At 43.0% G+C, this 1,129,222-nt stretch overlaps 3 protein-coding genes and 1 pseudogene across 9 annotated transcripts; 2 read left to right on the forward strand and 2 right to left on the reverse strand.

Moving 5' to 3' along the window:
• Window positions 1-82,609: 82,609 nt before the first annotated feature.
• IGLON5 (IgLON family member 5) lies at window positions 82,610-720,276 on the forward strand. Of its 7 annotated transcripts, none has more exons than XM_033964038.1 (10): window positions 82,610-82,843; window positions 155,593-155,649; window positions 361,660-361,738; window positions 449,760-449,825; window positions 532,873-533,105; window positions 585,441-585,560; window positions 589,837-589,968; window positions 592,324-592,444; window positions 604,914-605,077; window positions 719,182-720,272. In XM_033964038.1, the coding sequence occupies exons 1-10, from the start codon at window positions 82,768-82,770 to the stop codon at window positions 719,388-719,390; spliced, it is 1,257 nt and encodes a 418-aa protein (XP_033819929.1). In that variant the 5' UTR covers window positions 82,610-82,767; the 3' UTR covers window positions 719,391-720,272. The 7 variants fall into 7 exon arrangements, with proteins under 7 accessions (XP_033819929.1, XP_033819930.1, XP_033819933.1 ...); XM_033964039.1 differs by having other exon boundaries at window positions 604,917-605,077; window positions 719,182-720,270; XM_033964042.1 differs by lacking the exon at window positions 719,182-720,272 and adding an exon at window positions 683,306-687,170.
• A 134,454-nt stretch (window positions 720,277-854,730) lies between these two features.
• On the reverse strand, window positions 854,731-925,361 carry LOC117369109 (V-set and immunoglobulin domain-containing protein 10-like). Its single transcript, XM_033963124.1, has 13 exons — window positions 925,325-925,361; window positions 920,869-921,010; window positions 920,699-920,763; window positions 899,907-900,233; window positions 891,645-891,899; window positions 890,972-891,250; window positions 890,645-890,875; window positions 887,568-887,840; window positions 883,861-884,148; window positions 876,241-876,354; window positions 873,058-873,116; window positions 861,493-861,618; window positions 854,731-857,926 (listed from the first exon to the last, which is right to left on the reverse strand). Exons 2-13 carry the CDS (start codon window positions 920,880-920,882, stop codon window positions 857,837-857,839), a joined length of 2,121 nt encoding a protein of 706 aa, XP_033819015.1. The 5' UTR covers window positions 920,883-921,010; window positions 925,325-925,361; the 3' UTR covers window positions 854,731-857,836.
• Window positions 925,362-952,935: 27,574 nt separating this feature from the next.
• ETFB (electron transfer flavoprotein subunit beta) lies at window positions 952,936-1,038,724 on the reverse strand. The gene is made up of 7 exons (XM_033914527.1): window positions 1,038,567-1,038,724; window positions 1,032,766-1,032,924; window positions 1,014,960-1,015,118; window positions 993,038-993,100; window positions 982,190-982,348; window positions 979,374-979,553; window positions 952,936-953,188 (listed from the first exon to the last, which is right to left on the reverse strand). The coding sequence occupies exons 1-6, from the start codon at window positions 1,038,618-1,038,620 to the stop codon at window positions 979,383-979,385; spliced, it is 765 nt and encodes a 254-aa protein (XP_033770418.1). The 5' UTR covers window positions 1,038,621-1,038,724; the 3' UTR covers window positions 952,936-953,188; window positions 979,374-979,382.
• Window positions 1,038,725-1,039,843: 1,119 nt separating this feature from the next.
• On the forward strand, window positions 1,039,844-1,040,678 carry LOC117368852 (annotated as a pseudogene).
• Window positions 1,040,679-1,129,222: the final 88,544 nt, after the last annotated feature.

The raw sequence follows: 1,129,222 nt of genomic DNA on the forward strand, positions 1-1,129,222 counted from the left end.
CAAAATGATGCATTTTAACTATTATGCAGCTTAGTATAAAAAACAAAACTTTCTCCGATTAAACTCCCACATTTAATTTGGCTCTGTTTGTTTTGGTTCAGCTATCTATGGTATAAATGATCTGAACATTGTAGCCATTTTCAGATTCCTACAGTACTGCAATGGCATCTTTAAGGGCCAAAGGGAGAATTCTGCATTGTAAGGCATCTGTGTGCAACATCTGTGTCTAAATTCTGACATGTCGACTCAGCTGTTCATCTGTCCAAGGAGATAAAGCATGGATCATTTTGTAACTGGCTAATATTAGTTTATTGTGCTTATAGAACAAAGATACTGTTTTAATGCAGTAATACTATAGTACAATATAATTGGATGCTGTCTTTTCAGAACAGTGGGAAATACAAAGGGTGTTGGCAGAATCATTTGGAACAAACACATCTGAAATAAACCAGCACCGCAATTCCTAGACAGAAAAACAATTTAGAAGTGTATATCTACTTTTTGTCCTCTTAGAGCAATGCTTCCTCTCTTAACCATGTCCCTCGGATGTTTCCTACATTGCATTTAATAGATTTACCTGGGTCACCTCTGATTGGAAAATAAATTCAGCACTATGGACAGAGACAGATCGGCTGGATTAGCCGAGCCGTGCCCTTGAACAGAAGATGGATTCAGCATCGTGGACAGCCTCTTCTCCCACGCATGACAAAATCGACTAAGGGAGGGTCACTGATTAGCATTTTAATTACATGAATAGTGCTCCCTGTTAATGAACTCTGCTAGGGTGACTACCCCGAAAGAATGGACTTTGTCTCCAATCCTAGTTCTTATTAGTGTAGTTTAGTGGACGAGATAAAACCCCATTACAACAGCAATCGCTGGTCAGAATAGGTTATTTTAATGGAAACATCTCTTCAGACTTTAGCTTGATTCTTTGGTCTTCCCCAAAACGTTAGTCACATTGTTTCCTAAAATAATTATATAATTAGAGGGAAGTGATATGTATGTGTGTGTAATATATTCATGATAAAATGGGCATACAGGACTACTAACATAAGAAAAGGACATTTATTACCCACCCTTGCTTTCAATGTCCTAGACACCCCAGGACTTGATTCTGTAAATGGCACCCTAAGTTGGGTGTCTTACTGCTGCCTAATTTAATCATTTTAATTGGTTTTAATCAGCACAGTAATTGACTATGCTGTTAAAAAAATAATTAAAAACTCTTTAAAATGTAGGCATCATAATCATGTCTACACAAAACTGCCTAATGGTCCCTAAGGTCAAAGTAGGCATGGTTAGGGGCAGAAATGACCTTAGGTGCCATTAGACATGATTTTCAAAAGAACTTAGGTATCTGCAATGTAGACTAGTAAAATCTTGTCCTATACAGCAGTTTGTCAGAGTTTTGGAAGTCCCTGACCTCAGGGCCACATCTGCGCATGCACGTGATGTCATTGCACTGATGTCCGTGCATGCACAGACGTTGTCCTGAGCTCGGGGAGGTTTTGTGTGGGTGGGGCAGGGGCAGGGGCAGAACGGGATGGAACTGGAGGCAGAATGGGACGGGACCAGGTATCCTCTTTTTTTTTTATAGAGGAAATCTGGCAACTCTAACCAAGACCTGGTGATTACTAGCTCTTTTGAGCAGGGGCTGTCTCTTCTATACTGTATTTTCATGTACAGTACTGCATATACCTAGCAGTGCTATAGAAATGATTGGTACAGCCCATGCTACAATGGTCTCCAAGTAAGTGATATGATTGGTAAAAACTTGAGCATTTTCATTCTGCTCTCCAAGATGATGTCCTGTTACTGTCTTTATTTCCTCTTTTCCCATTAACTTGTTTATCGGCTCTCCCTTCTGATAGCTGTTCCAGTAATAACAACAACTTTACCACTTTGTCTGAACTTCGTACAAATTTATTGTGCTCTGCTTCCACTCCCCCGGCTCTCCCCCTTCCATTTTTAATGGTATTTGTGCTTGATAATTAATTTTGTGAGTACCTTGGGGTGCTTACTCAGCAGCCGCTTTGGAAAAGAGAAGTTGAATGAGCTGATAATTTAGTTGTAAATTTAGTGTTCTGTGTTTTTACAATCATCTTCATTTCCTGGGTTTTTATCCACTAGTCAGGCAGCCTCTAAAAACAAAGCACACAGTTGGCATGCATAATGTTGAGGAACCTTTGGATGCGTTGTGCTATTGCACAGTGCTACAATTCATAGAAATACACATCACTTTTTCATTGACTTCAGGATCTCTAGATGGATTTGTTTTGGTGCATACCATGATATAAATTAATCTCATTCATAAACAGACTGTGGTGGATATGCTCTCAATACCTCAAATATACTACTAGTGTCCTTTTTACTGTTTACAGTCCAACATTATGCTGGAAAGACATTTTGGGCTCCTTTTACGAAGGCGCGTTACGGCCTTAACGAGCGGAATAGTGCGCACTAGTCGCTACCGCCTCCTCTTGAGCAGGCGGTAGTGTTTCGGCTAATCCGGTGCATGCGCTAAAAACACTAGCGCACCTTCGTAAAAGGAGCCCTTTATGTAAAGAGTGAAGAATGACTGTCTTGGGGCAAAATATCTCTCCAAAAGTTTAAAAGAATGGGACCGCATGTGTTGTGTGGAAAAACAGAAGAAAAGATAAATTGGAAGTAACTCTACAAACTCTGTGTCTATAAATAGAATCCCAGAGAGTACCGACTGAATTTTGGTTTCAGTTTTGGATTTGTCACCAAAACCGACCCAAAATCCAGGGTCAAATTTCAGTTGGAAATGCCAGTGCATTTTCAACTGAAACCAAAACTTTCTGCCCCCCCCCCACCAGCCCCCCTGGCAGTATCACTGCCCCCTGAGCATCAGTAGGCCTTCCCCAGACCTACCTTAACAAACCCTGGTGGTCTAGTAGCCTCTTTAGGGGCAGTAATGAACCCCACTCTTCCTGCCTGCTGTTCTGCCCATTGTTGCCCCTTTAAAATGGCTGCCAAGACTGCTGCAGGAGGTCCTAGCAGCCATATTGAGATTGAAACCAGCAAAAGCAAGAGCAATCTCCAATTGATCTTGCTTAGGCTGGTGCCAATCTCAAGGGCTTACCCTAGGAAAGCATATTTAAGAGCACTACATGCAAATCATGATCTTTTATTGTTAGATAGACCCAAAGAAAGTTCCACAAGCTAAGTGTGCGTGCTCTCTCATTTAACACAATCCTATCTCACATGATTGCTAAGAGTATTCATACCCATTGACATGTGCTTCAACTTTATCAAACGTTTGCAGAAAGACCATGCATTGCATATATAAAGGGGGGGGGGGGTACAGTATCTTCACATTTATAGCCTAAAGTCCTTGATTTTTTTTAAGGGAAAGATACCACTCTCAATGCGGACATATGTGATACTTCCCTATCAGGAACTCAATGGATCCATCCTTTGATGGGTTCTTTTTATAAATTGAGGGCTGTTACGTCATGTTCATCCACTTTTGTGGTATATGTCATTTCATGTCCTTGTGGCCTAATTTATGTGGGGTGTACTACCCGTTCCATCAGAACCAGACTTATCAAACATCGAAGTTGTCTGAAAACTAAGAAACACACAGCCCCCATGGTTTCTCATAACATCCAGCACAACCATAATTTTGCTCAGCTTAGGTGGTGTGTGATTGAACAAATTTCTGCTACGTTTACTGGATATAAAACAGCACACTTATTGTTGCGAGAGAATTACTGGATATGCCATCTAAAAGCTTCACCTCTTTTAGTCTGAATGAAAATATTGATAGATGTATATCTGGATAAATGCCATCTGTAAGGTTTTTTATTTAAAGACTTTTTTGCTGCCGATTCTAATTGAGAATGGATATTGTGTTGCCATTTTTTTTTTTATTTTTACTCTTACAGGTTATTTTGTTTTTAATAGAGCTCGCTTTCAATTTTCTAATTAAACTTGGTTACTATGTTATCAGTTTTGATGTTTTGTTAACAAACAGGATTGGAATCGAAAGTTTTTGTGTCTAAGGGAGCTCGTTTTCTGATCTACTGCTATTAGTGTGTGGCGCAGTGGGAGGAGTGTGTGGCGCAGTGGTTGGATCTACAGCCTCAGCACCCTGGGGTTGTGGGTTCAAACCCCACGCTGCTCCTTGTGACCCCGGGCAAGTCACTTAATCCTCCATAGCCCCAGGTACGTTAGATAGATTGTGAGCCCACCGGGACAGATGGGGAAAATGCTTGAGTACCTGATTGTAAAAACCGCTTAGATCTTGATAGGCGGTATATAAAATCCTAATAAAACTTGAAAAACTTGAAAATTAATTATTCCTATAGCACTACCAGACACACGCAGCGCTGCACAGAGTCACAAGGAAGAAAACAGTCCCTGCTCGAAAGAATCTAAAGAATTTATTGATTAGAACCTTTTTTCTTTTTAACATAGGCATTTTGCTTCATGAAGAGATCTTTTTTTTGGCCTATGGTATCGGCAAACCATCTGGATAACATATTTGTTTGGAAACATCAATATGTTTGATGGCAACCATCCCACAAATCAACTGCAGAATGATGTCATTACGTTCTCAGGGAAGGTGGTCTGAATCTTTAGACAACCTAAAACTAGTTACCCCAGCAGCATATGATATAATCAGGAAAATAGTATATAATACTGCTCATACTGGACAATACATATCTGTATTAGAGGCCCAACATACTTGAAGGGCTCTGGCCTCAGAATCGGAGCCTACGCACAGCAGTGAATCACAAACTGAGAAGATCCGCGTAGTTAATACAGCTCCTGCTCCAATCATTGGCCAGTAATTTAATCATTTTTTAAAAAAAAATTTTTATAAAGCAATATAATGAAGCTAAAACCCTTTCAACTTTAAAGGGGTATTATACATATGTAGTAGCCAGGATTTGAAAAAATGTGAGACCAAAAAGACTTATCTCAGAACTTGACTTGTCTTTATACCATGTTCAGTCACCAGTGTCTAATTTGCCGACGCGGCCACGTTTCGCGGGAATTTTTAACATCCGCTGCGTCAGGGCCACCAGGACATTCAAAATCACAGGCTCACTAGAAGATCAGAAAATATTGTCCAGTATGAGCAGTATTATATACTATTTTTCTGAATCTTTAGACGCCATTTTTTGTTTTTAGTATAAATTATAGCTTCCGGGGAGCGCATGAATCCCTGGAATCATGTCATTTAAGGAAGCTAACATCGAGAACGGGCGCAGTAACTGATTTAAACAACAGCAGTCCTTCAAGGATATCAAAAGGATACTGTGTACTGTTTCTATCCCTGATGAAGACAACGAAACGGAGCTCTGTCGGGCAGCAAATGCAATCCTTTTTGGACTCAGACAAGTTTCAACTTTTTGATTTTGTGCATATTCCCTTGTTTGGAATCACTGCAATCACTGTGGTTATCATTTTGTAATACTTTTTATATTTATAAGTCACAAGGGTAGTCTGCGGATCAGAAGCCAATTCCCCACTTCACAGAGAAGAGCGCTTGTTGAGATTTTAAGCATTTTCACTATTTAAATTGAAAATTGCAGAGACATTATGATGTACGGGGCAGACTCATTCAGGCATTAGCCTAATGATTGCCATTTCATGAGCTGTCAGCCCGGGGTAATACTGTTCAGCCATTCTTCTCAGTTCCCCAGTGCTGATGTCTCTTGCATTTCTCTTGACAAACATAGGTGCTCCCCTCGTGCGCTGGGTCTAGGGGTTAAATCCTCCACAAAAATTGTTCTCAATTATTTTGTAATTGGATATTTTGACTTATTGGCATGCTTTAGGTTTATTTTTTGGTACTATAAACTCCCACAGCAGACTCAGCAGAACATTTGGCATTGGCAATAGGCAGAGCAGCGGGCAGGAAAGAGTAGGTTTTTTCTCTGCCCATGAAGAGGCCACACTAGACCACTTAAGGTAGGCCTGTTGAGGGCCTACTAATGCTCAGGGGGCGCAGTGGTAGCCTACAGGGATTTGTTCTGTGTTGGAGGCACGGGAAGGGGGGGGAGGGGCAAAGCACAATTACGGTTTTGGCTTCAGTTCCAACCAAAACCAAGCTGTGGATTTGGTTTGAGCCTGAACAAAAAAAATCACTGGTTTCAGTTGGCCTCTAGTATAAAGAGACATGGGTTCCTACTTTCTTTTATAGAATACAAGCATAATAAGAAAAATATTTGTCTGTAATTTAGGCACAACCTCTTACGCCTGACATACAGCTAATGTAAATGGCTGCACATAAATGCTGGCCATATATATGTATCTTATAGTATTCTATAAGTTATATGTATTAAATGTGCTGTCCGCCAGACTTCACCTTTGTGTATGCCTCCTTATACAATACAAGCTATATATGATATGTGCATATTTAAATAATAATGATTGGGCAGAATTTCAGTATTCACATGTGTTTATGCCATTATTCTAATTAATTGCATGCATAATCAGTATGTAACTGTTAGTGCATACTTACAGAATTGCCCTGAGCTTGCTTGTGCACTTTTCCCTTAATGATTACATAGCCCTGTTTTGTCAGCCTGGGTTGAAAATCTTCAGACAGGACAGGTTGTTCACCCTCTCCAAGGTAGGGCGAACGAGAGGGCACTCTCTAAAGTTGAAAGGGGATAGATTCCGTACAAACATAAGGAAATTCTTCTTCACCCAGAGAGTGGTAGAAAGCTGGAACGCTCTTCCAGAGGCTGTTATAGGGGAAAACACCCTCCAAGGATTCAAGACAAAGTTAGACAAGTTTTTGCTGAACAAGAACGTGCGCTGTTAGGGCTAGTCTCGGTTAGGGTGCTGGTCTTAGACCAGAGGGCCGCCGCGTGAGCGGACTGCTGGGCATGATGGACCACTGGTCTGACTCAGCAGTGGCAATTCTTATGTTCTTATGTTCTTTATGTTCAACACATATGAGTGCTATTCAGACCCAGTGGTGATCCATTTTTGTAAAACACTGTCTGAATAATTTAAAAAAAATACCTGTATTCAGCACTATGAGCAGGACAAATGGATGACAAAGCCAAAACCAATCAAATATGGTGTTCCACAGGGGGCTCTGCTATCCCTCCTACCATTCAATCTCTATGTTAGACCTGTCTCAGACATAGCCCACAAATATCAAATACAGATTCACTCCTTTGCAGATGACATCCAACTATACCTACCACTAGGAGAAGTCCGTGACACCCAGATTGCAAAACTCCTAAACTGCCTCTCGGAAATCAAAAACTGGATGTCCGTCAACCAATTACAACTAAATGCCTCCAAGACGGAACTCCTTTGGATCCAAAAAGAATGCTGCGACTGTGCCTGTCCTTTGCTGTGCTGGGACTCAACTACTATAACTGCGAAAGACCAAGTGTGCAGGCTATGAATATACCTTGACGGCAACCTGTCGCTTTCCGACCATATCTCCCAGGTGGTATCTTCCTCGTATTACTACCTACAACAATGAAAAATAAGGAACTACTTTTCAGAGTCCGACTTTGCCCACTACTCTGTGCCTTAGTACTCTCCCACATGGATTACTGCAATGCGCTATTCAACGGTCTCAAGGCAAAGAACATACATCGTATTCAGTGTGTTCAAAATGCGGCAATCAAGCTTCTAAAAAACCTCCGTGCCTGTCTCCCAGGTTCTAGCGTCGACTCACTGGCTGATTCTAGCGTTCAAATCTTTGCACAACATGGCTTTGCATCATATGATGGTTAAGCTTCCTCGGTACATACGAAACCAGTCTCTCCACTCCCAGGCTGAAATACACCTCAATATGCCCGCAAGTTTTTCGCTGCTCGTGCCAAAGTTTAAAAGGTACGAGGAAGAGGCACAGGTGTGCGGGCGTGGCAGGGAGGCGGGAAAGAGAGGGGCGCCAGTCACCCTTGCTACTGGTTGGGTTCTTCCACACAGGCACAGCTAAGCAACTGACAGCATGACTGCTCCTTTGCCCTGCAACTTAATTAATATGAGAAACACCTGTGTTGCATTCTGTCTTCAACACAGGTTTCAGTTCAGCATTTCCACAACCCCAAACACTTCCCTATTCTTGCTGAAGTATAATGCCTGAACTGACCTGGCTATTTTCCCATAAACATCCCAAAGGGTTCTGCTTACTCTTCCTTACAGCAGGTTTCAGTTCAGCTTCTCTAAACACCTCCCCCCCAAGTAACTATCACATTCCTGCTGAGGTATAGTGTCTGAACTGACCTGGCTGTACTCCAGTATGCTTCCCAAAGGGTTCTGTGTTCTCCCTCCCAGAATCAGAAAAGAGGGACTTTGTTCCCTGACTCAACCTCAGCTTCAGACAAACTCCCAGTGTGTGACACTGGATTTTAACCAGTTCAGGAATGCCACCTCTTTCAGGAAGGTTGCTGCCCTCTAGTGATGTGAGAGTCAAACATTCTCTAACCCAGTGTCCAGCAAACGTTTTGGCCGGAAGCCACACTAAACCCAGTGCCACGGCCAGAAGGCACCCGGAAGTGCGCAGACGTTGATGCAATGATGTCACATGCATGTGTGACATTATCACATTGACATCCATGCATGCACGGATGCCCATTTGGCTATGACCCTGAACCTATCACTTTGGTAAGGGATTCTGGAGGAGGCGAGATGCAGGGAGAGAAGGAGAGACACCAGTGAGAAAAAGAGTCATCAGTGCCGGCTGACTGCCTACAAGACGTGCTTCTCACTTCCTATAAGCAGTCAGCCCACACCCGTGCCTCTCCTCCTTTCTGGCGTCTCCTCGGAGCACACCTGGAATCTGCTATGGTATACAGTTTGCAATACACTGCTCTAACCCTTAAGCAACTCCTTGTTGATCCAGCAAGCCCTTGTTCACCAATAGTAAAACCAAATACTGAAGTATTCTTTGAGTTGCCCTTTCTCCTCTTTCTGGGTCCTATCCTGTCTAGATGAGGGGATTTTTCCCTCAAAGTGGGGGTAATACAGAAGGAATCCTGCTTTTCCAATGTAACTCTGTAAACCACTTAAGAAACCTGTAGTAGTTCCTCTCAAGTGGTGGGCAGCTCCTGGCTTTCCCATCACAACGTATGTGTGTTAATATATATGGCACACATAGTGGGAAGCAAAAGTTTGTGAACACCAAGTCAGAAGTTTTTGGTTTTTTAAAAATCTTTGTTTTCATTTTATGCGTTTGACATAATTATTAGTCAAAACAAAGAAATAATACAATACCAGTTTCAACATTGGAATAACAATAATCTATAATGGAAAATTTACATAAGAGAAAAGAAAAAACTTCTTTTTCCCATCACTTTAAAGGTAAAGAATTAAACCCCAAAATAAAGTATACTGGATTGTAAAATTAGACCTTAATTAAAGGGGAAGAAAGCTATGCATTCGCTGAATTTTCTAATCAAACAGTACAAGGAAAATAAAAAGATGGTAGCTGAGTGGGAACAAGAACCTTAATAAACTGAGCTGACTTGTAACAGAAATTCTCTCAAGAATACTAAGTTTGCTATTTAGCAGAAATAAACTTTATCAGCTGCTGAGGTTCAAAAAAAACATATCTATTCCCTTGATAGATCATCACACATTTACAGGGGTATCTGAGAACGAACGTTGCACCCAACTGCAAGACCCTTGGTCTCAAAATAAGAAATTGTTTTCTTCTCTTTTGGGTTGTTCGTGACACGAATGGATACATTCTCACTAATTTAGTCATAAATGGTATATCCTTAAACTTAAAGAACAACTTAAGCATCCATTCTCTGTCAGAGTCAATAGCAAATTGTACAAGTAGTGTAGCAGTTGCCGGTATCTCATTATCAGACCTCTCAAGGAAATTTGTCAAATCCAAACTATCAGCAGATAAATTCTGCTGGTTTGGTTTCTGAATAGACGGTCTAGTTAGTAGATAGTACATTTTAGTGAGAGGCGGATAAGAGGTTTCAGGATCTTTCAAAACTTCTTTCAAATATTTCTTAAATATATCTTGCGCTGGAGTAAGTGGTAGTTTTGGAAAATTTGTAATCCGAAGATTACATCTTCTGGACATGTTTTCCAGCATTTCCACCTTAAGATTAAGGTTTCCACTATCCCTTACCAAAACCGAGGCCTGGGACTCCACAGTTTTTATTCTGGTCTCATGTCCATCCACTTTGATTTCCATGCTAGATAGTCTATTTTTCAATTCCAAATTTTCAGACACAACAGTAGTATAACATGTTGTAAGTTGCTGCATTTGGGTCCCCAAAGAGAATTGCAAACTAGATATTGCTTTGCAGAGTGTCTCCATATTGAAAACCTTGGGCCTCTGCATAGGTGTTAGTTCAAAACCCAGACCCTCTGATGTACCTGGGACCTCAGCTGAAGATGGATTCAATGTAAGGAAATCCTGAGGTAATTGCTGTTTCAACTCCTCTGGGTGCTCTGATGACTGAATTCGCTTCAGAACTCCTCCTGCTAAATCGACTCCCGCACTCAGCTGGTCAGGAGAGGGAACACCCCGGGACGTTCTTTCCTCCATCTGCTGCTCTAACGCCCCAGGGCGACTCGGAGAACTCCGCTCCTCTGGAGATAGCGATGTTGCCTCAAGGGAAAGACCAACACTTCAGCGTGCGGGTATCTCCCAGCCAAGGAAAACTCCAGCTCTCTCGTTCGTGTCCCACGCTGGAGAAAGGCATCCATCGGGTCTGCAGTTGTTGTCGAAGATTCATTCGGGAAAACCCAAAGTTTATATTTACGTTTGACCATTATAGAGGTAAAAGGCAACCCTGGAGCCTCCATGGCGACTTAGCTCCAGCTACCAGCGGCCATCTTCAATAAGCCACTCCCCCACCCAATCAGAAGTTATAGATCTCGCAAGTGTGCTAAGGAAACTAAGGCTATAATGGGCTATTTTATTTCCCAGTGTTCTTCAGTAAATGTTTGTTTACTTGAAAGCATGTTTCTGTGTTTTTTGAAGAAATTCAGACTAAACTCATCAGAAACAGGTGATAAGCTGGAATCTGGATGATGCCTAGAAACACAACCATGATGGGACCAGTTTACCTGCAGGTTCTGAAAGACAAGTTACCAGTATTCATGTCCATACAAGGTACCAATCATTTTCAGCATGATGAAGCACCATGCCATTCAACCAAAGCAGTTAAAGCATGGATAGCGTCATCTGGATATCATTTACTGGCTCCATGGCCTGGAAACTCTCCTGATCTCAATCCAAATCGAGAATGCTTGGGTGATAATGAAGAGAGCTGTGGCTGACATGCATCCAACATCACTAGAAGATCTGGAGAACAAAATAAAACAGGTGTGGACAACTCAGATCACACCAGAATACTGCCAGCAGCTATGCCATTCGATGCCTGCCCGAATCCAAGCTGTACTCGACAACAAAGGAGAACACTCAAAATACTGAAAAAAGGCTTTAACAGCCACAAACTTTGCTTATTTGTATTAATTTTAGACTAGTCAACAACTACAGTATTTTTATGCATATACTTCATTTAAAAAAAAAAAAATTATTGGATTGTTTGTATCTCTGAGTGTTTCTTGCACTGAAATTTGCACAGAATAGTGGTGTTCACAAACTTTTGCTCCTCGCTGTATATACAAAGAATGCACATACCAAACAATGATAAATAAGTATATAAAAGATAAGAAAAACAAGGGAAGACATGAAATATAATTTGTATGATAGATAAATAATTGCCTAAAAGAACAAAATGATATTATAAACAAACAAAATAACAACTGAGAGAGAAACAGAGTGCAATAACAGAGGTAAACATGTTATCTAGATCTGAAGTGCCAGTTCATATCTCTAGCAGTGCTTGTATCGCAAGCAATAAAAATCCAATAAAGGAACTATGAATAGAAAAGTATAAAAGTAAGCCAAACTCATGAAGAACATCATAATGAAGGTGATAAGTGCCATAATCACAAACATCAAACAAAAAAAAAAACTGCAGACCATGTGCAAGATGTAGGCACTGTTTATTAAAATATTAATGCAGTATGGTAAATATACCAACTTATTACCAATCAGTGGACCCAACATGGTCCGTGTTTCGGACAACACCTTCCTCAGGGGTCCGTGGTGGATAAGGTATATACAAACCGCATTGACCAAATCAAACAAATGCCATTCGGTTCCAAAGTACAGTGCAGCACTGCGTTGCTATCGCACAAAAAAAATGATCTCTATAGTCAAAACAAATCTTTATGTGATATTATGGGTCTACAGGCTGTGTGAGTATAAAAAAAAAGTGTTTGGGAACAATTTGTGCAATGGTGTACTGCTATGAAACAACAGTGAATTATACTTCAGAAGGGATTTCCTAATAAGGAGACCCGAGATGTAGAAAGCCTGCTGTCACAAGTGATAAAACGCTAAAGCCAAATCAGTCTCTGAAAGTTTGTAACAGTTTGTTAAAAGCCACAACACCCTCAGAAACAGTCCATGAAAAGTATAAATTGGACAATGACAAAAAGCATGCATATGTCCCAGCAAATATTATTAAAAAAAAGTAAAAAAGTGAACTTGCCGCACAAATAAAACCAAAATATCAACCACAAAGAGGTTATCTGCTAGTGGTGAACAAAACAAATGGAGCGTGTCACACAGCCATCTTTTTATACTGACAAAACTAGGAAATAACATTGACGTATGTGAAGTGAAGTCAAATGTGAGCAGTGACGCTGAATATGCAAATATATCCAGTCCAAATCAAACCAAAACTGTCAAATGTGAACAACGCAATGTCTTACTAATGTGAGCAATAGCATGATATAAAGAGAGAGGGGGAAAAATGTGTATGCGTGGTGTGACTGAACCAGTGAGGCATAAATCAAAAAGGAATTATGAAGCAAGAAAATGGGATTGAAAATTAAAAGAAAGTTATTACCATCTATAAATGTATTATAGATCACTATGAGAAAATAGTAATAGATACATTAATAAAATAATAAATTAATAAAGAGTAAAATTGCTACTAATAAAAAAAGGAAAGACAGCCATTTCTGAGGAAAGATATGCATGTTGAATGAGGATAATTATAAACATAAAACAAAGCAAGGAGAACTGCAGTAACATGTACAATGATACAAGCAAAGTTTATTAAAATAATTGCGGTTAAAAACAACACCTTAAAATTAAACCACGGGACCCAACACGGTCCGTGTTTCGGTACACGCCTTCTTCAGGGGTCCTAGGTTGGAAAGGAGTCATATTGAACCTCAAAAACGAATGTCGAAGAGCAGCTTATACATGGGCTGATAGATTTCAAAATCTATCAGCCCACGTACAAGCTCTTCTTCGATGTTCGTCTTCACACAGGCTTCAGCATGCTTTTTGCGGTTCAATTTGACTCCTTTCCAACCTAGGACCCCTGAGGAAGGCGTGTACCGAAACACGGACCATGTTGGGTCCCGTGGTTTAATTTTAAGGTGTTGTTTTTAACCACAATTATTTTAATAAACTTTGCCTGTATCATTGTACATGTTACTGCAGTTCTCCTTGCTTTGTTTTGTCTTCGACCCTTTTACTGCAGATTTTGTTGGTTCTTCCTTTTTATGTTTGTGATAATTATAAACACGCCTAGATATAAAAAGAACACCAAAATGAATAAATCCTCAAGGGACTTGAGCAAATTTGCACATGCAACTTTAGTCGCCATATATAGAATCTGGGAGTTAAAGGGCACTTCTATAATGGGGTACCTTATAGGAGCTTCTTCTGTTAAGGACTATGAGTGCCTAAGTTCCTTTATAAAAAAAAAGTACTATCACACAGTCACATAAAGCTAATGTGTTAGCCTCTAAGTGTGACAGGAACACACATAATTTACAGTATTCTATAAGATATTCCATGGATTCTATAAAGGTCATCCAGGTTTGGACACAGATCCCTTATTGGCACCCAAAACGCTTAGGGCTCCTTTTACTAAGGTGCGCTAGGGCTTTAATGCGTGAAATAGTGCACGCTACATTGCCATGCACGCTAGACCTTGCTTGTGTTAGTTCTAGAAGCGTAGCGTGTGGTAATTTCCTGCATGTGCTAAAAACGCTAGTGCACCTTAGTAAAAGGAGCCCTTAGTTAATGGGCTCCAATAATTTAGTGGAGCTAGCAAGTACTTAATTAGCATTATTATGATTTGGGTGCTGATCTAGCTACATGCTATTCTGTAACAATGGGCACCTAAATTGGATTGCACACAGCTCAAAATGGGGCGAGGCCATGTGAGGAGCCTGGGTGGAACAAGGATGTTCAAAAAAGATGTGCACAGTGTTAGAGAATAGCAGGGTACCACACCCAATTTGCATGCCAGGATATACACCAGGTTCCAGTAGGCCTAAGTCATTTTGATTCTACTTTGTTACCACTCAACACCTACACAGACCTTTGCTACATCAATTACCCACAGGATATTTATTATATAAGAATTTGGATTTTAACTGTTATACTTATTGGACCATATTTTGGAATGAGTTTTTATCAATAATTTTTTATTTTACTATTAGACTCCATTGGTTCATCCAGACCATTGACTCCACCCAAAGTTGAGCACCGAATTCAGTGCTCAACACTATTCTACAAAGAGTGCTTATCTCCAAGCGCCCTTTATACAATAGTGTTGACCTTTTCTCTTGATGCAGCTCCTGTGAAACAAGGCCTTTTGGCCAAAGTCTCTTGTTGAGAATTGAGAAGAGAAGTCTGTAATGTTTGCGTGTTTGTTGTAGTTAGTAACTGAGACCCTGATTTTAATTGTAAATCGCTTTGAATTTATGATATTGCGATATATCAAAATTTTGATAAAACTTGAAAATTTACCCACTTGGATTACAATTATCGTTTGATGGAACAGTATAATTCAGTTAAGTGGCGATTGGATTAAATTCTCTTCAATGTTTGTTAGGTCTTTATTTCTTCACTTTCTTTAAATTTGGGGACCAGTGGATTGTATGCTGTTTTGATAGAGTGCGTTTTTTCTCCTTATTGTGAGTTTTATTTTTCTTTTCTGTTCTTTTATCCGCAGTGGGGACAATGAGAATAATAAGGACTCATTAATATTTGAGAGTGTGGACATACAACCACTGTACACAAAATTGAACTGGACACAGATCTTCGCTTAGATCAAATTATCAATACCATTTATAGAATCTGACCTTGTGTGTATCAGTTTGCAGCCTGGCTGTGCCCCTTCGCATATACATTCTCTGCAAGTTACAAAATGGGTAGCCTGTTAGCTTGTAAGTATGTACCTATGCATATATATGCTAGTATTTTAAACATTTATAAATGTAAATTGTAGAAGTGCCCCTATAGTCAGAAGCATAGTAAGGGGGGGCAGAGAGGGTGGGTCACCATGGGTACCAGTACCTCTTCACCCCCCTCCCCCGCCAATCTCCCACTCCCTTACCTCTTTAAATCTTTGTCAGTGCGAGCAACTTCTCTGGTCTGTTGCTTGCGCCAGCCTGGCTCCCTGCTGAAATCACTTCTGGGTCGTGGGGCCAGCAAGTGACATCAGAGAGAAAGTCAATGCTGGTGTGAGCAGCAGGCCAGAAAAACTATTCTCGCTGTTGAAGAGTCTGAGGTATGGGGGAAGGGAGGACATGAGTGTGGCATGGGTGTGAGGAAGGAATGGGGGGGGGGGGGGCAGAGAGGAGAGCGCAGATGGCACCACCACCCCGGGTGCCTCCTACCCTCCCTATACCACTTCCTATAGTGCAGCTAAAACTCAACAAATAGGGGACTTGTTTGTTGCTAAAATGGCAAGCCCCTTTGGCCCATATTCTATAAATGGCGCCTTAAGTTAGGTGTCTAACTTAATTGATAAAAAGCCCTTTAAAAGTGTTTTAAACATCATTTTAAAAAATTTCTAGGGGTCTACTGGTGCCTAGAAAATCAGTGCCTTCATCACATCTACGAAGGCACATCAAAATGCCTAAGGATGAAGTAGGAGTAGTTAATGCCAGAAATGACCTTAAGCAGTGGTCTCAAACTCGCTGCCTGGGGGGGGCCACATGCGGCCCACCAGGTACTATTATGAAGCCCTCGGTATGTTACCATTCTCCTGGAACGTTGCCCGCCTCACTGCTGTAACCTCACGCAAGCACTTTCATGCGTCTGTACGCGATTGTGAGGTGGAGTGGAGAGGACAATCGCGTACAGACGCAGGAAAATGCTAGCGTGAGGTTCTAGCAGTGAGGCGGCAATGTTCCAGAACGTAAGGTAACCATTGGAGGCAGTGCAGCTTGTGCATGTGTATGTAATTTCGTGAACTCTCGCGAAATTCAGCACCTCTCCTGGCAGTGACTGCTTGATGTAAGATGGGGGTTGTGTCTGGAGGAGGTGAGAGCTGAAGGCGGTTGCAGATGCGACCACCGGACACTTAAGGCACAAGTTTTCCAGGCCCAAGTCGGATATTGATTCTCCCCTAGAGGACTACACCAAAATCTTGTCTCTTGCAGTTGATACTTTAGAATCTAAATCACAATTTTGCGTGAGGTAAAACTCTTTACAGTTTATAAATATTTTCTTAATTGCTTCTGATAATTTCAGCTATACACAGCTGAAAGCAGTGCAACATGCAGAAAGTGAAAAACTATCTAAACTTAACTTTCTGCATGTTGCACTGCTTTCAGCTGTGTATAGCTGAAATTATCATTTCTTTAATAAGACATTAACTAAGAACATAAGTGTCGCTGCTGGGTCAGACCAGTGATCCATCATGCCCAGCAGTCCGCTCATGCGGCGGCCCTTTTGGTCAAAGACCGGCACCCTAACTGAGACTAACCCTACCAGCGTACGTCCTTGTTCAGTAGGAATTTGTCTATTTTTGTCTTGAATCCCTGGAGGGTGTTTTCCCCTATGACAGCCTCCGGGAGAGCGTTCCAGTTTTCCACCACTCTCTGGGTGAAGAACTTCCTTATGTTTGTACAGAATCTATCCCCTTTCAACTTTAAAGAGTGCCCTCTCGTTCTCCCTACCTTGGAGAGGGTGAACAACCTGTCCTCATCTACTAGGTCTATTCCCTTCAGTACCTTGAATGTTTCGATCATGTCCTCTCTCAGTCTCCTCTTTTCAGGGGAGAAGAAGCCCAGTTTCTCTAATCTTTCGCTGTATGGCAACTCCTCCAACTCCTTAACCATCTTAGTCGCTCTTCTCTGTACCCTCTCGAGTAGTACTGTGTCCTTCTTCATGTACGGCAACCAGTGCTGTACGCAGTACGCAGTACTATTTTTTCTGCGGCCCTCCAAGTATCTACAAATCCAAAATGTGGACCTGCAAAGGGTCTGAGTTTGAGACCGCTGACCTTTAGCAATTCTCATCAAAGGTAGGCACTGGAAATGTAGGCCTTTAAAATCCTGGCCTACATTTCTGGCACCAACCTTTGACGAAAGCTGCAATTCTGTAAACGGTACTGTTGTGTACTTGACACGTGATAAGTGGCAGTTTTTTAGGCTGCCACCGATAACAGCACCATTTACAGAATCCTGCCCTTTGAGATCAGGCTGTAATTTTAATATCATGAGCCTCTAGTGAAAATCACAGGGTATCTTCGGCTGATGAGATTAATGGACTCACCATACAGTGCCTGGCTCTCTCCTGGAGTGCTTGCTTTATTTTTGAAATAGTCAAAGCACAGATCAAAAATAAACCATTTCTATTTCTGCGTTAACAGTATTATTTTAATTGGCCGAAAATTACTGTCCCCAGATAGTGAAACAAAAGGAAAAATAGCTGGTCCAATTCCATTCAAGTGCAGAAAACATATAACAGCATTAAACTGGAACATTGATGGTTGGTGCCAGTCTCCAAACCCCAGGAATATCAAGCCCACAGTCTAATAACTACTTTCCAGCAGTTTTCAATCCACTCAGTTATCTAACAGTGTTTTCACAGCTCTGCCAGCCCTGCAGCATTACAGGGTTTAGTTTTCATCTTCATTCCACATAAACACTGTTGTATGACAGCCTCAGTCTTATCCCATTCTTTTCTGAGCCCATAAATGGTGGTGGTCTGGCTGGTAAAAAAAGAAAAGAAAACAGATTGCAAGATTGATTCTTCTGGGGAGATAATTATCAAATGCTAGTTTATTCAAGGATAGGGAAACAGTTTTTCTTTGCCATCTAAATGGTTACAGCAAGATCCTGGGCAGTGCTGAACATGTGCACAGGAAGTTTGTTAGGGCAAAAATTGGACTAGCCTTAAATAGGGATCTGCTCCATTCAAGGCCGCTGTTGTAAATGCTGAGCCATAGGTGGGCTCAGACAGCCTTTCCTAAGAGCCTGGAATTTTATAATGAACCTACCCTTATGTCACCATATGAATTCTCAGGATTTTAAAGTACACTTCTACAATAAAGAGACCCCCCAACAGATTGGAATACAATTTTAAACATAAAAATACATATTTCAACCCACATGATGGAGAAAACAAAAAATTAGACACCTATATAGAAAGTTTCAGACATAGGTTATATAGAATTTTCTTTTGTTTCCTGGAAAGTTGTGATTTCACCCTTTTTCCACTAGAACGAACTGCCATAAAGAGCTTACAAAATAATCAAAACATTGTCATCAAACCAGCAGACAAAGGGGCTTTATTGTGATCATGATTACACAAAAATACATTTAAGAAAGAAAAAGGCAGTTCTCAGACAACACATACTATAAGAAACTGATTGAAGAACCCACAGAAAATCATACTAGACAGTTGAAAAAGTTTATCAAAACACTTCCAAAGCAAGTACAGAATTATTTAAAGAAACTGATATCTAACCATCCTTCTGTGGGCACGTTCTACATGCTACCCAAAATCCACAAATCTAAAAACTCTACTAGACTGATCATATTTGGTATTGGCACTCTCACAGAGGAAATATCTGGACTTATAAAGGAATTTTTAAAACCCCTAGTGCACAAGACAAAGACCTTCATACAAGACACCACAGATTTCCTGAACAAATTCAAACAATATCAAGCAGCTACCACCTAATGCGCTACTAGTCACAATGGATGTAGAATCACTATACGGCAGAAAAATCCAAAACAACATGGGTGGAGCAATTGTCTCTGGATGTTACAGGAAAAGTTTATTAAAAATAAAGTGTCCAAATATAAAAGCATATAGTAAAAGTTAAAGGCATAATTGTGTGTTGGATAAGGTAATGCTTATACCACAGACAACTAATTGCTCACAAAGATGGTGGCATACTTGGGACCTCAACCATCTTTGTGAGCAATTAATTGTCTATGGTATATCTGTAGTATATGCAACAAAAAAGAAATATTAAAGTATAAAATGTCAAGATATATCAAATATATAACGCGCTTCCGGAGGTTGTGATAGGCCAGAGCATGCTACAGGGATTCAAGGAAGGTTTAGATAGGTTCCTAAAGGATAAGGGGATTGAGGGGTACAGATAGAAGTAGAGGTAGGTTATAGGAATAGTCAGGGATCACTTCACAGGTCATAGGCCTGATGGGCCGCCGCGGGAGCGGAACGCTGGGCGCGATGAACCTCTGGTCTGACCCAGTGGAGGCAACTTCTTATGTTCTTATGTTCTTAGTGCTCAGTATACAAAAAAAACTCAATACCGGAAAAGGTATGTAATGAGTAGCATACCACACATCATTGTACCCACCTTGCCTTCAATAACTTAATTTGATTGAAACTCTTATAACTTGTTAGAAGAAATTTTTGATTATTTATCTTTAGGTAGTACTCAGCTTAGGTGGTAGGGTAGGTTAATTTCATGTTGTCAGGGAACTCAGTATTGGTCAGTATTGCAAACAAACCCCAATCCAAAAAATATACATGTCTAAAGAAAAAACTTGTATCCAAATAAACATCCAATGTTCAAATAAAAATCCAGTGTCCAAAATAAAAATCCAATGTCCATACAAACAAAAATGTCCCAAACCACTTGTGAAAAATAGTGACTTAATAACCAAGGAACTCAAAACTAACGATCCATTCCTCTTCTTCAACACCAATCGTGTTTCGCACCCTCTATCTAGTGCGCTTACCAGGGGTACTGATGAATCAGCGCCTGTGTGCTCCATACAGGGTGCACTGCCCTTCTTCCTGGTCTCCTTCTGGTTCCTTGCCAGCTCTGGAAGACGGCCTCGTCCCAGCTCCTCCTGGCCTGCTCTCAGCAATCTATGCAGCAGCCTCACTCTGGAATTTGGAACCGTTGACCTTTCTCAGCACTGTGGTCTTGAGCAATTTCCACTCAGATATACTGTAATCCAGGTTCCAATGAATCAGCAAATGTGCTTTATTCCAATACAGGTAAGATGAAAAAGTAATTCAATAAAGCAGTACAAAAATGAAACAAACAAAAAAAATGTTTCCACCTTTGTGCTCACAATCTTTACCTGAGGTACCAGATCCGCACTTCTGACACCAAACATGTCACAAACACTCTTCAGGACAGAGTTGAAAAGTGACAAAAACCCTGATCTGATGTGTCCCCTACTACCAGGGGTAACTCCAGGTCTTCAATTTGAACCTAGGTAGCTACCTAGGCCTGGGAGCAAAGGTAAGAACTGCTTCAACCATTCAAATCAGGCAGAATAAAAACAAAGCATATGCTTCTGGCAAACAGTACAGAGAATACTATAAGCTTCACATCCAGCTCTAGTCCAGCACTACAATAGTGATTCATCAGCATTCAAACTCCTTGCATGAAGGCATAGTCCTCAGTTCTGATTGCAGGGAGTTATAACCAAACATAGTTTGAAAGAAAAACCCCCACATACATTTATCTTGCCTGAGACCATCCACTCTGGCTCAGCCTTCAGATTACACTTGCTTGTCAGAAAACAAAACTTCTTTTCGGTGGCAGTTTATTTATAGGCAGGAACAAGGTAATCACAAACTGCATATCAGAAGATTATAATCCCCAGCAGCAGGCAGTTTGTAATTCTCTCAGGCACCAAACAGTAAGTAAGCTTTTCTTAAGGCTCTCTAGACACTGTAGCACACGTTAGTAGGCAGCACAACTGAACGAGATTCTGTGATTGCTTCTCCTCCATGGCAAACACAGTGATATTTCAGCATACAAAAACATTCACTCTGTCTCAGTGTCTTTTTGCCCAAACTAAACATACAGTCAGCGGATAGTAAAAATCTAAGTAAGTACCTACTTCTTAGCCAGCAATAATGTCCAACTCAAAACTCAAGGAAACCAAAGCACCAAGCATACTTTGAAAGAAAAAACCAAACCAAAACACCAGCTGCCTCATAGCTACTCACAACTTCAGTTAATTTCCATGAGCTCTGCTGGGTTCTCTGAGGTAGGGCAGGCTTCCTGGATTTCTATTTCCATAAAATCCTCTGGAACCTGAAAGTTGGAAGAAGGGCAACTTTCTTCTACCTCCTGCATGGGCCAATCTATGACCTCAGAGTCTGTCTGCTTTCTCCAAGGCTCCTACCTTCCTGCATCCTGCTGGAGTGCTTTTGCCACATTACTCTCCACTCCCCTTCCTGCTTCATTCAGCTTGCCTTTAATCTGACCAAAGCCACTCCCCTTCAGCCTGTAGAGGGGGATGGGCTTTGGTTCCCCTGTCTGCTTTGCCTTATTCTTACAGGCACAGCCACTTTGGCTTTAGCTGCCCTAGTTGCTGAACTAACAGGGTGCAAATGCTGTGCTTCTGCCTGCTTATAACCAACCTGATACAAACTACCACTGTTCTTACAACATGGACAAGGGAGGTCAGACTCAAGTTGCTTTCTAGAGCTGATCTGGTCAGCTCTTCTGTACAGGATCTTCTTGGCAGCTCTAGGTGCAAAACCAATACAGGAGCTTGGTTTGACACACTGCCTAAACTTGCCTAAGGCTGGCGTGGGTGTGCCTTAGCCCAGAAGTAGCCTTAGGCAGGCCTAGAGGGCCCTAAGCACCTCCCTAAGCTAGCAGTAGATGTCTACAATGTAGGCCGCAGAGCTTATTGAGGCAAGAGATTGCCCGACCCCACCAAACATTGCTGGCAGGAGAGATACCCAGTCCTTCCTGCTGGAACCCTCCACCCCACGAACATCGCTGGCAAGTGCTGGACCCCCCCTGAAGATTGCTGGCAGGAGGGATGTCCAGTCCCTCTTGCCGGAACCCCCCCCCCATCGCTCGTAAGAGGGATGCCTAGTCCCTCCTGCCAGAACCCCTCTTCCCCCGAACATCGCTGGCAGCTGCTGGAACTCCCCCCCCCCTAAAGATCGCTGGCAGGAGAGATGCCCAGTCCCTCCTGCTGGAACCCCCCAAACATCACAGACATCTCCCCGCCAGACCCTCCCTCTACCCCCGGACCCCATCAGACCCCCTAGCCCCCCGAAACCCCCCAACCTTAAAATGTTGGCCTCGAGCTGGCTGGCCTGCCTTCTCACGAATGGTGGATCTACCCCTTCCTGGTGCATTGTGGGAGGGGCCTCAGGCCCTGATTGGCCTAGATGCTTAAGGCCCCTCCTGTAGGAGGGGCCTTAAGCACCTGGGCCAACCGGAATCTTAGGCCCCATTCACAGTGCATTCTGGGATGAACTGGGAGTGGCCTAAGGTTCTGATTGGCCAGATCCCTTAGGTCACCTTAGACTGGGCGTCCAATACAGAATATGGCCCTTTATTTTTAATAAAAATTTTTATTAGCAAACTTTTCCTGTGACATCCAGAGATGATTATTCCACCTGTTTGCTTTGGATTTTCCCGTTTGAGTTTTGGAATACAGGTCTTTTTTATCTTTTCCTTGCTGAATCACTATACAGCAACAATTCCCATGCAGATGGCATATCTGCATGTGAAAAATTCCTCAAAACATCCACCCTGGACCATCAATACTCACCTGAAGTTATTACAACATTAATCAAATTAATTCTAACTCAAAACTATTTCTGCTTCAACAATATTTATCTGCAAATTATGGGTACCTGGATCGTACCACAATATGCAAACCTCTTCATGGCAGAACTGGAAAAAACATTTCTGGATACATCTTAAACGAAACCTCCTATAATACTACCAATACATTGATGACATTTTCATGATTTGGCTGAGGGAAAAGAGTCTCAAACAATTTTATAAATTTTTTCAACACACACCATACTACAATAAAATTCAAAATTGACTACTTCTCAGGAAAAGTCAACTTTCTTGACACCACAGTTTCTATGAACAATGGCTACAAACTTCTATGTATAGGAAACCTACAGACAGATGCAGCTAACTTTACAACTCTAGCTTCTACCCCTCACATTAAAAAAAAATCCATTATACAGAGCCAAGCTACATGATACCACTGTATCTGTTCTGATCCAAGAGACCTCAAAACCCTGACTGAATCTTTTAAACAAAAAGTATACAACTCCAAAATCATCTCCAAAAATATTGCCTCCTTAAATACCCAGGTAAAAAAAACCTACTGTAATACCAAGACAAAAAAAATCCCAAAACAAAACAGAGAAAGAATCCCTCTGGTGGTAATATACAACCCAGAGCTGGAAAAACTAAGTAAAATTATAAAAGACCTACAGGAAGAAGAATTACTGAAATAAATATTCCCAGTTCCACCCATGCTGGCCTTTCGACAACCACCTAATCTAAAACAAAAACAGGGGTAAAACACATTCCCAACACAAACTCACAAAAAAGAGAATGGCACATATCACTGCAATATACCAAACTGAAAACTCTGCCAACATATTTCACTGGACCCCATAATCTCTCACATGGGAAAAATATTCGGCATAAGGTAATCCTTCACATGCTCATCTTCCAATGTGGTATATATCTTTCAAAGCAAAATGAAATATAGAAACATGATGGCAGATAAAGGCCAAATGGCCCATTCAGTCTGCCCATCCGCAGCATCCATTATCTCCTCCTTAGAGGATGCTACATTGGAGAAACAAGTCAGATATTAAAATCTAGAATTAAATTACACAGATACCATATTAAAAACTGTAAAGCCAACCAGGATATCACCTCTGTGGGATGACATTTCAACAAAGCAAAACATTATATCAATGATTTCATGGTGAGAATACTAAAAGGAAATGTTATAACTACCCAGGGACGTAAGACTTTTGAAATCAAAATGATAATCTATTTTGAAACTCACAAAACAGGACTCAATAAGGACCCTTTTCTATCACATTGCAGGCCCCATGTTTCTCTCTCACCTACCCTACCTCTTTTATCTTAGGCACAGGGGTCAGGTCAGTGTCGGAGTTGCACCATGGGGGGAGGGGTAGGCAGGAAGAAGGGCCAGATGGCAGGGGAGGGACAGATGGATGGATGATAGGAGGGACGGATGGAGGGAGGGAAGAAGCCACAAGACATAGTGTATTAAAGGTCATGAAAACTGAGATAGCGTCATCTTTAGAATCTATTATTTCTTGCTCCTTAAATACAGAGCAAGTTCCAGATAGGTTAAAACAGAATGTAATTTGCCCCCTTCTCAAAGACTCTTTGGATGTTTCAAAAGTGGAGCATTTTCACCCTATTTCTAATTTGTTTATGTCCAAAGTATTGAAGAAGGTGGTTTTGCAAGAGCTAGAAGAGTTTGTGATTTCTCAAGGTTGTTTGGATGATTTCCAATTTGGATTTTGTCAGCAATGCTATTTAACTTCTTTATGGCGCCAATTGGTAAATTATTTGTGGAGTTGGGAATTCAATGTAGTTTATATGTGGATGATTTACAATTCTTTTTGAAATGCCTGTTGATTGTCTCCAGGGTTTTTGGTTGTTGTCATCCTATTTGGATTCAATTGTGGTTTGGATGACAAAGAGTGGGCTCCGATTGAATGTTTCTAAAACCAAAATATTGTGGCTCTCATCAGTTGGTTTTCAGGATGCTCTTTTGCACTTTGTGTATTTTGGGGTTTTGATCCCAATACAACAGAACATCATGAGTTTAGGGATGTTAGATTCTTCTTTAACTTTTTGAGATCATATTACTTCAGTAGTTAGAGCGATGGTTTTAAGATCCGTCTGGTATTGAAATTGCAAAAACTACTTTCCTCGCACAATTTTAGGCAAGTTATGCAATGTTTTGTGTTACCACATTTGGATTATTGTAATGTTATTTTCTGCAGACTCCCCAAAATAGGGCTGAGGGCATTGGAAGTAGCTCAGAATGTGGTGGCGAGAGTGATTGGAGGTCTCTTTCTTAGTGAACATGTAACACCTTTATTGGCCAAGTTGCACTGGTTACCAGTAGCTTGGAGAATTCAATTCAAGATACTGTTGCTAGTGTTTAGGTCCATGCAGCAGGTGTTACCAAAAACTGTGACTAATTTAATTGTACCGCTTGTATCTTTTCGCTCATTGAGGTCTGGATCTCAGCATTTATTGGGTGCCATTGTTGCAACATATTGTGAAGGCTGCAACCCATGCATGAGTTTTTAGTGTTGCAGGCCCATGGTTGTGAAATGCACTCCCTGAGTAGATTTGTCAGATCCCTTTATTTTTATCTTTTCATAAGTGTTTGAAGGCTTTTTATTTTCAGGAGACCTTTGGTAATGTGTAGGGGATGAAACTGTGGTATCTGCATTTAATATTTTTAATGAGGCGATTTATAAGAGAATGTTATTAAAATGTTTTTATTTGTGACAGTGTGTATTTGTTAGGTTGTATGTTTATCTATGCCTATGTATGTTTGTTGTAACCCGCATAGATTTTTGGGATATGTAGGATACAAATGTTTTAAATAAACAGACCACTAGAGACATTATCAAAAACTCCATTGGCTGCCCCTCGAAGCAAGAGTTTTGTTTAAATTTTCTTGTCTCTGCTTCAAATCAATCTTTGGTTTGGCCCCTATGTACCTGGTTTCCCACTTTAATCTGGGCTATACTACCAGCCCATGCGCAGAATCCACATATTTACCCATCCAACAATAAAGGCCTGCTGTTACAAAAGATTCTAGGACAGAACTCTAGCTTTCCAGGCAGGCAAACTGAACGATTGGCTGGGAAACATTATCACCCACTCCTCATCCTATTTTAGTTTTAGAAAATTAGTAAAAACGAAACTGTTCAACCGATGTGTTACCTAAGAATTTTGTCCGTTCATTACCCCTCTCCTATTCCGTTCATCATCTCTCCTATTCTGTACACTAATATTCATTGCTTCTACATTGTACCCTTGTCACTGATTATCCAGCTCTTCTTACTGTAAACCGCCTAGAACCTCCATGGCTTTGGCGGTATATAAGAAATAAATTATTATTATTATTATTATTAAAAAGTAGGCTTGGGGAGGATTCTCTGGGTCCTCATTGTCAAGATATTACAGTGGCAGCAGTTCCCGTTCCCACAGCACTACCATAGAACAGTCCACCTCTACCGCGGTAATACCGAGCAAAATTGGCAATTCTTTCCCGTTACCTTGGGAATTACCATGGTAACCAATTCCGTATCTCTCTAATTGGGAGCCAGTGCAAGGAAAGCAGTAGCAGAAATACCTCTCAAGTCTACTTTTACTCTGGATAACCCTAGCTGCCATTATTTTGAATTACAGTAGCTGTAAGTGGAACAGCTGTTTCTTCACAATATCCATACACAGGACGTCACATTAATCCAATTTTGAAAGAATGAAAGCATGAACAATTTTTTTTGTTAGTCATCAATAGAAAAAAAAGAGCATATCTGACAAATGAAGCACAATTTAATAAGGGAAGAGGGAAAGGAGAAACAGCAGCAGTCTTGAGTCTAACCGAAGCTTTTTTTTTCTGGAACATGGATAATAGCTCTAAAAGCTGCTCTTGATAGATCTTATTGATATCAAAATGTGAACTGATTTCCATATCATATATTTCTCATTTTTCTGTTATGGACATACCCAGTGCTACTACCATTAACTGGATTATCAAAACAAATGCTTTCACTTGGTGTTTCATATACTTATGTAGTGGATATGTGATATGTTGCAGAAAAAATAGCAGATAATGCTAGCCTCTCTTTTAATAAATAATTGTAAATGAAGGAACTACATTCCAGAAAAAGTCTAAGCTATCTCTGAAGAAAAGCAAATTAAAGTGTGACAGAGAAAAGAAACAATGAAAGAGAGATTATTATAAGTGTCTCTACACAATGCCATAATAATTTATAATTCAAAATAGCTGATCATAACCTCAAAAGATTTTTATAGCATGTAAGATTTAAACTGATAAGAAAGCTAAATTAGTACTTCCAAAGAGTAGCGATTCTCAGTATCCTGTCTTGTTTCACATCAGCTATTTTTTCATGGAGTAGACTAGTAGTTACAGCAGTAGGTTGGAACCTAGAGAAATCAGGAATTGAATCTCACTGGCACTGCTTTTGGCCAAGTCACATTAGGGGTTTAAGTCCCGTTATTTTTCCCTTTAAAATGAAACTTAAAGGGCCCTAATGCAACTGGATCTAATTGATATAGATTTTTAAAAAATGAAGGCACATGTGGCAAATTCTGTAAAGGATGCCTAAAATTAGGCAAGTGGACATGTCTGATGCACAATCTTAATGCTGGAAGCAAGACTTCTCAATGTGTAAATCAAATAGTTAGACTTAAATAAGGATATCAGGAGCTAGGATTATACTGTTTTCACATACACTCAGATTTGTGTAATCCGACCAAGAGCCGTGGCTCCTATAGCCGAACCCACCGTCCCATCACTGTGTATGACTTTGGTGCGAAAATAATAATAAATAAAGGCAAAGTGCTCTTAAAATACTAAATTTGTTCTTAATGGCAATAAGAGGAAAAAAACACTCCACAATCTTGACATTAATGTAACATTATCAATATGCACCTAATGTCACTAAAAAATGTCACTAAAAAATAATAGGAACCCCTTACTAAAAAGAAGCATCTGTGGCTCACTGGTTAAAGGCATTCCTTCTATCTTCCATAGGTCATGGGTTCAAATCCACACTGTCCCCCAGTACCTTAACAGCTTCTTTTTGATCTCATAAGAGAGCATGGGTTGTGGACTTTGCCATTTACATTTGCACTCTGCCCTTTCCAGGTTCCAGAGAGAAATTTATTTTTACCCTGAGATGGCTACAATCTCCTAAGGTATCATCTCACATGGCAGGAAAACATGCCTAAAAGGAAGCACCTGTGGCTCAGTGGTTAATGACACTTCATCTTCCACAGCTCATGGGTTCAAATTCTTAGTATGGTAACATAGTAACATAGTAGATGACGGCAGATAAAGACCCGAATGGTCCATCCAGTCTGCCCAACCTGATTCAATTTAAATTTTTTCTTCTTAGCTATTTCTGGGCAAGGATCCAAAGCTTTACCCGGTACTGTGCTTGAGTTCCAACTGCCAAAATCTCTGTTAAGACTTACTCCAGCCCATCCTCCTCCAAACGGCCATGCACAGACACAGACCGTACAAGTCTGCCCAGTAACTGGCCTAGTTCAATCTTTAATATTATTTTCTGATTCTAAATCTTCTGTGTTCATCCCACGCTTCTTTGAACTCAGTCACAGTTTTACTCTCCACCACCTCTCTCGGGAGCGCATTCCAGGCATCCACCACCCTCTCCGTAAAGTAGAATTTCCTAACATTGCCCCTGAATCTACCACCCCTCAACCTCAAATTATGTCCTCTGGTTTTACCATTTTCCTTTCTCTGGAAAAGATTTTGTTCTACGTTAATACCCTTTAAGTATTTGAACGTCTGAATCATATCTCCCCTGTCTCTCCTTTCCTCTAGGGTATACATATTCAGGGCTTCCAGTCTCTCCTCATACGTCTTCTGGCGCAAGCCTCCTATCATTTTCGTCGCCCTCCTCTGGACCGCCTCAAGTCTTCTTACGTCTTTCGCCAGATACGGTCTCCAAAACTGAACACAATACTCCAAGTGGAGCCTCACCAATGACCTGTACAGGGGCATCAACACCTTCTTCCTTCTACTGACTACGCCTCTCTTTATACAGCCCAGAATCCTTCTGGCAGCAGCCACTGCCTTGTCACACTGTTTTTTCGCCTTTAGATCTTCGGACACTATCACCCCAAGGTCCCTCTCCCCGTCCGTGCATATCAGCTTCTCTCCTCCCAGCATATACTGTTCCTTCCTATTATTCATCCCCAAATGAATTACTCTGCATTTCTTTGCATTGAATTTTAGTTGCCAGGCATTAGACCATTCCTCTAACTTTTGCAGATCCTTTTTCATATTTTCCACTCCCTCTTCGGTGTCTACTCTGTTACAAATCTTGGTATCATCTGCAAAAAGGCACACTTTTCCTTCTAGCCCTTCAGCAATGTCACTTACATACATATTGAACAGGATTGGCCCCAGCACCGAACCCTGAGGGACTCCACTAGTCACCTTTCCTTCCTTCGAGCGACTTCCATTAACCACCACCCTCTGGCGTCTGTCCGATAGCCAGTTTCTGACCCAGTTCACCACTTTGGGTCCTAACTTCAGCCCTTCAAGTTTGTTCAACAGCCTCCTATGAGGAACTGTATCAAAGGCTTTGCTGAAATCCAAGTAAATTACATCTAGCATATGTCCTTGATCCAGCTCTCTGGTCACCCAATCAAAAAATTCAATCAGGTTCGTTTGGCACGATTTACCTTTTGTAAAGCCATGTTGCCTCGGATCCTGTAACCCATTAGATTTAAGGAAATACACTATCCTTTCTTTCAGCAACACTTCCATTATTTTTCCAACAACTGAAGTGAGGCTCACCGGCCTGTAGTTTCCTGCTTCATCCCTGTGACCACTTTTATGAATAGGGACCACATCCGCTCTCCTCCAATCCCCAGGAATCACTCCCGTCTCCAGAGATTTGTTGAACAAGTCTTTAATAGGTCTCGCCAGAACCTCTCTGAGTTCCCTTAGTATCCTGGGATGGATCCCGTCTGGTCCCATCGCTTTGTCCACCTTCAGTTTTTCAAGTTGCTCATAAACACCCTCCTCCGTGAACGGCGCAGAATCTACTCCATTTTCTCGTGTAACTTTGCCGGACAATCTCGGTCCTTCTCCAGGATTTTCTTCTGTGAACACAGAAGAGAAGTATTTGTTTAGCACATTTGCTTTCTCCTCATCACTCTCCACATATTTGTTCCCAGCATCTTTTAGCCTAGCAATTCCATTTTTTATCTTCCTCCTTTCACTAATATATCTGAAAAAATTTTTATCTCCCTTTTTTACATTTTTAGCCATTTGTTCTTCCGCCTGTGCCTTCGCCAAACGTATCTCTCTCTTGGCTTCTTTCAGTTTCACCCTGTAGTCCTTTCTGCTCTCCTCTTCTTGGGTTTTTTTATATTTCATGAACGCCAACTCTTTCGCCTTTATTTTCTCAGCCACTAGGTTGGAGAACCATATCGGCTTCCTTTTTCTCTTGTTTTTATTGATTTTCTTCACATAAAGGTCCGTAGCCATTTTTATCGCTCCTTTCAGCTTAGACCACTGTCTTTCCACTTCTCTTATGTCCTCCCATCCTAACAGCTCTTTCTTCAGGTACTTTCCCATTGCATTAAAGTCCGTACGTTTGAAATCTAGGACTTTAAGTATCGTGCGGCCGCTCTCCACTTTAGCCGTTATATCAAACCAAACCGTTTGATGATCGCTACTACCCAGGTGAGCACCCACTCGAACATTAGAGATACTCTCTCCATTTGTGAGGACCAGATCCAATATCGCTTTTTCCCTTGTGGGTTCCGTCACCATTTGTCTGAGCAGAGCCTCTTGAAAGGCATCCACAATCTCCCTACTTCTTTCCGATTCCGCAGACGGAACATTCCAGTCCGCATCCGGCAGGTTGAAATCTCCCAACAGCAGAACCTCCTCTTTCCTTCCAAACTTTTGGATATCCACAATCAGATCCTTATCAATTTGCTGCGATTGAGTCAGAGGTCTGTAGACTACACCCACGTAGATAGAAGTTCCATCTTCTCTTTTCAGAGCAATCCATATCGCTTCTTCCTCTCCCCGGGTCCCTTGCATTTCGGTCGCTTGGATATTGATCTTTACATAGAGAGCTACTCCTCCACCTTTATGACCATCTCTGTCCTTCCTAAAAAGATTATATCCCGGCAGTGGCGTACCTAGGGTATGTGGCACCCGGGGCCCATCATTTTTTGACACCCCCCCCCATCTATATGAAAAATATGATTTTTAGTACCAATCTACATATCGCACCACAAGAGTGTACCTAGGAAAAGGCTGCATCTTAAACACTGCAGTGAGCACTAGAACACCAACACATACATTGTAAAACTAAACAAGCCAGATCCCGCACAGTCAATTGGTCCTGTAGTCAATGCCAACTGAAAACTATGTCTTTTTCAGAACACACAGAACAGAGATACACCCTCGCCCAAAATGGAATAATCACAAACTAAAAATAGAAATATGTAGACAAAAGTTAAACTGATCCGCCAAGAAACCAGACCCTGGATACAATGCAACACCACAAAAAACAGTAACACATGTCCTCTAATACAGTGCAAAATATAAAGACAGTAGATGTAAATTTGAAAAACCTGATACATAACAATCACCACTTTATAAATTAACAAATAAAAATAAAACAAATAATGAGAAATAAAAAAATACCATTTTATTGGACTAATCCCCGTAAGCTCGGTCCCCATCCCCGCAAACCACCTGATTCCATCCACACAAGCCTTGAATTGTTTATATTAAAGTATAAAAAGAAACAATATTCTGTACAATTGTCAATTTATAAATCAGCGTCTTCTCCCCACTCTCTTCCCCATTTCCCTTCAGCATCCTCAGCCCACTCTCTCTCCACTTTCCTTCAGCGCACGCACATAAAAACAAGCAAGTAATTTTATATCATTTTCATTCTATTCATTCATAGAAATTAAAGTCTAGATAATGCCAGTCACATAACAAAACATGATTTTACAAAAATAATTCCCTGCAGTCAAGCCTGCAAGGATTACTAGATGTCTTTCAGCAGTTCCCCTCCCTCCCTCCCCCTTACCTTTGTGGCCAAGTCAAAATGATCTACCAACAATAAAATTTTAAAAACACAAAGCACGCTGTACGCAGAGAAAATGTTAATTATCATTTATATTCCGCGGGTTTTCAAAGAGGTCAAGGCAGATGACTTTATGCAATGTCACCTCAGTAACAACTATACAAAAATAGACAAATATTCCCCCTCCCTTTTTACTAAACTGCGATAGCGGTTTTTAGCATAGGGAGCTGCGCTGAATGCCCCACGCTGCTCTCGACGCTCATAGGCTCCCTGCGCTAAAAAACTCTATTGCGGTTTAGTAAAAGGGGGCCATAGTGCAAAATATAGACAGCAGATATAAATTTTCAAAACGGACACATTTTGATCACTAAGTTGAAAATAAAATCATTTTTCCTACTTTTTTGTCTGGTGATTTCATGAGTCTCTGGTCCTTCTTCTGGTCCTTCTTCTTTCTCTCTCCCCCTGGCTCCCCTCTTTATTTCTGCCTTTCTTTCTCTCTCCTCCTGGCCCCCCTCTTTATTTCTGCCTTTCTTTCTCTCCCCTTGGTCCCCCTCTTTCTTTCTGCCTTTCTTTCTCTCTCCCCCTGGCCCTCCTCTTTCTTTCTGCCTTTCTTTCTCTCCCCCTTGACCCCCTCTTTATTTCTGCCTTTCTTTCTCTCCCCTTGGTCCCCCTCTTTCTTTCTGCCTTTCTTTCTCTCTCCCTCTGCCCCCCCCCTCTTTATTTTTTCCTTTCTTTCTCTCTCCCCCTAGCCCGCACAAAGCCATCGTGCCGATTTCTCCACTTCCACGATTCTTTCCCTACCCTCACCCCCAAGCCAGCAGCCGATTTCTCCCTGCTCCTTCCCCGATGTCCTGATGTCCTGAACTTCATCGGGCAGCAGCAGCATTCACAATTCACTGCTGTTGCCCGCTTCAGGCCTTCCTCTCTGTCGGGTCCTGTCTTCATGAAAACTGGAAGTAGGCAGGACCAGGCAGAGAACAAGGCCTGAAGCCGGCAACAGCAGCGAATTGTAAACGCTGCTGCTGCCCGAAGAAGGTAATGGAGCACCGAGGCAGTCCGCTTCTCCCCCCTCCCAGCCGAACCCCCGCTGACCCTCCTATCTCCCCCCCCCCCGTGAACCTTTCCGACCTTCCCAGCGAGAGCAGCAAACCTCCTTCGCGGCTTTCTCCTCCCTCTGCCGCGTTACTGATGACGTCATCAGTGATGCGGCAGAGGGAGGATAAAGCCGACGCTACTGGAGGGAGGTTTGCTGCTTTCGCTGGGAGGGTCGGAAAGGTTCACTTGGGGGAGGAGAGATAGGATGGTCAGCGGGGTTTCGGCTGGGAGGGGGGAGAAGCGGTCTGCCTTGGTGCTCCAAGGCCTGGCGCCATTACCTTTTTCGATAATGGCGCCGATGCTGCTTTCGCTGGGAGGGTAGGAGCGCGATAGGGACCGGGACAGCTGTGCACCCCCCCCCCTAAGGCGGCACCCAGGATGGACCTCCCCCTCGCCTCCCTTGGTACGCTACTGCCCTGGGGAAACAGCCTGCAACAAGATCGCGCGATGCCAGAGATCTTTGCCTGCTTCTGCTGTTTCCTCCGCCGCGGTCCCGCCCCTCCTCTGACATCAGAGGAGGGGCAGGACCGTGGCGGAGGAAACAGTCGAAGCAGGCAAAGATCTCTGGCATCGCGATCTTGCTGCAGGCTGTTTCCAGACGCGACACCCGGCGCAGGGGGGGGAACTGGACCGGACCGGGAGCACCCCCTCAGGGCTTGGTACCCGGGGCGGACCGCCCCTCCCGCCCCCCCCCTTGGTACGCCACTGTATCCCGGTATGTTTGCATCCCATCCATGTGATTCACTGAACCATGTCTCTGTGATAGCAACAATATCTAGATCTGCCTCTAATATCAGGGCTTGCAGATCATGAACTTTGTTGCTTAGACTGCGAGCATTTGTGGTCATCGCTTTCCAGCTATTTTTCAGCGATAATCTCCTTTTTCGTATGGATTTTTGTGTCGTTTCACTTTCCGTTGCAATACTAAGAAATGAGTTGCTGATATTGCTTATGTTGCAGCCTTTACTACTATCACATCTTTTCTTTTGCCGGGGGTGGTCTCTATAATTGTCTTTCGTACATACACCACCCCCACCTTCTAGTTTAAATGCCTAGAAAAATATTGTCTAAATTTCTCTGCAAGGTTTCTTTTTCCTGCTGTAGTAATATGTAGCCCATCAGTGCAATATAGCTTCTTGTCCTTCCATGTATTTCCCCATCCTCCTATGTACCTGAAGCCTTCTTGATGACACCAGGCTCTGAGCCATCTATTAAAGTCCTCTGTGTTTTTCATTCTTTGCTCTCCTTTTCCATATGCAGGCAGTATTTCAGAAAAAGCTAAAGTCTTTACAAAAGGTTTCACGCCCTCACCAAGCTCCCGAAAAGCTTTCTGTGCTGCAAGTGTGGAGTTGTTGGCCAGGTCATTTGTTCCCAGATGGATAACAACATCAGTGTTAAAATTCTTAGTTTCTTCCTTAATTATAGTCAGTATTTGCCTGGAACTCTTGGTAGCTGAGGATCCTGGAAGACATTTCACTATTTTGGACTCCTCGCCCTGTGTTCCAAGGTTAATGCCTCTGATGATGGAATCCCCCAACAGTAATAGTTTTCTGTTTTTGGCTTTTTTATTTGTACTTAGGGTGCTCTTGTTCTCTTGAGTTTCCTTCATTGGTTCCAGTCCCACCTCCCTTCTGTTTTCCTGAGTATCGCAGTGCACTAGTGGAGCGAAGGAATTCTGTAGAGGTAATATTAGTGAAGGTGGATGTTTCTGTGTTACATGTCGCAGTCTTCCTGAGCCTACTGTGACCCATTTATTCCTGGGTTGTTTTATTCTTTGAGGTAGAGGTGGTAAGTTGGTATGATTTTGTGGAGTGATGGAAGCTGCTTTAATTGTATTCAATTCCTGTTTAAGTTTACAGAGCTCCTCCTTAATACTGGCAAGTTGAAGACAGATGGGGCAAGCCTTAAGCCTCCAAATAGTATGTCTTGGAATTAAAGCACCACAGTGATTGCATAGAATAAAGGTCATCTTGATTGGTTGTGAAGTCCTGATTATATGGGTCTCTATATATGAATAGTGGTCCCTGGGGTTGGTGGGACTATAAGTAAGACTACTAGTAAGGCAGAAATATAGGCTCTATACACCTAAAACACAGTATTTTAAACAAAAATGCAGGTTTTATCAGTGCTACCCTAAAACACAGGATTTATAAAAGGATTTTCCCTACTTTAGTCACCCTGAGCCACAGGCACCAGAAATATAGGCTCTAGGGGGGGGGCGCTAGTGAGCCCGATGTGATAGGAAGCCACGAGCGCGAGCTCCGTCGGTGTGACCCGATCTTCGCCCGAAAAAAGGCAATTTAAAAAAAAATTTTTCCCGTGTAACTCCGTACGGATTCACCCCCAATATGGCAACGGGTAAGCCGTCTAAAAGAAAAAGCGCCGAACCGCCGTCGCCAACGAAAACTCCCGTGAACAAGATCGAGGACGCGACATCAGCGGCCATATTAGAGGAACTCAGATCGATCCGTGACTTGTTGCTAGACACGAAACAGGACATAAAAGATATGAAAGCTGACATCACCTCGTTGAAAGAGGACTTTAGTGTGGCTCAAACTAAGTCCGATCTTATGGAATCCAGGTTAGTAGCAGCAGAATCTTCAATCAAGCACCTGACCAAACAGACCTCAAAAATCGCCATTTTAGAACGTGCTCTGGAAGCTGCTGACAATCATGCCAGAAAGAACAGCTTCAGAATCTTAGGTCTGCCGGATGGGAGGGAAGCTTGTGGTATGGTTGACTTCTTAGCAGCTCTCTTGCCTCAGCTGCTGAAAATGCAGGATGATTTTAAAATTGAATTTGAGAGTGCTTTTAGACTTCCTCAGCCTGTTTCTCCTCACAAGAAATTTCCTAGACCCATTCTGGTCTCTCTCCTAAAACATCAGCAAGTTCTTCAAATTATGCAGCATGCTAAGCTTCACTCTCCTATAATATTTGAGGGCAATAAAATCATCTTTTTACCAGATCTTGCCAAAGAAACAGCTAAGAAGAGGAAACTTCTGCTTTCATATCGTCCTCAACTTAAAACCATGGGAGCTAAATTCGGAATGTTTTATCCAGCACGTTTCAGAGTGACTTATAACAATGTCACTAAGGATTTCCTGCAGCCGGATGAACTTGCGGATTTTATTGAAACAGCAAGACCTACTGCAATAGATAAAACATGATGTATGTGTCTTTTACTCTGAGCTTTGTGCCTTCAATCCTATATGCTGTTTCTACTTATTACACTGTTCTCTGTTCACATATGCATCACTGATATATACATAGCTGTTATCATACCTTAATAACTGTTTTGAAGCCTTTCAGTTTCATTTCCTCACCGATTGACAGAGTGCTCATGGGGTTTTTCCTTTCACCTCAGCTCTCTGAACCCATAGTATTGTTAACTGGTTAATGAGAGTTTTCTGCCTTCTTACAGAGTGTTTTGTTAGTTCATACTGCAGGTGTTTGCATTTGTTTCTTTATGCATATATATTGATGCTTGATGATTTACTTTGGTACCTATATTTCCTTACCAATATGATGATAACACAGGTCTCATATCTACTCTATTCTTATCAATGTCATTAATATGCTTCTCTCTAAATGTAAAAGGATTTCATAACCCTGTTAAAAGACTCAAAATACTCAGATATACTGAACAACACCGACCCGACATTGTATTCTACCAAGAGACTCATCTCACCTCTGCGGAATCTTTGAAGATAGCGCCTTCCTGGGCCTATGCTCCTCTCTTTTCTCCTTCCTGTGGCAGGAAAAATGGTGTCATTACTCTGATACGGAAACGGCCGGACATCACAATTGTCTCTTCAGCTAATGATTTGGAAGGTCGTTGGCTTAAAACGATATTACAGGTGGGCACTATTCAACTCAGTCTATATAATATTTACGCCCCAAATCAGGACAGTCCTCCTTTTTTTGAGGCTTTAGCAACTGAAATTGGTTCTTCTTCTTCTCCAAACTACATATTAGGAGGGGATTTTAATTTAATATTGTCACCAGAAAAAGATAGAAAGTCAAGAGTCGCCTTTAAAAAACCCAAAGCATGGTTCTGTCTCCATGATCTGATTTTCCAACTAAAGCTAGTTGATCCATGGAGACTAATGCACCCAGATGACTTGTTATTTACTTTCTTTTCTCCACCTCATATATCATACTCTCGTATTGATTTTTTTTTAATTAGCTATTCTCTGGTGAATAAACTGATCTCATCGGATATACAACCCATTTCAATATCTGACCACTCTTCTATTACACTAGAACTGAAGAACATCGCCTCTCCTCAACCGAAAGGATCTTGGAGATTTAATGCCTCTCTACTGTCCGATACTCAATTTATTTCTCATGTGAAGGATCATATTCGTGAATTTTTTGAGTTTAATCTAGTAGAAGATACCTCTTGGCAGACAAACTGGGACGCATTCAAATCGTATATAAGAGGAGTGATCATAGCTTATTCTGCTAGAAAACGGAAATTGGAACGTGCATACCTGCAAAATCTTGAGGTGGAAATCACTAAATTAGAGTCCGCACATCACAATAACCTATCTAATAAGTCATTACAAACCCAATTGAATAAGCTGCGATTTTTATATAATGACAAACTTAGTTCTACGGCTTCCTCAGAAATATTTTTGCAATCAGCGAACTATTACGCTTCTAATAACAAAGCAGGTCACCTGTTGGCCAATTATTTGAAGATAAAATCTGAAAGAACGAACATCCCAGCTATAAAATCGGATTTGAATGATATACTAGTGGATAGCAACGCAATATGTATACACTTCCAAAATTATTACAAAGATCTATATACCACAGAGTGCCCGAGCATGGACTCTATAAATGAGTTTTTGTCATCCTTAAATGGCCCTAAATTAGATGATAAAGATAATACTTTTCTTCTACAACCTCTATCAACGGATCAACTTACAGACACTTTACGGACTATGGCAAAGCGAAAAACACCGGGACCAGATGGTCTTTCAGTGGAATTTTACCTTGCGTTCCAATCAGAACTACTTCCGAGATTGGTTTCCTACTTTAATCACCTAATCAGCCGGGGTATGGCATCTGGTACAATAACGGAAGCTACAATCATTGTCTTGTTAAAGCCTGACAAAGACCCTATGATGGCTCAAAATTATCGCCCATTATCGCTGATAAATGTTGATGCGAAACTGTACGCTAAGTTGCTGGCCTCTAGATTACAAGTTGTACTTCCCAAATTAATTAATTTAGATCAGAACGGATTCATGCAATGCAGATTGGCTAGTGACAACACCAGGCTTTTCTCCCATATCATATCACTAGCTTCGTCTTTTATGCCTGATGGGGTCACAATGGCATTGGATGCGGAAAAAGCCTTTGACCGCGTGGAATGGGGATTTATGTTTCAAACCTTGAATTGGTTTGGATTTCATTCTGATTTCATACGTATGATTCAAGTCCTGTACTCTAATCCATCAACGAGGCTTCGTATCAATGATGTCTTCTCTTCAGCTTTTACTCCATCTAGAGGAACGCGTCAAGGTTGCCCGTTGTCGCCTCTACTGTTTAACTTGGCATTGGAACCTCTCCTCATTTCCATCAGAATGAATCAATCTATTATTGGTTTTCAGGTTAAGGACCTGACGATAAAACTATCAGCCTATGCAGACGATGTCCAAGTCTACACCACTCTAGATTCCCTACCACATGTCATTCAAACAATACGGACTTATTCATCGGTGTCTGGATATAAATTGAACAACATGAAAACTGAGGTAATGCCCCTTGCTGGTAACCCTTGTAGTGACATTGTAAGAGAACTAAATCTGAAATATAATCCTACCAAATTGAAATATCTTGGAGTTTATTTTGGTGAATCGTTACAAGAAACTTTATTATTTAATGCGGATTATATCTCTCAAATTATTCAGTCTACTGCATCGAGATGGTCACCTTTGAAGCTAACGTGGTGGGGCCGCCTAGATTCAATAAAGATGGTACTTGTACCAAAAATAACATATATATTATCAATGATTCCAGCTCTGTTTCCATTGGGGGAATACAAGAAATTTGAGTCTATGCTAACAAAATTCTTATGGAATAACAAGGTTCCCCGCATTGCTTTAAAAAAATTGAAATGCACAAAAGAAAATGGGGGAGTAAATTTTCCTAGCCTCCACGAATATCATCTGGCTTTCCTTTGCAGACAAGGCTCCAAATGGCTCACAGATCCTCCCTCTTCATCTGTCCCAGCCTGGCTACAACTGGAACATCGCATCTTTGACAGTCAATATCTAAAATTCCTACCTTTTACTCAACTAGATAACAACATTTGCTTGAACCCTATAATACTATCCACCAAAAGTGCATTATCCACGGTCGACATTCTGGCTGATGTACCATGGAATAGTACCTACAGTTCCTCTTTGTGGCGGAACCCACATCTGAAAATCCAAGGGAGTTACATGGAGTGGAAATCGTGGAGGAAAAAGGGATTATGGTCGATATTTCAAATCAAACCAAACGACTCTTTTATACCTTATCCGAAACTAGTGGACACTTATGACCTTGAACCTAAGCATTATTACCAATGGTTGCAACTGAAACATTGTGTGTCCGCGTTTCTGAAAACGCATACCCTCTCTTATGATATCCCAACTATTTTGACATGGTCTTCTAAAATTGGATCTAGTAAGGGTCAAGCTTCATTATGGTACAAACTTATCCATAAAAGAAAGTTTCTTCCTCCTCAAGTACTATATGATATATGGTTACAAGACACTGAGGCAAAGAACTTAGATATAATATGGTCCCAACATTGGCTTTCTTCCTTTAAAGCGTTGAGATCATCTGCTATTTTACATATGGTACTTTTTCTCTTTCACAGAGCTTACTGGACACCGCTCAAGCTTTCCAAATTGGACTCCTCAGTCTCTAACAAGTGTTGGTCTTGTTTACTAACCATTGGCACCTTTGAACATATGGTGTTCGGTTGTTCACAATTACAAGTTTTCTGGCAAAATGTTTGGAGCATGATATGCAAAATTTTGTCTCTTACTGAAACATTCACATACTCAATATTGATATTTGGAGAGCAAGCGTTGAAATCTCCTCTAGATAAATATGAAGCCAGACTATTGCAATGTTTGTTATTATTAGCATTTAAGTCAATTCTCTCCTGTTGGAAAGATTTTTCTTCGCTTAACCATGTTATGTGGTGGAACACTGTCTGTTTATTCTCTAAGTATGAGAAAATTGCTGCTGAAAAACATAATGCCCTGTTGACGTATAAAAAGGTATGGTCACCTGTTGTTCACTTCTGTAATACTTGAATATTTGATTCTATATGTATTGCTGAATTGGTCATTTTGTGTTTAATATTTAATTAACACTATAGGAATCGGTACCAGATTATTATTCTTCCTTATTTTTCCTTATTCTTCCTTTCCCTTTTTGTGACACTGTTATTACCTGCATATAACACTGAGTTTTTCGTGATGCCCTCTGTATGAAGTGCGTTTATACTGATGTTCTATGTTTTTGTTCTTGCGTTATTTTGCATAAAACAATAAAAAAATTGATTGAACTTAAAAAAAAGAAATATAGGCTCTATACCACCTAAAACACAGTATTTTAAACAAAAATGCAGGTTTTATCAGTGCTACCCTAAAACACAGGATTTATAACAGGATTTTCCCTACTTTAGTCACCCTGAGCCACAGGCACCAGAAATATAGGCTCTATACCACCTAAAACACAGTATTTTAAACAAAACTGCAGGAAGAGGAAATAAGATTTAACAGAGGAAAGAGAAGGATTTTTTTGTGCTTTTTTTATATTTTTTTTAGTAAGAAACAGGGAGGAGAAGAGAAATTAAGCAGATATAATGCTGAAAACCAGTGAAAAGCTGAAATATGAAATGCTGAAATATTAAAATCTGAGTAACTTAGCTTTTAGAAGTTCACAGGGCAACCTTGTTTCAGCAATGGTCAGGTACTCCAGCACATATTCCTATTGTGAGTAGGGTTTCTCTTCTTCTTTTCTTAACCTTTTGGAAATTAGGTTTAGTATTTATTTATTTTTCAATACCATTCTCCCAAGGGAGCTCAGAACGGTTTACATGAATTCATTCAGGTACTCAAGCATTTTTCCCTGTCTGTGCCAGCAGGCTCACAATCTATCTAACCCCGCGCTACGCGGCTAGAACACCAGCTCAATGGTGGTGTTAGCGTCTAGCGCATGGGGCAATGTAGCGCGCACTAAGCGTGCACTAAAACCACTATCGCAGCTTAGTAAAAGGAGCCCTTAGTGTCCCCTGAAGAAGGCGTTGTTTTGAACGCCGAAACAGGGATCCTTATTGGGACTTCTTAAAACATTTGTACATTTTAATAAAGACTTTTTTGGGTTGATTTAGCCATCTACCTTGTCTTTTTTTTGTTGTTGCATCTTTATCCCAAGACAAGGGAGTTCTTCTTTTTCACTTAGAAATTACCATAAGACATCCAAAATGTCTCCTGTTACTCCATATTGACGAGGGTGATTAAGGTTTATTTGTTTGAAGGGCCCCTGAGTTCAGTGTAAAAATTACCTGTTATATGTAAATTCATTATGTTAGGTGCTATTGACTTGTGTTTGAGCCCTAGCAACTTGGGCATCTAGTACCACATGCCTAAATTGGACTTAGACATATGTCTTGATTATGCCTCTCCATGTGGTTTACATTCAGGTGCTCAAGTATTTTTCCCTATCTGTCCTGGTGGGCTCACACTTTATCTAATGTACCTGGGGCAATGGGGGATTAAATGACTTGCCCAGGGTCACAAGAAGTGTGGGCTTTGAGCCCACAATCTCAGGGTGCTAAGGCTGTAGCTCTAACCATTGCACCACATACCAGTACTCCCACAGGTTGTCTATATTTCAGCTACCAACTTTGAAACCAACACTCTCCTCTTACAAATTTGCTTTTCTGAAGATGGATTCACCGTAAAGGTTGAACATGTAAGGTGACAAGATGCATCCTTGCCTGATGCTGCATTTTCTTGGAAACCAATCAGTGTTGCCATATTCATTTCTCACTGCAGCGTCTTGATTTTCATAGAGGCTCTTTATCAGCTGAGTAAAGTGTTTAGATATTCCCATTTGTACTAGAGTTCTCCATAGTTTATCATGATCCACACAGTCAAAAGCTTTGCTATAGTCAATGAAGCAAAAGTATAGGGGCTTTTGGTCTTCTTTGCTCTTCTCCAATATCCATCTAACATTGGCAATAAAGTCTCTTGTTCCTTGGCCTTTTGTTGTATTATTTTCAGCAATATTTTGCTGGCATGTAGAATTAATGCAATCATAGTTGTTACAGTCCTTGGCATCATGTTTCTATGATCTTCAATTGGCTGGCCATGGTTTCAATTGGCTGGCCATGGTTTCTATGATCTTCAATTGGTTGGCCATGGTTTTTCATTCCAAATCTGTTGACACTGTCGAGTGAGGGTCATGATAGCACTTTCTGAGCCTGGAATACTGTCGATACCAGGTGACTTGTTTCTTGATAAAGCTTTAATTGATGCTATGAGTTCTTCTTTTAAAATATCTGCTTCGTCTTATGTGTCAGTTTCCAGTTCAATTTCCCCAATATTATCCTCATTGCCTTTTTTGTATAACTTTTCCATATATTATTTCCTTTTCTATTTAATGCTTTCTGGATCATTCAATATCATTCCATTGGTGTCTTTAAGCATCCCCAATCAAGGCTGGAATTTCTGCCACAATCTTTTAACAGTCTGTTAAGCTAATTTGTTTTTTTTCTGTTTACATGTTCCATTTCAATTTTCTGACAAATATCCTTTAGATATTTTTCTTTGTTTTGCCGAACTTGATGTTGAAACACTTGGTTAATTTGTGATACTTTTTTTCTATCACCGGAAAGTTTTACTTGTTCTGCTACTTTTCTGTTTTTTTCTGAGATCCAAGGCGATTTCTTGGCTTTCTTTATCTTCATCACTAATTACAGTTTTGATGTCATTCTATAACTCTTTGGGCTCTTTAACTCCTGTATCAAGACAGGCAAATCCGTTGTCTAGTTTTATCCAACAGTCTGAATATTTTCAATGTCATATTTTGGGAGGTCTCTAATGATTTTCTTCTTGCAAAGTTTTACTTTGATCGTGAATGTCAAAAGTTCATGGTCACTTCCTCAGCTCCTGGTTTAGTCCTTGCAGTCAAAACTGCAGATTTCCTTCTCTATCCTATGCAGATGTAGTCAATTTGATTTTGATGCATGCCATTTGGAGAGGCCCATATGTACTGGTGACATTTGTAGTGATGAAAATGCGTATTATTGATTGACAGTTCATTTTGGAAAACTGTACTAAGTTATCACCAGCTTCATTTCTTTCTCCTATGCTGTGCTTTCCAACCACTTGATATATCTGGCTTGTATTTCCACAAGGCAATATCACTAATTTGTCCAAGGTGAAGTTGTTAGTTCACCCTTTCAACCTTGTGTCTAAAGAACAGTGTAACATAAATTTTTCAAACCCTCAGAGACGCCACCAGAAGATCACATCATCATGTCCCCTGGCTTTACGCACCTGATCCTCATCGGGTCTATATATAGTATGTGTGCAAATTTTTTTTCCTATTTTTGACTTTTTTAATTTTAATTTATTCTAAAACAATAAATAGTTTTAAAGAGTATTATTGTGTACTTAGCTTCACTGGTGGTTGTTGGTTATAGTTTGCCTATAAGCCAGTTCCTGAGGGCTAGAAGGGTGTGTTCCAATCTAAATGAATTTCAGAGGGTGGCAAAAGATATTAGTCAGAGGTTCCGCAACCGAGGGTACCCGGAGAAGTGCATTCATCAGGCATACGTGAGAGCTCGTTTCTCTCACCGTGATCTTTTGTTAGAATATTCTGATAAGGAAATTCAACAAGTCAGGGGGGAGGTCAACTTGGTATGTGTATTACCTTATTCGGATGTAGTAATGACCATGGTTAGAATTATCAAACAACATTGGCCTATATTGAAGGAACTTAGGGGTTTGGTTGACCTGCCCCTTTTCACATACACAAAAGGCACCACCATAGGTCAGTTACTGAAACGTAGTACACCTATCCAAAAACCTCAGGGTACCCATGCACCCTGTCATCAATGCCAATGGTGTGATAAAGCCATAGTGGGTAGTGATTGGTGCGACCCACGCACGGGGCAAGTGATCCAAGCTAGAACGCAGACATCGTGTAAAAGTACTTGGGTTATATATATTATTGTCTGCCCTTGCCCTCTGGTGTACGTGGGCCGCACCAAACGGGCGATTCATTTGAGACTTAACGAACATAAATCCAGAATCGTCACGGGGAATTTGACAGCCCCCCTGGTCCATCACTGGCAGTTTAAGAAACATGAGGTCACCCACATTAGGTGGAGGGTGCTGGAAACTTTGAACACCCAAGGAATGGAGGGAGATTGGGAGGCTAAATTAAACTATTTGGAGCAAAGGTGGATATATCGCCTAGACACTGTGGTTCCCCATGGGTTAAATCTTGAATTAGAATGGTCATCCCTCCTGTGATTCTCACTGGGAGCTTCAAGATATCCCCCCCCACAAATGTTACTGGGAGAATTAAAGATTGATCATTAGTTGAAAAGTATCCCTTAGGTCTAGGGGTGATGAAAGGGATCGGGCGATTAGCCCCTCCCCTGTACACCTCACTTCCGGGTTTAGGGAGATATAAGAGAGTTCTATACCACGCCGCGGCCATGTTAAAAGACTTAAATTGGGTGGTCATATCGTGGAATAACAATTGGTACTTAAAAGGTAGGCATGTATGGCTATTTATTATAGTGTGCATGATGTTGAAGTATATTACTTGGTGTTTCTCCGATTAAAGTGAGGATTTCTTATTGCAGGGATGATAGCCCTGATGAAACCCCCTCCACGGGTGAAACATGTTGGCTCTTTAATCCCTTGCTAACCAACAACCACCAGTGAAGCTAAGTACACAATAATACTCTTTAAAACTATTTATTGTTTTAGAATAAATTAAAATTAAAAAAGTCAAAAATAGGAAAAAAAATTTGCACACATACTATATATAGACCCGATGAGGATCAGGTGCGTAAAGCCAGGGGACATGATGATGTGATCTTCTGGTGGCGTCTCTGAGGGTTTGAAAAATTTATGTTACACTGTTCTTTAGACACAAGGTTGAAAGGGTGAACTAACAACTTCACCTTGGACAAATTAGTGCTTTCCAACCACTGCATCTTCAGGTGTACTTCCTACTTTTGTATTAAAATCTCCCATAATGATCAATAGATCATTAATGAATATATTGAACAGGAGCGGTCCCAGCACCGACCCCTGCGGAACTCCGCTCGTGACCCATTGCCAGTCTGAGTAATGGCCCTTTACTCCAACCCTCTGTTTCCTGTCTGCCAGCCAGTTTTTGATCCATCGGTGGACCTCCCCTTGCACCCCGTGGTTCCATAGCTTCTTAAGCAGTCTTTCGTGTGGTACCTTGTCGAAGGCTTTTTGGAAGTCAAGGTAAATGATGTCTATGGATTCCCCTTTACCCACCTGGCTGTTTACCCCCTCAAAGAAATACAATAAGTTTGTGAGGCATGACCTATCCTTGCAGAAGCCATGCTGACTCGACTTTAGCTGTCCATTGTTTTCGATGTGTTCACAGATGCTGTCCTTAATCAGCGCTTCCATCATCTTTCCCGGGACTGAGGTCAAGCTCACCGGGGGAGGGTTCTGGGGATGTGGGCCCAGAAATGTTGGGGGGATGTGAGGGGGCTGAGATGTCAGGGAATGTCGGGGGAGGTACGGGATATCAGGGCAATGTTGGGATGTTGGGAGAATGTGGGGGATAGGGGGGAGGGATGTATAACTTTGCTGCTCAGCTGATCCTGGCAGGAGGAATCCTCATCATCTGAGCTGCCAGGAATCCCTGAAACCAGCTCAGCTGATGGGGATTCCTTCTGCCGCGATCAGACAAGGTAGTTGATGGGTATGTCTACAAAACTTGCTTTTGTATGTTTTTTGCGTGGACGTTTTTCTTTTTGAAAATGGGCAAAAAAGGTAAACGTCCTAAGGACCAAAACTTATACCTAGCTCATTATCAGAAATAAAAGATAGACGTTTGGCAGCTTTGAAAATGGATATTTTTCATGCTGGGTTTGTGGACGCCTTGTACAAAACGTCCAACCTCAGACGTAGGCACATTTTTTATTATGCCACTCCACTTGTATTAATAACTGTATTGATCTACCTGTACTAGCAACTCTATTGAATGTCCGTGGCAAACTATCCATTGTAACTTCCTGGGTAACTGACTCTACTTCTTGTAATATAATCTGACTTTGAACTGAAAAGGCGGAATAGAAAAGCTGATTAACATAGCATAACATAATATTTAAGAATAGACACATATGCATATATTATGTTTTATTTTGTCCATATAAACCCCAGGACAATTTTATAAGAGTATATGAAAAACTGTTCTACACTCATAACTCCATTATAAAATTATCTTCTAAATGTACGGTACATTCTTCGAAATTGGCAGTTTTTCTATTCACCATTTATTGATTGCCTTCTAGCAGGATATGCTGTTTCATCTTTTATTGAAGCAAGTACTGAATAAACATCTGTAATTATTTACGGGAAATTTGCTTTTACAAGAAATAATTTTGACCCTGCTGGTCCTTATTCACAGTGGTAGCTCATGGTTCAAAATGATGACCCCCATGGTGGCCACAGGTGGCTTACAAATATGTTGAGGACAAGCCCTACATGCAGTGATCTGTGTGTGTCGATTACCTTACCGCACAGTGCTTGCAGTGCACATACATCTGGTTGTATGTACAGGAGGTATTCCCAACTGAAATCAGAAAATAATATGTGAGGAGTGGGATTCCCATATTCACTGAGTCAAAGTGCAATGAGGAGGGGGGGATTCCTGTGTTCAATGAATCTTTCAAAGTGCACAAATTCAGCAAACAGGTCTCTGCTGTCATAGCAACAGGGAAACTGTCTGTACATTATATAGACTCCTCCCACTGCCAAGAGCAGAGAGCTATTATTGGGTGTTTTGAAAGATTAGGGGAAGGGAGCAGTCTGGCGTAGGGAGAAGCAGCTTGTTTCTCTCTGGTTAATAGTTTTGTAGGAGCTGGCAAATAATTTCTCTAAACAGCTGACTGAAGAATGTTAGGTGCTATCGATTTGTGTTCGAGTCCAAGCGATTTGATGAAAATCATCAAGTTTTTGTGGCAGAATACAGAAGTAGATTGCCAGGATTTTCTTTTGCGCAGTATAAATTTAATGTTGTTGCCATTGTCACATCAACCGCGAACCTCCGCATCCAAAACTGCCCATCTGCTGCTGCCCAGAAAAAAAGTAGTAAAACAAAAAAACACACCTACTTAGTCTCCCATTTTACAAAACCGCATTAGCGGTTGTTAGCGCAGGCTGGCGCACTGAATGTTCTGCTCTGCTGCTGACACTCATAGAATTCCTATGAGTGTCAGAGCAGCGTAGAGCATTCAGAATGCCAGCCTGCACTAAAAACCACTATCACGGTTTTGCAAAAGGTGTGTGTGTGTGGGGGGGGGGGGGGTGTTTCATCGTTAGTCTGACATCTCCACTGAAACTTGGCCACCTTGGGAGGCCCTGCTGGTAGTGAAACTACCAATGACATAGCTTTCAGCTTCACAGATATACCCAGGCCCCAGTGGCACAACAAGTCCATGTGCCATTAAGGCTACTTCTATGCATATAGCTCTGGGGATCAGTGTTGTAGAACCCTGAATGTACTGGTAAAGGGGAAATGTCTATTTGTCCTATTTACCTAATAGTGTTCTGGCCTGTCTCCTGTGCACATAACCAGCCATAGGATACCATAGGATGCCAGGAGTTACAAACACACGATAGCTTCTACTTCCAAGTTTATAAAATGTGCCTCTTCAAAAAGCTGCAAAAGTCCACAAGTGCTCTCTTCAGCACAGCAAATTTCAAAGGGAATCTTTGGACAGTATGAAAATTTATTCCTTTTGGCACAATTTTTAACCCCCCATTCCACTTTACAAAACTGTTGTGTGATTATTAGCGCCGGCCATGGCGGTAACAGCTCCGACGTTCATAGAATTCCTATGAGCGTCGGAGCTTTTACCGCCGAAGGCAGCGCTAAAAACTGCACTATGGTTTTATAAAACAGAAAAAAAGGGGGAGGGAGTTTGAATGTAAAACTATTTTCAAAGGGAACCCAAGTGATATTTTCTTTTGAAAATTCAGTCAGTACAATATGCTCATGTACATTTGTAGCCCATAAACATTTTCTATCTCTTGATCTCCCTTTGGTATATTTTTATGCTATTTTGGATTAATTTAAATTATTTTTTAGGAGTAATCCTTTTGCTCATTTTAGCTTACCTGCCCCCTCCCCTTTTACAAAACCGTGATAGTGGTTTTTAGTGCAGGCTGGCGCTCTGAATGCTCTACACTACTCTGACACTCATAGGAATTCTATGAGTGTCAGCAGCAGAGCAGAATATTCAGCGCGCCAGCCTGCGCTAAAAACCACTATTGCGGTTTTGTAAAAGGGGGGAAGGACTAAGTGTGTATTTTTGTTTTACTACTTTTTTTCTGCAGTTATTTTTATGGATTTATGAGGTGTTTTATATGTATCCTTTGTTTTTTGACTATAAACTAATTTGATGCTTCTGGACTAGGCAGAAAAGCTAATAAACTAAATTAAAGTAAATGTTGAAAATTCCCTTCTTTGAGGGAGATTTTATAATGAGGCAGATAAGTATATGGTCTCATTGGTAGCATTAGTCATTTACATGTGGATGTGGCTACATAACAACCTCTTATAAAATTCCAACTGTGTAAAAGTGCATACCATGACCCGATGCTTCTTTATTGGTGGGTGTGCACAGGGGTGGAGTTTGTGTAAGGCAGACAACTATGCACATAGATTATAATATGTGCTTGACAAATATTAGCACGGCTATTTACACTAGCTGGAGTGATGCCAGTAATGCCAGTATTTATTTTAAAAAGACAAATATGTGCCTACTTGTCTTAATAAAACAGCCTTTACATAGGTGCCTTAAAGCAGTGTTTCTCAAGTCGATCTTGAAGTACCCCCTTGCCAATCAGGTTTTCAGGAGATTGATTTGCATACACCACCTCCATTGTACGCAAATCTCTTTCATGTATATTCATTGAGGATGTCCTGAAAACCTGACTGGCAAGGGGATACTCCAGGATCGACTTGAGGAACACTGCCTTAAAAGAAAACAGGGGGGGGGGAGGGAGAGGTGTGTTTTGGCAGAAAGAGAAGGAGCTCGGTGGTATGGAGAGTTAGATCTGGGAATCATCAGAATACAGGTGATACTGAAAAACATGGGAGGAGATCAGTGCACCAAGAGAGTGGATATATGGATAAAAGAAGAGATTCAAAGACAAAGCCTTGAGGTACACAGATTGTCAGTGGGATAGTGGTGGAGGAGGATCCACCATTGCATACACTAGAAATATGATGGGAGAGATAGGAAGAAAACCAGAAGAGAACAGAACCCTGGAATCCCTGCAAGGATAGTGTATCGAGGAGTAGGTGGTAATCAACAGTATCAAAATCAGCAGATAGATCGAGAAGGATGAGGATAGAGTAGAGACGTTTGGAACTAGCCAGGAACAGATCATTAGAGACTTTAGCAAGGGTAGTTTCCATGGAATACAGTGGGCGAAAGCCTGATTGAAGTGAGTCAAGAATAGCTTAAGATCAAAGGAAGTCCAGGCAATGGTGGTGAAGAGCACATTCAAGTAGCTTGAATAAGCAGGGGAGGAGGATATGAGGTCTAATGATGTTTTTTTGAGGAGAGTTGTAACTACAGCATGTTTGAAGACATTGGGAACAGTTGCAGTGGAGAGTACTAGGTTGAGGATATAACAGATAGGAGGGATGACAGTGGGAGAGATAGCATTGAGTAGGTGGGTGGGAATCGGATCAGAGGAGCAGGTAGTAGGTTTGGTGAAGGAGAGATGATGTGCAGTTTCCTCTTCAGTGATTTCAGTAAAGGAGGAAAAGATGGCAGGGATTGAAGGGAGGCTGGAAGAATGATCAACTGAAAGGGAGTGTGTTTGTGTGGGGGGGAAGGAGGGATGGGGGGAAGTGACCTGGTTGAGAACACAAGGTGAACCTTGTTGTAGAATACTCTGCCATTGTCTGAGGGGAAAGTGAAAGGGGAAATTGGTAGTGAGGGTACCTTGAGTGGAAAGTTGAGTGTGGTAAAAAGATGGTGAGGGTTAGAGCTAATAAAGTTAAGTGGGCATAGTATTCTGAAAAGTGAGAGGGCATTCGGGAAGGATGTCAGCAGGAATCTGAAGTGTATGAAGTCAGCATGTGTGCAGGATTTAAACCAAAGACTTTCAGCAGATCGGGCACAGGAGCATAGGTAGTGGATGGTGGAGGTCAGCCAGGGCTGAGGTTTGGCATGCCTTATAGGATGTAAAATGGGAGGAGAGAGGATATCTAGAGCAGAGGAGAGAATGGTGTTTTAGGAGAAGACAGCTTCATTGACAGACTTGTTTGACATAGTAGTTGAAGGTAGGAATAAGACAGTTGTGGAGAAGGTGTCAGGGCCAAAAGCCTGAAGGTTCCTAAATGTTTAGGTAGTGATTGGTTGGGTCTGGGGAGGAGAAGGATGAATTGTGAACATTACAAGATGAATCCTCTCTCCTCCCATTTCACATCCTGTAAGGCACGCCAAACCCCAGCCCTGGCTGATCAGATTCCTGCTGACATCCTTCCAGAATGCCCTCTCACTTGCCAGAATACTATGGAAACATTTTGAAGACCCCTTATATATAAGAAAGTTCATTTCTGTGCATAAAACATCACATTAAGCACAGAAAAAGTTTTTGGAAATTACATTTCACATGCTTTGGAGCCACATTTTTCACAGAAGTTGGGCATGCTCTGTTCTGGTGACACATCAGAAAAGGATCTGCTGACCAAAGGGCTTTTTCTAAGGAGCCTTTTTATTATAACATGTTAAAGTCTGGGCTTAAAACATTTTTACATGGGAGTTTCCTGCATGCTAAACCCAGATTTAACATGGCAGTATTTAGGACTTTTAAAACATGTTTTTGCAGGTCCCATGCTAATTTTTCATTAGCACATGGAATATGCAAAAAATGCGGGACAGCCTACTGCTTCCTATTTAGAAGATGCTAAGTGCTCTCACGCCGACTGTGTTATCCAGTTAGAGCATGCTAATGCAAACATGTTAGTTAGGTAACGTATTCTCACCCATTTCTTACTCATGACACATGCCTTTCCGAAAATATTTAGTTAAAAAAATAATGTGTGATTAGTGCATGCAAACTGGCAAAGTACAGCACAATGCTTTAACACTTTTTTGTGGTAAGCCTTTTTTTCACAAGTTAAATGTACATTAGAGCTTAGTGCCTCTTACAAGGGCCCCTAAAATACTTGCAGGCGTGTGCATGTATTTGTCAGCACATGCAGCAGGAGCAACCGTTTTTCAAATATGGCACCCTGGCAAAATAGTCCACAACAAAAGAGCCCTGATGAAATAGCTCAACAGAATGGCCTTGACTCATGGTACACATCTTAAAATACATTTGGGTGTCTTCATGATCTTGGTAACTTTCAGTTAAATTATATTCCTGAATGCTCATCCACAAACATTAGCCTACAGTAGCTGAAAGAGGCATCTGAAACTTGAGGTGATGGGAAGGTAAAATGGTGCTGAGGTTGGAGGAAAAGAAAGATGACGGCTGATGTTAATGTGGCCAGTGCAAGGGTAATAGGTGCCTTACTTCTACAGAATATACAAGCCTGGATTCTATATAGTTTGGCCCAGGTTGTGCACACAGATATACGCACAGAACTTAATTATTTAACAAGCTAATCAGCACCAACAATTGGCAATTAACACTTAATAATTGATGTTAATTGATACTCATTACAACTTATACAAGTGGTGCATGTAAATTCTAGTGCATGAATCTCAAAGGGGAGCACAGGGGGGGAGGGATCATGGGCATTCCTAAAAGTTAGGCACACTGTTATAAAATAAGCCCTGATCTGCACACAACTTAGGTTCAATTATTTAGCCCTGGCTTTCACTGGCCTTAATGGGTGCACTTAAATGTTAGTCATGTGTATGCCTTTTATAGAACCACACTAAGTGCTGATCTAGATGGCATCAATTTTTTAGGCACCATATCAAGAATTTGGAGGATAGTGGTCAAAATTGTGCACTCTGCCAAGTTATTAAACATTCTACTGTTGAAGTAGATTCAACTACCTAGGGTCGACCTAATGAAATTGTCCATCTTGGTACTGAAAACTCACTGAAAGAAACATGCCTTAAAAGGTAATGTATGATTCCAATAGACCAAATGCATTTTTCAAGACTAAGCTGGACAAGTTCCTGCTAAACTGGGATGTACGCAGGTGAGGCTAGACTCGTTTTGGAGCACTGGTCTTTGATCTGGGGGCTACCGCGTGAGCAGACTGCTGGACGTGATGGACCACTGGTCTGACCCAGCAGCGGCAATTCTTATGTTCTTATATGATCCATCCCTTTCTAGAGCTCTTAGTTATTTGGGATTCATTCAAGGCTCATTTTGGAAGAATCTCCATGTGACTGTAATCATGTCCCTCCCTCCCATTGTCGTTATCCTCCCTTTCCATGTTCATTGCCATGCATTAGGGCTGTTTTGTCAAGGCCTGTAGTAGAGTCTAGTGTCACTCAGACTGACTTGCTAGAATGTCCATTTGAGTAATGGGAAGGTGATGTTTTAGTGTGATAATATGACAATCTTCAATACAATCAACCACCAGTCTACTAAATGTTCTTAGTATATGAACTGCTGAGGGAGTCGGTGCTGAGCTATCTGTCACTCAGTGTCACAGCACCCACAAGAAATGTTTGAAATTGCTGCCTGTCTTGTAAATGATCTGTGTTCAGGAAGCTGGCATTAGGAGAAGATGTAAAGAGAATGCTGGTCTCCAATCACCTCTGGGACATTGAAGTTTGGCAGCATGGGATTTGCTATGTACATATATTTCCCTGGCTGCTTGAAAGGCATATATCCAGGAATATGAACAGGTGGCAAATTTATGCATGAGGTCCAATTCCTATCAATACTTTTCAACCTGGGACACATCCAGCCAGTCAGGTTTTCAGGAAATTCACAATGAATATGCATGCACTGTCTCCTCAGCATGTAAATTTATCTAATGCATATTCATTGTAGGTATCCTGAAAACTCAACTGACTGAATGTTTCCCAAGGACTAGGTTGAGGCACTTATATACAGTATATCCGGAGGCATGATACATTCCCACCTGGCTAGACTGACTTTCTTCTTCAAGGATCTGTAATATACCAAGCGCTTGTTGACTTTTGCACTAAAGGTCATAGTGAGTGGGGAATAAAAAGAGGTCTCAGCCTTGAGGCATGGGTATCCGTCACCCAAAATCATTAAATGTCCTTGCTGAAACACTGTGCCATCACATTCTCCACTCCTATTATAGATATTATAAATTGCTTAGAAGTTCCACAAAGGGTGACATATCAAAATTGAATTAAACGTGGAATCTTTAAGGTTTGTCCACTAAGGGGTAGAGTGCAGGCTGCTGCGGTTCCATGGAAGTACGCCGAGATTGGAACCAGACCGCTTGTCTTCCCTATTTCCCTTGAGGAGTCCTGGTGGTCGTTATCTGTGGTGACAGGGAAGGTGAGGCGGTCAGAAGACTTGAAAAATCAAGTTTATTCAGCTCCTGAGGTACTGATCTCCTTGCTTATACTGTATATTGCAGGCTGCCTTTAATTTCTAATGCAACACATCTCTGTGGTGTCTGTGAGTCACAGAGTTTGGCTATTTTGGGGGGTGATGAAATCAGGGTTTTGGGTAGTTCCCCTGCATGCCCTGATCCTCCCCACCTGTAAAGTCATAAAATTGCCATTTTTCCAGGTTCTCTGTGTTTTTCCTGGGCTCTTTTAGGGAAAAACGGGCACCCACAGTGGCCATCTTGGATTTTATTTAAAGTTTTGAAAAGTACATTTTTTGGACTTAGAAGCTTTGGTTTTGTTTCAAACTTCATATATGGCCTCCTCAGGACAGGATGGCATGGATTCACAGCCGTGGATGGCTGGTGGATTCAAAGCCGTGCACCGCGGCCCGTAAGGGGTGTGAACCATGCATGGATTCCACACTACTCTCCTCCGGAGAGGCTCTACTTTCCTCCGATTCCGCCGGAGACGCGATTCCAGCATCCGGGACACCTAATTTGGGCGAGGAGGGCAATTCCATGAAATGTAAGCTCAGTTCCAAGGAAAAGTCTCATAAATCTTCTAAACATTCCAAATCGGAGTCCCGCAGAACGGCTCTTGCCGCTGGTGACTATTTTCCGCCGGAATTTGTGTATATGGTATACCAGGCTTTCATGAGAAAAAAGGCTATGCTAGATCGGAGGGCGGCTTTCAGCCTTCCTTCCGGAATGGCAAAAGGTAACCTCAGACCAGTGGGTCCTCGAGGTGCTCAGGGAGGGCCTTCGACTACAGTTTTTTTGGCCTCTGCTGGACTTCTTCCTGTCCTCTCCCTTGGGAAATCCAGACAGAACCAGCAAGGTGCGAGCTACAGTGTGCAGGTTGCTGGATCTGGCGGCTATAGAGCAGGTCCCAAAGGGAGACTTTGACTCCGGGAGATATTTGATTTACTTAATTGTGCCAAAGAAAGATTCTGAGGATTGCAGACCTATTCTGGACCTGAAGGCAGTGAACGCCTTCCTGTGGGTTCCGCATTTCCGAATGGAAACGGTGCGTTTTGTCATGGTGGCAGTGGTGCCGGGGAGTTTTTGGCTTCCTTGGATCTCATAGAAGTGTACCTCCACATCCCGATATTTATGGATCATCAGAGTTTCCTGAGGTTTCATGTTCTCAGGAGACACTTCGACATCATGGCACTGCCCTTCAGGTTGTTGTCGGTGCCCAGATCATTCACCAAAGTCATGGTGGTGGTGGCTGCCCATCTGCGCTCGCTGGGTGTGCTCATACATCCGTACCTTAATGATCAGAGCTCCCTCACTGGAGGAAGGCTGCTTGGTGGTTCGCCAGATGGTGATTTTGCTGGAGAGTTTCAGCTGGGTGATCAATCTCAAGAAGAGTCACCTTGAGCCAACGCAGGACTTAGAGTACCTGGGAGTCTGATTCCACATGGGCAGGAACCAGGTGTTCCTGATGGAATCCCGGAAAGCTTAGTACAGCTGCATACATAGAAAAGTACCATAGGAAAGCTTAGTACAGCTGCATACATAGAAATATGATAGCAGATAAATGCCAAATGGCCCATCTAGTCTGCCCATCTGCAGTAACCATCATCTCTTTCTCTCTCTGAGAGATCCCACATGCCTATCCCAGGCCCTCTTGAATTCAGACACAGTCTCTGTCTCTACCACTTCTTCCGGGAGATTGTTTCATGCATCTACCACCCTTTCTGTAAAAAAAGGTTTTCGTTAGATTACTCCGGAGCCTATCATCTGTAGCCTGGGGGGTGGGCAAGTGAACTACAGAGAGAAGGATCCATGCCAATAAGCCACTCTAACAACTACATTTATAGTGGAAAACGTGAGACCACCAAACCCCCTCTCCCAAAAAACAACAACCCTACTCTACTGCCATATAGGTGCCATCTGCAGCCATAAGGGATATTGGGGTTGAAGACAAGTGGGTATAGAGGGTTTTGGGGTGTTTGGAGGGGCTAATCATAACATATAAGGGAGTTCTGGTGAGATGTTTATCTGGCACCCTTTTGGTGAAGTTCACATCAGAGCCCTGTAAGGTGCCCCACTGCTCTGTTGCCATGTCTGGATGGCTAGTCCATCACAAAGCTGGCCCCTCCCATGTCCAAATGGTCTTGTTCTGGACATTTGGGATTTGGACAAAATTTTGGTCAAAATGTGGTATACAGATATATGTACTGGTGGTCTGGACGATCAACCACCTGGACGTCTAGATAGACAATTTTTGGAAAATAATATATTTTGAACGTATATTTGCCTTCAAGAGTGGACATTTTCCCAGTGCCGACATTAGGCATTTAGTGCCATACGTCTGAATCGGACTCAGATGTATATTTTTCGTATGCCCCTCCGCGTCTTACTATTCTTACAGACTGCCTTGGCACTATTTTGATACTACATGGGCAGTACATGGGCAGAGCTGGAAGTTATCTAGGAAGCAGCAATATTGAGACTGGTATCTGGATGACTATCTGGATAAAGATAGTTATCCAGATCCATTCTCAATATTGCCATTATGTAGAAAGCAGTGACACTTGTCTCTATCCGGATATTCAGCACTGGCTACAATCTGGATTCCGGCACTAAATATCCAGATTTTACTTGACAGCCAGAGCTGGGGAGAATTCTATATACGGCACCTAAAGTTAGACACCAAAAAACTGGGTACTAATACAAGGGGTGGGGGTTGCCAAAAAGTTCTCAGCCCAACCAACTTCCTAAATTCTAAGCGTTATTTTGCCACTATAGCTGAAGAGTGTTATTTTATTTCGCAACGTGCCAATTTGCAGAATCGTAATGCTATGTTTTGACATTGTATCAGATCATTGATTGAACCATGTCTGCGAAAAGTGTGGAATTTTCAAGTGTGCAATTATATTGTAAATAGGTGCCCAGAGAGTGTCTAGTAGAGCCTATTCTACAGTGCTGAGGCTGTGGCTCTAACCACTATGCCACACTCTCCTCTTATACTCTGTTAACCACTAAGCAGCTTACAGTAGAATATACAGAATTTAATAAAAACAAAACAGTTCTACATGAAAATGTGACTCTTGCCCTTTCTCCAGTTAGACTCCACCTAGGTGTATGCCCACCTGTAAAATATACACTCTATAAGATATGCAAGTATTTACAGAATAGCACTTAGGAGCAATTTGGGTATTTATGTACATACAAGCACAGCCAAGTATATCTAGGACATGGTTTAAGTGAGCAAAAATGCCTTTAATAGTATGGTTAAAACAGAAAACATTTACATAAGAACATAAGAATACCCTTACTGGGTCAGACCAATGATCCATCTAGCCCAGTATCCCGTCTTCACAGAGTCCAATCCAAATCACAAGTATCTGGCAAAAATCCAAATAGTAGCAGCATTCCATGCCACCGATCCAGGGCAATCAGTGGCATCCCCCATGTCTGTCTCAACAGCAGACTATGGACTTTTCCTCCAGGAACTTGTCCAAACCATTTTTTTAAACTAGCTACATTAACCACTCTTACCACATCCTCTGGCAACGCATTCCAGATCTTAACTATTCTCTGAATGAAAAAAATATTTCCTCCTATTGGTTTTAAATGTATTAGTCTGTAACTTCATCAAATGTCCCCTAATCTTTGCAAATCTTGATGCAGTAAAAAATTGATCCGCTTGTACCAGTTCTACACTACTCAGGATTTTGTAGACTTCAATCATATCTCCCCTCAGCTGTCTCTTTTCCAAGCCAAAGAGCCATAACATTTTTAGTCTTGCCTCATATGAGAGGAGTTCCATCCCCTTTATCATCTTGGTCGTTCTTTGAATCTTTTCTAGTGCCGCTATATCTTTTTTGAGATGAGGAGATCAGAACTGTTTGTAATATTCCAGTTGAGGTTGCACCATTGAGCTATACAGAAGCATTATAACATTCTTAGTCTTGTTACTTGTTTATCATCCCTTTTCTAATAATTCCTAACATCTTGTTTGCTTTCTTGGTCACTACCACACATTGAGTGGAAGGTTTCAGCATTTGTCCATAATGACACCCAGATCTTTTTCTTGAGCACTGACCCCCAAGGTGGGCCCTAGCATCCGGTAACTACGATTTCGATTATTCTTCCCAATGTGCGTTACATAAGAGCTAGCTCCCCTCAGAAGCTACTAGCTTAATATTGCACCAGAAACAATCCCCACCCCCCACCCCCATATCCAGGCTGCTTAGATAAACAGGTGCTGGCATTGAATAGTACTGGCACCTGTATAACCCTTGGATCCTTCCCAATGCCATCCTTTATTTTCCCACTTTTTGTTTGGGCACTCTAGGGGGTACTGCTGTGAACATCACATTAAAAATTCCCAGGCGCTATAACCTGCTTATATTTATGGGTGGGTTTTGGAGGGTTCACCATACAATATAAGCAAATTATAGTGACACTAGTTTTTTAGCCCATTACATTAACGGGTGCTAGAATAGATGTGTATACTTAGGCATTTCTTTCTTTCTTTCTTTATGTCCGTCTCTCTCCCTGTCCCCTGCCTGTCTGTCTGTCTTTCTTTCTGTCTCTCTCCCTGGCCCCCTGTCTGTCTTTCTATCTGTCTTTCTTCCTGATCGCTGTGTGTGTCTTTCTTTCTGTCTCTTCCCCTTGTCCAGAAGCACCCCTTCCCTGCTCCAACTGTCCAGTAGTACCCCTTCTCCCTTTCCTGCTCCCAGTCCAGCATCCGCTAGGCTGGGCAGCCTCAGGGCTTTTGCTAGGCCAGCTCACCTCGCATTATTGAAGTAGGCCAGCCTAGCAAATGCCCCGCGGCTTCTTGATGAAACTGCGGCTGCTTCTGCTTCTGGTCCGGGGGGGATGAAAAGAAGAGGCGTCCCAGCTGCGGCAGTGTAGTCAGAAGACAGAAAGTCAGCCGGTGTCGGAGATTGGGGCAGGAACGTTGCTAGGGAAACCACCGCACACGTCACAAACCTCTGCAGGCTCCTACTGCGCATGCGGTGGCTCGGAAGCATGAATCACGGATCAAGAAGCACGGATGCGCGGAGATTGAAGTGTGCATGCGTGATAAGGGTTTTATTATAGCAGATATGTATCTGGTACTTTTTATGTTACGTTCACTGCAGTACCCCTTAAGAGTGTCCCTCTGCTCTGGGTGGCCATCTAAAGCTGTAATACAGGCTGGAACCTAATGTTTTTCTCATACCTTTGGGTGGTAGGAAGAGGTCAGTGACTACCAGGGGAGTAAGGAGGGGTCGTGCCTTAATCTCTTCAGTGGACATATGGTTAGTTTAGGCACCTTTTTGACCCTTATTCATTTTTAGAACAGGTCTAGCCCCAAATGTCTAAATGGTGCCTTGGACGGTTTGTTAAAAAGTTTGATTATCCCTGCAGAATGTCCAAGTCCTAAGCCTGCCCTAAACCCATCAAAAACATGCCCTCTTAAGATATATATGCACTAGAGATAAAACGATCAGAAAGATGTCTAGAAAGTCGATTTAAAAAAATGGCAACTTGGATGTTTTGACTAGTAAGATGTTCAAGTGCCAGTTTATTCTGTCTTTTGGACGTCTTTCTTTTTTGAACATGAGACCCATAGTGAACTTGCCTATCTGCTTATTACTTGATCAGGTATCCCATACTGACAGATGCAGGTGACTCCACTAGTGACAAAGGACTTCCCACAAAATATGATTCCAGACAGCCAGCATGAGAGGAACACTATACCAGTTCTAAGAATGCCAATTAACTGGCAGCCAGACAAAGTATTATTGTTTTTGCTGTTAAGATGGATAACTAAATTTATCCAGACAGAGTGGCCTAAACATCAGACTTCACTTAAAGGAATGAGATGGTCCCAGTACAAGCCTTTCATGCCAATCCATTGTACTCTCGTGCTCATAGCTGCCAAGCCCAACGTGTGTGCCAAGTCTGTCATATCCACCCAAAAGATGAATGGATTTCTAGTAATTCACAATGTCTGCTGTCACTGGTCAGAACATGCTGGGAAATATAAGTAAAACATTTAATTGAAGAGTGTTACTGGCTGAAGTGCTGTCTGCCCATCTGACACAGGATGGTCAAACCACTGATTGCCACCTGCCTATATGCAGTATTTGCACCACACTGTGAATACATTATACAGTATAAGCTCGTAATACATTAGCCCCTAGATTCTATACATAGCACCTAGAATTGCATGCCCAAATTTCTGCATGTGCCCAAAATTAACTGAATAATAAGCCAATTGACATTGATAATTGGGTGCTAGCAACCAATTTATTTATGTTAATTGCATTCATTAAAATATGTGCATGCATCTGGCTGCAGGCTAACCTATAAAGCATGGCACCTAACTCTACTATCGTGTTACTCAAAAGGGGGTATAGCCATGGATTTGTCATGGGCATTCCAAAAAGTTGCACAAATTAAATACTGCCTCAGTGCACCTAACTTGGACACCAGCATCTACACCAAGTTTGAGCAGGCATAAGCCTAGCGCCTACAGTTAGATATGGGAATCAGAGCTAAATGCAATTCTAAAAAGGGTGGGTGCCTTTTATAAAATGAAAGATTAGGTTTCTTACCTGTTAATCTTCCTTCTTGTAAATCTCCTCTGGAGGCTGAACTCGAGGGATCTTGTATCCTCTTTAGCTCTGGTTGCAGGGCACACAAACCAAACTTGTCCCCTCCCCTTCAGGATATCTCCCTGTGTACTTCCCATGATGCTCAGTAAGTAGCAAAGCCAGGTACATCTTGCACAAATAGGAAACAAAAGAAAGGAGAGAGAGGGACGTGAGAACTCCCGCTATAAGTCAATTCTGCTCATGACCATAGCAATACATAACAAATTAATGCCAATAAGGCCAACTTCAATCGAACAATAAATTTGAACTTTTATAAACTTGAAAGCTGAGTAATTTTACACGAAAGGAGACACAGCCTGAGGATCAGATGGGGCCTCAACCAGGACCCCCTCCAACCCTTTAACCTTACAGAAAGGGACACTCAAGCAATTCTTAGTGAGGCTGGTCAAAGACATAATCCAGCTTACCAGTTACTGAAGAGGAGACCTGCGAATCGGACAAAACAGGTGGGCGGGAGTTCAGTCTCCAGAGGAGATTTACAAGAAAGAAGATTAGCAGAGGTAAGAAACCTAATCTTTCATTCTTGTACAATCCCTCTGGAGGCTGAACTCGAGGGATGTATCAAAGCAATCCCAATTCTCAGGGGGGACCCGATGAGCCTGCCGCCAGAATGAAAGTGCCAAAGGACGGTGCCAAAGGGTCCACCTGAACCCCACACACCAAGCCTGAAAGCACCTCCATGCTTTCGCGTAGGCCGAAACAGTTGATTTCCGCTTGCTCTGAAGGAGTGTGGCAATGACCGCAGAAGAGTAACCTCTGGCCATCAAGGCCATGCGTTCAAGCACCAGGCCATAAGACCAAAGCGGTCTAGATCTTGAAGTGCAATCGGGCCCTGCATGAGCAAACTCCACTGGTAAGGAAGACACAGACCCCTCTCTGCGCTCAACTGCACTAGATCAGCGTATCAGGGTCTTCTGGGCCAGTCCGAGACCACAAGGACTACCGAACCCCTATGAGAGGACACCCGGCGTAGAATGTGCCCTATCATGGGCCACAGGGGAAAGATGCTGATGGTCAGGTGCTGATGGTCAGGAGACAGGTATGTACGTTTTTATTCTGATCTTTGTGGGGATGTGTGTGTGTGTGTGGGGGGGGGGTGGTGGTCAATGATCACTGGGGGAGTGTGTGTGTGTCTTTACATTGTCTCTGCAATGGTTATGTGGTCACTTTGGATACCTTTTTGGCACTTATACCTGTTTTCACATTGTCTAACTCACAATGTATAAGTTTTGCTCAGGAAGTCTTATAAAACATTTGATTATCCCTGCAGGATGACTAAACATAGGTTGGGAGTCTTAATGTATGAAGATTAATGTGATAATCCTATGTTACCTAACTGGATTCTTGTCTCACCTGGAGAACCGTGACTTTAAGAGATAAGTTTTTTTGCCTTACTACTAGTCCTTTTGATTCTCACTAATAGTCGTTTTACTAGTAGTATGTAGTGGAGTTTTTCTGACCAGGGATGTTTTCTCCTATGCTGCTTTAAGTTGTGTACGGCAGACATAGAGACCTCTTGATGAGGAAACTGAGGTCTTTTCTCCATATAACTACATCTCCTTATCTCTAGACTGCACTTCTCCATAGCAGTGAGCATTTACTGGAATACTTTTTGGTGGTGTGTCCTAAACATAGGTTGACCCACATCCTGCCAAATACTACCCTAACCACGCCTCCAAATAGGCCCCTTTCAGCTCTGGGCACACAGCGACATTCAGAAGCCTAAAATGTCTCTTCATATGCCCAGAAATTCAATTTGATTGGTACTTGGACGACCTGTCTTTTAGGTTGAGGGGGGGGTCTTCTGTTGTTTTGCTCCATTTTTAAAGTAATGCCCCCTCACGTGGATTGCAATTTAAAATCCCTGGTCTGTTTGGATCAAAGAAGTATATATGGCAGAAAGTGAAGGAGAGAAAAACAGCAAATGGATAAGGTGGCCCTGGATACACAGTTAAGAGCACAAACAGAAGGAAGTGCAGCCAGAGATTGGGAAAGATGGTTTGAAAACCAAAATCACCAGGCAACAAAGGTAGGGGAAATGATTTTATTTTCAATTTAGTGATTGAATTTTGCCAATTTTGGGAATTTACATCTGCTGTCTATATTTTGCACTGTTAAGGAATAAATGCATTTGTTTCTATTTCTCAGGGGGTGTACTGCATGTAGAGTTTTGAATCTTAGGGTTTCATTTATATATATTAGTACTTTTAGTTTGTGATCCTGTATTTGCATAGGGGTTATCTGTGTTCTGGTAGAAATGAATGTTGAGAAGCCTACGTACAGTGTGCTTTGTGTAGTTTAATTTTGTGGTTAACCATTATGTATTGTTAATAAGACTATATCGTGTGTACTGGTACATATGAAAAATGAATGGGGCCCCCCCCCAAACAAAAAAGTGTTCTGCTGCCATGGGTCCTAGGAACATGTTGATGGTGTTGAACATCCTCTTCCTCCATTCTCCTTGGGAGGACAGAAACAGCATTTTAAAGCACTGTGTAGTCCTTCAGTTAAGGAAGCTGCATGAGACCAGAATGCTGGCTACTAGTTGAATGGAGTTTTCTCCGAAGATGGACTTGTGGATCAAACAGGCTAACTTATAGTGGATTCTTTTTTTCGCAGGCAACCAGTGTAATTTGAGTAGCAATGAGCTAACCCTCTCAAAGCATTGTGATTGAAAGATCAGCCTTGTCGCTGTGTTCTGGAGCATCTGCAGGCGTTTTAGTTCTTTCTCTGTGGTTTTGTAGTATAGGGAGTTGCAATAGACTAGGTGGGGCAGCAAGATGGCTTGTGTCACCTTCCTAAAGCTGCTTTGAGACAGGGTCGGTCTGATTGTTTTCAGTTGTCTCAGTCTGAAGAAAAATTTCTTTGCTAGAGGCGATCTGACTATTGAATGATAGAGAAGAGTCTACTGTGACTCCTAGTACCTTTGTGGAGTCAGGTAGCACTAGCTCCTTGCATGGTAGCTGATTACACTTCTCCCTCGATATTCACGGGGGTTAGGTGCAGAGCCAAACCGTGAAGTGTGAAAAATCGCGAATAACTTCTTGGCCGGCTCTGACCCACCCCGCCTCCCTCCTGCATCTCCGGAACCTTACCTAGTGGTCTAGCGGTGAAGCAGGGCAGGAGCGATCTTCCTATGCTCCTGGCCCATGCAGAGCCGTCATCAGAATGGTTGCCATGTTATAGTTTTGAGACTACAACAGGAACTCACGGCAGCCATTCTGATAACGGCTCTGCACGGTGCAAGAGTGTAGGAAGATCGCTCCTGCCTCACTTCACCACTACACCACCAGGTAAGGTTCTGGGGAGGCTTAAAAATAGTCAAAAAATGAAAATAGTTTTTTTGCAAAAAAAAAATTGCGAATAACCAAATTTGCGGATACTGAAACTGCGGATTTGGAGGGAGAAGTGTATAGTCACCGAACCAGAGTACCCTAGTTTTTTGTTTGTTGATTTTAAGGAAGTTGTTGTGGGCTCAGGTACTCAGACTTTCAATCGCAACTTTAATGAGGTTCAAAGTGTCTTACAAGGAGTCTTTGGCAGCACTGAGTATGAAGATGTTGTCCGCATAGGAGAAGATATGTGACTGAAGGAAGGGGAGACTGTTGCCCACTGCACTTAGGTAGATGTTGAATAGGGAGGGTGAGAGCGGGGAACCTTGTGGGACCCCCCCAACTCTGGGATCTTTGGTCATTCTTCCATATTTCGTAAGACCTGTTCTTCAAGAAATGTGAGAACTAGCCGATGATAGTTCCTTGTATACTCAGTTTGTCCAGTCTCAGGAGCAAGAGTGAGTGGTCTACAGTGTCAAAGGTGGCTGATATGTCAAATTGCATCATGACCAACTGTTTATCCTTACTGTTTAGAGTAGTACTCTTTCTTCTTTGGCATCGGAAGTGCTTTATATTCTAGGGTTTTCTGGTGCCACTTAGTCTTGTGTTCTGGAGAGGGGTATTTATTTCAGTAGTACTCAGCTTGTCAGCAAGCTGAGTCAAACCACTTCTCTGATGATCTTTGGATTCTTTTGCTGCATTTGAGTGGAGCTGATTTGTTCACTGATCATTTTTCAGTGGTCCAGGAAGTCTTGGTCAGGGGGCTAGGACGATTCATTGTGGCTGATTATCATGGCATTGTGGCATGATTATTATTTCAGCCCAGCCAGCCATTTCATCGCAGCCGTTTCATCACTGAATCGACCACGATGATTCGTCAAGGCAGCATCTGACCTCTTGTGGAGGGCTATGCCCCTTACACATCCACAAAGTAAGAGGGCCCTCAACCCCATATACATTTTGAAAAGTTCATCAGTGTAAGCATCTTGCACCTCCTGCTTGTACTGGCCTCAATTCCCCGCTCACATCACATCCTGGTCCCATGACTAGGAAGTGACGTCAGAAGGTAGACAAGGCTGGCTGAACAGGAAGTAGAAAATGCTTCTTGTGCTGGCAAACCTTTCAAAAGGTACTGTATGTGGGGGAAGGAGGCTGAGAGGAGGAGAGGCGCCAATGGGGGGGAGGGAGAAGGAAATGTATGATTCATCACAGTTGATTGTGGCTGTCGTGGAGAGGATGATTTATAGCGGACATTTCATTGCAGCCGTGATGAAACATCCCACGATCAAAAACGGCCACGATAAATCATCCCATTCCAAGGGGAAGGATAATAATGAGTTATCAATTTCATTTCCGTATGGTTCAGGGGCACTTTGTTTTTTTAGTAACTGGCGGGTCGGTTTAAAATCTCTTTCCAGAATATGGTGAATTCTAGAAGTAAGTGGTCTGACCAAGGTGCTTTAGATAGGGAATTAAATTCTAGGTAGCTTGTGATTTTTGCTGAAATAGAGGTGAGCAGATCTGACTGATGGCACTTTTCGTGTGTAGGTTGTTGATACAAGGTTTTGAGGTCTAGGTTAAGAGGTTGAGGAATTTCATGGTTTGAGAGTATGAGGTTGAGACTAGGTGGAGGTTGAAGTTTCCTATGATGAAAGTGGAATCATATTGTACCATGGTTCTTGAGATGATGTTTGAGAACTGTGGTTCTGCTTCTAGCCATTTTCCAGGAGGGATGTAGAATAGTATGCAGCAGATGGGGCATTGGGAAGAGTTGCTGTTTATTTTTACCTTTAGTATTTCTAATGAAGTGAGAGTTATGGATTCCACGATTTTGATGTAAAAAGATGATTTGTGCAGTATCACCAGACCATCACCACTGCAACCAGTTTTCGATAGGCGGGTGATTTTGTAATCTGTTGGGCAAAGTAGGTATAATCTGGGGTCATCTTGCATTGGCATCCATGTTTTGGTTAGGAATAGAAAGCTGGGTTGTAATTCATCGAGCAGGTCTTTTATAATTTCAGTCCTGATTGCCATTGATCTTACATTAATATATTCATATGGGATTGAGGTGAATGCGTCTTCATTAGTGTAAGTGATTGGGATTCTTATTAGGTTGTCGGGGTTGGTTTAGTGTTTTGTTCAGTGATAGCGATTGCTGATGTGATTTTCAGTGTTTGAGTGGTTCAACCAGTGTTGGGATTACCCATTGTATGTAGGCACAGTTTAGCATAGGGTGACTCTACGATGAGACTTTATGTTCTGAAGGGTTATCTGATCTACTGTTGGAAGGGGTGGAGTAGGCTTTGATACATCTGGTGCTGATCAGTAGGCAGAGAATTGTTATGAGATACCAACTCATTTTGGTTAGTTCATTGTTGAAGATAGATTGGGTGGGTGTTATAGTGCTCTATAGCAGGTAAGTTTGGTGAGGTGCAGTAATTATTTCTAAGTTGGCTCACGCTCAGAGGATGGTTTCCTATAGCTTGTAGGTGTGATTGATTGCTATAATTGCCCCAATGTCCTCCCTGCTTCCTGGTGCCCTAGAGGATGGTTCATGGGCATGTGAGTGACGTTAACAGGGGGGTAAGCAATTCTCTTCACTCCACTAATGCTTTATGTGGGCCTCTAAGAAGCACACCTTTGGCTTGCACCTTAGGCTCTTAGCATGAGTGTTTGGGGGGGAGGGGAGGCACTCTCCTCCACCACTCCAACTCACTTTCCTCTTCTGACGATACTGGTGGCAATGAAGCTGCTCTGTATTTAGGATTGGTACCTTCAGAGTCTTGTTAATGACAGTATATAGCAGGAACATCAGGGGTGGAGCGATTCTCCACACCGACCCAGCTCCTCTCCTCTGCCAATGCTGGACTCCAGTGGGTCAATTCCTGGTGGCAATGGAGCTGCCCTGTGTTTAGATTTGGTGCCTTTGGGCTCCCATTAATGGTGGCACATAGCAGGAGCTTAGGGGACATAGCAACTCTCCCACGTCGGCTCAACTTACTCCCCTCCTCTGCCGATGCTGGATCCCGGTGGGGTAGCTTCTGGTGATAATGGAACTGTCCTGAATTTAAGTTTGGTGCTTTCGAACTCCCATTAATTCCTGCACGGAGCAACTCCCCCCCCCCCCCCCGCCAGTTGGATTAATGATTACTTTGTAGGTTTTAATCAGCTTCTGAATATGAAATTGCCATAGTCCTTTTTGTCTCCAGATGGGATAGTTTTGTGCACACCTTGACAATAATGAATCTTACTCCTAAGATAAGTATGTGATCCCAGTACTAACCATGCTACTTACAGGATGCCAAAGAAAGCTTCCTTCTGGAGTTCATTAATTGTAACTTGTATAGGTAATCTATCTAGGTGTGCTCAGAAATTACATTTAATCAAGCTTATGGCACACAGTACAATAGGGTATATTTTTGTAACTTTCTGCCACATTTCTTTGTCTCTGACTGCATTTCTTGATATTTAATGTACATCACCCTCTCTGTCTGATTTTTATGAAACTGACACCTCTAACATTGCTGTTCTTTTTAAAATTTTTGTAAGCTCAGGGGACAAATAACGGTCTTTTGTGTGTATTTATATGGTGCTTTGACCATCAAGGAGCTCTACAGAAATAAGCAGTGATTTGCTTTTGGATTCAGTTGTCTGTTCTCTGCATTATCATTTCTTTTATTCTCTATTGCATTTCCAGTACAGCAGAAGTGGCATTCCATACCTTTTGTGGAAGTGTTCTTTTCCAAAAGACTTACTGAAGCTTTATGTGGGCCTCTAAGAAGTAAACAGTGAATTCAGCGTTTACATTCCAGGAGGGAACATAACCCATCATTTGGGACTGTATAAATAGATTCCAAAGACACATCTGGGGGCCTACTCTTCTCTGTATTAAGGGTATTCTCTCCACCTGGAGTGTGCATGCAGCCCTGCCATAAGTTGATCTAGGGCTTGCTCCCTGACACTGTCATCATTAAGAGAATTTGTGAGGAGAAGGAGAAACAGGCATGAGCCCTGCCAAAATGAAACAGTTATTTAGCTTTATAATACGCAAATGTTTTATGTAACATGACACTCTGTAATTGAAAATGTAACTAACACAGTGACATCGAGCACAATTTGTACTGTCAATTGAATGAAAAAAGTAAACCAGTTCAGCTTCCAGAACTACAGACAACCTTTGTGCAGCGGCAGGGACTTGTCTCAACTTCAGAGAATAAAACTCCAATATGTCACGCTTCATCCAGCTTGCATTCAGGATTTGGAACGACGCAATTGAAATGTTCAAAATAAATTTACTGAAATGCCGCAAATAAATTCAGCAAACGTCCTAAATACATTTACTAAAGACACCAAATTAATAGCTTTCTGCTAATTTTCAAGGTTTCAGGCACAGAAGCGTAGCCAATAAAATCAGAGCACTGAGAGGAAGCATGGGGCATAAGAGAGTGCCTCTATTAATGAGCTCTGTTTATTAACTGAGGGCCCTGGTTGTGGCAATAACTAAATGGGGACAATTAAAGTGCTCTAATTAGCATCCATCACATTTATTCAATTACAACTGATGGGGCTTAATAACAATATTCAGTAATGGGGAAGTTCAATTACAATGCATGTGATGAGTTTGTCATGCTCATCTCCTTGAGTCACAGTTTTGGATATGGATGTACACAGGGAGAAAATTGCAGTTTATTTTCATTTTTGGCCTTTTCTTTCCTATTTTTAAATTTTTTTCAGTTCATTTCCCACATTTTTGTCAATAAACATTTTTAATGTGCATTAGAACTTTTTGCAAATACAATTTGGTTTTACATTTGTTTTAATCTTGAACACTCTACCCCCTGCACCCCACAAAAAATGTAGGCTGCAGCTACCATAGGCTTTTTATCACTAGATATTCAGCAGCAGATCTGGATAAGTTGGCCAGCGTTATTTATATGGTAACTGGTGATATTCAGACTGCTGTGGAGATAGGTAACCGGATAGTCTGTTATTGAGAAAGACATGGGGGAAGCCACTGCTTGCCCTGTATTGGTAGCATGGAATATTGCTACACTTTGGGTTTTGGTCTTCTCCCCACTCTGTCTTCCCCAATCCCTATTTCCCTTCAGCGTCTTCTCCCCACTCTGTCTTCCCCAATCCCCATTTCCCTTTAGCGTCTTCTGGCCACTCTGCCTTCCTCATTTTTTCCCTTCAGCATCTTCTCCCCACTCTGCCTTCCCAATTTTTTCCCTTCAGCATCTTCTCCCCACTCTGTGTTCCCCAGTCCCCATTTCCCTTCAGCGTCTTCTCCCTACTCTGTCTTCCCCATTTCCCTTCAGCATCTTCTGCCCACTCTGCCTTCCTCATTTTTTCCTTTCAGCGTCTTCTCCCCACTCTGTCTTCCCCATTTTTCCCTTCAGCATTTTCTCCCCACTCTGTCTTCCCTATTCCCCATTTCCCTTTAGCGTCTTCTCCCCACTCTGTCTTCCCCATTTCCCTTCAGATTCTTCTGCCCACTCTGCCTTTCTCATTTTTTTCCTTCAGTGTCTTCTCCCCACTCTGCCTTCCTCATTTTTTCCCTTCAGCATCTTCAGCAGCTCAGAAAACCCATGCATCAGACAGAGGTCTAAGAAGGCTTCCCCTAAGGCTTTCCCTGCATTAAGCCTCACCCTTCTTTGTCACGGGTTCTACTCTGCAAAGGTTTCTTGTGTTCTCTCAGCAACAGCAGCCACCACTGCAGGAACCACAAGTTCTGTCCCTCCCACTCACAGCAGGGCCCTGTCATCCTAAGGTCTGGTCCATCTCTAGAGAGAGACTTGAGGCTGGGACCTTTTTCTTCTCTCCCCTCCTTCCAGGGAATTCCCTTTTAGCCACTCCTCTCCCTGAAGTCTCCATAGCAAAGGCTAACAGAGCAGCCCTCCTTGATTTGCAAAGGCAACAGATGAGCCGGCACGAGAGCCGAATCCTCTCCTAAACCCACCTGGTTGTTTCCCTCCTTGTCGAGTGAATTACAGCTGCCTGGTATGCTACAGGATGCATTAAACACACTAAAGCTGCATCAGATGAACAGGGAAGGACCCTATGCCTTGTAAGCAGGGTTTATTATACCCCCCACCCATAATGCCCTGCTCCCCTCTCACTGTCCAGTGAGTTTAAACTTGCTGGCGGGAAGCTGAGTTTCCATACAGCTTCCCATCCACCTGTGCCTGAAAATAACCCCTCTTTCTCACCTCATGCTGATCCACTACTCCTTAACCTATCCTCTCCCTCCTGCAAGACCTTTATAAAAAGGTCTTGATGGGCAACCAATTCAGGCCATCCAGCCCATTGTTAAAGATGCCCATCGAGACCAGCTCTCGGGCTTTGTATTTCTGCAGCCTGTTGCATCAAAAGGCAGGAACGCATAGGGGAAAACCTAATTAAATGATAAGTCTGTCCAGTTTGTCTGTCTTGATTAGACTGTAAGCTCTTTTGAGCAGGGACTATCTCTTATATATTTTGATATACAGTGCTGCGTATGTCTAGTAATGCTAAAGAAATGATTAATAGTAGTAGTAGTAATGAAATAATTTTCTACAGGCCCCCTAAAATTAGTTGCTAGGATGGTGTGCATTGAGCATGAATTCTATATTGGTAATTACACATGTAATTGCTTTTATAATAATAATAATAACTTTATTCTTTTATACTGCAGTTTACAACAAAAGGAGCTGGACAGTCAGCGAAGTACAATCATATCATAAAAATACGAATAGTAAAATAGAATATAAAACACAGTCAGTAAGGAGAACCCCAGTGTTAAGTAATAAATATGTCAGGGTGGTCTTAACTAATTTACGGAAAGAACAGTAATTCGATGCTTGATGGATACATTCACCTAACCACGATTGTAATTTATCAGCCTGAAATGCAAATAAGAATACTCATGTAAATAAGTACTATCCAAATAAGAATACTCATGTAAATCTGCAGTTACATGCCTAACTTTAGGTTTAAACACTTGAGCTAGCTCAATGGCAGATGCTAAATGCTTGTACCTAACCGCTGGGAGTTAGATGCAAAACTGATAGTTTTCTATAATCTGCATACATAAGTGCTAGACACACCCCTAACCTGTCCATATCCCTTCTAGTCCCTTGATGTTGCATGCTATGGATTGTGCATGCTCAGTTTATTTATGTAAAAATAGAAACATGATGGCAAATAAAGGCCAAATGGCCCATCTAGTCTGCCCATCCACAGTAACCATTATCTCTTTCTCTCTCTGAGAAATCCTACATGCCTATCCCAGGCCCTTTTGAATTCAGATACAGTCTCTATCTCCACCACCTCAAACAAATATTCAACTTACAATTAAAACATACTAAAATGTACTTTTTTGTATTTACTATATATATAGAAATTATTATTATTTTTTTTTAACCTGGCCAGCCTGCCAAAAAGTTAAGAAAAAATCAATTCATGTATATTCTCTCTCAAATAATATAATTTTTATGTGTTTTCTAAATTGCATCATATCTGAAAACTGCTTAATTTCAATTGGTAGCAAATTTCACAGTACTGCTCCTAGTATTGACAGCATGGATTGACAAATTCTTGTAGATCTTACCACATTCAATGACAGAATCTCAAGTTTCATCTGATTCTCAGAGTGCAAAGTTCTCTCTGACTGGTAAAGACGAGACAGTAAATTCAAGCCATTGGGGGGGGGACCAGAAAGGGGAGGCAGTGCTGTACATCAAAAGATAAAAGAGACAGTCCCTTCTCAAAAGAGAAACATAGATACGATGGAAGAAAAAGGCCAAATGACCTATCCAGTCTGCCCATCCACAGTAAAAAATGCTAGCACCACTACTATATTTTATTTATTTATTTATTTACCACTTATATCTTATGTGGTATTTAAATTTGGCTCCTTTATCATATTTCCTAGGGTCACAAGGAGCATAAGAACTACCATCTCCAGATCAGACCTTCGGTCCATCAAGTCTGGTGATCCGCACACGGGGAGGCCCAGCCAGGTGTACACTTGGCGTAATTTTAGTCACCCATATCCGTCTATGCCTCTCGTAAGGAGATGTGCATCTGGTTTGCTTTTAAATCCTAGAACGGTGGATTCTGCAATAACCTCCTCTGGGACAGCATTCCAGGTGTCCACCACTCATTGCGTGAAGCAGAACTTCCTGATATTTGTCCTGGACTCGTCCCCCCTTTAGCTTCAGTCCATGTCTTCTTGTCCGTGTCACATTGGACATTGTAAATAATTTTTTTTCCTGCTCTATTTTGTCGATTCCTTTCAGTATTTTGAAAGTCTCGATCATATCCCCTCCCAGTCTCCTTTTCTCAAGGGAGAACAATCCCAGTCTCTTAAGTCGTTCCTCGTATTCCAAGTTCTCCATACCTTTTATTAGCTTTGTTGCTCGTCTCTGCACCCAATCCAGCAGTTTTATATCCTTCTTTAGGTTGGGAGACCAATGTTGGACACAGTATTCCAAGTATGGTCTGACCATTGCTCTATAAAGCGGCATTATAACTTTCTCCGATCTACTCGTGATTCCTTTCTTTATCATGCCTAACATTCTATTTGCTATCTTTGCCACTGCTGCACATTGTGCCGACGGTTTCAGGGTCCTATCTATCAGTACACCCAGGTCCTTTTCTTGTTCGCTCTTACCCAGAGTTGCACCTGACATTCTATACTCGTGATCCTTGTTCTTTCTGCACTTTTCCACATTAAACTTCATCTGCCATTTCTCCGCCCATTTCTCTGACACAAGTCACTCTGGAGTTCCTCGCTATCCTTCTGCGATCTGATTGCCCGGCATAGCTTTGTGTCGTCTGCAAACTTGATGATCTTACTGGATGTTCCTTCTTCTAGGTTATTGATGAAAATATTAAATAAGATGGGCCCAAGTACCGAGCCCTGGGGCACACCACTAGTCACTTTCTCCCAGTCTGAGCCAACATCAGGGTGCTAAGGTTGTAGCTCTAACCACTGCACCACACACTCAGATTACACCACACAATCTAATCAAGCTTTGGATTCTTACCCAGAAATAGCTAAGAAGAAGAAGAAGAAAAAAACCAACAAATTTTTAGATTGAATCAAGTTGGGCAGACTAGATGGACCATTCTGGTCTTTATCTGCCATCATCTACTATGTAACTATGACAAACTGGACAGGCTTATAATTTAATTAGGTTTTCCCTTATGCGTTCCTGCCTTTTGAAGCAACAGGCTGCAGAATACTTTATTTATTTTGATTTCTATCCTGTCCTCCCAGAAGCTCAGAACGGGTTACAAAGAAAACATTCACAGTAAAATTAAACAATCACAGAAAATCAGGGACATGAGTGGGCAAAGACATGGAGTACATAGGAGGGATGATACAAAGAGGGATCTGTCTGCTGGTGTCTGTTTAGTTGAAGAGGAGTGAGTTCTGTGATCTTATCTGTTCAGGCAGCTGGTTCCAAAGCCGATGGATAAAGTGGCTGTAGGAGCGTTTACATGCTGTTTCCATCTGGAGATATCTTCCCATGGGGATGCTTAGTCGGCTCTCTGCTTCAGAGTGGAAGGGCAGTTGGGAGTATACTGATGTATTTTGGATGTAATGTGGGTAGGGATTATGTTGTGGAACCTTTTGTGAGCTATTACCAGGGCCTTGAATATGCAGCGTTTTCTGTCAGGTAGCCAATGTTCCACTTGGAGAGCCAATGAGGTAGGGTCACAGTAGTTCAGTTCATATAGAAGGTGGATCACTGAGTGTTGGACCCACTGGAGGCATTTGAATTCCTTTGTGGTGATGCCATTAAATAGGGAGTTGCAGTAGTCCATTCTACAGAGTATGTAGTTGAGCTAGGTCAGGATTAGAGAGGTATGGTTTGATCCTTCGTAGTTGGTGCAGGTAGTAAAAGGAAGTGGAGATCACCTACGAGATGTTGGCAGCCATCCAGGTGGCCATCCAGAGTCACTCCGAGGCTGCGCACTTGGTATTTTGCTGTTAGGGAGGTGGATTCCCAGGTTAGCATCGGGTGGGTGAAACTGGTGTTTTTCTTTCGAACCCAGAAAGACTTGTGGCGTACAGCTGGAGTTTGTTGGCCGTCATCCAGTTCTTCATGTCAGAGAAGCAGTGTTGGAGATTGGTGAGTTGAGCAGATCGGTTTATACCTAGCAGGAGCAGGAGCTGAGGAATAAGGATGAGGTTTAAGAGGTTCCTGATTTGGTGGCTCTTGTATTGAGAGAATAAGTCACCATATTTGCCACATCCTGTGATGACTGGAATGGCGAAGTATATTGTAGTGAGCAGCATTGGGGTTGCAGGGTTGTAGTAGTAGTTGTCTTGTGGTTGCCACTGTGTGTTGCTGATCCAAGCTGAGGAGGCAAGGGGAGGTGGGAGAATGTATGGCGTGAGCTATAGAGGGGTCTGGGGAGCTGTAGAAGGAGGATGAAGCTTGGCTGGCTGAGATGTGTGCAGCCATGCTGTCAAAGATGAAGGTAGAGTGTTAGGTAGCAGTTTTGCTAGGGCAGGGTGGTGGTGTGGTCTGTGGCTGGTATAGTCTCTTGGCTTTTCCCTCTTGGTCCCCTTGGTCCACACGAAGGGCCACACAAAGGGCCCTTTGGCGTGGCCCTTCAGCATGGCCCACCAGCTGGAGAGACTCACCGGCTCGGCAGCATTTTAAAAGGCCGGCAGAGCAGGAGAAGTCATCAATGCTGGGGGCAGGGTTTCCAACCAAAGAAAGCAGCAAGGTCGGTCGGTGCAGCGAGGTGGAATGCTGGAGCGGGACTTCCTTCCCCCATGCTGTGTTGGGTAGTTATGCGTGTAACCGCAAATTAGTACCAATGAGCACCAATTAATGTCAATTGTTGGTTGTTAACACTAATTAGCAGCTAATTTACCAATTAAGCTACATGGGTAACTGGTACTATTCTATAACTTGAGAATACAACTTTGCGCACTAAGCATTAAATTGTGTATGCAAGTTTATAGAATTAGGGGGTTAATGAGTAACTCCTGGCTTTGCTCCCGGACCGCCCAGAACTACCCCAATATTCAGCAGCACTAAGCAGATAATACCGCTGAAAATCTGGCTATGGATCTGGTCATGGGATTTGTTCAGTTAGGAGCTGTCCGTATTTAGATAAGTCCCACAAGCAAGCTAGTGAACTAAACAAATGCTCATCCCTAGTTATGGAAAGAGTTTATAAGCAGGTGCAACTCTCACTCTCCCCCAAATATTCAGCATTATGTAACCAGCCAGTTTAATAGCTAACCATTAATTTTCAGCAGGAAATAGCCAGTTATCTCCACTGAATATTCATGATTAGTGGCTAGCCACTAGCTGGCAATGTTGCAAATATTCAGGCACTGGTCAGCTAAGTTTAATGGGCACATTGGACTGCATAAATAGCAGCCCTAATTTGCCCGCTATTAACTCAACCAGCTAGTGCTGAATATTCACTTAGCCAGTTACATTACCGCTGCCCAAAAAAACTCCAGATATTCAATGTTGGTTGCTAGAAATGGCCAAGCATTGAATATCCAGGTTAATCAGACAGGTTCAGATTCTGTAAACGGTGCCGTGGTCGGTGGCCACCATAAAAGCGCCGCTAATCACATGCCAATCATGTGATGGTGCAGAGTACAGAATTGCGTCTCTGGCAAAGGTAGGCACTGGAAATGTAGGCCAAGGTTTTCCTGGCCTACATTTCCGGTACCTACCAATGATGTGAATCGCACCTACGGAGGTGTTGTAAGCCGCCTAACAACACTTCCGGGAGTTAGCCACGCTCACAGTGGCGTTCAGCAGCCAAATGCGCCTCTCTAGGTGCGATTCTAGTGCTGATATTTTTAGGTGCCAGAAGATGCCTTAAAACTCAGTTAAAAACCTTGTTTGAACGGCATTTTTAACTGAGTTTGAGCACCTACTGGTGCCTAAAAAAACTAGCACTGGTTCGAGAATCCAGGCCACAGTGCACTGCCCAGTGCCAGATGAATATTGGGCCCTCTATCTTTGTAGTTTTCAGGGGTTTTCATTTTTATTAGGGATGCACATTTGCTATGTGCAGAAACTGCACACACCAAATCAAATTTATGTGTATAAATTCACAGCAGTACATGTAAAGTTTATTCAAGGAAACAAAGTGGCAGGAGATCTGCAAGAACCAAGATTGGCAACAAAGGAGCAGATCAATGGTAATAAAAGTCTAAATTTATTTACCACATAAGAGCATAAAACACACAAATACTTGAAAGCACGACACGACCAAGTTTCACTACACAAAGGAAAGCTTTTAACCCTTAGGTGGCACATTGAGACTACACCTTTTGCTTTTCTTTGCCTGTCATCATTTATTATGTTACTACTTTATGTTAACGTAGTAACATAGTAAATGACGGCAAACCTAGACCTGAATGGTCCATCCAGCCTGTCCAACAATTACACTCATTATAAATTCATGCTTATATTGAATTGTCTTTGATATTCCTGGGAGCTGCTAGACCATAGATATCCACCTGGAACTACTGGAGTTACTGTCAAAGCTTGATACCTTAAGTTTCAACTACTGGAGATGCCATTTAAGCTCACTTCAGCCTATCCAAACCATCACATCATTTGCAGGATACAGACTGTAAAAGTCCACCCAGTACCTTCCTCATGTTCTAAATCACTTGAGTTCCCATCAAAGCCCTCCTCAGCCCATCCTAAACCTAATTGCCATATGTGGGACACAGACTGCATGTTCATGTTTATTGTTCATTTGATATCACGCCAATGCAAAAGGTCTAAGCAGCTTACAATTCAAAAACAAAGAACAGGGGAAAGGAACGTCATAAAATTATAGTGAAGTCTACTTTCATTCAGGTGACCAATCGTACATAAATACAAGTAGTCAGTCATACATAAAAACCAGTTGTGTTATCTTATCCAGATCAGTTTTCCTGAAGGGAAAACAATCCGTTTTTTAAAAAGTCTTACATTTTGGAAAAGATTGTTCCACCCTAATCGGGGTGGCAAGTTATTCCATAGAAAAGGTGAGATTAAAAAATAAGCTGATTTTGAAACATTTAAAATTGGCAACAAGAATGCAGACAACTACACACAATTAGTAGAGAATATGCTCTTTCATTTCAACAGGCTTGGCTGTAACATGAGTGTTAAAGTCCATTATCTGCACAGTCACTTAGACTGCCTTCCAGATAACCTATGGTGACTTAAGTAAAGATAATTTAATAGTATAGAACCTAAACTGTTATCACCCATAGTGTTTAAATTAATATCTTTTAAGCATGAAGGAAACATTTACCCCCTCTTCTATAAAGCCGTGCTAGTGGCTGTCGTGCGGCAACAGCCCCCAAGCCCTTTAAAATCTCCCCCCTGAACTTATTTCTCATAAAAATGTTCAAACATTTTAAATATTAAAAGAAAAGTGTACAACTTGAAAATCTACTTCTTTCATACCAAAAGCAGAAGTTTGATACACAAGAAGCTCCTTTTGTAAGACTTCCAAGAGTGGGATCTGCCAGGTAATCCCTCATAAGATTCCAACAATAGTCTGCCATCATGTGTGCATCCTATCTTCCCTGATATCTGACTTCCATTGTTTTTATGTCTTGATGAAATCTTTCACCTTGCTCTTTACTTAAGTCTACTAACACAAATAACATATACCACTTAATGTAGGAGATGCATCCAGCATATAACTCACTAATATTCAGGAAAAGGCCTCAGAATCGTAGCCTACGCGTTGTCCTATCATGGACTGAACAGTCAGCGTAGTGTTACAGCTCCCTGCTCCAGTCATAGGCCAAAGACCCGAATCCTATATACTAGTTTAACTTAATTTTTTGTTTTTCAAACTTTTTTTTAAGATTTTTATCCAGTGCAGCTTAAATATTTAAAATCTTATTTCTAACATTCGAAATGTATAGCTCCTTTGGTTAGAAAAGCAATTGACAGCTGATTACTTATCTTTAAAACATTTTCCGTTGTTATTTGAACATTCATTTAGCTTGTATGCTGCCTGTGTAGTGCTCAAATAACAACAGGCAGCATACCTCCCTTAAGTCCCCATGATACGGGAAGACAAACCCCTCCCTGAAACTCGCTTCCAAGATACCTCCTTAGCCAAGGACGCATGGCACTCACACGGACTGGTGTGGGGACCTGAGATTCCTGGGTCTTACTTACTATTTGGCTGAGATCCACCAGTCTCAGATTTTGGGGCATTTAACAGCTACATGATTTTGCCCACATTGAGAGCAGGCGTGTCTAAACTTGCAATCAGGAAAAGGACCCGCTGCTCTTCTATACCTCCAGCATACATCCTGTCTCAGACCCTCACCTGGGACTCCCACTCCCATTGGGGGATGAAAGGAATGCTCATCAGAGGGTGTTGAAGCACTCAGCTTACTACTCGCAACTGCTGAGGCACTGGCTTGCTTGGATGCTATATGTGTAAGCCACATGTTAATATCCTGCATTCCCCAGGACATGTGGAAATTCTCTTCCATCTTGTCCCTGAAGGCCTCATTGTAGTTGAGCCAGGCCCAACCACTGAAACAGTGATAAGCATCCAAAACCAAGTCTGCATTAGCCAGCAGAAGCCCATATTGCTTAGGATGCACAGAACCCCATACACTGGCTAACCTCAGAAAGGAATGCGTCCAATTGGCCACGTTCCGAGACACCACCATATGCTTCCCAGCATGCTTTCCTTTTTGACCTTCTTGTGTTTTTTGTTGACCCTACCCTCCAGCAACCAAAATATATCAATATATATCCACTTCCTAATCTTCTTACTCAAAAGTTTAAGCACCTATTCCCATAACTCAGATAGTGCCACCAATGCAGGGGTATCTCATACATGATTCCCTTCCTCCTTCATCCCCTCCCAAGGAGAAAGAGGCCCGTTAGGAAGGATGACTCAGAAGAAGAAGAGGAAGAAGAAGAACTAGAGGAGGAACATGAAGAAGATGAAACTTGCCTACTCTTCCTATCTCTTCCTCACTTCTTCTTCCTGGATCTCCTAGTCACTGATCTATTCCCCCCCCCCACCCCCAGCCCCCCCGCCTAGATTACCTGTCACTGTAGTACTGCTTGGACTTGGATCCTCCAAGTCAGCTGAGTAAGTAGCATTGTCCAAAGCTGCCACTGTAACTGCACCTGCATTATGAGCTGCTTGTAGTGCATCAGTTGGTCATGAGAATCCAAATACACCATTGTTCTCTGTCGCTCACCTACCCTGAGATGGAAGCTCTGGGACCTGCAAGGAAACAGCAAAAGGACGAGCAGAAGAGGGCACTTCAACATCAAGTGATGAACCCACTGGCATGCACAAACTGAAATTGCTCCCACCCCAATGCCCTCCTGGTTGACCAAACTGTTGTCATATGGATTAAGGAGCTGGACCACACAGGCTCAAACTGCCCCAGCTACCAAAAGCTCAAAGAATTTTGAAAATAAGTTGCTTGAATGGGAGCCGCAGAGCTGGGAAACCCCACGTGTCAGGACTGTCATTCACTGGTAAGGCCCGCAGCCTGCTCCTCCTCAAGCTCTGCCTCCCCCATCCTCCCCAGCCAATCGCTTATCAATCACTGCTGACATCACCTGGGGAGCCACCACAATGGCCACAAAAACCTGCTCCTGCTCAGCTGCCTTGTTAACTACCTCTGATTCCTCCAGTTCCTCCTGCTCCACCCCTACCACTATACTAACCTCCTCCTGCCATGATCCCAAATGGGAGGGAGCAGAATGCAGGGCCAGTCCATTCCTCTTTCCACCCCTGGCAGAGAAACCCTTCCAGGGATGTCTTTCAGCCAGGTCTTGATCCTCCAACACCAAGGTTGACAAGGCCACGGCTTTAGATTTGCAAAGCGGCTGCAGTAAGGAGGGCCCAACTGCCCAGTGCCCACGAACCAGCAATGACCCTCCAGAATCCACCTGCTTCTTGCCAGTGTCCTCATTGAAGGAATTGATGGCCAACAAGGAAACCTCCTCTGTCACCTTATCAGTTGAAGCACCAATGGGTGAGTCCCCGGACGCCTAGACCCTTCCCTCTACACTCTTTTCTAGCCCTCCCTACTATCTCCCAAGCCTCAACCTTCCATGGGGCCCCTCCCAATGCCTAAAGGTCTTGGTGGATGACCAACGAGGGCCATACATCCCTCTATTAATGTCACTCAGCGAGACTAGCTCTTGGGCTCTAAAGTTTGAGGATGAATATGGCAAAAGTGTGGAGCTAATGAATATGCCCGAGTAAGTACATCAAGCTCCATCTCTGGAAGTATTAAAATGTAGGCTAAAAGCCCAATTTTTTGAGGCTGCTTTTAAAGCTTAACTCCCACTCAGTTGTAAAGTACCCATTGTTTTATCATTCTCTCTGTGAAAAATTCCCTAACCTCTATTTGTCCAGTTTGACTAATTAAATTAGATTCTAAGCTCTTTTGAGCAGAGACCATCTCTTCTGTGTTTTGATATACAGTGTTGCGTACATCTAGCAGCGCTATAGAAATGATAAGTAGTAGCAGTAGAGTAAAAAATTTAAATATGATTCTGTGAAAGTCTGGAAGCCAATGTTCATCATTTAGCAGAGGTAGAACAGGTCCAGTTTTCTCACTCCTTTTGTCAATTTTTACCGCTATATTCCGAATAATCAGATGTCAGTCATTAACTGGATCCCTTTCAGCAGAGTTACAAGTAGTCCACATTTTCAGGACTGCAGAATGCAGCGCTTTCTCGGGGAATAGAGCATTAGAGAATGACACGGTGACAAAATTCATCACCGTTCCCGTCCCCGCGGATAACCGCGGGAAATAATCCCATGTCATTTTCTAATATCTATTTCAACCTCAGTCCTTCTACACCAGCATTCTTCAAAGCAAAGCTTGCAGGTCAGTGGTTGTGCACAATTATACTCTGATTCTTCCCTCTCTCCTTAAAGAATGACATGAAGATGGTTTCCCGCGGTTATCCACGGGGACGGGAACAGTGATGAATTTTGTCACCGTCATTCTCTATAGAGCATCACTAAACAGATCAAGTGAAGCTAATTTTTTTTTAAATGCATTAAGGGGCTCCTTTTCAAAGCACTTAGTACCAAAGTACCATAGATATCCATGGTACTTTGTGTATCTAAGTCAAGGGTGGACAACTCTGGTCCTCGAGGGCCACAATCCAGTCGGGTTTTCAGGGTTTCCCCAAAAAATATGCATGAGATCTATCTGCATGCACTGCTTTCAATGCATATTCATGGGGAAATCCTGAAAACTCAACTGGATTCTGGCCCTCGAGGACCAGAGTTGCCCACCCCTGGTCTAAGTGCTTTGAAAAGGAGCCCCTAAATATGTGTAACTATGTTTAAACATTTTTTACACACAGTAGTCAAATTTTATGCACAGTTTCTGAATTTTTTTTTAAATTCACCAAATGAAGTGAAATGAAGCAGCATATTTTTTTTGTGCACACTCCTAGTTCTTAATGCTTACTCCTAAAATTGGAAAACTAAACATTTCAGCAGTGAGAGGGGAGTAGGAAGGTAACGGAGGGGCACATGTTCTCACTGAGGCTACCAGAGACAAATAGATGTTCCGCGTGATGATGCCAGCTAATTTAGGGCTCCTTTTACAAAGCCGCGCTAGCAGGTTTAGTGTGCACGACTTTTAATCATGCGCTAACCCCCGTGCTGGCCGAAAAACTACCGCCTGCTCAAGAGGAGGCGGTAGCGGCTAGTGCGGCCGGCGGTTTAGCGCACACTATTACGCGCGTTAAACCGCTACTGCGGCATTTTTGTAAAAAGAGCCCTTAATTTTACCCTGCTGTGTTTGAAACTGTGAAAAACTTTGGGGGGGGGGGAGGGGCACGTTCAGCGGGCAATGCGCCTTAATCGTGCCCCGCAGTAATCTGAGCTTTATTTTGCCACTCTAGCTGAAAAGAGTGTTATCTTATTTCGTTAAGGGCCAATTTGCAGAAACGAAACCATAGCCACGTCACTCTCTTGGTCGGGCTGAGAACTTTTCAGCACCCTCTCGTGCTGAGATTGCAGAACACAGTTCTGCCCATGTGCACCTCAGTCCTCTCCCTCCAGTCTAGCACTAAACCTCCAAAACGATATAAGTTGAAAACATAATGCATAAGCTGCGTGAGGAAGGGACCTGGAGCTACCTAGATACCACAGAAGCATTATGGAGTGGTGCTTCGAGCCAGGCAGCTCTGCAAGTTCCAGCTAGTTACGAGGTCAGAGAACTGAGAACAGCTCTGGGATCACAAGCAAAACCGATGTGAATATATTTATGTCTCAATACTTTTAGCGGATATAGAGCTGTATGAAAGACTCAATTCAAGAGCGGTGAACAGTAGGGGGCTTGAATAGGACCTGCGATGGTGTCAGAGACGGAGGGCAACTGCCAAGAGGTCTTGATCTGCAGAGAATTAATCTATCACAATTCAGTCTAAAAAACAGTTTTGATGCAAGACATTCCGTTGGTTGTAGAGAGCTCACTGTCCCTTCCGGATGATGTACACATGAAACACTTTGGTCCCTCATTTCCACAGGATTGAGCCAGAGCAGGTGTAAGAAGCAAACCCCCCCCCCCCCCCAGCCTCAGCCATGCTGCAGTAACAAAGACCATCTCATAAATCAGCCAGAATCAAATAGCAGCACTCCCAGCCCCGCCTTCCGCTCTTCCCTCTTTCTCCCTTGGTCCTCAGACCGACTTGAAATTTGCATGCTAGGCCCCGCCTAGCTGCAGCTCAGCCTTTGACTGGTCCACCCCAGCTGTCATTCTGCTTCTCCGGCTGTCTGTCAAAGCATCCCCAGGTTTTGCAGCAAGAGAGTGCACTGAATACATGATTCTTTCGCTGGCCCCAGCTTTGCTGCCAGTGTGTCTCTCTCTCCCTCTCTGAACTCCAACCCCAGTCCAGAAAGCAGATTGCAGGATTGTGGCCCCCGTCTTCCTTCCATAAACAAGGGAATGTTGCTTTTAAAGATGATCAGTCTTCTCCTTGGGAGCATGTTGCTGAGGCTCCAGATGGGTCTGCTTCTGCAAGGTACTGCATTCCAAATTCTCTCCTCATCCGCCTCTGTCAGAGAGCTGTACCTGTGTAGTGAGCGCTTCTCTGCAGTTTAGCAAGGGGGAAAGGATGCAGGGGGGATCGGAATCAATCGCTTTGCGTCCTTTTAATCCAAAACGAGACAAAAAAAAATTCTGTTCCTCCACCACTACCGTGCAATTTACTGCTGTGCGTTCTGTGTTTTAATATTTGGTGGGAAAATGGGAAAAATGTCTAGAGACAGGAATTAAACGGCAGCATTAAAGGATCAACTCAAAAAACAAAAAATCATTGGTACTTTCTGCAAATGTTAAGTAGAGAGGTGCGTGTGCTGTGTGAGCTTTGGGATACAGGGATGCACAGAGCTATTTCGTAGCATAGAATAAAGCTCAGTGTTCAAGTGAGGTCTGTTTGTGTGGAGAGTAGCTGAAATCTGCAAAGGAAAAAGGACCGTTTAGGAAAACGTATTAAAGAGAAAACAGCTCTTCCATCTGTTGAATGGCATACCTTTAGAAGTGAAAAGCCCTTGCACGCATTTTACTGAATGAACATAATCTCCCGAGGGTGTCTTTTCCTGAGAGATTACCATAATAGAGGAAGGGGGGGGGGGTGGAGAAAGAAGATTTTCTGAATAAAAAGATACGTTTAGGAAGGTACCGTCAATGCAAAGCATTAGGGTTTTATCTGTATATGGAGCTAGGCTGATTTTGGTTCATTGGCTTTAGTCCCAAATTGCTTCTGTCTGTGCTGTGTGCAAGGGATGAAGAAATGTTAGCCACTCTATTGGGATGAATGGGGGTGAGAGCCTGAGATGGTGGTGAGACCTCCTCCCGCTCCCCCCCCCCCCTACACCTGGTTCATTTCTTGGAACCTTTCTGCAGAAACTGATGCCTTCTTAATACTAGCTTTTAAAACAACTATTTTTTTAAAAAAAGAGTTTGTGTTCTGGTATATACTGTTATTTGGTTTTCTTTGAAGTATTATATGTGTTTGGTAATGTATATTTAACTTTATGGGTTTTTAAAAAAAAAAAAATTCTGTGTTTTATTTCCTTGTATTTTATATTCTAGATTTTATTGTTACCCTACCTTGGGCACTGATTTGAAAAGGCAGTTTATACAATCTAAGAACTTAAGGAAAGCGCACATTTGTGAAAATCTTTTTCTCTCACTTTTTCCTGGGATGATAGTTGAGACCTGGGTTTAACTTTTTTTGCATGTATCTAGATTTCAAACTATGTCACTGGACACATTCACAGCGGGAGGAATGCACTTTATTTGTTTTCTTTATAGAGGATACTGAATTTTATTTGGAGGCCCCTGGCACTTATATTTTTCCCTTGTGCACACCTGTGTCTTTTTCCAGACGGGACCAGCAGAAAGTTGAAGTGCCTCAGCCACTCCAGTGGAAGCTGGAATGCATTATGCAAAGCAACCAAAATTGTCCTGGTACTCCAAGCCCCTTCCTCTGACAAAAATAGCTTCTCGTTTAAATGCTATTTTCTCCATCTATAGTGCTGTATGCACCCTGGGTAGCATTTCAACTCAGATGAAGAAAATGTGCAGTGATGGATAGCCCACTTGTAACTTTTCTCTCAGATGGTGTTAAAAGCTTGTGTTTGAAATAGATGGATGCCTTTGAAACTCAAATGCATTGTCTCTCCATCTTATCACGGTGCAGAGTAGTGAGCAATTTGGGTCAAATCCAAGGGTCCCATAAAGCAATGACTCCTGGTCTTTTAAATCAGCTAGATGTGGTCCTTCTTTTAGGATGTTCCTTTCCTATTCTGAAGCATCAGTTTTAAAAATCAGATGAAGGTCAGAGCATGGTACTCAGAGTGGCTCTGGTGTTGTGTTGTCTTAAATGTTCCTTCTACCTCAGGAAAACCCAGGAGCAATACCAGTAGTGGATCTTCTCAGATCTGATTGTGGCATGTAAAGGGGCTGAATTTAAGGGGCATAAAATGGGACAGTGGCATAGGGTTGGAGACTGCCCCTTGGGCAGTGCCTCACGTTTTTAAGAAATGGGAGGTGCAGTGACAGTGAGAATTAGCAACATAAAGAGACATAACACATTGCATATATTTTATGTAGCCCGTGGAGGGGCATTTTTGAAAGGATGCTCAAGTTCATACATTTGGGTTTCCTGTTTGAAAATACAAGAGAATGTCCAAAATGAAGAATAGTTTTGCAGATTGAGCTGTCCAAATTACAAGGGGTTGCTGAAAAGTTCTCAGCCCAACTAAGAAGAGAATGTCGTGGATATGGTTCAATCAATGATCTGGAACAATGTCAAAACATAGAATTTCGTCTCTGCAAATTGCCACTTTACAAAAATAAGATAACGCTCTTCAGCTACAGTGGCAAAATAATGCTCAGAAGTGAGGAAGTTGGTTGGTTGGGCTAAGAACTTTTCAGCACCCCCTTGTATTAATGCCAAAAAACCAGGGTTAATAAGGACATTTGTCTGGCAGCATTTTTTTCAAAAATGGCCACACTATCTTCCTTGCAGAGCAGAGATGCAGCCTATTGGTCAGTGCAGCAGAGTATAAACCAGGACATCTAGGTTCATATCCCCCTAAAGCTCTTTTATTTTAAATGCCAAGTCCTCTAGGCACAGGGAAATACCTTCTGTATAGTACCTCAAAAGCCTTCAGGCTTGCAGGTATCTAAAATATTTAGATACAGTAGGTATATTTCTATTTGTAGAGGGCTCACAATTTAAAGGGGAAAAAAAAACCCTGAAACAGGAATTGAACCTGGGTCCCCTGGTCTACAATCTACAATACTGACCACTAGGTTACTCATCAGACTTGCTTGCTGCTTTGTTCAGAATGCCCATTGTACCTGGTGCTATCATGAAGCCTGGTATTCCTTTCATGAGGAGAGGGAGGGGGACAGCAATCACTGGGAAATTCACGAGGGTCATTCATTAATTGAGCAGTGGTCAGCTGCTCAATCAGAGCACCTTTTTGTATTCTGGGCATAACTGAAACAGATCTAAATAAAAACATCCTTCTTTTTTAGATTTGGACCTCTTCTCAATGCTTTTGGCCATCCTTATTTTGGGCCCTGCCTTGCAGTGGTGTGGAGAGGGTGAGAGGCGCCCGGGGTGATGGCATCCCTTTCTCCACCCTCTTCTCCACCCCCTCACCTCCACATGCTCCTTCCCCATCCCCTCCTGCCACACATGTGCTGCTTCCCCTTCCCCGTTCACTTCCTAGGCACAGGTCCAGGAAGTGATGTCATAGGAAGAGACGATTCTGGTGCAACAGCTGCTTAGGAGTTGCTGCTTGTGCCAGGAATGTTACAAAGGTACGGGGGAAGGGAAGCGGCGTGCATGTACAACATTAGGGGGCAGGGAAGCAGCAGGGGGAGGAGAGGAGAACCGGTGCCTGAGCCCTCACCAAGATGATGCCTGGGGTGGACCGCCCCGCCCCCCCTAGTCTCACCCAAAACACACTCACAATACACTCTGTTATTATTGGGATGAACTACAGTATAGGACGTTCAAATTCATAAAAACATAAGCAGTGCCTCTGCTGGGTCAGACCAGAGGTCCATCGTGCCCAGCAGTCCGCTCACGCGGCGGCCCATCAGGTCCAGACCAGTACATAACCCTCTATCTATACCCTTCTATCCCCTTTTCCTTCAGAAAGTTGTCCAATCCCTTCTTGAAATCCAATACCGTACTCTGTCCTGTTGCATCCTCTGGAAGCGCATTCCAGATGTCCACCACCCGTTGGGTGAAGAAGAGCTTCCTAGCATTCTGAATCTATCCCCTTTTTAATTTTTCCGAATGCCCTCTCGTTCTTGTAGTTTTCGAACGTTTGAAGAATCTGTCCCTCTCCACTTTCTCTATGCCCTTCATGATCTTATAAGTCTCAATCACATCCCCTCTAAGTCTCCGCTTCTCCAGGGAAAACAGCCCCAGTTTCTCCAGTCTTTCAGTGTATAAAAGGTTTTCCATATCTTTAATCTTTTCTGAACCCTCTCGAGTATCGCCATATCCTTCTTTAGGTACGGCGACCAATATTGGACGCAGTACTCCAGATGGGGGTACACCATCGCCCGATACAACAGCAGGATAACTTCTTTCGTTCTGGCTGTAATACCCTTCTGCTGTTGCAAAATCACAATTTGGAATTTTTTTGACAGATGGACTTTTTTTGGCCATTTTAAAATGTCTGTCTGCTTTGAAAATGAGCCCCTTAAAGTGGGGCATTTTCAAAAGGACATCCAAGTCAGAATGTCCTAAACCAGGGGTGTCCAACCTTTTGGCTTCCCAGGGCCACATTGGCCCAAAAAAATGTTTCTGGGGCCATACAAATGCGCAAACACTGCAGCAAGTCAGAGGAGGGAACCGGCAAGATGGTAAACATCCGGGGGCAGCAGAGGAAACACTGCTTCGCCCTTGACCTGGGCCGCACAAAATACTTCACGGGGCCGCAGGTTGGACACCCCTGTCCTAAACAGACATCCATCTCACATGCTTGAAAATATGTGGGATGGATGTCTATGCACTGGAAATATTTTGCATGAGCATCCATTTTACAAACTGAAATATCCACATTTTAAAGGGGGAGGGGGAACGGGAAATGGATGTCTGTATAGTAGCATTCTTAGAAAATGGCCACATAGCTGTTCTTTCAGAGCAGAGTGGTTAGAGTAGTGAACTGTATACCAAGGGACCCAGGTTCAAGTTCCACTTTAATTATTTGCTTTTATAATTGTGAGCCCTCCAGAAACAAAAAAAAACCCAAACAAACCTAGTTGTACATGGTTGTACACCACTTCAACAGCCTTCAAGTTTGCAGGTGTCTTATATATTTAGGTATAGCAGGTATTTTTCTGTTTCTGGAGGGCTCACAATTTAAAAAAAAAAAAAAAGACAGTGGAATTTGAACGCAGGCCCTTTGGTTTACTGGCTACTGCACTAACCATTATACTGTTCCTCAGGCCTACTTCTTGTTCTCTTAAGAATACCCATAATACCTGAAGCTATCATACAGCCTAGTGTCCCTTTCTGGAAACAGTTTTAGGGGAGAAGGAGGGACACTGGGGAATTAAGGAGGTGTAACCTGGACATTCCAGAAACAGGTCTAAATAAGGATATCTTTCTTTTTAGACATGGACTTCAAACCTTTCCCCCACCCATAGACTCCCTTGGCTTATTTTATAATCTCTAGTGCTGTTAAAATGGCTGCCATAACTGTGGCATTACTCCTGCTCTGACTATATCACTAAACCACCAGAGTTAGTTAGGTATTCTGGATGGGGGGGGGAGGTTACCCTTGTCAATCACTGTTGGACATTCAGATTTTAGGCCTGCCCAGAACATGCCCCCTTGCTATTTGAATGTGCAGAAGTATTGGATGTCCTTATTCTAATATGCACATAAATAACACGAATACTCCCCAGTAGAGACTGAATAGTACATGTCATCCACACATTGAGGATGTCCTTATCTGCCTTTGCAAAATTGAGATTTGGACTTTTCAAGCACGTGGACATCTATTTTTGGCACTTTGAGACATCTATAATGCTTAAAAATGAGTGCCTTACATATTTTCTTTTCTTGATGCATGATTGTAAACTACTTTGTTTTACCCCTAACAAAAAATGTAAAATGGTATAATAAGTCTTAAAATGAACTAAGCTAAACTAAACCTGGAGACATTTTTCTATGAATGAAGAAAGAATGGAATACAAAGAATGGAGATATACCTTTTATACAAGGACAGAAACAGCACACACTGGAGTGCAAATGTTTCATACAACAGTGGATCCTCAATGAATAACAAGTAGGTTCTGCAGTGATGTAGAAGACAGGGGCCATAGGGCACCTGAGGTGGGCCATAAGAGGTCCTGATGTGCCAGCGGTTGCTGTTGTGCCATTAAACAACTGGTAATAAAGGAAATGCTTGTGTAAGGATGGGTTTTGGGATAATCCCCCTACCTCTCCCTGCCCTGCTTTTATAGTGTTCTTTCAAGAGAGAAAAGGTTTGCCCTTTTGAAAAGATCTGCAGGAGCCTATGTTGCATTCTCCACATAATGCAGCCTCACCTTTTCAACAGCGAGTCAATATCTGTTAGAATAAAGTTTTCACATTTTTCTGTCCTTTTCTTTAATAACCTGAATGTATTCATTATGTTGACCCAGGTTAGCAACTGGCTCTGGCATGGCCCAGCCCAGTGATGCTTCTGGTCTCTTAGTTCTTACTCTTCCTGATATTCTTCGGCAACTCATTTTTAACAGATTCTTGTTTCATTCGTGGAATGTTGATAGCATTAGGAATTATAGATCCCAATGCCATATTAACTGAGATACAGATGTGAGCCATGCTAGCCACTACCTGATTGTTCTAGACCAGGGGTGTCAAAGTTCCTCCTCGAGGGCCGCAATCCAGTCGGGTTTTCAGGATTTCCCCAATGAATATGCATGAGATCTATTAGCATACAGTGAAAGCAGTGCATGCAAATAGATCTCATGCATATTCATTGGGGAAATCCTGAAAACCCGACTGGATTGCGGCCCTCGAGGAGGGACCTTGACATCCCTGTTCTAGACAGAATGAGACGGCTACTTCATTTACTGTTCACCCCAACTGTAGAGGACTAGTAACCTCTCAGGCCCACAGATTCTAGGGACTTGTGTGGTGCAATATTTCCCAAGCTGATCGTGGAATACCCCCTAGCTAGTCAGATTTTCAGGATATCCACAATGAATATGCATGAAATTGATTTGCATATACTGCCTCCATTGTATGCAGATCTCTTTAGGAAACACTGTGTAGTAGATTGGCTGGGAATTGTGAGATTTTTCTGAAGCATTTACCTGGATAAAGTGGCCTGACTGAAAACCGCACTTCTCAAGGAAGGATAAAAGCAGCGTTTTTTCTGCACTAGTACAATGTACGGGTACTTTTTTACTTGCTCACCTCCCCCCCTCCAGTGGATGCTCTTCCATCCTCAACCTCCTTCCCTGAGTCTAACCTTCCTTTTGTTTTTTCAGAAATCAGCAGCTTCAGCGATCCCCAAATGTTGCCCTACTGCCAGCCCAGTCTCTTCTCTCTATCGTGACCCACCTCTGAAAGAAATAGGAAACAGAAAATATGTCAGAGAGGCAGGCCACAGTAGAAAAAAGAGATCAAGGCCAGTGGCAGTGGCAGTGCAGCCTTTAGGAACTGCTACTGACAACAACATTTGGAAAGCCAAAAGGAAGATGAGCGAGGATGGAAGGGGGGGAGGCAAGCTACCATAGCTGGAGGGGGGGGAGTGAGTGAGAAGAATAGGAGGCAGAAGGGAGAGATGTTAGATGGGGAGCTAGAAAGAAGGGTGGGAGGAAGGGGTGTCTATGAGGATGGGGTAATGGAAGAAGGGGAGTAGGAAATGTCAGATTAGGGGACGGCAGAGAGTGTAATGGACTCAGAAGTGGATAGCTACTGTAGGGGCAGAGCCACAGATAGTGACCCCCCATCCCTAAGGTTGCCCTGCATGAATACTGGTACCATTTTTCCTTCAATAAAAGCACTGAATAAAAGCATATGCAAATTGTATCACATGCACATTTTTGAATGGATGACAAAGATGCATTTCCGTGGGCATGTTTAGATTTGGGGAGGGGGTAGCACATCATGCACAGGTGATTTTCAGCTGTACACACGCTGACATGCCCAGTTTGGATACCTGTCCAGGGGTGGGTAACCTTGGTCCTCAAGGGCCGCAATCCAGTTGGGTCTTCAGAATCTCCCCAATGAATATGCATGAGATCTATTTGCATGCACTGCCTCCATTGTATGCAAATAGATCTCATGCATATTTATTGGGGAAATCCTGAAAACCTAACTGGACTGTGGCCCTCATTGCCTACTTCCGCAGTAGGAAGAACTCGGGCCAAGCATATGGACCCTTTTGGTATGCATACTTTGGAAAGCTAATTTTCAAAGGGGAGTAAGATGGTTTCCCTTTGAAAATCTGCATGTTAAGAGCACGAGCATCTACATCTTTGAGGCCTGTCTGAAAACTGCTCTGTGTAACCAGGTTTTAGTGTTCAAGACTTTGGATCCCTTTAACTAAGTCATGGTAAAATTTGCAGTTACTGGAACTTAATGCAGGACTTAACTGTAGAGTAGCTGCATATTTAACATGACAAATATTGAGAATGTTTCTAGCATTTGTTGTTACAGATGCTGCATTATATTTACAGGTACTGCACAGTATTTTGTTTGGAGTTAATGCAGAAGCACTTAGCACATTCTGTTTAGGAGGTGGCAAAGGATCCTATACTGTCCTAAATAAGGGCTGATTAGTGCAAGGTATTTGCAGCACTCTAAAGACAAAATGCCTTCCATGCCCATTCTCTATCCAAGGCATGCCCCTGACACGAAAAACACTTAACACACAGTTTAACTTGCAGTAACTGCAGTGAGAACAGAATATGGTAACACTGATTGGTTTCCAATAAAACACGATGTCAGGCAAGGATGAATTTTGTCACGTTACCAGTTCAAGCTTTACTGTGAAGCCATCTTCAGAAAAGCAAATTTGGAAGAAGAGAGTGTTGGTTTCAAAGTTGGTGGCTGAAATAAACAGCCTGCACTATGCAGATGATACAATAAAAAGTCAAAGCTGAAAGTCATAACATAGAACTGAACATAAACAAGATGAAGATCATGAACACAGAAAATAATGAAGATTTTGAGCTTGAAGGCAACAGAATAGAAGATGTGAAGGATTTCAATCTCCTGGGCTCTTTCATAAACAAAAAAACAAATAGCAAGGAAGAAATACTCTGCAGAATATAGCACTTGATCGCTCTTCAATGAAGGCTCTCGACAAAGTATTCAAAGACAAGGAAATAATACTCCAGATGAAGATCAGACATGTCCATGCACTCATTTTCTTAGTGGTCAATTACGGATGCAAAAGCTGGACACTACAGAAACAAGACAGAAAGAAGATTGATTCATTTGAGCTTTGGTGCTGAAGAAGGATTTTATGTGTACCGCGAACCTCCAGAAGAACTAATAAATTGATTCTATAAGCGATTAAACTGTCTATGTCACTCAAAGCCCAAATGTCTTATTTTGGTCACACTGTCAGAAGAGAAAGATCATTGGAGAAGGACATCATGTTTGAGAAGATCGAAGAAACCAGGCAAAGAGGGTAAACTACAATCAGATGGTTGGACATGTTGAAAACAATCATCGAGATGACGCTGGAGGATCTGACCAGACTAGCACAAAACAGATTTCTTTTTAGATCTGTAATTCATCAGGTTGCTAGGACTTGAACATGAGTCGATGGCACCTAACTAAGGGCTAGATTCACTAGCCTACCCGATCGCATCCGATCCATGTGCGATCCTTGGCAGGCCGACCAATTCACTACGGGTTCATTTTCAAATGGGGGTGATCGGAGGAATACCCCCACTGATGACACGGATCGCTGGATAGCAATCCTGACACATCTTCTTTGCCTGTCGATGGTCTGCGTAATGCTCTCTCCATGCAAGGAAGACACTTATGAACTGGAATCAACTACAGCAGGGAACGTATTTGCAAGTGGTGAGGGGAATTTAAAAAAAAAACAAAAAGTGGATGACCGGCGACTGATTTATAAGAAATCACTCTGCACTTGGCCGCGTTTATTGCATTCCCCTCCCCCTTGTCTGCAAAAAATATCCATAAGTATATAAAAAGCCAGACGTTACTCCGAGCAACGTGCATGAAGCGAGAGCTGGTCTGGGAACTGCAGTACTTTGCACAAAGGACTCTCCTGCCAGACTGTGGACTTTCAAGGGGTTCAACCTCTGCATTCATCATCATGGTGTTTTGCAGGAAGGAGGGGGAGGGGGGGCAATCAGAAAATAAGCCTCAGCCAGAACATGCGAATCCTAGGTCTTTTTAACCTGCTCTGACTCTCCTGCTCTCTGCCACCTTCCCTGCAGTGTGAGCCTGTGGGTTTAAAGCCGTAGTGCAGCCCCGCTTTAAACCCGTGGGCTCGCACTGCAGGGAAGGGCGGCAGAGATCCAGAATTGGGGCAGTCGCTTATTTTTGGATTGGCTACTTTTGGTGAATCGCTGCCTTCCTACTTTGGGATGCCTTTCCCCTCATTTGCATGCACGTATCGGAATCAGATCAGGAGGAAGGTTAGTGAATCGGGTCCTTGTCGCAAGTGGTCAGCCCTAACTGCAAAAATACTGCAAATCTTCTTAACACAGTCATACACTAGCAGTTCTTGTGTGGATAAGTGGTGCCTTAAGGGCTATATTCAGTAAATGACACTTGAAATTAAACACCAAGGGTGCTCTGAGCTGAACACCCTTTATAGAATAGCACTCAGTGCTGATTCCTGTGCCCAACTTTGGGCACGAGGATTCCTGAAACCTGGTGAAAATCCTGGCGTGGAAGTTGGGTGCTCAACCCTAGTATACTATAAAGCTGCGCCTCAATTTCTGAAGCACCTCTGACCCTCCCATGCCCATGTTTCCTTTCGAGTTCCATGCAAGACACTTTGCACTTGTAAATCCAACTTAGTTCCAATTAACATGAATAATTGATCGTTAATGATGTGTTAAGTAATTAGTTTTCATACATCTGTCCTGAGTACACAAATTTGGATGACCCGTATAGAATTCAGGGGTAGGTGTTTAATGCGGTTAGTAAAAGGGCCCCTTGGTTTACTCACCAGAAGTTTGGGGGGGGGGTCACTTGTCATACTCAAGGGCTTCTCATTGTAGAGGTCTGCACGGGAATGGGGATTGCGGGAATCCCGCGCCTCCCGCGGGAATCCCCCCCTAACCCACGGGACTCCCACGGGGATGGAAGGCTTTGGAAGCAGGGTTCGTCCATATAATATAATGGACACATCAGCCTTAGTAAAAGAGGGGGTTTATAAGTTAATTGCCTGAACAGAAAACAAAAAAAGGGTTCCACCAAACAGATTCCACAAGGAAAACAGCAAAAGAAACTGTGGAATTGATGATCCTGTCAGAAGTAACTGCTGCTTTTTATGGGGACGGGCGGGGATGGAGGTAATTCCTTGCGGGGATGGGTGGGGACGGAGAAGATCCTGACGGGGACGGGTGGGGACAGAGAGGATCCTGACGGGGACGGGTGGGGACGGAGAGGATCCTGGCAGGGATGGGCGGGGATGGGTAGGATTTCTGTCCCCGCACAACTCTCTATCTCATTGCTCCCTACTCTAAGGCTGCAGAGCCAGACAAATCTTTACAGCTGCCAATAGTGTTACCCTGAGTTTGGAGCCGTACTAGAGCATCTCACCCCATGAAGCTCTTCCTACTGTCCTTTGCTTGTTCTGTACCCTAACAGCTCTCATGAAAGAAAATTATGAGTTACTCTGTTGCACTTCACCATTTTGCCCACCAAAATCCCTAGCCCTTGTCAAAGGGAACCCATCATTTCCAGTGAAACCATTCCCTGCTGCCTTGCGGCTGTCACATACCCTTAAGCGTTTTTACTGGGCGCTGGTCGTCTCCTGGAGCTACCTACTCATTGCTATCAATTATCCGTCAATTAATTCCCCTTCAGGCTGCAGAGTTTTCGGCTGTCATATTTAATGAGTTAAAGCAGCAGGAATGTATAGGAGCAAGGTACATTTTTTTTTTCTTTTTATGCCCCTGGCTTAGAAAGGTTAATCAACTCCCTTTGAAGTTAGTCCATCATCTTTTTAATGCGTTTTGGATTCAGGGTGGGGAATAAGAAAGGGAACTGAATGGTGATAATAGATGGCTGGTGAAAAAGTGAAATTTGTAGGGTTTTTTTTAACACAGTATTGACCCCAGCAACATTTGTTTGGCAGCATTTGTTCTTGTTGTCAAATGATAAGGACTATATTATTTTTATTTTCTATTATTTGGGAGTTAGATCCCTTATTTTCTAACTCCTGTTATGCCTCGTAACTGCTCCACTTACAGACTATGCTGCCTATTAAGATGTCTTAATGTGTATTGAGTTGACACTGTAAGTAGCATATAATAGCATAATGTGTACTGTTATTTGAATATTTTTCTTGTTGATGTCTATGTCCAGGCTGTTGTTGCTGTACACTTTCTTGTGTGAATTTCTTCGAAAGGGTGGCAAATAAATCCTAATTAATAAATAGATGAATATAAAATAAAATAATTGCACATATGGTTAAAAAGCCCATGGAAGACATTGTGCAGATGTTGCAGGAACCATTTTCAAAGTGACATTTTGCACATGCAGCCGCTTTGAAAACAACCTTACATTTACACCTAGGGCCCTTTTAACAAGCTGCGGGAAATACTAACACGGGCTTACTGTAACTTAAAATGGCATGTTGTGAGCCATGCTGGGGTGCCTCAGAACGGGGGTGACCACAAGGACCATGGTCCTCCCCCAAATTGGCAGTCAATCAGAATAGATGGCTCTCCTACTTCCCCCACCCACCTCCTCCCTGGTGCTCTCATTTTAAATCTTCAGGCGGCAGCAACACATGAGGCTGCTGCTGTCGGCGTGCCCTGGAAGTCTTCATTCAGCAGCGTCCATTTGCTGCAGAATGAAGACTTCCAGGGCAAGCTGATGGTAAAAGGCTCACTCGTCGATGCTGCCCGAAGATTTAAAATGAGAGCGGCTGGGGATGAGGTAGATGGGGGAGGCGGGAACTGGAGAGAGAGGTCTAGGACAGAGCTTTTGGGGCCCCCCCCAAAAAAAATGTTCCGCTGCTTATGGCCTGCAGTACTTGTGACGTGCATATGCTACCGGAACACTAAAAAAGAAAATGTATTTTTCTCCCACGAGGAGGGGGGGGCATGTCTGAGGGGTAGAGAGTGGGCGTATCTACACTAATAAGCACAGCCACATTACCACATGCTAACTGATTAGTGTGCGCTTAGCTCATGAGCCCTTTCCGCCTACAGAATTGATGGCGGTAAGGGCCCACATGATTATTGCCTAAACGCTAAGGACAACATTAGCATGTGGCTATTAATACAAAAAAATTGAAAATTGGCCATTTTCCAGCTGCAGCACAAAATGACCTTAGCGAGTGGAAAAGACCTGCATAAGGGCACGATGCAGCCACTTTTTGCTGCAGCTGGGTAAAGGAGCCTCGTGGTCTTTGGATGCACAGTTTTCCCTCATTAATTAAGGCCCAAATGCTTCAATTTTCATTAGTATGCACATGTGTGAAAACGTTGCCCTTGAGAATGCCTCTGTTCACTGCAGGTAAACGTTTGCACATTGAGATGATACACAGACGTTTACCCATAGATTAGCTGGGCAATTTTGTAAAAACCCATTTCTACTGTTGTGCCAGTGGGAATAGTTTTCAAAATTGCGCTCCCTATGAAGATAAGATGAGCAGTTTTTGGACATTGCTAATTAGCAGTTTAACTCAAGATGCCGGTTGTAATTGAGAAATTCTAGTGTCAGGGTGAATTTTTCAAGCTCAGTAGCAGAGGATAAAAATGAGAAAGAGAGCATCCACTGATGCATCATTTTAGAAGAATTTCTCCTCAATCCCATACCCTCAACAAACACAGGCTGAAAACAGAATCTAATCTGCAAAACACTTTCAGCTGTGCTTGCTCTGCAGAAGCTGTCCAGTGCTAACTGCACTCCTATTACATTGCAGATCCTTAGCTAAGGTGCCTTGTAATAGTCTGCATACACTTTCTACTTTGCATATTTTGTTGTCTAAAAAATACAGTTCAACATGCATTAAACTATTTTTTTCACCTGTCCGCACAATATACTCAAAAACTAATAATTGGGAAAACAGTTCTCAAATGTGGGTAAATCCAAAAAGCCAAAGTAGGTCAATTTACTAAAAAGATATGATAATTTTGATGATTTAAACAAAGAAGTAAGAAGTGCTCAGAACCACAACCGGGGACATGGCACTAAATATGCCGCCCATGGCCAATCATATTATAATAGGTATTTTGAACATGTATTTCTAATACTTTCTTGTTTTGTAGTAGTTTTGTAGTAGTTTTGAGCAGGTTCTCTGAGGAAGCCGGTCTGGCGAAACGTGTCAGAACCCGTGACGTTTATTCAACCTATCTTAAGCTAAGTGTAGAATCTATTCAAAATATATTATTAATTTATAAGAAGATAAAATTTGAAAGAGTGATGCATTTACAGAAGGCTAGCAGTGCAATGATTGACCAAGGGAGGCACATTTAGGGCACATTTAGGGGCACGTACCCAGTTGTGGTTTCTCTACCGTAATGGTTCTGAGCACTTCTTACTTCTTTGTTTAAATCATCAAAATTATCATATTGGGTGATCTTTTTTTGTAAACTGACCCACAATATACTCTACATTTTCAAAACTGAAAAAAACTAAGGAAATACGAGGTGTGGAGCATATTGTGTAGTTCTGTGAAACAAGCTCCCGCATTAATGCATTTTGAAATGTATTATTTAGATAGCAGAATGTGAAAAATATACAGGAGTGTGAAGATTTATGCAAGGCATGGTTCACTGTACGTACTCTGCCTTTACTGTTCAGCGCTAAACTACATTGTACTCATACTGCAGATGCCTTATCTATGCAGTGCCGATATTATAGAATTTGCACCGTGCAGATTTCTACACCTAAAGTTAGGTGCGAGCATCTATGCCAACCACAAGCTAGTGTAAAGACGTGTGCCTAAGTCCTGGTAGTTATGCAAAAAAAAAGCAAAAATTCTATAACATTGCCCTCTAATTATCAGCTATGCCCTCCCATAGCCACACCCACTTTGGAGTTGTAGGCCATAGAATTTGGAATACCTCATAAGAAACTTCAATGTGTAGGTATTAATTGGCTTTAATTAATGCTTGTTAAGGCCAAGTAATAAATCTGTAGTACCAATTGACCAATTAAATAACACTTAGGGCTCCTTTTACATAGCCGCGCTAGCGGGTTTAACGCGTACGACTTTTCATCACACGCTAACCCCTGTGCTGGCTGAAAAACTACTGCCTGCTCAAGAGGAGGCGGTAGTGGCAGTGGCGTACCAAGGGAGGGGGCGATCCGCCCCTGGTGAACGGCCCAAGGGGGTGCACAGCTGGCCACTCACCAGGGAATAGGCTGCTGCCGGGGAAAGGCTGCCACTGCTGTCATCAGGAACAAGCCGGCGCCAAGTTCTCCCTCCCTGCTTCTCTTCTCCGCGAGCCGGCCAACTCTAGCCGTCCGACGTCAATTCTGATGTCGGAGAGGACGTTCTGGGCCAGCCAATTGCCGCCTGGCTGGCCCGGAACGTCCTCTCCGATGTTAGAATTAACGTCGGGCAGCAAGAGTTGGTCGGCTTGCGGGGAAGAGAAGCAGGGAGGGAGAACTCAACGCCGGCCTGTTTCCGATGGCCAGTGATAGCCTTTCCTCGGTGGCGGTGGCAGCAGAATGTTTCCCAATGGCGGTGGCATGGGGGAGGGCAGGGAGAAAGAAAAAAAGAAAGGGGGGGGGAGACAGAGAGCCAGAAAGAAAGAAAGGTGGGGGGACAGGGATCCAGAAAGAAAGAAAGGGGGCAGGGTGAAAGAAAGAAAAAAAAATGGGGCATGGGGAGAAAGAGAGAAAGACAGACATAGAGAAAGAAAGGGGGCATGGAGAGAGAAAGAAAGAAGGGGGCAGGGTGAAAGAAATAAAGAAATGGGGCACTGAGAGAGAGAGAGAGAAAGACAAACAGAAAGAAAGGGGGCATGGGGAGAGAGAAAAAGAAGGGGGTAGGGTGAAAGAAATAAATGGGGCACGGAGAGAGAGAGAAAGGCAGACAGAGAAAGAAAGGGGGCATGGAGAGAGAAAGAAGGGGGCAGGGTGAAAGAAAGAAAGAAATGGGGCACGGAGAGACAGAGACAGACATAGAAAAAGAAAGGGGACATGGAGAGAGAAAGAAAGAAGGGGGCAGGATGAAAGAAAGAAATGGGGCACGGAGAGAGAGAGAGAGAGAGAAAGACAAACATAGAGAAAGAAAGAAGGGGGCAGGGTGAAAGAAAGAAATGGGGCACGGAGAGAGAGAGAGAAAGACAGACATACAGAAAGAAAGGGGGCATGGAGAGAGAAAGAAAGAAGGGGACAGGATGAAACAAAGAAAAAGTTAGGGGAGGGAATGAGGTCTGGAGGAGAGGAAGCATACAGGAGGCTGAAAGAAGGGAAGAAACATTGGATGCACAGTCAGAAGAAGAAAGTGCAACCAGAGACTGATGAAATTACCAAACAAAGGTAGGAAAAATGATTTTATTTTCAATTTAGTGATCAAAATGTGTCCGTTTTGAGAATTTATATATGCTGTCTATATTTTGCACTATGGCCCCCTTTTACTAAACCGCAATAGCAGTTTTTAGCGCAGGGAGCCTATGAACGTCGAGAGCAGCGTGGGGCATTCAGCGCAGCTTCCTGTGCTAAAAAACGCTATCGCGGTTTAGTAAAAAGGGAGGCGGTATATTTGTCTATTTTTGTATAGTTGTTACTGAGGTGACATTGCATAAAGTCATCTGCCTTGATCTCTTTGAAAACCCGCGGAATATAAATGATAATTAACATTTTCTCTGCGTACAGTGTGCTTTGTGTTTTTAAAATTTTATTGTTGGTAGATCATTTTGACTTGGCCACGAAGGTAAGGGGGAGGGAAGGGAGCTGCTGAAAGACATCTAGTAATCCTTGCAGGCTTGACTGTGCAGGGAATTATTTTTGTAAAATCATGTTTTGTTATGTGACTGGCATTATTTAGACTTTAATTTCTATGAATGAATAGAATGAAAATGATATAAAATTACTTGCTTGTTTTTATGTGCGTGCGCTGAAGGAAAGTGGAGAGAGAGTGGGCTGAGGACGCTGAAGGGAAATAGGGAAGAGAGAGTGGGGAGAAGACGCTGATTTATAAATTGACAATTGTACAGAATATTGTTTCTTTTTATACTTTAATATAATAAGTTCAATATAAAACAATTCAAGGCTTGTGTGGATGGAATCAGGTGATTTGTGGGGATGAGGACCAATAAAATAGTATTTTCTTATTTTTCATTATTTGTTTTATTTTTATTTGTTAATTTGTAAAGTGGTGATTGTTATGTATCAGTTTTTTCAAATTTACATCTACTGTCTTTATATTTTGCACAGTATTAGAGGACATGCATTACTGTTTTTGTGGTGTTGTAGTATTGCACTGTATGCAGAGTCTGGTTTTTTGGCGGTTCAGTTTAACTTTTGTCTACATATATCTATTTTTAGTTTGTGATTATTCCATATTGGGCGAGGGTGTATCTGTCTGTGTGTATGAAAGGGACATGGCTTTCTGATAGCATCGACTGTACAGGATCAATTGACTGTGCAGGATCTGGCTTGTTTAGTTTTACAATGTATGTGTTGGTATTCTAGTGCTCACTGCAGTGTTTAAGATGCTGCCTTTTCCTAGGTACACTCTTGTGCGATATGTAGATTGTTACTAAAAATCATATTTTTCATATAGATAGGGGAGGTGTCACATATGCTAGGTACGCCACTGGGTAGCTAGTATGCGTGTTAAACTGCTGTCACGGCTTTGTAAAAGTAGCCCTTAATTTTAGGTGCCTTATATTGAATCTGGAGAATACTGTCCAGTGCTTAAATTCATTTGGCTCATTATTCAGCATTATTGAGCCAACCAGGAATGGCTCCCAGCCAACTATCTGCCAATATTTGGCGGATATCCCTGTGACCAGCTATGTCACGTGATATAGCTGGTGGTCACTGCCAATATTCATCAGCTGGCTAGCTAAGTTCAGTGGCCAGATACATCTGCCTTAAAAAAAAAGGTCTATCTTTGTCCACTATGACGTAGCCAGTCAGCTGATGAATATAGGTTTAGCTGGCTATGGGCTCCTTTTACTAAGCTGCGTTAGGGCATTAACGCGCAGAGTAGCGCATGCTAAAATGCAGCACACACTAGACACTAACGCCAGCATTGAGCTGGCGTTAGTTCTAGCCGCATTGCGTGGGTTTAGCATGCGCTAAAAACGCTATTGCCGCTTAGTAAAAGGCGCCCTATGTTTCAGCTGGCCAAAATAACCATGGAAATACTATTCCGGTCATTGGATATGGCACTGGCATTGAATTTCCGAGTTTTGCTGCAGACCTCTGGAGACAGTCAGCTATCTCCCATGGTCTGAATATTTGATAAACTGTATTTATTGTCCAGTAAATAACTACTGTCATTCCCCTGCAGTTATACTGTCCAGCGCTTACCATACTGCATGTATTGTCCAATGCACAACTTTTTAAAACTCACCTTTTCATGTAGGCTTTTATTATTAATTGAAGGAGATTTTATTAGATTCAAGATGAACTTGATGAGCTCTCTTAGTAATTACGATATGAAGATTTGAAGATCATACTCTTTGGGATTGTATTGTTCAAACATCATATTTTCTTTGTAATTTATTTGTGAAATGATAAGTTGTAGGAGATTTATAAATGTATAAAAAAATAATAAATATTTGGTCTCTAAGGAAAAAGATGTAAGAGATTAACCTGAACCAGAAATGGTTTTCAAGGGTAATGATGCGGAGGAACTGAAAGAAATCTCGGTAAATCTGGAAGATGTACTAAGCCAAATTGACAAGTTAAAAAGTTATAAATTGCCTGGACCAGATGTTATACATTTAAGGGTACTAAAAGGACTCAAACATGAAATTACTGACCTGCTGTTAGTGATTTGTAACCTGAACTTGTCTGCTTTATTTTTTATTTTGTATAGACTTTTAATATTTTATGTATGTAACTCCTTGTAAACCATTTTGGAAAAAAACGGTATAGAAATTTTTTAAATAAATAAATAAATACCTGAAGATTGGAGGGGAGATTTAGGAAATTACAGACCGGTAAGCCTGACTTCAGTGCTGGGCAAAATGGTGGAGACAATTATAAAAAATAAAATTGTGGAACACATAGACAGAGTCAGCATAGGTTCAGCCAAGGGAGATCTTGCATCACCAATTTGCTTGACTTCTTTGAAGGTGTGAATAAACATGTGGATAAAGGTGAGCCGGTTAACATAGTGTATCTAGATTTTCAGCAAGCTTTTGATAGAGTTCCTCAGGAGAGGCTTCTGAGAAACTTAAAGAGTCATGGGATAGGTGGCAAAGTTCAGTTGTGGATTAGGAATTGGTTATCGGATAGAAAACAGAAGGTAGGGTTAAATGGTTATTTTTCTCAATGGAGGAGAGTAAACAGTGGAGTGACACAGGGATCTGTATTGAGACCGGTGCTATTTAACTTATTTATAAATGATCTGGAAATTGGAACGATGAGTAAGATGATTAAATTTGCAGATGATACTAAACTGTTCAAAGTTGTTAAAACTCATGCGGATTGTGAAAAATTGTAGGCAGACCTTAGGAAATTGGAAGACTGGTCGTCCAAATGGCAGATGAAATTTAATGTGGACAAATGCAAAGTGATGCACATTGGGATAGAATAACCTGTATCACAGATACCGGATGCTAGGATCCACTTTGGGGGTTAGTGCCTTTGAAAAGGATCTGGGTGTCATCGTAGACAATACCTTCCGCTCATCGTAGACAATACCTTCCGCTCAATGTGTGACGGTGGCCAAAAAATTAAATAAGATGCTAGGAATTATTAAAAAAGGATGGTTAACAAGTCTAAGAATATTATAATGCCCCTGTATCGCTCCATGGTGCGACCTCATCAGGAGTATTGTGTTCAATTCTGGTCTCCTTATCTCATGAAAGATATAGCGGCGCAGTTCAAAGAAGAGCAACCAAGATGATAAAGGGGATAGAACTCCTCTTATATGAGGAAAGACTAAAAAGGTTGGAAAAGAGACAGCTGAGGGGAGATATGATTGAAGTTTACAAAATACTGAGTAGAGTGCAACGGGTACAAGTGGATCGTTTTTTCACTCTGTCAAAAATTACAAAGATTAGGGGACAGTCGATGTAGTTACAGGGAAATACTTTTAAAACCAATAGGAGGACATTTTTTTTCACTCAGAGAATGGTTAAGCTCTGGAACGCTGGTTTTAAGAAAGATTTGGACAATTTCCTGGAGGAAAAGTCCATAGTCTGTTATTGAGAAAGACATGGGGGAACCACTGCTTGCCCTGGATCGGTAGCATAGAATGTTGCTACTCCTTGGGTATTGGCCAGGTACTAGGGACCTGGATTGGCCACTGTAAGAATGGGCTACTGGGCTTGATGATCTGATCCAGTAAGACTATTCTTATGCATAATGTAGATATACTGTCCAGGCTTAACTGCAGAGCACATATTGTCAAATACACTGTTCCTTATAAGCTAAGCAATGTTGCCAGTGGGAGGTGGCACTTCAGTACTGTGTTTTCAATCACCAGAGTCCTGCACAGCTTGCCTGTCCCTAACTATTGAAAATGTGGTAGTGAAACAGCATCCCCCACTGGTAGGACTGTACGTGGAGGACTCCCACTTGGCTTATTGGGAACAGTGTCCAGTAAACAACTATACTGTAATTATCCTGCAGATATTTGTGCTATACCTATATACTGCTCTGTGAGGAAATGACAGTAGAAACATTGAGTAGCATAAAATCCTAGTGCGTTTTGGGCAACATGTTCAGTTTGTGTAGTATGCATCTTCTTGTCATGTATGCTTTGCTAATACTGCATAGGCCTTCCAGACAGACATTTTTCTAAAAGAGAAAGAATCACTGGGGTGTGACAAATGCCTGACCTGTCACCAGTTGCCATGAACCAATTTACCAAATTCAACTAGCCTTGTTTCTTTTGTTCCTTGCCACGTACAATGTAACTTTAAATGCTGTGCAGCCTCTCCAGAGCATGTTTTTCCTGAATATTCATTGCCAGGCTGTGTCTGGGCAATGGCATTGAATGTCCAAATTTATGCGGTTGGCTGTTTCTTATGCAGTTAATATTCAGCACTGAAGCACCTAAGCGACACCACATAAAAATAGGACTACATATGTTTTATGTGGTTGATTTAACTGCAAAACCTATGCAGTTAAGTGTTGAATATTAGGACTCAAACGCAATTATAAATTTTGACCCCCCACTGGGACAGACAGGAAATAATGCTTGAGTACCTGAATAAATTAATGTAAACCATTCTGAGCTCCCTTGAGAGAAAAGTATAGAAAATGGAATAAATAAATAAGTACCGACTCCACTTCCAGACCACCGAGAAAATAGCTGGCTTTGAGTTTAGAAGTCTATGATGATATCCTGTGGCACTAATCGGTTTAGTGCCACATATCAGCAGATAGACCCAAACTAGTGATTTAACAGGCCAGGAGCTGTTTTAGGCAAGCTAGATTGCTTTGCACATCAACCTCAGTAATAATAACTAAGATGTACTTGGCAAACTTTGTCACAGTAAAGGGGCTATGCTTTGAGAGTGGTCAGGGTTTGTAGTAAAGGGGCTGGATTTGGGAATCTCTGACAGTTCAGGGGTAAGGAATTAAGGGGTCCTTTTACTAAATTGCATAATCTGTGCCTATTGCGACATAAAATGGCCTAATCCAGGATGTGCTAAAGCAGTGGTCATAGAGAGAGGAAGCGATAATGGTTACTGCAGATGGGCAGACTGGCTGGGCCATTTGGCCTTTATCTGCCATCATGTTTCTCTGTTTCTAACCTTTTTTCATATAAAGGGCCGCAGTATAAATACGAGAAAGCTCTGAGGGCCACAAAAAGATTTCAGGCTTACTAATTTTGTAAACCGCCTTGACCTGCTTGTATTAACCATTAAAAATTAATAGTAATATTGATTCTACAACACTCCAAGGATATCTTTTAAAAATTCATTTTATTTTGGATTGTCAACTTTAACAAATTGCGTAAATGAGATACCTGAGTAATACACTTAAGAGATTGTTTGCAGTTACTACATCAAGTGGACAAGATTGAAATTAATGCATTTACAGGATTTGAAGAGCATTTTAGCTAGCTTTTGGAGGGCTGCAATGGAGGACTTTGGGGGCCACATGCGGCCCTGGAGCCACACATTGGAGACCACTGTACTAAAGCATCATGATAGTTTTTGCATTGTTTTGCACTAATCATGCAGTAAATATTTATTTGGAACTATTTTTTTGAGGGAGTGTGTCGGGGCAGAGAGCGGGTGGTTCCTGCAATAGCCACTTAGTATAACTGCATCACTGTGCTCTAACTGGTGAGGGTATAGATAACACGGGAGCCCTTATCGCCTACAAAACAGGTAGCAGTAAATGCTGCTGTAGTAATTTTTAAATATGGCCTTGTGCCAGTGGCAACATTAGCCCACAGCCATTAATGGAAAAAATAGAAAATCAGGGTTTATATGGCTACGGTACAAATGGCCTTAGTGCATGGGAAAGACCTACGTAAGGATGCGCTAAAGCATTTTTATAGCAGCTTTGTAAAAGGGCCCCTAAGGGACTGAGGGTGAATTGTAGTGGCCACTGGTGTGCCAATACATGTGTTGCCTCTTGGGGCTATGCACCTCCACTCCTCAGATTTATATATTTATTTTTAAATAAAAAGTCATTTCACTTACCGCCTGCAGCTGACGGAGCCAACTCTGAAATCTTGGTGAAAGAACGCTGACTCTCATATGTCACTGTCACTTCCCCGCTCTGCTGTTTCTCTAGTGCTTGCTCTGCTGCTATCCTGCCTTCCAGTCCCTGTGCATTAATGCTTTCCATCGTCTTTCTACTTCCCTCCAAGACTCAATGTTCCAACTTATCTGTAGCCACAGGGGCACATTGCAGGTTTGGTGAGGGACTCTCAGCTAAAGAGAGCGAGTCCCATCAATCACAACCAATTGGTCACAGATGGGACTGCTGTATTACTGTACTAAGAAAAGAAAGAAGATGCCTACTGTCTCCCAGGTCAACAGGGATAAGCAGAGCTAGGCCTGGTTTTACCTCTACGAGACATGGAGTTTTCCTGGTTTTCTTAGAGATTAAGCCTAGAAGCCGACCAAATTTCAGTTTTGGTTATGGCAGCAAAACCAACCCACAGTCTTTTTCATCCCAATTTTGGTTTCGGTCAAAAGATTATTTTAATTTTTGGGCCAGGTTTTCAGTTTCAATCAAAAAATGACCATGTTTTTTCAGTGGAAGCCAAAAAGTTATGCATTGTCTCATTTGTCTTCCTCCTTCCCCATGTACAGGAAATACCCTTCCTCCCATACCCTCCCTGAGTGCCTCCCCTCACCCTTAGCCTTCCACCTTGGCCTATTTTACAATCTCTTGTGGTGTACAATCAACTGTGGTGCAGTCAGTCACTATAAAAGCACTATGACTTATAGGGCTCCTTTTATTAAAGTGCGCTAGCGTTTTTAGCGCACGCTAAAGATTAGCGCGTGCAAACTACGCGCTAAATGAAAAATATGCAAGCTCTATGGAGGCGTTAGCGTTTAGCGTGTGCTAAAACCGCTAGCACACCTTAGTAAAAGGAGCCCATAATTTCAGTTTTCAGTGGAGGTTTTTTGCTTGGAGGTAAAATATGGTTTTTCATTATTTAAATTATATTCTGTCTTGGATACTGTAGGATTAGCAAAATTATGCAGGCTGAAAGCTGTGATAATCCTCAGCAACCCTCACTGGTTCACATTCGTACAACCAAACTTGAGTTTTCAGTTTTGGTTTCTACTGAAAGCTTTCAGACTGTGTAGGTGGCAGTTTCAGCTTTGGTGAAAACTGAAAAAAAACTATTGGAGTTGGCTTCTAATTGAGCCCAAATTAAATGATATATTGCGGAATCTTCTTCAAGTGAGCTCTTTTTCTGAAACACTGTCTATGCATCAGATCCCAAGAATATGTCCCCCACAGATTGAAGACTACATACAGCTTGTGGGCAGCTATATGGAGTTTCAGAGGACAGCCTTGAAATGAACAGGATGCATCCCATTAGCGGGATCCTTTAAAATAACCCATATCCTTATCACACATCTGCCCTTCTTGCCAAACCATATCAATGTAAACTGTATGTTGTGTAATGATATCATTGTACACAACCCCCCCTCCCTGCTTCTAACAAGGTACTGTTTTTCCTGCAGTTTACTTTTGATTTCAGCTGCCATTTGTTTTTTTTACATAGCTTTTTTATTTTTTTGCACAATAATATAATTTTTCTCACCATCAACATTGGCTAGTACTTTTGTGACCACTGAAGAAGGTGGCTTTCTGCTGGGTCCATGCTGGGTCTTTTCAGCAGTTGGTGCCTTTTGAATAGAAGAGTTTTTATACACACTTTGGCTGGAATTTCACTGGTCCTTTCCTACTTTTATTTTCACCATGTGTCTACCACATAGGGGCTCCTTCCTTCCTCGATTTGGTTTGGTATTCTGTAAATATGCACATATATTAAATAGCATGTATTTTACAGATATGTGTACACATAAGTGATGTCTGGTCAAGATCTCCTATTTAAGTATGTAACTTACACACATAAATCTGGAAAAAACAGACTCATGTGTATAAGTTACATGTGGTTTCTGAATACTGTGCAATTATTTAAACATTTGGTATGACCTTTAAAAATATATTAGTATAATTTTTTTTATTCTTAGTTAATTCATTTGTGTTGAAAGTGCTCACCTTCAACTTTGACACATTCACAAAGTCTTCAATGTCGGCTTGATGAATTCTGGGGTTTCATTAATTAAGAGCTCAACTGTTTTCCAGGCTGAACGTGCTTGCTGAAAAATAAAGTACTCAGAAAAGTCTCGAATTTCAGGCAGACATTTCTGCTGCAGTAGAATGTTTTTTTTGGAAAAATGTTGGGGGGGGTCCCATTTTTTCCAGACAATATGTAGAATAGTATAAAGATTCACATGTATGTCTAGTGTGTGGGTACACCAGGCCTGGGTAGTCGGAGTTGGAAACAATTATGGGTGGTGTTGGTAAAAATGTACTGACTCTGACAACAGCTTCAGAATAAAAACTTAAAACATCAGCATCTATGAGACAAACATGGTTATTTTTGTTACATAGAATTTTCTGGACCCCAGTTAGATTACATAAAATAGATAGTTCTAAGTCTAATAGATGCTGGCATTGTCATATTGACATAGGGACTCTAGATCATCTATTGTATTTTTGTCCATTTATATTAATATTTTGGAAATCCATATGGGGACAAATTAATCTAGTTTTAGATTCAAATATTCCATTAACATATGAGGTTATAATTTGTGGAACAATTTTACATGTTAAACCCACTTTAGATAAGTATAAAAGTCATCTATTTTTAATTCTTACAGGTATAGCCATTCAATTGATTACAAGTAATTGGAAGAATCATGATAGAATAAATTATACTTTCTGGTGGGTGAATGTGTGTACTATATACAAATATGAACGAATTAATGCAGAGTGTTGGGGACTTAGTGGAATATTCAACAAAATTTGGTGAATGAGAGTTGGAGCATTTTCCTTGCCGGCCTGCGGTAAGAAGCTCTTCCACAGTTAAGTAAAAGGAGCCCTTTGTGTTTTTCCCCCTACCCAAAAATTCTCAATGCTATTGTATCTGTGCCTTTTTTTTTACTTCTTGTGTTCCAGTCACGTCTTCTCCTGGTCATTATTTTGTCAAACTTTTTATTACTTTGATTCCCCACCCTGTTTACTTTTTATTGCAAACCACTTAGATATTAACTATGTTTTATATTTGTGTTATATCAAAATAAACTGAACTGAACTTCTGGTAAATATAAATTCTATCCTGAAATTCTTTGAGATTTTATCCTTGTGCTTTGCCATTGACCAAAGTTGTTCTCTGCTCTGGGAATAATTAAACTTGAGGGCATTCATGGAGGAGATTCTGACAGTGGTAATTCTTTTTCTAAGGACAACTTCTTCACAGATTTATTTAAAACATGAAGTGCGTAACAGTGTATTTGCACATTTTCATTTAACGGCTTTTGTTTTGTGGTCTATTAGTCTGAATTTTCTACTAAAAGAATAGCCTATGTTTCTGTAATTAATCAAATTTCTCTTAGATTTACTGTACATAGTGGGAGTCAGAGTCGGGGTTGAACACTAGAAAATTAGAAAAGTTAGAGTTGGAATCTCTACAGTGTACTATCTCTACAGCCCTGATTTACAGCAGTGCTATGGCTGGCATAAGCAGCTGTGCCTATCCACATACACGCATGAATACCTGATTCTGCTGTTACTCTGTAAAGTAAGGTAGGTGCCCATATTCTTTTACAGAGCAGGTTCCTAATAGATGTTTAAATCTAAGTGCCGGTACCAGGACGATTTTAAATTATGGGCTGATTGTTGAAGTGTTTAGGATAAGATGGTGGCCAGAGCCCTTGAAATGGCAGAATGTGAAACAGGGCCGCTGTTGGGTGTGTTAGAAGTACCTTTTCTTGTGAAAATTTTGCTGTTTGAAAATCAGCGTTGGAGTATAAATGTGTACCAGTGAATGGTTGTATGACTCTCCCTTTTGCAACTGTGAAGATAAGTACCTTACTATACGGTGACACTAAAAGGTTTTTGAGAAAATTGTTTACATTGAAGAACTGAGATAGTCAGTGAAGCTTTTGCTGATTTTTTTTTTGTGGAGATTTTTTTTAGAGACTAATGCCTGTGCCTTGCCCCTATGCAGGACATATGTTGTACTGAAGATAAGGAGTGAATAATTTCTTAGATCTCTTTTTCTCCACAATTTTTATGTATCATTGTGTGCAGAGGTCTTTCGTCATAGTTGTTCTTTACTACTATATTAATATTTGGTTTGCTTGTTATATTTATACTAGTAGTTCAAATAATATATTGTTGTTAAATCTAGATGCCTCAAGCTAGAGAAAGGAGGGGCATTTTTGATGACATCTAAATCTGAGTTCCAGTGTTTTGCAGAAAACGTCCAAAATTCCAATAGTAAAAATGACAATTTTCACAGGAAAACGTCTACGTAAAAAAAAATTGGCCATTTCATAGTTGTGTTTGTGCGTAATGCCCCTGATATTCAGCCAGTGGCAGTCAGCGTCTTTTTAAATGTTGATCTTTGCCAGCTAAATTATGCCCCAATATTCAGTGTTAGGCCATGACTGGGTACCAACACTGAATATTATGCAGTCCCGCCTGAAATTCAACTGGGGCCACATATTGGACTGGGTCCTGCATAAGTATTTTTTTTAAAGAAACCCACGTTTTACCCTGCCCCTTCAATGATCCTCCTCCCTCCTCACCCCTGCTCACGGCAAAGATCCCCTTCCTTGTCCACCCCTTCCAATGTGTAGTTAGCCCCCCCAGCCTACCTACATTCCTGGTGGCCCAGTGGGGATCTTCAGGGGCAGGAGCATAATCTCCTCAATCCTGTCCTCTCACAGCAGCCCTTCAAAATATCGGGCCCAGTGAGTCTGTCTTATTGAGTCATTAAAAAAACTCCAAATATATCCAATGGAAAAACACATTAAACAAGCCATTGGGATGTAGGAGGGGCCAGATATTTTAGTAGATTGGCCACACAGACATCCCAGCAGAGCAGTAGGGCACCCTACTGGGCACTGCAGTGAACTTCACATAAAAAATTCCAGGTACACATCTCACCATAACCCCCTTATATTGTATGGTAAGTCCTCCAAAATCTGTTGTACCCAACTGTACACCAGAATAGCCTTTAAGCCTGCAGGTGTCACCTATATGTAGGTACAATAGGTTTTGAAGGGCTCTCATGTTCCACCACAACTGTACCAGTTAGTGTAGGATATGGACCTGGGACCCCATCTCTATGGTTCACTGCACTGACCATTAGGCTACTCCAGGAATGTGCTTGTTGCTCTAATAAGACTGGTCATAATATCTGAAGCTATCATAGAGGCTTATATATACTGTTTCATTCACATCTTTTTTTGGGTGGGGAGGTGAGAAGGGGTCATGCCTTAATCCCTTCAGTGGTCATCTGGTCAGTTTGGGCCCCTTTTGGCACTTATTCATTATTGAAATGGGTCTAGCCTTAAATGTCCAAATTTTGCCCTGGATTCCCAATATAACAACTGGGTGAAATTCAAACAAAGAAAGTTCCCAAAGGACTGTAAACTAACAAAAAAGAAAAAGGAAACAAAAAACAAAATGAAAATGCCTTTAAACCTCAAAGGTGCTCAGAACCAATATATGGTAAGAAAGTGACCAAACCGGGGCAACAACCCCTGTAAGGTCTTTCAAAGAGTCTATCATTGCACCATCCTCAAATGGTAGAAAGGTATTTAAATTTTGATGAATATCTTTTTTTACTTTTTTCTATTAAATGTCCATTTAAAATGTCCAATGCTTAAGTGAAAACTATGATCCTCAAAGTAGGCAAAACTTAATTGTGAATATTTAGGAAGCCAACTTGCTACAGCAGGTACAGGTGGGTCCTAACGCGTTTCGCCGACAGGCTTCTTCAGAGAACCCCCATGCTGGATGGAGCATCAAGTTCAACAACTTCCTGAATCTGCAATCAGTCTAGAGGTGAAGATTCAGGAAGTTGTTGAACTTGATGCTCCATCCAGCATGGGGTTCTCTGAAGAAGCCTGTCGGCGAAACGCATTAGGACCCACCTGTACCTGCTGTAGCAAGTTGGCTTCATAAATACTCACAGTTAAGTTTTGCCTACTTTGAGGATCATAGTTTTCACTTAAGCATTGGACATTTTAAATGGACATTTAATAGAAAAAAACAAGAAAAAAAGATATTCATCAAAATTTAAATACCTTTCTACCGTTTGAGGATGGTGCAATGATAGACTCTTTGAAAGACCTTACAGGGGTTGTTGCCCCGGTTTGGTCACTTTCTTACCATATATTGGTTCTGAGCACCTTCGAGATTTAAAGGCATTTTCATTTTGTTTTTTGTTTCCTTTTTCGTTTTTGTACGTCAAATTTTGCCCTGGACATTTTCTACAATGTTCTATTATTGCAAAAAATAAAATAAAAAAAATTCCCATCCTAGTCCCATCCAGACCATGACCCCAACACACCCTCTTGAGATTTAGATGCAATGTAGACAAACAGCATAGAAAAAACATCTACAAAATGGGTTTCAAAAATAGTGATGTGGGTGTTTTAGTGAGAAAACATCCGTCTTCCCTGTTATGCCACTGTTTGGACATTTTTCTGTTTTGAAAATGAGCCCCATAGTTTCCAGCTCAGCAAACTTGCAGTGTAAAAACATCCTCTAATATATTTACAAATGTATTTACAGACAGAAAATCTGACATTTGTGGGTTGTTTGCAGTTCATTTCTAGATGACTTGTGCAGGTCTTGCAGGAAGAGCATTCACATTTCTTGCCATTTGTAGTCTGCCAGTGACTTTATATGTACATACATTTGGAATACTTACCGTTGGGAGGCCAGAGACCCTCCCTGAGGAGCAGCAGAGCTTTTGCATGGCTGAGCATTCTTATTGTGGAGGATTAGGCATTCTAGGGCTGTTTTCCCTGTGGTTATCAACACAATCAGACTTAATATAGAATTTCTGTGAACGTATTGATTCTAGTAGCTCAACAAGGATAATGTCCAGGGCCAGAGCTGCCCACTCATAGCAAACTGGATCCATAAATATCCATAAATGTCTATTTCAGGTCTCTGTAAGGCATTTATTTCTGATGTGAACAGGCTCTTGGATTTGTGTTTGGGGAGTTGGTGTAGTTATTGCATGGAAATCTGAAAATTTATTTAGGAAAAAGTATCTTATAGTAATACTTAATTCAAAAAGTAATGCTGTGGATGTGATACATTCTAATGCAACATTCCTATGGTAGACAGGGACAGATTCTTCAGACTGTGGGGAACTAAAAGTACAAGGGAGCACTCGGAGAAATTGAAAGTGGACAGGTTTAGAACAAACGCTAGGAAGTTCTGTTTTACACAGAGGGTGGTGGACACATGGAACGCGCTTCTGGAGGTTGTGATAAGCCAGAGCACACTACAGGGGTTCAAGGAAGGTTTAGATAGGTTCCTAAAGGATAGGGGGATTGAGGGGTACAGATAGAAATAGAGCATAGCAATAGTCAGGGATCACTTCACAGGCCATAGGCCTGATGGGCCGCCGCGGGAGCGGACCGCTGGGCACGATGGACCTCTGGTCTGACCCAGTGGAGGCAACTTCTTATGTTCTTATGGTAGACAGAGACCTTGTAATGAGGCATCCCTGGGAAATGGCACTTTGGAGTGTGGTATTCCTCTAGTGACCAAATTGTGCACATAATTGTGCAGTATTCCTACTAGCAACCCAGTTCTTGTGCCAGGTCAGGAGTACATTCTTTGGCTTTAATCTGAATATTATGTGACCACATTTTTGAGGGGATGGTATGATACAAATTTACATGCTTGTGTAACACAAAACAGTAGTTTCATTTTAAAACTTTTCAGTAACCTTTGTCAGTGATATTTTTTTCTTTTTCTAGTTTTGTCTTTTTCTTGTTTTCTCTCATTTCCCTTTCTTTTCACCCCAATTGCTAGTTTCTCCCCTTATCAGTGTGACTCTTTCCTATTAACTGCCTCTAGTCTTCAGCTCATTCCTTTCTAACCTTCTTCTTTGCCTGTCATTTCCCTCTAACTTAAGTCCTCATTTGAGCATCTTCTACCTCCTGTTCAATTGTATAACCCTCCCTCCACTCATTCCACAATTGCTGTCCTCTCAAATGATACCCTACTTCCCTCTGCATCCTTTTCTATAACCTTTTTTCTTGCCCATTTCTTTGCCTCTCCTTTTTTGCCCTCCCTTCCCCTCTCTCAACCTTTTTCCTTTTTATCCCTTCCCTCCCTCCTCACATTCATCTCCCTCTTGTCTACTCTCGGTCTCCCTTCTAAAGCTTGGTCCCTGTAAGAAAGGAAAAGCTATTGTTAAGAACAGAATTACAGAACACATGGATAAACATGGTTCAGTGGGAAAAAGCAGCATAAATTTAGCACGGGGTAGTCTTGCCTCACTGATGATCTATTATAATTCCTTGAAGGTATAAATAAGGGCAAGCCAGGCGATGCAATATAATTTGATAAAATCCCTCATGAGAGACTGGCCAGGAAATTAAAAACTATGGGATAGGAGGCAGCGTCCTATTATGGACTAGCAGTGGGTTATGGGGTAAGAAACAGTAGGCTGAAAGTGAAGAGGGTGGTGCTTCCTGGAATCAGCGGGATAACTATTCAGCCAGCAGTGGTCAGTATTATTTTGGCTGCTGCCACTCTTATGCCCCAATATTCAATGCTGGGCCATGTACAGGGCACCAGCACTGAATATCCAGGTATATGCAGCCAGCTATCATTTTATCTGGTTAAGTGCAATGTTCAGCTGGTTAACCACTTCAGCAAAACTGGATAAAGATGAGACTATGCTTTATGTGGTCCTATTTCTCTAGATAATTTGTGTGGTTAAGTGCTAAATATCGGCACATAAGTGGCAACTCTGCCTATGGACTGCCCAAAAAAACACCAGCTTTGAGTTTTGCAGTTAGTGCTGATGTTCCATAGTACTGTCTAGTAAAGTGCTGCTAGATACCAACGAATAAACTCACACAAGTGATTTAATTGGGCAGGAGTCTCTCCTGCCTGGATAAATCACTTTGAATATCAACTCCAGTGTTTGTTTTTTTTACTTTGTCTATTAACACTGGCCAGCACTCATTTTGGTGCCTCAAATGTTAGACCTGTTTTTGGGTATATTTGACCTGCTGAGTCCAAAAATGGCACCAGTTTCCTCCTAACAGCTCTAGTTTTTGAGATACAGAACATGTGCCATATACTTCTCTTCACTCTGCTCGCCCATTAAAAAATCAGGATATTTTAATGTATAGTATAAATTAATATCTTTTAAGCATGAAGGAAACATATTAAAAATTAAAAGAAATGTGTACAACATGAAAATCTACTTATTTCATACATAAGAACATAAGAATTGCCGCTGCTGGGTCAGACCAATGGTCCATCGTGCCCAGCAGTCCACTCCCGCGTCAAAGACCAGCGCCGTAACCGAGAACAGCCCTACCTGCGTACGTTCCAGTTCTGCAGGAACTCATCTAACTTTGGCTTGAATCATCCCTAGAGGGTGTTTTCCCCTACGACAGCCTCCGGAAGAGTGTTCCAGTTTTCCACCACTCTCCTGTACGGAATTTATCCCCTTTTAACTTTAGAGAGTGCCATCTCATTCTCCCTACCTTGGAGAGGTCTTTATCTACTAAGTCTATTCCCTTCATTATCTTGAAGTTTTCAATCATGTCCCCTCTCAGTTTCCTCTTTTCAAGGGAAAAGAAGCCCAGTTTCTCTAATCTCTCACTGTACGACAACTCCTCCAGCCCCTTAACCATTTTAGTCGCTCTTCTCTAGACCCTTTCGAGTATGGCGACCAGTGCTTGTCAAACGCCTTCTGAAAATCCAGATATACAATGTCGACTGGGTCACCTTTGTCTATCTGCCTGTTAACTCCCTCGAAAAAGTGCAGCAAGTTCGTCAAACAAGATCTTCCTTTGCTGAAGCCGTATTGGCTGGTTCTCATCAGATTGTGTCCGTCAAGGTGGTCAACAATGTGATCCTTTATTAGTGCCTCTACCATCTTTCCCAGTATCGAGGTCAGACTCACCGGCCTGTAGTTTCCTGGATTTCCCCTCGAACCTTTCTTGAAGATCGGCATAACATTTCCAGTCTTCCGGATTCCTTCCTGATTTGATCAACAGATTGATTATTAGTTGACACAGTTCAGTTATAACCCCTTTCAGTTCCTTGATTACCCTCGGATGGATGCCATCCGGTCCCGGGGATTTGTTGTTTTTAAGCCTGTCAATCTGCCTGCATACCTCTTCTAGACTGATCGTCAACCCAGTCAGTTTCCCGTCTTCGTTTCCTAGGTATGGCCTGTCAGCCTCCGGTATGTTGCGTATATCCTCTTCTGTAAATTCAGATGCAAAAATGTGTTCAGTTTGTCGGCTATGGCTTTGTTCTCCTTTAGCATTCCCTTTATTCCATGGTCATCCAACAACCCCACCGCTTCCTTCACAGGTCGTTTCCCCTTAATATATCGAAAGAATGACTTGAAGTTTTTCGCCTCCTTGGCAATTTTTTCCTCATAGTCCCTTTTGGCCCCTCTTATCACCTTATGGCACCTGCGTTGATGTTGCTTGTGTTTTTTCCAGTTTTCATCCGTTTTTGACCTTTTCCATACTTTAAAAGAAATCTTCTTGTCTCTGATTGCTTCTTTCACTGCTACAGTGAGCCACGACAGTTCCTTGTTCTTTTTCCTCTTGGATCCCTTGTCGATATGCGGTATATATAGATTTTGTGCCTCGGTGACTGTGTCCTTGAAAAGGGACCATGCTTGCTCTAGCATTTTTACAGCACCTATCCTTTTCTTAATCTTCTTCCCCACCATGAGTCTCATCCCTTCATAATTCCCATTTCAGAAGTTCAGCACCGTGGCCATCGTTTTGGATTGTTGTTTCGCCCACGTGTCCAGGTTGAAGTAACTTATACTCTTTTGTACCGGTTTACTGATGTAATTTTATTCTTTTCAGCTCTCTCTGTCCCCGACCCTGAAGAAAATTTTGAAACGCGTCGGTGGGGAATGAGGCAGACCCGGTTTAAAGCTAAGTTATTTACTATGCACTAAATAGAACTATAGAGACCATTATGCTTTATAAATAATGCACTGACACTTTATAAATTTTTATAACAAGAAGTTGCACATTAGTTCAATATTCACAAAAAAATGTTCCAGTGAGGACGGCTACCACACTACTTTATTGTGTGGCATTCTGAGGAACTATTGTGATTTGAACATATATATAGTGGAGGTCTGACTCGGGTTGAAGTAAATCATATTATGATCACTGCTTCCCAGCGTCCCTTCTACTTCTACATCTTGTGCCGGTCCTTGTAGTCCATTTAGAAGTAAGTCCAGAATTGCATTTCCTCTCGTGTTTTCCTTGACAAGTTGTTCCAGGAAGCAATTGCTCACTGCATCCAGGAACTTGGCTTCTCTACTGCAGCCGTAGGTGCCTAGGTTCCAGTCTATCCCCGGGTAATTGAAGCCACCCATGATAACTGCATTTCCTCCCTTGCAGTTGTGTTTAATTTCAGTCGTCATTTCTTCATCAATTTTTTCAGAGTGCCCTGGGGGTCGGTAGTAGATGCCAATCTTCATTTCCGTTCCATTTGTTCCCGGAATTTTGACCCATAGAGATTCTAACTTATTCTTTGTTTCTGGCGTGTTCTCTCCGGCAGACTCTATTCCCTCTTTGATGTACAGGGCAATACCCCCAACTTTTTGACCCACTCTGTCTCTGCGGTATAGCTTGTATCCCGGTAGCATAGTGTCCCAGATGTTTTCCTCATTCCACCATGTTTCTGTGATGCCGACATACAAAAAGCTCCTTTTTTAAGACTTCCAAGAGTGGGATCTGCCAGGACAATCCCGCATAAAACAGCTTTTCTTTCCATTTGTCCACTGGTACAAATGCTCCGTACAGGTTTTAAATACAATATGAGGAGCCCATGGCTTTCTTGATCTCCAAGCTTGACATCAAAATAATCTACATATGCTATTTTTACAAACTTAGAAATAGGTTTCCTAATTGCTTTCAGTGTGTACACCCCACAAATGTAGCAAAATATGTCTGGATGATTCAAGCAGCTCCGTCTCGAAGTAGCCATAACCTCCATGGTGTTCGATCTGCAAAAATGAAATGATATGAGTGGGAATATACACACACCTCCTATATTATCATAACTATTATACAGTTAAGTTACTTACATTTTACAATCCAATGTTTTGGATGTAAAACTACAGTTGGAAATGTCTGCTAACTTGTACGCAAAAACACAAGCCAGGTAACTCCTTGCTAAGGAAGTCCCTGATTAGCTCAGGTGCCTCAAGCCCCTCCCAAGGGAGGAGCCCGAGGCACCTGAGCCAATCAGGGCCTTAGGCCCCTCCCTATGCATCACATGATACACCGGGATGGAGGTCTAAGGCCCAGTGGCATCATAGCCGGGCGGAGGAGCAGGTGTTCCTCCTGCTTCCAACTACAAGGTAGGAGAGGAGGGAAGGGGAGTGGACATCCCTCCTACCATTTTGGCACGGGGTGGGGTGTTTGGCACAGGGGGGAGGTGTACTGTATGGGGGGGTTCAGCTGGCGGGCAGACAGGACCAATAGTACCAATGGCAGGAGGGAGTGGGCATCCCTCCTGCCATTTTTTGAGGTTCGGGGGGAAGGGAGGGAGCACTTTGTTGGGGGTGGTGGCTTTATTTATTGCCATATATTTTGCATGTGTAATACAAGCAAAATATCTGGCCCATTTAAAAAAAAAAAAAAAAAGCCGGCAGAAGCCCTGACAGCAGTGACAGGCTGCTTCTCCTGTCAGGGCTCTGCACTAGTTGGAGAGTTTGCAAACAAATGATTTGCATGCAAACTAGATAGTGAATCAATCACTGTTTAAAAATTGACCAGAGAATCATCCAACAGCGATTGAGTTGCTATCTTTAGTGAATCTGGGCCAAAGTTTGAGTTCTGCTCCTAACTTTAATATTTTAGACTGTTACTTGTAAGTTTCTACTTCTGATAAAACATTTCATATTTAAAACTATGGGAACAGGATTCTATACTATAATATTAACTAGTTCTAAAGTTTGTCTTTTTTTTTTAGTGCAGACTAAGCCAGACCCTGCCTGCCAGATACTATCTCTAGCAGAAAGTTCAATGTTAAAAAAACTATAGTAGGCTTTTCCTTTATGGAAACTTGCTAACTAAAGCTTGTTCTTTTAAGATCTAAAACTATCTTTATAAAGGAACCTACAGTTTAGCTTTTATCCCTCAAATTAGCAAAGCTCAGAGCAAAATAATGTATACTTACCCACAGAAATATCCTGTTTCCTCTCCTCTCTGAAAGAAATGTCCTCTTCTTTCCTCTCAGAGAAAAATTTGGCCTCTGCTTCTCTCCTCTCCCTTTTCAGTGCAGAGTCTATGGGATCCATCCAATGGGAAGGCTACTGTAGTCACTGGAAGGAGTTCTATCTGTTGTGCAGTATAGGTTACTTTCTCCATCCTTGTCTTGTTGGGATTGTACCTGTTGCACAGTGCAGGCTACTTTCCCCATGCTTCTGTTGTTGGATTTGTACCTATTATGCAGTTCAGGTTAGTATCCCCATCTTTGTGCAGGTTACTTTCCCTATCTTTGTATTGTTGGAGTTGTATCTGCCACACAGTGCAGGTTATTTTTTTCCATTAATTTCATAATAGTGCAAAAGTCATTACATAGCTGAAGTGCTCAATTTGAATATCAATCTCTTGGCTTTTTATCACATTTTATGGTGCTTAAGAATAGAAGTGGATGTTTGTAATAGGGTATTTATTAATACTTATGAATATAGAAGGGAGAATTACTCTGCATATGACTGTGGTATTTTAAAGAATATTTTTATGTTGATATATTAAATTGTACATTAAATCGAGCATGGAGAGGATGTGATTAATAAATGGGAGCAAATAAATAAATGAACCAGTGTAAAGTGATACACAATGGGACAAATAACCAAATTAGATCTACATGATGCTAAGTTACCCAGGAAAAAGATCTAGATGTCGTTATGGATGGGACATTGAAAACATTTGCTTAGAGTGTAGCCAAAAAAGCAAACAAAATGTTAAGAATTATTAAGAAAGAAATAGAGAATAAAACAAGAAAATATCATAATGCCTCTAAATCACTCCCTGATAAGACCATGCCTTGAGAATTATGTGCATGTCTGGTCATCTCATCAAATAAAGCAGAAGTGGAAAGATACAGGGAAGGGCAACCAAAATGATTAAAAGGGTGACATGGCTTCTGTATGAGGAAAGGCTCAAGAGGTTAGGGTTCTTCATTCTGGAGAACAGATAGCCAAATGGAGATATTATAGAGGTCTATGCAGAGCCACTCTGACCTGTAGGCAAATTAGATATCTGCCTAGGCTAACACATCTTGGTGGGAGTTGGGGGGTGACACTGAGGCAGCCATCAGCTTGTTCAAATTTGACTCCTTGTAACTGCAGTGAGGCCTTGAGCATCTTTTCCCGTACCTCTTTAACGTTCCGGGTGTGAGCAACAATATCAACCTGCTGATCGCACCAGCATTGGCTTGTCCTCTGACGTCACTTCCTAGACGAGGGTCCAGGAAGTGACATCAGAGGAAGAGCCGATGCTGGCATGAGCAGCAGGTTGGGATTGCTGCTCACGCCTGGTGAGTAAAAGAGGCACACAGTGTAGGGGGGGGGGCGTGGGGAAGAAACTGGAACAGAGAGGAGGATGGGTGCCGACACCCCCACCAAGACGGCACCCAGGGTGGACTGTTCCACTGGGCCTGCCATATCTCCCCCCCAACCCCAAAGTTCATGTTCAAGCTCATTTTGTATTTGACATATCACCAATCAGCTACAGCCATCTGAGTCTTATGCAGGTCCCAGCTGAATATCAGCCTGACTACATCTGGTCAGATGCCAATATTCAATGCTGTTGTCTGGACATAGTCTGACATTGAATATTGGGACCTAATTCTGCCCATGGTGGTCAGGATTTATTGTTGCTACTATTAATTATTTCTATAGAGCTACCAGATGTATGCAGCGCTGTACAGTGTCACGAAGAAGATAGTCCATGCTTGAAGGAGCATACAATCTAAACAGACAAGATAGACAAACAGGATATCATGGATACAGTTAAGGAGAACGGTTAATCTGTTAGCTAGGTTGGTGGGCAGTGGGGAATAGGGCCATGGATTGAAGGCTATATAAAAATGGTGGGTTTTCAGTCTGCTTTTAAACAAGGTAAGGGTAAGGGCTTGGTGGTCAAACTCAGGTAATTTATTCCAGGCATATGGGGCAGCTAGATGAAAGGAATGATTTTAAAAATCTCTGACTGCAGCTGGTTGAATATTTATCAGAAGATAGATTCTGACCTAGGAAAGGCATAAAAATATAGAGGGTCCCTACTAAAAATTAATCAGACAGCAGTATTTGATGGTAATATGCTCTATGTAACACAAATTACCTCTATCACATCAAACAGCCTTTCCAGCCAAGGATGCACAGCTTATACAGAGTATCTGCATGTGTATATGAAGAAATGATAATGATTAAATAAATAATATATTAAAATTACACATTCAATATAAGAATATCACAAGACTCCCCTCCCCCTTCCATGGTGCTCTATCTTATCATTCTTACTAAAACTGAACTACAAACTAGCTTTAAAAACATGACATCAATGGAAATTCATGCCATATTACTCATTCTGAAGTCAGCGCAACTAATCAGCTGTTTATCAACAGGGTTATTTAATTGAATGCTCTCTTAACTCATCCTGCCATATAAACTATAATTAAGGCAGGAAAGGAATAGAAAACCAAAGGTAACTAGATGAAAACACACTTCATGCATCCTTGTCATACTCTATAGCAGTGGTTCCCAACCCTGTCCTGGAGGACCACCAGGCCAATCGGGTTTTCAGGCTAGCCCTAATGAAAATGCATGAGAGAGATTTGCATATAATAGAAATGAAAGGCATGCAAATCTGCTCCATGCATATTCATTAGGGCTAGCCTGAAAACCCAATTGGCCTGGTGGTCCTCCAGGACAGGGTTGGGAACCACTGCTCTATAGCCCCTTGATATTAGGTGTTGCTATGTGTCTTTACCTCCAGATGGCAGTAGAGAGTGATTTTCTATAGATCTTCTAAAGTTAGATGCCAGGATGATGTGTTATAAGCGTGAATTCTATATTACCAATTGCAAATACAATTACCATTATAGAATACTAGCATAATAATAATAAAAATAATTTATTTTCTTATATACCGCCCCACCAGCAGTTCTGGGCGGTTCACAACAGTACGACTGAACATTTTAGTTAGTAATACAATTTTGAAAAAACAACTATCATAACTACTACATAGTTAAATACATAATCAGATAAAAATACATTTAAAATATAAAACATAATAAAAAGTACATTTGAAATGCGGAACCTAAAAAGAACACATCTTAAAGTCTCAACAATCTTGTTTACCGAATAGATATGTTTTCAATACTTTCCTAAATATAGGATAAGAATTGGCTTGAACAGTCAACGGAATCATCCAGGAGTTCATCTTCCCCGCCTGATGTATATAAGTATGGGTGGGTAGAGGAGTAGCCTGATGGTTAGTGCAGCAGATTGTAATCCTTTGGAACTGGGCTCAATTCCCACTGCAGCTCACTGTGACCCTGGACAAGGCACCCAACCCTACTCCCCCCCCCCCATTGGCCCAGGCACAAAAATTTAGATTGTGATCCCACTAGGGATAGAGAAAATATCTGTATATACCTAATGTGTACAGGACTGCCTACATCCAGTATCACTATGTATAAGTCTGCAGTTGTATGCCTAATTATAGGTCTAAAGCCCTAAAGTCAGATCTCTTTCTGGAGAACAAATCTATTAACCTTTATTAGCCAGACATATGGGGGCACTATCTCATGCTTTGGGGAGTGAACAGCAGGGAAGGGGATGCTCCCTTTAAGATCTTCCATGTACTTCCAGATGATCTGAATTCACCGCTCTTTGAAGGTATGGATAAAGGTGAGGCAATTGATGCAGTATATTAACATTTATATATAAGAATGGGGTTTATGATAGGTTTTCTGGAATTTTAAGAGTATAATTGATTAGGGGGGAGGGGGGATAAAGTCTGATATAATGTTTAACAGAATATTAAGTGTTGTATTTGAATTTGTAAGTTTTTTTAAAAATGAATAAAGAATTGGAAAACCCCCCCAAACATTTTCAGGATGCTTTTGACAAAGTTCCTTATGAGAGACTCCTGAGAAAATTAAAGTCATGGGATAGGAGGCAATGTTCTGTTCTGGATTAGGAATTGATTATTAGACAGAAAACAGAGGCTCGGTTAAATGGCCATTTTTCTCAAAGGAGGCAGATGAATAGTGGATTGACATAAGGAATCTGTAATGGGACTGTTGCTATTTAAGGCCCTCTTTTACTAAGCCACAGTAGAAATTTGTACCACCGTCCGGGGTGCTAAATGCTCTGACGCTGTTCCGACACTCATAGGAATTCTCTGAGCATCGGAGCATTTAACACTCTGGGCCATGGTAGAAACCTCTACAGCGGCTTAGTAAAAGGGGTGGAATGATCTGGAAATTGGAATGACATGCAAAATGATTAAATTTACAGATAACACTACACAATTCAAAATTGTTAAAACTCATGCGGATTGTGAAAAATTGCAAGAAGACCTTAGGAAATTGGAAGACTGGGCCTCCAAATGGCAGATGAAATTTAATGTGGGCAAATGCTAAGTACATAAGAAACACCTTCACCGAATCAGACCATTGGTCCATCCGCACACGCGGAGGCCAAGCCAGGTGCTCCCCGATGAAGACCTGTTTACCCGTATCCATCAATGTGATTTGCAAGAAGGTGTGCATCCAACTTGCCCTTGAAACCCAGAATGGTGGTCTCCGTCACAACCTCCTCCGGGAGAGCATTCCTAGCGTCCACCACTCGCTGTGTGAAACAGAACTTCCTGATATTTGTCCTGGGCCTGTCGCCTCTCAACTTCAGTCCATGACCTCTTGTCCGAGTCACATTTGACAATGTGAATAACAATGCTTCTCGCTCTATTTTGTCGAATCCTTTTATTATTTTATAAGTCTCTATCATATCCCCTCGCAGTCTTCTCTTCTCAAGGGTGAATAAGCCCAGTTTTCTGAGGCGTTCTTTGTAGCTCAAATTTTCCATGCCTTCTACTAGCTTCGTAGCTTGCCTCTGCACCCTCTCCAGCAGGGTCACATCCTTCTTTAGGTAGGGAGACCAGTGCTGGACACAGTACTCCAGGTGTGGCCTGACCATTGCTCTGTAAAGCGGTATTATAACATCCGCCGATCTACTCGTGATTCCCTTCTTAATCATGCCCAACATGTACATTGGAAAGAATAATTCAAATCATAGTTACCAAATGCTAGGGTCCGCCTTAGGGGTCAGCACCCAAGAAAAAGATCTAGGTGTTATCGAAGACAATATGCTGAAACCTTCCTTCCTATGTGTTGTAGCAGTGGCAGCAGCCAATAAAACAAACAGGATGCTAGGAATTATTAGGAAAGGGATGGTAAATAAGACCAAGAATATTATAATGCCACGGTGTAATCTTACCTTGAGTATTGCATTCAATTCTCGTCGCCATATCTCAAAAAAGATATAACAGAATTAGAAAAAGAATAGTGAACAAAATGATAAAGGAAATGGAACTCCTGTTGTATGAGGAAAGGCTAAAGAGGTTAGGACTCTTCAGCTTGGAAAAGAGATGGCTGAGGGGAGATATCCTGAGTAGCATAGAATAGGTAAAAGTGAATTGATTTTTTTTCTCTTTCAAAAATTATGAAGACAAGGGGACACAATGAAGTTCCATGGAAATACTTTTAAAACAAATAGAAGAAAATAATTTTTCACTCAAAGAATAGTTAAGTTCTGGAACTCGTTGCCAGAGGATGTGGTAATAGCAGTCAGTGTAGCTGGGTTTAAAAAAGGTTAGGACAAGTTCCTGGAGGAAAAGACATACATGGGGGAAGCCACTGCTTGCCCTGGGATTGGTGGCAAGGAATCTTGCTACTGTTTGGGTTTCTGCTATATACTTGTGACCTGGATTGGCCACTGTTGGAAGCAGGATATTGGGCTATCACTGGGCTGACCCAGTGATATGGGTCATTGTTATGTTCTTAAGGAGAAAGGATGCCATGCTCGCTGGATCATTAGTATGATGTTGTTCCCTCATTCCCCTCCCCCCCTTCTGCACTTTCACACTCCTTTCCTGTCACCTCATAATATACTTTTCCAATAGGAATGCTCTGCATGCGGCCCATTTTAGTCTGATATGCGTATGGATATGCTCTGAATTTGGACTATTAATATAGCAACAATGCATTTTCAAAAATGCTATTTATATAGTTTTATATATTGTTGTACTACTTTTTGATCCAGAAGTGCTGCAAGGCGGTTTACAACACTAGTGAGTTCATTTTCAGCAAGCAGGTAGAATGAGGCCAAAGCCCACCTAGAACAGCTGAGAGGAAGCAGGGAACGCTACCTATTTTCCTTGCAAAATAGCACCACAAAAAGAAACAACCCAATTGGGATCTAAGAGGTGGCAGAAACATCTTTAGCTTCTTTTTTTGAGAGAGGGGAGGAGGCTGTAATTTCTTTCTTGATAGGCATTAGGAAGCAGCAGCCTGGGTCACAGAAAGAAGTTGCAGTAAAGATGGGGAAAGCAAGAGGATAGTAGAGGAAAGTGAGAGGGCTTCCAAGGGAGAGGGTTGGGATCATAGGCCTGCTGGATGTGGCATTCTGGCAGACTGAAGGAGAGGAGCGCACTGAACTTGGATGGGGTAGAGAGTAGAGCAGAAAGATGAGAAGGCTGCATCAGGGTGAGGAGGTGAGCAGGATAGCAGATAGGGGTAGGAAGTAAGATCATAGAGAGATATATGTGGGCAGTGCAGCTACACATGGTACAAGGGAGGTGGTAATGCCAACATTTCTTCTGTTTCATTGCCTCCCCTACCTGACTGCAGTGAAGCAGGCAAGGTCATATTGCACAGTGTGTGTTTCTAGTTTGGACACTCCTGGTAGGAAAGGAACACCATGCCACTACAGCCACTGTCATTGTCTGTCTCTATTTCTGTCTTTGCAGTAGCAGAACTGAAATTTCCTGCAAATCTGCTCCTTGGTGGTTTCATTTTCCAAAGGAGGTGGCTTCATCAAATCCTCACCTCTCTGTGAACCATAGATCATGCCCAGGGCAGGATTAATTCATCGAGGGACCTTAGGCACACAAGTCCCACAATCCAGCATGTGCCCTTTTTTCTTTCTCCTCCCCACTTCTTTCCAGCGTCTGCTTCCCTCTTTCACCTCCTTCCATTCAATGTCTGTCCCCCCTCTCCCTCACACTTCCATTCAGCGTCTACCCCTCCTTACCCCCAAACTTCCATTCAGCATCTCTCCTCCTAAATCTAAAGCTCCACTGAACATCTTCCTCTTATTGGGCCATCTCCTTTCCTTCCCATCACCTTCAGGGATGCTTTCTAAAACCAAAGTTCTCTCACTCAGACGGATCCTGACGGGTTAGCCGTTCTCACAAGTTGCAAGCACGTGGCTCCCCCAAAGCTTGTTCTCTGATACAACTTCTGGTTTCTGCCGGATCGCGTCAGAAGAGAAGCTTTGTGGCAGCCACATGTCGCATGTGCAAATAGTGAGAATGGCTGCCACATCAGGACCTCTCTGAGAGAGAGAGCTGGTTTGTAAAAGCGTCATGAAGGTGAGGGGATGGGGAAGAGATGCCTGGACATGGGGGCCCTAGGCAGCTGCTCTGTTTGCCTTCCCCTAACGCCGGTGGGCCCCCTGATTTTTTCAGGCCCAAGGCACGTGCCTACTGGGCCTAACCTTTAATCTGGCCCTGACCATATCATCAAAGGAGGCCATTCTCCACCCCATCCTACCTCCCAGCCAAATATGACTTCCCCTTCCAAAAACTGAGTATGCTAGTTAATTTATCCACTGCAATCAGGGCCATAGTGAGCTATGTGTGGGTAATGTGAGTGCAAGGAGACTCCCGGAAGGCAGTGGCTCGAAAATTGAGTCCTGTCCATTGCTTTCCCTGCTTTGTAGTGACTCAATGGGCGAGATAGAAGCTCAAGGGGGTGTGTCATACAGGGCACGTTTCCGGCTCAGAATAGACCTGAAATCAATGTCCTGAATGGGTACACTTCTTCACACTCTCTTATTTGTCTCTGTCCTGCAAACAGATCATTGGGCAGTGGTGGGAATAGGAGTACATGCAAGTTCACTTCATCCTTGGAAGAAAGTCAAGGAGGAATTTTCAGATCCCTGGTAATAGGAGTCCTATTGTTGTACTAGAGGACAAATGGTGAATTTTCCTCTCTGTATGAGAGTACTCCTTTCCCCCAGGGTCATTCTGGATCCTTCCTGCCTTATAAGAAGGGCTCCATGCCAGTGTTCAAATAGGGCTCCAGTTTCCTGATCTGTCTGTTTTCTCTCCCGCAAGACCATCTCTAACCTTGGTTTCCGCAGATTCATTATAACCATCACCTTTCCTTCACTTTTCTCACTGGCTAGATTCATAGCTGGTTCACCTCACAAGTAATATGTGTTTTATTTTTTTGTACATTCCCAGTCTCTATTTTCCTGCATCACAAAGGTACTGAGAAAATGATTTTGGTGTCACCTCTGCAAAGACCAAGTACTTGAAATAGTAGGAGTTCTGGAATAGCAGATGATGTTGAGGAATGAGATGCATTGACAGAGCTGTTGGGTAGGTGAGAGTGGGAGTCTTGATCCTGGAATTTCAGGGGATGCTGCAGGGCAGGAGTGAGGTGCACTGAGAAAACTTTTGGGTGGAGGATGGGGTCTTGGTCCCGGAATAGCACAGGTTGCTGCAGGCCAGGTTTGAGGTGCCTTGACAGCACTGGATATGCAGGGAAGGGAAGGGTCCTTGGCTCTCCGGTTTCTGGAACCAGTACTTTCTATATTTGCATAATATAAATGAAGACTGACACAGAGAAGGACCTTAAAAATTAACTGGGCTGCCACATTTCTTGCCAGCTCTTTACAAATAAGACTTCATTGTGCTTATCCCAGATTTTAGAATTCTGCTATTATTTTTGCATTTGCCATTCAATAAAGTATCCAATTATACAGTATGTCGTGCTACCCTGGGATAAATGAGACTTGTTGTCTGTGTCTCACGGCAATGACAGATTCTCTCCAGCTAATTCCTCCCCCCCTAATATACTGTGTCTAAAAAATTTCCATTGCGTTGCTAGCTGATTATCTATTTCCCATGTCATCCCAGGAGACAAGGGAGCATTTGATGCCCAGCGGGAACAGTAGGTCCTGGAAACCCAAAGGAATCATTGAACTGAAGCTTCCATTGTTGAGGACAGTGCTGATATACAAACTCCACCTAAAAGATGATGCTTTCCCCCTGGGGTGGAGCCTAAAAGACACAGGGGAGAACAGAAAATTACAGGGGTATAACTGGCTTCAATTTTTTCAGTCATTGCCAGTATTTGAAAAAAATATTTTCTAAATTTGATATCAAGAATGTATCTTTTAAGTTCCGTCCTTTTCCTTCCCCTCCCTCCCTCCCCCCCACTCATACTTTTCTATAAGATGTAATTATTTCATAGGGTAACAAGAAACCTTTGTTTGTAGTCTCTTATCATGAAACATAATTGTTCTGTCTGCTAGAAAAAAATGTGACTAATATAGGAAAAGATGACTAATATAGTGGATCCAAAGTGTTAAGAATGATTTTCCATATTGTGGGTTCATAAGCAGACTGAAAAAGTTACATATTTGATCTTCTGTAACTTTAGCTTTTTTTCACATAAAGGATGGGGTTTGGACTATTGCATTACAAGCTGCTTGCTCTGACAGGATTTTGTATTTTGACAAAATTTTAAATAAAATGTCATGGTAAAAAAAAACTTCAATTTTTGTTTCTGGTGACTTTAATCACCTGTGAAACAAGTTCTGTGACTTTCAGTCTACATACCTTGCTAGTGAAAAACATTCAAAATTCTTTTTATAAAGTTTTATACAGTAGCAGGAAAATAGTGTTTTGAGAAGTTTGGAAGTGTTGTGTGTTAAGAATGCATTCCCAGACAATTTGCTGCCACCATTAGATGACATTTTGAGATGATAATTAGCCACATTGCCTGAGGGCCTCTATACAAGAGGGAACACATTCAGACCCATTTGCTCAAACATTTTCTATGCAAGTAAGAGTGGTTAAAACCAATCTTACTTGCACGGAAGCTCCACTACTGATGCTTAGAAAGGTTTTCCAGGGTTTTTATCGATAGTGGTAGCAGCCACTGAGAACCCTATGCAAATGAATTACAAGAAGCTCATTAGTATTTAAATGATCACTCCTTGTAATGCTCAAAAGGGAAGAGAAGGGAATTTTTTATGGCAAGTCTGAAGCTGCCAGTAGCTGTTGTGTGTGTGTTGTATGAGTGTATGTTCTGCGCCTAACATAGGCACAGTACACACACACAACACATGCACAACAGCAGAAAAGATTGAGAAAAATAATTTGTAGTGTGTTCGAGTGGGAGTAATGACAACAGCAGCTTAAAAAAAAAAATCCGCAGCTGAGCTAGTAGCCCTGCTCTCACCATGCCGGCTCACCTGATTGAGGTTCTGGAGCTCCAATCAGATGAGCCAGAAGGGGAGAACAGTGGTGGCAGAAGGAATTAGCCTGTGACAGGAGGGATGGGGGGAGGAGATCTGTCTATTGCTTTGCTCTTCTGAGCAGGCACCAGGCACAGTTCCTCCCCTTTTTTACCAGGCAACTCTTAACAATTAGCCTGCATATGATTTGCATGCTATTGTGCTGACCTAACTGTATTAATAACTGTACTGATCTACCTGTACTAGCAACTCTATTGCATGTCCGTGTCAAACTGGCCATAGTAACTTCCTGGGTAATTGACCCAACCTCTTGTAATGTAATCTGACCTTGAACTCAATAGGTAAAGGCAGAATAGAAAACCTGATAAACATAACATGTACGTTATATACGTTATTTGTTATACAAATGTTAATTCCTTCTTTATATGTAGAATTACTAGTATTACTACTATTGATTATTTCTATAGTGCTACCAGATGTACGCAGCACTGTACAGTCACAAAAAAGAAGAAAACAGTCCCTGCTTGAAAGTGCTTACAATCTAAACAAACAGGATGTCATGGATACAGATAAGGGGAACGGTTAATCAGCTGGCTGGGTTGGAGGACAGGTAGGGTTAAGGAGTAGGGTTAAGGATTGAAGGCTATATCAAAAAGGTGGGTTTTCAGTCTGCTTTTAAACAAGGGAAGGGAAGGGGCTTGATGGACAAACTTGGGTAATTTATTCCAGGCATAGGGGCAGCTAGATGAAAGGAACAAAGTCTGGAATTGGCAGTGGAGGAGAAGGGTACAGCTAAGAGCAACTGATTTGAGGAACAGAGTTCTCTGGGAGGTATAGAAGGAGAGAGAAGAGAGATGGAGGGGCAGTAGAATAAATACATTTGTAGCTCATCAATAGGAGCTTGAACTGTATGCGAAGACAGATAGGGAGCCAATGAAGTGATTTAAGGAGAGGGATGACATGAGCGTAGCGAGGTTGGTCGTGCAGCAGAGTTTTGCACAGATTGCAAGGGGGAGAGGCAACACTTCGGGAGACCAGTTAGAAGTAGATTGCAGTAATCTAAGCGTGAGGTCATTCGGCTAAAGATTACCTACAGTTAGGCAACAGGATGATGCACGCTAAATGCAAATTCTATAATGGCAGTTTATGTGCACAACTGTCACTCTAGAATACTGAGCCATCTTCCCTTAATTAGTTCACGTTCTGGTCAGTGTAACACAGTAACAATTTTCAGTAGCATTGCAGGCAAAATCATGCTAGTACCTATGGGATTTCAGACCACCCCCCGAGTATCATAACTCGCTGGGGTTCAATTCCTCATTCTTCCCTACGTGGCAAAAGCTTACTTATATTTTCATTTAGTTTTCTTTATTTCATAATTTATATGATTTAAATAGTTTATAAGTAATTTTGAATAAATAACTTAGCTTTTCAGCATTTCAGCAAAATTCTCCCCTCTACCAATGCGTTTCGCTTTATCTTTATCAAGGCCGGGGAAACTGAAAAGCAAAGAAATAAAACTTACAATTAGTTTACCTAACAATTAAACCTCCACTGAACCTAAAATCTTACAGCAGAGGATACTTCTTACCTGAGTATAACTTTATCTCATTTACTATGCTGCAGGCATTCAAAGATGGTCGCGGCATTCAAACAACGTACTGAAATAAGGAATCCCTCCTGACATCTCATCCAGCCAAAACCGGGAATTTAAAATTTATGAATTTTTATTTTTTAAAGTTTAAAAAGCCTGCAACGTTACTGAAAACTGTTACTGTGTTAATCTACAGAATACTAGCATAAGTCCACAATTACACAGCTAACTGCAGACATGAGCATATACATTGTTTTAAATGCTCACACTTAACTGTACATGTGATATGAGTTCACTCACAAATATACATCTTTTCATGAAAACTATATCAACTTATAAGGAAATCAGTGCTCAGAGACACCGAGGTGAAACAAGGGGCGAAACCCTAAACTATCACCTCACCACCCAATTGTTGCTTATTCAATATATTTAGTTGATATTTGGCTGATGTATTATCTCAATACTGCTGTCCACCAGCAGATTATCACTTTCTCATATGATGATTAGCAAATGATTCCAAAAATTATTCAAAAATATATTCAGAAGGCACACTTATCTTTAATGCCAGGTTCCAACTAAATATCAACTAAATATATTGAATAAGCAATGATTGGGTGGTGAGGTGATAGTTTAGGGGTTCGCCACTTGTTTCACCTCCGTGTCTCTGAGCACTGATTTCTTTATAAGTTGATATAGTTTTCATGAAAAGATGTTGTATATTTGTGAGTGAACTCACATCACGTTTGCCATAGTTATTTTAATCACTCACACCACATTGAATATTGAATTTGTGGTCCCCTGATCTACTTATTGACTGAGTCCACCCTTAAATGTAGGCAGCTTAACACATTCTGTTAGCATTCTGTAACCCATGTGTGAAAGTCAAGGCATGCCCTTGACTTGCCCACGCCTTTCCCCATTCCAGGTTTACCCCCCTCTCTCTTGCACCTAAGTGCTTTGGATTTTGTGCATACTGTTTATACAGTAGCAGTGGCTCGCTACTGTTCTTTTCTTGTGACACAGCTGACATTTGAAGTTCCTGTGTGTGACACACTGAACACTAAAATTCACAGCTGAAGAAAAAAATTCCCCCCAAACCAAAATGAAACAAACTTAAATATTTAAAAATGACGCAAGGGGAACGCTAAACAGAATTTGTTTTTATAAATTACTGCTAAGGTTATCAATTTTCAATGTTCTCAAAGAAGTTTTAATTTTCACTTACTATATCAATGAGAAATCTAACACAGTTTTGTGATATGGAGATGGAAAAGTAGGCACATTCAAACTAAACTTACTGTTGACGTCATCAAACATTTATCCATTCTAGGCATCTACACAGAGCACAGGGCAAAGACGTAACCTCTTATAGCCTGTCGTACAGAACAAATATGCATTCAGATTCTGGTGTCACCTCATTAGCAACAACATGAAATTCGTCAACTGCCAATATTGTGAAATAACACAAAACCCTGCAAATATGATACTCAGTAACTAAGCAGCAAACAGAACCTATGAATATCAAATCTGCCACATTTTCGGTTGGGGTTGGTGGCATCAGTTATCATTAGGAGTACAGTAGTGGGAAGGGACCTGTTATGTGAATTTTAAGTATACTGTAATACCTGATTCTTGATCTGTTCTCCCCAGCTTTCAGGCACAGATGGTTGTTAAGGGAAGCACATGCTTGCTGTCTGTGCCAAATTTTTGGTGATATACCTTCCACATCTTGGTGACAAACTGGTTGAGAATCAAATGTTTATAGAATACTGACACAGGGCCAATTAGCATCAATATTTATTTGTTAATGCCAATTGGCAATTCATTAATCAATCAAGTTACACATGCAACTGACAGTATTCCATAACCTGTATGCTAAGCCTAAATTGCTTGCAGCTTCATCGAATCAGGGATATAATGATGCAGTGCTGATATAGCCCAAAAGAAGGCATATAAACCTCATGCCTGGACTCTGCAAAGGCTAATCAGACAAGATACTATATATGAAGACAGCACCAGACACAAGACAGCATCCCCATCCAGAGCACAGGACTAGCCTAATGGTTAGAGCAATAGGCTGTGACTCAAAGAACCCAGGTTCAAATCTAACTTCATGTGTTTGACATTTTTTTAAATTTATTTTTTCAATTGTGAGCCCTCCAGGAACAGAGAAATACTGTACCTGAATGTGCACCACTTCATCACTCTTCAGGGTTACATGTGTCTTATTTATTTAGGCACAGTAGTTACTTTTCTGTATGTGAAGGGCTAACAATTTAAAAAAAAAAAGAGATAAAGGGATCAAATAGGATTTGAACTTGGGCTCCTTGGTTATCAATCTACTGCACTAACCACTAGGCTACTCCGTGAACTTTCTGTAGGCTGGACATGACATGTACCAGGTCTAAATAACAACATCCATCTTTTTACATATGGAAGTCCCATTCCCTTCTATGATTGGAGCTGGATGTCCATATTTTGGCCTTCTCTGGTTTCACCCAAAATCACCCTGATACCATGACTCACATGTAGACATACTGACGTTTTAGACATCCATATCTTGGATTTATATAATTGGGATTTAGATATCCATGCAATATGGGCATTTGAATGGAGTTTTCAGACACCCAGAGCAAGAATAGAGTTTCTAAAATAACCACCATTGTGCCGACCACAAGATTCATAGCCAAAAAGACTGTGAGCCATAGTTAAGTCTCTGTGTAAGTTTTCCCTCCCTCTCCAAAAAAAAAATAAAAAAAAATCACTAAACCAAAGAAGTAAACTTCCCCAGGTCAAGTTGCAGGGACAGGACTAATATGATGTCTTTTTGTGCCTTGGGCTCTAATTTCCTGCAATCTCTGGGGAAAATCTGTGTCAGTAGAAATAGCCAAGTTTTAGCCCTCAGCAGTTAAAATAAAAAAATTGGGGAGCAGTTTCACAGGGCAATTTCCATAGGATTTTGAGGAGTATTTTTTTCTGCCTTTCCTTTTTTTACCTTTTCCTGAACTTGCAGAAAATTGATGCCTCAGGCAGAAGTTACACAATGTCAAATTTGTGAGAGTAAAGTGAGCCACAGGTGGTTTCTGAATGATAACACATTATCTTGGGCTAACTGTATTTCTTAAGGAAAGACAGCTGGACAAAGGAAGAAATGGACAGAAGAAAGCAATGGTGGTTTGCTAAAGGTAGAGAAGAGGAGGAGAAAAACTGGAGATCAGGGACAGGCAGAGATGTACAGAAGAGATGGTAAACTGCACATCTCCATGCAGAGATTTATTTTAGTATTTATTTGACACGGTTCCTCATAGGAGACTCTTGAACAAACTTAAAGGGTTGAAGTTAGGACCCAAAGTGGTGAATTGGGTTAGAAACTGCTCTGGAGCCAACCAGCCAGCCAGCACCCCTCAACCCCCACCCCCATGAGTACAGAAATAGTGGCAGGCAACATCCCCCTCCACAGGTCAGCATCCCCTTGTGCCTACCACCTGAATGAACCAGCCAGACCACACCGAAAAATCTTCAGAGGTCTTCCTGCAATTTTTCAGTCCTTGTGTGTTTTAACAACTTTGAATAATTTTGTGGGATCTGCACATTTAATTACCTCACTTGTTGCAATTTCCAGATCAATTATAAATATGTTAAATAGTACTGGTCCCAGTACAGATCCCTGCGGCACTCCACTATTTACCCTCCTTTATCTGTGCTGTGCTAAAAATTATCTGGAATAAGGTGATGAAATCTGTTACAACCTGATAGCGCCTACTCTACCCCACAAGGTCCTCTTCACATACCCCCTCCCTTTTACAAAGCCATGGTAGCAGCTGCCACTGCTCCAATGCCCATTAAATCCCTATGGGCGTTGGAACAATTACCAAGCAGCAGCTGCAACTGCAGCTTTGTAAAAGGACCCCATAATGTTATACTTTCATCCAAAAGGAAACCATTACTGTTACCAAACATCTGATATTCTCTCACTGATGCCTCCCTAATGGCGATCTGTGGTAATGCACAAGAAAGCCTAATTTGAATCACATTTTTTCCCCAGTAGATCATCCAGACTTTGAGATTTCGTCCAGCATTCTCATAACCCTCTAATTCCTGCTGCCTGCACTGCTGTTTCATTAGGATATGATAAAATTTGTTATCACTTTGCCTTAATAATATCAGCCCTAAGACTGAATGAGGGGGAAGGGTTGGAAGAAGGGGTAAGGAACAATATCCATAGGTCTGATCTGTGCAACAGTCCTCTGGCTTCTGGAATGCGAGGAGAGCTGAAAAGCTGAACACGCGGGTAAGTTAATATTTAAAAGCAGTTTGTCTCTGAGGTGTTAGCTTAATGCAGTAACTAAAAGGTTATATTGTGTTCTGGTACATACACACACACAACACAGAGCTTCACAAACATGCACACACCCTCATTACAAAGACACACACATGCACAATCACTGCTCAGTGAACTGTTCCTGCCTTGCACAAAAGTCTTGTGCAGCTCTGTTTCTATTGCCAGGAATGCCAGCGTTACCCCAGGGGGTCTGAGCAGTCATGTGTAAAATTAGTGCTATTGCAAGGAGCTTGTCTCATATCAAGCAGCCAGCAAACCATGCGCCAAATCTCTCCTGGTCACAGCAACTTCATTCAGCTGGCAGAGGCAGGAACAGTGCATTCAACTCCATTACCTCCAGATAAAGGAGCAGCGAAAGAGGGGACATTGTGGAGGTAATCTACCTCAGTAGTCCTCAGAGCAGGATCTCAGCCCTTTCACACCTCAATTTCATTTCATTTTATTAATTGTTAGACCACATAAAGTAGCACATGTAAGCAGTGTACATCAAGAACACTCATAATAGCAGAATAAAAAGAGTTTGAAGTTAAATCGTTCAGACGCTTTGGAACTGATAAAAAAGGACTGTGCTTTATAAGTCATTATGAGGGTAATTCTATAACAGGGCACCTAGAATAAGAGTGTAAGCGGGTGCCTATTTCAAGCCAAATCTATAAAAGAAAAGTCAGTTTCTGCTTTGCATAAGAACAGCCATACTGGGTCAGATCAATGGTCCATCTATCCCAGTTTTCTGTTTCCACATGGCCAATCCAGGTCACAAGTACCTGGCAGAAACCCAAATAGCAGCAACATTCAATGCTACCAATCTCAGGGCAAGCAGTGGCTTCCCGCATGTCTGTCTCTATAGCAGACTGTGGACTTTTTCTCCACGAACTTGTCCAGACCTTTTTTTAAACCCTACTATGCTAACCACTATTACTATTTCCTCTAGCAATGAGTTACAGAGCTTAAATACTCTTTGAGTGAAAAATCATTTCCTCCTATTTGTTTTAAAGATATTTCCATGTAACTTCATTGAGTGCTCCCTAGTCTTTGCCATTTTTGAAAGAGTAAAAAATTGATCACTTTTACCCATTCTACACCACTCAGGATTTTGTAGACCTCATATCATATCTGCCCTCAGCCATCTTTTTGCCAAGCTAAAGAGTCCTAACCTCTTTAGCCTTTTCCTCATACAAGCGGAGTTCCAACCCCTTTATCATTTTGGTCGCTCTTCTTTGAACTTTTTCTAATTCCACTATATATTTCTTTTAGATATGGTGGCCAGAATTGAATGCAATACTTAAGATGAGGTTGAACTATGGAATGATACAGAGGCATTATAATGGTCTTATTTACCATCCCTTTCCTAATAATTCCTGTTTGCTTCTTTGGCCACCACCTCACATTGGATGGAAGGTTTCAGTGTATTGTCTATGATGATACCAAGATCATTTTCATGGGTGCTGACTCCTAAGGTGTACCCCAGCATCTGGTAACTATGATTTTAATTATTCTTCCCCATGTGCACCACTTTGCATTTGTCAACATTAACCCCCTCTTCAATTAAACTGCAGTAGCAGTTTTTAGCGCAGAGAGCCATGCTGAATGGCCTGCGCTGCTCCCGATGCTCATAGTAACTCTATGAGTGTCGGGAGCAGCGTGGGCCATTCAGCACGGCTCCCCGCGCTAGAAACTACTATCGCAGTTTTGTAAAAGGAGGCCTAAATTTCATCTGCCATTTGAATGCCCAGTCTTCCAATTATCTTAGTCATCCTGCAATTTTTCACAGTCTGCATGTGTTTTGAGGACTTTAAATAGTTTTATGTCATTGACAAATTTAATTACCTCAATTGTCATTCTAATTTCCAGATCATTTATAAATATTCACTGGTCCCAGTACAGATCCCTGTGATACTCCATTATTCATCCTCCTCCATTGAGAAAAATGGACATTTAACCCTACCCTCTGTTTCTGTCCAATAACCAATTCTTAAACCACAGCAGAACATTGCCTCCTATCCCATGATTCCTTAATTTTCTCTGAAGTCTCTCATGAGGAACTTTGTCAAAAGTTTCTGAAAATCTAGATATACTATTAGGGGCATTTTCAAAAAAAACACAAAAACATCCAAAAATTAGCACATGGACATTTTTTCTCTGCAAAACGTCCAAGTATTGATAATTGAAACAAAGAACTTAAGATGTTTTGTGAGATGTTCATCCTCCAAAACATCCAACTCAGAAAGGGGCATGTTAGACGCATTTTTTGTGGGGGATTTGAATGGGCTGTTGGTCGGGTTAGACTTGGACAGTTTGTGGTGATAACTGAATCTTATTTAGAACGTCCTAGACATAACTTAGATGTTTCAAGCTAGACCTGTTTTAGAAGCATCTAAATGCCAAAAAAGTACCCATGTTGACCAGATGACCATTGGATACATTAAGGTATGATCCCCCCCCCCCCAATACTACCTCTGCTCACTAGTGCTGCCCGATTTCCGATTCAAATCGATTCACTGATTCGAATTAGGTGAATCGATTCAAATCGATTTACTTAAAAAAAAAAAAAATCTGCCTCCTGATTTGGTGACCAACCCTCCTCCCTGTGCCTTCCTAAAGCAGGAGTGGCAGCGCTGCCTCTTGCTGGCTGTCCACTGACGCTGCCACTTTAAGGAGCGAGAGGAGAGGATCAGTCAGGAAGGCCTCCTCCGAAGGCCTGCATCCCCCTCCGCCTCTGAAGGCCTGCATGTTCGTCCAGCTTCCCTGGTCTTACCTTAACATAATACGGCAGCCTGCAGGATCGCCGGTGCTGTAGCGATCCTTGCAGCTGCCATCGTCATCAGTGGCATGTTCCCTCTGTCGCGGTCCCGTCCCTCCTCTGATGTCATGGGCAGGATTGCGGCAGAGGGAACATGCCGGTGATGACAACTGCAGCTGTAAAGATCATTACAGCACCGGCGATCCTGCAGGCTGCCGTATTATGTTAAGGTAAGACCGGGGAAGCTGGCCGAACATGCAGGCCTTCAGAGGGGGAGGGCAGGCATTCGGAGGAGGGGCAGGTCAGGCCTTCAGGGGAAGCTGGGGGAATGGGCAGTCCTTCAGGGGAAGCATGCAGGCTTTTGGGGGGGAGGCAAACCAGCCTTCAGGAGAAGCTGGGGGAACATGCAAGCCTTCGGGGGGGCAGGCCTTCAGGGGAATCTGGGGGAATATGCAGGCCTTTGGGGGGGAAAGGCCTTCTGGGGAGGGTGGTCCTGGTATAGAAGTACACGGAGGGAGGGAAGAGGAGGTTTAAAGAGACATGCATATAATGGGGGGGGATAAATAATGGGTCTGAAAACAGAGGAGAGGCAGAGATATGGTGGACAATGGGATTTAGGGAAGGAAGGAACAGAAAGGGAGAGAAGTTAGACACAAGGGATGGTGTGGAGGTGGGGTTGGAGATAGAGATACTGGATAGGAGGGTACTTGGGAAGAGAAACGGAGAGCTGGTGGACTGTGGGATGGTGGGGAAGGAGGGAGAGATGCTGGATGAAGGGTAGTTGAGAAAAAGAGAGATGGTGGATCTGGGGATGCAGCTGCAGGTGGATGGAGATGAAAAAAAGGAAAGATGCCAGACCTCCGGGGGAGGGAAGGGAAATGGAAGGGGAGGACAGAGATGGAAGATGGATAGTTAGCACAGGAGAAAGAAGGAGACTCTGATCAGAAGACAACTAGAGCCTGGGACCAAGATTATTTGAATAATGACCAGACAAAAGGTAGAAAAACGAATTTTATTTTCTGTTTTGTGATTACAATATGTCAGATTTGAAATGTATATCCTGCCAGAGCTGGTGTTATATTGCAAACGTGAGCTAGGATTTAACAGAGAGAGGAAAAGTCTTTTTTGTTTTCTTATTTTGTTTACACCACAGTGCCAGTGTGGGTAGGAGAGGGCAAAGGGGGTGAAGAGGCTATAAAATAAACCCATCAGGATGTTTGAAAAACAAAAAACACCCAATTGGGCAGGAAAATTGAATAGAATCTATCGAAATTTTTTTTCCTGAATCGGGCAGCACTACTGCTCACTAACCTTCTCCCAGTCCCCAAAAAATCTAAATGAAAGAGTACATACCTGTTTCTACAGCAGCAGCACTTGGTATGGGAAAGTCAAGTAGAGCAGATTTCTTAAGTAACATAGTGGATGGGCTAGTGCAGGTGTAAGCAATTCTGGTTCTCAAGAGCCACAGGCAGGTCAGGTTTTCAGTATATCCACAATGAAATATGCATGAGATAGATTTGTACCTCAAGGAGGCAGTGCATGCAAATCCATCTCATATATATTCATTGTAGATATCCTGAAAACCTGATCTGCCTGTGGCACTCAAGGACCAGAATTGCCTACCTATGGGATAGTGAGTCATAGAGAGGAGGACCCAGGCCCATAATGCACTCTAACCACAACATCTATGGTGTTAAGTATGAGCCCATCAAAACCCACCAAAATTTTACTATACTGCCATATAGGTGCCAACTATAGCCATAAGGACTATTGGGGTGGTAGACAAGTAGATACAGTAAGTTTTAGAGGAGTTGTGGAGGACTCACCATAAATTATATGGGGTATATGGTGAGATGTATATCTGGCACCCTTTATGTGAAGTTCATAGCAGTGCCCACTAAGGTGCTCCACTGCTCTGTTGGCATGTTTATGAGGTTATTCCATTAGAATGCCAACCCCTCTCATGTCTAAATGGTGCTGATGTGGGCGTTTCTAACTTGGATGTTTTTCTGGTCGAAAATGGTGAATAAAGTTAGACGTCCTGGCTGTCTGGATGTTTTGGCGGCCAAAATGTCCAAGTAGGAGATTAAAAAAAAAAAAAAAAATTGGAGGAGGGGGGGGGGGGAACGGTCTAGCAGTTTGGCTTTTGAAAATGGGTGTTTTTTGCTTCCAACTTTGGATGCTTAGTGGGAAATGTGTGTGGCGCAGTGGTTGGAGCTACAGCCTTCACACCCTAGGGTTGTGGATTCAAACCCCGTGCTGCTCCTTGTGACCCTGGGCAACTCACTCAGTCCTCTATAGTCCCAGTTATGTTAGATAGATTGTGAGCCCACCAGGACAGATAAGGGAAAATGTTTGAGTACCTGATTGTAAAAACCGCTTAGATAAGAACATAAGAACATAAGCAGTGCCTCCGCCGGGTCAGACCATAGGTCCATCCTGCCCAGCAGTCCGCTCCCGCGGCGGCCCAAACAGTTCACGACCTGTCTAAATCACCAGAAGGGGCCCCCATGCCTCCTTGGTTTCCTAATTGAGTCCTAACTTCCTATCAAAGTCCTAGCCCTCCGGTCTTGCCTGCACGACCAGGTTGGGTTTCTGCATATATTTTCTGGTTAGCTTTCTCAGTATCCCACGATCCCCTTATCCCTCAGGAATCCATCCAGTCTCTGTTTGAATCCCTGTACCGTACTCTGCTTGATCACTTCTTCCGGTAGCGCATTCCAAGTGTCCACGACCCTCTGGGTGAAAAAAAACTTCCTTGCATTCGTTTTGAACCTATCTCCCTTCAGTTTCTCCGAATGCCCCCTCGTACCTGTTTTCCCCTTCAGCCTGAAGAATCTGTCCCTATCCACCCTCTCTATGCCCCTCATGATTTTGAAGGTCTCTATCATATCACCCCTGAGCCGCCTTTTTTCCAGAGAGAAGAGCCCCAGCCTATCCAACCTCTCAGCATATGGGTAGTGTTCCAGCCCTCTTACCAGTTTTGTTGCTCTCCTTTGGACTCTCTCAAGTACCTCCATGTCTTTCTTGAGGTACGGCGACCAATATTGAACGCAGTATTCCAGATGCGGACGCACCATCGCTCGATACAGTGGCATGATGACTTCCCGCGTCCTTGTAGTTATGCCCCTCTTTATGATGCCCAGCATCCTGTTGGCTTTTTTTGAGGCCGCTGCGCACTGTGCAGATGGCTTCAGTGATGCATCCACCAGCACACCCAAGTCTCTCTCAAGATTGCTTTCTCCCAACAATGCCCCCCCCCAATTTGTAGTTGAACAACGGGTTCTTTTTCCCTATATGCATAACCTTGCATTTTTCCACATTAAAGCGCATTTGCCATTTGTTTGCCCAGTCTTCCAGCTTGTCTATGTCCCTTTGCAGGTCCTCCCACTCCTCCCTGGAGCTAACTTTGCCGCACAGTTTGGTATCGTCTGCAAATTTTATAACCTCGCACTTTGCCTCCTTTTCCAGGTCATTGATAAATATGTTGAAGAGTAACGGCCCCAGCACCGATCCTTGTGGCACACCGCTCGTGACTCCCCGCCAGTCAGAATATTGGCCCTTTACTCCAACCCTCTGCAGTCTACCCGACAACCAGTGCTCGATCCATCTGTGCACATCCCCTCCCACCCCGTGGTTCCACAGTTTCCTAAGCAGCCTTTCATGTGGTACCTTATCAAAAGCCTTTTGAAAATCGAGGTAAATGATGTCGATGGGTTCTCCATTGTCCACCTGACTGCTTATTCCCTCAAAGAAGTACAGAAGGTTCGTTAGGCACGACCTTCCCTTACAGAATCCGTGCTGGCTTGTTCTCAGTAGGCCATTTCTCTCAATGTGCTCGCAGATACTTCATCTATCCCCCCTAGAAACTCTCTACTCCTACGCTGACGACATCCTCATCCTCCTTGAGACCGACTCGAACCTCTCTAACCTCACTGAAAACATATCCTCATGTATCACGAACCTCCAATCCTGGGCCCAATCTGTACAAATGAAACTAAATGAGTCCAAAACAAAACTACTTTGGCTCGGCCCTATTTCAGACCATTTACCCTCCTCCATTCCACTACCTTCCGGCCCCACTCTCCAGCTCGAGTTTTCAAGCAAAGTCCTAGGCTTCATCCTAGACTCCTCCCTCTCCTTCAGTGATCACCTCAACTCCCTGGTAAAAAAATGCTTCTTTAGCCTCCATATGTTGAGGAAAGTAAGATCCTACTTTCACCATTCTCATTTCGCCATCCTCGTTCAATCCACCATCCTCTCCAGACTGGACTACTGCAACTCCCTCTATATATGCCTAACTAAGAAAAACCTCCACAGACTTCAACTAATTCAGAACGCCGCGGCCAAGCTTATTTTCACAAAGGGCAAGTTTGATCACGTCTCCCCTCTCCTCTCCAAGCTTCACTGGCTCCCAGTATACTCCAGAGTCCTCTACAAATGTGCCTGCTTATCCTTCAAGATTCTACATGGCATCCTACCCCCCGTTATCCCACTCCTTTGGAATTCCTCTAACCCACTCTCCTCTAGATCCTCCCAAAAACTGAAACTATCTTTCCCATCTACAAAAGGTATATCCCGCGCGGGAAAACTTGGAACATCCCTCCCTTTTAGAACCACAGAACTCTGGAACAACCTCCCATCCCCGCTCAGAAATGTTAGCTCCTTCCAATCCTTCCGTAAACATCTGAAAACTTGGCTCTTTTCAAAAATATAATCACCCCTCGTTCTCTAGTACCCTGTTCCCTCCCTATCTTCTTATTCCCTCTCCCATATCCATCTTTGTAGTTTCCTTTTCCTCCTAACCTCTGTAAACCGTGCCGAGCTCTGCGCTTGCGGAGATGATGCGGTATACAAACCTAAGGTTTAGTTTAGTTTAGTTTAGTTTAGTCCTTTATCATAGCTTCCACCATCTTCCCTATAATTGAAGTCAGGCTCACCGGCCTGTAGTTCCCGGGGTCACCCCTCGATCCCTTCTTGAAGATAGGTGTGACATTCGCCAATTTCCAGTCCTCTGGTACCTCTCCAGTTTTCAAGGATAGGTTACAAACATGTTGGATAATCTTGATAGGCGGTTTATAAAAACCTAATAAACTTGAAACTTGAAAACTTGAAATGTCCAAATAAGAATTAGATTTTGTTTTTCTATAATGGCCCTCTATGTCAACTGGCTTACCTGTATCCAAATTTTTCTCACACCTTCAAAGATATGAAGCAAGTTGGTGAAGCAAGACCTCCATTAAGGGAATCCATGTTGGGCTGAACCCATTAAACCATATTTGTCTACATGTTCTGCAATTGTATACTTTATAATAGTTTCCACTATCTTGCCTGGAACTGAAGTCAGGCTTCCCAGTCTGTAAATTCCCAGATCACCTCTGGAACCCTTTTAAAAAATCAACGTTACATTGGCCACCCTCCAATCTTTATATACTATGGATGATTTTAACGACAGGTTGCATATTACTAACAGAAAAACAGCAATTTCATGTTTGAGTTCTTTCAGTACCCTGGAGTGTATACCATCCGGACCATGTGATTTATCATTCTAACTTGTCAATTTGGTTCAGTACATCGTCCAGGGACTTTTTAAAAAGAACATTAGTGGAAGTGGCAGAAAAAAGTGATTGCATCTTAAATGTAAGCCTAACACCAGCCTTATAGCTGGAGTAAAATACAATGTCTAGCTATTAGACAGAATATGAATAAAATATAGCATTCTATTATTTACATGCATATTCCACCTAATGCCCATCAGCCATGTATATGCCATCAAATCACAGTACATACTGTTCTGCTAGTTATTGTATAAAAGGTCATTTGTGAGCATAAGTAATGTAATGTAATGTAATTTATTTCTTATATACCGCTAATTCCGTGTCCACCTATGTGTGTAAATGATTAGAATACCACCATTTACATGCTTCCCTGCCGCTTAAAAAAAGGTGGTCTTATATATAATTACCCCCTTAGAGCTATCAACTGCTACTGCCTATTGCCTTCTGATTCCCCACCACCCTTTCTCCACTTCCCTGCCCTCTCCAACCCTATCTTTCTCAACCTACCCTTCAGATTATCATTGGAATGCTGTTTCTGGATCCATTTATATTTTCAGATCATCTTTTCCTCATTCTCTTGAGCTGAGGATATGAGTGTTAGATTTCCAAAGCTAGTCTAAAATGTTTTAAGATAGTTCAATATCATTTTTAGTTTTTTTCTAGAGACAGGGAAGTGGTAGAACTAGAGGACATGAACGAGGTTACAAGAAGGTAGACTTAGGAATAACTTTAAGAAATACTTTTTATAGAGAGGGTAGTGGATGCCTGGAATACACTCTTATTGGAGGGAGTAGGGACAAAAACAATGATAGAATTCAAAAATATGTGGGACAAATACAAAAGATTCCTGTATAGAAAGAGGATGGAATCAAAACAAAACTTAAATGACTTTCACACTTAAACATGGCATAGAGAGGTGTAACCTGTATGGAGTGACTGGTACAACCCTAAATTAAGGCATAGAGGGGTGTAAGATGCATAGTGACAGGTACAACTCTAAATTAAGGCACAGACAATGTGTAACCTGCATGAAGTTATAAGTACAACCCTAAGGGCATAGAGGATATAACCTGCACAGGACAGCAGGTATAACACAGAGGGGTGTAACCTGCATAAACTAAACTAAACTAAACTAAACCTTGGGTTTATATAATGACAATTACAACCCTAAATTAAGGCATAGAGGGGTGTAACCTGCATGGAAGGTACAAGGCTAAACTAAGACATAGAAGGTATACCCTGCATGGAGCCGGAGTGACAGGTACACCCCTAAATAAGTCATAGAGAGGTGTAACTACATGGAGCTGGAGTTACAGGTACAATGCTAAACTAAGACATAGAGGGGTGTAACCTGTACAGAGGGCTGGTACAACCCTAAACTAAGGCACTGAAGGGTGTAAGCTGCATGGAACGACAGGTACAACCCTAAATGAAGGCATAGAGGGGTATAATCTGCATGGAGTGACAGATAAAACCCTAAATTGTAACCTGAACAGGATGATAGATAAAACTTTAAACTAAGCCTTAGAGGGGTATAACCTGGATAGAGCTGTAGTGACAGGTACACTCCTGAACTAAGGCATAAAGGGGTGTACTTTCATGGAGAGGCAGGTAGAACTCTAACTACCTAACTGGGCAGACTAGATGGACTATACAGATCTTTTTCTGTCATCATTACTATGTTACAATGAAAAGGTATCACCTTATTTTTTTGTTTGTCTTTGTTAACTCTTTCCCCCTAAGATGATCAGATGTCCTCAGAAACAGGCTGATTTGCTTCTGAAGTTGACCTCTGTGCATTTGTAGGCATGTTTCTGCTGTAATGGGACCAAACCTATCCCAAATGACCTGGAGTTTACTTGCCTCCATCCCCTCAATCCTCTCATCTTATATTTTCTTTCATTCCCAGGCGAATGTATTTAGAAGGTGGTTTTTTGGTTTGGTTTTTTCCACTATCTGAAATGTACGTATATTTACAAGATAAATTGTTGGAAGAAGGCAGAATGAATGGGCTTTTATGAGTGCTTCAAGAAAGGTTGTTTTGCTGTTGCCATTTCTGTAACCAGGACATGAGAAGAACATTGGGGTAGAGGGCAGCTGGCATTCCTCCAGACATACAACACACTAGAATTTCTGTTTTAGGTCCAATGGTTTTCCCCAAAAGATTGTAAGTGGGGGCACCGAAGGGTGAAGCTCATTTATGTTCCTGAATAGAGCAAGCTGGCAGTGTGCACTGCTGAAGTTCAGTGGCCTGGCAGCTTCCAGCCCTATTGTCCCACTGCCAGCTCCAGCCGCCAGCCCTGAACTATCAATCTGCTTAATAAAAGCGTCACTTTGAAATCAAGTGGAGCAGGACCAATGCTGACCTCAGTAGACTGAGCACTCAGAAGGGAGAGAGAGGGGCCTTATGTGAAACCCCCATCTCTCCCTCCCCCCTTCCCCTTAGCCTATCTAATGCTTTTGAAGAGACCCTGGTGAATCTTATAAACTGGAATTTGCAAACCCTGGAGACATGACTGGCAGGGAAGGACCTTCATATGCAGTAGGTAATTTGCCTTTAGTTCTAGTTTGGAAAGTGAATAATCAAATCCTAGTCCTTTCTTAAAGTTTTGATTTAGTGGAATGATGCTCACTTTGTTTTATACTTCTTTTCTCAGCCACTAAGGGGCATTTTTTTTGTGTGTGTGGATTAGCATTTTATGAAATTGCTAAATAATTTGTAAGGAAGCTTATCCAGGAGAGTGCAGCTCTGCAGTCCAGATCTCAGGGCACAGGGCAGTTGTCCAGGGCTCATGGCACACAATAAATCCACAATAAATAAACATGAGATAGATTTGCATACCAAGCAGGCAGTGCATCTCTCATACATATTCTCTCTCTCTCACTCACACACACTGCCCCCCCCAAACTTTCATTTGCTGAAGGTGGTAAAAAAAACAACAAAAAACGGATCCTCCAGATCTCCTTATTACCACCTTAAATCTACTGATTGCTCTTGTTAGGCTACCACAAACCCTCACTCCAATATGCTCTCCTATTTCCTGCTGGACCTGGACCCCTTATTTACCTTTTAAGGTCACTGGCAAAGGCGACAGTTCATATAGGCGGCTCTGCCACCAGCCTTGGAGTCTTCTCTGTACTGTGACCCACCCTCTCTGATGTAACTTCCTGTTTCCTCTACGGCAAATTGCAGTACAGAGAAGACTCAGAGTCCGGCAGCAAAAATTAAAAATAGTATCCCCCCATCACATTCCACAGGAGGTAGAAATGGTGGGGACACTGGGAAGTAGCACAGGAGCAGGAAGAAGTAGCAAGAAACCATTGGTGGTGTTGGGGGTGGAGGAGAAGCAGTGGTGTAGCCACGGATGGACCCAGGTTAGGGTTACCAAACATCTTGGAAAAGCCGGACATAAATCAAAAACAAAACCAGTACAAATCATTCTTCAAAATAATATCAACATGTATGAAAGCAAGATCTACATATTCTTCAATAACGTTTTTTTTTTTTGTTTGTTTTTTTAATGTTACAAAAATGCCCAAACAACATTTTTTAGTGCACAGAGAGTTGCGGTAAATGGCCCGCGCTGCTCCCGACGTTCATTGAGTTCCTATGAGCGTCGGGAGCAGCGCGGGCCATTCAGTGCAGCTCCCCGCGCTAGAAACTGCTAGTGCAGTTTTGTAGAAGAGGGGGTTAATGGTGCAGTTGGATGATTGCTTCCCTACTGTGCTTACCAACTAAGTTCAAATCCCATTCTAGCAGGGCATTTTCATTATATAGCCAGCTTCTGGCCAACTCAGACATCCATCCACATTTGGCCAGTACATAAGTACCCAGTTGAAGGGTAAAGATGATTGGGGAAGGAAATGGTAATCCCCCCACTGATAGTCTGCCAAGAAACCATCATGCAAGTGCCAGCTGCCATAGGTTTGTAATGTGGCACTTTTTATAGAAAGGATTACCTTTCCTTTTTAGTTCAAGCCAGTGAACTGAGAAATCACTGATCCCTAGCACAGGAGACTTGCAGCTCCTCCCCCAGACTCAAATTGGGAATCCCTGAACTCTGGTAAAGAAATGAGGAATCTAGTGCAGCAGACTCAGGACCTGACAATTCTTGAGCAGCAAGAGTAGTGAAGCAGAGGGACTGGTGGTGGGTCCAGCCACAAACCTGGGCAGGCAGACACACTGAGATGCCTCATAAAATACTGTTCTAGTTCCAAAATGAAAGGGCTCTCACAGATGGCAGGATGTATACAAAGAAGTTTCAGCAAAGGCGTACACTAGAATGTATTAAATGTTGGAAGCAATTAGAATAATAGGGAATTGATTCACAAGAAAATGCTTCCTTGCAGCAGTCTTGGTGAGTCTTCTCTTTGCAATGTGTTTTAGTTTTCATACTACCGTGTTTCCCCGAAAATAAGACCTACCTCCAAAAATAAGCCCTAGTTGCCGGCGGCAGCAGCAGCAGCAGTACTTCTTCCTACCTCCGATGGTGGCGGTGCTGCTGCTGCTGGTCGCGCTGCTTCTGTTGCTCCTGGCACTGTGCGCGAGCGACGACTGGACTGAACTTCTGGAGGCGTCGGAGCTGCCGGATCTGGACCCCACCTGTCAACAGCGGCTCGAAGAGGTGGCAAACAGCAGTGCGGTGCTGAGCCAGTGTCTGGTGCACTTCACTCGGCTTCTCCATTTCTGTAGGGGCTGTCGGACCCAGTTCCAGGAGCTGAACCGCCTGCTCAACAACATCTTGTTGGTGCCGCAGGTGACAGAGCTGGGCCGGGCGGTGCTGGCTGGCTCTCCTAGCTTCCATTGCCCCCCCCACCCCAATAGCAGCACTCCCTCCCTCTCCCACTCTTCATCCTATAGGGCTGCTCTCCCTCGGCTCCCACACTCCTCAAAGTGCTGCTCCCCTTCCTCTCACCTCCCCCTCCCCTTATCTGGCAACACTGCTCCCAACCCCTCTCCCCTTGATCCCACCACCCCCTCATCTGGCAGTGCTGTCTTCCTGCCCTCCTTTCTCCCACACTCTTCAAAGTGCTGCTCCCTTTTCTCGCAGCTCCCCAACCCTCATCCTCCAACACTCCTCCCCCCCTCTCATCTGGTAGGGGGGGAATAGGAGGGATAAAAAGATGCTGCACAAGGGATGGGAAGGAGGGAGGGCTAGAAGCTGCAAGGGATCTGTTGCACATGGGGGGTGGGGAGGAGGGGAGGGAGGGAGAATGTGTACAGGGGGAAGGGAGGGAGGGATAAAAAGATACTGCACAAGGGGGACGGGTATGAGGGGAGGAAAGATGCTCCACATGTGGGGGGGGGGGAGAAAGGAAATAGAAAGAATTGGGGTGAAGGAGAGGAAGGGAAAGATGATTATTGTACATGAAAAAAATAAGACCTCCCCGAAAATAAGAACATAAGAACTGCCATCTCCGGATCAGACCTTCGGTCCATCAAGTCCGGCAATCCGCACACATGGAGGCCCAGCCAGGAGTACACCTGGCGTAATTTTAGTCACCCATATCCCTCTATGCCTCTCATAAGAAAATGTGCATCTAGTTTGCTTTTAAATCTTAGAACGGTGGATTCCGCAATAACCTCCTCTGGGAGAGCATTCCAGGTGTCTTATATTAATTTTGGGCCCCAAAAAGGCACTAGGTCTTATTTTGGGGGAAACGTGGTAGGAGGCAATCTGTGGTGGTCCCCTTTCCCTTAGATTGCATAAACAGGTTCACACAAACACAAAAAAGGACTGTCCGTGTGCACCATCCACTCTAGGGACATCTCTGCATGAAACTTCACCTTTAAAAGTGATAATGTATTGTAGAATTGTTTATCTCTGTTCTGTTCTGTTCTGTCTGCTTATCATTCCTATTCTATCTGGCTTTCATCTCCGCCCACCTTCCAGACCCTTTCACGCTCTAATTGCCGCCGCAAAGCGGCGGTCCGCTGTACTCCGCCCACCTTCCAGGTCTGCCCATGCTCCTTAAAACTCGGATATTTGCGGTGCGCGCAACTGAGGGCATCACCATTTCTTCTCCAAAATTCAATAGAAACGTTTTATCTGTTAAACAAATTATATATAAAGCCGTTAATTTGAAATTTTTTATCTCTATAAGCTTGGTACTTTCTCTAACAATGACTCTTAAGTCTGACTTACTCTCTTCACAAATTAAAATACCTGTCCACTGGGGCACAAGGCCCGAAAATTTAAAACCCCAGATTTATCGTCATTCAGTATTAACTGAAATTTCATTTTCAGCTCCCCCCAACACTAAAACTTCAAATTAATTTTTACAGACTTCTTACTCAAAAGGCTCTTTACCTTTTCAGGGGCAATTAAACTTAGGACAAATCAATGTAAGATCCATTAAAGGAAAATACCATCTAATAAAAGATACTATCATATCCCATCATTTTCATGTTTTATGCCTTACGGAAACATGGTTAAAAGAGGGCGAAGAAGCCTTTCTTTCCTTCTGTTGTCCTACGAATTATTCTTATATCTTTAATCATCGACACAACCGAAAAGGGGGCGGCCTAGCCATCATTTATTGCAACAACATAGTGAAAACTATTGACCATTCCTTAGGACAAGTAGCAATTGAATTTCTTCAAATTAAAATAAACATAGACCCAAAGATAGATATTCTACTATTATACATGCCCCCTCCCATCAATTCCACCAACTTATCCCTACTACAAAACCTTATATTTGACTTCTGTTCATCATCAGAGTCCCCATTCATCATTGCGGATTTTAACATCCACTTTGATGAACCTACAAATTCTTTCACTAAAGAAATTACATCTTTTACAAAATCTTTAAACCTTAAACCCATTATTCAGGATCCAACGCATTCTGCAAGACACACGTTAGATATGATTTTAGTCCCATCATCAATTATTTCTTCTCATTTTGATATCTCAAACATTTCAATTCCATGGTCAGATCATCACCTCATTCATATGAGATTGAAGTTACAAAAATCATCAATAACAGTTATACAACCAAAAAACATTTCCTACCGTGACTACTCTAAAATAGAACTATCAAATATTTCAACATACATTAATCCTGAGATTATCAATTTACAAACTGACTCTCTTGAGGAACAACTTACATCCTGGAACTCAGCGATTCAAAACTTAACAGACAATGAAGCCCCTATTATAAACAAAATCATTTCATCACGTAAAATTCAAAATCCTTGGTTTACCCAAGAGTTACATTTATATAAAATGCAACTAAGATCACTCGAAAGAAAATGGCACAAAAACAAAACAGCAGAAAATTTAAAGTTTTATAAAGATCATGTATCATTATACAAAATTAAAATAAATCAGATTAAAGGACAATTTTACTCCAATAAAATATCAAAGGCTAAAAATCCATCTATTCTTTATTCCATCCTAAAATCTATTGTTCCTACTGTCCAGAAGGACAATAACAATAATAAAAACCCATCAGCCCAAGCTCTAGCCGATCATTTTTAAAAAAAAATTAGAGATATTCGCCAAAATTTTGATCAGTTAGTGTTAGTCGATTTCACCGACAGTTCTCACAAAACCTATTTTCCCACTGCTAAATGTTCTACTTTTAATCTACCTTCTCTTGAACATATCGAAAATCTTTTCCAAAAAAATAACATTAAAGGCTCACGTTCAGAAATCATTCCTCCGATTATTCTAAAAAAAATTTTTTCTTACTTAGGCCCCTTTATTCACTCCTTCATTTTAAAAAGTCTTAGTACAGGTTCAATGCCAGCATCTTGGAAAAAAGCAATAATTTCACCTATATTGAAGGATCGGACAATTAGTTCTGAGGAAGTTTCAAATTACCGTCCCATCGCTAATATCCCATTTCTGGCCAAACTAACTGAAAGAGTAGTCTTTGAACAACTGTCTGACTTTGCTGAATCCACCAACGTTTTACATCCGAATCAAACAGGTTTTAGAAAAAACCATAGCACAGAATATTCTTTGATCGGGCTTACAACTAATATAAATTATCACCTAGATCACCACAATTCCGTCATACTTTTTTCTTTGGACTTATCGGCCGCATTTGACACTATAGACCATGCATTACTTTTAGATAGATTAAAATCTATCGGTGTTCATGATCAGGTGTTACAATGGTTTGTCTCTTTTTTAGCAAATAGACAATACACAGTCCATTTTAACAATACTAGTTCAAAACCTTACTCGCTTAGTTATGGAATCCCTCAAGGATCCATACTATCACCTCTACTCTTTAACATTTTTCTTTCACCTCTACTTAGTTTATGCCAATCCATTGGCTTTTCTTCATACACTTATGCAGACGACATTCAGTTGTTCCATCCTTTAAATCCCGAATGCAGTGAAGAAATTGCCCAGATCAATAAAAAATTAGACACCATCAAAAATTGGCTAGCCGAAAATAGATTAGCATTAAATATCCCTAAAACAAAAGCAATACTGTTTTCATGGAAACAAGGATTAAAGCTAGCAGCCCCTTTTATCATCAACAATATTCATATAGATTTAGTTTCTTCAACAAAAATACTTGGGGTTGTGATAGACGAACATTTCTCCTACCATGAACATATCAGTAACGTTGTTAAATCCTGCTTCTATAAACTTCGAATGATCCGTTCAATTTCCAAATTTCTTGACTCTAAATCCTTAAATATCCTAATACATTTATTGATAATTACAAAACTTGATTATTGTAATGCATTATTAATCAACATTACACAAAAAGAAAAAAAAAACGGTTACAAATAATTCAAAACACTGCAGTTAAACTTTTATACAATGGCAAAAAATTTGACCATGCAACCCCCTTTATGATCGAGTCGCATTGGCTCCCTATCTCTCACCGCATAACATTTAAAATCTTATTGCTGGTATTTAAAACTTTATCTACAAACGAACCCTTATTTATAAATCGGATGCTTATTCCACACAATTTATCACGTTCTCTTCGTTCTTTGACTCAGGGGTTATTGGCAGTCCCTTCCCTGAAAGTGGTGGGTACCAGACGTCATGATATGTTTTCAATTGTAGCCCCCCAAACTTGGAACTCTCTGCCACAATATATAAAAAATGAAAAGGAACTTAGTCTGTTTAAAAATAAATTAAAAACCTTTCTTTTTAAAGATGCTTTTAATCTTTAATTAAAATACTTATTATTGCAGTTAAGTCATCCCTCCTAGTGTTTTTCCCTTGAATGTTCCTTTCTTGAAATACCTATTATGTAACTTTTTCCCTTTTATCATTATATGTCTTTGTATTTGTCTGTTTATGGGTTTGTCTTTATTCAGCACTTAATTTTATTAACATGTATATCAAAATGCTTATAATCGTCTTATAATGTTAAAGTGTTTGTCAGTTTAGGAATTTGTTTTTTTTAATCAAGTATTTGTTATTATTAACATGTTTTAAATTGTTCATGTATTTTATTGTAAATCGCTTAGTAAACTACGGATAAGCGATCCATCAAATGAAAAATAAACATAAACATAACTGACCCTCAGTTATTTCTTTCTGTCTGGTGCTCATCAGGGAACCATCATGTCTTTTCTCACCTCTTTTAATCCAGCTGTCATCAGCTAAGAGGGCTTTCTGGCTTGAGGTCATCAATTAGCTGCTGCTCAGTCTGGATAGATGCTGGCTGCAGTCACAGTCAGGACACATTGCTGCTGTCCCCATTTTAGACACAGCAAAAGAAATTAGTCTTTATTTGCCACAGCTGAGATTCAGAGAAATTCAATTGAAAAGTGTTAAGTGGAATAAATTACAGCCTAGGCTTGCATTTTCCAACCCGTTTCTTCTTGCCCAGAGTAACAGAAGTTAATGTAGAACATGGCCAAGATCGTCACTTTAGTTTTGGTACTCTGGCCAGAAGATTTTGCAAGGAAGGTGAAGCTGCAAAAGGAGACAGCCTGTTCTGGTAATTAGGGTTTGGTAGATTAAGTCAGCAGTGGCCTAACAGATCAGATCTTTTATATGCTATGGAGATCGGGATGGCATGAGTAAATCTCAAAAGGGGGACTTTTCTTGAAACAGCCTGAGGGCGAAACATGTCGAATGACAGGTCCCTTCCCGATGTTAACAACAGAAAAGATTTAAGCTAAGTTATTAAGTTATTGCAAGTTTTAAGCTAAGAAGTGATTTATAAACTTTGCACAGAGCACTTTATATATATAAAAATACAAATTGAAAACATAAAAAAAGTTAAATAGGGTTGGTGAAGAAACCATTGCCAAAAGTTGATTGGTGACCCCAGAAATATGTGGCGCCAAATGGCAAATCTGAAGCCCTAAATAGGATTTACATATTCCATATAAAGAATTTATGGGACATTGAAATATTATGGAGGAGAATAAAATACCCAGCACAGAAGGTGTTTTTAGCAGAGTTTTTAGCACCCAGAGCAACAAATACAATAGGACAGTGACAAGATGTGTTTATAAATGGAATAACCATACTGAATTACTTGTGCAGGCACAGACACGTCAGTATGGGAAATGTATTTATGTATAGGAAATGTTCCCAGAATGAGGAATTACTTCCAGAGGAAGGGGCGTGCTGGGGCTATGACCTGATGTTTTCATTTGAGGAGTGTTAGAAAGTTAATTAATTTTTTCTCATCATATGCTCTGTCTTTAGGTTAATGAGCTTCTGATTACTGATGTCTCATGTTCTAGATTGGGTGCTATGACAGTTCTCCATGAGTTGGACTGCTGAAAGTAGAAACATGACTTTTCTTACATTCCTGTCAAAAATGGAGAAATGGCACTAATGAGTTTGTAAAACAGACATATTTTACAATTTGAATGTATGTATATGTCTATATGCAGAATTGTTATATATCTGAGTTTTGTCACTAATTGCATACTATGAAAACGCACCCACTCACCCATGCCCAAAACACACCCACACCTATATAGGTGTGGGTGTGTTTTGGGCATGGGTGAGTGGGTGCGTTTTCATAGTATGCAATTAGTGACAAAACTCAGATATATAACAATTCTGCATGGGTGAGTGGGTGTGTTTTCATAGTATGCAATATATATATATATTAGGGCTGCAGGAAGATTAAAAATTTTAATTGTGATTAATTGCATTTTGCAGTGTAGATTATACATGATTAATCACAATTAATATGTAATATTTTAAAAGAAAATATGACACCTCTCACCCTTCTCTCTAGCCCCTCCCCTCACCTGCTCACCATAGATCTGGCACCTCTCTCTCCTTCAGCTAAGAGGGAGGAGATGGTGCATATGGATGGAGGGAAGGAGAAGGAAAGAGAGAAAAAGTGCACATGGATGGAGGGGATGGGAAGAGGAGATGTGCACATGGATGGAGGGGAGGGGAAGGAAAAAGAGAGGGATGATAGGTGCACTTGGATAGAGGGGAGGAGGAGAGGTCCACATGGATTGAGGGGGAGGGAGGAGAAGAGAGGGAGAAGAGGTGCACATGGATGGAGGGGAAAGGAAGGGAGGAGAGGTGCACATGGTTCCTTATATGTTACATGGGATATGTTTACTGCCTTATATGGAATATGTTTTCATAATGTACAAATAGTGATATCTACCTGTCTGTCTACATACACATATAAATGAATGGCAAAAGGGGAAATCTAAGCATTTTACCTCATAATCTTCCCTTTTACAAAACTGCAATTGCAGTCTTTAGCGCAGGCCAGAACGCTGAATGCTCTGCGCTGCTCCTATGAGCGTTGGGAGCAGTGCAGAGCAGTCAGCGCACTGGCCTGTGCTAAAAAACACTATCGTGGTTTTGTAAAATTGGGGGGGAGGGGCGGGGAGGGGGGGAGTGTGAACATGAGTTTCCGTGCAACCTATCTGAATCAAATTTGTAATAAACTTTAGAAATGTATTGAAAACTAGGTAATAACAATATAAGTTACTATACCCTAATGTTGTTATCACATACAGTATCTTGTAAAAAAACAAGACTCAAAGTTTTGGTAAATGTACGCTGGATAACTATTATGTTTTGTTCAAACACTTAAGTGACCTTTCATTAGGAACAAATACTGAGCTCTTCCTGCAAACTAAGGGCCCCTTTTACAGAGCTGAAGTAGGGAGTCTCAGCACAGCAAATGCGACACAGCCCATGGAAAACTGAATGGGTTGTATTCCATTTGTCATCCAAGAATCACTACAATGGCTTTGTAAAAGGAACCCTAAATGATATGGTTAATTTCAGTCACAAAAGTGACAAACAAGCTCAAAGACATGTGCACCACTGTCTTATTGCAGCGACGATCGTGTGTTGATCAAATTCTTCCCTTGCTGTCACTGCTCTTCTGATGTTCTGTTGTACCAATTTGATCAATCTTTTTCAGAAACGGATTTATGCCCTCCCCACTCCCGCTGTCCAATTCTTTGTTGGAAATTTGGCAGTAAGTCATTTCACATCATAATGTTTAATTTCTTCCAAAATTTTGATATCAACTGTCTTCTTCGATAACTACCATTTTAACAGTTACGAGGGGCCACTGAAAAGTTCTCATCCCAACCAACAAAGTTGGGGGCTGTCTCCATCGAGTGCTATACACTTAGCCCAGCAATTTTCTACTTTTTTCATTCTGTCAGAAAACTATGGAACAAAAAAGTGGAAAATTGATGGACTAAGACAGGGGTAGGGAACTCCGGTCCCTGAGAGCCGTATTCCAGACAGGTTTTCAGGATTTCCCCAATGAATATGCATTGAGAGCAGTGCATGCAAATAGATCTCATGCATATTCATTGAGGAAATCCTGAAAACCTGACTGGAATACGGCTGTCGAGGAACGGAGTTCCCTACCCCTGGACTAAAAGAATAGCACTCGACGGAGACTGCCTCAACTTTGTTGGTTGGGATGAGAACTTTTCAGCAGCCCCTCTTACAATAGTGTAAACAATGACATCACACTTATGTCACTTTGCAGAGTAGAAAAAGTAAGGAAGCAACAAGGGCTGGCAGTCAATTATGCAAAATGTTACTTGATGTTATTGGTACAAATTACACTGTTAAACAACACAATTAGATGACAAAATCTAGGAGTATCATTTTTCCAGTCACTCAGTCACTCCTCAGTCACTTTATCTGTCTATCTATCTATTAAAAAGGAAGAGTAACCTAGTGGTTAAAGCAGCTGCCTCAGCACTCTGAGGGTGTGAATTCAATGCCCACTCCCACTCCTTGTGACTCTGGGCAAGTCACATAACACTTCATTGCCTCAAGTACAAAATAAGTATCTGTTAAAAATATATGTAAACCATTTTTGATTCTGGTTTACACAGAAATGCATTATATTAAGGATACTGTTGAATCAGAACATTTAGGGAGTCCCAATAGAGAGGTTTCAAAAATGGTGAAAGAAAGCCAAGAGTGCTTAGGAGGGAAGCAAAGATGTCAAGTTATCCCTGTCATTTTCTCAGCAGCCTGTAGATACAAGGAAAAAACACAATTTGAAGTGTCTATATACAAATGATAGAAGTCTAAAAAATAAAGTTAGAGAGGTAGAGGGGCATAATAAAAAAAACTCTAAGTCCACTTTTGGTCTAAGTCACTAGGGCCCGGATTCTGGCATCCTATACAGAACTGGTCCTACACCCGCCCAAAGTTAACCTGATTCTGTAACTGACGTCCATGTTGCAGACGCCGGTTACAAAATCGGGTTTAAAATTATTAGAAAAGGAATGGTTAACAAGACTAAGAATGTTATATTGCCTCTCAATTGCTCAATGGTGCAACCTCACCTTGAGTATTGTATTCAGTTCTGGTCTCCTTATCTCAAAAAAGATATAGTGGCACTAGAAAAAATTCAAAGAAGAGCAACCAAGATGATAAAGGGGATGGAACTCCTCTCGTATGAGGAAATACTAAAATGTTTAGGACTCTTCAACTTGGAAAAGAGACATCTAAGAGGAAATATGATTGAAGTCTGCAAAATCCTGAGTGGTGTAGAATGGGTACAAGTGGATCAATTTTTTTTTACCTGCATCAAGATTTACAAAGACTAGGGGACACCCAATGAAGTTCAGAGTAATACTTTAAAAGCTAATAGGAGGAAATATTTTTTTACTCAGAGAATAGTTAAAGTCTGGAATACGTTGCCAGAGAATGTGGTAAGAGCAGTTAACGTAGCTGGTTTTAAAAAAGGTTTGGACAAGTTCCTGGAGGAAAAGTCCATAGTCTGCTGTTGAGACAAACATGGAATGGTAGCGAGGGATGCTGCTACTTTTTGGGGTTTTGCCATGTACTTGTGACTTGAATTGGCCTCTGCGAAGACGGGATACTGGGATAGATGGGCCATTTGTCTGAACCAGTAAGGCTATTCTTATGTTCTTAAGTCCTCTTCCTCCACTTATAGAGATTGGGACTTAGTTTTCCTGATCATTGATTTGAGTGATGTGTGAAATGTAGTATATATTAATACAAACTTCAAGAACGTTTTACTTTTTCTCCTATAATGACAGCTCCATGGTCTGCATTGGAAAGGATTTTCACTCTATCTTATACCTTCAAAAACAACTTTTAAAAGCTGATTTCAACTCATGGCCTTCTCAATCATCAATGAAACTGTGGAATTTTTCCCCATGATATTTAAGATTTGATTCAGGCCTTTTCTAGATGGAGAATAAGAGAGAAGCCTTTGGAAATCAGGCACTTTCTGTTTAGTACATGTGAATGCTCTAAATCAACAATGACAAATAAAAAAAAGATCCCCTTTCAGATTGACAGCTGGAGCAACTGTAAATCTCTGCAAATGTTCTGAAAAGTGCTTCTTTCTGCTGTGCTGCTTTTTATCCATATCTTCCAGGACATCCAGAGCTCTAAAGCCAGGGGCTCTCAGCAGGGGCTACACACCACCTGACTTTCAAACTCTGCCATCAATATTTATCAGCTGTGTTTGCATAGGGTGTCAAAGTCGGTCCTCGAGGGCCGCAATCCAGTCGGGTTTTCAGGATTTCCCCAATGAATATGCATGAGATCTATTTGCATGCACTGCTTTCAATACATATTCATTGGGGAAATCCTGAAAACCTGACTGGATTGCGGCCCTCGAGGACTGACTTTGACACCTACATGAGAGGGTCATTGTCAAACACTATGTTCCTAAGTTACACTAGTTTAGGGATTTGTAGTTAGGGACCAAAAACTGGGTGGGAAGCTGGTATTTTATAACAGCAGAGTTATACACCATATCTGTTACAGAGTACTAGCACCATGTTGAATTTATATTGACAAAGTGTAACTGCAGCCACAGAGTAAGGATGGATGAAGACTTCCAAGTAAACCCAGGAGAAATTTCAGGTGAAAAGTTCAGACTTTATTGTGAAAAAGAGGGCCTGACATGGTCCATGTTTCAGTGGAAATAGCGCCTGTCATAGAGGTCAGTCTCTGAGCGAACTAACTCAGATATTAGTCTAGCTCTGCATACGAGGTTTGTTCAAAAAGTTCCAGGACTGATTTTATAAAATTGTATTAAACAATCTTACAACTTATTCCATTGGGTCCTCTTCAAAGTACTCCCCTTCCCTACGTAAACACTTTTCCCAATGTCATTTCCAAGTCTGAAAACAGTCCTTAAATGCATCTTCAGGAATCACCAAAAGTTGCTGCGTCAAATTTTGCTATATGTCTTCAAGAATGTTAAATTGCTTTCCTTTCAGTGTGGATTTATGTTTAGGAAACAAGAAGTTAACAGGAGCCAAGTCAGGAGAGTAAGGTGGCTGGGGAAGAACTGTCATTGCATTTTTTGTGCAAAATTCATGAATTTTGATGGCGGTGTGAGTGTGTACATTGTCATGATGCAGGAATCATGACTGCTCCCTCCAAAGTTCGGGCCGCTTCCTCCTAATTCTCTCACAGAGTCGTTTCAACACTTTTAGATAGTAATTTTGATTGATAGTTTGTCCTTGTGGCAGAAATTCATAGTGAACAATGTTGCGACTGTCAAAAAAACCTGTTAACATCACTTTGATGTTCGATTGAACTTGCCAAGCTTTTTTTGATCTTGACGATGTTTTGGTTTTCCATTCAGATGATTGAGCTTTGGTTTCCATGTCATAACTGTAGACCCATGTCTCATCACCAGTTATCACTTTATCAAGAAAAGTTTCCTCTTCATTTGTCTGCTTAAGAAGAATCTGACAGATCATGATGCAGTTGTTCTTCTGGATATTGGTCATCAACCATGGAACAAACTTTGCTGCCATGCCTAACTTCTCTGTTAGAATGTTGTGGCATGAACTAATGGAGAACGAATACAGTTTAAATTCCTCTTGCTGACTTACAAGTGCATTCTCTCTGAAGCCCCCGATACCTCTCCTTACTCACCTCCCCCTATGCTCCCTCCCGTGATCTCTGCTCATCGGGCAAGCCCCTCTTATCTGTACCCTTCTCTTCCACTGCCAACTCCAGACTCTATCCCTTCTTTCTTGCGGCACCGAATCAATACGTCGTGCTCCGTCCCTGGCAGTGTTCAAATCCAAGCTAAAGGCCCACTTTTTTGAAACTGCTTTCAACTCTGAACTCCCGTTCACTGCTGTCAGATACCTATACCCACTATAATCGCCCCAACCCTGAAATGTCCTGTCTAAAATAGATTGTAAGCTCTTCTGAGCAGGGACTGTCTATTGCATGCTAAAATGTACAGCGCTGCGTATGCCTTTCAGTGCTATAGAAATAATAAATAGTAGTAGTAGTAGTAGAGATGTTGCATTCCTCTGCCAATTCTCTAACAATTAATCACTGATTAGCATGCACAAGAACCCTCACTTGATCAACATGATCATCATCAGTTGATGTTAATAGTCTTCCAGTTCATGAATCATCTTCCACTGATTCACAACCACTTTTGAAGCATGAATATCATTCAAAACACTTTCCATGACTCATGACATATTCTCCATAAGCCACTTTCAACATTTCATAAGTTTCTGTGGTGGCCTTTACCCAATTTAAAACAGAACTTCATGCTGTAGAACTGCTCATTGAGGTTGCACATGATGAAAAATAGCCAACCATGAAAACACACTTTCACAAAAACTGCTGTAGCTCGAAGACAAAAACAGATACCAGTGATTTAATTGGCAGCAATTATAACTTGAGCACCAATCCGGCTATGTGCAATTCTGTAACAGTGGGAGCCTAAATTGGATTGCATACAACTCAAAAGCAAATATGGTGATAGGATGGGCATAGGTGGATCAGGAGCATTTGCAAAAGATGTGTGTGATGCATCCAATTTTTGCACAGTCCTTGCATCCAGAGTTGTGCGCCAAATTTTGTGCGCAACTCTATTTTATAAAGAGCACTCATTCTGGAGCACCCTTTTATAGAATGCACTGAATGTCAAATTTTATTGGCACTGAATTTTCAGTGCCATTTGTAGAATCTGGACTCTTGTGACAAGCACACCAGTTTCATAGAATAGTGCTAGCACATACTTGTGTAACTGCTCATTTCTGACATCATTCATGTAGGTGAGTATGCCTATTCTATAAATCAATGCATGAAATTGATATCTATATTTAGGGGCTCTTTATAAAATTGCTCTTATTATTTTATGCACATATCTAATTGGAAATTTTAGAAGTCTCTTTCTGCTGCTAGGGTACTGCTTTGCCTTCAGAAATGTATTTGAAAAATACCCTCCTGGGTGAGGGGGGAGGGGTTTAGAAGAGGGCATCTATGTCCAAGTAGCAAAAAATGCCCATTTTAGCCTATTTTATATACCACATGTATCTTTGTAATAAAAGCCACTCAGAACCAGCCCCAGGAGCATAGAAATGAACATGCACAAGTATAGAACTGCTCTGAAGAGAATGTAAAGATGAGAAAGTCTTCTATATGTATACCTATATATGTTATCAAATGCATATATGTATCTCAGGTCTACCTTGCTCCATGCAAACTGTGTCCCTGAGAGCACCTAGGCACAGATCAGAAAAAATAAGTGCACTCATTTAATGTGCTGGTGGCATAGCCAGAAAACTGATTTTGGGTGCTTCTATCTGGATGAGAACAAACTGTCACCTTCATTCCATTTCCTCACACTCTCTGCTCCCTCCCCACCTCCCTGGTATCTCCCCTCCAACTCAACTTAAAATATAAATAAGGGATCCAAAGCCCTGCCGATTGAAGACCTCTTCTGAAAGTACCCAGAGCTCTCTTCTACCAAGCTCAGCAATTAGCAGCAGAATTCCTGAGCCACCAGTGCCAGCACCCAGCATATGATCAGTTCTCGTACATGAACTGAACATCCTTTAAAACTGATCATGCACAAGGTGCTGGTGTTGGTGACTCAGGTACACTTACACCAACTGCTGAGTTGACAAAAGGGAGCTCTGGGTGCCTTCTGAGGAGTTCCTCTGCTGCTGGGGCATGGAGATCCCATCTAGCTTCAATAGCAGTACTACTGGTGGAGCTGAGCCCAAAGTGGGTGGGCCCATGCCCATATGGTCCCTCATGTGGCTATACCATTGACATGCACTTGATTTTAATAGTTGCATGTGACCACCCAATTTATAAAAATCAATTTCTCCATCCAAACAGGCTTTATATATATATAAAAGCTTTCTAAAACTATCCCTACATAGGCCAAGAACAAGGCTAATTTGCATAGCTTGATTTGCTTGAAATTCCAAGCCTCTTTGCATTCCTTGAGGAACAGGATTATGAATCACTTATATAGACTCTTTGGGTATGGATTTTAATCCAAATTGTGTTTTCTCATTATGCGCCTATAGCATTCCATCCTCACCAAAATTTTAAGTCTCATATGAGGAGCATATCAGATACAGTGATACTGCTCCATTTTCAGCACCATGGTTAGCTCCAAGTTCATGAAATGCTTGGCATTAGTGATGACCCAAAATCAAAGGTGGGAGTCTTCAATTTGATTGAATGATCTTCACTTTCTACAGAGTCTTACTACCATGTGTAGCTGGTACTGTTTTACTTATAAAAGATTTTTTAAAATACTTCAGTCTACATAGGCGGGAGGTACATTTTTCCACAGCAGAAATTTCAGATTTTATACATCTATAAAAGCACAAATTTATCACTTAATCTGTATAAGTTAATACCATGTTTCCCCCATTATAGGACCTCCTCCTTTAGTAAGACACCCCCCTTTTTTTCCCCACCTGGGAAATATAAGGCCCCCCCGAAAATAAGGCACTATTTGGCAAGCACCCCCACAGCCTCCCGACCACCCCCATCATGTAGAAGCTCCTACCGGTGTCCTGCTGCTTCCTCTTGGCGGTCCCGACACGATCGGGGCAAGAGGGAGCTCAAGCCCTCTTGCCCCAGCCAACCGCGGCACCCCCGACACGATCGGGGCAAGAGGGAGCCCAAGCCCTCTTGCCCCCCTGACTCCCCGACACTATCGGGGCAAAAGGGAGCCCAAGCCCTCTTGCCCCGCCGACTCCCCAACTCCACGACAATTTCGGGCCAGGAGGGAGCCCAAGTCCTCCTGGCCCTGGCGACCCACTACCCCCATCACGCACTACATTACGGGCAGGAGGGATCCCAGGCCCTCCTGCCCTCGACGCAAACCCACCTCCCTCCAACGACTGCCCCCCCCAAGAACCTCCGACCGCCTCCCCAGCCGACCCGCGACCCCCCTGGCCGACCCCCATGACACCCCCACCCCCCTTCCCCGTACCTTTCTGTAGTTGGCCGGACAGACGGGAACCAAACCCGCCTGTCCGGCAGGCAGCCAACGACGGAATGAGGCCGGATTGGCCCATCAGTCCCAAAGCTCCGCCTACTGGTGGGGCCTAAGGCGCCTGGGCCACCTGGGGGCGGGGCCTGAGGCACATGGGCCCAACCCGAACATGTGCCCAAGGCCCCACCCCCAGGAGGGACCTAAGGCTCCCGGGCCTATTCTGATTGGCCCAGGCGCCTTAGGCCCCACCAGTAGGCGAGCTTTGGGATGGATTGGCCAATCCGGCCTCATTCCGTCGTTGGCTGCCTGCCGGACAGGCGGGTTTGGCTCCCGTCTATCCGGCCAACTACAGAAAGGTACGGGGAAGGGGGGTGGGGGTGTCGTGGGGGTCGGCCAGGGGGGGTCGCGGGTCGGCTGGGGGGGCGGTCGGAGGTTCTTGGGGGGAGCGGTCATTGGGGGGAGGGGGGTTTGCGTCGAGGGCAGGAGGGCCTGGGATCCCTCCTGCCCGTAATGTAGTGCGGGGTGGGGGTAGGGGGTCGCCGTGGCCAGGAGGGTTTGGGCTCCCTCCTGGCCCGAACAACTAGCGGGGGGGGGGGTCGCCAGGGCCAGGAGGACTTGGGCTCCCTCCTGGCCCGATATTGTCGGGGAGTTGGGGAGTCGGCGGGGCAAGAGGGCTTGAGCTCCCTCTTGCCCCGATCGTGTCGGGGAGTCGGGACCGCCAAGAGGTAGCAGCAGGACACCGGTATAAGCTTGAACATGATGGGGGGGGGGTCGGGAAGCTGTGGGGGTGCAAGCGGTCCTTCAGGGTGGGGGTGCGGGTGCGGGTGGGAGTGCGTGCGAGCGGTCCTTCGGGGTGGGGGTGCGAGCGGTCCTGCGGGGGGGGGTGAGTCAGGGGGGGGGCATCAGGCTTTCAGGGTGGGGACAGGACGTGTGTGTGTGTGTGTGTGTCAGCTCTGCTGGTCCTCTACCCTGGAACAGGAAATTGATATGAGAGAATTTGGGGCCAGTGGAACAATGATGGCACACGTGGACTGCGTACCCACACCTGCTCCATGCACACACCCTGCCTATACCCAGAACAGACTACCCCTCTGCTCCTTCCTTGGTATGCTAGAGCAATTACCTACCAAATTAACAGAGAATGGAAATATGGAGATGTGATGACCTGTACCATATACAGGTAATAAATGTCTTTTTTTCAGCAATAAATGTGTACTGTATTCTTCTTCATGGAAAAATAAGACATCCCCCTGAAAATAAGACCTTGTGCATATTTTGGAGTTTTTAAAAATATAAGACAGTGTCATATATTCGGGGAAACAGGGTACATCTTTCAGGGAGTATCTTTTATCATATTAAGAATGCCACTTCTTGTGCTGGCTGTTTTTGTCCACATTTCCCACTTCCCAAGGCTGTGCAATCTCATTAAAACATAAGGTTCAATAATCTGAATATTCTAATAGCACAAATCATTCCTACTTAAAATGGCCTGCTATTGGTTATTACCCAGGCTGCAGCCTCCTTACTCAGTCTGCTTAATTTGAATGAAAAGTGTGCAATATGTAAATACGGGTGCATCAAGCAGATAAGGCAGTCCCAAAGATGCACATCAGGTCATGTAGAGCAAACTGAGGGCAAGTATATAAATGATTGAACATCATGTAAATTAATCACTGCCAGGCCATGAGAGAAGGAAGGAGGAGGTGGTGGTGGAAAGGAGGGCAGGCAGACTAGCTAGAGATAAAGAGATTACAGTAGAGAATTGATGGTATCTTAAAGATGGACTGAGAAGGGCTAAACCATGGTTGACCGTGGTTCTATGACTGTGGTTGAGAATAGCTGAATGTTGTGAGGCAAGACGGGGATTGTAGTTGGTGCTTAAGGTAGTTCATCTGATTCTCATGTACTATTCTCTCTGCTCATCCCTTCCTGGGCGTCATTTGTTTATTTCCTAGGTTACACTTTTTGTTGTAAAGTATTTATAAATATTTGGTCTTCCTTCTGTCTGAGTTATCCTGTGACTCTGTCAGGATACATTTCCTTGGAGAAATTTCATATTATAAACCATCAAATTATACTGCATTGTCACCCTCTGATCACCTATTCATCTCTTCCTATTTCTTCCCCCCCCCCCCACCTTTACTTTTCCCTGTGAGACTGTCATTTGAATGCTTTTGCTTCCTTTCTATATTCTGATATTTGCCATTTGCTCATTTTTGATCTAAAGAAGAAGGTATTGCTTTTGAAAATTAGTCAAAAATGTATTGTTAGTCCAACAAAAAGGTATCATCTTTTTTTCTTTTTGTTTTATTTCTATGTATCACCAAACCGCTTTACAACTCAGAGATTTCTCTCTGCCCTGCCACCACACAACGCCTGCCTCTTCTCTTTTCCTCAGATTTTGTGCCTGGCTTATTGTTCGCTCTTATTATGAGTTCTTGGGGGGAGTGAACACGCTTGCCTATTATTGCACCCCCATTAATCAGTCATTGTAGCTTTACATTGCTTTATCTGTGTTTACCTAGTGCTATAGTGCACACAGTTAGTCTTATACAATAATAACGATGGATGTAATGAATCTGTCACATCAGAAGAGTGGTCCCTTGCCAATCACTGTGTTCTGCTTGGGTTGTGTTTTATCAGCACCGTGGCATAAAAGATAACCTTCAGGGGATTGGAAAGGTTCACAGTGAGCATCAGCAGCTGGAAGGGATCCAGCCCAGCTCTTTTTTTTCTTCTACTTCTTTCTTTTGCTGCTGCCTTGTTGCAGCTGGGTTGATGAACAACTCTCATCTGCAGGGAAGCAGTATTGGAATAAGCAGGAGTGACTGTAATGGAGAATCTTCTGCAAGGCACATCCCAAGAACAGCAAACACAGTCAGAAAACAAAGGGAAATCATTTCAACTCCCCCCCCTTCCTTTACCAAAAAATAATGGTACTTTCTAAACAAACAAAACATCCCTGCCTCCCTCTTTCTTGTATCCCTTTCCCCTTTCCCATAATTCCCCCTTCCCTTTACTCCACCACCTCCCATCACTCATCTCACCCACTTCCCCTTTCACCTCTTCTTGTTACCACACTTCCCTGTCTTCCATGTTCAACCTCATTCTCTTTTCTCCCTTTCTGACCTTTTATGTTTCCATGATTTTCCCCTTAACATTACCACAAGGGCAGATAATTTACTTTACTCAGCCTTGACTTGTCTACCTCTGCTACATTTGTGGCCTTCTGTCTTTTCATGATTTTCATTGTGAGTGTGGCTCATGCTGTCGATTGAGCTCTCTAATGGCAGTGAAAGGCAGCCACATGTTTTTAGCCCCTGAATTTTCACCACCGGGTGGCACTGTCTTTGGGTTTCCAAACTGCGGCTTGTTGCTCTGATGTAGCTGAACTTCTGCCTACTCATGTGTAGGTTCCCTCTCTGCCACTGTCCAATTTTGACCTGCTCCCTTCTGCCTTGTGGGGACAAGCACAGCTCAAATGTTAGAGTCCGAAAGCTCCCCTACCACAAGTGTTGTCCTGTGTCTCCAGGATTCCACACTGCCTGCAATGCTAATCTTAGTGGGAGCTTGCACTGCTGCTACCACAGCTGAATATGATCATGGGGACAACACTATAACCTGTACAATGCCACAAGAATGAGATGTCCTAGAATGTGAACTGCCTAGATTGTTCTTTACAATGAGCGTGATAGTAAATCCCCAATAAACTTGAAACTTGACTTCATGCAAGGGCACTTCAGTGATTTGTGTGATGGAGACTCACTGAGTTGAATGCTGCATGTCTGTCCACATTTCCCTGTATGCTGTATTGTCTGTATAGGAATTATAACAGGCTGCAGCGCTAGCAATGGCCACAAAGTTTCAGTATAATCCATTATAATAATAGGATGTTGCCACCTTATGGCCACCACTAGAATAAACTTTCACAGATGAAAGCCATGATTTCACAGGCACATTATATACTAGTTGTTTCCTACTGATGATTTAACAGAGAACCTTAACATTCTCTCTTCCCCCTCCCCCCCACACACACTTAGCACTGTTTATATTTTTTCTCCTTCACAAGCTGAATTCCAACTAACAGACTCAAGTTAGGAGGCCAGAAAACCTAAAGTATAGAAACAGATTGTGGAGACAAACTCTCTCTACAGCATGTGGAGGCTAAGATGGAATCAACTTTTTTCATAGAGCTGAAGAAAAAGGCGAGCTCCAGCACAAATTGCTGCCAATATCTCTGGGAGCTGCTAAGCTCTCTGAGAGCATCTTAGAATAAACAATCTATATATGTGTTTTATACAAGAAACTACACACATGAAATGGGGGTCAGAACACTCCCCGTCTGGTATCAGAACACTCCCCGTCTGGTATCAGTAGATACCACTAATACTTTTTAAAGTTAATAATACCACACAGTCCTATCAAAGTCCTTAAGTCACGGAAGTAACTTCAGAACACAATTGCTTAATTGGGGCATATGTGCATATCTCACAGTTTCTACCAGATAGGTTTTCCATCTGATATTCAGTGCTACTTAGCTGGCTGGGAATGGTACTTGGTCGAATAAATAATGCTAAGCCAACTAACTGCTGATTGGCAGAGTCTAGTGCCAGATAGACCTGCCTAAATAGCATGTTCATCTATTAATTTCTTGCCCTTCATGCCTAAGTGTATTAGATATAGAAATAGTAATATGTGAAGAATAGGTATTGTGAGCAATATTTTTTATTGTGTATAACACTAGTGATTTCTTTAAAGGGATATAACAAAAGGTAATAGCCATTGTTACTAATGTTTCTTACAGTATCTAAATTTTATTCTCAGTCATTGGAAAGAGACATTGGAAACAATACAGTTAACCTCTGTTATAACATAAGAGAAATCCCCAGTGATGATATTTAGTAGAGGTTTGTAGTGCTGCTGGTGATGTCTGTCTCTTAGCTTAGATTCATAATGGGGTTTGTGGCATGTGGGAGAAGTGAAAGCTTTAGATATGAGACTTAGTTTCCTTTCTAAATCCATGCTCAAGGTGTGTTTCAGGTCAGGTGCTGTAGTCATATCCCTGCCTCAGAGGGCCTTGTGTACTAACTGGGACTTCAGGAAGAGTTAAAAATATAATTACGATTAATCATATTATGTATGTGATAGTGATTCATTGCAAATAATTCCTGAAATCAAGCATAAACCACTTGTTTATTTATAGCTTCAAACATTAACTATGGTGTCCAGCTTCCCCCCTATGGTCCCCACTGGTGTCCGGCTTCCCCCCTGGCCTCCCCGCACCGTTTACCTTTGAGGAGCAGCCTGCAGACAAGATCGTGGTGCTAACGATCTTTGCACTGTTTCGGAGCTGTTTCCTCTGCCATGGTCCCGCCCCTCCTCTGACGTCAAAGGTAAACAGTGTGGGGAGGCCAGGGGGGATGCGGGAGGCCAGGGGGGAAAGCCGACAGTAGTACTTCCCAACTGACCCTCCCCCTCGCCCTCTAAAGCAGGTGCGGCAGCGGCCGGCCAGCGCTGCTGCTCCTGCTTTAGGGGGCGAGTGGGGAGGGTCAGCCGAATCTGGAAGCTGATTTTTTTTTTTGCTTTGAATCGATTCACCCGAAGTGAATCGGTGAACTGATTTGAATCGTGAATCGGGCAGCCCTAATCCAGAGACACCACTTTTTACAGCTTTTCTCCAAGTATTTATGTATATTTTTAACGTCATATCCCGCATTATAAAAATGTCAATGCAGCTTACAATGCAAAAGCAATCATTAACTCAGGACAGAAAGGAACACCATATAAATATAGGAAAAGACTACAGATACATTTGAAGGTGCAAGCATTCGACAAATCTAAAATTACTAAAAAAAGAAATAACAAAATGTAATTACTATTTCTCATGTGACAGCATGAATGCAAGAAATGGGATTTGAATCCTGGCTCTCACCCTTTCCCTATAACCAATAAGAATTAAACAAAACAGGGACTGTGAAATGCTGATCTAGTGATTGCATCAGGGTTTGGCTTTTAGCTGAATTATCCCAGACCATTTTTTAGCTGTGCTGCTGCTTTAGGACTTTGACATGCCATAGGGATGGGATTAGAAACTGAAGCCAGCGTAGGGTTTCTTCCTAACCACTCACAAACACAACATCCTCTATGGATGAACCTTCTCACACACAGCAGTTGGTGAAGATTTAAGATCAGGATTCTCATTAGAATTACTTCTAAAACATCTGTGTAAAAAAAAAAAAAAAAGAATCTTGAATGTTAATTTAACAGGGAGGGAAAAAAAGGAAATATTCCAATAGGAATCAGTGTTATTTTCTCTCGTTAAAACAGCATTAAAGATGCGTTAGCAGATGTCTTCCAATGGGGCACAGAGTTACTCACAAAAGTTTTACTACCTGCGGTTCCCAGAATTAAAATCCTCCTTCATTTGACTCGAGTAGATATAAAATATGTTACATTTTCACATTTCACACATAAAAGTGACAGTAATAGTACAAGGAAATTATAATTAAAAAATAATCATTAAAATCTTCTCTTTTCCCTGTCCCTTTATAATTCATACTAACCCAACAGAAGTTGGAAATAGACAGGGACAAAAGTGTTTGAGGCTTGTGCAGATGAGGACAGAGTTTGCAGGGATGGGGCAGGGACAGGAATGGAACTTATGGAGATGGGACAGGGATGGAGATAGATCCCACGGGGATGGGAACAAATTTGTCTCTGTGTCATTCTCTAGTTGGAAAGAATTACCGTATTTTCTCGCATATAACGCGCGCGTTATACGTGGTTTTTACAAACCGCGCATACCCTTGCGCGCTATACGCGTGAGCGCGTTGTACAAAATTTTTTTTACATAGTTCCCCCCCCAACACCCGATTCATCACCCGGAAGGAACGCTCGCACTCCCACCCCGAAGGACCGCTCGCACCCCCACCCGAAGAACCGCTCGCACCCCCACAGCCTTCCCCCCTCCCCCATGGAGAAGCTGTCTACCTTGTTTCCGGATGCCAGCCCAGCTGCTTCCTCTGCCGGCGGTCCTGCCCCTTCTCAGAGCCCTGTGCTGCGCTGCTTCCTCTTCTGGCGATCCCGCCCTTTCTCTGATGTCAGAGAAAGGGCGGGACCGCCGGAAGAAAAAGCAGCACAGCAGGGCTCAGAGAAGGGGCGGGACCGCCGGCAGAGGAAACAGCTGGGCTCACTGGCATCCGGAAACAATGTAGACAGCTTCTCCATGGGGGAGGGGGGTGAGGCTGTGGGGGTGCGAGCGGTTCTTCGGGTGGGGGTGCGAGCGGTCCTTCGGGGTGGGAGTGCGAACGCTCCTTCGGGGTGGGGGTGCGAGCGGTCCTTCGGGGTGGGGGTGCGAGCGGTCCTGCGGGGGGGTGAATTGGACGTCGGGGGGGGGCATCAGGCTTTCAGGGTAGGGACAGGACTTCAAGGAGGAAAGGAGAGTCGGGGCGGGCGAAAACAGAGTCAGGGTCTCTAGAGGAGAGTCGGGGCGGGCGAAAGGAGAGTCGGGCAGCATGCGCGGTATACGGGTGTGCGTGGTATATAAAAATTTATGTACATAAATATGTGTTTTTTGCGCGCTATACCCGTGTGCGCGTTTTACACGGGTGCGCGTTATCTATGTGAAAATACGGTAAACAAGAGGTGAAGAATATATGTATGTGAGCTAAACAACTCTGAAAAATTAATGGAATGGGATGATATATAGTATGTCTGATAAAAGAGCTATAAAAAACACATTGCTGCCGATATTCGGTCAGCGGAGGGTCAGCATTTTTAAAAAATGTGTATCGTCGCCAGCTGATTTAAACCACAATATTCACTTGCAGGTCATATCCGTGCATCAGCACTGAATATTGGGGGCTAAGTCTGGGTGGGCAGGCTGCCGGAGTTTAAACGGGTCCAGATGATATTCAGCCGGGCCCACACAAGCAAGTTGTGAGGGCCCCAGCTAAATATCGGGCCAGAACCCACATAAGTAGTTTTCTTTTTTAAATTAAAAACCAAAACAGAGCCTGTGATCCCCCTCCCACCCACCCCACCCGCACCCCTAAGAATTCCCTCTCCCCTCCCCACCAGTGGTGGTCCAGTTGGGGATTGTTGACGGTAAGATCATGGTCCCCTCACTCCTGCTGCAGTCTCCAAAATGGTTACCAATGCCTCTCATGGCAGATCATGACCACCCACTGGACCACCATGTATTTAGGTGGGACGGGGGGGGGGGGGGGAGAGAGGACAGCCTGGTGAGGAAAGGATTAGGATGGAGATTGGGGGCTCCAGGTTTTTAAAAAGTTATTATTATTTAATAAAAGAAAAATACTTATGCGAATCCCAGCTCAATATTCGGCGGGGACCATATAAGTGCACAAATTTAAGATAGCTGTCCTAAACTCACCCGCTTATCATATGCGGGCCCTGGCTGAATATCACCTGCAGTTGCATAAGCCCACGATCCTACCTAGCAATGCCCCTTAACCCACTTCTGACCAGCCCACTTTTTGGGGGCCATTCAGAGCCGATATTCAGTGGCACTGCCTAGCTTAGTGATGCTGAATATTGGCAATTGGCCGTCGATAGGTGATTTACCCGGGCCAGAGCCTGTCTGGCCTGCTTAAATCACTCTGAATATTGGCCCCATTGAGTTAAAAAATAGACCAAATCAGACTGGGGGTTCCAGAGAAATAAGCCCCACTCCCCTCCCAAATATGTTCCAGTTTTTTTCCCTTGGGAAAAGGAGTTTCAGCTTCTGTAGTATAGCAATTTAAAAAATGAAATATAGCAAGCAGTTACAGAACAGGTTAAAGCAGTTTCAAAGGTGAAGTCCTCTATGCTTCCAAACCACCAAGATGCCCCACCCCTCAAAAATACCCCTTTGTAACTGTCCTACCCAAATTGCCCCACAGCCCCCAAACTACCCCACATCTGCCACACCTCCTTACTTACTACTCCTTCCCCCAAATTACCACCTGCATCTGTCCCACCATGTTGCAAATTGCCCTATCCTAAATAACTCTCCTCATAACTGCAATATTATCCTATTCTATGTACAAACTGTCCCATTTCCAAAAACTACCTCCCCTTTAACAGCTGCCCTACTAACCTATAAGCTACCCCATCCCAAAGTCTACACCTCCTTGCAACTGCCCCATTATCCTAAAAGCTACAACACCTCACAAACTGCCCCCCTCAACTCCAAACATTGCAATTGTCTCTCTACCCTACAAATTGCCCCACCAACAGGTTTTGAAATCTTCAAGCTTCGATCCTTCCACATTCGCAACCACTGTTTCACCTCTTCTTGCCTTCACTATTTCATCCAAGTCTGTCCACGAGGCTGTCTCGTCGTACAACTCTATTCTCTGCTCTGGACACCCTAGCTTCTCGGTTCCCCGCTCTGTCAGACATACCAAATCTCAACCTTGGCTCACTCCCAGTATCCGCTACTTACGTTCCTGTACCCTCTGTGCTGAGTTCCTTTGGCTCAAATCTTGCACACATGCTGACTTCCTTCACTTTAAATTTATGCTGACCTCCTTTCTGGTCAAGCAAGACTACTACATCCAATGAACTCCCTTTCTTCCAACCCCTGCCAACTCATTACCATGCTGAACTCCCTCCTCAAAGTGCACCCCCTCCGTTCCTCTCTCCCCAGACGATGGCTGAATACTTCCATGACAAGGTTCACAAGATTGCCCTTGAATTTACTGCAAAGTCACATGCTGCTCCCCTTTCCACCATCCATTCTCCTGACCTTCAAGCATTTTTATTTTATTTCTTTGGGCTGGAAGGAAAGTGGCTACACAAGAGCTGCAACACAGCAAGGTGAAGCAGCAGGTACCGGGATGGGGGAGCCAAGTCTAGGACATGGGTGGGAGTTGAGGACTCATATCCAGAATAAGGAGTGGGAGGGGCAAGTCCACAACCAGAAGGAGGGGGTATAAACCTATATTTGGGACATGGCGGGTAAGGGCAGGGATGGAGCACCTATTTGGAACAGCGAGGTGGGTTTGGTGTGAGAGGTATGAATCCCACTTCAGGACAGCAGCTGTGGCCTCTTCTCGTGTGGCTCCTGGTAAATGTGCATAAATTTCGGCTTTGCTTTATGGAATATTCTTTGAGATCAGACAGGTTTGATCTGCCTCCAACAAAAGCATAAAAGCATGGTACCCCCTTCTTCCCCCCCTGAGTATAGTTCAAAAGCTGAGGTCCTTCCTGACACTCTGCATTCTGTGACCTCCTTCTCTTGTGCCTCACATGCTCAGATTCATCTCTATTGCAGCTGGTTTCCATTAAATCCCAGGAAAGCAGATTGGAATCAAGATGATTAGACAAAATGTTTTCATTTCTTCTCTGCATCTAAAATAATCCATTAATGCTTGGGAGGCTTTAGACTGAAGGGAGAGGAGCTGAAAGATTAATTGTGTCTATTAAAAAAAGTTAATTTCTCCCTGGGGTAAACACTATGTGTGTGTGTGGGGGGGGGGGGGGGGAGCTTGGAGGGATGGAAAGATGGGAAATTGTAGGGTGGGATGGGTGGTTTGGAATTGTTTTATGTAGAAATGTATAATAAATAAAATGGCATAGGAACCAGTTATGATCCATGCATCGGCAGTCCATTATTTCTTTATAAGCATTTGCTAAAACCTCCTTGTTTGCTATTGTTTTGGGTGATTCAATATGGCTGCAAACTCTGCCTACTGGCTTCGGGCCAGATAATGGACCAAGCACACTCCTGTCATCTCCTATTAACATAACATAATATAAACATTTATTTATATATCGCAATACCTTTCAGTTCGATGCGATTTACAAAAGATAAAAGCTGAATATTATCAGCGAAATTCACATATAAAATACATACAAGTATAAATTTATATTAATCTACAAAAATCTAGAATACAAATAAGTTTTTAATAATTTTCTAAAATGCATATAAGATGAGAAATTCAAAACCAAAGGATGGTGCTCAGAAAGAATCTCAATGAGCTGCTTGATAAAAAATTAAACCTCCTTGTTACAGAGACTGTGGCACTGGGGAAGGCAATAGGTGGAGCACTGGAAGGCAGCCACAGTCACAGAAACTTTAGATAAGATCCAGCCAATGGGAAAGCAGTGGGGGCAGAGCACTGGATTGTAGCTCTGGTCACAGAAAGGGAGTGGTGAATCCTGGGTTAAAAATTAAAGTTTCTGCAGTTGAAGAAGATGGAAGAGAAACAAAGGCGGATTAGGGAAAAACAATTCTATCCACTGCAACATATAAACATTGATTAACAGTAGTATAACAATTTTGGAACTGCAACTTTCAAACAGTTCTCATTTTCTCTAGAAATTCCAAAAGGGAGCCTAGCTCCACTCTGTGACCCAGTTCATCCCCAGTGTTAGTCAAGAAAGCACCTTATTTACACCAGTGATGGATAAGAACTGTTCTTGTGATCTCTTCTCACAACTCTTCTTTTAACCTAGCTCAGGGGTAGGCAATTCCGGTCCTCGAGAGCTACAACCCAGTCAGGTTTCCAAGATTCCCACAATGAATATGCACAAGATTGATTTGCATACAATGGAAGCAGTCCATGCAAATTAATCTCGTGCATATTCATTGTGGAAATCTTGAAAACCCGACTGGGTTGTGGCTCTCGAGGACCGGAATTGCCAACCCCTGACCTAGCTTCTTATTAGTTGCTTTGTCTTAGGATGTAGACAACACTGTAAATATTAAACTAGGCCCTAGAGCACCATTCGAAAACTAGAAAAATCTGGACTGCTATTAGGGTTGGTAAATGGCTCCAGATTTACCCAAGGTTGATCCAGTCCAGGATTGGTAGTCCTGATTTCCAAACTGGATTCCCTATGAAAAGCAAGACTAGAAGCCCTGCTTGCAATGTGGTACGCCCCGGCCCCAGAATTAAATATCCAGGTTTACCACCAATCATGGGAGGTAGCCGGGCTGCCTTCTGCATGTTTGAGCTGGACGTACCAAAACTAGATACAACTGTCTATAGCGGGTGTAAACGTGTGTGCCTAAATGGGAGATAAAAGCAAAACTTAAAAAAAAGAACAAAATTCTCTGCAAAATGGCAAGACAAAACAACAAAGTCAGTATGCTCAGTAGGTGTTCACAACAGGTAGCTTTATAGATGCAAGACAACTCTGTATACCAAGTGTTGTCATGCCTCAATAAAGCTACCTGTTGTTGTGAACACCTACTGAGCATACTGACCTTAAATGGGTGATGATAGCACCTGCTCTGGCCTTTTTGTTTATTTTGACTTAATTTGATTTGTTTTGATTGATTTGATATGATCTTATTAATTTAGCTTTAGGCTTGGGGTTTACCCCTAATTTAGGGGGTCTTTTTCATAGCTGCAGTAGTGATGCTTTGGTAAATGCACCGAAGACCATAGGAATTGAAAGAGCTTCAGTGCATTTACCGTGGCAGCTTCGCTACCACGGCTTTGTAAAAGGTACCTTTAGTCGTTACATAACTTTTGGTTGTTCTTCCTTCCTCTCTAATTCTACAACTATTCCTTTCCTATATTACAATGAGGATTGAGAATTAATATCCTACACTGCTTAGAAAGTTTTTCTCATAGGCAGTATATCAAGCTTTTACTAAACTAGAAGTTAAAAACTAAGGCCTGGATTCTGTACATGGTGCTGTTGTCGACGGCCACCTTATAAGTGGCCGCCAATTGCATGTCAGTCACGCAATAACGCCGCTTGGAGAATTGCGCCTCCAGCACAGGTAGGTGCCATAAATGTAGGCCAGGGTTTTCAAGGCCTACATTTCCGGTGCTTACCTTTGACATGAATTGCCCGTACTGGCACTTAACGCCACTTCCGGCATTAGCCACGCCTGCAATGGCATTAGGCACCCTTTGTTTAGGCACTGGTAGAAGCCTTGACATTTTTATTTATGTAGCGTTTCAAACAGCGTTTCCCTCCTAACTTAGGCGCCAGCAGGGCATCTACCAGCATCTAAGTTAAGGCGCCATTTAAAAAATTTTCCCCTAAATGCTGGCACTTATGTGTGCCATTTACACTATACAAGCGTAACTACTATGGACACATATTTTGGCATGTAACTTGGCATATAACTTCTGTTTTAGCACCTAATGTTTGGTGCACTATATAGAATTAAGGAGGGGAAAGGTGATGGGATTACAATCAAAGTGGTTTACATTTTATATACAGGTAATTAAATTGTATCTGGGGCAAGAGAGGGTTAAGTGTTTGCTTAGAGTTACAGTGAGCTGCAGTAGGATTTGAACCCAATCCCCCCTGGTTTTCAGACTGCTGCACTAACCACTAAGCTACTACTCCATTCTATAAGGGGTATACATGCAGCACTGCTGAAAATGTGTCTCATCTATGCATGTACTCCAGGCAAATCAATGGACGCCACAAGACGTGCTGTGTGAAAATGGACCTATAAATTTTTAAGGTGTGCTATTTAATGCATATCCCTCTCATGTACTCATACAATACTCTGAATCATTCTTAAGTTGTTATAAAGAAAAGTACTGCAGCTTTCCAAAGACAGGATCGTTTCCAAATTGCTCAGCACGCTGGCTTCGTCCCACAAGATGCTTAACGTTGTGGTTTTCATCCAAAATCATTTTCAAAATGTTTTAAAGTCACTCCAGGGACCACAATACAATAAAAGTCAGGGAGACGGATAGGAAAAGAAGGGGAGGTGTGGTGGAGCTGAGTGAGAGCTCGAGAGCCCAGACTGTGCAAAGATTTCGATTAGGGTAATGGAGAGGAACCGAAGGCAGGCGAGAACAAGATGAATTTTCAACTGGGATTTGAAATCAGAGAGGGAGTCAATCATTCAAAAGAACAGGGGGTGGGTTGAAGCATGATTTCAGAAGAGAGGGGGAAAGCTCTTCTAGCAACAGTGAGCAGTTCGGGTGGGGGGGGGAGAGAAGGGATGATGATATAAGGAGGCAGGAGTTTGAAGGGCGTAGAGGATGAGAGAGTGATGTTTGTTAGAATGTGTGCAGTATATAGGCAGGGCCAAACCAATCCAGAAAGGGAAGCAGTGCAGTAGCCAAGACAAAAGGCCATGAAAGAGCTGGTGATCATATCTAATTACATACATGTTATGTTTATTTAAAAACTCTTAATATACCACTTAGGCTACAAATGAGATCAAAGCGGTTTACAATATAAACATAAATAATGAAAAGAATTCCATTAAAATAGGAAAGAAAAGAAAAAGAGAGAAAACCACAAGATAAAAATATATTTACGTACTCAATATAAATACTTTACAATGCAAATTATGACAAAGGATTTCAGATAGCTGAAGAAGAGAAAGCTTGTTGAAAGTAATGGGCCTTTAGATGTCTTTTAATGTTTATTAAGGATTTTTCTTTCCTCAACTCTTATGGTAAACTGTTCCATAAAACTGGAACCAAATAAAAAGATGCTCCATTCCAAGTTGATGCCAAATAAGCCTTAGGCAAAAAACGCAAGCAGTGTCTCACTTCCGGTTCACCACACAATTGCTTCCCACGTATTCATCCTTATAGGACCCCCAGGGACCCCTGAAGAAAACTTTTTGTCAAAACGTGGACCGTGTTGGGTCCTGTTTCCCTAGTGGACTAGGTCCTTTAAGGCTTTTATGTGGCTAACCTATTTTTATGTGGATGAATTCATTTTTATGTGGATGATTTTGGTGTATCTTTGGAACTTTGACACTTTCAAAAAAAGTCCATTTAGAAAAATCGTCACTCCACAGAGTTTTTTTTGTTTTCGCCATATAAGCCTTAGAAATATGGGGTAAAGCTACTCTATTATCTTCCAATGATCTTAATAATCGACGGGGAGCATATAATGATACCAAAGTCGAAAGATATGGAGGTTGCAGCTCAAATAAAGCTTTATGAGCTAGCTTTATGAGCCTTAAACTTAGGGCTTTTACTAAGGTGCGATAGCGTTTTTAGCACGCGCTGCCCCTGCGCTATGCGTAAAAACTAATGCCAGTTCAATGGTGGCATTAGTGTCTAGTGCATGCGGAAATGCAGCGCACGCTAAGCGTGCATTAAAACCCCTAGCAGCTTAGTAAAAGGAGCCCTTAATCCTATATTCTATCAGCAACCAATAAAATTTTAAGTATAAAGGAGTTACATGATCCCTAATATGTAAATTACCTAGTAACTGAATAGCCGTATTCTGTAAAGTTTGGAAGCGTTTTAATTGACCTGTTGTTATTTATCTTTTTTTTTTTATTTAAGTATTTATATATCACTTATGGCCTAAGTGGTTTACATTCAGGTACGCAAGCATTTTCCCCTATCTGTCATGGTGGGCTCACACTTTCGAATGTACCTGGGGCAAAGGGGGATTAAGTGACTTGCCCAGAGTTATCCCTGACTAATAATATGTGTGAAAGGAACCAGTAACCATGGGTAATTGTACACGTATGAAAGGAACCAGTAACTGTAACTAGTTACACATGCATGTCAGGAGCTGGTAACTATAACTAATAACATGCATGAGAGGAGCCAGTTTCTTATTATACATGTCTGGCAAGTGCTGGTAATTATAACTAGCTATACAACTCTGAGAGAGACCAGTATCCATTCTATTTATATTCATGTGACAGGAGCTCATAACTATAACTGTGTCTTATTACACATGTGAGGCAGGACCTAGTAACATACAAGTGTAAGAGAGGCCAGATAACTATAACTACAGTAGTTGCACATGTGAGATGGGGCCAATATCCATTCCTAGTTACATTGTAAATGAATCTAATTACACACATATGACTAGTATCATGTGTGAGAGGACTAGTAACTGTATCTAATTACACACGTATGGTAGAAGTTGGTAACTGTAACCAGTAACATGTATGAGGGGGAAATAACAGTATTTAATTACACATGTGTGGCATGAACTAGTTAATATCCTCGAAATAGGCAATCATACAAGCTTATAAATACCGTTGTGTAAAGCAGCTGTCAGTCCATTTCCAGCGTATGGCTTGAAGCAAGTGTTGTGCTGGTATCAGTGTTCACTCTGAGGAAGCTCCTTTGTAAACAGTGGGAGCGAAACGGAGATCTTCCGTCAAATATAAGAAGAAAATAAACTAAACACTGACAGAAATAACAAAACGGAAACTGAACAAAGCTAAGTAATTCCGTATATTTTAAAGGGAATGGAGAATAAATAATTTATTAGAAAATAACAAAAAAATTAAAAAGAAAGAAAGAATGAAAAAATAATAATATTTGAATAAAATATGGGTACAGTTATGGAGTAAATAACCGGATCGATGATAGCTCACTGTGTAAGTCATCTGACTCAAATATAAGTTTGGGGCTTTTGATAGTGAGCGCTTGAGATTCCCGATTCGACTCCAGTATCTGTACAACGGTATTTATAAGCTTGTATGATTGCCTATTTCGAGGATATTAGTGAGTTCCACAATTTTGAAAGAGTGAAATTGGTGGCATGAACTAGTAACAGTAACTAGTTATTCATGTGTGAAATGGGCCAGTACCGGTGTTGGATTACATGTATGTGGCATGAGCTGGTAACTGTAGTTACATGTGCAGTTCTTCTTACAGACGTGAACTGTCTGGAGATAACATATGAAAGATTTCTGAAGTACTTTCCACATTTTATAAAAACTTGCTAGAAAAATAGACGAATTTGAGAAAGAGGCATTAGAGACAAATTCTTCATTTCAAGTAATTAAAACATCATAGATCAGTCACTTAACGTATTAAATAGATAAGTAAAGTGCATTTGCTAAGAATAGACTAGAAAAGAAGCACTAATGTGTCTAATTATGATTACTAAATTTCTGTCATTCCATAAAATCATTCTTCTTTGCTGCGCTCACTTCATTTGCCTTTTCCTTTTTTTCTGTAAGAGCAGACATTCTGCTGAACTCTGGGGGGGGGGGGGGGGTGCAGTGAAGCAGGAGGGAGCTGTATTAGCAGAGTTCTTAGTACTGGAGTAGCAGAAGGCAGGTGCTGTTGGGTGAAGTGAGGTACTTTTATGGTAAGCTAACTCTGAATATGTTTTGTCTGAACATGTTACCTTTTAAATATTAACCTTGTTAGTCACCTGGAAATTTTGAATTATGACTTTAGCAAGAATCATATTCACCAATATTCAGCAAGTAGTTTCATTGCTGAGTGCCACCAACTAATTTAGACCTACATAATCAGTATTGAGCCCTATCTATACACCAGCACTGAATATCCATGTCTGGCAGCACCCAGTAGCATGGGCAGAATCAGGATCCAAGCCGGGGGAGGGGGGGTGCAAATTATCTTAGACTGAAAGAACTAAACTGGGATTGGACTCCAGCTTTAATACATGGGTGAACAATAATAGAATAGTCACTCTGTATGCCTTAACAACAAACAATGTTGACAAATCTTCTTTTACTGTTATTGAAACTTATGCTCAGAGACATGAAGGCGAATATACTGCCTCACCACCCAATACAGTGTCAAGATGATGATGTTGATCACTATTGGATTTATAAAAGCCAAACTGGCTATAACTTTATCATCTTATATACGTAGCTTAAAGAGATAAAACTTAGCTTCGGAATTCACTGGTTCCGACGTGCCACGTTTCGGTACTGCTTCAGGGAACCGATGTAACTCTACTGCTCCCCTCAAAATTTGGGTAATCAAGTCTCTGAAATAAAAATTTTGAAAATTAAAATTACTTTATTTAAACATGAATTAAAACCATAAATGTAACTAACCTATAACACCATCCTAACTTCAAAAGAAAAGTGACTCACCATGTAACTTCAAAAAGTCGCATACTGACCGCAAAGTTTTACTCCCTCTTGAAAATCCAACGGCTAGAAAGACACCGACAGACTAATCTGTTTTTAAAATGTAGCGTACCAATGCAAACGATCACATAGAGGCGTCATGTTTTTGAAGAGGGAGTAAAACTTTGCGGTCAGTATGCGACTTTTTGAAGTTACATGGTGAGTCACTTTTCTTTTGAAGCTAGGATGGTGTTATAGGTTAGTTACATTTATGGTTTTAATTCATGTTTAAATAAAGTAATTTTAATTTTCAAAATTTTTATTTCAGAGACTTGATTACCCAAATTTTCAGGGGTGCAGTAGAGTTACATCGGTTCCCTGAAGCAGTACCGAAACGTGGCACGTTGGAACCAGTGAATTCCGAAGCTATGTTTTATCTCTTTAAGCTACGTATATAAGATGATAAAGTTATAGTCAGTTTGGCTTTTATAAATCCAATAGTGATCAACATCATCATCATCTTGACACTGTATTGAACAATGCGATGATTGGGTGGTGAGGCGGTATATTCGCCTTCATGTTTATAGTTTATAGTTTATTCAGTTTTTGATTAAATGCTTTTTCGAATCTACAAAGCGTTGTACAAAGTAAAAACATTAACATTAAAACAAAAATAACAATTAAACATACTTTCCAATAAAAATTACATAAGCTTCAATAACAGTAAAAGAAGATTTGTCGACATTGTTTGTTGTTAATGCATACAGAGTGACTATTCTATTATTGTTGACATATTCTCTTTAGTCACTCAACTTTCCAATTAGGTTGAGTTATTTACCTCCTTTCTATTTTTGACCGAGTCAATACATGGGTGGGCTAAGTAACACAGTAACATAGTAAATGATGACAGATAAAGACCCAGTCTCTCTTTGTATGTCTTTTGGCTCAAACCCCTTACTGTTCTCATCGTCTTTCTCTGGACTGCTTCAAGTCTTTTTATATTCTTCGCCATATATAGACTCCAGAATTGAACACAGTACTCCAAGTGGGGCTCACCAACAACCTGTACAGGGGCATTAACACATCCTTTCTTTTGCTGGTTATGCCTCTCTCTATACAGCCTAGCATCCTTCTGGCTATAGCCACCACCTTGTCACACTCTTTCATCGCTTTCAGATCCTCAGATACTAACACCCCTAGGTTCCTCTCCTCATTCATGCATATCAGCCTCTCACGTTCCAGTATATATGGCTCCCTCGGATTTCTACTCCCAAATGCATCATTCTATATTTCTTTGCATTGAATTTTAGTTGCCAGACATCAGACCATTCTAACCTTTGCAGTTCCTTTTTCATGTTATCCACTTCCTCTGGACTGTCCACTCTGTTACAAATCTTGGTATCATCCGTAAAGAGGCAAACCTTACCTTTTAAACCTTCAGCAATGTTGCCCACAAACATATTGAACAGAATCAGCCCCAGCACCGATCCTTGAGGCACTCCACTACCTTTCCTTCCTCTGAGCAAATTCCATTAACCACCACCCTCTGGCATCTGTCTGTCAACTGATTTCTAATCCAATTCACCACTTCATCCTGTCAAGTTTATTTAAGAGCCTCCTATGAGGAACTGTGTCAAAGGCTTTGCATGTGAGAATTACATCTAGTGTACTACCTTGATCCAATTTTTTGGTCTCCCAGTCAAAGATTTATTTGGCACAATTTACCTTTAATAAAGCCATGTTGCCTTGGATCTCATAATCTATTTGATTATAAGAAATTCACTATCCTTTCCTTCAGCAACATTTCCATTATTTTTCCAATAACCAATGTGAGGCGTGCCGTCCTGCTTCATCTCTGCGACCATTTTTGTGAAGAGGGGCCACATCCACTTTTCTCCAATCTCACGTAATCTCTCTTGTTTCTAAGGATTTATTGAACAAATCTTAAGAGGAATCACCAGAACCTTTCTAAGCTCCCTCAAAATCCTATGATGGATCCTGTCTGGTTCCATGGCTTTGTCCACCTTCAATTTTTCAAATTGCTCATAGACACTTTCTTCCCTGAATGGCGTGTTATCTACTCCATTCTCACATGTAACGTGCCAGCCAATCATGGACCTTCTGTAGAATTTTCTTCCTTGAACACAGAACAGAAGTATTTGTTTAGCACATTTGCTTTTTCCTCATTACTCTCTACATAGCAGTTCATAGCTACTTTCAGTCTCACAATTCCAATTTTTGACTTCCTCCTTTCACTAATATACCTGAAAAAGAAATTTGTCCCTCTTTGTTACATTCCAAGCCTTTTGTTCTTTTGCTTGTGCTTTTGCCAGATGTTTCTCTCTCTTAGCTTCTTTCAGTTTTATCCAGTATTCCTTTCTGCACACCTCTTCTTGAATGTTTTTGTATTTCTCAAATACCTACTCTTTTGCCTTTATTTTCTCCACCACTAGTTTGCTGAACCATATCGGTTTCTCTTTTCTCTTACTTTTATTTTTATTTATTTTCCTCATATAAAGTTTGATAGCCATTTTTATTACTCCTTTCAGCGTGGATCACTGGTTTTCCACTTCTGTCTCTCATCCTATCAGCTCTTTCTTCAGGTACTCCCCCATTTTACTGATGTCCGTATGTTTGAAATCCAGGAGTTTGAGTTTTGTGTGGCTGCCCTCCACTTTTTCCGTTATATCAAACCAAACCATTTGGTAATCGCTACTTCCCTGGTGGGCACCCACTTGGACATTCAAGATGCTCTCCCCAGTTGTTAACACCAGATCCAGTATCGCTTTTTCCTTTGTGAGTTCCATCACCATTTATCTGAGCAGAACCCCTTGAAAGGCATCCCTGATCTCTCTATTTCTTTCTGAATCTGCAGACTGAAATTTCCAGTCCACATCTGGCAAGTTGAAATTACCCAACATCAACACCTTCCCTTTCTTTCCCAACTTTTGGATATCTGCAATCAGATCTTTATCAATTAGCTGTGACTGAGTCAGAAGTCTGTAGATAACACCCACATAGATAAAAGTTCCATCTTCTCTTTTTAGAGCAATGTATTATCACTTCTTCCTGTCCCCAGGTCCCCTGCATTTCAGTCGCTTGGATACTGGTTTTTATATAGAGAGCTACTCCTCATACTTTTTGACCATCTCTGTCCTTCCTAAAAAGATTATAGCCCGGTATGTTTGTGTCCCATCCATGGGAATCAGTAAATCATGTCTCTGTGATAGCAACAATATCCAAGTCTGCTTCTAGCATCAGGGTTTGCAGATCATGAACTTTGTTGCTTAGACTGTGAGCATTTGTGGTCTTTGCTTTCCAGTTATCTTTCTGGAGCTATCTCACTTTTTGTATAGTTTTTTTGTTTAGTTTCTCTTCCTGTTGCATTGATAAGAATTGAATTGCAAAGATTGTTTTTTTATATTGCTATTTGCTTTGCTATCTTTATCTCCATCACATATTGTCTTTTGCTGGGGGTGGGCACCATAATTGTCCTGCTTGCATATGCTCCCCCCTCCCCCAACCTTCTAGTTTAAACTCCTAGAAATATATTGGATGAATTTCTCAGCAAGGATTCTTTTTCCTGCTATAGTAAGACAGAGCCCATCATTACAATATAGTTTCTTGTCTTTCCATGTATTACCCCATCCTTTCCATATATTACCCCTTCTTGATGACATCATGCTTTAAGCAAGCAGATTTTGTTCAAGGTTGAAGGTTGGGGGTCATGATGAAATAGACCATTGAAAATTTTAAACGTAGCCTTCAACTTACACTAAAACAATGTTTCTTCTATCTGCACTAAACCTTTTCAGAACTTCTATTTCTATCCTTCTTTCCCCAACCAGCTTTCGATGCACACTCAACATACACAGCCCATTCAAATGATCCTCTGTCATTGTTGAGCACAGCCAAGTTTTCCCTCTGCGCAAGGTACTAAATGAGTGCTCAATAGTACTCGTAGTACATGGTTAGAACAAAGAAATGAGAAGAGCATGTTTCTTTTGTGGAATAAAGATCATTGCTTCTTTCACCATTTTTTTCCATTATCAACAATAACAAGAACAATTTATTATCTCTATCAGACACATGCAGCACTGTACATTAACCATGCAAGAGACAGTCCCTGCACAATAGAGCTTACAATCTAATTATGACAGACACACAGGACAAAAGGGTGAATCTATATATGCTGATCAGGTAAGGAATTAGAAGGGGAATGATGAGGCGGATAGGGTGGGGACTATGGAGGGAATGACCAGCAGAAATGGGTGCTTTACAGGTTGGTCGGATTAGGACAGGGGTAGGCACTGCCTCCTTGAGATGCAAATCTATCTCATGCATATTTATTGTGGCTAACCTGAAAACCTGACCTGGCTCCGGCTCTCGAGGACCAGAATTGCTTACCTCTTTGAAATCTAAATGTTACCCCAAAGCAGATACACATTCATACACACCTTTCATCTCCACCTGTGTGCAGAGCCAGCCCAACCATTAAGCATGCCTATGGCAGCAGTTTCTGAGGGGGGCTCAGCAAAACAGCACCTGCTGTCAAAGCAAATCCATGGTCCTGACAGCCAGACAAACTCGAGAACCATTAGTCTGTACTTTTATGCACAGGGAAAATTGGAATTTCAAATGTGAGCAAATCCTTTTTCACAGAGAGGGTGGTGTATGCCTGGAATGCCCTCCCAAGGGAAGTGGTAGAGAGGAAAATGGTGATGGAATTCAAAAAGGTGTGGGATAAATACAGAGGATCTATAATTAAAGAACTAAGGCTGGTATTTTCACGGTCTGTGTCCCATATATGTGATTCAGTGTAGGATAGGCTGGGGAGAGCATCAAAGAGAACTCCAGTAACTTGGAACATGAGGATGCTACTGGCAGACTATACAGTAGGTATATTGTAAATAACGGGATGGTTAATGCTGGAGTGAGTTTGGATGGCAACTCCAGCAATTGGAACCTAGGACAGTACCAGGTAGACTTTATGGTCTATGGTAGGGCTGCCCAAGTCGAGTACTCAAGATCTACTGGCAGGCCAGGTTTTCAGGATATCCACAATGAATATGCATGAAAGAAATTTGCCTGCACTGCTCTCTTGGTATGCAAATCTCTCTCTCATGCATATTCATTGTGGATATCATGAAAACCTGGCCTGCCAGTAGATCTCGAGGACTGGACTTTGGCAGCCCTGGTCTATGGCCCAGAAATGTCAAAGAAAAAAGACATGTTAATTTAATCATGAATTTATAATGTGTAGATTGGATGGACCATTCGGGTCTTTATCTGCTGTCATTTATTATCTTACTATGATCATGTCTACTGAGTTTCTCAAAATCCAGATATGCCAAGTTACCCAGTTCCAGGCTGGAGATTTGAGGCGAGTCCTGGATTTCTGACCACCTCATTCTGGTACATTATGGGATTTGCAGCACTAATTTCAATGGTCAGGATTAGGCACTACATATTACACACTGCTTTGAGATGTGTTCAAAACCAGTGCTGTCCCAAAATCTCTAGCCTGGTCCTGGGTACCTTAGCATCTTTGAAAATCTCAGATGGGTGCCTAGGGCACTGAAATTAATTAAGAAGAACGTAAGGCTGTGGATTCACCTAAGGTGCTTAATACCCCAGACATATTCTTTTCTAATATAACATTAAAAAGTCTCATTTAAGAAAGTAGTTTCTGTCTCACAGACCTGTAAAAGTATGGTGGTGGCACTCAGACTCAAGGATATTCCTTCCTAAATGTCAGAGGTGCTCCTGAGTATGCTTGAAGCACAAAGAGCTTATTACTCTCACATAAAGAAGGCTGGTATTATTTTATCTGAACTGTCTTCCTCCAAGTCTAGATTGTGTATGCACTATTAAGTGAGTTTTGTCCTTGCCTCAGACTGGAACCAGTGTTCTGTTACATAAACACAGGAGTTTCTATGGTGGGTGATCAATCTGTGCTCACAGACTGCTTGCAGAAGGATGTCAATCATATTTTTCAGCTCAGGGACCATTCCCCTGGAAGCCAGCTTGCCTGCTAATTTATCAGAGGCTTGAGCACTGGCCCCTGTGAGGCCCCTGTATGAATCCATTTGGGCATCAGGGAGCTGGCCGCATTTTTAATATTCCCCCATCATGCTGTGAGGATCCACGAGGGTAGAGTCTTCAGTCTGGGTTTATCCGACTGACAGCCTGAAGATTTCTAGTTGCGGACTGTTCCCTGCAAGAATTTGGGGCAGAAAGTCCTCCCCATTCAGTTAGGCTGCAGCAAAGCTGATACAGGCAGGCACAAACAAAGCAAAGTGAGTACAGCCCAATATTCCTTATGGGGAAAATTAGGCAGGGGGTCTGAAAAGTTGATTTTAAGAGTTTCTGTGACCAGAGATAGGATCCCCCACCTCCAAAACCCCATTTTGAATTTTAAATGATCTTTTTTTCTAAACCCTCCATCTGCCTAAAAAACCCTCAATTTGGTCCAAAATTGACTGAGACGGACTCCTCAGGTTGTTCTGCCCCATATCATACCAGTTTTGTGCTGGATGGTCAGCTGAGGAGACTACTACTGGAACTCACGGCAGCCATTTTGATGATGGCTCTACATGGGGCAGGAGCATAGGAAGATTGGTCCTGCCTCACGTCACTGCTAGACCACCAGGTAAGGTTCGGGGAGGTTTGGGCAGCCTGCAAATAGAAGAAAAATAGAAGAAAAAAATCGCAAATACTGAGGGAGAGCTGTATTTCTTAACTGTATTGGGAATTTTGGTTCTGTTCTCTCTGCTGATTTTAAGCCATATTCCTCTTGGCTTCCTTTTGTTAGGAAAAAGTATTAGAAAACTGTGCGACTGTTTTTAAATCCAGTGTATACTGTGCTAGGACGAGGAAGGCTTCAAGTTTTAAAAATCCTGTTTTTTTTCTGCACTGTTGTAAGAGAGCTTATCCTTTTCATAGGAAAAAGGATGCCATAGTTCCACCCACCAAACCAACGCCCCACCCTTCCACCGCAGTGTTTTCTACGGTTCATAGTCAGTGGTGCACAAGACACCAGTGTGCCGACAATCCAGCACTGACAATTCAGCGCAAGAAAAAAAGCGTGCCGCCAAAAGCCACCAAAAAACTTATTTTTAAAGAACTCTGATGGGGGGTGTGGGGGTGTGTGGGGGGGAACCCTCCCACTTTAATGCATAGTGTTTATGCTGCCATTGTGGGGGGATGTGAGGGGTGCAACCCCCCACATTGTAGAGAAAATGGCATATCCCCTCACATCACCCCACATTCCCCCCAACGGCAGCGTGAACACTATGCATTAAAGTGGGAGGGTTCCCCCCTACACCCCCCGTCGTAGCTCTTTAAAAATAAGTTTTTTGGCGGCTTTCGGCGGCACGCTTTTTTTCTTGCGCTGAATTGTCAGTGCGCTGGTGTCTGGCGCGCGATTATCCCGTCACCATTTTCTACTCCTATATAGACAAATAAAACTACTCAGTCACCTCCCATTCCAACCAATCAGGATGACTTTTATTCAGTGCAATCATTGTGGTGCTTTAGTTCCAAGTCACACTATCTGAAGACTTAGGGATTGTGCCATCTGTCTTCAGTTTGTTAGTATTAAAGAGGAGCTCTGTAAACTTAAGCAAGAATTGATGCAATTAAAGGAGCTTCTATCACTCCACAAAATCATACCAATTTACCACCACTGCTTCAAAGAATAAAATGACCCAGGAATAAATGGGGCACAGTGGACTTAGGTAGACAGAAACATCCACTTTCACAATTATTATCCCTACAGAATCCTTTGCTCCATTAGAGCACTGTGATGCTCAAGAATTGAGAACGGAGGTGAAACTAGAACCAGTCTTCCCCTCAGTCTGAAATCAATGTGTTTAATAAAGGAGGACTGCCTTTAACCTCAGGAGAATCTGTGTATGTAGTACTAGTGAGGAATTGGCTGTACAACTGACTATTTCAACATGTGACTACCTGATACAAACTACTTCACAGAGTTACCACACTTTTGTTGAAATTTTAATCTGAAATATTTCAGTGGATTTGGGTAGGGATGGTTAAGGATGACAGACATAGAAAATACTATACTGCTAGCTTGTGTTAATCTGGATCCTTTTCAGATTTCTGCTTCTAGGGAGCAATCCTTCACAGGGATCTGACCATCTGCTCCAGCCCCAGGTCAGTGGGGCAGATTCTGGAAATAGATGAAAACACGAATAGAAAGTAGCATAATCTACTTCTAGTTTGTAGTTCTTTCAAAGAAAGCAATCCTTTTGTCTCACACTGCTTTCATGTCTCTATTCCTTCCCACTTCCTCCCATTCTTATGAGGGAACTGTCATGCCAGGCTTTCATCAGGTAGCTATTTCCACACAGCCACCCTCTTCACTCCTTTTCATAGAATTAGGCATCCCACAAGGTTGCCACATGGTTCCAGATTTACCTGACAGGTTGATCTAGTCCTTGCAGTGCAGTGTGTGTGTGACTTGTAGTTTTGCTTTTCTTTGGGTAGAGGCTCTCAATGCAATCCTTGGAGATGTGGGCATTTACTTGAGCTAAATATTGGGCAGTAGATTGAACAACCACCGCACCACCTTTATCCGCAGGCTTTATGTCAAGGTTAGAATCATTCTTGAGGGTCTCCAGAGCTAGATGTTGAGCCCTAGTGATATTAGAATACTGATGTTTCAGGTGAGAACCCTGGAGCCAGTCAATGTCACGCAGCACCAAGTCACGAAACACTCTAATATGGGCATCATGTCTCTATCCTGCTGGTAACATCCTCGCACTCATCAAACTTACCATCTAAGGGGTCATACTACGTGCGAGTCTGCATAGGTCATATATGTCATCATAAGCCTTGTGGCCTGATCTATGTGGGTCGCACCAGCAGGAGTATTAGAACCCGACTTCGGGAATATAAGAGTAGGATTCACACTGCCACCCGGTCGGCTCCCCTGGTGCCTCGTTGTTTGGAGGTTGGACACCAATTTACCGATTTTTCATGGTTTATCCTGGAACAACTACCCAGTGATTTTCGGGGTGATAAACAGGCTCATTTGAACCTTAGAGAACAGTTCTGGATTTTCCATCTTCAAGCTGTTCATCCCAATGGGCTGAATGACAGTGTCGAATGGCATACTATTATTTAGTGGCCTTTTGTTTTACTCTGCTGTATGATTGGTGGATGTGTGGATGACGCTGCTTGCTGTCTGCTCTTTAGCGCGTTTGCGCTCTGCTCTGGTTGCTCTGCCCGCCCTCCAGCTGATTCGAACTCCCACTGTGTGATCATGGGTTCCTGAAGAAGGGTTTGGTCCCGAAACCAGGCTGGTTGAACCTGGTATCCTGTGAGTTTTTGTTCTTTGAGCCCCAGGAATGTTTCTATCCTTCAGTTAAGTCTGCTTTTCATTGCTGTTAGGGAGTTGGCTGGGGGGTTCAGCGAGTGGTCGCTCAGTGGTTTTTCACTTGATATACACTGTAATTGATTTCATTACATACTGAGTTGTGGTTTAGCACTTTTGATTTATTGCACACTTCGGGTACCCTATGATGGTGTGCGGGTGTAAGTATATTACCCTCACCTGACTCTGTTAAGCATTGGAGCCTTGTCTCCCCTCGCTGCCTCTTCACACTGAGGACACCCTATACCTCATCTCTATTGAATTTATGTACGTTATGTGTACAGGTATTTTACCTTGAGCGACCACTCTCTGAACCTTTGACTATTACTGAGGTGACACCAGAATTTGAATATATATTTGTTTTGTACGACAAGTGATAAATCTGGGTCTGGTATGTTGCATTTAATTTTTTTAATATGGGATTGAATGGCAGGCAAATCCATACTAAACTTACTGTCAACAGTGAAATATTTAGGAGGTTTTATTGTTCAGCTGTGATTTTTAGTGTTCAGTGTGTCATTCACATGAACATTGTCTGTCAGGTGTGTCACAACAGAAAAAGGTTGAGGACCACTGGTCTAGGGTCAGGACCACAAAAATAGTTCCCTAACTTGAATATTGCTAGTACCCAGATAAGCGCTGGCAGTTGCTCAATCACTGAATATTCAGCACTAACATTTGGGAGTGGCTCAGTGCTGAATATATGCATATAAAAAATGCTGACCACTATGGGGTGAATATTGCTCGGTTTGATTATAACCCCATGCAGTCCTACAAACAGGCATTTCATTGCAGGTGAAATTTGAAGCAAGCAAGCTGGGATTCCCCTGTAATACTTTCCCTGCATTGTGCCCAGGCCTTTGGCAGAGTGACCCAAATGCCTCTTTCAGAAAGATCGAGAAGCAGCTGAAGATAAACAGATCTGAAGATCCTGCAAGACAGACAGACAGACATACTGTAGAGAGGTAGATGGCGAAGTACAGTGTGTGTGCGCACAAAGCCATGCATGAAAAAAGCCTTAAGGAATTTAGAAATGTATCATGCACTGAAATACAGCTTAATGAGATGCAAAACAGCATGCATATAAATTATATGTGTATCAACTTGACACAGCCACAGTGTCTGCTGTACAACCTGGTGAGTGGTGCGCTGCCTGCAGAGGAAGGACGCCTCCACTTTCTGCTTTGACTCTTCCAGTACAGCAGTGCTAAGTCCCTATGGCATTCACACAGACAGGAGACCAGCTTTCATAAATCACATCTTCTAATCCTTCCCTCACCTCAGTCCTCCCAATTAAGGGATCACTCAACCCCTTCCCCTGCCCTTCCAGGAGACTTTGTCTAAACAATGAGTGTGTTCTTGCACCATTTCGGTTAAGAAACAGTAGCTGAAAGAATGACATTTCAATTCGGAGACTTTCTTGCCCTAGCTTAGGAGAGGGAAAGGGTGGAAGAGGATGTGGAGGCCAGTGGCTAACTGAATAAATCTATACTTTTCCCGTTCCACCTCAAGGCTATGAATGCAAAGAGCAATACAGGAATACAGTAAGAGGAGCCAGAAAGGGCAAAACAGGGCAAATAGCGTAACCAGTGTCACAAACATTCCCACATTTTATAGTCTGCTTTTCTCTGCCTCCAAACCCCATCCCTATTTTCCCCTCACCTTGGTGGTCAGATCAATGGCAGTGATTACATGCCAGTTGTATGAAGATACAATAAGGATATGCTTCTCTTCTCCTACCTCTTCTTTTCCCTGGTTTTCTTTTCCCTTTCCAGAGGAAGGCAGAGACAGGGAGCAAACTCTCCCCATGTCCTGAACCTGCTAGTCTGTCATGACTCAGACAGTAGTACTATGCCCTCATGCAACTGAGAGCACCCTGCAAGGGGGGTGAATGGGAGGGAAGAGATTCTTGAGGTCATTGGGTAATGGGAAAGAGGAAAATATAACATAAAAGAAGTGCAGCTCAGGAGAAGAGAAAGATGTATAAAGATAACCAGAAGGTAAGAACAGAGAGGTATCCAAGGCTAGGGGAGATGAAGAGGATTCTGGCAGTAGAAGAGGTGATGGAAAGGAACCTAAGCAGGGAGATGGAATGAATTTAGGGAGACTGAGAGAGATACAGAAGAAATAAAAATGGGAGAGTGTAGTGGGAAGCAAGACCAGTGTTAGACGTGTAGGGACCCATGGCAGAAATGAAGGAGGAAACCCCTCTTCTCCCTGTCCATCCCCTAGTTTTCCCACCCACCATTATTACCACATATAAAACAAAACTGAACTGGGAACCTCAAAAAGTTAAACTTGGCAAGTACTTCATTTTGTACTAAACATAATCAATATTATAACCATGACAGGAGACTGAGTCCTCTATTTGAGCTTAGGCCTTCTTGCTGTAGTTGGTGGGATCCCCAAGCTTCACCAGTTGATGACCACCTCCTCAGGTCTAGTGACCGGAATTCCCCAAGTTCTGCAGCTGGCAACAATATTTCAGAGCTGCTGCCCCCCCCTGCTGCCACCTCCCTGCCTGCTTGGCTTTTACGCATACATGAAAACCAAACATGCGTGGTAGTGGTGGGGAGGGGGTGCAGCAGTGGAAGCTCAGGAATACTGCCATTAGCTGCAAAGCATGGAGATTTTTGCTTCTCAGAACGGAAAAGGAGGTCTTCAGTTCGTAGGGTATTTGCATTCAGTTGGGGAGAAAATTTGGTGCCCATCCACCCATTTTAGGCCCCAGCCCCTGCCCCCCTAATCAGTTGTCAGTTTATACCACTGAATACAATGCAAAAACACTTGTGATGCACATATCCCAAAGCTAATATATTCCAGTTAATAAATTCAAGTTAAAACATAGCTTTCTACCTTGTTTTCTGGACATTTTGGTGTTCTATCATCTTGGTTCCAGCTTCTCTTTCTGCTTTTTGTCTTTCTTCTACTAATTCTTTTCTGTCTGCTGTCCATTTTTTTCCTCTTCTTCATTGTTCCATCCTCTCACTATGCCTGTCTCTAACATACTGATTTTTTACCTTTCGGCTCTTTCCTCCCCTTTTTCTTTTCTGCCTTTGTCCACTCAAATCTCACCCTTCTCTTTCTTTTTAAATTTTCAGCTACCTATCAATTTTCCATCCTCTCTAAGTCCCTTGGTTTCCCATTTCCCTCCCTCCTATTTCCTTCTACTTCCTATTACCACATTTCTATTTCTGCACCACTGTTCTCTCATTCATCTTCTTGTCTTCCCCCTTTTGACACTTCCACTTGGCTCCACCATATCCAGAACCTCCCTCATTCTCTCCACTCTTGTCAGGTAATGAGAGTGTGGTAGGCTATATCTCCCTACCCCTTTCTCTCCACCCTCTAGCATCTTCTTATCCTATCTCTTTTCCTTCCCCTCTCCCATGGGTCCATATTTCCTCCCCCACCCCTCATGGTCCAACATTTCTCCCTCTATTTTCTGTTGCTCATCCCTCCCCCTTTGATGCTGAATAATGGGATGGAGGGAAAAAAGAGATGCTGCATCTCTCTCTCCTTTGCTACTTCTATTTATAAAATGCTATCAGATGCACACAATGCTGTATAACAAACACGCAAGAGACAGTATCTGCTTGAAAGAGCATACCCCCAGACATAACATTTCTCCCTCCCTCCCTCCCTTCCATCCTCAGGTCCAACCTCTCTCTTGCTTCCAGATTTCCCTCCTATACAGCATAACTCCCTCCTTCTCCACCACCCCCAGATCCACTATCTCTCCTTTTCTATTCGCAATTGTCCTCCCATCCCATATCTCTCACTCTATCCTTTCCTACCAACTAACCACTTAGGTCCACCTTCTCTCCCTTTCTCTTAACAACTCCCCTCCCCTTGCATCCCATATCTCTCTCCCTTCCTCCCTCCTTCTACGCCACCTCCAGGTGCACCACTCTCCTTTTCACTTCCCAACTGTCCTTCTTCATGTATTGCTTTCTCCCTCCCTTCACACCACCTGATGTCCAACATCTCTCCCTTACTCTTCCCTCCCTATAAACCACTGCTCACCATTTCTCTATCCCTCTCCTCTGTTTTCAGGCCCACAATTTCTTCTCCTCCCCCCCCCAGTCTGGCATTTTCCCCTTTCTTTGAACTTTGTCCCCCTTCTCGAGGTTGCTTCCTTGGGCCAACATGTTTTCTCCCTTCTCTTTGTGTCTGTCTGACGTTGCCCTTATCGTCCTGGTCTTCCTGACAAAATTCATTTTTGTTTCCAGGGGACTGCCAGCTGCGGCAGTGATTCTGATGAGCTGCCTGCGGCCCCCTTCATGCTTTCCTTCTACCGCGGTCCACCCAAACAGAAACAGGAAATTCCGTCATTGGGAGTAGACTGCGGCAGAAGGAAAGCATGGAAAGGGCTGCAGGCAGTGCATCTTAATTGATGCCACAGCTGGCGGTCCCCTGGAAAAAAAAGTGGATTTTGTCAGGAAGATCGGAAAGGTGAGGGGGTGACTTTGGACAGGAGCTGAGCCAGCCCACAGGGGGACCTCAGAGCTGTTGGACCCAGAGTAGCTGCTCTGTTTGCCCTCTCCTGAAACCCTAATGCTGGCCCTGGTGGGAAGGAATATGTAGGGAAGAAAGTATAAAATAACTTTGAATAAAAAAGGAAGAAAGTGAAAAATAGCAGAAGATAGAAGAATGAGTAGAAGAGTAGGGGTAGGGAATATTGATGAACCATACCAACAGCATCTCCCATGCCAGGGCCGCCATCAGGGCAGTACTACCAGTCCTGCATTCAGGGGCCCGGAGCTGACAGGGGGCCTGGGCTCCCCCAGGGTCCTAGGCAGTGTTCTAAGGCAGGGGCGCCAGTAGCTCGCCAAGGCAAAGTGAGTCGGGGAGAGGAAGACTGATCGGCCGGAGAGCATGTGTCGGCGTCGGCTTTGGGGCCTGTTATCCATTGGTGGGTCCTGTTCCCCGATGGCAGCGGCAGCGGCAGTGGCAGTGGCTTGGGGAATGGCAGGGAGAAAGAAAGAAAGGGGGCAGGCAGGGAAACAGAAGGAAAGAAGAGAAACAGAAAAAAAGAAAGAAAGGTCAGAGAGAGAGGAAGAAAAAGTTGGGGGAGGGAATGAGGTGTGGAGGAGAGAAAGCATACAGGCTAATAGAAGGGAAGAAAGATTGGATGCACAGTCAGAAGAAGAAAGTGCAACCAGAAATCACCAGACAAGGTAGGAAAAATGATTTTATTTTAAATTTAGCAAAGTGGAGGCAGTATTACCACAGTTTTGAAAGGAATTTGCCCAAATAACTTAATAGTTAACTGGGTAAATTCCCAGAGATGAAAACTTCCCTTCACTTACTATGCACAGTTCCGAATTTATATCTGCTGTCTATATTTTACAATATGGTCCCCTTTTACTAAACCGCAATAGTGGTTTTTAGCGCAGGGAGCCTATGAGCGTCAAGAGCAGCGCTGGGCATTCAGCGCAGCTCCCTGCGCTAAAAACTGCTATTGTGGTTTAATAAAAAGGATGGAGGGTATATTTGTCTATTTTTGTATGGTTGTTACTGAGGTGACAGTGCATAGAGACATCTGCCTTGACCTCTTTGAAAAAACTCTGGAATAGGAATGATAATTAACATTTTCTTAGCGTATAGTGTGCTTTGTGTTTTTTAATTTTATTGCTGGTAGATCATTTTGACTTGATCATTTTAAAGTAGCTCACAAGCTCAAAAAGTTTGGGCACCTCTGAGCTAGAGCGTTGAAACTGTGTATTTCTATTTTATCCCCCCTTTTACAAAATTGTGGAGCGTTTTTTAGCGCCAGCCGTGGTGGTAGCAGCTCTGATGCTCAGAATTCTATGAGCGTCAGGGCTGTTACCACTGTGGCTAAAATCCACACTACAGTTTTGTAAAAGAGTGAGGGGTTAGTTTTTAATGACATATTCCATACTAGGCGAAGGTGTTTTCTGTGTTCTGTGTGTTCGAAAGACATGGTTTTCTGTTAGGATTGACGGTGTAGGATTGATCTGTGCTGGTCTGGCTTGTTTAGTTTTACAATATGTAAGATGCGGCCTTTTCCTAGGTACTCATGTGTGACATGTGGTTTGTTACTAAAAATCATGTTTTTCTTACAGATGGGGGGGGGGGGTGCCAAAAAATGATGGGCCCCGGGTGTTACATATGCTACGTACGCCACTGTATGCAAAGATACCAGAAAGCTGGCTTAGCAAAAACTTTAAGTAAATTGTTATTCTTCTAAGTTTTGAGTATTTAACCCTCCCACAATCTCACGGGCACTCGTTTCAAGTTTCAAGTTTATTGAGATTTTGATTTAAACGCAATATCAAATATTTTCAATGCGTATAACAAAAATAAATTTGGGGAAATAAATAAAACCATTTGAACAATAAACATACAAACATATCCATAGATGATTAAAATTACATAAGGAGTACAAGGATAAACTACATTTGTTTAAAAATGCGTTCTCCGCGCCTGCTCATAAATTTGTTGACTGGAAGGATCCTAGAATGTGGCCAGATGCCATTCAGGACAAAGACAGAGAAAGAATTGTGCAATTTGGATTAATGATGGAAGATGATTTAAAGCAAATGGCACAGTCTATGAGTAAAGATCTTGACGGAAGTTCTTTTTATGAATATCTCCTCTATGCCAAATCACCCAATGGACGTGAGAAGATTTTACGGGACTGGCTTAGGTGGAGCATTAGCAGAAAAGTATGTGTGTATTCGGCCCATGGAAGAAGGGGGAGGGGGAGTCGGGGGGGGGGGAAGGGGTGCGTGGGGGGCCCAATAGGATTGCTCAGTAAGGGGCCCAGAAATTTCTGATGGCGGCCCTGTCCCATGCTATGATTTTCAATAAATGGAATGGAGGAAAGAATTGTTTAGAAGGTGAGGCCCCACTTGGAGTATTGTGTTCAGTTTTGGAGACCATACCTGGCGAAGGACGTAAGAAGACTTGAAGCAGTCCAGAAGAGGGCAACAAAAATGATAAGAGGCTTGCGCCAGAAGATGTATGAGGAGAGACTGGAAGCCCTGAATATGTATACCCTAGAGGAAAGGAGGGACAGGGGAGATATGATTCAGATGTTCAAATACTTAAAGGGTATTAACTTAGAACAAAATCTTTTCCAGAGAAAGGAAAATGGTAAAACCAGAGGACATAATTTGAGGTTGAGGGGTGGTAGATTCAAGAGCAATGTTAGGAAATTCTACTTTACGGAGAGGATGGTGGATGCCTGGAATGTGCTCCTGAGAGAGGTGGTAGAGAGGAAAACGGTGACTGAGTTCAAAGAAGCGTGGGATGAACACAGAGGATCTAGAATCAGAAAATAATATTAAATATTGAACCTAAGGCCAGTACTGAGCAGACTTGCACGGTCTGTGTCTGTATATGGCCGTTTGGGGGAGGATGGGCTGGAGAGGGCTTCAATGGCTGGGAGGGTGTAGATAAGGCTGGAGTAGGTTTTGATAGAGATTTCGGCAGTTGGAATCCAAGCACAGTACCGGGTAGAGCTTTGGATTCTGCCCAGAAATAGCTAAGAAAAAAAAAATTTTAATTGAATCAGGTTGGGCAGACTGGATGGACCATTCGGGTCTTTATCTGCCATCATCTACTATGTTATTATGTTACTATGGATTAATGTCCATCTATCACTCATCCATGTGTTACATTTCTGGGCACAATGACTCTCTAAAAAGGAATGAAAATTAACCAAACGTGGCCTGCAGGGAGAAAAATATGAACATTCCAGATGAGTTCAAAAACATGAAAAATCAGATTGTATTTTGAAAGGCCTCCAAAAACAATCTCTAAGCTGGATCAAACTATGGATCCATTGAGCCTGGTATCCTGTCAGTGACTAAGAAATACCAATTAAATCCAAAATCAGGAAACCATTTCATGTTGCTCATTCCCAGAAGTGGGAGGTGAAGACACCTAAATTTATTGGCAAAAAAAAAATGGTTAATAAGCTGTAATCTAGAAATATTTCCAAACCTTTTTCAAACTCCATTTAATTGTCAGCTTTGACATTCTCTGGCAGTGAACTCCACAATATTACAACACATTGACTGAAAAAATTATTTCTAAAATTTGTTTTAAATCTCCTACTAGTTAATTTCATGGACTGTTCCATACTTCTAGAAACACAGCACTACATTATTAAGGACTCCTTTTAGAAAGCTGTGGTAGAAATGTTGAGATAAATGCATTTACCTCACCGGTCCATGGTAGAAACCTCTACCACGGCTTTGTAAAAGCCAGCATAAATTATTAGTCTATTAATCTGTCATATCATTCATGATTTTTGTATAAACATTTATTTTGTCTCTTCTCTAAGCTGAAGAGCCCTAACCTGTCCAGCTTTTGTGATATGATTTATTATACTGATATGCCACCTGTCACTAGACATTAAGAGATTTACAATCATAAATAACATTCATTGCATTGCCATACTAACCCTCTTCAGAGCTGGACAGATTGCAGTGTGCTAAAATACAATTAATAAAACACTGAAATAATCATAAAACACCTTCAAAGTTAGTCTCTTCATAGCTGACAGTAAAGAACTGACACTCTTGCCAGTGCAATTATAGACCAATAATTCTGAACAAAAACTCAAAATTAAGGGCTTTCCAGAGCTGCAGGAAAAGCCACATTGCTCACATTTAACAGGTGTTTTCTGCAGATATTAGGATTGATAAAGCATTCACATGGGTGGTGCCTTCCGATGGCACTGGGATAGAACTGCTCTCCCAGAACTCAGTCCATTAGGGCAAAGCTCCGAGCATGCACAGCCCATCCAAGTCTTAACATAGTTGTACAACTATCAGGGAGGTAGGGAGGAACTGTGTTCCTTATCAATCCTGCTGTCTATGAAAAACACCTGTTATAGGTGAGCAACATTGCTTTTCCTGTCAATCAGCAGAAATGAGCCAGGCATACAAGAGCACATTGCAGGTATGCAGTGGCATGGGTGATTGGAGGTATCTCTCATAATAAACATGTTTCCCCTATGTGGGCTGAGCTACTTTGACTTCCAGTGGTTTAGAGGATCCAACTTTTAAACTCGGTATTAGTATATATAAGGCCTTGCATCAAAATTTGCCAAAAGTAGTGGCTACTTTACTTTTTCATATATGACATCTTGTTCATTGCACTCTCAATCCAATCAATTGTTGGCTGTGCTTCTATACGATCTGTAGTTAAGCCAACTATTCGCTCCCATGTTTTTGGTGTGGTTGGTCCTTAATTATGGAATGCCCTTCCTGACAATATCCATCAGATTTCTTTATCACTTTTCCATAAGTGATTGAAGGCTTACTTTTTTCAGAAGGCTTTTCAAAATCAGTGATAAGGCATTATTTAGTTGTTTATATTTAAAGAGTGTTAGTATGTTTTGAAGACTTTACTTATTAATTAGGATTTTATTTGGAGAAAGTTTAATTGAGAAAGTTAAAATGTGATGTGTTGTATTGGAATGGTAAAGTGTTTTTGTTCAATGATGCTTATGTATGTTATTTTGTAACTCACATAGATTCATGGATATACGGGACATAAATGTTTTAAATAAATAAAATATTATCTTAGGACTGACTTCTGTGTGTTGATCATATATACTGAGCATGGGCAATAAGCATTTGGATTCGGTCCTCTGGGAAAAACGCCCTGGCCTGTGCAGTGTCCAAGTCAATTTCTATGAAATAAATTATGTTGGCTGGACAAAATGTTGACTTCTGGGAGATGTTTAGGAAACCCAGAGACTGAATAAACTAGATTGTTTTCTGCAGAAGTGCTAATATTTGTGACTGGGCCAATAGAAGTCAGTCTTCCAGGTACAGAAAAACTAGATAGCTTTGTTTGTGAAGACTGGCAGCTGCCATGAAACACTTTGAAAACATTCTGGGTGCCAAAGGAGGACTTTGTACTAGAAATGATTGTATAAAGTGAAATCCTGAGGTATTTCTTGCAAGAAGGATGGATCAGAATAGTAATTTACTGTAGTTTTCTTTGAGATCCAGGGTTGTTGAGTAGAGGAGGGACTGACGGAATGGTGATAATTCTCAATTTTTCTTTAAAGAGGTAATGGTTGAGATCCCTGAGACTGAGGATAGAGTGTAACATATGAACATAAGAACATAAGATTTGCCGCTGCTGGGTCAGATCAGTGGTCCATCGTGCCCAGCAGTCTGCTCACGCAGCGGCCCTTAGGTCAAAGACCAGTGCCCTGTTTGAGTCTAGCCTTACCTGTGTACATTCTGGTTCAGCAGGAACTTGTCTAACCTTTTCTTGAATCCCTGGAGGGTGATTTCCCCTATAACAGCCTCTGGAAGAGTGTTCCAGATTTCTACCAGACTTTGAGCTCCACATGATCTTTCTGGGTGATACCCCATTGTACTGATCTAGTCTTCCAAACATATATGTAATCCTGCCAGACAGATCCAACTACTTTCTTAGATGGTTATAGTTCTAGTATTATTGTAACAACAGAAAGACCCATCTGCCAGTTATTTCTTCCTTTTATGTCTTCATGTTTTTCTACTAAGGTCCTGATGCTCAAAAGCTTTCCACGGTAGTAAGACTCGTTAAAACAGTCTTACTGGCAAAGAAAGCTCTCATCCTGATACACAAAAGGATTCTCCATGGCTGCTACCGAAAGTCATAGCAGCCACTGAGACCGCTATGCAAATGCATTACAAGGAATCTTATTAATAGTCTAATGAGCTTCCTTATGATGCACAAACATAAATCCCCTCACCCCCCTCCCCAGCATCAAATAATCAATGGAGCTGCCGGTATCTGCTGTGCTTGTGTTGTGCACTCACACAACATATGCACAACAGCTGCACCCCCCAAAAGAAAGTCTGTAGCTCAGCAGGGACCCCATCCCCCTACCACTGACCCCCCCCCACACACACACAGCTCAAAGACCCCCCCCCCCCCCCATTTGTCTTTTTTGGAAGGGGAAAGTATCTTGATTAGCACTCTTGATTCCTCTCCTGAAGCAAGAAATATTCTATGCCATTGGCCTGGGGCAGTAAGCAGATCTTTTCCTGCAACATAGATAGGGAGCTTTGAAGTTTTGTCCCTGGTAGAGGTTGATATGTGAGATGGCTAATCTATTTGAGGTGATAGCTATCCTCAATAATAGAAAGGACCCATGCGTCCACTATAATTCTATGCAAAGCTGGTAGAAAAACTGTACCCTGCCTCCCACAGGTAGGGTTGGATGAATTTTTGAAGAGACTGTATGTGATGTGTATAGTCAAAAAGGTTGTTGCTTGGTTGGGTAGGTGTTCTCTACTTATGCTGAGCCTTCTCCCTTTATTTAGGTTTAGAGGCAGCTTTGTGTTGAGTCTATTGTGGTTGATTTTGGTCATAAACCGGGATGACTTCTTTGACTTGGCCTTAAAGCTCCGGAGTTGTGTTCAAGCTGTTATTCTTCAGAACACTTCTCTGCATTTGTGCTGAATAATGAATGAGTCTTATTACCATTAGTTTAAATATATTACGTTCTCAAGGCTTTTGCACAAATCCCCTTTCTGTATCATGCACCTACAAAATAGTAGGCTGGAGCTGCGCTAACCCTTCACAAAGCCTGAGTGCACTTTATTTCATCAGCCCCAAGTGATAGGAAACAAAACTGCCATCAAACAGTCATCTAGGTTAGAAATAGCCATATAAACAATGATCTGAATGTCATCTGTATAAAGATTAAATAGCATTGAAGGAAGAACCCATGAAGAGCTCCTCACTTCAATCAGCAAATTTTTCCTGATTTGTAGCTGTTCTTTTTTTCCCCAGTTTGTTTCACACATTAGTTCTAATAAAATGATTTTCACTTGTAACAAGTTCTGTGGGGACACAGGAAAGAAGGCTGAACAGACAGGAAAACTTGATACAGATTAATAACCCTCAGGAAAAGGGAGAAAATATGAGTACAAACACTTACCTTATTCAGAAACCTCTCTGTTAGGCTCCTAGATAATGTTTTTGCAGCACTGGCACAGCCCTGGGCAGGAAGAAGTAAGTTCCAGTAGACTAACATAAATTTTAGCTTTTAAAAACATGGAAAATTTCACTGGGTTGAAAACTGGAGCATGCCGGTTCAGAAATATAAACGTTTATTTTCATGATACTGTTATAGTGCATGCAAATCTCTCTCATGGATAGTCATTATGGGTGTCCTGAAAACCTGATTGGCTGTGGTGCCTCCAGGACCAGGTGTGGGAATCATTGCTGTATTCTATAATGGAATCTGGGTGTCTGGATACCGTTATAGTACAAAGATTTGGGGTATTTAATTCTTGCACCTTTTTAAAGAGGCTAATTCTATAAACCATTTTTGCACGTAAAATATTGTTTTATGCACATCAAAATTATGTCAAAGGAAGTGGAGCTTAAGCAAGGGCGTCCTTTTACAGTAAGCATGTTCAGGGAAAGAGTTAGATGGAGTGAGATGGATTTGCAGTTTACGTATGTATTTTTTAAGATTGTATCCTTACAAGCATAAATTGCATACAGATGTGTACAGCTGCTCTGGAGTAGGTGTGCTGTCCATAGCCTCACTGCTGGATTTATGCTAGTATTTTATTAAGTCACTTAGGTACCCAGGTGTCTCTATAAAAGAATGCCAAAACAGGTGTCATTCTGCTCACATATCGAGGCAACCTGTTATAAAATTAAACCAAAAGAAGCAGTGGGGAAGGGACACAATCAATCAATCAACTATGGGACTAAACAATTTATTAAAAATGTAACACAAATGGCATATACAAAAAATATAACACAAATAGCATATACAAAAAACATAACACATATAGCATATACTATATATATATATATATATAGCAAGGCCTAAAAAAGTCTTTAAATCCTCTGTTTCCTGGTCCCCAACATGGTCCATGTTTCGGCTGAAACAGCCTTCCTCAGGGGTATGTTAAATAAGCCCAGTAGATGGTGCCAATGTAAAAGCAATTGAATCAAAGGCTAAAAAGTTGTAAAACCAAAAGCTCCGAAACAGTTTGTCAAGACCTGCCTTTCACACTTGAAACCAAACAAAGATTCGCTGCAAAGAAACACATGGTGTTGATAGTCCCTGCGATTAATTAGCCATAAATTGTTCCTGGCCAATTAAATTGCCTGTTTGGGTTAACCGGTTATTTTCTGCAGCACTTAACCATTAGCACTGCTGAAAATAACGAGGTAACGCTAAACTGTAAGCTGGCTATTTTAGGGGCTTTCTGGGGGTGGAGTTGGCACTTGGCTGCTTAAGTGCCAATATTCAGCATTTAACCAGTCAGGTTAACCACATAAAGAGGACCACATAAAAGTCAGTCTATCTTTATGCAGTAACCCATAGCCGGTTTAGGGATGAATATTGCAGTTAACTGGCTTTGCAAACCCAGAAATTCAGTGCTGGTGCCTGGACATGAGCCAGCATTGCATTTTCAAGTTTATCATCAGAGGTGATGAGCAAAAGCTGATTGCCACTAGCTGAATATCGGGCTCTTTGGGTCCGATATTCTGATTGTGGGTGGCAACCCGGCTATCTCCCCTGGTCTGGGGCAAACCCAAAAATTCAATGCTGGCCCTATCCAGGTTTTTTGGCCACTAGACACATAGCCAATTAAGCCAATATTCATCGGCTGACCAGCTAATTTATAGCCAAAGATGGATCTGCTATTTATGCATGGACGATTCATCACAGCTGGAATAATTGTGGCTGAGATGAAACAGCCACAATGAATCGGCTCTTTGCAGGGAGGCTAGACTTCTGAGACGAGCATCTGAAAGTTCCAGCCAGGCCTCCCTACCAGCCACAACTGTTGTGAAGATCAGTTCTGGCAGCAGCTTCTCCCCCAGGACACTATCTGCAATTCAGCTGAAGAGCAGCTTCGGTCCTGGGCACAGGCTCTCTAACAGCCACCACCACCCCTGCCAGCCACCGCCGCAAGCACACTTCTTGGCCTCACCCTGTGGCCTGCTGCTCCAAGGCCTGCTGCTAATTCTGGGGGTGGGTGTAATTTCAATGGGGGGTGGGTGGAGTGGGAGGCATCGCCCCCCTACACGCTGAATTGGATTCATTGTGGCCAGTTCATCGCGCTGAAACAGCTGCACTGAAACAGCCGTGATGAACTGGCCGTGATGAAGCAGCCACGATGAATTGTCCTAGACCCATTTATGCAGGTCTATCTGGCCATTAAACTTAGCCAGTCAGCCAATGAATTTTGGCACTATTTGGCTATGTTGTACATTAAGCAATAATATTTAGCTGCCATTTCATGCTGAATATCAGTTCTCACCAGCTAAGTGCTGTTTAATTGGCCAGGAGTTGTTCCGGTGTCTACGATGCTATTGCACTACTGGCTGTCCTGAATGAAATTACCGTACTATGTATTACAGAAACTAGCTTAAACTGCTAAGCATTTAATAATACTTTCTCCTGCTGTCTGTCCCAAAGCTGAGTTCCATTTCTCCATTTTTAGATCCCACTGATCCACATCAGACATCAGGAATTCAGATTTGGCACACAGCTTTTTCTCACTTAGATTCATTACCACGTTTTATCTTTTAAACTCTGTGAGGTTAACATCCAAACAGGAGGTGGATGAATAATTTGAAATGCCGAATTTAGACATTTTCAAATCATACTTTCATACTGTACTTTCAGTTTGTGTGGGCCATTTAGACATCTAACATATACAAATAGGGGGCAATTATAAGAACATAATAATTGCCATACTGGGACAGACCTAAGGTCCATCAAGCCTAGTATCCTGTTTCCAACAGTGGCCAATCCAGGTCCCAAGTACCTAGCAAGATCCCAAGTAGTAAAACAGATTTTATGCTGCTTATCCTAGGAATAAGCTGTGGATTTCCCCCAGGCCATCTCAGTAATGACCTATGGACTTCTCTTTTAGGAAATAACCCAAGCCTGTGCTCATTCTATAACAGCATCTGGGTATACGGATTCCACTGTTGAATACCAGCGTAATCTGGCAAATGAGACACCCATAATTAATTAGTTAATTTTAATTTATGGTGAAACTCAGACTGTTTGATTTACCATTATGAGAAACATAATGGCTGTTAAGCAAAGAAGTTTCGAGTTGAAAAGCCCTAACCTTTTTAGTCTTTCCTCATACGAGAGGTGTTCATCCCCTTTATCATCTTGGATGCTCTTTGAACATTTTCTAATTCCGCTATATCTTTCTTGAGATAAGGTGACCAAAATTGAATGCAATTCTCAAGGTGAAGTTGCACCATGGAGCAGTACAGTGGCATGATAACATTCTTAGTCTTGTTAACCATCCCTTTTTAATCATTTCTTGCATCTTGTTTGCTTTTTTGGCTGCTACCACACATTGGGTGGAAGGTTTCATCGTATTGTCTACAATGAACCCAGATCTTTTTCTTGGGCGTTAACCCCCAAGGTGGAACCTAGCATCTGGTAACTATGATTTGGGTTATTCTGGCCAATGTGCATTACTTTGCATTTGTCCACATTAAATTTCATCTGCCATTTGGACACCCAGTCTTCCAGTTTCCTAAGGTCTGCCTGCAAATTTTCACAATCAGCATGCGTTTTAACAACTTTGAATAGTTTAGTGTCATCTGCAAATTTAATCACCTCACTCGTCGTTCCAATTTCCAGATCATTTATAAATAAACTAAATAGCACTGATTCCAGTACAGATCTCTGCAGCACTCTATTATTTATCCTCCTTCATTGAGAAAAATGGCCATTTAACTCTACCCTCTGTTTCTATCCAATAATCAATTCCTAAACCGCATATGAACATTGCCTCCTATCCCATGACTCTTTAATTTTCTCAAGAACGTCTTATGAGGAACATTTTCTAAAACTTTCTGAAAATCTAGATACATTATATCAACTGGCTCACCTTTATCCACATATTTATTCACACCTTCAAAGAAGTCAAGCAAATTTATGAGGCAAAATCTCCAATCGCTGAACCCATGCTGACTCTATCCCATTAAATCATGTTTGTCTAAATGTTCCACAATTTTATTTTTTTAATAAATGTTTCCACTCAGTATTACATCTTCATATATTAAGGCCAATCCTATTAGAGCTGCAAGTAGCTCCTCAGAGTAGTGTAGGGGGTTGGTGCAGTGAACTATAGAGATGGGGACCCAGGCCCATATCTCATTCTAACCATTATACTTGTGGTGGAAAGTATGAGTCCTCTAAAAGCTACATAAAACCTACTGTGCCAACATACAGATGACACCTGCAGACATAAGAGCTATTGGGGTGGTATACAGTTGGGTACAGCAGGTTTTGAGTGAATTCTGTAGGGCTCATTGTACAATGTAACGGGGTTATGGTGAGATGTTTACCTGGGACCTTTTATGTGAAGCCCTAGGGGACTCCACTGCTCTACTGTGCTGTCTATGTGTCCAATCTGCTAAGAATATTAGCCCCTCCTGTCGCAACGGCTGCTTTTTGTGCATTTTTCATTTGGACTTTTTTTTTTTTTTTTAATGGTTCAAAAAGATAGATACACTGAGGACAAGCACATCTAGGAAATGGCCATTTTTAAAACAAAATAATTAGTCCAAGGCAGATCTCACTTTATAGTCCATCATAGTTCAAGATATCATTATATATTGGCAGTGCATAGCAGAAATCAAAGCATTTCACAGTACACAGCACTTCAGTCCAAAACTTCTGCTTATACCTGTGCCTTTCAGAGACTCTCGGTCCCCAGGCTCCTTGTCTTGCTAGCTGGGCTAGGTAGCAGTCCCTGTCAGTTGTGTTCACACCCCCCTCCAGGGAATTAGGAAAAAATTTTCCACTCCAAAACTTTACTTTTGGTAAATTTTCTTTCCCCCCTCCCCCTTCTCCTATTATGACATTCGCAGCACTGCCCTAAGCCATAGCTAGGAACAGCCTTTGTGGAAACATGCCACCTATGAAATCAGTTGACCCTGATACCCACCCGTTTGTTTCCCTGTGTCATTTACTTTCAGAGACTAGAAAGGCAGCTCTTAGGACTTCTCTTCCCCTGACCATCAAGACATATCTCTGGCTTCCTAGAGAAATGTTACACATTCATGTCATTGCCCTTCCCCCCTCAAGCAACAAGTTTGCCTTCCCAGCACTGCTTCCACACACCCTTTCGTCTTCCAAACCTTAACTCAGGATCAAAACTTTAAACATAAATTCTAGCATTTTGTAACTTGCTTTATCTCACTCTTCCACACATTCCTCCTGCATAAAGTACCCTTGTACGCTGCACATGGCTGACCTGCATGTCTTTCCTCTGACATCAGCTCTTGGCCCTGCAAAGAACAAGTGCAGCTGAAGGCAGGAAAGAGCTGCCTTCATGGTAACTGGGATCGTCGGTTGACCCGGCAGGCTTCTCTCCGATGTCAGCTCTGACTTTGGAGGGAAGCCTTCTTGGTCGGCTTTGGTGGAAAGGGGGGGGGGGGCATGCAGCTGAAGTGCAATCTATCCCCCACTCTGGAGTACAATCCATTCCCCACTCGGTGTCACTGTTTCCATAAAATCTGCTTCTTCACTCTCAGGTTCCCCACCTGTGGGTGAATGGGTTTCTTGGGGCTTGCTTCTAATTCCCCTTCAGAGAAATATTATTCTTCCTCATAAGGTTTAACTTTGAGAGCTAAATACCTGTCTTTCTAGTAGTTCTCTGCCTGCCCTTTTCTGCCAGGAACTGTAAATAAAGCCTTGTTTTGTGAGGAGGCCATTTGCCTTCAAGGAGAAGCTGCATGGCTTGGACTAGAGAATGACATGGTGAACAAACAAAGTGGTTTGCCTCTGGCTTTGGAGATGCCAAAGCCTGACTCGCCACAGAAAGGGAAACGGAAACAAAACTTTTCACTGCCTGCGAGAATGGTGAAATGCTTTGTCCCTGCAGTTAGAAGCACCTTCCTGCCACATTACTGCCACATTACTGCCATTAACAGCTTGTGTGGAGTATGCAGCACCGCTTGGGTCTCCCGCACCCTTCCTCCCCAATGTGTAGTCACTTATTCTCTGCTGCTGTTGGGGCTCCCATTTGTAAACAGGCCTCCTTTCAGCCCTCTAGCTGCATGCTTTCCCCGCCCCCCCCCCCCACTGAAGCCGACCAAGAAGGCTTCCCTCCAATGTCAGAGCTGACATCGGAGGGAAGCCTGCCGGATCAACCGAGGATCCCAGTTACCTCAACAGTCCTCCTTCCAGGAAGGCAGCTCTTTCCTGCCTTCAGCCGCACTTGTTCTTTGCAGGGACGAGAGCTGACATCAGAGGAAAGACTTGCAGGTCGGCCATGTGCAGCGTGCAAGAGCTACTGCCCGCATCCCTGCAAATAAGTGTGACTAAAGGCAGGAAGGAGAAGCCCAGCTGGATGACCCTGAAGGAAACAAGTGCAGCCCTGGAGCGAGCAAGTAAGGGAGCAAGGGGATATCAATGTGGGACAAAGGGAGAAAGGGGGGTAAGGGGTGCATTAGGACATGGGAGGGGGCACGAATTTGGAACAAAGGCTGGAAGGAGGGATGGGGCACAAACTCAGGACACAGAAGGAAGGGAGGGGGCATGAACTTGCAAATGAGAGGGAGGGAGGGAATAGAAAGGGAGAATTGTTGGGCATGAGTGTGTGAGTGTGAGGGAAATATATGGTGCACATGGGCAAAGGCAAAGGAAAATTGTTGGGCATAGAGAGAGAGAGAGAGAGAGATAAGTGAGGTAGAGATACATGGGGAAGAGAAAGATGATATGGAGAAAGGTTGGATATGTTGGTGGTGAGGGAACAGAGGGACAGATTGAAGGGGATGCAAGGTGGAGGAATGTTGAACATAGTGATGAAGGGAGAGGTGTGGTATGGTGCTGCAGAGGAGTGACAGAAGGAGAAATGTTGGGCATGGGGTTAGTAGGCAGTGGTGAAAAATGCTGCACATGATCTGAGGGATGAGAGAGAGGAGAAATTTTGGATATGGCAGTAGAGGGAGTAGGAGAGATGTACCCTGGATCTCTCTCTCTCTCTCTTTCCCCATTCCCTGTACACAGGGGGAGGGGATCATAGAATAATGAGATGATGAAGGCAGGGGGAAATACTAGAAAAGGATGTATAGGAGTCATAGAGAAGGGAGATGTTGAACATGGGGAACAATACTTACACAGAGATAGAAGATGGATGGTGAGCATGGAGAAAGAAGAAATGTCAAATGGTCAGGAGACCCTGGTAAGTGAGTTAAGAGAGGATAAAAGAAAACAGAGACCAGCACCTAAGACTAACGTGATTTGAAGAATAAAATGACGAGACAACAAAAGGTAGAAAAAAATAATTTTATTTTCTATTTTGTGATTAGAATATATCAGATTTGAAATATGTATCCTGCTAGAGCTGGTGTTAGACATAACTGGGGATCGCAAAGCCCAGGCTGTGCTTTGTTAGCTTCCAGCTGGCTTATGGCTCTCTCATACTGGGGGTAGTTGCCCTAGTTGCATTCCCCTAACACTATTTCTGCCATGTGTGACTGCGGTATTCTGTTACCATGATTTTTTCTCTGTAGCATTCTGTAATAATTTGGCTTATTCAGTTTTCTCGATAGTGGAGGGGATATTTGTGAAGGGGAGGGAAGACAGGGGTTTGGTTGATCCTTGCTCTGTATTATTTGTGTTTATAAAATGACAATTGTATAGAATATTATTTCTTTTTATACTTTAATAAAATAAGCTAAATATAAAATGATAACTATTTGAGGCTTGTGTGGATAGGATCAGACGGTTTGTAGGGATTGGGCGGGGACAGGGACCAAACTCTAGGGGATGAGGTGGAAACAGGGACCGAGCTCACGGGGTCGGGATTGAGACAGAGTTCATAGGAATGGGGTGGGGACGGGGACCAAGCTTGCAGAGATAGGGACAAATTTTTTCCCTGTGTCATTCTCTAGTTTGGAGTTTTGTGCCGTGGCTGCTCCAACATTCCCTGCACAGCTGAAGAGTATTTATTTACCTGCAGGGGTGGTTCTTTCCCTCTAGGTGCCTGAAGCTTCTCGGAACTGCTAGTAACACCCCCCCTCCCCCCCCCCCTTTTCATTGTTCTTCTGTTTGTCTGGAGCTCTCCTTACCTTAATTCTATGTTTCTGTGTCTTCAGGGCTACTTCATCTTTCTTCATCTGCTTTAAAGTCCTGTCTCCCTTCTTAGGCATAGGCTTGCTTTCAACCTACTCTGGTTTCAGGGATGGATTTATAGACATGGCAAGTGCCTGCTTGCCACAGTATCCATACATTCAGTGATTTGGTTTTAAAAATACAATCTGTTCTCATTATTCACAGTAATATGGTTCTTGGGAAAGTCCATGAACAAATAACAAAACACTGCATGTATGGGAAAATAGGTTAGGTTTCAGCAGTACATTTTGCACCTCGAAATACATAAATAATGGATCCTATAGGAAAAATAGGGTTAGAGTCCTGCATAGAATAGCATTTGACAAAAACCATAATAGAACATTTAGAACAGGGCTGCCCAAGTTCGATCCTCGAGATCTACTGTCAAGCCAGGTTTTCAGGATATCCACAGAAAACATGCCTGAGAAAGATTTGCATACAAGAAGGCAATGCAGGAAAATCTCTCTCATGCATATTCATTGTGGATATCCTGAAAACCTGGCCTGACAGTAGATCTCGAGGACCGGACTTGGGCAGCCCTGATTTAGAATGTTGCAAACATAGTTTTTATTTGCAGTATTGCTTATAGAAGTAACATTCTTAAACAAAAAAAGCAATTACAGTGGTCTGCTCATTAACCAATGTAATGAATAAGCTGTGTTGAGATTTGCTATTGGGCTTTCTAAAAGGGGCCCTTAGTGTGTTCACCATTAGAACAAGATGGTTCAGAGGTACTGTAGGATACTAAAGCGCAGACTGGGAAATGGACGTATATAAAGAGATGATAAACTACCATTATGAAAACATTGCTTGACAAAAACCAGCTTTACACAAATACAGGTTTACAGTACTATACTGTACTGTATCACTCAAGGTGAAGTTCTGTCAAATCAACCACTGGAGAGGGAAAGGCTTGCAGCTCCAGAATGGCACTAGAAAGTGAGGACATTGATGTTGGTAGATCGACCTCAGCCTGGTCAACCTCTGGTGCATGAGTCAAGGCTAGCAAGTTGACTTCTGTCACATCAACTTCTGGAGAGGGACAGGTGTGCAGCTCAAGAATGACAGTATCTGAAGAAGATGGAGATGTTGGCACTTCAACCTGATCAACCCCTGGTGCATGGGTCGAGGCTGGAAAGTTGACTTCTGACATATCAACCTCTGGCGTGTGAGTCTTCCAACGTGACTGAAAAAGCTGCCAGCCTTGTCTTCTTGGCTTTCCTTCTCAAGTCCTTAAGTGTCTCAGCGTAAGGGGAAAAAGCAGAGTTTGTCAAACGCTTAAATTTTAGACTGTGCTTCATCATGGGATCTCATTCCTCCATGTCACTGAACAGTTTTTCCAATGTTGATGCCCATACTGGCATGCAGTTCAGGTCTTTCCTTTAAGTGTGTGAGGATTTTGGGCTCTGTAGATCATAAGAGGCTTGCATTTGAAATCACCCTTGGCATTGGCATACAGTAGCAGGGTAGTGTGATCTTTAAATGCCTTGAATCCTGGGGCTTTTGCTGCCATTTTCATTATATATGTCCGTTTCTCAGTCTGCTTGTAACACAAGCCAGTGTCATCCACATTGAAGACTTGCTCTGGCACATACCGCAACCTCACACACAGAACAAGGAAAGCTCAAAGCCTATTCACATACCCCCCTTTCAATGGTACCAGACGAAAGAAACTCTACGATAACCTTCTAGTGACACAGGCAGCGGAAATTGACCCAACAGTCTCCAAACTGCTGACCAAAACATCAGACATCAAAGTTCTCCGAAAAGAAATCAAAACGCTTCTATTTAAAAAACACCTACCATCACTCTAACCTCCTGCCTACACATACACAATTACTCCTTCATATTTATCATTCCTACAACATCCCTCAACGCCATGTAAGCAACCTCTATATGTAACCAATATTTCTTCCTCAGCGCTATGTAATAATCTCCTTAACTTGAATGTACTGCTATCCTTACCTGTGATTTAAACCTGATATGTAAACATATTATATTCCTGATATGTAAACTTGTTATATTCCTGATATGTAAACTTCCTGGAAATGTCCAGTTCTCTTCCAATTTTGTAATCCGCTTAGAACCGAAAGGCACAGGCGGAATAAAAATCTCTAATGTAATGTAATGTAATGTAACATAACCCTTTTCTTTGATTATATTTTAGCAGATACATTTTAAATTCCTCAGCAGCTTCGATGTCAGCTGAGCCTGCCTCCCAGGAAAGGCTTACATTTTTTTTTTAGCGCATATCATTTTTTAAAAACTTGCTAGCCAATCTGAACTTGTAGGAAAGGGTTTCATGTTTTCCTGCCCCTGGATAATGTGTTTGTAAACGTCTTTGACTTTCATCCTGACAACAATGCAGTCCACTGTGCTTTTTTTTTCTCATTCACCATTTGCATTATCCACAAATTTAGTCGCTTCTCCATCTTTTCCTTTGACTGATCACGAACCACAGATGTTGTTTTGGAAGTTTCTGGAGCAGCTTTGTGAACAGACTGACAAATATCTTCCTCTTTTTGCTGGGTGGATTGGATTGTGGATTCATTCACACTGAACTCACAGCTAACAACAGAAACAGACTTGCCAGAACAAAGCCTGTCTAAAACAAGTATTTTGTCACTCAGACAGATGATGTTTCTTACTTATTGGAGATGCACTTGCAGATGCTTGTAACACACTCTTATGCTTGTAGCACACTCTCTTATGCTTCTAACTCAATCTCATGATGCTTGGCAGCCGTTTCTGGAAGCAAAGCCAAAACTGGAAGTGAACATGAAAGGAAACAAAGCTTATTTTCTAAGGTCAGAGGTCCATGAATATGCAAACACATGATATAATGGCAAATAATGGCACATAATGGTCACAATGCATTCAATTGCAGATAAGCAAAATTGCAAATCGGGACTGTAGCTTGCTTCCATCATTTTGTCAGACTCAGTGGTCTGTTGGTTCCTGAATCACCCCCTAAAGCCCTTGGTGTTTTAGTGATAGATTCCAAATTACTACTAGCAGGTCTGCAATTCATATATGAATTCTTTCAAAACTCTGGTATGTATAGCATCTGGTCCTGGTGATTTGCTGTTATTAAACATGTTAAATTGCTCTAATCCAAGGGTTCCAAACTTTTTCACATGAGAGGCCAGGTGATTTTTTTAAATCACAGAGAGGATCAGTAGGTCTCTCTTCAAGTTTGCTGAGTGGTATGGATGGGGGGGGAGGGCATGGAGTGTCTTAATTGGTGTCTTCTTATTTTAGTGTTTTCAAATGCTAGAGAAGAGGGCAGGCAAGGAGTATGGCTCACAAATGTATGGGAAGTTGGCAAATCTGCTATACCTTTAGAAAAGTAGCAACTTTACATGTTAAGTGCAGGCACTTACACTTAACATATTTCAGAATTAACAATTTGGAGAGGGAAAGGAGCAATGGAAAATTAAAGAGGATACCTCTTGTAAAGGGCCAGCTGAAGCACACACTTAAAAAAAAAAACATATATGTGCCAGAAAACATCTGTAACTCCCACCGTTGATATATTGGGACATAAAAGTGTATTCTCTTTCTGAAATGGGGTATACATGTATAGATTTTGGCTCCGGACAAATCCTACTCAATTCCTGCCCCCTTGAAGTCTATGCATAGTACAGCTTTACATAAGAACATAAGAATAGCGTTACTGGGTCAGACCAATGGTTCATCTTCACGGTGGCCAATCCAGGTCACTAGTACCTGGCAAAAACCAAAATAGTAGCAGTATTCCATGCTACCAATCCAGGGCAAGCAGTGGTTTCCCCCATATCTGTCTCAAGAACATACTATTGTGTTTTCCTCCAGGAAATTGTCCAAATCTTTCTAAAAACCAGCTATACGTATTAATTGCTCTTACCACAGCCTCTGGCAACACATTCCAGAGCTTAACTGTGCCCTGAGTGAAAAAAATATTTCCTCCTATTGGTTTTAAAAGTGTTTCCCTGTAACTTCATCAAGTGTTCGCTAGACTTTGTAATTTCTTTTAGTTCAAATATTTTATTAGTTTTATAATACTAAAAAAAACCAAGTATACAAATATTAACGGAGTAAAAAATCGATCCACTTGAACCCATTCTACACACTCAGGATTTTGTAGACTTCAATTATATCTCCCCTCAGCCATCTCTTTTTCCAAGCTGAAGAGCCCTAACCTTTTTAGTCTTTCCTCATCCAAGAGGAGTTCAATCCTCTTTATCATCTTGGTCACTCTTCTTTGAACCTTTTCAAGTTCCACTATATGTTTCATGAGATAGAGTGACTAGAATTGAACGCAATACTTATGGTGAAATCTCACCGTGGAGCAATGCAGAAGCATTATAACATTCTTAGGGCTCCTTTTACTAAGCCGCGCTAGCGGTTTAACGCGTGTAACAGTGCGCACTAAACCGCCAGCCACGCAAGCCGCTACCGCCTCCTCTTGAGGAGGCGGTAGTTTTTGGCCAGCACCGGGGTTAGCGCGTGATGAAAAGTCATGCGCGTTGACCCCACTAGCGCGGCTTAGTAAAAGGAGCCCTTAGTCTTGTTAACCCTTTATTTGGCATTGTTGCTCAGAAGCAACATGTGTTTCCATGGCTATTATGGGAGATCTGCATTTCCAAATGCTTGTTACTTGGCACTGTTGCTCTAGTTCAGCATTAAGTTACATAAAGCAGCATTTTCACTATCTGCCAATTAAAGGGTTAACCATCCCTTTTTTTTTTTTATATATAGAATTTTTAATTTATTTGCTTTTATATTTTCATCAAGCATAGCAATCTTGACAAAGGATCAGAATATTCACAAATAAGAAATAATTTTTTTTTTACATATACATACACATAAGTGTATGTTAGAAATACAATCAGTTATTTAATCCACAAATAATGGATTCAAGAAAAGAAAAGAAAAATACATTCCAATATAATAAGAAAATTATTCTAATTTAGAGTAACGACAATGGTTATCCACCCTACAGCCGATAGTCAGGTCATTCATCAATGGACTAAACCAACCCTTCTTTTGATCCTAAAAAAATCTGTTAACTGTTTAGGCTCAAAAAAAAAAGAACATTTTTATTTTGATAAGAAATAAAACATTTTGCTGGAAACTTTAACAAAAAAGTAGCTCCAAGGGCTAGGGTTCTAGGTCGCAATGCCAAGAACTCCTTTCTACGCCTCTGGGTTTTTTGTGCTAAGTCTGGAAAAATTCTAGCATTTGAGCCCAAAAATTTGTCATTTAAATGACAGAAATATAAACGTAAAACATATTCCCCATCGCTTTCCAAGGCTAAAGTCAGCAAAAGAGTGGTTCTATCTGTAACCACCTCAAGAGAACTCTCCAAAAATAAAGACAAATCAACATTGTCCACCAAACTTTCTGGCTGGGGAGGAGTTGACCTTTGCTCTGGACTCAGAATCGTCCAGGCTACTCCAGCGTCGAGGTCTCCCGACAACTCCGGGCTCACCTCCGATGTAGAGTGTGTCTCCACAGCTGAACGGGCAAAGGCAGCCAAAATCGTCTGCTGACTTGTCACCTGCGGGGCACCAAACGCCGGAGGGTTAGGGCGAACTGTACCCTTTCTTTTCCCATTACGGGTCAAAATCTGCTGCGGTAAATAACCATCCCTTTTTTAATAATTCCTAGCATCTTGTTTGCTTTTTTGGCTGCCGCTGCACATTGAACGGAAAGTTTATTCTTCCTATCTACAATGACACCTAGACTTTTTTCTTGGGCCTTCTAAAATTGGGTTTTACGTGTGTATGTGATATTTACGTTTAATGCTGGTATTTATAATGTAAATCACAAATAGGTCTTCTAAAATAAGTATCCAAATGTATGCAGCACTATACAGACACACATAATGGTGCTTATTGTCTGGTGAAGACAAATGGGCACGTAACGAAAACTAATGATTAAGGTTTAATGGAGGTGAATTTAAACTGAGGAGGGCTAAAAGAATATCAGATGTCCATTTTGGGGGTCTGGAAATGTTTTAAGATCTCTGGTTATACAAGTTGTTGACTATCAACCTTTTCTAGTACTGAATGCAGTAGTCTGGAATGTCAGCCTCAGTTTTGTAGGGAATATTGTATAACGCACAAGAAAAAATAAGAAGCTTTGGATTAAAACGGTGATGCATAAGCGGGAAATACTAAGCCATATCTGGGAAGAACTAAAGTGATAGTTGAAACAAAGCCTAAGTGATATTGACTGAGGAAGGGTAAAATTTAATAGAATAAAAATGCAAGGAATGAGGCTTCTCTAAATCTATATACAAAAATAAAAAAAGAGAAATGCAGGTGAATGTAGTCCTGTATTCGGAATAATCAATTGAGCATTGTTATCTGCAACGCCAGACTCATGAAGGTATATTTGAAATTGCAAAGAAGGATAAATTAATGAGTTTTCTCTGAGGTAGGGAGTTTTTAGTTGATCATTCTGCAGGAACTTTATTGCCCCCTTAACAATCTACATAGAATAATCTGAACACCAGGGGGGAGAGGAGGAGGAAATGTAGTCCAGCTGCATGGTGGCATTTCCTAGTCGGCTAAAGGCATTGAGAGACCTCAGACACCTTCCGATAACACTTAAACCCACCACACTATTGGACTCTTTTACCAAAATTCCAGTTGGGACAATATTTAAACTCTGAGGATCAGCATTATTTTTTAACCATAAGCTACAGCATTAAAGATATCCCTGGACATTCAGCACCAACTGATATCTGGATATTTACTATATGCTGTACATCTGGATAATGGCAATATTTAATATCCTCATTTAGATAACTTAAGGTTGCTTTGTTCCTGTGCTAAGTTTCCATATACCAGTGCCGAATATTGCGGTCTCTAGATAAATCTCAGCTCCATCCAGGCTCTGATCCTGAATTACTCTAGCATTTTATCCAGATTCAATAAATGGCGCTTGAAGTTAGGCACCTAAATTGGTGTGCCTAGCTGATCTAGGTGCCTAACTTAATTCTTTTAATTGGTGTTGTTAATTTAAAGTGCCATTAAAATCAATTTTAAAAACATTTAAATAATTAATTATCTGGTAGGCCCCCTAATCCAAGGTGCCTACAAGCAAGTAGGCGTGGTGAGGGGCGGATTCAGGGTGGATTTTGGACGTGATCTGACTTAGGCCAAGAAAACTCTAGCCTAAATGGCAGTGCAGCTAAGGTTTCAACGCCTACTGGCACCTAAGACCATTTATAGAATCAAAGCCTATGTGGATATTGCCTGCATGGTGTACAATGATGTATTTATTTTATTACTGGGCTTTATTAACTGCCTTTCTGAAGAGATTCACCCAAGGCGGTGTTCAGCAGCTACAGATTAATATAAAATTTACAATTTTTTTCAACATAACAATTGTAAAATGACCAAATATAAACATGAATACAGTAAATGAGATAAACTGAAAACAGCAAATTGAAACCTAAAAATCAAAATTACATTATCAGATAAAAGAGAGGATAAGGCAGTCCAGTCCTAGGGCACACCTAATCAGTTGGGCAGGGCCAGCCTTAGCAACTGAGGGGCCCTGTGCAGACCAATTTGGTGCCCTCTCCCCCCACCCAAGACTTAAGATTCCAAATGAGGTGTTCTGGTCCCCACTTTCTCCTGCGCAATGGAATCCATCCTTGGCTATGAAGTTTTCTGATCCATAGTAATTTTCACAGTGACTCAAGGTTCCTATTGGATTCACCACATACATTAACTTCCAATATTCTTCATGTCAAATGTTTGGTTCCAATTTGTCACTTCAGTTTTGTATTTCTAGCTTTGCAGTTCCATCCTGTAGCTCCACCAGGGGGAGGCTTTATTAGTGCTTCCTGACTCCAATTCCTAAACTGCAGGAGATGCTTGTTTCTTGGCCCTATGCCAACCCTGTAGTCTGTTTTCTGAATCCACTTTTAGGCCTTCAATTCCAGTGCACATCCAATACTTGTTCCAGCTTTGTAAGGGTAAGGGGTAAAGATTTGATATACCACCTTTCTCTGGGTACAGTCAAAGCAGTTCACATACTGTACTGTATACTATATGTAAGCACTTTTTCTATCCCTAATGGGCTCACAATCTAGATTATGTACCTGGGGCAACGGAGCGTTAAGTGACTTGCCCAGGATTACAAGGAGCTGCAGTGGTAATCAAACCCAGTTCCCCAGGTTCTCACCCACTGTTCGAACCATTAAGCTACTCCTCCACTAACTCATTTCCACACTTCAGCTCCACAGCTCTGATTTACTCTGGGACAAACCAAAGGTCAGTCAAGTCCAATATCCTGTTTCCAGCAGTGGTCAATCCAGGCAGTAAGGGGTGGGGGTGGGACGGCGGACCATTCAGGGCACATTATTGGCAGGGGCATTGGTGCCTCTCCTCCTCTGCGCCCCACCGCATACTTCTTGAGATGTTCTCCCTTGCGAGCAGCATCTTCCACCTCCTGCTCTTGCCGGCCTCTGCTCCCTTCTGATATCACTTCCCTTCTGTGAACTCCTGTTGACCCTCCTATCCCCATGGAAACTGCAGATAGGAAAGCCAACAGTCACACCTTCAAACAATAGCAGGCAACTCTAATGCCGAGAGACTGCAACCATTTATTGCGGAAACCTACAGCAGTGAAGATTTTAAAACTCCATATCTTTCCTAGTAGTTATGTAAAATATATGCACCAACTCTCCATACCCTTAGTTCATAATATTTTCTATCCTGCTACATTATAATTTTATTTATGTATTTAAAACATTTCTAATTTGCTTAATAAATTAAGGATTCCTTTTATGAAGGTGCACTAGCGGTTTTAGCACGCGCTACAATGCCACATGCGCTAGACGCTAACACCTTCATAGAGTTGGCATTAGTATTTTCCATGTAGCGCGGGGTTAGTGCGCACTGCATTGTAGTGTGAGCTAAAAATGCTAGCGCACCTTCGTAAAAGGAGCCCTAAGTGACTCACAATATCACATCAATAATAATAAAACCCTAAGCGCGCATGCGCACTTAGGGTTTCGTGATCCCTGCCACCGTGTTTTCTGTTCCCTGGCCGAATTCTATTATAGAACACGGCGGAAAAGGGGATAGAGGGGTATAGATAGAGGATTACTGCACAGGTCCTGGACCTGTTGGGCCGCCGCGTGAGCCGACTGCTGGGCATGATGGACCTCAGGTCTGACCCAGCGGAGGCATTGCTTATGTTCTTATGTTCTCTGGAGCTTCCACTCACCAACCGCTGCCGACGCCTTCAAAGAAGCCTGGTGAGGATCACAGCCGGCTGTAGCAAACTTCGCAGGCCGCACAGCACCTCGGTAGCACGTTTCCTCTGACGTATGCGATCGCGTGCTATCGAGATGCAGAGTGGCCTGCGAGGTTCGCAAAAGCCAGCCGTGATCCTCACCAGGCTGCAAACGACCATGCTGGACTGGGGGAGCAGGGAAGAGGTGCTACTGGACTGGGAGGAGCAAGGAAGAGGGACAGGGGGAGCAGGACCCAGTGGAGCAGGTAAGGAGTGTTGCTGGACCGGGGGAGCAGGTAAGAGGGACAGGGGGAGCAGGGAAGAGGTGCTACTGGACCGGGGGAGAAGGGAAGAGGTGCTGCTGGACTGGGGGAGCAAGGAAGAGGGACGGGGAGCAGAACCTGGAGGGGAGCAGGTAAGGGGTGCTGCTGGACTGGGGGAGCAGGGATGAGGGACAGGGGGAGCAGGGAAGAGATGCTGCTGGTCCGGAGGAGCAAGGTAGAGGCACAGGGGGAGCAGGGAAGAGGTGCGGCTGGACCAGGGGAGCAGGGAAGTGGGACCGGGTGAGCAGGGAAGAGGTGCTGCTGGACCGGGGGAGCAAGGAAGAGGTGCTGCTGGACCAGGAGAGCAAGGAAGAGGGACGGGGGCGCAGGGAATAGGTGCTGCTGGACAAGGGGAGCAGGGAAGAGGGACAGGGGAACACGGAAGAGGTGCTGTTACTCAGGGGAGTGGGGTGGGGGAGGGAAATGCTACTGCTGCTGCACAGGGAAATGGAGGAGGAGGGTATGCTGCTGCTGCTACTGCACAGGGAAGTGGGGTGGGGAGGGAAATGCTGCTGGTGAGAAAAGGGGGCTGGGGCTGAAAGGGACAATATGGGAGAAGGGGGCTGGGAGGGGGGGCAAAAATGGGTTTGGAGCTGGAGCTGGAGCTGGAGCTGGGGCTGAAAATAGGGGACATGTGAGGGAAGGATTTAACGGGCTTAAACACTAGTTCATAATATTATTACACAAAACTCCATTCATCAGACTTTACAAAGCCACACTTAAAATTCTAGCCCTGCTACCAAGAAATCAGAATTCTACACTAACGGGGGCGCTGCTGAGCCCGCACGAGATGGCAGCTTAGGATCTCAGCTCCCGCGATCTTCTGATTGAATAAGCAAACGGCGAAATTAACCGAGCAACTTATTGCAAAAGAAAGAGTGCATTCGATTCCCCTAGTGTGGGGTACAGTTTCCCTTCACCTTATCAATTTCAGCTGGCCGCGATGTCCGATAAAAAGGTGGGTAAAAGACACAAGCCCGACCCTGTCTCCCCGTCCAAGACGCCGCTTCCCACCGCGGCAGAAAACACAAATCACGAGATTTTAAATGAGCTTCGGGAGCTCAAGGAACTCGTAGCTGACACTAAAACGAGCACAGATGAAATCAATGAAAAAATATCTGCGTTAACTGCAGATTTCACACTAATTCAAACACGTGTCTCCTCGTTAGAATCCAAGATGGAGGCGTCCTCCCTGCAACTCACTGAACTCCAGAGACAAACAAACCGCATCAACTTGCTAGAACAGGAGCTGGAAGATAGCAATAACCGCTCCAGACGCTGCAACCTACGTATATTAGGTGTCTCTGAAAATATACGCGACTGTGATCTCATAAAACATCTTGAAGCTCTTCTGCCTAAACTACTTGACCTTACTTTCCAGCGCGACTTCGAAATAGAACGTGTCCATCGGGTCCCCTCCTCTCGCATGCCTGCTGATAGACGACCCAGACCGATTATCCTCAAGCTGCTGAGATACCAACAAGTGCTAGATATCCTTCAGCGGGCAAAGATAAAAGCACCGGTACAGCACGAGGGAGCAACCATATTGTTCTTCCCAGATTTGAGCAAGACCACGGCCGCCAAGCGGAAGCAACTCCTCTCTTACAGGCCGCAACTTAAAGCTTTGAATGCAAGATTTGGCATGATGTATCCAGCACGTCTGAGAGTAACATTGAACAATCAAACTAAAGATTTTACTGCTCCGGAAGAGTTGGCTACATATATTGAACTCCACTCACCAACGCCGATTAACCAGGTTTGATAATGGCCATAGACACACCTGGGAGGGTCTCAATGTCATAGGGAACTTCTGATACTGTATATTTACTATTACATTGCCTGTTTTTGATCCTATTTTCACCAAACGCTTTTGGTATCTGCTCATATCCAATATATATATTGCTCATGTGTAGATTTAGATATTAATATGTTTGCTTGTTAAAACTCCTGAAATGCTTGGGAGTTGAGGCTTCTTTCTCTGCCTCTCTGTTACTTAGCTGCACTCACGCTGTATTGTAGAGGTGCATATTATTGTACCATAGTTAACTGGATGTACATATCACAGATAATAATGATAAGTTTTTACCTTGAACTGCTCAAGACATGCTCAACTGTAAGGGTTGACATTAGATTCATGATATTTCTCATGATACTGATATGCATATTTGTCTGCATGTATGTGTTTGATATTGTACTTCATCACCATTATGTCTTTTAATGTTATTTCACTGAACACAAAAGGTCTCAATAACAAAGTGAAATTGAAAAAAATCCAGACATATATTGAGAGTTTTAACCCTGATATAGTTATGCTTCAGGAAACGCATCTTAATAAGGAATTCTCCTCCAAAGTCTATTTTTCATGGTCCCTTTCTCCATATTACTCTCCTGCATGCGACCGCAAAGGAGGAGTAATTACTTTAATACGTAATAGGTCAGATGTCACTATACTCTCTTCAACTTCAGATTTAAACGGAAGATGGGTCAAGGTTAAACTCAACATAGCAGGAGAGACATACTGCTTACTGAATATATACGGTCCGAATGTGGACAAACCTGACTTTTTCCATGAACTTAAAGAAACAATTCTGGAGGATATTGACTCACAATTGATAATGGCAGGAGATTTCAACATGATATTGAACCCGACAAAGGATAGAAAATCCAATTGTGCTTACAAAAAAACCAAATCATGATATGCACTACAAGATTTAATCACTGACTCCTCACTTCTTGATATTTGGAGACATATGCACATCAATGACAACTCCTTTACTTTTTTCTCACCCCCTCACTCATCCTATTCCCGTATTGATATGTTTTTGATTAGTGATTCCCTCACATCTTCTGTTGTGAAAACTGATATCTCGCCTATCTGTGTCTCTGATCATGCTGCCATCACCATCACGTTTAAATGCTGTTTGCCCTCTTCTATACCCAAACAGTGGCGTTTCAATAACTCGTTGCTACAAGACTCGCAGTTCTGCACCATGATGAAGACCCAGATAGAAGAATATTTTCACCATAATAAACCTGAACATACTACATGGATATGTTGGTGGGATGCCTTTAAGGCATATGTTAGAGGTATCACCATCACTTATACAGCACATAAACACAAACAAATGAAAGAGAAGATGAATATCCTTGAACATGAGATTTCCACTCTTGAGAGCCGACATCAGAACTCGCCAACAGATGTTTCAGTATTAATCCAACTTAACAAAGCGAGATTTCGCTATAATTCTATGTTGAGCCATAGTGCGTCGCAGGAAATGTTACAGCAATCGGCCTCATACTTTGCTGGGAATAACAAATGTGGTCACCTACTGGCTAAGTATCTTAAACGACGAAAGGAAAAATCATCTATTGCAACTATCAAATCAAATCTGGGGGCCGACATTACTGAATCATCAGACATAGCCCAAGCATTTATGGGATTCTACCGAACTCTTTACACGTCAGAAGTTCGAAGCCCGCATGGAATCATGGATTTTTTGGAACCCATTCCACGCAACTGTCTTTCTTTGGATGATAATAACCTTCTAGATAAACCAATAACTATCGATGAAATTTATTCAATAATCAAGTCCATGGCTCTCAAAAAAACTCCAGGTCCTGACGGGCTAACTGTGGAATACTACCGGGAATTCCAGGATGTCCTGGCTCCGTATTATTTACAATTCATTGAACACCTTACCTCTACAGGCGAAGCCTCCGGATCCTTTACAGAAGCGACAATTATTGTCATTCCGAAACTGGACAAGGATAACAGAATCATAACCAATTATAGACCTCTGTCATTAATTAATGTTGATGCGAAGATCTACGCCAAGTTACTCTCCATACGCCTGCAATCTGTCATCACCAAGATCATATCATCGGATCAAACTGGCTTCATCAATGGGCGACAATCCTGTGAAAATACGCGCATCTTCTCCCATGTTCTTACACAAGCACATGCCCAGCACCAGGATATCATTGCTGTGGGATTAGATGCTGAGAAGGCATTTGATCGTATTGAGTGGCCTTTTCTTTTCCAAACACTGCGCTGGTATGGCTTTTCTGAGAACTACATCACTAAACTGAAGGTCTTATACTCCAAGCCTTCCACCAGAACGTATGTTAACGGTCACCTCTCAGCGCCATTTCATCCAACTAGAGGAACTAGACAGGGATGCCCACTATCACCACTCTTGTTTAATCTGGCGCTTGAACCTTTATTACAACATATCCGTCACAATCCTAATATTACTGGCCTTAAGATTTACCAATATGAACTCAAACTGTCTGCCTATGCGGATGATGTCCTATTATACATCAATCCTGCTTCATTCCCTCACGTACTGGATACCATCAAGGAATACGCTGCAGTTTCAGGATACAAATTAAATGCAGGCAAGACAGAGGTGATGTCTATTACATATCCGGCTGCTGAATTCGATATAACTTCCTACGGAGTTAAATGGTCATCTTCCTCCATGAAATATCTAGGAGTTCTTTTTGGACCTACCATACCAGATTCTATACAACTTAATTGTGAATATATCCTTGATACCATTAAAAGGATTGTTAACAGATGGTCACCCTTAACCTTGACCTGGTGGGGCAGACTTGAATCAATTAAGATGATGTTGTCTCCTAAAATTAACTACATACTGTATATGCTACCATTTCAGCTGCCCTCTACATTCTACAAGCAAGTTGACGCTCTTCTCACGAAGTTCCTATGGAATTCTAAGCAACCCCGCATTGCGTTAACTAAACTGAAAGCTCCACGTATGTCCGGTGGAGTTAATTTCCCATCCTTTTCTCACTACCATAATGCATTCATCATGAGACAGTGGGCTCTAGGGCATTACCTATAATGATCAGGGATCCTAATCCTCCAGTTTGGATATTGGTTGAACGAGCATTGTATGGTAAACTACGGCTTCAGCTCTTGGCGGGCGTGCTTTTGCCTAAGAAGGTCATTACTGACTCTATCCTACTGGCTTATAAGTCGACCATTAACAACCTTGACTTGACATTCACAGATAAATGGGAGACATCGACTTTGATTCCTATTTGGAGAAATGATCGCTTTAAAATTCAAAATTTAACCATATCCTGGAAAGAATGGCAAGCATGCGATATTTGGACTGTGCAGGATCTTATGACTTCAAATGATTGGACACCCTTTCAAATGCTTTCAGAAGTTAAAGGACTTCCTGCTTCCCAACATTACAGATGGCTGCAACTTGTGCATTGTATTCGCAGTTCCCTGCCTATGGTTCTTAATTGCAGTGCTGACTCTGGCCTGCGTAGTTTTTTGCATAGGTCTGTTGGGCAAGTACCCTCTGCGTCAGTATGGTATAAACTTATGCAGATAACAGCTTTTTCAGGAATAACTGGAAATGGAAATGAAATGGAACTACAAACTTAGCCTCCCTTCTGATGCCATTGACTGGGAGTACCGTATTTTCGCGGATATAACGCGCGCGTTATACGTGATTTTACGTACCGCGCATACCCCTCGCGCGTTATATGCCTGAGCGCGGTATACAAAAGTTTTAAAACATAGTTCCCACCCCGCCCGACGCCCGATTCACCCCCCCAGCAGGACCGCTCGCACCCCCACCCCGAACGACCGCTCGCACGCGCTCCCACCCGCAACCGCATCCACGATCGGAGCAAGAGGGAGCCCAAGCCCTCTTGCCCGGCCGACTCCCCGACGTCCGATACATCCCCCCCCCGGCAGGACCACTCGCACCCTCACCCCGAAGGACCGCCGACTCCCCAACAATATCGGGCCAGGAGGGAGCCCAAACCCTCCTGGCCACGGCGACCCCCTAACCCCACCCCGCACTACATTACGGGCAGGAGGGATCCCAGGCCCTCCTGCCCTCGACGCAAACCCCCCTCCCCCCCAGCCGACCCGCGACCCCCCTGGCCGACCCCCCCACCCCCCTTCCCCGTACCTTTGGAAGTTGACCGGACAGACGGGAGCCAAACCCGCCTGTCCGGCAGGCAGCCAACGAAGGAATGAGGCCGGATTGGCCCATCCGTCCTAAAGCTCCGCCTACTGGTGGGGCCTAAGGCGTGTGGGCCAATCAGAATAGGCCCTGGAGCCTTAGGTCCCACCTGGGGGCGCGGCCTGAGGCACATGGGCCAAACCCGACCATGTGTCTCAGGCCGCGCCCCCAGGTGGGACCTAAGGCTCCAGGGCCTATTCTGATTGGCCCACGCGCCTTAGGCCCCACCAGTAGGCGGAGCTTTAGGACGGATGGGCCAATCCGGCCTCATTCCTTCGTTGGCTGCCTGCCGGACAGGCGGGTTTGGCTCCCATCTGTCCGGCCAACTTCCAAAGGTACGGGGAAGGGGGTGGGGGGGTCGTGGGGGTCGGCCAGGGGGGTCGCGGGTCGGCTGGGGGGGAGGGGGGTTTGCGTCGAGGGCAGGAGGGCCTGGGATCCCTCCTGCCCGTAATGTAGTGCGGGGTGGGGTTAGGGGGTCGCCGTGGCCAGGAGGGTTTGGGCTCCCTCCTGGCCCGATATTGTTGGGGAGTCGGCGGTCCTTCGGGGTGAGGGTGCGAGTGGTCCTGCCGGGGGGGGGGGGGATGTATCGGACGTCGGGGGGGCATCAGGCTTTCAGGATGGGGACAGACCTTCAAGGGGGGACAGGACTTCAAGGGAGGACAGTGCACGGAAGTCAGGGGGGGTGAACGGAGAGTCGGGACAGCGCACGGAAAGTCAGGGCGGGCAAAAGGAGAGTCGGGCAGCATGCGCGTTATATGCCTGAGCGCGGTATAGAAAAGTTTTTGTACATATCATCGTGATTTCTGCGCGCTATACCCCTGTGCGCGTTTTACAATGGTGCGCGTTATATCCGCGAAAATACGGTAGTTATGGAGGATTTTCTTCAAATCCATACGCTCTGCTTCGCTTTTACAATCTATATTCTTTGTGCTACACAGAGCTGTGTGGACACCACAACTATCCCACAAAATTGACTCGAAATCAACTTCTCTTTGCTGGTCCTGCAATTCACTTGAGGGCTCATTGGAACATTTACTTTTCTCCTGTTCACATGTACAGTCCTTTTGGGACAGGGTTTGGAAGACCATATGTGAAGTCCTACAAATCCATGAAACTCTGTCACTTGCTACCCTTATTGGTATGTGTCAAGTCTTATCGACTCCTTTACCCAGAGCTTCAGAAAGACTATTTACCATAATGATGGCACTAGCCATACAAACGGTACTGTATTGCTGGAAAGATCTCACTAAAGTGAACTTTCAAATGTGGTGGAATGCTCTTTGTCTTACTAGTAAATATGAGAGAATTTATGCTGAAAAGTCTCATCTAATGTCTAGATATCATGATATTTGGAAACCCTTACTAGATCATTGCTCTGTTTAACTTTTTGTGCTTGTTCTATGCATATCTAATAAGATACACATATTTCAAGATCTGTTATATGTAAGATATCTATTACATCCAAAATTCTGCGAATATGCATGTCTGAGTTGTTGTTCGAGAGATAGCAGTGACCACATGTACATCTTTTCTATTTGGTATTGTATTTTCTATTATAATCAATAAAAATATTTGAACTAAAATAAAAAGAATTCTACACTAACTTTTCTTCTAGATCAGGTTCCACCATCTCACTTCTAGGCATAGATTACTAATACCAATTAAAAGCCTGGACAAAAGTATGTTTTAAGCAATTTCCTAAACTGCAAAACATTTTCACAGCATCGCATTGCTCCAGGTATCTCATTCCATAAAACTGGACCTACAACTGAAAAACAGGATTTTCTAGTATTGGCATATTTAGGGTTACCAGACGTTTGGATTTACCCGGACATGTCCTCTTTTTAGAGGGCATGTCCAGGCATCTGTACGGCTTTTTAAAATCTGGCACTTTGGCTGGGTTTTGAAAATCAGATCGTATTGGGAGGGGCAGACTGAGAGGGTGGGGCTAGGGTTGAGGCTGGGGCGTGGTTTTGGTGGAATGGGGCAGGGATAGATGGAATGGGGCGGGCCTGGGGATGGGTCTATGGGTCCGGATTATACATATGTAAAATCTGGTAACCCAAGGCATATCATCCCTTTTTCTACATCTAATAACATAATTTTCGTATTTTAACACTCTACTCAGTCTATATATTATCAAACATTTTCTCAAATAGTCAGGTCTAGTTTGTAAATCCCTTATTGAATTCTTTTCAAAATTTTAAATTGTATTCGAAATATAATTGGGATCCAATGCAGTTTCGTTAAAACATAATATAACATCGTTCTTATAAACTGCATAACCGTAAGTTCAATGCGGTGAACAAAAGATTAAAAATAACATAACCTAAGGATGATTTAAATTAGTTCATGAAATATTTTGAAAAAAGATGAGTTTTCAATTGAGTTCTAAAGTGCTTGTAAGAGCAAGCACTATGCAACAGTGGCCTAAATTCTCTGTCATAAAAAGCAGCCTGAAATGCTAGGGTATGTTACAAGGATTTCTTGCTCTTACCACCTTGAGTAGACGGAAAATTCAACAATGCATGTGATTCTCTCCTATGTTTATGGAATGTTATGAGAAATCTATCGGTCATATAGTTTGGAGCAATACCATACGCAACTTTGTAACAAAGACAACCCAGCTTAAACAAAACAAGCGCCTCCACTGGAAGTCAATGCAACTCACGGTAGAAAGGAGTCACATGATTGTATTTCTTTAGACCATAAATTAGTTTGACCCCTGTATTTTGAATCAGTTAAAAGCCTAGCCATCTCTTTCTTGGTACATGTCAAATAGACACTGTTACAATAGTCGAGAAGACTTAGGGCTTCTTTTACTAAGCCGCGTTAGGGCTTTAACACGCGGAATAGCGCGTGCTACATTGCCACATGCGCTAGACCTTAATGCCAGCATTGAGCTGGTGTTAGTTCTAGAAGCATAGTGCGCTGTAATTTCCTGCGTGTGCTAAAAACGCTAGCGTACTTTAGTAAAAGGAGCCCTTAGAAGCAACGGCTGAACTAAAAGTTTAAAGCCCGGAAACTCAAAATATGATTTTATGGTACGCAGCTTCCACAATGTGTAATAACCTTTTTGCACCACAGCATCTACTTGTTTTTTCATGGTCAAGTGTTGATCTATAACAACTCCCAATATTTTAATCGTTGGATTGATCTTATAGAGTGTTCAGTCTATAGTAATTGATGGTTCATGTAAAATTCTAGGTGGAGACGCAACAAAGAATTTGGTCATCATGATTTAATTTGAATTTAAATTCTTGCATCCATGATTCCATCAGTTTCAGTATAGACTCAATTATTTGGGTAATATGAAATATATCTGTATTACAAGGAATGATGATCGTAATGTCATCAGCATAACTAAACAGTTTGTTCAAATGAAACCCCAGAGAAGATAGATACACATTAAATAATGTGTGTCTGTGTGTGTGTGTGGGGGAGGGGAAGGTAGGGAACCCTGAGGTACCCCGCAAGGATTTTTCCAAACTCCGGAAAGCTGATTGTGTGATCTAGCAAGTCAAAGGCGCTACTCAGATCAAACTGAAGAACCAATGCACTACTACCCTTGCTCAACAGACCATTTAGATGATCTAACATTGTAGCTATCACTGTTTCTGTACTATAATAAAATCTGAAGCCAGATTGAGAATCATGGAGCAAGGAATGTTGCACAAGATACTTCATCAACTGAATTTGGACCAAACCCTCCATAACCATAAGGAGATCGATGCCACAGGTCTATAGTACTGACTTTTGCTAAGTAGTAGGCTTTTCGTTTCTCCCTTAATAGTTTCTTATAATTTCTAACTTCCTCCCTCCAAAACTGGAGTAACGTGCTCAAAGCAGGATTTTCCCATCAGAACTCGAGCTGCTGAGTTCTGCACCATCTGCAGTGCCTTCAGTCGGATAGAAGGAAGCCCTAGATAGATTCCATTACAAAAGTCAAACTTTGAAAGCACCATGGATTGTAACACTTGTCTAAAATCCTAGCCTGACAAAAAAATTATTCAATTGCACTCCCTCCATATCCGCGGTTTCCGTATCTGCGGATTCATAATTTTTTGGCTGCTGACTCCGCCCCCTAATTTTCATCACTGAACTCAGCATTTCACATTGGAAATCGCTGCTCCCCTGTGGAATTGAATGGCTGACTAGGGTAGGAGCTGACCCGGACTCCACGCTGGCTTAGAGAAATTTAGAGGGCTGCCCCACTAAATGCTAACTTTTCAATTATCAGCCCTACTTGAGCAAAACAGGATACTTTCTGTGGCATTTTTGCCATGAGTGTACCGGCTGCAGTAGAGAGTGTCCCCCCTCCGATGGAATCTGGCGAGTCCTGCCGGGGCTGAGAGGAGAAAGGGAGCAGAGGCGGGGCTTGAGCATTGGGAACGTCGCTCTGCCGCGAGTGCACAGACTGTGGAGGAGGCTATTGTCTCTATCAGAGAGAGACAGGATCCCTTTTATCGGTGCCGTTCCTGCTGCATGTGTGCAGCCTGCAGGGTAATTTCCTTGCAATAAAGTTTGGCGGGCCCTGAAAGGGGTTGAGAAGAGTGCAGGAGCGGAGACGTGATTTGAGCATTAGGAGTTCACTATAGAAAGATAGAGCCTAGTACGGGCATTCGGCCCTCCTGGAGTAAATTGCAGGTTGGGTTATTCACGGTTTATTATCTTTTTCAGGGCTATTTTACCAAAACACCACGAATAACATGCATTAAGTTATTCGCGGTTTTTCGGAATTCACGGCTATGTTTTGCCCACATCCCCCGCGAATACGGAGAGAGAAGTGTAGTAGCTTTCTCATTGCAAAATATGCATTGTAATGTGGATTCTTCTTCCTACTTGCATCACTTTGCACTTGCTCACACTAAATGTCATCTGCCATTCAGATTTGCTTCTAGTCCAGCTCACAGCCTTGTGATTTGCAAACTCCCAATTCCAAATCTTCTGCAGCTTTTGCTACTTGTAAATCCAGAATCAAGCCTATGTTTATCCAGTGCTAGCTACTGCTGTACCAATGATCTACAGGATATAGCCTATACCAAGTTCTCTTCATCACCCATCACTGTAATAACTGCCTTATTGCAATCTCAGCCTAGCTCGCTTCCCATAAATTAAAGTTAAACCCAAGAGTCTGAAGCCATTTGCTTTAGTAGAAAGAAATCATCTTCGGCACCAGCCCCCTCTGTTAAGGGAACATCTATCCTGCTGAGAAGCACCCTGGACTCTAATTTGGACCTCAGAGGACACATATAATCTATTTATTTATGCAGTTTTCAAATACAAATCAAGCAATACATTTGTACTGCAATAGAGCCCCCAGAAAGCAATTAAAACATAGAAATGTCACCAACATAAGAAAATCAACATTGGAACTCTGTCCAGGTCAGAACAGTGGATCTCAATAATTTACAAAAGGGGGGTCAATGTGAGAAATCAAACAAAAAGAAAACAAAACAAAACGCTTACATGTTTTGTTCAAGCCACATTTAGGGGAGCTTAATCCGCAATGTTAACCACTGTTACTTTAGAAAACCCAGCAGGTAAACTCTCAGTGGCCAAGAAAGCTGACAATTTGGAAGGCAAAAAAATATTTATTTTAGTATTTATACACTGCTTATATGCTAAGCAATTTATATTCAGGTACTCGGGGATTTCTTCTTATCTGTTCCAGTGGGCTCACAATCTGACTAATGTATCTGTGGCAAAGGAGTATTAAGTGATTTGCCTAAGGTGAAAAGGGGCGACCCAGCTGGGTCCCAGAATGGCAGATGCTGAAGGGACAAGTAAGGCCTAGCAAGTACCGGTATATACAGGATTCTTTGTACATTTGCTTTTACTTAATGATCCCTTGATACCCAAATGTTATAAATATTTCCAAGTTTAATGTTATATAGCATGAAAAATGCATAAATCTTGCTGTATAACCTGAATATATAATCTGAAGACTAATCCCCTCTTTTATTAAACTGCGATAGCAGTTTCTAGCGTGGGGAGCCACGCTAAATGGCCCGCGCTGCTCCCGATGCTCATAGGAACTCATTGAACATCGGGAGCAGCGCAGGCCATTCAGCGCAGCTCCCTGCGCTAGAAACTGCTATCGCAGTTTCGTAAAAGGAGGCCTAGGTTTACTGGATTTGGGAAGGATGCCATACCATTCCCACCAAAAAAGGTATTCTGTCCACATGGCAGGGTAGCCTCACCATATTTCTGAGAATTAAATTAAAGGGGAGAGAGTTGCATAGTGGTTAAAGCACCCTGAGGTTGTGGGTTCAAACCCACACTACTCCTTGTGATCCTGGGCAAGCCAATTAATCCCCCGCCCTTCCCTAAGTATATTAGATAGATTGTCAGCCCACCAGGATAGGGGAAAATGCTTGAGTACCTGAATAAATTCATGTAGACCATTTTGAGCTTCCCTGGGAGAACAGTACAGAAATTTGAATAAATAAATCTTACTACACATCTAGGATGGAATTTAGGGCTCCTTTTACAAAGGAGCATTTTTTTTTTTTTTTTTAGCGCACGTGCTATAGCTTGCACTAGCCCAAAAATTACCGCCTGTGTAAAAGGAGGCGGTAGCGGCTAGCGTGCGCGCTAAAACCGCTAGTGCACCTTTGTAAAAGGAGCCCTTAATAGATGGCATCCAAAGTTAGGCACCAGGAAGATCTGCACTAAGATAGCATTCTGCAAAAGACCCTGTGCACAGAGCACCTTATGCAGAATACTAGCTTAGTGCAGATCTTGCACCTAATTTTCGACTTGACGAAAATGTATATAAACCAAAAACAAATCTAGATACTCAGAAAAGGTTTATAGCAGGGGTGTCCAACCTTTTGGCTTCCCTGGGCCACATTGGCCAAAAAAAAATGTTTCAGGGGCCGCACAAATGCGCAAACGCTGCAGCAAGAAAGAGGAGGGAGCCGGCAAGACGGTAAACACCCAGGGGCAGCAGAGGAAAACACTGCATCGCCCTCGACCGGGACCGCACAAAATATTTTAGGGGGCCGCAGGTTGGACACCCCTGGTTTATAGTATGACTAGTAGTATTAAACGAAGGAAAAAGGATCTCATAAATCCAAACCAAAGATCATTACAATCTCAATTGGCTTAAACGTGGATGGTGGTTTTCTGTCATCGATCCTTAAAAAACCTTTGATTATGGGATTATTTAAAAGTATTTATAGTAAAACAAACAAAAAAAAAAAGATTGTAAGTTTGTGCACACAATCAAGTTAATTTGAAGGTTTTTTAAGGATCGATGAAAGAAAACCTCCATCCACGTTTAAGCCAATTGAGATTGTAATGATCTTTGGTGTGGATTTCTGAGATCCTTTTACCTAACCTTGGACACTACACTTACACCTGTTGAAACTAATGGCAGTTGAATGTGTAAATGATTATTTTCTATAACATTGCACATAATTTCTGGGAGTGCCCCTGACCCACCCATCCCATGGAGCCATGCTCCCTTTTGAATTGCACACCCTAAACTTTCAGCACACATTTTCTGGAATAGTGCACTGGGTAGATTCCCTGTAAATCCAGATGAATCCCAATTAGCATCAATTATTGATGGTTAACGGCTTATTACGGTAACTGCAGATCTGGGATCTGTGCCCAAATTTGCATGCTCAACTTTGGGCAACTTATATAGAATGCAGTGCATAAGGGGCAGTTCTAGAAAGGTTACCCAAATTTGGTTCCCAAAATGCAGGACATTGAGCATAATTTCTATAACAGCATTCGGGCACCCAGATTCCATTACAGAATAGAACATAATCTGCGTTTATGCACCAAAATTTATATTTTCACATTTGGGGCTCCCCAAGCTGCCAGGATCATGCCTCTGATAAGAGATTTATGGACCTCTACCATGAGCCTGACTAAACCGAAAGGGATGGAGGGTAAGTTGATCTGGAATGATTCTACAAACAGTAGTGAGATGTGAAGGGGGGTGGCGGGGAATTGAGGACCAGGTGGCTGCTTTACAGATGTCTTCAATAGGAATGGAATATAGATGAGCTACTGAAGTCGCTGTTGCTCAAACCTTATGTGCAGTTACATGGCCTTCAAGCATCAGTCCAGCCTGAACAGAGGCAAAGGAAATACAATCTGCCATCCATTGTGGAGATGGTCCTCTTGGTGACAGGAGCTCCAAGCCTATTAGGACTGAATGACAGAAACAGTTGAGTGGTAGTTCTATGAGGTGTGGTCCGATCCAAGTAGTAAGCCAGAGCACGTGTACAGGCCAATGTGTGGAGTTCTTCTTCACCAGGGTGAGAATGTGGCCTTGGAAACAAAACAGGTAGAACTATGAATTGGTTTAGATGAAATTCCAAGATGATCTTCGGGAAGAACTTTGGATGTGTATGAAGAAATACCCTGTGGTAGTAAAAAATTGTATGGGGTGGATCTGAGAAAAGCACTTGAAGTTCGCTGACGCAGCATGCAGATGTAATAGCTACTAGGAAGACTACTTTCCAAGTGAGATGTTTGAGAGATGAAGATGTGAGTAGTTCAAATGGAGGCTTTATCAGAGTGGAAAGTATTATGTTAAGGTCCCAAACAACTGCTGGAAGCTTGAGAGGGGTTTAGTATGGTAAAGACCTTTCATGAATCTGTACACCAAGGTTTATATAGATAATGGATTTTTGTTCTGTTATATGAAAAGTACTAATAGCACTGAGGTGAACTCTGACTGAAGTAGTTTTGATACCAGAGTTGGAAAGGTGGAATAGATAGTTTAGGACATGATATTGAGTCAAGTTTCAAGTTTATTTAAAATTTGTTATCTCACTTATCAAACTTCTAAGCAGTATGCAAAGGTAAAATTAATAAAATATGGGTAATACATACATATAAAAAACAAAAAGCAATGCTCTTCTGCTAACGAAGAGAGACAAGCAGCCCAGCATAATTTCAGTGGAGAAAAAGACTTCAAAGCAAGCAGGACAAAATACAAACGGCACATAGCTGTGTATACCCACTGTCATCACAGATCAAGGAAAAACTCCACTTATTCCAGGCATGCCAGCTCACTTTCAGGCAGGTAATTGTATTATGCTGATAATACTCCCAAGCTTCAAGTTGACAAACAAACAGAGCTTAACTCCCCAGCAAAGGCCCACATAGCCAACTAATAAATGGCTTAGTCTCAATGTTCATTAATTTATCATTCCAGACAATGCAGCATAGTATCAAACAATCACTTTTCTCAGTTGTCACACTTGTTGCTGGCTGACAACTGATGTTACCAATGGGAGACCCTGTTTCACAGGAGCGTCTTCAGGGGAAAATCCACACTCACAGCATATCCAGCTGGCTACTGACAGAAGACGCGGCTCACTTCAAAAAGAGGAAATTCAGCGTTTGAAGTGAGCCGCGTCTTCTGTCACTAGTAGCCAGCTGCGAAACAGGGTCTCCCATTGGGAACATCAGTTGTCAGCCAGTGACAAGTGTGACAATTGAGAAAAGTGACTGTTTGATACTCCTCCAGTCCCTTAACCATTTTTGTCACTCTTCTCTGGACCCTTTCAAGTAGTACTATGTTCTTTTTCATGTACGGAAACCAGTGTTGGACACAGTATTCCAGGTGGGGGTGCACCATGGCCCAGTACAGCGGCATGATAACCTTCTCTGATCTGTTTGTGATCCCCTTCTTAATCATTCCTAGTATCATATTCGCCCTTTACAACGACGATGATGCACATTGAGCGGATGGCTTCATCGACCTGTCGACCAGCACTCCAAGTCTCTTTCCTGGGGGTCTCTCCAAGTAACATCCCAGACATCCTGTATTAGTGTATCAGATTTTTGTTACCGACATGCATCACCTTGCACTTATCCATGTTGAACCTCATTTGCCATTTTGCAGTCCATTCCTCGAGTGCATTTATATTTCGTTGTAGGTCTTCGCAATCCTTCTGTGTCCTAGATATCTTTCAGATGGATTAATCCATATGCTATCAATAAATGTGTATGATTTTCACAATCTAATCTCTTGTTCCTACCTCAGTTAGAGCTCCCTTTGAGTGATCTTGCCGACTTGTCTTTAGCTATCAAGCCCCTCTGTTATGGAATTTCTTGCCATTTAAGCTTTCAATCAAAAATGGGCCAAATTTAAATCTGATCTAAGAATATGAGGGTCAATTTTCAGTGGCGCTGATCAATGCATTTTAAAACATCTATATAGTCAGTGTTGTCATCCTCCTTAATTTATAACAGGGCACTTAATTTTAAATGCCTCTTGTGCACATTTACCCGTGTAAATGGCAGAAGCACCAAAGCATGATTCTATAATAACATGTTAAAATGCCATGGTGCATCATTGTTAGTTGGGTGCAGTGGCATAGTAAGAGAGGGCAGACCACCCAGGGCGCAGTCCTGGAGGGGCACTGGCACCTCTCCGCCCCCCCCCCCCAGACACACACATAGACCCTTCCTTCCCCCCTGTACCTTTTTAAAATCTTTGCCAGTGCAAGCAACTAGCCTGCTGCTCGTGCCGGCTTTGCTCCCTTTTAAGTTACTTCCAGGTCACGGGGCCAGGAAGTGATGTCAGAGGGAAAGACAATGCCAGCACGAGCAACAGGTCGAGGGCATGAGTGTGGTGTGGGAGCGTGGAAGGAGCGGAGGGAGGTTGGCATGGAATTCCCTTGCTTTTTTTCAATATAACTTCAAGAAGCTCTTTGCTTCGCTGAGGAGGCCAGCAATCTGCCTGCTTGTTCCCCGTGGTATAGCTGATATTTATACAACTTTATTGCCTGCCGCAACGGAATTAGCTGCGACACTTATAGGAATTCTATGAGCATCGGAGCTAATACCACCAAGGGCAGCGATGAAAAAAACCTAACATGATTTTGTTAAAGGAGGGTGGGGGGGATAAATGTTTTAGTTTTGTTGTTCTGGATATTGTCTCCACTCTTATTATTTGTGAACTTGTTAAAGTTATTTGTGGTATATAAACAATGACTGTAATGTATTAAACCACTGTTCATAAAATATCAATGCAGTTTACATAAAATTTCAAATGTTATAGTAAGAAAGCAAACCATAAAGTGGGACCAGTTATTGAGAAAATGCTACTACAGATACAGTCATAAGTGATCTGTCTAGTGGTTGCGATGATTAGCAGATTTTGTTGAAGTGATTGAAATGTCCATCAGGGTAGGTAGGGGGTCAGAAGGTGATCAAAGCGCTTTTGTTTGGTGCATTTTAAAAACTAAAAATAAGAACATAGAACATAACATAAGAATTTCCGCTGCTGGGTCAGACCAGTGGTCCATCATGCCCAGCAGTCCGCTTACACAGCGCAAATTCTTGTTCAGCAGGAACTTGTCTAACTTTGTCTTGAATCCCTGGAGGGTGTTTTCCCCTATGACAGATTCCGGAAGAGCGTTCCAGTTTTCTACCACTCTCTGGGTGAAGAAGAATTTCCTTACGTTGTACGGAATCTATCCCCTTTTAACTTTAGAGAGTACCCTCTCGTTCTCCCTACCTTGGAGAGGGTGAACAACTTGTCCTTATCTACTAAGTCTATTCCCTTCAGTACCTTGAATGTTTCAATCATGTCCCCTCTCAATCTCCTCTGTTTGAGGGAGAAGAAGCCCAGTTTCTCTAATCTTTTGCTGTACGGCAGCTCCTCCAACCCCTTAATCATCTTAGTCGCTCTTCTCTGGACCCTTTCGAGTAGTACCGTGTCCTTCTTCATGTACGGCGACCAGTGCTGTACGCAGTACTCCAGGTGAGGACGCACCATGGCCCGGTACAGCAGCATAATAACCTTCTCCGATCTGTTCGTGATCCCCTTCTTTATCATTCCAAGCATTCTGTTTGCCCTTTTCGCCACTGCCGCACATTGCGTGGACGGCTTCATCGATTTCTTGATCAGAACTCCCAAGTCCCTTTCCAGGGAGGTCTCTCCAAGTACCGCCCCGGACATCCTGTATTCGTGCAGGAGATTTTTGTTACCGACATGCATCATTTTACACTTATCCACGTTGAACCTCATCTGCCATGTCGATGCCCATTCCTTGAGCCTGATTATGTCACATTGCAGATCCCCCTGCGTCTTCACTACTCTGAATAACTTTGTATCGTCCGCAAATTTAATCACCTCGCTCGTCGTACCTATGTCCAGATCGTTTATAAAGATGTTGAAGAGCACGGGTCCAAGCACCGAGCCCTGTGGCACCCCACTGGTGACGCTCTTTCAGTCCGAGTATTGTCCATTTACCCCCACTCTATGTTTCCTATGCTCCAGCCAGTTTTCAATTCACATATTTCACCCTTGATTCCATGGCTCACAATTTTCCGAAGTAGTCATTCATGCGGAACCTTGTCGAACGCCTTCTGAAAGTCCAGATATACAATGTTGACCGGGTCGCCCTTGTCTATCTGCCTGTTTACTCCCTCGAAGAAGTGCAGCAAGTTTGTCAAACAAGGTCTGCCTTTGCTGAAACCGTGCTGGCTGGTCCTCATCAGCTTGTGTCCATCAAGGTGATCAATGATGAGGACCTCTGTCAGCGCCTCGACCATCTTTCCCGGTACCGAGGTCAGACTCACCGGTATGGGAAGCCAGTGTGCTGATTTTAACAGTGTGGTAACGCAATCACATTTTTTCCTTACAGTGATTAGTTTGATAGCAGTATTTTGTATCATTTGAAAACGTTGAATGTCTTATACTTGAATGCTTTGGTAAAGGGAGTTGCAATTGTTCTCAATTGGTGCTAAATGACACTAATTAGAAATTATGCATAGTTGAGATTCTACAAATTGTGGAAACAAAATCCACTGTGCACAACTGTAAGAGGGGTGGGAACATGCGAGTGGCATGGGTGTGTAAGGGGCATATCTAGTACTTACATGTACATGTTATACAATACTAGCAGTTACACACCTGTCAACAATTAGGCACGAATGTTTACATCAGCCATTTGGTTAGCATAAGTACTTGAACCTAAAATTAGCTGCAGACTTATGCTAGTATTCTATAATGGCAATTACACATGTAGTTGCTGTTACAGAATCTGAATTTAGGGCCTGCAAAATGGGCATTTACCGCTTGGCAATTACCGGTAGGCACCTCATCCAGAAATGCTTCTATTTTTTGGACAGACGCCTTAAATGTAGGCCAGCATTTTTATAGGTCTACATTTAAGGCATCTGACTCATGCCTATGGAAGCGTCTAAGCACGTCTGCGAACGCCTAAGACCACTTCCGGTATAAGCCATGCCTTTGCTGACCTTAGGTGTCTAGATGCCTCCATAGGTGTGATTCAGATACCTACATTGTAGGCGTCCTTCGCCGCATCAATTTTTTTTTTTTTTAAATGTGGTCCTACAATTGGAACACTGTTTCCAGAATCAGGCCTCTTAGTGTACATCATCCCAGCGCCTATTTTTAGGTAATCTATTATAAATTACTTTCATCCTCCATATTCTCTATATGGTACCCCAAATTAGGTATTGATATTTGGGCACCAACTAAATTGGCTAATGAGATAATTAGTGTGTGTAATTGAGTGCTAATTGTCACCAATTTGAATTTGTGCACACATCTTACTATGAGCTATTCTGTAACAATGCATGCCCAAATTCCATAGGGGCCATGGTCTTGGGAGGTGCATGTGCAGCTCAGGGATATTCCTAAAATTTGCATACAGTGTAATAGAATACCAGGGACATGCACCCAAATTGGGTGCTGGAAAGTATACCTGGTGTCAGTAAGCGTTAAGCCCTGGTGCCCAAATTTGGGTGTTGAAATTGGCCCATAGTTCTATTCTATAATAGGTGCTCATCTTTGAGGGATGTTAGATGGACTCTACAACCTGCCGTTAACCAACAGAATAGGCAGGTTTACCTATCCTATATGCATGTAAAAAGCTGCAGGATCTCGTAGACAAGAGAGAAACTCATGCTATAAAGTTGTATAAATATCAGCTATACCACTGGGGGAACAAGGCAGGCAGACTGCTGGCCTCCTCAGCAAAGCAAAGAGCTTCTTGAAGTTATATTGAAAAAAAGCAAGGGGATTACAGGATATGATGAAGGTTACAGAACAGGAAATTTTAGATGAATTTAGACAATTCTATCCTATCCTATATTCCAGTGGTTCCCAACCCTGTCCTGGAGGAACACCAGGCCAATTGGGTTTTCAGGCTAGCCCTAATGAATATGCATGAAGCAAATTTGCATGCCTATCACTTCCATCATATGCAAATCTCTCTCATGCATATTCATTAGGGCTAGCCTGAAAACCCGATTGGCCTGGTGTTCCTCCAGGACAGGGTTGGGAATCACTGCTATATTCTACTACTACTAATCATATCCATAGTGCTACTAGACATTTGCAGTGCTATACATCAAAACAGAGAAGAGAGAGTCCCTACTCAGAAGAACTTAACAATCTAGTCAGGACAGACAAACTGGACAAGAAGGTGCATTGCAAAGTATCACGTAATGAGGCAGTGAGGAATGACTTTTTTTCGTAACGTTCATCTTCCTCAGCCAACTCCTGATCATCAGTAAAGTGACAAAGAAGGTCAAAGTGCACTACATAAAATAAAAACCAAAAAAGTACCAAGGGCCATCAAGTATGGGGCAATCAAAGAAAGACAGGAAATTCAGCAAACTGTCAGCAGGATGCACCAGGAAGGGGAAGGCCTGCCATTTTGAAGAGGCAGGCCTGCTGGCCAAGAGTAGGCATCATTCTGGTCAGCCATCATAAGTAAGGTAAAGGGGAGGGGGTGGGGTTGACAGTGGCATGGGGTTAGCGTGGCTGTGGGAGGGAGTGGGCCTGAGGCTCTCATTGGCCCAGATACCTAAGGCACAGAGGTTGTCAGAGGGTCACTATGTCAGCGGTGGGAGGGAGGGAGCATCTCTCCTGCTGCCGGGGGTGGGGGGTGGGGTTGGGTGTTGCTTGGCGGCGGGAGGGAGTGGGCATCTCTCCTGCCAATCTTCATTTTAAAAAAAATTCTTATCATTTGCATTGGGGGTAGCAGTGACAGGTTATTATGTTAAGAGGTAGGAGAGAGTGGGCATCTCTCCTGCCGATCTTCATTTTGGTTAAAAATTATTATTATTTTAATTTGCATGGGGGGGTGTCTGAACTGTCAAACCTTACTTTCCTATCAGTGCCTGAGGCAATCAGCACTCAGGCACTGATCAGAAAATAAGGCAACAATAGCTCAGACCTGTCAGCAAATTTTGGTTGCAAATGTGGCACAACGAGGTTAGAGAATCACTGAAGGATTATAGAGAATTACTCGGAGTGATTATTTAAATATTAATGACCTTGTTGCGCTACATTTGCATGGCAGTATAGGCAATTGCTAGAAAACTCAGAAAAGATCTTGGTAAGCTGTTTTAATAATCTGCCCCTAAAATACATGCACGCTAAACCAGCTGGAACCAGTTTAGCGAGCATGTTAGATTTTAGTTTTGAGAATCTGCCTTTAAGTGTATAGCCCTCGATGGAGACTGCCCCAACTTTGCTGGTTGGGCGGGCTGTGAACTTTTCAGCAGCCCCTCACTATCTGTGAAGCTTTCATGTATAAGAAACACAAAGCCTCCAAATGGTATAAATTCTTTAAATCTGTCAAATTTGAATGTGCTTTCAGTTTATAGGATGTTTGGCAATATGACACTGACTTTGTATTTGATGAGCAAAATAGCAAGATGCTTGGCTGTCTATCTACGTCTTTACATGCAACAATACTCATACAGCACAATGAGCTTATTTCCTTCTTCACAAAGCTTACTGGACTCCACATAAATTATCCAAATTCACACCTGATGCATCAAATCAATGCTGGTCATGTTTGAAGAATATGTTCCCTACTGCGCAATTTTTGGGATCATGTATGGAAAACTATAAAGGCTATTTTACATATTAATGACTCATTGTCATTTGATATTGTTATATTTGGTGATTTAGGCCTGGCTTCTATGATCAACATCACGCAATGTGTACACTCTTAAAAGGATTATTATTGATTGCTATTAAACTCATTATTGCTAACTGGAAGAATTATGTCTTAGATTATAAATCTTGGTGGAATATAATATGTCTATATGCCAAATATGAGAGAGTAGCGGCAGAAATAAATAGTTCATTGTCATCTTATGAAAAAATATGGATGACAAATACCTTTTACTCAACTTAAACACTGCTGTTTAGTATACTTAATTGAATAGTATACCTCTGCTCAGAGTACAGTGCCCTTACAGCTGTCAGGAACGGATTCCCAAAACCCATGTACTCAAGTGTAGTAAACAAAAAAGCCCAGCCCACCCGATCAAAGGCTTTCTCAGCGTCCAGACTGACAGGTATTTGATGATGTTTGCAATACGCCATGGATAACAGTAATTTGCGATCATGGACTACCGCCTGATGCCCACAGACAAATCCAGTCTGATCTGAACTGATTTAACCTAGGTAACACAACCGCCAGCCTGGACGCCAAGATGCCCGACAACAACTTAAGATCTACATTGATAAGTGAGATCGAGCAGTATGAGGTAACCTTCTCAGGGGCCAGTCCAGGCTTAGGGATTATACTAATCTGCGCTATATTCTCATGTGGCGGCAAAGAGCCACCCTCTAAGATGTCTTGAAAATAATTAGCCAAGGGGCGAACCACATCAAACTGCAAGAGTTTATAAAACTCTCCAGAAAACCTGTCAGGCCCCAGAACCGAACGAAGTTTAAGAGCAACTATGGCTTTCTGCAATTCTTTCCCAGTGATGCGGGCCCCAAAGACCTGTTGGTCTTCCAAGGTCAGCATTCCACATTGTGCCAGATAATCCTGTTTAACAGGAATAGGAGGAAACTCCTCCGCTGAATACAACATTTGAAAATAATCCATAAACAAGCAGCCCATCTCTGCCAGATGGGAAGTATGAGAGCCGCTAGGTCCTGCAAGGCTGCCACAAAACGGGTGCCACCACTAGTCCAAACCACACGGGCCAATAAGGAGCCAGCTTTATTACCAAATTTATAATAATGACCTTTGCGATAGAAAAGTGCCTTCTGGGTCTTTTCATGAATCAAAGAATTCAGACTTAACTGAGTAGCATATAGCAAATCTTTAGCCACCTTGGACAGATGCTGTATAAATGCTTTTTTTGCAACCCCTAGCTGCTTTTTCAGGTTCAGAATACCAGCAGCCAACCATTTGTTCCTAGCACAAACATAAGCTATCAGCTCACCTCTCATACCGGCCTTAGCCGTCCCCCAGTATAACGAAGGTTGAACAACATGTGGGGCATTATGATACACAAAGTCTTGCCATTTATTACTCAGAAATTCCCAAAACTCAATATTCTTAAACAAATAAGACGGGAATCACCAATTACGTGACCCAGGAGAACTAGGCCTAAGGTCAAGCTCAATCCATGTCATACAATGATCTGAGATCTCCTCCAGCCCAATCTGTGTCGAAGAAATCAAATCAAAAGCTGAGGAACTGATAAAGATGTAATCTATACGGGAATAAGTACCATGCGCCTGCGAGAGGTGTGTGTAATCCCGCTCAGTCGGATGTAAGGCAGATAAAATGTAAGGAGAGGTCCCCTACCCAAACGCCTGATGATCTATCCATCCAGGGATCCATTATTAGATTCATATCCCCTACCACAATCAAAGCAGTGTCTCTATATGGAGTAAGCAATGACAATAGTTTCCAATAAAAGGAGGCATCTATCTGATTAGGACCATAAACTAGTACCATCAGAAGAAAGTCTTGTCCCTGATATGTTAACTTTAAGACCAAGTAGCGGCCATTAGTATCAGACAGCAAAAGCTCAGTCTTACAAGGAGCAGACTTATGCATCTGGCCAGAAGTCTTTCAATTTGAGGTGCCAACGCTACTGCTATGGTGGAGATAAGCTGTCACAGTTGGCCCTCCGTAAACTCCCCAGTTGGAGGCAAGTCAGATTCAGCCATCTTGTCATCGGCAGACTGCGGTTTGCCCTTGTCTTTTTTGTTGCTTCACACGGATATACCCCCGCCAGTTTTCAATAAAAAGTGGTCCATACAACAATCAGCCACCAATAGCCAATATTGCAAAGACTCAGCAATCCCGTAATAATGTTAATTAAGAGCGGTGTGAGCAGGGGCCCAGGAGCAGCAGAATTGCACGTCTGCTCTCCTCACTGCATCACATGCATCTCTCGCAGACTTTATTTATAAGTAGATGTAATTTGTCCTTGCACTAATTGTCTGGTTATTTGGATTGTAATTTCTGTCTGTATAAATTTGAGATACCAATAAGATATTTGAACTAAAAATAGATATTGGCATAAATATTAGCGCAACAATTTGGGCAATTCTGTAATGTCTCTGCCAATATTTTGAAAGTATTAAGAATGCTTCAGGATGGCCACTTTGCCAGACTGCTCCAGATGATGCTACTATACTGAGCCCAGATGCAGAGAAAACCTGTTCATATTGTTCTGGGTGTTGCAAACCTTTGGAATAACAGGGCACTTTTTTCCTTGGGTATAAACAATTGTTAAAGCACAATTGTTAGTTAATGATTCTCTCACAGACCCGAAACAGGGCAAGATTCTCAAAACTTTAACACCGTCGCAAAACTGTTTTCCAGCATATTAGCGGCGAATTATCAAAACGTATTATCTCTGTCTTTAGCAAGGTTTCTAGCAGTCTCCGACAGTGGCATGCAAATGTGCTCTTTAACATTGAAATGAGCCTTCCAGTGGATTTTTAAAAATTGCCGAGGCATTTTCAAAGAGCGGCATTGGCTTTTGGTGACAAAAAGCAGTGACTGGTCCAGGGGTGTCGTTACAGTGCCAGCACTTGTGTTTTGACTGTGGCTAATGAAAAAAAAAATCTGAAAACTTGTATCTATATATTTTTAGTGGAGGGTAGTAAAATCACGCTTTTTTCAGTTTTGGGGCGAGACAAGCATGTTTCATGCGCGCTTTTTAAAAGCCAACATTTCTTCTTGAACGCGTGTATGATGCCCTTGTTTCTAGCTGTGGGTCTTGATTAAATTTTACATTAAAAACAAATTACAAGATTTATCTGAATTATAATAGTTTTTGGAAAGAAAGGCATGTTTTATGCACGATTGAAAAAAGTCGACTTTGCTTCTCCCCTCTCCCTTCCAATAGTGCAATAGGAGAGTGGAGGGTCTTTTACGGCATTTAGGAAATCTTCGCTGCTGTCCGCCGATCTTATTTGCATGCATAATTTTTTTAAGAATGTCTGGGGCTTTTAGATTCAGTATCAAAACGGCTGCGGTAGCAGAAAGTTGCTTTTTAATACGGGTTTTTGAAAATCCTGGCCTTAGAATGAGAGGCATGTCAACGTTGTCCATTGTCTCCGTTGCTTTTTGTATTGTTTCTGGAGCCACTGGTAGCTAAAATAAGGCAGGATGGGGATAGAGAGGATATTTGTGTTTGGTAACAGGAATGTTGTATTAATCTGTTGAATGATGATATGATGATATGTATGCTGCTTTATATTAATAAGGCTAGCTTACATTTGAAATGGGATTTGCAAATCATTTAGGATTTTAGCTCTTTTGCGGGATTTAATATTGGAAAGTCAGAGGCTCTCTGTTTCTCAATGGCATAGGCATGTACTGAGATAAGGTAACTTAGTGTGACTTGGACAAGAGGTCATGGACTGAAGATGAGGGGGGACAAGCCCAGGAAAAATGCCAGGAAGTTCTGCTTCACACAGTGAGTGGTGGACACCTGGAACGATCTCCCGGCGGAGATTACTTCGGAACCCACCGTTCTAGGATTTAAGGGCAAGTTAGATGCATATCTCCTCGCAAGGCGCATAGAGGGATACGGGTGATTAAATTTTCGCCAGATTACACCTGGCCGGGCCTTTGCAGGAGCGGATCACCGGACTTGATGGACCCAGGGTCTGATCCGGAGATGGCAGATCTTATGTTCTTATGTTCTTTTCAATGAGTGTACTGTAGACACAGAACATCACTGAGAAACTAGAATTGGTATGGCAATTTTGTTCCAGATGAAGGGATTTTCCAGTCTCCTTGCTTGGAAGGGTCACCTTAGTCAAGATGGTACTACCTCTGAAGCTTCTATGCCCACTTATGGGTTAAGAGGCAGATGAGAGGAAGTATCATAGGATCATACATCCTTCATATGTCAACATAACCCTTTCCAAATTAATTTTGCAAAACTGGTTTGGGATAAATGACAGGGAGGGCTTAGGCTCCCAAACTTACCCCTCTTTAATGTAGTGGCTCTGTTGCAGTTTTCAATCTTTCTTTTATTGGGGGACCGGGGTTGGGATTGAGGTCCCCAGCAGAGAGCAAGAGAAGGAGTAAGAGAATACAGATGAGTTTGGGAGAGGCATGGGGAGGCCACACCGCAGTCAAGATGCACACAGGAAACCCCATAGCTGGTATCCTTATGACAAAGCACCTAGACCCAAATTCCCTCTGTAAATGTTAATAATGTTAAATTAGGATGAACAAAATGTATTATATTATAACTGTCAGGCACCAGTTGACTAATGTATTATGTAACTGTAAACAGTGTTACCTGTGAATGTTAACTGAGAATGTGAAGGTTAATTTAGAATCTGTGAATGTTAATTAAGGAAGTACAATTGTATTATATAAATGCCACTGTAACCCTATTGACTAATTATTACTAAGTAACTCATTTTGTCAAAGTATTATGTACATTATCTTGTAACCCATTCTGAGCTCCCTGGGGAGGATGGCATATAAAACAAATTCAATAAATAAATAAGACTAGACTGAATGAGAGGGAGAAAATATTGAAGCTTTAGGGCTGAGAAGGTGGAGGACAAAAGGGAGGGTGTGGTGGTGAATCCAAAAGTGGTGGTGGTGAGGTTCAATGGTCTGGCGTGAAGAGAGAGATTGGGAAAAGTCAGTATTAAGAGGAGGTAGTGCACAGAAGTCTTGGGGTGGAGGAGGAGGGGGGGGGAAGGAGTGGGCACCAGACACCTTCTCAGTGGACAATGAGATTTATTCTGGATATGGGAAAATTTCCTAGGCCTAGATTGGTAAGATTAGTCAGACTTGTGGGGCTTTGTGAGACAGTGGTGGCATGGTCAAAATTGCCTGGGAGCAAGTGTCATAGGATGAGGGTGAGAAGTGATTATGTGAGCACTGAGGGTAAGAAGGTAGGGTTAAGAATAGGTAAAAATAGATCTCCACAAAAAAATGGAGGAATCAGGGTTTCCAGGAGGGGTCACAAGTTTGTGTTGAAGCAAACTTCTAGAAGGCAGGGCAGTGTGCTGTACAATTAGGAGATCAGTGCCAATCTGTTCCCTGAGCATTTTCAGCGACATCCTATTTCTTTCATTGTTTATTCTAAGCACCCTCAAAGACTCTCAGTTTCAGTGCCTGTACTGCCAGTCTATGAGCGTGCTCAGAGACTATTTCAGTACATCTTTGAGTAACAATACATCTGGACTCTTGTATATCACAAATTATCTTTTGATTCTTAGCTTCCCTGACGGTAATCTGTGTTTGACTGGCTGCAAAATCTGAGAGATAATAACTTATTCTGCAAAGGTACATTTGTGTATGATCTGAACATCTTCTCCGACAGCAGACTGCTTCCGCTGAGTGGAGCTGATGTGTTTTTGATGGCCCGGACAACTTGCGCTGGCCATTACCCAAAGGTTGTTTATGAATGCAACAGTAAATCCATTTGCAATATGTCTTAAGATATTGAGTTGCTTATGAGGTGTGTGCATGTATGTGCAAAGAATTTATCAGGAAGGAGGTATGATCTTGGGTTTAAGAACATGAATTTTATTTTGTGAGAGTTCCAATCCCAGCTCTATCACTGACCAGGTGTGACCTTGAGTCACTTTATGTCCTTGTGACTCTATTCTATTTCCAGTTCTTCTGTTCTCTGGTGTGACCTTGTACATAGATTGAGTCTTTCTGCTCTGTGATGCCTTTTAAAAGATCAACATAAAAAGATGTTGCAGTATGTGAGCTTTTGAAATCAGATGCAACACTGGCAGTCACTTTATCTCCCTCTGCCTGAATTCAAATGCCAAATCTGGAATAAGTATGTTTACAGGTAAAAGAATACTGCCTTTTCTTTAGTCTGGGTCTAATATTTACCAAACAGTGGTTAAATAGCCCGTGAATGTACCATTTTACCACAAGAAAACAGGACTCACTAATCTCTGGCAGCTTACAAGGTGGGATGGGGATGGGAATGGGGGTAGGATTAGTCAGCACTATTTTGTAAAATAATATTAGTGAGGTAGGAGCAAATGAGTATTGTTCTTCTTTCCATTAGAGACCAGGTATTTGCAAGTAAGCCTGAGGGTGAGATCTGGTGGTAAGGAGCAGGGAAGGTACTGGTTTATGAGTTAAGGGGAAGGGGCAATTTTTGAAAATGGTGGGCTACAGAACTTACATTTGTTTTTATGAGCTTGGGTAAAGCTGTTGGGAGACGGAGAGGTGGCACATTTGGACCGCTGGTGACCTTTCCTGAAATTGGAGGGGAAGGGGAAGGGAATCTTGTTTTCCACATTGACATGGGGTTACCAGACATCCAGGAAAACCCAGACATGTCCTCTTTATAGAGGACTGTCTGGGTATCCTGAGGGATTTCCAAAACCTGGCAGTTTGTCCAGGTTTTGGAAGTCCCCGAGCTCGGGGCTGCATCTGAAAACCCTCTGTGCGTGCATGGACATCAATGTGATGATATCATACGCACACGTGCATGCACGTGACATCATCATGTTGACATCTGTGCATGCACAGAGACCCTCCAGACACAACTTCGAGCTCGGGAAGGAGACTGGAAGTTTGGGGGGGAGCGGGGCTGGAACATAATGGGACGGAGCCAGGTGTCTTCTTTTTTTTAAAAGAGTAAATCTGACAACCCTATGTTGGCCCCTTTAACAACTATTCTGAGAGCATCTGCTAGCACATTTATGTGCCAGTGCTCCTGGTGGAATATCAGCTCTGTCTCTTGAGGTATTAGTAACTTTATGGAAATAACTTTCTACCTGATATTCAAAATGATTTAAATAGCCTAGAGAGAGTCTTGGTGGTTTAAATCACTTGTCCATGGCTAACTGCACATATACAGTGGCATTTAACCAGTTAGTGCCACTGAATATCAGGGATATCTTGAAAACCCGACTGGCTGGGGGTCCTCTAGGATAGGGTTGAGAACCACTGGTTTACACAATCAAAGCAGTTTACATGGGGCAATGAAGTGTTAAGTGACTTGCCTGGAGTCACAAGGAGCTGCAATGGGAATCAAACTGAACCTTAGGGTGTTGAGGCATCTACTTTAATCACTAGACCACTCCAAATAGTTCAGCTTATGTTCTTAAGGTTGAATATTGCACTTAACCACTTAAGAAGGGAAAATAGAACACTGGATAAATTTGGACAGAGGATGTTTTAAATATCCATGCTAGCAAACAGAATTTTAAACTACAATTTTTACATTACTTTCTATTTAAAACATAGAAACATAGAAGATGACGGCAGAAAAGGGCCATAGCCCATCAAGTCTGCCCACTCTAACAACCCCACCTTGAATTTACCCCCCTAGAGATACCACATGTGTATCCCATCTACATTTTTACCCCCCTAGAGATCCCACATGTGTATCCCATTTCCTTTTAAAATCCGGCACGCTGCTGGCCTGAATCACCTGAAGTGGAAGTTCATTCCAACGATCGACGATGAGAAAAGTCTCTCATCCAAACACTGTCTTTCTATGATCAGTACATTCCATCTCAACATCTTTCTCATGCCTCTGCTGTCTCAATAGTGATGCCCAGACAGGCCTGGATTGAACCTTAGATCCAGATGCCAATGTTCAGGACCATATCTCTAACATAGCTTGTTTAGGAGATGATTTATTTGGAGATCGTATAGAGGAGGCCTCACAAAAAATCAAGAGACACACAGATTGCATGACTACTTTGTCTTCTTCAAAATCTCACCAGTCTCAACCGTCAAGAAGATATTCTAGCTTCTCTAGGTGGCTTAACTACTACTCATGACAGAAGTAATGTCAGTCTTCCAAAGGTGCCCAAGATAACAGAGGCAGCAGAAAACATCTGTACCATCTCAGCCTAAGCAGCAGTAGTCCTTTTGACTTAATTCTGGAGAGCATGGCTAGTATATCTCATCCTTTACCCCAAACTATACCTATAGGTATAGGAGGTCATCTTCTCAATTACTATTACTGTTGGACTCTGATAATATCAGACCATTGTGTCCTACAGGTCATTAAACAGGGATATGCCCTTTGTTTACAAAAGAAACCTCCAAACCATCCTGCAAAAGAGTCTCTTTTCAATTCCCAGCAGATGATCCTCCTTCACCAAGAGCTGAATCAGCCTTCCTCCAGCTCAATGTGATAGAACGAGTTCCTCTGCAGGAAAGAGGCAGAGAGTTCTACTTCACATACTTCCTGACACCAAAATAGACTGGAGGTCTGTCCAATTCAGGACCTCCATGCTGTCCAAAAATACTTAGTGAAGGAGAAGTTTTGCATGGTCTTGCTGGGAACCCTGTTATGCCTATTGGAGAAAAACTACTGGCTCTCCTCTCTGGATCTCAAAGAAGCATATACATTTCCCCCTCCGAATCCATGGTTTCAGCATCCGCGGATTCGGTTATTCACAATTTTTTTTGGGGGGGATGGTGGAAAAAAAGCTTAATTTCGGACCTTCCCCACCTCCCTTCCGCCTTCCCCCCGGCATCCCAGCCTTACCTGGTGGTCTAGCAAGCTTTTGGGATAGGAGTGATCTTCCTACGCTCCTGCCCCGTGCAGATCACCAATAGGAAATGGCTGCCATGAGCTCCTGTCGTAGTCTCGAGAGACTATGGAAGCTCACGGCAGCCATTTCCTATTGGTGATCTGTACGGGGCAGAAGCGTAGGAAGATCGCTCATGCCCCAAAAGCCCGCTAGACCACCAGGTAAGGCTGGCATAGCTGCCCAGCCCAGAAAGTCTCTAGAATCTTAACCATATCCCATTTAAAATTACTGATTCTTTGTGGGATGAATGGATAAAGTGGCTCTATAGTATTAGTTTTAGTGCAAGCTAAAATATGGACCACCTCACAATTTGCTAGTCCATATCACTGTGCATTCCCTTCCGTCTTTTAGCATCTCACTGTCTGTGATTTAACTTACATCCCTGTCACTTTCCTTACTCTCTCTATCAAATGTTCATTGTACTATTTTTGCTGATTCAGAGTGTTTGCAAGCTGAAGGGTCAGCAGCCAGAAGCCTATGAGTCTGTAAAAGTAAGCAAGTGCTCAATTAAGAAATAATTGCAGGGAATAAAGCTGCTGTGACTGAGCTTCTCTCTCAAGAAGCTTCCTAATGCTGTGTATGGTACACAGATTCTAGATCATGATTGTCTAACCTGCAGCCCAAGGACTACAACCTGGCCTGCCAACTTCATTTTTTTTGCCCCATGAACCTTTCTGACTTTACCCTTGCTTCCCCGCAGCAACTGGCCTGTGTGCTTGAGTCGCACAGTGCCGGATGTTGAGGCTGTTCCCGTGGTTTTAAGTCTCATGAGACTTGATACCGCGAGACCAACCTCAACGTTTGGTGCAGCACAGCTCAGCCTCGTGGTTAAGACCAGTCGTGGCAACAAAGCAGGGATCTCATTAGATTTCACGGAGCTTTAGCAGCAGGAAAGCATCCTGATAGAAGACGTTTTGCAGCAGAAAAAGTCCTTTGCAGACTTTTGCAGTCTACTTTTGCAGCAGGAAAGCAGGGATCCCGGTAGAGGACTTTTTGCATCAGGGAAGCATAGATCTCATCAAAGCAGATGAAGCCAGGTGAGGAGCAGCAGACAAGGGGAAGGGGGAAGGGCGGGCAAGGGGCACATATATGAGATTTTTTTCTTTTTGCTTCTTGCTTTTTGATGAAAATAAGAACATAAGAGATGCTGCTGCTGGGTCATACCAGTGGTCCATCGCGCCCAGCAGTCCGCTCACAAGGCGGCCCTTTTGGTCAAAGACCAGTGCCCTAACTGAGACTAGCCTTACCAGCGTACGTCCTTGTTCAGTAGGAACTTGTCTAACTTTGTCTTGAATCCCTGGAGGGTGTTTTCCCCTATGATAGCTTCTGGGAGAGCATTCCAGTTTTCCACCACTCTCTGAGTGAAGAAGAACTTCCTTACGTTTGTACGGAATCTATCCCCTTTCAACTTTAAAGAGTGCCCTCTCGTTCTCCCTACCTGTCCTTATCTACTAAGTCTATTCCTTCAGTATCTTCAATGTTTCGATCATGTCCCCTCTCAATCTCCTCTGTTCGAGGGAGAAGAGGCCCAGTTTCTCTAATCTGTCACTGTACCGCAGCTCCTCCAACCCCTTAACCATGTTAGTTGCTCTTCTCTGGACCCTTTTGAGGAGTAGCCCTTCTTCATGTACGGTAACCAGTGCTGTATGCAGTACTCCATGTGAGAGCGCACCATGGCCCGGTACAGCCGCATGATAACCTTTTCCCTTCTTTATCATTCCTAGCATTCTGTTCTCCCTTTTCGCCGCCGCTGCATATTGTATGGACAGCTTCATCGACTTGTCGATCAGAACCCCCAAGTCCCTTTCCTGGGAGGTCTCTTCAAGTACCGCCCTGGACATCCTGTACTCTTGCCTGAGGTTTTTCTTACTGACATGCATTACTTTACATGTATAAATACTAAAGAATTCAATATTCATAACCTATTCACATTGAATCTCATCTACCATGTCGATGCCCATTCCTCGAGCCTGGTTATATCACGTTGTAGATCTTCGCAATCCCCCTATGTCTTCACTACTCTGAATAACTTTGTGTCGTCTGCAAATTTAATCACCTCGCTCGTCATACCTATGTCCAGATCATTTATAAATATGTTGAAGAGTACGAGTCCAAGCACCGAGCCCTGCGGCACCCCATTGGTGACACTCTTCCAGTCTGAGTATTGCTCATTTACCCCCACTCTCTGTTTCCTATGCTCCAGCCAGTTTTTAATCCACGTGAGTATTTCTCCCTCAATTCCATGGCTCACAATTTTCCGAAGTAGTCGTTCATGCGGAACCTTATCGAACGCCTTCTGAAAGTCCAGATATACAATGTCGACCGGGTCGCCCTTATCTATCTGCCTGTTTACTCCCTCGAAGAAGTGCAGCAAGTTTGTCAAACAAGATCTGCCTTTGCTGAAACCGTGCTGGCTGGTCCTCATCAGACTGTGTCCGTCAAGGTGATCAATGATTAGGTCCTTTATCAGTGCCTCTACCATCTTTCCCCGTACCGAGGTCAGACTCATCGGTCTGTAGTTTCCCGGATCTCCCCTCGAACCTTTTTTGAAGATCGGCGTAACATTCGCCACCTTCCAGTCCTCCGGAATCTTTTCTGTTTTGATCGACAGATTGGCTATTAGTTGAAGCAGTTCATCTATGGTCCCTTTCAGTTCCTTGATGACCCTCGGATGGATGCCATCTGGTCCCGGGGATTTATCACTCTTAAGCTTATCAATCTGCCTGCATACCTCTTCTAGACTGACCGTCAACCCTGTCGGTTTCCTATTTTCGCTTCCAGCATATAGCCTGTGTATATCATCTTTGGTAAATACAGACGCAAAAAATGTGTTCAGTCTATCGGTGATTTCTTTGTCCTCCTTTAGCGCTCCCTTTATTCTTTGGTCATCCAAAGGTCCCACCGCTTCCTTCGCAGGTCGTTTTCCTTTAATATATCGAAAGAATGGCTTGAAGTTTTTTGCCTCCTTGGCTATTTTTTCCTCGTAGTCTCTTTTTGCCACTTTTACCACCTTATGGCACCGGCGTTGGTGTTGTTTGTGCTTATTCCAGTTTTCATCTTTTCCATTCCTTAAACAAGGTTTTTTTTTTTGTCTTTGATCACTTCCTGAACCTCTACATTGAGCCACGCTGGTTCTTTATTCTTTTTCCTCTTTGATCCCTTGTTGATACGTGGTATATATAGATTTTGCGCCTCGATGACCGTATCCTTAAAAAGAGACCAAGCTTGCTCCAGCATTCTTATAGTGTTTATCCTCTTCCCCACTAACTGCCTGCATGCTAGACTGGGGGGGGGGGGGGGAGTTGGAGAGTAAGAGAGAGACAGGCAATGCTGAATGGGTTGGAACAATGTCATAATCATGGGTGGTACACATTGTTAGTGTAGCTGGCAGAGAAACCCAGGCCCTGCCAGCTGAAGAGTCCTCTTTGGAGTCTGCCAAGCAGTCTCGTCCCTGCAGTAGTCAGCAGAGGGGTTCCAGCTTCTTTTTATGACATCCCCCCCTTCCCGCATGCTCAGTCCATTTAGCAACCCTGCACGTGTGCATAGGGGTTGAACTGAGCAAGCTTGGGGGTGGGAAGGTGTTGCAGCGTTGGTACTGGTGGCTGGAAGCGCGCTGTTGACTTCTGCAGGAATGAGACTGCTCATGAGGGGGACTCCAGAGAGGACTCCTCAGCTGACAGAGTCCAAGAATACTCACCAACCAAGGCATTCTTTTTTACTGCTTGGGAAGGGGGGTAGCAGGCAGTAAAGAAATGAGTGGATCAAGCCTACCCAGTCTGCCACCAGGCCCACCCAAAAATTGAGCTCTGGCTATGCTACTGGGCTGGAGAGACAGGAATGAGGGAAAACACAGCATAGGAGGAGGGTGATATAGAGAGGTACTGCTGGATAGGGAAAGTGAGATAGGCAGGGGGAATGCTGATTGATGCAGAGGGGAGGGAACAGAAAGACAGGCAATGCTGGATGATGGGGGCAAAGAAGGAGACAGAGGAGATAATGGATGTGGAGAGAAAGAGAGGAAATACTGGATGACAGGGAAAGAGAAAGGCAGGGGGAGTGAGCGAGATAGGGATAATGCTGGATGTGATGGGAGTGAGAGAGAAAGAGAGGGAGTAATGATAAATGGTGACTGGTGCAGGGGAGAGGAGGGAAAGAGAGAGGGAGACAGAAGCAATGCTGCATGCCAGGGGCAGACAATTTAAAAAAATTAAATGGCCAGACAGCAACAGTAGAGAAAATATTTTAATTTTTAATTTAGGATGAAGTAATGTGGTAGCTGTGTTAATCAACTTTAAAAGTTTAATATAAATAAAAGAAAAAATGGAAAACAAAGTGACACCTGTTATTGCACTAAATACATTTTTTGACTAGCTTTCGAAGGTCAAAACTTCCTCCTTCAGGTCTGGACAGTATAGTGTTGTTATAGTATGCTTGTCCTGATTTAAGGAAGGAAGTTTTGGCATCCGAAAATAAATTTAAAATGTAATAAGTTAGTCCAATAAAAAGGTATCACCTTATTTCTGTGTGTTCTGAGAGACTGCGCAAGTGTGTGATCCCCAGAATGAGAGTGTGAGTGTATGTGCACATGTGCGTTATGGCTCTCCAAAGTTACAAATTAAAATGTGGCTCCTGATAGAAAAAGGTTGGACGAGCTTGTTCTAGAGGGTGGCTGAGGTCCTACTACGACCATATGGATGAAAAGGAGTATAGAAGAGGGGTAGCCAGATGTTGATTTGGGAGGGGGCCTGAGGGTAGATGAAGGAGTCAGGCATTTCCTCTCGGTTCTAGCCCCCTGCTTCTGCCATTGCTGTTGCTGTGCCCCTCCCCCACTGCCACCACTACTATTGCTGCTGCCCCTGCTGCCACTACCACAGTTATTGCCATAGCTTAATCTTCCCCTCCCCCCTCCCACCCCAATTATATCTTTGCTGGGAGAGTTGCTCAAGCCCCGATAGCCAGAGTTTCTCTACTGGAGCCCAGCCTGCATTGACTTGAGCAGCGAAAGTCAGTAGGCTACTCCAGCCTTTGACACCCAGGATTTCCGAGCATGCTCAGTTCATATGTGAATTGAGCATGCGCAGAAGTGCCGCATCAGTCACTAGACCACCCTGCCAACTTCCTGCTGCTCAAGTAGTGTGGGCTGGGCTCTGGCAGGGAAACAATTCGGCTGGCAGGGCTTAAGCACTCCCACTAGCCATGTACTGGCTGTAATGGTGTTGGCGGGGGCATGCTCCCAAGGCCTCCAAGTGGCTACAACACTGGTACAGCAAAGAATCTTTTGAAGTTATCATGCAGGCCACCATTATGTCATTTCTTGTGGTAGCAAGTAGGAGTCAGTTCTTCGTTTGATTAGGATGTATTATACTGGGTTAAGTAACATTTGATTAGAATTATCATCCTCATCAGAAAAAGGTTAAATTATAGATGTATATAGAGAAAGCATCAGGAAATGAAGAAAAGATAGCTCCCTTCCCCCTTTTACTAAGCAGCGTAGAGGTTTCTACCATGGCCCGGAGGGCTAAATGCTCCGACGCTGCTCTGACACTCATATAATTCCTATGATCATCAGAGTAGTGTCAGAGTATTTAGAGACCTGGGCCGTGGTAGAAACCTCTACCATGGCTTAGTATAAAGGGAAGGGGAAGTGAAAAGGAAAGAAACAATAAGTGAAAGAAAGAAAAAAAAAGAGCAAGGAACGAGTTTTTGTATTTTTTTTTCCTCTAAGAGAAATAGAAATGAGGAAAGAAAGGATAAGAAAAATAGAAACTGAGACCAAAACAATGATATTTTAATATGTTGCAATAAATTGTGGCATTAAATAAAATACTATTCTTCTTCCCTCCCTTCCACCTTTTATGTTAAACAGCCACTTTAATGGGACTGGTTTTTTTTCATGTTATATTTTACCAGGATTTACTATGCATGTAAACTTGTAACCCGTTCTGAGCTCTCCTGGGAGGACAGGATATATAAATAAATAAAATGTGGACCACTTAACAAATCGATCTTTGCATCTGCTGGTAGAGAGCTTTCTTAGCCTTGGCTTATTCCCTCTCTCCCAATCCCAACCGTCATCAAATGCTGCCTTCATGCCTCTTTCCCCATTTCTTGCCTCCTTTCTCTCACTTCTGAATTCCTCTTTCACTTGAAAGAGAAATCCCTCTTTGTTCTTTGGTGCCTGACTGCCAGGTCCTTCATTCTCTCTAATCTTCGCTAATTAGCTGTTGAGTTCCTCTAATTACTCAATTTGCTCAGAACCCCCTTAGAAAGTCTTTTCTAGGCATCAGTCACTCCTGTCTCTCTTGTTGATAATTTACTTACTTGCAGTTACACCATCATCTCTTTGCTTTGGAAGAGGGTATCAGAGCAGGGTGAGGTAAATGACTACTGCATGCTTCAGATGCTTGAATCCAGTCCTAGCTAATGGCTAATTCAGATTTTTGCAAGTCAGATTCAGGAGCTATGAATTTGTGTATGCACTTGAAATAAAACCAGACTTGAACTAGGCAACCCTGGAAACATGAAGGCATCTAGCGGCCCTAAGAATGGAGATGGTCAACTCTGCTCCATGTGGGCTACAAACAGGATAGTCATAGTTAATATTCATAACACCTCATACTTGTGTACATATGGTCTGTTTAGGTTAATTTGCATCTATTGATCATCCTAAAAATTATACCTATGTGTCGTCCTCAAGGAGTGGAGTTGGTCATGTCTATTCCTAAAACATGCAGGTTTGCTGTACGACTTCAGTGCCCAGACAATGAAGAAAACATCTCTTTTTCATGTTTTTGACTGAGCAAAAGGAGAATGGTGATCTGGGCCAGGAGGCCACCAGACATTTCTATAAGCAGGTGCCTCTGTTTAAATACCCCAATGTTGAATGATGAAAGCCTATTCAATCTGGGCCCCTGAATTCTATTATAGAATCCTTAGGTACACCGATGCTAGGTAATGCTAACATATACGCACCCACAGTTACAGCAGCTACAGACCTGGCAAAACTGTGGCTAAAGTTACATGTAACTTACAGTGTTCTGAAAGTCGAGCATGTATGTGGGAGCCTCTTCCATTGCCTGTCCCCATTATATTTATGTGCTGTACAACTTACCTCCTTACAGAAGGGAACTTAGGCATCCTGCTAGTACTTACTTGCAAAAAAGCTAGAATTATGTTGTTTTATGCATACAAGTAGCCTGAAAATGTAGGCATCTCTTGTAGAATTGCCCTGTATATGATTTCCTGTTGTGCAACAGTGCTAGTCCTTGCTTCCATTTACCTCATATCTTCATTTTTTCCTCCTTAAAAGCACCTCTTCAATATACAAAAAAAAACAACAAATACTTATTAAGAACATAAAACATATTGGAGTAAATATTCAGCCAGACGTGAGCAGCATATTTTTAGCCGCCAGCGACTTTGTGCCCCAATATTCAATGCGGGTCCATGTCCAGACACCATTATTGAATATCCAGGTTTATGTGACTGACTATCTCTTATCAGATTAAGCACTTAACCGCCTAAGCAAAACCAGGTAAAAATGGGCTGAGACCAGTGGTGTAGTGAGGGTGGGAGGCACTTGGGTTTGTGGTGCCCCCTGCCCTCTTCTCTGCTCCCCTTCCCTTCCCCCATACCTTTTAAACTTCCCCGGTGCAAGCATCATCTCCAACTTGCTGCTCGCGCTGGCCTCAGCTCTCCCTCTGATATCACTTCCTGGTCCCGCGACCAGGAAGTGACATCAGAGGGAGAGCCGAGGCCAGTGCAAGCTGTAGGTTGGACCTGCTGCTCGTGCCAGCGAGGAGATAGAGGTACCCCTGTGATGTGAAGGCGTGTGTTTGGCAGGAAGAGGTGAGAAGTAACCAGGGCAGCGAGGAGGCAAGGAGCCTGTGCCTCCAATATGACGGCACCTGGGGTGGTCCATCCCCTGCCCGCCCCCTTACTATGCCACTGGCTGAGACTGAGTTTTATGCAGTCCAATTTGTTTGCATAACTTTGAAGGTTAAGTGCTAACTCTGCCCCTGAACCACCCACTCAGTTACTGGTTTTCAGTTTAGCAATTAGGGCTGATATTCAGTAGCACTAACTGTTTAATTGTTGCTGAACATCAGCAGATAACTCTTCATAAGTGACTTAACCAGTCAGGAGCCTATCTTGTCCACTTAAATCACTTTGAATATTGACCCAATTGGTTTGTTTTTACAGTATCCAGAATGTTTCAAGTGTATTGGTGGAAGAAGTTTGAGTTTCACAAACATTTATTTATTGGGATTTATTAACTGCCTTTTCAAGAACACAAAGCAGTTTACAATTCATTGAATAGTAATCAGGTACTCTTGTATTTTCCCTATCTGTCCCGGCAAGCTCATAATCTAACTGTACCTAGGACAATGGAGCATTCAGTAACTTGCCCAGAGTTACAGGGAGCAGGCTGAGATTGAATTCACAAGCTCAGAGTGCAGAGGCAGAAGCTCTAACCACTAGGTGTAATGATGGCCATATATTAATGAGGCTCCCAAAAATATTATTTATAAAATTGTTGAAAACAACCATGGGGATGATGCTTGAGGACCTTACCAGATTAGCACAAAATGGATTTCTTTTTAGATCTGTAATTCATCAAGTTGCTAGGACTCAAACATGAGTCGATGGCACCTAACTAACTAACTAGGGGTAACCTAACATATCTATATTCTCTCAAATGATGCCGTATTAGTTTAGTGCTCTTTGTACTCACAGTCTCAGACTGTAAGTTGTGACTCCCATCTAGGGTCGTAAAAGGGTTACAGTAATTCTACAGAGTAGGCGCTAACATTGCCACGCCAGTTATGAGCAGATGTGTTTAGAATACTAGCACACATACTATGGGCCAGATTCTATAAACAACACCTAAGCATGCCTACATTGTAGACACCGCTCGGCACAGCAGCCACTTATAGAATCCCGCCTAATGGTGCCTAGACATGCTTAGGCATTGCTAGGTGCTCCAGGGGTAGGTGCCTGTATATTAGGCCAGGTTTTAGGTGGCCTAATTTACAGGCACCTAACTCAGATGCTAGTGATGCCTAAGTCAACCATGCCTATTCTTTGCCCCTAACCACTCCTACTTTTCATGTAGACATCATTAAGCATCTGAAGCTGTACTCCTAAAAGTTTGATGACGAACCCTTCATTGGTTGTTTTCTTTTTTTTTTTTTTTGATTGGCTGAAAACTGGTGTGGTCAATTACCACACCAATTAAAGCAATATAAAAAAAAAGTTACGCACAATTTCCAATTTTAGGGTGTTAGTGGTGCCTAATGTAGGTCTGGCCCTATGTGTCTAAATTCTGTTCTACGGGTAGGTGCACATTTCTTATAGTGTATAGTTTGCAAATGGGAGGACATAAGGGCAGTGGCATATCAAGGTGTGGGGGGGTGGTCCACACCGGGTACAGCCCATAAGAGGGGGTTCCGAGGGCCAGCATATTCTCTTTGCGGAAGCGCAGCCACAGCATTCACAATTCACTGTTCTGCCAGCATCGGGCCTTCCTCTCTACCGGGTCCTGCCTTTGCAGAGCCAGGAAGTAGCAGAGGGAAAGCCCAACACTGGTAAGAGCAGTGAGTTCTGAACACTGCGCTGCCAACTGGTGGGGGGGACGGGTGTGACAAAGAGAGAGAGAAAAAAGGAGGGGGAGAAATGCTTCACCCCATTCAGGAGAGGGAGGGAGAGAAAAGGAAGACCAGGGAAGAGAGAGGAGAATAAAGAGATGTCATACCATGGGGGAGCAAGGGAGGGAAAGGAAGGAAGGAAATGAGATGCCAGACCAGGGAGAAAGGAGGGAGGGAAAGGAAAGAGAGGAGAATCAGAGCATGGAGGGAAAGGGAGAGATGAAAGGGAAGAAGAGGAGAGAGATGCCAGGGCATGGGGGAAGGGAAGGAAACTGAGATGCCAGCCCATTGGAAAGGAAAGAGGATGCCAGAGTATGGAGGGAGAATGAGATGGAAGGAGAAGAGAGGAGAGAGATCCCAGGGCATGGGGGAGGGAAGAGGAGAGAGATCCCAGAGCATGGGGAAGGGACAGAGAAAGAGGGCAGACCTTGATGGAATAGAGAGTGAAGAGAAGATGAGGAAAAAAGAAAACAGAGATGACAAAAGGTAGAAAAAAGATTTTTTTTGTGTGTTGCTTTAAAATAAAGTAATATTGTAGCTGTATTGATAAACAGTTGTAAATAGAACATGGAAATAAAGTTATCTCTTTATTGGACTAAGTCTAATACATTTTTTACTAACTTTTGGAGACCACAATTCCCTTCCTCAGGCAGTGGCGTACCAAGGGAAGGGGGGGGGGGGTACACCCTGGGTGCAACTCCTAGAAGATGCTCCTCCAATCCCTTTTTATATAGGGGAGGATGTTAAAAAATGATCGGCCCCTGGTGCCACATACCCGAGGTACGCCACTGCACAAGGGTGGAATCTGGACTGAATATGGGCAGGACAAAACGTTACACATTTAGGCCCAAATTCTATATACCTAAAAATTGGTGCCAATTAGTGCTGCACTAAGTGCACTTCTATAAAAGTTATGCGCACTGCGTAAAATCGTGCCAAATGCTGCTGAGCGCTGCTAGGCATTCCAACATGTAGGTGTACACTATTTATGCCAGCGTTTTCTTGGCCTAAATGCCTGCACCTAATTTGTATGCACAGCGTTGCCTAATTCAAAACCACATCCATGATCTGCCCCTAACCACACCCACTTTTAACTTCAAACCCACTTTTTATAGAATTGCACTTACAAGTTGTGCGCCTAGCTTTCAGTTAACTCCAGTCAATGTCAGTTAACAGGTATTAATTACCAATGATCGGCACCAAATAATCCTATTTAATTAAGCAATCAACTAATGCATGCTGATGTATTTGCATAACTTTAGGTGCCATATACAGTGGTGCCTCACACAACGAACTTAATTCGTTCCAGGAGCAAGTTTGTTATGCGAAAAGTTCGTTGTGTGAAACGCGTTTTCCCATAAGAATACATGTAAAACAAAATAATTCGTTCTGCAGCCCTACATTTCCCTCCCTCCACCTCACCTTATATGCAGAGTTTGCCAGCTTTCTTTTTCACCCAGCTGCACGCTTTCAAAAAGCTGTGCACGCGCAGCTGCTGGAGTTGATCAATGTTCTCCTCTCCTGCAACTTCCGGTTTCCGGTTGCGTCAGAGGAGAAGATTGAACAACAGAGCATGCGCGCATGTGCTGCTCTTTGAAAGTGTGTGGCTGGCCGAAAAAGAAAGCCGGAAAACTCGGCATCTAAGGTAAGGTGGAGGGAGATGATGGAACACTGCATTCAGACAGGAGGGTGCTGCTGTTCCCGGCTCACATTAGGAAGCGGCGAGAGTAGTTCCGCCCCCCCCCCGGGCCCCTCGGGCGACTTCGTTGTGTGAAACGAAGTTCGTTATAGGGAGCAAGACAAAAAGTTCGTTATGCGCAGCGTTCGCTGTGCGAGGCGTCCGTTATGCGAGGCACCACTGTATAGAATTTGGGGGTTACCCTCTAATTCGGTGTATTGCAAACTGTGTGCCGTGGCGAGATTCCGGGTGTGCCGCAAGACACTGCCGAGGAGGAGAGGCGCTAGCTGACTGCCTACAGGACGTGCCGCTCGTGGTTAGAGACACATGCTGTAGGAAGTTAGCCGGCACCTGCGCCTCTTCTCGTCGGCGCCTCTCCTCTTCTCGGTGCCTCTCCTGCTCCAGCACCCCCCACCACCACTGGTGCCCCAGGGCCCCATCTGGAGGGCCTTCGCGCACGCGCAGATGTCAGCGTAATGACATCACGCATGCACGCAACATCATCACATCAATGTCCGCACATTTCCAGATGCCCTTCAGCTGCAGCCAGGAATTTATTGTGCTGCCAAGTAGAAATTATGAGTGGAGAGTGGCTTAGGCCTCGCTAAGCGTGATTCTTTAAAGGACTTAGGCCCCCCATAGTGTAGGCCTGTAAAACCCTGGCCTACATTGCAGGCGTCGCTAAACACGATTGACATGTGCACCTATTGGCATAAGAGTTAGTATTCTATGATATAAGCATGCAAATAGCATTTAAATTTAAGCACCAAGTTACAGAATGAGAAGGAATGACCTGGAGCAAAGGTATAGGAAGAAAAGGTAAAGCTCAGGTCACATAATATTTTTTACCAGCTGAAATGGGTCGCAGCTGCAAAAACTTTGGAAAGCCCTAATACAAATAGCCTTCTTTTCAAGCCATCTAGTCAGGCTGGTTATCACAATATCCTCCATGAATAAGCATGAGGAAAATCTCTCTCTCATATTCATGGTGGACATCATGAAAATGATATTGGCTGGATTGTTTGCGAGAATCAGACTGACATCGTCCAACAACTGAGAGCCAAAGCCTGTAAACCGGCACCCAAACAAGGTGGCCATGGCAATGGAAAGAGCCCCATAAAAAAAACAAAGTGAAGGAAACGGAAAATGAAGTGAGAGCAAGGGGACATTTCCCATAATGACACAATACCCTGGTCTGATCAGGTGTGACAGGCCATCTCAATAACCAGGGCCACACAGGGGTGGGCTGGAAGCTGCAGGGACATTTCTAATCCATTTCTGGTTAGCTTCATATTAGTGAGTGTCTTAGTCCATCGAACCAAGGAAAGATGAGGGATGCTGGCAGGGGGAGGGAGGGGGAGTTTGCCTTACTTGTGGTGTTTGTGAAGGGTGCGATGAAATGCAGAGATAGGTAAGTGTGCTGCGACAGAAAGCATCACATACAAGAGAGACAAAAAGAGTTAGCTGGACACAGGCTGTGGCATGAACAGAGAGAAGATAAATGGCAGGGAAAGGTGAGAAAATAAATGGACTTAACTCTTGAAATGAGCCACAGAGATGGACAAGAGACAGGCAACAGAATCACAGGGGCTACCTGGAAAAACCTGGACATGCAGATGTCAGGGAGACATGAGAAGCAAGCCATAGAACATGCTAGAATCCATGTATTCAGAGACCTTACCTTCACATCACATCATCATGGAAAAATCTGAAAACAGGAATGTAACAGACAGAAAGAAGGAGAACACGTGAGAATATAAAAAAAAAGTAGGAGAGGAAAGAAGGAGGGAGTCAAACAAGAATAAAACGATGGAGAAGCAGCATAAGGAGTGTGTGTGTGTGTGTGTCGGGGGGGGGGGGGGGGGGTTAAAGACATCAGGTATGCTTCTAATTACTAGGATTTATCTTTCTGTTGGGGAGACATGAGGCTGCTCTCATTACAAGCAGGCATCCATGGCACCATTACCAGCTGCACCGCTCCAGCAAAATTAATGGCCAGAGACTGGAGAAATCAAAAAAATGTCTAATTAAGAGGAATTTGTCCTAAAATTAACAGGTGTGACAGCTCAGTGATCCAAGACAGGAAAGTGAGGGAGAGGAGAAAGCCGTTTCCTGCAGTCCCAGGCTGGGAACTGCATGCTGAAACAGGAAGAGACAAAAAGAAACCAGGGAAGAAGAGAAAGAGAGACAGAGAGAGAAAGGAGAGAAATGGCAGGAGATCCAGTGCTTCCCAGAGACTGCCAAACATATGCATCTCTGCTCTGGAGGAACATCCCATTAGTAGGATAATTCTAGGAAGAGAGCACTAACAGGAGTATGTGTAAATGCCCAAATTCTGGTTATGCTATAACTTGGTGCATAAATGTGATAATGTGTAGTTTGAAGGTTGATGTATAACACAGACAGGGTATAGCTGTTATGTTATTGTTATGTTATTTGTGGTCTTATATCTCACCAAATCCTTTGAGATGGAGTTCAAGGCAGATAACAACAAGAATCAATATTATATGTTACATTACAATGGAAATTGTTTCAGTACAGTCAATGATACGTGGAGGACCATTTTCAAAAAGGACATCTACAGGTAAGTCCAATTTGGACATTTTCCAAACCCAGACCATTTGGATGTGAGAGGGGCCAGCACCATAATGAACCAGACACATAGACATACCAGCAGAGCAGTGGGACACCTCAGAGGGCATTGCTGTGAACATCAAGTGTAGTTACTTACCTGTAACGTAGGTTCTCCGTGGACAGCAGGATAGTCAGCCACATATGGGTGTTATCCCAACACCTCCCAATTTGCGGATAAGCTCTCCAATAGCTCAGAGAGATTTTTTTTTTTCTCTCTCTGAGCACGTGCAGTGCCCGGGCCCCACTGGGCATGCCCGAGCCCTACCCATTTCCCCCTGCTTCCCCCTAATCCCCAGGATGTTCCTAGCTGTGGCCGGGTCAGCCGTATGGGGAGGCGGGTGGGTTGTGTGGCTGACTATCCTGCTGTCCACGGAGAACCTATGTTACAGGTAAGTAACTACACTTTCTCCTAGGACAAGCAGGATGAGTCAGCCACATAAGGGTGACTCCCTAGCCGAGGGATGTACCGACTGGACCTGCGCCTTAGCGCTTTGTGCATCCCTCGCCTGGCTGTGGAGGCCGAGCCGGGCAGGGTAATCAGGCAAAGCAGGTAAAGTTGTGGAAACAAGGTTTTAGATAAAGTGCTGTGTTAAATGAGCAATAATAATTACAGAACAATGAACCGGTCAATGACAATCAATGAACAGTGAGAAACCAACTGGTCAACAGTGACCATTTGTACTTGCATGTGAGAATTCATACTTGCCTATTCCACATTCAGTCTAGACAGGAGTGCTGGAAGACCTACTTAACTCACAGAACAGCGAAAACTGGTCAATGACAATCAATGAACAGTGAGAAAACCAACTGGTCAATGGTGACAATTCATAACTGGTCAATAGTGACAATTCGTACTTGCATATGAGAATTCATACTTGCCTATTCCACATTCAGATTAGACAGGATTGCTGGAAGACCTACTTAACTCACAGAACAGTGAAATTGGTCAATGACAATCAATGAACAGTGAGAAACCAACTGGTCAACAGTGACAAATCGTACTTGCATGTGAGAATTCATACTTGCCTATTCCACATTCAGTCTAGGAAGGAGTGCTGGAAGACCTACTTAATCAATATCTATAACACCCTACTTGATCAGTGTTTGTCAAGGCTGTGCTAGTGGTTGCTGTCCCTCCCGGGAGGGAAGAGCCACTTCCAAGACTGCTCGGCCGATTGCATTTGGAGCGTGGAATGCTATGTTGAGGCAGTAGTGCTTGGTGAAGGTGTGCATGGAGGACCAAGTGGCTGCATCGCAGATGTCCCCTATTGGTGTGTGGTGCAGATGTGTCGTTGTGTTGGCTATGGTTCTGCGCTGGTGGGCGTTGGCTCCCACATGCGGTTGATGCTGCGCTTTTCTATAGGTGAAGGGGATGCACTCTTATATCCAGCGCGAGCGCCTGCGTTTGGTGGCCGGAAGTCCTGGTCTGTTTTGGTCGTAGGAGATGAACAATTGAGGCTTGTCTAATCTGCTGCATAGTCAGGGCCCGCACACAGTCCAGGAGGTGTTGCTGAGGTGGCAGTGTGCCTCCCTGTGGGGAGATGCAGAGTGCCGGGAGGCATGCTGAAGCCACCTTCGGCAAGAATCGGGGGTGGGTTCTGGGTACCACCCTGTTCTCATGAGGGAGAATATGGGATCTGCCTCCCCCAAAGGTTTGAAGGGGTCGAGGTGAGAAGATGCGGCACCAAGTTGAGGTCCCATTAAGGCGGTGGTGGTCTGACCGGTGGGTGCAGATTGGACAGTCCCTTCATGAAATTTTGTGATTAATGGATGCCTCGACACTGGTTTGCTGTCTAGGCCAGCGTGGTATGCCGTGATTGCACTTAGGTGGACCTTGATGGAAGTGAGTTTTAGGTCCCCCTGAGATAAGCTCAGTATGTACTGCAGGATGTCCGGTATGGGGCAGTTGTAGGGGTCTCGCTGCGTGTCTGTGTACTGGTAGCGGAACCTTCTCCCTTTCAACCCATAGCGTTTTCTGGTTGAAGGTCTTCTGGCTGCCATAAGAGTGTGCTCCACGTCTTGTGGTAGGTTCATCCTCTCATCATCCATGCGGTCAGGGCTAAGGAACGCAGGTCGTGGTGGAGGGTAAGGTTTCCGCGTTGTGTAATGAGAACTGCACTGATCGGGAGCGGGGAGAGATGGGTGAACCGCTATCCCTTGCCGGAACGGGAACCATGGTTGCAGGAGCCCGAACAGGGCAATCATGATCACCGTTGCTCTGTCCTGAAGAATCTTCTGCAGGACTTAGGGTGTTCCAACTCACAGACAGACCGTCGGGGCTGAGACGGCGATGGGTTGATCTCTTTGCGCAGAAGGTCGAGTATTTTGAGTTCGGTTCGGTGCTCGGTGTGCCCCAGGTGCTGAAGATCTTCTTCATCGCCGCTGGGTTGAGACACCACTCATCGGGATCCAGCTGGTGGTTGAGTCTTTCTGCCAGGTCGTACTGCTCCCACAGGAGGTAAGTTGCCTGGATGGGGCATTGAATGGAGTTGGAGAACTCCCACATGTGGCAAGCTTCCTTGCATAGCGAGGTTGACCCTGTCCCTCCCTGTTTGTTGATATAGTGCAAGGCCACCTGGTTTTCTGTTTGGGTGAGGACTGCCCTGCCTGTTTGAAGGTTTCGAGGGCATTCCCTAAGGCCCTGAGCTCCAGTAGGTGGGTGGTCAGAGGTTGGGTACACTGGTCCCAGTGACGTCTGAGGTGCCCTTTCAGGGATCACATGAGTAGTCTGGTGTGCTGCACAACAAAGACCGGAGCGTGCTGACGATGAGCTGCTGGCAGGGATGCACTGGGCCAGGGATGTCATGGCGTCGATCTGGTAGTCCCGTAGGACGGCCTTGGTCTGCGTGGTGTCGATGACTGCCCAGATGAACGATATCCCCTGGGTGGGTAACAGGTGGGTTTTCATGTAGTTGATGAGGCACCCCAGTTCTTGGAGGAGGGTTATGGTGGTTGACGGAGCTGCCAGCTGTCGAGATAAGATAGGACGCGCACCCCTTGAAGGCGAGGATGTGCCACAGCCACACACTTTGTGAACGCTCTTGGAGCCATTGAGAGTCCAAGGGGCAGGACCTTGTACTGGAGGCGTCTGTCTTGGCTTTAGAAGCGACGATGCCTCCTGTGGGCTGGGTGCATGGGATACTAGCCAATACTCGGGCTGTAACAGGGCCAAGACTGTACCCAGAGAGTGCATCTGGACCTTGTGTATGCATCTGTTGAGCTTACAGAGATCCAGGAACGAGCATTGTCCTTGTCCATGGTGACGCGAGGGTTCCTGGAGTAGAAACCCCTTGGTGATCTCCTCTGTTCGTCACCACCTCTATTGATTCTGCCGAAGCAGGTCCTCTCCTTGCTGCAGGCAAGTTGGGTCGTCAGATGGAGGGTGCCCCGCCCACTCCGGGGGGGGGCGGGAGTGGAGACGAATTCGGAATCCCTGCTTGATGATGCTGAGGGCCCACTGGTCGATGGTGATCCTGGGCCAAGCCTTCGCAGACAATCTGATCCTGCTGGGCCGGAGGGTGGTCAAGGTTCTGTTTTTGTCTTGGGGAGAGGGCTGCCCTTGGATGCCCCTGCCCCTCGGGCAGTGCTTGTTTGCGTAGCAGTTATGTTACTGTTGTGAGCGCTGGGGCACAGACTGCTGCCAGTGTGGACTGGCTCAGTTGTAAGCTGGAGTCTCTATTTTATTTTATTTATTTATTTCCTCTCACTGGCCTCCTGATAAAGCCGCATCTGGAACTGGAGCGCAGCAATTCGTGCGCTCAGCATTGCGCCCTCGAAGGTCTTTTTCCCCGTGGAAACCAGGGTTTTTCAGGTCCTTCCCTGACGGGGGTTGGAGGAGGGGGGTCGTGCTGCCCTGTTTCTCTTAAGCTACCGCAATGTCCATGTATGGCTGCTGCGGGTTTTCGAATCCCTGGGCTGGAAAGATCTGGTACTTCAATCCCAGTCTCCTTGATGTTGGTTGCCCTGAGGATGGAGTAAGCCAAATCTTGTCTCTGCAGTCCAGGAGGTTCTTGTGGACTGGAATCGCCACTGCCTGCGTGAAGTACTGGTACTGGTAGTTCAGGCCTTGTAGTACTCTGTCTTTGGTACTTGTTGTCCACCCACGTGGATCTTGAGAAAGGCTGTGAGTTTCTGGAGGGACTTGGGGTGAGTCCTCGTTCTTGGGTTTTTGTTTTTGTTTTTTTTTAGTAAATATTTATTTATTTTTGTGGGTGGTGACTCGGGGCGTGGCTGGAGGCTGGTGTGTAGCTTGTTCCTCCGTTGCTTGGGTGCATGGCATGCCGCTGAACTGCGCCATGTTGTTGTGCGTGGCTCCCTCTAAAGGGGGGCATTGTGGGGATTGTAGCCCGCTGAGAGAGGAGTGGGTCAGCAGGAGGATTAACTGTGGCTGCTGGTCCCACCCCTGGTGGTTTGCAGGTTCATGTGCTGCTCCACTTGACTGGTTGGGTGGCTCCATGTACCCCACCGCCCTTCTCTGTCTTTCTTGAGAGGGAGGGAGAGCCTGAAGAGAAGGGGCAGGATGCACCCCTTCATCTGTGCCAGTGCTCCTGGCTGCGTTTCCCACTGTGCCTGGAGGCAGAGAAAGAGGAGTGATAATGCCTCCTGAGTGGGCTTCTGCTGCTGTACTGCCTATTGTATATTAAACTGTACAGCGCTGCATATGCCTTTCAGTGCTATAGAAATCATGAATAGTACAGAGTCCCTCATGCTAGCTGGAAAAGCACTCTGCCTAGGTTTTATGAAGAGCAAACAGCTTTTTAGACTGAGGAGTTTCAAACCCCCACCTTTGAAGAGGAATGGTCTGACATGCCGCATCTCTGATGATATCAGCACCCTGCTGAGAAAGGCAGACTCCTGGTTCCCAACATGAGAGGGGGATGGGGGGAGGGGTGGGAAAGGTGTGAAATGCAGACTCTGCAGGACCCCAAGAGGGAAAGAAACATAGAGTTGGGTTTTTTTTTTTTTTTTTTTTTCAGCATGTCCTTTATAAGCTGAACTCTGGGGCAGCATGTCTCCTACTGGGGGGAGAGTTCTGCAGGTCCCCTCCAAGGGAAAGAAGCATGGGAGATTCTTTCTCCTTAAATTCAGATTAGGAGGAGGGTGGGGCAGAGCCCTCGGGGCTGAAACAGATTATCAGAGGTTTTCCCAAAAACAAGCAGATAGGACTTACCTTTGAACCCCAATCGGCTCCCTGCAGAGGCTGGCTGTAAGCGGCAGCATGCCGTCTGGAGGGTGAAAGCCCCGATCTGTTGCTTGCAGAGGCTGTGGATTTACGCAGCAGCATGCAAGACTCCTATCGGCTGCCCTGCAGAGGATGGCTGGACATGGCAACATGTAGGAATTCCTGGAGAGATCTCTCGGTCTGGCGGGACTTCTATCGGCTGCCCTGCAGAGGCTGGTTCTAAGCGGCAACATGCAGGGACTCCGGGAGATATTTCTCTACCGGGCCAAGTGCAGGTGGGGGGATTAGCTGAGCCAGGGCATCCTGGAGGCTCCTTGCCACTGTAGCTTGTGGATCCCCCGCTGCTGAATTCTGATGAGGATGGCTGCTGGAGGAAGATTCTCGGGCCTCACTTCTCTTCATGCCCTGCAGAGGCTGGCTGTAAGCAGCAACATGCAGGAACTCCTGGAGAGATCTCTCAGTCTGGTGAGACTCCTATCGGCTTCCTGCAGGGGCTGGCGGCTAGCGACAGCATGCAGGACCTCCAGGAGAGATTTCTCGACCGGGCAAGTTGCAGTCGGGGGGGTTGACTGAGCCAGGATGTCCTGGAGGCTCCTCACCGGATTCGTCTGTGGATCCCCCGCTGCTACGCTCCGATGAGGATGGCTGCTGGTGGAAGATTCTCGGGCCTCACTTCTCTTCATGAAGTCTCTCAGTGCCCTCTTTCTTAGCTTGTGTGCACGTGGTGACATGTGCGCACAATGCAAGCCACACGGAAACCTCGAGCGCCGGATCCAATCAGTGGGCGCACAATTCATGAGGATCCAGTGTGTTCATCCTCCTCCTGCATCCCAGTTGTTTCTTTAGATGATTCAGGCATCTTCAAGTTGATGAGTAGAAAAGTTGTAATGGAGAGCTGTAGAAAAATCCGACCGATGGGAATGGGTGGAAACTAAAGACTGGGGATTAGGGGGAAGCAGGGGGAAATGGGTAGGGCTTGGGCATGCCCAGTGGGACCCGGGCACTGCACGTGCTCAGAGAAAAAAAAAAAAAAAAATCTCTCTGAGCTATTGGAGAGCTTATCCGCAAATTGGGAGGTGTTGGGACAACACCCATATGTGGCTGACTCATCCTGCTTGTCCTAGGAGAACTTGGAGTATTGTGTTCAATTTTGGAGACCGTATCTGGCGAAGGACGTAAGAAGACTTGAGGCGGTCCAGAGGAGGGTGACGAAAATGATAGGAGGCTTGCGCCAGAAGACGTATGAGGAGAGACTGGAAGCCCTGAATATGTATACCCTAGAGGAAAGGAGAGACAGGGGAGATATGATTCAGACGTTCAAATACTTGAAGGGTATTAATGTAGAACAAAATCTTTTTCAGAGAAAGGAAAATGGTAAAACCAGAGGACATAATTTGAGGTTGAGGGGTGGTAGATTCAAAGGCAATGTTAGGAAATTCTACTTTATGGAGAGGGTGGTGGATGCTTGGAATGCGGTCCCGAGAGAGGTGGTGGAGAGTAAAACTGTGACTGAGTTCAAAGAAGCATTGGATGAACACAAAGGATTGGAAAATAAGATTAAATATTGAACTAAGGCCAGTACTGGGCAGACTTGCACGGTCTGTGTCTGTATATGGCTGTTTGGTGGAGGATGGGCTGGGGAGGGCTTCAATGGCTGGGAGGGTGTAGATGGGCTGGAGTAAGTCTTAACAGAGATTTCGGTAGTTGGAACCCAAGCACAGTACAGGTAAAGCTTTGGATTCTTGCCCAGAAATAGCTAAGAAGAAAAAATTAAAAATTTAATCAGGTTGGGTAGACTGGATGGACCATTCGGGTCTTTATCTGCAGTCATCTACTATGTTACTATGTTACCACATGAAGGGTGCCAGATGTATATCTCACCTTAACCCCTTTATAATTTATGTTGAGTCCCCAAAACCTACTATACCCACCTGTCTATTACCGCAGTAGTCTTTAAGGCTACAAGTGGCACCTATATGGCAGTAGAGTAGAGTTTTGGTGGGCTCACACTTTCCACCATAAATACAATGGCTTATGGGCCTGGGTCCTCCACTCTATGGGTCACTAGCCCATCCACTAGTTTACTTAAGACACCTGTGGGATGTTCTACTAGGTTTTCCCATACCAAGTGCTGCTCTTCTAGAGACAGGTATGTACTGTTTCATTAAGATCTTTGTGGAAAGGGAGGGGTTAGTGACCACTGGAGGAGTGTGTGAGGGAGTCAATACTTAATCCCTCCAGTAGTCATCTGGTAAGTTTGGATAACATTTTGGTACTTAGATGCTTCTAAAAGAGGTGTAATCTAAAACATCTAAGTTCCATCTAGGAAATCCTGGGAAAGGTTCAATTATATAACCACAAGGTGTCCATGTCTAGCCCACCCAAAGCCTATCCATAAAATACCTCCAAGCATGCCTCCTGGAACTCTGGATGCACAGCGGACTAAACACCTCACAAGACATCCAAGTTGGCTTCAAAAATCAATACTTGGACATCCTAGATAGGGTTACTAGATGTCTGGATTTTTAGAGGACTATCCAGGCATCGAGACAAATTTTCAAAACCCGGCACTTTGACCCTGCGTTGGGTCTGAGAGAAAGAGAGCTCGAACTTAAACCAAGTCCCCCGATTTTGGCCCATTTTTTGGGGTTCATAAACCTAGGTTTATATTCAAGTATATACAGTATATCATGAACCTTGAATAACTATTTCACAGTTGGGGTCAGGCTAGGCTTCTGGCCAGGATTCTTTGAAGAGCCATGTTTTCAGGTTTTTATGAACCAGAGTGTACACAGTGGCAGTGTAAATCTCTGTGGGAAGTGAGTTCCATGATTCGTAGTTTGAATGAGTTGCTATGTAACACATATACAGTGTACACTACAGAATACTATCATTTACATGCGTTTTGTTAACAAATCTAGGTGTGAACATTACAGCGCAACTGCGCTAGTAAGCACCTACTTTACTTTGTTTATTTTAGGTTTTTATTTATTTGAATTTTGCTCACACCTTTTTTCAGGTACATTAGATGTTTCCCTGTCCCTGGAGGGTCCACAATCTTGACATATCTTTCTGTGGTACAGTCAAAGCAGTTCACATATTACATACAAGTGCTTTCACTGCCCCAGGTACATTAGATAGATTGTGAGCCTATCGGGACAGATAGGGAAAATGCTTGAAGTACATGTATGTAAACCATTTTGAGTATACAAGTCCCAACCCCTTTCCCTTTCTCTATGTTTTTGTAACTGGAGCAATGGAAGGTTAAGCGACTACATAGGTACCTTCTAGGTTTCTAAATGTAGGTGCCTGTGTACAGAAGTGCCCTCTGCGTTTCTGACTGCACACACATCCTAACCTTATTAGCAGAGGAAGAGGATGGGAGGTGGCAGCAGAGAGAGCCCATGGGCGAGTGCTGCATGCTCTATCGATTCTGTCTGAGGTAGTTCTCCTCTTTACTAATCAAGGTTGAGGGGTAGCGCGTGTCAGAGAGAACCACAGCACATTTCTGCTGTAGAGAAACTTCTCGGGATGGATCTCCCTCCCTCCCTCCAGCTCCCAGTTTACACTTAAGTTAGAGATACCAGAAAAGGACCCCATCCCCAAGTCATATCCAGGTATCCTGATCAATTTTAAGTCAGCTGGGGAATCTTGTTTTTGTTTTGTTTTTTTAAGATGGTGAATCTTGCATGCTAATATGTAATAATTATTAAAGCAAGATTAATTGTTACATACCTATGCTGTCACAGGCTAGAAGCACCAAGTGCCCTAATGTTTCAGGAGAAGAGATTCCAATCTAGGGATAAAGGCCAGAACTCTCTGAAACAATGGGAAGGGAGGTCTGTCAGTGAATCCACATTCACTGTAAGAAATGGGCAGGTTTTAGGTACTATGGGCTCCTATTACAAAGCCGCGCTAGGGCCTTAACACGCGGAATAGGACGCACGAAATTGCCCCGCGTGCTAGCCGCTACCGCCTCCTTTTGAGCAGGTGGTAGATTTTCGGCTAGCGCTCTAATTCAGTGCGTGCGCTATAACGCTTAGCGCACCTTCATAAAAGGAGCCCTATGTCTCTGTAGCCAAGAAAACGCCTCACAGCCAAGACCAGGGAGACAGATGAGACAGAAGTAGAGAGGGTTATTCACAGGAGCATAAAAACACGGAGGGCCCGATATTTGGCTGGTAGTGATCATCATTTTGCTGACCACCACCAATGTTAAACCTAGAAAATCAGTACTAGGCCATGTCCAGGCTCTGGCATTGAATTTCTGGATTTGCAGAGCTAGCTAATGCATAACTGGTTAAGTGTAATATTCAGCACTTAACCTGCTATGGAGTACCGTATAAAGATAGGACTGATACTTATGCAGAAGTTAAACACAGGTGAACAGTAGCATCAGCGATCCCTTGGTCTGTTTGTGTCTACTTGTGCGACTGCATATTCTTCTGTCTGAGATGAGTTACCTTCCAGTCTTTTCTGAATGCCACAGTTTCCAGCCATAAAGTTCTCTGGACTGCAACAAGCTTCAGTCACCAGCTCCTCTAGACTTGTCTGGTGCCCTGTACCACACTTCTATAAATATCTCCACCAATGCATTTGTGCTCTGAAGCTCCATCTCATCCGGGAAAGGGATCCAGGGGATATGAGATGGCATCGCTTGGCACACTGCAGTGCCACATCTGGACACTGTCACTTCTCTCCGCAGTCCCCTCTCCCTGCATTACCAAACACTGAAATGAGTTATCTCTGTGTTTCTTGTCAGTGCAAAGAAGCTTTTGCTTAAAATCAATACATTCAATTATAAATCATTACTTGAGCCTCGGGCTGCAGCGCCGCTCCGTTACACACGTTCTCTGCACTCAAAGCCATTAGAGACTGGCGACAGCAGAAGAGCAATATTCTGTGCCAGCATCTTGAAAAACAAGCACACTCAGCTCCTTCCACTCCCGGACAACTTTACTGGAGCTGGAGTTTTACTGTATTAGGAGAAAACACTTTCTGCACCAACCTGTGTCAGAAATGTAACACAACATTTTGGAGGATTACTTTGAGATACCTCATATAAACATCATTCCCAGATGTTCCATCCCTGCTGCCTCACAATACTTATTTATTTAATTTGTTTTCTATCTCATTGTCCCCAAAGAGCTCTGAACAGGTTATAATATACAGTTAATAGATTACAAATTGCCATAGTTACAGTCCAAGTTTTTTTTATACAAGTTATTATCCTAATTTGACACATGTTATTGTTAGGTGCCATCAACTTGTGCTCAAGTCCTAGCGACTTGATGAATTGTGTTTCTAAAAAGAAATTGGTTTTGCGCTAGTCTGGAAAGGCCTTCAGCATCATCCCATGGTTGTTTTCCGCGTGTCCAGCCATCTGATTGCAGGTCGCCCTCTTTGCCTGGTTCCTTCGATCTTCCCAAACACGATGCCCTTCTCCAGTGATCTCTCTCTTCTGATGGTGGGACCAAAATAAGACAGTCATAACTTCATCATTTGGGCTTCGAGTGACACAGCCGGTTTGATCTCTTCCAGAATCAATTTGTTAGTTCTTCTGGTAGTCCATGGCATGCATAAAATCCTTCTCCAGCACCAAAGCGCAAATGAGTCAGTCTTCTTTCTGTCTTGTTTCCGTAGTGTCCAGCTTTCGCATCTGTAACTGACCACTGAGAAAATGAGTGCATGGACAAGTCTGATCTTCGTTTGGAGTGTTACCTTCTTGCCTTTGAAAACTTTGTTGAGAGTCTTCATTGAAGAGCAACCAAGTGCTATTCTGTGGAGTATTTCCTCCCTGTTAGTTGAATCTTTGTTTACAAAAGAGTCCTGGAGATTGAAATCCTTTACAACTTCTATTCTATTGCCTTCAGATTCAAAATCTTGATCATATTCCGTGTTCATGATCTTCATCTTGTTTCTCTTTAGTTCTAATCCCAGCTTTGACTTTTCTCAGTAGATACAGCATATCTTCTTTATTGCTAGTGATGAGCGTTGTATCATCTGCATTGCGTAGGTTGTTTATATTTTGGCCACCATCTTTGAAACCAACACTCTCTTCTTCGGTATTTGCTTTTCTGAAGATGGTTAAATAGATAAGATGACCAGATGCATATTGGAGAAGAGCAAAAAATACCAAAAACCCCTATACCTTTGCTTCATTGACTACAGCAAAGCTTTTGACTGTGTGGATCACAATAAACTATGGAGAACTTTAGTGCAAATGGGAATACCCAAACACATAACTCAGCTGATAGAGAGCATATATGAAAATCAAGAAGCTGCAGTGAGAACTAAATTTGACACATACTAGAGGATCTAATACCAATATACATAGAAGGGCATAATAAAAAAATGTGGCTAAGTCTGAGGTTGGGCGTTTTGTGCAAAACGTCCACAAACCCTGCAGGAAAAATGTCCATTTTCAAAGCTGCCAAACGTCTATCTTTTATTTTTGAAAATGAGCAAAGTATAAGTTTTGGTCCTAAGACATCTATCTTTTTTGCCAATGCAAAAATGTACAAAAGCAAGTTTTGTAGATGTACCCACCAACTACCTTGTCTGATTGCGGCAGCTGAGCTGAGCTGAGCTGGTTTTGGGGGATTCCTGGTGGCTCAGCTGATGGGGATTCCCCCTTGCCAGGATCAGCTGAGCCATGGAGCCCTACACCCCTCCCCTGACATCCCTGACATCCCCCTGAAATCCCCTACATCCCCCTCACATCCTGACATTCCCTACATCCCCATCACATCCCAACATCCCCCATCACATCCTGACATTTCCCTGATATCCTGTACCTCCCCCTTCACATCCTGACATCCTCCAAATCCCTCCTCGCACCCTGACATCCCCTTGATTTCCCGTATCTCTCCCAACATATCTGCCACTCCCCCACACACACATCCTTCCAACATTCCTGGGCCCTCCTCCCACATCTCTGGAACCCCCTGTACTTTTGGAACAGTAAATGGCAGGAGGGAAGCTCCAATGACAGGGCTTCCATTCCCAATGCATCTTGGGATGCATTGAGAGGGGCCGAAGGCCCTGATTGGTTCAAAATGGTGATTTTTAGCCAAATCAGGGCTTTGGTCCCTCCCACTGTACTTGTTTTATCTCTTCTTGTATTGTACCATCTCTCAAACTATTTGGTAATGTATCTCCTGGAGCTTCCTTTGTAATGTACTAAATTGTATCTCTTCATATTATACTATAATTCACCTTGAACCTATTTAGGCATAGTATGACTCTTAAATCCCAGATTAGATTAGATTAGACATTTGATTCTTAACCAGCTATGAGGAACTACATAAAGGTAGAACTATATTAAGTTGCACTTAACTGGCCAATTCCATGCTGATTCAGTCCCAAGAACACCCACAAAATAACCAGTTTCAGTTTGGGTACTTCCAAGGGGAGGGGCCTTAAGTATATAAGCCAATTAGGGCCTTAGACTCTTCCCTCTGTATCCCGGGATACAGATCCCTGTCCCTGGTGCCGGTTCATTAAGGGGACATTGGGGAGGGCCGTCATCAGCTGGGGGGGGGGGATTTTTTCTTTTAAAAAAAATATGGCAAATATTGTGCTGTGTGTAACACACATGCAGCATCTGTGCCCATTAAAAAAAAAAAAAAAAAGGTTTGGCATGTTAGAAATATTTTTGATTTCAAATATTTTTATTGATTTTCCAATAACAAATAGGAAAACAAATAATGTATCAAAATCATTTTTGTATCAGTGGGACAGGTAAGTGATTGGTCTTGACCAATTGCTTTTTCAGATCGCTAAAAGTGATCACTTTTTTTTGTACATTGGGAAGACATGTTAGAGCATCAATCACTCCACTAGTTTACATGGCATTTCAATATTAATGAGCTTATTTACATGGCCAGATCAGGGAATGAGCAATCCTGCAGAAAACTACATGATGAGCCGTTTTCTGCATCGGGTCAGCAAATCTGATCATCATCAAACTAGTCAAAACTGGTTTAGCAATGACCATTTGAGGACCACTGAATTTAGTGTATCTGGGCCATAATCTGGTCCCCATGATCTCCCATCCCCATTCAATTTTGATCAATCCTCTCCTATCCCTGCATTAGTAGTGACTTTTTGCCCCATTCCTGCAAATTTCCAAGGATTTCCACAGGTTTCCTGCTGTCCCCATCTCCATGTACACCTCTAGTAGGGTGACCTTGAACCTGTAATCTGAGCCAAGGAACCAAACTTTTATATCCTATCATCCAGCATGCCCTAACAAACTAGGTAACTATGATCAGAGAAGAGCGACTAAGATGGTTAAGGGGCTGGAGGAGCTGCCATACAGCGAAAGATTAGAGAAACTGGGCCTCTTCTCTCTTGAACAGAGGAGATTGAGAGGGGACATGATCGAAACATTCAAGGTACTGAAGGGGATAGACTTAGTAGATAAGGACAGGTTGTTCACCCTCTCCAAGGTAGGGAGAACAAGAGAGCACTCTCTAAAGTTGAAAGGGGATAGATTCCGTACAAACGTAAGGAAGTTCTTCTTCACCCAGAGAGTGGTAGAGAGCTGGAACGCTCTTCCAGAGGCTGTTATAGGGGAAAACACCCTCCAAGGATTCAAGACAAAGTTAGACAAGTTTCTGCTGAACAAGAACGTGCGCTGGTAGGGCTAGTCTCAGTTAGGGTGCTGATCTTAGACCAGAGGGTTGCGCATGAGCGTACTGCTGGGCATGATGGACCACTGGTCTGACTCAGCAGTGGCAATTCTTATGTTCTTAAGCTGGACTCCATGCACACTAGTACTTCAAATACCCAACTCAAAACCAGTGTCCACCGTGCCACATCTGGGCACCATCATTGAAATAGCTCCTTCCAAGCTATTGGGTTTGTAATTCAGTTAAGGGGCTTATCCTTTCCTTACTCTGCCATATAATTTATGTTTTTCCTGGCTTGAGTTCACTGTTTACAAATAAAGAATAATAATAATACATTTATTTATATACCACAATACTTCACAGTTCAGTACGGTTTACAATAAGAGGTAAGAACTATAAAAACACAGCAAATTTACACTACAAAACACAGGCTGTACCAAATCACAATCTGGAGGGCAAAGTTAAATATTTCAACATCAACAAGGAATTTAATGTGAACTGATTACAAATATGAGTACTGAGTCTGGATGGTTAGATCAGTATTTATATACCTCATACCACCCAGAAAGGGAAGTCATTGTGCCAGTTTAGAAATTTAAATTCCTCCCTGTGCTTCCTATCACTTCCCTGGCACCTCCCTAACAAAACATTATAATAGTACATTCCTACCCCAGCTGTGCATCAGCAGATCATGCCCTACAAGGAATGAAAAGAATGACGCCAGAAAACCACCAGAACCAAGTCTGCCGCCATGTATCGTGCTGCCGTCTTACTCTGTGGCTCAGTCACTGTATAAAGTCCAACCCCAGCTGTTTCTTTCACTGATGTCCAATTGCAACACATTGTGCAGGAAATACAGACCATCTTAATGTGTTCTATCCCTTCTATCACAGGATGCAGGAAATAAAGACCATCCCCAGGCATTTCTATCCCTTCTATCTCACTGTATCATACTCTGCAGGGAATATGGCCTGTCCCCATACATTTCTATATCACTGTATAATACTGTGCAGGGAATAAAGGCCCCCCCCCCCAAGACATTTCTATCCCTTCTATCTCACTATATTACACACTGCAATGAATTAAGGCCATCTCCAGGCATTTCTATTCCTTCTATCTCATTATATCACTCTGTGCAAGGAATAAAGACTATCTCCAGACACTTCTATCTTTTCTATCTCACTGTATAATACTGTGCAGAGAATAAAGGCCATCTCCAGGCATTTCTGTTTCTTTAATCTCACTGTATCATGCTAATCCAAGCTCCCTATTGTGGTATCTTTCTTTTTCTGCTGACATTTATCATATTTCTGTTAGTTGATTGTTTTACGGTCCTGTTAAATGTTTATATTTCTGACACTGTATCATCTTAGTCATTTTACTAGGATTCATTTTGCCATCTCCAAGTTTACCTCATTGATTATGTTTATATTTGATCATTTTACTCTTTTTGTGTTATCAACAAAATTATAATATTTGAATGTCAAGCTATACCTGCTGTGCACTGCCTTGGGTGCATTCTTCATAAAGGTGGTTAGTAAATCACAGCTTACTTCTTGATATGCTGTCCTTGTTTGGATTTTGTCCTCTCCTGGTTTGCCTCCTACCTTTCCCAATGCACCTTTAGTGTATGTGTTGGTGGAACCTCTTCTGCTGCTACCCCGCTAGCGGTTGATGTACCCCAGGGTTCTGTCTTAGGACCTCTTCTCTTTTCTCTCTACACTTCTTCCCTCGGTGCCCTGATCTCCTCCTATGGCTTCCAGTATCACCTTTATTCTAATGACTCCCAGATCTACCTCTCTACACCTGAAATTTCACCTAAAGTCCAAGAAAAAGCCTCTGCTTGTTTGGCTGACATTACTGCCTGGCTGCCCTGCCGTCATCTAAAACTACTGTAAATATGTCCAAGACTGAGCTATTCCTCTTTCCTCCTAAACCCTCTGCTCCTCCTCCTTTCTCCATCTCTGCAAATAATACTGTCATTGTTCCAGTCTCCTCTGCTCGCAACCTTGGATAGAAACATAGAAACATGACAACAGATAAAGGCCAAATGGACCATCCAGTCTGCCTTTCCACACCATCCACCATCTCCTCTTCTCCCTAAGAGATCCCACAGGTCTATCCCACGCTATCTTGAATTCAGATACAGTCTTCATCTCCACCACCTCCACTGGGAGACTATTCTACGCATCCACTACCCTTTCTGTAAAGAAGTATCTAATATAATAAAAACCTAAGCTGCGCATGCGCACTCCCACCTGCGTACGTCCGTTTTCCGTGAGATGTAGGGCACTGCAGGTAGGATTGCGCATGCGCGCGAATCGCTCTCTCTCTGGCCGGCAGAGAATCTGTACGCAGGACTCCCTGCTCTTCAGCTCCTCAAGGCAATGGCAGACCAAACAGGACCCGATCGCAGAACCCAAGGTAATATTCTGAACGAAGTTAGTTTTAAGTTGTAAGCCGCGGCGGCGGCTCCTCTCACGAGCCGCACCTGCGTCGGAGAAGGCTTCCGACGCAGGCAGGGATCATGAGAGAAGCCGCTGCCGTGGCTTACAACTTAAAACTAACTTCGGTCATAACTAAAGGTCGGCGTCGGCGTCTTCGCGCCTCTCCCCGGAACCCCGGAACCCCCGTTCAGCCTCCCATCCGACCCTACCTTCGGCTCCCTTAGTCCCTTGCCACCGCTCCTCTTCTCTTCCTGCGGTCCTGACAAACGTTCTGACTCCAGCAGGGGCCGCAGCACTCTAAACAAACTGCTTCGCGGCCTGCTACTGCCCTGATTTGTTCTGCCCGGCATTTGATACCCAGGGCTGATCATTTTTAACACCCCCTTCTCTATATAAAAAAAATTATTTTTAGAAATAATCCACAAGTCACACAACAAGAGTGCACCTAGGAAAAGGCAGCATCTTATACACTGCAGTGAGCACTAGAACATCAATACACCCATTGTACAACTAAACAAGCCAGATTAATATAAATCGATCTTGCACAGTCAATGCTAACAAAAAACCATGTCCTTTTCATGCATACAAGACACAGAACACAGATACACCCTCTCCCAATATGGAATAAGTAATTATAAGCTAAAAATAGAAATATATAGACAAAGGTTAAACTGAATTGCCAAGAAGCTAGAATCTGCATAAAATGCAACACCACAGAAACAGTGGTGCAAAATATAAAAATAGCAGATGTAAATTTGAAAGAAATGACAAATAATCACCACTTTACAAATTAATAAATAGTAATAAAACAAAAAATGGAAAAGAAGAAAATACCATTTTATTGGACTAATCAATTTTTCAATTAGCTTTCTAAGGCCAAAACATCCTTCTTCAGGTCAATACAGTATACTGCTGTTACAGTATCCTGTCCTGACCTGAGGAAGAGGGTTTTGTCTCCAAATGTTAGTAGAAAATGTATTAAAATTAGTCCAATAAATAGATGACCTTATATCCATTTTCTATTTTTAAATGTTTATCAATACAGCTACAATACTACTTTATTCTAAAGCAACAACAACAAAAAATCTTTTTTCTACTTTTTGTCATTTCTGCTTTAACTATCTTCTCTTCACTCTCTTCTTTTCATCCAGCGTCTGCCTCTCTCTCACCTCCATGCAGCATCTGCCATCTTTCTCTGCCCTTTCCATCCACTGTCCTCCCTCTCTCTCTTTCATCCAATGTCTACCCTCCCCCTTCCTTATGGCAGTTTCCCTCTTTCTATGTCCCTTCCATAAACTGCCTATCCTGTGTCCCTTCTCTCCTTTGTACTTGATTCATTTCAGCTTCACCCCCTCTCCATTTTCTGTGTCTCCACCCCCTCCCTTGTGCTCTGGCATCTCTCTCTTCTTCTTTCCTTCCTACCCTATTCTGGCATCTCTGTCTCCTTCCTTTCCATCTCCTCTATGCCCTGGTATCTCTCTCCTCTCCTTTTCTTCCATCTCTCCCATCTTCTCCCCCTCCATGCTCTGGCATCTCTTCTCCTTCCTTTCCCTCCCTCCCTCCTTTACCCCTGGTCTGGCATCTATCTCCATCCCTCCCCTCCCCATGTCCTGGCATCTCTCTCCTCTCCTTCCTTTCCATCCTTCCATTCCCCTCCATGCTCTGACATCTCCTCTCTTTCATTTCCCTCCCTCCTTCCGTCCCCCCTAATCTGGCATCTCTGTCTCCTTTCCTTTTTTCCCCCATACCCTGGTATCTCTCCCTCTCCCTCACTTCCCTATGGTCTGGCATTTCTCTTTCCTCTCCTCTCCCTTTCCTGGTCTTCCTTCTCCCCAACTGGCTGCAGAATTTCTCCCCTCTGTCCCTATCTCCAATTGTGCGGCATTTCTCTCCACTTCCCTCCCTCCCTCTCTTTGTCACTCCCCTATTGGCAGTGCTGTTTTCACAACTCACTGCTCTTGCTAGCATCAGGACTTCCTCTCTGCTGGGTCCTGCCTAATTTCTGTTTCTGCAAAGACAGGTCCTGGCAAAGAAGAAGGCCTGATACCAGCGGTGAGTTGTGAAATCCGGCCCTCAGAGCACTCCTTATGATCTGCACCCATGGTAGACAGCCCACTCCCCTTGATATGCCACTGACTTTATCAAATGTGTTTTAAAAATCTAGATACAGTACATGATATCAGCCGGCTCACCTTTATCTACATGTTTATTCACCCCTTCAAAGAAATGTAGTAGATTAGTGAAGCAATCCATGTTGGCTTTTCTCATTAATTCATGCTTATGTATATGCTCTGTACTTTTGTTCTTTATAATAGTTTCTACCATTTTGCCTAGCACCGATGTCAGATTCACCGGCCTATAATTTCCTAGATTACCTCTTGCATCCTTTTAAATAATTGGATTGGTGTTACATTGGCCTCCTTCCAGTACCACGCTGGATTTTAAAGATAATTACTAACAATAGTTCTGTAAGTTCATATTTTCAGCTCTATCAGTACTCTGGAATGTATACCAGCCGATTCAGGCAATTTGCTACTCTTCAATTTGTCAAGTTGCTCCATTACATCTTACAGTTTCTCCAATGGCAGTTTTTTGAAATCTATCAAACCAGAAAATGTTTGAGATCTGAAAATGGTATGAAGTTGAATTTGGAGGGTAAGATGTTAGTAGTCTCTGATGTTAAGATTGGGGCAAAAATGCTGTCTATAGCAGGTGCCAAGCTTTGGAATGCACTTGCCTGGTATTCTGTGATTTTGTGATGGGAGACTGAATTTTAAGAAAATGTTAAAAACACAATTATTTGTTAATGCCTTCTTCAAGTGCTAATGCTATTTGCTGCTGAAGCCTTACCGTCCTGTAAATATTTTTATGGGATTTTGACTTTCCATCTTGGATGAATTTGAAAAAAGGTTTTAATAATGATTCTGTTGTTTGTTCTGTTGAAACATGCTTTAGTATTTTTAATATGTAGGCATGTAATTTTGTATGCAGTTTTTATGCGGTATATAAATTATTAAATAAATAAATACAGTGTTCCAGAGTTTTGATTCAGTTTCTCTGACTCATCAGCATTGAATACTATTCTGGCACTGGTATCTCCCCCACATTTTCTTGGTGAAATCGAAGCAAAGAATCCATTTAATCTCTCCGCTACAGCCTTATCTTCCCTGATAGGCCCGCGGACCGAATCCGGCCCACTTGGCCATTTTATGTGGCCCGCAGTCCGATGCCCCCGGTGTTATCTTGTGGCCAGCTCCCTTCTCTTCACAGCCGTGTGCACGAAGTGCACAGTGTGCACGAAGCCGATCCATGCCTCATCTAGAAGCATTCCCTCTGACTTTGTGACATCAGAGAGAAGGCTTCTAATTCAGGTGCAGAACGTGCGAGGAGCCGCTGCACACGGCTGTGAGGAGGAGGGAGCCGGCCAGAAGATAATACCGGGGGCATTGGACTGCGGCTGCAAAAAAAGGCTAGAAGGTATGACACCTGCCAGAGGGAGGCATAGCAAGGAGGAAGGGAGACGACAAAGGTAAAGGGAATGATTTAATTTTCAATTTAGTGTTTGAATTGTGTCAATTTTGAGAATTTACATCTGCTGTCTATATTTTGCACTGCTCAGGAAGAAATACATTTGTTTCTTTTTCTCTGGGGTTGTACTGCATGCAGAGTCTTGAATCTTAGGGTTTTGTTTGTATATATTAGTACTTTTAGTTTTTGATCCCGTATTTGCATAGGGGTTATCTATGTTCTGGTAGGAATGAATGTTGAGAAGCATACAGTGTGCTTTGTGTAATTTAATTTTGTGGTTAACCATTATGTGTTAATAAGATTATATTGTGTGTGTGTGTGTGTGTATATATGAAAAATGAATGGAAAAAATAGTGTTATAATTAGTACATAGACATCCTGGGACTGTCGGCCAAGTCTCTTCCCTGAAGAAGCCCTTTTTCTGGAAACGTCATCGCTCCTCCTAAACTTACTTGCTCCACTTCATCACTGACGCTGAAACCGTGGATTGAAGACAAAGTTTTATTTTATTTTTCTTTCCAGCTTATGATTTATCTTTAATCTTATCTATTGTTTTGCATTTTGTCTTTGTTTTGTTCTATTTCTATCATTTAAATTTCTCCAGAATTCTACTGTTCAACGTCTCCCCCTTCTGCTTCTATTCCTTTCTCTCCTCTCTTCTACCTCCCAAAGTATTTAGATCAATGCTGTCTTGTTAAAATGTTTATTTTATTTTTATTTTTCCTCTAACTCTACTTTTCACTTCTCTATTACCCTCCAGGTACTTTAGTTAGATTGTGAGCCTTCGGGACAGTAAGGGAATTTTTCAAGTACCTTTCCTATTTCTAATCTTAATGTATATTTTCTGTAAACCGCTTAGAACCTAACGGATGTAGCGGTATATAAGAAATAAATTACATTACATAAATTACATTACATTACTATTATGGGCTGTGTTCCCGCTAAGCTGCGCTGGGGTGCGCTGGCGCACAAAATATTACCTCGCAGCGCACAAGTTTCTCGTCACAGCGCACACAGTGTAGAGCACAGTTCTTCAACCGCCGGTCCGCAAACAAAATCTTGCCGGTCCGCGAAGGATTCGGTCCCCGCCGCAACGAAAGGCCGGCGTCAGCTGACTTGCAACTTCCTGTTGCAGTCGCTGTGCCGGGACTCCTGCCTTCGCCGGGACTCCTGCCTTCCACCGCGTTTGCCTCCTGCCTTGTCTCCGCACCTCCAGACCAGCAGCGGCAGCTGTGTATGCTTTTAACTTCGGCACAGAGCTGCCCCTAATCAATAGTTTAGCGCGGTTTCATAAGGCAGCCTCGGGGCCTTTGCTAGGCCGGCCCACATCGCATCATCGAAGCGGGCCGGCTATCAAAGGCCCCGAGGCTGCCTCATGAAACCGCGCTAAACTATTGATTAGGGGCAGCTCTGTGCCGAAGTTAAAAGCATACAGAGCTGCCGCTGCTGGTCTGAACTCTTGGGCCGCTGAAGGAGGGCAAAAAGCAGCTGTCCTGGAGGTTTCCCTTCCTCTCGCCTTTACAGGTTCCTTTTTTCCACCTTTTTTTTTTTTCCTTCAAACGGCAACGGGCCCCAGCATCGACATCAATCAAGTAAGTTCCACTGTCAATCAAGCGGTTCTGCTCGGCCAAAGCTTCCCCTGTGACATGAGCCACCCTCAGGGGAAAGAAAGTGACCCACAAAGGTGAGGGGAAGGGGGCAGATGATGGAAGTTGGGGGGGGGGGGGAGAGAGAGAGAGAGAGAGAAGGGGCAGATGATGGAATGGAGGAGATGAGAGAGAGAGAGAAGGGGACAGATGATGGAAGTGAGAAGAAGGGAGAGAGAGCAGAAGGCAGATGGATGTCAGTTGAGAAGGGAGAGCAGATGCTGAATGGAAGTGGGGAAAGAACACATACTGGATGGAAGGAGGAGATAAATAAAGGGGGAAGAAAATAGTAAGATAATGGAGGGGTGAGGGAAAGGGGTGACAAGCTGTGTGTAGACACAGTGAAAAGAGGGAAACGGGACTAAATAGTAAGAAAGAATTTAATTTAGATGGAGGCAGAAAATAGAGAAGGAAGACCAGAGAAGAAAAGGGAAGAGAGAGCAGAGAATGATCAGATCTGAGTGGAGGAAATGAGAAGAGAGATATGCTAAAAACCACAGGGGGGAGGGAAGGATAGAGATGCCAGACCATGAGGGGAACAGAAGGAAGATGCTGGATGCTAGACCAAATTGGGGGGTGGGGGGGGGCAGGAGGAGAGATGGCAGGGAAAGACAGACAGTGAATGGAAGGGGCAGATGCTGGACTGAAGAGACAGAGAAGGTTATCATGCTGCTGTACCGGGCCATGGTACGCCCTCACCTGGAGTACTGCGTCCAGCACTGGTACTTTAAGAAGGACACGGTACTACTCGAAAGGATCCAGAGAAGAGCAACTAAAATGGTTAAGGGGCTGGAGGAGTTGCCGTACAGCGAAAGATTAGAGAAACTGGGCCTCTTCTCCCTTGAGCAGAGGAGATTGAGAGGGGACATGATAGAAACATTCAAGGTACTGAAGGGAATAGACTTAGTAGCTAAGGCAGGGAGAACGAGAGGGCACTCTCTAAAGTTGAAAGGGGATAGATTCCATACAAACGTAAGGAAGTTCTGTGGTAGAAAGCAACATATTTATTTGGCTCATAACTTGCTGGCGCCCGATATTTTTAGCTCACAGTGAAAAAAGTTTGCTCACAACACCCGCCCGCTTAGAGGGAACACTGATTATGGGGCGGGGTCTGGGGTGGAGATCGGGTGGAGTCTGGCCCGCAACTTAGCCTGTATTTTGGATTTCGGCCCCTTAATGTGATTGAGTTTCACACCCCTGATCTAGCGGTCCAATTGATTCTGTTCCCGGCTTCTTGCTTCTAATATATCAAAAAAAGTTTTTACTATGTGTTTTTGCCTCTAATGCAATCTTCTTTACAAGGCCTTGCATTTGACTTGCCACTCCTTATGCTGTGTTATATTATTTTTATTTGGATCCCTCTTCTACCTTCTGAAGGATTTTCTTTTAGTTCTAATAACTTCCTTCACCTCACTTATTCATCATGTTGGCTGTCATTTGGTCTTCCTTCCTCCTTTTTTAATACATGGAATATATCTAGTCTTGGTTTCAAGGATGGTAATTTTGAATAATATCCATGCCTCATGTATATTTTTGACCTTTGCAGTTGCTCCTTTCATTTTCTTTTTTATCATTCTTCTCATGCTATCATAGTCTCCTTTTTTAAAGTTAAATGCTATTGTTTTGTATTTCCTATGTGTACTTACTCCAGAGATTATATGTAAAATCTGATCATGTTATGATCTATGTTATCAGGGGGCCTCAGCACCATTACCTCCTGCACCAAATCATGTTACCTCCCTAGCATGCCATGATCTTACATTTAACCATTCAATATTGGGGCAGTTGAAATCAATAAAGCACAAAATACTCTACTCTCATCCAAAGACATCAAAATCACTGCCAGAAAAAAAATTTCCAAACAATGTAGAGAAAAAGGCCTCAGTGAACACAGCACTCCGCTCAATGCAAGTGGGAGTTGTGTGCGGGAGCAGCTTTGGCTGCTGTATAAGAAGGGATTCGGTAGAACAAGCGGACCGTGGTGGAGCATGTTCTAAAAATCGGACACTGTGACAAGGAAGAACCTGTTGGAAATTCTTCAGTGATTGGGGATCTTGTGAAGAAAATTGAAGACACTTGTGAGCTAAGTATTTTGGATTATTTGGTGAACTGTTTGGGATATTGTGTGTTTGCAAGATTCCTAGGACTATGATAACTGAACTGTCCTATTATGATCAACAGTTGAATTAAGCATTGCTTATGCATTTATGTCTGCTCATAAAAAAGGAGTACAGTACAGTGGAACCTTGGTTTACGAGCATAATTCATTCCAGAAGCATGCTCGTAAACCGAATTGCTCATATATCAAAGCAAGTTTCCTCATAGGAATGAATGGAAACTCGCTTGATACGTTCCCCCCCTCGAGGCCACTGGCGCTGCTCCACACCCCCTCGAGAACCAGCATTGCCCCCCCCACCAGCAAATGCCCCCCGAGAACCGGCATTGCCCCCCTGAACTGGCATTGCCCCCCCCCTGTTCGTGTCACGTCCCCCCCCCCCGCGATCCAGCATCCCCAGCTGAGCGTCCAAACACCATCCTTTACCCCGATTTGGCACCGGCACCAGCACCAACGCACAGGACATGCCGGTGCCCGAAGATCCTCCCTCTTAGCTGGGCTGGGCCGTGAGCATCTGTGCATGCTCAAGGCCTTCTGGTTCTCGCTCTCTCTGAGATTCTGTTTGAATGGTGTTTGGGTGCTCGGCGGGGGATGCTGGATCACGGGGAGGGGGGGATACCAGATCGCAGGGGGGAGGGAGGGGGTGGGCACTAGCAAATCGAGTCATCGCTCGGTTTGTGAGGCATGATTTGCGGGAATGTTTTGCTCGTCTTGCAAAACACTCGCAAACCGTGTTACTCGCAAACCAAGGTTTGACTGTATATGTTTTGCTCATAAAGAAGGAGAATAGTTCCTGCTCAGAAAGAACAGTCTATCTGGAGCGTTTTAACTGAGTTATATAAATAATGGCCTCTTTTACAAAGGCACACTAGCGGTTGCGCTGCGCTGCGCTAACGGCCCCAAATCCCATAGAGATTTAAAGGGCTTCTGGGCTGTTGCCATGCGGCTTTGTAAAAGAGGCCGTGTCTATGCTTGTTTTGCATATTTAATTCTAACCGCACTTCGTGGATTTTTTGAGAGACTTATGAATCTTTATACACTTTTCCCAATATTCATTAAAATCACTGTATATATTACTTTCGAGTGGAGATTTTTGACCTATGATTAGTGTGTGCTCGCTCGCCTACTTGGCAATTGCTTGAATTGAGCGGAGTGCTGTGTTCACTGAGGTCTTTTTCTCCATTTTTTATGAAGATTTTTCTGGCAGTGATTTTGACATCTTTGGATGAGAGTAGAGTATTTTGTGCTTTATTGATTCTGATCCTACTCTAGCCCTTGATAAAATTGTTTTCTGTGGTAGTTGAAATCACCCATTATTATTGTGTTACCCTGTTTGTTAGCCTCCCTAATTGCTGATAACATTTCAGCATCTGTCTGTTCGTCCTGGCCAAATGGACAGTAATACATTCCTTTCACTATCTTTTTCCCTTTTACACATGGGATTTCTACCCATAGGGATTCCAAGGTGTGTTTTATTTCTGTAGAATTTCTAGTTTATATGTTTCAAGGTCCTCTTTAACACCCTGTCACTGCGATATATGTAATTTGTACCTCGATCATAGTGTCCCATTGGTTACCTTCCTTCCAAAAGGTCTCAGAGATGCCTATTATATTTTTCTTTTCATTTAGTGCAATATATTCTAACTCTCCCATCTTGTTTCTTAGGCTTTGGCATTTGCATACAGACATTTCAAACAATGTTTGTCATTCCTATTTACAACTTGCTCAGCAGTTGACATGAATAATTTGTGATCTTTAAAATCAGTCTGCTCTTTATTTAAGGACACCTGGTCTACAGTGGTTCCTATTTCTTCTTTGTACTGGAATGCCTTATCTTCCCTATTATGTTGATATCTTTTAAAGATACCTTCTTCTAAGCCATGCTCCTTTGAGCAACTTTCGGCCTTCCCTCAGTTTCTAGTTTAAAGCTGCTCTATCTCCTTTTTAAATGTTGATGCCAGCAGCCCAGTTTCACATTCTCCAGAATGACACCCAATTCCTAACATATCTAAAACTCTCTTCTCTGCACTATTACCTCATTCACACATTGAAACTCTGGAGCTCTGCCTGTCTTTTGGGTTCTGCGTATTGCGGCCAGGCACCAGACCTGCCAGCTGGGCAAGGCCCCACCCGGGTCATAAGCCTAAAAGCTCTTGTTTTGGACGTTTGAGGCTTAGGCTTATTTTTAGGTTGATTATAGGGTATAAGTTTAGACGTAGTGGTGGTCTGGTCTGAAGGTAGAGGCAGCCCATTATCAAAAAAACCCTCCTTTTGGACGTTTTTTTGATTATGGACATTTTCCCTGCTTCTACTTTCAACGTTTAAGGCCTTAGGCCAAAAGGGGACTTAGACGTTTTTTTTGATGATGCCCCTCTATGTATTTTGCTTTCTTCCAATGGTCTATATTTCTTATAGAATATGTTAAAAGATTTATTCTATAGCAGGCACCAAGCAACTACTACTTATAATTTCTATAGTGCTACTAGACATACGCAGCACTGTACATTAAACATGTATGAGACAACCCCTGCTCCACTTGTAATCTAATTAAAACAGACAAACAACACAAATAAAGGTTAGGGAATTTCTCACAGAGGGAATGATAAAACAGACATGGGTCAAAATAAGCCAGGTGCCCTCAGACAGCTACTCAGAAACACATTTATTTATTTAATTTGTTTTCTAGCCCGTTGTTGGGTTATCATGCCGCGGTACCGGGCCATGGTGCGCCTTCACCTGGAGTACTGCGTCCAGCACTGGTCGCCGTATATGAAGAAGGACACGGTACTACTTGAAAGGGTCCAGAGAAGAGCGACTAAGATGGTTAAGGGGCTGGAGGAGCTGCCGTACAGCGAAAGATTAGAGAAACTGGGCCTCTTCTCCCTCGAACAGAGGAGATTGAGAGAGGACATGATCAAAACATTCAACGTAGAGAATGACACGGGGAAAAATTCTGTCCCCATCGCTGCCCCGTCCTCGGACCACCATCCTCTTCACCGCCCAGTCCCCGCCGTCCCCTTCACCGTCCTGTCCCCGTCTCTGCCGTCCCCTTCACCATCCCGTCACCGTCCCCGCTCTCCCTTTCACCGCCCCGTCCCCGTCTTCAGCGTCTTCTCCTCTCCATCCCCCCACCCCCAGCACTCTTCACATGGTCCAGCAGCTCCCTCCCGCTGGCCAGCCGTGCATTTCTCTCCCTCCCTCCCTCTTACCTTCTCTTGTGGCGAAACTGGCAATTTCTATAAGCTGTATTACAGCCGGAGCCTTGAAGTCGCATCGGGTTGCCTGCTAGAAAAGTCTCCTCCGATGCAACCGGAAACAGGAAGTTGCATCAGAGGAGATTTTCCCAGCAGGCAACGCAACGCAACTTCAAGGCTCCGGCTGTAATACAGCTCATAGCTTTATAGAAATCGCCAGTTTCTACAGGAAAAGGAGGGAGGGAGGGAGATGCATGGCCGGCGGGAGAGAGGGAGCTGCTAGATCGAACGCTCGTTCACCGCACGTGCTAACCATTCACCGCTCCACGGGGCGGTGAATGGCCTTGTCCCCGATCTCACGGTGACCTTTTTTTGGGGGCACTGTTTTGGCGGGTTACCCGCGGGTAGCCGCGGGTAACAACCACCGTGTCATTCTCTAATTCAAGGTACTGAAGGGAATAGACTTAGTAGATAAGGACAGGCTATTCACCTTCTCCAAGGTAGGGAGAACGAGAGGGCACTTTCTAAAGTTGAAAGGGGATAGATTCCGTACAAACATAAGGAAGTTCTTCTTCACCCAGAGAGTGGTAGAAAACTGGAACGCTCTAAATGGCAGATGAAATTCAATGTAGGGAAATGCAAGGTCATGCATATAGGGAGAAAGAACCCGATGTTCAGCTACCAAATGGGGGGATTAGTATTAGAGGGAAGTAACCTTGAAAGAGATTTGGGTGTACTGGTGGATACAACAATGAAGTCAATGGCGCAATGCGCAGCAGCCGCGAAGAAGGCAAACAGAATGTTGGGTATTATTAAAAATGGTATTACGACCAGAACAAAAGAAGTCATCCTGCTGTTGTATCGGGCAATGGTGCGCCCGCACCTGGAGTACTGTGTTCAGTATTGGTCACCGTACCTTAAGAAGGCAATACTTGAGAGGGTCCAGAGGAGAGCGACACGAATGATTAAGGGCATGGAAAACCTTTCATACACTGAAAGATTGGAGAAGCTGGAGCTCTTCTCCCTGGAAAAGCGGAGACTCAGAGGAGACATGATAGAGACCTACAAGATCATGAAGGGCATAGAGAAAGTAGAGAAAGATGGATTCTTCAAATTTTCAAAACATATAAGAACAAGAGGGCATTCAGAAAAATTGGAAGGGGATAGATTCAAAACAAATGCTAGGAAGTTTTTCTTTACACAGCGGGTGGTGGACACCTGGAATGCGCTTCCAGAGGACGTAATAGGGCAGAGTACGGTACTGGGGTTTAAGAAAGGATTGGACAATTTCCTGTTGGAAAAGGGGATAGAGGGGTATAGATAGAGGATTACTGCACAGGTCCTGGACCTGTTGGGCCGCCACGTGAGCGGACTGATGGGCACGATGGACCTCAGGTCTGACCCAGCAGAGGCATTGCTTATGTTCTTATGTTCTTCTGGAATCTGTCATAGGGGAAATCGCCCTCCAGGGATTCAAGACAAAGTTATACATGTTCCTGCTGAATCAGAACGTAAGCAGGTAGGGCTAGTCTCAGTTAGGGCGCTGGTCTCTGACCAGAGGGCTGCCATGTGAGTGGACTTCTGGGAGCGATGGGCCACTGGTCTGACCCAGCAGCGGCAATTCTTATGTTCTTAAGAGCTCAAAACGGGTTACAGGTTTAACATACATAATTTCTGTACAAGTTTACAAGTTTTTATCCTAACTTGATACATGCTAGGGGCTAATGATGATATACAGTTTACTGGTTACAATTTGCTATAGTTGTCCTTCTGATGCAAGGTTTCCTGTATAAGTTATATCTAAATTGACACACAAAGTTACAGTGACATGAATTTACAGTACTTCAGGAAGTGTCATCCTGGGTGCAGTGGAAACAGTCTTGTCATACAGTACTGAGACCCTCATGCACGGCTCTGCCAATGTACCTCACCTCTGCCCTGCAACACCAAGAAGAGGCTCATTAAGAGCCGTCCCCCTTGCTCTCACTTAGGAGTGAAATTTCAATGGCCTAAACCGGAAAAAGGACATGCACAGAGACAGAGCTTGTCACCTCTAGGACTGGATATTCTGTTTTTAAAAGCTGATTTCATGAATTAGTGCTTTATGCTTATCATCCGCAACAAACATTAACAAAAAAAGGGGGAAAACCCCACATTTCACATTCCCTAACCCACCCAATTTCACTATGAAGTAAAAGATGATTCTTAACCAATAAAACAAAACTGAGATTTCAGATGGAAATCAGAATAGTTACATGCTCAGGCACAATGCAAAGAAATTATTCTTATAACATAAGACACATACGATACCTCCTCCTTTGTCCAACTAAATCTCCCCAATGCATTTCAGACTATGAATATCTGATATTTGCTTAAAGATTACTTTTTTAAAATGTTAAGTAAATATGTACTATAGATTTCCACTTTTTCATCCTAACAGCTTCCTCCTATTCCTTTGGGCTTCTACTCAGTGGCCATGGCAGTAATTTAGCACAGCGACTTACTCTTGATTTTCTTACACTATTATACTCCCAATTCAGGAAGGAGGATTAATAGCCATTGCTCTAAAGAGTAGTATAGCGGGCATGCAAAGCAGGGAAATCACTGCTTACAAAATTGTTCCTTGTAGAAAAAGCCACACTAAGATTGAGGAAAGTTTTTTTTTTCTTTTTTTAACTGTTTTTGTAGTGCTGAATCTTTAAGTCAGCTTAGGCTGGAGAAAAGATGCAGTACAAGAGCTAAGTTAAGTGTGGCACCTCAGATAACTCATGATACCTGATAGCCCTTGTTCCTCAATCTCCCACCCCAAAGTTTTTCTTGTGGCTCCAGTTCTACCCTACCCTGAAGATTCTATTGGTTCAAGTGGAGAGCAGCTTAATAACTAGAGCAGTGGCTTGAGGAACTGGGTTCAAGTCCCCCTGCAGCTCCTTGGACAAGCCACCTAACCCTCCATTGTCCCAGGAACAACATAAGTACTTGTATAAAATATGTAAACTATTTTGATTATAAACACAGAGAGGCAGTATATCAAATGCTACCTCCAACCCCTCAACACTACAAAATATCCTAGGAGCCCAAGTGCTCCCTCCCAATACCAACCCCAAGCCCCTCTGGACCTTGAAGGCAGGAGTGATACTTGATTCTGTCTCAATGTCACCATCTTGGTAAATGGCAGCACTTGACTCCTGAAGTTTGCCAGCAGGGCCGGCTCAAGAAGCTGTGGTGCCCCAGATTTACCCAGACATGATCTTTTTTTAAAGGACTGTCCGGATATATAGTTAGCTTTCTCCCCTATCTGGGGAAAAAGTCATAACCTGTCTGCCCTGTCCCCCACATATTTCCGGCTCTGCTGAAATTGAATCTTCAGGCTGGCCGGAAGTAGCAGTGAGGTGAGCCTACTGCTGTCGGCCTGCCTAGAAAGCCACCTCTCTGGAGTGACCTGTCTACTTAGGAACAGGAAGTTACTCCAGAGAGGGGGCTTCCTAGGAAGGCCGATGGCAGCAGGCTTAACTCACTGCTGTTGCCGGCTGGCCCGAAGATTCAATTTCATTGAGCAGATAGATGTGGGACAGGGATGAGAGAGAAACACCATTCCATGGGGGAAGGGGGGAGTTGAAGGGGAGAGAGAAAGAGAGAGAAAGAGGAACATAAGAATAGCCTTACTGGGTAAGACCAATGGTCCATCAAGCCCAGTAGCTCGTTCTCACGCTGGACAATCCAGGTCACTAGTACCTAGCCAAAACCCAAGGAGTAGCAATATGCCATGCTACCGATACAGGGCAAGCAGTGGCTTCCCCCATGTCTTCTCAATAACAGACTATGGACTTTTCCTCCAGGAACTTGTCCAAACCTTTCTTAAAACCAGCTACACTATCCGCTCTTACCACATCCTCTGGCAACATGTTCCAGAGCTTAACTATTCTCTGAGTGAAAAAAATGTCCTCCAATTGGTTTTAAAAGTATTTCCCTGTAACTTCATTGAGTGCCCCCTAGTCTTTGTAATTTTTGACGGAGTGAAAAATCGATTCACTTGTACCCGTTCTACTCCACTCAGGATTTTGTAGACTTCAATCATATTTCCCCTCAGCTGTCTCTTTTCCAAGCTGAAGAGCCCTAACCATTTTAGTCTTTCCTCATATGAGAGGAGCTCCATCCCCTTTACCATCTTGGTCGCTCTTCTTTGAACCTTTTCTAGCACCACTATATCTTTCTTGAGATAAAGAGACCACAATTGCAGGCAATACTCCAGATGAGGTCACACCATGGAGCGATACAGGGGCATTATAACATTCTTAGTCTTGTTAACCATCCCTTTTTTAATAATTCCTAGCATCCTATTTGCTTTTTTGGCTGCCACCACACATTGGGTGGAAGATTTCATCGTATTGTCTACAATGACACCCAGATCCTTTTCTTGGGCGCTAATCCCCAAGGTGGACCCTAGCATCTGGTAATTGTGATTCAGGTTATTCTTCCCAATGTGCATCACTTTGCATTTGTCCACATTAAATTTCATCTGCCATTTGGACGCCCAGTCTTCCAATTTCCTAAGGTCTGCCTGTAATTTTCACAATCCGTATGCGTTTTAACAACTTTGAACAGTTTAGTGTCATCTGCAAATTTAATCACCTCACTCGTCGTTCCAATTTCCAGATCATTTATAAATAAGTTAAATAGCACCAGTCCCAGTACAGACCCCTGCGGCAGTCTACTATTTACTCTCCTCAATTGAAAAAATGACCATTTAAACCTACCCTCTGATAACCAATTCCTAATCCACAACTGAACTTTGACACTTTAATTTTCTCAAGAGCCTCTCGTTAGGAACTTTATCAAAAGCATTCTGAAAATCAAGATACACTATATCAAGCGGCTCACCTTTATCCACATGTTTATTCACACCTTCAAAGAAGTCAAGACAGGGAGAGAGAAAAGCACCCATGGGGGAGGGAAGAAGAAACACCCATGGAGGTTCAGAGGAAGAGAGAGAGAAGCATCCACATGGGGATTTGGAGGAAGGGAAAGAGAGAATCACTAAAAGGGGAACTAAGGAAATGGATGAAAGATGGGCAGGGCAAGAGTGAGACTGGTAAAAGGTGGGGGGTGGGATAGGGCAGGGATTAGACTAGTGGGAAACTGGCCAGGAGTAGGGCTTGGGCAGGGTCAGGGTCATGTGTCCTCTTTTTTGACTTCACAAATATGGTAACCCTACTTGTAGCCTAGCATCTCTCCTTCTTCTGCAATCTGACGTATCCCTCTCTCCCTAACCCTCAAAGTCTGACATATCCTCCTATCACCCCTAGCCACTCTCTCGACCTCTCATGGTCTAACATTCTCCCTCCCTGTTCACTCATCTCTGCTGCCCCCTCTCTTACACACGAGACTGACCTCGGTACTGGGAAAGATGGTAGAGGCGCTGATAAAGGACCGCATCATTGATCACCTTGACGGACAGTCTGATGAGGACCAGCCAGCAAGGTTTCAGGAAAGGCAGATCTTGTTTGATGAACTTGCTGCACATCGAGGGAGTAAACATGCAGGGTGACCAGGTCAACATTGTATATCTGGATTTTCAGAAGGCGTATGACAAGGTTCCACATGAACAATACTTCGGAAAAATGCGAGCCATGGAATCAAGGGTGAAATACTCACGTAGATTAAAAACTGGCTGGAGCATAGGAAACAGAGAATGGGGGTAAATGGACAATACTCGGACTAGAAAAGCGTCACTAGTGGAGTGCTGAAGGGCTCGGTGCTTGGACCCATCTTTATAAATGATCTGGACATTGGTACGACGAGTGAGGTGATTAAATTTGTGTATGATATGAAGTTATTCAGAGTAGTGAAGACACAGGGGGATTGCAGAGATCTGCAACGTGACATAATCAAGCTCGAGAAATGGGCATCAACATGGCAAATAAGGTTCAACGTGGATATGTGTAAAGTGATGCATGTCGGTAACAAAAATATCATGCACAAATACATGAAAGAGACTTGGGAGTTCTGATCGACAAGTCGATGAAGCCATCCATGCAATGCGGCGAAAAGGGCGAACAGAATGCTAGATAAAGAAGGGGATCACGAACAGATCGGAGAAGGTTATCATGACGCCCTCACCTGGAGTACTGCGTCCAGCACTGGTCGCCATACATGAAGAAGGACATGGTACTACTCAAAAGGGTCCAGAGAAGAGCGACTAAAATGGTTAAGGGGCTGGAGGAGTTGCCGTACAGTGAGAGATTGGAGAAACTGGGCCTCTTTTCCATTGAAAAGAGGAGACTGAGAGGGGATATAATTGAAACATTCAAAATACTGAAGGAAATAGACTTAGCAGATAAAGGCAGATTGTTCACCTTCTCCAAGATAAGGAGAACAAGAGGGCACTCTTTAAAGTTGAAAGGGGATAGATTCCTTGTAAGGAATGTAAGGAAGTTCTTCTTCACTCAGAGAGTGGTAGAAAACTGGAACGCTCTTCTGGAGTCTGTTACAGGGGAAAATACCTTCCAGGGATTTAAGACAAAGTTGGACAAGTTCCTGCTAAACTGGAACGTACGCAGGTCAGGCTGGACTCATTTAAAGCACTGGTCTTTGACTTGGGGGCCGCTACGTGAGCGGACTGCTAGGCACAATGGGCCACTGGTCTGACCCAGCAGCAGCAATTCTTATGTTCTTATGTTATGGTCTTATGTCTAGCACTTCTTCCCTCCCCCCCACCCCCCATCCTGTGAGTCCAGCACCTCTTCCTCAGCTTTCCTCATCATGCCCGATCCAGCAAATCTTTCTTTGCCAGTGCCTCTTCCTCAGCCATCAGCACCTCTGAGCAAACCTGTTCTTCATTGGCGGCAGCTTGAGTCGAGCCAACTCCTTCCCTCTGCAACGTCCCACTTGCATGTAAACAGGAAGTTATATCAGAGGGGCGGCATGCTGCATAGGGAAGGAGCCGGCTCGACTCAAGCAGTATGTTACCACTGCTGTTGCCAGCGAAGAACAGGTTTGCTGGTCCAGCAGCACTGAGGACGATTGAGAAAGAGGCGCTGGACTTGAGGCAAGAGAAGGGGGAAGAGGTTTTGGATCCATGACAGGAGGGGAGAAGAAAGAACAGCTGGCTTAACCTATAAGGCCAGTGATATCATTGGTTCAGGCATTTTAGCACCCTTCTTCACTGGTGCCCTGGACCAGAACCTCACCTGGTCCAGAGGTTAAGCCAGCCCTGTGTGCCAGGATATCTTGTGCAGGGGTCAATCTGTCACATAAGGACATCCTGACACACTGAGTTTATTCCAGTATTTGGCAGTTTGACCCCCATATGGTGCATATACCACACAGCGTCAGCTGGTGCTGTTTTCCCAATATGTTTCTGCTTCTCAAATCTGGAGGTACACTTGGGAGGATATCAGGAGATCCAGGGGGTTTACATCCTGAAGTTGGGAGAGGAGGAGAAGGAAATGTAAAATGCAAGGAGGTCATCTGGGCTGTCAAGGACAGTTATAGGGGCCTAGTGGTTCACTCAAGGACCCCTGGCCAAAGCTGAGAGCAGGCTCCATGGATGTGGTCAGTGCAGGGGTGAAGCAGAAAGAGACATTTTTGACATTACCATTTGAGCACTGAAAAGTCCAGTGGCCAAGCATCTGGTGCCCTAACTGTGTTGCCTAGAGGGCTTACAAGCTAAGCTAGGATCTGAGGCAGTAGATTCTAGAGGGTGAAGTGATTTGCTCAAGCATCAGTGAACGTAGAAGGATTCTCTGGCTTACCTAGTTCTCAGTCCTAGGCCACTCCTGCAGACTAATTATTAATATTTTCCTGTGTTGGTAGGTTTGCAAGTTCTATCAAATGAACAAAAGGAAAAGAAACAAACCACAGGAAAAAAAAAGCAAAAAATGATTCCTTATAAATTTAGCAACACAGTGGGAGAAAGAAATATGGTTCTTAAGCACAGCACAAAGGAACGTATGGAGAGGTTAAGGCGAATGGAGGCCTCCAGCGGTGTGAAAATTGTACAGAAGTGTTGAGACGCAGCAGAGAGGTAGCTGAGGTTTATGTGAGTGAAAAACATTATCGTGTGGGGGAGCTGGAGGAAGACATCTGCCCTGCTCCCCTGCTCTGCTCTCCTCTGGCCATACTCTTTGAACAGTCTGTGTAGAACTGCTTTTGCAAAAGTCAGGCAGACAACCTCACACCGCTTTTAATTAACTGTGCAGAAGAGGTTAAGAGTTCAAGTCCTATTAAAAAGTTCCAGTCTTGACTGCATTCCTCAGTCACAAAAAGTACAGTGATTTGTGAGTTCAAACCCCACCACTGACTTCTGCATATGGACAAGTCACTTTGAGCTCCTTTTACAAATCTGCGGTAGATGTTTCTTCCGCGGGCCAACAAGGTAAATGTTCCGATGCTCATAGGAATTCTATGAGTATCGGAGCATTTACCTTGCCAATCCGCAGTAGAAACCTCTACCACAGCTTTGTAAAAGCCAACGTTTATGTCCTATAAGGACAATTTTATAACTGGATGCCTTTTTTTTATGAGGTAAATCAAGCTAATGTACAATATCTAAACCATACAACACAATCTGAAAAGAACTCCATTGGGTATAGGACAGAATTACAATCAAAATAGAAACCCTCACATTTACCAAAACCATGACAGCAAGCTTGTTCATAAGATAGGTATTTTATACACCAAACTGTAACATTACTGTATAGAGGGTCTTAAATAAGTACAGGCAGTCCCCTGATTAAAAACGAGTTACGCTTTTTAAAGCAGTTCTTAAGTTGGATTTCTTGCTGCTTGCTTCTGCTCCCAGCTGACAAAAGAGCCAACTCTCCCTACCAGTGTTCCCTCTAAAACAGTGGTCTCAAACTCTAACCCTTTGTGGGGCCACATTTTGGATTTGTAGTTACTTGGAGGGCCGCAGAAAAAATAGTTAATGTCTTATTAAAGAAATGACTATTTTGCATGAGGTAAAACTCTTTATAGTTTATAAAACTTTCTTTTAACAGTTAAAAGGAAAGATATATAAACTATAAAGAGTTTTACCTTATGCAAAATTGTCATTTCTTTAATAAGACATTAACTATTTTTTCTGCAGCCCTCACATTTAAAGTTTAATATCTTTTCTTTCTCAAAACTGATACATTTCAATCACTATATTGAAAATAAAATCATTTTCCCTACCTTTGTTGGCTGGTGACTTTATTTTTCTGTGCTTTTAACTATGTTTCCAGGGCCTTCTTGTCCTTTGACTGTTTTTCTCTCCGTCTTCACTTTCTGCCTTGCATCCATCTTTGGCATTAACTTAATATTCAATTTTTCTGCTTTCTTTTCAAAATGTACATTTCCATGTCTTCCCTTCCCTTCCTATCTCTCTCTTCTTCCGTCTTTTTTCCATGGTCTGACATCTCTTTCCTTCCTTTCTCTCCCTCCCTCCTTCCTTTCTTTCCCCTGGTCTGGCATCTGTCAACTTCCCTCCCCCCATGCCCTGGCATCTCTCCCTCCCCATCCATGGTCTTGTATCTCCTTTCCTTCCCTCCCTCCCATGAACTTGACATCTCTTGTTCCTCTCCTCTCCCTTGTCTTCGTTCTCCTTCCTTCCCTCTCTTTCCCCAAATGGGTGCAGCAGCAACAGAAGCAGCATTTCCCTTCTCCCTTTCCTGTGCAGCAGAGGCATTTCTCTACCCCTTTCCCTCCCTCTCCCTTTCCATGTGCAGCAGCAGCAGCAGCATTTTCCTAGGGTCCCCCTTTCCTATGCAGCAGAAGCATTTCTCTTTCCCCTCCCCTTCCGTTCCCTTCCTTGTGGAGCAGCAGCGTGTCTGGCCGACTTCCTTGCTCAGTCGATCGTTCCATTCAAAGCCGCGGGTGGCGGCTTCTCATGAGATCCACACCTGCGTCAGAAGCCTCTCTGATGTCACAACATCAGAGAGGCTTCTGACGCAGGTGTGAATCTCGTGAGAAGTCGCCACCCGCGGCTTTGAATGGAACGATCGACTGAGCAAGGAAGCCGGCCAGACATGCTGCTTCTCCACAAGGAAAGGAAGGGGGAAGAGAAATGCTGGTGTGGATGGCATGAGGAGCCGCTGCCGGCCGCAGCTTTGACTGGAACAATCAACTGCAGCAAGGGAGCAGTCGATCATCACATCCAGACCGCAGGCCACAAAATAGCACCTGGAGGGCCGCATGCAGCCCGTGGGCCGCGGGTTTGAGCATGCAGGAGAAGTGTAGGAGTCTAGAACACTGGAAATGCTGCTCAGTGAAATCAAATGAAACCAGAATCGCAATCTTAAGTATGAATTGTTTTTAAATCAGGTGTCTGTAACTCAGGGACTGCCTGTAGTTCTTTTCATTTCATAATACCCCTCCATCCCAAGACTCCATGGTCTCAATGGGTTTTCAGGCCAATCTTAACTTTTTTTTGGTGACAGTTCAATAAGATCTCTTTTAAACACCAGTTTCATTTTCATCTCTATGCGATTTTTCGCTGTACTCGCCGCCAGCCACTACTTCGGTGTTTAAAAGAGATCTTGTAAAATTTGGACATATGGATTCATACACCTATGGTTTTATCAATTAACATCAAGACTCCTGAGGCAGGCCTTTTGGGGCCGAAACACAATTGCGTCGAGTCTGGTTTATTAATAAACGACTGAGCATGATCTGGTCTCTGTTTTTGTTTTTGTGTAGCTCCATTTATATAAATATCACCCCACGTCACAGTAGTTTTGGAGAGAATTCTGGTGCCTGCCGGAGGGTCTGGCCTAAGTCACCATTTCAAATCCAAAACCTGTTCGCAGGGCCCAAAAATTCTTCCTATGCAAATTTCATTCATTAGCCACTGTAAAGGGAGTTCATCGTCTTAGTTCATTTCCCTATTTAAAAAAAAGCCCGCCTCCAAAGTATGGTACTGACTAGCACCACTATTTTCAGTTTCAGCAGAGGCCATAGACTGCACAGCCATAGAAAGTGGTCCCTTCTGGGCAGAGGGTGAGAGACGCTTGCACTGCTGCCTTTTATGCTATACCTATTCTGTACAGGGGCAGGGGGTATAAGGGAAGCTTGCAAACTTATAAAAAGCAATCAGTATAGCACAGGCAGCTGTAGTGCAAGCTTCTCTCTCTCTCTCTCTCACACACACACAACACACACTCTCTCTCTCTGACCCTTTCCTGGGTTTTCTTATGTCTAGGTTTCTAATCAAATTTTCTTAACTGGTTTGTCCCCATTTCCTGAGCCTGGTTTCCTCTCTGTCTATTTCACAGCATGGGGAAAAGAAATTTAAGAAACTGACCTCGCTGAATTCTATAGAGGTGAATAATTAATTCCCTTAAAACAAAGTCTGTCACATCTGTAATGAGAAGATGGGTGCGAGTTTTCTGCAAGTTGCAGAGAATGGGTGCATAGCAGTTGAGTCTGTCTGTAGTACATAGAAGCAGTAGAAGGGATTGCTCTCCAGTCTGGTATTAGAGTCACTGCTGCGTGTCATGGCTGTACAGCAGAACGGTTAAATGATGTGCAAGGCACTCTGAGGCTCTCATTTCTCCATTGCGCTGTGCCGCAGTCCTCTGCAATATTCAGAGAGGGCACTGCAGGTACTGGTGGAAATGAAAAGGGCTACAGCTGAAACACAGGAGCTAGCTGCAAGGAAATGATGCAAAAGACGGGCTTTCTTTTCTTTAAATTATACAAAGACCTGACTTCTGCTCACTCTCTGTCTAAAGGAGATCTGCTTGCTATTCCAACTGTAATCATGTGTGCTGAATACAAGACAGCACCCTGTCTAATGTCTGAGTACAAAGTCGCATGATTTTTTTTCTCATAAGGTGAAAATGGCAGAGGGTTACTTAGGCAATGGAGAACTAGTGCCAACACTGTGATTGTGTTTCTCTGATAACAAGCAGGTTGAATCATCCAAAGTCATTCAACAACACTGCAATGGAGAGTGCTCACAGAGAATGCAGAAAAAGACAGAACACTATAAAAACTGCCATACTGGATCAGACCAAAGGTCCTCCTAGCCCGGCATCCTTTTTTTAAAAACAAAAACAATGGTCAATCTACAGTAGGTCACAAGTTCCTGGCAGAATCGCACAGTGTTGCAAAGTTCCACTCTACTTAACTCCAGAGATAAGCAGTGCAGTGGCATAGCCATGGGGAGGGGAGGGGGGGGGGTGAACCTGGACCCCCTCTGCTTTCATGACCATGGGAATGCCAAGCCCTGTTAGCTGAATATGTGTCCCTGAGTCACTCCTGTGATGAATGAGCAGCACTTAATTCAGCAGGTGTGCTTTGGCACACCAGTTGAAAAATGCTGCTCTAAATAATCACCTTTAAATACTATTTTTGGCACAGGCAGGCTCCCTTACAACCTCCTCAGTAAAGATTGAAGTTAAGAATTCATTCAGTCTCCTCTATGGCCTTGTACCCCCTGAGTTCCCATTTTCCTATTTGATGGTTCAACTGACTTCATCACGGGCTTCTGTTTCTAATGAGTTTTTGCCTGTACAGCAAGCTTCTTTTTTTAAATTCTCTTTTAGCCTTCTCTATAAGTGCCTTGCATCTAGTTTGCCAATGTGTATGCTGCTTCTCTTTTTCTTCATTCAGAACCTTTTTCCATTTTCCATAAATGCTATTTTGGCTCTAATATCTTCTTTCACCTCACCTTTTAACTATGAGGCCACTGTTTGGTCTTCCTTCTACATTTTTTAATATGTAGATTATATCTGATCTGGTCTAGGTAATGGTCCATGCCTTACTTGAACTGTTTTGCTCCTTACTCAAACTCTCCTGCTCCTTATATTCCTTACTCCTTAAACTCAACTGCTTCTTTTTTTTTTACCTTTTTCCTCATTTTATCATAGTTACCCTTTCAAAAGTTAAATTTTCTTAGTGTCTTCGTTCCAGTTATCGTCTCAAATTTGATCACATTATGATCACTATTGACAAGTGGCCCCAACACCATTACAAATAAAAATGGGGAGACCCAATGATCCACTGTGAAAACAATCCACCGATGAAAACAAAAACAAAAATTGTGGATACACTGACATATAAAACCATGAAAATTCAATTAAAAAAGTACAATGATAAAAAATACTGTGATAAAAATCCAACCGAACCCTACACAGTCCGTGTTTCGGCAAACACATCTTCCTCAGGGGTCCAGTGGTTTGCAACCTCACGTATAAAGAATTGGACTGAAAACAGTCTATTGGTCTTTAAACATGTGAGCAAAGAAAAACGCAAACAAGCTGAAGCTCCCCCCTCTTTTTAGTTCCTGAACCAGTTTCCCCATGAAGCAGTCATTGTTTTCATCTAGGAACTTTACCTCCATAGCATTTCCTCATGTGACATTTATCCAGTTACTGGGATATCTCAAATCCTTGCACCTCTCTTTGATGTACACATCCCCTATACCTCACCACAAATTCTGTTTGTCTAGTGAGAATTCGACCCAGTGGGTATGACAGTTTGTAATTCTATTTATACCTGTCGCCGAGTCTCTGAGGTCTTTTTCCTCCTATAAAATAAGAAATTATGTTTTGGCATATTTTGTATTTCCTTACTTCTCTGAATTTTCAAATTCACTCATCAACTTATGCGGGCCCCAAATGAATATCGCCGGAACCTGCGTAAGCCTCTAGATCTGCCCTGGCCTGCCTCTGACTAGTCTACCTTTTTTTGGTTCAGTGGCACTGCTCAGCTTAGTGCTGCTGAATATCGGTGTTTATATGCCGATTGACGATTTAAGGGGGCCAGAGACTGTCAGTTCCCTCTTTATCATGTGTATAGCACCACCCCTCTCCAATTACATCCACCCTATCATTGCAATATCATTTTTAGCTTGGTATCATAGATGCCAATATTGAGACCACAGGCCGGAAGTCAGATAACTCTTGTGAATGGCATTGAGCCCAGAAATTCAATGATGGGACTTTTCTGGTGACCGTCATTCAATATACGGTCTATTTTTGACCAGACAAACTTAGCCAGCTAAGTTGATTTTAAGCACTGGCTGGCTAAGTTATAGCAGCCACAATTGGACCAGCTATTTGCACAGCCTGATTTGACCACTAAACTTGGCCAGTCAGCGCTTAAAATCAGCGGCTATTGCTCAATATAGATGGTCAAGTTTTAGCTGCTAACCGCTAATCAGAGGCATAGCTAGGTGGGGTGCAAGGGGAATAGCTGCTTCCCCAAACTGATTTAGAATAAAATGGCACCTATGTGATTTGGGTTTGCAGCCTCACTCTGGCACTTATTTTATAAAAAAAAGTTTGCTCCCCTAGACATCAAAACCTAGCTATGCCTCAGCCACTAATATTCAGTGGAGATAGCCAGCTATCTCTTGCTAAATATTTGTAGTTAGTCAGCCAAACACTATTTAATCAGCCAAGAGCCATTCCTGGCTGATTAAATAGCACTGAATGTAATCTTCCCATCAGGTCTCTGAAATGCCTATAACATCTACCTCTTCGTTTACTGCTATACTGTATACTTTAACTCTCCTATCTTATTTTTTAGGCTGCTAGCATTTGTTTACAGACATTTCAAAGTATTTTTTGGTTTCTTGTCTACAATCTGCTTAGTAACTTAGGGATAATGTGCAATCTGTAATCTCTGAACTTTTGCCTTTATTTTTATTTATTTAAATATTTGAATTTTTTAGCCTGTCCTTCCAAAGGAGATCAGAACAGGTTACAAATCAGGTACTTGAGCATTTTCCCTATCTGTCCTGGTGAGCTCTCAGGCTGTCTAATGTATCTGGGGTAGTGGAGGATTAAGTGACTTGCTCAGGGTCACAAGGAGCAACATGGAGTTTGAATCCACAACCTTAGGGTTCTAACCACTACGTCACACCCTCCCCTATCATGATGCCCTCTTTTGATAGCATCTTACTCTAATCTAAGTGACTCAACTTTTCCTCAGATTCTAGTTGAAAAGCTAAGCTACTCTATCTCCTTTTTAAACATTTGTACCAGCAACCTGGTTCCATCCTTTTTGAAGTGGAATCCATCTTTTCAGAATAGGCTCTTCCTTCCAAAGAATGTTACCCAGTTTCTCACACATCTTTAAATCTTCACCAGTGCGAGCAGCTTCTCTAGCCTGCTGCTCGCAACAGGCTTTCCCTCTGATGTCACTTACTGGCCCCATGACCCAGAATTGATTTCAGAGAGAGCCAGGCTGGCACAAATAGAAGGGCAGAGTAGGTGCTCATGTTGGTGAAGATTTAAAGAGGTATGGGGAACGAGCGCGGTATGAGGGGGTGGAGAGGTGCCAGTGCCACCACCAAGATGGTACCCAGGAAAGTCCACTCCTGCTCCCTCTTACTACACTACTGATGGGGAGCATTTTTGCAAATGCTACCCTGGAAATTCTAGATTTCAACTGTCTATCTGAGACTAAATTGGGCCTCCAGAACCTCTCTCCACAGTTTTCTTTGTGATTGGTACTCAGATGTAGCAAGACAGCTGACTCTTATCCAGAAATGTCTAAAATCTTGTTGAGGTGATGAGTGAAGTCTGCTGCATCAGGCAGGCAAGTGATCTTTGTATCCACCAGCCACCCAGCTATCTATATGCCTAATGACAAAATCTCCAGCTAAAACTTCTGTCCCAACTTTCATCCAACTTAAAGGCAGGTCCAGGCTACAGGATCTCTTCCTACCTCACTAAAGGGGAGTGTGATTTAGTGGTTAGAGCTGCTATCCCAGTACTCTGAGGTTGTGAGTTCAGTCCCAGCTTGTTTCTTGTGACTCTGGGCAAGTCACTTAACTTTCCATTACTCTAATCTCCAGAATTTGTTCTTTGAGAGCCAGGAGCCCTTTGCACAGAGTGTACACATACAACCTCTCACTAAATGGGAGATAATAATACATGAGGCACTTGGTAAAAAAAAAAAAAAAAAAAAAAAAGGCTAGATAGCATCCATCTTGTTATTGCCTATATCTTGGTATTGGTGAATTGTTTAGTTATTTAAAGTTGCTAAGGGAGTAGGAATATCTAAACTAAAATAAAGAACCTTAAGATTATTTTGTATATTTTATTTTTTATTTTATGTTTGTGTCATAAAGAACTGCAAATAATTTGCTATTTTTGCAGTGGAGACACACGCACACTATACTGTATTTAAACATTTTTCAGAGCATGCACAAATTTGTGTGTTAGCACTGGCGCACTGTTGGAGTTGTTTCTAGAAGTCTATTTTTGAAAGACACATTGGAGAGGAAGAGAAAGGATTTTAGATTTCATTCATATCTAGGTAAAGAGAGACAAAGATTATTTTTTGTGAAAGTGCTAATTATTCTGTCAAAAAACCATCTGTGCTCTGTATCCAGCAAGCCTTTTGTAAAACACCCTTTAAATTTTTAATGTCCCAACTGGGACATCCTTTATTTGACCTGGACATCCTATGCAAAATGAGGCTTCAAATTTGGCAGTCTTACAAGCTCTTTGTGCTATAAACAGCATAACTCAAAGACAGCATTTGTGTTACAGAAGCCAACAATGAACCCTTGAAGATCTGGTCGAAAAATAAACTCTGCCCAAAGACTCAAATTATACATCTAAATATGTTCCCCATAACTTTCCCATTCCTATGCAGCTCTCAATGCTACATTTTTAAATAGCTTTATAAAATTGTTGTACACACTTACAGGAAGCTACAAGGAGCCACTGAAAAGTCCTCAGCCCAACTAACAAAGTTGGGGCAGTCTCCACTGAGGGCTATATAAATAGACCAGTAGTTTTTCACATTTTTCATTCTGTATTTTCTCGACGGAATGGAACAAGTGGAAAATTACTGCACTAGGTGTATAGCCTTTAATGGAGACTGCCCCAACTTTGTTGGTTGGGCTGAGAACTTTCCAGTGGCTCCTCATAATCATTTTGAATTTTGAGTAAATGATCTGGCTGCCCCTTTAATGATGCCAATGAAGTCTAAAATACATTGAGGAACTGAGACCACTAATACGAATACCAAAATGGTGCTTGTTTATCACTTTATCCCACCTCAAGGTCCAAAGCGGTATATAGAGATAAAATCACAATATCTAGACTACAATAACATGTATAGACAAAATAAAACAATAAATCTGGTGGAAATCATTTAACCTACCCCAAATTTACCAAATAAAAAAGTTTACAATTTTTAATGAAATGACAGATATTTTGAATCTGTTCTAACAGATAAGTGCAAAGAATTCTAGAATGAGGTTGCACAGTCGCACAGCTTGAGAAAGAAGCATTAAATATTCTTAAAACAATGAACCCCTTTAGAAGTAGGAGGATGAAGCAGCAATTGCTCCTGTAGACAGGAAGAACATCTAAATAACAGAAAAGTCAATAATTTAAGGCTCCTTTTACAAAGCCAGGGTAAAGGTTTCTACCGTGGGCCAGTGAGGTAAATGCTCCGACGTTCATACAATTCCTATGAGCATTGGAGTATTTACCTTGCCAGCCTGTGGTAGAAACCTCTACCGCAGCTTTGTAAACGCCAGCATTAATTACAGTTCAGAAGTATGACTATAGACAGACTGTCTGAAAAATATTTGGGCTTGTATGGATATTTATTTATTGGGATTTATTTACTACCTTTCCATGAAGTGATTACCCAAAGCAGTTTACAATACATTGAATAGTAATTAGGTACTCTTAGATATGTTCCCTATCTGTCTCGGCAGGCTCGCAATCTAACTGTTGTACCTGAGGCAATGGTGAATTAAGAGTTTTACCCAGAGTCACAAAGAGCATGCTGGGATTGAACTCACAGCCTCAGGATGCTACGGCAGCAGCTCTAACCACTAGGCCACTAAAAAAGGTGAAACGCTGTCAGACTTCCTTATCCTGAAAATCAAGGGGAGAGAAGTATTTGGAATAAGCTGAAGTTTGTTCCTAGTAGACAACCCCTGATAAAGGTTATTGCAATAGTCCAGTTGTGATATTATCAACATATGAATCAGCAAAGCAAGATGTGTTTTATCAAATAAGATCTAATAAGGCAAAGCTGACTCATTTTGAAAAACGTTTTTTTGCCACATATGATTGATCTGAGGCTCAAATAACAATAAGAAATCTACTCACGGCACAAACCAAACTTTGTTTGCACTTCTGATAAGTCAGAAGCTTAGCTTTATCCATGATCTGACCTATGGTCCGTATATTTTTCTATTCCCTAACATACCTTACTGTAAATCTTAAAAATGGCACAATGCTACATTAGTAACAATTCACACTGTCAACATGGAGTACCAATACACACTTCCAATATTTTCAGGGCCCTTTAAAAAGCTACAAACAGCATGTGAGTTTGCAGTTTACATGGTGGACTTGGGTCAGGTATTAGATGATCTGGAAAAGAGAAAAACCTGTTTTTTGTTTAAATTCAGCTATCTCAGAATATTATCTGTTTCATGAGATTGAAACCAGTTCCACCTTTGCGCAACAGATAAACTTTTATGATACTAATTCCAAAATCTTGGAAGTCCACACCACTTTTATCTTCATCTGATTTCAACTATATAGTATACATATTGAGATTTTTAAGTCTGCCCCCATACGCTTTATGAGGAAAACCACAGACCATTTTAATAGCCTTCCACTGAACCGTCTCCATTCCATTTATATCTTTTTGAAGGTGGGTCTCCAGAATTGTACACAATATTCTAAATAAGGTCTCACCCGAGTCTTATACAGGGGCATCAATACCTCCTTTGTGCTACTGGCCGTACCTCTCCCTATGCACCCTAGCATTTTTCTAGCTTTTGCCTTCGCTTTTCAACCTTGGCCATCTTAAGATCATCACATAGTATAACACCCAAGTCCCGCTCCTATTTCATGCACAAAAGTTTTTCACCCTAAACTGTACCATTACCTTGGGTTTTTGCAGCCCAAATAGATGACCTTGCATTTCTTAGCATTAAATCTAGCATTGAACTTTTTAAATAATTAATTTAGGCATTTAGATCAGCTAGACACGCTGATCTCCTGTAGGTGCCTAACTTTAGGCATCTTTTATGGAATCTGGGCCTTAGTGCTGAATGGCAAATGCATCCAATTGGCTTTGCATTTTGAAATGTTAAAGAAGGTCTCCAGAACTTGCAGCAACTTCAGAATGAGTTCTGTCCCACAGCATACTGATCTGTTATCAGTGTGCTTAGAGCAAGGGTCTCAAACTCCCTCCTTAAGAGCCGCAATCCAATCGGGTTTTCAGGATTTCCCCAATGAATATGCATGAGATCTATGTGCATGAACTGCTTTCAATGCATATTCATTGGAGAAATCCTGAAAACCCGACTGGATTGCGGCCCTCAAGGAGGCACTTTGAGATCCCTGGCTTAGAGTATATAGATTTAAAAGAGATCCTTCTATTTTCTATATCGTATTGGATGAAAATGGATCGAGGTTCCTCTGCCATATTAAATAAAAGTGCAGATAAGAGACAACCTTGACATGTGATCTACCTAAGCCAAAATAACCAGAAAGTAAGGCTCCCTAAGCTAACAAAAAGTTTAGCTTAGGGGGCCTTAGAAATACTTATCTTGACTATGTCAACAAATGTTGCATCAAATCCAAACCTTTTCAACACACACAAAATAAATATTCCTAGTCCATTTGACCAAAGATTTCCTCTGCAACTGTGTTCACATCAGGCTCCTACAATTCAGATTAAATAATAGACTAGTTTATTTACTGCTCCAAGTTTTAAACACTTCTGCTCATTCTATGTTGAGACACTTGTCCCGAGTTTTATTTTCAGTTGTCTTTCCTTTACTTATGGCCTCTTTTACAAAGCCGCGCTAGTGGCTTTGCGGCGCTAATAGCCCCGAAGCCCAAAGAGATTTAAAGGGCTTCAGGGCTGTTGCTGCGTGGCTTTGTAAAAGATGCAGTTAGTTAATTTTTGTTTTGTTTCAATAAAATCAAGTTTTTGCCTTACTGCACTTTTCTTTTTTTTTTTTTTCTTTATTTATTTATAATTTCTATACAACCCAAAATGGTACAAGAAATACTGAAATACATATGGTTAGTCAACACTACTAAAGACTACTAAAGAAAAATGTACAAAGCAATGTACAGCTTATATAGTCCTCAATTCAAGGAGGTAGGCAAGACATAAACAGAAAACCCCCTGGGGAGAAGGGTTATAAGTACAATTAAAACATAAAGCAAAAGAGCTGTACTTAGATCAGGGGTGTCCAATGTCGGTCCTCGAGGGCCGCAGTCCAGTCGGATTTTCAGGATTTCCCCAATGAATATACATGAGGTCTATTTGCATGCACTGCTTTCATTGTATGCTAATAGATCTCATGCATATTCATTGGGGAAATCCTGAAAACCCGACTGGATTGCGGCCCTCGAGGACCGACATTGGACACCCCTGACTTAGATATTAACCTACTATTAAACTAAATTCCACACTAAGCACTTGATTCATTCTGGCTGCGTTAGAATCCCTTTACTCTCCAAGAAAAAGCCCAATTGGGCAGGCTCAGAAAATATATATTTATTCCCTTGATAGGAAACAAAACATTTGCAAAGAAATCCCAACTGAAAAAGTTGCCCCTATAGAAATCACTTTAGGACGAAATTGCAAGAATTCTTTCCTCCAGGATTGTGTCCATTTCGAGACATCTGGAAATATGTATACCCTTTCACCTAAAAAGGTGATTTGTTTTAAATTAAAGTACAATTTCAACAGCATTTCTTTATTCTGTAAAAATTCAAGAGATACTAACAATGTCGCCCGACCCACTGTTTCAATTTCAGAAGATTTCAATGTAGCTGATACATCCAATTGCGTAGTTTCAGCTTCTAAAACTTTTTCTTTTTGTGCATTCTTTAAATAATAAATTCTCTGCGTCAGGGGAAGATTCGATTCCGGGACTTCTAAGACTGTCAACATAAAGTTCTTAAAAAGTTCCTGAGAAGACATAAATTTAGCTATTGGCAAATTAAGAATCCTTAAATTCAAATTTTTCTGTTGATTTTCCAGGTTTTCTATCTTCCTTAGAAACATCATTCAGTCAGTCATTTGTTTAGTCACCAAATTTTTATTCTCAGTTGTTAATTTTTCTAGTTTAGAAAGTTCAACCTTCTGCTGCTGAACTGAAGTCTCCAAAAGAGTTATCCTGGAAGAGGAGTTTAAGGTAATAGATATAAAATTTGTACAAACCGAGTGCAGGTTTTCAATCGCTGACCAAATGGAATCAAGAGTCACTGCCTGTGGTTTCTCCAGCGGCTTGAGGGGGGAGATAACTGCCAGATTTCCTTGGGCTAGATCCCCAGAGAGCAAACTCCGGGCTCCCTCACCCTCCCTACCGCTGGTCTTCTCAGGTTCCATGCTCCCAAGGTGCAACGACTCCTGTCCTAGAGACGGCATCGCTGGAATCACTTCCGGGTCAATCTCGGGTGCAGTACGCGCCATGCTTGATGTATTCGGCATGCCCTCTAGCAGCGTCTGCTCTCCCGATGTTTCGCCGGGCTTTGGGGGCGTGTACAGTCTTCGTAGGCTCAGCGAAGGTTCGCCGTCCAAGCTGTGCTCTGCCCCAATCATAGCAGCAGATGCGCCCAATGAGTAGGGTTGGACTGTAAATTCTGTTATTACAGTCTGACGCGGAGTTGAAAAGCCAGAGGTAGGTGGAGGAAAACCTCTCTGTTTTCCCCTTCTTTTAGCCATCGAAGAAGCTGTATTAAACTAAAATTTCAAAAACAAAGTTGCTGTGTGAACGGGAGCTCTCAACCCTGCCTCTGCTCAGCGCCTTACTGCACTTTTCAAGCAAGCACTCTTTCTCGTTGCTATGATCTGAGCTGGTACCATAGCACAAATAGCCTCCAATGATCTGCATCAATTGGATCATCAAAGGATATCAGGATCAGAAACTGCAAAAAGATGGAAAAGCCATAACTGCAATTCTGTGAGTTGAAGTTCATATCTTTAACTTTTATTATTTCTACTTTTCTGATACTTCTGCTGAATCTTCCTCTGCAGTAAAACTTCCAAATAATTTCACAGTAGTGAAATTACAGTCATCTGATTTATGGCTCTAGCGAACTACTGCTACTACAATCCATTCAGTCGTGTCTGACCTTTTGATACTCTGTAGGCCAGTCCTCGCCATGCTTCTTTCAATTGCTTGATGTTCATTCCCGTGTCATTCTTGATAGTATCCAGCAAACATAAGTGCCTTATTAGATATTAGATACTGGATTTTAAAAACTATTTTACCTTGTTTCAAGATTTAAAAGCACAAGTTATAGATGGAATAAGCTGTTTACAAGCTGCCACCTGTCTGACTTCATATTTCAAAAGAATCTGCTTCCTAGATTCTTCAAAGAGACCCAGACTCATCAAGCACTGTTTCTGGGTAATTAACACTCCACTGCTAATTGCTACCAAAGACAAACTGGGCCTAGTAAATGCCAGATAGCCAATAAAAAATTTCCTATGATTCATGATGTCATCAGTGAATACCACTTAGACATCTTAGGTTGGATGAAAGCAGAGGATCACCATTGCCTGGACAGCTGCTCGCTGGCGGCTCTGCTCTCTGTGGCATTCTCCCCCAATTTCTCTAAGATACTGGCGATTGAAAGTTCTCATGAACTCCTGAGGAAGGGTAAACATACCTGAAACTGAGCTTGGTAGAGCCTTCTCTGTAATTAAATCAGGAATGCAGGTTTCAACTAGAAGAAAACGCCCAGACATGTGAAATCGTGGAGTAACAGCTGAGGAGAAAACTGAGATAAGTACCGCTAACTGCACCAGTTGACAGCATTAATCTTGCTAAGTTGGCTATATTACATTAGATGAATTGGACACCATAACACACATTCACGGTTTTTGTGTTTTGCACTTTAATTTAAGAACACGGTGTACGCCTATGATGGTGTGAAGCAAAGATAGTACAAGAAGCAAGCAGAGGCCTCACTGAAGGGGAAGCAAACTCGCTTGTGGAAGGGCAGCTGCCAGGAGAATGACACTGGGACAAATTTGTACACCCCCTCTGAAAAAGAGAACCCTTGATGAGGACAAGCTCAAAATCTACTGACTAATCTGCAACATTCCTTTCTTTGTAAAACTTATAGAACAGACAGTCTGTATTCAACTCAGTGACTTGGCTAGATCCATATCAATCTGGCTTCAGATCTGGGTATGGAACAGAGATAGTTCTTATGTCCCTTCTTGATGATCTGCATAGAAACCTTGACAGGAGATCTGCCTCGATATTAATGTTACTGGATTTTTCAGCAGCCTTCAACACTGTGGATCATAATATCATGCTTACAAGACTGGCAGAAACAGGTATCTGTGGGCACAGTAATTACATGGTGCAAATCCTACTTGTCAGACAGACAACAATTAGTTCTGTTCAAATACCTTGGGCATTGAACTGTGAGGTGCCACAGGGGTACATACTGTCTCCCATCCATCTTAAGCCTCTGGTTGAACTGCTTCGATCAATGGACACAAAATTCTATATCTATGCTGATGATGTCCATCTACTCATACCTATTGAACCAGACCTACCCACAGCTTTGAGTAAACTGTCTGCCTGTCTAACTGCAACTCAGGAATGGACACACAGCAGCAAACTCTACCTGAACCCAAGCAAAATAGAAATTATTTGGGTCCCTAACACAAGAGGAGAAATACTTAACTTCAAAATATCTTTTGGGACGTATAAACTCTGCCTAAAATCACAGATCAGGAAACTCAGGATACTGCTAGACTCATCATTCACTCTGATCCCGCAAATTGAAGCAACCTTTAAAAATTGGCTTTTATCATCTATGGCAGCTAAGAAATCTGTCTCCATACATTGAAAAGACAAGCCTGACCACAGTGATCCCTGCCATGATAACATCACAACTAGACTATTGTAATGCTCTGTACACTGGTCCAACAAAAAAAAAAAGAGTTTGTAGAAGGCTGCAAGTGGTGGTACCACATTACACCCTTCCTGCAAAAACTACACTGGCTACCAGTACCTTACAGGGCTAAATTTAAAATTCTTTGATTTTCAAGGTCCTCAGACAAAATGGGCCAGAATACTTAAAGAATATGATAACCCTTTATACACCGTCAAGACTTCTGAGGTCCTCTCAAGGAGCATCATTATCTGTACCCTTATCAAAAGAAATTGTAGGATGTGATACCCTCCAGCAAGCCTTCTCAGGAGCAGCCACCACGCTCTGGAACTTACTCCCAGAGGGGCTATGTTAAACTCCAGACTACCTCTGTTTCAGGAAGCAGGTGAAAACCTGGCTCTTCACCCAAGCCTTTAATATATAGCGTGATTGATTATACACTCATTCTGCACCAGGACTAGCTTGCCACACACACTAACTACATCAGTTCCTTATACCTTGTTTAATTGTATAATCAGCTTGCCTGAGTTTAGCCTCCCATCTGTTTATCCCAACGACCCCTGTGCCACCCATCTTGTCCCCATCTAATAACTGCACTTGGCCCCTCAGCTATAGAATAACCTATATCAGGGGTGCCCAACGCGTCGATCGCAATCGACCGGTAGCTCAGGAAGGCAACGTGAGTCGATCGCAGAGCCCATCCCGGGCTCTGTGATAGACTCGTGTTGCCGTCCCGATCTACCGGGCCTATCAGCCTTCCTCTCCCCGACGTCAAAGACGCCGACGCCGGGCATTAGGCTGTTTTTGTCATTTTGGGGGGGGGAGGCGTGGTAGCGTGGCGGCGGCAGCAGCAACAGCCTGAAAAAGAAATCATTCTGGCCCGGGTGGTGTCATACTCCGGAACTTCTACCTCTTCCAGCAGCCCTCTCCCTTCTACCTGCTTCCGGCCACACCCCCTGCTCCGCGGCTCTCTTCGGCAACTCAGCAGCAGCGATCGACACAAGCTTCTGACGTCGGGGCCTACCCTCTGCGAGTCCCGCTTGTTTCAACTTCCTTTTTCCATAAAGACGGGACTCGTAGAGGGAAGGCCTCGATGTCGGCAGCTTGTCTTGATCACCGCTGCTGACGAGTTGCTTAAGAGAGCTGCGGAGCAGGGGGGTTTTGCCAGGTGCAGGTAGAAGGGAGAGGGCCAGATGCAGGACTCGTGGGTGAGGGAGCAGAAGAGAGAGAGAAAGAGAAAGGGGAGGAAAACAAAAGGAAATATTTCATACAGGGCTGGGCCGGAGTGGAGGGAGGGTGGAAAGATTCTGGCTACAGGGTGCATTAACAAAGGGAAAGGGGGGAAAGCTGAAAATGGAGATAGTGACACAAAGAAGAGAAAGAGTAAGCAGGACCTACTGAATAAGGATAGAGATACAGAGGGGACATGAAGAGGAGGTGAAATAGAGACATAGAAGTAATGCTGAAAAAGTGGGGGGGGGGGAGATAAAGACATTGAAAGGGCAAATGGTGAACATGGGGTAAAGACAAGGACAGAGACAAATGAAGATTCTGAAAAAGTGGTGAGATAGGGATATAGGTGAGATGGACACAAAGAAGGGTGATGCTGGAAAATAGGTGGAATGGTAATTCTGACAGACACAGAAGAGAAATGCTAGATCAAGGAGAGATGGGGCTCAGGCTGGATGGAATGAGGAGAAATGCCTTGTTGGCCCGGAACTTCCTCTCCTACGTCAGAATTGACGTCAGGGAGCGGAATGCTGGTCAGCGTGATACTTCTGCAGGGAAAGCTTGGGACGGCGGTGGCTTGGGGGCTATTCCCCGATGGCAGTGGCAGCAAACCGAGTGGCTTGGGGGAGGGCACAGAGAAAGAAAGAAAGGGGGCAGACAGGGAGACAGAAAGAAGGGGGAACAGGGAGACAGAAAGAAAAAGTTGGGGGAGAGAATGAGGTCTGGAGGAGAGAAAACATACAGGAGGCTGAAAGAAAGGAAGAAAGATTGGATGCACAGTCAGAAGAAGAAAGTGCAACCAGAGACTCATGAAATCACCAAACAGCAAAGGTAGGAAAAATGATTTTATTTTCAATTTAGTGATCAAAATGTGTCGGTTTTGAGAATTTATATCTGCTGTCTATATTTTGCACTATGGCTCCCTTTTACTAAACCGCAATAGCGTTTTTTAGCGCAGGGAGCCTATGAGCATTGAGAGCAGTGCGAGGCATTCAGCGTAACTCCCTGTGCTAAAACCTACTATTGTGGTTTAGTAAAAAGGGAGGGGGTATATTTGTCTATTTTTGTATTTTGTTACTGAGGTGACATTGCATAGAGTCATCTGTCGTGACCTCTTTGAAAAAACCCGGAATATGAATAATTAACATTTTCTCTGCCTTTCAGTGTGCTTTGTGTTTTTTTTAAATTTTATTGTTGGTAGATCATTTTGACTTAGTCATTATAAAAGTAGCTCGCAAGCCCATAAAGTGTGGGCACCCTGACCTATATTGTAGGCAAGCATTAGCATCTTATCTACAGTATATTATTTTGAATGCTCTCGTGTGCACTTATTAGTCGTTTCATAAGTATTATGCTGACGTTGTATTATACTGTATCTCTCTTATTTTGAATTTCAGTGCTGTTATAAGGATATTTGTGAAACTGTTTCATGGTAGTCCTAATATTAAATTTCAATTTGCAGATTTTGAGTTGACCTCACCCATTGTGTCTATTATATTTGGTCTTTTTACTACTGTCATGCTGCCACAAAGTTGTTTTATGTTGAATAGCACTTGCTTTACACTCGGGTAAATCTCTTCATAAAGTTAGCTAATAAATCCAACTAAATAAATAAATAAATTCATTCATAGCTTTGATATTCAAGTGTTTATGTACGCAGACAATATTCAGCTATTGCTCCTACTGATGGGGAATAAAGATTCTGCTGCATTGAAAGCTTTGGATTCTTGCCCAGAAATAGCTAAGAAGAAAAAATAAAAAATTTAAATTGGGCAGACTGGATGGACCATTCAGGTCTTTATCTGCCGTCATCTACTATGTTACTATGTTTTGCTGAGCTGGATGGTAGCAAATGTTAGCAAAACTATTGGAGATCTCTCTCCTGATCTGAGTATACAGTAAAACCTTGGATTGCAAGTAACTTGGTTTGCAAACTTTTTGCAAGACAAGCAAAACATTTTATTACATTTTAACTTGATATACAAGCAATGTCTTGCGATACAAGTGGATACAGTATACACATATCACAACCGAGCCAATGGTTCTTCTCTCTCTGACGCTGTAAGAGTGTAGTGACTGTTCTAAATGAGCGAGGTCTTGCAATAGGAGTACGTACAAAATACACGCATCACATCATCACAACTGAGCCGATGGTTCTTCTCTCTCTGACGCTGCAGGAGTGTTGTGACTGTTCTAAATGAGTGAGGTCTTGCAATACAAGTACTTATAGTATTTGGTATTAAAGTTTTTGGGTTTTTGGGATCGAATTGTCTGAGTTTCCATTATTTCCTATGGGGAAATTAACTTTGATATACGAGTGTTTTGGATTACAAGCATGCTTCTGAAACAAATTATGCTCGCAAACCAAGTTTTTACTGTATTTTCTATGCTCAGCTAAAGAAATTAGAGTGGCAGCAGTCTGTACGGGTTCCGGTGGTGATGTTGGGACAAGATGGTATTGGCAAAGGTCAAGATCTCTTTTGTTATTCCGACTGTTATATACTTTTAAATACTAATAAAGATGATTGAACTAAAAAAAAAAGCTTTTTTTTAAATTAAAAATGATTAGGCAATTGAAACTTTTTTTTAAAAAAGAGAAGATAGCACTAATAATTGTTACACATTTATGTTAAGTATTTTGTTTTGCTGTAATGTTTTATATATGGGTTAGCATATGATTCTGCTTAGGAAATTATAAATCCTGCAGAATACAACTGCAAGTGTTAAACAGCACTGCGAGAGGGCAAATTCTCTATTGGCTCAATTACATTGGCCCCCTATTAAGAGAAAGGACCCAGTTTAAAACCTTGACCATGATTTTTGAGGTTTTATAATTTCAGAAACCAAGATATTTGAAAGATTAACTTCTTTCTTCTAAGCTAAATTGTGCTTTACGTTCAGGCCAGGGCAATTTACTTCAAGTTCCTGTATCAGCATTATAAGGAAGGTAGGGTGGCAATCGAAGGCTTTTACTGCCTCTTTTACAAAGCCACATGGCAACAGCCCCGAAGCCCTTTAAATCTCTATGGGCTTCGGGGCCGTTAGCGCAGGGCAGCTACTAGCGCGGCTTTGTAAAAGAGGCCGTTAGAGTTGTAGGTCTAGAGTTGTGGAATAAACTCCTTTTAGATTTGAAGTTAGAAACAAGCTTCATGGTACTTAGAAGAAAGTTAAAACCTTATTTTATTTCTGGGTTAGCCTGATTATTTGAATCTTATGTCTAGATATATTTTTGTAGGAAGGATTATTGGTGTTTAAAATGTTTTGTTTTCTTTCATTCACTCTCTTTTATTGTTTTATGTGATTTTGTAAACCATTTTGAATAATGTTTTAGTCAGGAAATGGTATATAAATGTGAGTGAGTAAATATATAAATAGGACTGCATCAAAGTCTGTCCAATCTTTATGCAGAAACCCATAGCCAGTTAAGTGCTGAATATTGCACTTAACAAGCTATGTGTTAGCTAGCTCCAGAATCCCAGAAATTCAACACTGGTGCCCAGACATGGACTGGCATTGAATTTCTCGATTTATTGCTTGCAGAAGTCAGCAAAATGCTGATTACAACTGGCTAAATATCAGGCCTGAGGTCTCTTTATCTGCCTCCTTTTTTGCTGTATCTTTGTGCCATGGAACAAACATTGGTATGAACAACAAAAGATTTCATGACAGCAGCAGGGCATCAGGAGCAGTGGCATGTATTGTAACATTTGTCCTTTAAAAAGACATCATTACCTCCAAAGGCTAGGGTTACCAGATATCCTCTTTGAAAAAAAAGGTCACCTGGTCCTGCCCCATTTTGCCCCCAGCTTCACCCCCACATGAACCTCGTGTTTCCTTCCCTGAGCTCGGGGCCATGTTTGGAGTGCCTCTGCGCACACGTGGACATCAACGCAATGATGTCAGGCACATGTACGCACGCATGTGATGTCATCACATTGACGTCCGCGCATGTGCAGAGGCCCTCTAGATGCGGCCCCAAGCTTGGGGCCTTCCACAACTCAGATAAATGCCAGGTTTTGGGAATCCTTCCGGGCACCCGGACATCTGAAAAGAAGATATTCCAGGTTTTCCCAGACATCTGGTAACCTTACCACAGGCTCTGCTCTTATAGATTCTAGAATAGGTAAAGGTTTCTCGGTGTTGACAGTTTAACATGAATTTGCCTAGCATTCAACTCATATCTCAAAACTGCATGCAACAGAACAGTCCCAGATTTATCACTGACAAAGTGAAGATTAAAACTTCTTGGAGAAAAAAATAGACACATGATGGCAGATAAAGGCCAAATGGCCCATCTAGACTGCCCATCTGCAGTAACCATTATCTTGTCCTCTTTCTAAGGGATCCCACATGCCTATCTTATGCTTTCTTGAATTTAGACACACCTCTTCCGGGAGACTGTTCCACGCATCTACCACCCTTTCTTTAAAAAATTATTTTCTTAGATTTCTCCTGAGCCTATTACCTCTTAACTTCATCCCATTCCCTCACATTCCAGAGCTTCCTTTCAAATGAAAGAGACTCTATCATATCTCCACACTCCCACCTTTCCTCCAAAGTATACAGATTGAGATCTTTAAGTCTGTCCCCATATGCCTTATTACAAAGACCATGCACCATTTTAGTAGTCTTCCTCTGGACCAACTCCATCCTTTGTATATCTTTTTGAAGGTATGGTCTCCAGAAGTGCACACAATATTCTAAATGAGGTCTCACTAGAGACTTATACAGGGGCATCAATACCTCCTTTTTCCTACTGGTCATACCTCATCCTAGGCACCCTAGCATTATTTTAATTTTAACAATTTATAAAAGAATTAGTCAATTATGTTTTAAGAATATTATACTGTATATATCCTTTGCATCATTTTTAATAATGAAATATATAGGATTACCGGCATTTATTTTGTTCAACTGTGAATTTTAGTATCCAGTGTGTCACACACATGAACATTGTCTCTTAGGTGTGTCACAATGGAATAAAGGTTGAGAAGCACTTCCTTAGTGTACTATGGATGTTCATAGAGTTTATCAGATCTGAGTCTAGGAGTGAAAGCCTTATGAAACATCTAGTGAATGAGAGATGGTGAGGTGAACTTTGCCTGCTTAGGATGAACAAGAGGAAACTGGAAGGGGCCTGTAGATTTCCTGTTGTAGTTTCAGTGCAGAATTTACAGGGAAATGGGTGGGTTAGGAGAGATTTGGAACATGTATTCTACCTTCTTGATATAATGCAGAGGTCTGAGCCCTTGCTGAGACTGAGATAGCTTGATTTATGAGAGACAAATTCAGTCACTAAGACAGTGAGAGTTAATAAAAAGACTCAGGCACTGAGAGAGCTTGAGATCTTAACACATTACATATCTTGTTTACATATCAGTGCTTCATCATCTTATAGATAGATGGCAGGGATGGTATTCAGTGGCGTTATACCTGCTTAATGGTATACAAGTAACTTATCTGGTTATCTATAAGTGAATATTCAGCTGAGTTAAAGCAGCCCTAAAGTTAAGCAGATAAATATCTAATCAAAGTTTCTATGGTACTTTGTATGTCTATGTGCTTTGAAAATGAGCCTCATAGTTAAATGTTGGTACTATCCAGTTAACTTTAAGCCCCCTGCTCCTTCCAGCCTTAATAAGTTATCTGGTTAAACTATAATGACTTTGACAGCAAAGAATAGCTTTGTAGTTAACTCCTATAAATCACGTGGCTCTTTGGATTATCAATCTTTTGTGTCTGCCATCGCTCTCCAAAAAAACTCATCTAGAAACTAACAGATAGCTCCAAGTCAACACCATTATTTGCGTTAAATTTATAATTCTGATTTCCCTAACACCAGCAGAGAATATAAGCTCAAGGCCTGCAGTGGAGCAAAACCAGGAATGGATTAGCTGGTCAAGCTGATTTGATGTTTTTGATAACCCTGTGTTCTCCCTAACCTGCCCTATGCTTAACCTTGTGAGCTCTTTGAATCAAGTCATTACTTACCCCAATATATCCTTCAAACTCTAGCCCTCCCTTTCCATTAACTTAAAAATTATTTCAATACAGGCAGTCCCTGAGTTAAGAACGAGTTACGATTCTAAAACTGTTCTTAAGTTGGATTTGTAAGTAACTCAGAACTTGTAGATTTTAAGGTTTTTGCTGCTTACCTCTGTTCCCACCCAGCTGACAAAAAGAACAACTGTCCCTACCAGTGTTCTCTTTAAGGTACAGCATGCACAACCATACACTATTCTTAATGTGGCCATGCATCATTCCTGAATCTTCTGCAGGAGAAGTAGAGGGCACATTCACAGGAAATACTGCTCAGTGAAATCAAATGAAGCCACGACCACGTTCTTAAGTATGAGTCATACTTAAGTCGGGTATCTGTAACTCAGGGACTGCCTGCATTATCTACAGAGACAAACTTTGATTGACACCTTGTGTCCTACCTGGTTGTTCAGCATGAAGCTTTGTTATATAGTGTCACTGATAGGGTTACCAGATTTTCCCGAAGGAAAATCCGGACCCATGGCTACGCCCCCAGGCCTGCCCACTTCCTCTCCATCCAGAAGTCTGGTAATCCTAGTTACTGTGTCATGGCTTGCACTTGTTGCATTTATTAGGTGAGATTTACTCTGCAAATGGACTACAACATAGGTAGGTAAAGTAGGAGACTCAAGGTGCATTTCTATTTTTGACTGTTCTTCAAAGAAGGCAGCTAATTTTATGCAGCTGCTTTGAAATAGAACTTTTGTTGTTGTTATGTCAATATGTATTTATTCTTCAATGCTCCTTTTATGATTTTCTCACCACCGACTTGTTTTCTCAGGCTGTACATAGGAGAGGGATAGATCGTGTTTTGGTTCAGCTTTCTGCCTAGCTAAATCTCCGCCCCCATGTCACACAGCGGCTGCCACTGTCCCTTTGCTTATTCTCATGTTGCTAATTGGGAAACCCAGAGAGATGAAGCTCAGTTGGAGCCATCTGGTTGGAACATGAACCTAACAGAAGGGGAGAGCAGAAGGAAAACTTTCCCTTCCTTTGTCTTGCATAACCTGAAATTAGCATCTCTCAAATTACTGACAAACAAATGCAGAGGTGTGGAATGGAATTTGGCAGGATATAGCCATCAATAACAGAGCATAACATCACATTATGTGGATGGTTATACAGGGTGAGTCTGCTTTAAGGGCATATACAGTATATATGTGAGCGCTCCCAGCAGGGTCTATTCACAGCTGAACCACCTATTCTGGGAATGCCCTTTAACAATAGAACCAGGGCTAAATTAGTATACATTTGTGGAACTATACTATGGATCTTCATTTACTTCTTTTTTCAACCTCTCTCCCTAAGGAATCACATTCACTCTATCTGTGTTCCTCCCACTCAGTTCATCTCTGCAGAAGTAGCACAGGAGAGATTGCAGGGCCTAGTTCTGGTGTATGGCAACAACAGGTTGTGAGTGAACAGGGGACTGTACCAGAAGGAAGATTAAAGGTCAAATAGTGAGATTTACAGCTGATGTGTCCAGTTGGGAAAGGGTTCTACAGGATGAGGTCTTGGGCATGTAAGGGGAATGAGCCGGGGGTGGGTGGGGGAGAGATCTTGATTGGGAGCAGAGTCAAGATTGCTTTGGATGTTATCTATTTTTGTTTGGAAGAAGCTGGAGAAAGTTTCACTGTCCAGGTTGGAGGGGGCATTATGATTGCATCCGTGGGCAGTGGAAAAGAGTTGGTTAGTCAAGGTGAACAGGTATCTGGAACGGTTAGGAACTTTCTGCAAGAGGTGTGTGTAGTGAGCTTTCTTTGCTTCCAGAATGGCAGCTTTGTAGGTGTTTGATCATTTTCTCCAGTGTGATTTGTAGTCCTCTTTTTGGTGCTTGACCCATTTTCTCTCTGCTTGTCTCAGAGCTCTCTTTTGGGATCGGAGGTCGTCATTAAACTAGGCAGCAGGGTTTTTGTTTGTAACTAAGCACGTAGTTTTGGTTTATGCCAGGTTATCATAGAGAGCCTGAATCCCTGTGTGCCAGGTGGAAGCGGCCAGGTCAATGGAGTGGAGATTTTGGTTGCAAGTTTTACTGAGGTCCCGGATTCCAGTGGACATGGCTAGAGGATCAACCGTGTTTGGATTCCGAGTTTGCTTAGTTAGGGTGGAGCCCTGTGGTTTGAAGGAGGTGACCATGGGCAGAATGCAGAGTTGGATGAGAAGATGGTCTGACCATGGGACCAGTGTGGTAGTGTAGGTCAGCTCAGGAGGCACTGTGGTCTGGTCCCTATGAGTGAAGACTAAGTCCAGGGTGTTGCCGGCTGTGTGGGTCAAAGCAGTGATTGCTTGGTGGAATCCTAAATCAATTAAGGCTGACAGGAAGTTAGCGCTTGTTCCAGAGGTATTGGGATAGTCTGGGAAATTGAAGTCTCCTAAGGTGGTTACGCTTTTGTAGGAGATGAACAGATTGGTGATGAAGTCAAGGAGGACTTCAAGGGTATCAGAAGGGTAGTGAGGCGCCCTGTATAGCAGAATGAAAATAACTTCACTATTGGGGCCCATGGTGAATGCGAGGCATTCTAGTGTGGGGAGGGTGAAGGAATCTATCAGTTTAGGAGAGGCACTTGTTTTGATAATTGCAGCTACGCCATCTCCCTTCTTTACAGTGCGGGAGCAGGCCAAGCCTTGGTAACCAGGGAGGCAAAGATCACCTAGTGCAACCCCATCATTGTCTTGGAGCCAGATCTCTGTAATCATAAGGGCATCCCATCCATTGTCGTTGAGGAGATCGTGGAGAATGATGGATTTGTTGGCAGATCTTGCATTGATGAGAGATACTGAGAGAGGGTTGTTGGCTGTAGTCAGTGGGGAGGGGGGGGCTAGATGGGTTTGAGGTTTAGGGGGTTCCTGGTTCGGTGGCTCTTATATTGTGAACTTAGGTCACCATATCTGCCTTGTCTGTGATGATGAACTATAGTGTGGCAAGCAGTGTCAGAGCTGAGGGAGTGTTGAAGCAGTAATAAGGTGCCTGTTGCTGTGTGGTATTGATCCAGGCAGGGGAAGTATGGGGGGGGGGGTGAGGTGGTGGAGTATAGGAGACACGGTGGTCAGAGGGCAGCTTCTGGGTACTGGAAATACTGTTGCTGGAAGGGAGGGAAGGTTTTGATGCCAGAGGGGGTGGCTTGGGAGAATTGCTGCTGGAGGGGGCAGTACTGCTGCTGGAGGGGGGTGAGGGTATTGCTGCTAAAAGGAGGGGGTGGCAGGGGTGAGGTCAGAGGGGAGAGGTGGATTGTTCCCTGGTGGGTTTACCAGGGTAGTATGGGTAATGGGTATGGCTCCTGGCTTGGTCTTTCCGGTCCACACAAAACTGGTGGGTGGAGCTTGGCAGACTCGGCATCGGGGAAGGAGGGAGCAAGATGAAGGACTCCTTGTTCTTTCCCCTGCCTGGAGCACGGTCAGTCATCTGCTGGTCAATGGCCCTGGAGGAGAACCGGAGCTGGTGGGCGGAGCTTAGCAGGTCTCGGCGTCGCTGCGATGATCGGGGGGTAAGGAGGGAGCAAGATGGAGGACTCCTTGTTCATAGTCAGTCGTCCACTGGTCGATGGCCCTTCAGATTGGATTGGTTCTGTGCCCTGATGCTCTTGAGGATTCTCTATCAGCATTTGAGGAGACCAAACTCATAGGAGCCAGGGTGCAACTTTGAAGACCTATGCACTCAGATCTTGTTTGTTGTCTGCCTGACTTTGAGAGTCTAGAATCAAGTCTGAAGATTTATTTTGCTTTTTTGGGTCAACATATGGAGGCATAACATCATCCAATTGATGTAGCCAGGTGCAAATTGAAGATGAGGGGGATTTAAAGCTACTAGGCCCAGGACTATAGTGGGAACCCAAAATTATGTCTTCACTCCTTGCCGTCCTTCATGTAGCCTCTTATTATTGTTTAATTAATTATTGCTTATGTATTTTGTGATGATTTGTTGTAATCTACTTTATGTCTTGACAATAGGGTGCCTGCAGAATATAAATCTCTAGTTAAATTAAATTAATCCTGAGAGACTTGGAATGTGTGTTTACTGTATCTTCGCATTGACAGCATGCATCAATGCAGTTGCCAGGGAGGAAGAGATGAAAGAAAGCAGCTCTTTAAACATGCTAATGTTTTAAATTGGTTTTACTGAGAGATGTCCTGTATTCCAGAGACAGATCAATGGATAGCTACCCTAGTGGCTTATATCACATTAGTCATATTGAGCAGTGGCTCACCTCTAACCAGCTGTCTGTAATCTGGATCACTGAGGTCACAGGAGTCAACATTTCAAAATGTTGGGGGGTGCTAAGCCCAATGGGGGTGCTAAACCCAATCTTTTGGACAAAGTCAATGAGTTTGCTCAATTATTGTGGTGCTCAAGGCACCCACAACACTTACAGAGCTGGCTCCTAAGACTGAGGTAGTGTGTCTTCAAGAGAGCTGTTCTCCACATCAGAAAGGCATTGTGACAGTTCTGCAAAACCTAGAATGGAATTCACAGGTAGACAACTAGCAGGCCAGTTATTGAGTGGTATTCTTCATACTCTGCACAGGCTCATGAGTAATGCAAGTCCTTTTTCTCCACTCATGAACAACCAGGAGAAAGTCTTAATCTCTTTGCATGATGAGCAATCACTCATTGCATCTCGTGGAGTTTTATATCGAGTTCTAAATCCATGTGGTTTGATCATACCTTATGGAGGTTTTCCGGACCTCCATAGAGAATGTTCTGTGTTGTGCTAAAGCACACACATCGCTGAATTCTTGGCCTTGATGTCAGAAGCAGGAGGGGGAAGAGTAGATGTTCATGCTGTGTAATTGCTCTGGGGGGATTTTATTCTCATTTTTCCTACATAATCAGATAAGAATGGCTCCAGCTGGAAGCCAGGAGAGTTGCTGGAGAGCTGCCCACCTACTGAGCCTTAAAAGATAATGACCATCTGGAACAAAAATGGAGCCAGGGGGCACAGTTAAAGCTCTGACCAATCCCCCTCCCCAAAAATGTCTTCTCTATCTCTCTTTGCAGTGCCTCTGCTTTATCCTCCAGCTGTGCATATCTGCACTCTACAATCATGTAGGGCATATATGCAAATCTTTGTCTTTATGGATTCTCTCTATCTCTCTTTCACACACGCACACACTAACACATACATACAGTGATGTGAAAAGGTTCCCCACCCCATCCCCTGTCTATTATTGCATACAGTATATGTCACACCTAACAGTTTCTGATCTTTAAATAAAATATTAGACAAAAGAAACCTGAGTAAACACATAGCATATGGCCCCTTTTATCAAGCTGCACTAGAGGTTTTAGGCATGGGCTGGCATGGTAAATGCTCTGACACTCATAGAATTCCTATGAGCGTCAGATCACTTACCTTGCCAGCCCACACAAAAAAAATCTCTAATACAGCTTGGGGGGATAGTTTTTAAATTTAATTATAACATAGTTTTGAATTCATTTATTTAAGAAAAAAGTTATCAAACTCCCATATCACTCATATGAAAAAAAGCTACCTCCTAAAATTAATAACACCTTTAGCAACAATAATTGCAATCAAATGCTTCCTATAATTTGATATGTATTTTTTAATTTTATTTTTTGTTTCAATTCAATTTACAATTGTATGTCCAAACAGAGATTCACAAAAAAACAGAAAATAAAAGAATCTCAAGAACAGGGAAATAGTTCAAAATGTTGATCACAATTAATGGGAAACCAATTACATAACAAATATAGGAAGCATATTAATAATTTAAGTAGCTGGGCCCTACACTGTAAATTTCAAAAGAATCGGAGGAGTAATTTCCCTTAACCTCAAACACTCACAGAATAACCCTTTAAAATGATTAAGCAAGAAGATTTTAACAAAAAGCTAGCACCAAGGGTTAAGGCCTGTGGCTTAAAAGTCAAAGTCCTGCCTCCTGTTTTGCATAGCACTCGATAAACAAGGAAAAATACAAATCTTTAGATCCTACAAATAGATCATTCAAATATCTAAAGTTTAAAGGCAAAATCAAGTTCTGGTAAGGCTCTAATGCAAAAGTTACCAAAAGTGTAGTTCCCTGGGTGACCACTTCCAAAGATGATCCCAAAAGAGCTATTAAGTCCAGGGATTTAGGATCTTCCTCAAGAAGAACTGATTTATCAGTCCCAGTTTTCTTCGGAAGTACTAGTTATTGTGAGCAGGTATAGAGTTTCAGATATTATACCCAACACTTCTACTAAATATTTATGTAGCATGTCAATAGCAGCGATCAAAGGTGATCTTAAAAAATTCAGGACTCTCAAATATTACATCTCAACTCTTTGGCTAGGAAGACATAAGAGAAGTAGAAAAGTGGAAAAACAGTGGTCCAAGTTGAAAGGTGCAATAAAAAGAGCTAATGACGCTGTATCATGTGAGGAAAATAAATAAAACCAAGATAAAAAGATAATGGATATGGTTCTCCAAACTAGTGGCAGAAAAAATAAAGGCAAAAAAATTGGCATTCAAGAAATATTAAAAAACTCACAAAGAGGAGTACAGAAAGGAATATCGGATGAAACTGAAAGAAGTCAAGAGAGAGATATGTCTGGCGGAAGAGCAAATGGCTAGAAATATAAAAAAGGGAGACAAAAATTTTTCAGGTTTATTAGAGAAAGGAGAAAGACAAAAAAATGGAATTATGATACTGAAAGAAGGTATGAACTGCTATGTGGAGAATGATAAGGACAAAGCAAATGTGCTAAACAAATACTTATGTTCAGTATTCACAGAAGAAAAGCATGGAGTGGATACTGCATATTCACAGAAGAAAGTGTTTATGAACAACTTGAAAAACTGAAGGTAGACAAAGCTATGAGACCAGATGGGATCCATCCCAGGATATTGAGGGAGCTCCGAGAGGTTATGATGGGTTCTCTTAATGATTTGTTCAATAAATCTTTAGAGACAGGAGTAGTTCCACGGGACTGGAGAAGAGCGGATGTGGTCCCTTTTCTCAAAAGCGGTTGCAGAGATGAAGCGGGAAATTACAGACCAGTAAGCCTCACTTCAGTTATTGGAAAATAATGGAAATGTTGCTGAAGGAAAGGATAGTGAAATTCTTAGAATCTAATGGATTACAAGATCCGAAGCAATATGGCTTTACTAAAGGTAAATCGTGCCAAACTAATCTGATTCTTTGACTGGGTGACCAGAGAACTGGATCAAGGACGTGCGCTAGATGTAATTTAATTAGATTTCAGCAAAGCCTTTGACATGGTTCCTCATAGGAGGCTCTTAAACAAAATCCATAGACTGAAGTTGGGGCCCAAAGTGGTGAACTGGATTAGAAGCTAGTTGACAGACAGACGCTAGAGGGTGGTGGTTAATGGAATTCACTCGAAGGGAAAGGTGAGTAGTGGAGTGCCTCAGGGATCGGTGCTGGGACTGATTCTGTTCAATATGTTTGTGAGCGACATTGCTGAAGGGTTAAAAGGTAAGGTCAGCCTATTTGTGGATGATACCAAGATTTGTAACAGAGTGGACACCCCAAGAGTGGAAAACATGAAAAAGGATCAGCAAAAGTTAGAAGAATGGTCTAATGTCTGGCAACTAAAATCAAATGCAAAGAAGTACAGAGTGATGTATTTGGGGGGTAGAAATCCAAGGGAACCATATGTGGTGGGAGGCGAGAGGCTGATAAACACTGACGCAGAGAGGGACCTTGAGGTAACTGTGTCTGAGGATCTAAAGGCATCTAAACAGTGTGATAAGGTGGTGGCTATAGCCAGAAAGATGCTAGGTTGTATAAAAAGAGGAATAACTAGCAGAAGGGAGGTGTTGATGCCTCTACATAGGTCATTGGTGAGGCCACACTTGAAGTATTGTGTTCTGTTTTGGAGGCCGTATCTGGTGAAGGATATAAAAAGACTTGAAGCGGTCCAGAGGAAAATGACAAAAATGGTAAGGGGTTTGAACCAAAAGAAGTATGAGAGGAGACTGAAAGACCTAAATATGTATACTCTTGAGGAGAGGAGAGACAGGGGAGATATGACACGGATGTTTAAATACTTGAAAAGTATTAATACGAACCAAATCTATTAGTGAAGAGAAAATGGTAAAACTAGAGGGCATAATTTGAAGTTGCAGGGAGGAAGTCTTAGGAGCAATATTAGGAAATTATTTTTCACGGAGAGGGTGATAGATGCCTGGAATGCCCTCTCGAGGGAAGTGGTGGAGAGGAAAATGGTCACGTGGGATAAACATAGAAGATCTCTAATTCGAAAATGAAGGATGTTAATTGGAACTCCAGTAACTTGGAACATTAGGATGTTACTGGCCAAACTTTATGGTAGATATTCTGCAAACAAGGTGGTTGGATATGCTGGAGTGAGCTTGTACGGCAACTTCAGCATTTGGAACCTAAGACAATACCAGGTGGACTTTACAGTCTATGACCCTGAAATATCAAAAAAGACACAAGTTAATTTAATCATGTATTTGTAATAGGTATAACTAATGGACAGATTGGATGGACCATTCAGGTCTTTATCTGCCATCATTTCATTTACTATGTTACTATGTGTGACAGATCTAGGTAGTCCAGGTCCTCTTAGTCTCCCATGCACACTCACACACAAACACCAAGGCAGACACGGTTGGAAGGCACAATAAATACTCTTTAATTGTTTTAAGACCTGAGCCTGTTGCTTCATGGGCCCAGGGAAGGTAAGAACAGTTTCTTAATTCTTAGAACATTAATTCCGTTTCACACTTCAGTCTTCATTTATCACTGCACTTTATCCCAACACTGAGTTCCATAATATATTCAATATATGAAGTTTGCTTACCAAAGCCCAGCAGAGACCACTCATCTCCTTGATATTCTCATATTCCAGCCTACAACTAGGAAAGGTAGAAGTCTCTCTCTTAGGGACCTCCTTGAATGATTCCAGTCTAGGGCACAAGTACTCTTCCCTGCCTGAGTCTCGCCCCTCTGACTCAGCAGGGCTGTATTCCTTCTCTAATAGATCCCAGCACTGAGCTGAAAAACTCAGGGCATTCTGGGACATGTAGTTTTCCCTGATATGTCTGGCACCTCCTGCTGCCTAATGGCATAACTGCAATCTTAGTGAGGGAAAACCCCTCAATCACTCATTACATGGTAAAATGTGCTTATCTCTCATCAGGATCACATTCCCTTCCTGTAATGGCTGCAGCCTGGTATCCACAGCTTCAATCTTACTAGTATCTTCACCTATCTTTGGAGCCTGTTCCCATTAAACTTGAGAAATTCCAACAATATTATCCACAAGCTTAGTAACCACAGAAATGAACTCACCCCTTGTATGGCATTCCAGTGACTCCACAGTCACAGTGGCTAGGCTTTGCATTCCCCACAGCCCTCACAGCAGATCTCCTTGTTTCAATCTTCTTCTACTGGCAATCTCATCAAGCAGGTGTCCAGGCATTCTCATATACTCCTGTTCAGGGGAGAGGAGATGGAGCTGTCAGACGCAGCACAAAGTTTTTGTTTTGGCTGAAAACACACTGTAATTTTTGGCCAAAAGCAAAACAAGACTAAATATGGATATCAGGTTGGTATAGATGTGTGGGCCCCGGACAAGCACATCTGTGCATAGACAACACACGCAAGTTCTTTTGCTCTTATTATCTTTTATTCCAGGGTTAGTCGGTGAATAATATTAAAATTAACATAATATGGAACACAATTTTATTTAATGCATTTGAAATCTTATCAACACCCTATTTTTGTTTTTTTTTCAGATTCCCATTGGAAAATGAGTCCAACTGGCGCATTTCCGCACAATTCTTCCGCGGGCCAGATAAAATCATATCGCGGGCCGGATGAGGCCCACGGGCCATACTTTGGAGACCCCTGCTCTAAGATAAAGGGTCATGCCTAGGAGCTCAGTGAAATGTTTCTAATTACTGTCTGGTAATTACTGCACCACCATCTATGATGCTACGTACTTCTGTTTCTATAATTAAAGATTTAGGGAGAACAATGTGAGAGGCTGACATGTCAGGGAGAAGCCCTGAAAATCGGCATATCAGGACAAATACAGGATAAATAACCAAAGTCATCTCATTCTGTACTTAGCAATTAAGGTATGATCTAATTAATTTCGTTTGAGGTAATTGGCTAAGGGTTGGCACTTGCTTGCTGGCTTTTTGCAGAATATGCTACCGCTGAAATTGCCCAGTTGATGAGTAGGAGGCTGATTGCTGACTGAAGCGGAATGACTCAAGCAGGAGAGCAACGCCGACAATATTAATCCATACTCAGTCCCTCAGACATGTTCTCTGTATCTGCATTACCCAGTCTCACACATAATCAGTGGCACATTGGATGTCTCCTGAATCACAGCCCAAGGCACTATCAAATTCCTGGAAATAAATAAATAAATGAGCACAGACTCAAAATACCGCTTCCCTTTGGGAAAATCAGAACAGGAGATGTATGGTGTTAACAGAGTAAAACCAGGGCTGAGTCTGTCAGTCTTGCCAAAATACAACTAACTTGTTCTCCTCATTCTGAACACATGCAACTGGGCCTCTCTTAGTCCGTAATTAGCTCTGTGTGCTGGTCATTCTGTGTATCGTGCTCTATAAATTACCGTATTTTCGCGGATATAACGCGCACCATTGTAAAACGCGCACAGGGGTATAGCGCGCAGAAATCACGATGATATGTACAAAAACTTTTCTATACCGCGCTCAGGCATATAACGCGCATGCTGCCCGACTCTCCTCTGGCCACCCCGACTCTCCTTTCGCTCTCCCCGACTCTCCTCTGGCCACCCCGACTCTCCTTTCGCCCTCCCCGACTCTCATCTGGTTGCCCCGACTCACCCTGACTTTCGGTGCACTGCCCCGACTCTCCTCTGGTTGCCCCGACTCACCGTTCACCCGCCCTGACTTTCGGTGCACTGCCCCGCCTCTCCGTGCCTGTCCCCCTTGAAGTCCTGTCCCCCCTTGAAGGTCTGCCTGTCCCCCCTTGAAGGTCTGCCTGTCCCCCCTTGAAGTCCTGTCCCCATCCTGAAAGCCTGATGCCCCCCCTCGACGTCCGGTTCTTCTCCCCCCTCGGCAGGACCACTCGCACCCCCACCCCGAAGGACCGCCGACTCCCCGACAATATTGGGCCAGGAGGGAGCCCAAATCCTCCTGGCCACGGCGACCCCCTAACCCCACCCCGCACTACATTACGGGCAGGAGGGATCCCAGGCCCTCCTGCCCTCGACGCAAACCCCCTCCCCCCAACGACCGCCCCCCCCAAGAACCTCCGCCCGTCCCCCAGCCGACCCGCGACCCCCCTGGCCGACCCCCACGACACCCCCACCCGCCTTCCCCGTACTTTGTGTAGTTGGGCCAGAAGGGAGCCCAAACCCTCCTGGCCACGGCGACCCCCTAACCCCACCCCGCACTACATTACGGGCAGGAGGGATCCCAGGCCCTCCTGCCCTCGACGCAAACCCCCCTCCCTCCAACGACCGCCCCCCCCCCCAAGAACCTCCGACCGACCCGCGACCCCCCTGGCCGACCCCCCCACCCCCCTTCCCCGTACCTTTGGAAGTTGGCCGGACAGACGGGAGCCAAACCCGCCTGTCCGGCAGGCAGCCAACGAAGGAATGAGGCCGGATTGGCCCATCCGTCCTAAAGCTCCGCCTACTGGTGGGGCCTAAGGCGCGTGGGCCAATCAGAATAGGCCCTGGAGCCTTAGGTCCCACCTGGGGGCGCGGCCTGAGACACATGGTCGGGTTTGGCCCATGTGCCTCAGGCCGCGCCCCCAGGTGGGACCTAAGGCTCCAGGGCCTATTCTGATTGGCCCACGCGCCTTAGGCCCCACCAGTAGGCGGAGCTTTAGGACGGATGGGCCAATCCGGCCTCATTCCTTCGTTGGCTGCCTGCCGGACAGGCGGGTTTGGCTCCCGTCTGTCCGGCCAACTTCCAAAGGTACGGGGAAGGGGGGTGGGGGGGTCGGCCAGGGGGGTCGCGGGTCGGTCGGAGGGTCTTGGGGGGGGGGCGGTCGTTGGAGGGAGGGGGGTTTGCGTCGAGGGCAGGAGGGCCTGGGATCCCTCCTGCCCGTAATGTAGTGCGGGGTGGGGTTAGGGGGTCGCCGTGGCCAGGAGGGTTTGGGCTCCCTTCTGGCCCAACTACACAAAGTACGGGGAAGGCGGGTGGGGGTGTCGTGGGGGTCGGCCAGGGGGGTCGCGGGTCGGCTGGGGGACGGGCGGAGGTTCTTGGGGGGGGGGGCGGTCGTTGGGGGGAGGGGGTTTGCGTCGAGGGCAGGAGGGCCTGGGATCCCTCCTGCCCGTAATGTAGTGCGGGGTGGGGTTAGGGGGTCGCCGTGGCCAGGAGGGTTTGGGCTCCCTCCTGGCCCGATATTGTTGGGGAGTCGGCGGTCCTTCGGGGTGAGGGTGCGAGTGGTCCTGCCGGGGGGGGGATGTATCGGACGTCGGGGAGTCGGCCGGGCAAGAGGGCTTGGGCTCCCTCTTGCTCCGATCGTGGATGCGGGTGCGGGTGGGAGCGCGTGCGAGCGGTCGTTCGGGGTGGGGGTGCGAGCGGTCCTGCTGGGGGGGTGAATCGGGCGTCGGGCGGGGTGGGAACTATGTTTAAAAACTTTTGTATACCGCGCTCAGGCATATAACGCGCGAGGGGTATGCGCGGTACGTAAAATCACGTATAACGCGCGCGTTATATCCGCGAAAATACGGTACATCACTGTGCCAACTACATGTAATGGAAACAGCTAGAATATAAACCTGGAAAACATCAATGACAAAAATTTGATAACATGCACATTAGGGTGGTCCATGGTAGTATGCAAAAAAGTCAACCTGGTTAAATCTTGTCTCCACAAAGCTTATTTTTGTCCACTTGGTATGTCTTACTCATGTATCAAATTTCATCTTAATTAGACAATATTTAGAGGTCACCCCAGCAAGCACTGTTTACTTTTGTGTCGTGTATGTAGGTGATTCTGCATAATTCATTTGTATGGCATTATCTAATTTGTGATCTTCACCCGTAAACTGGCTCCTTGGGAAGTCAGTCTGTCAGCTATCAACTGCTAGACTGCCATGTGGACTGAATATTCTTTGACTGATCAATTTTCATCACTATGACAAAGGAAAGCTATAAGTTGGCGTGTGAGTCAGCGATGGCAGTATGGGATCATGGCAGGATACTGACAAAATGCATAGACACTTGCGTTAGAAAGTTGAAGAAACAACATGAATAAAACTATTGCAAACCAGGCACTCATTGCCATTTCCAGACATCTATGGTTTCTGTTGAGCAGTTGACTTTTTTTGATGACAGAATCGCACAAGAAACTAAGCTACAAATGGTGCAAAACTTACAATGTCCACCGTTGCCAAACACTTCACTACATCATATGCATACAGATGAAATGGAACCTATGACCTTTGAAAATCTTGTAACACAGAGAACACAGTCATTTTTTTGATCTCATGATTGAAGGAGGATCAACAAAAGTGAAAATATTCCTGAAGAAACATCCCACAGAGTGGACTGACAGTCCAGTTTTCAAGGAACTTTGGAATCGAGCATCCACTGACTCTTGATAATAATACAGTAGAATGAGGGATAAGCCTCATTGATAAATACAACGATACTGTGACAAAAGATGAAGAACAGAAGTAATTTGTTCTTCAACTAGTGGCCAGCCACTGAAAGAAGTTTCCTTCTTCATCAAAGGCAGCTCTTATGTCATAGACCGTTGATTATTTGTCAAGTGCACAAGAATGACAATATACTGTTAGGCTTACTGGTAGTTAAGAGATGGGGCATAAAATGCCGTGTCATTTTGAAAACCTACCTGTGCGACTGCTGCTAATTAGAAGAGTAAATTCTATATATGTCGCCTAAACAATTAGTACCGATAAAATCAGCACTTAGTGCTATTCTATAAACTGTGGTTTATAGAATCACGTATAGTACACATCTGCATGACTAACATTTAAGTGCAGGCATATAAGCTTATGAAAACCAGGCCTAAATGCCTGTGCCTAAGTTGTACGCGGATCAGAGCACTGAGCGTCCAGAGCACTGAGGACAGAGAAATGTCAGTTACTTGACATGGGCAGAATGAATGCAGTGCTTTATGAGCAGACAAAGAAATAATGTTTTTCTTTTGCTGGGCCCATTCTCTGCATATTGAGATTTTGGGGCAACCAGTTCCATTTTCGAAAACTCATTTTTTTGCTCATGCATTTTTATACTAATTGTTCCCTACATTAAGCAGAATATGTGATTTTGTTGAGACAGTGTATGATAAAATGTCTAGTAACTTACCTCTTTTACTGATTTTACTCTTGTTTGCTGGAAGAACTATGAGGCTTGTGTGTTTTAAAGATTATTTTTATTTATTTTTAAAATTTCTATACCATTTAAAACTAAACGGTTTACATAATTTACATACATAATTTTAAAACCAAAACATGATAAAATAAACATACAAGCAATCCTCAGAAATCATGTCTACAAAATAATACCATAGCTTGCATAGTAAATTCATCAACTCTGCCAGAGAGGAAAATTATTGGCTAGAGAAAGGCATCTACAAATAACTGTGTCTTAAATATGTTGAATTGTGGGCTGCTTTGACTAAAAGTGGAATATAAATGTTTTAAATAAATAATTCAGATGCATTCTATAATGGTGCACCTAACTTTTAGAAATACCCATGAGCCACCCATACTCTTCCCTTTCCCACACCCCTTTTTGAGACCTGTGCGCTAGAAGTTATGTGCACCACTTTATAGAATATGCTTAGAAAGTTGTACGCATAAATTCTACTTAGTGCTAATAAAGTGCTTATTAATTGGCAATTATTGGTGCTGATTGGCATGTTAACCAATTAAGTCATGCATGCAAATCTGAAATGTGTGTGCAACTTTGGGTGCAGGATATTGAATCGAAGAGGAGGGGGAGAGAGGCTGCAATCATTTTGTTTAAATTTGATGGGGAAATAAATAATGGGGGATTAAGAAGGCCATTTCCCTCTATTCCTCCTGTAATGGGCTGGCTGAATTGAGCATTATTGCAATATTTTTCCATGCAAAGGAGCAGGTGTAAATCCCAACATGAGAATTTTCCCACACAGATGTGAAATAGGAACCATCTACAAGACAGAAAACAGAGAGTAGGTTTAAATCTCAATAGAGAAAAGTAAACAGTAGAATTCCCCAGGGGTCTGTGCTGGGACCACTGCTTTTAACATGATCTACAGATGGGAATAATTAGTGAGATAATTAAATTTGCTGATGACACAAAGTTGTTTAAAGCTCAAGAGGATTGTGAAAAATTGCAAGAGGACCTTGTGAGACTGGAAGACTGTGCATCAAAATGGCAGATGACGCTCAATGTGAGCAAGTACAAAGTGATGCATGTGGGAAAGTGGAATCTGAACTATAGCTACATGATACAGGGTTCCATGTTACATTACATTACATTAGAGATTTCTATTCCACCATTACCTTGCGGTTCAAGGCGGATTACAAAAGAGTTATAGAAGGTGGGTTAAAAAACAAGATCACTGGTCATTTCTAGTGGAGATAAAGAGTAGGCGTCACTGTCCAGGAAAAGGATCTAGATGCCATCATTGAGGATACGTTGAAATAGAATGTTAGCAATTATCAGGAAAGGAATGTAAAACAAAGATGAATATGTTATAATGCCCTTGTATGGTATGGCTGCATCTCGAATGATGTGTGCAGTTCTGGTCACCGTATCTCAAAAAAGATATATTTGCGAGTAACCCAGTTTGCGAGTGTTTTGCAAGACGAGCAAATCATTCTCGCAAAACTTGTCTCACAAACCGAGTGTTGACTCGATTTGCGAGCACCCCCACCCCAAGAACCGGCATCGCTCCCCCTGCTCACAAAGGACCCTCCGCTTGAACCGGCACCCCCCGCCCAAACAACTTGAAACTTACCCCTCATCTGGCACCGGAACGCAGCACACAGGACGTGCCGGTGCTGCTTGAAGAACTTCCTGCCTCTGCCGGGCCTTGAGCATGCATCTGCGCATGCTCAAGGCCTTCTAATTAGAAGGGTTTGGGGGGGGGGGGGAACGTATCAAACGAGTTTCCATTATTTCCTATGGGGAAACTCGCTTTGATATACGAGTATTTTGATTTACAAGCATGCTTCTGGAACGAATTATGCTTGTAAACCAAGGTTCCATTGTAGCAGAATTAGAAAAGGTACTGAGAAGGGCGACGGAAATGATAAAAGGGATGAGACGACTTCCCTAAGAGAAAAGGCTAAAGCGTGTAGGGCTGTTCAACTTGGAGAAGAGACAGCTTAGGGCTGATATGATAGAGGTCTATAAAATACTGAGTGGAGTGGAAAGGGTAGATGTGTGAATCGCTTGTTCACTTTTTCCCAAAATACTAGGACTAGGGGGCATGCGATCCGTGCTGTGGGTGAAGGGCGTGCCATCGATCGTCTCCATTTGAATGCAGGCCTTTAGTGAATTTGTCGGCCTGCATGCAAACGGAAACGGATCACACACGGATCGGAGGGTTAGTGAATCTAGCCCTAACTGTCTTCAATTCTATATAGCACCCCCTACTTCTAGGTCCCTCCTCTTTCTTCTTCATGCCCCCTTTCCCCACTACTTTCCCCTTCCTCTTTGATTTATCGCCTTGAGCCTGTATAGGTATGCCCGACTCACAAATGGAAGATTAGATTACATTGCATTGTGCATTACAGTGTTGCAATTAGCACAGATACACTTATCGCCTCCTATTTAGGAGGCGCTAAAGGGGGGAAATTCTGTATAGGTTGACCAAAAGTTAGGCAACTGAAGATCCACACCGAGCTGGTATTCTATCATAGGGCTAGATTCACTAACCTGATCCGGGCCCGATCCGGGCAGATCTGACAAAATCACAAAACTGCAACATGCAGATGAGGGCGATCGGAGGAACGCCCCATCTGCCGGCATGGATCGCTCTATAGCGATCCCCGCGTACGCACAAACCATCTGGACCTCCGGCCCGGCACATTTTTTTCTTTTCTTTTTTTAAACTTTTTTTAAAGCCCATGGTTTTAACCCACTTTAAAGCCTGCGGGTTAAAACCACAGGCTTACACTGCGGGGAAGGGTGGGAGAGATGGGGTAGGCAGGGGTTGAGGGAAGTTCGGGGAAGGCAGGCAGCTCGGGGCAGGCAGGCGATCAGGGCAGCATCGGGGCAGGCAGGCAGATCAGGGTAGGCAGATGATCAGGGCAGCTACAGTCGGGGCAGGCAGGCAGATCGGGGAAGCAGGAGATCGGGGCTGACAGGATTGAGAGCAGGGCGGCAGAAGGCAGTCGGAAAGAGCTTCAGCGACTGGTCCTTAGTTGCTTTTTGGGTTGATCGGCCAGCACAGTCGAATCGGCAAATTTGTTTAGTGAATCGTGTCCCTGCCTACTTTGCATGCAGTTCCCCTCATTTGCATGCGCGGATCAGAATCAGATCGCAAAACAGGTTAGTGAATACTGCAGGAGGGAAATCGGGTTGCAAAGGGCTCGCAAACTGATCGGTACACGATCGGTTTGCTTAGTGAATCTAGCCCATAGTAATTTTTGTGTCTAACTCTGGGCATATATAACTTGATATAAACAAACTGTCAAGCAGCTAATAAATGTGTTTACCAAGACCTCAAAAACCCGAGACACTACTTGAACTGATTTCGTGTCTTTACTGGGGTGACGTATTCATCATCGGTCTTGTTTAATTTTTTAATGCAGATTATGATACTGTATTGTATCTATATGGTGCAGTACATAATAATGAATAATTTAGAAGAGCACTTAGCTTGTGGCCCGATGGCTACCTAGTCGTTTCAATGGTGTGTTTCCTCAGGGGCAAAAGCTCTTCTTATCAGTGTTATTTTATACACTTGTTATAAGTACCTTTACTGCACCTCTGCTAATTCAGTGTTCTCCGTGCCCATTCCCCACCCATGTACTACCTAGTTACCACCCGGAACATAAAATATGCACAATTCAGAATGTGCTAATTATAAAAATAATGCAAAAGTAGTTAGCACGTTTGTTTGTTAGCAGGTAACACCTGCTGATTTGCGCAGTATTCCTCTCATTCTAGTGTCCAGTTTTATGTTCAGTGTGCAATATTGTGCATGCAGATTCTAAAATTTTGACATCCATGCATGTATTTATTCATTTATTGAGATTTATTAATCATCTTTATGAAAAAATTCACCCAAGGCACTGTACAGCAGGTGTAATTCAACATAAAACTTACAATTATGTTAACAGCATAACAGTAGTAAAAAGACCAAATATAAACATAAATACAGTGGTACCTTGGATTACGAGCATAATCCATTCCAGGAGCATGCTCGTAATCCAAAATGCTTGTTTATCAAAGTGAGTTTCCTCATAGGAAATAATGGAAATTCGCTTTGATACGTTCCCACCCCCATCCCCCCCCAACGAGAACCGGCATTGCTCCCCCCGAAGGCCCCCCCTGCGATCCGGCACCCTCCTCCCCGTGATTCGCCACCCCCTCCTCCGCCACGATTGGGCACCCCCCCCCCCCCCCCCCGCCGCTTCTTACTGTCATCTGGGTACCGGCACCGGCATGTCCTGTGCGTTGGTGACGGTGCCCAGATGACGGTAAGAAGTGGCGGGGAGGTGTCCAATCGTGGGGGGAGGGTGCCGGATCGCGGCAGGAGGGTGCTGGATCGCAGGGGACGCCGCTCGCAAATCGAGGCACGCTCGGTTTCCGAGGTGCCGATTTTGCGAATGTTTTGCTTGTCTTGCAAAACACTCGCAAACCGGTGCACTCATAAACCGAGGTACCACTGTACAGTGAATTAGGTAGAGTTAAATTCAGTAAATTGAAATGTAGTAATAAGACTACCATGAAACGGTTTCAAAAATATACCTAACAACATTGACTTTCAAATAAGGGAGAGAGAGTACATACAAAAAGTGAGACATAATACTTATAAAGCATTTAAACGCACAAATCAGAACATTCAAATAACATAGATATGGCGCTAATGTTTTTTTTACAATACAGCTTATCCTATAGCTGAGGGGTCAATTGCAGATATTAGATGAGGACAAGATGGGTGGTAAAGAGTACATTGGGATTAACAGATAGGAGGCTAAATTCAAGGCAAGTTGTTTATGCTGTTAAACAAGGTATAAGGAACTGATTTAATTAGTATGTGTCGTGAGCTAGTCCTGGTACACAATGAGGCCCGGATTCTATAAAGGGCGACTAACACTGAGCGGGACTTAGGCATCCAAACTAAGTGGTTAATGAGCCATTTAAAGGTCTTAACGAGCAATAATTGGCACATGGACGTCCACAGGATGTACACGTCACTTTGTAGACGCCTTCACAATTTCATGGACACCCATTGGGAAAATTCATGCCTAACGGAATAGTCATAGGCGTGGAATGGGCGAGGCTTCAATATGGGCGTCTTTCGATTCATTTGCATAATGTGAATGACCTAGGGCATCCATCACATGCCTACATTGTAGGCAAATGAAAAACAGGTCAGCTTTCAGCATAGTTTGGGCTTCAGATAGACCTGAGTTCTATAGATGGAACTTAGGTACAGTTTGGATGTCCTTAATGCGATCTGCTAAATAGTTCTCTGAGTTTTTATTTTTTGCTTTATTAAGCTCAAAATATGTTTAATAAGGCACCACATAAACAGGGCATATCAAAACATATATATTGCATGCAAAACCTTCTATTTTTGTGGACAAACAGCAATGCTATTTGCTAATTAGAGGAAAAGATCCATTAACTGAAACACAGCACATGAAAAACACAACTTTATGTTTCTTGCTAATAAGCTACCCTTTTTCCTGACTAAACAGTGCTCCAATCAGCTCATTCTTGAAAGCAAAGAAAGCACATGAAAAAATGTATTGATTGCATACATAACTTCATTTGCAAAAGCATAAAAACCAAAATAACAGATTCAGACCTTAGCATGGCTTCTACTTCATTGCAAATGGAGGAGTGCAGCTGAACAATGCTGACCTCATTGTGAGATCATTAAAGTGCACCTGCAAGGTAGAATGCCACAATTAAAATATGTGTGGGGTTTGAATCTATGACCTCTGGAAGATGGGAACAAGGTTTTTACCCACTGAGCCACAGCAGCTTCCACTAATGTCATTCTTCCTCACATCTGATATGATTGCTTAGGGATCTGCTAAGCTATGATCTTATCAGGTATTTTCACCTGCACATGACTAGGATCACTAAGCTCTCATGGTAGGAACCCCCATGACTGAAAAGAAGCAGCTGTGGCTCACTGGGTATAAGCCCTGTGCTCATCTTCCAGAGGACATGGGTTCAAATTCCAGCACATATGTCGCAAACATTTTAAAGCCGCAGCTCACTAAGCCCAAGGCCGTGGCTGGAGGGCCTCCAGACATACGTGGACGTCAATGTGATGACATCACATGCATTTGTGTTGTCATCACGTCAACATCCTTGCATGTGCAGGAGCCCTTAGCTTGCTACTACTACTACTACTACTACTATTAATTATTTCTATAGCGCTACCAGATGCACATAGTGCTGTACAGAGTCACAAAGAAGAAGAAAACAGTCCCTGCTCGAAAGAGCTTACAATCTAAACAGCCAAGACAGATAAACAGGATTTCATGGATACAGTTAAGGATACAGCTGGCTGGGTTGGAGAGCAGAGGGGTAGGGGGGATAAAGATTGAAGGCTATATCAAAAAGGTGGGTTTTCAGCCTGCTTTTAAACAAGGGTAGAGAAGGGGCTTGACAGACAAACTCGGGTAATTTATTCCAGGCATAGGGGGCAGCTAGATTAAAGGAACAAAGTTTGTAATTGGCAGTGGAGGAGAAGGGTAAAGCTAAGAATGGCTTATCTGAGGAATGGGGTTCTCTGGGAGGTGTAAAAGGAGAGAGAAGTGAAGAGAGATATAAAGGGGCAACAGAATGAACACACTTGTAGGTCAGCAATAAGATCTTGAACTGTATGCGATGGCAGATAGGGAATCAGTGAAGTAACTTAAGGAGAGAGGTGAGATGAGCGTAGCGAGATTGGTAGAAGATGAGTTGTACATCAAAGTTTTCCACACATTGCAAGGAAGAAAGGCGACACTGAGGGATACCAGTTAGAAGTAGATTGCAGTAATCTAAGTGTGAGGTTACGAGAGCTTGGACAAGGATCCGGGCAGTGTGCTCAGAGAGGAAGGGGTGAATTTTGGTGATATTGAAGAGATAGAAGCGACAGGTCTTAGCAGCTTGTTGGATGTACATAGAAATTGAGAGGTTGGAATCGAAGACCACTCCAAGGTTGCGAGCAGAAGAGACAGGAACAATGACTGTATTATTTACAAAGATGGAGAAAGGAGGAGGAGGAGCAGGGTGTTTAGGAGGAAAGGGCAGCAGCTCAGTCTTGGACATATTTAGTTTCAGATGATGGCAGGACATCCAGGCAACAATGTCAGCCCAACAAGCAGAGACTTTTTCTTGGACTTTAGGTGAAATTTCAGGTGTAGAGAGGCAGATCTGGGAGTCATCAGCAAATAGGTGATACTGGAAGCCATGGGAAGAGATCAGGGCACTGAGAGAAGAAGTGTACAGTAGAGAGAAAAGAGAATAGGTCCTAAGGCAGAACCCTGGGGTACACCGACCACTAGTAGGGTAGCAGCAGAAAAGGACCCACCAACATATACATTAAAAGTGCGATGGGAAAGGTAGGAGGCAAACCAGGATAGGTACCCTGGGAATAGAGGTGCATAGAGGAGGAGAGGCACCGGCGAGGAGGAGAGGTGCTGGCGCAGTCTGACTGCCTACCGGACATGACTCTTACTGTGAGAGGCACGTTCTGTAGGTAGTCAGCTGGTGCGAGGGCTTCTCCTTCTCACTGGCATCTTGCGACACACAGTTTGCAATACATTGAGTTAGATGTAAACATTTACATCAGCCATTGAGCTACCGTATTTGCACATGGCACATATCTTGGAGCCTAATGTTAGGTGATCTATAGAGAATTACCCCTCTGTGCCTAATGCTCTTTAGTAAAAGGGCCCCTAACCTTTTGAAGGTGCACTAATGAATCATATGCATACTAACCACATCCAAGTTTAAGTTTCAAGTTTATTTAAAATTTGATATCCCGCTTAATTAATGTCTAATTGGTGTACAATGAAAAATAAAAGTTTAAAAATTGGGGATATCACATACTAATTCACAGACTAGTATTATACATATGGTAAGGGGATGGGGAAATATAATAATTAATTGGATAGATTTACGCAAAGGGAAAGTACATTAGGAGGGGGATGTGTTCTTCATGTGAAATTGTAGATGATAGAAAAAGACTATGATTCTGAAAGTTATAAGTTGTATGCATCTTTAAACAACAAAGTTTTTAGATTGGATTTAAATTTGAAGAAGATTCTTCTCGAAGGACTGATGGTAACGAGTTCCTTAGAGTGGGCGTTGTTACAGGGTTGAGGACTACTGCAGTAGACTGACGCTATGACCAGTTGCCAAGTGAGTTAGGACTAGGTTGTGAAATCAAATCTATGTGAAAGCCTGAATCCTGAAGACTGATACCAGTATAAATTCCCAGTGCTTTATAAAAGGAGTGTAAAGAGCCATTGATTTTGCTGCTTTCTCTATCTATTCTTCCAGCACTCAGTTAGCAAAACACTGCTAAGTGTTTTATATCTATGCTGGTGGCTTTTTTGACTTCTCCTGGGTCAATTTCTAAACAGGATGAGGGAGACTCCTAAAGAGAAGGATAACAAGGGAAGTGTCAGAAATTAAATATAGAGGAATATTACCTTTTATATTTTTAAGCTGGAATATAGAGAAAGTATCATACATAGCAGTTGCATAACCTAGAGATAAACAGTTTTCTATCTTCCCAGACACCCAAATGAGTGAACTGCACTTTAACAATAAAGAATAGTTAAGAGTGGGATGCATGCTACAATGTCTCTGTATTTTCTGAGGTTATATTTCATGTTGAGTTTTTAAATTTTGTTTAATTTTCTATAAAGTGTGAACTAAGAACATAAGAGTAGCCAAACTGGGAAAGACTGTTGGTCCATGAAACCTAGTATCCTGCTTCCAAATGTGTTCAATCTAGGTCACAAGCAGAGGTATAGTTACGGGGGATGGTGCAATGGGAGCAGCTGCTTCCCAAAATGGATTTGGAAGGAAGTGATGCCTATGTCGATTGGGCTGCAGCCATGCACTTCTGCCTATTTTATAAAAGGTCTGCTCCCCCTGATGTCAAAACCTAGCTATGCTTCTGGTTACAAGTACTTAGCAGAATCCCAACGAATAGTGAGATGCTATACTGTGGACCCTAGGAATAAGTAGTAGCTTTCCCCATGTCTACATTAATAGCAAATTACTACTACTATTAATTTCTGTAGTGCTATTAAATGTACACAGTGCTGTACACATTATATCTCTGTCTCTATTGGGCTCACAGTCTAAGTTTTGGGGCAATGGAGGATTGAGAACTGTTTGAAAGACAGAAAACAGAGAGTGGGTTTAATTGATCAATATTCTCAATGGAGAAGGGTAAATAGTGGAGTTCCATCAATACCTCCCTAGGATACTCTAAGAGTGTCCTAGAGAGGTATAAGTGGAATATTTTTTTCTCTCTTATTCCTATGTTTATTTTTTTGTAAATAGTGGGGTTCCTCAGGGGTCTGTGCTGAGACCACTGCTTTTTGACATATTTATCAATGATCTAGAGATAGGAATAATTAGTAAGATAATTAAATTTGCTGATGACACAAAGTTGTTCAAAGTTGTTAAATTGCAAGAGGATTGTGAAAAATTGCAAGACCTTGGCAGACTGGGCATCAAAATGGCAGATGACGTTTAATGTGAGCAAGTGCAAAGTGATGCATGTGGGAAAGAGGAACCTGAACTAAAGCTATGTGATGCTGGGTTCAGTGTTAGGAGTCACTGCCCAGGAAAAGCATCTAGATGTCATCATTGAGGATACGTTGAAAATACTAGGACTATGGGACATGTGATGAAGTTAATACCGTATTTTTTGCTCCATAAGAAGCACTTTTTCCACACCCAAGAAGGAGGTAGAAGAGTGGGCATGTCTTATGGAGTGAATACACCTCCCCCACCGCCCCTGGTACCTTTTTTTTTAACAAGCGGTGGTCCAGTGCGGACTCCTGCTGGACAGCAGCCTTTCTTGCTGCAGAGCAGCGCATAAGGCAGGAGCGCGACCTTTACGCTTCCTGCCTGGTCCTGTGAGTCCTAGCAACTTGATGAATTGCAGATCTAAAAAGAAATTGGTTTTGTGCTAGTCTGGAATGATCCTCCAGCATCATCTCCATGGTTGTTTTCAACATGTCCAGGCATCTGATTGCAGGTCACCCTCTTCACCTGGTTCCTTTGATCTTCCAAAGCATGATGTCCTTCTCTCCAGTGATCTCATCTCTCTCTTCTGATGGCGTGATTAAAATAAGACCATCATAATTTCATTATCTGGGCTTTAAGTGACATTTCCAGTTTGATCTCTTCCAGAATTGATTTGCTAGTTCTGGCAGTCCATGGCATGCCTAAAATCCTTCTCCAGCACAAATGCTCAAATGAGCCAATCTTCTTTCTGTCTTGTTTCCATAATGTCCAGCTTTCACATCTGTAACTGACCACTTAGAAAATGAGTGTGTGGACAAGTCTGATCTTGCCTCAGCTCAATATGCAGCGACAGCTAAGAAAGAAAATAGAATACTAGGAATTATCAGGAAAGGAATGGAAAAGGTCATAATATTATTGTATTGCTGTATGGTATGGCTGCACCTCGAATACTGCGTGCAGTTCTGGTCACCATATCTCAAAAAAGATATAGTGGAATTAGGAAAGGTATAAAGGATGACAAGTGATAAAAGGGATGGGAACGAGGTCCCTATGAGGAAAGGCTAAAGCAGCTAGAGCTCTTCAGCTTGGAGAAGAGACAGCTCAGGGGTAATATGATAGAGATCTTTAAAATAATGAGTGGAGTTGAAAGGGTAGATGTTAATCGATTGTACTGGGGGGCTGCAGGCTTCGAGCTTCCCAGCACCAGACGCACCTAAGTGTAGAGTAGGGAAAAACAAGAAAAAAAAATTCTGAACCAATTTTTTTTTTCTTATTTTTTCCTCCTCTACACATAGGTGCATCTTATGGTCAGGTGCATCTTATAGACCGAAAAATATGGTAAGTAGCAGATTTTAAACAAACCAGAGAATATATTTCTTCACACAATGTGGAATTTGTTGCCGGAGAATGTTGTGAAATCAATTAGCTTAGTGGAGTTTAAAAAAGGTTTGAATAATTTCCTAAAAGAGAAGTACATAGGCCATTATTGAGAAGCCTTAGGGAAATCCACTGCTTATTCCTAGGATAAGCAGTATGAAATCTGTTTTAGTACTTGGGATCTGGCTAAGTACTTGGGACCTAGGGTGGCCACTGTCCCAGTATGGCAATTCTTATGTTCTTAAGTGACTTAATCAGAAGGAGCTGCAGTGGGAATTCTCCAGGATCACAGTCCAGTGCACTAATCATTAGGCTACTCTTCCAAATTATGGAGAGTTCCATCAGGAACTTGAAATGGTGCCAGCTGTCCCAAGGCTGGTGCCATTTAGAAATATGAGGCTGGCAGGGCAGGAAGAACTGGGGATTGTTCTAGCTGTTTTGGATCGAGTAAGTTGAGGATGGGAGCAACCAGCGGAGAGGGAAATGTTTTTTTAAAAAATTAGGGGGGATGGGTAAATTGACGGGAGGGGGTCTGAACTGTGTATGCTTTGTTTAACTGAATACTGTTTGCAAATGGTGAAGACTAAAATGAAACAACCCCATAGTTGGATGTTATTACTCCTTTTCCAAAGCCAAGCTCTAGGTCACAGTTCTTCAACCGCCGGTCCGTGGACCGGTGCCAGTTCGCAGAAAATTCCTGCTGGTCTGCGCAGGACGGGCGAGATCAACATCTTCAATTTCTTGCCGGTCCGCGCAGGACCGGCAAGATCGAGGAGCTGTAGTTGCGCAGGACCGGAGAGATAATGGGGAGCCTCAGACTGTGCTTTCTTCCCTCCCAGCGGCTCTCCTTACAAGCGCAGCGATTCAGGAAGGAAGCCTTGGAGCTTTTGCTGAGTTGGGCCGCCTCTGATGATGTAACTTCCGCTTTCCTCAGAGGCGGTGCGACCCAACAAAGGACCCGAGGCTGCCTTACTGAATCGCAGCACTGGCAAGTAAGGAGAGTTGCTGGGAGGGGAGAAAGCTGCTGGGCATAGTGAAAAAAAAAGGGACAGCTGCTACTGGACCTGGAGAGGGAGACGGAGAAGGAGAGATGCTGCTGGGAGGGGAGGAGGGAAAGGAAAAGGAAGAGAGTTACTGCTGGACAGGGGGAGGAGGGAAGGGAGAAGAAAAAAGGAAGGAAACGGCTTGCAGGGAGATTAGAGGAGGGGAAGGGGAGAGATAAGAATGAGATGGGAAGGGGGATCAGCAGAGAAATTGAGAGGGACAAAGATGCTAGATCTGGTGTAGGAGAGATAAAAATGAAGAGAGCAGTGAAGCTGGAATGAATCGTGTAAAAAAGAGAGAGGGGTATAGGCTGGATGGAAAGGGGAGTGGGGCATAGAAAGAAGACAAATACCATATGGAAGGGGGAGAGGTCAGACAGTAGATGGAAGGGGCAGATGCTGGATTGAAGAGACAGAGAGGGCAGACGCTGTAAGGAAGAGAGTGAAAAGAAGATGAAAGCAGAAACCAGAGACAACAAAAGGTAGAAACAAATAATTTTATTTCTATTTTGTGATTAGAATATATCAGATTTGAAATATATAACCTGCTAGAGCTGGTGTTAGACATAACTGGGGACTGCAAAGTCCAGGCAGTGGCTTAGGGCTCTCTCTGACCAGGGGAGCAGTTGCCCTAGTTGCACTCCCCTAACCCTATTCCTGCTATGTGTGACTGCAGTATTCTGTTAGCATGATATTTCTGTGTAGCATTCTGTAATAATTTGGCTTATTCAGTTTTCTTGATAGTAGAGGGGATATATGTGAAGGGGAGGGAAGACAGGGGTTTTGTTGATCCTTGCTCTGTATTATTTGTATTTATAAAATGATAATTGTACAGAATATTGTTTCTTTTTATACTTTAATAAAATGCATTCAGTATAAAATCATAACTGAGGCTTGTGCGGATGGGATCAGATGGTTTGCGAGGACCGAGCTCGCGGAAACGGGGTTTTTAAATTTCAGTCCTAGTAGTTTGCCGGTCCACAAAATAATTTTTTTTCCCCCGCCGGTCCATAGGTGTAAAAAGGTTGAAGAACACTGCTCTAGGTGAGTTATATTCAGTTTCCACAGTTACCGGCATTACTTGTCCCCAGAGGACAATATAACGGCTCTGTTTAGTAACTCACAATAAAAGAGTTCTGCCTGGGATTCACTAACCTACACTATCTCAGTGCTGCAGGTTAGTGAATCCTGTGGTAATTTTTTTTTTTTTCAAGTTTCAAAACAATCTTTATTTGATATGTTTATTTATATCCCGCCTTTATCCAAAGTGGGTTACAACCAAACACACATAATATAAAAATACTATAAAAATGAAGGACACAATCAAGAAACAAACACATAAATACTGTAATCATTTCAGAACAGTTCAAGGAGCTTGGCTTAGCAAATACTGCAATAACCTAGCACATATCAAAGTGGTTTATGATTACCCTCCCCCCTCCCCCACACACACACATACTTTTTACAAAGCCATGGAAACAGTTTTTAGTGCAGGCAGGCTCGCTGAATGCTCTGTGCTGCTCCCGACACTCATAGAGTTCCTATGAGTGTTGGGAGCAGCGCATTCAGCGTCCAAGCCTGCGCTAAAAACTGCTTTGTAAAAAGTTTTGTAAAAGGCTTCCACAGTTTTGTAAAAGGGAGGGGGAGATGTAATAGAAACAAGAAAGAGGAAGAATAAAACATAAGGAAGCCTAGGTTACAAATTATTCATTAAACTAAACCTACAAACAAAGATGGGTAAGAAATACACAAAGATATCTGACACAAACAAGGTAACCACTGATCTAAAATAGCTGTGATAAGATCAGCCCTGAAACACCTGCCCAAAATAAAAAGTTGTCAGACCTTTTCATTGACAAATATCTAGAGCAGATATGTCAAACTCTGGCTCGTGGGACAAATCTGGCCCGTGGTGAGTTAAAAATTGGCCAGCCAGACATTTTCAACTTTATACTCAATTTGGCCCGCCGGCATGAACCACTGCCACTACTGCTGCTGCTGCTGCTGCTGCTCTTCACTCGTGTCTGCCTTCGTCTGATCTCCTCTTCAAAGCAGTCTGCAACGTATTTAAATGGGGGCCGGTGAACGAAGCGATCAGAGACAAGTAGACTTTGTTTAAGGAATGGAAAAGGTCAAAAACGGATGCAAACTGGATAAAGCACAAACAGCATCAACGCAAGTGCCATAAAGCAGTAAAAGGGGCCAAAAGAGACTACGAGGAAAAAATAGCCAAGGAGGTGAAAAACTTCAAGCCTTTCTTTCGATACATTAAGGGGAAGCGACCCGCAAAGGTAGCGGTGGGACCATTGGATGAAAATGGAATAAGGGGAGTGCTAAAGGAGGACAAAGCCATCGCTGATAAACTGAGCACATTTTTTGCGTCTGTATTTACCAAAGAGGACATACACAACATACCGGAATCCAAAAGGCTATACGCTGGAGGCGAAGACAGGAAACTGACAAGGTTGACGGTCAGTCTAGAAGAAGTATGCAGGCAGATTGATAGGCTTATGAGCAACAAATCCCCAGGACCGGATGGCATCCATCTGAGGGTCATTAAGGAACTGAAAGGGACTATAGCTGAACTGCTTCAACTAATAGCCAATCTGTCGATTAGATCGGGAAGGATTCCGGAAGATTGGAAGGTGGCAAATGTTATGCCAATCTTCAAAAAAGGTTCGAGAGGAGATCTGGGAAACTACAGACCAGTGAGTCTGACTTCAGTACCGGTAAAGATGGTAGAGGTGCTGATAAAAGACCACATCATAGATCACCTTGTCAGACACAAACTGATGAGGACCAGTCAGCATGGCTTCAGCAAAGGGCGATCTTGCTTGACGAACTTGCTGCACTTCTTCGAGGGAGCAAACAGGCAGATAGACAAGGGTGATTCAGTTGACATTGTATATCTGGATTTTCAGAAGGTGTTCGACAAGGTTCCGCACGAACGACTACTTCGAAAAATTGAGAGCCATGGAATAGAGGGTGAAATACTCACGTGGATTAAAAATTGGCTAGCAGATAGGAAACAGAGAGTGGGGGTAAATGGACAATACTCAGACTGGAAGAACATCACCAGTGGGGTGCCACAGGGCTTGGTACTTGGACCTGTGCTCTTCAACATATTCATAAACGATCTGGAAATGGGTATGACGAGTGAGGTGATTAAATATGCAGACGATACGAAGTTATACAGAGTAGTGAAGACGCAGGGGGATTGTGAAGATCTGCAACGTGACATAACCACGCTCGAGAAATGGGCAGCGACATGGCAAATGAGGTTCAACGTGAATAAGTGTAAGGTAATGCATGTTGGTATCAAAAATCCCACACATGAATACAAGATGTCCGGGGTAGTACTAGGAGAGACCCCCCAGGAAAGAGATCTAGGAGTACTGGTCGACAAGTCAATGAAACCGTCTGCACAATGCGCAGCGGCAGCAAAAAGGGCAAACAGAATGCTAGGAATGATTAAGAAGGGGATCATGAACAGATCGGAGAGGGTTCTCATGCCGCTGTAACAGGCTATGATATGCCCTCACCTGGAATACTGCGTCCAGCACTGGTCGCCATACATGAAGAAGGACATGGTACTACTCGAAAGGGTCCAGAGAAGAGCGACTAAAATGGTTAAGGGTTGGAGGAGTTGCCGTACAGTGAGAGATTAGAGAAGCTGGGCCTGTTCTCCCTTGAAAAGAGGAGACTGAGAGGAGACATGATCGAAACATTCAAGATAATGAAGGGAATAGACTTAGTGGATAAAAACAGGTTATTCACCCTCTCCAAGGTAGAGAGAACGAGAGGGCACTCTCTGAAGTTATAAGGGGATAGATTCCGTACCAACGTAAGGAAATTCTTCATCACCCAGAGAGTGATGGAGAACTGGAATGCTCTCCTGGAATCTGTTATAAGAGAAAACACGCTCCAGGGATTCAAGGCAAGGTTGGACAAGTTCCTGCTGAACCGGAACGAACGCAGGTAGGGCTGGTCTCGGTTAGGGCACAGGTCTTCGACCTGGGGGCCGCCACGTGAGCGAACTGCTGGGCGCGATGGACCACTGGTCTGACCCAGCAGCGGCAATTCTTATGTTCTTGTTAATTCAACTTAATTGTTTTTATTTAATTTACTGTTTATTTTTATATATATCCAGGATGGGGTGGGTGGGGGGATATCACAGAAGTGTCACAGAGGTTTTGGTGGGTGATGCGTTGGCATCCAGTGACCACAACATGGTATGGTTTCACCTCAGAAAGGGTTTCACTAAGTCAAACACATCCACAAAGGTCCTTAATTTTAAGGGCACTAACTTCAAGAGCTTGGGAGATTTTGTCTATGAGGCACTGCAAAAACAGGACACAACAGATAGTGTGGAGGTACTGTGGTTAGCTCTGAAATCTACCCTACAAGAAGCAACCAACCTCTATATTAAGACAGTGAGCAAACGACGGAAAAATAATAAACCCCAATGGTTCTCCGAAGAGATCTCGGAACTCGTAAAACAGAAGAAGAGAGCATTTGTAGCCTACAAACAATCACAACAATCACAAAGCCTATCTGGTGAAATCCAGAAATGTTACAACAGCAGTTAGAGATGCCAACTCCGGATGGAAGAAAATCTAGCTAAGAATATTAAAAAAGGGGACAAATCCTTTTTCAGGTATGTTAGTGACAGAAAAAGGAACACAGACGGGATAGTGCTCCTAAGGAAACCCGACGTTAACTTTGTAGAATTGGACTCTGATAAAGCCGAACTACTCAATAAATACTTCTGCTCAGCCTTTACCTGTGAGGTATTGAGATTCGGTTCACAGCTGCAGACAAGGGAGAGCTCAGAAGACCCATTCCTGAACTTTGAATTTACCGCCAGCAGCGTCTACCAAGAACTATCAAAGCTCAAAGTGAACAAAGCCATGGGACCGGATAAGCTGCATCCCAGAGTGCTTAGGGAATTAAGAGATGTCCTGGCGGAGCCGTTAGCTGCGCTCTTCAATCTTTCCCTAAGCACGAGAAGAGTCCCATTGGACTGGAAAACAGCTAACATCATTCCGCTCCACAAAAACGGATGCAAGTCGGAGACTGCAAATTACAGACCGGTAAGTCTCACATCAATAGTATGTAAACTTATGGAAACGTTGATTAATCACAAATTAGATACGATCCTGAGCAACGAGAGGCTGAGGGATCCCCTCCAGCATGGATTTACAAAGGGAAGGTCCTGCCAATCCAATCTAATCAGCTTCTTTGACTGGGTAACAAAAAAGCTAGATGTCGTGTATTTGGACTTCAGTAAGGCTTTTGATAGTGTCCCACACCGCAGGTTATTGAACAAGATGAGTTCATTGGGACTAGGAGAAACATTGACTGCGTGGGTTAACGACTGGCTCAGTGGTAGACTGCAGAGGGTGGTGGTCAATGGTACTCACTCTGAATCATCGGAAGTGATCAGTGGAGTGCCCCAGGGCTCAGTCTTGGGTCCAATCCTATTTAACATCTTTGTACGGGACCTGCCTCAGGGACTTCGAGGTAAAATTGCATTATTTGCCGATGACGCTAAACTGTGCAACATAGTGGGCAAAAGTATCGTGCCAGACACTATGACGCAGGATCTCACTTACTAGAACAATGGACCGCAACTTGGCAACTGAGTTTTAATGCCAAAAAGTGTAAGGTTATTCACCTTGGCAGCGGAAATCCACGCAGAACTTACACCCTGAATGGTGAGACCTTAGCAAGAACTGTTGCAGAACGGGACCTAGGAGTAATTATCAGTGAAGATATGAAGACTGCCAATCAAGTAGAGAAAGCATCATGCAAGGCTAGACAAATGCTGGGTTGCATCCGTAGAAGTTTTGTCAGCCAGAAGCCCGAAGTTATAATGCCATTGTACAGGTCCATGGTAAGACCTCATCTGGAATATTGTGTTCATTTTTGGAGGCCACATTATCAAAAGGATGTGCTGAGAATGGAGTCAGTTCAGCGAATGGCCATTAGGATGGTCTCAGGCCTCAAGAATCTCCCATATGAAGAACGTCTGAGTAAGTTGCAGCTATACTCTCTCGAGGAACGCAGAGAGGGGAGACATGATAGAGACGTTCAAATATGTTACTGGCCGTATTGAGGTAGAAGAAGACATCTTTTTCCTTACAGTACCTACGGCAACAAGAGGGCATTCGTTAAAAATCAAGGGTGGGAGATTTCATGGTGACACTAGGAAGTATTTCTTTACCGAAAGGGTGGTTGATCGTTGGAATAATCATCCACTTCAGGTAAATGAGGCAAGCAATGTGCTCGATTTTAAGAAAAAAGCATGTGGGTTCACTTCGAGGAAGTGCTTAGGAGGGAAGGTTCTTAGAGTGGGCAGACTTGTTGGGCCGATGGCCCTTTTCTGCCATCATATTCTATGTTTCTATCTTTTTGGTTTATTCCTTGATTGAATTGTTGGAAGAAAGGGGAGGGATATTTTTCTTCTGTAATGTTATTTATGGATTTTAAGTGCTTATGTTGATTATTGATGTTTGTATATACTTCATGGTACTTTGTATTAGTCTTGAAAATTAATAAAGATTTTAAAAAAAAGATTCAAGAGTAGAGAGGTGTAATTTTTAAATGCCCTGTCCCCCTTTTGTTGTCTATGTGGAATTTTAGCAGGCCACTGGGGGAAGGAGGAGTTAATAGCATTCTAAAGATTTTATTAACTTTCCATGAGTATTGCAGCTTTTGCGGTTTAACCCCCCCAAACATCCTACCTTAAGCTGTATTATTGGCAAATAATGCATGTTGTTGCCAAGTAACATGTTAATTGTCATAACACAGCTTAGTAAATAGCCCTTATGTTTGCAGTGTGCAATGACATAGCCAAGGTCATGAGGAGAATCTGTAGGAGAAGCAACATTTGAAAGAGAGCAGGATTAAAGCCCCACCCCAAGGCTCACCCAGTGATGATTGCTATTTCTCAGGTGTTTTTTTTTTGTCAAATTTATATCTGCTATCTTTATATTTTACACAATATTGTTGTTGTTACGTGCCATCGACTCATGCTCGAGTCCTAAGGCAACTGGGCCAATTCCGGTTGGCCCAGGCGCCTAAGGCCTCTTCTATGGACGGGGCCTTGGGCACATGCGCCAATCAGGCCCTAGACCTGCCATTCTGAGGATGGCAGGCCTGCCAGTCGGCCAGACTTGAGACCTGTCTGGCCGGCCAACATTCAGATAAGTTAGGTAAGTTAGGAGGGGCGTTCGTGGGTTTGGGAGGGCCATTCGGGGGGTGTTCAGGGGTGCGCCGTGGGCAGGAGGGCCTGGGATCCCTCCTGCCCGTATTTGAGGGGGGTTCGGGGTTCATCTTCAGCAGGAGGGCTTGGGGTCCCTCCTGCTGGTATTCACAGGTGGTGTTGGGGGGGGGGGGTGGATTGCCTTCCGGCAGGAGGGCTTAGGATCTCTCCTACCGGTTCGGGGTTCTGGGGGTGGGGGGTGCTGGCAAGAGGGCAGTCTTGCCTAATAGTTAGGGCAGCCCTTGCCCCACCCCTATTTTGGATGCTCGGGTGGGGATGGGGTGCCAGCTCATCCCTTGCCTCAGGCAGCAGATTGCCTTGAGCTGCCCCTGCCTCCCCATCTTACTGTAGGCCAGTCATTGCAGCAACCATAACAGTGTTTGTGACGTGATTGCAAAGCATTTGCAAACCATTTGCCAAATGGAGTGGAACTCACCTGTTCTGAATATCCATGTAGCAATTCTCCCATTAGCTTCCACTGCATATAGTTTAGCACTTATGCTAATTTTGGTGATTATAATACTGTCTGAAAAGAAAAACTTTTATGTTTAGAATGTGGGAAGAACCATACACTATATGATGAGATTATTCATCTTTTCTTTTTTTTCTGCATTGAAAGGGTTGGACAGATGCTGGACAGATGTTCAGTTCATGTACAATTATGCGACATACCAATGAACAATCTTCATTAAAATTCCATACAGACATCACAATGATACAGTTAAAGCATGAATACTGCACAGACAGCTGAAGAACAGACCTTCACAAGAGTCACAGTGATACAAGTAAAGCATGAATACAGCACAGACAGCTGAAATGTAGACCTTCAGCACAACTTCATTCAAGGATTGCATTGACTTATCTAAAGCAGTGTTCTTCAATGCAAAGCCCAGGGGCCAATGGCAACCCCTAGAGACCTCTTTGGCGGCCCTCATTGTCTTTGTGGGTTGTTGTTGGTTTTTTTACTGCTTCTCTGCCTCTCTACCCAAGCTCAGGACAGAAAGGGAAATTTAGATGGAGAGGAGAACATGCTTGAAGGATAAGGCATATCTCAATATACAAAAAGAGAATGCATTTGGAAAAGCTCCCAACCGTTGAGGGTACACCCTAATGAAGTTTGAAGGTGGGCTGTGGGAATGGATGTCATTGAGACACACTAGTCAGCAGTGTAGTGGCTCCACATAGGAAGATATTTGGCAGATCTCCGTCTGCTCATTAGAATCCAAGGTGGGCCCAGCTTAAAAATGAATGAAGACCAATGATCTAAAGGGTAAATACAGCACAAAGACTGGAGTAGGCCTTCAGCAGAATTCTGATACATGCAAAACATGAGTACAGTATGGACAGATGAAGATCGGATCTTCATTACTATCTTATTTAGGCATTTACAAACACTTGCAAAGCACAAATGCATCATGGAGAGCTGAATAAGTGTTCAGGAAAACAGAATCTGAAAAACATAAAGTGCAATCCTTATAATAGGTGCTCCCCTTCCCTGTCCCAACAAAATGTGTGAAAATAAAACACTTTTGAACACAAAATCTGGGAATAAGACAAAAAATAGAAAAAGCAAGCTGTTCTTCTGAGCAGTCTAGAGTTGTCCATCGTTGTGCATTGCAGTCTCATCCAGTGCCGGGTAACAGAGCACTAGAAAACCCACTTACAGCTGCGATAAATATCATTCCAGTCTCATTCCCCTCCTGGGCAGCCCTAGCCCTGCATGAGTAATTATGCACATTAATGCAGAAAGTTTGAGGCCATGGAAGGGAGAAACTTTAAAGCCCATTATGCCTTAATTAGGTTTCTTGTTTAATGCATCTCTCACACGGCAGTGTTCTTAACAGCTCCCCTCCAAACGCTTTTCCATATCATGGTAAAAGATTGTGCCTGCTGTAGAGAAGCTATACTTCTGAGTAAGGTTTTACATCTGGATTCTTATTTGAAAGCTTATTGTAAAGAAGTCTGGTGAGCGCAAGGTATTTTGAACCTTGATGGCATTGCAGAGGGCAAGTAAAAAAGAAGCAGATTATATATGAGGGTGGTTTGAAAAGTTTGGTTAAAAAGCAAGTTAAACAATGTAGTTTCCATCAAGAGCTATACCCTTAGGGCTCCTTTTACTAAGCTACGCTAGCGTTTTTAGCGCACGCAGGATTTTAGCGCACATTAAACCCACGCTACACTTCTAGAACTAACGCCAACTTAACACTGGCATTAAGGTATAGCGCGTGCGGCAATTCAGTGCGCGCTATTCCACACGTTAAAGCCCTAATGCACCTTTGTAAAAGGAGCCCTTAGTCCAGCGAGTTTCCAGGGTTTTGGGGGTTTTTTTGGAAGCTATTTTCCTATGATACGAAAAAACTGGAAACTCGTTGGACTAAATGTATAGCTCTCGATGGAGACTACATTGTTTAACTTTGCTGCTTTTTTTTCTTTTTTACCAAACTTTTCAAATCAGCCTTGTCAAAACAGAGCCACTTCGGGCATTTGTTGTATCCTGGGAATACATTGATGGTCTGCTTCTTTTCTATTTGCCACCTTGGAGCTAGTAGACTGGCTGTCTTCTTGTTTTCTTACCAGAGAGCTGAGAAGAGAAGAGAAGGTCCAGCTCAGCAAAGAGATGCTGCGGAGAGAAATACTTAGGGCAGGAGAGAAGAAGTCTCAGTCATCATGTGACAGTGCAACCTGGCAAACAGTTCTATAAATGGCACTAAGGCGCCAAAAGTTCTGGGTGCTAAGCTAGTATTCTATAACTAGTCTTTAAGCCCGTTACATTAACGGGTGCTAGAAAGCAGCCCCTTTTCCCTCTCCCCCTCCAGTTCCTCCCTGATTCTCTCTCCATTAACGGATGCTAGAGTAGATGTCTGTATGTCTGGGGTTTTTTTAAATTATTTGTCTCTTTCTCCTTGGACGCTCTCTGTCTGTCTGTCATTCTTTCTGTCTGTCTGTCCCTGGCCCCCTGTCTGTCTATCTTTATTTCTAACTCTATGCTCTTCCCTCAATCCTGCATGTGACCTTTTTTCTTTCTCCTCTCCACTTCCTTCCAACGTCTGCTTCCCGTGTCCCCCACACTTCCATTCAGTGTCTGTCTCCCTCTCTCTAACCATTCCATCTACTATTCACCCTCTGTCTTGCCCCTTCCATTCACTGCCCTCTCTTCTCTTTCCATCCATTGTCTGTTCTCTCTCTATCTGTTCCATATGGCATCTCCTCCTTCCTTTCCCCCTTCCTTTTCCCTTGGTCTGGCATACCTTCCTCCTTCCCTCCATGCCCTGCCATCTCTTCTTCCCTCCAAGCCATTCTCTCCCCCTCTGCTCCCTTTCCTCTTGGCAGCAGCAGCAGCAGCAGCATTCACAATTCATTGCTGTTGCCGGCTTCAGGTCTTCCTCTCTGGCGGGTCCTGCCTACTTCCTGTTTTCATGAAGACAGAACCCGCCAGAGAAGAAGGCCTGAAGCCGGTAATAGCAGCAAATTGTAAACGCTGCTGCTGGCTGAATCACCCGAGGCAGATCACTTCTCTCCCCTCCCAGCCCTCGGTAACTCTCTTATGTCTCCCTCCCAGCAAGAGGACCTTAAGAAACCTCCAACAGTGGACAAACTGCTGGCGCCGACATTGTGAAACCACCACCGCAACCGCCACTCTCCTGCCGGTCCTCTAAGCGCAAGTAATAGGGGGTCCGACAAACAGCCAAATACAGCCGCCCTGAACCTACCCAGAGACTCCCTGCGCGGGGGGAACCGCCACCGGCGTCGCCGCTATCACCACCCCCCTGAGCCGCCACTACTGCTGCATCCGTTGCTGCCCCGCTCCCCACGCTGCGGACCCAGGACGGGGAGGAGGCGGTGGCAGCAACGGCAACAACAGTGGATTCCGGGAGCAGCGGCTGCCTTCCCCGACTGCCGAGATTGAGGAGCCGCCACCGCGAAAAACTTTGTGCGGCCGTTGTAACGCTGGTAACAGGAGAGCAGGATGTCCAGCCTGGGGTCCGCGCATGCGCATTCCTGCGGCCACGGAACTACTGATCATGGAAGCACGTGGATAGGAATGCGCATGCGCGAGTTAGCCTTTTATTATATAGGATGGCAGAGCTGTTCACTATATCTGTTAAAGAATACTCATGGAGGTCCGCAGTTATGCACCAAGCTTTAGGCTGATGTAAATGGTGACACCTAAAAGCAAGAGTTGCATGCATAAAAGCACCTATTCTATAAACTCCTAGATTTTATATATGGTGCCCAAAAGATGTGCACCCCAATCCAAGATGTGTGCCCCACTAAATTAGCTAATGAGCCAATCAGTGCCAATGTGGCCATGAGAGATGCATGGGCGGATCAGAGCTTTCCTTAAATTTATACACAGTGTTATAGAATATACGGGACGTGCGCTCAGATTGGAATTGAACTTGGTTTCAGTAGGCATAAGTCCTGGCACTGAAATCAGCACCCTTGCAATGAATACCAGTTTTCAGGTGCTATTTACTGAATCCCAAAGTACACACAAGCTTAGCTGGACCATCCCTGATGCACTTATTCCCCTACCACATTAATATCCCCTTTGCAGTGCTTGTTACTATTGATCATTGGTACTTATCTCCAATTAAGTGTCAATTTTGTGCCAATTTGATAATTATGCTACCTGCATAACTGACTCTATTGTATAAATATAACTGGTTATGCAACTGTGTTCCTAATTTTAGGTGTCATTTATAGATTTAGGGGGATATTGGTTGGCTAGGCGAAAGGAAGGGGGGGCAATAACAATCTTTGAGGGCCACAACCAGTAGTATAGTAAGGGAGTGGGGGTGGGGGTGGACTGCCCTGGGCATCATCTTCACAGGGGTGCTGGTGCCTCTACTCCTGTCCACACCCCCCCATGGACTGCCCTGGGCATCATCTTCACAGGGGTGCTGGTGCCTCTCCTCCTGTCCACCCCCCCGTGTACATCTTTAAATGTTCACCAGTACAAGCAGCATCTTCCATTTGCTGCTCGCGCTGATGTCAGCTCCCTTCTGACATCACTTCCTGGTTGTGGGACCAGGATGTGACATCAGAAGGGAGCCAACGCTGGCGCGAGCAGCAGGTGGACGATGCTTCTTGTGCTAGTGAACATTTCAAGAGGTACACGAGGGGCACTGAAGTGGTGTGGAGAGTGATGGGGGGGCGCTCAGCGATGCTGGGCGCCACCGCCCCAGGCACTAACCTCCCTTACTACACCACTGACCACAATCCATTGTATGTACCACTGGTCTGACCCAGCAGCGGCAATTCTTATGTTCTTATGTATGCAAATCAATCTCACACACATTCATTGTGGAAATCTTGAAAATCCGACTGGGTTGTGGCTCTCGAGGACCCTGATTGCTTAACCTTGAAAGAGTGCATTCCTGCTGAGACGCAGTCATTGGAACTCTGGGTTACATGTGGTTGGGGGGGGGGGGGAGAGTAAGAGGGACAAACTCTTCTCAGGCAGTTGGGAATGAAGGCTGATGACACCATAGCTCCGGATGGAATAGGCTTTGATTTATCTAGAAAACAAGTAGAAAACCACATAGAAGCAATCTAGAGATCCCAGTTTAATCAAGTGGTTTTTAATTCCTAAGGACCCCTTGCAGTATTGAATTGTACTTAAGATCTATTGCAATTTCCTTTCCCCTCCTGAGGGGGATCTTTGATACTGATTCTAGTCTCCTGAATGATCCTCATCTTTTGCTCTCTCTCTCTTTCTCTGTTTCCACCAGGAATCCTTGTACAGGGCACTGAGTTCAACCTAGCTGCAGATAATTATACTGTGTGCCAAGGAGATAACGTCACACTCAGGTGAGTTAATATCCCATCTGCTTTCCCAGTTTCATCCTTGTTTCCCACCACTGAACCTAGAATCTACCCAAACAAGCTGATCTAGCCCTGCTTTTTGCCTACCTCAGCCTTACTGTAGATCAGGGATTTTCAGCCGAGTTCTTGGGACACATTCTGCCAGTCAGGGTTTCAGGATACCTATAATGATTATTCATGAGATAGATTTACATGCAGTGGAGGCAATGACTATAAATTTATCTCTTGCATATTCATTATGGCAATCTTGAAAACCTGACTGGCTAGGTATGTTTTGAGGACTGGGTTAAAACCACCAGCTGTAGACAAACCAGAGCTCTAAACCCATGTATTCCCTACTCCCCCACCAGTGTCATCATAGAATATTAATCTAGGCCTTATTTTAATGAGGCTTAACTTAATAATAGCATATATATGCTGATTTGACCTCATTTGAAGTTCAAGGTATTTTACAATATGTATATCAATATCTGAAAGCAGTATAACTTACTAAAACAAAATACAGCAGAACAAAATTCAAAAGTGAATAATTTATACATTAACTATAAACACAAAACATGGAATCAACATAATAATGTCTCAGTACTGACTCCCATCCCAATGTATTCTGTTGACTTATCATAACTCTATATCTTGTAAGATTTAAGATTAAACCTGGTTTTCTATATCTCCTCCCAATTCTGTACAAATCTTTAAGTTTCAAGTTTATTTTAGAATTTCTTATACCGCCTAATCAAACCTTCAAGGCACAGGTGGAATAGAAATCCCTAATGTAATGTAATGTAATGTATACAAAGATCTGGATAAATATCTCCTGTTAGCAGGGAGGTAGACTAGAGATTCTGATTCTGGGAAATTTACTACATATCCCATCCCTCAACCTCCAAAAAATCAAAATAATAGAGCTACAAGCCCCAGGAAGCAGCTGGGAAAACCATCACTGGATCAGCAAAAGACTATTACTGCACTCTCTTTCTGTTTAGAGTGACTATTTGACCTATTCTGTTTTTACCCCTAGTGCTTCTTTGCACTTGGAGCTTTTCTGTCTTTTTCGGGTTCTAGGGCTGCGTATTCATTAGCACATATTCAGTTTGTTAGTGTGCTTTACAAAATACAAAGTACAATACCTGAATTAACATGCATAAAAATTAAAAGTGTGCCTTAAAAAGTTTTAATGCACATTAAAATGTATATGAATTATGTGTGAAATAAACCAAAATATGTCCAAAAATCTGGAAAACAGAACAAGCACAATGAATAAATGAAAACAAACGAAAAACATTTGCCTTGTACACATTCCTATGGGTTTGTTGAGGTTGTTTGGGGTTTTGTTTTATTTTTGGTAGAGAACCTGCAACTCTAAATCTACGAGGGGCCACTGAAAAGTTCTCAGCCCAACCAACAAAGTTGGGGCAGTCTCCATCGAGGGTAATACACTTATTTAATTTTAAATATTTTTTTCCTCTTAAAAAGTGTCTTGCTCCAGGATTCTTGCTGAGGTGAAATGTGAATGAGAAGGGGTTTGAAAGGTTAATGGGTGTACAGAGCAGAGAGCATTCACCCTCCTTGCTTGGATAAGGTTTTGTTCAAATCAAAGACTGCTGTCCCTGTCTTCCTGACAGGAGTATTACCTCTCTCAAATGGACCTACTTTTCCCAGTGGCACTGGCTTATTCTAGTGTCTGCAGAAGACAGCCCTGGGAGACCTCAAAGGGCTGTTGATGGAGCATGAGGTCATGTGGCCCAGACAGTGAGCAAGGTAGATCCCAGCATCATTCTCTGTGTATCTTCCAATTGCAGACAGAAAAATAGAGAATAACATCAATTTGCAGTAGCACAGGCTCTCTCAGTCCCCAGCAGTGTTGCCAGTTGGGCGGTTTTCCCGTCCAATTGGGCTACTTTTTATGCCCCTCGGCGAGAAATAAAGGGCTTGGGTGGATGGCGGATTTTTAGGCTAATTTTTTTCAATAATGGGCATTTTTTTTTCATTGGTTCTGCTGCAGCACAACAGGCCAATCACAAATGATCTTAGGAACTCTGAGGTCATTTGTGATTGGTCCATTGTGCCCCAGCTGAACCAATGAAAATTCATAAGAACATAAGAACATAAGCAATGCCTCTGCTGTGTCAGACCTGAGGTCCATCATGCCCAGCAGTCCGCTCACGCGGCGGCCCAACAGGTCCAGGACCTGTGCAGTAATCCTCTATTTATACCCCTCTATCCCCTTTTCCAGCAGGAAATTGTCCAATCCTTTCTTAAACCCCTGTACTGTACCCTGCCCTATTACTCCCTCTGGAAGCGCATTCCAGGTATCCACCACTCGTTGGGTAAAGACCGGACTGGTGTGGCGGCAGGAACAGCATGGCTGCTGATTGGTCATCGGAAGATCACATGCAGTCTAGAGCAGAAGACTGAGTGTGTAATGTATTTAGCTGCAACGTGGGCTGGAGGGAAACCTGCAGAGCCGGTAGCAGTTTACCAGTGAAATCAGCATCACTTCACGGAGAAATGGTAGGAGAAGCTGGCTGGGGAGTGATGGGATGATAAATTCTGGCTCAGGAGGGATAGGAAAGAGTGTAAGAAATGTTGGCTGGAAGGAGACAGGAATGAGAGAGATGCTGTCTGGGGGTGGGGAGTACAGGGATGACATGCTGTCAGGAGGGTATGCAGCTGGCTGGGGGGGGGGTACAGGGATGAGATGCTGACTGAGGGGTTGTACAGTTTGCTGGGGTGTACAAGGATGAGAGAGAGGCTGGCTGGCTGGGGGGTGGAGGATACAATGATGAGATACTAGGGTGTGCAGGGATGAGAGAGATGCTGTGGGGGTATACAGCTGGCTGGGGGGATCCAGGGATGTCAGAGATGCTGACCGGGAGGGGGTACAGGCATGAGAAAGAGGGATGAGTGAGAGATGCAGATGATGAGGTAAAGGAGAGATGCTGGCTCCAACACATCAAGAAGAACATAACATAGAGAAGAGATTCTAGACGGGGACTGAGTGTAAATAGAGGGACACTGAAGTAATGCTGGGCACAGAGAGGGACAAACATGGAGAAGATTGCTTGATGGGGAGAGAGAATTGAGGCAGGGGCATAAAAGGACAGCTAGACACAGGGATATTCTTGAAAAGGGGTGATTCTGACAGAGGGATGATAGAAACAGGGGAATAGAAGGAACACAGAGGAGAGAAGCTCAGGCTAGAGATGGGAGGGGGAGGGGACAGATTCTGGACAAAATGTAAAATAGGTGATCCTGGGAAGACAGTTATAAAAAAGAAAACAAAAGCAGAAAAGGGAATCTAGGACCTAAGTGAATGGACTGGGCATCTTTCCTGCCAGGAAATGTCTGGGAGGTGGGGGTGGGGGGTGGGATTCCAGCAGGAGTGACTAGGCATCCCTCCTGCTGGAGGTTGTCTCAGGAGGGGGGAACTGGTGGCAAGAGGAATAGGACACTCCTGCCACAGACATTTGGGGTTGGGGGTTCCGGCAGGAGGGATCGGGCTTCCCTCCTGCTAGTTGTCTTCATGGGGGGGATGGGTTCCCTGCTGCGGCCACTAAACTGATTATGTTCTTACCTGTTAATTTTCTTTCCTTTAGAAGCAGCAGATGAATCCAGAGCCCCACCCTTTCTCCAGATGATCTGTCCGTTTCTTTGTTGCGCGGTTCGGTTTTGTTATTGTTGGTAGTTGTATTCTGTATTTTACCCATTGCAATTGGTTGCTGGAAAGAAGTTATTTTAGAAGCTCAATATTTCCTAGTTACGGATGCTTGGGCAAGGAGCGATACTGGATATACAGGAGGAATGCCAACCTATAGGACCACTTGTTAATCAGTTACTCTATCTCCACCTGCTGGTCGATATGTGCTATCCCACTGGTCTCTGGATTCATCTGCTGCTTCTAAAGGAAAGAAAATTAACAGGTAACATAATTTTTCCATATACGGTATTTGAGTATATACAGTAATTAACAAGCCAATTAACATCGATAATTTTGTGCTACTGCTAACAATTATTGATGTTAATTGGCATTCATTAAAATTTGCATGCACATATGGCTGCCTGCTATTCTATAAGGCTTGAAGGCTAACTCTACTAACGTGTAACTGTAAAGGGGGCATGGCCATGAGCATGTCATCCCACGCAGAATTGTAGAATGCAGCCTCAACGTGCCTAACACGGGTGGCAGCATTTACCTCAGGTTTCAGTACACGTAAGTCTGGTGCCTAAAGTTATGTGTGGGAATTGGCATGCTTAAAGGGAAAAGTTAAAAAGGTAGAATAAAATGCAGGGTGACCCATCCAGGAGATAAGCGAGAGGAGATATGATAGTTTGAATACCTACATGGCTTAAATACACATGAGACAAGTCTCTTACAATTGAGAGAAAGCTCTTGAATGAGAAGACATAGGATGAAGGTTAGAAGTAACATAGGTTAGAAGTAACCTCAGAAAATACTTTTCATGGAAATAGTGATGAATGCTTGGAACGGCCTCCCGGTAGAGGTGATGGAGATAAAGAGTGTATCTGAATTCAAGAAAGTTTGGGACAAGTATGTTGGATCTCTAAGGGAGAGAAGGGGATAGTGGATAGCATGGTTGGGCAGATTTGATAGGCCATATGGTCTTTTATCTGCCTTCATTTTTCTATATTTCTACGTATTTCTCTATTGCGCTCAAAGTCTCAAGGGCAATGGAGGGTTAAGTGAGTTGTCCAGAGTCACAAGGAACTGCAGTGAGAATTAAACCCAGTTTTCCAGGTTCTTAACCCATTGCACTAACCATTAGACAACTAAATGTTAGCACCTGCTTTATGTCCCCTGCCCCCCCCCCCAACCTTCAGTTGCAGTGTACCACTGCATACAATGAACTTAAAAAGGTAGGGTTACTAGATGTCCGGATTTCCCTGGATATGTCCTCCTTTCGGCGGTCTATCGGGCGTCTGGGTGGCTTTTTTATTTGCCCTCATTTGTCCGGGTTTCAGCATTTAAGGGGCGCTGTGGAAGCAATGGAGGGCAGTGGTGGCAGCGATGAAGGGCGGCTGTCTGTGGTGGGGCATGACCCACCGATTGATCCCCCCTCTCTCATTTTTTGGGCCTCCTAAAAGCAGTGGTGAACAGGCTGCTCCAAGCCTGCTCGCTGGGGCCTTCCCTCTGCCACGTCACTGATGACATTACTGATGACATGCAGAGGGAAGCCCTGGCGGGCAGGCTGGGAGCAGCCTGATCTTACCGTGTAGTGGTATCAGCAGCATTTCTCACACTCTGCCTGCCGCTGACCAGGAAGTCTCTTCTTAGTGGAGGGGAGACTTCTGGGTTAGCAGCAAGCAGCATGTGAGAGTCACTGCCAATACCATGACACAAAGAAGCAAACTTTGGAGTACAGGGGAGGAGAGAAAGGAAAGTTGAGATTGTAGACAGTGAGATATGGCAGTGGATGGGAAGGTATAGAGATGAAAGCTGAATGGTGAGCATGGGGAAAAAAGAAAATGTCAGATGGGCAGGAGACTCTGGTGAGCGAAATAACAGAAGACAAACAGAAACCAGATCCTGGGATCAACCTGATTTGAATAATAAGATGACCAGATAACAAAAGGTAGAAAAAATAATTTTATTTTCTATTTTGTGATTACAATATGTCAGATTTGAAATGTGTATCCTGCTTGAGCTGGTGTTAGCTAGCATGAACTAGGACCTAACAGAGAGAGGAAAAGTATTTTTTGTTTTGTTTACACCACAGCACCGGCATGGGGTTCGAGAGGGCAAAGGGGGGTAGGTGAAGAGGCTACAAAAGTAAACCCGCCAGGCCATTTTTAAAAAATTGCCCAATTGGGCAAAAAAGCGAATTGAAAAATCAATTCAATAGGCCAAATCAAATCGATTTGAAAACTTTTTCTCTGAATCAGCCAGCAGTAGCCTGGAGTGGGAGCCACGGAGGAGAGGACAGCAGGTAGGAGCAGTCCATGCTAAATTGCTAATACAATATTAACATTCATGCTTTCTGGTTGCTGAGTTACTCTAAAAGTAATTTTGATTTGTCTCCTTTCCCTTCTCTCCCCCTCACTTCAGGGTCCAACATCCATCCAACTCCCCTCCCCTACTCTTTACCCTGCTGGACTTGCTAGACCCTCACCCCACATACACTTCTGGTGCACCTCCCTTTTGCATGCGGATCTGGCCTCCTGGAACCCCTCACTTACCCAAAGCAGCAGTGGCAGCCGGTCAGGAGAGGCAGCGCTGTAAACAGGCTGCTTGCAGCCATCTCCAGCAGGGCCTCTCCTCTGCCCTGTCGGAAGTGATGCAGCAGAAGAAAGGCCCTGCAAAGACTGGCCGTGAGCAGCCTGTTTACAGCGCTGCCTCTGCTGACTGGCTGCTGCTTCAGGGGCTGTATGGAGGGACAGAGGGGGGTTGTCTGGTCAGGACTGCTGCTGTTGCTGCTTTGGGGGCTATATGGAGGGACAAGGGGGGTTTGTAGATGCAGAATCCAAAGTGAGAGGAGTTAGGAGTTGAAAGCTCTTCGAAGAGGTGAGATTTTAACTTGGACTTGAACACTGCCAGTGACGGAGCATACCTTAGGGATTCAGGCAGTTTGTTCCAGGCTAGGGATACCAGACGTTAGGATTTCCCTGGTCATGTCCTCCTTTTCAAGGACATGTTTGGGGGTTTGGATGGCTTTTCAAACCCCGGCACTTTGTCCAGATTTTGAAAAGCTTCCTGCTAGCAGTGACGTCAGGACAGCATGCACGTGACATCATCCCGTCACACCAGCGCATGCACAAATGCCTTTCTTACAAGCTAACAGGTTGGGGGAGGGGGGGTTGGAGGCAGGGTCTTGAGTCCGGATTTTCGCTATGGAAAATCTGGTAACCCTAGTCCAGGCATACGATGCAGGAAGATAGAAGGGCTGGAGTCTGGAGTTGGCAGAGTTGGAGAAGGACATAGATAGGAGGGACTTATCAGCTGAGCGGAGCTCATAGGGGACGTGCATAGGGGGAGATAAGTGAAGAAAGATAGTGAGGGGCAGCTGATTGAATACATTTGTAAGTCAGTAAGAGTAGTTTGAAACTGGTGGGAAGCCATTGAAGTGACTTTAGGAGAGAAGTAATGTGAGTATAGCGGCTCTCACGGAATATGAGTCAGGCAACTGAATTCTGGACAGATTGAAGAGGAGAAAGATGGCAGAGCAGAAGACCTGAGAGTAACGAGTAGCAGTAATCTAAGCATGAGGTGATGAGGACATGGGGAGAGAGAAAGAAGGACATGCTGGATGAAAGGGGATAGAGGGTAGAGTTCGTGAAAGACTGGGGAATAAGAGGAAGGTAAATGAGAAGTGTGGTGTGAGAGACAAGACATAGAAAGCTGTAGGAAGACAGTAAAAAGAGGGAAATTGAAGATTATAGAGTAAGAATGAATGAAGAGAGGCATAAAAATAAACTAAAGAACACCGAGAGGAAAAATTCAATGTTAGAGATGGGTGTAGTAGAGGAGATGAAGCAGACAAGAGGAGAGAGAAAATGACAAATGAATACAAAATCCTGGTACAAGAGTTAAGAGAATACAGAGGAAAGCAGAGACTGAGACCAACATGATTAGAAAGATAGAAAAATTGATTGTATTTTTAATTTTGAATAAAGTACAAAACTCACAACTGAAAGTCTGATATATCTTAGGGAAGAGGGTGGGGACGGTGCAAGAAAGGATGGGGTGCAATTTAGCTTGCTATGGCCCTGACTGCACACAGCAGGCAACCGCCTAGGGGAGAGACGAAGCTAAGAGTGGACTGGGGCGGAACTGTTGGCATGGTCAGGGGTAGGGCTGAGGTGTGGCCACGTGCCCTCTTTTTTGTCTTCACAAATATGGTAACCCTATAAAAAGGCCCCAGGTATGAAGAATCTGGGTACCAAATCCAAGTCATGGTTTGAATGAGCTAGAAGCCCTAAGGACAAGAAGGAAAGAGAAAAGATGAATGTTTTGTTGATTTCCTGGATGCTTATTAGTCTAGCAAAAATGAATCCTTGATTGCTTATGCCACTAGGCCCGCCTTGAAGCCTATTGTCTGGGAAGTGACCTACACACACTGTCACATGAAGTGAATCCCACAGAGTGCCTCTCATCAGCAATAAAGGAGCAGGCAGTACTGACACACATCTCAGCTTTTCAGCCTTATCAACAGTAGCAGCACCTCAGCTCTAGGAATGAAGGATGCTGGGGGTTATTGATCTGTTGGTTTTTTTCCTGCCACTTCCCCATATTAAAATGTAAATAAAACACTTGGCACAATACCATAAAAGAAAATTTGGTTTGCAAGCTTGAAGTTTATTCAATACACTGCTGCAAAGAGCAAAGTGTGCAGATAGCAGATAAGTAGGGAAACAAGCATATCTTCAAAGTGTCTCTACATGATGAGCTGGTTACTAGACTAACAGGGAGACTAGTTACAAGTGCAGTGGCTCACACATACAAGATGTGAACCTGCTCATTCAACTAGGTAAGCAGGAAGAGATTCTAAGCTACCCCTAACTACCCCCCCCCCACCCTTCCAGACTCACCCACCGATAACCCAGTACTGCTTTGATAAATAAATAAATTCAGGATGTCCAGGCTTCTCTGATCACTGCTGGGAATGCATGCACTGAACAGAAAATAATAAAGTGCATAAGCTCCTGTGCCAGTCCCTGCACTTTTCCATCTCTCCCCTTGACATCTTTCTCAGTAGATTTTTAGCGCATCTTGTTGGTCCTAGAGTACAAGGGATTCTTTGCAGGCTGCGATGCCTTTTATTGAAAATATAATTATCCAGCAGTGATGCTGTGCATGTTATGAGCATGTCAGACCACATATTGATCCCTTTTTCAAATGTGACCTTCTGATGAGACCTATCTGGTCTGGAAACTTCTGCATTATCTTGTTTAGTAGTCCTGTAAGTTGTGGATATCCAGTATTGATTTCATAATTCATTTTCTTTTAGGGCTAGTATCCAAATTTTGTGTGTAAATATCTGTTGACAGCAGTTAGGGGTCTAAACCATTATGTTAGGGTCTAAACCATTATGTAGTATTCCCAGTTCTGTACTTAGGTATCCCTGATGTTAATTTTAGGAGACAACAGAACTGAGTAGTTCAGTTGTATGTTTTTACTCTATACGCCATGATCTGTTATTTGGGTTTTTTTTAAGAAGGAGAATTCAAACCCAAATATAGAAGCTTATGGTACTTTATTTTAAAAAAGTACCTATTTGGTGCTTAATTTTTAAAATACAATGATAAAATTGGGAAGGGCTTGCCTTGGGAATCATTAATGAGTATAACATTTAATATTTAAATAATTAAATAGTGAAGGAGCACCCTTAGTGTGAGTAGGTGAGCTCTGAAGACCTGCTCCAAGGAGCTGTTCTAATGCTTTTGATACCATAGAGCCGGCACCACTACAGGGGCCAGTCGCACACTATCATAGGGCAGCTCACCATGTGTAAATAGTGTTATAAATTAATACAGTGAAAAACTTTAACGTCAAAAATTGTGACAAAAAGTATAGCTCCCACAAAGAATACAAGACCCCACTTGAGCCACACCTGCAGACCCGACGGCAGTAAAGCTGAAAATCAGTTCAATCACTTAGCTGAATTTGCAGGTTGTAGATGCCAAGTCCATTCCAATGTTCATAAATGATTAGCACATGGAATTCCTGTGTTCAGCCATGGTCCAACCTAGCTGAGCAAACAGCCCCTTCATAAGGGATCAAAACAAGAAAGGCAAAGATGCCGTGGAGTCAGGGAGTCAATGGGCCGGCAAGGCAAAAGAGGGGCCTAATTTATAAAGACATGTGGAGGGGCATTTATGAAAGAGCGTTCAAGTCATCATAGGGACGTCCAAGTCAAAATGTCCAAATAGATGTCCATCTCGTTTGTATTTTTGAACAGGAAATACATCAAGATTTCCTGTTCAAAAATACTTGAGATTGATATCTATATGCTAGAAATGTCTAGCATGAACATCCATTTTACAAACAAGAAAAACAAGGAATATGGATATCTGTATAGCAACATTGTTTGAAAATGAACAGAAGCCCATCCAATGTAGAGGACCAGCCTAGTGGTCCATGCAGTGGACTATGCACCAAAGAACTCTGGTTCAAATCCCATTTTAACTTTTATTTTGTATTTGTGAGCCCTCCAGAAACAGCAACATGTCTACTGTATCTGAATAGTATCTAGGTTTACAGATGGCTTGTATGGTTAGGAGCAACCTGCTTTCACTCCAGCCCGTGCAGAGCCGCTAGCTAATTGGCTGCTGGGAGTCCCAAAAGAACTCGCCAGCAGACATTTAGCTAGGGGTTCTGCATGGGCAGGAGCGAAGGAAGAACGTTCCTGCCGCGATTTACCATTGGCCCACCAGAGAAACTAAAGGACATAGGCAGAGCAGCTATCAGCAGCCAATTAGCTAGTGGTTCTGCACTGGCAGGAGCGAAGGAACATCACTCCTGTCGTGATTCACCTGCTGGACCACTAGGGAAACTAAAGGTATGCGGGGGAGGCTGGAGGGCGATGACAATAGTTAGAATCGGCCGCGACAGGAGGCAGGATGGATCCTTCCTGTCCCAGCCACCGCTGGACCACCAGGACTCATGGCAAGCCCGGTAGAGGTCTGCAAGGCATCGGGAGGAAGAAGGAAAGGGTACAAAACCTAACAGAGAGGGAGGGGGCTGGGTACAGAGACTGGCAGGGGAGGGAGTGAGTGAAGGGGTTGGATGCAGAGCAGCAAGGAAAAGGGAACAGGGTGTAGTGCTGGGCAAGGCAAGGTACTGCACTTGAATATTACCCCCCCCCCCAGCTTATATCCAAGTCAACCTTTTTTCCTCCTTTTTGGGGGGGAAAAGGTTACCTTGGTTTATATTTAGGTTGGTTTATATTCGAGTATATATGGTAATTTTCCCATAGTCGATATGACTGTATATCATAAGTCCTCAATAAATGCATGTATCCCTCGCCATAGGATGCAAAATTCTCTATGCATCTAAGAAGCCCAGTTCCTGAGACAAAACTTGTTCAACCCTCCCTCCCCCCACTACCACAACCACCACCACCACCACACACACCCTATTTTCTCTAGTTTTACTAAACTGTCCTTATCAATACCTAGGGTTACAATATGGCTCCAGAAAAAAAGAGGACAGATTGAGATATCTGGGTTTTACTTCCATTAAAAAGCAATGGAAGTAAGGAAGATAGATAGAGACATCTGGGTTTTATTTCCATTGAAAGAAATGAAAGTAAAACCCGGATGTCTCAATCTGTCCTCCTTTTTCTGGATAACATCTTCTACAAAAAAGAAAATCTAATGTTTTAATAAAATATATTAATAGTATAAATATTCAATGATAGTGCTCAGTGAAAGCCATTTAGAACTTCAAGGCATGAATATTATATAGATTTTTATCTCATGGATTGGTTGGATTGTGACTTTTTTGTATTTTTTGGTTTTGGTTTTTTCATGTGGGGATTTTTGAATGGTTGGGAACACTGAGCACTTGATTGGACTTGAAGCAGAAGCCGGGGCTCCTTAACAACAAAGTATATCAGCTGAGATAAGTACTCCTCTACTTATACACTTATATAAATTTACAGCTTCAGCTTTAGCTTTTTGAAATCTTTAAAAGTTATAGTGGTAGGAAGGGAGGAATGCCATGATGGATTTAACTGTCCCAAAATATGCACAAAAACTGAAAACTGATAGATTTAAGCCAGAAATGGTAGAGTCCTGTGCTCTTCATGCCTTGAAGTTCTAAATGGCTTTCACTGAGCACTATCATTGAATATTTATACTCTTAATATATTTTATCAAAACATTAGATTTTCTTTTTTGTAGAAGGTGTTAACTAGAACAGAAAATTTATATTTATATATTTATAATTCTCAAGAATATTGAGTGCGTTGATACACTCCTTTTTCTGGAGCCATATGGTAGCCCTAGCAATACCTGGATCAGCTACTAAGATCATCTGTTCCCCAAAACACAAGTCTTGCACAGTTGCACACCTACCATCATTATCTCATCATTACCATGAGCCAATTTTATGCTATGTACACTTCTCCCTCTGTATTCCCTATTATAGGGGATTAACAGAACCGCAAATACAGAAAAACCGCGAATAACTTTTTCATATGTTATTCGCTGTTTTCTATTAAAAACCATCGTGAATATGGTGAAACCGTGAATAACAGGGTGGGAGACCTGGCCTGTTCCTGAAGGAGAGGCAAAACATGGTGAAACAAGTGCTGGGAACAGGCGATTTTCTCTGTAAATGATTGGAATCGACGATTTCTCTATGCAAGCTGACATCATTTGGGGGGAAGAGCCAGCAAGCTAAAAACCTCAAATAATTGAAACCGCGATTGCTGAAACCGCGAATACAGAGGGAGAAGTGTAATTACTAGGCAGGCAGAAATAATATTTCCTTACTAACTCCATCACCAATTTCTCATGTTCTGCCTCAGTTAGGTGGATATCCTGAAGCATAGCAATGCCCATTTCCAGACCCTAAATTTATGTTAGGATTTTTTCCATTGTATTGGGGACCCCAACTCCCCTACACACGCACATTCCATGTAATTATCTTATCCAGCCTCATCACATCTACTATAGGAATAAAATGCTGATAAGTGTATTTCCCCATCCAGAAATCACAACCATCCCAACCCAAACCACCATCATTAATACCTTATTACAATTCCAAACCTCTTACTTTCCTCCCTCTCTCATACTCACTCCCCCAGTATCACCCCGCCCCCCCCCCCCATGTTACACATCAATAACTTTACTAGTCCCCTCCTAGGCTATAAAACTCTTATTAATACATCTATATACATCCTGCAGCATCCCCATTTTCAATCAATAATCTCTCTTTCAATCTTTGCTGGATTTAAACACTGAGATTTACAACTCTAAATATTAATCCTCCATGACAGTAAACTCAAACCGCAGGCAGGCAAGTATACGTAACAATCTCTGAAGAAGAATCTCCTCTTTGAGCTGATCAGACTAGTAACCTAATAGCAAAACCAAATCTGTTCAGTCTTCAACAGTCTTTTAGGTGAGTCTCTTGCATGTGAAGGGCACGCACTCCCAGCATGTCCCATGCACTCATGAAGAGTTACTAACAGATGATGTTGCAGTTGTTGTCACTTCCATTCCCCCTTTGACTAGCAAAATCCACATGTTGCTCACCTAATCTGGTCTCCACTTCTTCCACTTTCTGTCCCACGTCAGCAAGATCGGTGTGTACATCTTTTAACATATCTCTGAGTGCAAACAACACTTGTAGGTTGGCTTTAGTGAATCCAGCTTTTCCTACGCATCTCTCTGATTTCTCATTTACCTCACCTCACCTCGACTCCATCTTCCAGCCTTGATGTCTGTCCATCTGCCATATTGGCTGTGTGTGTGGCTTGTGCTTACCATCTTTCCCAGGTGCTGAAAATGAAGTCTATATCAGCCAGGGCTGGCATGAGCTATGTGCGGGCAGTGTGGCTGTCCAGGGTGCAAGGGAGGCAGGGGCTCCAAAATTGAGTCTTGTCCATTGCTTTCCCTGCTTGGCTGTGACTCGGTAGGCAGGATAGGAGATCAAAGGGAGGGGGGGGGTGTCACATGGGGCGCATTTCTGGCTCAGGACAATGCTGATGCCAGCTGATTTCTCCCCTGACATCAATCCAATGAAGCTGGAGGGTTTCAGGTATAATGCTGAGGGACAAATAGTGCCCAGAGAAGGGGCAGATAAGCAATTATAAACAGTTAAAGCAGCTTTCTGTAATCAAGCAGCTATCTGCTTCTATTGTCACACTAGAAATTCCTAGAACGAGCTTTAAAGATACAATTTTTCAGAATCACTTTTAGAGGGTTATGGGGGGCCCAGATGGGTGGTTCGGTCTCCTGCATGACACTGTTGGTCCTTTTGGAAGTCTCACTATTGGAAAGAGTGATTGGGATCTCTTGTTTCTAATTTTGAATATGTAACTAATGTGTGTTTGTCTTCTTTTCTATTATCATTACTGCATTATTTTCCTTTCTTTAAATATTAATTATCTAAACTATTGCAGCAAGACTGAAATAAATGATAAATATCCCCAGTGTGAGACTCTCACATCGAGCAGCATTTTATTTGTAAAAATGTCCCAGTGCATATACATGAGACGATATCACTGGAAAAAAGATAGCTACTTTTAAGTGGTATTTGAATTTTGATCTTAGCTCATCAAGACTATACTGCTGGAATTCCTATGTACTTGCACATCATTCTTAGGGCTAGATTCACTAAGGACACGGATCGGATCGGATCCATGAGGGATCTGATCTGGTCCGTGTTCAGGGGCGTTGATTCACAAACCGCCCTCATGCAAATGAGGGCAATCGGAATCATGGCCCCAACTGCCTGCCCGGATCACTCTATAGCGATCCCAATGCATGCATAGACCATCTGTAGATGCATGCGCTGGCCCGGCAGAGCTAAATTTTACTTTTTTAAAACTGGTTTTAACTTTTTCACGAGCCCGTGGTTTTAACCCACTTTATGCCCAAGGGTTAAAACCACGGGCTTGCACTGCGGGGAAGGGCAGGAGAGTCGGGGAAGCGGGAGAGATTCAGGGTGAGAGCAGGGCGGCGAGTTGGGGCGGCAGGAGAGATTCGAGGCTAGAGCAGGAGATCGGGGCTGAGAGCAGGAGATTGGTACAGACAGGAGATCGGGGCTGAGATCAAAGAAGCAGAGCAGGGCGGTAGGGCAGTTGGAAAGGACCTCAGCGACTGGTCCTCAGCAGTTGCTTATTTTTGGATCGGCCAACCCAGTTGGTGTTGCTTTTTTATTTTAGTGAATTGCTTCCTGCTTACATTTGAATGCCGTTCCCCCTCATTTGCATGCACGGATCGGAGGATGATTGGGACAGAGGTTAGTAAATTGGGCCAGAGGGAAATCGGGTCGCTAAGTGGTCGGAAGTTGATTGGTGGACTTAGTGAATCTAGCCCTTAGTCCTAATCAGCCTATGCATCTTTACAATCATCTCAGGACAATCTATTGACACTCCCCAGTCAAATTCTATTATTCAAATCCCTTTTTTGGGTGGGGAAAATATGAACATGTGTCAGATTATTATGCTAAACTTTATTGGCTTAACATGGAACACAGGGTGCAATATAAACTGTTACTACTAATTTATCTGAATATCCATCAGCAAGCACCAAAATATTTGATTGATAGAATTTACCCTACGCACCGCTTCAAAAGTTACTTTCTGTGGGACAATGTGATTTATATATTCCAACAAGGAAAGAAATAAGATTACAAACAACTAGAGTGAGTGCTTTTTCGTGTACTGGTTCCGCAGAATAGAACAAGCTCCTAACCTATATAAAGAAGCAAGGAGATGTGAATACTTTTAAAAGACTATTAATAGAGTACTTATTCTGTAAAATGAAGTATAGTTGCTGAAAAATTGTTTTATTTTTGTAGTGGAATACTGGACAGTGTGGTTAAGAGAAGACACATTTCTTGTTGTTTTTATATAGGTGTTTGTTGTGTATATTATGTATGTAATGTAATGTAATTTATTTCTTATATACCGCTACATCCGTTAGGTTCTAAGCGGTTTACAGAAAATATATATTAAGATTAGAAATAAGAAAGGTACTTGAAAAATTCCCTTACTGTCCCGAAGGCTCACAATCTAACTAAAGTACCTGGAGGGTAATAGAGAAGTGAAAAGTAGAGTTAGAGGAAAAATAAAAATAAAATAAACATTTTAACAAGACAGCATTGATCTAAATACTTTGGAAGGTAGAAGAGAGGTAGTATGTGATTTTGTGATCCGCTTTGGAAAAAGTGGGCTGTAAATAAACCATAAGCAACTACGATTTAAAGAATTCCATCGAACTGTCTTCAGTTTTGTGACTCCATCATTATGAAACACCTTTCGTTTAGAACGCCAACTGGAAACTTCTCCTGTGAGATTAAAAATAGTTCTGAAACTGTGGCTGTTCAGGCAAGCTTTCAGATTGATCTAATTTTTTCTTCTTTGCATTGTAGTGGCAGATGCAGCTCAGGAGTTGCCCCTTCAACTTTATCCCCCAAATTCTGTAAATAGCACCTAAAGTTAGGTATATAATTGCTCACCCAGTTATAAAATAGGGTCAGTTATGCGCATAATATAATTAGCTAATTATTGTTAAATTGGCACTTAATTGGAGATAAGTACCAATAATTGGCCTCAAGAAGTACTAATTGACACTAATTAGCAGTTGCGCATGTAACTGACTTATGTCCTTATTCTGTAAACTGAGCACCTAGGGGCAAATTCTATAAGAAGCGCCCAAAAGTTAGGCATCTATGTAGGCACCGTTCAGCGCAATTCAAGTACAGTTGGCTGTTGTTTAGTGAATCACGCTGACTGGCACCTATTTGGGCCAGCTCTAGGCACAACTAAAAGTTAGGCGCCCATGCGAGCGCTTAAGCATGGCTTAAGAGCAGCGATTCTGTAACGAGGCGCCTAACACAAAGCCACGCCCATGTGTAACATGCATAGCACCTACTTTTTTGAAGGCCGCCTAAATTTTTAGAAGCGCCTTGTTACAGAATCGCCTAAGTTTCAATTATTGCTGATTAAAAAGCTTAATTGGGCTTGTTATTCAATTTACATAGGCGCCTGTCTAGTTGGACGCCTCCAAAATAGGTGACTAACAGGCGCCAACTACAGAATTTGGTTCCTAATATTTTTCTTGTGCAACTTCAAAAGGGGCATTAACATGAGAGAGGAACACTGTTCTCTCTAAGCTGAGCAAGTCTTTCAACTGCATTGCTACCAGTGTGGGGTGGTGTTTTAATAATGTGCTTTCAACTGCTAGGGACAAACAGGTTCCCTGAACTCCTGCACAGCTGGTCTGTCCCTCACTATTGAAAATGTGATAGTGAAACAGCACCCCCTGTTGGCAGGACTGTAACTGGAGGATTCCTACTCAGCTTAGAGAACAATGGAGGAGAATGGGTGTCAGGGGAGTCCTGCCTAATCTTGTGCACACATTATGGAATAGTTGCATTCATATGCCCAGTTGCCGCATTTAGATGCAACCATTTACTTCAGTCATAGGCATGGCATTTTATGAGTAACTGCAGACTTACAGTAATACTCTATAACAGGGGTCTCAAAGTCCCTCCTTGAGGGCCGCAATCCAGTCGGGTTTTCAGGATTTCCCCAACGAATATGCATGAGATCTATGTGCATGCACTGCTTTCAATGCATATTCATTGGGGAAATCCTGAAAACCCGACTGGATTGCGGCCCTCAAGGAGGGACTTTGAGATCCCTGCTCTATAATATGTTTGATACGCAATTCTGCTGTTATAGAATACTAGTTTAGCTCCCAATTTTTTGGCACCAACTTTTAGTGACCCGTATAGAATTTATCCCTGTGTGTGCTGGTTTGTTTAACAATGAAATTAGAGCAGTGGTTCCCAACCCTGTCCTGGAGGACCACCAGGTTTTCAGGATAGCCCTAATGAATATGCATGGAGCAGACTTGCATGCCTGGCACCTCCATTATATGCAGATCTCTCTCATGTATATTCATTAGGGCTATCCTGAAAACCTGACTGGCTGGTGGTCCTCCAGGACAGGGTTGGGAACCACTGAATTAGAGGATGTGTGTTTGTTCTACTTCCTTTGCTTCCTTTTGCTTCCATTATGTGTAGTCCTGTTTGTATTTTCCTGTTTATTTAATATATGCCATATTACAATTCTGTTTTGAACACCACTTTGATATCATTTGTTCAAAGACAGGATATCTAATGCAGCACAAAAAAGGAAAGAAAGAAACATGCTGATAAGCATGCAGGAGAGTGGGCGGTGCAGAGCCAGCACTGATACTTATTACCTTATAAACCCCCCTCTTTTACAAATGCATAGTGCGGGTTTTAGTGCCGGCAGCAGCAGTAACTGCTCCAACGCTCATAGCATTCCTTTGAGCGTTGGAGCAGTTACCGCTGCTGCTGGTGCTAAAACCTGCGCTATGCATTTGTAAAAGAGGGGGGGGTGGGGAAATGCACATTTGAGCGCCAGTTTTTACTGGCACATACTTATGCACAGTAACTTCTGCTTCAGGGCAGGGGTAACGTTGAGCTGGTTATTTTGTGGGGTGAAAGAGCAGCAGGCTGAGAACCAGGGAAGACAGGGTTAAAATCCCAGTGATGTTCCTCATAGCAAGCCATTAACCCTTCGATGCCTCATGTGTAAATATGGATTGTACACTCTGGGCCAGGAAAATACCAACTGTATCTGAATGTAACTTGCCTTGAGCTACCCATGAAAAGATGTGAACTAAATACAAATTAATAACCATCTTATAAAGGTGCATATGTTACTTTTATATAATAGCATTCTCCACAGATTAGTTCTCAGCGTCTTTAAGTCTCACAATTTCAGTTCTAGCCTTCCTCCTTTTCCATCTTCCCTCCCTACCTAACTGCCTTGTTATAGAATTAGCCTCAGCATGCCTTCTTTTTCAATTCAGAAGCTACTTAGTTTATATGTTTGCATTTTCATTACTTCATTCAAACCTTGGTTGTGTGGGTGTACTGTAAGAACAGATGAAGAACCTTTTTGCTCCAAATTAGAACCCTTTTCAATGGGTGTCTCATCATGGCCTTTATGGTTATCTCTCAATCTATACGATTTTCTTCTCTGCTTTGTTATTTTATTAATGCTAGTGTATTTCTCCATCAAAGGTTACCGTATATACTCAAATATAAACCAACCTGAATATAAACTGAGGTAAACTTTTTCCCCCAAAAAAAGGAGGAAAAAAGGTTGACTCGAATATAAACTGGGGGGGAAGGGGGGTTTAATATTCAAGTGCAGTGCCTTGCTCTCTGTTCCCCCTCCCTCTCTTGTCTGCCAGACTCTGCATCCAGCCCCCTCACTCCCTCTCTCCCCTGCCCTGCCAGTCTCTGCACCCAGCCTACCACCCTCTCTGCCAGGTTGTGTACCCTTTCCCTCCCTCCCTCCAGATGCCTTGCAGGCCTCCACCAGGCCTGCCATGAGACCTGATGGTTCATTAGTGGCTGGGACAGGAGGGAACCCTCCCCCTCCTGTTCCAGCCTGATTCTATTTATTTTTATCTCCCTCCCACCTCCCCCGTATATTTTTAAATATCCATGGTGGTCCAGCGGTGGCCAGGGCAGGAGGGAGCCCTCCCACCTCTTGTCTCAGCCCGATTCTATTTATTTTATCTCCCTCCCACCTCCCATACGTACCTTAAGTATCCCTGGTGGTCCAGTGGTGAATCGTGGCAGGAGCAATCTACCTTCACATTTGCGGGACCATGAGAACTCACGGTAGCCAATCAGTTAGCAGCTGTACACGGGCAGGAGTGAAGGAAGGTCACTCCTGACCATGCAGAACCTCTAGCTGATTGGCTGCCACGAGTGGTCCCGCGAGAACTCATGGCAGCCAATTAGCTAGCAGTTCTGCATGGACAGGAGCAAAGGAAGGTCACTGCTGCCGCGATTCACCGCTGGACCACAAGGGATACATAAAGTACATGGGGGAGGCGGGAGATAAAAATTCCTCCTGTCCCGGCCACCGCTGGACCACCAGGTCTCATGGCAGGCCCAGCAGAGGCCTGTAAATAGGTTCAGGAGGGGGCAGGTCAATGATGACCTGACTATAAACCGAGACTCCCATTTTTGGGCCATTTTATGGCCCAAAAATCCCAGTTTATATTCGAGGATATACGGTAGATTCAATTTCAGAGATATAGCTGTTTGGATCCGCCCTGTTATCTGAGCTCAGTAGTTGAACTCGGTTTCCCAGTGGGTTGAATGATTTTCTTCATATGAGGTTATGATTTCCTCTTTAATTCCCCATCTGAGCAGTGTATCGATGCACCTTTTTTTGTCCAGTTTTTCTGTCATAACTAGATAGTAAGCTCCTTCGAACATGGACTGTATCTTCCATGTTTGTTGTACAGTGCTGCATATGCCTGGTAATCACTAGCTTCTAACTTTGTTAATTCTACTCATTTTGTAGCATCTTGTAATCATTGTAAACTGCACAGAACTTCACGGTCCTGCGTTGTATAAACTGTTATTATTATTATCACTATAGAAATGATAAGTAGTAGTAGTAGTGGTAGTATGATTGGTTTGGAAATCTGCCTGCCATTTCTAAATTGTACTACTAAGGCAGTGTGTTGCAGACATTTTAAGGTGTGGCACACTAATCTCGGGGCTGTGGCTGGAGGGTACCATGAAATGCGCAGACATCGATGTGATGACATCACGCACATGCATGACATCATCACGTCAACGTCCGTGCGTGCGCAGATGTCCTTCAGATGCAGCCCTGAGCCTCCTAGGTGGGGGGGGGGGGGATTGCTGCAGAAGGAGAGGTGAAGAGAAGGATCAAAGGTGTTGGCAAGGAGGAGAGGCACAGGCGCCCGTTGACTGGCTACAGGATGTGTCTTTCATTGTGAAAGGCACATCCTGTAAGTAGTCAGTTTACGCAGGCGCCTCTCCTCCTCACATCTCACGTCACACCTGGAATCTGCCAGGACACACTATAGTGCCGTGGCACACAGTTTGTGATCCACTGTATTAGGGTTTGGAGTTATGGGGTTGACATATTTCACTTAATAGGCTGTATCAAAGAATCCCCTGAAAAAAAAAGCATTATATTCAAATGTCAGAAAACTCACATATCTGTTAAATATTCTTCAAGGCTCTTAACTTAAAGCATACCTTAACTTTCTGACCTTGCCATCCAGACTAATACCCCTCTACCTTCAAAGATGGCTGTGGCTTTTTTTTCTCTGCTTTTTAAAGAATCACTTCCTGTCACCTGACTACTACAACAAGAAAAGAGAAGGGGGATATCGGAATCAACCAAAGCAAGTCTTTATCTATCTATATATATAAAATCGTAGGTATGTGTGTGTGTATGTGCCGCGATCACGCAAAAACGGCTTGACCGATTTGAACGAAACTTGGTATGCAGATCCCTCACTACCTGGGGTGATATGTTCTGGAGGTCTCGCGGCCCACCTGCACACGTGGGCGGAGCTACAAACAGAAAATCAGATTTCACCCATTCATGTCAATGGAAAAAATGTCAAAAGCTGCCAACGCAAAAACGGCTTGCCCGATTTGAACGCAACTTGGTATGCAGATCCCTCACTACCTGGGGTGATATGTTCTGGGGGTCTCGCGGCCCACCTGCACACGTGGGCGGAGCTACAAACAGAAAATCAGATTTCACCCATTCATGTCAATGGAAAAAATGTCAAAAGCTGCCAACGCAAAAACGGCTTGCCCGATTTGAACGCAACTTGGTATGCAGATCCCTCACTACCTGGGGTGATATGTTCTGGGGGTCTCACGGCCCACCTGCACACGTGGGCGGAGCTACAAACTGAAAATCAGATTTCACCCATTCATGTCAATGGCAAAAATGTCAAAAGCTGCCAACGCAAAAACGGCTTGCCCGATTTGAACGCAACTTGGTATGCAGATCCCTCACTACCTGGGGTGATATGTTCTGGGGGTCTCGCGGCCCACCTGCACACGTGGGCGGAGCTACAAACTGAAAATCAGATTTCACCCATTCATGTCAATGGCAAAAATGTAAAAAGCTGCCAACGCAAAAACGGCTTGCCCGATTTGAACGAAACTTGGTATGCAGATCCCTCACTACCTGGGGTGATATGTTCTGGGGGTCTCGCAACCCTCCTGCACATGTGGGCGGAGCTACAAACAGAAAATCAGATTTCACCCATTCATGTCAATGGCAAAAATGTAAAAAGCTGCCAACGCAAAAACGGCTTGCCCGATTTGAACTAAACTTGGTATGCAGATCCCTCACTACCTGGGGTGATATTTTCTGGGGGTCTCGCGGCCCACCTACACATGTGGGCGGAGCTACAAACAGAAAATCAGATTTCACCCATTCATGTCCATGGAAAAATTGTAAAAAGCTGCCAACGCAAAAACGGCTTGCCTGATTTGAACGAAACTTGCAACACATCTTCCTTTTCAGTTTAAGAGCTTGCAAATTCCAGTGAGACTTGCATTCTCTATCACAATCAACAAATCACAGGGACAGACTATTACATACTGTGGAGTGGATTTAAGATCCCCCTGTTTTTCCCATGGTCAACTCTATGTTGCTTGCTCAAGGGTGGGTTCACCCAAGAATTTATATGTTCTTGCTCCTGGAGGTGAAACTAAAAATGTTGTTTATAATCAAGTTTTGTGTTAGTTGTATTGTATTCATTTTGTCAAATATTTCACATTATAATTTGAATATTGTACTTTTTATAAAGCTGCAAAAAAATAATTTCATTCACCACTATAAAGTATCTTTATTTGAATCCATTTACAGTGTTATTGCTATAATTAAATACCCGTGCAACGCCGGGGCATCAGCTAGTAAAGTATAAAATGTACCACAAAAAATGAATGGTTCACTGCATGTTTCTTTCCTTGTGTTTAGCATATCATTTTTATTTATTATCTTATCTTTTTATCATTTTTATTTTATTTTATTTTATTATTATTTTTTTATTTTGTATTGCGTTTCTTCAATATATATCATTTATCTTATTTTTGTCACATCATCACACTTTCTTTAGGCATGGCATGACAACACCATTCTTTTATTTCACAAAGTTTTTTGAGTTTTTTAATATTGTTAATATTGTCCAAATCATTTCAGTATTGCATTTTATTAGGACCTCTGACGAAGGCGTGTTGTCCGAAACATGGACCGTGTTGGGTCTCTTGGTTAGGAAATAGGTTTCTATATTACTGCATTTTAACTTTGGAAAAATAAATTCTTGCCTGCATCGTGTACATTGTCTGCAGTTTTTGTTTGGGTTTTCTGTTTCAGTGGTTTTCCTGCAGATTTGGTTGGATTTCTTTTTGTTGCAACTTTAGGTATGATCACTTATGCCATGTGTATGACTGGGGAAATGGTAGTGCCTAAGTGTGGCATTTGAGCATGTAAAATGCAGGAATTGTCTGAAGCGCATGTAAGAATACTGGAAACACCTCTGCCCTTCCAATACATATAATAATACTTAGGCATAGTTATAGAATGGCACCTAAGTGAACTTTCACGCCTAACTACATATAGAGAGTCATTTTCGATAGTGCATCCAAATCGGACTTTGGATGTTTCCCGCAAGACATCTAAACATCAGGGCAGAGAAATGTTCATTTTCAAAACCTCTGGATGTTCAATTTTTTTACTTTTGAAAATTGCCTACTTAGACGTCTTGGCTGGCAGGATGTCCAACCTTAGGATGCCTAATGTTTTTGGCCATTTTTGACCACAAAAATTTCCAAGTTCAAAATGTCCTAATCCAGATCATTTGGACATAGGTAGGGCCAGTACTGTAATGGACTCGTCACACAGACATGCCAACTGAGCGGTGGGGCACCTTACTGTGAAATTTCATATAAAGGGTGCCACATGTACATCTCATCATAACCCCCTTATAATTTATGGTGATGCCTCCAAAACCTACTATACCTACTTGTCTACCACCCAAATAGCCCTTATGGCTTTGGGTGACACCTATATGGCAGTATAGTAGGGTTTGGGTGGGCTCACACTTTCCACCATAAATGTAATGGTTAGAGTAGCTTTTGGGCCTGGGTCCTCCTCTCTATGGTTCACTAACCCACCCATCAAGTTTCAAGTTTATTAGCTTTTAATATACTGACCATCAACAAATATCTGGCCGGTTAACAATAAAATTTTAAAAGGGTAAGAAGGAATTGAGAGATAAAATAATAGGCATTTAAAAATAAATAGAGTGAACATTGATAACATTAACTAGACAAACTTGAAAGTGAGGGTAGGAGGGAAGGGAGGGGAAAAGTTACATATTTGAGAAGAAAAGGAGAAAGTGGGAATGGGATAAAACGTATAGGGTAGGGTCGCTTTGTTAAAGCGGTTGGTGCTTAAAAGAGAAAAGGAAATAATAAAAATTTTAAGAAAAGGAAAACAGAAGGTAAGTCTAAACTCTACTTAAGATACCTGTATGATGCTCTTCTAGGCTTTCCCATACCAGGTGCTACTGTTCTATGTACTGATTCATTTAAATGTTTGTTGGGTGGGAGGGGGTCAGTGACCACTTGGGAAGTGTGGAGGGGAGTCATACCTTCATGTATCCAGTGGTCATCTGGTCAGTTTTGGTACCTGTTTGGCACTTAGATGCTTTTAAACCTGGTCTAGCTCAAAAAGATTAAGAATCAGGGCAGCATAATGGAAAGCCCTGTGAGCTTAAGAAAGAGTGTAGCTGCTTTAGCATTTCCAGCCTTTCCTGGGCCTTTCTGGTGTACAACCCCCTAGTAGTGATGTGATGCAATTACATTACAATTTAATTATTACAATTAAATGTATAAAATGTTATAATCAGGGTCAGATGTTTCACTAGGTTTCCCCTTCAATTCACACCAACACAGAGGTTAAACATTTAAATATTTGTATTTGTTGCAACTAAAAATAAGCAATAAGAATTGAGGGTGAAAGAAAACTAAATAAGTATGTCCAACAATTGTTATTATTAAATGTGGTTTAAAAAAGATAAATTAAATAGAATTTAAATATAAATAAAAAAATCAGGATCACTACGTAACTTTCTTAATATTTGGGCCCCCCTGCTTGATTATGTTTAGGTTTATTTAAGATTTGATATACCGCTGCTGCATTTTACTGACCTAAGTGGTTTACAATGTATCAAACTAAAATGAAATTAGGTACTTGAGAAAAACGACCCTATTTGTCCCGAAGGCTCACAATCTAGCTAAAGTACCTGATTAAAATAAAAATATTTAATACATTTCCAAGATCAAAAATCAAAGTAATAGAAAATAGAAAGAAGAAAAAAAAAATTTAAAATAAAATAAAACATATTTAAGAGATAGAAAAGTCTCTGAGACAGCTTGATAGTAAGTTCAGCCTGCAGAACCAGGTCAACCGGCCACCACCAAAGAAGGAGGACCAGGAATCACGCCAATGAAGACCACCATGACACCAGTCACCAGACAGGCAAGGCCAGGCGCCACCGGCAGCAGACTCCTGAAATGAAGTTTAGTTTCCCTTTGATGTGTCCAACAACGCAGCTGCAGGATGATTAATATGCCAAATGCTAGTATTGGTCTGTTTATTATCTTGGAAATAAATCCTTAATCTCTGCTGCCCTCTTCTTCTTTTTCTTGATCTCAGTTTTATTACAGATGTTTGTATTCCTCTAGCCTTGATCCATTTTGACATTCATACACATAGGGCTCCTTTTACTAAGTTGCGATAGCGTTTTTAGCGCACGCTGAAGATTAGCGCATGCAAACCTCGTGCTAAATGAAAAATACTAATGCAAGCTCTATGGAGGCGTTAGCGTCTAGTGTGCGCGGCATTGTAGCACGCACTAAGCATGCGCTAAATCCTCTAGCGCACCTTAGTAAAAGGAGCCCATAGTTTACTGTATATACTTGCATACGTTACCTAATTGCTGTGCTGGTGTTCTATTTTATTTTGTTTTTATACCATTTCAAGTTTCAAGTTTATTTAAATTTTGTTATCCCGCCTTTTCAAAGTTTCAAAGCGGCTAACAGTCATAATACATTTGAGTAGGGTAAAGACAAATGTATTATGACTGTTAGCCGCTTTGAAACTTTGAAAAGGCGGGATAACAAAATGACAGAATAACAGAATAACAACATGACATCAAATATTAAAATAACATCAAAGTTTTAAAAAACAAAAACAGCAACAACAACAAACCTTAAAACAGACGAATATACTGGCTCAAAAAGGAGGGGCAAGAACTACAATATTTTTGAAAGGAAAGAACAAAAATGGGAAAAAACAAAAGGTAGGGTAGACAATATGATAAGTATCAGATATGCTCCTGGATTGTGATAACGTTTGTATTTTGCAGATATGGATTTCTGTTCTATCTTTACTGTTCCTTGATATTCTATTGTTTTATTTGTATTGATATTGTGACAGGGAAGCTCCTGTCACTGGCTTAAAACCTGCTTTAAACCCTGCCACTCAAACAAATGTGCCTATTCCTAAGCCCAGGAAGCTGCCCATTAACTCTGTTCCCAGTACTAAGAGCAGACAGGCAGGGCAGAACAGAGATGGAATGGCAGAGGAGAATAGAATACCTGTTCCAAGTCACTATAATCCCTTTTATAAGTCATCTGTTAATTCTGCAGCTAAACCTCTGGTCAGGAAATCTAACCCAGTAAGGATTAAGGAAAGGGGTGGAGCTGACAGGCAGAAGTGGCTAGAGCAGGAGTGAAGGTTACTCCAGAGAATAAAGCACGGCCAGCTGAGCACATCAGGAGGCAATCAGGAACTTGGAGGGAAGGGCCTGCCTTACAGAGCAGGGAACGAAAAGCTAGCAGCTCAGTCTTACAGTCCTCTGCTAGGAAACTCCCTAACCCACAGCACTGGCAGACTAGCAAAACTTTGCTTCCCAAGCAGAGGCTAAGGGGAAAAGAAAAGCTCCAGGAGCAGGGCTTGCCAAAGGCTGCCTCAGAGGAGAATCTGTACCCAGCTTCAGAGAGCAGGGAATCCCTGATGGAGATAGAGGGAGAGATCTCTGAGGGAAATGTCTTCTGTGGTCCCGCTACCAGCGCTTCAGCCGTGAACACAGAACAGAAATATTTGTTAAGCAATTCGGCCTTTTCTTTAAAAGTTTCTACATATTCCTCCCCTTCACCTTTGAGTCTTACAATGCCACTTTTGCACTTCTTCCTATCACTAATATATTTAAAAAATGTCTTGTTTCCCCATTTTACCTTGTCAGATATTTTTTCTTCTATTTGCATCTTTGCTTTTCTGACCACACGACCAGCCTCTCTTAACTTTTCCAGATTTTTTTGGCCAGTCTTCCTCTTTCTGCAATCTTTTGTATTTTATGAAAGCTAATCTCTTATTCCTTACCTTCTCAGCAACTACTTTTGAGAACCAAAGCGGCCTTCTTTTTTCTCTTACTTTTACTTACTTGCCTCAATAGTAATTCTATTCTATCTACTTTAGTTTAACTGTTGTGGAGGGGCATAATCAGAACCAACGTCTAAGTCCCCTTTTGCCTAAGGCCCTAGGTGCACAAAGTAGGCAGCAAGCAAATGTGTTTTTTCGAGAATAGCTACCTATAAGTTCAGCAGTTTAATCGCCCAGAACGCCACTACGTGTTTGTTTAGAACACATTCCTAACCAAAAAATCGCCTAAGTCCCAAACGCCCAAAACAAGGCCTTTTATGCGAAGGATGGGCCAGTCCTTCACCTAAAAGCATGATTCTCTAACTAGCATCTGTCATAAACAACGCTGGTTAAAGAATTGTGGAAGCAATGATTGTAGCAGGAGAGATGCTCAATCTCTCCTGTTTCTACCCGCCATGACCCCTCCTGACACATCGCGGATGCCCAATCTCTCCTGCTGCCACCGCCCCTCAAAGCGGAGCATCTTCACCAGCAGGAGGAATTACCAAACTCTCCTACCGGACACCCCGCCCCAAAGTGGCGCGATCTTTGTGATACCTCCCACCCCCTTGTCGGACCGCCCAGCCTACCTCACAGACCCCCCCCCCCAAGAAACTTAGGTTGGCCCATGTGCCTAAGGCCCCTCCCTTGTGTATTCAACAATTCACCGGGAAGGGTAGGCCTGCCATTCAGAAGAAGGCAGGCCTGCCGGACAGACAGAGAGAGGATCCGGCCGACCGGTCATCAAGAGAAGATTAGAGGTGGGCCTGGGAGGGGGGGTTGGGGGTTCAGATGGGGTTAGGGGGGCTTAAGGTAGAGTTAGGGGGGTCCAGGTGGGGGTGGAGGGGGTCTGCGTGGTAGGCTGGGCGGTACAGCAAGGGGGGTGTCACAAAGATCACACCGCTTCAGGGGGTGTCCAGCCGGAGGGCCTGGAAATCCCTCCTGCCTTCGAAAATGCGCCACTTCGGGAGAGGTGCCGGCAGGAGGGACTGGGCATCCCTCTTGCTGGTGAAGATTGCGCCACTTCGGGGGGAGGGGGGGTGGCGGCAGGAAAGATTGGGCATCTCTCCTGCCACAATCGTTACGAGTGCAGGGGGAAGGGTTGCCTGGGCTGCTGACCTGATCACGGCAGCAGCGATCAGCTCAGTGGCCCGATCTGGAACTTATGCTTATTTTGACTTCGTCTAAGTCAAAATGTATAAGTTCAGTCTGGCAACCTGTCAAAGTTTTTTTGTTATGGTTGCCAGACGACTAAGTCTAGGTCAGCCCACATCCTGCCCTACCCACTCTTCCAAAAATGCCCCTTTATGCTCTGGGTATACAGAGGCAGTGAAAAGGCCTAAGCTGATTTTAGATAAGTCTAAAACCAGTTTTGATTATTGGTACTTGGATGACCTGTCTTTTTGATCGTCCAAGTACCGACTTAGGCCGGTTTTTGGACTTTTTTTTTTTATTATTATGAGCCCCATAGCCTTTAAATAAATATCTCTCAATTTTAATTTTTTGTTGGTTTTACAATTTTATAAATTTCAATTATATTGTGCCATGAAAATATTTGTTCCATTTAGTGTGCCGCGGAAAATATTTGTTCCGTTTGTGCCGGAGCTATAAATGTTTGAGAGATACTGCAGTAGACTCTCAGTTAACTGGCACCCATTGGGATAGATGCTGGTTAAATGTAATTTCTGATTGCTTGATCTACTATTAAAATAGGCCTAACTAATACTATACCCTATACTGTGCCATACCATAACCTGTTCCAGACAAACTACCAGACATGTGGTAAGCAAAGTGTGGGCATACTCAGGTGTGGTGTGCCAAGTTTACACTTACATTTCCACCACAAATTGATTTTATTTTCATTTTTATTTACAGTATTACAGTATTTCCTAGATTTTTTTTCTGGTTGCTTAAAAGTTCTGGTTAACTGAGTTCCAGTTAACAGAAAGTCTACTGTACATGATTATATCCCTGTTGCTGGATTTAGTCAGTCTAAGCCGCATAACCTCTACCACCCTGCAAGATAGGCTGTGCTTGAATTTATGCTTTTGGGTGGGTTTTATTTTATTTCATAGAGTTTTAATGTATGCACCAATAAGTTTAGATTGCTTGTCCTGCTTTGCAATGTGGAGAAGTTGGAGCTAAATCATCCAACAGGGTTTTAAACCTTCTTGAAACAACATTCAGTTGTTTATATGTAGCTTCAAGCTGTGACTGACTTACTGGACAACTTAAGGATTGTTTCTGATTGTTGAGGTTGTCATGTTGAGCAGGAACTATATATCTTTTTTGCTGGTAATTTTTAGTGTGAACTATACATATATAATGAAATCCCTGTTGCTGGCTTTCAGTCATTGTCCTTGTGAAACAACATCTTTTTATTTCATACTCTGTATTTGAGTTTTAAATAGCTACTAGCAGGCATACCCAGCTTTTTACTTTCACTTTCCTGCTGAAGTAGCACAGAACTTTGAGATTGTTTTCTGTGTTCCTGAGTTAGCCCAATTTACCCTATAAGATTATTCATTCTTTGAATTTTGAAGACCACTTTGTGTCAATTATTATCATGGTTTAAGTTGTGTAAGCCTTGCAAGGTACACTGTGTTTGAATCTTTGCTTTATAATGTGAAAATGTTTGAGCTGTACCACCAGAAAAACAATTTTTGCTGTTGCACCAACAATGTGGCATGCCCTCCCTGTTAAACTCAGGCAAGAAAGCTGTCTCTCTAAGTTTAAATGTGGCCTTAAAGCTTTCCTTTTCAAAGATGCACTTGGAACCTAAACTAGTACTCCTTCTTCTGATCCTCCCCAAGTGGGAAATCCTCTTTTTATTCCTCCTCTAGATCTTTTGACTCCCTCTTTCTCTCTCTCTTTATTCTTTTTCTTTTTTGCTTCTCTCTCTTTTCTCTCATCTCCGTCTCTACTCCTCTGCCCCATTTCCATTTGGTTTGTCCCTCCCCATTTCTTTTTATTTCATGATGTATCCTCTTACCGTTTTTCCCTTTTGTGTCGTATATGTCAGTCCCTTGTGTTTTATAATAATTACTTTGTACGTTTCCCCTATTTTTTATATATAATTGTATGCAATTTGTATGGAAACCACTTTGGCTTTTTAAGCGGTATATCAAATAAAATAAAACTTGAAAATCAGTTTTACACTTTCTTGAAACATGTTGCTTCAAGCTGTGTTGTATGCCAAAACATGGCTCGTGTTGGGTCAATAAAGACAAGTCCCTGTTCATTGAGGCCCTCTGTACTTAATTTAACCTCTTTCAGAGGAGCTATCTCATCTAAGGATCCTTGTAAAGTCTTGTGCCATTCATTCACAGCTCAGGTACATCATGGTCTTCAAGTAATTGTCCCAGACAAGGAAACTACTTATTTCCTAATGTCGGTATTTCAAAGTTTGGTCGAACAGTTACTACACGATCTACACTTCCACACTGTGGTATTGTCTTATCTATTTTCATAATAAACTTTACTAACATACTGTATGATCTGACCAATTTAATGATTGAACTATTGGAGATTGACATACATTGTTTTTGATCTCCATAGGTGAAAAATACAAATCTAATACATGACCTGCATAATGGGTCTCCTTTCTTACTATCTGATGAAAGAAACATGATCCCACACTCCCAGTTTATCTTGCCCTGGATTTAAGGGGATATTAAAATCTCCCCCCACACATACAATGAACTTATTTCAATTGGAAGGTCTAAGTTAAACAAAATCAAGTAATCAGCATCTAATTTATCAGGTAGACAATATACAACAGAAAAGGAAATATCTCAATTGCTAAATACTCAATCGATGTAGAAAGTTCTTCAGATATATATGTTTAAAACCTAACAATTAAAAAACCCCAAAAACTCAACCCTCTACCCCTTTTTCTTCTCTTCACACCCATTCCTATGAAAAATCAGGACAGCATTGATGCACTAAAACTAAATCTGATTATAAAAGCCAGAATTCCATAATGCATAGCACATCTAAGTTCTCTGTTTCCAATAACTCATAAATCAGCAATACTTTATTCTGAATACATAGATCTTATATTTATCATTCCCACCTGTAAAAATTTCCCCTTTACAATAACATCATTATTTAGGGCTCCTTTTACGAAGCCGCGGTAGTGGCTTTAACACGCGCAACTTTTAATCACGCGCTAACCCCTGTGCTAGCCGAAAAACTACCACCTGCTCAAGAGGAGGCGGTAGCGGCTACTGCGGCCGGCAGTTTAGCGTGCGCTATTACGTGCGTTAAACCGCTACCGTGGCTTCATAAAAGGAGCTCTTAATGTTATTCCTTTCTATGCACTAGGTCTCCCAGCATTCTCACGATTAAAAGCTGTAACTCCAGCTAAATTCCCACATATGTCCCTCCCTATCATAAGTGGTATATACTCCATTAAAAAAGAAAAGAAGCAGCAAAGAAAATGAACAACCCATTCAGGGACCACTCAAGGACCCACAAAGGGCCTCATATGCCTCTTAAGAGTACCCCTTTGTTGGCGTGCCTGAGGCAGCATGCCTCAGGACAGATGCCCTTTTCAAGCATGGATCCTGCTGGTGACATCAGTGGGCAGGGCAAACCACAACACCACAGAGATGGTAACAGAGTCTCACAGCAGGAACAAAAATCAGCTTACTGACAACTATTCCAGTAGACACTCAGTCCAAAAACGTCTCAGGGTGGATGAATACTTGCTGTCAGGACAGACACCCTTTTCAAGTGTGGCTGCTGCTGCTGATATCAGTGGGTAGGACAAACTGCACCATTGCGGATATGGTAACAAAGTCTTACAGCATGAACAAAAATCAGCTTACTGACAACTATTCCACCAGATATTCAGTCCAACAGTGTCCAACAGATGCTCTTTTCAAGTGTGGCTCCCACTGATGATGTCAGTGGGCAGGGCAAACCGCACTGCCGTGGAAATGGTAACAAAGTCTCACAACAAGTATCAGCTTACTGACAGCTCTCTTTGGGATCTCTTTGGGATCTTGCCAGGTACTTGTGACTTGGGTTGGTCACTGTTGGAAATAGAATACTGGGAACATAAGAATTGCCGCTGCTGGGTCAGACCAGTGGTCCATCGCGCCCAACAGTCTGCTCACGCGGCGGCCCCCAGTGCACTAACCGAGACCAGCCTTACCTGTGTACATTCCGGTTCAGCAGAAACTTGTCTAGCCTTGTCTTGAATCCCTGGAGGGTGTTTTCTCCTAAAACAGACTCGAGAAGAGCATTCCAGTTCTCCACCACTCTCTGGGTGAAGAAGAACTTCCTTACATTTGTACATTTGTACATTTTAACTTTAGAGAGTGCCCCCTTGTTCTTTCCACCTTGGAGAGGGTGAACAACCTGTCCTTATCTACTAAGTCTATTCCCTTCATTATCTTGAATGTTTCAATCATGTCCCCTCTCAGTGTCCTCTTTTCAAGGGAGAAGAGGCCCAGTTTCTCTAATCTCTCATTGGGCTTGATTGATCTATAGTCTGTCCCATTATGGCAGCTCTTATGTTCTTATGATCTAAAACATTAAATGCTAGAGCAAGGACCAATGAAACAGCAAGTGCCACCCGGTTCCATAAAGAAGTTGATTTCATCTAGGAACTCTACCTCCCTAGCTTGCCCTGATATTACAGCTATCAAAATCAATAGCCTCTAACATCAGGGTTTGTAGATCATGCACTTTGTTGCTTAGACTATGTACATTTGTGTTCACTGCTTTCCATCTATATTTTATTGACTGTCTCGTCATTTGCATGTTTTTTATCTTGCTCTCCTATTTTGTTGCTGATAAATTTTTTGCTAAGATGGTTTATTTTATTTTTCTCATGATTGTCGTTCTCATGCTTTGGCTAGGGGTGACTTCCTGAACTCACCTACTTCTATTTGCCACCCTCTCTTTCTAGTTTAATTGCCTAGAAACTTACTTGTCAATATTCAGTCTATAGTAGTCAGCATTTTTTAAACGCTGATTGCTGCAGTCAGAATTAGCCCTGGGTATTCAGTGCCAAGACATGTATGGGCAGAGGCCCTGATTATTCAGGGGTAATGCAACATGTGCTGGCAACCAGAGCTTATATAGGTCCCATCTTAAACTAAGCAGAGACCCGCATAAGTTGAAGCACGTTTTCCAATTCCACCCTCCCCTGGTCCTAATCCCTTTCTTCCTCCCTCATAGGCAAATTAAAGCTGGACCCACCTTCACAGACTCTCCCCCCTCCCCGGCCCATCTCAAAACTCCCTGATAGTTTTAGGGGGTTATTCAGGCTTGAGTGATGTTCATTTGTTCCTGCCTGCTGCAAGTTCAGCAGTGATCTTTGTTTCCTCATCAGTTAAGAACATAAGAAGTTGCCTCTGCTGAGACAGACCAGAGGTCCATCTCGCCCAGCGGTCCGCTCCCGCGGCGGCCCATCAGGCCCATTGCCTGAGCAGTGGTCCCTGACTATTTCTATAACCTACCTCTACTCCTATCCCTGTAACCCACGTCTATTCTTATCTGTACCCCTCAATCCCTTTGTCCTCTAGGAACCTATCCAAACCTTCTTTGAAGCCCTGAATTATTGAGTATCATAATGCCCCAATACTTGAAAATAATTTTGAATTGGTAACAACTGGGTGTCTCTTTGTTACATATCGTAATCTACCCCTACTGTAGAGTAGATTATCTGTGGCAGTGGGAGTAAACTGGTTGGATTCTGTGTAGTCTTCTTAGATGCTTTAATTGCAGCCAGTTTCTGTTTTGAATTTGGTCAACTCCTCTCAATTGATGAATTACTAAATGTAATACTAACCATGTGTATTGGGAGGTATATGTAAGATATACAAACTATGGGGAAGGTGGGTGAAGGATAGGAAATTAAAGTCAGTAAAGAAAGAAACTAATAGTATATCAGTTTTAGGATCAAATAGCTCAGCTGGGTAGAGGAAAGTCTTTTTTCTGTAAAAGATAGATTATGACAAAGTCAAATTAAGGCAAGGTCAGCCAGATTTCTAAGAAAGCAGAAAGAAAGTGAAATACAGATAAGAGATCATTTTAGGATCCATAAATCAAACAAAACACACAATTTGGAAATATATCAATTCAGAAGGCTTTGCTGTCATGCTTGCAGTGCTTCAAATAACACGAGTACTCTTCAGGAATTCCAGCTACCCAGGAAGCAGCCCCTCTCTTAAGGATATTCAGCCCATGATGGTAAGTAGCATCTGAGCCGCTCACAACATGGGCTTACTGGGTCAGACTAATGGTTCATCTAGCCCAGTATCCTGTGTTCACGGAGGCCAACCCAAGTCACAAGTACCTGGCAAAAACCCAAATAGTAGCAGCATTCCATACTATCATCCCATGTCTGTCTCAATAGCAGACGATGGACTTTTCCTCCAGGAATTTGTCTAAACCTTTTTTAAAACCATCCTCTGGCAACGTGTTCCAGAGCTTAACTATTCTCTGAGTGAATAAATATTTCCTCGTATTGGTTTTAAAAGTATTACTCTAACTTCATCAAGTGTCCCCCTAGTCTTTGTAAATCTTGATGCAGTAAAAAATTGACTCACTTGTACTCGTTCTAAACCACTCCATCATATCTCCCTTCAGCCATCTCTTTCCCAAACTGAAAAGCCGTAACCTCTCTAGTCTTTCCTCAAATGAGAGGAGTTCCATCCCCTTTATCATCTTGGTCACTTTTCTTTGACCTTTTTCTAGTGCCGGTATATCTTTTTTGAGATAAGGAGACCAGAACTGAACACAGTACTCAAGGTGAGGTTGCACCTGCACGTTAACTTGATGCCGGCCGATATTGAGATCAGCACCCAGCTAACTTCACCACGTAATGTTAGGGCAGCTGTTTTGCTGTACAAATTTTATGCAGTTACTTAGCTAGTTAGCAGGTTGAGAATCGTTGCTCCCCTCTCTTTCCCACCCCGTCCCTGTTGCATGCACGCCTTCACTTCCCCCTCCATACCTCGAGTTCTTTGCCGGCATGAGTAGCAGCTCCAACCTGCTGCTTGTGCTGTCCTTGGCGCTCCCTCTGATGTCTTTTCCTGGTCCCATGACCAGGAAGTGACATCATAGGAAGAGCCAAGGCCATCATGGGCAGCAAGTTGGAGATGCTGTTTGCACCTGGAAAGTTAAAGAGATACGGGGGAAGGAAAGGAGCATGTGGCGGGGAAGGAGCAGGGTGGTGGAGAAGAGGGCACCTTGTACACTTGATACGCCACTGCTAACCAGCTAAGTTCAGCCATGCCTCACCCCTACCCTGCCCCTTACCTAGCTGGTTAGAGGATGGCAAGTTTGCAGGGATATTCAGCGCCATTAATTTGTTAAGGGCCACTTATATTCCCCGGATAGCCTGAAGCAAATCATTTAAATGGCCAGAAGCCTTTAATGCATACCAGATAAAATGGAAACCGATTACTATTCAGTAGCAGTGCTTTAGTTTAAAATCTGTTGTAAAATCTTCCATACTGCTGTGCTGGCTTGAAGAAAACAAGTGATGTTTGATCTTAAAACTGCTCCAAGATGGGCCATGACCAGGGGTGTCAAAGTCCCTCCTCAAGGACTGCAATCCAGTCGGGTTTTCAGGATTTCCCCAATGATTATGCATGAGCTCTATTAGCATACAATGAAAGCAGTGCGTGCAAATAGATCTCATGCATATTCATTGGGGAAATCCTGAAAACCCGACTGGATTGCGGCCCTCGAGGAGGGACTTTGACACCCCTGGCCTATACCTTTTGAGTCTTGAGCAGCAGTTACATCCCGAGGTAGGGCAAAAAGAGAAGGAAGCATGAACTAAATAGCTTTAATTTTCACATCACATGTGAAAGCAAGCCTGAAAGGAAGGTAGAGAAATATTTGAGGTGTGGTAGACCATCCAAGTTCTATACCAAAGAAATTCAAGTTTTAGGAAGAGCTATTTGCAGTAAACATAAGAATTGCTGCTGCTGGGTAAGACCAGTGGTCCATCATGCCCAGCAGTCCGTTCACGCAGCAGCCCTCAGGTCAAAGACCAGTGCTCTAAATGAGTCCAGCCTCATCTGCGTACATTCCAGTTTATCAGGAACTTGTCCAACCTTGTCTTGAATCCCTGGAGGGTGTTTTTCTCTATAACAGACTCCGGAAGAGCGTTCCAGTTTTCTACCACTCTCTGGCTGAAGAAGAACTTCCTTACGTTTGTACAGAATCTGTCCCCTTTCAACTTTAGAGGGTGAGCAGAATGCTAGGAATGATTAAGAAAGGGATCACAAACAGATTGGAGATGGTTATCATGCCGTTGTACCGGGCCATGGTAAAATAGCTCTGTTGCTCTGTTTTAACACTTTGCCCATATGCTTTAAATGACTAAACCCATAAACTCCTAATGTTAGGATATGGATGTTTTCACTAATATCCTTCCAGAGGCTGTCTTTCCTTTGTAGATTTTGAAGTTCTGAGGGAAAACCACAGGGAAGCCACTGATTACAGCAAGAAAGCATAATTTCTGGAGAAAGGTACCTGGAATCCCAGGAAAGGATCTTCAGCTCCTTCAGAAACCTGCCTGTGTCCACACGTCCCCTAGATATAATCCAGTTTAATGGCTTAAATTTTGTACTATTCATACTTAATTCCAATAAAGAAGAGGAAACTATAAAATGAACAGACCAAATGTTGGCTCAGCTTTCAGGTCTCTAAATCCATTAAAAAATAATTGTTTGGATAGAAGAAATACTGTTAAATAGGGTTTTTAGCTGAGCTGAAAATGAATTATGCAGCTCCAGATCAAGAGCAGCCAGAACTGGAAAAAAAACCCCACTTGCCTAGCATGGGATGAGCAAGGTCATATGCAAATTACATAAAAATAAAGTTTAAAAGAATCTCCAGGAAGCAGACTATCTGGCATATAAATCACCAGCTTGACTATCAGCAATAACCATTCCATATCCAGATAAACTATACATTTAGCAGTGGCACTGAGCACACGACACTTACAGTAAAAACTCATTAACACGTGGGGAACATATCTTCGTGACTGTGCGTTAAGCAGACCACACAATAATGAAGATCTTCTAAGCAAGTTTTTGACTTCACACATCGCATATGCTCGCCCTCACCTTGTCTTACCACAATGACAACAGAGACTGAAAAAGGAAATACAGGATGAAGTTGTGTCTGACTGCTTCTTGTCAGAAGTTAGTAAGTGAGAAGGCTGGGGATTCTTTATTTGTTTTTACTATTTATAGCTCTATAGTTTTACATACCACAAAAAAAGGTGATAACAGGAGATTATGAAAATTATTAGAAGGAAATAAAATCTATTTAAAGTAACAATATTCATCTAAAATTAACAGGAAATACAGGATCCGAGAATAACTATGGTTCAAAAGCAAAACTAACAAAAAGCATGTCATCCAGACACAATTTATACAGCCAGCCCACTACAGCATTAGGGACTAGTTTAGAACAATTACAACTTCTGTTGCCTTTAAGAAACCGATCAATTGTTTTTGGGTCATAAAATTGATGCATTTTACAAGTCCTTCAAAGGAAATTAAACATATACAAGGAAATCTTAACAAAAAGGAAGGACCCAGAGCTATAACCCTGGGTTTCAACCTTAAAAATTCTTGGTGACAGTTTTGAGAAGCCCTAGATAAATAAGGAAAATCTTTTCTTTACATTACATTACATTACGGATTTCTATTCCGCCTGTGCCTTGCGGTTCTAGGCGGATTACAATATAGAAATTATCTGGGCAGTTCCAGTAGAATTACATTTCAGGATAAGGGTAAGTTACAGGAACAGTAAAGGATTATGATACTTCAATTTCACAGAAGATAATACATATCACAGAAGATAATACATATAACAGAATATAATACGTGTCAACTGAATCAAGTTAAATCGGGTGTAGTGTAAAAGAGTTACAGTACATTCTGGATCACAGACAAAGAGATACTATAGGTGGGTGTTTCAAAGGCGTTGATTGGGGACTCATTGGGTGGTAGTTAGAGTGATGGGAGATATTTTTTGAACAGTAGTGTTTTTATTTCTTTACGGAACTCTTTTATGTCTGTTGTTTTGGTCAGAAGTTTTGAGATGTCAGAGTCGATTTTAGCTGCCTGTGTCCCCAGAAGGTTGTCGTAAAGTTTCTTAAGACGAGTACCGTTGGGAGGTGGGTAGGTGAAAAGGTTATTTTTGACCTCAAAAACATCTTACTCATATAGCAGACATAGGTAGAAGAACGCTTTTTTGTTTGGGGGACCCCACAAGCTCTGCCCCCAGACCACGCCCAATCTCCGCCCCAGACCCTGCCCCATAATAGTACTAATTGTAATACCATTTTTCCCCATTCATTTTTCATATATACACACACAATATAATCTTATTAACGATACATAATGGTTAACCACAAAATTAAACTACGCAAAGCACACTGTATGTTTCTCAACATTCATTCCTTCCAGGACACCTGGCATTGGTCACATAGGCAGAACACAGATAACCCTTATGCAAATACAGAACCACAAACTAAAAGTACTAATATATACAAGCAAAACCCTAAGATGCAGTACAACCCCCAGAGAAATAGAAACAAATGCATTTATTCCTGAACAGTGCAAAACATAGACAGCAGATGACTGCACTGGATGACTGCACACAAACTACAGCTCAACACATCAAAAACCGAACTTCTCTGGATACACAAGGATTCCTGCACATACCCCCGCCCATCTTTCTCCTGGGGAAATGAAACCCTTACAGCCAAAGACAACGTCCGCAGCTTAGGAGTGATTCTTGACTCTAACCTATCGCTCTCCAAAATTAGTGTCTGTATTACCTACGACAGCTAAAGTCCATCCGTGCTTACTTCTCAGAGAACAGTTTTGCCCAGCTACTATATGTGTTTGTGTTATCCCGCTTAGACTGTTGCAACACACTACTAGTAGGCTTACCCGCAAAAACTCTCTCCCGTTTCCAAGGCGTGCAAAACGCTGCAATCCGACTCCTGAAAACCTGGGCTTCCACGACCACGTCACCCCTGCACTAAGATCCATGTGTTGGCTGTCTATCCGAAAACGATGTGTCTTTAAAGCCCTGGTTCTAGCTTTCAAGACATTCCACAAGATGACATCAAGCTACATAGCATCAAAGCTACAAATTTATGTTCCGAATCGATCATTGAGATCCCAAGCAGAAAAATAGCTAACCATTCCACCCGGTCGCTCACTCACATCTGAAACAGCCTGGAAATGCTCTCATACCCAGATTATGGCACACTATCCCCTCATCTGTCAGATATTTAAACAGTCTATGGAACTTCAGGAAGGCCGTGAAAACCTTCCTCTTTACAAATCTAGCTCTTTAGCTTACATCTGCATCCCTGACTGACCTTTACGTCAGACCACCGGATCAAAAATCCACCATACTTCAATGATGCACAAACCTACAAAGCTATCTTACCTATGTTATGCTATGTCCATATGGGAAATGATGTAATTTAAACCACCATAGACTATGGGGTTCATAATTAAAAAAAAAAAAAAAAATCTAAAAAGTGTCTTAAATGGCTACTTGGACGATCAAAAAGCCTGATCGTCCAAGTACACATAACCAAAGCTGGTTTTTAGACGTATCTAAAACCAGCTTAGGCCTTTCCCCTGCCTCTAGACGCACAGAGAGAAAAGAGGCATGTTTAGAGGAGGGGAAAGGGCGGGCGGTGGGCGGGAGGTAGGCCGACCTACACCTAGGTGTACAACACATATAACCAAAAAGATTGACAGGTTACCTAGTCGGCACTTAGACCTTTTTGACTTAGACGAAGTCAAACCAGGTCTAAGTGCTGAAAAAGGGGCCGCTGAGCTGATGGCCGCTGGCGCGATCAGTTCAGCAGCCCGGCAACCTACCCACCGCAGCCATCGCGGCAGGAGAGATGCCTCATCTCCCCTACCGCGATGCGATCACCCCTCTGCTCGAACTGCTGCAACCCCGGCAGGAGAGATTGGGCATCTCTCCTGCCGCAGATTGTGGCAGAACGGGTACAGGAGTAATCGCATCGAGGCAGGGGAGATGGCCAATCTCTCTTGCCACGATACATCACCCCCCCCCCGATGATATTGGGGCAAGAGGGAGCTCAAGCCTTCTTGCCCCGTCGAACCACGATCCCCCCCCCCGATGACATCGGGGCAAGAGTGAGCTCAAGCCCTCTTGCCCCATGGCAGCCGTGGCACCCCCGACGATATCGGGGCAAGAGGGAGCCCAAGCCCTCTTGCCCCGGCGATCATGCCCCCCCCCCGACTCGATATGGCCAGGAGGGAGCTCAAGCCTTCTTGCCCCGTCGAACCACGATCCCCCCCCCGATGACATCGGGGCAAGAGTGAGCTCAAGCCCTCTTGCCCCATGGCAGCCGTGGCACCCCCGACGATATCGGGGCAAGAGGGAGCCCAAGCCCTCTTGCCCCGGCGATCATGCCCCCCCCCCGACTCGATATGGCCAGGAGGGAGCCCAAGCCTTCCTGGCCACGGCAACCCCCCTTCCGACACGAATGGGCCAGGAGAGAGCCCAAGCTTTCCTGGCCCCGGCAACCCCCTCCGATTGGATTGGGCCAGGAGGGAGCCCAAGCCCTCCTGGCCCCGACGACCCCCCTACCCCCCACCCCCCACTACAATACTGGCAGGAGGGATCCCAGGCCCTCCTGCCCTCGACACAACCCCCCTCCCCCCAACGACCACCCCCCCTGAATCCCCGATCGGACCCCCCCACTGACCCACGACCCCCCCCAGCCAACCCCACAACCCCCCACCCCCACCCCTTCCCCGTACCTTTAATGTTGGCCAGACGGACGGGTGCCAAGCCCGCCCGTCCGGCAGGCCAGCCCGGTCCAGAATGGGGCCGAATTGGCCCAGGCGGCAGAAACCCCGCCCACAGGTGGGGCCTGAGATGCCTGGGCCAATCAGAATAGGCCCGGGAGCCTTAGGCCCCTCCTGTGCTCTCCTAGACCACCAGGGATCAAATTTTGGGGGAGGCCACGGCCCCTGTGCCCCCCCCCCCCTGTTCTGGCACCTATGATAGCAGAAATACAAACAAAAACAGTATTTCTTTCAGGTTCCAACACAAAAGTAGTGATCAGGATGTGTCTCTGGGTGATAAGTTCCAAAGAAGATTCCAGAAATTCTGTTAGATTTAGTGCTGCACTCTTTCCTTGCTGTTGAAATTGAAAATCTGATTGATTCGCTAACTTAACTAGAAAATTGGCTTCAATTATGAATTTTAACAAGCTCATAATTGAAAAAAAAAAAAATTAATTAATTGGGCAATAGGTACCTATCTTCTTAAACGTGATTCTATAAAAGATAGATACAGATTTGAACTTACTGCAGGATGCCTCAGCGCATCCCACAGTAAGCCCTTTTAAGCTATGGTAAATGTGTCCTAGCACTTACCACAGCTTAAAAAAGGGGCCCTAGCTGCATAAACACAAGGTGGCATTCAACATGGAATAGCATGGGCAGAGCATAGGTAGGACTGACATTTATAAGTACAAACACTGTAAATTTGCCCCTAGGTGCACTAGTTCCTTGATTCTGGTACCTAAGTGATGGCACCCAGTTATAGAATTGCTGCATAAACAGATGAATTTCTCTTTTGTCTAGTCGAACTCATCAGCTAAACATAAGAACATAAGAATTGCCACTGCTGGGTTAGACCAGTGGTCCATCGTGCCCAGCAGTCCACTCACGCGGCGGCCTTTAAGTCAAAGACCAGTGCCCTGAGACTAGCCTTACCTACGTATATTCTGGTTCAGCAGGAACTTGTCTAACTTTGTCTTGAATCCCTGGAGAACAGCCTCCGGAAGAGCGATCCAGTTTTCTATCACTCTCTTGTTGAAGAAGAACTTCCTTACGTTTGTACGGAATCTATCCCCTTTTATCTTTAGAGAGTCCCCTCTCATTCTCTCTACCTTTGAGAGGGTGAACAACCTGTCTTTATCTACTAAGTTTATTCCCTTCATTATCTTGAATGTTTCGATCATGTCCACTCTCAGTCTCCTCTTTTCAAGCAAAATTTAGCCAGTGAGTGACAAAGAGGCGGGTACATATTCAAATCTGTAATGTTGCCCAGCTAATACCAAACATGAGCCAGATAAACCCTTTCAATATCAAACTCCACAAATAAGTAAATAAATTATGTAGTAGAGAGTAAAACTGTAATGAACGTATGAATAAATGATAATAAACAAGGCACCAAAGCAGTGTGACAAGATGGTGGCTGTAGCCATGAGGATGCTGGGCTGTATAGAGCAGTGTATCACAAACTGTATACCAGGGTACACTATTGTGCCTCCTGAGATTACAGGTGTGCCGCGACACTGGGGAGGAGGAGAGGTGCCAGATGACTGCCTACGGGACATGCCTCTCATGGCTGGTCCAGCCCTCTTCCCTGCTGGCACACTCAGGACCCATCTGGAGGGCCTTTGCGCATGCGCAGATGTCGACGTGATGATGCTACACATGCACGTGATGTCATCACAGCGACGACCACGCACTTCTGGATGCCTTGAGCTGTGGCCACTACATTCAGTGTGTCGCGGCTCGAGAAAGTTTGTGGGACATTGGTATAGAGAGAGGCATAACCAGCAGAAGAAAGGAGGTGTTGATGCTCCTGTACAGGTCATTGGTGAGCTCCACTTGGAGTATTGTGTTCAGTTTTGCAGGCTGTATCTGGCGGTCCAGAGGAAAGCAACAAAAATGTTAGGGGGTTTGCACCAAAATAAGTATGAGGAAAGGGGTGGTATAATACAGACATTTAAATATTTGAAAGGTATTAATATAACACCGAATCTTTTCCAGAGAAAAGAAATTGGTAAAATTAGAGGACATAAATTGAGGCTGAGAGGTGGTAGATTTAAGAGTAATGTTAGGGAATTCTTTTTTACAGAGAGGATGGTGGATGCCTGGAAAGCCCACCTGAGGGGAGGTGGTGGAGAGGAAAACTGTGATGGAATTCAAAAAAGCGTGGAATGAACCCAGAGGATCTCTAATTAGAATATGAATGGCAAACTTTCACAGCCTGAATTCTGCAAAGGAGATGATTTGGATAGGCTGGAGTGAGCTTCAATGGCAACTCCAGTAGTTGGAACCTAAGGATAGTACCAGATAGACTTTTAAGGTCCATGGTCCAGAAATAACAAAGAAAAAGACATTTTAATTTTAATCATGAAATTGTAATGCATGTAATTGCAGGGCAGACTGGATGGACTATTCAGGTCTTTTATCTGCTGTCATTTACTATGTTACTACCGTGTTTCCCTGAAAATAAGCCAGTGTCTTATATTAATTTTGGGTCCAAAAAAGGCATTAGGGCTTATTTTTAGGGGATGTCTTTAGGAGGCCTTGGAGTGGAGGTATGGCAGGTCTCACTGGGGTGGGGGTTGCTGAATCGACGAGTGATTTTTTTTCAGCGAATTGGGCAGGGATGGAATCAGGGAGTGTTGGGGACATTCGGGTGGGGGGAGGGAGAGGCTTCGGGGGTTGATCTTAACTAGGGCTCATTTTTGGGGTAGGGCTTATATTAGGAGAATCTTTAAAAATCACGCTAGGGCTTATTGTCGGGATAGGTCTTATTTTCATGGAAACAGGGTATGTATGCAAACTCACCAACTGAAATGGCCAGACAGAAATTAAGACTGAACTTACTCAAGATAAGTACATAAAAAGTACAACCACCTTACTCTGTCACAGCTGTTATGATGGCAGCCAGAAAACAGAGCAGAAGCAAGCCCTGCACTTTCCTGCTCAGTGGAAACTAAGGACCAAATGCTTTGAAGAATGAGGCAAGTGTTCACCTACCTTGTTTTTTTGTTAGGTGCTGTTGACTCGTGTTCCTATGGATAGGAAAAAGGTCTTTAACTAACTGCAGCTCCCTAGGGAGTTCATTACAGATCACAGGACCAACTCTGGAGAAACTCTGCTGCCATTGTCAGCCAATTTGTGTGAACTGATGTCTATAAGACTGGACAGGTAGCAAATTACATATAAAACATTAATAAGGTAAGCCATGAAACAATATGAGAAGCTTGCCACAGAGAGAAAACTAATAGTAAAAACAAGGAAGTCACGTGGGTCACTAGCAGGGTAATTCTATAAAGTGGCACATGTATAAAATGCCACAGTTCTACCTTTATGCTAGTCTGTAAATATCTGCATATCTTACATATAGGACATACACATGGGTGAATCTGGATCATGGTTGGGACTTATATGCATAACTTTATACAATACTAAGAGCGTGAATCATAAAGTAAAGGCAAAATGCATTTATTGGCTTTAATAGAAGTAACTGTGAGCAATTGAACATATCACTTTTCCACATAGTCCCCTTGCAAGATGACACATTTATTGTATTGTTCAACTAGCTTCTGCATTCCTGCAGAGAAGAAGTTTTTCGGCTGCTCCCAAATTCAGGTGAGTGCCGCTTCCTTTACTTCATCATCAGAGGTGAATCTGCGACCTCGCAGTGTCTCCTTCAGTAGACCGAGGATGTGATAATTGCTAGGTACCAGATCCAGGCTGTAAGGAGGATGTGGAAGACGGTCATACCCAAGCTGTTGCACTGTCTCTTTTGTCTCTGTTGCATTGTCATGGTGCAGCAAGACTGTTTTGAACAACAGTCCTCTTCTTATGCTGCAGATTGCAGGTTTAAGTTCATTTCACAGCAATGCACAGTCATTTTCACTATTCACTGCCCGTGCTATGTCCATATTGAGTCAGTATCCGACGGTGAATTGCCACAGGTTTCAAAGAGCAGCGCGGGACCGAGCAGGGAGCATGAATAGCTCAGTTCTGTGGGGTGCGCCGTGAAATTGGAGGCAGCGGCTTGGAACAGGGCAGGAACGTGGGAACATCACTCCTGCCCCACACACCGCTTGACCACTAGGGATTAAAACCTGCAAAAAAGGTATGCATGGGTGGGCAGACAGGCGGGGGGGGGGGGGGTAGGGGGGAGTTTAAAAAATGGTTAGGTGGCCGGGACTGGAGACGAGAAGGATCCCTCCTGTCCCGGCCTACCAGAAGCCTGCATGAAGTCCAGGAGGTGGTCGGGTGATGACCTGAATATAGAACGAGACCCCCATTTTTGGGCCATTTTTTTGGCCCAAAAATCTCATCCTATATTCGAGTATATACGATATATCCCAGTTCAGTGCAGATAACATCCAAGAGCCAGATATAACCAAGAGCATACAATAGACACAATCAAAAATAGTCAAAACAAAATACAGACAAGTTGCACTAATAGAAGTGATTAGATGAATACATGTATGTTAAAATCAATATAAAATTTTGAACTGAAAAAAAAATAGTCAAAACAGATCAGATAACATTTTGCAAAATATATTTATGAAGTGAATATGTTTTTACACTCACCTAAAATCCCCATAAGATGTAGAAAGCAAACAAAATGTCAAAGAGTTTGTCCCACATTTGCACTGCCCGGAATGAAAACAATCAATCCACTTAATGTAGCCTAGTCCTACCTCTTAGGCTAAGTGTTTTTTTTTTTTAATTGTATACCGCTAAATACTTATGTCAATAGCGATAAATCAAATAATAAATCAAATCCAATCCAATGGTTATATGGATGGACATGACTTAGTAGGGGAGAGTCAATGTGGATTTAGTAATGAGAAACCATAAAACCTTACTTCAACCTGTGCAAGTACATATGCCTGTCTGTACCTCATATAACCTATACTGTATATGTAGAATTGTAACCTGTTCTGGGCTCTTTTGGGAGGATGGGCTAGAAAATTGATTAAATAAATAAATTAAGTCATGCCTCACTAATCTTTAAAGTTTAAGGGGTCCTTTTACTAAGGGGCTGTGGTAATATGAACAAGGAGCATGGATAGAGGAGAGCCACATAGTGGGTTAAGATGATCAGAATATAATATTTTATTAAAAGGTACCAGGATCGGAGAGGGCGGAGCTTACCTAAGATGGCGGGTTTAAGCAAAGCAGAGATGCTGTCGGCAGGAGAAGCGCGTTTCCTAATTTACCCGATGGTAAAAAGAAAATCAAAACGCCGGGTTTTCCCGGGAGAATCACCATTGCCAGCCTTTGTGGAGCATAGTGCCTGAACTCAAATACCGGAAGAATTCCTGGCAGGAGGAAGCACGCTGACTGAGGTGTGTGGCCACTCCATTCAGGACACCACTCTATCCCCGTAGGAGCGGAGCCCACCAGCACGTCCTGAGTAGACGGAGGCGCAGTTGGAGGTAGGGCTGGGCCGAGATGCTCCCCTGATGCACCACCAGAGCGGGGAATCCGAATCTGAGCGGTTCCAGGAGAAAAATCCAACATTGTCGGTGGGGGAAGTGGATACAACACACGGTGAGGAGACTATAAAGATTTCAATGGTAGCTGCTGCTCAAGTAACTGTGATTGCAGGGGAGCCCAGGATAGAAATTGCTTCTCTGCAGAGACCTAAAGTCTTCACAATAGAAACGATATGGGAGGCTATATCTAATCTTCAGTCTTCTTTGGGCAGTCAAATGCAGCAATTATCCAACCAGTGTACTTCAGTGCTATGTGAACATTTGGAATTGAAGAACAAAATCTCAAGCCTGGAAAGCAAGTCGATGGACTGTGATACCAGGCTGAAATCTTTGGAGGCACAATCCCTAGTCTGGATAAAGACAGTGGAAATTTGCACTTCAAGTATGAAATGCTAGAAAATGCAGTTAGAAGGTATAATCTTAGGGTTATAAACTTCCCCAAAGTAGTGTCTATTTCTGCATTGGATATGTTTAAAAGGTATTTAAAAGAAATTTTGAAAGTACCTGAGACATCATATCCGCCTATATCCAAAATTTATTACCTGCCTAATAAGGTAAAATCTCAGAGTCCTAATCAGCAGAATGTTTCTGCTGATAGTTTGGACTTGACTAATTTCCTGGAGAGGTCGGAAATGGATGTCCACGTACCAGCAACATTACTTGTTTCTCTTGCTATTGATTCGGACAGGGAATGGTTGCTAAAACTATTTTTTACGATATAGAGAGGTTTCCTTTATGACTTATAAAGTGAGAATGTACCCAGATGTATCTAGGCCTATCCAGAAAAGGAGAAAACAGTTTTTGCTTTTAAGACTGCAGGCCTTGCAATTAGGAGCGACTTTCGTTCTCCGCTACCCTTGCAAATGTGTATTAGTATATCAGCAGAATAGATATGTTTTCTACGAGCCGCAGCAATTATCTAAGTTTATTGTTACTAAAGGTCAGATAACATCATCACCGTGAGGATTAGATCCAATAGTTCTGCTCAATGATAAATGGTTCTGGGACTATCAAGCCGAGTCTTTATTTTCCTTTCTCTTTTTAGTTCCTTATGATGTTTCTCAGTCATTTTTCTAGCTCCGTTCTCTGTAATTGTGGACTAACCATACTTTGATAAGTTGTTATTACCTTAAAAGTAGGGATCCATGTGTTTTTGACCCTTTACGATGAAAACTGATTTCAGTTCATTGTATTTTTTTCTTTATGACTGATATTGTTGTCAAATGTTTGAAAATTATAAATAAAGGAAAAAAAAAAAAGGTACCAGATAGGGGGGTCCAGTTCAGTTCACAAGTAGGGAAAGAAATAATATTAAGCTAGTCTCTAGATATAAGAATGTCTTCTTGTGACCTGGTCCTGCAGATCCACGACATGCAATATCTTTCAGCAAGGCAGCATACTCCTCTTGACTCTGGTCTGGGTCTCCAGAGATACCAGTAAAGTTTTTAACAAATAACCTATGCCAGCCAGCCTCCATGCAGTTCAAGAATAGAGTTTTACAAAGTTCCAAGTTAAACTTGGTCTATCTGGGCGTCAAAGTTGCAGTTCATACATATGTAGTAGAGGCATACGCAGTGGTGTTTCACGGCTTCCCTCTGGGCCACCTCAACCAAGCTGGTGGTTCTGCCATTATGACAGAATGTCATTATGGAGCTTTGTAGCCTCCTATAGACTTCCTCAAAAGGTGTTAAGCCCTTAATGCACAATTAACATGCCCCAACAGGCTACTGCAAAACATATTAAATTATTTTGCATTAATTTATCTGTTAGTGCGTAGTAACCTGCGCATTACGTATTTTAAAAAATATTTTTGGGAGGTGATATGTTATGGGTAGAGAGTGGTTGCAGAAGCATTAACTAACTAGCATGTTCGAAGTAGCTCACACTAACAGGTTAATGCAGGGTTAATATGGGAGTACTTTATGTCTCCTAAATAAGAGTCAGTAAGGCCCATATTTTATAAACAGTGCCTTAACTTAGGCACTTAAGTTAAGCCAAAATGACATTTAAAAGCGTTCCAATGAAAATTCAAGGTGCCTATCAGTAGCTAAAAAAATGTCACCGGAATTGTGCCTCTGGAGGTGCTATACTAGGGTTACCAGATGTCCGGAATTCTTCAGACATGTCCTCCTTTTCGAGGACATGTCCGGGGGTCTGGATGGCTTTTCAAAACCCGATACTTTGTGCGAGTTTTGAAAAGCTTCCCTCTAAATCACATCGGGCAGGAGAAAATCATTAAATGGTGCCATGATATGATTGACATGCGATCAGTGGCAGCTTATAAAGCATCCACCGCAAATGGTGCCGTTTAAAGAATCTGGGCCTCAGTACACCTGCATTTAAGTTCTTGCGGGCATTGCACAGTAATGGCAACATAGCACATGGCCTGTAAAAAATAAAAAAATTAAAATGTTTTTAAAAAGTGCCATATTAAATCTAGGCTTAGCTTTCAGGAAAATCCCGCTTTAGAATATGCTAAACCCAAATTTTAATGCACTTTAGGGAAGAGGATGGTGATGTTATTTGATGTACTGCCTTTCATGCAGTTATAATCAAAGCAGTTTACATAATAAGTACAGGTACTTTAGTAAAAGGACCCCTAAATAAATAAATCTATTTGAAAAAATAATAGACCACATTTTAAAAAACCTATGAAAAACAAAAGTTATAATGAAATGAAAACACTTTGCTTACACACTGTCAATTGCTGGGTGGTTTCAGCACTTGGATAGCTGTGTTTGCTGGAAATTACAGCAGAGTAGGCTCTGCACAATATTGGGCTCATAATTGAAATTTAAATATGTCTAAAAACCTAAAAGATAGGTTGTCCAATTGCCGATAATTATAACAGATTTTTAGACGTATCCAGGGACATCTTAGGCCTCTGAATCCCACTGTGCACCCAGAGCTGAAAGGGGTGTTTTTTGGAGGAGTGGTTAGGGTGGTATGTGGGCTGACCTAGACTTAACTGTCCTGCAGGGATAATCAAATGTTTGACAAGACTGCCTAGATGAAACTTATACATTGTGAGTTAGATCAGTGGTCCCCAACCCTGTCCTGGAGGACTACCAGGCCTGTCAGGTTTTTGGGATAGCCCCAATGAATATGGATGAGAGAGATTTCCATATAATGGAGGTGACAGGCATGCAAATCTGTGCCATGCATATTCATTAGGGCTATCCCAAAAACCTGACTAGTCTGATGGTCCTTCAGAACAAGGTTGAGGACCACTGTGTTAGATGATGTAAAGACAGGTATGAGTACCCAAAAGGTATCCAAAGTGACCAGAGAACCACTGCAGAGCTTTAGTAAAGACCCCCCCCCCCCCAGTGTTCACTGACCCCATTGCACCCCCACAAAGTTCAGAATAAAAACTTGCATACCTGCCTCCGGAACATCAGTACCTGGCATAGGAAAGCCTAGTAGAGCTGCACAAAGGTGGCTTAAGTAGTCTGGGGAGTGGGCTACTGAACCATACAGAAGAGGTCCCAAGCCCATAAGCCACTCTAACTACTATATTCATGGTGGAAAATGTGAGCACACCAACCCCCCAAACCCTACTGTACTGCCATATAAGTGCCACCTGCAGGCATAAGAGCTATTGGGGTTGTAGACAGGTGGGTATAGTAAGTTTTGGGGACTTTTGGGGGGGGGGCTCACAATGACCTAAAAGGGAGTTCTGTTGAGATGTTAATGTGGCACCCTTTTTGTGAAGTTCACAGCAGTGCCCTATAAGGTGCCCCACTGCTCTGTTGCCATGTCTGGGTGGCCAGTACATCACAATGTTGGCCCCTTCCATGTCCAAAAGGTGTTGTTCTGGGCATTTAGAACTTGGACAAATTTTTGGTTAAGAATGTGGTAATCAAATGCCTGGACATACAGATAGACAATTTTTGAAAAAAAATATTTTGGATGTACTTTTTGAGAATGGACATTTTGCAGCTGCCAACTTTGGTTGACTAGCACCCTATTTCCAAATCAGACTTTGATGTTTCTTTTGATTATGCCCCTCCACGCCGTTAGTATGTGTCAAGAGATTCCCTCAAGGTTTTAGAGTTAAGAGCAAACATTTCAGATCTGCAGAAAGGATCTGAAAAGTGAGTACCTTTGCATGTTAGCTCTTGGTACCCTCAGAGAGGTTTTCAGCTCTCTAGCTGGTTCCTTGTCTGGCAACTGCTTAGCTCCTAGGAGGTAGGTGTTACACAATGCTTAAGAATTCCATCTTTCCAAAAGTAATTCCTATCATCTTACATTTGGTGACTGTGAGTAATTAACCTCCTCAAGGAGAAATTGTCATCCTTTCTGGGATTTTATCTGTTATGTACTACCAGTCAGCTCCTGGAAGCAGGGACTGTGAAACAGCTGTAGTGGTCTTTGAAGTGCCTGTGAGTCTATGACTTAAACTGTTTTTAGATTATCTGCAAAGAAAACCCAAAAAGGATGGCAATGTGTTGGGCAGCCCGAGCTCAAGAATTAATTGTACAAACCTACACCTGCTCCTCCAATCCAATTCCCACTCACCTCCTCAGTGCTATCTTGCCCGCTGTCATCCCTCCTATCTGTCATATCCTCAACCTATCACTTTCCACTGCAGTTGTCCCTGATGCCTTCAAACATGCCATTGTCATACCCCTCCTCAAAAAACTCTCACTGGACTTCACATGCCCCCCAACTATCACCCCATCTTCTTCCTCCCCTTCTTATCCGCCGTTGTCTGGACTTCTTCTCCTCCCAAGCTATTCTAGATCCATTTTAGTCTGGCTTTTTACCCGCAGCACTCCATAAAAACTACCCTTACTAAAGTTTCCAATGACCTGTTCCTGGTTAGATTTTAAGACCTCTATCTATCCTCATCCCTCTTGATCTATCTTGATCACTACCTACTCCTTGATACGTTGTCCTCACTGGGATTCCAGGGTTCTGCTCTCTCCTGGTTTTCTTCCTGTCTCACCCATCACACCTTCAGTGTCTGCAATGATGGTTCCTCCTCCACAGCTATCGATTGCTATACCTCAATGCTCTGTCCTGGCACTGCTTCTTTTCTCAATCTACACTTGCTCACTTGGAGCGCTGATCTCTTCCCATGGCTTCCAGTATCACCTCTATGCTGACAACTCCCAAGATCTACCTGTCCGCACCAGATATCTCTACTGAAACCCAGACCAGAGTCTCAGTTTACCTGTCCAACATTGCCACCTGGATGTCTCACCGCCATCTAAAACTAAATATGGCTAAAATGGAGCTGATCATCTTCCCACCTAAACCCACCTCCCAGCTTCACCCATTCTCTGTCTCTGTGGACAACACTCTCATCCTCCCTGTCTTGTCTGCTCACAATCTTGGGGGTCATCTTTGACTTCTCTCTCTCCTTCCCCTCCCAGATGCAACATATCACTAAAACCTGCCACTTCTTCCTCTATAACAGTGGTCTCAAACTCTTGGCCCGGGGGTCATATGTGGCATGCTAGGTACTATTTTGAGGCCCTTGGTATGTTTATCATAATCACAAAAGTAAAATGAAACTGTTTCTTGATCATATGTCTCTTTAGCTATAAATTACAATATTATTATTAAGACTTAGCCAAAAGGAAAGATTTATAAACTATAAAGAGTTTTACTTCATGCAAAATTGTCATTTCTTTAATATGACATTAACTATTTTTTACTGAGGCCCTCCAAGTACCTAAAAATCCAAAATGTGGCCCTGCAAAGGGTTTGAGTTTGAGACCACTACTCTATAACAATACTAAAATCTGACACTTCCTCTCTGAGCACACTACCAAAACCGTTATCCACATCCTCATCACCTCACGCTTAGACTACTGCAACTCGCTACTCTCAGGACTTCCGCTTAATCATCTCACTCCCCTCCAATCTGTCCAGAATTCAGCTTCACGACTCATATTCTGTGAGAGCTGGTATACTCATGTTACCCCCCTCATAAAGTCACTTCGTTGGCTTCCCATCCGTTTCCGAATACCATTCAAACTCCTCTTACTAACCTACAAATGCATTCACTCGGCTGCCCCTCACTATCTCTCTTTACTTAACTCCCCCTATGTTCCTCCCGCGAGCTCTGCTCAGCTGCTAAGTACCTCCTATTTGTGCGCTTCTCTTCCTCTACCAACTCCAGACTCTGTCCCTTCTATCTTGCTGCGCCATATGCTTGGAACAAGCTGCCCGAATCCCTACATAAGAACATAAGAATTGCCGCTTCTGGGTCAGACCAGTGGTCCATTGTGCCCAGCAGTCCGCTCATGCAGCTGCCCTCTGGTCAAAGACCAGTGCCCTAACTGAGACTAGCCCTATAAGCGTACGTTCCGGTTCAGCAGGAGCTTGTCTAACTGTGTCTTGAATCCCTGGAGGGTGTTTTTCCCTATGACAGATTCCGGAAGAGCTTTCCAGTTTTCTACCACTCTCTGGGTGAAGAAGAACTTCCTTATGTTCGTACGGAATCTATCCCCTTTCAATTTTAGAGAGTGTCCTCTCGCTCTCCCTACCTTGGAGAGGGTGAACAACTTGTCCTTATCTACTAAGTCTATTCCCTTCAGTACCTTGAATGTTTCGATCATGTCCCCTCTCAATCTCCTCTGTTCAAGGGAGAAGAGGCACAGTTTCTCTAATCTTTTGCTGTACGGCAACTCTTCCAGCCCCTTAACCATCTTAGTTGCTCTTCTCTGGACCCTTTCAAGTAGTACCGTGCCCTACTTCATGTATGGCGACCAGTGCTGGATGCAGTACTCAAGGTGAGGGTACACCATGGCCCGATGCAGCGACATGATAACCTTCTCAGATCTGTTCGTGATCCCTTTCTTTATCATTCCTAGCCTCTGGCAGTGTTCGAGGCCCAGTTAAAAGTCCACCTCTTCAGGACTATTTTCAATTTCTAACTCCTCTCACCTTGGGTTCTGCATACTTAACCCTATGTGTCATGGCTGTCTGTCCATGTTAGATTGTACAGTGCTGTGTATCCCACCCAGGGTTGCAAAAGCAACAATCATTTATCCTTTCACGAGGAAACACTTTGAAAGTAACTAGTGGTATGTTTTAAATAAAATTTAACTAATATTTGTTCAGCCAATGCACAGTTAAGCTGGAGGTTGTGGTCAAGGTTAATAGCACAGCTGGGTTTAACAAACAGTTTAAATGAATTCCTAGAGGACAGCTTTATTACCAGCTATTATCCAGACTGCCCTGGGGAATGTTCTCTCTTATTTTTAGGAGTAAGCAACAAAGAATGAACTTCTCCATTAGAATCTGCTGGATACTTCTAAGTGATAGATTGACCACTGTTGGAGATAGGTTTATGTTTTTTATTTATATCCCGTTTTATACAAAGCAGATTCAAAAAATATATACGAGTAAATAATAAAATACACAGATACACACATTAAAAATACAGAACCATACAAATATAATACCATCTTAATAACCTAGACACAAATAAAATAAACATCAAAAATCAAATCATCGCATCATCTTATAGAATACTAACTCCATTACATTTTTCCCCACCACAACCTCTTTATATCATTTTTCTCGGCTTCCAAATTTCATGTGGCAAAACAAATGGGGGCTCATAATCAAAACTTAAACACATCTAAAAACCCACCCAAGTCATCACTTGGACAACCTAAAAGACAGATCGTCCAAGTGCCAATAATCAAACTGATTTTCTGGCACTCTTTCTTGAATGTATTTTTAGGTGTGTTGATGCTCTAGGGCAGGGGATGTCAAAGTCCCTCCTCGAGGGCCGCAATCCAGTTGGGTTTTCAGGATTTCCTCAATGAATATGCATGAGATCTATTTGCATGCACTGCTTTTCATTGTATGCTAATAGATTTCATGCATATTAGGGGAAATCCCGAAAACCCGACTGGATTGCGGCCCTCAAGGAGGGACTTTGACATCTCTGCTCTAGGGCTTACTGCAGTATTTGTAGTGCTGCCTTTTACCAGTTAGGTCCTTGTTGATGCTGGTATGGAATGTTAGATACGTCCCAAGTGACTTTTATAGAGCTTTGTATTACTTCACAATATGCCTAAAATTGAGGCATATTACTGTTTAATTTATTTGTGAGACACATTGCTGAAGGGCTAGAAGGAAAAGTTTGCCTTTTTGTGGATGAACATAAGAAGGTTGCCAACAGGGTGGATACCCTGGAGGGAGTAGAATCCATGAGAAAAGATCTCCAAAAATTAGAAGAATGATCAAAAGTCTGACTTAAAATTTAATGTGAAGCAGTATAGAATGATGCACTTGGAATGTAGAAAGCAGATGTACAAGATAGGAGGCGAGAGATTAACGAGCTCAAGAGAGGGATTTTGGGGTAATCACTTCTGAGGATCTCAAGGTGATGAAACAATGTGACAAGGTAATAGCCACAGCAAGAAGGATGCTAGGCTACATAAAAAAGGTATAACCAGCTGAAGAAAGGAGGTGTTGATTTCACTCTATAAGTCATTGGTGAGGCCCCACTTGGAGTGCTGTGTTCTGTTTGGAGGTCATATCTTATTAAGATATAAAAAGACTAGAAGTGGTTCTGAGAAAAGCAATGAAAATGGTATAGAGTTTGTACCAGAAGATATATGAGGAGACACTTGATGACCTGAAGATGTATACGCTGGAGAAAAGGAGAGATAGGAGTACTGTGATAGACATTCAAATATTTGAAAGGTATTATTCGACATACAAACCTTTTCCAGAGACAGGAGGCAGTAGAACTAGAGGTCATGAATTTAGGTTGCGGGGGAGCCGACTCAGGAATAATGTCAGTAGTTATGTAAAATACAGAGTAGCTATAAGCATATAGTTAAATTATAGGTGAATAATTAGGGAAAGCATACAGAGCATGACTCATCAAATTCTTTCCAGCTTCCCTGTGAGTATTTATGTATGTGTGTGTGCATGTCTGTGTTTATATCTGTAAGAAATGCTTATAGAGTAATATAATACAAAATTTTTGCTCAGGAAGAAAGATTTTTGGTCATATCAACTCAGTCTTTAGAGAGAGAGCACTCTATGCATCAGAGCTTACATTAGAGGATGCAAGAAAGGGAACTGCCCTGGAACCTACAGCTCCAGGGGCCTGCTGTGGTCCTTCACTTCTTCCCTTTCTCCTCCCCTGGTCCAAAATCCTCCCTCCACCCTCCTAGTCTAACTTCCAATGCATTTTCTTTACAGGATTCACTGGCATTGTAGCGATTCTGATGTGCTCTCTGTGCCAGCCACGGAACTTTCCCTCTGCCATACTTCATTCAGACCAAAACAGGAAGTTGTATCAGAGGAGGGGCAGAATGTAGTAGAGGGAAAGTTATAAGGCCAGTGCAGACCATGCTGGAGGCATAGAGGAACTCAGGGAAGTGGATGAGAGAGGCATGGGAAGACAATGCTGGAAAGGAGTGTGAAAATAAGAGAGGGACACTGCTACTTGACCAGCTTTAAATATCCAAAAGTAAGTTGGACCTTGGGGAGTAGGGAGACAGGCAACTAAAGAAATTAAGTTAAAATTAATTTTTGAAAGTCTCCTGGGCTAGATGGTTTATCCTCAAAATTTTATAATATAACATAACAGATTTCTAGACTGCATAGCCATAAGTTCAATGCGGTTAACAAAAGATTATGGTAGGAAAATACATGTTATAATACGAAGTATGTAAGGTCTAATTAGTCAGAAATTTTGAGAACAGAAACATTTTTAACAACATTTTTTCACTCACCTGTTGCACATTCTTACCAATATATTTAATTTGGTGCTACAAGGGGCGCTGTTCCTGCCCTCTATGATGAAACAAGAAGTCACATTGCTATCTAAATATGATAAGGACCCTACATCTTGCACTTCCTTCAGGCCAATCTCTTTGCTTAATCTTGATGTTAAATTATTAGTTAAAGTGCTGGTGAACAGAATGAATAATGCCATAGTAGATTTAGTCAAAGAAGACCAGTCTGGTTTCATCCTAGGAAGAACCACTGGAGATAATGGTAGGCAAACTCTGAATTTAATATATCATGTCCAGAAGCACAGAACACCCATAACATTCTTGGCGATAGATGCTGAAAATTTTTTTGATAGCGTGAACAGAATGTTCATGCATCACCCTTTATATAAGGGGATTTGGGCCTAACCTTTGCTTGGATTTCAGCTCTCTATTACATTACATTACAGATTTCTATTCCGCCATTACCTTTCGGTTCAAAGCGAATTACAAAAGAGTTATGGGAGAAGGGTTGCAAAGTTAGATCAGAGATCGTTTCCAAGAGAGGGATAAGTAGCATCAGGGGTAAGGGAGGGATGGTAAGAAAGGGGTATTTGTGGTATTAAGCTTGTAGTCTGGGGTTGTTATCAATAGGTTGGAGATTTGGTTATCTATTTTTGCTGCTTGAGTGGCTAGTAGGCCGTCGTATAGTCTATTCCAACTCTACTGCCTGCATCTGGATTAAAGGGGGATACTCAGAAAAATTTCCAATTGAAAAGAGGTACCAGACAAGGATGTTCCCTATCCCCTATAACAGTGTATCGCAAACTGTGTGCCGCGGCACACTAGTGTGCCTCCTGAGATTTCAGGTGTGCCACGGCATACTGGGGAGGAAGAGAGGCGCCGGCTGACTGCCTACATGGTGAGAGACACGTTATGTGGGCTATCAGCGGGTGCCAGCGCCTCTCCTCTCCGGCCCTCTTCTCTGCTAGCTCCCCCTTCAGGGCCCATCTGGAGAGCCTCCACGCACTTCCGGGTGCCTCAAGCCGTGGCCAATACCTTTAGTGTGCCGCTGCTCGAGAAAGGTTGCGGGCCATACCCCTGTACTATTTGCCCTGGTTGTTGAACTCCTGACAGCTAAAATTAGGGCTATCAAAGCTATTTTTGATTGGTATAATCCCACTCCAAAAGCATGGGTTTGTACTGAGAGACAGTCATCGGTTTAATAGTCATCGGTTTAATTGGCAACAGCTGGATCTTCTTTACATTTACCTCATCTTTGCAGTTCTTACTCAGAATAAGGTGTAAGCCCAAAAACAGTTGCTATAGGGTAAATCTCTTTCTAGAATGGCTCCTATAATTTCCCTTCATTCCTTCGCTGTTTCCTGGGACATTGGCCACTTAGAAAGCATAAGAAAGAGGTTGTATTATAATTTATATTTTTGTCTGCAACATAGTCAAACCACAGTTCATGTTACTGAGCAACAATGCATACCATTAAACAACAGAGCACATTATTTTACAATAGTGTTTATTATCAAGCAGTCGTGTGTACTACTGATAGAAAGAAAAAAAAAAAAACCCCTGATATTTTGAGGATTGCAGGTATCGAAAAAAATCCTGAAATTTTGAGGCTTGTAGGTATCTTATATATTTAAGTACAGTAGATATTTTTCTGTTTCTGGAGAATTCACAATTTAAAAGAAAAAGAGTTGAAGTAGGATTTGAACCTTGGTCCCTTGGTTAATACCAGATTTGTAATAAAAGGACCCATGGCCCCACCCACATTCCACCTCCAGCCCCATCCTGTTCCTCCCCCAACCCTGCTCCCACACAAACCTCATCTCTTCTTCCCCAAGTCTGGGCCATGGCTGGAGGGCCTCCGAGCATGATTATGTCACACATGTGTGCATGCAAGTGGCATCATCGCATTGCATCTGCGCATGCTCAGTGCTTTCCAGCCGTGGCCCCAAGCTTGGGATCTTCCAAAACCAGACAAACTGCCAGGTCCAAGTTAGCCTCATATCCCCTTATGGTTTCATTTTCAGGAGAGAAGGGAGAGGGCTAGCAACCACTGGGGGGGGGGGGGGGGGCAACTGATCAATTAGAGCACCTTTCTGTAATTGGACATTGTTAAATTGATCTAAGTAAAGATCTCCTTCTTTCTAAACATGAACATTTCTTCCCCTTTGGTAATTGCTCTTGCAAATCCAGATTTTAGGGCCTTCCTAGTTCTGCCCAAAACATGCCCAGAACACACCCTCTAGCTACTTGGACATACTGCAGTGTTAGAAATCCCAATTCTGCCTTTGCAAAAATGAGATTTGGACATTTCAAACACATGGATGTTCATTTTGGTCTTTTGAGAAAATGCAGATCAGTGTATTTAGAGCGTTCATATCAAACTAATCTGTATGAATTGATTTCAACGTTGTACCACTGCAGCTGATCTGCCTCCAATCTTGAGCTATTTCTGCTTTAATCAGATAAGTAATGAAAGTAAATTTACTCAATGGTACACTTTAGTATATTTATTGTTTCCTGGATGGCAGTAAGTGGGACTTTATATTGCAATGATGGTCCCTCATTACAACCAGCATTGGTACATTTGATGGAACTACTGCACTTTTTGGTTGGTGACTGAGCACTTTATGATATCACTTTAGCACTTTGAAAGCACTCCGTTTACTTTATTTAGGACATTTTATAGTTGTATTTATTTTTTTCACTTAAGTATAAATACAAACTATTTGTTGTCAGACTGGTGTAGGGTGTAGAGCAGGGGTGCCCACACTTTTTGGGCTTGCGAGCTACTTGAAATGACCATGTCAAAATGATCTACCAACAATAAAATTTTAAAAAACACAAAGCACACTGTATGCAGAGAAAATGTTAATTATCATTTATATTCCGCGGGTTTTCAAAGAAGTCAAGGCAGATAACTTTATGCAATGTCACCTCAGGAACAACTATACAAAATAGACATATATACCCCCTCCCTTTTCACTAAATCACGATAGCAGTTTTTAGCGCAGGGAGTTGCGCTGAATGCCCTGCGCTGCTCTCGATGCTCATAGGCTCCCTGCACTAAAAACTGCTATTGCGGTTTAATAAAAGGGGGCCATAGTGCAAAATATAGACAAAACATAAGAACATAAGCAGTACCTCTGCTGGGTCAGGCCAGAGGTCCATCATGCCCAGCAGTCCGCTCACGCGGCGGCCCATCAGGTCCAGGACCTGTATTGTAATCCTCTATCCATACCCTTCTATCCCCTTTTCCTTCAGGATATTGTCTAATCCCTTCTTGAACACCAATACTGTACTCTGTCCAATCACACCCTCTGGGAGTGCATTCCAGGTGCCCACCACCTTTGGGTGAAGAAGAACTTCCTAGCACTGGTTCTGAATCTGTCCCCTCTTAATTTTTCCGAATGGCCTCTCGTTCTTGAAGTTTTCAAAAGTTTGAAGAATCTGTCCCTCTCTACTTTCTCCAGGCCCTTCATGATCTTCATGTCCCCTCTAAGTCTCCGCTTCTCCAGGGAAAAGAACCCCAGTTTCTCCAATCTTTCAGCGTATGACAGGTTTTCCATACCTTTTATCAAACGTGTTGCTCTCTTCTGAGCCCTCTCAAGTATCGCCATATCCTTCTTAAGGTACGGCGACCAATATTGGACGCAGTATTCCAGGTGCGGGCACACCATCGCTCGATACAATGGCAGGATAACTTCTTTCGTTCTGGTTGTAATACCTTTCTTGATAATACCTAGCATTCTATTCGCCTTCTTAGCGGCCACTGCGTACTTTGCTGACAGCTTCGTTGTTTTGTCTACAACTACCCTCAAGTCCCTTTCTTGGGTACTCTCACCCAATAACAGCCCTCCCATCATATAGTTGTACTTCGGGTTTCTGTTTCCTACATGCAAGATTTAACATTTCTCTACATTGAACTTCATCTGCCATCTCGTCGCCCACTCTCCTAGTTTGTTCAGGTCCCTTTGTAGATCTTCGCAGTCCTCTTTAGTCCTAGCCCCACTAAATAGTTTGATCACTAAATTGAAAATAAAATCATTTTTCCTACCTTTGTTGTCTGGTGATTTCATGAGTCTCTGGTTGCACTTTATTCTTCTGACTGTGCATCCAATATTTCTTCCCTTCTTTCAGCCTGCTGTATGCTTCCAGACCTCATTCCCTCCACCAACTTTTTCTTCCTCTCTCCCTGCCCCCTCCCCTTTCTTTCTTTCTTTCTTTCTCCCTGCCCCTCTTTCTTTCTGTCTTTTTCTCTCCATGCCCCCTTTCTTTCTGTCTTCCTGTCCCCCCTTTCTTTCTTTTTCCCTTCTTTCTTTCTGTCTCCCTGCTCCCCCTTCTTTCTGTCTCCCTGCCTGCTCCCAAGCCACTGCCGCTGCCATTGGGGAACAGGCCTCCAAACCACCGCCGCCATCAGGGAACAGGCCTCCATGCCACCGCCATCTCAAGCTCTCCCTGCTTCCCCACACAGAAGCGTTGGGCTGACCAGATTTCCTCTCCCCAACGTCATTTCTGAAGTTGGAGAGGAAGTTCCAGACCAGCCAGGCAGCGATTGGCTGGCCCGGAACTTCCTCTCCAATGTCAGAATTGACATCAGGTGGGGAAAGTTGGTTGGCTCGGCGCTTCTGAGTCGGGAAGCAAGTAGAACACGAAGGCAATGCGATCGACCTTTTGGGCACCCCTGGTGTAGAATGTAGAGTGTAATGTGCCCTGGGTTAGAACACTACTGAAATACTGAAAAAAAAAAAAGTGAGAGAATCAAGAATGTGATTAGTAGTATCATGGCAGACTAGTTCTTAGATAAGCACACATCAGAGCTGCCTACAACTTTAAATCTGTATAAGCTATGTGTTATTCTATTCCTTTCTCTCCTCTCTTCTACCTTCCAAAGTATTTAGATCAATGCTGTCTTGTTAAAATGTTTATTTTATTTTTATTTTTCCTCTAACTCTACTTTTCACTTCTCTATTACCCTCCAGGTACTTTAGTTAGATTGTGAGCCTTCGGGACAGTAAGGGAATTTTTCAAGTACCTTTCTTATTTCTAATCTTAATGTATATTTTCTGTAAACCGCTTAGAACCTAACGGATGTAGCGGTATATAAGAAATAAATTACATTACATTACATATGAGGGACTAGGAAGCTGCAGCCGCATGGAAGACATAACTGATCACTTGTAGTAGCGTTACCATCTTACCCTCTGTTTTGCAATGCTTCTGCTGTGAATTATGTCCTTTTGGCATCTGTAATTAGAGACAGGAACAGATGGTGATGCTTTTTTCAAGTTTCAAGCAAAGTGGTCATAAACTAGCTTCTCTGCTAACTCCAGGGAAGAGGATGTGTCCTGGGACAATGATGAGGCAACCCTGTATTACATTGTCAAGGATGCAGCAAGAAGAGGGAAAGATGGGGGATAGGCAAAGGCATAAAAAAGAATGAAGTAAAGTTTCTATTGCAGGAAACTTTTAGCAGCATTGTGGGAGGGTGGTTTTGAGATGACTTATGCAAGTAAATTGGTGTTTATCCACATATGTTGCCTGGAAAAGTGTTCTTTTGATGTGCAAGTTGCTGTAGGGGAGGTCATACCCTGGGCTGAAGAAAGATTAAGAATTCTGGGCACAGCAGACACCTGCAGAAGAGAGGCAAGAATTTCCCTCTCTACTTCTGTTAAAACTGTTCTGGGATGAAAAGTATCCAAATACATTTCATAACTATTTGTTGTGGAAATGCATAGTATGAAACCTATTTAAAGTAAACAGACACCTTTGTTTGCTGCCTCTGAGCCAGGGAGATACAAACTGAAGCCCCCACCATCCACCCACTTTGCCAGGTTCCTCGTATTCTTCCAACTTTCCCAGGTTTCGCTTTTCCTTCCATTTCTCACTATCTTTGACTCCTTCTCCTCCCCCCCCCCTCCCCCCCAATACTCCTCTGGCCCTTTATCTTACTCTCCCTATCTCCTATCATTCAATTTCATTTATGAAAAAATTATAGACCACCTTATAACAAAGCGGTGTACATAAATGGTAAAACAAACAACAATCAAAATAATTGTCTTTATCTATTGTAATGTTCAAATCTCACTCCATACACATTGATGTATTAGAGTCTCAAAGAAAATTGTTTGATATATTACTTATTCTTGCTCAGAAATTGATTCTAACCCACTGGAAATCTACAAATTTACTTCACATTCAACATTGGTGGAACTTAGTTTTACAATACCATAAATATGAACTAGCGTTTTACAAAAGTAAAGGACAAATACATTCTGCTAATTCTTGTTGGTCCCCATTATTACAATATCTGCAAACATCTAATGTATGATTGTATTTATTCTATATTTCTTTGTAACGTTATTATTATTTGTACTGCCTTTTGCCTCTGTTACTTTGGTTTTATATAAATTCAATAAAAATTTTCATGGAAAAAAAAAAAAAATAAATAAAGCACTGGAGAGTTCAGATCATAAGTCCCTTACCAAATTCCTCCCCCATGCAGTGGTATTGTAAGGGGGGCTAGGAGGCAAACTTTACCAGGCATCCAAGCCTCTCCTCCTCTCTGTCCCCGTCCACCCCAAAACATACCTCTTTAAATGTTCGCTGGTGCAAGCAGCATTTTCCATTTGTTGCTCACGCCAGCCTCAACTCCCTTCTGATGTCCACTTCCTAGTTACTGGACCAGGACATGTCGGCAGAAGGAATTCGAGGCCGGCGCGCTGATGAACATTTCAAGAGGTATGCAGGGGGAGGGACGCCCATATGGCAGGCAAGAGTGGGGGCATGGGCACCACTGCCCCGGGTGCCAACCTCTCTCGTTACGCCACTGCCCCCATGTTCCTCTTCTGCATCCTCTCTCCCTCCCAATCTATCTAACCATGGCAAAAATGGAGCTGGGAGGCTGGCAGTGTGGAGACAGAGCAAGATTGAATGTTATTGGTGCTCCTGACCAGAGCTGCCAACTTACCCAGTTCCAGGGAGATTTTAAGGCAGACTTGGATTTCTAATAGTCCTATCCTGGTGCCTCGTGGGCTTGCAGCTCCAATTTCAATAGACAGAATCAAAGACTACTGCTTTAAAAACCAAATCTCCATCCTGCAACTCAGTATGAGTAGGGTTACCAGACATCTAGATTTCCCCGGACAGCTTTTCAAAACCCAGCACTTTGTCTGGTTTTTGACAAGCTTCCTCTAAATTGGGTCGGGCAGGAGAAAATCTGCAAATTTCCTCCTGCCCAATGAGAGCAGGCAGTGGGGGTGGAGGTGGGGTGGCTAGGCTGGGAATGGGGGCAGGACCGGGGCATAATAGGGCAGGGATGGAAAGAACTGGGCAGGCCTGGGGTCCGGATTTTATTATAGTAAAATCTGGCAACCCTAAGTATGAGGGAGTGCTGAAAAGTTCTCAGCCCAACCAAGAAGAAAATGATGTCAATATGGTTCAATCAATGATCTGAAACGATGTCAAAACATAGAATTTTGTTTCAGCAAACTGGCACTTAACAAAATGTGATAACATTCTTTTCAGAAAGTGGCAAAATAACGCTCAGAATTAGGAAGTTGGTTGGTTGGGCTGAGAGTTTTTCATCACCCCCTCGTAAATTGGCAGCTCTATCTTTACTCTTTCCATGTGCACTTCCTTTCTAGAAAGGAAGTGTGTGGGAGAGGAGGAGAAGCAGCTGCAGGGCACCCTTATAACTTATCCCCCACTGCTTGTCTTCTAGTTCCTTTGGGGATCAGCTGGGGTGAAACAGGTCCAAGTTAGCTGTTGTGGCTAAAGCCAAAATAGAGCCCAGAGCTGCTGGTACAGATTACTGAACCTCCACACTCTGAGCTTGGGCATGAACACAGAAAAGTTTTGGGCTCATGCAAGTGGACTCTCTGGAACTTTCTAGCCCTAATTATCATTCAGTGTTGGTGCTGCATGCAGTTCAGGGGAAATCGTTATACAGTGTTCATGCAGCATACATTGCAGGGGAAGCCAGCGTTCGGTGTTAATGGGGTAGACTCTGTCTTCTGCATTTTGCTTCACTCTGAACCATTTTTCACTAACCTTTGCTTTAAAAAAGATTGTTTCTTTTTCAGTTCTTTGCCCCTTTTTACTTTATTTAGCTATAATTTTAAAAATTCTTGCCACTGTTGACTGCGGAAAATATTGCGCTGTCTTGGATCAGGAGTATTTTCAATGCTTTCCATGTTTACGGATTGGAATGAAACTGCAATGTTTGAAAAGCCAATTAGCTTCTTTCTGTGATCCATCAATTAGCTAGACCAGGACAGCTAATAATCTTCATTCCTACCAAATTACATTCCACTGGTACAGACTTCAGATCCAGGCTATGAATTTAAGAATAGCATGCATTCTCACTGGAGAATAGCGCATACTGTATGAGGCATTATAATAAAATAATTAATTATTCTACTGTACATCAAAGGAGGTGTGACAGAATCATTATTCTAATTTACACCACAGAAGCTGGGAAATGTTGCTGGGTGTGATAGAATAATCCACTGTTCTAATCTGCACTACAGAAACTGTAGACTGTGATTGAATAATCCACACTGTTCTAATCTAAACCACAGAATCTGTGCTGATAGGCTGTGATAGAATAATCCACTATTCTAATCTGTGGGAAATTCAGCCTGAAACTGTTATTTTAAAAGCATAATAATAAAAAGAAGATTTTAGTGTATTATTTTATGTTTTCCCCTTGTAGTTCTTTTTTTCTCATTAGTTTTTTTTTTCTCAGCTCACTTTGAATTAGTGCTTAGATTCTGGCACCATGGTATTTCTTAGACATGCACCTAAGAAGACTCAGTCATGCTGATTCTAGTCTGATCATCTATCTAACAGTGGTCCTGAGCCTGGAAGTTGTACACCAGTGCTCCTTCCTGAACCCTGCGTCATGGGTTTGAAATCCAGCCACTTTTCATCACCCATTGCCTGCCTTGTCCCCTTTTTTTTTCTAACACTGATTACTCCATCTTATCTGTTGATGGGGCTCATTTTCAAAAAGGATAGATGTCCAAAAGACAGCATAAACCGGCACTTGAACATCTTACTAATCAAAATGTCCAAATGGGCATTTTCAAAACTGCCTTTCTAGATGTCTTTTTGGTTGTTTTGTCTCCAGTGTGTTTAAATCTTAAGGGGGGCATGCTAGAGGTGTGGACTTAGGGCAGGCTAAGGACTTGGACATTCTGTAGGGCTAATCAAACTTTTAATAAACTATCCAGGGCACCATTTAGACATTTGGGGCTAGACCTGTTTTAAAAACATATAAGGGTCAAAAAGGTGCCCAAATAGACCAGATGACCACTGGAGAGATTAAGGCATGACCCTCCCCCCTGTACGCTTCCAGTAGTCATTGACCCGTTCCCACCACCCAAAGATGTAAAAGAAACAGTACATTCCAGCCTGTATTACAGCTTCAGATGGCCACACAAACAGCTAAGCACAGCATAGCAGAGAAGAAGGGCACGCTAAGGTGTACTGCAGTGAACGTACCATTAAAAAGTCCCAGTTACATGTCACTATAACCTGCTTATATTGTATGATGAGTCCTCTAAAACCCAAAGCTACTGTATCTACATAAAGATGACACCTGCAGACATAAGGGCTACTGTTGTGGTCTAAAGGTGGGTACGGTAAGTTTTGGGTGGATTTTGGAGGGCTCACCGTACAGTATAAGCAGGTTATAGTGACGTGTGTACCTGGAATTTTTTAATGTGACATTCACTACAGTACCCCCTGGAGCAGTGTTTCATACTTGTTTTTAGCACTGGCACACCGAACAGAGCAAATGTTTTTTGTGGCACATGTTTTTCATGGCGCATTCTAATTGAAATGATAAAATTACAAAACCAACAACAATTTAACCCCCCTCCCCTTTTATAAAGCCACGTTAGGCTTTTTTATCACCAGCCATGGCGATAAAAGCTCTGACACTCAAAGAAATTCTATGAGCATTGGAGCTTTTACCACAGCGGCATAACGCGACTTTGTAAAAGGTGAGTAAATTTGAGTGATATTTATTTAAAGTTCTTTAAACTATGCATTGGTAATTGTAACGATGGTGAAACTAAAGTAGATAGGATAGAATTGCTAATCAATGTGATGGAAGTGCTTATTTTTGAGTGCAAATTAACTTAAAATGCAGTTCAATAGTTGACAAGCAAACACACATTTTATCATCCACCATCTGCAGTCATTTACTTTTTTTATTTAATTTCTGTCAGAGCTGAAAATCCAAGTCCACAAAAATAAAAAGATCCAAATGGTAACAAAGCCTTGATTGCTTTGTTGCTGAGGTTAGGATAACTCTTCAAGTTCGCCTGCATCTGTTACAAGACAGTATTTGGTCTCTCACCAAAATACCTCTCCCCACATTTCAATATGTATTGCACCAACAAGAAATCCCGCAGAATCCAGTTGTTTACCTTCCCCTCCATAAAATCATGCCAGCTAAAAAGATTCATCAACAAAACCTTCGCCTTCCAGGCGGCCAAGCTGAACCCTTGGCTAGCCCAAATGATGCTAGAGGCCCCGACCTACCTAGACTTCAGAAAACTTCTCAAAACACACCTCTTCCGCGAACAAGACCCTTAGTCCTTACTCCCCGCATACACTCCAACCCCCCCCCCACCCCCACCTTCCTCTCCCCCCCCTCTCCTGGTTTCCCACTCCCTCCTTTTTATCTCCTAACCCAACTATGATAAACCTGTGCTAAAACTACTTTGCCTCCTTCCGCGCTACCTGCAATTCCGACAAAATTTTTGTAAATCCGTGTTCAGACCGGATCCTAATGTAACGGATGTGAACCGCCTAGAACTCTTTGGGTATGGCGGGATATAAGAACCTAATAATAATAATAATAACTACTGCATAAAAAGTAAAACTTACTTACTGTAAAAATTACTTACTGTTAGTTTTCAAGGACCAATCAAACGAAAGAATGATGCTTGTCTGGGTGGTTGTGTCCTTACACACACAGATGTTCGTAACATTGACAGATTCTATTCTAGTGTATACTTAGGAAGGGAATTTTTAAAAATAAAGTAAAACTCTGGAATCTCTTCAGGGCACACCACTGTGCCATGGCACACAGTTTGAGAGACATTGCCCTAGAGTGCCCCTCTTCTCTTCTTTGCTCAGCTGTCTGTGAGTCAGTGTGCTAAGAATGCTGGCTGCTTGGACATCCCAATGGCTTGTTTTTGTATGTTTTTCATTTGGATGTCTATGTATTCAAAAATGCCCAAAAAAGATAGATGCACTAAGAACCAAAATGTCTAGATAGGTCATTAAAAAAAAAAGATAGACATTTTGCGGTTTTGAAAATGGACATTTTCTCTACTGGATTTCTGGACATCGTTCTCAAAATGTCTAAACATAGATGTCCTATTGAAAATGCCCTTCCACAATTTCCATCTTATGTATCTATACAAATATTTTATTGTATACTAGTCTTTAAGCCCGTTACATTAACGGGTGCTAGAACATATGTCTGTCTCTCTTTCTGTCTGTCTCTCTCCCTGCCCTTGTGTCTTTCTTCTTTTCTTTGTGTCTCCCTCCCTCCCACTGTCTGTCTTTCTTTATATCTGTCTCTCTCACTGCCCCCTATGCAGCAGCAATATTTCCCTCCCCCCACTTCCCTGTGCAGCAGCCACAGCAGCATTCCCTCCTCCTCCATTTCCCTGTGCAGCAGCATTTCCCCCCACCCCACTTCCCTGTGCAGCAGCAGCATTTCCTTCCCCCCACTTCCCTGTGCAGCAACTGCAGCAGCATTCTCTCCCCCTCCATTTCCCTGTGCAGCAGCAGTATTTCCCTCCCCCCCCCCACTTCTCTGTGCAGCAGCCGCAGCATTTCCCTCCACCACCCCACTTCCCTGTGCAGCAGAAACAGCATTTCCCTCCCCCCCACTTCCCTGTACAGCAGCCACAGCAGCATTCCCTCCCTGTCCATTTCCCTCCCCCACACCACTTCCCTGTGCAGCAACAGCAGCAGTAGTTCTCTCCCCCTGCACTACTCTGTGCAGAAGCAGCAGCGGAGGTATTTTCCTTCCCTTTCACATCCCTGTGCAGCAGCAGCAGCATTTTCCCCTACCCCCCTTCCCTTTCCGCGGTCCCGACAAAACTCCCGATTCCAGCAGTGGCCATAGCACTCTAAACACGGCTGCTTCAGTGGCCTTCTACTGCCCTGATTTACTCTGGCACATCCCTGATGACATCATCAGAGATGTGGCAGAGAAAATCAGGGCAGTAGAAGGCCGCGAAGCAGCGTGTTTAGAGTGCTGCGGCCGCTGCTGGAGTCGGGAGGTTTGCTTGGACCGCGGAAAGGGGAAGGGGCGGCAAGGAACTAAGGGAGCCGGCAAGACTGCGGGAAGGGAGGGTCGGATGGGAGGGTCAACAGGGGTTCGGGTGCGCCAGGGAGTGGTGCTCGGGGGGGGGGGGAGGACGACGATGAAGACGCAGGTGGGGATCGTGAGAGGAGCCGCCGCCACGTCTTTGAACTTAAAAATACAATCCGAAAAGACATTAATGGAGCAAGGAGCACAAAGAACTTTGGAGAAGATGTTCCTGAGCAAGTTCTTTATGGAAACATCACCTTTTGGTCCGCAAATGTTCTTACAGGGAAACAGAATCCTAAGTGCACATGCGCACTGTTACCTGCCGGGGACTTACAGATCACAGAAAACGTAACACGCAGGTAACAGTGCGCATGCACGTCTAGGGTTTTATTATAGTAGATTGTGTTGACAATTTAAATAGCATACTATGCTATACTGTGTATTTAATATTTGAATATTTTTACTGCTGTATTTGTTTGTTGCTTATATTCAACTTATTCTTGGTGTACATCACTTTCGATAATTTTTATTCAAAAAGATGGTATATAAATCCTAATCAATCAATCAATCCTCCATGTGTCACTGAGTTTCCACAGTGTCAACGATGACAGGGAGAAGAAATCTTGTCCAGAAATGAAACCTAGATGTCATGTCAGCATACTGTATTCTGCTTTATACTGGCCTAGTTCAGGTTATTTCACTCTCCCTTTCTCGGGTCAAAATTCAAGTGCATGTTGACATTTCATAAATTCGTTACAGGGTTTGGGTAACAGAAGTAGCAAGAAAAAAACATCAAAATGCAAACTGTGGAAGACACCAACTTTATCAGCTCAATTGAAATCTGAAATGCTGACAAAATCAGCCTGTGGGAGAAAACTGCATTATTCTGGTGTCTCTATCTCCTCTCCTTCTAATTTTGTTAAAGATATTTTTCTTTATTTTTAAATCAATTTCACATGATAACAGTGCACCAGTGCTGATAGTGTAACAACCTTCTGCTCTGCAAATGTGATTCCACTTGAAAAATAGTGCTTTTTATTTTCATTTTTCACTTGGGTACAATTTGCAGCATTTGGCATGGATCCATGAAAGAGTGAATTCTTCAGTGCAGGCTTCCCAGTATGTAAAAAAATAATTTAAAAAAAAGTGTTAGCCATATTAGCCAATTTTAAAGATTATAAATAGAAATAAAACAAAACAAAGAAAGAAAATAAGATGATGCTTTGTTATTGGACTAATAATATACGTTTTGACTAGTTTTTGAAGACAGGGGCATTTTCAAAAAAGAAAGATGTGCAAAAAAGTGTCATAAAGCGGTACTTGGACGTCCTAGCCACTAGGACGTCCAAGTGCAGATAATCAAAACTGTCTCTGGACATCTCGTGAGGTGTCCCACCTACTTTGCGTCTAAGATTCCAGGGGATGTGTTGGGAGGTGTGTTATAGGTGGGTTTAGGGCAGGCTTAAACCTGGACATACATAGTAACATAGTAACATAGTAGATGACGGCAGATAAAGACCCGAATGGTCCATCCAGTCTGCCCAACCTGATTCAATTTAAAAAATTTTTTTTATTATTTTTTTTCTTCTTAGCTAATTCTGGGCAAGAATCCAAAGCTTTACCCGGTACTATGCTTGGGTTCCACCTGCCAAAATCTCTGTTAAGACTTACTCCAGCCCATCTACACCCTCCCAGCCATTGAAGCCCTCCCCTGCCCATCCTCTACCAAACGGCCAGACACAGACCGTGCAAGTCTGCCCAGTAACTGGCCTTAGTTCAATATTTAATATTATTTTCTGATTCTAAATCTTCTGTGTTCATCCCACACTTCTTTGAACTCAGTCACAGTTTTACTCTCCACCACCTCTCTCGGGAGCGCATTCCAGGCATCCACTACCCTCTCCGTAAAGTAGAATTTCCTAACATTGCCCCTGAATCTACCACCCCTCAACCTCAAATTATGTCCTCTGGTTTTACCATTTTCCTTTCTCTGGAAAAGATTTTGTTCTATGTTAATACCCTTTAAGTATTTGAACGTCTGAATCATATCTCCCCTGTCTCTCCGTTCCTCTAGGGTATACATATTCAGGGCTTCCAGTCTCTCCTCATACGTCTTCTGGCGCAAGCCTCCTATCATTTTCGTCGCCCTCTTCTGGACCGCCTCAAGTCTTCTTACGTCTTTCACCAGATACGGTCTCCAAAACTGAACACAATACTCCAAGTGGGGCCTCACCAATGACCTGTACAGGGGCATCAACACCTTCTTCCTTCTACTGACTACGCCTCTCTTTATATAGCCCAGAATCCTTCTGGCAGCAGCCACTGCCTTGTCACACTGTTTTTTCGCCTTTAGATCTTCGGACACTATTACCCCAAGGTCCCTCTCCCCGTCCGTGCATATCAGCTTCTCTCCTCCCAGCATATACGGTTCCTTCCTATTATTAATCCCCAAATGCATTACTCTGCATTTCTTTGCATTGAATTTTAGTTGCCAGGCATTGGACCATTCCTCTAACTTTTGCAGATCCTTTTTCATATTCTCCACTCCCTCTTCAGTGTCTACTCTGTTACAAATCTTGGTATCATCTGCAAAAAGGCACACTTTTCCTTCTAACCCTTCAGCAATGCCACTTACATACATATTGAACAGGATTGGCCCCAGCACCGAACCCTGAGGGACTCCACTAGTCACCTTTCCTTCCTTCGAGCGACTTCCATTAACCACCACCCTCTGGCGTCTGTCCGACAGCCAGTTTCTGACCCAGTTCACCACTTTGGGTCCTAACTTCAGCCCTTCAAGTTTGTTCAACAGCCTCCTATGAGGAACTGTATCAAAGGCTTTGCTGAAATCCAAGTAAATTACATCTAGCATATGTCCTCGATCCAGCTCTCTGGTTACCCAATCAAAAAATTCAATCAGGTTCGTTTGGCACGATTTACCTTTTGTAAAGCCATGTTGCCTCGGATCCTGTAACCCATTAGATTCAAGGAAATACACTATCCTTTCTTTCAGCAACACTTCCATTATTTTTCCAACAACTGAAGTGAGGCTCACCGGCCTGTAGTTTCCTGCTTCATCCCTGTGACCACTTTTATGAATAGGGACCACATCCGCTCTCCTCCAATCCCCAGGAATCACTCCCGTCTCCAGAGATTTGTTGAACAAGTCTTTAATAGGACTCGCCAGAACCTCTCTGAGCTCCCTTAGTATCCTGGGATGGATCCCGTCTGGTCCCATCGCTTTGTCCACCTTCAGTTTTTCAAGTTGCTCATAAACACCCTCCTCCATGAACGGCGCAGAATCTACTCCATTTTCTCGTGTAACTTTGCCAGACAATCTTGGTCCTTCTCCAGGATTTTCTTCTGTGAACACAGAACAGAAGTATTTGTTTAGCACATTTGCTTTCTCCTCATCACTCTCCACATATTTGTTCCCAGCATCTTTTAGCCTAGCAATTCCATTTTTTATCTTCCTCCTTTCACTAATATATCAGAAAAAAATTTTATCTCCCTTTTTTACATTTTTAGCCATTTGTTCTTCCGCCTGTGCCTTCGCCAAACGTATCTCTTTCTTGGCTTCTTTCAGTTTCACCCTGTAGTCCTTTCTGCTCTCCTTTTCTTGGGTTTTTTTATATTTCATGAACGCCAACTCTTTTGCCTTTATTTTCTCAGCCACTAGGTTGGAGAACCATATCGGCTTCCTTTTTCTCTTGTTTTTATTGATTTTCTTCACATAAAGGTCCGTAGCCATTTTTATCGCTCCTTTCAGCTTAGACCACTGTCTTTCCACTTCTCTTATGTCCTCCCATCCTAACAGCTCTTTCTTCACGTACTTTCCCATTGCATTAAAGTCCGTACGTTTGAAATCTAGGACTTTAAGTATCGTGCGGCCGCTCTCCACTTTAGCCGTTATATCAAACCAAACCGTTTGATGATCGCTACTACCCAGGTGAGCACCCACTCGAACATTAGAGATACTCTCTCCATTTGTGAGGACCAGATCCAATATCGCTTTTTCCCTTGTGGGTTCCATCACCATTTGTCTGAGCAGAGCCTCTTGAAAGGCATCCACAATCTCCCTACTTCTTTCCGATTCAGCAGACGGAACATTCCAGTCCGCATCCGGCAGGTTGAAATCTCCCAACAGCAGAACCTCCTCTTTCCTTCCAAACTTTTGGATATCCACAATCAGATCCTTATCAGTTTGCTGCGATTGAGTCGGAGGTCTGTAGACTACACCCACGTAAATAGAAGTTCCATCTTCTCTTTTCAGAGCAATCCATATCGCTTCTTCCTCTCCCCAGGTCCCTTGCATTTCGGTCGCTTGGATATTGATCTTTACATAGAGAGCTACTCCTCCACCTTTATGACCATCTCTGTCCTTCCTAAAAAGATTATATCCCGGTATGTTTGCATCCCATCCATGTGATTCACTGAACCATGTCTCTGTGATAGCAACAATATCTAGATCTGCCTCTAATATCAGGGCTTGCAGATCATGAACTTTGTTGCTTAGACTGCGAGCATTTGTGGTCATCGCTTTCCAGCTATTTTTCAGCGATAATCTCCTTTTTCGTATGGATTTTTGTGTCGTTTCACTTTCCGTTGCAATACTAAGAAATGAGTTGCTGATATTGCTTATGTTGCAGCCTTTACTACTATCACATCTTTTCTTTTGCCGGGGGTGGTCTCTATAATTGTCCTTCGTACATACACCACCCCCACCTTCTATTTTGAATGCCTAGAAAAATATTGTCTAAATTTCTCTGCAAGGTTTCTTTTTCCTGCTGTAGTAATATGTAGCCCATCAGTGCAATATAGCTTCTTGTCCTTCCATGTATTTCCCCATCCTCCTATGTACCTGAAGCCTTCTTGATGACACCAGGCTCTGAGCCATCTATTAAAGTCCTCTGTGCTTTTCACTCTTTGCTCTCCTTTTCCATATGCAGGCATTATCTCAGAAAAAGCTAAAGTCTTTACAAAAGGTTTCACGCCCTCACCAAGCTCCCGAAAAGCTTTCTGTGCTGCAAGTGTGGAGTTGTTGGCCAGGTCATTTGTTCCCAGATGGATAACAACATCAGTGTTAAAACCCTTAGTTTCTTCCTTAATTATAGTCAGTATTTGCCTGGAACTCCTGGTAGCTGAGGATCCTGGAAGACATTTCACTATTTTGGTCTCCTCGCCCTGTGTTCTAAGGTTAATGCCTCTGATGATGGAATCCCCCAACAGTAATAGTTTTCTGTTTTTGGCTTTTTTATTTGTACTTAGGGTGCGCTTGTTCTCTTGAGTTACCTTCATTGGTTCCAGTCCCACCTCCCTTCTGTTTTCCTGAGTATCGCAGTGCACTAGTGGAGCAAAGGAATTCTGTAGAGGTAATATTAGTGAAGGTGGATGTTTCTGTGTTACATATCGCAGTCTTCCTGAGCCTACTGTGACCCATTTATTCCTGGGCTGTTTTATTCTTTGAGGTAGAGGTGGTAAGTTGGTATGATTTTGTGGAGTGATGGAAGCTGCTTTAATTGTATTCAATTCCTGTTTAAGTTTGCAGAGCTCCTCCTTAATACTGGCAAGTTGAAGACAGATGGGGCAAGCCTTAAGCCTCCAAATAGTATGTCTTGGAATTAAAGCACCACAGTGATTGCATAGAATAAAGGTCATCTTGATTGGTTGTGAAGTGACTTGATTTGAGTAGTCCTGATTATATGGGTCTCTATATATGAATAGTGGTCCCTGGGGTTGGTGGGACTATAAGTAAGACTACTAGTAAGGCAGAAATATAGGCTCTATACCACCTAAAACACAGTATTTTAAACAAAACTGCAGGTTCTATCAGTGCTACCCTAAAACACAGGATTTATAACAGATTTTCCCTACTTTAGTCACCCTGAGCCACAGGCACCAGAAATATAGGCTCTATACCACCTAAAACACAGTATTTTAAACAAAAATGCAGGAAGAGGAAATAAGATTTAACAGAGGAAAGAGAAGGATTTTTTTGTGCTTTTTTATATTTTTTTTAGTAAGAAACAGGGAGGAGAAGAGAAATTAAGCAGATATAATGCTGAAAACCAGTCAAAAGAGCAGAATATGAAATGCTGAGTAACTTAGCTTTTAGATGTTTACAGGGCAGCCTTGCACAGCAATGACATCTTGCAGTGACAGAGTTCAAACAAGCGTGAGATGAACACAGAGGATCTCTAATCATAAAATAATGGGTATACAGTGGAACCTTGGTTTACGAGCATAATTCGTTCCAGAAGCATGCTCGTAAATCAAGTTATTCGTATATCAAAGCGAGTTTCTCCCTAGGAATGAATGGAAGCTCTCTTTGATTCATTCTACCTCCTCCTCCCCCCCCCTCCCCCGAGGCTACCGGCACTGCTCCATCACCCACTCCCCCCCGCTCTAACCGGCATCGCACCCCCCGAACCGGCATCGACCCCCCCCCCCCACGAATGCTCTCGGAGAGAACGAGAGCCAGAAGGCCTTGAGCATGTGCAGATGCTCAAGGCCCAGCCCAGGCAAGAGGCGGGAGATTTCTTTCAGTCGCACAACCGGCAGATGAGGTAAGGAGCATGTTTAGGAGGAAGGGCGGGCGGATACTGCTTTCAGCACAGGGGTGCGATGCGGTTCTTGCGGGGGGGCGTTCGCAGGGGGGGGCGTGCGATGCCGGTTTGGGGGGTGCGATGCCAGTTAGAGCGGGGGGAGGTGCTCGTGTAGCAGAACATGCTCGGTTTGCGAGACAAAAGTTTGCTAAGTGTTTTGCTCGTCTTGTAAAACACTCGCAAACTGAGGTTCCACTGTATATTGAAGGAACTAAGGCCAGTACTGGGCAGACTTGCACAGTATGTGTCCCGTATATGGACATTCAGTTGAGGACAGGCTGGAGAGGGTTTTGATGGCTATGATGGTTTAAATGGGCTGGAGTGAGCTTTGACGGAGACTCCAGAACCTAAGCACACTACTGGGCAGAAATATCTAAGAAAAACACTAATTAAATGATTAATTTATAGAGCAGACTGGATGGATCATTAGGGTCTTTATCTGCCGTCATTTACTATGTTTACTTGATTTTTCACAGTTGCAACATAAATATGGTCTTAATAAATCACAAAGTTTTAGATGGTTGCAACTGAAGCAGGATATTCAGGAGGGGTTCCCTGAATGGAAAAATCTCAATAATCAGTATAGTCTGGAGTTCTTATGCTTTCAGGCAGATTTCGTGGGACATCAAGCCACACAGTGGTATAAATTGATATCTGGATTTATGAATAAAAAACCAAGGACTGGACTAAGAGACATTTGGAGCATTGAGATTAAGCATCAAATTTCTGCGTCTCAATGGCCACGAATTTGGTCTTGGAGGATGAGATGCACATTGTCCGCATCTATGAGACAAACTTGGTTCTTTTTGTTACATAGAGCACTTTGGACCCCAGTTCGATTACAAAAGTTAGATAGCTCTAAGTCTATGCTGGCATTGTAATCTCGAAGCAGGGACCCTAGATCATTTGATATTTTATTGTCCCTGAATCATGGACTTTTGGAAATCAATTTGGTCTCAAATAAATTCTTTATTAGAAAACCATGTAGCATTATCATATGATACAATTCTGTTTGGTATGTCAATGAGAACAAAAAGTCAAATTTCATCAAGCAATAATAAACTTCTATTGATTATGGCAGGAGTCACCATGCAACATATCACCAGTAACTGGAAAAATTACAATAATCTTAGCTATACATTCTGGTGGAATTCGTTGTGCCACATTTACAAAATGGAAAGAACAATTGCTAAACAGAAAGGGAATTATAATAATTTTAAAAAGATTTGGGGGCCATTGACAAATTATTGTAATGATTAGACATCATTTTCCATTGACAATATATTTATACATGGGGGGAGGGAGGATGGTATAAAGTTCTATTGAAGGTTTAATCAATAGATAAGAATTCAATATTTATATGATATTTTTGATTGAAATTTTTGTAGGAAGGGTGGGTGGGAAGGGACTAAATTTATATATTTACGATGACAATTGAAAGAAATTCAAGTGATGTGTAAAAGTTTTAAGTGATGTAATATTGTGTACTTGTTGTAAGATGAAAAATGAATAAAGAATTTGAAAAAATATATATATATATTCTATCTATATATATATATATATTCTGACATTTATCACTATTTGCTCATTTCTGTTCCGGAGAAGACATTTGAAAGTTAGTATTTCAAAGTTAGCCTTTGAAAGTTAGTCAAAAAAATATATTGTTATGCTAGGTTTTACAAAACCGCAGAAGAGCTCCTTACCGCAGGCTGATTGAGTTAAATGCTTCAACGCTCATAGGAAGTGAATGAGCACTGGAGCATTTACCTGTAGTATGAAACTCTTCCACAGTTTAATAAAAGGAGCCCTAAGTCTAATAAAATGGTAACAGCATGTTAACAAAGGTAGAGCTCAAATTTGGATTTTATAGTTTCACTGCTTTAGAGATTCATCCTCCCCAGGTCTGTCTTCAGAGTAAGGGGCTCACAACTAGCATCTGGGGCTGAGGTCTCAGTCATTTCATCAAATCTCCATGTTTATTCTTAGTTGAGGGGTGTGGATTTGGGCGATGGATTAAGGGTAGAGATTGTGTCAATAAACACTTGAAACTCTAGGGTGAGCATTCTAAAATACTTTTTTGTTAAAATGCTTCTGCAATTTGGAAAATCTGATGCTGTTCAAATTTCTGTTTTGTAATCTCCCCTGATGTAATCTGATAGTGAATTAATAAACCTGCATTCCCTTGTTCCTTCCCTTGGGATTTTGTCTGTGCCTTGCTGCCTTCATGGCTTTCCCAGAGCAGAATAGCAAATTCCTTCCTATCTGATAGGGATTTCAAGTTTCAAGTTTATTAGGTTTTAATATACCGACCATCAAATAAATATCTGGCCGGTTTACATTACAATAAAAAAAATATAGGTAAGAAAGAAAAAAAATTAATATAATAAATATTTAAAAGTACATATAGTGTATATTAAAACATAAACAAGACAAACTTGATAGTGAGGAGAGAGGTTTATGGGAGGGTAAAGTTACATTGTAGAGAGAAAAGGGAGAAAGAGGGAATGGTAATAAACATTTGGGTGGGGAAAAGTCTTTTTAAATATAATTTTTGAAGGTAAATGATTGAAAATATCAGGAAAAGGAGAGACTAAACTGAAGTGAATGCGTCGCGAAATAGAAAAGTCTTTAGGCCTATCTTAAATTTATCCAATTGTTGCTCGTCGCGAAGAGGTTGTGGTAAAGAGTTCCACAATGTTGGAGCAGAGACAGAAAAATTTATTTTCCGTGTGTAGTAAAAGTGTTTTATAGAGGGGATCAAAAGGAGATTTTGATTTGTAGATCTTAAAGTACGAGATGAACATTGGGGAATAAAGAGTTTATGTAGAAATGAAGGTAGATGGGAGGATTTTATTTTAAAGGTCAAAAGGATAATTTTGTATGTGATTCGGTGTGCCACAGGAAGCCAGTGAGCATCTTTCAGAATTGGAGTAACGTGATCATATTTACCCAGTTTATAAATGAGTTTTATAGCAGTATTTTGAATCAGTTGGAGACGTCGGATTTCTTTTTGGGGAAGACCGTTAAGAAGTGAATTACAATAGTCAAGGTGAGAAATGATCAGAGAGTGAACCAGAATTTTGATAGATTCAATCTGCAGGATTGAAGTTAATGAACGAATGATGCGGAGTTTATAGAAACATGTTTTTATTATAGAACTGATGTGATCATGAAATGATAAATCTTTATCAATAATGACCCCTAAGAGTTTTATTTTTGTTTCCATTTGAATTGGAACTGATTTAATAGTAATTTTTTCCTGTAAAGATTCAGTGTTCTTGGTTGAGAATAAGAGGCCACGGGATTTGTCAATATTGAGGGAAAGTTTGTTAGAGTAGAGCCAGTCGTTTATGGAGTCCAGTTTATTGTTTATATCTTTTATGTCAGAGTTATTGGAGGAGTTGATTGGATGAAGGAGTTGAATGTCATCTGCATAGGCGAAGATCGTAAATCCGATAGATTGAGCTAGAGTTAGAAGAGGAGAAAGAAAAATATTAAATAGTAAAGGGGATAGGATAGAACCTTGTGGAACACCATAGATTTGAGGTAAAGAAATCGAGGTTTCATTCATTGCATGGACTTTAAAGCTGCGATCTTTGAAGTAGGAGGTGAACCAAGAAAGTGCAGATCCTGTGATACCATATTCTTTGAGTCTATTTAGAAGGAGAGAATGGTCGATGGTATCAAAGGCTGCTGAGAGGTCGAGGGAAATAAGAAGGACGGATTTTTGGTGTTCTTGATAATAGTGTATAGTTGAGATGAGGCCTAGCAGTGATAATTCCGTTGAATGTGATGAGCGAAAACCAGTTTGACAGGGATGTAAGACGTGAGTTTTTTCGATAAATTCAGATAGTTGAGTGTGGACGATTTTTTCAGTTAGTTTCGATAATAGTGGAAGATTAGCAATTGGACGATAACTTGCTGGAAGCGAGGGATCAGAATTGTATTGTTTTATTTTTGGAAAGACAAGGGCAGTTTTCCAAGCCGAAGGAACGGTGCAGTCAGATAGAGATTTAGATATCATTTCCCAGATAAAAGGGCCAAAGTGGGTGAAAAATTTTTTAAGGAAGGAAGGAGGAATGCTCTCCAAAGGAGTGTTGGAGGTATTTAAAGATTGCAGGATGGGAGGTAGATTTGCTAATGATGGCATTTTAAAGGTTGAGCAAGAGCTGAATGAGAGAGGAGAGGAATCATTTTGTATATAAAGATAATGAACAGAAGGGGTGGGTCTGAGATGAGTTCTAATATCTTTAATTTTTTTATCGAAGAAAAGAATTAGTTCATTAGCTGGAGGAGTGGTGATTACGGGTAGTTTTTTTTTTTTAATATTTTTAGAGAGATTGAGCGAGGTTAAAGAGAGTGGAAGAGTTACGAGTGGTTGATATAAGTTTAGTGTAATAATCTTTTTTTGCTTGTTGAATAGTATTTTTGTAATGAGAGGCTTTTTCTTTGTACAGGGTGAGAAGGTTATAAGAGGGAGTTTTTCGCCATTTATGTTCTGTAGAGCGAAGTTGTTTACGAAGAAGGGTGAGATTTTCATTATACCATGGTTGTTGTTTGTTTTTGGGGGTCAGGTTTGAAGTGAATTTCTTTTTTTCCTGTTGGGGTGCCAGAGAGTTTAAAAGGGATGTTGTGGAGGTATTCCAGAGAGAAGTTTGTTCATCTAAAGAAAGGGAAGAAAAATCTGTAAGGTTTAAGTTGAAAAGATTCTGAATATCTGTGAGAGTAATTTTGTTAGTATTGCGAGTAGAGTGTGTATCGTTTATGTTTTGTTTTTGAAGGTTATATTGTTTAGAGGGGGATTCAATGTGCCAACTGATTAGGAAATGATCAGACCAAGGTAAAGGATGAAATTGAAAGTTTTTGAAAAGATGGGTGGCAGAAATAGGGCAAAAGATCATGTCTAGGGTGTTGCCGGCTTCATGGGTAGGCGAGGAGATGAGAGGGGTTAATGAAAGGTCAGAAATCAGCGTTAAAAGTTCGGAGGTGTTGTGATGGTTAGGGGAATTGAAATGAATATTGAAGTCACCGAGGATAATAGAATCTGGATAAGTGATATTGAATTCAGATATAATGGAGATTAAAGTAGAAAGTGAAGTTTTCGTTACGGGTGGTGGAAGGTAGATAAGAAGAAACTTAAGGTTAAAGGATGGAGAGAATCTGATGAAAAATTGAAGGGTTTCGACAGAGGCAGTGGGGGGTGAATTTGAAGTGTTAGATTGACAAGGGATAGAAGTATGAAAAATAACAGCTATACCTCCTCCTCTTTTACCTAGACGTGGGTGGATGATAGCTTGAAAGTTAGGAGGGCAGGCTTGGGTTAAATAGGCTTCTTCCCCTTGGGATAGCCAAATTTCTGTAAGACATAAAATTTGAAGTTTATGTTGAGTAATAGTATCGTGTATAAGATGATGTTTATTTTTTATTGATCGTACGTTTAGTAAGCAATATTGAGTTTTAAGGGAGAGTGAATTGAAGCGGAGTAAAAAGTGGAAGAAGGAAGGATTGGGATGGTAGTATAGAATCTAGCCTGAGGTTCATTAGTGAAAAGAAGAGGATTTTTCTTGGGAGGTCGGCAGCCCCAAATGGTAGAGATTGAAGACATTGTTTTAAGGTTGGGGGATTGGGGTATTGGATGATTAAGGAAGGTAAGAGAAGTTAAGAAGATGAATATAGGGAATAACACTATAAGTAGAAAGATAAGTAAAAGAAGCTGAGTTATGTTAGGGGAGGAAACTTGGTTTAATAAGTGAAGCAGCTGCATGAAGGAGCGCATAAAGGAGCAGGATCTGCTCCTTAGGTGCGCTCCTTTGGCGTGCGCCGCAAAGCAGGGGAATTTAAAGGAAACGCTACCGGTGGTGGAAAGTGGGTGGAATTGTCGGCGCCGCCGCAAAGCGGCGGCGTTCTCTTTGGGATACAACAGAGCCTGTTAAAATTAAAGAAGACAAACATTAGAAAAGTTTAGGCTATTAACTATAAAAGAAGAAAAAGGAGATTAAAGGAAAAAAAAAACAAAAAAAAACACAAACACCAAAGAAGAGAACCCAAGCAGGGATAGGAAAAGATAGATAAAACGTACGTACAGAAAAGACGGCAAAACTAATGAACGAGACAGCAAATGTAATAAGTGATACAGCACATGTAATAAATGAAATAGCAAAAGTAATAAGTGTAAAATGAAGATAATAATACTAACTGTATAGGAAACCAGGTACAAATAAAATTTAAACTTGAATTAATAACTAAAAGCACAGATTAAAAACAAGAGAAAAAAAAAACAAGGTTTAACAGAGTTAAATGATGATACAATAAAACAAGTTAAATCTAAAGAAGGAAATGCGGTATTAGCTTGTGATAAGTAGCGTCAGCAGGCACAGTAAGGTGAGAGCACAGGGATGTTCATTCATTTTGGAACATCATTCAGTCACAAAGATGCTAATGACATTTCCTGTGCTCTTTCGTGTCATTCACATTTCCATGCCATTCAGGGCTGGTTTTCAATGGAAGTAAAACCTGGATGTCTCAGTCTGAGACTTCCTCCATACTTCCATTGCTTTCAAAGGAAGTAAAACCTGGATGTCTGAATCCATCCTCCTTTTTCTGGAGTCATATGGTAATCCTATTCTGAGGCCCAGGCAAAAATTTGGGAGGGGACGTCAAAGCCAATTCAGTCAGCTATATTTTCTACCCCTGAACCATAGAAGCCCAGAGCAATTGCCCTGTTTGTACCTTCCTCCCTTGATGCTAAAACTGATGTCATTATAAATAAATGCACATCTTGAAACAAAAAAATTCCAAAATTTGGGTGGGGGTTGGGATGTCATCAGTAGTGTGCTCTAGAGAATGACACGGGGACAAATATTTCCCCATCCCCGCAGGAACTCAATTTTCCTGTCCCATCACCATGAATTTTGTTGCCATCCCTGTCTCGTTCCTGTAAGCTCAGCCTTAACTGCACAAGCCTCAAACACATATGATTTTAAAGTGTTTGAAGCTTGTGCAGATGAGGACGGAGCTTGCAGGAATGGGGCAGGGACAGGGAAAGAACTCGCAGGGACAGGATGGGAAAATGAGTTCCCGCAGGTTACGGGAAAAATTTGTCCCCGTGTGCACTATTGACAAAATTGCCCTACATTAACAACAACAAAAATTTATAAAACATAAATAAAATACAAAATCCTATAAACTAAATAGGAAACTAAACAAAATGAAAACTTTGATTTGGACACCCATTTTATCCACTGTTTGATCTCTACTGGTCTTGCCTCTCCTTCTTTCCTTATTATTGGTACCATATTGGCATTTCTCTGTCTCTGTTAGATGTAGAGTTGCCAAATGGCCAGTTTTCAGCCATTTTGGCCAGTTTTTCAATGGCCGACTGACTGCTGGAAGACCCTTTAAATCTGTAACAGAAAAGCTGCTTATTTTGTGACCTCAAGCTCCCTGCTCCACACTGTCCAGCAGCTCTCGCTCTCCCATCCCTTCTCTCCCTCTTCATCTCCCTCCTCCCCTAGGCTTCTGTGAATCTGGTGGCATCTCTCCCTCTTTCTCTCCCCTCTCATCTCCCCTCATTTCTCCATAAGCAGTGAATCACCAGTATTGATGAAGAGATGCTGCTTTCCACAACCATGGGACCTCCTCTCTGCTGCATCCCAACTCCTGTGGTACACCTTCCTGTGAGATGTTTGCAGCAAAGAGAAGGTTCCATGGCCACTGGATGCACTGTGTTGCTGGCACTTTGTTTAGAGGACTGCTGGAGGAGGGAAGAGAGAGGTGCCAGACCCACAAAGGGAGAGAGGAGAGGAAGAAGTGATTGACTCAAGAGCTGAGAAAGATGCCAGATCTGCATGGTCAAGCTGGTTGTCAGCTGATCCTTACAACTGGCAACAGAAACCTTTTGTTTCTGCGGCTTCAGGCTCCCTGTTCCTTGTCGCCACAGTCTGTCACCTCTCCCTCTCTCTCTCCCTTCCCTTCCCTTCTCTCCACACCCCCACTCCAGCTCGCTCATGTCCAGCGGCTTCTTTCCCTCCCCCTCCACCGTCCATTTTTAAGTTATAAAGATTGACTTTTTTAAATTCTTTGCAACCACTTTTTGCTTTTGGCTTTGGTCTCACTTTTTCAGATTTATATTTTCAAACTTGTTTTCACACATTTTGGACATTTTGCAAATATATCATATTTTGTGTGATGACTATGATAAAGAGTGTGATATTCTGACACCGTCTCAATGATAATGAGCATAATAATAATAAAGTTTATTTTGAAATCAAGTTAAATGTATTTTTTTTAAAAAATTTTATCATAAATATTTTGGGAAGCTTTTTTTTGTTAATATGATATCTTTTTCCTCCCAGTAGATTGATTTATGCCTTTTTGTGGTTATGCCTGGTCAACGACAGACATAAATGTTCATGACTGAATATGGCACCATGTGGCACACCACTGACAATGTTCTATAAAGTGCATGTGGAATGGTCAGAATGCTTATGCCTCTCCCATGTGAACACCCCCTTGCAGTTACGTGCAAATGCACTTACACGCGTGCATGTCAATCCACCACCATTTTGGCACATAACTCCCGTCGTACAATGAACTTTGCATGCCGAATTGGTGTCTAATTTTTGGCGCCCCGTATTTGGTATCTGTGTTCTTTCCCCCAATCCAAAATCAGAATCGGGATGCACATTCATTTGAAATGTCAACAGCCTTTCCGTGTCATTTCAAGTTGTTGGCAAATGAAAATGAGCAGAACCCTCCCCCCACCACACACACACACACTTTTTTTACTTTATGCCATCAATAGTGTGCATTTTTTCATTGAGGCCAATCTAATAAAATGTGCATATGGGGATTTTAGCACATTTTCTCACAGTGTCTCTATAGCCAATGTAATATTTCACAGGTGCACTGCTTTTCTTGGTTGTTTAGGAACATTTTGAATTTGTTCTGGAGAATTACAATCTTTTGGCCTGATATTCAAATGCAATTATCTGGATAAAGGTTACTGTTATCTGTTATAATTATCCTAGACAGTGCTATCCATTGATTTCCATCAGCAGTATCCAAATAGGGGTAGATTCAAGAATGACCGCCAGAATTCAGGCATCGAGATGTTGTGTGCTAAGCGCAAATTCTGTCACAGCAGTTCATCATGGAATTGCCATATAGAATACTAGGATATGTCTGCAGTTGTGTGCGTAACTTTAGGTGCACTCGCTTAATGCCACATCAAAGACTGGTGTAGCTGCTTGTGCCCAACTGTTGGCAGTTGGGTGCCCAACCCACAGTGTTCTATAATCTGCATGCATAATTCCTAGGCATGCTCTGACCTACACATGCCCCTCCCATGTCCAAGCCCCCTGGAAATTGTTAGCGATAGAATTTGTGCGTGCAACTTTTGTGACTAAGGGCTAAATTCACTAAATGTTCCAATCCTGTATTGCCGATCGCAAGACCAGTTTTACAGATTTACTAAACTGCTGTACGATCAATCTCCTCTCCAATCCGATCCACCCATGCAAATTAGTAAAATCCCATGTAAAATAGCCAAGCAATTGATTCATTAACAATTGCTTGGCTATTTTGCATCGGGTTTTGCTGTTGTAAAACCCGACTGATGCAGACGTGTCGGTAACTTGGTTACCAACAGGTCAGCCTGGAGTTTTTTTTCATTTTTTAAAAAAATGGCACTGATATTTTGCATGTATGACACACGTAAAATATCTGGCCAATTTTTTAAAAATGAAAAAAAAGCCCCCCCTCGACAAACGTGGCCCCATATCCCCTCCCCAAACCTCCCGAATAAAAAGGCAGGAGGGATGCCTACTCCCTCCTGCCATCAGCCCGGCTCCCTGACAAACCCCCTCCAAAAAAAAAAATGACAGGAGGGATGCCTACTCCTTCCTGCCACCGACCCCAGACCCCTACTCCCCAACCCCTTCCCTCTTCCCTTACCTCAAAAAGTTGGGAGTAGGAGGGGCACTCAGTCCCTCCTGCTCCGTAGGCCTCCTGGATGCGACTGGGGTCTTAGGCCCTGCCCCAGTGTATCATGTGATGCACGCGGAGGAGCCTAAGGCCCTGATTGGCTCAGGTGCCTCGGGCTCCTCCCTTGGGAGGGACCTAAGGCGCCTGAGCCAATCAGGGACTTCCTTAGGATTGAGCCTAAAAAAGTCCCTGATTGGCCATGCAAATCATTTGCATGTAAGAAAGACAGTGAATCAATCGCTGTTTCAAAATCAGCCAATGATTGGCCAACAGCAATTGAATCGCTACCTTTAGTGAATCTGGGCCTAAGGTCAGTTGTATGTGCAACTGCTAATTAGTGACAATTAGTGCTAATTTACACCAATTTAAGCTAATCATTATCTGTTAACTCCAATTAAGTAGCATATGCAACTGACCTTATTCTAAAAATGCCAGCTTCAGGGCTTAGATATTGACCCACGTGTCGTTTTCAAGATTCTCCTTTAGGGGACATGATATACAGTAGGTCTCTAGCAGGTTTAGGTCCTTATTGTAGACATTCTGAGGTATGAAATAAAATGGAGCATAGGAGGATTCATTTATTTATTTTTAGCATTTATATATCACTTACAGTCTAAGTGGTTTACATTCAGACACTCAAGCATTTTTCCCTATCTGTCCGGTAGGATTATGCTCTATTTGGTACACCTGAGGCAATGGTTGATTAAGTGACTTGCCCAGGGTCACAAGCAGCAGTGTGGGATTTGAACCCACAACCACAGGATACGGAGGCTGTAGTTCTAACCACTGCACCACACACTCCCCTATAGGCCTAGGCCTGGTTCCTAGCAATGACTCTGGTCACAGCATAAAGGAGACTAGCTCTCTGTTTCCTTGTCTGTCTAGTGTTCTTCTTCCAGACATGGGTAAGCAGTGATCAGGAGGGGAGGGCTGAGACTGCCACTCTGCACCTCTCACAGTGCTTTGGGTTCTTCTTACCAATGTTGATGCTGCCCTTTTCTGATATTTTGGGCTCTTCTTGCCAATGTTTTTGCTTTGTGCATTACTCTTATTGCTTTGGGGGGTCTTCCTACCACTTTGCTCCGCTCTTGGTGCCTTGGGGTTTTTCTGCTAATGTTGGCACAGTGTTGCTCCCCCTCTTTGTGCTTTAAGGGTCTTCATGCCACTTTTTGCCTCTCTGACTATGGCTGGGGAATTTTAGCACCATGGGCTCTTTTTGGTACTTGAAGTCCTGGAGTGTTGTTGGCTCTTTGGCAGATGTCTTCCAAGCAAGTTTTAAGTGAACTTGATTAAAAATGTATGGAAACCCCACTGTTACCATGCACAATTGCTTTACTCATTGATTTTAATGCACCTGAATGGAGTTTTAAGATGAACCTAATGGGTAATTGAACCATAGATAAACCAAATTGAAAATTAACCTGAAGTGTTGTCATCTGTCGGGCAACATTGTTATTTAAAACCTGCCATGGGAATTGGCCTTCCTTGCAGAATGACATTTCTGAACCAATTACCTATAATCTTTATACCACACATCTTTTTGCCTTGCTCTGCACTCACATCCTGTTCATAAGAGTGATTGTAAAATTCTTCACTATGGTGGATATAGTATGTAATTTTGAGATCATTGATTATACTGCTCTTCCTGCTGCCTCTGCACTCATATTTTTTCGGTTTTTGATAATGCCAATCTTCGTACTAGCCCTATTGGTGCTGGTTTACTCCTTTTCTGGTGCCTTTGGATCTTCCTGCCCCTGTTGGTGCTGGTTTGTCCATTTCTGGTGCTTTTAAGTCTTTCAGTCACTTCTGCTTTGTCTTTCTAATGGAGCCTCAGGGTGCTCTTGCCTCTGATTGGGGATGACAGAGTTAAAATTTATAAAGAGAATAAAGTGGCAGCCAGGAAGCTTTATTTCTCTTATAAAATTAAGAAAGGAGGTAATCTGTGTTTTGCTTTTAAGCTATTATATGGAAATTGTCCATATTACGTGTCAACTTTCCTAAAAGTTTGATCATGTCAGGTATCTAATTGTCAAGTGGATGTAAGCAAATTTGAACTTCTTTCATCTTCTTCTATTCGATTAGTTTCATCATTTAAGAAGCTTTTTAGAGCTGCTACTCTTTTAAAATGGAATTCTTTAACACTATCTATTAGATGTGAGATTGATTATTTGAGATTTAGAAAGAAGCTAAAAGCTTGGTTGTTTACCAAGTATTTAAGTTAATTTTATATTTTATATACTATTTTTTGGATTGCTTATTTGCTGTTTTAGAACTTTTATGCTTATGTAAATCTCTTGCTCTTTATTGTAAACCGTTCTAGAGCCAAATCTGGTTTATGATTATTATTATTTATTTGCTTCTCTCTGAGTGTCCTAAGCTGTTCTTACCATTGTTCTAATGCATTTCCCCCCTCTTTTGGTGCTTTGGGGTGTTAATGCCAATCTTGGTGTTTTGCCTCTGCTGCCAATGCCTCCCTGCAAGTTTCAAGTATATTTCATAAAAATTGGATGGAAAACACCAAATTTAGAGTTTAAACACTGCTAATCTAATTGACTTTAATGGATCTAAATGAACCCAGTGAGATTAAAAAAAAAATGAACCAAATAAAAATTTTAAGTAATCTGAATCCAGACAAAGCCAAACATTTTTTTCTGCTATCCTTAGGGGTGTCAGTTGAACTGGACACTCTTGCACTACTGACACACCTCCTGTATATGTTTATCTTCTAAGCCACATTCACCTCTGGTAACAGATTTGTCTGCTCTGGGATTCCTCTGGCTCCACATCAGGGTGAAGAACATCAGAGGTAGCTGGCTGAGGGTTCAGCTTGGGACTTGGGACCACCCAAGCATTGCTGCAGGAGGCTCTAGCTTTTCAATATCTTCTTTCTCTGGAATGAAGTCTACAGTCTGCTTTCCACATTGGCTGCCTGTATATACTTGAGCTATAGACTGCATTTCCTCAGTGAATACCCACAGACAGATCACTCTTCCATTGTCTTCCAGCTGCTCTTTTGAGGATGCTTTGGAAGAAGAAATGAAGTACTCAGCTACATTGGACAACTCCTCCTGGTGAGTATCATGAGTTATTCCTTCTTCAGCCCTGCCCCCTCCATGGTTTTTAGGGCATCTTAGCTCCATAGAAAAACCTTGAAGATTTCTTTCAAATTTTCATAAAGCCTTTGAGAAAAAGAATAGGCGGGCACACCCTCCAAACTGTCCTTGAATGCTCCAACATGCTCCAGGTTGCTGTTCACCATGTTTATATAGTTTCTTCTGAGCAGGTTCTCAGGGTGCTGATGTAGGTAAGGAAGTAGTCCTCCATTTCTTTTACCTCAGATGAAGAGAAATATCAAAGCCCTGCGTTCAGCAGACTTGTTTCTCTGTGTGCACCCAGTCTTCTTTCACTCCACACAGCAACTCTGGGTGGCTTAATGGATTGTGTGATTGTATAATTTTTTTTGTTGTATGAATTTTTATAGGTCATATTTTATAGAAACAGAGAAAATAACAACAGATTTTTTTGTGTGAATTGCTTAGTTCCACAAGTTGGATGAGGTGGTATAGTAAATCTAAATAAACTATAAACTGTAACTATCTATCCTATCCAGTCTACCCATTCATATCAGCTACTCAGCCCTACAATCTCTTCCTCTCACTTAGAGGTTCTCTTTGCTTGTCCTATGCTTTCTTGAATTCAGATACATTCCTTATTTCTACCAGGTCTGCTGTGACACTGTTCCATGCATTCGTCAATCTTTCGATAAAGAAATATTTCCTTAGCTTATTCCTGAGTCTGTCTACTCTCATCTTCATCCTATGATCTCCTCATTCCAGAGCTTCCTTTCAAATAAGAGGCTCACCTCCTGTGTATTTGTGCTATTGAGATATTAACTGTCTCTACCATGTCTCTCCTCTCCTATCTTTCTTCCAAAGTATGCATCTTGAAATCAGTGTTGAAGCTACAGTAGGATTAAATGGGCCATGGATGGAAAAAATTAAGATGGGCCCCCTGTAACACCATAGTAGTGAAGGCCAGAGTGGGTTCCATTAAGAGGTCCAGTTCGAAAATGGGAAGAGGTGGAAATTGTGTGCAAATTGAGGTGGGTATGTAGAATAGGGTCTGTGTGGGTGGACATTGGGAATAGGAGTGTGGATGAGTCCAGGGTTATGGTATACAGCAGCGGTCTCAAACTCAAACCCTTTGCAGGGCCACATTTTGGATTTGTAGGTACTTGGAGGGCCGCAGAAAAAATGGTTAATGTCTTATTAAAGAAATGACAACTCTGTATGAGGTAAAACTTGTTAAAGTTTATAAATCTTTCCTTAATTGCTTCTGATAATTTCAGCTATACACAGCTGAAAGCAGTGCAACATTCAGAAAGTGAAGTTTAAATAGTTTTTCACTTTCTGCATGTTGCACTGCTTTCAGTGGTGTATAGCTGAAATTATCAGAAGCAATTAAGGAAAGATTTATAAACTAAGAGTTTATGCAAAATTTTGAATTAGATTCTAATCTAAAGTATCAATTGCAAGAGACAAGATTTTGGTGTAGTCCTCTAGGCTTTTTTGTAGAGGGGAGAATCAATACCCGACTTGTGCTTTAAGTGTCTGGTGGTCATGTCCGCAACCACCTTCAGCTCTCACCTCCTCCAGCACCGGACACAACTGCCATCTTACATCAATGTGGAAGACAACATTTTCCTTCTAAAAGGACCCTCGTCCACAAGGGGACATCTGTTGAAAATCAGGGGGGGGAAATTTCATGGGGATACCAGGAAGTACTTCTTCACTGAAAGAGTGGTGGACCATTGGAACGAGCTCCCGGAGCAGGTGATCATGGCCAGCAGCATACAAGATTTTAAGAATAAATGGGATGCCCACGTCGGATCCCTACGAGGGTAGCATAGAGGAGGGCAGCTTGGGGACGAGTGATAGAGTGTAGATTAGGGGAGGGTTGTTGGAGTGGGCAGACTTGATGGGCTATGGCCCTTTTCTGCCGTCATTTTCTATGTTTCTATGTTTAAGCAGTCACCGCCAGTAGAGGTGCTGAATTCGCGAGAGTTCGCGAGATTATGTACACACACACAAGCTGCACTGCCTCCAATGGTTACCTTATGTTCTGGAACATTGCCTGCCTCACTGCTGTAACCTCATGCAAGCGCTTTCCTGCATCTGTACGCGATTGTCCTCTCCACTCCACCTCACAATCATGTACAGACGCAGGAAAGCGCTTGTGTGAGGTTACAACAGTGAGGTGGGCAACGTTTCAGAACAATGGTAACATACCGAGGGCTTCAAAATAGTACCTGGCGGGCTGCATGTGGCCCCCCTGGGCCACGAGTTTGAGACCACTGGTATACAGGTAAGGAGTGGAAGGTACCTAGGGCATTGTAGTAGATGCCTGCTGTGGGTGAGATGTCTGTGGTGTGGGAATAGTATTTTTGTTGCAAGACTTTGGACTCACAGCAGCAAGAAATAAGGTTCTTTAAGTACTTTCTTTGCTGCTGGATTGCATGGGGGAGAGAGTTTGATGACGGTATTTAGGATGCAGTTTAGAAGCACAGCTAGAAGTAAATGAAGTGTATAGTGTATTCCCTTCCTCCCAGTACCACCATCGCTACCTCATCTTTTTTTCACATAGGCAAGCTAGCTCCTACCAGATGACTCCTGGCATTACATTACGCTCTTTCTATGGTAGCCGTTCCCTTGATTGAGATATTTGTGTCTGTACCCATAAGCTTTATGACAAAAACCACACTGACCATTTTAGTGATCACCTTCTGGACTCCTCTCTATAGATCCTTACTTGTCCCCCCCCCCAGACGACTTAAGCCGCCTCTGTCCTGGATGACTAGGCTTTCTTATGCCAGGCGGCCAGGTGATGATGATCTGGAGGCTGAATGTTAAAGGTGTGATTAATATTTTTATGGGGGGGTTGGTGATCACGGGGGTAGTGTGTGGGGGGGTCTGTTTTATGTGTTTGCAGTGCTTATCTGGTGACTTTAGGTGGGTTTTTGTGACTTAGACCATGTTTTACATGGTCTAAGTCACGATGTCCAAGTTCCGTCGATCGTGGGCTGTATAACTTTCGGTTATACATGCTGTACGACTAAGTCTAAGCCGGCCCACGTCCCGCCCAACTCCCGCCCTCGACACTCCTCCCAAAATGCCCTGTTTAGCTTTGGTCGTTTAGCGGCACTATGAAGGCCTTGGTCGTTTAGAAATATGTCCAAAACCCGTTTTTATTATCGGCACTTGGACGTATTTGGGAAATGTTCATCCAAGTGCCAACTTAGGCCAGTTTTTGGACGTTTTTCTCTTTCGATTATGAACCCTATAGTGTCTAGCACCAGGATCCAAGCCTAACATTTAGGCATGAGGATTTACACCAACTAAAACCTGGTATAAATCCCCACACCTAAATTAGGTTTCAGGTTTATTTTAAAATTTGATATACCGCCTTATCAAAATTCAAAGCGGTTTTACATAATATGAGAACAAAAAATAAAAAGGACAAGTTAAAAACAAATTAATATTAATATTACCAACAATCAAAACGCACTGACAGACATTAACATACCGATACAAGATGAAAAAGGGTAGAAATACATTTTAAATAAAGACAAAGAGAGGGAGAAGGATCAAAACAAAAGGGAGGGGAAAAATTAGGTGCAAATTTGTTATATTTTGTTACACTGTGCGTAAATCCTGGGTTTGCCCATGACCCGCCTATGCACCTTCTATGGACATACCTCGCTTTGGATCCATGCACAAGAATTTACGCTCGCATTTTTACAGAATAGCAAGATGTGAATGTAAATTCTAATTATTGAAAATTTACATCAATCATTTATTATTAATGCCAATCAGCACTAATTGGTTGGTCATTCAAATTGTGAGCACAAATTAGGCACTCGCCCAGATTTGCATACACAGTTTTGTGTACCACATATAGAGTCCATGGGTATATGACTTTGCTCCCATGCCAAATGAAAAGATCAAAATGAACATTCCTGGAAACAATACAAAGAAATAAAACAAAAAAACAAAGGAACTAAGGTGATACCTTTTTTATTGGACTACCTCAATGCAATTTATGATGAGCTTTCAAAAGTAACCCTTCTTCAGATCAGAAATAAGCAAATGTTGACAAATATCTGTATATATAAGGAAAACATGAAAGCATTTCAGGGATAGGAAGAGGGAGAGGTGGATGGGAGGCCGGGCAGGAGACAGAGAGGTGACAGAGCAGATTTAAATGTCTTTGTAGTGGGAAAGGAAGCCCAGATCTCTGTTAAGTCCTGTATGGTAAGTGTCAAAATATATTATTTTGATTTCAAAGGTTTTACATTCTTGGATTGTCTTGGGTCTTATTCTTACCATAAAATCATTGATGCTATGTTCAGCTTTTCCAAAGTGTTGTCTGACAGAGGTGTGATCAACAAACCACTGTTGTTCAGTCTGACAAGTCATATACTGGTTTGTCTAATACAACTAACTTAAAAGACAAGCTAGTGTTAAATGCATTTACCCTTAGAGGTGCATCTATTATATGTATGGATCTTCAGACAGCAATCGGGTATATACCACCAGTTGCTTAATGCTTCGTCGGTCCAACCTGTATTAATTCAATGAATCACTCTCCTATTTATCTAAGTGCCATTTTTTTAGTAATGTATTTTTTATATATATAAAACCTATCATTTTTTCAATAACAGACCATCACTTAGCTTATAGTGAGCCTGTGCTGTCTTCACCTCTCCTCTGTCTGACAGAGGTGACATCCTGGTTAGTATTGCAGGTTGATTCTGATCTTTAGCATTTGGCTTGTTTCACCAAAGAACATAAGATTTGCCGCTGCTGGGTCAGATCAGTGGTCCATCGTGCCTAGCAGTCCGCTCACACGGCGGCCCTTAGGTCAAAGACCGGTACCCTATTTGAGTCTAGCTTTACCTGCGTATGTTCTGTTCCAGTAGGAACTTATCCAACCTTGTCTTGTATCCCTGAAGGGTGCTTTCCCCTATTACAGCCTCCAGAAGAGTGTTCCAGATTTCTACCATTTCTTTACGTTTGTACAGAATTTTTTCCCTTCTAACTTTAGCGAGTGCCCTCTCGTTCTCTTCACCTTGGAGAGGGTGAACAATCTCTCTTTCTCTACTCTCTACTAAGTCAATTCCCTTCAATATCTTGAATGTTTAGATCATGTCCCCTCTCAGTCTTCTCTTTTCAAGGGAGAAGAGGCCTAGTTTCTCTAGCCTCTCATTGTATAGCAACTCCCCCAGTCCCTTAACCATTTTTGTTGCTCTTCTCTGGACCCTTTCGAGTAGTACTATGTCCTTTTTCATGTACGGCAACCAGTGTTGGATTCAGTATTCCAGATGGGGACATACCATGGCCCGGTATAACGGCATGATAACCTTTTCAGATCTGTTTGTGATCCCCTTCTTAATCATTCCTAGCATTCTGTTTGCACTTTTTGCTACCGCCGCTCATTGCGCAGATGGTTTCATTGACTTATCTACAAGTATTCCCAAGTCTCTTTCCTGGGGGCTTTCTCCAAGTATAGCACCGGACATCCTTTATTCGTGTATATGATTTTTGTTACCGACATGCATCACCTTGCACTTATCCACGTTGAACCTCATTTGCCATTTCGCGGCCCATTTCTCAAGCGTATTTATGTCTCTTTGTAGGTCTTCACAATCCTTCTGTGTCCTCACTTCTCTGAATAACTTTATATCATCCGCATATTTAATCACCTCGCTCGTCGTAGCAATTTCCAGGTCATTTATAAATATGTTGAAGAGCACGGGCCTGAGCACCGAACCCTGCGGCACTCCACTTATGACACTTTTCCAGTCTTGAGTATTGTCCATTTACCCCCACTCTCTGTTTCCTATCCACCAACCAGTTTTTAATCCACGTGAGTATATCACCCTCGATTCCACGCCTTGCACCCTTGTCTATTTGCCTGTTTACTCCCTCGAAGAAGTGCAGTAAGTCTGCCAAGCAAGAACTTCCTTTGGTGAAGCCATGCTGGCTGGTCCTCATCAGATTGTGGCCGTCAAGGTGATCAATGATGCGGACCTTTATCAGTGCCTCTACCATCTTTCCCAGTACCGAAGTCAGACTCACTGGTCTGTAGTTTCCCGTATCTCCCTTCGAACCTTTCTTGCAGATCAGCGTAACATTCGCCACTTTCCAGTCTTCCAGAATCTTTCCTGATTTGATCAACAGATTGGCTATTAGTTGGAGTTGTCAACATTTGCTTATTTCTGATCTGAAGGAGAAGGGTTACCTTCAAAAGGTCATCATGCAATGCATTGAGTTAGTCCAATAAAAAGGGTATCACCTTATTTCCTTTGGGGGGGGGGTTTGTTTGTTTTATTTCATTAGTTTACCTTGGAAAGTGGACTAACATGGCCACCACTCCATTTCACTCAAGATGGAAACAATACAAAACAAAATATTTCAAGCTGCCCTTCCCTGTTAATTACTAATGAAAGGGTGAACTGAATAAAAAAATAATAATAAAGGTGTACAGGAGAACCTGGATAAGATGAGGACAAGGTAGTCTTTTGGTCCCAAAATTGTGATGTCTGTGTCCAGCCTTGGGACCCATAATACTAGGACAGTGTGACTGGAGTGCATGATGTGTAATGGGAGAGGCTTAGGGCTCCTTTTACAAAGGTGCGTTAGGGTTTTAACGCGCGGAATAGTGCACGCAGAATTGCCCCACGCACTAGACCTTAATGCCAGCATTGAGCTGGCGTTAGTTCTAGAAGCGTAGTGCTAAAATCCTGTGTGCGCTAAAAACGCTAGCGCACCTTAGTAAACGGAGCCCTTAGTTCCCTGGATGTTGGAGCTTCTCATGTTTGAAGTCACATGAAGTCTGATCCGGCTTCTCTTCAGCCCACTGCGGGCCGCCGAAAGTTTCTGTTCCGCCTCAGCGACTCCAAGGCAGAGGAAGGAGGAAGTTTCCTCCATCTTGTTCCTCCTTCCTCCGCCCGACGCCACTCGAGCAGGAGGGATCTGCCCTGCCCTGCTTAACTGCGAGCCTGCTCTCCTCCAGCCCATCCGAGGGCTGCTACAGGCTAGCGTGATCCGGCTTCTCTTCAGCCCACTGCGGGCCGCCGAAAGTTTCTGTTCCGCCTCAGCGACTCCAAGGCAGAGGAAGGAGGAAGTTTCCTCCATCTTGTTCCTCTTCCTCCGCCCGACGCCACTCGAGCAGGAGGGATCTGCCCTGCCCTGCTTAACTGCGAGCCTGCTCTCCTCCAGCCCATCCGAGGGCTGCTACAGGCTAGCGTGATCCGGCTTCTCTTCAGCCCACTGCGGGCCGCCGAAAGTTTCTGTTCCGCCTCAGCGACTCCAAGGCAGAGGAAGGAGGAAGTTTCCTCCATCTTGTTCCTCCTTCCTCCGCCCGACGCCACTCGAGCAGGAGGGATCTGCCCTGCCCTGCTTAACTGCGAGCCTGCTCTCCTCCAGCCCATCCGAGGGCTGCTACAGGCTAGCGTGATCCGGCTTCTCTTCAGCCCACTGCGGGCCGCCGAAAGTTTCTGTTCCGCCTCAGCGACTCCAAGGCAGAGGAAGGAGGAAGTTTCCTCCATCTTGTTCCTTCCTTCCTCCGCCCGACGCCACTCGAGCAGGACTGAACGGCCCTGCCCCTGCCTCACACTTGAACTCTGCCTCCACAGCCCACCCAAGAGCTGCCGAAGTCCCTGCTAGACAGTACTAGCACTTCTGGGCTCCTTTCTGCCTCACCTCACCGTCCCCCCCCCCTCCTTAGCTCATCAAGGTCCACTGAGGACCTCCAGACTCTCAGCTCCCCTTGCCCAACCCGGACTCTGCTCGTTGCCAAAGTTTACCATTGTTCATATTCCTGTCTCTGTACCATATTTTATTATTGTCTATGCTTTTCATTTAGATGCCAAATTCCACCTTGTCTTTGCCTAGCTCAGCACCAAACTGTATCTCTGCCATACGGAAAGCGCTTAGCCGCTAACCGCTTCTCACCGATATAGCTCCCCCTTTGATCCACCCCTAAAAAAAAAAAAAAAAAAAAAATTAATTAAAAAACTCTCATCCCTTCTCTTGGCCCTGCACTCAGCCAGCTTAATCCAAGTTCTCCTGCTACTCCCTCCTCTACCTCTCTCCCCCCCCCCTGCTGCAGACTCTCACACATCAACCTCCCAGTCCTAATTCCCCGCCATGAACCCTTCCTTCTGGATCCTTCTCCTCCTACTCTGCTCACCTCTCTATACCTCCCTCTGTCTGAAACCTCCCTCTCCCAACCTACTCGACCCCGCTCACCCCAACAACATCTGCCCTGGACTCAAAATCCCCACACTGATTCGCACCAGAATTCCCCCTCTCAAGAAAAACCCTCGAAAAGTCAACCAAGATTCTCTAAAACCCCTGCCCACTACCAATCTTCCCAACACTGCCTCAGACTCTCTCACCCCAGTCCCGACACTTTATTGCAATGCCAGATCCGTGTGCAATAAGACCCAAATCTTGAAAGACCTTCTAGACGAGCACGACCCTGGATTCCTATGCATCACTGAATCATGGATCGCCAAAGACGATCTATTCACACAAAACGAACTCCTCCCCCACGGTTACCAAGGCCTCTTCTCCCCCAGACCCAATCGAAAAGGAGGTGGTCTAGCACTCCTCTACAAATCTTTCTTTGACGTCCAGCTCCTCGAGACGGGCACTCACGCTTCCCTAGAATATTTGCTTGCCTCAGTCAATGACGAACTCCGCACCCACCCATTGGGCATCCTGTTACTATACCGCCCACCCACCCCTTGGACCAAATCCTCCAATCTCGTCTTTGAGACCATAACAAATGCCTTCCTTAAATTTCAAAGACTTCTGATCGTTGGTGATATTAACCTCCACCTTGATGACACCAACAGCAAGGACACGACTGAATTCAACAACTTCCTTAACTCTCTAGGCTTCCCCTCACCCACCCCTTCTCCAACCCACGAAAAAGGGCACACTCTAGACCTCACCACTTTCCTTGATCTCACCGACTACAAAACTTCAACCGACGACACTCGCTGGGAACAAGTCCCTTGGTCCGATCACTTCTTAGGGACTACCTGCCTCCCCATTTTCATGTCCCATCTTGACTCCCCACCCCACCCCTCTCATTCCATAACCTTTCGCAAAAAAACCTCGAGCAATCTATTCTGGTCCAAATTCCTCAACCAACTCTCCTCCAACCCTAGACCTACAGACCCCGAATCCCATTGGCGCAACTGGACTGCCCTCTCCGAGTCCACCTACCACTCCCTTGCTCCAATATCCACTAAAACCATCTCCTACCCCCGAAAGGCCCCCTGGTACTTACCTCTTCACAGAGAACTGAAACAGAAATGTCGCGCTCTAGAGCGAAAATGGAAAAAATCCAAATCCCCCTCTGATAGACAGACCTGGAGGATCAATATTAAACTTTACAATTCTACACTAAAAAAAGCCAGGAAAAACTTCTTCGGAGACAAGATCTCTAGATCCAACAACCAGATCAGTGCGCTGTTCAACATCTGGCGCTCCCTAACTACAAAAAAGGACCCATCTGTGCTCCCACCGTCTCTATCAGCCGATGCCCTCGCAAATTTCTTTAATGAAAAGGTTACCACCCTAAGATCCTCCTTCCCACCCACAGTCTCCTACAATTCCCTGACCTCTACTGACCTCAACCCTACCTTACCTATATCCACCCCCATTCCCGCCAACAGATCTTGGACCGCCTTCGAGCCTGTTTCCGAATCGCAAGTCTCCAAACTCTGCCTCAAACTAAAAACCTGCAAGTGCACTCTGGATCCTTTCCCCTCCTATCTATTCGAGAATATCCCTACACAGGCCATCGCTTCCCTCACCGAACTCATAAACTCTGCCCTAACATCGGGCCTTTTCTCCCCCAACATGGGACACATTTCATTGACTCCTCTACTGAAAAAGGCCGAACTTGACCCCTCCATGCCATCAAACTACCGCCCCATAGCAAATATCCCTCTCCTAACCAAGTTATTAGAATCCATCATATCCACTCAACTCTCATTCTACCTAGAAAGATTCTCTATTCTCCTACCCCACCAATTCGGCTTCAGACCCAACTTTAGCACCGAATCCCTCTTGGCCTCACTAATCTCTAAGGTGCAACATCTCCATTCTCGCAACAAATTTGCTGTTCTCCTACAATTTGACCTCTCCGCAGCCTTTGATGTCGTCCACCACGACATCCTAATCTTCCAACTCTCCGAAATAGGCATAAGCTCCACAGTCCTAGATTGGTTCTCGAAATTCTTACGCTTCCGCTCCTACACCGTTAACACAAACGGTACCTCTTCCCCCACCTGGAAGCCAAAATGTGGAGTCCCGCAAGGCTCACCCCTCTCCCCTATCCTTTTCAACATCTACATGTCCTCTTTGAAACTCCTCCATCTATCCCCCCTAGAAACTCTCTACTCCTACGCTGATGACATCCTCATCCTCCTCGAGACCGACTCAAACCTCTCAAACCTTGCTGATAACATATCCACATGTATAACAAATCTCCAATCCTGGGCCCAATCTGTACAAATGAAACTGAATGAGTCCAAAACAAAACTACTTTGGCTCGGCCCAATTTTAGATCATTTACCCACCTCCATCCCACTACCATCCGGCCCCACTCTTCAGCTTGAATTTTCAAGCAAAGTCCTAGGCATCGTCATAGACTCCTCTCTCTCCTTCAATGATCACCTCAACTCCTTGGTAAAAAAATGCTTCTTTAGCCTTCATATGCTGTGGAGAGTGAGATCCTGCTTTCATCATTCTCACTTCACCGTTCTCGTTCAATCTACCATCCTCTCTAGACTGGATTACTGTAATTCCATCTACATAAGCCTAACTAAGAAAAACCTCCATAGACTTCAGCTAATTCAGAACGCCGCGGCCAAGCTTATTTTCGCAAAAGGCAAGTTCGATCACGTCTCCCCACTCCTCTCCAAGCTTCACTGGCTCCCAGTATACTCCAGAGTCCTCTATAAATGTGCCTGCTTAGTCTTCAAGATCCTACATGGCGTCCTCCCTCCCGTTATCCCACTCCTTTGGAACTCCTCAAACCCACACCCCACTAGACCCTCACAAAAACTGAAACTGTCTTTCCCCTCTATAAAAGGTATATCCCGCGCAGGAAAACTTGGAACATCCCTCCTCTTTAGAACCACAGAACTCTGGAACAACCTCACACCCCCTCTCAGAAATTCAAGCTCCTTCCAATCCTTCCGCAAACACTTGAAAACTTGGCTCTTCTCAAAAATCTAATTACTTCCCGTTCTCTAGCAACCGGTCCCTCTCTATCTTCTTAGTCCCTCTCCTTTATCCCTTCATTGTAGTTCCTTTCCTCTTAACTTCTGTAAACCGTGCCGAGCTCTGCGCTTGCGGAGATGGCGCGGTATACAAACCTAAGATTTAGTTTAGTTTAGTTTAGTGTATGCTGAGACCTGAATCTTTTACAGTGTCCTTAAGCTCATCTTACATCTTTCATATGGGCCAGGGCTTCTGATTCTTCATACCACAGACTTTGTTATCAGAACTTTTTATTGGCTTAAGTTATTTTTAACTGTATAACTGTCAAGTACATTTATTGTTTATGATGTTCTAAAATTCAAGTAGGGGAAATTGACAGAGATGTTTTTCTCTAACAGGGTTTTCCCAGCTATGCATAGAAAGCCAGGCCTGTATGTTATGTCAATTGAATGTATTTTATATCAAGCCAATTAAAGATATTTTTGATATGCTAATTAAAGTACCAGTTCAAATGTCCAGCATCATCAGGCAGCACTCCCAATAAAGACTGCTCAAACTGTGTCTATCTCTTAGTTAGAAAAAAGCCCATTCAAAAATACCCTTAAGCAGGGTACCACCATGCCGGCGATCTAAGTACATAGGGTCCTTACAATCTCTAGGGGGGTTTATGTCACCAGATATAAGCAAACACCTCCCTCTGAAGTTTAAGCAGAAAAGTCTTGGGCATTGGCAAAGGCAAACAGGTGAATAAATATAGAAATTGAGACAAATTAGTCATTTTTGGCTGCAGTGATCCTACCTACCCAAGATACCCGCAAATCTTCTAGATCATCAAACATCTTATGCAATAAAGGAGGGTAATTAAATTCATAGAGTCTTGACAGAACAGCAGATATCTGCATTCCCAAATACCTAATACTATGAGTTGCCCTTTAACTCAGCTAATTGTGCCCCAGATACTGTTGAAAGCATTGACTCAGATGTAGTAACATTTAGGGCTCCTTTTACGAAGGTGCGCTAGCGTTTTTAGTGCGCTACAATGCCGCACGCGCTAACCCCGCGCTACATGGAAAATACTAATGCCAGCTCTATGGAGGCGTTAGCTTGTAGCGTGCGCGCTAAAACCGCTAGCGTACTTTCGTAAAAGGAGCCCTTAGTTGAAAACCTGATAACCACCCATACAGGGTCATATGGTCTAAAATAGCCTATAGAGAGTGCATAGGGTCCACAAGAGTGAAGAGAATTTAATCCACATACAGTAAAATTTTGTGGTCTGTCCTGTCACCCATATACCTTGGACCTCGGGACTGACCCTTATTACTTGCATTAGAGGCTCAATAACTAATGCAAAAATTAAGGGTAACAAGGGGCATCCCTGCCGCATGCTTCCATAGAGGGGGCAAAAAATTGGTATAGGTGCCATTAATGGCATCATTAGGCATCAGTAGGCCTCAACGTAGGAATCAGTAGGCAGCGTGCTGAATTTTGCATCAGCAATAATGAATGTTTTATAAAATGTTTTTAAAATTGTTTTTTAAAGGCGTGGTAAATTACCACGTTAATTAAACAAATAAAAAAAATTAAAGTTGTGCATGGAATTCATTTACCACCACCACCACCCCCTTCCTTTTTACAAAACCATAGAGCGGTTTTTAGTGCCGGCCACCTCTGACACTCATAGAATTCCTATGAGCATCGGAGCTGTTATCACCGTGGCCGGTGCTAAAAACCATGCTATGGTTTTGTAAAAAAGGGGGGGGGGGCTTAGGCATCATTAGATGTTGCCAATAAGGTCGCCTAGCGGTCATAACCTAGGCACCATTTATGGAATTCCCCCCTAAGTGTTAAAATAGAAACCTGAAAATGATTGTGTGTGAGTACCCAGTCTTTTAATTTAACTGCACTGAACTCGTTGAGGCTAGTATGGGATATAAATGTTCAGTGTAAAATAATGCAATGTAATGTAATACCTTGTGTATAAATGTGGCAACCTCCCACCCCTATCTGGTGTTGAAGCTAGAGAATCCAGCATGCCCTACTCATTCTCTCATGTTTCCCATGCTCTACAGCATTAAGATGCATTTCCTGAAAGAACACTCTGTCGGCTTCTTTTCTCAAATAGGCCAAGATTTTTGTTCACTCAATAGGAGAGTTGACCTTGGAGATGCTGTGAGATCATATGGAATATGATATTTCATTGGCACATGGTAAGCTTGGATGACCTCTCAGCAGAGCCATCCAAGCCTTCCTAAATACCACCCTACCCACTGTATCAGTCAACAGCTTGCCCTCCCTCTTCTATGAGTCATAATGCTACTAAGATTTATCCCTGAGATAAATATAATTCCTAACACGCAAGTATACTCACACTCACTCTCATACCCCCAAGCCCCCTTCCGAATATTGAGATCTCCCTCCCCAGGCACATGGTGCTTTGCAGCTCCACAGCAAACCCTTCACCTAGCTTCCCTCCCCTAGTCCCTCAACCTACTAAATAAGCCTGTGGGTTCTATTATGACATAACCCTAAAAGATCCGGTACACATGTCTCTCAGTAATTAGAAGGAGTCCTGAAGCTGAATCTTGCTTTACTTTGTTTCCCCAGGTTAGACCACACGGTTGAGGATTGTAATGTTGCTCCTGCACCATCTTTCTACGTCTGTCGGCTCAGTACATATGCAGAGGCAATGCCATACACCACACACCTGCTTATAGATGTAATGGTCCTGTTGTCAGAGTTGTCACCACAATTGTTAAATTTTTGCAGTGTTGCAGCTTTTCCCCACTATCCTAGGGTGGCAAGGAGAAAATCAGACATGGACACCATGGAATATCGTCCAAATCAAGTTCCACATTTGTGTAAACTGTAACCTCAACAGTCAGGTAGATCGATTCAACTTCGGACCTTGCAGAATTATATACTTGAACAGGCCGGATGCCAACTGGTGAATGTTATTTGCTAGAAACAGGACTGGTATCTCTGGTTACTCAGGCCAGCATCAAGAAGAGTGTGCTGTCTTGCTGAGAGACAGTAGTGCACACCATGACCCTACAAGAGCAGACCATAAGAGAAGATTCCTACATCTGACTAGCTTTTTATATTTATTTTTTCCCCTACTTGTGAACGAAACAGGAAACCCTTCCTGGCACCTTTGATATATATTATTTTTGTTCACCTCACTTTGCCACATGGCTCTGCATTATTCTGGCTTCAAGCCCGCCGTCATTCACATTACCACAAGCACACTGATTGGTCATTGGCCCTTCCTTTGATCTCCATAATCTGATCTCAGGAAATATGGAAAATTAACTATGTCAGTGGACATGGCTGAGGAGCAAACAGAAAAAGAGAAAATGCTTGTGGCCAACAACCCTGCGTCTCATGACTAAGCCAAACTACTGATCTACAACCAATATGCTTGGAAATTCAGGGTAACAGCATGAGGCCATAGGAAAATAAGATTTGCAGTGATCCATGTTCTTCACGTCTAACCAGGGAAGCAGCATCTGGTGGGTGGGAAGGAAGGCTAGGGCAGCCTCCATGCCAGATACCGATTTAGTAACACTTCAGTGGTACTCTGAATGTGCAGCCTGCCCTCTGCCAATAGAAGAGGATTAGAGAGAAACTGTGTAAAGAGATACACACAGGTTTTGGAAAAGAAACATCCCCTGCTGATTCTTATTTCTGTGGGGTGTAGAAAGGAGAACAAAGAGTACAGTTCTTCCTTCAGGACTATTGAGCACCCACAGATTGGCATACTTGATCATTGCTAAATAGTGGGGAAGGGGAGAGGGAGGGATAATCCACTCCACCACATGCACACACACATTTCTCCTCCTGTGCTCTGCCTTCAACGAGTCCAGAGTCCCTGGGATCCACAAGGAGCTACAGCCTGTAGTTTCTTTTCCCTTTCTGTTTTTCACTACATGCTGCCTCTGGGCAGGGATGCAGGAAGGGAGAAGGTGAGGCTGGAGCTGACACAGCCTAGCAGAGCAGAAAACAATTGCTCCCTTCCTCTTCCTTGCTGCCTGAAGGAGAGGGGCTAAAGCAAGGGGCTCCAGCTTGGAAAACAGACGGCTAAGGGGAGATATGATTGAAGTCTACAAAATCCAGATGGAGTAGAATGGGTACAAGTGGATTGATTTTTCACTTCATCAAAAATTACAAAGACTAGGGGACACTCGATGAAGTTACAGGGAAATGCTTTTAAAATCAACAGGAGGAAATTTTTTTTCACTCAGAGAATAGTTATGCTCTGGAACGCATTGCCAGAAGTTGTGGTAAGAGTGGATAGCATAGCCGATTTTAAGAAAGGTTTGGACAATTTCCCGGAGGAAACGTCCATAGTCTGTTATTGAGAAAGCCTCTGCTTGCCCTGGATCGGTAGCATGGAATGTTGCTACTCCTTGGGTTTTGGCCAGGTACTAGGGACCTGGATTGGCCATGGTGAGAACAGGCTACTGGGCTTGATGGACCATTGGACTGACCCAGTAAGGCTATTCTTATGTTCTTATGGCCTGGGGGTAGCTCTACTTATGGAGAGATTGCAGGTGTTTCTCTGGAGACATGGTAATAACATGCAGATTTACAGAGTATTCATTTGAAATTCTAAACTCTCAGGTATATGCCAGACATTTCAAGTTACATGCACTAGGTGACATTATTTATATATTATTCATTAATTTTTATTTATAATTTAAAGACATCTGTCCAAAAGAGGCTTCAAGCAATGTCCAATCTAATTAAAAACAATACATAACGGAATAAAAAGAAGCTTGCAATATAAAATGAGCAAAACAATGTCAAACCAGTAAAATAAAGATTTGTTAGAAGTCACAAAGTTGCACCAGTAAAAAAGAGTCAAATCAGTAAAATGCTTCAACAAAAAGCCAAGGCCAATAGCCACTTCAGAAAGACCAACAATCAAAGCAAAAACCAGCATCTTTCAGAACTGAATTCCAGTGGGACAGGATAATGCTTGAAAACATTTTCTTCTACCTATCAACATACTTAGAAGGCCATTTACTAAAAGAGTGCGCTAATGCTATTTTATTCATCTGTATATAGAAAGAATGCTCAATATCTATATGAAGAGCAACAATATTATAACAAAAAAGTACATGTACTGTACATTTTTGTCTTATAAAATCGCTGCTTGTTTCTGCAAGCAGTAGCAAAATCATAACATATAATATCTGTGTTTCCTCTGGAATAGACTTGTAAATATACTCATATACATCTACATATATGTTTTTTCACTTTGTGAAAGTATACATGTAAAACTGAATCTCCACACATGTGCATTGCTTTCCACACCCAATTTAAATACGTATTAAAGTATATTCAGCACTGCTTCCTGCTTCTACTTTGCATATATTGCAGTGAATATTTATTTATTGACAGTATTTTAAATATTTATAACTCTCACATCCCACAGCTCAAGACAGGGAACAAAAAGAAACATACATAATAATTACAATATAAAAGACAGCACAATACAAAATATATATGATAATTAAAATAAAGATATAAAACAATAAAAAAACAATATGGGGCTCATAATCGAAATGGAAATACGTCTGAAATCCCGCATAAATTGGCACTTGGATGATCAAAAAGACATGTCATCCATGTGCTGATAATCGAAACAGATTTTAGACATATCTAAAAACAGCTTAGGCCTTTTCAGTGCCAGAGCTGAAAGGGGCATTTTAGGAGGAGTGGTGAGGGCGGGACATGGGCTGATCTAGTATAACTGAAAGTTTAACGAGACTGCCTAGACTTATACGTAGTGATTTAGGCAATCTAAAAACAGGTCTAAATGCCTAGAAGGTATTCAAAGTGACCAGATAACCACTGCAGACACAAAGTACAGGCCTCATACACTCCCCTAGTGATCATTGACCCCCCCCTCTCCGAACTGCCATAAATATCAGAATAAAAACGTACATACTTGCCTCCAGAACATCAACACCTGGCATAGGAAAGCCTAGTATACAGAGGTAGCTTAAGTAGTCGGTGGGGGGGAGGGAGGGGGAGGGGGGCTAGTGAAGTATAGAGAGAAGGACCCAGGCCCATAAGCCACTCTAACCACTGCATTCATGGTGAAACATTGCCACCCCCCAAAACCCTATTGTACTGCCATATAGGTGGCACCTGCAGTCATAAGGCAACTAACCTGCACAATTGCATTCCACAATAACCGATCCCTAAAGCTGTTAATCCCTAGCTTTTAACTTTGTTAAATCCACTCAATCTGTAACATCTTTTAATTATTGTAAACTGCATAGAACTTCACGGTCCTGCGGTATATAAACTGTTATATTATTATTATATTATTATAAGGGCTATTGGAGTAGTAGACAGGTGGGTCTAGTAGGTTTGGGAGATGTTTTGGAGGGCTCACCATGACCAGCAAGGTGTTGTGGTGAGATTTTTATGTGGCATCCTTTTTGTGAAGTTCACAGCAGTGCCCTGTAAGGTGCCCCATTTCTCTATTGCAATGTCTGGGTGGCCAGTCCATCACTTTACTGGCCTCTCCTGCATCCCAAAGGTCTTGTTCTAGATGTTTTTGACTTAGACAAATTTTTGGAAGAGAATGGGGTATAAAGATAGACAACTTAGCAGTCTGGACAATCAAACGGCTGGACGTACAAGTAGACGATTCTCGAAAAAAAAATTTTGGACATATTTTTCGAGAATGGACTTTGGACAAGTCCGACTTTGGGCGACTAGCAACTTAAGCCCAAAACTTATTTAGACGTATTTTTGGATTATGTCCCTCTATGGTTATACTATAAGATGCAAACTACAGTAAAACCTTGGTTTGCGAGCATAATTCATTCCAGAAGCATGCTTGTAATCCAAAGCACTCATATATCAAAGCAAATTTCCCCGTAGAAAATAATGGAAACTCAGACGATTCGTTCCACAACCCCAAAAATTTAATACAAAATACTATACGTACTTGTATTGCAACACTTTGCTCATTTAGAACAGTCACTACACTCTTGTAGTGTCAGAAAGAGAAGAATCATCAGCTCGGTTGTGATGTATGCTGTGTATACTGTATGTACTTGTATTCCAAGATATTGCTTGTATATCAAGTTAAAATTTAATCAAATGTTTTGCTTGGATTGCAAAACACTTGCAAACCAAGTTACTTGCAATCCAAGGTTTTACTGTGTTTATGAATTATCTAACCTGCCTACATTGCTACATAACACCAGGAAAATGGAACATAGCAGAATCAGAATTTGAAGAATTTATACTCAGAAACTCCCTCACATCAACATACAACCTAATCTTAGGCGATCTTAACCTATACCTGGAAGATGAATTTTCCAATCAAACAGAAAACTTCCTCTCATTCCTCAAAACTCTATCCTACAGAATCTTAGACCCACAAACCACACACGAGAAGCCTTCATGTCCTAACAACCCACCACACCAGAAATTCACACCACAAACAGAACATGGTCATGCACCCTCTGGTCAGACAACTACATGTACACCTTCAAAATCAACTGGACACAGGGCAAGACCAAACAAAATAACCAAAGCTTAACATACAAAGCACACAAAAAAGATCTACCCACCTAAATTCTGGAACAAAGTAGACATAAGAACATAAGAATAGCCTTACTGGGTCATTCCAATGGTTCATCAAGCCCAGTAGCCCATTCTCACGGTGGTCAATCCAAGTCACTAGTACCTGGCTAAAACCCAAGGTGTAGCAATATTCCATGCTACCGATACAGGGCAAGCAGTAACTTCCCCCCGTGTCTTTCTCAATAACAGACTATGGACTTTTCCTCCAGGAACTTGTCCAAACCTTTCTTAAAACCAGCTACACTATCTGCTCTTACCACATCCTCTGGTAACGTGTTCCAGAGCTTAACTATTTTCTGAGTGAAAAAAAATTTCCTCCAATTGGTTTTAAAAGTATTTCCCTGTAATTTCATCGAGTATCCCCCTTTTTTGTAATTTTTGACAGAGTGAAAAATTGATCCACTTGTATCCATTCTATTCCACTCAGGATTTTGTAGAGTTCAATCATATCTCCCCTCAGCCTTCTCTTTTGCAAGCTGAAGAGCCCTAATCGTTTTAGGGCTCCTTTTACGAAGGTGCGCTAGGGTTTTTAGCGCACGCACAAAATTACTGTGCGCTACAGTACACGGTAGCTGAAAATCTACCGCCTGCTGAAAAGGAGGCGGTAGCATCTAGCACGCTTGGGAATTTAACGCACCCTATTGTGCGCGTTAAGGCCCTAGCGCACCTTCATAAAAGGAGCCCTTAGTCTTTCCTCATATGAGAGGAGTTCCATCCCCTTTACCATCTTGGTCGCTTTTCTTTGAACCTTTTCTAGCACCACTATATCTTTCTTGAGATAAGGAGACCAGAATTAAACACAGTACTACAGATGAGGTCACACCATGGAACGATACAGGGGCATTATAACATTCTTTGTCTTGTTAACCATCCCTTTTTTAATAATTCCTAGAATCCTATTTGCTTTTTTGGCTGCTGCCGCACCTTGGGCGAAAGATTTCACCGTATTGTCTACGATGACACCCAGATCCTTTTCTTGGGTGCTAATCCCCAAGGCAGACCCTAGCATCCAGTAACTGTGATTCAGGTTATTCTTCCCAATGTGCATCACTTTGCATTTGCCATTTGGACATTTGCCATTTGGACACCCAGTCTTCCAATTCCTAAGGGCCGCCTGCAATTTTTCACAATCCGCATGCATTTTAACAACTTTGAACAGTTTAGTGTCATCTGCAACTTTAATCACCTCACTCATCGTTCCAATTTCCAGATCATTTGAAAATAAGTTAAATAGCACCAGTCCCAGTACAAACCTCTGCGGCACTCCACTGTTTACTCTCTTCCATTGAGTAAAATGACCATTTAACCATACCCTCTGTTTTCTAGACACCATGATACAAGATGGAAACCCCAAGGACTTCATTAACCACTGGTGTACCCTAAGCACATCCATCCTGAAAGACATGACACAACCACAGAAAAAGACCAGAATCTGCAGATGCTCAGATAAATGGTTTGACAACGAACTACTACAACTCAAACAACAATGCAGACGTCTTGAAAGAGAATGGAGAAAAAACAAACGAGAATGCACAAAAACAAACTGGAGAACACTAAATAAACAATATAAACAAAAGCTAAAAGAAAAAAGAAAGTCATACTACACCAATCAGATAGGTAAGGGAAGAGTGCGCGCTTGGCAGGAGGGGGGCCTGGGAATGAGTGGGGTATAAGGAATAGGGCGTGGTAGGTGCTACCTCCTCAATCACCTCATACCCTCTCTATGCCAGTGTAAAGAATCATGACTGCAGAGGCACCTAAAAATGCCTAAGGGTACTTCCGGCATTAACCAGTAGGCGCCTCCATAGTCGCAGTTCCGGTGTCATTTGTGGAGGGTGCCATCTGTTATTTTTAATGATGTTTTATTTGCTTTTAAATGATACAATCAATTGTCACGTTGATTAAAGGGCAATTAAGAATCGGGCTACCACTGGTCTTGGGCAGGATGCTGTTCATATGTTTGTATTGGAGGAGTGTGTGGCGCAGTGGTTGGATCTACAGCCTCAGCACCCTGGGGTTATGGGTTCAAACCCCGCACTGCTCCTTGTGACCTTGAGCAAGTCACTTAATCCTCCATAGCCCCAGGTACGTTAGATAGATTGTGAGCCCACCGGGACAGATAGGGAAAAATGCTTGAGTACCTGATTGTAAAACCGCTTAGAAAACTTTGATAGGCGGAATATAAAATCCTAATAAACTTAATAACTTAACTTAACCTTATTGCTGCGTTACCTGTTTCCCTTTGTTTCCTTAATAAAAATGATGACGGAAAAAAAAGGCAATTAAACCAATTAAGTTATGTGGCAGTAGGGTGGCTACTGCCACCTATCTTTTGGCAGCTGTTGTAGAATCCGGCCCCAGAGAAGGTATTCTTACAGTAGGGATCAGAAAAAATGGAGGGTTGGGTGGTGCACTAGACACAATGAAAGGTTTTTGGTTTTTTTTTTATATTGGGAAGAGGAAGGGTATTCAGATCAGGCTGGATGCAGAAAACTATCAGGATGGGGGGGAGAAGTCAGGTAAGGGTATGCTATGGTGAGATTGGCAAAAATATTCTTGTGTTGTGCAGGCGTTAGAAGCTCCTGTTTTTTTCTGTGAATTGCAATAGAGTGCTTAATAGCCTCATTAGCATCCATTTCAATGCACTGTATGGTCACATCTTCCCATCAAGGTAATATCCACACTCAGCCCTTCTCTACTTTGGTTAGGCATGCAGGAGCTTTCTGCATCGGCTCTGTGAGCAGAATGAAAAATTCATTTTTCAATGCAGCTGTTATTTTGCACATTGTTTAATAATGGGATAGTTTTATAACTGCAGATTTGCCTAAAAGCTATCTCCTTCATTCTATAACTTGGCTCCAAGTGCGCATATATGACAATTATTAATCCCCTGCATAAGAGCTATGCACTATTATATAAAATACACATCAGAGTCACTTAGGCACAGATTTTCTAACCAACACCAGTTTTTAGGCACCGATAGGCGCCAAGTTCAATAAAAAATGCCATTTAAATGATGTTTTAACTGAGTTTCAAGATGCCTACCAGCGTCTAAAAGATTGGTGTCGGAATTGCGCTTCTGTAGGCACTTTAGGCCACCTAATGCCACTGTATGCTTGGCTAATGCTGGAAGAACAGGCCAAATAACTCCAAATAGTATGTCAAGAGACCCAGTGTTTCAATAAATATTATTAGTATATATGGTCTCTAAAGGTATATCTTCATGGATACTTTCTAAAGTTTATAAACCTCATTAGTGTCGGCTGCATGAAAACAAACTTTCTTCCATACAGACGAGTGACACGCTGAGATTGCTAGTGCAATTTTCTTTATTAACTCATGTAGTATAAATAGTCATACTCATCTCAGTCTACGCGGGTGGGGACAGCACTCCGACATAGAAACTATGTTTCACCCTAATCGGGCTTTCTCAAGGAAAGTCCTCCTTATGCCATACAGCTCATGCTCCCCGCGCTAAATTGTTCAGTCAGCTGACTATTTATACTACATGAGTTAATAAAGAAAATTGCACTATCAATCTCAGCGTGTCACTCGTCTGTATGGAAGAAAGTTTGTTTTCATGCAGCCGACACTAATGAGGTTTATAAACTTTAGAAAGTATCCATGAAGATATACCTTTAGAGACCATATATACTAATAATATTTAATGCTGGAAGAGGCATTAGGCAACCTAAAGCACCTATGTAGGCGCTATTCATGACAAAAATAGGCATCAGAAATGTAGGCATGGAAAACCCTAGCCTACATATATGGCACCTATCTTTCCCGGAGGCACAATTCTCTATATGGTGGCATCACATGATTGTCATGTGATCACGCCATACAGAGAATCCGGGCATTAGGGCATGATTCTATATATGCAGTAAGGAACCAAAAAAATTAGCGACAACTAAAACAGAGGCCAATACAGAAAGCTGCTGCATGCCTAACCATGTAATTCTTGTCAAAGATTTAGTAAAGGTTTTTGGGGTTCTATTTAGACAGTTCTCTCTTTTCAGAAACAAATTTCAACCATTAGTTGACATATTTCTTTACTTTAAGACAGATTTGTTCTATTCATTCCATGATAAAGACTTCCTCTCATAGAATCCTGTTTTTACAAAATTGAGCTACTGTAATTCTTTATATCACAGTTTACCACTTACTCAAATGCAGAGATTCCATCTTGTTCAGAATACTGCCATCAAATTACTTTTAGATAAAAAGAGATACTGTATGATCTAGTAACAGCTTTGCTTATTTCAGAACACTAGCTTCTGGTTTCCTATAGGATCCCCTTTAAATATCAGTGAGATATTTAATCTGATCTTCCATTATTCTTATCAAATCTTCTCATACCTTATGACCCACAATGTACATTATGTTCTTCTCATAGACAATTACCAACAGTTCCTTCTTTTCATCATATTTGACTTGAATCTCTTTGTAATAATACCTCCTTTAGTGTCATTGGGGCCTTCTTTGGAATGTTCTTCCCCTTTCTATTAAGACAGAGCCACCTATAAAAAAAAATAACCTCAAGGCTCAAATGTTCATGCCTTTCAACAAAAATTATTCTTGGGGGGGGTCTTATATTTACTAATTCAGTACATTCCCTCACTTTTTGTTCCTAATATCTTAAGACATTGAATATATTTACCTTTTGGCTTTTCCTTGTGTCTTCTCTCTACCTTTCTTTAACTTTATTTTTATCTTATCTTGTTGTTTTTATACGTATTACACATTTTAAATGATAGAACATAGAACATAGAACATAGAAGATGACGGCAGAAAAGGGCTACAGCCCATCAAGTCTGCCCATTCTGCTTACCCACCCCCTGTCTATGCCCTAATGACCCAATTTCCTTATCTTGACCCTCGTAGGGATCCCACATGGGTATCCCATTTATTCTTAAAGTCTGGCACACTGTCTGCCTCGATCACCTGCACTGGAAGCTTGTTCCAATGATCAACCACTCTCTCTGTGAAGAAATACTATCTGGTGTCGCCATGAAATTTTCCGCCCCTGAGTTTGAGCGGGTGCCCTCTTGTGGCCGAGGGTCCCTTGAGAAAGAAAATATCATCTTCCACTTCGACACGTCCCGTGAGGTACTTAAATGTTTCGATCATGTCTCCCCTCTTCCTACGTTCCTCAAGAGTGTAGAGCTGCAATTTGTTCAGTCTCTCTTCGTACGAGAGACCCTTGAGCCCCGAGATCATCCTGGTGGCCTTCCGTTGAACCGATTCAATTCTGCGCACATCTTTACTGTAATGTGGCCTCCAGAATTGCACACAGTACTCCAGATGAGGTCTCACCATGGCCCTGTACAACGGCATTATGACTTCAGGCTTTCGGCTGACGAAACTTCTATTGATACAACCCAATATCTGCCTTGCCTTAGATGAAGCCTTCTCCACTTGATTGTGAAGCCTTCTCCACTTGATTGTGAACCCTTAGAGAATTTATAAATGACTGTAGTATAGCAAATAAAATTGAACTTGAATACTATCAGTTGCAAATATTGCATAGTACGCTTAGTAACATAATCTAGTAACATAATTGATGACGGCAGATAAAGATCCGAATGGTCCATCCAGTCTGCCCAACCTGATTCAATTTTTAAAAAAAATTTATTCTTAGCTATTTCTGGGTAAGAATCCAAATCTCTGCCCAGTGCTGTACTTAGGTTCCGACTACTGAAGTGGCTTGATGTTAACAGATTAGCTCTTAATGTTAATAAATCAAATGTCATGTTCTTTCCCTGGAAAGATAGTTTTAAACTTATTTTTCCAATTTCTATTAAGGGTACCACTTTACAGTTGATAAGTAGCATTAAGATCTTAAGGGTTATCTGCGATGATAAACTAACCTATCATGATCACTTTAGTAGCATTGTTAAATCAACTTTCTACAGACTTCGTCAAATCCGTTCAGTTTCAAAATTTCTATGTCCAAAGTCTCTTAACATATTAATTCACTCCTTTATTATCTCAAAAATCGATTATTGCAATGCCCTATTCAAGGGAAAAGCCCAAAATGAAATCAGACGTTTACAGATCATCCAAAATGCATCAACCAAACTTATAATGAAAGCTAAGAAATTTGATCACTTGACTCCCCTTCTTAAGAAAGCACAATGGCTCCCAGTCACGCACCGTATAATGTGTAAATTAAGTCTGCTTACCTTCAAATCTTTGCTATACAAAACTCCGGCTTTTATTTACAAATCATTGATTCCCTATACTTCAACCAGACTACTGAGGTCCAATGATCAACATTTACTAGTTATTCCCTCACTTAAAATTATTAACACACGGCGGCATCTCATCTTTTATGTTACAGCTCCTCAAACATGGAATTCCCTCCCTATTTACTTAAGGGAAGAAAACAATTTGGATAAATTTAAGAGCAAACTAAAAAGCTTTCTTTTTAAAGATGCATTTAATAATTAGAAAGCCTGACTAGGAGTTTCATTCCAATCCCATAACTTCTCTGAGGTTCATTGTTCTTTCCCTTCCTATTGTTTTTTTTTACCATAATTGTCTTCTCTTCTATCAATCAATTTGTATTTCTTTTCCTATCCTTTCCTCGTGTTTTATTATGTTTGTAAAGTTAGTCTTCAATATGTTTTGTAAGGTTTAGTTCTCTGTTTGTTTTGTTGCCCCCTTAATTTTATAATTTTACTGTTATGTTCATCGCTTAGAATTTTGAATAAGCGATCAATCAAATTTATAATAAACTTGAAACTTGAAGTCTCCATCAAAGCTCACTCCAGTCCATCTACACCATCCCAGCCATTGAAGCCCTCCCCAGCCCATCCTCAACCAAGTGGCCATATACAGACACAGACCGTGCAATTCTGCCCAGTACTGGCCTTAGTTCTTCAATATTTACTATTATTTTCTGATTCTAGATCCTCTGTGTTCATCCCATGCTTTTTTGAACTCCGTCACCATTTTCCTCTTCATCACCTCTCTCAGGAGCACATTCCAGGTAACCACCAACCTCTGCATAAAGAAGAATTTCCTTACATTGCTCTTGAGTCTACCACCCTCAGCCTCAAATTATGCCCTCTGGTTTTACCATTTTCCTTTTTCTGGTAAAAATTTTGTTCTACATTAATACTTTTTAAGTACTTGAACACCTGAATCATATCTCCCCTGTCCCTCCTTTCCTCTAGGGTATACATATTCAGGGTTTCCAGTCTCTCCTCATACAACTTTTGGTGCAAATCTCCTATCATTTTCGTTGCCCTCCTCTGGACTGCTTCAAGTCTTCATATGTCCTTCACCAGATATTTTCTCCAAAATTGAACATAATACTCCAAGTAGGGCCTCACCAATGACCTGTACAGGGGCATCAACACCTTCTTTCTTCCACTGGTTATGCCTCTCTTTATACAGCCCAGCATCCTTCTGGCAACAGTCACTGCTTTGCCACACTGGTTTTTTTGCCTTTAGATCTTCAGACTAGAGAGTTGCGCGGGGACAGAAATCCCACCCATCCCCACCCGACCCCGCCAAAGTCCCACCCGTCCCCACCCGTCCCCGTGAGGACTCCCACCCGTCCCCACCCATCCCCGCAAGGAATCCCTCCGTCCCCACCCGTCCCCGCGAGGAATCCCTACATCCCCGCCCGTCCCTATAAACTTCAGAAATAGTTATTTCAGTTAATTATGCTACTGAATTAAAGGCTCTGGTAGAAACCCATTTAAAAATAAGCAAAAAGATTTTATTAATTTGGAAATATTAATTGGGAAGAATACATACTTTGTAAACGGGTTTCTACCAGAGCCTCTAATGTTTATAAATTTTTATCAACACAACTAATATACTACTTTATCCTGAAGCAAAAAAAAAAAGAAATAATTTTTTTCCTACCTTTGTTGCCTGGCTTCTGCTTTCCTCATGTTCTCGTTCAATTCCTTCCATCCACAGTCTCTCTTCTCTCTGCGTCTTCCATTTGCTCTGTTACTGTGCCTCTCCCTTTCTCCCCCCTTCCAAATTGGTCTGGCACCCATCTTCTTCCCTCCACTCCCCCCATAGTCTGGCATCTCTGTCTTCTTCCCTGCCAGTGTCTTATCCTTACTCTCTCTTCCCCATTTCCTTTCAGCGTCCTTCTCCCCCCATCTTTCCCATGTCCTGTCAGCATCCTTCTCCCCCCTCTGTCTTCCACATGTGCTTTCAGCGTCCTTCTCCCCCCTCTGTCTTCCCCATGTCCTTTCAGCGTCCTTCTCCCCCTCTGTCTTCCCCATGTGCTTTCAGCGTCCTTCTCCCCCCTCCCATCTTCCCCATGTCTTTTCAGTATCCTTCTCCACCCCTTTGTCTTCCCCATGTGCTTTCAGCGTCCTTCTCCCCCTTTGTCTTCCCCATGTCCTTTCAGCGTCCTTCTCCCCCCTCTGTCTTCACCATGTCCTTTCAGCGTCCTTCTCCCCCCTCTGTCTTCACCATGTCCTTTCAGCGTCCTTCTCCCCCCCTGTCTTCCCCATATCCTTTCAGTGTCCTTCTCCCCCCTCTGTCTTCCCCATGTCCTTTCAGCATCCTTCTCCCCCCTCTGTCTTCCCCATGTCCTTTCAGCGTCCTTCTCCCCCATCTTCCCATGTCCTTTCAGCGTCCTTATCCACCCCTTTGTCTTCCCCATGTGCTTTCAGCGTCCTTCTCCACCCCTTTGTCTTCCCCAGTGCTTTCAGCGTTCTTTTCCCCCCTCAGTTTTACCCATTTCCCTTAAGCGTCTTTTCTTCTCCACTCCACTTTTCCTCCCTTTCTCCCTCCCTGCCCCTTACCTTTGTGGCGCTTCCCCACCCGACCGACAACAGAACAGGCCCGGTCAGACAAACCTCCCTGCCCTGTAGCCGCGGATCAAAATTACCTTCTTACAGAAGCTGGAGTATTGAAGCTGCTGTAAGAAGGTAATTTAGATTCGTGGCTACAGGGCAGGGAGGTTTGTCGGCCGGGCCTGTTGTCGGTCGATCGGGGGAAGCGCCACAAAGGTAAGGGGACCTGACCGGCTGTGTACACTCCCCCCCCCCATGGCTGCACCTGGGGCGGACCTCCCCCCCGCTTTGGTACGCCACCGCCTTCTCCCTACCTGCCCTGCCGCACACAGCCGACTGGAAGTCTTCCCGATGTCAGCGCTGACGTCGGAGGAAGGGAGGGTTTTGCTTAGGCCCTCAGGTAGGAAAGGCATTGAACCCCGCGGGATCCCCGAGAGCACGAGGGGTGTCCCCATGGGATCCCAGCGACCCGAGGGGCGTCCCCACGGATCCCCGTGACCCGAAGGAGGAACCTGCGGGATCCCCGTGGGATTCCTGTCGTCCACGTTCCCGTGCAGCTCTCTACTTCAGACACTATCACCCCAAGGTCCCTCTCCCCATTCATGCACATCAGCCTCTCACCTCCCAGCACAAACAGTTCCTTCCGATTATTAATCCGCAAATGCATTACTCTGCGTTTCTTCATTTCTTTGCATTAAATTTTAATTACCAGATATTAATTAGACCGTTCCTCTAACTTTTGTAAATCCTTTTTCATGTTTTCCACTCTCTCCTCAGTGTCTACTCTGTTTCAAATCTTGGTATCATCCGCAAAAAGGCAAACCTTTCCTTCTAATCCTTCAGCAATGTCACTCACAAACATATTGAACAGGATCAGCCCCAGCACCGAACCCTGAGGCACTCTACTACTCATCTTTCCTTCATCTGAGTGACTTCCATTAACCACCACCCTCTGTCCGACAACCACCCATCTGTCCACCACCCATCTGTCCGACAACCAGTTTTTAATCCAGTTCACCATTTTGGGTCCTAACTTCAGCCCTTTAAGTTTGTTCAATAGCATCCTATGAGGAACCGTATCAAAGGCTTTGCTGAAATCTAAGTAAATGACATCTAGCATATGTCTTCGATCCAGTTCTCTGGTCACCCAATCAAAAAATTCAATCAGGTTCGTTTGGTACGATTTACCTTTAGTAAAGTCATGTTGCCTCAGATCCTATAACCCATTAGATTCTAGGAAGTTCACTATTCTTTCTTTCAGCAACATTTCTATTATTTTTCCAACATCTGAAGTGAGGCTTACCAGTCATTAGTTTCCCGCTTCATTTCTGTGACCACTTTTGTGAATAGGGACCACATCCGCTCTTTCCAATCTCCAGGAACCTCTCCTGTCTCCAGAGATTTGATGAACAAGTATGTAATAGGACCCGTCAGAACCTTTCTGAGCTCCTTCAGTATCCTGGGATGGATCTGGTCCAGTCCCATCGCTTTATCCACCTTCAGTTTTTCAAGTTGTTCATAAATACTTTCCTCCGTGAACGGCGCAGAATCTACTCCATTTTCTTGTGTAACTTTGCAAGACAACTTCAGTCCTTCTCCAGGATTTTCTTCCGTGAACACAGAGCAGAAGTATTTGTTTAGCACATTTGCTTTTTCCTCATCACTCTCCACATATCGGTTCCTAGCATCTTTTAGTTTAGCAATTCCATTTTTCATCTCCCTCCTTTCACTAATATATCTGAAAAAAAATTTGTCTCCCTTTTTTACATTTTTAGCCATTTGCTCTTCCACCTGCACTTTTGTCAGACATATCGCTCTCTTAGATTCTTTCCGTTTCACTTGGTAATCCTTTCTGTACTCCTCTTCTTGGGTTTTTTTATATTTCAGGAATGCCAACTCTTTTGCCTTTATTTTCTCCACCACTAGTTTGGAGAACCATAACGGTTTCCTTTTTCTCTTGTTTTTATTTAATTTCTTCACATAAAGGTCCAAAGCCATTTTTATTGCTCCTTTCAGCTTAGACCACTATTTTTCCACTTCTCTTATGTCCTCCCAACCTAACAGTTCTTTCTTCAGGTACTCTCCCATTTTATTAAAGTCCATACGTTTGAAATCTGGGCCTTTAAGTATTGTGCGGCTGCTTTCCACTTTAGCTGTTATTACATTACATTACATTAGTGACTTCTATTCCGCCTATATCTTGCAGTTCAAGGCAGATTACAAAAGATCTGACTGGACATTTCCAATGAAGTTAAAATAGGTGAGGTTTTTTTGGATAGTAAGATGATTGTGCATTTCTAGGTAATATAACAAATAGGTTGCAGTTAGATTACAAATAAGATTTTGATGATTGCTACTTCCCAGGTGCGCACCCACTCAAACATTAGAGATACTCTCCCCATTTGTGAGGACCAGATCCAATATTGCTTTTTCCCTCATGGGTTTCATTACCATTTGACTGAGGAGAGCCTCTTGAAAGGCATCCACAATCTCCGTACTTCTTTCCATTTCCGCAGATGAAATTTTCCAGTCCACATCCGGCAGGTTGAAATCTCCCAACAGCAGCACCTCCTCTTTCTTTCCAAACTTTTGGATATCCACAATCAGATCTTTATCAATTTGCTGCACCAACATTTTTGCCTGTCATTATAGAATTGGAACTAAGTATGCTCCTTACTGTGACATGTACATTTTAGTGCCAAGTTTATTTATTTATTTGGGTTTATTAAACATGATGGTAGATAAAGGCTAAATGGCCCATCCAGTCTGCCTATAGAGAGCCTCCACTTTATCCTCCTCTCCCTAAGAGATCCCAAATGATTGTCCCATGCTTTCTTGAATTCAGATACAGTCTTTGTCTCTACCACGTCTACTGGGAAACTATTCTACACATCTACCACCCTTTCTGTAAAAAAGTATTTCCTTAGATTACTCCTGAGCCTATTACATCTTAACTTCATCCTATGTATTCTCATTCTGAAGCTTCCTTTCAAATGAAAGAGATTTTCTACATTTATGCCATGTAGGTATTTAAATGTCTCTATCATATCTTCTCTCTGCTGTCTTTCCTCCAAAGTATGCATATTGAGATCTTTAAGTCTGTTCATATATGCCTTATGCCCTATTGTAGTAGCCTTCTTCGGGACCAACTCCATCCTGTTTATATCTTATTGAAGGTGCAATCTCCAGAATTGTACACAATATTCTAAATGAGGTCTCACCAGAGTACAGTATTATACAGGAGAATCAATGCCTCCTTTTTCCTACTGGACATATCTCTCCCTGTGCACCCTAGCATCCTTCTTTTCCGTCACCTTGTCAACCTGTTTGGTCATCCTTAGATCATCACATACTATCACCCCCAAGTACTGATCCTCGTTCTTTCACAAAAGTTCTTCACCTCCTACAGTGGCATAGTAGGGTGAGGGATGCCCAGGGCATTGGAGCCCCTCCCACACCAAGTGCACACCTCCTTCCCTTCCCCTGTACCTTTTTGGTGCATTTTCTGACATCACTTCCTAGGTGCAAGTCCCGGAAGTGAGGTCAGAAAGAGCACCAAAAAGGTACAGAAGGTAAGGAATGTGAGCGGGGAACAGGTGGACAAGCAATTGGGTTGGCGTGTGGGGGGTGGGGTGGAGAGGAGGGGGTGCCACTGTGTCCTTAGGAAGACCGTACCCCCTTACCACGCCACTAACCCCCTAAACTATACCATTCCCTCAGATTTTGCAGCCCAAATGCACGACTTTGCATTTTTTAGCAATAAATCTTAGCTGCCAAATTTCAGACCATTCTTCAAGGTTCGCTAGGTCCTTCCTTATGTCATTCACACCATCAGAGATGTCTATTCTATTGCAGATTTTGGTATCATCCACAAAGAGGCAAATCTTACCTGACAGCACTTAAGCAATATCACTTTAAAAATGTTAAAAAGAACTGGCCCAAGAACTGAACCTTGAAGCACACTACTGGTAACATCCCTTTCTTCAGAGTGATCTCCATTGACCACTACCTTCTGTCACCTTCCATTCAACTAGTTCCTTACCCAGTCCATCACTTTGGGGCATATCCCGAGGGCACCCAGTTTATTTATTAGACACCTGTGTGAAACAATGTCAAAGGCTTTGTTAAATTCTTAATACACCACATCTAGCATAGTCCCTCTATCCAAATCTCTGGTCACCTAGTCAAAGAAATTGATCAGATTTGTCTGACAAGACCTGCCTCTAGTGAATTTGTGTTGCCTCTGGTCCTATAATCTACTGGATTCCAGAAATGTCACTATTCTCTGCTTTAAATGCATTTCCATTAATTTACTAAACCTCAGAAATTAGACTTACTGGTCTATAGTTCCCTACTTCTTCATTACTTCCACTTTTGTGGCGAGGGGCTACATCCGCCCTTCTCCAGTCCTCAGGTACCACTCCCGATTCTAGAGAAGCATTGAAAAGGTCAGCCAGTGGTGCCGCATTTACAGAACTTCTCCCATGTGCATGGTTAGATGTGATTCTGTAATAGGTACCTAAATGTGATTGACAAGAGATAGACACCTATCTTTTTATACTCCATTTAAAGAATTTCCCCCTTAGAGCATAAATATATTACTCGAGATAAGATCAGAGTTTGCATGCATTAAAACAAGTGAAAGAGAGAGAATGAGAAGAATTAGATAATTCAGAGAGAAAAATAGCGACAGAAAAAGCTTGTTAAAGACAAACCCTGGACTGTTGTCATACATCAAAGAGGAAAGGGAAAGAGCAAGAGCAAAAATTAGGTACAGCAAAAGGAAAGTACTTTAAGAGATAACTAGAAAAATAGTAAGACCAGTGCAGTGAATGATCCAGAGAGAGCAATAGATAACATGAATGAGACATTCAATAACCATAAAAGAGCAGGGCACAATGAGAAGACAAAACTTGAAGATTGAATTAAATAGGTAGCATGAGAGGTGAGCTCACAGACCCAGGAAGAAAAAGTGGATTAAAAATGTATTAGTGAGAAAAAAAATAAAGATGGACAAATAAAATAATCTAATTAGAAATTATTATAACAAAACTTATCTGTAGCAGAACTAGATAAAGAAGAAACTACGAGGGTAAATCAAAAACTAAAGCATAATCATTTAACAGCTTTAACAGAAGTAACTGTGAGCAACTGAACATATCACTTTTCCACACAATTCCCATAAAAGACGACACATGTGTTGTATCGTTCAACCAGCTTCTGCATTCCTGCAGAGAAGAAGTTTTTTGGCTGCTCCTGAAGCTAGGTGAACACCGTTTCCTTTACTTCATCATGATTTGGCTTTTGCTCTCTGGGTCATAATAATGCACCCATGTCTTGTCACCGGTGACAATTCTCTCTTGAATACTTGGATCTTTTCATACCGTCTCAGGAACAGGGTCGCAACCACCATATGCTGTTACTTGTGCATATCAGTAAGCTGTTTGGAAACCCATCATTCGTAGACTTTCCTGTATCCCAAGTCATCATGTATTATGGCAAATGCAAATTCATAGCTGATATCCAAATTTGAAGCCAATTGAGACACCGTTATCCATCTTCTTTTATCAAGGCATTTACCCTGTCAATGTGCTCTTGTGTGCATGATGTTGATGGGTGGCCAGAATGACATTCATCGGTTACACCTGTTCTTCCCGCTTTAAACCTTTCTACCCACACATAAACCTTTCGTTGATTCATGGTGTTATGTCCATACTGAATCAATATCCAACGATGAATTTCCACAGGTTTCACTCCCTCTGCACGTTGTTCTATGATGGTGCAATCTTGCAATGGAGCATCCATGTTTCTGACCTTGCGGCTGCCACATGACTACAGGCCAAGTGCTGCACTGTGCATGGATGAATTATTTAGCAGGCAATGGACGAGTATATATGTTACATTTTGATAGCTCTGTTCTAGTTATCGTGTAATTTAGCAATAGCCTTTAATTTTTTGATTCACCCTCATATACTCATATTTATAAAGCTAAAACTAGAGAGCATCAAGAGGAAATTGTTATATGCCTTTGTTCTATCCCACATGAACTATTGCAATGGTCTTTACACCGGTCTACCAGCCAAACACTCCAAAATACTGCAGTGTGACTCCTAAACAAACCTTGGCCCTTTCGACCATATCTCCCCAGCACTGATCCATGTCTACTGGCTCCAAATACAACAGCGCAATATCTTCAAACAACTAGTATTAACATTTAAATGCTTCCACGACATGACACCTGACTATGTAGCAAAGAAACTCCCAATATACCACTCTCAGCGGTCCCTCCATTCGCAACAGAAACTCAGACTTTCCAACCCTCCAGCAAACAGCCTCCACCGGGAGACAGCCCAAAAGTGACCCTATTCCTATACTATACCTAAATTATGGAATCAACTCCCTCCTTGCATTAGCACAATTGATAACCTACTGACTTTCCGGAAAGCAGTAAAGATGCTTCTTTTCATGGTCCGGATCAATTCTGGTCTCAAACTTTGACAGACCTTGCTTCAACGTACCTTATCTCAGAACACCTGTGCCTGCTAACCAGTTCTTCTACCGTTCACTACAGATATGTTAATACCCATTCGTGACTCTATTATTTATTTTCATAGATTCTGCAAAGCATGTGTTCTTGGTCACATTCTCTATAAGTTGTAAGTTATTGATTCTTTTGTTTGTGTTTTGATTCTGTAACATGGTATTGACTCTGTAATGTATGTATCTCTGTTCCTGAAAACTTTGTGTATGTATTCTTGTAACCCATTCTGGGCTTCTGGGGAGGACGGGCTATAAAAATGAATAAATAAATAATATCACTATGGCTTACCTCAGCCAGGCAGGAATGAGTTATTCCTCTCCCTTCGGCTTTCCCTTAAGCTTCAAGAGGCAGCTTTCTTCAGTTTCCCCAGGCCTCTGCCCTAGCCCATGTCTAGGAAAACTGGAAGTCCTTTTTCAGGGAGCTCTTCCCTTGGGACCTCTCCTTCTAGGTTCTCTCTGAATCATTTAACTCTGGGCAGAAGCCTGCCTGAGTGAAGAAGCCCCCTGTTTTGGGGGTCTTCAATAAGTGACCTCACAACGCTCGATACGCTGGTATAAGTAATATATATTTCATGACACTTCAGCAGATGTGGTACTAGTTGCTATGTGAGAGGATAAGTTTCACTTGGCTTGCTTATCTTAGCATAAGTTTTGCTTGACTTGCTGATTTTAGCAAGCATAGATTGTGTAAAAGCTGACAGTTTTCATTCAGGTTTGCTTTTTAGGCCTATTTTCAGGCTTATAAAATATATTGTCATGCTTCTATTATTCTGGGGATTTCAAGGGGTGTCTTTACCTCCAATATCATAGAGGGCTTCAAATCTTCACCTGTACAGGACTCTCTTTCCTCCCCCTCCTTCCTCACTGAGTCTCGACCTTCTAACTCAGCAGTGAGTTCTAAAGTGGAAGGCACTCTGGGACCTGTAGTCTTTTCCCAGTTGTCCAACTTCCTCTGCTGCCCAGTAGTATAACTGCACTCTTAAAGAGGTAAAATTCCTGAAACTATTACATACCCTCCCCCTCAGCTCAACCCTATTAGAGTGAGCATCTGCTTGTACCAGGGGCTTCCCTTCAGAGGGCTCAGGGTTACTTTCTCTATGGGTATCCCAACACCCTAAAGACTTCCCCAGGGTAGCTACCAAATCACTACCCTGTATACAACCTCTCAAACAACTGAAAGTAAACAGGACAAGGAAAGCACATCAGCCCTTGGGCCCAGTCCCACCAATGGCCTTGCCATTTTTAGACTGGACTATCCATACTCCACTCAGGACCTGCCTCCTCTGACACTTGGCATTCATAACATAACATAACATAACATAACATTGTGCTTATTGACCACGTAACCAGAAGTTCAACGTGGTTTACAAAAAGTTATAAAAGTAAACATGTTACATGAAATAAGATGATTCATTAAACAGTCAAATATTTAGAAAAAAGATAGGTCTTCAATTGTTTTCTAAAATGGCCATAGGAATGGGTAGTAAGCAACAAAATTTGGAATTTGTTGTCATGAAGAGCTGCCTGAGATGCCAAAGTATGATTCAGAAATTTCTTATTCCTGAAACCCTGGACAGATGGAAAATTAAACAAAGGATGAGTTCTTCTACTATATCTGTATGATGCTAAAGAAAATCTATTGACTAAGTAAGAAGGAGCTGTACCATAAACAGCCTTGTAACAGAAACAGCCTAGTTTAAACAATACCCGGGCCTCCATTGGCAGCCAATGCAATTCGCGATAAAAGGGTGTAACATGATCAAATTTCTTCAGGCCATAAATCATTCTGACCGCTCTGGCCTACGACACTGCTACTTCTTTAGGGTCCACTTCTCTCTCTTCAGGTGACCCTTGGCAATCTTTGTTCCTTTCATACTTGATAGATCCAGCTCACTGCTGGTCTTACCCTCACTGCAATTTATAGTGTCAGTAAAGGGGCACTCCCTCTGACTTGAGGCTTCCAGTCCCAGTCTCATCTGTTCTTGCATTTCCCTCTCAAAAGGCTCTTTAAATACTTCTGGGGGAACCCCAATCTAAGACTCATAGGTTTTCCACTTTCCGACTATTTTACTGTGATGTCCATTATCTGTCTTGTGGTGGTGCCCTCACATGCTTGCATTTGCTCCCTCAGAGTATCAGTCTTCTCAGTGGCAGTTCTCCAGAACATTGGGACTCAAAATCAGTCATCCCCCCCCCCCCCCAATGATCAAGTCACCCTTTACCGGCTGTGGCCCTTTGGATTCTGGTTGTTCTTTTGATGCATACATGGTTTGTCCCTCAGCTACCTTGATAATGGCTCTCACAAACACTCCTTGGCAGTTATTCCTGGCCCATAGCTCTGACTGAACTCTGTCCAGTTCTTGACTGACTAGCTGCAAGGCCTACCTCATGGCCCCCTTCTCTTCAATGTGCTATTCTAGCTGTCTTTTTAATTCTTTCATTTCTTTGCATTCACCACTTCTGGGTCACTCTCCTTTTCAGATCCAGAAGCTGACTCTCCAGCCAAACTTTTTTCTGCACATTCCTCTTACGCTCGATAGTCATACTCATCAGTTCTTTCAGAACCTCTCCCTTAGAGACTCTCTCCTGTGTTAGCTGACTTTGGAGTGTATGCACCATAGTCTCCAGTACTGTCAGCTTTTCTTGGTGCTCCCGCATACTGGTACAATTTGCTTTTGTTTTCTTCTGCAGAACTGCCAGTTGCTGGGTCTACAACTTATTTTCTGCCAGCTGGGCACACTCTAGCTGGGCTACCAGAACTACCGTCCATGGTTATACCTGTTCTTCCTGCTTTAAACCTTTCTACACACTCATAAACCTTTCATTGATTCATGGTGTTATGTCCATACTGAATCAATATCCGACAGTGATTTCTTTTCCACAAGCACCCTCCTTCTAGAGGCACAACTCCTGTATACTGTTTTGTAGCTTGACATTCAGCTCTTTGATTCCTTTTACCTTGGCTTTCATTGCCCCACAATTTTGCACTGCCTCATTTAACTGCTCCTGCAGCCTGAAATATTGCTAGCCTGGCACTGTTGCTACCAACTCCTACTGCAGCTGCTTCACTTTGGCATCTGCAGCCTCTGCTTTGGCCTGATAGTCCTCCCTCTGGACTGTTAACTGGCTGACTTGTTCCTTTAACTTCTGAGACAATACCTCATTCCTTATTCTGAGGTTGCCAATTTCCTCATTCTGTTCCTTCACTGTTTTATTCTTAGATACTTTCATCTCAGTCAGCTGAGTCTAAACATCTTGGATGGCTTCTTCAGCCTCTTCCAAACTTTTCTTTTGCCTAAGCAACTGGTCCATGTTCCACTCTGTACTTGCACCAGCTTTTCTGGCTTACCTTGCTCTTAGCAGTAAATTTCACTTTTCTCTTTTCTTTTTTTTCCTTTTCTTTGTTTATACAGCTTGTCTCCACCAGACACAATTCACACACACTGTGCCTCCTGGTCAGGTGTTGCAATAACTTAATTAGTCTACTAAAGCAGACTTTGATTCAGGATGGCTTTCTGCACTCACACCCAGGTGCAATTTAGCAACCTAATTAAGGCTGTCAGCTTTCTACAACACTGCTGCAAAGCACCAGTTACTTTTATAAACCAAACAAAAACCTGCTTTGCCATCACTACGTAGACTTTTTACAAGTCCCTCTCTCCAGCAGAGCTTATCTCCTTTGCCAGTTCACAGAGAAATCTCCTGCACTACTGTACTGTGAGGTCCCACTCCTTCTGAAGCTACCTGGTCAGCTTCTCTGTGGCTGAAATTTTTAAAAAACAGGCCATATGTGCCAGAGTGTTCTAGTGTAGTAGGCTAGCCTCGTGGAGCAGGCTGGCCTAAATTATCAGGAATGATCAGCACATATTTCACAAACACTTTTAACATCAACAAAGTGTTCTCTTTATTGGTTTGCCTCACAATAAAATAATATCACTGTGGCTTACCTCAGCCAGACAGTAATGAATTATTCCTTTCCCTTAGTTTCAGGAGCTGGCCTTCAGTTTCCCCAGGCTTCTGCCCTAGCCCACGCCTAAGAAAACTGGGAGTCCTATCTCAGGGAGCTCTTCCCATTGGACCTCTCCTACTAGGTTCTCTCTGAATTATTTAACTCTGGGCAGAAGCACTCATCCCTGCCTGCTCCCCCTTTCTCAGAATGTCCAGTTCCTAACAAAATCTGAATCCCTCATCCCTGCACCATCTTTTCCACCATGCAATGAGGCTTTAGAAGTCTGCCTACCTCTTGGGCATCTGTGTGGATTCTTAATTGATAGGGTTATCAGACATCCAGATTTACTCAGACATGTCTTCTTTTTAAAGGACTGTCCAGATGTCTGGATGTCTTTCTAAATTTGAAGAGTTTGTCCGGGTTTTCCGCTCCTCTGTCCCCCCACCTACTTCCTCCGCCAAATATTTAATCTTCAGGTCAGCCGGCAGCAACAACGAGGTGAGCCTGTTGCCATTAGCCTGCCCCGGAAGCCTTCAAGCTCACCTAAGTGAGAGCAGGAAGTTGCTGCAAGATGAAGGCTTCTGGTGCATCTTGTCACCTTACCTGTTCAGCCTTTATGGCAAAGCCATTTTCAGAAAAGCAAATTTGGAAGAAGAGAGCATTGGTTTCAAAGTTGGTGGCCGAAATATAAACAACCTGCACTATGCAAATGAAACAATGCTCATCACCAGCAGCAAAAAAAAAAAAAAAAACCATGCTATATCTACTGAGAAAAGTCAAAGCCAAAAGTCATAGCATGGGATTAGAACTGAACATAAACAAGACGAGGATCATGAACATGGAAAATGATGAAGATTTTGAGCTTGAAGGTGATAGAACAGAAACTTTTAAAGGATTTCACTCTCCTGGGCTCTTTTTAAAACAAAGAAGCAACTAGCAGGGAAGAAATACTCCACAGAACAGTACTTGGTTGTTCTTCAATGAAGGCTCTCAACAAAGTATTCACTGTAAAATATTCAAAAGCAAGGATATAACACTCCAAATGAAGATCAGACTTGTCCATGTACTCATTTTCTCAGTTGTCAATTATGGATGTGAAAGCTGGACACTATAGAAACAAGACAGAAAGAAGATTGATTCATTTGAGCTTTGGCGTTGCCGTAGACCAGGGGTAGGGAACTCCGGTCCTCGAAAGCCATATTCCAGTCGGGTTTTCAGGATTTCCCCAATGAATATGCATGAGATCTATTTGTATGCACTGCTTTCAATGCATATTCATTGGGGAAATCCTGAAAACCTGACTGAAATACGGCTCTTGAGGACCGGAGTTCCCTACCCCTGCCGTAGACTGTCAGAAGAACTAACAAATTGATTCTGGAAGAGATCAAACTGGTGATGTTACTCGAAGTTCAGATTATGAAGTTACAACTGTCTTATTTTGGTCATACTGTCAGAAGAGAAAGATAATTGGAGAAGGGCATCATGTTTGGGAAGATCGAAGGAACCAGGCAAAGAGGGAGACCTGCAATCAGAAAGCTGGACACGTTGAAAGCAACCATGGGGATGACGCTGGAGGATTTTACCGGACTAGCACAAAACAGAGATCTTGTAATTCATCAAGTCATTAGGACTCGAGCGCAAGTCGATAGCCCCTAACTAACTAACATATTTTGAAAATTAGCTCCTATACTGTTGGGTCTTGCATGCAGAATGGGGAGCATTTCCGAAAATGTTACCTTGGAGCATCTGGATTTCAGCTTTTTACCTAAGAGCTTAAATTTGGCTTCCAGAACCTCTCTCCCACATTTTCTTATGCCATTGGTACCCACATGTACTAAGACAGCTGGCTCCTCCAAAATCCTATCTAAGTGATTGATCTATGAAGTCTTTAAATCAGCAAAGCACAGAGCAAAATAATGTTCCCTTACCCAGAAAAATGTTTTCTTCTCCCAGGAAGTGATTGGTTGCACATTGCTCCATTTTTTCCTTCCCTGCCAGCTCACTCGATTGTTTATGTGAATCACATGGGCCTCTATACCAACTCATAGTTCACATAAGGTATAGGCTGGCAGAGGAGGAAGATGTGGCCTAGTGTGAAGTGGTTTAATCTCTGTGGAAGAGACTGAGGAAAGACTTGATGTCTGCTGAGTTTGTGTGTCATGCGGATGAGAGGGGGCAAAGAACCCTGAGCATATCATGAAGATGGGAGGGAGACAGAGAATGCCGAGTGTGCCATGGGGGTGGGGAGGGCAGATAAAACTGAGATTGTGCTGAGGTGGTATGGATTGGGGTGGAGGAAGATCAAGTTTGAGGGTGTGCCATGGGGGAAGGTGCAGAAGATATAATGATGGCTGGGGAGGGAGAAAATAAGGTTCATAGACAAAATCGCGCGAGACAACGGCGCACCGACAACTGAGTACAAGGTTGACGGCGCGCCAAAGAAAAGCACTATTTTAAAGGGTTCCGACGGGGGGTGTTGGTGGGGAACCCCCCTATTTTACTTAACAGACATCGCGCTGGCGTTGTGGGGGGTTAGGGGGGTTGTAACCCCCCTCATTATACTTGAAACCGAACTTTTTGCCTGTTTTTTAGGGAAAAAGTTCAGTTTTAAGTATAATGTGGGGGGTTACAACCCCCCAAGCCCCCCACAACGCCAGCGCAATGTCTGTTAAGTAAAGTGGGGGGGTTCCCCCACACACCCCCGTCGGAGCCCTTTAAAATAGTGCTTTTCTTCAGCGTGCCGTCAACCTTGCGCTCAGTTGTCTGTGCTCAGTTGTCGGCGCGCCGTTGTCTCGCGCAATTTAGTCCCATCACCGAAAAAAATGAGAGTTGGAGGCATGTTCTGGGGGAGGAGGAGGAAGAATGAGTAGAACTGTGTGCCTGAAGGATAGGGAACATGAGATGTAGGAGTTTTGCATATGGGAGAAGACTTTGGAGGCAGACAGAATGAGGGATCCTGTTGGGAATTAGCAGAAGAGAGAATTGCAATTAGAGTGAGAGATGGAATTAGGAAGGCTGGAGCCTGAGGAGGGAAAAGGCAGGAGGGAATTTCAGGACGTATGATGGGGAAAATTATGTTCAAAAGCACTACAAATAATGCAGCATTTTGTAGAATTTTAAAATTATGTGTGCATAATTTTCAACAATTTTGTGTTGAATTCCCCCAGTAGTAAGGTGTCTGGGAGTCCTTTTCCTTGACATTTTGGAAAGTGAAAATTGACACATGAAAATTGATACAAAGCCTGCAAGTATGGTGCACCCAAGTATTTGCAGCAATATGTACAATTTGAAAACTACTTTAACAATTCATATACAAATACGTAAGTGCATGCATAAGAAAAATTTAAAAATCCATTAATTTTTAAGAATTTGTGGAAATATTCTTGATTTTTTTGTGTGAGAGGGTTGGTTTGTTTCACAATTTTTTAATATGAGTAAATGGACTAAGCCCTCTTTTACAAAGCCGGTTACCATGGCAGCCTGCGGTAATCGCATTAAGCTCATTGGGAATTAATGGGCTTTGGTGCCGTTGCCATGCTTTGTAAAAGGGGTGTAAATATGTTTTAATTTGATTTTATATGCATCAAAATTTTTAAGATGTGCTAAAGAACCAAACCTGCACTAACAGATTCACAACTGTATAGTAGGAGAGATAAATATACTATATTGTGCAAGGTCTTCAAATCCAGTCCTTGTGGACCACAACCCAGTCTGATTTTCAGGATTTCCGCAATGAATATGTATGCATTCACTGCTTCCATTGCATGTAAATAGATCTAATATGCTCTTCCGGAGGCTGTTATAGGGGAAAACACCCTCCAGAGATTCAAGACAAAGGGCTCCTTTTACAAAGGTGCGTTAGGGCCTTAATGCGCAGAATAGCGCGCGCTAGCCGCTACCGCCTCCTTTTAAGCAGGCAGTCATTTTTCAGCTAGCGCGCACTAATTTTGTGCGTGTGCTAAAAACACTAGCGCACCTTAGTAAAAGGAGCCCAAAACTTAGACAAGTTCCTGCTGAACCAGAACGTACGCAGGTAAGGCTAGTCTCAGTTAGGGCAATTGTCTTTGACCTAAGGGCTGCCGTGGGAGCAGACTGCTGGGCACGATAGACCACTGGTCTGACCCAGCTGTGGCAATTCTTTTGTTCTTATGTTCATTGTGAAATCCTAAAATCCAGATTGCGCTGTGGACCTCAAGGACTGGATTTGAGGAGCCCTACTGTAGCAAGATATTTGCCACTCGATATTCAGCACTATTTAATTGGATAGGAATTACTTCTAGCCAGTTAAATAGCACTTAACTGGGTAAGGGGCTCATAATTGAAAGAGAAAAACGTCCCCAAAACGGCCTAAGTCGGCACTTGGACGATCATAAGTCAAAAACGTCCAAGTGCCGATAATAAAACTGGGTTTTGGACGTATTTAAAAACGACCTGGGCCTTCACAGTGCCGCTGAACGACCATAGCTAAATGGGGCGTTTCAGGAGGAGTGTTGAGGGCGGGATTTGGGCAGGACAGCCGTACTGCATGTATAACCAGAACTTGGTCTAAGTCACAAAACATGGTCTAAGTCACAAAAATCCATCTAAAGTCACCAGATAAGCACTGCAGACACAAACTACAGACCCCCACACACTACCTCAATGATCACCGACCCCCCCAACCCGATAAAAATCGTAATCATACCTTTAAAATTCAGCATCCAGACCATCATCACCTGGCAGCCTGGCATAGGAAAGCCTAGTCGACCTGCACACAGGTGGCTTAAGTCGTCTTGGGGGTGGGTTAGGGACCCATGGAGAGGAGGACCCATGCCCATAAGCCACTGTAATCACTTCATTGCTGGTTAAACATGTGCACTCCCCTAAAAAAACAAACAAACCCTTTTGTACTGCCCTTTAAGTGGCTTCTGCAGCCATAAGGGCTATTGGGGTGGTAGATAGGTGGGTCTAGGGCGGGGGTCGGCAACCTGCGGCTCCAGAGCCGCATGCGGCTCTTTTCCACCTTTGCTGCGGCTCCGGTAGTGTGTCACGCAGGCATGCAGGTTACAAGTCCGGCGTCGCGGCGGGAAATAGCCATGCTGAGCAGTGAGCGCAGCACGTACACAGATGAAAGCCTTGCTTGCTGATTGGTCCGGCGGCTGTGCCGCCGGACCAATCAGCAAGCAAGGCTTTCATCTGTGTAGTGCTGAGCTCACTGCTCAGCATGGCTATTTCCCGCCGCAACGCTGGACTTGTAAGGTGCCTGAAAAAGAAATCATCCTGGCCGGGGTCGGTGTCATGCTCCGGAGATCTACAGCCTTCCTATCTTCCTCTCCCTTCTACCTGCTTCCGGCCACATCCCCTGCTCCGCGGCTCTCTTCGGCAACTCAGCAGCAGCGATCGACACAAGCTTCTGACGTCGGGGCCTACCCTCTGCGAGTCCCGCTTGTTTCAACTTCCTTTTTCCACAAAGGCGGGACTCGTAGAGGGAAGGCCTCGATGTCGGCAGCTTGTCTTGATCACTGCTGCTGACGAGTTGCTTAAGAGAGCCGCGGAGCAGGGGGGTTTTGCCAGGTGCAGGTAAAAGGGAGAGGGCCAGATGCAGGACTCGTGGGTGAGGGAGGAGAAGAGAGAGAGAAAGAGAGAGGGGAGGGAAACAAAAGGAAATATTTCATACTGGGCTGGGCCGGAGTGGAGGGAGGGTGGAAAGATTCTGGCTACAGGGTGCAGTAACAAAGGAAAAGGGGGGAAAGCTGAAAATGGAGATAGTGACACAAAGAAGAGAAAGAGTAAGCAGGACCTACTGAATAAGGATAGAGATACAGAGGGGACAAGAAGAGGAGGTGAAATAGAGACATAGAAGTAATGCTGAAAAAGTGTGTGGGGGGAGATAAAGACATTGAAAGGGCAAATGGTGAACATGGCGTAAAGATAAGGACAGAGACAAATGAAGATTCTGAAAAAGTGGTGAGATAGGGATATAGGTGAGATGGACACAAAGAAGGGTGATGCTGGAAAATAGGTGGAATGGTAATTCTGACAGACACAGAAGGGAAATGCTGGATCAAGGAGAGATGGGGCTCAGGCTGGATGGAATGAGGAGAAATGCCTTGTTGGCCCGGAACTTCCTCTCCTACGACAGAATTGACGTCAGGGAACGGAATGCTGGTCAGCGCAACACTTCTGCAGGGAAAGCTTGGGACGGCGGTGGCTTGGGGGCTGTTCCCCGATTGCGGTGGCAGCAAACCGAGTGGCTTGGGGGACGGCACGGAGACAGAAAGAAGGGGGAACAGGGAGACAGAAAGAAAAAGTTGGGGGAGAGAATGAGGTCTGGAGGAGAGGAAACATACAGGAGGCTGAAAGAAAGGAAGAAAGATTGGATGCACAGTCAGAAGAAGAAAGTGCAACCAGAGACTCATGAAATCACCAAATAGCAAAGGTAGGAAAAATGATTTTATTTTCAATTTAGTGATCCTGTATATAGCATTAAGATAAGAAACAATATATGCAGTGTTAGATTTGTTTTATAATGGTTTTGCGGCTCCAAGTTTTTTTTTCTTTTCGAAAACGGGTCCAAGTGGCTCTTTATGTCTTAAAGGTTGCAGACCCCTGGTCTAGGGGATATTGGAGGTGGTTTGGGGGGCTCACCATTATCTATAAGGGAGCTGTAGTGAGATGAAGACATGGCACCATTTTTGTGAAGTTCACAGCAGTGCCCTGTAAGGTACCCCACTATTTAGGAGTCATGTCTGGTTGCCCAGTCCATCACTTTGTAGACCCCTCCCACATCCAAAAGGTCTGTTTCTAGGCATTTTTGCTTTAGACGAAAAGTTGGATGAAAATGTGGTATAAAGATGGACGATCTAACAGCTTGGACGATCAGATCAGCAGGACGTATAGTTAGACGATTTTCAAAACAGAAAATAATTTGGACGTATTTTTCGAAAATGTGTCCTAAGCTGTTTTTTACTTTGGACAACTTGCGACTTGGACGAAAACGGACTTAGATGTTCCTTTCGATTATGCCTCTCCACGCTCTTATATTCAGCATGAGATGGCCGCTGAAAATTAATTATTAGGATTTCTTTACAACCTCAATAGTCATCAGTGAATAGTCGGCTATGTTGTACATTTTAAAAAACTGGCTGGCTAAGTTTAGTGTCCAAATCAGGCCACTTAAATAGCTGGTCTATCCTTGGCTGCTATAAACTTAGCAAGCCAGCGGTTAATATCGATTTAGCCAGCTAAGTTCATAGTGGATAAAAATAGACCAGATATTCAATGCCAGTCACTGAAATGGCCCAGCATTGAACATTCGGGCTCAATGCCAACCACAGGACTCAGCCTGGCTAACTCCCATGGTCTAAATATTGGGCCCATAAAGCCTGATTCTATAAACAGCACCTAACCATGCCTAACTTTTAGGTGCCAGTCCACACTGTTGTCAGTCAACCGCTAGGAATCCTGTATACAATCATGCTTAGTAGCACCTAAGCAGACTTAGGCACTGGTATAGCCTAGGATTCCTAGAGTTGCCTATCTCAGACACCTAAGTCTACCATGCCTATTCTTTGCCCCTAACCATGCCTAAGTAGGTAGGTGTTGTTAGGTATCGGAGAGCACCTCGACTTAGGAGTCGCTAGGCATCACATGGAATTCCATGCACAACTTTTCATTGTTTTGTAATTATTTTAAATTGAAGATCTATGGTGTGGCCAGTTACCATGCCAATTAAGCTTGTCAAATCAATTTGGGTTATGCACAGAATTTAGTTATGGCATCCACGATTAGGGTGCCTAGCAGCACATAACCTAAGTACTAGTTATAGAATCTAGTCAATAGAGTCTAAGTGAGGCCAAGTAGAATAGCTAGCGGTGGTAATACACCATAGTGAGAGTGTTTACCTGTGATCAGTGGTGTAGTAAGGGGAGGAGGGCGCAGTCCATCCCGGGTACCATCTTGGTGGGGGCGCTGCCACCTATCCTACTCTCTGCTCCCTGCTATCACGCGTGTGCGCCCTTTCCCTTCCCTCGTACTTCTAACGTTCGTGGCACAAGCAGTAACCCCAACCTGATGCTCATGCCAGCATCAGCTCTTCCTCTGATGTCACTTCCTGGACCGACACCTAGGAAGTGACGTAAGGGGAAGAGCCAAAGCTGGCACAAGCAGCAGGTTGGGTTTGCTGTTCATGCTGCGAACGTTAAAGAGGTACGGGGAAGTGAAGGCATGCGCACGTGGCAGGAGGGGGTAGGGAAAGAGCGGGTGGGGGGAGAGAAGGGAGGAGGTGTGCCACCGCCCCGGGCACCTCTCACCCTAGTTACACCACTGCCTGTGGCACTAGCATATAAAATATAGCAACTCTGCAAAGAACCACAAAACAAACTTTTGCCGCTTGTTATACTTATTTCTTCCTTGTTCCAGCTGTGCACATTAATTCTGTTTCTGTACAGAATTACTTTGCTCTACCATACTGTATAAATAATCACTGCTTATTATGCAGTATCATGTACTGCTTATATTATAAACATTCTTCCTGCTTTGCCAGCAGCTGTAAACATTCTCACTGCTTCATTATATCCTGTAAATAGTCTCACTGCTCTATCACACTCTGTAAACATTCTTCATTACATATTGTAAATAGTTTTACTTTACTGTCATGTTTTGTAAGAATTTTCACTACTTCATTTATAATATAAATAGTTTGCTGCTCTGCCACACACAGTAAACATTCTCACTTCATCATTGTATATCATAAATAGTGTCACTGCTCTGTCACACATTGTAAACATTCTTACTGCTTTATTATATACTGTAAACTATAAATAGTGTCACAGCTCTGTCACACACTATAAACATTCTAATTGCTTTGTAATATATCACAAATAGAGAGGTATTTTTGATATGACATCTAAATCCAAGTTTAAACATTTTTGGAAGTGCATCCAAAAATCAGGTAGAGAAAATGGCCATTTTCGAAACAGCAAAATGGCCATTTTCTTTTTCAAAAATTGCCATTTCTACGTATATCCACTTTTAGTATGTCTATCTTTTTTCACCCTTCCCCCCCCAAAAAAAAAATGTCCAAAAGAAAAACACACAAAAGAAATCATTTGGATTTAGAAGGGCACAGCACTTTTAGTACATAAGAGCATAAGAAATACCAAACAGGGACAGACCGATGGTTCATTAATCTAATCTAATCTTCCATTTGTGAGTCGCGCACACCTATACAGGCTCAAGGTGACGGATCAAAGAGGAAGGGGAAAGTAGTGGGGGAAGAGGCATGAAGAAGAAAGAGGAGGGACCTAGAAGTAGGGGGTACTATATAGAATTGAAGACAGTTAATTGTCAAAGAGGTGAGTCTTCAGGTTTTTTCTGAAAGTAGTGTAGTTTGTTTCTTTCCTGGTTTCTGGTAGGTCATTCCAGGTGTTTACACCCAGATAAATTAGCATAGAGTGGAAGATTCGCTTGTAAGCATTTTGTGGATGGCAGGTTTGTCTGGATTCTGTTAAGGATTCTTTTTGATGTCGACCAAGCAGTAGAGAATAATTGAATAAGAGGGGCTGCTGAGTTTCCGTATAGAATCTGGTGTAGGATACATGACGATCTGAAAATTATCCAGGATGAAATTGGGAGCCAATGTAGTTGCCTGATGAAGATTGTGATTGAATCAAATTTCTTTAATTTGTAGATTAGTCTAACGGTTGTGTTCTGGATGAGTTGCAGTTTACGAATGAGAGTAGAGTTGATGCCAAGGTAGACGGAGTTGCAATAGTTCAGTTGAGGTAGGACCATCATCTGAATGATCAGAGCAAAATGGTGTGGGTGGAAGTATGGACTTGTGAGTCGCAGTTGACACATGGTGTAGATCAGTGTTCTTCAAACTTTTTACACCCGTGGACCGGAAGAAATAAAAGAATTATTTTGTGGACTGGCAAACAACTAAAACTGAAATTAAAAAAAAACATTTCCACCCCGTCTCCGTGAGTTCGGTCCCCGCAAATCATCTGATCCCATCTGCACAAGCCGCAGTTATGATTTTATATTGAATATATTTTATTAAAGTATAAAAAGAAACAATATTCTGTACAATTGTCATTTTATAAATACAAATATAAAGAGCAAGGATCAACAAAACCCCTGTCTCCCCTCCCATTCACATATATCCCCTCTACTATCAAGCAAACTGAGCAAGCCAAGTTATTACAGAATGCTACACAGAAATATCATGCTAACAGAATACTGCAACACATGACAGGAATAGTGTTAGGTGTGTGCCCCCTGATCCGAGAGAACCATAAGCCAGCTGGAAGCTAAAGAAGCACTGCCTGGGCTTTGCAGTCCCCAGTTATGTCTCTAGCAGGATATATATTTCAAATTTGATATATTCTAATGACAAAATAGAAATAAAATTATTTTTTTCTACCTTTTGTGTCTCTGGTTTCTGCTTTCATCTTCTTTTCACTCTTTTCCTTCCAGCGTCTATCCTGTCTCTTCAATCCAGCATCTGCCCATTCCATCCATTGTCTGTCCTCTCCCCCCTTCCATATGTATCTGACTTCTTTCTATGCCCCTCTCCCCTTTCCATCCATCCTGTGCCTCCTCTATCTTTTTTACTTCATTCATTCCAGCTTCACTGCTTTCTTCATTTTTATCTCTCCTACACCAGATCTAGCATCTTTTTCCCTCTTTCATTTCTCTGCTGACCCCCTTTCCAACATCAATCTCTCTCTACTTTCTCATTCCTCTCTCTCCCCTTTCCCTCATCTGATCTCTCCATTCCACCCTGACCCCCTTCCCCTCCTGTAATCTCCCTGCCAGCTGTTTCCTTCCTTTTTTCCTTCTCCCTTCCCTTCTCCCCCTATCCAATAGTAACTCTCTTCCTATCCCTTTCCCTCTTCCCCTCCCAGCAGCATCTCTCCTTCTACCTCCCTCCAGGTGTAGTAGCAGCTCTCCCTTTATTCTCCCAGCCTCCAACAGTGGCTTCCTCCCCTTCCAGCAGCTTTCAGTAATTGCTTGCAGTAGCGATTTACTTAGACAGCCTTGGGTCCATTGCCGCCTCTGAAGAAAGAGGAAGTTGCCGGTGAATCACTGCCCTGGCAAGTACAAGAGCTGCTGGCAAGGGAGAAAGCCACTGTCGAAGGCCCCCCGTGATCTTGCTCCCGTGTACGCTGACCATCTCCCTTCCATCTTACCTGCAGCTCTCTCCCTTCCACCTGCACCTTCCCCGCGACCCTCTTCGGCGACTCGGCAAGGGCGGCGATCAAGACAGGTTGCCGATGTCAGGACCTTCCCTCTCTGAATCCTGCCTATTATGTTTCAATTTCCTGTTTCCGAATAAGCGAGACTCACAGAGGGAAGGCCCCCAACGTTGGCAGCCTGTCTTGATCGCCCGAGGCTGGGTGGAACAGCAGCCTTCTGCCAGCACTACCACAGTCGGCAGGAAATTTAACCGCCGATTCGATCTTGCCGGCCCTGCGCAGACCAGCATGAATTTTCTGTGGACCGGAAATGGTCTGCGGACTGGTGGTTGAAGAATAGTGGTGTAGATGGTCTTTTTCTGAAGGTTAGAAATTTGTGGTTACATTGTGAGAGTATTGTCTAAGATGCATCCTAGTACCTTGGTGGATTTTTCCATGATGAGAGTGATGCCTGATGGAAGAGTGAGGTTAGAAATGACATTCTGTTGTGTGGTGCGGAAACCAATGGTTTTGGTCTTAGTGGTGTTCAGTTTCAGCTTGTTGTTCGTTGCCCAGGTTTGAATTTTATCTATAGTGTTTGAGACTTTTTCAGCAGTATTAGGATAGTTTTTGGTTATGTGGATGAGGAGAATGTCATCGGCATAAGATAGAACAGTTTCATCTTCCATTTTGATGTGTCCCAACGAGCTCATGAATAAATTGAATAGGATTGGGGATAATGGGGATCCTTGTGGTACGCCACAGAATGCCTTCCAAGGGTTGAAGTATGATTCTTGCCTTTTTACCAAGTATTCGTGATTTTGTAGGAAGTCGGCAAACCATTTTAGTACTGTCCCTGTTATTTCGATTTCTGAGAGTTTGGTTAGGAGTAATTGGTGGTCCACTAAATCAAAGGCTGCAGAGATATCAAATTGAAGCAGTATTGCCTGATGACCCGAGCTTAGCAACTGTTTGATTTTAGTGGTTAGAGTGATGATGAGAAGCTCAGTGCTGTGCTTTTTACGGAAGCCGTATTGGGATGTATGGAGGCATGAGTATTGCTCTATGTATGAGGCTAGCTGCTTGATGACATGGGACTTAAGGATTTTAGTGAGGATCGGAATGCCAGCAATTGGTATGTAGTTGGATGCTATGGAGAGGTCTGCTTGGGCTGTTTTCAGTATAGGGGGTTAAGGCTATTTTGCCTATTTCTTTGGGTAGATGCCCTTGGTTCAGAGAGCTATTTAGTAGGTTGGTGAGCCAGCTAATGATATGATGCAGAGCTGCAGAAAGAAGGCATGGAGGACAGTTGTCAAGGGGGCTGCTTCATAAGGCTAGTTTTGATAATAGTCTATTGGTGTCAGGAATGGAAAGGTGAATGAAGATCAGAATCCTATTTCCAACACTGGCCAACCCAGATTCCAAGTACCTATAGTAGCTAGATCCCAAGTAGTAAACAGACTTTATGCTGCTTATCCTAGGAATAAGCAGTGGATTTCCCCAAGCCACATCCATGTCTCACAGCCATATGTCACAATTGGGAACACAGTGGCACCGATCAGTCTTTGTTTGATGGTGACTGAGATGTCCTTGAACTTCTATATTTGGTCCATGCTCACTATGGCTGCACGCCCCAGTGCTAATCGACGTTTGATCACTGTTATTAAACTGCCATTGTGATCAGTAACAGACCCAAGGAAAATGAAGCTGTCAGCCACTTCTATTTCTTCATTGTTGATCTTTATGTGAACTTTCTTGTTGGCGGTAGTCATGATTTTGGTCTTCTTGATGTTCAGGTAAAGTCCCGTCTTCTCGCTTTTTTCTTTCACCTTCAGGAGTAACTTCTTGAGGTCCTTCTCACTCTCTGCCAACAGGGTAGTATTATCTTTGTATCTCATGTTGACCGAGGCAAAGAATTAATTTAATCTCTCTGCTATGGCCTTGTATTCCCTGAGAGCCCCTTTTAGTCCTCCGTCATCCAGCAGTCCAACTGATTCTCTTCCTGGCTTCTTGCTTTTAATACTCGTATACCTAAAAAAGTTTTTACTGTGTGTTTTTGCTTCCAGCATAATTTTCTTTTCAAGGTCTCTCTTTACTCTCCTTATTAGCGCCTTATTAGCGACTTGACATTCCTTGTGTTGTGCATGGAATATATGTAGTCTAGGCTTCCAGGATGGTATTTTTGAATAACATCCATGCCTGATGTATATTTTTGACCTCTGCAGCTGCACCTCTAAGTTTCTTTTTTTTTACCATTCTCTTCATGTTATCATAGTCACCTTTTTTAAAGTTAAGTGCTGTTGTATTGGATTTCCTGTACAAACTTATTCCAGGGATTATATCAAATCTGATCATGTTATGATCACTGTTGTCAAGTGGCCCCAGCACCATTGCTTCCTGCACCAATACATGTGCTCCACTAAGAACTAAATCTGGAATTGCTTCACCTCTTGTTGGTTCCTGAACTAGCTGTTCCATAAAGCAGTCCTTGATTTCATCAAATAATTTTATCCAGTCAATATAGTTGAAATCATCCATTATTATTGTTACCCAGTTTGTTAGCCTCCCTAATTTCTGATAACATTTCAGCATCTGTCCCTTCATCCTTGTCAGGCAGATGGTAGTACACTCCTATCACTATCCTTTTCCCCCTTACACATAGAATTTCTACCCATAGGGATTCCAAGGTGTGTTTCTGCTCCAGTAGAATTTTCAGTCCATTCGATTCAAGGCCCTCCTTAACATATAATGTTATTCCTCCACCGATTTGATTCACCCTATCACTACAATATAGCTTGTACCCCAATATGACAGTGTCCCATTGGTTATCTTCCCTCCACTAGGTCACAGAGATGCCTATTATATCTATCTTTTCATTTAGTGCAATATATTTCAACTCTCCTGCCTTGTTTCTTAGGATTCTGACATTTGCATACAGACATTTTAAACAATGTTTGTCATATCTATTTACAATTTGCTCAGCAGTTGGCATGAATAATTTGCAATCTTTAAAATAAGCCTGCTCTGTATTTAAGGAAGCCTGGTCTACCATGGCCTGCATTGCAATCTCACTATCAGGATGCTGTGTCTTCCCTTTTATGATGATATCTTTTAAAGATACCTTGTCCTAAACCATGCTTGTCCCGAACCATGCTTTTTTGAGCGATTATCGGCCTTCCCCATACTTCTAGTTTAAAAGTTGCTTTATCTCCTTTTTAAATATTGATGCCAGCAGTCAGGTTCCACCTTGGGTAAGGTGAAACCCATCTTTGAGGAATAGACTCTCCCTTCCCCAGTATGTCGCCCAGTTCCTAACAAATCTAAACCCCTTATCCCTGCACTATTTCCACATCCACACATTGAGACTTCAAAGCTCTGCCTGCCTCTTGGGTCTTGCGTGTGGAACAGGGAGCACTTCTGAAAATGCTACCCTGGAAGTCTAAATTTGGCTTCCACAATCTCCTTACCACATTTACGTATGTCATTGGTATCCACATGTACCAGGACAGCAGGTTCCTCCCCAGCACTGTCTAAAATCTAGGTGGTGCGTGAGGTCCATCACCTTCACATCAGGCAGGCGATCCTCACATCCACCAATCACTCATCTATCTACATACCTAATGGTTGAATCTCCTATTTTAACGACCATCCTAACCCTTCCCTCCTGGACAGGAGCCCCTAGAGACACATCCTCAGTGCGAAAGGACATTGCATCCCCTGGTGGGCAGGTCCTAGATACAGGATTGCCTCCTACACCAGGATGATGCTCTCTGTTAAGAAGACCTCCCCTCTCCAAGGCAGCACAGAGGCTGCCAGACTAGAGGTAGGACTTTTCTACAACATCCCTGTAGGTCTCCTCTATGTACCTCTCTGTCTCCCTCAGCTCCTCCAAGTCTGTTACTCTAGCCTCAAGAGATCAGACCCATTCCCTGAATGCTAGGAGCTCTTTTCACCGAGCACAAACATAAGACCTCTCACCAACTGGGAGATAATCAAACATGTGACACTCAGTGCAAAAGACTGGATAGCCCCCATCTTGCTGCTAGAATGCTGCCTGAATCTTAATATTGGTGATTTCTTTGTTAAGTTGCTACGGGAGTTGGAATATGTACTCTAGGTTTCCCTAAGATGTTAGGTTATGGTAATGTTTAATTTCTATTATTATTTTGTAATGTTGTAATTGGTAGGTTACCCTCCAAGGATTTCTTAGATTATTTCTTAAGAGCTAATTACTAGTTAATTATTTTTTTAGCCTTCTAGTTGGTTGAAGGAACTATAAATCAGAGATCAGGCCAGGGATGGGTGGGAGCTGGGATAGGTAGGCAGGAGATAAATACTAAGCAAGACTTTCCTCAACTGCAATCTGTGCCCTAATCTGATCTTATTTTATGCTCTGAAATGCAACCTAAAATAGTAATCTAGTCTAAAACACTTCTTATATAAAAACTCTAACAGAGACTCTAAAGGTTATGCACACTATTGCCTAAACTGACTTTGCTGAGTGCTGAATTAAAAAAGTAAAAGAGAAGGACAATGAAATAACCTATTGAAGCCCAAGTTTTACCTTTTCCCACGTTTGAATACTAGCAGGTAAGATATTCCAATGGAGTTTTTCTTCCCCTTAGCAGATGCTCACTCAGCACCTGGCTACAAAGACATCCCAGCAGAGCAGTGGGGTACCTTAGGGGGCAGTGCAGTGAACTTCACATAAAAGGTCCCAGGTACTACTAAACTCCATCCAAATCCTGCTGGACTCAACTATACACCACAACAATAGCCTTTATGCCTTCAGGTGGCACCTATATGTAGGTATAGTAGGTTTTGGGGGACTCACATATTTCACCATAAGTGCAGTGATTTGAGTAGGATATGGTTGACTACATCACCCATCAGGCTACTTCAGGGATCTGCTTGCTGCTCTACTAGGACTGCCTATAATATGTGAAGCTATCTTACATGCGGGTATACAAAGGCAGCAGAACGCTTTTTCATTGGGGGGCACCCAAAGGCTCTGCCCTAGCTTCAGCAGGATCCTGTGGCATGACCTATCTCTCCAGCTCCCGACTCTCTCACCTATCTTCACCGGCTGCTATAATTTAAAATCTTCTGGCAGCCGCTGCGAAGCGTCAGCGAGCAGGCCTGCCCCGGAAGTCTTCATTCTGCAGTGATGCTGCACGGTGGCTGGCCAAAGGTTTAAAATTAGAGTCGCTGGGAGGAGGTGGGTGGAGAAGTAGAGCCATAACTGACTGCCAATATTTGGGGAGTTCATGGCCCCTGTGCCCCCTCCCCCCCAGTTCCAACGCCTATGCGAGTATATACTGTTTCATTCACATCTTTGGGGATGGGAGGGGAGGTCAGTGACCACTGGGGGAGTATGGAGGGGTCATGTTTCCATCCCTCCAGTGGTCATCTGTTCAGTTAGGCCACCTTTTTAGCACATAAATTTTTTCAATAAATAAATTAATATATCGCCTGGAGTCTCAGCGGTTTCCAGAATAAAGCTCGTTGTTCAAACAGGTCTAACTCCAAATATCCAAATTGTGCCCTGGATGTTTTCTAAAATGTTCGATTATAGAAAAAAAAAATTCCAAGTCGTATGCCTGGCCTAGTTCCGTCCACACAACACCTCTAACATGCCTCCTTCATATTTAGACATACTGCTGCTCCATAGCCTAGATATCAGTCTAGAAAACAGGTTTCGAAAATAGCAAATTGGAAGGGTTTGGCGAGAAATACATCCATCTGCCCCTTTATGCCACTTTTTGGATGTTTTTCTCTTTTGAAAATGAGCCCCATATTGTCACAGCTCTGTCACACACTAGACTCATTCTCACTGCTTCATTTATATACTGTAAATAGTGTCACTGCTCTGTTGTACACTATAAAAATTATCGCTGCTTCATTATATACCATAAATAGTGTCATTGCTCTGTTACACACTGTAAATATTTCCATTGCCATTTATTATATACCATAAATAGTTTCTCTGCTCTGTCACACAGTTTAAATGTCACGGCTTTGTTACATACTGTAAATAGTGTTACTTTATTATCACATCTTGTAAGCATTTTCACTGTTCTTTCCCACACTGAAAAAATTGTCATTGCCCTTCATCATAATTCCTTTAATTCCATAACCTTAGCAGCTAAATATAAGCACTATTTGTGTGCTAAGATACAGAAATTAGTACTCGTGTATAAATGTTATGATATGTGCAATCTTATATCCTGCCAAATCATCATTAATTAGAGTTCTAGGTGGGTTACAGGCAACATATTGTTACATAGAATTTTGTATAGATTTAAATATGTTACAAAGAATTATGCATGCTGCATAAAGTTATCAAATTATACATACAGTCTGAGGTGATATATCATAAATAGCAGCTTGTCATTAGCATTGTCTTTGTTTCAGGTGACTTGGTCATATCCATATATCTAAGTGTAGCCCATATAAATAAATTAATTTACCTGGGAAGGGCCTAGGCCATCTTCAGACTGTTTTGGGTGCATAGTTTGCATTGGTGGCCAGCTGAGGACCCAATTCAGGTCCAGAAATGGTGCTGAGGCTCTTGGGGCATAAACCACGGCAGGTGCAATTAAACACACTGCCACAGTTGGGAGGTTGCATCCAGGAAGCAGGCAGCTGGAAAGATGAGGAAGGAAAGCTTGCCTTCTGGAGCTCTGATTGCGCAATTTAGGTTTTGTTATTTTTACTTAATTTTAATTTTAATTTTTTTTCTTTATTTCTTTATCATTTTCCAATAACATATCAAGTATCCACTTGTACAGTTAAGTTAAGCAGAAAATAAAATACAATACAAATTATGCTAGTGTAGTCTGCCATAATAAGAAAATATAGCTTAACTTCAACTCAAGTCCTCAAAAAAGGATCCAAGAAGTAGAATCAATGAGCATTATTAATAAAGAAACACTAAATTATAGAAGAAACAAGTGATTCAATTAGCTGAGAGAGGATATCAAACAAATCATTCCCCCCCCCCCCTCCTTTCAGGCGAGCCCCTGACAAGAAGGTTGTCAGTTGGCTAGGGTCAAAGAAAACATATTTTTGCTTTTGATACTGTATCACACATTTACATGGGTGACGAAGGAAGAAAGTCGCCCCAAGAGCGATAACAACTGGCTTTAAGATCAAAAATTCACATTGACGTTTTTGTGTGTCCCGTGCCAGATATGGAAACATTTGTATTTTGTACCCAAGAAATTATTTTTGTTTATTTTTAAAAGAAAGTCTTACTAACCAATTCTTATCTGGTGCTAAAGCAACTGTAAGGAGAAGTGTTGCTACTGTTGCCACTTCCCTAGCCGAAAGTTCCAAAATCGTTGAGATATTAAGTAATTGTTGATGATCATCTTCTTTTAATTTCAATTGTTCTTCCCTTTTGATAGGTAGATAATATACTTGGGTAAGTGGTAACAGTTCCTCTGAAATTTCTAGCACCTTAATTTTAATTTTTATAGTTGATTTTTGGTTTGAGAGTGCTAGGTTGCCAGATGTTACTTAAAAAAAAAAAAAAAAAAGCAACCCAACTATTTTTGCTATTTGGGTTACTTAGTGGTCCCAGGGAGGTGAATTATGGTGGTTTGGGTTCTAGATGGGTAGGTATTTTGTAGAAGGCTTATGTTCTTAAAAGTGCATGTTTTGGAATTCTGTCAGTTGTGATCATGAAAGGAGTTTATATTTTAATTTTTTATGTCAGCGTAAGGGGATATTGGTGTGATTTCTGGTCAATTTTGGGTGAAAAATGTATGACAACCAGAAAAATATTTATATTTAAAATTTAATGTTACGGTGACATTGGCATGGTTCTGAAGTGACTGTGTAATAAATTTGATGATGTTTACTGGGATTATTTTAAAATTTATTAAAATGGGAAAATTTTGAAGTAAAAAATTGGTAGAGTGCTAGAAGTATCAAATTTGGGATCTTTATGCCAATTTGAGGTGATTTTGAGAGATATTGGGTGTTTAATGCTGAACTTTATAAGGCCTAAATGAATCTTGAATAGTGGCTTATATTATAAGCAAAGACATTGAAGTATGAGAGGGTTCATTATTAAGTGTGATTGTGTGAGTATGAGTTAAATGAAAGTTGCTACAGAAGCTGATGCAGCCATTCTATAGTACAGGGCTCTTAAAAAAAAAAGACCTCAGGACTATACAAACAAAGAAAAATAATTATATTTTGATTTGTTTAGCTAGCTGTCCAAATTGTACACACTGTCGCCTAGCCAGGGTCAATGTTACACATAGAATAAGCAGACTTCTTTATTGAGTTAATTTAAGAAAGGACTAGAAGAATATCCAGATACAAACCTGAAGAGAGCTCCATTGCAAGATTTTAGATTATAAAAGGTGTTGGAGAGATAAGAACATAAGAACATAAGCAATGCTTCTGCTGGGTCAGACCTGAGGTCCATCTTGCCCAGCAGTTCGCTCACGCGGCGGCCCAACAGGTCCAGGACCTGAGCAGTAATCCTCTATTTATACCCTTCTATTCCCTTTTCCAGCAGGAAAATGTCCAATCCTCTCTTAAATCCCAGTACTGTATTCTGCCCTATAACGTCCTCTGGAAGCGCATTCCAAGTGTCCACCACACGTTGGGTAAAGAAGAACTTCCTGGCATTTGTATTGAATCTGTCCCCTTTCAGATATCCTGAAGAACCAGAAACTAAAGGAGCTCACAGCATTCAGCTATGAACCAATAACTTCAGCCAAAACTAGACAGGCTGATGGTGGGCTATGGATGGTGGGGGGATGAGAGGGTTGGAAATGAGAAAGGAATAGTGAAGTAGGTGATTTGCTGGGATGGGAAGTTGGAAGGAAGTGATTGGTGGAGGGTTGGTTATAATGGTACGATGAATTGGGTATGTGGTACAATTTTTGGTGGGCAGAAACATTACTACTACTACTATTTATCACCAATATCTAGCACTGAAAGATATATGCAGTGCTGTACATTTTGACATTTAATAGACGGTCCCTGCTTGGAAGACCTTATAATCTAACTTGGACAGCCAGATATGACATACGGTTGGGGATGGGTAAGATGAGAGGAGTTAGGAGTTGAAAGCCCTCTCGAAGAGGTGGGCTTTTAACTGGGCCTTGAACACTATTTTGGGAGGGAAGGTAGTGGTAAGAGCAACAGGTGAGAGCTGAGATAGTTAAATGTGGAGAAAGTTTTGATTTTGCTTACTGCATTAAAAGTGTGAGCAGTGGGTGTCGGCTTCTTGGCAGCAGTATCAGGGGTGCATCCAGAGCAGTTTCCGGTGCAAGCGTTGCAAGCCATCTGTACCAGCATCATGATCTGGTTTTCACATCACTTGTGAAGTCCCTGTGTTGTGTTCGGCTGCTCCCATTTTGGCGGTGTGAGTGTCAGGTTTCCTGTGGTTGAGCCCAGTGTTGCTGCAAGCTTGTGGCTCCTGTGCCACAAGGTTTTCTGGGATTGTTCAGCAAGTATAAGGCAGTTTACTAGGTCCTAGGGTTGACAGGGCTTTTGTATAAGGTACTGTGTTGAAGAGGTGTTTTGGTTCATGTGGTGAGTTGAGGTGTTTTTTTTTTGGTGCTTGAAGGGGTTTGCTACCTTGTGGGAGGAGTTCTGTTAAATTTGTGGATAAGGCTCCCAAAGGTGGCAGCAGTGAGGCAAATAAGGGTTCTGTGAGTATGGGGGTTCAGGGATTGTCTAAGAAAAGGGGTGGCAGGGGGAGGTGCAGTGCAAAGGGATGAAGGGGCAATATGATTTTGGGGTCTGGTGGTTCTGCAAATAATGTGGGACAAGTTAAGGGGTAGACTGCAAGGTGAGAGGCTGCAAGGCTTCCTGCTCACACGGCTGCTTGTCAGGTGGAGTGCCCTGCTGCTGCTTTTCCTGCTCCTGTAGTTCCATCCTCTTCGCAGGATGCCTCTGGTGAGTTGCATGGGTTGCTGTCTTCTGGTGCTGCAGCTGTGGGGTTTGCTGAGGGAGGTGTTGGGGGTGTAGTTAGTATGTATGCAGAGGGTATAGTGGGGTTGGGTACCTGTCGTTCCCTTGTGAATTTTTGTGTGATAGGTTTATGCAGCAACTGCTTCATGTGGTGTATCATTTAGACAGTGATAAGCAACAGCATAAGGGGTTGGAGGGTAGTCCTTTGCAGGTTTGGCAGTCTTGTTCAGACTCCTGGGATTCATCTGTTCATCATCTCCTCCTCCTGTTCATCATCTTTCTAGGATGTGTTGCTTAGCAGCTCTATGGTAGTTTCCACTGGTGTGCCAGTGGCAGGATCTGTGCCAGATCTTGTACCTGTGGTTGGGCCCATCTCCACAAGTGGCACACTTTTTGTGAGATGGTACCTTTAGATGGGCAACTTTGGTTTGGAGGTTTATTTTGGAGGGGCATGGTGTGCGGAGTCTTAGCCTTTGTGGTGGTGTGAGCATGGCTGTATATTTCCTTTCTGGAATTATTTCCTGTGTTGATGGCAGTCACAATATGGGATGCATAACTGAGCCATAAGGGAGCGATTTTATTTTCTGATAATGCAGCCATAGTTCAGGCACTTAACAGACTTATTGCTCATTGTCCTTTAATAATTGCTTTATTGCAGGGGTCTCAAAGTCCCTCCTTGAGGGCCGCAATCCAGTCGGGTTTTCAGGATTTCCCCAATGAATATGCATGAGATCTATGTGCATGCACTGCTTTCAATGCATATTCATTGGGGAAATCCTGAAAACCCGACTGGATTGCGGCCCTCAAGGAGGGACTTTGAGATCCCTGCTTTATTGTGACTGATTATATTGCAGTGCTTACAGTTCAATATCTCTTTTTCTGCTCGGCACATACCTAGTGTAGTTAATAAAATTGCTGATGCTCTCTCTTAGTTGCAGTCAGTGGCATAGTAAAGGGGGGGGGGGGTGGTCCGTCCTGTGTACCATGTTGGTGGGGGTGCCAGCCCTGCCTCTTCCTACTTCTCCCCTTACTATGCACACACTCTTCCCTTCCCCCGTATCTCTACTTGTTCACCGCCATGAGCAACAACTTCAACATGCTGCTCGTAACCACGTCTTCTCTCCTGTTGATGTCACTTCAGGTGCTGTGCATAGAAAGTGACGTCAGAGGGAGAGCCAACAGGGGCACGAGGAACACATTGAAGTTCTTGTTCCTCAAAGCGGTGAACAACTAGAGGTACAAGGGAAGGAGGATGTGCATGCAGCAGGGGGGTCGGGGAAGGAGTGGAGGCAGAGATGAGGGGGAGAGGGGCACCTCTCACCCTCACTACGCCACTGGTTACACTAGATTTTAAGCTTTGGCTCCATTTGTGGATCGTTTTACTACTACGATGCCAGAGGAGTTGTAGTCCAGTTTCCTGGAGCTGGTGTGGCATTGCTGAAGAGAACCCTGACGCCTAACCAGTGGCGTACCAAGGGTGGGATCCACCTCGGGTGCAGCTTTAGGGGGGTGCACAGCCAGCCAGGTCCAGAAAATGGTCGATCGCCATGGCAAAGTGAGTCGATCGCGGAGCCCATCCCGGGCTCCGTGATAGACTCACTTTGCCTTGGCGATCTACCGGGCCGATCAGCCTTCCTCTCCCCGACGTCAATTCTACCGTCGCTGCCTGGCTGGACGGAATTTCCTCTCCGACGGCAGAATTGACATCAGGGAGAGGAATGCTGGTCATCCCGACGCAGGGAAGCAGAGAGAGCTTGGGGCAGCCGCGGCTTTGGGGCCTGTTCCCCGATGGTGGCAGCAGTGGCTTGGTGGAGGGCAGGGAGAAAGAAAGAAAAGGGGCAGGCAGGGAGACAGAAGGGAAACAGAAAAAAGAAAGGGGGCATGAAGAGAGAAAAAAAAAGGGAGGCAGGGAGAAAGAAAGGGCAAGGAGAGAGGAAGAAAAAGTTGGGGGAGAGAATGAGGTCTGGAGGAGAGGAAGCATACAGGCTGAAAGAAGGGAAGAAAGATTGAATGCACAGTCAGAAGAAGAAAGTGCAATCAGAGACTCATGAAATCACCAGACAAGGTAGGAAAAATGATTTTATTTTCAATTTAGTGATCAAAATGTGTCTGAATTTATATCTGCTGTCTATATTTTGTACTATGGCCCCCTTTTACTAAACCACAATATCGGTTTTTAGCGCAGGGAGCCTATGAGCGTTGAGAGCAGCCCTGGGCATTCAGCGCAGCTCCCTGCGCTAAAAACTGCTATTGTGGTTTAGTAAAAAGGGAGGGGGTATATTTGTCTATTTTTGTATGGTTGTTACTGAGGTGATAGTGCATAGAGTCATCTGCCATGACCTCTTTGAAAAAACCCCAGAATAGGAATGATAATTAACATTTTCTCAGCGTACAGTGTGCTTTGTGTTTTTTTTTATTTTATTTTTGGTAGATCATTTTGACTTGGTCATTTTAAAAGTAGCTCGCAAGCCCAAAAAGTGTGGGCACCCCTGAGCTAGAGCGTTGAAGCTGCATGTGGCTGCCGTAAAGGTCATCTCTGACACAACCAGAAGTTGCTTCAGAGACGACCTTTACGGCAGCCATATACAACTACAATGCTCTGGCTGCTGTAAGAAGGCAGTTTAGACATCGCCAGCCACAGGGCAGGGAGGTTTGTTGGACCGGGCCTGTTGTCCAGGGGGGGGGGGGCGGGGATTGCAGATCTTGTTGCCAAAATTGGAAAGGTGAGGAAGGGAGAAAGATGGGCCTGTGGTGGATGGAGAGATTGAGAGAAGGGGGCAGATGATGGAAGTGGGTAAAAAGGGGAGAGAGAAGAGGTCAGATGATGGAAGTGGAGAGAAGGGAGAGCAAATGCTGAATGGAAGTGGAGAAAGAGAACACATACTAAATGGAAGGAGGGATAAAGAAAAAGGACATATGCTGAATGGGGGAAGAAGATAGAGTTAGTGAGATAGTGGAGGGGTGAAGGAAAGGGGTGGCATGCTGTGGGTAGACATAGTGAAAAGAGGGAAACTGAGGACTGCATAGTAAGAAAGAATTTAATTTAGACGGAGGCAGAAAATAAAGAAGGAAGACCAGAGAAGGAAAGGGAAGAGAGAGAGGAGAGAGAGATGCCAGAGAATGGGGAAGGAGACAGAGATATCAGATCTGAGTGGAGGAAATGAGAAGAGAGAGATGCTAAAAACCACAGGGGGGAGGGAAGAGAGATGAAAGGAGAAAGATGCCAGACCATGAGGGAACAGAGGGAAGATGATGGATGCCGACCAAAGGGGGAGGGTCTAGAGGAGAGATGGAAGGGGGAGGCATACAGTTTCTGGAAGGGGCATAGAAGGAGAGAAGATGCCATATAGGGATGGGCAGAGAGATGGCAGACAGTGGATGGAAGGAAGACAGTAACAAGAAGATGAGGAAAGCAGAAACCAGAGAAGACAAAGGTAGAACAAAAATTTTCTATTTATTTATTGCTTTAGGAGACATATGTCATTGTTTCTGTGGTGTTGCATTTTATGCAGACTCCAGCTTCTTGCTGGTTCAATTTAACTTTTGTCTATGTATTTCTATTTTATCCCTCCTTTTACAAAACTGTGGAGTGTTTTTTAGCGCCAGCCATGGTGGTAGCAACTCTGATGCTCAGAATTCTATGAGCGTCAGAGCTGTTACCACCATGGCTAAAATCCACACTACAGTTTAGTAAAAGGGGGAGGGGTTAGTTTGTGATGACATATTCCATACTAGGAGAAGGTGTTTTCTGTGTTCTGTGTGTTCGAAAGACATGGTTTTCTGTTAGGATTGACGGTGTAGGATTGATCTGTACTGGTCTGGCTTGTTTAGTTTTACAATGGGTGTATTGATGTACTGCTCATTGCAATATGTAAGATGCTGCCTTTTCCTAGGTACTCATGTGTGACGTGTGGCTTGTTACTAAAAATCATGTTTTTCGTACAGATGGGGGTGATGCCAAAAAATGAAGGACCCCAGGTGTCACATATTCTAGGTACGCCACTGCGCTTAACACCTGGAGAGCATTTGAATTAGGCTGGTGGAGGTTTCTGTTTTTCCTGGGTCATCATCATCTGCCTAGCAGTTTTCCAGCGTCTGTTAGTGCATTCTAGTTGCTCAGTTCTTGGGTTGGTCAACTGTGCTGGTGAGCCAGGCCTTGGCTAGTTTAGCCTTTGTCTCGAAGAATAGGGGATTGGAGACCCCACTGGGGAATTTCTTATTAGAAAACTGATGTGTGGTTTTGTGAGAGGTGATTTAATCTTCTTGTTGCAATTTACGGCGCTTAGCTTTTATGATGAAGTAGCAGCGTTATTGGGGATTCCGCATGAAGTTTGTCAGTCCCCATTTTAGGTGCTTTTGTTTCAGTTGTCTTTTACTATATGTTTCTTTGGTGCATTTTGGGTAGGGGAGTTTGTGGCCCCTTTGAAGGGTGCTGAAGGTATTACGGGAACTCTTTGTGTTGATGTTTTACTGTCAGCTTGCTATTTACATATATTGTATATCTTCGGCGATCCAAACCTGACCAAGGGGGCAAGGTACTTGAGTATCTTTGCGAGCCTCACCTCATTTAGTGGTGTGCCCTGTGTGTTTTGCTCTGGATTATGCAAGGGTTTGGCCTCTGGATGGTTTGTTTTGGTTAATACATGAGGATAGAACTCATGTGACACCTTTCCAGTTCACCATTGTCCTTTGGATGGGTCTTTCTCATCTTGGATATGATCCTACTTATTATGGGACCTATTCCTTTCACATTGGGGCAGCTTCATATGCAGCTATGCAAGGGAGTTTGTTAAGTGTTAATTCATTGATTGGTCCATTGGTGTTCTTTCCTTTTCAGGAGTCCTGCCTCTGGACTTTTCTACCTGGTTTTGTGGACATTCCTATATTTTCTGGGCCCAGAAGAGAGTGGCAGAATCTCGTTAGGGAGCAATCTTGGCTTGGTGGAACAATGCATTTGAATCTGCTGGCTGAGGTTGCATAGCATGTTGTGGGAGCAGCTGCTGCCAGCTCTTGAAGGCATAACGTTTTTCATCATTTGAATTAATTTTAATTCATTTGGGTGGGAATGATTTGTGTAGGGTTAAAGGGATGGATTTAATTCATTAGATAAAGAAGGATTTCCTTTGGGAAAGAATTATTTTCCAGCTGCCTGTTTGGTATGGTTTTGTATCATTACTCATTTGGTTCGCAGGCATGTCAATTCTGAGCTTGCCCAATTTGTGATTGGTTTGGGTGGTCTTGTTTTGACATATGAATTGATCACAATGGATTGTCTTGGTCTTTATCAACCGTTTGGTATTCACTTGTCTGAGATTGGGCAGGACATTTTTTTAGTTTGCTCTAAGATATCCTGGAGGCTACTTTGGGTGGCAGAGTGGGTCCTTGGCTATGTAGGCTGGAGTGATGACTAGTAGATGGCTGTCACAGCTTTTGGCACAATGATATGGGGTTGTTATAATTTGGATGTGGCTTTTGTTGAGTCATAAGTGTATAGAAGGAATAAGAACATGAATTTTTGTGTGTGGCACTGCCATGAGTATTTTGCAGGTCCTGTGTTACCGCAGACTTGTGCTAGGTGGGGATATCTGTAATGTAAAGTGACGGATGAGACTCCACCTCACAATCGCATACAGATGCAGGAAAACGCTTGCGTGAGGTTACTGCGACCACCAGACGCGACTGCCGGACACATAAGGCACAAGTTTTCCATAAAGAATCATTCTTTATAATACCAAGGACCTCAAAATAGTACCTGGTGGGCCGCAAGTTTGAGACCACTGTTCTACACTAACTAGCTTCAGGCGTGGGGGGAAAGGTCTCTCGTTTATTTGAATGTATTATTGTTGTATATGCTATTCATTTTGCATTGTTATTGTTATGAAGTGTGTGTACTTTGATTGCATTAAAACTGTGGCCTATTATTTGCCACTTTTGGAGTTGGGCTAATTTATTTAATAATGTTAGCATTGAAGCATCGCATGATGTAAGTGCTGATATTAAGAGGACTGAGAAAGGATAGCATATACATATTCATACTTACCGGAAAGATTTGAGGTTTCTGGGATTATGAGTCACAGATACCTGAAAAATAGTAAAAGATCATGAAGAATCAATTCTTAAGAATTGAAAAGGAAAATTAAGTGGCCTTTATACAAAGTGGTAGTAAGCACTAGCACATACTTACCACCACTTAAAAACGGTGCTAGTGGCACATGCTCATTGCAAGCTTGGTACACACCACCCACATGCTAAAAAATACATTTCTGTCCAATGTTCAATGCTATTTAGCTAGCCGGCTCCTGGCTGGCTAAATAGCACATATCCTACTATCTGGCAATATTCAATGGCAGATAGTGAGCTAGCTTTCTCTGTATATGCCATACCACACCGCATTGTTTCTTATACCCTGCAAATGTCAACTGGGAATCATTGCGACTTACATAAGATTAATAAGGTTAGTAACATAGACATTATGAATCATAGCAAGACTATAATGAAAACAGATGCGTTTTTAGCACCTTCCTAAATTGAAGCTAGGAGGAGGTCTGACATAAGCAGGTCAGGAGGCAGTTCCAAATTTTGGGGCCTTGAAATGCAAAGGTGGATTCGAAGAGTGATTTCCTCCAAACTTGTGGTGGAGAGGGAAGAGGTAATTTACAGCATTGATTCTTGAGTTATAGAAGGAGTGTGAAACTTGGGTGGCTGAAGTTAGCTCAGTCAAACTTTCTCCATATATAGCCTCTGTACCATATATGCAAATTTAAATTGAATTCTATACTTGACTGGCAGCCAGTGTAGTTTTATCAGCAACGGATTGGCCCTCTCAAATTGGGCCTTATGGAAAATCAGTCTAGCCACTGTGTTCTAGAGTAGCTGCAATCTCTGAAATCCTTTCTTTGTGATGTTACAATAATCTAAATATGGAAGTAGAACTGCTTGAGTAACTGTCCAAAAACTAGTCGAGCTCAGGACTGATCTTATCATCCTCAACTGCCTCATTCTGAAGAAAAATCTTTTGAACAGTGAGATAATCTGCTTGCTCATGGTGAGATTGGAATTTAGAATTACTCCTAATACTTTTGATGTTTTATTAATCATGAGCCTCTCATCTGAGGATAGGTATTGAGTTGTGATCACCAAACCATAGCACCCTCGTCTTCTACTTCTTTAATTTAAGGAAGTTCCACTGTGACTATGTACTTAAATCCTTAGACAGAATAGATATGTGTTGCAATGTATCCATGAAGGAGTCGTTGGCTACACAGAGGAAAAAGAGATTATCTGCATAAGAAAAAGTATGGACTTGTGTGGAGGAGAACCGCCTGCCCAAGACGTTCATGCATTTATTGAACAGTGATGGCGAAAGACGGGAGCCTTGTGGAACCCCACAGAAGGCATCCCAGGTTTGAGATTTCTTATGATCTTTCCTCACTTCATATGTTCTCTTGCTAAGGAATTCTGCAAACCATTCCAAAACTAATCCACACATTCCTAGTTCTTCTAGTATTAAATGCTGCTGAGATATCGAACTACAACAGTACAGTTTACTTGCCTTTGCTAAGATAGGTCTTTGCCATTGATGTTAACTCTAGAAGGGATTCAGTACTGTGCATCGGCCTGAAGCCATGTTGAGAGCTATGATAGCCATCTACCAGGCTTAGAAATTCAGAACGTTGTATATTAACACAGAATTCTATCAGTTTAGCTAACCATGTTATAACTGCTACTGGCCTGTAGTTTTCTATCTTAGATCTAAACCTGCAGCTTTGGGAATGGGTATCAATGAGATGGCTGATAATGTCTTAGGATAGAGTCCTTTCGACAGACACCTGTTAACAATCTCTGTTAGCCAAGTTATAAACTCAGCGGGTGCTTAGTCCAGTAAGTTAGTAGGACATATATCATGGTGACAATGCTTTTTAGATAGTCTTTTTAATAAGCTAGTAACCTGAACTGTGGTAACCGTAGAAAATTCTTTCCGGCACCTATCTGCACGAATACCTTCTTTCATATCTTTTTCTACTGAGTTCATCTCCATATAGACTTCAAGTGTATGGAAAAATGATTCTCTTATGATTTTGTTTTTGTTCTGGAAGTAATTGGCTAGGCTAATTTCATCAGGATGTTGCATGGAGGAATTTGAGGTAACATCTTTAGTAGAAATTAATGAGGTAAAGATCTCGCTGGATTGGCTGGTGACGGGCTTTGTCATGCTGCCAGCTAGGTTCGACAGCCAGATAGAGCCACCTAAAAGGCTAGTCTATCTTTGGCCATTAAGATTTAGCCGGCTAGCTGCTGAATATTGGTCCAGCTGGCTATGTCTCAGTCAACCAAAACTAAACTGGAAATTCAATGCCAGTTGCTGGATATAGCACCAGCATTGAATTTCCGTTATCACCGCAGACCACAGGAGATCACTGGCTATCTCCTGTGGTCTAAATATCAGAGGTCATACTTGAGGGCACAGAGTAGATGTGCCTTGCAGTAAATATGTTGTTCCCAGTCTCCAGTTCTGCTTCTTCTCTCTGTCCTCTCAACTTGGTTTCTAGTCATATTTTTCTCTCCTGTCATTTTCATTTCCATCCCTACATCCATCTCTGACATTAATCTTTTCTTTCAGCTTTCTTCCATGTATTTCTCTACTTTTCTATCCAGATTCTGTTTCTCATCATTCAGTCCTTGGTCTCCGTCTTTTTCAATGAATCTACCTATAGCTTTCCATCTCTTTTTCTCACACCAGCTCTCCCATTCTCAATCTTTCTTCCTTTCCAAGCCTCTTATTACTCAGTCTTTAACTAACTCTACCCCTCTTTCCTCTCCTTTGGCCAGCATCTCCCCTTCCCCATCCAGTCCTCCCTCACTCTCCCCCATCCAGAAACTCTTTATTCCCTCATGCCCACTATCTCCTGTTTTCTACACCCCCCACTCCATTTCCAGCATCTCATCTATTTGTTCATGTCTAATATCTACTATATCCCTAGTACCCCCATGTCCAGTATCTTTTCTGGTTGTCTCCTTAGTCCCTCTATGTCCATGATTTCCTTTCTGTCCTCTAGTACCTTCCTCTCTCCCGATGCCCAGGTTCTCCCCTATTTCCCCTCCCTTGATAGTCCAGTATCCAATCATTCTCTCCCTACCCCTGATCTTGTAACAAACCATCATTTCATCTCATTGTCCAGCATCTCTTCCTAGACTGGCATAACCCTTTCCTCTCTTGCACCAGGGCTGACTGCAACACATCATGCTGTTGGGCCCACCTGGACCTGCAACAGCCCATAGCTAACAGAACAGAAAATCCAGGACCTTGATCTCGTACCTGAGCAGAAGACTCAGCTGTATCCCACCACCACAGAAGATGTTTCCAAGGTGGTGGGATGTGGTTTCCTCTGCACAGGTAGAGGTTTGAGATCCCATACTTCCTACTTCTTACTAAGGTTGCAAGCTGCTGAAGTATGGGTGGTGTGACACACTTTGATCGGCAGTGGCCAATGGCACAGAAGGGGAAGATTTAAAGGCAGTGGCAGTGACAAAAAACTAGAATTTACTTTGGATGTTTTTCTGTTCTGCTGGCTACCGGTTTCTTCTGAGCAGAATCAGGCAGGTTGACCAAATACTGGCTGGTTGGCAGTCCCAGAAGCTAGTTAAAGCCTGGGTCAGAATAGGATAATAAGCTTGGGAGGGAAGGACTGGGAGGCCTGAGTCACTGGTAGCACACTTGGGAGGGTCAGTGTGATGGTTCGGGGTTATTGTAGACAACACACCAGAGAGTGATCATTTAAAGCATAGACCTTGCAACCAGGAATACGGGAGGTTATACAGCCTGCATGCTAGGTCCAGGCTTCTGCTATACATAGCTATACAAAGTAGGGTAAATATAGTCAATGCTATGCCAAGAATACCATAACATAAAATTAATTAACTATTTAATTTATTGATTTCTTTAATTCAATTCATATCCTAAAAACAAACAAAATTTATTTCATCTACATTCAAAATCTAACATAACTTGTAATACAAAGGCTTATGCTGATTGAACAGTATAAGTACAGTAAAACCTTGGATTGCAAATAACTTGGTTTGCAAGTGTTCTGCAAGACAAGCAAAACATTTTATTTAATTTTAACTTGATATACAAGCAATGTCTTGCAATACAAGTACAAACAGTATACACACATCAGAACCAAGCCGATAGTTCTTCTCTCTCTGACGCTGCAAGATTGTTCTAAATGAGCAAAGTCTTGCAATACGATTACATCAACATGTGTCACATCATCACAACCGAGCCGATGGTTCTTCTCTCTATGACGCTGCAAGAGCGTGGTGACTGTTCTAAACAAGCAAAGTCTTGCAATACGAGTACATACAGTATATACACGTCACATCATCACAACTGAGCCAATGGTTCTTCTCTCTCTGACGCTGCAGGAGTGTAGTGACTGTTCTAAATGAGCGAGATCTTGTAATACAAGTACGCATAGTATTTTGTATTAAAGTTTTTGGGTTGTGGAACGAATCGTCTGAGTTTCCATTATTTCCTATGGGGAAATTCGCTTTGATATACAAGTGCTTTGGATTACAAGCATACTTCTGGAACAAACTATGCTTGCAAACCAAGGTTTGACTAATTAAAACTGGAAAATTTTAAGGATTAAGAAGAGAGAACTTCAGAACTGATTAAGCATTTCTAATTGGATCATTAATATAAGGAACAACTAGTCTGGTCAAGCCTACAGATTACTACGCAAGGAGATATTGGGACTTTCATTGACTCATCATCAAGTTAAGTGAGCTTCATGGGGCCTGAATGGCTTCAAAACTTAACATCATTAAGAACCTTGAAGACTGATTGATGGACTCTACTTTAAAGCTTTAGATAGTACCTGGAGCTTTCCCCAGCCTCTGATTTTGTCATTAGTAGCACTTTGCATTTTGTATTACATGTTATGTTAGATTTTAAATGTAGATGAAATAAATTTTTTTAGTCTTTAGGATATGAATTGAATTAAAGAAATCAATAAATTAAATATTTAATTAATTTTATGTTATGGTATTCTTGGTATAGCAATCTGTTATACATAGGCCAAAACCAGGTTTTCGTACCTCACACAGAAAATTGTTCTAAGTTCCTTGTCCAGGAATGTTTGACATAAGCAGTTGGGGCACATTTTGCTTCTGCATAATTCTAAAAGCATTTTCTATATCCTGTAGTACAAGTCATTATAACAAACTTACAGAAGGGATGGAAAAATAAATACCCCCCCCCCCCCTGGCCTCTTCAATTGCTCTCTCTTGTTGTGACTATTAAAATGAACAAAGGCAGCATTGGCTACTGCCTGACACAGCATCGGGATTGGGGGTGGGGAGGGGTAAAGGGCTGATAGAAGAGGAAAAGGAATTTCAAATTGAGTGTACATAGACTGGAATTCATGATCATACCAGGCTAACATCAAACTGATTTTCAGAATACGCTCAAATGTTTTAACTCAATTATTTCTGGAGCACTGTCCAATCTGTATCTAACAGATGTTGGACGTGAGAACAAGTGAACTAATATCCCCCGGGATATGAAATTAGTTAGTAGTCGCTGCCTTAAAGGACAAAGCAGATAATTAAATTTCACTGCTAGGAGCTGGTCTTTGGGGCTATGAGAACCCAGCATGGTTTATGTTATCTGTGTGAAATGAGGGAAATTCTTTTTTCTTGTTGTCTCTTACATGCACTTCATAGCCTCTCTCATTTACTATGCCTTTTCTCTCTCATATTTTCTCCTCCATGCTTTCCTTCCTTGCCTCTCTCTCTTATCTTTTTCCCCTCCATTCTTCTGCCTCACTCATTTTGTTATTCTTTGATTCCTTTCTCTTGTCTGCTTTCTCACATCCCTTCACACTCCCTCATTCTTTCCTGTCTCACCCTGCAACTCCTGCTTTTGTAATAAATATTTTCTTTCCATATCATCTCTGCTTCTTTCATTCTCTACTTCCTTCCTCTAACAAATACAATATTCTCTTTCCAGTGCAATCTCTCATGTTGTCTTCTTTTTTTCTTTCTTTTTTAATTTGGTGATATCTTTATTGAGAAAAGAAAACAAAAACAGCATAACGTACAGAGAAAAAAAAAATGATCAAGGGCTCCTTTTACAAAGGTGCGATAGCGGTTTTAGCGCGTGCTAGCCACTACCGCCTCCTTTTAAGCAGGTGGTAGTTTTTCGGCTAGCGCGCTAACGTACCTTCATAAAAGGAGCCCCAAATTTAAATGATAATCACAAACCAATAAAAAAATATAACAAACAAGAATATAAGAATAAAAAACACACTGTCACAGGGTTATTAACCAAAACAGAAAAACATCTGCCAGTCAAACTAAGCAAATGTTGTAAACCCTTCCATCCCTCCAAAATTAAGTGTCCCCAATCTTATGCTCCCAAAACTTTTAAGAAAGGTTAGAAGACATCAGCAAATTTGGCTCTTCAGTGTAATTGAATAGCCTTGAACTTGTCCATTTTATATATATATCCCACATTTAATCAACCAGTTTTTCACAAGTAACAGATCAACTGTTTGCAAACTAGAGGCTAAAGTGATTTTGGCTGCATTTAAACAAATCTTAGCAATTACTGCAATTCTTTAAGATCAGGCATCTGTTCATGCAATAAATAAACCTCTGGACTCCAAGGTAGGGTTATCCTCATAAGACGAGTTATTCTAACTCAGTGGTCTCAAACTCGCGGCCCGGGGGCCATATGTGGCCCGCCAGGTACTATTTTGAGGCCCTTGGTATATTTATCATAATCACAAAAGTAAAATAAAACAGTTTCTTGATCAAATGTCTCTTTAGCTATAAATTACAATATTATTATTAAGACTTAGCCAAAAGGAAAGATTTATAAACTATAAAGAGTTTTACCTTGTGCAAAATTGTCATTTCTTTAATAAGACATTAACTATTTTTTCTGAGGCCCTCCAAGTACCTACAAATCCGAAATGTGGCCCTGCAAAGGGTTTGAGTTTGAGACCACTGCTCTAAATTGATTTTCCAAAAAGCACATGCTTTTGGGCACTCCTACCAAATAGGGATCAAAGTGTCTTACTGGCCACACTGCCTCCAACATCTATCCAAGAGACCCGTAAAAGAAGGAGCCAACCGGGAAGGAGCAAGATAGCAACTATACAAAATTTTATCGTTAAAGACTTTGTAGCTGCCCTCTCCATCTAGCCCTACTGCTTGTCCTCATAGACACAGCCTAACTCATATTGCCTCGCCACCCTGTGAGGCACCATAGAGGAGCAGGAATTCAAAAGCATTTCATGAAGAATGGAAGTTAAAAGTTACCTGTCTAGCATCAGTTCAAGAATGAGCTAAAAACAACAAACTTTGCCTGAACCCAAGTAAAACTGAGTTTCTATGGGTCCCTAACACAAGTAGGCACATACGTGACATCAAAATCTCTTTTGGGAAATCTGAATGCCCTCTGAATTGATGTCAGCCCAAAGAATGTGGGCTTCTTGAAAAAAATTAATGTCTCTTTCTAGGAGTATAAGACCCTTAGCATTAAGTGTTATTACTTGCAGAACTCAAGTAACTGGAAAAAACCTAATACTGTATAGAACATCAGACAAATGGGAGAGCCAAACTGTCTCAACACATTCATAACAGGGAATCATGGGATATAAAAGAAAAAAACCAAAACATCTCAGCATGAACCAGTAAGCTCTCATCACCCAGTTTACCCATTAGAGCTCGCACACTCGTTAATGAAGAGCCAAACACATGTCCCTGAGAACATAAGGAGGAACAAGTCAAGGCATTGCTAACAGGCCCCTCGTTCGTGTTCATAAATGCTGAGCAGGGACAGAAAAAAGGTACCTGCAGCCAAGAATGGCATCCAAATAGGCAGAGAGCACTTAAATTCCTCAAAGAGATGTGCAGTAAGAACATAAGAATAGCCTTACTGGGTCCTTCAAGCCCGGTAGCCCGTTCTCACAGTGGCCAATCCAGGTCACTAATACTTGGCCAAAACCCAAAGAGTAGCAACATTCCATACTACCGATTTAGGGCATGCAGTAATCTAATATAATCTAATTTCCAGTTTATATACCGGATCATTCCAGCAAGGACTCGAGCCGGTTAACAAAGTTTAAAAGAATCTCTATAATAAAACCCTAAGCCGCACATGCGCAATTCCACTTGCGTGTTCCGTATGTCCGTGCCTGAAGAAGTGCGCATGCACGACTACAACACACTCGCGGCCCTGTAGGGCAGTGGCAGCAACCGAGTGGTTGAGAGCAGCCTCGCTTCGCCCGTTGACCCTCCACAAACCTCCCGGCTCCAGCGGCGTAGGCAGCACTATAAACACGCTGCTTCGCGCCCTTCTACTGCCAGTTTCCTCTGCCATGTCTCTGATGACATCATCGAAGACAGATGCGGGAGAGGAAATCGGCAGTAGAAGGCCGCGAAGTAGCATGTTTAAAGTGCTGCCTACGCGGCTGGAGCCCGGAGGTTTGTCGGCGGTGGGAGGGTCAAGAGCAGGCCAGATCAGCAGAACAACAGCAGTAAAAGAAGGGGGAGGGGCCGAACGGAGCAGGTAAGAGAAGAACAAATCGCGGTAAGAGAAGGGAAAGGGGGGTGGGGGAAATGCTGCTACTGCTATACAGGGACTTGGAGGGGAAGGGAAATACTGCTGCTGCTTCTGCACAGGAAAGGGGGGGGGATAGGAGGGAAGTGGGATGGAAATGCTGCATAGGGAAGTGGGATGGAAATGCTGCTGCATAGGGAAATGGGAAAAAATTACAGACAGACAGCGGGAGGGAGGGAGACAGAAAGAAAGAAAGCCACAGGGGCAGGGAGAGGGACAGAAAGACAGACAGAGAAAGGAGGCTATGGAGAGAGAATCTGTGGGAGGGAGACAGACAGACATATATTCTAGCACCCGTTAATGTAACGGGCTTAATGACTACATAATAAAACCCTAAGCGGCGCATGCGCACTCCTACCTGCGTGTTCCGTATGTCCGTGGCCGGAAGGAGTGCGCTTGCGCGCCTACAACTGCCCCACACTCGCGAAGGGAGAAGATACAGAAACAAAGAAAGACTGACAGACAGCCAGGGAGAGAGACAGTAAGACAGGGGGCTAGGGAAGAGACAGAGACACACAGGGGGACAGAGACAGAAGGAAAGGGGGGCAGGGAGAGAGATAAAAAACATAAAGTAAGAAAGAAAGAAACGCCTCAGCGACCCATTGTGCTAAAAGTCTACACATCTATTCTAGCACCTGTTAATGTAACGGGCTTAAATACTAGTATAATATAAAACAATTTTCAATAAATTAGATCAGCCCTCAGTTAAGAATCTCTGAAAGAGATACATTTTCAGATTTCTCCTAAAAAGTGATAAAGATAATGACGTTCTGATATTCGAGGGAAGATCGTTCCAAACTTTTACCAAGGAATAGGCTAAGGAATGTGAGAATTTACCTAGGATTTTAATCCCTTTTACAGAAGGGAAAAGCAATTTAAATTTATGTGTATTCCTGGTATTGTGAAACTTAAGAGAGTTAAATGTTTAGGTAATAAAGGTGAAAAAATTCCATATAAAATTTTAAAAATTACATTTGCACAGATCCAGGTTAAGAATCCCTTCGTTGGGTTGTCATTAAATTTCCTTTGCTTTTCTAACTCTCTCCTTAGCTGGATTCTTCCCTCCATATTTTCACCTTCGCCTTTCTTGTCATCACATTCCCTTTTTTCATATCTTCTCTCCTCTCTTTTGCTCCCATCCTTTCAAATCTTTATTCTAGACAAAGGCAGGCAGAGAGCAAGACCGAGACATTTATATTTTCGGACAGCTAATAGAAATATTGTAAAATGGATAGCTAGAGATCAACATATATACTGTAGGACTGTGGAATCGATACTTTATTGCAGTGCTTCCCAAACTTGTATCCAATATGATTCCATTTTAACAATTAAAAATTAATGTGATCCCAGATGATAATTAAAACAAAATGGAAGACTTCTCCTGCCTCTCCTCTGTCATTTTCTTCCTTGTCCCTGAATTATCCCAAAGCACAAAGGCAGCAGTAGCATGGTGATAACAGTAGCAGCAGTCAGCATGTGTCCCTATGTGTCAGTATCAGTGTGTGCATGGGTTTTCAGACTAATAGAAAGGCCACACAGGAGAAGGGACAGAGCCTGGGAACATTCACTTACTCACAGATCCCAGTAATAGGGTTGCTAACTTTTTAACAGAGAAACCCGACACCTACCCTGCCCCATGCTCCTCCTGTGCCCCTCCCATGTTCCTCCCTTGCTCCGCCCCAAGTCCTTTGTTTCACCTACTGTGTCACCCATTTACTTTGTTCTCAGTATCTCTTTCCTGCCTTTCTCTATTTTTGTAGGGTCTTTGTAGGGTCTCCTGCATTATTCCCTCTAAGCTAAGCAGAAGTTCTCCAATTAGTCCTGTATATGGAGGATGCTGTTTCACTATCAACATTTTCAATGGTGAAGGACCAGCTAGCTCTGTAAAACTCCAGGAAACTTGCCTATCTCTAGCAACTGAAAACACTATATTGAAGCAGCACACAATTCAGGCAGCTGTCAGGTCCCCACCTCACCCCAGTTCTTCTTCTTCTTTTTTTTTTTTTTCAATTATCTTTATTGACAACTGCAAAGGAACACACAACCACGAGTAAAACAATCAGTAAACATAGCAGCCAGAAACAGCACTGGATACCAGAACAACAAATGATCGCATACTACTATCTCTGCACTTCTAGAGTTGGCTTTAGTAACAACCTGCATGGCCAGTACCTGTGGCAGCCATGCTCCCTCCCGCAGCATTAAAAATTTATTTCCAAACAGCACTTTTTTTTTTTTTTTTTAAACTACTCCAGTTCACCAGACCTCCTCCCCCTCCCCCCCCAATGTACATATTCCAACTTCTCTTTGGTTGTTTGGTTCTGCTGTAATAGACAAGCTCGAGGACAGGGTAAGGCACAACTTGGGGAAGCCTAGAGTAGAGAGGTATCGGCCAGTCAGCGTTGTGGTTGGGTGTGGTCATTCACTGTGGCTGAGGAGTGTCAGGCTGTCTAGCTGGCAATGGTTGACTCTTATGAACTGTCTCTACTGTTATGGCCTGCCTACAAGAAGGAAACAGGAAGTTATATCTAGAGGCAGAAGGGCCGCAGCAGCAGAGGTCCTGTGGTTGGCCAACGAGCCCAGTGGACAGAGGAACTAGGGAGGAACTTAGAAACTGCCTACAAAAATGACCGTCAACTTAATAAAAAAAAAAAAAAAGCAGAAGCAAACCACAAAAAATGGGAGTGGGGCAGAGGGAGAAGGAAGACGTTAAGGGAGGAGAGAAGGTCAAGGTCTCTGACACTGAGAGCCAGCCTGACAGTTGCCACCGAGACTGAAGAAAAAATGTACGTATTTTAATTGCTGGTTTAAAGGGTCTGCTGGTTGTTGGCCTGGCCAGTCAAACAGCCAGTTGGCAACTCTACCCAGGGTTTATGTTTATTAAAATTTGTTGCAAACGCTTATAACATGGTTTCAAAGCAAATTACAAATATAAAAAGGGGTAACAGGAACATTTTCATACATATGTTGACAAAAAATAGACAGACTTACAGACAACAGTGGGAGAGGGGGGTGGAACTCCAAAAATTTTTAGAAAAAAATAACAATGAAGGGTCACATAATAGGGAGGGGCTAAAAGCAGAAGCAAAAATATTTAAAAATAAGAAATCTACAGTGTATAACAGGAAGGCCACACAGGAGGAGGAATCAAGGCCTGTGAATATTCACTTTCTCACAGATCCCAGTACTGACAAGGGTTTATATTCTAACAGCAAGGCCACAGAGAAAGAGGGAGCAGGGCTTGTTAACATTCACTGACTCAGAGGCCCAATGTTGCCTGCTACTACTGGGCTTAAATGACAGTGGAGGTGCAGATGAGGGGGAGTAGCAGTCTCTCTAACCTCATCTGATGATGATATAACACCTTTTGGGGTCCCAAACCACATTTTGGGAACCATTGCTTTACTGTAAGGTGGAAAACAAGAGACTGTCAACAACTGCGATATTTTCTTCTCACTGCTCGTGATTGGGATGTATCTGTATCTCACAAGTGGTGAAACCATACATTGATAACAAAAGCCTTTCTCATCATGGTAAGCAGTTAGAAAAATTCTCACATTTATTGTGCCAATATATTTTCTTTAGCCCATGCATGAATGCCATTTAATTAAAAAAAGCAAACAAGTGATATTCAAATGAACTGCCTATGCTGCTTCTAGGAGCAGTTTGGATCCTGACACTGGTAGAGTTTGTTGGGTTGGGGGAGGGGGACAAGATAAAAGGAAGTCATATTGGAGTAGGGGAGAAACGACTGGGTCAGCAGTAGCACTCACATTTGGGGACTGCCACCCCTCATGCTTACCCCAAACTCCTATGAATCCAGAACAGCCAATGGCTAGAGACTGTATTCCAACTGTGGAGTAACAGTAAACTTTGTGAGCAACAAATAATGGAATGTGTGAAAGCTTTCCAGAAGTTTCTTTAATGACAAGCCACATAAAAATATTTATTCATGTATGCCGTAGCACAGGGTGGGCAACCATGGTCCTCAAGGGCCACAACCTAGTCAGATTTTCAAGATTTCCACAATGGATATGCATGAGATGTATTTTCATACGGTGGAACCATTGTCATGCAAATCAATCTCATGCATATTCATTGTGAAAATCTTAACAATCCAGGTTGTGGCCCTTGAGGACCGTGGTTATCCACCCATGCCATAGCAATTTGGTCTGCATATGATACATCATAGTAGTGCTTCACATTCCTCTTTTATGCAAATCTTTCTGAAAAGATAAACATTTATTTCAATTCTGCTGACTTGGGAAGCCTGGTTAAGAGAGGAGCTGTGTTTTCATCTGGACCCTGAGAGACAGAGGTGGGGGTGATCTGCATGTTTCAAAAAACCCATGTAACTGATTTTTGGATTTTGCTTATGGAGGAGGATAAGGCATGGAAAATGTGTTCACAACAGCATAATCCAGGACAGACATATGCAAATCTATATGTGAAGATGGATGGACAAGAGCTCCATCTTCACTAGGGCCCGGATTCTGTAACCGGCGCTGTTGTCGGCGGCCACCTTAAAAGCAGCCGCCGATTGCATGTCAATCATGTGACAATGCTAGGTACAGAATTGTGGCGCCAAAAGTGTAGGCCAGGGTTTTCCTGGCCTAAACTTCCGGCGCCTACCTATCATGTGGATTGTGCCTCTGGAGGTTCTTTAGGCCCCCTAATGCCACTTTGGTGTTAGACACGCCCACAGTAGCGTTAGGCAGCCTAAAGTGCCTATGGAGGCATTCTGGCACCGGTATGCACCTTGAAACCATTAAAAATGTTGTTTCATTGGTGTTATATACTGAGTTTGGGCATTACTGTCACCTAAAAAAACAATGCCATTTAGAGAATCCAAACCTAAGTATAAATCTCCTCTGACTTCTTGGGAGATGTGGAGGGGCATTTTCAATATGACATCTAAATCCAAGTTTAGACATTTTGCAGAAAACATCCAAAAATCCAGTAGGAAAACTGTTTTTGAAATGTCTTTTAGTTTCGAAAATGACCATTTCCCAGATGGGTTTGTCCTCAGTGCATCTATCTTTTTGATCCATTAAAAAAAAAAAAAAAAAAAAAAGTCCAAATGAAAAGTGCACAAAAACAACCTTGGAACGTAGGAGATTCCATCATTCTTAGTAGACTGACCACATAGTTATCCCAGCAATGGAGTGGGGCATCCTAGGGGGGCACTGCAGTGAACAAGGTCCCAAGTACACATCTCACCACAACCCCCTTACATTGTATGGGAAGTCCTCCAAAACTTACCAAAAACCCACTGTACCCAAATGTTCACCACAACAATAGCCCTTATGCCTGCAGGTATCACCTATATGTCAGTACAGTAGGATTTTGGTAGGTTTTGGAGAGCTTACACTTTCCCACAAGAAACAGTGGGAAAGGACAATGAACACTCCAAGTAGGGTTACTGGTGTAAAAGAGTCTTGTTTATTCCAATAAAAGGACATTTAAAAACTGTGGACCCGACACAGCACTGTGTTTCGGCAAATCAAAATGCCTACATCAGGGGTCACTAACATAAAAGCATAATAGAACATAATAAGAACATTGCCATTAAATATAGCAAAACCAATACCAATGTTTGTTATATTTAATGGCAATGTTCTTGTTAGTGACCCCTGATGCGTTTTGATTTGCCGAAACACAGTTCTGTGTCAGGTCCACAGTTTTTATATGTCCTTTTACTGGAATAAACAAGACTCTTTTACACCAGAAACCCTTCGTGGAATGTTTATTGTTCGTTCCTACTGTTTCTTGGGTATTTTTGTACCTGTGGGTTTTTTGTCCTGTTGGACTTTCATTGTACTAGTTAGAATGGGATATGACCCTGGGTCCCCTTCTCTGCAGTCCATTGCACTGACCACCAGGCTACTCCAGAGACCTGTTTGCTGCTCTAATAGGATTAGCCATAATATCTGAAGCTATCATACAGGCTACTTTGTACTGTTTCATTCATATCTTTGGAGGATAGGAGGGGTCAGTGACCATTACTACTAATCATTTCTATAGCACTACTAGCCTGTACCTCAAAATAGAGAATGACACGGTGAAAAAATTGGTCCCCGTCACCGCCCCGTCCCCGTCTCACCATCCCCGTCACCGCCCCGTCCCCGTCTCACCATCCCCGTCACCGCCCCGTCCCCGTCTCACCATCCTCTTCACCGCCCCGTCACCGCCACTGCCACCCCATTCACCGCCCCGTCACCGCCACTGCAATCCCATTCACTTTTCTTTATTTACGTATAAAGGAAACATTCTTTAAAACTTAGTTAAATATTAGTTAATAACTATACAAAAACAAAACACGCAGAGAAAAAATTAATTAATATAAATTCCCTGATTTCCCTGCACTGTCCCCCCTTGAAGGTCTGTCCCCATCCTGAAAGCCTGATGCCCCCCCCCAACGACGTCCGATACATCCCTCCCCCCGAAGGACCGCCGACTCCCCAACAATATCGGGCCAGGAGGGAGCCCAAATCCTCCTGGCCACGGCGACCCCCTAACCCCACCCCGCACTACATTACGGGCAGGAGGGATCCCAGGCCCTCCTGCCCTCGACGCAAACCCCCCTCCCCCCAACGACCGCCCCCCCCAGCTTCAAAATGATGCCTGAAGTTACCTTGGGGGTTCTGAGCACTATTAATTTTAATTTATTGCAGCACTCCAGAAATATTTTTCTAATTGTTTTAACTTGGAAAAGCGAACCAGGATTGTCTTAATGAAAGGCTTATGTTCTGCACTGCAGCCCTCCTGCCCTCGACGCAAACCCCCCTCCCCCCAACGACCGCCCCCCCCAGCCGACCCGCGACCCCCCTGGCGACCCCCACGACCCCCCCACCCCCCTTCCCCGTACCTTTGGTAGTTGGCCGGACAGACGGGAGCCAAAACCGCCTGTCCGGCAGGCAGCCAACGAAGGAATGAGGCCGGATTGGCCCATCCATCCTAAAGCTCCGCCTACTGGTGGGGCCTAAGGCGCGTGGGCCAATCAGAATAGGCCCTGGAGCCTTAGGTCCCACCTGGGGGCGCGGCCTAAGGCACATGGTCGGGTTGGACCCATGTGCCTCAGGCCGCGCCCCCAGGTGGGACCTAAGGCTCCAGGGCCTATTCTGATTGGCCCACGCGCCTTAGGCCCCACCAGTAGGCGGAGCTTTAGGATGGATGGGCCAATCCGGCCTCATTCCTTCGTTGGCTGCCTGCCGGACAGGCGGGTTTGGCTCCCGTCTGTCCGGCCAACTACCAAAGGTACGGGGAAGGGGGGTGGGGGGGTCGTGGGGGTCGCCAGGGGGGTCGCGGGTCGGCTGGGGGGGCGGTCGGAGGTTCTTGGGGGGGCGGTCGTTGGGGGGGAGGGGGGTTTGCGTCGAGGGCAGGAGGGCCTGGGATCCCTCCTGCCCGTAATGTAGTGCGGGGTGGGGTTAGGGGGTCGCCGTGGCCAGGAGGGTTTGGGCTCCCTTCTGGCCCGATATTGTCGGGAAGTCGGCGGTCCTTCGGGGTGGGGGTGCGAGTGGTCCTGCCGGGGGGGGGATGTATCGGACGTCGGGGAGTCGGCCGGGCAAGAGGGCTTGGGCTCCCTCTTGCTCCGATCGCGGGTGCGGGTGGGAGCGCGTGCGAGCGGTCGTTCGGGGTGGGGGTGCGAGCGGTCCTGCTGGGGGGGTGAATCGGGCGTCGGGCGGTAAATAGCGGTTCCTAGAAGGGGGTACATTGGCCCGCGGGGACAAACCTGTTCACCGTTTCCGCGGTCGGTGAATGGCCTTGTCCCCGTCACCGCAGCGACTGCTAGTTTTCTTCCCCGTTTTCGGCGGTGACCCGCGGCTTAAATGCGGTGGCCGCGGGTAAACCGTCACCGTGTCATTCTCTACCTCAAAACATAGAAGAGACAATCCCTTCTCAAAAAAGCTTACAACAGTAGTCACTACACAGTGCTCAGGTGGGGGAATTACAGAGGGAATAAGACAGATATTGGTGCTAGAAGGTGGGTTGGCGTTTGTAATTGAAAGCATCTTCAAATAAGTGGGTTTTGGGTCTGGATTTGAATACTTCCATTGACGGAGACCACTGGGGGGGAATAGGGAGGGGCCGTGCCTTCATGCTTCCAATGGTCATCTGGCCATTTTGACCACCTTTTTGGCACTTATTCGTTATTGAAACAGATTTCGCTTCAAACGTTCAAGCTTTGCCCTGGATATTTTCTGCAATGTTCTATTATTTCAGAAAAGTGTCCAAATCATAAGTCCACCTTAATCCTACCCAAAACACACATCCAACACGCTTCCATGAGATTTAGATGCACTTCAGACAAACACCATAGAAAACCATCTAAAAAGTGTATTTCAAAAATGGCAGTAGACATTCTGGCAAGTAAGACACCTAAATACCACTTTGTGCCATTTTTGGATGTTTTTCTCTTTTGAAAATGAGCCCCGTAGACAAAATAGGAGAACTGTCCGATGCATAGTGTAAAGTAGTGAGGCTGGAAACCTCAGAGGAGTCTAGCAAACTGCTGATTCCAATAAAACACAGGGGTTGACAATGCCAGAGCACCACGCAAAAGACATCGGCTGAAAATGCAGGAAACAGGATATGTAGTTTTATGCTGTTACACAGTGAAAATATCAAAATAAAGTTGTTTCCTATCCAGAGTCCAGTGTTGGTCAAAGTACTTAGGTAAAAATAAATGTATATTTTAATGCTTAAGTAAAAAATAAATGTATAATGAAGAACTTCTTGAGTAAAGAGTAAAAGTAACTGCTACTGCAATGTCTGTTCACCAAGAATTGCTACCAGCTTCAGCTTCATCTCTGCTTTAAAGTGATCCAACTCATCACTGCTTTGTTTGGCTGCAGACCAGTAACCAGTTTAAACACAGGCCAACTCCACTGTTCATATAGGCTATATTCAATGAACAGCAAAATTTAAGATGGGAATATTTGCTGTTTGTGTGATAAGGTTTGCAGTAGCAAAATCCTGTCCCTAGTTTTTGCTGTTTCATTTGGTTTACTGAGGAACTGTCTTTTACATTGGTGAAATTATTACTTCAGTAAAAGTAAAAGTACAAATGTTATTCTGTACTTCATTACAAGTAAAAGTAACAAAACTTTTACTTAAGTACAGTAACTAATTACATTTACTTAGTTACTATACAACACTGCCAGAGTCCACATCTCCTAGCCCTCTCTCCCATGTTTCACTTCCTCAGCTGTTCCATCGACGAGCAGGTGATCAAGGTGGCGTGGCTGAACCGCTCCAGCATCCTGTATGCAGGCAACGACAAGTGGTCGATAGAACCCCGTGTGCAGCTGCTGACCAGGAACAACACGAAATACAGCATTCTCATCACCCATGTGGATGTCTATGATGAGGGTCTCTATACCTGCTCCTTCCAGACCCGGAGCAGACCATACACCTCCCAGGTCTACCTCATTGTCCAGGGTAAGACATTGTCTTACTTTTTTGGCTTCCAGATAGCTTAAATATTTCTTAGGTCTCATTCAATAGCAAATTAGTATGTGTGGCTCTTTTATGGTCCTTTTTATTATTCTATGCAGTTCTTTCCTTTTCTAATCATGGCCTGATTGACAGGCAAAGAAGGCACATGCCTCAGGCCCAAAAGGTTCAGGGGGACCTGGTGTGCTCCCATGCTGGAGGTGAACTGACTTGGTCCTGCATTCCTCTTTTCACGTTGTATGGGTCCCTGGCAGCAGCAGTGATCCCCACACACTGCCTGCCGCTGTCCCGGAAGCCTCCCCTCTGCTATGTCCTGCCCAGGTAGAGAAATAGGAAGTCGCAGCAGAGGAGAGGCTTCTGAGTCAGTGGCAGGCAGCATGTGGAGATCGCTGCCTTTGCTGGGGACCTGTTCAACTTGAAAAGAGGGTTGCAGGTCAGCACCATTTCATCTCCAGCACAGGAACCAGTGCTGTCCAGGTGCATTGCTCCTGGGGCCTTGAAGAGATGAAGAGGTGTGAGATGAGGGAGTGAAGGAGATATGCTGCAGAGGGGTGGGGGGGGAGAGGGAGAATTGCTGGGAATGGGGTGAAGGGGAGGAAGGGAGAAATGCAGCAAAGTGGTGAAGGAGAGAGAAATATGCTGCATGGAGAGGGGAGAGGAGGGGTGAGGGAGGGAGATAATATTGGGCAGAAGAGTGGAGGGGAGGAGAGGTGGTGCATATAGAGAGGGTGAAATATTGGACATGATGGTGGAGGGACAGGAGAGATGCTGCATGGAGGGAGGAGGAAGAGAGATGCTGGACCTAGGGCACAAGGGATGGAGAAAGAGGGAGAAAAGGTGGATGAGAGGGAAAGAGAGGTAGGAGGTAGAGAGGGGAGAAACAGGGAGTTGATGGATCCAGGAGCAGAGGGGAGTGATGGACAGATACTACTACTATTTATCATTTCTATAGCGCTGAAAGGTATATGCAGCGCTGTACATTTAACAATCAATAGATGGTTGCTGGTCAGAAGTGTTTACAATCTAAATTGGACAGACAGGACTTATAGGTGTTGGGAAGTTTCTTGCAGAGAGAATGATAAGATGGACATAGGTAATTTTATGGTCAGTAGGAGTTAGGAGTTGAAAGCGGCCTCAAAAAGTTAGTTTTTAGCTTATTTTTGAATACTGCTAGAGACAAAACCTGACATAATGACTCAGTCAGTCAATTCCATGCATATGGTGGAGCAAGATAGAAGGGATGGAGTCTGGAGTTGGCAGTGGAGAAGAGTACAGATAGGAGGAACTTGCCCGATGAACAGAGTTCACAGGAGGAGCATAGAGTGAGATAAGTGTGAAGAGATATTGAGGGGCTGCAGAGTGAGTGCACTTGTAGGTTAGTAAGAGGAGTTTGAACTGTTTTTGGAAATGGATGTGGAACTAATGAAGTGATGTGTGGTAGATCTGGCGGAATATATGTCATGCAGAAATTTTGCATGGATTGAAGGGAAGAGAGATGGTTGAGCGGAAGACCTAAGAGAAGCAAGTTGCAGTAATGTAAGCAAGAGGTGATGAGAGTATGGGTAAGTGTTTTGGTAGTGGGCTTGGAAAGAGAGGTTGGATTTTGATAATAATATACAGGAAGAAGTGACAGGCTTTAGCAGTTTGTTGGATCTGAGTGGAGAAGAAGAGAGAGAGAAGTCAAAGATGACTCTGAGGTTCTAAGTTGATGAGACAGAAAGCAGGAGAGTATTGTCCACCGAAACAGGGAATGGGGGAGGGGGGATTTGGTTTTAGGTGGATAATGAGCTCGGTCTTAGCCATATTCAGTTTTAGATGGTGGAGACATTCAGGTGTCAATGTTGGACAGGCAGGCTAAGACTCGGGCCTGGATTTCTATAGAGATAACTGGTGTGTAAAGGTAGATCTAGGAATCATCAGCATAGAGGTGATACTGAAAACCATGGGAGGAGATCAGTGCACCAAGGGAGTGGATATATATGGAAAAAAGGAGAGTGGGATAGCTGTGGAGCAAGATCCATCCTTGCATACACGTAAAATGCAATGGGAGAGATAAGAAGACACCAGAAGAGAACAGAACAGAACCCTGGAATCCCAGTGAGGACAGTGTATCGAGGAGTAGGTGGTGATCAGGTCATTAGAGATTTTAGCAAGAGCAATTTCCATGGAATGGAGTGGGCAAAAGCCTGATTGAAGTGGGTCAAGAATAACTTGAGAATAAACGAAGTCCAGGCAATGGTGGTAAACAACACATTCAAGTAGCTTGGATAAGCAAAGGATGATGGAGAAGGGGCGATAGATGGAGGGGAATGTGGGGGGGGGGTCTATTGAGGGTTTTTTTTTAGGAGAGGTGTAACTACAGCATGTTTGAAGACATTGAGAACAGTTGCAGTGGAGAGTGATAGGTTGAGGATCTGACAGATTGGAGGGATGACAGTGGGAGAGATAGCCCTGAGTAAGAATCGGAACAGAGAAGCAGATAGTGGGTTTGGAGAAGGAGAGAGGATGTGCAGTTTCCTCGTCAGTGATTTCAGAAAAGATGGCAGGTGTTGAATGGTGGTTGACAGAATGGACAGCTGAAAGAAATGGGAGAGGTGACCTGATTGAGAACTCAAGGTGAATCTTGCGAACCTCGTCAAAGATCTCTGTCATCATCTGGGGGGAAAGTGAAGAGGGGATTGGAGATGAGGGCACTGTGAGTAGAGAGTTGAGTGTGGCAAAGAGATGGTGATGGTTAGAGCTAAGACAGTTAGTTAAATGGACATAGTATTCTTGTCTGGCAAGTGAGATGGCAGACGAAGAATTTTAATAGGAATCTGGTATATGAAATCAGCATGTGTGCGGGATTTAAGCCAAAGATGTTCAGCAGATCGGGCACAGCAGTACAGGTAGTGAATGGTAGAGGTCAGTCAGGGCTGGGGTTTGGCGTGCCTTACAGGACATGAAATAGGAGGAAAGAGGGTATCTAGATCAGAGGAGAGAATGGTGTTATAGGAGAAGACAACTTCTTTGACAGACGTGTATGACATAGTAGTTGAAGGGAGAGTGGGACCGCAGTGGAGAAGGTGTAAGGGTTAATAGGCTGAAGGTTCCTAAATATATATGATTGGCCAGGACTGGGGGCAGGGGAAGGGTGATGAGTTCTGAATGTTAATAGATGATGGTCAGAGAGGGGAAGAGTTCTGGTGCTGAGTTTGGTGGTAAAGCATTTGGAGGTGAAGGCAAGGTCAAGGTGGTGGAGCACAGCTGGAGATTGTATGAGGATGTTGGAGAGAGAAACCTGGAAGTGTAGGAGTCATTGGGGTCATCAGCATGAATGTTGAAGTCACCAAGGATAAGATAAGAGGATGAAGGTTTGAGAAAGAATGGGAGAGTGTTGGGCCATGGGAGAGAGGGCAGGAGGGAAGAGAGAAGGGACAGGGAGATGAGAGGCTATGAGGATGGGTAGGGGAGAAAGAATAAGCAGATCCTGGGCTAGAAGGGTAGAGGGAGGAAAACCTGGGAATGGTAGAACTATATGGGAGAGGCCAGGAGGGAGAGGAGGGGTGGCAAGGAAATGAATAAGAGGATAGTGATTACAAAGGTTAGAAATATGGTAATGGGAGTAGATTAAATATGAAAGGGAAGGGAGAGCTGGGGAAGGAGTGAGATGGGAAATGGGAGAGCTACTGGGTAAGAGAAGAAGATGGAAATTTGATAGGTAGCTGGAAAGTTTAAAGGAGGAGATGGGTGAGAAAGAGGATGAAATTTGAACTGAAAGACTGGCAGAAAAAAAAAAGAGAGAGGAAAGAGCTAAAAAGGAGCAATCAATATGTCAAAGACAGGTGTATTGAGGGAATGGACAGGAGTGAGGAGAAAAGACAAATGGACAACAGCCACTTCAAGAAGAATTAGTAGACAGCCAAGACAGCAGAAAAGAGAAACTTGAACCAACATGATGGAAAAATTAAATGTCCAGACAACACAGGTAGAAAAAAAGGTTTTTATTTTGAATGTTTTAAATGGAATATGTTAGCTTTGGAAAATGTTCATAGCAAATGTTCAGTAGAAAAGAAAATTCATTTCTGTACTTATTTCTCTAGTACAGCAGTGCATGCTAAGTTTTAACTTCTTAGTGTTAGCAATTCATTTTCTATTTCATATTTCTATTTTGTGATCCCTTGTTTTATCTATGGTGAAGATTTGTCAGTGTGATAATAATGGCAGGTGAGGAAATTTGGGGGGCAGCATGGAGAAGCGGGGATTGGGGAGGGAGGCTCGTCTTTATTTTCTACCCTAGCATGTCTAACACAAGTCATGAACCTTTCTGTATAGTTGGTGGGGATCCCCAAGCATTCCCAGCTGAGGACCTCCTCCAAAGATAGCCAGAACTCCCTTCTACCAAGCTTTACAGTTGGTGGCAACATTCTTGAGCCACTGAAAACTAAATAAGTGGAAGATGCCAGCATAAGTGGCTTAGGGATGTAGCTGTTGCATGCAAAGCTTGGTAAAAGGGAGTTCTGGTCACCTTCAGAGAAAGTCTTCAGCTGAAAGAACGTGGCGATTCTCATTAGCTAGAGTATTTATATTTTGAGGTGGGAGTAAGGCATGACAGAGAAAAATTTGATGTCCACCCATCTTGGGCTCAGGCCCACCCAAAATTTGCAGTCTGCCTACGCCACTGGCTGATCCCAATCTTACAGCAATGCTTGAGATGTTGTCAGCAAAGAGGTGATTTTTGTTGTTTGTTTTGAATTTGGTGTAGGAGTGTGTGGTATCGTGATTAGATCTACAAACACAGCACCCTGAGGTTATGGTTCTGCAAGCCACTTAATCCTCCATTGCCCCAGGTACATTAGGTGGACTGTAAACCTGTGGGGACAGATAGAGGAAATGCTTGAGTACCTCATTGTAAACCACTTAATACACCAATCCCAAAATAAAGAAAAAAATAAATCAAGTGGAAATAAAGAAGTAAATAAGTAAACAAACAGTAGATAAATAACTGAGGGTGGAGCCAGGGGGGCCAGTTTATTTCTTTGCCTAGGACCCACCAAAGGATTAATCCTGCCGTACTACCAATAGGTTGATCCTGATGAAAACAGGTTATGTTGTGAGGCCTTTTGGTGCAAATATAAGAATTATCAAAAGATGTCAATTTTTAAGACTAATGGTTCTTTTTAAATAATAAATCATTTCTCTTTGCAGAAGCGTTTGAAACAGAAACAAGATGTCCCATCCAGTCTGCCTATCCATAGCATTCACTATCCCCTCCTTTTCCTATGAGATTCCACGTGAATTCATACACAGTCTTTGTCTCCACCACCCATAATAGGAGACTATTCCATGCATCTACCACCATTTTTTACAAAAATTATTTCCTTAGATTACTCCTTAGCCTATCACCTCTTAACCTCCATTCTGTGCCCACTTCATATGTATTTATGCCATTTAGATAGTATTTAAACATCTCTTATCATATCTCCTCTCTCCCGCCTTTCCTCAAAGTACACATATTGAGATCTTTAAGTCCGTCCCCATACGCCTTATGATATAGACCAGGGGTACCCACATTTTATGGGCTTGTGAGCTACTTTTAAAATGACCAAGTCAAAATGATCTACCAACAATAAAATTTTAAAAAACAGAGCACACTGTACGCAGATAAAATGTTAATTATCATTTATATTCCGGGGGGGTTTTCAAAGAGGTCGAGGCAGATGACTTTATGCAATGTCACCTCAGTAACAACTATACAAAAATAGACAAATATACCCCCTCCCTTTTTACTAAACCGCAATAGCATTTTTTAGCGCAGGAAGCTGCGCTGAATGCCCCATGCTGCTCTCAACGTTCATAGGCTCCCTGCGCTAAAAACCACTATTGCAGTTTAGTAAAAGGGGGCCATAGTGCAAAATATAGACAGCAGATATAAATTCTCAAAACGGACACAATTTGATCACTAAATTGAAAATTAAATCATTTTTATATCTTTGTTGTCTGGTGATTTCATGAGTCTCTGGTTGCACTTTCTTCTTCTGACTGTGCATCCAATATTTCTTCCCTTCTTTCAGCTTCCTGTATGCTTCCTCTCCTCCAGACCTCATTCCCTCCCCCAACTTTTTCTTCCTCTCTCCCTGTCCCCCTCTCCTTTCTTTCTTTCTTTCTTTCTGTCTCCCTGCCCCCTTTCTTTCTTTCTTTCTTTCTGTCTCTCTATCCCCCCTTTCTTTTTGTTTCCCTGCCTTTCCCCTTTCTTTCTTTGTCTTTCTTTCTTCCTGCCCTCCCCCAAACCACCGCCGCCGCAATGGGGGAACAGGCCCCCAAGAACTTCCTCTCCGACGTCAGAATTGACGTCGGGGGGAGGAGGGGAAGGCTGGGTGGCCCGGTGCTTCTGCGTCCTGTTTATGGCATCGGGAAGCAGGTAGAACGCGAAGGCAATGTGAGTCTATCGCGGAGCCCGAGATGGGTTCCACGATTGACTTGCATTGCCTTCGCGATCTACTGGTTGATCACAATCAACCTTTTGGGCACCCATGACATAGACCATCAGCCATTTTAGTTGCCTTCTTCTGAACTGACTCTATCCTGTTTGTATCTTTTTGAAAGTACGGTCTCCAGAATTGTACACATTATTCTAAATGAGGTCTCATCAGAGTCTTATATAGGGGCATCAATACCTACTTTGGCCATTCTTCTTCCTATGTACCCAAGCATCCTTCTAGCTTTCACTGTTGCCTTTTCAACCTGTTTGGCCACATTAAGATCATCACCCAAGTCCCACTCCTCATTCGTGTACAGAAATTCTTCATCCCCTAAACTGTACCGTTCACTCGGGTTTCTGCAGCCCAAATACATGACCTTGCATTTCTTAGCATTAAATCGTAGCTGCAAAATTTCAGACCATTCCTCAAGCTTTGCTAGGTCCTTCCTCATGTTTTCCACATTTTCAGGGGTACCTTCTCTATTGCAGATTTGTTATCATCCACAAAGAGACAACTCTTATCAGTCAGTCTTTCAGCAATATCACTTACAAAAATGTTAAAAGAACAGGCCCAAGAACTTAACCTTGAGGCACATCACTGGTCTAATCTAATCTAATCTAATTTCTATTTTATATACCGGATCATTCCAGCAAGGACTCGAGCCAGTTAACAAAGATTTAAAAGAATATAATATAAAACAATAAATTAGTTCAGTCATCAGATAAGAATCTCTGAAAGAGATTATTTTTCAGATTTTTCCTAAAAAGTGATAGAGATAATGACGTTCTGATAATCGAGGGAAGATCGTTCCAAACTTTTGCCAAGGAATAGGATAAGGAATGTAAGAATTTACCTAGGGTTTTAATCCCTTTAACAGAAGGAAAGAGCAATTTAAATGTATGTGTATTCCTGGTAGTGTGAAACCAAAGAGAGTTAAATGATAGAGGTAATAAAGGTGAAAGAATTCCATGTAAAATTTTAAAAATTACATTGGCACACTAAAATTGAATTCGCCAGTAAACAGGAAGCCAATGAAGTAACCTCAACAATGGATAGGCATGATCATATTTATGTCTTCCAAAAATTAATTTGGCCACAGTGTTCTGAATAAATTGTAGCCTCTTCAGATTAAAATTGGTTAATCTGATATACAGGGAATTTGCATAATCCAGATGTGCCAAGATAATCGCTTGAACAAAAACCGCAAAATGATTTTGATGAAAGAAACCTCGAACTCTCCTCAACATCCGTAAATTAAAATAGCACTTTTTAGATAATTTGAATAATAATAATAATTAATAATAATAATTTTATTTTGTATACTACCATATCCAGGAAGTTCTAGGCGGTTCACAACAATTAATTGAAATACAAACAATGCATATAATATAAGAAAAATACATACATGCCATAAAAGGAGGGTACAACAATCATAAAAGAATAAAAGATTATAATAATAAAATATGTTAAGAACTCAGCCTGTTAAATAATTGAGTTTTAATCTGCTTTCTAAAATCAAGATAAAGAAGAATCTAAAATAAAACCTCAGAGTGATCTCCATTGACCACTACACTCTGTTGCCTTCCACTCAACCAGTTCCTGGGGCCTATACCGAGGGCACTCAGTTTATTAGATGCCTGTGTGGAACACTGCCAAAGGCTAAAATCTATGTACACCACATCTAGCGCACTCTCTCTATGCAATTCTCTGGTCACCTAGTGAAAGAAATTGGTCAGATTTGTTTCAGGTCCTGTAATCCACTGGATTCCAGAAACTGTATTATTCTCTGTTTTATAAGCATTTCCATCAATTTATGTACCATGGAAGTCAGACTTGGCGGCCATCTTCCTTACTTCCATTTTTGTTGAGAGGGTCCACATCCACCCTTCAATCCTCTAGTACCACTCCCAACTCTAGAGAAGCATTGAAAAGTGCAGCTAGCACAGTCACTAGAACTTCCCTAAGTTCCCTTTAGTACCCTCTGATGTGCACCATCCGGCCCCATCGCTTTATCCACCTTTAGTTTAGTGAGATTCTCAACACAATTCTCAGAAAATTGGTGAGGTTCTACCACACCCTCAACACAATTCTCAGAAAATTGGTCAGGTTCTACCACACCTCCAGCGTTATTTGATCTTGTTTTCAGTGGTCCTGCTCCCAGCGCTTCAGCTGTGAACACAGAACAGAAATATTTGTTATACAATTCATCTTTATCTTTATCAGCTTCTACATATTCCTCCCCTTCACCTTTAAATCTCACAATACCACTTTTGCTCTTTCTCCTACCTATCTAAAAAAATGTCCTGTCCCCTGTGTTTTACCCTGTCTGCTATTTTTTCTTCCATTTGCATCTTTGCTTTCCTGACTACTCGGCTAGCCTCTCTTAATTTTTCCAGCTATGTTTACCTGTCTTTTCTGCAATCTTTTGTAGTTTATGAAAGCTAATCTCATTTCCTTACCTTCTCAGCTACTACTTTTGAGAACCAAAGTGGTCTTCTTTTATTCTTACTTTTACTTACTTTCTTTACAAAATGGTTTGTTGCCCTTACAATAGCTCCTTTCAGTTTTGCCCACTGCTTTCCTACTTTCTTCCCATTCAGACAACAATTCCTTGACATTAAGCCTCCCATCTGAACAAAACTATTTTTTTTTTCTAAGTTTAGAACCTTCACTTTCAAATGAGCCCTCTCTACACTTGGCAGACTTAATTGAATTTTAATTTCAAAATAACTCTGGTTGGCTTGCATATCTAGATATGACAATGTACTGTATATACTCGAATATAAACTGAGATTTTTGGTCCCAAAAATGGGCCAAAAATGGGGATCCTTTTTTATATTTGAGCCCTTCCCCCTGAAAACTACTGTTGCTGCTCAATTTTGGGTCAACAAATGGGCCAAAAATGGGGATCGGTTTATATTTGAGACCTTCCTCCTGAAGACCACTGTCACTGCTGTCCTCCTGCTCAACTCCCCTCGAAGACCATAGACGCTACTATCATCCATTCCAAACCCTCCCCACCTCCACCAGACCACCGGCACTGCTCTCCTCCACTCAAACCCCCTTGCTCCCAAGCCACTGGTACTGCTTTCCCCCCTTTCTTACCCAAGCTGATCAGCGCTGTTGTCCATCTACTCCTCCATCACCCTGACCAGCACATTACTTACCATGTTCATGCCGGTGCTATAAGAGGTTGATACTGATGTTCTATGCTGAGCTGGTGCAGGGCCTTGAGCATCTGCACATGCTCAAGGCCTTCCGGTCCCACCCTTTCCGAGATTCTCATTCTCAATTCTCGAAGCATTTGAAAGGGTAGGAGCTGGAAGGCCTTGAGCATGTATGGATGAGCATGTATAGATGCTCAAGTCCCCATATCAGCCCAGCATAGAACATCGGTGTCAGTCTCTTCCAGCATCAGAATGTGTATGGTAAGTAAAGTTCTATAATAGGTATGCCCCTCCCACCCCATAAAATCTGAATGAGAGAGTATGTACCTATCTCTAGAACAGCAGCACATGCTATGGGAAAGCCTAGTAGAGCATAACACAGGTGTCTTAAGTAACTTGTGGATGGGGTAGAGAACCACAAAGAGGAGGACCCAAACCCAGACTCTTAACTACTACATTTATGGTATAAAGTGTGAGACCACCTAACCTTACTATACACCACACTGATGTACAAGTTTATTAAAAATTTGATATCCCGTCAAATCAGGCTTCACGGTGGCTTACATATTAAAAATAGAAGGGGAAGCAAAGAAAAATTAAAAAATAAACTTATAAATAAATACAAAATCACGAATTAAACTGGAACAAAGGGATAAAAGGAAAGAACTACAATTTTAAAAAGTAAAGAAGGGGAGGGAAAAAATGAGGGAAAAGGGAGACTAGTGACCGGCATAAGTGTCGGTAGAAAGTAATAGCAGCGTCCTTATAAGGACGATCATAAATCAAAGGCATCTTTGAACAGGAATGTTTTCAAATTTGATTTAAAGACGGGGAGTGATGTGTTTTCTCTTAAGAAATTTGGAGTTGAGTTCCATAAAGAAGGGGCGAGAGCAGGCAGCGGGGGGCAGGATTGGAGGTAGGGCTGGGGCAGGATCGAGGGCACAATGAGGCAGAACCAGAGTGTGACGGGGTGGGCATGGGTAGGACTGGACGGGCCTGGGGGTGGGTCTAGGGGGTCCGGATTTTCCAGAAGGAAAACCTGGTAACCCTAGACATAACATACAGACTTAGTGGACATAGGGTGGTTTAAATTGCAGCATTTTGCGAATAAGACATAGCATAACATAGAGGTAAAATAGCTTTTGCTTTGCCGGTGTATGCATCATTGAAATATGGCAATTTTTGATCCGGTGGGTATTACAGATAAGTTTTACTGAGAATGAGGTTAGTTTTTAGAATATAGTACAATTTGATTTTGTTTGGAGTGAATTGTAAGTTTGGTAGGCCTATTTCACCTCCTGTAAGTTGTAATTAAATATTTACATTTCCAATTAATGTGGGATTCTTTTTCTGTGTGGAACTGTGAAGTGTATTATTATTTTTCATATTTTCCATCTTAAAGAAATGGTAGAAACATATAACTAAGATTCCCTGGTGCACAATAGGGCTGAATTTTATTGTCATACAAAAAAAAACCTACTACTTCTGGAATAATTCATCATTTAACTTCTTTATGTGTTTATACTGGAAACTACTCCAGAATTAAGGCCCCCTTTTTACATAGCCATGCAGCTGAGTGCCGCACGGCAAATGCTCCAATGCTCATTCAATTCCTTTGGTGGTTGGAACATTTAACATGCCGGCCTTCGATGGTGGCTTTAATAAAAGAGGGGGTAAAATGGATTGAATACTTGTTCAGATCACATGTAAGACCTATTTTGCTAACCTTTGTTCCTATAGATACAGAGGGGCCATCATAATGAAGCATGCTATGCTTGCGCAAGCTTAGCTTGGCTTTTGCACACTCTATGTAAAAATGAGTTTGCATATTCATTTGGTGTATTAGTGCACAACTCTTTCAAATCCCACACTATAGAGGGTTGAGCACAGGGTTTTCTAATGCTGAGGCTGAGGAAATGAGAGCTGGCGTGATTAAAAGGTGAAGTGAAAGAGGCTATTAGAGCTAAAAAAAAAAATCCTTTAAAGAATGGGAAAAAAAGATCCGAATGAAGAAAACAAGAAGAGACACAAGCACTGGCAAGTTAGATGCAAAGCATTGATAAAGACAGCTAAGAAGGAATATAAAGAGAAACTTACAAAAGTGGCAAAAACTCATAACAATTTTTTTAGGTACATCAGAAGCAGAAAACGTGTGAGGAAATCCATGGGATCGTTGGATGATCAAGGAGCAAAAGAGGAGCTCAGGTAGGATAAGGCCATAGCGGAGAGACTGAATGAATTCTTTGCTTCGGTCTTCATGAAAGAAGATGTAAGAGATCTACCTGAACCAGAAATGGTTTTCAAGGGTGATGATGCGGAGGAACTGAAAGAAATCTCAGTGAATCTAGAAGATGTACTAAGCTAAATTGACAAATTAGAAAGTGATAAATCACATGGACTGGATGGCATACATGCCAGAGTACTAAAAGAACTCAACCATGAAATTGCTGTCCTGCTGTTAGTGATCTGTAACCTGTCACTAAAATAATCTGTAGTACCTGAAGATTGGAGGGTGGCCAATGTTACACCAATTTTTTTAAAAGGTAAGCCTGACTTCATTGCCTGACTGGTAAGCCTGATTTCATTGCCGGGCAAAATGGTGGAAACAATTATAAAAAATAAAATTGTAGAACATGTAGACAAACATGATTTAATAAGACAGAGTCAGCATAGGTTCAGACGAGGGAGATCTTGCCTCACCAATTTACTTGATTTCTTTGAAGGTATGAATAAACTTGTGGATAAAGGTGAGCTGGTTGATGTAGTGTAAAGCTTTTGATAAAGTTCCTCATGAGAGGCTTTTGAGAAAATTAAAGTGTCATGGGATAGATGGAAAAAGTTAAGTTGTGAATTAGGAATTGGTTATCGGATAGAAAACAAAGGCTAAGGTTAAATGTTCATTTTTCTCAATGGAGGAGAGTAAATAGTGGAGTGCCGCAGGGGTCTGTCTGTACGGGGACCGGTGCTATTTAACTTATTTATAAATGATCTGGAAATTGGACTGACGAGTGAGGTGATTAAATTTGCAGATGACACTAAACTGTTTAAAGTTGTTAAAACGCATGCGGATTGTGAGAAATTGCAGGCAGATCTTTGGAAATTGGAAGATTGGGCGTCCAAGGAACAGATGAAATTTAATATGTACAAATGCAAAGTGATGCACATTGGGAAGAATATCCCAAAACACAGTTACTGGATGCTAGGATCAATCTTGGGGGTTAGCGCCCAAGAAAATGATCTGGGTGTCATAGACAATACAATGAAACTTTCCACCTAATGTGCGGCAAAGACCAAAAAGGCAAACAAGGAATCAAGATGGCGATGGAGTGAGTCACGCTTTCAAGTGGCTCCTGCACTCTGTCAGCAAATTTACATTTTTCCACAGGAATCTTACCTTTCTTAGCATGCCTAAGCACAGGGGTAAGCAGAGGAGTGTTCTTCCTGCCTCCTCTTCCACTTCCTTGACGCGACAAGCGGCAATAACAGCTTATGCTGTTCCAGTTGGAGCGGGCGTGTCCATTGACTGAGGTGGGCAGACCTTGGTCTTGGAGGGCGAAGTATCGCTCCGCCTTTTGGGGCCTGGAGTTCCTCCGCGTCCTGGGACGGTGACAGGGATGCCTTCAACTGCACAGGAAGCGCCGGAGTTGGTGTCTCCGTCAGCGTTGCAAGTCTCACCCCTGACCCCAGATGTGAGTTACAGCTTGCCGACTTCTTCACAGCAGGCACTGGTGTCCGTAGGACCCACATTCCGGAGTGTAGCAGGGAATGAGGAATTGAAACCATTTGGGGAATCTCCTGGAATATATCTCCCTGCTCCTCTGATTAAACCAGCGATGACTGACATGGACGCGATCTGGAGTGCCTTGGAAACTTTACATAAGGTATGCTCCCAGTTTGTTCCTTCCGTACAAAACACTAATATTAAATTTAAAACTTTTGAAGACAAATTCCAACAACAGTCTATTAGAATGGACAAATTGGAGAAATCAATGGCAGAACTGAAGGTTTCTACTAATTTACAATTGAAGAAAAAGGTATTACTTACTAGGAAAATAGAAAATTTGGAGAATGCAAACAGGAACTTGAACTTGAGAATTATAAATTTCAATCACCTAGAGATTTATTTCATTCCTTCTTAAACCTAGTCTTGAAATTTCCTGAAAATAATATGCCACCGCTACAAAAGCTATATTACCTGAATCTTCCTAAAGAAGATAAAGAAAAAGGAGACGCATTACTAGGAGAATTGGATTTCACTGGCATGCTGGAAACATCTCAAGAGGAAATTGTATTTAGAGCCACTTTACTGGTAACTTTTGTTTTTCTTCAAAATAAAGAAGCAATCCTTTGTCTTTTTTATAGGACTGATAATGTGGAATTTCATGGATTCAAAATTTCAATTTTTCCTCATGTATCGAAGTGGACGCAAGCCAAACGTAAGAAATTTCTGGCCTTTTGTCAATCTGTTTTGAGTTTAGGAGCAACTTTTCAGTTACATTTTCCTTGTAAATTTTGCATTACTTATCAGAATAACAGATATATTTTTTATGAACCCGATCAATTGCAATTTTCTCTTGAGGGTAAAGCAACTACAAGAATTCCAGAGACTTCCATGGAATCAGCCAATCAGACCATTAATTAATTAATTCCAACTGCACTCTGTAATTTGACTTAATTTAGAGTTATTTCCTGAAATCCAACTTCCCTTGGAAGTGATTGATTCTCTTCCCCCATAATATGGACTTTAGTTTTAGTTAGTAATGTGGAATTATTTTATAATTGTATTATTTGTTTCTTCTTTAATTGTTATATTTCCTTTCAAGTATTCTTTATTCAACTTGTAAAAGAATATAAATAAATTTAAAAAAAGCAAACAAGATGCTAGGAATTATATTAAAAGGGATGGTTATAATGCCTCTGTATCGCTCCATGGTGCGACCTCACCTGGACTATTGCATTCAGTTCTGGTCTCTTTATCTCAGGGGTGTCAAAGTCCCTCCTCGAGGGCCGCAATCCAGTCGGGTTTTCAGGATTTCCCCAATGAATATGCATGAGATCTATTAGCATACAATGAAAGCAGTGCATGCAAATAGGTCACAGGTCATATTCATTGGAGAAATCTTGAAAACCCAACTGGATTGCAGCCCTCAAGGAGGAATTTTGACACCCCTACCTTATCTGAAGAAAGATATAGTGGCACTAGAAAAGGTTCAAAGAAGAGTGACCAAGATTATATAGGGGATGGAACACCTCTCATATGAGGAAAGACTAAAAAGGTTAGGGCTCTTAAGCTAGGAAAAGAGACAGCTGAGGGAAGATATGATTGAAGTCTACAAAATCCTGAGTTGAGTAGAGCGGGTACAAGTGGATCGATTTTTTTCCCCCATCAAAAAGAGTGGATAGCGTAGCTGGTTTTAAGAAGTGTTTGGACAATTTCCTGGAAGAAAAGTCCTTAGTCTGTTATTGAGAAAGACATGGGGCAAGCCACTGCATGCCCTGGATCGGTAGCATGAAATGTTGCTATTCTTTGGGTTTGGCCAGATACTAGTGACCAGGACAGGCTACCGTGAGAACGGGCTACTGGATTTGATGGACCGTTGGTCTGACCCAGTAAGGCTATTTTTATGTTCTTATAAATCCAGATGTAGTATGTAGAATAGCGCTGTATAGATTTTTTCTCATTAGCTATTGTTTTCATAAAGGCTACAGAAGTGGCACTCAAAAGTATATGTTCTCATTCTGAACATTCGCCACTAAGCTTCTTCTTAAGCCCAAATATATTTATTCAAAAATCTTTCAAAAAAAGCATTTTCTTTTTTCCTTTCCTTTCCTTTTCATTTTATTTTTCTTTTAAAATAGCAATCAGTCATAGTACTTATCTTTAATCTAGAGTTCTGACCCTTAGCCAACATGCATGTTTCACAACAAAATCTGCATCAGGGCATGATGTTTTAAAAAAATATTAAAAGTCTGAAATGTATCCATCAGTATTTTTTCTTCTACTAAAAATTATATATATATATATATATATCTCAAAAAAACATGGTACTCACAATCATTCTTCTATTGCCAATCTGTTATAACATGGCTCAATGGTGTCTAAAGTGCCATTAAAAAAGCTTGCTGACATCATAATCTACTTGCCAATTGCCCATAGGATTACATTTTTTAAAATGTATCCAATCAGAGTCCTTCCTTTCAAGCTGCTGAAAAAAAGCAATTTTAAACACTAATAAACATATTAAACGTAAAGTTTATCTATAATACTGTTAAGGACATCCAGTCAAGTTTAGCTTTCAATCTATTTGGTTCAAGTGTCTGCAACTCAAAAATCCAGCATTGTTCTTTATATTTTAGTAGCGTTCCATAGTGAGTAAATGTAGCATCCACTTATGTATATGCCAGATGAACACTAAGCAATATTCTGCAAGCACAAGGGTCATTATACTAAGCTGTGTTAAAAAATGTCATAATGAAGGATACACTAAAGCAGGGGTGTCTAACCTCTTGGCTTCACTGGGCCGCATTGGCCGGAAAAAATGTTTCTGGGGCAGCACAAACTTTCAAATGCTGCAGCTAGTCATAGGAGGGAGCCGGCAAGATGGTAAACACCCGGGGGCATCAGAAGAAAACACTGCATCACCTTCGACTGGGGCCGCACAAAATACTTCACGGGGCCGCTTGTGGCCCTTAGACTGCAGGTTGGACACCCCTGCACTAAAGGGTTCTGCGTTAGTTTTGCCATTTTCACCTGCTAAGTACATGGTGTATATGATTATTTTTTAATTTTTTGAGGGGTAGGGAGGAGGTAGCATGTCAGAGGCAAACAATAGGCATGGAACTAGTATACTGGTATTATCAGTGTGCTTGCTGGTTAGCAAATCCATAAACAGAACCAGTTTAGGTGCCTAGATCAGTGTGTCTAGCCGATCTAGGCACATAACTTAATTTTTTTAATTTGCCTAATTAATGCTGATAATTGAAAGAGCTATGAAAAACCAATTAAAAATCATTAAAAGAAATTAGTTTGGCACCAAGCACTTTGAAGTCGATATCTACACCCAGGCGCTTACTAGCCCCTACCAGCAAGTAGATGTGGTTAGGGATGGATTCAGGGCAGAGGTGTGCGTGGATTGACTTAGGCATACTTATTTAGGCCCCCTCAAAAAACCTGTCCTAAATGCCAGTGTGCCTAAGGATTTAATGCCTGCCAGTGCCAGGGGTAGATATTCAGCTTGGAGAAGCTTGGAGAAGAGATGACTGAGGGGAGATATGATAGAGGTCTATAAAATACTGAGTGGAGTGTATTGGGTAGACTTGAATTGCTTGTTTATTCTTTCCAAAAATACTAGGAATGAAGCTACTAAATAGTAGATTTAAAACAAACTAGAGAAAATATTTCTTCACTCACTATATAATTAAACTGGATTTCATTGCCAGAGAATGTGATGAAAGTAGTTAGTTTAGCCGGGTTTAAGAAAGGTTTGCATAATTTCCTAAAAGAAAAGTCCATAAGCCATTATTAAGATGGACTTGGGAAAATCCACTGCTTATTCCCAGGATAAGCAACATCAGATCTGTTTTACTTTTTGGGATCTTGCCAGGTACTTGTGACCTTGGTTGGCCACTGTAGGAAACAGGAAACTGGGCTTGATGGTTGTCCCAGCATGGCAACCCCTATGTTCCTAGGTTGCACCTAAAATTTATATAGTTAAACCCTAGAACTGGTGTTAATGTAATGCCTAAATACAGCAGGCATACACGCAATTTATAACATTCTGTAAATTACACACGTAAGATGGAGCTCTGCCTATGTCCCACCAATGCTCTGCCTCTGTGAACATCTCCTTGGCAAATAAGCGGTATATAAGTGGTTTTGGGTATTTGAAGAATAGTGTATAGGTACCCTGTAGCACTTCCATGACTAAATACTAATATGAGGGTCATTTCATAAATAATGCACACTATTTTTTTATTTTTTAATTTACGTTTGTTTGTTTTTTCAAGTATTTCTTTACAATCCTTCAATATAGTCTCCCTGCTTTGCAATGACTGAGTCCCAACGTCTGGGAAGCTTCATTATTCCATCTAAGATACCATTTTAGTTCAGTTGCCGAATGGCTCGGGTACCGGTGGAAGAAAGCTCTTCCAGAGATGCAAAACGATGTCCACGCATAGGTTGTTTCATCTTTGGAAAAAGGTTGAAGTCTGGTGGTCTCATGTCTGGACATTAGGGAGCATGAGGTAACACATCCCAGCCCTATTTGCGTAGTTTTTCAATGACATTCCCTATGTGCGGGCGAGCGTTGTCGTGAAGAATGAGTGGCCCAGTCAAGAGCAACTGAGGTCGGGTTTTGTGCATTTTTCTGCACATTTTTTGCAAAAAATGATGATAATACACTGCTGTGACACTTATTTCACATGGAACTTTATCTGTGATGATGATGCCTTCATGATCATAAGCAAAAATCATCATTTGTTTGACTTGATTGAGCTCGTTGAAATTTTTTGAGTTGTGGGGAAGATGGAGCTCTCCACTCATCATTGAAAAACTACGCGAATACGCGAAAGTATTTTTTAGTGCAGGCTGGCACGCTGAATGCTCTGCGCTGCTCCTGACGCTCATAGGAACTCTGTGAGTGTCGGGAGTCGCACAGAGCATTCAACACGCTGGCCTGAGCTAAAAAAAACGCTAGCGCGGTTTTGTAAAAGGGGAATGGAGAGGGGTATAAATACAGTAAATAAATAGTGCTGGACCAGAAGAGAGTATGAAATAAGAACTGGGAACTAAGAAATCATTCAAGACCTGAGCTATAAAAGGTTGTAAAAGATACACAAAAATAGTGACACATCATTAGGCAAGGAAAGACACAGCTGATAGGATAGTTCATGCTACATCTTTAGCTACTAGTCAGTGGATAATTGGTAGAATCACTGTGTTAGCTGTTGTTTGTCTGTCTTGCACTCAGCTGCCAGTACAATGGTAAATCTAGCATTGTCTAATAGTAAAATGGTATTCTATAATTCCACTAAGTAAGTCCAAGGCCTTACAGGTATACTTTCACTATAGAAAGAAATGTTGAGAAAAAAAAAAAGATTGTGACTTTCCCATCTTTAAAATACTCCTAACTTTATTATACTAATTTAAAATAAATTAGGAAAAAATACACTGCAATATTTAATAAATAAGACCTCATATTTTATAGAGAAAATAATGACATGCCAACCCCATGACTATTTTTACTCTAAACAGAGATTTCCTTGGACTAGAGTACACAATGGGGATAAAATTCAACCCTTGGTGGTAAGCGGTTTGTAAGCCACTCACTAGGAATCAGTGGGTCCTGGGCGGGAGGACTGAGATGGGTCCCCCGGTGCCTTTCCACACACTGAGGTCCAGCACCTCCCTGTCCCCCATGCTCTGCTACTTACCTGCCCGCTGAGTCCACCACAGCTACAGCATCAGAGACAGCCCCAAAGGCTGCCACTCTGGCCAGTGGGACCTTTCTTCTGCTGCATCCCACTCACAGGAAGTTGCATCAGCCCAACAGGATGCAGCAGAAGATAGGTCCCACCAGCCAGAGAGGCAGATTTTTGTGCTGTCTATGACACTGTAGCTGTGAAGGACCTGGAAGGCAGGTAAGTAGCTGAGCACGGGGGGAGGGGAGGTGCCGGACCTTAGAAGGGAGGGTTCAGCTACAGGTGGCCTTGGACATTTTTCCGAGCTCACTCAAGGGTATCTACACCTCTGGACTCACAGCTATGGGCTGAAATAACTGAATATTCAGTGCTGGAGCAAGTAGTGTTCATGGCACTGAATATGTGTGTGTGCTGAATTGAAAGTTAACCAGTCATTGGCTGATATTCAGCCTAGTGGCTGGTTAACCCAGTCGTTAAAGTTAGGACAGACATTTTGCGCTCTAACTTTAAGCACTTATTTAGCTAGTTAGCAGACTGCATAGTGCTGCTAACCAGCTAATTAATGGCTCTGCCCCTTGACCTAACCTAGCTGGTTAGGGAATGGTTAATTAGCAGAGATATTCAGTGGCACTACCTAGTTAAGTGCCACTGAATATCTACGAATATCCAGCTCAGCGGAGTTTAATCAAGTAGGTACTTCTCCTGCCAAGTTAAACCTCTTTGAAAATCGAATCTAATGCTGCTATGAAGTATCCTTAAAGCTGTGGTGTCATTTGTCGCTACTTTGTGATGGATTTCCTTTGCTTGGATGTTGTTTTGTTATACTGCCTTATTGCTTTAGAGTAGTAGTTCTCAAACCTCTCCTGGGGACTGCCAGCCAGTAGGGTTTTTTATTTATTTTTTAATTTGTTTTATATCCCATCCTCCCCAGAGAGCTCAGAATGGGTTACAAGACAATGTACATAATACTTGGATGAAACGAGTTGCATAGTAGTAATTAGTCAATAGGGATACAGTGGCATTTATATAATACAGTTGTACTTCCTTAATTAACTTTCACAGATTCTAAATTAACCTTCACATTCTCAGTTAACATTCACAAGTAATATTGTTTACAGTTACATAATACATTAGTCAACTGGTGCCCGACAATTATATATAATACATTTTGTTCATCCTAATTTAACATTAATAACATTTACAGAGGGGAATTTGGGTCTAGGTGCTTTGTCATAAGGATACCCGCCTTTGGGGTTAGGTGAAGAGGTGTGTTTTTATTGCTTTCCTGAAGCTTAAAAGCCCTTTGATGGATCTGATTTGGTGAGACAATTTATTTCAATACCTTGGTAGGATATCTGAGTAGGATCTGAGTAGGATCTGCAGATGGAGGCTACGACCAAGGGATGTTTCCTCCTGAGAGAGGACATAAAGTGGAAGTTTGGCTGATATGTGGTCAGGTGCCATGTTGTGAAGAAACTTATATAAACTAAACTAAACCTTTTTAAAAAAAATTATTTATTCATTTTAAAGCCATAAGTAAGTACAAAATATAATACAATCATATAACTCTATAAAAGCACTTAAATACAATTACAATTATAATCTATGACAAAACGATATATCACACCCCCCCCTAATTATATTCAAAAAGTACACTCAAATTGAGAAATTGAAAAATACATTCCAACCCGCCCTCCCACCCACCCACCTGGACGTGTATGACCAAAGGGCATAATCACCAATCACTCTTTACAAAATTTTGTCAATGGCTCCCAAATCTACAGAAACTTCTTATAATATCCTTGATGAATGGCCATATTACGTTCCATCTTAAAAACCGTGACAGAGAGACTCCCACCAAAAGGAATAGTTCAGTCTATCCCAGTTTTTCCAATTCCTTAGAATAAGCTGTATGGCAACCCCTGTCATAAGAAAGAGAAGTTTATTATTGTGAGATGAAATTTGGCTTTTAGTTCTCATCATAGTGCCAAATAGCATAGTGTCATATGTTAGTGCCACTGAATTTTCCATTACTTTGTTTACCTGATCCCAAATGGATCTCCAAAAATTGAAGTATCAAGGGACAATAAAATAATAAATGGTCTAATGTCCCAGGTTCGAGATGACAGTGTCAACACCTATTAGACTTGAAACTATCTAATTTCTGTAACCGAACTGGGGTCCAAACTGCTCTATGTAACATGAAAAAAAAAACACAAGTTTGTCTCATAGATAACTAAACTAAACCTTAATTTTATATACCGGGTCTTCAACCAAAAAGGTGCTCAACTCGGTTTACAATAATGTAAGTATAGTACATAAATATAGAAGAAGAATGTAATCTAGAGTGGCTTAGTTTCCAAATTGTTTAGTAAACAAGAAAGTTTTCAGAGCTTTCTGAAATAAAATGAAGGAGCCTAGACTTCTAAGTGAAAGCGGTAACTCATTCCAGAGCTCAGTTAATTTGAAAATGAAAGAGTATGCTAGTACTAAGCCTTTAAAGACACAGTGTTTGACTATTGGCAGCCAGTGTGCTGCCGATAGTGCTTGGGATATGGGGGTCATGAATGAGAAGGTTTTTTAGAAGTCTAATTGCTGTGTTTTGTACATGTTTGAGAGGTTGAAGATTTTTAGCTGTCAATCTGTTGAATAGTGTGTTGCAGTAGTCCATGCGAGATAGGACGAAAGCATAGACGAGTTGGGTGAAGTCAGGTTCAGAGAAGTAGTTTCTTATTTTCTGGAGTTGTCAGAGATAGTAGAATGAAGAGGAGACCACTTGGGAGATATGGTTGAAAAGTGATAGGTTAGAGTCAAGAAGTATCCCTAAACTGCAAGCTTGTTCTTTTGTGGTTATGGTAGTTGATTCCCAGAGATGAGAAGGTCGAGCATAGGTGCAGTGCTCCTTGTGGATCCAGAGGAGTTCTGTTTTGGAGGTGTTCAGTTGCAGTTTGTGAGTGGACATCCAATTTTTGATTTCTGAGAGACAATTATGAAATTTTATAGTCTAGGAGTCACAATTTTTTCCTAGTGGAAGATATAGTTGGATGTCATCGGAGAAGGAGTAAATCTGGATTTGGTGTTTATGGGCTATTTCTAGGACAGGTGCAATATAGAGAGTGAACAGGAGTGAGGATAGTAGAGCCCCCTGTGGCATGCCTTGTTTTGGATTCAAGACAAAGTTGGACAAGTTCCTGCTAAACTGGAACGCACGCAGGTGAGGTTGGACTCATTTAGAGCACTGGTCTTTGACCTGGGGGCTGCTGCGTGAGTGGACTGCTGGGCACAATGCACCACTGGTCTGACCCAGCTGCGCCAATTCTTATGTTCTTATGATAAGGTAGCTTTGTTTGCTTATCACTTCTGTTATATTTATTTATTTGGGGGGGATTTATTCATCAGATTTATAAAGAAATTATATGCAAATCTCTCTCATCCATATTCATTAGGAATATCCTGAAACTCTAACTGGCTTTGAGAACCACTGTTTTTAGTGTATGGTTATTCCTAGCTACTTTGGAAATAACAGAATGAGCAAACAAAGATTCAAAGAGAAAACAGTTAAAGAAAGATTAAAATAGAGAGAAAGTGGTGAGAAAAAAGTAGGAATAAAAAAGAGGAAGATAGATTTTAAAATGATGAGAGAGAGTAAAAGACTAGAAAAAAAAAAAGAAGAGATGGAAAATAGACAGCAAGGAGAATAAAGACACAGAATTTGCATCAAGGGATAAACAAAATGAAGGACATAAAAAGATGAGTTGGGATAGAAAAAAATATTGAAATGAATAAATAGAGAAGAGATAGAAAACAAAGAAGAGTAAAAGACGATGCATAAAATGAGCAAAATAATAATAATACAAAGGTCCCCTTTTATCAAGCTGCATTAGGATTTTTATCACGGGTCACTACTGTAGAAGCTCCGACGCTCATAAGAATTCTATGCGCACCAGATCTTTTACCGCAGGGGCCTATGATAAAAAAAACCTAACGCAGCTTGATAAAAGGGGCCCAAAGAAATGAAAAAGATAGACAAAGAAAAGGAAGCACCAATAGAAATCTATAAAAGGCTTGTAATTTGGCATGTATTTTTATGGATGACTTTTTCTATTTGACCAATAAAAAGTTTTTCAAATAAAAAAGAAATTCACCAAAACAGAGAATCTTAAGTGTAGACATGAAAGATAGTAGGCTATAGATGGATGGAGAAGAGAAAGAAAGAGGGAGTCACAGAAGAGGAACTTCAAGAAACCTTCAAAGTTTGAGATATTTTCCAACACATTCTTGCTTTATTACTCAGAACCATAAACTTCTTGGAGACATCCTCCAGTTTAAGAGACAGCAAAATTAGTCCATAAAACACCCTATTCTTGCCTCTGCACTTAAAGCAAATGGAATTGTGTAGGAGCGCCAAAACGTCAGCATTGTATGCTTCCGCTTCTGACACCACAAAGACAAGCTCATTTAGCTGCAGCCAGCTGCAGTTGCTGCTGATCCCGATGCGGCTGTCCCTCTTATGGTACCCCCGCCTCCCCATCCTCGTTTGTCACAATCAGTGCCATTGTGAAGCTTCTGCAAACCCCGGCTTCTATAATTGCAAACTGGTGTTGTTCTGGAAACTGTCATTGTAAACACTAGAGAACTTTCTGTAGAGAAGTTGCATCAGCATAAAAAGAAAAGAAAAAATTAATTAGCTTTTCAGAAACATTAAGTAGCTTTTCTCTTTTTTTTCTCTCCCCAGACATACAATGGGATTGTTAGGCCCTGAAATTAGGAGCTTTTACAGCCGCAGATCTTGTCAGCGAGAAAGCCCAATAAGTTAGTTTAACAGAGTCATCAACTCTCTCAGACACGCCAAGGGAAAAGTTCCTGTACAGAATGAATTAAATTCCTGCCTACAATATAAAGCATAATTAGAAATCAACAGAAAATCTACATTTATGGTTTTTTAACACATATTCTCAGGAAATTCCATTATGTCATTGAAGGGAGGTCACAGAAACCATCAGGCTGAAAATTAAAAGGCCTGTAATCTCTTTCCCAAGGTAATTTTATCAATTTCTGTTGCCTTGCTTGAGAAAAACATCATGGAACATTCAATGAAATAAAGGCAGAATGGTGGCCATCTTGGTTTCTGTAAGCCTTAAACTTCCTTGATAGGGTAGGGGGTGATGATGTCACTTTAAAAAATTATAGGAGATATATATGAATTTCAAGCATAAGGAAGGAGAACACTGGAGGCACTAATTATTCTGTGACAATATCTAATACGGAAAAAGTTAAAATCTTAGATGACTGAAACTACCTGCTAAGCAAAAAAACAGATCAGTGATTCCCTAGCCTATCCTTTCTTTAGGGTTCATCTGCAATCTTCAATAAATATTCAAAAGATAGATTTCCATGCACTACCTCTGGTGCATGCACATTTATCTTCTGCATATTTACTAAGGATGTGCAGGAACAATTTTTTATTTTGTTTAGTTTTCTCTGTCATTTGCAGGCCTTTTTGTTTTGCTTTATTTTTTATAAATTTATTTTGTTTTGATTTTATACATTTTTCTTTTAAGACAATTTTGTTAAGAGGTAGCTATGGCTGCTGCCCCAAACAAACAACAACCTGAATCCCCATAACATTATCACCCAACCCACTTCCAACTCCCTACCCTCAACACCAATTTTGGGCAAGGTATTATCCCTCTAATCCTCACTGAAGAAGCAGCCAATGCCCCCTGGAAATTATTGGGGGTTAATGATAACATGGTGTCAGGATAAAAGCAAACACCCTTCATTCCCAGCCTCACTGCACTGAAGCAAAGATAATGGTAGCCCCTGGGTAGGAATACTTGCAGCTGAAAAAGGGAGGGGGAGGTTGGAGTTTGCAAGCAGGTGACTAGAGCTGCCTGATTCTCAATTTAAATCAATTCACCGATTCCCTCTAGCTGAATCGATTGGATTCAATTCTTTTTTTCTTTCTTTTTTTTAAATCAGCAACACCAATTCAGTAGTCAGATCTCAGCTTCTTCTCTCCCACAGTAGCAATAGGACTGCGATCGGAGTGACGGTGCAGAAGAGACAGATGTAAGAGCAGAGCTTCTTCCTGCTAGAGAGCCATGGGAGCCATTTCAAGCAGACAATCGTCAGCTCTTGCAACTGATCCCCCACCAATCTGAGCCATGAGCTTATATATATACGGTATATATACGGTATATATACGGTATATAAATTAAATAAATAAATTAGAACATAATAATTGCCATACTGGGACAGACTGAAGGTCCATCATGCCCAGTATCTTGTTTCCAACAGTGGCCAACCCAGGTACCAAGTACCTAACTAGATCCCAAGTAGTAAAATAAATTTTCTGCTGCTTATCCTAGGAATAAGCAGTGGATTTCCCCAAGCCATCTCAATAATGGCCTATGGACTTCTCTAGTAGGAAATTATCCAAGCCTTTTTAAAACTCCGCTAAGCTAACTGATTTCACCTCATTCTTCGGCACTGAATTCCAGAGTTTAATTACACGTTTTGTAAAGAGAGAAGGGAAGAAGGAAGAAAGGAAACAAACAAAAGAACATAGACTTAAAGGTAGAATTAGAAAACTGAGATGAGGAAACAAAGCTAATAGGAAGAAGACAAAGGAGAGAAACCGGTGTGCACTACAGTGATCAAAAAGAGTTTTTCAGATGTTTGATACATTTTAAAAAGTTAAATAATAGTAGTAAAAATGGACCTTAATGCAAAGTGAAAATCTTGTAGACAATGTGAATTCACCATATACAAGAATCCAGGTTTTCAGGATATCCATAATGAATAGGCTTAAACAGATTTGCATGCATACTGCTTCAATTATAACAAAATCTATCACAGGCATATTCTTTACTGATATCTTGAAAACCTGAGCAGACTGATGGCCATGGAGACCAGAGGTTGCAAACCTTGATAAGCCATTCAAATTAGATAAAACATGTATGCAAATATGCAACCAAATCTTAAATGCTGTACTGATTTTTTTTTTTCACTGGCCGCAGAAGCCACCCCCGCATTCCCCAAGCTGTCACAAGAGACCGGGGACCTTGCCAGTGACTCATAAAAATACAGCATCTTTCTCTACAAAGTGCAGTATCCTGTGTAAACCCTTAATTAGCTCCCTGTAGCTTGTTAGGCCATGAACACAGAAGCTGCATATGAATAATTGAGGATCCCCTACCATGGTGGCAGAGAAAGATTGATAAATATGGATAATTGATGGAGACATGTCACACAGAGACACTCTAATATCTAACATTTTCCCTTAATAAACTCAAGACATGCCTCTTCATACAAGATTCATGTATTTTCTGGGCTTCTGTATATTTCTGTATAATTGTGGTCAAGAGAAAATGTGTGTCTTCTGATGAAAATCACAGCATGACTTCAGAGCAGCTGATGGACCCATTTTCATTGGTTGTAGTGTGGTATGGCATTTGGATGCATTGTGTGTACAATTTATAAGCTGTACTGTACTGTATATCTTTGGTAGGTGTATATGTGTATATTAATTTGGAATATAGTCTGCTTGTTTAGGGACACGCAGGGGAAAGAATTATCTTTCATGACCCTCACTCCTCGTACACTTTCAGGTTCTTGCACTCAAACCTTATTGGTAAAGATGCTGCCAGAAATAAGTGAGTGTTAAGAACATAAGAATTGCCATCTCCGGATCAGACCCTGGGTCTATCAAGCCTGGTGATTCGCACACGCGGAGGCCCCACCAGGTGTACCCTGGCCTAGTTTTAGTCCCCATATCACCGTTTGCTTCTCAAGGGAGATGTGCATCTAATTTACCCTTACCCGTATCACTCTATGCCACTCTTAAGGAGATGTGCATCTAGTTTACCCTTAAATCCTAGAACGGTGGATTCTGCAATTACTTCCTCTGGGAGAGCATTCCAGGTGTCCACCACTCGCTGCGTGAAACAGAACTTCCTGATATTCATCCTGGACCTGTCCCCCCTCAACTTCAGTTTATGTCCTCTTGTCCGTGTCACATTAGACATTGTAAATAACTACTTCTCCTGCCTATTTTGTCGAATCCTTTCAGTATTTTGAAAGTTTCGATCAGATCTCCTCGCAGTCTCCTCTTCTCAAGGGATAACAACCCCAGTCTCCCAAGTCGTTCCTCGTAGTCCAGGTTCTCTATGCCTTTCACTAGCTTCTTTGCTCTTCTCTGCACCCTCTCTAGCAGTTTTATATCCTTCTTTAGGTATGGAGACCAATGCTGGACGCAATATTCCAGGTGCGGTCTGACCATGGCTCTGTAGAGCGGCATTATAACTTTCTCTGATCTACTCATAATTCCCTTCTTTATCATGCCTAGCATTCTATTTGCTTTCTTCGCCGCCGCCACACATTGCGCCGACGGTTTCAGGGTCCTATCTATCAGTACACCCAGGTCCTTTTCCTGTTCGGTCTTTCCCAGAGTTACACCAGACATATTAAACTTGTGCTCATTATTTTTTCTGCCTAAATGCATCACTTTGCATTTTTCCACATTAAACTTCATCTGCCATTTATCTGCCCACTTCTCCAATTGATTCAAGTCGCTCTGGAGTTCCTCGCTGTCCTTCTGCGATCTGATTACCCGGCATAGCTTTGTGTCGTCTGCAAACGATGATTTCACTGGATGTTCCTTCTTCTAGGTCGTTTATGAACATATTAAATAAGATGGGTCCAAGTACCGAGCCCTGGGGTACACCGCTAGTCACTTGTTTCCATTCTGAGAACTTCCCATTTATGCCCACTCTCTGTTTTCTGTTCTTTAGCCATTTGTCTAACCATCTTAGTATATCTCCCTCTATTACATGTCCTTGTAGTTTCCTGAGAAGTCTTACATGTGGAATCTTGTTGAATGCTTTCTGAAAGTCCAAGTATACAATATCCACCGGTTCTCCACTATCAATTTGTCTATTCATTGTCTCAAAAAATTAGAGTAGGTTCGTCAAACATGATTTCCCTTTCCTGAACCCATATTGACTGGCTCTCATCAGGTCGTGTGTGTCTAGGTGCCAGACTATGCTATCTTTGATCAGCACCTCAACCATCTTTCCAGGGATAGACGTGAGACTCACAGGTCTGTAGTTGTCTGGCGCTCCTCTCATCCTTTTTTAAATATTGGTGTGATGTTTGCTATCTTCCAGTCATCCGGTATCTGTCCTGTTTTGATTGACAGGTTGGCAAGTTTTTGCAATAGTTCTCCAATTTAAAATTTTAGTTCTTTTAGGACTCTTGGATGAATTCCTTCCGGTCCAGGAGATTTATCACTCTTAAGTTTGTTGATCTGGTGGTAAATCTGGTCCAAGTCCACTTCTACTGTAATGAGGCTGTCGTGCACGACTCCCTTGAACACCTTCGCTGTGTCAGGTATTGTTGTGGTGTCTTCCTTTGTAAAGACCAACGCAAAGAAGGAATTCAGTTTTTCTGCAATTTGTTTGTCATCCTTGACGTACCCTTTTCCTCCCAGGTCGTCCAGCGGTCCCACCACCTCCCTTGCGGGTTTTTTCCCCTTAACGTATCTAAAGAAGGGCTTGAAATTTTTGGCCTCCTGCGCTATTTTCTCCTCGTAGACATTTTTGGCAATCCTCACCGCCTTGTGACATTTTTTCTGAGCATCTCTATGTTTGCTCCAGGCTTTGGATGTTTTTGTGCATTTCCATGTCTTAAAGGAGTCCTTCTTTTCATTTATGGCTTCCTTCACCTCTTTGGTAAGCCACGCCGGCTCCCTTTTGCCTTTGGTTTTCTTTTTTTTGGACATCCGCGGTATGTAGAGGCTTTGTGCTTCTGTGATAATATTTTTCAGTAGGGACCATGCCTGTTCCACCATTATGACTGCCCATTTTTTTCTTGATCTTTTTTTTCACCATGGCTCTCATGCTGTCGTATCTTCCCTTTTTAAAATCCAAATTTAATAGAATGCATCAGGGTCAAACTTCAGCAACCTTAATCAAGATAAACAGTAGCAGAAAGGAACACTTGAAGTGGTTATAGTTTCTTCTACAGATATATAATATTATATATAAAATGTGTACTCTTTATTTATTTATTGTGATTGATAAACCATTTTTATGAAGAGATTCACCCATGGCAATATACAGCAAATACAGATCAACAAAAAACTTACAATTTTGGCAACAGCATAGGAAAATGACCAAATATAAACATAAATACAATAAATCATGTAAACTTGAAATCAGCAAATTGAAACTTAATAATAGAACTACAATGAAACAGTATAAAAAATATACATATTTAACAGCACTGAAGTTCAGATGAGATAAATACAATGTTAGCATAATATTTATTTATTCAATTTTCTATACCGTTCTCCCAGGGGAGCTCAGAATGGTTTAGATTAATTTATTCAGGTATTCAAGCATTTATAAAACACCTAATAAGCACACATTAGAGCATTCAAATAATATAGATACGAGTATAACACTAATGTTTTTCTACAATACAGCTTACCATATAGGGACCAAGTGCATATATATAGATGAGATCAAGATCTGTGGTAGAGTCCTGGCAAAAAGACTTGTTCTCTTGTAGACCTCTTACTCATTTCTTTCTAGACTCTACAGATTCCCAGGACCCTAGCTAAGATGCTCTACCCTTATGAGCTATGGGTAGGGTTACCATAGGGTCCAGAAAAAGGAGGACGGATTGAGACATCCGGGTTTTACTTCTACTGAAAACAATGGAAGTAAGGAGGACAGATAGAGACATCTGGGCTTTACTTCTTTTGAAAGCAATGGAAGTAAAACCCGGATGTCTCAATCCGTCCTCCTTTTTCTGGAGCCAAATGGTAACCCTAGCTATAGGAGTAGCTCCCGGGGACTGAGTCCACCTGAGGCTCTAGTATCCCATCCTCTCCTCAATTTAGACACAAGCATAGGGTTCAGAATGGGAGAGGCCACAGGGGCCATGGCTTCCCCAAAAATTGGCAGTCAGTTATGACTTTACTCACCTATCCACCTCTTCCTAGCCACTGTAATTTTAAATCTTCAGGCATCCGTAAGGTGACCATATGTCCCATTTTGAATGGGACAGTCCCTTTTTCATATCTCCTGTCCCGTTGTCCCCACTCACAGCTTCAGGACTCCGAAATGTCCCGTTTTCAGTGAGAGCGTCCTGAAGCTGTGAGTGGGGACAACAGGACAGGGAATCACAGCCTTGATTCAGCAGCAGCAGCATCATCGTTCGGGCCCCGCTGACCCTCCTATCTCTCCCTCCCATGCAAACCCTGCCGACCCTCCCAGCGAGATGACCTTGCAACAAACCTCCCTCCAGCAGCGTTGGCAGCTGCAGCATGCTAAACAGGCTGCTTCGCGGCTTTCTCCTGCTGATGAGACCCTCTGCCGCGTCACTGATGACATCACCAGCAGGAGAAAGCCGCAAAGCAGTCTGTTTAGAATGCTGCGGCTGCCAATGCTGCTATAGGGAGGTTTGTTGCTCAGTCATCTCACTGGGAGGGTCGGCAGGGTTTGCATGGGAGGGAAAGATAGGAGGGTCAGCGGGGGTTCAGCTGGGAAGGGGGAAAAGCGGTCTGCCTTGGGTGCTCCAAGGCCTGGTGCCATTACCTTCTTTGGGCAGCAGCAGCATTTACAATTCGCTGCTGTTGCTGGCTTCAGGCCTTCCTCTCTGCCAGGTCCTGCCTACTTCCTGTTTTCATGAAGACAGGACCCAACAGAGAGAAAGGCCTGAAGCCGGCAACAGCAGTGAATTGTGAATGCTGCTGTTGCCCGATGAAGTTCAGGACACCAGGCTTTGGGTGACAGAAGGAGGAAAGGGAGCAGAGGGGGAGAGAATTGGGGAGAGTATTGCTGTACCCAACTGGAGGGAGAAGGAAGATGAGGGAGGGAATGAAAGGAGATGCCAGGGCTTGGAGGAAGAAGAGATGCCAGGGCATAGAGGGAAGGAGGAAGGTATGCCAGACCAAGGGAAAAGGAAGGTGGAAAGGAAGGAGGAGATGTCAGAGCATGGAGGGGGAGGGGGAGATGGAAGAAAAGGAAAGGAGAGAGATGCCAGGGAATCAGAGAAGGGATGATGCCAGACCATGGGGTGGGAAGGAAAGAAAGGAGAAGAGAGAGATGCCAGAGCATAGGGGAGGGGGTGGTGACAGAAATAGAAAAATGAAGAGGTGACAGAGCTGAAATCAATCATGTACAAAAGAGAGAAGGGGCACAGGATAGATAGTTTATGGAAGGAGCATAGAAAGAGGGAAGATGCCTTATGGATGAGAGAGAGAGAGGGCGGACACTGGATGGAAAGAGCAGAGAGGGCAGTGAATGGAAGGGGCGAGACAGAGGGTGAACAGTAGATGTAAGGGGTAGAGAGAGGGAAACAGACACTGAATGGAAGTGTGAGGGACAGGCAGTCGATGCTGGAAGGAAGTGTGGAGGAGAAAAAAAAAAAGGGCATATGCAGGATTTAGGGAAGAGGATAGAGTTAGTTACTGGCAGGGCCGGATTTTCCTATAGGCTAACTAGGCTTCAGCCTAGGGCCTCAAGATCAAGAGGGGCCTACATTCAAATTGTTAGCAAAATTAAAATTACACTATTCTAAAAACAGTGAACACTAAAACACTGAACCGAAAATAAGGAGAAATTCTACGCATATGACTAATAAACAAACATAAAAATGTATTGGTTAAGATCAACGCGTTCGGCTCATTGGGTCTGTTCGTTTGTATATACTAGATTGCACCAAAGTATAGTTCATACGTTCACTGATTGCTATGGCAAATATTGACGTGCCTTATGCTACTAAGCTCTGGTTTGTTCTTGCATAAATAAAGTGCAGATTGGTGTAGATTGGAACAGACAAACGAACAGACCTATTGAAATCCCGATGTTCGGTTATATTCGTGTTACTTCGATAATATGAAACACGTGTTAATGTTATTAGAAAAGATTCTTATTTTAGGATTGCGTACACGATCATTTGATTCTCGCCTTTTGAGTTCAGTAGGTTCAATACTTTAGTGAAGTGTTTATAGACTATTGAAAATTTTTTTTGTGACAATATCTTCATTTCGCGGGATTCTAAGTAAGTTCTTAACATATGTTTTAATTTGCATATTTTAAAATGTATATTAAGTGCTTTATTTTATATTTTCATGATTATATCATAATTAATAAAATCCTAGAGCGCTGTTGAAATATCGTGAGTCCTGGTGGCGTGAGGTGTGCTTCTGTGTCACTCCTCACGGCGTCTGCGCCAGCGACTCATCAAAATTCATCCGGGGGTGGGGAATCCGAATTGCACACGTGCTCCAGCTCCGGATTGGATCCCGCTGCTCCTCTCTCCCCCCTCTCACCCCTTTCCCGGCTCCGGAGGAGAATCGGTCTCAGCCCTGGGTGGGGGCGCACGCCGGTCACCGGTCCGATCCTGCCTCCGGTTCAGGTTTGCAGTGAAAATATTTTCCTTTCTTGCCGATCTTACATTATCAAAGGTAGAACTTCAAAGAGGTGTTGAGCTGTTAATGCAAGAATACCCAGATGTCAACCAAAATCTTACTGAAGAACTATTTCATTTCCACACATATGTGAGACAAACACATAAACCTTCAAAAAATTCCACATTGTCGCATACAGACTTGTATCAAATAATATTCAAAGCAAATATTCAAGTGGCCTTCCCCAATGTGGAATCAATCTTACGGCTGTTTCTCAGTTTAATAGTCACTAATTGTACTGGAGAAAGGTCATTTTCAAGACTTAAAAATATCAAAAATCAATTAAAAAGCACAATGACCCAGACGAGGTTGTCTTCATTAAGTATTTTGTGCATCGAAAATGAGACCTTCAGAAAAATAGATTTTGATGAACTTATAGAAGAATTCTGTGTGAAAAAGTTTAGAAAGAAATTCTTCTAATCTACTATTTCGTTTTAAATGTATACTTGGATTGAATCAGTTCTTAAATAAAATAACTATTAACATAAAATTTAATATGATATACAATTTGATATTTTCTTTTTTGTGATCTGGATTTTGTTTGAATAAAGTTCCATTTTTGGTTTAATTTAAGACTTAAAATTCATAATAATTCATACTTAAACTTTAAATGCGAATTATTATTAAATAAATTTATCTGAATTGAATTTGGTTTAATCTTAGAAACAAAGAAACATAGAAATAGACGGCAGATAAGGGCCACGGCCCATCTAGTCTTCAATGTATTGAATATATTTAATTTAATTTGATAGAAAATATAATTTTTATTGCGTATTTTATTTTCGTAGTCAAAGATTTTCATTATTTGAATTTTGTTTCTTTGTAAATGTTGTGTGTTATGTTTGATTAGTTATTGTTACAAGTACTATATTTGGTGCTGAGAATAAATGTCCAAATAAGTGTTCTCGACTTTTTTTTATTTATTATCCATGTCACATTTATTATAAAGGTTAGTACCAATAACAACATGTTTCATTTAACATATTGATATATATCACAGTAATGATGTATTTTATTATCTCTCATGTAATTTACAAACTTAAAAATGGGAGGTGAAAGGGCCTCATAAGTGGAATAGCCTATGGCCTCTTTTCATCTAAATCCGGCCCTGGTTACTGGAAAGGGTGAGGGAAAGAGGTGGCAAGCTATAGGTAGACACAGTGAAAGAGGGAAATTGAGGACTGAATAGTAAAAAAGAATTTAGGCAGAAAATAAATTGAGAAGGAAGACCAGGGAAGAACAGGAGGAAGGGAGCAGAAAGAGAGATGCCTGAGCAGGGGAGAAGGAGAGGAGACAGATACCAGACCTGGGAAGAGGAAAAGAGGAAGGAGACACATGCTAGATCTGAGGGGAAAAAAGGAGGAGAGAGATATGCTAAAATCTGCTGTGAGGGAAGGAGGGAGGAAGGAAAGAAGGTGAGAAAGAGGCAGAGAAAGGGGGGGTTGTAAGCACATTAGAAAGACTACAGAGAAAAAGGCTTGGACGAAAGGGGAAAGACAGGAGACAGATGCAGGACTATGGGAGGTTTAGACAGAGGAGAAGAGAGAGGGAGACCTGGAACAAAGGTAGTAAGGAGAACTGACACTGGATCTGGGGAGGGTAACAGACGGAAAAGAGAAAGAGACCTGGACCCAAAGGGGATGGAGCTGGATTGTGAAAGAAATGTTGGATGCGAATGAAGGAAAGATTGGATGCACAGTCAGAAGGAAGCGCATCCAGAGACTCATGAAATCACCAGACAACAAAGGTAGGAAAAATGATTTTATTATCAATTTAGTGATCAAAATGTGCCTGTTTTGAGAATTTATATCTGCTGTCTATATTTTGCATTATATTTGTCTATTTTTCTATAGTTACTGAGGTGACATTGCATATTTTAAAGTAATCTGCCTTGACATCTTTGAAAAACCCCTGAAACTTGTAAATGGTAATTAACATTTTCTCTGCGTACAGTGTGCTTTGTGGGTTTTTTTTTAATATTTTATGTTTACCATTATGAATTAATAAGATATTGTGTGTACATGAAAATGAATGGAAGAAATTGGGGGCAGGGCTAGGGCAGGGCTGGGGCTGGGGCTAGGGCGGGATTGGGGGGGCAGGACTGAATATTAATAGATGTCCCGTTTTGATGAAAAAAATAAATGGTCACATTAGGCATCCGCCACACAGCATCACTGCAGAATGAAGATTTCTGGGGCAGGCCTGCTTGTTGACGCTGAGTGACTACTGCCAGAAGATTTAAAATGACAGCGACTGGGGAAGGTAGGTGGGGAGTCAGGAGCTGGAAAGAGTTTGTGCCTTAGGATCCTACTGGGGCTAGGGCGGAGTCTTTGGCACCCCCCAAACGAAAAAGCATTCCACTGCCTATGGACAGAAGTACACGGATTCTATAAAATCCACCTAAAGTTAGGCACTGATATCAGTACCGATTCTATAAAAAGTCAAGCGCCCATTGTAGAATCACACTTACCTATGCCTGTGTGTTTTAGGCAGCGCTCAATGTCCTAACATTAAGGAGCATCATATTTATGACAGGGTTTCCTTCGCCTAAAGTTAGGCACTGATAGCGGAGCATAACATCACCTAATTCACAAAGAGGCACCTAACTCAAAAACACGCCCATGATCCTTCTACTAGCCACTTTTAGTGTAGGCGCTTTGGGCTAGACACCTATTTTTTAAATAAAATTAAGTCCAATTACAATGAGCCGATTGTGAGATGTCGAGTGACAATATTGGCGCCAATTATGACTATTGATCAATTAAGTTAGGTGCCGATATTTAGGCAGACTTTATAGAATCAGGGGTAAGGGGCCTCCAGGGACCCCTCTAAATCTTTTTCTTTTGTCTCCCCTTCTTGAGAGTTCAGAGACCCCACTAGCCTGTGCTTGGCTGCTTCCACATTGTACCTAGGGGTGATGCTGAGTTGGATGTGAGAGTCAAGTAGGGATGGGCAGCACAAAAGAGCTTGTTTTGTTTTCCATAGCATTTGCAGAATTGTTTGTTTTTGTTAGTCTTTCATTTTCATGCCGGGGGCAATGTCGTTAAGAGTTTGCTCTCTTTCAAAGGAATGTGTACTGTTTGCAAAGAGCATGCATGCTTTCAGAAAGAATGTGCACTCTACCCCAAATTGTTTGTGTACCCATGCACTATTTACAAAGAATGCGCATTCTTTGTAAATGGTGCCCACTCTTTTCAAAGAGTGCGCGTTATTATCCATGAATGGGCAAACATACCCCTCCCCCCCCCCCACAATACTATGTACTGTACCAAAAGCTGTGCGCACAAATCTGTGCACACTGCAGATTTGTATGCACAACTTAATTGTTTAACAAACCAATCAGTGCCAATAATTGCCAACTAACAAGCAATTATTGATTCTAATTAGAATTTGTGCTCAACTTTCTAAGTGTATTCTATAAAATGATGTGTGTAAATTCTAGTGCACAGATCTCAAAAGGGGCGTGGCATTTGCTAAAAGTTAGATGTACTATTGTAGAATGTACCCAATCCACGCACAACTTAGGTGCTAGCATTTAGGCCTGGTTTTCAGTGGCATAAATGCCTGTGCCTAAATGTTTGTCACACAGCTGGGTGTTATGTGTGATTCTATAAACCACGCCTGTCTCTAGAGGCAGTTTATAGAATAGCACTTCAGTGCCAATTATTTTTCAGCATTGCATTTTTAGGCGATATATATAGAACTTACCCCACTTGTATGTCATGCTTTTTCTGCTCATTTTCATTTTTTTAATGACATGCAATGACAGTCCATCCCTAGAGCCAAGTCAGAGTTTCCAGGTTAGCTTGAAGAAGCAAATGGCCTCCTCTTTATAGTATATCCTTGTCCCAGGCTCAGCTACCTGAGTATGATTGACAAGGAAGGCTGGCTTGGGTTGCAGACCTTCTGGCTGTTATCGTTCTGGAAAAATACAGAATGCCTTTCTTCCAAAACCAGGTATACAGTATATGCGGTGGGGCATAATCGAAAAAAACATCTAAGTCCCTTCTTGGCTTAAGGCACTAGGCACCCAAAGTAGGCAGCAAGGAAATGTCCATTCTCAAAAAAAAAGTCCAAAATATGGGGGTGAGGGGGGGTTCCGAGAATGGCCTACCTGTATGTTCAGGTGTTTAATCGCCCAGACTGGTCTATCTTTAAGTCCTATTCCTGAACAAAAATCCACCCAAGCACTCAAAATAAGACCTCTTATGCGTGGGAGAGACCAGTCCTTCACCTAAAACCACGACTCACTAACCAGCGTCTGTTATAAGTGCCGGTTAGAGAATCGTGGAACTGTATATTTTAGACAGATTTGAAAAAACAAGCCTTGTAGGAAAAAGCCATAAAATGCCACTCTAAGTGTTTGTTTAGTGTTTATTTAGTATTTAAATAATCTACGAGACAATTATCAGCCTAGGGATCCTGCAACTGAATAGTGAGGGATCATTATATGAAGTAACTATTGATATGATTTGTAACATGCTGATGTGTAATGGTTGTACTATCAGTGGTATGGAGTGTGGCGTACTGTTCAGTGTGATGGTTGTGTTGCCAGTGGGCTGATGTGTAATGTTCGTAGTGTGGCCTATGATGTGGTAATCTGTCATTGTGATAAACAATGGTTGCCTTCTCAATGCTATGGTGTGTTACAATTGTACTGTATAAAGCATAATATTGGCAGGATGCCTCCAAGAGAGAAGTAGAATTACAAAGTGTTTGTATTTGTGTCACTGGAGACATTCACCTTAGTCTAATCTTTCTCCTGGGCAAAACATGATCTGCTATCAGAAATCTCCAAATTAGGCCTGTCACCTCCGGCAGAATTCTCCTTCAGGGAGAAAGAATAGGACAAAATGAGCTAGTTTGTTCAGAAAATCAGAACCTCTTAGATGGTGTCTCAGGTGTTTCATTTTCAGGTTATCATCATTTTCCTTTTGGAAAGGAAACAGCTCCAGAATTGTAAATGCTTACTGCAGTGCCCAAGGGCATCATGGGAAATGTCATTTGCATATATTGTCAGAGCTAAAACATTGTCTGATACATGTGTTACACTGCCTGACCTCCATTCAGTGTATCTCATGCAGGTTCCTATACAGTACATTCTTATGAGAGATCACTCCACGGCAAACAAAGCTGTCTCCCTAGACCAAGGGTTGGCAACTCCGGTCCTTGAGGGCCAGAATCCAATCGGGTTTTCAGGATAAAGCAGTGCATGCAAATAGATCTCATGCATATTCATGGAGGAAATCCTGAAAACCCAATTGGATTCCGGCCCAATTGGACCGGAGTTGCCCATGTCTGCCCTAGATTCAAAAAGCAGGCCACAACATGCCCTGTGGGTGATCTACCATGGTGGCCTCTTGAACAGAAGGGAATAGCAGGCATGAAGAAAGAGAAAGAATTGAGGGAGAGGGGAGCAAAGCCAAAAGTGGGAAATAGGAACTAGGGTCAGGCAGGCAAACCTTTTTTTTTTCCTGCACAGGACCAATTTACTGGTTCTTGTCAGGGGGAGGGAGGTGCCCTCAGAGTTTCTTTTGGCGGATACTTTATTTTAATTCTTCAAAGTTGCTTAATAACTTTCTGTCAGAAACATTTCTAAGTACTGACTGTGGTTGACTTGAACCTCTGATCTTCCACAAACTATGGAAGGGGGGGGGGGAAAGTCCCAGTAAAGAAATCCAGTGTGTTTAAAAACCATTGTAGGTCTTTTACTCACTTATTCAATTTTGCCTTTTCAAGTAGAAGCACCACTATGCATTATCCATAATTTATTACTGGCACAGTTTTCTTTTGGTGAATATTTTTATTTGGTTTTTCCCTTCCAGAAGCTGCAAGAAATTAAACCCTAGAGCAGGGGTAGGCAATTCTGGTCCTCGAGAGCCGGAGCCAGGTCAAGTTTAAAGGATATCCACAATGAACATGTATGAGATGGATTTGCATGCACTGCCTCCTTGAGATGCAAATCTATCTCATGCATATTTATTGTGGATATCCTGAAAACCTGGCCTGGCTCCGGCTCTTGAGGACCAGAATTGCCTACCCCTGCCCTAGAGTACAGTGTTTGCACCATTCCAAAACTGTTCAGTCAACCTTACTTGTTACCGTATTCTTTATTCTCTTTCTCCATTTTAATGTGATTCCTTAATTCTCTTGATAAGATAAGCTTTCTAGCTGTGAATAAATATTAAAAAGTCTTATGTAATTCTGATTCAAGGCTGAGACAACTAGAGTAAAAACAGATACCAAGAACAGATAAAAACAGCCCTTCCAGCTGGTCATAGCACAGCAAGTTCAGGTCTGCGAAGAATTGCAAAGGGACTTGGACAAACCAGGGGAATGGGCAGAGAGATGGCAGATGAAATTCAATGTTGAGAAGTGTAAAGTATTGCATGTGGGAAGCAAAAACCCGAGGTATAATTATGCGATGGGAGGGATGTTTTTGAATGAGAGTACCCAAGAAAGGGACTTGGGGGTGATGGTGGACATGACAATGAAGCCGACAGCACAGTGCGCAGCTGCCGCTAAGAGAGCGAATAGAATGCTAGGTATAATCAAGAAAGGTATTACAACCAGAACGAAAGAAGTTATCCTGCCGCTGTATCGGGCAATGGTGCGTCCACATCTTGAGTACTGCGTCCAGTATTGGTCACCGTACCTTAAGAAGGATATGGCATTACTCGAGAGAGTTCAGAGGAGAGCGACACGACTGATTAAGGGGATGGAAAGCCTTTCATACGCTGAGAGATTGGAAAAACTGGGACTCTTTTCCCTGGAAAAGAGAAGATTAAGAGGGGATATGATAGAGACTTACAAGATCATGAAGGGCATAGAGAGAGTAGAGAGGGACAGATTCTTCAAACTTTCAGAAAATAAAAAAACAAGAGGGCATTCGGAAAAGTTGAAAGGGGGCAAATTCAAAACAAATGCTAGGAAGTTCTTATTTACACAACGTGTGGTGGACAACAGGAATACAATTCCAGAGGACGTTATAGGGCAGAGTACGGTACTGGGGTTTAAGAAAGGATTAGACAAATTCCTGCTGGAAAAGGGAATAGAGGGGTATAGATAGAAATTTACTGCACAGGTCCTGGACCTGTTGGGCCGCCGCGTGAGCAGACTGCTGGGCGCGATGGACCTCAGGTCTGACCCAGCGGAGGCATTTCTTATGTTCTTATGTTCTTAGGTCTGCAGCAGTAGGAATTTCAGGTAGAGGTCATGGTCAGCAATGCTTAGAGTGTCTGGGTCAGTGGTTCTTAACCCTGTCCTGGGGGACCTCCAGCCAGTCGGGTTTTCAAGATATCCCTAATGAATATGCATGAGAAAGATTTGCATGCTTGTCACTTCCATTATATGCAAATCTGTTTCATGCATATTCATTAGGGATATCTTGAAAATCCGACTGGCTGGAGGTCCCTCAGGACAGGGTTAAGAACCACTGGTCTGGGTGTTCATGATGATAGTGCTAAGTTTCTTGGTTTAGAACAGAGGTTCCCAACCCTGTCCTGGAGGACTACCAGGCCAATTGGGTTTTCAAGATAACCCTAATGAATATGCATAGAGCAGATTTGCATGCCTGTCACTCCCTTTATATGCAAATCTCTCTCATACATATACATTAGGGCTAGCCTGAAAACCCGAGTGGCCTGGTGGTCCTCCAGAGCAGGGTTGGGAACCACTGGTTTAGATCTACAATCACAGTGGTCTGGAACTGAAGCAGTGAGCTTTCATGACAAAATACAGGGGAGACCAATGACCTCTAATTCACACATTGCGCTGGCTATGCAACTCTCTTGCAATGTTATTACCAAGAGCCTGAAGTGTCCAGGATAAGAATATAAGAACAGCCTCAAAGGATCAGATCAGAGAAGGCTGGATTAAAGTGAGCAGAGAGGAGAATTCTTTCTTCTGTGGTGATATATTATACATAGAGGGAAGAGGTCTCATGATTTGTAAGCATTTTATAGGCCCATAAGATAATTGTTTATTCAAAATATTAGATTAAACACTTATCCAACAGTACAAAGTGTTGTACAAAGTATTTAAAAATTACAGGAAGACAAACATGTCAGCATTGTAAACATACATATACTAAATTATTGGACAAACATGGACTAAACAGACAAACTCACTCAGTAAAAATTCTATTTTTGTGCATACAGTCAAGACCTGGACTGAACGTGACCTCATTTGGGTGAGTAGAGGGAGCTTGGAAGAGACAGAATAAGAGGTTGAAGCCATAAGCCACATAAAGTGTTCATCCAACTGATCAAGCCTTCCCCCTGCACCCATGAGCTAGAGGTTAAGAAGTGTGCCTTCCCCTCCACATCTGGAGCTCTGAAAAGACAAAGCTAAGGGTTCACTGCGTTGTTCTCTGCTTAACAACGGTCCTGAGCATAGATGAACACAGAGGAACCATGGTGTGTGTGTGAGAGAGAGAGAAGGGCGTGATCACTGAGCTCAGGCACAGGAAACAAAGCCAATACAATGCAGAAAGATATAAAAGTGCACTTGGAACCTAAAAGATGAGGCATTTCTTTCTTGAGATCTTGTCTGTGATTGTGTCAGCTGGCTTCCCTGAGCAGAAGACACATAGTACCAATTACTGTGTTATAAATTAGTAGAAGCCTTAAACCAAAGCACACTGCTGTATGAGGGGTACACACTTTGAGGTTTGGAAGATCCATCATACTGGAACAGCTTAGACCACAGCAAGCGCCTCCTAAGCCTTTCATTCTCAGATGCGTGCTGCTTATCAGGTCTAAACACAGTTGTTGCACGCACTAGAAGGTGAGGGGAACCCCAAAGGCTTTAAATAAAAGATCTTTATAGAGATGACTTCTTTAAATGAAGAGAAAGCAGCATGAATAAAAAGAAACCAGAAAGCAATGCTGACCAATTATGGAACACCTTTGCCCCATTATTGATGTACCTTTGCCCCATTATTGATCTCCGAGACAAATAAACTACTAAACAAGCTTTCCACTTGCTGCAGCTCCCTGGCAAACTGTCTCTCCTACCTTTTCACTTCCACACCTGAATCATTACATGGATTACCAAGTTCCTAAATTGCATTCTAAACCAAGGCCAACTTCCGGAAGAAATGGGAAAAATAGCACTCACACCAATACCAAAATCACCGAATGCAGATCTCTCCACTCCCTCAAACTACAGACCCATTGCTGGCATACCCATACTCACCAAACTCCTAGAAACTCATGGAAACAAACAACTTGCAACATATATTGAACAACACTCCTGCTTACATCCCCCCTCCCAATTCGGATTCTGACCATAGCACAGCACAGAACTTCTCCTTCTAACCCTGACCATAAAAAATCAAAGTTATTAAGCATAGGCGGCAAGCAGCTCTTCTTCAGTTCGACATCTCTACTGCCTTCGACTCAGCAGATCACCACCTACTCCTAAAGAATCTTTCTGAAATAGGAGTGACAACCAGTTCACTAAATTGGTTTTAAGATTTTCTCATAGAAAAAGAGAATACTTTGGCAAGAAAAATGACATAAGAATAGCCTTACTGGGTCAGACCAATGGTCCAGTAAGCCCAGTAGCCCGTTCTTACAGTGGCCAATCCAGGTTCCTAGTACCTGGCCCAAATCCAAAGAGTAGCAACATTCCATGCTACCAATCCAGGACAAGCAGTGGCTTCCCCCATGCCTTTCTCAATAACAGACTATGGACTTTTCCTCCAGGAAATTGTCAAAACCTTTCTTAAAACCTGTAATGCTATCTGCTCTTACCACAACCTCTGGCAATGCGTTCCAGAGCTTAACTATTCTCTGAGTGAAAAAAAATTTCCTCCTGTTGATTTTAAAAGTATTTTCCTGTAACTTCATCGAGTGTCCCCTAGTCTTTGTAATTTTTGATGGAGTGAAAAATCGATCCACTTGTATCCGTTCTACTCCACTCATGATTTTGTAGACTTCAATTATATCTCTCCTCAGCTGTCTCTGTTCCAAGCTGAAGATCCCTAACTTTTTTAGTCTTTCCTCATTCGAGAGGAGTTCCATCCCCTTTATCATCTCTGTCGCTCTTCTTTGAACCTTTTCTAGTGCCACTATATCTTTCTTGAGATGAGACCAGAATTGAACGTAATAGTCCAGGTGAGGTTGCACCATGAAGTGATACAGAGGCACTATAACATTCTTAGTCTTGTAAACCATCCCTTTTTAAATAATTCCTAGCATGTTGTTTGCCTTTTTAGCTGCCGCCACACATTGGGTGGAAGGTTTCATTGTATTGTCTACAATGACACCCAGATCCTTTTCTTGGGTGCTAACCCCCAAGGTGGACCCTAGCATCCGTTAACTGTGATTTGGGTTATTCTTCCCAATGTGTATCACTTTGCATTTGTCCACATTAAATTTCATCTGCCATTTGGACGCCCAGTCTTCCAGTTTCCTAAGGTCTGCCTGCAATTTTTCACAATCCTCATGCATTTTAACAACTTTGAACATTTTAGAGTCATCTGCAAATTTAATCACCTCACTTATCATTGCAATTTCCAGATCATTTATAAATAAGTTAAATAGTACCAATCCCAGTATAGATACCTACGGCACTCCACTGTTTACTCTCCTCCATTGAGAAAAATACCATTTAGCCCTACCCTCTGTTTTCTATCCAATAATTAATTCCTAATCCACAACTGAACTTTGCCACCTATCCATGACACTTTAATTTTCTCAGGAGCCTCTCATGAGGAACTTTGTCAAAAGCTTTCTGAAAAACTAGATACACTACATCAACCAGCTCACCTTTATCCACATGTTTATTCATACCTTCAAAGAAGTCAAGTAGATTGGTGAGGCAAGATCTCCCTCGCCTGAACCTATGCTGACTCTGTTTCATTAAATCATGTTTGTCTACGTGTTGCACAATTTTATTTTGTATAATTGTTTCCACCATTTTGCCCGGCAAGGAAGTCAGGCTTACCAATATGCAATTTCCTGGATCTCCCCTGGAACCCTTTTTAAGAATTGGCGTAACATTGTCCACCCGCCAATCTTCAGGTACTATAGATGATTTTAGTGACAGGTTACAGATCACTAACAGCAGGACAGCAATTTTATGGTTGAGTTCTTTTGGCACCCTGGGATGTATACCATCCAGTCCAGGTGATTTATCACTTTAATTTGTCAATTTAGCTTAGTAAATCTTCGAGATTCACTGAGATTCACCCTTGAAAACCATTTCCTGTTCAGGTAGATCTTTTAAAGACCAAAGCAAAGAATTCATTGGATGGACCATTCGGGTCTTTATCTGCCGTCATCTACTATGTTACTATGTTACTCTCCGCTATGGCCTTATCCTCCCTGAGCGCCCCTTTTGCTCATTGATCATTCAATGGTTCCATGGATTCCCTCACAGGTTTTCTACTTCTGATGTACCTAAAAAAAATTGTTATGAGTCTTTGCATATTTTGCAAGTTTATCTTCATATTGTTTCTTAATCAGTGCTTTGCATCTAAATTACCAGTGCTTGTATCTCTTCTTATTTTCTTTATTTTGATCCTTTTTCCATTCTTTAAAGGATTTTTTGGGGCTCTGATAGAACAGGGGTAGGCAATTCCGGTCTTCGAGAGCCGGAGCCAGGTCAGGTTTTCAGGATATCCACAATGAATATGTATGAGATAGATTTGCATGCACTGCCTCCTTGAGATGCAAATCTATCCCATGCATATTTATTGTGGATATCCTGAAAACCTGACCTGGCTCCGGCTGTCGAGGACCGGAATTGCCTACCCCCATCTAGAAGAACGTATTAGCGAGGGAGGAACATGAGCAATTCACCTAGCAATGCGAGCATATTATATAATACTCTCAGATGTGCCCACTTATGCCTGTCAATCACCTGGTATAAGTGACTGTGACTACTGTTAGCCAGGGGTGTAGCCAACAGTTCATTTTGAAGGAATTCTCAAAAATGGACTGGGTGGGTCCTGATATTCTTCCCTCCCCCTCCTTGCAGCCTCAGGAGCCCTTCCCAATAAAATATTACCTTTGCTGGTGGGGATGCCAAGCTCTGCCTACTGAAGATGTATCATGCCCAGGTCACAGCTGTAGCAGCACTTACTTCAAGTTTCAAGTTTATTAAAAATTTGTTTGACCGCTTAATCCAACTTCTAAGCGGTTAACATAATAAAATTACACAAAAATAAATTGAACATATTAAAACAGGGGAGACAAATGACTTACTCAAAACATACTGCAACAGTAGGGCAGATGGGGAGGAACTACAATAAGTATAGGATAGATAAGTCATAAGGCTAAAACAGTAGGTTAGGTAAAAAATTGAAAAGAAAGAAGAGTGGCAATTTAACAAAAGGCGTCTTGGAATAGAAATGTTTTTAGTGCTATTTTAAATTGTTTTATATCTAATTCATTGCGGAGATTTATAGGCAGTAAATTCCAAAGTGAAGGGGCAGTGACAGCAAAGTTGGTACGTAAAGTATTTATTGATTTTAATGATGGTATAACTAAACGATTTTGAGAAGTGGAACGTAGGGATTTAGTTGTTACATATGGGATTAAAAGATTGTTAATGAAATCAGGTTGGTTATTCATTTTAGTGGTAAATGTTAAAAATATAATTTTATAATTGATTCTGTATTCGATTGGCAGCCAATGAGCATCAACTAAAAGTGGGGTGACATGATCATATTTCTTTGCCCCGCTAATGATTTTAATAGCGGTATTTTGAATGATCTGTAATCGCCTGATCTCCTTTTTTGTGATTCCCTTATAGAGGGCATTACAGTAATCTAAACACGAAATAACCAATGAATGAATTAAAGTTTTCAATGCGGCAGCTTCCAGCAAATTAGAAAGGGAACGAATCATTCTTAATCTATAAAAACATTTCTGGACGACTGTACTGATATGGGAATGATATGAAAATTTGCTGTCTAGAGTAGCGCCTAAAAGTTTTAAAGTTGAAACAGTTTTAATGGGAGTAGATTCAAATTTCAATGGAGCCTGAAGTGTTGTACCTTCTTTTAATGGAAAGATGATTAGTTTGGTTTTATTGATATTCAATGAAAGTTTATTGACGTCCAACCATGATTTAATTTTTTCCAATTTTTGATTAATAAGGGCAATTTCTTCCTTATTATTTAAGTCGATAGAATGGAGAAGTTGGACATCATCCGCGTAGGCAAATGTAGAGAAACCAATAGATTGTGAAACTGTCAGAAGAGGCGATAAAAAAATGTTGAAAAGTAAAGGAGATAGTATAGATCCTGCGGGATTCCGTATTTGCAAGACATGTATTCAGATGAGGTGTTATTGAAAACTACTTTAGAAGATCTATCTTTGAAATAAGATGTGAACCAATTCAAAACCTGATCAGAAACACCAATTTCCTGGAGCCTTTTTAAAAGTAGGTAATGATCTATGGTGTCAAATGCTGATGAAAGGTAAAACAGATCGATGATGATCGAGATGGTAAAGTATTTTGGTGATGAGTCCTAACAGGGAATATTCAGTTGAATGACAATGACGGAAGCCGGTTTGATTAGGGTGAAGAACATTGGTTTTCTCAACGAAATCCGAAAGTTGTCGGAAAACTATTTTTTCTGTTAGTTTGGCCATGAATGGTATATTTGCTATGGGGCGATAATTGTAAAGTTCTAGTGTGCTAATGGCTTTGTCTTTTATAATTGGATAAATAATTGATTGTTTCCAGGTTTTGGGTAAAGATCCGGAGGACAGACTTGAGTTAACTAACTCCTTGATAAATGGTCCAAAGATAGAAAAAAATTTTTTTTTTTATTATTATTTATTTATTATTTTCAACTTAAATTTCAAGTATTACACTTGTACAGAAAGCAAGAATAGGATAGATATCAAATACAAAGCAATATAAATCTTAAATTAAACAAATATACTATTTATGCTCAAGTCCACAATTAAGATCCAAGAATTATTGAAAATTGGCGAAATTATCTAAAAAGAAAATTGTAAAAGAAGCTGAGAACTATAGCACTGAGATGAGGTCACAATATCCTAAATATAGGGCTCAAAGATTGTTAACATTCAGGCGAGACATAGCCACGAAATTTGTCAATTGTGATGGTTCAAAAAACACATATTTAAGAGTACGGTGATATACAATACATTTACACGGATGTCTCAAATAAAAGGTTGCTCCCAAAGATAAAACCCCAGGTTTCAAAAGAAGAAATTCACGGCGACGCCTTTGCGTCTCCCGTGCCAAATCTGGGAACATTTGTATTTTATAACCAAGAAAGCTTTTTTGTCTATTTTTAAAGAAAAGTTTTAACAACCAAGTTTTATCAATTGACAAAGCTAAAGTAATAATCATGGTGGCTGGTGATGCTAGATCCTTCTCAGATGTTTCTAAAATCTGTGATATATTTGGAAGTTCTTGATCTGAAGGTTTTTCTTTTAGTTGTTGATTTTGTTCTTTATCAGGCAAATAATAAACCCGTGAAAATGGTGGTAATGAATCTTCGGGTATCTCTAAGTTCTCTACTAGATATCTCTTTAGCATTTCTCTAGGTGTTACTAACTCAAGTCTTGGAAAGTTAATCAACCTTAAGTTATTACTGCGTGAATTATTCTCAAGCATTTCAGTCTTCTTCCTTAGGTTAATATTATCTTTAACTAATGCCTCTTGAACTTGTTTCAGTGATACAATTTCTTTTTCCATTTTTAGAACAGATAAATTAGAAGTATTTGTTTCTTTTCTTAAATCCTTCAATTCTTTATCATGTTCCTTAATTTTCCCTTCAATTTGTTGAAGTGTAGGAGTAATTTTTTTAACAAAACCAGCCAATAAGTCCCAGATAGAGTCTAAAGTCACTTCTGCAGGTTTAATCAATTCAATTGAGGTTTGTGTAAATGTAGAGTGCTCACCGTTCTGAAATCCTTCGGGGGGTGTCTTCAGCTCTTCCCCCTCATGTTGAGATGATATTCCCCCAGGTACCTCCATAGGGGCCCTGGAAAAGTGGGCCCCAGTCTCCAAACTCTCCAGTAAATCTTCCCTTGCCTCTGGAGAGGAAAAAACCAGTGAATCCGGGGTTTCCCCGCCCCTGGGAGAGCTGGTCGTCTGGGGTTGCGGGGGCGGTGCCCTAACGTCGGGGCTCAGTGTGGTGTCGGGCCCAGGAACATCCACGTTGGTTTCGCCTCCCTGTGTTGTCTGCGGGCCGCCATCCGACGTTACTGCGACCTCCTGCATGCGCCGCAGTAAATCCTGAATATTCCCGAGACCCGGGGCTCCAGGACGCCGCGAGGCAGAAGCGGCACTCCGGCCCCGTCTCTTCGGCATCGCGGTAAGTAATTACCGTTAAGGAAATTGAAAGAAGCACAATCCTGGGACACGCAGCTCAGCGCGTCCTGTCTCAGATCGCCATCTTGGATCAGTCCCATCGAAAAAAAATTTTTTAATAGGAAAGGAGGAATTACTTCATTACTGGTTCCTTTTATATTAAGTGTGTTAATACATGGGTGTGCTTTGGCTACTAATTCTAGTTCTCCAGTGCATGCTCGGTTAGTCCTGAACTGAGTATACACGAGAGAGCTGACGCGCACCTATAGTGAATTAAATGCTGTTACTAGCACAACTCAGATTTGAGATATCTTTGGCTGGTGGGGCTTGTAATCCCCATCAGCCATGAGAGCATAAGGGTCTTGAGCCAAAGGTGAGGGAGCCCAGGTCCCCTAGGCCCACTGTGGCTATGCCACTGGTGTTAGCCTTTCTAAAATTAGGCACCATTTTATAGAATTGCCACCTACGTGTATACTTGCAAAGACCACCTATGCTCCACCCAAACTTCATCTGTGGACATATGTACCGGTAAAATACACAAAGAAAAACAAGAGAGGCGACCCCTTTGTTTCCTCTCCTTCCCCCTCTATCCCCCTCCTTTTCTCTCCCCCCCCCCTTTCTTCTTAAGATGAGATATGTTTGCTTTGTTCATAATTGCTTTATTCCTTAGCATATGAAATCTTTTAAGTTTTGCTTTTAGTTTGTTGTTTTTTTTAAAATGATGTCTCATTTCTTTAATATTTTATGATTTTTAATTTTGTGATTATATATATGGTTTTTATGGCTTATGAAATATTTTATTTTTGTAGACCCCTGAGGCAGGCCATACGGCTGAAACATGTTCGTGTCAGGTTTTGAATGAATAAAAGGATTGAGCATAACAGGTTGCTTCATGTGTTTTTCTTTGGTCTAACTTGAGGAGGTAGCATCTCCTGTTTGGGTGTACCGGTAAAATACAAAACAAAGAAAAATGGGGAGACCCAATGATCCACAGTGAAAACAATTCACCGATGAAAATAAAAAACTGTGGATATAGATGTTCTGGAGATAATTTATTATACACTGACATTTAAAAACATGAAAATTCAATTTAAAAAGTACAATGATAAAAAATAGAGTGGTAAAACATCCAACCGGACCCTACACGGTCCATGTTTCGGTGAACATGCCTTCCTCAGGGGTCCAATTGTTTGCAAATTCACATATAAAGAATTAGTGAATTAGTGAAGACTGAAAACAGTCTATTGTCTTTAAACATGTGAGCAAAGAACACCGCAGACAAGCTGAAGTGGCAAAAAAACCGCTATATCAACATGCAGTCTTTAAGGTAATTTATATGCATATGTGACTCAAACATATGAAAATGACTTTAAAATTACCAAAATGGAAGCACACAAAACCACACGATGTTCCCATGGAAACATAGATCAGTGAAGAAACAAGTGGGAAAATACACAAACTTTTATTGAAAGCGGGGATTCAGTTCTATCAATATAAATGAAGGATTCAACGCTGCAGGCAATTCGGTACAGAAACCTGTACCTTCTTCAGGAGTCTGTGACCACTCGGCAGGAGATTTTTCCAGTAAACTTGTTTCTTCTCAGATTTATAAAATTACCCTCACAAAGTGCCTTTTCTGTGGGCAGACACTGGAAGTAAAACATGATATATTTGTTGGCAGAATATAGGCAATTATATTGCTGGCAGTGATCAATTTTGAAATACTGTAAAATGTACCACCCTCTACATCTACTCCAACTTCGGTGAGAAGATTGCTTGGTGTGACGGTGCAGCTTTCCTATCATATTACACTTCCGCTTCCGTATTTGCGAATTCCGTATCTATGGATTTGGTTATTCGCGATTTTTGACCAAAAAATAAATTTTAATTTTTCAGGCTTTTTTTAGCCCTGTAAGCCCCTCCCTCTTAAGCCTTACCTGGTGGTCTAGCAGGTTTTCAGGCAGAAGCGATCTTCCCACGCTCCTGCTCCATGCAGATAACTCACAGGAAATGGCTCAAGTGACTACGGGAGCTCAAGGCAGCCATTTCCTGTGAGCAATCTGCACGGGGCAGGAGTGTGGGAAGATTGTTTCTGCCTGAAAACCCACTAGACCACCAGGTAAGACTTAAGGGGGGGCTTACAGGGCTAAAAATAGCCATGGGAAGCCAGGGATAAGGGCAGAACCGACCCGAATATTATTCATGGTTTTTCCATATTTGCAGGCCGGCTCTGCCCCTAACCCCTGCGAATATGGAGGGGGAAGTGTAATTTGGAGTTCTTTTGTTTAGTCTGTGAACAGCTTAGTTCTGCATTGTTCAGTTTTAGCAAGTTTAAAATAAACAAATAAAGAAGGAAGCAAGTTCAATAAAGCTCCAAGCCAGAACCCTGGCCTGACCTAGCAGAAAAATACCAGGTCACAGGTCTTGCAAATCAGTTAGGCCAGCCACTGAAGCATTACATTAGAGCAGTATCTTTCAAACTGTGTGCCACGGCACAGTGGTGTGTTCCGAAGAGATTCCAGGTGTGCCCTGAGAGAGTCCAGAATTTTACTTTATATTTTTTTTTTAAATCCCTTCATAAGTATACACTAGCATATATAACATGTATGTTGCGTACACAAAAATCTGTCAGTATTATAAGTGTCTGTGTGCATAAGGATTCAGCCATCCAGACAAGCATCATTCTTTGATGTGATTAGTCCTTGAAAACTAACAGCAAGCCATTTTAGTTTTATTTTTTATGCAGTAGTTATCCTAACTTGAGGAAAAAAGCAATCAAGGCTTTGTTACCATTAGGATCTTCTTGTCTTTGCGAACTTGGAATTTCAGATGTGACAGAAATTAAATTGAAAAAAAAAAAAGAGAATGGCTGCAGATGGGGGATGACGAAATGTATGTTTATTTGCCGACTATCGAGCCGTGTTTTGAGCTAATTTGCACTCCAAAACAAGCATATCCATCGCATTGATTAGCAATTTTATCAACTTTAGTTTCACTGTTGTTACAATTACCCATACATAGCTTAAAAAACTTTAAATAAATAACTCTCAAATTTAATTTTTGTGGTTTTTGCAATTTTATAATTTCAGTTATAATGTGCTGTGGAAAACATTTGCTCTGTTTAGTGTGCCAGAGCTAAAAAAAAGTTTGAGAGACACCGCATTACAGTATATTTCTAGGGAATACTGTGCTTCTGGGGGTACACCATCGTCTTGTGGCTTCTTCAGAAATACACTGTAGTGTGGTGCACTAAGTGGAGTGGACTATTGCAATTCTCTTTATTTGGGAGTTACTAAAGTGAAGATGAGGGCGCTGCAGATGTTAATTAGCTCTGCTGCAAGATTGATTACTGGGGGCGGAGTTTCAAGAATGACTCATATAACTCCAGTGTTGAAACAATTGCATTGGTTACCTATGCAGCAGAGAGTACAGTTTAAGATTCATTCAATCATACAGCAAATCTTATACACTTCTCCCTCTGTATCTGCGGTTTCCGTATCTGCGGATTCGCTTATTTGCGATTTTTTGGCTGCTGACTCCGCCCCCTAATTTTCATGACTGAACCCGGCGTTTTACATTGGAAATCGCTGCTCCCAGTGGTTCATGGAGGAAATCGCTGCTCCCGGCGTTGTACGGAGCAAATTGCAGGTCGGGTTATTCACGGTTTATTATCTTTTTCAGGTCTATTTTACCGAAAAACCACGAATAACATGCAAAAAGTTATTTGCGGTTTTTCGGTATTCACGGCTATGTTCTGCCCATATCCCCCGCGAATTCGGAGGGAGAAGTGTATCACGTTTCTCCAATGGCACTAAAGGGGTTTTTTGAAATCTATCAACCCAGAAAATGTTTGAGATCTGAAAATAGTATAAAACTGAGTTTGGAAGGTAAGATGTTAGTCTCTCATGTTAAGATTGGGGCAACAATGCTGTCTGTAGCTGGCGCCAAGCTCTGGAATGCGCTGCCTGGTATCCTGCGATTCTGTGATGGGAGACTGAACTTTAAGAAAATGTTGAAAACGTAATTATTTGTCAATGCCTTCCTGTGCTAACGCTATTCTCTGTTAATGCCTTCCTGTCCTGTAAATGCTTTTGTGGGATTTTGTGTTTCCATCTTATAGGATGAACTTAAAAGAAGATTTTTAATATTGATATCGTTAGTTAATGGCTTTTTGTGTTTGTCTTGTTGAAACATGTTTAGCATTTCTTAAATATGGATGTATGTAATTTTGTAAACCGCATAGTTTTTATGCGGTATATACATTTTTAAATAAATAAATAACTCCCCTGAGTGTCCCAGTGAGAATCTAATTAGGGTCTAAAACCCATCTCCAAATGAAGATGTCCTTCCTTCATGTATTCCAGATCTGTGGGTAAAGGCAACATGCATACTCAGCGCTATAGAAATGATAAATCGTAGTGGTAATAGTGCATAATAGCATAGATACAAAATACTTATGAACCTCTGCTCTCCTTCTCAGTTCCAGCCAGGATCGTAAACATTTCTAACAGCGTATCAGTGAATGAGGGCAGCAATGTCAACCTCCAGTGTCTCGCCGTGGGCAAGCCTGAGCCGAATGTGGTCTGGAGACAGGTGAAAGGTGTGCAACCATCTTTGTAACTCTATCCTGCATATCTCTTTAATCTCATTTCTGCAACAGCTACAGTGAGAGAAGGTGCTCATAATCCTATTGCTGTATGAGGTAGTGTTCCAAAAACTGGTCCTAGTACCCCTTCCTCCTCCCCCCCCCCAGCCAGTCTGGTTTTCAAGATAATCACAATGAATATGCACAGGATATGCACAGGCATGTAAATCTAGGTCATGCATATTCATTGTGGTTATCCTAAAAACCAGACTAGCTAGAGAGTACTCCAGGACCGGCTTCTGAAACACTGCAGTGAGGAACTACAGTATTTCTGTAATCCATTCCTGTCTCATCTCTAGAGCCCAGCCCCTGTATAAATCATAATGAGGGACTGCGATCATCTTCTGCCCCTGTGGAAGCTGAGGTATTATAAGGTATTATGCCTGTCGTTCACCTGGGGTGACTGCGTCTAATGTTAGCCAGATATCTTCACACTGAATTTCTGCACTGAAATGGAATTTTTGAAATTTATCCACCATCCCCCAAATTCTGTATATGGCATCTTAACATGTGCTCGCAAATACAGTTATAGTTACAGTTATTTACAGTTGTTATTAATATACCGCCATTTTTAACAAAAAATCAAAGCAGTGTACAATAAAGCAGTGTAAAATAAATAAAATTGGTGCACACAGCCGATATATGCACACAAGTTGATTAATTGGCCAAATCAATGCTAATAATTGGCAATTAGCACCTCATAATCAATTTTAATTGGCACTAATTAAAAGTTATGTGCACCACTTGGAAAGTGCTGTGCACAAATTTGAAAAGGGGGCATGGCCAGGGGGTGGGTAATGGAGTTCCTAAAAGTTATACACATTAGGCAGGATTCACTAAAATCCCGAAATCTATCAGCTTCGTGTCCTATCCGTTTCCGAGTCATTGTAGGCGATCGATTCAGTAAAGCTTGTCCATGTAAATGATCCAATCGTAAACACGCCGCTATTAGCACTGAAACATCGATCGATGCACGTGCGCAATTTATCCTTGTTAGTTTTGAAGCTCATAACACTTATGCTAGCTCATTAGGACGCGACAATCCAGCTGGAAGGAAGGGGGGAGGGATAGCTGGCCCATAAAAGTTTTATTTGATTTTGGATTTTTTTTGTTATTTGGCATTGATATTTGAAATGTACAATGTGCAAGGAGAGCACGAGGTTAATCCATGATTTTCTCGCCATGCGCATTACAAATCTGAGATTCACTCCCACGCCCACTATGCGCATTCAAAAAAAAGAAATAAAAATATTTCTAACGATTATGTACATGAACGTTTACATATATTTAAAAGTTTTGTTATATTTAGGATTTTTGGAGGGGTAGATATATATTTTTGATGGGGTTCTTAACATGCACGTGTCAGTTGCTAGGCAGAAATAGTCGGCGAGGATGTAAATGACTGGTCCTCAGCAGTCGTAACTTTTTGGAACGGAAAGGCCAGTCAGTTTGGACGAAATGGTTTCATGAATCGACGCGTTAAGAAATTTACATGCCTTTTTACTCATTTGCATGCACAGATCTGATAGGGTGCAGATGAGGTCTGGAGGAAGGTTAGTGAATCGAGCCAGAGTCAAAAAGTGAGCGCAAACCGAGCGGTACACAATCGGTTTGCTTAGTGAATCTAGCCCATTGTTATAGAATATGCCCAATCTAGGCACAACTTACGTGTAGGCATTTAAGCCTGGTTTTAGCTGGTCTAAATGGGTGCACCTAAAAGTTTTGTGACGTTCTGGTGCTTAGCACGATTCTATAAAAGGTATATGCTAAGCGCCATTCTAGTTAGCACCAATTTTGGGGGCACTATATAAAGAATCAGGCCTCATATATTCACAGCTATGCACACATGGCAAATACATGCAAAAATGCATGTGCACATCAGAAGGGCATTCCTGATGGCAGGATTGTGGTGGAGTCTGAACATGCATGCATTCTTCCAAATGTATGTACAATGGTTTTTATAGAGAAAATACCTGCAAAATGCAGCCGCTACAGATTTGTGTATGTACATTTTCCAAATCAGTTTTTCAAAATGAATGCAAGGTCTGCAGGTGAAAATGCTTTACATATACAATAAGTGCATTGTTTGAAAGTTGCCCCAGTGGAATAAACACTGAAAAATGAGCATATTAGTGCAAACTTAATGGGTACTTTTACCCGTGAGGTTTGCACCAATAATGAAAGAAAAACTAGCTGGCAGCATTGCTTTGATTATTGCTCAAAGAAAAATTACAGACAAGATTACGCCTTCCTTCCCTGTGTGTAACTTTGGCATTAAAAAAAGGATAGCTTTGTAAAATCAAAACTATGTGCATTGTTCAGTCCCCACCCTCTCCCTGCCCAGCCTATTCAGTCTGTAGGTTGAATTGACCTATGCTTAGTAAAAGAAAGGATGAGCTATTTTTAATGACCCAGTTTCTGTGGGTAAAACACTTTGTTTTGCCTGTGAAAAAGGGTTTGAATATATTCCTTCCTATAATCTTTAGACTGATCAAAGTGTAATTTCTAGGAAGACTTTTTATATTCCTTCCTATAAACATTAGACTGACCAAAGTGTACTTTCTAGGAAGAATTTAAGAAATGGATTGTCTAAGAATTAATTTCTTCCCTACCTCATAGTACAAATGGTAGGCTGTTTGCCTACTGTGCCAACAAGCTGTACTCAGATGCCTTGTGGTGCAATTTGTATATCATTTGGCTCTTGTGTCCATGACCTGAGTTCAAATCTCACACTGGTATTTCTGTCAGGTAGCCAGCCTCTGGCCAACTTGGCCATTCGCTCACTTTCAATCAGTGAATGAGTACTCAGCTTTAGCTGGAGGCAAAAATGACTAGGTAAGACAATGACAATCCATCTCACTGCCAAAAAACAGTCTTACAAGCAGCAGCCCTCATAAGTCATTCACAACTTGGTTCTTATGTACAGGGAACTATCGTTACCTTTTCCTCCTAGAACCAGTGTTAGGGATGCACAACTGTGGTAATTGCTCTGGATCCCCATATCAAAGGCTCTGAGTTTACCTAAAATGGGCTTTAGGGGCTCCCTCCCTAATTTTTGCTCTGAGCCCCATCATATCTAGCACCAAGTATGCCATACCCCTCCCCCTCCCTGTCCAGAAACTCCGCAGAATGAGGAACACCCAAGTGTGACCTTTCTCCTTGAGAACCTCAAGACTTATGATGAGCACTGACTCTCAGGGACTTTCCTTGCACATTCCCTACCCAGACAAGATCAGGGGGTCAGGAGCAGGATATGACGTCATGTAGCGTGCATTGTATAATTTTTTTTTTTTTTAAAGAAGAAGGACAGAGGAATAGAAAACCTCACTCCCTCTCATGACTGATACTTCCAGGCAGCACCAGCACTTGCAAAAGATTCATCAGTGATGCTGACATAGCCTGTTCATATATTACCACAGAGTGAAGGCTCTGCTGATCTATTGCTGTAATACATTATGGGGATATATCATCACATTCCTGTCAGTTTGATGCACAATATGAGCACATGCCAGAGTGAAAGAGGATATGAAGCAGGGGAAGAAGTGCTGAGAATGGGAACTCATATGGCCTATTAATTTCATTTCTGTTCTTCTCCACCTGGCCCTCTTCAGAGATTCAGTAACTGTGACCATTTCCCTTCGTCCTTTGCCCTCATCAGAGGGCTCTCTTACTTAGCTACTTTGCTTTAGGGATTCTCCCCACCTCTATCCCAACTGGCCTATTTTGAAATTATTACGATGATTCATTCAGTCTAGAACAGGGGTCTCAAAGTCCCTCCTTGAGGGCCACAATCCAGTCGGGTTTTTAGGATTTCCCTAATGAATATGCATTGAAAGCAGTGCATGCACATAGATCTCATGCATATTCATTGGAGAAATCCTGAAAACCCGAATGGATTGCGGCCCTCAAGGAGGGACTTTGAGACCCCTGGTCTAGAATGAACTGAAACTGGAGTTTTATAACAGATATCATACAACACATGCTAATATTCTTAAGGCAAAAGGTAGCATCTTTCACATGAAACAAGGTACTTTGCTTTAATTGTCTTTACTGATGCTGTCTACATGTAGTCATCCCTGTCGACAGCTTGAGGCATTGTAACTTGGCCTCAATGTTCCTTCACTGGAGGTGGTAATAGTCATCTTGTGTTTTCTGTGTTGTAAGTGTGTGTTTGTGTCTGATTCCCACCCATCATTTCCCAACCCATCCCCCTCCTTCACTCCCACCACAGAGAATTTCACTAGTGAAGGAGAGTACCTGGATATCACCGGGATCAACCGCCAGCAAGCTGGGGAGTATGAGTGTATAACCATCAATGGAGTGTCCGCCCCTGATAGAAGGAGGGTACACATCACCGTCAACTGTGAGTCTTCCTGAAGGATTTTCAACCCTTAAATGCAATTTTTTTTTTTACATTTTAGATCCTTCCATTGTTTAAATTTTATTTACTTGCCATTCTGATATTTAAACTCTATGGTTGCTGTTGCTTTAAAACAACAGCCATGATGCTTTTAATGTTATACCTGGATACTGGCACTGAATATCTGGGAATAGAGCGGTTATCAGAAGTTATGCCACTGATATTTTGGTATACTGAGTTGTTCAGATAGCTTTCCAGGTACTCAATATTGGGCTAACTTCCAGATCTGCCTTGGCCTTGCCTCTAGGCTACCCTAGCACTATCCATGAGCCCCCAAATTCTATTAGGTGCAAAACTTTAGACACTCAAACAGAAGTAGGTGCCCAATGGGGGTCAATAGCAGTAGGTGCTATTCTATAAATTAGCACGTAAGTGCTTTGGTGTGAACTGCAAAGGGGGCATGTAAATGGGTGGGGTAGGGGCAGGTCACACACTTAGACACTAAGGCCTAGATTAACAGGTGCTGATTTTTTTAGGCACTGGTAGGTGCCCAAGTTCAATTAAAAAAATGTTCTTTAAACAATGTTTTAACTGAGTTTCAAGGCATTTACCAGCGCCTGAAAAATTGACAAAAGAATTGCGCCTCTATAGGCACTTTAGGCTGCCTAGCACCACTGTGGGCATGGCTAATGCCAGAAGTGGCATTAGGAAGCCTAGGGCACCTACGGAGGCACAATTCACAGCAAAGGTAGGTGCCAGAAATGTAGGCCTGAAAAATCCTGGCTTCCATTTCCGGTGCCTACCTTTGCCTGAGGCGCAATTCTGTACCTGGCGCTGTCACATGATTGACACGCGATCAGCAGCCACCAACATCGCTGGTTACAGAATCCAGGCCTAAGAGTTAGATTTAGTAAATGGTGCCCAAATTTGGGTGCCAAAAAAGATGGAAGCTGATTGCTAGTCTATAAACGACACTGAATGAGCGCTGTTTAACAAATAGCGCTTAGCTCTGGGATTTGCACCAAATTTTGACCACAAGGATCTACACCAACTGAAACCTGGTATAAATTCTCATGCCTAAATTAGGTGCAGATCCCCTGGATTCTATTGTACTGTGCTCATCTATAGTGAACACATCTGACCCACCCATGCCCCTCCCCCTTTTCAGTTGCACACCTTGTTTTGCCAAAATTTGGCTGCTTCAGGGAAAGTTCTCAAAAGAACTTGAAATAGAAGATGGATTATATATTTGTCAAGGGATTTGGTGATATCACTGAAGATTGTTGAAAGAGTCAGCATTGGAGTATGCGATACTGGACCCCTTTGAGCTAAGTGGAAAACGAAGATTGACTTTTTGCCCTATGCACAGTGGTGGACCATGTCCCATATAGAGATTGCATTATTTTCTTAGTGGAGTATTTTATGCCTTTGATATGGAAACAGGCAGCTTTTGAGCATTTTGTGAATGCTGCTTTAATGAGAGGCTTTATCACCACTTAATTTTTTGAAAATATATTTTCTGTGATGGGTAAACCCACCACTAGCTAATAACTATATGATGGTTCCAAGTTTATTAAAAAATTTGTTAAACTGCCTATGCAAAGTTTCTAAGCGGTGTACACATATACAATGTTCAATGGACTGAAATATAGTCAGACATACAAACAGGTACAATAGGTGAAGGGCATGAACTACATGAATGCTATATGAGTTAGATTGTTACTATTTTGGAATATTTCGTTTTACACATACCATGGCAGGCATGAACCTAATTTCTAAACTAAGGAATGGAAAGTATGAACTCTATCTCTCAAATTTACTGCTATAGTTCACCATAAAACTTGCATCATGCCAAAGAGAACTTCCCTCTGGAGTTTGTAAAGTGGAAGATATAAAGGCAACCTACTGAAGTGAGCTTAGAAATTCCTATTAAATAAAGCCTGTGGCACCCAAAACCATGAGAAATAGTTCTGTATTTTTTTCTGCCATTTTCTTGGTCTTGGAAAGCATTTCTTATTTGTATGTGCATCTACGCAAAATGGATAGATCACTGTTCAGGAGACTGGATGGGCCATTGTGGTCTTTATTTGCCATCATTTTCTCTTTTTTAAAATATATAATAATGACAGCCAGCTCCCACATTCTATTCTGAGGGACATATGATAAAATGGAAGGACATGTCACATATCCCATCCACCCACCCACCCACCCACATACATTTAATTAGGTTGGATGTATTTCTTTTTGCAAGTCAAGGAAAAACTTGGGAAAGAACATCCCTGAAATATGGTGGCTGGGTGTGCTATAAATGAAGTTCTTTACTAACAATTGTATTCTTTTAAATTTTGTTCATTCAAGATCCTCCAACTATCACAGATGCGAAAGGAGCCCAGTCTGGGATGGGCAAGAAAGCTCTTCTTCGCTGTGATGCCATGGCAGTGCCCCCAGCCGAGTTTGAATGGTTCAAAGATGATAAGCGGTGAGTACATGGAGTGCAACAGTGAGCAAAGGCTTGTGGATAGGGTGAGGAGCACTGTACTGAAGAGGGGAGTCATGCACCTCAATATCAGAAGCATCCATAGCAGCTGAAATATTAGGAAATCAGTACCACAGAGAGCACCATATCTGCTGGAATCTCAGCAGGTTGTGATATTTCTTATAAGATCAATATTAGATTTAGCCAACAATGATTTATGTGAACAACCAAGAACACGGAAGTGCTTTCTCGAGAAGGTAAAGGAAAGGAGGAGCAGGGTTAATATCCTACTGAAGTATCCTGAACATGTATGTTGGAATAAGATCCTTTAACAGCACTTATAACGTAATCAGGCACAAGCTAAAATTTTCATCCAAATATTCAAATGTAAAAAATGTGAAGTTTGTCACCGAGTTTGCACTTTTCTAAAATTATTTATCATCATTTTCCTTGCTAAGTCATCATTCCATATGAAAGAAGAACCTTTTAAATGTTTGCTAGGTGCTGCTGTATATCAAAGCACAAGGGTGTATGGACCCTCTTTGAAAAGCACAAAACACCCAATAGAAAAGTGGAATTAATAATGTCCCAAATAACCCCCCCCCACACAAATTGAACCCCACTAAATTACTGTTCAAGGGGGTCACATGATGCAGCCTACCTAGACGGACGTGTGTGAGGAGTGCTTCCACCCCACCTTGCTAAAATCAGCATAAACTACCAGCTCTTTCTAAATCTTTTGGGGACCTTTCTTGCTTACCTGCTGGGGACAAGCTTCTGCTATCACCGGGTGATTTTGGAATAGGGTTCCAGTGCTGGGCATGCCTATTAAGCTGGTGCGAGGCTCCAAGGAAAAACCTCCGTCCACCCCCTCCAAGATGGCAGCAGAGTAAGCTACCTTTACGATCCTGGCTGGGGATTGGATTACCAACATCACTAAGTCCGTGTCGGCAGCCCTGGCTGACAGACTGAATAAAATCCAGTCTGCCGTGGATGAAATGCATGAAAAATTTGACTCCCATAACCGGCGCCTGACCGAGGTAGAGCAGCGTGTGTCCAACCAGGAAGACACGTGTACAGGCCTGGCTGTGCAGATGGCTGAGTTGCAGAAACAGTCCCAGGAGTTAGCGGACAAGATGGAAGAGCAGGAGAACCGAAGTCGACTTAACAAACTGAGGCTGGTTGGGCTTGCGGAGTCGGTCACCGATCCGGCTTTGTACGACATCTTCAACAAGTACTGATCTAGCTACTCTTTACAACGCCAATGTTAAACGACCCCTTGCGGCTATTGGGAAGTTATGCCAGGCATGGCAGGAGTTACCGCTGCGCATACTGGGGAGGATGGCTCTGGTCAAGATGGTTATGGTCCCAAAAATCTTGTACCCTCTGCCACTCTGGCTTCGGCACCAAGACGAACTCTCATTCAAAACAGCTATTTCTCGTTTTATTTGGAGATCCAGGGCCCCACGGATCGGGTTGCTTAAACTTACCTTGGATAAATTTTTGGGTGCTCTCAATGTCCCAGATCTTCGGCTGTATAATGTAGCCGCGCTTTTACGATAGATCCATGAAGGCTACACCGGGTGCACTCGTTACTTCCCTTCAGACTGGCTTGCGGAATGGAGTTCTCCTTTTCAATTTCTGAATCTGCTTCACTTTTCAAGTATACCCCAAGAGGCAGTTCCAGCCTTGTTTTCGATTTCTTTGACCGTTCCAGATGGCCTGGCAGTGGTGGCGGCGTAGACAGGGCCTGAACCTGGAGAGCTCTCCTTTCTTGTGTTTGAGGGCAACTCTCAGTTTCTGCTGGGCTGGGGCCGGACGGTGTTTCGGGACTGGGCGGATCGGGGCTGTGTGGCTATGGAACAACTGCTGGAGTTGAGTCCCAAGGGTTTCCCTTCTTTTCAACAGATCAGGGATAAGTGGGGTCTCCCCTCTCGTTATTTATTCTCCTATTTCCAACTCCGCCAGGGCCGGGTGGGGGCCTTGGACAAAGGGCGTTTAGATGTCCTTTTCTCAGCGACTCCAGCGTCAGCTAACACCTTAGCCCACTGTTATCGTTTATTGAAATCTTCTATCTCCCTGTCTGTGCTTGCCCCATTGAGATCCCGGTGGGAGCTGGACCTGAGGCATGACCTTCCCGAGCCGCAATTTTTGGCCTGCTTCCAGACCCTTTACTCCTATACTAAATCTGCTGATTTCCAGGAGCTTCAGTTTAAGATCCTTCACCGAGCTTACTTTACTAAACAGCGGGGAGTACGATTGGGGCTTTGGGCCAGAGACCTTTGCTTTAAGTGCAAGTGTCAGGCTGGCACCTATATTCACTCTTTCATGGAGTGTTCCAAACTGAGTATTTGGCGGGAGGCCCTCCCCCTCTTGGAAAGTGCCGTGCGACGCCCTGTTGAGTGGACTATGGGTTCCTTCTGCTGGGCTTGCAGACCTCCCTCCAGGATCAGGGCTTTACTTATCCCCCAGTGCTGTTTCTTTTATAACGTTATCCTTCTTGTTAAGAAACTGATCTTGACCTACTGGTTGTCGGAGGATTCGCCTCCGATGCCTCAGTGGAGGAGTAGACTTCAGGAGGTGGCCCGGTTTGAGATTCGGTCATATGCTGGGTCTCCGCATTTGGCTAAGCGGCAGTACGTTCACTTGTGGGAGCGACTGTGGGAGTTGGTAGCAGCATGAATGGCTGGGGGGGGGGGTGTCCTCGCAACTTCGTCCTGTCCACCCTCTTCCTCATCTCTTTCTTTTTCTCTTAGGTCAGCTTTAGTTCTACGCTAAGCCCCACTCTCGTTGGTACCCTGGGGTTGGGGTGGGTGGGGGGGTCTGTATGTTCTGTTGCAGGGAGTGGCTGTCGGTGTGCGTATGGTGGTAATTGTAGTGGTTGGTCCTTTTTGAGGACGATTCAATTCAAAATGGTGAAAGGTTGCAGCACTTGATGTCTGTTATATCGAACTTTCTCACCCTATTGAGCTTCCCCTGGATGAGCTGAGCTTTGCTCCATTTTGCTCTCCTGTCCTTATGAGACCCTGGCTGGGTTCAGTTGCGGGGGTTGCTGTTCTTTTTATTGCTCTTGATGTTTCTCGCTTGTGTTTGGATGTTTTCATATTCCTGCTGTACACTTTGTACTATGCCTGGTTGTGCCCTTTTTCACTTTCAATAAAAATATGTTAAAAAAAATTACTGTTCAAAATTAGACTTCACTTATAAAACCAATAATTAACACCACAGGAAGGATAAAGCCTCAGATATATATATATATATATGTTTGTCTGTTAAGATCAATCATTAGCTTTAAATAAAACCTTCTTAGTTATGTTAACCGGTGGTATAGTCACTATCACAAACCAACTTAAATAGAACATAAGAACATAAGCAATGCCTCCGCTGGGTCAGACCTGGGGTCCATCATGCCCAGCAGCCCGCTCATGCGGCGGCCCAACAGGTCCAGGACCTGTGCAGTAATCCTCTATCTATACCCTTCTATCCCCTTTTTCAGCAGGAAATTGTCCAATCCTTTCTTAAACCCTGGTACCGTACTCTGCCCTATTACATCCTCTGGAAGCGCATTCCAGGTGTCCACCACACTTTGGGTAAAGAAGAACTTCCTAGCATTCGTTTTGAATTTGTCCCCTTTCAATTTTTCTGAATGCCCTCTTGTTCTTTTATTATTTGAAAGTTTGAAGAATCTGCCCTCTCTACTCTCTCTTTGCCCTTCATGATCTTGTAGGTCTCTATCATATCCCCTCTAAGTCTCCTCTTCTCCAGGGAAAAGAGACCCAGTTTCTCTAATCTCTCAGCGTATGAAAGGTTTTCCATCCCTTTAATCAGACGTGTTGTTCTCCTCTGAACTCTCTCGAGTAACGCCATATCCTTCTTGAGGTACGGCGACCAGTATTGGACGCAGTACTCAAGATGCGGACGAACCATCGCCCGATACAGCGGCAGGATAACTTCTTTCGTTCTGGTTGTAATACCCTTCTTGATTATACTTAGCATTCTATTCGCTCTCTTAGCGGCCGCTGCGCACTGTGCCGTCGTCTTCATTGTCATGTCCACCATAGTATTCAAATTCAAAAATGACTATGTTTTATATTGCCATTATTATTTAACTTCAACTGGCTCAGAAGATAGCAGGGCAGGCCCTCCCTCACATTATGAAATGGTGGCCATCAACAACTATGAAGGTTTTTTTAAGCCAATAATTGATCATAACAGATTAACACATATAGAGCCAGGGTATCAAATTGGGCACTTGGCACTCCCAATTGACCTTGCTTCCACCACAAGAAATAACGCTCTCACATCTGTTTTTCAACAAAAGAAGTTTTATTAGTGGCCACAGCCATAGATGCCATACCATTCATCGTAACTTGCAAGCATTACAATAGTAAACACCGCCATTCCCAAAAAGGCTTATAAAGAGCAATTCTTCACAATTCGCCAACTCAGTATAACTGAACATTGAACATTCTCTTGCAACAGTAAACTCAACGCCTGGCTCACAGCATGTCCGGAGAGCCGTTGAAGATTCCCTCCGCTTCCCCCTCTCCCGTTTAAGAATGGTGTCCACTTGTTGTCATAGAAGTCCCATTCCTGCTGTGCAAGCAGGGAGACATTACCGTATTTTCGCGGATATAACGCGCGCGTTATACGTGATTTTACGTACCGCGCATACCCCTCGCGCGTTATATGCCTGAGCGCGGTATATAAAAGTTTTTAAACATAGTTCCCACCCCGCCCGACGCCCGATTCACCCCCCCAGCAGGACCGCTCGCACCCCCACCCCGAACGACCGCTCGCACGCGCTCCCACCCGCACCCGCATCCACGATCGGAGCAAGAGGGAGCCCAAGCCCTCTTGCCCGGCCGACTCCCCGACGTCCGATACATTCCCCCCCCCGGCAGGACCACTCGCACCCTCACCCCGAAGGACCGCCGACTCCCCAACAATATCGGGCCAGGAGGGAGCCCAAACCCTCCTGGCCACGGCGACCCCCTAACCCCACCCCGCACTACATTACGGGCAGGAGGGATCCCAGGCCCTCCTGCCCTCGACGCAAACCCCCTCCCCCGAACGACCGCCCCCCCCCAAGAACCTCCGCCCGTCCCCCAGCCGACCCGCGACCCCCCTGGCCGACCCCCACGACACCCCCACCCGCCTTCCCCGTACCTTTGTGTAGTTGGGCCAGAAGGGAGCCCAAACCCTCCTGGCCACGGCGACCCCCTAACCCCACCCCGCACTACATTACGGGCAGGAGGGATCCCAGGCCCTCCTGCCCTCGACGCAAACCCCCCTCCCCTCCAGCCGACCCGCGACCCCCCTGGCCGACCCCCACGACCCCCCCACCCCCCTTCCCCGTACCTTTGGAAGTTGGCCGGACAGACGGGAGCCAAACCCGCCTGTCCGGCAGGCAGCCAACGAAGGAATGAGGCCGGATTGGCCCATCCGTCCTAAAGCTCCGCCTACTGGTGGGGCCTAAGGCGCGTGGGCCAATCAGAATAGGCCCTGGAGCCTTAGGTCCCACCTGGGGGCGCGGCCTGAGGCACATGGGCCAAACCCGACCATGTGCCTCAGGCCGCGCCCCCAGGTGGGACCTAAGGCTCCAGGGCCTATTCTGATTGGCCCACGCGCCTTAGGCCCCACCAGTAGGCGGAGCTTTAGGACGGATGGGCCAATCCGGCCTCATTCCTTCGTTGGGTGCCTGCCGGACAGGCGGGTTTGGCTCCCGTCTGTCCGGCCAACTTCCAAAGGTACGGGGAAGGGGGATGGGGGGGTCGTGGGGGTCGGCCAGGGGGGTCGCGGGTCGGCTGGGGGGGAGGGGGGTTTGCGTCGAGGGCAGGAGGGCCTGGGATCCCTCCTGCCCGTAATGTAGTGCGGGGTGGGGTTAGGGGGTCGCCGTGGCCAGGAGGGTTTGGGCTCCCTTCTGGCCCAACTACACAAAGGTATGGGGAAGGCGGGTGGGGGTGTCGTGGGGGTCGGCCAGGGGGGTCGCGGGTCGGCTGGGGGACGGGCGGAGGTTCTTGGGGGGGGCGGTCGTTCGGGGGAGGGGGTTTGCGTCGAGGGCAGGAGGGCCTGGGATCCCTCCTGCCCGTAATGTAGTGCGGGGTGGGGTTAGGGGGTCGCCGTGGCCAGGAGGGTTTGGGCTCCCTCCTGGCCCGATATTGTTGGGGAGTCGGCGGTCCTTCGGGGTGAGGGTGCGAGTGGTCCTGCCGGGGGGGGGGATGTATCGGACGTCGGGGGGGGCATCAGGCTTTCAGGATGGGGACAGACCTTCAAGGGGGGACAGGACTTCAAGGGAGGACAGTGCACGGAAAGTCAGGGGGAGTGAACGGAGAGTCGGGACAGCGCACGGAAAGTCAGGGCAGTGCACGGAAGTCAGGGGGGGTGAACGGAGAGTCGGGACAGCGCACGGAAAGTCAGGGCGGGCGAAAGGAGAGTCGGGCAGCATGCGCGTTATATGCCTGAGCGCGGTATAGAAAAGTTTTTGTACATATCATCGTGATTTCTGCGCGCTATACCCCTGTGCGCGTTTTACAATGGTGCGCGTTATATCCGCGAAAATACGGTACTGTTCACAGCCGTGCTTCTTACATATTACATGTTAACGCTTTGTTTGTTTATTTATTTATTTATTTAACTTCCGCCCTTATCCAAGGTAAACACTTTTACATACAAAATAATACATTCTTTCTTTTTCTACCCACCATGTATCCCTGCTGTGTCTCAGCTCTCTATTGATCCCACTGCACCTATAGCTGCAACAAGTCTAACAGGAAAAGAGAGGGGGAGGGGAACCGGATTGCTGTCTCCTCTTCTGGCGCTGCATCCAAAGCTTCCTCCCCTCCGCCCCTCTTCCCCTCCCTTTCCCGCTCTACTCCGTCCCCACTTCTTCCTTACCTCCGGGTCACCTCCCCCCCTACCTTCCTCCTCCACAACTGTGCTGCATCCTCGGTCCATTTGTGAGCGCTTCCCCCTTAGGCAGGGGAATCGCTTGTTCTATCTGAGGCTTTTTCCTTCCTGTCACTTTAATAATTGTTTTTGTAATGAAGTCTAATTTTGAACAGCAATTTAGTGGGGATCAGTCTGTGCCCTCTTTGAAAAGCTGCATTTTAACCTTCCTATTTTCATTCCGTGCACTGTCCCTTATGTGATGTTTGGAACTGCTGAGAACCATTAACAAGATAATCAATCTTACATTAAAATTTAATCCAGGAATGTAGAACATTGTTAGACCAACTGATATAAATTTCTTTATGGGGTTGAGTTATTGAATTGCACTTCTGATGACTCAGTGATTATTTATCATGTTTAACAGTAGGCTGTGGCAGTGAGACAGCGGCTGCAGGAGGGTCTGAGAATAATATTAGAGGAATACTGAGATAGGTGATGTCATTGTTAGCCAAGCTTTGTATTCACCATGACTTCATGGGTCCCACTTTAAGCTAGAGAGAAAATCAACATTTTGGTGTTCATGTTCTGGTTTTCAAAGAACATATTAGATAAAATAGGCTCATGTTCAATCAGAGAAAAGTTTTCCAATTGACCTCTGCTCACTTCTATCTAGCAGGTAAGCTGTCCCCAGGGCTGGCTTAACCATTAGGCAAAAATTAGTAGCTGCAGTCACAGCAAAAGAATAGACACAAAAATAGACACAGCGAATAGACACAAGAATAGACACAGCGAAAGAAGGACACAAGTTCAAAGAATCATCGAAACATACTTTACCTACAGAAAGAGTGGGCAGTTTTCAAATAATCTATTTACCCAACATTTGGAAATTGCCCTCACTGAGGCACTGGCTTAGCTATGGGTGGGCACAGACTCACCCATTTTTGGTTCAGGGCACCCAGCAACGGCACAACTCTGCCCTCTCTCCTCTGAGGCATCCTGGCATCTGCCTTCCCATCTCTCAAGCTCGTCCCTCCCTGGTATATCATATGCATCCCCAGTGCCGGAACAACTCATTATTGCTATTGGTGCCAGTCCCAAAGGCTTCCCTCTGCTGCAACCCACCAGACAGGAAACAGGAAGTGACATCATCAAGGGCAGCATGCAGCAGAGATAAGCCTTTGGGGCTGACGTCGATAGCAAAAGTACATCGCAGGCAGCACCCAGGACACATGTAAGTTATACCAGAGAGGGACTGGCCTAAGAGATGGGAAGGCAGATGCTGGGATGCCTTGGAGAAGAGAGAGAGAGATGTTGAATGGATGTAAAATAAACCTTTTTTTTAAATCTCTGGGAGAGGGGATTGTAGACCCATCCAAGTTAACTGTGGGCCTGTCCAAAATACTGGGTCTGGCTACGCCACTGCATGGGGGGGGGGGGGGTAATTTTATAAGGAGCTGCCTAGATGCAAGAAGCAAAAAGGCGCATAAATAGCAGTATTTTAGTCACTGAGATGCTATATTCAAAAGGAGAAGAACCAGTGTGTGAGAATTAGAAACTTTAAAACTTTTACCAATCTAACATAATTATTATCTTTATTTTATCTTTTTCAAATATTAAATAGTGCATATAGAGGACATCAAAAAACAGTTTCTAAAGGGTATGAGAGCCTCTAGGAAACAACTTATTTCAAACTCCACCCTTAATTGTCTCAAATCATCCATCCCCTGTTTGGGATGGAGCCAAAACTTGAAATGGCATAGCATCACTCCATATGAAGTGATCTTATTTTCATTTCATTTTATTTTTGCTTGACATATTGAAGTACACAGTTGTTGAAGTAAGTTTCACAAAATAAGGGACAACAATTAAGGGTGGAGTTTGGAATAGGTTGTTTCCTATATGAGACTCGTATACCCTTTAGAAACTGCCCTCTACATACACAGTTTAATATTTAAAAAAGATAAAATAAAGACAGTAATTATGTCAGTTTGATAAAGTCTTTATTTCTAATTCTCTCAATTGGTTGTTCCCCTTTTGAATGTGACATTTGTGTGCATAGAGGGGATACTTTACAACAAAAATAGGGCAAATAGTTTATTTTCATTGTTTACATGCATAAGTGACTGCTTATATGCATAAATTACCTCTAATAGACTAGTGGGTCATGATTTGATGGCCCATATGTTGCTGATGGGTATGTGCATGGGTGGAATTTGGGCAGAGTGCACAGAGACATGTGTATATTGAAGATTGCTATCACGCGTACATTTGTTGAAGCATATAACTAGGCGCATGAATTTGCACTAGCTACAAGGCGTTAACCCCTTGATTCTGTATAGGTCATTCAACATTGGGTGCAAATCTGCACATGAACTAATTGGTTTAATAGGTAATAACAATCAATTATTAGCATTAACAAGCATTCATTGGCAAGTCATTAGTAGTTACATATAGATCTGCCATATATCCCTATTCTATAACCAGCAATCCTAACTTATCTCTTGCAGAACTTCAAAGGCCAAGGAAGGGGCATGGGAAGGTCAGGGATGTTCTTAGGATTTAGGCACAGAGTTATGGAATATTTGCATTTCTGTGCCTGACAGTAATGGAGCATGAGCATTTATACCAGCTAGTGTTCTATAATGACAGTTCCACATGGAACTGTTTTTATAGAATATTAGTTTAGCGTGCATCATCCCAGCACCTAACTTTGGGTGACCTTTACTGAATTCCCCTCTAAATGCACACATGTTTTCAGTCACTTGCGCTACAGCGAAAAGTAGACGCATAATTTTCTTTATAGAATAGGCTTGAAATAGACACTATAGCCTGCATCATTGATAGGCACCCTATTATAAAATTATCCTCCTCGTGTGTTTTTGTATATACTGTACATATAAAATAAAATAATGTGTAATTTGTAAGGTTAGACCCCCAAAAGGTCAGGTTTGGAGGTGTATTGTGAGACAGCCTTACAGTCCGCCAGGTCCTGAGTTCAATATCCTCACAGAAGATTCATTAAGAAGTAAAATCAAATGACAAGCACAGCCAGAAAGTGATTGCATAAAGAATATAATATAGAAATACAGAAAGGCAATCTTTAGAAAGATACATAAGCTTTACAAATACAGAGACTGCTTCTTTGCTCTTGCGAATGAGAGAGAATACCAGCTTCCTGAATAGGTGTTGTGAGGAAAAAAGAAAGAGAGAGAGAGGTAGAGAGAGAAAGGTGGGTGGGGAGGGTGATGTTCCAAGCTTTGGGTTCCAGAGGGAGAGGTGGGTGTGGCAGAGAGGAGGCTTTTATAGCTTGGAATCTTATTCTAAATATAGATTCTATTGAACTTCATATCTATTCAGGTTAAGTATCCCTATCTTTTGTAAACTGTTTGAAACAATGGTTAGTTTCATTGATAAGGAAAATGGGTTAGGTGTGGGAGATTGGAGAAGAAAAGAGGGAGAATTTCTAGTATCACTTTGATACTAGATCCGGTATCACTTTGATACTAGTATCTGATTACTCACTCTTAGTTATCTGTGCACCTGGACCCATTGTACATCCTAAGCTGTCCATCTTAAGCACCAGACATTAACACATCTTCTTAACACCTCTTCACTGCAAGTTCATTTGTTACCTTTTAAGCACTGATTTAATTTAATTTAGGCTGGCTAAGGCTGTTTGCAATGACATTCCCTAAGGTCAGACATGAATGATATGATCTCCCATAGGCCTTTGCTGACATTGGTAAGGCCAGCAAGTTAAGGCAGGGCTGACATAATTATTCATGTTTACAAGATTGTTCTGGGAGGGATTGTATTGGGGTGATCATGACAGTTGAGTTCAATTACTGGAATATCAGGGAGGTCCTAGGCATCTAAAAATTAATCAAAGTGGGCACAAGGTTGAAAGTTCACCTAGAACACCTAATGCACATGTCATCCCTGGCCCTCCTGGTTGGCTGTACTCCTTGCCACAGCTTCTAAGCAATAGAAGAGCTCTTGAAGCTGGCAGTGCTTCTTCCCTCAGCCTTTAGCTACTAGCAGAACTCCTCCATTCCCATCTATGGCCTCTGATTGGTTGAACAGCCCAAAGCATCCTCAGTTTCCAAGCATCTAGGCACTGGGGGAATGATTTATTAGGCAAGTAGAGAATACAGAGGCCTGGATGCACTAAAAATCATTGTTAAGACCATAGGGCCGATTCATTGACCAATTTTAAAAAGGGCCTTCTCTTGGGGACTTGTTGGTGGGAGGGGTCAGAAGGTGGGGTCTTGTTGGGGGGAGCATGGGTGTGTGGAAGGGTCTAGGCTTCGGTCAATCAGGGGTGTGGGGTGGTTCAGGTGGCCGAGGCAGAAATGAGTGAGCATCCCTCCTGCTGATTTTTTTTTAAGCTGTTGGGGAGAAGGATCATCGTCCGGGGGGGAGGGGGGAGGGAGGAGGGAGGAGGGTGACTGAGGCAGGAGGAAGTGGGCATCCCTTGTAGTCTTTTGACTCTGTTCAAACCATCTTTTATACTTAGTGTATCTTCTAAGCTTATCAGATTTCCCTGATGAAGGCATCTTTTAATGCCGAAACTTGGATCCTTGTTGGGACTTTTTAAAGAATAAAGCTTGAAAACACTGGTTGTTTTAGGACATCTCTTTTGCCTTGTCTTGTTTCTTAGCAATGTTTGCCATCGATCGGAGTGCTCGTTTTAATATTAATGACCGCATTTTAATACTAATGAGGTTGTTTGGATGGGAGAGTCAGAGAATGCACGAATGCACGGAAAAGCACGTGGTGAGCCATTGTGTACATCAGTCAACAAATTAGGTCGACACTATCAGCGATGATCATTAGATGATCAGTGAGTTTAATGCATCCTGGCCAGACAGCACAAAAAAGTCAGACCGGGGTGCAACTGAGCAGCACCATCTCTAAGTAAAGTCTCAAATGGAATGCAGCCACATCCTGAAAAAGTCCAATCTACTTTTTGAGGGATTTCTTCAGAAAAATGGGAGTTTGTTCTCATCAGAAACAGCTTCCAAAATAACCCTGGGCTCTCGGTGCAAAAGTTCCTATGCATTGTTACTATTCCCTGCAGATAAAAAAAAAATTGTGGAGTTTAATCACCCATTTTTCACTGATTTCAATCTCAATATTCTGTACCCATAAAGCATGCACACATATACACACTTTTTAAATTAATTATTCAATCATATTTATGAAGAGATGCATCCAAGCTAGTGTATAACAGGTACAGTTTAATGAAAGCATTCTAATTAATAGCATAACAATAGTAAAATAACCAAATATAAGCATCAATACAATCAACGAGGTAGACATGGAGACAAGGAAGAACATGATAACAGTGTCAGAAATATACACATGTAACAGCACTGCAGAATAATTGTATAACAGAAATATTCCCCACTACATGGGAAACCCTATGTTGATCTGTTAAAAATTGATTTGCAGGCTTAGGGGTATATGCCACCTGAGGATTTGCAAGCTGCTGGCACCTTTTGCAAATTGCCTTCCCCCAACTCCCTGATTATCATATTTTAATGGTTACTGTTTTTCTCTTTCTGTCCTATGCTTCCAGCAGATTGACAGGGGGCATTGAGGGTTTCAAGATCCAGAAAATGGAGACTAGATCTGTCCTCGTCTTCTCCAATGTCACTGCACAGCATTATGGGAACTACACCTGCATTGCCTCCAACAAGCTTGGCACATCCAATGCCAGTATGAGGCTGTTTGATGCATACAGTAAGTGCATTGTCAACAGTGATTGCATAACCTATGCATGCCTCTTACCAATGGTGCAGCCAGAAATGTAATTCTCATAAAACTAGCCCCTCTGATGTACTATGAATCAATCAGTATTTTAAGAAATAGCATATCCCCATATAAATTGTGTGCATGCAGAGGGAGGGGATTAGATTTCATTCCAAATTTCCAGTACCATTAGTGCATGGGCTCCAGTTAATAAGTTGATTATTTCTCCCCTCTATGAACTATTGTTCCTTTTAAATGGCTTTGTGTCCATTCCAGTTCTAGTCAGTCACATGACTGCTTCTAAGCCAATGAAAAGTCCACTTACATATCTAAGTTTTCACTACATAGACAGCTGGACTCAAATTGTCCCACGAGCAGACATCCTTCATTCCCACATAATCAAGTTCAGCCAAAGCATAACTTATGCAACAAAAGGCAAGAAAATAGCTTTATAAAAATAAATAGCAGCAATAATATTTTAAATTCACATAAATAGTAAAGTCATGAGATGAATTAGTATGATTATAGTTACAAGGTTGGTTAATCTGAAAGACTATAGAAACTCCAATCATCTTCTGTTGGATTCTATATAGGTTGCCCAAAGTTGGGTGTGCAATTTTGGGCACAGATTGCAGATAAATACATAAACTAATCTGCTAATTAGGCAATAAACTACTGGTATTAACAAGCACTTAATTGGTAGTAATTAAGAGTTACACGTGGATCTTTTCTATGCTCTATTTTATAACATGTGCACCTAAATTTCATAGAGCACAACTCTACAACGGATATAACCATGGCAGGGACATGGACATATCAAAGGCATTCCCAGAAATTAAGCACAATTTTAGAGAATATCCATACCTGCATTTACACACTTAAATGCCATCTATTGGGCGCAAGCATTTATGCCAGCCTTTGACAGGCATAAATCTCATGCCCCTAATTAGGCCTGGACATCTAACTGAGTCAGAAAACCCACTCGAGCCAGAAGCTACAACCTAAAAAACACAAAACAAAGCTTCTGATAATTAATAGAGGAATTTTCAATCACTAGGGACTCAGCATTTCAACAAAGTGGCGAAAACAGACCTCAGCTAAAAGGCAACCAACTTAGCAATGTCCTGTATTAACGGCTGCCATAAAGGACACCATCATAAGTTCAAGAAAGAAACTCCACTTCCAAAAACCACAAAATCAAAAGCACAAGCCGCCAAAAATTGAAAATTCACTCCCTAAATATACAGGAAGTCATGGAAAAATAATCCAAAAAAACGTAGCTCGATGCTGAACTTGGATAGGAAACATGCAAGAGTCTTCAACAAACCACAATTGGCTCCAGCCATCAATCAGAAGTTCATAATATAAGCCACCTGACAGGGAGTCCCTGTTTCTCATAAGCTGTATCAGGAGAGAATTCACTCCTGTTCCATGGCACTTCAAGGAAGAGTGGCGAAGAACAAAACTGTCTCCATTTTAAAGCATCTCAAACCACGACTTCATATTGCATCCTGCAGTCAGAACCAGAAAATTCAAAAAGTCATATATCAATTAGAAAAATGCTGATCATGCAATACATGAATTAAGACCATTAGGTTCCATTGTATCTAACTAAAATATTCATTTTTGCTCATGTTGTCTCAATACTCTCTTGAAATTGCCCCGACGGACAACGGGCAACACCTGTTCCAAAACAATGTTTCGCAAAACTTCAAAAGAATGCATAAATTGTAGACAATGTGACATTAATAGGGCTTCAGTTTTACATTTTTGTGGGGCTTGCCAGCTCATGTATTTATACAGTATTTTGTATTTGGGAAGGGAGAAAATTGCTGCTCACCTATTTTGGGCTCGAGCCCTCCCACATCAAACATCTGGCTGCACCACTAAATGCAATACAAAAAACCATCTATGATGCATATATTCTAAATCTAATATATTCGGGTTAATAAATTCAGAATGAAAGATTAGATTCTTACCTTGCTAATCTTTCTTGTAGAAGACATGGGATTCCATAAATTAGCTGTTACTTCCTCATAGTTGCTAATCTGCAAAAGGGTATTGTTTTAAAACTCTGAACTCTGCCTCTTCTGCAGTGGAGAACAGCTCCCTGTTCAGTTGGTACCAAAGCATTTGAACTCCACTGAAGCAGAAGAAAAGAGAAGGAGGGGCACAGGGAGCTTCCATGGCAACAAACCACATTCTGTTTTGCTCTGTAACTTATGATAAAGGAACAACAATTAATAAATATGGATAGCTTGAGTCTTTAGACTGCTCCTTAGTTCTTCCAGTCAGACTTAGACCTCAAACCCCCACCAGAACTTGCGCACAAAATCAGGAAACACATCAGCACCCAATTCAGGTGAAAAAAATTGCCATGGGGTCGCTCAGTCTGCACTCAAGCTCTCTGTGGACAAAACCTGGAGCAAGACTTGCTCCCAAGGGAATGGTCCCTGAGATCCCAAACTATTAGTGCTGGCTGGCCAAGCAGGCGCTCTGCAAAGCAGGCTGCCTCTTGGCTACAGACTACTGTCCTCAGAGTCTGTGTTCTCTCGCAGCCAGAGATGCCCCATAATTGGGATCCTCTGCAGCACTGAAAGTCTCACGACTGCATAAAATCCGAAATTAAAGGAAAAATAAACATGAGCAGAACAGACAGGCTCCTACCATCTCACAAGTAGAGAATAAAACTGAGGAATTACAGGACAGTCCAGAGTAATGGGAGATGGAACAGAAAAATGTAAATGAGAGTCTCTACACCAGATCTCACAATCAGAAGTACACAACCCACAGGTTCGAGACTAATGTTCCTAATGAATTTGGTATTTCAACCTTTTTGAACAACCAATCAGAGAGGTTCACTAAACAAAATAAAAGGAAAAGAAATCCATTCAATAAAAAAAGTACAGTCAAACCTTGGTTTGCGAGCATAATTCGTTCCAGAAGCACTCGTATATCAAAGCAAATTTCCCCATAGGAAATAATGGAAACTCAGACGATTCGTTCCACAACCCAAAAACTTTATACAAAATACTATATTTTTATTTTTGTTTATTTAGTTATTCATTCATTTATTTAGCCCGTCCTTCCAAAGGAGCCCAGAACAGGTTACAAGACTACATTCACAGTATAAGCATGACAAACTTTGGTGGGAAAACCAAACTTGGTGAACATAGAGGTATAAATTTCAGTTTTTACAATATAGTCATGCCATACAAGTTTGGAAATATAGACTTATCCCCTCTTCTATTAAACTGCACTAACAGTTTTTAGTGTAGAGAGCTGCGCTGAATGACCCGCGCTGCTCGCAACGCTCATTGGAACTCTATGAGTGTCGGGAGCAGCACGGGCCATGCAGAGTGGCTCCCCGCGCTAGAAAACTGCTAGCGCAGTTTAATAGAAGAAGCCCTAAGTGGACATAGGGTGTTTTAAAATTGCAGCATTTTCTGAAAAGCCATAAGGGCTCATAATCGAAAGAGAAAAACATCCAAAAACTGGCCTAAGTCGGCACTTGGACGAACATTTCCCAAATACGTCCAAGTGCCGATAATAAAAACGGGTTTAGGACGTATTTCTAAACGACCTAGGTCTTCATAGTGCCGCTCAACATCCAAAGCTAAATGGGGCATTTCGGGAGGAGTGTCGAGGGCGGGAGTTGGGCGGAATGTGGGCTGGCTTAGACTTAGTCGTACAGCATGTATAACCGAAAGTTATACAGCCCAGGATCGACGGAACTTGGACATTGTGAGTTAGACCATGTATAACATGGTCTGTCACAAAAACCCACCTAAAGTCACCAGATAAGCACTGCAAACACATAACACAGACCCCCACACACTACCCCAGTGATCACCGACGCCCCCACCACCCCCATAAAAATATTAATCACATCTTTAAAATTCAGCCTCAAGACCATCATCACCTGGCTGCCTGGCATAGGAAAGACTAGTCATCCAGCACAGAGGCGGCTTAAGCTCTCTTGAGGGTGGGTTCATGGAGAGGAGGACCCATGCCTATAAGCCCCTGTAATCACTGCATTGATACTTAAACATGTGCACTCCCCTATACACCCCCAAAACCCTTTTTTACTGGCATATAAGTGGCTCCTGAAGACATAAGGGCTATTGGGGTAGTAGATAAGTGAGTCTAGGGGATTCTGGAGGTGGTTTGGGGGGCTCACCATTATCTATAAGGGAGCTGTAATGAGATGAAGACATGGTACCCTTTTTGTGGAGTTCACAGCAGTGCCCTGTAAGATACCCCACTATTTAGGTGCCATGTCTGGGTGTTCAGTCCATCACTTTGCAAACCCCTCCCATGTCCCTCAGTGCTTGTTCTAGGCATTTTTGACTTGGACGAAAAGTTGGACGAAAATGTGGTATAAAGATGGACGATTTAGTGACTTGGACGATCAGATTGGCAGGACGTATAGTTAGACGATTTTCGAAACAAAAAAAATTTTGGACGTATTTTTCAAAAATGTGTCCAAGGCTGTTTGGACGACTTGCAACTTAGACAAAAATGGACTTAGACATCCCTTTCGATTGTGTTCCTCCACGCCTATGGTGGTTTAAATTACATTATTTTCTGTATGGACATAGCCTAACATAAGGTAAAATAGCTTTGTAGGTTTGTGCGTTATTGAAGTATAGTGGGTTTTTTGGTCCGGTGGTCTGATGTACTTGTATTGTAAGATCTTGCTCATTTAGAACAGTCACTACACTTCCCGAGCATCAGAGAGAGAGAAGAACCATCGGCTCAGTTGTGATGTGTGTATACTGTATGTACTTGTATTGCAAGACATTGCTTGTATTGTATATCAAGTTCAAATTTAATAAAATATTTTGCTTGTCTTGCAAAACACTTGCAAACAAAGTTACTTGCAATCCAAGGTTTTACTGTATATTAAAAAAAACAAACCAAGCAGTTAATAACAAGGCTGACACATCTAGACAATCAGTAGCAAGATTTAACAGAGGTTGCTTTAGAGCAGTGGTCTCAAACTCAAACCCTTTGCAGGGCCACATTTTGGATTTGTAGATACTTGGAGAGCCTCAGAAAAAAATAGTTAATGTCTTATTAAAGAAATTACAATTTTGCGTGAGGTAAAACTCTTTGTAGTTTATAAATCTTTCCTTTTGGCCAAGTCTTAATAATAATATTGTAATTTATAGCTAAAGAGACATATGATTAAGAAACTGTTTTATTTTAATTTTGTGATTATGATAAATATACCAAGGGCCTCAAAATAGTACCTGGCGGGCCGCATGTGGTTCCAGGGCCGTGAGTTTGCGACTACTGCTGTAGAGTGATTGCCACTTGACCCCGCCCAAAGGCAGCCCACAGCAGTCATTTTAAACATAGTATGTAGCAGAATTAATCAGGTGAGACTAAATGCCAGCTGAAATAATTACTGCGTTATGTGCTAAAGTACTGCAGTTAGGCATGCACACTTATGCCTGCTATTGATATGGCAGAAGTGAGTGCACCTATATGTAAGTGCATAGATGCTGGCTTACGTTAGTATTCTAAATGTAATCTGAACACCCAGATGTCATTATAGAATTGCCTCCAGATTCTATGCATGTCATTCAGATCTACATGCCCAAATTGGGGCACGCATACAACTACTGTCAGGTAAGTGCGCAAATCCAAGTACAGTGCTCCCCCAGTCATTTGTTTTCAGTGATTCACGGTCCCAGTCATTCACAGTATTTTCCAACCGCGAATGACCAGGCAAGAGAGGGCAGCCAGAGAGGCAGTAGAGAGCAGCCGGAGCTTCGGCGAGTGAAGGAAATCACTCGCGGTATGCTCCAACTGCCTCTACCTGCACTAAAGTCGGGCCTCACCAATCAGGAGCTGCATGTCAAAGCAGCTCCTGATTGGTGAGGCCCGACTTTAGTGCAGGAAGAGGCAGTCGGAGCATACTGCAAGTGATTTCCTTCACTCGTTGGCACTCCTGCTGCTCTCTCCTGCCTCTCCGACTGCCCTCTCCTGTCTCCCCCGCAAAAAAACGTATTCTCGGTTTTTCAAGATTTGCGGGGATTCCTGGAACAGAACTCCCGCGAATATCGGGGAGTACTGTATTCTCTATATTACAGAACCAAATCTTTCCCAGTGAGGGGAAAATGGTAAAACTAAAGGGCATAAATTGAGGTTGCAGGGTGGTAGACTTAGGAGTAATGTTAGGAAATTCTTTATTTATTTATTTATTTATCATTTTTCAATAACATATCAAGTGTCCACTTGTACAGAAATATAAAGTTAGACAGGAAATAAAATACAATACAAATTATAATCTACTAGCCCAATATGTCTTAACTTTAACTCAAGTCCTCAGTTGGATCCAAGATGTAAAATCAGCGAGCATTTAACAAAGAAATAGAAAAAAAAAAAAATTAAAAATTATGTTGGCTGAGACAGGAAATCAAACAATCTAAGAGTACTTCATATTCCTCCTCCTATTTTCAGTCAAGAAGCTGACAAGAAGGTTGTCAGTTGGCTAGATTCAAAGAAAACATATTTTTGCATTTGATAAACTATCACACAATTACATGGGCGACGCAGAAAGTAAGTTGCCCCAAGAGCAATAACACCTGGCTTTAACAACAAAAATTCACGACGACATTTTTGTGTATCTTGTGACAGATCCGGGTACATTTGTATTTTATACCCTAGAAATTCTTTCTGTCTATTTCTAAAGAAAAGTCTTAATAACCAATTCTTATCCGGTGGTAAGGCAACTGTAAGAAGAAGGGTTGCCGGCTTTGCGGCTTCCCTGTCTGAAAGTTCCAGCATTGTAGAAATATTAAGCAATTGTTGATCATCTTCTTTTAGCTTTTCTTCCCTTTTAATAGGTAAATAATAGACTTGGGTGAATGGTGGTAATAGGTCTTCAGTAATTTCCAGCACCTCCATCATATAATGTTTCAACATATCTCTTGGAGTTGCCAAAGCAACTCTGGGAAAGTTAATCAGTCTAAGGTTATTGTTACGGGAAAAGTTTTCTAAAGATTCCAATTTTCTCCTAAAATTGATATCTCTCACCAATGTTTCTGTAATTTGTTTGGAAACTTTCATTTCTTGGGAAGAATTTAATGTTGAGCTTTTCAAGTCATGGAGATCAACTTTAATATTCTTAATTTCATTTTCTTGAGTATTAATTTTATGCTCTAACTTAGAGAGCTGAGGATTAATTGTTTTAGCTAAATCTGCCACAAGATCCCAAATAGCTTCAAGAGTTACCTCTTGGGGGTTTTTTTAAATGTAAAAGAAAGTTTTTTAGAAGAAGAAGACTGGAGAAATTCTTTTTTATGGAGAGGGTGGTTGATGCCTGGAATGCTCTCCTGAGGGAGGTGTTGGAGATGAAAATGGTGACGGGATTCAAAAAAGCGTGGGATGAACACAGAGGATATCTAATTAGAAAGTGAATGGTATAAATTGAAGAATTAAGGCCAGTACTGGGCAGACTTGCACGGTCTGTGTCCCATATATGGCAGTTCAGTTTAGGATGGGCTGGAGAGGGCTTTAACTGGAACTCCAGTAATCTGGAATGTGAGGACAGTTCCGGGCAGACTTTTATAGTCTGTGTCCTGCAAATGACGAGATGGTTTAGATAGGTTGGAGTAAGCTTCAAAGGCAACTCCAGTAGTTGACACCTAAGGACAGTACTGGGTGGACTTCTATAGTATATGGCTCAGAAATATCAAAGGAAAAGGACAATTTAATCATGAATTTATAATGTGTGTTACTGTTGGGCAGACTGGATGGACTGTTCAGGTCTTTATCTGCTGTCATTTACTATGTTACTATTTTACTATAAAAATACCAGCATATATCTTCAATAGTGTCCATACATATAATATTAAAAAAAAATTTTTAACTATAATATGAAAAGTGCTCAGTGTCCTTTATTTCCTGCACAGACGGTGCCGCTAAGAGAACAAGTTTGGGACCATCATAACATTCTTCCCAATACAAACAAGTTATTACAACAGCTACTTATGCAAATGAAAAGGTAGCACTTATCTTATTTTGGAGGTAGCTGATCTTGTTCTTTCATCATAACCAAATAGCAGCTCGGCAGGAATTTTTCTTTGCAGTCGTTTTATGGGTTCATAGACAACCCCGTGAAAGACAAAGGTGCGCGCCGACAACTGAGCGCAAGACGGAGGCGCGCGCCAAAGAAAATTACAGTTTTTAGGGGCTCTGACGGGGATTTTTGTTGGGGAGCCCCCCCAGTTTACTTAATAGAGATTGCACCAGCGTTGTGGGGGGTTTGGGGGGTTGTAACCCTCCACATTTTACTGTAAACTTAACTTTTTCCCTAAAAACAGGGAAAAAGTGAAGTTTTCAGTAAAATGTGGGGGGTTACAACCCCCCAAACCCCCCACAACGCCCCCACAACGCGGCGCAATCTCTATTAAGTAAAATGGGGGGGTTCCCCCCACGCCCCCCCCCCGTCGGAGCCCTTAAAACAGTAATTTTCTGCGGTGCGCACCTCCACGCTGCGCTCAATTGTCTGCGCGCGCCTTTGTCCCGGCGCGATTTTGACCTGACACCGTTTTATGCACAACTTTATGAGCACGCACCAGTCACTTTAAAGCACAATAGCAAAGAAAAACTCCTGCCGGGCCGCTATTTGGCTATAATGAAGGAACAAGATCAGCTACCTCCAAAATAAGATAAGTGCTACCTTTTCCATTTCCATTAGTAGCTGTTGTAATAACTTGTTTGTATTGGGACGGAAGAGTGTTATGATGGTCCCAAACTTGTTCTCTTAGCGGCACCGTCTGTGCAGGAGACAAAGGACACTGAGCACTTTTCACATTATAGTTTAAAAAAAAAAATTTTAATGTTATATTTATGAACACTATTGAATATTTGAAGATATATGCTGGTATTTTGATAATCAAATTTTGAAGAGCTAATTTATTAAAAGAAATTCTATACTTTTTTTTCTTACTATTGAACTATAATCCTCAAAATGTCTACAACCTACCTGTGCCCCTCCCCTGGCCACACTTCCTTTGGTGTTTCATGCAAGATAAGTTAAACACATGGAGGGGCATAATCGAAAGGGACATCTAAGTCCGTTTACGTCCATCTCGCAAGTCGTCCAAAGTTAAAAAGAGCCTAACACACATTTTCAAAAGATACGTCCAACTTTTTTTTCGTTTCGAAAATCGTCTAATTATACGTTCTGCCGATCTGATCGTCCAAGCCACTACATCGTCTATCTTTGTACCACATTTCCATCCAACCTTCTGTCCAAGTCCAAAACGCCTAGAACAAGCCCTGTTGGACATGGGAGGGGTCTGCAAAGTGATGGACTGCACACCTAGACATGCCACCTAAATAGTGGAGTACCTTACAGGGCACTGCTGTGAACTTCACAAAAAGGGTGCCATGGCTTCTCCTCACTACAGCTCCCTTAAAGGTGATGGTGAGCCCCCCCCCAAACCACCTCCAAAATCCCCTAGACTCACTTATCTACCACCCCAAAAGCCTTTATATCTGCAGGAGCCACTTATATGCCAGTAAAAAAGGGTTTTGGTGGTGTATAGGGCAGTGCACATGTTTCAGTATCAATGCAGTGATTACAGGGGCTTATGGGCATGGGTCCTCCTCTCTATGGGTCCCTAACCCACCCCCAAGATGATTTAAGCTGCCTCTGGGCTAGACGACTAGGCTTTCCTATGCCAGGCGGCCAGGTGATGATGGTCTGGAGGCTGAAATTTAAAGTTGTGAATAAAATTTTTATGGGGGTGGGGGGGGATTGGTGATCACTGGGGTAGTGTGTGGGAGTTTGTGTTATGTGTTTGTAGTGCTTATCTGGTGACTTTAGGTGGGTTTTTGTGACTTAGACCATGTTTTACCATGTTTTACATGGTCTAAGTCACAACGTCCAAGTTCCGCCTAGGTTCTGTTCTTAAACTTTCGGTTATACATGCTGTACGACTAAGTCTATGCCAGCCCACGTCCCGCCCAACTCCCGCTCTCGACACGCCTCCTGAAACGCCCCGTTTAGCTTTGGATGTTGAGTGGCACTATGAAGGCCTAGGTCATTTAGAAATACATCCAAAACCCAGTTTTATTATCGGCGCTTGGACGTTTTTAAGAAATGTTCGTCCAAATGCCGACTTAGCCCAGTTTTTGGACATTTTTCTCTTTCGATTATGAGCCCCACAGGTTATAGCTTAGGGATATAAGGCAGATCCATATGTAATCTCAACTGCTAATAACTGACAGTTCTTGTTAACTAAACTAAACCTTAAGCTTATATACCGCATCTTCTCTATAAAGATAGGGCTCGACACAGTTTACAAAAATTAAAAAGGAAGTACAGTAAGAAATGATCTTAGTTTATGCACAAATCTACAATCCACACCATATATTGGGTGACATAACATAGAATTCCCCTGTGTATATGCATAAATCACTATTTTCTCTTAACATCTTATGAGAAGCTAGACCATTTCTGTTTCATTTATCTCCCATGCTTCCTGATGTGAACACCTCTCTGGAGCTTCTCATGGATTCTCTTTGAGACCGCTGCATCCTGCCTGGGTGCTGGATTCTAAAATAATGCCCACTAACAAATTCCCATCATCAGAAAGTGCCACTTTGCTGTGAAAGCAACAGAAAGAAGTGCCCAAACCCAAAGAGACTAAGCAAAAACAACTATGGTATTTCTACTGACTATGGCGGTATAGAAAAATAAAGTTATTATTATTAAAGATTCACAAGAATATGTACGAGATGCAGCATATCACTGTCTCTGCACATCAACTTTTTAAAGCATTTACTGTAGTGATATCATTTTACCTTTTCTTTTTTGAGAAATCATAGTTTTTGATAGCATTCTTTGTAATTATGCTACTTGATCCTTTCTGTGAACTGCAATAGCATGATTTTATCCTTATAAATAGTCATATAATTTTTGTATACATACAGGAAGTGGCATTGTTGGATCCTTGTGCACAAGTGCTGTCTAACCTCCTAATGTTCAGGAAATGCCTTCACTTTGGAGCTGATTCTATAAAGGGCACCTAACTTACGGTAATTGGCAAAATACCCTTTATAGTCTAAATAATTGGTTTAAAAAAATTTAATTGGGTAATAGGTGCCTATCGCCTGGCACTTAGTGGCATCTAATGCCTAAGTGAGCGTTTTTATGGGCAGACAGTAACTTAGGCACCACTAAAGGCTGCTTTTACTAGGGTGCGCTAGCGGTCTTAGCGTGCACGCTAAACGCTAACGCCTCCATAGAGCTTGCATTAGTATTTTTCGTTTAGCGTGTGGTTAGCATGCACTAAAAACGCTAGCACACCTTAGTAAAAGGAGCCCTAAGCGTGATTATCCAAAAACGTAGGCGCCTGAAATGTAGGTCTTTAAAACCCTGGTCTACATTTCAGATTCCTAAGTTTTTATATAGGCTAGCCGCAATTCTGTACACGGCGCCTAAGTGTGATTGACATATGGCCGGTGCCATTTTTCTAGGCACCTGACGATTTAGGCACCATTTATAGAATCAGCCCCTTAGTACTAGGAAGTAACATCACTTCCTGTGGGACAAAGTGACATCACTTTTCCCTTTATGCACAAGAAGAAGCATCACTTTTTTTCAGGTACAAGAAGAAACATATTTTACTACCAATGATGACCATTTTTAATCCTGTCCAGCAACATAAATCAAAAGCAGATTGTTTGTTACTCATATAATAAGTAATTTGATTGTGTTTAAACAGAAATGTATTCATTTTCATGTGTCCTATTATGTGCATTATGGAAAAGCCTTATGATTGGCTGACCATTTCCATGTGATTATAGAAAAAGTGGTTTGGGGTTTACAAGTGGAACATTGCTGGTTTAAATTCCGTGAAGATTTTTTTTCCCCTTCATTTGGATCATCACCCAACAGCAGTGACCCCCCACAAGACATCTGTGAAAGGTGGAAATGCAATGAACTGATGCCTGTTTTTAGTCAAATTAACTCCTGTAATTCTGCCAGCAATATACATCAGCAGATGTAGAGACGCAGAAAGGCTGTGTCCCATCTTCCTTGTTAGCAACTAGCTATTATCATCGCTGACAGAGTTTTGTACAAATGAATGCATCTGCCCAAAAATATTATAGGCCTGCTAGGAGCCAGTAAACACACAACTGTTTACAAAGCAAAGGACTTTGCAAATGGATTCTTGGAGAAGCCTCCATTCCCATGCACGTCATAAAAGCCTTTGTTTTCACTGGAATTAAAATTGATCTCTGGAACAATGAGGCACAGGGGAACCTTTTGGCATCCAGGAACTGAGGTGACAAGGCAGTTGTCCGTGCATGTTCAGCGCAGTTACTGATCTCGGAGGTGTAAACTAGCTTTTATTTTTTTTTGTGAGTTTTCTTCCTATTGGAGAAAAGAGAAACACAGCATTGCTGCAAGTTAAACTGATGCACACAGAATTGTGAAAAAGCGGCCTTGCTCAGAGGAAAAGGTCTTTGAATAAGACTTGGGAATACTTTAAGGATACAGCATGTGTCTCCATTCCAGCCTTCATAGAAAGAATATTATGCTAGATAGGGACCATATGGCCCATCTTGTCTGCCCAATTTCATTTTTGGTACATATTATTGAGCCCAGTTGATTTCTGGCTTACCCTTCATAATTTCATAACTAATGATCTCACAGTTTCCTAAATTCTGTTAGTATTTTGTCTCCATCCATCTAGCACCCTTTCCATGAAGAAACAATTTTCTGAGTCTACCCCCTTGCAGTCCCATCCTGTACAGATACAACATAGAAATAAAACAAAAAAAAAATATGATGCCTTTTTTAACTTGGACTAAAATACAATTTTTAACTAGCATTTGAAGGCCAGAACGTTTATCAAGAATGAGTAAAAAGATGATAACCTGTACAGAGGCATTATCAACTCTCTTTTACCACTAGTTTATCTCTTCTTATACACGCTAATGTCCTTCTGGTTCTGGCCATTGCCTCTTAATACTGTTTTGCGTATGTCACTCCCTGTTAGCATACATCAGCATCTTACCCCCATTGTATACTGTTCCCTCAAATATCTTCATCCAAAAGAAATGACTGAATTTATTTTTTATTGAATTTTAATTGTTTTATTGAAATTTAATTTTAATTGAGCATTGCTTGGGCTTGCTTGGATTGCATCTCTTCCTCTTTACACCCTCAGGAATGTCCACCTTGTTAATGTTGTTGCCCCCTCCTCTAATTTTGCAGAGAAATTGTGAAACGAACAAGTCCCAAGTCAGGTCCCCAAGACATCACTATGAGAGAATCACATTACTTTAACCATGGTCTTTTTGCAATTGTCCCGGGAGAGGACTAGCTCTTCAAGAAAGCCGTCATCCCCCACCCCCACCCACACTAAAATACAGGCAGGAGGGATACCAGGCTCTCCTGCACTCGACGCACCCTTCTCTTCCCCCCGCCTACCCCTAAATCCCCCCACCCCCTCCTACCTTTAAATCGTTGGCCAGACAGACGGGTGCCAAGCCCGTCTTTCCGGCAGGCCAGCCATCCGTTGAATGGCTGGCCTTAGGGCCTGATTGGCCCAGGCTGCTTAAATCCCACCCACAGGTGGGGCTTGAAGCGCCTGGGCTAACCGGAATCGGCTGCGGGCTTTGATTTCACCGCAGCCGTGTTTCATTCCATGTCCCGGCCGGTCACAGGGTTCAAGTAGTCTAGCCGGTGTCAACACGCAGTCTCTATCACTGACCCACATAAGTGGTGTGTACAGTATTTAGGACCTGACCATTGTCCAGAGTCGTGCACCCGCTGTGCTGCACCTCAAAATCGAGCCCTTAAACATTGTCGAGTTAAGATTGAGAAAATCTTCTGGGGAATGGATCTGTCCTCAACTAAAACCTCAACTCTGATTCTAGCCCCAATCTCAACCTTGACTCCATCAAAGTCTTCTACGGAGCCAAAACCTTCAATCTCGACCTCACTCAAACCTTCCTATATGGGGAAGTCTTCGTCTTCAAGGAAATTAACTAAATCTTCTCCTGAGACATCGTTATCCTCAGTATCTCCGTCGGGTAAGATAGCTAAGCCAACCCCTCCGGACATGCCACCCTTAGAACCGGTGGGTCTGAGGCTACCCAGGAAACGTGTCTCAAAATCGAGGCAACACTCTTCCTTGAGGTCGTCTTCCTCGAAGTCCATAGCCACACCAATTGTACCAGATCCAGTGGTCTCGGTGCTGGCTTTGCAGAATATGTTGGAAACTGCACTGTTTCATTTATGGTTAGGAATCATATAACACAACTCTCCAATACTTTACCCAACCTCCAAAATATCCAGCGTTCCCCAACGTAGAAGTACAAATTGTTAAACATACTCTCATATATTTCAAATGTAACAAAATGTGGCCTCAGGTACACCTCCTCCACCCTTAGTAGCGTTCAATATCGGTGGGAATACCGGTGTTTTCATTCCTCATTGACTCGCATTCTTTTTTTGCAATTATTTAAGTAAACCCTTTTTAATCTTTTTAAACTTTTTTATCCACCGTGCTCTTTTTAGAAGTTTCCTTGAGATTATTCTATTTAAAAATATTCAAATAAGTTGTATACTTAGCTTATCATGCTACTGGGTTACATGATCCGACATGTTTCGCAACAATTTGCTTTATCAAGGATCCCCAGAGCCATTGTGTCTACCATCTTACTCAAAGTTTTTTGCAAAGACCAGTGCTCTAAATGAGTCTAGCCTCACCTGCGTACGTTCCGGTTTAGCAGAAACTTGTCCAACTTTGTCTTGAATCCCTGGAAGGTGTTTTCCCCTATAACAGACTCTGGAAAAATGTTCCAGTTTTCTACCACTCCCTGGGTGAAGAAGAACTTCCTTACATTTGTAAGGAATCTATCCCTTTTTAACTTTAGAGAGTGCCCTCTCGTTCTCCCTACCTTGGAGAGGGTGAGCAACCTGTCTTTATCTACTAAGTCTATTCCCTTCATTATTTTGAATGTTTCAATCATGTCTAAAATACTGAAGGGAATAGACTTAGTAGATAAAGACAGGTGGTTCACACAGTATTCAAGGTGTGGCCATTCCAAAGAGCGATACAAGGGTATTATAACAATTTCATCTTTGTTTTCCATTCCTTTCCTGATAATTCCTAACATTCTATGTGCTTTTCTAACTGCCGCAGCACATTGAGCTGAGGGTTTCAACATATCCTGAACAATGATACCTAGATCCTTTTCCTGGGCAATGACTCCTAACGTGGAACCCTGCAACACGTAGCTATAGTTTGAGTTCCTCTTTCTCACATGCATCACTTTGCACTTACATTAAACATCATCTGCACAAGTCTTCCAGTCTCACAAGGTCCTCTTGCAATTTTTCACAATCCTCTTGCGATTTAACAACTTTGAACAACTTTGTGTCATCAGCAAATTTAATTATCTCACTAGTTATTCCCATTTCTAGGTCATCGATAATATGTTAAAAAGCAGCAGTCCCAGCACAGACCCCTGGGGAACTCTATTTACTCTTCTCCATTGAGAATATTGACCATTTAAACCTACTCTCTGTTTTCTGTCTTTCAGCCAGTTCGTAATCCATAATAGGATGTTTGACGAGGCAAGATTTCCCTTGACTAAATCCCTCTTAACTTTCTCTCATTAATCCATGTTTATGTAAACTGTCATGCTCCTCCAGTTGGAAACTTCTGACAATTGGGTCTCAGTCACTCTGATTCTCTAAAATTGAGTGATCCCTCAGGTCCTTGTGAATTTCCAATCTTTATCAATAATCCTAGGGCCAAGGAGAGGCTTACTAGGAGTTAAGCCAAGGGTAGAATGTCCATCCTTACTACAAGTGCTGCTGATAGAGCCTATAGGGGGACTTCTGCCCAGTGAAACCACAACTAGGCCTCTAGTCTCAACGGGGCACTCTTGGTGCCTCCCTGCCTGTTGACATGCCACAGCTGTGGCATTGTCAGAGAAATCCTTGACTACTTTGCCTTACAGGGTATTCTCTAAAGTCTGCAGCATTAGATGAATGGCTCATAACTACAATCTTGTTGATGGACCATTTCCTTTGGGAGGCAAGCTTTTTGACAATGACTCCAGCTGGAGCAACCAACACAAACTTTGACCCACCCCTGCCATCCAGGTCAGCAGCCTCTAGAGAGCATCCATCTGCAGAGACCAACGGGACAATAGTGTATTCTAAAGAGAGCCTAGATGAGCTTTTACCCATGGAACAACCTTTATGGTCGCTACCATTGACCCCAGCACCTATAGATAGTGCCAAGCTGTAGAAGCTAGCTTCACCAAGATCCCCAAATCTGGATTTTCAACTTCAGTTTGCATGGCTCTGGAAGAAAGACACAACCTTCTACCATGTTGAAGTAGATCCCCAAGCAAAAAAAGGATTGTGTCAGATCTAGGTGGGTCTTCCAAAAATTGATAGTCCAACCCAGTTCCTGCAGCAGTTGGATCACTTGTGCCACTGCTTTCTTGCCGTTTGCCTTGGTCAGGATTTTGATTAGCCAATCTTCTAAGTATGGATGCATCTGAATCTCTGCATTGTGCAGTTGAGCTGCTACAATGACCATCACCTTGGTTAAGGTACAAGTTGCTATTGCTAGACTGAATAGGAGCGCTGAGAATTGGAAATGTCTCTCCAGCATATGGAACCTCAGGAACTTTCTATGAGTCAGGAAAATGGGAATATACAATTAAAACTCCGTCAAATTCAGCCAGGCTAGAAATTTCCCTATTGCCACTGAGGCTATAACTGAACAAATGGTCTCCATCCGGAATCAGGGTACTTTTAGTGCCACATTGACCAACTTCAGATTCAGGATTGGTTTCCGTCAATTGAGGCTTTTTTGGAAACTCTAAAGGCAATAGAGTAACTACCCTAGCCCGACTTCTCAGTCAGTATGGGCTCTATGGCTTGCCATGCCAGGAAGAGAAAAGAAGTCACAGTGTCATATTGCAAATATGCACTTTCCTATGAGTTCAGTCTCCGTGAAGACAATCGGCAATGCCGCGCAGAAGTGAAATCATTAGCGCGACCTAACTTTCACGTCAATCAGCAGCGAAGGGCTCCGTTGCCCAGAGGCGTTAGAATATTTAACTGAATGCTGTCCTGAAGAAGCTCTTAACAGTTGAAATAGAGCAAAACAGAGATCCTCCGTCGGGATGAAAGCTGGGCGTAATACTTAACCCGAGCTAAGTATCATACAGCAAACAGTATTAGTCAATCTGTAAATGAGTTCATTTTAAACAATAGCTCACAGAGAAAATAGCATAATCTAAATTATAGCTCACAGAGAAAATAAGACAATTATCAATGTTAGCCCAGCTATAAGTACAGCAACTATGATATGCTCTGGCGGCTGACTTTGGGCACTTGAGATATAAAGTCTTCGTCTCTGAAGGTGAGCAAGCTCAATTTCCTTTCATTCTGTCATTGGCCTTTATTTTAGGGTGTTTGAGTATTTATACTATTTATTGATTTGGACGGTTGAGTATTCATAAGCCTTTTCACCATTGCTTGGACCCTGATCGCTTTCTTTGGCCATCTGGCCAAAGAGTCCATATCCAGTACCCAGTGGTCAGAGCAAATCCTCATCGAGGCCTCCCAGTAAGTCAACAACCTCCCTCCTATCTGTGGGAGTTCGGCAACTGGCCTGGTGATATTGGGACTTCTTGGAGACTGCAGCGCGGTGTGAACTCGAGGGCCAAGGTTGCCTGGAGCCTTCAAACCTCTGTCGAGAGCGTTGAAATGATCTCTGAACAAGACGTTCCCCACTGAGAACTGACAAAACCATCAACCCCAAAAAGAACCATGACCAGTCCCCTCAGGGGCACATGGCCTACTGTCCGGCAATGACTGAGAGCAATAACCAGCCACACTGGTCATAAGATCATCCAATCCCTTGCCAAAAAGCATATGGCCCTTGAAAAGGATCTGCTCAATGTAGCCTTGAAAGTAGAATCTCCCGACCCTTGCCTAATCTAGAGCATTCTATAGGAGGAGCTAAAATAAGCAGAAACTTTGCTCATGACCCTGAACACATCATAGAGAGCATCTGCTACATAATCCATCCCCTAAATTAGCAAATGGGGGTAGGCATCCTCCTCCACCGATGGAGCCTGATGCAATATAGTATGGCAGCACAAAAGACAAAGGAAGCCACTGCTGCCGCCTTCAACCCCAAAGTCAAGACCTCAAACTGTCTTTTGAGGACTAAATCCAACCTGCTGTCTTGCACATCCTTTAAAATCACTCGACCTTCACAAGGGAGAAAAGTACATTTGATAACCTGTGCTACCAACGAATTCACTTTAAGTGGAACAAACTACTCTTGGCAATCAGGAGCCAGTGGATGCAATCTTGCCATAGGTATCCCACAAAGGACCGTCTGGAGTCTCCCAGTGCTCCATTAGTATCATTGTAATATCTGGATGCGAAGGAAAAAAGGTGATCTGAGGCTTAGAGTTGCTGACAGAACACTGAGCATGGAAGTCTGCGAGGGTTCATGCTTCCATACCAGCCAGGATTCTGTGATGACTTCCAACAAAGCTTTTGGCCCAAAAAGGTGGCATACTGTCAGGTCCTATACCTGCTCCAAAGCCAACACAGACTCCTGACTGGTAGCCCCTGCTTGAGACCCTGAATCCTCTAAAACAGAAGATTCATTTTGAGGGAGCAAAGGCATCAATTCTGATTCCTCATCATCCCAGTCTTTCTCCGACTGGACCTCCTGTTGCTGCAGATGAAACTTCAGAGGGGAAACTGCTCTGAGAGGGGAAACCCCCCAAGTGCAACAACTGGCATGACCCCAGATGGTACAGGTAGGCCCCTAAAACCAAATATAGGCTTCGAACTTAAGTCTAACAAAATCAGGGGTAAAGCCTGAACAGTATGCCCTGAGGACACCTGCAGGGACTCCCTTTGTCTCCTTATGGTCCCAGAGGTGTCTGCGCATCTGCACTAAGCCAAAGATGCCGAGTTGCTCCAGGAGGAATTTTTGTCCAAAATAATGAGCCATCTGTGACTATATCACCCTAGAGGGATTAGAGGGGGGCTAAGCTCAGAGTTCCTGCCCCCCTTCCCCATGTGCCCCGCAGCATGAGGAACACAAACACTCCTCAGCTGGTCATCTACCACAAATCTGTCATGAATCATGGGTAAAACAGTGCAAGGAATCCATCTCTAACAATTTTAATCAAAATCAAGGTGCTTTTGAGGCAGATAGAGGCTTTTAGAATCACACTGGCCACCGCAGCAGCATTTTGGCACCAAAATATGGCCCGGGAGAGCTAAATATAAGTTCAAAAATTGCAGAAAAGGGGTTTTTAGAGGTAGGGGACCCAAATCCAAGCCCCAGAAACCCCCCAAATGCAATTAAAGACCCCCTCCCCCCCCCCCCCACACACACATGTCTCCCATAGACTACAATGGAGAGTACTTACAGTTCTGTTGGTGAAGTGCCTGCTTCAGGTGAAACAGCAGCTGGAAGATGGAGAAGACTGCTGCCTCAGACAAGCATGTAAATATAATTCCAAATGCTTGATTTTTCAGACTGTGTTACAGCCTGAGACCCCAGACCCCCACAGCTCCTCATGCATCATTGGGGGAGGGCACACAGATGGCATCTGATAAAGACCTCATGATTGACACAGAGCCACACAGCCTGTGCTCAAGCTCCGGTTACAACCAGGAGTGAGCCGTGCTACCAGGGAAATGGGCCCCAAGCCACCAAAATGACAAAAGCAATCTGGCTAGGAAGGTGCCCTATAAAAGGGTTGCCTTCCCAGCTACAGACTTCTGACCGCGAGAGTGTATGTCTTTTCTCAGGCAGAGCTGCCCCAGGAAAACTGGGGACCTCTGAAGTTCCAAGAAGCCTCAAAATTAGAATAAAACCCTAAGAATAGCAAACTAAAATCAGAGCAGATCAAAAATACACCTTCATCTCACGTTTAGAAGGAGAAACTGAGGAGCTATTGCTCAGCCCAGCAATACTGGAGGTGGTGCCAAAAAATGTAGATGCCCCCTTGTACTTGTGGTGGTCCTTAATTTGAAAAATCTGTCCCTGTCTACTTTTTCTATGCCCTTCAGGATCTTGAAGGTTTCTATCATGTCTCCTCTAAGTCTCCGCTTTTCCAGTGAGAAAAGTCCCAACTGCTTCAACCTATGGAGTCAATATGATAGAAAGCTAAATAATGGCGACACCCTGTCACATCCGCGGTCGGCCAATTTTGCTGTATTAAAGGCATTTAAGCACCTAACGTAACCTAATCAAAGTGCCCCTTTGTCATGATCTACAGGGTTCCTTTTTACGATGGGTGTCTTTCTTAACTCTATCCCCCCTGCAGTTGCTTCTTTTAGGAGTATTTTCTGATTCCAGTATCATGAAGTCATTTTGTATTGGTATCATTTGGAAGCTATTTATTTATTCATTTTATATCCCGTCCTCCCCAAAGAGCTCAGAATGGACAATTATATCAAAGGGATGCTTAACCTCAGGCACCTAGTTGTAGAATTGCAGTTTAATCCCCTATAAACTTACACGCTCAAATTTCCAACTAGTATGCACATTTGCAAGCACAAGTTATAGAATAAGGTCAGCTGGGTATATAACTTAATAATTGGCTGTTAATTTGCATTAACAGCCAGTCATTGTATCTGCCCCCTCTCGTGCAACAATGTAGCCTCCCTCTACAATTTTTTTTTGTGTGTGTTACTCTCTCCCCTTGATATCAGTTCACCTTCTCATTATAGGTGATGTAACTTTTCCCCTTGATCCTGCATGGGCCTCTTATCTTGTACATCGCCTTGAACCAGTTCTGGAGAACTGTAATTAAGAAATCCTGATTAGATTAGCTTAATTGGCACTAGTCAGCACCAATTAGCAGTTGCGATTCTACAAATTGAATGCTCAAAATACAGACTGCGCTGCTTCAAAGGGGGCATGGACTAGGGAGGGGCATAGGCAGGTTGGGGGTGTATCAGGCAGTTATGCATGCAGGTTATAAAATACTATTATTTACAGTTAGGTGCATGCATGTATGCCAGCCATTGAACTGGCATAAGTGTGTGCACCTAAAATTAAGTTTCAAGTTTTATTTTGATTTGATGAATCGCTTATTTAAATTTGCTAAGCGAATTACAATAAAAAAGGTAAACATACATTTAGACATACTATTTAAAAATTATGGGTTGTCCGTTAGACTTACAAACTGATCGATACACAAGTGATGGAGGAATAAAGTTACAATTCAGTGTTTTAAAGTAGAAAAAAGAAAAAAAAGAACCATAGATGGAAAAAACATTAGGAAGGGAGTAGTATAAGCCTGGAGGGTAACTACTTTAAGATTTAAGTATAATTTAAAGATTAAAAGAAAACTTTTTAAGTTATTTTTAAAACGGCTACACTAGGATTTTTTATTTTTTTTTTTAGTTCAACACTAGGATTTTATAATGGCAGCTTCATGCACAACTGCAGTATTAGAATTTTCACTTAGGGCTCCTTTTACGAAAGGAGTTTTTAGTGCACGCACAAAATTACCGCGCGCTAGCAAAATTATTACCGCCTGCTTAAAAGGAGGCAGTAGCGGCTATTCCGCGCGTTAAGACCCTAGTGCACCTTTGTAAAAGGAGCCCTTAGTGTACATCATTTCAGCACCTAAAATTTGGCAACCACTTGAAAATTTACCCCTGAGTCTCGGATTCACAAGTCTTATCCCACCAGAACTACAGCTAGTCCTTTTATTCTTTTGTAGGAATATAAATACATCTTCTAGAGTCAGGATATGGAGGGAGGTACTTTTAGGTCTGCCCACTTTCTTCCTCAGTACAGTGTTGTATACAGATAGGGAAACCCTAAGACAAAAAAGCCTTACAGTTATTTTATGGGCAATCTCCATTGTTCATATATGTAGAAATTGGAATGGATTCGTTTAGGCCAGGACGGGTACAATTCCAGTAGTAAGGATCTGCCAATGTGCAGTACATGCAGGAGTTCCTGGTATGTATAAGCAGGAGCAGCCAATTTACAAAGATACAAAGAGAGGCATTTTTGATAGAATATCTAAGTCTGACTTTGGACATTTCCTGCAAGACATCCAAAAGTCAGGGCAAGGAAATGTCCATTTTCAAAACGGCTAGATGTTCAAATATTTTTGGAAAACGACCTATGTGGATGTCTTGGCCATCAGGATGTCCAAGCATAGGATGGCTAACTTTGTTCACCATTTTCGACCACAAAAACATCCAAGTTCAAATCCTGACCATTTGGACATAGGAGGGGGCCAGCATTTTAACTGACAGGCCACTTCACATAAAGGGTGCCAGATGTACATCTCACCATAACCCCCCAAATAATTTATGGTGAACCCTCCAAAATGCCCCCAAAACCTTCTATACCCATCTGTCTACCACCCCAATAGACCTTATGGCACCTATATGGCACCTATATAGTAGGCTTCTAGTGGCATCACATTTTCCATCATAATGTAGTGTTTAAGTGGGCTATGGGCCTGGGTCCGCCTCTCTATGGTTCACTACACCGCCCACCAGGTTACTCTAGACACCTGTGTGCTGCTTTACTAGGCTTTCCCATACCAGGTGCTGCTATTCTAGAGACAGGTATGTACTGTTTCATTCAGATCTTTGTGGGGTAGGAGGGGGGTCAGTGAACACTGGGGGAGTGGGGGGAGTCGTTACTTAATCTGTCCAGTGGTCATCTGGTCAGTTTGGGTTCCTTTTTGGCACTTAAGACGCTTTTAAAACAGGCCTAGTTCCAGACGGCAAAGTTCCATCCTGTTTGATTATCACTGCAAGATGTCCAAGAGCTAAGCAAGCATACTCAAAGCCCGCCCATAACACATCTCCAATATGCCCCCTCGAACTTCAGATGCACAGCAGCTAAGAAGCCTAGCAAGACATCCAGAAAGTCAGCTTCAAAAATTGGCACTTGAACGTTTTGGTGAGAAAAATGTCCAGGTACCATCTTAGTGTTTTGAAAACATATTTATTTATTTATTTGGTTACTTTTATATCCCGTCCTCCAAATTATGAATTTACATTTGTACAGTAATATTAGATATACAGAGTCAAGTTTAACATACAATTTGATCTTTAAGTTAACATACGGTTATTTCCATCTTTAGTTAACAACCAGAGTGGATCTAGTTTAGCGTAAATTAGAATACATATGTTTTGGAGGGAGTGACTGGATTTATGGAAAGAGGTAAGTTTTTATTGCTTTCCTGAAGTTCAGAAGCCCTTTGAGGGATCTGATGTTAGTGAGGCAGTTGATTCCAATAACTTGGTAGGAAGTCAGAGTAGGAACGGCATCTGGCACTCTGGAGTTGGAGAGCCCGACTAGGAGGTATTTGCAGACGTGTTTCCTCCTGGGAGCAGAGTGGTCTGTTTGGGATGTATGGAGGAAGTTTGGTGCCATGTTGTATAGGGACTTGTATGTTATTACTAGGCCCATGAAGATATGTTTGGTAATGGGTAACCACTGGGCTGATGATAGTGCTTCTGAGACGGAGTCATGGGCGTGGAAGTTTTTTAGGAGGCTAATTACCGCATTTTCTATGCATTATAGGCACTGGGGATTTTTTTGCTGTCAATCCATTGAATAGTGTGTTATAGTAGTCCGTGTGGGGCAGGATGAAGGCTGAAGGCATAGAGAAGTTGGGTGAAGTCAGCTTCAGAAAAGTAGCATCAGAGAAATAGCTTCTTATTTTCCAGTGCTGTGGGAAATAGTGGAATGAGGAGGAGATTACCTGAGAGGTGTGATAAGAGAGTGAAAGGTTTGCTTTGAGAAGTATTCCCAGGCTGCGTACTTGGTCTTTTGCAGTTAGGGTAGGGGTTTCCCAGATAAGAGAGGGATGGATCTAGGTGCACTGCTCTTTGTGGATCCAAAGGAGTTCTATTTTTGAGGTGTTTAGTTGCAGTTTATTTATAGACATCCAGGTTTTGATTTCCATTAGACAGTTGAGGAATTTCGCAATCTGGGAGTCACATTTCTTCTCTAAAGGAAGATATAGTTGGATGTCATCAGCAAAGGAGTGGATCCGAATTTGATGTTTGTGTGCTATATCTAGGACAGGTTTAAGGTAGAGGTTGAATAAGAGGGAATAGTAGGGCACCCTGTATTTGATTGGTTTTGGTTTTGATAGGTTTGAGCCCATTAGTACACTTTGGTTTCTGTTACATAGTAAATGATGGCAGATAAAGACCCAAATGGTCTATCCAGTCTGCCCAAACATACACTCTCTATAATTTAAATTGTTCTTTTTCTTAGATATTTTGGGCCAGAAACCTAGAGCTCTGCCTAGTACTGTGCATCTACTGGAGTCTCTGTCAAAGCTCACTCCAGCTCATCTAAACCATTCCAGCCCATCCTCAACTGAATGGCTATATACGGGATACAGACCATGCAAGTCTGCCCAGTACTGACCTTAGTTCTTCAATATATACTATTATTTTCTGATTAGAGATCATCTTTCATCCCATGCGTTTTTGAACTCTGTCACTGTTTTCCTCTCTACCGCCTCCCTCGGGAGGGCATTCCAGGCATTACTCTTGAGTCTACCACCCCTCAACCTCAGATTAAATCTTAAAGTTTTACCATTTTCCTTCTCTGGAAAAGATTTTGTTCTACGTTAATACCTTTAACATCTTTTGGCGTAAACCTCCTACCATTTTCATCGCCTTTCTCTGGACCACTTCAAGTCTTCTCATGTCCTTTGCCAGATACAGTCTCCAAAATTGAACACAATATTCCAAGTGGGACCTCACCAATGACCTGTACAGCAGCAACACCTTCTTTCTTCTACTGGTTATGCCTCTGTCTGTACAGCCTAGCATCCTTCTGGAAACAGCCATAGCCTTGTCACACTGTTTCTTTGCCTTTAGATCTTCAGACACTTTCACCCCAAGGTCCCTCTCCTCATCTGTGCATATCAGTTTCTCACCTCCCAACACATACAGCCCCTTCCGATTTCTAATCCCCAAATACATTACTCTGCACTTCTTTGCACTGAATTTTAGTTGCCAGATATTAGACCATTCCTCTTTTACATACCCTTTTTCATGTTTTCCACTCTCGCCTTAATTTCCACTCTGTCACAAATCGTGGTATTAGCCACAAAGAGGCAAACCTTTCCTTCTAACCCTTCAGCAATGTTGCTCACAAACATATTGAACAGGATCGGCCCCAGCACCAATCCTTGAAAGGACTCCACTACTCATCTTTCCTTTCTCTGAGCGAATTCCATTAACCACCACCCTCTGATGTCTGTCCATCAACCAGTTTCTAATTCAGTTCACCACTTTGGGTCCTATCTTCAGCCCATCAAGTTTGTTCAAGAGCCTCATATGAGGAACTGTGTCAAAGGCTTTGCTGTAATCTAAGTAAATTATATCAAGTATATGTCCTTGATCCAGTTCTCTGGTCACCGAATCAAAAAATTCAGACAGATTTGTTTGGCATGATTTACCTTTAGTGAAACTATGTTGCCTCGGATCCTGTAACCCATTAGATTCTAGGAATTTCACTATCCTTTCTTTCAGTAACGCTTCCATTATTTTTTCCAATAACCGAAGTGAGGCTTACCAGTCTGTAGTTTCCCACTTCATTTCTATGACCACTTTTGTGAATTGGCACCACATCAGCTCTTCTTCAATCCCTAGGAACCATCCCTGTCTCCAGAGACTTGTTGAACAAATCTTTAATAGGACCTGCCAGAACCTCTCTGAGCTCCCTCAATATTCTGGGATGGATCCCATCCGGTCCCATCGCTTTGTCCACTTTCAATTTTTCAAGTTGTTCATAAGCACTTCTATTCCATTCTCGTGTCTAACTTTGCCAGACAATCTCGGTCCTTCTCCAGGATTTTCTTCAGTAAATTAAGAACAGAAGTATTTGTTTAGCATGTTTGTATTTTCCACATCACTCGCCACAAATTGGTTCATAGTATCTTTTAGTCTCACAATTCCATTTTTCATCTTCCTCCTTTCACTAATATATCTGAAAAAAAATTTTGTCTCCCTTTTTTACATTTTTAGCCATTTGCTCTTCCGCTTGCGCTCTTCCATTCGTATCTATCTCTTGGCTTCTTTCAGTTTCACCTGGTAGTCCTTGCTGTACATCTCTTCTTGAGTTTTTTTTAAATTTCACAAATGTCAATTCTTTTACCTTTATTTTCTCCGCCACTAGTTTAGAGAACCATATCGGTTTTCTTTTTCTCTTGTTTTTATTTATTTTCTTCACATAAAGGTCAGTAGCCATTTTTATTGCTCCTTTCAGCTTAGACCACTGATTTTCCACTTCTCTTATGCCCTCCATTCCTAACAGCTCTTTCTTCAGGTATGCTTCCATTCTACTAAAGTCCGTACATTTGGAATCTAGGACTTTTTTTGTATGAACACCCTCCCCTATAGCTGTTATATCGAACCAAACTGTTTGATGATCGCTACTTCCCAGGTGGGCACCCACTTGAACATTAGAGATACTCTCCCCATTTGTGAGTACCAGATCCAGTATTGCTTTTTCCCTCATGAATTCTGTCACCATTTGTCTGAGCAGAGCCTCTTGAAAGGCATCCACAATCTCCCTACTTTTTTCCGTTTCCGCAGATGTTACTTATGAAGGAGGTGAACCAATGTAATGCAGCATCTTGAATGCCAATCTCAGAGAGTTGCATAATGAGGTGGTGATGGTCAATGGTGTCAAAGGCTGCTTTGAGATCAAGTAACACCAGAAGGACATCATTTCCCTTGTCCATGTGTTTCCAATAGTCATCTATAATGTCAATTAGGACAATTTCTGTGCTGTGAAATTACCTGAATCCTGTCTGATAGGTGGACAGGGCTTCCTGTTTGTTGATGTAGGAGAGGAGTTGGTCAAGTACAATTTTTTCTAGGATCTTGGATATAAAGGGTAGGCTATATAAAGGGTAAGCTAGAGACAGGCCTAAAGTTTCTAAGAAGTCAGTATTTTAAAAGTTTAACAAGGGATGTGCCCAATTATTATTATTATTTTTTTTTTTTTTCAAACCACATGGAAATTTAATAAGTAAACTGAGTGGCCCAACTTATCTTATTTCTAAAGACTCCAGAGCTGGTCTGTAAATTACTCCTGATGTTCACCAGCTAAGTGTTTTGGTTCAATGAACCTGCCTCAGGATATTCATAGCACCACATCCTACAAAGAATGCAAAAAATAGTGTCATTAACGACTTACTTTTCATCAACACAACTCAAATACACACTGCACACACAATCACGCATCAAAAACAAAAGACATTTTAACACACCAAACTTAAACTCACAGCCTAACAGCGGGAGGCCACGGCCTGCAACGTACCTCATACAGTCATGGGACTCTGTAATGTATGTAATTACAGCCCGCTCCACTAGCCCTAATCACCAACCACTCTCGAGCGAACATCACACGCCTCAAACCCCCATCAACTGCTGACAACAAAACTGAATATTGACACTTAACTGGCCAAGTGCCAACTTCACCCTAGGACACCCCCAAAATAACCAGTTTTGCTTTAAGCGCTAACCTGTCATTTTCAGCAGTACTAACTGGTTAAGTGCAGCTGAAAATGAAGAGGTGATTTAACTGGCCAGGAGCCATTTCTAGCCTGTTAAATCACTTTGAATATCGACCCCATTGTTTCTTAGCTTCACTTTGCAAGCTCAGGTTATATTCCCATATGTGATTATGTGCCCTGTGGAATATCCTCCCCAGACTGTTTCCAAGTCCTACTGTATTTTTGCAGTAGAAATCTTTATTGCCAAACCACTATAACTTCCTCCTCTTGGTCCCTGGTGTTTAGACTGTCCTTTACCACCTCTTGTGCAAGCACTGTGACTACACAACCCAAGCATCATTGCCTTCCCTCCGCCTGAGAAATCACAGGCAGGCTCCAAGAAGGAATTAAAGTGTTTCTCAAGCTGTCAAATGTCACTGGTTTCTTCTTTTTAACTCTTTATTTTCAAAATAGAGAACAGTAGTACATGATACAAGCAGGCCATGACCATGATAGCAAATTGTCACATCTGATTCTATAAGAATTGCCAATAGGAAAAATGAATTCCAGCACTTTTATTCATTTAATTCTAGCAGCTAAAAGCATTTGGGAAATTAACCTTTTCATGTTTTGCAGATTCTTGTAGTGTGCCTCAGTATGGTGCTCATTTTCAAAGTCTTAAAAAAGTCCATCTACTAAAAACGTCTAAATCCTGATTTTGGAAAATTAGAGTTTGGATGTTTCATGCTGCAGTTCATCCAAATAGCAAGGTGGGGGGGGGGGGTGTTGTGGGTATGTTTTGGACTGGATTAGGAAGGATCCAAAAGAAGGACATTCAACAGCAATTTTCGAACAGGAAGAAATGTCCATGTAGGACATTTTTATCTAGACTTGTATCAGTCATGGCAAAGCACTGACGTAGCCAGTCAGCCAATTTTGGGTCGGCCTGAGCTCTAAGTGGGAAGGCACATAATTTTCTCTCAGCCTCCACCCTTCTCCCCACTTTCCTAAAGACTTTCTCCAAAGACAGCCAGGACTCCTTTATGCCAAGCATGACAGAGAGCAGAAACATCCATGAGCCACCAATGCCAACACCCCAACAGTGGCCAATCCAAGTCACAAGTACCTGGCAAGATCCCAAGGAGAAAAACAGATATTTATGCTGCTTATCCTTAGAATAAGCAGTAGATTTCTCCAAGTCATCTTAATAATGTCTTATGGACTTCTCTTCTAGGAAATTAGCCAGACCTTTTTTAAACCCTGCTAAGCTAACCACTTTCACCACATTCTCCAGCAACAAATTCCAGAGTTTAATTGCAAATTGAGTGAAAAAAAATTTTCTCTGGTTTGTTTTGTAGCTACTACTTAGCAGCTACATCGCGATTCACATTTACCTGTTCCACTCCACTCAATATTTTATAGACCTCTATCATATCTCATCTGAGCATCTCTTCTCCAGGCTGAAGAGCCCTAGCTGCTTAGCCTTTCCTCATAGGGAAGTCATCCCATCCCTTTTAACATTTTTATCACCCTTCTCTGCACCTTTTCTAAATCCGCTATATCTTTTTTTGAGATGTGGCGACCAGAATTACACACAGTATTTGAGATTTGACTGCACCATAGAGCAATACAAAGGCATTACAACATCCTCATCTTTGTTTTTTATTCCTTTCCTGATAATTCTTAGCATTCTATTTGCTTTTTTAGCTGCCACTACACACTGAGCTGAGGGTTTTAACGAATTCTCAATGATGACACCTAGATCCTTTTCCTGAGCAGTGACTCCTAAAGTGGAACTTTCATTCACATAGCTATTGTTCATGTTCCTCTTTCCCACATGCGTCACTTCATACTTGCTCACATTGAACATCATCTGCCATTTTGATTCCCAGTTTCAAAATCCTCTTGCAATTTAACTACTCTGTTGAAAAAGTACTGAATGAAAAAGTGAAACTCACTGGACTAAGTGTATAGCCCTCGATGGAGACTGTCCCAAATGAAGTTAGTTGTCCTGAGAACTTTTCAGCACCCCCTCTTACACTGGGCTGTTTTTGGGTTGCTTTATCAAGGTAATTCGGCGGGATTATAAAAAAGTATGTGTCAACTCTGACGAGGAAGGAGTCAAGATGGCGGACGGTTTCTGACAGCATTCTGAATGCTCTCATAAGAACATAAAAATAGCCTTACTGGGTCAGACCAATGGTCCATCAAGCCCAGTAGCCCATTCTCAAGGTGGCCGATACAGGTCCCTAGTACCTGGCCAAAACCCAAGGAGTAGCAAAGTTTGAGCAAATAGAGAACTTTAACAAATGATTAAATTTCAGTATTAAATTGTTCAAAAATTACGGCTATGTTTCCAGTTGAAGTTTTTAAGAAATTTCTATTAGAAAATTTCAATTTTCCCCAGGAAAGTATTCCACCTATAAATAAAGCTTACTATTTACTGGTAGCTAAAGATAAAAAAAATTGGAACAGGGGATGTAACTTTAATTGAAAATGGGACTATCGAGAAAAAATTACAGGATCTTACAGCAATTCTTGAAGATTCCATTTCTGAAATTAAGGAGTGAACTACTTTGATAGTGAATTTTGTATTTGAACAAAACTTTACTTCAGTTACAACAATTTACTTCAAAAAGGGTGTAACTCCTTTTTGTGGACAGAGAATATGGATGTATCCAGATGTGACAAAATCAACTCAGGAGAGACAGAGAGTATTCCTTATAATGAGAAAGGGAACAAGAAAATTAGGAGCCACCTTTTTGCTTGCATATCCCTGTAAATGCATAGTTAGATTTTTGGGTCAGATGTTTTTTCTCCCTGAGCATCTAAGATCTTTTTGGGACCTCAAGAAGTTAATCAGTGGAGTGGGATGAAGCAAAAAAGATTGAAGACTGAGATTTAGTCTATGACTTATTTCCTTGAATTGTATAATGTAGAAAGTCTCCCTATAATTTCTATCTCCTTCCCCCTATTTAATATAGTGGTCTAAGGAAGAGACCAAATCCAACATTTTCTTTGCTTAAATTTTATATTTTGAACCTTTCAAGTTTGCTTTTGGCTCTGTATTTCTAGAACGAGTGTTTGTAACTTGTAATGATTTGATAAATGAATAAAAATAAATTTAAATTTTTTTTTACAAAGTATCTAGCACTGCAGTAAAGACAGAGCACTAGAAGGCCGCTCTGGTTACACAAAATGAAGTTATAACTTGGGACAAGTTCATGCATATGCGCCAGCTCTGTGGGTGCCCGAGCACCCCCAATATTATGGGGACATCAGGTGACTGCAGAAGCACTAGCATAGGCACCAGATCTGTGGGTGCCTGAGCATCCCCAATATTTTGGGGACCTCACATGACCAGTGCCGGTGTGTGGTGTGGTGCAGGCATCTCTTCCCCTTCCATCTCCCTTCCTCCCTTTACCCAGGGCTGGCGCTCAGAGTGGGGGAGGCAAACAGGGCGACACGACCTTGTGAGCTGGCATGTTTCCCCCTTTGTATTTGCCCCATTCTGACGTCCTCACGTTCGTCTTCATGCAAAAAAGAAAATGGTTGCAGGGGACCGTCTTCCATGGTAGCGAATGTAAACCTTTGCCTGCAGCCTCCCTCCATGCTTTCCTTCAGCCACAATCCACCCAGGCGGAAACAGAAAGTTGCATCATAAAGGACAGACCGCGTCCAAAGGAAATCACGGAGGGAGGCCACAGGCCGCAGGCTGACAGTCCTCTGCAACAAAAATGGAAGCATTGTAACAGGTCAGATAGAAGGGAGAGGACATGCCAGGCTGAAGAAGCCCTCTGGCCCTGCTGTTTTTTTTTTTTTAAGTAGAACGGGGGAGGTTCAGAAATGTTTTAGACTGGGGGTGGGGGAAGAACTTATGGGGCCGGAAGCAGGAGAGAGAGATGGTGGACAATAGTCTAGAGGGAGAGAAGAGAAAGGAAGAAAAGTTGGACATGGGGTGGTGTGGAGGAAGGGGGAGATACTTGAAGGGAGGACAGTTGGGCAGAGAAAGGAAAAGATAGTGGACCTGATGGTGGTGCAGAGGGAAGGAGAGATATGGGGTGGGAGTGGTGCAGAGAAAGGGAGAGACAGTAGACCTGGGGGGACAAAAGGAGGTGAGGAAGTTGGGAAGAGAAAGAGAGAGAAGTTGGACCTGGGAATGGAAGGAAGGCTGCAAGAGAGGGTGAAATGTTAGATCTGGGGGGTGGAAGGGAGAGAGAGATGCACCGTCTCTCTTTTTCCTCCATCCCATTGTTCAGCATTAAGGGTGGAGCAAAAAAGAACAACACAAAAGAGAAATTTTGGGACCATAGGGCGAGAGGAGGAGAGATGGACCCTTGGGAGGGCAGGAGGGAAGAGATATAGGATAAGAAGATGCAAGGGGATGGAGAGAAAGGGGCGGAGATATAGATTGACAAGAGTGGAGAGAGGAAGGGGGATTCTGAAAGTGATGAGCCATATGGAAGAGGTTAAAAGGGGGATGACAAGAAGATGAGTAAGAGAACAGTGAATACAGTGGTAGAAATGTAGTAATGGGGAATTGATAGAAGGAAATAAGAGACTGGAAAAGGAGTGAGATGGAAGAGCTAGGAACTGAGAGGAGATGAAAAATTAAGAGCTGTAAATTTAACAAGAAGGGTGAGAAAGAGGGCAAGATTTGAGAGGACAGAGGCAAAATAAAGGGAGGAAAGCTGAAAGGGGAAAAATCAATACGTTGGAGACAGGCAAAGTGAGGAAATGGAATGAGAGAAGAGGAGAAAAAAATGGACAGCAGACACTGGAAAGAGAAGAGAAACAAAAAGCAGAAAGAGAAACTGGGACCAAGATGATGGAAAAACAAAATGTCTAGATAACAAGGTAGAAAAAAGTGTTTTATTTAGAATTTATTAACTGGAATATGTTAGCTTTTGGGTGTGAAAGGAGAGAGAGAAGAAATACTTCTTATGGATAGATGGGGAGAAGAAAGAAGGAGGAGATGTTACACATGGAGAGATGGTATATATGGATAGATGGAACAGTAAGACATGGAAAAGTAGATAGATTTTGAGAAGAAAGCAGAAAAATGGAAGAAAGTTAAATGTTAAAAGTTAATGCCACAGATGGATGTAGGGCAAAAAGTGAAGAAGGAGAAAAAAAAAACAACAAATGGATAAGGCTTCCCTGAAAACACAGTTAAGAGCACAGACAGAAGGAAGTGCAGCCAGAGACTGGGAAAAGAAGGTTAGAAAAATAAAATCACCAGACAACAAAGTTAGGGAAAATTATTTTATTTTCAATTTAGTGGTTGAAATGTGTCAGTTTCGAGAATATATATCTGCTCTCTATATTTTGCATTGTTCAGGAAGAAATTATTTTCTTTTTAGTTCAGGAAGAAATTATTTTCTTTTAGGGCTCCTTTTATCAAGCCACGCTAGCGGGGTTAACGCGCGTGACTTTTCATCACGCGCTAACCCCTGCGCTGACAAAAACCTACCGCCTGCTCAAGAGGAGGCGGTAGCGGCTAGCGTGGCTGGTAGTTTAATGCATGCTATTACGTGCGTTAAACCACTAGCGTGGCTTGATAAAAGGCGCCCATAGTTTGTGGTCCTGTATTTGCATAGTGGTTATATGTGTTCTGATGTGTGACCAAGGCCAGGTATTCTGGTAGGAATGAATGTTGAGAAGCATACAGTGTAGTTTGATTTTGTGTTTAAGCAATATGTATTGTTAATAAGATTATATTGTGTGTATATATGAAAAATGGCATTACAAGTACTATTATTATGGGGTGGGGCTTGGGCGGGGCTTTTGAACACCCCCAATCATTTTGAAAAGTTGGCTCCTATGAGTTCATGTGCTATAGAAGTGAAGGGTCCAGTATTTCCAGAAAACTCAGCTGTGTCCTTTTTATCTGCCAAATTTAAGAGCATAGGATTTCAGCTGAAAATTCACTATAATTTAGCTTGAAAGATATAAACTTAGTCCTACTGGGATCAATATTCAGCATGATTTAAGGTCCTGCCTACTTAAATCCTGCTGAGTAGGCCAACTGACAATATTTACCAGCACTTAACCAGTCAGTGCCACTGAGTATCCACTCTGTCCACTATACCGTATTTTCACGCATATAACGCGCGCGTTATACGCGTTTTTACCTACCGCGCATACCCCTCGCGCGTTATATGCGTGAGCGCGGTATACGAAAGTTTTCAAACATAGTTCCCACCCCGCCCGACGCCCGATTCACCCCCCCAGCAGGACCACTCGCACCCCCACCCCGAACGACCACTCGCACGCGCTCCCACCCGCACCCGCATCCACGATCGGAGCAAGAGGGAGCCCAAGCCCTCTTGCCCGGCCGACTCCCCGACGTCCGATACATCCCCCCCCCCCCGGCAGGACCACTCGCACCCCCACCCCGAAGGACCGCCGACTTCCCGACAATATCGGGCCAGAAGGGAGCCCAAACCCTCCTGGCCACGGCGACCCCCTAACCCCACCCCGCACTACATTACGGGCAGGAGGGATCCCAGGCCCTCCTGCCCTCGACGCAAACCCCCCTCCCCCCCAACGACCGTCCCCCCCCAAGAACCTCCGACCGCCCCCCCAGCCGACCCGCGACCCCCCTGGCCGACCCCCACGACCCCCCCACCCCCCTTCCCCATACCTTTGGAAGTTGGCCGGACAGACGGGAGCCAAACCCGCCTGTCCGGCAGGCAGCCAACGAAGGAATGAGGCCGGATTGGCCCATCCGTCCTAAAGCTCCGCCTACTGGTGGGGCCTAAGGCGCGTGGGCCAATCAGAATAGGCCCTGGAGCCTTAGGTCCCACCTGGGGGCGCGGCCTGAGGCACATGGTCGGGTTGGGCCCATGTGCCTCAGGCCGCGCCCCCAGGTGGGACCTAAGGCTCCAGGGCCTATTCTGATTGGCCCACGCGCCTTAGGCCCCACCAGTAGGCGGAGCTTTAGGACGGATGGGCCAATCCGGCCTCATTCCTTCGTTGGCTGCCTGCCGGACAGGCGGGTTTGGCTCCCGTCTGTCCGGCCAACTTCCAAAGGTACGGGGAAGGGGGGTGGGGGGGTCGTGGGGGTCGCCAGGGGGGTCGCGGGTCGGCTGGGGGAGCGGTCGGAGGTTCTTGGGGGGGGCGGTCGTTGGGGGGGAGGGGGGTTTGCGTCGAGGGCAGGAGGGCCTGGGATCCCTCCTGCCCGTAATGTAGTGCGGGGTGGGGTTAGGGGGTCGCCGTGGCCAGGAGGGTTTGGGCTCCCTTCTGGCCCAACTACCAAAGGTACGGGGAAGGGGGGTGGGGGGGGGTCGTGGGGGTCGCCAGGGGGGGGCGCGGGTCGGCTGGGGGAGCGGTCGGAGGTTCTTGGGGGGGGCGGTCGTTGGGGGGGAGGGGGGGTTGCGTCGAGGGCAGGAGGGCCTGGGATCCCTCCTGCCCGTAATGTAGTGCGGGGTGGGGGTAGGGGGTCGCCGTGGCCAGGAGGGTTTGGGCTCCCTCCTGGCCCGATATTGTCGGGGAGTCGGCGGTCCTTCGGGGTGGGGGTGCGAATGGTCCTGCCGGGGGGGGGGGGGATGAATCGGACGTCGGGGGGGGTGAACGGAGAGTCGGGACAGCGCACGGAGAGGCGGGGCAGTGCACGGAAGTCAGGGGGGTGAACGGAGAGTCGGGACAGCGCACGGAAAGTCAGGGCAGTGCACGGAAGTCAGGGGGGGTGAACGGAGAGTCGGGACAGCGCACGGAAAGTCAGGGCAGTGCATGGAAGTCAGGGGGGGGTGAACGGAGAGTCGGGACAGCGCACGGAGAGGCGGGGCAGTGCACGGAAGTCAGGGGGGGTGAACGGAGAGTCGGGACAGCGCACGGAGAGGCGGGGCAGTGCACGGAAGTCAGGGGGGTGAACGGAGAGTCGGGCAGCATGCGCGGTATAATCGTGAGCGCGTTATACCAAAGTTTTTGTGCTTATCATCGTGATTTCTGCGCGCTATACACGTGTGCGCGTTTTATACGGGTGCGTGTTATTTGCGTGAAAATACGGTAATGCTGTCCAGTCAATGCTGGATTGGTCCAGGGACAGAATCTGGGATAAGCTGGCACATATGTGAGAACCAGCCATATTTCAGTGCAGGTACCTGCATAGTTAAGTGAGCAGATAGGATCTAAAAAGATATAGTCTTATGTTTGCCTACTTAGCTATGTGGGTGCTGGTAATGAATACTAGCCAGCACTTACATAACTAATAATTCATCAGCTGACCCAGATATTCAATGCCAGTGCCTGCATTGAGTATATGGGTTGCATTCAGCCCACAGCCATCAGCAGCTTTAAAACCTCTGACCGCCACAGGCTGAATATTGGGCAGAGTCATTCATGGCCTAGATTTATGAACCAGATGCTGAAAAAAAGTGCTAAACTCCTCCCCCCCCCACCCACCCCCCGCACACACACTATGAATCTGCCCCTGTTGCCATCTACTTTTTATGCTATTTAATGTAGGATTTAGTGAAAATTTGAATGTAAAGTTATGGACTCATGCAACTCTATAGATTGAGTATTTTAAGCAGACTGTGTGATTTCCTGTCAGTTCTTGATGATATAATATTAGTGAGACGGTAGCAGAGCAGGGAGTTCTGTGATGTCTGCTGAGTGAGAAGATGACAGAGGGCTGAAGGATTCTGAGACTTAGTTCTGTGATATGTCAGAGTGAATAGATCAAAGATGATAGAGGTGGGAGAGGTTTTGTGGGAGTTGTGAGAAGCTGTCAAAGAGGACAGAGCTTAGTGATGAGGGAGAGCTTTGAGAAATTTAAGAAAGTTAAATTCACTGGAGTAGTTGCTGAGGGAAAGGGAGGGGAATCCTTTCTCCTTGGTCACCAGAGATATATAAAGGTGGGGAAAGATAAAGCTAGTCCTGGTGGGAGCATCTGTTAGGCGAGCCCCTCTCCCAAATCCAAGGAACACCCTGAAGAGGTCGTTACATAAATTTGTGAAGGCTTCTTGAACTATGAATAGGGTTACCAGACGTATGGATTTACCCACACATGTCCTCTTTTTAGAGGACTGTCCAGGCATCCGGACGGCACTTTGTCCAGGTTTTGAAAGGCTTCCAGCTTGGGGCCATGCGTGGATGCAATGCGGTAGCATCACATGTATGCATGTGATGTCATCACGTCATACCTGCACATGCTCAGAGGCCTTCCAAATGCAGCTCCGAGCTCAAGGAGAAGAGGTTTGAGGAGGGGCTGCGGCAGAACAAGGCATGACTTGGGTGGGGCTGAGTAAAACTGGGCAGGCCTGGGGCATAGCCATGTGTCCGGATTTTACAGGCCTAAAATCTGGTAACCCTAACTATGATTATTGATTCTGATTATGAAAAGATGTTAAGAATCTGGTGTAAAGGAGAAAGAACTGGTCCAGTTAATTAGAAGTGTGCCTGAATATATGGACTCAAATGATATTGAATAGGCTTTAAAACAACTGAACATATTGGGGATAATAAAAGTCAGAGCTAAACTTTATGATGAATTTCGAGAGAATTTAAAAGTTTTCTGACTCTGAGGAAATAGTTCCTGACAAACTGCCCCTAACTGTGCCTTTAGAGAAGGGAATTTCTGCTTCCATAATTGTTGTTGGGAGGAGGTCCACACAGCCCCAGATTCCTGTCAATTGGCAGGATAAATTGCTGAGTTGGTTGAAAAGTGAGGAGAAAAACTTTGCAGGATATGGCAAAATTTTTTACCCCAGGGGGATCAGAAGTTTATTCTCCTGACACAATGGTGGATGCAATGGGAAGGGTAATAGAGGTGTTTACAGCCACACTATGGCACTTATATTTAAAGCAGATGGAAATCTCAAAATGACCAAAAAAATCCCATCCAAATTGCTAATTTCGAAAGGCAGAATTTGGATGTTTTCTGCTGCAGGTCATCCAAATAGCAAGAGAGCAGGTTGGAGGTGTGTTTTGGGCTAGACTAGGCTGGGGTTAAAATTAGGATGTCTTTCAGCGATAACAGAACAGGAAGAAACATCCAAAACAAAAAAAGCAAGACTTTCTTCTTTGTTTTAATCTAGACCTGTTTCAAACTCAGACACTAGTATTGCAACAAATTCAAACTTGGTGGTAGGCTAGTACAAGCACACCAGAGAACTGTGGAAAATAAAAACAGGCATTCCCCTCCAAGTGTTATGATGTTACAATGCTTAGGCTGTACTCCATTACTGACAGTCACTGGCTCAGACAGGCTCTATGACCTGCATATAGAAGCTTGCCCGGATGGTTTGGGAGCACTTATATATCAGCTTTATCCAAAGGGACTCAAAAGACATATAGGGGCATAATCAAAAAAATATGTCTAAGTCCGTTATGGGCCTAAGTCGCTAGTCGCCCAAAAATTCGGACATGTTAAAAGTCCATTCTCAAAAAATATATCTAAAATATTTCTTTCTTCGAGAATCATCTATTTCTACGTCCAGCCATTTGATTGTCCAGACCTGTTTCAAACCCAGACACTAGTATTGCAACAAATTCAAACATGGTGGTAGGCTAGTACAAGCACACCAGAGAACTGTGGAAAATAAAAACAGGCATTCCCCTCCAAGTGTTATGATGTTACAATGCTTAGGCTGTACTCCATTACTGACAGTCACTGTCTCAGACAGGCTCTATGACCTGCATATAGAAGCTTGCTCGGATGGTTTGGGAGCACTTATATATCAGCTTTATCCAAAGGGACTCAAAAGACATATAGGGGCATAATCAAAAAATATGTCTAAATCCGTTATGGGCCTAAGTCGCTAGTCACCCAAAAATTCGGACATGTCAAAAGTCCATTCTCAAAAAATACATCCAAAATATTTCTTTCTTCGAGAATCATCTACTTCTACGTCCAGCCGTTTGATTGTCCAGACCACTAAGTCATCCATCTTTATACCCTATTCTTGTCCTAAAATTTTTCCAAGTCAAAAATGCCTAGAAAGTAGGCGGGATCAGCAAAGTAATGGACTGGACACCCAGACGTGGCAACAGAGGGCTATCTTACAGGGCACTGCTGTGAACTTCACAAAAAGGGTTCCACATAAACATTTTACCACAACTCCCTTAAAGGTCATGGTGAGCCCCCCCAAATCTACTAGACCCACATGTCTACCACCCCAATAGCCCTTATGGCTGCAGGTGTCACCTATATGGCAGTACAATAGGGTTTTGGGAGGTTTTGGGTGGTGCACATGTTTCACCATGAATGTAGTGGTTAGAGTGGCTTATGGGCCTGGGTCCTCCTTTCTATGGTTCACTAGCCCATCCAACACACAAGAATGGTTTCTGCCTGGCTAACTGCCTAAGCACTAATATTCAGTGTGAGATAGCCTCTGAGTATTAGTGGATAGCCGGCTATATTGTGCGACTTAGGTGGTTATCAGCAAAATTTAGACTGCTGGCCGGCTAAGTCAAGTGGACAAATTGGGTCACTTTAAAAAGCTAGTCTGTCTTTGACTCCTATCAGCGTAGCTGGCCAGTGCTGAATACTGACATGACTTGCTAAGTTGTAAGATGCCAAAAATAGACTAGATATTCAATACTGGTCACGATGGACCACTGGTCTGACCCAGCAGCGGCAATTTGTATGTTCTTATGATCCAGACTCAACACCAACCATGAGAGTCTGAATATCAGTAAATCCAATTCACAAAAGAAGTCACAGAGCAGAGAAGTCACTAGCCAAGTTCAGAGTTTTGGAAAAGTATTCTTCAATTGGGGGTTGGCAGGAAAACATAGGATTGCTAACAGGTAGCACTCTACCTATTATATTGTAGAAGAAAAATTGAATAATCTACCTGTTTAGAGAATCAAACCACAGTGGGGAAAGGGTTCACTAAAAACAGTACATAGAAGCCATGTTTTACCCATTGGGCAGCTGATATTTCCTGTCGAGGAGAATCAGACAATGCCTGAAGCATATCTCCCACAGACAAGGAAGGTAACTGACAGACATGAATAGTATTCACCTAGGATGATTGGGGAACAAATGAAAGCCCGAGTACACACACATAAGATGAACCATGGGGTGTATATGAGAGTCATGAGGATTCAGAAATAAGAGTTTAATCAGGAAAACATAAGATATCATGTAGGGGGTCACAAAATCCTGGCTAACCGCTAAACAATGCAGAGATGATAGAAGAAGTTATTTGTCTAAAAGAGACCTATGAAAGGGAGGAACAAGAGATTCTTCAGAGCCTCAATGAGAGGGCAGTAGCGTGGATGAAAATGAGGGAACAGAGTCTCAGGATCATGGAGGGCAATATGCAAAGGGAAACATTACAATGAGACTTTGTACTAGAAAATGACACTGTGAAAGAATTCATCATCATTCCCTTCCCCACAGATAACCGCAGGAAACCATCCCGTGTCATTCTTTAGTGTCTATTTCAACTTCGGTCCTTCTACGCCAGCATCCTTTAATGCAAGGCTTGAGGGTTAGTGGTTGTACCCATTCATACTCTGATTCTTCCCCCCTCTCCTTAAAGAATGTCATGGGGATGGTTTCCCATGGTTAACCGTGGGAATGGTGATGAATTCTGTCACTGAGTCATTCTCTACTTTGTACCACTACCACCCTAAAAACCTTGAATGACAGGCAGGCTGCAAAACCCATAATTAGATTAACTTATAATAGCCTTGGAGCTTAAACACAAGTGTCTTTACAGATAGAAGAAACATAGAAACATGATGGCAGATAGAGGCCAAATGGTCCATCCAGTCTGCCCATCCACAGTAACCATTATCTCTTTCTCTCTCTGAGAGATCCCACGTGTCTATCACAGGCCCTCTTGAATTCAGACACAGTCTTTGTTTTCACCACCTCTTCTGGGAGACTGTTCCTTGCATCTACCACACTTTCCGTAAAAAAGTATTTCCTCAGATTACTCTGGAGCCTATCACCTCTTAACTTCATCCTATGCCCTCTCATTGCAAAGTTTCCTTTCAAATGAAAGAGACTTGACTCATTCACATTTATATTATATAGGTATTTAAACGACTCTATCGTATCTCCCCCTCTCCCGCCTTTCCTCCAAATTATACAGATTAAGATCTTTAAGTCTGTCCCCATCCGCTTTATCATGAAGACCGCACACCATTTTAGTAGCCTTCGACTCCATCCTTTTTATATCTTTTTGAAGGTTCGGCCTCCAGAATTGTAAACAATATTCTAAATGAGGTCTCATCAGAGTCTTATACAGAGAATACCTCCTTTTTCCTATTGGCCATACCTCTCCCTATGCAACCTAGCATCCTTCTAGCTTTCGCTGTCACCTTTGCGACCTGTTTAGCCACCTTAAGATCATCACATACAATCACACCCAAGTCCCGTTCTTCCATTGTGCACATAAGTTCTTCACCCCCTAAACTGTACCGTTCCCTCTGGTTTTGCAGCCTAAGTGCATGACCTTGCATATCTTAGTATTAAATTTTAGCTGCCAAATTTCAAACCATTCTTCAAGCTTCACCAGGTCTTTCTTTATGTTAATCACAACATTCAGGGTGTCTACTCTATTGCAGATTTTGGTATCATCCGCAAAGAGGCAAATCTTACCTGACAACCCTTCAGCAGTATCATTTATAAAAATGTTAAAAAGAACAGGCCCAAGAACAGAACCTTGAGGCACACCACTGGTAACATCCCTTTCCTCAGAGCGATCTCCATTGATCACTACCCTCTATCACCTTCCACTCAACCAGTTCCTGACCCAGCCTGTCACTTTGGGATCCATACCAAGGGCACTCGGTTTATTTATTAGACATCTGTGTGGAACACTGTCAAAGGTTTTGCTAAAATCCAAATACACCACTCTAGAGATTCATTGAAAAGGTCAGTCAGCAGAGCTACCAGAACTTCCCTAAGTTCCTTCAGCACCCTCGGATGTACACCATCCAGCCCCATTGCTTTGTCTACCTTTATTTTAGCTAGCTCCTCATAAACACAACCCTCTGAAAATTGATCAGGGTCTATTACTCCTCCATCCCTATTCACATTTGTCTTCTGCGGTCCCGCTCCCGACACTTCAGCCATGAACACAGAACAGAAATATTTGTTAAGCAATTCAGTTTTTCTTTATCAGCTTCTACATATTCCTCCCCTTCACCTTTGAGTATCATAATGCCATTTTGCACTTCTTCCTATCACTAATATATCTAAAACATGTTTTGTCTCCCCCATTTTACCATGTCAGTTATTTTTTCTTCCATTTGCATCTTTGCGTTCCTGACTACATGACCAGCCTCTCTTAACTTTTCCAGATATTTTTGCCTGTCTTCCTCTTTCTGCAATCTTTTGTAGTTTATGAAAGCTAACCTCTTATTCCTTACCTTCTCAGCTACTACTTTTGAGAACCAAAGCGGCCTTCTTTTCCTCTTACTTTTACTTACTTGCCTCACAAAAAGGTTTGTCGCCCTTACAATCACTCCTTTCAGTTTTGCCCACTGCATTTCCACTCCTTCCAAATGTTCCCACCCAGACAATTCCTTGACGTAAACCCCTCATTCAAATAAAGTTAGTTTTTTTAAAGTCTAGAACCTTTGCTTTTGAACGAGCCCACTCTATACCCATCTTAATATTAACCCGTACCATGCAGTGATCCCTGGATGCCAGATGATCACCCACTGAAATATCAGAAACACTTTCTCCGTTTGTAAGCACTAAGTCCAGTATGACCCCATCCCGCATGGGTTCTATTACCAACTGCTGGAAAAGTTCTCCATATAGAGACTCCAGAATCTCCCTACTTCTAGAAGACCCCGCAATAGGGATACCCCAAACAACATCTAGCATTCTGAATGTTTACTATTAAATATCTATCTACTTCTTCCGTTTGTGAAGGAGGCCTATATATCACACCAATGTAAATATATTCACCATTCCCTCTTTCCAAACTGATCCATAGTGCCTCTTCCTTGCCATGCAGATCCAGCAATTGTGTGGCTTTAATATGATCTTTTACATATAACGCTACTCCCCCTCCTTTTCCTCCTACCCTGTCGTTCCTGAACAGATTATAGCCCAGTTTAACTACATCCCAGTCATGGTTCTCCGTGAACCACGTCTCCGTAATCACCACTATATCCAACCCCTCTTCTTCCATCACAGCTTCTAGATCCAGAATCTTGTTTCCCATACTTCGAGCATTAGTATATACTGCTTTCCAGACATTGCCCCTTTTGCCATCCGTGTAGAGGTATATTCAGTGATGTACTTACCTGAGGGCTTATACTCCTCTCATATGAGGAAAGACTAAAGAGGCTAGGGTTCTTCACCTTGGAAAAGAAATGGCTGAAAGGAGATATGATTGAAGTCCAAAATCCTAAGTGGTATAGAATGGGTTCCAATGGATCGATTTTTTACTTTATCAAAAATGACAAAGACTAGGGGACACTCAATGAAATTACAGGGAAATACTGTTTAAACCAATAGGAGGAAATATTTTTCCTTCAAGAGGATAGTTAAGCTGTGGAATGCATTGCCAGAGGATGTGGTAAGAGTGGTTAACTAAGCTGTTTTTTGTTGGTTTTTTTTAAGTTTGGAGAAGCTCCTGGATGAGAATTCTATAGTCTGCTATTGAGACAGATATGGGGAAAGCCACTGCTTGCCCTGGATTGGTAGTATGGAATGTTGATTCTATTTGGGTTTTTGCCAGGTACGTGTGACCTGGATTGATCACTGTGAAGACGGGATACTGGGCTAGATGCACCATTAGTCTGATCCAATAAGGGTTAAGGCACCTTAACAGATTTTAATTGTAAGTTACTGCTTACTAGTAGAAGATCTGAAGTTTCATGTTTGAGTTATTTGTAAACTGGCCCTCTGTGTGGTTAAATGAAGCAATGGATGAGGTTATTAAAGATAAAAAGACATTGAAAGAAATTGAAAGCAGGTCCAAACAAGGAAAATAGAAAAGAACGAATGATTTGTTTAGTTTATTAAGAACTTTATATACCGCATAACAGCCTAACAGGATCCAAGCAGTTTACAATACATATTTCAGATTCATCAAGAAAAGTACTCCATTAAAAAAAGAAAAGGAAAGATTAAGGGCTCCTTTTACGAAGCCTTGTTAGCGGTTTTAGCGCACGCAGCTTTTTTGTTGCACACTAACCCCGCACTATGCGGCTAGAACTAATGCCAGCTCAATGCTGGTGTTAGCGTCTAGCGTGGCCGGAAGTTTAGCGTGCGCTATTACGTGCATTAAACCGCTAACGCGGCATCATAAAAGGAGCCCTAAGAGCAAAAGTTGTTTTTTTTCATAAAATATCATATCAAACATCTATAACAATTCTAATAATAAAACAATCAATAATCAAATCTCAATGAACCATAATTAATACCTACAGCTAAAAATTTTCCATTACAGAATTAATCATTACTTAAATACAGAATTAATCATTATATAAACACAGATCACAGTCCCAAACTCTGTTCTAAGTTGAGAAGGCCAATTGGAAAAAAATGTGCTTTTAAATGTCTTTTAAAGTTTATATATGATTCTTCTTTTCTCAAGTCTATGGGCAGATTATTCCAGAACTGCGGAACTAAATAAAAGAACGCACAATCTCTAGTTGACGCAAGATGTGCCTTCAAAATGTGAGGGACGACTACCATATTGTCATTCAGAGATCATAATAAACGCCTTGGGGCATAAAATAGCACCAAATTAGAAAGATCTGAAGGCTGTAGCTGAAATAATGCTCTATGTGCTAACATTAGGATCTTAAATTTGATCCTAAATTCCATTGGAATTTTAAATATAAAGGTGTCACATTGTCACGAATAAATGCCCAGCCTAATAATCTAATTGCAGTATTCTGCACTGTTTGTAAACGCTTCAACTGTCCTGACCCAATGTCTGCATATACTAAATTACCATAATCTAACATTGACAATACAAAGGCATGAATTAATGTATGCAATGATGTCTCATCTAAAAAATCTTGAATGGCTCTAAGCTATCTTAGTACCCCCAAACCTTTAGCAACCACGCTTGAAACCTGTTCCTGAAAATGTAAATGACAATCAATTATAACCCCCAAATATCTGAAACTATTTACTAGTTTTATACTGCAATTATTTAATGAAAAATCTAGTTGAGGTGTTGCTTTACCTCCAGAGATACAGCATGCTATGGTCTTAGACATATTTGGAACCAATTTTTGATCACTCAGCCATTCTTCTATTCTATTTAAGCCAGCTAAAAGAGGACCTAAATCTAACGTAGCAGGTGATAGTCTATAGACTAGTAAGATGTCATCTGCATAAATTTATGTACTAATTCCTAATTCCTGGATTCATCTTGCCAAAGGACTCGGGAAAATATTAAATAAAACTGGCGATAAGGCTGACCCTTGCAGTACCTCACAATCTAGCAATCTATCCTGAGATATTGATCCCTCAGTGACTTCTCTGAAAGTACGTCCTTGGAGAAATGCTGAAAACCAGTCCCAAACTACTCCTGTTAAACCAATCTCTTGTAAAAAGTTTAATAAAAGACCATGGTCCACTAGATCAAATGCTGAGCTCAAATCTAATGAAACTACCATTGCAGAGTTCTCCCCATCCAAGATAGAATGAACCTCTTTAAGAAAGCCTACTAACACTGTCTCACTACTATGCATTGACTGAAACCCCGCTTGCCTTGAGTTAAGTACATGTATTGATTCGATGTAAGACACCAGCTGTTCCAGAACTATCCTCTCTGTTAATTTTTCTAAAAAGCAAAGATTAGAAACTGGTCTATAACTAGATGGATTCAACATATTCAAATCTTTCTTCTTCAAGATCGGTTTAATAATCGCTTTTTTCCAACATGCAGGTACCTCTCCACTATTTAGACCACTGTACTTCAACCGCCGTTCCGCAGACCGGTGCCAGTCCGCAGAAAATTCCTGCTGGTCCGCGGAGGGCCGGCAAGATCGACACGGTTAAATTTCCCGTCGGCATCTCTTCCCCTTTCCCTTCCAGGGCTTAGGATCAGCTGCGGACAGCAAAAAGAAACACAGAAGCCGCGGGATTTTTCCTCTTGCCTGCATCGCTATAGGCTCTGCCGATCCTGATCCCGCCCCTCTCTGAAGTGATTTCCTGTGTTTGAGGGGCAGGATTGAGACCGGCAGAGCGTATAGCAAATAGCAATGCAGGCAAGAGGAAAGGTCCCGCGGCTTCTGTCTTCGTTCAGAGTTCTGGGCAAGGGAACTGTAAGTAAACTGTTAAGAACCAGGCTGCTTCCAATTTAGTGTCAGTTATGGTGAGACCAGCCATTGTGACATTGGAGTCACTCTGGGGCCAGCAGCCAAGGGAGGGATTAAGAGATGCTGGATTCCCAAGTGTTGTGGGAAGGGGATGGTAGACCCGGGGGGGGGGGGAGGGGATTGGTGTAACAGAAGGGAGATGGTGGATCCCCTTGGGGGAGGATAGTTATTGGAACTAGGTGGGAGTTGGAAGAATAGGGACACAAAAACAGATGCTGGACCTTGCAGGGGGCAGAGAGACAGGGAAATGCTGAACAGGAGGGTGGAGTATGAAGACAGAAGTAAGATGTTGGACATGGGTAGAGGGAGTAGGGAGACAGAGGGGATATGCTGGACATGGTGAAGGGGAAATAGGGAGACAAGGAGAAGATGCTGAATAAGGAATGGAGGGAGTAGGGTGATGGAAGGTATCTGCTGGATTAAGATGGGGAAAAGAGGGGAGGTACTGAAATATGTTCAATATAAAATCATAACTGAGGCTTGTTGGGATGGGATCAGATGGTTTGCGGGGACCGAGCTTGCGGAGACGGGGCGGAAATGTGTTTTTTTAGATTTCAGTCTTAGTAGTTTGCCGGTCCACAAAATAATTATTTTATTTCTGCTGGTCCACAGGTATAAAAAGGTTGAAAAACACTGATTTAGACTATTCTGCATCATAATTAAAGCTAAGGCCATTAGACCATGTCTAGAATTTGAAAGCCATTTTGAAGGCACCGGATCTAAGTCACAAAAAGTGACATTCATTGTACTAAATAATTTTTCCAGTTTGGTTAAAGATGGTAATTGGAAAACTAACCAACTTGATTTTTCCAAAGATATACTTTTTTCTTCTGAATCAGTCCTCAATAGCTCAACTTCACTGATATGCCAATTTTTCAACCCTGATCGTAGATCTGAAATTTTTGAACAAAAGAAATCAGCTAATTCATCTGCCTCTGGCATTATTCCAATCCTTTTATGGGAGACCCCATTTTTTAGAGTTGCAGCAATAGAAAACAGTTGTTTTGTTGGAACCCTCGCATTACTAATTTTTTGTAAAAAAAAAAAATCTTTCTTTGCCTTCTTTATTTCCCTATTATAAATATTCTGAATATTCTTACAACGCCCCCTAGCTGAACTTGTTCTTCTCTTTTTCCAAACTCTTTCTGCCCTTCTTAATTGCCTCCTGAGTAACAGCAAACCCTCATGAAACCATTTATTATTTTTGATCTTTGGTTTTCTTACCTTTAATGGTGCTATTTCATCTAACACCTCATGTAGCACCTGATTCCATGTTTCTGCCTGATCCATTAATGGGGACTCCATAAAATCCGAGGGGAACTTAAGAAAGAAAGGTCAAGTTAGATGAAAGCATTAATAAGGTAGGCCAAGAAAAAGAATTTATGAAGGAGTTTTTCATAGTGGAAAATCTACTAATAACTTTTTGAAGTACAACAAAAGAAGGAAACCAATGAAGGAATCAGTTAGATAACCAAAGGATAGAAAGGGGGCTCACCTCTCCTCAACAGGCAGATTCTGTGCAAGAGACTAGATGATTGCCATCCTTCTGCGTGACTGTTATCTGCATCTTTGGGGAGGATGGTATCAGTTCAATAAATTTTTATTCGAATTTTCAAATAATAACAAATTACGAATAAGCAGATCATAAAAGCAATTAACAGGGGAAATCACCCTCCAGGGATTCAAGACAGTTAGACAAGTTCCTGCTAAACCAGAACAAGTAAGCAAGTATGGCTAGACAAGTATGCAAGTAAGGCTAGACTCAGTTAGGGCCCTGGTCTTTGACCTAAGGGCCGCCAAGGGAGTGGACTGCTGGGCACGATGGACCACTAGTCTGACCCAGCAGCGACGATTCTTGTGTTCTTATGTCTTATCAATATACTGTACATATAATGTTAGCACTAAAAGCTAACATATATTAACACAAGAAACTAACAGCTATGGATGTACATTACCATTAAGAAAAATATTCATTTTAAATGTGATATGTCACGATATTTTATGAGGGGATTCCAAATTTTTTTTAAAATGTGCAAAATAAGATCTAATGAATCAAATAAATGTTGGTCTTGTAGTAAGGAGATGGGTACGCTGGTCCATTTACTTTTCCAATGTGATTTATTACAACTCTATTGGCAAAAAGTTTGGGACTTAATTTGTTCTTGCTTAATATTCTAGAGCCATTGACCATAAATATCATTTTGCTGGGTAGTCTTTGCATAAATGCTTCAATCACAGATGAACAGTCCAAACTTGTACAAATTTTGCTCAACTTAGCTATTAAAATAATTTTTACTCACTGGAAGGACTTTTCAGGTGTTGAATGCTGGAATGGTGGAATTTAGTAAGTCTAACTGCTAAGTACGAAAGAGCATTTGCATCTTTTTGGTTTGAAGTTGTTAAAGGCAAAATGGAATATTTAACAAGTTAAAGTTCCTGAATGTTCAAATATTTTATTTATGTTACATTTGCCACTGATCCACAACTGGTTTACAATTAATCAAAAGCTGAAGGTTTACCATATATACTCGATTATAAACCAAGATTTGGGGCCAAAAAAGGCGCAAAATGGGGGGTCTCGGTTTACATTCAGGTCCAACTTAAATCCTGGTAGTCCAGTGGTGGGGTGAGCTGGGACGGGAGCGATCCCTCCCTCCCCTGAGGTGAATTGTCAGGTCCTGTCATGGCCGTCAGCAGGATGTAGAATCACCACGTGCCTACTCCCTCCCTCGGAAAAGCAGCATATGCCTCTCCCAAAGCCTACCTTAATTACAGGTGATCCAGCCGGGTGAGTCAGGGCAGGAATAATCCTCTTATGCTCCTGACCATGCAGTTTCACTGAAAAAATGGCTGTCGCGAGTTCCTGTGGAAGAGTTAAGGTGGACCCGTGGAGAAGCCAGCGCTGGATTTGGGAAGGGAATAACGTGTGATTATAGAGCTGGGCGGCACTTGAATATAAACCCTCGGTTTGTATTCAAGTTAACATTCATCCTCTAAAAGGGGGGGGGGGATGTTATCTTGGTATATATTTGGATCAGTTTATATTTGAGTATATACAACAAATTTCCTCTTGCTGACAAAAAGCACAAATTGATCCTATTATAGAAGTCACTCCTCTCATTCCACCATTACCCCTAATTAGCTCCCTAATTGTAGCAACTGTTATATGGAAGATTTGAGATCAGATTGGGGGGGGGATAAAAGGAAAAAGGGAATGAGACTTTTATACCGCCTCTTTTGTGCTTACATATTCAAAGTGGCTTATATCAAGAAGATAGATTGAAAATCACAGCTTTTGCATATTGCTTAGAGCATGCATTTCCACAGCCAAATATTTGTATGGCTAACGCACTTCCTTCAGCATACAATTACTTAAATAGCTTTAAACACAATTCTCTCAGCAAACTAATAGTTGTATAACTTACGTGACCCCTAGATTTTACCTAATGTGAAGTCCTTTTCCTACGTAAGTTGTTTGGGCCGCAGCTATCAGCTACTCCGCAAGACTGCATGCCCTACCCAGTTTGATGTAGGGTTTTGGTGTTCTCTGCCTGAAAAGTGAGTCTCTTGTAACAGGCTCTCTCATTTTTGAAAAACTGAAGCACTCTTTTTCTCTTAACAGGGGATAAGATGCCATGAACATTAGGCGAAACAGTTTTCAGCTTTGCCTCCCCTCTTGTAATGCATGCGTGATTAAATGGATATATATTCCGAGAACGGAGTAATGAAGCATAGTGTCAACTGAGCTGAAGACTTTCTGTAACTGTATAAGAAGAAAACGATAATAAAAAAAAACATTGCTATCTGTCCGTTTTCCATTTTTCCAATGGCAGACACATATGCAAACTTACATCGCTGTTCACAATAAACTTAACAGTCAGCTTCTTTAATGTGGAAAATTTAAGTGAATTGAAGCAACCATCAAACCAAACTGAGCAGGCACAGTGGAGATAGGATAAAATTGGGTAAATATATATTCCACTATGCTCAATTAACAATATTGAGCACAGTGAATAAAAACTAGGGGTGTGCAGGCAAAATAATTTCATTTGTTTCATTTCTTGCATTGTTTGCAGATTTTTGCATTTTCTTTTTAGTAATTTTTTATTTTGTTTGTACACATTTTTGTTTCAAGGCAAATTTATTAATTTAGAGGTGGCTGCAGCTGATGTCTCTCCCCCCCCCCCCTGCAAAAAAAAAAAAAACCAACAGGTTGTGACACACCACCCAAACCCCGCTCATCACAACCCACACCCCTCCAAGAGCATGACCCAAACAGCCCCCTCAGCACCAGCATTAGGCAATGTTATCATCTCTCCTCCCTTCTCCAGCACTTATGGGAGATATAATATCAGGATAGGAACAGTCCCTCTTCACTTCCAGCCCTATTGCACTGAAGAAAAGGTACCTCGAGCTGGAGTCTTGAAAGCAGGAAACACTAAAGCAAAGGTAAGTATAACCTGGAATAGAATACAAAGAGCTAGAATCTTGAAAGCAGATGCCTTAGAAATATAATTTGAAGCTACATATTTAGGAATCCTTGCAGCAGATGAAGGCACCCCAAACCCAAAGCTTTCAAGTTACCCAGTTCCAGGAGGAAGACTATGATAGTTCTGGATTTCTGACAACCTCATTCTGGTGCATTATGGGACCTACAGCACTGATTTCAGTACATAAAATCAGGAACATCAAATCTCATACTGCTTTGAAATGTAAGTTTAAAAAACCAGAACTGGCCAAAAAGTCTACCTCCAGGGATTCTCTAATACTCGTGCTAAAATCCAACGGGCCGCTGTTGTGGCCGTAAAGGTAACTATTTGAAAAAGACAAGTCATTCTCTAAAAACCTGTAAACGAGGGTCGCTAAATTTACATGGGATGCATCACTGGTGAATACACCCCGCAAATTTTTTTTTTTTTTTTTTTTAAAGACCCCAAAATCAAAGATTGGCAGGAGGGATGCCCACTCCCTTCTTCTGCTACCACTGGGGTTCCCCAACAACCCAAGCCTGATACTCCAGCAGCAGGAAGGATGCCCACTCCTGCAGTTGGGGGTCCCCCGACAACCAAACACCTGCCCTACTCCGGGCAGCAGGAGGGATGACCACTCCCTCCCACTGCCGTCGCCCCCCTGGCAGCAGGCAGAATGCCCACTCCCTCCCGCCACCGCTGTCACCCAACAACCTCCCCATACCCCTGACAACACCCCTGTCCCCGGCCAGCTGGCCGGAGGGATGCCTACTCCTTCCAGCCGGCAGGCCCACCTCTTAAAAATGAGGGACCTTCCCCTTCCTGGTGCATCCTGAGATGTGCTGGGGAGAGGCCTAAGTCTCTGATTGGCCAAGGTGCAGCGGAGGTAGTGTGCATCCCTCCTGCTGCAGTATCAGGTTTTGTTTATTGGGGTTGTCGGGAAACCCCAGCATTGGGAGGGAGTGGGCATCCCTCCTGCTGCTGGAAAATTTTGCCTGCAATGATAATCGCCCAGAGTGCACATTTTACTAACATTTTAATATTAATGATCTTGTTGTAGTATATTTGCATGGCAGAGTCGGAGACAGCTAGAAAGCACAGAAAAGACTATGGTGAGCCGTTCTGATAATCGACCAGTAAAATATTGCCATGCTAAACTGGCTGGAGCAGGTTTAGTGATCATGTAAAAGGCACTATAAGTTTTGAGAATCTTCCTCTGAGGAACTTGGCAGCTGTGCTTAAACTGCTGTGGACACTCAGATTTAGCTGAGTCCTTCTGTCAGCTTTTTTAATTTAAGTCACTGAATCAACCAATTGCATGGCTGGACAAGAAAATAAGTAAAAGCAGCAGGGAACAACCCCAGAGGTGGGGCAGAAATACCCCAAAAAACAGTAACTACAAAGAGAACTAAAAATACAAGACACAGTTTGGAATTGGCTGACTACAGCCAGCTTCTCAAAAGACAGACTAGCTCCTCCTGGAAGACAGGTGTTGCCTAACTGAAAGATCATCAAGTCAAGGCTGGCTTATGTCTGGTTGCTATTAGCAATAATAGAAAAAAAAAAAATAAAAGATTGGGGGAGAGGGCTCCTCTCATTTACCTAATTTTCTTTAAAGAATAGGCTTATAACCAGTGCCTTTAGTAGTGTCATGTTATAGTATTACTGTCTATATCTCCTATTGTGTGATATTCACATGTAAGCTCATTGGACTAGGGAGTTATTGTACCTGAATATAATGGTGTAAACTACTTTGAGTATCCTTTAGAAAAGCAAATTAACAATCCAGCAAAACAAAAAACAACAGTAAACATGTAAAAAAACGTAAATTAAAATAATAGTACAGTCGGTATAAGTGACCAAAACAGCTGGAAACTAGATATAAGGGAACACATAAAGGGTACATAAGAACATAAGAATTGCCAACTCCAGATCAGACCTTAGGTCCATCAAGTCCGGCGATCCACACATGCGGAGGCCCCGCCAGGTGTACCCTGGCATAGATTTAGTCCCCATATCATTCTATGCTTCTCATATGGAGATGTGCATCTAGTTTACCCTTACCCGTATCACTCTATGCCACTCATAAGGAGATGTGCATCTAGTTTACCCTTAAATCCTAGAACGGTGGATTCTGCAATTACCTCCTCTGGGAGAGCATTCCAGGTGTCCACCACTTGCTGTGTGAAACAGAACTTCCTGATATTTGTCCTGGACTTGTCCCCCCTCAGCTTTAGTCCATGCCCTCTTATCCATGTCACATTGGACATTGTAAATAACTTTTTCCTGCTCTATTTTGAAAGTCTCGATCAGATCCCCTCGCAGTCTCCTCTTCCCAAGGGAGAACAGCCCCAGTATCCTAAGTCGTTCCTCGTAATCCAGGTTCTCCATACCTTTCACTAGCTTTGTTGCTTGTCTCTGCACCCTCTCCAGCAGTTTTATATCCTTCTTTAGGTTTTGAGACCAATGCTGGACGCATTATTCCAAGTGTGGTCTGACCATCGCTCTATAAAGTGGCATTATAACTTTCTCCGATCTACTCGTGATTCCCTTCTTTATCATACCTAAAGTTAAGCACCAGGATGATGTACACTAAGCACAAATCTTTATCAGTAATTGCATATGCAGCTGTCATTGTACGAGAAGGTGCTTTAAAATTATCAGCCCAACCAACCAACTTCCTAAATTCTGAGTGTTATTTTGCCACTGTAGCTGAAAAGAGTGTTATCTTATTTAATTAAGTACCAATTTGCAGAAACAAAATTCTCTGTTTTAATATTGTTTCAGATCATTAATTGAACCATATCCACTTCATTCTCTTCTTGGTTGGGCGGAGAACTTTTCAGAACCCCTCCGTAGAATACTAGCATAACATAGAAATATGTTAGATAAAGGTCAAATGGCCCATCCAGTCTGCCCATCCACAGTAACCATTATCTCTTCCTCTCTCTAAGAGATTCCAAGTGCCTAGTGCACATTTTTTTTAATTCAGTCTTTGTCTCCACCACCTCTTCTGGGAGACTATTCCATGCATCTACCACCCTTTCTGTAAAAATGTATTTCCTTAGATTACTCCTGAGCCTATCACCTCTTAATTTCATCCTATGCCCTCTCATTTCAGAGCTTCCTTTCAAATGAGACTCGACTCATGCGCATTTACGCCATGTGGGTATTTAAACTTCTCTATCATGTCTCCTTTCTCCCAATATACTGTATATATTGAGATCTTTAAGTCTGTCCTCATACGCCTTAGGATGAAGACCATGCACCATTTTAGTAGTCTTCCTCTGAACCAGCTCCATGCTTTTTATATCTTTTTGAAGGTGTGGTCTGCTGAATTGCACACAGTATTCTAAATGAGGTCTCACCAGAGTCTTATACCTCCTTTTTCCTACTGGCCATACCTCTCCCTATGTACCCTAGCATCCTTCTAGCTTTCGCCATCACCATTTCAACCTGTTTGGCCACCTTAAGATCATCACATACAATCACCCACAAGTCCCATTCTTTACCCCCTAAACTGTGCCATTCCCTTGGGTTTATGTAGCTCAAATGCATGACCTTGCATTTCTTAGCATTAAATTTTAGCTGGCAAATTTCTGACCGTTCTTCAAGCTTTGCTGGATCTTTCTTCATCGTTATTCATACCATTCGGGATGTCTACTCTATTGCAGATTTTAGAATCATTCCCAAAGAGGACCTGACAGCCATTTAACAATATCGCTTATAAAAAGGTCAAAAAGAAAAGGCCCAAGAACAGAATCTTGAGGCACACCACTAGTAACATTCCATTCCTCATTGACCACTACCCTCTGTCGCCTTCCGTTCAACCAGATCCTGACCCAGCTTGTCACTTTGGGGCCCGCCCATTGTAACATCAGAAACACTTTGTCCAGTATGACCCATCCTATGTGGATTCCAATACCAACTGCTGGAACAGTTCTCCTTGTAGAGAATCCAGGATCTCCCTACTTCTAGAAGACCCCGAAATAGGGATATCCCAATCAACATCTGGCATGTTAAAATCATCTATTAGCAAGACTTCCCCTTTTTTAGATATATTCTGAATGTCTACTATTAAATCTCTATCTACTTCTTCTGTCTGTGGAGGCCTGTATATCATACCAATGTAAATATATTTACCATTCCCTCTTTCAAAATTGATCCATGGTGTCTCTTCCTTGCCCTGCAGATCCTGCAATTCTGTGGCTTTAATAGGATCTTTTACATATAGCTCTACTCCCCCTCCTTTTATTCCTACCTGTCTCCGTGAACCATGTCTCCATAATTGCCACTATATCTAACTCATCTTCATCCATCACAGCTTCTAGATTCAGAATCTTGTTTCCCAAATTTCGAACATTACCAGACATTGCCCCCTTTTTCCATCTATGTAGAGGTATTCAGTGATTTATTTACCTGGTGATTTATACTCACCAGGGGGCTTTGATCACCCTGCCCCATCACTTCTAGTTTAAAGCCCTCTTCAGTAGATTAGCCAGCCTGCTGCCAAAGACACATCTTCCCTTCTTTGATAGATGCATACCATCTCTGCTCATCAGCCCTTGGAAAATCATCCCACGGTCTAGGAAGCCAAAACGCTCTCGACGACACCATCCACATAGCCATACTTTCATCTGCAGGATGCGAGCTTCTCTGACCAGCTAGAGACAGAGCTGTAGCAAGCTATGTGAGAGCAGTGCAGCTGCTCAGAGCACAAAGGAGGCAGGGGCTTCATAATTGTGTCCTCTCCATTACTTTCCCTGCTTGGCTGCGATACAGTGGGCAGTATAGTTGATCTAGGTGGGGTGTGGCATGGGGCGCATTGCCAGCATGGGACGGTCCTGGCTAGAGGTAGCTGGAATCTTTTCTCTTTTTGGTATCTTCCCTGATCCTAGGAAACACTGCAACCAGTGGTGTAGCGAGGGTGAGAGGCGCCTAGGGTGGTGGTGCCCACGCCCTCTTTTACGACCCTCACCTCTACACGCTCCTTCCCCATCCCCTCCTGCTGTGCACATTCCGTTTCCCTTCCCCCGTACCTCTGTAACGTTCCTGGTGCGAGCATCGGCTCGTCCTCTGACTTCACTTCCTAGGTGCGGATCCAGGAAGTGACATCAGAGGACGAGACGATGCTGGCACAACAGCAGGTTGGGGGTTGCTGCTCACGCCAGGAATGTTACAGAGGTACGGGGAATGTTCAAGTTCAATTTATTTAATATACTGAAAATATAAAACCAGAAGGTAAATCTAAGTGGTTTACACTAAAAAATTTAAAATGAACAAGGGAAGCGGTGCATATGCGCAACAGTGGGGTGGGGGAGCAGAGAGGATGATGAATGCCTGCACCCTCACCAAGACGGCACTTGGGGTGGAACACCCCCCCCCCACCACCACCACCACCACCTTACTACTCCACTGATTACATCTCCTTCCAGCCCTTGGGATTCCGCTCCAGGCATTCTTCCTCCCCGTCTGAGCTCTAATCCTCTATTGCTACTTCAAATGGGAAGAGAGCCCTAAGTACATCTGGACAGAAACTTAAGCGCCATAGAGTTAGGCACATAAATGTTAGTATTCTGAATGATGTGCACATAAATGCTAGGCATGCCAATAGCCCACCCATGCCCCTCACAGATCCACACACCCCTGCAATTATGCACTATGGATTTTGTGCTCTGAATTTGCAGAATCCCATGCATAACTGCTAATTAATGTCAATTAGCACCAATTAGAGACAATAATCATTTGTTAATGCCAATTAGCATCTAATTATTAAATTAAGTTACATGCGTAACTAACACGTGCGTGGTAGGGAGTTTTATCTGTGAAAAAACTGCAGGGGGAATGCTGGACACGTATCCAACACTTATCATACAACCTTTTCGCTTAGCACATGTTAATTTTTGGCTGTTATCTCATGGTAAGTACAAACATGCCACACTTTAGTAAACCAGCCCCATATATAGAAATAAAAACATAAAGCAGAGGATAAAAGGTATAAAGTGGAAAAAAAAAATGCAATTGGGGCTATTTTCAAAGCCATTTTCTCATATAAAAGAGACTATTTTATACAGAAATCGTGCTTTTGAAAATTGCCAAACATGTATGATGCAACATAAGCCAATATGCACGTTTGGTGCCACCTTATCCTTTGAGTTTAACATTTTTTAAAAAAAAAATTTAGTTCCTGCTATAACCTTAGGGCCAAAATAGAGAGTCTTGAGTGACTATCTTAGACATCTGAGCAGCCTGGATAGAAGATTCAAGGATACATTAAGCAGCTAACCCATGTTCCTGCTCCCTGGACTGTATCACCTGACCCCCAAATGACACTTATTTCCAATGGATGGATCGAAATGGAGAATGCAGACTGCCTGTCTTTTCATATAGTATGTGTGCCTTTTTAATTCAAACCTTCTGTTGTCCTCTACCCTCTCTACTTCTTCATTCCTTTGTATTTCTCTACATGAGCAGCATATATTGATTCACCTTTTTTGGCCAGTGTATGTATCATAGTTAGATGGTAAGCTCATTCGAGCAGGGACTTTCTCTTGCACATTCAATGTACAGCGTTGTGTGTGTCTGGTAGCACTGTAGAGATATTTAGTACCTTAGAGTAGATAGAGATTGCACCTCACTGTTATGGCTACACAAACCCAATTCTTGCCTGTTTTGTCCAGTGATAAACAGGTAGCATTAATTCCAGATGGACCTCGGTTTATTTGCTGTCATCAGATATTATTACACTGATCTATTTTTCATCAAATATGCTTGAGTATTTGTGTTTCAATATTTTTATACCAGTGCACTTCAGTCCTTACCTGCAGCCAGTGTTTCTGCCAAATTTTAGGTGAGAGGGGAGCCTCCAACCACTTTTTAACGCTTAGTCCATCCCAGTGGTCTTGCGATTTGGAATATGCAGAGCTAGCAGGTCTTATATTTCTGTTCTCTGCATGCCTTTCACTTGGAACAAACTACCATTGCTCGGCTTCTGACTAACTGTAGTTATTGAGAGCATATTTCCTCTTCAAAAGTACCACTGGTTACAGTACTTCGGGGATTTAAATCTAAAACAGCAATGCTTGCCTATAAAGCTTTTACAAAGCCTGTCATCATTTGTCTATAATGAGTCATTTCTGAATATGTTCTGACCCACGTATTATATTTATTTGATGCATTTGGTCCATCTGCAAACTCTGTAAGGTTTAACGCACGTAATACCGCAGTTAAACCGCCTGCCGCGCTAGCTGCTAACGCCTGCATTGAGCAGGCGTTAGTTTTTTAGCCGGCCGCGGGGGTTAGCGCGTGATGAAATGTCCGACGCGCTAACCCCGCTAGCGCGGCTTGATAAAAGGACCCCATAGAGTATTTTTTATGAGGGGTTGCTGAAAAGTTCTCAACCCAATCAAGAAGAGAATGACATGGATATGGTTCAATCGATGTGAAACAATGTCAAAACACAGAATTTTGTTTCTGCAAATTGTCACTTGACGAAATACGATAACACTCTTTTCAGCTACAGTGGCAAAATAACACTCAGAATTTAGGAAGTTGGTTGGGCTGAGAACCTTTCAGTACACTTTTCTATGCTGCTTCTTCCATTTGGAATGTATTACTGAAGGAATTGTGCCAGATTACTGATATACTGTATCTATGTTTAGGAAATAAGAGAAGGTGCAAACTTATCATCAGGTTTGTGCTGTATGTTGTGTTAACTTGTTATTCTTATACGTTGCGAATTTGGCAATCTAAAACCAGGTCTAAGAACATAAGAATAGCCTTACTGGGTCAGACCAATGGTTAATCGCCCAAGGTGTAGCAGTATTTCATGCTACCAATACAGGGCAAGCAGTGGCTTCCCCCATGTCTTTTTCAATCACAGACTATGGACTTTTCCTTCAGGAACTTGTCCAAACCTTTCTTAAAACCAGCTACACTATCCACTCTTACCACATCTTCTGGCAACGCGTTCCAGAGCTTAACTATTCTCTGAGTGACAAAATAAATTTCCTCCTATTGATTTTAAAAGTATTTCCGTGTAACTTCATCGAGTGTCCCCTAGTCTTTGTAATTTTTGACAGAGTGAAAAATTGATCCACTTGTACCTGTTCTACTCCACTCAGGATTTTGTAGACTTCAATCATATCTCCCCTCAGCCGTCTCTTTTCCAAGCTGAAGACCCCTAACCTTTTTAGTCTTTCCTCATACAAGAGGAGTTCCATCCCCTTTACCATCTTGCCCTGTAGCAAGATTTATGGTACACTAATCAGTTACATAAACAAATTACGTGTCTGATAGATGTGTCTAGGGAAAACCATAAACTCTGCCAGGTCCAAATTTCTTTGTCTATTTATACGACACAAAACCCAGGCTAATGAGAAATACTTTTATTATGAAAATCTAATATAATAAAGAGCTAGCCGCGCATGTACACTCCTATTTGCGTGTTCCGTGCGTGTAGGTCTGTGGCCGAAGGAGTGCGCATGCGCACTAATACGTCACCAACCGATCGCCTCCACAGGCCGGACCGCAGCCAGACGGACCGCGGGAAGGGAAAGACTTCGAGGGAAGGGGAGGGCTTCGAGGGAACCGGCTGTCGGCGGAGGGCAGACGCAGGCCCAGGAGCAAGTCCAGCTGTACAATCCTGTCCCTTAAACTCTCTGGCCGCCTAAGTTATTTTAATTTGAAATCTGCCGCCGCCGCCGTGGCTCCTCTCACGATCCCGGCCTGTGTCAGAGAAGGCTTCCGACGCAGGCGGGATCGTGAGAGGAGCCGTGTCGGCATCTTTAAACTAAAAAAAAAAATCCAGCAAAGAACTAAGGAAGCCGTTTTATCTGCATGCTGCTACGAAGGAACAGGTGAGGGGGAGGGAAATGCTGATGCACAGGGAGCAGGCAGGCATGGCAGGCAAGCAGGGGGAGAGGGAAAGGGGCTGCTTTGGGGTGAGGGGTTTGCTGGGCCAGACAGCAATCATAGGGGGGAAACAGAAGGGGGCCATGGAGCAGGCAGGTATGGCACAAAAGGGGGCAGGGGCATTGGAAAACGGGGCTGCTTTGGGGGGAAGGGTGTGCTGGGGCACACACCAATCATGGCAGGGAAGAGAAGGGGGCCACAGAGAGATAGGCAGGCATGGCGCAATGGAGAAATACAGGCAGGCAGGGCGCAAGGCAGAGACACAGACAGAAAGAATGAAAGACAGACAGACAGCATCCAAGCACAGAGAGAGAAAGGAAAAAAAAACAGTCGTCTACTCTAGCACCCGTTGGACAGGGGGAGAACGAAAGAGATGCTGATGGACAGGGGGGGGTGAAGAAAAAGGAACGGAGGACTAATGTTGGACAGGGGGAGAAGGAAAGAGGTGCTGCTGGACAGGGGGGAGGTAAAACAAAGGGAGAAGGGCTGCTGCTGCATAAGGAGAGCAGTGAAGGGGTGGTGGTGGACACATGGGAGGTAAAAGGAAGGGAAAATGGACAGTGGGAGCAGGCAAGGGGTGGTGATGGACAGCCAAGGAAAAAGAAAGGCAGAAAGAAAAAAAGTGGTTAAGGAGAGAGAGAGAAAGAAATAAAGACAGACATACACACATATGTTCTAGCACCCGTTAATGTAACGGGCTTAAAGACTAGTAGAAAAATATAATTCACAAGCCAGCTGCAATATCTAAATATTGTTCACAGAATATCTGATTACATAAATGAAACTCAGTACATAATTATCACAATACACTTGTTAGATAACTAAGTAAACTAATTCTTACATACACTAAACAATTCCTTATAATAATAATAATCACTGATTAGCAGCAAATGATTACAGTTATCACCAAGGTAGCTTTACAAACCTTATCCTATATCACTTATCTAACCCCAGCTGATAAGATAATAAATTCCTTATTCTCACCATTCAGTAAGGCATCCGCCGAAACTTAGGTGAAATGGAAATCGTTTCTTTTTAGCTTAGTAGACGTAGAAAATCCTTTGGTTACAGGAACGAGTGTTCGTCAGCCACTGGTACAGCTATAATTTATTGGCAGCCAAGTTTCCTTGAAGTGATGGAATTCAGAGCTGTTTAAGGTCCGATTCACTCTCTCTCAGGCAGAGAGTCACACGAGGTAACTGTTCAGGTCTAATTATTAAGAAAGCGATGCGTGCAGGACATCTGTGGTAAGATGTGAGCTTCCTCGCATCCCGACACAGACTAATTATAATTAGCACCTTTTCACTTGGATCTCGTCAGATGACTTCCTCGGACCAATCCAGAAACAGAACTTAGATGAATAGCCTTTCTGTGTAAGGTCTCATACAGGCTGGGAGACATAGGCACCATTAGACAGATAAGAACAGGATAGGAGTATACCTCCCACAAGAATCACACAGTCTAATTATGAAGACTAGAATACCATTCTGTTGTTATCACGATTAATGTTGTTATAATAAGATGTACACTGCTATACTCTGTAATTCGCTGTCTGTACAATTTCTCTTTATTGTAAACCGCCTAGAAGTCGCAAGATTGTTGGCGGTATATAAGAATAAAGTTATTATTATTATTATTCTGGTACATACCCAGAATGCATCAGGCAGAAACAGCAAAGATGTGTTCTTCTTTCTCTCTTCTTGCAAAGTTCATGCTGGAAAGATTTCTTGCAGACAATGGTTCAGGCTTGATGATGTCAGAGAGGCCTAACCTTCAGGTGCAAATAAGGAAACAGCCCTACAGCCCAGAAAGTACAAAAGTGTCAGATAATCATTGCAGGCACAAAGTACAGACCCCCACACACTCCCCCAATGATCACTGACACCCTCACCATAGAAATTGGAATAAAAATGTACATACCTGTCTCCAGAACATTATCACCTGCTATAGGAAAGCCTAGTAGAGCTGCACAGAGGTCTCTTAAGTAGCCTAGGGGGTGGTCTAGTGAACCATAGAGAGAAGGACCCAGGCCCATAAACCACTCTAACCACTGCATTCATGGTAGAAAATGTGAGCCTACCAAAAAAAACAAACCTAACTCTACTGCCATATAGGTACCACCTTCAGCCATACGGGCTATTGGGGTTGTAGAAAGGTGGGTATAGTGGATTTTGGGAGGGCTGAACATTATCTATATGGGAGTTGTGGTGAGATGTTTATTACATTACATTAGTGACTTTTATTCCACCATTACCTTGCAGTTCAAGGCGGATTACATTAGAGGTTATCTGGACAATTTCAAAAGAGATTACATAGTTGAGCGGGTTACTTTGGGGGATTGAGATACTTCCTGTGGAGTTAGTTTATCTTGATGGATTTCTTGAATAGCAGGATTTTAATTTCTTTTCTGAAGGTTTTGTAGTCTGGTATCGTCATCAGTAGACTGGATAATTGGTGGTTAAGTTTCGCTGCCTGCATGGCCACTAGGCCATTGTACTTTTTTTTGCGTTTGACGCCTCTGATTGGGGATGCGTGAATGGTGTTTGTGTTCTCCTTTGCCTGGTTGTATCAGTTTGGGTAAAGCAGTTGTTCAAGTAGTTCACAGCAGTGTCCTGTAAGGTGCCCCATTACTCTGTTGCCATGTCTGGGTGGCCAGTCCATCACATTGCTGGCCCCTTCCCCTTGGATGAATATTTGGACGAGAACGTGGTATAAAGATAGACATAGTGATGGTCTGGATGATCAAGCGCCTGGATGTGCAGATGAACGATTTTCAAAAAAAAGTATACTTTAGACATATTTTTCAAGAATGGACATTTGGGCCCTGCCGACTTTGGGAGACTAGTGCCCTACGTCCAAATCATACTTAGATGTATGTTTTGATTATGCCCCTCCACATGTTTATGTTTAGTTTTGAACAAAAATTGTTTATATCGATTTTGTTTCTTGTGCAGATGATATTTTTATGTGCAAGGCTGGTGTCCAGTGCTATTTAGTCATCTGTGAGCCTTTCCCAGCCGGCTAAATGGAACATAGCAGCTATCCAGCAATACTCAATGGGAGATAGCAGGCGATCTCCCGCTGAATATCTGGCTCAGCAGATTGGCCGGTGACATAGCCAGTCACCACCAATATTCAGTGGCTTGCCAGCTAACTTTGGCGGCCAGATAGAGCCACCTAAAAAGGTGTTTAATCATTGGCTGTTAAAACTTAGCCGGCTAGCCACTGAGTATTGGCCTAGCTGGCTATGTCTCAGCCAGCCAAAAATAGACATAAAATATAATGCTAATCGCTAAATACAGTGCCAGCATTGAATTTCCCGTGTCACTGTGGACCACAAGAGATTGCCAGTGACCTCCTATGATCTGAATATCAGGGGAATACATGTAGGAACAAATATATAAAACAAAGATACAGAGATAAGATAACTATTTCAGAAGCTTCACTCATATTCTTTTCTTTATTAACTCAATATTTTTATATATGCAAACAATATTTTAACACAGGTAATCTATTTAGAATAGTCTCTTCAAAATTCTTAAAACGTGAGATCCAAATACAAGGTCCAAATACACCCCCACCCCTATCCCTCCCTTTTACAAAGCCAAACTGCCAAGCAGCGCAAGCTAAATGGCCAGCCGCCCATAGGAACGGAATGGGCAGCTTTTTGAGAAGGGAGAGAAAGTCACTTATCTGAATAAAGCTAATGTTTTTCTCAAAAATGAACCATATTAGGACTCTCCATTCATATGTAGATCGACCTCTGGATTCCATCGATAAATGATAGTCACTAGTCAAATTAACTCCACCTGCTGATGTAGGCATTAATCTGGTAGTCTCCATCCATCAATATAATAGACTTTAAAAGCATCTCAGAATTCAGACCTCCGTAACTTATTACCGAGATACTCAACAGGCACTCAACTCAAAATAGATTATCTTTGTTTATATATTGTTTGCATATTGAAAAATATTGAGGTAATAAAGAAAGTAATATGAATGTTAATACAATGCTGAACTCTGCCAAGGATGAGCTTTTCCTGGGTTAGCAGAATATAAATGGGTTTTTTAAAATTATTAATTTAATTTATCAAGTATGTGTTATACTACCATTTGCCAAGCACATTATGGCAGTTTACAAAACCAACATTTTGGTGAACTGATTCAAAACTTAAGCAGTGCAATACCAATATTAAAACAAAGTTAGTCCCTCTTTTACTAAGCCATTGTAGCGGTTTCTACCATGGCCCAGAGCGCTAAATGATTCAACGGTGCTCCGATGCTCATTGGAAAAGGGAGGGGGGATAATATTTTAAGATCAAAAAGTAATTAGGATCAAACAAGAGAGGGTTAATAGGAATACTGTCTGCAGCGTGTCCTGCTGTTCCAGTACTGAGACCCTCAGAGCTTTGGCAATGCACCTTAGTCCTGTCTTGTATTGGGCCAGTACCAGGATATTAGGCATCCTAGGCAAACCTTCACGCTTGTATACCCTTCCCATTGAGATTTTAATAAACTCATCAATCATAATCACCCCACCATGACCCCTCCTAAAATGATCCTGTAAAAACACAATTTTACTAAAACGTGTTAAGCACGTAGGCCCCAATTCTATAAATGGCGCCTGAAAGTTAGGTCCTGAGTGGTGCAGTGCTAAGTGCGATCCTATAAAAGGCACACTCTATGGAATCACACCTAGTGGTGTCTAAAGTGGCCTTAGGCGTCAATAGGTGCCCTAACTTTAGGCCAGGGTTTTCTTGGCCTAAATGAATGGGCCTAAGTCCAAAACAGGCACCTAGATTTAAAAAACACCCAGAATCTACCCCTTAACCATGCCTATTTTCAGGTAAGCACCTTGGGCTAGTCACCTATCAAGTTAGGCGCCTACAATCAAATTAAGTGCAATTAATATCAATTGCAAGTGGTTAATTGTCAATTATCAGTGCTGATTAAGCTTTTAAAACAATTAAGTTAGGCACCTAAATTGGCTAGCTACGCTGATCTAGGCGCCTAACTTTACACAACATTTATAGAATCTGGGCCTCTTGTAGCTGTATGCAAGAGAAGTTAGGCACTCAGAGATATTGAGGCCATGAGAGGCAGGCTGGCTATCTTCCATGGAGTCTTAGGCCAAGCCCATTCCATCCCAGGATGCACTGGCAATGAGGCCTAAGGCTCCATCCCACCTACTAGAAAGGGAAGCTACATTAGAGGAGGTGAGATACAACAGAGGGAAGGCCCTACACAGCCAAAAGCAGCATGTCTCAAGCACTGCCAGCCATAAATGCAAGGTTAACAAGTCATAGTGAGGAGGGAAGAAGGGTTGAGAGTACTGTGCTGTACCATGGGAAACAGGGAAAGGTGAAAGAGATCTCATGCTGCATGGGTGAGAGCTGAGAGCTATGTTCCCCTAAGGACTGAGTTGACGTGAGTAAAATGTTTCATTACGCTACCCTGTAAGCACTTCTTACAGATATACATAGACATGCATACTCTCTCTCTCTCTCAGGGAGGTTAGAAAGAATTCCATGAGCCTTACTTTGCATGCTTTCCTTACTGATTTGCCTGTAGTTTAGCTATATGTTAATATATATGTTTATAGCTTATTCTGATGTCATTATGCACATTGTATACGCTCCAGGTAATTATGTACCCCCCAAAATCAAAATAATGCTTGGCAAAATAATACAGTATAATAAATAGAATAGTATTTGCAGTATTTTGGAAATATATGCAGGTACTTGAACACGTGGAAGGGCATAATCAAAAGAAACATCTAAGTCCCTTTTGGGCCTAAGTCTCTAGGCGCAGAAAATAGGCAGCAGGGAAATGTATTATTTTTTAGAATGGCCTACCTCTAGGTTCAGCAGTTTAATCGCCCAGACCACCATGACGTGTATCCTTATAACACATTCCCGTCCAAAAAATCACCTAAGTCCCAAATTCCCAAAACAAGACCTTTTAGGTGAAGGAGGGGACAATCCTTCACCTAAAAGCAGGATTCTCTAAACAGCATCTGTCATAAACAACATCAGTTACAGAATCCTGGAACCGTCCTTCCCCCCCTCCCCACAATGATTGCAAAAGGAGAGATGCTCAATCTCTCCTGCCGCAATCCCCCACGACCCTCCCAAATCTTCCCTGGCAGGAGAGATGGCCAATCTCTCCTGCTGCGATCCCCACAAATCTTCCATGGCAGGAGGGTGCCAAATCCTTCCAGACACAAGCCCCCACCCCAGAACAGCTACATGTTCACCAGCAGGAGGGTGCCCAATCCCTCCTGCTGGACACAACATCCCCCACCCTGGAACAGTCGCATGATCACTGGCAGGAAGATGCCCAATCCCTCCTGCCAGACTCAACATTCCCCCACCCTTGACCCCCCTTGCACCCCTGAACCCCTGCCGGACCACACACCAACCTCCCCAAAACTACCCCCACTCCCCTAACCCCACGGACTCTCCCCTCTAACCATGTGAGATGGCCTGCTCGATGGTTCCTCCCTCTGGCCGGCCGGCAGGCCCACCTTCCTCTGAATGGCTGGTCTGCCCCTTCCCAGTGCATTGCGGGATGCACCAGGGAGGGGCCTAGGGCCTGATTGGCCCAGGTGCCTAAGGCTCAGCCCATAGCAGTAGCCTTAGGCACCTGGGCCAATTTCGGTTGGGCCAACCTAGGATTCAGGTCTAAATCAAAACGTATAAGTTCTGTCTGGCAACCTGTCAAACTTTTTTGATTATGGCTGCCAGATGACTAGGTCGTGTTAGGGCCTTAATGCGCGGAATAGCGCACACTAAAATGCCGCGCGCACTAGCCACTACCGCCTCCTCTTGAGCTGGCAGTAGTTTTTCGGCTTGCGAGCGCTATAGCGCACACTAATCCAGTGCGTGTGCTAAAACCGTTAGCACACCTTCATAAAAGGAGCCCTATATTTATGGTATCCTGTTCTGACCTAAGAAAGGATATTTTGGTCTCAAAATGTTAGTCAAATATGTATTAAAATTAGTCCAATAAAAAGATGTCACCTTATTTCCATTTTCTGTTTATATGCATTAAAGGTTAAGGCAGCTACCACACTACTTTATCTTAAACTAAAAATGAAATTCTTTTTTCTACCTTTCTGGTCATTTTGATTCCAAATTCCTGCTTTTTGCTTTCCTCGTCTTCTCAACTCTCTTGCCTAGATTTTCTTTACATTTGGTATTTTTCTCTCCTCCTTTTTCCTTTCAGTTTTCTTCAATTTATTTATTTATTGCCTTTGTCCAGATTTAATTATCTCTTACTATTCAGTCTTAAATTCCCTCTTGTTCTTGTCTACCTACAGCTTTCCTTCTCCTCCCCTCACCCTGGCTCTCCTATTCCACTTCCTATTATTCCCCAGTCTCTCACTAACTCTTTCCTCTTTCTTCCTCTTCTATCTATGGTTTGCTCCTTCTCTCCCCCTTTCATTCAGTGTCTGCCCTCCTCTGCCCCTTCTAACCAGCATCCATCTTCATTCTCCCCCTTACACCCAGCCCTTGCCCCGTCTTCTCCTCATTTCCATCCAGCATCAGCCCTCCTCCCATCTTTCCATCCAGCATCTGCCCTCTTTCTCTCCCCTTCCACTCAGCATCTTGCCCTCTCTTTTTATTTTCATCCAGCATCTGCCCTCCTCCCCTCTTTCCATCTAGCATCTGCCCCCTTTCTTGTCATTTCCATCCCACAATTTCTCTCCTTCTCCCCTCCTTCCATCCATCCTCTGCTATCTCTCTCCTCATCTTTTCCATCTTCATCGAATGTCCCATCTAGCCTTTTTTGTTCCCCCCAACCCAGCATCTGTCTCCTCTCTTTTCCCTCCTTCTGCCCAGAGACCTCTTCTGCTGCTGTCACTGCCATTGCTTTTCAAAACACACCCACTCTTCAGCCCCCTCCCCCCAGGCCTGTTCCTAGCTCTAAAAAAATTAATTTTATTTTGTAGTATGTGGGTAGTGCATGCACATCCCAAAATTATCATGGTATGTCTTAACACTCCCTGTGGTAAGCTATTTTTTAGGTAAGTACAGGGGTAAATTATCAAAGTGGGATATCATTAAGTGCCAGAATACTCCCCCAAAACACCCAACCACCTATATGGCCAATCAGAGTATTAGATCCATCCCAGTGCATCTTAGAAAGCCCTGGGAAGGAGGCCTAAGACTCTGGTTGGCCCAGGTGCCTAAGGCCCCTTCTATGGCCGGAAAGTGTATGCCTCCTTCCGGCTGGACCTTCTGTTTACAAGGTTTGGGAGGGGGAGGGTAGTTAGTGGGTGGTGTCTCCCCTTTAAGGGGATCACCGGTACATGGAGTGTTGGCAGATGGAGGGATGGTCGCCTGGTGGGTGGGGGTGTTGGTTGGTCACTGGGTGGGGGGGTGTTTTGGGGGTGTTCTGTCAGGAGAGAGTGGGCATCTCTCCTGCCTATCGTGGTTGGGTGAGATATGGTGTTTTGAGAGGGGGGTTCTGGTAGGAGGGAGTGAGCAAACCTTCTGCCTTTCGCAACTGGTGAGGGGGTTTTGGGGGGGTTCCAGCAGGAGGAATTAGGCATTCTGCCGGGGGTTGCTCAGGGGGTTCCGGCAAGAGGGAATGGGCACTCCTCCTTCTGGTGGATTCTTTGGGGGGGATGTTTCAGGAGGGTGGCAGGAGTGAGTGGGCATCCCTCCTGCCATCCAACTTCACAGGGGGGGGGGTGTTCAGGGGTTCCATTCTGCTGAAGTTGCCACTGACCTGATCACGACAGGGAAATTTCCTTGCCGTGATCAGCTCAGTGGCAACACAATTCTCTAATTGGTGCTTGTGACATAGATGTCAGTTAGAGAATCGGGGAGGTTAGATGGGATTAGGTGAGATTAGACAGGGTTAGGTATCTGTCTGTTAGGACAGATGCAATTTTATAATGGACAGATGCAATTCTATATAGGACGCGCATGTGAAGGGATGCATTTCTGAACCAGGGCACGATGATCTGCTCAAAGGCCAGATCAGCACACTGACCTAAGGCCTTGTGTTTGGATCTGAGGCCTTGTGTGGAAGTATGGATCCTTTCTCATTCCCTGCCACGTCGACATTCTATTAGCAAGGAAAATGCTACCACCTTGTGATGAATGCTGAGGCATTCCCCCTCCCTTCTTGTCACATATTAACCTGACACACATTTACCCTTATTCCTTATCTTGTTTAACCACTCCTTATATTGGCAACAGACCTTGCCTAAGTGCAACAGCAGGCCCTGAGTTTAAGGCTAATCCCGAGAGGTGTTTAAGGAGCCTGCATTATAACCTTTGGACTGTCACATGCTATAGTAAGATTTTAGACATATTAGAAGAATACACAAAGGAAATCACTTTATTGTAATTGTTATGATGTATTCATATGTCACGTGAGATAGTAGCTTTGAGAAGCACATGAAATATGTAAACAAATGATTTACCTTGATATATTCCTCACTGTAAATTCATGATGAAATTGTAACTTTGCAGAGCATTAGCTAAGTAATTAATGTAGCTAAGATTCTCAATAAAAGAGGGAGACCATCCATTTAGGTCGCCTCATCCCAATCTGAGCCTTGTGTGAAGCATCATTCCTACAAGTGGCGCCTGAACAGGGAACCTCCTCGCCGACCCTCACCCTGCTTGCTCCGTCTGACGATTAGACCCTCCGGGATCCCTTCGAGTAAGTATGGGCAATTCTCTGTCAGATTTGCAACGTGCTCATGTTAAAGAATTGAAATATATTCTGAGACACGCAGATACAAAGGGATCCGATTCGCAGTTACAATGTTTAGTACAAGAGATAGGAATGCATTGCCCCTGGTATCCAGAAGAAGGATCTTTAAAAGTAGAAGACTGGCTTAAAGTCGGGAAAGTTTTGTATGCTGAGCCTCGGGCTTCAGCAGCCATATTAATTTTATGGCATCAGTGCAAGTGTGCCTTGGAAGAAGTGGGTACAGAGGTGTCCTCCAAGGTGTCAACAGTTTCATTAACTGTTCCCCCACCTGACTATTCAAGTCAGAACACATATCCAAAACTCATACCTCCAGCACAGGTATCCCCAGCTCCTTTACAGGAAAAAAAAGGCAGAAACATTAGCGCAACCTTAAAGCGCATTTCAAGCAATGATAAAAAAGGCCAGAGAGGAAGGGCAATTAGCAGCAGAGGACATGAAAGATTTAATTCAAGCCTACCCAGTCACATATGCCCAAGATCCTAATGGTCCTGGACAGATAGCTACTTATCAATCATTATCCTTTGCAATATTGCGAGAAATTCGTAAATCTATCTCGGAGACAGGTTTAAAAAGTAATTTCACAGCCGGGTTATTTGAATCCATGGCTGGAACGCATACTTTAATACCACAAGATTGGAAAGACATTATGCGCATGGTATTGATTACAGGTCAATATGTTATGTGGGATAGTGAGTATCAGAGGGAAGCTCAACAAAGAGCTTTGCAGTCTGGAGGGCTTTATACCCCTGATCAGTTATATGGAACAGGTAATTTCTCCACTATTCCCCAACAAGGTATCCTTCCAACAGAAACGCTAATGATAAGTAGTCAGTGTGCCTTCAGAGCATGTCATAAAGTACCAGCCTAAGGAACACCAGTTAAAAGTTATGCAAGCATCAAACAGGGAGCTACTGAGCCCTACATAGAATTTATAAACAGGTTACAGGAAGCCATACAAAGACAGGAAGATAATAAGGAGGCTCAAAGTGATTTAATGATGAAATTAGCCAAAGATAATGCCAATTTAGATTGTTGTAAGGAATTGCAAGGCTTAGGCAACAAGGTAGATGTTACCTTAGTCAATATGATGCGCGCTTGTGCTGACATTGGCACGCAAACATATCAAATGAGCCTTCTAGCAGCTGCAGTACAGAAAAATTCCACTCCAAAAGGACTTTGTTATGGCTGTGGCAAGCCAGGACACTTCAAACGAAACTGCAAGGCAAATATTAATAAACTGCCACTATTAAACAGGGGACGACCACCTAGTATTTGTCCAAAATGTAAGAAGGGATTTCATTGGGCTAACCAATATCGCTCAGAAATAGCGAGACACAAATCTTTCGGGAAACTTCCCACCGGGCAGGTCTCTGGCTCCAGTACAAACAGAGACTCTAATGCCATGCTCTTTGAAATTTCAAGCAGAACAGGAATTGAAAAAGGCAGGAGAAATCTATAGATTGGAATCTCAGCTTTTGGGACCTTTACCTCCTAACTCTGTAGGATTGTTATTACCCAGAGCTTCTGCTAAAGGGTTTATTTATAATTCCTGGAGTGATAGATGCTGATTACACAGGAAAAATAAATATGCCCACTTGGAGTAACATTCCCCAGACTGTGTGTTCAGGTGAATCACTTGCAAGGTTAATCCTGTTACCATCTCTCTCACCTGCAGGAGGAAAAGAAGTATTGCATGTGAATCAAGAATTTGGTTCCACTAAAAAGCAAGTACTGTATACAATCTTACACAAATAATTGGTAACAGCCACCTTTTTGTGAATATCTATCTTAATAGTATTTTGTTTCAAGGGTTATTAGATACTGATGCTGATGTTACTGTAATTGCTCTTAATCAATGGCCATCAGAATGGCCCTTGACCAGGTGAAAAAGGTGTGGGGAATTGGGGGGGGGGGGGGGAGATCCAGGAAGTAAAGCAAAGTAAATACTGGCTAACGGTTACCTTAGAAGGAACAGAGCAGACTGCCACTGTGAGACCATTTATCCTGCCAGTCCATCTCAATCTCTGGGGAAGGGATTTGTTATCTCAATTCAACACTGTGCTACAGATACTATGAGTCATACAGCCTTGCCCTTAAAGTGGCTTGCTGGCATTCCATTGTGGGTTAATCAATTGGCCATTAACCCAGCCTAAGTTAGAAGCTCTACATCACTTAGTTCAAGAACAATTGAATGCTAAAAATATAGAGCCGACGACCAGCCCCTGTAACTCTCCAGTGTTTGCAATAAAGAAAAACACAGGTAAATGGAGATTGCTGCATGATCTTAGGAAAATTAATCAATGCATTCAGCCGATGGGCCCTTTACAGTGTGGCATTCCAAATCCTAACATAATTCTGATAAATTGGGAGGTTAAAGATTGTTTTTTCACCTTTCCTCTGCATCCAGATGATAGAGAAAAATTTGCATTTACTGTGCCTGTTCTTAATCATAGTCAGTCAATCCAAAGGTATCAGTGGACAGTGTTGCCACAAGGAGTGTTAAACAGTCCCACTCTGAGTCAAATATATGTTTCTCAAGCACTGCAAAGTTTCAGAGCAAATATGCCTGAAGCATTAATATATCATTACATGGATGATATCTTAATAGCAGCACCAAAGATAAAAACTGAATGGATTTCTGAATAGGCCATACATTTAAAACATTACAGATTGTGTATTGCACCTGAAAAAGTTCAGAAGCGGTATCCTTATATTTATTTGGGTCATAAATTGCTGCAATCAGATGCAGCTCCTACCATTATCACTTTAAAACTTAATTCTACAGTCATGTATGTTGAGCTGCAACAAATCCTGGGCAATCTTAATTGGGTTCGCCCCTATTTCAATATTCCTACTGATCTTCTCAGCCCCTTATTTCATCTTTTGACTAAAGGCAAACAACCTTCAGATTTGATCTATATAACACCAGACAATCAAAAAGTGGTAGCGATTATTAACCAGCATTTATTAACGCAATGGGTTGATAGGATTCAGAATAATATAGCACTTTCTTTATTAATCCTTCCGCAGAAATGCCAACCTATTGCGGTTTTAGGCCTGCTAACTCCAGATAATCGGTTACATATAGTAGAATGGATATATTTACCACATACGCCCCCTAAGAATATCAGTTCTCCTCAATACATGTATAATTCACTGATTTGTAAGGCACGAAATAGAGCATTAAACATTATGGGATTGGACCTGATATCTATCACCGTTCCCATTTCGCAAGAGCAATGGGAATTTCTTTTTCAATATAATGAGGAATTGCAAATTGCATTAACAATTTACATTGGTCATATCTGTCAAATATTATCCTAATGATAAACACTTGATTCTTGTTGCAGAAGGCGTTTTGGATTTTCATTCTGCACTAAGCTTAACACCTATCATTGACGCTCTTACTCTCTATGCAGACAGCAGCAAGACACGCGGAGTCATGCACTGGACCCAAGAAAATGCTTCTCGGGTCTTGTTCACTCCCCCGCAACAATCCACACAGCAATCAGAAGTAGCCGCTGTTATTCTTGCACTGCAAACCTTTTCCCACTGTCCATTGAACCTGATTACAGTCTGTACGTTCGTAATTTAGTTTACCAGCTTCCTGGTGCCTACGTCACCCTGACAATTGATGACAACTTACTTTCATTGTTTCTTGAATTACGCTCATTATTGTCAACACGTAAACACTCCCTTAGCTTGTTTCATATTCGTAGCCATCAAAATCTCCCTGGAGTCATTTCTACAGGAAACAATCTTGCAGATGCTGCAACTAGAAAGGTTTTTGCACAATTTACCACTCCCATAGACAGTCATGCATTCTTCCACCAAAATGCCAAAGCCCTGGGGAAAATGTTTAAAATTCCCTTAAATCAAGCTATCACTATAGTTCAATCATTCCCACAATGCTCACAGCTGCATTCAGCTGCTGAGTAAGAGGTAAACTCCAGGGGACTTGCAGAAAATCAGGTGTGGCAAATGGATGTCACACAATATCCCCCTTTTGGGAAATGGAAATATCTGAACGTTACTATTGACACCTATTCTGGTTATCTCTGGGTAACATCACAAACAGGAGAAACAACGAATCAAGTAATTAATCATATGCTACAATGCACTGCAGTTATGGGAAAGCCGAAAACTTTAAAAACAGACAATGGCTCTGCATATTCTTCCAATGCTTTTTCTGAGTTTTGCATACAGTGGGATATCAAATTAATTCACGGTTTGCCTTACAATTCTACAGGACAAGCCATTGTGGAACGTGCCAACCGTACATTAAAATCTTATCTATTAAAATAGAAACCAGTGAAATATGCCGTTCCTAATTTGAGACAAGTTCAAATGTCTTTATCCATTGTTTTGTTCACTCTTAACCATTTGAACTATTTTTCTGAGTATTCTGTCCATGATAAACACCATCAAACGACAGTTCCATTGCCGCAACCTCTGGTTCAATATAAACTGTCTCCTAATCCTGTCTGACATGGACCTGCTCTCTTAATCACTTGTGGGAGAGGCTATGCCGCTGTCCCAACTCCTACAGGTCCAGTTTGGGTACCGAGCAGACACGTGCGACTGGCACGCACAGTTCCCAGCTCCGAACCTACAGCAGAAGCTGCTGACACGCCATCTGTTCCAGTCTCGGAAACTACAGAAGAAGACGGGAATGTCCTGGCACCAGCATTTACAGAATCCCATTCATGAATTCAATTCCATCTTAAAGAAACCACAACAACCTCTCATCCCACGGCAAGACGACAGGAAAAGAAATCGTTATTCTAAGACTGATCCCGTAACTTTGGCACACATTAAAAGCTTGAGTGATCAAGCCATTCTCACCTTAAAAAAGACTGATAAAGAAATGACACCTGAAAATTTTAGTGCTGCTATTTTTGCACAATTAACTTGTAATTCTTTAATGATTGTTCTTTGCTTGCTAACTTTTCTTAGCCTTCCTTTACCTTCTGCTGGGGAAACATGGGAGCAAAGAATGCAATATAACATTTGGGAAAAACTAGCCAATATTTCAGGGAATGACAACTTCTGCTTACAGCAGAGTACTGATGCACACACACACTTTGTTAGGATCGTGTTTAATTCCAGTGTGTAAAGCGCCCGGGGGCATAGTGAATATTGCCCAACCCCCCAATTTTATGACTGAAGATGAAGTCTCATATACCATGTTTAAATCATGGGGACAAGTCTCCCAAAAATTACCCTGCGATGCCATGACCATTTATACCCCCATAGTAGCAAATCACAAAAATCTGTGAAGTGCTAGGATCCAGAATTGTACTAGAAATTGCATTACCAGTGGACTAGCTTTATGGAACTGTTCGCATTTTGTAAATATTTCATATATTAATGCTCACCTTGTCCTGCCTGCAGGTCGGTTTTGGACCTGTGGAACACGAACATGGAATTATATTCCTACTAATTTAACACACAATACCCAATGCTGCCTTAGTAGATTGGTCCCAGCATTGGTAAATAAACAGCAATTGATTAATCCCAGGATTGCTAGAGCAAGACGCTCTGTCTCTATAACCTCTGATAGTTATGCTTTGAACGATCAATGCGATAGTAATGTTAACTTGCTCTCAAAAGCTGAAATTATCTCTTTGACAGTCTCTTTAGTTGGTGTACCTGGGTTAGCATTATTTAATCAAAAAACCTTATCACAATTAGCTTGTGCATTAGCTAAGGACATTAATCATACCTCAAACGCCCTTAGCTTGCTAAATCAAGAACAAAATGAACTGCGGACAGCTGTATTAGACAACAGAGCCACTATAGATTATCTATTACTATTACATCATCACGGCTGCGAAACCATTAAAAATATGTGCTGTTTCAACCTATCCGATAACAGCAACTGTGTATGCGACCAAATTCAGCAACTACATGACTTGGCCTCTAATTTGCGTCAAGACATCTTACCTCAGTGGTGGAATGCTTTTTGGGCATGGCTCCCATCTGGCCAGTGGATCCGGGTTGTTCTGCAATATCTCCTCATTGGAATAGGTCTCTTGATTTCCCTCTGTTGCTTTGTGCAATGTCTGCCTTCCTTGTTTAACTTGCTCATAAGTCCATTCTCTGACCACTATCACAAATTATCCTGAGCAGATTTGCCCTACCTCCGTAAAACCCTTCAAATAGTAAAGTAAGGGGAAATGAAGGGATGCATTTCTGAACCAGGGCACGACGATCTGCTTACAGGCCAGGTCAGCACACTGATCTAAGGCCTTGTGTTTGGATCTGAGGCCTTGTGTGGAAGTACGGATCCTTTCTCATTCCCTGCCACGTTGACATTCTATTAGCAAGGAAAATGCTAGCACCTTGTGATGAATGCTGAGGCATTCCCCTCCCTTCTTGTCACATATTAACCTGGCACACATTTACCCTTATTCCTTATCTTGTTTAACCACTCCTTATATGGGCAACAATTAGACCTTGCCTACGTGCAACAGCAGGCCCTAAGTTTAAGGCTAATCCCGAGAGGTACTTAAGGAGTCTGCATTATAACCTTTGGACTGTCACATGCTATAGTAAGATTTTAGACATATTAGAAGAGTACACAAAGGAAATCATTTGATTGTGATTGTTATGATGTATTCATATGTCACGTGAGATAGTAGCTTTGAGAAGCACATGAAATATGTAAACAAATGAGTTACCTTGATAAAATCTTCACTGTAAATACATGATGAAATTATAACTTTGCAGAGCATTAGCTAAGTAATTAATGGAGCTAAGATTCTCAATAAAAGGGGGAGAGACCATCCATTTAGGTCGCCTCATCCCGATCTGAGCCTTGTGTGAATCATCATTCCTATACCCATGTGCGATTCTCAAAAGCCGCTTAGGCGGCTGCTGAGACCAGGCATCCTATAAAGAATCAGGCCCTATGTATATATATATGTGTATATATATATATATATATATATATATATATATATATATATATATATATATATATATATATATACTGTATAGTGTAACCCAGTATCGATGCACCTTATATTTACATGTCTGCAGTTATAAACCTGAGTCATATAAATGCAGTAGGTCATGCATAACTGACAGTATTCTGTATATTGCGTGTATAAATAGGAGACCTGACCATGTCAGGCCCATGGCTTGCCCTTGCATTTATATACAATGCCACTTATGGGTGCTATTACAGAATAGCACTTAAACACCCTACAGGCGCTTTCACAGGTAAGTGTGCACTTACGTACATAAGTTCTAACATTCTATACAATAACCATGCAAGAGACATGTAAATATGAGTGTTCAGTTATAGAATTGTTCTTTATGTGTATACTTATGTACGTTATAACATATGCACATACATTACACATTTATCCCTTCTCCTCCCAAACTACATCCCTATGCATATGCAATGGGGTAGTTTTATAAAAGACCTTTTCTGTGTGCAAAACAAGCTTTCCTAATGGAAAAACCTTTATAAAATTACCCCCTAATTGAGCTGGAAACCCTATGAAGTCAAGCTGCATGAAATGCAACACCGAAGAAAGAGAGACAGAAATGGGTTCCTTCCTGTGCAAAATACCAACACAGAAAAAAAATGCACATTTTCAAGCTAATATTTTCCAATTGTTAAACTAAAAATTTTCCACCTTTTGAATTGAGCATTCTATTTTTCTAATTGTTTTGGTCCTATACAGGATAGCCTAATGGTTAATATAGTGGGCTGAGAGCCCAGGAAACTGGATTCATTTCCTACTGCTGCTCCTTGTGACCCTGGGCAAGTCACTTACTGTAACTCTCCATTGCCCCAGGTATAAGACTTAGATTGTGAGCTCACTTAAGTACAGAAAAGAGTACCTGCATATAATATTAGCTAAACTGCTTTGATTATACTCATGGAAAGACAGTGTGTCAAGTCCATGGCCTTTACACTTCTTTTTGGAGTTCTCCTAACTCCCTTTTCAGTCTTCTTTACATTTTCCATTTGTTCTCTCTTCTGTCTTTTTCATTTCCCCACATCTGGATCCAGCATTGATCTTTCTATTTCTCTACCACTCTCCTCCCCCTTTCTCATTGTCTCAATATTTTACCTTTCCCACTATTGCCTTTTTCAATCTTTCATCTTCCCAACAGACTCCTGCTATCTATCCTGCTAACCTATTTATTCAGGCATGATTTCCTCTCAAATCCCTCCTCATGATCTATCTCCTCAATATTGGCCACACTTCCTTCATTGTCTCTTACGCAGTCTTTTTAATTGTATACCACATAGAGACTATTCTGTGGATCTAATTTTTTTTATGTTCTGTGGAACTTTACAGTATATCAAATGAATAAATGATGATGATATCTGGTTCATTCCTCACCCAAAAGCTGCTAACCCTTTCACCACTCTCCATCCTCCTCACATTGACTCTCTTCCTCCGAAACGTCACTTCTTACTTTCACCCCTCTATTATTTAATTTCACAAATACCCTCTCATATTCTTCCATCCCCTCCATTCTGATTCCCTCACTCCCAACTATCTCTTCTTTTTCCCCATCCCCATCTCTAACTCATTAGTACCTCATCATCTCCTTGTATAATCTTTTCTCTCTCCCCACCCCCACTACCCTCTCTGGCTTTCTGATATATTCTCATCTATCATCCTTTCTAGTTCCTACCCACTCACAAGTATTTGTGTTTCTAGCCTTTCCCTCCTCTTAGTCAGACAATCCAAGCTGATTGTTTACTTCAGGTAGAAAGGAAGAAGCAGCATTCAACCTTTCCTCTTGCTCCCCCCAACATTCAAATCTTTTCTAACCTTTCCAATATTCACAGTTTGTACTGCTCTCAATCATTCAGTTATCATTAGCTTCTAAAAATTTACCCCACTTTTACCAGACCCTCCTCATGTCTACCAACATTCACTCATCCCTACCATCCAGGCATTCAAGGCCTTTTCCATCACCTCCCTTTTGGCCTTCGCCCCTCCTTTGCAAATGACTTTTGAATCCCAGAACAGTCAGTTGGCCTACTGTTGAATCTGCCTCTTCTCTTCTCCTCGCCACTACTACAGTAGTGAGACCCCCCACTTTACTCCTTACTTGTAACATCAATAGCTCCTTAGACATGTCACATTCTAGCACTGTCCATACTGATGTCTGCTTAGCTTTAGAGATTTCCCAGGAGTATATTCCAGTATGGTATGGCTGCAAACCTTGAAAAATGTTTCTCTGACACCAAATCTGCAATTCATTGCTATCTTTCTTTACTTTGCTTCTTTCTCTCTCTCTCTCTCAGAAACAGGAAATGAATTCAATACTGCAGTGGCCAGAATGGAAACCTCCATCGCCTTAGGCCTCCTCTCCTCAGCATTCGTGACCATCTTGTTTAAGATTTAGAGATGTCTTCAGTTTGTGGAGGACAAAAGTAATGACAGCACCAACTGCAAAAGAAAAAAACAAAATGAGAAAGGAACCCATCACTGTGAGAGAAAATATTATGCATTTTCTTTCTGGAGCCATCTCTCTGCATCATGGTTGATTTCCAGACTTGTCAAAATTATATATAAACAGAGAAAACATACTGATAGAGGCTAAGCTCTGGCGACTTTGATTAGCTTCAAAAAGTCACAGGAGTTTGGATGTTTTTATAGCCTCAGCTCTAAAAAAAAAGCTGTGGGCACCTCTCAAGTCAACTGAAGACCATCATCCAGAAGACACTGCTGAGCTTTCAGCCTTACCTTCTTCATGCTTCCAGACTCATGTCCTTCTACCATTTTTTCCACACCCTCTTTGGCTTACAGGACATTTCCTGCTACAAGGAGATGGGGAGACAGTGGGGTGAGGTGGAATCCACTGTCTTAGAGAAATACCTAAAGGTCTTAACAAAAACCTCAAACCGTTCGCCACACACCACAAGGTTCTTCATCTGTTCATTAATCACCAATGTGAACTTTGAGATGTCTGTGATCACCTGTGCTGATATCATAGAGTCCCTCCCTCTGATGGGGACAGGGAAAGCAATAGAAAGTTGAACATCTGCATGGAACCTCTCATTGGGTGTTTTTATGTGAGAAGTCCTCATCAGTCTTCACTGTTGACCAATGGGAATGATACTAAAAACCATATATTTTTAAATTATTTTTGTTGGATGAAAATTACGGACGGCTCATACTGCAAATTTGCTGTCTTATCAATGTTGTTCATATTCAGCTATAGATGCCACCTTATGGCATCCAAGAAGGGAGAATCTAATCTCCCAGTAAGTGTCAGTCAATCACAGCCCTTCTGATGTCATCAAAGAGAGCAAGACAACATACAACATTGTTTGGTGTTTAAGTTTAAGTTGTGGTTAAGTTTAAATTTTAAGTGTTCCTTTGTTTTTATTCTAAACAACCACAAAATGTGCTGGGGTTGTAGTCCTGGTTTTGCTGATGGGCAAAGTCCCAGAATGTATTGGTACATAAACTAGGACTGGGTCTTCCAGACTTTCATGACATAGGATAGGTTAGTCAGATGCCTTTGCCAATTCACAGCTCAAACAATTATGGTAAGGTGATCCTTTAGTTCAGAAGAAAATCAGGGCAGCAAGTTCTTGCCTAAGAAACTCCCCAGGCATCTCCCCTGTACCATTTTGATCCAGGCCTGGTTTTCCAAATATATTCAGGTCTTTTCACTTCCACCATCCCAGAGAAATTTGATGGCAGTTCACTTTAGTTAGTATGTTTCTGCAAAAGGCATTTCTCAATTATATTCAGGCTTGTTCAAAGTGTTCTAGATGTCTACTATTGACTTTGATCTTTGTCCATCCTTGTACCTGTTGTTATCCTAAGCCATTGATAATGCTGTATGTCTAGTTTATTCTTAAATGTTGCTAGGGAAACCGCCTCATTTAAATTGTACAGCAGACCATCCCAGACCCTTAATCCACCAGAGCTGATCTTTAAAGGGTGATATTAAAGGATATGTTGAAGAAATATGGGTGGGAATGAGAGGTGCCAGAATTCCCAGGGAAATTAATTGGACTTGGATGAATTTTTGATGGATGGACTGGAAAGAATATAGCCATTGTTATAAACCAAAATGAGGGACTGTTCCTCCTTGCACAGAACAGATGACTACCCTAGCTCCCTCAACTAGAATGCTGAGAACTGTCATCGTGATTGCAAAGTGTAATTATCTTTGATCAGTGTCTACAGATGAGCTCTGCTTCCATCAGTCCCATGACATTTCAAGCACTCTGTTATGTCAAGTTGTGTCAGAACTTCTTAAATACCTCTACAGTGCAATCACAGCCTCCCTGGTCTTCCTAGTCTCTCTGGATATGTTAATTATTCTGTTCCTGTTTTGAAATTTGTTCACTGTCCTTTGAACTCCCCCAAGATGTTAAATAACCAGATTCTACAAAACAAAATGACAGGTTAATTTTCAAAACTGTGCAGATAGGTACAAAGTCCATGAGTACTTTTCTCCATGTACTTTGCATCAATACTAAAAGGAAATGTGTATAGCCTAGTTTCCATTTAAATATTGCCCAAGGTAAAAAGCACCAGCAGAGATCTGCACCTGCTTTTCCTGCAGTCAAAAAAACAAGGCGTGTCATTTTGAAAATGCAAGATTACATGCATTGTTGCCTTTGCTGTCCTAACCCCATCCTGGGGAAAGGTAAAGGGAGGAGGGGGTACAAATGTGCATATTTTAACTCACATACAAGTTGGACAAGTTTTAAAAAGACATTTTACCCAGCTAAATAACCATTCAGCAAATAATGTTGCCAATTACTACTACTACTTATCATGCTTTAATGCTGCTAGATGTAGGTAGCACTGTTAGATCCAGGCATATATTTGAGAGATCAATACAGTTTTGAGTTTACCACTGTTGCATGTTGGGACTTGTAGTTCATACTTCTTTACCGCCAAATTCTGTATATGGCACCTTCATTTGTGCACACAAATTGATGTGCACAACCAATTTGAGCATACAACACAACTTAATTATTTAACCAGTTTAATTGGTGCCAATAATTGTCAATTAACACCTATTAATTGATTCTAATTGGCATTAATTAGAAGTTACATGCACAGATCATTATGTACATTCTTTAAAGTGATACGCATAATTTCTAGCGTGTGAATCTGTAAAGGGGACATGGCCAGGGAAGGAGCATGGGCAGATCAAGGGCATTCCTAAAATGTATGCATACTGTTATAGAATGCATCAGGTATTTAGGCCTGATTTTCCTTGGTCTAAATAGGTGTGCCTAAGAGTTATGACGCACACTAGCACTAAGTGTGATTTTATATAGGCATGTGCCTTTTATAGAATCGCATTACACGCTGCCCTCAAGAAACACTATCAGTCTTAGAAAGAATTCATTTCATAACTTTTTAAAAAGCCAAATCTTTAACAATGGCCCAAAAGATAAATCTGATAAGCTATTCCAATTACAACTACGGCTTGATTGCAGAGTCCTAGCAGGCATGTAATAGCATAATCTATTACTCAAATAAACTGGTCAAACTTTTTGAAATGCTCCCCAAAAGACAACCTCAGCTCCAAATTTAACCAATAAAACCAAGAGTCACCTGATCCTGCTGCTTCCTCTGTGATAGAACATTAGCTGCAAAGTTCTGAATCCACTGTAACTCATCAATAATTTTGGCAAGCCCAGGTAAATTGCAGTTGTCCATGTGGCTAAGAATAGCACGGAACACTGTTCGAAACTCCTGGGTTGGCAGATAAGATCATAATTACTGAGCAATCTTAAGTTTGGACCTTTCCCTCTTTGCCACCATATCAATTTGTACCTGGAGGAACTGCAAAGAGTCAAGTATCACAACTAAACATTTAATCATAGACTTCTCTTCTGCACAACTTCCTAGCAAATTTAAAGATGTCAGTTCCTCTGGTAAAGGGTCTTTTCTCATCTGCAAAACTCATTTTTAGCTAGATTCAACTTTAAATGACTCTCATAATCCGTGGCATAGTAATGGGGGGAAGGCGGGGGGTACAGTCTGCCCTGAGTGCGGTCTTCCTCAGGGCACTGGCACCCTTCCTGCTGTCCATCTCCCTTCCCACTCCTCCCCCTGCTGCACACGTGCCCCTTCCCTTCTCCCCGTACCTTTTTAATATTGGTGCGAGCAGCCATGATCTTGCTACTCGTGTTGGCTTTGGCACTCTCTCTGACATCACTTCTGGGACCCGCGCCTAGGAAGTGACATCAGAGAGAGCGCCGAAGACGACATGAGCAGCAAATTTGTGGCTGCTCATGCCAAAGTTTAAAAGGTACAGGGAAGAGACATGCACATGCGACAGGGGTTGCGGGGAAGGGGGCAGGGAAGAGGGTGGGAGAGAGGCACCACCACCCCAGGCGCCGCTCACCCCCGCTATGCCACTGCTCATAACAAAGAGTGCAAAGACTGGAGATAGTGTTCAACCCTCTTTCTCATCTCAGAAATAGAAGGCGCAAATGGAACAAAAATATATGCACATTATCATTGTATTAAAATGGAATAAACTCTAAAACGCTAATATTTATTGGGATTTATTAACTGCCTTTTCATGAAGAGATTCACCTAAAGTGGTTTACAATACATTGAATAAAAATCAGGTACGCTTATGTATTTTCCCTCTCTGTCCTTACAGGTTCACATTCTATCTGTGATACTTGGGGCAATAGTGGGTTAGGTGACTTTCCCAGGGTCACAAAGAGCAGACTCACAATCTCAGGGTCCTGGGCACCAGCTCTAACCATTAGGCCACTTCCTTCCACTTGCCAAAGGCTTAAGATAAGGAACTCAAATAATTACTCTTGAAGCAATCTTGATCTTCCCAAGGACTAGAAAACTAATAAAAAGCCAAAATTATACTATAGAGGTCATTAAACAAGCAAAACTATCAAATGCTACAGTACCTTCTCATCTACTAAAATCCTCTCTGTTCTATTTTTAAAATAACAGTTGCATCCACAGCCTTTTTACTTCCAAATTTGACTCATACAGCAAACTACCCCCTAACACTATAATCTCTCATGCAGGCAAAATAGCATATATAAGTTAACGAATACTGCTAGTTATGGGTACAGCATGCAAAAACTATAGTTTTAAGTTTATTAAGGTTTTGATAAACTGATTATCTAAGAAAATCTAGGTGGTGTACAATAAAATATAAAGGGGAAAAATAAAGTAGTAATAAAAACCAAACATTATTACATAAGAAATATGACAATGCACGTGAGACGGAAGGAAAGAAGGGGAGGAAATACAATATATGTATAGAAAAGAGAAGGGGAGAAGAAAACACAAAAAGTGGGGAAAATATACCATATTTTTCACTCCATAAGACGCACCTGACCATAAGACGCACCCTAGATTTAGAGGAGGAAAATAAGAAAAAAACATTCTGAACCATATTCTCCCTGCCAGGCTCTGCACCTAACCCCACACTCCTTGCCAAGTTCTGCACCCTGTCCCCCTCCCTGCCAGGATCTGTACTCTGTCCCCCCTATGGTGGTCTAGTGGTAGGTTGGTACAGGGTCTAATAGAGCGAAAAACCCATAGGCAGTGTAGGCACCCCCCAATACCTTTTTTTAAGTCCGCGCTCCTGCCTGTCTCCCTCGCTGGATGGCTATTCGCGTTCCTATCTGGTCTAGCGCCGCTACCTGAATAGCTGCCTTCCTGGACCCAGTACAGCTAGTACAAAAAAGTGCATATCTGTTTTTATTTCTCTTGCCGAGTTTAATTTCTTGGGTTTCCTGTTCTCTATTTGGTAAAGGACAGTGTGTAAAGTCATTTAAAGTTGTTTTTATGTGTGCTAGCAATGGCAGGAAGGGAGATTAGAGAGAGGGGGAGCAGGGGCCCCCTCCTTAATTTCTGCCATGGGCATGTGTAAAACTGGTCCTGCACATTTCAGTCCTGTCCTAGTGTAGTGACAGTTCTGGGGTATTTATTAGAGTTGGCCAGAGCCAGAGTGCTTTTTTTCTCTGTATGTGGAAGCACTTCCAGGTTGTAGACCCATGACTTCGTCCCCCACAGCCAGAGTTCAGTGCCAGATTAATCTTGTATTTCGCATCTTTCCCAGACCCGTTCCCTCCTGCACTCGGTAAGCATAATTTTTAATTTACCGATAACTTTTTCTACTGCTTACTCCGGTGACATGACAGGAAGGTGTGCTTCCACTTCGACTCCATGGCCTCTACCATACCACATAACCGGAAGAGTGTTCACGTGGTACCGGTGGTATTTTGTTTTCCTGTGAAAAGCATGGAGAAGGAGGAAATGGTAGTTGCAGTCTGCAGACTATGCCTGGTAGCGCCGAGCCGCTACACTTGCTCTCGCTGCAATGTGCGCTTCTGCTCCCTGCCTCCCTGCTCCAAAGCCTTTTACCGCTAGGCTGTGTTGGAAGAGCTGCGCCACCGCTGCCCCTTTACAAACGGAATGATGCAGGACATCCTGCTTCACGACTGACAGAGCCAGTGCTTGGCGAGATTCCAAGAGGAAGGAGGCCACTCTGCCCAAACAGAACAGCTGTCCAGCAAGGGAGGCAGGAGCGTGGGGAGGCAGGAGTGCAGAAAGCTCCAAAGGGCTTTTTAATAAAAGGTACTGGGGAGGTGAATTCACTCCATAAGATGTATCCTTATTTCCACCCACTTTTTTGGGGAGAGGAAGTGCATCTTATGGAGCGAAAAATATGGTAATATGCCATATAAAGTAGTTCGAAAATGACAAAAAAATCACTCACCTATGCAATATACAATATAAAGTAATTCATCAGAATCCTAATGATCATAAACATCTTTGAATAAGGTTTTAAGTTCCGATTTGAATTTAGATAAGAAGTATAGCATGTAACTGCAAGGGGGCTTGCAAATAAGAGGGGCATGTGCAGGCCAGTGGTGTGCCTAGCACTTATGTGGCAAGGTTCTAGAACAAGGGTGGGCAACTCTGGTCCTCGATGGTCATAATCCAGTTGGGTTTTCAGGATTTCCCCAATGAATATGCATGCAATCTATTTACATGCACTGCTTTCATAAGAACATAAGAAGTTGCCTCCGCTGAGGCAGACCAGAGGTCCATCTCGCCCAGCGGTCCGCTCCCGCGGTGGCCCATCAGGCCCATTGCCTGAGCAATGGTCCCAGACTATCCCTATAACCTACCGCTACTCTTATCTGTACCCCTCAATTCCTTTATCCTCTAGGAACCTATCCAAACCTTCTTTGAAGCCTTGTAACGTGCTCCGGCCTATCACAGCCTCCGGAAGCGCGTTCCATGTGTCCACCACCCTCTGGGTGAAAAAGAACTTTCTGGCATTTGTTTTAAACCTGTCTCCTTTTAATTTTTCCGAGTGCCCCCTTGTACTTGTGGTTCCCCATAATCTGAAAAATCTGTCCCTGTCTACTTTTTCTATACCCTTCAGGATCTTGAAGGTTTCTATCATGTCTATTTCAAGGTTTCAATGCATATTCATTGGGGAAATCCTGAAAATCCAACTGGATTCCGGCCCTCAAAGACCAGAGTTGCCCACCCCTGTTCTAGAATGTCAATTATGGAGGTAATTGCAATATTTTGTCATGATCATTTTCACCAGCCATTGACATAGCTTAAGCAGCTGTGCCTAAATATTGACTTATGCTAGTATTCTATAATAGCAATTAAGTAATCAGTTCTGATATTGAATCTGTGCTTAAGTCATAGCATCCTAGTGTCTAAATATTGGTCACATTTTCAGAATTACCCTCTATGGGCACAATTCTGCATAGATTGCCATAACTTAGGCAGAAAGGCCCTGATTCTAGAAGTGGTGCCTAACATGTAGGTTCCAAGGAGCGTAAGTGTCAATCACAAGTCAGCCAATTGTAGAATCATGCCTACCAGTACTCAAAGTGATCTTAGGGACTGATAGATGTTTAAATCATAGGCGCATAACCATAATCTGCCCCTAAACACAAAACAAACCCATGATCTGCCAAACTAACCATACTGTAACACAAGTCTGTTGTTCAGCAGAATCACCAGGATCTGCTCTGATCATCTTTGGTTGTTGTGGTTGTCTCTGGGTCACTCCAAGTCACTGACTCAGGCTTACTGAGAATTAGACCAGAGGCTTGCATTCATCTCCTCAAGGATTAATTGCAGGAGTCATAACTCAGAAAAAGGCTCAAACCAGCTAAAGGTCCTTCCTCAATGCTCCTTCTGTGATTAGGGTAAAAAAAAACCTCAAATCTAGGGTACAGTCTTTTGGCCCTTTTTACCCTAATCCCAGAGCCAGATTCAAACTTGTCAGTCCCCAAACTCTCTAAAGTCTGAAAAGGCCCAAAAAGCCCTTTCAAACAGTAATTCTCTCCATGAAGAAAAGATATGCAAATTAGTATTCAAAATAGATCCTCTTCATTCGGCAGTAGTAATCATTGAGTCAATTCTAAGTCTCAGGGAATTAATTTGGGTCAATATTGCAGGATGAGATGCTCCTGCCACCTTCTTATCTGTCTTACCCGTAACTTTTTTTTTTTTTTTTACTGGGCACAGATGCTGTGAACGTGTTACACAAGCATAATATCTGTCTCAAAAAAAAAAGCCCCCTGCCAACAACAGCCCTCTCTGTCATCTCCCTGATGTACCGGGCACCAACTCCCCTCCCTGCACCAGCAAAAATCAGTTGGAGCCATGCTGACCCCCTCCCCTTCCTCGTGTGAGGGGAAAAAAAAAAAAATAAAAAAAAAAATAAAAAAAAAATCGATGAACCCCCCTCCCCTGAAAAAAAAAATTGATGACCCCCCTCCTCTGACTAGCTACTTGAACCCACTGGCAGAGCATTGAACCCACTCAACTTGATAATAAAAAAAACTTATCAAGACCTAGCCTCAGACCCAGGTTGTCTTTGTATATGGTTTTTCCCTAAGGGAATTCTCCCTGACATGCCTCACTTCCTATGGTGGGATGTACACCCCGTCACACACCTCCTCCCATTGTCCTTGAATTTCCACCCGCTGGCAGAGCATTGAACCCCTCACCCTGATAATAAAAAGGACCTATCAAGACCTAGCCTCAGACCCAGATTCTCTTTAAATATGGGTTTCTCCTAAGGGAATGCTCCCTGGGATGCCTCCCCTCTCATGATAGGACATACACCCCGTCACACATGCGTACTTTCTGGTAAGCGGCTTGGAGTAGATGCCTACCTTGAAACAGTAGGTGCCTATCGAGTTAGGCACCTACCATCTAATTAATTTAAGTGTAATTTTCAATTAATTATGCCAATTAAGGCTTTTAAAATAAAGTTGGACACTTAGAATGGATAGCCACACCAATCTAGGGCCTAACTTTAGGCATCTTGTATAGAATCTGGGACAAAATGCAGGCAAAATGGAGGATGTTAAACACAATTCTCTAATAGTGTCTGTGTGGCCAGTTTCTGTTATAAAATACAAGATCATTTTTGTGCTAACATTTAGGGCTCCTTTTACTAAGGTGCGCTAGCGTTTATAGCGTGCACTAAAGATTAGCGCGTGCTAACCACACACTAAATGAAAAATACTAATGCAAGCTCTATGGAGGCGTTAGTATTTTTGTGTGTGTACTGTAGCACGCGCTAAGTGCGCGCTAAAACCGCTAGTGCACCTTAATAAAAGGAGCCCTTAGGTGTGATCCCTTACACCTGATCTTTGTCAGGAATAAATTCACTCCTAAATGTTGGCATTTAACAAACATAACTTACAATTTTATATAAGCTTCACACATAATTATGTGACCCACCCATGTCCTATCTACATACATACTCCCTTGCAGTTAAGCACTATAGCACTTAGACACTACCTTATAGAACAGCCCCTAAGTGCAATTATGCATATTACTGCAAATATAGTTGCCATTCAGTGCATTTTATATATACAGAGCATTTGTTATACTACTACTTCCAGAGGCATCAGCATGGCATCAACCAGATATAACTGCATCCATCACACCTAATTATGTGCCGTTTGGTAATAAAATTTTGCACAACATATTATACAATTAGAGGGTATAATCCTTCAGACATAGGAATAATCCATAGAGTCCTTAGTCTTCAGTTAGCCAAGTTTCCATAATAAAAAGATTATTATTCATAATCAAGTACATAATCAACATTCCTTTATTCGCAAATGATCTAACATTTACATAAGCACAATTAAATTCACTATTAGAGAGAAGATGAAACCCACCATGAACTTTCCTCCCTTCAAAGGATGCCTCAGCTCTAATCCAACAGTATCTAAATGAGGACTAATTGTTACCCTCCCTCCTCCCAATCCTACCATTCCTTCTTTCTCTGTCCATAACCCAGTGATGGTTCAGTAGATATAATAGGACATAATTATAAAACATTTTTAAAAAACCCTCAAAAACAATAAAACCACTTACAAAACTTGACAGAATTTTATTATGGCTTTGTCCTTCAGGGTGCCTGATATGGAGCACACCAAGAGGCATCTCCTTTTGGTACGTCTCAGGAAGCTGGTGTCTTTTCAAGACTATTTGTGATGACATCATGGACAAAACTCTATATTTGGCATTGAAAAAACAGCACGATAAAAATGAATGCTAAGGGATATTCTATAAACAATGCTCTGAATTTGGAGTCATTTATAGAACAATGCCTAATGCTGGGATCCATGTCTAACTTTTAGACATGAGGATTTGCAAACCCCGTGCCTAAATTAGGCACAGATCGGGCATATTCTGTAATGGTGCACTCAAATTCTTAGAAAGTCCATGTCCCTCCAATGGCCACTCCCCATTTTTAGATGTGTGCACTAGAATTTTTGCTTGCAGATTTATAGTGTGCCTAGCAAGATGCACATGTAAATTCTAATTGTTGCCAAATAGAACTGATTATTAATGCCCAATTATTGGTGCTAATTGGTTTGTTATCCAATTAAATTGCACATGGAATTTTGCGAATCTGGGGGCCTATGCAGAGGCAGATATTATTCATAAGGTAGGAAGTAATCATTGAACTCCCCTCAGCCTGGTAGCAAGACTACAAGTCCATGCATGCGTTGGGATATATCATTCAAGATTAGATCAACTGACTAGAACAATTTAGAACCAGTTAGCAACTCTGTTTATATGGGTAAGTGAATTTTGGAAATTGGCCTTTATGGGGGTAATTATATAAATGACTACTATGCTGTGCTGATTGTCATCAGAAAACTCAGGTGGAACCTGCAGAGGTGTTCCTGAGTGTGTAGTTTGGGCAGAGCACGGGCAGAGTTACAATGTACAGCAGTGTTTCTCAACTTCTTCAAGCCAAGTACCTCCTAAGTCTAACAAATATCATCTGAGTACCCCAACCATTGACTGCCCAAGCTCCGCCCCAAACCCCGCTCCATTACTAATTATACTGCAATTTCTTCTATTCATTTTTCATATAAACATAATATACATAGCAGATATAAATTCTCAAAACTGACACATTTCAATCACTATATTGAAAATAAAATTATTTTTCCTACCTTTGTTGTCTGGTGATTTTATTTTTCTAATCATCTTTTCCCAGTCTCTGGTTGCACTTCCTTCTGTCTGAGCTCTTAACCATGCTTCCAGAGCTTTCTTATCCATTGACTGTTTTTCTCTCCTTCACTTTCTGTCCTGCATCCATCTTTGACATTAACTTTTAACATTCAACTTTTTTCCATTTTTCTGCTTTCTTCTCAAAATCTACTTTTCCAAGTCTTCCCTTCCTATCTCTCTCTCCTTCCCTCCCTGTTTCCATGGTCTGACATCTCGTTCCTTCCCTCCCTCCTCCCAGTGGTCTGACATATCCCTCCTTCCTTTCCACTCTTCCTACAGTCTGGCATATCTCTCCTCTCCTTCCCACAGTCTGGATTCTCTTTCTACTACTACTACTATTATTATTATTAATAACAATAATTATTATTTCTATAGTACTACCTGACTTCCCTCCTTCCCTTCCATTCCCTTGTTTGGCATCTCTCCCTTCCTTGTCATCTTTCCTTTCCCCACCCAGTGTAACATTTTTCTCTTCCTTCCTCCATTCTGCTCCCTGCAGTCCAATATCTCTCCTCCCTTCCTACTTTCTGTCCCCCCCTCCCAGTCCAACATTTCCCCCTCCTTTCCACCAGTCCAACATTTCTTTCTCTCTTCCTCTTATGTGCTTCCTCTCCTCCAGCCCTCCTTCCCTCCCCCAGCCAACATCTTTCTCCCTCCATGAGTCCAACTTTTCACTCTCTGCTATCTCCCCTTTTCCCTGAGTGTGACATTTTTCCTTCCCTTTCTGCCCTCCCCATCTATCTCTCGCTCTCTTTTCATGAGTCTAACACTTTCTGCCTCCTGCACGCTTCATCTCTTTTTCCTTGCCCCTTCCTTCAAGTATGACATCCCTCCTTTCCAACCTCCAGTCCATCTCTCCCCAACCTCACTCACAAGTAACATGCTCTTTCCCCATGCAACATTTCTCCCTCTCTTCTACTCCATGTCCATTTCTCCCTCTCTCTTATCCCTCTCACTCCTCTTGCAATAATTTTCCTTCCTTCCCTCCCTCTCCCCAACACCACTCACAGCTAATATGCTCTCTCCCCATGCACCATTATACCCTCCCCTCCAGTGTGCAGCACCTTTCCTTTCCCTCTCCTTCTCCTTAAAGTCCAGCAGCACCTTTCCCTTCCCCTTCTGCCAGGTCCAGCAGCACCTCTTCTCCCTTCCCTTTCCCTCTCCCCTGTCCAGCAGTACCTCTCCCCATATATAGCAGTACCCTTTCTCCCTTCCCTCCTCCCACTTCCCTATGTCCAATAGTACCTCTTTTCCCTTCCCTTTCCCTCCTCCCCTCTCATCTCCCTAGCAGCAGCTCACTGTGTGCTTTTAACTTCCACACACAGCTGCCGCTAGCATTAGTTTAGCCGGCAACTCCATCAGATAGCCTCAGGATCTTTGCTAGGCCGGCCCACCTCCGATGAAAGAGGAAGTTGCTGGATAAATTAACGCTGGCTAAACTAACACTAGCAGCAGCTGTGTGGGGAAGTTAAAAACACACAGTGAGCTACTGCTGCTGATCCGGGGGGGAGGGAGGGAGGCTAGGGAGAGAAGACGAGGAAGGCGGGAGATTTACAATGGCAGAAGGAAGTAGGGAGACATAAAGCGCTGGCGCCGTATACCCCCGTACCACATGTTGAGAACCTCTGATGTACAGTATACATATTTTTTTATAGAATTCATGCACATATTCACACCTTCAGTGCAGGTGTAAATTTGTACATGAGGATTTGTGGACTACTGGGTCTGATTCTGATCCTTTAAAACTAGACAACTCTTCTATGTTTGACATACCTGCTCTGTTATAAAATTATCCCCATGTAACTCATTGGGTCTAATGAAAACTTGTCCTTTGTATGCCACTTTGGGTCTTTATTCAGGTCTAGGACTGAAGCAGGGTTTCCCAGAACTGTCTTGGGAACTCCAAGGTCAGTTGAGTTTTCTGGATATCCATATTGACTATTCATTCTATTTAATGAATAGTCAATATGGATATCCAGAAAACTCAAATGACCCTGGAGTTCCCAAGACAGTGTACTCCTGTCTATCTCATACATACAGAGCTGCCAAGTTGTCCAGTACTACGAAGTCAGTCATGTACGAGAGAAGTAACCTAATGATTTGTGCAGTGTGCTGAGAACATGGGGAACTGGGTCTGATTCCCAATATGGCTCCTTGAGACCCTGAATAAGTCACTTAGCATTCCACTGACCCAGGTACAAAAACTAAACTGTGAGCCTACTAGGGACACAGAAAGTACCTATATGTAATACGTAAACTGCTTTTGTTGAATTGCAAAAAGATGGTATTTCAAATTGATGACCCTTTATCCTATCCTGACATTATGGAGCATTTCTCAAACTACTTCTGGAGTACCCCCTAGCCCAGGGGTTCCCAAATTTGTTCTGAGAGACCCCTGGTCAGTCATGTCTTCATGATATCCACAGTAAATATGCCTGAAATTGATTCACAAGGAAGAAATTGTTGGATTTCTGACAACTCTGTCCTGATACATTATGGGACTTGTAACACTGATTTCTATGGATAGTCTCAGGACTATAAATTCCATACTGCTTTAGGATTTAAGTTTAAAACCAGAACTGGCCTGCAGCGCCTCTACTGAAACTGGGTATGTTGGCAGATCTGTATAATTAATATACATAAGATAGATTTAGGGTTACCAGATGTCCAGGAAAACCTGGACATGTACTCTTTTTAAAGGACTGTCTGGGTGCTCAGAGGGATTTCCAAAACTCAGCAGTTTGTCCAGGTTTTGGAAGGCCCCCAAGCTCGGGGCTGCGTCTGGAGGGCCTCTGCGCATGCGCGGACATTGACATAATGATATCACATGCAGGTATGCATGTGAATGATATCATCGCGTTGATATCATGCGCAGAGGCCCTCCAGGCATGGTCCAGAGCTCGGGAAAAGAGCTATGAGGTTCATGTGGGGGGTGAGGATGGGGGCAGAATGGGGAAGATCTGAGTGTCGAATGGGGCAATGCCATGTGTCCTCTTTTTTTAAAGATAGATTTGAATGGAATAAAAACAGGGCATGCCAATCTCTCCTGCATATTCCTTGTGGATATGCTGAAAACCCGACTGGCGAGGGGGGTGTTATGGGACCAGCAGCATTCTTTTCAATGGGCATGATCAGTGATTATAAATTTCACTTTACTTTGAGATGTAAGTTTAAAATCAGACTGGCCAAAAAGTATCCCTCCTGGAACTGGGTAACTTAGCAGCTCTGTACATGTTCTTTATGGATATGCTGAAAACCAGGCTGACTAGAGAATACCAAAAAAACTCTGTGGAGTGACGATGTTCCTAAATGGACTTTATTTGAAAGTATCAAACTTTGATACTTTCAAATAAAGTCCATTTAGGAACATCGTCACTCCACAGAGTTTTTTTGGTTTTCTCTGGATTTTCTTCTTTGTGGAAATTTTGGGGTCAATTCCTTTTGTTTTTTGACTAGAGAATACTCCTGGGCCAGTGTGAGAGTCAGAAAATCAGGACTAGATCACACTTCCTGGCTGACCTAGAATATCATCAGCACAGTGCTGCTGAACCAAGTCTTTGGGGCACATCCAGCCAGTCAAGTTTTCAGGATATCCACAATGAATGTGCATGAAATAGACTTGCATACCTTGTAGACCTATCTTATGCATATTCATTGTGGGAATCCTGAAAAGAAAATGGATTGTGGATTTAACTCATACCTTTTGTTTCAGATGTAGTTCATGATGAGCTACATTCAAGTACAGGGGGAATTTTCCTGTCCCAGGAGAGTTCACAATCTAAAGGACCCTTTTACTCATCCCCTCTCCTACGAAACCGTGCTAACGTTTTTTAGCGCAGAGAGCCGCGCTGAATTGCCCACGCTACTCCCGACGCTTATAGGAACTCAATGAGAGTTGGGAGCAGCGCAGGCCATTCAGCACGGCTCTCTGTGCTAAAAAACGCTTGCGCGGTTTCGTAGAAGAGGGGGTAAGCTGTACTAAGAAATGGACTTAGCACATCATTACAGAGGTCTTTCCCACACTAAGCCCATTTCAAGCACGGTCATGAATTCGACCTTTTCTATTATATCTTTTTTTTGAGGTGTGCTAATACTAGCATTAGCACATAGCTATTTAAAAAAAAAATTTATCACAGAAGCACTTATCACCTCCTGTAAGAAATGCTAAGGGTTCCTGTGTTATGGATGAGTTAACCAGTTAGCTCAGCAGTAATGCCAGCGCACCAGCTGATCAACACATCCATGCCCATTCTCCTCCCTAATATACCCTTCCCCCCAAAAAAAAAAATACAAAAATTAAATACCAAGGGCCCAATATTCAGCCTACAGGAGGCAGCCTGGCTACCTTCTGCGACTGTACTGATGCCAGATATTCAATGCCATTAATTTCAAGGTGTTCATCCAATCCAAACATGGTGTTTCTATGCACAGGGAGGTCTGATTTGTGGCAGTAGAATGTTAATAAAGCATCTGAAATGGTTGTTTTAAATATTCAAAATAATAATGTAAATAAAGGATATGAAAAGTGTGTCACTTTGATTCTCTGCAAAGCCTTTCCAGACCAGTGTCCCTCTTGAGCCCTTTTGTTCACCGACACAGATTGTAAATTGGAGCACAGAATCTTGTGGCAATTTGTGCATAAGTCAAAAAGCGTTCACAGTTTTACAGTGGTCAAAATTGTGCATATAAACCAGGCCATGACATTTTTATTTTTTGTGATTTAAAAAACCAGCCCAAAAGCTTAGAAGCCAGCAATTGATACTTTTTTTTCCATATCTTTATTCATTTTAAAAACCGACATCAAGTACAACATATTATCAAACAATGTAAAAAATAAACAGCACTTAATTCCATCAAATGGGAAGGGTGGGAGATAAGAGCATATTCTTTGTACCATTGATGATTATTAAGTGTTATATTTATTGTTAATTTGTTTGGATATATTGTTACACTTATTGTAAATTTGAAAATGAATAAAGAATTAAAAAAAAAAATATATATATATATATATCCCTTCCCCCCACCCTGCCATCAAGACCAACAAATTACAATCAAATAATAATTTAAAGGCATATCCCCCTCCCCCCCACCCCTCCTGGATGTGTATAATCAAAGGGCTAAAACCAATAATCAATCTTTACAAAATTTTGTCAATGGGTCCCAAACATCCTTAAATTTCTTATAATGTCCCAATTGTATTGCTCTCAAACATTCAAATTTATAAGTTTGGCACAAGGATTCCCACCAAAAACTATAGTTTAACCTGTCCCAATTTTTCAGAATAAGTTGTATGGCAACTCCCGTCATGATGAAAAGTAATCTATTATTACATGAAGTTATTGGACTCTTGGCCCTCAATAACGTGCCAAACAGCACTGCATCATATATGTCAATGCCACTGGAGCTTCCAGTATTCTATTGCTTCCAGCATTCTATTGATTTGACTCCAAATGGATTGTCAAAATTTAAGTATCAAGGGACAAAAGAAGAACAGATGATCCAGTGTCCCTATATCGAGATGACAGTGCCAGCATCTATTTGACTTAGAACTATCTAATTTTTGTAATCTAACAGGGGTCCAAAAACTTCTATGCAACAAAAAAATAAAACATGTTTGTCTCATAGATGCTGACGCTGTACATCTCATCCTCCAAGTCCAAATTTGTGGCCATTGAGACGCAGAAATCTGCTACTTGATCTCAATGCTCCAAATGTCTCAAAGACTAGTTTTTGGTTTCTTATTCAAGAATTCAGATATTAATTTGTACCACTTGGCTGCCTGATGCCCCAGCACATCTGTCTGGAAGAACAGACCCGACAAGCTATACTGAGTTTTTAAGTTTCGCCAATCAGGGAACCCCTTCTGAATGGCCTGCTTCAACTGCAACCACTTATATACTTGAGACATTGCGATACTAAATGTTTGTTGCAGTCGTGAAAAGTCAAGCAGCTTTCCATCTGATAACACATCATCCAGTGTGCGTATACCCGCCTGCAGCCAGTGCTTCCAGAGGATCTTAGACTCACCAATTTGAATCTTAGAGTTCAACCATAAGGACTGACACATGGATTGATGAATCGGAATAGGTGTTAAGTTATTAATAAATTTCAAAGTCTGCCATGTAGCGAATAGAATTCTATTGTCCTTATAAATCCTAGGTAACTTGATACTTAAAATATGACATAATCTCAATGGAGACAGGAGTTGCCATTCTAAATAAAGCCAATCAGGGAGATGTTCCATGAGCTCAGGAAGGATCCAATACATACCCTGACGCAGTATATAGGCCCGATGATACCTATAAAAATTTGGGAAATTTACCCCACCTGCCGCAATTGGTTTTTGTAAAGATACTAAAGCAATTCTCGCAGTTTTACCCAGCCAAATAAATTTAGTAAGGGTACTATTTAATTTCTTGTAAAAGGACCCCTTAAAATAAACTGGAAACATACCCATTTGGTAGCAAACCACAGGCAAAATCATCATTTTGACAGTTTGGACTCTCCCCCACCAAGACAGATGTAATGGGTTCCATTGCTCACACATTTCTGAGACCTTTAGCAATAAGGATTTTTCATTTACTCTCATCGTATCTTCCAATGTTTTTTGAATCCAAATACCTAAATATTTTATACCCTCTTCCTTCCAAAGGAAAGGGAACGAGTCAAATAATCCTTTTGGACAGTGTACATTTAGCAGAAGAACCTCCGATTTACTCCAATTTATTTTATATCCAGAAAATTTTCCAAATCTGTCAATCAAATCTAGTAAATGCGGAATGGTAGATTCAGGATTCTTCAAATGAAGCAAAATATCATCTGCATAAGCAGTTGATACTTTTATTGTCCTGCCTTCCTAGGGTTACCAGACGTCCGGGAAACCCTGAACATGTCTTCTTTTTAGAGGACTGTCAGGCTTCCAGGATGGACTTTCCAAAACCCGGCAGTTTATCTTGTGTTTTGGAGAGCCCAGATGAGCTCCAGCTGCATCTGGAGGGCCTCTGAGCATGTGTGAATGATGTCACACATCCGCGCATGCTCCAGGCCCTCCTGAAGTGGCCTGAGGTCATTGGGAAAAATGAGAGGAGGCTTTGTGGGGGTGTGACTGGGGTGAAATGAGGCGAGACTGGAGGCAGAATTGGTTGGGGCTGGGAAGGAACAGGGCAGGACCGTAGGCGGAACATAGTGGAGCCATGTGTCCAGGGTTTTACTGATCAAAATATGATAAACTGCCTTCCCCTATGTTATCTCCACAGAAGTTAGAAAGCAGGTTTGACAAGGATTAGGAGGGAGGAGAGATCATCTCTGGGGAGTGTGGCAGTTCAGTTCCTTTAGATCATGATGTTACCATTCTATGTCCAAGGGAAAAGAAAACTTAATAACTCTGGCTCTTAATCCCAGTGATTGTCAGTCACTAAACCTGTTTTGACAGCTTTACCGACGATCCCATTTGCCGACCCGATGCATAAAATGGCTCACCGCATGGCTTTCTGCACATTCCCCGATCCGACTATGCAAATAAGCTCATAAATATTAAAATGCCATGTAAACTAGTAGAGCGATTGAGGCTTTAACATGGCTTCCCTATGTACTAAAAAAACTGATCGCTTTTAGTGATCGCTTTTAGTGATCCAAAAAATCGAGACCAGTCACTTACCTGTTTAGCCCTTTTTTTAATGGGCACAGATGCTGTGCAAGCCCACTACCTCCTACCAACAGAGTCCCCACCCCAAACCACCCCCTACCCTCCCCCTTCCTCACCCCCCAAAACAGGTAGGAGGGATGCCCACTCCCTCCTGCCACTTGATGCTCCCCCAATCCCCCCACGGTACCTTTGTCCATTGGAAGGATGAGGGAAGCATGGTCTCTCCTCCTTAAAGGTCCCCGATCCTAAATGGCGGGCCTTCCTTTCTTGGTGCATCACATGATGGTGCTTGGGGAGGTGCTTTTTTTCTTTTTTTAACGGAGCAGATATTGTGTGTGCGTAATATGCACAGCATTGGGCCCATAAAAAGAAAAAAAAAAGTTTCTTGCCATGAAGAGCTGAGTGGCAGTAGGCATAACCCTGCCTCTCAGCTGTTCGGGCTTCTCCTGCCGGCTTTGTGCTTGTGTGAAAGTTGGGGATTATGATGAACCAATCAGACGGGAAAGTCGGGGATTATGATGAACCTCCGCATGAATTATTTGCATGTAAACTTTTTAGTGCATCAATAGCTCTTTTTGAATCAGCCAAAAAATTGGATCAGAGCAGACCCACACAGTCTTACCATTCCTCTTAGTGCATCTAGGCCCCAGTCTCTCTATCTGTCTTTCCTCACCATCATCAGCCACCCTCACGCTCTACTCTCACCCAATTTTCTCCCCCCCCCATGTGATTACCCTGTTTCTCTCCCTCGCTCTCCTCCACACTCTGTTGTCACCCAGTCTCTCTTTCTTGCCTTCCCCCCCCCCACCATGCCATCACTCAGTCCCATTCTCTTTCTCAACTTCTCCATCGTCACCCAAACTGGCCACCCCTGGCTCATCTAATTATCCCAGGAAGGCAATCAGCCACCTCCCAAGCACATACCCTCTTAGTTTGCCCTCATCAACCAGCAAGGGAGTCAGATTCCCCCTTCCTGACAGCCCCTCCCTGCTTTTTTAGCAAGCTACATCCCTCTCCCTAGGTAGCCTTCATTACCCAGTAAGGGGAATGAGCATCCTCTCTCTCCATGTAGCCAGCTATAACCCCCAAGTTTGCTAGCCAGTTATTTCCCCCATTGGTGTCATTTGCCTACTTACGGTAATTTGGGGCGGGGGAGGTAAAGAGTAAGGAAGGGGATTAATTCAGTATTAGCAGTCACAACATTTGGGGGAGGGCACTGTCCCCCATGCCCATCACAAACTGCACCCATAGCCCAGATATTCTATTAGTCCAGCTCTTCCCCTTGACCCGTCTTTGCTGCAATTCATTTCTTTCTGCGATTTTGAGCCTCTTGTGCTGGTCTCGGCATCTCAAGTTTTAGGAGACCAGCACAAGAGTTCCTGCACTGCACAGCTCAAACACACACAGAGCCAAGCAGTGCAGAAGGTGGGAAATTCCTGTGCTGATACTGGCAGCTGCACAACCAGCAGGGCAGGAAAATCCCAAGTACCAGGGGAAATTTCTGGGCACCATGGCAACCTGGCACCTGGGATTTATCGAGACCTGATACAGACACTGTGAGAGACCTGATTAATAAATTCAGTGATGCAAGAAAGATTTGTTTGGCATTAGACAGAAAGGGAAGAGATGTCACAGACAGGGATGCCAGTCTGAGGGAATGGAAAATATGCTCATCACTACACACTAATTGCAGCCTGACGAAAGTGCAGATCTCCTTTACACGCACTGATTCCTGCCTGAGTAAAAATTCTACACACACTGACTCCAGCCCATGGGAAAAGCAGATCTTCATTAATATTACTCAGTGATTCCAGCCTGAGGATCGCTAATCTAATCAAATCTGAATTTCTGAATCACACTTGTCCAGAACAGGTTCGAGGTGAGTTACAAGAGAAGAGACCCATATTATGTTATGGGGAATTATATTCAGCATCTATGTCTTTGTCAAGAGTCTACTGAGCCGTAACAAGTTAAAAACAATAATAAAAATAATATGAAGCACATAATATAAACCAGGGATCTCAAAGTCAGGTTTCAGGATTTCCTTATGAATATGCATTGAAAGCAGTGCATGCACATAGATCTCATGCATATTTATTGAGGAAATCCTGAAAACCCGACTGGATTGCGGCCCTCAAGGAGGGACTTTGAGACCCCTGATATAAACTAATATGAAACACATAATATAAACTAATAAAATCATAACTAATAAAATCAAGCAAAATTTAATTGACATCTCATCCTCACGACTCCTTTGCAGTGCCTTGATTCTCTCGTCATTGAGGCCTCCTTGGACTCCCTTTTTGGTGTCTAAACAAAAGCTGAGACAACATATTAGTATTTGATCATCAGTCCAAGAGTAGTTGGATGGTGACGGGATAATCGCGCGCCAGACACCAGCGCACCGACAATCCAGCGCTGACAATACAGCGCAAGAAAGAAGCGTGCCGCTGAAAGCCGCCAAAAATCATTATTTATAAAGACTCCGATGAGGAATGGGGGGAACCCCCCCACTTTAATGCATAGTGTTTGCGCTACCGTTAGGGGGGTGTGGGGGGTGCAACCCCCCACATTATAGAGAAAACGGAACTTTTCCTGAAAAAAATCAGAAAAAGTTCCGTTTTCTCTACAATGTGGAGGATTGCACCCCCATGCCCCCCCCAACGGCAGCGTGAACACTATGCATTAAAGTGGGGGGCTTCCTCCCCACCCCCCACCCCCATCGGAGCCCTTTAAAAATAAGTTTTTCGGCGGCTTTCAGTGGTGCGCTTCTTTCTTGCGCTGAATTGTCAGCGCGCTGGTGTCTTGTGCACCACTGACTATGAACCAGTTGGATGGTATTCTAGAGAGAATAGGGGACATTATATTGCTGGTTATAGAGGGCTGTCATAAAGGTAAGCCTGCAGGGTTTTTTTTTTCTAAATTTTAGGTAATTCCATTCAGTTCTTATATTTTTTGAGAGGTCATTCCAGATTTTGGTAGCTGTATGGTGAATAAGAAGTTTAAAATATGTTTGCATTTGACTGCTTTGGGTGAGGGAAGCAATTTATATGTATCTAGAATCCTAGGAGATAAGAAGAATGACGAGGGGACATTTGATGAAGTTACAGGGAAACATTTTTAAAAGCAATAGGAGGAAATATTTTTTCACTCAGAGAATAGTTATGCCTTTCCAGAGCAATTAACGTAGCTGGTTTTAAGAAAGGTTTGGACAGTTTCCTGGAGGAAACTTGTTATTGAGATAGACAAGGGGGAAGTCACTTCTTGCCCTGGATTGGTAGCATGGAATGTTGCTACTTTTTGGGGTTTTGCCAGGTACTAGTAATCTGGATTGGCAACTGTGAGAATGGGCTACTGGGTTATTCTTATGTTGGTGAACAGAAAAATTTATTTACATTACATTAGAGATTTCTATTCCACCATTGCCTTGCGGTTCAAGGCGGATTACAAAAGAATTACAAAAAACGTTTTACAGGGAGATATCTGGTAATTTCTATTCCGCAAGTTAGCATTTAGGGTGTGGAACATAATGCAGAATAATCTGAATATAATTCATGTGTTTATGGGTAGCTAGTGGAGTTTATGATAGTGTTCTGATATGGAATTATATTTTGTTAATCTAAAGAACAGTCTGATTGCTGTGTTTTGGATCATTTGTAGACTGTGTAATTGGATAGAGCCCAGGCCAGCATAGAGTGCATTGCAGTAGTCAAGTTGAGCTAATACCAGCATTTGAATTAGAATGGGAAAGTGGTGAATTAAGGGAAAACGACCCACAAAGGAAGTGGTGGGGCTGTTAGATGACCAGGGAATAAAGGGAGTACTAAAGGAGGACAAAACCATCGCCGACAAACTAAACACATTTTTTGCATCTGTATTTACAGAAGAGGATATATCCAATATACCGGAAGCCGACAGGCTATATACAGGAAATGAAGATGGGAAACTGACAGAAATGACAGTCAATCTAGAAGAGGTAGGCAGACAGATTGATAGGCTTAAAAACGATAAATCCCCGGGACCGGACAGCATCCCACCCGAAGGTATTCAAGGAATTGAAAGGGGTTATAGCTGAACTGCTCCAAACTAACAGCCAATTTGTCGATCAAAGGAAAGATTCCGGAAGACTGGAAAGTGGCAAATGTTATGCCGATCTTCAAGAAAGGTTCGAAGGGAGATCTGGGAAACTACAGACCAGTGAGTCTGACTTCGGTACCGGGAAAGATGGTAGAGGCGCTGATAAAGGACCGCATCATCGATCACCTTGACGGGCACAAACTGATGAGGACCAGCCAGCATGGCTTCAGCAAAGGAAGATCTTACTTGACAAACTTACTGCACTTCTTTGAAGGAGTAAATGGGCAGATAGACAAGGGTGACCTGGTTGACATTGTATATCTAGATTTTCAGAAGGCATTCGACAAGGTTCCGCTTGAATGTCTAATTCAAAAAATTGCGAGCCATGGAATCGAGGGTGATATACTCACGTGGATTAAAAACTGGTTAGCGGATAGAAAACAGAAAATTTGCGGACAATACAAAGTTATTCAGAGTATTGAGGACACAGAAGAATTGCAAAGAGACATAAATATGCGTGAGGAATGGGATGCGAAATGGCAAATGAGGTTCAACGTGGATAAGTGCAAGGTGATGCATGTCAGTAACAAAAATCATATGCACAAATATAGGATGTGCTATACTCGGAGAGAGCCCCCAAGAAAGAGACTTGGGAGTACTTGTAGACAAGTCGATGAAACCATGCAATGCGCGGCGGTGGCAAAAATGGAAAACAGGATGATAGGAATGATTAAGAAGGGGATCAAGAACAAATCTGACAAAGTTATCATGCTGTTATCCTGGGCCACGGTACGCCCCCACATGGAATACTGCGTCCAACACTGGTCACCGTACATGAAAAAGGATATAGTACTACTCAAAAGTTTGCAGAGAAGAGCGGCAAAAATGGTTAAGGGACTGGGAGAGTTGCCGTACAACGAGAGGCTAGAGAAACTGGGCCTCTTCTCCCTTGAAAAGAGAAGACTGAGAGGAGACATGATCGAAATATTCAAGATATTGAAGAGAATTGACTTAGTAGAGAAAGAGAGATTGCTCACTCTCTCCAAGGTGAAGAGAACGGGAGGGCACTCGCTAAAGTTAGAAGGGGAAAGATTCTGTACAAACTTAAGGAAGTTCTTCTTTACACAGAGAGTGGTAGAAATCTGGAACACTCTTCCGGAGGCTGTTATAGGGTAAAGCACCCTTCAGGGATTCAAGACAAGATTGGATAAGTTCCTACTGGAACAGAACATACACAAGTAAGGATAGACTCTAATAGGGCACTGGTCTTTGACCTAAGGGCTGCTGCGTGAGCAGATGCTGAGCATGATGGACCACTGGTCTGATCCAGCAGCGGCAAATCTTATGTTCTTATGAAGGGACTGAGACTTGTATATTGCTTTTTTGTAGTTATATAATCACACTCAAAGTGGTTTACATACAGGTACTTCAAGCATTTTCCCTATCTGTCCCAGTGGGTTCACAATCTATCTAATGTACTTGGGGCAGTGGAGGATTAAGTGACTTGTCCAGAGTCAGAGGGAGCAGCACAGGGTTTGAACCCACAACCTCAGGGTGCTGAGGCTGTAGCTCTAACCACTATGGCACACTCTCCAGAAGTAGGTGATCTAGGATTCCTATGAGAGAGTGGAGTCGAGTATAAATCCAAGAACTTTGGCAGTTTTATCAATGTTTAAGGTAAACCAGATGTTAATTGCAGTGAGGTGGGAGCTGACAGAAAGGAGTTGTTGTGGAACCATAATAATTAGCTGTGTTTATTAAGTAACGCCATCAATTACTTTAGTAGAGGTTTCGTCCATGTTTGTTTCTAGTGGGATGAAAAGAAAGATATCATCTGCATAGGATAGTATGTTTTCTCCTTTAGTGAAGGAAATATTGCCCAAGGAGCTCATGAAAAGATTGAATAGTATGAGGATAGTGGGGACCCCTGTGGGACACCACAGAAGGCTTTCCAGGTTTGTGAGATGGTATCATCCTACCAGACACAGTATTCTCTGTTTACTAGAAAGTCTTTGAACCATTTGAGGACTGATCTGCCCAGACCTAGTTCATTTAATTTTGTTAGTAGTAAGTTATGGTCAATAGAGTCAAAGCTACTGATATGTCAATTGGAATAGGTTAGATTGCTGCCCATCACTCAGCATCTGTTTAATATGGTTGTTAGTGATAATACAAGTAATAGAAGTTCAGTGCTGTGATATGCATGGAAGCCAAATTATGTGGGGTGGAGGCCAGTGAATTTGTTAATGTAAGAAGTGAGTTGGGTGCATACACTTCACACTGACCAGTTCATAAAAGGGTAGTTCTCCTTTATACACACTCTGGCCAATATTCAGCCAGCAGTGTACAGCATATTTTTTCCGCCACCGCCACTAAAATCAGAAACTCACTGCTGGGCCCTGTGCAGGCTTTGGCATTGAATTTCTGCTTTTTAAAAGCCGGCTTGCACTGACTCGTTAATATTCAGACTTATCCAGCTATGGGTTAGCACTTAAAGATAGGACAGCTCTTTATGTGGTCCTATTTAAGTGATAAAATGGCCGGTTAGGTGTAAATAATGGGACCTAACTGGACCCTGCCCCCAGAATGCTCCTGATATAGCCAGCTTCAAGTTCAGTGCTAACTGGTCATTTTCAAGTTCAAGTTTCAAGTTTTATTAAATTTGATAAATCGCTTATTAAATACTAAGCGAGTAACAATTAAAAATATGTTATGTACAACCTTAAGAAGGGGGGTAAGAGACCACTAACAGACAATACAGACGAACTGAGGTACATGAGGAAGGAACAAAGGTGGGTAAAAGTTACAAATTGCAGTTTCTCAGGAGAGAAGAAAACGAAAATCTAGTAGGGAAAAAAAAACGTTAGGATTGGGTTTTTAAAAAGTTATTTTAAAAAGTAAAAGAAACTTTACAATGAAATTTATTATAATCAAATTAAACTGATTTAAAAGAAGAATGTGTTTTAGATATTAAAAGAAGCTTTAAAAAGGAATGATTTTAGGTTGGTTTTAAATAAGTTCAGGTCTTTAACTTCTCTGATATATAAAGGGAGAGTATTCCAGGTAAGAGGGGCCATAACTGAAAATATGTGGATAAGCATTAAAGTGCTGCTGAAAATGACTGGATAGCCATGACCAAGCAAGTTAACTGGTTGACAGCCATTTCCAGACAACTCGCTTTGAATATCGGCCGGACCGATCCCAGCCTGATAGAAAAGCAGATCTCCATTATTACTACAGGCCGGTGAGCTTCACCTCGGTCCCGGGTAAGATGATGGAAGCGCTGATTAAGGACAGCATCTGTGAACACATCGAAAACAATGGACAGCTAAAGTCGAGTCAACATGGCTTCTGCAAGGGTAGGTCATGCCTCACAAACTTATTGCACTTCTTTGAGGGGGTAAACAGCCAGGTGGATAAAGGGGAATCCATAGACATCATCTACCTTGACTTCCAAAAAGCCTTTGACAAGGTACCACACGAAAGACTGCTTTGATCCATTGGGGAGGTCCACCAATGGATCAAAAACAGACAGGAGACAGAGGATTGGAGTAAAGGGCCATTGCTCAGACTGGCAATGGGTCACGAGTGGAGTTCCGCAGGGGTCGGTGCTGGGACCGCTTCTGTTCAATATATTTATTAACGACCTGGAGGCGGGAACAAAATGTGAGGTCATTAAATTTGCGGATGACACCAAACTATACAGCAGGGTTAAAACCACGGAAGACTGCGAAGACCTACAAAAGGATCTGACGACACTGGAAGAGTGGGCCAAAAAGTGGCAAATGAGCTTCAACATAGGGAAATGCAAGGTCATGCATGTAGGGAAAAAAAACCCGATGTTCACTTACAAAATGGGGGGATCACTGCTAGGGGTAAGTAACCTTGAAAGAGACCTGGGAGTGATGGTAGACACAACACTGAAGGCGTTGGCACAGTGTGCCACAGCCTCAAGGAAAGCAAACAAAATGTTGGGTATCATTAAGAAGGGTATCACGACCAGGACGAAGGAAGTCATCCTGCCACTGTATCGTGCAATGGTGCGCCCGTATCTGGAGTACTGTGTCCAGTACTGGTCGCCATACCTGAGGAAGGACATGGCAGTCCTTCCAGTCCAGAGAAGAGCAACTAAGCTGATAAAGGGTATGGAGAACCTCTCATATACTGACAGACTGAAAAAGCTAGGGCTGTTATCCCTGGAGAAGCGGAGACTTAGAGGAGACATGATAGAAACCTTCAAGATCCTGAAGGGCATAGAAAAGGTAGACAGGGACAGATTTTTCAAATTATGGGGAACCACAAGTACAAGGGGGCACTCGGAGAAATTGAAAGGGGACAGGTTTAGGACAAACGCTAGGAAGTTCTTTTTCACCCAGAGGGTGGTAGATACATGGAACGCTGTAGATTCCGGAGGCTGTGATAGGCAGGAGCACGTTATAGAGCTTCAAAGAATGTTTGGATAGGTTCCTAGAGGACAAAGGGATTGAGGGGTATAGATAGAAGTAGAGGTAGGTTATAGGGATAGGAATAGAGGTAGGTTAAAGAAATAGTCAGGGACCACTGCTCAGGCAATAGGCCTGATGAGAAGCCGCGGGAGCGGACCGCTGGGCGAGATGGACCTCAGGTCTGACTCAGCGGAGGCAACTTCTTATGTTCTTAATACAAATTCCAGCCAGAAGGAAAAGCAGATTTCCTGTATCACTGCAAGGCTCATTTAATGCAGTACACAAAGATTCCAGCCTGAGGGCTAAAGCAGTTCTCCTCTAAGGCTGCACATACTGAACCACGCCTGAGGGAAAAGCAGGTCGTTATCACTACACACATTTATTCCAACCTAACATAAGAACATAAGCAATGCCTCTGCTGGGTCAGACCTGAGGTCCATCGTACCCAGCAGTCCGCACACGCGGTGGCCCAACAGGTCCAGGACCCTTGCAGTAATCCTCTATCTATACCCCTTTATTCCCTTTTCCAGCAGGAAATTGTCCAATCCTTTCTTTAACCCCAGTACCGTATTCTGCCCTCTTACGCTCTCTGGAAGCGCATTCCAGGTGTCCACCACACGTTGGGTAAAGAAGAACTTCCTAGCATTCATTTTTAATCTATCCCCTAAGGGAAAAGACAGACCTCCTTTATCAGTTACTCACTATTTCCAGCCAGAGTAAAAGGCAGGTGTCTCATAGATTCATGTAATATTTTACATAAATTATTTCAGGAATAACAGTTTGAGCCACACAACTGAGAAACCAAATTCTGTCAACATGTATTAACAGACTAATGTCTATGAAATCCTGCTTCTGGTAGGGCTGTGATATTCTATGATGGCAACTGGCAGCTTATGTGAAGCTCAGTCTTCCACCCCAGAAGTGGCTGTCCACAGGGCCAGATTAACCAATAGGCCAAGTAGGCACGTGCCTAGGGCCCGAAGTTGTCAGGGGGACCCGATGAAAAAGAGGACTCGATTTGGTATTTTTTTTCCCTTGGCATCTCGGGCCCCCCGGAAAGATCAGCAGTGCTGCCCCCCCCTCCCTCCCCGGGAGATCTACAACACTGCCCTCAACCAACCTGAATAACTGACGTCGGAGGGGGTGGACCAGCAGATGCAGAGTTGCTGCAAGGTCCTGCAATGACTGCGTCTGCCGGCTCTGCTCAGGGAAGAGGTAAGTGACGTCGGAGGGGTTGGACCGGCAGATGCAGTCATCGCAGACATTGCAGCAATTTTTTGCATCTGCCAGTCCACCCCTTCATACGTCACATATTCAGGTTGGTTGATGGCGATGCCAGGGGAGGGCGGTGTTGTCGATCTCCCGGGGTGGGGCCAGCACTGCCGATCTCTCGGCGGGGGGGGGGGGTCAGCGCTGTCGATCTTTCCCGGGGGGCCCACGTTGTCAAGGGGAAAAAACCCACAGAGTTCTCTGTTTCTTCAGCGGGCCCTCTTTGACCTAGAAGGGTGGTGGAGGGAGAGAAAGAGGACAGGATAGTTTGCAAGTGTGGTGGAAGGAGAGAAAGGGGCAGATGCTGATGGAATTGGTGTGCAGGGGAAGGGGAGAGATATAAGGGGAAAGATACTAGATGGAATTGGGTTGAAGGGAAAGAAAGGGGGCAGATGCTGATGGAATTGGTGTGCAGGGAAAGAGGGAAGGATACTGGATGGAACTGGGTTGGAGGGAAAGAAAGGGGGCAGATGCTGATGGAATTGGTGTGCAGGGAAAGGGGGAAAACATAAGGGGGAAGGATACTGGATGGAATTGGGTTGGAGGGAAAGAAAGGGGGCTGATGCTGATGGAAGTGGGGGGAAGGGAGAGGAGAGAGTGAAATTCCAGACCATGGGGGTGTGGGTGTGGGAGAGGGAAGGGAAGGGAAGAAGAGGAGAGGAGAAAGATGCCAGACCATTGGAGGAGGGAATGGAAAAAGATGGATTCCAAACCAATGGGAGTGAAGGGAAAGATGGATGGGAGAGGTATACAGTTTCTGGAAGTGGCACAAAAGGACAGAAGATGAAAGGAAGAGAGTGACAAGAAGATGAGGAGAGCTGAAACCAGACAAGACAAAGGTAGAAAAAATGTATTTATTTATTTATTTTTATTTTTTTTTTGCTTTAGGGGACATGCATTACTGTTTCTGTGGTGTTGCATTGTATGCAGAGTCCAGCATCGTGGTGGTTTTATTTAACCTTTGTCTACGTATTTCTATTTTAACCCCCCTTTTACAAAACTGCAGAGCATTTTTTTAGCGTTGGCTGTGGCTAAATAATAATAATAATAATAATTTTATTTCTTATATACCGCCAAAGCCATAGTAGTTCGAGGCGGTTTACAACGGAGAAGGGCTGGACAATCAGCGAAAATGGTACAAAGGTACAATCAGAGAAAATGGGTACCAGAGAAGAAAATGGTACAGAGAAAATGGGGACAATCAGCGAACAGTGGTACAATCGGCGAAAAAAATGGTACAGTCAGCTACAAAAGGTACAATTATGGCGAAATGGTACAGGGAAGAAGGTCAAGACAATCTGTGTATAGGGGTATTAGGGTGTGAATCGGGTGAATAGATTAGTTTTTAGTAGTTTCCACACTACAGTTTTGTAAAAGGGGGGAGAGGTTAGTTTGTGATTACTTATTCCATACTAGGCAAAGGTGTTTTCTGTGTTCTGTTTGTATGAAAGACATGGTTTTTTTGTTAGCATTGACTAGCCTTGTTTGGCGAAATGCATAAGGCATGGTTCTTGGGAGCACCTTGAATTAACCTGATTTGAATCTCCTTATTTTCTGCCAATCTTCATTTGTTTCACGTTGGATTCTTTGGTGGACTGCTTACCTTGTTGTTTTGTTGCAAATTAACATACATGGAGTGGAACGTACTAGAGGAGTTACAGATTTGGTTGTTTATACATACATATGGGTTACAGTTGGCTGATGTAGAGTGAGGCAGTTGAGAGGCGTTGTAAACTTGGTTATTAATATAGACATATTTTGGATAGTATTACTGCTTTACAAATATTTGAACACTTTCATATATGCATGGAAATGGTTCAGAGTTAAATTCCTGGATAAGTAGGTGGGAAGGGAAGGAAGGGGGATTTGTTCAGAGATGTTTGGGGGTTGCATAGAAGAAAAATGTGCACTGGTATGCTAATCTTTGTTTATTTTTTAAATTAAAAAAAAAAGGAAATACAAGTGGAAATAAAGAAGTAAAGAAGAAAACAGATAAATGGGGGCGGGGACAGGGCCAGGGGGGCCCAGTGTACTTGTGTGCTTAGGGGCCCTCGAAGAATTAATCCTGCCCTGGCTGTCCAGAGGCACCCAAAGTGTTCAACTGCCAAGGGTAACTGGATCCAATTTAAACAAAAGCTCCTTTATAAATTCTGAGTGTGCTATTCATCTTACTAGGGCAATGCCCAGAGAAATATCAGTCAGAAGCATTTTATTCACTTTCTGGGCTAAACAAATTCCATATATAGATATTACTTTTCAGACAGTGACCATCTAAATCAGGAGTGTCCAACCCGTGGTCCAAGGGCCACATGCAGCCCCATGAAGTATTTTGTGCCCCGGTCGAGGGCGATGCAGTATTTTCCTCTGCTGCCCCCTGGTGTTTACCGTCTTGCCGGCTCCCTCCTCTGTCTTGCTGCAGTGTTTGTGCGGCCCCATAAACATTTTTTTCGGCCAATGCGGCCCAGGGAAGCCAAAAAGTTGGACACCCCTGATCTAAATAGATGTGACATACACACACAGTGTGAAATGTGGACTAATACTGAAGTCTAGCTAGATCCTATACTGTCAGCATAGAGTGACACATCATTGCTTACAGAGCCATTTTTAAAGCTTTCTACTGCTTGGCTAAAAGTACATGACAGCCTCTATAATGTGTGTTCATGGACTGTGAAAAAAATGGGGGTAGGCATTTAGTACACTATTAATTCGTTAAAATTTTAACTACAATTAAATGTTTTAACTCTTTCAAAAATATTTAACTTATCTCTGTTGTCCACCATTGCTTTCTCTCCCCTTGCCTATACCTTGGTCTGGCATCTCTTCTCCCACCTCCCCACATTTACCTTAACAGGCCTGGCTCTTCATAGGGTCACTGGTAGAGGCAACAATTCCCAGTCATTATAAGTAGTCTGCAGCTGACTTGGAAGACTTCCCTTGCTGTGTCCTGCCCCTCTCCAACACAACTTCCTCTTTCACTTTGGCATGCTGTGATAAAGCATGATAAATCATGTGATTAACATTTTTAATCACACGATTAACCATGATTAAAATTTTGGTTTCTCACCCCTAGAAAAGAGCATTTTTGAGTTTTAGGAAAACACACACAGTTCATTTTTTAAAATGCACACGATATTTTGGACCCTGCTTGACTGCATCTACTTTTCAGAGAACTTCAATGAAGTATTTTTCATTTGAAAATTACTGGCCAAATATGGGCATATATAGAGGCAGTTTGTCTGCACTGGGATAAAGGCCACATCGACTTTTTTACTTGTGGGTTTTGCCCTGCTATTAAAAAAAGAAATATGCATGCAAATGTGCACTGAATATGTATAACCATTCCCACCTACTTTTGTGCAGGTAGATTCTTGGGGAAAATACAACTGCGTAGGCCAATTTACAAATGATTTAAACCCTCTGGAAATTAGGATCCTACATTTTTTTCTCTTGAAAATTGACTATGGCTGAGTTCTTAAATTTAGGTGCCCAAAAAGTAGATAAATATGGGATCATATTTAGGGTTCAACAAACAGGATTTGAGCACCGATTTTCAGCACTTAATATCCAACTTACCGGCCCTTTTACTAAAGCTTAGTGCTTGCTAACAGAATTAGCACATGCTAAATGTTAAGAAACCCATACATATAAAATGGGCTTCTTAGTATTTAGTGCAAAATAAGCTTTAATGAAAGGACCCTTTATGGAGGAATTGATCAAATGGTGTTATGGTCTTAATGCACATTAAAGGAATGAGCACACAGTAAATTCGAAAAGCCCATTCTATACATATGAACTTTTAATACTTAGTATGAACTAATTAGAGGTGTGCATGAGGATGGGTCAATGGGAAATCCATGGAACAAAATAAATCTTTATTTCTGAAAGGATGCAAGGGATGGATGGAATGGGGAGGGGATAAGGACTAAATTCTATCCCTATACACACTTAACCTCCTGGCCCTGGAATCTCCCTGCCTGCCTGCCCGGTCTGGCATCACCTCCCCCGACCTAATGCAGTTGCTTTCCGCCACCTACGTTTAAGCATAAGAACATAAAAATTGCCGTTGCTGGGTCAGACCAGTGGTCCATCATGCCCAGCAGTCCACTCCCGCGGCGGCCCTTAGGTCAGACTAGTGCCCTAATTGAGTCTAGCCTTACCTGTGTACGTTCTGGTTTAGCAGGAACTTGTCTAACTTTGTCTTGAATCCCTGGAAGGTGTTTCCCCCTATAACAGCCTCCGGAACAGCGTTCCAGTTTTCTACCACTCTCTGGGTGAAGAAGAACTTCCTTACATTTGTACGGAATCTATCCCCTTTCAACTTTAGAGAGTGCCCTCTCATTCTCTCTACCTTGGAGAGGGTGAACAACCTGTCTTTATCTACTAAGTCTATTCCCTTCATTACCTTGAATGTTTCAAACATGTCCCCTCTCAGTCTCCTCTTTTCAAGGGAGAAGAGGCCCAGTTTTTCTAATCTCTCACTGTACGGCAACTCCTTCAGTCCCTTAACCATTTTAGTCGCTCTTCTCTGGAACCTTTTGAGTAGTACTGTATCCTTCTTCATGTATGGTGACCAGTGCTGGACACAGTATTCCAGGTAAGGGCGTAGCATGGCCTAGTATAGCGGCATGATAACCTTCTCGAATCTGTTTGTGATCCCCTTCTTAATCATTCCTAGCATTATGTTCGCTCTTTTCGCTACCGCCGAGCATTGCACAGACGGCTTCATTGACTTGTCGACCAGTACTCCCAAATCTCTCCAAGTACTGCACCAGACATCCTGTATTCCTGTATAAGATTTTTGTTACCGACATGCATCACCTTATACTTATCCATGTTATATCTCATTTGCAATGTCGCGGCCCATTTCTTGAGTTTGTTTATGTCCTATTGCAGGTCATCGAAATCCTCCTGCGTCTTCACTACTCTGAGTAACTTCGTATCGTCTGAAAATTTAATCACCTCACTCGTCATACCAATTTTCAGGTCGTTTATAAATATGCTGAAGAGTAGGGGTCCAAGCACCGAACCCTGCGGCACTTCACTCATGACGCTTTTCTAGTCTGAGTATTGTCCATTTACCCCCACTCTCTGTTTCCTATCCGCCAGCCAGTTTTTAATCCATGTGAGTATTTCACCCTTGATTCCATGGCTCACAATTTTTTTAAAAGTAGTCGTTCATGCGGAACCTTGTCGAATGCCTTCTGAAAATCCAGATATACGATGTCAACCGGGTCATCCTTGTCTATCTACCTGTTTACTCCCTCGAAGAAGTGCAGCAGGTTCGTCAAGCAAGATCTTCCTTTGCTGAAGCCGTGCTGGCTGGTCCTCATCAGATTGTGTCCGTCAAGGTGATCAATGATGTGGTCCTTTATCAACGCCTCTACCATCTTTCCCAGTATCAAGGTCAGACTCACCAGTCTGTATTTTCCCGGATCTTCCCTCAAACCTTTCTTGAAGATCGGCGTAACATTCGCCACTTTCCAGTCTTCTGGAATCCTTCACGATTTGATCGACAGATTGGCTATTAGTTGAAGCAGTTCAGCTATAGTCCCTTTCAGTTCCTTGATTACCCTCGGATGGATGCCATCCAGTCCTGGAAATTTATCGTTTGTAAGCCTATCAATCTGACTGCATACCTCTTCTAGACTGACCATCAACCCTGTCAGTTTCCTGTCTTCATTTCCTGCGTATAGCCTGTTGGCTTCCGGTATGTTGTGCATATCCTCTTCAGTAAATACAGACGAAAGAACGGCTTGACGTTTTTTGCCTCTTTGGCTATTTTTTCCACTTAGTCTCTTTTGGCCCTCTTACTGCCTTATGGCACCTGCTTTGATGTTGTTTGTGCTTTTTCCAGTTTTTGTCCGTTTTAGACCTTATCCATTCCTTAAATGACGTCTTCTTGTCTCTGATCGCTTCCTTCACCGCTACAATGAGCCATGCCGGTTCCTTATTCTTTTTCCTCTTGGATCCCTTGTTGATATGTGGTATATATAGATTTTGCACCTCGGTGACTGTAGCCTTAAAAAGGTACCATGCTTGCTCTAGCGTTTTTACAGTGCTTATCCTCTTCTTAATCTTCTTCTCTACCATGTATCTCAGAAAGTCTTTGGCCATAAAGACCAGCAGCAGCTATATAGAAAAGCTTCCTACGGTCTATACTGGGCTCTGATCTGGCCCACAAATTCAACATACAAAGTAACAATAAATAATACATATAAATAAATTATAATACAACAAAACAAAAACAGCATAAAAACAAAAGAAAAAAAACCACTGTCGCTCAAGCTGTCACAGAGGAGTGGGATGGAATTAAAAGAATTTGGCAGGGTCAAGATGGAAGAGAGGGAGAAATAGGGAGAGATGCCCATGAGGGAGGTGGGAAAGTTGGACCTCAGAGTAGAGAGAGAGGAAGGAAGAGAGAGAATTGGATATGAGGCTGGGGCAGGGAGAGAAAGAATTGGATCTGAGGGTAAAGGGAAGGAGTGAGAAAGATTGTTGGACCTGGGGGTGGAAAGAGAGAGGGAGGGAGGGAAGGAAATGTCAGAGAGAGGGTTTGACCTGGAGGTGGAGAGAGAGAGAGAGCAAAAGAGAGTTGGACCTGGGGGTAGAGGGAAGGAGGGAAGAAGTTGAACCTGGGGGTGGAGGGAGAGGGAGGGGAAGGATGGACCTGAGGATTGGCAAAAGAGAGGCATTACAAGTCCTGTATGCATGTTGGGGATGGGAACCAAAACAAAGGGGATGGTATGGCGTCAATACCAATATGATGGGGAGACTGGAGAGAAGGGGTAATGGTTACTGTGGATGGGCAGACTAGATGAGCCATTTGGCCTTTATCTGCCATCATATGTCCATGGTACCAATTGATGGGGATTGGAAGGTTATAGTACCAATAACAATGGGGATGGGGTGGGGATGGAAAATAATTGACTGGGGATGGGTAAGGATGTGGTACAGAATATGTCCCCTTACGCATCTCTAGCTAATTCCCTTAACATATGCTAAGATGCATTAAGGCCATAATGCTGCTTGATGAATTCTCCCTTTAGAATCTTAAATCTAGGAAAGATAACTGGAGACCTAAGTTTTAGATTCTTAAATTTAGGTGAATTTTGAGCTGAAAACATATTTATTTTTTGAAAAAGAAAAAGTCCTATAGAGAATAGATCATAGAAACAGATTTCTATTTTAGATAGAACGTGGAGAGTGACCCAGAAAGTGAAGCAACTGACAGCCATGGAGATGGAGCTGACACAGGAGCAACAAGGGTCCCAGAAGCTGAAGGACCAAATCAGCCTGTTAACAGTCCAACGTGAAGACTATCAGGCCAAAGAAGAGGTTGCAAATGCTAAAGTGGAGCAGCTGCAACAGGAATTGGCAGTGACAGTACCATCAATGTAGCACTGCATGGCAGAATCCATTTATTAACAGAAAAAGCAGTGACTTTAGAAAGCTGTATGTGGGGAAAACTAACATCGATCCCCCTCCCTAGTGTTGCCAGAATTCCTCTTTGAAAAAGGGGATGCCTGGTCTCGCCCCATTCTGTTTCCAGTCCCGCCCATTTTGCTTCCAGCTGCGCCCCAATACTCCCCCAGCCCTGCCCCCCCCCAAACTTCCCTGAGCTTGAAGGCCACATTTGGAAGCCTTCACGCATGTGCGGACATCAATGCAATGACATCACAGGCATGTGTGTGTGCATATGGCGCCATCACGGTGATGGCCGTTCATGCGCAAAGGCTTCCAGACGTGGCCTCCGAGCTCAGGATTTTCCCGGACATCTGGTAACCCTTTTAAAATGTTATCAGTATCCCCTCAGTCAGGAAACATGTGGCCAGCCAAACCAGATGAAATCACCAGATCTAGAAAGAAAATAGTTTTAAACTATTCCTACATTATGATGGACCTGCTACATATCAGCTGACTTCCAGCATCTATAGCCTATAAAAAGTGAGAATTCACCTTCACTCCCCCTCTCTTTGAATCGCTGCTGGACCTCTGCCCACCTTACTGTACTCTTTTTCAACATTCTGTAAATAAACTTCTCTTCCAGCAAGGGTCATCACTTCATCCAGAATGTGCAGATACAATGCCTCCCAGTATCAGAACCAAAAAGAAAAGATATATCTGGGCCTTAATCATAATGAGTTTCTTTAATCCAGCATAATTAATCATTCTGCTTCACTAACAATATTTTATCTTGTAGCATGTTCACCTTGTGTAAAGATCCCTAAATTGAAAGCTGAAATGATTGCATTGCCCGCATGATATTGTAAATAAACTTGCTCTGTAAAATAAGATTCTAGTTCTTCCTTTATGTTCTATGTCCTGAATATTATACAGTGCTGGTTTAGAATGTAATAGAATCTGGGGATTTATTTATTAGGCATGTAATAAAATCTGGGGATATATCTATTAATACTGTGCAATAAATTACACCATTTGCACCAAAGTTCAATGTTTATTCCATCTTTACACTGTTATTTTAATTATGAAAATCTTGTAACACCTTAACTGATTCTCCATCTTACATTTAATCCCATATTAGTTACTATTTTTCTTTGGATTGGAGTAAGCACTTCCAAACAAGGTTAGTTTCTTTTGTCTACTCCCACCCTGAGCAGAAGCTTGATCTGAGATACCTTGGACAGTAAAATAAAGTAAGACCTAGTTTTCTGAATCAGCATAGTGGGGTGATATTGCCAACCTGGGTTCAATGTCTGCTCCTGTTTCTCGATATCCAATAATGCACCAATATGTGCGTTCACTATCCACACTGTGGTTCCTCAGAATGCCACACTAAATAATAGCGTGGGACTGTTATTGCAGTCCCGGCGAATATTTTAAGGATTTAGCTTATGCTAAGTTTTCGAACTGTTCTGCATTCTCCTTCCCCAACCCTGATGAAAGAGTGAAACGCGTCGGTGGAGATTGAGGCAGAGCTGTTCTAAGCTAAGTGGCATTTTTGCATATTTACTATGAAGTTAAGACTATTTATCTAAATACGAGCACTGGCACTTTATAAATGACTATAAATAGATAAATGAAATTATTGCTTTATTGAAAAATTACACCGTACAAAGGTTCCCATGAGGACGGCTACCACGCTATTATTTAGTGTGGCATTCTGAGGAACACGATGTGGATAGTGAACGCACATATTGGTGGTGGTGACTAAGTATCGATGTGCTCTTGTTTCTAACACTTCAAAGGAAATCTTTGGTGGGGAAATAGGGCCCACTTTCACGCACCTTATTTTGTCATCTCCTGTTTGGATGTGGTATTTATTATCCCTTATTGAACATTCTATAATGCTGAGTACAGTGTCCATGAATTTGTTCAACCACATTGATGATTGTTAAACATAGAAACATGATGGCAGATAAAGGCCAAATGGTCCATCTAGTCTGTCCATCTGCAGTAAACATTATCTCTTTCTCTCCCTGAGAGATCCCATGTGCCTATCCCAGGCCATTTTGAATTCAGACACAGTATCTGTCTCCACTAGTGCTGCCCGATTTGCGATTCGAATCGATTCACTGATTCACTTTGGGTGAATCGATTCGAATCGATTAGTTTTTTTGTAAAAAATCGGCCTTGCCGATTCAATGGGGTCAGTCAGAAAATGCATAAGGTTATGCCAGTCATCTTCAATGCAAGACCCGCACATCTGTCCAGAGCTCTATGCAGCATTACAAACACGCTGCCTTCGCGAGCCCCGAAAGCTTTTCTTCTCTTACAGCATCAGATCATAGAGAAGGCTGCCTTTCGAATGTTAGGGCGGGGTTTGGTTTCCTGGCTGTGGAAGTTGGAATTTGTGTGCTGTGCAGAGCGAGGAACAGGTTCGGGTAGGGCAGAACAGCGGCTAATGGAGAGATCAGTGTTCCACCGACAACTGTCATGGGGTCGGAATGGATGAAAGACTTTCCATGTTGTGCATCTTTGGGAGAATTCTCACCTATTCAGGGACAAGAAACTGTAGATCAGTGATAGGCTCCCAAGGCCGCTGAAGGCATCATGTTTGCTTCACTCGCGCTACCCGCGCAACCCCAAGAGTGAAAGTGCAGCGAGCAAGTAAAGTATCCCGTGGGGGATGGGAGAATAGAGTTCTGGACGTGTGAGCGGGCCCAGATGAGTGGGACAGGCTGGAGGGAGTGAGATTGACCTGTGGGGAGCTAGTCAGAGAAACTGCTGGAGTTTGGTTGGGGGAATAGGAAATGTATAAAAGAGACAGCAAGAGAAACTAGTAAGAACAGGATGGGAACAAAGAGCAGAGTACTGAGTAAAAATCTGGATCTCGTGCTTCCTTGAAAATGATGAAAGATCCGACTGAGAGAGAGATAGTGGTCAATGGGATTTAGAGAGAGAAGGAACAGAAAGGGAGAGAAGTTAGACACAAGGGATGGTGTGGAGAGGGGGTAGAGGATAGAAATACTGGATAGGAGGGTAGTTGAGAAGAGAAAGGGAGAGCTGGTGGACCTTGAAGTGGTGGGGAATGAGGGAGAGATGCTGGATGAAAGGGTAGTTGAGAACAGGAGAGATGGTGGATCTGGGGATGGGGGGGTCCATAGCTGCAGCTGCAGGGATGGAGATGAAAAAAGGAAAGATGCCAGACCTCCGGGGGAGGGAAGGGGAGGACAGAGATGGAAGATGGATGGTTATCATGGAGAAAGAAGGAAACGACAAAAGGGCAGGAGACCCTCACAAGTGAGTTATCAGAAGACAACCAGAGCCCGGGACCAACATGATTTCAATAATGACCAGTCAACAAAAGGTAGAAAATTTTATTTTCTGTTTTGTGATTACAATATGTCATATTTGAACCGCGAATGTGAGCTAGGATTTAACTGAGAGAGGAAAGGTCTTTTTTGTTTGTTTATTTTATTTACACCACAGTGCCAGTGTGGGTAGGAGAGGGCAAAGGGGGTGAACAGGGTATAAAATAAGTCAACCAGGATGTCAGAAAAAAAATACCCAATTGGGCAGAAAAATCAAATTGAATCAAAAAATTGATTCAATAGGCTGAATTGAATCAAAATATTTTTTCCTGAATCGGGCAGCACTAGCCTCCACCACCTCTTCTGAGAGACTGTTCAATGCATCTACCACCCTTTCGGTAAAAAAGTATTATCTTAGCTTTCTCAGGAGCCTATCACCTCTTAACTTCATCCTATGCCTTCTCATTGCAGTTTCCTTTCACATTAGAAACTCGACTCGTGTGCATTTACATTACGTAGGTATTTAAACATCTCTATCATATCTCCCCTCTCCCGCCTTTCCTCCAAAGTATACAGATTGAGATCTTTAAGTCTGTTCCCATACGCATTATGACAAAGATCACAAACCATTTTAGTAGCCTTCCTCTGAACCTACTCCATCCTTTTTATATCTTTTTGAAGGTGTGGCCTCCAGAATTGTACACAATATTTTAAATGAGGTCTCACCAGAGTCTTATACAGGAGCATCAATACCTCCTTTATCCTACTAGCCATGTCTCTCCCTATGCAACCTAGCATCCTTCTAGCTTTCACCATCACCTTTTCAACCTGTTTGGCCACCTTGAGATCATCACATACAATCACACCCAAGTCCCGCTCTTCTGTTGTGCACATAAGCTCTTCACTCTCTAATCTGTATTGTTCCCTCGGATTTTTGCAGCCCAAATGCATGACTTTGCATTTCTTAGCATTAAATTTTAGCTGTCAAATTTCAGACCATTCTTCAAGCTTCGCCAGGTCTTTCTTCATGCTATTTACACCATCCAGCGTGTCTACTCTATTGTAGATTTGGTATCATCCTCAAAGAGGCAAATCTTACCCAACAACCCTTCAGCAATATCATTTATAAAAATGTTAAAAAGAACAGGCCAAAGAACAGACCCTTGAGGCACACCACTGGTAACATCCCTTTCCTCAGAGCGATCTCCATTGATCACTAACCTCTGTTGCCTTCCACTCAACCAGTTATTGACCCAGTCCGTCACTTTGGGACTCATCCCGAGGGCACTCAATTTATTTATTAGACGTCTGTGTGAAACACTGTCAAAGGATTTGCTAAAATCTAAATACACCACATCTAGCGTACATCCTCTATCCAATTCTCTGGTCACCCAGTCAAAGAAATTGATCAGATTTGTCTGACAAGACCTACTTCTAGTGAATCCATGTTGCCTCTGGTCCTGTAATCCACAGGATTCCAGAAACTTGACCATTCTCTGTTTTAAAAGTGTTTCCATTAATTTGCTTACCACAGAAGTCAGAATTACTGGCCTGTAATTCCTCACTTCTTCCTTATTTCTACTTTTGTGGAGAGGGACCATATCCGTCCTTCTCCAGTCCTCCAGTACCACTCCTGACTCTAGAGACTCTTTGAAAAGGTCAGTCAGCAGAGCTACCGGGAACTTCCCTAATTCCATCAGCACCCTAGGATGTATACCATTCATCACCACTGCTTTGTCTACCTTTATTTTAGCTAGCTCCTCACAAACATAACCCTCTGAAAATCGATCAGGGTCTATTACTCCTCCATCCCTATTCACGTTTGTCTTCTGCGGTCCTGCTCCCGGCGCTTCAGCCATGAACACAGAACAGAAATATCTGTTAAGCAATTTAGCCTTTTCTTTATCAGCTTCTACATATTCCTCCTCTTCACCTTTGAGTCTCACAATGCCACTTTTGCACTTCTTCCTATCACTAATATATATAAATACCAGCCTCTAATCCAGCTGCAGATATTATGAGAAAACCTAGTAGAGCAGCAAGCAGGTGTCTGGAGTAGCTAGGCGGACTGTGTAGTGAACCATAGAGAGAGGGATCCAGGCCCATATCCCACACTACCACTACATTTATGGTGAAAAGTGTGAGGCCACCAAAACTCACCCAAAACATACTGTAATGTCTTATGGGTGACACCTGCAACCATAAGAGCTATTTGGGTGGTAGACAGATGAGTATAGTAGGGGAGAGTTTTGGAGGGCTCATCATACACTATAAAGGGGTTAAAGTGAAATGTGTACCTTTTATGAGAAGTTCATAGTAGTGTGCCCTAAGTTGCCTCACTGCTTTGTTTTGCATGTCTATGTGGCCAGTCCATTAGAATGCTGGACCCTCCCACATCCAAATGGGCTTGTTTTGGATGATTTGCATTTGGATGTTTAGATTTTTTTAAATGGCTAAAAAAGATAAACGTCCTAAGGGCCAGAACATCCAGAAGTGCCATTTAAAAAAAAAAAGATAGACATCTTGCAGTTTCAAAAATGGCCATTTTCTCAACCCGAATTTTGAACATCCTAGCAGAAACGTCCAAAATCAGACTTACACAAAGTGGAAACAATGTGACCCCAATTGTCCTGTTGCCTAATTATCTATCACTTCAATAAAAGTTCATATGGAGGAAAAAAGACCTCAGCAAATGGGATAGACTGCAATATTCTTGACTCTGCAGTACTGTTAACCCATATCCAAATTCAATCATAGGTCAAAAAACCTCCGATAGTAAATACTTAATATTAACTGCACACTGTAATAGAAACAGCACTTATCTCATTCCCTACGAAGTATCTCTATTTCACCAATGGCTTCTTCAAGGGAATTGGACAACTGTGCACATTATTGCATTTTGTGTAATGGCAGATCTGGAATGAAAACATAAAATTAGAAACTGAAAAAAGCAAGAGGTCAATTTATACCATGGCACAAAGGATAATGTTAACCATGCCTCCGTGTCAGACTCAGGAATGTTGTTTCCTGAACTGTGATCAAATATGGCCGCAGACTGATGTAAAATGCTGGGCTAAATGCAAACAATCAGAATTTACTAATCAAAATTGAAAACAATTTTATAAATGATATTGCTGAAGGGCTGTCGTGTAAGATTTACCTCTTTGCCGATGATACCAAAATCTGCAATAGAATAGACACCCAGGATGCTGTGAATAACATGAAGAATGACCTAGTGAAGTTTGAAGAATGGGCTGAAATTTGGCAGCTAAAATTTAATGTTAAGAAATGCAAGGCCATGCATTTGGGCTGCAAAACCCCGAGGGAACAGTACAGTGTAGGGGGTGAAGAACTTATGTGCATGACAGAAGAACAGGGGACTTGGGTGTGATTGTATGTGATGATCTCAAGGTGGCCAAACAGGTTGAAAGATGATGGTGAAAGCTAGAAGGATGCTAGGATGCATAGGGAGAGGTATGGCCAGTAGGAAAAAGGAGGTATTGATGCCCCTGTATAAGACTCTGGTGAGACCTCATTTAAAATATTGTGTACAATTCTGGAGGCCGCACCTTCAAAAAGATATAAAAAGAATGGAGTCGGTTCAGAGGAAGGCTACTAAAATGGTGCGTGGTCTTCGTCATAAGGCGTATGTGGACAGACTCAATCTGTATATTTTGGAGGAGAGGCGGGAGAAGGGAGATATGATAGAGACGTTTAAATATCTACGTGATGTAAAAGCACATAAGTCGAGTCTCTTTCATTTTAAAGGAAGCTCTGGAATGAGAGGACATTGGATGAAGTTAAGAGGTGGTATACTCCGGAGTAATCTAAGGAGATACTTTTTTACAGAAAGGGTGATAGATGCATGGAACAGTTTCCCGGAAGATTTAGTGGAGACAAAGACTGTATCTGAATTCAAGAAAGCATGGGATGGCTTAAAGAGAGGAAGAGATAATGGTTACTGTGGATGGGCAGACTGGATGGGCCAAATGGCCTTCTGTCATCATGTTTCTTTGTTTTCTATGTTTCTATGACATCACCAAAAAGCAGACCAGATGTTGATATTCAACCAGACGGCTCCACGGAATTCAAACGATGTATCCATCTCTGTTCGCTTTGTATAAATTTCTTTTGATCACTGCTGATAATATTCGCCGACATTAGGCAACATTGGGACAGCATGAAAACTCATCCTTTGTTCAAATAAAATAATGTACATGTTGCATTCTCAAGAAGTAATTTGAAAGAACTTTTGAGCCCTGTTCAATTACCCACAGCTGACGGTGCAGTTGCCACACAGCTTGGACATTTCACATGTGATAACTGCAGCACTTGTGCATCTACCATTGAATTACATAATTTTAAGAATCCTGTAAATGGTAGAAGTTTTATGCTTAGACATCATACCAGCTGTAAGACTGAATATGTAGTTTATGTTATTATCTGCCCCTGTGAGAAGTGTTATGTGGGGGATATTAGATTGATTGAGCACAAATCCTGCATCACTCGGCACAAAGTAGGAGCCCCTTTAGTTTCACATTGCTCCCATTTCAATCATGCTTTTACTGATCTAAAATGTTTTGCGATCGATCATGTCCCTGCTCTTATGGATAGTGATGATCATGATAAGAAACTTATACAAAGCCAACAGAGATGGATACATCGTTTGAATTTTGTGGGGCCATCTGGCTTAGATATCAGCATCCAATGGTTTGCTTTTTGGTGATGTCATTATGACATGTTCAGTTTTGATTGGTAAATTCTGATTGTTTGTATTTAGCCCAGCATTTTAAATCAGTCCATGGCCATTTTTAATCGTGGTTCAGGGAAGAACACTCCTGAGTCTGACACAGAGGCACGGTTAACATTATCCTTTGGGCCATGATTATAAGTTGACCTCTTGCTTTTTCCATTTTTAACTTTATATTTTCATTCTAGATCTGCCACTGCACAAAATGCAATAATGTGCACAGTTGTCCAACTCCTCTGAAGAAGCAGCTGGTGAAATAGAGATACTCTGTAGGGACATAAGGGACAAGAGATAAGTGCTGTTTCTATTACTGAGCAGTTAACATTATTTATTTACCATCAGAGGTTTTTTTTGACCTATGATTGAATTTGGATATGGGTTAACAGTACTGCAGAGTCAAGAATATTGCAGTCTGTCCCATTCGCTGAGGTCTTTTTTCCTCTGTATATATTTTTATTGAAGTGATACATAATTAGACAACAAGACAAGGGGGGGGTCACATTGTTTCCACTGTAGTTGTGTATAGTAATAATATATTACTTTGTGGACTCTGCCCTTCTCTTTTGAAATACAGTTATTGCAAAGTCAGACTTAGACATCCTATCAAAAATGCCTCTTCACAAGCACCCTGAAGTGTTCAGTTCCCAGATACACAGACACAGTATTTGGGTGGGAGGATTTTGCACAGGATGAAACAGTATTTCTGATTGGAAGATGGTAAAGTGTTATCCCCACGGGTGGCATCCCTCTGTTATATAGGTATCTAGCAAGTCTTGATGCAAGTGCATGGGGGGCCAACAGAAGTACTAAATTTGATGAAGCGATGGATGACTGAATTCAGACTGAAACTTAATTCAGAAAAAACAAAATTTTTCGTAGCTTCGCCACACCCACTTGACACCAAAACATCACTATGCATCAATAAACTTAATTATCCTATTCAGTCTACTATGAAGGTATTGGATGTAACAGCCTAACCATGAAAGACCAGGTAGACTCCTTAATCAGAAAGGGTTTTTTCACTCTCTGGAAGCTTCGGTCCATTAGAGCATATTTTGATATGTCAGCATTTAGAAATCTGGTACAATCCCTCGTACCGAGTCAACTTGATCACTGTAATATCGCCTGTTTGGCAATTTCCCAAAAGAATATGCGACGATTACAACTGGTGCAAAATGCAGCGGTCAAACTGATTTTTGGGCTGAAGAAGTTCGATCATGTAACACCTTACTACCGACAGCTGCATTGGATACCGATGGAGGCATGTGTGAAGTTTAAGTTTGGCTGGTTTTGTTTTAAGGTACTATTCAGTTTAGCCCCTAAATATATAACTGACCTTTTCTCTTTCTCAGCCAGCAGACATAAGAGAAGCTCACATTTGAACTTTGTTTCCCCTCCAGTTAGAGGATGTAAACTTAAAAGACATCATCAACACCTTTTCTCACATCAGGCAGCATTATGGGGTAAAGATCTAGAACAATTGCTTACGCCTACTACTTATGGGGAATTTAGGAAACGCCTAAAAACATATCTGTTCCTGAAGTATCTAGGCAGCTGACCTGTACAATTCTTACTCCACAATAACTGATCCCTAGAGCTGTTAATCACTAGCTTTTAACTCTGTCAAGTCCACTCAATTTGTACCATCTTTTAATCATTGTAAACTGCATAGAACTTCACGGTCCTGTGGTATATAAACAGTTATTATTATTATTACCTGGCCATGACCATCACTGTTCCCTCTAAGCAGGAATGTAGGCGGAGGACTCCTTTCAGCTTAAAGGGAACAGTGATAGTCATCCAGCTAGCTGTAGTTAGTACATATGCTCTGGCCTCTGTCATCTGAGGTAGAACAGCATTGGAGAGCACCAGGCATACCAGGAGGTTGATCTCAACCCAAACATCAAACTAGATTTAGGATGGTCTGAAAAACGGGGAAACAGGACAAACTGTTCACTGTATACAACCTGCAGTTAACTACTGAATTATGTGCACTCTTTGAAGCAGCATTTAGTGAAACATGGTCCATGTCGAGATCCTGCAAAGTGGATATTATTCATTTTTATTGCAAGACCCACTAATGAAAGATATCAGGCTTTTATGTCACCTTTTCAGAGAAGTGTATTTTTGCTTTTACAATTTGCACTTTATAAATTAGAACACTTGGAAAAACTTGGAAATTTTTCAAAATGGACTTCATTTATTGAATTGCAATGATTATAACACAGTGAGAGAGTGATATAAATGATCTCAATTGGTGTCAGTCTTTCAGTTATCTATGAGCATTTCTAAACTCAATTATCAAGTATTTAAGCTGCTATCTGAGTATATGTATATAATTCAATAGTTAATTGCGGGTTATATACAGTGAACAGAGAAGTTTCTTTCCATCCTGGCTTCCATGTTGATGCTCTCTAATAAAGGGTCACTAGAGGCCACTGTGTAACATGGGGCACTGAACAACAAATTTTTCCAAAAGTTTTGCTTCCTTAAAACAAACTGGTGATTATGACAGACCCCCTTCAAAATAAACACAAATATAATTTCCCACTGACTGTAACATGTACAAATTTTGAGATACATGATGGCATCTTTAATTGACTATAACATATTTTAATGCACAAAGTTTCTGATATGCTTTGATAGTTCACCATGGCTAAAAGTGTTTTCCTGCTGATTTTCATTTGTATTCAGTGTCCGGTGCATTTCACTGCAGTTTCCAACAATAGTCGGCCAGCATTGATGGATTCCAGTTGCCCTGATATCTTTTCTCCATAGTGGCAATGTTCTGGTTTTGTATGTTCTAAGAAGTTTGTCAACCAGTTGAATATAGTTTGGTGCTCTGTAACTACCAAGAAAATTCTCAACGACATCCTTGAATGCTTTCCAGACAATTTTCTCGGGCCTGACTAACAGATCTTCAAATCTCTCATCATTGATGATGTATCTGATCTGTGGACCAACAAAAATGCCTTCCATAATCTTGGTGTCAGTTATTCTTGGAAAATCTGTCTTAGATAATGAAAACCTTTGCCTTCCTTGTTCATCGCTTTTATGAAATTTTTCATCAGTCCAAGTTTTATGTGAAGATGAGGCAAAAATCTCTTTCTCAGGTTGACAAATGGTTCCTGTTCCACATTTTTCTGTCCTGGAACCAAATTCTTATGGAGTAGCCAGTTCTTCTGAATGTAATGCAAGTCCTTAGCATAGCTGTCCTATTCACAATTAAAACAACAGTACTTAGTATATCCAAGCTGCATTCCAAGGAGCAGAGCTACTACTTTAAGATTACCGCAGATGTTCCAGTTGTACTTTGTGTATTGGATATGCTTTAACAGCAGTTCCATGTTTTCATATGTTTCTTTCATGTGTGCACCCAATATGTATCGAAGGATAGACATTGCCATTGTGTAACAAAACAGCCTTGAGGCTTAACACTGACGAATCAATAAAAAGACACCACTCCTGTGGGTCATCTGTACAATCCAAAGCTGTGAACAACCCTTCAGTGTCAGTGCAGATACAGAGGTTTTCAACCTGAGCAAAGAAATTTGTTAAATTATCTTGGTGGCTTCAAAAGACGGAAATTGTCATACCTTGCGAGAGCAAACACCATCCCTGCAGTCTTGAATCCAATAATTCTACTTTTGCTTTTGACAAACCTAAGTCCCTGACCAGGTTGTTTAATTCTGACTGTTTTGTAAGATGAAGCTAACCAAACATACATGGTTCAAAATCAGGATCAATGTCACTGTCATTGCAAATTCTTTATCGGTTTTGTGTAAGCTCCATTTCTCTGGTGGCTTCAGCACCGGAAGACTGTCATCATGCGGCACTGGTCTCATGGCTGAAGAAAGATTGGGGTATTCAATTGATTTCTTATTTTTACCAGAGATACCAGATTTATTTGTCAGGCAGAAGTAACAGTCTGTCAAGTGATCCTTCTGTTGTTGCCATATCATTGGGATAGCAAATGGCATTGACTGCCGAGTACTTTGGAGCCAAGCTCTAAGATCGACATCACACCTTGCACAACAAATGTGAAAAGACCATGGTTTGTTTTGATCACCAATCTTACAACCAAAGTACAGCTCATATGCTTTCTTAACAAGTTGAAAGACACAAAAAATGAGCAATGGAAGTCAATAAGTTCTCATAGCAGGAACCCTGCAATGCACCAAATAGCAAGTCACAAGTAGATAATCATATATAGTAAATTTAAAGGTGAGCCCTCAGTGTGAGAAGTGTGAGGAGGGCCACTTCTCTCCAACCTCTCCAGACTTCATCGCATCGGCAGCAGCTTTGAATAATTTTGATTTGTTTTCATCTAAATTGATTTCTGTCAGATCTGCTTCTGGTCCCTGGGGAAGGGACACTTCAAGTCCCAGAAATTGAGCTTGGTTGGACATCCAGCAGGCTTGTTGTGAACCACAAACACCTCGAGCAATTTACAGCTTTCCCTGACCAACATTCAAAAGTTAAGTTTGGAGTCATTTTCTCCTGGGGTACAGCTGGGAGGGTTTTCATAGCAGGTTCTCTGCAAGTTTTTTACACTAGTAATTAAATAGCACTGAAATTCATTTAACTTGCTTATGTTTTACACTTTTTATTTACACACACGGTGAGCCCTGTGATGGTGTGCAGGTGCGGTGAGTTTATTTAAGCTGTCATACCTATTCTGTTAAGCGCTGGAGATTCTTCTCCATATCGCTAACTCCTCACACTAAGAGCTCACCTTTAAATTCACGATATATTATTATCTACTTGTGACTTGTTACTTGGAAAAAACAAAAGGAATTGACCCCCAAAATATCCACAAAGAAGAAAATCCAGAGAAAACCATAAAAACTCTGTGGAGTGATGATGTTCCTAAATGGACTTTATTTGAAAGTGTCAAAGTGCCAAAGGTTCACTGAAATCATCCACATAAAATAATTTCATCCACATAAAAATGAATCATCCACATAAAAGCCTTAAAGGACCTAGTCTGCTAGGGATACAGGACCCAACACGGTCTGCGTTTCGACAAAAAGTCTTCTTCAGGGGTCCCTGGGGGGTCCTATAAAGGTGAATACGTGGGAAACAATTGTGTGGTGAGCCGGAAGTGAGACACTGCTTGTATTTGCAATACTTGGTACACTGCAGGATTCCTGCTCTGAGATTCTATTGACTTCCACTGCTCGTTTTTTTGAGTCTTTTGAAGTGTTTGCAGCAGTATATTTTGGAGACTTATACAGCATTCTTAACAAGTTGAATCATGGTGCGCCTATGAGGCTTAAGCGTGTGCTCACCACAAATGTAGCAGAATGTATCACAGCTGTTGCGACATTGGCGAGACATTTCTGCTGTCACAAATCATCCTATAGCTATTAATAATTAACCGACTTACTAATTAAGTTACTTACATAGGCAATACTATGCTTTGAAGCGTCAAAATACACCCAAATTGACAAACACGTAATGAAGATTATACCTTTTATGAATTGATTTTACCGTATATAGCCTTTTCCATCCATCAAGCCATGTACAAGCATGCCCAGACATGTCCAGACTGCATCAATTCCATGGACGTTATGCAACCTGCCCTGAAAGTATACCTGGACATGCCCACACTATATCCAGCAAGGATTAACATGAGCAATAGGCCTATAGTAAGAATTAGGCTAAGAATTAATTGCATTAGCATGAAAGTATAACAAGAAATTGTAAAAACTGTAAAAATGTAATCCGCCTTGAACCGCAAGGTATTGGCGGAATAGAAATCACTAAAGTAATGTAATGTAATATGTAATTTTAAACGTGATTTTCATGATCAGCAGCCAAAAATCTGTAAGATACACAGAAAAGTATTTAAAAAGCAAAAATGTTGTTGTCCAGTTCTCTGCAGGGCAAGCTGTGCAGTAAGCCTGAGGAGTGGAAGAAGGCAAGTGGTAAACGTAATGCATCTTACACATGTAACTTATCTGGTGGGGGGGAGGGAGTAATACAAAATGCTACCATTTACATATGAATGTGACCATAGAAGACTGGCTAATGATATCCTAATTGTAGAACAATGTCTGCATGCTTCTGCCCTGTCAAACACAGATATTATGCACATGTAAACTCAGACCTGACTTTCTAAAGCTGACATTGTCATATCCACAGAGAGAATCTACTGGTCCATCTCCTGAACTTTTTTTATTCACAGATAAAAGAAATGTAAAATATACACAGCTGAAACACTTATTTTGGGAGAAAATGTATTTATTTATTTTTAGAATTTATATAGTCAGGTACTGAAGCATTTTTCCCTATCTATCCCGGTGTGCTCACACTCACAGGTAATGTACCTGGGGCAATAGGGGGTTAAGTGACCTACCCAGTGTCACAGGGAGCTGCATGGGATTTGAACCTACAACCTCAGGGTGCTGAGTCTGTAGTTCTAACCACTGTGCCACACACTCCCAAGATTCAATCCCAGTAACAATTCACCAAATATCTGTTAATATGATATCTGAAGCAGAGTCGGCCAGTCCTGAGCCATTTTCCAGTTTGAAGAGCATTACAACTGGAGGTAGAGAACTTACTCCCACTCTTACAGTGGGAGAACTCGATGCTGCTGTTTCAGTTCCAGTGGGAGCAGCATTACCCAACATGATCTCAGTACTGGACTTTAGAGTCCTGGGTAGAGGGTGTAAAGTTCTTCCTCCAAACTGATGGAAATTCCCTCAGTCTGCACAGCTGTAGAATTAGCTTTCACCAGACCAATGGACACAGATCCAACTAGATGTTTGTCCAAGAGAAGAATCAAGTTTGGGAACTAGGCTGCCATTTGCTTAGGTTTCACTGTATGCTTACCCATACAGTGCTGGAGCCGATCCTGTTCAATATGTTTGTGAGTGACATTGCTGAAGGGTTAGAAGGAAAAGTGTGCCTTTTTGCAGATGATACCAAGATTTGTAACAGGGTAGACACTGAAGAGGGAGTGGAAAATATGAAAAAGGATCTGCAAAAGTTAGAGGAATGGTCTAATGCCTGGCAACTAAAATTAAATGCAAAGAAATGCAGAGTAATGTATTTGGGGGATTAATAATTGGAAGGAACTGTATATGCTGGGAGGTGAGAAGCTGATATGCACGGACGGGGAGAGGGACCTTGGGGTGATAGTGTCCGAAGATCTAAAGGCGAAAAAACAGTGTGACAAGGCAGTGGCTGCTGCCAGAAGGATGCTGGGCTGTATAAAGAGAGGCTTAGCCAGTAGAAGGAAGAAAGTGTTGATGCCCTGTACAGGTCATTGATAAGGCCCCACTTGGAGTATTGTGTTCAGTTTTGGAGACAGTATCTTGCGAAGGACGTAAGAAGACTTGAAGCGGTCCAGAGGAGGGCGACGAAAATGATAGGAGACTTGCGCCAGAAGACGTATGAGGAGAGACTGGAAGCCCTGAATATGTATACCCTAGAGGAAAGGAGGGACAGGGGAGATATGAGTCAGACATTCAAATACTTGAAGGGTATTAACGTAGAACAAAATCTTTTCCAGAGAAAGGAAAATGGTAAAACCAGAGGACATAAATTGAGGTTGAGAAGTGGTAGATTCAAGAGCAATGTTAGGAAGTTCTAATTTACGGAGAGGGTGGTGGATGCCTGAAATGCGCTCCCGAGAGAGGTGGTGGAGAGGAAAACGGTGACTGAGTTCAAAGAAAGTGGGATTAAAACAGAGGATCTAGAATCAGAAAATAATATTAAATATTGAACTAAGGCCAGTACTGGGCAGACTTGCACAGTCTGGGTCTATATGGCTAGAGCTTTAGGCTTGAAGGGCTCTCCCCTTGTCTATATGGTCAGAATTTCAGAAAACTCAATAGCCAAGGAATGTTATGTATAAGTGAAACAGGGTTTTATACTTAGGGACGTTCTCATCTAAACAGGTCGCCATACCTCAAGAAGGACATGGCAATACTCGAAAGGGTCCAGAGGAGGGCAACGAGGATGATAAAGGGTATGGAGAACCTTTCATATGCCGAACGGTTAGACAGGCTGGGGCTCTTTACCCTGGAGAAGCGGAGACTGAGAGGGGACATGATAGAAACTTATAAAATCATGAAAGGCATAGAGAAGGTGGAGAGGGACAGATTCTTTAGACTAGCAGGGACAACTAAAACAAGAGGTCATTCAGAAAAACTGAGAGGAGACAGATTCATAACGAATGCAAGGAGGTTCTTCTTCACTCAGAGGGTGGTGGACACCTGGAACGCGCTTCCCGGAGAGGTAATAAGACAGAGTACAATTCTGGGGTTCAAAAAGGGACTGGATGACTTCCTGGAATCGAAGGGGATAACAGGGTACAGATAGAGGTTTACCGTACAGGACATGGAGCGAATAGGGTATGGATATTTTAGGTTAGGTAGGGAACACTTTCAGGTCATGGACCTGGGGGGCCGCCGCGGGAGCGGACTGCCGGGCACGATGGACCCCTGGTCTGACCCGGCAGAGGCAACGCTTATGTTCTTATGTTCTTAACAGCTTCTTCCCTCTGTTTGTGATATCAAGATATTAGTTTCTTCTCCCTTCTGAAGAGACTAGTGAGATTATGGGGCTCATAATAAAAAAAACTAAGACATCCAAAAAAACGCCTAAGTCAGCACTTGGAGATTTCCGATTCAGGTAGATCTCTTACATCTTTTTCCGTAAAAAATGAAGCAAAGAATTAATTCAGTTTCTCCGCTATGGTCTTATCCTTCCTGAGTGCCCCTTTTGCGCCTTGATCATCCAACAGTCCCTTAGATTCCTTCACAGGTTTTCTGCTTCTGATGTGCCTATAAAAAAAATTATATTATTTCTTAGCTTTCTCTATCAATGCTTTGCAGCTAACTTGCCGGTGCTTATGTCTCTTTTTATTTCCTTCATTTGGATCTTTTTTCCATTCTTTAAAGGATGATTTTTTGGCTTTAATAGCCTCTTTCACTTTACTTTTTAACCACGCTGGTTCTCATTTTCTCTTCTTTTCACCTTTGTTAATATGTGGAATACATCTGGTCTGGGTTTCCACAATGGTATTTTTAAATAAAATCCATGCCTGGTTTCCAGCCTTAACCTTGGTCACCAATCCTTTTATCTTCTTTTTAACAATTTTCCTCATTTTATCATATTCGCCCTTTCTAAAATTAAATGGTTACAAAAACCAATTACAGAGGGAGGGGTAAATTTTCCAAATTTTTATGGGTATCATCAATCCTATATTATGTGCCAGGATATGTATTGGGTCCTTCCAGAACTCATGGAAAAGCTCCCAGATTGGCTGAGGTTGGAATGGCAGCTCCTGTTTCCTTTAAGGCTGTGTCATGTTCTTAGCATTAAAATGTCTAGGTTGTATAAAGAAAACAAAATATTAATAGATACATGGAAAACTATAAGATATGTTAATAATTTAACACCTATCCCAATACAAAAATCTACAAATCAAACTACAGTATATGGCTTAACTCCAAAATCAAAATAGGCGGATTTAAGGTCGTTTAGAAGCATTGGATAATAGCAGGAATACGTACTTTAGATCAGTGTTTTTCAACCTTTTTACACCTATGGACCAGCAGAAATAAAATAATTATTCTGTGGACCGGCATCGGTCCGTGGACCGGTGGTTGAAGAACATGGGCTAAATCATGGGCCAGACCCTGCCCATCTCTACCCAATCTCCACCCCAGACCCTGCCCCCATAATAGTACTAATTGCACCTTGCACGTCCCGTGTCTCATCTGGAAGTCTTCCCTCTGACGTTGCAACATCAGAGAGAAGGCTTCCGGTTCAGGTGCAGGATGCCTGTAGGAGCCACTACCTGTGGCTTTGTGCACTGAATCAGTTAGGAAGAGGGAGCTGGCTCAAAGATAACACCGCATCGATCGCACCGTGGACCGGCGGTTGAAGAACACTGTTTTGGGCCTGATGCACGTGCTGGCCCTGTGGACCAGCAGGAAATTTCTGTGGACCGGAACTGGTCCATGGACCAGTGGTTGAAGAACACTCCTTTAGATGATGTTATATCTAATGGTAAACTGCTTGATTTTTCACAGTTGCAACACAAATTTGGTCTTGATAAATCACAAAATTATAAATGGTTACAACTGAAACAGGCCATTCAGGCAGGGTTCCCTGAATGGAAAAATCTTAATAAACAATATAGTTTAGAGTTCTTATGCTTTCAGATGGCCTTCCTGGGACACCAGGCTGCGCAGTGGTACAAATTAATATCTGGATTCATGAATAAAAAACCAAAGACATTAGAGGCATTTGGAGCATTGAGATTAAGTATCAAATTTCTGCTTCTCAATGGCCAAGTTTTTGGTCTTGGAGGATAAGATGTACAATGTCTGCATCTATGAGACAAACATGGTTCTTCCTGTTGCATAGAGCATTCTGGACCCCTGTTCGTTTAAAAAAATTAGATAGCTCTAAGTCTGATAGATGTTGGCATTGTCATCTTGAAGCAGGGACTTTAGATCATTTATTATTCTATTGTCCATTTATTGTGGAATTTTGGAAATCAATTTGGAATAAAATAAATTGTTTATTAGAAAATCATGTGGCATTATTCTATGATACAATATTATTTGGCATGGAGATGAAAGCTAAGAGTCAAATATCCTCTACAAATAATAAATTATTGCTCATTTTGACAGGAGCCATACAACAAATAACACTTAATTGGAAAAGTTGGAATAGATTGAACTTTAGTTTTTGGTGGAATTCAGTATGCCATATTTATAAAATGGAAAGAACATTAGCCATTCAAAAAGGGAACTTTAATAAATTTCAGGATGTGTGAAAGCCATTATCAGATTATTGTAAAGAATGAGTATATATTTTTCTTCCCTGATTAGTACAAATGGAAATAGGGCGGGGGGGGGGTATTTATTATTAGAAAATGTTTTTATGAAATATAAAAGGGTGGGAGGGAAGGGGATAAATTTAAGTTGATAAGATTAATTGAAGAATTTCAAGTGATATATCTATGTTAAAATGTTAATACCAATGTTGATGTACTTGATGTAAGTTATAAAATGAATAAAGAATTATTAAAAAAAAACAATTTTCCTCATTTTATCATATTCACTCTTTCTAAAATTAAATGGATGTATAGTAGATTTCTTTAGTGACATCATTCCAGATATAAGCTCAAATTTGATCACGTTATTATCACTGTTTCTCAGCGGATCCAAAACAGTTACCTCCTGTATTATGCCCTGCATTCCACTAAGAATAAAATAAAAAATAGCTCCCCCTTTTGTTGGTTCCTGGACCAGTTGCTTCAAGAAGCAGTCATTTATGATATCTCGGAATTTTACCTCCCTAGCTCTCCCTGATGTAACATTTATTTAGTCAATGTTGGAGAAACTGAAATCAATCAAAGCATACAAAAACCTACTCTCTTCTACTGTGGGGGGGAACAATATCAAATTGTCTTATCAAAGTGGAGAGAAAAGACCTCAGTAATTCATCTTAGCACTGCCATTATGAGCACATACTTCAAATGGCAGGCCATTATTCATTCACTTGTCTTTAAAAAACTCCATTCATTCACAAACAAATATAATCTCAATTATTTAGTTCCTTCAGATCAGCAGGAAAAAATATTCACAGTAGACTCTAGGGACTCCTTTTACAAAGGTGCGTTAGGGCCTTAACGTACGCTAAAATGCCACGCGTGCTAGCCGCTACTGCCTCCTCTTGAGCAAGTGGTAGTTTTTCAGGTAGCTCGCGCTAATCCAGTGGGTGCGCTAAAAATGCTAGTGCACCTTTGTAAAAGGAGCCCTAAATGTTAGTAAAGATTAAACTGTTCTAAAAAATCAAGTCCCCATGTATTCTATGCTTATTATACACCCAACAGATAACTTTTATTCCCCCTTGAAGTGCCAAACAGTCAATAAATATTTTGCAGTCATTATAACAAATTACAATGTCACTTATCTGTTTTCAATTGTCCATGGGGAACATATCCCATTCTTTTACCCATTATTATACTGTTGCCCAATTTGCTAACTTTCTTAATCTCTGAAAGCATTTCTTCATTTGTCTGCTCATCCTGTCCAGGTGGACGGTAGTATAACCCTACCTTTATATTCCTTCCCTTCACACATGGAATTTCAATCCATATAGATTCCATACTGTTATCTATATAATACAGATGTTTATTTTGTTTGATTCAATTCCCTTTTTAACAATGCAGCCTCCCCTCCAATTTGATGCACTCTATCCTTGCGATATAATTTGTACCTAGGTAACACAATGTCCCATTGATTGTCCTTCTTCCACCAGGTCTCTGAGATTCCTATTATATCTACCTCATCATTCAGTGCTACATACTCTAACTCTCCTATTTTATATTTTTGGCTTCTAGAATTTGCACACAGATACTTCAAATTGTGTTTTTCCCTTGTGTATATAGCCTGCTGAGAAGATGACAGGAAAAATTTGAGTCTCTTACACTGCCTTCCTCTTAAAAACTTCTGGCTTTCTTTCATCATTCGCTCTATTGGGACTCCCTAAATATCCTGTTTCAATAGTATCCTTCAAAGATACTCCACAGCGAACCATCCACTCCTGGGTGATTGCCGACTTTCCCCCCATCTCAGTTTAAAAGCTGATCGCCTTTTCGGAATAAGCTCCTCCTTTCCCAGAAGGTTGCCCAGTTCCTAACAAATCCAAACCCTCATCCCTGCATCATTGTCTCAATCACACATTGAGACTTTGGAGCTCTGCCTGAATCTTAGGTCCTTTGCATGGAACTAGGAACATTTCTGAAAATGCTACCCTGCAGGATCTGGATTTCAGCTTTCTATCTAACAGCCTAAGTTTGGCTTCCAGATCATCCCTCCTACATTTTCTTATGTCATTGGTATCTATATGTATCAATATAGCCAGCTCCTCTACAGCACTATCTAAAATCCTACCCAAGTGACATGTGCCATCATTGCACCAGGCAGGCAAATGACCAGGTGATCCTCATGTCCACCAGTCACCCAGCTATCTACATGCCTAATGATTGAATCACCAACTACAACAGCTGTCCCAACCCTTTCTTCCTGAGCAGAAGCCCCTGGAGATACATCCTCAGTGCTAGAGGATATTGCATCCCCTGATGGGCAGATACTGCCTAAAGGATTATTTCCTACTTCACCAGAGTGATACTCTTCTTTTAGGAGACCTCCCTCCTCCAAGGCAGACTTTTTATATTAGAGGTGAGATTACTTGCTGCAGAAAGAATATTGCATGCAGAAAGAATATTGCATCCAATATTTCATATTGATTTTTTTTTTTTTTTTTTTTTACTATATTTTATCTTTCTCTTACTTTTTACTTGCTATTGAAATATTTTCGGGATAGTCTCTTAAAACTGTTTTATAAAAAGACATCGCCAGGACTAATTTTACTTCTTTATGCAAAAAGACAAGTGAGTGTGTGGAGTTTTGAGGCCTGGGTTTGTGCTTCTCCCCTCCAGCCAGGTCACCCCATTTTCACAGTAACCCTGTGCAGTGGTTCACGCATCTTGTCCTAGACCTTTAATACATGAGGAAATATTTCTTTATAGAAAGGGTGATGGATACATGGAACAGGCTCTCAGCAATGTTATGGAGACATAAACATCTGAATTCAGGAAAGCTTTGACACACACTGAGGATCTCTGAGGGAGAGGAAGGAATTGTAGAGCTGAGCATTTGGTGTGGATGCACAGACTAGATAAGCCATATGGTCTTTATCTGCCATCATAATCTATCTTTTTGTTTTGACCGAGTGGTTTCCTCCTGTTTCTTAGGGATTTCATCTCAATCAGTCTTTCTCAGGATAGAGTATTATGAGCCTTCATTTGTAACAACCCATCAGTTTTTACCAATTTGTAGACTGCTTCTGCCTGCTGAAACCACTCTAAACTAACTGGCCATCAATATTAAGTGGCATTTAACTGGGCAGTTTTGCTGAATATCGGCTCTGACCACTGTCCAGGCAGTGCTGAGGTGGTTCCAGAAGTTAAATGGGCATTGGTGACATTCAGTGCTGGTGACTACAAAATTAACCAGGCAAGGTGGACCACATAAATAGCAGTCCTCGCTTTGTCTGGTTAGCTGAATACTGAATACTGACTGTACCCACATAACTTCTGGGTATTGTCACTCACCCAGATATTCCTTCAATGCCAGTGTCTGGCATTGAATATCTGGGTCTAATTTGGCCAGCGACAGTGAACAGTGAGAACGACATTCATTGCTGTTATCGTGGGAGCTAACTTTGGAAAATGATTGGGCTGCTGAACTCAAAACTGAAAACAAATTTCTTCTCACCCAGCAAAGAGAAACAAAATACATCTGGTAGTGAATGGCCAGCCTGTATCTAAATGTCAAGAGCAGGGAACATAATGTGGACAAATCAAAAGCTAGGGTCCTGCCACCTCCCTCTCACAGCTTGTCAGCATTATTCCCTCTCTCTCTCTCTCCATTTAGGCTTTTCTTCAACCAGTCCCTCAGCTCATCAGCTACACAACACTCTTTTCCTTCAATTTTTTTCACTTCCTTGCTCCTTGTTGTCCTCGTTCCCTTATTCCCTCTTCCCTTTGCACTTTTTAATTTTTTCTTCTTGTGCACAAGCCAAAATTGATGTTTTATATTGGGGGGCAGGGAGTTTAATAGCTATCTTTCTGCTCCAATCCCTAAATCTTTTTAGCCTGTTCTGCTTCTCATTTCCCTTTGACCCAGGCTTCTATTGCCCTATACTCCCCAGCAAGCTCCAATGCACTTTTCCCTATCCAGTTGCTGTTTGATGCAGGTTTAGCTCATCTGTCCCTTCACTGCTTCTCACTGTCCTCTACAGATGGGGATTCCATTCTGCTACATTTGTGGTGAGCACACGCTTAAGCCTCATAGATGCACCATAACTCAACTTGTTAAGAATGCTATATAAGTCTCTAAAATAAACTGCTGCAAACACTTCAAAAGACACAAAAAACGAGCAGTGGAAGTTAATAGGTTCAACTCATCAATAGGTTCAATAGGTTTAGCTCATCTTCAATTTGTGACTCCTTATTGAACCACAGACATATCTTTTGTTTCATGAGTAAATCAAGGAAAACTTTTGTTGTTTATTTGTAATTAAATCACTTTCTTTTCCAGAGATAAATAAAAAAAAAAAAGATTTGACATCGATATGTGAACATTTCTTAAGAAAGAACTGAATATTTCATGGGGTGTCCTAATTTTTTCACATGACTGTATGTATAATACCTTTTTAAAAATTAAGTGAATGAAACACATCCAAAAGGAATATAACTTACCAAAGGAAAAATATCCAAATGGCCCTCTATGAGGGAAAAGCAGAAATTACTAAATAAAGAAATCTGGTCTAAAGCCCACTCACTGGTACTCTGTGATCTAACAAAACCCACCTCCTTTTAACAATTGAGCCCTTCCCTTCTAGAGACTTGTCTAGCTGAGAAGGAGCCACAGAAACATGGATCAAACACTTTATCTTTATATTCTGTTGTTTTAGCACCCACACATCCAGGGAAGGATGGGAGGGTGGGAGGGTTTGTTTTTGTTCCCTATTGGAAGAATTGGATGGAAATGGGGGTTCATTTTTCTGTATTGTTATTGATTATTATATGTATGTATATTGTTTTGTACTTGTGTTGGCTTTGAAAAATGAATAAAGATTAAAAAAAAGAAAAAAAGTCAACACTCTTGGCTCTTCTGAGCATTTCTTGAAATATTAGGGAAGATTGAAATCTTCTGTCCACACTATACAGTTTCAAGACTCTGACTTTATCTGCCTCTGAGAAAAAGAAGACAAGGAGGGTTGAGCGAGCTGTAATAATATCTTGAGAGACTGAGAGAAATTTTGATAAATCAAGAGAAGATATTTGCTTCACTCGATCTGTCTCTCCTTCCTTTTCATCATCCATCAATCTTTGTGCAGCCATGTAACAAGCATTAGCAACAGAATTTTTTTTCTGTTTGAAAAAACAAAATCTCTGTAAAATATGGTTCTAACAAAATCTCTAGGGACAACAATCATGTACTGTATATGGAAAATTCTAAAAATATAAATGTTCCACCTCACTGCATTTTCTAATTTCTCCATATCTAAATATAACAATAAGCTATATTTTACAGTAGTTTTGCAGCTGATCTAAGAGGCTACCCCTTCAAAGCACATGAGGAGCTGAAGATGTTGCCTGAGTTGGAATTCTGGGCACTACTAATTGTGAATACAGCTTCATTTTGCTATTTAAGGGACATTTTTACTAAAATGTGTTAGAATCTGTGCTTAATACATGGTAAACACAGGATTTTTATCATGTGCTAAGTTTTGATTTAACACAGCACTTTTTTTGGGGGGGAGTGCAGTTAAGTATATTTTAATGCAGGTAGTGTGCTAATGTTGTAACATTTACCACCAATTAATATAACATGCTAGATTGTTAATGCTTCCAAGCCCACTCTCTGCCCATAACACATCCCTAGTAATACGCAGGTTAATGCATATAAACAGGCAACATACCACAAAATGTTTTTATATGTTTCTGCAGTTGTCCATTTGCGCATGCCAACCATGTGTTAAGGGCTTAACGCCCTTTAGTAAAAGGGTCCCACATGACTTATAACATAGTAACATAGTAGATGATGGCAGATAAAGACTTGAATGGTCCATCCAGTCTGCCCAACCTGATTCAATTTAAATTTTTTTAATTTTTTCTTCTTAGCTATTTCTGGGCAAGAATCCACAGCTCTCCCGGTACTGTGCTTGGGTTCCAACTTCCAAAATCTCCATTAAAACCTACTCCAGCTCATCTAAACCCTCCCAGCCATTGAAGCCCTCTCCAGTCCATAAGAACATAAGAACATAAGAAGTTGCCTCCACTGGGTCAGACCGAGGTCCATCTCGCCCAGCGGTCCGCTCCCGCGGCGGCCCATCAGGTCTGCGACCTGTGAAGTGGTTTCTGACCACTTTTATAACCTACCTCAAGTTCTATCTGTACCCCTCTATCCCTTTATCCTCCAGGAACCTATCCAAACCCTTCTTGAACCCCTGTACAGAGTTCTGGCCTATCACTTCCTCCGGAAGCACGTTCCATGTGTCCACCACCCTCTGCGTAAAAAAGAACTTTCTAGCATTTGTTCTAAACCTGTCCCCTTTCAATTTCTCTGAGTGACCCCTAGTGCTTGTGGCTCCCCTCAGTTTGAAGAATCTGTCCTTATTTACTCTCTCTATGCCCTTAAGGATTTTGAAGGTTTCTATCATGTCCCCTCTAAGTCTCCTCTTTTCAAGGGAGAACAGCCCCCCCCAAATGGCCATATATAGACACAGAAAGTTATACAGACTTTATACTTTGCTAGCCTAACTGAAACCAGAATATGAAAATCAAAGAGTAATTCAAGAATTTACAAGAGTCAGAAGCCACTGTGGTATCTGTTCTGTTGGATGCTTGAGGAGAAACCAAGGAGAAAGAAGAAATTGAGCTTTATGTATATTTTCCAGTAGGATGACTTGGATCTTCCTTTTATTGGTGGCTCAGGAACATCTACTGAGCTAAAGGAGAAACTTTGTTTATTTAAACTTGATATACCCTGTTTTTTCCATGAATGGATCAATGCGGTTTACATTTTAAAATAGAATATCTTTGAAAGAAATGCCATTAAATCAGATAAGAAAGAACTTCTTTCATTCAACAAACTAATAAAATACATTTAAAATTATTTTATTTATTTTAAAAATTTAGATACCGTTTAAACCTAAACGGTTTATATATCATTACATACATAATTCAGTAAGACAAATAAAATCAAACAAACATTAACAAATAATCATCAGAAAATCACGTAAAGTGTCCATCAAAAGAACAATCGCAAAGATCAGTTCCTAGAAAAATGCATTAACAAATAACTGCCTTTTTAATAGTTTTCTAAAATTACCCTTGTCATAACATTTTCATAATTGACTGACAAGTGAGTTCCACATTTTGACCCCCGCACAGTAAAAGACCATTTTACTGGTCTCAGCATATTTTGGATTAGCATTTGTTTTTAATAACGCTAAATTCTCAGAACATTACTTCATGTAGTATTTGTGTCCCTGCGGGCTCAGGGTCACAAGAATTAAACATTATCTAAGTGAAATGCTATATTGAAAAGATGAGTTTTTAACAATGACTTGAATTTTGGGAAGGATGATTCAAGACTTAAAGGTGGCGGAAAGTTGTTTCAGAGTTTGTGGCTGACAAAGTAGAAAGAAGATTTTCTTATGGATTTCCATTTTGCTTTTTTTTGGACCTGGGAGGACAAGTTGGTTCGCGTTGAAGGAATGAAGGGCTTTAAATGGCGCATATGGAGTAATCATGGAAGGCAAATAAAGTGGTTGACCCGAGTGAAGGATCTTGTGTGTTAAGGTAAGAATCTTAAAATTAATACGATACACTGGACCAGTAGCCAGTGTAGTCTAAGGAAAAGAGGAGTAATATGATCAAAGTGGCGAACACAACATAACATATGGATAGCACTGTTTTGAAGCATTTTTATTGAGTTGTTGTGATGCCAGGAATAACTGAATTAGAAATGTTTAGAAATGATTAGGGCATGAATAAGAGTGTGAGGCGGATCAAAATCAAGAAATGAGTGAAGGTAATGAAACTGGCAGAGAGTACAAAAACAAAATTGGACATTTTGAGAAATATGTTCTTGAAAAGATAGTTGACAGTCTATGATAACTCCAAGATAATGGAAGCTTTTAGTCGGTGAAATTGATATATTGAAAAGTACTAGTGTAAGAGTTGGTTGTGGATGAGAGTCCAAGATCTACCATATAGTGATCTTTTCTGGGTTGAGGACAAGACAGTGATCTATTATCTATATCTATGGAGTTCCTGAGGAGCCAACAACATCTCAGCTGAACCTGATTTGAAAGAAGCTGTAACAGAGCCTCAGAGTCGCTGAACGTTTTCAAAGCTGTAACTAGAACTGTAAGTATAACATGTACCATATTTCACTATACTAGCTCTCATCTATCACTAGCAAGAAAGAGTTGGACCTTCTCTGGCATTAGGAGTTAGGAGTACAAAGTACCAAAGACATTATAAATAATTTAGTTGCTAGTTCAGAACAACAGCTTTAGAGTTGCCTGCATTATTGTGAGAGTAAAGTAAAGAAGAGTGGAAGAAGCTGCTTATGACCTCCTGGAGAGTTCCAATCTCAACTCTACCACCAACTATATAAATAATTTTTATGTAAGGGATCCCATTGCCATCTGGGCATAAACAGAACTTCCCTGCAGTTACACATGTATTTCACCAGACCTCAGGCTTAACATCTTGGGAGAAGGTATGACTATATTTACAGAACATGTTGGGTTATAGGAGATGATGAAGGAGCCCATATACTGTGAGACACCAGATTTAAAATGAACAGTGCATTAACATAAGTACTTTGAATTTTATCCTTCTGGAAATCAGAAGTCAGTGCTGCTTCACCAGGACAAACACTTTTGTATTGTATAACAATTTGACTGCAATATTTCATACTAGCTGAATACATTTCAAATGAATGAACAGGAAACCAGCTAGAAGAGAATTGCAGTAATCTATTCTATTTAATAACTAGTGCATGAATTAGAGACTTTAATACCTTGAGTCTAAACATTAACAGAGAGATTAAATCTCCTCAAGATGAAGAAGGTCACTACACTTTCTTACTTTCTGCCCTCGTATTTTAAGAATGTAACCTATCCAGATATTAAATTTTATGAATAGGGTAGAAACTCTAAATATTCTTGGAAACTTCATCAAAACAGAGATTTGAAGAATAAAAAATAAATTACAGTCCAGGGGTATCCTTAACAGTAGTATGGGCTCTTTGAGTGGAATGAAATTTCACAAGCTGAACAGCATGAAAATTGGTAGGGTCTTGATTTTGTGGCTGATATTAAGTAAAGCTTCCACATGAGTTCAATTTCAATTTATGTAAGTCCAGCCACATGTGGTTGTGCAATTACAATCCAGATATCATCTACATATGATACTCATGCTTAGACTCCATATTAGGGTGGCAAGAAGAGATAGGAAGATGCCAAATAGGGCCAGAACTAATATCAAGCCCTAGAGGGTTCCACATGTAAGAATGGATATGTGGTAGAGTAATGCCCATTCATCTGAACTGTAAAAGAATGGTTGGATAGCAATGATTAAAACCATGATAGGGTTAGTCAAACCCCCCTTAGTCTTCTTTTTTTTTTTAGTTCAATAATCTTTATTGTATTTCAGAACTTACAAAAATAACAAAAATAAAAATAATAGTAATAATACATTGGCCATCTGCCCAAAAATGAACATAGTAAAGAAATATTAATTCAACAGCCAGTAACAATATAAAAGAAAATCAATAACCATGAACCTAGACAGAAGTGAGTATTATAAAGCAGTACGATGTATACTTAATAATAACATAAGACACACCTACAGGGCATAAAGTGACATGAGCAAATACCACTTATACAATATACTATACTAGTCTTATAGCCCGTTAAATTAACGGGTGCTAGAATATGTGTGTGTGTGTGTGTCTGTCTTTATTTCTTTTTCTCTCTCCTTAGCCGCTTTCTGTATTTCTATCTTTCTTTCTTTTTTTTCCTTGGCTGTCCACCACCACCCCTTGTCTGCTCCCCCTGTTCATTCTCCCTTCCTTTTACCTCCCCTGTGTCCTCCCCCACCCCATCACTGCTCACCTTATCCAACAGCAGCCCTTCTCCCTTTATTTTACCTCACCCTCTTCCTGCTCCCTCGTCCATCAGCACCTCTTCCTGCTCCCCCTGTCCAGCAGTAGGCCTCCCTTCATTCCTCCCCTGTCCATCAGCACCTCTTCCTGCTCCCCCTGTCCAGCAATATGCAGTTCAACACCAGAGAAAGAGAAAAAAACACTATACACTTTGGAATATAAAAAGAAAGCAGTGCAAATTTACAGTAAAACCGCATTTTCTGTTAATGAAATTAAAAATAAAATTCTTTTTTTCTACTTTTATTGTCTGGCCATTTTATTCATGTTTATCCCAGTTTCTGCTCTCTTCTCTCAATTTTCTTACCAGGGTTTGCAGTCTATCTGGCTCTTCTCTCATTCCTGTCTTCACTTCATCTCCTACATCCATCTCAGACTTTAACCTTATCTTTCAGTTTTCCTCCATTTATTTTTCTGCATCTCTATTTGCTTCTATTTCTCCAGTTGTTTGTTTTTTTGGGAGGTTTTTTTGGGGTTTTGTTTTTTTTTGCTAACTCCTCCCTTCCAGCATCTTCTCTTTCTCTCTCTTCCCCCTTTATTTTCAGTCTTCTAACCAGTATCTGTCTTGCTCCCTCCATCCAGCATATCCTCTCCCCTTTGAGTCGCGGGTCAGGCCTGAGATATGAGGCTGGAAGCCGATTCCTCCCGGAAGCAGTCCTCCATGTTGTTTGCCGGCCGCTGAAAGGAGGGGGGAGTGCCGCCACTGCCGCTCCTGTTCCTATTCAAAGCGGCCTGCTTAGGTTCATGGGTGGCTGTTTTGAACCTCGCAGGCCGCTCTCCATATGGTAGCATGTTCCTTCTGACGCAATCGTGTCAGAGGGAACGTGCTTCATGTGGAGAGCGGCCTGCGAGGTTCGCTACAGCCGGCCGCGAACCTCATCAGGCCGCTTCAAACAGGAGCGGCAGCGGTTGGTGCGGGAGGGGGGAGTCGTCGACTTGTTCCGTGCTGTGGAGGCGATCGTTGGCTGGCTGCGGTCCCGGCTTGGAGAGGGCAGGGTGTGCTAGCAGGCGGCAGCCGCCGCTCTGCAGGTGGAGAGCAGAGAAGGGCGCGCAGTTGTCTTGCCTCGCGTGAGGCCAGACCGTAAGCCGCGCATGCGCACTTCCTATGGGTCGCTACAGCTCACGGAAAACGGACGCACGCTTAGGAAGTGCGCATGCGCGGCTTACCGTTTTATTAGATTAGATTAATTGGTCAATTACAAGTCAGTATAAATTCATTTTTTTACAATCACTTGCCTCCTTAGTCTTCTTGATAAAAGTATAGAGTGGTCTAATAGGTCAAATGTTGCACTCAGGTCTAACTGAATACTCAGAAATCTTTATGGGCATCCAGATGACTGAGCATCCCCTATAATGCAGGCTCTATATTATGGCCTGACCAAATACCAGACTGATTGTATGTGATGATCTTAAGGTGGCCAAACTGGTTGAAAAGATGATGCCAAAAGCTATAAGGATACTAAGGTGCAAAGGTATGGCCAGTAGGAAAAAGGAGGCATTGATGCCTCTGTATAAGACTTTGGCAAGATCTCATTTAGAATACTGTGTACAATTCTGAAGGCCGCATCTTTAAAAAGATATAAAAAGGATGGAGTCGGTCCAGAGGAAGGTTACTAAAATGGTGCATGGTCTTTGTCATAACACGTATGTGGACAGGCTTAAATATCTCAATCTGTATACTATGGAGGAAAGGTGGGAGAGGGGAGATATGATAGAGATGTTTAAATACCTACGTGATGTAAATGCATATGAGTCAAGTCTCTTTCATTTGAAAGGAAGCTCTGGAATGAGAGGGCAAAGGATGAAGTGAAGAGTTGATAGGCTTAGGAGTAATCTAAGGAAATGCTTTTTTACAGAAAGGGTGGTAGATGCGTGGAACATTCTCCCGGTAGAGGTGGTGGAGACAGAGACAGAGACTGTGTCTGATTTCAAGAAAGCCTGGGATAGTCACGTGGGATCTCTTAGAGGGAGGAAGAGATAATGGTTACTGTGGATGGGCAGACTTGATGGGCCATTTGGCTTTTATCTGCCATCATGTTTCTATGCCTGAGATGGAAGATGTTGTTATAACTACAAAATTTCACAAGTTGTTGAGCTATGATTTTTCCGGTTAACCTGGCAATAATGGGCAGATTGGAGACAAGAAGTAGAGGACCTGAACTTGGTTTCTTCATTATTAGGCAGGTTACATAGATTTTTTTTTCTCAGATTGCTGAAACACTGCTGTGGGCCAGGCTGGTATTAAGTCAACTAAGGAAGTGGAAAGATAGCTCAGTGGGGATGACACCAACAGCAGATGCCACATGACAGCTCAGGGAACAGAGTAACTAATATCAATCAAAGGCAGGAATTAGAGGGAATAACAGAGAAGAAACAAAAAAATAGATGGCAAAATAAAGACAAATACAACACAATAATTATGGAATTAAGGTATATGCTTTGCACCACAGATAGTATGATATTTTTAAAAAAAGAACAGGTTAATGAAATTTTGTGGGGATCTTGTTAGGATTTTTCCGGATGTCTCCAGAACCACTCAATTGAGAAGGAAAGAATTTCTGAAATTGAAGGATAGAGTTCTGGCTCTGGAGGCATCTTTTTACCTGAAATTTCCTTGTAAATGTTTAATTAAGTTACAAGATATTGAATATGCTTTTTGGGATCCTATTCAATTACAACAATTTCTAGTTGCGAGAGAATAGAAATGATTTTGTTTCATCCAGCTGAGAATAAGAGGAGTAATTAATTTAATATCCCACAGTAAGGAATGATTCAAGGTAGGTTAGAATTATTAGAATAACCGAGAATTATTGTCCTTTAGTTTTCTTTAAATTTATTTGATTAGAAATAGTAACATGTTCTCCCCATTGATGTGGGCTTGAAAGGAATTATGTATGTATGATTTGATTATGTATGGCTTTGTATGAATTGTTTCCTTTTTTCTTTTGGAAATATTGGATATTGTAAAGTATTCAAAAGCACAATAAAAAACAAAAAACAGAGCTTCACCCTGACTTTAGTGTCAGGTCAGCAGGCGGACTACTAACATCAGCCAAAAGCAAGAACTCTACCATAGGGAAGTCAGGTTAAGGGCAGGGCTTCTAATATCAATCCTAGGCAGGAACTCAGTCAGGGGGCAGGGCTACCAACATCAGTCAAAGGCAAAACTTAAAGTAAAGAACAAAAAGAAAAGTCAAAATAGAAATGGCAAAATATTCACCCAAATCAGTGGAATATCTCCTCTTTCCCACCAGTCCTCCAGAATACAATTATACATTTAGATTAAGTCTATTTCCATACATTTCATGATGAAGACCATTAACATAACATAAAATTTTATTTGTATACCGCAATACACCGTGATATTCGATGCGGTTAACAAGTATTAACTAAAAGACCATACATAAGTGGTGAGGGTACAAGTACAAACAGGAGCAGGATAAGGTCAGCATCAGATGCAATTAAGGTGAGTTAATACGAAGAGATCCAAGTAAATACACAGTTGACGTTAAAGATAGAGATTCCCGAATGCGAGAAGGGGAGAGGACATAGTAAAAATTGGGAGCATCTGTGCATAGAGCATTTGCAGTCGTCATGGGAGAGGAGCATGAGAGACACGTGGCAAGAGCACAGGGTTTAATGCTCTGCTAGAGACTTGTTGAACAATCGTGTTTTTAAGTTTCGCCTAAAATACCGCCTTCTGGACCCACTCCATCCTGTTTATATCTTGTTCAATGTGCATTCTCCAGAGTTGCACACAATACTCCAAATGAGGTCTGCTCAGAGATTTATGCAGAGGCATTATCACCTCTTTTTATCATTTATTGCATCTTATATACCACCTTATTTGTGTTGCAGGTCAAAGCAGTTTACAATATAAAATAGCAATACAAAAGAAAGGAACTCCATAAAAGTAATAGGAGAGTACACAATTATACAAAGTATACTATCAGATTTTCATTTTGGAATCTGGAACAGGATCCCGAGGTCATCACTGTCCACAACAATGGCATCAGTTAAAAGGAAAATAAAATAAGTTAGTCTCATCATGTTTTGTTGCTATTATCTGCTATTACCTGCTGCCCATTTTTTATCCTATGTAACCAAGCATCCTTCTGGCTTTTGCCTTCACCTTTCTACCTGTTTGACCACATTAAAACCAAAAGATATGATCACTCTTGAGTCCTGCTCCTCTATCATGCACAGAAGTATTTCACTCTCTGTACTAGTGGTTTATGGGATTTTCTTAAATTTAATATACTGCTTTTCCTAAACACACAACAAAACAGTTCACTAAGGGCTCCTTTTACTAAGCTACGATAGTGGTTTTAGCGCGCGTTAGACCCTAACGCCAGTATTGAGCTGGAGTTAGTTCTAGTTATGTAGCGTGGGTTTAGCGCGCGCTAAAATTCTGCCTGCCCTAAAAACGCTATCGCAGCTTAGTAAAAGGAGCCCCAAGTAAGAAACATTAAAAAAGAAAGGAATGCCATAAAACTGCAGGAAAGAGAAAACTTAGAGACCTAACAAATATACCTTTTAGAAGTTTAAAAGTATATATACAGGTCTGGGTCGCTCATGCCAGGAAGCTTTTGGGCCTCCTTCAAGTCAAGTTCACAGACTTTGGTAAATAAGTAGGGCTTCAGAGCAGCTTTGAATTTTTTTAAAGTTCTAACCGAAGTGAGGATGGGAGGGCGTTCCAGGTCAGAGATGCAGTACAGTAGAAAGCAGTACCTCGCATAATAATAATAATAATAATTTTATTTCTTGTATGCCACCCTGCCATTAGTTCTAGGTGGTTCACAACAGTAGATAAATACAATCGTATACACATTTCTATGGGCAAATACAACTTAAACATACAAGTATTAATATCTCGATTAAAATACAACCTAATTGTAAAGAAAAATTTACAAACACGGCATGATAAAAAGTTTGAAGATCAACATTCTTGATTATCAAATAGATGAGTTTTTAATAATTTCCTAAATATAGGATAAGAATATGCCTGAGCAATCAGCGGATAAGAACATAAGAAATGCCCGCACCGGATCAGACCATGGGTCCATCTAGTCCGGTGGTCCACACCTGCGGAGGCTCAGCTAGATGTTCCCCGACGAGGACCTTGGTCACTCGTATCCCTCAATGTGTCTTGCAAGAAGATGTGCGTCCAACTTGCCCTTAAATCCTAGAATGGTAGTTTCCGCCATAACATCTTCCGGGAGTGCGTTCCAGGCGTCCACCACTCGCTGTGTGAAATAGTATTTTTTGACATTTGTCCTGGTCCTGTCTCCCTTCAGTTTCAGTCCATGACCTCTTGTCCAAGTCACATTTGACAACGTGAATAACGTTGTTTTTTGCTCTATTTTGTCGATTCCTTTAGTATTTTAAAAGTCTCTATCAAATCCCCGTGCATTCTTCTCTTCTCGAGGGTGATCAATCCCAGTTTTCCGAGGCGTTCATTGTAGCTCAAGTTCTCCATATTTTTAACTAGCACCCTCTCTAGTATTGCTATATCCTTCTTTAAGTAGGGAGACCAGTGTTGGGCACAGTATTCCAAGTGTGGTCTGACCATTGCTCTATAGAGCGGCATTATGACATCCTCTGATCTACTCGTGATTCCCTTCTTTATCATGCCCAACATCCTGTTTGCTTTCTTAGCTACTGCTGCACATTGAGCCGACGGTTTCAGGGTCCTGTCTATTAGTATCCCCAGGTCCTTTTCTTGCTCGCACTTTTCACATTTTACACCTAACATTTTATATTCGTGCTCCTTGTTTTTCCTACCCAGGTGCATCACTTTGCATTTCTCTATACTGTAAAATGAGCACGGGAAACAGGAAACACACGTATGAAAATCATTGCGTAAGCATGGAGCATTTAATAAAGTGAGCTGAGACAATTCATCAAGATAATAGTGCACAGGCATATTCCTTTGGGTTTTTGCAGCCCAAATGCATGATCTTGTTTATGATACCAATAACATAGTAACATAGTAACATAGTAGATGACGGCAGATAAAGACCCGAATGGTCCATCCAGTCTGCCCAACCTGATTCAATTTAAATTTATTTTATTTTATTTTTTTTTCTTCTTAGCTATTTCTGGGCAAGAATCCAAAGCTTTACCCTGTACTGTGCTTGGGTTCCAACTGCCAAAATCTCTGTTAAGACTTACTCCAGCCCATCTAAACTCTCCCAGCCATTGAAGCCCTCCCCAGCCCATCCTCCACCAAACAGCCATACATAGACACAGACCGTGCAAGTCTGCCCAGTACTGGCCTAGTTCAATATTTAATATTATTTTCTGATTCTAAATCTTCTGTGTTCATCCCACACTTCTTTGAACTCAGTCACAGTTTTACTCTCCACCACCTCTCTCGGGAGCGCATTCCAGGCATCCACTACCCTCTCCGTAAAATAGAATTTCCTAACATTGCCCCTGAATCTACCACCCCTCAACCTCAAATTATGTCCTCTGGTTTTACCATTTTCCTTTCTCTGGAAAAGATTTTGTTCTACGTTAATACCCTTCAAGTATTTGAACGTCTGAATCATATCTCCCCTGTCTCTCCTTTTCTCTAGGGTATACATATTCAGGGCTTCCAGTCTCTCCTCATACGTCTTCTGGCGCAAGCCTCCTATCATTTTCGTCGCCCTCCTCTGGACCGCCTCAAGTCTTCTTACGTCTTTCGCCAGATATGGTCTCCAAAACTGAACACAATACTCCAAGTGGGGCCTTACCAATGACCTGTACAGGGGCATCAACACCTTCTTCCTTCTACTGACTACGCCTCTCTTTATACAGCCCAGCATCCTTCTGGCAGCAGCCACTGCTTTGTCACACTGTTTTTTCGCCTTTAGATCTTCGGACACTATAACTCCAAGGTCCCTCTCCCCGTCCGTGCATATCAGCTTCTCTCCTCCTAGCATATACAGTTCCTGCCTATTATTAATCCCCAAATGCATTACTCTGCATTTCTTTGCATTGAATTTTAGTTGCCAGGCATTAGACCATTCCTCTAACTTTTGCAGATCCTTTTTCATATTTTCCACTCCCTCTTCAGTGTCTACTCTGTTACAAATCTTGGTATCATCTGCAAAAAGGCACACTTTTCCTTCTAACCCTTCAGCAATGTCACTCACAAACATATTGAACAAGATTGGCCCCAGCACCGAACCCTGAGGGACTCCACTAGTCACCTTTCCTTCCTTCGAGTGACTTCCATTAACCACCACCCTCTGGCGTCTGTCCGACAGCCAGTTTCTGACCCAGTTCACCACTTTGGGTCCTAACTTCAGCCCTTCAAGTTTGTTCAACAGTCTCCTATGAGGAACTGTATCAAAGGCTTTGCTGAAATCCAAGTAAATTACATCTAGCATATGTCCTCGATCCTGCTCTCTGGTCACCCAATCAAAAAATTCAATCAGGTTCGTTTGGCATGATTTACCTTTTGTAAAGCCATGTTGCCTCGGATCCTGTAACCCATTAGATTCAAGGAAGTATACTATCTGCACAGAGTTAAATAGGGGAGGGTCATTAGGGTGGGCAGACTAGATGGGCCGCGGCCCTTATCTGCCGTCTTTTTCTATGTTTCTATCCTTTCTTTCAGCAACACTTCCATTATTTTTCCAACAACTGAAGTGAGGCTCACCGGCCTGTAGTTTTCTGCTTCATCCCTGTGACCACTTTTATGAATAGGGACCACATCCGCTCTCCTCCAATCCCCAGGAATCACTCCCGTCTCCAGAGATTTGTTGAACAAGTCTTTAATAGGACTCGCCAGAACCTCTCTCAGCTCGCTTAGTATCCTGGGATGGATCCCGTCTGGTCCCATCGCTTTGTCCACCTTCAGTTTTTCAAGTTGCTCATAAACACCCTCCTCCGTGAACGGCGCAGAATCTACTCCATTTTCTCATGTAACTTTGCCAGACTATCTCGGTCCTTCTCCAGGATTTTCTTCTGTGAACACAGAACAGAAGTATTTGTTTAGCACATTTGCTTTCTCCTCATCACTCTCCACATATTTGTTCCCAGCATCTTTTAGCCTAGCAATTCCATTTTTTATCTTCCTCCTTTCACTAATATATCTGAAAAAAGTTTTATCTCCCTTTTTTACATTTTTAGCCATTTGTTCTTCCGCCTGTGCCTTCGCCAAACGTATCTCTCTCTTGGCTTCTTTCATTTTCACCCTGTAGTCCTTTCTGCTCTCCTCTTCTTGGGGTTTTTTTATATTTCATGAACGCCAACTCTTTCGCCTTTATTTTCTCAGCCACTAGGTTGGAGAACCATATCGGCTTCCTTTTTCTCTTGTTTTTATTGATTTTCTTCACATAAAAGTCCGTAGCCATTTTTATCGCTCTTTTCAGCTTAGACTACTGTCTTTCCACTTCTCTTATGTCCTCCCATCCTAACAGCTTTTTCTTCAGGTACTTTCCCATTGCATTAAAGTCCGTATGTTTGAAATCTAGGACTTTAAGTATCGTGCGGCTGCTCTCCACTTTAGCCGTTATATCAAACCAAACCGTTTAATGAGCGCTACTTCCCAGGTGAGCACCCACTCGAACATTAGAGATACTCTCTCCATTTGTGAGGACCAGATCCAAAATCGCTTTTTCCCTTGTGGGTTCCGTCACCATTTGTCTGAGCAGAGCCTCTTGAAAGGCATCCAGTTGCTAAATTCTAGAATATACCTCAAGTCTTCTACATCTTTCAGTTGTCCTCCCTGTTGCAGATATTGATATTGTCTCATTGTTGATACTATAGTAGTCATCTTGAGAGGCCAATATTGTTGCTATACTTCATGAATCACACCCTAAGCGTGATAAGCTATAAACCATCCTCATGAGTCACTTCAGTGACAGAACACACACAAAAATGGATAGGAACCTTAAAGCAACCAGCTGGAGAGGGGGCACAATTACATAGAAGGTTTAGGATGTATCTAACCATGCTCTTTTCTTATAGTATTGTCTTGCAGATATGCCTCCTGCTAAGAAGGTTGCTTTAATCAAGTGCACTCAAACATTATCCAAGGGACAAAAGGTACAGAGCAACAGGCCTCTTAGTCTTATGCAGCAGCAGTCCCACATGCTGGCATTATAGACAAAAGGCACCAAGGGAAGAAGCAAATCTGACAAGGGGGTCAAGAACTTAATTTGCGAACTATGCCAACAGGTGCACTGATATGGCTTACAGGAGATACAGCAGTGGCTACAGAATATCACTACCTCACTGGACAACGAGCAAGGACCTTCCCAGTCTACAATTATCCCCAGTTCTACCAAAAGGTGTAAGTCAACTATTGTCACACCAAACCAGCAAAGTCCCGCAACACATAACAGTGAGCTACCCAGTAACATTACTAATGATGACTTATCACTAGCGAATGTTATACAAAATGCCATCGAGTCCTTCAAACAACAAAACTCATCCTCCAGGAATACAAATGTACAAGCTGTTTAGGCCACTCAGTGGGTTACAGGAGCACCTATTGACCTATCAAATACAAAATCTTAGGTAGCAAAGAAGTGCTATGTAGTGTCAACTCCCTGGCCAAGGGTATACCACAAAAGATAAAGAAAAAAATTTGGGGAAGAGAATTCATTGACATATTTTCTTTACTCATTAGAGCCCAAAATGAGTTCAATGGGGAGGAAGGGGAAAAGAAGCACAAATGACTTGATAGAAAGAGGAAGCCTTATTCAAAACCATTGCTAACTGGGTCTCAGCCTTTCATATATTTAAGTGTCATTGTCAAAAAAGAGTCAAAACTGAGTTCTTACCTCATAAAATATCTAGATACTATCAATAAGGCCTACAAACAGTATGGCAGGTGGGCCTGGCTTAACTATAACATAAGATTCAGAAAAAGTATGGCTAAAGACCTATCCATATCTTGGTATCACAGAGTAATTGATTTGTGGCTGGATGAATGACATTATAAGACCATTAGCCCAGATAGGTTTTCATCAGCAGACAGATTTGAGTTATCATAAACAGTATCCACACGTAGACATAGCCCCCACCCCAATAAAAGTCTTTAGGCAGCTCAACAATGCCCATTGCACATGGAACCTATGTAGGTTTCAGCATGCCTGCTCCCACTATGGAGCCTACTATCTAGCCAGTCAATGCAGATTGGTCAAGGATGGACGCTTGCAGCCTCAATACTCCTTCAATCATCTGGATGCTCTTAGATCCAACACCAATTAACCTGACCGCGATGTTACCTTGGTTAGCAAAATACCCAGAGCGTTACCAAGCCAAGAATTTAAGGAAAGGCTTCACAAATGGTTTCTCTATACCATATTTCAGGCCACTAGACAGGGACACCCAGCCTTCCCACAATTTGAAATCCATTTATGCCCACTGGGTGATCACAAACAAAATTAAAAAGAAGTTGCCTTAGGCAGGGTAGCGGGTCTTTTCTCAACATGCCTAATAGAAGGCCTAATTATTTCACTGCTGGGTATTGTGCCAAAGAAGGAACAGGGCAAATATCATAAATAATTTTGTCTTACCCTGAAGATTGGTCAGTCAATGATTTCATTGACCCTCAACTTTGTGCCATCCAGTATGAATTCATTGATCAGGCAATTCAGCTAATCAGACAATGTGGCCCTGGGGCACATGTAGCAAAAGCCGATATAGAGTCTTCAGATTACTGCCAGTTCATGTCGGGTCTTTTCACTTGCTGAGCTTCCAGTTGGGTGATGCCTTTTATTAAGATAAGTGCTTGCCCATGGATTGCTCCATATCCTGCAAATATTTTGAGTAATTCAGCACATTCATACACTCGGTAGTCAAACAAGTGATGGGATACTCATATGTGATTCACTATCAATACGACTTCCATTTCATTGGCAAGGGACACAGGGCATGGCATTTCAAAGGATCGCCCAGTGCTTCAGCATACCCCTAGCAGTAGAAAAAACTCTGGGTTCCATGCCTTCTGTGACGTTCCTGGGCACTGAGTTGGATGCCACAAAACAAGTTTCCCAGCTCCCTAGGGACAAGATGGCTAAGCTACAAGAAGAAATATGGATCCTTGATCAAGCAAAGAAGGCCATTCTTAAACAATTCCAATCATTCCTTTGCCTGTTGGCCTTCGTGGCAAGAATCATTTTGATGGGCATAATATTTTCCCATCACCTAGCTTTGGCAACTGTAGGAATTAAGAAAAGCCACTTCTTCATTTGGATTACTCAATCTTTAAGTGCAGATTTGATGGCATGGGTTAAATTTCTTTTTAAATCTTTATTAATTTTCAAGACTAATACAAAGTGCCATGAAGTATACAAACATTAATAATCAACATAAGCACTTAAAATCCATAAATAACATTACAGAAGAAAAATATCCCTCCCCTTTCTTCCAACAATTCAATCAAGAAATAAACCAAAAAGATATCCCCCCCACCCACCCCGACCTGAATATATATAAAAATAAACAGTAAATTAAATAAAAACAATTATGTTGAATTAACAAAGGATGTCAACGGCCCCCATACCATTTTAAATACTTTGCTATTCCCCAACATATCCACATTCATCTTTTCACATTTGTACCCTAAACATAAACTGGCCCACCAAAATGAAAAGTTGAGGCGGTCGCAATTTTTCCAATTGCGTGTTATCATTTGCATTGCTATCCCTGTCATAATAAGGAAAAGCCTGCATTTGTAACGATCCATAGGAAGCTTGATATGCAGCAAATTTCCACATATAATTGCCTCATATGGCATGGGTTAAATTTCTACAGTCGTTCAGTGATCTGACGTTCTGGCAAAGCACCCTTGTGAGCAACTCCAAACTGCAGTTCTTCACAGATGCTTCTGGGGGGAACAGGCTTTGATATTTATTTCAGGGGGTCTTGAGGCTCAGTGTTGGGCTATACCTGGCATGATGTAGGTACAACTTGACTATAGCAAAAACCCCAAGACAAAATATGCTTAAAAGACACCAAAATATAACTCAACCATGAAAAGACAGAAGTAAAACACCAGCAAGTAAATGCTGTGCGCGAATAGTACAAATATACAATATCAATGCCGAGGGGTCTGGACCATTACAATATGGCCCACGTTATGTTCTTATGTTAACATAAAAAGAGAGAAAATCACAGCATATAAAGACCTTGAGCCTGATATTACTTATAGTACCTGATTAGATTGTAAACTGAATGTGGACCACTCAGATGGCTGTAGCTGATAGGCGGTATGTATATCAAATACCAAAAAAACTTGGAAACTTGGATGTTCAACAGCTAAATCTGGAAATTCAATGTTGGGCTATGTCTAGGCATTGGCACTGAATTTCCAGATTTCCAGTGCCAGCTAACACATAGCCAGTTAAGTGCAATATTCATCATTTACCGCATAAACCCCTCCGTTTACAAAGGTGCGCCATCGGCTGCCGCTGTGGTAACAGCCGTGAAGCCCAAAGGGATTTAAAGGGCTTCGGGGATTTTGTCACGCGGCAGCCAATTAGCGTGGCTTTGTAAAAGTATTATTGTTCATAGTTACTCCAAATTAAGCCAGATACAAAATACTGGGGGTTTGTTTCAATTTTAGCAAAATTATCCCACAATAAAAGCAAATTCTCTCTGACATGGTTGAAAAACACGAGTCCAACAAGAATCAGCAAAATTTCCCAAACTCTTTTTTGGAGCAAGTTCATTCTTAAGACTTTATTGGATTCTGAAAAAAAAAAGTTGATCCTGTTCCTTGGTTCTGCAGGATATCTTCTTTGGTTGAGTGCAGCAACTGGGGTCTCAGCCATGGCAGCTGTTTCCCACCCAGAAACAAAGTATAAAAGAGCTGCCATATATCATATCAAAGGGAGTTACAGAAATATTTACTGCTTTTAATGAGAAACGCCCTAAAAGATGAGTGGTGACATCCCTCAATACTGACTGCAGCAGCTGACAGCCTGAGATCTGACCAATTGGCTTCCATATTTCTGCTCCAGTGACCACACTCATGCTGTCCCTTTTAATGCTGAGACTAATGCATGTTCAATTCCCTCCTGTGGCCTGTGCGTCTCCCTCCAAAGCCTCTGCATGCCATGAAGAGAAATGTTAGTGCCTGGAATGTGCTAATGGTGGAAACTGAGGTGGAAAATGCTGTTCACCTTGAAATGTTTTTTGGCAGGGAGGGGGTGACGGAGAGATGGCAAGAAAGGGGTTGGTGAGGGTGGGAGTATATGAGGTACAGTAGTCGAGTATCAATCATGTCATTCTCGGATTACAATAAAGCAATCCAGCCTTGAGCCTGCTACAGGAAATTAGCTGCAGACCCAGATCAGCTCAGCAGATAGTTTGTCATCACAAAACTATACAGCTTACTTCTTAACGAACTAATAGAACTGATGAAGAAGATTAGTACAGAGCCTGTCAGTTCTAGGAATGGAAAACACAAAGGATAGACCCAGGGATACAGAGCCTGTCACCTCTAGCTCTGGAGGGCTGAGGGGATGAGTACATGTAGTGTTGTAGCAAAGCTGGGATGCGTCAGGGGCGGTGGTACCCTCCCTCCCCCCCTCTCCACCCCGTTCCTTCCCCACCCCCTATGACACACTCGTGTCCTCCCTTCCTCCCCAAACCTCTTTAAATCTTCGCCAGCTCAAGCAGCTTCTCTGGCTTCCTACTCGCGCCAGCGTTGGCTTTCCATCTGACGTCACTTCCTTGCCCCATGACAAAAAGGGATTTCAGAGGGGAGCCAGGCCAGAGAAATTGCCTGTGCTGGCAAAGATTTAAAGAAATATGATGGGAAGGAAGGGCACAAGCGTGGTGTGGGGGGGGGGAGAAAGGTGCCAGCGCCCCCACCAAGATGCTGCCCAAGGCGGTCCGCCCCTCCTTACTATGCCACTGGTCATAGGGATACAGAGCCTGTCATTAGAGAAAGATATAGGGGCAAATTTTTCCTCGTCCCCGCGGGAACTCATTTTTCCCTTCCTATCCCCGAAAGTTCTTTTCCTGTCCCTGCCCCATTCCTGCAAGCTCTGCCTTAACCTCACAAGCCTCAAATACTTTAAAATCAAAAGTATTTCAGGCTTGTGAGGTTAAGGCAGAGCTTAAGGAATGGGGCTGCGACAAAACTCGCAGGGTTGGGATAGGGAAATTGAGTTCCTGCAGGGACAGAGAAAAATCTGTCCCCTTTTCATTCTCTACCTGTCAACTCTAGGACTTAAGGGCTCAGGGAATGGGCATAGAGCTATAGAGTATTCCTACTTTTCCATTGAATCCTAATAATATTAATTGACCCACCTGAAAGTTATCGTTTTATCTAATCATTAATACTAGGTGGAAAATTGCCTCAGACTTGAGTGTCTATAAACAAAGAGTGTTTCGTGTGCTCTGAATATCAATCACTGGCTTTTATTATTTTATCTAAATTCTTATTTATAAAATTAATAATTTCATTTTTCAAGTCTTCATTCATACATAGGTTTTATAGCACTGCAATTCATTTCTTCATATTTTCTTCATAGTACTAAATATTGCACCTTTGTTAAAGATTTAGCACATTTCAAATGTCCATATTCATATGCAGCTAAACCTTATTATCACATCTGTCTTCTTAATTCTTGATTCGGAATACGAGTTTCACAGAACTTTACCACCTATGATATATTCTTTAATTTAAAATTGATAAGCTAAATAATATTATTATCTATGAGAAGCACTTTCCATACTATTAAGCACAATATTATATTCTCCGTATATATTAACGGTACTCATCTGTGTATTTCAAAGTTTTCGGCTTCCAATCTTTAGCCTCTTTCAATTGCACATACAGCACTTCTAGTCCTCTAAGCGGCTTCTGTTTGTCCCAACGTGGCCTGCGTTTCGCGGTCAGAATTTATAAACCGCTGCTTCAGGGTTGTTTCTTTGAACGGTAATGGCACTAGCTATGAGAAGAACTACATGTTTACAATGAAGAAAGAGGAATATTACCGTTCAAAGAAACAACCCTGAAGCAGCCGTTTATAAATTCTGACCGCGAAACGCAGGCCACGTTGGGACAAACAGAAGCCGCTTAGAGGACTAGAAGTGCTGTATGTGCAATTGAAAGAGGCTAAAGATTGGAAGCCGAAAACTTTGAAATACACAGATGAGTACCGTTAATATATACGGAGAATATAGTATTGTGCTTAATAGTAGTGATTGAATTGCGTCAGTTTTGAGAAATTACATCTGCTGTCTATATTTTGCACTGTTAAGGAAGAAATGTATTTGTTTCTATTTCTCTGGGATTGTACTGCATGCAGTCTTGCATCTTAGGGTTTCGTTTATATATATTAGTACGTTTAGTTTGTGATCCCGTATTTACATAGGGGTTATCTGTGTTCTGGTAGGAATGAATGTTGAGAAACATACATACAGTGTGCTTTGTGTAGTTTAATTTTGTGGTTAACCATTTTGTATTGTTAATAAGATTATATTGTGTATATATATGAAAAATGAATGGAAAAAATGGTATTACAATTAGAGCTATTATGGGGCGGGGTCTGGGGCAGAGATTGGGGAGGTCTAGGGTGGAGCTTGCGGGCCCCTCCAAACAAAAAAGCATTCCGCTGCCTATGTATACAGCCTGTCATTTCTAAGAGAGGAGGACTGGTGGGATATTATCAAAGAACTATTCCCTAATGGGCTAAGGGGATAGCAGAGAAGTAAATACAGTAGTATATGAACTGCCATACTGAGTCAGACCAAAGGTTCATCTAGTCTCATACCCTGTTTCCAACAATGACCATTCCAGGTCACACATACCAAAAAAAATTACCGTAAATCACGAGTTAGAAAAATCAAACTCTTGATTTAAACCATGTGGTATAACTGTGTTGAATTTATAAATAAATTTCTGTTCCTCTAGTAGCATAAGTTTATCCAAATCACCTTCTCTTCAGGAAATGCGAGGTTTGATGACAACCATAAACTTAATTGGTTGAAAATGTGATTCTCTTGTACACAATTTTCTACCAGTGGTTTCTCCAAACATTTGCGTGTAATGGCACTTCCGTGTTCAATAATTCTTTGTTTAAACTGTCTTTTCATTTTTCCAACATACTGTATATGAGTCCACAAGGGCAGATTACCACATAAATCACTCCTTCAGTTCTGCAGTTTGAAAAGTGTCTCAATTCATATTTCTGACCAGTCTGGGGTGTATGAATTCTTAAGTTTTAAGATTAACCACAATTTATAACTTAGGGGTCCTTTTATCAAGCCGCGCTAGCGGGGTTGTGCGTCGGACATTTCATCACGCGCTAACCCCCGCGGCCGGCTAAACAACTAATGCCTGCGTTAGCGGCTAGCACGGCAGGCAGTTTTACGTGCGTTAAACCCCTACCGCAGCTTGATAAAAGGACCCCTTAGCTTACTTTTTGCTAGTCTACTGGTCATCTTGTGCTCTTTAACACTTTTGCCCACTTGCACCTTGCTTACAATTGGCATATTTGGCTTACCTTTTCTTTACATATGGTCCCGTTTTATATGCATAGTTCCATATATGCATGATTTCCTTATTCATGAATTATTTGTTTTTATGTATCATCTATTCTGTTTTATGTAAACATTGAAATGTTTTTAACTAAGTATATGATTTTATTGTTATGAATGTTGGTTTGATTTAGTTATTATTTTATTTGTAGTTTTGCCTCTTGACACTTCCCTCGGGCGAAACGTGGCCATGTCAAGCTCATACTACATTAAATTTCTTTTTGTTCCATATACTTGTTTGGCCTGTTCTTTGTTCTACCCCTGAATCATTGCAGATTATCTGCCTCTCTTATGTCCTTCTTGTCCCCCATTTTACTGTATTGGCTATTATTTATTCTAATTGTATCTTTGTTTTCCTGACTACTTTACTAGCTTCTTGTAGCTTTTCCAGATATTGTCATTTGTATTCCTCTTTCTGTGATTTCTTGTGAAGGCTAACCTCTTTTTCCTTACCTTTTTCAGCTATTTTTGAGAACCAAAATGACCTTCTTTTCCCTTTCCTTTTATTTACATTTCTTACAACACAAAGGTTATTTCAGCTTTGCCTGCTGCTGTCCTACTTCTTCTAGATGTTCCCTTCCAGCTAACTTCTTGAGATAATCCCCCATCTGAACAAAGTTAATTATAGATGAAGGAATACAATTGGTTCAACACTGTTTTTTCTAGGATCTTGGAGATGAAGGATATGTTGGAGACAGGTCTAAAGTTGTTGGGTATGCACTTTCTCGTTTTCAATTCTTACAGGAATCTGGCGCCGACTGCGAAGAAGGATGGGTTGCCGATGCGACCAATATCTATTGGAGGTCTTTAATAGTTGTTGGGAGTAGTATATCTTTTTAGCCTCCAGGGTGGCTTTTTTATATTCTTAATGCAGTTCCTTCCATTTGGACCTGTCGCTGTTAAGCCTGGATTTGTACCATTTCCTTTCTGCTTTCCTTAGTTCTCTTTTTTTAGTTCTTAAATCATCAGTAAAGCAGGGGGAGGAATATTTGCAGGGATAGTATTTGATCTCTTTTACTGGGGCTAGCCTTTCATATAGGGTTTTTACCTCAGTATGCCAGTCCTCGGCAGCTTCATCAACAGATTTGGAATTGGGTTTTAATGTTTCCACTAGGTTAGAAAGGCCTGTGGAGAGATCTACTAAGTTGATAGCATCATTGTTGCATTTCTTCTTAAGTTGGGTTTGCTTTCTGATTGACAGCTGATTTGTTGTGTAGGTGTGGTTGAAAGTGATCAAGTGGTGATCAGACCAGGGTACTGATTTGCTGGTATAGTCAGGAGTTCCTGTGATGGGCTGAGTATCTTTTGGAATAAAGATTAGTCTAGGATGTGGCCCACTGAATGAATTGGCGAGGGGATCATTTGCTGGAAGCTTAAGTCTGATAGTGAAGTGATTTAGTCTACAGGGGGATCCGGTCTCGTTTGGGTAGTTTGCAAAGTTAAAGTCTTCAAGTATGGTAGCCCAGTTGTATTTGATTGCCAGTTTGCTAAGGATGGCTAGCATGTCATCTAACATGGAAATTGGAGAGTGCAGTGCTCTATATATCAAGGCGAAGGTTAGGTCTCTGTTATGACCTACTTAAAAGGTAAGGCATTTTAGTGTATCAGTTTTGGGTTGAGGCTGGACTTAATGATGGCAGCTAAAGCATACCCAAGGTAGCTCCATCATTATCTTTAAGCCAGGTTTCAGTAATTAGGAAGATGTCTCAGTTATTGTCTGAGAGGAGATCATTTAATATAATGTCTTTCTTGTTTATGGACCTTACATTTGCTAGTGCAATTTTGATGTTATTGGATGAGGGTAGTGGTGGGGTGATAGGGATAGGCTGAAGGTAGCTGTCAGTGTGCTAAGGATTTGTTGTGGGGAAGGTGACTCGTCACCATATCTGCCTTGGCCTGTGATGACTGACATGGAAGGATACATGTTGGCTAGGAGAGTAATTGGCATGAAAAAAGGAGAACAGAGATTGTGGCATTGGTATTATCAAGGTAGTGTAATTATGAATGATTTTGATTGCTTGGCTTGGGATACAGAGCCTTGATCTGTATTTTTGTTATGGTACTCTTAAGCCTATCCAAGCTATCTGTTAAAGTGTGATTGGTGATCACTGTGTACAATAGATGGTCTCCTTCAATCTCCTAGAAAGTTAATTTGTGTATTTGGGTATGGTCAGGTTTTAGTATGTGTTATTTGATTGCATAGTAGGTAGATGGAGTGAGTGAAAGTATGAACTCACTAGGGCAGAGAATTGGTTTCAGCTCTTAGTTTTAGGGTATGTGCAGTGTTTTGATTGAAGACAGATAAAGACCTGAACAGTCCATCCAGTCTGCCCATTAGTGATACTCATTTAAAAAATACATGATTTTATTAACTTGTCTCTTCTTTGATACTTCTGGGATGTAGACTGTAAAGTCTGGTATTGTCCTAGGTTCCAAATGCTGAAGTTGCCGTCTAAGCTCACTTCAGCCTATCCAACCATCCCGTTGTTTGCAGGATATCTACCGTAAAGCCAACAACATCCTCATGTTCCATATTAGTGGAGTTCACATTGATGCCTACCTCAGCCCATGCTATACCTAATCATCATATATGGGACACAGACCATGCAGGTCTGTTCAATACTGGTCTTAGCTCTTTAATTTATATCCTTTGTTTTCTAATTAGAGATCCTCTATTTTTATCCCACGCTTTTTTGAATTCCATCACCGTTTTCCTCTCTACCACTTAACTCGAGAGGGCATTCCAAGCATCTACCACAGTTTAGTTATTTTTAATTGTGAGCCATGGTTAGGAAGTTGAGGAGGAATTATGGTAAGGGTTGGAACTGGAAATCTTAATTAGTGTTAATTTGTAGTTGTGAGTGTAATGCTAGCCTAGGGGTGTGTGGGACGAGGGGTATGGTGGGTGGGAATAGGCTTCAGGCCTGTGAGCATGATGTAGCTGTGGAAATTATCTCTAAAGGGTCTTGGAAATCAGTATATACATTTTAGGAATATATGTTTGCAGTCAAAAGCTGACATAGAACTGCAGCTAACTGGGTTTCCAAGTAGAGAGAGAGGGGTACAACTGGTTTGGAGTGGATGCTGATTAATAGATAAAAGTTAGTGTGAAGGCTTTTAGCTCTGCTTATGAGCCTGGAAGAAAAGCAGGAAGTCAAAGTGTGAATGAAAGGGGTCTGGAGGAAAGTATAATAAATTTTTTCACAGCTTTATCCAAATGGAAGATTAAACACTTCTTAGAAAAATATCAAACCGCTCTGAACTGTTTGTGGTATTGCGGTATATAAAAATAAAGTTATTATTATTATTATTTCAGGGATATATGTTTGCAGTCAGAATCATTTCTCTGTGTCTACCACTAAATCCAAATCAGCCTCTTCCATCATAGCCTCCAGATTCAGAACCTTATTTCCCATACTATGAGCATTATACTGATATTGCTCCATTTTCCTGCTTATATAGAGATATTTAATATTTCACTTAGAAACATGATGGCAGATAAACGCCAAATGGCCCATCTAGTCTGCCCATGTGCCTATCCCAGGCTTTGATCACTCAGCCTCAATGATTTTAATTTAAAGCCCTCTTCAGTGGGTTAGCCAGTCTGCTGCTGCAGACACTTCTTCCCTTCTTTGATAGATTGATACATCTCTATTCAGCAGGCCTTGGAAAATCATCCTATAGCCCAGGAAGTCAAAATGCTCTCAATGATATTATCTGTCAAGTCAGGCATTCATCTCTAGGATGTGAGCATTTTTGCCTTGACCTTTACTCTCAACAGGGAGTATTGATGAGATCATTACCTGCCCATCTGTCTGTTTTACCTTGTCTCCCAAAGCCATGAAGTCACTTTTGATATGTTCGGAGGGGTATCTAGTAGTATCATTTATTTCAACATGGATGAACAGCATTGGATAATAGTCAGGCTTGATGAGTCTCAGCAAGCTCTCCTTAATATCTTAAATTTTGGCATACCTCCCGGATCATCATGTCTGGTCTGAAGGTGGTTGCCTCTGTACCCCTCATAAGGGAATTCTGTAGATGGGCAGACTAGATGGGCCATTTGGCCTTTATCTGCCATCATGTTTCTATATTTCTAAGTGAAATATTAAATATCTCTATATAAACAGGAAAATGGAGCAATATCAGTATAATGCTCATAGTATGGGAAATAAGGTTCTGAATCTGGAGGCTATGATGGAAGAGGCTGATTTGGATTTAATGGTAGACACAGAGACATGATTCTGACTGCAAACATATATCCCTGAAATAATAATTGCCTAAACTGGAACAATACAACTAGACAAAGGAGAACTCAGTCCCCATTTACCTACCCCCCCCCCTTCAAAGGTACACAGTGCAAAAAGATGTATAACAACCTACTAGCAACGCAAGCAGCTAAACTTGACCACCCCATATCCAACATGCTGACAACGACCGACTTCAAATCATTTCAAAAAGAAATCAAAACCCTGCTATTCAAAAAATTTATCTAGATATCAAAACTCATCCCCATGTCTATCCCCTCTCTTGTAAACTTCCCCTCTCTTATAAACTTCCCTTCAAAGTCTCATCCACTCTTGTAATTTTCCCTTCAAAGTCTCAATCATGTAAACAGCACCCTAAATTGTAATTTTCCTGGAAATGTCCAGCTATCTTCTTTTGTAATCCGCCTAGAACTGCAAGGTACTGGCGGAATAGAAGTCACTAATGTAATTCACTAATCACCATTACCTTTCGCCTCCTAGTAGTCACTGATCCAGGAACTTTAGGAATTTTCAGCTTCATTTCCTCTTATCTCTGAGATGCTCTCACCAGAATATGCTGACCACAGATGCATCCAGTCTGGGATAGAGTTGCATGTAGATGGACTTCACACCCAGAAACACTGGTCTGTTCAGAACTAAGTGTTATTTAACTGGTCAGCACTATTTCTGTATGGTTAAATAGTGATGAATATCTGCTGGACTTTGTCCAATTGGCTACTGGACTGCATCTCCTTCACTTATGCCCAGGATGGGCTGACTCTGGAGGATCATGTCATGGCTCACAATGTCAGAGCTATGACTGCTTTGGTAGTCCACTTAAAGTCAGCCTCCATTGAAGAAATTTGTAGAGCTGCACAGTAGTCTTCAGTCCACACATTCATATCTCACTACAGTCTTGAGAGAACTACTCGACATGATAGCTGGTTTGATCAGCCAGTTCTACAGAAGTTGTTTGGTAGCTAGAATCCAGCTCTACCTTATTCTTTTTTAGTCCAGGCTGAACCTTCACAACAGACCTGTTTATATTGTTAGTGATATTGGTTCTTGTTGGCCTTTTCATTGCAAGTCCCTATTGACAGTTGGTTGTTGTGACCACTCCATGGTGCGACCTCATCTGGAGTACTGCGTTCAATTCTGGTTTCCTTATCCCAAGAAAGATACTAGAAAGGCACTAGAAAAGGTTCAAAGAAGAACGACCAAGATGATAAAGGGGATGGAACTCCTCTCATATGAGGAAAGACTGAAAAGGTTAGGGCTCTTCAGTTTGGAAAAGAGATGGCTGAGGGGAAATATGATTGAAGTCTACAAAATCCTGAGTGGAGTAGAATGGGTACAAGTGGATCAAGAACACCTGCTAGCTAAGGATTCCCACATGTGAGGAGGTGATGTCCTGCTTGTCCTTGGAGAAAGTGAAGTTGTTCACCTATAGCAGGTGCTCTCCAAGAACAACAGGACATACATTCTCATATACCCTCATACCTTTCCTAGGCGTTGTATTCTCTATGCTTTTTTTATCTAATTGCAGAACCTATGTGAGTCAGGTAGACAGGAAGGCACTCAAGCATGTGTGGTGGGAGCCTGCCAAAGACTTTTAGAAGTAATAGCACATTGGGAAGCACCCACATCGGGGCTCTATGGCTAATGTCACCCACATGTTAGAATATATGTACTGCTGTCCTTAGAGAACACCTGATACCATGAATAAATTTGCTTTATTTGCCATCATCTACTATGTTACTGAGCCTCACCAGGGGTCAGGAGAGTGGAGGGAGATATTCCTTTGGGGGAAAGCTTGAATATACTGTGACCAGGTCAGATGTTAACCCCCAACAGCACTATATTTTCCTAGGCGTGAAGTGGCATGGTAAAAACTAGGTACTGGTCAATGTGTATGCCCCAAATCAAAATGGAGTATCCTATATACAGATATCATTTTAAGAAGAGTTAAAATAGGGGGATGCAGGTATATTAGTGACAGAAACAGAAACACAGGCGGGATAGTACGCCTTAGGAAACCAGACGGGAACTATGTAGAAGCAGACTCGGAAAAGGCTAAACTTCTAAAACAAATACTTCTGTTCGGTCTTCACCCGCAAGGTGCCGGGATCCGGCCCTCAGCTACAGACAAGGGATGGCTCAGTAGACCCGTTTAGTAATTTCAAGTTTACGCCAAGCAGTGTCTACTGTGAGCTGTCTAAACTCAAGGTTAACAAAGCGATGGGGCCAGACAACCTACACCCCAGGGTGCTCAGGGAGTTAAGTGACGTCTTGGCGGAACCACTATCCGCGCTCTTCAATCTCTCCCTTAATACTGGTATAGTCCCGTTGGACTGGAAAACGGCTAACGTCATTCCACTCCACAAAAAAGGTTGCAGGATGGAGGCTGCGAACTAGAGTCTCACATCAATAGTGAGCAAGCTGATGGAAACTCTAATCAAACATCAATTGGATACGATCCTGAACGAGGAGAATCTACGGGATCCCCGTCAACATGGATTTACTATGGGGAGATCCTGCCAATCCAAACTGATCAGCTTCTTTGACTGGGTGACGAGGAAGCTGGATGTTGGGGAGCCCCTGGACATCGTATACTTAGACTTCAGCAAAGCTTTCGATAGCGTACCACACCGCAGGTTGTTGAGCAAAATGAGTTCTATAGGATTGGGCGACACATTGACAAAATGGGTTGAGAACTGGCTTGGAGGTAGGCTTCAGCGGGTGGTGGTGAACGGCACCCCCTCTGAAACGACGGAGGTGATCAGTGGAGTGCCGCAGGGCTCGGTCTTGGGCCAGATCCTGTTCAACATCTTTATAAGAGACTTGGCTGAAGGACTTCGAGGTAAAATAACGTTATTCGCAGATGACACCAAACTATGCAATGTAGTAGACAGGAGTGCAACGGTCAAAAACTCAATGTCCGACAATATGACGCACAACCTACTCCTACTGGAACGCTGGTCTAGGATCTGGCAACTAGGTTTCAATGGCAAAAAATGCAAAGTCATGCACCTTGGCAGCCAAAATCCATGCAAAAGTTACACCCTTAATGGCGAGATCCTAGCAAGGACTGTAGCAGAACAGGACTTAGGGGTGATCATCAGTGAAGACATGAAGACTGCCAATCAAGTGGAGCAGGCTTCATCTAAGGCTAGACAAATCATAGGGTGTATACGTAGGGGTTTCGTCAGCCGTAAGCCTTAAGTCATTATGCCATTGTATAGATCCATGGTGAGACCCCATCTGGAATACTGTGTACAATTCTGGAGGCCTCATTACTGCAAAGATGTGCTGAGACTGGAGTCGGTCCAGCGAATGGCCACCCGGATGGTCTCGGGACTCAAGGACCTCCCGTACGAGGAACGGCTGGATAAGTTGCGGCTATACTCACTCGAGGAACGCAGAGAGAGGGGAGACATGATCGAGAAGTTCAAATATCTCACGGGCCATATCGAGGTAGAAGAAGATATCTTCTTTTTCAAAGGTCCCACGGTTACAAGAGGGCATCCGTGGAAAATCAGGGGAGGGAAGCTGCACGGTGACACCAGGAAGTACTTTTTCACCGAGAGAGTGGTTGATCGCTGGAATAGTCTTCCACTTCAGGTGATCGAGGCCAGCAGCGTGCCTGATTTTAAGACAAAATGGGATCGTCACGTGGGATCTCTTCACAGAGAAAGGTAGGGGAGGGTCATTAGGGTGGGCAGACTAGATGGGCCGTGGCCCTTATCTGCTGTCTATTTCTATGTTTCTATGTTTATGTTTCTATGTAATCATGGCAGGCAGTTTTAATATGTTATAGACTTTATATTAGATAGTATATCCCAAGAACAGACACAGCAGGGTTGGCAGAAGCAAGAATCAAACTAGTTGTATTGAAACTTTTATTAAATCAATAGAAGTTGATTATGATCGACACGAGCCATGTTTTACCTAGAGAGCCTTCTTCAGGAGTTTTACCTAGAGAGCCTTCTTCAGGAGTCTAAAAATAAAAAATAATAATTAATTCACAAGGTTATTGTTGAGATTTTTGATGCTTTTATAATTTCAATTTCATGGCATTGAGTAGTTTCATGGCACGGTACTATACATTTTTTCCCCATTGAGGTAAACATATACATACAATTTTGCTGATATTCATTAGGATATGGTGAGCCAGGCCATTTAAGTATACAGATATATATTTCCCATGGCGTTAATTTGTGAACACCATTTTCATTTCTTAATTAGTGCTTATTTGCAAGCTTGAATGTATGGACCTTTTTGGGTATAAACAATGTCCTATTCAAATGTTTTTTACTCATTTTATTGATAATGTGTCTATTTAATTTCACATAGCTCTACTACTTTTATTTGGATATCGATTTTTGCCTTGGAGTACGTGTGGCTGCTGTTTTATTTTGCCTCACTGATATCAAGTTAGTGTACTAAATAAGGGCTCCTTTTACTAAACAGCACTAGAGGTTTTTAGCATGGGCTGGTGAGGTAAATGTTCCAATGCTCATTGAATTCCTATGAGTGTTGGAGCATTTACCTTGCTGTCCCAGGCTACAAACCTCTACAGCCATATAGTAAAACCCAGCACAATTATACACATATTTTTTAATTTTTTTTTTATTTTCACTCTTGTTAACTTAGGCACTCGCAGAGCGATCTGTTCAGTAAGTATTGAGGAAGCTTAGTTGACATGTAGCCGGGCACCATGTGCAAGGACTTTATAGAAACATAGAAAGATGACGGCAGATAAGGGCTACAGCCCATCAAGTCTGCCCATACCATTGACCCCCTTTTAAGTCTACTGGCCCCCTTAACTCTACTGACCTGCTCTGTTAAGTCTATATCCTAGCGACCCTATTCATTGGTAGGACTCTCGCAGTGATCCCACATAGGTATCCCATTTATTCTTGAAGTCTGGGATACTGCGGGCCTCGATCACCTGTACTGGAAGCTTGTTCCAATGCTCTATCACTCGTTCTGTGAAGAAGTACTTCCTGACGTCTCCACAAAACTTCCCTCCCCTGAGTTTGAGCGGATGTCCTCTTGTGTTCGAGGGTCCTTTGAGAAGAAAGATATCATCTTCCACCTCGACCCGTCCCGTGATGTACTTAAATGTCTCAATCATGTCTCCCCTCTCCCTACGCTCCTCGAGGGTATAGAGCTGCAATTTGTTCAGTCTCTCTTCGTACGAGAGACCCTTTAGCCCCGAGACCATCCTGGTGGCCATCCGCTGAACCGACTCAATTCTGAGCACATCTTTACGGTAATGTGGCCTCCAAAATTGCACACAGTATTCTAGATGAGGTCTCACCATGGCTCTGTATAATGGCATCATGACCTCAGGCTTCCTGTTGACGAACTTCTCTTGATACAACCCATCATCTGCCGTGCATTAGATGAAGCCTTCTCCACTTGAGTAGCAGTCTTCATGTCTGCACTGATGATCACTCCCAAGTCTCATTCTGCCGTAGTCTTGGTCAAAGTTTCTCCATTCAAGGTGTAAGTTCTGCATGGATTTACATTTCTTGGCGTTGAAGCCTAGCTGCCAGACAGAGGACCAACTTTCTAAAGTACGGAGGTTCTGTTCCATAGTATCCTGCAGATTGTAGCCGTTTATGATATTGCATAGTTTGATATCATCAGCGAATAAGGTTACCTTACCTTGAAGCCCTTGAGTCAAATCCCTAATGAATATGTTGAAGAGGAGTGGACCCAGGACTGAGCCCTGCGGCACTCCGCTGGTCACTTCCGACGTTTTGGAGAGGGTACCGTTAACCATCACCCTCTGAAGTCTGCCACTTAGCCAATATTTAACCCATGCAGTTAGTATTACTCCTAATCCCATCGATTCCATCTTGTTCAGCAGTCTGCGGTGTGGGACGCTGTCAAAAGCCTTGCTGAAGTCAAGGTATACGACGAATAAGGACTCTCCCGAGTCCAGCCTTCTTGTTACCCAGTCAAAGAAGCTGATAAGATTGGACTGGCAGGACCTACCCTTGGTGAATCCATGTTGACTGGGGTCCCGGAGATTCCCCTCATTCAAGACCATATCTAATTTATGCTTAATTAGTGTTTCCATGAGTTTACACACTATTGAAGTGAGACTCACCGGTCTATAGTTCGCAGCCTCAGCCTTGCAACCCTTTTTATGCAGAGGAATGACGATGGCTGTTTTCCAGTCCAACGGAACTTTCCCCGTGCTTAGTGAGAGATTGAAGAGCACGGCCAACGGTTCCGCCAGAACATCTCTCAATTCTCTAAGCACTCTTGGGTGTAAATTGTCCGGTCCCATGGCCTTGTTCTCCTTGAGCCTTGTCAGCTCACTGTAGACGTCTTCAGGTGTGAACTCAAAATACTGAAACGAGTCTTCCGCAATTTGTTTTGCCTTCAACTGTGGTTCGTGTCCCGGTGCCTCACAGGTGAAGACTGAGCAGAAATATTCATTTAGTATTTCGGCTTTTTCAGAATCCGCCACCGCGTAGTTTCCGTCTGGTCTTCTAAGGCGTACTATGCCTTTTCCTATCACTAATATACCTGAAGAAAGATTTGTCCCCTTTTTTAATGTTTTTTTCCAAAGTTTCTTCCACTCAAAGTTTGGCCTCCCTAACTGCTGTTTTGACCGCTGCAGACCTGGTCTTATATTCTACTTTAGTTTCTCTTCTCTGCGTACGTTTGTAGGAAAGAAATGCTGTTTTCTTCTCCTTAATGAGGTGCGAGATCTCCTCAGTGAACCATTGGGGTTTATTGTTTCTTTGCCGTTTGTCTACCGATTTTATGTAGCGATTAGTAGCTTCGTGTATGGATGATTTCAGGTACGACCACATAGCTTCCACATTACCGGTCTCTGCTTGGTCCTGCAGCATCTGATGGACGAAATCTCCTATGCGTGTGAAGTCGGTGCCCCGGAAGTTATGTCAACATCAAGCCCTTAAAGATACAGTGTTTGGCTATGGGTAGCCAGTGGAATGATATTAGATTTTAAGGTGGACTTGTGGAAATCCCACTGCTTATTTCTGGGATAAGCAGCAAGAAATCTATTTTACTGTTTTGAGTTGACAGGTACTTGTGACCTGGATTAGCCACTGTTGGAAATAGAATATTGGGTTTGATGGACCTTTGATTTGTTTTAGTATGACAATGCTTAAGCATTTGTGGAAATTACTAATGGTACTGTGAGTCAGAAAAATATTGTGGAACCTATTTGGATAGTCACTGCATGGAAAAGGAGAGTGGGTGAAGAGTTCTGTTTGCAATTTGAATGGACTATAGAAGGCAGTATGAGGACCCCCACAACCTCTGGGAAGTCATTCTTCTGTAATTAAAAATGCTTGGATGTGTCAGGCTGGGTTAGACCAGCTGTTTTGTTATAAGGTTATTGTTCAGAGATTAGTTCTGATTGAACTGGAAAGCCCAAAAGAGCTGGAAGAAATGAACAAAGCACATAATTCCAAGTTTTGGAAAGATCTCCTGATACAAGGACAGGCATTAGAATTAATTACAATCATACTCCCTGCAGCCCCATCCTTATGCCATTTGGCCTGTAAACGTCTTCTGCCCAGCATGAAGAGAAGAAGCATTGCTTGTTCCCTCAGGACCCTGGTTGCTTTAGCTATGAGAAACAGAAGGCCTTTTATTTAGCTAAATTCACCATTCAAAAAGACAAACTTTGCTAAGCCCATAAAGTAAAGCATCCTACGGGAAAAGCACATGCAAATAAGCCCTTATGATATCAAATAACTTTAAGATGTTACCAGGATATCCCCTGCATGCCGATTAGTATAAATTTATCCACTACGGTCTGTTTCTGCACCGCATCAATTAACTGAGAAACTGATACGGCATTCTCCTGTGGAATATACCTACAGAATTAGTAATAATTTCATTTGTTGCATGGGAGAACCAAATTAATCAAATTAAATCTTTCATTTTCACCTGGGTCCTGGTATAGATACCAAGGTCAAACACCTGAGTCTTGTGCATGTGTTCAAGGTAATATACAAGAGCCAGTAGCAGAGATGGGATTAGAGCTGAAGCACATGTGACATGTCAAGGTCACTCACAGTATACTGGTGACAGAGCTGGGATTAGAGTTGGCACACAAGAAAGGAAAATGACTCGTCCAAGGACACACACACACACAGCCACAAAGACGAACATTGATCTCCTGTCTGAGGCCCCTCTCCTGAATGATTTGCAATTGCACTAACCACTAGGTTACTCCTTCCATGTAAGTCTGTATAATATATTAGGAAAATATTGCAGCTGCTATTGAGATCAGTTATGGGAATAGATTGACCCACTACTCTACTCAATATCAAAACCCCATATGGAAACAGATACCCCCTCTGCAGCACTAAAAGGCCTTACTCACACACAAATCTCCAATCACACAACATATAACAGCAGGAAAGAAAAAGAAAAAAGAAGTGGAGAAAAAGCCTCAGTTCTGCTTCATCTGACAAAAAAACTCCACTTCTTCAGAAAAAACACTCCTGCACACCCAACAAAACGTAGAAAAAAGCACCAGTAGTGACTTGTGAAGTGGAACGAGAGCCTGAAGAGCGTGTCTGGTCTGGAATTTGTGTATGAGAAGCAGTGAGGGTTTTGTGGCTGCAAGGCCTTGGAGGTGAAGCTTTGGACTGAGAACATCCTGGAAACCAATAGCAGCTAAGTTTTTTTTATCTGTCTTCTATGCAAGATCCTGGACTGTAATGCTGTAGTGCTCATTTGTTCACTTGATCACGATTTTGGGCTGTGGGGTCTGGCGTGCTGTTTGATATCACTCTGCAGACTATCATAGTGCTTTTTTCTACATTTTGTTGGGTGTGCAGGAGTGTTTTTTCTAAAGAAGTTGAGTTTTTTTGCCAGATGAAGCAGAACTGAGGCTTTTTCTCCACTTCCTTTTTCTTTTTCTTTCCTGCTGTTATATGTTGTGTGATTGGAGATTTGTGTGTGAGTAAGGCCTTTTAGTGTTGCAGAAGGGGTATCTGTTTCCATATGGGGTTTTGATATTGAGTAGAGTAGTGAGTTTAACTGACCCTGATCCCGAGTTGAAGTGAATAGATTGACCCTCCCAAACTGTGATCAACAGAGGACTATGTGACTCAATTTCAAAAGAGAAAAATGTCCAAAAAAAATGGCATAAAGAGGGACTTAGACGTTTTATTTGCTAAAATGTCAAAATTGCCATGTTCAAACATTTTTAGATAGTTTTCTATGCTGTTTGTCTGAAGTGCATGTGGAGTGTGCTTTGGTTGGAATTAGAAAGGAGTTATGATTTGGACATTTTTCTGCACTAATAGAACATAGCAGAAAACGTCCATGGTAAAACTTGGACATTTGAGGCTAGACCTGTTTCAATAACAAATAAGTGCCAAAAAGGTGACCACATTGACTAGATGACCACTGGAGGCATGAAGGCATGACCACCCTTACACTCCCAGTGGTTACTGACCCCCTCCTAACCCCCAAAGATGTATGACAGCTTCAGATGTTATGGCCAAACCTATTAGAACAACAAGCAGGTCTCTGGAGTAGCCTGGTGGTCAGTGCAATGGACTGCAGAGAAGGGAACTCAGGCCCATATCTTACTCTAACTAGTACACTTGTGATGGAAGGTGTGAACCCACCAAAACCCACTGGTACTGAAATATATGTGACACCTGCAGACAGAAGGGCTGTTTGGGAGATATACATTTAGGTACAGTAGGTTTGGGGTGAGTATTGGAGGGCTCATCATATATATATACCCTGTTTCCCCCAAAATAAGACCTACCCCAAAAATAAGCCCTAGATAAGGTCCCTCCCTCCCATCCCTTTGTACACTGGCACCCCACCGACCCTCCCACCAGGTTATACCTATCCCTCCCTCCCATCCCTTTGTGCACTGGAACCCCACCGACCCTCCCACTAGGTTATACCTATCCCTCCCTCCCATCCCTTTGTGTACCAGAACACCACTGATCCTCCCACCATGCTATACCTATTCCTCTCTCCCATCTCTTTGTGCACCGGAACACCACCGACCCTCCCACCACGTTATACCTATCCCTCCCTCCCATCCATTTGTGCACTGGAACCCCACTGACCCTCCCACCAGGTGATACCAATCCCTCCCTTTCATCCCTTTGTGCACCGGAATTCCATTGCCCCTCCCATGAAGTTATACCTATCCCTCCCTCCCATCCCTTTGTGCACCGGAACACCAATGACCACCTTACATACATCCAAAGCCTCAAACCCGGTGGCAGCGTTCTGCTTCGTGGCCTGCCCTGCCGGGACCTACCCTCTGCCATGTCACTGATGATTTCAGTCTGCTGGCAGGTTTTGGAGCTCCCTTGCAAATTTTATGCCCTATACCCCAGCATGTCTAACATTGGCCCTGGGAGCAGCAATACCTATAAGTCCCTTAGAGGGTCAGCCCTTTAGTCACTCTACACTAAAATAAATTGTCCACACAGAGACTGTTTTTTTTCCAAACCAAAAAATTATTTCACTAAAAAGAGAACCAGTAAAACATTGCAAAAGGTTAATAAAAAGTACAGGAAAGTGAATTGTAGATCTCACAGATTCAGTCTTCAGCAGTTACTCAGCTCTAAAACAGGCAGGTTGTAAACTGCATGCTAGAGGTATTGCACATCGGTCTGCTTCCCTTCATCAGTCTGAGTAAAATGTGTTGAGTCTGTCTACAGGAGGACACATGTGGGTGTATGCATAAACTTCTGCTGTGAGCATAGGATTGGGTGAGGTACAGTACATGTAAGTGGATTAGTAGAGTATGTGCATGACTGAGTATGTTGGGTGTTACACTGAGTAGATTAGGTATATAAGTAACAGATGAATGGGTGGGGTAAGTGGATCAGCAGTGTGAATGGATGAGCTATGTATGTGTGCATGGGAGTGACTGGGAGGATAGGAAAACTGAGAAGGCAGATACTGAACATGAGGGGAGGATAGGGATGGGGCAAAGAGGGAAGACACTAGACATAATGGAAACAGACATGGAAGAAAATGGATGTTGGTTATATAGAGACAAGAAACGTAAAAAGAACAGGAAACCCTGGGATGAAAGTTAAGAAAACATAGAACTAAGCAGAAAAGAGACACTGGGACTAAATCAATTCTCAGACAACAAAGACAGAAAAAAGTATTTTTTGTTATCTGTTCCTGAATAACCTAGGTAGCTGATTTGTACAATCTTAATCCACATTTTAATTGGCTTATTTTTATGGCATTTTTATACACCGCCTAGAAGGCTTGAGTGGGCAGTATAATAAATTTTAAATAAACTTGAAACTTGATCTCTAGAGCTGTTAATCACTAGCTTTTACTTTGTTAGTTTTACTTAATTTGTAGCATTTTTAACCATTGTAAACTGCATAGAACTTCATGGTCCTGCGGTATATAAACTGTTATTATTATTATTAATTGTAGCATATTAGCTTTGAGAAATGTGCATCTCTGTGCATTTCAATTTCTATTACTATGTGAGGTTTCCATATAGGTCTGAAATGTACAGTATTTGCTTTTTGTAGGGTTTTTTTTTTTTTTTTTTACAGGAGTTCTGAAATGGAGTCACCCCTTCCCACTGATCTCTACCACCTTGTGAGAGATGGTGTTATATGGGGCCCATCTCAGTTTTTCCACCAAGGACCCATTCAGTTCTAGTTATGTCACTGAATGTCAGTATAATACACGTGATACCATAACAATGGAAGAACATTCAAATATCATAGGTATGATACTCACAATGTTATCACAATATAAATGAAGTACAACAGGCCCCATTAGAATATTGAAATAACATAAATATAATGATCACAGTGTAAGTGCAACACAATATAATAAAACCTTGTAATATACAGGCGAGTCAACAGTGCAGTTGCGATATATAGCGCAAATAGGAAAAGATTGTAGTACAAAGTCATTGGGATTAAATTAGCCTTCAGTTTAGTTACCCATCTATTTATGTACAGTTAAGTAAGATATGAGGAACTGGTCTAAGTTACAGAGGTTACAGCAAACTAGTCCAAGTGTGGAGTGAATGGATAGTCGGTTACCACATGTATTAAAGACTTGGGAGAAGAGCCAGGCTTTTACCTGCTTTCTGAAGTAGAGGTAATCTTGAGTTAGACGTAACCCCGTGACAGAATTCTTTAGAGTGTGGGGGCTATGCCTGAGAGGGATCGCTGGCAGGTATCACATCATAAAATGTATTTTGATGAGGGTATGGATAATGAGGCTTCTTGAGAGGACCTTAGAGGTCTCAAGGGTGTTTAAAGGGCTAACTTCTTTCATGAATGGACATGTTTGCTAGTTCTGGATTTCCAGCATATATCCCAGTTCACTGTGGCATTTGTAGTCTCAGCTTCTGCCTATTGAAATTAGTGGTCCATAATGCATCAAGATAGGTTTGTCAGAAATCCAGGATTTGGTCTTAATTGTTCTTCCTGGGCTACTTGGGATCTCTGTATTTCAGCTTTTGATGGCCATCTGCCAGGGCAACTGAACAGTGGCTTGTTAGGAACCTTAATTTTGTTGAAAGTGAATAGCAGGTTATGATAGATCACTAGGGACAGGCAAAACCAGTCCTGGTTTCACTCTCCAGCTACCCTCATCCTTCAAACTACTCCCCACTACTATTCTATTCTATGACATAAGTTCTGCCTTATTTCACCTGAGATTCAAGGTAGATTGCATATAAGAAATCTTCAACAGAATGAAGAGAGAGTACAATAATAAACTTATAATGTGATACAAGTGAATCGTACAATCTCCAAATGTAGAGAAAAATGTATATATTTTAATCTGCATTATAGTCTTTAAAGCTTTCTTTGTTATTATGTAACTTTTGTAAACTACATTGAACTTAAGGTTATGCGGTATAGAAATATGATGTTATGTTATGTTATGAAAATATCAGGAAATCTAATTTGTAATGGAATATTATTCCAAACTTTTGCACAATGATAAGCAAATCAGTGTTCTAACCTACATCTTTGCCTAACCCCTCTTCTTGACCTCAGGCTTCCCCAACCCTATCCTTCCACATCTGTCTCTGCAGATTACTCCACAGTCCGCGACTAAAGTACTCAATGCTTAAAAACGTTTGATTATTTGCTAGGCCAAAAAATCTAGATAGAATTGTTATTAGACAGACTTCCCTTACTTTGCACCTCATCCACACGATTCTAAAGTCATCCCCGAAAAAGGATAATCTGTACCCCTTGCATCACTTAAACAAATTCCTTATGTAATTCTGTGATTTTGTATTGTCATATCGCCATGCAAGTTAAGCTGCATCTTCATGCAATAATCTAAAACTAACCTTACATGATGGTGCCATGTAATGCTATGACTGCAAAACTGTAACCCGTTCTCAGCTGTTTGGGGAGGACGGGATATAAAGCCAAATAAATACATTTTGACTGAATATGTTTTTAAAATGTTAAGGAACGAGAATTTAAACAATTGCTAGACACATTTAAGGGTCTTTTAACCAAGCTGCAGTAAGCACTGTCTGCTCTGTACATCTGGCAAGTGTGTGCACACTATGCATTGATGCTGTTTGCTCTGTATCTCCGACAGGTGTGCATGCAGTTTGCACTGATGTTCTCTGTGCTGTACACCTGGTCTGTACAGCAGCAGTGTGTACAAGGGAGGGTTGCTTGCTGCTTCAGATACTGAGAGTCGTTAAGAATGGCTCCCTCTGGCATCCTTCACATGCCATTGAAGACAGATGAACAGCCTTGGGCTTTTCTTGACCATTTTTTTCTAGTGGGAATGACTGTTTCTGTTTTCAGTGCTGCCACTCCTGATGCTCTATATAAATGTAGCTATTAAAGGGAGTAACTGCTACAGTGCAGATTAAACTGTATACAAAGTGCAAGGCAAGCATGGCCTTCATGCACCTAAGATCCACCTGCTTCTTATCCTCAGTCCAGTTATCATGATTTGATTTAACTTTGTGAAGAGATTCTCTTAAGGTGGTATACAAAGGGTACCATATTAGCATAAAATATACAATTTTGTCACCAACATAACAATAGGGAAATGATCTTATATATGAATATAAATGTAATCAATGAGGTAAACCTGAAGGTGGCAAACTGTATCCTAGAAATAGGAGTAACATCATGTGGAGGATCATTTTCGATACGATGTCTAAATCCGAGTTTAGGCATTTTGGCCCGAATTCTATAAATGGTGTCGCTGCCATTTACTTTAAGAACGGCCGTCGATCACATATCAATCATGTGATGGTACCATCATGCCTTCGGGAAAGGTAGGCACCAGAAATGTAAGCCAGGGTTTTCACCTTTCATGTGAATCCCACCTACATTAGGCATTATAAAGCGCTTCCATGGGCCCAATGCAGGCACCTTGAATTTTTTTAAAAACCTCTTTTAAATGGCATTTTGCACTTAACTTAGGCGCCGATAGGGTGCCTACCAATGCCTATGTTAAAGCACCATTTATTTGTGGAAGACGCACAAAACTGCAAAATGTCTATCTTGTTTTTTTCTAAAATGGATATTTTGCAGATCTGCATCTATCTTGGGGGAGGGGGGGCAACCAGACCTCCAAAAGAAAAACACACAAAACAAGACATCCCAGCAGAGCAGTGGGCCACTTTAGGGGCACTGCAGTGAACTCCACATAAAAGGTTCCAGGTACACATCTCACCATAACCTCCTTATATTGTATGGTGGACCATCCTAAAACCTACTGGACCCAACTGTACAACACCACAATAGCCCTTAAGCCTGCAGGTGTCACCTATATGTAGGATCTGCAAAAGTTAAAAGAATGGTCTAATATCTGGCAACTAAAATTCAATGCAAAGAAGTGCAGAGTAATGCATTTGTGGATTAGAAATCGGAAGGAGCCATATGTGCTGGGAGGTGAGAGGCTGATATGCACGAATTGGGAGAGGGACCTTGGGGTGATAATGGCTGAAGATCTAAATGTGAAGAAATAGTATGACAAGGCGATGGCTGTTGCCAGAAGGATGCTAGGCTGTATAGAGAGAGGCGTGACCAGTAGAAGAAAGAAAGTGTTGATGCCCCTGTACAGGTTGATGGTGAGGCCCCACTTGGAGTACTGTGTTCAATTTTGGAGATCGTATCTGGCAAAGGACATAAGAAGACTTGAAGCGGTCCAGAGAAAGGTGACGAAAATAGTAGGAGGTTTGCCCCAAAAGATGCATGAGGAGAGACTGGAAGCCCTGAATATGTATACCCTAGAGGAAAGAAGGGAAAGGGGAGATATGATTCAGATGTTCAAATACTTCAAAGGTATTAACGTAGAACAAAATCTATTCCAAAGAAAGGAAAATGGTAAAATCAGAAGGCATAATTTGAGGTTGAGGGGTGGTAGATTCAAAAGTAATGTTAGGAAATTCTTCTTTACGGAAGGGTGGCGGCAGATACGTGGAATATGCTCCCGAGGGAGGTGGTGGAGAAAAAAACGGTGACAGAGTTCTTTCAAGTATGGGATGAACACAGAGGATCTCTAATCAGAAAATAATGGGTATAGATTGAAGGAACTAAGGCCAGTACTGGGCAGACTTGCACGGCCTGTGTCCCGTATATGGACATTCAGTTAAGGATGGGCTGGGGAGGGTTTCGATGGCTGGGATGGTTAAGATGGGCTGGAGTGAGCTTTGATGGAGCCTCCAGTAGATGGAAACTAAGCACACTACTTGGCAGGGCTCTGGGTTTCTGGCCCAGAAATATCTAAGAAAAAGGACCAGTTAAACTAAATTTATGAGAATGTATGGTTGGGTAGACTGGATGGACCACTTGGGTCTTTATCTGCCGTCATTTACTATGTTAGTATGTACAGTAGGATTTGGGTGGATTTTGGAAGCAAAAGGGTTTGAGTTTGAGACCACTGTATTAAACCATGTGATGATGATTTGGTGTAGAATGGGCTGGGGAAGGTATCAATGAGTATTCCACTAACTTGGAACATGAGGATGTTACTGGCCAGACTTTATGGTAGATAACCTGCAAACAGGATGGTTGGATAGCCTGGAGAAAGCTTGGCGGCAACTTCAGCATTTGGAACCTAGGGTAGACTTTATAGTCTATGAACCAGAAATATCAAAGATGAGACAAGTTAATTTAATCATGTATTTTTAATGGGTATAACTAATGGGCAGACTGGATGGACCGTTCAGGTCTTTATCTGCCGTCATTTACTATGCTACTATGTTATAAGTGTAGTAGGTAGAGTGTAATATGAGCCTAAATCCCCATCTCTATGGTTGACTACACCACCCAGACAGGTATGTACTGTTTCATTTACATCTTTGGAGGGTGGGAGGAGGGTCAGTGACTACTGGGGGAGTGTGGGTGGTTATGCTTTCATACCTCTAATGATCAGTTTAGGCACTTTTTTTGGCACTTATTCGTTATTAAAACAGATCTAGCTCCAGACATCTAAATTGTGCTCTGAACATGTTCTTAAATGTTTGATTATGGCAGAAAAACATCCCAGTCATAAGCCTGCCCTAGTCCTGCCCCACTACATCTCTAACACGCCCCCTTGAGATTTAGATGTACTATGGACAAGCACAATAGAAATCTTTCTAGAAAATAGGTTTCAAAAATAGCAAATTAGAAAAGAGTTTGACAAGAAAAACGTCCATCTGCACCTTTATGCCACATTTTGGACATTTTTCTTTTTGGAAAATGAGCCCCATAGTGTCAAATACACACATTAAATAGCACAGTAGAACAATCATATAATAAAAATATGATTAATGTCAGCAGAATGCAAATGAAATACCTTAATAGGCACACATTAGAACATTCAAATAACACTATCATGCTAATACAGCTTTTACAACAAAATACAAAGAAACTTCTCAAGGCAGTTAAAGGAGCAAGTTCAGATAGACAGACAAGCTGGGTAGGACATGGTCATCGAGATAATAGTACATCCACATGCTTTCTTTCCCCTGCTGATTTTCCAAAATGTCTCTTTGTTTCTCACCTTCTTATCTTTCCTCTAGCCACCTATAGTCCTAGCCAACCCAAATGCCTACTCCCATTTGAACAAAGAAATAAGGGTCCCTCAAATGCAACTGTAGAGAAAGAGCTGATTGGAAAGGGGTTCAAAGGTCATGCATACCCCTCCCAGCAGCCAACAACAAACATGGGGGAGAGGGGTTTTTACAGCTTCTTATATAAGAAGTATTGATCACTGGATCTCTGCGCTGAAAGGAGGTGAGAGATCGGTTGACATCCCACTCTTTGAAGGATTAAGAAGATTAAGTAGAAGAACCATAAACAGAGAGAAGATAAGGAAAATATCAGCCTAAAACTTTACTGTTGTACAAATTCTAACCCAGTGTATCGCAAACTGTGTGCCTCCTGTGCTAAGGCACCTGCCAGATGACTTGCCTGCATGGTATGGCACCAGCACTGCATAGTGCTGCCTGATTCATCAAAGACCTGCATGTCTCCCCCTTTACAGAATGACACGGTGACAAAATTCATCACCGTTCCCGTCCCCGCGGGAAATAATCCCATGTCATTTTCTAGTGTCTATTTCAACCTCGGTCCTTCTACACCAGCATTCTTCAAAGCAAAGCTTGCGGGTCAGTGGTTGTGCCCAATTATACTCTGATTCTTCCCTCTCTCCTTAAAGAATGACATGAAGATGGTTTCCCACGGGAACGGGAACGGTGATGAATTTTGTCACCGTGTCATTCTCTACCCCCTTCTCTCTGGGGTCCTCCAGCTTCCTCCTTAGCCTCCAGGTCTCACCTTTAAAGCTAATTACGGCAGCCTACAGAGGATCGCTAGTGCTGTAGTGAACCTAGCAGGCTGCCGTTGGCCTCCGCAGCTCTGCTGCAGTCCCACCCCTTGACATCAGAGGAGGGGCAGGTCCGAGACAGAGGGAATGTGCTGCAGAGGCCGACGGCAGCCTGCTAGGTTCGCTACAGCACTAGCGATCCTCTGCAGGCTGCCATAATTAGCTTTAAAGGGAGACCGGGAGAAAATCCAGAGGATGCTAGAGAAAAGGAGAAACATGCAGGCCTTCAGGGGAGCCCCCTGATGTAGAAGTACATGGAGGGAGGGAGGGAGGGAGGGAAGGGGGGGCCCAAATAGATATGCATATGCCAGACTAAGGAAGGTTGAGGGAAGGAAGAAAAAAAAAATTGTTGCAGGAGGAGTGAGAGTGATGAGAGAGGTAGAAATGGTAGATGGGGAGAGATCATGTTGGGTTGGGGGGTGGGAAGGAGGGATGTCGCTCGAGGGAAGAGGCAAGGAGAGAGAGAGAAAGCATGCAGGAGGCAGAAAGTGTTGGACTCATGGAGAAGGCGAGATGGATGGGGAGTACAGAAAGGAGGGAAGGAGAAATGTCACACTCAGGGGAAAGGGGAGAGGGCAGAGAGTGAAAAGTTGGACACATGGAGAGAAGTTGGTTGGGGGAGGGAAGGAGGACTGGAGGAGAAGCAGCATGTAGGAGGAAGAAAGAAAGAAATGTTGGACTGGGAGTGGCGCCAGAAAAGAGGAAGGGAAGGGAGATGGACTGCAGGGGGCAGAAAGTTGGAAGGGAGAGAGAAATATTACACTGGGGGGGAGGAGAGATGACTAAAAGAAGGGAGATATACCAGACCAGGGAAGGAGGGGAGTCTGGCAGCACTATAGTAGTAGTAGAGAGAGATGCCAGGTTGTGAGAAGGAGAGGAGAGAGATGCCAAACTGGGAAGGAGGGAAAGGAAGGAGAGAGATGGACTACTGGGGGGGGGGGGGGGTGACAACCTGTGGTCTCTGATGAGCGCAGCAAAACACCTGGGTTGTGACAAAATACTGGCCTGGCGTGTCCCCTTTAACTTGGGTACCCTTCAGGCCTGGCGACAGCTATGCTGAGGTTAAACCTCAATATTCTGGGTAAGGATTTCCCTTTCCAGCAAGCAAGAAGAAAACTTCCACCAAAGGTTCAAGTTCTTAACAGTTTTATTATTCTTTGCCACTGGCCAGGCTTCGTGCTTGGGTTCCACTCAAAGCACCATATTTCTCATAGAACAGTTCAACAGCCCCCCGAAGGCCTGTTCCCCCCCCCCCTTAAAGGCCTGCACCCCCCTCGAAGGCCTGCACCCCCCTCTTGAAGGCCTGCACCCCTTCTTGAAGGCCTGTCCCCACCCCCGAAGGCCTGCACCCCCCGAAGGCCTGTCCCCCCCTTGAAGGCCTGCACCCCCCTCGAAGGCCTGTCTCCCCCTTGAAGGCCTGCACCCCCCCTTGAAGGCCTGCACCCCCCTCTTGAAGGCCTGCACCCCCACTTGAAGGCCTGTCCCCCCCCTCGAAGGCCTGTCCCCCCCTTGAAGGCCTGCCTGCCTGTCCCTCCCTTGAAGGCCTGTCCCCCTGAAGGCCTGTCTCCTTCCCCCCCAAGGCCGGCCTGCCTGCCCGCCCACCCACCCCACCCTGAAGGCCTGCTGCCCCCCCCCCTCCGCAGGACCACTCACCCTCCCATCACCTCGAAGGACCGCTCATCCGCCCAGCTTGCCTGCACCATTTACCTGAAGCAGCCTGCAGCAAGATCGCGATCCCAGCGATGTTTGTGCTGCTTTGGCTCTGTTACCTCCGCCGCAGTCCCAGAGGAGGGGCGGGACCGTGGCAAAGGAAACAGCCGAAGCAGTGCAAAGATCGCTGGGATCGCGATCTTGATGCAGGCTGCTTCAGGTAAATGGTGCAGGGAGGAATCCAGATGCGAGATGTCGGAGCTGAACTGGACGCAGGGGGGGGGGGGAGAACCAGACCGGGAGCACCCCCTCAGGGCTTGCACCAGGGGCGGACCTCCCCCCTCCGCCCCCCCATTAGTACGCCACTGGATTTCCCTGCTCTTTTTTTAAAGGAACAGCAAGCATTTCAGGAACAAGTCTCCTGCCAGGATTTCAAGGCTCTATACAAGAGTGCAAGCTTTCCTGCAAGACTTTCCCTGTCTCATCCTGGCTATTCCAGAGATAGTCATCACCTGCAAGTTCCAGGGTACTGACCTAGTCAGCTCTTCACTGGATTCTGCACAGGAGATAAACTTTACATAAGAACATAAGAATTGCCGCTACTGGGTCAGACCAGGGTCATCGTGCCCAGCAGTCCGCTCACGCAGCAGCCCTTAGGTCAAAGACCAGTGCCCTACCTGCGTAGACTAGCCTTACCTGTGTACGTTCTGGTTCAACAGGAACTTGTCTAACTTTGTCTTGAATCCCTGCAGGGTGTTTTCCCCTATAACAGCCTCCGGAAGAGCATTCCAGTTTTCTACCACTCACTGGGTGAAGAACTTCCTTACGTTTGTACGGAATCTATCTCCTTTTAACTTTAGAGAATGCCCTCTCATTCTCTCTACCTTAGAGATGGTGAACTACCTGTCTTTATCTACTAAGTCTATTCCCTTCAGTATCTTGAATGTTTCTATCATGTCCTCTCTCAGTCTCCTCTTTTCAAGGGAGAAGAGGCGCAGTTTCTCTAATCTCTCACTGTACGGCAACTCCTCCAGCCCCATAACCATTTTAGTCGCTCTTCTCTGGAACCTTTTGAGTACTACTGTGTCCTTCTTCATGTATGGTGACCAATGCTGGACACAGTATTCCAGGTGAGAGCATAGCATGGCCCAGTACAGCGACATGATAACCTTCTCCGATCTGTTCGTGATCCCCTTCTTAATCATTCCTAGCATTCTGTTTGCCCTTTTCACCGCCGCCGTGCATTGTGCAGACGGCTTCATTGACTTGTCGACCAGTACTCCCAAGTCTCTTTCCTGGGGGGTCTCTCCAAGTACTGCACTGGACTTCCTGTATTCGTGTATAAGATTTTTGTTACCGACATGCATCACCTTACACTTATCCACGTTAAACCTCATTTACCATGTCGCAGCCCATTTCTCGAGTGTGTTTATGTCCCGTTGCAGGTCTTCGTAATCCTCCTGCGTCTTCACTACTCCGAATAACTTCGTATTGTTTGAAAATTTAATCACCTCGCTCATCGTACCAATTACCAGGTCATTTATAAATATGTTGAAGAGCACGGGTCCAAGCACCGAACCCAGCAGCACTCCACTCATGACACGTTTCCAGTCCAAGTATTGTCCATTAACCCCTACTCTCTGTTTCCTATCCGCCAGCCAGTTTTTAATCCACGTATTTCACCCTCGATTCCATGGCTTGTAATTTTTCGAAGTAGTTGTTCAAGCGGAACCTTGTCAAACGCCTTCTGAAAATCCAGATATAAAAGTCGACCGGATCACCCTTGTCTATCTGCCTGTTTGCTCCCTTGAAGTGCAGCAAATTTGTCAAACAGGATCTGCCTTTGCTGAAGCCATGCTGGCTGGTCCTCATCAGATCATGTCCATCAAGGTGATCAATGATGCGGTCCTTTATCAGCGCCTCTACCATCTTTCCCAGTACCGAGGTCAGACTCACCGGTCTGTAATTTCCCAGATCTCCCCTCAAACCTTTTTTGAAGATCGGCATAACATTCGACACCTTCCAGTCTTCCAGAATCTTTCCCAATTTGATCGACAGATTGGCTATTAGTTAAAGCAGTTCAGCTATAGTCCCTTTCAGTTCCTTGATGACCCGTGGATGGGTGCCATCCGGTTCCGGGGATTTATCACTCTTAAGCCTATCAATCTGCCTGCTTCTTCTAGACCGACCATCAACCCTGTCAGTTTCCCGTCTTCGTTTCCAGCATATAGCCTGATGGGTTCCGGTATGTTGTGTATATCCTCTTCGGTAAATAGAGACGCAAAAAATATGTTCAGTTTGTCGGCGATGGCTTTGTCCTTCTTTAGCACTCCCTTTAATCCATAGTCATCCAACGGCTCCACCACTTCCTTCGCGGGTCGTTTCCCCTTAATATATCAAAAGAACGGCTTGAAGTTTTTTGCCTCCTTGGCTATTTTTTCCTCTTAGTCTCTTTTTGCCCCTCTTACTACCTTATGGCACCTGCTTTGAAGTTGTTTGTGCTTTTTCCAGTTTTCATCCTTTTTTACATATTTCCTAGGAACAAAGCCACTGCAGGCAGTGGGTTTGTCACAGGGGGAAAGAGGGAAGGAGAGAGAGATGCTCTGTGCCATACTGTCATGGTTTCTGCAAGATTCCCTGACTTGCAGCTTTTTGGGAATCTACTCTTTCTGCGGGTATAAGCTGAATAGAAAATAATGCATATAAAATTAGAAATATACAAATATAGGGACATTATTTTCTCCCACAACGTAATGGTGCCCTCATCTATCGGCAGCTGCCGCACAGCATCAGCGAGCAAGCTGACGCTGCGCAGTGGCTGCCTGAAGATTTAAAAGTACAGTGCCGGGAGGAGGTAGGTAGGGAGTCGGGAGCTGGGGAGAGTCCGCACCGTAGGATTCTGCAGGGCTAGGGCGGAGCTCTTGGGCCCCCCAAACCAAGCAGCGTTTTGCTGCCTCTGCCCTCAGGAACTTATCCTCATCCAGCTAAAAGTGCACAAGCTATGCAAGAATTCAGAGATTGAGGGAGGGAGCTTTTCAGTTAGGCTTGGGTAAATCGCTTTGGAACTTACCCTCGCCATGAACCAGTTTATGCAGTGTGAAAGGAGGCCAGCCTTACCCTGGGGATAAAATCTGTGTGTGCATTGATAAGAGAGGCCTTTTCCTTCTCAGGCTGCCATCTAATAAGTCCCCCTGGTCTCATGTACTGCCTTTCTCTCTATCCCTTTGATTGAAAGATTGAACACTGGATAAAGTCAGTGCCCTGTTTGCCTAGCAGCAGCTTAAGTGGAGGTTTAGCAGCGGCAGCAGCTCCAGACAAAGGTTGCAACATCTGAAGCAGCTATCTTTCAGAAGGGAAAGGGATAACTTCATGATGGTCTGATGTATTTGTTCTGTTTATACTGAAGCCTTAGAAAGTAGAGCCTCAGCACCACATAACTACCACTGCTGAGCAGACTCTCATCAACTGAAGAACTGGCGGAAAATATTAACCTAAAATAAGCTTTTATTTATAGAGTATAGTAAGCTTCCCCAAAAAATCCTCTATCAGGAAGAAAAAGAACATTGGTAATAGCAAGAGTGATTAATAATCGGCAAGATCATCCAGTATTGATAGTAACCCACCTAAAATTGTTGGATAAAGTAGGATAATTTTTTTTTTTTCAATAAAAATAAAAGATTCAGAAAAAAATACTTGTGAAAGAAATGCCATAGAAAAACAATGATCAGGCATTTTACATCACATTTATTGTTGATTTAATCATAAAATGATAATGAGTGTGATTTTGGGCAGACTGGATGGACCGTTCATTTACTATATTACTATGGGGTCCTTTTACTAAAGCGCACTAGCCGTTTTAGCGTGCACTAAATATTAGCATGGGCAAAAAACCCCAAACGTGTCCATAGGATATAATGGACGCATTAGCGTTTAGCGCGCGCTAAATATTTAGCGTGCGCTAAAACAGCTAACGTGCCTTAGCAAAAGGACCCCTTTGTAAGTAATGCAACTATTTCTATCTGTGACTGAGCTCTTGGGAGTTCTGCCCTATATAAAGGCCCTGATCATTGAAAGCGCCAATAAAAACCAATCAAAAAATTATTTAAAAAATTTTAATTTGCTGGTAGGTACCTAACTCGGTAGATGCTTACCACTTCGAGGTTGGTGTCTACATCAAGGCATCTACCAGTGCCTACTGGCAAGTAGGTGTGGTTAGGGGCAGATTCAGAGCAGAATTTGGGCATGGCTAGACAGGCGCCAATAGGTGCAAACCTTAGGCGCAGTCCTGTAGGCCAAGAAAACCCTGACCTAAATGGCAGTGTGCCTAAGGATTCAATACCTACCAGTGCCTAAGAATGCTTAGGTGCTGCTAGGCACGATTCTATAAATGGCACCTAGCAGTTGATTAACAACATTGCCAAATGGAGCCTAGTAGTTAGATGCCGTTTATAGAATCAGGGCCTAAATGCACAGACTAGGCCCCTTCCCTCTAGAGCTCCTATGCATAATAAATACAGGAACTCAGTCCATGGGAAGTGCTGCTATAAAATAAATACATGTTTTAAGCCCTAGGGAGCTCCTGCTGTATGATAAATATAGGAACGAAGCTACTGGAGGTTCTGTTGCATAACAATTACAGGGCCTAAGACCCCACCTCATCCCCCTAGGAGCACCTGTATATTATAAATGAAAGAACTGAGCCTCCGTGAGTTCTGCTGTACAGTATAATAAATGCAGGAATTGGTCATCAAAGAGTTTCTGCTATATAATAAATACATAAACTGTGTCCTAGGAGTTCTGATGCACAATAAACACAGGCATTAAGCCCTCGGGAGTTCTTGTTGTGTATATAATAAATACTGGAATTCAGCACCTGGCAATTCCTGTTGTATTTGTTCTGTGACGGCGAAAGCTAGAAGGTTGTATAGGGAGAGGTATGGCTAGTAGGAAAAAGGAGGTATTGATGCACCTGTATAAGACTTTGGTGAGACCTCATTTAGAATAGTGTGTACAATTCTGGAGGCCGCACCTTCAAAAAGATATAAATAGAATGGAGTCGGTCCAGAGGAAGGCTACTAAAATGGTATGTGGTCATCATCATATGGCATATGGGGACAGACAAATATCTCAATCTGTATATTTTGGAGGAAAGGCAGGAGAGGGGAGATATTATAGAGACGTTTAAATACCTATGTAATGTAAATGTGCATGAGTTGAGTCTCTTTCATTTGAAAGGAAACTCTGCAATGAGAGGTCATAGGATGAAGTTAAGAGGTGATAGGCTCTGGAGTATTCTAAGGAAATATTTTTTTTTTACAGAAAGGGTGGTAGATGCATGGAACAGTCTCCCAGAAGGGGTGGTGGAGACAGAGACTGTGTCTGAATTCAAAAGGGCCTGGGATAGGTACGTGGGATCTCTCAGAGACAGAAAAGATAATGGTTACCGAGGATGGGCAGACTAGATGGGCCATTTGGCCTTTATCTGTCATCATTTTCTAGGTATAATAAATGCAGACTAAATATACAGTACTGTAAAATAAATGCAGGAAGGTAATCTCCAGAATTCCTAATCTAATCTTTGGTTTATATACCCGGTCATCTCCCAGTGGAGCTCGACTCGGTTTACATATAATTAAGACTAGAGTACATAGCAGAAAACATAGGAGAAGGAAGAACTAATTAAAAACTAAAGTACATAAGAAAAGCATAAGAAAAATAACTATAATATTATCATTTCATTGAGGCTTTAGTTAAACCATTTAAAAATTGCGAGAGCATCAAAGTTTTCAGGAATTTACAAAATAACTGCAGCTGGCCTAAAAGCCTAATGAAGACAGGAAGTTCATTCCAGATCTCTCCAAACTTGAAAACTGTTCAATAACTGCATGAAACGAGCCAGAGATTTCCTGACCTATAATAAATGTAGAAACAGAGCACCCTAGAATTCTTTTTGCATAATAAATCAGAAACTTTGCCCCCGGGGGTTCTTTATAATAAATACAGGGAATGAATCCCCAAGAGCTCTTGCTGCACAATAAATGCAGAAACTGATCCCTCAAGAGTTCCTGTTGTATAATAAATTTGGGAACTAAGCCTCCGAAAGTTCCTGTAGGAGTTGAGTCCCAGAAGTTTTGGTGCATAATAAATGCAGGGACTGAGGCCCTGGGAGTTCCTGCTGTATAATAAATGCAGAAACTGAGCCCCCAGGAGTTCTGCAGCATAATAAATACAGGCACTGAGCCCTCAGGATTTCCTGCTTTATAATGCATACAGGAAATAAGCCCCCAATAGTTCTGCTGCATAATAAATGCTGGAACTGAGCCTCTGAGTATTCCTAAATACAGGAACTGAACCCCAGGAGTTTTGGTGCATAATAAATGTGTTCCTGCTGTATAATAAATGCAAACATTAAGCCCCCAGGAGTTCTGAATAATAAATGCAGGAACTGAGCCCCTCCCCCTGAGTTCTTCAGCAATGTAGGAAATGAGCCCCACCCAGAAGTTCTGCTGTGCACTAATGCCCTAATTCTATAAATGGAGCTAAAAATTGCATGCAGAAATGTAGGCACACATCCCATTTAGCACCAATAATGATGTGTTATTAATCAATTATTGGAACTAATTGGCTTTAATTAAAATTTACACATGCATTTTTAGGCACCAGGATCTGCATATAAATTTTACATGTGGTTCCAAAAAGAAGGTTTGGCCGTGGGAGGGTGTGATCGGGCCAAATGGTCATCACCCATCACTGTATAATAAATGCAGGAACTGAGCTCCCTAGGAGCTCCTGCTATATAGTAAATGCAAAAACTGAATCCCCTGGGAGATCTGCTGTGCAATAAATGAAGGAAATGAACTCTTGGCAGTTCCCGTTTTATAATAAGGGCATGCAGGCTAAATATCTTCATTTTGTTTTGATTTTGTATCAATTATGGGATTTTTCATTTTATTTTTTTTCTTTTCAAGTGCAATGTTGTTAGTGGTGTGCAGTGTTACATAATATTGCTCACAGTGTTGTTCAAAATAGTAGGTCAAAGTACTTAAGTAAAAATAAATGTATATTTTAATACTTAAGCATAGTGAAGAACACATTAAACGATTACTTAAGTGAAAGTACAAAAGTAATAATTTTTCAGCAAAAAGTAAAAGTACCACAACTACCGTGAATGAAACTATTAACGTTTTTATCCCAACAACTTTATTCCTTTACTTTGCTTCTAGTACAACTAAGGGCTCCTTTTACAAAGGTGCGCTAGGGCCTTAACACGCAGAATCCTGCGGGCTAAAATGCCATGCGTGCTAGCCGCTACCGCCTCCTTTTGAGCAGGCGGTAGATTTTTGGCTAGCGTGCACTAATCCAGTGCGTGCAGTAAAACCCTTAGCGCACCTTTGTAAAAGGAGCCCTAAATTTTGAAAATATCCGTCACTCATGTGAGTGCATTTGTGAGTTATTAATCCAACACAACTAAAAAATATTCAACAGCTGTACTAGCAGAAAGTGGATTGTTCAATTTGATAAACAGTTCCTTCAGTTCAGGCCATGCTGCAATATTACCAATGTCTTGTGGGAATTGATCAAGGGAATCTCTATCTGAAACATTTGACTTTCATTATCATTAGAAGCAGTGCGGTCTAATTAATCACTTACGTCTTCATCTTCATTATCATCATTACACTGTCCAATTACAGAGAAGGCTTTCACAAAGTTAGAATCATTGTCTGTTCTCATTTAACGGTTTTGTTTTGTTTTCCATCTGATGGCAAAGCTGTTAATATTTTTGAGTACTAATGTTTGTGAACCCTTTAATCTTCTTAAGACCAGACAAAAGACTTCCCCTCTAAAAACTCTATCAAGCCAATAGACAGTTACCCCAATGTAAAATTTTCCATGGGATGACTAGGGGGAAGATTCTCAAATGTTCACAGCAAAATCCAAGAGGCAGCTGTTGTGAACGCTACTGTAATGATTCAAAAAGGTGAGTCGTTCTTTAAAAAATGCACATGCAAATGAGGTTCACGGAGGGTCACTAAATTTGTATGTGCCTTCGCTGGTGATAGTAATCGGCACTGACATCAAGCACCCCCCCATCCCAGCAGCAGGAGAGATGCCTCTCCCTTCTGCCGCCATGCAACAACCTTTGACCCCTCCCCCCCCCTCCAGCAGCGGGAGAGATTCCAACTCTCTCCTACCACCATGCCAACCCCCGGCAGCGAGAATGATGCCCACTCCCTCCCAGCGCCATGCAACAACCCCTGACACACACACATCCCCAGAAGTGGGAGAGATGCTCACCCCTACCAACACCAAGCAACCCCCCTGACATCCCCCCAGCAGCGGGAGAGATGCCCACTATCTCCCACCACCACTGTTGTACCCCCGATGAACCCCCATGCCTTCAATGACACCCCTCCAACCCCCTTACCTTGTTTACAAATGCCAGCTAAAAGGATGCCTACCCCCTCCGGCCGGCAGACCCGCCTCTTCAAAATGGTGGGCCTTCCCTTCCCGGTACAGGAGCTTTTAACAGATTAAAATGCACTACCATGGTGCATGCTTAGGTGTCCTGCAGTAGTTTTTACATGTGCGCATGCTACCTAAATGCTAAAACATTGCTTTTATTTTCTAGCACTGGGGGTGGGTTGGGGCGGAGAGTAGGTGTTTCTGTGTTAATCAGTCAGGGGGACAATGAGTGGGCATTCTTGCGCTAAGCAGTTAGTGCATCTACATTACCATATGCTACATGGTTAGCGCAAGATTAGCACGTGAACTCTTAGGAACAGATTCTATAACTGGTACCTAACCGCACCTAACTTTTATGTGCCAGTCCGTGTGGTTGTCAGTCACGTGGTTAGGATGGAGAATAGGTGTGGTAGACTTATAGTGTAACCCCCTCCTTCTCAGACCGAGTTAAAAAGTATCCCTTCTAGAAATAAAATTTGTTTGTAGTCACAGGTGTCCGAGAGTTCAATGTATACCTTTCCCCCAGGAGAAGGAGTGATTTACATTAAAAAAATTAATAATAATATAATGTAATGTAACCTTGAAATAAAAATGTTTATTAAACATATAATAAAAGAAATATAAAGAAATACTATAGACTTTAAGTGGTGAATAGTAATAGAATTTAATAAACAGATACTGTAAAATAACTCTAGGTAAAGCAATTAAGCTTCGCTTCTGCACAGTTCTCTTAATGTCCAATTAAAATCTCCTTTAATCCTATGAATAAGAAATCAACATCAGCTGTTACCATGAAGACTTGTCAGATAAGTACTTTTCACTTCCTTTATCTCTTCTGAATCTGTTGTCTAGAAATGACTACCTGATGTCTCTAAGAAACTGATTCTTTAAATTTGTCTTACAGCATCCATCTTCCCAAAATCTCACATCTTCCTTAGGTAAGTATAGTTGTTGCTTTCTTGTCTTTTCTTTAGGTGGGTACCATGATGGCGCGCTGTTGCTTGCAGATCACAGGAAACCCTACTGCTCTGTCTTTAACAAATCAATAAAAGAAACTACAACCCTAAAGCTATTTAATCAGTATCTTTCTCTATCTAAGGAAAATTAAAAGATAATTAGAAAAATCCCTACACTATTCCCCTCCCAACATTTTCTATACTATTACAACAACCACAATAATCTCACTCAATATCTCACAGAATAACTTCACAGAATATGTTCACCCAATACTTTCACAGAATAGCTCCCAGATCTGCTTCACAGAATCTCTCAGAGAAAATCTCACAGAACAGTTTCACATCAATACCAAACTTCAAACCTTAACCAAAATTTCACAATCCTTCTTAAATTTAAGTAAAATCACCATAATTACCTTCTCACAAGGCACAGAAGCCAAACCACCTCCACATAGATCCAAGTCACCCGCCCAACAGTCAAATCTGACAGTTGGAATGGTCACCAGCTGATGCTGTTCTCTACATTAGGACAGCAAACCTGTGCAGGAGATCAGCAACAGAATACTAAAACTGTACAAATATAAAAGATACACAAACCAAACTTCTCAAAATAGGAACCCCCCCACAGATCTTACCTTCTAGATTTTCTTTACATTAAAAACCCTTTAAAATCTTCTTTAAACCTTGTTTTTCTCATTCAGGTAACTTTTAAACTTTTAACCCTGGTTACATTAGGCATCGCAAGATGGTCTAGAGCAGGGGTCTCAAAGTCCCTTTTGAGGGCCGCAATCCAGTCGGGTTTTCAGGATTTCCCCAATGAATATGTATGAGATCTATGTATATGCACTGCTTTCAATGCATATTCATTGGGGACATCCTGAAAACCCGACTGGATTGCGGCCCTCAAGGAGGGACTTTGAGATCCCTGGTCTAGAGGTAGGCCCTGGAATATTAGGCCAGAAGCTTGGTAATTCATGTGGTGCTTATAGCAAGATTCACATGAGCCAACTTTTTAAAATGATTGGGGATATTGAACTTTAAACTCTTGACAAATTTCCCCTCACCCAGCAAAGAAAAACAAAATACATCCGCTAGTGGATGACCTGCCTGTGTCTAGAGCAGGGCAGATAATGCGAACAAATCAAAAGCTAGGGACCTGCCACTCTCTCCTCCCCCTCGCAGCTTGTCAGCATCATACTCTCTCTTTCTCTCTCCATTCCACAATGAATAGGCATGAGATTGATTTGCATGTACTGCTTCCATTGTATGCAAATAGATCTCATTCATACTCATTGTGGAAATCTTGAAAACCCAATCAGATTGTGGCCCTCAAGGATCATGGTTGCCCATTCCTGGCTTAGAGAATAAAGTACCCTTTCAAGCAGACTAAAACAGTGGTTTAGGACAGATTCAGCCTTCTTTTCTCTTGCCAAACCTGAATCCTTGGCAGCCTGCCTCTGGTGATTGATCACAGCGCTCCTTCTGATTATATGTCATTTCTCTTTCTGCTGTTCCACATCGTTCAGGGGAGATAAAGTCTATTCTGAGTCACGCTTGCCCTTTAGGAAAGATAAACATTAATGGCCTTCCTGTATGGAGAGAGCAACTGTTCAGAGAAGGCAAAGATGCATTTGCAGCATGAGTACAGAAATATACAAATATTACATGATAAGCTAATGGCTGCCATTGCTACAGGGGACTACCAATACCTACCACAGCTCTCCGTTCCACCCATGGCAACAGAACGAATGTGGCATGAGGGTACACACTGACAGGCAGAGACACTGCAGCAGGAAAAAGAACGTTAGCCTAGCAAGTCAAAGTACCAAAACATTAGAGCTACCAGAAGAAAATCCTGTGGCATTGCATAGACTACACAATGTAAAGTCCACAGGCCTTGATTCCTGTAATCTGCAGCGTTTCCCAGTGTTTAAAGATGATATATTTACCTCCATCTCCTGGCAATTCTCAGGTTATATTACATTATAGCTTAATGTTTATCTGACACCTCCTAGGATCCTTTATCATCATATCAAGCCAAACGGCAATAATTAACATCACATAAGATAAGTAAAAGTGAACAAGTAAAAGCTGAAAAATGTAGGCTTAGTTTATTTTTTAAGAGAGCGATAGGAGGGACAACCTGAGTCCTCATCCTGCTCCTTAGGCCTCCCCGATCCACATCTTTGGGAGCAGGAGGAAGCGCAAAGTCCTCCTGCTCCTGCTGCTCCACCAGCCACTACGCCATAGCAACCTTAAGCCTTGCCCCAGCGCATCATCTGATACACGGGGAGGGGCCTAAGGCCCTAATTGGCTGAGGCGCCTCGGGCTTCTCCCTTGAGAAGGGCCTGGGGCGCCTCAGCCAATCAGGGACTTCCTTAGGGAGGTACACTGTCCTTAGGGAGGTACACTTGTCAGGTACACTGGATCGACCAGGGGTGGGCCGGTTGTGGGTTAGGTAGTGGGCCGGTCAGGATTGATCCGGAGGAGGGGGGTGTTGGGTCGGTGGGTGGGCTACTGTAGACTCTCCTGCTCTCTGCTGGCCCTGATTCTCTGGCTCCCCCGACTCTCACGCTCTCTGCCGCCATTCCCCGCAGTGCAGGCCCGCTTTAAAACCACGGGCTTGCACTGCAGGGAAGGGCAGCAGAGAGCAGGAGAGTTGGGGGAGGCAGAGAGAGTCGGGGCAAGCAGACAGGAGAGATGTGGGCAGAGCAGGGCGGCGATGCGGCGATTCGGGGAGAGATCCAGTGAAGAACATCGGAGCGGCAAGCAGGAGAGATTCAGGGCAGCAGAAAGCAGGGCCGGCAGAGAGCAGGGCTGTGATCTGGGCTTCTATGGAGCAGGAGTGTAGGAAAGATGTTTGCGACTGGTCCCCAGCAGTCGCTTTTTCCGAGCCCAGTCAGATTTTTAAAAATGGTTAGTGAATCGCATCCCTGCCTATTTTGCATGCCATTCCCCTCATTTACATGTGCGGATCGGAAGAGGGTCACTACACATGTTAGTGAATTGTGTTGGGGGGAAATTGGGTCGCAAAGGGCTCGCAAACCAATCGGTACATGATCAGTTTGCTTAGTGAATCTAGCCCTAAGAGCCTTCTAATGAGTGAGAGAAGAAGTTCAGAGAAAGTGAGAATAAGAGAACCTTAAAATATATGTGACTAGGGCCGATGTTAGGGGTGTGCAAACCTGTCTAAAATTGAAACAAAGGCAGCCTGCAAGCAAGTTGTTGGACCCCTCCTTAGCATCTGCCCTGGCCCCATTGTGTCTAGCCCCAGCCCTGTGTGTGACACACTCCTTATGAGTGAGAGAAGGGGCTCGATAATGTGAGAGTAAGAGAGCCTTCTAAGGAGTGTGAGATACTCCTACTGAGTGAGAGAAGGGGATTAGAGAGTATGAGAATGAGAACCTTCAAATGACTGTGACACACTCCTAATGAGCGAGAAGAAGCTTAGAGAATGAGTGTGACGTTCTCCTTTTTGTGTGAGGCTTGGAATAGAGCAGCAGGCTGAGAATCCGACTGATTACTGAGATATAAACCTAGGACTGTTTTCTAATAATCTTGGACATTATTGTTATTGTGATTTAATGCATGTTAACTAATGTGAGTGCCATTATTTACTTTTTTTCTTATTCTTTATTTATAACTGAAATGCATATAACAAGCAAATCACTTGTCAAAAGAAAAACAGAGTACAGAATATTTTCATTTCAAACAGGGAACAAGAAACACATTCTAAAGAAATTACCTTAACTCCTCCTTAGACCGCAGCATTAAGGGCTCCTTTTACAAAGGTGCGCTAGAGTTTTTAGCGCACGCACCGGATTAGCGCACGCTAGCCCAAAATCTATCGCCTGCTCAAGAGGAGGTGGTAGTGGCTAATGTGCGTGGCATTTTAACGTGCGGTATTCTGCGCGGTAAGGCCCTAACATGCCTTCGTAAAAGGAGCCCTAAGGGGGAGAGGCTCATAATTAGGAGACAAAAGAAATAATTATTCAAAGAAATGATGATTACTAGACAACCCAATCCTCATACTCAATTAGCTAATTCACAATTCCCCTGGAGAAATTTTTAAGGCCCAAAAAGATCTCAATTAATCTGGGATAAACACCCCCTGCACACACACACACACACACATACTTATTACCCATATACATATTAAATATTTACAGGGATATGGTAACAAAAAGGATCCCCGCCCCCCAATCTCTATATTTCTTCTCTCATCAAAAGGAATTTTTTTTCTTCTATCTTGTATCGTTTTCACTACATCCAGACAGATCCAATTTTTTTGCCCACAAAATAACTTTTGAGAATTCTGGAAATATAATTTCATTCTTGTGTTTAGATCTTGTTCAAAACTAATGAAATAATCAAAGTTGTCCTATCCGAAACATCAGTATGTAAAGTCTCTTAACACAGTAGAAATATCTTCTAATATATTAAGTTCTCCTTGAACTTGTTCCTTGCGTTGAACTTGATCTCTACTTGAAACCACTCCTTCACTCATTAATCATCATGGTAAATAATAAATTTTATTAATAGGAAGAATAGCCTGAACAGGCATAGAAAGAATTTCAATTAAATACTTTTTAAAGAAATCCAATGAAGAAGGATGGATTTGGGAAAATTCAACAATCTTAAGGTTAAGTCTTCTGTTATAATATTCAATTTGTTCAATCTTTTGATGTATCACACTTTTATCCTTAATACTCTCAGAGACTGTCTCTTTAAGACCTTTCACCACATTCATTTTTCACCATGTCCATATTTTGAGATAAAGTCTCGATCTTACTTGCCATCAAAGTTATTACTTATGCAGATTTCTCCACCATACCGTCCAATTTTTGGAGGACTTCCAAATCCCTTCCAGGGTAACCACCAGAGAAATAACAGAGAAACTTGATACTCCCTTGCTCATTTCATCAGCAGTTGATTCGCCTGGTTTTCCCTCCATTCGGTCAGCAACAATAGTGGCTATACCAGCCTCTATGTTGTTCATGGGTTAATCCCGCGACTCTGCCAGACACAGTGGGGACAGCGTATCATGTCCCAGAGAAGAAAGCAATGCTCCTTTGCCACTCTTAGTAGCAGGACCACTCATACTCTGTGCCACACTCTCTCCAGATAGCTTCAAACAAGCAATTTAACCAGCCAGGAGCCGTGTCTAGCAGGTTAAATCACTTTAAATATCAAACCCCCTAATTTTAGTAAATGTTGTATGGAACTCAATTAATTAGACATATGATCTACAAGAATGGGAAAGCAACATCTGGGCCTCAATGAATCCACAGCAGATGTCCTTTGTCTTTTGATGTAATATTAATTTGACTATTTTTTACTTTCATTTTAAGGTCCTTTCATATTTTTTGTTTGTTGTTTTTATGTATGTGATTTTATGTTTTTATTCATGCAAACCACTCAGATTATATTTCCGATGGGTGGTATATTAAAGAATTAATAAATTTGAAACTTGAAAAGGCATTTTCATTCCCTAAAATAAAATAAATATACAATATAAAAATTAGTAAGAAGCAGAAAAGATCAAAACATAAGAGGCAGCCAGACGCATAAACCCAGATATTCAATGCCAATGGCCAGACAGCTAAAACAATGCTCACTGCTGCCGGCTGAATATCAGCCCCTAGGTTTTAAATGTATTTGGTACTGTTACTCATATTGTCATCCACTCTGGACCCATAGAGATATAGAAGAATAACTAAAACTTAAATTCAACAAGTTTCTGTTGTTCTTACAAAAACTATCATTAATGTTTATAGACGCACTTGCTCCGTCTCCACGGATAACTGTGGTAAGCCATCCCCATATCATTCTTTAAGAAGAGAGGGAAGAATCAGAGTATGAATAGGCACAACTACTGAACCATTGAAGAATGCTGGTGTAGCAGGACTGAGGTTGAGATAGACACTAAAGAATGACACAGGATGGTTTCCCGCAGTTATTCGCAGGGACAGAAATAGTGACAAATTCTGTCACTGTGTCAGTGATAGGGTGAAGTTCCCCTCCAAGGTCAGTAGAAGGAGCCTGAGCAGTTGAAAGAAAGAGCTAATCTGCATACTATCCTGCTAGGGCCTGCTGGGAGCTGTCCGCTCACCCTATAGGAACAATGGTGCTAACAAGGACAGGTCCCAGGCAGAGATCAGAGAAAACCAAGAACTCTTTTGGGAACTGGATGATCCTTGGGAGGAGGAATGCTGGTAAGCCCAGAACTGGCTGGTGCTGACAGGGGGACCAGTGCAATGGAGGTGCTATCCAGTGTTGACAGGAGGCATGGTGCATGGTGCAGTAAATAGAGACCTTGTCTTCCCTTGTATTGCCAACCTGGTAGAACTTGGAGAGATTGGAAAGCCCTCAAGCTTGACAACCAGTAGACAAGAATAAGTGACTAGAAGGGCCAGCAATAGCTGGATAAGTGTAATGTGATGCATGTCGGTAACAAAAATCTCATGTACGAATACAGGATGTCCGGGGCGGTATTTGGAGAGACCTCCCAGGAAAGGGACTTGGGAGTTCTGATCGACAAATCGATGAAGCCGTTCACACAATGTGCGGCGGCAGCAAAAAGGGCAAACAGAATGCTAGGAATGATAAAGAAGGGGATCACGAACAGATCAGAGAAGGTTATCATGTCGCTGTACCGGGCCATGGTATGCCCTCACCTGGAGTACTGCATCCAGCACTGGTCGCCGTACATGAAGAAGGACACGGTACTACTCGAAAGGGTCCAGAGAAGAGCGACTAAGATAGTTAAGGGGCTGGAGGAGCTGCCGTACAGCGAAAGATTAGAGAAACCGGGCCTCTTCTCCCTCGAACAGAGGAGATTGAGAGGGGACATGATCGAAACATTCAAGGTACTGAAGGGGATAGACTTAGTAGATAAGGACAGGTTGTTCACCCTCTCCAAGGTAGGAAGAACAAGAGGGCACTCTCTAAAGTTGAAAGGGGATAGATTCCGTACAAACGTAAGGAAGTTCTTCTTCACCCAGAGAGTGGTAGAAAGCTGGAACGCCCTTCCAGAGGCTGTTATAGGGGAAAACACCCTCCAAGGATTCAAGACAAAGTTAGACAAGTTTCTGTTGAACAAGAACGTGCGCTGGTAGGGCTAGTCTCAGTTAGGGTGCTGGTCTTAGACCAGAGGGCCGCCGCGTGAGCGGACTGCTGGGCATGATGGACCACTGGTCTGACTCAGCAGTGGCAATTCTTATGTTCTTATGAAAGAGACTCACCTCATGTGTATTTATGCCATATAGGTATTTAAACATCTCTATCATATCTCCCCTCTCATGCTTTTCCTCCAAGTATACATAGTGAGATCTTTAAGTCTGTCCCCGTATGCCTTATGATGTAGACCATCAACCATTTAAGTTGCTTTCCTTTGGACCAACTCCATCCTGTTTATATCTTTTTGAAAGTATAGTCTCCAGAATTGTACTGGCCATTTCTATCCCTATGCACTGAAGTTAAGTGGGGCAGAGGACACCAGGTAAGATTGAGAACACCACACCACACCACCACCTCCACCAGCCACGCTTACCTTGCCTACCATGGCAACATTGGGGCTATTCTTCAGCCTTGCCACATCCCACACCCTCTGCCAGGAAGTTAAAAGGAGTAACACAGCAGTGCTGGAGTGTAGGGTTGCAATACAAGGTCCTATGCCCAAGGAGGTCCTGCAGAGATGATGTAAAGGAGTGATGACTTGATGAACTTGGGAGAGCATCGAGCTACAAATGGCAGAAGTTAGGGTTCAACCCCCCACTGCTGCCTCTTGTGACCTGGGATAAAGTGCCTCCATTGTCTCAGGTACAAACTGAGGGCCATTTTTTTTTTTATCAAGCTGAATAGCACAGACCAGCACAGTACCGTAAATGCACCAAAGCCCATAGGGATTGAATGGGCTTCAGTGCATTTGCCACTCGGCACTCGCTACTGTGGCATGATAAAAGAGGCCCTTAGATAATAAGCCCTCTGGAGAAGGAAAATACTTAATGTACTTGAATGTAATTCACCTTGAGCTACTCTAGACAAAGGTGCGAGCTAAATCCAAAGAAATATATAAATAAGAAGGAAAGGATGCTGATTTAAAAGTTGCAGGAATGCACTGAAAACCCTAGTGCTGTACCTGTGACTTGGAGCCCTTGCTGCTGCTGACCTGAAGTGATATAACCACCGTGGGCACTGTGGAAACCCCTGTGGATCTTGTCTGAGCTGCAACCAGCACCTGCTGTGTATATGGAGTACCCCTCCTGCATCCATCCGGCTGTCCAGAGCTCTAGCATTGGCCTCAGCACATGGGCTGCATCTTCGTATTCTGCTTCTGTCAGAGCCCGGTTGGATTTACAGCCCTGCATGCAATACTTAATGCTACAATTGATTATTGGGTGAGATATAAAAAGAAGGGTCACCAGTGCTGCTCCTGCCACTTCACTCTCTGGCATTTTTTCTACCAGACATCAATGAAAGCAGCTGAAATGGCACTTTGAGCGGTTCCTGGTAGGCAGTGATGGTTGATCTATGCAGAGGAGGCAAGGGGGGAGAGGGGTAGAGGATGGAAAAGACAACAGGAGAGCTTGTTACACATAGCTTCATTCCTTCAGTGCTCTGAGTTAATATAGACTGTGACTTTTCTTTCTGGCTTGTATGTGCTTTGAGATAACTTGTTTTGTTCTTTGTTTTCCACAGTCTGTACCTACATTACCATCAGTTCCACTCCTCCCCCTTTTGCCAAGTTTTTTTGTTGTTTTTTTTCTATAAGCTTGTAGTTGCAGTGCCACAGTATTACCAGTCCCACTCCTTCTTCCCTTTGCCAAGTTTGCCATAAGCCTATACACAGTATTACCAGTCCCACTCCTCCCCATTGCTGAGTTTGCCTTAAGCCAGTACCTGCAGTACCCACAGTATTACCAGTCCTGCTTCTGCTCCTCATTGCCAAGTTCTCCCAAAGGTGGCATCACTTCCAGAACAATACGAGGGCGTGCTGAAAAGTGCTCAGCCCATCCATGAGGAGAATGACATGGAGCTATGAAACTTACAAGTTATTCTACATATTCACCCCTAAGTTCATTCAACACACTTGGCACATCGGGTCTGAAGTTTCTGTACCCCTTCCAAAATATACTCTGATGTCTGGTCACTGAAATACTGCTCTGCTGCTGCAATCACCTCCAAATCACTCAAAAATTGTCATCCTTTCAAACACTTTTTAGGGTTGGAAACTGAAAATAATTACGGTAGATGGAGCAAAATCTGGTGAGCAGGGTGGATGGTCTATGCACTGAAACCCCAACTACATCAAAACATCCATTATTTTGCCAGCTTTGTGAGCAAGTGCATTGTCTTGCAAAAAGAGAATTCCTTTCTGAAGCTTCCCTCTCCTTTTTTCTTTCAATGCCTGACGGGGCCTTCTGTATGCCATGTTACTGATAACATCATCAGTGATGCAGCAGAAGGAATTCCCTAGCAAGAAAGCCACGAAGCAACCTGTTTAGAATGCTACTGGCCCGATGCTGCTCTGCCGGAAGGTATTTATGGTCACGGTCAGAGGGGTTCGGTTAGAAGGGAAAGACAGAGGGTCAACAGGGGTTCAGCAGTTCAGATGCGCGGCATGGGGCAGGGTGGGGGAAAAGCACGGCTGCCGATGACTAGGGCTTATTTTCAGGGGTAGGGCTGCTGGCCTGATGCAGCTCTGCTGGAAGGTATTTATGGTCGCGGTCAGTGGGGTTCGATTAGGAGGGAAGGATGGAGGGTTAAAGGGGGTTCAGAGGTTCGGCTGCGCAGGGGAGGCGGGTTCTCAAGGGTTCTGCTGCACGAGGGATGGGAAGGAGGGAAATATGGAAGCTACAAGGGGATGGGTAAGAGGGGAGGAAAGATGTTGCACATGTGGGGAAGAGAAAGGAAAGAGGAAGATTTGGAGTGAAAGAGAGGAGGGGAGAGATGATCATGTACATGAAAAAAAATAAGCCCTACCCAAAAATAAGACCTAGTACGTTTTTGTGCCCAAAATTGAAATAAGACAGATATATGGGACAACCATCAAATGTACAATGAATGAGATTTTGCAAATTTATCACACAATCTATTTAAATAAGACAGCGTCTTATTTTGGGGGAAACATGGTATTCATTGTGGATATCCTGAAAACCCTGACCTGCCAGTGGCTCTCGAGGACGGGAATTTCCTACCCCTGGCCTAGGCGCATAGAATAACTGTAGGTTAGAAAGATATGAAGGCTGTAATTCAAATAATGCTCTATTTGCTAACATCAAGACCATAAATTTAATCCTGTACTCCATCGGTAGCCAATGGAATACAAGGGAGTCACTTGGTCTCTAATATGAACATAACCTAACAATCGAAACACAGCATTTTGCACTGTTTGTAAAAGTTTTTATTGCCCTGCCATTATTCCTGCACACACTAAATTACCATAATCCAACTTAGATAGTACAAAAGCATCTAAAAAATTTCGAATAGCTCTAAGCTGCCTCAATGTACCAAATCCATTAGCCACCATAGAAGAGACCTGTTCTTCAAAATTCAAATGACAATTATAATTCCCAAATATCTGAAACTATTTATCATCTTAATGTAATAATTATCCAGAGAGAAGTTCAATTGAAGCATTGCTTTATCCTCTGAAATACAATATGCTACCGTCAAAAATTTGTACATTATTGACCAATTGATCCATAACCAATCCCTCCATGATTTTAATAAAATAGAGATTGGATGCCAGAGGTTTATAATTTGTGGCAATGGGTCCCTTTTATCAAACCGCGGAAAAGCTATTTACTGTGGGCCGACAAGGTAAACGCTCCAATGCTCATTCAATTCCTATGAGTGCTAGAACATTTGCCGCGCTGGCCCATGGATATAAAGCTCTACTGCGGTTTGATAAAAGGGGGGGGGGGGCAATGTTTTTAGGCATTTTCAAATTCTTCATTATGGGTGTCAATCTCTGCATGATCTTTAAGAAAAGCACCCATTGATAATTAATTTTCTATCCTGTATAATAAAGTAGTTCTAAATTCTGGTGGTGCAGTTTTTATCAGATATATGACGTTTCAGGAAATTTATGGATGTTTGGGAGCCATTGACTAAATTTTGCAAGGAATGATAACTGACTTTATTTTATTAACCTTTAAATATACACATCCAGGGTGGGTGGGAGGGGGGAAGGATTTTGCATTGGAATATGTTTGGGGGAAATTTATGGATAGCTTCTTCTAGATATTTACTTTTTCTGAATTTATGGGGGAGGGTGGGGGAAAATAATTGCTCATTATGGTCTGTAAGTTTAATGTGCTTTTCTTGTAATATTATCTATATACGAATTGTTGTTTGCACATTTGTAGTTTGAAAATTCAATAAAGATTTACCAAAAAAAAAAAAAAAAAAGATATATGGGACAACCATCAAATGTACAATGAATGAGATTTTGCAAATTTATCACACAATCTATTTAAATCAGTCACTGTTATTAGAGAAAATATGCTCCAAATTCTATCTACTGGATAATAGTCTTCCATTAAAGGATAATATGGAATTGATCTATTTGAGTTACCAATCTTATCATACGTATGCAACATTGCAAACATCAATTACTTTTGACTAAAAATGATCTGCTAATTGAGTGACAGTAGGTGACGATTTTCCTGATTTATTGGAAATACGAGTTATGTGTAACATCAGATAATTTATTAACTGTGAGAAAATATTTACTGACATTAGAGATATTTCTATCAATAACAGAAGAAGAAGAATTCTTCTTAAGGATGGTTATAGCATGCTTACATTCTTTCACTGCCTTGCTCCAGTTAAATGTATTAAAGTCAGATTTATCCTTGACACATTTTATTTCAAGTTGTCTACATTTCTGTTTTAAGTGCTGAATACTGTTTTTATACCATCTATTTTCTTTTTGTTTAGCCTTCCTACTGACTTTAGGTGCTATTTTATCCATCAAGCTGTGCTTCAAATAATTAAAAATTCAACTAGTGTTAAAGTTAATGTTTCAGATACTATTCAACCTAATGCTGCTGTGAGCTGATTATTTTCGTGATAAAGTATTGACACTTTGGGCTCCTTTAACTAAGCTACGTTAGGGCTTTAACGCGCGGGATAGCGCGCACTACAATGCCACGCATGCTAGATGCTAACGCCAGCATTGAGCTGGCGTTAGTTCTAGCCACGTAGCGCTAATCTGCTGCGTGCGCCAAAAACGCTGGCGCACCTTAGTAAAAGAAGCCCTTTGTAACTCTTGTAAACAAAAATCCAGTGTTGTTTTCGATCACAGAGATTCTATTACTCCTTCCTGTCCTGTGGACAGATTTTGGTCATCTTTCAATGATGTTTCCATGGATAAAGTTAGGCCTGCCCTGTCTAAAAGTGGCAAATTCAATCTGTTAGATAGTTGTCCAAATATTTTGATGAAACACCCTTCTTCAGAAGAACTTCTCTGGATAACAAGTCTTATGACTTCCATCTTGCAATTTTTCTACATTCTTAGGTAAAACAGTGCTCACCCTGATTCTGAAATCTGCTAATTTAATAATATTAGAGCCATCTTCTTAGCCTATTGCAAGTAATCCAATATTTGCAAAAATTACAGAAACGCTAGTTTATGCAGTGTACTTACTGGACACTGTCTAAATATTGGCTTAGTTATTTTCCTGGTTGATGGTTGTACCCAAATGTCCAATGCTAGGAGCTGCACAAGCCACAACATTGAATATCCTAGGTTATATTAACCCACGGTTGGAAGCAACTTGCCATCACTTATCACTACAGACTGAATACTGGCCCCTTGGCTTTTTTAAACTCTTCTTTGGTCCCCAGATGACTAGGCAATGTCAACAAACCTGACCCTTTTCCTCCCTCTGTATTTTTCCTTCCCACCCCTTTTCTCCCCATCCTGTCTCATTGCCATATTCTTTTCCTGTCCTCTCATTCCTTTCTATTTCAGTTTTATTTTGATGTATATCATCTTGCTCTGCTTGGTTGCTAAAAATGGTATTTCAAATACAAAGAAATAAAAATTAAAAATCACATTAAAAATATTGTAAACCAGTGGTTCTCAAACCTGTCCTGGGGGCCCATCAGTAGTCAGGTTGTCAAGCTAACTCATGAATATGCAATTGAGGGATTTGCATACAGTTGAGGTAGTAGGCAGATCTATCTGATATATATTCATTGTAGATATCCTAAAAATCCAACTGGATGGTGGTCCTCCAAGGATGGGTCTGAAAACCACTGGTGAATTTCATTGCGATATCTCTGACTAATATATAACAGTAGTTTCCACACCTGTCCTGAGGGATTCTGGCCAGATGAGGTTTCAGAATGCCCACGAGATAAATCTGCATGTGACAGAGGCAGTGCTTAGAAATCTCGCTCATGAATATTCATCATGGATATCCTAAAAACCTGACTGGTTGAAAATCACCTGGAAGAAGTTTGGGAACAGTTAATATATGGCTACTCGGTTCTCATCAAGGAACCATCAAACCCAGCCTTTTTATTCACATGCAGGGCACACAGGAAGAAGGTCATACAGTGTCTCCTTGTTTCATTTCTCTGGTTCTCATCAGGAAACCATCATGCAGTCCCTTTCTGCTCTCTTTCTACAATAATTGCTATGTCCTGATTGTTGAACTGCCACGTGCCCACAGACTGCTCTATTTGACTGCCAATGCATATGAAAGACAGTGACAGGAAACCAGCTGTCAATAATGCCAAACTCTGACAGCTCGCTTCTCTAACTGCTAATGACAAAGCGTGCAGCAAAATGAAGAGAGACAGGAGCAGGGAACTCATCTAATTAGAAACAGGTTTTACATTAAAATCTGTCACTCACATAACAACAAACAGAGAATATGATGCTACATAAAGACCTCAAGGCAATCTCTCCCACCATTATTAATACCACAGCCCCTGCTGCTTCCTTTACAGATCCATCTCTGCAATTAGCAGTCAGACACAGGGAGGTAAAGTGACTCACCTGTAGCTCATCCACAAAGAGTCAGTGAGAGCAAAGACACAGGAAGACAAAATGACACATCATAATGCCATACAGTGGATCACTGACAGAGCTGGGGTTAGCACTGAGGCACCACAAAATAGTGACTTGTCCCAAGGTAACATACAAAGAGTCAATGACAGAGATGAGGTAGGGGGGAGGGAAAGCAATTCTGAAGGCTAGCTCCTAAATTTAAGCACCAACCTCTGGAATCTATAAATGGTGCTAAAAATTGCATGTGCAAATTTGGGCATATGCTCAATTTGTGTGTAAAAATTATTTCAAAAGCACGTAAATACGATCATGTCACACCCCTTCTGATCAAAGCTTACTGGCTCATCATTGAGCACCGAATCACGTACAAAATTATGCTGCCGACCTTTAAAACAAAAATTGCTAGCCAACCAGAATTCATCAACAGGCTATTGATCCCTTGCACTACCCATCGTACTTTACACTCCTCAAATCAAAACATATTGTCTAACCCATCACTAAGATACATTAACACTATGCGTACTAGTATTTTTTCTGTTACATAAGATTACATTACATTACATTACATTACATTAGTGATTTCTATTCCGCTTGTGCCTTGCGGTTCTAAGCGGATTACATTAGAATATGGCTGGTCATTTCCAGGCGATGACAATACAATTATTTGTATAACTTTACAAACTTTGCATACCTAACTTTACATAACTTTTCGTACATAACTTTACATAACTTTACGTGGTGTTACTTTGTGTTACTTTACATTATCCTTACCGTGCTTGCATAACTTGCATTAAGTTTACATAATTTATCTTACATTAAGTTTACATAATTTATCTTACATAGTTTATCTTACATAACTTTACAAGACTTTACGTAGAGTTATTTTATGTTATTTTACCTTATTATTCCAATACATTGCATAACTTACATTACATGATATTACAAGGCATAACCTTATGTTATATTACAACGCATAACCTTATGTTACATTACATAACATTACAAAGCATAATCTTATGTTACCAAAAAGATCGTCTGTTCCTAGGTTTTTATATCTGATTTTTCGGTATTTGGGGAAACTGTGTTTCTAGATATGAATTGGCTTTTTGCCCGTTGCTACTAGATTAGCTGTTGCCTATGGGGACGAGAATGCAGTTGGTTGTGAGTTGCAGGAGGTTATGAAGGGAGAGAAGATGATGGTAGATTATAATATTGGAGTATGTTTTTTGAATAGTATAATAAGAACATAAGAACATAAGCAGTGCCTCCACCGGGTCAGACCACAGGTCCATCCTGCCCAGCAGTCCGCTCCCGCGGCGGCCCAAACAGGTCACGACCTGTCAGAATCATCAGAAGGGGCTCCCTTGCCACCTTGGCTTCCCATTTAAGTCCTGCCTTCCTATCGAAGCCCTAGCCCTCCGGTCTTTCACATGCACGACCTGGTTGGTTTTTACTCATTACCTGGTTAACTTTCTATACTTGTGTTACATCCCAGCTCCTCCTTCAGTATCCCATGATCCCTTTATCCCTCAGGAATCCGTCCAATCCCTGTTTGAATCCCTGGACCGTACTCTGCCTGATCACTTCCTCCGGTAATGCATTCCAAGTGTCCACGACCCTCTGGGTGAAAAAAAACTTCCTTGCGTTTGTTTTGAACCTATCTCCCTTCAGTTTCTCAGAATGCCCCCTCGTATTAGCTGTCCCCTTCAGTCTGAAGAATCTGTCCCTATCCACCCTCTCTATGCCCCTCATGATCTTGAAGGTTTCTATCATATCTCCCCTGAGCCTCCTTTTCTCCAGAGAGAAGAGCCCCAGCCTATCCAGCCTCTCGGCGTATGGGCAGTGTTCCAGCCCTCTTACCATTCTTGTTGCTCTCCTTTGGACTCTTTCAAGTACCGCCATGTCCTTCTTGAGGTGCGGCGACCAATACTGAACGCAGTATTCCAGATGTGGGCGCACCATCGCTCGATACAGTGGCATGATGACTTCCTGTGTTCTGGTTGTTATGCCCTTCTTTATGATGCCCAGCATCCTGTTGGCTTTTTTCGAGGCTGCCGCGCACTGTTACGACCCCTACAATCTGGAATTCAGCACCGAATCACATAAGAGAAATTACATCCCTCAATAAATTTAAAAGCAGTTTAAAGGCCTTTCTTTTTAAAGATGCGTACGATGTATGATAGTCCTTTTAAGGGCGGTAATGGAAGTCTGTTCCCTTCCATTAGCCTTGCATTTTAAGATAGTTTGCCTTTTTCCCCTTCCATCTGTTTTACCGTCTCCCCTTCCTTTTCTATCAAAATATTGTAGTTCTGCCCAGATTCTATCGTATCAGTAAGTCATTGTTTGTCAGTGTGTCTGATTGTTGTTTTATTGAAATCTGTTTTTAATGTATTTTTTATAGCTTCTTTTTTATACTATGTAAAATCGCCTTCATATTTGATAAGGCGGTATATCAAATTTTTAATAAACCTGAAACCTGAGTAATGAGCAAATTTGCACCACTTATTGGGCTTTAACAATCAATTATTGATGTTAATTGGCAACAATTTGGATTTGAGCACGCATCTTGCTACACGCTATAATACAAACATAAGAACAAAAGAAATGCCGCTGCTGGGTCAAACCAGTGGTCCATCTTGCCCAGCAGTCCGCTCACGCGACGACTCTCAGGTCAAAGACCAGTGCTCTAAATGAGTCCAGCCTCACCTGTGTACGTTCCAGTTTAGCAGGAACTTGTCTAACTTTGTCTTGAATCCCTGGAGGTTGTTTTCCCCTATAACAGATTCTGGAAGAGCGTTCCAGTTTTTCACCACTCTCTGGGTGAAGAAGAACTTCCTTACGTTTGTACGGAATCTATCCCCTTTCAACTTTAAAGAGTGTCCTCTCGTTCTCCCTACCTTGGAGAGGGTGAACAATCTGCCTTTATCTGCTAAGTCTATTCCCTTCAGTATTTTGAATGTTTCGATCAAGTCCCCTCTCAGTCTCCTCTTTTCAAGGGAGAAGAGGCCCAGTTTCTTCAATCTCTCACTGTACGGCAACTCCTCCAGCCCCTTAACCATTTTAGTCACTCTTCTCTGGACCCTTTTGAGTAGTACCGTGTCCTACTTCATGTATGGCGACCAGTGCTGGACGCAGTATTCCAGGTGAGGGCGCACCATAACACGGTACAGCGGCATGATAACCCTCTCCGATCTGTTTGTGATCCCCTTTTTAATCATTTCTAGCATTCTGTTTGCCCTTTTTGCCACCACCGCACATTACATAGAAGGCTTCATCGACATGTCGATCAGAACTCCCATACAAATCTTACAGTGTGTAACTGAGAAGAGGGCATGAGAGGGTCAGGGGTGTTCTCAAAAAATGTACGCAGTATTATAGAATTCAGGGGGTGGTCATGCCTAATTTACATATGAGAATTTACACCAGGTTTCAGTTGGTGTAAATCCTCATGCCCATCTTTTGGGTGTGGATCCCAGCACTACACGCTATACTATAAACGGCGCCTAACTCATAGAAACATAGACCTATGAAGGCAGATTAAGGCCAAATGGCCCATCCAGTCTGCCCATCTACAGCATCCACTATCTCCTCCTCTCCCTAAGAGATCCCACATGCCTGTCACAAGCTTTCTTAATTCAGATAAAGTTTTTGTCTCCACCCCTTCTACCAGGAGACTATTGCACCAATCTACCACTCTTTCTGTAAAAAAAATATTTTCTTAGATTACTCCTGAGCCTCTCACCTTTTAACGTCATCCTATGCCCTTTCATTCCAGAGCTTCCTTTCAAATGAAAGAGATTTGCCTCATGCGTATTTATGCCATGTAGGTATTTAAACGTCTCTATCATATCTCCCCTCTCCCGCCTTTCCTCCAAAGTATACATATTGAGATCTTTAGGTCTCTCCCCATATGCCTTATGATGAAGACCACATACCATTTTAGTAGCCTTCCTCTAGACTCACTCCGTCCCATTTATATCTTTTTGAAGGTGGGGAGGTCTCACCAAAGTCTTCTACAGGGGCATCAGTACCTCCATTTTCCTACTGGCCATACCTTACCTTTCTCTATGTACCATAGCATCCTTCTAGCTTTCGCCGTTACCTTTTTGACCATCCTAAGATCGTTATATCCTATACTCCCAAGTCCCGCTCCTCTTTCGTGCACAAAAGTTCTTCACCCCCTAAACTATACCCGTTCCCTCAGGTTTTTGCAGCCCATTTATAGATCGCCATTAATAGAATAGCACTCAGTACACATTTTTTTCAGTGCCCAAATTTGAGCACCATTTACTGAATCTAGTTCCAATAGTGTGCCTTGTTTATAGGATAGTAGCACTAACATACATGATTGATACCAATAATTCACAGTTACGTGCATATGTGCTATTCACTGTTCTATAAACAGTGCACCTAAATGTCGTAGGGCCAGATTCTTTAAATGACGCCTAACTTGGTAGATGCATAAAAAAGTAGCACCTAACACATGACATTCAAAGTTAGGCGCCGTTTAAAGAATTGTGCCTAGCGGCGCCTAGATCAACTTAAGTGCCAGTAGGTGTCATGATCTTCAGCAACAGTATATTAAGCCAGGATTTTCTTGGCCTAATATACCAGCACCTAAGTTAGCCGCCTACTGGCACTTAACTCAAAATTCACATCCAACCTCCAAGCCTAGCCATGCCTACTTTCCATGTAGGCGCTGGCAGGCACCTCGGTGTAGATTCCCAGCCTGAAGTAATAAGCGCCTATCGGCTAATTAATTTTTAAAAATTGTTTCTTAATCGGTTTTTAATGGTGCTTTCAATTAACAGCACCAATTAAGACAATTACAAAATTTATTAGGCACCTAAATCGGAAGGTGTCGCCAATTTAGATGCTTAACTCCAGGCACATCAGAGCTTTAATGAAAAACTGTCAGAGGGGTGTACATGAGGGCGGAGTATGGCATGTCATGGGCTTGTCATCAAGCGAAATGCAAAACTTATTTAATACTATCAGTTGCACACATTGCATGCCGCACTTAGGTTCACATACTCACACCTTATAATGCACCTAACTTTTGGCACACCAATGCAGCTTTGGGCTAATATTCTATAGCCGCTTAAGCAAGCCTTGAGCCATTATAGAGTTGGAAACCCTGTGAGGCACCTAAAATCAAGCACCAATTTATTGAATTGTCTCAAAATGGCAAGCTAAAGGTCAAACAGAGAAGAACAGGGATTTCAACTAGTAACCGAGTGCTATTAATAAATCTTTAACCTTTCATATCATCGCTGTAAATTACTCAGCACTACTGTATTACCATGGATCTGTGCATCCATTAATGAGCCTATTCAATTATTTACTAGCCACGTCTAGACTTCAGGCATTGGCCAGAGATTGATGAGCTGAGAATCGGATGGGTATCTGTCACTGCCATTGTGGAAAATGGGAAGCAGAGAGGGAAACGGTAAAAGTGGAGAATTACGTCTGAAATTCACCATGGCAAACCCACCTCGGCCCCAGTATTAAATTGAAAGGTCATTCTATTCCACAGCCCCCACTGCTACATTAAATAGTGCGCCATACCACAGCCCTTAATATTATGCGTAAAGATTACTCTATTCCAGACCCCCAGTATTACAGTAAAAGGTTCCTCTGTTCTAGAGATGCCAGAATTACACTTAAAGGCAAGGGGACATGGTTTGAGCATTGTTGGGGTAGGACTATGGCAGGCCAAAAAATAAATGTGCATTCCCATGACTTCTGATACATCTATGGGCTCCTTTTACTAAGCTGCGGTAGCGTCTTTAGCGCACGTAGAATATTAGCGCGTGCTAACCCCGCGCTACACAGTGAGAACTAACGCCAGCTCAATGGTGGTGTTAGCTTCTAACATGTGCGACAATGTAGAGCGTGCTAAGCGTGCACTAAAACCGCTAGCGCAGCTTAGTAAAAGAAGCCTTATGTCTAAAAAGATAGACTTTGGGATGTACACCTGCTCCCCAGAACATCTAGGTTTCAGAAAAGGGCTCGTTTTGTGTAGTGCTATGCTGGAAGTAATTAGGGAGGTCACCCACTTAATCCCTCCTCACCCCGAAAGTGATACCGGTCAATGATAGTGGGATCTGTGATAATATCAGAAAACAATGACATGTACGGGTTGATTTTCAAAGCAATTTAGCCAGCCAGAAACAGCTCTCGGCCAGTTAAAGCACTTTTGCAAGGCTATTTGCTGAAACTCAGTAGTTCAGAGCCAGTTAATGCCGCTGGTTATCACCACAAACCACTAAAGTGAAAGCCAGATATTTTGTGAGCAATCCAGAGTCGGCACGTGTGCGATTAAGTGCCAATATTCAGTACTTACCAGTCTAAGGGGTCCTTTTACCAAGGTATGCTAGCCGTTGTAGCGTGCGCTAAATGCTAACACGTCCATAAACTATAATGGACGCATTAGCGTTTAGCATGCGCTAAAACGGCTAGCGTGCCTTAGTAAAAGGACCCCTAAGTTTAGTGGTTAAATCAAACCGTAGAAAACATAGTCCTATCTTTATGCGGTTTTGCTTTGGTGATTAAGTGCTGAATATCACACTTAATTGAATAAGAGATAGATTCTGTGGCCTCCGGGCCCTGGACTAAGCTGATAGCGCCCCCAGTGGACCACAGTAAAACTGCGCTGGTGTGCTGCTCGATAAGGAGACAGTCACTACAGGCAAAATATCCAATAAAACAGTCAGTAGGAAACCAGGTAGTCAAAATCCTATCCATGGTTCTTTATTCCACAAAAACAAAATCAGAATGGCAAACAAGAAACAAAAAGGAAAAACTCAAAGCAAAAATCCTGGTCAACAAATCAGGATATATAAAGTCCCGGTGCTTTAGCAAGTTTGGCACCTGCAGCTAGGCCTCAGCTGGGCCTAGGACTTACTCCGACCCTAGGACTGGGCCTTGCTCAAAAGAGAGCTAATTTCACTGAGCACAGTGTAATAATTTCCACTAAACACACACTAATTCAAAACAAGAAAAGTTCAGGAGGCCCTCAGCTCTCTGCTCCTGAGCTGGGGTAGGAGAACTGCCAAGTTTGTCTTCCAATATCATGCAATATTCAAATATTCCCACCTGAGGTCTTGACAAACTTCTCCCTATCTTTAGAACAGTTCTCAGTCCCTGTACATTGCTGCATTCAAACCAAAAGCAATGCAGTTCAAAAAACCAAAACAAAACATTTCTCCAGCAAAACAAACTGTGAAAGCACCAGCCATAGTTCTTTATAACATTGCAGCTAAAGAGCCCTGCCCCCACCTGGGGCCTTGCATTGAGCCACAGTAGAGCTGTGAGCCCAGGTAGCAAAAAAAGAGAAAGTAAAAAAAACTTCTTTGTCACTAAGCTACAGACTGTAACACAAGCCCTGGTAATTGTCCATACAAAACTTCAAAACAGCATACAAAAACAGTTCACTTTAAAGCAATGACTAGCTTGGAAAAAACTCCCCAAAAAGAAAACACAGTTTTTTTGTTAGTAGCCTTGCAGGCAATACCTATTTCCATTGCCTCATGTTCTCAAAATATCTGTTCACCAACCTCCATTTCTTCCACCTGAGGTGTGGCCTCAGCTTCCTGGCAAGGAGCTACATTCTCCACTTCTATCAGCTCCAGGCTATCCACTTGCTTTGGTCTGGCTGGCTGCTGAGCCCAAGAGAGAGGACCTTTCCCTTCCTTGTCCTCTCTGATTCTTAAAGGAAAGCAGATGGCTTTTCAGGGGGAAAGCCACATCCTGCTTTCAGTGTGCCTGTGCTGTTCTGAGGCTCTCTTGGGCTCCCCCTGTGGATGTTCTGGTAACTGCAGGGTTTTCTTACAGGAGTATTCTGTCTAAACCTAATATTCACAGGCTTAGGAGCAAACCTAGCAGAGCTGGGCTGAATTACCATGTCCTCAGCTTTTGAATGATCAGATATGACCTCATCCTCAAAGGATTCCTCCCTAGTGTACTCCTGGAACCTAGGCTGCTGGGCTCTGCGGGGCTTGGGAACTGTCACACTACATAAAGCCAGATATTAAATGCCAGTACTGAATATCTGGGAATAACACCGACAACGCTCCCAAAAATGCTATCATTGGCTGAAATTCTACTCTAGTGGTCTCAATGTGGGCCCTGAAGCCTTCCATTGCAGTCCTCAAACACTTACCTGAAATGGTTTCAAAATCCTGTAGATGTGTTAATTTCAATTTTGTCCACTTGGTATAATAACTATGAGATTGTATAATCTCTTAAGTGTATTACTCAGGTGTCTCATTTATGAAATTTGATACCAGGGGTGCTGAAATGTTCTCAGCCCAACCAACCAACTTCCTAAATTCTGAGCGTTATTTTGCCACTGTAGCTGAAAAGAAAGTTATCTTATTTTGTTAAGTGCCAATCTACAGAAACAAAATGCTGTTTTGACATTGTTTCAGATCCATATCTATATCATTTTCTTCTTGGTTGGGCTGAGAAATTTTCAGCGCCCCTCTTGTACTGTTGACAAACCAAAATACAGTGAGTTTTTTTAAAAGATATCCTTGAAGTGTTGTAGAATCAGTATTACCATTAATTTTTAATACCCTGTCTGAACAACCAGATCAAGGTGGTTTACAAAATTTGTAGTATGTGTATGTGTGAAATCTTTTGGTGGCCCACAGAGATTTGTATTCACCCTGCAGCTCTTTACATGAAAAAGATTGGAGGCCACTGATCTACCCTACATGTTTCTAGTATGGCTATCATACACATGTGTGTGCTAGCACAGTGGTTTTCAACCTTTTTACACCTATGGACCAGCAGAAATAAAAGAATTATTCTGTGGACCAGCATTGGTCCATGGACCGGCGGTTGAAGAACACTGGGCTAAGTCGTGGGCCAGACCCCGCCCATCTCTACCCAATCTCCACCCCAGACCCTGCCCCATAATAGTACTAATTGCACCTTGCACATCCCGTCCCTCATCTGGAAGCCTTCTCTCTGATGTTGCAACATCAGAGAGAAGGCTTCCGGTTCAGGTGCAGGATGCCCGTAGGAGCCACTGTCCGTGGCTATGTGCACTGAATCAGTTAGGAAGAGGGAGCTGGCTCGAAGATAACGCCGCATCGATCGCACCGTGGACCGTCAGTTGAAGAACACTGTTTTGGGCCTGATGCACGTGCTGGCCCTGTGGACCGGCAGGAAATTTCTGTGGACCGGCACTGGTCCATGGACCGGTGGTTGAAGAACACTGTGCTAGCATATAAATGTGTGTATTCTGAGATATCCAGTTCATATTATGATAGTTAACTTTATACAATCATTTAACTCATAGCTATAAACATCCAAATCCAACAAATACTATGAGTAGGTATATGAACTCATAATAGCTTGAAATGTTTCTTCAATCAAAAGCCTCAGTTATACCCCCTCCTCCGCTGCATCAAATGTTTAGCTGGGAGTTTGGGTGAAAAATCCTCACTGGATTTTTTGATCAAAACGCCTTAATTTTAGTGATGAATCTTATTAATCTTTAAATTATTTCTAGGAATAAGTAATATAGAAATTTTTTAACTTAACTTTATAGTTTTCTTAACTACGACCTGGGAGATATGGAGTCCAACATGTTTTGCAAATGCTTTGTCAAGGAACTCCCTACAAATAACTACAATAGTTGAACTCATTAAGTTGAAATAAATAAAAAAAACCTTAATGAGTTTAACTATTGTATTTATTTGTAGGGAGTTCCTTGACAAAGCGAAACATGTTAGACTCCATATCTCACAGGTCGTAGTTAAGAAAACTATAAAGTTAAGTTAAAATTTTTCTATATTACTTATTCCTAGAAATGATTTAAAGATTAATAAGATTCATCACTAAAATTATGGCATTTTGATCAAAAAAGCCAGTGAGGATTTATCACCCAAACTCCCAGTTAAACATTTGATGCAGCGGAGGAGGGAGTATAACTGAGGCTTTTGATTGAAGAAACATTTCAAGCTATTATGAGTTCATAAACCTACTCATAGTATTTGTTGGATTTGGATTTATTCTGAGATATCAGCATATATGTGTATGTGTATATGTGTGACATATATGTGTATGTCACTGAGTTGTGCCCATTGATACTGAAGACATTTAAGTTCCTGAACCTGAATGTTTCATTTCTGATTTGCTCATAACTTTTGTAATGAATAAAAATAAAAAATAATGCTTAAAACTTGCTCATTCATGACGTGAACTGTATTTAATTTTTTTAATATAGTTGCCACACATTTCTGCCAACAATAAATAAGTTTTGAAAAGCCATCACACAAAAACTGCACATCTTGTCTCGTCAGCCAGTTACTCAGAGTTCTTTCTATCTCATCATTCAAGTTAACAAATGTTCCTGAAGGTATTTATTCTGTTTTGGAAACAATTTTCATCCAGCAGTGAATTTCAATTGGAGGGGCTCCTTCAACAGTCAGAAATTCTATCACAGCATGTTGCTTAAATCATATTGATGAGGGCTCATTGCAGGCTTCTGTTTCACAAGCAATAGCAAAACAGCCTTTTCACACAGACACTTCTTTCCAACTGAGGTGAAGGATGAGATTTCAAAGAATAAGTGAATGTGTGTAGCACATCAGTGCTGCCATCTGTTGATGAATTATGGATGTGGAGGCATTACTTTTCATTCAACCCTCATAGATATAAATAATGTGACTGTTATTTTAAGAAACCATATTAGCCTGATTAAGTCAGAAGCTCTGTTAAATAGAATTCTCCTCTGGAAGGTTTAGCACTGTATATATTGCCATGTTGCCAAGGGGGGGAGAATTCTATTTAACAGAGCTTCTGGGTCAGGCTAAAGTGGGTCCTTAAAGTAGCAGTCACACATATTTTGGATATATTTATTAATTAAGGTTGCCGACTGGATCCAAATTCATCTTACAAAGGTGATCCAGTCCTGGGTTTACCCCACTGTTTACAGAGACTTGTAATCCTGCTTTTCTTGAAATGGGGAATCAGGATTGGATCAACTATATCAAGTAAATCTGGATCTAGTTGGTAACCCTATTATTAATATCTTTACCTTCTTTTGGAAGATGTTTCCAGACCTGACTTTCTTCATTCCCATTTTGGAAGCACTGCCAGCCCTGCAGCCTTCTCTGCTTCGGCTTCATTTAGCCAATGACAGATCCTGTTTCTAATATAAGAAAGGGTAGGAATGGCTGCAGGCTTGTAGATATGGATTGGCTGCCATGTTGAAAATGGATCCCCTGAGATTTTGTAATCAATTAACATGAGAACTCTGGAAAATGAGAGAGAAGCATAATAAATATACAGAAATTAAGATTGCTCATTCTCAGGGAAATAGCTCTGAGTATGTTAATAACTGCTCATGCTATTTAATTTGTAATAAGTGGGAATTGATGATCTCCAGATTGTGACTTCAGATCTCAGTAACATTAGCGCAAATAGTGATACATATGCATACAGTACCACGGTTCAATAGTGGACCATGAGTGAAGATGCCATTAATCACCCACCCAGTACCTCTCCAAACAATATTAAACCTAGTGATGGAGTCAGTCCATCATGTTCATAAACATTTTATAAGGTGCTGAGACCACAGATCTCAGTCACACAAAATTAGGAGAAAATATTTATTAAAGAGAAGGGAGAAAATCTACAATGACAAAAAACAATAAAAAAATACTCCCTTATAATGCAGCACACATATTCACAATATATTTCACTGTATTATAATGTATGTATAATATAAATGTAGAAAAAAAAATATATATATAAATATATATATATTATATGCTCAGAGATCTGGAGGCCAAAGGAGACAAGCCCCAAATGTGACCTCATTAGCGGCTAGCGCAGCAGGTGGTTTAACGCACGGTATTATGCGTATTAAACCCCTACCGCAGCTTGATAAATGGACCCCATAGTTAATATTCAAAGGTGGGAACACAATTGTGCGATGATGGTTTCCTTCAATTCAATTCATAGTCCTTGCTTTTAGCTTTTAGTGCTTTGGGTGGAGGTGTACTGAGCACTTTAAAATCACTTTTAAAATAGCACTACTAATCTTTAAAACTATGGCATCTAAGGAACCTCAATTTATTTCCAAAATGATTATTCCTCATCATTCTTCCCGCTCCCTTCGATCTATATCTCAAGATCTACTATCAGTCCCTTCTTTAAAAACAGTAGGCACAAGAAGAAACGAAATGTTCTCTGTTTTAGGACCCCACACTTGGAACTCCTTGCCCTTCTATATAAGAAAAGAAAAAGACCTCAATTCCTTTAAAAAATCTTTGAAAACTTTTTTATTTAAAGATGCTTTTACTATTTAATTTTATACTCTGTTTATAAAATTTTTTGTTTTTCAAGCTCAAATTTTAATCTTTTAAATTTATTTTTGCCCCCTCCTTATGTGTTTACCTTTAATGTTTCTTCCATCTTAGACTGAGAAAATTGTAACTTTTTTCCCTTTTTCCCTAATGTACCTAGTGTGTGATGTAACCCCTTTAGTTCTAACATTGTATGTCATAAATTTTTGCTTTTCAAAAATTTGTTAAGAAGTTTGTTTTTAATACTATTTGTTATAATATATGATATTTTAATTGTACATCGCTTAGAAAGTGATATAGGCGATTCATCAAATAAAATTGAACTTGAACTTGAACTTGAACTTGAACATTACACATAACACTATTTAATACAACACAAATGTTTCAAGCAAATATTTTATATTTTATATTTTTGTTTTGGTATATATAATAGTTTTCAGCATTAATATGCAATACAATCTGAGAAGAATGCTGTGTATTTAAATAGAAAATTTCCCAAGCATTTGACATAGTTTTTTTCCTTCAAAGATATTGAGATATTGAGATCTTGAAGTCTGTCGTCATATGCTCTTTGCTTTATGATTGGCACGCAAATCCTTGAAGACGCCAACATGACTAGTTTTTTCTAACCATGCCTCTATTGAAGACGCCTGCACAGGCTGCTTGTATAAGTAGTGCTTTTTCTGCCAGCGAGTGCCAGTTTCTTGTTCGTCCCCTGAGGAAGACACTTTGAGTTGAGTAACGAAACTTGGGTCCCTGTTGAGACTATAGATGTTAAACTATACCCCTGGTTGTTCTTTGTTGTGTTATGATGAAGACCAGCAATCATTTTAGTAGCCTTCCTCTGGATCGACTCCAACCTGTATATCTTTTTGAAGGTGCAGTCTTCAGAACTGTGCATAATATTCTAAATGAGGTCTCACCAGAGTTTTATATAAGACACCATTACCTCTTTTTTTCCTACTGGCTATTCCTCTCCCTATGCACACAGGTATTTCTAAATAAATTTAGCTTCAAACTAGAGAGAACCAACAGGGAAGGAGAGCACAACATTGTCTGCCTCTCATATACTTCCATTCAATTCCTATATGCTTTGGAGGTTTTTTTTCTTTGACCAATAATTGACATTTACCCTTTACAGAAGCATGTGCAGTTACACCAGCCACTAGAGGGAATCTGAGGTCTTTTTTCCTCCTTGTAATAAATGTCATAAGAGGAAATTGTTGAAGTCAGCATATATAAAATAGAAATTATTAAACCTTTATAAGTGAATGATTATTATCTTTTCCTGCAATGTAGGTTTCAGTGATTGTTTTTTACAACTTGTGTTGTTTGCTTTTGATGAGTATGGGTGGTGGAATTTTGTCTTTTTTTTTGTTCTAAGTAGTTGGTATACATATATACATTCAAAGATACACATATAATATTTTAAAATATTTTGCAGACAGTCTCACTAATAAACCCTCACAGCACCAGAATCATTTCATCTTTGGGGGTGGGAGGGGTTCAATGACTCCTGGGGGAATGGGGGGAGTCATGTTTACATCCTTCCAGTGGTCATCTGGTCACCTTTTTGGCCCTTATTCATTTTTTAAACAGGTCATATCCAAATTGTGCTCTGGACATTTTCTAAAATATTTAATTATGGCAGAAAAATGTCCAAACCATAACCCCACCCTTGTCCCAGCAAAACGCATTTCTAGTATGCCCCCTTGAGATTTAGATGAACTGCAGATGAACAGCATAGAAATCCCTCTAGAAAATAGCAATTTGGATGGTTTGGTGAGATAAACATCCATCTGGCACTTTATGCCACTTTGTGGATATTTTTCTCTTTTGAAAATGAGCCCCAGAGCATTTGTTTGTTTACATGGAGATGTTATGGTCCTTTTCTTTGTACTTTGAGGATGAATTATGATCTAATTACTTCACTCCTTTGGACAGTGCCATAGAAAAACTGATGTTTTCCCATGCAGATTTATTACTACTGTTGTGAAAAGTGTATAAAAATAAATGTTAGACTAACACGCAGATTGCCTCCACCAACTGAAGTTTCACTTTAGGTACTCAGTAATGGAAGTCTAGGGAGATATTGCAGGCAAGAGGGAGGTATAGTGGCAGAACTGTATATGAGTGTCTCAATACAGAAATAGCAAGGAGTGCTTATACAGCAGGAGTTGGGAGAGCCATGTAAGGATCTCTCAGTACAGAGATAACAGGAAGCATTATACTGCAGGATTAGAGTGAATTTGGAAAGCTGTATATAACAGAGAGCGCTGTACAGCAGGAATGGGGTGCATTGGCAGAGCTGTGTATGCAGATCTCAGTATAGAAATAACAGGGAGTGCTATGCAGCAGGAGTGGGGTATATTGGGAAAGCTATGTATGGAGATCTCAATACAGAACAAGGTGTGCTAAACAGCAGGACTGGGGTTCATTGGGAAAGCTGTGTATGGAGATCTCAATATTGAACTAACAAGGAGTGCTATATAGCAGGAATGTGGTGCATTGGGATTGCTGAATTTGGTGCTTTAAACAAAAAGGAAACCCAACTGGTCCACAGTTAATGTGATGCAACCAAAAAACAAAAAGGAAAACTGCGGAGCTGATGTTCGTGATGTAGGGATTTATTAAATCAACACAAAGATGCAGATATATTCTCAATCAACAGAATCCACATTGAATTGGAGAGCATGGACCCAACACGGGCCGTGTTTCAACTAAACCATCTTCCTCAGGGGTCTCAAACTGTAACATGACTCATTTTAGAAATCCTAAAATTTAACATGAATCTTTTCAGAAAAATAATCAAACAATCAAAAAAAATGGTGATGGCTGAACATGAATATGGAATAATGAAATGATGTTGGAAACTGAAATAGAGTATATAAAATATTTAAGGATGAAGGGTGATAAATAATGTGCAAGTAAATTGTGTTAGAATCTCAATGTTCCACCAGACAGTAAATATGAACTGTGGATGGGTGTAAGACATAATGTAAAGAAAGACATGAATGAGAGGATGTATATTGGTGCTCAGGGTGAACAGCAAATGGAATGTGTCTGGTAGAAGAGGGAATATTTATCTAAGGTATGAGGGTTAGAGTAAGGCAAATGTGGAAACTAGCAAAATCTGCAGGAAAGTCCTTAAAAGTAAGAGTAAAAAATTAAAGAATAAAAAATAAAAAGTGATTTCTCTATGAGAAACAGTTTTGAAGTTTGAATTAAAAGTATCAAAAACCCTTTGTTTAAGATAGGATGAAATACAATAAAGAATAAAATGCAATAACAGATTTTAAAAAATATATAAATTATAAAGAAGCACCTAAAACAATATTATCACGACAAATTGAAACATTTACATTTAAGGACAGAATAACAGCTAAGAGTTAGGTAATCTAAGGCGTACGCTGCTTAGGAAGTAGAGAATTCTAAATTAATAAACTCACGTTAGAATCGGATACAATAGTTTAAAAAATGGATAGGTACTAAAGATGGAACACTGTTTTACAAAAAGCCAAGAAACTATAACAGTAATACCATGTTCAATTAGTTAATCTTGAAAGCCAACATAAAGACTTTGGTAACCCAAAGTGTACATTACTTTGGAAAATGCTAAAATAATCTTGTTGATCAGTGGTCAAGATACAGATACCCGTTAAAAATAAATGGGTATAAAATACAGAGAGATATGCTGATCGGAACTATATAAAAGCAGAGGCAATACATGATATGAAAGAAAGGCACATAGGAGAACGTACTATTTTGAAGAACGTCTTGTGGCAAGATAAAACAGCCCTAGCGATGCATAGGGTGAGTGGGGAAGAACGACACGGGAAGCCTGAATAAATGGGCACATGACAAATGATGTCATCAGTTGACCGAAAGAGGAATCACTACAGACCCAAAGGGAGCTAGACTAACTCACGAGAGTATTTTAAATACGATGAACTGAGTAAAAATAATCAAAAAGAAAATTAATAAACTGGAAAATACAATAGAAAAAGAAAACAAGGAAAAGAAAAGTGTATAGAATGTTGTGATAAAGTAGACTGCACAGGGAACTGGAGTATTGAGACCGTGTGCATTGACAAAACTGAGTAATGGGGTCTCAGTACTGGAAAAGCAAAACGTCCTACAAGGAAACCCATGCAGTATGAGAGCAGAAAGCAAAAGTTGTTTGAACACCCCAGCGGCACTGATAGCAGCGTGATCTCTCATCTATGCATTATTTGGGAATATTTCAGGACATAAACAAGCTCTGACACAGACCCTGAGCGAGAGAAAGAAAGAAGCTGCCAGTATATTACTAATAAAACATGATTCCTCAAAAATAAAATGACCTGCTGTTACATCTCCTGAATCACTTGTGCCATTTTAAATGAGTAAAGGGAACTTCTTCCTCCAAAGCAAAAGGGAACCAATGATAACTATTAAAGCAGCATCAAACATGATCTAAGTTCCTGGCCTGAAGAGACAAACTGGGCAGGAAGAGCAGTAGAGTCTGTTGTAAAGATAAATTAATTATAATAGTTTATCTTTCTATCTCTCTCTACAGAGAGAGATGTATGTGGCATATTGTAATCTAGTGTTATTGGGTATACTGGTGGCACAGAACTCAATTGCTCATACTGTATTTAAATTGAGAAAATGTGATCATGTGAACAAATTCTACATCTCACTGTATTGGTTGAGACTGGAATATTGGATCTGCTATAAATTTTTGGTGATGGTGTACCTTTGTATATATAATCAAGCACCAAAATATCTAGTGGATTGTATTCCACCGTATGAATCATAACATACGTTGTGTTCTGCAAATCATACTGATTTATATATCCTGACTGTGAAACAACTGAGGCTGAAAGTGTCTAGAATCAGCATGTTTTCTTGTATGGGTCCCCAAGAGTGGAACAGTCTTCCTCAATATACAGTATACGTCGACAGACAAGTTTAGGTAGTTTCAAAAAATTGTTTAAAAAAGTCATCTCTTTTGTATGATGAAATATAGGAGCTAAACCATTTTTTGATTTGTACTGTCACAAGCCCGAGTCCAATGCCGGCCTTGTGCCAGGGAAGAATGATAAAAAACACCCCCTGAAACTAGTCCGGGCTAACCATGTTGTCCCTGTTAGGCAAGAACAAGAACAGGAAGCACAGGCTGTGTTTAAACCTAATGCAGAACACAGCCTGGTGAAAACTGGTAGGGCCCCTTTAAATCCTCCATTTTGTGGAAAGCTGGCTAAGCAGGGGAGAAGGCAACCACAGCTGAAAGAAGTTCAGCCCCAGAGTAGGGCTGGGCGTGGTACAGCAGCTTGGCAGTATTTAGAGAGCTGGCTGACCAAGAGGACGGGGGAGATAGGAGAAGTTCCCAGGTGGAAGGAACCGCCACCTTCTCCCGAGCCCACAGACGTGGAAATGTTTGACCCAGAGGCAGACCAGCAAGCACCAGAGACTCAGGTACCAGAGGACATGGAGTGCAGTTCTTTTCCAGAGCTGGAATGTCCGGAAGGCATGGAAGTAAGCTGAACTGGCCGGGTGTGTGTTTTTCAAAATTGGGTTTTGTTATGGACTTTTTGTATGCTGGGTGGCTTGCTGCAGGAACTGGGTTTAAGGACAATTAAGCCACATGAGCGAAGCATTACTGAGGAGAACTGTGAAAACCCAGAAGGTGGGAGTCAGTTTGCATGACTACAGCATAGGATGTTTGGGGATTATATTGTTTCATTTGTGCTTTGCTGTACCAAGGAGCTATATTGGTAAAGCTCATACCCTTTTGCTCTTGTATGCCTGAGGAGAAGGGAGAAGCACGGCTACATTTTGACTGTTCAGAATTTTCTTTGTTTGAGAGTCAAGGACTTTCAGAGACTCTGCTACACCTGGGACATCGATAAAGAACTTTGAGACAAATTTCCAGACCAGGCTGGTTACTAGCATATTATGTTGTTCTTCCTAATTTTGCCAAAGACCTTTTGGAATACATTTTTCTTTTGATGCATTTTTCTTGGACTTGTGAGTTGAACAATAAATTTGATTTTTGTTATTCCTTACTTACCTGTGTGAGGTCATTCTGTTATACACATAGGATAAGTTTTGCACAACAGGGACTTCCTCCATCTTGGGGAAGCACGCTGGGGAGAATATTGTAAGCGTGGGCCGGTTACTGCGAGCCTTGAGGGCCGGCCACGCTACAGTACGTAGGTGCTGTTTGCTTTCATTATTGTGTATGTTTGATTATGTATGTGCCATATAAATAAAGATAAAAGATTTTTTTTTTAAAAATGATATAGATATTGTACAAACTCATCTATATGACACACAATCCTAGATATGGAGGTCATGTGTACACTTGTACACATAAAAATATACCCTGCTGAGTTTCAACAAAGACTTCTTAAACATCAACTATTGACGTACAAATCAATTTATTCCTGTAACTGAGTTAATTCATCATTAAGAGAGAAAATTTAGCTTCTCTCCATGGGCAACCTTGCAATAAATTAGTACACAAGAACATTCTTACATTTAACAGATACACTGCTTCAATTAAACAAGGGCTGAAGGATCCGCTTGAGTATAAAACTGGTTTTATAAAGTCTGAAATGGACAGAGGATGGGTTTGAAGCAATACAGATCCACAGCTATGGCAGTGCTTCTCAGCCCATTCCTCTAGGTACATCTAGACAGTCAGGTTTTCAAGACACTCTCAATGAATATGCTTAATATAGATTTTCATAACAAAGAAGCAGTGTTTGCAAAGTTATCTCATGCATATTCACTGTGGATATCCTGAAAACTCCACAGGCTGGGTGTGCCTCAGGAGTAGTGCTGCCCAATTTGCTGAGTCAAACAGATTCACTGATTCATTTTGGTAAATCAATTCAATTCATTTCCCTCCAAAATCGGACTTGCCTATTCAGTTAATAGCTCTTCCCCACCACCACCACGAGGCCTGACATACTTCCAGGGCTTCCTAAAGCAGCAGCAGTGGTGGTTGATGGCTAGCAGATATAGGCTCTGAACAGGCTTGTTTGAGGCCTGCCCCAAAGGGCTTCCCTCTGCCGCATCATCAGTGATGTCAACAGTGATGCAGCAGAGGGAAGCCCTGGTGGGGCAGACCACAAAAAGCCTGTTCAGAGCCTGCATATACTAGCTGTCCACCACTTCTGCTGCTGCTATAGGAGGCCCTAGAGGTATGTCAGGCCTCTCCAGAGGGGAGGGCTGTTCATTGAGGGTGGGGTGTCCGTCGGGCAGTGCTCCCCTGATGGGAGGGATGGAAAACTGCTGCACAGGGAGTTTGGAGAGAAAATAGATTTGAATTGATTCAATAGGCTGAATCAAATTGAAATTTTTTTTCCCTGAATCAGGCAGCACTACTCAGGAACACATGGTTGAAAAGTTACTGAACTATGGTGGGCCTGTTCGAGATCACTTCAAGCTGCTGTCTATGGTGCTGAAATGCATGAGGAACACAAAGTACAAGTTTCAAGTTCAAGTTTATTAGGTGTTTATATACCGCCTATCAAGGTTATCTAAGCAGTTTTACAATCAGATACTCAAGCATTTTCCCTATCTGTCCCGGTGGGCTCACAATCTATCTAACGTATAAGGTTCATACAACGCATAACACTGTTACAAAAGACCTTTTGAAATTGATATATTTATTTAAAAAAATTTTGCCCGCCTAACATCTAGGTGGGTTACAATTAAGCATACATAGTTCATTTACAAAAAAGATAACAGTTACATCTATGCACATTGACACATAAAACATGTTATGTTTTATAGCAAGCTCAGCAACAGAACATCCCTCTAACTTAATAAGTCTTGAGCAGTTATCTAAAATGCTTCACATAAACATAAATTACCTAGCTCAGCAACAAAATGCCTTCATGAACAAATGAGTCCTGAGCAGTCATCTAAATTGTTCCACATTCTTACACAAACGCACTTGACCTGGTAATAAATTCCACAATCTGGCCCCTGTTCCACATAAATTATAAATTATTCAGAAACTGTGAATCAGATTCTACAATCAATGAAGTACTTTCTCTGACCACATTTCTCTTGCGAAATCTCCAGGAATGTCATCTCCTCAAAGGATTTTCAGAAAGAAGAGCAGGTTGAACAGTGGATGAAACAGTGCACTTTCTTGGAACAAATTTCCAGCTCCACCAACCTCAACCCAACTAGCAGTTACTGCTGAGTCATACAAGCTGAATAAGATCAAGCTGTTTCTTCTTACTATATTTTCCCCCAGGGTTTCTTCCTCTAGATAATCATGAGAAGCATCTTTTCTACTTTTTAGAGTGTGGGGTGGCACTCAAGAATATTAGAAGGAATTTTTCTACACATAAAGGGTGGGAAATATATGAAATGGCCCAGCAGTATGGATCAAAAAACAGTAGCAGAATTCAAGAAAGCAAGTGATAAGTACAGAGGAGTAAAGATAAAATTGGAGATCAGCTGGTTCTGTGTTATAGTTGGTTTAGCTCTTTTTAAATACCATTACTAAATCTATTTAAGTAAGGGTGTAGTGGCCCTCTGCACAGTGAGGAGAACTTTTAGAGCCCTGACAATATTGTTGGATGCCTCCTTATCTATGACACCTTAGGTTAATAATTTTAAGATTTTCCTTAAAATTAATTTGGCACTGATTAGCACACAGGAGCACCCATATGATAGTGTGCGGCTGGCTAGGCTAGCAGTTGCTGGCTCTGCTTCTCTGTAAGCATTAGAGTGGCTCTTTTGAGCACCTCTTTAGAGCTTTCAATTCTACTCTGAGGGTGCTCCCTTATCACAATTTATTATTATTATTATTACTTAATTGTTATTTTGTTATGTTGTGGATGCCAGGGGGTTTGGATTACATGTGATGTCCCAGGGCATACCCTATTTTTTGTATTGTGTCTTTCAAGTATTTGAAGTACATTTTTGGGGGTATTATTGTTGATATTGTTATGGTTTAAAACATTGCTAGTTCAGTCTTCATTGTAGTGGGGCACTATAGCAGGCACTGTAGTGAACTTCACATAAAAGGTTCCAGGTACACATCTCACCTTAAACCCCTTATGGTGTATGGCAGAGATCTCAAAGTTCCTCCTTGAGGGCCACAATCCAGTCGGGTTTTCAGGATTTCCCCAATGAATATGCATGAGATCTATTTGCATGCACTGCTTTCATTGTTTGCTAATAGATCTCATGCATATTCATTGGGGAAATCCTGAAAACCCAACTGGATTGCGGCTCTCAAGGAGGGATTTTGACACCTCTGGTGTATAGTGAGCCCTCCAAAGCCTACCCAAAACTTACTGGACCCAACTGTACACCACACCAATAACCCTTATGTTTGCAGGTGGCACCTCAAATGTGGGATTTGGGTGGAGTTTGGAAGGCTTACATGTTCCACCATAAGTGTAGTGGTTAGAGTGGGATACGTGCCTGAGTCCCCATGTCTATGGTTGACTACATTGCCCATCAGACTACTCTAGGAACCTGCTTGCTGCTCTACTAGGTCTTATCATAACATCAGAAGCTGTCATACAGGCAGGTATGTACTTTTCCATTCACATCTTTGGGGGTGGGGGTGGGAGGGGGGTTAGTGACCACTGGGAAGTGTGGGGGGGTCATGCTTACATCCCTCCATTGGTTATCTGGTCAGTTTGGGCACCTTTTTGGCACTTATTCATTATAAAAACAGGTCTAGCCTCAAACGTCTAACTTGTGCCCTGGACATATTAAAAAATGATTATGGCAGAAAAATATCTCCCATGGAAGCTGAATCAAGGTATTATATGGTAGATATTTTGAGAAGTATGTAAAATATGTATAATAGATATCAGTGTTTAAATGATTTTATGATGATAAATAGGTAATAATAATATTTATGATTTGGTAGATAATCCCTTCCTGAGGAAGCACACGTTATGCGGAACTTGAGTCGGAGGGAGGACTTGTGTTTCATGGCTTCCAAAAGGCTTTTATAATAAGCATGAGCAATTTACAACTCCAAGTTGCCTATTTGGTGACCATCGGCAGAGAGCTAACCACCAAAAAAGATAAGTTCTTTCTATAAATAAGATATATGAAAAGTTTGATTGGTGGTATAGACAAGAATAGTGCCATGATGGTCTAATGGCAGCTGGTGTTGTGTATATTATTGCACTTAAACACTGATGGTTGCGGGTCTGAGCACTATTCATTTACTTAACTTTATGTAATATAGGTTATATTGTGATTCTCATATTTATAGAGAAAAATATCTAAGTCATAAACCTACCCTAGACCCACCCAAACCACGCCTCTACCATGCCCCCATGAGATTTAGATGAACTGCAGATGAACAGCATAGATTTCTATTTAGAATACAGGTTTTGATAATAGCAAATTGGAAGGGTTTGGTGAGAAAAAATGTCTATCTGTCCCTATATGCCATTTTTTGGACATTTTTCTTTTTTGAAAATGAGTCCCATAGAGAACCAGGATTTGAACTTGGGTTTGAAAATTCATCCAGACTCTTTTTAAACCAACTCTTAATCCACTGCTATCATGTGATTTTTGGACATTACAGATCCTTCTAGGGCAGCCTATACATCCAATCAACTACAATTTCCATTTTAATTTAAGATGTTTTTCTTTCTAGGAAAGCTACAATATGAAACATTCACTGACAGAAACCTGGAATAAAAAAGTAGTCTTCTCTATCCTCACTCCACTTAAACCTCATGCATGAATGGATTATTAATGACTACCTAGAATTGCGAAGTCCTGATTAATGCATCAGACTCCTTCAAATCAATTAGCTAGAAAACAGTAATAACTCTGTGTTAATAAAGGGAGGAATCTGTTTGGTAACTTTGTGATTAAATAATGAATTTTGCATCTGGCAATTTAAAGGGCAATACTCCAACAGAGAGAAGTCTGAGAGCTTAGTTCATAATTCACAGAAAAATCTGAGAGCTTGGATCTTGCAAAGAGTTTAATGCCTCCTCCCCTAAAACCTCCTTATAGAAAAAAGTGTGAGAGCTTGGTTCCTCTAGAGAAGTATTTCTCAACATGCAGTATGTTCCAAGTTTTCAAGTTTATTCACAATTTGATATACCGACTATCGACACGTATCTGGTCCGTTTACAATGCTAAACTTTAAGTTAAAAATAAAAAGGGGCAATATGTGTACCTTTAAGGGTATGCAGGCCATTTGTTGGGGGTACAAAGCTTTGCGGCGGCCATGGCAGAGGGTGGGCAGGATGGAGGGATTCCCAGCCACGGCAGGGGGTGGGCAGGAAGGCAGGATCCCAGGAGGCAGTGGCAACTTCTAATGATGGGTGGCTACTTACATGCAGGGAGGGGGAGGGGGGCACAAACTCGACACAGATGGAAGGGAGGGGGCATGAACATGAGGCACAGAAGGGAGGGAGGAAGGGGGTACTAACTTGGGTCATAGAAGGGAGGGAATAGAAAGGGAGAATTGTTGGGTATGAGTGTATGAGTGAGAGATAAAGATGGTGGCACATGGGGAAAGGAAAAAAGAGGAAAATTGGTCATAGAGAGAGGAGAGAGAGAGATGCATAGGGAGAAAAGGATGAGAAGGAGAAATGTTGGACTGGTGAAAAGGAGGGAGAAATGTTGGCTGTGGCAGTAGAGGGAGTAGGAGAAATGCACCCTGGATCTCTTTCTCTCTTTCCCCACTCCCTTTTCAACAAGAGAGGAAATGAGGGAAGGAAAATGAAAAAGAGAGGGAGACATGTTTCCAATGGGGGTGGAGAAGAGAGGAAGAAAAGTTGGACTTGTGGAGGGACAGAGAGATGGTTGGGGAATGGAATGAGGTCTGGAAGAGAGGAAGCATGCAGGAGGCAGAAATAAATATTGAATTTCACATTCAGAAGGAAATGCAGCCAGAGACTCATGAAATCACTAGATAGCAAAGGTAGGAAAAATAATATTTTCAATTCAGTGATCGAAATGTGTCAGTTTTGAAAATTTATAACTGATGTCTATATTTTGCACTATATTTGTCTATTTTTCCATAGCTGTTACTGAGGTGACATTACATATTTTAAAGTCATCTGCCTTGACCTCTTTGAAAAAACCCCAAATATAAATGATAATTAACATTTTCTCTGCCAAGTGTGCTATGTGTTTTTAAAAATTTTGTGGTTGCCATTATGTATTAATAAGATTATATTGTGTGTGTATATGAAAAATGGATGGAAGAAATTGCATTACAATTAGTACTATTATTATGCAGGTGGAGTCAGGGGCGGAGCTTAGGCAGGGTACTCGGTTTATATTTATTAGACTTAGGGGTTACTTGGCTTGAAGAAGTTGAGAAACACTGTTCTAGAGAGGTAGCTGGAGCTGCCATGAAAGCTCAGACCCCTTATAGTCTCGTACTGTAATTTGGTATGAAAGCACACTGCAAACATATCTATAAATGTCACATTGATAAATAGAACATTCTACTGTGTATTTAAAAGGGAATCAGAAAACAGAATCCCACATTATACGAAACTTTGTGGACGAAAGCCTGCAATCACTTAGCCAGAGTCATTTTTTAAAATTATTTAAGACCTTGTGAGCCTCTGTGTGATTTAAAAGCTGTCATTAGCAATTATAAACCCTGGCAGGCATTTCCAACATCTCTCCCCTTTCATTTTTGTTGGTGTTCCAGTTCTTGTCTTTCTTTGTAATCTAGTTTCATGGTAAAATTAAGTCTGGACATCATCCAAGTAGATGTTGCAGGTAAAAGGTCAGACATCAGTGGATGTGGTGACTAGAGGACTGCCAGTTTGAGACAGGAAAATCTACAAGTCTGCATGAATCCCCTACTGAATGGCAGTGTTTGGCGATGTTCAAGAATCGTATCCCTCAAATGTCCCAATGTGCTCCTTTTCCCTCCCCCCCCATCTCCCTTTGTCCTCTTTCTTGTTTGAACCACACTGCTCCTTCTGCCTTCAGCAGCTTGTTTTTTTGTTTGTTGTTTTTTTTTGGGGGGGGGGGCACAGCAGACAGCAATTTACATGCTGCACATGGCTGACCCACAAGCTTTACCTCCAATGTCAGCCTGTTGCCCATCCCCCAAACAAGCTGCTGAAGGCAGAATGAGTGAGGAGGTAACTGGGAATTCTTTCTCCCCCTCCCCCTCTCCCCCGCTGGATGGCTATTCTCTGACATCAGCTCTGATGTCTAAGGGAAGACTGTGGGTAGGGTCCGGGAGGGAGGAAGGAGCAGGGAACCCTGGCAGCGAGTAGGGCAGGAAGCAAGAGGGTTCGGCTTCGATGGACGGGTGGGCAGTAATCTCTAGCAGCGGTTTCAGCAGGTGGGGCGGATCCCAGGCGGTGATTGTGGCTTTGACAGGCGGGCAGGAAATAGTGTCTGCAGTGACCAGGTCGCATACCCCTGACAAGCGGCCCACGTACCCCTAAGGGTACACGTACCACATGTTGAGAAACACTGGTTTAGAGAAACTACCAGGGCCTCACAAGATATTAGGGCTGCATGGCACTTAAAATTTTAGTTGCACAATTAAAGGTATGTGATTTATTTTTTCTCCCACTGCAGCTCCTTGTGACTCTGGGCAAGTCACTTAACTCTTTCATTGTCCAGAATCACCAGGAGCTGGAGTGGGGAAAAAATTGCATATCTTTAATCACACAATTAATCACAATTAAAATTTTGATTGAAATGTAGCCCTAAATAAAGAATAAAAAGTAATGAAAAGATAAGAAATACAAAATACATATTGAGAAATTACAAATTAAAGAATATAAAACAGCATGTAGAATAGCTATAAATAGCCTTACAGATTTCACAGCCTGCTTCAGAAATGCAGCCCTACAAAATGTATTTAAAATCCAGCCACTTACCAGCAAACTGCTGAATATCAAGTAGGAAAACTGTTTGGTTTAATGAAATGCTGAAAAGTTTGAAGCACATCCAATCTATTCACAGGGTTTTGAACTACTACTACTCATCATTTTATATAACGCTATTAGACATACACAGTGTTGTATATATTAGGTGCAGGTACTTTCTCTGTTCCTAGTGAGCTCACAATCTATGTTTTTGTACCTGAGGTAATGGAGGGTTAAGTGACTTGCCCAGGGTCACAAGGAGCTGCAGTGGAAATTGAACCTAGTTCCCCAGGATCACAGTCCACTGCATTAGAGAATGAGATGGTGGCGGTTTACCCGCGGCTACCGTGTTTAGCCGCGGGTAACCCGCCAAAACAGGGAATGAAAAATAGCAGCCTCTGCGGGAACGGGGACAAGGCCATTCACCACCCCGTGGAGCGGTGAATGGTCTTGTTACCGCAGTGAGGCATCAAGGATCGCGCAGTCCCCGCAGCCCCCACCCGCCCACCCGCACGCCAGCTCGATCGTTTAACCAGCTTCCTCTCTCCACCTCACCTTAGTTTGCCGGCTTTCTTTTTCGACGACCGGCACGCTTTCAAAGAGCCGCGCATGAGCGGCTGCTCTTGCAGCAGAGCAGAAGATTGAACTTTGAGCAGCCGCGCTTGCACGGCTCTTTGAAAGCGTGCCGGTCGCTGAAAAAGAAAGCCAGCAAACTAAGGTGAGGTGGAGAGAGGAAGCTGGTTAAACGATCGAGCCGGCGTGCGGGTGGGGGCTGCGGGGACCGCGTGTTCCCGGCTCACACAAGGAAGGAGGGAGTGAAAGGGAAAAAGTTTCTCTTCCTTGGAAATAGATTCTGAAGTGACCTCATCAAAGAAGACCAGCACCAAATGTACAAGAAATCCCTTAAACAATGTCAAAAGAGCCAAAAGAGAAAACTGCTACTGCCGTGAGACTCCATTATTGAAGGAATCAACTTGAAATCACAGTTCAAGAGATAGGAAAAGGTTAAATGCCTCATGGAATCCTCAGCCACAACATAAACCAAATTGTGAATGAAATCAGAGCAGACAGTAAGAATTATAAAATTGATGTCTAATGCTGAGGCATTAGAAATAATGCCTCAGCAATACAATTTTCAGAAGTTCTATTTGCTCATGGTAAGGGAGAAGAGAGACTGCTAGTGATGGTGGGGGGACTGATAGAAGATATGAAAGAAGGGTGGTAGAAAGGAACAGATGGTAAAGGAGGGAGGGAAGGATGGTGGTGGAAAGGAATAGAACAGACATTGAAAGAGGGTAGAGAGGAACAGACCCTGAAGGGAAATGTGGAAGGCAGAGTGGGGAGAAGACGCTGGAAGGGAAGAAGACAGATGCCAGACTATGGGGGAGCGGAGGGAAGAAGATGGGTGCTAGACCAATTGTGGGAGAGGGTGAAGGGAGAGGCACAGTAACAGCAAATGGAAGACACAGAGAGAAGACACACAGTGGATGGAAGGAATTGAATGAGAAGATGTGGAAAGCAGAAACCAGACAACAAAGGTAGAAAAAAAAATTCTATTTATTTATTTATTTTTTGCTTTAGGATAAAGTAGTATATTAGTTGTGTTGATAAAAATTTATAAACAAAGCCCTGCCAGCTGAACATCTCTTTCTCTAGTTCAGCAGCCAGAACTTTGATTTATAAGAAAGGAATAAGCTAAATATTGCAGTACTAAGGCTTATATGGATGCTGCGGGAACGGTGACGGGGCGGTGAATGGGATGGCAGTGGCGGTGACGGGGCGTGAAAGGGATGGCGGTGACGGTGACAGGGCGGTGAAGGGAATGGCGGTGACGGGGCGGTGCAGAGGATGGTGGGCTGGGGACGGTGCAGTGACGGGGACAGATATTTTCCCCGTGTCATTCTCTACACTGCATTAACCATTAGGCTACTCCTCCACTAATATGTAAGAACTTTAGCCACCCTTGAAAATACTTGAAGATCTTCTAAACTCCTCCAAACCCAGGGGCCAATGCTCAAAGCTGCACAAAAACCATGTGCAGATAAGACCACAACAGCAATGCAAAAAAAAAAAAAATAGCACTATGATGCTTAAACAAATGATATGAGGAGCCACTGAAAAGTTCTCAGCCCAGCCGAGAATAGAATGACGTGGAGCGATGAAACAGAGGATGTGGTAAGAGTGGATAGCGTAACTGGTTTTAAGAAAGGTTTGGACAAGTTCCTGGAGGAAAAGTCCATAGTCTGTTATTGAGAAAGATATGCGGGAAACCACTGCTTGCCCTGGATCAGTAGCATGGAATATTGCTATACCTTGGGTTTTGGCCAGGTACTAGTGACCTGGATTGGCCACCATGAGAACGGGCTACTGGGCTTAATGGACCATTGGTCTGACCCAGTAAGGCTATTCTTATGTTCTTATTCTACACTTTTCTTGACACTTCATTTCATTTCATATCATTGAAATGAAAAGTGTTGAGAAAAGTGTGAAATAACTTGTAAGTTTCATGGCTCCACATCATTCTCGTCTTGGCTGGGCTGAGAACTTTTCAGCGGCCCCTTGTAGTTGAATTTTATGCATGGTGAAATCATGGATAATAAGGGAGGTGGGGGGAGAGGATTTCACCGGACACATATGTGCATAAAACTGTGGTCAAGATCGATGGCGTTTCACTACTAGGGACCCAGCCTTGAAACAGCGTTTGTCACAAAGCATGTTGGCGAAAGCAGTCCCTAACAGTGACCACAAAACTAAAGCTAAGGGCTCCTTTTACGAAGGTGCGCTAGCGTTTTTAAGCGCACGCACTGGATTAGTGCGCACTAGCCGAAAAACTACCACCTGCTCAAGAGGAGGAGGTAGCGGCTAGCGATCGCGCTATTCCGCGCGTTAAGGCCCTAACGCACCTTCGTAAAAGGAGCCCTAAGTCTTGATGATTAAGAAATAAATTATACATTCATTAAGTTATTACTTCAGTATTTAAAATTATTATTATTAAAAGATTAAATATTAAAAATACAAACTGATCCAGGGAAGATTTTGCACATCTTAGCTTAACGTAATTAAATAGTTTGACTTTGAACGTGGAGTGGTGCATCTGAGGATTAAAGTTAGGATTAAAGGTGTCTGGTTTCTAAAGAGGAGTGAGCTTTGGTGGAGGCTTTAAATGAATGAATGAATGAATGAATGCTACGAAAAGTTTCTTGAAAAAGTGCAGTATTATTGATTCTATCTAAAGCAGGGGTGCCCACACTTTTTTGACTCGCGAGCTACTTTTAAAATGACCAAGTCAAAATGATCTACCAACAATAAAATTAAAAAAAAAACACAACGCACACTGTACGCATAGAATTGTTAATTATCATTCCTATTCCGGGGTTTTTTCAAAGAGGTCAAAGCAGATGACTCTATGCACTGTCACCTCAGTAACAACCATACAAAAATAGACAAATATACCCCCCTTCCCTTTTTACTAAACCACAATAGCAGTTTTTAGCACAGGGAGCTGCGCTGAATGCCCAGCGCTGCTCTCGACGCTCATAGGCTCCCTGCGCTAAAAACCACTATTGCGGTTTAGTAAAAGGGGACCATATTGTAAAATATAGACAGCAGATATAAATTCAGACACATTTTGACCACTAAATTTAAAATAAAATCATTTTTCCTACCTTGTCTGGTGATTTCATGAGTCTCTGGTTGCACTTTCTTCTTCTGACTGTGCATCCAATCTTTCTTCCCTTCTTTCAGCCTGTATGCTTCCTCTCCTCCACACCTCATTCCCTCCCCCAACTTTTTTTTCCTCTCTCCCTGACCTTTCTTTCTTTCTCTCTTCATGCCCCCTTTCTTTTTTTCTGTTTCTCTTCTTTCCTTCTGTCTCCCTGCCTGCCCCCTTTCTTTCTTTCTCCCTGCCCTTCCCCAAGCCACTGCCACTGCCGCTGCCATCGGGGAACAGGACCCAAACGCCACCAATGGATAACAGGCCCCAAAGCTGACGCCGACGCCGACCCATGCTCTCTCTGCTTCGGGCCGATCAATCTTCTTCTCCCCGACTTCAATTCTGCCGTCGAAGAGGAAGTTCCGCCCAGCCAGGCAGCGATTGGCTGGCCCGAACTTCCTCTCCGACGGCAGAATTGACATCAGGGAAAGGAAGATTGATCGGCCCGATAGATCGCCAAGGCAAAGGGAGTCCTGGATGATAGACTCACTTTGCCTTGGCGAGCTACCGGTCGATCGCGATCGACCTATTGGGCACCCCTGATCTAAAGGTTTTGCTATAAGCATCATGGCTCTTGAGCGCAAACCCAGACCATAACAAAAATGTTAGTACACGTCAGCACTTATTCTTGAGTGCCAAAATATGAATGTGACAAATATTACTGGCATGTGGAATTTTGCAAGGCTCATATTTAGGCGCAGATGTGTGTTTGTACTCTCAATTTTGCACAGACATGTGCACATTGTTATTTTCCATTTGTCTTCAAAATCTTCAGGAGCCTCATTCTGCTTATGATAGAAAACAAAACTAGAAGTGTGGAGGTGCATTTTCAATAGGACGTCTAAGTCTGTGTTTGGATGTCTTGGGAAAGACATCCAGAAATCAAGTAAAGAAAATGATCATTTTCAAAACTGCAAGACGTCTATATTTTTTGTTTGAAAATGTGTTATCTAGATGTTTGGGCCCTTAGTACATCTAAATTTTTTGGCCATTCTCGAATATAAAGATGTTCACATGAAAGCACACAAAAGCAATCTTTTTGGACTTCCATGCAACAAGCATTCTTAGCAAATTATTCACAGACGGCAACAGAGGGGCACTCTAAGGATTACTGCAGAGAATGTCATAGTAAAAGTCCTAGGCACAGATGTCACTCTAACTTGCTTACATTGTATGGCGAACCACCCATAATTTACTGTACCCATCTGTACACCACAATAGCCCTTATGCCTGCATGCATAGGAGGCGGGACGGGGGGACCTCATTAGCATCCATTTTAATCCATTTCAATTCAATTTGCAGCCATTTTTACATGCATATTAACACTTGAGCATAAGTCCTCTGAGCATTCAGGGAAAAATTCTACAAGAGGCACCTAAAGATAGGTGTCTACCTTCTCCCCCGCCCATTTTTACAAAACTGCAAAAGCGGTTTTTAGCTCCGGCTGGCTCGCTGAATGCTGTGAACTGCTCTGACACTAATAGGAACATCCCTCCTGCCCTTTTATTTCTGGAGGAATGGTTGGGGGGAGGGTTGGCGGTTAATGGGGGTCCAGGACCAGGTGGGGACATGGCGTGGGGTATTCAGCCAGGCAGGAGCGAGTAGGCATCCCTCCTACCATTTTGCTGCTGCTGTGTGTGTGTGTGTGTGGGGGGGGGGGTTGTGGTACTGGTTCACGGGGGGTCGTTGGGGAGGGCCATCAGCACAGGTAACTTTTCTCTTTTTTTTTTAATGGGACAGATATGCATGTGGAACACACGCACAGCATTTGTGCCATTAAAAAAAAGAAACCCTAACAGCAGTGACAGGAGGCTACTTCCCCTGTCACTGTTAGGGCTCTGCACATGTATCAATCACTCACTGAGCAACTGATCTATCAGGTTTGCATGCAAATGATTTGCACCTTCGTGCAAATCATTTGCATGAGAACTTGGCAGTGTATCGATTGCTCATCCAGAATCGGCTAGATAATCGGCCAGCAGTAGGCGTACATTACAGGCACTTAAGTTTTAAGTTAGGAGTGAATCTGTAAGAGGTGCCTAAGTGTGATTGACAAGAGATAGGTGCCCATCTTTTTAGATGCCATTTACAGAATTTTCCCCTCAGTGTACAATAATGTGTGCACAAACCCAGTGTAAACTGCACATTTACACTCACGATAGCTTTGAGTATCAGCCCCACATTGCTTAAGTTGTGTGTGCTTATCTCCTGGCACGTCTTCAAATAAAGTCTATTAAGTCAGTTTTAGACTTAGGGCTCCTTTTACAAAGGTGCGCTAGCGTTTTTTAGTGCACGCACCGGATTAGCGCGCGCTAGCCGAAAAACTACCACCTGCTCATGAGGAGACCGTAGCGGCTAGCACACAAGACATTTTAGCGTGCGCTATTCTGCGCGTTAAGGCCCTAACGCACCTTCGTAAAAGGAGCCCTTAAGATCTCTTTTGTTATTGCTGTCATCATATCATGATCAGCTTATTGCAACTCCTAGTACAACAATCTCAGCACCTCTTTAATTCATATCTACAATTAGTTCAAAATTCAGCTATAAAACTCTTTTTAATACCTGTTGTACAAACATGTTTCTCCTTTCTTAAAATATCAAAATCGGTTGCCAAATTCGTATTGATTAAATTTTAAATATCATTTATGTGAATATTTCATATTCTATAAGCTGATTCTTTCTTTTATCTTCCTAATTATGTTATTCCTTATAGTCCTTCTCACACTTTGCATTCAGAAAGTCAAAATCATTTAACTGTTTCATCTATGTCAGTGACCCTCTTAAACTGAACTTGCCAATTATCTTGGCTTCATGGTTGGCTTCTACTGTATATTATGGAATGCCTTATCTTCTATTCTTCACTTAGAGACTTCTTGTACTAAATTTAAATCTAATCTAAAATCATATTTTCTATCTCAGAGTTTTCCAGAAGAATAAGTCTCTCGATCTGGCTTAGACGGTTGTTCTTGGGATGATACAGTTTTTCCCTCCTTATGAAAGAATAAAGGAATAGCAAAGATTAGAAGATCTAATCTAATCTTCGGATTATATACCGGGTCATCTCTCGTCGGAGCTCGATTCGGTTTACAAAGAGTCAGAAGACTAGAATGTACATAAAAGATAAGGAATAAAGCAAAGTTTAAAAATAGAAATTTATCATAAAAAGGTCTTGCATTGTTATTGGTTAGTGGACTCTGCAGGTAAATGTTTTTAGATATTGTGAAAATAGTATATGAATGGGGATCATGGATATCTGCCAACCTTTTCTGTTACAATGTTTTATAATTATTCATTTATTTATTATTATCTTATTATAATGCAGTGGAGGAGTAGACCAATGGTTAGTGACGTGGACTGAGAGCCTGGAGAACTGCATTCAGTTCCCACTGTAGCTCTTTGTGACCCTAAGCAAGTCACTTACACCTCCACTGTTCCACAAGGTACAAAGTAAAGGGCAAATTCTATAAGAAGCGCCCCAATTAGGCCTAATTAGGCCTTGTTCAGTGCGATCCAAGTAAAATTGGGTGCTGTTTAATGAATCGCACTGAGCGGCACCTATTTGGGCACCTGTTTTGGAGGTGCCCAATAAATAGGCCCAGCTCTGCTGTCCCCCACTTTTCCCCCAGGATTCAGGGGGCAGCTACTTTCTCAAATGGACAGTTCTTATTGCATTGAAATGTATCCTGCTCAAACGGATTGACCAGGATGCACCGGACTACTCTCTCTGCCGGTGCTTTTCTGATGTGGGAATGACGAGATGTGTTGGATTTTTCCTCTCTCCCAGGGGCGCTTCTTTCAGCGCACCTGGGAACCCTTTTGGATTACCATGATGCCTGTGGCACGTAGCCACCTGCTTAACTGTTAATGCTTTTTACATGGCAGTATTCTCTTTCTTTGTATCTTTGTTTCTTTATCCTGTAATACTGTTTCTCTTAGGGGTTGGACTTGGAAGGAGGACCGGGGGGGGGGGGGGGGGCGGGCGGGGGGACTGGTTGGGAGGGATGGGATGTTGGTTGTTGTGGGATGATGTCTATATTTTGAGCTTGTTTTCTGTATTGTTGGCTTGTTTCTGGTTCTTCTACCGAGCTCAATAAAATATATTTGATCACATAAATAGGCCAGCTCTAGGTACAACTAAAAATTAGGCGCCCATGCGAGCGCTTAAGCATGCTTAAGAGCAGCAATTCTGTAAAAAGGCACCTAACACGTAGCCACGCCCACACCTAACCTGCATAGCGCCTATTTTTTTTGTAGACCGCCTAAATTTTTAAAGGCGCCTTCTTACAGAATCGCGTTTTCTTGATAGGCACCTAGGTTTCAATCAGTGCTGATTCAAAAGCTTAGTTGATCTTGTTCTTCAGTTTAGATAGGCGCCTATCTAGTTGGGCACCTCCGAAATAGGTGCCTAACTTTAGGCGCTGGTTACAGAATTTGGACCTAAGTGTCTGTATTTCCTCCCTTGTATACAAAACTGCAATAGCGGTTTTTAGCACAGGCCGGCGCACTGAATGTTCTGCGATGCTCCTGCCTCTATGAGTGTCGGGAGTAGCGCAAAGCATTCAGTGCACCAGCCTACACTAAAAACTGCCATCACTGTTTTGTAAAAAGGGTGGGGGGGTATAATATGTAAGCTGCTGTGATTTTAATTACAGAAAGGCAGTATATCAAATCTCTTCTGCATGCCCTTTCTCATTGATGTAAAACTTCATTTTCTATCTGTTTTGACTTTATGTAGTTTTGATTGCTCTCCTGATTTATGCATAATATTTTATGATTGATTGTAAACCACTTTGTTGTAGCTACTAAAAGACAGTATATCTGGTTCTACTAGACAAATACTTTCATTGTTAAAATATTTCTCATTTAGTTCTTATTATGTCGGCCATGGGATCCTTTGAAGCACATAAAATAGCAATTGATAAGTTGAACCTTTGTGGCCAGTAGTTTCTCTAGCAAACCCTGGAGTACTCTCTAACTAGTTTGCCTTTCAGGATATGACTAATACATTTGCATGAGCTAGGTATGCATGTACCACCTCTGCTGAATGCACATCTATATTCATTGAGGATATCCTGAAAACCAGATCAATTTGAGAAACACTTAGGGCCTATTTTACGAAGCCATGCTAACGGCTGCACTGTGGTAATGGTCCCGAAGCCCATAGAGATTTAAAGGACTTCGGGGCCATTGCTGCGCGGCAGCTGCTAGGCGGCTTCAAAAAACAGGGGGTTAGCCTAAGGATAGCAAGGTCAATTACAATCAGTCTCTCATCGCAGATTTCAAATGCCTTGAAGTTGCTGATAAAGTTCATTTACAAGTCTCTACTTTCTTAAAATTAACATTTGAAAAAAAATGACAAACAGATTTTGTGTTCTTAAAAATATTTGATTAAAAATAGATAGTACCAGATTTGTACATGTGGAAATTGGAGGTCTTCTTTGGGATTTCATAATTAAAATCAGAGTGCGTATCTTCTTGGTGAGAGAAAAGCTCTTTGCCTCTCATAGGCACACTTCACTGGGCTCCAATTCTGGGAATAGTTTGTGAGAGAGAAGCTCCCTGCCTCTGAGGTACACAGACACACTGCACTGGGCTATGATACTGAGAAGCCTTTTTCAGTTGTAGTTCAAAGGAAAGTTACATTCAGGTACAGGAGGTATTTTCCAATCCCTGGAGAGCTCACATTCTAAGTTTGTAACTGAGGCAATGTAATCTACATTAATATGCAAATATATGCTAATGTACCAGTAAATTGCCACCGAGTTTAGCGCTAACACAAGGAACTGTAATTTTGATACTGGGAATAATTTCAATGAGAGAAGCTCGCTGTCTCAGGTGTGCACACACACTGTATTGGGCTCTACTACTGGGAATGGATTTTCTAGAAGCCAAATTTTGACTCTATATAGAAAGTTAAATTCTAGAACCTCCAGAGTAGCTTTCTCAGAAATGCTGCCCTTTCCATGTGCAGGACCTGAGAGACAAGCAGAGCTTCAAAGTCTCACTATGTGGATGAGACAATAGTGCAGTGAGAAAGACTTTAGATTTTTTTTAGGAACTGGACACCATTCTAGGGAAGGGGAAGTCTATTCCAGAAGGATGGCTTCCACCTTAACCAGAGTAGAATCAGGCCACCGGCTTCACATTTACAAAGGAGATCAAGCAGCTTTTCAAGTAGAAACCGGGGGAAAGCCAACAGTTGTCCAAAAGTGCATGGTTTGGAACAAGAATTCTTTGAAGCATATCACCAAAACAGGGACGATAGGGCATGCCAATAGTGAGGTTAAAATATGGGCCATTATATACTTTGTATCTTTAAATAAAGAGCAGACAGACTTGAAAGATTGCAAATTATCACCATCAACTACTGAGCAAGTTATTAATAAGAGCATTCTCATGGTGTCTATATAGGTCTCCAAAACGTAGACATGCAAATATGCTTGTGCTAGTCAGATGTGTGCATGAATAAGAGCATAAGGATTGTCATTCTAGAACAGACCGGAGGTCCATCAAGCCCAGTATCCTGTTTCCAGCAGTGGCCAACCCAGGTCCCAAGTACCTAGCTAGATCCCAATCAGTGAACCAAATTTTATGCTGCTTATCCTAGGAATAAGCAATGGATTTCCCCAAGCCATTTCAATAATGGCCTATGGACTTCTCTTTTAGGAAATTATCCAAGCCTTTTTTAAAACCCGCTAACTGATTGCACCACATTCTCCGGAAACAAATTCCAAAGTTTAATTATACATTGTGTGAAGAAATATTTTCTCCAATTTGTTTTAAATCTACTACTTAGTAGCTTCATCACATGCCCCCTAGTCCTAGTATTTTTGGAAAGATTGAATAAGCATTTCACATCTACCCTTTCCACTCCACTCAATATTTTATAGACCTCTATCATATCACCCCTGAGCCGTCTATTCTCCAAGCTGAAGAGCCCTAACTATGTTAGCCTTGTTAACAAGGCATTAACAATCAATAATTGGATTTAATTGGTATCAATTTGGATTTGTGCAAAGATTTGTCCTATTCTATAAAATCCATGCCTAACTTTTCTAGCATGCAACTCAAAAGGGATGTGGCCATGGGAGGAGTAAGAGTGGATCAGAGGGCGTTCCTAGAAGTTAGATGCAATGCTATGGAATACTATGATTTGTGCACTCAACTCCTGAAACAGGCACCAGCATTTACATGAGGTTTTAGCAGACCTAAATGCTGGCAGCTAAAGTTAAGCGCTTGAATCAGCTCTAAGTGTGATTCTATAAAGGAGGCTCATCCTTGATCATCCTTTATAGAATAGTGCCATTTGTAGAATTTCCACCTTTATTTGAAACATCTGTATACAAATGCTAGAAGCCTAAAAAATAAGATGGGAGAATACATATATTGCACTAAATGAAAAAATAGAAGAGGCAGCTCTGAGACCTGGTGTAAGAATTTCCAATGGGACATTGTCATACTATGAGGTCATTTTTTATATGATATCCATGCTTGGACAAATTGTGGAAGACACATAAAAAACCAGTATTAAACATGCCCAAACATGCAAAACATCTACCCTGGGTTTTTTGCAAATGGCCATTGTTCAGATGTGTGTCTATCTTTTTGAACCATTTTTGAAAAAAAGAAAAAAACACATCCAAAAGAAAAATGCACAAAACAAACTATTAGGCTGTAGGAGGGGCCGGCGTTTGTAGTAGACTGGCCACAGAGACATCCCAACAGAGCAGTGGAGCACCTCAGGGAGCACCGCAGTGTGCCAGGTCCTCTAAGCACTGATTAGAATTTGTAAACTGTTTGAAACAGTCTGACTGGATGCTTAATGTATGTGAATTCTGTGCAGGAGCCTTTAGGGTCTTTCTGCATCAACATTCCAGAGTCTGAATGATATAATTTCCCATAGGCCTTTGCTGTCATTGGTTAGAGCAACCAAAAATGCAGATTGCTAGCAATGCTAGGCTGACAAACATCACATAAAACATCCCAAGTACACACCTCATCACAGTGGAGTAGCAAGGGTGTGAGACCCCTGGGGCGGTGGTGCCCCTCCCCCACCCTGGTCTCTGTGCCTTCCCCGCTCCCGCCTGCCGTGCATGCCCACCCCCTAGTTGAAGTCATTGCTCACAACGGTCAACAACGTGCTCCTCATGACCCCATTGGCTCTCCCTCTGACATCACTTCCTATGTGTGGCACCCAGAAGTGACATCAGCGGGAGAGCCAACAGGGTCATGAAGAGCACGGTGTCGACCGTCGCAAACTACTTCAACTAGAGGTATAGGGGAAGGGAAGGGGGTGCATGCATGGAGGGGAGGAATGGAAAGAGATGGGGTAGAGAGGAGGAGGGGTGTTAGCGCCTCCACCAACATGGTGCCCGGGGTGGACTGCCCTCTCCCACTTACTATGCCACTGCCTCACCATAACTCCCTTAAATTGTATGGTGAATCCTCCAAAACCCACCAAATACCTACTATACCTAACTGTACACCACACCAATAGCCCTTATGACTGCAAGTGTCATCTATATGATGGTACAGTAGGTTTTTGGTGGGATATAGGCCTGGGTCCCCTTCTCTGCAATCAATTGCATTGACCACCAGGCTACACCAGACACCTGCTTACTGCTCTATTAGAACTGAGCATAACATCTATAGTTGGAATACAGGCAGGTATGCACTCTTTCATTTCATTTATTTATTGATTGATATATTTATATTCCACACTATATTTATTTCTATGGTATGACTGAACTTCAAATATGTGCAATTCTGGTCACTGCATCTTAACAAAATATAGTGGAATTAGAAAAAAATACAGAGAAAGGCAACAAAAATGATAAAATGGATGGGTACAACTTCCCTATGAGGAAAGACTAAAGAGGCTCTTCAGTTTGGAGAAGAGGTGGCTGGAACGAGAAGATATGAATTCCTTTTTTACTCTCCAAAATACAAGGACTAGGGGGCATGCAATGAAGCTATTAAGTAGTACATTTAAAACAAATCAAAGAAAATATTTTTCACTCAACATGTAATTAAGCTTTGGAATTCATGCCAGAGAATGTGTTAAAAACAGTTATCTTAGCAAGGTTAAAAAAAAGTTTGGGCAAGTTCCTTTAAGAAAAGTGCATAAACTATTATTAAGGAGGACTTGGGAAAGACCATTGCATATTCCTGAGATAAGCAACATAAAATCTATTTTATTCTTTTTGGAATCTTGCCAGGTACTTGTGACCTGTATTGATCACTTGAAAAAAGGATACTGGGCTTGGTAGACCTTCAGTCTGCCCCAGCATGGTAATGCTTATGTCCCTGTCCCTGTCTCTGAGGTGTTCAGATCTCTCTCACACTTGTAGTGGGTTGTTTTGTTTTTTTAATGAGCGTGGCTTAAATGTACTTATTTATGTTACCTCATTTATGTTAAATCATTTTATTTTCAGAGCCACCCTCATGTACCCTTTTTGCATGTTCTTTTCTCTACAGATAGTGTTGATAGTAAGGCAGGTGCTATTAATTGTGCTCAGTTACACCCCTGGAACTGGACTGTCGGTTGCCTTGGAGACAGCAGGACTTCTGTTCTCTGTAATTGGTAGTGTAACCAGGCAAGAAGTACATCCTTTCACTTACAGATCCTCTTTAGTCCAGATCATAATTTCCAGATTCCTGGCCTCAGTAATGGGAAAGGCTCACTGAAAGTGGTCATGGGCTGTGCTCTCTGAAAGCTGAGACAGCAGGAGGGCACTAGAAGCATTTTGTGACAGCTAAGGAAAAGGAAAATCTCTATGTCAGCTAAGCTAATGAAGATATAACACCGCTTCCTTTCCTGTGGCAGAGTTTTCAAGATTCTGTTGTAAAATTTGGAAACAGAGAAACATGATGGCAGATAAAGGCCAAATGGCCCATCCAGTCTTTCCACTAGCTCCTCTTCTTAAGAGATCCTACGTGCCTGACTCACACTTTCTTAAATTCACAGTCTTTGTCTCCACCACCTGTACAGGGAGACTATTCCATGCATTTATGTCTCCACCACCTCCACAGGGAGACTATTCCATGCATTTACTACCTTTCTGTAAAAAAAAAAAAAAAAAAGCAGCGGTTATGTGTCACATTTTATATAAATGTGCCTCTTTTTATTGTCTTTATAAAGAAAAGTTATTTTCTGCCATTTTTTTGTGTTTCTGTTTGCTTTCTTTGGCCCTTTTTTCTTTTTTTAGAAGACAGGGATCTTGTTGATCAGGGCTGGGAAAGGAGGTGTGATCTGGGGATGAGGAGAATTTGCAAAATGGGAGATTGTTATCTCTTTGTCCTCCTTCTGAGACAAGAGGGTAGATCTTAGTAACATTCACATAAATAGTGATAGATACAGCAGCAGCACTGTTTAATAGCACACCATGAGTGAGAATGCCATTAATCACCTACCCAGCACCTCCCCAAACAATATTAAATCTAGTGATGGAGTCAGTCCATCTTGTTCATAAACATTTTATAAGGTGCTGAGTTCACAAAACTAGCAGAGAGATTAGCTGAGTGTTCAAACTGTATCTATCTGAATGCTACAAATTTAACATACCTCGTAAGAGAAGCTGATGACACTGGGGAGAAAGAAGAATCCTTTTTCAGGGGAGGGGGGGAAAGAAGTCAGATTAGTGGTAGGAATATTACTGGGTGTTCTTATTGGTGACTTACATAGGGAAGTTTATGGATGATAGGTTAGTCTGAAGCTAGGAAGTTTTAGGTCACTCCCTCACCCCCCTTTCTGAAAAGATAGATAGTCCCACTAGCAAGTGGCCATTCTGCCCCTATTGACTTATGCAAATAAAACCCCATAATGGGGGCCCTGTGTACTTGTGTGCCTAGGGGCGCTCGACAAATTAATCCTGCCCTATATCCTCAAAGAGCACAATGCAATAAGAATGCTTTGAATTTAATAATAAAGCGAGTCAGCTTTTAGCAAATACATTTTTTAAAAAAATCAGAGATCCTCAAAGTGAATTTAGCATAAGCAAGTACGAATGCAATACAGTCTCGATTTCCCTTTAAATGGGCAGGAAACTCAATCAAATATTTGGTGATAAATTTAACAGTGGACCACATGCAGCTTTATAAGGCCAATTACTCCTTTGTCTCCTGTTTATGGAGCTTGATAGTTGGGAAGGTTTGATCCTTAGTTGGGTAGGTCATATTTCAGTGATAAATATGATGCTACTTCCCAAGCTATTTTACTTATTCATAGCCCTCCTGATCCTTACACCTAAATCTTTCTATCGCGAGCTGATAGTGTGTTTGCTTTTATCTGGTGGAAGAGACCGCCTAGGGTTAGGCAAGCCATACTATATCAAGCTAAAATGGATGGAGGCATGGTTGTGCCCAAATTCTGCCTCTACTATAAAGCAGCTCTGTTACAAGAAATAGCAGCTTGGACAACATACTTAGATCGCCCCTGGATCCATGTATAGCAGAAGTTTATTTCTGATATTTTACTCTGGAAGCTCCCATGGGCCCCAATAGTAGAACTGAGGGCCCATCTGAACCAGCCTAACCCATTCTTGAAAAATATACTTAGTACTTGGTATGCCATAAGGAAGCAAATGTTCCCAGAGCAACAATAATTTTCTCAAATTCCAATTATGCTTAATGCTAGATTTTCTGCCAGGGAGAGAGAAACCTATTAGGCACCAGTGGGTCACTGTGGGATTACAAACCCTTGGACAGACATGGACAGAGTCACAAGTAATATATTTTGAACTATTGCAAAAAGAGTAAGGCTTGGAAGCCAAAGACTCCTTTCCCTACACTCATCTGCATACACTTTTAAGCAATATGAGATCTTAGCATGGAAGAGACATTGCTTGAAGAAGCATTGCGGGCTGGGACAGAAAAGGAAGGTATCTCCAGATTATATCAAGCATTGTTTAAAAGAGAAGCTTCATGGGACACATAGGGCACAATGGGAAAAAGAATTAGGGGTGAATAATGAGGCTGAAGGCTGGGAGTTCATCTACAGTATAAACATTTAAATTGACAATATCAATAAATTTCATGGAAAATGGATATAAAATGCACTACAGATGGTATTTTATACCACAAATTAAAAAAGATTTATAGTACAGGGTCCACCCTTTGTTGTAGGCAGTGCAGAAGTGAGGGAGACTTCCGACATATTTGGTGGATATGCCCATTTATAAAACCCTATTGGCAAGAGATGGGGCAACTCTTGATGCATATCACTTTCAAGCATTGCCCTCTACTGTATTAATAGAGTGTTGTTTGCTTAATGCCCAGGTGCCAGGCTATACAGTAGAGCAGGGTTGCCCAAGTCCGGTCCTCGAGATCTACTGGCAGGCCAGGCTTTCAGGATATCCACAATGAATATACATGAGAGAGAGATTTGCCTGCACTGCCTTCTTGGTATGCAAATCTCTCTCTCATGCATATTCATTGTGGATATCCTGAAAACCTGGCCTGCCAGTAGATCTCAAGGACCACCCTGCAGTAGATGAACAGAAACTAGATTGTAAGCCCTTCTGAGAAGGGACTGCTTATTGTATGTTAAAATGTACAGCGCTGCGTACGCCTTTCAGCGCTATAGAAATAATAAATAGTAGTAGTAGTAGTTTACATCAGCATGGCTTGCACTTGCTAAGTGCTGGCGCTCTGAAACTGTACCTCAGTTATAATGGATATGAAATAGACTAGATTATCTATGACTTATGTCTAAATTGACAGCAATGAGACAATACACTGAAATCATACCATAAAATATGAGATATTTAAGTTACCAGGAGAAATCAGCATTGATGAGAATTGGTAGATTTGTGCGAGTACAGTGATAGTGGCCCTCACTGGAAGGTATAGCCTCTTGTATAGTTCAGAGGGAAGGGAAGGGGAATTGCTTATATTAAAATGAAAAGGATATACAATGTTTGTTGTTAAAAAGGTAAAAAGTTTATTGTTGTATTGTTTATTGAAAACTGTACATGTAATGATTGCATTAGTGTAGCAAGAATCCATTAATAAAACATACTTAAGATAGGAGAAAGGTTTTCTTTTTAGAGAGAAGATCTTATAAAGTAGGCAAAGTTTGATTGTTGCCCATATAAGGAAGTTGAATAAGATAAGAGTAGACTTGGGTCAGGTTAATATGTGACAAGGATCTTGTGACACAAAGGGAGAGGGGAATGCTTCAGCATCCTGTCACAAGGTGCTAGCATTTTCCTTGCTAATAGAATGTCGACGTAGCAGGGAATGAGAAAGGAATCATACTTCCTTCACAAGGCCTCAGAACCAAACCAAGGCTCAGAGTTTAGTGTGCTGACCTAGCCTGTGTTCGGATCGTCGTGCCCTGGTTCAGAAATGCATCCTTTCAATTTAGCATTTTAATAAAAATTGTCACTCCTTTATCATACTGGGGATTTGCTGTCTATGTTTACCACAATTGTGGCACTTGGTTTCACCTGACCAAGCATCTTTTTTACAGTCTTCTACTGAGTAAAGAAACTCAGGTTGCTATATCTAGTTCCATGGGGACCCCCACAGTAAAGAGCACTGCAGTAAGGAATCTATTGGGAGTGTTTTATGAGAATCACACTGTTAAGGAGTTGATGACTGTTAATACTAATAATTCTCTTTGACTTGCACAGTAGCTGCAATGGACCTCGTCTATTAACAAAGCTATTGGTAAACTTTAAGTTTATTTTGGAAACACAAAAAGAAAATATATGTGCTTTGTACAGTTCTATTTCAGCATTGATCTTGATCTTAGAGAATTCCAGAACAAACTACATACAAGCGCGGTGACCCAGGAATATTTGTTAACCCTCTCCTGGAGGCCCATTCACTCAGTAAAGTTTTCAGCATTGCCTCAATGAATATGCATGAGATAAATGCATATTTCAGATGCCTGTTGCATGCAAATCTCTCTCACGCATATTGCATGTGGTGATCCTGAAAGCCTGACTGTAGAGAAGCCCTGATTTAAGGTAACGGGGGAGAAAGTGACTTGCCCTAGGCTGTTGATTCTGTGTGCAGGTAGGATTTTAACACAGAACTTCTGGCTCCCAGTCTACCGTTCTAACAACCAGAACATCCACTCTCTCCCCGGTATGATTTCACATATAAAACAAAATCAAAGAATATCACAAGGAGATTCATTTAACAACTTTTAGTACATAACATAGAATGTTATAAGTTTGGCTATATACAGTATATTAAGATATAAAATCACAGTGCTAGTGCTTCCATCTCTCTAGTAAAACAAGAAGAGATTTAGAGGTAGGCAGTCTGCATTTTATCCAAAACTGAGAACACGAATTGCCAACGAGCAGCATTTTTTTTTTTTACAAATAAAATTAGAACTTCAGCAGTATAGATATAATGGTTGTATTTTGAAAGTCAACTAGTCTATGATGACTTTTGCCTATCACACAGGGAGTGTGTCACATGATCCCTGCTACAAACCAACAAACAAAAAAAACCACTAAGATTTCTGAATAGAGAACCTAAGTTCAGTTTCCAGGTCATGTCTTCTGTTTCCCAGGTCATCTGGAACTGGCAATACCAGCCGCTTGGCAGAAATTTGACCAGTGAGTCAGACTTAAAGTCCACATTAACTAAGCTCTAGAAAGAGGACAGGCCATAGCATCTGGCTTAGACCCCCATTGCTGGGCTACAGAGAGGATAAAAACAGGAGACACACACAAGATAACTGTAAATGAAGGCTTATCATACTGGATCTTAGCTCCTGGCTCTAACTAAGCAAAAACAAAAAGGTCAATTTTCAAACAATTTTATATGTACAGAAATATGAACATGAAAGTCATGTTCTGGGGATGGGGGGCTCACTATGCACCCTCTCCAGATATACAAGCACAGATACTGGATACCTATATATCTAACATACATTTGGGCCATACATTTCAACACTAGGTATAACCTAGGGGATTCAACCCAAATATACATACGAGTACTAGATAGTTAGGTACCTATACGACTAAAATATGTACATATGTATATGTACAAATGTGTAGAATTAGGCACTTATTTTCAGTGCTGCTCACTACGGATGCGATTCTATAAGTGAGCACATCCACTCACCGATGCTGTGTGGTTGAGTCTATTCTATAATGGCATCTTGCCACATGGAACCTGTTACCGAATGCCATCATAATCCAGTATAGATATTCCTTACATTTACAGCAGGGACATGCAGAACTCACTTTATTCTTTAAGTTACACGCATTAAGTAGCAGCATTGTACATGCTCCACCCCTGCATACACCCCGTTGCATTTACGCACTCTGCCCCTTATGCATACCCTTACAGAATGGCACTTAAGCACCTGTGCTCACTTCTGTGGGTAGGTGTACACTTACATACATAAGTAATAATATTCTATACATTTACATGCTCAAGCTGTACACAATGTGGGTGTCCTTTATATGTACAGTGCTGCTAAGAATGCACCTAATCCTGAGGTTTCTAAGCATGTCCCGAGAGCTCTCCAGCCAGTCAGGTTTTCTGGATATCTACAATGAATATTCATGAGAGAGATCTGCATGCAGTACAGACAGTGCATATACATTTCTCTCATGAATATTCATTGCGGATATCCTGAAAGCCTGACTGGTTGGAGAGCCCCAAACATATTTTTTTTAGGTCTGAAATTTAGTCTACTAAAGCTTAGCAGAAACCTTTGGCACACCATTATATAAAAATTCTCTAATGACACATAAAACAACAAGTGGGCTCTCAATCTCATCTTCCTTTCAAACACAGACTTTTCCAGCCTGAAAGGTCATTTTCACAGCTGTTTTGTACTTCAGCTCCATTTTATTTTAAACCAAACATGTGTAAATACCACTGTTCTTTTTCTACTTGTAAAACCACCATTTAAAAATGTAGTGGCAGAATACAGGGTTTGCTTGAAACCTTGGGGACATTCAGAGCAGCCAGAAGATGAATCAGGCGATCCTCCTTTCATGAAACCCATTGTATAAATGAACTTGTCCTTTGGTTCGTTCTTGACTTGGTCATACATGTGTGATACTTCTATATTTGGTGGGATGGTAGGACTCGTTGAAAGTCAAGTGGTTGCCATTTCCAGTGCTGCCATTGGATGGCTAAAAAGAGAATGTGAAGAATGGTACAATAAGATACATTCTCTTTAGTTCTGTTTTCATTAGAACAATCAGTGGGGATGGATCAAAGGATTCATCCTGGCAGAAAATGGAGGCCATTTTAGAAGCCTTGCATGGCATCTACATATGTACGGAGTGGCATATATGTGTTATAAAGCATGCACATGAAAATGTTGATTTTACAGTGCCACTACATACATACATACATACATACATATGTAAATGCTGCAGGATGCATTGACTCAAAGGATTGCATAGTTTGGGTGATCCATAAAATCATAGGCCTATAATCAAAGCCATTTAGCTAGATATAAGAGGCTCCCGATTGGTTACCTGACTACCAATATTCAGTGGCATTTATCTGGGCAATGCTGCTGAATATTAGTTCTGACCACCACGGCATTGCCTGGTTAGTGCTGGGTTGGTCCGTGATCAAGGCCAATACTTAATATTGAAAATCTGGGCTCAGTTCAGCCCAAAGCAGCCAGTGATTTCAAAACCTCCGACTATTATGAGCTGAATATCACTCCCCGTAAGTGTATTTCTGATTCTGGATCTGAATACATGTATATTTCTTTAATTTCTCTGTTGGCTTTTTTTTTTTTTTTTTAATCACCTTTGAGTTTCAAATATGGTTTTAGAGCAGTGTCTCTCAAACTATGTGCCAAGGCAGAACGGTGTGCTGTGAAGAGATTCTGGGTGTGGCATGAGAGATTCAAGAATTTTACTTTGTTTTTAAAAATTCCCTTCATAAGTATACACTAGAATAGATGACATGTACGTCGCGTGTGCAAGAGTATGTCAATATTATGAGCGTCTGTGTGCGTACGTCGTGTGTGCCAGAGTCTGTCAATATTATGATCCTCTGTGTGCGTAAGGATACAACTGCCCAGACAAGCATCATTCTTTGATATGATTGGTCTTTGAAAACTAACAAGTAATTTTAGTTTTATTTTTAATTGTTTTATGCAGTAGTTATCCTAATTTGAGCAACAAAGCAATCAAGGCTTTGTTACAATTTGGATCTTCTTATCTTTGCGAACTTGGATTTTCAATTCTAACAGAAATTATATCGAAAAAATGAGAACAACTGCAGATGGTGGATGATGAAATGCATGTTTGCTTGTCGACTATTGAGCTGCATTTTGAGTTAATTTGCACTCAAAACAAGCACATCCATCACATTGATTTGTAATTCTACCTACTTTAGTTTCACCGTTGTTACAATTACCCATATATAGTTTAAAGAACTTTAAATAAATAACTCTCAAATTTAATTTTTTGTTGGTTTTGCAATTTTATAATTTCAATTATAATGTGCCACAAAAAAATTTGCTCCGTTTGGTATGCTGGAGCTAAAAAAGTTTGAGAGAGACTGTTTTAGAGGAATGACTAAGCAGTCAACTGTTCTTATACTTCTGGTATTTTACATGACCTTAAAAATATGACTCAAGAGCTTAGCTATATATGTAGTTTCCTGAAAAAGTGCTTAAATGTGTAAATGCCATTGCCTATAGTTGTAAGTTGCAAAAATCTGAACTTATACATGTAAACACCAGGGTTTGCACATAGAATCTAAAGAATGATACAAATGTTTTTTTGAAAGTGTACTCTTCCATAATACTTGCCTGCAATGCAAATTTAAGGAAATATTCAATATGTGTGTTTTACCCACAGACCAATATGCATTTTACAAAAGGCTCCCCATTCAGCAAGCCTTTGTGAAACAGCCAAGGAATTTATTGACTTCTATTCTACTTTAACCTTCGAGTTCTAGGCAGATTACAATAAGAAATATCTGGCCATTTCCAGAGAACTACATTTTCAATCTAGTACAGAGCGGCCATCGGGTTAACATAGCTTGACATATTTCCTAAATAACATGGTGGCAAAAACAATGCTGCCAATGGTGGTGAGAATTGTGAACATCAAACTTGCAAAACAGGACTTAGTCAAACTGACCTATTACATCATCCAGTGTTACAGATATTTGTTCGAGTTTCTCTGATTCATCAAAATTGAACATAAGAATTGCCATACTGGGACAGACTGAAAGTCCATAAAGCCCAGTATCCTGTTTTCAACAGTGGCCAACCCCAGTCCCAAGTATCTAGATTTTATGCTGCTTATCCTAAGAATAAGCAGTGAATTTTCCCAAGCCATCTCAATAATGGCCTATGGATTTCCCTTTTAGGAATTTATCCAAACCTTTTTTAAACCCCGCTAAGCTAACTGATTTCACCAAATTCTCCAGCAATGAATTCTAGAGTTTAATTACACATTGTATGAAGAAATATTTTCTCTAGTTTTTTTTAAATCTACTACTTAGTAGCTTCATCACATGCCCCCTAGTCCTAGTGTTTTGGGAAAGAGTAAACAAGCAATTCACATCTACCCTTTCCATTCCACTCAGTATTTTATAGACCTCTATCATATCACCCCTGAGCCATCACTTCTCAATGCTGAAGAGCCCTAGCCATTTTAGCCTTTCCTCATAGGGAAGTCATCCCATCTCTTTTATCATTCTCGTTGCCTTTCTCCGTACCTTTTCTAATTCCACTATATCTTTTTTGAGATGTGGTTACCAGATGTGCACACAGTATTCGAGGTGTGGTTTTACCACAGAGTGATACAAGAGCATTATAACATTTTCATCTTTGTTTTCCATTCCTCTCCTGATAATTCCTAACATTGTATTTGTTTTGTTAGCCACAGCAATTTTGTTGATGACCTCATCATTGCCAACACTACCAAAATCATCACTCAAATCACAACCATTAGTGCTTTCATTAGTCAGCCTCACCACCACCATGAATGGGATAGAAACATAGAAACAGAGTATGAAAGCAGAAAAGGGCCGACGGCCCAACAAGTCTGCCCACTCAAGAACCCTCCCTCCCTCGAGAATCCATCTATTAAGCATTCTTCTTGAGTGACCCCACCTGTCTGTCCCATCGTCCCTTGAACTCGAGCGTGTTACTGGCCTCGACTACCTGACGTGGAAGACCATTCCATCGATCAATCACCCTTTCGGTGAAGAAGTATTTCCTGGTGTCCCCATGAAATCTTCCTCCTCTGAGCTTTAGCGGATGCCCTCTTGTCGCCTTGGGACCGGTAAGAAAAAAGATTTCTTCCTCCACCTCAATGCGGCCCATGATATATTTTAATGTTTCTATCATGTCCCCTCTTTCTCTGCGCTCTTCGAGAGAATATAAGCGCAGTCTGCTCAAGCGTTCTTCATATGGGAGATCTTTAAGTCCTGAGACCATCCTGGTAGCCATTCGCTGAATTGACTCCATTCTCTTCAAATCCTTTTGATAATGTGGCCTCCAAAACTGAACACAGTACTCCAGGTGAGGTCTCACCATGGAGCTGCACAACGGCAGTATAACTTCAGGTTTTCGGCTAATAAAACTCCTTCTGATGCAACCCAGCAAAGTTATCATAACTCCCACCACAAACATTCTCTCTAGTACCAATACCTCTCATTACTTCCTTCACCATAAAAGATTAGTATTCGATGAGCAGAAGTGCTGGATGACACTTACCATGCTGACAGAGCCCAGAGACATGGAAGACTTTCTATAAGTATAGTAGCCGGAGCCAAACTCGGGTCCATCTGGGAAGTCAGAACCACCCATAGAATTCCTCTGTGGTTGTTTGCTATTTGGGTTCTGAACAACAAATACAAAATGCCATCATAATATTATAAATGTTGATAAGATGCAAATAATAGGATAATATCAGTCAGGTGACTGGAAAATTAGTTCTGCCCTGGTACTTATCCTACTTTAAATGAGCTCTACCTTGACCTCCTGCAACTCACTGATTTGTGAAGCAGCTCTGATCCTCAATGATTTTCTAATTTTTCAGTTTGAGTCCCTTTTGCTAAAGTGCATAGGCATGTAACACATGTTTAACACGCATAAAGATTAGGTTCATACCTCGATAATCCTCTTTCCTGTAGAACAGCATATGATTCCTTACAGATGGGTTATGCACCGCAACTCGCAAGTTGCTTGCAGAAGGCATCAATCATTTTCTTCTCTCCTCTCCCTTATCTCTCTGGGCCCCCTCTCCTTAGTCTGTACCAAAGCAAGTGAGAACCCCTAGGAGAAGAAATGTAAACAAGGGGGGCTTACAGGCAGAGTTAACAACTCTTTGTGCTTCTGATAAGCTGCATACTTCAGAGTCACAAAATCCTGGCCAAAGATCTGACCTGGAACCTCCAGGGACCTCTGTCTGTCTACCACATGTCTCCTTTCAGGGTTAGGGGCATCTGCACAAAAGTGCTTCACAGGCAATGTCAAGTCATGCTTTAAAGGGTCTAACAGGGTTCTACAACCCAGATCTTGAGCTTTCTGCCCCTCCTGACCCATGGAGTGACCAGAGGGAGCTAAGCCGATTGCTCTCCCCACCCTCGTGTGCTCCATGGCACGCAGGACAAGGACACTCCTCAGCCAACCATCTAGCTCAAAACTGGCATGATATGGGATCTAAACCACCTCAGGAGTCCATAATAACTGATTTCCACCAAAATCAAGGCAATTTGAGGCAGAAGGAGGCTTTTAATATAAAATCTGAAATACAAGATGAGCGCAGTGTCAAAAAAAGACTCGTGGGAGCAAAACCAAAAGTACAAAATTGCTGAAAATAGGATTTTAGAGGTGGGGGACCCATGGGATACCTTCAGAAACATCTAGTTTTGCTGATTTCAGACCCACCCCAATTTTCCTATGGATAGTAGTAATGAGCTGTACTCACAGAAGTGCCATATGAATGCCTGCATCAGTTTCTCACTGCAACTGGAAATGGTGAAGGGATTTCTTCCTCAGACAAGCAAGGAAAGCTCCAGTGGCTTGTCTCTTTGGGATGCCTTTTATTCAGGTTCCAAAAATCTGAAACCCTCAATCTCTAATGCTACCACACAATTCTTTTTTTTTTTTTTTTTTGGGGGGGGGAGAATGCAACTGACTGCCGCCATGCCTCCCAGCCAGTCGCAGGGTCAGATCAGCCTGTGCACACATGCCTGACTCTGCAGGGGCAAGCACTGCTCCCAGGGAACCCAGCTCCAAGTGTTAGAGCAGGCTGGCCAGGCAGGTGCTTCCTTTAAAAGTGTGGCCCTCCTAGCTTCAGACCTCAATATCTGGCCCTTCTCCCAGGACCTCAGGGAACCTCATAGCACAGTGAAGCCTCAAACAATAATGGATTAAATCCTGATAATAAAATAATCTAGTCAGTGGCATAGTGAGGGTGAGAGGCGCCTGGTGCGGTGGTGCCCCCCACCCTCACCTCCACCCTCGCTCCTTCCCGCATGCGTGCCCCCTTCCTTTCCTCCATACCTCTAGTTGTTCACCACCACAAGCAACAAGAACTTCAACGTGCTCCTCATGACCGCATCGTCTCTCCCGTTGATGTCACTTCCTATGCATGGCACCTGGAAGTGATGTCAGTGGGAGAGAAAATGTGGTCACAAGGAGCAAATTGAAGTTCTTGCTGCTCACGGTGATGAACATCTAGAGGTATGGGGGAAGGGAAGGGGGGCCCGCACATGGCAAGGGGAGGAAGCGGTGGGGGCAGAGAGGAGGAGGGGTGCTGGTGCCCCCACCAACATGGCACCCGGGGCGGATCTCTCACCCCCCATTCCCTTTACTATGCCACTGAATCTAGTACAGAGCAGATGAAAAGACATCTTTTCAACTTACTTGGAGAGATAAAACTGAGGAGAAGGGGTGCTGCCCATAGGGACAAGGGAGCAGAGAGGAGAAAATGATTAATGTCTTCTACAAGCAACTCACAAATTGCGGTGCATAACCCATCTGTAAGGAATCGTATGCTGTTTGCACAGGAAACAGGCTTTCACACAAATACATTAAAACTATTACATTCAATTTTCCATGTCAATGTGTGCTAAACTACATGTTATTGAATTTTAAGAATTTTTTGTATCTGGAGCGTGGCATGGGTGGAGAGTGGGCACATTATAATTTTTGCACCCTAACTGGTTACCGTATTTTCACGCATATAACGCGCGCGTTATACGCGTTTTTACCTACCGCGCATACCCCTCGCGCGTTATATGCGTGAGCGCGGTATACAAAAGTTTTAAAACATAGTTCCCACCCCGCCCGACGCCCGATTCACCCCCCTCAGCAGGACCGCTCGCACCCCCACCCCGAACGACCGCTCGCACGCGCTCCCACCCGCACCCGCATCCACGATCGGAGCAAGAGGGAGCCCAAGCCCTCTTGCCCGGCCGACTCCCCGACGTCCGATACATCCCCCCCCCCCGGCAGGACCACTCGCACCCCCACCCCGAAGGACCGCCGACTTCCCGACAATATCGGGCCAGAAGGGAGCCCAAACCCTCCTGGCCACGGCGACCCCCTAACCCCACCCCGCACTACATTACGGGCAGGAGGGATCCCAGGCCCTCCTGCCCTCGACGCAAACCCCCCTCCCCCCCAACGACCGCCCCCCCCAAGAACCTCCGACCACCCCCCAGCCGACCCGCGATCCCCCTGGCGACCCCCACGACCCCCCCACCCCCTTCCCCGTACCTTTGGTAGTTGGCCGGACAGACGGGAGCCAAACCCGCCTGTCCGGCAGGCAGCCAACGAAGGAATGAGGCCGGATTGGCCCATCCATCCTAAAGCTCCGCCTACTGGTGGGGCCTAAGGCGCGTGGGCCAATCAGAATAGGCCCTGGAGCCTTAGGTCCCACCTGGGGGCGCGGCCTGAGGCACATGGGCCCAACCCGACCATGTGCCTCAGGCCGCGCCCCCAGGTGGGACCTAAGGCTCCAGGGCCTATTCTGATTGGCCCACGCGCCTTAGGCCCCACCAGTAGGCGGAGCTTTAGGATGGATGGGCCAATCCGGCCTCATTCCTTCGTTGGCTGCCTGCCGGACAGGCGGGTTTGGCTCCCGTCTGTCCGGCCAACTACCAAAGGTACGGGGAAGGGGGGTGGGGGGGTCGTGGGGGTCGCCAGGGGGGTCGCGGGTCGGCTGGGGGAGCGGTCGGAGGTTCTTGGGGGGGCGGTCGTTGGGGGGGAGGGGGGTTTGCGTCTAGGGCAGGAGGGCCTGGGATCCCTCCTGCCCGTAATGTAGTGCGGGGTGGGGTTAGGGGGTCGCCGTGGCCAGGAGGATTTGGGCTCCCTCCTGGCCCGATATTGTTGGGGAGTCGGCGGTCCTTCGGGGGGGAGGGATGTATCGGACGTCGGGGGGGGGGCATCAGGCTTTCAGGATGGGGACAGACCTTCAAGGGGGGACAGTGCACGGAAGTCAGGGGGGGTGAACGGAGAGTCGGAAAGTCAGGGCGGGCGAAAGGAGCGTCGGGCAGCATGCGCGGTATACCCGTGAGCGCGGTATACCAAAGTTTTTGTACATATCATCGTGATTTCTGCGCGCTATACCCGTGTGCGCGTTTTATACGGGTGCGCGTTATTTGCGTGAAAATACGGTAATGCAGGATTAACATTCAGCAGGAAACACACACTAATGGGAACATTATTGCCAACCTGCAAAAAAAAAAAAAAGTGGGAAAGCTCTCAAAAATTGCCAGGTAAAATTTGCAGTTGTTGCGCAGTCAATCCCACTTTTAAATGCATTAACTCTTTTCCAAATCCTAACAATTGTCGCTACAAGAAGTTTTTTGATAGAACTTTGGCTTATCAAGCAGGTAAAGTTCAACCCTGGTTAGACGATATCATCCATCAAGCTGTATCATATTGTTCTTTCAGGAAATTAGTTAAAACCTACCTGTTAAAAAAATTTCTCCTTGTTTTTTAATAAATTTGTATTTCATCACTGAATGTCCAGTCTTCTTACCTGTAAACCACCTAGAACTCTTCAGGGTGTTGACAGTATAGAAAATAAAGCTATTATTGGTACCCTTCTCCTCTACTGACAAATCCCAACTCTACCTTGCTGTACCTTATGCCTGGAACAACCTGCCTGACTCAGTACATCGGGCTCTGTCTCGTGGTATTCAAATCCAGGCTGATAGCCCACTTTTTTGAAGGTGTGTTTAAGTCCTAACCTAACAACTTGTAAAACACCCATATCTGGTTGCCATTCCCTTTATAGTCCTCACCCTATTTGCCTCATCAATGCCCTTGTAATTTCCTACCTGAGAAGCATGTATAGATTGTAAGCTCTTTCGAGCAGGGACCATTTTTTGTGTGTTTAATGTACAGTGCTGCATGTGCCTGGTAGTGCTTTAGAAATAATAAATAGTAGTAGTAACAGCAGTAAAAGGGCCCCTTAATTTGCAATATTTTCTTCTAGTTTTGAACATAGCAATTGTCTCTTGTTCCTTTGGGCCTCTAGCTCACATGGAATCAGGCTGAGATTCTGGCACTGTGAGAATTCATTTTTTTTCTTTTTCTCTTTCTTCCTCGGGAGGTCCATTTTCTGATTCTTCGGGGCTCATCAGAGTCCAGGGCCCTGAATGTTCTGCTTTTGCTTGGGTCCTGTTTTGACCTACCTTCTTGGATGGGGCTTGTTTGTTTTTTCCCCTCCTTTTCTTTCTTTTTTTGGTTCTTGTTATTGGGAGGGGGGTGGTGGTGGGGCTCTGGGGCATGGGATATAATTGCTGTATGGCTTTTGGTGCACCTGTGTGTTCTTTGTTATATTCATTGCCTTTTTCTGTGCCTCTGCTGTGCTCCATAAAACAATTGTTTCCAGCACACATGTCGACATGAATGAGGGAGATAAGATCTGTACTTTTCATAACATGTTTCTTGACATTCTGGCCATTTATTTCATATTTGTCTTTCGGAATCTGTATATTTGACCTTCTTTAATAAAAAGATTTAAACATACAAGAATTTAGGGATGTTTTCCTCCGTTTTATATCCTTCATGTCCCCAATTTACCTAGTCTGGATCAGGGACAATGCACCAGGATTCCTTCTGAATCCAACCACCAGATGTCACCCTTGAGCAATGACCACAACACTTTCTCCCTGAGGGCTGTGATGGGCTATCATTTGCAATGACATAAGAAATGTTGATAACAAATCCCCATGTCATTAACAAACGAAAACAAATTTTTAAAAAACACATTCTGTGTGTGTGTGTGGGGGGGGGGGGGGGTTCTTTCCCCAATAATAGTGCATACTGGGGTCCTTTTACTAAGGTGAGCGGTAACTGATTTAGTGCACGCTAACGATTAGTGCGCTTTAATTGCTAATGCGTCAATAGACTATAATGGGAACGTTAGCATTTAGCGTGCGCTAATCGATTAGCGCACCTTAGTAAAAGAGGGGGGACTATTTGTAAAGAAGGTGCACTCTTAATGACAATGCCTCCAAACCAAAATGAAAGCTAACCAAAACAAAACAAAATGAACAATGCTGCAAACATGGGAAACAAAACAATTCAAAAAATATTTGGGCTGCTCATCTCTAGTGAACACTACCTGAGGGGTAGAAGGCATAGCTTCGGAATCAAATCAGGGACCTTGTACATAAAAATGCTGAATCACTGGGCCAGCCTATTTGTAAAGTTTTCTTTCTTAAATATATATCCTCTCCCTTTTTTGCTCGATATTTTTTGTTTGTAATCTACCTACTTGGTAACTTTACTGGTTTTAAATATTTCCACGTGTTTCCTTCCTCCCCTTTATTGTACTTTCACGTGAACCCCCCTACCCCAGATGGGGAGCCCACATATTTCAAAAGCCCTCACTGGCCCCCACTGATTTCAGGAAAGCTGCTTATGAGACAGGAAAACTGCCTCAGATACTTAAAAAGTCTCAAATTAATGTAGCAAATGCAAATATGAACAGGGAGTTGTTTTGGAAGAACCACACTATGAAAACATTAAAAACGTATTAATAGTGTAGTGAATCCTCAGTGTGAGGTAGTATAAGCTCTAAGAAGCAATGTCCCAATAGGAACAAAAGCTTCAATGCTTTACGAAGGCCTGGACTATACCGGCGTGAGAGTCTGCTCACTATTTCAGCCACACACCATCATAGGATTTCACATAACATATGCATAACAAGTGAAAATTACATAGTATGTCTCTTGTCAAATACATAAAACATCATTATATACCAAGAGGCTTAAGAATGCAAATACCCCCAGGCATGTTTATTGGTAGAGATTCTTTTTTACATAAATAGACTGTTATACTGAACAAGTGTTCTCTGGACCTTACGGTCCTCATTGTAGACACCACACAGGAAATTTCAATGAGATTAAAATTCAAGCAGAGGTTATACATCAAACATTAGTATCTGATACTTCTTCATCCACATTGTTTCAGTACAGTATATTTATAAATCAACAACCTTTGGACCAAATTCAGAGTTAAAATTAAACAAGGGAAAATAAAAAAAAATCCCATCATGATGCTAATGACTATGCTTCCGGAAATGTATATAGATGGATGCAGAAGCATGATTCGAACAGCAAGCAGGTTTTCCATTTGGAAACATCGACCAATGACATGACTTCTGGTAGTGGATTCAGGAAGTTCATCTGGTCATCATATATCTCCACAATTTTTAGGCAGAGGCACCCGAGGAGGATCCCGTCAACACAACAGAGGTAGCAGACAAATAATACCAAGACCGGAATCAGATGCAAGAGTACAACTATCCAAACACACAGTCTTGGAATCAAGAGAATCATTAGTTATAAATATTTCTGGTGTGATCTTGACCGAACATCAGTTGGAAGTCTTAAACAAAGGTCTTTCATTTGTTCCTACATCAACATTTGACAGATTTACAATTTACCGTGATATAGCCAGACTTATTAGGAATTTACAGATTACCGGTAAATTATTTTTTTTCTCAACAACCTCCTTCACAAGACATATCTATATAAAGGGCTATTTCCCATTAGGTTCCTCCAGGCCCAATCGATCCCAATATTAAAATTTTTAGGGATTTAGTCCTCAAGGACATGGAACAACTAGCTCTAACTAAATGAAGGAAATATGCCAACTTGACCCAGCCTCAGTTCTCAGCATTACAATCTTTACGTACTGACCCTCGCCTTGTAATTAAACCTGCAGAGGCGGAGCTTTAGTAGTCCAAACAAAGGCACAATATCTGACACAAATTACCCTACATGTATACAATATTGAATGTTATGAAAGGTTAAATGAGGACCCTACGCCATCTGTTCAGACAGAGATAAGTCAAATGGTTCAATCAACTTTGACTGTCTATTTGATCACCAAAGAAAAAGCCACATTTTAAACTCAAAAACCATCATGGACTCCCACCTTTTATATGGTCCCTAAAGTCCACAAGTCTATCAATAACCCTCCTAGTGTATCGTTAAGGGGTATGATTTTGGAGCCCCTGTCAAAATTGTGGATCATTTCCTAAAACCAGATGTATATAGAACACAATCATATGTCCAAGATAGTAAACATTTCTCAAGACGCATTAAAACCATTGCAGTACAACTTACTGATTTACTAGTTACTATGGACTTAGAAGCCTTATATAGTAACATTCCTCAACAAGAGGCTTTGCGGATTGTACATCACACTTTAAGTACAGCTGATACAATACAGGCATTTTTTATCTACAGAAACATGGGGTAGTCATGGGCACTGCAATAGCACCGAGTGTGGTGAATCTATATGTCACTCACTTTGAAGATACCCACATACAATTCTATGTGGTCAACTTCCATACAGCTGTATATCGACGATGTCTTTTTGATTTGGACTGATACTGAAACAAGCCTTAAGAACTTTAAGGATTAGTTAAATTCATTGGACCGTCACCTTAAATTCACAGCAACGTCTGACTAACACCATTACATTTTTGGACATGTGTGTGACTAAAGAGGGCACCAGATTAACAACTACAGTTCACCGGAAGGAAACTGATCGTAACACCTACCTGCATTACAGCAGCTGCCATCCTACAAGATTGAAACATGGATTACCTGCGAGTCAGTTTCTCTGTATCTATCGCATAAGTTCAACTGATGTGGAGTTTAAGAAATAAGCCAAATCTATGTCTCTGCGTTTCCAACAAAGAGGGTACCCAGAATGGACTATTAAACAAGCATACTTGAGGTCTTTATATGCTAATCCTGATCTTTTGTTGCAGCCTGGGCAAGTCACTCAGTCCTCCATAGCCCCAGGTACGTTAGATAGATTGCGAGCCCACCGGGACAGATAGGGAAAATGCTTGAGTACCTGATTGTAAAAACCGCTTAGATAACCTTGATGGGCGGTATATAAAATCCTAATAAACTTGAAGGAACTTGAAGCCTCAAGATAAACAAACCATGGATAGATAGATCTGTGTTATCACTTATTCAGATCGTGCCAAGACAGTTGCTAATATCATCAAGAAACATTGGCGGATTTTGGCAATGCACAAGGAGTTTGCGAATGGTCCATGTATGGCATTTACGTACCCCAAGAACCTGATGAATTACCTTACCAGCTATGATAGAGATACTGAGACTCAATTGGGGACAACCTTCAGTGATCACCACCTGTGTGGTGCGTGTTCCATGTGTGCAAATTCTTTACAACTTTCCACTTGGAGTCACCCTTAAACGCACAAAACTTATTTTATAAGATACTTTACCTCATGTCAGTCACAATGGGTCATATATGTCATTATGTGCCCCTGCACATAATGCATTATGTGCCCCTGGCTATAAGTAGGCCAGTCATACTTCACACCAGATTAAGGTTAGATTACAAAAGCAGGATACAGACAGCAACCATCTCAGCTTCATTAATTTCTCACTGCCTAATCCATGTTTCAATGCTTTTCAAGATCTGAACTGGTTTATTATTGAACAGATCCCAACCACCTTTAAAGGCGACAAGATGGCTCGCATTCAACTTAGCAAGCAATTTTGAATTTACCGTATTTTTTGCTCCATAAGATGCACTTGTTCCACCCCAAAAAAGGGGGTGCATCTTATGGAGCGAAGATGAAAATTCCCCCCCATCCCACAGTACCTTTTTAAGCGCCCCTTAAGCCTGGTGGTCCAGCAGTTTATGGGCCGGCAGGAGCATGCTGTCTGCACTGCTGCCTGGGCCCACCCCGCTTTCAGCATGGCTGCGTCAGTTCTTGTGGGACACTAGAGCAGTCGTGCGACTACACTCACGCTAGGGAATGGGGAAATGTCAGGGCATTGTGACGCTGCGTGCTGAGATCAGCCAAGGCTGGTAGCAAGAAAGTGCAGTCATGCTGCAAAGCAATATGGAAGGAACTGAAAAGCTGTCAGTCGCACACCCCACACGCTCTTTCCAGCCTACAGAGTCACCCCAGGAGCATGAGCTGGAAGCTGTGCAGCAGAAGGGAAGTTGGGGCGCGAGGTGCTCTCACGCTTGGTTGTGGTGCGCCCACAGTCAGGTATACCTTCCTAAAAATAGCTGTAATGAGACACACATAAATAGGTCCCACGTAAGATTTTTTTTTATAAAACCAACAACATAATCTGTTTTCTCTCCCGAGTGGTTTTATTATTTAGCTCTTCCGATTAGAAACGTGATGCAGGAACTCATGCTCATATTATGTTAGAAGGCATGTCATGTAAAAAGCCATGATCTAGCTATGTACATAGAAGTAACAGGAAGCCAAGGTAAATGTTGATTATTCCTGAGTTTGATTTACCAGATTGAATGTTAAATGTACCTTACAGCAATAAATCAGTTTGGAAATGCGCTAGAAGTGAGGGGGGTGGTAGGTTACAGGTCAGGGAAGGGGGAATAGGGTGCAGAGCCTGGCAGGGAGGGGGGACAGGGTGCAGAGCATGGCAAGGAGTGTGGGGTTGGGTGCAGAGCCTGGCAAGAAGTGAGGGAGGCTGGGTGCACAATTTGGTTCAGAAAGTTTTTTTTCCTTCTCTAAATCTGGGGTGTGTCTTATGGTGAGGTGCGTCTTATGGAGCGAAAAATACGGTAATTCTGTTCAAGCAGATGGACTTAAACTTATTGAACGTATTATTTAAATTCATATGTTTATGTCTTCAGCAGGGTTTCATGACATTTTTTGCAATGCCTAGTTCATCATGGGTATGCTATTCCTTACATTAGTGTTAGCTGGTCTAACACCTCTGGTCTAACAAACTTAGTTTTGGGTAACCAATATGACAACTTTAAAACCCTTGTTTATTTCTCTTTAAAATTTTGATCTCTTTCTCTTTGTTTTTGCCAAAGTCAGTAATTTGGCTTTTGATTATTATATCTTTAAATTTCACTTTCTTCAAGTATCTTTTTAATACATGATGTCATTACGTCTACTTGAATGGATTTTGCGGTCCACTTCGGCACTCCCCTTTCAGCCTGTAATGAGCAATGGTGCAGAGCAGCAGCATAAAAAATGGTTACTTTTCTTTGCTGTTTATTTCAATTGTGTGACTGTTGCAAGGGTTTCTGAAGAAGGGGTTGTGTTCCCTGAATCCAAGCCTGGTCGAACCTATGAACAGTTTTTGAGGAGATGTAGAACACCACTTGAAATGTTCATTCTCCTGGTAATCCTGCCGACATTTCCACGACGTTTGCAAAACGCAAGGCTCTATACAAGCTAAGTACAATTCTCACCGGAAAAATATCTTCCTCGTTTCTAAGTTTGGCTGACATTGCAGGGTGTTGTGTTTGTGGAATTTCATTGTCATTAGATTGTTGAACTATCATATTTTTCATTATAATTTTCACTTGTTGTGCACACACTATGTGAAATCCTATGATGGTGTGCGGATGAAACAATGAGCGGACTCTCATGCCAGTAAAGTCCAGGCCTTGGTAAAGCATTGACGCTTTTGTTCCTTTCAGGACTTTGCTTCGTAGAGCTTACTACCTCACACTGAGGATTCACTACACTATTAATAATTTCTTTATGTTTTCATAGTGTGGTTCCTCCAAAACAACTCCCTGTTCATATTTGCATTGGCTACATTAATTTGAGACTTATGAGACAGGGGCAGCAACCTTTTCCTTTCCCTCACTGAGATCAAGTCTTTCACCCCAAGCCCTGAATCTTCTGTGGCCCCCACACCCTATCCAACATTGACCTGATTTGACAAGCTCCACAGAACACATAGAAGAGGAGCCTCAGCCCACTGACCCACTAATCCAATATCTCTCCAAATTAGGCACTCTTCTGGAAACACTCACCAGTTCAGACTGTGTGTGTTTTACAGCCTGAGGGTTAGGCGGGACTTTCTTGCTTTCATCTACAAACAAAAAAGGGCAAACATTATGACTTTATTCATTTTTGCATACAGGACTGGAATGAAGTTTCAGCTCATCAGGGACAGGTTGATCCAGTCTTGGTTTTATGGCTCTGCAATGCAGGAGGTAGAAAGCTAGTGCACACATGAGTCTGGGTTATGTTTATTAGTATTTCTAGACTTTACTTCACTATAACACTCTCGGTTTTGAAAGTTTATACATGTAAAGAACACACACCAAATTAACATTGCACTGAAACCTCCAAATTAATGCCCTCAAAGGTCTTGCACCTGTGTTAATAAAATTAGTGGCATTAATCTAATTTTGCATATATTTATCTAGAAACAAATTGAAATGCATAGGGAAGGAAGCTTAATAAATTAGGCCCAGGGTGGCTTGCCAAAAGTCACCAGGGGAAATCAAAATTCTTAGTCAGATGTTACGTCAACCTTGAAAGAAATACCAAGAAAGTAATCTGGGCACTCCGCTCATCAGGTAAGTCTCCCTTACATGTACCCTTTCTCCTCTACAGTCAACTCCAGACTCCGTCCCTTCTACTTAGCTGCACCGTATGCCTGGAACAAACTGCCTGACTCGGTACTTCATGCTCCGTCTCGGGCAGTATTCAAATCCAGACTCAAAGCCCATTTCTTTGAAGATGCTTTCAATTCCAAACTCCAACCCACTTGCTAAAGCACCAGTATCTGTCTCATCATTCCCTCTGTAATTCTATGTACTGTGTATAGATGCAGCTTCTTGTCCAGTTTTTCTGTCTTGACTAGATTGTAAGCTCTTTAGAGCAGGGACTGTTTCTTCTATGTATGTCTAGTAGTAGTAGTACTAGTATGATTACTAGTAGTAGTAGAAATTCCATAACAGGGAGACCAATGCTATATGATGAAAGACATCTAGGCACTCAGATTCTATTATAGAATGCTAGGTTAACCAGGTATCAACACACCTAAAATTTGACTAACCAGTTAACTGTTGGCACCTAAATATGGAAGTGGCAGCACTGCATATTCTCCACCCATGTGAACACCACTTGCATTTGCATGCTATGCTACTTGAACACACTATTACAAAGTAGAACTTAGCTATTCTGTTACTGGTCCTGTTAATTTACCTGGGTGAGAGGCACATAAATATGGGTATCCATGTAAATTGCCCTTCATGTGTGTGCCTACTTTGCAGGTGCTAACATGTATGCTAGCCACAGAGCTGGTGTACATGCCAATACCTAGAGAGCCAAAGAATGCACTTATACATTGTAAGATATTATTTGGCCTTGCTCACACTCTACCCAAACTCCGTCCACATAAATGGCCATCTGCAAAGTATGCACCAACATATTTTGGCATATACTTACAGAAGACCATGTAGTTGCAAAATGCTATGTCCATATGTGTTCACATACATGTGTAAATGACTAGAATGATACCACACCACACCAAGGACCAGCCTTTTAACTTATTTTTATGTTCTACTTCTTACAAGATTTCAGCTTGCACTTTAAATATTGTCCGATGGGACCTGTTTTGCCACACCAAGTCACCTTCGTCAGGGTTTTAGCATTCAGGCAAATTATTCTAAACAAGCTGAAATCTTGGGCAAGTTCAGATTAGTTCCTTAGATAAGGAACTATGCAGATATGCAGATAAGATATGCAGATAAGGAACTATGCAGTTCTAGCAATATAAACAGCAATGAAACAAGCTACAAACTTGAGATAAGTAAAATCTCAATACCACATTGCCGGCAATTGTAATTGTGATTGAGAAATTTGAAAATAGAAGCTGTAATGTGCTTACATTTTTCCCACAATTATAAATATTAATTGGGTTATTGACACAGTAATATGCAAAAACCTGAGGAAATGGTATAGTTTAGGGGGTGAAGAACTTATGTGCACAACGGAAGAGCAGGACTTGGATGTGATTGTAAGTGATGATCTTAAGGTGGCTAAACAGGTTGAAAAGGTGACGGCGAAAGCTAGAAGGATGCTGGGTTGCATAGGGAGAGGTATGGCCAGTAGGAAAAAAGAGGTATTGATGCCTCTGTATATGACTCTGGTGAGACCTCATTTAGAATATTGTGTACAATACTGGAGACTGCACTTTCAAAAAGATATAAAAAGGATGGAGTAGGTCCAAAGAAAGGCTACTAGAATGGTGTGTGGTCTTCATGTTAAGGTGCATGGGGACAGACTTAAAGATCTCAATCAGAATACTTTGGAGGAAAGGCGGGAGAGGGGAGATATGATAGAGACATTTAAATACCTACCTAATATAAATGTGCATGAGACGGTCTCTTTCATTTGAAAGAAAACTGCAATGAGAGGACATAGGATGAAGTTAAGAGGTGATAGGCTCCAGAGTAATTTGAGGAAATACTTTTTTACAGAAAGGGTGGTAGACACATGAAGAAGTGGTGAAAACAGACTGTGTCTGAATTCAAGAGGGCCTGGGATAGGCACGTGAGATCTCTCAGAGAGAGAAAGAGATAATGGTTACTGTGGATGGGCAGACTAGATGGACCATTTGGCCTTTATCTGCTGTCATGTTTCAAAAAATAAGTTTCTAAAAATAAGTTAAAAGGCTGGTCCTTGGTGTGGTGTGGTATCATTCTAGTCATTTACACATGTATGTGAAATCACAAAAATTAAAAAAAATAAAAATAATAATAATTTAATTGAAAAGCTAAAAATAGTAAGAAGTAGAATGTAAAAATAAGTTAAAAGGCTGGTAAAACACAGTCCGATTATTGTGAAGGTTGTTTGGTCTATGAAGGATACCTATCACCACGATAACCAAAGGAGAAAAGTATATGATCCTTGGTGTGGTGCTTTGAGACCTTTTTCCTTCACTTAGGCAGATAAGTTCCGTGGTTTACCTTAAGAGGATCTTTTATTAGTATTGGTAAACTGATTTTTCACATTATTTGACTCTTTAAATGACTATAATAGCAGGATTTATGTGCATCCTTGCTGCCTATAATTATACGGCTCCTTATAGGATACCATAGCATACCACATTGTTTCTTATACCCCGCAAATGTCAACTGGAAATCATTGCGGCTTACATAAGATTAATAAGAATGATTCCCTAAGTGTCGTGTCAGACTCACCTTTTCGTTTCCAAATGCAGATGAGAAGGATTAGAAGCAAAATCAGCAGGAGGGCCCCAAGGATGGAGCCGACTACGATCCCAGCAATGGTGCCAGCACTGAGGCCCTGGGAAACTGCCACAGAGGAGAGAGGTCAACATCACCTTGCTTGAATTGCTATAAATGCAGCACGTGTCTAAGGAACCAGGCTATAACGAACAAGAAAGGCAAGAAAAAGGAGAGTACTCACTCGTTTAACAATTCCTAAGATCTCTGCGAGACCACATGTGTGAAACAGGAGGGGCAGCATATGTAAGCAAGATCCTCCATTAATCTTTCATGGGTAGTGGCAATGCAACTTTTCCCAAATGGCACACAGTCAATATGCCTCAGCCCTATTCAGAAAATAGCAGTAGGCTGCATATCTATTCAGTCCTAGGCATTTTACAGGAGGTACCTAAGTAAGAGTATATGCTAATGAATCCATGTGGTCAATATACTAATGCCGCAGCGCCATCTTCATTTTGAGCTCCTCTCTCCTTTTTGGGTTACCACCTTTATCATGTGACTGCTCCTGCAGGAGAAGGTTTGATCCTCCGAAATGGAGCTCTGTAGAGCAACCACAATACGAACAGCCATTGATAATGCTTCCTGAGATAAGTATAACAGACTATAGGACTAAATTTGCATGATATATAATAAGTTTGGTTAAAAAAACTAAGGAAGATATTATCAGGAGACTGGACCTCTGATTTGAGACAATGACTTTAATGAATATATGAGAGAGCACACTTGGAGAGACTTTATCACGATTATGATTTTTGATTCTTCACTGTTGCTTTGATTCGATCACACACACTCTTTAAGGTCCAAGGATGTTTCACGTTTAATTTACACTTTTGGGTTACATTTAGAGCTTACAACTCTTGGAACAGGATGCCACCTGGATATGAGATGTGAATACTGTGGACCTATTACAAATTTAAAACTTATGATTTAAGATTTATCATTCATCAGGGTGGTGTTTGTATACACAATATCTCCCAGTGAGCTCACTTTTGAAAGAATAATTTTTCTATAATATACTAATGCAACATTCTAAATGCAAAATGTCCTTTTTTTGGGATATGTCATATGTCAGAAACGTGAAGTTCCCCCAGGGTGTTAGCCCTATAGGAGAACTCACGGACCAATCACCACATATGCGTTACTTATTAAAAAAATTAAAAACAATAAACTTGTGATTCAGCTAAATTATCTTATCTTATTTTTCTTGACTTTAATAAGGATTGGAAGATAGCGTCTTGAAGGAATATGCATTCACAGCCAAGCACTGGGCTTTATATGAAGCAAAGTTATTTATTGGATCTCTTGACAAAGAATGCGAAACGTGGTCTGCATTGGGACCCTTCTACTTATTAAAGTCAAGAAAAATAAGGAAAAATAAGATAAGTTAATTTAGTTGAATCACAAGTTTATTTATTATTTTGAATTTTTTCAATAAGTAACGCATATGCAGTGATTGGTCCGTGGGTTCTTCTATAGGGCTAACACCCTGAGGGAACTTCACGTTTCTGAGCATATGACATACAAAAAAAAAGACATTTTGCATTTAGAATGTTGCATTAGTATATTGAGCACACAGATTCATTAGCATATACTGCGGACTTTACATGTCTCATACAAGCATCTATATCCCTGTCTAATATATTTTGACCTAAGTAAGAGTGCCAGCTATTTTTTATTTGTTGACCAATAATATCAGAATCAAGGGTGATATTGTAAATTAACTCCTGCAGCTGTAGTGGGATTAAAGGACTTGTCCAATGTCACATAGACAGAGCTAGAAGGATTAGAACTGAGGTGCAGGGAGATAGTAACATAGTAGATGATGGCAGATAAAGACCCAAATGGTCCATCCAGTCTGCCCAACTTGATTCAATTTAAATTTTTAAATTTTTTTCTTCTTAGCTATTTCTGGGCAAGAATCCAAAGCTCTACCCAGTACTGTGCTTGGGTTCCTACTGCCGAAATCTCCGTTAAAACCTACTCCAGCACATCTACATCCTCCCAGCCATTGAAGCCCTCCCCAGCCCATCCTCCACCAAATGGCCATATACAGACACAGAGTGACCGTGCAAGTCTGCCCAGTACTGGACTTAGTTCAATTTTTAATATTATTTTCTGATTCTAGATCCTCATCCCACGCTTCTTTGAACTCAGTCACAGTTTTACTCTCCACCACCTCTCTCAGGAGCGCATTCCAAGCATCCACCATCCTCTCCATAAAGTAGAATTTCCTAACATTGCCTTTGAATCTACCACCCCTCAACCTCAACTTACGTCCTCTGGTTTTACCATTTTCCTTTCTCTGGAAAAGATTATGTTCTACGTTAATACCCTTCAAGTATTTGAATGTCTGAATTAGAGGTCTGCACGGGAACGGGGATCGCGGGGATCCCGCGGGTCCCGCGGGGATCCCGCGGGTTCCCCCCCTGGCTCACGGGACTCCCACGGGGACGCCCCCTGGCCCACGGGACTCCCACGGGGATGCCCCCCTGACCCACGGGACTCCCACGGGGACGCCCCCTTGCCCACGGGACTCCCACGGGGATGAAAACAGCCTACCTAAATTCTGGCGATGCAAGATGCAGCTTACAAGTCTGGCGTCGCGTCGGGAAATAGCCATGTTGAGCAGTGAGCTCAGCACGTACACAGATGAAAGCCTTGCTTGCTGATTGGTCCGGCGGCCCCGCCCCACCGTGCCGCCGGACCAATCAGCAAGCAAGGCTTTCATCTGTGTACATGCTGAGCTCACTGCTCAGCATGGCTATTTCCCGACGCGGGCATTAGGCTGTTTTTTTGTCATTTCGGGTGGGGGATGGCAGCGGCAGCAGCAGCCTGAAAAAGAAATCATCCTGGCCGGGTTCGGTGTCATGCTCCGGAGCTTCTACAGCCTTCCTATCTCCCTCTCCCTTCTACCTGCGGCTCTCTTCGGCAACTTAGCAGCAACGATCGACACAAGCTTCTGGCGTCGGGGCCTACCCTCTGCGAGTCCCGCTTGTTTCAACTTCCTTTTTCCACAAAGGCAGGACTCGTAGAGGGAAGGCCTCGATGTCGGCAGCTTGTCTTGATCACCGCTGCTGACGAGTTGCTTAAGAGAGCCGCGGAGCAGGGGGGTGTTGCCAGGTGCAGGTAGAAGGGAGAGGGCCAGATGCAGGACTCGTGGGTGAGGGAGGAGAAGAGAGAGGGGAGAGAAACAAAAGGAAATATTTCATACTGGGCTGGGCCGGAGTGGAGAGAGGGTGGAAAGATTCTGGCTACAGGGTGCAGTAACAAAGGAAAAGAGGGGAAAGCTGAAAATGGAGATAGTGACACAAAGAAGAGAAAGGGTAAGCAGGACCTTCTGAATAAGGATAGAGATACAGAGGGGACATGAAGAGGAGGTGAAATAGAGACATAGAAGTAATGCTGAAAAAGTGTGTGTGGGGGGGAGATAAAGACATTGAAAGGGCAAATGGTGAATATGGGGTAAAGACAAGGACAGAGACAAATGAAGATTCTGAAAAAGTGGTGAGATAGGGATATAGGTGAGATGGACACAAAGAAGGGTGATGCTGGAAAATAGGTGGAATGGTAATTCTGACAGACACAGAAGGGAAATGCTGGATCAAGGAGAGATGGGGCTCAGGCTGGATGGAATGAGGAGAAATGCCTTGTTGGCCCGGAACTTCCTCTCCTACGTCAGAATTGACGTCAGGGAGCGGAATGCTGGTCAGCGCGACGCTTCTGCAGGGAAAGCTTGGGACAGCGGTGGCTTGGGGACTATTCCCCGATGGCGGTGGCAGCAAACCGAGTGGCTTGGGGGAGGGCACGGAGAAAGAAAGAAAGGGGGCAGACAGAGAGACAGAAAGAAGGGGGAACAGGGAGACAGAAAGAAAAAGTTGGGGGAGAGAATGAGGTCTGGAGGAGAGGAAACATACAGGAGGCTGAAAGAAAGGAAGAAAGATTGGATGCACAGTCAGAAGAAGAAAGTGCAACCAGAGACTCATGAAATCACCAAACAGCAAAGATAGGAAAAATGATTTTATTTTCAATTTAGTGATCAAAATGTGTCTGTTTTGAGAATTTATATCTGCTGTCTATATTTTGCACTATGGCTCCCTTTTACTAAACCGCAATATTGTTTTTTAGCGCAGGGAGCCTATGAGCATTGAGAGCAGCGCGAGGCATTCAGCGTAACTCCCTGTGCTAAAACCTACTATTGTGGTTTAGTAAAAAGGGAGGGGGTGTATTTGTCTATTTTTGTATTTTGTTACCGAGGTGACATTGCATAGAGTCATCTGCCTTGGGAAATGTATATGGCAGATATCTTTGTTTTGTGTTCAAAAGAAAAGGAAATGCATTTCTGGTTTTATTTCTACAGTGTTGAAGTACTTGTTGGCCCTTGCTGTGACTGGTGGGGATCCCCAAGCACCGCCAGCAGAGGACCTCCTCTAGAGATGGTCAGAACTCCCCTCCACCAAGCGCAGCAGTCGCTGGCAGCATCCATGAGCCACTGAGGTGCCAGCATCTGTGACTCAGGGACGCTACTGCTGCCTGCCAAGCTTGGCAAAAGGGACCCCAACTGCAAAGGAAGTCCTCAGCTGACAGTTTGTGGGTTCTCATCAGCTGAGTATTTATATTTTATATTTACATTAGAGGTTCTGGTAGAAACCCATTTACAAAGTATGTATTCTTCCCAATTAATATTTCCAAATTAATAGTCTCTTTGCTTATTTGTAAATGGGTCTCTACCAGAGCCTTTAATTCAGTAGCATAATTAAATAAAATAACTATTTCTGAAGTTTATAGGGAAGGATGGTGACGGAGGGGATTCCTCGCGGGGACAGGTGGGGACGGAGGGGATTCCTCGCGGGGACGGGTGGGGACGGAGGGGATTCCTCGCGGGGACGGGTGGGGACGGAGGGATTCCTCACGGGGACGGGTGGGGACGGAGGGATTCCTCACGGGGACGGGTGGGGATGGGTGGGATTTTGGCGGGGACGGGTGGGGACGGGTGGGATTTCTGTCCCCGCGCAACTCTCTAGTCTGAATCATATCTCCCCTGTCTCTCCTTTCCTCTAGGGTATACAAATTCAGGGCTTCCAGTCTCTCCTCATACATCTTTTGGCGCAAGCCTCCTATCATTTTTGTCGCCCTCCTCTGGACCGCTTCAAGTCTTCTTACGTCCTTTGCCAGATACGGTCCCCAAAACTGAACACAATACTGCCCCTCTTCTCTCAATTGTGACAGTAGTTTATGGGGACACCAGCTCACTGTTGAGTTGTACAAGGCTTGAATCAACTCTCACCATTTATAATGTTCAATTCTGCTATTTGTTAGCATGCCTTAAAAAAGATTAGTGCATGCAAAATCAATTTAACACACATTAACATGCAAATTAATGTGCATAAAATTGATTTGTTTGTTAAAAAAATTCTAATATGTATTAAGAAGCTATTCTTAACATAATAGTTTGAAACAAATTTAAAAAATACTTGAAAATCATGAAAATTCAAAAAAACTGGCCCAAAAATTAATTGAAATTTTTTTCTGTTCACATTCAAGCAGGTACCAAACAAATTCATTTGGTGACAGTAACCCTGAGAAAGTAAAGTAAAAGGTTCTGTACCCTGGAGCATGCAGTTTGTTCATTTTGATATGGATCCGAAGTGGAATGGTACCTAGGCAAAGGATCATTATCAGAGTCATGTGGCTTTCAGCCCTATGTCCCATAGAGGCCAGTTGCTATGGGTTCTGTTCTTGGGCCTATTCTTTTTAACAATTTTATAAATGATATTGCTAAAGGTTTTCGGGTAAGATTTACCTCTTTGCGGATGATACCAAAATCTGCAATAGAGTAGACACGCCGGATGTTGTGAATAGCATGAAGAAAAACCTGGCGAAGATTTAAGAATGGTCTGAAATTTAGCAGCTAAAATTTAATGCTAAGAAATGCAAGGACATGCATTTGGGCTGCAAAAACCCGAGGGAATTGTACAGTTTAGGGGGTGAAGAACTTATGTGCACAATGGAAGAACGGGACTTGGGTATGATTATATGTGATAATCTTAAGGTGGCTAAACAGGTTGTAAAGGTGATGGCGAAATCTAGAAAGATGCTAGGTTGCATAGGGAGAGGTATGGCCAGTAGGAAAAAGGAGGTATTGATGCCCCTGTATAAGACTTTGGTGAGACCTCATTTAGAATATTGTGTACAATTCTGGAGGCCGCACCTTCAAAAAGATATAAAAAGGATGGAGTCTGTCCAGAGGAAGGCTACTAAAATAGTATGTGGTCTTCATCATAAGGCAAATGGGGACAGACTTAAAGATCTCAATCTGTATACTTTGGAGGAAAGGCGGTAGAGGGAAGATATGATAAAGATGTTTAAATACCTATGTAATGTAAATGTGCAAGAGTCGAATCTCTTTCATTTGAAAGGAAACTCTGCAATGAGAAGGCATAGGATGAAGTTAAAAGGCTCTGGAGTAATCTAAGGAAATAGTTTTATATGGAAAGGGTGATAGTTGCATGGAACAGTCTCCCGGAAGAGGTGGTGGAGACAGAGACTGTCTGAATTCAAGAGGGCCTGGGATAGGGACGTGGGATCTCTCGAAGAGAGAAAGAGATAATGGTTACTGCCATCATGTTTCTATGACAGACAATGACTATTCTTCCCTCCCCCAATCATCTCCTTTTAATCTCCAATTTTCCCTTTCAGCTCTACTGCCACCACTGCCATTTGAAGTGGGACAGTAGCAGTTGCTCAGGCTGCATAGTTCTCCTTTGCTGCCTGGAAGTGAAGTGTCACATTTTGAATCACAGCAATATGCTGTTTCTTATGGTTCAAAGTAGAGAATGGCACGGAAACCAATTTTTCCCTGTCCCCACAGAACTCATTTTCCTGTCTCATCCCCACGAGTTCTTTTCTTGTCCCTGCCCCATTCCTGCAAGCTCCATCCTCATCTGCACAAGCTTCAAACACTTTAAAATCATAAGCGTTTGAGGCTTCTGCAGTTAAATCAGAGCTTACAGGAATGGGGCAGGGACAGTGACAAAACTCACGGGGATGGGACAGAGAAATTGAGTTCCTGCAGGGACAGGGACGAATTTGCAAAGAGGAATAAAGTGCAGTATTCCCCTTCCTACTTTCAACTCTGAATGGGATTAGCTAAAAGTGGCTGGAGGGGTAAGAAGAGTTATTGCTGAAGACTATGAAAGAGGGACAGTCTGAAGGGATGAAAGGGGATTGATTTGAAAATGAGAGATGGTAAGAGAATGTAAGAAAAGAGCTGGAGGGGTTAAATTCCAGTAGAAGTGGGGAGAGTGAGAGATGGAATCAACACAGGAATAGGGGGGAGTTGTGGTAGAAAGCATACAAGTGTTTTATGATGAGATCGTTTGTGTTATTAGTAGACATTTTCAAAAATAGTTCTATGTGATGTACAAATACATCACAAATGGTCTCCTGCAGAACAGTATGTGTTCCTCCTACCCCCACCAGCATATCAACCAAGGAGGCGTTTACAATAAAGAAGCCAACATCATATGTTCTCGTTCTGCCTTCAGGGACCAGTATCGAAGGTCACCCACTCACCTGGAGTCAGAGTCTGTGATTCCGAGGGAGACCCAGGCGATCTGCCCATCTCTGGCATCACCCTGAAGGTGTACGTTCCTGTGGGCTGAAGACCAAACACTGTGTAAGAGCGGTCAACACTACTCATATTTTGCAGAAGCTGCCAGCTCTCTGTAGTGCGGCTTAGCGGTGGGCCCTGCATCTGGATCAAAAATCCAGTAATGACAGCGCCCTCTGGAACGGTCCAGGAGAGGATGGCTGACCTTGAATCCGGGCCATGGGTCACACTGAAGCTGGAGACTTTGGGAGCTGGGAAAAAAAAGATGTAAGAAATCAGCATGCTTTGTGGAATTCTGCACTAGTCAAATCATGTGTGGATGGAGTGAAGATCACACATGACGATCTCTGAGAAAAGCAGAAGTCATAGGCAAAATAGGCATGTGCCTAGGGTCTTACTGACCAATATTCATCTGGCAGCGGTCAGCACTTTGACTGCCCACCACTGGTGTTAAATCCAGATATTTAATGCCAGGTCGTTTCTGGTAATCGGCATTGCATATCCAAGTTTTTCAACACTGGCTAGCACATGGCCAGTTAAGGTGATAGTTAGACTTAACTAGCCATGGCTTAGCAACCAAAGATAGACCTGCTTTTGATACAACCTCAATTCCCCCTCTAAGCCTGGCTGCTTAAGTTCCGAATATCAGGACTTAAGTGGTAACACCCCCAGAATGCCCCCAATATCACCAGCTTATTTCTTGGCACTAACCAGGCATTTTCAGTCACTGAGACATGAGTTAACTGGTTGGCAGTCATTCCTGACCAGTTAATTTGCTCTGAACATCGGCCATTTAATGTTTAGGAGGTTAGAGGGCCTCTTTCAGAAGTGCTAATTCAATAGCTCTCAAGGAAGATTTTTGCCCTGGTAAGTCAGCTCTTGGCAGAAAGAAGAGAGGTTGGGGGGGAAGGGGGAAAGGATGGGAAGTTTGTCTCTGTCTCTCTGTTCTCTAAACTGTTGTGCATTGTCCTCCTGTCAACAGGGGGAATCATTCAGCAGATCTTATCTGCTGCTTTCTCCTCTAATGGTTTTCTTTTGCATTGAAAACAATGTAGGGCTACATTTGTATAACCAGGGCTGACAGGGGCTCCCATGGGCATAGGGAGTGGAGCAAGGGGACTTCCCTCTTCCAGATTTCTTATCCACTGCTATTCTCCTCCACCTAGAGCAGTGGTCTCAAACTCAAACCCTTTGCAGGGTCACATTTTGGATTTGTAGGTACTTGGAGGGCCTAAAAAAATAGTTAATGTCTTATTAAAGAAATGACAATTTTGCATGAGGTAAAAACTCTTTATAGTTTATAAATCTTTCCTTTTGGCTAAGTCTTAATAATAATATTGTAATTTATAGCTAAAGAGACATATGATCAAGAAACTGTTTTATTTTACTTTTGTGATTATGATAAACATACTGAGGGCCTCAAAATAGTACTTGACGGGTCACATGTGGCCCCCGGGCTGTGAGTTTGAGAATACTGACCTAGAAGGATCTCTCCCTCTCTGCTTTCCCACCCATATGGTTCTGTGTCTATTTCTCATTCTCAGTCCCTTATCCATCTTAAAATTTGTCTCTGTCTTTAGATGTCATTGACTAGAACAGTGATTAAAATATACTGCCTGTATTCTGCCCCTGCAGAAACTGAAAGTTGCATCAGAGTGGTTAGAGCAGCGGTCTCAAACACGCGGCCCACGGGCCACATACGGCCCCCCAGGGACTATTTTGCGGCCCGCAATCTGTCCTCTCCACTTCACAAGTTTTTCGATTGTGGAGAGTACAATCACGTACAGACCACGACTGCGGCTCGCCTAAAGCAGGAGTCCCCAATCTGCTTCCCTTCCTGTCTCACTGCCCTCCCCCAAGCCACCGCAATCGGAGAACAGGCCAGCGCCGAGGTCTTAGCTCTCCCTGCTTATCTTCCCCAGCTCGGAGCCAACCAATTCTCGTCACCCGATGTCAATTCTAATGTCGGGGAGGAAGTTCTGGGCCAGCCAATTACTGCCTGGCTGGCCTGGAACTTCCTCCGACGTTAGAATTGACATCGGGTGGCGAGAATTGGTCAGCCCCGCACTGGGGAAGATAAGCAGGGAGAGCTAAGACCTCGGCGCTGGCCTGTTACCCGATTGCGGCGGTGGCGGCCTTTTCCCCAATGGTGGTGGCTTGGGGGAGGGCAGGGAGAAATAAAGAAAGGGGGGGACGGAACACAGACAGAAAGGGGCATGGAGAGAGAAAGACAGAAAGAAGGGGGCAGGGTGAAAGAAATAAAAAGTTGGGGGATGGAAGGAGACAGATGCCAGACCAGGGGAAAGGAAGGAAGGAGGGAGGGAGAGAAAGGAAAGAAAGAGATGTCAGACCATGGAAATAGGAGCGGAAGAAGAGAGAGATAGAAGGGAAGGGAAGACATGAAAAAGTAGATTTTGAAAAGAAAGCAGAAAAATTGAATATTAAGTTAATGCCAAAGATGGATGCAAGGCAGAAAGTGAAGACGGAGAGAAAAAACAGTCAAAGGACAAGAAGGCCCTGGAAACAGTTAAAAGCACAGAAAAAAAAGTACCTACAAATCCAAAATGTGGCCCCACTAAGGGTTTGAGTTTGAGACCACTGGGTTAGAGTGAAGGTTCCAGAGCAGGCTGCACATGTTGATTGCTGTCACTACCAGTAACATCTAAAGATGACAAATTTTAAGATACACAGCAGAATGAGAGGAGGAAATGCCAAATTGGGAGAGTAGAGGAGGGTCCCCACTGGTGGGCACAGAGTCCCACAAATGCTAAGGCTGGCCCTGTATATGTTATATATTTATATTACAATGGGAGGGCCCAACATACTTGTTTGCCTATTGCCCTCAAAGGGTTAATCTTACCCTGGTTATGATCTAATTCATCAATGTCTTATCCCATGGGCACAACAATACGAGAGAAGCCTTAACAAATCAGGCATTTGATTGTATTATAAGTCATAGCATCCAAAATTATGTTTAAATTTCTAATTACTGTATCACTTCCTGAATCTGAAAAGCTGATTTGTACTGTCACACCACAGCCAGCCATTCCCACCAGTGGATGATTATAATGCAACAAGGACCTCAAAATGTTTTGTGAGAAGAGCACAAGAAGGCTGGACTGGACAGTTCCCTCTTCAGAGAAGAGTGCTAGGGGGTGGAGGGGCAGAGACTATATTGGACCCTTTGGGTGATTTCAAATGCTGTGGAAGGCATGGTATGTGTATGGCATACTATCTCCCATCCATACTCCCTCTCTTTTTTTCCCTACGTTTAATTCAACACATGCTTTTAAATTCCACTTTACCATCATTAGTTCAAGGCAGATTAAAATCTATTCTTATCACCTCCTTAACACATACTATTGGTGCATAGAATCTAAAACATTTTATCGCCTTCTTAACAAATAGGTGCATAGAATCTAAAATTTATCATTCACACTTCAGGTACAAAAGTTTCATAAACAGTAAATCAGTAAAATCTAGATATTTAATGAATCTAGTTCAACCAGTTTGTTATTCTCTCTCCTCTCAATCTCCCTTTCTTTTCTTGCACTTGTATCTCTTACTCCCCTCTCCCATGTCCAAGTTCCCAAGTTTGTTAATTATATACAACCTTTCAATGGAGGTTGTCTAAGTGGTTTTACATTCAGGTACTCAAGCTTTTACTCACCCACAACTGCCAGAGTCTTGTTCTGGACCCCCAGTGGATTACTGCACAGGAAGGTATAATTCCCAAGGTCCTGCTCCTGAGTGAAGTTCAAGATGGTGAGCTGCGTGGAGTCATCACTGAGCTGGTATTTTCCTCCACTCATGAGCTGGCTGGTACCTTTCAACCACTGAACAGCTACAGGATTGAACTTGCCCTGACCCAGGATGTGAACGGTCACAGAGCCAGAAGCTTCCTGAAATGCTTTCATAGAAGTGCTCAAATTAGAAGGAGCTTCTGCAAGAAATAGCAAGAGACAAAGAAATGGCATGCGCTCACTAGCTTTAGAAGACAAACCAAATTCTAGTCACTCTGAGCAATGGTCCGTTAAAACATTTATTTATTCGGTTTTCTATACCGTTCTCCCAGGGGAGCTCAGAATGGTTTTCATGAATTAATTCAGGCATTCAAGCATTTTCTCCTTTTTTGTAGGAATAGCTGCTGGTTGGAAGAGATTAGTACTGTTACTTCTAGGTCCAGGTCAAAGAAAATGTCCACCTCTGAGGTGAGCAGACACACTGCACTGGGCTCTGATACTGAGAATAGTGTGTGAGTGAGAGAGAAGCTCCCTGCTTTTGAGGTGCTGATACAGGAAGTGGATTAGCACTTTATGCCAATCGTGATTGTTTACTATTGGAAAATTGTATTGTACATGATGATTTGACAGTCACCTGTGTCCTCAATATTGGCCCTAAACTAAGAAGGATATTGCAGAAACATTGGGGACTGGTGACCATGCTACTGGCATTTTTATCACATCATTTGAGATTTACTTTCAAGAGAGTCATTAACTTCAAGGAACAACTGAATCCTGTAGTTCTGAAGGAGAAGGATCATGGTGCTCGAGCTGCAGGTCAGCATAAACCATGTGGTAAATGTAGAGTTGCCAGATTTTCCAATCAATTCCCTAGACCCGCCACCCAGGCCCACCCAGTTCCGCCCATCCCCGCCCTGTAAATGCTCTAGCCCCACCCCCACCCCGCTACCTGCTTTTGTCAGGCAGGAAGTCCACACATATGTGGACGCCACACGATAATGTAATCATGTGACATCCACGCTAGAGAATGACACGGGGAGCGATCCCCGCAGCGAACCGCTGCGTGGCTGCGGTTTGGCTGCGGGTTATGGTGACCTCATTAGCAAATCGCCGCAGACACGGGGACAAATCCTTTCACCGCCCGCAAAAACGGTGAATAGATTTGTCCCCGCAGGCCAATGTCCCCCCTTCTAGGAACCGCTATTTACCTGTGTTTCACCTGCACGTTGCCGCATTGACTCCGCCCCCCAATATACTGGCTCCTCATTTGTCAGATCAACCCTTCCTGCCAATAGAACCCGCCCCCCCCGACGATCGCCGGCAGGAAGGTGCTCAGCCCTTCATGCCGACAGAACCAGCCCTCCCCAACGATCGCGGCAGGAAGGTACCCATCCCCTCCTGCCTACCCCAACAGCCCCCCCGACGATCGCAGCAGGAGGATATCCAACCCCTCCTGCCAGCTCCCCAACAGCCCCCCTATGATCACTGGTAGGAGGGTGCCCAACCCCTCCTGCCGGCCCCCCCAACGGCCCCCTATATCGCCAATAGGAGAGTGCCCAACCCCTCCTGCCGGACCCTCCCCCAACAAACCCTGCCATCCCGAAACACCACCCTTAGTCTTACTTTCCAAGTTGGACCGGACAGCTCCTCGCTCGTCTGGCCAGCAGGCCTGCCTCCGTCCAAATGAGGCGTGCCCGCCCCTCCCCTCCCCTGCCTAACCCACAGGATCCTAGGGCCTGATTGGCCCAAGCACCTAAGGCCCCTCCTATAGCGGGAGTGGCTTTAGGTGCCTAGACCAATCAGGCCCTAGGATCCTGTGGGTTGGGCAGAGTAGGGGCGGGCCCGCCTCATTTGGACGGAGGCAAGCCTGCTGGCCATACGTGTGAGGAGCCGTCCGGTCCAACTTGGAAAGTAAGACTAAGGGGGTTCCGGGGTGGGAGGGTTCGTTGGGGGGGGGGTCCAGCAGGAGGGGTTGGGTACCCTCCTGCCGGCGATCTTAGGGGAGGCCATTGGGAGGACCGGCAGGAGGGGTTGGGTACCCTTCTGCTGCGGTTGTCGGGAGGGCCGTTGGGGGGGGTCTACAGGAGGGGTTGGGTGCCCTCCTGCCGTGATCGCTGGGGGGAGGGGAGACTTGCAGCCGTAGCCGCGGTCACTATGCTAATCACGATTAGCATAGTGACCGCGATTAGGTACACGATTTGGTACACGATTTGCCGCGATTAGGTACAGCGGCCGCGTCTACTTACCATGTAGGCTAACATTGTAAGCATTAAAAGTACATGTCGTGTTTGTTTTTGTATAGTTATTAACTAATATTTAACTAAGTTTTAAAGTTTTAAAGAATGTTTCCTTTATACGTAAATAAAGAAAAGTATTTAAAATCGTACCCGTTTGAGGCTTTTATATATGCAGCGGTGACGGTGACGGGGCGGTGAATGGGGTTGCAGTGGCGGTGACGGGGCGGTGAATGGGGTGGCAGTGGCGGTGACGGGGCGGTGAAGGGAATGGCGGTGACGGGGCGGTGCAGAGGATGGTGAGACGGGGACGGGGCGGTGACGGGGACCAATTTTTTCACCGTGTCATTCTCTAATCCACGCATATGCAGACTTCCTCCCTGCCCGACACGATTTGAGGAGGCTTTTCAAAACCCGGACAAAGTGCCGGGTTTTGAAATGCTGTCCAGACCCCCGGACATGTCCTCAAAAGGAGGACATGTCCGGGGAAATTCGGACATTTGGTAACCCTACGTAAATGTATGAACTGTACAATTATGTTGCCTATTACAGACTTCATCAGTCCTGGAGATGGTAAACACTATAGACTGAGATTTGAGACTACTTGTGAAACTGATTTTGTTGTGTATTGTATAATCTGCCCTTGCAATAAAGTCTACATAGGACAAACTTCATGTCTACTATGTCTTAAGTTATGTATTTATTATAAATATTTGTAATTGGACCATATTACAAGCTCAGAGTTTGAAGGAATGAAACACACACAGTACCAGGTGTGATGCTGCAGTTCTGAGAAACAAAGGGGTTGCTCCCCACACAGGTGATCATTTTCCCACTGACACCTGCTAAAGTTGTCACATTCAGCTCCAGGTAAGAGTCAACCTCAGCTCCTGATAGTTCCAGAAAACGCAGCCTAACTGCAACAGGTCCCCCAGGCCAAGAGCAGCGGAAGCGCAGGGCTGTGTTGTTTCTGATGGCATCCAAAGAGCAGGCAAGGTCACCTACAACACAGAGGTAGACAGTTAGTAGCCCATATGAATGAGGAAGAGAGAGAAAAGGTGGGAGTCTTTAGGTCTTATAAGTGTTGCCGAACTCACCATAAACAGCAATAGTGATGGGTTGGCTCAGCCTCTTGTCAGTTTTGCTGTTGAATACAACACAGGAGTATTGCCCAGCCTCGGTTAGCTGGATATTGGGCTTTGCCAGGATGGGCCCCAAGGGGAGAACACCACCACTGTTCTCAACCCAGGAATAAGTTGCTGGAGGGTTTGAGTCAGTACAACAGGTGAGGTTGACATTGCTGTTCAAGTGTACATACCGATAAGTGTTTAGTTCTCTGTCCGAGGATACTGTTATATTGGGGGTGTCTGGTCCATCTAGAAAGGAAGGAAAAGATACACACAAACATGGAAAAGAATGTACTCAATCTTGGCAGTTCAGAGCAAGACATCCAGGAGAATCTTTAATCTACTGTTGTGAAGTCACACCAATCCTAGATACCTAATCTAGCATGGAAAGTAATCCCTCATCCCAGTACTCAAAAAGGAACCCTTTGGCAAATGGAGACTTTTTTCATAGGCAATCTAGTTTAGTCTATCAGGAGATGAAAACATTATTTCCTACATTCCTTGGTCTATCAGACAAGTGATGAAACTAAATTAATCCAATCTTATTTATTTAGATTCTATATTTCACATGGCCAAAGTATAGGTGAGGTAGATGAGACAGTCAAGAGGAGAAAGTGAGTGCCAGTAGTTGAGCTTTACTCACAGTAGACAGTAAGTGTCTTGTTCCCGGAGCCATAGCTCAGTGGGTTGGTCATGGTGCATGTGTAGGTTCCAGAATCACTCCTGGCTGGGTTCCTGATCTGGATTTGACTGCTTGTCTGTGGCAGGGTCCGGCCATCTTTAATCCATGTTACTTGCCCAGTGCCACTTGCCACAGCACAATTTAGTTCTACCAGGATACTTTTCAATTCCAGCACTTCCTCTGGAGAAATCTCAACTCTTACCGATTCCACTTTCTCTGAGGAATATAAGAAAGGGAGAGTCATGCTAGAAAACTGAGCATGTGAGTAGATAAGGAGCTTTCAGCCACTCGTTCTGCCTAGTTGCCTCTGCCTAAACTATTCAAATATCAGTTATTTATTTTATTTAATATAGACATTTATATTCCACATTACTTAAAAAAAATTCAAGGCTGATTCACTTTCCCTGGTTCTCTACATCAGTGGTTCCCAACCCTGTCCTGGAGGAACACCAGGCCAATTGGGTTTTCAGGCTAGCCCTAATGAATATGCATGAAGCAAATTTGCATGCCTATCACTTCCATCATATGCAAATCTCTCTCATGCATATTCATTAGGGCTAGCCTGAAAACCCGATTGGCCTGGTGTTCCTCCAGGACAGGGTTGGAAATCATTGCTCTACATCTCTCTGGGGCTCCTTCTTCGTTCTCATCTTCTTTCTATTTTTATCTTTACTATATGAATGATGTTCTTTTTCTCTTAGGTTCTTTAGTTTACATTGTGAGCCCATTTGGGACAGAGAGTGAAGTCCAAAGTGCCTAATGTATTTAGTTTTGTAAACCGCTTAATACTCATGTACAAGCGATATATTAAATATAATACATACAATACAAAATCATTATTACATCATTTACATTTCAATTCTAAAATATATAAAAGTATGTAAAATTAACAACAATAACTAGCAATGAAATTCAATAAAAATTCTTGAAATGATCGTGGCTTCAAGACATGTCTAAATTAAAAACTCAGTTCAGGGAACAGGGCATTCCAGACCTCTGATCATATTTAGGCCTTCTTTTATTAAAAATAAACAAAATATATGTATAACCCCACTAATGAGAAATACCATTCCTCATTTATTATTATACTCCAAAGCAGATTTAACAGTATTTCAATTTTTATTAATTTAATTTACCCCCTCTTACACAAAGGCGCGTTAAGAACATAACATAAGAACATAAGAAATGCCTTCACCGAATCAGACCTTAGGTCCATCTAGTCCGGCATGCTATTTGCTTTTTTGGCCGTTGCTGCACATTGGGCGGAAGGTTTCATTGTATTGTCTACGATGACACCCCAGATCCTTTTCTTGGGCGCTAATCCCCAAGGTGGACTCTAACATCCGGTAACTGCGATTCAGGTTATTCTTCACAATGTGCATCACTTTGCATTTGTCCATATTAAATTTCATGTGCCATTTGGACGCCCAGTCTTCCAATTTCCTAAGGTCCACCTGCAATTTTTCACAATCCGCATGCATTTTAACAACTTTGAACCGTTTAGTGTCATCTGCAAATTTAATCACCTCACTTGTTGTTCCAATTTCCAGATCATTTATAAATAAGTTAAATAGCACCAGTCCCAGTACAGACCCCTGCAGAACTCCATTGTTTACATTCCTCCATTGAGAAAAATTACCATTTAACCCTATCCTCTGTTTTCTATCCAATAACTAATTCTTAATCCACAACTGAACTTTGCCACCTATCCCATGACATTTTAATTTTCTCAGGAGCCTCTCATGAGGAACTTTATCAAAAGCTTTCTGAAAATCTAGATATACTATATCAACCGTCTAACCTTTATCCACATGTTTATTCACACTTTCAAAGAAGTCAAGCAAATTTGTGAGGCAAGATCTCCCTCAGCTGAACTCATGCTGATTCCATCTCATTAAATCATGCTTGCCTACATGTTCCACAATTTTATTTTTTATAATCGTTTCTACCATTTTGCGCGGCACCAAAGTGAGGTTTACCAGTCTGTAATTTCCTAGATCTCCCCTGGAACCCTTTTAAAAAATCGGCGTAACATTGGCCACCCTCCAATCTTCAGGTACTACAGACGATTTTAGCGACAAGTTACAGATCACTAACAACAGGTCAGCAATTTTTTTTTTTAGTTCTTTTAATACCCTGAGATGTATACCATCCGGTCCTGGCGATTTATCACTTTTTAACTTGTCGATTTGGCTCAGTACATCTTCCAGATTCACTGAGATTTCTTTCAGTTCTTCTGCTTTATCACCCTTGAAAACCATTTCCAGTTCAGGAGATCTCTTACATCTTCTTCCGTAAAGACCGAAGCAAAAAATTAATCAGTCTTTCTGCTATGGCCTTATCCTCCCTGAGCACCCCTTTCGCTCTTTAATCATCCAACAGCCCCACAGATTCCCTCACAGGTTTTCTACGCTAATCAAATTAGCATGCGCTAAACGCTAACACATCCATAGACTAACATGTGCGCGTTAGCATTTAGCACGCGCTAATTGGTTAGTGCACCTTAGTAAAAGAGGACCATATTTTTTCATATGTCTTTCTCAAAATTTAGAAAGGGGACCGGGAAGCTGTTTATGCCACTGAGAACTAAGCCGATGCGGCCAGCATTTCACAGGTCTCTTTTTCCCTCTGCTGCTTCAGGGCAACTTATATTTGGTATGTTTTATTTCCCACATCCACTCTGACGATTTGGTAGACTGAAAAACGAATCGAGTAAGCTCCTTCATTTTCAGTCTACCAAATCTTTTCTTTATCCAGTTGTAATCCGTATGGTTCTCTCGAAAGTGGGTTTAATACCTTTTAGGACCCCTGAGGAAGGAGTGTTCTTTCGAAACCCGGACTGTGTCGGGTCCTGGCTTTCCACACAATTGGATCATATTTTGGATACAAACTGTTCATTGTTCCAAGTATTGCGTTTAAAGTATTGTTTTTTGATTAAAGACTTGGCATCTTGTACATCATCTCTGCTGTTTTCTTTTTTGTTCGTTAACAGACTTAATTTGCCATTAAGATCGGAGATGACTGATTCTTGATTGTTGTCTAAAAAGAGAAGGGAGACAGGTAAAGGGAAAGAAAGGCGTGAAAGGAGGTGAAAGATGGGTAGGGAGAGGTGGGGAAGTGGAGAAAAGGTGAGGCAAGGCTGAGGAGAGAAGAGAAAGAAGAGAAGCTATTGAGGCTAGAGAATGAGAAGAGGGGGGATGGGGTAGAATGTAGAACGTGCTATTAAAATGCACCTGGGGGAATTCTGCAGTAAAAATAAAATATCCTGCACCTCCGAGTAGTAAAACTCAGTGTGCAGTGTAATTTAATTATTGCTCCAAGATCATGACAATATGGTGCTATTTTTACAAATAAAACATGCAACATTTTTCTCTGGCTGGTGTAAAATTGTGCTATTATTCCCCCAGGAATAATTCCCTTTATCCAGAATCTGTTCAGCTTTTTACTGCCCTGAACTTTCTGGTTTATAGAAGGAGAGCAAGATAAATAATACACAGATTACACATAATTTTCTTTTAAGGCTGGGAAAACTAGAGCCTGGCTGTTAATGAGCACGGCGAACAGCATCGGGGAGTGTCTGCAGTTGGTGGCTAGAATTTATTTATTTATTTATTTTTATCGGGACAATTTAAAATTTATTAATAGGGGGTGCCAAATCAAGATATAGAGGATGATAAAGAATATAAACAAAAGGAAAACATTAGCCTTCTGTTTCAAACCCACATTATAGGGTGCTGGAGCATACAAACAAGAACAGGAATCATGAAAACTAGGGTGGGGGGCGTGACTCAAATGTAAGGGTCAATATTCAAAGGGTTTAAACAGGGAGGAGAGGTTCCTGCTTGGTTAAACTCCACTGAGCTGCCCAGCCGCTGATAGCAGCAGTTAACCAGATAGGGTTTATGTTTATTGGCATTTGATATACTGCCCTATCTTGGAGAAGTTCAGGGCGGTAAACAATTGAACTTTTTTTTTTCTTTCCTGACAGATACTCTTCAGTATTTTTCACTATCTGTCCTAGTAGACTCACAATCTAACTATGATACCTGGGGCAATGGAGGGCTGAGTGACTTGCCCAGGGTCACAAAGAGCAGCTCTGGGATTGAACCCACAACCTTGGGGTGCTGAGGCAACAGCTCTATCCACTAGGCTACTCCTGTGCTGTTTAATATTTCTGCTAGTCAACTAATCCCTAACACACTAGGTAAGAGACTGTCCGGGGAATGGACGGAGCCAATACTTAGCTGGTTAGTGGCCATATTCAGTCTGCTAACTGATTAAGTACATAAAGTTAGGCCAAGAAAAAGGCTGTCCTAACATTGGAACTCTTACTAAGCTGCTAATACTGCTATTAATTATTTCTATAGCGCTACCAGACGTACGCAGCGCAAGCTGCAGTAAGTACTAATGTTTGCATACCACAGGTTTAAATGCACTACTGCAGGGCATGGTCTGGCATCCCATGGTTGCTTGTGGATCCACATGCGCTTCCCACATACTAAAAAGCAGTTTTGATTTTTGAGTGCTGGGGGTGTGTATGGGGACAGAGAATAGGCATGCCCAGCGCTAATCAGTTTCCGCAGCCACATCGCCGTGCACTAACTGATTAATGCATGGTTAGCACAGGAGCCCTTACCACCTAGACCAGGGTGGGCAACTCCGGTCTCCGAGGGCCAGAATCCAGTTGGGTTTTCAGGATTTCCCCAATGAATATGCATGAGATCTATTTGCATGTACTACTTTCAGTGCATATTCATTGGGGAAATCCTGAAAATCCGACTGGATTCCAGCCCTTGAGGATTGGAGTTGCCCACCCCTGACCTGGACAATCCATATCAGTCAGGTCTCCCACGCTAATAGCCACGTGTGTGGCCATTAATTGAAGATATTGAGAATGCAGCCATTTTACAGCTATTGAAAATGTGACCTCGGTGCAGGCCAGTTTTTAGTGAAGCTTGGCAAAAGGATCCCTAAATGCACCGAGTTAACTGGACACCAGTGGGCAGCTAGTGTTCTGTAAACTTCCGGGTTAGCACACATACCCGGTTGAAGACCCTATAAATCTATAGGCTCTGCCTTGGGGTGGGCGAGAAGGAATTAGATTAACACCAGAGCCTTTCCTCAACAGCTATTTGTGCCCTAATCTGATATTATGCCCTGAAATGCTACTTAAAACACTAATCTAGGCTAAAACACTGTTTTGTATTAAACCCTACACAAAAGAAAAAAATGTCCGCAAGCACTTTAAGTTGCTTCTGGATTAGAGGATTCACGCGCCTTACAGGCCTGTTTTGGTTTGTCAGGGTCTCGGGGTGGTTGTACCACACTCCGGACCCCTGAGGAGTGTTTTCCGAAACACAGACTGTGTCAAGTCCTGTGAACTCACACCTGAGAACCATTTTTTACATTTTTGTTTTGTTTATATTTATTTTTTGGATGCTACATTGAATCTTTCTTAATAAAGATTAGTTTTACACCTTGTACATCATATCTGCAGGTTTTTCTTTTGTTTTGGTCTTTTGACTTTTAGCTGCAGTTTGTTTGGATATCCATTATTTTTGTTTTTGCTTTGTATTAAACCCTAACAGAGATTTTAAAGGCTACACTACTGCCTAACTGATTCTGCTGAGCTAAAAAAGAGAACTATGATATAACCTACTGAAACCCAAGTTTATCTTTCCCAGACAGTAGTTCACAGGTTGCTGTGAAAAGTATCTTTAATGCTGAATCTCTACAACCTCTCTCTTAGAACCAGGCTTACTGAGGGCTTGGCACTAGGCCAGCATTCCTCCCCTCAAGGGTCACCTGTGGAATCTGATCTCTCAAGAAATTCCTCAGAGTTCAGTCTTCTAGTTCTACCGCCCCTATGTCTCGGAAAGAGGTTTGTTTGAATATTAATACCTTTCAAGTACTTAAAAGTTTGTACCATTTTTATTATTCAATTTTCTATACCGTTTTCCCAAGGGAGCTCAGAATGGTTTACATTAATTTATTCAGGTACTCAAGCATTTTTCCCTATCTGTCCCAGAAGGCTCACAATCTATCTAATGTACCTGGGGCAATGGGGGGAGGGGGGTCACAAGGAGCAGTGTGGGTTTGAACCCACAACCTCACGGTGCTGAGACTATAGCTTTAACCACTGTGCCACACAACATCTCTTTCTTTTCTTTTCCCCCCCAGTGTATACATATCCAAATCATCCAGTCTCTTCTCATACATCTTAAGGCACAAACCCTAAACCATTTTCTTCACCTTCCTCTGAACCGCCTCAAGTCTTTTCACATTCTTGTAGAGATACAGCCTCCAAAACTGGTTACAGTGACAGTATTCCAAATTGGATACTGCACTCTGGCTGCTCTCAATAGATCAGCTATAGCGTCCTCTTTCAGAGGAGGTCCACGTTCTTTCCCGACAGGCCTAGCACAAGCCCACAGGGACTGATGGGATTTCTTCAGTTGTAATTTTCTTAACTTCTTCCCAAACTCTCTTGCAGAATTGCTGAATGACTGGACATTGCTAGCACATAGCTTACTAGGGTATCTTCCATAGGACTCTTCTTTACATTATCCTTCTGGAATCTTACATACATTTCCTAACAGAATGGTAGATCGTGCTCTTCGTTGTGCTATTTTCCAAAAGAAATGACACCCGTCTTGAACTTTCTCATTAATCATTCTGGTTAATATGTGATTTCAAAAGGGATAACATTCACCATGGCAGTGAGCAGTTTTTAAACTGCTGGTTACTGTGGACAGAATTAATTCTGGTTACTCAATGTCAGGCCACATCTGGGCTCCAGCATTGACTATCCAGGTATGTGCTGTCACCTGAAAGTTAACAGGGCACTGAACAATCTTTAGACAGGTACTTGGCTAGCTCAACACATAAAGTAAGAAAAGCATCTCTACTATTCTAACTTAATCTGTTTACTGAGCCATTAGCAATCTAAATATCCCCTTTATCCAGTACCGACTCTAGTCAGCTTCATCCATGAAGTGCCCCAGCAGACAGTGCAAGTGCAGTTAATGTTGATATGGCACTGTCTGGTTAAATGCCACTGAATATCAGTGAATAGGCACAACTCTACTACTGTTACCTATCATTTCTATAGCGCTGCCAGATGTACGCAATTCTGTACATTAAACATGTAAGAGACGATCCCTGCTCAATAGGGCCTACAATTTAATCAAAACAGATAAAAGGGGCAAATAGGGGGGTAAGGAATTTTTACAGCGGGAATGATAAAACAGACATTGCTAAGAGTTAGGAGTTATAACCAGCCTCAAAAAGTGGCTTTTAGCCTAGATTTGCTGGATTAAAACTATTGTGGGCTTTAGGCAAACATATTTGTGGGCCCCTCCCCCTAACCTTTATTTCACCTCTCTAGAAGTAGCAGGGAAATAATTTAAAAAAGCAGTTCCTCAATACTATAAATATAAGATTTGCCACTGCTGGGTCAGACCAGTGGCCCATTGTGCCTAGCAGTCCGCTCACGTGACGGCCCTTAGGTCAAAGACCAGTGCCCTATTTGAGTCTAGCCTTACCTGCGTATGTTCTGTTCCAGTAGGAACTTATCCAACCTTTTCTTGAATCCCTAAAGGGTGCTTTCCCCTATATAGCCTCCAGAAGAGCATTCCGGATTTCTACCACTCTCTGGGTGAAGAAGAACTTCCTTACGTTTGTACGGAATCTTTTCCCATCTAACTTTAGCGAGTGCCCTTCAGCCTGAGGGGAGAGGCAGGTCTCCTGTAATATAGTGTTCCCCCGGTCATTCGCGGTTGGCGGTTCACGGTCCCGGTCATTCGTGGTATTTTCCAACCGCAAACCGCCGACAAGGAGAGGGCAGCGGGAGAGAGCAGCCAGAGCACCATGAGTGCAGGAAATCACTCGCAGTACGCTCCGACTGCCTCTTCCTGCACTGTCGGGCCTTATCCAATCAGGAGCTGCGTGTCAAAGCAGCACCTGATTGGATAAGGCCTAACTTAGTGCAGGAAGAGGCAGTTGGAGCGTACCACAAGTGATTTCCTGCACTCGTGGCGCTCCGGTTGCTCTCCTGCTGCCTTCTCCCACTGCCCTCTTCAGGCTCTCCCGTGAAAAACCGTATTTGCGTTTTTTTGAGATTCGCAGGGGTTCCTGGAACGGAACCCCCACGAATATCGGGGGAGTACTGTACTACACACAACTCTAGCCTGAGGGAAAGACACTCTCACTTCACTAACTCACCAAAGACATGAACTGTAAAATTCCGTTGTGCCGCGGTTTCCCCCAAAGCATCCACTCTCACCGTGTAGGTGGCAGAGTCTGAGATCAAGGCATTGGAGATGTTGATGGATCCACTCTCTGAAATGCTCAGTCTATCCTTATACAGACTGTCTATCTCTGTACCATTTTTTCTCCAGATGCCAATGGTCCTGGAGTCCTTTGTCCAGATGATACTAAGTACGGCTGATGCAGTTGATACCGTGATGTTTATGGTAATGGTGTCTCCTGTCAGGAAGTTCAGTGGCTGGTCATCAGCAGTGATTGTAACTCCATCTGTTTTATGTACTCCTGGGAACACATGCAAGAGCAGGAAAAGAGAGATGAAAAGGGTACCAAATAGAAAGGAAGAGGCATTTGTGCAAGAGACAAATGGGCAGAGAGAGAAAGGGATGAGGGAGCAGGGAGCAGGGAGAAAAAGAATAAAAGCATTTACTTATAATAAATTGAATGAAATCAGCATTTATTCTCTTAATGATTATAAAAATTATATTAATAAAACTGGGATTATAATTACAACACAGGGAGATGTGGAAGGACATCCAATTTAGAATATGGACATCCATATCTGTATGTCACATGTGGACGTCCATTTCTCATGAATTTTAAAATAGCATCTACTAACATACATGAGAAATGGGCTGCCAAGTTCTGGCTACATCCAGCATGTTAAATAATTCACTTTTAACTTTTCTTTTTCCACCAGACCAATAACACACACACTTCCCCACGGAGGATGAGGATATAGTTTTCCAGATAAATTATTTCATACTTAATGCTCAGGAATTATAGGGGTATTCAGACATCCACCTCAGTACTATAACTTGTAGTGGCAGAAATACTCATTACTCCCAACCTGGCATTTATAGTTTTTTACTATTGTTATTTTCGATTTTACTTTTTTCAACTTATATTTAATAAATAAATAAATACTTCATAATACATCAACATAACTGAATCTGAAGTGGGACTTAGCTTTTAAATTGTAACTATAGATGTGTAGTCTTATAGTTCTTAGTTATAGGCAAGGGAATAAGAACTATAAGACTACACATCTATAGCTACAATTTAAAAGCTAAGTCCCACTTCAGATTCAGTTATGTTGATGGGAAATGCACAGAAAGAAATATGAAGACTACAAATTATACAAAACACAGCAATAAAAATTATTACTAACTCTAAAAAATATGATCACGTCACTCCTCTTTTGCAAGAAGCACACTGGCTACCTATTTCACATAGAATAACATATAATATCGCATTGTTAACATTCAAAATTCAGAAAACTAATACTCCAATATTCTTATATCGATATTTAATACCTTATTCCCCAGTTAGATCTCTTAGATCAACAGATCATTCCATCACTGAAAGTAATTAGCACCAGAAGAACCACAACATTTTCTATCTTGGGACCCCAGCTTTGGAACAAACTTCCAATCTATTTGCGCGCTGAAAACCTCCTTAGAAAAATTTAAAAGCAATCTAAAAAGCTATCTTTATAAAGATGCTTATGAATCTTAGATCAGACAATCTTTTTGACTCTCCTATTATTTTTAGATCAGGTCTTACCTAAACAATTACTCTTAGACTGTCTTCATAAAAAATGTTTTTTTTTCTTTTCTCTTTAATACCTCTCCTAAAGTTGTTCTTCCCTAACTGTTTTTATTTTTAATTGTTTATTTTAAATCAAATGTAATTTAACCTTTCATTCCTTACGTATCTTTAATGTAACTATGGATAAAACTGTATGTTTATGGTTTTAAACTGTTTTATTTGTCCCCCCAAATTATTATTGTTATATGCATTGAAAATACTTGATATTGCGTTTAAATCAAAATCTCAATAAACTTGAAACTTATTATGATGTATTTATTTATTTATTAAATATAAGTTGAAAAAAGTAAAATAGAAAATAACAATAGTAAAAAACGATAAATGCCAGGTTGGGAGTAATGAGTATTTCTGCCACTACAAGTTATAGTACTGAGGTGGATGTCTGAATACCCCTATAATTCCTGAGCATTAAGTATGAAATAATTTATCTAGAAAACTATATCCTCATCCTCTGTGGGGAAGTATGTGTGTTATACATCCAGCATGATCATTCTTTTTATAAAACTAAAATGTACAAACAAGGGACATGGATAGAGTTACCAGATTTTACTTATGTAAAATCTAGGCCCATAAATCCGCCCCCAGGCCTGCCCAGTTCCATCCATCCACGCTCCGTTACGCCCACATCCCACCCCAGCCTCACCCCCTTGCCCCACCCCCTCAGCCTGTTCTCATCAGTTGGGAGGGCATCTGTACATGCGACACGATGGTGCTCACACGTGTGCATTTGATGTCACCACACTGCATCCGTGCATTCCTCCTCCGAATGCAATCTGCTTTCCAAAACCCAGACAAAGTGCCAGGCTTTGAAAAGCCATCCGGACGCTCTAAAAAGAGGACATGTCCGGATAAATCCAGACGTCTGGTAATCCTAGACATGGAACTTTGCGACAGCAGAGGAACATCCATATTATAAATAATGGGGCAAGAACCAGAGGCTACTAGTTCAAATCCCACTAGAGAAGATTAGGTTCTTACCTCGATAAATCTTCTTTCCTGTAAGGAGGGACAGGAGTCCTGACTAATGGGCTCTTTCCGTTAGCCAGAACTCCTGTCCCTCCTGCACTGGAATAGCTGTTTATAATTTTATTTTATTTTATTTTTTTTAACTTATGAGCTCCTAAGGTCAAAAAATTATAACTATGACTTCCCTTATTCCATCCTGTTGATAACTGCAATATTATATACTTGGGATCTCTCAAGAAAACCATCAAACAACTGAGAATTGTCCAAAATGCTGCAGTCCGTCTCATTTATGGTCTCAAGAAATCAGACCATGTAAGCCCGTATTACAAAAAAAACTACACTGGCTGCCTGTGGAAGCAAGGGTCATTTTTAAGTTTGCTTGCCTTTGCTTCAAAACCATGACAGGTTCATCTCCAACCTATCTGTCTCACTAATTCGAATACCCAGGCACAACTAATACACGCAGTGCCTACTTGTTCGCTTTTCCATCCCTAAAGGGCTGTACCTACAAGAGATACCTCGATAGAACATTATAATTCCAAGCAGGCAAATGAAACAAATGTTTACCCAACTTCATCTCAAACGCATTTTTGTAGCAATCAAAAACTTATCTATTTGACAAATTTCTCTGACTCCACTTCAACCTTGATGTACTTCCAAAACACTTAACATGCCAATGTAATTTCGAAAGTTCTCTGTAATGTCACTGTCTGTATACAGTCTCTTCCCCTGTAAATCGCTTTGAACTGCTTGTGGTATGGCGGTATATAAAATTTAAGTTGTTATTATTATTTTCTGTAATCTGAATGTGTCAAGTATCAGTATCTATATTTTTGAATATAGACATCCCTTTCCCTTCGGCAATTGGGAGTTGGATATCCATACTCTGACCTTTCTGTAGTCCCATCTTGCCATATAGGTGAACTGCAGTTTAAGACATCCGTATTCTGGCTTTATGTTTAAATCATTTTAATTTTTTTATTTCATTTTTGTTTTGGGGGTTTTTTTTTAGTTCTATTTAATTTTATTGCCTTCCAGTTTTATTATTTATTTTTATTTTTGCTGGATATGTTCTTACATAAATATAATGTTTTTTTTTCATTTTCTCTATTTCATAGGCACTTTAACTTAGAATGTGAGCTCATTTGGGAAAGAGAGGGATGTTTCTAAAAGTGCCTTAAGATAATGGAATTTACGTAAATTGTAATCCACTTAGGTTTAAGCAGAATAGAAATGTTAAAAATAAATAAATAAAAAGACAGTCCAACAATACAAATTCTGATCAGAACACATCATCAACCAAACCATGGTTAATAAAATGGACAGAAACGTTTCTACTATAAATTTTTCTCCCCTTTCCAAAGAAAGTAATCATCTGTATCCTCTAGAGTGCCAACAGTGAAATTCCAGACTCCAGCCAATACAACGGGTCTCTTTGCTAACAAGATCGCTTTCCATTAAAAAAAAAAAAAGTTAAACCACGAAGTACAGCAGATGACAGTGGCAAGATAACAAACAAAAGCATGGGAGTCAGCCCAAAATGCTGGAACCATTGAGCTGAAATATTTTGAAAAACATGTTGCCAAAAAGACTATCCTGGCTTTATAAAATCAGGATTTGGACATCCATGTTTTTGAGGGGAATTTTCTTGCTAAGCATTATTTTTAATTGATAAAGTTTTATTTTATGGCTGCTTTTCCTTTGGGTGGCTTTGGAAAGGAGCTGTCCTATTTTATTATTATATTTCTTTTCTTAATTATTCTTTTGATTTTTAACATTGTAAACCTTATATTCCTTTTTAAGTGAGAAAGCGGTAAAGAAAGTCAATAAACATGTAAATGCTGGTTTTCAGATGTCCAAAACAAATAGCTTGTGTGTGCTATCCAGATCACATAGCGAGAGTCAGGGGAAGATTCTCAAAACTAAAATGTGCCTTTAACATGCTCGCTAAACCGGTTCCAGCCAGTTTAGTGTGGATGTTATTTTAGCAACAGATTATCATAATGACTTACCGCAGTCTTTTCCGAGTTTTCTATCAGTCTCCAATACTGTCATGCAAATATAGTATAACAAAGTCATTAATATTAAAATGAGCACTCTGAGCAATTCTCTATAATCGCCGAGTGATTCCCTAACCTCACTGTGCCACATTTGCGGCCAAGATTTGCCAACAAGTGTAAGCTGTCGTAGCTTTACTTTATGATCAGTGCCTGAACACCGATTAGCTCAGGCACTGACAGGAAAGTAAGGTTTGACAGTTCGGACTCTCCCCCTCCCAAATTAAAATAAAAAATACAAACCCAAAATTGAAGATCGGTAAGAGAGATGCCCACTCTCTCCTGCTGCACTTGCACAACCTCCTGACACCCACCCCTGGCAGTGGGAGAGATACCCACTCTCTCCAGCCACACTCACACAATCTCCCGACTCTTCCCCCTTACAATGAGAGGAATGCCATCACCCAACCCTCCCAACAACTCCCCCCGTGCCTCCAAAGGCCACTGCCCCCCCCTGCTCCCTACTTTATTCATGAAGTTCGGGCAGAGGGAAACCTAGGCCCATAGGAGGAGCCTCAAGCAACCTGGGCCAATCAAAGGCTTAGGCCCCTCCTCGGCACATCCCAGGATGCACTGGGAAGGGGAAGGGCTGTCATTTTGTAAGAGGTGGGCCTGCCAGCTAGAGTGGGGTAGTGTTCTTCCGGCCAAACTTCATGAATAAGGTAGGAAGGATGGGGGGAGGGTATTGGGGACACAGGGAGAGTTGGGCGATAGCAGGAGGGGGTGGTCATCCCTCCTGCTGCGGGGGAGGGGGGAGGGATAGAGTCAGGGGATTGTGTGAATGCAGCAAGAAGATGATGCTTGCTGCTAGCCAAGTTTTGCAGAGGGAGAAAGGGAACTGTTGCAGGTCTGGGGGCAAAGGAGGGAGAAAGGGAGGTGCTGCTGGACCAGGGTGGTGAGGGAACTGAGAGGGAGAGGTATTGCTGGGAAGTGAGAAGGAGAGATGCTGCTACAAATCCAAAATGTGGCCTTGCATAGGGTATGAGTTTGGGACCACTGTACTATACCATCTACCAAGCTTTGTTTATGATTTGCATTTTAAGAACCTGGATACTTGTACTCCTCTTTATCACTTTATCCAATTATCACTACAATATGCCCTTACCTTCACGTTTTTTCCCTACCCATTCTTCCCTTTTCTTCTTATTAAATGTAACTTTTTCCCCTCCACCCCTACTATCCTCACAGTCAAGTCTGTCTTGTTTTGTCATTCATGTCCCACTTAAATATTTTATCCATTCTTCCCTTTTACCCCCTTTTTTAAACTATATTGTTAACCGGCCAGATATTTGGTTTATGGTCGGGATATTAAAAATTAATAAACTTGGAAACTTGGAAACTTTTCATGCTTTATCCAGATGATTTTCTCTCATGTTCGCTTGATGAGATGTTCTCTTTGTTAGAATGAGACATTAGCTTCATTCTTCTCGAAATGTAATGTGCGGCTGTACAGTAGTAGTAATCTTGACACTTGGGGGTCCTTTTATCAAGCTGCGGCAGGGGTTTAACGCATGTAATACCGCGCATTAAACCACCTGACGTGCTAGCCACTAACACCTGCATTGAGAGCAGGCGTTAGTTTTTTAGCCGGCTGCGGGGTTAGCACGGCTTGATAAAAGGACCCCTTGGTCTTCTAGGTAGTCCCAATCATAACTTGTGCAAAGAACCCCGATTTCACAATTGACTTCACCTCCTCGGGCATCAAACCCAGAGAGCAAAATGTCAAGGGCATAAGCACCGGACATTATCTCTTCTCTCTACTTTTAACTCATCTGTTACTCCTTCCTTCCCCTAGACAGGATCACTATGAATCCAGTAGGCAATTAGCATTTTAATAGGTGGCTACCATACTATGGGAATGACCTGCCCCTGCCTATTCAGTCAGAATTATCATCATTTCCAAAGTTTAAAGCCCAGCAGTTAAAAACAAAACATTATTTTAGAGTTTCTTTTGGAGCAGTTGGTGGTGAATTGGCCTGATGCACAGAGATTAGCCGCCTGTTATTCAGCTCTATTTAACTTGCCAGAAACAGCTCCTGATGCTTAAAAAGCACTTAGCTGGCTAAGCTCTAATATTCAGCACCAGATGGATGCTGAATATTAGCTCTTAGGGGGATGTTCTCTAAAGGTGCTGAAACTTAGGTGCCCTACCGGTCCCTAAGTTAATTTAGAAACACCGATTAAAACGGTGAAAAAAGGTATAAAAGCGTCTACTAGCACCTACATAAAAAGCACCAGAATTGCACCTATGTAGGCGTTTTACGGCGCTTAACATCACTATGGCTGTGGCTAATGCCAGAAATGGCATTAAGCACCAAAAAGCACTTATGTAGGAGCGATTCACAGCATAGATAGGCACCAGAAATGTAGGCCTACATTTCCGGCGCCTATCTGTTCTGGATGTGTGATTCTCTTTACGGCACCATCACGTGATCACTGATATCAGCACCATATAGAGTATCCAGGCCTTAGTGCCTAGCCCAGTCAACTGCTATGTCATAGCCAGTTAGCACCAATAATCATTGGCTGACTGGGTAAGTTTAGCAACCAGACAGACCCACATAAATAGCAGGTCTATCTTTGGCCGCTATAACTTGGACAGCCAGCTGATAAATATCAACTTTATCGGCTAAAAAAATATGTAAACTCAAAGCCAATCACTGGATATGACCAGATATTGAATTTCCAGGCTCACTGCCGACCACGGGAGATAGCCGGGCTGCCTCCTAAGGTCTGAATATTATACTTATAAAACACAGATTCATAAAACCTATGTATGAAATTCTTTTATTCTTGGAATGTGTGCTTCTTTCCTATTTTATTGGCATGCTTTTCAATTTCTAATTAGGTATTTGTTGTAAACTGCTGTGATCTGTGATTTAGAAAACATAGTATATCAAGCCTTGAATAAACAAACACGTGGTGCTAGGCTGGGTCCTCATTCCAGCCACCTCCTAAGGCAAATACAGCAGCCCATTCACTTTCTCCCCAGGTGCACTAGCCAGAGACTTTTTTTTCATTTGCTTAACATTACAGTGGCCAAGAAAGCAGATGCTAAAGACAAAGAAGGTCAAACTAGGGCTGGGTATTCATATCAGCAAAGTTTGCATCCCAGAAAAATCTCCTCTCTCAACTGTCGCTGGTCAGGAAGGCCATCCCCTTGTTTCAAACAGTATGGGGATATGCAAAAGTCAAAATTCACTACTCTCAGAGCCACTAGAGATCTCTGCAAATCCTCAAATAAGTAGAACCCTAAGGGTCTCTACATTTAAATCATAGTCTATGTATGTAAACCGCTGTGATGTATTTTAAAATGTCAGTATGTTAAATTTTGCAATAAATATAAACATGAACACCTGAGAAGGTCACTCTTAAATGTTTGGGCCTTAGGCATGTGTCTAGTTTGCCTATGCCTTAACCCTGTCCTGTACTACATTGTATAGTGCTGAGTGAGCTTGCTGGTGCTGTGAAAATGATCATTGTAATTATTAGCCTGCTGGAGACCAATGCAGTATCTGCAATAACTAAAATCTTAAACACAAGTGGCAACCCATGAAAATTCATAGAACTGCTCTGGGAAATTGTATTAAGTACTCTTTAAAACTCCTGTATAGTAAGACAGAAGAGTTAGTGATTTGCTTTCAGAGGGATCCTGAGAGGGAATTAAGTACTGTAGTTTTCAAGGGCTATAAAATGTTTTATGAAGAAATAGCTTGGCGGTAGCCATTTTCAGGTCAAGCACAGGCAGTAGACAGAAGGCACCAGCAGCTCTCATGTATGGTTCATGTCCCTGAAGTAGCCATTTCTGTACAGACTATATGCTAATCTCACTTGTTAATAACACCTCAACTGTGTGTCTAAGGCAGTGAAAAGCTGCACAAATTATTTCATATAATATGTCCCTTCCCTAGGAGCATAGTTGGGACTCTGAACACTGGGAGACTGGAAAATACAAAAGGTTTGGAAAATGAACATCATTGATAAAGTTATAAAATTATATTACTGAGATGCAAAACTCCATTAGCCACATTTCAGTTAGAAGGATAAGAACTGGAACGTGTCAAGCAAGAAAGAGATGTAGGAATGATCACCTCAGATGACGTCAGTGTAGCCAGTCAATGTAATAAAGAAACAGGGAAAGCTCAGTGCGCTCGGAAAAATAAGGGGAGATATCTCCAGCAGGAACAAGGAGGCAGCACTGCCCTGCAGGCCACTAGCAAGATCCACAGCTTGAGCACTAGGTTCAGTTCTGGAGGCTGAAACTTCATAAAGATTTTGAGAAGGTACAGATAAGGACTAATAAAGATACAGGGCTGCAAAACAAACCATGCAAAGAAAGGCTCAAGGTATCAAAAGGCTCTCCTTGGAGAAAAGAAGGGAGAGGTGGCATATCGAAGTATTAAAATCTTTGGCCAGTTTTCAATAAAGTATGTGAAAATGAAATCTCCAAAAGGAACAAAAATGAGTGGAATGCAACAGAGGATAGTAGTAGAGGATAGTAGTTTTCAATGCAGATCGCTCTGAGGAGAGGGATGTTACCAGTGGTGTGCCTCAAGGTTTGATTCTTGTACCTGTTCTTTGTAACATTTTTGTAAGTGATATTGCTGAAGGACTGTCTGATAAGATTTGCCTCTTTGCGGATGATACCAAAATCTGCAATTGAGTAGACACCCCTGATGATGTAGATAACATGAGAAAGAACCAAGCAAAGCTTGAAGAATTATCCAAAATTTGGCAGCTAAGCTTTAATGCTACGAAATGCAATGGCATGTATCTGGGCTGCAAAAATCCAAGGGAAAGGTACAGTTTAGGGGGTGAAGAACTTTTGTGCACGAAACAGGAGCAGGACTTCAGTGTGATAGTATGTAATAATCTTAAGGAGGCCAAACAGGTTGAAAAGGCAATGGTGAAAGCTAGAAGGATGCTTGAGTGCATAGGGAGAGGAATGGCTAGTAGGAAATAAAGAAGTATTGATGCCCCTGTATAAGACTCTATTGAGACCTCATTTAGAATATTGTGTAGAATTCTGGAGACCGCACCTTCAAAAAGATATAAACAAGATGGAGTCTGTCCAGAAGAAGGCTACTAAAATGGTTGGTGGTCTTCACCATAAGGCATATGAAGACAGACTTCAAGATCTCAATATGTACACTTTGGAGGAAAGGCAGAAGAGGGGAGATATGATAGAGATGTTTAAATATTTATGTAGTATAAATTTGCAGAGGCGAGTCTCTTTCAATTGAGAAAAAGCTCTAGAATGAGGGAGCATAGGATGAAGGTGAGAAGGGATAGATTCAGAAGTAACCTCAGAAAATCTTTTTCATGGAAAGGGTGGCGAATGCTTGGAACAGCCTCCCAGTGGAGGTGGTGGAGACAAAAAATGTATCTGAATTCAAGACAGCTTAGGAAAAGTACATTGGTAAGGGAGAGGAGGGGATAGTGGATGGCATGGTTGGACAGACTGGATAGGCCATATGTTCTTTAACTGCCTTCATTTTTTTTAATGTTTCCATATATGTGGTGCAAAGAAGAGAATGACTTTAGGTTTACTGCGGATAACCACAGTAAACCATGGCAAAACCACAGGAATGGGAAAAAATCTAGTGCAACTACCGCGAATGCAGGAGCAAAGCTTTTTACCACTCTATGAGAGCAGTAAAAGGCTTTCTTCTCTTGGTGAAAAATCCCCCACCTTGTACCACGACTCTGAGTCCTGACCAAGTGAGCTCTCCTACCTCCACTGAAGTAGGCCTTGTCCTCCTCCCCCTCAGAGTGTAGCATCAGAAGAAGGTCACCCGATTGGCCCTTGTCCTCCCTCCACCTCCTCCTCTTAAGTGCCAAAGTCAGAGAAGAGGGCCCAATTGACACTGCCATACACATACATATACACTGGCAACAAGCACCATTTTGTGAGTTTTGAATGTGGTGGTGGTGGTAATAAGGAGCAGGTTGGAGCCAGAGGTGAGGTGAGCAGCTATAGACAGAGGTGGAAAGTGAGCGGCCAAAGACAGAGGTGAAGGTGAATGGTGAGAGAAGATCATTAATGCTTCTTTCTTTTCTTTAAAAAAAACAACAAAAAACCCAACAACAACAACCCACTTCTCCCCTGTTTATAATTAGCTGAGCCGGCACAGAGCCACAATCATTTGGCCATGGTTCTTCTCTTCTCCCTGCCTACTCATCTGATCGTGGCTCTGATGTTGGCAGGGGAGAAGAGGGTTTTTTTTTTTTTTTGCAGAGGGCCTGATACGAAATGGCTGTGCTGCTGGTGAAGAAGAGCATCCATGTTGGGTTGGGAGAAGCAGGCAAGCTGAAGGAGGAGAGAAAGTGAACTCTACCTGCGCAGAGCTTCTTTTTTCTTTAAGAAATGTCTCCTTTTTAACTTAAAAAACAACAACACCCCCTCCCCCCAAACTAACTAGGGTCTTTGTCTCCTGTTCTGCTTGCCCACTTTTCCCCCAACCTAACATGGCTGCATTTCCTCCCTACTAGCCCCAAAGACTAGACACCAGGCCAGCTGGCTGCGGGGAAGAAGAGCAGTCATGTTTGATTGGGAGGAAGGGAAAAAGCAGGCAAACTGAAGGAGGAGAGAAAGTAGGCTCTTTTTTTATTATTAAAAGGATAGGTTGTGCTGCTATAGGCTGGGTGCTTCATAAAGAATGTTGTTCCCTTTCGTACTCTAATATAAAGACAAATAAACAAAATTATACCTGTTTAAGGCCTCTATGAATGCTGGGGATGGAGCTTGCAGGAATGAGGACAAATCTTTTCCCTGTGTCATTCTCTAATACAAAGTAAGCCATTGGAAAAGCACCGTGGCTTTTAATTTCAATTTTCATTAGTTGAGGTCCTATGTGTGGAAGCCATTTTGCTTGGAGATAAAATATTCTTTCATTATTTAAATTATTACATATGTTCTGGCTTAGATACTGTTTGAGTAACTCCAAAGAATTTCCTTGGGTTAGATGAAGATGCAGAGTTTTAATCAAAATTGTAGTGTGCAGAAGCTAGATTCTATGAGAAAGGAACTGTAGGGATTAATTTCAAGCACAAGTTTGATCAGCTTATAGCAGTGGTTCTTAAACTTGTCCTGTGGACCCACAGCCAGTTGGGTTTTCAAGATATCCCTAATGCATACGCATGAGGCAGATTTGCATGTAACAGAGGTGACAAGCATGTAAATCTGCCTCATGCGCATTCATTAGGGATATCTTGGAAACACAACTGGCTGGGGGTCCCCAGGAGAGGTTTAAGAATCACTATCTTATAGTGTTAGTAGGAAAATTATATTACAATGAAATAAAGTTTACACTTCTCCCTCCGAATCCACGGTTTCAGTAGTATCAGCAGATTCGGTTATTTGTGATTTTTTTTTTGGGGGGGGGGAAAAGAAACGCTGCATCCCTGATCTCCTCGGACCTTACCTGGTGGTCTAGCAGGCTTTCGGGGCAGGAGCGATCTTCCTACACTTCTGCCCCGTGCAGATCACTCATACAAAATGGTTGCCTTGAGTTCCCTTAGTCTCTTGCAACTACGACGGGAACTCCCTGCAGCCATTTTGTATGAGTGATCTGCACGGGGCAGGAGCGTAGGAAGATTGCTCCTGCCCCAAAAGCCCACTAGACCACCAGGTAAGGTCTGGGATGTTGGGGAAAGGCGGGGGTGGGTCAGAGCCGGCTCAAATGTTATTCGCAAATTTTCAATATTCGCGGGCCAGTTCTGCCCCTAACCCCAGCGAATATTGAGGGAGAAGTGTATATATTAGAAAATAATTTAAGAAATGTATTGCTCTTGATTGTAATTTTTCAGAGCATACAATCCTTGTATTCAGTAACATTGACTTTTTTATTATTATTATTTTGGATTGTGTATCAGGCTGGTAGGTGCAATCTATATACCATCATCACCAAAGCAGAGGTAGATATGGATAGTACAGAAGTCATCCCAAGGTGCTCCAGGATCAGCTAGAAGTAGAAGGATCCTAAAATCTTTGTGGAAAGTCTTTCTTAAACTGCTACTTAGGAGCCTACTCATGATAAGGTGACACTGGGCCTAGGGCTAGATTCACTAACCTCACGGATCTAATCCGATCAGTTAGCAATCCGAGGTTGCCGGGCGCCCAATTCACGAAGCGTCCTCATGCAAATATAGGACGATCGGAGTCACGCTCCAACCGACCGCATGGATCGCCGGAGAGCAATCCTGACGCATGCGTAGACCATCTTCTTTGCCTGTAGATGGTCTGCGCATGCGCTTTTGCTCTCCATGAACAAAAGCACTTTTGACTTTTCTCCTTTTTCCTTATATTCGCGAGCCCATGGTTTTAACCCGCGAGTTTAAAGCAGGGCAGCGTATTCTGGAACAGAACATAACATGCCGTAGTGCAGCCCCACTTTAAACCCATGGGTTAAAACCACGGGCTCACAATGCGGTGATGGGTGGCAAGAGCAGGAGCAAGAGCAGGAGAGTTCAGGCAGCAAGAGCAGGAGAGTCGGGGCACCCTGCCTTAACAGCTGACTCGCTATACTTTCTGATGTTTTATGGGACAGAGAAACAAGAGCAGCCAAGTGGTTACAGGGACATATCAAGAACCAGAGAAGCCAGAAGTTTGGTGTCTGGAAGGAAGGAGGGCTGGTTTGATTATGAGGATTTTTATGGCTCTTTTCACTCATCAGTATCCGATGACAAGAGCAGGAGAATCAGGGCAGAGAACAGGGTTTTTGCACAAGCGACTAGCCCTCAGCAGTCGCTTGTTTTTGGATCGGTCAGCCCAGTCGGTGTGCCTAAAAATGTTTAGTGAATCACTGCCGGCTACATTTGCATGCCATTTCCCCTCAATTGCATATACAGATCGGATCGGATCGGAGGTTGATCGGCACCAAGGTTATTGAATCGAGTTGGAGGAAAATCAGGTCAGTACACGATTGCAAACATGATCGGTGGGCATAGTGAATCTAACCCCTAGTTCTGACAAATGGGGACAATATCACTGTGGATTCTGAGAGAAGAGGAGCTGAGAGAAGAACATAAGAATAACCATACTGAGTCAGACTAATGGTCCATCTAGTCCAGTAACCTGTTTCCACAGTGGTCAATACAGGTCACAACTTAAGTACCTGGCAAAAACCCAAATAGCAGCGGCATTCCATACTCCCACCCCAGGGCAAGCAGTGGCTTCTCCTATACTGGAGGCAGTTATAGGGGAAAACACCCTCCAGGGATTCAAGACAAAGCTAGACAAGTTCCTGCTGAACCAGAACGTACACAGATAAGGCTAGACTCAGGGCACTGGTCTCTGACCTAAGGGCCGCCACGTGAACGTGGACCACTGGTCTGACCCAGCAGCGGCAATTCTTATATTCTTATGTATATGTCTCAGTAGCACACTATGGACTTTTCCTCCAGGATCTTGTCCAAACCTTTTTTTTTTTAAACCAGCTATGTTAACCGCTGTTACCATATCCTCTATTAACTATTTCCTACACTGTATAACAAGTTCTACATTTTAGAACAGCTGGCTTTACGGAAATTACCATATTTTTTGCTTCATAAGACACACTTTTTTCCACCCAAAGGTGGGTAGAAATATCAGTGTGTCTTACGCAGCAAAGATACTTTTTTTTTTAGCACCCCACCCCCACCCCATCGTACCTTTCTAAAGGCCCGCACCAAATACGGCTCTCCCTTGCATCTGTGAGCACCGGCTATTTTCTTGGCTTCCCCCACACCGTGCTCCGGATTCCACCTTTACAGTTAATTAGGCTCGCAATGGGCAGGGTGGGGGGTCTTACCTCCAAGCTGCTTCCCACACCCAGCAGAGATATGTCTTCCGCGCTGTGAATGCTGCTGAGCCAATTACAGCAGCCTGCAGAGTGAACCTAGCAGGCTGCCATTGGCCTCCGAAGCACGTTGCCTCTGCCGCGGTCCCACCCCTGACATCAGAGAAGGGGTAGGACCGCGGTAGAGGAAATGTGTTTCGGAGGCCAACGACAGCCTGCTAAGTTCACTCTGCAGGCTGCCGTAATTAGCTCAGTGGTGGTCACAGCGTCGGAAAACAACCTCTCGACAGAAAAGGAGAGCTGCGTCTCCTCCGATCTTCTGCCCCAGATAGCGAGCAAGAAGAGCAACTGTTGGGGAGGCGATGAGAGCATGCCAACTCCAGAGCATACATTCAGACCTGGGCAGAAGCTGCAGCCCTGCACTCTGAGGGCTTCTGTCACCCATCCCAGCTCAACCAAGCACTGTCTGGGAGCCGGAGTAAACGACCTCGCAGGAAACAGTGAAGGTAAGGCCTCACCCATCGTAAGGGCCCTGGCGGGACGCTGGATCTGGACACCGGTGGGGGGGGAGGGGGAGAGAGACAGAAAGGGACCTTGAGGAGGGGCAGGAAAAGAGACTTGAAGACAGGGCAGATGATGGACTAGAGGGGGGAGGGAGGGGAGGATTCAAAATGTTAGCAGAAGGAAGATAAAGAGAGGGAGAAACCTGAAACAAAGGGGAGGCAGAAGAGAGGGGGGCAGATGTTGGACTTGGGGGTGTATCGAGGGGAGAGAGAGAGACTTCAGAGAGGTGGAAAGATTCTGGACCAGGGAGGGAGGAAGGAAGGAGAGAGAGAGAAGCAGAGAAAGACCTGGAAGAAATCAGAACAAATGTTGGACATGGGGGTGGGGGGGGAGGTTGTAAACAGAAGAAAGACAGAGAGAGAGACCTGGACCCAAAGGGGATAGGGCTGGATTGTGAAAGAAATGTTGGATGCACAGTCAGAAGGAAGTCCAACCAGAAACTAATTAAATCACCAGACAACAAAGGTAGGAAAAATTATTTTATTTTCAATTTAGTGATCGAAATGTGTCAGTTTTGAGAATTTATATCTGCTGTGTGTATATGAATAATGAAAGGAAAAACTTGCATTAAAATTAGTAGGGGAGGGGGACAGGGTGCAGAGCCTGGCAAGGAGTGTGAGATTGGGTGCAGAGCCTGACAGGGAGTGAGGGGGGCTGGGTGCAGAGCCTGGTATATGTTAGAACACAATTTGGTTTAGAATTTTTTTTCTTGTTTTTCTACTCTAAATCTAGGGTGTGTCTTATGTTCAGGTGCGTCTTATGAAGCTAAAAATACGGTAATGAATACTTTAATAAACAAGGGATCCAAGAAAAAGGAGGGAGAAAACGTAGTAAGAAAGAGCACTGAAATGCAAAAAATCCTTGTAGTGGGCACATCAGCAAGGGAAAGAGAACGAAGAGATCCAATAACAAGATAGGAGACAAAAAGAGCACATAGAATATCGTCCAAGTAATGTAAAACAGGCACAACAGAAAGAGAATGAAGAGGTTCAGCAAAGAGAGGAGAGAAAGTAAGAGCACAAAGGATATCAACTAGGAGTCACTGCCAAGGAAAAAAGACCTTTGCTCAGTGTGCAGCAGCAGCTAAGAAAGCAAATAGAAGGTTAACCATTACAAGTAGATTCTCAGTTAACCAGAACCGATGGGGATTGGTAGATAAAAGTAGTTTCTGATTGCTTGAGAGTTACTATTAACAATAGGCCTAACTAATACTATACCCCATATTATGCCATAAAGTCTATATTGACCTGATATTAAATATTGAAATACAGTAAATAAAAGCAAATAAAGACAAAGACAAAAAAATCAGCTTTGTGAATGCAGTGAGTAATTTTAGATAAAATGGCAAGTCAAACTTTTTAACTTCTAAAGGGGTCCTTTTATCAAGCTGCGGTAGGGGTTTAACGCGCATAATACCGCGCGTTAAACTGCCTGCCACGCTAGCCGCTAACACCTGCATTGAGCAGGCGTTAGTTTTTTTTGCCGGCCGCGGGGGTTAGCGTGTGATGAAATATCCGACGCGCTAAACCCGCTAGCGCGGCTTGATAAAAGGACCCCTTAATGAACTAACATCATTTTTCTAACTTCAAGTAACTTAGAAATAAAACCACACTCATCCTTCTCCCCTCCCCTTCACCCTGCAGGTCCAGCATCCATGTCCCTTCCTCTTCCCCCCCCCTCCCCCCCCACACACACACACATGGGTCTGGCCTCCAGTGGACTCCCTTCACCCTTTGGTGCTGGTATCTCTTACCTGCAGTTAACAAAGCAGCAGCGGCAGCCAGTCAGCAGAAGTAGTGCGGTAAACAGGCTACTTTTCCACTGTCGCATCAGAAATAACACAGCAGAGGAAAGGCCCCGACGGGGCAAGAGGGAGGGGGGTTGTCGGGTCAGGAGCAAGGGAGATGATTTTTTTTTTTTTTTTTGCTGGCAATATTTTTTGCTAGTTGGTTGAGTGCCAGTTAACTGGGATTCTACTGTATTAGGGGAAAGGAATGGAGAAAAAAAGAGAATATGATAATGCCTTTGTATCACTCCATGATATGATCACACCTCAAATGCTGTGTACAATTCTGGCCATCACATCTCAAAAAAGATATATTAGAATTAGAAAAAGTACAGAGAAGGGCAACAAAAATGATAACAGGGATGGGACAACTTTCCTATGAAGAAAGACTAAAGCGGCTAGGGCTGTTCAGCTTGGAAAAGAGACGGCTGAGGGAAGATATGATAGAGGTCTATAAAATACTGAATGGAGTGAAAGTAAACAAGTGATTCATGAATCACTTGTTTACTTGTTCCAAAAATACAAGGGGCACATAATGAAGCTACTAAATAGTAAATTTAAAACAAAATTGGAGAAAATATTTTTTCACTCAACGTGTAATTAAACTCTGGAATACGTTACCAGAGAATATAGTACAAGCAGTTAGCTTAGTAGGGTTTTAAAAAGGTTTGGATAATTTCCTAAAAGATAAATCATTGGTTATTATTAAGATGAACTTTGGAAAATCCATTGCTTATTTCTGGCATATGCAGTATAAAATCTGTTTTATTCCTTGGAACCTTGCCAAGTACTTGTGACCTGGATTGGTCAACCTTCGCTCCGTCTCAGTAAGGTATTACGTATGTTCTTAACCAAAAGAAACAAAACAGAGAAAGAAGTGAATGATCAGTAAAGGAGGAGGAGAGAAATATAAGAACATAACTTGCCTCTTTTACAAAGCCGTGTTAGCGACTGCCGTGCAGCAACAGCCCTGAAGCCTTTTAAATCTCTATGGGCTTCAGGGCCGTTAGTGCAGGACAGCCGCTAGTGCAGCTTTGTAAAAGAGGCCCAAAGAGTATCATGCAAGAAACACGAAACAGACACAGGAGGAAGTGAATTAAGAGGTAGGAGTGAATTATAAGAACACAAAAAAAGCTTTGTAAAAGAGGCCCAAAGAGTATCATCCAAGAAAAACACAAAACAGGCACAGGAGGAAGTGAATGAAAAAGTTCAATAGCAAAATAGAAGAGAAAGTTAAGAGCCACAAAGAGTATCAGCCAAGAAACACAAAACTGACACAGGAGAAAGTGAATGAAGAGCTTTAGTAAATAGGTAGGAGAGAAGAGAGCGAGCATAGAGTGGAGTTTAAGGTCAATATTCTCAATATAGAAGGATAAAATAGTGAGGTTCCCAGGGGTCTGTGCTGGGACTGCTGTTTGGGGGGGGGGGGGAGTTAACATATTTGTAAATGATCTGGAAACAGGAATAATGATTGAGGTGATCAAATTTGCTGGTGAAACAAAGTCATTCAAAGTTGTTAAATTATAAGAAGATTGTGAGAAATTACAAAAAGACTTTAGGAGATTAGGAGACTGTGCATCCAAATGGCAGATGACATTTAATGCAAGCAAGTACAAAGTGGTACATGTGGGAAAGAGGAACCCAAACTATAGGCAGATGATGCAAAGTTCCATATTAGGAGTCACCTCCCAGGAAAAGTATCTGGGTGTCATTATTGATGATACCTTGAGGCCCTCTGTTCCGTGTGCAGTGGCTGCTAAGAAAGCAAATAGAATGTTGGGAATTATCAGGAAAGGAATGGAGCCTAATCTCTTATTCTCATTCATATTCACTGAGATATTCTCTATCAAAATGCCTCTATATCGCTCCATGGTGCAACCACATAAGGTCTCATAAAATGGGAACTGTGGTAAAATAGCACACTGATAAGGTCCATAACATATGTAAATGTTTGTGTGAATTTTACAGAATTGCTCTCTTTTACAGAATAATCCTTTAAAACAAACGCTAACATTTACACGCTAGTTCCACAAAGAGGCTGTTATAGGAGAAAACACCCTCCAAGGATTCAAGACAAAGTTAGACAAGTTTCTGTTGAACAAGAACGTGCGCTGGTAGGGCTAGTCTCAGTTAGGGTGCTGGTCTTAGACCAGAGGGCCGCCGCGTGAGCGGACTGCTGGGCATGATGGACCACTGGTCTGACTCAGCAGTGGCAATTCTTATGTTCTTATAAATATTAGATTACTAGCATATGTATTATTGTTTTAATAATTAAGATAAGAAGGGGAGAAAATGATTGTTTAACCTTTTCCTATCGTAATAAATTTTACGTTACGCTGGTTCCAATCGTAATTATTTTAGCAAAGTTTTGAATTATTCACCGTTATCATTTACGGCTATTGTAAACATAATGTAAATAAGTCATAAGTCTGTAAATTCATATATTTTGTGTTCCTGGCTCTTTATTAGTCCATTCAGACTGTTTATCCACTGTCTATGTCATTTTTGGAATGCCCCGTCATCCGGGACACACGACAGGAAAAGGTTAATGTAATAATTGTATAGTTAATAGTGTGTTTTTATGCAGTTTGTATGCTTTACCATTTGTATTGCACTATCAAAGTTTAAAAATCAATAAAGATTTACAAAAAAAAAAAAAAAAAAAGATTACTAGCATACAGGCTCATTGTCTGTATACATGCAAGGTTGTACTGGATAAGCACCTAAGCACTATTTATACTGTAACTGTGTACATGTCTCCGATAACAAATTGTTTACAAACAGGCATATATGCACATGAGCAGAGTACGGATAGGGGTGCCAAGTTACATACATAACTTATAGAATACTTTTGTTACCCATATCTCTCTGAACACAGGCACACACCCTCTTTCTAGCTTGTATAAGCACACGCACTTAAGCGTATATTTATGTTATTATTTATATACCACTTATATCCTAAATGGTTTACATTCAGGTTCTTTATCATATTTCCCTATCTGTCCCAGTGAGCTCAAACTCTATCTAGTGTACCTGGGGCAATGAGGGGGATTAAGTGGCTTGCCCAAGATCACAAGGAGCAGCGAGGGATTTGAACCTACAACCTCAGGGTGCTGAGGCTGTAGCTCTAACCCCTGCACCACACACTTTCAATGTGTGTTTATCTTCCCCCATTGTGCTAAAACTCCAAGCAGAGGAGTAGCTTACTGGCTAGAGCCCTGAGCTCGACATCCAGGAGAGCCTGCCACTACTGCTCCAAGTCCTTGTGATCTGGGGCAAGTCACTCAGCTCTCTATTTCCTCAGCTACAAAATTAGCGTCGAGGCCGACAGGGAAATACCTAGTGATCCTGAAGGCAACTCACCTTGAGCTACAACTGAAAAAGGTGTAAGTAAAATCCAAATTAAATAATATCTTGTTAAGGAAAGTAGGTGCTTACTTTCCTTTAGAGAACATGAACCAATCAGGTGCCCTCTGGAGTCTATATATAGGTGCACTTTTATAGAATTACCCCTTAAGGTTTAGAGGAAAGGAAGAACAAGGTCACAGATCAAGTACAGTCTATGCCAGCCCAATAGACAGATGGACCCAGTGATCATTTTGCGCCGGCCTTATCTGCGAGTTGACAGCTGGTCTCCTTTACTCAGCAGGACAAGGCAGTTTTGTTTCACACAGTGCAGAAAGGATTACTGCCCGAACGGAAAACAGATCGCCTTTATTTAACAAAACAAAAGCCGTTTCTTTCACAGCAGCTAATATTCATATTCTCCAAGATAATGACAGCTCCCGCAACCCCTCTTAAGGCAGTATTCATTTTGCAAACAAAGGAGTACAGTGCTGGCTGAGATTATATGCATTCTCCCCCCAAAGAGCAACAGAGCCCAAATCTTTTTTGTCTCTGGGAGATGCAGGTGAGAATGAAGGTTTCCCCACCCCTCACCCTCTCCATACTCTATAACGACACAGAATGATATGAACAAAGACTCACCTGCCAAAAGCAGAGTCCACAGGAAGACAGCTGAACCTGTAGCAGCACTGAATAAGATCAACATTCTGAAAAGGAACAAATTCTGTTAGAGGAAATGTGTGTACAGTACTTCTAAGTGGAAAGGCAAGGAAGGAGAGGTAGAGAGAGATAAATGCGAGGGGACAGCCCACCTGCATACCTGCATCAGGTGTTGTTCTGGGGCAATGGGAGGAGGTGTCCCCTGGATGAAACTGGATTTCCTGTTGTGATGATCGTGCCAGCCCTGCGTCTCAGGTATGCAGACAGATATGAGACAGCTGTGCCAGCTAGTGCCTGAGAAGAGTGAAGAGTCACCAGAAAAACTTGGAAAAGGAAAGAGAAATACTGCATTTATTCAGTTACAGGGTGACTCTGAATATAAGCCAAGCTCTCCATTTAGTTCCAAAGGTAGTGCTTTCAACTCCTTCCTGGAGGCACATGAATATGCATGAGAAAGGGTGAGCATAAGATGTCTTGTATGGAAATCTCTCGCATGCATATTCATTGTGGTAATCCTGAAAGCTCAACTGGTTGCCGGTCTCACATAGAACAACTTACAAAATACTCCTACTTGTTTTCAAAATTAAGTTCTCCCACTCACCTGCCTGCTTAGATAAACTTCTTATCTCATCCGATCTGACCTTACTGATGGTTCCCTCGATCAAAGACCTCTATTACACCAGAAACACTATCTTTTCTGCAACAGCCCCTTCCCTCTGGAATGCAATGCCATCTCATCTCCGCCGTGAAAACTCTCTAATCAAATTTAAAACCAACCTCAAAACATTTCTGTTCAAAGATGCATATCAAAACTGCAGTTAAGAATCTCTTCCAAGGGAATAAATAAATAAATATAGAGAACCGCTTTTAAGAAGCAACCCCCTTCCTTCTGTATTCTCCTTCCCTTCATTCCTTCCTCTTATTTTTATAGGTAATTAGAATCTTTTTCGAGCTGGGGCTTTTTCGGCTCGAGACACCCGGAAGTACGCTGGCGTCGGCATGATGACATCATGTGCATGCTTGACGTCAGCATGCCGCCGTCAGTGCATGCGCAAAGGCCCTTCAAGCAGGCCTTGTGCCGAGAGAAGGACCTGTGCTGGAGAGAAGGGCCGGTAGAGAGAAGAGGTGCCAGTGTCAGGCGATTGCTTACAGGACGTGTCTCTCTTCAGGAGGCACAGAAGTTTACGATACACTGCTCTAGGAGAAAGAGAGGCACTCAGTTATAAGAAAAGTATCCATTTTAGAACAAAAATTAAGGAAGAAAATATAGCCTTGTAATCAGGCAGATACAGTACATGCCTCTGGATCCTGCCCTTCATGCTTGAGTTCTGTTTACAATGTATTTCTCTTGGAAATGTGACACATTGTGCATGTTTGTGGGTTGTTATTATTATGTCATGCATAATGCACATACAATAAAATATTTGTCCTCTTTAGAATAAAGTGGTTTGTCTTAATTTTTTTGTCAATTTAAATAACACCTTTTAATTAAAAAAAAAAAAGAAATGAGAAGTGTACCCCAAGCAGATCATTTTTTCTCCTACTAATGCAGTTTGTCAGTCACTGAAACTGGAAATTTTATGTCTAAATAGTTTTAAGGCATAGGCAAATTACCATCATTACATCCCCAGCCTGCCTAATTAGAGCTAGGCAGGTGTTCAATAGAGACAGGTCAGAAATTAGAGCTGTGGGCTTTGCAGATCCAGGTTCAAATCCAAAACATCCTGATTGGCCTTGAGAAAGTCAGTTAAATTCTTTGTGGAAGGTTGCCAAACTCTCCCCCTCTTTTACTAAGCCTGATAGCACACGCCGATGCAGTAAATCCTCTGAACGCCCATAGGAACTGAATGGGCGTCCGAGCATTTGCCGCAAAGCACTCGCTCCCGCAGCTTAGTAAAAGTGGGCCTCTGGCCCCCAATGGATGCAAAGAAACTATAACACAATGTGAATAAGTCACCAGTACAGGCCAATTTCATTCATTTTTGGTCAGCCCAAATAAACAGATATGTTTGCAGCCTTCAGAGATTTGAGTTTGACATGGGGGGAACACGACATGGTCTATGTGAGACTTATTAATACTCATACTGACATAGCTGTACATGTACCCATAGAAAATATTTTATCTTAAATTAAACTCCCCCCCCTCCTTTAACAAAGCGGTGGCAAACAATCCGACACCCATTAAATCCCTATGGGCATCGGAGCAATTAGTGCAGCAGCATCGGCCACTACCATGACTTTGTAGATATTTGTATTGATTGTTCTAGCCTGAGATACAGGGGCAGTACATTCCAGAGAGTAGGGCCCATGACACTGGAACCAAGAGTATTCAAAGCAAATGATGGAAAAGAAGGGATTAGCAAGAGTTCTTTTGGGAGACCTATTAAGAGTGCAGAGAATGAGAAGACAGGATAGATAAACAGTAACAAGGTGCCAGAGTAGTGTACGGTATGTCTAATCTAATCTAATCCTTAGGTTTGTACCGCATCATCTCCACGTTCGTAGAGCTCGGCGCGGTTTACAGTAGAAGAAATAGGAAGGAACTACAACAGAGGGTTAGAGATAGAAGTGTGAAGAAAATTTAGAGATATGTATTACAGTAAAATTTTGTAAGTAATTTCGCGGCTGATAGGGAGCCAGTGTTCAGCTCAAAGTAGGGGGGGGGAGGCCACATGGGGACACATTACAAAAAAAAGAAAGACGTCCAAAGAGTGGCATAGAAGGGGCAGATGAATGTTTTTCTTGCCAAATCCTTCCAATTCGCTATTTTCAAAACCTATTTTCTAGATGGATATCTATGCGGTTCATCTAAATCTCAAGAGGGTCTGCTAGAGGCGTGGTAGGGGCAGGATTAGGGTAAATTTATGACGTGGACATTTTTCTGCCATTAATTGAACATTTTAGAATACGTGCAGGACACAAGTTGGATGTTTGTGGCTAGACCTGTTTTAACAATGAATAAGTGCCAAAAAGTCCAGGTGACCATATGACCACTAGAGGGATGAAGGCATGACCTCCCACACATACTCCCCCATTAGTCACTGACCCCCCTCTCCTACCCCCCAAAGATGTGAATGAAATAGTATGTACTTTTATGATAAGCTTCAGATGTCTTGGCCAGTCCTAATAGAGCATCAAGCAGATTCCTGGAGTAGCACGGTGGAAGGTATAATCCACTGAATTGCAAACTGTGTGCCACGGCAAGATTCTGGGTGTGCTGCCAGGGATTGAAGGACACATGTTGTATACCGGGTGTCACTTCGGGCTTTGGCACCTCTCCTCTTCTCCACTCCCACATGAACCTAGTCGCATTTTCCCAGAGCTCAGAGATGTGTCTGGAGGGGCCTCTGAGCATGTGCGGATGTCAACATGATGATGTTGTGCGCATGTGTGTGATGTCATCGCAACAATATCTGCGCATGCTCGGTGGCCCTCTAGACATGACCTGAGTTCAGGGAAAACGAGATGAGGTTCATGTGGGGCGGGGCTGGGACAGAATGGGTGGGGTTGGGGGTGTGCCACAGAACAACATTTGTTCCATTAGTGTGCTGGAGCAAAACAAAGTTTACAGGACACTGGTATAGTAAAACAGAGATGGGGACTAGAGGTCTGCACGGGAACAGGGATCGCGGGGGTCCCGCGGGAATCCCCCCAACCCATGGGACTCCCAGGGGGACCCCCTTCTGGCCCACGGGACTCCCACGGGGACCCCCCTCTAGCCAACAGGACTCCCACGGGGATGGAAGGCTTTGAAAGCAGGGTTCATCCATATAATATAAAGGACACGTCAGCCTTAGTAAAAGAGGGGGTTTATTAATTAATTACCTGAACAGAAAACAAAAAAAGGGTTCCACCAAAGAGATTCCACAAGGAAAACAGCAGCGCAAACACAAAAGAAACAGTGAAATTGATGATCCTGTCAGAAGTAATTGCTGCTTTTTATGGGGACGGGCGGGGATGGGTGGGGACGGACAGGATCCTGACGGGGACGGGTGGGAACGGATAGGATCCTGGTGGGAACGGGCGGGGATGGGTGGGATTTCTGTCCCCGCGCAACTCTCTAATGGGGACTCCATTCTTAGCTGCATTGGGCACGTTAGTGCCTAATATACTGAAGCATAGTAAAAAGGCCCCCTAGAAAATAATCAAAACATATTTCTGTATGGCAGTACTCTATACTGTTAATTATATGGCAACATTGCATTGTAGAGGGTGTTTGGCTGTCACCAACCTGCCAATGCCAATCTAATTAATTTCTGGGGATTTACATCTTATTGGTACCTCATCGCCTACAGAGTTCCTGAATTATTTTAGAAGACCATATGCAAATCTAGCTCATGTATATTCATTGTGGTAATTCTGAAAACACAGGTATTTACTACACTGATGAAGTCCCTCCCTTGGCACAAAGAGAACATTGCTGTCTGGGGCGGGGGGAGAGGGTGACACTGAAGAGCTCATCACTTCCCTGGATACCTTAAGGATGGCCTTCTCTGTACTAAGAACCGCCTTGGGACTATCACAACCTGATTTACAGCTTCCTCTGTGACCACCTTGCCATTCACTGACATGAAAAGGAAGACAAAGGGCCAGATTCTCAAAACTCACCAGTAAAATCCAGTGGGTCGATGTAGTGGCTGTAGTGGGAGCGATTTTCTTTTACAGGTGATTCTCAGCATAATAGCATGCAAATTATATGCATGCCACTTGCGCTGAGAATCGCCAATAAAGGGAAGGGGTGGGGGAGAACTGTGCCTGGCACTTGCTCAGAAGAGTAATCACTAGATACAGCTCCTCCCTTCAGTCAAGGCTGCTCTCCCTGCCCTGATCAACTGAGCTGCATGTCTCCTCGAGTCCTACCGACTCAGTTGATTGACTGTCAGGGAGAGCAGCAGAAGGAAATGTTCCCCCTCATCTGCCGCTGCCCAGCCTCCCCTTCCCACACACCCTGTACAAGATCAGCAAGAGGAATGCCCACTCATTCCTGCCACCAGGGTACCCTGCCCCCTAACAGCCCCCCACCCCTCTTACCTTTGAGATGAAGGACAGTAAGAGGGATGCACCAGAAAGGGGAAGGACCACCATTTTGAAGAGTTGGGCCTACTGGCCGGAGAGAGTAGGCATCCCTCCTGCCAGCCTTCACCTCAAAGGTACAAAGAGCAGGGGGGGGGGGCGGACTGTCAGGAGGCTTTCGAGGGAACAGGGGACCCCAGTGGCATAAGGAAATCTCTCTTTTGAATATTTATTGTGGCAATCTTGAAAACCTGACTGGCTAGGTGTGTCTCCAGAAGTTTGAGAAGCAAGATCTTACATTCCTAGGCACTTCTCATTCCTCATCTATTGTGCTGGAGCTAAGAGTCTGCAGGTCTACATTACAAGCTCTTGAATATTCTCTCTTCGCATTCACACACCTACCACTCCTCTGAGGAAAACACAAAACCTTCCTCTATTTCAGCTTCTGTACACCATCTGTGCTGCTCAGAAATAGTTGGGGGTGGGGGGTGGGGGGGTTATATATAATCTTTATTAAATTTTCCAACTACAATTGTGAATACAAATAATTCATGTACATATAATATTACAAGAAAAGCACAATAAACTTACATATAGTAATAAGTAATTATTTCCCCCCCTCCCACCTGTTAATCAAGAAAATAAATACCCACAAGAAACTATCTAAAAATTCCCCTAAACAATTTCAGTACAAACCCCTCCCCCTCCCTCCCACCCTAGATGTGTATGTTTAAAGATCAGTAAAATAAAGTCAGTTATCATTCCTTACAAAATTTAGTCAACGGCTCCCAAGCATCCATAAATTTCCTGTACCTTCCCTGCTGTATAGCCATCAGACGCTCAATTTTAAAAGTATAACAAAGGGATTCCCATCAGAAAGTGTAATTTAACCTATCCCAGTTCTTCCAATTCTTCAAAATAAGTTATATGGCAACCCTTGTCATTACAAAGAGAAGTTTGTTATTCCTAGCAGATATTCGACTTTTAGCTCTCATTAACGTACCAAATAGGGTGGTATCATACGTCGATGCCACTGGATTTTCCAATATATTGTTCACTTGATTCCAGATAGATCTCTAAAATTTAAGTATCAAGGAACAATAGTATAATAAATGATCCATAGTCCCAGCTTCGAGATGACAGTGCCAGCATCTATTAGACTTTTAACTATCTAATTTCTGTAAACGAACTGGGGTCCAAAATGCTCTATGTAATAAGAAAAGCCATGTTTGTCTCATAGATGCAGACACTGTACATTTCATTTTCCAAGTCCAAATTCGTGGCCATTGAGACGTAGTAATCTGATGCTTTATCTCAATGCTCCAAATGTCACAAAGACCAGTCTTTGGTTTCTTATTCAAAAATCCAGATATTAATTTATACCACTGAGCGGCCTGGTGTCCCAGGAAGTCCACTTGAAAACACAAAACCAGCAAGCTATATTGATTTTTAAGATTTTTCTAATCAGGGAACCCTTCCTGAATGGCCTGCTTCAACTGCAACCATCTATAACTTTGAGATTTAGCAAGACCAAATGTATGTTGCAATCGTGAAAAGTCAAGCATTTACCATTTGACATTACATCATCCAAAGTGCGTATATTTGCCTTTATCCAATGTTTCCAGATGACCTTAAACCCGCTTATTTGAATCTTGGAGTTCAGCCAAAGGGACTGACAGGTGGATTTATGAAAGTTAGCAGAAATAGTTTTATGATAGGAAAGCAGTCCTGCATTTAAATTTTGACTTATAAATAATAATAATAGCTTTATTTATATCCCATCATACCTTTTCAGTTCAAGATGGTATATAATAAGAACATAAGAACATAAGCAATGCCTCTGCTGGGTCAGATCAGAGGTCCATCGCGCCCAGCAGTCCGCTCACACGGCGGCACATCAGGTCCAGGACCTGTATAATAATCCTCTATCTATACCCTTCAGAAAATCATCTAATCCCTTCTTGAAGAGATGCTGTAAGGGCAGCGAGGTTACATCAGTTAGATTTGGGAAGGTGTGGAAGACAGTTGAATGAACGGTGTGGTAGGGTAAGAAGAAGGAATGTAGAATGCTTCTATTAAACTTATTATGAAAGCCAAGAAATTTGATCATGTGACCCCCTCTACTTAAAAAAGCCCATTGGCTTCCAGTCGCTCATCGTATAATGTACAAATTAAGTCTGCTCACCTTTAAATCTCTGACATTCAAAACCCCAGCTTTTATTTATAAAGTTTTGATTCCTCATACTACATCCAGAATACTGCGGTCGAATGACCAACACTTATTGGTCATTCCCTCTCTCAAAATTATTAACACACGGCGGCAATCTATCTTTTCCGTTACAGCTCCACAAACATGGAATTCTCTTCCAATATATTTAAGAGAGGAAAAAAACTTGGAAAGATTTAAGAGCAAACTCAAGTATTTTCTTTTTAAAGATGCATTCAATGACTAAATGAATTGCTTATGACTCTCTTTGTATTTTTATATTTTCTGGATAGTTTTTCTCTTTCCTTTTCCTATCGTTTTTAACCTTAATTGTTTTTCTTTATAATCAGATTGTATTTCTTTCCTAGCCTTTCCTCATGTTTTAATATGTCTGTATAAGTTGGTTTTTTATTATGTTTAGTAGATTTAGTCTTTTTTTATTAGTTATGTCTATTTCCCCTAACTCTGTAATTTTTATTTATCTGTACATCGCCTAGAATTTGGAATAGGCGATTAATCAAATTCTATAATAAACTTGAAACTTGATAAGAAGAGGTAAGAGATAAGCGGAATTGAAGGATCATATAAATTTGTCAAATAAGTGGGTTTTCAGTGATTTTCTGAATGAATGGTATGTTGGTGCGCTCAGGATTAGGTCACTTAAGGTGGTGTTCCAAACCCCTGTTTGAAAGAAGAGTGTCCTGTTGAGGAATGACTGAGCTTTACAAATTTGAGATCAAGGCAATGTACATTCAGACATGTTCCTGTTCCTGGACTCTAAGTTGCATCTGAGGTAATGGCGAGGGGAGGGGGAGGGAATTAATTGATTTGCCCAAGCTCACAGAAAGCAGCAGTGGGAGAAGTAGGATGCGAACCCTGGCTAGCAACCCATTCCTTGTCCCATAGGCTGCCTTCAGCTCTTCTCTTGTCTTCATCTTTCAGGAGGACACTGCTCAGTTTTGATAAAAGATAAAACTATGATAAAGCTTATTATAGGTTGTAAATTTGTTTACGGTTCAAATGCCATATTTTCTCCATCATTCATAGAGCTATTACCTTTTAGAGCATTTTAATGCCACCATTTTATGTGTTTATGTTGTGTCATATGTGATGGTGTAAAAAATTATTTTTATGATGTTTTGTTTTCTTGCACATTGCTTAGATGTGTAATGATAGGCAAATCTTTCAAATTAATAATTGCAAAACTAAACTGGTATGAAACAAAAGGACAAGACCACACTTTTTAGAATTGGAAGTAAAAGAGAATACTCATGATCATGCTTAAAGCAGGTTTCCTGTAACATTGGAGTTAGCCTTTGCTGCTTTTGAGGAGTGTGAAGACATGATATGAAATTGTCATGGAACTAGGCAAACTCCTTCCCTCCTCTCCCCCCCCCCTCCCCCACTGCACATATTAACTTCCACATTCTGGTTTAATTTTATTAAGAAAAAAAAGATTACAAGGCCCTGTGTGCAGAGTGGGGGAGGCAGGACTGACTCACCAAATGGAAGCAGCTGGGAACAGCACTTTGCCATCAACATGGAAGAATTCCTAGCATAGCGCTGATAAATTAACATCATTTCTTATCAAAGCTGAACTAGATGCATACTAAATCTTGTTTATTGAAGCAGACATTTTAGAGATGAAGAGAGATTTAATGTGTCCCATCCATCTTCCTGTTTATAAAACATATTTCATTGGAGGAGAGGCCCAGGTGACTTGAAAAGCTTTTCATCTTCAACTTTAGTCACCAAGTTACATTACATGCAACCTCCTTTTCTGCACCCACCTTCCTCTATTACTCACCTGCCAGTTAAACTCATTCCCTATGCATCAGAAGGGTAGCCCCTGCTGTAATCTGACCCCCCAACCATAAGTACCAACATTTCAAAATGATTGAGTGCGCCAAACAAAGAAACAAATTAGCCCTCCCCAACCACAATGAGGGAGCTTGCTCAATAGGTCAGGTTGTGAGTCACACAGCAGTTCTTAGCACAGAAAAGGCCATCCTCGAAGCATCACAAGAGCCACCAAGACTCTCTTCTGCCCCTCCCCCCCCCCAATGTTCTCTTTATGCCACAGGAGGGACTTCATCAGTGTTGTAAGTACTTGGAGCACTCCAGAAATCTTGGGCTTGATTCTAAGCAATTTAACAGAACAGGAGAGAACTCACTGGTACGCACAGAACTGGATCCTATGTTCCAACCCACATACATGTTTACATGTTATCTATAATGTCCCCTCTTAACAACCCTCTTTGCAACGGAGCATTCACAGGGGACAGGGCGTGAGGATGTGCCTCCAAGAATAGGGTTAAGAGCCTCTTCCTGACCCTGCATAAACCATTTCATTCTCTATTGTCTGATACCAACTTAGACTGGAAGCTTTTCAGGGAAGGGATCTTTCTACTCCACCTTAGCTGCTACCAGCTTTCAGCTTGGATATTCAAAAGCAAGTATCGAAAGCCAAATAGAACAAGTAGGCCAGATTGGGTCACGGTTAGCAGAGAGCACCATGTCAGGACAGGTTGAACATGAACCCTTTGGGGCTCATTTTCAAAGTACTTAGACACACAAAGTACCATGAAAACCTATGGTGCTTTGTGTGTCTAATTACTTTGAAAATTAGCCTCCTTGTATCTACAGTGTAGAGACAAAACCAGCACTGGTTCACGCTCTCCCTCATGACACCTATTTAAACTGAGCTTTACTAGAATCTTCCAGACTTTTATACAGGAAAATGTTTACACATATTTAAAATACTACAATCCCTACATCTGGACTTATGATCAAATACTAATACGTATACTGTCTTAACTTTTATATATACACTGTGTAATTCAAGATACTAACTGTAATTCCCCATAACATGCATGGATTCAGTGGCGTAGTAAGGGGAGACAGACAGCCCTGGGTGCCATCTTCGCAGGGGACACCAGCGCCTCTCCTCCTCTCAGTCCTGCACATACATCTTTAAATGTTTGATGGTGCAAACAGCATCTTCCACCTGCTGCTTGCGCCAGCCTCAGCTCTCTTCAGATATCACTTCATAGTCTGTGGGACCAGGACATGATGTCAGAAGGGAGCCAAGGCCAATGTGAGCAGCAGGTGGAAGATGCTGTTCACGCCGGTGAATATTTAAAGAGGTATGCAGGGGGGCACTCAAGTAGCGGTGAAGAGTGACAAGGGGCACACGGAGTGGCAATGCCAGGCGTCAACCTCCCTCGCTATGCTACTGCATGGGTTTCTTCTCTTGTAAATCACCTTGAACCTGTATTGGAAAAGTGCATTCAGAAATTCAGATTAGATTAGATAAAGGGCTGGTAGTAGGCACCCTAGGCAAAACTCAGCCTTGCGCCCCTACCACACTAATGTTAACTTTCATGTCTGAAATTATGATAATTAAACTAGTCACCCAGGTAAAACTGCTCACCCTCCCTGGTAGGTAATAATAATAATAATAATTTTATTCTTATATACCGTCAAAGCCGTAGTAGTTCGAGGCGGTTTACAACAAAGAAGAGCTGGACAATCAGCGAATATAGGTACAATCAGCGAATACAATCAGTCATCCAAAAACAGGTGAGCAGGATACAGAGGTAAAGCATAAGAGGTCTTGAGAAACAAGAGATAAGGCATAGGAGGTCTTAGGTTAGGATGAGGAGTGCGAGATAATATTACCCAGCCAATCGTTCAGTTGACCTGCTTGAAAGGCAAGTATTCTGTTCAGGTATCTTTTGTAATGGCAGGCCTTTAGTGTTGGATGGTTAAACAGATGTACTCTGCGTGTGGGTCTGGATGAACAATCTAAGTTAAAATGGGAAACCAAGTACATGGGGGCCGAACCAAGAATGGATTTGAAACAGAAACATGCAAATTTGAACAGCACTCTTGCTTCCAGGGGCAGCCAGTGGAGTTTTTGGTAGTAGGGAGTTATGTGTTCCCATTTTTTTAGCCCAAAGATCAATTGGATTGCCTAATTTTGGATGATTCAGAGTCTTTGAATGGTTTTTTTGAAAGACCCCAGATAAATGATGTTACAGTAGGCGAGTAAGCTTAGAATGGAGGATTGCACCAGTAAGTGGAATGAGATTGCATCAAAGTACTTTCTGATGGATCTTAGTTTCCATAATGTTGAGAAGCCTTTTCTGACCAGTAAGTCGGTGTGGGCTTCAAGGGTAAGGTAGTGGTCCAGTGTCACTCCCAGAATTTTTATGGAATCTGTAATAGGAAAGACTTGACCATTCAAGGAAATTGATGAATCTTTGATTTTGTCATTCGGACTCACCAGGAAGAATTTGTTTTTTTCTGAATTGAGTTTCAATTTGAAATCGGCCATCCATAGTTCGATTTGCTTTAAGATAGATGTGAGGTGATTTTTCATCTCGGGAGTTAGGTTTGTTAGTGGAAAGACTATGGTGATGTCGTCGGCATAAATGTAGAATTTGATTTTTAAACTTTGCAATAGATTCCCCAATGCGGCCAGGTAGATGTTGAACAGTGTGGGGGTTTAGGGGGGGAGCTCTGCGGGACTCCACATGAGTTTACCCAGCTGAAGGAATGAGTATTGTCACTGTAAACTAGAGAGTTGCGCGGGGACAGAAATCCCACCCGTCCCCACCCGTCCCTGCCAAAGTCCCACCCGTCCCCACCCATCCCCGTGAGGAATCCCCTCCGTCCCCACCCGTCCCTGCGAGGAATCCCCTCCGTCCCCGCCCGTCCCTATAAACTTCAGAAATAGTTATTTCATTTAATTATGCTACTGAATTAAAGGCTCTGGTAGAAACCCATTTACAAATAAGCAAAAAGACTTTATTAATTTGAAAATATTAATTGGGAAGAATACATACTTTGCAAACGGGTTTCTACCAGAGCCACTAATGTTTATAAATTTTTATCAACACAACTAATATACTACTTTATCCTGAAGCAAAATAAAAAAAAGAAATATAATTCTTTTCCTACCTTTGTTGCCTGGTTTCTGCTTTCCTCATGTTCTCATTCAATTCCTTCCATCCACTGTCTCTCTTCCTTCTGCATCTTCCATTTGCTCTGTTACTGTGCCTCTCCCTTTCTTCCCCCTTCCAAATTGGTCTGGCACCCATCTTCTTCTCTCCGCTCCCCCCATAGTCTGGCATCTGTCTTCTTCCCTGCCAGCGTCTTCTCCCTACTCTCTCTTCCCCATTTCCTTTCAGCGTCATTCTCACCCCATCTTCCCCATGTCCTCTCAGCGTCCTTCTCCCCCCTCTGTCTTCCACATGTGCTTTCAGTGTCCTTCTCCCCCCTCTGCTTCCCCATGTCCTTTCAGCGTCCTTCTCCCTCTCTGTCTTCCCCATGGCCTTTCAGCATCCTTCCCCCCCATCTTCCCCATGTCCTTTCAGCGTCCTTCTCCACACCTTTGTCTTCCCCATGTGCTTTCAGCATCCTTCTCCCCCTCTGTCTTCCACAAGTGCTTTCAGAGTCCTTCCCCCCCCGCCCTTCCCATGGCCTTTCAGCGTCCTTCTCCACCCCTTTGTATTCCCCATGTGCTTTCAGCATCCTTCTCCCTCCTCTGTCTTCAAGTGCTTTCAGAGTCCTTCCCCCCCCCCTCCCGTCTTCCCCATGACCTTTCAGCGTCCTTCTCCCCCCTCCTTCTCTACCGCCCCGGGTGCAGCACAGCCGGCCAGGTCCCCTTACTTTTGTGGCACTTCCCCGTCCGACCGACAACAGCCCCGGTCCAACAAACCTCCCTGCCCTTAACCGTAGAATGCTGATGAAAACAGCAAAGTCCACCACTTATGAGAGCTGTTAGGATGCTGTTAAAATGAGTGAAGATGAGGGTGGGATTTGAACCAGTGAACTGTAAAGGATAGACAAGATACAACAAGGTGCTTTAACTTGGTGAGCCACAAATGGCTTCTTTCAGTCAATGGAGAGGTTTCTTACCATGAGAGCTTAGGATGCCCTAGCCATGGCAAGATCTAAATAAATGTGCCTGAAAATTGCACAATGCTATTGAAAAACAGCAAAGTCCACCATATATACACTTCTATGAGAGCTTAGGAAGTTGTTAAAATGAGTGAAGGTGAGGGTGGGATTTGAACCGGTGAGCTTGAGAAGATGGCAAGGTGCAACAAGGTGCATTAACTTGGTGAGCCAAAAATGCTTTCTTAGTGGTGATTGTGATATCATTCCTAACCAGATGATACATAGGCAGGTCAGTAAGCTATGATTTGACAGGAGAGCCAGAGAAACTGGTGTGGAAGGTGGTGTAGTAAAATGTGTTAAAATCCTGTACTGATCTTGCAGAGGTTGTGAGTTCAACACCCAGCGCATGTTTTAATTGTGGCATTCTACCTTGCAGGTGCACTTTGATGATCTCACAATGAGGTCAGCTTTGTGCAGCTGAACAGCTCCATTTTGCAATTAGGGAAAACGCATGTTAAGGTCTGTATCTGGTTTTTCTATTTTTAAGCTTTGAGAAATGAAGTAATATGTGCAATATTTATATCTTTTTCATGTTCTTTCGTTGCTCTCAAGAAAGAGCTGATTGTAGCACTGCTTGGTGAGAATAAAGGGGGTTGTTTTTAAGCAGGAAAGCCCAAGGTGCTGTAATTAGTAAATCATATTGCTGTTTGGGCAGAAAAATACTGTTTTGCATGCAATATGTTTGTATTGATGTGCCCTATTGATATGGTGACTTATTAAATCTATTAGGAGGGGAAAAAGGAAAAAACGATTCCTGAAGTCTATATAGAATATACCATTTTGGAAGCCCAAAGCACGTCTTATGTTTTGCCCATAGAAACTCACATTCAGCCTAAGCAGAAACCACACTTAGACCAGCTTTTCATTCGCCTACAATTTCCGCGATGTTTAGATGCAGTCTACTGCCCAACTAGTGTCTATCTGGTGCCTATCCTTAACCATGCCCATGTTACGCCCACGTCTGCATACTTAGACGCAACTTTCCTAAAAACTCGTGTCTATATTCTGACAACACCTACCTGACGCCTAACTCCGTCTAAGTCCTAATTAATGCTTAAGACCCTTAAATCGCTCGTTAACCACTTATATATCGGATGCCTAAACCACGCCTAAAGTTAGGCGCAGTTTGCAGAATCGGGGCCTAATTGTCCTGTTCATCCACTACATTGTATTGGTTTTATTAGGGACTTAATATCCCACTTATCAAAGACAATTATCTAAGCATTTTATAGACTAAGATTACGAGGGCATGCTGAAAAGTTCTCAGCCCAACCAAGAAGGGAATGATGTGGAGCCATGAAACTTACAAGATATTTTACATATTCACCCCTAACTTCAATTGTGCCTGAAGTTTCTGTAAACCTTCCAAAATATACTCTGATGTCTGATCACTGAAATACTGCTCACTCAAAAATTGTCACCCTTTGCAAAATAAAACACTTTTCAACTACAGTGGCAAAATAACACTCAGAATTTAGGACGTTGATTGACCCCCCTCATATTGGAAGGGAGAATTACACAATAGTATATATATTGTGTGTGTGTGTGTGTGTGTGTTTTATTGCTTGCTCACAGTGTTTGTGCATTCTGCATTGTTCACATTTTTATGGCACTTATATTTCATATTTCAATGTTATTTATGCTGACATTTTTATGGCATTCATTTCAAATATGTATTGCATGTCCTTTAAGTGCACACCTCCATGTTTAAGGTTTAACCTCCAGTACATATTACATTTGTATGTGTCTTTAAGTTTTATCTTCATTTCATTTTGTTGCTCTGTTCTTTTAGGCTACCTTTTACACCCCTGAAGAAAGCCTCCAAAACACGGACCATGTTGGGGTCCAGTATATGTTTTATTATAAAGGACTTTCTATGCCTGCCACATTTTATTCATAAATTTGTGTAATTTGTTGACATTTTAAATAAACGTATAGTCCACACAGTGGTTTGACCTGTGTCCCTTCCCCACTTCCTTTTTCTGTTCTTAAGGTAGGATGGTAACATAGACTCATAGTTCAGGACATTGAACTGAAAAGATAGAGCTGCAAGTGGTGTTCTCTTTGCACCCATGTCTGAAAGACAACCCAATTATCTTTCCAGATAATGTAAAAATACAGGCAACTGAACCTTTGGAAAAGTTGTAGCAAAACCAGATCAAAATGGAAAGCTCTATTTGTGATTTACAAACAGTTGAACAAAATTTTGTCCGTTTTTGTATTTTAATAAAAAGATTTAAATATAAAATAAATGTTTGAAGGTTGTACAGATGAGGACAGTGTCTGCAAGGATAGGGATAGAGCACACAGGGATGAAGAGGGGATAGGAACAAACTTTGTCCCTATGCCATTCTCTACAGTCCTCGTTTATGACACACCTATGCCACTCCTCCGTAACAATTATGCACTGTCATTTTAGTGTGTAATTACAGAACAAAGGTTAAGCAAGCTACTGCCGTTTATGTGCATAAGTGTACACTTGCTTGTGCAGATGGGACATATATAAATGTAAGCATGCAAAAGCATTTAAGGCTTAGGTATCCTGTTATAGAATCAGGAAGATAATGCATGAATAATTTAGGCTGGCTGGAGAAAAGAAATCCAGCCTAGAAAACAGTTTTCTCCCTGCCTATCAATAATTCACATTATTCACTGAAACACAGTGAGCCACTGCTACTTCCTGACTCTCCCTCAAGAAACTACCTGCTGTCATTTCCTTGAATGCATTACTGTGCCCAAGACCTGTCAGCTTCTCCATGTCCATCTATAGCATTTCAAAAGAACCTATGCTTAAACAAAGAAACAAGAGAGCAAAGAAAAACACATTTCAAACAGTTTGAGATAAAGAGAGATTTTGCAAAAGCAAATATTGATTTCTGCTGAGATCACATCACTAGTTTCAGGGTGGTGATGATGCATGCCTTCCTAGGGATCCTGCGAGCACAGAAATTTGGTACTGGCAGATCTGCCAAGTTGCCTGACGGGAAGAAAATTCTGGGCCAGTTGTGGATCCTTGACAATCTTACCAGCAGTACCGATTTCAATCAGGGACTACAAATGCCTTGCTGCTTTAGGATATAACTTCTAAACCAACTGGCCAACAGGTCTTCCTCCTAGAACTGGATAATATAGAAGCTCTGCCCTGATCGGGGTAATTCTAAAAATGGAAAATCAAAAGAAAACAAAAACAATGAAGGAAGAGTGTCAAAAATCAGCGAAAGGCTAGATCTCTAACAGTGGAAAAGAGATTAGTTTCTTACCTTGATAATCTTTTTTTCTTGTAAATAGGTGGCGTTCTGAACAAGTAGGACATACCAAAGCAGTCCCTGGAGCCTAGGTTGGGATTCATGAGCCTGCCTTCAACACTAAGGACCCAAAGGCTGCATCTGTTCTTGCAGCTATGCCCACTCTGTAGAACTTTGTAAAAGTAAAAAGAGTGGACCAGGTAGTTGCTCTACAGATCTCCTGAGGTGGACTTGCCCGAGCTTCTGTCCATGAAAAAGCAATGCTTCTCATTGAATGTGCTCTCCTCGATGGCCATGCAAATCCATCTAGGAATAATAGCTTTAGATGCTGGCTTGCCCAGTTTAGTTTGACTAGTAAGCATGAATAAATGATTGGACAGACAAAAGTCATTAGTGATCGAGATACCTTGACAAACTTCTCATTCCCTACTGCTCTGCACGTACTCTATGGCCATGCAAATCCATCTAGGAATAATAGCTTTAGATGCTGGCTTGCCCAGTTTAGTTTGACTGGTAAGCATGAATAAATGATTGGACAGACAAAAGTCATTAGTGATCGAGATACCTTGACAAACTTCTCATTCCCTACTGCTCTGCATGCACTCTAAGATCAACTGATCAAAAACTTCTCTTTATCCCCTCTATCAAAGACTTCTACAATACACGTAAAGTAAATTTCGCAGTAACTGCCCCTACCCTCTGGAATTCCCTGCCACAGCAACTCCGCGACGAATCACGACTTGATAAATTTAAGACAGATTTAAAAACTTTTTTATTTCGCGATGCCTTCACTTACACTTAGAGCCATCATCTCTATTTACCAACAATAACCGCTTTCTTTAACACCCAGAGACCCAGTGTTGTAATATTACAACATCACATTTAAGGCTACAAAATAAACCCTCCCCCATTTTTTTTCTTTTTAAAACTTCATGTACATTACTAATAGAACCTATTGTTCAGTTCTGCAACACCATTGGATGGTTGAATGTGTAAATAGGTCTGTTTATCTGGCCATGAAGTCATACAACCCTGTTGCCTGCTTTGGAGTATATCATCTTGTTGTTTTGGACGGGATACATCAGGACTAAAGTAAGTAAAAAGCTTGAAATATTTTTTTATGTGATCATTAATATGTGTAGATCATGCAGATTTTATGACATCATTGAATATACTGATTTTAAGAGATTTAGAGCTGGTTATTTCTATGTTGTAATTTTACAACAGTGGGTCAAAGTGATAGCAAGGTTTTGTCTGCACTCCCCTGAGACCCAGTGTTGTAATATTACAACATCACATTTAAGGCTACAAAATAAACCCTCCCCCATTTTTTTTCTTTTTAAAACTTCATGTACATTACTAATAGAACCTATTGTTCAGTTCTGCAACACCATTGGATGGTTGAATGTGTAAATAGGTCTGTTTATCTGGCCATGAAGTCATACAACCCTGTTGCCTGCTTTGGAGTAATGATGTCCATTCCCTCTGCACACCACTGGAGTACTTTCAGAAGTTTGTGACAGAAGATATGATCAACGCTCTGGCAGATAACACAAATCAGTACAGTTTTCAGAAGAAAGGATCATCTATAAACACAAACACAAAGGAAATAGAGCAAATGATTGGCATGTATCTGAAGATGGGTCTTGTCCAAATGCCTGGAGTCCGTATGTACTGGGAAGCAGACACAAGATACAGTCCTGTCGCTGATGTAATGTCACGAAACAGATTCCAGTCTCTGTTGACATCATTACATTTTGTGAACAATCTAACCGTGTCTGAGATGGAACAAAAAAGTGACAAACTCTGGAAACTCAGACCATGGCTTGATGCTTTCAGAGAGAAATGCCTAAAAGTGGTCCCTGAAGAACATAACTCTGTTGATGAAATGATGATCCCTTTCAGGGGGAAATTCAGCAGCATCAAACAGTACATGCGTGGCAAGCCAAACCCATGGGGGTTCAAGCTGTGGGCAAGGACTGGAATCTCTGGTATACTTTGTGATTTTGATGTGTACCAAGGCAGTGTGAATGGAATACGGGCAAGATCTGAACTTGGACTATCAGGGGATGTTGTGATGAAACTTGCTTCCACACTTCCACATAGTCACAACTACAAGATCTATGCAGACAACTTTTTCACCAGCATCCCATTGATAGTTAGGCTGCTGGATTGTGGAATTCATTACACAGGAACAGCCAGACAAGTGCGCCTTCCAAACTGTAATCTTGAGGATGAGAAAAGCTTGAAGAAAAAGGGAAGAGGAAGCTTTGATGTCAGAGTGGAGTCAAATCACAACATTTGTGCTGTGAAATGGTTTGACAACAGACAGGTTACACTTGTGTCTTCCTTTGCTGGCCCACAACCAGTGGAGAAGATTCAACGCTGGGACAAAACTGCCAAAAGATTTGTTGAAGTTGAGAGGCCTTATATCGTGGCTGCCTATAACAAATTCATGGGCGGAGTGGATTTGTTAGACTCATTTGCAGCAAAATACAAGTTTCCACTGAAGTCCTACCGCTGGTACCTTTACATCTTCTGGCACACCTTTAACCTAGCTGTGATCAATGCTTGGCTCCTGTACAAAAGGGACTGCAAAGCTTTGGATATCCCAAAGAAACAGATGCTAAACAGGAGAATGTTTCAGGCCCAGTTGGCATCTTCTCTTATCCTGATCGGAACGGCTGGGTCAGTGTCAAAGCGAGGGCGACCATCTGCAAGCCCAGTTTCATCAAGAGGGGGCACCTTGACTTCCCAAAAGAGGCAGTTTACAGATGATGGAGGTTCTTCAGCTGCCATGACAGCCAAAAAGTCAAATGCACACCCTCCAAAGGAAGTTTGCAAGGACATGATTGGACATTTTCCCATCAAAGCCGATAGAGGACGGTGCCGACACTGTGCAAAAGGCTATACCAACACACTTTGCAGGAAGTGCAATGTTCGCCTGTGCTTTTCAGAGCAAAATAACTGTTTTTGGAACTACCATAACTGAATAAATGAACAAATAAAACATGCACATATAGGGCTCGATTCACAAAACCGTGCTATGAAGATAGCACAAGTGCTATTTCATAGCGTGGCCGTTTTTACCCGTATTTGCGCTAACATGAAATTTTTTGTGCAAAAACACGAAATTTCTTGATTACCGCTGATAGAAGTCAATGGGCGCTTCACAGGGAAAAATTTGCGTTTTTATATGATACTCATTTTTTGTATTAAATTGATAATAAAAATTACTTTTTTCTTTATTATACTATTGTTGTTGTGTATATACATAAACTTAGGTGGGTCTTTATAAGCTGTAAAGTACAAATAAACTTTTAATTATTCCTTACATGTGTTCAGAGAGAGAGTGACACTATTGAAATTCTGCTACCTTACAGGCCCAGCGTTGCAATTTTACAACATCCTCCCCAAAAGTTACTAAAATGTCAAAATAAAAAAACAAACCACTGATTTAGGGATCACAAGCCTCCTATAACAACATGTGAACGTTCGAAAACATTTTTTTACGTTTTTTTCTATATTTGGGTCTCTGGGGGTAAGCGTCCCTCTCCATTATGTTTTATCCTTACCCCACTATCTCCATTTTCTTCTCAAGTATGTAACTTCACCCTTCCTTCCCTTTTATCCTCACGGTCTAGTTCGTCCTGTAATGTTATTTGTATATACACAATGCCTCTTTTTTCTAGTTTTGTTTAGTTTCTCTTTCTTTTAAACATATTGTTAACCAGCCAGATATTAACTTGATGGTTGGTATATCAAAAATTAATAAAACTTGAAAACTTGATACCAAAGTATTACTCTCTGGCCATCCAGCAACCACAAAACTTTGGAATGTCAGCAATCACATTTCTAGATTGACATGGAAAGCTGAAACTACATTTGGTAAAAAGGATGGTACAATACTCTGCACAGGGGAAACCTCTACGTCTGAAGTCCTAAGAAAAGGTTCTCTGCAGGAAAGCACCTGTAACTCAGAATCTTCTTGCTGATGTGATAGCTACTAAGAAGTCTGTCTTCACCAACAGGTTCAAAGACACCTTTTGTAAAGGCTCATATGGGGCCTTGGTCAGACACTGTAGGACAATGTTAAGGTTCTATGACAGAATGGGCTGATGAACAGGCAGATGCAACCTGAGAGCCCCTTTCAAGGATCTGGCTATATCTAGATGAGAGGCCAGGAGACAAACTCAGGCCCTGAAACGTGAGATACATGCCACTTGTACTTTGAAAGAACCGATTGCTAGCCCCTTTTTGAGTCTCATTTGGAGAAATGCTAGAACCACTAAGACTGGTGCTCGCAGCGGTTCCATCTTGTCTTTAATACACCATGTTGAAACATGTCCCAGGCCTTAGGATAAAGTGAGACCATGGTTAGTTTCTTGGCTCTAAGAAGAGTAGCATTAACTATCTCTGAATATCTCCCTGTATTCTAACTCCAAGGGCTCATAGCATAAGATCATAGCGGTCTGGTTCTTCTAGGACAACTGGTCCTCGAGTCAGAAGCTCTGGATGTACAGAGAACTGGAGACTTGTGTCCCTCTGTAGACGGAACAGATCTGCATACAGGCCGCCAAGGTAAATATGGGACTACCAAGTCTACCACCCCTGGGTGGTTTGCAATCCTGCGGATTACTCAGCCTATCATGGGCCACAGAGTAAACCCGTATAAAAGAGTTCTCTTTCTGGCCATTGTTAAATTAAGGCATGCATTCCAATGCTTCTGGGCTGTAAAAATTATCCACTTTCTTGTTCGCTGCCGTGGACATCAAATTGAATAATGGATTACCCCAGTGTCACACAATGCTATGCAAGGCCTCTAGAGATAACGACCACTGTCCCGGATGTAGGATGTCTGCTAAGAAAATTGGCTTATACATTGTCGAGCCCGCTACATGTGCTTGCAGATACAACTTGCAGGTGGAGCCTCTGCCCATCTGAACAATTGGACCTCTAGACGTAACTGAACATTCTTGGTGCCTCCTTGCCGATTGACCCAAGCCACTGCTGTGGCATTGTCCGAGAAGACTGCCTGTCTTGCCTTCCAGGGATTTCTCCAAATTCTGTAGCATTAGCCGTATGGCCTCTAGCTTCAGTCTGTTGATGGACCACTTCCTCTGAGTCGGCATCCATCACCCTTGAACCGTATGACCATTACAATGACCTCTCCAGCCATACAGGCTATCATATGTTGCCAGAATCTTCCACGAATCCAGCTGAAGGGGCATAAGAACATAAGAACATAAGAACATAAGCAGTGCCTCTGCCGGGTCAGACCAGAGGTCCATCCCGCCCAGCAGTCCGCCCCCGCGGCGGCCCAACAGGTCATGACCTGCCTTAATCACCAGAAGGGGCCCCCTTGCCCCCTAGGTTTCTCATCGAAGTCCTATCTTCCCATCAATGTCCTAACCCTCCGGCCTTGCACCTGCACGACCTGGTGAGCTGTCTATACTTATGCAACACCCCAGCACCTCCCTCAGTACCCCACGATCCCCTTTTCCCTCAGGAATCTGTCCAATCCCTGTTTGAATCCCTGTACTGTACTCTGCCAGATCACTTCCTCCGGGAGCGCATTCCATTTGTCCACGACCCTTTGGGTGAAGAAAAACTTCCTTGCATTTGACTTGAACCTATCTCCCTTCAGTTTCTCTGAGTGCCCCCTCGTACCTGTCGTCCCTTTTAGTCTGAAGAACCTGTCCCTGTCCACCCTCTCTATGCCCCTAAGTATTTTGAAGGTCTCTATCATATCTCCCCTGAGCCTCCTCTTTTCCAGAGAGAAGAGTCCCAGTTTATCCAGCCTCTCAGCATATGGGCAGTTTTCCAGCCCTCTTACCAGTTTCGTTGCCCTCCTTTGGACTCTCTCAAGAACTGCCATGTCCTTCTTGAGGTGCGGCGACCAATATTGAACGCAGTATTCCAGATGTGGGCGCACCATCACTCTATACAGCGGCATGATGACTTCCCGCGTCCTGGTTGATATGCCCCTCTTGATGATGCCCAGCATCCTGTTGGCTTTCTTCGAGGCTGCTGCACACTGTGCGGATGGTTTCATGGATGGATCCACTAGCACACCCAAGTCTCTCTCAAGTCCGGTGTCTTCCAGCAATCTCCCCCCCATTTTATACTCGAACAACGGGTTCTTTTTCCCTATGTGCATGACCTTGCATTTATCTACGTTAAAGCGCATTTGCCATTTGTTTGCCCAGTCCTCCAACTTATCGAGGTCCCTTTGCAGTTCCTCACACTCCTCCCTGGTCCTAACTCTGGCACAGAGCTTGGTATCATCTGCAAATTTTATAACCTCACACTTTGCCTCCGTTTCCAGGTCATTGATAAATATGTTGAAGAGTAGCGGCCCCAGCACCGATCCCTGCGGCACACCACTCGTGACTCCCCGCCAGTCAGAATATTGGCCCTTTACTCCGACCCTCTGTAGTCTACCTGACAGCCAGTGTATACCCTTCAATAGCGACTGCGATCAAAACCACAAGCACCTGCTGCTCTGTGCTTCTGCTGTCCAAGGCAGTGGCATCTGGAGAGAATTCTTTTGAGGAGATCAACAGTGGATGCAAGTGTGCCTTCGCTCAAAGTACCACTTCTATGGTTGCTATCATGGATCCTAAACTTGGAGATGGTGCCACGCCGTAGGGGCTGCCATGACCAGGATGCTGGCTATTTGTTTACAAATTGTCGGTTAGCGTGTCTCTGGAAGACAGACATGGCCTTCTAGCATGTTGAAAAGAACTCCCAAATATTCAAGAGACTGGGTCGGTACCAGGTGTCTCTTTCAAACATTCAAGATCCAACCCAGGTTCTGTAAGACCTGGATCACCTGTGATACTGCCTTCTCTCTCTCTACACAGGATGGGGCTCTGATCAGCCAATCATCCAGGTACAGACTGATCATCCAGGTACAGATGCATCTGTAATCCCGCTTTGCACAGATGCGCTGCTGTCACCACTAACACTTGTAAATGTGTGAGGTGCCGAGAACTGATAATGGCTCTGCAGCACGTGGAATCTTAAAAGTGTGCTCTGGAAAAATGGGAATGTGTCGGTAGGCCTCTATTCAATCTAGGGAAGCCAGTTACAGCTGCAATGATGGTTTCTATGCAAAATCATGGGATTTTCAGAGCCGAATTGACAGACTTGAGGTATCGACCCAAGCCTGATTCTTCAGGTGATACGGGGCTCTATGACTTTAATGTCCAACAGCCTTTGCATTGTAGAAAGAACTTTGTTCACCTTCTCTGGCTTGCTTACCGGGGAGTTTGCAAGAAGCCTGGTAAAGGGTGGGCAAATTCAAGTTTGTAGCTCTCTCGAATGACATCTAATCCCCATCTGTCCGTAGTAATTTGTTCCAGCCTCAACATAGTCCAACAGCCATCCACCTATCTTGACATGCTGTGCAGCAAAGGTGTCTCAGCCTCAGTGGCGTATCTAGCATATGTGACACCCGGGCCCATCATTTTCTGACACCCCCCATCTATATCAAAAATATGATTTTTAGTAACAATTCACATATTGCACAAGAGTGTACCTAGGAAAAGGAAGCATCTTAAACACTGCAGTGAGCACTAGAACACCAACACATACATTGTAAAACTAAACAAGCCAGATCCCGCACAGTCAATTGATCCTGTAGTCAATGCCAACTGAAAACTACGTCCTTTTCATACACACAAAACAGAGATACACCCTCGCCCAATATGGAATAATCACAAACTAAAAATAAAAATATGTAGAAAAAAGTTAAACTGAACCGCCAAGAAACCAGACTCTGCATACAATGCAATACCACAACACCACAAAAACAGTAACACATGTCCCCTAATACTGTGCAAAATATAAAGACAGTAGATGTAAATTTGAAAAAACTGATACATAACAATCATCACTTTATAAATTAACAAATAAAAATAAAACAAATAATGAGAAATAAGAAAATACTATTTTATTGGACTAATCCATTTTTCAATTAGCTTTCAGAGGCCAAACCTTTCTTCAGAACAGTACAGTATACAGCTGTTATGGTATCCTGTCCTGAGGAAAGGGGTTTAGTCCAAAAAATTGCCTTATTTTCATTTCCTATTTATAAACTTTTATCAGTACAGTTACAATACTACTTGATTCTAAGTAAAGCAACAAAAAAATCTTTCTACCTTTTGTCGTTTCTGCTTTAATCATCTTCTCTTTGCTCTCTTCTTTCTATACAGCATTTGTCCTCTCTCCCTTCCATGCAGCATCTGCCCTCTCTTTTCCCCTTCCTCCCAGCTTCTGCTCTCTCTGCCCCTTCCATCTACTGTCCACCCTCTCTCTCTTCCATATGGCATCTTCCCTCTTTCAATGTCCCTTCAATAAACTGTATATCTGGGGTCCCTTCTCTCCTTTGCACATGATTCATTTCAGCTTCACCCCCTCTCCATTTTTCTGTCTCCACCCCCTCCCCTATGCTTTGACATCTCTCTCTTTCTCTTCTCCTTTCTTTCCTTCCTTCCCACTCCATACCATGGTGTGGTATCTCTATCTCCTTCCCTTCCCTCATGCCAAGGCATCTCTTCCTCCCCCTCCATGGTCTGGTATCTCCTTCCCTTTTTTTCCTTTCCTTCCCTCCCATGGACTTGGCATCTCCGATTCCTCTCCCTTGTCTTCCTTCTCCCTCATTCCCTCTCTCCCCCCAATTGGGTGCTGCAGGAGCAGCATTTCTCTCCCCCTTCCCTGTGCAGCAGCAGCATTTCTCCCCCTTCCCTGTGCAGCAGCATTTCTCCCCCCCTTGCCTGTGCAGCAGTAGCAATTCTCTCCCCCTTGCCTGTGCATCAGTAGCAATTCTCTCCCCCTTGCCTTTGCAGCATTTCTACCCTTCCCCTTCCCTGTGCAGCAGCAGCATGTCTCCCCCTTGCCTTTGCAGCATTTCTCCCCCCTTGCCTGTGCAGTATTTCTACCCTCCCCCCTTCCCTGTAAAGCATTTCTACTCTCCCCCCCCTTCCCTGCCCAGCATGTCTGGCCGGTTCCCCTGCTGAAAGCCGCGGGCGTCTACACCTCACCGATCCGCGGCTGCGTTGGAAGCCTTCTCTCTGACGTCGTGACGTCAGAGAGAATGCTTCTGACGCAGCTGCGGATCGCGTGGAGCAGACACCCGCGGCTTTCAGCAGGGGAGCCGGCCAGAAGCTGAACAACGCCGGTGAGCACTTGCGGATACCCCTGTTTACTGCCGCTGCTGCTGGTTAAGGAAAGGCAACAGCAGCAGAATAGGGAGGGTGGCCAGCTGTGCACCCCTTTGGGGTGTGCATCCAGGGCGGACCGCCCCCCCTCCCCCCCTTGGTACAGCACTGCTCAGCCTGTTTCAGCTCCTGAGTGAAGCTGGAATTTGGATAAGGATACTGCCTCAAACAAAAATCAGCCTCCCGTGCTGAAATATTCTGGCTGTATAACACAGGAGAGTCAAATCCACAAACACAAGATCGCAAGCAAAGGAGTGGAAAAGTCCTATAAACTGGTGGACTCGGATGTATTTCAAAAAGATCCTTTAATTCATTCAAAAAGTAACTCAATGACTCAAAAAGATGTTGAGTCATTGAGTTACTTTTTAAATGAATTAAAAGAGCTTTTTGAAATATATCTCAGTCCACCAGTCTGTATGGGACATTTCCACTACTTTGCTTGCAAAATATTCTGGCTGCCAGCTGGAGCAAAAACAGACTGGACCTCCACCTCCACTGAACTGTGCATGCAAAGGGGGAGTCGATATGCAGCTGGCACCCTGAAAGACCCCCCAAAAGGGCCACTGCAGGTGCCAAATCAGACTGCACTCAAGCTCCTTAAACAAATCAGGGGGTGAGCTAGCTTTGAGGGGAATGGTCCACGAGCTCTTAAAATATTAAGCAGGCTGGCTAACAGATACCAGAGGGATTGGCCTGTTAGCTGCAGACCCCATCTGCTTCTTCTACCAAGCAGAGTTACCCCAGAAATGCTAGGAATGCTGGAGAACTGAAAGCCTCCAAAATTTGAAGAAATAACACCCCCCCTCCGAAAAATAAAGTTTTTAAACAGAGCCAATCAGATTCACTTTACTGCAAGCGCACAGAAGAAAAAAACTGAAGGGGGCAGCATACTCCACTGAGGAAGGAGCAGGTTTGGGTTCACTACCCACTGTCTAGAATGACATCTATTGCACTAGAACAGTGGTAGGTAAACTCATTAGTCAAAAGAGCCAAAGATTTCTTTTGAGAGCCAAATTTCTTTTCAAGAACCATGTTTTTAGGAGTCGGTTTAAACTAGCTATTAACATTAAATAAAAACCAGATTTGATAATAATACATTTTATTTATTGACAAAAAACCTTTTTCTACCTTTTGTCATTTCTGCTTTAATTATCTTGTCTTCACTCACTTCTTTCTAGCCAGTATCTGTCCTCTCTCTGTCTTCCATGCAGCATCAGCCCCATGTCTGCCCTCTCTCTCTGCCCCTGCCATCCACTATCCGCCCTCTCCCCATTCCATATGGCATCTTCCTTCTTTCTATGCTCCTTCCATAAACTATCTTGTGCCCCTTCTCTCCTTTGTACATGATTCATTTCAGCTCTGCCACCTCTACATTTTTCTCTGTCACCACCCCCTCCCCTATGCTCTGGCATATCTCTCTTCTCCTTTCCTTCCCACCCCACAGTCTGGCATCTATTTCCTTCCCTTCCATCTATCTCCTTTCATCTCCCCTCCCCATCCATGCTCTGACATCTCCTCCATTTTCCCTTGGTCTGGCATACCTTCCTCCTTCTTTCCATGTCTTGGCATATCTCCCTCCTTCTCTTCCCCCATGTCCTGGCATCTCTTCCTCCCTCCCTCTCTTCCCTCCATGCCCTGGCATCTCTTCCTTCCTCCCTCTCTTCCCTCCATGCCCTGGCATCTCTTCCTCCCTCCCTCTCTTCCCTCCATGCCCTGGCTTCTCTTTCTCCCTCCCTCTCTTCTCTCCATGACCTGGCATCTCTTCCTCCCTCCCTCCTTTCTGGGCCCCTTCCCAGTCCAACATTTCTCCCTCCTTTCCAACCAGTCCAACATTTCTCTCTTCCTCTTGCATGCTTCTCCTCTGGTCCTCCAGCCTTCCCCCAACCAACATTCTCTCTCCCTCCCTCCATGAGTCCAACTTTTCACTCTCTGCCCTCCCCCCTTCCCCAGAGCACAACATGTCTCCTTCCCTCCTTTCTGCCCTCCCCATCCATCTTGCCTTCTCCATGAGTCCAACACTTTCTGTCTCCTGCAAGCTTTCTCTCTGTCTTTGCCTCTTCCCTCAAGTGGCACCCCTCCTTCCCATCCCCAACCCAACATGCTCTCTCCCCATGCATCACCTCTCCCTCCCCTCCAGTACCTTTTCTTTCCCTCCCTTTCTGCCAGGTCCAGCAGCACCTCTTCTCCGTTCCTTTTACCTCCCCCCCCCCCCAGTCCAGCCATGGAGCTTTTGCTAGGCTGGCACATTTCGCATCATCGAAGTGGGCCATCCTAGCAAAGGCCCCGCACTGCCTGATGAAACTGAGTGTAAACTAATGCTAGCAGCAGCTGTGTGACTAAGTTAAAATCACACTGAGCTGCCGCTGCTGGTCCGGGGGTGGGGAAAGAAGCTGCTGGGACTCCTCCTTGCCTCTTCTCTAATTTTAAGTGTGCCGCAGCAAAAAGGGGAAGAGGCATGCCAGCGTCAGCTAACTTGAAACTCTTGCTTTCGTATCGGCAGTAGAAGGCAGGAAGTTGCAAGTTAGCCGACACCTCTCTTCCTGCCCCTGTATGCCGCGACACTTAAAATCAGAGAAGAAGGAGGAGTCTCGGTAGTTCCAAGTTAGCTGATGCCTCTCTTCCTGCCCTGTATGCCACGGCATACTTCAAATCTCAGGAGGCACACTAGTGTGCCATGGCACACAGTTTGCGATAATGGGCTAGATGCACTAAAGTCAGTCAGTAATACCAACTGGATTGCTGTTGGCTGATTCTCTGGCTGACTATGGAACAGCGATCAATGTGCTACCAAGTTTGCATGCAAATGATTTGCACGGAGGTACAAATCATTTGAATGCAAACCCAACAGATCATTCGCTCAGTGAGTGATTGACACATGCGCAGAACCCCAACAGCAGTGACAGGGGAAACAGCTTCCTGTCACTACTGTTGGGGCTTTTTTTTTTAATGGCTCCCAGCGCTGATGGCCCTCCCCAACAACACCCCTACAAACTGGCACTGCGACCTGACATGGCAGTAAAAATGGCAGGAGATGCCAACTCCCTCCTGCCTGGCCTAATATCCCTGCACCATGTTCCCCCCTGGCTCTGGACCCCCGCGCCACCAAGCCTCTCACCCTAACCATCCCCCCATCCCCTATCCTCCCCCCTTCTGCAAAAAATAAAAAATAAAAATAGGAGGGATGCTCACTCCCTCTTGCCACCGGATGCTCCCCCGAACCACACCCCCCACCTTGTACCTTTGCTAGAGCTGGAGGGAAGCACGTCCCTCCAATTCCAAGCCCCGCCTTTGGAAAATGATGGATCTTCACCTCCCTGGCGCATCACATGAGATACAGTAGTAGTCTATGGCCCTGCCCTAAGGGGAGGGGCCTTGGGCAACTGAGCCAATCAAGGTCTTAGGCTCCTCCCTCTGTATCCCATGTGATGCACAGGGAGGGGCCTAAGGTCTGATATCTGAGCAAATCAGGGCCTTAGACTCTCCCTCCATCTTCATCCCCCATGTGATGCATGGGGGGCCTTAGGCTCCTCCCCTTGCACCAGGGAGGGGAAGGCCCGTCATTTTCCATGGGCGGGGCTTGGAGTTAGAGGGAAGTGCTTCCCTCCAGCTCCCAATGTCTAGCAAAGGTACGATTGCTTGACATTGCTAGGGGGGAGGGGGAGCATCCAGCGGCAGAAGAAAGTGGGCATTCCTCCTGCTTTTTTTTTTGGGGGGGGGGAGAGGGAAGAAGGAGAAGGGTCTCTGTTGGCAGGAGGGAGTGGGCATCCTTCCCGCCTTTTTTTTTTTTCCACCCAATGTCATTGAGGAAAAAAATGAAAAACCCAGGCAGATCTATCTGTAACACAATTACAGACAGGTCTAGACCAGTCATTTTTTCCCCAATAACTAAACCCGTTTATTTTTTTGCATAACCAAGCAATTTTAGTGCATCAATCATTTTGCTACTTTCCATAGGGTTTTAGCTACTTTGCATGGCCGGATTGGAAAATGGGCAATCAAGGAGAAAAATACACAAGATATTTTGTGCAGCGAATCAGTAAAAGCGATCATCACAAAAGCTATGAAAACAGGTTTAGCAACGATTGCTGAATTTAGTGCCTCTAGCCTTAAGTTGTATGCTCAAATTCCAAAGTACGCAACATCAAAGGGTGTGGACCCGGCAGAGGCATGGGCAGATTGGGGTTGTATCAGAAGTTATGGTTACAGAATACTAACATTTACATGCCTAGAGTTAGGCACAAGCATTTATGCCACCCACTGAACTGGCATAAATGTTCATGCTTGGAGTTGAGCACATAGATGTGGACTTGTTCTAGTGTTCAAAAACAGCAGTTATGCACATAACTGTTACAAAACTTGCATTTAGTGCACGTCATGCTGGCACCTAATTTTAGAAAACTTTTAGAGAATTATCTCCTAGGTGCAAAACTGAGAACTTAAGACCTGTGCTCACCCTGAGATTTGGTGTGGATTGTAGGAAAGGGGGGGAAGAGAGAGTAGGTGTGCATCACCTTTTCTGCAACCTAAGCCAGCCCCTGCCCTTCAGTGGGTTGGTATGCTTGTTTAAAATCTGCCTCTCTCTATGGGGATTTGTTTAAATTGATGGTGTGGTGAGGGGAAGAGATAATATGTACACTTCCCCCTCCGTATTCGCGAATTCCGTATCTACAGATTCTCTTATTTGTGGTGTTAAACCAAAAAAGCATTTTCATTTTTCAGGCTATTTTAAGCTCTATAAGCCCCACCTTAAGCCTTACCCGGTGGTCTAGCGGGTTTTTGGGGCAAGACCGATCTTCCCACACTCCTGCTCCGTGCAGATCGCGCACAGGAAATGACTGCCTTGAGCTCCCGTAGTCTTTCGAGCCATTTCCTGTGAGCGATCTGTACGGGGTAGGAGCATGGGAAGATCGCTCCTGCTCCTAAAACCTGCTAGACCACCAGGTAAGGCTTAAGGAGGGGGGGGGGCTTTCAGGGCTTATAATAGCCGGGAGAAACGGGGATTAGGGGCAGAACCAGTACGAATATTCATGGTTTTTTAATCTTTGAAGGCCGACTCTGCCCCTAACCCCTGCAAATACGGAGGGGGAAGTGTATATGCAGATTGAGGAAGCAGTATGTATAGAGGAGGTATGTAGTAGTGGGATGTGTGTGAATTGTATACTGTCTTTCTACATTGAGAGAGATAAATAGCAGAGTGTGTTTGAGGTTGGTAGGGAAATATATGCACAATAGATGGCAATATTGTGTACAATGGGTTGTGGTACAATGTATTTTGTGCTGGATTTGTTTGGGATGGGAAAGTGTGTGCATTGGGTGAAGAGGTGGGGTGTAAATGAATAGGGAAGACAGTGTGGGTTGTGGCAGTGATGGTATATATAAGGGCACGAGACAGAAAAATAATATATGTATAGGGTATATGAGATTGAGAAATAAGGGATGCTGTGCAGGCGTGCACACAGTTTTGTGTGGAAGAGGGGATGTGTGGTGGTGATATATAGAGTACTAGTCTTTAAGCCCGTTACATTAACAGGTGCTAGAATAGATGTGTGTGTATGTCTTTCTTTCTCTCCTTGGCCACTTTCTGTCTGTCTTTCTTTCTGTCTCTCTTTCCTTAGCTGTCCATCATCACCCCTTGCCTGCTCTCCCTGTCCAGCAGTAGCCCTTCTTCCTTCCTTTTACCTGCCCCGTGTCCAGCAGCACCCCTTCCCTGCTCCCCCTTGTCCAGCAGCAGCCCTTCTCCCTTCGTTTTACATCTCCCGTGTCCAGCAGCACCCTTCCCTGCTTCCCGTGTCCAGTAGCACCTCTTCCCTGCTCCCCGTGTCCAGCAGAACTCCTTACCTGCTCCCTTGTCCCTCTTCCCTACTCCCCCTGTCCAACATGCAGCTTCCTTGTCATTTGCGTCTGCCTTCATCTTCTTTAACGCAGCCTACTGAGGATTGCGGCCCGCTGTAGCGAACCTCGCAGGCAGCTCTGCACCTTGGTAGCACGTTCTCTCTGACACGATCGCGTACGTCAGAGGGAACATGCTATTGAGGTGCAGAGTGGCCTAAGAGGTTCGCTTCAGCCGGCCGCGATCCTCAGTAGGCTGCTTTGAAGAGGAGCAGCGCCGTCGGCAGCGGCTGGTGAGAGAGGGCGGGAGGGGAGAGTCGCTGGCGTGTTCCCTGCCTCCGTGTTCCAAAATGGAATTTGGCACGGAAGGACACAGCACGGCGGCAGCGATCAGAAAACCCTAAGTGCGCATGTGCGCTTAGGGTTTTATTATAGAGGATGTCCACTATGTATGTGAGGTGAGCATTTACCTAATGCCTATAGCAGAGTTGCTTGAAAACCACCTCAATCTCAGAATTTACTACAAAACCTCATCTCAGAATTTTCATGAGAGTCTTCTTCTGGAGTTCACATGTGTAATATGTGTAATATGCACACTGTGCAGGGGAAAGATGGTGCTTTGCAGAATGTGTGTATTTCCTTCTCCTCTCTCAGACAATGCCAGTGATATTACCTTCGGTGCATTCTTAAAACCCTCTATTCCAAGAATACAACAATAAAACAAGTACACATCAGTTCTTCAAAGTATGAGAGAAATGATTCATTTATTTAAACAGGTGATCATTTACAGATGTGTGGAAGTTTTTGTCCATTTTGCCCAAAAGCACAAAAAGATATTTTACAATTTTCAAGGTGCAGGAACTGGTCCCACTCCCAGGAAGATTTCAGAAAATCCAAGACAGCAGCACTACAGTTCCATGTTCACACCGAGTCCCTCTTCTGACCTTCACCTTCTACAAAAGGTAAACAGCAGCATCCTAAAAGGCACCTGAAACAGGAGAAAGCAAACAAAAATCACTCCTAAAAAACTTGGAAACTGGTTCAACACAAAGCACAGCAAGACCTGAAACACATGTGCTCATAACATGCAGCCTTCCTTTGGCTGGGTGAGGAGAAAAAAAAAAAAAATAAATCAGTGTTCCTTCTGCTAACAAGTAGCCTGCCACCCAGACACAGCAAATAAAGACAAACACTGAGAGTTATCTTTCATCCTGGAGGCATGGGAGCAGAGATACCATGGAAATAATTCTGCACACCCTGTGATAGTGTCGAGATGCGTGTCTCTGATTATCCCCTGAGCTGGTGTTTTCATTCAGCTGTTTTACATCATGCCCAAGACAACAGCTCAGTGCCACTGATCTAGAAATCGCAGCAATTCAGGAGAGGCTGTAAGAGGATTCAAAGGAGAGGGGGGCCACATTATGGAAATTCAGTCGACAAGACAGGTACACATAAGTAGCAGACAGGGGTGAACTCCTGAGGCTATGGCCCCACCTATATTTTGCTCACAGAATCAGCAATTAGAGAGATTTGAGTGGGGCTGGAGATTTGCCAAACAATCAAACGTGTGTTCCAATGCTCCTGCAGGCAGAAAAGAGTGGCCCCTCTAGCAGCCTCTCCTGAATTACTGCACTTTCTACATCAGTAGCACTGAGCTGTTTTAAGCCCAACATATAACAACAGATGAATGAAACACCAGCTCGGGGGATGATCAATGACAAGCATTCCTCCTGATACTATTGCAGAATTATTTCCATGGTATGTCTGCTCCTGTGCCACCAGAATGAAAGATAATATCTCAAAACAGTATGGTATTTGAAGTCCTTGTTTAGTTGAAGGGGCCAAACAAATGTCCAGTTCCAGTCAAGCTCTGTAATTACCGATGCTGTGTTGAGCAAAATATTGGTGGGGCCACAGCTTCAGGGGCCCACCCCAATTCTACTGTCTATGCATACCTGTCTTGTGTCATACTGAATTCCTATAACATGCCCCCCCTCTTCTTTGAGTCCTGCCACTCCTGCAGCATTCTCAATTGCTGCACTTTCTAAAGATCCAGCAGGATCAGCAGTACCACAAAGAGGAGGAAGACGGCAGACACTGGATAAGCCCAGAGGACTCTTGTCTGTGATTCTATGAATTTGCTGCCCAACAATCAGACAGGAATCTTAAATGGTCCCTCTATTTAACTCTTTTGATGCCTCACCCAACAAACGTCTAACCCCTTTCCACAGTGGCCTGATGCCTGTCTTCAGAAACCTCTGCAAGCATTATACTATAGCAGTGATTCTCAACCTGTGTGTCACAAAGCACAAGAAGATATGCAACAGGCCAACAGAATATATTTATTTCTCCTGCACCTCAGTATGAGTGTTCCTACTGCTGGTATCCCAAGCATCAAAGTTGAATAGTGGAGTGCCGGTGTCGCAGCAGCTGGCACTCCTGCAGTAGCATTCAGGAATGAGCTTCTTTGATGTTTTTGTAAGCGTACTCTTGCTTTTGGAGCTGTTGGAGAGCTTAAGGCATGCTGGTTCCAGTGGCAACATGCTGTACTTTTTTGCCATAATGCTGGCAAAACTAAACAGCTTTAATACAGTATATACTAGAATATAAAAAGGCCCAAAAATGGGGGGGGGGGGGGGGTCGGTTTATATTCGGGTCAGTGCTGACCCACCCCTCTTCTTGAACCTGTTGCAGGCATCTGCCGGACCTGCCTGGTGGTCCAGCGCTAGGCAGGGACAGGAAGGATCCCTTCCATCTCCTGTCCGGCTACTAACTTTTACCTCCCTACCCCATCCCAGTTTACCTTTTAAATCCTTGGTGGTCCAGCAGTGGGTCGGGACAACAGGAATCCCTCCCACCTTCTCTCCCAGCCAATTCTAAGAATTTTTACCTCCCTCCCTTCTCCCCCGTGTACCTTTAGAATTCCTAGTGGTCCAGCGGTGAAACATGGCAGAAGTGACATTCTTTGCTGCTGCTCATGCAAAGCCGCTAGCTGATCGGCTGCCGTGAGTTCTCATGGGACCGCGAGAACGCGCAGCAGCCAATCAGTTAGCGGCTCTGCACGAGCAGCAGCAAAGGAAGGTCGCTCCTGCCGTGGTTCACCGCTGGACCACCAGGGATTCTAAAAGGTAAGCGGGGGAGGTGGGAGGGAGGTAAAAATTCCTATAATTGGCTGGGACTTGAGGCGGGAGGGATCACTGCTGTCCTAGCCCAATGTTGGACCACCACGACTTACAATAGGCTTGGTGGAGGCCTACAAGGTATCAGGAGGGAGAGGGGACAGGGTAGAGAGCCTGGCAGGGCAGAGTAAGGCAAGGCACTTGAATATTAACCCCCTGGTTTATATTAAAGTCAAATTTTTTTTTTTGAGGGGGGGAAGTTACCTCGATTTATATTAGAGTACATACGGTAGCAATACATTTTATTATGTGCTGCAACTATGTGAATCTGGGACAAAATTCCTAGCCGGGGGCTTTTACCACACAGAATAGCAGTCCTTTGCCCTGCCTACCTTTTACTCATCCCTTGGTAACATGCAAAGCCACCATCAGTAAACATGAATGGGAGGGAGGTGTTAGAAGAACTTGGAGACAAAAAGGGAGAACCATGGGAGGGAGAAAAGGATATTGAATGTTAGAACCAATCACAGTAGTCACATGGTAGGTTACCACTAATCAGAGGTTGTAATCAGAAATTCCTCCCCTACTCATCAATGGGTGGCTCCTCTGGCTCTGCATGGGAACAAAAGGCTTACTATTAGAGATGAGCTAGCTGGGGGTGCTAGTGGTATCCTCCTGGCTGCAGCACACCTGGTTCTCACCATCTGCCTACCCCTCTCTTTTCCCCTTGGCAATGCCTATGGCCTCCCCAGCTTCCATCCATCCTAAGGCTGATCATTTGATTGATAGGCTCTTCAGTCAATTAGGAAAAGGGCATTGCTTGGGTAGGATTTTTTTCTGCTTTTTCTTCTTTCCTCCATCAGATGCAAGTACTTCTGCAACCACAGTATTGCTGGGAAACATTGCGTCACCAAAGCTGTTGCTCAGGTTACAGCTTCTGCAGATAGAAAATGTTACCCAAACAGATGGAGTGGTTCCATGTACAAGCTGTCTTCAGCTTGAAACCCTCATGAAGGAAGTAAAGGAACAGAGAGGAGGTGGAAGACTGAGAAGCATCCATGAGCATGAGACGTACATCAATGAAATGCTTCATGAGGCATCAAAGATTTCCAGCAGTGGGGAAGAAGAGGTCATGCCGAGTGAGGAAAGCTGGACTGAGGATTACAGGACCCCTGCAGGATTGATACTGCCACTCCACCTGCCACTGAACTAAAGAACCAGTATGCAGCCCTGGAAGTGGAGATGAGAGTATGCCAAGAAGAGGAAGGCTCAAAATCCCCACACTTGCTGGATCTGTGACCACTAGGAGGTGTAAGGTAATGGTGGTTGGTGATTCCCTTCTGAGGGTTACAGAGGTGTCCATCTGCAAACTAGACATGATGTCCCAGGAGGTATGCTGTCTGCCTGGTGCCAAAATCTAAGATGTTATGGGAAAGAAGGTGAAGCAGTCAGGTGCACAGGTGGTATTATCGTCCATCCTCCCTGTTGAGGGTAAAGACCATGGCAAAGAAGCTCGCATCGTGGAGATGAATGTGTGACTATGTAGATGGTGTCATTGATAGCATTTCAGCTTCCTGGACCATGGGATGATTTTCCAAGGGCTGATAAGCAGGGATGGTATGCATCTATCAAAGAAGGGAAGAAATGTCCTCAGCAGCAGATTGGCAAATCTGCTGAGGAAGGCTTTAAACTAGAATCATTGGGGCAAGGTGATCAAAGCCTCAGGTAAGTATAGTAACATAGTAACATAGTAGATGACGGCAGATAAAGACCCGAATGGTCCATCCAGTCTGCCCAACCTGATTCAATTAAAAATTTTTTTTTTTTTTTTTTTTCTTCTTAGCTATTTCTGGGCGAGAATCCAAAGCTTTACCCGGTACTGTGCTTGGGTTCCAACTGCCGAAATCTCTTTTAAGACTTACTCCAGCCCATCTACACCCTCCCAGCCATTGAAGCCCTCCCCTGCCCATCCTCCTCCAAACGGCCATACACAGACACAGACCGTACAAGTCTGCCCAGTAACTGGCCTAGTTCAATCTTTAATATTATTTTCTGATTCTAAATCTTCTGTGTTCATCCCACGCTTCTTTGAACTCAGTCACAGTTTTACTCTCCACCACCTCTCTCGGGAGCGCATTCCAGGCATCCACCACCCTCTCCGTAAAGTAGAATTTCCTAACATTGCCCCTGAATCTACCACCCCTCAACCTCAAATTATGTCCTCTGGTTTTACCATTTTCCTTTCTCTGGAAAAGATTTTGTTCTACGTTAATACCCTTTAAGTATTTGAACGTCTGAATCATATCTCCCCTGTCTCTCCTTTCCTCTAGGGTATACATATTCAGGGCTTCCAGTCTCTCCTCATATGTCTTCTGGTGCAAGCCTCCTATCATTTTCGTCGCCCTCCTCTGGACCGCCTCAAGTCTTCTTACGTCTTTCGCCAGATACGGTCTCCAAAACTGAACACAATACTCCAAGTGGGGCCTCACCAATGACCTGTACAGGGGCATCAACACCTTCTTTCTTCTACTGACTACGCCTCTCTTTATACAGCCCAGAATCCTTCTGGCAGCAGCCACTGCCTTGTCACACTGTTTTTTCGCCTTTAGATCTTCGGACACTATCACCCCAAGGTCCCTCTCCCCGTCCGTGCATATCAGCTTCTCTCCTCCCAGCATATACGGTTCCTTCCTATTATTAATCCCCAAATGCATTACTCTGCATTTCTTTGCATTGAATTTTAGTTGCCAGGCATTAGACCATTCCTCTAACTTTTGCAGATCCTTTTTCATATTTTCCACTCCCTCTTCGGTGTCTACTCTGTTACAAATCTTGGTATCATCTGCAAAAAGGCACACTTTTCCTTCTAACCCTTCAGCAATGTCACTTACATACATATTGAACAGGATTGGCCCCAGCACCGAACCCTGAGGGACTCCACTAGTCACCTTTCCTTCCTTCGAGCGACTTCCATTAACCACCACCCTCTGGCGTCTGTCCGACAGCCAGTTTCTGACCCAGTTCACCACTTTGGGTCCTAACTTCAGCCCTTCAAGTTTGTTCAACAGCCTCCTACGAGGAACTGTATCAAAGGCTTTGCTGAAATCCAAATAAATTACATCTAGCATATGTCCTCGATCCAGCTCTCTGGTCACCCAATCAAAAAATTCAATCAGGTTCGTTTGGCACGATTTACCTTTTGTAAAGCCATGTTGCCTCGGATCCTGTAACCCATTAGATTCAAGGAAATACACTATCCTTTCTTTCAGCAACACTTCCATTATTTTTCCAACAACTGAAGTGAGGCTCACTGGCCTGTAGTTTCCTGCTTCATCCCAGTGACCACTTTTATGAATAGGGACCACATCCGCTCTCCTCCAATCCCCAGGAATCACTCCCGTCTCTAGAGATTTGTTGAATAAGTCTTTAATAGGACTCGCCAGAACCTCTCTGAGTTCCCTTAGTATCCTGGGATGGATCCCGTCTGGTCCCATCGCTTTGTCCACCTTCAGTTTTTCAAGTTGCTCATAAACACCCTCCTCCGTGAACGGCGCAGAATCTACTCCATTTTCTCGTGTAACTTTGCCGGACAATCTCGGTCCTTCTCCAGGATTTTCTTCTGTGAACACAGAACAGAAGTATTTGTTTAGCACATTTGCTTTCTCCTCATCACTCTCCACATATTTGTTCCCAGCATCTTTTAGCCTAGCAATTCCATTTTTTATCTTCCTCCTTTCACTAATATATCTGAAAAAATTTTTATCTCCCTTTTTTACATTTTTAGCCATTTGTTCTTCCGCCTGTGCCTTCGCCAAACGTATCTCTCTCTTGGCTTCTTTCAGTTTCACCCTGTAGTCTTTTCTGCTCTCCTCTTCTTGGGTTTTTTTATATTTCATGAACGCCAACTCTTTCGCCTTTATTTTCTCAGCCACTAGGTTGGAGAACCATATCGGCTTCCTTTTTCTTTTGTTTTTATTGATTTTCTTCACATAAAGGTCCGTAGCCATTTTTATCACTCCTTTCAGCTTAGACCACTGTCTTTCCACTTCTCTTATGTCCTCCCATCCTAACAGCTCTTTCTTCAGGTACTTTCCCATTGCATTGAAGTCCGTACGTTTGAAATCTAGGACTTTAAGTATCGTGCGGCCGCTCTCCACTTTAGCCGTTATATCAAACCAAACCGTTTGATGATCGCTACTACCCAGGTGAGCACCCACTCGAACATTAGAGATACTCTCTCCATTTGTGAGGACCAGATCCAATATCGCTTTTTCCCTTGTGGGTTCCGTCACCATTTGTCTGAGCAGAGCCTCTTGAAAGGCATCCACAATCTCCCTACTTCTTTCCGATTCCGCAGACGGAACATTCCAGTCCGCATCCGGCAGGTTGAAATCTCCCAACAGCAGAACCTCCTCTTTCCTTCCAAACTTTTGGATATCCACAATCAGATCCTTATCAATTTGCTGCGATTGAGTCGGAGGTCTGTAGACTACACCCACGTAGATAGAAGTTCCATCTTCTCTTTTCAGAGCAATCCATATCGCTTCTTCCTCTCCCCAGGTCCCTTGCATTTCGGTCGCTTGGATATTGATCTTTACATAGAGAGCTACTCCTCCACCTTTATGACCATCTCTGTCCTTCCTAAAAAGATTATATCCCGGTATGTTTGCATCCCATCCATGTGATTCACTGAACCATGTCTCTGTGATAGCAACAATATCTAGATCTGCCTCTAATATCAGGGCTTGCAGATCATGAACTTTGTTGCTTAGACTGCGAGCATTTGTGGTCATCGCTTTCCAGCTATTTTTCAGCAATAATCTCCTTTTTCGTATGGATTTTTGTGTCGTTTCACTTTCCGTTGCAATACTAAGAAATGAGTTGCTGATATTGCTTATGTTGCAGCCTTTACTACTATCACATCTTTTCTTTTGCCGGGGGTGGTCTCTATAATTGTCCTTCGTACATACACCACCCCCACCTTCTAGTTTAAATGCCTGGAAAAATATTGTCTAAATTTCTCTGCAAGGTTTCTTTTTCCTGCTGTAGTAATATGTAGCCCATCAGTGCAATATAGCTTCTTGTCCTTCCATGTATTTCCCCATCCTCCTATGTACCTGAAGCCTTCTTGATGACACCAGGCTCTGAGCCATCTATTAAAGTCCTCTGTGTTTTTCATTCTTTGCTCTCCTTTTCCATATGCAGGCAGTATTTCAGAAAAAGCTAAAGTCTTTACAAAAGGTTTCACGCCCTCACCAAGATCCCGAAAAGCTTTCTGTGCTGCAAGTGTGGAGTTGTTGGCCAGGTCATTTGTTCCCAGATGGATAACAACATCAGTGTTAAAATCCTTAGTTTCTTCCTTAATTATAGTCAGTATTTGCCTGGAACTCCTGGTAGCTGAGGATCCTGGAAGACATTTCACTATTTTGGACTCCTCGCCCTGTGTTCCAAGGTTAATGCCTCTGATGATGGAATCCCCCAACAGTAATAGTTTTCTGTTTTTGGCTTTTTTATTTGTACTTAGGGTGCTCTTGTTCTCTTGAGTTTCCTTCATTGGTTCCAGTCCCACCTCCCTTCTGTTTTCCTGAGTATCGCAGTGCACTAGTGGAGCGAAGGAATTCTGTAGAGGTAATATTAGTGAAGGTGGATGTTTCTGTGTTACATGTCGCAGTCTTCCTGAGCCTACTGTGACCCATTTATTCCTGGGCTGTTTAATTCTTTGAGGTAGAGGTGGTAAGTTGGTATGATTTTGTGGAGTGATGGAAGCTGCTTTAATTGTATTCAATTCCTGTTTAAGTTTGCAGAGCTCCTCCTTAATACTGGCAAGTTGAAGACAGATGGGGCAAGCTTAAGCCTCCAAATAGTATGTCTTGGAATTAAAGCACCACAGTGATTGCATAGAATAAAGGTCATCTTGATTGGTTGTGAAGTCCTGATTATATGGGTCTCTATATATGAATAGTGGTCCCTGGGGTTGGTGGGACTATAAGTAAGACTACTAGTAAGGCAGAAATATAGGCTCTATACCACCTAAAACACAGTATTTTAAACAAAACTGCAGGAAGAAGAAATAAGATTTAACAGAGGAAAGAGAAGGATTTTTTTGTGCTTTTTTATATTTTTTTTAGTAAAAACAGGGAGGAGAAGAGAAATTAAGCAGATATAATGCTGAAAACCAGTGAAAAGAGCAGAATATGAAATGGTGAGTAACTTAGCTTTTAGAAGTTCACAGGGCAGCCTTGTTTCAGCAATGTCCCAAAGATAATGCAATTAACCTTAGAAGTAAAACAGAACCCCTCCCTTCTCCACCTAATCAGCAGAAAACAATGGCTGAATACTGGTAAGACAGAAATATAGGCTCTATACCACCTAAAACACAGTATTTTAAACAAAAAAAAATGCAGGTTCTATCAGTGCTACCCTAAAACACAGGATTTATAACAGATTTTCCCTACTTTAGTCACCCCACAGGCACCAGAAATATAGGCTCTATACCACCTAAAACACAGTATTTTAAACAAAACTGCAGGTTCTATCAGTGCTACCCTAAAACACAGGATTTATAACAGATTTTCCCTACTTTAGTCACCCTGAGCCACAGGCACCAGAAATATAGGCTCTATACCACCTAAAACACAGTATTTTAAACAAAACTGCAGGTTCTATCAGTGCTACCCTAAAACACAGGATTTATAACAGGATTTTCCCTACTTTAGTCACCCTGAGCCACAGGCACCAGAAATATCAGCTCTATACCACCTAAAACACAGTATTTTAAACAAAACTGCAGGAAGAGGAAATAAGATTTAACAGAGGAAAGAGAAGGATTTTTTTGTGCTTTTTTATATTTTTTTTTAGTAAGAAACAGGGAGGAGAAGAGAAATTAAGCAGATATAATGCTGAAAACCAGTGAAAAGAGCAGAATATGAAATGGTGAGTAACTTAGCTTTTAGAAGTTCACAGGGCAGCCTTGTTTCAGCAATGTCCCAAAGATAATGCAATTAACCTTAGAAGTAAAACAGAACCCCTCCCTTCTCCACCTAATCAGCAGAAAACAATGGCTGAATACTGGTAAGACAGAAATATAGGCTCTATACCACCTAAAACACAGTATTTTAAACAAAAAAATGCAGGTTCTATCAGTGCTACCCTAAAACACAGGATTTATAACAGATTTTCCCTACTTTAGTCACCCTGAGCCACAGGCACCAGAAATATATGCTCTATACCACCTAAAACACAGTATTTTAAACAAAACTGCAGGTTCTATCAGTGCTACCCTAAAACACAGGATTTATAACAGATTTTCCCTACTTTAGTCACCCTGAGCCACAGGCACCAGAAATATAGGCTCTATACCACCTAAAACACAGTATTTTAAACAAAAAAATGAAGGTTCTATCAGTGCTACCCTAAAACACAGGATTTATAACAGATTTTCCCTACTTTAGTCACCCTGAGCCACAGGCACCAGAAATATCAGCTCTATACCACCTAAAACACAGTATTTTAAACAAAACTGCAGGAAGAGGAAATAAGATTTAACAGAGGAAAGAGAAGGATTTTTTTGTGCTTTTTTATATTTTTTTTAGTAAGAAACAGGGAGGAGAAGAGAAATTAAGCAGATATAATGCTGAAAACCAGTGAAAAGAGCAGAAAGCACAGTTACTTACCGTAACAGGTGTTATCCAGGGACAGCAGGCATATATTCTCACATGTGGGTGACGTCATCTACGGAGCCCCGGCGCGGACAGCTTTTCAAGCAAACTTGATTGAAGTTTCAAGTTTGCACACTGCACCACGCATGTGCATGCCTTCTCGCCCACCAGAGGGCGCATCCCACCTCGTGGTCCTCAGTTCCATAACTAGCAAGGAAGCCATCCCCGGGGAGGCGGGCGGGTTGTGAGAATATATGCCTGCTGTCCCTGGATAACACCTGTTACGGTAAGTAACTGTGCTTTATCCCAGGACAAGCAGGCATGATATTCTCACATGTGGGTGACCTCCAAGCTAACCAAAGTAGGGCAGGTGGGAGGATGGCAATTTAGGAAAACAGATTTTGCAAAACTGACTGGCCAAACCGGCCGTCACTCCTGGATAGAGTGTCCAGACAGTAATGAGAGGTGAATGTATGAACCGAAGACCAAGTGGCAGCCTTACATATGTCCTCCATCGGAGTGGATCGGAGAAAGGCTATCGAAGCTGCCATTGCTCGGACCTTGTGCCCCGTGACTCGACCCGGGGGAGGAAGGCCAGCCTGAGCGTAGCAAAAGGAAATGCAAGCGGCCAACCAGTTAGACAGAGTGCGCTTGGAGACTGGATGCCCTAATCGATTGGGATCGAAGGACAAGAACAATTGAGGAACCTTCCGATGAGACCTGGTGCGTTGAAGATAAAATGCCAACGCCCTCTTACAGTCAAGCGTGTGAAGCGCCGTCTCGCCAGGATGGGAGTGGGGCTTAGGAAAGAACACAGGAAGGACAATGGACTGATTGAGGTGGAAATCAGAAACAACTTTAGGTACAAACTTAGGATGGGTGCGGAGAACCACCTTGTCATGATGGAAGACAGTGAAAGGAGGGTCCGCAACCAAGGCTTGCAACTCCCCAATCCGCCTGGCGGAGGTGAGGGCGATCAGAAACACCACCTTCCAAGTCAGAAATTTCAAGAGGGACTTGTTGAGTGGCTCAAAAGGGGGTTTCATCAGTTGAGCCAGGACCACATTCAAATTCCACACGACCGACGGGGGCTTAAGAGGGGGACAAACCCTGAGTAACCCTTTCATGAAGCGTGTCACCAAGGGATGGAGTGACAGAGGGCGTCCATCCAGAGGTTGGTGGAAAGTAGAAATCGCACTGAGATGAACCCGCACCGAAGTGGTTTTCAAGCCAGAGCGCGACAAATGGAATAAATAGTCCAAAACCGAGGATACCGGGACTGATATCGGATCCAGGTGAAAAGACGAACACCAGGTGGAAAACCTGGTCCATTTCTGCGCATAGCAAAGCCTCGTCGAGATCTTGCGGGAGGCTTCCAACACCTCCCTCACCGATTGAGACAGGTCCGGAGGAGTCAGGGAACAAGAAACCAAGCTGTCAGGTGCAATGACTGCAGATTGGGATGTAACATGGATCCTTGACTCTGAGACAGCAGAGAGGGAGATACAGGCAGGGGAAGAGGCTCCCTGGCGCTGAGCTGGAGCAGCAGGGAGAACCAGTGCTGACGCGGCCACCGAGGTGCTATGAGAATCATCGTGGCCGTGGACGATTTTAGGTGTACCAACGTTCGCATGATCAGAGGAAACGGAGGGAATGCATACAGGAACCTCCCTTCCCAGTCTAGTAGGAAGGCATCTGCTTCTAGACGGTCCCGTGAGTACATCCGAGAACAATATAGTGGTAGTTTGTGTGTCTCCGGAGAGGCAAACAGATCCACCTGTGGCGTTCCCCAGCGAGCGAAAACCTCGCGCAGAACTGCTGAGTGTAGGCTCCACTCGTGCGGTTGCAGAAGTCGACTGAGTTTGTCCGCCAAGCAATTCCGTTCTCCTTGGATGTAGACCGCCCGGAGGAAGATGTTCCGGGAGGCCGCCCACTCCCACAGGCGGAGAGCCTCGGAACAGAGGGGCCAAGACCCCGTTCCCCCCTGCTTGTTCACATAGTACATTGCCACCTGGTTGTCCGTGCGGACGAGGACTACCTTGTCCTGCAATATGTGAACGAAGGTTCGAAGTGCTAGGAAGATGGCCCGCAGCTCCAGCACGTTGATATGACAGCGACGGTCTTCTGCCGACCACAGGCCCTGCGTGCGAAGACCGTCGAGATGGGCTCCCCACGCGTACTCCGAGGAGTCCGTGGTCAGGACCTTGCGGAAAGGCGGAGTGCGGAACAGTAGCCCCATGGACAGATTTGAAGAGTCTGTCCACCAACGCAGCGATTTCCGCAAAAGCGGAGTCACCGAAATGAGGCGAGACACCGGGTCGCACTCCTGACGCCACTGGGACGCGAGGGTCCACTGAGGGATCCTCAGATGTAGCCTCGCAAACGGCGTGACATGTACCGTCGAGGCCATATGGCCCAGCAGCATCATCATGTGCTTGGCCGACACCCTCGATAGTTGGGAGACCTGGCGGCTCATCCGTACCAAGGCTTCCAACCGCTGGGTCGGCAGGTAGGAGCGCAGGCGCACCGTGTCCAGCACCGCACCTATGAATTGAAGAGACTGAGACGGCCTCAACTGAGACTTTGGAAAGTTTATCTCGAACCCGAGAGTTTGCAGGAAGGCAATAGACTGTCGGGTCGCTGAGATAACCCCCTCCCTGGTCGGGGCTTTGATGAGCCAATCGTCCAGGTAAGGGAACACATGGAGTCCACGTGACCTCAGGGCTGCCGCAACCACCACCATGCACTTCGTGAATACTCGTGGGGACGCGGCCAGGCCGAAGGGCAGTACCCTGTACTGGAGGTGGAGGTCCCCCACCTGGAATCGTAAGAATCTTCGGCAGGCGGGGTGCACCGGAACATGGGTGTATGCTTCCTTCAGGTCGAGGGAGCACATCCAGTCCCCTTCCTCCAAGAGGGGATACAAAACCGGGAGAGATAGCATTCGAAACTTCTCCCGGGCCAGGAATTTGTTGAGCTTCCTGAGGTCCAGTATGGGGCGCAGGTCCCCGGTCTTTTTTGGAACTAAAAAGTAGTGGGAGTAAAACCCCGTACCCCACTGGTCCTTGGGGACCGGCTCGACCGCCCGAAGCTTCAAGAGTGCTTTTGCTTCGGTTATAAGGGTCGGTAGCTGCGAACGATTGCAGGGGACTAAACTTGGGGGACTGTCCGGCGGCGAGGACACAAAGTTGAGCGAGTAGCCCTCGGAGACGATCCGGAGCACCCAAGCGTCTGAGGTAATCCCGGTCCATGCCTCCAGGAAGGACCGAAGACGGCCCCCGATAGGAAGGGGTTCCTGTGAAAGTGCGGAGGGGAACCCGCCCCGTCCGCTCAGCCCGTCAAAAGGAAGGCGCGGGCTTAGAAGGGCCCTGCGCCGGGGCTTGGGTTTGTCCCCCTCTGCCTCGCTGAGACGGACGTCTCGGAGGCGGTCTCGAGAAAGCCGGGGTCGACTTCTGAGGGTATCGGCGCGGCGGAGGCCGAAAGGGTTTCTGCGGCGGGGGCCTAGGTTTGGGGCGGACCAGGGATGCTAGAGAGCGCTCCTGCTCCGACAAGCGCTTTGTCGCCGCATCCAATGACTCGTCAAATAACTCGGACCCCACACAAGGCAAGTCTGCAAGGCGTTCCTGCAGGTTTGGGTCCATGTCGAGGGTGCGAAGCCAGGCCAAGCGGCGCATGGCCACTGCGAGGGCCGACACCCTCGAAACCAGCTCAAAGGCGTCGTACACTGCATGGAATAGGTACAACCGCAATTGGGACAGGTTGGACATAAACTTATCGAATCCTGCTCTTTGGGAGTCCGGTAACGAGTTTCGATATTGAGGGAGGTCCTTCACCATACCACGCAAATAGGAGGAAAAGGTGAAGGCGTAATTTAGAACCCTGGTGGCCATCAGGGAATTTGAATAGAGGCGACGGCCAAACTTGTCCAGGGTCCGCCCCTCCCTGCCTGGTGGAACCGCCGCAGAAACCCGTGAGGGCTGTGATTTTTTTAGAGCAGACTCCACCAGAAGAGACTGGTGTGAGAGCTGCGCCTTATCAAACCCTTTAGGAGGGATCGTCCTATACTTCGATTCCATTTTTGACGGTACAGACGTGACTGTAAGAGGGTTTGACAAGTTCTTCAGCCAGGTCTGCAAAAGGACACTGTTGAGAGGGAGTCTAGGCACCTCTCTAGGAGGAGTGGGGAGGTCCTGTTCCTCCAAAAATTCTTTGGAGTACCGAGAACTTACCATCAGGTCAATCCCCAGGGCTTGGGCCATGTCCTGAACGAAGGATGAAAACGAGGACGGCCTAGCCTGGGGGGACGGGGTTCTCGACCGCCCCACCGAGGAGAGGGGGGAGGCCTCATGAGAATAATGAGGATCCCTAACCGATCCCGAGTCCCAGGATCCCCTCTCGAGGGTCCTCGAGGGGGAAGGGGAAGTTGTCCTCCTCGCAGAACCCTTGGGTGAGGACCCCGGGGTTCGTGGGACACTCTCCCGTTTCCTCGGCGAGGCGGCCCGGGAAGACTTCCCACGAGGTGAGCGGAGGAGCCTCGGGTTGTCGAGGCGCAACTCCGACACCTGCAGCGCCTCGCCCCCGAACGACGAGGAACGGTCGCGCCGAGGCGAGCCTCGGGGCCGCTTAGACTTCCTCGATCGACGCCCCGTCCGAGGTCGCGTCGAGGGCGAGGCGTGCCTGGAAGACCCGGAGGAAGAGGAGGAAAGACGGCGCACTCTGCGCAACTTTTCTTTGGGCCTTACACTCCGCTCAGGGGGTTCCCCCGAGGTCGAGGTCCGGGGCGGGGCCGAGACCGAGGTGAACGGGGCCCCAGTACCCGAGACCGAGGTCGCCGAGGCCGGGGCTCCCGTGGTCGAGGGAGCCGAGGCCGGGGCCTCCGAGACCGAAGGCGCCCCGGCCGAGGTCGAGGCCGCCGGAACCGCAACACGTTGCAACACTTCCAGGGCTCCCGACAGCTCCGATGAGATCAGAGCTCGGAGGAGATCCTGGAAGGCCGGAATCCCCACGAAGGTGGGGAGTTCCGAGTCCGGGGCACACTCCCTGGAGGGCGACCTCGGTCTCGAGTATTCCCTCGGGGTGTGCGGAGTCGAGGTCCGATGCGGGGCCGGGGTTGACCCACCCGCCTTGGCCTGACTCGAGGATGGCTTCTTTGCTGAAGGGGATGGAACAGAGGACTTACCCGATGCTTGCTTCACGGACGACGTCTTCGAGGAGGATGGGCGAGGCGAGGCCGAGGTCCCCGAGGACGCCGAGGCCGAGGTCAAGGCCGGGGCCGAAGCCGAGGCCGACGTCGAGGCCTTAGGCGGTGCGTCGACGGCGAACAATTCCGCCATTCTGGCCTTGCGGCGACGGAGGGCCCTGTTTTGGAAGGTAGCACAGCGATCACACGACTCTGTCGGATGTTCGGGCCCAAGACAGACAATGCACCACCGGTGAGGGTCAGTGATGGAAAGCAACCTCTCACACCGGCTGCACTTTTTGAATCCCGTAACAGGACGGGACATCCACGAAGAAAAAGAAGAGGGCCGGGAACGTACCGACGTCCCGCGGCCACGGCTTCCGGGAGCCCCCGGAGCCAGACGAAACGAAATACTTTTTTTTTTTTTTTTTTGAAGAACCAAAAAGAAAAACAGCACCGCGAACTAATTCGATGGGAAAACAAACTAAACGCGGCAGCTAGAAGGCAAAAACACTGGAGCTCAGATCCACAGGGCTTTCTTGCTCCGCGGAAAAAATTGAACTGAGGACCACGAGGTGGGATGCGCCCTCTGGTGGGCGAGAAGGCATGCACATGCGTGGTGCAGTGTGCAAACTTGAAACTTCAATCAAGTTTGCTTGAAAAGCTGTCCGCGCCGGGGCTCCGTAGATGACGTCACCCACATGTGAGAATATCATGCCTGCTTGTCCTGGGATAATATGAAATGGTGAGTAACTTAGCTTTTAGAAGTTCACAGGGCAGCCTTGTTTCAGCACTGTCCCAAAGATAATGCAATTAACCTTAGAAGTAAAACAGAACCCCTCCCTTCTCCACCTAATCAGCAGAAAACAATGGCTGAATACTGGTAAGACAGAAATATAGGCTCTATACCACCTAAAACACAGTATTTTAAACAAAAAAATGCAGGTTCTATCAGTGCTACCCTAAAACACAGGATTTATAACAGATTTTCCCTACTTTAGTCACCCTGAAATAAGTAAATCACTAAATACCTCAACACAAAAAGGGAAAAGGGGGAAGCTCGAAGTATGGGAAACAAGTTTCTGGATCTAGAGGCTGTGATGGAAGAGGCCGAGTTGGATTTAGTGGCTATCACAGAGACATGGTTCACCGAGAACCATGATTAGGATATTATTATACCAGGCTACGATTTGTTTAGGAAAGACAGGATAGGAAGAAGAGGGGGGGAATGGTGTTCAATGTTAAAGATCATATTAAAACCATACAATTGCAGGATTTGCAGGGTAAGGAGGTGTGGAAGACCCCAATTGATTTTCAGAGGATTGGATTCGTGAGGAGCTAGTTAAACTGAAGGTGGACAAAGCAATAGGGCCAGACGGTGTACATCCAAGAGTACTGAAGAAACTTAGGGAACTTTTGGCAGCTCCACTGGCTGACCTTTTCAATGCTTCTCTAGAATCGGTAGAGTTTAGGGAATGAAAAACTTTTGTTCAAGAAAGAGGAGCATGTGATGATCTTAAAGTGGCCAATCAGGTTGAAAATTTGATGGTGAAAGCTAGAAGGATGCTAGGGTGCGCGTAGGGAAAGGTATGGCCAGTGGGTAAAAGGAGGTATTGATGCCCCTGTATAAGACTCTGGTGAGATCTCATTTAGAATATTGTGTACAATTATGGAGACCACACCTTCAAAAAGATATAAACAGGATGGAGTCTGTCCAGAAGAAGGCTACTAAAATGGTCAGTGGTCTTCATCATAAGGTATGTATGAGGACAAAGATCTCAATATGTAAGCTTTGGAGGAAAGGCAGGAGAGAGAAGATATGATAAGAGACATTTAAACAGCTACATGGCATAAATGCGCATGAAGCGAGTCTTTCATTTGAAAGGAAGCTCTGAAATAAGAGGGCATAGGATGAAGTTAAAAGATGACAGGCTCAGTTAATCTAAGAAAATATTTTTTTACAGACAGGGTGGTAGATGTGTGGAATAGGCCCCCAATGGTGATGGTGGTGGAGACAAAGATTGTGTATGAATTCAAGAAAGCGTGGGACAGGCACGTGGGATCTATGGAGAGAAGGAGATAGTGGATACTTTGGATGGGCAGACTGGATGGGCCATTTGGCCTTTATCTGTCATTATATTTCTATGAGACACTACGTCAATTAGTCCGCCAATTACCAAGGAACTGAATGATAGTCCAAAGTAGCACCACCATTTCCAAGAAACCACGTAAGGACCTCCCAACCAAAGAAGTTCCACCCCAGACAGAACCATGCATCCCTCTGAAGGAATGAATGGAAATTATTTTCCAGGTCTACAAGAGACCTGTACCCTTCACTGCACAGAACCACACTGCCATACCAAGCTTGCCAAAGCTCGGTGTCGAACAAACCGAGCCCAGGCCACCAGAGTAGAGAGCCAAGGGAGTGCTCTCTGAAATGAAAAGGAGAAGACGTGCTCAAAGCTTAGGCAGACATCAGAGAAGACGACGTACACCTTCCAAGGATATGTGCCCTAAAGCCAAGAAAGGCATCTCACTTAAAGAATGTGATACCAAGAAAAAGGGCTGTACCCAACAGCCAGACAAGAGGCTGTGTCCAACTGCCAGAAATGAAGCTGTGTGCAGCAGTATGAAACTGGATTGTACGACAGAGCTGTGTTCTCCAAGGACAACATGCACAATAGATAGCGAGGAGAAGCACACCACAAGCAGCAGAGGAGCCATGCTGTGCTGTACTGTCCCATGGATAGACGTTCTACATCCAGCTAAGGAGCCATGCCGACACATCTGGTGGAGTTCCGCTCAACACTCAGAGCGGACGACCCTAAACAGCCCAGAAAAGCCACACTCTACAACCAGAGTTGGAGCTGTACAAAAAAATCCCATTAGAGTTGTGATTCACATCCAGAGATGGAACCACATTGGATAGCCAGGTGAAGTCATGCTAAACATCCCGAGATAGAGCTGAGCCACACAGGCAGTTAGGTCTGTGCTCGATGACCTGAGATGGAACCATGCTGAACCGTCAGGAGAAGCTGCGGTGAATAGCAGAGATGGAGCTATGTTGAGCAGGCAGGAGGAACCACAGCCTACAGAGAAGGAACCATACTCAGCTGTCAAGTAGAGAGATGCGTTCCCCTCTCAGAGAAAGAACTGCACTGAACTGCCAAAGAGTTGCTTTCCACATCTGGAGGTGCCACCATGCAGAATAGATAGATGGGATTGTGCTCTACCTCTAGAGGTGAAGCTACCCTGCATAGCCAGCAAAAGTTGCAATCTGCAACCTGTGACAGATTCAAGTGGTACTGCTAGGAAAAGCATTGCTCTACAGGTAAAGGCGGAGCTGAGCTAACAGGGGATGCTCCGCTTTAAGTCCAGAGAAGTGGCAAAGCCATCCACAGCCAGGGACAAGTTGCACCCAACATCCCGACTTGGAGCCATGATGTACAGTCAGGAGCAGTGCCTCCAGAAGATGGTCTCTGTATCCAAAGGAGACCTGCAACTGGTCATGCAGAGATGGGAACATGTCCTATAGCAAGGTAGAGTCACAGCGCCTATCCAGCAAAGATGCTAAGCTGCCCACCAGAAAAAGATGCACCCTACATCCAGAGGTGAAATAATGCTGTGCAGCACTCTCACTCTACAGCTAGCTTCGAAAGCCAGAGAAGGCAGTGCACTCACTCCAAATTCCTTGATGGAATCATGCTCGAGGGCTAGAAACCTCAGTGCACTCGCTCTACATCCTAATGCACTGTACTTAATTCCCAGAGCCGGGGTCACCTACCTGGAGATTACTTTGCGCTTAACCACCAGGGACAGAGTTGTTGTCCAAGAAAGCGCTTCATTCTACTCCTGAGATGGAGCTGTTCCAATACCTGGAGCTGTTCCAATACCAGAAACTGCATTTGCTCAAATATACAGAGATGAAACTGATGGAGCTGTTCTGATACCAGAAATGTTGCTTGTTCAACATGCAGAGGTGGAGCTGAGGAAGTTGATGCCAGTCACCGGAGGAGATGCTTTGCTCAACTTGCCACTGAAGGTGGTGCCTTGCTCAACATCCAGAGACGGAGCTGTTGTCTGCAGCCATAAGGGGCACTGTGCCCCAAATCCCATGATGGAGCAGACAAGAGCTGGTCCCTGTAACCAAAGAGAGAACTTACTCTACATAAAGAGACTGACATGAGCTCTCCCTAAAAGGAAAAAGTCATGCCCAACGGCCAGTAATGAAGCAGTGCTTCACATCCAAAGATAGAGCTTATCTGACTACCAGCTGCTCAAAATCCATGAAACGAGGTCCCTAAATCTATTGGATGTAAAAGGTCCCATGACCAAAGACAAAGTCGGACTCCAGAAACAGCACTCAGCAACATACAGAAATGGAGCAGAATTCCACATTCCAAGAGGAAGCAGTGCCCTAAAACTAGGGGCGAAATGACACTCACAAACCAGAAGCAAAACAAGTGCCAGCCCCAGAGACAAAACAAGATCCCACTGAAGAGACAGATTGAGACACGGTTGCCCTCATTGAAAAGAGAGACAACCCCAAATGGGACAGATTTTTCCCCAGATCCATTCCCATTCTTTTGGAAGGAAGAGGGTATAAAATATTTGGGTTTCATGATTCAAAAAACACTGGAAGATACAATGACAGTAAATGAAAAGTCTTTATAGCTGAAAGTCAAAGAAATGTGTGAGAATTGGAACCTTCTACATCTTTCTTGGTGGGGGAAGAGTCCAAACCATCAAAATGATGATTTTGCCTGTGGTTTGTTTGTTACGAAATGAGTATGTTACCGGTTTATTTTCAGAGTTCGTTTTATAAGAAATTAAATGGGATTCTTACAAAATTTATTTGGCTAGGTAAAACTGCTAGAATAGCCTTAGTATCTTTGCAAAAGTTACAATTGGCGGGGGTGGGGGGAGGTAAATTTTCCAAATTTTTATAGGTATCATCAAGCCTTCATTTTACGTCAGGGTACGTATTGGATCCTTCATGAACTCATGGAGAATCTGCCGGATTGGCTGATATTAAAGTCATCTCAGGTTCCCATTACGTCTGATCTTACTTCAAAAATTATACATGCAAGTTGGATGACAGCGGCAGTGAGCGGATCCCTGACGAAGCTATTGCGAAACATGTCGGTTCCAGCCCCATGAACTGCTTAAATCTATTGAAAGATCCACATATTGAAAGATCCACAATCATTCAGATAAGTTAAATGGTTTCAAAAAAATTTATTAAAAAAAAGTTACAAATTATTTAAATTAAGTTAAATGCTCAAACCTATGAGGATTCAACACCAAAATTTGCCGCTAAGAAAAATACACATTGGATGGTGGAGTGGTGCTCTGAGGTTTTGATGCATGATGTTAGTAAATGAATTAAGTGATTGAACGGAATGGAACAGAACGGAATTGAATGAAATGGCATAACATCTTAGAGTTTAATATCACAAAACCCATTACATCCGAGTCATATTTTGAGTATCAAGCTGCCTAGAATATATAAGGACAATAGTATTCTTTTTTCCACCTGGAATACATTAAAATTTATTAACACCTACTCCAATACAACAATCCACATGTCAATCTCTACAAATCGGTGAGTTTAAAATCCTCTGGAAACATTGGCTGCAGGCAGGTATACATACTCTTGATGACGTAATTCAGAATGGGGAAATTTATTACAATTGCAACAATCATTCGGCATATCAAAGTCTCAAGCTTATAAATGGTTGCAGTTGAAACAGGCCATTCAGAAAGGGTTCCCTGATTGGCACAACTTAAAAAATCAATATAGCTTGTCAGGCCTATGTTTCCAGACAGATTTGCAAGGGCATCAGGCTGCCAAGTGGTATAAATTAATATCTGAATAAAAAACCTAAAACAAGCATAAAGGACATTTGGAGCATTGAGATAAAGCAGCAAATTTCTGCTACTCAATGACCATGGATTTGGACTTGGAGGATGAGATGTACAGCATCAGCATCTATGAGACAAACCTGGGTTTTTTAGTTACATAGAATTATTTGGACCCCAGTTGTTTGCAAAAGTTGGACAGTTCTAAGGGCTCCTTTTACGAAGCCGCGTTAGCAGTTTAATGCGTGTAATAGCGCACACTAATTTGCCAGCCACACTAGCTGCTACCGCCTCCTCTTAGCGCATGGTAAAAAATTGCGTGCGATAAAGCTGCTAACGCGGCTTCATAAAAGGAGCCCCAAGTCTAATAGATGCTGGCTGGCACTGTCATCTTGAAGTAGGGACACTGGATCATTTGTTATTTTATTGTCCCTTGATACTCAATTTTTGAAAATCAACATGTGAACAAATTAATATGATACTGGAAACATCGATTCCATTATCCTACCATGTGGTCAAATGTGTGACATTGTTAAAAGCTAAAAATCCATTAGACAGGTATACAAGCAGACTTCTTATAATTATGACAGGGATAGCCATGCAAATGATCACCAGGAATTGGAAAAACTGGGACAGGCTGCATTTTTCCTTTTGGTGGGAAACTTTGTGTCAATGTTATAGATATAGAAAAATGAATTCGGAAATATTGGGATATAATAAAATATTTATAAGTTACATGAGGTCCATTAATGGAATTTGTTAAATCTGAATAATTATATAAGCCTTTGATTCCTACTTGATTTTCACACATCCAGGGAGGGTGGGAGGAAGGGGGGGGATATATTTTGTATTATTATTTGATTGGATGTAAGTGCTGTTTACCGTATTTCTTGTGCTGTTTACCATAATTCTTGTTTGTAAAATTTTTGTACTTTGTTCTCGAATTGAAAATCAATAAAGAATTTAAAAAAAAAAAAAAGATTTCTCCTCCGATATATTAGTCTGTCTTCCTCTTTCTGTAGTTTATGAAAGATAACCTTTTTTTACTTACATTTTCAGCTACTACTTTTGAGAACCAAAGTGGCCTTCTTTTACTCTTTCCTTACAAAAAGTTTGTTGCCCTTACAATAGTTCCTTTCAGTTTTACCCATGCTTTCCTACTTCTTCCAGATGTTCCCATCCAGACAACAGTTCTTTGATGCAATTCTCCATCTGAACAAAGTTATTTTCTTTTAGGGAGATGCACACATGCCAGGATGCACACCACTCTCAGCACCCAAAGTCAGGACCCCAGAAGGTCAAACAATAGCCAAGATGCTAGTGAACCAAAGGGCAGAAGACTACTCAGGGATGTCTCGACGAAACTGAGAAGCCGCATCAATGAAGGAGGCAGAAAGGGAAGCCAATTTGAGAATAAACTGCACCTCTACCAGAGAGACAGAGAAGCCACTACAGTTGAGCCCCCACAAGTGCAGAGGAAAAGAATTCCCTCCTCTTTTTTTTTTTTAACAAAGACTTGGAAAACCCTAATTCACAGACCCCCCCAAAGGAATGCCACTGACACTTCCACACAAGATAAATGGATGAAGGCCATGCCATTTCCTTCTGACATCTGGAATGCAGAGAAAATGGCACATAGTGTGCAGCAGTCTGCATTCTGGCAGGAAGGCCTGAGCTGGAGATCTGGACAGGAGAGCAACACGTAGCCATATAAAGGCAGGCCCAACAGGCCGGGCTCAACTTGAACACATTCGCTGTATGAGAGGATCAGATGGGAGAGGAACCACTGAAGAGGCGTAGCCAAAGATAGGAAGGAACCAAGCCAGAAAGGAACAGCTGCAGTTCTCCTAATGCTCCTATCAAACCCATGGCGGTTCAAAGAGCTGCGAAGCATAGATCTTTTTTTTCTTTTTTTATAAATTGACCGTTGCCAAGAAACACCGCGGGAAAACCAAACACACAAAAGCAAATGCCGTGGAAAGAACCATCAGGGAAAACCAAGAAAATTGCTTACCCCTGCTACAATCAGAATGGGTCCTCAGTTCCCTAGAAGGAATGTTCCCTTTCCAGCTTAGGTAATACTGCTTGCTCCCCTGAGATATGCTGTAATTCTTCAGACTTCCCTTGTTGCCTTTTTTTGTGAGGAGGGAGGGGGGAATAAGGGAGCCAGCCACCAAGGAGATACAGGGGGGCAGGTACTGACCTGTTACTACCAGGTGTACCTCAAGCCAGGTACCCCGAAACCTAAGTTCCTCAGCTCACAGAGTTAAAAATTTTTAAATAGGAGCCAGTCCATAGACTAGTCCAGAAGCATGGGATATGAATCATCCATCTGCCTGCTGGAGATAGCCAGAAAGCATATCATCCTATATATGACAGTTCAGTTTTAGTGCTCTCTATCTCCGCCTGCTGCTAGATGGTCATAACCACTCGTCTTCTGGATCATCCACTGCTGATGACAAGGAAATAAAGTTAAAAATAAATAAAAGGCTTTGGGTACCTCACGTTCCCACAAAAGAGGAGAGACTTGCATGAAACCCTTGCTAATGCTAGTCACATAAGAATGCGCTTTTTACTGTTCCTTGACCTAGCATTAGAAAACCATGCGCTTTTGGGTCTTCTCTGCATCTGGGTTAACATAAGAACATAAGAATTGCCGCTGCTGGGTCAGAACATTGGTCCATCATGCCCAGCAGTCCGCTCACGCAGAGGCCCCCAGGTCAAAGACCAGTGCTCTAAATGAGTCCAGCCTCACCTGGTTTAAAAGCTAATACCTGTACATAGCTGGCTCGTAATGTCTGTACATATATGGCTCTTGCAGAAAACTCCCCCAAGTAGGGCAACCAAGATAACACAAAATTGTGTGCAAAGCCCCCAACATGTTGTTACATTAACTTCTGGGCAAGTCCCCATCTTCTAAGAAAATCCAGAGCAGAAGGGGCATCAGGTTGAGAGCAGACCCAACCTCCCTCCTAATGTGTGAAATTGGAACACCAGTCTAGCACTGACAAGTGGCTTCTGGAGCTGTTTGTTTATCATTAAATTAGGCAATCCATTAATTAGACAAAGTAACTGTCAGCCTTAAATTCACTGTATATTGCAAGTGTTGGAGATAATTAATGCTGTGTCATTATGTACTGTTTATAGGTGTGAAAGTGATGAAGAGAGTGTTAGAATATAAGATTTAAGAAATAAACACACCCTAAGGTTCAAGAAGGAAAGGGAGCATCCAAGGGAAGTCTACTGAAGGGGTTGGGAGAGGAGAAACACAGGATAGAGAAAATATCAGGAAAGAAAGCCAACATCCTACAAATCTCTTGATCACCCCCCCTTTAGTAAAGGAAGCATCCTGAAACTCTCCGCTTGGGGGAGGAGGGGCACGCGTCAGTTGCTAGGTAGAAATAGCTAGCGAGGATGTAAACGACTGGTCCTCAGCAGTCGTAACTTTTTGGACAGGAAAGGCCAGTCGGTTTGGATGAAATGGTTTCATCAATCGACGCATTAAGAAATTTACATGCCTCTTTACTCATTTGCATGCGCAGATCAGATGGGGTGCGAATGGGGTCTGAAGGAAGGTTAGTGAATCAAGCCGGAGTCAGAAAGTGAGCGCAAACCGAGCGGTACATGATCGGTTAGCTTAGTGAATCTAGCCCTAAGGGCCCGATTCATTAGCCTGCCTGATCGTGGGCAGGGCCAATCGATTCAAAAGGAAGAATATTCAAATGAGGGCGATTGGAGGCACGCCCCCATCTGATGACACGGATCGTTGTGTAGCGATCCCGATGCATGCGCAAACCATCTACTTTGCCTGCAAATGGTCTGCACATGCGTTTGTCCCATAGCAACTTTTCTTTTTTAACTTCTTTTTTTGATTTGTCGCTGCTGTTCTCTTCCCTAGGTTGCATTTCCCACCCTTCGGCCCGGCACCCCCTCCATACGTTCAAATTCCAGCAAAAAGAGCAATCTGACTCTCCTGCAATTGCTGCCCTGATTTCAGCGAGCCCATGGTTCAAACCTACCCCTGCTCTCTGCCACCTTCCCCGCAGTGCAGCCCCGCTTTTAACCTGTGGGTTAAAACCACGGGCTCGCACTGCGGGGAAGGGCGGCAGAGAGCAGGAGAGTCGGGGTGGCAAGAGCAGGGCATGACAAGCTTGTTCTGTGCAGTGGAGCAGGGCAAAAATCAGAGAAGCCTGATCGGGGCAGAGAGCAGGACAGCCAAAGCAGGAGAATCGGGGCAGAGAGTAGGGTTTTGGCACAAGCAACTGGTCCTCACCAGTCGCTTGCTTTTTAATCGGCCAGCCAGTCGGTGTGCCAGAAAAAAAGTGTAGTGAATCGCGTCCTTCCAGTTTTGCAGGCCATTTCCCCTCATTTGCATGCACGGATCGGGATCGGATCGGAGGATCATCGGCCACCAGGTTAGTGAATCGGATCGCAAAGGGGGTTGCAAACCAATCGGTATATGATCAGTTTTCTTAGTGAATCGCACCCTAAAGCCTAGATTCACTAAACTCACCGGTCTGGATCATTGTTGGGCGATTCATGGCTGAGTTCTACCAGGCGACCGATTCACTACAGAGTTCTCATGCAAATTATCTGATTGGATGCACGCCCCACCGAGATTCCATGGATCGCTGCAGAGCAATCGCGACACATGCGCAGACCATCCTGGTTGGCTGTAGATGCGATCCGCGCATGCGCTTGCTCTCCGTACAAACGAGGTCAAAACAAAGGGGGAGGGGTAGCTGCAGTTTACTTGAGTGAACATTTCAATTTAATGGAACAGAACTCGCTGCAGCCAGATTATGGAACATGGGCTTGCACTGCACTGCGCTTTTTGCAGAATATATGGGGAGTAATGTACAATTTTATTTTTTATTTTGAGGGTTTTGAAACCTAAATTGTGACTGGGATTTCAGGGTGGCAGAGAGGAGAGTTGGCTAGGACAGTAAGCGACTGCTCCTCAGCAGTCACTTCATTTTGGATCGGCAAACCCAATCAGTGTTTGTTCTGTTTAGTGAATCAATGACTTCCTACTTAGCGTGCCATTTCCCCTCATTTCCATGGGCGGATTGGATCGGGTGGGAGAATGATCGGGCACAAGGTTAGTGAATCGGTGTTTAGTGAATCTGGCCCTAAATTGCCTTGGAGAGATGCATTAAGAGTAATCTACAGAGTAAAAAATATTAAACAATTGCTTCAAGAAATGGCTATTACATGGCTAAGTATTTCAGGCCTGGAGCTTGGTGTACAGAAAGGGGAAGGGGGGAGGGGGGGGGGGAGAGCATGAAGGAGCGATTTATCAACAATTCTAAATTCACAGACTTCTACTTTCTCAATTATTCAGAAATCTCTCACCAGGGCAAGTTAGATCCTGCCGACTTCCTTCAGCTTGGCCACCAGGTCTTCAGTGGTCTGTACTTTCACACCAGCCTGGCGCTGAGGCGGCTCCTCCACACTCAGGATCTGCACTTGTGAGGCCAGGGTCACACCAAGGTCTGAAGGTTTCACTGTTTCTAGTTTCTTCTTCTTTGCTTTCTGTGGATTAGAGAATGACACGGTGAAAAAATTGGTCCCCGTCACCGCCCCGTCCCCGTCTCACCATCCTCTGCACCGCCCCGTCACCGCCTTTCCCTTCACCGCCCCGTCACCGCCACTGCCACCCCATTCACCGCCCCGTCACCGCCACTGCAACCCCATTCACCGCCCCGTCACCGTCACCGCTGCATACATAAAAGCCTCAAACGGGTACGATTTTATATACTTTTCTTTATTTACGTATAAAGGAAACATTCTTTAAAACTTTAAAACTTAGTTAAATATTAGTTAATAACTATACAAAAACAAACACGACATGTACTTTTAATGCTTACAATGTTAGCCTACATGGTAAGTAGACGCGGCCGCTGTACCTAATCGTGGCAAAGATCTCCCTGCCGTGATTAGCATAGTGACCGCGGCTACGGCTGCAAGTCTCCCCTCCCCCCAGCGATCACGACAGGAGGGCACCCAACCCCTCCTGTATGCTTCTCCTCTGATCCTCCTTCCCTCAACCAAGCATCTCTCTCTCTCCCTCCATGAGTCCAACTTTTCACTCTCTGCGCTCTCCCCCTTCCCCAGTGTAACATTTCTCCTTCCCTCCTTTCTGTCCTCCCCATCCATCTTGCCCTCTCCATGAGTCCAACACTTTCTGCCTCCTGCACACTTTCTCTCTCTGTCCTTGCCTCTTCCCTCAGTGGTATCCCTCCTTCGCACCCCACAACCCAACATGCTCTCTCCCCATGCACCATCTCACCTTCCCCTCCTGTGTGTAGCACCTTTCCTTTCCCTCCTTTTCTGCCAGGTTCAGCAGTACCTCTTCTCCCTTCCTTTTACTTCCCCCTTGTCCAGCAGTACCCCTTCTCCCTTCCCTGTTCCCATTGTCCAGCAGTACCCCTTCCCTCCTGTCCAACAGTATCCTTTCTCCCTTCCTTCTTCCCCTCTTCCCCTTGTCCAGCAGTACCTGGTGTACACTGGGCAGGAAGAGAAGCTCCGGCATCAGCGTCAGCTGACTAGCAACTTCCTGCAGCTGCATCTTTTGCTGGGACTCCTGTCTTCGTGTATCCGGCAGATATGCGAAGGCAGGTGTCCCATACGATGGGGGGTTGCTAGTCAGCTGACGCCGGAGATTCTCTTCTTTCCCAGTGTGCAAGATTGCGCCAGCGTCAGCTGATTTGCAACTGCCTGCTGCCGTCGCGTATGCCGGGACTTCTGCCTTCGCGTATCCGGCAGATACACGAAGGCAGGAGTCCCAGCATACGCGACGGCAGCAGGCAGTTGCTCAGATTGCGAGTTCGGGTACTAGACTGTGTATTCCTGTAGACCCCCCCCAACGGCCCTCCCGACAATCGCAGCAGAAGGGTACCCAACCCCTCCTGCCGGTCCTCCCAATGGCCTCCCCTAAGATCGCCGGCAGGAGGGTACCCAACCCCTCCTGCTGGACCCCCCCCCCCCAACGAACCCTCCCACCCCGGAACCCCCTTAGTCTTACTTTCCAAGTTGGACCGGACGGCTCCTCACACGTATGGCCAGCAGGCTTGCCTCCGTCCAAATGAGGCGGGCCCGCCCCTACCCTGCCCAACCCACAGGATCCTAGGGCCTGATTGGTCTAGGCACCTAAAGCCACTCCCGCTATAGGAGGGGCCTTAGGTGCTTGGGCCAATCAGGCCCTAGGATCCTGTGGGTTAGGCAGGGGAGGGGAGGGGCGGGCCCGCCTCATTTGGACGGAGGCAGGCCTGCTGGCCAGACGAGCGAGGAGCTGTCCGGTCCAACTTGGAAAGTAAGACTAAGGGGGTTCCGGGGTGGGAGGGTTCGTTGGGGGGGGGGTCCAGCAGGAGGGGTTGGGTACCCTCCTGCCGGCGATCTTAGGGGAGGCCATTGGGAGGACCGGCAGGAGGGGTTGGGTACCCTTCTGCTGCGATTGTCGGGAGGGCCGTTGGGGGGGGGTCTACAGGAATACACAGTCTAGTACCCGAACTCGCAATCTGAGCAACTGCCTGCTGCCGTCGCGTATGCTGGGACTCCTGCCTTCGTGTATCTGCCGGATATTGGCAGGAAGGGTTGATCTGACAAATGCAAGTTGGATCGAGAGTAAATGCAGCAACGTGCGAGTTGGATCGAAAGTTGGAGGAGACAGACAACATGGCGGAGACATCTAACACCCGGTCACGAACACGGTGAAACACAGGTAAATAGCGGTTCCTAGAAGGGGGGACATTGGCCTGCGGGGACAAATCTATTCACCGTTTTTGCGGGCGGTGAAAGGATTTGTCCCCACGTCTGCGGCGATTTGCTAATGAGGTCACCATAACCCGCAGCCAAACCGCAGCCACGCAGCAGTTCGCTGCGGGGATCGCTCCCCGTGTCATTCTCTACTGTGGATCAGAGTACAGAAGTGAGAGAATAAACCAGCATCCATTAGAGTAACAAAGGGATGAGCACAGGGTACAGGGCCTGCTACCTCCAGGCCTAGAGGGCTCAGTGGACACAGAGCCTGTCACCTCCAGACCCAGAGGTTTTAAAGAAGATGCACGAGGATACAAAGCCTGTCACTTCTAAACTGCATGGTTCATGGTATCATTAGTATCTTTACTATGAAGTGACTCATTCCCTCTTTCCACATGTTCCAGACTGACCATGATATTAGGCAATGTTGCGTAGCGTGGCTCATTCAGACGCAGGTCTGCTGTCACTACAGCTGGCAGCTTTATACTGATCGTCTCCAGCCCACCATCAATCTCCCGCACAACCTTCAACTTCTCTCCTTCCACCTTCACCTCTGAAGCAAAAGTCCCCTGTGGGTACAGCACAAGTAATAGGAATGAGTCAGAGTTAAGCAGTGCTGATCTCAAGAGCAATAGATGTAGAGGACAAAAACAGTGGGACTGGAAAAGCAGAGCTGGGCAAAAATGGAGGAAGGAGGAAAGAGGAAGAGAATTCATAGATGAGAAAAAGATAGCAAGAGAAAAGGGAAAAGAGCTCAGAATGAAGGAGAGGAAGTAACTGCAGGGTGAAGGGATAATGGATATAGAAGGGGTTATGAGAAGACATAAGGAGGAAGGGAGGGTTACTGAATGAGAAAGAAGAGTTCCCTGCAACAGTACAGAGGCAGAATACAGAGACGTTTTACATCAGAGTATCAATGCACCAAAAGAAATACAACTTTTGCTTCTTTATATGCCCTTCCCCTTAAAATATGCCTGGGAGGCACCAAGAATTCTTCCTAGTCCCGAGACCTGGAGGCATATTGCCTCAGACAATCCCCTGCAGCGACTCTAGGATTTTCAGGTAGTATGATGGTAGCAACACCTTCCTTCTTTCCCATGCCAGGGCTGAGTATGCTGCCTCTATGGTACACACGATCTCAGCAGATTCTAGCCCGAGACAAAGTGTTATGATCAGAACCAACAGCTATTACCATCATATGACTTTAATAAGAGAGATGTTCCTCCTTAGATGATAATAACTGTATTATGTTATGCATACTTGGAGACCTTCAAATCCACCAACATACTTATATTCCCCCAAGTCCAATTTTCTCCACTCAAGTTCTCAAACCTATATTTTTCTTCCGGGCCTCAGCGACATTTAACTGCTCAACAATAGGTCATAGTGGTAAGCTTTGGGTGTACTCGCCACTGGCCCACACTCATTTTTTACACTTTTGAAAAATATATTTAATATTTAAAAATCGTTGATTTCAATCATTTAATACTTTAAATCTTTAACATTTTTAAATATTAACTTATCTTATATAGCTCTTCTCATGGCTCAACGTGGGAGGGCTGGATCTACATGTTTCGCCTTAAGCTTTCAAGGATCCTCCCTAAAGCCAACTTATCTTTTACTCTAAAGATATAGTGAGTTGGATGAGATTGGACAGCTTCGGGGAGAATCCTTGAAAAAGCTTAAGGCGAAACATGTTGGATCCAGCCCTCCCGGATCGAACCATGAAGAGCTATTTAAGATAAGTTAATGCTTAAAAATTTTAAAGATTTCAAGTATTAAATGACTGAAATCAACAATTTAAAAAAGATATTTAATATTTTTAAAAAAGTGTAAAAAATTAGTGTGGGCCAGTGGCGAGTACACACAAAGATCACCACTATCAGCTATTGTTGAGCGGTTGAGTGGTGTCGCCAAGGTCCAGAAGAAAAATATTGGTTTAATAAAAGAGAAACATGCAGACCCCACATCTTTGGATTTATTGACACCGTAGTAGGATATTTCAGTGGCCCAGAAGTACTGTTAAATGAAAATTAAGTGGGTATCCTTCCTCAACCTCATGTTTCATTACCTATCCCTTTTTATTTGTTTAAGAATTGTTTTTATTCCTTTTTTTTCTCTCCTCCCTTTTCAAAGGTATTATTTTATAAAAATTGTATTGTCTTGTTTTTTTATTTTCTATATTAACTTAATTTTTAACTAAATGTAAGTCGCATTGGATTTGGATTTTGCGATCAAATCAAATATTTTAAATAAACTTGAAACTTGATAAACTTAGAAAATCCAAGCTGAAAATAAGTTATAAAATACTGAAGGAGTAACAGACTCAATCACTATGTTGTTACTGTTGAGTGACTAAACTGTATTAACTGTATTTGTTTGTCGGTTCCCTGACTCAGGACCGAAACGTGGCACGTCGGAACCAGCTACTTTTCTAAGTTAAGTCATAAATTTTCAACATTTTATAACTTTTATTAAAGGCTAAGCATAGCTGCAGTAGCTAGCAACATAACAGTTAATGAGGACTTACACCTGGAGTAAATTTACATTGAGCACTGTAATGATTGGGTGGTGAGGCAGAACATAATGCCTTCATGTTTCTGAGCAGAGTTCTACCAATATGTAAATCGACAACTATTGTATAAGAATCCATGATTATTATTTTTCATTAAGTGACTTTCTTTATATCAAAGAAAATAAGTTATAGGCATTTCTCTACCGCAAAGTGCTGACAACTTGAAGTTCTGTATCCGAGGCAACAGTGGGTAAAGTGACTTGCCTTAGGTCACACAGAACATTATGGAGTAAATCCCATGCCTTCACATCACATTTGTAAACTGCAAACCCTTGCAGTTCTATGTGGTTTAACAAACTAAGAAGACTGAACAATCTTCATGATTAACAAGTCAATTCTCAAGGAATTTTGCAAATAAACTTGATTTTAACAATTTTCTAAAATGCATGTAAGATGGAGAGAGAAGAGTCTGCGAAACTCTGCATTAGAGAATGACACAGTGACTGTTACCCGCAGCTAGTCACAGGTAGCTAAGGGTAACCTGCAGGAATGGGGGGGGAGGGTACCACGGGTACAGGGCCAAGGTCATTCACTGCCCCATGGAGTGGTGAATGGCCTTATCCCCGCAATAAAGTATCTGCTGCAAGTTGCTTCCCTTTCTACCCCTTCCGGTCAACAGCCCTCCTCGCGACTGTGCAGTCCAGCAGACCTCTTCCCCCCTTCCCTCCCAATCGCCAGTGACAAAAAAAAAACAAAAAAACAACAAACCTGCAACTCTCCTGGTGGGCCTACCAGACTCTTCGTAGGGTCCTGCAGGCAGGGCTGCTTCGACCTGAACTTTCTTGCCGCCGAGTTGGAGCAGCCCTGCCTCCAGGAAGCTTGGTAGGCCTGCCCCAGGAAGCACAAAGGGGCCAACTCAAGCAGGGCTGGCGTTAGGGGAGGGCTGTTGCCCTGGGCCCCACGGTCCTGGAATCTCTTCCTCTCGTCGGGCCATCTCCCTCCCTTCCACTCACCTTCACTTGCGCTTTTCAGTTTTCTGTCTGAGTGGCCCAGACACTGCAGCCTTCTTGCAAGTCGCGCAAGACTGCCCCAAAACTTCTCCTCCAACATGAGCCGCCCAGGCAGAAACAGGAATTTATGTCAGAGGAGAAGTTTTGGGGAGACCGCACACAACTTGTGAGAAGGCTACAGTGTCCAGGCCCCTCGGAGAGAGAAAACTTTGATTCTGAAAAGCACCGTGAAGGTGACGTGAAGGGAGTGAGATGGCCCAACAATGGGAAGAGGTTGAGTGGCATTGAAGGGAAGTAGAGAAAGAGGAGGAGGGGAGAAAGGAACAGATGCTGAAGGGAAATGGGGAGGTGAGAGAGGGGGAGCAATCGCTGGATGGAAGTGGGGAGCACATACTGGATGGAAGGAGTGGGATAAAGAAAAAGGGGTACATGTTGGATTGGGGAAAGAGGACAGTTAGTGAGATAATGGAAGGGGTGAGGGAAAGAGGTGGCAAGCTGTAGGTAGACACAATGAAAGGGAAATTGAGGACTGGAAAGAAAGAAAGTAGACAAGAGGTAGAAAACAAATTGAGAAGGAAGAGCAGAAAAGGAAGGGAAAGGGAGAGGAGAGAGATACCAGATCTGAAGGGAGGAAAGGAGGAGAGAGATGCTAAAAACCACCTGGGGGAGGGAGGGAGAGATGAAAGGGAAGAAAACAGATGCCAGACTATGGGGGAGCGAGAAGGCAGACAGTTTCTGACAGAGGCATAGAACTAGAACAGATGCCATATGGAAGAGGCAGAGAGAAAGCAGACAGTGGATGGAAGGAAGAGAACGACGAGAAGATGAGGAAAGCAGAAACCAGACAAAGGTTGAAAAAAAATTATATTTCTTTTCTTTTTTTGCTTTAAGATAAAGTAGCATTGTAGCTGTGTTGATAAATGTTTATAAACAAAGCCCTGCCAGCTAAGATCTCTTCCTCTAGTTTGGCAGCCAGAACTCTGATTTATAAAATGACAATTGTACAGAATATTGTTTCTTTTAATACTTTAATAAAATAAGTTCAGTATAAAACTATTCGAGGCTTGTGCGGATGGGATCAGATGGGGACCGAGTTTGCAGTGACGGGGCAGAGACAGGGACAGAGTGAGGGGATGGAGCAGAGATGAGGACAAATTTTTTTGCCCAAGTCATTCTCTACTTTGCATCCCAACTAGTTGGGTCTCAGCCTGCTGTTCTAACTAGTGGACTACTCAGCAGGAATGACAAAGGCTCAGAACATAGACAATCTAAAAATGACTAATGTGCCTAAGGAAACAAAGCTTCCCTATCACATCCTGAATCACCCCATCACAGTTTTCATGCCACCATTAATTTATCCCTGTGCACTCACACTAAAGATGGCACTATTTAAATCTGTTTCATTTATGGTTGGGAATCATATAACACAACTCTCCAATACTTTACCCAACCTCCAAAATATCCAGCGTTCCCCTCCGTAGAATTACAAATTGTTAAACATACTCTCATATATTTCAAATGTAACAAAATGTGGCCTCAAGTACACCTCTTCCACCCTTAGTAGTGTTCAATATCGGTGGGAATATCGGTGTTTTCATTCCTCATTGGCTCACATTCTTTTTTTTGCAATTATTTAAGTAAACTTTTTTTAAACTTTTTTATCCACCGTGCTCTTTTTAGAAGTTTCCTTGAGATTATTCTATTTAAAAAATATTCAAATAAGTTGTATACCATTAATTTATCTGCAATACAGGAAAACCAAAAAGCAATGTTACTTACCGTAACAGTTGTTATCCAGGGACAGCAGGCAGCTATTCTCACTAGTGGGTGATGTCATCAGACAGAGCCCCGGTACGGACGTCTCACAAGCACGTGTTGCTTGTAGAAACTTAAAGTTTCTAGATGCCCGCACCGCGCATGCGCCGGTGCCTTCCTGCCCGGAGATCCGGGCGTGTCTCCTCAGTTCAGGTAGCTAGCCTGAGAAGCCAACCCAGGGGAGGTGGGTGGGACGTGAGAATAGCTGCCTGCTGTCCCTGGATAACAACTGTTACGGTAAGTAACATTGCTTTATCCCAGGACAAGCAGGCAGGTATTCTCACTAGTGGGTGACCTCCAAGCTAACCTCAGTGGGATGGAGGGGGAGTTGGCGACTTAAGAGAATAAATTTTTCAATACTGTTTGGCCAAACTGTCCATCCCGTCTGGAGAGGGTATCCAGACAATAATGTGAGGTGAATGTGTGAACCGAGGACCAGGTGGCAGCCTTGCAAATTTCCTCGATTGGTGTTGATCTGAGGAATGCTACTGAGGTTGCCATTGCTCTGACCTTATGGGCTGTGACCTTACAAGGAAGTGATAATCCAGCCTGGGCATAGCAGAAAGAGATACAAGCCGCCATCCAATTAGAGATGGTGCGCTTTGATACGGGTCTTCCCAACTTGTTAGGATCGAAGGAGACAAAAAGTTGAGGAGTGGTTCTGTGTGGCTTGGTGCGATCCAGGTAGAAAGCCAAGGCACGTTTACAGTCTAGAGTGTGAAGGGCCGATTCTCCGTGGTGAGAATGAGGCTTAGGGAAGAATACTGGAAGTACAATGGATTGGTTGAGATGAAATTCGGAGACCACCTTAGGCAGGAATTTCGGGTGAGTGCGGAGGACCACCTTGTCATGGTGGAATACTGTGAATGGTGGATCCGCCATCAATGCCTGGAGTTCGCTGACTCTGCGAGCGGACGTAAGGGCTACAAGGAAAAGCACTTTCCAGGTGAGATACTTCAGAGGGGCCCTGTTGAGTGGTTCAAACGGGGGCTTCATGAGATGGGAAAGGACTACATTGAGGTCCCAAACTACTGGGGGTGGTTTGAGAGGAGGGTTAACATGGAAGAGTCCTTTCATAAATCTGGCGACCACCGGATGGGCCGAGAGGGGTTTCCCTTGTAGGGGCTGGTGGAACGCCGCAATAGCGCTCAGGTGGACTCGTATGGATGTGGACTTGAGCCCAGATTGAGATAGGTGTAGGAGATAGTCCAGCACGGAGGATAAGGAAGCTCGCTGAGGTTCCTTTGACTTAGAAACACACCATGAGGAGAATCTGGTCCATTTCTGGGAGTAGCATTGTCGAGTGGCGGGCTTCCTGGAAGCTTCCAAGACCTCCCTCACTTCTTGTGAGAATTGGTGAGGGGTTACGTTGAGAGGAACCAAGCTGTCAGGTGGAGAGACTGCAGGTTGGGATGAAGTAGTGATCCTTGATGTTGAGTAAGTAGTGAAGGAAACACTGGAAGTGGTACTGGTTCCCTGCTGCTGAGTTGAAGTAGGAGGGAGAACCAAGGTTGTCTGGGCCACCGAGGAGCTATTAGAATCATGGTGGCCCGTTCGAGTTTCAGCTTGACCAGAGTCTTCTGGATCAGCGGGAATGGTGGGAACGCATATAGAAATCGTTTCCCCCAGTTCAGTAGAAAAGCATCTGCCTCGAGGCGATGAGGAGTGTAGATCCTGGAGCAAAACTGAGGCAGTTTGGCGTTGTGGGGAGCCGCAAAGAGGTCTATCTGAGGCGTCCCCCATTGCGTGAAGATTTGGTGAAGGGGGCTGGAATGGAGAGTCCATTCGTGCGGTTGTAGCAGACGGCTTAGTTTGTCTGCTAAGACGTTGTTCTCCCCCTGGATGTATACTGCTCTGAGTAGGGTGTTGTGGCGCACCGCCCAGTCCCAGACTCGTAGAGCTTCCTGGCAAAGGAGGGCCGAGCCCGTGCCTCCTTGCTTGTTGATATAATACATGGCGGCCTGATTGTCTGTGCGAATGAGGATTACCATGTCGTGGAGTAGGTGTTGGAAAGCTTGGAGCGCATTGAAGATGGCTCTGAGTTCCAGTAGATTGATTTGGTGTAGTCTTTCCGCACTGGTCCAGAATCCTTGGGTGCGGAGACCCTCCAGGTGGGCCCCCCATGCGTAGTTCGACGAATCGGTTGTGAGAACTTTCTGATGGGGGGGAGAGTGCATCAGCAAACCTCTGGATAGATTCGAAGAGGTCATCCACCAAAGTAGAGACTGCCGAAGAGCAGGTGTGACTAAGATGCGTTTGGATAGTGGATCGGACGTTTGATTCCACTGTGATGCCAGGGTCCACTGGGGGATCCTGAGGTGGAGTCTGGCAAAGGGTGTCACATGTACTGTGGAGGCCATATGGCCCAGGAGCACCATCAGTTGTCTCGCCGGTAGGGTTTGGCGAGTAGACACCGACTGGCAGAGATGAAGAAGAGACTCCATGCGTTGCCGAGGCAGGAATGCTCGGAGTCGGGTGGTGTCCAGGACCGCTCCGATGAAGGGGAGGGACTGGGTGGGTTGTAGATGAGACTTGGAGAAGTTGATCTCGAAGCCCAAATTCTGGAGGAAGTAGGTTGTAGCCAAGGTCGCCGAAGTGACCTCTGGGGCTGACGGGGCCTTGATGAGCCAGTCGTCGAGGTATGGGAACACCTGTAGACCCCTGTCCCGGAGTGCTGCGGCCACTACCACCAGGCACTTTGTGAAGACTCTGGGGGATGAAGATAGGCCACTCGATACTGTAGGTGCAGATTTCCCACCCGAAATCTGAGGAACTTTCGGGAGGCCGGGTGAATGGGGATGTGAGTGTAGGCCTCCTTGAGATCCAGGGAGCATAACCAGTCGTTCTGCTCGAGGAGGGGGTATAGAGAAGCCAAAGTCAACATGCGAAACTTCTCTTTGACCAGGAACTTGTTGAGGGCCCGAAGGTCTAAAATGGGTCGCAGGTCGCCCGTTTTCTTCGGGACGAGGAAGTACCGGGAGTAAAACCCTTGGTTCAATTGGTCTGACGGGACCGGCTCGACAGCCCGAAGCTGAAGTAAGGTTTGGACTTCCTGAAGAAGAAGGGCGGTCTGCGTCGAGCTTGAAGGATACTCTCTTGGAGGATGGTCCGGGGGGACCCGGTGGAATTGAAGAGAGTATCCTTCTCTTATGATGGTGAGGACCCATAGGTCCGTGGTTATGGCCTCCCATCGATGGTAAAAAAGATGGAGGCGGCCCCCTATGGGAGAGGCCGAGGTTATGCTCCCGGGAGGGGCGTCAAAAGGGCTGGGGAGCCTTAGGTACAGCCGGTGGCTGAGGTTTTTGCTGAGACTTCTGGGGAGGTTGTCTCTTCGCAGGCTGTCTCGCAGCAGGCGTTTGTCTGGGCATGTAACGCCGCTGGTAAATCAGGGGTGGCCTGGAAGGTCGAGACTGTTGAGGTTTGGGTTTGGGCCGCAGGATGGATTGAAAGGATTTTTCATGATCCGACAGCTTCTTGGTAACAGTTTCGATAGACTCATCGAACAGGTCAGCTCCAGCACATGGTACGTTGGCGAGTCTGTCCTGTAGGTTGGGATCCATATCGATAGTACGGAGCCATGCCAGGCGACGCATAGCTACCGCGCTTGCGGCGGCGCGTGCCGAGAGTTCGAATGCATCGAAGGAGGATTGCATCAGCTGGAGGCGTAATTGGGAGAGGGAGGCTACCACTTCCTCGAACTCGAATCGAGCTTGGTTGTCTATGAACGGAGTGAACTTGCGGAGCACCGGCAAGAAGAACTCCAGATAGGAAGAGAAAAAGAAGTTGTAGTTTAGCACCCGTGACGCCATCATGGAGTTTTGGTAGAATTTTCTACCAAATTTGTCCATCGTTCTCCCCTCTCGGCCCGGCGGTACAGAGGCGTAGACCTGGGAGGGATGAGAGCGTTTAAGGGAGGACTCGACCAGTAGGGATTGGTGGGAGAGTTGAGGGCCCTCGAACCCTTTATGGTGCACGATGCGGTATCGAGCATCGAGTTTGCTGGGGATCGCCGGTATGGAATACGGTGTTTCGAAGCACTGCATGAAGGTCTAGTCCAGTAATTTATGCAAGGGGAGCCGAAGCGACTCCGTTGGAGGGTTAGGTAGATGCATGGTGTCCAGATACTCCTTGGAGTATCGGGAGCCCGTGTCAAGGGTCACATCCAGATCATCCGCCATTTGTCGGAGGAATGATGAGAAGGACAATTGTTCCGCCAGCGTCGGTCTGTGGGACGGGCTGGAGGAGGAGGAGGCCTCCAGGTCCGTGGACATCGGGGAGTGACAAGGAGAATCGGGCACCGGTGTCTCCTCGTACTCCGGGCCCCTCGGGGGGGGACACCTCTGATGAGGAGTATCCCTTACGTTGCAGTTTTTTCTGCGGTGACACCTCCGAATGGCGTGAGGAGTGCCAGGATGAGTGTCTCGATCGGTGCCCGTCTCGGTGGCGGGACGGGGATCGGGATCGTCTGTGCATCGCATGGTCTCCCGAGGCCCCCAAGTGGATAGGGCTGGAAGCAGTGGATCGCAACTGGGTTTGCGATGCGGGTTCTTGCGATGCTACCCAAGTCTGGTAAGGAGTACGGAAGAACTCTTCCTGACTATGCCCAGGGCTTCGAGTATCGATCGGAGGTCTGGTCCCATGTTGGCGCGGAGGCGTAATGGGTTCTAATGGCGGCATATCGGTAAGCGAGGCTTGCCGCGCGGGCATCGCCGCCCTCCCCCGTTCGTCCTCGACGGTTGTCGAGGTCGAACGGTGTGGGGGAGGGGGAGGGGGCGGACCGCCCCTTTGGACCGGTACCGGGAGGTCACCCTGTATGGCAGCGATGAGCCCGGGTCCGATGGTCTGCATGAGCTCAACGAATTGAGCTTCCAGCACGGACCGTAGCGAAGCCGATAAGGAGGGATCCGCACCGAAAGGGGGTCCTCCTGCACGGACATCGCGCTCCTTCGAGGCCGAGTGCTTCTGCTTAGTAGCTTTCGGCACTTTGATGACCATTGGTGGCACTGTGGAAGGAAGAGGTACCTGAACCGAGGAGACCGGGGCAGGCACCGACGTCGAGCTCGTGGATGGTGTCGGGGTGAGCGATGCCGGTTTCACCACACTCGATGCAGGAGGGGTCGATGCCGGTTTCGCCCGAACCGGGGAGGTATCAGATGAAGTGGAGGCTGAGGGATCCTTAGCTGCGTCCATCTTGAACATCGATTCCCACAATAGGCAACGCCGCTTGAATGAGCGTGCCGTAAGGGTAGAGCAAGGCCTGCACGATTTCGGGATGTGGTCAGGGCCCAAACACTGCAAACAGCGCCAGTGAGGGTCCGTGAGTGAAATCGCGCGTTGGCACTTGCTGCACTTTTTAAACCCGGTGATTGGCCGGGACATAGGCCGGAAAATCTCCGCCGCGAGGTCGAAGCCAGTGGGCCTGAGCCACGTGGCCGGCCCGTTCGACCCGCCGGAGGAAATAATCTTCTTTTTTTTTTTTTTTTTTTTACTGAAAAAGAAAAGAACTGTTAACTGTAATTAAAAGAAAGCGAAAACGCGGACAAGGAAGGCAAATTTAACTGAATTCAGCTAGCGCATGAAGAAGTTGAACTTCTCAGCTCCGCGGAAAAGAAAGAACTGAGGAGACACGCCCGGATCTCCGGGTAGGAAGGCACCGGCGCATGCGCGGTGCGGGCATCTAGAAACTTTAAGTTTCTACAAGCAACACGTGCTTGTGAGACGTCCGTACCGGGGCTCTGTCTGATGACATCACCCACTAGTGAGAATACCTGCCTGCTTGTCCTGGGATAACTAGTGATACTGGCAGTTTCACTAAATTAAATATTTCTGTGTCAAGAGAGAAGCAAAGGCAAACCAGAACAGGGAACTCTGAAGTAGAGGTGCAGTACAGGGGTGGGGAAAAAAGAGCAGCAGTTTACCTGAGGCCAGTCAAGCTGAGCCGCGGTCATCTGTCCAGTCTGGTTACAGTCATCATCAATAGCCTGCAACAACAGCAGTGCAAGACAAGTTTCACACCAACTCCCAGCACAAAAGAGTGAGAAATGAGAGCTGTATGCAGAGCATGGGAAGCCACAGCAGGTCAGTTCCAGTACAAAGAGCTTCCATTTTATCTGCAGGGCATTACCTGAGCAAAGACTAACCCCCCTAATGCTAGAAAGCTGCATATCCAAATTTGCAACTAGCATGCAAATTTGCACACACAAGTGAAAAAATAAAAGCAGTTGTGCACACAATTTAATATATTAAAAAAAAACCCAAACAAACAAACCTTTCATTGCTTCTAAATCAGGAATTCAACCCAGTCCTCAGGACATACCCAGCCAGTCAGGTTTTCAAGATGCCCACAATGAATATACATGAGATAGATTTCTGTACAATACTCGTACAGGCAGTGTATGCTAATTTATCTCATGTATATTCATTGTGGGTATCCTGAAATCCTGAGTAGATTGGTGTGCCCAAGGACTGGTTTAAGAACCCCTGCTCTAAAGGGTACTCATATGTAGATGTCGGAAAGAGAGAGAAAATAGGTTCCCAGGACCAAGAAAATTAACATCCAACATACGACAATATTCTGAACATTATAAGAATTTAAATCAACTTCACACTTACTGGCAGCTCAACAAGACAAAAATTATGAATGTCCAAGAAAACCCTGAAGTCCAACACAAATTCAAATTTTACTTAAAATACTACTATTTATAAATTCTATAGAGCTACCAGACATATGCAGTGCTGCACATTAAACATGCAAGAGATAGTCCCTGCTCAAAAGAGCTTACAGTCTAATTATGACATACACATCAGACAAACATAGAAACTTGATGGCAGATAAAGGCCAAATGGCCCATCTAGTCTGCCCATCCGCAGTAATCATTATCTCTTTCTCTCTCTGAGAGATCCCACATGCCTATTTCAGGTCCTTTTGAATTCAGACAGTCTGTCTCCACCACCTCTTCTGGGAGACTGTTCCATGCATCTACCACCCTTTCTGTAAAAAAGTATTTCCTTTGATTACTCTGGAGCCTATCACCTTTTAACTTCATCCTTTGCCCTCTCATTGCAGAGTTACCGTTCAAATGAAAGAGACTCAACTCATGCGCATTTCCATTACATAGGTATTTAAACATCTCTATCATATCGCCCTTCTCCCTCCTTTCCTCCAAAATATACTGATTGAGATCTTTAAGTCTGTCCCCATACGCCTTATGATGAAGACCGCATACCATTTTAGTAGCCTTCCTCTGGACCGACTCCATCCTTTTTATATCTTTTTGAAGGTGCGGCCTCCAGAATTGTACACAATATTCTAAATGAGGTCTCACCAAAGTCTTATACAGGGGCATCAATACCTCCTTTTTCCTACTAGCCATACCAGCAACCTTCTAGCTTTCGCCGTCACCTTTTCAACCTGTTTGGCCACCTTAAGATCATCACATACAATCACATCCAAGTCCCGCTCTTCTGTCGTGCACATAAGCTCTTCACTCCCTAATCTGTACCGTTCCCTCGGTTTCTTGCAGCCAAAATGCATGACCTTGCATTTCTTAGCATTGAATTTTAGCTGTCAAATTTCAGACCATTCGGCTTGTCTACTCTATTGTAGATTTTGGTATCATCCGCAAAGAGGCAAATCTTACCCGACAACCCTTCAGCAATATCGTTTATAAAAATGTTAAAAAGAACAGGCCCAAGAATAGAACCTTGAGGCACACCATTGGTTAACATCCCTTTCCTCAGAGCGATCTCCATTGATCACTACCCTCTGTCGCCTTCCACTCAACCAGTTGTTGACCCAGCCCGAGGACAAAAATGGTGAATCCATACATGCTGCTCATTTAGGGAAATACAAAAGGGATGAAGAGAGAGAAAGGGTAGAGGACTAGAGAAAATGACAAACAAATATGGTGATTTACAAGTTGGTAGGGTTAGGACTTAAATGCAGCTTCGAAAAAGTTAGCTTTCAGCTTGTATTTGAATATTATCAGAGATGGAGCCTGATGTACCGAAGTCAGGCAAGTTTTTCCAGGCATACAGTGTGGCAAGACAGAAAGGTTGGAGTCAGGAGTTTGCAGTAGAGGAGAAGGGTATAGACAAGAGAGATTTGCCTGACGAGTGGAGCTCCTGGGTCAGAGTATAGGGAAAAATAAGAGGAGAGATATATTAAGGAGCTGTAGAGTGAATACACTTGTAGGTCAGTAAGAGGAATTTGACCTGTATGCGAAAGAGGATAGGGATACAATGAAGCTATTTGTGGAGAGGGGTACATAAGCATAACAACTCTGGCGGAACACAAAGCGTGCAGCAGAATTTTGAACAGATTGAAAAGGAGAGGGATGGCTTAGCGGAAGACCTGCAAGAAGCAAGTTGCAGTAATCAAGGTGAGAGGTGACAAGAGCATGGATGAGGGCCTTGGCAGCATGCTAAGAAAGGAAAGCCCAGATTTAACAATGTTATATAGAAAGAAGCAACAAATTTTGACTGTTTGTTGGATATATGAGGAGAAGAAAATAGATGAATTAAAGATGACCCCAAGGTTGTGAGCCAATGAGAGCATTATCCATCAAATTAGAGAATGGGGAGGGGAGGGGGGAGAAGGGAAGGAGAAATTAGGTTCTTACCTGCTAATTTACTTTCTTTTAGCTTCTCCAGACCAGTAGAGGTTAACTTTACGATTGGGTATATATCTAATCATGACCAGCAGGTGGAGACTGAAAACAAAACTTTGGGACAGTATATCCTAGCCCCTCCTCTCTATTTCCCTCAGTCTGCCGAATAGCCAAGCAGAACCAAGAACTGGAAAACAACAGAGAGAAAAAACAATACTCCGAAAGGAGTAACAAATAACAAACCCAAAATGCTGTTGGAAAATGCAGAGGAGAAATTCCCGAAGGAAGAATGTCCCCACAGCTCGCCAGCTAAGCCAGCCGAGCCACAGCCGCTGTTCTTCAATTCTCCCCGGCCCTAGAAAAATACTAGAACCCGCAGCAAAAACCAAAAACTGCCCGCGCAACAGCCCCAACAACAACAACAACAGACAGGGTGGGGACCTCTACTGGTCTGGAGAAGCTAAAAGAAAGTAAATTAGCAGGTAAGAACCTAATTTCTCCTTCTTTAGCACTCTCCAGACCAGTAGAGGTTAACTTTACGATTGGGACGTACCAAAGCAGTCCCTCTCACGGGCGGGACCCCCGAAGGGCCGATACCAGTACACGTTCACCGAACACCGCGTCCCGACGCGCCTGAACATCTACCCGATAATGCCGAACAAATGAATGCAAGGAGGACCAAACCGCAGCCTTACAAATATCCACCGGAGGCACAAGCGACGACTCAGCCCAAGAAGCCGCCTGACCCCTAGTGGAATGAGCCTTGAGAAACTCCGGAACCGGCTTCTGACTCAGAAGATAAGCGGAAGCAATCATCTCCTTGATCCAGCGCGCAATAGTAGCCTTAGAAGCGCCAGCCCCCCGACGAGGACCCGCCAGAAGCACAAAGAGATGATCGGAGCTCCGAAACTCCCGGGTCCGCTGCACATAAGCATGGAGGACCCGACCGACATCCAACTTGCGCAGCTGTCGTTGCTCAGAAGAACCCTCCCGACTACCCAAGACCGGGAGGACCACCGATTGATTGACATGAAAAGGAGAAACTACCTTCGGCAGAAAGGAAGGAACAGGCCGCAAAACAACCCGCTCCTTCGAAAACTCCAGGAAGGGAGCCCTACAAGAGAAAGCCTGTAGCTCCGACACCCGTCTAGCGGAAGTAATGGCCACCAAAAAGACCGACTTCAGCGTAAGGTCCTTCAACGAACAGCCATCCAACGGCTCGAAAGGAGGGCGCACTAGAACAGAGAGAACTAGATTGAGATCCCAAGAGGGAATCGAGGGCCTTATGGGAGGCCTGAGCAACTTGGCCGCCCTAAGAAAGCGAATCACATCAGGAATGGCTGACAAACGCTGACCTGTCACCAGCCCCCGAAAAGCCGACAGGGCCGCCAGATGGACCCGAAGAGAAGACCAGGCTAGGCCCCTATCCAGGCCATCCTGCAAAAACTCTAGAATGTTAGGCAGAGAAGCGCGAAAGGAGACCACTCCCCGCGCTCGGCACCATTCCTCAAAAAGACGCCAAACCCGTACATAAGCCCAAGAGGTAGAAAGCCTCCGGGACCCCAAAAGCGTAGAGATCACCTTGTCGGAATATCCCTTCTTACTCAGGCGGCCCCTTTCAAGAGCCAAGCCGTAAGACAAAAGGGAGACGGGTCGAACATGGGAATGGGACCCTGCATCAGAAGATCGCACCCGAGAGGCAGAGGAAGAGGATCCGCCACCAGATGCCTCACCAGATCCGCATACCACGGACGACGAGGCCAATCCGGAGCCACCAAAACCACCAGCCCCGGATGGCGAACAACGCGAAGCAGTACTCTGCCCACTAATGGCCAAGGAGGGAACACATACAACAGCCCCTCCGTTGGCCACGGTTGGACCAGAGCATCCAGACCCTCGGCCAGACCGTCCCTGCGACGACTGAAGAAGCGGGGTACTTTGGCGTTGCCACTCGTAGCCATCAGATCCATCAGGGGCTGCCCCCAAGCACGCACTAGCAACTGAAACGCCTCGGCGCCGAGACACCACTCTCCCGGATCCAAGAAGTGACGACTGAGGAAGTCCGCCTGAACGTTTTCTACCCCGGCAATGTGAGAGGCCGAGAGGTCCAGAAGATGCGACTCCGCCCAAACCATGAGCCGAGCCGCCTCCTGCGCCACCAGAGTGCTCTTGGTGCCCCCCTGACGATTGACATAAGCCACCGCCGTGGCATTGTCCGACAGGACTCTGACCGACTTGCCCAACAAAAGGGAGTGGAAAGCCAACAGCGCCAGCCGGACCGCCCTGGTCTCCAACACGTTGATCGACCAGGAGGCCTCCTCCGTGGACCAGGTTCCCTGAGCTGAGTGACCCAGGCACTGGGCCCCCCAACCCAGGAGACTCGCATCCGTAAGGAGCACCGTCCACTGCGGAAGATCCAGACCCACCCCCTGAACTAGGTGAGGGGTCCGGAGCCACCAACGCAGACTGCAGCGCGCCAAGCCTCGCAGAGGAACCGGAACATCCATCCCGTGCCTCTGGGGAGACCACCTCCGGAGCAGAGCATACTGGAGAGGACGCATGTGGGCCCGCGCCCACCTCACCACGTCCAGGGACGCCGCCATCGACCCCAGGACCTGGAGGAAATCTCGTGCCCGAGGACACCGGGACGCCAAAAGCAGGCGAATCTGAGACTGTAATTTGCTCACCCGGGCCTCTGGGAGGAAGACCTTCCCCAAGGAGGTGTCGAACAGCACCCCGAGGTACTCCAGACGCTGAGCCGGAATCAACCGACTCTTGGAAAGGTTGACCACCCAGCCCAGCGACCGGAGAAACTCCACCACCCGAGCCGTAACCCGGGAGCTTTCCTGCAACGACTTGGCCCGAATCAACCAGTCGTCCAGGTAGGGATGTACCAGGATGCCCTCCGACCGCAAGGCTGCCGCGACGACCACCAACACCTTGGTGAACGTCCGGGGAGCCGTGGCCAGCCCAAAGGGAAGCGCACAGAACTGATAGTGCCGACCCAAGATCGCAAAGCGCAGGAAACGCTGGTGAGAGGCCCGAATAGGAACATGCAAGTAGGCCTCCGTCAGATCGAGAGAAGTGAGAAACTCCCCCGGCTGAACCGCCAGAATGACCGACCGCAGCGTTTCCATACGGAAAGAGGGAACCTTGAGAGCCCTGTTGACCCCTTTCAAATCGAGGATGGGCCGAAAAGTCCCCTCCTTCTTGGGCACCACAAAGTAAATGGAGTACCTGCCCGTGCCCCACTCCGGGGGGGGCACCGGAACTACTGCCCTGAGATCTAGCAAGCGCTGAAGGGTCTGGCGAACCGCCAGCGTCTTCCCAGGAGTCTGACATGGAGAAGCGAGGAAAAAATCCGGCAGAGAGCGGGCGAACTCCAGGGCATAACCGTCTCGCACCACCTCCAGGACCCACTGATCGGACGTGATCTCGGCCCATTTGGGAAAAAAGTCGCGCAGCCGGGCCCCCACCGGAACCAAGGGGGGCGCCGGCAAGGCGTCATTGTGCAGGACGGGAAGCGGGGGAACCGGCGGAGGGATTCCCTGCCCCCCGACGGGCCCCCCGAAAGGGCTGCATGCGCTGGAAGAACCGACCCCGGGAAAACCCCGGAGACTGGAAAGAAGCAGCTCCACGCCCAGGGCGATACTTGCGAAATTCCCGCAAACGCCCCCGGGCCGCACCACCCCGAGACGCCGGGCGGGCACGGTCCTCCGGCAAACGGGGAACTTTCGAGTCCGACAGAGTCTGAATCAACTTATCCAAGTCCTCTCCAAATAAAAACGACCCCCGAAAGGGAAATTTAGTAAGCTTAGCTTTGGACGCAGCATCCGCCGCCCAAGCGCGCAGCCACAACACACGCCGTGCGGCCACGCCAAAAGCCATGGACTTAGCCGAGATCCGCACCAAGTCATATAGAGCATCCGAGAGGAATGAGGCAGCCATCTCAATCTTCGCTACCTCCTGATCAACCAGAGACCAGTCGTCAGACTCTCGATCCAAGACCCGCTCCGCCCACCGAAACACGGCGCGAGCGACCAGTCCCCCACAAATAGCCGCCTGGACCCCAAAGGCAGAGACTTGAAAATTTTGCTTAAGGATGGTCTCCAATTTGCGCTCCTCCGAGTCCCGCAAGGCAGAACCGCCCTCAACAGGCACGGTATGCCGCTTGGAAATAGCCGAGACCACCGCGTCCACGACTGGCGAAGCTAACGTAGCCCGATCCCCTTCAGGAATGGGATACAGGCGAGCCATGCTGCGCGCCAGTCGAAACGGCGTCTCCGGCGTTTTCCACTGCTCAAGAATAATATCCCGAATATCCTGATGCATAGGAAAAGAGCGGGAAACGGAAAGGATCCCCCGAAACAGAGGGTCCCCCACACGCGGAGTCTCCGGCGGCGCGTCCTCAAAACGCAAAGCCGAAGAAACCTGTTGAATAAGGTCAGGCAGCTCATCTCTCTGAAAAAGGCGCACCACGGACGCCTCGTCACTGGAGAACGGGAAACCCGACAACCCGCCGCCAGCTTCCGTCCCCTCCAGAGGGTCCTGGAATTCCTCAGAAGGGTCCAGGTCCTCCTCCAGACCGACACGTTCCTCCGACCACAAATCCTCGTCCCACGACACCCGCGGACGCTTGGACAAGAGAGGCGGCGGAGGGGACGTCACGTCAGACGAGAGAGGCAAAGCCGCAGGGAGCGCGGAGGAAACCCCACCCCCCGAGACCCCCTGGGCGCAACCGGGACCCCCAGCCGCCTGAAAATAGGCTTTGCATAATGAAAAGAAAAATTCAGGAGAAAAATCCCCCGAGGGTCCCAAGGGACTCCCTGCCACAGCAGGGGACCCAGCAGAACCTTGCCCCTGCATAGTCAAAACAGGGGGAAGGTCACCTGAGGTGGAAGACAAAATGGAGGGGCCAGACAGAGAAGATGGCGGTTTTCCCGCCAAAAAAGCTCCCTCCATAGCCTGAAGCGGCTGAGAAACCTGAATAGTCTCAGCCGCTAAAGCAGGCAAGCCGGCATCAGCTGTCAAAAAATCAGCTGAGAGGGAAACCTTCGGGGAATCCCTCCGTGGGCGGTTGTGGAAGACCGGGCTTCCCCACTGCTCCAAGCCGACTCGCGAGGCACCATCGGCGGGGAGCTCTGGGCGCCTGCAGCCGCTGCCGACGGAGCTCCACCACCTCACCGACCCAAACCGCCGAGTTCAGGCCGGCCGCGAGTGCCTCGCGGCTGGACTAAAATTGTGGCCTACTCCCCCGGAGAAGGGCACAATTGCTCCATACGCGACCTAGCTATAAAAAAGTGCTGGTTACATGAAAAAATACAGTAAAATACAGTTTTCTTAAAGGGATACAACCCTCCAGACCAGCACTACCTCAGGATTTTTTTTTTTTTTTTTACAGAACAGACTCCACAGGCTCTCAAAGCAATATGCCTTGCTTGATTTAGGGGGCAAGGCTTACTGCTGAGGCTCCTCTAAAAAAATGTGGGGAGGTGGAGGAAGTGGGGGGAGGGACCCCGCTCGTGACCCGCCGGGTTTGACACCCCCGAGGTCGGACGAACCCCCAAACAGAGTCCGCCCAAGCTCCGTCCGGCTAAAAACAGGGACAATAAACCCCCTAAACAAATTCCAACAGCCCTACCAAGGGAGATGGGTACAGATCACTCAACACCTGCTGGAGACTGAAAGAAGACTGAGGGAAATAGAGAGGAGGGGCTAGGATATACTGTCCCAAAGTTTTGTTTTCAGTCTCCACCTGCTGGTCATGATTAGATATATACCCAATCGTAAAGTTAACCTCTACTGGTCTGGAGAGTGCTAAAGAAGAGGCAGGTTTAGGAGGAAAGATAAGGAGTTCAGTCTTGGCCATGTTTAATTTTAGAGGACGCTGATTCATCCAGGTAGCAATGTTAGCCAGGCAGGCTGAGATTCAGGCCTGGATTCCCATAAAAAGTTTGGACATTGAGAGGTAAATTTGCAAGTCATCAGCACAGAGATGGTACTGGAAATCATGGGAGGAGATTAGCACGCCAAAAGGAGGAAGCATAGATGGAGAAAAGAAGAGGTCTCGGGACAGCCCTGTGGTATGTTGACAAATAGTGGAAAGGCAGTGGAGGATGATCCTCCAGAGTACCCGCTAAAGTGCGACAGGAAAGATAGGAAGAAAACCATGAGATAACAGAGCCCTGGAATCTAAGTGAGGACAGCATAATCGATGAGTAGGCGGTGATCTACAGTGTTGAACACCATAGATAGATTAAAGAGGATAAGGGCAGAGTAGAGGACTTTGGATTTTGCCAGAAGCAGGTCCTTGGAGATTTTAGCAAGGGCAGTGTCCGTATAATAGAGAGGGCAAAAGTCCAATTGGAATGGGTCGAAAATAGCTCGAGACAAAAAAGTCAAGATAACGGCATGTTTGAAGGCGTAGGATGCAATAGTAGTACAGAGCGATAGGTTGAGGATATGACAGATAGTGGGAATGACGGTAGGAAAGATGGTGATTAACAGACAGGTGGGGATGGTATCAGAGGAGCAGGTATTGAGTTTGGAGAAGGAAAGAAGATGCGCAGTTTCCTCCTAGAATATTCGCAGATTAGCCTAACAAGAGCATCCAGGGGGCTTTACAGTACAAAGCACTACAGGACTAATCTGTTCAATAAATATCAAAGAAGTAAGCAAGAGAGAAACTGCTGTCCCAGTACTTCACTCAGGGCTCCAAAGCTAGCGTGCTTTTTACAATGAATATGAATGAGATAAACCTGCATATACAGGTCCCCAGTGCACTCTGGCTATCCTGACAACCTGATCTCTGCCTAATTTCCAATCCCCCCCTCTCCTTTCAGTAAAATTACTATTAATGATTGCATTGAATTTATTCTTCTATATGGTAGTGGAGTCTAGGGTCCACCAACAGCCCAAAGCTAAATAGAAAGTGGAAAAGCCCCAAAGACAATGTGTACTTGAGCCCACATGCACACACATCTCTAACAGATGAAGAGCAGACTAGGACATTTTCCCTCACTACTCAAACACTAATAAAATATGCAATTATACTACTCTGGGCAATTCTCGTCTTACAGGAAGGCGGACTACACAATTATAAATAAATATTCTGCAATCATCTCAGCAACATGAATACAAACTCCCTCTGTTAACAGATGATCCAAACTTTTAAAAACAAATTTTATATTATAGGTCTCAAACAGCACCCTACTGTGCAAATATTGCACCAGAACAAGCTAGAATGCTAAAGAACTCTGCAAACTAGCACAATGCCCAGCCTAGGTCACCCGCATGGAATACACACAGATCATTCTGAATCCAGTGAGAAGTGACCACAGACTAGAAAGAGAAACCTGCAGACAGAAGCTGACCTGGAAACCTCAGAAAGATAGACTCTGCCTGAAGAGAAATACATAAAAAGAAGAAAAATCAGACAGTGAGAAAGAGATAACATATAGGAAGCAGCAGCAGTAGCCATACTCAAACACTCACTTGTTCAAAAAGGGACAATTTATTAGAAATGGGCTATCATTTGGCAAGAATGTCATTCACCAATAAGTGTACACTGTTCAAAGGGGGGGGGGGGGTACCTAAATTTGTGTTACACACTTGTCATTACAGAACTCACACTTTTTAGAAGTCAGCATTTACACGCCAATATTTAGGCAGGTATAAATGTGCATGTGTAACTGATAGTACTGTAGAAAATGTGCATTAGAATAGTCAAACACCTATGAGCCACCCATGCCCCCTCCCACTTAACACCCCCTTTGCAGTTATCTAATAGACTATTTACTGTGTGACCACCTGGCAGCCTGGGACTGGAACTCAATAGCACTGCTAAGGGCTACACATGGGAAGTACACTGACGTGTGACCCGGCCTGGAGTCACCCTGAAGGATTGGATTGACAGGAGGAACTTTAGCAAAAAAAACAAAACAAAAAACCCACAACCTCAGTTGTATAATAGCATAACTTTTACTCTCAAAAATAAAGTCAATGCTGGCACAAGCACAATGGATAATGATCCTTGCCAGAAGAATCAAGCGAAAACAAAATATCAAGAGCAAAATCACAGTTCAAGTTTCTTTCTTTCCAACAAAGAAAAATAATGTTCATGAGCTCCTGCTCTCCTCAGAGCTTATTTACTCAATGAGCTCTTAGCCTGCTCTCAAGTAGGATATGATGCACACAAGAAAGTTCTCTGCACAAGGTAGGTGCAATGTTCACAATTCCTACACAGAAGCCTCCAACAGCCTTAGTAGCACTGCTGGGAAAATCAAGAGTGTCTTAGGTTTGCTTTACAAAACAGCTTTTCACACAGCTATCAAAATTCCCTCCCTGGGTGTTTGCAAACCTCACCCAATTAATAAACACTCTCAGCTTCAAAGTTTCACCATACAAAAAAAAATGCAGAGTTCAAAAGAAAGTCCAAACAAAAACTCACAGTGCAAACATGTCATTCCTGGCACCTGGTAGTTAACCCAACCTCCATTGGTTCAGGATTTTCAGCAAACTGTTCAGGCAAACTCCCTTGCAATTCCATGGGGGTTTCTTCATCCAATGCTTGCAGATTCGGTGAGGCACCAGCCTCAGTTACCTCCATGGGTGTACTGCTCTCACCTCATAGAAACATAGAAGATGACGGCAGAAAAGGGCTACAGCCCATCAAGTCTGCCCACTCTGCTTACCCACCCCCTGTCTATGCCCTAATGAACCAATTTCCTTATCTTGACCCTCGTAGGGATCCCACATGGGTATCCCATTTATTCTTAAAGTCTGGCAAGCTGTCTGCCTCGATCACCTGCACTGGAAGCTTGTTCCAATGATCAACCACTCTCTCTGTGAAGAGATACTTTCTGGTGTCGCCATGAAATTTTCCGCCCCTGAGTTTGAGCGGGTGCCCTCTTGTGGCCGAGGGTCCCTTGAGAAAGAAAATATCATCTTCCACTTCGACACGTCCCGTGAGGTACTTAAATGTTTCGATCATGTCTCCCCTCTCCCTATGTTCCTCAAGAGTGTAGAGCTGCAGGAAGAAGCAATCCCTCTCATTGAATGCGCTCAAAGAGCAAAGGGAGGCTGCTACTGCAGAAAATGTAGCAGTACAAAAAAAGCTGACCTGATCCATCTAGAAATAGCAGCCTTGGAAGCCGGCCTCCCCTTCTTGGCTGATTCATGAACACGAAGAGGTGGTCTGAGAAATGAGTCATTCATAACCTCCAGGTAACACAAGATAGCACTCTCGACATCCAGCACTTTCAAGACTTTGTCCTTCTTCTTAGAACCTGAGGGCTGGAAAGCTGTAAGGCAAATTTCCTGGTTGATGTGAAATGCCAAGACTACTTTCAGCAAGAAACAGGGAATGGTGCTCAAAGAGACCCAAGCTTCTGGGATATGTAGGTAAAGGCTTGCAGTTCAGAGACGTGCCTCGCAGAAATAATGGCAACCAGAAACATTGTCTCGATAGTCAAGTCCATTAGGGTGGTATCCTGTAAGGGCTCAAACAGAGCCATCGAGAGCCTTTCCAACACGATGTTCAGATTCCAGGATGGACAGGGCTGGTGAATCGAAGGCCGCAGCTGAAGAGCACCCTTGAAGTACCTGACAACATCCAGATGTGTAGAAAGAAAACCTCTGGCACCCTGGAACCTGAAATAGGAATTCCAGCCACTTGAATTTTCAAGGAGGAAACCGCAAGCCCCATATTCAGTACCTCCTGCAATGGACTCTGGAGTCTGCCTGCTGAGGAAGTCTGCCTGCACGTTTTGCACTCCGGCGACATGAGCTACAGTGATGGTCAGAAGATGAGTCTCTGCCCAACGAAATAGAGCTTTTGCCTCCTTACCTGTCGACATAAGCAATTGCTGTCATGTTGGAAAACACACTAACTACTTTGGTCAATAATGGGCTGAAACTGAATCAGCGTCACCGGATGGCCTGGAGTTCCAGCCTTTTGGACCAACGGTGCTGCGATAAGAACCAGCGCTCCTGCACTGGGTGATCCTGGCAGTGTGCTCCCCAGCCCAAGAGGCTGGCATCCATTGTCAGCGTGGTCCAAGAGTCAATCCTTAGAGGAATCCAGGAGGTAAGCAACTGAGGGCAAAGCTGCAGCAGGCATCTGTCATCCAGGGCACTCAAACATGCAGAGGGCCCCTCTGTGGAGAACTGCAAGAAATAAGAGTGCTACAGGGGGCACATATGCGCTATCACCCAAGGAACCACTTCCACCATGGCCGCCATCGAGCCTAGAACCTGTAGATAATCCCAGGCCGATGGGGACTGCTATGACAGGAGAGCTGAAATTTGGCTCCCAAGTTTCTGTCTGCGTGTCTCTGGGCGTTGGGGGCGGCATGGGGCGTTCGGCGCGCCGGTCTGTGCTGCGGACCGCGGATGCGGTTTTGCGAAAGGAGGTTGGTTGGTTATCATAAATAACCAAACTATGTATAGTTTCTATTTCCATCAGTCCGAGAAGCATTAAAATATAACATATAGGTAACCTGTTAGTATTGTTCTAATGTTAGCAACCTTCTTTTCAGTTTTCTTTTTTCCTCCCCCATTTTCCTTCTGACATTAGCCTTGTTCATTCATATAGCTTATTTTGGCCCCGTTATGACAATGCAGACATACTCTTGAATTTAATATAATTTTGTTATTATTTCTGCCTTTTGGTTTGCTTTTCTATTTTTCTTTTTCTTTTTTTCCCCCTTATATCAGATTTCCTTGGTAAAGCACAGTTACTTACCGTAACAGGTGTTATCCAGGGACAGCAGGCAGATATTCTTAACATATGGGTGACGTCACCGACGGAGCCCCGGTACGGACACTTTTAACTAGAAAGTTCTAGTTGGCCGCACCGCGCATGCGCGGGTGCCTTCCCGCTCGACGGAGGAGAGCGTGGTCCCCAGTTAAGATAAGCCAGCTAAGAAGCCAACCCGGGGAGGAGGGCGGGTCCTAAGAATATCTGCCTGCTGTCCCTGGATAACACCTGTTACGGTAAGTAACTGTGCTTTATCCCAGGACAAGCAGGCAGCATATTCTTAACGTATGGGTGACCTCCAAGCTAACAGAGAGGGAGGAGGAATGGTTGGCCATTAGGAAAATAAATTTTGTAACACAGACTGGTCGAAGTGTCCATCCCGTCTGGAGAAGGCATCCAGACAGTAGTGAGTAATGAACGTGTGAACTGAGGACCAAGTGGCAGCCTTGCAGATTTCCTCGATGGGCGTGGAACGGAGGAAAGCCACAGAAGCAGCCATAGCTCTGACCCTGTGGGCCGTGACAGCACCTTCCAGTGAGAGACCGGCCCGAGCATAACAGAACGCAATGCAGGCAGCAAGCCAGTTTGAAAGCGTCCGTTTAGAGACAGGGCGCCCTAGACGGTTAGGGTCAAAGGACAAAAAGAGCTGAGGTGACGAGCGGTGAGCCCTGGTACGGTCAAGGTAGTATGCAAGGGCATGCTTACAGTCTAGCGTGTGTAACGCCTGTTCCCCAGGATGAGCATGGGGCTTAGGGAAAAAGACCGGCAATACAATGGACTGGTTGAGGTGGAAGTCCGAGACCACCTTGGGAAGGAATTTAGGATGGGTACGCAGAACCACCTTGTCATGGTGAAAAACAGTAAAAGGTGGGTCGGCAACCAGTGCGTGTAGCTCACTAACCCTCCTGGCAGAAGTGATGGCAATGAGGAAAAGCACCTTCCATGTAAGAAATTTGAGTGAAGCAGAGGCAAGAGGCTCAAAGGGAGGTTTCATGAGGGCGGATAAAACCACATTCAGGTCCCAGACGACTGAAGGAGGCTTCAGAGGTGGTTTGACATTGAAGAGGCCTCTCATGAACCGGGAAACCAGTGGATGAGCTGTGATAGGTTTTCCGAGAATAGGCTCATGAAACGCAGTGATGGCACTGAGGTGGACTCTGATTGAGGTAGACTTGAGGCCAGCGTCGGACAGAGAGAGCAAATAGTCCAGTACAGTTTCCACCGCCAACGAGGTGGGATCGTGGTGATGCAGTAGACACCAAGAGGAGAACCTGGTCCACTTCTGATGGTAACATTGGAGGGTGGCCGGTTTCCTGGAGGCATCCAAAATGCGACGGACAGGCTGAGATAGATTCTCTGTAGAGATCAGCCCGAGAGAAACCAAGCTGTCAGGTGGAGCGAGGACAGATTGGGATGTAGTAGAGACTGATGCTGCTGCGTAAGTAGAGTAGGAAACACAGGAAGAGGAATGGGCTCCCTGGAGCTGAGCTGAAGCAGGAGGGAGAACCAGTGTTGGCGAGGCCACCGAGGGGCGATGAGAATCATGGTGGCTCTGTCCCGGCGGAGTTTGAATAACGTCTGCAACATCAGAGGCAGTGGAGGAAAGGCATAGAGAAACCGATCCGTCCAGTTGAGCAGGAATGCATCCGGGGCCAGACGATGAGGAGCGAAGAATCTGGAACAGAATTGGGGCAGCTGATGGTTGTGAGGAGCTGCAAAGAGGTCGACCTGAGGAGTGCCCCACCGAGTGAAGACGGAGGATCCAGGGTCCACTCGTGAGGTTGAAGGATGCGGCTGAGATTGTCGGCCAGGGAGTTCTGTTCGCCCTGGATATAGACAGCCTTGAGGAAGAGACTGCGGGCCGTGGCCCAGGTCCAGATGCGGATGGCCTCCTGACAGAGGAGGGGAGATCCGGTGCCGCCTTGCTTGTTTATGTAGTACATGGCGACTTGGTTGTCTGTGCACAGGAGAAGAACCTGAGGGCAGAGAAGGTGCTGGAAGGCCTTGAGAGCATAGAACATGGCCCTGAGTTCCAGGAAATTGATGTGATGTTGACGCTCCTGAGGGTCCAGAGTCCCTGGGTGCGAAGATCTCCCAGGTGAGCTCCCCACGCATAGGGGGAGGCATCTGTGGTTATGATCATGGAGTGAGGGGGTAGATGAAAGAGTAGACCCCTGGAAAGATTGGAGGAGTTCAACCACCATTGCAGAGATTGCTGAAGAGACGATGTCACAGAGATGGGATGAGAAAGAGGGTCCGTGGTCTGTGACCATTGGTTGGCTAGAGTCCACTGAGGAGTCCTGAGGTGGAGTCGTGCCAGAGGAAGCACATGGACCGTCGAGGCCATGTGGCCCAGGAGGACCATCATTTGCCGAGCTGGAATGGAGCAACGAAGGAGCACCTGACGGCAGAGGTGGAGCAGGGTCCGTTGGCGGTCCGAGGGGAGAAAAGCCCTCATCAGTGTGGTGTCGAGGACGGCTCCAATGAACTGAAGTCGCTGTGTGGAAAGCAGGTGCGACTTGGGGTAGTTGATCTCGAACCCCAGGAGATGGAGGAAGGAGATGGTGTGCTGAGTGGCTTGTAGCACAAGTGGAGACGTAGGTGCTTTCACCAACCAATCGTCCAAGTAGGGGAACACCTGGAGGTTGTGAGACCTGAGAAAGGCCGCTACCACAATAAGGCACTTGGTGAACACCCTGGGCGATGATGCGAGGCCAAAGGGGAGCACTTTGTACTGATAGTGATGGTGCTGTACCGGAAATCGGAGGTAGCGACGTGAAGTCAGATTGATCGGAATGTGAGTGTAGGCCTCTTTGAGGTCTAGGGAACATAGCCAGTCGTGTTGAGAAAGAAGAGGGTAAAGCGTGGCAAGGGAGAGCATTCTGAACTTTTCCTTGACCAGACACTTGTTGAGGTCCCTGAGATCGAGGATGGGACGCAGGTCTCCTGTCTTCTTGGGTACCAGGAAGTAGCGGGAATAGAATCCCTGACCCCTTTGGTCTTGGGGAACTTCTTCGATGGCATTGAGAAGAAGGAGGGATTGGACCTCCTTGAGGAGGAGGAGGGTTTGAGAGGAGTGAGAAGCAGACTCTACGGGAGGATTGTCTGGCGGAAGAGTCTGGAAGTTGAGGGAGTAGCCGTGGCGAATGATGTTGAGGACCCACTGGTCTGATGTGATGACCTCCCAACGGCTGAGAAAAAGTTGCAGGCGTCCTCCGATAGGCTGAAGAAGAGGTGACGCTGGTGAGAGACTGGCTATGTCCCGGAGAAAGGAGTCAAAAGGGCTGAGAAGGTTTTGACTGAGGGAGAGGCTTGGCAGGTTGATGAGATTGGGAGCGAGCTTGAGTTTGATGTTGCTGACGAGGTCGGCGAGGTTGTTGCGGAAGTGGATGGAGAGGTCTGGCTGAGAATCTGCGCTGGTAGGAAGACTGCTGTCTGTAGGGGCGAGCAAGCGGAGTCTTCTTCTTCGGTTTGATGAAAGTATCCCATCTGGTCTCGTGAGCCGAGAGTTTCTGGGTGGTGGAGTCTAGGGACTCACTGAAAAGTTCATCACCAAGACAAGGTGCGTTAGCCAGGCGGTCTTGGTGGTTAATGTCGAGGTCGGAAACTCTCAGCCAGGCCAGACGTCTCATGGCAACCGCCATGGCAGACGCTCGAGAGGTCAGCTCAAAAGAATCATAGATGGAGCGCACCATGAATTTGCGGAGTTGGAGCAGACTGGAAATTTGCTGTTGGAAAAGAGGGACCTTACGTTCAGGAAGATACTTTTGTAATGAAGAGAGTTGCTGAACCAGATGCTTCATGTAGAAGGAGAAGTGAAAGGTGTAATTATTAGCCCTGTTTGCAAGCATTGCATTTTGATAAAGGCGCTTGCCAAATTTATCCATCGTTTTGCCCTCTCTGCCAGGAGGGGTAGAAGCATAAACACTGGAGCCCTGGGTTTTCTTCAAGATGGACTCGACAAGAAGAGATTCATGGGGTAGTTGGGGTTTGTCAAACCCCGGGATAGGGATGACCCTGTAGAGACTATCCAGCTTTCTAGGGGCCCCCGGTACCGTGAGAGGGTTCTCCCAATTCTTATAGAAAGTTTCCCGTAAGATGTCGTGGACGGGTAACTTTAGAAATTCTTTAGGGGGTTGTTCGAAGTCCAGGGCATCTAAGAAAGCCTGTGACTTTTTAGAGTCAGATTCCAACGGAATAGAGAGAGCCGCTGACATTTCTCGAAGAAATTTGGTGAACGAGGATTGTTCAGGTTTGGAACCAGTATCGATTGTCGAGGGTTCCTCGTCGGTTGATGAAGCCTCATCGTCGGTACCGGGTTGGGATTCTTCCCAGAGGTCCGGGTCCCTGACGTCGGTGTGTATAGGACGGGACGGTGGTGTGGATGGTTCTGCGTGGCGAGTCTTAGAGAGAGATTTGCCAGAACGCATGGAGACGGTACCGGGGGAAGAAGAGCGGTGCCGGTCTCGGTCTCGGGGGGTTTGGTGTGGTTCCCGATGTCGGGGAGGAGCGGCATCAGAATGTAGTTGCACGAGAGGATTGATTGGTTCCGCCGAGAGCACCGGCATGGACGTGTTTAATGGTACCGATGGAGTCGATTCCGGTGGTATGGTGCGATGCTCGGGCCGGTCCGGTACCGGAAGAAGCGGGGCCAATATTGTTGGCAACAGGTGTTGTAGCTGTTGCTGTAGCTGCTCCTGCAATTGGGTTTGGAGTATGGCCGCTATGCGGTCGTCCAGAGGAGGCACCGGTACCGCTTTTTTCTTTGTCGGTACCATAGGTGCCGCTCCACGGCCCGGCAATGAGGAGGCCGATGACGAGGCACTCACCGAAATCGGGGCGGAGCGTTTACGGGGTCGGCGTGATGCCGGGAGGACCGGCGTCGCCGCTGTGGCAGGAGGACGCTCAAGGGAAGTGGAAGGCTTCTTAGCCGGCTTACCTGGCGCTATCGATCCCAAGGAAGGATCAGGCGGTGTCGAGGTAGTCGGTGCCGACTTTAGCGGCGCCGTCGATGGTGTGGCAGACTCCAGGGCAGATCCGGTACCAAAAAGGATATTCTGCTGGATCTGCCTATTTTTTAACTTACGTTTTTTAAGAGTGGCACAGCGGGTGCAGGTGTCAGCCCGATGCTCTGGACCCAGGCACTGTAAACACCAATTGTGCGGGTCAGTGAGAGAGATCGGGCGTGCACACCGCTGGCACTTCTTAAAGCCCGGCTGAGGGGGCATGAGTGGAAACACGGCCTCCGCAAAATCAAACCCGGAGGCCTGTATGTTGGCAACAGGCCCCGCCGGGGCCGGCCAGAAAAATAAAGGAAAAAACAAAATTAAGATTTTTTTTTTTTTTGAAACGAAAAAGGAACCCGAAGGGAAAAAGGCAAAAAAGGAAGAAAATTACGTGAGCGGGAAGGCAAAAGTAGGATATTTCAACAGCCGTTGAAAGCACATGCGTCTTCTTCGCTCCGCGGAAACGAAGAAACTGGGGACCACACTCTCCTCCGTCGAGCGGGAAGGCACCCGCACATGCGCGGTGCGGCCAACTAGAACTTTCTAGTTAAAAGTGTCCGTACCGAGGCTCCGTCGGTGACGTCACCCATACGTTAAGAATATGCTGCCTGCTTGTCCTGGGATAATACTATTTCTTAGGCTTATTTTTAATATACACATATTTATTTGGCTGCATAGTCTAATTTTCCTATATACTTTTATTATGTGATAACTCCCCATAGATTTATACAGTTTGTATTCCAGTCTCGTGTACCTTATTCTTTGTCTGTTCTATTTAAAGATGTATAATGCGGCTGCTATTATTGTAATTTAAAATTGCGAGATGTATCAACATATCTATTGATAATTGTCATTTATCTGTCTGTTCCATCAAAAGATGTATGATGCGTTTATTATCTCTGTATTTTAGATTCATGGCTGTGTGATGTACTAACATATCCATTGATAATTGTTTTTATTAATTATGATTTATATATTTCTTAATTTATTCACGTAATAACCTCTGCATGTAAGGGTTTTTTTACAGATACGTTACTACTTATTTTAATTATTTTATGGTAATGTTGGGTTTCAATTCATTGATGTACTTTATAGATACAATTTTTATGTAACGTTTGTCCTTTTTTTATTATTTTACATAAAACAAGATTTAATATGTCTTATAATATAGGGTTGACATCTGCATATTATCTTACATTTTTATGATCATTTTGCTTTTCTATTCTATAGCTGCTACCCTACAATTTTTTGTGACTTTTTTTGTTTTCCTTTTTTACCATGGTATGTATTTTATCTTCTGTTATTGTTAATGTATTTTTTCACACATCTATTTTTGTCTTTCTCTTGTTCTTTTCTTATGGGTCACGTTTTTCCATGTGTCTATCTCTGTCTCTATTTCTTTTTTACAGTTAGTAATGTATTTATTGTAATATTGATGTTCTTTATCTTACTAAGATCACTTATTCTGTTCTGCATGCAGTGCATTAAAATTGCATGCTATTGTAATTTCATTCTTTTTTAATTTATTTATTTTTTAATATGCATACTTGTCCTCTTGTATTTATCATTATTTTGGATAACATCGTTTAAACATTACCATGTTGTTTTTAAAACTTTTTTAACCTTTATTATGTGTATAACTGTTGTCTCATATTTTTTAATAATAAATTTTATATTATATTTGTGCCTAATAGGACCCCTGACGAAGGTTTGTCCGAAACACGGACCGTGTCGGGTCCCTTGATTGGTAAAAGGGTTTGCATATAATTATTTTGTCACAATAAATTTTGCCTACGTCTTATACAGATCTGCAGTTTTGTTTTGTTTGCTCTTGGTTGGTTTTCTACTGCAGGTTAGGTTGGGACCTCCCTTCTCTCCTTGTTTTGTTGCCTCTGGAAGAAAACATAAGGCCTTTCTCCATGTCAAAACGGACATCAAGATACTCAAGGGACTCTAGATGCAGCTGGCTCTTCTTCAGGTTGACAATCCAACCCAGATCTTGACATATAGTGAAGACGGTCTGAACCACTCTCTGCTTTGTCCCGTAAGGGCACTCTGATGAGCCAGTTGTCCATGTAAGGGTGGACCAGCTAATCCAGTTTGTAGAGGTGAGCCACCATTACAACCATCACCTTGGTGAAGGTCCAGGGGGGCTGTAGTCAGGCCGAATGAAGGGCCTTGAATTGATAAATGCTGCTCCAGGACATGAAACAAAAGGAAGTGCCTGTGGTCCAGAAATATTGGGATGTGGAGATACACCTCCGTCAAGTCCAGCACCGCCAGGAACTTCCCCAGTTGCCCTGAAGCAATGACTGACCGCAGAAAATGCAAAAATTACATGAAAAAGAAAACAGAGCAGATCAAAGTTGCTCCTGCAGGCTCGCTTGCAGCAGAAATAACTGACTGGGGGCAGCAGAGAGCAGGGAGAAGGAGGAGGTGCTGAAATCGGTATTCAGTACCTCCTGCAATGGACTCGTGGGAGTGGATACAAGACCCCTTGGTTCAGCATACCATCCCTACTACACTAGAATGATACATTATTACAATTAAGCAAGCTATGGATGCAGTGCTATACTATTATTATAACCATGCGCAAAATGTCTATCAATGGCACACAAAGTTGTGCACATGCCATTGATAGAATCAGAAGAATAGTGCGTACTATTAACTCTTTTTTTTTCTCATTTTGAATCAAAACACAACTTTTTGCCTGCATTATCTCTACTTATGTATCAAGATACCAGTCCATTTCCGATGTTTTGTGGTGCACTTTGTGGTTAAGCTTCACTTCAGAAATCTGAACTGCAAGGAAGATATTTCCAGGTCCCAGTTTTGCAAATGTGCATGATCCTTGCTTTCTCTCTCTAGCAACCAGATTTTCAAGTCAATGTAGCAAATACACATTTTGCAGGCACTAACATTTATGGAGCTTGTAGCTACTTGCATGATCTGCTAAGAAGTAGAAACTGCAAGAAAACTACATCTTTGGAATAAAATGATGAACTATGAACTATTTCTAAATGAGGTATATAAGGAGCGGAGACGGCCAAGGGAGGAAAAAATACCCTCCAACATGAGATGTCTACACAGGAGACCATCAAACAGTAGAGGCACTCAAAGAGACCCATAGAGTATCTTATCTGTTTGTGATTAAATACTTAATTATTTGGACCCCTAACAGACACATCACCAAAACACAGCCATCCTAAGTCAGACACTCTCTGATGAGAAATTGTGACAAAGTTTTGTTTCAACTGTATGAAGGTCTCTTGTGTGAACAACTTTTACTGTCTTCGCCCTTGGCTGCCTCTGCTTATTATAGACCTGTATATTGCTGTGGAACACTGCTCTTCTATTCCAAAATGAGATAAACAGCAGACTCATAGGCTTTGTGTTTTTTTGTAGCCAACCCTTAGGTCTGTCAGTAAGTAACGTTAATAAATGCAGATGCAGAATCAGAGCTGACCTGTTTCCCCAGTAGCACCAGGTTGACATTCTCCTTTTTAGCGAGAGCTGCAAGGATCTTGGAGACCTGAAAGGGGCCGAGGCTTTCGTAGTCCTTGCCTGAGACATCCACGTGAATCCCCCGATCAGCTCCCATGGCCAGGGCTGTACGGATGGTTTCCTAACAAAAGACACACATGTACACATACTTTTTATTGTATAGTCAGCATGGAGGTCGAAGCAAGAAATGTGTTCTCAGGAAACCTGGAACTCTTAGGCCAAGGCTGAGAAAGATTAGATTCTTGATAAGATTCTTCCTTGTAGATGTGTCTAGTAGTTCTGAACCTTAGGGTTATACATCTGAATCCGCAAGTTGCTTACAGAATGATATCACTCATCTTTCAACTCTTGTCCCCTTCCCAGTAGGCCTGCTCCTGTCCCCTCAGTTTGTTCATAAATAGTCAAGAACCACTGTAATGGAAGATATCACTAAAAATAGGGCAACGGGGAGAACTCCAACACTATACTTCTATTCTGCTGTGAAACAAGTATAACATGTGTGCAAGCGGCACTAACATTTATGGAGCTCGTAGCTACTCGCATGATCTGCTAAGAAGTAGAAACACAAAATATCTTTTTTTTTTTTGGGGGGGGGGAGGAATTCAGCTTAGCTGAAAGATGGAGAAATTCTTCAGTCAGATAGACTGAAATTAAGGCCAAAGGCAGGCAAAGCCCACTCACAGGGTGGGACTTCAGGACTACTAGACCTATCTACAAGAAAGAAGATTATTGAGATAAGAACCTAATCTTTCTTTCTAGTGCAATGTGTCTAGTAGTCCTGAACGCTAGGGACATACCAAAGCAGTCCCCTGAATCTAGGGTGGGACAACTGACCCTGCTTTTAATACTGAGGACCCAAAAGCAGTATCCTTCCTGGCTGCCAAGTCTACTCTATAGAACCTAGTAAAGAGTAGATCATGTTGCTGCTCTACAAATCTCCATGAGGCAAACCACCCGGGCCTCTCTGCCCATGAGGTTGCCACCCCTCTGGAGGAGTATGCCTTCAATGCAATTGTTGGCTGCTTACAACAGCCCACATACATTGAAGAAATTGTCATTTTAATCCATCTGGAGATAGAGGCCTTGGATACAGACCTGCTTTTCTTAGTATGACTGGTCAACACAAAAAGGAGATCAGAGACTCGAAACTCATTGGTAACTTCAAAGTAGCACTCTCCTGACATCTAGCAAAAGCAATATTTTGTCCTTTTCCTTTAACCTCGTAGGCTGAAAGATGGGCAAATGGGCTTACTGATTGACATGGAAGACAATGACATGGAAGATGGAGACTACTTTCAGTAGAAAGGACGGAACCATGTGTAAGGAAAGCCCTGCTTCCATAATCTTAAGAAAGGACTCCCTGCAAGAGAGCTTGTAACTCAGACTTGTCTCACTGATGTAATCACTACCAAGAACAGCGTCTTGACTGTCAGATCTAAGAAGGAAGTCTCCTGTAAGGGCTAATATAGGGCTCTACTGAGACCTTGCACAATGGTATTAAGATTCCAAGATGGGAACGGTAGATGCACTGGAGGGCGCAATCGGAGAACCCTTTTAAAGAATATTGCCATACCTGGGTGAGAGGCCAGAGATGCTCTCTCTCCCCGAGCTTGGAAGCATGAAAGGTCTGCTATCTGCATTTTCAGCTATCCGAATGACTGGCACTTCTTGTTCCTCTTGCAAAAAATTCCAGGACTACAGAGATCAGGGATTGAAAGGGCTCCACACTGATCTTAGCACACCACTCTCAGAAAGTGTTCCCCAGTGATCAATGACTAGTTCGTGATGTTGGGACACGAGGGAAAGAACGTGGTCAGAGTCACTGTGAAATGGAGTCTGGCAGAAATTCCAGCTGCTATTCATGCAGCAAATTAGATATTATGCTTGAGAGCGTTAATGCCTTAAACAGCCACCTAACCATGGGGTCTTCCACCTGGTCCAGGGCCACCACAGATTCTTGTCTGTTGGTCTCATGCAGAGAACCAGACTGCCAGGGAAACTGCATCCTGGGACAATAAGGGCAATAATCCTATTCAACATCTTTATAAGAGACTTGGCAGAAGGGCTTCGAGGTAAAATAACATTATTCGCCGATGACGCCAAACTGAGTAATGTAGTGGGCAAATGCACAACAGACGAAGATTCAGTGCCCGACAATATGATGCACGACCTACTCCTACTGGAGCGATGGTCTAGGACATGGCAACTCAACTTCAATGCCAAAAAATGCAAAGTTATGCACCTGGGCAACCAGAATCCATGCAAGTCTTATACCCTTAATGGCGAGATCCTAGCAAAAACGGTAGCAGAACGAGACTTGGGGGTAATCGTCAGTGAGGACATGAAGTCTGCCAATCAAGTGGAGCAGGCTTCGTCCAAGGCAAGACAAATCATGGGCTGCATACGAAGGGGTTTCGTCAGTCGTAAGGCGTAAGATAAAAAATGGAATTGCTAGGCTAAAAGATGCTGGGAACAAATATGTGGAGAGTGATGAGGAGAAAGCTAATGTGCTAAACAAATACTTCTGTTCTGTGTTCACAGAAGAAAATCCTGGAGAAGGACCGAGATTGTCCGGCAAAGTTACACGAGAAAATGGAGTAGATTCTGCGCCGTTCACGGAGGAGGGTGTTTATGAGCAACTTGAAAAACTGAAGGTGGACAAAGCGATGGGACCAGACGGGATCCATCCCAGGATACTAAGGGAACTCAGAGAGGTTCTGGCGAGTCCTATTAAAGACTTGTTCAACAAATCTCTGGAGACGGGAGTGATTCCTGGGGATTGGAGGAGAGCGGATGTGGTCCCTATTCATAAAAGTGGTCACAGGGATGAAGCAGGAAACTACAGGCCGGTGAGCCTCACTTCAGTTGTTGGAAAAATAATGGAAGTGTTGCTGAAAGAAAGGATAGTGTATTTCCTTGAATCTAATGGGTTACAGGATCCGAGGCAACATGGCTTTACAAAAGGTAAATCGTGCCAAACGAACCTGATTGAATTTTTTGATTGGGTGACCAGAGAGCTGGATCGAGGACATATGCTAGATGTAATTTATTTGGATTTCAGCAAAGCCTTTGATACAGTTCCTCATAGGAGGCTGTTGAACAAACTTGAAGGGCTGAAGTTAGGACCCAAAGTGGTGAACTGGGTCAGAAACTGGCTGTCGGACAGACGCCAGAGGGTGGTGGTTAATGGAAGTCGCTCGAAGGAAGGAAAGGTGACTAGTGGAGTCCCTCAGGGTTCGGTGCTGGAGCCAATCCTGTTCAATATGTATGTAAGTGACATTGCTGAAGGGTTAGAAGGAAAAGTGTGCCTTTTTGCAGATGATACCAAGATTTGTAACAGAGTAGACACCGAAGAGGGAGTGGAAAATATGAAAAAGGATCTGCAAAAGTTAGAGGAATGGTCTAATGCCTGGCAACTAAAATTCAATGCAAAGAAATGCAGAGTAATGCATTTGGGGATTAATAATAGGAAGGAACCGTATATGCTGGGAGGAGAGAAGCTGATATGCACGGACGGGGAGAGGGACCTTGGGGTGATAGTGTCCGAAGATCTAAAGGCGAAAAAACAGTGTGACAAGGCAGTGGCTGCTGCCAGAAGGATTCTGGGCTGTATAAAGAGAGGCGTAGTCAGTAGAAGAAATAAGGTGTTGATGCCCCTGTATAGGTCATTGGTGAGGCCCCACTTGGAGTATTGTGTTCAGTTTTGGAGACCGTATCTGGCGAAAGACGTAAGAAGACTTGAGGCGGTCCAGAGGAGGGCGACGAAAATGATAGGAGGCTTGCACCAGAAGACATATGAGGAGAGACTGGAAGCCCTGAATATGTATACCCTAGAGGAAAGGAGAGACAGGGGAGATATGATTCAGACGTTCAAATACTTAAAGGGTATTAACGTAGAACAAAATCTTTTCCAGAGAAAGGAAAATGGTAAAACCAGAGGACATAATTTGAGGTTGAGGGGTGGTAGATTCAGGGGCAATGTTAGGAAATTCTACTTTACGGAGAGGGTGGTGGATGCCTGGAATGCGCTCCCGAGAGAGGTGGTGGAGAGTAAAACTGTGACTGAGTTCAAAGAAGCGTGGGATGAACACAGAAGATTTAGAATCAGAAAATAATATTAAAGAGTGAACTAGGCCAGTTACTGGGCAGACTTGTACGGTCTGTGTCTGTGTATGGCCGTTTGGAGGAGGATGGGCAGGGGAGGGCTTCAATGGCTGGGAGGGTGTAGATGGGCTGGAGTAAGTCTTAACAGAGATTTCGGCAGTTGGAACCCAAGCACAGTACCGGGTAAAGCTTTGGATTCTCGCCCAGAAATAGCTAAGAAGAAAAAAAAAAAAAAAAAAATTTTTTAAATTGAATCAGGTTGGGCAGACTGGATGGACCATTCGGGTCTTTATCTGCCGTCATCTACTATGTTACTATGTTACTATGGAAGTCATTATGCCATTGTATAGATCCATAGTGAGGCCCCACCTGGAATACTGTGTGCAATTCTGGAGGCCGCATTATCGCAAGGATGTGCTGAGACTGGAGTTGGTGCAAAGAATGGCCACCCGGATGGTCTCGGGACTCAAGGATCTACCATACGAAAAACGGCTTGACAAATTACAGCTATACTCGCTCGAGGAGCGCAGAGAGAGGGGGGACATGATCGAGACGTTCAAGTTAGAGAATGACACGGTGAAAAAATTGGTCCCCGTCACCGCCCCGTCCCCGTCTCACCATCCCCGTCACCGCCCCGTCCCCGTCTCACCATCCCCGTCACCGCCCCGTCCCAGTCTCACCATCCTCTTCACCGCCCCGTCACCGCCACTGCCACCCCATTCACCGCCCCGTCACCGCCACTGCAATCCCATTCACTTTTCTTTATTTACGTATAAAGGAAACATTCTTTAAAACTTTAAAACTTAGTTAAATATTAGTTAATAACTATACAAAAACAAAACACGCAGAGAAAAAATTAATTAATATAAATTCTCAAAACTGACACATTTTGATCACTAAATTTAAAATAGTTATTTTTCATACAGTTTTTCAATCACTAATCTTCCACCACCCCTGGGGCTAGCAATGCAAAAACAAACACGACATGTACTTTAAATGCTTGCAATGTTAGCCTATATGGTAAGTAGACGCGGCCGCTGTACGTAATCGCGGCAAAGATCTCCCTGCCGTGATTAGCATAGTGACCGCGGCTACGGCTGCAAGTCTCCCCTCCCCCCAGCGATCACGGCAGGAGGGCACCCAACCCCTCCTGTAGACCCCCCCAACGGCCCTCCCGACAATCGCAGCAGAAGGGTACCCAACCCCTCCTGCCGGTCCTCCCAATGGCCTCCCCTAAGATCGCCGGCAGGAGGGTACCCAACCCCTCCTGCTGGACCCCCCCCAACGAACCCTCCCACCCCGGAACCCCCTTAGTCTTACTTTCCAAGTTGGACAGGACGGCTCCTCACACGTATGGCCAGCAGGCTTGCCTCCGTCCAAATGAGGCGGGCCCGCCCCTACCCTGCCCAACCCACAGGATCCTAGGGCCTGATTGGTCTAGGCACCTAAAGCCACTCCCGCTATAGGAGGGGCCTTAGGTGCTTGGGCCAATCAGGCCCTAGGATCCTGTGGGTTAGGCAGGGGAGGGGAGGGGCGGGCCCGCCTCATTTGGACGGAGGCAGGCCTGCTGGCCAGACGAGCGAGGAGCTGTCCGGTCCAACTTGGAAAGTAAGACTAAGGGTGGTGTTTCGGGATGGCGGGGTTTGTTGGGGGAGGGACCGGCAGGAGGGGTTGGGCACCCTCCTATTGGCGATATAGGGGGCCGTTGGGGGTGCCGGCAGGAGGGGTTGGGCACCCTCCTACCAGTGAGGGCGATCGTCGGGGGGGGGGGGGCGGGTTCTATTGGCAGGAAGGGTTGATCTGACAAATGAGGAGCACGGTGAAAACACAGGTAAATAGCGGTTCCTAGAAGGGGGGACATTGGCCTGCGGGGACAAATCTATTCACCGTTTTTGCGGTCGGTGAAAGGATTTGTCCCCGCGTCTGCGGCGATTTGCTAATGAGGTCACCATAACCCGCAGCCAAACCGCAGCCACGCAGCGGTTCGCTGCGGGGATCGCTCCCCGTGTCATTCTCTAGTTCAAGTATCTTATGGGCCGCATCGAGGCGGAGGAAGATATCTTCTTTTTCAAGGGTCCCACGACAACAAGAGGGCATCCGTTGAAAATCAGGGGCGGGAAACTACGAGGTGACACCAGGAAATTCTTTTTCACTGAAAGAGTGGTTGATCGCTGGAATAGTCTTCCACTACAGGTGATTGAGGCCAGCAGCGTGCCTGATTTTAAGGCCAAATGGGATCGGCACATGGGATCTATTCACAGGGCAAAGGTAGGGGAGGGACATTAAGGTGGGCAGACTAGATGGGCCGTGGGCCCTTATCTGCCGTCTATTTCTATGTTTCTATGTAAAACCAAAAGTGGATCTTGTTAACTTCCGAAAAATAATGAAAATGATAATGATGAAAAGTATATATTTTGATAAATCAGCCCCAAGAGTTTTGGAGAAAGGATCTCAGAAAGGTTGCTCAGACCTTCCATCCTCCCAGTTAAAGTCAGACTGGACCTTCTGATCCAGGTTTGGGTCCTCGCCTGCACATGGCACAGGCTGAGGCCTAGACCCCAGTACCACCACCTCTGTCTTGCCTTCAGCAGATAGGAACCCCGGCAGTTTAAATAAGCATTCCACATCAGGCTCACAAAATCCAGGGTGAAGCCTTGCACAGGGGGTCTCGATGACCCTGGCAGAACTCCCTGAAGATCCTCCTGGCCTCCATGGTGTTCTCGCATCTGCGCTTAGCCAAATTTCCTTCAGAGGGCTCTGGAAAAGGCGTCTTTCCCTGGAATTGAGAATCCTGCAGATCCCCAGCCCTGGAGGATTCGGAGGTGGCTGAGCCCAAGGTTCCCGCCTATCCCCCGTGGCACATGGACACTCCTTGGCCAATCCATCCAGCACAAACCTGGCATGATACAGGGGTAGAAAGGTCTGAGGGGTCCATCCCTATCTATTTTAAGCAAAATCAAGGAACTTTGAGCCAGTTTTGAGGCTTCAGGAAAAAAAAAAAAGTTTAAAATCCAAGATGGTCGGTGCTAGCGAAATCATACCAAAAATAGTCCAGGGGGAGGGGGGCTCTCCTGAAGTTCAAAAACTACTGGGAAAGGGGTTTTGGAGGAGGGGACCCTAGCTCTGTCCCCCAAAAACCCTCAAATTTCACTTTTCCAGGCCACCCCCCACAATTTTCCCCAAAGGCTATAATAGCCTTGCTCATTCTGTCATGTGGTGTCTGCCTGCCTGCGCTCAGAAGTGCAGTTGGAACAAACTGAGAAGAACTCTACCTGACAGATTCGCTGTACAAACTTGATCTTCGGGCTGCCAGTCAGACTTGGCCTCAATCGTCAGAAAAACTCTCTCGTCATTACAGGGGGAGGACCACGAAGCTAGCCTACTCATAATCCCAACCAAGCTGGGAAGGGGCCAAACAGCCTGCACTCAAGCTTCTGATTGATCAGGGATGTGAGCAGCAACTCAGGAGATTGCCCCCGAGCTCCAAAAATATTACAGCAGGCTTGACCCTATTAGTAGCAGACTTTTGCTGTGGAAGTCTGCGTCTTCTCCCAGGCAGAGGTCCTAACAAGACGAAACCTCTAAGCCTCAAACTTAAAATGACAGGAAAAATCCTGTAAATAAAACTGCAGAGCAGATCAACACATCTTAATAACTTGCTTGCAGAAGAAAAATTGAAGGGGCAGGAGCAAGTCTTCTGGGAAGAAAGCAGAGTTGAACGATGAGTGATAACATTCTGCAAGCAACTTGCGTGTTCAGATGCATAACCCTAGCATTCTGGACTACTAGACATGTTGCACAAGAAATAGGATTATGGAAAAGAAAATACCCTATACTCTGCACCATATTTTCTCACTTCAGTGACTGTTCAGAGTAGAAAAATGCATTTTTTTTCCAAAGCACAAAGCAGCTGTGTTACTCATTGAGCAACTTCTCACGCCTGCTCATCTCCCTAAAAAAAGAGGGAGATGCTTTCACTTTGTTGCAGCCACATCTACCCACACCAGTGAGCTGTGTGTGGGTCTCATTTCACAAATATAATAGTCATCCAGAAATGGCAGACATAGCTTTCAGGACCACTTTGGTTTGTGATGCAGAACCCAGAGATCTAAAGAATTATACAAGGAACAACAAGATATATGAAGAGACCACCCCCCTCCCCAATTCTAGTTAGTACAATAAAGCACAGTTACTTACCGTAACAGGTGTTATCCAGGGACAGCAGGCAGATATTCTTGACTGATGGGTGACGGCACCGACGGAGCCCCGGTACGGACAATTTTAGAGTGATTGCACTCTAAGAACTTGGAAAGTTCTGGCATGCCGCACTGCGCACGCGCGAGTGCCTTCCCGCCCGACAGAGGCGCGCGGTCCCCAGTTATGATAAGCCAGCTAAGAAGCCAACCCGGGGAGGTGGGAGGGACGCAAGAATATCTGCCTGCTGTCCCTGGATAACACCTGTTACGGTAAGTAACTGTGCTTTATCCCAGGACAAGCAGGCAGCATATTCTTGACTGATGGGTGACCTCCAAGCTAACAAAAAGAGGGATGGAGGGAAGGTTGGCCATTAGGAAAACAAATTTTGCAAAACAGATTGGCCGAAGTGTCCATCCCGTCTGGAGAATGCATCCAGACAATAATGAGATGTAAAAGTATGAACTGAGGACCAAGTAGCAGCCTTGCAGATTTCCTCAATAGGAGTGGAACGGAGGAAAGCTACAGATGCTGCCATTGCTCGGACTCTATGGGCCGTGACAGAACCTTCCAGTGTCAGTCCGGTCTGAGCATAACAGAATGAAATGCACGCTGCCAGCCAATTAGACAACGTACGTTTAGAAACAGGACGTCCCAATTTATTTGGATCAAAGGACAGAAAAAGTTGGGGAACTGATCTGTGGGGTTTCATACGCTCTAGATAGTAAGCTAGAGCCCTTTTACAATCCAAAGTGTGCAGAGCTTGTTCCCCAGAATGAGAATGAGGTTTTGGAAAGAAAACAGGCAGAACAATGGATTGGTTGAGATGGAATTCAGAGACAACCTTAGGGAGAAACTTTGGATGTGTACGCAGAACCACCTTGTCATGGTGAAAGACCGTAAAAGGTGGATCTGCAACCAGTGCATGAAGCTCACTGACTCTCCTGGCAGAGGTAAGAGCAATAAGGAAAAGTACCTTCCAAGTGAGAAACTTGAAAGGAGCGGTAGCCAAAGGTTCAAATGGAGGTTTCATTAAAGCGGAAAGAACCACATTGAGATCCCAGATAACGGGAGGGGCTTTAAGAGGTGGTTTCACATTGAAAAGACCCCGCATGAACCTGGACACCAGGGGATGAGCTGAGAGAAGTTTTCCATGGACCGGCTCATGAAAAGCAGCAATGACACTGAGGTGGACTCTGATGGAAGAAGACTTAAGGCCAGAGTCAGACAAAGAAAGCAAATAATCCAACAACGTCTCCACTGCCAGGGAAGTGGGATCCAGATGATGTAGAAGATACCAGGAAGAAAATCTCGTCCACTTCTGATGGTAACATTGCAGAGTGGCTGGTTTCCTGGAGGCATCAATAATGGAACGAACAGGCTGAGACAAAAGAGTATCATGAGAAGTCAGCCCGAGAGATACCAAGCTGTCAGGTGTAGAGACTGGAGGTTGGGATGTAGAAGGGTCTCCTGATGCTGTGTAAGCAGAGAAGGAAACAGAGGAAGAAGAAAAGGTTCCCTGGAACTGAGTTGAAGTAGAAGGGAGAACCAATGTTGCCTGGGCCACCTCGGAGCTATCAGAATCATGGTGGCTCGTTCCCTCTTGAGCTTGAACAAGGTTCTCAACATGAGAGGCAGAGGAGGGAAAGCGTACAGGAACAGATTGGTAGATAGCTTTCAGGAATAGATGGTGATTTATGGCTTAAGTCCAAATCTTCTGGGCTTCCTGGCATAAGAGGCGAGAGCCTGTCCCACCTTGTTTGTTGATGTAGTACATGGCTACTTGATTGTCTGTGCACAGTAGAAGGACCTGAGGAAAGAGAAGATGTTGGAAGGCCTTGAGGGCATAAAACATCGCTCTGAGTTCCAGGAAATTGATGTGATGCTTCTTTTCCTGGGCTGTCCAAAGACCTTGAGTCTGGAACTCGTTCAAATGAGCTCCCCATGCATAAGGAGAGGCGTCGGTGGTGATGACTAGTTGATGAGGAGGTTGATGGAAAAGAAGACCTCTGGATAGATTGGAGGATACCAACCACCATTGCAGAGATTAACGAAGAGATGATGTCACAGATATGTGTCGTGAGCAAGGATCCGTCGCTTGGGACCACTGAGTAGCAAGGGTCCATTGAGGAGTGCGCAGGTGAAGACATACGAGGGGTGTGACATGGACTGTGGATGCCATGTGACCCAAGAGTATCATCATTTGTTTGGCAGAGATGGAATGTTGAGGGAGCACCTGCTGACATAGAGACTGAAGGGTCTGAAGACGGTTGGATGGTAGGAATGCTCTCATGAGGAGTGTGTCCAGTATCGCTCCAATGAATTGAAGTCTTTGAGTGGGAATGAGATGAGACTTGGGTAGATTGATCTCGAATCCCAATATTTGTAGAAAGAGGATGGTTTGGTTGGTGGCCAGGAGAACTGCTTGAGCGGATGTGGCCTTGATTAACCAGTCGTCCAGGTAAGGAAATACCTGAAGGTGGTGAGAGCGTAGAAAAGCGGCTACCACAATAAGACATTTGGTGAACACCCTTGGAGAGGAAGCAAGACCGAAGGGTAGCACCTTGTATTGGTAATGACAATGATTGATCATGAAGCAGAGATACCGTCTTGAGGTTATATTGATCGGTATGTGAGTGTATGCCTCTTTGAGATCGAGAGAGCATAGCCAGTCGTCTTGATTGAGAAGAGGATAAAGAATGGCTAAGGAAAGCATCTTGAATTTTTCCTTTACCAGATGTTTGTTGAGATCGCGAAGATCCAGAATTGGTCTGAGATCTCCTGTTTTTTTGGGTACTAGAAAATAACGGGAGTAGAATCCCTGCCCCTTTTGATCTAGAGGAACTTCTTCTATAGCGTTTAGAAGGAGGAGGGATTGGACTTCCTGGATCAGGAGGGCAGATTGAGGACTGTTCAAAGCAGACTCTTTTGGCAGGCTTTGGGGCGGAAGAGTCTGAAAGTTGAGAGAGTAGCCGTGGCGGATGATGTTGAGGACCCATTGGTCCGAAGTGATAACTTCCCACCGGCTGAGGAACAGAGAGAGACGACCTCCTATAGGTTGAGGCAGGAGAGCAGATATAGGAGTATTGGCTATACTTTGGAGAATTAAGTCAAAAGGGCTGTGCCTTCTGCTGTGGAGGTGGCTTCACAGGCTGCTGTTGCTGCTGCTGTCTGGGAGGCTGACGTTGTTGCTGCCGCTGACGCCTGGGTTGCTGAGCTGTTGCTGGCAATGGGCGAGCTGTGAAGCGGCGTTGATAGGCTGACTTGTCTAAAAGGCCTTGTTGGGGGAGGCTTTTTCTTATTTTTAAGCAGGGTATCCCAGCGTGTCTCATGAGCCGAGAGCTTTTGAGTGGTCGAGTCCATGGATTCCCCAAAAAGCTCATCCCCTAGGCACGGGGCGTTGGCTAACCGATCTTGATGGTTAACATCAAGCTCGGACACCCGAAGCCAGGCCAGGCGACGCATTGCCACAGACATTGCTGTTGCTCTGGATGTAAGTTCGAAGGTGTCATAAATGGACCTAACCATGAACTTACGCAGTTGAAACAGAGACGACAAGCAATGGTGAAAGGATTGTTGTTTACGTTGAGGAAGGTACTTCACAAATGAAGCCATGGTGGTAAGGAGATGTTTAAGGTAGAAAGAAAAATGAAAAGCATAATTACCAGCTCTATTTGCCAACATTGCATTTTGGTAGAGCCTCTTACCAAATTTATCCATGGCTTTACCCTCTCTGCCAGGAGGTACAGAAGCATATACACTGGCTCCTGCAGATTTTTTAAGGGTAGATTCGACAAGTAAAGATTCGTGTGGAAGTTGAGGTTTGTCGAACCCAGGGATGGGAATTACTTTATATAGAGAGTCTAACTTACGTGGGGCCCCTGGAACCGTTAAGGGAGTCTCCAAATTCTTGTAGAAAGTCTCCCTCAAGATGTCGTGAAGAGGGAGCTTCAAAAATTCCTTTGGAGGTTGGTCAAAGTCAAGGGCATCCAAAAAAGCTTTAGACTTTTTGGACTCAGCCTCCAAAGGAATGGACAAAGAATCACACATATCTTTCAGGAAACTGGAGAAAGATGAAGTGTCATGCCTAGAGGACGGGTCATGTACAGCAGACTCCTCCTCATCTGAGGAACATTCTCCTTCAGAGAGAAAGGGTTCCTCTGAATCTCCCCACAGATCAGGATCCCTGACATGGGGAGAACGGTCCCGAGACTCTGGGGTAGATGGTTCTACATGTCGGGTTTTGCGCACCGATTTACCTGATCTCATCAATACCGAACCAGGCGATGTAATTGGTGGCACCGGTGCCGAAGTCTGCACCGACTGATGTTGAGCTCTCGGCTCCGGTGCAAGGACTGGCATCGATACCGATGAGGTGGAGTGAATCGGTACCGAGGGAGTGGATACCGACAGCACAGGTTGTTCCACTATTGGTACCGGCTCAGTACGGACCGGCACCGGAAGGTTCGGTGCCAGGATAGCTGGAAGGAGCTGTTGTAATTGCTCCTTAAGCTGTGCCTGGAGAATGGCCGTAATACGGTCATCAAGGGATGGCACCGGTACCGCTTTTTTCTTCTGCGGTACCTGTGGTGCCGCTCGACGCCCCGGAGATGAGGAGCCCGATGTCGAGGGACTCACCTCGATAGGGGCGGAGCGCTTCCGCTGGCGCCTCACAGTCGGCAGGATTGGACTCACTGCACTCGAGACCGGAGGACGCTCCAGCGGGGAAGGCTTCTTAGCTGGCTTACCTGCATGCTGGGACGCCGGTGCGGTGTTGCGCGGCGTCGAAGAAGAGGGTGCCGACTGAACTGGTGCCGAAGTCGGAGTCGATGGAACGGGATCGGACATCTCGGCACCGAACAGTAATCGCTGTTGTATTTGGCGATTTTTTAATGTTCATTTTTTAAGTGTGGCACAGCGGGTGCAGGTGGAGGCCTGATGCTCAGGACCCAAACACTGTAAGCACCAGTTGTGTGGGTCCGTGAGAGATATGGGCCGAGCACACCGCTGGCACTTTTTAAAACCTGGCTGAGGGGGCATGAAAGTGAAGACGGCTTCAGCCAAATCGAAGGCCGAGGCCTCGATGGTGGCAGAAGGCCCCGCAGGGGAAAAGCCAAATTTGAATAAAAAAAGAAGTTTGTTTTTTTTACAAAAATCAAAGAAAAAAGAAACAGGCAAAAAGCCAAAAAGGTTTACGCGAGCGGGAAGGCAATCAAAAAAAAATTTTTCAACAGCCGTTGAAAAAACGCGTCTTCTTAGCTCCGCGGAAACTAAGAAACTGGGGACCGCGCGCCTCTGTCGGGCGGGAAGGCACTCGCGCGTGCGCGGTGCGGCATGCCAGAACTTTCCAAGTTCTTAGAGTGCAATCACTCTAAAATTGTCCGTACCGGGGCTCCGTCGGTGCCGTCACCCATCAGTCAAGAATATGCTGCCTGCTTGTCCTGGGATAAAAGGTTTTAAAGTGCTTTAAAACGTGCTAAGCTAAAAGATGTTTTGTACACCAAAGAGAAAAATCTTCAAAACAAAGCTGAGAATAGCATAAGAGTGAGCGGTGGGAATTTGGTAGGCGAGACAACCCCTATACCTTTAAAACCTGCACCAAGCAACTAAGTGGAGGGGCGGAGAGAGAAGTCAGAGTAGAACATGCATGTCTCAGGACTCAGAATTGCACTGATGCAATACAAACAATACTGATAAAGTGTACTCCACTGGGTGTACACAATTTCCAAAGATGTTCTTTAACATGTCCTCTATTGCTTGTCTAGCCTCTGCAATACATACACAGGTTCCTTTCTTATACAGCTAGAGGTCCACATGCGATTCCCTCTCTCACTTTAACCAATCTTCCTCTCAGGCACTCTACCCCTCCTTACCCCCCCCCCATCAGATTCCCTTTTCCCCTCACCCCAACTCATTCCCTGGTCATTCTCCTGTGCTCCCAGAAGCTTAAATTAGTCCTGCTTAATCTTATGTCACCAAAATAACAGTCCTCAAGAACCCAATTAGCAGGCCTGGAATTTTGGGATCCTTAAAATAAAACCAGCAGTGTCCCTTCGGTCTCAGAACCAAGGTAATTTGTGCGTGTGGATCATTCGAGGGGATGCTTCTCGAGAGACAGATTCAGTAATCGCTGCCTTAGAGGACCGTTTTCAAATGTTGTGTGTGAGTCAATACTAGGCCAAGAAAGGGCAACTTTCTGAGATGGCCAGCAGAAAAGAAATCCAGCTACACATTTTGAATGATTTTTAAAGGCAACTACTATTTTTGTAAACTCCCAAAGACTGTTGGACATCCATTTGTGAGCATCTTAAAACCACAGATACAATAGAATAGTATTTGTAAAATGTACACAGTGCCATCCAGAGGCGGGAGGAAAGGACTGCACTTGGTTTACATAACCAATCCAGCATGCTCCCAAACACACTGCTTCCAAGGCTAGAGATGTAGCAGTAAGGTATTCAGGTTGAAAAGTACTAGGGGAGTGGATAAGTAAGAAAAGTGTCAATTTCCATTACTGTATCTCTCTCGCTCTCTCTGTGTACCAAAAGCTGTTTTAATGCTGCTGACAGCTCACCTACTAAATTATGAGCAATGGCAGAAGGAAGGATGAAAGGCTGACACAGAGGAAGTGAAGGGATAATAAAGTCCAAGGGACTCTCCTTTCATGAGACATTCATTGCTCAAACCAGACACTCCAAACTAGTGAGAATGTGGGCACAAGGAAGGGACCTAGAGATTTTAAATGTTGCTTCTGTTCTCCTAGGAGCCTTAAGTGAAAACTGAAGCAACACAATTCTGTACATGTTACAGAAAAACACCCTCCCCCTTTGAAAACTGTGTTCAGTCCTGAGACCACTTCTTTAATGATAAATCAACAAGGTAGAGGCAATTCAAAGATGGGCAATAAAATGTCTGGACTGCCTATGCTACAAGGAAGCAATTTTGGATTTAGCCCACACCTTTTAGGAGCAGTTCAAGGTAATAGAGAATGACATGGGGCAAATTTTTCCCCGTCCCCGCGGGAACTCATTTTCCCGTCCCTGTCCCATTCGTGCAAGCTCCATCCTTATCTGCACAAGCCTCAAACACTTTAAAATCATAAGTGTTCGAGTCTTGTGTGGTTAAGGCAGAGCTTACAGAAATGAGGTAGGAGAGGGACAGCGACAAAACTCACGGGGATGGGACAGGGAAACTGAGCTCCTGCGGGGACGGGGACAAATTTGTCCCAGTGTCATTCTCTAGTAAGTAACACTCGGGTACAGCAAGTCTCCCTGTTCCCAAAGGGTTTGCAGTCTAAGTTTGTATCTGAGGCAAAGAAAGGTTAAGTGACTTGCGCTGCAGTGGAATCCGAGACTTAGCTTCTCTAGTTCTCAGCCCACATTTTTAATCATTAGACTACTCCAGTGTTCTAGCTTCAAGCTGTATCTACACTTTATCACCTACATGCCTCATCATTCTTTAAAATTTCCCTTTGAAAATTAAACCAAAAACACACTTGCAAACAGCACATGTGTTTTGTACCACTACTTCTACAGGCTGCTGGTGGGAGGGGGAGGGGGGAGGTCGAGGAAAAAAAAAATAAAATCTGCACACCTACGTTTGAAAATAAAAAAATATGCATGTCCTTTTCCCCTCCCAGAACCACCTTTTTTCCCCCTTTTTATCAGTGGTGTACCTAGCATGTGTGACACTCTGGGCCCATCATTTTTTGACACCCTTTCATCTATATGAAAAACATGATTTTTAGTAACAATCCACACAATCGCACAACAAGAGTGCACCTAGGAAAAGGCAGCATCTTACATACTGCAGTGAGCAGCAGATCATCAATACACCCATTGTAAACCTAAACAAGCCAAACTAATACAGATTGTGCTGATCCTGCAGTCAGTGCAGAATTCCTATAAGCGTCTGAGCTGTTACCGCTGTGGTTGGTGCTAAAAAACGCACAAAATCTCCAAAAACAAGAAAAGATGCACTAAAATATCTTCAACAAAAAACATCCAACCATCTACCCAGCACTACAAACAATCATACACAAAATTGGAGAAAAGACCTCAGTGTCTAATAGAGGTGCCAAAAACAACTTCCCATTTAGACAAACCTATCTCAAAATACTGACTTTGAGTCAGGCAGACACATCCTCGGTCAAAAAATTCCAAGATAAGTGGAAAAATAAATTTCTTATTACTACTGTCATCTAAGTATATGAAAATAACATCACACTTATCTGAAAAAGATTCATAGTAGTCTTCATAGTACTGGGCTGTAGAAGCAGGAAAAACCCGCACAGTGGAGCATGAGCACAAAAGCAAAACGGCTATTCACTCTTCACCACTTGCACGCTATTATCACAATTTCCAACAGGGCTTCCGGTTTCGCAAACAAGCTTCATCAGGGAATTGGGTTTTTTTTCAGCAATTCCCTGACCTCTTGTCCTGGTCATATTTACGATGTCAAATGTGACCAGGAGAAGAGGTCATGGACTGAAGCTGAGGGGGGGACAAGCCCAGGACAAATGCCAGGAAGTTCTGCTTCACGCAGCGAGTCATGGACACCTGGAACGCTCTCCCGGTGGAGGTTGCTGCGGAACCCACCGTTCTAGGGTTTAAGGGCAAGTTAGATGCACATCTCCTTGAAAGATGCATAGAAGGATACGGGTGACTAAGTTTTTGCCAGGTTACATCTGGCTGGGCCTCCGCGCGAGCGTATTGCCGGACTTGATGGACCTAAGGTCTGATCCGGAGATGGCAGTTCTTATGTTCTTATGCTGAGAGAAGGTTGGGGGTGGAAAGATACGAGAAGGGCCAGAAGGAAGGAAGGAAGGAAAGAGGAAGAGGGTGGCATAGAAGAGAAGCAAGGAGGGATGGTGGAGAAAAATGAGGAAAGAGGTGAATGGAATTATGGAGAGGTGGGGAAGAAGAATGTGTATGGAAAAGTGAGGAAAGGGAATGACTAATGGAAGAATAAAGGAACAGAGGAATAAAGGAAAAACACAAGGAAAAAGGTGAAAACCAAATAAATAGGAGGGAGAAAGTAAGCTAAAAATCAATGCCAGTTTGAGAGGAAGGGGAGAAAACTCTCCTTCTGCCACCAATCTGAACTATATCCCTTGCCCCTACCACATGAAGCAGTCAAATTACACCTATGAGTTCTATGCTGACAGCCTCTAACTTTTCAACAGACCATCCTGAGTTTGTACGACAACGAAAGATGACCAGAAGCAGAAATGTTTGGAATGCTAGTTTAGAATTGTGAATTTACCTTTCAATCTGTAGCTGATTTTGTATGAGCTCTGGTCCCAACTTTGTGTGATACCTTATAGTCCAAGTCTATACAAAGTGTTACTGCAACCATCTGTGTACTGCTGAAAAAGTGCATAGAATTAAGACCTCTCATCATAGCCTTAAAACACAATCTTTCGCTACAGGGCCTCTAACTATTTGGTCTTTGAATATACTCAAAGGTACCTGGCATTGTTGCGGTCCACAGCTCACGGCGATGATCTCACTGACAATCTTCTTTTCCTTTAGCCGGACAGCCTCCTCTATTGCAATCTCACAGAAGGGGTTCATAGAATGTTTCACGCCATCAGTCACCACTCCTGTCTTGTCTGGTTTCACACGGATCTAAAAGTGGAACATATATAGGAAGAGATGAAAGGCTCACCCTTAATCACTTAGGCCTGAAATTCAAAGGAAGAAGGATCGAGAAACCTGCCATTCATGTCAGACAATGTTAGCCATGCCATCTCCTACCATAGTATGTCAGAGTGTAGCACAGGGGTTCAAATTGCAGTCTCGGCACCCCAAGGTTGTGGGTTCCGACACACGTTGCTCCTTGTGACCTTGGACAGGTCACTTGGTCCTCTAGGTATTAAATATTTATTTTTAAAACTTTATATACCGCCTGAAGTCGCAGCAGTTTCCATACAAACATACATAAAGCAAAAAACAAAAAATACATATCACTCTTAAAACAATATCAAAACACATAAGAAATACAACCTACAGATTCTTCAATAACATATAAAGTTACATATTACAGTACCAAAATACCCAAACATTTTCAGGAAAGACATCAGAAGTATGTATATGCAAATAGCTTGGTTTTCAACATCTTCTTAAAGCTATAATGATCTGCACATAATCTTAGTTGGCCAGTAAGCTTATTCCAATATGACATCCCAGCAATAGAAAACATTTGAAGATGAGTTGCCACAATATCTTACATTGTCAACTGTCAATGCTACCAGTTTCATGCCCCCCTCAGAATGTGTGCCCATCAGGACAGACAGGGAGAAATGTTTGAATACCTGAACCAATTCATATAAACTGGTTGATATAGTGTATCTTGATTTTCAGAAAGCTTTTTATAAAGTTCCTCACAAGAGGCTCCTGAGAAAATTAGTGCCATGGGATATATGGCAAAGTTCAGTTGTGGATTAGGAATTGGTTATTGGATAGAAAAGAGGGTAGGGTTAAATGGTCATTTTTCTCAATGGAGAAGAGTAAACAGAGGAGTGCCGCAGGGGTCTGCACTGGGACTGGTGCTATTTAACTTATTTATAAATGATCTGGAAATTGGACCGATGAGTGAGGTGATTAAATTTGCAGATGACACTAAACTATTCAAAGTTGTTAAAACGCATGCGGATTGTGAAAAATTGCAGGCGGACCTTAGGAACATGGAAGACTGGGCGTCCAAATGGCACATGAAATTTAATGTGGACAAATGCAAAGTGATACACATTGGGAAGAATAATAATCTGAATCACAGTTACCGGATGTTAGGGTCCACCTTGGGGATTAGCGCCCAAGAAAAGGATCTGGTTATCATCGTAGACAATACAATGAAACCTTCCGCCCAATAGGTTGAGGAGGCCAAAAAAGCAAACAGGATGCTAGGAATTATTTTAAAAAAATAAATAAAAAAAAAGGGATGGTTAACAAGACTAAGAATATTATAATGCCCCTGTATTGTTCTATGGTGCGACCTCATCTGGAGTATTGCGTTCAATTCTGGTCTCCTTATCTCAAGAAAGATATAATGGCGCTAGAAAAGGTTCAAAGAAGAGCAACCAAGATGGTAAAGGAGATGGAATGCCTCTTGTATGAGGAAAGACTAAAACGGTTAGGGCTCTTCAGCATGGAAAAGAAACAGCTGAGGGGAGATATGATTGAAGTCTACAAAATCTTGGTGCCGAAAGAGCCTGCCGCTGATCTCTGCTGGGCCTTTAGCATCTGCACATGCTCAAGGTCTTCTGGCTTCCGCTCTCTTCGAGATTCTGAGGCAAATTTGCATGCCTGTCACCTCCATTATATGCAAATCTGCCTCATACATTTTTATTAGGGATATCTTGAAAACTCAACTGGGGAGAATCACTAGTTTAAGCGGTTTTTACATTCAGATATTCAAGCATTTTTCCATATCTGTCCCAGTCTGGGGCATGGAGGATTTAAGCAACTTGCTCAGTGTCACAAGAAACAATGTTGGGCTCAAACCCACTACCTCAGGTTGCTGAGGCTGTAGCGCTAACCAGTAGACCACTCCTCCCTTACTTCCAGCTTAGGGAATTCCTTCCCATCCCGTCTCTTTATTCCTAGACCACTAACTCAGCTTACAAAAGACTCCAACCCTCTCTAGGCCTCTCTCTTCTGTAACTAGCTCACCTGCCGAGAGACTTACCTTTCTACCTTTCTTCAAGGAGAAATATTCAGCAGGCTGGCTGCAGGTGTTTAGTCTTACCTCTGGCTGTAGGAAGCATTTCTTTGTCAGCAAGTTCACTCAGGCTTTCCCTCTCACCCCCAGCTAATGCAGAAGCACCTCAGCTCTATCCCTGCAAGCCTTCTATTGGGGTTTCTTCTTTTACTTTTTCTGGAACCTACTAGTCCAAGGATTTTCTTCTAGTTTTCATAGGGTTACCAAAAGTCCAGATTTACTCGGACATGTCCTCTTTTTAGAGAACTGTCCAGGCATCCGCTTGTGTCTAGAATGACCCACATATTGCATTGGAAAACTAATTAGAATAGGTGGGTTAAAAAATGCTTGGGCAACTTCCTAGATAAAAAAAGCATATATAAACCATTAACAGGTTATACCTGGGGGGGGGGGGGGAGGTGAAAAAACAAACAAACCTGCTTCTTCCTAGGAGAAAGTAGCATGGAAATCTGTCTTTTGGAATTTTAGCAGGTATTTATAACCTGCATGGACTATTGGAAGAAACAGCAGAAAAGTAGACTAGGGAAAGGAGATGTACTTAACTAGTCTATGAGTGTGCTATAGCACTGCTCTGTACTGCTCTACTTATTCTGAATTTTCAGCTCCATACTGCTCTGCCAATCCTGAATGTTCAGCTATTGTTCACCTTAGGCCCTGAATTATCAGCATCCGGTGGCAAATTCCTTGTTCCCCTCCTGCCCCGCTCTTAAACAGAATACATGTAGTTCTGGGCAAAGTCCAAGGTGAGCCAGTGAGCAACACTGCCAGTTGAACAATCTTTTTAGCTGAAAACCAAATCTTTGATAGGAATCACCTAACTAGACTAACTCCGTGTCTAGTCCTAGCTTTACTTCCAGTGCATGCATGGATATGAAGTTCAGATTTTTTTTGAATCTTGCAGTTTCCCACTTCTCTGCCAGAGTTCCAACTGGGACCAGCCTCTGCTGGGCTATGATTCCACAAGCCTTTGTTTACAGTTTATTTGTATTTCTAAAATTTATAAACTATGTGATCTATAATACTCAGCAGTTTACAATATTACACACATAATTATACATCAATACATACAAAATATTTTTTTTAAAAAAAAACATCAGCAATTATTAAAATAGCATAAGATCATTTCAAAACCTTCTCTCTTTCTAATCCTCATACCATCAAGCCTCAATATTGAAGGTAATTTGAAAAAGTGCTTGAAAAGCAAAACTGATTTTATTATGGGTAGGTAGAGGTTCTTTCCCTAGATTATTAGACATGACATGAAATCAACACTACAGATGGCAGATTATTGTACACTAAAAACAGGAATAGTTTAAAGAGGTGGTTGGTTCCCAGACCTCTCCTAGGACGCCTCCAATGAGTGTCAAATTACCTATTAAGAATACAAAATTATATATTTCAGGCATGTTTAGATTGCAAATCCAAATTCCTTGCATCGATGATTTACAAAGCAAATACAGAATACATGCAAGTATAAAAAGCACACAAGACAAACAAAAACAGGTAGGGGAATTTTATAATAATATATCAGAAAAGTATAACACATTTTTATAAACAAATGAGTACATCAGGTCACCTATGTGTAAAGTTCAAAGAAGTACCTACGGCAATGCCTATGTGTCTTTCTAAAGTAAGCTCCCAGAACGAGCCCCAGCACAAATTAACACCTGCTCTAAAGCTGCAAATGTTTGTGCATATCCACACATTTTATAACATCACAACTCTGCCCAAATTACATCCCTTGAAATAACTACACACAGATCACATAGAACTAGACTCACTCTTTCTGTGCACATACATTTAATTCATTCATTTTTCTATACTGTTCTCCCAGGAGAGCTCAGAATGGTTTACACGAATGTATTCAGGTGCTCAAGCATTTTTCCCTGTCTATCCCGGTGAGTTCACAATCTTATCTAATGTACCTGGGGCAAGGGGGGGGGGGATTAGGTGACTTGCCCAAGGTCACAAGGAGCAGTGTAGGTTTGAACCCACAACCCCAGTGTGTTGCAAACTTTCTGGCCGGCGGCACACTAACTTCAGTGCTCTGGGCGGAAGGCACCTGTCCTGGAAGTCGATGTGCGATGCGCGATGTGAATGCATCGACATCTGCACATGCGCGGAGGCCTGTCTGGCCACGACTCTGCCAGTGGAGGGATTCGAGAGGTGCATGGAGAGGAGGAGCGACGCCGGCCAGGAGGAGAGTCATCCGGCTGACTTCCTACAGGATGTGCTTCTCGCCATAAGAGGCGCAGGACGTGCCATAGGTAGGCAGGCAGCAAGCGTAGGCAACTCTCCTCCTCACCAGTGTGTTGCAGCACACCAGAAATCTCAGTAGGCACCCAGTTTGCGATACACTGCTTTAACCACTGCGGCACTCTCCCCTTTATGAATGTACATAGCATTTCAATTTTATAAAACCCCTTTCCTGCATGTAAAATAAGCTTTTACTCACAGAAAAAGTTTTATAAATTTACTCTCAAAAGGACAAACTCATTAAGCAGAGCACCTAAACAAATGAGAACATCAATCCTAGCTCCTTATGGGGAGAAAGTAGGGGGGGAAAGCCACCTTATACATACACTTAGGATAGGTAAGTCTCTGGGAAGAAGTGCTCCCACACATTAAAACATCCTGAAATTGGAAGCTGATCAAAAATCCCCACTGATTAAGAAAGAGGAGCAGTAAATAACACTGCTACACAGTCGCTGATTATCCTCTGACCAATGATAAGTGGAAAATGTGGATATTCAGAAAGTCTTAGGTCTTTCTGAAAGGAATCGCTGGATAACATTTTTTAGAGCAAGAACTAGGAAATCGCCATTTTTAAAATCCTGCATGAAGCACTTGAATTGGTTCCATTCCATCTCCTCCCACTGCTAGAGCTGTCAACTTATCCAGACTCAGGAGAAATATTTTAGGACAGTTCTGATTTTCTAACATCCCTACCCTGGTGCTTTATAGGGCCTGTAGCAGGATTTCAATGAATTCAATCAGATATCACAAATAACTGCATTCCACTGCTTGCAATGCTGATACCACAAAGAATAGGCAGGACTATAAATTTCCACCAGGCACTGCAAGAGAAATAAGCATAAAACATAATTGGTCTCCAACCAGTGATTTTCAATTCCAGTCACTGGTACATGGAGTCCCAACAGACCAGACTTTTCAGCATAACCAAAATATGCAATCACCCAAGGCCACAGACGAAAGTTAATTCAGAGTTCTGTCAGCACCAATATAACAAACATAAGTGCAGCTGGAAATCACATAAAACTTGTCCTATTTCTCTAAACTTCTCCCGCAAGTGCATTGTGGGATGTTTAGTTCTTGCATCGCTTCCCAGAATGCAATGGGATGGAGAACCACGCTGCCTAGCGCTCTTCTTGTTGTACTGAAATGAAACCGGACTACAGGTTCCAAAATGCACTGGGATATAAGAAATATGAAATTTAAAATAAGCAATGCTTGAATCTGAAAGCGTCACGCCTGGGTGCGCTGGACCGGAGCTTGGGCTGGGGTGATAACAGCAAGGAAAGATGCTCACCTTCACAGCATAGTCAATGACCCTCTTGACTCCCACCAGTGCCCGTAGCGCCATCTTTCTTTCAAGCACTTACACCACGCCTGCGGCCGCCGGAAAATGAAAAGAAAAGGCGGAAAGGAGGGAACACCGAAGACATACCCCGAACGAGGAGAGATCGACCAATCACCGTGGTAGAGCTCTGCGGCCCAGGTTCGCCTCAAAGACAACTGCATCGCTCGCCACTGGAGGGACTCTCTGCCAATCAGTGAGTACTTTGAATTCCCTACTTGTTCGCCAGTTCCAATCATTCGTATACTCGCTGTTGATCAAGGATACCCGCCTCTATCCAGCCTCCTCCCGCCAGCCGAAGCCAATCAGTGATCCGAATTCTCGTTTGTTAGCGTCTGAGAAAACAGCTGATGACGGATACCCAGGTAGTGAACAAGCGTTCTGGTGCCCTTTGCGTGACTTGTAGCAAGTCACCTGGTTAGACTCACAAGGCGGCTCTGTGACTATATTATAGTTAATGTGACCATTTATTTTTTTCATCAAAACGGGACATCTATGATTTTCAGTGCCGCCCCAGCCCATTTTTCATGTACACACAATATCTTATTCATAATGGTAACCATAAAATGGAAAAAAAAAAAAAAAAACTAAACCCTGTAGGCAGAGAAAATGTTAATTATCATTTATATTCGGATTTTTTCCAAAGAGGTCAAGACAGATGACTTTAAAATATGCAATAACACCTCAGTAACAACTATAGAAAAATAGAAAAATACAGCAGACCCTCAATATTCGCGGGGGTTAGGGGCAGAGCTAGCCAGCAAATAGGGAAAAATCATGAATAATTGGCAGTGACACAGGGCAGAAACGATTTTCCTACGCTCCTACCCCATGCTGAGCCGTCATCACAATTGCTGCCATGAGTTCCCGTTTTGATGACGGCACTGCACGGGGCAGGAACGTTGGAAGATCGATCCTAGCCCGCGTCACCGCTAGACCATCAGGCAGTGGCGTACCGGGGGGGGGGGGGGGCGGTCTGCCCCCGGGTGCATGCCTTGGGGGGTGCACAGCTGGCTGTTCTCACTGCCTCTAACGCCGGCCCTGCAGCCCCGGACTTCCCCACACCTGCTCCCTCCCTCCCCGATCGCTATTATTTTAAATGTTATGGCAGCCGTGGCGCTGTATCCATCGGAGGAGACTTCTAACCTCGGCCTGTCCCGGAACTCTTCCTGCAGCCACCGCCCGCCTAGGCGGGAACAGGAAGAGTTCCGGGTGGGCAAACTTGCAGCATGGAGGCGGCTCGGCAACTGCCGCTCCTCTGCCTCATCTTGTTGGCAGCGGGCGGAGGGAAGGCGGCCGAGGAGAAGCAGCACCGGGGCGCCAGCCCGGACGAGATGTGCCACTTCTACGCGGGGGGACAGGTGTACCCGGGGGAGGCTTCCCACGTCCCCGTCTCGGACCACTCGCTGCACCTCAGCCAGGTCAAGATTTCCAAGCCAGCACCCTACTAGGAAGGAACAGCAGTCATCAAGGGTGAATTTAAAGAGCTGAAGTTGAGAGATTTCCTGGGAAAATATCTCGTGTTTTTCTTTTACCCTCTTGACTTCACATTTGTGTGTCCAACGGAGCTTATCGCCTTCAGTGGCAGGATTGATGAATTCAACACTATAGACACTGAAGCAGTGGCATGTTCGGTGGATTCATAGTTTACACACCTAGCCACAAAAGCAAGGGGGACTTGGGCCAATGCAGATTCCAATTCTTTCAGATTTAACACATCAGATATCAAAAGATTATGGAGTATACTTGGAAGACCAAGGGCATGCACTCAGAGGCCTTTTCATTATTGACGATAAAGGAGTTCTTCGGCAAATTACAATGAACGACCTTCCTGTGGGCTGCTCAGTAGATGAAACTCTCAATCTAGTCCAGGCGTTCCAGTACACTGACAAACATGGAGAAGTTTGCCCTGTAGGTTGGAAACCTGGCAGTGAAACAATAATACCAGATCCAGCTGCAAAACTGAAATATTTTGGCAAACAAAACTGAAAATACACAGATCTTGTATGTCATCACTTGTTCAAATGGATTAATTACCAATACATTCATTAATTTTGGCATATAGAAAAAAAAAAAAAGAAGTTTCCTCCGATGGATACAGCGCCGTGGCTGCCATAACATTTAAAATAATAGCGATTGGGGGGGGGGGGGGAAAGGTGTGGTGAAGTCCGGAGCTGCAGGGCCGGCGTTAGAGGGACTAAGAGCTGATGGTGCCGCAGGGTCCCGCGTGGGGGGGGAGGGAATGAAGAAAGAAGAGTAACCGAAGCATTGGCAATTTGGGGGGAGCAGGTGTGGGGAAGTCCAGAGCTGCAGGGGAGAGTGTTGCTGTACCCAGCTGGAGGGAGAAGGAAAATGAGGGAGGGAATGAAAGGAGATGCCAGGGCTTGGAGGGAAGGAGGAAGGTGTGCCAGACTAAGGGAAAAGGAAGGGGGAGATCTCAGAGCATGGAGGGGGAGGAAAAGATGGAAGGAAAGGAGAGAAATGCCAGAGAATCAGGGAAGGTCAGATACCAGACTGTGGATGCAAAGGAAAGAAAGGAGAAGAGAGAGATGCCAGAGCATAGGGCATGGGTTGGTGACAGAGAGAAAAAAATGGAGAGGTGGCAGAGCTGAAATCAATCATGTACAAAGGAGAGAAGGGGCACAGGATAGATAGTTATGAAAGGAGCATAGAAAGAAGGAAGATGTTGTATGGAAGAGAGAGAAGGCAGACATTGGATGGAAAGGGCAGTGACTGGAAGGGGTGAGACAGAAGGTGAACAGTAGATGGAAGGGGTAGAGAGAGGGACAGACACTGAATGGAAGTGTGAGGGAGAGGGGGAGCAGACGCTGGAAGGAAATGGGGAGGAGAAAGAAAAAAGGGCACATGCTGGATTGAGGGACGAGGATAGAGTTAGATACTGGAAGGGGTGAGGGAAAGAGGTGGCAAGCTTTAGGTAGACAGTAAAAAAGGACATTGATGAGAGGGTAGTAAGAACATAATCTAGACAGATGCAGAAAATAAATTGAAAAGGAAAATGAGGGAAAAAAGGGAAAGGGATTGCAGAGGAGAGGTGTGGGGGAGGGAAGGAGAGGAGAGAGTTGCCAGACCAATGGGGGTGAAAGGAGAGATGGAAGGGGGAGGCATACAGTTTCTGGAAGGGGCATAGAAGGAAAGAAGATGCCATATAGGGGAAGAGAGACGACAGACAGTGGATGGAAGGAAGAGAGTTACAAGAAGATGAGGAAAGCAGAAACCACAGAAGACAAAGGTAGAAAATTTTTTTTAATTTATTTATTGCTTTAGGAGACATGTGTCACTGTTTCTGTGGTGTTGCATTGTATGCAGAGTCCAGTTTCTTACTGGTTCAATTTAATCTTTGTCTATGTATTTCTATTTTATCCCCCCTTTTAGAAAACCGTGGAGCGTTTTTTAGCGCCAGCCGTGGTGGTAGCAGCTCTGATGCTCAGAATTCTATGAGCGTCAGCTGTTACCACTGTGGCTAAAATCCACACTACAGTTTTGTAAAAGGGGGAGGGGTTAGTTTGTGATGACATATTCCATACTAGGCAAAGGTGTTTTCTATGTTCTGTGTGTTCGAAAGACATGGTTTTCTGTTAGGATTGACGGTGTAGGATTGATCTGTACTAGTCTGGCTTGTTTAGTTTTACAATGGGTGTATTGATGTTGTACTGCTCACTGCATATGTAAGATGCTGCCTTTTCCTAGGTACTCATGTGTGCCGTGTGGATTGTTACTAAAAATCATGTTTTTCGTACAGATGAGGGGGGTGCCAAAAAATGATGGGCCCCAGGTGTCACATATGCTAGGTACAAACAACTCAGATGTGTTGAAAACCAATGTATGTAAAAACAACACTTTCAATGGGAGACTAGTGTGGTCATAAGATGTTATAGTGGTACAAATTTTTTGCAGAAGCAATGAGAAACCAGTGCCAGCTCTTAATTGCTCAAAAAGAAGGAAAAAACCTCAGAAAAGGCCCTCCCACCGCCACAATAGTGGATGTAAGGTGGTTAAGCGATTACCTCATAGGCAAAACCTTCATTCAGAAGTGAGCAATTGAGTAAAAAACTGTGCTTCACATAAATGCTGAATTATAGATAGAGGAAAAAACCACTTATCTTGAGGCTGATCGGCACACCGACGGAGGCCAGCGTTTCACCGACAGGCTACATCAGGGTGTGACCCGACCGATCAGTCTGCAAAACAAAGAAGAAAAACAAAGGAACTTAGCAGTTTCACAATAAGTTTACTTCTTTCTATAACAGAACTAGAACGTACCTTATGAAGAGCGAATACAAACGCTTCAAAAAAAGTCCAAAAAATGGCTCCCATGGAGCGGCTTCGGGATTTCGGATTTTAAATCTTCACGGTGGGAAGCGTCACCACCGGAAGTGAATTAAAGAATGACGTGGCAGCTGAGAAGAATCTGACACAAAAGAGATCGGCAAAAATTGTAAAGATGATCTTCACCAGTGAATGAACTAAGAACAAAAACAAAAACAAAACAAACACAAAAGAAAAAATATATGTGTGTAAATAAAAATAAAAATGAAACATGCATTTTTTATTTAATTTTAACAAAACCAAATGGTTCCTGCAATTTTTTATATATATATATAATTTTTGTTTCTTTTTCTTCTTCCTTTTTACTGTGTTCTGATATCCAGAAAAGACCAAGAATAAAATATAAAAACTTAAAAAAGTTTAATTGAGAAAAGGGTGAAAAAAGGATGTGACTACCTAATAGAAAGCACTCCATTCCAGTCTCTGATTCAGCCCAGAGGGCTCTTCACTGTTGAGTAGGTGAATCCAAAATTGCTCAGCTCGCAATAATTGAAAAGAACTACTTTAAATTTCAAGACAAGTTTTTTCAACAAGTCTCTGGGGTAGCCATGGGAGCGACCATGGCTCCCTCTGTAGCTAATCTGTTTATGCAGAATTTTGAAAATCTCTGGATAGTTTGTAATCCATTTTCTAACAAGACGATGATGTGGCTGCGATTCATAGATGACATTTTTGTCATCTGGACGGGGACAAGAGACGAACTTGATCATTTTCATTCATTTTTTTTTTCAATGAAAAGCTTTTATTGAAATACACTCCAAACAGTACAATTTCACAGGAAATGCAAGAACAAAGATACATAGAGCAAAATACCTCGCTCCAAAATAACAACAGAAACATGTGCAATTCCTACAGACTAATAAGAGCAATCAAAAATACCCACCGAATCACAGCCCATACCCCCCCTCCCACCCCCATAGGGACATAACACAATACCTACAGCTCTCAATAAGGTTGAGAAACAATCTATTCCAAACAGAAACCAAAACGTGAAAAGGAATATGGTTATGAGATCCCCCCAAGTATCGCCCATCCATTCCTACTCCAAAACCAACCCAAATCCCCTAGCCACCCCTGCCACAAACCCCCACCGAAGCCCGAAAACTACGCCAGATATGAGCATAGCCATGTAATTTACCATGACGCAAAGCCGTTAAGTGATAAAGGTTCTGCCAATTAAGCAAGCGTTGCTCCACCAGGGCCCACATGGGAGGGAGCGCCTGATTCCACAAAGAGGCAATGGCCAATCTAGCAGCAGTGAATGCCAACTTACAAAATAAAGAGTCACCCCAAGCCAAATCTAATTGATGCCAAAACAACAAGGCGTGTCGCCAATCAGCCGGTATCTGGACATCTAAGATCCGGGACACCCGAACAAAAACCTCAGTCCAGAATCCACACACCTGCCCACACTGCCACCACATATGAAAGTAGGTACCCACTTCCCCACAGCCCCTCCAACATAGGACACTCGCACCTCCCCGCCAACGAGCCACAACCTGAGGGGTATAGTACCACCGAAAGAGGACCTTGTAACCATTCTCGATCAGCAAAGCAGCTATACCTGCCGAGGAGATCTCCGACCATATGTCACCCCAAGTGTCCCATTTGGTTTTGTTAAAATTAAATAAAAAATGCATGTTTCATTTTTATTTTTATTTACACACATATATTTTTTCTTTTGTGTTTGTTTTGTTTTTGTTTTTGTTCTTAGTTCATTCACTGGTGAAGATCATCTTTACAATTTTTGCCGATCTCTTTTGTGTCAGATTCTTCTCAGCTGCCACGTCATTCTTTAACTCACTTCCGGTGGTGACGCTTCCCACCGTGAAGATTTAAAATCCGAAATCCCGGAGCCGCTCCATGGGAGCCATTTTTTGGACTTTTTTTGAAGCGTTTGTATTCGCTCTTCATAAGGTACGTTCTAGTTCTGTTATAGAAAGAAGTAAACTTATTGTGAAACTGCTAAGTTCCTTTGTTTTTCTTCTTTGTTTTGCAGACTGATCGGTCGGGTCACACCCTGATGTAGCCTGTCGGTGAAACGCTGGCCTCCGTCGGTGTGCCGATCAGCCTCAAGATAAGTGGTTTTTTCCTCTATCTATAATTCAGCATTTATGTGAAGCACAGTTTTTTACTCAATTGCTCACTTCTGAATGAAGGTTTTGCCTATGAGGTTATCGCTTAACCACCTTACATCTACTATTGTGGCGGTGGGAGGGCCTTTTCTGAGGTTTTTTCCTTCTTTTTGAGCAATTAAGAGCTGGCACTGGTTTCTCATTGCTTCTGCAAAAAATTTGTACCACTATAACATCTTATGACCACACTAGTCTCCCATTGAAAGTGTTGTTTTTACATATGCTAGGTACGCCACTGCCATCAGGTAAGGTCTGAGGGATGTCTGGGGCAGCGTTTCACAATTAAAAAACAAGGAGGAAAAAAATCACAAATAACCGAATTCATGAGTGGGGAAACCACGAATCGGGAGGGGAACTGTATAGTTAAAAATATAGACAGCAGATATAAATTCTCAAAACGGACACATTTTGATCATTAAATTGAAAATAAAATCATTTTTTCTACCTTTGTTGACTGGTGATTTCATGAGTCTGTGGTTACACTTCCTTCTGACTACATCCATTCTTTCATTTCTTTCTTTCTCTCTCCATGCCCCCCTTCTTTCTTTCTGTCTTTCATTCTCTCCCTGCCCCCCAAAGCCACTGCCACCTCCCTGCCCCCCCCCAAAGCCACTGCCACCACACTCCCCTAACTTTTTCTTTCTTTCTCTCTCCATGCCTGCCACCGCCAATTTCTCCCTGCTTCCCGCCACCGACGTAGCAACAGGGCCAGGCGAGGCAAGTGCAGCGACTGCTGAAAGGCTGGCTCAAAACTTCCTCTCCGACGTCAGAATTGACGTCAGGGAAAAGGCTTCTGGGCTGGCCATTGTGCAATCACTGCATTTGCCTCGCCCTGTTGCTGCATTGGCAGCGAGGAAGCAGGGAGAAAGCCTGTCCCGTTGTCCCCACGCACAGCTTCGGTACACTCTCTCTGAAAACGTGACATTTTATTTCAATAAATGCAAAATGATTGGGGGGGGGCTAAATTCAATAAAAATTACTTTTCCCTGGACACTTCAACGGTTTGATCAATATTAAGGGAGGATAAGCACCCACAGCACCCAGAGAGCTGGCACATATGCTTAATGTGTTCTAACATGGGATTTTCCCACACATTAAGCACAGATTTAACTTGTAACTTTTTTTTTTTTGCAGGTTGTGCACTAATGTTTCCCTTAGCAGATAGTACCTGCTGAGAGTTAATGAGGGAGCATATACTGCCTTCTGTGAAGGAGGTGCTAAGTGCTGTTGACTGAACATGGTGCAGAAGGGAGTTGTAGCTTATGTGATGATAGTTTTTAAAAATCTCTTAAAATTGCTCCTTTTTACAGTGTAGTCATTTGATTCTGACTAGCGGCATGTTCATGCATGTTAGTCGGGCAGTTTCATCTATTGAGGTTTTGCCTTAGGTATTTTTCTTATCTAAGTAACGGCTTTCACTTATTCCCTTTGGGTATGATGGTTTGGTGGTAACCAGTCTAGTCATTCCTGTGCTCGCAGTTCTGTCTGGTAGCTTCTTTGTATGCTGGAATTTCTGGAGCTCATATGGCTACAATTTCCTTTCGTCTGACTGTTAGGCAGTTTTTGACAGCTACACGGATGTATCTGGGCTCAATGTCATGATGATGAACTGGAATATAGTGATTGGCGATGACCTTTGCAGACCACTTTCCAGTTCCTGCTTATTGTAGCTGTTGGGCCTCATGTGCCATTGCAGGAATGGTACCTCCTTATCCCTTTTTGGGTAAGAAGGGGCTTCCCTTGAGGCACCATCTTTCGCTCTTCTCTTCTGGATCTCTGGTCTGTGACTCTGGATGAATATCTTGATTTTCTTTGCCATCTTCACAGCATAGACAATGTAGGAAATCTACCCTCTTTCTTTGGATAGGGTCTACGCAGTCCAGACGACGCTACCAGGAACGGAATTTACTTTTCTTTCAAGTGTTCACCTCTCAGTTGATTTCATGCCTCTTTGTTTCACCGGCTTTCTTAGTGGTTTCTGGAGTCTAGCTCAGAAACCTTAGGTATGCTCTTTGGGCATTGTCCTTATTGTCCCAACCTAGATATGGACAGGAGAATCCACTCTTTCAGTTCCCTGAGGGCTTTTTGGGGAGAGGATGTTCAGTTGACCTGGCGTCTTAGTTCGGATGTGCCTGAATTCTCTCTCTATATATACACATTGGGTGTCTCTACCGAATCTGTCGATTGGGACATCAGGAGTGTGGCTGTAGCATGGAACTTGGGTCTAGACTGCCCCAGAGCTTTTGCCCACAGGAGGGAACACGGAAGATATGGGTACTGTCTATTTCTTTTTGTGGTAGTTGTAGTTCCGCACCTTTCTGGTGGGGTCATTCTTATCTCTTCCTTGACTAGGTCTCTGGTAGGTGATTCTGGAGGAGTTTCCTTACTGTTTTTATCTCCTCATTTGCTGTGGAGCCTGGCTCTGTTTCCTTTGGTAACAGCATACCTGTTCTTATTTGGCTGTTGGGCATAGTCCAGGCTTTTCTGAGCATGGTCTATAACCCTTCTCGGTACATCTCGTTCCTCTCATACTTTAGCCTCTTTTGATGGGCAAAGTTTCTCCATATCCATCTTGTTTCTGGAAGATCTTTACCTTCCTCACAGCATTCACGCAACTCTTCTTTTGATGGTGAGCTATCATTGTGTGTTTACAGGCTGGATACCCTGCATTCTTCCCGAGAAGGAGGGTCTGTTATACTGTTGGTAGATATAACAGAGTCAATCATCAAGAGTGCTTATGGATCCTTGGAGATTTCAAGGGCTGATATTCTGCAGTCATTCTATTCCTGGATGGGCTCTGCCCCTGTGGTTTCTGCGGCATATGGCTCTTGGGCACTGATTCCTCCTGGTCACATGTGTTCTGAGGCTTAGACTCTGTCTGTATAACTGTTATTTAGTATTTCCTTGGATTAATACTGCATTGCTTGACTTGCAAGTGGGGATTTCACAGTATCTTAGTTGTTCTCTAGCTATCCGCACTTGTTCTCTGGGAGTGAAGCTAGTTAGGACGTGGCCGTCCGTATGCTATGTCTGGTGGAGTGGCATTATTTTCCTCTCAATGTTAGGACGGCTTTGCTACATCCCACTAGTCTCTGGATTCATCTGCTGCTGGTGACAAGGAAGGAAAAATTATGTTCTTACCCGTTAATTTTCTTTCCTTTAGTCACAGCAGATTAATCCAGAGCTCCACCTGGTTTAAGTGTTTATCGCTCCTGAGCGCAGTTTTGGTTTTTGAGTGTCAATTGTTCATATAGCACATGTGGGGGAGAGGAGTTTTATATGTTTTATATGTTTATTGTGCTTTCTTTCGGCTGCTCTGAGAAGTCCTATACTGAGTGGCCAGGAGGCTGTGCATCCAATAAGGCTGAGGACAACTCATTTCTCTCTATCTCCACCTGCTTGTTGATGGACATAATCGCACTAGTCTCTGGATTCATCTGCTGTGACTAAAGGAAAGAAAATTAACAGGTAAGAACATAATTTTTCCATAAGGGACAATTGAACAGACCCTACTGGCTCTCAAACTATATGCCCTGCTGGTATCAGTGGCAAAGCTTACAGTTGAGATACCTCTAGTAAAAAAATTTTGGGGAGGTGGGGGAAATGGGGGGAGGAACTTGGCTTGTCGACTGTGACACCTCCAAGGTCAGATGGATCCCCAAAAGGGTCTCCCAAGCTCAATCCAGCACCACAGACGAGGACAAGAAGGCCTAAACAAAATCCAACAGGCCTACACTAAACCATGAAAAGATTGCACAGGCTTACCACCTCCACTTAGGTGCAGGTGGAGGCTTACCACCTCCACCAAGATGCAGGTGGAAACTGAGAGCAGACTGATTGTATTTGGGAAAGCATAGCTCACTTGTACTTCAGCCAAAAGTTTGTGTCTTAGTCTCTACCTGCTGGTCATGGTGAGCTATGCCGGTTTGGAGAGACTAAAAGAAAGAAAATTAGCAGTAAGAAGAACCTAATTTCTTCTTTTTTCTCTGTCTGTCATAATTAGATTGCAAGCTCTTTCAAGCAGGGACCGTCTTTTGCGTGTTTAATGTACTGCACTGCATACGTCTGGTAGTGCTTTAGAAATAATAAATAGTAATAATAATAGTACCTTTAAAATAGGCAGCACTGCAGATAAAGAACACAATATGTTCACAAATTTTTAGTGTTGCTGGACCATGTATGTGGAATTCTTTACCTATTAATATTCATCAGATTCCAGAGCTATTATCCTTCCGCAAGTTGTTGAAGGCTTATTTTATTTTTCAGAAAGCTTTTGGAAATGGAGATCTGTTCAATTGAGCTTTAGCTTTAGCTTTTTTTTTAATATACAATTTTGGTATTTTGTTTTTTCTTAATAATTGTGTTAAGAACATAAGAATTGCCGCTTCTGGGTCAGACCAGTGGTCCATCATGCCCAGCAGTCCACTCACGCGGCAGCCCTCTGGTCAAAGACCAGCACCCTAACCGAGACTAGCTCTACCAGCGCCTGTTCTTGTTCAGCAGGAACTTGTCTAACTTTGTCTTGAATCCCTGGAAGGTGTTTTCCCCTATAACAGCCTCCGGAAGAGCGTTCCAGCTTTCTACCACTCTCTGGGTGAAGAAGAACTTCCTTACGTTTGTACGGAATCTATCCCATTTCAACTTTTGAGAGTGCCCTCTCATTCTTCCTACCTTGGAGAGGGTGAACAACCTGTCCTTATCTACTAAATCTATCCCCTTCAGTACCTTGAATGTTTCGATCATGTCCCCTCTCAATCTCCTCTGTTTGAGGGAGAAGAGGCCCAGTTTCTCTAATCTTTCGCTGTACGGCAGCTCCTCCAATCCCTTAACCATCTTAGTCGCTCTTCTCTGGACCCTTTCGAGTAGTACCGTGTCCTTCTTCATATACAGCAACCAGTGCTGGACACAGTACTCCAGGTGAGGGCGCACCATGGCCCTGTACAGCAGCATGATAACCTTCTCTGATCTGTTTGTGATCCCCCTTCTTTATCATTCCCAGTATTCTGTTTGCCCTTTTTGCCGCCGCCACACATTGCGTGGACAGCTTCTGACGACTTGTCAATCAGAACTCCCAAGTCCCTTTCCTGGGAGTTCTCTCCAAGTACCGCCCCGGACATCCTGTATTCGTGCATGAGATTTTTGTTATCGACATGCATAAGAACATGTCGTTTTATGTTTGTTTATTGATTTGTACATGTACTTCTGAAAACCGCATAGATTGTTTGGATATGTGAGATAAGTGTTTTTACATAAATAAATTTAAAAAAATATATTTTGTGAAGAGAATTACTGATTATGTAGTGTTGAAATATGGCTCCTCTCCTCTCCTACTCTTTTCCTAAGATTAGTTTTTATATATATTATTACCATGTGCTTCAAGGGCTTCCTTCCTTCTCTTTGTTCTCCTCTTACTGTGGTTTGTGTAGCACTAGTTATAATGGTTCTGATTTATTCAGTTTGCTTTATGTAAAGGATATATTTGATTTCTGATATGTGCTTTTCCTTATATTATGCTTGTGTATATTCTATAAATGCAAATTTTAAAAATGGGCTTTACAATTTAGCATATGTTAATTCCCTTAATGCATGTTAGAGGTGCCTTAAGCCTTAACACAGCTTGATGAATTTCCCCTTAGTATCTCCTAAATAGGAAGCAGTAAGGGGCTGATTCTGTATAGGATGCCAATCTCAGCGACCACCTAAGAAGTGGCTGAGAATTGTGTACCGGTGTCATAGTAACATAGTAGATGACAGCAGATAAAGACCCGAATGGTCCATCCAGTCTGCCCAACCTGATTCAATTTACATTTTTTTATTTTTTCTTCTTAGCTATTTCTGGGCAAGAATCCAAAGCTTTACCCGGTACTGTGCTTGGGTTCCAACTGCCGAAATCTCTGTTAAGACTTACTCCAGCCCATCTACACTCTCCCAGCCATTGAAGCCCTCCCCAGCCCATCCTCCACCAAACGGCCACCAGTACTGGGCAGACCGTGCAAGTCTGCCCAGTACTGAATCGCGTCTGTCCTGACGAACAGAAGCTAATTCCCCAATTCTCTAACTGGTGCCCATGTCAGCAGCATTGGTTAGAGAATCGCGCCTTAACCTGATCACAAACTTGCCATCAGCTGATAGCAGCAAGGGAATCCCCGATCAGCTGAGCCGGCAGGACTCCCTGAAGCCATGTCTTCAGAGAGTGCTGCTGGCTCAGATGATCGGGGGGGGGACAGGAAATACCTCTGCTGCAATCAGCTGAACCAGCTTCGGCAGAGGTCCCCCCCAACACCCACCCCTGAAATTGGCAGGAGGGATGCCCACTCCCTCCTGCTGTCAACCCCCCTAAGCACTGACAACCCCCCAAATGAAGAGTGGTAGGAGTGATGCCCACTCTCTTTTGCTGCTTACCCCCAATACCCCCCAACCACTGAAGCCATGTTTTGAAGCTGTAAGAAAACCAGGCCCTGTTTGTCTTTCCTTCTTTGAAGAGAGTACAAGGACATTTATAAGCCGTATTTGCAAACAGCTTTAAATAAGATAAGCTCTGCTGACCACAGCACCCTCTGTGGACTTCAGTCTTGAGACCCTTACCCATGTAATTTGTTATTTCTTTTAAAGTTTCATGTGACCTGTGTCCATATATGGTTTGTGTTTACGTCACATGCTGACATATGCTGACAACACTGATTCATGAATGATATAAAAGGGATGTGAAGTTCATAATAAAATTGGACATGTTTTGGAGATCATTTCTTGCCTCTACAATATGTCCCCAGGTGCATCTGTCTTCCAAATGACAGAGAAAGAATGGGGCAGGAATTGGGACCTAATCCTTTTCAGTTGGGGGCACGTCCGCGATGGGCAGATGATATCACCAATATTTTGTGAGTATTTCTGACTTTTTCTGTTCTTTAATACTCACTAAGTAGTGGTGACCTGTACCCACCCTTTATTTTAAGTTCAAGCTTTGGGTTCTATTATGGAGTTTTTTTTGGGAAAATTCTCGGGGTACTTTCGGTAAGCGCCCCTCGTGAATATAAGCAGCTGCCATTCTTTCGGGAAGAATGAAATTATTTATAGAACCCCCCTGCCCACTCTGTCATTTGTAAGGTTAAAACTTTTATAGAGTATAAGATTTTATTGTCTCTTATTACTGTACCTCGCTTATAAGGTAAGATAAGCGAATATTTTTGCATTGTTATATTGTTTTTGTAATGAGCCATAAAGGCACTTAGGATTCTCCACCTCCTAGACAGATGAGACTTGTACGGCTGTGTGTGTATGACATTCTTCCTTCAGCTCACATCTTTCTGTGTCACCAATCTTTAACACTGAGGTAGGACGTGCTGTTATGTGGAATGAATTGAAAGTGCTGTTTGAATCAGTTTAAGATCTTTCCTTCGCAGCTTGTATACAAGCAGCTTTCATTATCAGGGTCCGTGCATGAATGCTTTTGCCCCTTCCCCCAGACTTCTCAGTTTGGGCTTACACTGACCCCCTATAGTGCTTCTTTGAAGTTACTCATTCTTGTTTTTATCAAGCAGTATGGTGAGATTCCACTGCTTGTCACTTATCTTTTCTCCGGCATTATCAAACCCACCATCTCTTCTTACAATACGCCCATTGCTCTTGTTGTCAAAGCTGATGGCATTCCCCGTTTCATCCTAGATTTTAGGGCTGTTTTCTTATGTTTCTTTCTCTCCTCCATTCCACCGGCAGCCAATGTTTTTTTTTTTTCTGTCATTGTCCTAAAGAATGTTTTATTTTTGTCCCTGTTGGTGAGGCTTTTCAGCTCTTTTTTGCCTTCACCTTTACGCAACAGTATACCTGGTGTGGAATGCCCCAGGGCTATGTTGACTCTATTGTCCTTCGGGCTATTCTACAGTCATGCACTGCCCCTCATGGTCCTGTCCTCATTCTATACCTCTTTTTGTGTTCCATAATTCAGGAGACCTGTCAAGCTGATAGTTTGCACCTTTTATAATGGTTGTCTGTGTGTGGTCACAAGGTGTCACAAAATAAACTGCACTGGTGTAAATCTGAAGTGAAATACCTGGGTTTTGTCCTGTCTCATGGTCAGAGGAAAATCTGCACTTTCCGCAATGCTGCTGTTCTGGGTCTGTCCCGCCAAGCTACCAAGAAAGACATGCTTATTTTTCTTGCTATGATTGGTCACTGCCGCCAATGGATCTCTGCTTGTTCCTTCTATGACCAGATTCTGAGACAGACCCTGGTTTCTGAAATGACTGCTCTTATCAGATGGACTCATGAAATGTGCTTTGGTTTCTAGCTCAGGTCTGGGTTCTCCTGCTTATGCCCATATGTTTATCTCTTTGTTTGGGACTATTGTAACACCATGAAGGGAGAACATGGCGGTAAGTTACGCTCTGTTGCCTTTTTTTCTATAGTCACTCCTGTTCAAGAAAGCCCTGACTGCTTGTGCTATGGTGGTAGAGATGGGTACTCCTCTGACCCTTGGTCACCCCATTACCCTTCACACTTTTCACGATGTACAAGCCCTTCTTTTACATGGGCTCCTGGGTCTCACGGGAGAATATTTTCTTCCTCTCTTTTTTCACAGCTTCAGTCCTTTGTTCCCCCCCCCCCCTCTGTACTTGATGCCTGGCGTTTGGCAGGTGCCCAAAGCCGCCCTTTTGGATGGACTTTGGTGCAAAGAGGGGAAACCCTGGATACCAGCTGCTAGCTCTCCCTTATTCATTGCCCAATATCATGGTATTGGTTATCGTAGTGCTCGCTCGACATTTTAACTTCTTGCTAGTGATATTTTCATTCTTGACCTTTTGCTCCTTGATACAGATATATATAGCTCGATAATTACAGCTGGCACGTTTGTGACTTGAAAACAAATTGGAAAATACAATTCCTTTCTATTGTTTTAGCTGAAATTAGGATGTTGCTAATTTAAAATGTTTTTTCCGAATGTATACATAGCCATCCCAGATCAGTTTTGGCACAGATATTTCTAATGTTTTCCAAGGGTCCTCTTTATCACTGCAGAGATAGAGACGCTCCAAAGAGACATTAGCTTTATGCCTTTTTCCAAATATGATATGGTTATGATATATATTATTGTTTCTTTGTTTTGGTTTTTTATATCAATGTGTTTATTTGCAGAGTTAAATTCAGCCCTACACACTTGACAGATGAAGTAATAGCTCCACGCTTAAAACTTTATGTTTTGTCTGTGTCATGTCTACTTGTTTTAGTTTAGTGGGTACCCCAGGATACATAATATTGGCCATTTCTAGAGCTCTTTTTCCACTTCTTACTAGTCTAACTGCGCAATGTTCTTTTACTTATAGCTTTTATATTCTGAATATAGTTTAGTTAAGGGTTATATGTTTAAGAAAAAGTTTTACTTTATACAGCGTTTATTTGTGGTGTTCCCTACATATGATCCATTCAGTATAAATTTCTGAATACATTCAGTACATCAGTATGGTCTCTCTGAAGTGCATAATAGTTATATGCAGCACGCAAAAACATATCCTTTTGGATTGTTCAATTAAGAACCTTAAGTAACTAAGTATTGTCTCTCTTTTGCCATAGCTATATCAAGTAAATGAATTGTTACATGTTGCCACATTCAGTACAGGCAACATGGTTTCTCTTTGTTTTCTATCTCTTATTTGGATCACATTGGAGTACAGCTGCTGAATGATATTTGGAATGCTTTTTAAGCATTTCTTTTCAAGTATCTCTTTCTGTATGCACAGACATCTGGCTGCTCTCCATTTGAGATTCTCACGGGATGACCTTTCCCCGCCCCATGGGTAGATTTTCCCTTGATACAGAAGGAATACGTCCAAAAGCTAATTGAAATATTAGGGCTTGTTCAAAGAAACGTGTCTTGCGTCTTGCACTTCTCCTTTCTCTCCACAGATTCCTACCCATTTTTTCCAGCCTGGTGATTGTCCAGAAGCTTTCCAAGGATAGGAAGCAGACGGATTTCCCCTTTGGCCTTCCCACTACTGTGATCGCTGTGACCAGGCCCGCTGCACTCACTGAGGAGTTTCCTGTTTGGATCCACGCAAGTCGCTTGAAGAGGGTTAACCTAAAACCCCAGAAGCAAGTCTTCCCTGCGCAGATTTCACCTCCTCCAGTGGAGCAGCATTCTACCAACTTTATCATTCTCTTACTGGCAACGCTGCTGCTAGTTTTTCTCCCTGTATGGATCATTTCTAACTGGGTCTACAGGGATGATGTGTTTTGGGTCCACTACACTTTCAGCCCATACCTATCTGTAAATGACACTCCTGCTGTAAACAGCACCCCCGGCACCCCTTTGCGAACATGACATCAAGCTGGACTACTCCCTCGCAAAGGCTGTCCTTCAATTGGAATCCAGAAAAGACCGACAGAATGCTACCCTTTGGTATAATTCCAGCAGTGTGCAAGTTGCCACCTTCTCCTTTGAGTATTGTGACATTGTGGACTGTTCATCAATTGATATCCCAAGGCTGTGCCATTGGTCCTCAGAGATTCCTAAAACTAAAGACATATGTATATATATATATATATGTTACTGACTCATGTTGGGGGATAAGTGTGCATTCTGGGGAGCAGTAGGGTGGAATATTGATATTGACTGGGCTTATAAACTAGAAAATACTCTGAAAAAAACAGTGGACCAAAATGGTAAATCACTGTTTACTTGTATGACCTTTCATAAGGTTAGAAACTGTTATAGGAAAAGTGTTCCTGCACAAATTATTAAGCTTTCTCTTACTATTGACAACCCTAGATCTATTGATGAAGGTATGTACATTATGGGCATATGGTTTAAGGGTGGGTCTAGCTATCCGACCCATCAGTTTTCTTATGGGATCTATCTACCTCCTCTAATTTTACCTATCCCCTTTGTGCACTGTGGTGTTCTAAATACCTTTTGCTGCCTGGACAGAGAAAAAGCTTGATATTGCCATTACCATCTATAAGGGTAATTACACATGTCATGTTTCTAATCTGACACAGGGTAGTTTTGTAGGTAATTTACCCCCAGGTTATTGTTCTGTCTTGGCTCATAGGTATGCCCCATTGTTGCTGCATCAGATTTTCAACCTAGGTGATATTTACTGGCTTTATGGAGACTTTTGGCTCCCTGTTAAGCTACCCAGCCAGTGGATAGGCCAGTGCACTTTAGTTAAGGTTACCATGCTCCTGCATATTTTTCTGAAAGGCATCCTTCCTATTCACATGGTTTTAACTCTTTTCTGTCTCGACATAAATCTGATCTCCTTGGTTGTTCTGATCACATGTATACATAGATGCTATAGGGGTCCCAAGAGGGGTCCCAGATGAATTTAAGGCCCGAGCTCAGGTTAAGGCTGGGTTTGAGTTCCTTATTCCCTTTATTACTATTAATAAGAATGTTGATCGGATTAATTAAATTTATTATAATCTGCAACGCTTTGTGAACTACTCTAGGGATGCCTTACAAGGTATTACTGATCAATTAGGCTCCACTTCTCAGATGGTTTTCAAAATCATATGGCCCTAGATATGATTCTAGCTGAGAATTCTGTTAAATTCTTCCCAGTACTTTAAGCTGTTGTATTTTTATTCCTGACAATATAGGTCCTACTATGGCCATTCAGAAATTAGCAGACCTCTTTGCTGAGCTCAAATGTAACTCTGATTTATCTAATTCTTGGGATCAGCACTTTAGTTGAATGCAGGGTTGGGTAAAAGACCTTTTTATTGTTATAATCTCTATTATTATCTGCACTCTTGTTTTGACTGCTCATGTACTGTGTTATTCGTACTACAGCTCCTAAAACCCCTCCTCGAGAGACATATCTAGAGTATCACTCCCTTCCAGCTCATGCTGTGCATTTATGATGTCATTTTCATGACGTAAGAGGGGATTGAAGGGACACGTATCATGTCCTTAGGCCATGTTTTGAAGCTGTAAGAAAACCAGGCCCTGTTTGTCTTTCCTTCTTTGAAGAGAGTACAAGGATATTTATAAGCCGTATTTGCAAACAGCTTTAGATAAGATAAGCTCTGCTGACCACAGCACCCTCTGTGGACTTCAGTCTTGAGACCCTTACCCATGTAATTTGTTATTTCTTTTAAAGTTTCATGTGACCTGTGTCCATATATGGTTTGTGTTTACGTCACATGCTGACATATGCTGACAACACTGATTCATGAATGATATAAAAGGATGTGAAGTTCATAATAAAATTGGACATGTTTTGGAGATCATTTCTTGCCTCTACAATATGTCCCCAGGTGCATCTGTCTTCCAAATGACAGAGAAAGAATGGAGCAGGAATTGGGACCTAATCCTTTTCAACCACTAATACCCCTGAACTCCTCACCCGACACCCTCCAAACCTCAACATCTCACCCTGACATACCTAAGCCCATCACGACACCCACAACCCCAGTACCTTTTTGAAGTAAGGCAAGGCGAAGGGAGTGGCCTTATGTATCTGGCCAGAGTCTTAGGCCAATCTCAATGCACCCCTGGAGGGGCCTTAGGCACCTGGACCAATCGGGGTCATAGGCCCCGGATGCACCGGGGAGGGGAAGGCTGCCATTTTGGAAGAGATCGGCCTGTTGACTGGAGGGAGTAGGTATCCCTCTGGTCGGCTTTATTTCAAAAAGATTTAAGGGAGGGGTGGGATGTTGGGCATGTGTTGAGTGGGATTTTTTGAGGTTTGGGGATGTTAGGGTAGGGGTGTTGGGGGGTCATGGGTTGGGGATCAGAGGGATTCACTGGTTGGAGGTTTCGGGGTAGGGGGGTTGGGAGGTCATTGGTTAGGGGTTGGGGGTCAGAGGGAGTCACAGTTTGGGGGTTTAGGGGGTCTTGGGGAGAGGGTATCCCTTCTGTCACTCTTCACTTGGGGTTTGTCGGGGGTTCAAGAGGGCTGGCGGCAGGAGGGAGTGGGCATCCCTCCTGTCACTCTTCACTTGGGGGGTGTTGGAGGTTTGGGAGGGCCGGTGGTAGGAGGGAGTAGGCATCCCTCCTGCTGATTTCAGGGGTAGGTGTTTTGGAGTAGTCATCTGCCATAGCCAGCTCAGCTGATCGCGGCAGGGGTATTTCCCTCCATTGCAGCTGAGCCAGCAAGACCCTCCAAAGCTGCAGTTTTGGAGAGTCTTGCCGGCTCAGCTGATTAGGATTCCCTTGCCCCGATTAGCTCAGTTAGTCATGTCTAGTTTTAAAGATCTGAAATGTAGGCCAGTATTTTGCAGGCCTACATTTCAGGCATCTGTCGTGGCTCTAGGGAGATACCTAGGGCCGCTTAAACTAGCCCAAGGCCACTTCCAGGTGAAACTACGCTAATACCCAGCCTTGTGCGAGCATAGTTATCCCTATGCTTTTCCCTAGACCTTTGACAAACGCCTACAGGACAAACGCCTCAGGAAGCATTTTTCTAAAAACATGCATCCTGACTGGCTGCCAGATGGTAGTAGGACGCCTACTGCGGCCTACAGTCGGGACACCCGTTTCTAGAATTAAACCCTAAATGTTCCCATGCATTAAAGGAAAAATTAGTATGGGACCTGCAAAATAAATAAAATTTTAAAAAGTCCTAAATAGTGCCATTTGATTCTGGGATTCTCAAGGATTGATTACTGCAATGTATTATACAAAGGAATAATACAAAAAGAACTCAGATGTCTGCAAATCATTCAAAATACAGCGACTAAACTCATAAACAACACAAAAAGGTATGACTATATGACACCTCTATTGATCAATGCTCATTGGCTTCCAGTCTCTCATAGAATTACATATAAAATATTAATATTTAAAACTCAATTGTCCCATTCCTCAAAATTCATAGGCAGACTTTTAATTCCATATGCCCCAAGATCCCTTCTATCAAACAACCAGCCATTGCTTCTGATACCTTCCTTACATCAAATAAATACCATCTGTACTTCAATCTACTAGTAATTGCCCCTCAGCTATGGAACTCTATGCCACTACACCTGCGGGAAGAAACGTCACTAGACCGATGTAAGTCGAGTTTCAAAACATTTTTGTTCAAAGACGCTTATGACCTATAACCTTTTTCAATCTTTCCATCTCCTTTTTGCAGCAGTTTCCCACCCCATTGTTTTTTTCTCCTATAAGTCTCTCCATCCTATACATTTGTTGTAGCTCCATCCCTTACCCTTTGTATCTTAATGTACGTCTGTCCTTGTCTAAAATTTGTACTCTCATGATTTTAATTCCATTTTATGTATGCCACTTAGAATTTTGATAAGAGGGTTAACAAATTTTAATAAGCTTGAAACTTAAAATCTTATAATTGATCATGAAATATCTAAGGTGATCATTAAACATCAAATCTTGCTCCGATTATATCAAAACAATAATTAAAAGTGTTTCTCTAAACTCCTATTGTTAATGCTAATTTTTCAAGTAACTTACTCCCCCCTCCCCCCTTGTTTTACTAAGCTGTGGTAGAGGTTTCTACTGTAGCCCAGAGCACTAAATGCTCTGAAGCTCTTCCAATGCTCATAGAATTCCTATAAGCGTCGGAGCAGTGTCGGAGCATTTAGTGCACCAGTAAAAGGTGGGATTGAGGTTAGACAAGAAGGGCAACAAAGTAATTGACTGAAAATTATCTGATTAAAAGGATCTAATTTAAATAATGGTCACAAACTCTTCAGAAATATATTAACTATCATTGGCAAAGGGTAGGAAATATCATGTAAAGCTTTCAGTACAAAGACAGAACACAAATTGAGAACACTACAAATATTATTCATAGGAGAAATAACTTCAGCAACTTGTTAGTTGTAAGAGAAATAACCATATCTCTATGAGAAGAAGATATGTCACTCTAAGATAAAGGATTAGAACCAAAGGTGAGAACGATTTGTGAAATCATATCTTGAAATGCATTAGCAAATAGCTGACATCTAACAATGTCTAATGATAAAGAGGCACTTTTAACAGTTATTAACTTTCTCACTAAAAGGAGCTCTTCAGTACTAGATGACTTTAAATGAATCAATTGATTTTAATTGGCTTTTTCACAGCATTTAAAGTTGGCATCTGATAATGATCTAATAAAACATGATAAATATCTACAATTTCTTTTGCCAAGATCTTTCAGCTCTTCTTATCATTATTTCTTCTCTTTATTCAGGCGTAAACCAAATAACTCTGTTGCCCTTATTTTAGAAGCTTCTTGATATCTAAATGACAGTATTAAAAGGTCTGGTGAGGCCCAGATATTTAAAAATCAGCAGATGAACCTGGTATAGTAATTGCCCTAGACGCCCTAAATATAACTTCTTTCAGTTACGCAGATGACATAACCATCATTCTCCCATTTGACATACAAGACCCCAGCTCCAATGAACGCCTGATAACAACACTGGAAACTGTAGAAAAATGGATGAAGAACCATAAACTGAAACTGAATGCAGAGAAAACCAAATTCCTACTACTAGAGAAGGAACAAAAGCAATCTTTAACAGAACTGGAAGTAAATACAATCAAATATCCCATACAGAGCACTCTAAAAATTCTAGGAATACAATTAGATAGACGCTGCACTATGCAGACACAGATACACAAAGTCATACAGAAGGCATTCTTCACCATGCGAAACCTAAGAAAAATAAGAAATTTCTTTACCAAAGAACACTACAAGATCATTGTACAATCCCTCACACTCAGTAACTTGGATTACTGCAACAGCCTCTACCTAACATGTCCTAACAATATGATAAAACAACTACAGACAGTTCAGAACACTGCCATCAGACTCATCTACTGTCTCAGCAAATTTGACCACATCACTCCCGCCTATATAGACTCTCACTGGCTTCCAATAAAAGCAAGAACTCAATTCAAGTTCTATTGTCTGCTGTTTAAGATAACCCATGGAACTGCCTCCTGTTACCTAAACAACCGCCTAAACCACTACCTCTCATCCAGATCAAGAAGAACTCAAAACCTATTCACCTTCCCACCTAATAATGGAACCCGTCTTAAGAAACTATACGACAGCTTTCTAGCGACACAGGCAGCAAAAATTGACCCCACAATCACCAAACTAATAATCAATACAACAGACATCAAAGTATTTCGAAAAGAAATCAAAACATTTCTATTCAGAAAACACGTCATTACCAACTAATATCCTCCCTTTATGCACAAGCTCTCCCTCTATAGAATAACACATTAATCAATTCTTAGAACCTTTCCTATCATACATACTCTGATTCCTACATTTTCCACACTATCCAATAAACTTCTTATGTCATTATTAGGTAACTTCCAATCTGTAAACCATATATACTGATATTCTCCACTATATTCTCTTATCACTTGATTCCCTGATATGTAATTTTCATAATTGAATCCTCTACCACACCATGTAATGTACATGAATCACTGTTATGTAATTTATCTAGATAATCTTTATTACGCAATTCTTTTGGTAATGTCCAAATCTCCTATAATTTGTATTCCGCCTTGAACAATGTATAATGTATTCAAAATTAATTTTCCTATGAACTGTTTTCCTACCTTCTTCTACTCTATGTTTATAACCTAACTAATTTATTTTTCTCAAGTACTTTAGCAAGAATGTGAGCCTTTGGGACAGTCAGGGAACTCTAAGTACTCTCTCTTCATCTTAATTAATCTTACTTATTGCATTTCTTCTGTTTCTACTGTAAACCGCTTAGAACTTCACGGTACAGCGGTATATAAGAAATAAAATTATTATTATTATTATTATTATTATTATAGACAGTCCAGGATGAACAATCAATGGACAAAAGAACACGCAATAATAAAAGCATGGCACACCAAAGGTCATTTATTGGATGAACACAGACCCAATGGAGCCATCAGTTCATCGTGGCCCTTTAAGAGTCATCAGTTCAGCGCGACCATTTCAGTGCTGCCTTTTCATCGTGGGAATGTTCAGCACCTCCCTTCCATCGCGGAACTGCTTAGCACCACCCTTCATACTGGATTGAGGTGAGGTGAAGTGCTGCATCGGGGGGGGGGTGTTTGCTGGATTGAGGTGGAGTGCTGATGGGGGGGGGGCAAGGTGGAGTGCTGGATCGGGAGGGGGGGGAGCATCGCCCCACCACATGCACCATAACATGCTGGTTCATGCTGGAGCCCTGAGCTGCACTGAGCAGCCCGTGATGAAATCGCACCGATGAAAGGGCCTTGCTGAACTGGTGGCTCTTAAATAGCCACAATGTATCATCCTAGACTCATTTTACCACTAATTCCCAAGCTTGCATCGATAGACCTCAAGGATGCATGTTACAATATATCTCCTCACAGACCTCAAGGATGCATGTAACAATATACTGTACCTCCTTACAGAAAATATTTACAATTTACTCTAAATAGGGAACATTTTTAGTACAAGATACTACCCTTTGGACGCTCTGCAGCACCCAGAGTCTTCAGAAAAGTATTTGTAATGGCAGTGACCCATTTATATAGACAACGGATTCTTCTTTTTTCGTACTTGGATGACTGGCTAGTTGAAACAGATTCATCTCTTCAATTGTCTCAGGATTTCCAGTTTACTCTCAATGTGCTCACCAGTCTAGGTTTTTTCACAAACCACCAGAAATCAAATCTTGTTCCTACACAGTCAATTCAGTTCATTGGAGCAAACCGCTACCACATTAACTGCCACACTTCTAGTGGATCAAGCTTCATCAATTCAGAGGATCGTAATCAATGTTTTGTCCAGCTAGATTTCAACAGCCAGACAGCTGATAGTCTTACTAGGTAGGGCATATGGTCACTTCAGTTCAAGTGCTTCCCATGGCCCATCTATATATGAGACATCTGCAGTACTTCCTCAGAGATCACTGGAATCAACATTTCCAGCCTCTATCCACCAAGATTCCCCTATCACAGAAGCTGAAGGTTTCTCTATTACGGTGGCTAGATTTTCGACAGTCTTACAAGAGGATGTTTCTTTTACCTATCAGCTTCTTCCTTGATGAATCAAAAATGGGATGGGGAGCTCATGCTTTTTCACTTTCAAACACAGGTTCTCTGGTCTGTGTCAAAATGCCAATTTCATATCAATTTACTGGAATTCAGAGCAGTCCGGGTTTTCAGCTACATCCTGTTTCATCATGTGACTCTAGTACATCTTCTAGTATGTTTTATGTCAGCAAACAAGGAGAGACAGGGTCAAGACATCTATGGCAAGAAATGATCCATCTTTTGGAACTTATGTTGCAACTAAACATTTTTCTGGTAGCAACTTACCTCTATGGTTTCATGAACAATATTGTAGAACAGCTGAGTTGTCAGTTTTAGCCTCACAAATGGTGCTTAAAGGGCACGATTAGGCAAGACAATACAATACCAATTTTTATTTATGTATGTAAAGCAAATACTTCAATGAAGTTCATTGCAGTTAATATAACAATCCTGTTTTAGGATTGAGGCACTCTAATCTCTGTGCTTCTCAATTAAATGCAAAATGCCCCCAATTCTGTTCCAAGATCCCAGTTTTTATATTTATTTAAAACTTGCTATACCGCCTTTTCTGAAACAGACAGGTCGAAGTAGTGTACATAAAAACAATCGTAAGTTAAAAGCTTGAAAATAATTTCAATTAAAATAGGACAGCCAACATTAATGTATTCCATACATTAAATACGAGAGATTTGTAGGCTTCAGGGTCTCAGAGAGGATCTATCCTGAGAGGACGTATCAAAGGCAAGAGCAAAGAAATATGTTTTTAACATAGATTTAGGGTTTTTGAAGGAAAGTTCTGTCCAGAGAGATACAAGTAAGATGTTCCATAAGGACAACGAAAGAAAGAAAGAAGGCTGAATGGCATGTAGATTCTAAATGAGCCCATGATTGGGGGGGGTGGGGGAGGATTGCTAGGCACTGTTCAAATGGTAATCATTTTGAATAAATGGGTACTACAGAAGAAATAAGGTTAGCAAGACAAGGAGGTGACCTTTGATAGAGAACACGAGGTGTTAGAGTGAGAATTTTATATTGAAAACAGAACTGAATGGGGAGGCAGTGAAGTTTCAAGAACAAAGGTGTAATATGATCATATTTATTTGCATTAAACAGAAATCTGGCTGCAGTATTTTGGAGAAGTTGTAACCGTCAGATATTAAATTGGGGTAAACCATAAAAACAATAGCTAGCGTTGGAAGCAAGAATACTATTTGTTTTCTTGTATTTGTTTTAAGCTGATTTCAGGAGAGTGTCCAATTTATTTGTCCCCTCACTTTGAATTTTATAGACCATCAAGGATTACAAGAAGCTCTAGCTTATTTACCTATCCTAAGCCAAATGGTGTCAGATATAAGACCTTTTTTGAAAGGACTTTAACAAACTACAATGTTGGCTCAGTGAATGTCTTCATCAAGCCATGTCTTACTGTTCTTTTCGAAAATTAGTAAAGTCTGCTTTGTTTGACAAATTTATCACATAATTAGGTCTTTTTAACATTGTAATTATTTTACTAACTTTTAATCCTGTTTTTTTAAATCTTATGACATGTATGTACTTCGCTGATTGTTCAATTTCTTATGGTATAAACCGCCTATAACTCTTGGGTAATGGCGGTATAGAAGAATAAATTTATTATTTTTTATTATTATTATTATAACTCCAATCTTGAAAGAACAAGGGAAACAATGATACAGAACACAATGTCTGAAAATCAAACACTTGGAGGAGCATAATCAAAACAAATGTCTAAGTACTATTTGAACATATGGTGCTAGAAGTTCAAAGACGGCAGTGGGAAAATGCCCATTTTCAAAAAGATATGTCTAGAATATTTCTTTGGGGAAAATCATCTATCTGGATGTCCAGGCTATTGTTTGTCCAGTCCACCAGAATGTCCAATTTTATACCACATTTTCAACCAAAAATTTGTCCAAGTTCCAAATGCCCACATGTGGGAGGGACCAGCATTGCGATGGACTGGCCACCCAGACATGACAACAGAGCAGTGAAGCACCTTACAGGGAACTTCACAGAAGGGTGCCACATAAACATCTCACCAGAACTCCCTTATAGGTTATGGTGAGCATCCCAAAACACCCCCTAAACACACTATACCCACCTGTCTACAACCCCAATAGCTCTTATGGCTGCAGCTGGCATCTATATAGCAGTAGAGTAGGGTTTTGCGGGTTTTTGGTGGGTTTACATTTTCCACCTTGAATATAGTAGTTAGAGTGGCTTATGGGCCTGGGTCCTCCTCTATATGGTTCACTAGCCCACTCCCCAGGCTACTTAAGACACTTGTATGCAGCTCTACTAGGTTTTCCTATAGCAGGTGCTGATGTTCTGGAGATGGGTATGTACTTTTTTTTCTGATATTTGTGGCAGTGTGAGGGGGGTCAGTGATCACTGAGGGAATGTGTGTGGGTCTTTACATTGTCTCTGCAATGGTTATCTGGTCACTTTGGATACTTTTTTGCCACTTATACCTGCTTTTACATCATCTAAGTCACAACGTATAAGTTTCATCCAGGAAGTCTCGTAAAACATTTGATTATCCCTGCAGGACAACTAAGTCTATGTCGGCCCACATCCCGCCCAAATACCACCCTAACCACTCCTCCAGATACACCCCTTTCAGCTCTGGGCACACTGCAGCATTCAGAAGCCTAAAAAGTCCCTGGATACATCCAGAAATTTGGTTTGATTATCGGCACTTGGACGACATGTCTTTTAGGTAGAAAACAATAGTAAGATGTCATCTGCATAGAAGTAGGAACTAAGGCCTTGATTCTATAAAGTCTGCCTAAGGCACCGATATCGGGGCTTAACTGAATTGATCAATAGACTTAAACAGTGCCAAAATTTACATTCAACAACTCGCAATCGGATTTAATTGAAAGTTAGGTACTTAACTAAAAAAACCCTCAATTTTATAAAAAGCAGGTGCCTAGTCAAAAGTGCCTACATTAAAAGTGGGTGTGGCTAGGGGCAGATCATGGGCCTGTTTTCGAATTAGGATCCGAGATCAGCACCTAACTTTAGATGAAGAAAACCATGGCAAAAATATGTGCGCCTAAATGTTATGATGCTGAGTGCCACCTAAGCACACTTAAGCAACACCAAGTGTGATTCTATAATTGGTGTCTAAGTTTTATAGAATCAATGCTGATATCAGCACCTAACTTTAAGTGAAATTTATAGAATCAGGGCCAGATTCTATTAGTAATGCTGCTAAGTATGGTTGTAATTGTAATTACTATTGTAATTGTAAGTATTACTGCTTATAGAATCCCACGTAGCTGCATCTAGGTATGCTTAGGTGTCACTAGGTATCCTAGAGGTAAGCGTCAGTATTTTAGACCAGGCTTTACTTAGCTTAATTTATCAGCATCTAATTTGTATACCTAACGATGCCTAAGTCAACCGTGCCAATTCTCCGCCCCTAACCATGCCTGCTTTTCAGATAGGCATCATCAGGCATCAGAGGAGCCTTGACTTAGGCATTGCTATGTGTCCTAAGAGTTCCGCGCTGAGCTCTTAATTGTTAATTTTTTTTGATTGGCTGAAAACTGGAACAGTCAATTATGCCAATTAAGCCAATAAAAAAAAAGTTGTGTATGGATTCCAACGTTAATAAATAAAGCTATTCCTCTTGTGCAATGTAAGAGCACTATCCCCAACGGAAGAAAAAGCCTCAGGTAATATTATGGCAGAGCATGAAAATGTTCAAACCTTCTCCACCCACATCATTGGCAAAAAAACTTCCGAGGGGAATGTGCATAAGGTAGTGGACATTGCACATTCCCCTCGGACGTTTTTTTGCCGATGATGTAGGTGGAGGAGGTTTGAACATTTTCATGCTCTGCCATAATATTACCTGAGGCTTTTTCTTCCGTTGGGGATAGTGCTCTTACATTGCACAAGCGGAATAGCTTTATTTATTAATATTTATTCAATCCGCTTCCACCTTTCTAGTGGTGGATTCCAAAGTTAAGCATTGCTAGGCATCCTTGATTATCCACAGAGAACACACATTACAGGTATGCAACTGCATTTTCTGTACATGTGTGCATGACATGGGCACTGATGTCAGCACACACTTGCATTATTGCACATGTGCGCGAATGATGTCAGTAACCCACATCAGGTCTCAACAGAGCCGGATCCTTTCCTATTGACCATAATAAGGCTTCCTTCATTCCCGAACGACCTGGAAATGCCCACTGTCACAGCAGACGCATGACACCTTTAGGGACTCTCCTCAAGCATCCCATGAGCTCTTCAAACCCTGGAAGTCCCAAGTACTATTTAGAAAATATTTTTAACCAGTTGGTTACATTTAACTTATTTTTAACTTTATCCAGATGAAACAGAATGCCTTTTTGTTTGGGGGTGTCCATGCTCTACCCCCATATTGAACAGGATTGGCCCCAGCACTGATCCCAGAGGGACTCCACTATTCACCTTTCCTTCCTCTGAGCGACTTCCATTATCCACCACCCACTGGCAACTGTCCAACAACTAGTTTCTATTCCAATTCACCACTTTGGGTCCTAACTTCTGCCCTTCAAGTTTGTTTAAGAGCCTCCTATGAGGAACCATGTCAAAGTAAATGACATCTAGCATATGTCCTTGATCCAGTTCTCTGGTCACCCAATCAAAAAATTCAATCAGGTTCGTTTGGCATGATTTACCTTTAGTAAAATTCACACTGATTAATCACAGCTCTAATAAATCATTTAATTTATATAAATATTTGTAAAGTGCTCAATCCCATAACCAAAATCATCTGTGATAACAACAGAACTATGGTTGTAGTGGGACCATCACAGCTCTTTACGGTCCCAAACCTCTCATATAATAATACTTCTCTATTAGTATAACATGTTCACTTATCTTATATGATGAGAGGTTGATAGTAAATATCCAAGTACAACCACAGCCCATAAAGTGACTCAAAGTGCTTGTGCTGAGGTGTATGCTAATGATAGCCATATTAAAAGTGATGACCCCTCGACTCGAGTTTCGATGACTCTTCCTCAGGAGGGGACACTGTTAATTAAAATGACAACGAAAATTGAAAATTACAACATCACTATATGTTTACAGATTAATTATCACAAGTAAACATACCTAATCCTGAACAGTACTAGCATATTCAATTAATACTTTTCAATACAAAACTATCTAGCTGGTGGCTAGTATTAATCAGTGTGAATTTTAATCAATCACAGACTATTAGTAATTTTTTCCCTATATCGAGTACTTACCTTTAGTAAAGCCATGTTGCCTCAGATCCTGTAACCCATTAGATTCTAGAAAGTTCACTATCCTTTCTTTCAGCAACTCTTCTATTATTTTTCCAACAACAGAAGTGAGGCTTACCAGCCTGTAGTTTCCCCCTTCATCTCTGTGACCACTTTTGTGAATAGGGACCACATCCGCTCTTTTCCAATCCCCAGAAACCACTCCAGTCTCCAGAGATTTGTTGAACAAGTCTTTAATAGGACCCGCCAGAACCTCTCTGAGGTCCCTCAGTTTCCTGGGATAGATCCCGTCCTGTTCCATCGCTTTGTCCACCTTCAGTTTTTCAAGTTGCTCATAAACACTTTCCTCCATGAACAGTTCAGAATCTACTCCATTTTCTTGTGTAACTTTGGCAAACAATTTTGGTCCTTCTCCAGGATTTTCTTCCGTTAACACAGAACAGAAGTATTTGTTATTGTTTAAAAAAGGTGTCATAGGTCTAGGTGGCCACTAGATGTCAGAATTAACTTTGTCATAATTCTTAAAATAAATGTACATTCAATGCAATACTATTGTTTAAATTATATTTGCTAAATATCTACCACACTGCTCATTGTGGATTACAATGTATGAGGACTAGTTAATTCCTAGGAATTACAATATATAAAATTATTAAAACACATGCCAGCTTTGCACACAGACAGACTTAACATCATGGGTGAATAATCAAACAGGCTTTGGTCTGAAAGAAAATATCTAACACCAATCTGGTAATGTGATGTACAAAAAGCACTACCATGTTATGTTATGGTCTTATATCCCGAACTGAACAGATAACTCTGTGTAATTGTGGAATACCATGTCCATACAAACAAGCCTTTCCCTAATTACCGTCTTCAAGGCCTCCCATAGGAAGATAGGATGGATGTCATTGACATCATTAAATTCAAGATATTCAATAATATCTTTTGTCAGTTGCTCCACAGAAATGGCTTTACGTGATCCTCTTCCTCCCCCAAACTAAACTTAACGCAGAGTGGTCTGTTAAAGTTGTAGTGTGAATCCCGCATTGCTGTACTAACCTACATAAAGCACCATCCCTGAACCAATAATCAGTGCGAGAATCGGTATTATGAACCGTGGAATGGAATGTACAATCCCGCTCCCTAGAATGTTTAACCAGCCAAATATCATGGAGCCCCTCCTCCCAGTGTGAAATCACTCAACTGGAGCAACCGAGGACCTGCGGGAGGAGCAATCAAATGGGAGATCCAACACTAGATTGCAGTCACCCCCTAACAAGAGTAAGCCCTCTATGCAAGGATGTAAGGTCTCATGAAGGTGTTAAAAAAGTTTGCTCTGTCCCACATTGTGGGCATATATATTGCAAAGTGTATACATTTGACCAGCAATAGAAACACAGAGCAATAAATAACACCCCTCTGTGTCTCACAACTCTTTAGTCACCTGTATTTGCAAATTATTATGAAAAAGAATGGCCACCTCTTTAGTCTTCTTAGCATGATGATTAGAGGCAAAATAAATGGTGGAAAACCCAGGGGGATTCAGAATACTTTCATGTTTAAGCAGCAGGTAGGTTTCCTGCAAGAATATGATTTGATTCCACTAACGCGCCAACACCTTATAAAGCAGATGACGCTTCATTGGAATATTAAGCCGCCTTACATTCAAAGACAATAACTTCAAATCACCCACAGTCCCAGAATCAAATTTTAAAAAAATCCCCTATACAGTACACTTTAACAAAACCCCAAATCTCCCACAATACATATCCCACCAACCCCACCCCTCAATACCACCTCCCTCCCTTCTATATTAACCACACAAGAGGGCACTAACAGAAAGTGCGCTCCCGCTACTCAAAAGAGGGAAGGGCCCTGCCCCATATGCCCCCCCCCCAGCCAAAATAACCACCCACCCAACATGGTGGAGACTAAATTCAAACCCTTTGCTTAAGTAAAACACACAATAAAACTGGCAAGTTCAACCCAAGTGCTCAACAGATCACCCACAAAAATCCCCCATAGATCTGAAGTCCCTCACACCTCAGGAACAATGATGAAGCTGCAATACACAGTACAGACAAATCAGATCACCTCCTAGCCTCATCTTTCAGGTACCAGGCTGCGAACTCTGCTCCTTGTCCAGCAACTGTCGCTTCAGGCGGCCCCCCTCCCATCTGGTGCGTTACCAACTAGGTTGTGAGATCTCAGGCTGTCATAAGTGACCACTAGCCAGGCGCTCCGTGGTGGACTGGGAGGGCTCCATGAACTGAAGCCCAGCAAATATCTGCGAGGCCTCCAGAAAGGACCTCACAGTCAGTATGCAGTGAACCCTTCAGACAGAAAAGAAGAGCAAAGAGGTGTCGCCATCTGTATTTAATATTCTTGTCCACAAGATAACAGAGTAGGGGTTTCAACTCCGCTCGGTGTCGCAGTTACAGCAGATAAGTCCTGGTAGATTTCAAATTCCAGTATCCCATTTATGATCTGTGAGAGATCTAGCTTTCTATAGAATAGCTTCCTTGATCTTAAAATCCTTGAAACATACCACAATATCTTGAGGTTTAGTACCTCGTGGGGCAGCTAGAGCTTGATGGGCCCTCTCAATTTGTATATCCGCTACAGATCTGGATTCCAGATCCTCGGCAAAAAGCATCAAAGCTATTTGTTGTGCTATCTTCTCACAATCCCCCATAATCCGTGGATTTCAGTATTCCTCAGATTTCTTTTTTTAATTGTATATTTATCAGCAATTGCAAAAGGGAACATACAACCAAAAGGAAATGAAATAGGGAATGAAATAGAAGCAATACAAACTGTCAAGAATGTAACTAGCGGAAGGTTTACAAGAAGACAGGGTACAATAGACCCTTGGTTAGATGCCCATCACAATTGACAGTTTTTGATAATGTGAAACCCCCAAAAAGACATAGCGGAACCGCTGATAACCATCCTCTAGTCACAACAAGCACACACCATGGACTCAAGCATTCATACCCCTCATACCACCAGACAACCAAATCCACCGGAGGAAGAAGCGGCACCAGCCCCTATAGGAGTCAAGGCAGAGGAGCCATAACATCAGCTGCAGTGCCAGGGCACAAGAGCAAGGCTTTCCGCCAAAAGGCTCTAGTAGTGAGTAGTGAGAGTTCCCGGCTTTGCTCGCTCTCCCCTAGTAGTGTGAGCCGTCTAACAGTACCCCTCCTGACGAAGATAATTACGAAACTCGAGTCGGGGGGTAGGAGAAACCCAAAGGAGTCATGTTTACAGCACTTTAGCACTTTTTGCACAAGTTCACTTTCACAAATTATCCAGTGGTTATGATCGAAATCCAATCTAAGAGGAGACTCCAGATAAGTAGTCTTTAACACTTTTATTACTATCTGGTAGGAGTTTGGTAAAGGGGCGGTAAAGTTCATGATGGCCCCAGATTAACCACTGTGTATGTCATCTAAGCACAAATGGTTTAATGGACTGAGCACTTTACTTATTTAAGAACAAATAAATTTTTGTATTGTTCTTTTAAAGGAAGATTAATAAAGCTGTGATTTTAAGAAGTATTAGAGGGTAAGAGAAAGACAGAAAGTGGGGGCTGGGAGAGAGAAAGAAAGACAGAAAGTGTGGGGGGGGGGGAGAAAGAAAGACAGAAAGAAAGAAAGGGGACAGGGAGAGAGAAAGAAAGACAGAAAGAAATGAAAGAAAAAAAAAGGATGCACAGTCAGAAGGAAGTACAACCAGAGACTCATGAAATCACCAGACAACAAAGGTAGGGAAAATGATTTTATTTTCAATTTAGTGCATCAGATTTGAGAATTTATATCTGCTGTCTATATTTTGCACTATATTTAACTGGTTCCCAAGGGGAGGAGAGGATCCACAGGTCCGTGGGGGTTTCCTGTCTTGTCCCGTTTTGAAGAAAAAAATAAATGGTCACGTTATTTCTGACAGATACTTGTGACCTGGATTGTCCACTGTTGGAAGCTGGATACAGAGCTAGATGGCCCTTATGTACAGTGTAATTATAGTGACAGGTCAAAAGCGTGCGCCGACAAAGGTGCGCCGACAACCCAGCTCAGACAACTGAGCGCAAGGCGGAAGCGCGCCGAAGAAAAACAGTATTTTAAGGGGCTCCGACGGGGGGTGTTGGTGGGGAACCCCCCCACTTTACTTAATAGAGATTGCGCCGACGTTGGGGGGGGCTTGTAACCCCCATTATACTGAAAACTTCACTTTTTCCAGACCCCGCCCATCTCTACCCAATCTCCACCCCAGACCCTTTCCCCATAATAGTACTAATTGCACCTTGCACATCCCTTGCCTCATCTGGAAGCCTTCCCTCTGACGTTGCAACGTCAGAGAGAAGGCTTCCGGTTCAGGCGCAGGACGCCCGTAGGAGCCACTGCCCGTGGCTTTGTGCACTGAATCAGTTAGGAAGAGGGAGCTGGCTCGAAGATAACGTCACATCGATCGCACTGTGGACCGGCGGTTGAAGAACACTGTTTTGGGCCTGATGCATATGCTGGCCCTGTGGGCCGGCAGGAAATTTCTGTGGACCGGCACTGGTCCATGGACTGGTGGTTGAAGAACACTGTCCTAGATGATATGCACCAATTCGATCTGCAATTTTGCTTAATGCTAATGATATTCAGTTTCTAGTAGTGATAGATCAGATAGTTGAGAAATAGCATTAGGGTCTTGAATCTGCGTTTACAGGCAATTAGTCAATGGTTGACAGGTAATCAGTTTAAACTAAACATGGCTTTAAAACAGTTAATAGTGCTGTCAAGGGTATCCTCTGATGGTATCACTTCTCAGATTGCAATTTGATAATGTCTCAATTCCTGTGATGAAAAGCTTTTTCAACTTGGGTGTCATTCTAGATCCAGAATTCATATGAAACATCAGGTACAGAAAATATTTGTTTTTAAAAATGAGGTCGTTGCATAGATTAAGAGATTATCTAAAAGAGGAGAACTTCAGACTGGCTATCCAAAGTATTGTAATGCCATGTTTTGATTATTATAATGGCTTAATTGGTATATCAAGAAACCTGGTGAGGGCCTTGCAGGTAGCTCAAAATGCTACAACAGTGTCTCTCAAACTTTCACGAGCCGGGGCACACTAAATGTAGTGGCCATGGCTTGAGGCACCCAGAAGTGCGCAGACGTTGCCGTGATGACATCATGCATATGTGTGACATCATTATGTTGATGTCCGCGCATGTGCAGAGGCCCTCCAGATAGGTCCTAAAATGCCAGTAGGGGTGCCAGCAGGGAAAAGGGCCAGAGAGAAGGAGAGGCATTGGCACCAGCTGATTGCCTACAGCAGTGTTTCTCAACTATTTCTAGCTAAGTACCCCCTAAGTCTAACAAATATCAACTGAGTACCCCAACCACAGACCTCCCTAGGCCCACCCAAGCTCTGGCCCAGATACCTTCCCCTTTACTAATTGTAATGCAATTTTTTCCATTCATTTTTCATATACACATAATATACACAGCAGATATAAATTCTGAAAACTGACACATTTAAATCACAATATTGAAAATAAAATCATTTTACCTACTGGCGATCCTCTGCAGGCTGCTGTAAGTAACTTTAAAGGTGAGACCGGGAGATCAGGGGGGAAGCCGGAGGACACTAGAAGGGGGAAACATGCAGGCCTTTGGCGAATCGAGCAGCACTGGCACTGTACCACGTAGGGAAGTCAGCTGGCAGGCGCCTCTTTTCCTCCTCAGTGTGCCACGGCACACTTGGAATCTCAGGAAGCACACTAAGTTTGAGATACACTGTTAGTAATTACAATAGTAATTGTAGGTTGTTCATGTTACAAGCATATTTTACTAGTATTGAAATGTTTACACTGGCTATCAGTTTCATAGAAGATAGAATTTAAGATTCTGTCATTGGTGTTTAAAGTCTTTAAGTAATCTTGTGTCAGCCATTATTACTACAAGTTTGAAGATCTATCAACCAACTCAAGTGTTAAGATCTGCAAACATGGCAAATTTGGATGTCCCCTCTTTTCATGTTGTGAAATTAGAGCAGTATTGATCATCTACTTTTTTTGTAATTGGTTCAAAATTGTGAAACTCAATTCCAGCTCAAAACAATTCAGAACTTAAATGCATTTAGAAAAGAATTAAAAACTTTTTCAGCAGGAATTTGGAGCTGCCTAAGATGGAGATGATTGATATCCTTGAATTGTAAATGCAGAGTTTGATACTAGAATTTTGTTTTAGAAAAAAATTATTTGTTTTATATCATGTTGCTTATGGATGTCATGATTATGTATATACTGTTACCTAACTAGAAGGTTTAATAATGTAGAATATAAATCTTTTAATTAACTAATTAATTGGTATCATGAGCCGGTGACCTCATCTTTCTTGAAGGAAAGGCTGAGAAAGTAGTTCCTAGCCGCGAGAGAGGGGAGCAAGTATGAAATTATTCCCCAGTCCAGAAAACAAAACCTTGTCAAAATCAAATGAAAGAAGAATATCAGCCAGGATTGCTGCCCAAAGTCAGGAAAATACATAAAGATAGGGAACAAAATAAAGGGCATCAAAACCCACTTATAGAGAGTGAGAAACTGATGGAAGTGGGAGGAAAATTGGCTGAAAAAAACAAACAAACCCCAGGACAGGAAGAGATGGGAGAGATGGCCAAGATAGTGTGGGATTCTTTAGATCTGAGCCCAAAGAGACTCAAACCTCGAGAGAGAAACAGATATCTGGCAGATCAATGCCGAGAGCTGCCTTGATTAAAGAAGTTTTCCTGTTTGTACTTTCCGAGCAGTGCTGGAAGAGCCAGCTGGACGAGTAATTATTTTTGAACCTTGCTAGAAGAGAAAACAGTTTGGAATGTGTGGTTTTACTGGAAGGGATTGCTTAGAGATTAATCATTCTGGCAGCCAAATCCCTAAACTTAAGACTATAAATACCCTAAGGAACCAGCTACTAAGGAAGAATTTGGGGAAGGCCTGATTAATGCAGGAATTGGGTGGATTTCTCCCTTTCTCCCATTATATTAGGAAAGATAATTTTAAATCTTAGGGCTAGATTCACTATACATACCTTAGCAATCTGATCCGTGGCCGAGTCTTCCCAGGCGACTGATTCACCAACCCTCCTCATGCAAATGGGGGCGATCGGAGGCACGCCCCACAGCCTTCCCTCTCTCATTCCCCAGGTCCACTGCAGAAGTCCCACCCATGACCCCCTCTCCCAGTTCCAGCGAGGAAGTCCCGCCTGTGACCACCTGTCCCAGTTCCTCTGCAGTTTCTACCTGTGAGGGAATCTGTGGGACCTTTGGATGATCAAGGAGTGAAAGGGGCGCTCAGGGAAGATAAGGCCATAGCGGAAAAACTGAATGAATTCTTTGCTTCGGTCTTTACGGAAGAAAATGTAAGAGATCTACCTGAACCGGAAATGGTTTTCAAGGGTGATGATGCGGAGGAATTGAAAGAAATCTCGGTGAATCTGGAAGATGTACTGAGCTAAATCGACAAGTTAAAAAGTGATAAATCGCCAGGACCGGATAGTATACATCCCAGGGTACTAAAAGAACTCAAACATGAAATTGCTGACCTGCTGTTAGTGATCTGTAACAAGTCGCTAAAATCGTCTGTAGTACCTGAAGATTGGAGGGTGGCCAATGCTATGCCGATTTTTAAAAAGAGCTCCAGGAGAGATCCAGGAAATTACAGACCAGTAAGCCTCACTTTGGTGCCAGGCAAAATGATACACCGATTATAAAAAATTATAAAAAATAAAATTGTGGAACACGTAGACAAGCATGATTTAATGAGACGGAGTCAGCATGGGTTCAGCCGAGGGAGATCTTGCCTCACAAATTTGTTTGACTTCTTTGAGGGTGTGAATAAACATGTGGATAAAGATGAGCCAGTTGATATAGTATATCTAGATTTTCAGAAATCTTTTGATAAAGTTCCTCATGAGAGGCTCCTGAGAAAATTAAAGTGTCATGGGATAGGTGGCAAAGTTCAGTTGTGGATTAGTAATTGGTTATCGGATAGAAAACATAGGGTAGGGTTAAATGGTCATTTTTCTCAACGGAGGAGTTTAAACAGTGGAGTGCCGCAGGGGTCTGTACTGGGACAGGTGCTATTTAACTTATTTATAAACTAGTCTTTAAGCCTGTTACATTAACGGGTGCTAGAATAGATGTGTGTGTCTGTCTTTCTCTCTCTCTCCTTGGCTGCTGTCTGTCTGCCTGTCTTTCTGTCTGTCTCTCTCTCTCTCTCTCTCCTTGGCCGCTGTCTGTCTTCTTTTTTTGATGTCTCTCTCCTTGGCCGCTGTATGTCTGCCTGTGTTTTTTTGCTGTCTGTCTCCTTGGCCGCTATCTGTCTTTTTTTCTGTGTGTCTCTCTCTCCTTGTCCACTGTCTGGGTTTTTTTTCTTTCAATCTCTCTCCCTGGCCCCCTGTCCTTCTGTTTTTTCCTTTTTTTGTGTATTTTTTTCTTCTACTATAAAAATTGTAACTTTTCCCTCCTTCCATCACTCTCATGTTTGTCCTAGAATAAAATCACTTATAATATTATGTCCCTTTCACAACCTATGCTTTTATAAATTGTACATCGCTTAGCAAATTAAATAAGCGATTCATCAAATACTAATAAACTTGAAACTTGAACTTGTGTGTGTCTTTCACTCCCACTGACCTGTCTTTCAGTGTGTCAGTAGTCTGGTTTTTTTTATTCTTTCAATCTCTCTCCCTGTCAATTATCGTGCCCCATCCTACCTTTTTTTTATCACGCATTGTGTTGGGAAGGGCAACCGGCACACAGTAACCGCTGCTGGATTAAACCGGCACTCGAAGCAAATCGTCATGCGTGCATGCGGCGAATGTGCACATGCACCTAATGCGCATGCGCCGCACGCTTTACAATTTCTCTGCTGGCCATGGACACACGGAGCCACGAAGATTGAAGTGCGCATGCACGCTAAGGGTATTATTATATAGGATGATCTGGAAACTGGAACAAGTGAGGTAATTAAATTTGCAGATGACACTAAACTGTTCAAAGTTGTTAAAACACGGATTGTGAAAAATTGCAGGATAACTTTAGGAAATTGGAAGACTGGGCATCCAAATGGCAGATGAAATTTAATGTGGACAAATGCAAAGTGATGCACATTGGGAAGAATAACCTGAATCGCAGTTACCGGATACTAAGGTCCACCTTGGGGATTAGCGCCCAAGAAAAGGATCTGGGTGTCATCGTAGACAATACAATGATACCTTCGGCCCAATGTGTGGCGGTGGCCAAAAAAGTAAACAGGATGCTAGGAATTATTAAAAAAGGGATGGTTAATAAGACTAAGAATGTTATAATGCCCCTGTATCGCTCCATGGTGCGACCTCATCTGGAGTATTGCGTTCAGTTCTGGTTTCCTTATCTCAAGAAAGATTTAATGGCGCTAGAAAAGGTTCAAAGAAAAGCGACCAAGATGGTAAAGGGGATGGAACTCCTCTTGTATGAGGAAAGACTAAAATGGTTAGGGCTCTTCAGTTTGGAAAAGAGACGGCTGAGGGGAAATATGATTGAGGTCTACAAAATCCTGAGTGGAGTAGAAGAGGTACAAGTGGATCAATTTTTCACTCTGTCAAAAATTACAAAGACTAGGGACACTCAAAGTTATAGGAAAATACTTTTAAAACCAATTGGAGGAAAATAATTTTCACTCAGAGAATAGTTAAGCTCTGGAATGCTTTGCCAGAGGATGTGGTAAGAGCGGATAGCATAGCTGGTTTTAAGAAAGGTTTGGACAAGTTCCTGGAGGAAAAGTCCATAGTCTGTTATTGAGAAAGACATGAGGGAAGCCACTGCTTGCCCTGTATCGATAGCATGGAATATTGCTACACCTTGGGCTTTGGCCAGGTACTAGTGACCTGGATTGGCCACCATGAGAAGGGGCTACTGGGCTTGATGGACCATTGGTCTGACCTAGTAAGGCTATTCTTATGTTTAAAGCTGGGCTGCACTATGGCGTGTTCTGTTCTGTTTCAGAACACGTCACAGTGCAGCCCCGTTTTAAACCGCGGGTTAAAACCACGGGCTCGCGAGTAAAAGTCAAAAGTAAATCCATCAGGCAAGCTCTCACCCAGTCCCAGACCCTGCCAAAAAGCTGCAGACATGTTCATGAAATCTGTAGTACACACTTGTTGAAAAGCTCAAGTACATAGTATCAGTGCTAGATTAAGTGAATTTTAGATCTCTGGTCCCAACACTGTGCTTGGATAGTAGCAGAGAAGCATGGTGGCAGAGAGCATGACGCTTTTGATGGGGTTTTTTATTTTGGATACTGGTATTTCAGGGCTGATATTTCAGGGCAGCAGAGATAGTCAGCAGAGGATAGTCAGCAAGGAAGTAAGCAACTGGTCCGCAGCAGTCATTTCTGTTTGGATCGGCCAGCCCAATCTGTGTTCCTTCGTTGGTTTAGTGAATCGCTGCCTTCCTACTTATGCATGCATTTCCCCTCATTTGCATGTATGGATCAGATTGAGTATGGACAGGATCGGCCAGGTGGTTAGCGAATCGGGTTGGGACATGATCGGTCTGCTTTGTGAATCTAGCCCTTAGTTCTGATGGGGGAAGGGGCTAGTGGCCCACTTTGGGCTTCATTCAAGGATAGAGGAAAATGCAATAGGGATTGTGGAGATATGGATCTAGAACAGGAACATAGGACATACAAAGGAGAAAGCTGAAGTGCAAGGTAAAAAAAGGATTTCGAAGTTTGTGCAACAAGTGATTTGAAAATAAGAGGTCCCTGCAGAAACTGAAATGTTGAACAAATATACATTGACTACCAAATGGATTTTTGTTACTAATGGTTGTAGCACATGAAGTTAAAAAACAAGCAGGTCGTCATCTTTCATAAGTATAGGATTGATCAAACCAATAGCACTCAATATAGGTGAAGGGGCATTTTTGGAAACGTCTAAGTCCAAACTGGACGTTTGCAGCTAGATGACCAAAGTTGGAGGAACATAAATGGCTAATGGCAAATAGAATGTTGGGCATGATAAAGAAGGGAATTACGAGTAGATCGGAGAGGGTCATAATGCCGCTTTATAGAGAAATGGTCAGACCACACTTGGAATACTGTGTCCAACACTGGTCTACCTACCTAAAGAAGGATATAAAGCTGCTGGAGAGGGTGCAGAGGCAAACAACGAAGCTGGTAAAAGGTATGGAGAACTTGAACTACAAAGAATAACATAGAAAACTGGGATTGTTCTCCCTTGAGAAGAGGAGACTGCGAGGGGATCTGATTGAGACTTTTTAAAATAATAAAAGGAATCAACAAGATACAGCAGGATAAAAAGTTATTTACGATGTCAAATGTGACTAGGACAAGAGGTCATGGACTGAAGCTGAGGGGGGACAAGCCCAGAACAAATGCCAGGAAGGTCTACTTCACACAGCGAGTGGTGGACGTCTGGAACACTCCCCAGTGGAGATTGCTGCAGAACCCACCATTCTAGGATTTAAGGGCAAGTTAGATGCACATCTCCTCAAAAGATGCATAGAAGGATACCGGTGACTAAGTTTTCGCCAGGTTACACCTGGATGGGCCTCTGTGTGAGCGGATCACCGGACTTGATGGACCTAAGGTCTGATCCAGAGATGGCAGTTCTTATGTTCTTATTTTCAAATGGCAAATTGCTGAATGTCCAAATATATATATTTTTGGAAAATTGTCTACTTAGACATCTTGGCTATTGGGATGTCAGAACGCCTAACTTTATACCCCATTTTCAATCAGAAAAACATCCATGTAGAAAACATCCAAATGAAGACTATTTGGACTTGGGAGGGGCCAGCAAAGTAATGGACTGGCCATATAGACATCCCAATAAAGCAATGGAACACCTTAGAGGGCTCTGCTGTGAACTTCACATAAAGGGTGCCAGATGTATATCTCACCATACCCCCTTAAAATTTATGGTAAGCCCCCCAACCATCACCCCTAAAAAAAACAAACCCTACTATACCAACCTGTGTACCTCCCTAATAGCCCTTATGGCTGCAGGTGACACCTATATGGCAGTATAGTAGGGTTTGGGTGGGTTTTGATGGGCTCACACTGAATACCATAGATGTTGTGGTTAGAGTGCCTTATGGGCCAGGGTCCTCCTCTCTATGATTTACTAGCCCACCCACAAGGCTACTTAAGACAACTGTGTGCTGCTCTACTAGACTTTCCCATACCAGATGCTGCTGTTCTAGAGCCAGGTATATACCTTTTTGTTCTCATTTTTGTGTGATGGAAGGGGATCAGTGAGCAATGGGGGAATGTGGGGGTGTCTTACTTTGAAGCATATAGTGGTCATCTGGTCAGTTTGGGTACCTTTGTGGCACTTAGATGCTTCTGAAACAGGTCTAGTTCCAAACATCTAAGTTTTGTCCAGGATGTCTTGCAAAAAACATTTGATTATTGCTGCAAGATATCCAAATCTAACTCACCCTTAGGCACGCCCGAAGCCCACCCATAGTACACTTTCACCATGCCCATCTCCAGCTCTGGATGTACAGAGGCTGGGATACCTCGCTAGACATGCAGAAATGTGGTTTTGATTATCAACAATTGGACGTCCTGGCAATTAGGACATCCAAGTGCCGATTTAGGATGTTTTTTAGACATATATGTTTTTTGATTATGAGCCTATTAATGTATTTGCTATCAAAATGGCTCGTGTGTTTTGTTCCTTCAGTTTTTTTATGTGAACAAATTGTGTTTATTTGAAACTCTTTTTATTGGTCAATGAAACACAGCACAATAGCAAAACAGCCAACTTACCAAACAATGTGAAGAAAGCCACATAAGTAAGGATCATGTGCCACATTGAGGCAGATCCAAACAAACGAGACTATGGAAACCCAATGTTCTTGGATCTTTGATTTTAATTTTATTGCAAATTTTCTCAGTAAAAGCAATATCAACAAAAAACTCAATCCAAATGTATCATAAGAGGACCCAACACGGGTTGTGTTTTGGCTAAACATGCCTTCTTCGGGGATCCTACAGTATGAATATCAAAAGGTGTGCATTAGGCTGAGAGTGTATAAAAACGGTGGAAATACAGTATGCAATATGTGATTAGTGGGAAACCCCATAGTGTCTATACAGAGTTCTGAATCATGAGTATTTGTGCATCCATATGCATAATTGTAGAAGACATGGTGTCTGTGTGAAAATTTTTGAGTGAAAAGGAATGCTCAAGACTGAACTGTGATTAAGAAGAAATGAAGAGGTGCTGATAACATACCAAGACATGGTGTCCATATGGATTGAAAACACCAAGCGCACCTTCGTAAAAGGAGGCCTATGTTTTTCTCCTCCTGCACAGGCATAATTGATGTTTTATATTTTGGGGCCAGGGAATTTAATAGCTCTCTGCTTGGTGTTTCTCATTTCCCCTTGATCCTCTACTCTCCATCAAGTTCCAAAGCACTTTTCCCTAGCCACTTGCCATTCCATGCAGGTTTAGCTTACCCATTCTGTCACTGCTTCACTTTCTCCACTACAGGTGAGCTTTCCTTTCATTGCTAGTTTAACTCTTGTTCAATTTGTGACTCCCAATTGCCTACAGGCTTTGATCATTTCTCTTCTCTGCTTTCCCTGGCTCCAGGCACATTCATGTTTTCAGGGGCTAGTTCTACATCCCCTTTTACACTGCAGTACTTCTCCTGATACTCACAGATTCCAGGCCAATGTCCACCCCCTGCCTGCAGAGTCCACATGGAATTCTTTGCCACACAGTGGTGTAGTAGGGGGTGGGGGGCAGACTGTCCCAGGCCCTGTCTTTGGGGGGGGGGGCACTGATGCCTCACCTCTTCTCCATCCCCCTATGCCTCTTTAAATGTTCATCGGCTCAAGCAGCATTTTCTACTTGCTGCCTGTTCCAGCATCGGCTTCCTTCTGATATCATTTCCTGGTTGTGAGACCAGGATGTGACATCAGAGGGGAGCTGATGCTGGCACAAGCAGTGGGTGGAAGATGCTGCTTGTGCCATTGATCATTTCAAGAGGACATTGGGGGATTCTCAAGTGTTGAAGAGTTGAGGGGCATCCAAGCAGCAGGAAGTGTGTGTGTGTGTGTGTGTGTGGGGGGGTGTATGTGGTGCGGCGATGCTGGGTGCCCTAGGCGCTTACCTCCCTTGCTACTCCACTGTTGCCACATGCTCACCATAAACTCTGGAAACCCAGTAAAGATCACAGTTTGAAACCTCAGATTACATGCTGACGTGTTCCAGCTGCCCAAGATATGGGAGCATACAAAACCACTGCGTCCTGGTCTGCCTGCATTATATTGCTCCATTTGGATAAGAAGCAAGAATCAAACTTGACACCTGGGAAGTATCTGCATGGTTTTATCAAGAGCAAAGAGGTGAGCAATGATTCAGCAATTAAGAAGGGGAAAGGCCAGGAAGCCAAAACAGGAAACATCTCACAAACCCCCTCTTTTACAAAACCGTGGAAGCGGTGCGCTGCTCCTGATGCTCATAGGAACTCTGAGTGTTGGGAGCAGCACAGAGTATTCAGCGCACTGGCCTGCGCTAAAAAACGCTGTCACGGTTTTGTATAAGGGGGGTCTGTATATGTCCGTTGTCTTTCCCCTCCCTCCAAACTCTGCCAATGGTCTCCTATCACCTCTTTCTACTATTGCTGCTGCTGTGCTACTTCTTTAGGGTTACATAGCCCAATGATCCTGCTAAGCCCACCATTTCTATTTTCTGTGGGATATAATGGGAAAATTAATATTTTATTTTTTTATGAAGAACAGGAACAGTGTTGCCATAAATTCCTCTTCAATTCAGATCCAGATCATAGCCCCTTTCAATATCAGCTGTCGAGAGAAAATAAGATTTAAAAGAGAGATTTTCAGTTCATGGTATTCCTTGCCTCAACAACCTCCTCCCCTTTCCCCATCCTTCTAATAAATATCTTATTTGCCCCGGTGACTGCAAAATTGGAAGAACAGACACCAGCAGACACCCAACACTGACCAAGCCCAATCTGCAGTATTATATCTTCCACTCAATATATGGGTTTGCTCAGTTGTGGGGAGTAGCTGATAATTTTCAAATTTTTGTGCATATAGGGGTCCTATTACTAAGGTGTGCTAGCCAATTTAGCACGCGCTAAATGCTAACGCGTCCATAGAATATGGGCACGTTAGCATTTAGTGCATGCTAATCGTTAATGTGCGTTAAATTGGCTAGCGCACCTTAATAGTTATCCTATTTTTCTAATTGTTCTTGATCTACGCTTCCCCCTCCCCATTCGCAGTTTCTGCACTCGCAATTTCACATAATCGCGATTTTTTTTGGGGGGGAGGGGGGAAACCCCCCCATATTTTTGCCTTCCCCCGGCATCCCGGCCTTACCTGGTGGTCTAGCGGGCTTTTGGGGCAGGAGTGATCTTCCTACACTCCTGCCCCATGTAGATCGCCAATAGGAAATGGCTGCCGTGAGCACTCCGTAGTCTCGAGAGACTACAGGAACTCACGGCAGTCATTTCCTATTGGCGATCTGCATGGGGCAGGAGCTCCTGCCCTGAAAGCCAGCTAGACCACCAGATAAGGCCGGGATGCCGGGGGAAGGCGGGGGTGGGTCAGAGCCAGATATTTGCAGTATTTCCCTATTCACGGTCCGGCTCTGCCCCTATCCCCCGCAAATAACGAGGGAGATGTGTATTTCTAATCTTACCTCTTCTACTTTTCCATCCTTCTCTTGAGTTATTATGAGGGCTGTGTGGGGTGCTATGGGCGCCTTTTACAAAGGTGTGTTAGGGCCTTAACGCATGGAATAGCGTGCGCTAAATTGCTGCACGCTCTAGACCTTTTAACGCCAGCTTTGAGCTGGCGTTAGTTCTAGAAGCGTAAGTTCTAGAAGCGTAGTGCGGGTTTAGCACGCGCTAAAAACACTAGCGCACCTTAGTAAAAGGAGCCCTATGTTTTCTGGGGAGGGAGGCTTTGGGGAGGGGTATCGTTCTGTATAAGATTGGGGTTCCTTTCCTTTTATATTTTATTTTTTGTACTGTGCACTGCTGTTTTTTACTGTATTGTGATTAGGTGGTATAGCAAATTAAATAAACCTGTAACCTGCTTCTTCCTTTGATGAGAACTGGTCTTTTGATGATAAATAATAAGATGGATATTTTATCAGATCTAACAGTTGTACTACAAGATTTCCAGTTATTGGTAACGCCATCAACAAGAAATTTTGGGGTAATAATAGATTTGAAGTTGTCTTTTCAGGAACAAGTGTGTAAAGTTTTTTTACTATCTGAGACTGATTGTGAAATTGAAACCTATTCTGAAATCATATTATTTTAGGATGGTTGTGCAATATTTAGTTATAATGAGATTTCTGTAATGTCTTTTATTTAGGACCCCAGAGGAAAGCTATTGAAGCTGAAACACGGACTGTGTCGGGTCCGTATCATACTTTGATTGTGGTTAATTGATCAATTATCTGCATCACTTGGATCTACTGTTTAATTTGTTGAGAATAATTTTATTCCATAATAAACTCTTACATCATAGAACATCGTTTCCACGTCTCCCTTTATTTTGTTTTTTCCTTTTATGCTTTGTGGAACTGGTTGCTTTTTTCTTTATTTAGGAATGTCACAATTTAGAATCAGTTGAACAGGAAAATTTGAGCATATTTTACCAATATTAAAACAATTTCATTGGTTACCAGACAAATACTGAATACAATACAAAGTTTTGGGTTTGATGTTTCAAAGTCTATTTTGTACTGCTCCTATGTAATTGAGAAGTGTAGTGCAGCTCTATAGATCTAGTAGATTGTTAAGACCAAATGATGAGAGGAAGGTAATGGTTCCAGACTTCAGACAAATACATTATACTGTATTGCTATGAGTAAATGTGCTTTTTCTATTGTGGGGCCTTTATTATGGAATGCTCTTCCTGGTCCATTGTGTTTTTGTGCATCTCTTTCACAGTTTAAAAAGGTATTACAAGGGGCCACTGAAAAGTTCTCAGCCCAACCAACAAAGTTGGGGCAGTCTCCATTGAGGGCTATATACTAATAGCCTCTTCTATTAAACTGCACTAGCAGTCTGTAGTGCGGTGAGCCGCGCTGAATGGCCCGCGCTGCTCCCAACGCTCATAGAGTTCCTATGAGCATCGGGAGCAGCGCGGGCCATTCAGCGCGGCTCCCTGCGCTAAAAACTGCTAGCACAGTTTGATAAAAGAGGCCCTAAGTCCAGTGATTTTCCACTTATTTCATTCTGTAGGAAAAATACAGAAAGAAAAATGTGGAAAATCGCTGGACTAAATGTATAGCCCTTGATGGAGACTGTCCCAACTTTGTTGTTTGGCCTGAGAACTTTTCAGCGGCTCCTCATAAAAACAAATCTCTTTTGCAGGCTTTTGTGACCATATAAAGTATTGATGATTTGTTGTGATAATATGAAGATGTGTTATTTAAAATGTGTAGATTTTCTTTAAAGTAATGTTTATTATCCCAGGACAAGCAGGCAGCATATTCTCATGGGGTGACATCATCCCCGGAGCCCTGGTATGGACGGCTTTAAAAGTATATCGCCACATTATGAACTCAAGAAAGTTTGCGAACCACCCGCACTGCGCATGCGCCAGTGCCTTCCCGCCCGACGTAGGCACGCGGCTCCTCAGTTCTTAGTTTTCCGCAGAGCTAAGACATGTGTTCAAACTTTACTGCCTTTTTCCTTCCCGCGTTTTCTCTTTAGTCTTTATTTTCTTTTGTTTCATTTTTTCTAAAAAAAATAAGAAATTTTTTCTTTTTTGCCTCGTGGGGTCGTTTAGCCAGCAGGAGGGCCTCTTTATTCACCTCAGCCATTGAGTTTAATTTGGCTGTGGCAGTTTTCCTGTCGATGTCCCGACCATTAACAGGTTTTAAAAAGTTCAGCAGGTGTCAACGGCTAATATCACTTACAGACCCCCACTCTTGGTGTTTGCAGTGTCTTGGCCCGGAACACCGTGTCGGCTCCTGGGCGCGCTATTCTTCTCTTCCAAAACTATCCATCAAGAGCCACAAACTTCAGCAAGAGAAGTTATTCAGTACCACCATGGACATTTATTTATTTAGCAATTTATATACCGCATAAAACTATGCAGTTTACACATTTACTACAGACATATTATCCTGCTCGCCCTTTAGTTGCTTAACGTTTAAAACAAAACAAAAGACATAGATTTTCCATCCCTCAAAGAAAAATAATTCTATCTCGAAACAAATATTAAATCATAATATGAATTCCGACACTGTCAAATCATAATTTCCATGAAATAAAATGCAGAAAAGCATTGAAATTACATTTAAGACAGAAATATTCTTAACACTATTTCTTGAAGCTGAAGATACTACTGAAACATTAGCATAGGAAAGCATTGACAAATACCTGCATTTTTAACATTTTCTTAAAATTGTTCCTCCCCACACAGAATCGCAGAATGCCAGGTAGGGCATTCCAAAGTTTCACACCGGCCACAGACATAGAAGTCATCGACAACAACACTGGTATCGGAAGACATGGTTCCTTCTGGTAAGCCAGTTAAGCCACCATCTTCCCAAATGGCGTCGCTGACCAAGCAAAAGCCTCTGTTGCAGCTTGCCTCACTTGCATCGAGGGGTACATCCTTGTCACAGTTACCCTCTACGAGGTGAGCCATGGCACTGATGGTACCAGCAGCTAAGCCACATTTGTTTGTTTTATTTAGTTGTTTGTTTTTTTGTTTGATCTATTTTATTGAACTTATTTTGATTTATTATATTGGTATAGGGCCTCCACTTGTGGAATCTGGACTGCTAGCTTTCTGATTTGACCGTTGGTTTTGGTCTAACAGTTGAAAGGCCTCCTTCCTACTAATGTTCCTTGCACCACCGGCAGGTCTGTGCTTTGCCTGGCGGCTGAGCCATAGCTTGTGAAGCTGGTGGTGGAGAGTCAAGAGGGGAGTGGCGCTGATGTCAGGGAAGGTGGCTGAGACATCAGGAAGAGGTGGCAATTGGGATCTGGATGCGCCATATTTGAGGTGCTCAGCATGCACACCAATATTGGCAAGGATGCAGTTCCAGATATTCTGCTGGCAGAGCGGCATTGGCAAGATGGGAGGTCCGCAGAGCAATCTTGCCACATCTGAAGTCTCGCCACGTCCGAGATCTCACCACCATGGGAGAGGTTGTTGTGTGGGGCTGCATCAGCAAGAGCGAGGGCTGGCAGAGAGGTGCAGGGTCCAGACCAGGGAGCGGAGGAATGGAGTCGGCAGGAACTGTGAGGAAGCGGAGCTGATCAGCACAACGGCCGGTGATCTGGTGATTGAAGGATGTCTCTCTTTGCATCGGGGGAGGTGGCCTGTGATTGGTGCGCAGAGGATGGTGGTGGTGGTTGCTCGGCTGAAGCGGCTGATGCGCTAGGGATTGTGGTAATGGTGGCCCGACTGAAGCGGAAATGAGACCCTCCTACCTCTTCTACCATTATGTCTACCATATCTTCTACCATATTGTTTTTTACCCCTTTGTTTTATTTCATCATTTAAATTTCCTCAGAATTCTATTGTTTAACGGTTCCTCCTTCTACTCCTATTCCCTCTCTTTTTCCACCCTTCCAAAGTCCAAATATTTTATTTTATATTTTCTATATTTTATTTTTAATTCAAAATTTTTAATTTTAATTTAGTTTACTCACTGAATTCTTGTTGGGATGTACATATTGCTATTGAAAAGAGAGCGGCCCCAGAGAGATCCCAGCGTGCAGTCGAGGGAGCAGTTATCCTGCCTGGGAAGTTGCCGTGTTCATTGGAGGGTCCCGAGATCCTTGGTGACAGCCTTCGGATCGGATGAGGATGGCAGCGGCCGTTTAATGCAGCTGATCACCGAGATAGAAACATAGAAACATAGAAGATGACGGCAGATAAGGGGCATAGCCCATCAGGTCTGCCCACTCTACTGACCCACCCCCAAGTCTACTATCCTAGGAATTCCAACTCCTGGTGACAAGTTCCCTTGGCTTAACCCTCTAAGGCAGGGGTGTCCAATGTCGGTCCTCGAGGGCCGCAATCCAGTCGGGTTTTCAGGATTTCCCCAATGAATATGCATGAGATCTATGTGCATGCACTGCTTTCAATGCATATTCATTGGGGAAATCCTGAAAACCCGACTGGATTGCGGTCCTCGAGGACCGACATTGGACACCCCTGCTTTAAGGGATCCCACATGGGCATCCCATTTGCTCTTAAATTCTTGCACACTGTTTGCCTCGATCACCTGCACTGGGAGCTCGTTCCAAGGATCAACCACTCTCTCGGTGAAGAAATATTTCCTGGTGTCGCCATGAAATTTCCTGCCCCTGAGTTTGAGCGGATGCCCTCTTGTGGCTGAGGGTCCTTTGAGAAAGAGAATCTCTTCTTCCATCTCGATACGGCCGGTAATATACTTAAACGTCTCGATCATGTCTCCTCTCTCCCTACGTTCCTCGAGTGAGTACAGCTGAAAATTTTTCAGCCTTTCCTCGTACGATAGATCCTTGAGCCCCGAGACCATCCTGGTGGCCATCTGTTGCATCGACTCTACTCTCAGCACATCTTTTCGGCCTCCAGAATTGCACACAGTATTCCAAATGAGTCCTCACCATGGTTCTGTATAATGGCATTGTGACTTCAGGCTTCCGGCTGACGAAACTCCAGCGGATGCAACCTAACAACTGTCTTGCCTTAGATGAAGCCTTCTCCACATGATCAGCAATTTTCATGTCTGCGCCGATGATCACTCCCAAGTCTCGTTCTGTTGAAGTTCTAGCTAAGGTCTCACCATTCAAGGTGTAAGTTCTGCACGGATTTCTGCTGCCGAGGTGCATGATCTTGCATTTCTTAGCATTGAAGCCCAGCTGCCAGGTCGAGGACCAAAGCTCCAACAAATATAGGTCCTGTGTCATACTATCAGGTGAATTGCCATCTCTCACTATATTGCATAGTTTGGCGTCGTCAGCAAATAAAATTATCTTACCTTGAAGCCCCTGAGTTAGGTCACCTATGAATATGTTGAAAAGGAGCGGGCCCAAGACTGAGCCCTGCGGTACTCCACTGGTCACCTCCGATGTTTTAGAGAGGGTACCGTTAACTATCACCCTCTGAAGTCTGCCACTCAGCCAGTCATTGACCCATGTAGTTAGTGTTTCTCCCAGCCCCATTGATTTCATCTTGCTCAACAGCCTGCGATGCGGGACACTATTGAAAGCTTTGCTGAAGTCTAGGTATACGACGTCCACGGATTCTCCCAAGTCTAACTGTTTTGTTACCAGGTCAAAGAAGCTGATGAGATTAGATTGACAGGACCTACCCTTGGTGAATCCGTGTTGACTGGGATCCCGTAGATTCTCCTCATCCACGATTGCATCTAATTTATGTTTGATTAGTGTTTCCATGAGTTTGCATACTATTGATGTGAGACTCACCGGTCTGTAGTTTGCAGCCTCTGCCCTGCAACCCTTTCTGTGCAGTGGAACAACGTTAGCTGTTTTCCAGTCTATGGGGATTCTCCCCGAACTTAGGGAGAGATTGAAGAGTCCTGATAGCAGTTCTGCCAGGACATCACGCAGCTCACTGAGCACCCTGGGGTGTAGATTGCCGGTCCCATGGCTTTGTTCACCTTGAGTCTTGCCAATTCGTAGTAGACGTCGCCAGGTGTGAACTCGAAATTTTGGAACAGGTCTTCCACGCTGGGCCTTGCCTGCAACTGCGGTCCATGCCCCGGTGCCTTACAGGTGAAGACCGAGCAGAAGTATTTATTCAGTAGTTCTGCTTTATCGGAATCTGATTCTGCGCAGTTCCCATCTGGTTTTCTAAGGCGTACTATCCCGTCTGTGCTTTTTTTCCTATCACTAATATAACTGAAGAAGGATTTGTCCCCTTTCTTCATGTTCTTTGCCAATCTCTTCCACTCGAAGTTTGGCCTCCCTAACTGCCGTTTTGACCGCTGCAGACCTCGCCCTATGTTCTAGTTTAGCTTCCCTAGTCTCCGTTCATTTGTAGGAAATAAATGTTTTTTTCTTCTCCTTGACGAGGTGCGAGATTTCTGCGGAGTACCAGTGGGGTTTGTTGTTTCTCCGCCGTTTGTGTACTGATTTAATGTAGAGGCTTGTCGCTTCATGTATGGTAGATTTCAGGGATGATCACATAGCTTCCACATCATTGGTCGTAGTTTGGTTCTGCAGTGTCTGGTGGACGAAATCTCCCATGCGTTCGAAGTCAGTGCCTCGGAAGTTGAGTACTTTTGTTTTCGTGTTTGATCTAGGGAAACTTTTCCTGAGGTAAAACCACACCATGTTGTGGTCGCTGGAGGCTAGCGTATCTCCTACCGAGACCTTCGAGACGCTATCCCCATTGGTGAGTACCAGGTCCAGGATCGCCAGGGCCCTAGTGGGTTCCAATACCATTTGTTTGAGTCGTGCTCCCTTTATGGATGTTAACAGTCTCCTGCTGCCGCTGGTTGTTGCTGAGTATGAGTTCCAATCTGCGTCAGGCATGTTGAAGTCCCCTAGCAGAACAGCGTCTCCCCGTAGAGTGATATTCTCTATGTCTTCAATTAATTCGGAGTCTTTGTCTTCCAATTGTCTTGGAGGTCTATATACTATACCAAGATACAGGCATTTTTCCCTGCCTCTGGCCAGGTTCACCCAGAGGGATTCCCCGGTGTACTTGACATCTGTGATTCTGGTAGTTTTGATGTCTTCTTTAATGTATAGTGCCACCCCTCCCCCTGACGAAATAAGTTGTATCCCGGTATAGCCATATCCCACCCATGAAAGTCTGTGAACCAAGTTTCGGATATTGCCACCACGTCAAGGTCGGCATTCATTATTTCGGTCTCTAATTCTAGAATCTTATTGCCTAAACTGTGTGCATTAACATACATAGCCCTCCATACCCCGTGATTGCTAAGTCCCTGTGGGGAGTTTCCCACCTGGGGTAGTGTGACTCCTAGAGTATTGTTTGCAATGGGGGCACTTACTTTGGATTTAGAATCGGAGTTTCGACTCACCTCGTCAGGATCGTTCCTTACTGCACTTGTATCTGAGTGGGTACCCTCCCCCGACTTACCTAGTTTAAAGCCCTACGAAGCAGGTGGGCTAGTCGGTGTCCAAAGACGTGCTTACCCCTGCTGGTCAGATGGAGTCCATCTGGTCCCTGAAGTCCTTGCAACGCCTCTCCATGGTTCAGGAATCCGAAGTTCATTTCCTGGCACCATCCTTGAAGCCACTCGTTAGTCCTCAGTATATGCTCATCCCTGGCACTTCCTTTGCCTCTAACTGGTAGGATCGAGGAGAAGACCACCTGATAGTGGCGGTTGTCCGGCTGTTTCAAAGGCCACCTGATCCTAACGACACGCCTGCATTTGACATTGTCTTGACTCTGTTCTAAATGACAAGCCTGCATTTTGGCATTGCCTCGACTCAGATCCAATTTGACTATCCTGCATTTTGGCATTGCCTCGATTCAGATCCAATATGACCAGCCTGCTTTTTGGCACTCATCACTACATCCTAGGAAACCTTATGGCTGAAATATCGTTTGGTGGCTGGGTTCCATATTTCAGGGCTCAAGAACCATACCAGCTTTCACTCCTGGCATGTAGTCTTTTTGATCATCTAACATCAGATCCTATTGTCTGATTGGAATTCATTTTTATTTTATTTATTTTTATATATTTACTAGTCTTATAGCCCGTTACATTAACGGGTGCTAGAATATATGTGTGTGTGTCTGTCTTTATTTTTTTTCTCTCTCCTTAGCCGCTTTCTGTATTTCTATCTTTTGGTATGTTTGTTTTTTCCTTGGCTGTCCACAACCACCCCTTGCCTGCTCCCCGTCCATTCTCCCTTCCTTTTACCTCCCCTGTGTCCTCCACCACCCCATCACTGCTCACCTTATCCAGCAGCAACCCTTCTCCCTTTGTTTTACCTCCCCCCTGTCCATCATCACCTCCTTCCTGCTCCCCCTGTCCAGCAGTAGGCCTCCTGTGCCATATTTTCCTCCCCCCCATACCTTCCTCCTTAACTCCATGCCCTACATTCTCTCCCCTTCTGCTCCCTTTCCTCCTTCAACTTCATCGGGCAGCAGCAGCATTTATAATTAGACAGAAGTAGACAGAACCCGCCAGAGAGGAAGACCTGAAGCCGGCAACAGCAGCGAATTTTAAACGCTGCTGCTGCCCGAAGAAGCCAGGCCTTAACCACAAAGCTGGGAGGGGAGGGTTTTAAAAGGTATTGCGTCAGCTTTGGTGGGGGGTGGGGGGTTGAAAAACCATCTTTTAAAAACTTAGCTGTTTTATTTTAAAATGCCATCCGGGTTCGGCCGCCGCGGCCGACATCCGCCTGGGGGGAGGGAGAGAGAGAGCTTCGGGCGGCCAAGTATATTTTTCGGTTGAAAGACGCGGCGTCGGTGGTTCCTCTCAAGATCCCCAACTGCATCGGACTTCAGGCAAGGAGCACGGCAGACCGAAGAACAGCACGCATTTCAGGTCTCTCAAGGCACAGGAAAAACATTCTGCAAAAGTGAACGGGGAGGAGGGGGGAGACAAACTGCACCAGAACGCTATCCTCCTTCACTTTAACCAAGCGTTATAATTATTTTAAACCATCTAAGATGCAGTAATTGTGGCTGGTGGGGAAAAGTGCTACCTCGTGCCTCTCTGACTGCTCTACTTGAGGGCAATCTGCCTGGGTACACCAATCTGAAAGAATCTAGGGAGGGGAAAAGCTTGCAAGGAAACTCAACACTTTGCGCTATGCACGCAACTTAAAAAGTCCCCAAACATAGTTGGCAAGTGGGGAGCTGCTCATGCCAGGAAATTGCTGACAGGGAGTGCTGTGAGAGAGTTTGCATGCACGATGGGACTGGGGGGGTGCTCCCTGCGATACTCATGTTCCATGCAGTACTGGCCCTTCCATCCGGGGTTGCACGCCTTCTCCCCATGTTCACCACATGTGAAGTGGCCAAAGGCGTCGTCCCTGGGGTGACAGAAAACCGAGCAGACCTTGCCGTAGTAGTGCTCATCGCAGACAAAGCGATAGGAGTACTTCAGCTCCGCGCTGCCGCTGCTGTGCACATCCTGGGACCACTCCTCGCCCACGGTGAGGTGCCGCTGGGTTGCTAGCTGGCTGATTAGACGCTCCGGGTTATCTAGAGCCAGGAAAGAAGGATAGAGAGTCGCCAATGTAAGAGGGCCAGCCTGCACTGGGTCTGCATCAACCCTTTCCAGCTGATTTTCTAAGCCTCGGGGGAGGAGAGAGTGTTTCGCGCGCATGCGCACTTCTATCTGCAGTGCCCTACAGCACACGGAAAACAGAATACGCGATGGGAGTGTGCATGCGCGGCTTAGCCTTTTATTATATTAGATTTTTTTATCGTTATTTTATTTTCTATTTTTAATCCTAATTTAATTTATTCAATTAATTCTTGTTGGGATGTTTCATATCTTGTTCCTATCTTTGTCTTTATATTTCACATCTTTACTATTCATTAATTGTTTTTCTCAGGTACTTTAGCTAGATTGTGAGCCTTCGGGACAGTAAGGGAATTTCCAAGTACCTATCTTTACTTATCTTATTTTTATTGTATCTTTAATGTATCTTTATTGTAAACCGCTTCGAACCTCACGGTATAGCGGTATATAAGAAATAAAATAAAATCAAAATCAAATGTACCATAGCTTTCCTTTTAGGAGAAGCTTGATGCACTCTCCCATCTAGAGTTCAGGAAATATGTTTCGCCTCATGACCCTAACATCGACTCCCTCGGTACCAGCTCGGCCTGAGCATACAGCAATGAGGTTTTGCGGTACCGACACTGGCTCTCCGGTGCATCGTTGTAGTTCCATGCCTTGTCATCGATCTTCTCCATCAAGGCATCGTTCTACTTCGTCGAGGCATCATCGATCTTCTTCTCCTCAATGCTCTCAATTCAGCAAGTATTCTTCCAAGAGAAAACATCATTCTCCTACACATGCCATTAAGGTCTTCGAAGCATTTGTCATCAGATCGGTACCAGTCCACCCGCAAACATCGATCTTGACGCTTTCTATTGCCCAAACTAGTGTTTGATTCTGTTTTACAGATGTAGTTTTAACTAACTCTTCTACTGAAGCTTACAACACTCCCTTGGAACACTTTCCACAGAGGTCTCCTTCTAGAGCGAAATCACCTGAGAGACTTTCTATCACTAGATTTATTTGTCAATTAGGCAAGGACGTGTCCATCAAACTTGAAGCTGATTCTACCTTCAGTGTTGAATTTTTAGAGACCTTGGACTATGATCAGCCTCCTAAAGAGCTTCTCCGATTGCCAGTGCATGGTATTCTTAAAGAAACTCTTCTTAAAAATTGGGAGACTTCTCTAACCATCGCTGTAGCTCCCAGAAAACTGGACTCTTTACATAAGATAATTTCTTCTCCAGGGTTTGACGAACCACAGCTTCAGCACCAATCCTTGGTAGTTGAGTCAACTTTAAAAAAAAAAAATCTACTCCATCTAAAGCAGACATGTCAAACTCTGGCCCGCCAGACATTTTAAATTTTATAGTAAATCTGGCCCATCGGCATGAACCGCTACCGCCGCTGCTGCTCTTCACTCGCTTCTGCCTTCATCTGGTCTCCTCTTCAAAGCAGCCTGCTTAGGATCGCTGGCCGGCTGTAGCAAACCTCGCAGGCTGCTGTCCACCCCGATAGCACGTTCCCTCTGATGCCATCCCGCCCCTCCTCTGACGTACGAGTCAATGGCACCATTTAGAGAATCCAGGCTAAATCCAATAGAATTTCTCTCACAGTCCTCTTTTCTCTGCTCTTTCTTGAGGTAACCCCTTGTCCATTCATTTCTATCATATCTCATTTCACCCCTCCCCCAGTATGTATTCATTGTTCTCCCTTTCAAGTCTTCCAGCTCAGTGTCTTGTCTACCCTTCCCCTTTAGCACCAATAGCAGCCTCTCTTCCATCATCTTCTCCTCAGTTCTTTTACTCCTTTCCCAGCCATGACTCCTTCTTTTTGGTTACGCCCCTAAACCCTTATATGAGTATCTCCTAGCCAAGTACTCCTTTTTCAGCAAGTCTCCCTTCTCCCAACCCCTCTGCCAGCAGCTCTTTCACACCACTCACAGGTCTTTAGGCCCTTTGTCAAACCTTCCTTTCCTTTCCCTTTTCAGTTATTCATTCCCTTTCCCAAGCCTCCTACTTTTGTAGGTCTCCCACTTTCCTGCTGAAGGGCCAGGATCTTCTGCTGAGTTGCCTCCCTGTGCTGCAGCAGAAAGAAAGGCCTTTCCTGCTGCTGGGATATGAGAAAGCAACTCATTTTGCCTCTAGCCACCAACTAGCTGTGCCAGGAGTAGAGCAAATAGGTAGGTTGAAGTGACTGGCAAAGCTGGCTGGGGTCCAACACAATCTTCTGTCCAGTGGGTCTGCCTGTTTGGCAGTTCTACCTCTATAGATTCAGCACTTCTCCCTATCTCTGTGGCTGACCAAAGGCAGGAAAGCCTATTTGTGCTAAACTGCTGCAGAGGAAGCAGGGCTAGTAGATTAGGAGACACCAATCTTCCTTTCTGCATTCTCCTACAGTCTATTGGTCAGACATTCCTTAGCCATTAGGCTGCAGGGTGAGGGAGGGGCAGTAGCTGCCTTCTTTCCTGCTTTCCCCTGCAACTCTGCATCCCAAGGTTTTCAGCTCTGGTGCTACTATAGTGCTGTAAAGAATATTGGAGGTACCCTGCACCCATAGAGCTGGTGCCTATGCTGACATTTTGTTTTCATTCTGACATGCATACAAACTCTGTTACCTCTTTTTTAAAAAACTTGCAGGCACTTCTGTGATTGACATGCAGTTAAATCTCAAAAATTGGCATGAAATTCTCTGCTAACCCTTCTAATCTACACTGCCCTGAACCTGGCAAAAAAGTATTTTCGCTCCATCGAAATCCCCCGTTTCCTTCTCTGCATTGCTGTAGAATATGTAATGGCCTTATTACCACACATTTTAATTCAACATGCAATTATGTTTTCTACACAAGTTAACACCCACACTCAAACCCTCGCTGCATTGCTCTGCCATTAATGTGTGCATATGATCCTCAGTAACCCCACAGTTAGGCTCGTTGTAGCTTTCTGCCTCAGCCCCTAAGTGGTAACATAACTCAACTGACGCTAATGGATGGATCACGCCAAACCAAAAAGCATTTCCTCTTTTACATACACTGCTCGTTTTATACTTTTGTGAGCATAGTGCTGAATAAGCTAGCATGTAATGGTGGTCTACTCCAAGTTTGCTAATATGCTTTTCAACACAGTTTGGCTGGTTTCCTTTCGCTCTGAAGAGCATACTGAAAATGGGAGTTAAGAAAATCAGGATTGGATCACCATGTTTTAGTGACATGGAACTCAGATAGCAGAATATACTATGGAGACCTCTAAAAACCTGTCTTGGTAACTCAAAGCTAGTTTTCCAGTTCCAAGAGAGAGACATTTGGCCAAAACAAAGCATTGCTTTAGTTGTAATCCCTGATTCTGCCTATTGAAATCAGTTCTGTAAGAGCCATAATGCATCAGGATGAGGTTGTCAGAAATCCAGTACTAGTCTAAAATCTGGAATTGGGCAACTTGTAAGCTCCCTGACCCCAGAGCCAGTTGGATTTCTAGGATAACTATAATGAATATTCATGAGAGAAGGTTTATGTACACTAGAGACTCATGCTATGTAAATGTATCTCAGGTATATTGAAACCCCAACTTGCTATTGGATCATAGAGATGGGTTAGGAAGCACTGCATTAACTGATATTAAATGCCAAATCTAGTGCAATGATTCTCAACCCCCTCTTGGAGGCACATCCAGTCAGTTGGGTTTTCAGGATACCCCAATAAATATGCATGAGCAATTTGTATACAGGTCTAGATATTCAAATTTGTCTCACGGCGAAAACCTGACTAGCTAGGAGAAGCTTGAAAAGCCCTGAACTAATAATGTAGCAGTGTGTTTGTCATTCAACTAAACTAATAGATGCCTCAAGTCGGATGCAGTGTGCCAAGCCTCAAGACCACCAGGCAGATGTATGAGTGGATATGAGTTAGCGCACTTTGATCTATTGTCTAGTTGACCCTACAGGATCAATTTGAATCAACAGAAGTGAAAGTAGATTTCCTGGATTCTTGCTGTGCAGATTCCTGTAAGCAGACAAGACCACAATAATGTGAAGGTATCATGGTGTATGCTTCTGAAGGATGCATGAACAGCTGTTACCTGTGTTCTATCTGTAAGTGATTAAAATTAGACTCAAGCTGTGTATTTATTGAACAAGCTGTGCATGAACCTTTCGAGCTATGTCATAAAAGTGCCCTCAGTTGCTCCTCACTTTACGCCCTTCTCTCCTTGCAGATTATACAGAAAGTTGTTTCTTATAAGATCAGTCGAACGGGAGCCCTCCTCTCACGCAGTGGGTAACGCCGCTCTTTGGTTTTAGAGCGTGACCTAAAGACCCTCCGCCGTACTTTGGGTGCCCGAGATGCCTTCGGATCCTTCTTTTCTGGGCTGGTGACTGGTGTAGAAGATGAGGGTGATCCTGATTTGGTACCTAGTGGAGCCTCACAGGCAAGTTCTGAATTGTCATCTTGCTCTGTAGTCAGCACCTGGTGGTCTTCAGGGTTTTGGGATAAAGGCACTACATCTGGCATGCTGTGAAATAAGACATAAAATCTGGTGTTAATTCAAAGTGAACTGGGTTGCATATAAGGCCATGGTTGTAGCTGTAGCTTGGGTGCCTGTTCCTCGTAGTGGGCAGATCAATCAGGATGCTGTCTGGATTCTAAAAATGCACCCTCCGCTGTCACCAGAAGCACCCAAGTTTCATATGTTTGCATTACAAGAAATTAGAACATTATTCAAGCATTTCATTGGGAGCACTTCTTTTGGAGACCTCACCTTCAAAAAGATATAAAAACAGGATGGAGTTGGTCCAGAGGTTGGCTACTATAATTGTCAGTCGTTTTCGTCATAAAGCATATGGGGATAGACTTAAAGGTCTAAATATGTATACTTTGGGGAAACAAAGGTGGGAGAGGAGAGATATGACAGAGATGTTTCAATACCTCTGTGGCATAAATGCACAGGAGGCGAGTCTCAATTGGAAAGAAGCTCTAGAATAAGGGGGATAGACTCGGACTGTAACTTAAGGAAATACTTCTTCACAGAAAAGGTGATGAATTCATGGAACAACCTCCCAGTGGAGAGGGTAGATATGGTAGAGACATCCCAATAAAGATGGTAGAAATGAAGACTATCTCAATTGAAGAAAGCTTGGGACAAGTATATAGAATCTCTAAGGGACAGGAAGGTTTAGCAGAGGGCAGGATGTATAGGCCATATTATCTTATCTGCCTTCATTTTTCTGTTTTCTTCAAGCTAATACCCAGAACCAGACTAGGACTCAAATCTCTGAACCTACAAGCTTCTCTCAAAAAACCTAACTAACTGCACCTCCACTTCAGTAGAAACTGTAAAACTCTTCCCTTCGACTACAGAACCTCCTCTCCCTCCTTTCTAGCCCTCCCTGCCCTCTTCAACCCCTCCCTCTGTAAGTCGCCTAGAGCCTGTATATAGGTATGAGCAACACACAAATGGATAGATTACCGGTAGATCTCCTGCCACAGCCATTCTATTATCAGAGAAAGGTGGAATATCAGGTGTCTCATGATTGTCTAGAAAAGTCCAGAAATGATTAGTACTAGTGGTTCTCAACCCAGTCCTCAGGGCATACCCAGCCAGGCAATTTTTCAGGATATCCAAAATGAATATGCATTAGATAGATTTGCATACAGTAAAGGTAGTACATGCAAATCTCTCTTATGCATATTTATTGTGGAAATCCTGAAAACTCAACTAGGTAGGTACTTGGGATCTGGATTGGCCACTGTTGGAAACAGGATACTGGGCTTGTTGGCAGTTCTTATATTCTTAACTGCCTGGTCTGCTCCAAGAACTGGGTTGAGAACCACTGGTCTGGAATCAGAGAAAAGAAGAACTGGGAGGAATCTCTAGACAAGATGTTTAAGTAATCTGTTCTTTAGTACTGTGGAAAGGAAACAGGTTCCAGTGCCCAACTATCCTTACAGATGGGAAGCATTTTCTAATCGCCTTTAAGGAGATTATTCCCCCAAGCAAGAAACCAATTAAAAAGAAACACAATATTATGCTTTCTTTTTTCGCATGTTTTAAAACCCTTAGAAAACAACTTTTGTAAAATGAGTCCCCTTGTTTTCTAATTCTTGTTACTCTTTATCTATATATTCAGTCTTCACTTATACCTTATGCTGTCTATTAAGATGTTCTAGTGTACTGTATATCGTGTTGACATTGTAAGTAACATACTATGTACTACTGTCTGAATATTTTTTTACTGCTGTAATTGTCTGTCTATTGCCTCTGACTGACTTGTTATTGCTATACAGTGCTGTCCCTGGGTGAATTTCTTCAAAAAAGGCGGTAAATAAATCCTAATAAATAACAACATCCATGAACAGTGTTGTGCGATATTGAGTTACTAATAATTAGTTACTGTAGTTACTTTCTTGTAGCAATCAATAAAGTAGTTACCTACTCTTTCACTATCCCAGTAACTGTAATTAATTACTAGTATAACATGACATGACAGAGAATGTGATTGGTATGAATTGATCAAACCTAGTTGAATAAGCATCAAGAGATGACATAATACAGTATTCACTTTGGGATTGTGTATAAGATGATTAAACAGGCAGCATATTCTCACATGTGGACGATGTCCTCCATAGAGCCCTGTATGCAAAGTCTAAAAGTTCACTGTCACTTTAAAAAACTTCAAACATTTGAAGATCGTCCATACCATGCATACGCAAGTGCCTTCCCGCCTAACACTGGCTCATGGCTCCTTCAGTTTTGCATTTTCTACAGAGCAGAGAAGCTATTTCTCTCAGGGCATCTATTATGTACATTTATTTTTAAAAATTTTTTTGCATATTTTAGACGTCTAGTTTTGTGCCTTTCCTTCATTTTAGATGTGTATTTTCTTTGAAAATTTTCAAAAAGAAAATTTGGGAGACTTCACTCAATGACCCAGTGGCTCCATGCAAACTAGACTCTCTACCATATCCAGTCATGTCCTGGCTTTGACAAAGAAAATATTCAGGTTGACACCTGATTTTGAAAAGGCATCATTGCTACAAACTTTCAAAAGAATACCAAAATATTATCTAGGAAATTTAAGAGTCCCCAATTTTTCAATAAGGCCTCTTTCATGAGATTATGGAAAGGCACCTTTATGCAGTTTGTAGGGCACTGTTTATAATCAAGTGTATTTCTGAGTTCTGCATTATTCTTTGGTCGCAGGGTCTTCTTTGAAGAGAGCAAATATATACCTCACACCAGGGGTGCCCAAAAGGTCGATCGCGATTGACCGGTAGATCGCGTTGCCTTCACGTTCTACTGGCTTCCCGACTCAGAAGTGCCAAGTTGACCAACTTTCCCCACCCGATGTCAATTCTGACGTCGTAGAGGAAGTTCCGAGCCAGCCAATTGCTGCCTGGCTGGCCCGGAACTTCCTCTCTGACTTCAGAAATGATGTCGGGGAGAGGAAATCTGATCGGCCCGACACTTCTGTGTGGGGAAGCAGGGGGTGGTTTGGGCGGTGGTTTGGAGGCTTGTTCCCTGATGGCGGTGGTGGTGGTTTGGAGGCCTGTTCCCCAATGGCAGCGGCAGTGGCTTGGGAGCAGGCAGGGAGACAGAAAGAAGGGGGAGTAGGGAGACAGAAAGAAAGAAGGGAAAAAGAAAGAAAGAAAGGGGGGACAGGAAGATAGAAATAAAGGGGGCATGGAGAGAGAAAGACAGAGGGGCAGGGAGATAGAAAGACAGAAAGAAAGAGGGGACAGGAAGTCAGAAAGAAAAGGGGCATGGAGAAAGACAGACAGAAAGAAAGGGGGTAGGGAGACAGAAAGAAAGAAAGGGAGGGGGACAGGGAGAGAGGAAAAAAAAGTTGGCGGAGGCTAAAAGAAGGGAAGCGATATTGGATGCACTGTCAGAAGAAGAAAGTGCAACCAGAAACTCATGAAATCACCAGACAATAAAGGTAGGAAAAATGATTTTATTTTTAATTTAGTGATCAAAATGTGTCCGTTTTGAGAATTTATATCTGCTGTCTATATTTTGCACTATGGCCCCCCTTTTACTAAACCGCAATAGCGTTTTTTAGTGCAGGGAGCCTATGAGCATCGAGAGCAGCGCAGCTCCCTGTGCTAAAAAACGCTATTGTGGTTTAAGAAAAAGGGAGGGGGTATATTTGTCTATTTTTGTATAGTTGTTACTGAGGTGACATTGCATAAAGTCATCTGCCTTGACCTCTTTGAAAACCCGCGCAATAGAAATGATAATTAACATTTTCTCTGCATACAGTATGCTTTGTGTTTTTTTTAATTTTATTGTTGGTAGATCATTTTGAATTGGTCATTTTAAAAGTAGCTCGCAAGCCCAAAAAGTGTGGGCACCCCTGCCTTAAACCAACACTCCACCTGGAAGAGAAAGTAGAATGCTGGACAAGTTTAGATGTAATGTTCCAAAGCTGCAAACAGAATTCTAAACTATAATTTCTCATCCAAAAGATGTCAAGTTATGACTGATTCATATCATCGGAGTACATCACTTCTTACCAACATTTAAAGAATGATCTCCTGGAGACCAGGAATTATATGGCCTTTTCTACATTTGATGCCTTTGTCATTACCTCTTGAACATCTGCAGTTTCAATTGCTATGCGAAAGCAAGTATGGTTAAGAATCTCTGATCCGGATCCCAGTGTTCAAGTTTCCAAGTTTATTACAATTTGATATACAGTGGTGCCTCACACAACGAACTTAATTCGTTCCAGGAGCAAGTTTGTTATGCGAAAAGTTCGTTATGTGAAACGCGTTAAGCGCAGTGACTAACGACTGCCTGCAGTGCCTGCGCGGAAGGATGCAATACATCGGCAGCGATTGTGGAAGCTCGGACGACTTCGTTGTGTGAAACGAAGTTCGTTGTATGAATCATGACATGAAGTTCGTTGTGTGCAGCGTTCGCTGTGCGAGGGCGTTCTTTATGCGAGGCACCACTGTACTGAGGGAAGGGGGGGGGGGGCGCGCTGATGAGCACCACGGCTAAGCTCCAACAGTCTTCAACTAAGAATCAAATTCAGCAACATTCTTATAATTAATATTATTAGAGTTTTTTGTGCTATACTTTGCCCACATTAATGGCATCCAGAAAACTGGGAAAAAGACGCAGCACAGAGCCAGTTTCCCCTCAAAAATCAGTGAACTAGTCTGACGAAGAAATGACTCAGGCCCTGCTAGAAGAGGTGCATGCCATGCATATAATCCTAACTGAAATGAAGCAGGACACGGAGGAAATTAAAATGGAGCTTAAAACTTTTAAAGCGGAGTTGAGCGACCTAAACAAAAGGATGGATACTGCAGAAATTAGTTTCCTCGGCTGAGGAAAACATCCAAGACCTACAACGTCAGATGAAATGAGTTACGCAGCTAGAAACCGATAACGTGGAAGAAATGTGGTCAACTATGAAAGCCACCATACAGGAAGCAACAAACCGCTATGTTAAATCGGTAAGTAAACGGAGTAGGAACAATAAGCCACAGTGGTTCTCTGCGGAGATCTCGGACCTCATCAAGGAGAAGAAAAAAGCATTCATCTCTTACAAACAATCAGGGAAACAGGACTCCAGGGAAATCTATCTGGCCAAGTCAAAAGCAGTCAAAACAGCAGTTAGGGAGGCCAAATTCCGCATGGAGGAGTCTTTAGCAAGGAACATAAAGAAAGGAGATAAATCCTTTTTCAGGTATATCAGTGACAGGAACAAGAACTCAGGTGGGATAGTACGCCTCAGGAAACCAGAGGGAGACTATGCAGAAACGGACTCGGAAAAAGCCCAACTGTTAAATGAATACTTCTGCTCAGTCTTCACCCGCGAGGCACCGGGACTTGGTCCTCAGCTGCAAACAAGGGTTGACTCAGCTGATCCATTTAGTAATTTTGAGTTTACGCCCAGCAGTGTCTACTGCGAGCTGTCAAAGCTCAAGGTTAACAAGGCAATGGGGCCTGACAACCTACACCCCAGGGTGCTCAGGGAGTTGTGTGATGTCTTGGCGGAACCGCTATCCGCGCTCTTCAATCTCTCCCTTAGTACAGGTAACGTCCCGTTGGACTGGAAAATGGCTAACGTCATTCCACTTCATAAGAAAGGCTCCAAGATGGAGACAGCAAACTACAGACCGGTGAGTCTCACATCAATAGTGAGCAAACTAATGGAAACTCTAATCAAACGCCAATTGGATATGATCATGAACGAGGAGAATCTACGGGATCCCCGTCAACATGGATTTACTAAGGGGAGATCCTGCCAATCCTACCTGATCGGCTTCTTTGACTGGGTGACGAGAAAGCTGGATGTTGGGGAGTCCCTGGACATCGTATACCTGGACTTCAGCAAAGCATTCGATAGCGTACCATACCGCAGGTTGCTGAGCAAGATGAGTTTTATAGGATTGGGCGACACGTTGACGAAATGGATTGGGAACTGGCTTGAGGGTAGGCTTCAGAGGGTAGTGGTGAATGGCACCCCCTCCGAAACGACGGAGGTGATCAGTGGAGTGCCACAGGGCTCCGTCCTGGGCCCGATCCTGTTCAACATCTACATAAGAGACTTGGCAGAAGGGCTCCGAGGTAAAATAACATTATTCGCTGATGACGCCAAACTAAGCAATGTAGTGGCCAAGAGTACAACAGACAAAAATTCAATGCCCGACAACATGATGCACGACCTACTACTACTGGAGCGCTGGTCTAGGTCCTGGCAACTCAGCTTCAATGCCAAAAAATGCAAAGTCATACACCTGGGCAGCCAAAATCCATGCAAGACTTACACCCTAAATGGCAAGATCCTAACAAAAACTGAAGCAGAACGTGACCTAGGGGTGATTGTCAGTGAGGACATGAAGGCTGCCAATCAAGTGGAACAAGCTTCCTCCAAAGCAAGGCAAATCATAGGTTGCATACGCAGGAGTTTCGTCAGCCGTAAGCCTGAAGTCATTATGCCATTGTATAGATCCATGGTGAGACCACACCTGGAGTACTGTGTGCAATTTTGGAGGCCGCATTACCGAAAAGATGTGCTGAGACTAGAGTCGGTCCAGAGAATGGCCACCCAGATGATCGCAGGTCTCAAGGATCTCCCGTACGAGGAAAGGCTGGATAAGTTACAGCTCTACTCACTCGAGGAATGCAGAGAGAGGGGAGACATGATCGAGACGTTCAAGTATCTCACGGGTCGCATCGAAGTGGAAGAGGATACCTTCCTTCTCAAGGGTCCCACGGCAACCAGGGGGCACCCGTGGAAAATCAGGGGAGGGAAACTGCACAGTGACACCAGGAAATTCTTTTTCACTGAAAGAGTGGTTGACCGCTGGAATAATCTTCCACTTCAGGTCACTGAGGCCAGCAGCGTGCCTGATTTTAAGGCCAAATGGGATAGACACGTGGGATCTATTCACTGAGTTAGGTGGGGAAGGGTCATTGCGGTGGGCAGACTAGATGGGCCGTGGCCCTTATCTGCCGTCTATTTCTATGTTTCTATGTTTCTATGAACTTCAAACATGAACAACAAAGCACACCGGAACAATTTTCATATTCTGTGCCTTCCAGAAGCGTGCAAAGGCTGCGACATGATACAATTTCTGACCCAGAATCTTCCCAAGATTTTACAGCTAACTTTTGAGCAACCTTTCAAAATTGATCGAGCACATAGGATGCCTGCACAACAGTCTCAGCATTACAGAAAATATCCAAGGCCCATTGTGGTCAAATTACCGAGATATGCTCAGATTATGGACATTATTTATTTATTTATTTATTTATTCCATCTGTGTGTCGGGCATACTTATACAAGCTCTAGGTGACATTACAGAGGAAGGGGTTAGCAGAGGTTAGGGAGGAAAATGGAGGGCAGGAAGATACAGGAGGAGAGGATTCAGATAATTAAGTGTAAAAGAGATGAGTTTTCAGTTTCTTCCGGAATATATAATGCAGCATGCACGAGCTCAAGCACCTGTTATATTTGAAGGACATACTCTGCTGTTTGTGTCGGACTTGTATAAGCAAACAGCGAAGACCTGAAAGCTAATGTTGGAATATCGACCGAAACTCAAGCAGATGGGTGCCAAATTCAGCATTCTGTATCCTGTAAAATTGAGAGTGACTTACAACAACAGCACCAATGACTTTACCTCGCCAGTTGACCTGGCTGAATACTTGGAGAAATTGTCACCCAGCTGCATTGATAGAACCTGAGGTGTATATATGAATGTGCCGTATCAGACTACACTGTAAATGCAAAGTCTAGTGCTCTTACCGTTTTATTATATTGCTATATTTTGTCATGATTGCTGAATTGTTTAACTCCCTTTGGCTGCCGGATATGGCTGCAGCTGTGTCCCCTATGGACTCTTGTCTAACCTCGTTGATGTATAACTTGTTGTGTGTTTTCTTTCCACCACTTTTGACGATCTCATGCTATTATCTCTGGTTGATGAATGCCTTATGTAATGTTCAAATGCAGACACATTTGCCTTTGTTCCATCGTGAGCTCTATAATTGCATAAATCATGGCTTTGACCTGCTTCCCATTAAATGTAAAAGGGCTTAACAACCCTCTCAAGAGAGCTAAAATCTTTGACTACTTTGTCAGTTTCAACTCTATTGTTATGTTACAAGAGACTCACCTCATGGAATGTGATACTAAAAAGATTAGTATTAATTGGGCATATCCTATAATTCATGCTCCTGTTATGGAAAAGAAAAATGGAGTCATACTCATTGTCAGGAGGAAGGCAGACATCAGTATTGTCTCTCATACTACCAACACTAAGGGTAGATGGATATCAGCCATTTTATGAATTTCTGGTAATGAATATTTACGGTCCAATCAAGATGATCCATCTTTCCTTGATGATATTGCAACTAACATTAATACTTATGGTACACTCCCCTATATCTTGGGTGGTGACTTCAATATGAATCAAAATCCGGACAATGATAGGCAATCACAGTTAAGAGTTATAAGAAATCTAAAATGTGGTAAAAACTTTGGGATTTCATAAAACAATTCCAATTGTCTGACTCCTGGCAACTCACTCTTCTTACTGACCATTCATATACATTCTTTTCTGCTCCACATACGTCCTATTTAAGGATAGATTTCTTTCTCATTAGCCCTGGGTTGGTCCGATATATTGAAAAAGCAGAGATTCAATCTATCAGTGTGTCTGATCATGCACCTATAATATTGACACTTAGGAATCTACATAGCCCTGCTCCACCAAGACAATGGAGATTTAATAACTCGCTACTGCAAGACCCTGAATTTGTCAAACATACAAAAGCGGCCATCATCGAATACTTCTCCAATAATAAATCCAATGATACTGTATCACAATGTAGGATGCCTTTAAGGCCTATATTCGAGGCACCATTATTTAAAAAAAACAACAACTTGACTCTGACGAAGAAGAATGCTGAGATTATAGACTTAGAACGCAAATATCAACAGGATCCACTTAATGTTCAAATATTAAAACAATTGCAATCACTGAAGTATGAATACAACCTTATATTAAGTAAGCAGGCCGCTAATAAAGTTTTTCTACAGAATGCTAAATATTATGTTGATAACAACAAAGGCTTTCATCAGCTAGCCTTATATCTAAAAAACAGACTGAATCCACCACCCTCTGAGTTCTTAATTGCAGGTATAGCAGTTTTATTCAGTCTGTTTTTTAGATATAAGGCTAGCTGATGAAAGCCTTTGTTGTTATCAACATAATATTTAGCATTCTGTATAAAAACTTTATTAGCGGCCTGCTTACTTAATATAAGGTTGTATTCATACTTCAGTGATTGTAATTGTTTTAATATTTGAACATTAAGTGGATCCTGTTGATGTTTGCGTTCTAAGTCTATAATCTCAGCATTCTTCTTCGTCAGATTCAAGTTGTTTTTTGTTTTTTTTTAAATAATGGTGCCTCGAATATAGGCCTTAAAGGCATCCTATATTTAGGATATACTTAATTGTTTTCACAACATAATATTTAGCATTCTGTATAAAAACTTTATTAGCGGCCTGCTTACTTAATATAAGGTTGTATTCATACTTCAGTGATTGTAATTGTTTTAATATTTGAACATTAAGTGGATCCTGTTGAAGTTTGCGTTCTAAGTCTATAATCTCAGCATTCTTCTTCGTCAGATTCAAGTTGTTTTTTTTTTTTTTAATAATGGTGCCTCGAATATAGGCCTTAAAGGCATCCTACATTTAGGATATACTTAATTGTTTTCACAAATATTATCAGGATCTATACTCCACTGAACTCCTCGAATACTCCGACTCGGTTTGAGTTTCTCTTGAAACTGCCAAAACTGGTCCTGTCAAAAGAAGCCAATGCACATCTTAGTTTGGAGTTGACGTGTGAGGAATTATCACAGACAATTAGGTGCATGGCGCATAATAAAACGACTGGACCCGATGGTCTAACCAGAGAGTTTTATTTGACCTTTCAAGACCAATTGCTCCCGCATATACTCCAATTCTATAATTACTTAATTGATTTGGGCAATATCCATGGTTCTTTCACAGAAGCCACCATAATAGTTCTGCCAAAAGTTAACAAAGACGCTCTTAATATACAGAATTATAGGCCTCTGTCCCTAATAAATGTGAATGCCAAATTATACGCCAAACTTCTAGCCTCAAGATTCCAAAAGGTGCTTCCAGATATACACTTATCGAAAGAAAAAATGTCCAAAAACCGGCCTAAGTCGGCACTTGGACGAACATTGTCACAATACATCCAAGTGCCAATAATCAAACTGGGTTTTGGACATATTTCTAAACGACCTAGGCCTTCATAGTGCCACTGAACGACCATAGTTAAACGGGGCGTTTCAGGAGGAGTGTCGAGGACGGGACATGGGCAGGCTTAGACTTAGTCGTACTGCATGTATAACCGAAAGTTATACAGCACAGGATCGACGGAACTTGGACGTTGTGACTTAGAACAATTAAAACCCCAATAAAGTGACCAGATAAGCACTGCAAACACATAATACAGACCCCCACACACTACCCCAGTGATCAACAACCCTCCCCCCACCCCCATAAAAATATTAATCACAACTTGAAAATTGTGCCTCCAGAACATCATCACCTGGCAGCCTGGCATAGGAAAACCTAGTTGTGCTGCACAGAGGCATCTTAAGTTGTCTTGGGGATGGGTTAGGGACCCATGGAGAGGAGGACCCATGCCCATAAACTCCTGTAATCACTGCATTGATATTGAAACATGTGCACTCCCCTATACACCCCCAAAACCCTTTTGTACTGGCATATAAGTGGCTCCTGCAGCTATAAGGGCTATTGGGGTGGTAGATAAGTGGGTCTAGGGGATTCTGGAGGTGGTTTGGGGGCCATCACCATGACCTATAAGGGAGCTGTAGTGAGATGATGACATGACATCCTTTTTGTGAAGTTCACAGCAGTGCCCTGTAAGGTACCCCACTATTTAGGTGCCATATCTGGGTGTTCCGTCCATCACTTTGCAGATCCTCCCACGTCCAACAGGGCTTGTTCTAGGCATTTTTGTCTTGGACGAAAAGTTGGACGAAAATGTGGTATAAAGATGGATGATTTAGCGGCTTGGACAATCAGATCAGCAGGACGTATAATTAGACAATTTTTGAAACATAAAAAAATTGGACATATTTTTCGAAAATGTGTCCTAAGCTATTTTTTACTTTGTACAACTTACGACTTGGACGAAAACGGACTTAGACGTTCCTTTCGATTATGATTAGAATGGCTTCATGCCGGGGAGACTTGCTAGTGATAACACTAGAACATTTGCGAATGTCATCTCAACAGCAAAAGATGTTACCAATCCATTGATAACCCTTGGTTTAGATACTGAAAAAGCATTTGACAGGGTGGCGTGGGCGTATTTGTTTTCGGTGATTTCTTGGTTTGGTTTCACGCAAGTCTTTATCAATATGATCAAAGTTCTTTACACTTCTCCTGTTACTAAGGTATTTATAAATGATACCTTTTCGTCTCCCTTTTCACCATCTAGAGGCACTAGACAGGGCTATCTCCTCTCTTCACTTCTATTTAATATTGCATTGGAGCCACTTCTCATTGCCATACGATCTAGTTCCAATGTTTGTGGGTTGAGATATGGTAGTGAAGAAGTTAAGATATCAGCCTATGCGACGATGTCCTGATTTATACCTCTCCAGATTCAGTATCAGCTATACTGAATATAATTGACACATACTCATGCTATTCTGGATTTAACTGAATTTATCAAAAACTGAAGTCATGCCCCTAAATTGCCCTGAGGCTCATTCTGTGATTAAAGCTTTGGGCCTGAAATGGTCATCGAGAAAACTAAAATATTTGGGTGTGTTTTTCGGCCTGTCCATTGAGGAAGCCATCGAATACAACATTGAATATATTCTGGACTCCATACAAACTTTAACGTCTAGATGGTTCCTCTTAAGACTATCATGGCGGGGACGCATAGAAACCATAAAGATGATTACGCCAGATGTGAATTATGTTTTAAGCATGATCCCAATATATTTCAGCAAGAATGTGTATTTGAAGTTTGAGAAGCTTCTGACTGATTTCTTATGGTACTCAATCCACTATTTGGCTAAACTTCATCTGGGACTATACAAATATTCATAGATCACCAAATCTTCCCAGCATATCAAGACATAAATGTTCATAATACTAACTTGTAAACAACTAAATATTTTTCTAAAGTTTGTAGAATCTTCAAAGGGCTCACTTTCCTTTATTTAGAGTTCATAGAAGAATAATATGAGCCAATATCTTCACTGGATCCTATTTTTAAAAAACTTTTTCTTCTTATATATAAAGTGCAAATGCAGCAGTTTTTTGTGCAAACTTAGCAGTAATAATTAGAAGATGCATAAGAACTTATCTTATTCTTAAAGTGAATTGCTTTCCAAATGTTAGATTCTCATCTACCTAAAAAATGGAATTCTAATTTACAGATGCCCATTTGGAACAACTCCTGCATTCGTACTCAGGATGCTAATATTATCCGGCGGTCTTGATAAATGGCAGGAATTTGGAGAGTAGCCCACCTTTTCGATGGTGTTTGGTGGTTCTCTTTTGAGGAGTTGAATAAAATGTATGATCTACCTTCCAGCCATCACTTCAGATAGCTTCAGTTGCGTCATTCCTTACAGATGGTAACTACTAAATTGGAGTCTGTATCTGAAAAACTCTCTATAATAGAATACATTGAAGGTTTTTCTGGTAAAAAAGGTGAAGCTGCTAGATGGTATCGCATAATAATGACGGACAGATTCCCTTCTACTACTGGTGTTCAAGGTGTATGGGCGACAGACACTGGCTTACAGTTGGAGGATTCCCAATAGGATAAAGTTTGGATGGAGGTTACTATGACTTTGCGCTCCTCCTCTATGTCACAATCAGCCTATTTCTTGCTTCATAGAGTGTTTTGGACTTACAAACTGTCCAAATTGCCAAATATGGACACAAACCTTTGCTGGTCATGTAAGAAACATATTGGTACTCCTCTTGTCCTACTATTTGTCCCTGGTGGTCAATGATATGGAAAACCATCTGCAAAGTACTTCATATGCAAGAAGACATCTCTCTAACAATAATAATATATTGTAGGGCAGGTTTGAAATGTTTCTTGCCTGACTCTGATGCACACCTTTTAAAATGCCTATTGCTTATTACGATCAAAATGGTACTGTCTTCTTGGAAAAACCCTGACTTTCTAACCTATAATTCTTGGTGGAACACTGTATGTTTGATAGTTAAATATGAGAGAATAGCGGAAAAGAATGGATCTCTTAGTAAGTTTCACAATATCTGGCAACCTTTTACTCAATATTGTGCCTCTCTATTAACACATTAGCCTGTGTTCAGGCTCAATATTCTGCATTGTATTATCTTACCTATGTTGATATTGCATATACAAATAACGTCATGAGATTGTCATCCAATGTACTTCCACCTGAAGAAGATTGCATAATGTCTATATTCTCATTTGGTGTATGTTTTACTGTTTATTTTGTTGTTCACTTTGCAAAAAATAAAAACATATTGAACTTTAAAAAAATTTTTGATATACCACTTTAAAAATTGTCAAAGTGGTGTACATTACATTAAAAAAGGTAAAAAATTGGGAAAATATAATTAATATTTTAGACAAATACATGACAAACTGAAACATAAGGGAAGAGAGGTAGAAATAAAATCATTTATAGGAAAGAGGGAGATTAGGATAGCACAATTGGGAAGGGAAGCTATGCACTTCCTTACTTATTTATTATTTTTTTGGCAGTAATCAGTGGTCTAGGTGGACAGTCATATGTGTTTAGGAGATGATCTGTTCCAAGACTGTATTGAGGAGACTACACAGAAACTCAAAAGACATGCTGATTGTATGAACCCCTTATCTTCGTCTAAATCATGTCAATTTCAGATGCCACAAAGACATTCCAGTGCCTCTAGGTGTTCTACATATTACTCGAGGCACAGATATCACCAGCCTTCCTCACCCAACTGCACAATGGCTCAAAGTCAACCCAGGCAGCAGAGGCAACAGAAAACCTCTGTGCAAACTCAGCCCAAGCAATCACAGTCTTTTTGACTTCCTCCTAGACAGCTTAGTCAGTGTTTCTCAACTCTGCCTCAGACTCTACCTATTGGGGGTTAACTCATCCATTACTATCAATGCTGGTCCCTAATCACATCAGACTACTGGGCCCTTCAAGTTATTAGTCAGGACTATGCCCTTCATTTGCAAAATGATCTCCCAACCATCCTCCAAAAGAGTCAACTCCCAGCAAAAGACCCTACTTCAGCAAGAGCTCAGACCTCCTCCAGCTCAATACCACAGAACAAGTTCCTCTGCATGAGAGGGGCCAAGGGTTCTATTCCAAATATTACTTCATACTGAAAAAGACTGGAGGTATCCATCTAAATCTAGACCTCAACAAATATTTGGTGAAGGAGAGGTTTTGCTTAGCCTCGTTGGGAACTCTGTTACTACTATTAGAGAAGAACGACTGGCTCTGCTCTTTAGACCTCAAAGAAGCATACACTCATATTTCCATTCTGCTTGCTTTCAGGAATGGGAATACACCACTTTCAATACAACATACTCCCATTTGTCTGGCATCAACCCTGAGAGCATACACAAAATGTTTGGTAGTAGTGGCTATAGTACTCCACTCTTATGGTTTCCATAATTCCCATACCTGGACAATTGAGGCTTCCACACACCAATTGGCTCAAAGCCATGAACACAACTATTCATCCATTGGGATTTGCAGTCAACTACAAGAAATCTCAAACTCTGGAGTTCGTTGGAGTCCTCTTGGACACAGTGCAAACTCGCGCCTTTCTTCTTCAACAAAGACTAGAAACTTTGATTCAAATTTGTCAAGAGGTCTCCTCTCGTCCACACATTACTGTGTGGCAAATGCTATGACTTCTCGGTCATATGGCAGTTACAGTGCATGTAACTCCGTTTGCTCAAATCTCAGAGAACCTCAATGGACACTCTTGTTCCAGTGGTCTCAAGTCACCAAGTTGCTATCTCAGCAGGTGGTAGTGACCTCTCAACTCCAGGACTCTCTTCAGTGGTGGTTATCACCCAACCTCTCCAGAGGCTTCCTATTCCAGGTACTATCGCATCAGAAGATTCTGACAATCAATGTTTCCATACTTGGATAGGGAGCCCATTTAAATGGTCTCCATACCCAAGGCTTTTGGAATTCTTCAGAGAAGACTCCATATAAATTTCCTCAAGCTTCGAGCAATTCACACAAACAACCAAGTAGCCATGTACTACATGAACAAGCAAGGAAGGGAAACAGGCTCTCGACATTTTTGCAGGGAGGCCATGCAGATCTGGTCCTGGGCAATTCCTTGTAACATTTTCCTGAAAGCAGTCTACCTAACAGGAAAACAATATTTTGGCAGACAAACTGAGCAGAATGTTACAACTGCACAAGTGGACTCTGAATACCACCACTCTACATCGAATCTTTGCGGTTTGGGGAACATCAGAAGTAGACCTCTTTGATTCCCCTTACAATCACAAACTTCCACTCTTCTGTTACAGATTCTACTCTCCCAATCGTCTGGCATTATATGCCTTTCTCCTCAACTGGAGAAACAAGGTCCTTTATGCTTTCTCGCCAATTCCCTTACTTTGGAAGTCTCATCTCAAACTTCAAGAACAGGCTACCATGATCTTAATAGCACCTCAGTAGCCACATCAATCATGATTCCTTCTCCTCCTACAACTCAGCAGAAAAGAACCAATCCTATTAAGTTTTCCAACATTACTGAGGCAGAACGAGGGCTCTCTTCTGTATCCCAATCTATGTTCCTTGACATTCACAGCATGGTATCTCTCTCCCAGTAAGTAGATGCTTTCACAATTTCTACCAGTGTCAGCCATCATAGAGCTTCTAGAAAACTTTCTACATGGTGTTACAATCAGTTCAAGTAGACGCGCTTCACAGTCTGGTATAACCTCCATTCACTAGAACCAAGCACTTGTCCTCTCCCATCAGTTCTGGACTATCTTCTGCACTTTCCTGTCTCTGGTCTTAAAAATACATAAGTCAGAGTTCATCTCAGAGCTATTAGTGCTTTCCATGCACCACTAGACAAAAAATCATTGTCTGTACATCTTATTAGTATCTAGATTCATGAAAGGCTTATACCATACCAAGCCACCTATCAAGCCTCCTCCTTGACTTGGGACCTTAATGTTGTATTTTCCACTCTGATGAAGACTCCATTTGAACCACTCTCGACTTCATCTCTTAAGCACCTCTCAAGTAGTCTCTCATAACTCTTACTTCTGCAAGAAGAGTCAGTAAACTTCAAGAGCTTGTATCAAGACCCACCTTATGCAACATTTTACCATAACAAAGTGATTCTTTGTACGCATCCTAAATTCCTCTTAAAAATTGTCTTGGAATTCCATCTGAACCATTCTATAGTTCTTCCTACCTTCTATCCAGAATCACATTCTCATCCTGGTAAAGCAGTGCTTCACATATTGGACTGTAAATGTGCTCTTCCCTGTTACTTGGATCAGACCAAACCTCACAGGACTTCCACACAACTCTTCCTGTTGCTTGAACTCTACAAATTTGGAGCTCATGTCACCAAGAGAACCATCTCCACATAGTTGGTTGACTGTATCTCCTTTTGTTATGCTTGGGCTGGCCTGATGATGGAAGGATGTGTACCTGCGCATAAAGTTTGAGCAATAACAACTTCAGTAGCCCATCTATGTTTCACTTCTATTGAGAGGCAACAACAAGCAAAGAATCCAACAAAACTGCAGTAAAATATCGAATCAAAGAACAAAAGCAAAAACTGCAGGAATGGTGTACAAGGGGCTCATAATCGAAAGAGAAAAATGTCCAAAAACCAGCCTAAGTCGGCACTTGGACGAACATTGTCAAAATACGTCCAAGTGCCGCTAATGAAAACAAGTTTTGGATGTCTTTCTAAACGACCTAGGCCTTCATAGTGCCACTGAATGACCAAAGCTAAACAATAAGTGTTGAGGCAGGAGTTGAGCGGGATGTGGGCCGGCTTAGACTTAGTCGTATGCTGTATAAGCGAAAGTTATACAGCCCAGGATCGATGAAACTTGGATGTTGTGACTTAGACCATTTAAAACATGATCTAAGTCACAAAAACCCACCTAAAGTCGTCAGTTAAGCACTGCAAACACATAATACAGACCCCCCACACAGTACCCCATGTTCCTTTTAGCTGTTTCCTGTTGTTATCCATAAGGTTTCCTCGTATATGATATACTTTTGGACCCCTGAGGAAGGAGTGTTTCTTTGAAACACGGACCGTGTCGGGTCCCAATTCACCAACCCTTTTGGATTTAAACTGTTTTATGACTAAATTTATGTTTGTTCATTAAAGACTTGGTGTCTTGTACACCATTCCTGCAGTTTTTGCTGTTGTTCTTCACTTCTATTGAGGACATTTGTAAAGCAGCCACATGGTCCTCAGTACATATCTTCGCAACCCACTACTAGATAGCCAATTTGGCCAAGCAGTTCTACAAAATGTATTTTCCACTTAGAAGCCAACTTCCCTCCAACCCTGTTAGTTTCATTAGGCTCATAGTAGTTGTTAATAACCCTCTTCTCAGACATGGCAGCTAAAGAGTCCCACATGTGAGAATATACTGCCTGCTTATCCAGGGATAAAGAGAAGTTACTTACCTGTAACAGGTGTTATCCAAGGACAGCAGGCAGATATTCTCACAACCCTCCCACCTTCCCTAGTTAGTTTCTTAGCTTTGTTACTGAACTGAAGAAGCTGCAAGCTGGTGTTGGGCGGGAAGGCACTCATGCATGTGCGGTACGGGCAGTCTTCAAATGTTTGAAGGTTTTCAAAGTGACAGTGCACTTTTAGATGCCTTGGAGGACATTGTCTACATGTGAGAATATTTGCATGCTGTCCTTGGATAACACCTGTTACAAGTAAGTAACCACTATATTTTACCTCTTCACACACCATAAGGGTTTTACCATAAGGATTCTTGGATGTGGTATTGGTAAAGGATAAACAATTAGTTACTCTAAGCAGGTAAATGCAATCAGTAATCAATTATTGTCCTTAATGAGTCATTTAATTACTATAATAAATTATTTTAAGCTGAGAAGTGACTAGTAACTATAATTAATTATTTTATTTATTTATTTCGATTTATATCCCGTTCTCCCAGAGTTCAGAACGGCCTACAGCAAACATTCACAGTGGTGTACATTTGGACAGTACAAAGATTATACAGTAGTTCAAGTACGGGGATTATACAGCAATTTAGGTACAGTTAAGAATGGACTATACAGCAATTTAAGTACAGGTTATGAGAGGACTATACAGTAATTTAAGTAGAGGTTCAGGATGGAGGGAGGAGGGGAGAAGGATGGGGGAATTTGAGGGGTAGATTGCAGTTGTCATTTTAGTTGAAGAGGAGGGTCTTTACCGCTTTCTGGAAGGTCATCAATGATTTCTGTGATCCGAGTTGTGGGGGGAGATGGTTCCAGAGTTGGGGGGGGTGAAGTGGCTGTAGGAGCGTTTGCGGACGGTTTTTGACAGGAGAGACCTTCCTGGGGAGATTCATAGGCGTTTCTCCATTTCTGAGTGGAGGGGGCGGGTGGGAGTGTGCAGGGTTAGCTTGGATTTTATGTGGGCTGGAGTGGTGGCATAAATTCTTTTATGTGCTATTACCAGGGCTTTGAATGCGCAGCGCTGGTTAATCGGAAGCCAGTGTTCTTCACGGAGGGCTGGGGAGATGGGGTCGTGGTAGTTGAGGCTGTGAAGGAGGCAGATTGCTGGATTTTGTACCCGCTGGAGGTACTTGAGATCTTTTTTGGCTACTCCATTAAATAGGGAGTTGCAGTAATCCATCCTGGAGAGGACATAGGCATAAAGGAGTTGGGCCAGGTCAGGTGTGGAGATGTAGGGATCGATCCTTCTCAGTTGGCGGAGATAGTAGAAGGAGGTGGAGGCTACTTGCGAAATGAGGGCGGACAGGGACATGTTGCTGTCTAATGTTACTCCTAGGCTGCATACCTGATCTGCTGCTGTTAGTAAGGTGGAGTCCCATGATAGTGTTGGGTGTGTGTATTTGGTGTTTTTTTTCCTGATCCATAAAAGTTCGGTCTTGGAGGCGTTCAGTTGTAGTTTGTTGTTAGTCATCCAGGTTTTCATTTCGGAGAGGCAGTGTTGGAGGTTGGCGATTTGGGATGATTGGTTTTCGCCTATTGGGAGGAGCAGCTGGATGTTTTCGGCATAGAAGTAGATTTTAATGTTGTATTTCTGGGCTATATCAATGACAGGTCTGGGCTATATCAATGACAGATGTAGAGGTTAAATATGAGGGGGGATAGAAGGGTGCCTTGGGGAATGCCATGTTTGATAGGCTTAGGGTTAGATTTGTGCGGCCCTAGTAGGACTCTTTGGGTTCTATGGCGAAGGAAGGAGTCTTTTGAAGAGTAACTAGAGGGCAGAGTCTTTTGAAGAGTAACTAGCACAACACCGTCAAATATATAAGGGCCATATTTTATAAAAGGCAGCACCAGACATCCTAATTGCAGCCACCCAGCGACACCTAAGTTCAGGATCCACGCCTAACTTTTATTATTTAATTGGCTTAATCGGCGTGGTAATTGACCATTCCGGTTTTCAGGCAATCAAAAAAAAAAGATTAATTAAACAATTTAAGAGTTTGGCACCAAACACTTTGGATGCTTAATGATTCCTAAGTGGAGATGCTCTCCCACGCTGAAGGACACCTATCTCAAACAGTAGGTGTGGTTATGAGCAGCGAATAGGTTTATGTGAATTAGGCATATGACATAGGTACCACCAAATTAGGCAAGTGAAAAGCTGATCTAATAGAGCGGCGCCTATGTCTAGGACATCTAGAATGAACTATAAATGGCGCCTAGAGGTTGACTGACAACTGTACCGAGCAGCACCTACAATGTAGGCACCGTTTATAGAATCTGGCCCTAAATGTCCCATACAATCAAATAAAAACCCTCAGAGTATAACTCCTTCTTCAAACCTGCATCAAAGCAAATAGTTTATAAATTTCCTAAAGATCACGCAGCCCTAGTAACTGATTCACTCAACAAGCTCCCAAAAAATTACTACCCACAAATTATGGGTCACCAGGAAGAAGCTGACTCAGTGGTGCTTTCCCCCCATTGCACCTATGACTTTGTAGTTCCAGTTTTTCTCAGAAGTGCAGGTACGACAAACCTCATACATTCAGTGAGGTAAAATCAGGACTACTAACAAAGTATTTCCTTGATGACCTAAGAAATGATGTGACCCAGTTTTTGAGGGATGATTTTTTTTCCCAGTTCTAGGCTTTTCAACTTTAGTCACCCAGGTTTCCAAGTTTATTTAAAATTTGATATACCGCTTAATATCTAAGCCATGTACAGAAATAAAAAATTTAAAATTCCGGGATATCACATACTATAATAGAATGTTTAAACACATGTGGAGAGGGGGTGAAATACAATTAATGATAGGATAGATGTACGCAAAAAGGCAAGTACAATAGGAGGGGGTGTGCTCTTCATTTGAGTTATAGTTTAGAATTCTGGGTATTACAAATTGTAAGCATCTTTAAAGAGAAATGTTTTTAAATTGAATTTGAATTTATCTAAGGAGGATTCTTTCTGGAGGTTCGATGGTATTGCATTCCATAGAATGGGTGCTGTCACTGAAAAGATATTTTTGCATGTGGTATCATAAAATAAGTGACATAAAGAGGGAATAGTTAAGAGATGTTGATTACTAGATCTAAGTGTTTTGAGGAGCAATAAGGAATAATTGGCTTGTCCATGAATTCTGGGGTGTGAAAGGTTTTTATTTTGAATGTGTAGTACACAGGTGTCAAACTCAAGGCCCAAGGGCCTAATCCGGCCCACCTGGCTATTTTATGCAGCTCGTGGTCCAATGCCCCCAGTGTTCTCTTGTGGCCAGCTCTCTCTTCCTCACTTCCGCAGTGTGCACAAAGCCGCGTGCAGCACATCTCGCGCCTCATCCAGAAGCATTCCCTCTGACGTTGCGACGTCAGAGAGAAGGCTTCCAGTTCAGGCGCGGGATGCGCCATTGCACGCGGCTTTGTGCACACTGCTGAAGTGACAAGGAGGGAGCTGGCCACAAGATAACACTGTGGGCCACATAAAATGGCCAGATGGGAGCCGGCCAGCAGGTAAGACACCCGCAGGAGGGAGGGAGACAACAAAGGTAGGGGGAATGATTTTATTTTCAATTTAGTGTTTGAATTATGTCAATTTTTGAGAATTTTAATCTGCTGTCTATATTTTGCACTGTTCAGGAAGAAAAACATTTGTTTCTTTTTCTCTGGGGGTTGTACTGCATGCAATCTTGAATCTTAGGGTTTCGTTTGTATATATTAGTACTTTTAGTTTGTGGTCCTGTATTTGTATAGAGCAGAGGTGGCCAAAAGGTCAATCTCGATCGACCAATAGATCGCGAAGGCAACACGAGTCGATCGCGGAGCCCATCTCGGGTTCCATTATAGACTTGCATTGCCTTCCGTTCTACCTGCTTCCAGGCCCCATAAAGAGGACGCTGAAGCGCCGAGCCGACCAACCTTCCCCACCCGGCGCCAATTCTGACGTCGGGGAAGAAGTTCCGGGTCAGCCAATCACTGGCTAGCTGGCCCAGAACTTCCTCTCCGATGTTAGAATTGACGTCGGGTGGGGAAGGTTGGTCGGCCGGCGCTTCAGCGTCCTCTTTACGGTGGTGGCCTGTTCCCCGATGGCGGTGGCGGTAGCGTCCTGTTCTCCGATGGCGGCAGTGGTGGCGGACTGTTCCCCGATCGCGGCGGCGGTGGCATGGGGAAGGGCAGGGAGAAAGAAAGGAGAGGGCAGGGAGACAGAAAGAAAGACAGGGAGACAGATAGAAAGGTGGCATAGAGAGAAAGACATGGAGACAGACAGAAAGGGGGCATGGAGAGAGAAAGACAGTGAGACAGAAAGAAAGAAAGGGGGCATGGAGTGAGAAAGACATACAGAAAGGAAGGGGGGCAGGGAGACAGAAAGAAGGGGGCAGGGAGAAAGGAAGGGGAGGGGCAGGGAGAGAGGAAGAAAAAGTTGGGGGAAGGAATGATGTCTGGAGGAAAGAAAGTATACAGGAGGCTGAAAGAAGGGAAGAAATATTGGATGCACTGTCAGAAGAAGAAAGTGCCAGAGACTCATGAACTCACCAGACAACAAAGGTAGGAAAACTGATTTTATTTTTAATTTAGTGATCAAAATGTATCCGTTTTGAGAATTTATATCTGCTGTCTATATTTTGCACTATGGCCCCCTTTTACTAAACCGCAATAGCGGTTTTTAGCACAGGGAGCCTATGAGCATCAGGAGCAGCGCAAGGTATTCAGCGCAGCTCCCTGCACTAAAAACCGCTGTTGCGGTTTAGTAAAAAGGGAGGGGGTATATTTGTCTATTTTTGTATAGTTGTTACTGAGGTGACATTGCATAAAGTCATCTGCCTTGACCTCTTTGAAAACCCGTGGAATATAAATAATTAACATTTTCTCTGCGTACAGTGTGCTTTGTGTTTTTTAAAATTTTATTGTTGGTAGATCATTTTGACTTGGTCATTTTTTTTTTAAATTCTTTATTTATATTTAACACAAAAACAATCAAGAAAAAACTTTCTTGTTCAGAATATTGAGAAAGACATTACAATGAATATATAATACAAATGAATAAATGAATATATAATACAAAGAAAATAGTTTTCTTAATCAATCTTTAGTCCATTATTTATAGATCCAAGAATATTAATGAGTGAAAAAAGGAAAGTGGAATCATCCAATTAAACAATAAGATAGCCATTTCCTGACTGTGGTTACAGGATTAACTATTAAATTAACTTGATGTTATTGGACCCCCTTCAAGGCGTTTCATGGTGAGAAAACCTGTTAACTGAGATGGTTCAAAGAATATGTATGTATTAGATCTATATTTTACAATACATTTACATGGATATCGTAAAAAGAAAACTCCCCCCACTGCTGCCACCCTGGTTTAAGAAGCAAAAACTGTCATCTACGTTTTTGGGTTTCCTTTGTCACATCTGGGAACATCTGTATCTTATGACCAAGAAATTCTTTGTCTCTATTTTTGAAAAACAATTTTAGTAACCAATTTTTATCTGGTGTTAATACCACCGTAAGTAAAAGAGTAGCAGGTTTTACTATTTCCTTAAAGAGATGTTTCCAAAATTGTTGTTACATCTATTGTAGAATTCTGATTTTGTTCCAACGGAGAAGATTCTTCTTTTATTTTAGTCGGCAAATAAAACACTTGTAGGAAAGGAGGAAGCATATCTTCAGGAATATTTAATATTTCAATTAAATATTTTTTCAACATCTCTTTTGCGGATATCGTTGAAGTTTTGGGGAAATTCAAAATTCTGAGATTATTTAAACGAGAAGTGTTTTCTAAACTTTCAACTTTCCTTCTTAAATTGGTATTATCTCTGATTAAAGTACCCTGTACCTGTTTTACTTCTAGTAGTTCCTTCTCAATTGTGTCCACTTTAGTTTTCAGTAGAGAAGTATCTTCTTTCACAACTTTAAATTCTTCCTTTTGTTCCAAAACTTTCTTTTCCAATTCTAATATTTGTGGAGATAAAGTCTGTCCCAAGCTTGCAACTAGGTCCCAAATTGAATCCAGGGTGACATTAGTAGGTTTTATTGAAGCAAATATACCTGTTGTATTGATTGAATTCCTCCAGTCTCAGGGCTTGTCTCTCCTTTGCCTTGTTCTTCTGACTGCTCCACCGCTGTTTCTGCCTCAGGATTAAGAACTTCTGGGGCCAAGCTCGGAGTAGCCTCCCGGGGTAGAGAGTCCACCACTTCGGTTAGACTGTCGTCCCTCGGTGAGCTGGCTCTCTGGGGCTGTGGAGGCGGGGATCTTACGTCGGGGCTCAGCGTCGACTCGAGCCCAGGGAAGTTCACTGCCGCTTCACTCGTTGCCGGAACTTCCAGCGGGCGAATCCCCGACAAGGCTGGGTCCTGTTGTAAGCGCCTCAGAAATTCATCTATGGTTACCGTAGGAGGGGTATCTGAACGCCGCGAGGCTCCAACTGCGCTTCTACCCCTTCTCTTCGGCATTTTGCGGAAAGGTAAAGTAGGGAGCTATTCCGAGAGCGTCTCACCCACAATCATTCCATCGCGGCCATCTTCGACTTGGTCATTTTAAAAGTAGCTCGCAAGCCCAAAAAGTGTGGGCACCCCTGGCATAGAGGTTATCTGTGTTCTGGTAGGAATGAATGTTGAGAAGCATACAGTGTGCTTTGTTTAGTTTAATTTTGTGGTTAACCATTATGTATTAATAAGATTATATTGTGTGTGTATATATGAAAAATGAATGGAAAAGATGGTGTTACAAATAGTACTATTATGGGGCTGGCCCATGACTTAGCCTGTGTTTTGGATTTCGGCACCTTAATGTAATTAAGTTTGACACCCCTGGTGCAGTGCCTGATAGTCATATCCTCCTATTCCTTATGAGTTTCTGGTTTCAATTAGAGCTTGGATCTGGCACCATGACCTGTCCTCTATTTTCTGTCCCCTCCCAGTTATCCAATCGATAACATAACATAATAACAGATTTCTATACCGCATAACCCTTAGTTCAATGCAGTTTAGAAAAGATTATGCTATGAGTGAATACAGAGATAATGCAGTACGCAAGAATTAGCTAGCTACAAATTTAAAGAAAAGAAAAGTTTTCTGTACTGCTTATAATATATTGATCTGGTCAGTAATGGGTGGAATTCTTTATCAAATTGAGCTGCTTGATAGGAAAGACAGTGCCCATGATATTTCTTATTTATACAGCCCTTAACAGAAGGGAACATAAATAGGTCATGGGATTGTCTACCGTTCCCGTGAATCATAGTAACAAATCTATCAACAAGGTAAAGTGGAGCGGCACCAAAAGTGACTTTATAGTATAAACATCCCAACTTAAAGATCACCCAGACCTCAACTGGGAGCCAGTGTAGCTCACGGTAATAGGTGGTTACATGATCATACTTCCTCAGTCCATTAATCATTCTAACTGCTGTGTTTTGGACCAAGGTCATACATCAGGACTCCTTCTGGAGCCCTCCAATCAGAAGTCCTGAATCTGACCATGAGGTATCGCTTGGCCTAATACTCAGGCTTGCGTCATAAAGTAGTTTGTAAGACATTCACAGTCACTAGCTGAAATAAGCCCAAATATTCAATGGTGGGTAATGTACGTCTCCAACTCTGAATGTGCAGGTATCTGTAGACACCCAGAGGTTAATCAGGCCAGTGCATGGCTAACATGGCAGATAAATTGAGGATAGCTTTTTTGCTAGCCTAATATTATCTGCATACTTAGCAGGTTAGCAGACTGAATATTGCCACTAACTCTAAACCAAGTCTATCCCACTTAACCTAGCTGGTTAGGGAATGGCTGGTTAGAGCCCATATTTAGTGACACTGCTTAGTTAAACATCACTGTATACTGGAGGCCAGTCAGCTCAACAGGGTTTAATTGGGCAGGAGCTTCTCCTGCCCAGTTATCCCCTTTGAATATTGGCTCCCACTATGACTATGACCTCTCCTCAAGGGCTGCAAACTGCAGTGTCCCTAACCCCAAGGAGGAAATCTAAGATCTGCACTGAGAAATGAAACCAAGACCCTCTATATCAGTGGTCTCAAACTCGCGGCCCATGATCGAAAGTCGGCTCCCTTGCTGCCATCTTTTTTCCATTCAAAGCCGCAGGTAGTGGCTCCTCGCGTGATCTGCGCCTGCATCGGAATAGAAGGCTTTTGACACAGGCTTTGAATAGAAAAAAGATCACAGACTCTCAGGGAAGAGAAAGAAATGCTGTTGCTGCACGGGGGAGGGACGAAGAGAAAGAGAAATGCTGCTGCATGGGGGGGAAGAGAAAGAGAAATGCTGCTGCACGGGGAAGAGGGGAAGAGAAATGCTGCTGCACAGGGAAGGGGGGAGGGAAATGCTGCTGCTGCTGCACCCAATTGGGGAGAGGTAAGGAGGGAGAAGGAAAACAAGGGAGAGGAGAGGAACGAGAGATGTCAAGTCCGAGGGAGAGAAAAGAAAGAAGGAAAGGAGATACCAGACCATAGAGAAGGAGGGAGAGATGCAAGGGCATGGGGGAGGGAAGGAGACAGATGCCATACCAGGGGAAAGGAAGGAAGGAGGGAGGGACGGTGAGAAAGGAAGGAGAGAGATGTCAGACCGTGGAAATAGGGAGAGAAGGTGAGAGAGATAGAAAGGGAAGGGAATACATGGAAAGTAGATTTTGAGAAGAAAGCAGAAAAATAGAAAATTTGAATGTTAAGTTAATGTCAAAGATGGATGCAAGGCAGAAAGTGAAGACGGAGAGACAAACAGTCAAAGGACAAGAAGGCCCTGAAAACATAGTTAAAAGCACAGAAAAATGAAGTAACCAGCCAACATAGTAGGGAAAATTATTTTATTTTTAATATAATGATTGAAATGTGTCAGTTCTGAGAAAGGAAAGATGTTAAACTTTAACTGTGAGGGCCACAGAAAAAATAGGGTATTTGGAGGGCTGCAGAAAAAATAGTTAATGTTAAAGAAATGACAATTTTGCATGAGGTAAAAGTCTATTTTTATAAATCTTTCCTTTAACAGTTAAAGGAAAGATTTATAAACTATAAAAAGTTTTACCTCATGCAAAATTGTAATCTATAATAATAAATCGCTACGCGCACATGCGCACTCTCGCCGCGTGTTCCCTGATCTGTCGCGCTGTGCCGGCAAGAGTGTGCATGTGCGCATACAATGTCACCACAGCCTCCCTGCTCTCCACTTTGCGCCGCTGCAGTAACGGCCCACACTCACAACTCGCCTTCGTGCCAGAGCCGGCAAAGAAGAGCTCTCCCCAATCAGAAAAGCTACAGCACAGATTGGGAGGGAGTCTGCAGCTGCCTTCCTACGCCATTACAGGGACCTGGATTTCGTCAACAGCAGGTGCTGGCGCGCTGTTTGCTGGGAACTAGAGTCCTCTCCTGCGACGCAGAACTAAAATGTAACCTGCATTTAAAAAAATGTGTGTGGGTTCTGCTCTTTTTTTTTTAGAGCCCTATTTGGCTACTGGAGTTCCCATGCAGCCACCTCTCCTCCTCCTGTCATATAGCAAGAAATGATCGCAGGAGGTTTTCAAAGGCTAAACCTGCCCCCACCCCACACCCTGCATTCTCCTGCTTTCCCTCTCTTTGCCCTCCGCCTTCCTCTCTGCTGCTCAACCTGTATGAGCTCCACCTTCCCCACCGCTACAGTCAGCATTTAGGATTTATCATCAGCATTTAATTACATGATCAAACTTCCACTCCTTCGGCTCCTCCTTTTCTGTCGCCACTGCCCCAGGGATTACGCTTGCGCTCATTCACACAAACGTGTAGGGTAGAGACGGGCAGAGCCCTGTGGCAGGGAAAGCCTGTCTGAGTGCATTAGGCCTGGGGCGCAGCTCCTGTTTTTCCTCAAACTCCAAGACGAAGAGAGCAAAAGAAAGTTTCGACATCGATAATGATCTGCCCCTCCCTCCCCCTCCCCAAGGAACCAACAGAAAACTCAGTCCAAAAAGACGCTCTGTCACCCCTTTGGCCAGTTGCGAGGCAGCCACCGTATAAAGTGTTAACTGTGGTGGGCAAAAGGGAGTCGAGCAAACGTGGGACTCGGGCTGCACTTTATCGTGTTGTATTGATTTATTCGTTTTGTACAACAGTAAAAGGAAAAGCTGTGCTTTTTTTGGTTTTGGGGGGAGGGGGTGGTTTTTATTTTATTTTTTTTAAATTCAATTTTTTATACCGTTCTCCCAGAAGAGCTCAGAACGGTTTACATGAATTTATTCAGGTACTCAAGCATTTTTCCCTGTCTGTCCTGGCAGGCTCACAATCTATCTAATGTACCTGGGGCAATGGGGGGATTAAGTGACTTGTCCAGGGTCACAAGGAGCAATGTGGGTTTGAACCTACAACCCCAGGGTGGTGAGGCTGTAGCTTTAACCACTGCGCCACACTCTCCCATTCTCCCACCAGACATAGGGGTGTTCCTGTGTCTGGGCCCCATAATGAAAACGAGAAAGCCCTTTAAGAACGCGAGACCCTCGACTGCCACAGCAGAGCCTGAGAGATGAACTTTTGCGCTGCGACGCCTCTCCCGCCCTTCGCTCGGTACTGCGGCTCTTTTAACGGCGCGCGCCAGAGAGAGAGAGAGAGCGTGCGAGACGGAGCAGTGGCAGAGGAGCGCCGTGAGTAGCCACTGCTTTCATAAATCCGTGGGGGGAGGGGAGGGCGCCTCACTCACCCCAAAGGGTTCCCTGCTCTTCTCCTCTACAGGCTATTAGGGGAGGGGGGGGAACCGAGAGAGGAGGAATCGAGTCTGCAGCTTGCAACATAAGGCAAGAGGGGACGGGCGAGGAAAGCTGGAAGCTGAAGGCTGGAGAAAGGAATGATAAGAATCATCCTAAAAAAAATAATAATAAAGTGACCCCCCACCCCCAGGCTGCATCCTCCCCTCTGAACAGCCGAGGAAAAAGAAAGACAGAAAGAAAAAAATACAGAAACAGGCTAAAGAGAGAGAGAGAGAAATAAATAAATACAGACACACACACATATTCTAGCACCCGTTAATGTAACGGGCTATAAGACTAGTTTCTTTAATAAGACATTAACTATTTTTTTGCAGCCCTCCAAGTACCTACAAATCCAAAATGTGGCCCTGCAAAGGGTTTGAGTTTGAGACTACTGCTCTATATGATAATGAATGACACTGGCACTGAGGTACATGGGTGAGCAGGCCCTATTCCTTCTATCTATGATCGGCATGAGTTACCAGAGATTTTAAAAAATTAGGAATCGGATAAAATCTTACTCCAAAATGTGTGCCATCTACAATGAAGGAGTAGGCTAATTATCTTTGCTCCCGGACTATCTTTTCTAACTAAACCCTACTCTCCTGCCTGTGTGCTTTGTTTCTTAAATGACCATAAGATGGACTTATCTGGCCCAAGCCTAGCACAGCTAGAATCCACTTGTGACAAAGTTTTCTTTTTAATCGCCCCTTCACTCTGCATGCAGAGGTGTTGATCATTAATTTTTAAAACTCTTTTAAAGACATGGCTTTTTAAGCAACCTTTCTCCTTGATTTTGGCCGAGGATCACCGCTTGACTGTCCTCCACTTCCCTGTAAGTTTGTATGCTAGTTTTCTTTTGTATGATTGTTTCCCCTTTTCTATCAATAAATTGAGTTTTTTTCTCTTTTTCTTTTATCTTAGCCTGTAAACCACTTAGGGCTCCTTTTACTAAGCTGCGTTAGGGCTTTAACGCGCAGAATAGCACGCGCTAAATTGCCGCACGTGCTAGATCTTAATGCCAGCATTGAGCTGCCGTTAGTTCTAGCCACGAAGCGCGGGTTTAGCGCATGCTAAAATGCTGCGTGCGCTAAAACCGCTAACGCAGCTTAGTAAAAGGAGCCCTTAGTCCTGCAAGCCAATTAAAGTAGTATAGCAAATTGTGAATTAATAAATCATGGTTAGTGCAGTGAGCTGAAAACTAGGGAACCACTTTAAATTCTCTATGTGGCTTTTTGTGATCTTGAGCAAGTTGCTTAACCCTCCATTGCTACATATTGTGAGCCCAATAGGGGTTAATCACTGGGCAGCATATCAAATGCATGAGCCAACCCTGCTTTCATTCTCTAGCATCAGCCTCCACTTTCTAACTTTCTGATTCATATATAGTTTTGAAATATCTAACACTTCTTCTGAAGTGATCCCCTCCTATTGTTTTTACCACTCCCCTTTTACCGTCCTTTTTTAATAATTTTACTTTGATGTATTTTAAACAACCTCTCCCTCTCCTACTATCCTTTCGTCTCATGTATGTTAATTTAAATTTCTCCAGTATTTTTAACATTTGATAAACTACCGTTTTTATTTGCTTCCTTTAATTGTTTTTATAATTTTTTATAATGTACATCGTCTAGACATGTATTTTTATAGACGGTATATCAAAAATAAAGAATCTTGAATCTTTTGTACATGTATGCTAGCTGATGCTATCAGTGCAGGTAAATTCCATTCCTCCATGTCCATAGCACATTCTGCAAGACATGCCTTATACCAGGGGTGTCCAACCTGCGGTCCGAGGGCTACATGCAGCCCTGTAAAGTATTTTGTGCTGCCCCGGTCGAGGGTTATGCAGCGTTTTCCTCTGCTGCCCCCGGGTGTTTATCGTCTTGCCGGCTCCCTCCTCTGTCTTGCTGCAGCGTTTGCGCGGCCCCAGAAACATTTTTTCGGACAATGCGGCCCAGGGAAGCCAAAAGGTTGGACACCCCTGCCTTATACCATATTACAATTTAGACCATATGCTATATATAATTAAGCAACACTCCAAACTCTCCCTTTAGTTCTTTAACTGCACACAAATATTCAGGCTCCCTAGTTTTAATGGGAGAAAAGAAGAGGTAGGAAGCAAGACCTCACCTCATCATAGAGGAACATCTTTGCAGAAAATCAACAACTTGACAGTATTTCAAGAGTAAAGCTAATCAACCTTTTTCTACCACTGCTCCCCCAGGAAAAATCCAGAATATAAGTTAAAAAAAAATCAGCTAGAGAAAAGTCTATCTTCCATCTACTCTAAAAAGCTTCATAGGTTCCATCAAGCTGAACTTTTGGATTTCATGATTAGAAATGGTCTCCAATCTCTTCTGTTCAGAACAATTGGTAAGGGAAATGTTGTCAGGGTGCTTTCCTTTGCAACTCACTTAAAAGGGCTACTTGGTGCTCAGGGCCCTGCTTGCCCAGCTCTTGTGACCGCTATTCCTGTCTTCCTTCAGTTTTTCCACTTACCTTCCATTCTTCATCAGACGGCCATATGTTTCCTCTGTCATTGTGAAAACTGGGCCTCCAGCAGGAAAAGCTGTGCACTGGGAGAGGTCCTGTCATCCAGTGCTGCAGCTCTTGCCAGCTCATCCCCTGAATGAACTGGACACAGCTGTCACAAAAGTCTGGGACAGTCACAGGCATC

The sequence above is a fragment of the Geotrypetes seraphini genome, chromosome 11 (genome assembly GCF_902459505.1).
Source record: "Geotrypetes seraphini chromosome 11, aGeoSer1.1, whole genome shotgun sequence".
NCBI lineage: Eukaryota > Metazoa > Chordata > Amphibia > Gymnophiona > Dermophiidae > Geotrypetes > Geotrypetes seraphini.

Excerpts from the sequence above, each read along its gene's own strand:
- LOC117369109 (XM_033963124.1), bottom strand. Across the intron at positions 861,619-873,057 it reads AACACACACAGTCTGAACTG|AACCCAAATAGCAAACAACC; the intron begins GTGAGTGTTTCC and ends TTTGTTGTTCAG. Across the intron at positions 857,927-861,492 it reads CTCTGGGCTCTGTCAGCATG|CCATCCAATGGCAGCACTGG; the intron begins GTAAGTGTCATC and ends TTCTCTTTTTAG.
- IGLON5 (XM_033964038.1), top strand. The coding sequence starts at position 82,768 with ATGTTGCTTTTAAAGATGATCAGTCTTCTCCTTGGGAGCATGTTGCTG. Across the intron at positions 361,739-449,759 it reads GGAGATAACGTCACACTCAG|CTGCTCTTTTGAGGATGCTT; the intron begins GTGAGTTAATAT and ends ATTGTCTTCCAG. Across the intron at positions 592,445-604,913 it reads TGGTTCAAAGATGATAAGCG|CAGATTGACAGGGGGCATTG; the intron begins GTGAGTACATGG and ends CTATGCTTCCAG.
- ETFB (XM_033914527.1), bottom strand. The coding sequence starts at position 1,038,620 with ATGGCGCTACGGGCACTGGTGGGAGTCAAGAGGGTCATTGACTATGCT. Across the intron at positions 1,032,925-1,038,566 it reads TCATTGACTATGCTGTGAAG|ATCCGTGTGAAACCAGACAA; the intron begins GTGAGCATCTTT and ends TTCCACTTTTAG. Across the intron at positions 993,101-1,014,959 it reads TGGTGCTACTGGGGAAACAG|GCTATTGATGATGACTGTAA; the intron begins GTCAGCTCTGAT and ends CTGTTGTTGCAG.